We start from the raw sequence: 1,153,433 nt of genomic DNA on the forward strand, positions 1-1,153,433 counted from the left end.
TCTTCACACTGTTGGTGGTTTCCCTTGCTGTGCAGAAACATTTTAATGAGAAGAGTTCCCACTTGTTGATTGCTTGTACTAGTGCATGAGCAACTAAGGTTTTGTTCATAAAATCTTTTCCTACCCCAATGTCTTCAAGAGTTCTACCTAACCCCTGTTCCTGCCAGTTTGGTGTTTCTGTTTTAATATTTAGATCTTTAATCCATTTCAATTTTAGTTTAGTGTATGGTGAGAGATATAGGTCTTATTTTAATCTTTGGCAAGTTGAAACCCAATTTTTTCAGCACCATTTATTAAAGAGGCTATCTTTCCTCCAGTGATGGTGTTTGGCTACTTTGTCAAAAATGAGGTAGCTGGGTATGTCTGGAGTTGTTTGTGCATCTTCTAATCTGTTCCACTGGTCCTCAGGTCTGTTTCTTTGCTGGTACCATGCTGTTTTTATCACAGTAGCTTTGTAGTATAGTTTCAAGTTGGGAATTGTGATACCTCCTTGCCATGTTTCTGTTGCCTAGAATTGCTTTTGCTGTTCTCGGTGTCTTCTTGTTCCAAATGAATTTTTGGATTGTTTTCTCAAGGTCTATGAAGTATGCTGCTGGAATTTCAATTGGGATTGCAATGGATTTATATAGAAATTTTGGAAGTATGGCCATTTTCACTATGTTCATTCTTCCTACCCAGGAGCAAGGGATGTCTTTCCGTTTTCTTATATCCTCTTCAATCTCTTTTTTCAGAGTGTGATAGTTTTCAGAGAAGAGGTCTTTGATTTCTTTTGTTAGGTTGATTTCTAGGTATTTCAATTTTTTGGATGCTTTTATGAAAGGATTTGATTGCCATTTCTCTCTCAGTGGGTCTGTTGTTCCTGTCGAGGAAAGCTATTGATTTTTGTGTGTTTACCTTGTATCCAGCCACTTTACTGAATTTGGTTATTAAGTCTAGAAGATTTTGGTGGAGTTCTTAGGGTCTTCTATATAGAGTATCATGTCATCTGCAAATAATGACAATTTGACTTCTTCATTTCCTATCTTTATTCCTTTTATTTCCTTCTCTTGTTCTATTGCTGGGGCTAATGTTTCCAAAACTATATTGAAGAGGAGTGGTGATAGTGGACATCCTTGTCTTGTTCCTGATTTGAGTGTGAAGGATTTCAGTTTTTGACCATTTAGTATGCTATTGACTGTTGGTTTTTCATAGATGGCTTTTATCAGATTGAGGTAGTGACTGTCTATTCCAATTTTTTGGAGAGTTTTTATCATAAATGGATGTTGGATTTTGTCAAGTGTTTTGCTGCATCTATTGAGATGATCATATGATTTTTGTCCTTGGCTCTATTAATATAGTGTATTACATTTATTGATTTGCATATGTTGAACCATCCCGGTGTCCCTGGGGTGAATCCCACTTGGTCAGGGTGTATGATCTTCTTGATGATCTTCTGCATTCTATTTGCCAGTATCTTATTAAGGATTTTTGCATCTATGTTCATTAGTGAGTTTGGCCTATAGCTCTCTTTTTTGGTTGGGTCTTTCTCTGCTTTGAAGATCAAGGTGATGCTTGCTTCCAGGGATGAATTTGGGAGTATTGCTTCCCTTTCAATTTCATTGAAGAGTTTAAACAGTAGTGGGAGTAGTTCCTCTCTAAATATCTTGTAGAATTCAGCAGTGAAGTCATCAGGATCCAGGCTTTTCTTAGTTGGTAAAGTTTTAATTATATTTTCAATTTCATTGATTGATATTAGGTTGTTTAGATATTTTTTGTCATCTTCATTCAACTTTGGTAGTTCACACGTATCTAGGAATCTGTCCATTCTTCTGTATTTTCCTTCTTATTGGTGTATATGTTCTCAAAGTAGATATTGATGATCCTCTGATTTCTGCTGTGTATGTTGTAATTTCATCCTTTTCATTCTTAATTGCATGGATTTGGGCCTTTTGTTTCCTTTTTTGATAAGGTTGGCTAAGGGTTTGTCAACTTTGTTTCTGCTATCAATGAACCAAATCTTGGCTTAATTGATTTCTTGTATTGTTCTCTTAGTCTCCATTGCACTGATTTCTGCCCTGATCTTTTTAATTTCCTCCCTTTTGTGAGCTTTGGGTTTGTCCTGGTCTTCTCTTTCTAGAAGCTTGAGGTTCAGCATCAGGTTTTGTAACTGAGGTTGCTCTATTTTCCTAATGTGAGTATTCACTGCCATCAATTTCCCTTGTAAGACTGCTTTCATTGTGTTCCATAGATTCTGATTTGCTGTTTTGGCATTGTCATTTAATTATAGGAACTGTCTGATTTTTTCTTCAATTTCCTCTGTGACCCATTGGTTATTCAGAAGTGTGTTGTTCAGTTTTCATGCATTTATGAAATTCTTGCAGTTTCTTTTGCTATTGATCTCCAATTTCATTGCACTATGGTCTGATAATATACAGGGGATAACTTCAACTCATTTGCACTTACTTAAACATGTTCTATGAGTGAGTATGTGGTCTGTTTTAGAGAACGACCTGTGTGCAGCTGAAAAGAATGTGTATTCTGATTTTGTGGGGTGGAACACTCTGCAAACATCTGTTAAGTCCATCTGTTCAAGGTTGAGTTCTAGTATTTCATTGTTAACTTTTTATCTATTTGATCTATCTATTTGTGACAGTGGAGTATTGAGGTCCCCCACTACTATTTTATTAGTGCTTATATGATTTTTTAATGTTCATTAGTATTTTTAATATAGTTTGGTGCACTAGTGTTTGATGCATATATATTAATAGTTGTTATCTCTTCCTCTTGTATTGTTCCCTTTATAAGGATGTAGTGTCCTTCTTTTTTTTTCTTAATCAGTGTTGGTTTGAAATCCATTTGATCTGCAAAGAGGATAGCTATTCCTGCTTTTTTTTGGGGGGGGGATTACTGTTGCATGGCATATTGTTTTCCACCCTTTAACTTTCAGTCTATGAGTTTCTTTTTGAATTAAGTGTTTTTCTTGTATGCAGCATATTGTTGGATCTTGCTTCTTGACCCATTCTGCCAGTCTATTTCTTTTGATTGGTGAATTGAGACCATTAACATTGATTGTTATAATTGATATATATTGACTTATACTTCTCATGACTTTTTCTTTTTGTTGGATTCTCCCCCTTTGCATTTAATTTATTGTCAGTCCTGATGGATTCATTCTGCTTTGCTTCCTGGGATGTGATCCTCAATGTCTTTTCCTAGGATAATGTCTAAAATTTTTTTTTGAGTGCTGGTTTGGTATTCATGAAGTCCCTAAGTGCTCTTTGTCATGAAAGTATCTTATTTCTCCATCAGTTTTGAAAGATAGTTTTTCAGGGTACATCAATCTGGGTTGGAGGCTCCTTTCCTTTAGGGCTTGAAATACATCAATTCAAGCTCTTCTTGCCTTCTGGGTTTGTGTGGAGAAGTCTGCTGTGATTCTGATGGGCTTTCCTTTGCATATGATTTGTTTCTTTCCTCTAACTGCTTGTAGAACTTTGTTCTTCTGTTGGGGTCTGGAATCTTAACTATTATATGCCTATGTGTAGATTTTATTTGATCATGGCTTGTTGGAGTTCTATATGCCCCACTTAACTCTATGTCAAGTTCTTTTCCCCTATTTGGGAAGTTTTCTGCCATTACTTGTTTGAAATGTTTAATATGTTGTCTGCACTCTCCTCTATTTCTTCATTGACTCCCATCAGTCTAAAGTTATTCTTCTTTGCATCATTTAGCAGCTGCTGGATTGATTTCTCATCATCCCTTACTATTTTAAAGAAATTTTTGTTTTCCTGCTTACTAATTGCAATCCTATCTTCTATATCTGAAATTCTATCCTCACATTCATTCTGTTGTGTAAATTTTCAATGGAATTTTTAACCTGGAAATCTGCATCTGTTTTATGGATTCCATTTGTTTCCTATGTTGCAGATTCCATCATGTTCCTCAGCTCCTCTATTTTTTTAATCTGTGTCTGCTCTAGATTTATTAATAATATCTTGTACTTTGGCCACAATCTCTGTGGTTATCTGAGAAATTATTTCTGATTTCATTTTTTCCAGATCCTCTTTCATTTTCAGTTTAGGGAGTCCAGGTGGTTGAGTATCAGAGTGTTCCATCTCGTTTCCTTTTGTGGTTGCCTTAAGTGATCTTGAAGTCTGGTTTTGAGACTTATTTACATGTCTTCTCATTTCAACAGTTGCAGTCTAGTGTGCCTTTGTTGTGGCAACTTTTTCTTCACCCAATGGTCTTGAATTCTCAGCAAGACACCAAGCAGCCTTTAATCTGCTGCTCACCAATTCCTGGTTTCAGAGTGGTGGCCTTCTTGATTCCTGAGCTGACCTGTTTTCTGAATGGGCTTCTGGCTGGGGCCTGTCCACACTTGACATGGTATCTAGGTGTGGCTTTCACTGGGACCCCCTATGTAGCTATTGTCAGGGAGGGCCTTTGGCTGGTTAGTGTGTACCCCTGTTTCTGTTGTCTGCATAGGCTTTGGCTAGGGTCTTCACACACTTGTCAGTGGTATTGGGGTGAGCCTCTGGGTATTGCTTGTGTCCCTTTGCAGCTCTTTTCCAGGCTGATGGTATGGTGGGTCTCTGGCTGAAGCTTGTGCACCTGTGCAGCTCTTTTCTGGGCAGGCCTTTGGCTCAGGCCAGTGTGCCCAAGCCTGTGGTGTTGAAGTGGACCCCTTGCTGGGATCTGCACACAGTCATGCCAGTGTGGGCCACACAGCTGCTCCCTGGGATATGTGCACACTCACCGATGGAATGGCGGGCTTCTGTTGCCCTAATTTTTCAAGTGACTTATACACCCTGATAAAAATATATTGTTGTAGAAGCATTTTGTGATGAAGAGCTTGAGAAACTGGGCATTTAAAAGGAACCAGATATTTTGTAAGGTGAACAGAGGCAAAGAGATAACCTAAAAGGAAAAGTAGGAAAAGAAGGAAAAACTAACTTACTTACTTACTTTCTTTCTTTCTTTCTTTCTTTCTTTCTTTCTTTCTTTCTTTCTTTCTTTCTTTCTTTCTTTCACCTAAGGCCTTCACACTGAGGTATATCCCCAGACATTTTTTAAATTTTGAGACCAGATCTCACTGAGTCATTAAGTTATCCAGGCTGGGGTCAAACTTGCAATCCTCCTGCCTCAACTTCCCAGAGTGCTAGAATTACAGGCATGTACCACTATGATTGGCAGACATTTTTTTTTGTATTAAATTCTTTTATTGGTACATTGTAGGTATACAACACAATTACATTTCTCATTGGGAATTGTACCTTTATATAATGCATCTTGGTTCTTATTTTTTCCCCATTCCTAGCCCTCCCTTCACACCCTCCACCCTTCCCTATTTACAAAGACTTTATTTCCATTTTTTCCATTTCTCATCATTTTTTCCTTTCCCTTCTTTCCTTTCCCCTGTGCCTCCCACTACTCCTACCCCTTTGGACCTTTTCTTCCTATTTTACATTATTGATTATTCATTCTAATAATTGGTACATTTTAGGTATACAATATAATGAGATTCATCATTGGAAATTTGGACCTTTACATAGTCTCTCTTGGTTCTTCTTTTTCACCCTTGCCCAGCCCTCCCTTCAACCTCTCCAGCCCTCCCTATTTACAAAAATTTTGTTCCTATTTTTCTATTTTCTCATATTAATCCCATTCCCTTCTATCCTTTCCCCTAGCCCTCCCACTTCCTTCCCCTTTGCCCCTTTTCTTCCTATTTCACATTACCTATTATACATTTAGTCCTTATTTACACTTTGAGTTTCTCACACCAGAGAAACTATTCGGTATTTACACATGTGTGTCCTATTTATTTCACTTAAGAATATTGCCTCAATGTGCATCCACTTAGCTATAAATGTCTCTAATTTCTCATTTTTTATGGCTGAGTAGTACTCCATTTTATAAAAAAACCACATTTTCTTTATCCAGTCACCAGTTGATGGGCATTTGGGCTGTTTCCAAGTTTTAGCTATTACAAACTGTGCTGCTATGAACATGGGTGCACATATATCATTGTGGTATGATTCTGTTAATTCTTTGGGGAAGATCCCCAGCAGTGGAATAGCAGGGTCAAATGGGACTTCCAGTCCTAGTTCTTTGAGGTATCTCCATACTGATTTCCACAGTGCTTGCACCAGTCTACACTCCCACCAGCAGTGGAGCAGGGTTCCTCTTTCCCCACAGCCCCACCAGCATTTGTTATTGGTGGATTTCATGATAGCAGCCATTCTTTCTGGAGTGAAGTGGAATCTCAGCGTTGTTTTCATTTGCATCTCTCGAATGACCAGTGACGTTGAACATTTTTTCATGTATTTATTTGCTATTTCTACTTCTTTGTGTGAGAAATGTGTGTTCATTTCAGATGCCCATTTTTGGATTGGATCTTTAAATTTGGGAGGTCTGATCTTTTGAAGTTCTTTATAGATTCGAGATAGTAGACCTTTGTCTGAGGAAGAGCAGGTGAAGATTTTTTTCCCACATTGTGCATTGTCTCTTCACACTTCTGGTGGTTTCTCTTGCTATGCAGAAGCCTTTTAATAAGAAGAGATCCCACTTGTTGATTGTTTGTGCTAGTTCATGGGCAACTGAGGTTTTGTTCATAAAATCTTTTCCTACACCGATGTCTTCAAGAGTTCTACCTAACCTCTGTTCCAACTGGTTCAGAGTTTCTATTTTAATATTTAGATCTTTAATCCATTTTCATTTTAGTTTAGTGCATGGTGAGAGATACAGGTCTAGTTTTAATCTTTGGCAAGTTGAAGCTCAATTTTTCCAGCACCATTTCTTAAAGAGGCTATCTTTCTTCCAGTGAGGGTGTTTGGCTCCTTTATCGAAGATGAGATGGCTGAGTGTGTCTGGCGTTGTTTCTGCATCTTCTAATCTGTTCCACTGGTCCTCAAGTCTGTTTCTTTGCCAGTACCATGCTGTTTTTATCACAGTAGCTTTGTAGTAGAGTTGCAGGTTGGGGATTGGGATACCCTCTGCCATGTCTCTGTTACCTAGAATTGCTTTTGCTATTCTGGGTCTCTTCTTGCTCCAAATGAATTTTTGGATTGTTTTCTCGAGGTCTATGAAGTATGCTGCTGGGATCCCAATTGGAATTGCATAAAATCTATACAGCAGTTTTGGAAGTATGGCCATTTTCACTATATTAATCCTTCCTACCCAGGAGCAGGGGATGTCTGTCCATTTTCTGATATCATCTTCAATCTCTCTTTTCAGAGTGCCATAGTTTTCAGAGAAGAGGTCTTTGATTTCTTTTGTTAGGTTGATTCCTAGGTATTTCAGTTTTTTGGATGCTATTGTGAAAGGAATTATTTGCCCTATTTCTCTCTCAGTGAGTCTGTCATTGGTGTAGAGGAAAGCTATTGATTTTTGTGTGTTGACCTTGTAACCAGCTACTCGACTGAATTTGGTTATTAAGTCTAGAAGACTTTTGGTGGAGTTCTTGGGGTCTTCTGTATAGAGTATCATGTCATCTGAAAATAATGACAATTTGAGCTCTTCATTTCCTATCTTTATTCCTTTTATTTCTTTCTCTTGTCTAATTGCCTTGGCTATGTTTCCAGAACTATATTGAACAAGAGTGGTGATAGTGGACATCCTTGTCTTGTTCCTGATTTCAGTGTGAAGGATTTCAGTTTTTGACCATTTAGTATGCTATTGGCTGTTGGTTTTTCATAGATGGCTTCTATCAGTTTGAGGTAGAGACCATCTATTCCAATTTTTTATAGGGTTTTTATCATAAATGCAGGTTGGATTTTGTCAAATGCTTTTTCTGCATCTATGGAGATAATCATATGGTTTTTGTCCTTGGCTCTATTGATATTACATTAATTGATTTTCGTATATTGAACCATCCCTTCATACCTGGGATGAATTCCACTTGATCTGGGTGTATGATCTTCTTGATGATCTTCTGCATTCTGTTTGCCAGTATCTTATTAAGGATTTTTGCATCTATGTTCATCAGTGAGATTGGCCTATAGTTCTCTTTTTCAGTTGGGTCTTTCTCTGCTTTGGGGATCAAGGTGATGCTTGCTTCCAGGAATGAATTTGGGAGTATTGCTTCCCTTTCAATTTCATTGAAGAGTTTAAACAGTAGTGGCAGCAGTTCCTCTCTAAATGTCTTGTAGAATTCAACCGTGAAGCCATCAGGGCCCGGGCTTTTCTTAGGTGATGTTTTTAGTTACATTTTCAATTTCATTGGTTGATATTGGGTTGTTCAGAATTTTTAGGTCTTCTTCATTCAACTTTGGTAATTCATATGTATCTAGGAATCTGTCCATTTCTTCTGTGTTGTCCATCTTATTGGCATATAGGTTCTGGAAGTAGGTATTGATGATCATCTGGATTTCTGCTGGGTCTGTTGTAGTTTCACCCTTTTCATTCCTAATTGCATGGATTTGGGCCTTTTCTTTCCTTTTTCTGACAAGGTTGGCTAAAGGTTTGTCAATTTTGTTGATTCTTTCAAAGAACAAACTCTTGGCTTCATTGATTTTTTATATTGTTCTCTTAGTCTCCATTGCATTGATTTCTCCTCTGATCTTTATAATTTCTTCCCTTGTATGAGCTTTGGGGTTGTCCTGCTCTTCTTTTTCTAGAAGCTTGAGGTTTAGCATCAGGTTGTTTAATTGGGCTCATTCTGTTTTCCTAATATGCATATTCACTGCTAAGAATTTCCCTCGTAAGACTGCTTTCATTGTGTCCCATAGATTCCGATATGTTGTATTGTCATTGTCATTTAATTGAAGGAACTGTCTGATTTCTTCTTTAATTTCCTCTGTGACCCATTGGTTATTCAGAAGTGTGTTGTTCAATTTCCACGTGTTCATGAAATTTTTTGAGTTTCTTTTGCTATGGATCTCCAATTTCATCACACTATGGTCTGATAATATACAGGGGATAACTTCAATTCCTTTGCACTTACTTAAACATGTTCTATGTGTGAGTATGTGGTCTATTTTTGAGAATGACCCATGTGCAGCTGAGAAGAATGTGTATTCTGATTTTGTGGGGTGGAAGACTCTGTAAACATCTGTTAAGTTCATTTGTTCAAGAGTTCGATTGAGTTCTAGTATTTCATTACTTATTTTTTGTCTAGTTGATCTATCTATTTGTGACAGTGGGGTGTTGAGGTCCCCCACTACAATTGTATTAGTGCATATATGATTTTTCATGTCCATTAATATTTGTTTTATATAGTTGGGTGCACTAGTGTTTGGTGCATAGATATTTATGATTGTCATCTCTTCCTCTTGGATTGTTCCCCTTACAAGGATGTAGTGTCCTTCTTCATCTCTCTTAATTAGTGTTGGTTTGAAATCTACTTGATCTGCAAAGAGGATAGCTACTCCTGCTTTTTTTCGGGTTCCTGTTGCATGCAGTATTGTTTTCCACCCTTTAACTTTCAGTCTATGAGTTTCCTTTTGAATTAAGTGTGTTTCTTGTATGCAGCATATTGTTGGATTTTGCTTCTTGACCCATTCTGCCAGTCTATTTCTTTTGATTGGTGAATTGAGACCATTAACGTTGATGGTTATAACTGAAATGTATTGACTTGTCATTGCCATGACTTTTTTTTTTGGTTGGGTTCTCCCCCTTTACATTTAATTTCTTGTCATGCCAGATGGGTTCATTCGATTGGCAGACTTTTTTAAGAAGAAAATTTAGTATCTATTAAAGTCAAAATCATATTTCATTCTGAACTGATGTTGAAAAGTAGAGAATGCAAAATCTCAGTCTTTAAATAAATTCTGTAATATAGGCTATGGAATGGTCTGGTGCTTCAAGAGTTGAGGCTCAGAAATCAGATGGACCTGGGTTTAGTCCCAGCAACACTACTCATTAGCTTTGTGCCCACAGATATGTTCCTGAGCTTTCCAGATGTTTATATAAAGTGGCTATGTTTATATGCCAAATTGAATAAGCTCATAAGTAGCTTAACACAATGAGTAGACCGTAATAGACCCTCTGTTAAGTGTGAGCTATTAGAATTATCTGAGACCAAACAATTGGGTAGTGATTTAATCATACCTTTAATATTAGTCTGAAACTATAAGAATGAAAGTCTTGCTAATGAAAATGATCAATAGTTTTGTGGTTTTACAGAAACATGGAACCACCTCCATTTACATACATAAGAGATTTTGAAATTTTTAAAAACTCCCTGCCTGGGGAATTCTCATTGATCCTGCCTCTCATATATCATGATTAACATTATTGTAACTACTGACCTGAAACTGTGGATTCATTAGTGCCTGAAAAGCTGACATTTAAAACATGAGTTTGGAGCAGATCAGAGTGGAAAAATGTATTGAGGTAGAGCAGAACTGTTGAGGAAAAGGTGTTACCTTTTCTTATACAAAGTTTGATCACTTTAATTTCAAGTGAATGCATGTCCATTTAAAATGCCTGGTGGTGTCAATTTCTTTAAAAAGTCTTTTGAAGACTTTAAGCTGTGGCTTTCAAGACCATGGAGCCAAATAGATGCATTTGGGGACGTAACGCCCTCCTGGAACTAGGGTCATAACTCATCAGATATTGCCCTAGTGGCTTGGAAGAGACAGTATATCTCTGAGTATACTCAAAGGAGGTACTTTCATGTCAGAGGATCTGGATCAGTAACCAATGACACATTTAAAGCTAAAAAAAAAAAAACCCAATGGAAAAATCCATGATTTAAATAAATTCCTCTAACTAGCTAACCATTCACATCCAAGGTGTGGATTCTGTTTGTGCTCAGAACAGAACAAAACTCTTGTCAGAACAATGTTGTTACTAACTTTTCATTAAAAACATTGCTATCTTTGCTGTAATAGTGATGATAGCTAAGTTTTCGTGGTGTGAATTGTTTTTGTATCATTGTAGGGGGCTATGTTACAGCTTGTTTTGGTGTATTTTTTTTTTTTTTTTGCATTTTTCTATGAGTTGCCTCAAGACATTAGTGGGATACTGCTTTGGCTGCTGTCATGATTTCTGGAAATATCTGAAGCATGGGACAGGTGTGGCTAGTGCTGCCACTTCATACTCTTCTCCCCACAACTGATCAGACTAGCAGGCCAATGAAGAGGAAATGTTTCCTGAGAAACTGCCAGTCAGTGGGGTGCTATAGCATGGAAAACAGGGCTAGACCTTAGGATATTTTAGTTCAATTCACTTGCCTAATATTAAGTACAATCTTCTGTACTTATTATAGGAAAAAGTTAGGAAGAAAAAAGATGGACACAACAGAGAGAACATGCCAGAAATGCAAAAATGAGCAAGCAATATTCTCTAACATCTGCCTCAAACTCTGGAAATTTTCTGGGAAGGACTTTCAGTGAACTGCACCAATTCTTCATACCCACTGTATTTTCTGTCTCTCTCAGATTTTTCTTTTCTGAAGATGTTGAAAAGAATAGAATAAAATGAAAAAATGGAACAGAAACTTTATTTTCTCATGTTTAAAAGAAAGGAAATGCTAACTTTTAAATTTACAAGTCTATCCCACCAAATATACTTGCTTATGGGGCTAAGGGTCATTACCTTAGAGGAACAAGTACAGAGGACAAATTATTGACAACTTCCACTGGTGCAATAGTTTCTTGACATCTATGACAGAGTTAAGAATCTAAATTGCAGTTAAGTTTTTTTTAAAGAAAAAAGTTATTTTGAGTTCCAAAAGGTTAAGAGATTGAAGGATTCAGAACACAATATTCATACAATAGACATTAGGTTGGAAATACAGCATAAACCGACAGATATTCTTCTACTAAAAGGCTGAGATGTAGATGATGATATGGATCTAGGAGAAGAGGGCTCCATCCTTAGTTTCCATTATGGATTAACAAAAATAATAGTAGCTAACCCAGGTAGCATTACTATGTGCCAAGCATTATTCTAATTTAATCCATTTGTTCTTTTCAACAACCTTGTATGATAGATCTCATTTTACAAGTGAAGAAACCAAGACACAGAGGAGTCAAGTAATTGGCTCAAAATCACACAGTAAATGGCAGTGCCAGTGTTTACACTCAGGCAGCCTAGCTCTAGAGTCCTTTTTTAGCAGTGACCAAGCCCTGGGTGAGAGTGAGAGAAAGTTCAGAATGGTTTCAAGATGAGAGAAGACATGTATCTTGCTTTGTGGGTGTGATAGTCTAGATCCAAAATGTCCCCTAAAAGTCTCATATGTTTAGAGGTGGTGCTTTTGGAAAGCAATTAGATTATGGGGAAATTATACATATCAGTGGACTACTCCACTGATGAGTTCATGACTGAACATGCTGTTAAGAACTGGGACCTTGCTGGAGATGGGTCAATGGGGTATGACCTGGAAAGATGTATTCTTGCCACTTCTCTTCCCTTCTTTCTCTGCACCTGGGCTGCCTTGGGCTGAGCAGCTTTCCTCTGTTAAACTCTTCCACCATGCTATTTCTGCTTTAAAGGCAGTTGAGCACTCATGAACTAAACCATCCAAAACCATGAGCCAAAATAAACCTATCATCCTTTAAGTTGCAAGTGTTGGGTATTTTTTCACAACAACGGGAAAGCTTATTAAAGTGAGTGAAGCTCAAGAGTACAGCAAACCTCATGAAAACACTGAAGTAGTAGCAAAACAGACAGGGAAACTGGGCCCTCTCACTAAGTGCTCTGGCAATTTTAAGTCTCCTGGAGCTCAGAGGAGAGCCCAAAAATCTTCAGTGTCCTGGTGAAGGCTGTGGATGTGCCTAAGAGAAGCCAGGACAAGGATTCATTGTCCTCAAAAGGAGCAGGAAAAAATCAGAGGTCAAGGTGGACTCATGCACAAGGGCAGGTTTCTCAGTCTGTTTTATTTTTCCTGTTATAGCTGAACACAACAGGCTGAATGATTTAAAATAACAGAAGTTTATTTACCTTATGGTTCTGGGAGCTGGGACATCTAAGAGCATGGTGCTGGTTTGTGGTGAAAGCCTTCTAGCTGCATTATAACATGGTGGAATGCATCACATGGTGAATCAGAGCAAGTGAGCTAGCTTGGGTATATTCTCCCCTTCTTATAAAACCATGAATATTATCAAGGGTCCCACACTGATGACCTTATCAAATCCCAATTACATCCAGAGAGTCCTAATCCTAATTACCTCTCTAAACATTATCAACATATGACTTTGAGCATTAAGTTACAAACAGGTAAATTCCAGGGCACACCCCCAAACCACAGCAGTGGGGGATGCTGTGGAGATAAATATTTCCAAGGACCAACAGATGGAGGCATCTTTTGATACCAATGAGGAAGCATGATACACACACATGATACACATGATACAATGAGGAAGCATGATATCAACATGATACACACCCACCGAACTCTGCTGCCATCTCGAGAGAATGAAAGAGAAAGCGGGAAATGGAATTTGTCTTATTTTGTTCTTGAAATGACTAAAGAACCACTAATTTGAGTTAATTTAAATTGGAGCGATTAACTTTCTTGCTACAGAGAAGACTAAGAGCTTGAGAGAAAAGTTATGCTCAATTACAGAAAAAGTAAAAACTGTATTTTTATATTCCTGATTTTGACTTATTAAAAACTGTATTCAGTATGCAGTTCTTCTGGAACAGTACAAATTCAGCACAGGAAGCCACCATAGGAAGATTCTGTTACATTTTCAAATAACGTCTCTTGGTATTGGGTCTTTCAGTTCCTCTCTTCACATTTCTAGTGCAGATACCACTCCTTGAAAAGCAATTTCTACTCAGTTGCATTTACTTTTCCATGGATTGGAAGCAGTTAAGGGAAGTGAAGGAAATTTTAGTGCCAATGCTATATTGATTGCTAATACGAAATTATTTCTGGATTAGGAACACTGTGGACCATATTGTGGCTGTACAAGTATTTTACACACCATCTATGGGTGAAGCTAATGTGTCACTTTATAGACCTTGCATTCCCTAGAGGGTCTTATGAATCTGTGAGTTGCTCCCAAATGCTCTATTTTGCATTTGTATCCCCAAGAGACCTGGAGAATGAAATGAACAAACATACACACACACACACACGCACACAAAGAAGGTATCTGGTTAAGTGTTGCAGGAACTAGATATGTTCTCCTTTCTCCTGTTTCTTCTATAAAGTTTTCAAAATTTTTTTCAGAGCAGCATTTTCTGATGTAAGGCTTCTATTTTCTGAATGTAAGTAACTAAAGTACCTCAATAAATTTTTTCTGCCCTTGAAAAAAAGTTTAAATAGCCAAAGTGGGTCTGAGATAGGCCCCTAAGAACAACTAGATTCTTGTTGTTATAGTCATTTAATAGTTATTGAGAATCATTGCTGCAAAGAACTCTGTTTTGGATCCATTACATTATTATTCCATGGTTTTGTTTCTAGTAAATAAGCATATTTTAACTATTTTCCATCAAAATGCCTTGTATTGACCTTACATACCTGATTCTTTGCTAAATCAACCTGCTTACTGGAAGTAGGGGAGGCATGTTATTCTGTGACTCTATTTTTCAATTTCTTCCTTACTGCTAAAATGGAGATAATATCTACCACAGGCACATATCTCAGAGATGTTAGGGTAATTTGTGAGTTATTGCCTGCAAAGTACTTTAAGTAGCTTAGTAGAAAAAATTATAAAATGGAGACCAGCATTACTTTCATATTGCCAACAAGGAGAGATTTCACCACATAATAGATGAATATCCATTTAGGACAGGAAGTGCTAATTCCCACATTTCTCACAGATCTATATCTCACAGATTTCAGCATCTCTTCATAACAACACATGGAGCTTCAAGACCCAAGAGGTGTAGGTCCTCAGCATGTGACATAATTTCAGCATCTTAGTTCCTTAGTTCTCTTGTTTGTCAACCCAGAAAATACCATTCACAAGATTATCACATGGAATAAGTAACCAAAACAATTGGGAAGCCCTTTACTCTAAAAAGTGCTACCTATGAATGAAGAATTATACTCAAGCATATTCATTTTGAGTGCAGAGATAAGGTTGTCTGTTCAACCCTATATTTGTAGGAAATGAATATATTGGCTGAACTAAAGCTTTCTCAGCTTTTAAAATGACAGCTGTGAGATACTTAAAACCATATGCTGCTTTATATTTTTGTCTGCTTGACACCACAAGACTGAAGATTTAAGATGAATTTAAGAAATTTTTAAAAGATAAATTTCAAGGAATTTCCATGGCATTGCATACTTTGAAGACTTTTTTTTAAAAAAAATAAAGGACATAGTTATTAAAGGTCAAATATACTAAGCCTCCTCTATGATGTTCCAGCTATGAAAAATACTACTGAAAAAATAGAATATCCAATGGGTGATTAGAACTTCTTTGGATATGTAAGAACTTCTTCAATATTCAGCCGGGGAACTGTATTAAGACCAGTAACCAGTCCAAGAAAGTGTTACAAATCTGAACATTTTGTTCTAGCAGAGTATGGCTCATTTTATCTTGATATTATTAATACAACTATGTTTTCTCCATCATGTTTCTTAAGAGTTGAGGGCACACATTGCATGTATTTTGGGTTGCTAGTCAATGCCTGAATATTATTGTTGCCTGGTAAATCTGGGAGGGCAAGCCACTATTGATCAAGAGCAGACTCAAATAGAAATTTTCTATCTTTTGAATTATATTGGTTGGCTTTCCTGTTACTGGGACAAAATAATAAGGAAGAGTGGTTTATTTTGGCTTATAGCTTCAGAAGTTCCAGACTATGGCCTACTGGGTCAAAGATAGAAACTTCTTAGTTGAAGAGGATGGTGGAAGAAATCTGCTCAGCTCATGAAATCCAGGAAGCAGAGAGCAGGGGAAGAGTGCCAGAGAGGACAGTGCCAGAGATCACCATGGTCATGCTTCCATGACCAAACCAGACACACCCAGAAGTAATCTGGGTATCTCCAAAGCCATTCAAATTGACAGTAGACTTAACTGTGGCATGTGTTTTCCAAATTCACTTCCAGTAGATTTCCATGTCATTATGAAGATACTTTTTATTCTTCCTTCTGAGTTGAAGCATGTCTGACACATTATCTTCAGAGTTTAGAAGAATTATTTTTTGGATAAGTGTTATACAGAAGTTCCATTACAGAATCTGGGGACCAAAGGCTTCCCTGGAAGGTGTCCAGAACATTCTTGCCACAGACATCCAAGAAGGGGGTCACTGATCATTCAGTCATAGCCATATCATTCCATCAGGGATTAAATAGTGAGTAGGGGCCCCATGGAGCCCCACTCTGTCCAACCCATGCCCTGCCCACCAGCAACCAGCCCGCTGATGCTGGGGACCTCAACTGGCCATGTGGAGTCCTGCTTCATCCCGCCCTTGCCCGGCCCCCAGTGACCAGGTTAGCTGCAGGGGTGCCTGCAGGCTCCCCCCCTCCCTGCCTCTGGCCTCCTGGCTGTGCCGCTACCTGGTTCCACACTACAGAGGCACAGGGGGTCATAAAGGCCATTGTCCTGAGCTCCAGAAGATAGAGCAGAAGTGAACAACAGAAAGTGCCTCTCTCAGGCTCCTTGATGAAAACTGAAGCCCACTGGACAAGTGAAGAGAATCTCTGCAATAAAGACACACCAGACGACCATGCTTGGTAAGTTGGAGGGATCACCACCTCCCATCAGAACCTGGATTATCTTCAGCGAAGGGGAGCTGGAACCTGCAGTAGAACCTTGCAGTGTTCAATCCTGCAGGAGGTCAGGGAGCTCAGCTTGGGACTTGTAGCAAGAAATCAGCCTGAATCTCAGGGGTCTGTTGCTGGCTTGCTGAGACTAATTGACTTAGACCTGCACACTGTGGCCCACATTGTCTATTGTGACAGTAGAGACATACCTTGAAGAAGGTCCTTCATTTTTATTTTTTATTTGTTCCTTTCAAAATGATTTTTTTCTGTCATTTTAAATTTCTAATTTATATTTCTTTTTTCTACTCTTTTCAAAGTTTTATTTTCTCTTCTTCTTTTTTCTTTCTTTTCTTTTTTCTCTCTCGCTCTCGCTCTCTTGCTCTCTCACTGTGCCACATTGTCCTTCAGCCCCCTTTTTGTTCTTGTTCTCACCCTAATTTTGATTTCTTCTTTATTTTTCTTTTCTTCTTTCTTTCCTTCTCTCAATTGTCATTAGTTTTAAAGGAAAGTAAATACAGTTTCTAGCCTCCCTATTGCTGTTAGGTTGTTCTGTTCTTGTCTTTGTTCTTAATTCTGTCTTTTCCTTTTGTCTTCAACAATTTCTTAGAGTTTGCATGATCTTCCTATGTCCTCTGGCCTCACTGTTAACCTTACAATATCCTTCTACCTATCTATCCCTCCCTCCCCAACTCCTTCTAACTCCCTATCCCAAAGGGTAAAGTTGCTATATTGAAGAGTTTATTCACTATAAACATATGTTGGGTTGGTCCTCAGGTTTTTTTGTCCTCAATTTTGATTTAATTCACACAGTTAAAGGTGATAGATTAATAAATACCACAAAATGTCATTTTCTAAGCTGGGCTTGATGCTATGGTGTTGCTAATTGTATTACTTCAGCTAAGGTGTTGTGATTGATCTAATCAGGTGTCCTTCTTGGTATAATGAAAATGAGACAGCTCAGAGTCATTAGAGACTCAAAACCTAAAGACCAGCTATATATGGAAGACACCTCTGAGAAGCAATCATTCCATAAGAGTTCTAAATACAAGCAGCAAAGATATTTACAATAAGCCATTTCGAAGTATCAACTCAGGAATTAAACCAAGGACAGTACAAACAACAAAAATGAGAAGACATTTAAGCAAGGCACAAACTCAGACTTCCACCCCACAAACGGCAAATTCTGGGGAAAGGAGGTGGAAAAGTCTGATAATCAACCACCTGGACACCCTTAACTGATAGCACAGGAAGTAACAAAATAGATGAATGAGGCTCTAGAAAAATTCAAAGCGGAAATAATCTCCCAGATAACTACAGAGATGGTGAGCAGAGTGAAAGACATGATGAGAGGCTCTAGAACAGAAACTGATAAAAAAAAAAATAGATGAGCTCAGAAACATGCTGGAAGCCATGAATGCCCAGCATAAGAAAGAAATGGAAAACATGATTGCCCAGCACAAGAAAGAAATGGAATCCATGAAACAGGGTCAAACAGACATGCAGGACATTAAAACCTCCATTGAAAGCATGCACAGCAGGTTAAGGGAATCTGAACATAGAATATCAGATATGGAAGACAGGATGGCAGTTAAGGACCATGAAAACAGAGATTTCTTAAAAATAGTAAGTGACCACAAGAAATCAATCCAGCAGCTGCTAGATGATACAAAGAAGAATAACATAAGACTGATAGGAGCCCAAGAAAAAGCAGGAGAAAGTACAATTGACCTAAAAAACTGCTCACAGAAGTAATAGTAGAAAACTTCCCAGGCAGAGGTGGAGAATTGGACATACAGATAAGTGAGGCATATAGGACTCCAACTAGCCATAATCAAAAAACAATCTACACCTAGACATATAATAGTCAAGATCCCAGAAACCCAAAAGAAGAACAAAATTCTACAGGCAGTTAGAGAAAAGAAACAAATCACCTACAAAAGAAAGCCCATCAGAATCATGGCAGACTTCTCAACACAAACCCTCAAGGAGAGCCTGGAGTGAAGTATTTCAAGCCCTAAAAGAAAATAACTTCCAACCTAGACTGTTGTATCCTGCAAAATTATCTTTAAAAATCAATGGGGAAATTAGATACTTCCATGACAAAGAACACCTGAGAAATTTCATGAACACCAAACCAGTACTCCAAACAATTCTAAAGACTACCCTAGAAAAATACAATGAAGGTCACAACTCCATGAGGCCCAAAAGAGGGAAGTCACCAGGCATGGCAAGAAACTAAAGGGAAAGGGGGAAAAATGAAAAATAAAAGAGCCAACAACAGTGAAACATAATGACAAGGATGAGTCAATATCTATAAATTATAAACATCAATGTTAGTGGCCTCAATTCACCAATCAAAAGAAATAGATTGGTGGAATGGACTAAGAAGCAAAATCCAACAATATACTGTAAACAAGAAACATACCTAACTCAAAAAGAAATTCATAGACTGAAAGTAAAAAGATGGAAAACAGTTCTCTACACCACAGGAACATGGAAAAACAAGCAGGGGTAGCAATCTTATTTGCAGACAAAGTACATTTCAAACCAAAACTAATTAAGAGAGAGAAAGATGGTCACTACATCCTTGTGAAGGGAACAATCCAAGAGGAAGAGATGACAATCCTAAATATATATACACCAAATATGAATGCCCCTAACTATACAAAACAAATATTAATGGACATGAAAAGCCAAATAGGCACTAATACAGTTGTAGTGGGGGACCTCAATACCCTACTATCACAAATAGTCAGATCATCTGGACAAAAAATCAAAGAAATTCTAGAACTAAACCAAGCATTGAACAAATGGACTTAATAAATGTTTACAGAGTGTTCCACCCCACAAAATCAGAATGTACATTTCTTTTGACTGCACACAGGTCATTCTCCAAAATAGATCACATGCTACCTCACAGAAAATGTTTAAGTAAATGTAAAATAATTGAAGTTACCCACTGTATATTATCAGACCATACTGCAATAAAATTGGAGATCAATATCATAAGAAACTGCAAAACCCCCACAAACACATGGAAATTGAATAACACCCTCCTGAACAACCAATGGGTGACAGGGGAAATTCAAGAAGAAATTAGACAGTTTCTACAAGTAAATGATAATGCCAGTACAACACACAGGAATCTATGGGACAAAATGAAAGCAGTTCTACATGGGAAATTCACAGCAGTGAATGCCCATATTAGGAAAACAGAGAGAACTCAGATAAATAACCTAATGCAGAACCTCAGACTCTTAGAAAAAGAAGAGAATAACAAACCCAAAGCCCACACAAGAGAGGAAATTATAAAGATCAGAGCAGAAATCAATGCAATGGAGACTAAGAGAATGATACAAAAAATTAATGAATCAAAGAGTTGGTTTTTTGAAAGAATAAATAACATCGATAAACCTTTAGCCAACCTTATAAAAAAAAACCCGAAAGAAAAGACTGAAATCCATGCAATTAAGAATGAAAAAGGGGAAGTCACAACAGAACCAGCAGAAATCCAGAGTATCATCAATACCTATTTCGAGAACCTGTACTCTAATAAAATGGTAAAAACAGATTCCTAGAAGAAATGAACAGATTCCTAGATACATATGAATTGGCAAAGTTAAATGAAGAAGATACATAAATTTTAGACACCCCAATTACAATGAGTGAAATGGAAAATGTAATAAAAAATTTATCAACAAGGAAAAGCCCAGGTCCTGATGGCTTCACTGCTGAATTCTACAAAACATTTAAAGAAGAACTAACATCATTACTCTTTAAACTCATCAAGGAAATTGAAAGGGAAGCAAGGGTTCCAAACTTATTCCTGGAAGCAAGTGTGACTTTGATCCCAAAACCAGGGAAAGACCAACCCAAAAAGAGAACTACAGGCCAGTCTCCCTAATGAACATAGATGCAAAAATCCTCAACAAGATACTGGCAAACAGAGTACAGAGGGTCATCAAGAAGATCATACACCCTGACCAACTCGGATTTATCCCAGGGATGCAAGGATGGTTCAACATCTGTAAATCAATAAATGTAATACACTATATTAACAGAGTCAAGGACAAAAACCATGTGATCATCTCAATAGATGCACAAAAGGCATTCGGCAAAATCCAACACCCATTCATGATAAAAACGTTACAGAAAATCGGAATAGAAGGTCTTTATCTTAACCTGATTAAGGCTATCTATGAAAAACCAACACCCAACATCATACTAAATGGTCAAAAACTGAAAACTTTCACCCTAACATCAGGAACAAGACAAGGATGCCCACTATCACCACTCCTGTTCAATATAGTTCTGGAAACATTAGCCCCAGCAATTAGAAAAGAGAAAGAAATAAAAGGAATAAAGATAGGAAAGGAAGAAGTGAAACTGTCCTTATTTGATGATATGATACTATACATAGAAGACCCTAAAAACTCTGCCAAAAGACTTATAGACTTAATTGACAGATTCAGTAGAGTAGCTAGATACAAAGTCAAAACTCAAAAAACAACAGCCTTCTTGTACACAAATAACAGACTCATTGAGAGAGAAATTAGGGAAACAATTCCTTTTACAATAGTGTTCAGAAAAATGAAATATTTAGGAATCAATCTAACAAAGTAAGCAAAAGACCTCTACACTGAAAACTACAGCACTCTGAAAAAGAAGATTGAAGAGGGTATAAGAAAATGGAAAGACACCCCTTGTTCCTGGGTAGGAAGAAGCAATATAGTGAAAATGGCCATACTTCCAAAACTGCTATATAGATTTAATGAAATGCTGATTGAAATTCCAACAATATACTTCACAGAACTAGAGAAAACAATCCAAAAATTCATTTGGAACCAGAAGAGACCTAGAATAGCAAAAGCAATTCTAGGCAACAGAGACAGGGCAGGGGGAATCACAATCCCCAACTTGAAACTATACTACAAAGTTACTGTGATAAAAACAGCATGGTACTGGCAAAGAAACAGACTCGAGGATCAGTGGAACTGATTAGAAGATGGAGAGACAACTCCAGACATACTCAGCCACCTCATCTTTGACAAAGAAGTCAAGCAACCTCACTGGAGGAAAGGTAGTCTTTTTAATAAATGGTGTTGGAAAAACTGGATTTCAACCTGTCAAAGATTAAAACTAGACCCATATCTATTACCATGCACTAAACTAAGATCGAAGTGGATTAAGGATCTAAATATTTAAACAGAAACACTAAACTTGGTGGGAGATAAGTTAGAACTCTTCAAGACATTGGCATAGGAAAAGACTTTACGAACAAAACCTCAGTAGCATGGGAACTAGCACAAGGAATCACCAACTGGGATCTCATCTTATTAAAAAGTTTCTGCACTGCAAGAGAAACCACCAACAGAGCTAAGAGACAACCTACAATCTCAGAAAAATTTTTTACCAACTGTACCTCAGACAAAGGTCTACTATCTAGAATATATAAAGAACCCCCCCAAAATATCAGACCCCCCCAAATTTAAAGACTCAATTCAAAAATGGGCATCTGAAATGAACAGATATTTCTCAGACCAACAAGTAAAAGCAGCAAATAAACATATGAAAAAATGTTCAACATCACTGGTCATTTGAGAGATGCAGATGAAAACAACACTGAGATTTCACCTCACCTCACAAAGATTGGCTACTATCAATAAATCAACCACTAACTAATGCTGGTGGGGGTGTGGGGAGAAAGGAACCCTTCTCCACTCCTGCTGGGAGTGTAGACTGGTGCAACCACTGTGGAAATCAGTATGGAGATACCTCAGAGAACTAGCACTAGAGGTCCCATTTGACTCAGCTATACCCCTGCGGGTTATCTTCCCAAAAGAATGAAAAGAATCACACCACAGCGATTTATGTGCACCCATGTTTATAGCAGCACAGTTTGTAATAGCTAAAGCTTGGAAACAGCCCAAGTGCTCATCATCTGGAAACTGCATAAAGAAGATGCGGTTTTTAAAAAATAAAATGTAGTACTACTTAGCCATAAAGAACGAGAAACTAGAGACATTTATAGCTAAATGAATGCATATTGAGGCCATATTCTTAAGTGAAATAAATAGGACACACATGTGGAAATACCGAATAATTTCTCTGGTGTGAGAAACTGAAAGTGTAAAGAAGGATTAAAATGATTAAAATGAATAATTGATAAATTGAAATAGGAAGAAAAAGTCCAAAGGAGTAGGGGAGTGTGAGGGGCAGGGGAAAGGAAAGAAGGGAAAGGAAAAATTATGAGAAATGGAAAAAATGGAAACAAAGTCCTTGTTAATAGGGAAGGCAGGAGGGGGTGAAGGGAGGGAAAGGGAATGGGCAAAAAATAAGAACCAAGGTACATCATGTACAGGTACAAGTACCCAATGATAAATGTAAATGCATTGTGTACTCAAAATGTACCAATAAAGAATTTAATACAAAAAATACTGAGTTGGGTGGCAGCATGTCAGGTGACCCAGGTGTCAATGTGGACATCAGGAAATGACCATTTACGAGTCTAAGGTGAAGACTCCAGTGACTGGGTGCCAAGATTGAGAGGAGGCTTGAGTAGAGAGTAGGGGTCATCCAGTCCAGTACAAGAAAAATATATATTGAGCACTTTAGAAATATTATCAGTTTAGGGAGAGCAACATGGAAAAAGGATAATGGGACAGGGACACAATTTTAAAAATGAACTAAAAGTGACTTTCCTGGGGCTAAGAAAAACAATGTACCCTGAATTACAGGGTATGATTAACTCCGTCCTCTGCTCCTGCCGGTCGACATAGATGAAGGGCAAGAGTAATCACATGCTTAATTCTGGCCCCTGAATTGTCTATGCAGCTAGGATTGCTCCTTTTGAACAGGGCTTTAACATTCTGGATTCCTCCATGCACAGGAGGCTACTTAGTATTAACCTCTCTGGTACTGGATGTAAGATGCCACTTCTCAGATAAAATAGGCATGGCATACTTTTTTGATTAAGAATTCTAAACTTAATATTCACTAAGACATCAAGACTTGATCTACACTACGTGCATCTCTGTAACTGAATCAAGTGGACTAAATGCAAGATATAGACTGATGAATCAGAGAAACATTTCTATTATTTTGAGGTTTTAAGCAGTACCTTTTTTGAAGCTGGCTTAGATTTGGGAATAGAGGTATAAGCTTCAGTTAAAATACATCAAATCAGAAAGAACTCTGTTAAAAGAATTCCACATGGCAGACACCTGTCCAAAGTAGTCAGTAGGCAGAGAAATAATATTCTAGTTGGGCAGAGATGTGGGGTCCATGTAATTGTGAGGGTCTGAGTTCTTTCTCTTCATTTTTAGTGTCTCCCAAGATTCTTGGAGGACAATTTTATTCATCCTCTACATCTCTCCTCCTTTACTTCTTTCCATTATATTCTAAAATAGTTTGTAAATGGGAGCTTGGGAGTTAGAATTAGATAAAGGCCCATTATTTTCTTGCCTAAGTTCACTTGGTCTTTTCATTACTTCTCATTTCAGAAAAGAAAAGAAAAGCCATCAGTATAATCCATGTAGGTGGCACATATACAATATTATCTTTTCTTACTTGCATGATGGCCTTTCCATTTTCAGATTTTTTTCCATGAAAAGTTGACATTTTAATACTAAGTGGGATTTCCTCTCACTTCCTGCCATGCAACTGAGAAAAGGTATCCTTTTGCAAGTTCTTTGACAGGCAAGATTTTGTGAGAGAATATTGTATCTTAAGACAGACACAAATTTTAGGTATGTATTCAAATTTTTCTAAATTTGTGAAAAGCTGAAGGCAGCAACATTTGTGTTTGAAAATCACAAGACATGGAATATTTAAATATAGAAATAGTGATTTATAACAATGTTAGTTCTTGGAAGATGGAAATAGGTACTTCATGCTTGAGAAGCCCCCCTCCTTATTCAGTGGGCTTAAGTTCTAAGTGTCCCCCCACTGTGGTTGTCTGAAACTGAGAACAGTACCAAACCCTACATCTTTTAGTGTATAGTCATATCTACGATGAAATTTACTTTATAAATTAGGCACAGTAAGTGAATAACAATAACTAATAACATGGAACAATTATAACCAGATACTGTAAAAATGCTTTGTGAATGTGTTTCTTTCTCTTGAAATATCTTACTGTACTGTACTTATCCTTCTTGTGATGATGTGAGATGACAGGATGCCTACATGATGAGATGAAGTAAGGTAAATGATGTAGAGCCGGGGATTTAGCTCAGTGGCACTGCACCTGCCTTGCGAGTGCAAGGTCCTGAATTCGATCCCCAGTACTGCAAAAGCAAAAACAAAAACAAAAACAACCCCCCCAAAACAAAAAACAAACAAACAAAAAACCCTCCAAAACCCAAAAAACAAAACAAAACAAAAAACCAAAGGTAAATGATGTAGACATTATGATGCAGCATTAGGCTGCTACGTAAAGGTTATTTGAACACCAGCACTGCAATACCACAACAGGGGATCTGATAGACAAGAAGGCTACCAGGTGACTAATGGGTGGGTGGCATTTAAAGAGATACACTGGACAAAGGGATGATTCACATCCCAGGTGGGATGGAGCAGGACAAGACAGCATGCAATTTCAACACACTACTCAAAACAGCACACAATTTAAAACTGACAAGTTGTTGTTCTCTGGAAATGCCATTTAACATTTTCAGATCCTAGTTAACTGCAGGCAATTGAAATCAGCACCATGGATAAGGGAAGCTACTGTAAATAGGTTCAGAGGTATCTTTGGGGACAGTAATAAAGGCATGGTATATGACGGGCTCAGATTATATATTCTAAAGCTCTCTTTTGGTTCTAGAGTTGGATGAGTTAGTTTTTGTGTCCAATTCCTGTCATCCTTTCCTCATTAAGCAGACAGCAAACTTTAACTTGTTTTCCTGTTTAAATTTCTGATAAAGAACCAAACTCTGACTGAATTGACTTTTCTATCACAAATGAGAAGGGGTTTTTGTAGAGCCTGTAAGTGAATCTCCAGTGGGAACTGAACGCTGCCTTCCTCCATTTCTATATGAGGAAGGGGAGCTGTTGGGGTGGGTAGGGAGAGTAAGATTCATATGCAGATTAGGAAGGAGGGTAACACAGGCAGTATGATCAAGGTGTTAACTTTGTCCTTAGGGAATAAACTATGATGCCTTGAGCCTGGGTGGCTCTGTTAGTGTCTGACTCTGGGGGCCTCTTCGTTTTATCCAGTGTCTACACATCAACCTGGTAGTGGTGGTCACAGTATCTGCCTTTCCATCATCTCTAACTCCAATGTGATATGTCACTTGACCTTGCTGCTGCCATACCCAGAATAGAATTCTGCCATACTAGAATTCTGGTACCACATCCAGGCTGACTCCATGTGTTTCCCATGCTTTTGGCATCATGGTGTTCCTGCCTTCTTAGAGGGACTAGAGGAATGTCCCCCACAGCCCTGCACTTTGTCCTGTGAGCCTCCCAGGAGGTCTGCTTTCCTAGAGCTGTGACAACACTCTCTTGAACTCATCAGTCAGGTTCTGGATTTTTCCTCCCTCAGAGTAGGTAGGGTAGGAGTGCAAGGCAAGAGATTGTATAGATACCTTGCCTGTTGCTCCTTCCTTTTCTCATTTTAATCCTTCTCCTTTTCACCACCTCCACCCCGATCTCTCCCAGGTAGGCTACCCAAATGCTGTGCGTAATGCATAAGAGCATATGGACACAGAGACTGGAGTTGGGAGATAGTGTAATTAAGAGAAGTGGGAGTGAAGATTTGGCTGTGCTCAGGATGTGAGATTACACTCAGCCAGGTGACAATGTTGCTAAAACTAATTGGCGTGTAGTTGGTGAGGACTGAATCTCTCTCTGTCTCTCTCTCTTTATTTCTGATGACCTCTGTGCTAAGACAGGCTCCTCTTGCTTAGGTTCCCTTACATTTTTGAAGTTCACAGAACAGTCTGGACAGTAGAAAATGTGTGTGTCTTGTTGTGTCTAGGCCTTGAGTCAGGGGTCAGTCTCTGAGGCCTCACTTAGTCCCAGGTAGCCCAGCAGGCTTCAGGCACTCGAGCTCTTGAGAAAACAGAGTGCACTGTTGACTTGTAGGCCTCTGGCAGCAAGGTACTCAAACTGTGGCTGCAAGGTGTTGAGAGCACTTTGATGAGATCCCGTAGGTATAAATAATGTTCAGGAGAGTACCTGGAGCTATGTACATAAGTAAACTTCTCTGGAATATAAACAATACTCATTTACAGTAATTCAAGAAGTCTCCAAAGGACAGAAAGCTACTTGACAATATTTACTGGATTTTTGCATTTACTTAATGATAAAACTAATTTCTTTTAAAAATACCTTAGAATTTTAATTGTGCTTTCTTCAACAAAAGCAAAACTGAATGACTGAAATTAACAATTATATTTTCAGCTTCTATAGAACTGTATAGTGGGCAAAGCATTTTTTAACATGAAGTCTTATTTAATCCATACAACAACAGTCCTCTATGATGACGAGGAACATGGCCACTAAGGGCTTTGCTCAGGGTCATGGAGCCAGCAGGGAACAGAGCAGGATCACCTTACTTCATGGTTCTTTAGTACATCTTAAACTTAGAGTGAACTTGAACAAGGTGAATGCAAAGTCCTTATCACTCCCAAGGCTCCATAAACTGCTCCGTGTACCAAGTGTAGGTATTTCTGCCCCTTCATACATTGGTTTTTCCCTTTCTTGGAAACCCTCAAAAATCAATCTCTCTCTCCCTCTCTCTCTCTGTCATATATATGTGAGGTTTTACATATTTATATATGAGATTTCACATATATACTGTGTATATATATATATATAATTTTTTCCTGTGGACATTTTCAGAGATTTTAATGATTTTGTTTTTGAGTTTTTTGGATGTGAATATTCATTTTGTTTGAAGATTGGCTATGATGTTTTAGCAAGTACAAGAGGCAGATACTCAGAAATTCTTGCAAATGAGAAAAATATATCCTAAAAGTTGTTTTAGATATAATAAATATTCTAAGTATATTAGAATCAATAATTAATAAGTTCTATATAATCTTATGCATGGTGATATTATATTAAGTATTTGCTTTGATTTTGCCATTTGCTTTCCATATATTTTAAAGGATCACATGTTTACCAAGGTGTCCAAAACCCACTTTTTTGGTGTTCTCATCTACACATTGGACATAATATTCCCTACTTCATAGAGTTGTTACGAAGGTAACATCAACTTCAATTAATAAGCTTAAGGGTGTTAGAACAATACCTAGCATATAGAGCTCAATGATGACTAGCTACTAGTGTTATTATTCCTAATAGACAAAAGAGCTTTCATTAGCAGATTGTCACACAAAAAATTGACAATTCCTATTCTGTGACTACCAGTTTATACTGAAGCCCAAATGTTTTTGGAATACAATTCTCAAGAAATGACACAGTTTAATTATTGTCAACTATAGCAAGGATACTAATGGGACTTTTTTATAACAAAACATTTATTGGTACATTTTAAGCATACATAATGATAACACTCATCATTGGCAATTTGCATCTATTCATGGTGCATCCCGCCCTTTTTCCCATTCCCCCCTCCATTTTGTACCCTGTATTGTACATGTTATTGTACACAATATCGTACACTGTATTGAAATATAACACAAATAAATTGACTTTCACCTTGATGACACGTTTATCCCATTTAAATGAGTAGTCAAATAAAAAAATGCAAAACTGGTGAGGAATTTTTCATCTTCAGGTTCCTTGATTCCATAAATGACAGTATCATTTCACAATTCACAAAATCTTTTCAGCATTTTACTCCAACTTGGCCACCTCACTTCACAAAAGTAAATGATGTCCCCATAATCATCCTTACTCTTTTTGTTTGTTTGTTTTTGTTTTTTTTGTTTTTGGTATCGGGGATGGAACTTGGGACCTTGTGCTTGCGAGGCAGGTGGTGGAACCACTAAGCTAAATCCCATGCCCAATCATCCTTACTCTTAAGGAACTTGTGGGACTGGTTATGTTTCGATCCCTAGGACCTCATGAAATCCACAGCTTTGATGATGATTTGCATGACATCCTTTTGTTGTTTTTTTTTTTTTTTTGAGACAGTCTCCCTATGTAGTTCAGGCTAGTCTTGAACTCCTATTTGAACTCATGGCAATTCTTCGGCCTCAGCCTCCTGAGTACTGGGACTATAGGCATGCGCTACCACACCTAGCTCCCATAACATCCATTTTTAAAGCTTTCTCACAGGAATTTCCTTGATGCATGATGCAGCACTATTTTATTAAATGTAACTTCGCAGCAACAATTGCATCATCTCTTATTAATTAATTTAATCCCGCTTTTTTTCTTTTTTTGAGACAAGGTTTCACTCTGTAGTTCAGGCTGGCCTTGAGCTCATTATGTAGCCCAGGTTAGCCTTGAACTTGTAGCTATCCTCCTGCCTCAGCCTCCTGAGTGCTGGGATTATAGGTATGCACCACCACACCCAGTTTAAATCCCTCTTCTTTACCAACTATCACAGGATACCATTATAGCTATATCAGATATGTTGACAACATTTGAAGAAAATCACTTATTTTTACTGCTTTATACAAATGAAGAGATTTAGCTGTATTTTAATGGCATCAAAGAAGCCATTTCTTCAGTGATACTGTATTCATAATCTATAATACTGCTAATTAAAAACAGCAAGTTGAACCATATCTGTCACATCAGCACTTTCATCTGTTGCCAAAGAATAAAGTTTGAAATTAGCAGCTTCACTCTTCAATCTTTTTCCCATTTCCTTAGTTCATCTGGCTATAGTCTGGTGAGACAAACTGATTTAGAAAAATTAAGCAGGATACCTTATTTCTCTCAACAAAAAAGCACTTGTCCATTTTTCACTGAAGACTCTTCCTTCTTCCATTTTTATTTTTTTGGGTTCTGTTTTCTTTTGAGATGATGATGAAGCCATTCTGTGATTCCAGCATGCTGAGAGGCTGAAGCGGAGGGTTCACACATTTAAGGCCGGCCTGGGCAACTAGGCAAGACCCTGCTAGATATCTGAAGTGCATGTTCTCCAAAATCAAAGAATGAATTCTAGGAACAATGGAGGTTAAGGGTAGGAAAAAATTATTGAGAGAAAGATAACTCCTGTCTAAGAGAGACTGAAGTGGGACCGGAAAGTGGGGTGCCTGGAACTGGTTTAATGAGAGGCAAAAATAAGTTCTTTCCAATGTAGTTAGTAGAGTACAGAAAAATATAGTAGAGAAAGATGGATAAGATCACGGATGTCCCCTTTCAAATCTTGGGTTTCAGTCTGCCATCTGCATGACGGTGTATAAGTTACCTGAGCCCTCATCCCTTTCTTCATTCATATAATGCAAACATAAATAGCATGGACATCAGAAGGTCAGGGGACGACATTCACTCCAGTGCCTGGCACAAAGTGAGGGTCAAAGATCTTGGCTGTTAGAACCATGTCATGGCCAGAGTCCAGACACAAAATGGTCCTTCTCTTAGTCTCAATAGCCTCGATAGTCACTGACTATTTTTCTGTCTCCCATATGCCAATGTGTGGAATCCCTTCAGATTCCTTGCCTACAATTTCCCTTGTTTTGAGATTCTGTCCCTCTGCCCAAAAGTGAACCTCCATTTGAAGATCATTTTATAATCTGCATGTTTCTTCTAGCCATGAAAATGTCACTTTCTGGACTTCTTTTTGTTTTTTATTTTTTGCTTTTTTGGTACTGGGGATCGAACTTGGGTCCTTGTGCTTGCGAGGCAGGCGGCGGCACCACTGAGCTAAATCCCTGGCCCCCAGTTTCTGTACTTTTTAATCATAAAAAAGAAAACTAATGGGCTGTGTATACATACATTAATGTTTCTGGATATACATATTTCTGTAATATAAAAATATAATATAGAATCATTTTTATTTTTGATGCTGGGAATTGAATCCAGGGCCTTTGCACTGAGCTATATTCCAGCTCCCTTTTAAAAATTATTTTATTTTGAGACAAGGTTTTGCTAAGTTGCTAAGTTGCCAGGACTGGGCTTGTACTCATGATCGTTTTGCCTCCCAAAATGCTGAGATTACAAGCATGTGCCACAATGACTGGTTAATAATCAATACATTAAAAAAACCCTACAGCTATATTTTCACATTCTTTTATCAAGTTTGGCTGAAACAGTTTACCTGTTGTAGGAGATAAAGTGCAGAAGATGCTATTCTGTTTAGTTGGCTATAGGTTGAGGAACACCCTTTCTAATATGCACACATTTATATTTAAATGCATTTCTAATATAGTCATGTATTGCTTATTGGCACACTTTTGTCCAAGGCAATTTTTCATTTTTTAAAATTTATATATATATTTATTGGTACATTTTAGGTATAAAATACATTTACATTTATCATTGGGTGTTTGTACCAGAACATGATGTATCTTAGTTCTTATTTTTTTCTTCCATCACCTGTGCACCCTTTACCCACTCCACCCTTCCCTATTTACACAGAGTTTGATTCCATTTTTTTTTCTTTCTCATAATTTTTCTATTGCATTTTTTTTTTGGGGGGGTACTGGGGATCGAACTCGGGTCCTTGCGCTTGTGCAGCAGGCAGCGAAACCACTGAACTAAGTCCCTGGCCCTCTTTCTCATAATTTTTCCTTTCCCTTCTTCCCTTTCCCCTTCCCTTCCCACCATGCCCTAACCCTTGGACCTTTTCTTATTTCAAATTATGAATTATTGATTTTAATCATTTCATCCTTATTTACACTTTCAATTTCTCACACTAGAGAAACTATTTGGTATTTACACATGTGTGTCCTATTTATTTCACTTAAGAGTATGGCCTCAATATGCATCCATTTAGCTATAAATGTCTCTAGTTTCTCATTCTTTATGGCTGAGTAGTACTCCATTTTATAGAAAAACCACATCTTCTTTATCCAGTTTCCAGTCAGTGGGCACTTGGGCTGTTTCCAAGCTTTAGCTATTACAAACTGTGCTGCTATAAACATAGGTGCACATATATCGCTGTGGTATGATTCTTTTAATTCTTTGGGGAAGATTCCCAGTAGGGGAATAGCTGGGTCAAATGGGACCTGTAGTTCTAGTTCTTTGAGGTATTTCCATAATGATTTCCACAGTGGTTGCACCAGTCTACATTCCCACCAACAATGGAGAAGGGTTTCTTTCTCTCCACACCCCTGCCAGCATTTGTTATTTGTTGATTTCTTGATAGCAGCCAATCTTTGTGGGGTGAGGTGAAATCTCAGTGTTGTTTTCATCTGCATCTCTTGAATGACCAGTGATTTTGAACAATTTTTCATATATTTAATTGCGGTTTTTACTTCTTTGTCTGAGAAATGTCTGTTCATTTCGGATGCCCATTTTTGAATTGGGTCTTTGAATTTGGGGGGTCTGATTTTTTTCAGTTCTTTGTATATTCTCGATAGTAGACCTTTGTCTGAGCTATAGCTGCTAAATATTTCTTTCCACATTGTAGGTTGTCTCTTAGCTCTGTTGGTAGTTTCTCTTGCAGTGCAGACGCTTTTTAATAAGATGAGATCCCAGTTGTTGATTCTTTCTGCTAGCTCCCATGCTACTGAAGATTTGTTCATGAAGTCTTTTCCTATGCCAATGGCTTTAAGAGTTCTTCCTAACTTATCTTCCACCAAGTTTAGTGTTTCTGTTTAAATATTTAGACCCTTAATCCACTTTGATCTTAGTTTAGTGCATGGTGATAGATATGGGTCTAGTTTTAATCTTTGGCAGGTTGAAATCCAGTTTTTCCAACACCATTTATTAAAGAGACTATATTTCCTCTAATGAGGGTGGTTTTCTCCTTTGTCAAAGATGAGGTGGCTGAGTATGTCTGGAGTTGTTTCTGCATCTTCTAATCTATTCCACTGATCTTTGGGTCTGTTTCTTGGCCAGTACCATGCTGTTTTTATCACAGTAGCTTTGTAGTATAGTTTCAAGATGGGGATTGTGATACCCCCAGCCATGTCTCTATTGCCTAGAATTGCTTTTGCTATTCTAGGTTTCTTCTGGTTCCAAATGAATTTTTGTATTGTTTTCTCTAGTTCTGTGAAGTATATTGCTGGAATTTCAATCGGCATTTCATTAAATCTATATAGCAGTTTTGGAAGTATGGCCATTTTCACTATATTGGTTCTTCCTATGCAGGAACAAGGGATATCTTTCCATTTTCTTATATCCTCTTCGATCTCTTTTTCAGAGAGCTGTAGTTTTCAGTGCAGAGGTCTTTTGTTTCCTTTATTAGGTTGAGTCCTAGATAGTTCATTTGTTTAGATGCTATTGTAAAAGGAATTATTTCCTGAATTTCTCTCTCAATGGCTCTGGTATTTGCGTATAAGAAGACTATTTTCTGAGTGTTGACCTTATATCCAGCTACTCTAATGAATCTGTCAATTAGGTCTAGCAGACTTTTGACCAAGTGTTTTGGATCTTCTATGTAAAATATCATATCATCAGCAAATAAGGACAGTTTCACTTCTTCCTTTCCTATCTTTATTCCTTTTATTTCTTTCTCTTTTCTAATTGCTGGGGCTAATAATGTTTCCAGAACTATATTGAACAGGAGTGGTGATAGTGGGCATCTTTGTCTTGTTCCTGATTTTAGCATGAAAGTTTTCAGTTTTTGACCATTTAGTATGATGTTGGGTGTTGGTTTTTCATAGATAGCCTTAATCAGGTTAAGATAAAGACCTTCTATTCCAATTTTCTGTAGTGTTTTTGTCATGAATGGGTGTTGAATTTTGTCGAATGCCTTTTGTGTATCTATTGAGATGATCATATGGTTTTTGTCCTTGACTCTGTTAATATAGTGTATTACATTTATTGATTTACAGATGTTGAACCATCCTTGAATCCCTGGGATAAATCCGAGTTGGTCAGGCTGTATGATCTTCTTGATGACCCTCTGTACTCTGTTTGCCAGTATCTTGTTGAGGAGTTTTGCATCTATGTTCATTAGGGAGACTGGCCCATAGCTCTCTTTTTGGGTTGGGTCTTTCCTTGGTTTTGGGATCAAAGTCACACTTGCTTCCAGGAATAAGTTTGGAAGCCTTGCTTCCCTTTTAATTTCCTTGATGAGTTTAAAGAGTAATGACATTCGTTCTTCTTTAAATGTCTTGTAGAATTCAGCAGTGAAGCCATCAGGACCTGGGCTTTTCTTTGTTGGTAAATTTTTTGTTACATTTTCCATTTCACTCATTGTTATTGGGGTGTGTAGAATTTCTATATCTTCTTCATTTAACTTTGGCAATTCATACGTATCTAGGAATCTGTCCATTTCTTCTGTGCTTTCCATTTTATTAGAGTACAGGTTCTTGAAGTAGGTATTGATGATACTCTTGGTTTCTGCTTGTTCTGTTGTGACTTCCCCTTTTTCATTCTTAATTGCAGGGATTTGAGTCTTTTCTTTCCTTTATTTGATTCTGTTGGCTAAGGGTTTATTGATGTTATTTATTCTTTCAAAAAACCAACTCTTTGATTCATTAATTTTTTGTATCATTCTCTTAGTCTCCATTGCATTGATTTCTGCTCTGATCTTTATAATATCCTCTCTTGTGTGGGCTTTGGGTTTGTTATTCTCTTCTTTTTCTAGGAGTTTGAGGTTCTACATTAGGTTATTTATCTGAGTTCATAATATAGGCATTCACTGCTATGAATTTCCTGTGTAAAATTGCTTTCATTGTGTTCCATAGATTCCTGTGTGTTGTACTGGCATTATCATTTACTGGTAGAAACTGTCTAATTTCTTCTTTAATTTCCTCTGTGACTCATGGGTTGTTCAGGAGGGTGTTATTCAATTTTCCATGTGTTTGTGGGAGTTTTGCAGTTATGATCTCCAATTATGTTATTGATCTCCAATTGTATTTCATTATGGTCTGATAATACACAGGGTGTAATTTTAATTCTTTTACATTGACTTAGACATGTCCTGTGAGCTAGCATATAGTCTATTTTGGAGAATGACCCGTGTGCAGCTGAAAAGAATGTGTATTCTGATTTTATGGGGTGGAACACTCTGTAAATATCTATTAAGTCCATTTGTTCAATAGCTTGGTTCAGTTCTAGAATTTCGTTGTTAATTTTGTAGATGATCTGTCTATTTGTGATAGTGGGATGTTGAGGTCTCCCACTACAACTGTATTAGTGCTTACTTGTTTTTTCATGTCAATTAATATTTGTTTTGTATAGTTGGGGGCATTCATATTTGGTGCATATATATTTAGGATTGTCATCTCTTCCTCTTGGATTGTTCCCTTCACAAGGATGTGGTGACCATCTTTGTCTCTCTTAATTAGTTTTGGTTTGAAATGTACTTTGTCTGCAAATAAGATTGCTACCCCTGCTTTTTTCTGGGTTCCTGTTGCATGGAGAGCCATTTTCTAACCTTTTACTTTCAGTCTATGAATTTCCTTTTGAGTTAGGTGTGTTTCTTGTATACAGCATATTGCTGAATTTTGCTTCTTAATCCATTCTGTCAGTCTACTTCTTTTGATTGATGAATTTAGGCCATTAACATTGATGTTTATAATTGATAGATATTGACTCATCCTTGTCATGATGTTTTACTGTTGTTGGCTCTTATTTCTTTCCCCCCCTTTCCCTTTGGTTTCTCACTTTGTCTGGTGGCTTCCCTCTGTTGAGCCTCACAGAGTTATGACTTTTGTTGCCTTTTAATAGGATATTGCTTAGAATTGTTTGGAGTGCTGGTTTGGTGTTGATGAAATTTCTCAGGTGTTCTTTGTCATGAAAGTATCTAATTTCCCCAATCGATTTTGCAAGATAATTTTGCAGGATACAACAGTCTAGGTTGGAAGTTATTTTCTTTTAGGGCTTGAAATACTTCACTCCAGGTTCTCCTTGATTTGAGGGTTTGTGTTGAGAAGTCTGCCATGATTCTGATGGGCTTTCCTTTGTATGTGATTTGTTTCTTTTCTCTAACTGCCTGTAGAATTTTGTTCTTCTGTTGGGTCTCTGGGATCTTGACTATTATATGTCTAGGTATAGATTTTTTTTGGTCATGGCTAGTTGGAGTTCTATATGCCCCACTTATCTGTATGTCCAATTCTCCACCTCTGTCTGGGAAGTTTTCTACTATTACTTCTGTGAACAGTTTTTTTTATGTCAATTGTACTTTCTCCTGTTTTTTTGTGGACTCCTATGAGTCTTATGTTATTCTTCTTTGCATCATCTAGCAGCTGTTGGATTGATTTCTCATGGTCCCTTACTATCTTTAAGAAATCTCTGTTTTCATGGTCCTTAACTGCAATCCTGTCTTCTATATCTGATATTCTGTCTTCAGATTCTCTTAGTCTGCTCTACACGCTTTCAATGGAGTTTTTAATCTGTTGAATATCTGTTTGAATCTGTTTCATGGATTCCATTTCTTTCTTATGTTGGGTGATCATGTTTTCCCTTTCTTTCTTATGCTGGGCACTCATGGCTTCCAGCATGTTTCTGATCTCATCTATTTTCTTATCTCTTTCTGCTCTAGAGCTTCTAATCATGTCTTTCATTCTGCTCACCATGTTTGTATTTATCTGGGAGATTATTTCTGCTTTGAATTTTTCTAGAGCCTCATTCATCTGCTTTGTTACTTTCTGTGCTCTCAGTTCAGAGTGTCCAAGTGGTTGCTTGTCCTACTTTTCCTCCTTATTTCCCCCATAATTTCCTTTTTTTTTGTGGCGTGGAAGCCTGCATTTGTGCCTTGCTTAAGTGTCTTCTCATTTTTGTTTCTGGTACCGTCCTTGGTTTAATTCCTGGGTTGATATTTCAAAATTGCTTAATGTAGGTATCTTTATTGCTTGTATTTAGAACCCTTGTGGAATGATTGCTTTTCAGAAGTGTCTTCTAGATATAGCTTGTGTTTGGCTATTTTATTTTCCTTATACCAGGTAGCAAAATGACTCTGAGGCTATTTTATTTTCCTTATACCAGGAAGGAAATCTAATTAGATCAATCACAACACATTAGCCCAAAAGACATAGTCAGCAATACCATAGTATCAAGCACAGCTTAGAAAACGGCAATTCGTGGTAGTTATTAATCTATCAATTTTAACTATGTGAGTTAAATTAAAACCGAGGGCCAACCTAACATAAGTTTATAACGAATAAGCCCTTCAATATAGCATCTTTCCCCTTCGGGTGGGGAGTTAAAAGGAGTTGGGGAGGGAGGGACAGGTAGAAAGAACAGGTAAGATTAGCAGTGAGGCCTGAAGACACAGAAAGATCACACAAACTCTAAGAAGTTGTTAAAGGCAAGAGAAAATGGCAGAATGATAGAACAAAGATGTGAATAGAATCACCTAACAGCAACAGGGAGGCTAGATACCAAATTTACTTTCCTTTAAACCTAATGATAATCAAGTGAAGGAAAAAGAGAAGAAAAAAACAATAAGGGAGAAATCCAAATTCAGTGCAGAAAGGAACAAATGGGGAGATGAGGAGCAATGGGATACAGCAAGAGAATGAGTGAGAGAGGGGAAAAAAAGATAAAAGAAAGAAAAGTAAAACTTTGAAGAGTAGGGAGAAAGTAAAAATTAAGAATTGAAAATAGGAGAAAAAAAATTTTTTTTTCTTCTTTGCAAATAGCACTAGAAATTATGGGCCTCCTTCAGGGTATGTCTCTGCTGTCACAGTAGGCAACGTAGGAATCCATGTGCATATACGAGTCAATGAATCTCATCAAGCCAGCAGCAGACCAAGTACAGTGGTCTGATGTGCCTTTGTTGTATAGATTCTCTGTACTTTTCCGCTGAGCTTCAGTTTTCATTGAGAAGCCTGAGAAGCCCTCTTTCTGTTACTAACTTCTGCTCTATTTTGTGGTGCTCAGGACAAGGGTCTTTATAATTTCCTGTGCCTCTGTAGCGTGGGACCAGGTAGCAGAAAAGCCACTGCGCGGGGGGGGGGGGGGGGGGGGATAAGCAGATCTCACCGTGGCGTGGGCGGGGCCCGGGACGGCCGCGTAGCTTCAAGCTGCAATTTTTCTTTTAAGAGAAATATTGATAATTAATTTCTGTTAAATATTTTCCTTATATAATAGCTTTCTATTTCAGTTCCCAATTTCTTTTACTTAAATGTGGAATTTGTAAGTTAAATATGGCAAATGGTATAAAATGCAAAATAATCTTTAATTCATTACTCTGTAGTTTTATTCATTTACATAATACACTTCATGGTTAATTGACTTCAAGTCAATTAATTAAGAAAAGATTCCTATTGCTAAGACATAGCACTGGTCCTAACCTGTTTTGTGATTCATTACTTTTAAGTGTGACTGATCCTCAAGGAGATTTTTAAAGAACTGGAAATCTGAAAGGGGGATAAAATAAGCAAATGGAGATCTGTATTGGGTAGATATTTGTTTATCATCTCTAGAAAGAGTTTTTCATCTCTAGAAGGAGAGAGGACAAATACAGAAGAAAAGTGTTCTGGAAAGGAGGAAAGGGAGAAGCCTTGGTTTCATGTAGATAAGTAAGTAGAAATTATGAATATTAACATTAGAGGCCCAAACATCATAATTAAATATAGCATGAGATATTGAGATTTTTAACCCATGTGAGTAGTTCCGAAAGTCTACTGATGGATAAAAGCAATTAATTAGTTTTAAGAAGCTCTCTGCATTTAAAAGTTACTTTCACAGTGATGTTAAATATAAAAACACAACACACCTCAATGTAAGATAGCTCCCTGAGCCTTTCTGTACTATATCCCAGGCCATAGAAAGATGATCACTCATGAACTTATCTGTAGATTTCACATTTATTGGCTTTATGCAACAAATCATTTTCTGAAAGATGTGTTGCAAAATAAATTTTTATAAACAAAATATTAAAATACTAGAGGTACTCTCAATTTATAAGAATTGAAATAATTATTCATTGATGTAATAGTTCTATAAATTCAGTTACATTGTGCTTTAAAAATAGGCAAGACACAAAGAAAAGATACAAGACCTCTGTATTGGTTGGCAAATACAAAGTATCTCTGGAAGATACACAAAAAATTAATAACAGATTTCTTCTGAGAGAAGAGCAGAATAGTTAAGGTGTGGGATAAATAGGTTTTCTATTGTACATTTTTCTTTTACAATATCACTTTAATTTTGAACCATGTGGGTATGTTAACTCTTCCCTACTCTCAAAAGAAGGAGATACGGATTGCCTAGTTTTGGTGTTGGGGGCAGGTTGTAGCTTTTTGGTTAAATACTGTTAAGCTTTGTGAAGCAGCAAATCATTCATTCATCTGTCTGTAACTATTTATTGGGTGTCTATAATGCGCCAGCCACAGTTCTAGGCACTAGACTGAGCACAGACTTTTTGGAGATGTGTGAGCTGGATTAGACCATTCCAAGATTAGGGGGAAGGACAGATGGTTTTTGAGTGAGTGGTTACTGTGTGTGTTCATGGGGATGTATATGTATTTGTGTGCTCTGGTCCACGTCATCACTGACCCACACCCTTGTGGGATAGCAGGATCAGCATTTCGTCAGTGTGTCAGAGAGCTCTGGCTCTATAAAATCTCTTCGGGATGGGTCCTTCCCAGCTTTGGGGACTGCATAACACCTTGGATAACCCTGGACAGGGCATAACAGGTCTCCTCTCATAGGCCAAGGTATTCTTCCTAAAAAATTGGAGAGAATGTTCAAAAAAGAAGAGAAGAAATGAGAGTTTAGGCCTCATGCTTAGAATTACCTGCATGAATGCTACCTTTGCAAAGGGAGAGGCATTTGAGGATTTGAGAGAGAGAGAGTAATGTAATCAGGTGGGCTGTGAAAGTAACTAGCAAAATAATGCTAGAGGTAGTGATTTTCCTTGTTTCTCTATGACTGCCCCACCAATTTTTTTCTTTAGTCATAAAGGAATCATTTAATTTAAAATATTTTCTCATTTATTTAGCAACCTATCATGTATCAGTTACTGTTCAAAGTGGTTTCACACATTAATTCATTTTATCCTCTTAGCGTCTTTATGGCTTTTCCCACTTCATTGGTAATGAAAAGAGTCACAGAGAGGTTAACATCTTGCCTTGGCTCACATAGCTATAGGTCAGAGCTGGGCTTCAAGTCCAGTCAGGAGTTTCCAGGATCCACGGTCTCATCAACTGTATCAGCAAAGAAATACATTTGATGTTCTGTATTTTCTATCCCAGAGGATATCAATTCACTTTGAATATTGATGTAAACATCTTTAGAAGAATAATTTCACAATAGTGACTGCCAATGTTCATATTACATGACATTAGAAGGGAGATAGAAAAGGAAGTTTATTAGTTTTTATGTTCAATCAGATTTATTTGGCTTAATTTAATTCTCCAATTGAATTAAAAATATATTAGTATAAGGTAGTATTTTATTGCACTCGACTCTAATCAGATAAACATGTTAATATAGTACAGCATTTTCCTTTTTGGATATGAAGGTTTAATAGTTACAGGATGTGTTAAGCTTATAATTCAGCCACTTTGGGACAGCAAACAAAGGGTGGAGAGCTCAAGGCTTCCATTCAACAGCCTCATGATTATCTGTTCCATGGGACAAATTTTACCTTATTGCATCATTACATTTTATTCGGGCAATATTAACAAGTACAACAGCCTGTGAGGAAAAACTTTCACTAAAGATATTAGGAATCAAGTACAACATGAGAAGTTAATACCTTTACTGCTAGGATCCCTACATTGTATCACAAAGTTCTGGTAGTAAACTTCCTTTGAAACACATGGTGTTAGGTGACAGAGCTTCTGTGGAAAAAAAAATAGAGTACCCTTTTGTCCTTGTTAGCTGTTTCCCAAAGTTTTGAAGATTATGTGGTTATTCCTCAATGCTAATCCATTTCCTTCATGCACAAGATCTGACATTGTATCATCTCTCATTTAACTATGCAGAATTGAGAAAATGCATAATTTATAAAATCTTTCAATAGAATGTCAAATGGCCTGAGCTGTGTGTAGCTGGAGCTGAATTTTCATTTCTTGCACAGGTGGAATAGCAGATGGCTAGAGGTGTAGGCATATGATTTCTTCCTCAAGACCCTTCTACACAACTAGGGACATAGGTTTTTCAGCTAGCTATCAGAGTAGGGTGAGACTTGGCAGAGATCCAGGCAGGGTGGCAGCAGCATCCAGGTGTTAGCTTGAGAGTGTGTGAACTAGTGTGTAACATCCACACCATGCACTTGCACCCACACACATGTTCTTGGACACATTCACACACATCGCAACATACACAGGTGTGCAGACACACATACACATACATACACCACTGTAAAGATGATTATGTAAACACAGGAGAATACCTTAGCAAATATTTTTCTCTTTCTGCTGTAAAGAACAATCATTGCAAGATGTATCATGTACAGGTACAAATTCCCAATGATAAATGTTATCATTACATATATCTAGAATGTACCACTAAATGTTGTTGTAAAAAAAGAATAATCATTGCCAAATCCAAGTGCAATCAATTGCTTTTGAAAAGGACTTGTCTATTAAATTTTGCGGGGGCTCAGAAGGTAATATCTCAGAGTGTATATTGCAGCAAATATTGAATGTCCAGAACCCTGTGACTACTCTCCGTTTCACCCAGTGTCCAAGTCCTCACAGTGGCTTGCTTACAAGGCATCCTTCCCGCTCCTCCCACCTTAGCGGCTCATTCCAGCTGACTCCTTGCCAGGATGCTCTTCCTCTGCCATCCTCCCTTCCCTCCACTCAGCTCAGTCTCTTTCTCAAAGAGCCCTTAATTGATGCATCTCCCACCCCTACTCATTTACCTTGGCCCTTCCTATTCTTTTGCTTTTTCCTTGATTTTTAACTTATGGTATAATTTGCTTGTTTATTGTCTAACATTTAGCTCCTCTTTATAAAATTGCAAACTCCATATGAGCAAGGGCTTTTTTCTCCCGCTGATAGATCCCAACAGCCCAGCAGGAGTGCTGAGTGCCCAGTGATGCTCTGCACACATTTGTTTTCTGCACGATTGATTCACTGAACACAACCATCACAGAAACGGTTTTTAGTCCTTCTAACAATCTCAAACGCTATAATTTCCATTTTCTAGATGAGGAAACTGGACCTTAGAGAGATTAGCATCTTGTTCAAGATAAAAGGAGTGCCCAGCCAGGCATTGTAGCACACACCTATGATCCCAGCACCAAGGGAGGCTGAGGCAGGCAGGAAGATCACAAGTTCAAGTCCTGCCTGAGCAATTTAGGAAGACCTTGTTTCAAAATAAAAAGTGAAAAGGGCTGGGGTGTAGCTCAGTGGTAGAGTGCCTATAGATTTGATCCTCATCATCACAAAATGGGTAAGTAAACAAATATACAATGAACATAAAAGGAGTTATCAAGAGCCAGTGACAGGATGGGCAAGATTTTAACAGGGCTTTCACCAAAGCCAGAGTGCCTTCTCCAGCACCAGTCCCCACTCTCTGAAATGGGATAATGGTTGATAAAAACAGAGTGAGTTATGGTTTGTCATACCATGATAGAAGCAACCTCATACAAACCGAGGGAAGCTTGTGGGGTATTTTTGTGATTCTAGGCTTGAACATTATGTTTCATATGATTTTGAGGTTTTAGGATGGGGTCATGAGAATCAGAGAGTGTGTGTTCTGACTGTTTATGTCCTCTGAGTGTTTATGACTTCTCAGAACTCATATATTAAAATTCTACCCCTTAAGGTAATTATTAGGAGGTAGAGCCATTAGGAGATGATTAAGAAGTGAGGGTGGAGCCCAAAAGAATGGAATTAGTATCCTTGTAAAAGAAACTGGGGGTTTCATAAACTCTCCTACCATTTGAGGGCACAGCTAGAAGGCACTGGATAGGAAGCAGCAAGCCCTTACCAGCAAGTAACTCTATCTTGAGCTTCCCAGGCTTCCGACTGTGAGATATACATTTCTTTTGTTAATTAGATATTCAGTTTAGGATATTTTATTGTAACAGCTTGAAGGGACTAAGACAGAAGGGATGATTCCAGAGAGCTGAACTATAAATTATTAAATTTGCATGTAAAATAAACTAATCTAGAAAAGATGGAAGAATTATTAGATAGATGCTTTAGGTCAAAAGGATCTGTAGCATTATGATATTGAACTTGGTTTTTATTTTTGGATCCCTATTCATCAACATCTCTTAAACTAGTGTCTCTCAAATTCACATGTGTTTAGAATTTCCTGAGCAGTATGTGAAAAAATACAGATTCTCAGGTTCCACTTCAGCACTGCTGATTTATTAAGTCTGTGGACCCAAAAATCTAAGTTCTCAATAAGATCTTTAGCAGTTTCAAAGCAGGTGACCCAGATATGACAGCCAGAAACCTGGCTTATGGCTTACAAGTGAGAAAACATAACTTTAGAGACTTGAAAAGTTGCAAAAAGATTCAATATTTAAGTTTTTATCATTTTCTCTAAAAAAGAAGGATGTCATATTAAGACATTCAAATTGGCTTAATTGGTTCCTCTAAGGAGGCTTTGCCATTTGGCTGCTTAGTAATTGGAACCCACAGATGCAGGTAATGATTGAAAGACATAGTCCTTGGGTGTAGCCTGCTTTCTGGAAATAGTCCCTGACTTAAAATGCAAGTGCTCCGCAACCATTCTTATAAATGAAATGTAACAATTATTCTCACTACTGTACTTGTTAAAATGTTAATGTCTGAAGTATTTATAAAGCTAAGCTGCTCTCCCAAGCCCCACCATTTATGAGGAGTCTCAAGAGGTGGGGACATCAAAGCAATGCCTTTTGCTGTAGAGAAGATCCTTTTTGTTTTCTTGAAATCTTCTTGTTGTCACTGTGTAGTTGAGACATATGCCTTAACAAAGACATGATAGGGAAGGCTGATCAATGTGTTGCTAATAGTATTTTCCTATTTCCCACAAATCCTGACAAAACCACTACACGTGTGCTCTCACTGCAGGTATGGATGTGGCTGGCTGTCTTTTGCAAACAGATCATTTTAGTTTTTAAGGTCATGGAATTGAATTCATCACTTAATGAAGCTTACCCTGTCTTAGGATTGATTAAATCAAGGTGAATTCATAGGATGCTTTATTAACAAATGCAATTTAGTCAGTTGCAATGGAAGGGACTCCTTCCCTAGCTGGCTGAATGAGTAATCCATTCTTTTTTTTTTTTTTTGGTACTGGGGATCGAACTCAGGACCTTGTGCTTGCAAGTCAGGCATGGTGCTGCTGAGCTAAATCCCCAGTCCAAGTAATCCATTCTTTTTTTTCGTTTCATTAAGTTTACTGGCAATATCAAAGTATCAATCCGAGTAATCCATTCTTGATGGACTGGCAGCCTTGCTGAGAGTGCTGTTTGGTGAGCACACAGAATAAAACAATAGAGTGTTGCTAAAATGTTATTTAGTTTAGGCTAGTATTATTTGCTATATTAGCTTTCTTCGGTTTAGGAATATTTTTATCTAAATGAATCATAATTATCTATATTTAACATGCTGTCTTCTTTCTTCTGAGCTGAAGTTTTACTTATTTTGATGATCTTGTTGATTTTGACTCTTCTGTGTTACTCCACACTTTTATTATAATATCAATTTTTAAATATTTAATAGCTTATTTTATTACTATCCTTTATCAAGTTATTTTCTTTTTTATCAAGTTATTTTCTGATCCTTAATTATATCAATAAACTTTAAATCAGCTAGTAATAATGAAAATACATGCCTTTTCATGCCTTCATCTTAAGGATGATCATGAGGATCGGAGTGATTTGTGACTTATACAAGGCCATGTAGACCATTAGTGATAGAATTCAGTCATTCTGGCTCTATTTATGGACTTTTCCTTTAATTCACACTGGCCCAGGTTCCTCTGGCTAGCTAGAGATATGTGGACACTTTTTAGCTGTAGAATTGACACCTAATCAGCTCACCTTGCAAGAGTACCTTGCAAGACAACTCATCATTATGTTCTCCCTAACGCAGCATTCTAATGGAGTTAACTAGTCCATGTGGGTTATGCTAGATTATCAGTCCTGTTCTTTGTTATTACTAAAGGGACAATGGGGCAAGAGTTTGTTTGTGTAGACTTCAATCTATTCTACAACTGGAGTAACTAGAATTACCAAAAGTTTTCATTGCCTTATTTTCTTGAAATTTTCAAGTGTCAGGAATTGTGTTTAAAAACTGTTTTCCCCTTTAGTTTTAGAAAGGCATTGGTCCTTTTGAAGCCATATTTTTATTGGAGTTCTAGAATTTCAAAGTTTAATTGCCTTCCAACGAAAGAAAAATATTAAATGTTTTCTTTTTTGATTGGCAAAAAACTGCAATGGTTTCTCATGTCCCTATACTTTGGAAGCAATTGAATTTTTCAAAAGTACATTTAAAAGTATTTCTTAGCAAAGAAGTCTGTAATGTAGATACTCAATAAATACAGTGGAATGGATGAAAAACATTTACTTTGGTCATTAGGAAGTATATAAAATTATATATTAAATTGTTTATCACTCCTTTGGTAGAACTGGATGAAAACAACAAGACTTTTACAGGAGAGAAGCCAGACACAATACAGAACCATAGGTGGAAGTTCTAGTTCCTTAATCACCTTACACTTTCCTAATGATGTGTTGTGAAGATCCTTGATAAGCCTCGTAAAGAGAAAATTATGATTTGTGCAAATACAAAAATGAACATTTGTCAAAAATGTATTCAACTCACTAATTAATGAGGGAACCAGCAAGATGTTGAAACTGGCTCAAAGAGCATCACTAGGCATTTATAGGCAATGCTAGAATAAGAATGAGGGAGTAAATAAAAAAATGGGTAATATCTAACAGAGCCATAAACTGTAACTTCGCAGCTTCCATTCTACCAAAGAAAATTCTACAAGTTAACCTCTCTTCCTACCATTGTAAACTGATTCAGACAATGAAAAGCCAAGCCTGGAACCACACTAAAAGGGCTCCTGGTCACCTCTTGCATTATTTTCAAGTTTCAGAAAATCTTCTGACACCCTGATGTGCCAGGGCCTTCTTATCATCACAACTCTCTTTTCCCAGATTACTTCTTGCCCTGGTCCCTTTATTTGTCCTTTAAGTCCCCTCTACTATATAATTTTCCTTCTAACTGAAATTCTAAAGTTTTTCAAGTGCCTATCTGTTCACCCAAAACTCTAATGCCTGCCTAAATAAATTATTTTCAGCAGAAAGTTATCATTCTGAAAATAGTGTTCTAATGAAGGCAGTGTTTGATTTGGAAATCTTTAATTTTGTCTACTGAATCATATTGCAATTTAATTCAACAAAAATTTAGAGTATATTGTGCTATGGGATTGGATGGACATTGGGTATATATTTTTACAGAGCTTTGCTGAAAGGCAATTCTTCTCTCGGGAGTTTTTTTTTTTTTTTAACCTGCTGATGGTCATTTCACATCTTTATTTTCTTCAGACAGGGTCACGCTATGTAGTTCAGGCTAACCTTGAACTTACTCTGTAGCCCAGGCTGGCCTCAAACTTGTGGCAATCATCCTTTCTCAGCCTCCCAAGTGCTGGGATTATTGGCATGTGCCACCAAGCCTGGCCTTCCTTTCAATCTTTGAGTATGATGTTTTATTATTTCTTGAGCATAAATTTTGGCTAGCAAAGAGAATGTGAAGGCATTTGGACACTTCAGGTGTAGAACAAGGAAACTTCCTTAAACAACAGAATGAGGAAAATGTGTGATAGATGTATTAGCTTTCTATCATTATAACAAAAATATCTGAGGTAATTAACTCATAAAGAGAAAAGGTTTATTTTGGCTCAGTTCATGTTTATTTGTTCCCAGTTCATGATTGTTCGGCCTTATTGCTTTTTGGTCTGTGGTCAGGCAGCCCATCATGAGGGAGTGTGTGCTGAAGCAAAATTGCTTATTTCCTGGCCAGGGAGCAGAGAGAAATGGATGGGTTCCCACAGTCCACTTCAGTACACCCCCACCCCAATGACCTAAAGACCTCCCTTTAGGCCCTATCTCCCCAAGGCTCTATGGCCTCAATGGTGCCATTTTGAAAACTAGATTTTTAAACACATGGGCCTTTGGGGAACATTCACAATCCAAACCACAGCAATGAATATGTGGTCATTTTCTGAAGGTATTTGTTATGGAATTGTTTGGTTTTATTGCTGGGTTTTATTTTTTGAAAGAAGATTGGTTGGTTATGTGTTGGTTGATAGATTAAGGAGAGAGAAAGGAATAGAAGGAGAAGAAGACATTACAGAAATTTCTATTGTTTTTTGTAGCTACCAGGGTGCTGATTGGGAAGTAGGAGAGGGTGGGGTGGGGGTGGGGAACAACCTCTAGAACTTCAGAGGGGTTCATTGTGTTGTTACATATGGGTACTATCCTAAACATTTCTCAGAGGTTACACAGTAACCTCTCACTTAGAAGCCATCCTTGAGAACCCAGGTAGCTTAACCCTAATTGAAGGCAAAATAGAAAATCATCATATTTTTATGTCTAGCCAATAAACATATATGGCTGCCTTCAGCATGTATTTGGTGTGATATACCTAATAATGTAAACCTAATATATGTATATGTATATATATATATATATATATATTTTTTTTTTTTTTAAGCTGCTTGGGGCCCCAAAATTTTAAAATTTTGGAATATTTGCACATAAATAATGTGGTTACCTCAAGTCTAAACACAAAATTCATTTATATTTAATACACACCTTATACATAGCCTAAAGGTTTTTTAAAAAATTGTACATGAAACAGCATTGTACAGTGTTTTTAAAAAACTGTACATGAAACAGCATTCCATGGTATGAAATTTTCCACTTATGCCATTATGCTCGACTTAAAACTTTCTACCAAGAAATATTGGAACATTTGGGATCTCAGATTTTTGCATGAGGGATACTCAACCTGTATATATAATTCCTTTCTCTGTGTAAGATTTGACCCATTGCCATAACTCGGAAAAAGGCCAAGTATGGTCATAGCTCATGCCAAGTCCAAAGGCCAAGACTCCTAAGAGTTTTGTGGTGGTATGCAAAGGACTGGCCAGTATTCTACTTCCATCCTTCCCTCTAACTCTGGAGTATTCTAGGCAAGTCACTTCCTTGCTCTAGGTATCAGTTTTCTTATCAGGATATGAAGAGTTTGGACCCCCCCCCCTTTTTCTAGCTTGACAATTCTAGATCTAACCAAAATTTGAGTTCTTTACAAATAGTTCTTCTGTTTTTTTGGTTACTTTAATTATGTTTCCTTGTTATCTATCTATCTATCTATCTATCTATCCATCAGAAAAAACAGGGCCTGCTCTGTAGTTCAGTGTGGACTTGAACTCACTATGTAGCTCAGGCTGGCTTTGAACTTCTGGTGATCCTCCTGCTGTTTCCTCATTCGTTTCCTGATATTTCTTCCTTTTTCTTTTTTGTTTTCTTTTACTTTGCCTATTCTCAAAGCCCAAGTGGGAGCTATGATTCTTATTAGTAGAGAAAAGAGTCCAATTTCCTCTCCCAATATTTTAAAGTTTTAATAAAAGAAAATCTCCAATCCTTACTTTTACCTTCAGAGATGTATGTGTGAGAATGTATTTGTCTGAAGACATTCCTCAGAGGTAGCCACATGGGCAAATGTCTGGTCTTATCAGATGATAAGATGGCCACCTATCCATTCTGGTGGTTGGGCTCGATGTTGTTCCCGAAAACAAGATAGTATCATCTGCCTACTTAAAAGGAGGTTTACAAAATCCTCACCTGATTTAGACTTGAACTCAGTGAATTACCCGAAGGCCTTTATGGAAGGACACTGGCTTCAACTGAAATGGTTTCTGACTTCAGGGAATGTTCTGGCCTTGGCTGGTGGTGGGGAAGGGTCAGTCCCCATTACTTGTGGCAGGTAGAGCATAATCTAGTGACCTGCAGGAGTCTCTAGGAGTTTCCTAGTCAAGCTGTGACACTGTCCTCCTAAAGCTGTGACAATGACAGGATCACACCTCAGAGCATGGAAGCTGGAGGCCCTGCACCTGCTGCTAAAATAGTATCAGAATTGAGGTGAAAGAGGTCTTTAAGAGCTAGGCATTTCTCTCTTCCCCAAACTCTGAAGTCAAACCATTGCTTGGGATCTCTTTTATTCATCACTAACTATAAAGCTCTTAACTGTCATTTTTCAGGATGCAGTTATATAACTACAATACAGACTATTCACACAAGTTTAATGGCAAAAGCTTCTCTTCATATTGACTTTATATTGTGAGAAATCTTCAATCTTCAACAGATCATCTGCAGAGATTTTAAATTGAGTTCAGATTTGACAGGTTATTCTAGTTTCCAATTGAACAGATTGAACTTATCTTGGAAAATGAATCTTTCATGAAGGAACAATTTACTAACAAGGATTAGTAAACTTACTAACAAGCCAAACACAATACATATTCAATCTCACTATTACAGTTCTTAGCAGGTACATGGAAACTTTTTTCTATCAAGAATCATAGGAAGGTAAAATCCATTGAGGGTCACACAAATTAAAAATAACTTAATAAAGTTAAAACATAAAGATTTATGTAAATTAGCCACTTGTAGGATCATTCTGTTAAGAATAGTGAACAGGAAATTCTATTTTGGAAGTAAAACATAATAAATGGCCTTCTATAATAAGTTCACTTCATGAGTGAGGATGGAAAGACAGGGAGAAAGATGGAAGAAAGGAAAGTGGATAGAAAAATGGTGGATTTAGGAGACAGTGGTAGAGAAGCTGGGGAAGGAAAGAGAGAAGCAAACAGGTACAAGATACAGGAATGGGGACCTTCCATGGGCCAGTTTCAACCCTTCATTTTGATCCTCTGATAACAGGTCCTGGGGAAAGATTTCTCCTTCTCCATCTCTTGTTCAAGTTCTCATTTCTAAGAACCCTGTATCTAGACCTGGACCTCCAGCCACAGTGCCGGGCCTCTCCTTTCCATAAGTCTCACTGTTCCTGTGGCTGTTGGGCACCCCTGTGAGTCTGCGGTTTCCAGTATACCCACCACTCCACACTCCAGCCTCTGCTAACACTTCCTTACTCAAAAAACACCCAGAACTTCCCCCTGGAGATTGTCCTGGATCCCGCTTCTCTAGCTCAGAGAAGGGTGCTGGGGATCCGCCTCACTTCTAGTCAAGACAACAGAAACATAGATGTTTAGACTCTTTGCCAGGGCCTCATTTTTTTTCATTCTCCTTTCCTTCCTTTAATCTTTGACTTGTTGTTCCTTTTTCCTCCTCTCTCCTCTCAGTTTGAAGTGAGGAAAAAATTCAGAAGTGCAATAACCCTTCCATATGATGATTAACTCCTTCACTCTTCCCTCTAGTGAAGTTACCACCAAGTTTCTGGATATGGAAGAAGTGAGAAGGAAAGAGAAAGAAGAGAAAAAAGGGGTAAAAGAGATTGATGAAGGCTCCAGCAGCAGAAATCCTTTAGAGTGCTTTGTGATCATCCAGAAGTAAAGAAATAAAATTAAAGCTGTTAAAAAGTAGTGGATTCTATCCCTCCTGTTATTTCTTTACCTCACACACTTCTTTCCTCTTAAATCCAGGAATGCATTAACTCTTTGTTAACTGGAATGTTTTATATATGGCATATACTGTTCCTTGCATAAAGCTGCTTTGAGTGTCTGATATAGCTGTAGATATAAAACTTTACAAGTTTCCTTCTGGCAGAATCTTCCAGGCACCAACTGAGACACATTTGTGGCAGATTTCTATCATGGGTCTCCATAACCCCTGCTTCTTGTTATCCATGCTCCATGTTATCTCCTCTTTGGCCCCGAGAGCAGGTTAGACTTACAGACTCACTTCTAATGAATAGAATATGGCAAATGCGATGGGATATCACTTCCAAGATTAGGTTAACAATGCCTGTGACTTCCATGTTACTGGCGTTCTTTTGTTTTCTTTCTCATTTGTTCATTCTGATGAAACTTGTTACCATGTTGTGAGCTGCCAAAGTGGCAAGGACCTAAGGGTGACCTCTGGTCAACATCCAGCAAGGATCTAAGGTTCCAGTTCAACAGCCTAAAAGAAACTAACTCCTGCCAACGGCCATCGAGTGAGCTTGGAAGAAGAGCCTGCTCTGGCCAACTTTCAAGACTCACCTTGAAATAAGAGGCCTCAGCCAATACCTGAATGCAGCCTTATAAAAGGATGTGAAGAGGAGATCCTGACCAATAGAAACCACAAGATACGAATACATACCCTGAAGCTGTTTGGGCACAATTTGTCACACAGCAGTAGATAATGTTAAGGAAACACTTCCTTTAATAGTCTTTTTTGCCTATCAGTATCCTTAGGTAGGTTCATGATTTGCTGACCTTGAGCCATATTTTGTACCACACCATAGTGTTTGCCTCTTTCCTGAATAGCTTTTCACTGGGACCAGGGATATCTTTGGGCCAAGGGAAAGAACTGCTTTTCATTTCTCATATGATTTCCAAGTATTCAAAAGCAGACTCTTTTGAGCTACCCAAGAAGGGGAATCTATGGTTCCCAAAGAACATACTATCTCTTCTGGGTCTATTCTTCTCAGATCAGTCCAGCCCCATCTTCTCAGAAGCTCTCCAAGACTTCTAGAGTATCCACATATGACCAACATGACCCAGTGATTCTTCATTTCTCCAATGGTATGTTTGTCTGACTGGATTGGACTGTCCTGTAGTGCAGCAGCAGTGACTTCATTTCAGCCCATGGACATATGGTATGTAATTGTAAGTTACTTGATGATTAACCTTGGAAAGAATCAAAGCAACACACCACCATCATCAACACACTATCACTGGGTCACTACCACCACCACCTCACACACACAACTTAGCTCCCCCTAAGGCTAAAAGGTGACACTAGAGAAAGGTTAATATATCATATTTTTAAATCACTTTGTGAAAATTGCTAGATGTAACTTTACTGACTTTCATTGATACACTTCAACTCTAAGTTTAAAAATTATCTAAGCCTTGTATTATTTTAAAGTATTCATTGGGTTTTAAATCTGAATCTCTGAAACCCGAAGTAAAAAAAGGACCATAAATGGCAAATATAAAGAATGTAAATGGTAGCTACTAGCTGATATTGTCCAAAATGAGTTCAAGTGCACAACCAAAGATTATTGTAATAATCTTGATGTCAGAAAGGATTACGCTTTTCGTGAGAATTCCAGTGGCAGAATACTGGCTTGTTTGGTTGTCTTTCAATTGGCCACGTAGTAACAGACAAACGAAAGTATTTAAATGAGCATGAGTTCTATAATGAGTCCAGACAAACTATTTGACTTTTTTCTCAAGGTTGATAATCAAGATAATCAAGACTCATGATTACCTAGTTGGCTTAGGGATCCAGATGAAGTCACAGACGACTATGCCCTAAAATATTTTAACTCAGCCTGATAGATGTGCAATGATATAAATGTAGGAAAACAAACAACCTGTAGCTAAATCATGTAGGTTCAATAAAGGGTCCCTAGGAGTTTGAAAAGGCTTTGGAAAGAGAAGATAAAGCTGATCTAGGAAGATTTAATAATGAGTGGCTTCAGGGCTTATGAGAAACAGCTTTCCCTTCCTAGGTGGTTCAGAAGAATCTCACTGAAACACTGCTTTCTAGGTGGAAGCTGGGTTATCATTTTCTTCTTCTTCCAGGCCAGGCCATGCCAGTGGGAGTGAGGACTGGGCTTGGGGAGGACCTGAGGATGGCTCTGTGCTTTTGGGTACATAATGATTGCCAGTGAAGGACATGTGGCTGTGCTCAGCTGGACCTCAAGTGGCTTTAGAGCAGCAGGATCATTTCCCCCGGGTATCTGAGGTAGTGGAGGCAGAGGTTACCATGTCCATTTTATTACTATGAATAATACCAGGTGCTATGACAATTGAATTCCCAAATTTCAATGACTCAATACAATATTTTTTTCAATTGCCTAACAATTTGGGGTGGATGCTTCTGGTAGGCAGACAGCACTCCTTAGTTTGAAGATTGACGACCCAGGGCCCTTCCATCTTATTCTGCGGTGTTAGTTTTCTGATACTATTGCAAATACCTGAGCGAATCAGCTTATTACAAAAATGTTGATTTTGGCTCAGAGTTTTGGAGAATTCAGTCCATGACTTGTTGACTTGTTGCTTTTGGGTCTGTGCCAGTACATCATCTGAGGAGTGCATAGTGGAGCAACCTGCTCACTTCATGGCTAAGAAGTGACAGGGAGGAAGAAAAAGGGACCAGGATCCCATAATCCCCATTGAGGACACCACCTCACAGTAGGCCCCATCTCTTTAAGTTTCCATCAATTTCCAATAGTGTCACCTTGGGGATTAAGCCTTTTCCACATAGATATTGGGGGGGGGCACTTTAGATACAAACCATAGCAGCTACCAATCCTAGGGTCACACAGTTCTCTGCTTCCAGCTAGGGGGAGGGGAAAGGGAAGAAGGCACTTCCTTTTTCACTTTCTGGGCATCACTTCTGTTCACTCTACAGTAAGAACTAGGTATCTGACTTCACTTAGATGGAAGGGAGATGGGAGAAATGTAACCCTCGAGTTTATGTGTGGGCAGCTTCTTTACAGCAATGATTCCATGTCCCTGAAATGGGAGCATGAATCTTGGTTGGGCTGGTATTTGTCTTTGCCATATACCTACATATAAATAATTGCATGCAGAAGTGTTAAAAGTTCAAGATGCTGTGATTTGTTAATGGCAAAGTTAGATCTGGTAGTTGGGCTCTTTTTCTCCCCAGAAAACACTGGATAGTGTTTAAAACCCTATCTAAACTGTGAAAGAGAGGAAAAGGGGCATTTGTGGCTTTAGACATATCTGGACAGCATGGGCATCCTTTCCTAGAGGTCCTGATTTCTAAGGTCTACTTAGAATTTGCAAGAGAATCTTTTTTTTTTTTTGAGACAGAGTCTCATTATGTATTTCAGGCTGGCCTAGAACTCATGGGAATTCTCCTGCCTTAGCCTCCCCAGTGCTGCATGTGACACAATGCCCAGCTCTGCAAGTAAGTTTTTATATATTTAAATGTATGGGTTTTTTTTAAAAAAGTTAATTTTATTGGTATATTTTAGGCATACACTATAATGACATTCATCATTGGAAATTTGCACCTTTACATAATCCATCTTGGTTCTTATTTTTTCCCCATTCCCTACCGTCCCTTCAACCCCTCCATCCCTCCCTATTTAGAAAGATTTTGTTTCCATTTTTTCTTCTTCTCACATTAATTCCATTCCCTTCTTAACCCCTACCCTTCCCACTTCCCCATCACCTTTGTACCTTTTCTTCTTATTTCACATTATGTATTATACCATTTAATCCTTATTTACACTTTTGGTTTCTCACACTAGAGAAACTATTTGGTATTTACACATGTGTGTCCTATTTATTTCACTTAAGAGTATCACCTCAATGTGCATCCGTTTAGCTATAAATGTCTCTAGTTTCTCATTCTTTACGTCTGAGTAGTACTTCATTTTATTAAAAAACCACATTTTCTTTGTCCAGTCTCCACTTGATGGGCAATTTGGCTATTTCCAAGTTTTAGCTATTACAAATTGTGCTGCTATGAACATGGGTGCACATATATCACTGTGGTATGATTCTTTTAATTCTTTGGGGAAGCTTCCCAGCAGGGGAATAGCTGGGTCAAATGGGACCTCTAGCCCTAGTTCTCTGAGGTATCTCCATACTGATTTCTATAATGGTGGCACCAGTCTGCACTCCCACCAACAATGCAGAATGGCTCCTTTGTCCCCACACCCCTGCCAGCATTTGTTATTGGTTGATATCTTGATAATAGCCATTCTTTCTGGAGTGAGGTGGAATCTCAGTACTGTTTTCATCTGCATCTCTCAAATGACCAGTGATGTTGAACGTTTTTTCATATGTTTATTTACTGCTTTTACTTCTTTGTCTGAGAAATGTCTGTTCATTTCAGATGCCCATTTTTGAATGGGGTCTTTGAATTTGGGAGGTCTGATTTTTTTCAGTTCTTTATATATTCTAGATAATAGTCCTTTGTCTGAGGTACAGCTGCTAACAATTTTTTCCCACATTGTAGGTTGTCTCTTAGCTCTGTTGGTAGTTTCTCTTGCAGTGCAGAAACTTTTTAATAAGATGAGATCCCAGTTGGTGATTGTTTGTGCCAGTTCCCGTGCTACTATGGATTTGTTCATAAAGTCTTTTCCTATGCCAATGTCTTCAAGAGTTCTTCCTAACTTATCTTCCAGCAAGTTTAGTGTTTCTGTTTAAATATTTAGATCTTTAATCCACTTTGATTTTAGTTTAGTGCATGGTGATAGGTATGGGTCTAGTTTTAATCTTTGGCAGGTTGAAATCCAGGTTTTCTAACACCATTTATTAAATAGGCTATCTTTCCTCCAGTGAGGGTGATTGGTTCCTTTGTGAAACATGAGGTGGCTGAGTATGTCTGAAGTTGTTTCTGCATCTTCTAATCTATTCCACTGATCCTTGGGTCTGTTTCTTTGACAGTACCATGATGTTTTTATCAAAATAACTTTGTAGTATAGTTTCAAGTTGGGGATTATGATTCCACCAGCCATGTCTCCGTTGCCTAGAATTGCTTTTGCTATTCTAGGTCTCTTCTGGTTCCAAATGAATTTTTGGATTGTTTTCTCTGGTTCTGTGAAGTATATTGTTGGAATTTCAATTGGCATTGCATTAAATCTATATAGTAGTTTTGGAAGTATGGCCATTTTCATTATATTGGTTCTTCCTACACAGGAACAAGGGATATCTTTCCATTTGCTTATAACCTCCTTGATCTCCTTTTTCAGAGTGCTGTAGTTTTCAGTGTAGAGGTCTTTTGCTTCCTTTGTTAGGTTGATTCCTGGATATTTCATTTTTTTTGGATGCTATTGTATAAAGGAATTGTTTCCCAAATTTCTCTCTCAATGAGTCTATTTGTGTATAAGAAGACTATTGTTTTTTGAGTGTTGACCTTATATCCAGCTACTCTACTGAATCTGTCAATTAAGTCTAGAAGACTTTTGACCAAGTTTTTTGGGTCTTCTATGTAAAGTATCATATCATCAGCAAATAATGACAGTTTCACTTCTTCCTTTCCTATCTTTATTCCTTTTATTTCTTTCTCTTTTCTAATTGCTGGGGCTAATATTTCCAGAACTATATTGAACAGGAGTGGTGACAGTGGGCATCCTTGTCTTGTTCCTGATTTTAGGGCGAAAGATTTCAGTTTTTGACCATTTAGTATGATGTTGGGTGTTGGTTTTTCATAGATAGCCTTAATCAGGTTAAGATAAAGACCTTCTATTCCAATTTTCTGTAGGGTTTTTATCATGAATGGGTGTTGGATTTTGTCAAATGCCTTTTCTGCATCTATTGAGATGATCATATGGTTTTAGTCCTTGACTCTGTTAATATAGTGTATTACATTTATTGATTTATGGATGTTGAACCATCCTTGCATCCCTGGGATAAATCCAAGTTGGTCAGGGTGTATGATCTTCTTGATGACCCTCTGTACTCTGTTTGCCAGTATCTTGTTGAGGAGTTTTGCATCTATGTTCATTAGGGAGACTGGCCCATAGCTCTCTTTTTGGGTTGGGTCTTTCCCTGGTTTGGGGATCAAGGTCACCCTTGCTTCCAGGAATGAGTTTGGAAGCCTTGCTTCCCTTTTAATTTCCTTGATGAGTTTAAAGAGTAATGACATTTGTTCTTCTTTAAATGTCTTGTAGAATTCAGCAGTGAAGCCATCAGGACCTGGGCTTTTCTTTGTTGGTAAATTTTTTGTTACATTTTCCATTTCACTCATTGTTATTGGGGTGTGTAGAATTTCTATATCTTCTTCATTTAACTTTGGCAATTCATACGTATCTAGGAATCTGTCCATTTCTTCTGTGCTTTCCATTTTATTAGAGTACAGGTTCTTGAAGTAGGTATTGATGATACTCTTGGTTTCTGCTGGTTCTGTTGTGACTTCCCCTTTTTCATTCTTAATTGAAGAGATTTGAGTCTTTTCTTTCCTTTATTTGATTCTGTTGGCTAAGGGTTTATCGATGTTATTTATTCTTTCAAAAAACCAACTCTTTGATTCATTAATTTTTTGTATCATTCTCTTAGTCTCCATTGCGTTGATTTCTGCGCTGATCTTTATAATATCCTCTCTTGTGTGAGCTTTGGGTTTGTTATTCTCTTCTTTTTCTAGGAGTTTGAGGTTCTGCATTAGGTTATTTATCTGAGTTCTCTCTGTTTTCCTAATATGGGCATTCATTGCTATGAATTTCTCATGTAGAACTGCTTTCATTGTGTCCCACAGATTCCTGTGTGTTGTACTGGCATTATCATTTACTGGTAGAAACTGTCTAATTTCTTCTTTAATTTCCTCTGTGACTCATGGGTTGTTCAGGAGGGTGTTATTCAATTTTCCATGTGTTTGTGGGAGTTTTGCGGTTATGATCTCCAATTATGTTATTGATCTCCAATTGTATTTCATTATGGTCTGATAATATACAGGGTGTAATTTCAATTCTTTTACATTGACTTAGACATGTCCTGTGAGCTAGCATGTAGTCTATTTTGGAGAATGACTCGTTTGCAGCTGAAAAGAATGTGTATTCTGATTTTATGGGGTGGAACACTCTGTAAATATCTATTAAGTCCATTTGTTCAATAGCTTGGTTCAGTTCTAGAATTTCATTGTTAATTTTGTAGATGATCTGTCTATTTGTGATAGTGGGGTGTTGAGGTCTCCCACTCCCACTGAATTAGTGCTTATTTGGTTTTTCATGTCTATTAATATTTGTTTTGTATAGTTGAGGGCATTCATATTTGGTGCATATATATTTAGGATTGTCATCTCTTCCTCTTGGATTGTTCCCTTCACAAGGATGTGGTGACCATCTTTGTCTCTCTTAATTAGTTTTGGTTTGAAATGTACTTTGTCTGCAAATAAGATTGCTACCCTTGCTTTTTTCTGGGTTCCTGTTGCATGGAGAGCCATTTTCTATCCTTTTACTTTCAGTCTATGAATTTCTTTTTGAGTTAGGTGTGTTTCTTGTATACAGCATATTGCTGAATTTTGCTTCTTAATCCATTCTGCCAGTCTACTTCTTTTAATTGGTGAATTTAGGCCATTAACATTGATGTTTATAATTGATAGATATTGACTCATCCTTGTCATGATGTTTTACTGTTGTTGGCTCTTATTTCTTTCCCCCCCTTTCCCTTTGGTTTCTCACTTTGTCTGGTGGCTTCCCTCTGTTGAGCCTCACAGAGTTGTGACATTTGTTGCCTTTTTCTAGGATATTGCTTAGAATTGTTTGGAGTGCTGGTTTGATGTTGATGAAATTTCTCAGGTGTTCTTTGTCATGGAAGTATCTAATTTCCCCACCGATTTTGCAAGATAATTTTGCAGGATACAACAGTCTAGGTTGGAAGTTATTTTCTTTTAGGGCTTGAAATACTTCACTCCAGGCTCTCCTTGATTTGAGGGTTTGTGTTGAGAAATCTGCCATGATCTGATGGGCTTTCTTTTGTAGGTGATTTATTTCTTTTCTCTAACTGCTTGTAGGATTTTGTTCTTCTTTTGGGTTTCTGGGATCTTCATTATTATATGTCTAGTTATAGGTTATTTTTTGATCATGGCTAGTTGGGAGTCCTATATGCCTCACTTATCTGTATGTCCAATACTCCACCTCTGCCTGGGAAGTTTTCTACTATTACTTCTGTGAGCAGTTTTTTAGGTCAATTGTACTTTCTCCTGCTTTTTCATGGGCTCCTATCAGTCTTATGTTATTCTTCTTTGTATCATCTAGCAGCTGCTGGATTGATTTCTTGTGGTCACTTACTATTTTTAAGAAATGTCTGTTTTCATGGTCCTTAACTGCCATCCTGTCTTCCATATCTGATATTCTATCTTCGGATTCCCTTAACCTGCTGTGCATGCTTTCAATGGAGGTTTTAATGTCCTGCATGTCTGTTTGACCCTGTTTCATGGATTCCATTTCTTTCTTGTGCTGGGCAATCATGTTTTCCATTTCTTTCTTATGCTGGGCATTCATGGCTTCCAGCATGTTTCTGAGCTCATCTATTTTTTTTTTTTTATCAGTTTCTGTTCTAGAGCCTCTCATCATGTCTTTCACTCTGCTCACCATCTCTGTAGTTATCTGGGAGATTATTTCTGCTTTGAATTTTTCTAGAGCCTCATTCATCTGTTTTGTTACTTCCTGTGTTATCAGTTAAGGGTGTCCAGGTGGTTGATTATCAGACTTTTCCACCTCGTTTCCCCCAGAATTTGCCTTTTGTGGGGTGGAAGTCTGAGTTTGTGCCTTGCTTAAATGTCTTCTCATTTTTGTTGTTTGTACTGTCCTTGGTTTAATTCCTGAGTTGATACTTCGAAATGGCTTATTGTAAATATCTTTGCTGCCTGTATTTAGAACCCTTATGGAATGATTGCTTCTCAGAGGTGTCTTCCAGATATAGCTGGTCTTTAGGTTTTGAGTCTCTAATGACTCTGAGGCTATCTCATTTTCATTATACCAGGAAGGACACCTGATTAGATGAATCACAACACCTTAGCCCAAGTGATACAATCAGCAACACAATAACATCAAGTATCTCTTAAAAAATAACAATTTGTGGTATTTATTAATCTATCATCTTTAACTGTGTGAATTAAATCAAAATCAAGACCAACCCAACATATGTTTATAGTGAATAAACTCTTCAATATAGTAACTTTACCCTTTTGGATGGGGTATTAGAAGGAGTTGGGGAAGGAGGAACAGGTAAGTAGAAGGATAAGGGAATGTTAGCAGTGAGGCCAGAGGGCACAGGCAAGAGAAGGAAAGAGAAGAAAAGAAAGATAAAGAAGAAATACAAATTATGGCCAGAATAGGAACACAAAGGGAGATGAAGAACAATGTGGGACAGCAAGGAAGTGAGGCAGAGAGAGAGAGAGAGAGAGAGAGAGAGAGAGAGAGAGAGAGAGAGAGAGAGAGAAGAAAGAAAAAAGAACAATAAAAATTTTAAAATAGTAGCAAAGAAGAAAAAAATTAAAAATAAGAGCAAAAAAAATAGTGGTAGTTTTGAAAATAAGAAATAAAAGGTAAAAATGAAGGGCCTCTTTCAGGGTATGTCTCTGCTGTCACAATAGACAATGTGGGCAGTAGTGTGCAGTTATAAGTCAATGAGTCTCAGTAAGCCAGTCACAGACCCGTGAGATTCAGGCAGATTTCTGGCTGCAAGTCCCAAGTTGAGCTCCCTGTCCTCCTGCAGAGTTGAACTCGGCAAGGGTCTATTGCAGGTTCCAGCTGTCTTTACCCTGAAGGTAGTCCAGGTTCCGATGGGAGGTGGTGATCCTTGCAACTCACCAAGCATGGTGGTCTGGTGTGCCTTTACTGCAGAGATTCTCTTCGCTTTTCCAGTGGGCTTCAGTTTTCATCAAGGAGCCTAAGAGAGGCCCTCTGTCTGTTGTTCACTTAGGCTAGGTCTCCTGGTTGCAAGTGGGCAGAGCAGGCTCAGGCTGACTGCGCCCTGCTCAGTCCAGCTCGCTCTGCCCTCAGGCTGAGCTGGGGGCTGGTGGGCTTGCCCAGGGGGAGGGAGTCCTCACCGGCTAGGTCTCCCTAAATGTATGGGTTTTTGACAGCCTGTAGTAGTAGAATATAGTGGATTTCAAGTTTTAGTGAAAATTATCAGAATCACCCAGAATGTTCACAAAACATGCATATTTACAAGCCCCATTCCAATAAATTGTGTTCACACAGTTCTGGAATAGGGCCCAGGAATCTGTGCTTTCAACCCTAATAATTCTGAGGCAGGTGGTCTTGGATTACATGTGACATATATTTGTGAGGAGTTGGTATTGTAGATGCTAACTGTGACCTGTCCATACTTTCTTGCCCTTATCACCTGCCTACTAATAATCCGCCCATGCCTACTTTCTTTGCCAGAGGGCTTTACCTGGCTTCTGGATGCTGCTTTGCTACTTCTGTGGTAGGCTGGATTTACCAGAGGACTAACATCATCTGGAAATGGCTCCTAGGTAACAACTGATAGGTTTTGTTATATAGATACCCCCTCCATCATTCCCAATTGGGGACAACTGTCTAGTGTGTGTTCTACACTGGCTTTCAGAATTACCTATTGAAATTAAGCTCCAGGTGCCCACCCAAATGTCTATCTTGGAGCACACTTTTCATTGGCTCACTTTCCCTCTTGCCTACTGGGGTTTCCTTCACCTCTTAAACTCCCCACCCTTGAATCCTTGTCTCAGATTGTGTTTCTGAGGGAACCCAATTGAAGCTGATAAGAGACGTGCATGCAGTCACTTACTGCACCAGAGAACTTTTTCCTTGACTCCTGTATGCAGATATGAGCCAACTATGGTATCGAGGAGCACATTGCTCTCATGAACCTCACTGTCAGTCAGTCTAACATATCTGACTTTGTTTCCAGCAGCCAGTATCTTTTTTTTTTGTATTAAATTCTTTTATTGGTACATTGTAGTTATACAACACAATTACATTTCTCATTGGGAATTGTACCTTTACATAATGCATCTTGGTTCTTATTTTTCCCCCATTCCTAGCCCTCCCTTCACGCCCTCCACCCTTCCCTATTTACAAAGACTTTATTTCCATTTTTTCCATTTCTCATCATTTTTTCCTTTCCCTTCTTTCCTTTCCCCTGCCCCTCCCACTACCCCTACCCCTTTGGACCTTTTCTTCCTATTTTGCATTATCGATTATTCATTCTAATCATTAGTACATTTTAGGTATACAATATAATGACATTCATCATTGGAAATTTGCACCTTTACATAGTCTCTCTTGGTTCTTATTTTTCACCCTTGCCCAGCCCTCCCTTAAAGCCCTCCAGTCCTCCCTATTTACAAAGATTTTGTTCCTATTTTTCCATTTTCTCATATTAATCCCATTCCCTTCTATCCTTTCCCCTAGCCCTCCCACTTCCTTCCCCTTTGCCCCTTTTCTTCCTATTTCACATTACCTCTATTATACATTTAGTCCTTATTTATACTTTCAGTTTCTCATGCCAGAGAAACTATTCGGTATTTATACATGTGTGTCCTATTTATTTCACTTAAGAGTATTGCCTCAATGTGCATCCACTTAGCTATAAATGTCTCTAATTTCTCATTTTTTATGGCAGCGGCCAGTATCTTAATAAACTGAGTAAAGCCCATACAATACACTCGTGGTCACTTGAAGATGATCTAGCAAGAAAAATATTGTCTAGTTTCCAAAAGAAACAAATCCATTCTTACTTTCCCCTGTCAGTTTTCCCCATGTGGGGACTTAGTGCTGGGCTGGTTTTCCTCCTGGGTGTATGGCCTTCAGAGGTTCATAGACTTAATGAATACCCTAAAGCAGAAATTGTGGCATAAATCTCCATGAGTATAATACATATCACAGCTTGAGTTAAATGGACCTAAAACATATGGCTTTTTTTTTGTATTTTCTAACACATGGGCAGTTTCTCACATTTTTAATCAACCGCAAATGAGATTATAGGCAAATCTTCTTGAAGGATTAACTACTAGGGAATATATTTGGTTTGTGTAAATATTTGGGGAGGGATGGATGGTGCGGTCAGACACTTTGTGAAGACGTATTTCATACTGCGGTAAGTGGGAGGCCAAGGACAGGCCAGGTGGATGTGTCTGGTTCACCTGCTTGTCTGAACTGAACTGCTTGGGCTTTAGTAACCCTCTCCTGACTTGCACTGCAGCAAAGGGCTAGCAGAGTCACAGTGTTTAGGTTTGATAAATAGGACTTTTGTGCTTTGTCCCACGTGAATGTTACTGATAGGCACCCATCACACCCAGACACAGTTTCTCTTCCAGTGTCCCCGTGTTGCTATCAATCTGGGTAGACTGCAACCTGTGTATGAGCCTGTGTCACTTGTTCAGGGTAGTCATCGGACACACTCAATGAAGAAGGGCCCTATTCCCCACTGATCAGATTCCATGTGGGATTTGAGTGATGGCTCCATTCCGAGTATCAAGAGTTAAGGACGATGCAAAGCCAGGCATCAGAATTATACTTTCCCTGAGAAAGATCAGGTCTACTGATCTCTCAGAGGGCTGCACCAGAAAAGGCAGTGATGTGCCTGTAAGACACCAGTTCTCTGCATGTAATGATCAATAGGGAAAGGAAAAACAGCAGCTCGTTAGGCACTTCTTTCCTGAGCAGCTCACTTGGCCGTGTCAGGCCTCCAAAGGGGTAGCCAGCTGTGTTGTCCTCATTATGAAAATGGGTCCGCCAGAGCATCAGGGTGCAGCTCTTTCAGCCAACACCAGGCACAGCCCTGCTGGGCTCCAGCCAGCCCCTTGCAGATCCTGAAGACCACTGCAAGTTTAGTAGCTGTGCACCCAGGGTAATTTTAGGCTCATTCTGTCTGTTCCCACCTGTGTTTCTCTCCGCTAATGTATTAATGCACATAGTAAAGGGTCTAGAGAGAGATTTACTCATATTTCCAAGTTCCCTATGATAATTCTGCTCAGACAGAGGCCACTGGTCTGGAGTTCGGCCTGGGCTGGGTTGCTGAAGAGACCAGGTGGCTGGGATTGACTTCACACTTTTGTAGTAGGATGCTCTTCTAGCCCCAAGCTTCACAATAGACATTCGAGGTCTGAGCCCCCTGAACCACAGTGCTACATTACTTTGGAATTCTTTCCTCTTTCCCTGCCCCAAGCTGCACTGGTCCCTGGTCAACCCCCTTTAGGGCTACGCTGTACATCCCCAGTGAACTGAGGTTCCCTATGCAGAAACTTTTGGGGACAAAGGACCCAACCTATTTTCTCTCTCCAAATCGTCCTCCTTCCGTCCAGGTGGTTGTGGCCATAAAGGAATGATTCTACAGTTAGGTATCCTCTACCACAGAGGTGGGAGATGGAGAGAATGAAGGAGGAAGCTTCTGGCCTGGAAACCTGTAGATTTTTGCAAGCCATAGAGGGTAAGGGTGGTTTTAGGAAACCAAGAAAGTGACAGCTGCCTTTCACTTGAAATCTCACACACTAACGCCAAACTTGGAAAAAGCAACAGTGCTGGGAGCAAGTGTTGATTTCTGACTCTGGTACTCTTCAGACGTGATTCAAACCCAGGTTTCCTTCTTCATCTGTACAGTGGAATTAATAATATTGATCGTTTCAGACTTGATGTGAGAAGGAAAGAAGCCTGAACAGATTAAAAGATATACATACCCGTATAAGATAATTAATGCAAGTTACTTGTCATAATACTTATGAACTTCACGGTGCAAAGAAAGATGAAATTTACCATCGAGATTCCCAGTGGTGGAAGAAAGCCTGTCTTGCTCGGGGTCTGTCCTCCTTTCTTCACCCTTCTCTTCTCCCCGCTTCCCTTTCTCCCCCAGAACCCCTCCCTTCTCAGGTCGTGCCTCAGGCTGCGGGTGCGGCTGCAGTTGCGCGCGACCGCCTCTAGATGGAACTTTCTCACCAACAAGGGCCGGCGGGCCGCAGCTCCCCAGGCGCGGCGCGGAGAGGGGCTCCTTATCTCTCAACCCCGGTTGAGGGATAGGGGTGCGGGGCGGTATCTCTCGAGGAGGGACGCTGGAGTGTGCACACGAAGCCTGGAGGGTTCCCATCGGTTGGATGCGAAAGGATTTCCGAGGTTTCCTCCCTGCAGGCGGCTCCTGAAGAGTTTCCTGCCCCTCGCCTGCGGCCCCTTGAATCCGCGCAATAAAATGACAGTCGCGTGCCCGCCTGCGCCCCCTCCCGCGGTGCCTGCAGTGGGACCTTATCGAGTTCAACCTCGAGCTCGGGGCTCGGCGAGGGCGCCGGGTACCCTGGGGGCGGAGTTTGAGACCCGGCGCCCGCGGCTCAGGGCCGGCAAAGGGTGGAACAGCCGCGCGGCGGGTGGCAAACTTTGCGGGGGAACCGCGCGGGGTGCACGCTGTACTTCGAGCATCCCCGAAAAAGAAAGCGCGTGGTGGGACACTTGCCATCTGCCACGTGTTCTTCCGGGCACTCTCGTCGGAGCGGTGCTCCCGGGGGCCCCCGGCCTCTCGGGAGCTGACTGCCTCCCGCGGGGGTCCTGGGCTCGCCTGCTCCCGGCGCCGCTCCGCTCCCGCCGTGCGACACCTCCGTTCTCCCCCCACTTTCTAGGGCCTCCCTTTTTTGTCAAGGCGGGGCAGAGGGGTGATTGGTGTATTTCTTTAAAAAAAAAAATCAGAACTAGTATTGATATTTCTGGTCCCCGCGTCGCTCCGCGCGGAAGCGCAGAGGGGGTCCTGCCTCTCGAGCGTCCCTGTCCCTGCCCACGCCCGGGCTGCGCGGTGCCAGCGACACCCAGGGCTCCCGCCCCTCGGGGTTCCTCCTCCCGCTTCCCGGGGTGACTGGCTGGCGCGAAGCGATTGGCGATCCCGGGCGCGATCCCGGCCGCGGCTCCCGCGCCGTGCGCGGGGTGAATGGCCGCGGGCGGAGGATCGCGAGGCGTGGGGCGCAGACCAATCGCGGCCGCCGGTGGGAGTATTTGTTATTCACATGGAAGAGACTCGGCGGCGGCTCGGCCAGCTCAGCCCCCTTAGCCCCGAGACCAGCTACAAGTGCGGCCGGCCGCGGTGCTCGCCTCGCCCGGAGGCGGCGGCGTGGACATGGAGTTGCGGGCTCCCCTCTGGCTTCCTCACCGCGCCCTCTGCGGGGAGCAGGGTAAGACTCCTCGCCGAGCAGCAGGCGGAGGAAAAGAGAAAAGCAAGTGCTGAACCACAGGGAAGGGGGAAGTCCCTGGCTCCCCACACCTACAATTCTCCCCAAACGCCAAGCTGCCTGAAAACGAATTCTCCCTATTCTATCACCCTTTCCTTTTTCTTCCGCTCAGCCGACAGCCAGGCGCACCGTTCCTCCTCCGATCACTTTAGCGATTTGCTTTTCCTGGGCACGAGTAGGTACGCCCGGAGTCGGGAGAGAGCTGGCGGGCGGAGGAAGCGGGAATGGGGAGAGAAGGGGAGTGGGCACCAGGGGGCGAGGGGCTGGCCGGGCATTGGAGCTTGATTGGGTGTCTGTTGATTTTACGTTGCAAATAACGAGGCAGCCACCCCCCTGGTCTTCCCGTGATTACATTCCAGTGAAGAGGTGCAGAGCAGAGGGAGGCTTAGCTTGGAACTCCCAAGGCTTGGAGACGAGATCCCCCAAAAGTTTAGTCGGCGAATGTGAGACTGAAGGGGGACGGGAAGGGGACTGGAGCGCCCAGGATGCTCTCCTGCTCAGGGGCTGGGTTTTAAGTCGCCGTGCCTAGGATTTGCCTGCCCTGCGCGACCTCCCGGACCTGCCCCGGCGGAATCCGGACTTGCCGCGCCAAGATGACGAGGTACCTTTCTTACGCGAATCCAAGGCGAGGGATTTCCGAAGTTAGCAGCTTCCGGGATGAGTTGGAGTAACCCCCGCCTTCCGGAGCTTGTGCTGGGTGGGTATCTCACCATGATCTAGGGTAAAGGGGTCGCAGGGGAAGCCCGGCGGTGTGGGGGTCCTGGAGACCCTCACGCCGCACCCCGAACGCTCTGCCTGGAGTTTGAGCCCTCGAGTTGGCCCCGCGAGGCTGGGATTTCCTCCCCTCCCCCTTTTATGGTTCTCGGGAAAAGGCCGGAGTTCCTTGTCCTGGTGGGGGTTGGGGAAGAGGAAAGGTCCGAGGGTCTTGAGTTTCATTAGTAAAGGCCAACGCTCCCGACGGCGCCTCGGCAGGCAGCACCTGCGATGGAGTGGTCCGGGTTTCGCGCGGAGGAGCCTAGGGTGTGGGCGCTGCGGGCGGCCAGGTGTGGCGGGGTGGAAGCGCTCCGGGCGGGTTGCGCTCGGGGAACTGGGGCGGCGCCAGGTGCAAGGGAAAGGTGAGAGCACCTGGGCACTTCCCCGCAGCCCTAGCCTACCCCATCTGGGCTTCTGTATACAGTCTCAGGCACTGAGAAGAAAAAGAGCCGGTGGGAAAGAGCAGACCCGGGCGGGCGGGGTGGGTGGCTGCTGTCCGAAAGAGACGGAGAGAGACGGAGATGGGAACAGAGATAGCCCTGTCCGCCGCCGTGCCTGAGCCGGCTCATCTGCTCAGCCAAGCAGCCCCGAGATCCCCTGGGGTTGGTAGTGTTGGTGAAAATATAACAGAATCACACACACACACACACACACACACACACACACACACACACACACACACACAGTCTCAACAAAAAGCCCTCGATCGGAACGCTTTCTCGGTGCAAATGAAATGCAGAGGAACGCGCCATTCACCCCTTTGCGCCAGTCTGCACCTTCGCGTGTCCTCAAGGAACTGCTCCCTTGGTGCCCCAAATTGGGCAGCCTGGGTGTAGAGGGTTTCTGAGCGCCCAGGGGTGAAAATAGACCCCGCACTTCCTAAAGCGAGTCTGCTCCGGGAGGGAATGCCTTCTTTGCCGGTTGGGGGCGGGTGAGCCTTGCCCACAGACCTGGTGGTGTGGGAGTCTCGAGAACACCCAAGAATACACTAGGGTCTTGGCCGCTACCGCCACTGAATACAAATCCTGTCTACTGACAAAACTGGAAGACAGGGTTTGTGGTTGGAGACGTTTACAAGAAAAATTACAAACAGGAGAAATGCATTCCGATGATAGCTTTTATTTTGCTTGAAAGAAAGAGAGCGAGCCACCAGCAGGTAGTTCTTGGATAAACAGCTTATTGCGCTTGACTGTAATTTTCACTTTCCGTTATGAAATTGTTTGTCAATAATTACAAATGGCTACAGAAACCACTTTAGTTTACCTTGGTCACTTGCTTGTGAATAATGTCTTGGAAAGATCTCTGTAGGAGAGAGAGTCAGCTGTGGGAAACCCATTCTCGGGTTCTTAAAAATATATGGCTTGATAATTTTGAAAAGACGAGCTTTATTCTTCAGGGAAAATGATTTCCTAATACCTTTTCCTGTTTCAGAGTCAAGCGCAGGTTGTGCCATATTTAAGATAAAGGCAGGTAATTTTTGCTTTTAAGTAAGGGATGTGGAGATAATTAGATGAGGGGAGATTCCCTAGGAGACATTTTGCCTAGAATAAATAAAAAAGATGCTGAGAACGCAGCTGTTCTATACTGTTATGTAGGCTCAATTTGCTTTACTTGGTTTGTGCTAGCAAGTTCTGCCCTAATATGCTCCCTTTGCAAGTTATGGCTGCTTGAATAATTCGAAAAGCATCCAAATCCAAAAGGAGTAGAAAAAGGAAGAGCCGAGCTCCAGCTCCAATGTGTGCAAGAAAAAGTTAGCGGTCTGGAGAGATGTGCTCTTTTCAAACTTGGCTGGGCATGTTGAAGCTGCTGTGGGGCTCCTTTAATTGATATTTATGCAGCAAATAACCCAGCTGACATTCATGTTGGCAGCATCGCATGCCAGTCTTCGTGTAAGAATGTTCTATTGTCTTCAGGGCATGATGCACGAAATGCTGTACACACACTCTTGTGACAGCAATGATGTTTTTCCTTCCAAGTTTATTTCTCCCTGAATTTCCCCCGTAGTTAGAATGCCCAACAGCAGGAGACCTTCTTCTGTTCCAGGGAATGGCATTGCTCTGTTTCAGTCTTAAAAGAAGATGATGTATAGATATCTCTTATTAGACCCAAGCGAAGAACTGGCCTCGTCTCCATGCCTGTTGAATAGGCTGGCTTGTAAAGGCACTGGAAACTGCTGCTGTTCTGCTGATAGAACCTGATTAGGTATCACCAGATTCACACACGTAGTGGGGACAGTTGCTCCATGTTGTTCCAGGAGAAGCTGTGTGCAGACAGCCACTGGATCATATTGTTTCCATCTCAAAAGGGGGATTTTCTCTTATTTAGGTTTGGCTCTATTTGTCCCTTCCTTCCTTTTAATTTGTTCAAAAATATTTTGTTTGATTTTAATGTCTACTTGGTGCTTTGACACATTGTGACCAACTCACCCACCAATTAGAAAGGACCTTGAGCATAATATTATCTCATCCCAGGTCCCAGCTTATGAGTGGTGGGAGTTGTTGTTGGAATGATTTGCGGGGCACTATTGCAAGAAGCTGCCTGACTCGCACTTGTTACACCGCCACTCCTGACTATTAATGATGCTATTTCTTTGGTAAAGAAGTCATGGCTGTCCTAGGAATCATCCTAAAATGCGGGTGTTCCAGTTGGGGGAAGACAGCAATGCATATTCAGGTTATGATGCCTGGTGATGAATTCACTTACTTCCTGGGGGTGTACCAAGGTAAGGAGAGAAGCTTTTGAGGTGAGCCATAGGACACATCAGCACTGAGGGAGGAAGGAGGTCCAGCCCTCTGGAGGTAGAGGGGAAGCAGCTTGGAGCAGAAGTAGGAAGATGTTGGAGAGGCCCCTGAATAGTGAGTGGAGGTTGTTGAACACATGTTGCCAATTCCCTACTTTTCCAGGCAGGTTTATGCCTAAGGAGAGAAATCTGCTAGAAATAATCCTTAACGATAGACAAATTACAGTATGTTTGACTTACAACTTAGGAAGGTTTCCTATTGTCTTGTTTTCACTCTAGAAGAATATCTTGTCAGCACCTCTTTCAGAATAGCCCCTTTGAGTTTCCAGCTGTCCATGACTTTCAATTTCCCAGAGCAGATATTGTACTTCCATTGACTTTCTACTTCTTTCTTTTTTTTAGTTTTCCTTCCAGGTCTGTATTTTTCATATGGTCTGTCCAAGGTCAATTATTGAACACATGACTGCTGTGAAGGTCTGACTAGCTATGTGTGTGATGGGCCAGTAGTTTTCTCAGATTTTCTAAGTACACAAGAACAGTGGGTTTTCTTCAGTCCTAGGACTAAATAGTATCCCTGTACATTCTTGAAGTATTTTTACACATTGTATCACTTGATTTCAACCCAGAAGGTGGGCAGAAATCATCCCCCACTTTGGAACAAAGAAACTGAGACTAGGTTAAATGAGTTGCCCAATGCCATACAGTGAATGCTGGAGGAGTAAGACCAAAATCAGGGTCTCCTGGACCCTGGGATGTCCCGGAAAATCAAGCACGTGTTAGCACCATATCCCTCAGTGTCTACACTCAAGGAGCACAGAGTAAGGGAAAGAATGTAACAACAGCGCTGCATTTGATCTTGGCCTGAGAATTTAGATACAGTCATATAATTGATTTGTTTTCAAGTCTCACATCTGGAATGGGGTCTGTGATAACTTTATAGGTGAAGTTTTAGGAAGGAAATGAGATACTGTGCATGAAACTCCAGGAATTCCAGAGGCATTCAGTAAGTGTGGGGTTTCACCTTCTTTCCTTTTTCTTCTCTGCCACTGCTATAAAAGTGGCTCCTTATTTCTTTAAATATGGTCTTTTTATGCCATAACTTTGTTATTGGTAAAATAAGGGTGCAAGTTGAATTCTACTAACTCAGATTGTATTTTAAATGTATGAGATTTAGCTATTTAAAGAAAATCTGTGGCAAATTCTTTTGAAACGCAAAGAATCACCTTCTAATTTAACTGTTTAGTAAGTTGAGCTTCTCATGTATCAGATTTATTAAAATATGGGGTTCTGCTTTTATAGAAGAGCTTTCACAGCTCTCTCACTCATGGGAAAAACACGACTCAGCTACAGACAAGATCAGTTATTGTGTTCATTTGGCAAATCCTTGCTCTGATGTTTGATCGTAACCTCATAGTCTCTCATTATAATAGAATTGCAATAGAATCTTATTATAATAGAAACTCAAAACAGGAAGCTGGAAGACACCTTAGAAGTGGTCTATGTCACTCATTTCACAGATGACAAAATGGAAGCACACAGATGAAGTGACATGTTCAGTGTCACCAGCCAATGGCTGCCAAACACGGATCCAATTCCAGACTCCGTTGCCAGGAGAGAACTCTGTCTGCCCTATCTCTACTCTACCCCCACCAAGGATCCACACATGTAACAGCCTGAGAGGTGGTACAGAAATATAATGCTTTTCCAAACAACCAAAAAGAGCTGCAAGCGTAGGCAGTTTCAAGTGAAACTTCTGGGTTAGCAATTTTATGAGTTGATGGGAATATTCCGGATAACCTTTTTGTTAAAGAGCTGAATAGGTGGTAGCATTGGAATGCTGCTTTGGCCTTTTTAATGGGAAAATTATAATTCTTGGCCAGTGCTCTTTCTCAGCAAGGATTTTACCATGATATACCTTAATTGCACTTGGTACATGCTGGAGGCAGGCAGGAGGGCTGACCCTGATAGACCCTGGGTGTGTTGGTGAGCTTGTTTCTATTGGCATCAGATTGGCCAGGAAATTGGATTGGAATTAGAAGTGTTTGGATAAACTGCACTGGATATTTCCAACAATTGGAGAGATTCGAAATCGCCCTTTTGGAAATGTCTCCAGATTATCCCTTTCTGATGAGTACATTATTGTTTTTACAGAGCTAAGCATTGAAGATGCTGTCATTCTAAAACCTGTACACCCTCACCTGTGCTGCCACAGCTAGCCCTGAAACACTGGGGGCATTCTTTAAGGAGAACACACTTCTTGGTGGACGGCTGAGGATTTTCAGGGTGCTGCCACTTGCTAGCTTAGGACTTGGGGCTGGACTAAACCTCTCTGAACCTTACTTTCTCACTTATACACTGATTAATGATCAGTCTATGGAAATTCATTGAGATCCTGTGTGTTAGGTACTTGGGACTTTGGTACAGAGAAAGTCTGTAGAAAGTAAAAAGAAGCAGAATTCAGGACTCTGGCCTAGGAGGAGCTGTCCTTACTGGACTTTTAGGACATAGCTGGAACACTGTTGAGAGGCACAGACTCTAGTTCTATCCAGGGGACCAGCTCCCCAGGAGATCCAGGTGCACAGGAAGGTCAGCAGGAGGGCTAATGTTGTACCATGTATGTAGGATAGTGGAGGTGGGGTGAGCAGGAAGAACCAGGAGGGTTCCTGTTAAGCCTGCCTGCAGGGTTGCCCTGTGGTAGTGCCCAGGGGTAGTGCTCCCCTCAAAGGTCGTTTTCAGGACTGCAGACTTCACATCTCCTTGAAGAAAGATGTCTATCAGCACAGGCAAGGTTTCTATCAGCCCCAGGGGAAGGTCAGTTCTAGGGAAAAGCTATTGTACTTTAAATCAAACACAGAACATGAAGTAGAGCTATTCGGATCTATAGCTTAGAAAGGTCATTATTTCTTTAAAACTCATTGACTCTAAATAGGATGAGTTTGGATTAAAGCTCACAAGAATTCTATAAGAGCAAGAGCGGGCAGTGTAAGATTGTACAATGACACCTAAGTTCTGTGGGTTTCTAGAAATGTTCACATATATTTCCCCTCAGGATTTAAAAGGGAAACTAAACCTTTCAGCCATCAGGAATCTGTGATTTTTATGGCAATGTATCAGACTTTGAAATAACTGCAATATTTAAATATTTTATAAGTAGCTCTGATTTTATTTTTAAAATGACAAAAAAATTCACTAAAAAAACCTCACTGTCTGGACAAATATGCAAAAAGTTGCTTTGCTTTAGGAGAAAGTTACAAGCCATATTAGCAATGGAGCTCATGTTGACTGAACATGTGCCCTAGGTCAGGTACTGTGTTTTCTGTGTGTGCTGGGTGGCGAGTCCATCACCTCTTATAGACAAGAAAAATCAAATGTTAAGAGAGGCATGCAATTAATTCTGTGTTGCAGAGGAGGAAACTCAAAAAATTTGCTGTCCAATAAATTATAACCCAGAATGGAGCCTCTTGTTCTCCATTTCAGTGCATTTATCCACTAAACCAAACAATTAATGTCTCACTGCTACTCATCCCCTGACCTTTCCTTAAACAAAAGCCCCAGATGGACCTATGAGATGATAAAGAGACTAAGCATTATTGTAAACACCAATAGTTTAAAAAGAAACCTCATTTTTTAATACTTCCAGGACTGCACAGCAAGTGGAATTAGCTTAATGCCAAGAGAGTAGGTGAGGATGCTTTGTGATTAGCAGATGGACTGTTTATTTGTTCATCTCTAATTGAAAGCTGTTTATTCTTTTAAGTGTTTTGGGAGGTGGCTTGGTGTAATGAAGAAAGACTATCTTTGGAAAGCAGTCTTTATCTATTGTCCCTTAAACATTTCTTCTGTACCTTATTTATCTGTTTATTCTGGGCTCTCTAAGAAAGGATATGTTTGGGGTCAACCCCACCATGGGAGTTGGTCTCAAATTCTAAATTAGTGGTCAGAGTTCATGAGGTTTTACTGTCATGTAACTGGTCTTCCCTGTGAAACTAAAACACTTAGATCCTACTTCTCTGGTGGATAATTTATGGTCCATCACTTAGATGATCTCATCCAGAAAGTCAAATTTCCTTTCGTGGAATGCTTGAGGTCAGGCTACTATGGAATTCGATTTTCCCAGGGAGAAGCAGTTGCTAGGAGAATTGAGTGTTGAGAAAAATCAGGAAAGGACTAGGTGTTTGGGAACAGTATGGAGGAAAGTCAAGGCTTATATGTGCCAGGAAGCAGGAATACTTGCACAGAGCACAGAACTGTCTCGGAAGAAGGGTCAGTGGTTGGCCAGGCCTCCAGGTGTACAATAAAAAATACAGCAGATAGTGCAGTGGGCTACCATGAGCCCATTTTCAAAACTGAAAGTGAAAAAAAATTAAGCTTTCTTTAAAGGCATTTAGGCATATGTTCAGTTGTGCCCTAGGGAGGCATCATCTTTTCTTTCAGGACAGGAAGGATGGAAAGAAAATTTTATGAACTGGAACTTGAACAAATGAATGGAAATACAACCAGATGTTGGTTGGCTAGGGTAGAGGGAAATGGTCCAAATTTTAGATTTCAAACTCAAATATAAATAGGTTAGAAATGAGCATTAGATTAATCATCCTGTCAAAATAAATTGGTACTGTTTATTCTCTTAATTATATGTATGTTTCCAATCTCAGATTCCCTGTGTTAAGTTGGTTCTCATTTTCAGTTAAACCTCCTCAAAAGTCTTTTGAAAGAATTTCATGGAATTCTTTAAAGAGTGAACTTTTTCTATAGATTTTCCTGTAGACTTTTTCACTGTAGGTTATTTCTAGTCGTGATGAAATAACTGTTTTCCCTACTGAGTCAGACAAAATTAAGAAGCTTTTCAATTGATCTCCAGCTCTGATGTGCTCCTCGTTCTGGGATCAAGGCATATTTCAGAACTGCAAACATGCTCATTGCTTCCACACCAATGAATTAATTGGGATCTCTAACAATGGCAATAGGAAGATTCACACACATAACCCTGTGTTTAATTTTCAAGTCTTTGTTTTGTTACCAGAGAACAATAAGATATCTACAAAACAGCTGACATTCTGAATGAACTTTACTCATGATGTACAAAGCTTATGTATTTTGAGATCTTTGGGTGGGTTTGTTTGTTTGTTTCTCTCTCTTTTGTGATTGAATAATCACTTTTTTCCAATGGGAAATCTGGGACACTAAAAAATGTCAACAGATGACTGTCTTGTTGAATACATCACAGAAAGTAACCTTTCATTGTGATTTTGTAGACAAAATTCAAATGCTAAATTTAGAGAACTGTAAAAAGTAAAAACAGATTTGAAAAGAAATAATGCCATCCACCACAGGAATTTTACTTCATGGGAATAAGATTTATTGAAACAAAATGATAAATAAAAATACTTTCTGGCTTGGGAGAATCAACCTAGTTTCTGATACTTTCCTGTTGCCCTTGCTCTAAAAGTGTCATCAATCTCCCTGTTTAGATGCAGTGCAGCCAGGTGTTCAGAATCACAGGGAGACAGAAAGAATTAGTCTCTTACTGAATAGTGGAAATATTTTTTAAAAAGAGGTTGATGTAAACTGGCTTAAATATATGAAAAATATAGCTCCACTGAACTGAACCCTCTTTTTCCCTCCCTTCCCCTCAGGAGTAATTCTGCTACAGGGCTGACTTCAAGGACGTGAATTGTTGACCTCATCTCAACGTCAGAACCTCAGATATTCTAATTTTTGAATTATTCCAGGCAAGTTGACTTTTCATGGGAATAAAATTGAACCTGAAGGGTCCAATGGAAATTCACTGTGACTTTCAAATCAAGAAAACTTACTGAAACCCACAGAGCCTTTCCTTTATGGGCCCTGATGGTAGCCTCCAGAAGGTGGAGGCTCAGGTGGTGCCCCTTCCTCTGTGTCAACAATAAATTTTGGGTCTTGGATTGCAACACCACCTGTGGAGAAAATGGTATACGAGGGGAAAAGATCAACCTCTTGTCCTTGTTTCTTCCTCTTGACTGCCAAGTTCTACTGGATCCTCACAATGATGCAAAGGACTCACAGCCAGGAGTACGCCCACTCCATACGGGTGGATGGTGACATCATTTTGGGGGGTCTCTTCCCTGTCCACGCAAAGGGAGAGAGAGGAGTGCCTTGTGGGGAGCTAAAGAAGGAGAAGGGCATCCATAGACTTGAGGCCATGCTTTATGCAATTGACCAGATTAACAAGGACCCAGATCTCCTCTCCAATATCACCCTGGGTGTCCGGATCCTCGACACATGCTCTAGGGACACCTATGCTTTGGAGCAATCGCTAACCTTCGTGCAGGCATTAATAGAGAAAGATGCTTCTGATGTGAAGTGTGCTAATGGAGATCCACCCATTTTCACGAAGCCTGACAAGATTTCTGGTGTCATAGGTGCTGCAGCAAGCTCCGTGTCCATCATGGTTGCTAACATTTTAAGACTTTTTAAGGTAGGTAAAGGCATTGTGTTTCTGATCATTGTGAAAGGACAATAAATTCTTGTGACTCTAGCTGCAGGTTTGAAGAACAAAGTGAAGCTGAAGATGCGGATAGACCCTTCCGGTACCACCAGCTTCCTTAAAACAGGGGTTTTGTGCCTGGGTTTCAGCATATGCTGCTATAGCTTCATTATCTGCAATTAATTGGATTAATTTTGAATCTTCTTTTTTCTCAAAAAGCAAGGTGGTAAGATCTGTGACATATTGGGTTCTTGCCATCTTGGGATAACCTCCTTACTGAGCCTCATTTTAAATCGACATAAGCATTTTTAGAGAATAATGAACACCCAGCATGTCTATCATATAAGACATTTCTTTGGTATTTGAGGTGCACATGAGACAATTGACTTGGTCAAACGTCTTTTAGGTGGGATGCTCTGCTATGACAAGAGTTCCTGTGTGGAAAAGCAGTATTTATCACTAATGGGTAGATGGGAGTGATACTCTGGGAGATAAGATGGCCATAAAATTATCAAGCTTATCATAACTACAACAGAACAGAACTTAATTAATTCAGACTGCTCTGATACAGACTTGGAATAATTATATATGATTATTATTGAGTTAATAGTTCAAATTTAGCAGGATAAATCAAGACCTTTTGACTTATTAATGATCTATTACCTATAGACTGCATTCATACACTGAATAAAATTGGCAATATGAAATTAAAAGTGCTATGAAAAGTACAAAGTGCAATAAAATACAGTTATTATACCTCACCATTTTCACTAACTTTCTCATCTTATTTATTATTACCCATTATGTAGTCTTTTGTAATAGACGTAATTTTTAAAATTGAAAATACTTTTCACTCTGATTTCATACTCAGTGGGACTTGACTTTTCCAACTTAACCTGAATTAATGAGGCTTCTTTTTATATTGCAAAAAACCATTCCTATGCATATTAGATTTAAAGTTGGATAGATGACAGATGTAGTGACAAAAACAAATAAAGCGATGGAAAACTTCACAAAAAAAGAAGAAAGGAATAGAATCAAAGGCTTTCTTTTTTGAAAGATATCTTGGGGGGCCCATCTACTTTGGTTGACATCTCATGCAGGAATCCTCTCTGCATCATGCTGCTGCACAGCCTCTGTATAAATTCTCTAGTTTAGAGGGGAGAATACTGAGAGGAAGCTTAATGGCTATTTTCAGACTGATAAAATTTCCTTCAATGAGGAGGCTGCTTAGAAGCTCTGTGTATCTAAGGTGGACTGGAGAGGGACAAACAGGAGCCAAGGAGTGTGGTGGACATTTGAGCAGTACATTAGGAAGATTCTCCTGGCAACAAGGACCCAAGATTAAAACAGGCAGCTTTAACCTTTAGGCACCTTCTTCTCTGTCTCCAGAAACCTTCAAGGGAAACTAAGAAGTTGTCAGTATTTCTGGTGGGCTAAACAACTCCTCCCAGGGAGCTAAGATGCAGAATCAGGATTCTCCAGGGCCCACCCACCTCTAGGAATCTAGGACTCCTCCCAGCAGTGCTTATTCTGTGCCGCAAGGCCCTTGCTCCTCTGGAGGGGTGTACAGCTCAGTTATTTCCCTTTTCTGATTTGATCTCCCTCCTTGCTTGCTCCAGAGCATCTCTTTTCAGTTAACTCAGTGAGTGTGGCTCAGAAACACCCATTTTTCTAGAGGAAAAAAAATTCACGAGGATCTCCTTTCTATGACCCTCCCCATTTACACAAATTCTTTTTCTCATCAATTCCATAATAATCCCCATGACTCTTTTTCCTTTTTTCCTTGTTTCTTCCTCTTGCCCGCCACGTTCTACTGGATCCTCACAATGTTGCAAAGGACTCACATACCAGGAGTATGCCCACTCCATACAGGTGGATGGTGACATCATTTCAGGGGGGTCTCTTCCCTGTCCATGCAAAGGGAGAGAGAGGAGTGCCTTGAGAGGAGGAAAGAGAGGCAAGGATTTGGGGAGTGGAGTGGAGGAGATAAGGTACTTATCTGAGGTTTTGAAAGCTTGTTCACATTAATTTTTGCCACAAAATCAGCATATCTGTAAGCTGCAAATAATAATAATATAATGTAGGTTGTTGGGTATATTTAATGAGAAAGGTACAATATCCTTTGTTTCTTTAGGCTGCTAAAGAAACTTCAAGCCCTCTGAAAGCAGGAGAGGAAATTTTGTTTTACACAGGCTGCATCTGGCTTCTCTCTTCTCTGTTCTTCCCTCACCGACTGGCCAATTCTCTTACTCTCCTGGATCATTCTGAAGGGCTGCATCTAACCAAGGAAGAGGATAGCTGTTGGGCAGAGTCTGTGGTCCAGGTCAATTCCTGAGCTGCTGGCTAGCACACCAGGGTCAGTGCCCTTGACTGACCAAGTTGTAGGTCACCATTAGCCAGGAGGGGGCGCTAGTGATGGTAGAAGGCATAACTAACATCCTCAATACCGTGGCAGGGAGCATGCATTTAACCTGCTGGAAGCAAATCTATTTATTAACCAAGTTACTGGATTTGAAAAGTTGATATACAAAAGTCAGACTGCGAGAGGTTATAGGTGTTCAGGTCAGCTTTCAGCTGAACTTGGAACCATATGAATGTAAATTAAATAATTGCAACTTATTGTTGTGCTGCCTTCATTTACTTTGATGATTTATATGTGACCCATAGCTAACACTCCACAGTGATTTTAATTATGATATAATTATAGTTGCTCTTGGGACAGAAAATGGTTCACTTTATGTGGGATGACTTCTGTTTATACCCATATGTTAGGACTGACAAGAATATTAGAATAGTTATCAAAGGAATGATAGCAAATTAATGCATTGGGGATTGGGATACAGTTCCATTCTGAAAAATATTAATCTTCTTTAAACTGAATGCTATGACTTAAAGTAAATTTTAGGGAAGTTTATGACCCCTTCAAAATAGCATAAGACCCAAATAATCTAAGAAGATGCATGGAAATCTACCTGATGCCACTTATTCCTAGATTAGAGGACTTAAAGAAGGTAGAACCTCTGGGTTTGAAAACATATAAGCAGTTATCCTTGATCATAGATGTATAAACAAGGTCTTGATTCATGAATTTACTTCCTTTCTCAGCAATAAACATGAGCTGGAGTTATAAGAATGTGGCTGGGACCTTCTTAAAATTTTATAGAAAATGTTTGAGGTAAAAATGGCAGTAACTTTCAAATGTCTCAGTTCTCTGTTTTGGGCAACTCTGGAAAATCCCTGTCTCTACCTGCAGGCTCTGTCTGAACTAAATTGTAAGGAGACAGCATCTTCAGCACCTCAAACGACCTGTCTTCAATGTTGTGTCCTCTGCAGTTGTCCTGTCCTGTGTTCTTCTATGTTTCCCTAATCAGAGCCTGACACAATGCATCCATGTACATCTGTCACCTTCATGTCTGTCTGTGTTTAAGTCAGAAGAAGATTTTATTTGCCCAGCAATCAAATGGAATGAAATGATTTGTCTTCGTAAAGGAGATTCTGGCCTTATTGGGGGAGGTTCACTTAGCTCCTACAAGGTCACTGCCTGGAGCTCAGGGAGTTTTGCTTGTCTGATCTTGAGGGAACTTGTGTTGCCCTACCTTCGTTTCTCTTCTGACAGCTTAGATGCAAATGAAAAAGTTGGTCCTTTTAACTTCAGAGGAGAGTTGGATGAAGGGCTGGAGCCAGAAACACTGGGAGTAGGCAATACTGTGAGGCTTAGGCCCACAGGATCCTGAATGCTCCACTACCCCAGTTATCCTCAACCCTGAAGTTGGCATAGGGCTCATGCCCTTCTCTTCCCCCCAAAAGGGTGTGTGTGTTGGATTATTAAGATTTCCTAGAAGGCTTCCCGAATGGCAGGACCCAGTGAGTAAGAACTGTCTCCCTACCCCTCAGAATTATTTTTTTACTGAGAGAGGTTGGGTGTCTCATATCCCTCAGGTATGTTAGGAATGAAACTGGTTTGAGAGAAACAGAACAAGACTTTAATGGTAGGAACTTCGGAGAGAAGCACTGCTGTGCCTTAATGTGTATACACGTATGTAAACATAAATATGTCATATGTGGGCTGGCATGGGGCACAGTGTCCACCCAGGTAATTGTTTAACTCCTTTAGCAATTAATGGCTTTAAATAACAGTAGTATCAATTAAAGTAATAACTGCCGAATAACAAAGTCAGGACAGTTTCATCCTACACAAAGATATAAATGACATCTCAGGCATTGTTGTACTGTAGAAAGCCCAATGAAAATAGGTGCCCAGCTCTCAGGAGCTGTGTAGCTTGAAAAATTTTTTTAAAAAAATTAAGGATCTTTTGGAAATGTTGATCGGGAAACCTACAAATTAAATTTATATATGCTTTAGAAAGAGATCAATTTTTCCCCTTTCTAGAATATTTCCAGCCTTCTCCTTTAAATTAGAGCAGATTTATTTCTCAAAACACTAATAATATGTCTCACATGGGGCAAAGATTGCATATTCTAAGTTAAAAATAGCACATTGACGCTGGAGGTAACACTCACATTAATGTCTACAAAGATGCACTGAGTTATATGAGGAGAGTGTCAGACACAATTTTTCTCTCTTCTGTTTTTCTAACTTCATCTGAATTGTTAATTTTCTATTCTTGACAGGTAGGAGTTAGATAGCCTGTAGTGTCCTTCCAAAGCAATCAGATGAGACCTGTCAATAGAAGTCCATTTGTGGGTGTGCTAGATAGTTTCTCCTCATGTGGAACTGTGCTGTTTATAAATGGCTAAAATTGATCTTCATGTTAAGTAAATGAAATACAGAGAAATATCTTGTTTCCCTGGAAGTCTTTGCCTACTTTGCTATGTTTACAAAGATATATCTTCTTCCAAGAGATTCTACCAGTTGTAGCAACAACTAAAACCAACTATTTTGTGAATTATGTATTGCATATAATGGATTTTATTAACTGTAAACTATGAAAAGATAAATCTGCCATATCTAGGCTCATCTAGTTAGATGGGTGGATAAATAAGCACAATCAATAAACTCAGCAGGAATTAACATTTCCTATAACTCTTATTGGACAGCAAACAGATAACAGAATATGGACAGCTAGAGTCCTTCAGTCAGTCCTGTGGTACTGTAGCAAGGTCCAGTTTGACTATGAAAAGAGCTTCCTCACCTTACATGAGAGATGATGATGCTTTGTCTTACAGATACCCACAGTAGTGGCGTTGGCTGAGAATTAGCATTTAAATTCATAACCAGAGAGATGTGTGGGAAACACAGACTTGGTAATGTCTGTTCCCTTCTTTAAACTCTTTAATGGCTACATTCCTCCCAGGATGAAGGTCCATCTCTACTTTTAATGGCTACATTCCCCACAGGATGAAGGTCCATTTCTTTTTCCATTTTCCTTGACTGGATTTTCTTTGTTATGTATAATGACAAAACAGTCTATCCTTTCTCTTCTTAGTCTTTATCCCATACTATTATAGTTATTTATCAGCACAGATAAGTACCTGTGTTTTCCGTTCAACCCTAAGCATCATGCAGATAGGATCCATGTGTGTCTTTGTTACTGTAGTCCTAGACTGTATCTTGGACTTGTTGGGAAAATAAGAAATGTTTGTTGAATGAACAAATGAACCAGTCATATCTCTCAACTTTCTCATCCCAGCCCCAAATTTTGGAAAGAATATTTGGGTAGATAGGACAGAAATAGAACTGTTTATTTTATTTTTATACTTTTTTAGAAAAAGGAACAGAAGGAGGAAGAAGGGGGAAAGAAGGAAACATGGTATATTTTGAGAGTTCCTATTTTCATGTGCTTCCTCATTTTTGTATTCATTTACATTTTCTCTAAATAGATTTTTAAAATTAAAAATTGAATAAGTAAAATACATGAATGCATTCTCATTTTGAAAGGTGTTAGCAATAGATAAGTTGATAGTGTAAAATGGAACAAATCCACTTCCCAACACATCTACCATACCTATTAATAAAATTACACATGCACACGTGACTTTATTAATAGATGTGTATCTTACGACTTTCTTTTCTACTTAATATGTAATATATCTGAGAGAGACTTTTATGTTGGCTAATGTAGGTCTGTCTCAGTAATTCTCAACCATGGCTGCATGTTAGCATTACCTAAATAGCTTTTTAAAGATATGAATATTCAAACCCTACCCAAGATTAATGAAACTGTGGTGGAGCCCAGCCTTGGCAGGGTTTTGAAAGATTACCAGGTGATTCTGAAATTTGTGCAGAATTGAGAAGCACAAGAGATTATTTTTTTATTTTAATGGTTTCTTGGTTTTTAATTATATGGATAGACCATAATTTACTATACAAATCCCTGATAGGGAAGTAATAAAATATTACTTTCTTTTGATTTCTTAAGATTGTTTATCATTCGAAAAACACTTGTAACAATACCAGAGCCTCATCCAAGTACTATTAGCTCTAGAGTGAATTTTGATATCATGGAGCTCTTTCTTGGACCAACAAAGGGAATACATGAATGAATAACTAAAACTATCCTGCTATGAGGCAGGCACACATGACAAAGGCATACACCGTAGGACCTCCTCTTTATAACACATACTGCCTTAGAATCAGTGGTATGGTCACACGCTCAGATTATGAAAGGAATATCAGGACTCTTGCTGGGTGAAATAGATTTTAAACTCGGTGAATTTAAAACTTTCTTACTTTCCTTTCCTGTAGCTCCAAAATGGTCTGAAATCCTACAGTGAATACTAAAAACATCTTAAGAGCTTATTTAGTGATTAATGCTTATCTTTTGGGCATTTTAAACAATGAGGTTGTTTTAAAAGTAGTGAGAAGGCTTTTCAAGAAAGTGGCTTGTGATCAAATGCTACATTTTTTTTTTGTTTAAGAAATCGTCTGAAAATCTTTCTAAAACAAGTCAGGGTGGATGTCAATGAATAAATAAATCTGCATAAAATACTGTGCTCTGTCTATTCATTTACACTAGAGATTGTGGTTTTCAAATTTTTTTAGACTTTATTTTTTAGAGTGATTTTAGGTATATAGGAAAACTCAGGATTATAATGAATTTTATTTGGTTTAACCAAAGCTTATACCTTCCTAGGAAGACAAAATCTAAAGGCTATCTTGTGGCTTCAGTTCAGTTGCTGTCAGATTTAGCATGCATCCGAGTCAGCTGGAGGGCTGGTTGAAAATGGATTGCTGAGTCCACCTTAAGAGTTTCTGATTCAGTAGGTCCTGGGTGGGGTCTAAGAATTGATATTGCTAACTGTTGCCAGATGATGTTGATGTTGCTGTTTTGGTAGACTATGCTTTGAGAACCACCACTCCAAACAAATTGCTTGTTGGCGGACTTAGCAAGTCAAAGGACACAAAACAAAAATGAGACTTAACAATGTTCTGCCTGACAGCAGTCTTTTTTCCTTTGACTCATACCTGGTTAGGCTTCTGTTCATGTTGGTCCTAATCACAGCAGCTGCTATGTGAATCTGTTTTTAATTGTGTGCTCCTTTGGAAGTTGTGTTCCTTATTAAATAATGCACAGCTCAGGAATCACATTTGTATAATGGCCACTTGAACCTCACTCCTAAAACAAGGTCATCTAAATTACCACTTTTACTCATTTTTCACTACTGAGATAGTATAGTAAACTGATTTAAGATACTTAGACTGTAAGATACACAGTAACGGGAATTGAGAACAGTAAGAGATGAAAGAGGCTATGATTTGTCGCAGTTCCCAGCAATTTGTCTTCAGAAACCATGACAGCTACCTCCTGATTTCCATTACACAATGCAATTTCAAATAACATTCCACAGCAGCCTTAATCAATAGAGGGTCACAAGAGGTGGGGATAGGACCTATTTGCCCATTTAATTGATATAACACATTTTGTGGTGAAAGACAGAGACATCTCTTTTAGCCGTCACTGGGGACTTTTTCTATCCCTAAGCATCTTTAAAACATAAAAATGTACATGTAATTTTTATGTGTTTTAAATCTGTAACAAACATCAAGCTGGTAAAGTGAAGGGCTCTAGGCATAGTATTATCCACAGGCACTTTTCCCTGTTTCCAGGTAAAGAAACTATTTCTAGAATGAGGCCAGTTTTCCTTCATTAGGGCCAGCAAACCAACAGACACATATTCTCCATGTTGGCCATTAGTCTCCCTCCAAGGCTATTCTAGACTCCCTCTGAGTTTTAGGAGTCTGATTTTCCTGGTATAATCCCAGAACCTTTGGTTAGATCCATCTTCAGAGAAGTCATGGATTTTTGTCCCTCAGTATTCCCTACAGTGCTGCACAAGGCTCCCCTGGACATGTGGATGGTAAGATACTTTTATGCTGCCATATTAGCTATGCTTCCTTTCATATGGATTGAGAGTAAACTCTAATTTTGACTAGTTCTTGTACTATTTCTTACACTTTAAATCTGAGTACCTACATTATGGCAGTTCTATTTATTAGAGTCTCAGAATGTTTGTTGTTTATAGAAAATACGCAGATTTGTTAGATATTGGGGGTTATAGATTTCTATTGTCATCAGAAATTGTCTATTCATTATTGTGATGTACTTAACTAGTGATGCTGATGTTCTTCTAAGTAAAATAGATGAATATGAATTATAGGATGTAGGTCAGGCTCCACAGTCAGAGTTTCTGGGTTCAAATTCTGATATAATTTTTTTTAACTGTGTAACCTTACATAAGGTAGTTTATCTCTCTGAACCTAGTTTTCTCATCTGTGAAAAACAGATAATAATAGTAAACCTTCATAAGGTTTTTAATGAAGGCTGATAAATAAAATGCATAGTGTTAAGCAAATACCTAGTACATAGTAAGCACCATAGCTGTTTGTTACAATGATGATGCTGAAGAAGGCATTTGTGTCTACCATCAGTAGGATATTCATTTTGAGTCATAACTTTCTTCCAATTTCTCAGCTGTTCATACTGAATTATCCTGTTTTGTGAATAATGGCAGACTGACATTAAAGGCGTATCACTGATCAAGAAATAGCACACAGTGATGAGTCCAAATTGGACTGGCATAGAGCAAGGCTATCTAGTTTTCTTAAAGATCAAACTTGAGAATGGACCTCACCAGCTCCATGTTCCAGCCAAGTGAGCCAAGAAAATAGTATACTGTTATCCTTCCCAAGTCCATGTTTTGGTAAGAATTAGCTTTATGTAATAAACAGCAAACCAAGGAGAAGATTGGGTAACTCAAGGATAAGCTATGCTAAATTTTCATGTTGCTTCTGCACCCAAAGAAAAGGACAACAGCAGCAAAACCACCACCACCAATTCTCGGCCACCTAGACTTTTTCCTAGGGCTCCAGACTTGATAGAATTGTGGTGGACAGTGGGGAGTTGACTAAACCCAGGAGTGGATGGCAGCTGTTTTGGATTGAAACTCCTTTTTGTTGACTCAGCGTTTGACACAATGACCTAAAGACAGAAACAACAGGTTCCCTGTGGACGCAAAGCATTATCCTTTGTTTAGGGAAGAATTTTTTGTCTCCCAGAAGTGATCTATGTAACACTAGTTCTTGACACCTGATACAAGTGTCATAAATGAAAGCACTAAAAGAATTCAGAGGTATTTGCTCTAGAAGTCACATTCCTTTTAGGACTCAGAAAAAGAGTGGAACTAAATCTGTTAAATTTTGAGTTATCCTATGAACTATCTTGCTTTACCCTTTTGAAATGTGAATAATTAAGCCAAACGTATTACATTTTCGTTTTAATAAATATAGGTAATTTACTCAAATGTAAAAGTACTTTCTAAGGAAAGGGAAATTGTGTTTCAACAATGTAGATTTATATGGTCTAGCTAGGAAGGACCTGTATGAGACATTGCGATATGCCTCTGATAGGCATTGTGAGGTAATGCTGATTGTACTTGGTATAGCTCTATAAACTCAGTGAGTACAGTACAAACTTTTTCTTCCATCTAGAGAAGTGGAATAGAGTGAAGAGATGCCAGCACTTTACCTACTTATTCTTTTTAAACTAATGGGTGAAATAGATAAATAGGTAATATTCAATCAACTCATGAATAAGTATTTATTCAATATCCCATAGGTATATGTGTCATGACTGACACCATAGCAGATAGTATGAAAGAAGTAGAAGATCCTAAGCTGTTGTGTTCCTTAAAATCTAGTGAAGGTGAAATCACTAATACATAAAATATCAATGAACAATATGAAATGGTATAAGAAATAAGGGCCACATCACTGGACAACCTGCTGGGGTTCAGAAGAAAGGCTGACTTCATCTTAGGAAGCTGCAGTCATGAGCTAAGATGTTTTGGACACTCGGCCTGCTGTAACAGAATAGCATAGACAGGGTGGCTTAAATGACAAACACTTATATTCTTATAGTTCTGAGGCCAGAAGTCCAAGATTGGAGTGGAGCACAGTGGAGTTCTTGCTGAAGGCCTCCTCCTGGCTTACAGATGACCATCTCATTGTCTCATTGCAGCTTTCCCCTGTCTCTTATAAAGGCAAATCCATTCATAAGGGCTTCACCCTTCTCCCCAAGGCTTACCTCCGTCTATCATTACATTGAGGATTCTAACCTATGAATTTTGGAAGAGACACTGAATGTCCATAGTACAGATCTTTGTGCAGTGGTAAGGGATTGGGCTAGGTATAGAGGGGTGGGCAGGAATGTGTAAACTTAGAGGCCAGAGAGGAGAAAGGATCATGAAAGCCTGGGAATCTCATGAACTTTTGGCCTGATGACAGCTCATGTGCAGCTATGAGGGGGTGAAAGGAAATGGAAACTTTTTTTGTCTCCTCATGGCCTCTCTCCACCACAAGAAAACTTCAAAGGATTTTTTAAAGCATCTGCTAAGATGATTCAAAGTGAGGCTGGAGTGCTGTGGCTCTAGCTCTCATTGAACAGAAAACCGGGGACCTCAGTTAAAATCCAAGGCAGTGAGCATGGAGCATCCAGAGAGCAGAATGCTGTGCCTCTGTGATCAGGGGTTCAGGAGTAGATGAAGGGCTAAATTGCTGTGGGATTTAAGGAAGAAGCCCAGGAGCACGCCCCCACCTTGGAAATCTATGCAAACCAATATTAAAAAATTGCTGTTTTTCATTTACACATGGATGTCTTAACTGTTTATACTGTTCTCATTAAATATAGATGCACAATTAATTGCTGCAAAAGTAATTAAATGCATTATCAGTGAATCAATTTTATATGCCTCCTTCCCATAAGGAAAGCCAGTCCTTGAGAGCTCACTCTTCTTTCTGTCTGCCTGACCCTATCTGCCCTGTCTGTTTCACAAGATGATCATAGATCTTGGTAAGGTAAACACTGGAGAACTGATAATACTCTTAAGTGGAAAGGGTTTTGAGTGACTTGGAAATAGTTCTGTATTGAAAATGACACAAATGATTATTTTTTTTTCCTTCCTTCCTTCCTTTCTTCCTTCCTTCTTTCCTTCCTTCCTTCTCTTCCTTTTCTCTGTCTCTTCTCCCCCCTTCCTCTTCCTCCTCCTTTTCTTCCTCCTTCTCTTCTTCAGCATTACTGGTGATTGAACCCAGGGTCTTTCCACTGAGCTATATCCCCAGCTCCTTTTAAATTTTTTATTTTTAGACAGGATCTCACTAAGTTGCTAAGTTGCCCAGGCCAGGCTCGAACTTGAAATCATCTTGTCTCAGTCTCCCTGAGTGCTGAGATTACAGGGCAAAAATGGTTATTGTTGTTAATGCTACAGTGCTTTAATTTGTGGTTTCTAATTTCATAATCCAACCTGTTGCAATGGGAGCTCAATGGGCAATGTTTAGTTGTCTTTGAAACCCTGGGGATGAAATTTTAAATCTTTGGATTTTTTTTTTCCCTCTGCCTGAGGAAAGATGGTACTAGAAATTCCAATTTTTTCTTTTTTAGTGAGATTCCTTTATTTCATTTATATTCATGCAGCTCAAGCATCTGTGAGTTTGGCTGGGGTATAAATTAATATTTACAGGTAAAACCTTGCTGAAGATAAAATAGATTAAGTGGAGAATATTTTTCCCAAAGCTTCTTTCTCTAACGAAAATGAAATAACCCAGCATCACTCCTTTACTGAATGCCCCATCTGTCAGCTCAGTGCTGAGCTGAGCCCACACCTTCTTGGAAGTGTTTGGAGCTCAGGTTCTTCATGTGAAGCAGGGTGGGTGTAGCACGTATTGAAAGAATCAGGAGTTTAAGATTTAGGCTTATATTTACTTTAAAACATTTCTCTGAATTATAGGTAACTAAAATGAAAACCTGTATTTTGGCATTGTAATTACAATTAAATTTCAGCCTCTATTGATCAGTATTAACTGTAGCATGCAATAATTTTTTAAAGATATTAAATCAGTGATCTAAAATATTGTAGTAGTACAGAAATGATGAATACATATTATTTTAATACTTTATTTTAAACAATTTTATGATGTTTAAACTAATAACATTAATATTTCATCCCAGCAAAGTGGAACATATTTAGATTTTGGAATAAAACAAATATAAAACTTGTAAGTAGTGCTTCTCATATCTACATGATAAGAATTACCCCTAAAGAATCTATGACCATATAGAAAATGGTTCTCAAGAAGGAAAAAACCCTACACATTTAGCATTGTACTTTGTTTTAAACAACTCAGAATGAAGTTCAATAGATTTTCATGGTTTTAAATAAGATAGATTGTGCCCACTGTAATCCATAGATCTTTGGGTATTTTAAAGACATTTTAGAAATCTTGGCACAAAATTATCTTTTTAAAAAAATTGTTTTCCCTAGTGTCCATGTGTTTGGAATCATGGAATCTTAGGAATTGGAAGGGTTTTTTTGAGATCTTCTTTAATAGCCTCCCTTTCTAAAGCAAAATCTATTAAGATCCTTCATAGGGAATAATAGGTATGTAGGATCCTTTGTTCCTTGAGTTAAACACATCTCTCCACCCAGCTCCTGTCTTCTTCTTCTTTTTTTGTTTTTGCTTAAATTCTTTTATTGGTGCATTTTAGGTATGCAATACATTTACATTTGTCATTGAGTACTTGTACCTGTACATGATGTATCTTGGTTCTTATTTTTTCCCCATTACCTGTGCACCCTTCAGCCCCTCCACCCTTCCCTATTTACAAAGACTTTGTTTCCATTTTTTCCTTTTCTAATAATTTTTCCTTTCCCTTCTTTCCTTTTCCCTACCCCTCTCACTTACCCTACCCCTTTGGACCTTTTCTTCCTATTTCAAATTATCAATTATACATTGTAATCATTATTTACACTTTCAGTTTCTCACACCAAAGAAACTATTTGATATTTAACACATGTGTGTCCTATTTATTTCATTTAAGAGTATGGCCTCAATGTGCATCCACTTAGCTATAAATGTCTCTAATTTCTCATTTTTTATGGCTGAGTAGTACTCCATTTTATAAAAAACCCACATTTTCATTATCCAGTCTCCAGTTGATGGGCATTTGGGCTGTTTCCAAGTTTTAGCGATCACAAACTGTGCTGCTCTGAACATCCGCACACATATGTCACTGTGGTGTGATTCTTTTAATTCTTTGGGGAAGATACCCAGCAGGGGAATAGCTGGGTCAAATGAGACCTCTAGTCCTAGTTCTCTGAGGTATCTCCACACTGATATCCCTAATGGTCGTACCAGTCTGCACTCCCACCAGCAGTGGAGAAGGGTTCCTTTCTCCCCACAACCCCACCAGCATTTGTTATTGGTTGATTTCTTGATAACAGCCATTCTTTCTGGGGTGAGGTGGAATCTCAGTGTTGTTTTCATTTGCATCTCTCGAATGACCAGTGATGTTGAACATGTTTTCATATGTTTATTTGCTGCTTTTACTTCTTTGTCTGAGAAATGTCTGTTCATGTCAGATGCCCATTTTTGGATTGGGTCTTTGAACTTGGGGGGCCTGATTTTTTTCAGTTTTTATATATTCTAGATCGTAGTCCTTTCATCTTCTAATCTATTCCACTGATCTTCAGGTCTGTTTCTTTGCCAGTACCATGCTGTTCTTATCACAGTAATTTTGTAGTATAGTTTCAAGTTGGGGATTGTGATTCCTTCTGCCCTGTCTCTGTTACCTAGAATTGCTTTTGCTACTCTAGGTCTCTTCTGGTTCCAAATGAATTTTTGGATTGTTTTCTCTAGTTCTGTGAAGTATATTGTTGGAATTTCAATTGGCATTGCATTAAATCTATATAGTAATTTTGGAAGTATGGCCATTTTCACTATATTGGTTCTTCCTACCCAGGAAAGTTCTTGGGATCTTTTTTTTTTTTTTTTTTTTTTTTTGGTACCAGGGATAGAACTCGGGTCCTTAGGCTTGCAAGGCAGGTGGTGTAACCACTGAGCTGAATCCCTGCTCCCAGCTCCTGTATTCTGATGCATCTCTTTGTTATGGGGCAGTCCTTTAGCTGTTTGAAGACTCCTCTTTTTTCTGAGCCTTGAGATGTCCAGGTTAAGCTTTCCTGTTTCTCCGTCTGCTTCTCACAGTAATAGCACAAGAGCTAATGTTTATTGACAGCTTCCTATATGCCAGGCACTGTGCTAAATGCTTAACATGCCTGACCTTACTTGATCCTCACAATTGTCAGGTAAGTATTGCTTTCAGGTAGGAAAATGAGGCTCATCTAAGATTACCCGGAAAATAAGTGGCTAACTCATATTTAAATGTAGGTATATGCTTTGAGCCATTGCTTTTCAGATGGTAGTTTTCAGATTTTCTATGGTTTTCCTTTCTTTGAACACACTGCTGTGTTACTTTAACTCTGAGTTAAATTCATGTTTTCTTGCCATTTTAAATGAATGCCTTTGTGCAGGAATGTTAAGCCTTATATACAGAAGACTTCACCTCTGCTATCTTTAAACATGAATACACAGTGTGTAGGTGGCCAGAATGGCAGGTAGCGCTGTTCAACACATCCATGGAGGGCAGTGGCCTCAATACATGAATGGGTCTGACTGCCCATGACCCCATGTACTTTCCTTGCCACTGGAATGGCCAGAAGGCTCCCAGGAAATATCAGGAAGCTTATACATGTTCTTTTAGCAGCATTGATAGGAGCTTCCTATTGCAGTTGTTTTCTGAGGAAGATATTGGTGGGAAGAGTTTGTATTATTACAGGTGGTCAGGGCAGTTTATGTATTAGGAAGTTTTCCATGGAAAAACATATATCCAAGATTCTTTTTTTTTTTTTTTTTTTTAATTCATGGCAGGATGTGGTAAAATTACTTGGACTCCAGGAAAACACTGAAAACATCAAGATAAATACATGTGTTTTGGGCCTACTACTTTCCCAAACCAAAATATGACCTGTGACATCATTTCCTTCATAAACGGGATCAAGTTCTGGGTCAAATGAGAGATGATAAAAGGAGTCTTTTTATGGTGAGGTTCTTTCATTCACATCTTGTTTCTATTATGATCTACTCTAGAATGGTTGGGTGCATTATATTGGGACCAGGGCTTGTATGATATTATCAATGTCAGAAAAACAAATCGTTTTCACATTTGTGGGGAGCAGGTAGAGCTCTGGCCCTCTTTCTTGTACCTTGACAGAGGGAGAGGGTTGAGTTCTTTCAGCCACTTTTTGGGGTAGACCTGGCCAGCAGCCCTCCCGTGCATGCATTACCCCAGCCCGACAGCCTCCCCCTGAGTTTCTCGCTCTCCCACTATGGTCTCCATTTCTTCCTCTGTTAACCCATCTTGATCCTCCATTCTAAGGCTGCTTTTAGCTGTAATGTATTTGCATTTTTACTTTTACTTTGAAAGCACTTTTGATCTTTCTAGAGTTCCTCTAGATTTTCCAATTAGGTAAAAACAGCTTTTTATACTTTTTGATTCCAAGGTAATAGATTCCAGGACTGGTCTAGAAAATTACTAGCTTCATGTGCCAGTGGAAAGTTAGAGCATTATGGGTCAAACTTAAACCCCAATCCACCTGTATGAGGAGTGCAAGACTGAGAAAAGCACTTTAGAACTTTTTTAAAAACTGCAATCAGCGAAATTTGGAAATTGAGTCCTGCATTGCAGGCAAATAGCTCAGGAGAATTAGCATGAAATTTAGTGCTCACTAATCAGCTCAAGGCAGAAAGAGAAAAATTAACTAGAAACATTAATTTCAAATTTAGCCATGTATGAGAAACCATGGAATCCCATTTCTGAGTTTTCCACCACCTTTCTGAGTTTTCACAAGCGCTATTTCAGTTCCTGAGAAGTCAGACGTGGGAGGAGAGGCTTTCTAGTGTGATTTGCCTTTTGGTGACAAGAAGATCATTTCCAAAAATTCAGGGCAATCTACCTGGTATTGTCTATAAATACATTTTTTAGGAATCTGAAATACAGATCAAAACTCAATAGAAAAAAATATATTGAGAGAGTTGGTTAAAGACAGGACAAACAACAAAAAAGCATTGATTTTTCTGGGAAACAAAGAACTACTTTTGTAAAAAGCTTTATATTTCTGAGTATGTGAAAGGAGAAGAAGTAGTCAGATTTTTTTGCTTTTGTCAACACTGACTTTTGTCCCACATGGCCCTGCTTTAGCAGAGTGGGGGAGTGAGAGATGAGAGAAAAGGCAAGGAGAAAGAAGCAAGCTGAGGGGTTGGAAAGCAAGATCTGAAGAGTTTGCCTTGTGGATTGGACTTATCTGGAAGGAGACAGTGAATCAAAGGCCCCTTTTTCCTAATGTAGATTTTAGGGTAACAGAGCCATTATTGGATATATAAAGATGCTTTATGTTGACCTGATTAAAATTACATTTGAAATAAATAGGACACGTGTAAATACTGAATAGTTTCTCCAGTGTGAGAAACTGAAAGTGTAAATAAGGACTAAAAGGTATAATAGATAATGTGAAATAGGAAGAAAAGGGGCAAAGGGGAAGGGGAAGTGGGAGGGGTAGGGGAAAGGAAAGAGGGGAATGGAATTAATATGAGAAAATGAAAAAATGGAAACAAAAGTCTTTGTAAATAAGGAGGAATGGAGGGGTTGAAGGGAGGGCAGGGGAAGGGGGAAAAATAAGAACCAAGAGAGATTATGCAAAGGTGCAAATTTGCAATGATGAATGTCATTATATTGTATACCTAAAATGTACCAATAAAATAAAAAAAGAAATAATGAATGGAATGTAATATGCAAATACTCAGGATTTTTTTTTTTTTTTAAGCACAAAAATTGTAAGCGACAGTAATAGAAAATGTTCAGAAACATTCCTTAAGAGATGGAAAGTTGTGGCTCAACAGTCCAGGGCCAGAACACTGTATAAAACAACTTAAAATGAGAAATACATGGGGCTCCCATAGGATTCACTACTCCCAATAACCTCAGTGAATGTAAGCATTGTATCCATAAGTATGAACTAAGTTTAATAATATCAACAAAAATGGAAAGAGGGAGAGGGGAATTTGAGGAGGAAGGAGGGTAGGAGGAGGGAAAGGGATTTAAAAAAATAAGTTGTATTATGTACCTGTGCCCACTCCCCAAGATGGTTGTAAAATGCATGAACTGCAAACATGTGCTAATAAATAAAAATTGAAAAAAAATAAAGAGAGGTTCAATAATTTCGTTATTCAGCATTCATTTTCTTCCCAATATTTCTTTTCTTATTTTTATGTTTATTGGTACACTTTAGATATACACAATGATCACATTTATCACATGGAATTTGTACCTGTACATGATATATCTTAATTCCTGTTTGTCCCCATTTGCCTCCCCTCCCTTCAACCTTTCTTTTCCTCCTTATTTACAAAAGCTCTGTTTCTATTTTATCTTTCTTTTTTCATTTTTTCCCTTTTCCCTTTCTTCTTTTCTCCCCACCCCCTTTCCATTTGAACTTTTTCTTCCTATTTCACATTTTAGTCCTTTTTTATACTTGCAGTTTCTCACACCTGAGAACCAATGTGATATTTACACATATAGGTCTGATTTATTTCACTTAAGAATGTGGTCTCTAGTTGAATCCACTTAACTATAAATGTTTCAAGTTTATCCTTCTTTATGGCTGAGTAGTACTCCATTGTATAAAAAAGCCATATCTTCTTTATTCATTCACCAGGTGATGGGCATTTGGATTGTTTCCAGGATTTAGCTATTACAAACTGTGCTGCCCTGAAGATGGGTGTGCATATAGCATTGTGTTATGATGCTTTTAATTTTTTCGGGAAGATACTGAGAAGGGGGATAGCTGGGTCAAATGGAACCTCTAGTCACACTGATTTCCAACTGCAAATACCTGTTAAAATAGGTCCTCCTATCTGGTCGGGAGAATTTACCAAGACCAACTGATCTCAAACCCAAATCCTTTGAGCTTTTGGGGAACTTGCTGCTTCTCCTGGCCCAAGCTACATCAGACCTTTATCAAAGCTGTCTGAGTACCATGTTCCTCAGCAGTGCACATACCACACAGAGTAGGCCTGTTAGCTTTTGCCATCAGGATGTAAATGTACCATCCTCCTCCAGGAGGGAGCAACCAAGATACTGAATATGAGCCAAGACCCAAGCCCCAGCAGGGAGCCCTTGGGAGTGTTGACAGCGAGCTTGTTTGCCTTTGAGAAGAGTCTTCCATGAGCACCAATACTAACATCTTCCAGCTCAGTGTGATAGGCCAGGATCTTCTTCCCTTCTCCTACCCCTAATGTACCCCAAGAGCAGCATGTAGACTGTGCTCCCCTGTAAGAAGGTTAGAGTCTAGTTATCTCTAGACTCTGGCATGAGAGGTAGGGATGCCTACACCCCCCTTTAATTTCTCCTTTACCCTTTGTCTGCTTTCCTGTGGGTTGTTTGAACATGTTATAGAATTCCATTTTGATTTATCTATAATGTTTTAGTGTATATGCCTTTATGTAGCTTTTTATGTACATACAAAATTTATCAGTCTACCAGTGTTGTCATTTATGAGTTTCAGAGAAGTGCAGAAACTTACCTCCTTTCACCCTTCCCTTTTGATAATGTCATTGTCTTAGATACTTTTCTGCACATGTTAGAAATCATATTGGACAGTATTATGATTTCTACTTTAATCATCAGATAAATTTAAAAAAACTAGAGAAGAGAAGCAAAGTCTATGTATTTCCCCATGCTTTTCCTCTCTGTTGTTCTTTCTTCCTTCTTAAGATTCCAAGATTCTTTCTTTTATATTTTCCTTTTTGTTTTGAGAACTTCTTCAGCCATTCTTTCAGGATAGGTCTGCTAGTAACAAATCCCTAGGCTTCCTTCATCTGAGAATTGCCATCTCTGAAGAATATTTTTTCTGGATACAGATTTCTGATGGCTAGTTCTCTCGGCACTTGAACAATGTTGTACCACTTCCTTTGAGCCTCTGTGATTTCTTTTGAGAAATCCTCTGTCATGCAAATTGCTTCTTTCCCTGTAAGTAATGTATCATTTCTTTCTGGCTACTCTGAAGGTTTTTTCTTTGTCTTTGATATGACTATTATTGTCTTGTGGACTTCTTTGGGTTTAATTGTTTGGTGGTCTCTCAGATTCTTGATTCTGTCTTTTGCCAACTTCATAAAACTCTTCTTTTCAGTACACCCAAACCCTTTCCTTTTGGGAGTCATCTGACCTAAATAACTAAGTTGTAGATCTTTTGTTATTAGTTGCACTGGTCTCTGAGGCTGTAACATTCATTTTCCCTCCAATCTAATTAATATTTGTTTAGCATGGGTAATTTCTATTGTCCTGTCCTCAAATTCACTGATCCTTTCCTCTATCCTCTCCATTCTGCTGTGGGGCCCATTCATTGAGTTTTTAAAAATTTAATTTCAGCTATGATATGTTTTTTAATTCCAAAATTTCTGTTTTCATCTTCTACCTCCAGTTTCTTTCCTGATTTGCCATTCTTTGCTAACTCTTTGTAGTTTTCCTTTGTTTTAAGAATGTTTGCTGTTGTTCCTTAGGGCTGATGCCACTCTGGTGTGATGGGGAGAGGTACCTCCTTACTGCTCCCCATGTGACATCCACTGACACCACTAGGATGAGGCCTACACTGCTGGTGGTGAAACCCTGACACTCCTCTAACCTCCTTGGATACCACCTTAGCCCAGCTTTGGCATCTGGGAGAGATGGAAGACCAGCCTCCTACTGCAGCCCTCCCTGAAACCACTCTGGGGATGTTGGGAACCTCAGCATACTTCAGAGTTCCACTAGGCCTTTGTGTGGAAAGGGTTGTGATCATAACTCTTTTTTTAGTGTTTGGCTGGATGGAGTAGAGGCAGGTATTAGTTTGTTTTCCCTATTCCTGGGACATAACACTGGATACTCAAAACTTAAAGGAAATGTTTAATTCAGTTTATGCTTTCTGGAGGATTCAGTCCATGGTTGGCTGGCTCCAAGGAACATCATGGTGGATACTATAGTTGATGGCAGCTAGGAAGCAGAGCAGGGGAAAAACATCTGAGATAAAGAGACAATGGATTTGACATAGGCTCCAAGGCCATGCCTTTGTGATCCACCCAGATATAACTAAAGTTGGTGCTCCACCAATTCCCTGAGTGGATTCCAAAGCCAATCAAGTTAATACTCCACCCAAATTGCCATACTGGGTTATTATCAAAATATGTTTGGCATCAAAGGGGCCCGAATGCCCCTTTCCTGGTTCTGTGGATAACTAGAGGAGTTTTTTTTTTTTTTTTTTTTTTTACTTTGTTTTCTTTGTTTTTGGTCAATGCCTATTGACATTCCCAGCTTCCTAGTTTCTCCAGGATACATAAGGAGATATACAGTATGCAGGAAAAAATTGACTATATGGAGATAAAAGAAAAATCTAAGAACTCACTACCATATTGTTCCTTGGTTCCTGAGGTACTTAATCTGCTTAATTTCATATCTCCACCTCTCAGAGTCTTATGAGTGTCTTGTATATAATGTCCAGAGTTTTTAGCAATACCTATGGTAGGCATAGGGAAGAGCATGTTTGGTCCATGTTCCTGTCAAAGCCCCTTTGGATCCTTAGCTTTATACACGCTGGATCCCCTTTATATGGCTTTACTCTTTCAAAGTCAGAGAACATGGTGTGCTTTCAAAATTCTTGCAGGAGGATATGGTTGTAACAGGAGTAGCTGCAGCTTAAGGTGAGTCTAGCACTGGAGTAACTGGAAGGACAGGTAGTGATGTGGCCCAATCATGCACTCTGTGATTAGTGACACCTGAGTTCTAGTCCCGTCTCTACCATGTATTTGTTATTAACTTTGAACAAATTATTTACCTTTTCCAACCCTTTTCTCTACCTGGTATGAAAACTAAGAGTTGCATTATGTCTGGTGTCTGGCACATACTAGGTGCTGTAAAAGAATCACTATTGTTGCAATCATGGTTAAAAGGTCCTCAGATATTTTGTCAATGATATGATCTCTATCAGGAGAGAAACCATGTCAAACTCATTTTCTAGGCCACGCTATTTTGTAAATAAGCCATAGCTAAATAATAATCCCCAAACATGACATGCCATCAATCCCAAATTTTACCTCCAGAGACGGCCATCAATTAAAATACATAGTAACAACAGTGATTCCTCTGAGGACAAAGGGTAGAGTGATTTCAGAAGTTATGGGTGGCTTGTTGGGTGTGATGACCCCCATATGCCTTATTTAAATGATTTCACACTATAAAAAGCAAATTAGCAGACAAAATGGGGATGTTTCTCTGTTCCCTAGGAGAACTGAGAGAGTGAAAATTTTAGGGAATGTTTTATTGCTGATGAAAGTATAATCATTCACAGACTTCATAATATCTTTAGCTCTTAACTACAAGTCAGGTGAGAGCTGAGAGTAAGGATGGATTTGGTGCTACTCCCAGGAGGAAGAGGACTTGTAGACTAGATGGGAGAAAGGGGCTGTTCTTGACTTAGTGACTGGATTCATTGTTGAGGGAGAGATAGTCTTGGAGGCCATTTGATCTCTGTGGGGCCTGAGCCACTGTGCCAGTTCAGAATACCCATGGAGAAGCCTTGTGTTGGGTCAGGTTCCTAAAAAAGGAGAGGAATTTTATACAAGTGACTCATTAAAGAGTATTCTCAGGAAAAGTGATATGGTTTCAGGTAAAGTCTAGCCTCAGCCTAATTCTGTGAGATGTTCTGGAGCATCAGTCACATCAAACCCTTGAGGCAAGGAATTTGTATCCTTGCATCAATCAGTCATGGGCTTCAGATAGCCAAGCCCTAAATTAGGGATCTTCTCTATGCACTTTTTAGGGAAGGTGGCTCTATTATCCAAGGAAAGTTCTCTGAAGGAGGTGTGAGGTTGGCAATTGCACTTGGAATAGCTGGAAGAAGGATTCCTGGGGCACAGGCAGGGTTCAGTGCCCTGGGATCCATTAGTGGTACCACGTTGTGACTGTTAATCCTTCAATTTCATTGGATTAAGAAAGGGCTAGCAGATTAGTAAAGCCTACCTCTGGGTGTGTGTCTGGGTGAGTCATGGGTACTATATATAGTCCCTTGCCCATTCCTCTCTGGAACTGTTCCTCTGCTCTGCTTCCTGACCATGAGAATTATGTAAGTTTTCTCCATAAAGCATTTCCATCGTGATGTTTCTGCCTTGGAGCTAGCTGCCTATGAACTGAATCCCCTCAAACCATGAAATTAAATTAAACCTTTCCTCCTTTAAGTTATGAGTATTGGGTATTGTGTCCAGCAATGGGAGAGGTGACTAATATAGAAAGTTGGTACCAGAAAAGAAAAGTCTTCTGTGATTATACCTGACCACGTGGTTTAGAAGCCTTTGGAGCTGGTCTGTGGGAGGAGTTTGGAAAGATTTACAAATGTGTGTTAGAGATGACCTAAAATTTGATAAGCAGAGCTTGATGAGTGATTCTTGTCAGAGTTCAAAAGACCAGAAAGTTGATAGGAGTGCAGAGAGTGAAGGCCAGGCTCAGGATGTTTCAGCTGGGAACAAGAAGTCCATTGGCTGTTGAACTAGAGGCAATGTGTGTGACATTCTGGCAGAAATCTGTATACATTTTGCCCATAGTTGAGAGAGTAAAGAGAGATGAAATTTCAAAACAGCCCAACATTTAGGCTATGACATAGCTATTGTGGCTGCTTTTTGCCAGATTTATAGTGAGAATCAGGGGCAAAAGGCAGAGTGGAAAAATTCGGAAAACTTGTATTTTGGCTTGGAAGGAACCATGTGTAAAGTTAGGGCCCAAAGATGAGGTTATTGAAGAGATTAGTGCCATTGGAAAAAAACCTAAGTACTTTGTACAGGGACAGTAAGAAAGATGTATCTTGAGGGAATCTTAGAAATCAGCAAGACCGCACCAATCACAGGTTCTAGGGTATGATTAACTTTTCATTTGAGAAAAGAGTTCCTGGAACCCCTGCTCAGAAAGGGCCCCCAAGGGACTTGATTTCCTGGGATTTGTTTCAATCTTCTCAACCATCCAGGCACTCAGAAGTTGTTGCAGCCATGGTCCAAGGGGACCCTGGATACTGTTTCAACCGGCATCATCTCTGTGATGCTGGTTTTACTGCTGTGCAGAATGCAAGAGTTGTGGTGTCAGGGAGGCTTCCACCCAGATTTCAAATTAGGGCCTAGAAGGGTCAGGCAAGGAGCCTCTGTGAGGGCAGTGCATGATACTGTGGTAATGCAGACAAAGGTGTGGTGGAGACCCCAGGAAGTTGGAAATTCCAGGAAAGTGGAAGATCTGCTGAGGAGAGCTGCAGATGAATGGAGCCACACCAAATGAGAAACTGTAGGCTGCAAATGGCAAGGCCATAGGAATGGGGCTGCACAAGCCCTTTGGAACTCACATTTTACCAGCATGTGCCTCATATGCTGGATATGGAGCTGTAGGACTCAATGCTTATCCTGCTGGATTTCAGTCTTGCTTTGGTCCTATTCTTTTCTATCCCCTTATTCTTCCCTTTTGGAATGAGAATATTTACCCTGTGCCTCAAGGTACCATTGTACCTTGAGAGTATGTAACTTGTTTTTTTTTTTTAATCATTTTTACAGAGTTCATAGCTAAGAGTTTGCCTTGAGTCTCATAAGAAAGTTGGACTTAGGGCCGGGGATTTAGCTCAGTGGTTCTTCCGCCTGCCTCGCAAGTGCAAGGTCCTGAGTTCAATCCCCAGTACTAAAAAAAAAAAAGAAAGTTGGACTTGGACTTTTGAAAAATACTGGAATGACTGAGACTTCAGGGAAGGGATTTTTGCACTTTCCAGTTATAGCTATATTAGATTAAGTAGAATTACGACCTTGCTATTGTCTTAATTCAGAGATTAAATATAGTTTAAGCACTGACCAGTCCAATTATTTAAATAGAGGATGACCAAAAATTGCATATTTTTGTTACTTTTTATAAAATACTATAACAGGAAATATAAAAACAACAATTTTATCAAATTTATTTAATACAAGAATCGGCTGGTTGAAATGACACCTGTCTGAGTTCTGGTCGGGATAGTCAGTATGTAAACAGATGCACTGCTCAGGTGATGCTTGGGGTAGACTGTTAAGAGGTTAAAGAGATTTGTTTGCATGTGAAGTTGATAAGAGGTGGATTGTGTTAATTAATCCAGTTATATCAATTTCACTGAGTAAAAAAATCCCTTGCAGATTAGTAAAACATGCTGCTGGGTGTGCCTGGGTTGTCATAGAGTTGTGATGACCTTGAGTACTATATATGGAACCTGTCCTGTTCCTCTCTGGCACTGTTCCCTCCTCTGCCTCTTTGATGTCATGACCTAAGAAGCTTTGTTTTGCCATGTCCTTGTACCATGATGTTCCTGCCTTGGAGGCAGCTGACCATGGACTAAATCCTTATGACAGTGAGCCAAATTAAACTGTTTTTACTTAGAGTTGTAAGTGTTGGGTATTATATCCAGTAATGGGGATGCTGACAAATGCACATGTGAAAACTACAGGCTTGGTAGCAGTAGGTTTTGCTTGTACTTCCTAATTCACTGTATAACCTTGAGCAAGTCCTTCAGTTTACCTGCTTTACACATGAATAAAAAGATCAGGATTTATAGACTCTTGAAAGTCAGTTTGACTCAGCTAAATTGATTGAAAACATTGCATTTTATCAAGACCGGTGTTTCTTGGCCTATGGACCATAGAGACCTTTAAGAAGAGCAAAGGAAGCAATTACAAGGTTACTGCCACATGGCCTACATTCCAACCAGGCATGTTTTGAGGACTGGAAGTAAAGAGGCTTTCTTCCTTCTAGGCCTGGGGACTTGCACAGGCCAAGGGGTTAAGGACTGAATAGCTTGGTGTTCCAAGGGCACAAGAAGATTGTTCACATCAAAGCTGAGTCTGGAGAGCAGATTCTGGGAGGAAATAAAGCTCTTTGCTCTTTGTCTAAGTGGTTATAATGGGAATCTGCTCTGGTTAGAAGCTTGTTAAATGTGCTCAGGATCTGAACTTCAGTTTCTTGTATTTTATCAACTTTATAAAAAAACCTTTTATTCATCCATATAAAAGACACTCCTTTTTTTTTGGGTACCAGGGATCAAATTCAGGACCTCTCACTTGCCCCATTATTTTTTCTAATTTAATTGGATTACTAGTAATATTTTCAGTAATTCTTTGGCTTATTGCTGCAGCTTGTGTACTATCAGGGGAAGAGGAAAATATTTCCAAAGTTTTAAATGTGCAGAAACTGGTTAGCTGTAAGGAACAGTGGGAGCAGGTGAAGGTAGGTGGGTGGAGTAGAAGTTTAGCAATGTAAGTCCTGGGGCTCACTAAGGACAAGTTCCTTCTAGAGGATGGGGAACTCTGATGAGTTCTGATGAGTTTGTCTAACACAAATTGTTGATACTTTGCTCAGTTACTTTTGCTGAAAAGTGAAATAGATTCCTTTTTTTTTTCATTTGGCATAGATTTATTGCTGGTTCTTGAAAATTATTTGGTATTTCAGGAAACTATAAGTCAATGTTTACCAAAATAGACTCCTAGAAAGACTTCTACTTTCCTTCAAGGCTTTGGGTTACGAAGCTGTTACCACCCTCAAACTTCAGGTACTCTCCCAGTCTGGAAACCCTATATTGCTGAGTTGAACCTCAGCCCAAATTGACTGCCTTCATAGTAGATTAGAGGAGATATCTTGATCAGGCTTTTTCTTTATTCTTTTTCTTCATTCTCTTTTGGCTTTTACCAAAATCCAAGCATTTATTTCCTGGATGTTTCTAAGAAGTTTTAAAGCTTGATTAATTTATTAATAGACTAGGTTTTTATGGGACCATTTTTCAAAGGTTTCTGTGTGTATTAAAGCTTCATTGGATTTGAAAGGGAAGAAGATTCCATCTCGGTGCAGCAAAAGGAACATCTTGCCAAGGTGTGAACTGCTTGTTTGTTTGAGTCCTACTGAATTTGAGTGCTGGTTACTCTGTTGGTATTTCAAAGGGAAGACTCAGTTTGCTGTATGGTCAGCTGATCTGTGATCTGTTGGGGTTTGTACTCCTCAGATGTCCTGTCTCCCTTGGGTGGAGCTATTGGGATGGGTGCAGAGACTTACAGCCACATCTTTGGTTTTAACTAAGACTAGAATGCAAGGCTAGAATGGCACTGCCACTTTTTCTGCTGACTCGCCTTTTTCTAGGCTCTTGAAATATTTGTGGTCATGAATAGTGACTTACTTAAAATTCTATGTACAATTCTAAAAATAGTTTTATTTAGAAAGAAGAATTAATATTTTTAAGTACCTCCTTATGATTTAGTGGAAATTTGACTTCTGGAATAATTTTTGTCATGGAAGCAAAAAGTTCTTTTCTGTATCTCTACATTTCAGTCTGCAGGTAGAAGCTGACATTCTCAGTATGCAGCTTTCTTCCTTGGCTAAGATGTCACCCAGACAGATATCACCATTTGCTGCTAATGATGATTGATGTTAGTCAAACAACTTCTTCTGTGTCAAGAGGGCACTTGGAAAGCTAGCTGTAAAGAGCCATTCTTATCATTGGAAAGCATTTGTTATCCCCCATGCTTTGATGCAGCAACACATTGCAGATCTTGGCATAATGAGAGGCAGGTTTCAGGAGTTACTACTGCAACCAACTCATACCTGCCAAGCTATAAAGACAAACTATATTGAGGATTAAAGGACGGAATCTCTTTGTGCTTCATTGCAGCAGAACTGAAAGGTTCATAATGACAGACGGAGCCATTAAGAGCCATGAAAGATAAAGAAGCAGACAGACTGAGAGTGTTCTGTGCTAGAAAGGGTTGATGCCCTTTGAACATTCAGGTTCAAATAATGTGCCATTCTTTATCTCCAAAGACAACACTACTGACCTGCTGTCGGTAGAATGAGTGCTGTGGGTTGCTTGCCAGCACAGGGAATGGATTTTCTTCAAATCTTTCTTCTCATCTTTGCCAGAGATCTCTTTTGGGACCAGTGACACACATGGAGGAGCCTGAAGTCTGGCAAAAGGGAAGCTGGCTTCTAATGGCTAACACTTGTTGAGTGCTTGCTATATTTCAGGGCCCCATTTTAATACTTAACCCAAGTCACCTTAGTTATTCTTTATCATTAAAACCATCCAAGAAGGAAGGAATGCTTCTTTTTATTCCTGCCTAATGAATGGGGATACTGAAGCCTAAGGAGGCAATAGGACTTGCCCAAGGTCATAGAAATAGTAAATGATACAGCCAGGATTGGAACTCATCATCATGTCTAACATTACAGCTCTGAAACACCATATTCTGGTATAATCTAGTTAGCAGTTGAGAACACAAACCCTGGGGTCAGAGAAGCATGGATTCCTGATTTCCCCAGCTGACTGCTATCTGAGTTTGGGCAAGTCTCTTAACACTGTTGGGGGAAGTAGGGAAGTGAACAAGGCCACTAGTATTGTCAGTGTTTTGTTTATTAATTTGTTTTTTTCCCCAGAACAGAATAAGTGGTTGTAGATGCACAGGAAAGAATTACCAGAGGGTTAACTCTAGTAACAATGCAGACTTCTGGGCCTCATTCATGAGACATTCTAATTAAGTGACTGAGGGGAATGGGGTAGTAAGTTGGACCCAGGAACAGGTGTTTTAAACAAAGGCTTAGCTGGATTCTGTGATGTATGACTGTAATCCTAGCACTTTGGGATGTGGAAGCAGGAGGATCACAAGCTGGGGCCCAGTCTGAGCAACTTAGTAAGACCCTGTGTCCACCCCCCCGCCCCCCCCAAAAAGTCGAGGGTTGTAGTTCAGTGAGGAAATCCCTGTGTTCAATTCCCAGTACTGCAAAATCCTAAGGGCTTTACATGACAGAGAGTAAGTAGACTGCGGATCCCATGTTGATAAGCCCTGTGGTGTGGGAAACAGAGATCTGGAGTTGACCTTTCCTGCCTTGACCCATCCTAGCAAGGCTGGACTGGCCACAGTTGGTATGCATAAGGCATTAGAATTTACCGGAATTCAGAGCTGCATTTCCTAGTAGATTTGTGTATTTAGCCATAATTGAGCAACAGGGTGGAACATAGAGATTCCATAGACCCTCTGTTAATCATTAAAAAGCATAAATAAAACAGCAAAAGAAATTCAATCACTGAAAGAAATTGATGAATTTCATAGTTTCAGTACTAGCCAATTCAAAGTGTGTCCTGGAGAAAACCTAAGAGTACCTGACAAACTTCTAGAGCTAGAGGGGATTTTAGAGACCTTGGACTCATATCCTGGTTTTAAAGATGCTGAGCCTCAGGGCCCAAAGAATGAAAGGACCCACTTAAAAATCACACAATCAGTTGAGGGCAAAGTACTTTGTATTTAGCCAGCTGGCCACCTTTGGACAAGGAGCCAAAACCTGAATTTTTGGAGAAGTTCTGCATTTGCCAAGTTCAAGATGACAGTGAAAAGGAAGGAGGAATCTCACATCTGCTGAAGTTGCATGAACTCTTTTCTGTCTGTTTGCTTTTCTCCACCATGTCTAGCCAGTAACTGGGGCTTATTCTGTAGGGCCTTTTGTAAGCTACCTTTCTGGGCTAGTTCTCTGCCTGTCTTTCACATTTGCTCTCAATAGAATCCATTACTTTCCCTTTGGCCACTGCAGAACCTAGTGGCATTTATTGAACATAATTGAAAGTTTTTGCTATTTGTTTTCTTTCTTTCCTACGATGCAATTTGGTGGTACAAGTAGAGCCACCCTCCTATTTTGCACACCAGCAGACATCATTGGTCATTTATTTATTCATTTATAAATTGAATGGAGCACTCACTATGTGTACCAGGAACGTTTAGAGAATATAGAGAAGAGAAAAATATGGGTATGGTAAATGGGAAAAAGAAAGCTAGATAATTTAGGGTATTAATATGGACTATGAAGAAAGCAAAAATAAGGATGATGTGATAAATGATATCATTTGACCAAGAGGTCAAAAGTGGTCTCATTTGAGCTGAGACCCAGATCCTGAGACATGGTGTCCATGTAGATACCTGAAAGAAGAATATTCTATATAGAAAGAGGGGTATGTGCAGAAGAGCTGAAGTAAGAATGAACAGAAGTAGCCCAGTGTGGTTAGGATGGAATGAACAGGACGGTGAGACAGGCAGGGCCACATTTTCAAGGTCTGCTTAGAGGCCGTGGAGGAGTTTAGATTATAATCTGGGGGTAATGGGAAGATGTTGGATATGCTTAGCAGGGAAATGGCACAGTATAACTCATGGTTTCTGCAGATCACTTTTATGTATTTACCAAAGTTGGAGTTCTCTGTTTCTCAATACTATTCTCCAGGCAATCTCTATTGTCAGTCAGTCAGTAGTTTTTTTAGAAAATATTTTTAATATATTCTAGCTATATTCTTTGAGAGACAAATCATATTTTAATTACTTTTATATACCTAGCACTTTATACCGGGTAAAAAGTAGGTTCTTGGTGAATATTTGGTATATAAATGATTGGTTTCTGGATTATTTTGTCCTTTAGAATGAAGAAGGTGCAAGGGTGTCATTGTTGGTTGATTTTTAACAAGTCCACTGGTACTTGGTAGTAGTCACTGGTAGGTGGTAGCATGGTAGCACATTGTGAAAATGGATTGCCTGATACCTCTGCTTACCTGAACTCACTTCAAGTGTTTTGTTTCAGTTCTGGGAAATTCAGGTATAGTTAAACTGGGAGGTAACAGTGTGGAGCCTCTCTAAAGCCTTGAAGTTACAAGTGTGTTTTTCACTATCGTTTAAGGAGCAGATAGAGAGGGCTTGCTGGCCATCAGCCTCTGGCATGATGACAGACTGGACACTAAGAAACTTTTCCAGTATGCACATGCAGAAATGCTAGATATCATACAAAACAAACTTTGAAATGGGAATCTAGCTTGTAAATAGAACATAAATCTGACACAGCAAAAGATGAAGAGAGTGGATGTCAGGGTGATCAGTAAGCAGCTAAGCTATGGGCTGCTTTGTGAGTGTTCGCAGGTCACAGAAACATAGAGCCTGGGCTTTCAACTGCCACGTGTCAGGTGGTAAATTGGGGAGCATTGTGGAGTGGGAGACAAGGTCTTTGATACTGCAAGGTAGGCAGAGCAGATGTACTGTTGGTGAAAAGATGGACCAGAAAAATCCATGTAGTCAAGAAAGATGCCAAGCAGCATTGTCTGTTCCAGCCTTGGCTGCATATATGGGAGTAAAAAGAGTGTCTTCTGAGCATTCTGACCTCAGGAAGGTTTGGGGATTAAATTTGTACCTCAAGTGGCTGAATTAAGATGATTCCAGTGCATCTCAGAATGTCTAGAAGAATCAGAATAGATTCCTCTTTGGAGGCACATGACCACAGGTGGGCCTCTTTAGGATTGCAGAGATCAAAATCAGCCATGTATAAGTTCACAATGACAAATTACCAGTTACACAGAGTAAACAAGCCATCACTGGGAGCAAGAAATGTTAGAACTAGACTTCCCAAGAACTTCAATATAAGAATTATCAGTATCTGAATCCACACTAAATGTCCTTAAATATTGACTGAAATAAAAGATGGAATTGAATAAATGAAGTAGGAATGGAGGGCAATTAAAAGTGACTAGGCAGCATTTGAAAAAGAACCAAGTGAAACTCTAAAAATAGAAATATATTTGAAATTAAAAACTCAAAAGGAAAGAAAAATAAAGGTTTTAATCTCCAAATATATTTTGAAAATCCCTGAATGATGATTTTGAGTGTACAATGTTGTTAAAAGACTATAAGTACAGAAAAGTATAAAAATTATAAGCATCCTATAATTAATTTCCACAAATTAATGCACCAAATTACCAGTAACTAGATCAAGAACTAGAGCAATTTTAGTATTTTAGAAGTCCTGCACATGTCCCCTTCCAGATTAATCTCAGTACAAAGTCAACCACTCTCCTGAATAGTAATACCATAGCAGTTTTGCCTGTTTTTTAAAAAACATCTAAAGGATGGATCTATCTATCTATCTATCTATCTATCTATCTATCTATCTATCTATCTATCCATCTATACTCTTTTGCACATGATATTTGTCTCTCAACATATGAAAGTACTGAAAAATACGAAACATTCATATTTTAAATATAGGTCTAGTTTTCCTCTTATTTATTTAAAGTAGTATTCAACTGAATGAATATACCATAATTTATTCTACTCTATGGCTTTTGGGTAAATTGCATAATTTCCAGTTTGGGGCTATTATTTATCTATTTCCATTAGGTTTATATCTAAGAGTGGGATTTCTGGTCACAGAGTGTGCAAGTGTTCAGGGTTAGTAGAAATTCTCTAAGAGTTTTCAATATTCTTCTAACCCAGGTGAAATCTTGTGTGGAAATTCAACAAACGAAACCATATTCAAAATGTCAAAGCTAACGTACAAAACCTAATGGAATGGACAGAATAACAAGAGATTTGACCAGTTAAGAAAGAGTCAGTGATTTGGGAGGTAAATATGAGAATGTACCCAGAACATAGCACAAAAAGACAAAAGGATCAAAAAGAGTTATACTAAGAAACAGAGAGGTTAAAGTTGGAACACTCAGTTTGTGTCTAATTGAAGAAGATTTAGTGGACTTGAGTCAGATAAAGCCTAAAATTATCCAACTCAACACTATCCAATAGAAATATAATGTGAGTCACACACATAATTTTAAATTTTCAGTATGTATATTTTAAGCAAATATATACAAAATAATTTGACGTATCAGTAGAAAAACTATTCAGATATTTTAAATTCTTTTTTTCATATTAGTCTTCAAAATCTAGTGAGCAATTTTACATGTATAGAGTATCTCAATTTAGATTCATTTCAAGAGCTTACAAGCCACATGTAGCTAGTGTGGCCATATTAGAGAGTTCTTGTCTAACCAATGAAGCATAGAGAAATTGACTGAAGGCCACTAGGTGTCAGGAGAAGTGAACCAGTTGTAGTAGAGGGCTATGTCACGAGGGTGGGAGGAGTGTGAGTTAGCATGGCCCACAATGCCAATATTGGCTTTGAGTTTTCCCACACTCATATCCCTCTCTATACTTATTATATCCCTTAATGTCAGTGAATGGCAAAATTACAGCTGTTCAGTAGTTCAAAGCAGGAGAAACAATAGCTTGGTAGAAGAAGAAAAATATATCATAACGGTTGAATTTACAGAGGGAATTCAGAAACTCAAAGTTTAATTATTCCCATGCAAATTTGACCAGAAGCCTAAAATGAGCATGTCTGACATTTATATCAAAGTTCAGTGTGTGTATTAATAGAAGCAGGCAGGTTGGAGTGGTTTTCATTTTTTTGACTGTAATGATATGAAAACTTGACAATGAATACAAGTAGGTCCTTTTTATGTCTCAGTTAAAAGATAGTACTGTGTCCTAGTGTGCTCATATAACACAAAAGCATATTATCCAGGCTCTGGATCAAGTACCATATAAATTTGACCCAAATAACCTCAAGCTTCCTGGAAAATTCTATGTGTGGTAAAATATAAGGCTGAAGGGAGTTGGGAAGCTTTTGCAATGGCTTCAAAAGCTGTGAAGCAACATCTTAGAATCTCTGTCTAGCCATTGCTATTTGAAAAATAGTACTATAATTGAAAATTTATGTATGACCTTGAAAACACCTCTAAAATGCTGTATTTACTTGTGTAATGGTGACACTTGTTATGCTAGCTCTTCCAATCAAAAAATAGGGATATGAGTATTATGCAAGGGAGACTATTATGTGAGCTTGTGTTCTTTGTGATTAAAAAATTCTTCTTCTCATACCCTACGTATGGAATCAATTTAGGCAAATAAATGTTACCATTATATTTGATTATGGGGTTAACAGTGAAATTATTACTTTAACTCAATTATCCCAAACACTAAGATACAGTGTTGTTGTAGTCCAGTCCTGCTGCTATAACAAAATGCCTTTGGCTGAGTAATTTATAAATAATGGAAATTTATTTCTCACAGGTTTTGAAGTTGGGATCCTCAAGGTCAAGGCAGCAGCACATTTGGTGTCTGTTAAGAGTGCACTGTGCTCATAGACTGTGCATTGTTGTTGTACTCTCACATGATAGAGGGGCTGAAGATGATAAGCTTTGAGAAGGATGCTTTTAGAAGGATGTTAATTCCATTCAGCAGGGTCACTTCTTAATATCATCTCCATGGAGGCTAAGTCCCAAAATAAGAATTTTGAATGTTGATGGAGGGACATCAACATTCGGGCAATAGCAAGTGTTTTAGAGGGTTTACCATTCCAACTCCAAGATGCTCTTTATGTTAGCTTTCAGAAGTTTGTGAAACAGTCTCAGTCTAATGTAAAAAATATACTAAGCTGATCATCTTATGAAATATAGAAAAGCATATCCATCAGGTATTGAGCCATTTGTGCCCATTATTTGTGAAATCAAAAAGAACTTTTGATAGCCAATGGCAGTGTTCCCCTGGTGTCTTGGGATTCGGATTACTGATGGTGTGGAAGAATTACTCAGTGGAAAGAGTACTAGAGTAGGAATTGGAGTGTCTGGTTGTGTGACTAGGGGGAAGTTACTGATAATTTTACATTTGGGTGCTTTTGCCATAAAGATAATTCATCAGAAAAAGGGGATTCTTAATATATGTTAGGACTGGAAGAAATCTTAGAGGTTATTTATTTTTATCTTCCAATCAAATAACTAGAACTCATTAAATCATCTGTGGCAAATAATCATTCAGTTTTGGATTGAGTGGGCCAGTAGTTACTCCCTTATACCATTTGTTCCATTGTTTAGTATTTCATAAAGTGAGAACATTTTCCTTTGTATTACAATGTTCTGCTTTTCATTGAGCCAAAACCTTTATAGCCAGTGCTCAACTTATAAAGAACTTGAGAGGTAAAATAGCAAAAATAAGAACTTTTTTAAAACTAAAAAGACAGTGGTTAAATCTGTATTGGAATGTTTACAGATGTGGAAGTGCATGGATGAATCCTAGTCTATGTATTTTTTCCTAATCAATATTTTAATGCCCAAATTCTTGCTTTTCTTTTAGCATTGTGGTTTAGATGGAGAATGTCTCCCAAAGGCCTTATGCACTCACAGGCAGAGCTTTTGAAAGGTGATTTAATAATCATGGGGCAGGTGGTGATGTAGCTGACTTGCTGTGAGGAGGTAGGGTCTGGTCTGACCTGGAAGATGGTATCTCTCTTCCTGGCTCCTCACTTCTCTCTCTGCTTTATGACCACCATGATGTGAGCAGTTTTTCTCTGCTAGACCCTTCTGCCATACCCTTCCTGTCTTGGAGCCAGGTGACTGTTGATTGAAAAAAATGAGCCTAAGTAAGCCCCTTCTTCCTTAAGTTGTGGGTTTTGGGTATTGTGTTGCAGTGATGAGGAAAATAACTAAGGCATTTAACAACTCCTCACACTGAAAGTATCAGCAGCTTTGTGGTATCCAGGTATCTGTTTATAATCCAGGCATTGAACTTCTATGAGTTTGTCTTGAGAACAGAGAAAATAATTCTGCCTCTCTATGCTAACTAGGTAGGAAACATCATGTTTTCAAAAGCTGGTTTCATTTGTGCCCTCAGAATTTAACAGTGAAACTCTCCATGTGGTTAGGGATTCTCCTACTTCTACTCCGAGCTTGCTTCTTGCTTCATTAGAGCCTTCTAGTTTTCTCCAGCATAGGTAATAGGAGAATTGTATGTTGTACGGATGTTGCTTGCCCGTGGCTATCCTAGAACTACAGGGTTCCTCCAATTTGTTGCCCTGCATATATAGGATATTCACTTATTATTAATTCATTCAGTTAGTATTTGTTGAGTTCATTTTTAGTGCTTAGCACTGTCTGGACTCAAGAAGCCCTTCAAATAACCTCTTCATCCTGATGTGTCATTGCCAGAAGATCTTCAGTGAAGATTCAGCTACTTCAGGCTAGCTGCGGAGGCCCAGAGGGCCAGAAGGTACATCTCTAGGATTTTCCCATGGTGAATTAAAATCTCTCAAAGTACTTTTGCCTCTTTACCCTGACAGTCTTTGTCCCTACAAGGGCTTTTGTGAAGGATGCTGGGATCCTCTTGGTTCAATCTTCTCCTACACCTCTGGGAACTACCATTCCAGCTATGAAGGTTTGGGTTTGGATTTGGATTTGGTAGGGGAGGGTGTGTCAAGTCTGGGAGCCACAGACCAAGCAGAAGCTGCTGGATTCACAGGGTTTATGAGGTGAGTGTCTCTTGCTTATCTTGAAGTTCCTTTTTCATTGAGAGGTGAAAAGCTGAGATCTCAGCTGGGCTTCATGCTGGACTGCTTGAGAAAGGTGGTGGGGTGTTAATGAGCTTCCTTTCTGATTTAGCACTTGAATAATTTCTTTCCAGCAGCTATGGTGTCTCCCTCACCTTAATGAATGAAGTTTCAAGGTAAATTTAGTTCCTCAACAAGCTGAATGGAAACTGAAGTTGCCATGTCTTGTTTTAGGTGCTAAATCTTGTTGAGGTAGGAAAAGAGAAGAAACCTGAACCATATCTATGGAAACACAGTCAACCCCTCAGTTCCCAGCTGGCTGGTCCTTAGTTCTTTTTGCAGCAGAGAACAGAACCTCTATTTTAGGTATATATATTCCAGACCTTGAAACAAACACACATTATTAGACATTCCAGAGTAAAATATCTGTGGGAAATGGAATTGGGAACTATATGTCCCCATGGACAAGTCAGGCATTCAAGGGAAAAAACAAAACAAAACAAAACACAAATAACAGGAAAAAAGGAAGAAATTTGAGCTGCTTACAAGCTGAAAAACTCAGTGCTGCTCTGTAATGAAATGACTGAAAACAAGTGACTGTCATGATTACAGGCAGAGTGAGGCAGAGTAGTGGCTAGTAAGACTATTGCTCATGTATACTGAATCAAATGGCCAGCAGTCTGAGAAAGGGCCAGATCTGCCAGATTTGAGATGGACAAGCTAGATGATAATTACTAATGCTTTGTAATGATTCATGTGACAGCCCTTTCTCCAGAGGATTCGGAGTTCCTTCGAGATGATACAGTAGAGACTGCCTCTTGAATTTTGGTGTATAAATCTTGGCTGCCTACTTGTTAGCCAAGGTAGTCAACATGTTACTACATCAGTCTGGCTGTCTTTGAAACAGCCATTGCAGTGACAACTTTCCTACAGGCTAGTGGTAGGGACTGTCAACGGCAGGGTTTTTGTCTTAGCTGGTACTGCTTACATGTTAGATATTGTTGGTAACTACATTCCTATAGTCTGGATCAGTATTTGGCTCAAGGCTGATGCTCAATAAATGTTTATTGAGTAAATTAAGTGGCCATTTCTGATTAGTGGCTTAATAAAAGTTTTATCTTCATTTAATTTTTTTCCCTTAATGGTTACTACTATTTCATGTACTATTAAGATGGAAAATTTTTGGGAATAAGGGTTCTGAAGATGATGATCAAATGCATAGATAATAGAGAAATTTTTTCCTAAGAATATAATAAGCATATAAAAATCAGGAGAGGCTGGGGATTTAGCTCAGTGGCTCTGTGCCTGCCATGCAAGCACAAGTCCTGAGTTCGATCCCCAGAACCAAAAAAAAAAAAAAAAAAATCAGGAACATGTTCCCCACCCATATGCCTCATCATTTTTCAAATATATATTAGTGTACAACTAATCATTTCTCCCTAGGTCTACTCTTCTTGTGTTGAGTAAAATAATAGCTGTATCATCTCCATAAATTAAGTGATAAATATTTAAGTCATTGTTGCCTATTTTTCCCTCATTCTCTATATACATGCATGTCTGTGAACATACAAATCATGTTTATTTCATCTCCTGATTAGTTTCTGAATTTGCCTTGTGTGTATTTCCCTATTATTGCCTTAGTCCAATGCCTGTCAACTGTTGCTTAAATTCATGTCAAACTTCTCTGATTGATAATTAAGGAGAAGTCTTCTAGGAATGTCCAAGACAACCAGTGATCAAACTTCCCCCTGAAAAGTTCACCAATGTTCATGCACATAGGATCCGTGAATGATTTAAGCAGCTTGGATTTTCATGTGTTTGCAGAGTGTTTGAGCTGCTTGCTTTCTCTCTATGAAAGAATGTATGAGACTTGTGCTCACATAACTTGTGGTTGTTCTGAAGTTTGTTGTGATCATGAAAGTAGGATAATTCCAAGGAAATAAAACTTCTCATGATTACAGAAGATTTTGCTGTGGAGAAATCCAACATAGAAAGAGGGAAAACTATTTTTATGTATATTAGAGAAACATTTTATTTAATCCAAATTTATTTAGCAAAGTCTAAGTAAATTTAGGGAGCTGATAGCCAGAGAAATTCATAGAGGACTACAGAATCAATCATTCAGAATTCAGAGGTTGAAAGTTTCCATATTGATTAGGAAAACCCCAGTTAAATGGATTAATAGATTAAAATCAGCTGTTCTAAAAGAGGAATCTACCACATTGGGACAAGCTTATTGAAAGGCTTACCAGAATGGTTAGGGAAGCCTGCTTGGTAAGGATTCATACAGCATGTTGGTGGAGTGGTGTGACTGCAGCTCACCCACAAGCTCCAGTTATTCTAATTGTACGTAGACATTTAAAAAATGCTTGGATGCAGTGGTTGGATCAAAAAATACTTCTTTTCAGGAAATGACCTGAATGGTTCAAAGACTGGTTCTGGTAGTAGTGTTCTGTTCTGGATACCAGTGATTCACTTTGTTCTTCCATCTCTGGCTCGCAGGGCTTTGTAACAGAGTTCAAAGTGGATTGTAGCTTTTATAACATCAGTTAGCCAATTTCATTGGGACACAGTTACTTGGGATAATGATCATAAACTTTTGTATTTCTGAAGGGAAAGGAAGGACCTGTTTTGGGCATGGTTGCCTAGAAATGGATGGAGGAAGAGTAGAGAATAAAAAGGAATACATGGAGTATGCTTGGAGAGAGAGATAAAGGTCACAAGGGAAAGGAGTAGTGTTTGTGAAAGACCAGGTGAAATTTAGGGTGTGCATACAACCGCAGGGCTCAGGTGACCAACCATAATGTTAGCCAGTGAGTGAGCCCCCAGCCTTCTCTCCCCACCCTGCCGTAGATCCCAGGTGAGGTGTGACACACTGCAGTGGTCTTAGTAGAACAGAGTAGAGGACTGCAGAACAGCAGTGGAGATGACACCTCCCCAAGTCAGTGACCTCATGGTATCTTGGAGACATAGCAAAATGCTGAGGCTCTGACCTGACCCATGAGGAGAGGATTAGCAAGAAGGCCAACAATGAGGACTGTGACTGGTTGGTTTTGTGCTTATTGGATGTTGATTGAGGAAGGCTTCAAAGGAAACATGAGTCCTGGTATGCAGGCATTAATGGAAATGTGACTGCATTTGTATTCATGGGCTGCTGAAACTTGGAATATTTGAAATTATATACAGTGCCTTAATTCTAAAATGCTATGATTATGCTATCTATATTTCATAGCATTCACACATGGTGAGACAAAAAAACTATTTAGCACTAATTTACAAGTGAATCACAGAATATTTAGCCCAGGAAGGAACTTTAGGAATCATTTACTTTAACTCCCACATTTTAAAAATTAGAGTCAGAGAGCAAAAGATGGGAAGTGACTAAGCTCTGTGATGTTGGGCATGTTAGCAGCAGAATTAGGACTGTATCCAGATCTCCTGGGCCCCAGATTTGGCCAATTTAGGACAGAAAGGAGGAAGGAGAGAAGTTTAAGAAAATCAGTAAAACATTTCAAGTACAAGGTGATTTCACATTGTTAGAATTCTAAAAAAAATATTTACATTAGATATAGAGCAAGCCGACCAATAGTTCTCTAAATAGTGTATATTCAAAGAAAAAGTTCTGAAAGTTCAGTTTTATGATTAGGTTTCAATGTAAATTGTTTCTTTGATCAATCTATCTTGGCAGCTCCTCTGTGGTAGATTTTATTGGGTGAGATATACTTCAGGGTGGTTTCTCTGTGGAAGAGAATACAGGCCTCAAATGTGCTGCTTCCTTGTATCCCAAACCCCTGTTCTGGTTGATTCCTCTATCTCAAATACTCTTCCTCTAAATCATCCTAAAACTGTCTTCTCATCTTTTATGTATAAGCTGAAGAGTCACCTCCCAAGGGACTGCAGCTCATTACTCTCCCCTCCCGGGCTAGTCTCTCCCTCTTCCCTCTCCCTCTCCCTCTCCCTCTCCCTCTCCCTCTCTCTCAGTGGCGCTCAGCAGGTGTCCCCCCCACAGCTCCAAGGAACATTTTTCAATGTCTTGAAATACTTTTGACTGTTGCAACTGGGATGGTAGTTGGTAAAGGACGGGGATGGTTGATAAAGGACAGGGATGGTTATCCTATAACTCACAGGATAGCTCCTCATAAAAAAATTAACTCATTAAAAATGCCACTAGCACCAAGATTAAGAAACTTTGTTCTCATTTGTTATGGTCTGTATCTAAAATGTGTCCCAAAAGTCTCATGTGTTCAGAAGTGGGATCCAAAGGTGGTTGGATCATGAGGGTGCTATATTTATCAGTGGATCAATTAATTAATGAGTTTATAGCTGAATGCTCTCTCAGGAGGTGGTACCTGGTTGGAGGTAGGTCACTGGAAATGTGACCCAGAAAGGTGTATTCTTGTCACTGGTGCCTCCCTTTTCTCTCTGCTTCCTGGTCATTGTGGGGTGAACAGCTTTCCTCCTCCATGCCCACCCATCATGGCATTTCTGCCTAGGAGAGAGCCAACCATGGATTGAATCCTCTGAGTCCATGAGCCCAAACAAGCCTCTGCTCCTTTAGGTTGCAGGTGTTGGGTATTTTGTCCAAGGGACAGGAAAATAACTAACATTTTATCCATGGTCTCAGCTTTTCTTTTTTCCATGACTGTACTGAAACTTGTACAGATTATTTGTTTGCACACTTTTGATCTATTTTCTCTCATACTACCCCAACCCTCTTGCATGGAAGCTCTGCAAGGCGAGGAAATTTGTTTTGTTCATCATTGTATAAGCTTCCAGCAGAGTACTCAGCACCTGGAAGGGACTCCATAAATATGAATTGAATTAACTGAATGAATGACTCTGTCACTGCTACTGAAAAACAACCTTATAGGGCCAGCTGTGGTAGTGGTATGTCATGCTTCTTGATGAAAGAAACTAAGGCACAAGCATCAGGTGAAATAGAGTGCCTGGATTTTGTAGTTATTGTTGGTCCCATACAATCAGGATCTGCACAATTTTATCTTCTCAACAAATGGAAAAGGTGAAGGTTACTGAAAACAAGTGGGTATTGCCCCTTTGCCCAATGACAGCTATCAGTGTGATCTTGTGGCTTCTACAGTCCTCTTTTTTTGGCATTGTGGTTTCTATAACTGTGGTTATCTCAGCTCCCATTGTGAATAGGGATGGAAATGAAACCATTTGTACATAAGCTACAACTGGCAAAGAATAACAACTTATTGATTTGGGCTGTCCAGCAAGGCTATGTTTCTTCTCCATCTCTTTTCATTCCTGGTCTGGGTTGAATTGAGAACACAAATTCTACTCATATGTATTAACAGCTTTCTAAAGTAAGGTATTGGCCATAAAATGAAAAGAATGACTTGAAGCTCTAAAAGAGGCCAGAGTTTCAAGTTGGGTTATTTTTTATTTTATTTTATTTTTTTCCCCATTAAGTTTATCGGTACATTTTAGGTATAAAATACAATTACATTCATCGCTGGGATCTTGTACCATTACATGAGTATCTTGGTTCTTATTTTTTTCCCCTTCCCCTGCTTTCCCTTCACCCCTTCCACCCTTCCCTATTTGCAAAGACTTTGTTTCCATTTCTTTTCCCTTTCTCATATTTTTTCTTTTCCCCTTTTTCCTTTCCCCTACCTCTCCTACTTTCCCTGCTCCTATAGACCTTTTCTTCCTATTACACAATATCAATTATACATTTTAAAAATTACAATATCAAGATCTAGGAGGCATTACCACAGATTTTGCAGAATTTAAAAGGATATAGAATGCAAATTACAAAAATCTTTTTTGAAATAAATTTGACAACTTCTAAGAAGTACCTTGGAAGACAAATTAATGAAACTAACTCTGGAGGAAATATAAAATTTGAATAGCACCTATTAGAGAAAGTATATTCCTAGCTTAAAAACTTACCTATTAGGCTGGTTTATTTTACCTGGTATGTTATAAATAAATAAAAAATAGGAAAAAGCAACCTGCCCTAATGTCAAATTTGAGATTGCCTTAGTACAGTTTCATCAATAAAATGGAATAATATATTAGTGAGTCCATCTAACTAGCAAATGTGATCAGGAGCATTGTGGAAATAAAGATAGAAAAGTGCCTCAACCGCTTTAAAATTCACAGATGGCAAATCAAGTAAAAAATCTGTTTGTCACTCTCCGAGCACTCTGCAAAATGCACATTAGAGGGCTAGGATGTTTCTAATGGCAACTGCTGCACTTTTGAAAAACCTCAGTGGAACCCTTAGCTCTCTGATATTTAGCTCTTCCAGTGTCTAGCAGCAGAAGAGGGAAGCCACTTTCCTGACCACACAGTTGTGAAGCCATTCTGCTTTGCCAAGAGTGTCTGAAGGCAAAAATGAGAGATCCAGATACAATAACACATTGGAGATTGTTAAGCCATGTGCTATGTTTCATAAATTCTTGCACAAACAGCTTGAGAACATTACACAATATTAAAAAACTGCTTACCAGTGTTTAGGCTCTGTCTGCAGTTCATTGAATATTACATACATTAACTGCATGGCTTGGGTACCACTTTTTATGTAATGAAAATGTAAATTAATTAACTAACTTCACAGTCATTCAGAATTTTAATGCATTTTGACCATGATTCTTAATTTGTTTTATACTTTAAAAACATTTCAATGTTGTACCTCTTTATTTGCATTACATATATTTATGTATTATTTTGACCATGACTCTTAATCTGTTTTATACTTTAAAAACATTTCAATATTGTCCCTCTTTATTTGCATTACATATATTTACGCATTTATAAAATTTAGAAAGTTCTACAATTAGAGCATTTTTTTCTAGTTATGGAGGGTTTCATTTTTTTCCCCTTTTCTTACCTTTTCTGCCTCCCTCCATTCCCCTTTTCTTTCATTTTAAAAACCATTCATGTAAGTTTCAACCCTTTAAAATCCCAAATTAAGGGTTAATCACCATATTTAAGAGTATTTATTTTCAAATACAAATATGTGAACATATACTTGGTCACATTTACTTCTTATATTAACTTTTCATTGCTGTGGCAAAAGACCTGATATACACACTTAGAAAAAGTTTATTTTGGCTCATAATTTATTTCAGTCCATGGTTGGATGGCTCTCAGGCAGAAGCGCCACAGCAGAAGAAAATGGCTCCCCTCACGGCAGCCAGAATACAGAGAGGGTTGGAAAGAGCGAGAGTAAGAATGAGAGAGAGAGAGAGAGAGAGAGAGAGAGAGAGAGAGAGAGAGAGAGAGAGAGAGAGAGAGAAATGGTGAGAATATACATATAACCCTTCTGGGTTACCTACTTCCAGTGACCTACTTCATCCTCCACCAGGCCCCACCTCCTAATAGTACATTCAGTTAATCAGTGAATTAATCCATTGACGAGGTGTCCCAGATCTTCCACTTATTATCTGTGACCTTGGATAAGTGCTTTTTTACTCATTTTTTTTTTTTACCTTTATATAATGCATCTTGGTTCTTATTTTTTTCCCATTCCTAGCCCTCTCTTCACCCCCTCCACCCTTCTCTATTTACAAAGACTTTATTTCCATTTCTCATCATTTTTCCTTTCCCTTCTTTTCTTTCCCCTGCCCCTCCCACTACCCCTACCCCTTTGGACCTTTTCTTCCTATTTTGCATTATCGATTATTCATTCTAATCATTGGTACATTTTAGGTATACAATATAATGACATTATATCCTTGGAAATTTGCACCTTTACATAGTCTCTCTTGGTTCTTATTTTACACCCTTGCCCAGCCCTCCCTTCAACCCCTCCAGTCCTCCCTATTTACAAAGATTTTGTTCCTATTTTTCCATTTTCTCATATTAATCCCAGTCCCTTCTATCCTTTCCCCTAGCCTCCCACTTCCTTCCCCTTTGCCCCTCTTCTTCCTATTTCACATTGCCTATTATACATTTTAGTCCTTATTTACACTTTGAGTTTCTCACACCAGAGAAACTATTCAGTATTTATACATGTGTGTCCTATTTATTTCACTTAAGAGCATTGCCTCAATGTGCATCCACTTAGCTATAAATGTCTCCAATTTCTCATTTTTTTTGGCTGAGTAGTACTCCATTTTATAAAAAAACCACATTTTCTTTATTCAGTCTCCAGTTGATGGACATTTGGGCTGTTTCCAAGTTTTAGCTATCACAAACTGTGCTGCTATGAACATGGGTGCACATATATCATTGTGGTATGATTCTTTTAATTCTTTGGGGAAGATCCCCAGCAGTGGAAGAGCGGGGTCAAATGGGACTTCCAGTCCTAGTTCTTTGAGGTATCTCCATACTGATTTCCACAGTGCTTGCACCAGTCTACACTCCCACCAGCAGTGGAGCAGGGTTCCTCTTTCCCCACAGCCCCACCAGCATTTGTTATTGGTTGATTTCATGATAGCAGCCATTCTTTCTGGAGTGAAGTGGAATCTCAGCATTGTTTTCATTTGCATCTCTCGAATGACCAGTGATGTTGAACATTTTTTCATGTATTTATTTGCTATTTCTACTTCTTTGTCTGAGAAATGTGTGCTCATTTCAGATGCCCATTTTTGGATTGGGTCTTTAAATTTGGGAGGTCTGATCTTTTGAAGTTCTTTATAGATTCGAGATAGTAGACCTTTGTCTGAGGAAGAGCAGGTGAAGATTTTTTCCCACATTGTGGGGTGTCTCTTCACACTGCTGGTGGTTTCTTTTGCTATGCAGAAGCCTTTTAATAAGAAGAGATCCCACTTGTTGATTGTTTGTGCTAGTTCACGGGCAACTGAGGTTTTGTTCATAAAATCTTTTCCTACACTGATGACTGCAAGAGTTCTACCTAACCTCTGTTCCAGGTGATTCAGTGTTTCTATTTTAATATTGAGATCCTTAAACCATTTTGAATTTAGTTTAGTGCATGGTAAGAGATATAGGTCTAGTTTTAATCTTTGGCAAGATGAAACCCAATTTTTCCAGCACCATTTATTAAAGAGGCTATCTTTCCTCCAGTGAGGGTGTTTGGCTCCTTTATCGAAGATGAGATGGCTGAGTGTGTCTGGCCTTGTTTCTGCATCTTCTAATCTGTTGTACTGGTCCTCAGGTCTGTTTCTTTGCCAGTACCATGCTGTTTTTATCACAGTAGCTTTGTAGTAGAGTTGCAGGTTGGGGATTGGGATAACCCCTGCCATGTCTCTGTTACCTAGAATTGCTTTTGCTATTCTGGGTCTCTTCTTGTTCCAAATGAATTTTTGGATTGTTTTCTCGAGGTCTATGAAGTATGCTGCTGGGATCTCAATTGGGATTGCATTAAATCTGTAATAGCAGTTTTGGAAGTATAGCCATTTTCACTCTATTCATCCTTCCTACCCAGGAGCAGGGGATGTCTGTCCATTTTCTGATATCATCTTCAATCTCTCTTTTCAGAGTGCCATAGTTTTCAGAGAAGAGGTCTTTGATTTCTTTTGTTAGGTTGATTTCTAGGTATTTCAGTTTTTTGGATGCTATTGTGAAAGGAATTATTTGCCCTATTTCTCTCTCAGTGAGTCTGTCATTGGTGTAGAGGAAAGCTATTGATTTTTGTGTGTTTACCTTGTAACCAGCTACTTGATTGAATTTATTTATTAAGTCTAGAAGACTTTTGGTGGAGTTCTTGGGGTCTTCTATATAGAGAATCATGTCATCTGCAAATATTGACAATTTGACTTCTTCATTTCCTATCTTTATTCCTTTTATTTCTTTCTCTTGTCTAATTGCCGTGGCTAATGTTTCCAGAACTATATTGAACAAGAGTGGTGATAGTGGACATCCTTGTCTTGTTCCTGATTTTAGTGTGAAGGATTTCAGTTTTTGACCATTTAGTATGCTATTGGCTGTTGGTTTTTCATAGATGGCTTCTATCAGTTTGAAGTAGAGACCATCGATTCCTATTTTTTGTAGGGTTTTTATCATAAATGCATGTTGGATTTTTTCAAATGCTTTTTCTGCCTCTATGGAGATAGTCCTATGGTTATCGTCCTTGGCTCTATTGATATAGTGTATTACATTGATTGATTTGCATATGTTGAACCCTCCCTGCATCCCTGGGATGAATCCCACTTGATCAGGGTGTATGATCTTCTCGATGATCTTCTGCATTCTGTTTGCCATTATCTTATTAAGGATTTTTGCATCTATGTTCATTAGTGAGATTGGCCTATAGTTCTCCTTTTTGATTGGGTCTTTCTCTGCTTTGGGGATCAAGGTGATGCTTGCTTCCAGGAATGAATTTGAGAGTATTGCTTCCCTTTCCATTTCATTGAAGAGTTTAAACAGTAGTGGCAGCAGTTCCTCTCTAAATATCTTGTAGAATTCAGCAGTGAAGCCATCAGGGCCCAGGCTTTTCTTAGTTGATAAGTTTTTAATTACGTTTTTAATTTCATTGGTTGATACTGGGTTGTTTAGAATTTTTAGGTCTTCTTCGTTTAACTTTGGTAATTCATATGCATCTAGGAATCTGTCCATTTCTTCTGTGTTTTCCATCTTATTGGCGTATAGGTTCTGGAAGTAGGTATTGATGATCCTCTTGATTTCTGCTGGGTCTGTTGTAATTTCACCCTTTTCATTCCTAATTGCATGGATTTGGGCCTTTTCTTTCCTTTTTCTGATAAGGGTGGCTAAGGGTTTGTCAATTTTGTTGATTCTTTCAAAGAACCAACTCTTGGCTTCATTGATTTTTTATATCATTTTTTTAGTCTCCATTGCATTGATTTCTCCTCTGATCTTTATACTTTCCTCCCTTGTATGAGATTTGGGTTTGTCCTGCTCTTCTTTTTCTAGAAGCTTGAGGTTCAGCATCAGGTTGTTTAATTGGGCTCATTCTGTTTTCCTAATATGTGTATTCAGTGCTAAGAATTTCCCTCGTAAGACTGCTTTCATTGTGTCCCATAGATTCCGATATGTTGTATTGTCATTGTCATTTAATTGAAGGAACTGTATGATTTCTTCTTTAATTTCCTCTGTGACCCATTGGTTATTCAGAAGTGTGTTTTTCAATTTCCACGTGTTTATAAAATTTTTCCAGTTTCTTTTGCTATTGATCTCCAATTTCTTCCCACTATAGTCTGATAATATACAGGGATAACTTCAATTCCTTTGCACTTATTTAAACATGTTCTGTGTGTGAGTATGTGGTCTATTTTGGAGAATGACCCATGTGCAGCTGAGAAGAATGTGTATTCTGTTTTTGTGGGGTGGAAGACTCTGTAAGCATCTGTTAAGTTCGTTTGTTCAAGAATTCGATTGAGCTCTAGCATTTCATTACTTATTTTTAGTCTAGTTGATCTATCTATTTGTGACAGTGGGGTGTTGAGGTCCCCCACTACAATTGTATTAGTGCATATATGACTTTTCATGTCCGTTAGTATTTGTTTTATATAGTTGGGTGCACTAGTGTTTGGTGCATAGATATTTATGATTGTCATCTCTTCCTCTTGGATTGTTCCCTTTACAAGGATGTAGTGTCCTTCTTCATCTCTCTTAATTAGTGTTGGTTTGAAATCTACTTGATCTGCCAAGAGGATAGCTACTCCTGCTTTTTTTTGGGTTCCCGTCACATGGAGTATTGTTTTCCACCCTTTAACTTTCAGTCTATGAGTTTCCTTTTGAATTAAGTGTGTTTCTTTTGTGCAGCATATTGTTGGATTTTGCTTCTTGACCCATTCTGCCAGTCTATTTCTTTTGATTGCTGAATTGATACCATTTACATTGATGGTTATAACTGAAACGTATTAACTTGTCATTGCCATGATTTTTTCTTTTTGTTGGGTTCTACCCCTTTTACATTTAATTTCTTGTCATGCCAGATGGGTTCATTCTGCTTTGCTTCCTGGGGTTATGATCCTCATTGTTTGTTCCTAGAATATTGTGCAAAATTCTTTGGAGTGCTGGTTTGGTATTCATGAAGTTCCTAAGGTGCTCTTTGTCATGAAATTATTTCTCCATCCATTTTGAAAGATAGTTTTGCAGGGTGCATCAATCTGGGTTGGAGGCTGTTTTCCTTTAGGGCTGGAATACGTCACTCCAAGCTCTTCTTGCCTTGATGGTTTGTGTTGAGAAGTCTGCTGTGAGTCTGATGGGCTTTCCTTTGTATGTGATTTGTTTCTTTAACTGCTTGTAGAACTTTGTCTTCTGTTGAGTTTCTGGAATCTTAACAATTATATGCTGATGTATAGATTTCTTTTTTGATCAAGGCTATTTGGAGTCCTATATGCCTCACTTATCTGTATATCAAGCTCTTTTCCCCTGCTTGGGAAGTTTTCTGCCATTATTTCTGTGAAGAGATTTTTTATGTCATCTGCACTCTCTCCTGTTTCTTCATTGACTCCAGTCAGTCTTATGTTATTCTTCTTTGCATCATCTAGCAGCTGCTGGATTGATTTCTCATGTTCCCTTATAATTTTGAAGCAATTTTTCTTTTCCTGGTCACTAATTGCAATCTTATGTTCTATATCTGAAATTCTGTCCTCACATTGGCTCATTCTGCTATGTAGACTTTCAATGGAGTTTTTCATGTCCTGGAAATCTATTTGCATCTGTTTTATGGATTCCATTTGTTTCCTATGTTGGGATTCCATCATGTTCCTGAGCTCCTCTCTAGATTTATTAATCATGTCTTGCACTAGGGGCACAATTTCTCCTGTTATCTGAGAAATTATTTCTGATTTCATTTTTTCCAGATTCCCTTTTGTTGCCAGTTCAGTGGGTCCAAGTGGTTGAGTATCAGAGTGTTCCATGTCATTTCCCTTTGGAGTTGCTGTAGGTGATCGGGAAGTCTGGTTTTGAGACTTATTTATGTGTTTTCTCATTTCGACTGGGGGGACGGGTCTGTTGGTGCCTGTAGGGATTACCTACCCTGAGCTGGGAGAGGTGGGACAGGGGCCATGAGCAGCAGTAGGGATGGTGGCCCAAATGCCCTTTCCTGTGGGCTGGGAGCAGTGGGAGGGATGGTGCCTGGGAAGCCCCTTCCTCTGGTCCAGGAGCAGTGGGATGGAGGCTCAGAAGCCCCTACCTTTGGGCCAGGAGTGGTGGGAGGGATTGTGGCCCAGAAGCCCCTTCCTCTGGGCCAGGAGCAGAGGGACAGAAGGTGGCCCACAAGCCCTTTCCTCTGGGTTGGGAGCAGCGCGAGGGATGCTGGCCAGGAAGCACCTACCTCTGTACCAGGAGCATTAGTATGGCAGCTCAGAAGCTCCTACCTCTGGGCCAGGAGCAGTGGGACTCAGTACTGTGGTCTGGTGGTCTGGGGTCCTCTGCGTCTTTGTAGTGTGGAACCAGGAGGCTGTACAGAGGTGTGTGTGTGGGGTGTGTCTAGTCCACATTTTCTTTATTCAGTCATCTGTTGATAGACACATTGGTCACTTCCAAGATTTAGCTATTATGACTTGTACTGGTATAGACATCAGTATGTATATATCTCTGTAGTATGATGTCTTTACCTTTTTGGGGACAGTACCTAGAATGGGAATAAGTGGGTCAAATAGAATTTCTAGTTTTAGATTTTTAAGGACTCTCCATACTCATTTATATAGTGGTTGTGACACTGTGTGATGCATCTGACAGATAGATTCGAGGCTATTGTGTACCACAAGCAAAGAATTGCAAGTGTACATGGTGAAAGAAAAGGTAGCTACATTTATTGAAGATATGGGAAGAGATGCTCACAAACTGAAAAGTAGTGACAGGGAAATAAAAAGCACACATAGATAAATAAGTTTCAGATTTGAAAAGATGTGCACCCCAGTCTATGTGCCTCTCATTAGTCTGTGGATATGATTGATGGGAATGATTGACAGGGTGCTGAATCATCTCAGGGGCACCAAAACATGCATGCCTGTCCCATAATCCACTCTGACTAAATTACATACATGAGTTGCAGTTCACATGCCTGAACCTTTAATGAAGTTCACTGGGGAAAGGTTACTAAAGGTCAGACCAAGAGATCTAACACTCACATACTCTGGCTTGTAGCTTTACAGATTTCCTGAGTCTTTGCTATTTTATTTTTGTCTGTTTTAGAACAATGGAAGGAGCAATGATCCTGGGTGTTGCTCACGTTCAGCTGGATGGAGGGGGAGTGGTCTCCCAGTCCCAGTTGTGCTACCTGTGTTAGTTGTGCTACCTGTACTAGTTGTGCTATTTTACATTCCCACCAGCAGTGTAGAAGCTCTCTCCTGACTCCACCTGCAGCCACTCCAGCATTTATTATTATTTGATTTCTTGATGATGGCCATCCTTCCTGGGATAAGATGGAGTCTTGATGTTGTTTTAATTTGCATTTCTCTAACAGCCAGCAATGTTGAACATTTCTTTATGTATTTATTGGTCATTTGTACTTCTTCTGTGAAGTGTCTATTCATTTTGTTTGCCCTTTCTTGATTGAGTCTTTTATTTTGAGAGATCTACTTTTTTCAGTTTTTTTGTATATTGTAGATATGAGTCCTCTGTCTGAGGAATCACTGGCAAATTTTTTTCCCATTCTGTAGGTTGTCTTTTCACTCTGCTGGTTATTTCTTTTGCTATGCAGAAGTTATAATCCCATTTGTTGATAATTTTACCTATCTTGTCTTCTAGCAGGGTAAGTGTTTCTGGTTTAATATTTAATATTTAGTTCTTTGACTCATTTTGACTTTATTTTAGTACATGGTGAGAGATGAAAATGTAGATTCAGTCTTCTGAATGTGTGTAGCCAGTTTTTCCAGCACCATTTGTTAAAGAGGCTTTACTTCAATGTGCGTTTTGACCCCTTTGTTAAAGATCAAATAGTTGACTTACTTGGAGTTGATCTGCATCCTTTATTGTGTTCCATTGACCCTCATGTTTGTTTTTGTGTCATTACCATGCTGTTTTTATCATGGTAGCTTTGTAATATGACTTTAGGTCCAGGATGATGATTCATCCTGCTTTGTTCTTTTTACCCATGATTGCTTTTGATATTCTGGGTCTTTTCTGGTTCCAAGTACTTTGTCTTTATTTGTATACTTGAAATAAGACCAATCCCCTTTCTTTGTGATATATTCTCATTTTATTTAATTTAATTTCTACACAATAAGCATTCATGGGTTGTCTACCAGCAATCATCTTGAAGCAGGGTTGAGTTGAAAAGCCAACATAGAGCATAAAATGAAAGATATATTTCTTTAGCACTGGACAATATAAGCCATAAGTCAAATCCTAGACTAGAATATAGATAATACCCCCACAAAAACAAACAAACAAACAAACAAACAAACAAACAAACAAAGCTTTCACATAGTATCTCAATGAAAGAAACAATCGCTAACATTTATTCAGGGCTTAAAATTCATGGGTGCTTTTCAAGAATTAGCTCATCTGATATTCCCAAAAGCCATACAAGGAGAAGCAGCACAATTGCTACCATTTTCATTTCATAGGAAACTAATGCTCAAATTGGTTCAGTAATTTGACTAAGGCCACAGAGTAGATATGGGATTTTAATTCAGATTAACTGCGTGTACCTGTGCTTTGTGATATATATACACTTGTGTCTAGTTTGTATGCATCATGTTGTGAGGCCTGAAATAGTGCAAATATTAGTAATATTAACTATTTGAGATTGACGAATATAGGAAAACCTTATCAGGCTTAGATAAATTAAAAAATCTTCTGTGTTCCTTTTACATCCAAAAAGCAAAAAATGTAGCATGAACAGGATTTGGAGTTTGTATTTCAAATACTTTCTGATAAGGGAATGGTACAGTCTATGTGTATTACTGCTCAGAGGAAGTAAATTTATAGAGTGTAAATGTTTTTTTCCCACTTTCTGTGACTCATGTGTTTTAATATAAATATTAATATTTTAATATTTAAATCAGAACTGTGAAGAATAATGTTCTCCCATTTACCTATGCCAAGTTTACATTCAGTTTTCCCTAAGTGTTTAATACTTTGTTCTCATGAATGAATGGGCAATATCAATGAATTTTTTGGCATGCTTTATTGTTTTCCTTCATATTGTTCACACTTTTCTCTGAGGGCTATTTTCCTCTTTTATTTTGCTGACAGACATGTTTCTTTTCTCATTGAAAGAGATGAAGGAATTTTTTTTGTTTAAAGATAATAAAATATCAAAACAAAATGCACATAAAAATTAATGAATTAGAGGTTGTGAAGCATGTTAGGAAAAAAGGCACTGTATCGGGTCCTTGGACATAACCCTCTCCCTCTTGCTCCTGCAGAGAGATGGCTAATGAATAATTTCTCTGAGATAAAAAGCTTGAAGTAAACAGCAAAGTTCTGATATCTTCCGATTTCTCTGATGATTATCTATCTGCATAGGTTGTTGAGATTGTGTGAAAATATTTTGTTAAAAAGTAGTTTACAGGTAGACTTATAAAAATAAAGTAATTTGTACCTGAGCTAAATTGTGACCTTCAGATAGGGAGATTATCCTGAATAATCCAGGGGACCAAACCTAATCACTTGATTCCTTAAAAACAGGGAATTTTTCTCTGTTTTTGAGAGAATGAAGACAAAGTAATGTTGCTAATTTTGAAGATGAAGCAAGAGGGTGTGAAGCAAGGGATGCAGTTGGGCCAGAGAAGCTGGAAAAGGCAAAGAAATGGATTTTTCTGTAGAGCCTCCAGAAAGGAATGCAGTGCTGTAGGTGCCTTGACTTTAGTCCAATGAGACCCATTTCTTTTTTGTTTTGTTTTTTGTTGTTTCTTTTTAATTTTTTGTGACAGGGTCTTGCTATGTAGTTCAGATTGGCTTTGAAATCATTATGTAGCCGAGGTTGGCTGCAAACTTACAGCAATACCCCTGCCTCAGCCTCCCAAGTGCTGGGATTACAGGCGTGCACCACCACCCCAGGGTAATAAGACCTATTTCGGACTTAGTTTTATTTTTCAAGATATTAATTTCATGGTAATCTGTTATGACAGTAGAAACCTAATACACATTCTGCAAAACAATATTATAGAGATTTAAAAAAATTCTTTCTGCTCAAGGGAAGTATCCATTAATTACCTATAGTCAGTCTCTCAATTTTGTCCATGAAACATAAAAAGTTTCTGTTTCACACCTTAGGAATTAAATGAAAAGTTACCATTTGGTTTCTTAAGATACTTACAGAGTTAAAATCTGAATTATACATTATTAAAGGATTATTAATTGTCCGATAATATCACTCTTTGCTAGTTTTTAAATGAAGAAATTACTCACTACTAATCTGAATGAGATAAAATATAATTGTAAGGAATAATAGGTGATCACCTTTACACATTTATATACCTAATGGAGACTGTATATTCTTTTTTAAAATTTAGTGAATTGTCTTTCCTTTTTTTCTCTATTTCCCTTTAAGAGATTTTGTTAGCTTGTAAGCTATTTTCTTTCATATTTATCTCCATGTACTGACCATTTACATTTTGGGGGTAATTACCATGAATTTAAAAGAACATCTACATTTAAAGGACACATCTACCTTTGTGACAGGTGCCCTGGGCACCACAAGGTCTTTCATATTGGCTTTAGGACCCACCATGTCCCAGAGCCTAGGATGCCACCACTGAGGGATTTGGCTCCTTAGCAGTCAAGCCAAGAGTAATGCAGGCACTAGGGTACATGGTAGACTTCTAAAGAGTTCATCAGTTCAGCACAGGCGGAGGAATGTACTTGATGGCCATTCAGTTGAAGTTTCCACTGGCCCCACTCATTATTCCACACAACCTGACCTACCACAAGTCAGAATGTGCCTTTCCTTAAAATAACCACACATGTTAGTATAGTATTGCATGGCTGTGCTCCAAGGCAATGTGGGCCCTGAACCCCGTGTTAGCACTGTAAAGGGAGTTTGTTGATTTCCTTTTCTACATACCAACATTTTACTGAAGATTGTCTTAATTATCTCAGGGGTTTTCTTTTGTTACTGTTTATACTGAGAAGCACAGTGGTGTTTTTTGAAGTTTGACTTGCAAAATTAACATGAATTACAAAGTTGAACTTCTTGGGGATCATTGTGTCATTATCAACATCATAATAAATACTCATTATTGAGAAGAAAAAAAGTAACCTCATTTATTCTTTGATTAGTTAATTACATAATGAATTGATTGCTTTATTCAGGAAGAACTCAAAGGACTGTCCAAAGCACTTTTGAGGTTTTGCAGAAGCAGAAAACATTTTTTTTTTAAATCCTGTAGAAGCCACAGTTCTGTTGGGGAGGAGAAGCTCATGTTCAAACAGAGAATTGGAAGGACAGATGGCCAAAGTCACTGATGGGAATTTTATGATTGTGGAATTGGAATTTAGGAGGGACACCAGGAGGGCAGTGAGCTGGGTGGGCACAGTCATCAGCAAGACAAAGCTTTTTATAGGGGAGAAGCCTTGAATTAGGGTGTGAGCAAATGACAGACTTGAATGAGTGGAATATGCACAGATGCTTTCACTGTGGGAAGGACACACAGAGATACAGGCAAGGAGCAAGGCTGATGGGGAGCTATTCACAGATTACTGTCTGGTCCCAACACGTAGAGAACCTTTGAAAATTACAAAAGCCAAAGTGAAGCTTTATTTTGACATTTTGATATTCTATTTGTCATTTCAAGTGAAATCTTAGGTGGGGAAGGGAACACATTTCCCTGTTAACCTGGAAATCTCTGAAAATATGGTTTGACTTGTGTTTATTAATCCTTTTGATATAAAGTCTCTTAAAAAGATTTTCCTTATGTAAGCATGACTCAGGAGTAATTTATCATAATTTCTCTGGATGTCTTGCCAAAATCAGTCTCATTACTTTGTATTCACATTTTCTATATCCCATATAGATATAATTAGCCTATCAGGAAAGCTAGTTAAATGAGGAAGTTAGGATCACTTCTTACGGATTAACCATCAAAGGCTTTGTTCAAATAGGACCATTTTCAAAGTGTACTGTTTTTAGTTTTAAAAATAAAATGTATTTGATGCTTAAACAGAAATGCCCTAGAGTCAACAAGTGTGGCTTACTTTTTCATTGTGGTGCAGAAACAACAAATTAATCTCCAGAATAATGGAAGTTAAAAGTTGAAAGGAAACTTTTTTCAGAGTCTCTTATTGTTATTTTATAAACTCTTAACAGTGGAATGGATATTTAAAAATAATCAAACTCCATATAATAATACTACTACTGATAAAGATGATAATTAGTATTTATTGCTACCCATATATTAACTCACTTAATTTTCACTGCACTCCTATGAACATTATTCTCGTTTTACAGATGAAGCAACCAAAACTTAGATAGATCGATTAATATGTCCAGGGTCATACAACAAGTCAATGTCAGAAATGGTATTTGAATCTAGGTTTTTTGGACTTGAACTCTAAAGCCCATGTTCTTTCATTATCCTCCACTAATTTACTACATAGCTAAGAAAACTGAGACAGAGAAAAGCTAATTAAGTTACTGAAAGCACAGGACCACGTACAGATTTGGGTAGAAACATTTTCTTTGGAATCAAGGAGCTCAGAACCTGTGGGTTAGCTGGTGGTGAGCATCACTCTTCTCCGGGTGCTCTCTGTCACCAATGGGGGCTGCTTGCTTTTGAGATGTGGCCTCACACTGATTGCTCATGCTTCAAGTACAATTCATGTTATGACAGACATTGAATGTTAATGTTTTTGGGATCTTGAGTTGGACATTTTTTCATGTTTCTATTTTCTAATGCTTGAGGCCATGATGAAAATGTTTTCTGAAAATAGTTGCAGAAAATGTATCCTAAAAACAGATATTCAGAAAATTTGGGCAGAGCTCTTTTAGTGATACTCAAGCTTCTTGGGCATTAAAATATGAGTGTAGTTTTGCCCATTTTCTCTGCAGGTTGTAAGACTGTAAAATTTGAGAAGGTGACTAAGGATATGTTCTATAACTACTATTCTTGGCTCAACATATTAACAATTGCTCAGAAGAAACTGTTATCTCACTCTAAGCCTCAGGAAGACTTGTAGCCTCTTGAAATGCCCCAGGAGTGTTGCTTTAAATTAGAATTGGGAATTAATTCATCTCACATTCACTTTGAAGTTTTGTGCTGTGGAGTTGACCCACTCAGGGATCCACTTTGATAAGGAAAAGTAAGTTTTGACTGAACTGAGTCTTCCGAAAGATGGTATAAAATTTTCCATACCACAGCCTGATACACCTGCCAGAGTCCTTGGTGTGAATCCTTCTTCCATTGACTAACACATTTTAGACATTGATGGGAGTCATGACTTTTACATTCTTATTAATGCTTGAAGGTACAATGGATGTAGTATTCTTTTTTTAAAAGAACAAAAATATATGAAAAACATAAAAAATATATCTGTGTTTTGTATTTACTTTAAGTAAGGCTCAATTGTTTACCATTTAGGGTCATAATTGAACATTGTAATATGGTTTTACTCTCAGAAAATGTATAGCCTTTTAGGGAAACAGTAGATACTCACGTAAGACATATGGCTGATACATGGGTTTCAGAGAAATTATATACTGTAAGTTCTCCAGGGAGATACCGCTGACTTTGGATTGAAATAATGCAAAAAAGGTGAGAAGGTGGGAAATGAATAAGACTTTCCACATGGGCAAAGTGTGCAATGAGGCTTGAAAGTGTGAAACATGAGGTGCATTTAGAGGATAAGTAGGTTAGTTTGGCCTTGTGGGGTCACAATGTCAAGCATTCCTAAAGGAAGTGGAAAAAATGTGGGAGCTGTGTGCTGGTGTGGTTCCTGCTCTGGTACGATACTTCTTCTCCAATGCAAGGGCTTTGGGAATCTTCAAGTATGATTAGATATTTTGTTTTAATACTATGGAGAATGTGAGGATGGCAGCTCAGTCCTCATACTTGCTCAGAACATGACCTTCCTTTTTAGCAGTTCCTGGGGTTCTTGTGTGATACACAATATGAAATGCTCCCTGGCTTGGAGTCAAGTATTTTTTATGTCTCTCAGACTTCTTTTCCTTTGTAAGCATTGATGGTCTCACTGAGACTTGTGATAAAGCACAAACTTCTCTGGTGAAAGCAAAGAAGCCATAAATTAATGTATAGGAGCTCAGAGAGCCTTCTTTGGAATGGTCTGGAATTTGAGTCCATAGTTTGCAGTATCTCCCAGAAACAGATTTTAGAGTTCAACCTCCTAGAGAAGTCACTTCCTCCAGCCCCCGTCCTGCCTTGGGAATTTGAAATAAAAAACTGCTAATGGACTGAAATTTAAATGAAGCTTTAGTGTCTATGTCACACTTTGGTTAGCTTTTCAAAATAATGATGCATAATTTGGTAGCATAAAACATATGTTCCTCTCTTTTGCATTTGTTCCATTTACTTCCTTCAAGTTTTTATTCAGAAAGGTACTTCACATATATTCTGTGCCCCAGGTAATATTTCCTAATCAGAGTCCTGTGGAGATCTCTCTGTGTTGAGTTAACTTAAGATGCGGCAATACGTTAGTAGGAGCAGCAGTTATTAATCAGCATTTTACAAAAAAGAGGAAGAAACATGTTTCATCAGTTTTCTACCACAAATTGAAACATGCACGCACAACTATGAGTTTTAATAAATGTGACATAGGTTAACAGAGCATGGAAGACAGAAGAATGGAAAATGATGTCCCTAAATCAACTTCATGTGATAAGATCCCCAAATAAACAACAGCTTGGGCCTCTTCGGCAAAACACATGAGAAAAATGAAGGTTGTCAGGGATCCTTCACCATATATTCTTCATCAAATTGCAGCGGAGATTATCTGACAGAATTAAGTACAAAGCCAATTATGAGAAATTTGTCCTCTTGGTAGCTAGCGTTGAGAATATTATTTATATTAACAGGCAAAATAGTCTGAAAGTACACAACAATTATCTAAATTTTAGGGATGTGGCTGTGCCCGTAAATGTGGGTAATGATGACATATCTCTTAGGGTGCTACATTAATTAACTCATGGGTTACCATAATTGTATTATTGAATCTAGGGAATGTCCACTTGGAGATTAAGGCAGCAGAGTGATAGCCAATAGTTAATAGGTAGACAGGTGAAAGGCCCTGATCTTCAAGAAATGAAAGAAACTTTCCAGTTAACTATAAATGAGTATAATCTGAGCACTAACTCTTTTATATTCATCAGAGTCCTCAGAACTATTTCATTGCTAGAAGGTTAAGGGTGTGAAATTAAAGTACTCTCCTTTTTCATACGATAAAAACAATGCAGGTAGTTAAACTGTCAAATGCATTGAACCTAGAAATAGAGATTCTGATTTCTGTAAAGATGTAATTTCATTTCAACATTCTTTAACTCTGAAGCTGCTTCTGATATTGCAGAATGATTTAGTCTTGGCTCTGATGTGACTGAGTTGGAATTTCTGACACTATAAATATATAATTGAATCAGATGAGAAATAAATATCTAGGAATCAAAATATAATACCTTTTAGTTTTTGTTTTGTCACAAATGTTAAGTGAGAGCAATTATTAAATTTAAAATATGAAGCTTTTAATCCGTTGATAATCTGTTGTATCAGATAGGCTATTTAAATTCTCCTTCTCTCTAAATTTAGAAAAAAATTCCTGTTGTCAGATACTTACAGAAAAGCTCAGAATTTTATCAGGCCGCTTGACTAAAGGATACCCACAATGGAAAGAAGCTAATGGACTCTCAGCATAAGTGTCATTTACTTTGAACTAATATTTAACTAACAATTATAAAAATGAGGCCAGAGTTCAGAAAATAATGTCTGAGGTAGATATTTAATAGAAAAATAAGCATCTTCTTTCAGTTTGGTTACCTAGTTCAGTACTTGCAAATATGCCTAGGTTCCATATTTGTAAATAAAAATATTGTTGTTTTTATTCTTTTACTTTTAAGTAAACTTTATTTTTGAACATATTTTTATTAGTATATATTTGCAATGTATAATAATCATGTTTATTTGGGGGGATTGGCACATATACATACTGCACCTTGATCAATTTTACTATGCTCTTTCCCCATCCTCTGCCACCTTTCTTCTCTGGATTTCCTTCCCATTTTTTGGTGGATGAATCACTGGCTTCAGTCTCAATCTCTCCCTCCCTTGCCCCCTCTACCTACCTTTTATAGTCCGTTTCCACTGAATATGGGACATAAGTCCTTGTCTGAGTGCTGTATGGCTTGCTGTGGCCAATAGGTTAAGGTGGACAGGAGGGCAGCCAGTTCTGAGCTCAGGTCTCAGAGCCCTTGTGTTTTCCTAATGGTGAGTTCATTTGGCATTGACATGACAATGTGTCTGGATCATCTGCTGCAGAATGAGAGACATGTGGAACAGAGCTGAGTCATCTCAGTTGGCCCAGGCAAGGACAGCTAATGTCAGCAAACAGCCAGCTGACTGCAGATATGTGAGCAAGTCTGGAAAAGATTAGCAGAACTATTGAGCAAACTCCCAGCTGACCCAAGCATAAAAATAAACACTTACTTCTGACTGCTACTGAAGTTTTTGTGACTGTTTGTTATGCAGTACTATTATGGAAGTAGCTACCTGATACATTACTTCTGCTGATCAACCATCAGAGGTCAATAAATGTTGACTTATATTTTTACAACAGTAACAATGAGCTGCTGTAAGCTGCTCACTTTCAAAAGGTTATCCTACTAGTATAAATTCAGAAGTTGAGCTGCTTGACTCTTGGGTTATGGAATGATGTTTAACCTTGAAAAGTTCAGTGAGTCATGAACCAGAGAGCAATGGAGTCTTAGACCTTGATTTTTTTTCCACTTTGAATTATCAATTTTACCTTGTTCCCTTTCTTGTTTCTATTTTTCCTTTTTCTTTATTGTTGAGCAGATATTAACCAAACATTTATTTAGGACCTCCTGTGTGTCAGACAGTCGTTATGGGGCACAAGGGTTGGACTAAGGGAAAGTATACAAAATGCACTTTATTTGAACCAATTAAGAAGAAATTAATTAGATAAAACATCAATTTGTGAATGTTTGCTGAATATTTTGCAGTGCAATTCTGACCTTAGGAAAAACAAAAAGAAAGAAACTAGAGCTACTACCTAGGGCAGATGAGACGCAATTCTGCAGATGCGCTATCAAATTGAATATAATGATGCCCCTCCCCCCGGCCAGTTCTAAATAAAGCTGGTTCTCTGCTCTGAGATGACTCATTGCATTCACAATAAGGCTCTTGAGAATTACTGTTGTTTACAGAAAGCATCACCAGTAGCAAGGCTTAAGAATACCCTACAGTAAAAACACAAACATATTTGCAATGATGAGTGATGGAAAAATAGCTCAAACCTGTGTAGGGTCTGCAGGTCTTCCTGACATACTACACGTCCTCAGTTGGGGAGGAAATGCCACCACTGGAAATAGAGTGCTCAGGGTAGATATTTGGCCAATATCTAAATTCTTACAAAAGCACTTTCGAAGCTTCAAAGTTTAGTGGCAGTTTTGGATTTACAATACAATATAAAACCCTGAGTGATAGAAACCATGAGACAGTAAAAGTTCCTTTCACTGCTTTGGAGGATCCGTGTTTATATTATCATTTAATACAAGATAAAAGCACAGAAATGGGAGTGTTGAGAGCCGATTGGAGGATATTTGTCAAGGTAAGTGACTGTCCTCACACTGGTCTGAATGGTTTGGATTTGTCTTTCTGGATACAAAGAATATTACTTGATTTATTAACAAAGCTTGCTTGCTATTTGCTAAACACTGTATCAGGCTTGGCTAGAGGTGCCCTTGACCAATTGATTGGAGAAATTAAACATGGGGTGAGAACAATTTAGAAAAAATCATGTCAGATATAGTACACACTCTTAATAGTTACAAAAAAATAAAGGATCCATAGCATTTGATTCATTCAAGGGTTTATCAAGTGTTTCTCCTTTGCACAATGCTTAAGATGAAGATGACATGGGAAGGAGGTACAAAGCATCCCGGAACTCAGGTAGCCCCTTACTTTGACTATATTGGCAGAGATTTGATCTTCTTTTTCAATATTTTGTTGATATTGTAACATTAACAAAAGTTTATCTGCTATTACTTAAGGTGCACTGTCATTTAGAACAAATGACTCTTGGCTCAGTCACCTACTAGGTGTATGTCTTGGATCAAGCTACTGACCTTGATGTCTTAGTTTTCTTGCCTGTAAAATGGAGTCATCAATACTGCCTCTGTTACAGGTTTGCTTTGAGGATGTATCAAGACCCACTTAAATCCCCCATGATGAAGGGGCTCAGAAGTGACATCTGCTTATACATGTCAAGGGCAAGGACAGTGTTTTGTTTTCCTAAAACTCAACACTGTGCTCTTCTCAGTGCAGGCACTCAGTAAGTGTTGCCAGATGGATGCAAGGAGAATGGCTGATGCCAAAGGGCAAATTTAGAGATTATTCTATGAGATTAGAAGAATTCAGCAGAGAAATGATAAAAATGAAGCTAAAAGAAGAGCTTTGATATTGCTTAGTCCATTCTATTGTCATTTGTATAGGTGAGAAAACAGATCTGAGCACATTCACATTAATATGAGCCATTTGAACAGAATGGATGGGAGAATTATATGAAGATATTGTATTGTAGAAAAATTGTGTTTATGTGGAAAGATGAAAGGAGTAGAAGAGATGAGATCAGGAGCCACGGACACTGAGGCCTAAAATGGGAGAATAGCACAGAAGGGTCTGTGAGGGAGGGACACATTGAAGTTGCACAGAGAGGAAAGACCAGGAGTTCATGATTCAAAGGAGAGAAGATGAGAACAGCAAAGACAGATATATGACAAAGGAGTTTATGCCAGTTATGGTCTGGTGGTTTTGGAGGTGACCTAAGTGCACAGTTGTTTGGTATTTGTATGAAAACCCCCAAATTTAATGTTCTGATTTCAAGGGTTGGAAACTCACTTTAATCATACAGGTGGACACACAGTTCTTTGAAACTGGACATTAAAAATTCATTGCTGCTTCTTGCTTTGATATGAACATTCTTTTTTGAAAAATGAATCCTCCTCAAAATAGTTTTATATATAGTATATAAAATAGTACATATTATAGCTCACATCTCAAATTACACAGTGTTGGGGTTATTATAACCCAATGTTTTGATATTAAGTGATCTTTTTGTTTTGTACCAGGGATCGAACTCGGGTCCTTGTGCTGGCGAGGCAAGTGACAGAACCACTGAGCTAAATCCCCAGCCCTAAGTGCTCTTTTAAACAGCTTGTGCTTATCTTTGTCAGAAAATATAATAGGTAGTTTTGGGTTTGTTAATAAACACCAATTTGCTCTTATTGTGTATTTTCAACTACAGTAGGAGATTAGGGGTGATTATTGAGTAATGGGCTAGAGATGAAAATAAAAAGGTGATAAAAACTTTCCTCTTGATCTCACTGATTGAGGAGGCAGCTGTATTAAGGTAAATAGAGCCTCACTGAGTTGTGCAGCAGTTGCTATCTCTTGGTTGAGGACAACCTGAAAGGCAATTACAGCTGCCTGAGTTGACATACTTCCACCTGGCAGACCTCTGGAAACTCCTGCAGATTCCTCACTTTATGAACCTCTTCCCAAAAGAGGTCCCCTAGTTTAGATTGTTTTATACCCACCACAATCCCTGATAAGTATATGGTATAATGATCAACACTTGGATTGGGAGAAGTCTCCACAGGAATTAAATCCTATGTACACTTCCTTTGTGTAAGATCCATTCCATCAAAACTGAAAAGCCTTTGTCATCAAATTAATATATTTCATCTCCGTTTTATGAACAAATGAGAAATAAACAAAGGTATCATTTCAAAGATGTGGGCAGGGTCAAGGGAAGCCAACAAAGGATGGTACAAAAGCACAGAATGATACCACGTTATGCACGAAGGTACTTGAGGAATTGCTATAAGAGATGGCTTTCTCTAGGATCTCTGGTAGTGAGAGAAAAATGTGGCTGTTGTTCATTCCCAGAAAGCAGAAAGTGAGCTAAGAAAATCTTGCCTCAGTCATCTCCTGCCCTCTGATCTCCAGCCACTTGATCTCCATGGGAAATTAGAGCAAAAGAATCCTTTGATAAAGACCAGAAGGTTCCTGAAGATAAGGTGAAGAGATAAGAGTGTTATCTAGAGAGGGAATGGAGAATATCCAGTGGAATACCTATTATGTTTCTTGGTTTTAAACTACCGGTGTCTGGCCATATCTAATCTAGGTCATTTTCTCCTCTCCCCTCAAGGCCAATTATAATTTAATAATAAATTATAATGATTTGTAACTAATTATTGCTTTTTATTGCCAGTCTATCAGCTCTGATTATCTCTTTAGCTGTAGTTTATACAATTCATTTGTCTCTGTCCCTCACATCTCTTCCTTCACTTGTCTGGCCCAGAGATTTTTTTGTCTTCTACTGTTATAGCATATTTATCATTATGCAGTATTCTCCATAGTAATCGTCATAGTTAAACTTGATTTTGTCAACTCGATTGATTGAGGGATGCCCAAGGGATTGGTGGAGCCTATTTCTGAGTATGTCTGGGTGGTATCATGGATGTATGACCTTGGGTACTCTATCTGGTCCCTCACCCTTTCCTCTCTGGCAGTGTTCCCCTGCTCTGCTTCCTAGTCTCCATGAATTGAGCAACTTTACTGTCAAGCCCTTCTGCTGTGATATTTCTGCCTCGGGGCCTGCTTACCAGGGACTGAATCCTATGAAACCATGGGCTAAATAAAACCTCTCCTCTATTAAGTTGTGAGTGTAGGATATTGTGTCCCAGCAATGGGAAATTTGACTATATATATTAAATATATATCATGTACATATATGTATATGTGCATGTGTGTTTTATATGTATATGGAATTTTCTATAGCCCTTTTCCCTTTAATAAACATTATTAATTCAGCCTCAAAATACCCTGATGAGAAACAGTAATACACTGATAATGAGAAAGATGAGACAAATTTAGAAAGGTGATTGAATGAGTAAAAATTTTCATATATCCATGAATGAAAGATTAAAATAACCCACTACATTTTATACATAGCTCCTTCTGGGATCACCTATTCCTTAGGTAGTACATTATCAGGGATCCTGGATCCTCTTTTACTGTTCCCCCCCAAACAGCAAATACAGTAAGGTCTCTTGAACAGTGTTGGCATCTGAACTGAAAAACTTGTCTGAGTTCAGTGCATGGCTGGTCATTTGGGTAAAGGAAGGGCATGAAGAAGGGACTTTTAACGAAGTTCAGCTTACCAATTTTTTTCTTTTGTGTGTTATGCTTTTGGTGTTGTATCTAAAAATTTCTCGCCATGCCCAAGGCCATTTAGATTTTTTCCTATGTTTAATAATTTTGCATATTACATTTAGATTTATGTCTCGAGTTAAATTTTGTTAAATGTGTAAATTCTATATCTGAGTTCTTTTTCTTTTTCATGCAAACATTCAAATATTCCTGTGCCATTTTTTTTTTGGTAAAGACTAGCTTTGTCTATTGAATTGCCTTTGCTCCTTCGTCAAAATTTGGGTGATTATATTTGTGTGGGTTGATTTCCGAACCCTACTCTGTTCATGTCTATTGTTTTGCTAGTACTACATTGCCTTGATTACTATGAGTTTATAGTAAGTCTTGAAATTGGGTAATGTGAGACTTCCAAGCTTGGTGTCCTTTAGTATTATGTTGATTATTCTAGGTCTTTTATCTTTCTGTGTAAACTTTAGCATCAGTTTGTCTATATCTACAAAATAGATTGCTGGGATTTTGAAGGGAATTGTTTTGAATCTGTAGACCAAGTTGGGGAAATTTTATATCTTGAAACTATTGAGTCTTATCTATGAAAAAGGACTACTTCTCCATAAGTTTAGTTGTTTTCTGATTTTTAAAAAAGCAAGTTTGTAGCTTTCCTTAAATCAGTGTTATATATATTTTGTTTGGTTTATATTTAAGTATTTCATTTTCTGGGTGATATTGAAAATGTTCTTTTAAAATATAATTTCACATTTTAACTGGTCATTGTTGGTATATAGAAAAGCAATTGATTTCTGTATATTAAGCTTCTGTCTTTGTATAGTGACCTTGCTACACTCAGTTATTAATTCTGGGATATTTCATCCCTATTCTTTTGGTCAGTTATTAATTCTGGAAAATTTTACCACTATTCTTTTGGATTTTCTACATAGACAATCATGCAATATATGATTAAAGTAAATTTTCTACTTCCCAATCTGTATACCCTTTATTTCCTTTGTTGTTTTATATCAACTAGAAATTTATGATATTTATGTATAATGGTGAGACATCATTGTCATGTTCATGATCTTAAAGCGATATGATTAGTTTCTCACCATTAAGTATTTAGAGTTTTTGTAGTTTGTTTAAAGTTTCAAAAACATTTTTATTTTATTTGTACATTTTAGGTGTACAATATAATGACATTCATCATTGGAAATTTGCACCTTTACATAACCTCTCTTGGTTCTTATTTTTCCCCTTTTCCCTGCCCTCCCTTCAACCCCTCCATCCCTCCCTATTTACAAAGACTTTGTTTCCATTTTTTTCATTTTCTCATATTAATTCCATTCCCTTCTTTCCTTTCCCCTACTCCTCCTACTTCCCATTTTCCTTTGCCCCTTTTCTTCCTATTTCACATTATCTATTATACCTTTTAGTCCTTATTTACACTTTCAGTTTCTCACACTAGTGAAACTATTTGGTATTTAGTGTTTACACATGTGTGTCCTGTTTATTTCACTTAAGCTTATCACCTCAATGTGCATCCATTTAGCTATAAATGTCCCTAATTTCTCATTCATTATGGCTGAGTAGTACTCCATTTTATAAAAAAACCGTATTTTCTTTACCCAGTCTCCAGTTGATGGGCATTTGGGCTGCTTCCAAGTTTTAGCTATTACAAATTGTGCTGCTATGAACATGGGTGCACATATATCACTGTGGTATGATTCTTTTAATTCTTTGGGGAAGACACCCAGCAGGGGAATAGCTGGGTCAAATGGGACTTCCAGTCCTAGCTCTTTGAGCTATCCCCATACTGATTTCCACAGTGGTTGCACCAGTTTACACTCCCACCAGCATTTGTTATTGGTTGATTTGATGATAGCAGCCATTCTTTCTGGAGTGAGGTGGAATCTCAGTGTTGATTTTATTTGAATCTCTCGAATGACCAGTGATGTTGAACATTTTTTCATATGTTTATTTGCTATTTCTATTTCTTTGTCTGAGAAATGTCTGTTCATTTCAGATGTCCATTTTCGGATTGGGTCTTTAAATTGGGGAGGTCTGATTTTTTAAAGTTCTTTATAGATTTGAGATAGTAGATGGTTGTCTGAGGAACAGCAGGTAAAGGTTTTTTCTCACATTGTGGGTTGTCTTTTCACACTGCTGGTGGTTTCTCTTGCTGTGCAGAAGCTTTTTAATATGAAGAGATCCCACTTGTTGATTGTGCTAGTTCACAGGCAACTGAGGTTTTGTTCATAAAATCTTTTCCTACACCAATGTTTTCAAGAGTTCTACCTAACCTCTATTCCAGGTGATTCAGTGTTTCTCTTTTAATATTTATATCCTTAATCCATTTCAAATTTAGTTTAGTGCATGGTGAGAGATATAGGTCTAGTTTTAATCTTTGGCAAGATGAAACCCAATTTTTCCAGCACCATTTATTAAAGAGGCTATCTTTCCTCCAGTGAGGGTGTTTGGCTCCTTTATCGAAGATGAGATGGCTGAGTGTGTCTGGTGTTGTTTCTGCATCTTCTAATCTGTTCCACTGGTCCTCAAGTCTGTTTCTTTGCCAGTACCATGCTGTTTTTATCACAGTAGCTTTGTAGTACAGTTATAGGTTGGTGATTGCGATACCCCCTGCCATGTCTCTGTTACCTAGAATTGCTTTTGTTATTCTGGGTGTCTTCTTGTTCCAAATGAATTTTTGAATTGTTTTCTCAATGTCTTTGAAGTATGCTGCTGGGATTTCAATTGGGATTGCACTGAATCCATATAAGAGTTTTGGAAGAATGGCCATTTTCACTATATTGATCCTTCCTACCAGGAGCAGGGGATGTCTGTCCATTTTCTGATATCACCTTCAATCTCACTTTTTGCTATAGTTTTCAGAGAAGAGGACTTTGGTTTCTTTCGTTAGATTGGTTCAGAGGTATTTCAGTTATTTGCATGTTATTGTGAAAGGAATTGTTTGCCCTATTTCTCTCTCAGCGAGTCTATTGTTCGTGTAGAGGAAAGCTATTGATTTTTTTGTGTTGACCTTGTATCCAAATACTATATTGAATGTGGTTATTAAATCTAGAAGACCTTTGGTGGAGTTCTTGGGGTCTTCTATATAGACTATCATGTCATGTGCAAATAATGACAATTTGACTTCTTCATTTCCTATCTTTATTCCTTTTACTTCTTTTTCTTGTCTAATTGCTGTGGCTAATGTTTCCAGAACTATATTGAACAAGAGTGGTGATAGTGGACATCCTTGTCTTGTTCCTGATTTTAGTGTGAAGGATTTCAGTTTTTGACCATTTAGTATGATATTGGCTGTTGGTTTTTCATAGATGGCTTCTATCAGTTTGAGGTAGAGACCATCTATTCCAGTTTTTTGTAGGGTCTTTATCATAAATGCATGTTGCATTTTTTCAAATGCTTTTTCTGCATCTATGGAGATAATCATATGGTTTTTGTCCTTGGCTCTATTGATATAGTGTATTACATTGATTGATTTGAGTATGTTAAACCATCCCTACATCCCTGGGATGAATCCCACTTGGTCAGGGTGTATGATCTTCTTGATGATCTTCTGCATTCTGTTTGCCAGTATCTTATTAAGGATTTTTGCATCTATGTTCATCAGTGAGATTGGCCTATAGTTCTCCTTTTCAGTTGGGTCTTTCTCTGTTTTAGGGATCAAGGTGATGCTTGCTTCCAGGAATGAATTTGGGAGTATTGCTTCCCTTTCAATTTCATTGAAGAGTTTCAAAGTAGTGGCAGTAGTTCCTCTCTAAATATCTTGTAGAATTCAGCAGTGAAGCCATCAGGACCTGGGCTTTTCTTAGTTGATAAGTTTTTAATTACGTTTTCAATTTCATTGGTTGATATTGGGTTGTTTAGAGTTTTTAGGTCTTCATTCAACTTTAGTAATTCATTATGTATCTAGGAATCTGTCCATTTCTTCTGTGTTGTCCATCTTATTGGTGTATAAGTTCTGGAAGTAGGTATTGATGATCCTCTGTATTTCTCCTGGTTCTGTTGTAATTTCACCCTTTTCATTCCTAATTGCATGGATTTGGGCCTTTTCTTTCCTTTTTCTGATAAAGGTGGTAAGGGTTTGTCAACTTTGTTGATTGTTTTGAAGAACCAACTCTTGGCTTTCTTGATTTTTTGCATCGTTCTCTTAGTCTCCATTGCATTGATTTCTCCTCTGATCTTTATACTTTCCTCCCTTGTATGAGCTTTGGGTTTGTCCTACTCTTCTTTTTCTAGAATCTTGAGGCTTTAGCATTGGGTTGTTTAATTGGGCTTGCTCTGTTTTCCTAATATGTGCATTTCCTGCTATCAATTTCCCTCATAAGACTGCTTTCATTGTGTCCCATTGATTCTGACATGTTGTATTGCCATTGTCATTTAATTGAAGGAACTGTCTGATTTCTTCTTTAATTTCCTCTGTGACCCATTGGTTATTCAGAAGTGTGTTGTTCAATTTCCATGTGTTTATGTAATTTTTGTGGTTTCTTTTGCTATTGATCTCCAATTTCTTCTCACTATGGTCTGATAATATACAGGTGATAACTTCAATTCCTTTGCACTTAAACATGTTCTATGTGTGAGTATGTGGTCTATTTTGGAGAACGACCCATGTGCAGCTGAGAAGAATGTGTATTCTGATTTTGTGGGGTGGAAGACTCTGTAAACATCTCTTAAGTTCATTTTTTCAGGAGTTTGATAGAGTTCTAGTATTTCTTTGCTTATTTTTTGTCTAATTGATCTATCCATTTGTGACAGTGAAGTATTGAGGTCCCCCACCTCTATTGTATTAGTGTATAGATAACTTTTCATGTCCGTTAGTATTTGTTTTACACAGTTGGATGCACTAGTGTTTGGTGCATATATCTTTATGATTGTCATCTCTTTCTCTTGGATTGTTCCCTTTACAAGGATGTAGTGTCTCTCTTAATCATTGTTGGTTTGAAATCCACTTGATCTGCAAAGAGGATAGCTACTCCTGCTTTTTTGGGGGTTCCTCTCGCATAGAGTATTGTTTTCCACCCTTTAACTTTCAGTCTGTGAATTTCCTGTTGAATTAAGTGTGTTTCTTGTATGCAGCATATTGTTGGATTTTGCTTCTTGACCCATTCTGCCAGTCTATTTCTTTTGATTGGTGAATTGAGACCATTAACATTGATGGTTATTACTGATATGTATTGGCTTATCACTGTCATGACTTTTTATTGTTGTTAGATTCTCCCCCTTTGCTTTTAATTTTTTGTCACACCAGATGGGTTCATTCTGCTTTGCTTCCTGGGGTTGTGATCCTCATTGTCTGTCCCTAGGATATTATCTAAAATTTTTTGGAGTGCTGGTTTGGTATTCACAGAGTTCCTAAGGTGCTCTTTGTCATGAAAGTATCTTATTTCTCCATCAATTTTGAAAGATGGTTTTGCAGAGTACATCAATGTGGGTTGGAGGCTGTTTCCTTTAGGGCTTGGAACATGTCACTCCAAGATCTTCTTGCCTTGAGGGTTTGCATTGAGAAGTCTACTGTGATTGTGATAGGCTTTCCTTTGTATGTGATTTGTTTCTTTTCTCTAACTGCTTGTAGAACTTTGCTTTTCTGTTGGGTTTCTGGAATTTTAACAATTTTATGCCTTTGTGTAGATTTTTTTTGATCAAGGCTATTTGGAGTCCTATATGCCTCACTTATCTGTATTTCAAGTTCTTTCCCCCTCCTTGGGAAGTTTTCTGCCATTACTTCAGTGAAGAGTTGTTTTATGTCATCTGCACTCTGTCCTGTTTCTTCGTTGACTCCAATCAGTCTTATGTTATTCTTCTTTGCATCATCCAGCAGCTGCTGGATTGATTTCTTGTGGTCTCTTACAATTATGAAGCAATTTTTCTTTTCCTGGTCATTAATTTCAGTCTTATCTTCTACATCTGAAATTCTGTCCTCACATTGGCTCATTTTGCTGTGTAGACTTTCAGTGGAGTTTTTAATCTCCTGGAAATCTGTTTGTATCTGTTTTATGGATTCCATTTATTTCCTATGTTGGGATTCCATCATGTTCCTCAACGCCTGTATTTTTTTTTTATCTGTGTCCTCTCTAGATTCATTAATCATGTCTTATACTATGGGCACAATCTCTGCTGTTATCTGAGAAATTATTTCTGATTTCATTTTTTCCAGATCCTTATTTGTTGCCAGTTCAGTGAGTCCAGGGGGTTGAGTATAAGAATGTTCCATCTCCTTTCCCTTTGGGGTTGCTGTAGGTGATCTGGAAGTCTGGTTTTGAGACTTGTTTATGTGTCTTCTCATTTCAGCGGTGGAGTGGGGTTGTGGTGTTGGTGCCCACGTGGCTCACCTCCTTTGCACTGGGAGCAGTGGAATGGTCTCCTGGAAGCCCCTTCCTCTGGGTGGGAGCAGTGGAACAGTGGCCTGGAAGCCCCTTCCTCTGTGCTGGGAGTGGTGGAACCTGTTTAAAGTTTTTTTTTAATCAACTTGGCTAAATTTCCTTTTATTTCTAGTTTGCTGTTAATATATGGAAAACAATACTCCATGCGAGAGGAACCCCCCCAAAAAAGCAGGAGTAGCTATCCTCTTTGCAGATCAAGTGGATTTCAAACCAACAATGATTAAGAGAGACACTACATCCTTGTAAAGGGAACAATCCAAGAGAAAGAGATGACAATCATAAAGATATATGCACCAAACACTAGTGCATCCAACTGTGTAAAACAAATACTAACGGACATGAAAAGTTATCTATACACTAATACAATAGAGGTGGGGGACCTCAATACTTCACTGTCACAAATGGATAGATCAATTAGACAAAAAATAAGCAAAGAAATACTAGAACTCTATCAAACTCCTGAAAAAATGAACTTAAGAGATGTTTACAGAGTCTTCCACCCCACAAAATCAGAATACACATTCTTCTCAGCTGCACATGGGTCGTTCTCCAAAATAGACCACATACTCACACATAGAACATGTTTAAGTGCAAAGGAATTGAAGTTATCACCTGTATATTATCAGACCATAGTGAGAAGAAATTGGAGATCAATAGCAAAAGAAACCACAAAAATTACATAAACACATGGAAATTGAACAACACACTTCTGAATAACCAATGGGTCACAGAGGAAATTAAAGAAGAAATCAGACAGTTCCTTCAATTAAATGACAATGGCAATACAACATGTCAGAATCAATGGGACACAATGAAAGCAGTCTTATGAGGGAAATTGATAGCAGGAAATGCACATATTAGGAAAACAGAGCAAGCCCAATTAAACAACCCAATGCTAAAGCCTCAAGATTCTAGAAAAAGAAGAGTAGGACAAACCCAAAGCTCATACAAGGGAGGAAAGTATAAAGATCAGAGGAGAAATCAATGCAATGGAGACTAAGAGAACGATGCAAAAAATCAAGAAAGCCAAGAGTTGGTTCTTCAAAATAATCAACAAAGTTGACAAACAGATTTAAGACAATCATAGTATATACTTCTTTTTTTTCACTAATTTTATGGGTACATTTTAGGTATACACTATGATGACATTTATCATTGGGAATTTGTGCCTTTACATGATATATTTTGGTTCTTATTTTCTTCCCCATTCCCCTGCCCTCCCTTTAAGCCCTCCACCCCTCCCTATTTACAAAGAGTTTTGTTTCCATTTTTTTCTTTTCTCATGGAGATACCTTAAAAAACTAGGATTAGAGGTCCCATTTGACCCAGCTATTTCCCTGCTGAATTTAATTCCCAAAAAGAATTAAAAGAATCATACCACAATGATATATGTGCACCCATGTTTATAGTGGCACAATTTGTAATAGCTAAAATTTGGAAACAGCGCAAGTGTCCATCAACTGGAGAATGGATAAAGAAGATGTATTTTTTTTTTAAAAAAATAAAATGGAGTACTAGTCAGCCATAAGGAATGAGAAACTAGAAGCATTTATAGCTAAGTGGATGCACATTGAGGCCATACTCTTAACTGAAATAAATAGGACACACATGTGTAAATACCAAATAATTTCTCTGGTATGAGAAACTGAAAGTGTAAATAAGGATCAAAATGTGTAATAGATACTGTGAAATAGGAAGAAAAGGTCCAAAGGGGAAGGGGAAGTGGGAGGCATAGGGGAAAGGAAAGAAGGGGAAGGTATACTTCTTTTTATACATTATTTTTGATTTTATGTTTTTGAAGAGTTTTGGATTTATGTTCATAAGAGTTATTGATGTGTGGCCTTTCTTTCTTGTGATATCCTTATTTAGTTGTGGTATTAAGGTAATGCTGTACTCACAGAATCGGTTAGGAGTGTTTCCTGTGCTTTTATTTTCTGAATAAATTTGTGGAGAAATGTATCATTTCTTCCTTAAATGTTTGGAATAATTCCAAGGAAACCATATAGGTGTGGTGCTTTCTCTTTGGACAATTAATTATTGATTCAATTTCATTGGTAAGTATCATCCACATCAGATTATCTGTTTTTCCTTTGGTGAGTTTTGGTAGTTTGTGTCTTCAAAGAACTGGCCCATTTTATCTAATTTATCAAATTTGTGTTTAGAGTGTTGTTTATTTCCTTATAAAATGCTATAATCCTTTATCTCTGTAGAGTATCTTTTCTTGCCCATGTAAAATAGGCCTTTGATGTGAAGTTTTATGTTGATCTGCCTAGAAATTGGGCTGTGGATTAGATTCAAGAAATGCTGATCTATATCCCCAGCTTTTTAAAATTTTTTATTTTGAAACAGGGTCTTGCTAAATTGCCAAGGCTGGTCTTAAACTTGTGGTCTTCTTGCTTCAGGCTCTGGAGTAGCTGAGATTACAGGTGTGTGCCATTACCACCTGGCTCAGGTCCTTACTTATGAAAGTATTCTTTATTCCTCCTATCTCTTAAGAAATTGCTATAATTCATTTCATTTACCCATATGCTACAACTGCTCAATATATTGTTACTATTGTTAAACACTTTTCAGTTAACTTGATTAAGAATAAGAAAAATAACTTATTTATAATTTATTTCTTCTGTGTTGCTTTTCCTTCCTTTACATAAATTTCCCTGTCTTTGAAGAAAATCCTTTAACATTTCTACAGCACAGTTCTGCTGTTGACTTCCCTCAGTTTTTTTTTTTAATGAGCAAGTATTTGTTTCTTCTTTACTTTTGAGGGATAATTTTACTGGATATGGAATTTCTGGGTGATTTTTGTCCTTTAACACTTTAGGTATTTCATTACACTACTTTTACTTGCATGGGTTTTGCTGAGAAATATGTTTTAATTCTTTATCTTTTTCCTCTATAGTTAAAAAGCTTTTTTCTCTGGCTTCCTTTTAAATTTTTCTTTTTGTATTTAGTTTTCTGATGTTTGAATATGATCTGGTCACACATAGATTTTTTGGGGGGTGTTTATTCTGTTTGGTGTTATCAGAATCTCATGGATGTGTGATTTTGGTCTGTGATAATTTTGGGAAACTCTCAGCTACTACTTATTTCAAACGTTTCTTTTGCTTCACTCTCTATTTCTGGTATTCTAATTAAGCATATTGTACCTCTTGAAATTATCCCACAGTTTTAAATATTCTATTCTTTTGTCATACTTTTTATCTTTGCATTTTGTTTGATGACTTTTTATTGACACATTCAAGCTTGAATATATGAATGAAATTTTTCTTCACTTAATTTTAAAACTTTCGATTATTTTGCAATAGGTGTACATTTCTGATTTTTAAATTGAAATTATAGAAATCAGATTTGTTTCTTTGTGATAGTATTTAGAAATCTGTAATATGGTTTTTATTATAGGAATATCCCATCCTTTTGAAATCTGATTGGCAGTGGAGATGAGATACAGGGGATTGTTCTGGATCTTAAGTGTTGATTGTGGTGACATCCTGAGGAAATGTCTCAGGAGCATTTCTTATATTTAACCTTTCCTAGTGGCCTTTAGGCAACCAGGAGCTTGTGGTGTAGCCTGCCAACATTCTTCCCTTTCAGAAATCTGCATCTCCTTTTGGGCTTGTACTGTTCTGATCTACAGAAACTGCCTGTAGTGAGAGATAGGACACTGGCCACTTATACCTTCCTATGTATCAGTTTTTCTCCTTAGTATACTTGAATTTTAAGAATCATCTCTTTATTTTTCCTTTGTTAAGGATGTTAAGATATCTGTATTTTAGTGAGTAAGTGTTGTGGGTAGTGGAATCAAGGTAAATCATATCAACTAGGGAGTTGCTACCTCACCATGAGACTCATTGATGGAAGTCATCATATATGAAAAAGAGGGGATCTATTATACTCAACATAAATCACGCAAGGTGCCCATAGCTGACTGTCCTAAGAGAAAGTATGTGTAATACAAGGATTCAAGTGTGGGCTTCCAAAGTGTAAGTTGACAAAATACCAGCACAGAGCTGTGAGCACTGGCAAGATACTTGGTGTTGGCAAACATCAGAGAAAACTTTGAAACAGCTTTTCCTACTTGTTAGGAAATAGTCATCCTTTTATTTTTTCAGTTCTAACCTAAAATCCAACCTTTAGTGGGAAGTGTGGGTAAAAATTGGCACTCACCTTGATACATTTCATTTTGCTTTTGATAATGCTTCCCTTGGAAGAGATTTTTAAAAATAGTTAAGAAGTTAAAAGCTTTCCACTGTGACAAAGAAATATTAACAAAGTTTATTGAAAAAAAAAAAAGGTTAGGTAGAATGAATATAATAGTAGTGTTAAAAAAAAAAAGCAGATGGGCCAGGGATTTAGCCCAGTGGTTCCGTTGCCTGCCTCGCAAGCGCAAGGACCCGAGTTCGATCCCCGGTACCAAAAAAAAAAAAAAAAAAGCAGAATTCATGGACCAAGTAGGCTACTCTGAGGCATCCTTTGGTCAACATTCATAGGGGTGAGGTCAGAGGCAAGGTCAGGGGCTCAGGAAGGATTCTTTCCTTTCTGCTGAGAGAATGAGTTTGACTCTGGTTCAAATTTTAGGTAGACAAACCTTGCTCCAAGAGTCTCCTTGCCTGTCTGTTTGTACTTCATAGTGTGGCTACAATGCATAACTTCTGGGACAGGCTTTCCTTTCAGCCTATGCTTCAATCATTCCTATTTAGTGCTAACATGCAAAATGAAGGAAACACAAATAGCAAAGACACAAATATAGGACACTATGTGCCTTTTGTAATGGATTTTGGGACCTGTTAGCATTGTCATTTGTGGCTAGAATATGTATGAGCAATAAATATCTAAATACTGAGGGTGTGTGTGTATATGTGTGTGTTGGTGTGCATGTTTCTGGCCTTTATTCTGCCAAATTGCTAGTGGAGTAAATTAATTTATATAAAAAGTTAATTTTCATAGGTTAAATATCCAGGTGCAAGTTTTAGTCCTATAGAAGACTATTGAAGTTATTAATTGCAAAATAATTAATCTCAAATGATAAAATTTCAGCATCTGGCAGCCCCTCTAGACTTTTACCTGACAAATGGCTCTTCTGAATACAGGAGAATAGATCACATTGTACCTTCAGGAGGGGAGGCATTGCAATAAGCAAGGGAAGTTTGGTCTCTAGCCAGTCAAATCAAATGAATCAACCTTGGTGGTGAATGGAGGACAGGTGTTTAAGCTGGGTGACGCCATGTTCTTATGGACAGACTAGAGGGCCTTCAAAGTGGTTACTCCACTTATACTAAGGGTATTCTTACAAAGCATAACTTGTATCATGTCATTCCTCTGCTTAAAATCCTGCAATGGTACTTGGTTTCACCTGAGTAAAAGACAAAAATTTCTTCTAAAGGATTAATAAAGCTCCTCACATTTGACTCTCCTGACCTCTCTGACATCCTCCACTAGTGTTTTCTCTTTGGTTCTGCCCTTTGTTCTCCTTGCTTTTCCTGCTACAATCCAGGCTTGGCCCTCCCCATGGCCTATGCCTTAGCAGTTTGCTCTGCCTAGCATGCTCTTTCCCCAATGTCCACAATGTTAATTCTTACCCCCTCATGTCTTTGATCAAAAGTCATCTTCTTAAGGACAATAACCAACCAATTTAAAGAAAGTTTCCTAACACTTCTTTTTTAACCACACTGGATTTATTATATTCTCCATAGCACATGTTACCTTCAAACATATCACATAATTTACCTGCTCATTATGTTTAGTATTTGGTATCTGTTTTTCTTTTCCACAATGGAAGCTACAGAGGGCATGAAACTTGTCTCAGTTATATTCCTATTGCTAGGCCCAATGCTGGATGCTTAATAGTTATCTGTTGAATAAGTAAAGGAGTGAATGCATGCCTACATTTACGAATGAGTCAATGCATGTCTTGGTGGTTTTCCCTTTGTTCTATCCCTTCCTAGGTGGTGTTTTCTTCTAGTTGCCTTTATATTAGACCTGAGGCACAGACAAAGGCCAGAAAGTCACAAAAAAAATCTAAGGAAATTCCAGAAGGCCAGTGGTGTAAAAAGCACACATGCATTCAGAAAATATGACTATTTTTAACCCTGTTCTCCAAGTGACAAATTTAACTTCAGTGATTTTACATGAAATAAAATGTACAATAGTAATGGGAATAAAAAGTCTCAATGGACTTAATATGTATAAATATACCACTAAAAATTTAAAAAAGAAATATTTTACGTAAAAATATTAAAAAAGAATGGATTGAAACTTTTTCAAAAATTTTACGATAATATTTTTATCTTCTCCAGTAATTTGTAAGATATGCAGAATATTTTAACTCCACTACTGCTCATCTTTAAATGGTTAAACTATAGATCTCTAAATGTCAATAATAAAACAAAAATAAAATAACCTTTTATTCCTCACCATGTAAGATAAGGAATTAAGGGGAGTTTTATCTCTCCTTACCTATAATTTATATTTTCAGATTTTTAGTGAATATAATCTATAGGTTTAGTCAATTTTTAATAGTCATTATATTTATATTGTCCATAGTACTGAATAAATACTTTAAAATTACGTTAATGTAAATTTTTAAAAAACTAAATATTTATTAATCTATGACAGTGGTGAATAACACTAGTTTAATATCAGTTAAGTAACTGATAACAAGAGTAAACCTCAATTTAAAAAATGGTTATTGAAATTCAGTAAAATAATTCATGTTGCATTTAAATATTGTATCTTACATTCTGCATTCTCCTTGTCTTACAACAAATAAAAATTTTAATGGTCATATGGAATGATGAATTGATGAATTGTTTCTTATAATCCTATCACTATTTTGAATCTACTGTTCTTTGTTCTTTAAAAAAATTTAAACCAAAGTTTTTTTGCAATTTTAAGTTCATTTTACTTTTAGATTTCTTTCTACAAATCAATCAGGGTATCATATTCTTTAGAGTATTTTTAAAAAATAAAACCAAGAATACAATTGCCATGGAGAGTTCTAGAACAAAAAGTCAAATCTTGGTATGGATTACATCTTATGTCTGCTTGTAATTTTATATGATGTGGTAACTGTAAAATTACAACAGAAAACCAGTGTTCTTTCTCTCTGTCTCTCTCTCTCTCTCCCTCCCTCCCTTCCTCCCTCTCTGTCTCACACAAACACACACACACACACGCACATACACAAATACACACACAAATCCAAACAAGCCAACCAGGCATTAAGTTGACTCTACTATAAAATGTAAGGATATGGGATGTCACAAGGATATTCCAAAGTGGGCTGGAATAATTCCTGAATCTTCACAAACTTAATTATGGAGTTAAGTGCATGGATTGTGTGTGTGTGTGTGTGTGTGTGTGTGTGTGTGTGTCTGTGACCGCATATGTCTAGGGCTAGCTATATCACTGGGAATTGTCTTATTTATTTATTTATTTATTTATGTATTGTTTTTGGTCCCAGGGATCGAACTCGGGGCCTTGTGCTTGCGAGGCAGGCGCTGGAACCACTGAGCTAAATCCCTGGTCCGTCTTTAAAGATCTTTTCTTTTCTTTTTTTTTTTGGTACCGGGGATCAAACTTGGGTCCTTGCGCTTGTCTAGCAGGCTGCAAAACCACTGAGCTAACTCCCCAGCCTCTAATTTATTTGTAGACTATAATATATAAAAAGATGAATAGTAAGAATGTGCTAAAGTTTGTATATAATCAAAACCCAGTAGTAACTTAGCGATATTTAGAATTTACATGACAAAAATATTGGGTGGAGGAGAAATATTTTTCTTTTTTTTTTAAACACTATGATTTCATTATAGAAATATTAGAAGTACAAATAAGCAAAAATTATTTGTATTTATGCCATCCAAAGACAACTATTGTGCACATCTAGTCTAAATTCTAGACATTGATCTTTGTAAAATACACTTATTCTCCTTCAAAATGAATTCAAATTGCTTTGAAATTTGCTTTTTTACTTAGCAAGAGAAGATTGGTATTTTATCACTTGAATTATTTAGAATTGTTAGCACATGGTGATGATAACGAGTAGTCTGATTTTTATTTGTTTTTTTTTTAATGTTAAAACATTATTATTTCTATAGAACACAATGATGCTTTTACATTCTCTACAGATAGGTACTGTGTCCTTTCTGCTTTTAGCATGCCACTGGAAATACCAGACTCTTTCTAACCCTTTAGTCCCACATTCTTTTATTTCATTTTAAATTTTTTAATTCATTAAGTTTATTAGTACATTTTAGGTATACAATATGATGACATTCATCATTGGGAATTTGTACCTTTATATAATCTCTCTTGGTTCTTATTTTTTTCCCCATTCCCTTGTTCTTCCTTCAACACCTCCATCCCTCCCTACTTACAAAGACTTTTTTCTGTTTTTTCATTTTCTCATATTTATTCCTTTCCCTCTTTCCTTTCCCTTACCCCTCCCTATCCCCCTTCCCCTTTGCACCTTTTCTTCCTATTTCACCTTATCCATTATGCATTTTGATCCTTATTTACACTTTCAATTTCTCACACCAGAGAAATTATTTGGTATTTACACGTGTGTCCTATTTATTTCACTTAAGAGTATGGCCTCAATATGCATCCATTTAGCTATAAATGCTTCTAGTTTCTCATTCCTTATGGCTGACTAGTACTCCATTTTATTTTAAAAAAAAACCCCACATCTTCTTTATCCAGTCTCCAGTTGATGGTCAATTGAGCTGTTTCCAAGTTTTAGCTATTACAAACTGTGCCACTATAAACATGGGTGCACATATATCACTGTGGTGTGATTCTTTTAATTCTTTGGGGAAGATACCCAGCAGGGGAATAGCTGGGTCAATTGAGAACTGGAATCCTAGTTTTCTGAGGTATCTATGTAATGATTTCCATAGTGGTTGCACCAATCCACACTCCCACCAATAGTGGAGAAGTGTTCCTTTTTCTCTGCAACCCTGCCAGCATTTGTTATTGGTGGATTTCTTGACAGCAGCCACTCTTTCTGGAGTTAGGTGAAATCTCAGCATTGTTTTCATTTGCAACTCTTGAATGACCAGTGATGTTGAACATTTTTTCATATATTTATTTGCTGTTTCTACTTCTTTGAGAAATGTCTGTTCATTTCAGATGACCATTTTTGGATTGGGTCTTTAAATTTGGGAGGTCTGATTTTTAATATTTTTTTTTAATATATTCTAGATAGTAGACCTTTGTCTGAGGAACAGCTAGTAAAAGTTTTTTCCCCACATTGTGGGCTGTCTCTTCACTCTGTTGGTGGTTTCTTTTGCTGTGTAGAAGATTTTTAGTAAGATGAGATTCCAGTTGTTGATTCTTTGTGCTAGTTCATGTGAGACTGAGGACTTGTTCATGAAATCTTTTCCTATGCCAATGTTTTCAAGAGTTGTACCTAAGTTCTCTTCCAGCAGGTTTAGTGTTTCTGTTTTAATATTTAGATCTTTGATCCATTTCGATTTTAGTTTAGTGCATGGTGACAGATGGGGTCTAGTTTTAATCTTTGGCAAGTTGAAACACAATTTTTCCAGCACCATTTATTAAAGAGGCTATCTTTCTTCCAGTGACGGTATTTGGCTCCTTTATCAAAGATGAGATGGTTGAGTATGTCTGGCCTTGTTTCTGCATCTTCTAATCTGTTCCACTGGTCCTCAGGTCTGTTTCTTTGCCAGTACCATGCTGTTTTTATCACAGTAGCTTTGTAGTATAGTTTCAAGTTGGGGATTGTGTCTTTGTTGCCTAGAATTGCTTTTGCTACTCTAGGTCTCTTCTTGTTCCAAATGAATTATTGGATTGTTTTCTCAAGTTTTGTTGGAATTTCAGTTGGGATTACATTGAATGTATATAGCAGTTTTGGAAGTATGGCCATTTTCAGCATATTGATTCTTCCTACCTAGGAGCAGGGGATGTCTCTCCATTTTCTGATATCCTCTTTGATGTCGTTTTTCAGAGTGCTGTAGTTTTCAGAGTATAGGTCTGATTTCTTTCATTAGGTTGGCTCCTAGGTATTTCATTTTTTGGGGGTGCTATTGTGAAAGGAGTTATTTCTCCATTTCCTTTCTCTGTGTGTCTGTTGTTTGCATACAGGAAGGCTATTGATTTTTGTGTGTTGACCTTGTATCCAGCTACTCTACTGAATTTGGTTATTATGTCTAGAAGACTTTTGGTGGAGTTCTTGGGGCTTCTATATAGACTATCTGCAAATAATGACAATTTAAGTCCTTTGTTTCCCATCTTTATTCCTTTTATTTCTTTCTCTTGTTGAATTGCTGTGGCTAATGTTTCCAGAACTATATTGAACAGGACTGGTGATAGTGGACATCCTTGTCTTGTTTCTGATTTAGTGTGAAGGATTTCAGTTTTTGAGCATTTAGTATGATGTTGTCTGTTGGCTTTTCATAGATGGGTTTTATCAGGTTAAGATAAAGACCATCTATTCCAGTTTTGTAGAGTTTTTATCATGAATGGCCATTGGATATTGTTGCTTTTTCTGCATCTATTGGGATGATCATATGGTTTTTGTCCTTGGCTCTGTTAATATAGTGTATTACATGTATTAATTTATTTATGTTGAACCATCCCTGCATCCTTGGGATGAATCCCACCTGGTCAGGGTGTATGATCTTGTACATTCTGTTTGCCAGTATCTTATTGAGGATTTTTGCATCTATGTTCATTAGGGATATTGGCCTATAGTTCTCTTTTTTGATTGAGTCTTTCTCTGCTTTGGGGATCAACATGATGGTTGCTGCCAGGAATGAATTTGGAATTGCTTCCCTCTCAATTTCATTGAGTTTAAACAGTGGTGGCAACAGTTCTTCTTAAATGTCTTGTAAAATTCAGCAGTGAAGCCACTAGGATCCTGGGTTTTCTTTTTTGGTAAGTTTTTAATTACATTTTCAATTTCATTGATTGATATTGGGTTGTTTAGAAGTTTTAGTTCTTCTTTGTTCAACTTTGGTAATTCATATGTATCTAGAAATATGTCCATTTCTTCTGTTTTTTTCATCTTATTGGCATATAGATTCTCAAAGTAGGTATTGATGATCCTCTGGATTTGTGCTGGGTCCATTGCAATTCACCCTTTTCATTCCTAATTGCATGGATTACGGCCTTTTCTTTCCTTTTTTTTCATAATGTTGGGTAAGGATTTGTCTATTTTGTTTATTCTGTTGAAGAACCAACTCTTTGCTTCATTAAGTTTTTGTATCTTTCTGTCTCCATTGTATTGATTTTTGCTCTGATGTTTATATTTTCCTCCCTTGTATGAGCTTTAGGTTTGTCCTGCTCTTCTTTTTCTAGAAGCTTGACATTCAGCATCAGGTGGTTTATTTGAGCTTGTTCTGTTTTCCTGAGTATTCACTCCTATGAATTTCCCTTGTGAAACTGCTTTCATTGTGTTCCATAAATTCTGATACGTTTTATTGGCATTGTCATTTAATTGTAGGAACTGTCTGATTTCTTCTGTAATTTCCTCTGTGACCCATTGGTTATTCAGAAGTATGTTGTTCAATTTCCATGTGTTTATGAAATTCTGGTGGTTTCTTTTGCTATTGATCTCCAATTTTATTGCACTATGATCTGATAATACATAGTGGATAACCTTAATTCCTTTGTATTTACTTAAATATGTTCTATGAGAAAGTATGTGGTCTGTTTTAGAGAATGACCTTGGAGCTGTAAAGGATGTGTATTCTGATTTTGTGGGGTGGAACACTCTGTAAACATCTGTTAAGTCCATCTGTTCAAGAGTTTGGTTGAGTTCTAGTATTCTGTTGTTTATTTTTTTCTACTTGATCTATCTATTTGTGACAGTGGGGTGTTGAGGTCCCCCACTACTATTGTATTAGTGCTTATTCTTCATGTCCGTTAATATTTGTTTTACATAGTTGGGTGCCCTAGTATTTTGTTGCATGTATATTTTTGACTATCATCTCTTCCTCTTGGATTGTTCCATTTGCAAGTATGGAGTGGCTTTCTTTGTCTCTCTTAATTAGTGTTGGTTTGAAATCCATTTGATCTGCAAAGAGGATAGCTACTCCTGCTTTTTTTCAGGTTCCTGTCATGTGGAGTATTGTTTTCCACCCTTTAATTTTCAATCTATGAGTTTCTTTTTGAATTAATTGTGTTTCTTGTATGCAGCATATTTTTGGATCTTGCTTCTTGACTCATTCTTCAAGTCTATTTCTTTTGATTGGTGAATTGAGCCCATTAACATTGTTGGTTATAACTGATATGTATTGACTTATTTTTGTTATGACCTTGTTGGGTTCTCTCTGTTTGCATTTAATTTCTTGTCTTGCCTGATGGATTCATTCTGTTTGGCTTTGTGGGTTTGTGACTCTCATGTTATTTTCCTAGGATATTGTTTAAAATTTTTTGGAGAGCTGGTTTGGTATTCATGAGGTTCCCTAGGTGTCCTTTGTCATGAAACTATCTTATTTCTCCATCAATTTTGAAAAATAGCTTTGCGGGGTACATCAATCTGGGTTGGTGGTTGTTTTCTTTTAAGGTTTGAAATACTTCACTCCAGGCTCTTCTTGAATTGAGGGTTTGTGTTGAGAAGTCTGTTATGATTCTGATGGCCTTTTCTTTGTATGTGACTTGTTTCTTTTCTCTAACTGCTTGTAGCATTTTGTTCTTCCATTAGGTTTCTCAAATTGTGACTATTATATGCCTAAATGTAGATTTTTTTTTAATCATGGCTAGTTAGAGTCCTATATGCCTTACTTATCTGTATGTCAAATTCTTTTCCCCTGCTTGAGAAATTTTCTGCCATTATTTCTGTGAACAGTTTTTTTAATGTTGTTTGCACTATCCCGTTTCTTTATTGACTCTGATCAGTCTTATGTTATTTTTCTTTGCATCATCTAGTAGCTGCTGGATTAATTCCTCATGATCCCTTGATATTTTTAAGAAATCTTTCTTCTCCTGGTCACTAATTGAAATCCTGTGTTCTGTATCTGATATTCTGTCTTCACATTGGCTCATTTTGCTGTGTAAACTTTCAATGGAGTTTTCAATCTCCTGGAAATCTGTTTGTATCTGTTTTATGGATTCGATTTTGTTGATATGGTGGGATTCCATCATGTTCCTCAGCTCCTCTATTTTTTTTAATCTATGTGCTCTAGATTTATTAATTATGTTTTTCATTATGACACAATCTCTGTTGTTATCTGAGAAATTATTTAAAATTTTATTTTTCCAGATCCTCTTTTGTTGTCAGTTCAGGAAGTTTAGGTGGTTTAGTTTCAGATTGTTACACCTCGTGGCCCCTTGGAGTTGTCTTGGTGATCTGGATGTTTGGTTTTGAGTCTTGTTTAGATTCTTCTCATTTCAATGGATGCAGTCAGCTGCACCTTTATTGAGGTGATTCTTTGCTCTCCCAGTAGTCCTCAGTTCTCAAGAAGCCTCAGAGAGGCCTTCTCTCTGCTGATCACCACCATGCCAATTCCGGGGTTCAGAATTATGGCCTTCTGGATCCCTTTGGTGGACTGTTGTGTGGGTGGGATTCTGACTAGGGTCTGAGTGCACTTGATGATGATATCTGTGTGGGCCTCTGGGTGTGGCCTGCACACCCATGATGCTGATGACCAGGCAGGCTTCTGGCTGGCACCTATGTGCACTTACTAAATCGTGGTGGACCTCTGGCTGAGGTCTGGGCTGGTGTCTGGGTGAAACCTCCATTGGTGTCTGGGCAGGACCCTGGCTGGGACCTGCGTGCCTGTGCAGCTGTCATCCTGGCAGGCTTCTGGCTGGTGTCTAGGCACACTTACTGATGGCATCTGGGTGGGCTTGTGGCTGGGGCCTGTGTTGCTGAGCCTCTGGTGTCTGGGCATACTTAATGATGGTATCTGGGAAGACCTCTATTTGGAGTCTGCCCACCTGTTCATCTGTTTTCCAGGTGGGCCTTTGGCTGGGGCCTGGGCATCTAAGCTGCTGGTGTCTGGGTGGGGCCCTGGATGGGGACTGTGCACCTGAGCAACTGTTGTGTGGGTGGGCTGCTGGCTGGGGTCTGTGTGCACTTAATGAAGGTGTCTTTCATTTTAATTTTTGACTGATACAATATTTGTACATATTTATAAGGTACAATGTGATATTTTGATTCATGTATACACTGGTACTGAGCAACTCAGGGTACCTAGCATATTCATCACTTTAAAATTTTTTTGTCATCTCTTACTAGTGAGTATCATACTCTTCTCCATACAAATTCCTTTCAGCGAACTATTTTGAAATATGAAATGCCAGTCTCCAGGTTTTAGGAGAATGTTTTAGAGTTGGTAATTTGCTTTGCTTAGTAAAGAAACTTTTTTGTTCAACTCATGATAGCAGCTCATAATTTTTAATCCAAACACTAAAGGAGAAAAAAAATAACATCCTTTACTTTGATCCAAGTAAAGTATTTGAAGATTAAAATAAGTCACACCAGAGGCCTCTGGAAGGTGAACAGATAGAAATTTAAACATGTCATTTAAAAAGAAATATAAAAATTCTTTAAAAAATTTAATATGAGGACAATGCAGGATTTTTTATGGGGGAAATCTCTGTAAAATGAGGCGAGAGAGGAAAAGGCTAGAACTCTCAGGTGCCTTCTTCTCTGTAACATTTTAATTTGGGAGATAATGAAATTGGATTTTTATTGTTACTAGAAGAGAGCAGTATTTTCCCCCAGTAATTCTTCATTTTTCATTTGAAACTCTCAGTGTCCTGCATAAAACAAGGTGCTGCCTGTGAAGCTTCCTCTCCTTTCCTGGAACCTGGAATACTTGGAACCAGTCTTCCAATGGTTGCTGTATCCCAGCTCTCACCTGGGATGTGCAAGAGGAAAACCTGGAAATTTTTTGTGGCCCTCTGTTATCATAACTTCAGAAAGCACTTTCTTTAACCCTAGTTGTTGATATCTGGGACAAGAAAGGCTCTAAATTTGTGTGGTCTTAAGTAAATTCCTTAGATGTCAATCTTAAGGATTTCATTTCTAATTGTTTTATATTTTCTAATCTTTAACAGCTTTGGACCCTGGGTGTGAAGAAGTTAAAAAACATTGCCAGAACAAAGAAACAGGAGGCAAAGAGGATTGTTTAGCTGGCTTAGACATTTGCTTATGTTTATTTCTTCATGCAGGGAAAAGTCCAGGACTAAGCTATTTCCTATTGTTTTATATAGCTAGAGATGCATGTGTGTGTGCATGCTTGTGTGTGTGTGTTTTAAATGTATCCCATTAACTCATTAATGGAAGATTCATCAGGTGACAATTTTTATAACTAGAATTTTTTTCCCTTGTCGGAAATAAGCATTATATTTATCTTCCTGAATCTCCTGACATTTTCTAATGCAAATCCTTATTATATTAATTCTCAGATTGTGGAATTATCAAAAAAATGACGATGAGGCTCTTGAACCATGTTACTTCTTTTCTTTCATATCCTATTTTTTAATTTAAAACATTTATTAGTACATGTTTACAGTATATATTGATTACATTCATCATGTGGAGTTGGTACATGTACATAACATTTTAATTCTTTTCATTTCCCCTTCCCCTTCCCTCCCTCTCCTTGCATCCCTTGGTCTTATTCCCACTTGCATAAGATCTATCTCTCTGGTTCCTGTTATTTGTGTTTCTGACTCCTCCACTCCCGCCCGCATAGCTTCTTCCACCCTCCCCTTCCTTCCAAGTACACCCCTCCCCAGGGTTGGCAGCTTCTTTGGAATTTCCTCTCAGCTTGGTTATATATGAGAGTGAAGAGAATGAAGGAGAGAGATGAAGGAGGACGAATGAATTAAGTGACATGACTCTGATATAAAAGGAAAACAGGCACAGAGTGGCATAAGAGCAGTTTAAAGGTGTAATTCAGACTGCAGATGCTTTCTTAGGAAACAATTAAAGGTGAACACAAAATTAAAAGGCCAAGTCTGTGAAATATTACAAAGAGAAGAACCTGTCAACAGGGTGAAGAAACTGTGATAATAAAGAACTGTGTTGAAAAATTAGGTCAGTATGGAAAAGGCTGTTTAGAGAAGATGATAACATTTAAAAATGCAGCTTTGGAATGGATATTGAAGGTTTATAATGTAACTTTGTTTAATATTGATTCCACCAATCTAAGTTGAGATTGTGGATTATCACGGATGGATAGATTTAGCTGGAAAACATGAAGCTCCCAAATATTTGAAAGTGTAAAACAGTAAAAGTGGTTTAAAAACAAATTTCGATATGTTTCTTGTCATCAAAATGTCACCTCCTTCGAAAGAGGTTATCCCAGGCTTAAGATATTATCATAAGTAATATCTTCCACTAATTTTAGTATTCTAGGTTTTTCATAGCACAGCACTATTTGAAACCTTTGTACCTATCTATCTCTATCTCTATTTCTATCTGTTTATGTGTTTACTTTCTGCCTTTCCTGCTAGAGAGGAAACTCCATCAGGGCAAGAGCTTTTCTTATTTACTGTTGTATCCTCAGAATTTAGAATAATTCAGATACACAGTGGAAGCTCAATACATATTTCCTGAAAAAACAGAAGTAATAGTAACTAACACTGGTCAAATGCTTATTATTGGCTAATCTCAAATAAAATCACTTAATACTCATGTAAATCTTAGTAAATGCAAAAGTTATGAATCCTATTTTATCTATCATAAAACTGAAGCTTTGAGAGGTCAAATAACATCATAAAATGACCTAGTAAGTGATGGACCTGAGATACTGATTCCTAAGAAGGAGAAGTAATTTTGGGTTAAGATGGTTAAGACAAATTTTAAACAAGAAGTAAAACAAGCTGAGTTTTTGAGTGAGTGAATTTTGATGTCAAGAGCAGAGAAGAAAATATCCCATGATATGATGAAGGGAAACATATCTAAGATAGCTATGGCGGAAGGCAAAGGTACACTATAGAGGAAGGCAAAAGGTACAAAAAAGTGCACTGAGATAGAACATTGGACAGGTGCGTAAGGGCTGGTCTGAGCTAGAAAGTGAACAAATTAATAGATCCTTATTAGGGAATAACACAGATTTTTTTCTTGAGTCAAATTGAATTGTTTCCCTAATTAAGGTTAGTGAGGTTTTACTATACAGAGCAAGTTTAGAAAGGAACACAAACTCATTATTTGTAGCCCTTTAAAAAAATTTAGTCTTAAATTGACACATGATTGTACATTTTTATGAAATGTTGTTTGATAGTTCAATACTTTTTATAATGTGTAATGATCAGATCAAGAAAATTAACATATCTATTATTTCAAATATTTATCATATCTTTGTGTTAAGAACATTCAAAATCCTCTCTACTAGCTATTTTGAAATATACAGTTGTCTCCAATCATGGTTTCCATATTGTGGTGTGTATAATTAGACGTTATTCTTCCTATCCAAGTGCATCCCTGTAAGCCCTTGACTTTTAGAAGTATGTTCACTTTACTCATAATGTCTATTCCTTCTCATGGGAAACAGAGGGCATCCCCAACAGGAGTGTTTTCCATGAAATTTTTTTTTGTGGTGGAAACTGTTAAATATATGCAAAAGGAGAAAATTACAAAGATGACCTATACCCATTTACTGATCTCTTAGCTTTGACTTTTTTCAACACAAGTCCAAACACACTTCATCCAATACCATTTTGTACATAAATATCTTAGGATGTATTTTTAAAAGAAAAGATTCCTTGACAAAATGAACACAACATCATTGTCTCACCAGGAGAAATAAGAATCCTGAAAAACTTTGTTATTGAAAGGTGTACTTGTGAATAGCTAATGGTTGAGGGAATTCAACAAGAGATAGTGAGGCATCCAAAGGCCTACTACAAGAGGATGATCCTATTACCTCTAACTAGGCTTGGAACAGTTACTGAAATCCATGGACACCTGGACCTGTAGATGAGGAGTGCTGGGCAGAAGCTGTGGCCACTGGCAGCAAGCCACAGCCATTGACAACCCAGCAGGGAGAGAGTGTTCTAATTACCAGCAGTATTCTCTCCTTCTTCTTCTCATAACTGCCAACTCCTTCTCATTGACTAGAGTCAACAGGAAGCCAGAGTGAAGGCGAGACTGACATGATTCATGGAATTCAGTCTCCCAGGCATATGGCAGGATGGAGAAGGGTAGAGAGATTGGAAGCTGCAGGTCATTCCCCCTAGCATGGCACTGATCCCCTTAGGACACACATTTTCTTGTAGGGATACCTTTTGAGATATGCATTTACCTTACTGTACCCTGGCCCTCAATCTATTACTTTGGGCCCCACACACCATCTACAAAGAAGCTCTGACAACAGTGATGAATTGATGGAATTAGATGACTTGCTTTAAAAAGAAACCCTTTTTTCCAAAGGCATTCCTGATCTCAGCTGATCTTGATGCTACAAAACAAGAGGTAAATTTCAATATTCTGATTTAGACATTGATAAAGCACGAGGAAACTACTCTGCCTCTTGAACTTGCTTTGCTTTGCTGTGTTCTAATTGGGTTTAAAATATTTAGATGAGAAAAAGTATTTCTGATTCATTTAAAACAAGCCTCCAGGAAGAGTCAGTTTGGAGTTTGCTGTTGGAAGCCAGCAGGGGTTATAAAATCCAGAGCCTAGTTAAATAAATCCTTTGACTATTAACTCTCTAGTAAGACAGGAAGAAGGAAACAGAAGAATGGTTAGGCCATCACAGAAGGGAATAGGAGTTACTTATAACTAACACTGGTTACCCAGGCAACCAACCCCTGACAGCAAGAAAGCCATCCCAGAGGCTTGATTAGATGGAAGAAAAAGACCTAGAGTCTCCTTTTCTGAATTTTTCTCTTCTAGTCTAGGAAAAAGGGACCAGAAAATAGACATATAGAAAAAAACAAGTGGAAACCCCTAAATAGAGTGTTGGTGAGAGGCAGTGCTGGCACAGTGAATGTGGGAGGAAGACTACCTGTCAGTGGTGCCTTCCCCTTGGGGCTGAGGTTAGGGTACAGAAAAGGCTCAGAGCCCCATGACACTTTACAGAGAGCACAACTCACCTGCAGGTCCTACTCTGCATAGACTAGGAGGCTTCGGAGCTCCAGAGTTATAGTTTACTTGGTTATATATATTTTGTTCTTTCATAGTGGCACATAAAATAATGATGCATTGCAGAAAGACAAGTACTACATGTTCTCATGCATATGTGGAAGTCAAAAAAGAGTTTTGCTTATAGAAGTAGACAATAAAATAATAGTTACTATGGGCTGGGAAGGGTAGGTAAGGTGGGGAATAGAGAAAGGTGTTTTAAGCAAAAATAGAGTTAGGAGGATTGAATTTTAGTGTTCTAAGGTCACTATAGTTAATTATTGTATATTTTAAAGTGGAAGTCAAGATTTTTAAATATTTCCAACACAAAGAAATCATCAATGTTTGAGGCGATGATATGCTAATTACACTAATTTCATCATTGAACATTGTATGCATATGTTGAAATGTCATACTCTTGCCCATGATTTTGTGCATTTATGATGGTTCAATCATAAATAAAATAAATTAACCAGTAATAAAGTGCATTGTATAATCACTGATCCAGAAATCCTTAGATCTTTAGGTTGAAAGAGGTTCAACAGTGACAGAATTGTGCATTTTTTCTGCTGGAGCACCTTGTTTGTCATAGTTTTTTGTTAATTCGTGTCTTACAGAGATTGGTTATTTAAATTATTAACAGATATATTTTGGTAGGAAAAAGTTCATTCAAGTAAAGAACTATATATTTTCTTTTGGATATCAATTGTTTGTGTTGAAATAAATTGATCTGTTCTGCTCCAGCAACTCAAACACATACACACATACATGCACACATTTCTGCCTCCCCCAGAGACACATGGAAACAGATGCATTACAATAACCTAATTCTCATTTTAGCCTCTTCAGTTGCTTCCGTTGCTATAGTTGACTGAGACTGGGTGTAGGGTTTGGTTGTGATTGTGATGGAAGAATCTACTTGTAGGAGCTTGGGCTTTTAGTTGGAATGTGTGTGTGGGGCTAGGACCAAAGAGGGATCCTTTCTTACCAACTGTTGCAGTGTACTCTAGACCTCCACATCTCACAGCCTTTGTTCTTGTTTTTTCTAAATCTTGATATTTCCCTCCTCTTTTCTTTCTTTTCTACTCTCAAAGGTCAAAGTGCCAAAGTTTAGGTTGATGTGATGACAAGAACATTATATGGTATGTTATTCCGCACGTCAGGTTCTTAAAGATCTGTGGAAAATGCTTTGCAAAATAAATTTCAAGTTTATTATTAAGAATAAGCATATCAGAAAAGTACCATATAGGGAAAAAAGTAAAAGGAATGACATCTAACCCATCCTTCAGAAATAACCACCATTCTTCACTTGATCTTACCCAAAAGGCCGAGAAGTGATATAACTACCATTCTCAACTGTCTTCCTCCTTGAACCTGAGACCTACTTGTTTTTTACCAAGGAAAGATAGCTTGGGCTATTTTTCTTTGTTTGATCCACTTTTCTACTTCCAGAGAACATGGTCAGGAGCCAGAGGGCTCAGTGGAACTGGCATTGTTAATGTAGAGTCACTTCTGATAGAGGTGATGTTAAGTGTCCACAGGATGGGGGCTGGCCCCCATCCCAAGTGGGGGGAGGAAGGGGTCTCCATGTGCTGCTGATTCTCAGTTTGTCCTATAGCCCAGAGGTTTCTGTGTTACCAGAGAACTGCTATTTTTCCCCCTGGCAGCCTTTTCACAGCTCCCCAAGAGGAAAAAAGTCCTGCCCACTAAGCTCGTTTCTCTCCAGGTTTAGAGTATTATTGATGCAAAGGCTTGGGATTTTGCAGTTCCCCAGTTAACTTATGAGGTGTGTGTATGTGTGTGTGCATTTTGATCAAACTTCCTTATACAACTCTGCTATATTTCAGAGTCTTCTGATTCTTCTGTCATCTATTATTTTTTGAAGTCATTAATTTAGGATGTGACCTTTGCTTTGTCATCTGTTGGTGAATTTTCATTTACAATTTTTTAATAGGTTTTGTTTGTTTCATTAAATTTGGGTAGAGGGATGATATAATGATGTGAGCTTGTTTATTCTGGAAATCCTGGAAATCCCATTGGGAGGTTTTCATGCCCAGTTCAACTGAAGTTGGAAAACTCACTAATCAATCATTCATCTTGCAATGAGAAACAGTAAGTATCTGAGAATGTATATTGTGGGCTGGTGTTTGTCTAAGTAGGAAGTGTATAGTGCTACCTCTTTTTTGCTACATAGTTCATATTTTCTTGAGAGAGAGGCATGTTAGTAGTCTTTAAAATACCATTTTTTAGTTTTCTCATGCTTAGGGAATACTTTTTTAAAAAATAAACCTCTCTATTAAATACATTCTTTTACATTCCATTGCAGTATTTGTTCTTTAGTTTTTCTAAAGAAGTAAAGTCAATTTTTAGAGTAATCTTTTACTTGTGAAAATACCAAAGTAGAAGGCTCCCATCTTTTCAAAACATGTTTTATTACACTTTCTATCAGATCTTCAAGGGAGATCCGTCTTTGGATTATTTAGCAGAAATTTTAAAATATCTTAATTTAATAAAAATTAAAATTATCTCAATTTTTGGTATATTTTTCATTTAAAGAACATTAATTCTTTGAAAAACAGAGGAAAGCTCAATGGCTGTGTACACATGTGTAGTTGGTATAAAAGAGCTCTGCAAATGACTAGGAATCTGTTTTACAGAATGGGGAGTATGGTAAGGAAATACATACAATTTAAAAATTCTAAAGAATTTTTTAAGGTCACTTTTCAATCTCATCCTTTTTCTTCTCCCAGAGGTTTGAGTGGTTTTCTATTCTCATGTCTTAATTCTGGCATGTTTGACAATTGTATTCAAACCATTCTGTAAGCTTTTGTAGAATGTCTCCAACGTCAGACATTTAAAGTTAGGGGTGGGTTTACCTAAAAGCTTTGCCTGTCTTTCTTTTCCCTATATTCTATGAAACAATGAATTAGGTAATCTTTAGAAATAGATGCTGGCAGCAAAACTCAGTTACACTCAGTGTTTCCTGTCTATTAATTTTCCGTGCTCACGAGTACTTTTTCTTGCAACTTATTATTAAACAATGATTAAAAAGCTTAACTTGGATAAGTAATTTTAGACAAGAGTACCTGTCTGTAGATCAGAACTGTTATTATTAGTTCAGAAAACAAAATGATTTGAAGAACATCCAGTAGAGCTGAAAGCCATGCCTGTATTTGTTCTTTCTCATGCCTGGTCAGCTAAGCAGCTATGTGCACTTGCACAGTCTCCTCTTACCTAACTGGCATTCAAGACAGCATGCATCAGTATTATTTCCACATGGACCTTTTTACTGTGGAGTATGCTTTTGTGGCGTGTATGGGTACCAGGAGAATTTTGAGAGTTGTGTATGCTGTTGCTCTTATCTGTGTCTGAAGATGGTGATACAGAGAGATACAGGAACACCTAATCTCTTGCTGCCACCTACAACTAGGGGGCAGTGAAGAGATCAGAAGTATATAAAGCCTTTTTTTGGTACAGATGGTGTCAAAGATATTTTTGTTGTAGCAGCAGGAACAGACTAAGACATAAGACTCAGACATAAAGGATGTCATTGTCTCCACTTAAATGGACAACCACTGGACTCCTAAGTTTGTACTGGCTCCATTAACAAGGGAGTGAACAGTGAAGATGTCCTTTGTTTAAACCAAGAAAGACAATTTTCACCTAGTTTTTCAGAGTGGGACAGCTCTGGGCCCATGATGTTTCTAGTCTGTCAGGCATTTATCCCTGACATGACTTGAATGGTGTACTCTCGTGAGATGGAATAAAGGCAACTCTGAAAACAGCAATTTTAAGGCTTTTAGAACTCACCAAGTTGATGTTTGTGCAAACTTTGTAGTTGCTATCTTATGATTCTTTCTTCCCCTCATCTCTTCTAATACATGCCAGTAACTTCTCACTTTTAGCCTCCAATCATCTCTAATGGTTTTGTTTGTTTCTTTTAATTAGATCACAGACAGAGTTAACTTAATAATTTTTCTTAGTTCAGAGCACATTGCCATCATTGATTGGTACAAAACTCTACCCTTATTTTATTTTCTTTTTCTTTCATCTTCCTTGATCACTGCTCTAATTCCCTTCTTTCCCTTAGCATTTACTCTAGTGTCTTTGACGTATTGTTTTAAATATGTGTGTATCCTTGTTAAGTCCTTGATTTTTTTTTTTTGGCCTGTGAATGTGTTTTTAATTTATACCATAGTATTATATTATATATTTTGCTCCATTCCCTACTTTTATCTCTTAGCACTAAGTGGCTAGATGATCATAAATGCTTGGTTAGGCTGCAGCTATAAGTAACTCCTTAAATTTCAGTGTCAGCAACACCATAGTTTTTTTTCACTTGAGCTACATACTTCTTATGTAGGTTGGCTTGGCTCTTCAAAAACTATAATGGCCATTAGACCTTCCACTAAATCTTGTTGATTAATAAAGGTGAACATATATTACTATATGAAATTTATTTTATATATGTGCTAATTTCAACATAAATGGTTTTATTTATAATTCTTTGTAATTTTGTGTTATACATTTAAAAACTATATTTTAGAACGAGTGCATTGGATTCATCAATCTGCTAAAGTAGCTCATGTACCAAAAAATTTAAGAACTTCTAGTGTAGAATATTTGTCCTTTACTTTATGTGTGATTGACCCCTTTTTCACTTGCTCCTCTCTTCCTCTTCCCTTTGCTTCCTTCACACTTTTCTTTCTTTTTTCTCTCCCCTTTTCATATATTTCTCCTCCGCCTGTCCCACTGCTTCCCTTCTCCTTCTCCCCTTCCCTCCCCTCCCCCTTCCCTTTCCTTCCCTTTCCTCTCCTTTAATTCTTAGAAGTTTTTAGTAATTATTTCTTCCACTATTTTCTTCCACTGTTCCTTGAATGCTTGTTAAAAAGATATCACATATATTCCACATATCTTAACTGTTGTACATTACATCCTTTTTCTCTCCTAGTGCTTTAGGAAGAATTCTTGGATCTTCATTTCACTCCATCCTTCTTTGCATCCACTCTGTTATTTATTTTATCTGTAGCATTGTTTCAATTTTATGTTTTTCATATATGGTGTTTCTATTTAGATCTTTTTGAAAACTCGTTGCTTTTGCTTCATGTTACCAACATCCACTCTTTTCTCTTTGAGGACATCTATTTTTCTTAATTTTTATTTGCTTCATTTCTCTTTTCCATTAGTTCTGATTTATCTGCCATAGGTTATTCAGTATATTGTCTCATTGTGACTGAACCTATGTTAGGTCACTCTTGCCTTGAGCCCTACTATTCCTATGCTCCTTCAGGCATTGGTCATACAGGGGAAGAGCCAGAGCCAGATCCTACCCTTTGTGACACCTTATAATGTAAGTAGAGGAGGGTGACGGTGTACCCAGAATAGATCTAGCTTCTAGTTGCATCTATTGCTCCTTTACTCTGTGTCTCTACTCTGAGCCTATTCTCTTTTTATGTCTTTTCTACTTTGTTGTCAAGTCATAAGTTTGTCAAGTCCTAAGCCTGGGCTATGGATGAGGATGGGGAATGGGGGGGCCCATTTGGGCTGGCAAGTGAAGCTAATCTTTTCCAACCACAGGTCACCCCCCAGCTTTGTCCTCAAGTTCTCCTGCCACTGTAGCAGAGGTGGGATGCTGTTCTGTTCTAGTGGTAAGGGAGCAGGTAGAGTTCTACAGAGTGACAAAAACGCAGCTCACATGCACATCCCCAGCCTGTATGCGCTTGTGTTGCTGTTCCCTCCACAATGGCTGCCATTTTTCTTTCACATTTAATTACTACCAATCTCTTTCTGCCAAGAGTTTCTTCATTGTCTTTGTATTAGGTCTTCAGATGCATATACTTTTCCTTTCCTTTATGGCTTCATTGTCTTTCTTTACTTCCTTAAATAATGCTGACATGGGATCCTGACTTGTTCGTATGCATGTTTTATAAGCATTATGTTTATTAAGTGGATTTTTGAGCTCTCTACATAGCAAAACTTATGAACAAAACTTTTGTGAACTAAACTTGTCATTTGGTTTCAGATAACTTCATTATGCTTTTTTCCTCCTATATGGTTCAATATGGTTCATCATATTAAATATCTACTTCAGTCCAATTGGTGACTCAGCTTTTTCTTTCCCAAGCATAAATGATTTAGAAATAGTATACCCTCCTTACCTCCCTCATGTACTTTTGCAATGAAATACCTACTTTTGAAGATATTTTATTTTTAATGATTGATGACATTTAAGTTATGTAGGCTGAATCAAAGAAAGAATTGCATCCTGTTTCAAGAAAGCAAATTTCCCCAAACAACAGAGCTATGATTTTAGAGGGTATAAAAGCACCAGAAATGCCATGCTGAGTCAGACCAGACCACATTGGATGTATGCTTCTCAGTAGTACAGCTATGACAAAAAAGGAAGTGGCACTTTGTGGCTAAGTGTGGGATGGATGTGCCCTGCTGACAATGTAAATAGCTCTAATTTCTACTCAATGACATGTTGGAACCATCATCCAAGATTATAGCTATGTCCTTCTTGGGACCTACTTATATTTTCAAGTCTGCACCATTTCTCAGAATAAAGTTTCATGCTTGCCACCTGCTGTGGAAAGTAGTACTCTCATTTATTTACTGTAAAGCTGCCTTCTTCAGACTTTGAGAGGCACCTCAAATTCTAATATTCCTGCACTCAGAGGAGTAGTCTTACTTCCATAACCCCCTAGTCTTTTTAAATATTTAATACTTCTCTAAATCATTATCAATAATTAATGTTTCTAGACTGTTTCAGTTAAAAAACAGATTGAACAAAGAAATCAGTATTTATTTAAATTATTGCTATATTTTAGAAGTCTTATTCAAACTCCAGAAATACATATATAGTATCTGGTCTTAAAATTGATTTTAAAAAAGGATTTCATCCATGATTTGGAAAAAAGAAATGTCAAAATGAATTGATGCTTAATAAACTGTCAGTTGTCTATGAGGTAGATGAACAGAAAAACCGAATTCAGCAAACATGCAGGGAGTATCTACAAGGTGCCAGTATCTTTTTCATTCATGAGGAGCAAAGGTTAAATTAAGTGTCCCTTCTTCCATGCCTAAAGGTATATTTCAGGACACAGTAGGCGTGGGCTCCTCTACTTTGGGAAAGGTACAGGATAGGCTTTGTAGAAAAGGAGATACCTGAGAATGAGGAGTAGGAATTATAATGGATGGGAAGTGTCCTGGGAGAGACATCTATTTCAGAGCTTGGAACGTGAAGCAGGAAGTAATTTGAACTAGCTGGAGCCTAATGTGCTGGGATGGTAGCAGGAAGAAGCTAAAGGGCACTGCAGGTGAGGGTGCTGGGTCCCAAGACGGAGAATTAGCCAAGCTGTATTATTTTTCTGCCCAAGTTCCATATTGCTTGCAAAACTGGAAATCTGGATTATTAGGATGATGGGTTTTCTTTAAAGCTTTCCCCCAAACTCCAGGCCACCGAGCATAGTTTCCTTACAGAAACTGTAATGTGTGGTAATCACTTGATTTTGTTTCTGGAACCCTGCTGCCCTCAAGGTGCTGTTGGTGAGGTGATGGGCACTCATCTGATCATTACTATCCATGCTCCCAGGTCTCCTGCACTTGGACCTCTCTTGCATTGTACCACTGGCCCCCCTTGGGTCTCAGGTTTCCCTTTGTGCATATGTTGGCCTTCACTGTTAAATCCATTTTGTTTTGCAAACTTAAAATATTCTACTATTTACTTAACATTTGTATATGTTCAAACAATTCAGATAATTGCCATTTTTAATTGAGTTTCAATAATATTTTATGACCATCTAATTTGTGGCAGGATTTGTGCCTGGTGCTGATGACACAAAATGAATGACTCCCTCCAAGAATTCAATGTAGTAGGAGAAATGGACAGAACTGGATTGAGAAGTTTGATGCTTCCTTAAATTTATATCCCCTGACCTCAATGCCTGAGAGTCCTCTATTTCTCAATTAACTTGCTCTACTGCATCCCTTACTGACTCCTTCAAATTACCACTCTTTCCATCCCCTCTCTCAATTAATCTTTCTACTACTTCACAGAGAAACATAGGAGACATCTGGCTGAATCATCTCAAATTCCATCAAACTTGTAAGCCAGTCTACACCCTCGCTCAGAAAGTATCTTTCCTATCAAGGCTCCAGCTGTGACCTGGATTTAATCTTTTCTGCCATTCATAGTCCTGCTTCTACCAGTTTTCTTAGACAATGAATTTCTCTCTTTACAATATTTCTGACTGCTAGGAATACCACGATTGGATTTACAACAGGTTTGCATTGCACTTGGATTAGCTGTAACTTCTTGCCTGCAGAAGTGCTTCTGATAGCTGTGAAATATGTCTTTCCCAAGGACTATAAATAAAATGAGCCTCACACTTCATTAATGAATCCTTCCTCTCAATGTCCCAAGTGATCCAAATGCTAAAGATACAGTATTTCACAGCAGGTTGTGCGACCTTTTATGTAATATATCCTTTAAGTAAGTGGGTTATGGTCTCGTGATTAATGTGGCCTGATGTTCACACTGAGAAAACTGGGAGGGTGTTAACTGCCTTCAGAAACCCAAGAGCTTTTAGGAGATTTTTGTGATTCATGCAAATAAAATCAATTAATTTGTTATTCTACGAATGGAATGCCCATAATTTAATTTTCATTGACAAATGGCGGCTCCAAACTGTTAAGAACATAAGTAGCACACAGCAGTTGAACTTCAGTTCTATAAAACATGTCTGAAAAATAATTTTATTCATGATTTTCTTTTTTGGTAAATTTCCTTGGGGATCTTTTAATTGTTTTCTCCAAGTGCCGTAAGATGTGCTTCCATTTTAAAGAAATAATTTCTGGCTCATAATACCTGCACTCATTTGTAAAATGAGCTCAAAGGAAATTTGCAAAGGAAGAAGCCACCTAAGGGCACTTTAGTTTGGCTTTCCTGTGGGTTTAGTTACTGATTACTATGGAGTTTGAATATGGAGATAAACTGAAGTGAGATCAGCTAGTATGTGGATTCTTACAGAATTTACGGTTCAGCTCAAGTGCCTTTCCAAGCAGAATGAAATTGTTAATCAGGTTGTCAGAGTACTTCCTTTGTTACAGTCATATTTGGATTTTAGGGTAAACTGTACCCAATGTTTTTTTGCTTTGTGACATTCAGCCCCTGTGCCCTGCCTTACCACTGCCTGTTATCATCACTGCTACATTATCATCTTTGCCATATTTTGTATTTCCACATTGGGCCAAGTGTTTATCTGCATCACCTTTAAACCAGCCCCTGCAAAGTATTAATTTGCCATTAATTCATTTTCTACCCAGTAAGTGATAAAACCCACACAGGAACTTAGGTCTGAATAACTTAAAACATCTACTCTGCTCCTGTCTCCCACCTTCATGTATCCTACCAGCTATCCCTATTCCAATAGTTTCTATATATCTCTGTTCACTTTTCCCTAAGGTGACAGGAAATAGAGGTGAGGTAGCAGTTTTTCTATTTTCAAGATTAAAAATAAACATGAAAATTCAACAATTAGGAAGTGAGAAAAAGTAAAGGTAATTTTAGTGGCCTAGCAAAAATCCAATATTAAAACTTATTTTTGATTTAAAAGACAGAATTCAAAATTTGGAATGTAAAGAAAGACACCTATGAAACTCCAGAATACGAAATGTATTTTATATTTAATACCACCAAGAGAATAAAAGTGTACCATCTGGCTTTCTAAAAATCTCTCAAGGTAAGTAATATCCCTGTTTTAGAGTTGTAATCTGTAAACTAAATGGAAGCAGCTTTTCCCCCCATGTGCTTCTTAGTCTTTGTATCATACTGAAGAATCTTTGCTCTGAGATTCCCTATAAATACACATGCTCAACTTTTGATAAGCCTCTATGTATATTTCTTAAAAGCCCAATAGAGAGCCATAAACTAAGAGACTCAAGGACTATTTGGTGATGCAATGAAGGGCAGACACTGCAGTGTGCCTGAGCACCTCTCAGGTCACCTGATGCAGAGCTGAATATGTTGTTTTTGTGACTTGGAACCTTCCATAATTATGTTTTTGGGTGGTTTTTCTTTTATGATATAAGTAGATCCTTGGAAGAGATAAGAGATCCTTAGATAACAGATAGTACTGCTCCTGAGAGATTAGGAGAGATAAGTCACTTTGTACTTGACAGTGGGAGTTTTACTGGAAGTGGTTGGACCTTCGATGATGATGCAGGGACAAGCAGAAGCTGGGAAGGGTTGAGCTTATCACAGAAGTGTGTAACATGCGATTTTTCTCTAGGGAGGCCAATGCTGGAGAAGGATCTGGTATAGTACAGCCTTAAGAAAAGAAATAGAGACTGGAAACTGGATAAAGAAGATGTGTTTTTTTTTTTTTTTTTTGTAAAATGGAGTACTACTCAGCTATAAAGAATGAGAAACTAGAGACCTTTATAGCTAAATGGATGCATATTGAGGCCATCCTCTTAAGGGAAATCAATAGGACACACATGTGTAAATACCAAATAGTTTCTCTAGTGTGAGAAACTGAAAGTGTAAATAAGAAAGGAAATGATTAAAATGAATAATTGATAATTTGAACTAGGAAAAGGTCCAAGGGTTTGGGGGTGGCAGGAAGGGAAGGGGAAAGGGAAGAAGGGAAAGGAAAAATGAGAAAAGAAAAAAAAAATGGAAATGAAATCTATGTAAATAGGGAAGGGTGGAGGGGGTGAAGGGTGCACAGGTAATGGGAGAAAAAATAAGAACTAAGATACATCCTGTTCAGGTACAAACACCCAATGATAAATGTAAATGTATTGCATACCTAAAATGTACCAATAAATATATAAATAAAAAAAGATAATAAATAGACCCTCCACATTTTCCAAAATAGACCACATGTTAACTCATAGGGCATATTTAAGTAAATGTAAAAGAATCAAAGTTACCCCCTGTATATTATCAGATCATGGTGCAATAAAATTGGAGATCAATAACATAAGAAACCACAAAACTGCCACAAACACATGGAAATTGAATAATACCCTCCTGAACAAAAAAATGAGTCACAGAGGAAATTAAAGAAGAAATTAGACAGTTTCTACAAGTAAATGATAATGCCAGTACCACATACAGGAATCTATGGGACACAATGAAAGCAGTTCTACAAGGGAAATTCATAGCAGTGAATGCCCATATTAAGGAAAACAGAGAGAATTCAGTTAAATAACATAATGCAGAACCTCAAGCTCCTAGAAAAAGAGCATAACAAACCCAAAGCTCGTACAAGAAAGGAAATTGTAAAGATCAGAGCAGAAATCAATGCATTGGAGACTAAGAGAATGATACAAAAAATTAATGAATCAAAGAGTTGGTTTTTTGAAAGAATAAATAAAATCAATAAACCTTTAGCCAAGCTTATCAAAAAAGGGAAGAAAAGGCTGAAATCCATGCAATTAAGAATGAAAAAGGTGAAGTCACAACAGACCCAGGAGAAATCCAGAGGATCATCAATACCTACTTTGAGAATCTGTACTCTAATAAAATGGAAAACACAGAAGAAATGGACAGATTCCTAGATACATATGAATTGTCAAAGTTAAATGAAGAAGATATAGAAGTTCTAAACACCTGAATTACAATGAGTGAAATTGAAAATGTAACAAAAAATTTATCAACAAAGAAATGCCCAGGTCCTAATGGTTCACTGCTGAATTCTACAAGACATTTAGAGAAGAACTATCGCCATTACTCTTTAAACTCATCAAGGAAATTGAAAGGGAAGCAAGGCTTCCAAATTCATTCCTGGAAGCAAGTGTTACTTTGATTCCAAAACCAGGAAAAGACCCAACCCAAAAAGAGAACTACAGACAAATCTCCCTAATGAACATAGATGCAAAAATCCTCAACAAGATATTCACAAACAGAATACAGAGGGTTATCGAGAAGATCATACACCCTGACCAAGTCGGATTTATCCCAGGGATGCAAGGATGGTTCAACATTCAAAAATCAATAAATGTAATACACTATATTAACAGAGTCAAGGACAAAAACCACATGATCATCTCAATAGATGCAGAAAAGGCATTTGACAAAATCCAACACCCATTCATAATAAAAATGCTACAGAAAATTGGTATAGAAGGTCTTCATCTCAACCTGATTAAAGCTATTTATGAAAAACGAACAGCCAACATCATACTAAATGGTTAAAAACTGAAAACTTTCACCCTAAAATCAGGAACAAGCCAAGGATGCTCACTATCACCACTCCTGTTCAATATGGTTCTGGAAACATTAGCCCCAGCAATTAGAAAAGAGAAAGAAATAAAAGAAATAAAGATAGGAAAGGAAGAAGTGAAACTGTCATTATTTGCTGATGATATGATACTTTACATAGAAGACCCAAAAGTCTACTAGACCTAACTGACAGATTCATTAGAGTAGCTGGATATAAGATCAACACTCAAAAGACAATAGTCTTCTTATACACAAATAGCAGAATCATTGAGAGAGAAATTCGGGAAACAATTCCTTTATCCAATAGCATCCCCCAAACCCAAAATATCTAGGAATCAACCTAACAAAGGAAGCAAAAGACCTCTACACTGGAAACTACAGCACTTTGAAAAAGGAGATCGAGGAGGATATAAGAAAATAGAAACACATCCCTCGTTCCTGGGTAGGAAGAACCAATATAGTGAAAGTGGCCATACTTCCAAAACTACTATATAGATTTAATGCAATGCCAATTGAAATTCCAATATACTTCACAGAACTAGAGAAAACAATTCAAGAATTCATTTGGAAGCAGGAGAGACCTAGAATAGCAAAAGCAATTGTAGGCAACAGAGACATGGCTGGGGAATCACAATCCCCAACTTGAAACTATACTACAGAGGTACTGTGTTTTTTTTGTTTTTGTTTTTAGCTTCTATGAAGAATTTTTTAAAACTTTTTTTTATTATATTCTTTTATTGGTACACTGCAGGTATACAACACAATTACATTTCTCATTGGGAATTGTACTTTTACATAATGCATCTTGGTTCTTATTTTTTCCCCATTCCTAGCCCTCCCTTCACACCCTCCACCCTTCTCTATTTACAAAGACTTTATTTCCATTTTTTCCATTTCTCATCATTTTTCCTTTCCCTTCCTTCCTTTCCCCTGCCCCTCCCACTACCCCTACCCCTTTGGACCTTTTCTTCCTATTTTACATTATCGATTATTCATTCTAATCATTGGTAAATTTTAGGTATGCAATATAATGACATTCATCATTGGAAATTTGCACCTTTACATAGTCTCTCTTGGTTCTTATTTTGCACCATTGCCCAGCCCTCCCTTCAACCCCTCCAGTCCTCCCTATTCACAAAGATTTTGTTCCTATTTTTCTATTTTCTCATATTAATCCCATTCCCTTCTATCCTTTCCCCTAGCCCTCCCACTTCCTTCCCCTTTGCCCCTTTTCTTCCTATTTCACATTACCTGTTATACATTTAGTCCATATTTGCACTTTCAGTTTCTCACACCAGAGAAACTATTTGGTATTTATACATGTGTGTCCTATTTATTTCACTTAAGAGTATCTCCTCAATGTGCATCTACTTAGCTATAAATGTCTCTAATTTCTCAATTTTTATGGCTGAGTAGTACTCCATTTTATAAAAAACCCACATTTTCTTTATCCAGTCTCCAGTTGATGGGCATTTGGGCTGTTTTCAAGTTTTAGCTATCACAAACTGTGCTGCTCTGAACATGGGTGCACATATATCACTGTGGTATGATTCTTTTAATTCTTTGGGGAAGATCCCCAGCAGTGGAATAGCTGGGTCAAATGGGACTTCCAGTCCTAGTTCTTTGAGGTATCTCCATACTGATTTCCACAGTGGTTGCACCAGTCTACACTCCCATCAGTAGTGGAGCAGGGCTCCTCTTTCCCCACAGCCCTGCCAGCATTTGTTATTGGTTGATTTCATGATAGCAGCCATTCTTTCTGGAGTGAAGTGGAATCTCAGCATTGTTTTCATTTGTATCTCTCGAATGACCAGTGATGTTGAACATTTTTTCATGTATTTATTTGCTATTTCTACTCCTTTGTCTGAGAAATGTCTGTTCATTTCAGATGCCCATTTTTGGATTGGGTCTTTAAATTTGGGAGGTCTGATCTTTTTAAGTTCTTTATAGATGCAAGATAGTAGACCTTTGTCTGAGGAAGAGCAGGTCAAGATTTTTTCCCACATTGTGGGTTGTCTCTTCACACTGCTGGTGGTTTCTCCTGCTGTGCAGAAGCTTTTTAATAAGAAGAGATCCCACTTGTTGATTGTTTGTGCTAGTTCATGGGCAACTGAGGTTTTGTTCATAAAATCTTTTCCTACACCGAAATCTTCAAGAGTTCTACCTAACCTCTGTTCCAACTGGTTCAGAATTTCTATTTTAGCATTTAGATCTTTAATCCATTTTGATTTTAGTTTAGTGCATGGTGAGAGATATAGGTCCAGTTTTAATCTTTGGCAAGTTGAAGCCCAATTTTTCCAGCACCATTTCTTAAAGAGGCTATCTTTCCTCCAGTGAGGGTGTTTGGCTCCTTTATCGAAGATGAGATGGCTGAGTGTGTCTGGCATTGTTTCTGCATCTTCTAATCTGTTATACTGGTCCTCAGGTCTGTTTCTTTGCCAGTACCATGCTGTTTTTATCACAGTAGCTTTGTAGTAGAGTTGCAGGTTGGGGATTGGGATAACCCCTGCCATGTCTCTGTTACCTAGAATTGCTTTTGCTATTCTGGGTCTCTTCTTGTTCCAAATGAATTTTTGGATTGTTTTCTCAAGGTCCATGAAGTATGCTGCTGGGATCTCAATTGGAATTGCATTAAATCTGTAATAGCAGTTTTGGAAGTATAGCCATTTTCACTCTATTCATCCTTCCTACCCAGGAGCAGGGGATGTCTGTCCATTTTCTGATATCATCTTCAATCTCTCTTTTCAGAGTGCCATAGTTTTCAGAGAAGAGGTCTTTGATTTCTTTTGTTAGGTTGATTCCTAGGTATTTCAGTTTTTTGGATGCTATTGTGAAAGGAATTATTTGCCCTATTTCTCTCTCAGTGAGTCTGTCATTTGTGTAGAGGAAAGCTATTGATTTTTGTGTGTTGACCTTGTAACCAGTTATTTGACTGAATTTTGTTATTAAGTCTAGAAGACTTTTGGTGGAGTTCTTGGGGTCTTCTATATAGAGTATCGTGTCATCTGCAAATAATGACAATTTGACTTCTTCATTTCCTATCTTTATTCCTTTTATTGCTTTCTCTTGTCTAATTGCCGTGGCTACTGTTTCCAAAACTATATTGAACAAGAGTGGTGATAGTGGACATCCTTGTCTTGTTCCTGATTTTAGTGTGAAGGATTTCAGTTTTTGACCATTTAGTATGCTATTGGCTGTTGGTTTTTCATAGATGGCTTCTACCAGTTTGAGGTAGAGACCATCTATTCCAGTTTTTTGTAGAGTTTTTATCATAAATGCATGTTGGATTTTTTCAAATGCTTTTTCTGCCTCTATGGAGATAGTCCTATGGTTATCGTCCTTGGCTCTATTGATATAGTGTATTACATTGATTGATTTGTGTATTTTGAACCATCCCTGCATCCCTGGGATGAATCCCACTTGATCAGGGTGTGTGATCTTCTTGATTATCTTCTGCATTCTGTTTGCCATTATCTTTTTAAGGATTTTTGGATCTATGTTCATTAGTGAGATTGACTTATAGATCTCTTTTTCAGTTGGGTCTTTCTCTGCTTTGGGGATCAAGGTGATGCTTGCTTCCAGGAATGAATTCCAGAGTATTGCTTCCCTTTCAATTTCATTGAAGAGTTTCAACAGTAGTGGCAGCAGTTCCTCTCTAAATGTCTTGTAGAATTCAGCAGTGAAACCGTCAGGGCCCAGGCTTTTCTTAGTTGATAAGTTTTTAATTACATTTTCAATTTCATTGGTTGATATTGGGTTGTTCAGAATTTTTAGGTCTTGTTTGTTCAACTTTGGTAATTCATATGTATCTAGGAATCTGTACATTTCTTCTGTGTTTTCCATCTTATTGGCGTATAGGTTCTGGGAGTGGGTATTGATGATCCTCTGGATTTCTGCTGGGTCTGTTGTCATTTCACCCTTTTCATTCCTAATTGCATGGATTTGGGCCTTTTCTTTCCTTTTTCTGATAAAGTTGGCTAAGGGTTTGTCAATTTTGTTGATTCTTTCGAAGAACTAACTCTTGGCTTCGTTGATTTTTTTGTATCATTCTCTTAGTCTCCATTGCATTGATTTCTCCTCTGATCTTTATAATTTCTTCCCTTGTATGAGCTTTGGGGTTGTCCTGCTCTTCTTTTTCTAGAAGCTTAAGGTTCAGCATCAGGTTGTTTAATTGGGCTCATTCTGTTTTCCTAATATGCGTATTCACTGCTATGAATTTCCCTCGTAAGACTGCTTTCATTGTGTCCCATAGATTCCGATATGTTGTATTGTCATTGTCATTTAATTGAAGGAAGTGTCTGATTTCTTCTTTAATTCCCTCTGTGACCCATTGGTTATTCAGAAATGTGTTGTTCAATTTCCACGTGTTTATGAAATTTTTTGAGTTTCTTTTGCTATGGATCTCCAATTTCTTCCCACTATGGTCTGATAATATACAGGGGATAACTTCAATTCCTTTGCACTTACTTAAACATGTTCTGTGTGTGAGTATGTGGTCTATTTTGGAGAATGACCCATGTGCAGCTGAGAAGAATGTGTATTCTGATTTTGTGGGGTGGAACACTCTGTAAACATCTGTTAAGTTCATTTGTTCAAGAGTTCGATTGAGTTCTAGTGTTTCATTACTTATTTTTAGTCTAGTTGATCTATCTATTTGTGACAGTGGGGTGCTGAGGTCCCCCACTACAATTGTATTAGTGCATATATGACTTTTCATGTCTGTTCGTATTTGTTTTATATAGTTGGGTGCACTAGTGTTTGGTACATAGATATTTATGATTGCCATCTCTTCCTCTTGGATTGTTCCCTTTATAAGGATGTAGTGTCCTTCTTCATCTCTCTTAATCAGTGTTGGTTTGAAATCTACTTGATCTGCCAAGAGGATAGCTACTCCTGCTTTTTTGGGGGGTTCCTGTTGCATGGAGTATTGTTTTCCACCCTTTAACTTTCATTCTATGTGTTTCCTTTTGAATTAAGTGTGTTTCTTGTATGCAGCATATTGTTGGATTTTGCTTCTTGGCCCATTCTGCCAGTCTATTTCTTTTGATTGGTCAATTGAGACCATTAACATTGATGGTTATAGCTAAAATATATTGACTTGTCATTGCCATGACTTTTTCTTTTTGTTGGGTTCTCCCCCTTTACATTTAATTTCTTGTCATGCCAGATAGGTTCATTGTGCTTTGCTTCCTAGGGTTGTGATCCTCAATGTCTGTTACTAGGATATTGTGTAAAATTCTTTGGAGTGCTGGTTTGGTATTCACGAAGTTCCTAAGGTGCTCTTCATCATGAAAGTATCCTATTTCTCCATCCATTTTGAAAGATAGTTTTGCAGGGTACATCAATCTGGCTTGGAGACTGTTTTCTTTTAGGGCTTGGAATATGTTACTCCAAGCTCTTCTTGCCTTGATGGTTTGTGTTGAGAAGTCTGCTGTGATTCTGATGGGCTTTCCTTTGTATGTGATTTGTTTCTTTTGTCTAACTGCTTGTAGAACTTTGTTCTTCTCTTGAGTTTCTGGAATCTTAACAATTATATGCCTATGTGTAGATTTTTTTTGATCAAGGCTATTTGGAGTCCTATATGCCTCACTTGTCTGTATGTCAAGCTCTTTTCCCCTGCTTGGGAAATTTTCTGCGAAGAGATTTTTTTACGTCATCTCCACTCTCTCCTGTTTCTTCATCGACTCCAATCAGTCTTATGTTATTCTTCTTTGCATCATCTAGCAGCTGCTGGATTGATTTCTCATGTTCCCTTATAATTTTGAAGCAATTTTTCTTTTCCTGGTCACTAATTGCAATCTTATCTTCTATATCTGAAATTCTGTCCTCACATTGGCTTATTCTGCTGTGTAGACTTTCAGTGGAGTTTTTCATGTCCTGGAAATCTATTTGCATCTGTTTTATGGATTCCATTTTTTTCCTATGTTGAGATTCCATCATGTTCCTGAGCTCCACTCTAGATTTATTAATCATGTCTTGCACTAGGGGCACAATTTCTCCTGTTATCTGAGAAATTATTTTTGATTTCATTTTTTCCAGATCCCCTTTTGTTGCCAGTTCAGTGGGTCCAGGTGGTTGAGTATCAGAGTGTTCCATGTCATTTCCCTTTGGAGTTGCTGTAGGTGATCTGGAAGTCTGGTTTTGAGACTTATTTATGTGTTTTCTCATTTCGACTGGTGCGGGGGGCTGTTAGCACCTGCATGGATTACCTCCTCTGAGCTGGGAGGGGTGGGACGGGGGCAGAAGCAATGGTAGGGATGGTGGCCCAAAAGCCCTTTCCTGTGGGCTGGGTGCAGCGGGAGGGATGGTGGCCAGGAAGCCCCTTCCTCTGGACCAGGAGCAGTGGGATGGCGGCTCAGATGCCCCTACCTCTGGTTCGGGAGTGGTGGGAGGGATGGTGACTGGAAAGCCCCTTCCTCTGGACCAGGAGCAGTGGGACGGTGGCTCAGAAGCCCCTACCTCTGGGCCGGGAGCAGCGGGACTCTGTAGCATGATCTGGTGGTCTGGTGTCCTCTGCGTCTTTGTAGTGTGGAACCAGGTGGCTGCTTGTCTGCAGTGGGGTGAATCGGCGTGTTTCATGCGACTCCGCTACTGTGTTAAAAACAGCATGGTAGTGGCAATGAACCAGACCTGAGGATCAGTGGAATAGATTAGAAGATACAGAAACAACTCCAGACATACTCAGCCACCTCATCTTTGACAAAGGAGCCAACCAACCTCATTGGAGGAAGGATAGCCTATTTAATAAATGGTGTTGGAAAAACTGGATTTCAACCTGCCAAAAATTAAAACTGGACCCGTACTTATCACCATGCACTCAACTAAGATTGAAGTGGATTAAAGACCTAAATATTAAAAGAGAAACACTAAAGTTGGTGGAAAATAAGTTAGGTCGAACTCTTGAACACATTGACATAGGAAAAGACTTTATGAACAAAATCTTAGTAGCATGGGAACTAGCACAAAGAATCAACAACTGGAATCTCATCTTATTAAAAAGCTTCTGCACTGCAAGAGAAACCACCAACAGAGCTAAGAGGAAACCTACAATGTGGGAAAAAATTTGTAGCAGTTGTACCTCAGACAAAGGTCTACTGTCTAGAATATATAAAGAATCGAAAAAAATCAAATCCCCCACATTCAAAGACCCAATTCAAAAATGGGCATCTGAAATGAGCAGACATTTCTCAGACAAAGAAGTAAAAACAGAAAATAAATATATGAAAAAAATGTTCACCATCACTGGTCATTTGAGAGATGCAGATGAAAACAACACTGAGATTCCACCTCATCCCAGGAAGAATGGCTGCTATCATGAAATCAACCAATAACAAATTCTGGCAGGGATGTGGAGAGAAAGGAACCCTTCTCCATTGTTGGTGGGAGTGCAGACTGGTGCAACTACTGTGGAAATCAGTATGGTGATACCTCAAAGAACTAGGGCTAGAGGTCCCATTTGACCCAGCTATTCCCCTGCTGGGGATCTTCCCAAAAGAATTAAAAGAATCATACCACAGCAGTATATGTGGATCCACGTTTATAACAGCACAGTTTGTAATAGCTAAAGCTTGGAAACAGCCCAATTGCCCATCAACTGGAAAGTGGGTAAAGAAGATGTGTTTTTAAAAAATATATATGTAGTACTACTCAGCCATAAAGAATGAGAAACTTGAGACATTTATAGCTAAATGGATGTATATTGAGACCATACTCTTAAGTGAAATAAACAGGACACACGTGCAAATACTGAATAGTTTCTCTAGTGTGAGAAACTGAAAGTGTAAATAAGGATTAAATTGATTAAAATGAGTAATTGATAATTTGAAATAGGAAAAGATCCAAAGGTGTAGGGGTGGTGGGAGGGGAAGGGGAAAGGGAAGAAGGGAAAGAAAAAATGAGAAAAGAAAAAAAATGGAAATGAAATCTATGTAAATAGGGAAGGGTGGAGGGGGTGAAGGGTGCACAGGTAATTGGGAAAAAAATAAGCAAGATACATCATGTACAGGTACAAGCACTCAATGATAAATGTAAATGTATTGTATACCTAAAATGTACCAATTAATGAATTAAAAAAAAAATAGACCCTCCAGGCCAGGCAGAGAGACCTTTAGAATAGAATCCCCAGTGTGTCCTTATGAGACCTGAACTCCCGCAGGCCTCCTGTACTAAGGAGCCAGTGGCAGCACATTTAGCCATACCAGTATGTTACTTTCCATGGGAAGAAAACTACTTCATTTTTGCCAAAACTTGATGTTAATTATAATGTGTAGAACATACAAATCCCCACATTTTCTTAAGACAGCTCATAGTGCCAAACTCATGAAGAAAGGCATCTTGTTTTGAACACAGGACCTGCCTACTTTAGACATGAGTATGCAGTCACATCTGAGGGTTTCTTTAATTCTAGGCATTGAGAAGCCAACCAAAGAGAAAGCTGGGAATGACTGAGTCCACACTATGGGATGAGGCAATCCTGTGTCATCACCCTTAGTGATCTGTTTTGGATGAGTTCGCAATCTTTCTGTTTTTTCAGTTACTCAATTTGCAAAGTGAGCATAAATAATAGTTACTGTTTATTATAGTTGTTGAATGGAAGGGGTGGAGTGCAAGCATTAGCCTGGCACACCAGCGCTGGTCGTAAGAGAGCTCGTAGAGCTCTGACTTACATTTGTAGTTCTTTCTTATTGAGACATTGCCATTTGCTGCCTTTGTCTTCTTTTCTGCCTGGTTCTTGGTGGTTTCCACTAGAGTTGAGGACTCCTATATACCCGTGCACTGCTGTTTCACTCTCTGGCTTCAGGGACCTTTGCAGTCCCCAAGTAGCATTGCTCTTGCAGTGCTTACAATGCTAAATAGAGAGTTTTCAGCTGTTGTCTCTGGAAGATGATTTGTTTTCTCTCATCAGAGCCTTCCATTTTATGTATGCCTTCTTTCCTGTTTCACTGAATGAATAGATTTTATTTAATATGTATTTTCAAATTTTAAATACATATTATTATTTATCTTTAATATATGTAGCATAATGTTTTAAAATAATTTATTAGTACATGTTTGCCGTACATAGTGATTACATTCACTGTGAGGACTTGGTACATATTCATTCTTTTTATTTCCCTTTCCGCCTCTATCTCTTGGTTGAAGATATGTAACATAATGTTCTACACACACACACACACACACACACACAGTCACACACACACACATTTACCATAGTGAAATAAATGAATATGTCTATCATCTCACATAGTTACATCTTTTGCTTTTGTGGCAAGAAGAGCTAAAATCTATTCATTTAGCACCAGTAGTATTGTCTATAGTCCTCATGCTGTACATTAGACAGCTAGGCTTGTTCAGCCTATATTCACAGCATAATAAAAAATATGGTGAATGTTTAAATTAAAAAGACTGATTACAGTAAAAGTCATACTGCCATTAATCTCCCTCAAAATAGTCCCTCTCACTTTGAACACACTTATCCTGTTGTCCTTGCCACTACTGAAGCAGTTCTGCAAGTCCTTTTGTGAGCATCTTTTCAGGCCTGTGTGCATGTTCTAAATTGATTTAAAAAGTTGACAGAAATTTATGTCAAGTAAAAACATTACAGTGAGTCCTCACATACCATGTTTACCAGGTCTGGCACCATGAAACTTCTGGTTCTTCTTAAAGTCAAAATGACCATGGGAGGTAAATATTTTGAGTCAGTTCTGGTCATTGACATGGCCATGACAACACAACTAAAGACACTTATGAAAGAGGACTTCTATAAAGTGGCAAGAATGGTGAGAATATCTTGAGGGAGATTAATGGCAATACTGTATTGCCAATACATTACTGTAATATATTTTTAAAATTTTAAGTATTTACCATAGTTTTTGATCATCCTGCCTGTCTCCTACTTCATTTTCTGTGACCTACATTGCTCCATCTCCCTCCAATGCTCCTGATTATCACTGTATTAGTCTCCATCTCTGTGTTTGACTTTTTCTTTTTCAAATTTCACATAAAAGTGAGATCATACAATATCTTTCTTTCTAAGCATGTTATGGCTTGTATCTAAAAGTCCCTTCAAAGTCTCATGAACTCATAGGCAAGGCTTTTGGGAGGTGACTGGATCATGGGCGTGTGATACTAGATTAGACCACTGATAGGTTTATAGTTGGGTGTGATGTTGAGGAGTAAAACCTGGTGGGAAGAGGTGGGTCACTGTGGGCATGGCCCAGATATATATTATATATAATAATATTATACATATATATCCTCCTCCCTTGATTGCTACTGCTTCTCGCCTGTCTTGCTATGAGTTCTTTCTCCTCTGCCATGGTGCCTTGCCTTGGAGCCAGGTGATTACAGACTGAAATCTCTACAAACTATGAGCCAAATTAAACCTTTCCTCTTTTAAATTGTGGGTGTCAGGTATTTTGTCACATCAACAAGAAAGTAATTAAGGCAGCATAATGCCCTCCAGGTTTATTATGTTGTGGCAGATGGCAAGATCTCATTCTCTTTTAAGGCTGAATAATATCAGTTTCTTTATCCATTCATGTGTCCATGGACCTTAGATTGTTTGCCTATCTTGGCTATTGTGGATAATGCTTCAGTGAACATGGGAATGCAGATATCTTTACAAGATGACGTTTTCATTTATTTTGGGAATATGCTCAGTAGAGGGCTTGCTGGGTTATATGATAGTTCTATTTTTAAATTTCTTTAGAAATCTCCATACTGTTTTCCATAATGGCTGTATTAGTCTATATTCCCACCAACCATATACTAGACATCTTTTTTCATCACACCCTCAACTACTTTATTAATTTTCTGTCTGGCTGATCTATCCATTGTTGAAGTTAGGTATTGAAGTACCCTCTCTAGTGTATTACTATCTATTTCTCCCTTCATGTCTATTAATATGTCTTATGTATTTAAATGTTCCAATGTTGGATGAATAAATATTTACAATGCTTTTATCCTCTTGATGAATTGTTCTCTTAAAGTCCTTTAGTGTAAAGGTGAGCAGAACTAAAGATACTTGAATAGACTCTTCTGTTGCAGTTATTCAAGAGCTATTTCTTATAGATTATTTCATGCATGGTGTGAGAAAGGTCAGGGCTTTGCAAAAACTTATTGTACACACATGTCACTTAGGGGAATCATATTAAAATGTAGATTTAAATTCATTGAGTCTGAATCAAAGGTGGGGTGGGGCCAGAGACTTGATATCTCTAATAACTTTCCACCATGATACCAGTCCATAAATCGTACTCTTAGTAGCAAGGAGATGGACCATATTAACAGATTGGTGTTGAGTTCCACAATGGCCAAGAGTAGACATATTAATAACAAAATGTTCTGTATATTTGAATTTTTCTTTTAAAATTTCACATGAGTGAGATCATGAAATATTTTTCTTTCTGTGTGTGGCATAATTCACTTAGCATAAGATCCTGTATTTGCTTCACCACTTTTTAAAACTGCATTTGGGACACCATCAATATGCAAAGCTGTGATATACTTTCTCTGAGTAAGTAGCATAAAAATCTATGCTAACATAGTGATTTATGAGTCAGGCATTACGGATTGTATAAGTGTCAGGCATTACAGATAAAAGGAGAAAACAGAAAATTGGGTGTGTTAGTTAATACAGACCAACTTCTATAAGGAGGTCTTTGGAATCCAGCTTGAAGGATGTGGCAAATGTGGATTGGAGAGTACTGGGAATATGGTCAGTGCCCTTACAGGGAGCAAAGGGTAGCTTGGCAGGGAGAATTGTCCAAAGCAGAGAATAAGAAAAAAAATGTGGCTCCTTTTAGTTAACAGAGAAGTACCCAGCAGCCAGAGGGCCTTTATTAGGCCACAGAAAGACCTCTTAAGTGATGTCAGAATTCAGAGTTGGGGTAGTGTAGAAAGTTACTCTAAAATGTGTGGACTCCAAATTGTAATGGGATGTTTGAGTAACTAGAGGTGAACAGAGGAATACTCTTGAAAAGGAGGCAAATAGTAGCCCTCACCATGTCCTACTGGAGCAGGTGCTTCTCTCTGGTGAACTATCTGCATAATTTAACAAAAATAATCAGTTCTAACCCTACAGATTAAACTATAGAATTTAAAGAAGACCTTATATCTTGATCATCCCATCCTTCAGAATTTTTAGCTAGGAAGAAACACTTGCACTTTTAATAGTTGGCATTTGTCCTCTCTCTCCCATCCTTTGTCCCTCCATCTCTCTGTCTCCTCGTTTTTACCTGTCTGAAGTTCATTTTTGTACCAGAGAGCATTTGTGAGTCTCTTCAAGCTGTGTCTCTGGGGACCACATTGTTTCCAGGGATTTTCCTGCAAGAATACACACAGCCACCACTCTCTCCAGCACTGTCTTCAGTGACAGAGTGCCACCTGCTCATTGGGTGTTAGGTCTCCCAAGGCCCTGCACACCCTTTCTGCATCATTCCCAAGGATAATACACATCTGAGGAACTCATGGTCCTCTTAGACCTATTGCAATTAAAAAACAAATCAAATCAGATCACATTAAACAACAGATCAATAACTTTTTAAACTACAGATATGACTTGCACTTCTAGCAGTTGGCAATAGTGTGTTCCTCTCCTGGACATGCTGTCTTGAGGCTGCCTGCAACCCATTCTTGTACCTGCTCAAGGCCCTGGAGAGGCCCCGAGCATCACCTGCTGTGAGAGTTTTCCTTTCTGCAATTTGTCACTCTGCATCAGAGACCAAGAGAATGTTCTCCAGGTGACATTGGTCTTTTAAGTAGGGTTGACAGATAAAATATAGGATGCCAATTAAATTTGAATTTCTAATAGACATTGATTAGTCCCTTAGTAAAAGTATGTTTCATGGAATATGGGAAAAACAAAAATATAAGTTGTGTGTGTGTGTGTGTGTGTGTGTGTGTGTGTGTTGGTAAATCTGGCAACCCTCAGAGCAGGGCTTGTTCTATTTTCTTGATAACTCAATGAGTGGTAATGTCTTAGGTCACTATTTTTGATTTTTTATCCTTATTCAGCTTCAAAGTGTGGAATGACCAATATTAGTTTTAAAAATAAAGGGAATTATATCTAATTTTGTATTAAGAAGTTAATAATACTCCTTGATACAATTAGGCACCCCTGGTGCGTTGCAAAATCAGAGACATGTATTAGTGATCCATGATAGCATAAAACCTGGACACTATAGAATTGAGTTTCTAAGACTGGCAAATTTTTTATTTGGAGTTAATGACCAAGCACGTCTTTAATTGTTAAATTAAACCTTTAAGTACTTTAGTGCTATGTTTTTGCATGAATATATACAAGTCCTTTAAAACACACAACTCTTCTACACTATTGCTTGCCTACTACCTGAAGAGGATAAGGTTCACAACACTGAGAAATTTAATTTGGAAGACTTATTTATAGATGTGACATTATGGCTATGCAAGTTCATGAAAGGGAAATGTTTCTGATCATGGGTAGTTTGAGGTTGCTGTTTTTACAGGGAGAAATATTTAACTAGAATCAGATTTAGCAATCATTTCCATCAGACTATTTACAGTTGAGAAAATTAATGAAAATGTCATCTGTTTAATTATTGTTTGTTACCCTTAATTAAAATGTTAATTGAGTATACTTGTATGTGCAACATATTTAATGTTTTCTTTTTGACAAAGGGAACGATGATGCTTTCTACCTTCTAAATTCAAATGTTTAACTGTTCACTTAGATATTTTGGAAGAAAGGTGAATATATTTAAGGAACAGAGCTTGAAAAATCAGTTTTGTTTTATAGCTGGAGCCAGCAGTTATGTAGAAAAATCAGCACTTTAATCAGCAGAAATGAAATCTACCAGAAGTACACATTTTATCTTGTATTTGCATATGAGAAGAAGGGAGAAAAATTAATCAGCTGTAAAATGTCCATTTAGAATGACATTTGTGAGTAAAGAAATTGATTATAGGGAGATTTCTTTAAACACACTTTTGCCTTGCTAACAGATAGAATAGACTAAAGGATAATGAGAAACTCTGTGTTCTTTTATTTGATGTACACCTGACCTTTTCATTCAGCCAACATTTGAAATAGTTGTTTAAAACAACATGGAAACCTATGCTGCCAAATTGGTTTGAATTCTCTTTTAACAATGGCCATGATTTCTCTTTTCCACACAAACTGACCCCTGTTTAGTAAATAAATATAAGGTAGTTGTGTTTTGAAAAGCAAAAATAATTTCATGTATCAGCATAAAAGCAAATGGTTCCTTTTCAAATAATTTATGAAGTGTATTGCTTTCCAAAAACAACATCAGTTAGGCAATAACATCCACAGTGCAGAATCTATCAGCAAATCTAACTGTTGAGGAATGGAGGGACAAATGATGGACTATATATTCTTCTCTGCTCTTATGGAGCTTCTTTCTTCTTCTGCCTCCTTGTTGAACTTATTTTTGCTTTTTGTTTTTCTTAACAAACTCTAAGATTTTATAGTATAGTATAAAGGGATGAGATAGTGCTTCTTAGGAAGCAATAATCATAACAAAAACATTTTTATTTAATGTACATACTAAGTACACTTCCTATAATCTCTCAATCTTCAAAACAGTGCCATAAGTGCTATCATTACTCCCATTTTGCAGGTGAGGAAATTGAGTCAGAATTTGCCCAGGGCCATAAAGCTAATAAGCAGTGGGGCTAGGAGTTGAGACCAGATTTTGTAGACTCAATCTGCCCTCTTATCCTTCCTTTATTCTGGTGAATATTGAAGAGATTTAATGCAAGAGTTACAAAATGTTTTCAGCAACCATACATTTAAACCTATTGCAGCCAAGACAGGAGAAAGTACTTGTGTTAAAGCTTCAGTTTTGAACTTAATGCTTATTTATTTATAGTCTTTTAGTGACCATTAAAATATTATAGAATGATTAAGAGCAAACAAGGGGTAGCAAAGGCTTTTAAGTTTTCTGACAATAGTTTACCATTTTTTTGTACATAGTAACCTTGCTCTTAGTTGGTTCAAATTCAGTAAATTTGAGGAGCTACATGGCATGTTAAAATTTCAGCTGTACCACTTACTAGCTGAGTGATCATGGGAAAATTATTTAACTTCCATAAACTTTAGTGTCTTTCTTTTCTTTTCCTTTTTTTTTTTTTTTTACAAAGTACATATAATACATCCTTTCTCACAGGGTCATTTTGAAGATTAGAGATAAAGTACAAAGCACAGTGTTGGGCTCATGCTAGAGATCTACTAAATGTGAGCTACAGTTGCTGCAAATTAAATAAGCAAATCATTACACTGGGAAGTATCAAACTGGGCATTAGTTAATACTTAGGATATCTCTGAAAAGATTGAGGGACAATATATGTGGATGTGTAGTTTAACTTACCTAAAAGAATAGGCTATCACAATTTCAGTGGTTTGTTCATTACTAGCAGTGAATATTTATTATAAATTAAAATGAAACTTCTCCATCTGTTGCACTACTAGAAAGTACCCACCAAGAGCTCGTTCATTTTGGTGTTTTCATTCTATTCCAATAGGTTTATCTGTTAGAATGGTGGAAAAAGTTAAAATGAAAGGGGAAGATGTAAAACGAAGTCAAGACAGGGTGGCTCTAAGAAGTCATGCTTAATCTTGATTGGCTTGGAAGGAGTGTAGGGTAATGACGTGGACTGTTCTTTCCACTTCACTTCTCCCAAGGACTTTCCACTGTGGCAGGGCAACTAATGGTCTCTCCTTGATGGGACAGTGGAGAGAATGCCTGAGCATTTCTTTAAACAATGGCTTTAAAATATTTTTAAAATATGGATTACACTAAGGAAAACATTTTACATTGCTGTCTAGACCACTAGCAGACACTTTTATCTGTAGTTGTGGCTGATATTGCCAAGTGTCTAGAAAAGTGCCCAACACATGGTAGGTGCCAGTAAATAGTGGTTTATATGAGGAGTGATAAAAATATGAGGGATATAAAACTTATTATAGTAAAAGACACATTGCCATTAGTCCCCTTCAGAATACTCCCCCTTGCTTCAAACAGTTTCCCCATCATTTATGCCACTTTTTGAAGAGTGTCTTTAGTTATGTTGTCATGGCTGCCTTGGTGTCCTGATTTAATTCAAAATATTTACAGTAATTTCTGTTAAATAAAAACATTATAGTACGCCTTCATCCATATTATTTATTGGATCTGGCACATGCAACTTCTGGCTCTTCTCCAAAGTCAAAATAACCATGAAAGGTAAGCATTTTGAATCGATTCAGGACAACTAAATATACTGTAGTCATGAAAAAGGATTTCCAGAACTGCTTCAGAAAGTAGCAAGACTAATGGGGTGAGTTCAAAACAAAGGGAGTATTTTGAGGTGGATTAGTGGCAATATGTCTTTTATTACAATGCTTTTTAAAAAATTTAAACATTCATCATATTTTTGATCACACCTCTCTATGTATCTATGTATCTACACATCTATCATCTATTATCTATCTGGAGAAAAGGTTTTATCTGATGTTCTTAATATTTGCTTGTAGTACATTCTGAAATTTTCTATTTTATTCCATAAAAAGAAAAAAAATTGTAGTCAAGGCTTCCTAAGTTAATTTTAGTGCTCTCATTGGGGAAGAGAACCTTAATAGGTCATATTTTCCCATCCTCTGGATCATGATCTGCAACTTGAAAAGCATTGCTTATCTCTGGGAATAGTTAACTCTCTGTGTAAATTAGCTTGAGTCATTGAGACTTTTCTTGCTGTCACAATGCCTGCCTTAGCTTGGATATTCCCCAACCATATGCTAGTTTGAGCACTCACACTATCCACGCTACTAGAATAAAATAATTTATTTTGGGGTCTCTTGCTCAGCTTCTGGGAAACTTTGAAAGCATTAGCTACACTCAAATAGATCTTCTTTTTGTGAAGTCTCAGTGTAATTATTAACTGTTGGACAGTGCATTAGTCTGGGCAGGGTCTATGCCTGACTGGGATACAGCCCTCCATGAAGGTGGAAGATTGGAAAAGTATTTCACAGTGAGCATGCTTTCAGTCCATGAGGATGCTGAAATTAAAATTTATTACTAATGGATTTTGAGACTTTTATTTTTGTTTCTGATTTCCTTCTGAGTTATTCCTACTTAAATTTAATATTCATTATAGGTATGAAGAAGGAAGATGTAGAGAAATTGATGCAATTGAGTGTTTTGATAGCTGTGAGAATTGCAAGTCTTTCATTTCCTGAGAAAATATGTGGTAGTAAAATAGATAATGAATTCAAATAATAGATTGTGAAAGAGAGAGATACTCCTTCTGTTCATTTTCTAATCTTCACCCCTTTCTAGATCCTCTAAGTAGAAAAGGGAATATTCTGGCTTGAAGTGTGAGTAAATATTTGGTACAGATGAGATTCTAGCATTTAGTCTAGGTCTGAGGGCTGTAGCTTAGCTATTATAACTATGGTATTATGAACAAAGACATGGATCTGGAAATCCTGTAATTGTAGGGGTGAGTTGGATACTTGGAAGAGGGCAGGGTTACAGAATGAGACTGGCTGCATGATGGTGGTAGCCTGAGGTCTGGTAGGAAGGTAGGTATTGACAGTATAATATAGCCACTGGGACCATCTAGGTACAGCATGTGTTGATGTGCTGTGGGAGCTCAGTGAGGGCCTACTCCAAAGCGGTGATATTTGGAATTCTAAAGAGCAGAAACAATAATGTTGGGCTAGGAAATTCTGAGCTGGGATTTGTAGAATAATTCAAAGTTCTAATCCTAGTGGAACATGATATCATGAAATCAATTATAAAAGTGTACAAACAAGAAATATATTTTCATCTCCAAGTGGTAAGTGGAGCTTGTGTCTCCAGTTGAAGGCACAAACCTGGTTTTCAAAACTAGGTCACAAGGATGTAGTTTAAGGACAAGCAGCAGGAGTAACTTGACACTGATTATCTGAACATGAAGCTAGTGTCCCTCTTTGCCAAATCAACATCTGCTTTTGAACAAAGAGTGTGAGAGGTGAGTCTAAAGCTGGGTGGAGTTCAAGGATCCCAAGTATTAAAGAAAGGAAGATGAGAGATGAGAGATGCAGATTGTCAGAGCCTGGCAGTGGTAGACTCTTGAAACTTCATCAAAGACATTTAATAAGACATTTACTAAGAAGGCAGGGGGTTTGAGGCTAGAGTAAGTCAGAGTCACACAGATTCATAGGAACATGGGGTATGAAAATCTTTAAATATTTGCACTGTACTACAAAAGTATTTATTTACCTTTTCATTCTGATAGTGTTTGCTTCATGACTCCATTATTCAAGATGGTACCACACTGCAGTGCTTACAGTATTATGAGTTATACTGACCATAAACTTTGCCTCAAGGCCTGATGTACTCAAGTTACATTTTATAATCTTTCTCCTGTAGAAAAAAGTGAGACACCTTTCATAGGTATGCAAAATGCTCAAGGGACTGTGCAACTCAGCATCCAAGCTGTGGTGGATAATTCATAATCAAGAAATGATGAGAACACATTACCTTCCCTAGTCTTCACCAAACCCGGGCTAGTGAGCTGTACAGCATAGCAAAGCAACTAGAATTGATGGGTTTGGTAGTAAGACACAGCAGGGTTGGAGTTTCAGTTCTGCCGCTTGTTATTGTATAAAACTTCAGGCATGTTCCTTACAACCTGACTGCTTCTATTTCTTTACCTGTGAGATGGAGCCTATTGTTGTGAGAATTAAATAATACATGTGACTTTCACAGTGCCAGTGTCAATAAGGACAAATACATGTTGATTGTTTTTGTTCTCATCACTATTGTTATTAATTACTTTGAGCTGTCTGTATATTCTATTCTAACTTTCTTCTTGCTTAAGAGAGGGAGGGAGAGCTGAAAGCTAGATTTCAGGTAAGTAGAGATATTGGCCATTATAATGCTTTTCTTCATTAAAGAGAGAGATTTCTTTTGCCTTAGTATGTGTGTATTACAAATAAAATTTGAGGATTTAGAGTGATACAGTCTAAATTCTGAGAGGAGAATGTTTCATTCCCTTAAATATTAGTTATTATGAAATGGGAATGTGTGGTGCTAGTGTGGTGATTATATAATAAGGCATTCAAATTCTGGTCCTGGGATCTGTTAGAGGACTGAAAGCCTTCAGCTTGTCTGTGAAAATACAAAGCCATGAAGAAAATCGGTCTAGTCAGGCTCCATACTGCAGGGGTGGAGCAGTGTTTCTTGCATCAGAGTCATCTGGAGTGCCTGGGAAAATGCAGGTTCTGGGTCCCCATGGGCCGTGTAAAGGTTCTGCGTTTGCTAATGGATTTGACTCTCCAGGAGGTGAGGTGTGCAGAAAATATTCAAGCCTTTGGCTGACCTGGCCCAGTTATATAAAACTCAAACAAATAACATAAAACGAGGAGAAAGATATTTTCGAAGGGGAATGGAATGGGTGGGGAGGAAGATAATATATTTATCTTTTGGGAAAAGATAGTTGGAAGAAACAACTTTGCCACTCTGCACTGAAGGCATCAGAAAAATTAAAATTGAAGATTGAGAAACCTCATCAGTGCCACCTGTTTTTGGGACGTTTTGTGAAGAGATGTTGCTTAGGCATGTCAGATATTTCTTCTTCAAAATCATGGGACCAGAAGGGTTTTGAATTTCAGACTTTTTGTTTATTTTAATATGTTCAATACATAATGAGGTATCTTGGGGAAAGGGCTCAAGTCTAAACATGAAATTTATTTATGTTTCCTACACACCCGAAGGTAATCTTATAAAATATTCTCACTGCACCTGTGTTTTGACAGTGACCTGTCCCAGGATGTCAAATTTGAAATTTTCCACTTGGACATTATGTTAGTGCACAGAAAGTTTTGTATTTTGGAGCATTTTGGATTTTAGATTTTTGCAGTAGTGTTGCTCAACTTGTATTTCTGATTGGGATTGAGGAATCCCTCTGGAGGAGAGAGAGAGAGAAAAAGAAGGGAAATAATCTGGTTTTTGTCTAATAGGTTTCTGTATCCTTGGTAGGGTTTTAAAAAGTAGGATCCCCATTTTATATTTATTTATTTATTTATTGGTACTGGGGATCGAACTTGGGACCTTGCGCTTGCGAGGCAGGTGGCAGAACCACTGAGCTAAATCCCTGGCTGGATCCCCATTTTAGAAAGGATGTGAACTGAGCAAGTAGCACAAAGTTAAAATTGAAATGTTCTTATCTTTTTGCAATCTTCCAAAAATGTTTTTATTCCTTTTCAATAAGAATTATAAATGGGGAAGACTGTTTCTAGGCAAAACTCAGTTATTTAAATTTTTATCCAGAAAATTATTACATTTGGAATAAAGAAGCTCACCTGATTCCCAGGGCTTATAATTCTGTCATTTAAAAAATAGTAAAGCAAATTAAATTTTGGGAATGGACCCAGTCAAACCTAAAGATTGTAAAACAATGGGGGGATTTTAAATTTCAAACTTTAATAAAAACAACAGCTGATTGTCATAGTTAAACAACTCTTCACTTACATAAATTTAAAAATATAGGAGAAAAGTTAATAGGTTAAGAATAAACACTCCTTGTTTTATGTTTTATTTATTTGATTATATATATGAGAGAGAGCAAGGTGACTTCTATTACCAAATATGATTGTAATTGATGTTTCTACTATATTCTCAGCATTGTGCTAGATCCAGAGGTTACAGACTTGACTATGACACAGCTCTTGACATAAATTATGCCTTTAATGACCCCTACTATAGGAAGGAGGCAAGAAGAGAGCAGACAATGTCTATACAATGTGGAAACTGGGGCCATGGAGATGTCCACATATTATTTTGCTTTTACAGCTACATTGCATCAACTAACCTGTGACATTGTGTTAAATATTTGAGTATGTGCTATGTATATGTGTGAATGTCAACTCTCTACTTTTAAAAAACTATTCTACTTTTATTACTATTTTCTAGATGAGGGAATGAATCAAGTCTTAGAAGTTTGTTACCCATGATCACACAGCTAGTTTTTAATCAGAACTGAGGTTTGAACTTGGAAGTCTGAATGACCAGAAAGGCTATGCTCTTTGCATTAAATCCTGTGACTTTCATCCTGTGATCTAATTCTTGTATATATTCTGTCAAGCTAATATACTACTATTTACTTTTCCAGGAAGGTCTGGAAACCTTACTAGATTGAAAGTATTTAAGAAATTATGTACATATAATGGAGAATTTTCTCAGGAGTGAAATATTGAAAAAGGCAAGTAGAACTCATGGCATTTTTAATTTGAGCTGTATGGCTTGGTGCACGTTGCTGAGGGAGGAAGTAGTGTGGCATCCAATACATTCTCATACGACAACAAATCTTCATGTTAAATGAACCATAATGTGCTCTTTGTAGAGATGTTCATTGTCTGTGCACACGCATTTATGTTAATAGTGAGTTGAATCTCAAAGTACACCGCAGAGGTTGACTCATTTTTCTAGTTCTGAGTAAGTTTTCCACCTGACTGTGGGTCCTAAGATTTGAATGAAAAGTATATATGCCTTTAGTAGACCAGAGACAAGTCTCTGGTCTACTACAGCCTACTAAATTTGTATTAAAAATACCATCACATTTCATGTTATCAAAGTTCTACTGGTTTATGCTTTGTAACACACACCCTAATAGTACTATCATGGTACTATCATCTTCTTTCTGGAGGGAGAATGAATGTAATGTAATACATTCAGCCATCAGATGAGCTATTAGAAAAGATGCTTCTGGCTTTTAAGGGTAAATCATATCTACAGAATAAATTAAGAGTTGGACTGCTTTCAGTGTATCGGATTTGCCTGTTTTAACTGAATTCATTAAATTCAAATTTGATGAAAGCTCTTTTTATTAAATTTGATAACCCCAATTCTGACAAGTTACATATTTTATAACACTCTTTTGAAAATTCTATGACATGTATTATTTTTGTCTTTTAATACCTAAACTTTAAAAATATTAGGTACCCATACTTATGCATATATTAGTGGAAATATTTCATAATTTATGATTTTTTATTGAATTATTTCTGAATTCAGTGCTCTTGTCTAATTTTATCTTAATGATTTGACACTGAAGAATCTAAGATTAGGGAATAATCTTAGTTCTTAAATTAAATTTGATGAACTTTTGAAAAGCTTCTACAATGCACACAGCATTATTCACACTGAAAGGGAAAAAAAATCAATCCTCAAAACTCTAGAAATTACTATCTATTGAACTAATAAGAGACAAGGTATCTGTGTTGGGTATTTCCTCTATTATTTGCCGTAGAGAGATGAACTCTTTGCATCAAGCCAAATAGCAAAAATGACCTATCTTCTCATATTTACACTGTTCTTAAGAAAAAGAACAATAATTCTAGATGAATGTAAGTATAATCTCTTGGCCCAACTGCTTCTAACAGTTTCATGCTTGGTTCATTAAAAAAGTATTAATTAGTTTTTTTAATCTCTCAACTCTGATTCTCTAAGTGGTTTCTTCTTACCTATTCCCTGATCCAGTCCCATCCTGAACAGCAGAACAAAGTTGCATCTAGAGAAAAGGGTGGGTGGGATGAGGTCAGTTGGAATCAGGAAAAAGTCTTTGTTATGAATATTTATTTTTGGCTTCATTCTTTTAAAACATCTATAATATCTCTTACAATGCCTAAAAGGTAGTGTTTGGAATATTTTCAGTTAGAAGTTTCTGTGAAGTTGCTTAAATGAATACCTAAAATAGTCATAATTAGTTTTATGTAATGTTCACATTTGTTTTTGTGGAAAATGGCATTCTTAGATTTCTTCTAAATATTTTTTCCCATTTAAATAGGTTAAATATTATTTTCTGCAAAGTTTCCATCATATTAATTTATTGAGTAACCTCTTTTCAAAACTGATAGTACACTTCGTGGCAATGGGAAAGGGATCTGGAATTGAGAGAGAGAGGAGGATGGGAAGTGGAAGTAAATGGGAAATGGCTAAGATGTGATATGTATTTGTAACAATTCCCCAAGCTGATTACAATTATTATGTATTGCAAACATAGACCAATAAAAATATATATAAAATAAAAATGGATCATAAGTACAAAAAGACTTACCATCTCTAATTCCAAATAAATGAACTTCAAATCAGTAACTTTGAAAAATAGAGTATAACAGATACTACTAATGATTTATTAAATATAAAATTACCTTGTCTTTTAATATTTTTATCATGTTAAATTTCTCTGTAGGCCATGCATTTCTTATATTTTAAAAAATTATTTATGAAGTTTACAGAAATGTCAGCTTGTTAAAGGGTCTTTGTGAAAGCACCAGACCTACATTTCCCAGCTCACAGGAAAGTTAGCTGAAAGTTGGATAGACTCTCCACTTAGCTGAAATAGTTCATCTGTTCAGAAGATATGTCTTGCCTACATTTCATAGTTACAAGGTTAAATTTCTGTTTCCATATGTAAGAAAATGCCTATCAGTTAACATATTAGGAAAGGTCATGAACATTACTCTGCAAGTTCTATTATTTTAAAATATTATAGTAGCGAGCTGAATAATATCTTAAAAATTTTATTCTTCTCTTTAGAGTTGTTTTGATTTTCCTACAATTCCAACTTCTTCTTGGCCACATTTACCTGTGATAGAAAAATGTTTTTGTTCATGCTTGAAATAATCCCATTTGGTTCTCACACTTTCTGCATTGAATCATAGTAGATTTTAAGGGTAAATCAGGTCCACTGGAATTTATGTAGTAGTGGTTTATCAAGTCGAGGTGATATTTTAAGGAGGTGAGATCTGTAGCAAGATGTGACAGTTTTAAATTGATCTTTGAAGTGTTTATTGCAGCATTAAAGATATTTTCTCACCCCCTTTTCAGTGATTCCTATAATTTTTTTCAAGAAAACTTTCTGAGCACAGATGTACTTAGCAACAAATTCTTGATTTATTCATAAGTTAAATTATTAAGAGTGACTATATTATAATAAAATAAAATTATAATTACAGTAGCTAATGATTGGTCAGTTCTTTTATGTACCAGGTTATGTATTAAAATGCATGTGTCATTTCACTTAATCTTCATAGCTCAATTTCCCTTTTGGATTAGGATGCTGAGGAATAATCCTGTCAGGATGAATGGAGATAATACTCAAGTCACATGGATTACATAAAATTGAAAGTTGTAGAATATTCTAGATGCCAAAGCTCAGGTGCCCTCACAACTACATCCAAATCAGTTAACTAATTGTTTTGGAAGCACACCTTTCTTAGCCAGCGAGGACTTTTAGCAAGGCCACTGTTCTAATGAGTCACCTGGTATAGACTGCAAAGTGGCTTTAGTGCTTTGGTAGCATTAGGAGGTAATACTTTTTGATGACTTTATTATTATTTAGTGTGTATATTAAAGAGAAGATAAAATAAAAAATACAAAATGCTGATTTATCTCTTTATTTGCTTCTTTAGAAGTTGGTAGATATTTGTACAATTAATTTTTTTAAAAAAATCCCAGCTATTGTTGTAACAAGGGTCTTCCTTTTGGAGATGTGAGTTTGGGGACACATCATGCTGGCTGTCCTGCTTTCTCCAATGAACATGTAGGATTCATTTTGTCTTATATCTTCACTTGAGTCCTAGAAGTTTCCTGGAGGACCCAGCTCTTTCCTGTGCTCAGAACACTTCCTCAGCTACTGTGCAATGCGATCTCATTTCTAACTTTTACTTCTCAGCTGAAATGCCATCCCTCTAGAAAGTCCCTCTCTGAAGCCCCAACTATACTGAATCTCCTCACTAGTACCTCTCTAGTGTACACTCATTATTTCTAGCCCAGTGGTCTTATTAGTTGTTCTCTGCAGCCTCCACTAGATCTGGAATGTTTTGAATAGGGTCTGGCTTATTGGGTCTCTAGCATTGAGCAGAAGGCCATGTAGCAGGTAAGAGAGGGCTCAGTAAACACTTGAGGAGTGATGACAGACTGAATGAATAGGAAAAGTTTAACAGGAAAAGAAAGAGTAGAAAGGAGCAACATGCAGTACAAGTAACTTTTAAATGTTTAGTCTGAATAGGGGTAATGGGATGAATGGCAGAAAGAGACAGGAAGGGCATTTTCTTTAGCATGTGAATCCCAAATTTGCCCAACCACTATGGCATGGAGCAAGAGTGTCCTGGCTTTATTCTCTATGAAACATCTGTGTCTCTTGTCACTTCTTTTAACATGACAAGACCTTGATCCTAACTCCAGGTCTCAGATTTGCTGTGTCTTACAGAAGGCTGTTTGCACCATGCCATAGATAATGAAGACTGGTCAATGGTGCACAATGGCTTCTACTTTGTCCTTATGTTTCTTTCCAAGACTGCAGAATTCAAACTAAATAACATGGTTTAAAGTAAAGTTCTTTATTTTGAAAAATGTTTTTATTAGAGTTAAAAATTAAATTCATACTGTTCAGATTATTCTTTTGCATTTAAGAGTTCAGAGCTATATAGGTTTAGGGAAGAAAACATAATTAAACATAAATAACAGATGTCAGGGAACAAAGAATAGAGGGAACAAATGTTAAATTATAGCAGTAATATGGCAAGAAATAATAGACATGCAACAAATCTACTTCCACTGCAAACTCACAGTGCATGGGATCCATCAATTCTCTCTTTAAAGGCTAGATTGAAAAAGCACAGAAATGAAAATTATAGAAAATTTATTGCCTAAAATTCTATGAGTGATATTATTATTTTAAGAAAATTAGGAACTTAGACTGATAAGATACCTTAAGCCAGTGTCGAAAGAAACTTGTTATTTTTTGGTTCCTAGCTCAGATATATGGCCCTTACATGTGATTTTACTTACAATGGGGATTAACTTTTCATGGTAAATGATTAAAGACATTTGATTGGGGGCTTTATCTGAAATTCAAACAATATTAAGAAACTGTTTTTCTCTGAAGTCTTTGTGTTGTCTATAGTTTTTACTTGGCCTAATTGTCTCAAAGCTGATAGGATCATGAATTTTCAATGCTGCTTTCATTGACTTTATACTATCCTGCATTTTTAAAGATTTCCAAATTCATTTTGCAATTGATTTGTATTGCACTATTGACAATTGTGACCAGTCAACAAAAGGTTAATTACAAAGGTTTGAACAAAACTCATAATTGGAATGGTACTAATATTTAGAAGTGATTGGATTCATTAATAGTTTCAATTATGATAACATGGTTCTCCATGCAATCCCTTTACTGAGAGGAGGTGGATAACTCGTGCTTAAACAATTACGAACTCATATAATTTCTCTTTCAAACAAAAAATTCCTCCTGTGTAATCACAGATTCTCCTGCTGAGAAATGACTGAGATTTGGGAGCTTCAAAATGATCTTGATTGGATACATCAGTAATTCAAGTTCAGAAAAATTACTCTTTGCTCTTGTATTAGTTTACTAGGGCAAACTAAAGCAGGGAAAGACTCTTTACGAACATTCTGGCATGGGGAAAATAGCTCAATTCACAATGAGACTGCCAAGGGCAATCTTCAGATTGATTCGCTCATGGGTTTAGCTTCCTGTGGCCTGGGAATTAAATCCCCTACTGTGTGCAATTTAGACTTACTGAGAAGGTTAGTTTTTTTGGAAGCTGTTCTGTGCTGTGTCTGGATGAGGATGAGAAATGAAATTTTTAGCACTTTAGCACAAGTGTTTGGGAATTTAATTTTTGGTTATTTTGAATATTTAATTTACATGAGCAGATATATTTTTCAGTGTATAATGAAATGATGGTTAAAATTATACTAAAGAGCAGGAGCTTGGCTTTATGCCCAGCACTTTAGTTTCTCAAAGATACTGTATACTTTTGCCTTAATGTGAAGAAAGCATTTCATAGGAAATGAATATCTTTTCATAAAGTAAAGTTATTAGCTAATAGCTGCAGCAGGGAATGATAAATAAAAGTGTTAAGTCTTATTTATATCTTCTCTGCAAGGATAATAACTTTTTGGCTTTTATCTTTGAATCTATCAATTTATTATAAATGTCAAAATATGAAAATCTTGACTTTAACTGGTTCCTGCTATGAAATACATGATGCATGAAATTTTGACATACTTATAGATGTTCATACACATTATTTATAAGAAGAAATAATTGCAATTTACCAGTGAAGGAGTTCTTTTAAAATTATGGGATTAATATTGATAATATAGGTGTTATTGGACCTTAATTCATGTTTCTTTCCCTGTCAGTTTTATTCTGTGAACTCAGATATTAGGTATTGTTCAGTGCTTTGCTTGGTCTTCTTCTGTACCAGCTGCAGCACACAAGCTGCTTGGGAAGAATAACTCCTGCATGCAGATGTAAAGGAAGCACTGCATGTGGCAGGGACATGCTTCTAGGAAGCTATCTAGTACCATAGAAAGAATGTGGTCTTCAGAATTGGACAGATTCTGGTTTAAGCCTTATCCCTTCTTGATGAGATGGATGTAATCAAAGGACACTTACTTAGCTTTTGAGTCTCAGTTTTTAAAAAAAATCTATAAAATACAGATAATGATGCAGATGCCATAAAGAAGTGTTGTAAGAAAGTTAAGGATAGCATATCAAAAGTGCTTAAAAGGTTTACCATAAATGTAAAGGTTATTTTTATTGCTTTGCCACATTGAAAGGAGATTTCAGGGAAAGAAGGGAATGGAATTAAAATGAGAAAATGGAAACAAAGTGTTTTTAAATAGGGAGGGATGGAGGGGTTGAATGGAGGGCAGGGGAAGGGTGAAAAATAAGAACCAAGAGAGATTATGTAAAGGTGCAAATTTCCAATGATGAATGTCATTATATTGTATACCTAAAATGTACCAATTATTAGAATGAATAATTGATAATGCAAAATAGGAAGAAAATGCCCAAAGGGGTAGGGGTAGTGGGAGGGGCAGGGGAAAGGAAAGAAGGGAAAGGAAAAGTGATGAGAAATGGAAATAATGGAAACAAATTCTTTGTAAATAGGGAAGGGTGGAAGGGGTAAAGGGAGGGCTAGGAATGGGGAAAAAATAAGAACCAAGATGCATCATGTAAAGGTACAATTCCCAATGAGAAATGTAAATGTGTTGTATACCTACAATGTACCAATAAAAGAATTTAAAACAAAAAAAGAAAAGAAAGGAGCTTTCAGGAAGAGATGGTTACTTGGGTCAGAGCAAGTGGAAAACTTGGCATTTTGGGGCCAGTTCCCTGGTTTATAGCTGCTAAGCTGTATAGAGTGGTATGAGCAAAATGACTCAGCTTAAAGTGGGACCTACCTGTACTGAGTTCAGAGTAGTGTGATTCTCAAATCTAGAAGACTGTCAGGATAGTCAGAGGAACTGTTTGGCATCATCCTGAAACAGGGTTAGAATTTCCAGGTGAAGGACTCTCTATATATGAGGTGAGGGAATCCGAATTTTTAAAAGGTGCCCAGGTGATTCTGATGATCAGCTTTGGGAACCCCTTCTTAAGATTCAGATGCAGATCTTCCACCATGGGTATCTGAGTACCTATGAATTAGTCTTAAGACCTTTAATCTTTCTGTTTTTAAATTTTGGTAACTATTGCACTTTTTCATCTCAAGCAACATTAACCTAATTCCTTAAAATCATCTAACACCCAATCCACGTTCACATTGTCTAAGTTGTCTCAAAAATTCTTTTCACAGTTGGCTTGTCTGAAGCAGTATCCAAAAAGGTCCACACATTGTGTTTGATTGAGACATTCCTTAAGTCTTTTTTTTCTATTTTTAAACCATTAATTTGATAGTGACACTGTGTCATTCGTTTATACTGCAGTGTAGAATGTTCCACATTTTGGATTTGACTGATTGGTTTGTCATGCTGTCATTTAACTTGTTACTGTATTTTTGTACTTTATACAAAACTGGTAATTTGATATAGAGACTTGATTAGATTCAGGTTTGATTATTTTCACATTATTATATTTTAATGTGTTCCAATTCATTGCAGTAATTATTCTTTTCAATGCAAATTGTCCCATTTTAGTTAAGTGGGAAGTCCTCCATAGTGATTATAGTGTCTTTTGACACAACCTGGTGTCTTTGATAATGTTCCTGCTTTGTGGCACAATACCATATGATATCACAGGTTCATTTTGCTCCTTAGCTAGAAGGAATCATTCCTTGCTTCATTTCAGTGGGGAATGATATTTAGAGATCATAATCTGAGTGCCAGGAGAGTGCATTACTTCTGCTTTTATTGCATTTAGCTTTTTCATAAAATAGAAAATACATACAGAAAGATAAACTGTGTTTAGACTGAGATTTCTAATTCAAATATAAGATTACAGAATTTTTACTTAATTTACTTGATTTTATACTTATATCTCTTTAATCTTACGTTGAAAATTTGAAACCTTTAACCTTAAAACTCATTGTTGTCCTGGCTACAGGGCTATATGCTCTTACATTCACTTCCTCTCCCACCCTCTGATTTGTCATCTATTGTAGGGGGCCCAATCCTTGACATTTGCCTTTCTTTGGTTCCTCCATCAGCTGGCTTCCAGTTGGTCTTTTTCAGTGTGGGGCACTGGTAGCAGATTGGCAGTTGGGAAGGAGAGAGATTTCAAATTATTTCTCCATTTTCATCTTGCCTTAGAAATCATCTCTGGCAGTGGCTATGTATCCTCCCAGCTTCCACTCCCAAATGGACTGGCTTGTCATAGCGTCAGCTTGCAGTGGGTGGCCCTGTCCCTGGCTCTAGTTATACCTCCTTCTCTCTCTCTGGCTTGGGCATGGTAATGGGCTCCTCATGGTTCTAGTTGCATGATTCTGAGGTTTCAAATCTATGGTCACATATACATTATAGTCTTTCTGTTTTATGTACTTAGATGATTTGTATTATTTGGTTAGGCTCTGATACAATAGTGTTACTTAATCATTTAACACTTTACTTTACCAATATAATGTTGTGAAATTTTAACTGCTTAGAGCTTGTGAACTGAATCCTGACAGTCATTATTATCATTCTCACAAGTCATTTATCAATCATCACACTGTGGATATCATTTCATACATTTATACATTTCTTTTTTAAGTTTGGCTGTTATCCTGCATCTAATTATACTTCCCCTCTGGCTTCCACTGGCTTCTACAGCTGCCATTCCCAATTCGATCACCCCACTTTAGGCCATTATGACAGCTTCCTTAAATATTGCAATAACTTCACAACTCTTTCCCCACCTCCAGTCCCTCCATTCTACAGTCTATTTTAATATATGTTGCCAGATTTATTTTTATAAAATACAGCTCTGGTAATGTCACACCATCACTAAGAAAGAAAATCTGTGGCTCTCCACCATCTACCAAATTAAGCACACTCTTTTTGCCAGTCTTCAAAATTCTCCAAAAAATGTCCCCCAACCTACCTCTGTGTTGAGTCTGTCTTCATTCAGCCATACTTTAGCCTATTGATCTACTGAAATGTAAAACCTTTGAAGTATGAAAGATATCTCTGACTTTGCCTTAAAGGAAATGTCATTTGAAATGTCTTGTGGAGACATAAAGTCAAGCAAGGATTTAGAGGTAGTAATCTACTTTGACTGTTGCCATCATAGAACTGATTCTGCATTTATTAGAAGAATTCTTCTACAAAGAACTTTCTCTCATCCACTGTTTGATTACTCTAAACTACTGGAAAGACATGTTAAATATTTAATTTCTTCTTCTTTATTATCTGTTTTCAGGGTGATGAATTGATGCCCAAGCAATTTCCAATGGTGATCAGTGAATTCTTGTTATTATTATGAATTTATGAATCATTGTATATTTTATATGTTTATAAGCATTTAAATCACTATTCTTTTGGATGCACATTGTCCCATTTCAGGTAAATGAGTCCATCTCTTTTAGAATTTAAAACAGTGATTACAGTGAATAAGTCCTTAATGATGAGATGACATTCACATTTTATAGGCTTGTTTATTCTATTCTGAGTTCTGGGTCCCTCTGGACTCATTTTAGAAGCAAAATGCCAGTGATTAAAGAAGCCACTTACTCTTAGAGAAGGTCATTGTTGACACTGTATTTTATTGTCACCATGGGCTCACTTGGTTCTTTGTCGTAGGCCATATTAATTCATTTGTTCATATTTGTTGATCCTTTCAAAAGTAGATACTGGGGATGTGTTAGTAAATAAGACAGACAGTGCTACTCTTTTGTGAAGCTTAAATCCAATAGGAGATGTACACATTAAACAATAAATTACTCAAATAATGATACAATACCAATGGGAGCAAGTACAATGAAGAAAAACTTCATGAATGTTATGAGAGCCTGTGTTAGGGGCTCTGACTTGTAGGGGAATAGGGCAAGGAAAACTTCTCTGATGGAGGTATGTTTGAGAAGAAATCTGAAGGATCACCAAGGATATAGGTGAGGTGGGTATGTGAGCAGAGAATACAGCAAGTGAGAAGGACCTTTTACAGGGAAGAAATAAATAGTCTCTTCAAAAGCCACTGTGGCTGGAATGTGAACCTATAGCAGATGACTGAAAAGGACTAGAGAAGTGTTCATAGTCCTGGTTGTGCCAATCCTTTTTGATGACGGTAAGGCTGCTCGATGTTTAAATGGCTGTCACAGTCAGACGTGCATTTTGTTGGAGTGTGAGAACGCCTGGGAAGGACACAAGTACCTTCAGAGATATCAGATAGGAGATCTGGCGAGAGATAATGGGTGTAGTACAGGAGAGATGACAATGGAGAAAATTACGTCAAAGACCCTGAGACATTTGAAACAGAAAACAGTGATTTTATGAGTATTGAAGGATATGGAAGTGGGAGAGCATAACACCAAGGTTGCAAATAACTTGAATGACTTGAAAGAGGCAGTAGGTGTTGATTTTTAAAAAATCAACTTTATTAAGGGATAATTTATATATAATGATATATGGCTCTTTTAAGTATAAAGTTTGGTGAGGTTTGAAAAAAAGTATAAACTTGTATATCATCACTCCAAACAAGAGGTGACATTTCCCTATCATCTAAAGAGTTCTGTGGTGCTCTCTGCAATCCCCTCATCCTGCTCTGGCCTCAGAAAATCACTGACCTGCTTTCTCACAAGCAGTAAGATTTGCCTTCTCTAAAATATCAGTAAATTGAATCACATATTTCATCTTGAGGGTTGGCTGTTTTTGGCTCAGTATAATAATTTTGAGATTCACTTATGTTATCATGTATATTAATAAGCTGGGTTTATTTTTCCTTTGCTGAGTTATATTCTATTCTATCGCTATACTACAATTTACTTATCCATTCACATGTTAGATATTCACACTGCTTTCAATTTGGGGCTACTATAAATAAAGCTACAATGAAAAGCTGGGTACAAATATTTGTGTGGGCCTATATTTTGGTATTTCTAGGATAGCTATACCTAGTAGTGGAGTTTCTGTGTTGTATAATATGCACATATATTTAACTTTTATAAGCCTGTGTACATATGTATAAATGTATATATATATATGTATATGTATTTGTGTAAATACAAAACTGCCAAACTATTGTCAAAAGTTATTATGCAAACTTCCACTCTGACCAGGAGTGTATGAGAGTTTTATTTGCTCCACATAATCGCCTATACTTGGTATAGTCAGTTTCTAACAGCAGCCATTCTAGTAGGTGTGTAGTTCTATCTTGCTGATTGTGATTTTTTTTTTGTGATGTGTTTATTTCTCTGAAAATTAGTATGGTTGAGCATCTTTTATCCATTATATCTGTTTTTATATCTGTATATCTGTTTTTCTGAATTTTTGTTCAATTCTTTTGTCCATTTAAAAAGTTGGCTCTGCTTGTACTGTTATTTAGTTTTAAGAGTTCTTTAAAAACTTTGGGTAAAAATCCTTTGTCAGATATATGTTGCAAATATTCCTCCAATCTGTGACTTGCCTTGTTTTTTTTTCCCATTTAACTTGTTTTAATGTTTCTTCACAAATGGTGAAAAATACTAAAGTAGAGACAAGGAGTAATCATAATGTTGTGGCCAACATTATAAATATGGAATTATAAATTTAAAACATTTTCTGGTTTAAAAAATAAATCTGGTAGTCAATGCAGCTCTGCGGGTCTCTACGTCTAGTAGGGCCAGACTCTGGGTTCCTGGTGGTGCCCACCTTTATCCATTTTTCCAGGTCCTCCATCTCCACCTCTTCTTCCTCCCATTTGCTCCATCAAAGGTCCAGGGGCCCCCCCTGGACCACCCTGTCTTCCTCCGCCAAAGCCACCTTGGTCCATGCCATCGCCACCAGGGAAGCCACCTACGTCTCTGCCATGGCCACCTCTAAACCTCCCATCAGGACCGCCACGGCCCATTAGGCCACATCTTCCCGCATTCCAGCAGGGCCGCCTCTGCCGAGATCACCACCTGGGGGTAGGAAGGGTGGTGGGAGGAAGCCTTCAGGTTTTGGGGCCTTACACTGGTTGCATTCTGTTCTCCAGGCAAAGTTCTGGTTTCCACAACCCGGATTGGGACCCTGCCAGTCTCCAGCTCAATGTTGGACATTTCCTCCTCCAGATAGGTTTCCTCGTGAACCCCGAGGCACTCTTGGAGGGAAGCGTCCTCTGTCTCTTCCACGGCCTCCCATGTGACCCATGGGTCCCCCAGGACCTCCTGGGCCACCTAGACCTCCACGGAGCAGTGGTGGCATCCCTCTGCCCTCACGGGGCGGCATGCCACCTCGCATGCTGTTCATTGGAGGCTTCTTCCACGCAAGGGAGACTTTAAGTTTGCTTCCTTGAAAATCTTTCCCACTAAACCACTCCACAACAGCCTTGGCAGTCGGTGGATCTTCATAGGACACCATGGCATCCCCTTTGGGGTTTCCTGTTTTCTTGTCCAGGTAGATGTGGATCATGGGTTGCCCAGTTCTCTTGTTAATGTTAACAACCCCACATTGCTTAAAGAAGTCTGCCAGATCATCGAGTGTTACATTGTCATTTAACCCTTGTATGTAAATTGCACTGTTGTCAGAGTCTTCATCAGGATCTATGGGAGGGCCTAGATCAAGATCTGGTCCTTCATCCATGGGTCCACCAGGATTATTGAAGCCACCTCGCTCTCCAGCGCTGCCCATTCCACCGTCCTCCTCCCCGCCCACCTCTGCTCATGCCTCCACAATCAAATCCCCCTCTTCCTCTGCCCCAGTTATCAGGGCCACTTACGCTCCGGTTCTCTCCTGGTCTGGAAAATCCTCCAGACTCCTGCCCATAAATACCCATGCTACTAGGGTGATCCTGTCGGAATGAACTCTGCTGCCTGTAGCTGCTGCTCTGTTGGCTATATTGACTGGAGCTTGTCTGTAGGAGCCAGACCCAGTTGTGTGTGTGGGATAACTAGTGGGAGGCTGCTGCCCATAGCTGCTTTGTTGACCATAGCTACTCTGCTGTCCATAGGTGCTTGGCTGCCCATAGGTGTTCTGCTGAGAGTAACTACTCTAATCATAACTTGACTTGCTTTGTATTTTAAGTAAAGCAATCAGCAATCGTTGAACAGAGGTTTATAATTTTGATGAACTGTTCATTTTTTAATGAACTGAGTTTTCTATATCCTTTCTAAATAACTTCTAAATAACCCCATTTTTGTGACGATTTTTCTCTTATCTTTTCTTCGAGTAGATTCATAGTTTCATTATTTGGTTTTGGCTACTGTTCACTTTGAGATAATTTTTATACAGTATGAGAATCAAGACTGACCATTTTCCATGTATGAATATTCAGTTGTTCTACTCCCATTTGTTAGGACAATTATCCTTTCCTTCTGAATTGTCTTGGCACTTTTACAGAAATTCAACTTATGATTTCTGGACTCTTTATCCTATTGAGTTGTTTGTCTAGTTTTATGGAAATGCTTTGCTTATTTTTACTTCATTATAAATTTTATAATGTCTTCAAATCAGATAATGAATTTTTCATTTTTCTCTGATTTTTTTCAAAATTATTTTAGCTGTTGTAAATCCTTTCAATTTCCATGTAAATTTTATAATCAGATAGATTGTCAACTTTTTCCAAAAATATTTCTGAAATTTTGATTGGGCCTGCATTGAATCTCTAATTTGAAGAAACTGATATCAAAATATTGAGTTTTCTGATCAGTAAATATATCATATCTCTGATTGATGAACATATTATATCTTTTTAATGCCATATCATGTCTTTTGTAAATATTTTGAATAATATTTTGTATTTTAAAGTTGTATATTTTGTGCACATTTTGTTAAATCTGTCTCTAAGTATTTATCCCTAAGTATTTTTGATCCTTTGTAAAAATGGTAATTTAAAAAATATAATTTAAATAGTATATTTTGTTGATAGTTTATAGAAATATATTTTTCTATAATAATCTTATATCCTGTGACATTGCTAAGTATACTTATTCATCTTCTGGCTTTGTTATTGACTTTTTTAGGATTTCTATATAGATAATTACATTATCTACAAGTAAATACAAGTTTTACTTTTTCCTTTCCAGTCTGTGTTACCATTTATCCATCCATCCATCCATCTCTTTATCTACATTTCTACTTCTGTATATATCCACTTACTTATTGTTTGCTTTCCCTATTGTACTAGCTGAACTCTGTAGCACACAAGTGGTGAGATAGACATCTTTCCCTTATACAGATTCTTAGGGGAAAAGCATTGAACCTTTCATCACTAGGTATGATTTTTACATGTATTTTTCCAAAGGATATCGTGTATTATGTGAAGGAGGTTTCTGTATGGTTATCATATGCTAAGAATTTATTTATTTAATCAATTGAATTTTTTTCAAATACCATTGATATAATTGATATAATTGATATAACCAATTGCTATAATTGTATGGTTTTGTATGAATCCTCTTAACATGGCAAACTAACTTAATTCCTACAATAGGCTCTATTGATCATTGTTTATTAGCCTTTTTATACACTTCTGACTTTGATTTACTAATATTTTGTTAATGGTAAGGTGCATGTTTGGTTCCAGTTATTCCATCAAGGTCAGAAACACAAGTTTAATCATTGAATTTTGGTCATACTGCATTTAAGGTCAAATTGAAAAACTTAAATGGATGCCCATTATTCAACTGGTGTTTAAGTTTGCGTTTTTGAGAAATCTGAATTGAAGAGATAAATTTGGGAATTATAATTGCATGGATGGTAATCAAAATCATAAGTGTGATTGAATTCTATTGTCATGTGAAAAGTGAAAGAATGTGAAGAAAACTGGGCCTTGGATCAGGTCTCAGGAATTTCCCTTTCAAATTATAGACAAGGAAAGATGAACTAGAGGAGGTGTCAAAGGAAAGAACATCTGCAGAAATAGAAAAACAGGAGAATGTGTTTTAGAAGCCAGGGAAGGTAGTGCCAAGATTTTAATGGTGCTGGTTCAAATGAAATGAGAACTGAAAATTGGCCTTTGGATCTTAGGGCATGAAAGGTTTAGTGACTTTGTCCAGAGAAGTTTAAGTGGGGCAGTGATACAGAAGCCATATTAAATGCTGAACAGTGAGTGACAGGAAGACAATAGAGAGGGGAAGTTTAGAATTTTAGAAAGTATTTGAGAGTTTAGTGTAGAGGGGAGTTGAATGTTAGTTTGGGAGCTGGACTTAGATGAGGGTTTGAATAATTGTTTCTTGTTTTAAAAATACTTTCTTTTTAAGTAGAGTGGCTTGAGTATGTGGAAATGCCAGTGGAAGGATTCAGTTGAAAGTATAAGGTTAATGATTTGAGAGAGGAGGGCAATAATCTATAGAGTTGAACTCAGAAAAGCTGCTCTGAGTGCAATTCAGACCATGAATTGGGGCTCAACTTTAGATAGCAAAAGAGGCATTTCTTCTTGTTACAGAAGGAAGGAAAGAAGGAAGGAAGGAGGGAAGGAAGGAAGGAAGGAAGGAAGAGAGAAAGGGTCACCAGGAAATCAGGATTTTTAGCTTGATGGTGGGAAATTGAGAGGTATCGTCAACTGATGACTTTTATTTCTTACAGAGAAGAAAACATATATTCTACAAAATGTTTGAAAAATATTTGACCTATACTGAAATAGATCCAAAGAATTTTTGAAGAATATTTTATAATGTTTAGTCAGAAAACATAGACAATTTACCTGGGGTTGTGTAGGCACACACCTGCTTTGACTGGAACATCTGGCTGGTCTTTAGTTTGGAAGGGATTCAGTAGCCTGGGAGACTCCGGAATATATGAGTGAGGCCACCTTCAACCAAGGCTACACCAGTGCAGAAAGATGGCAGGCAGATGACTAGCACAATGGTGACATCTTTGCAGGGGTGGAAGACTGGAGAGAAAACAGTGGCTTTGCTATTCTACCCTCTGCTACTAGGAATTAAAAGCCACCCTTGAATCTCTAGTGTTCTTTCCCTGTTCCTGATTTTCAGTTTTTGCTCAAGCCACCCTTCCTTGTCCATTCACCCTCTTCCCCTAAATCTCTAGTCACATCTCTCCAATTCTGTGAACCTACTCCTGATTCTTTATAGCCTGTCTCATGAAAGGCCACTTATTGAAAAATCTTTTTATCTCTCTAATTTTTCAGTATTTCTATTTCTTTCTTTTCTTGTACTTTCTTCCTTCATTTTTCAGTCACCTGAATTCTTCTCATTGTCTCACTATTTATTTTTATGTAAAAGAAAAGTCTACATAGTCAGTGTTCTCAATCCTATTTTAAGTTAGATTATATTTTTAAAAATGTATTAGTATGTATGTGGAATACATAACAATTTTATTCATTTTGGGGAATTAGTACGTACACATATTGCATCTTAATCATTTTCTTCTTCCCCCACCCCTTCTCCTCCCCTCTCCCTCATTTTCCAGGTCCTCTTTCCATTCCACAGTTTAAGGTAGATTGTATTATTAAATGACATCTTTCATTGCTTTAAATATTCTCAAATTCTATTACTTAGAATTAAAAAAAATTAAAGTGTATCTAAAATGCGATATATATATCTCATCATGTTTGAGGTTGAATATTTTTCTAAAGCAAAGGTGCCAGAAAGGGTTTTTTGTTTGTTTGTTTCTGTTTTTATTTTTAAAAATAGAACCCAACGTTATTTACATAGAGTCTCCGGCAAACCATTTTGAAGACATTTACATATTTAGATTATTTAGAAAATTAGAGGAAATTGGAAAGACAATAGATGTCTTCATATATTTAAGTTATAGTCTATGAAAAGGGAGTCAGCTACTCATAAAAACAGAAAAGTATATTTTCATTTAAGCACCAAAAATGTGGGAAGTGTTGGAAAAGCAGTTTTACTAGGTAGACTATAGATGCTAAAAATTCTGAGTTGTTTTGGTGTCATTCATAGGCACTTAATCAACAACATATATGCATTGTTGAATAGATACAAAGTACTTTCCTAGATTATCCTGGAGAGTACCACAGCCTCAGCTCATAAGCTTACCCTCTGAGAAGGAATAGGTATGAGAAATGAATTTTCTCTTTAAAATTCAGGTGGAAGACATTTTTTTCCCTTACAGAATAACTACTACTGAGCTATATTCACTAGGGTGTCAAAAATTTGATCACAACCAAATTTTGGGGGCCCTGTCTTCAGTACCCAAAGCTAGAGATGTGTACTGCAGGGATGCCCACTGTAGCCCTGTTTGTTTCTTTTGGGTTTATGTCTTGTACTCTGAGAAACTGCTTTGAAGATATTGATACATAGTGTATTAAGTATTGTTATTCTCTTATGATTTTGTTATGAAATTTTTATTTTTTCATAAAATGAAAAAGGAAAGAGATTCCATTCCTTCACTGGAAAACACAGAAAATGGTCTTCTTTGATGGAGTTTCTGAGTTCCCAGGCACTGTAGGTGAGCAAACTGAAGACTTCTTCATTTCCCAGTCTGTGGTGAAGTGCCACTCTCTTCTCCTTGTATTTCCTTTTCCAGTTCTTCCTCCTTTTCAACCCTGGAGAGACATTTCTTTTCTAATAATTCAGCTCTACAGCCTCTGTAGGCCAACCTTCTTAAAACTAGCTAATTCTCCAAACACATAGGTTTGATTGCTTGTATGGAGGAGTACAAAGGGAAAAAACATCTTTCATGGGTCTCCTCAAGCATCAAAAACCAGACAGAAATGAATATCTCACTAAATTATCCTGCTGCATATGAATGCTATGGAAAATTTATCAAGACAAGGTATAGTGTATCTTGTGTTTGGCATTCAATCATAGAGCCCTTGTCAAATTTTCATCTTTTAAAAACTCATCTGTTATTTTCAAATAAGGAATATATTTAAAAATCTCTTACTGACTCAACACTTCACATGATATATTCACTAGTCTATAGATTTGTTGTGACACTAAAAATAAACTCCATGCCAGCATTTGGTACAAGAATTGAAACATAATGCTCTTACAAATATAACTTTGGAAGCAGAATATTGCTATAAAGAAATTTCTAGTTATCAGGAGATGTTGTTCACCTTAGGGGAAGTGAACATCATGTTCAAGGCATCAACTCCTTCATAAAGTTAAAATTAGGGAGCTTTCATATCTTCTCCTAATACACCACCCAGATCTACCAAAAAAAAGAATCTTTGCAATGAATGCATTTAAATCCCTTTGAGCATGATATGGAAATTTTTTGAAAGAAAATATGAGGCTGTTGAGTATACATTCAATATTTTAAAAGTACTATAGCAACGTTTCTCTAACTTTATTGTGTACACCGATCACCTGAAGATGTTAATGTGCAGATTCTCATTCAGCAGATCTGGGATGAGGCCTGTGAGCCTGCATTTATAACCAGCTTCCTGGTAATACTGATTCTGTGAGTTTGCTTATGACACTGTGTTTTTATCTAGATGTCTCCCTAAAGCTTCACATAGGCAGGACCTTTGGAAGGTGATTCAATTATAGGGCATTATAACTGACTTGCTGTTAGGAGGTGGGGCCTGGTGGGCAGGGGTGGGGCACTGTGGGCAGACATAGAAGGTTATCTCTCCCTTCCGGGCTCCTCCCTGGACACACTGCTTCCTGGCCAACATGGCGTGAGTAGCTTCTCCTCTGTTATGCCCCTCTGCTGTGATATCCTGCTGTGGAGCTAGCCCATCATGCAAGGACTGAAGCGTCCATCAACTGTGAGCCAAATTAACTTCTCCTTTAAGCTGTAGGTGTTGCATATTTTGTTTCAGCAAGTAAAGTGACTGAGACATACTGAAAACAAAGGTTATAGAGAAAAATTAGTCAGTACTTTAGTTACTATAGTCCATGCTGGTAAATTGACTTTTCCAATGTGACTATATCTTTCACACCAAAATATATATTTTTCCTTTGAGGAAATATAGACTTAAATTTAATTTTTGAAAAGTATTGCTTTTTGATGGCTAGATCAAGGTCATTCTTTGCATGATTTAAGAGGAAGATACTCAGCACAGCTATGCATAGTTGGGAGCTGTCATGTACAATAATGTACTGTATGTGACACATAAATTTGAATGGGACCAGTTGGCTGGCTGTGACATAAGGCCCTTGGTGCACCGGTTGACTGTATTTATGCTGGGGCAGGTATGACAAGTTTTAGATGTGTTTTTTTGAAATACCTGTTGGATGCTCAAGAGAAGATGTCAAATGGGAAAGGGATGGGTCTGGAATTCAGTAATGAGATTTAGACTGCATGTAGAATATGCATGAATTAAAAAGAAAAGAAATGTTAAAAAATACTAAGATTGATGAGATGAAATGAAGAAAGAACAGCCAAAAAAGGAGATAAAGATTTAAAAGAAAAATGGATAATGAGTTCTCATAGAAGCCAAGTAAGAGAGTGTTAGTATATAGTAAATGCTTATTGAGTGCTTGTTGAAATGATAAGCAAAACCAAGAAAATGGAAAACACACTGAACTGGGTTCATGGCCACTGAATGGGTTCATGATTTTGTGCCATGACCACTGAATTGTGTGTTTTCCCCAAGCAATCCATATTTTATTATATGTTTGTTTCCGTGAAATGTTTTCTCCTCTGCCTGGAATATCCTTAGTCTTCTCCAGCCTTTTCCTGATTTCTCTCTCTGTTCCCTGCCCCCTGCTTTGTTTGGACATAATCTTTCTGGCCTTTTGACCTTGAGTATCCCTCTTTGCACCTGGGTTTCCCTGTTGACCCAAGTTAGGCTGTCCAACCTTGTCACTGGACATTTTACTAATAGCCAGCTGGACCAGGAAGTCCTTTTCACCATGAGGAACTATAGATAATGCAACTGAAAGAAGCCAAAGAAGACAGATCATGTTTGCCTGACAGTAGATATTAGTAGATATTACTATCTCCTTTTCACTTATATGTGGTTATTGGCAGCAATACCCATACTCTAGGTAAGCCATGACCTGGGGCCTGGGAGAGTTGCCTATGTAGCTAGAAGAAGTGGAAAGAAGGATCTGTGATTGATTTCTCAGGAACTTGAACAATAGTAGAACCAAAATTGCTAAATAATTGTCAGCAGACTTGAAAAGGGAGCAAGACAGTGGAATGTAGGATGAATCTAGAGTCAGACTGCCACTTACAAATTATTCAGTCTTGGAAAAGTTGCTTCTCCAGATCTCAATTTTCTCATCCATAAAATGAGGATAGAGCATAGTTCTTGGCTAATAAAACATGTTAAAAGAAATGTTGGAAAAGTCAATATGTACACATGTGTACACACATTATTTTATGAGTCATTTATACAGATAGACTATGATACATGAAGGAGGTTATAAAGAACAATAAGTTAGCCTTCTCAAAAAGAGATTGAAGATGAGCATAAAGAATGAATCAGTTCACTTGGGGGACACTTAGCGTGCTGCCCTTTAGATAGTATTGAATATTTGTCAGAGGAACATACCCTTGAAGGACTGTTCAGTATGTAGTCGAATAATGGAATATGAATCATTCATATTCTTTATCTGCTTTTCCTATCACTCAGTAATGACCCTTTATGAAATGAGCTATTTGTTCTTTGCATATGGATCAAGGTTTTCCCCTATGGGAAGTGGAATGGTAATTAAGACCTTTAACCTCATGTGAACCTTCTAACTATTGGGATCACCAGCTTGGGTATAAAGGCAAGCACAATTTCCAGCTGTGTTAGGTATTCAGAGTCAGCACCTGACAGCAAGCAAGAAAATAAATAATGACATGAGGACCAGAATATAAGTGAATATGGATAATCACTAAAAATCTAAGAAATTGTCAGGAAATTTATTTGCATAGACAAATGTCCTTATTATCATCCTTCCTTATTTGCAGGATTCAAATTATGTATTAGTGAGTGGCAAAATGCCAGTCTAAATGGAATCTTTGCCAGCTTAAGGTTTATTGACTCCAATTTATTGGTTATAATTACTAACTTTTTATATTTAAGTGTTCCAGTGCTGAGATGCTTAGGGAAAAAATTGAACCGCAGTGGTGATAGCACAGCAAGGAAATCAGCAGAAGGGGAAAATTAAATTCTAGGTGATAGTTTGAAGTCAGCAGTGATGAGAATGGGTGGGTGGGAGAGTTAAATTTTTAAGTGATTTAGCAAATGATGCTAAGAAAGTGCCACAACATCATTTTGGTTTTTTATTATAACAAATTGTAATTGATCATTTTTGGTGTTCATGTAAGAAAACAACTTTACAGAAAATTTTCACTGCCATAAACAACTCATATAAAAATATTTTATTTAAAAAAATACTCAAAAGTAGATTTTCAAATCCCAAGGTGCTTAAAAACTTTTTCACTTAAGAATGTATCAAAGAAATGTCTCTTTTTCCAGAACACACTGGAATCCTGGCAGTAATAGTTAGAAATAATGAAATCAGAGAATGACATTTTCCTTGTCTCCCTGGGAAGCTAGGTCACCAAGCAGAGCTATCGAGGACAGATTCATTTATTCACTTATTTCTGTATCCTTCTAATGAAAAAAATGTATATTATCTTGTAAAAACAAAAGAAGGAAAGAAAGAAAAATGCCAGATTATCTTCCAAGGTTAGTTCTAACCTGCTCCTCATATATTTTGAAATCCCATCCAAAAGCCTTTCTTGCCTGAGTAAAATGAAGAGCATTTCCCTTTACTTCTGTTTTACTTCCTTGAGGAAGCAAATATTAGAGCTTGTAAGTAGTATGAGTATAAATTTTTCTTCCTGGGCTCCTGTTTTAAAGTTTCTCCTTTTTATGGGCTTAGTTTCTGCTGCGTTCATCTATTCACTCTCCATCCATCTGTCCCTTTGTTCATTCATTCCTTATTCATACAAGCCTCAGAACTTAGAGATCTCTGCAGGCTTATGTGGGTTCCTACTGATAATTTCAGAGTTACTTTCTTTATAGTTCTGGAATAAGAATCCAAATTAGGCATATATTACTTGACAATGTATGTGTAGGGTGATTATAGTTAATAATGTATTGCATATTTCAAAATATTTAGAAGAGAAGATTTTGAATGCTGCACCACAAATAAGTGAAGTTCAAGTTGACAGATATGCTAATTATGCTATTTGATTATTATATCATGTATATGTCTATTCAGGCACCGGGCTGTATCCCAGAACTATGTAAAATTATTATGTGTCAATCAAAAATAAAAGGGAATAAAACAAAAAAATCAATTTGTGGAAACATGGGAAATGATAGTCTTGGTTTAATATTATTCATGCTGAAGGCAAGTTTTGTAAAATTACCTATCAGTACCTTGTCACCTCTTCACTTCTTCAAGTGGGGCCATTTATACTTTTGAGAGAAGGCCAAAGTAAGAAGCAATCTGTGACTGATGTTTAGGGTTCCTTCTTCTTTTTTTCACAAGGTGAAATCACCATAATGTCTCATCATCAGGGAAGCTTGCCGTCTTGTTCCTCAAGACCAGTGAGGAACCCTGGGACTCTTTTTTTAAAATTTATATATTAATTGGTACATTTTATGTATACAATACATTTACATTTATCATTGGGTGCTTGTTCCTGTACATGATGTATCTTGATGCTTATTTTTTCCCCATTACCTGTGCTCCCTTCACCCCCTCCACCCTTCCCTATTTACATAGACTTTGTTTCCATTTTTTTTCTTTCTCATAGTTTTTCCTTTCCTTTCTTCCCTTTCCCCTTCCCTTCCCGCCACCCCTCCACCTTTGGACCTTTTCCTATTCCAAATTATCAATTACTCGTTTTAATCATTTTCATCCTTATTTACACGATCAGTTTCTCACACTAGAGAAACTATTCGGTTTTTACACATGTGTGTCCTATTTATTTGACTTAAGATGATGGCCTCAATATGCATCCATTTAGCTATAAATGACTCTAGTTTCTCGTTCTTTATGGCCGAGTAGTACTCCATTTTATAAAAAAACCACATCTTCTTTATCCAGGTTCCAGTTGATGGGCACTTGGGCTGTTTCCAAGCTTTAGCTATTACAAACTGTGCCGCTAGAAACATAGGTGCACATATATCGCTGTGGTATGATTCTTTTAATTCTTTAGGGAAGATACCCAGCAGGGGAATAGCTGGGTCAAATGGGACCTCTAGTCCTAGTTCTTTGAGGTATCTCCATATGGATTTCCACAGTGGGAACCCTGGAACTCTTAGCAACCTGTACTTTCTTTCACAACATTAATTACAATGGCTATTAAATGTTTATTTGGCTGACTTTTTATTTGATATCTGACCACATCCCTCCCTGGGGCTGGGAGGACCATGTGTTATTTACTGCCCCAATTCTAGAGCCTATGCCGATGGCTGGCACCTAGTTTGAAGAATCTGTTGAATAAATTATTAAAGCATTTGAAGTAGCCATTCCAAAGACATTAAATTTAATTTAACCACTGATCAGAAAAAGAGTGTGTATTTAATTAACCTTTTAAATTTGTGTGTAGTATTGTGTGCACTGCTTATAATTTTCTAAAAATCATAAAGATTAGAAAAAAATGCAGTCTTTATTGTTTTTAAAGGGAAAATTGAAGGCTCAGAGAAGCTTTACATTGTCAAATTAGTTGGGATCGTAAAGTCCTTTTCTTAAATAGTGAAGGTTTTAATCCAATTTGCTATTAAAACTTTTGGATGAATATATATCTAGAGTAGTTATACTTAACTATCTCCATATTACTAGTGATTTGATAGATTATAGAAACTCTTTCCCCAGGAGCTGTTGTGCTTTCTCAATGTAAAATATAATTAGTGGATGTAAAAAAAGGCTTATTGATCTTATAGGGTATAATTTTGGTTGGTTATATGTAAATTCTTTTATATTCATGGATTGCTTGTCTTTTATTTTAAATAAACAGGTTAGAAGTCAAATGCCACTACCAGTTTGATTAAAATTATTACACTTAAAAAAAGGGTATTCATGGGTCGGGGATTTAGCTCAGTGGTTCCACCGCCTGCCTCGCAAGCTCAAGGTCCCAAGTTTGATCCCCGGTAACAACAACAACAAAAAAAGGGTATTCATTATTTTATTTTCCAAGAGAAATTCTAAGTTAATTTGTCTAGCTTTACAGTTGAGATTTTCAAAACCAAAACCAAACCAAAATGTCTTACTGTAGATTATCTGCCAAAAATGTTTGGAAACATCAAGTTATAAAAAAATATTTTAATATAGCAAACCAAAAATCTTCACAGTCATTCACAAATTTATTTAAAGTGTCCAGTGCTCCATGCCCAGCAATACTGGGATACTGGTTTCTGCTTATCTCTCCACACCCTCTTCTCTTTTTCTCTTGCCTTCTGCTTTCTGGTTGGGAGGCTCCTCTGTGCAGACAAAGTTGTCAACAGGCTCTTTTGCCCTCTGGCTCCCAGTGGGCTTTGTCAGGGACATGGTAGGAGGTCTGTCTAAGGAGAGGTCAGGGTATAATTTCCTTGTGGGTCTACCAGGGGCTGGTTGTGGCCTTCAGGGAAGTCATTGTTTCTCTGAAGGTGATTTCTGCGGTCGGTGTTTATGACTCTTATTTTCTGTAACTGCTCTCTCCTCTGATCCTTAGAGCTCCCATGTGGTGACTGCCAAGTTCTGACTCCTACTGGATTATGGCTTTCCCCTGCTGTTCCCTATACACTACTGTGCCTTGACAGGAATCCCTTTATGGAGACTCCTTGAGTTACTGTAACTCCAGTGTGCCATTTATTTTCTTTGCTCCAACTCATATAATACCCTGGAAAACAAAGTGAGAAAATGTTCTTTCTTACATTTCAATAGACCATCCAAATGGATTGTCAGAAAACAACAAATGACTTTGTAAGTGTAATATATGTTTATACTTTCAGACACACATAGATTCAAAAACAAGCTCTTTATGTTTTAAAGAAAGCATGCTTTCTGTGACTTGATCTCCATATTTGCTGCTGAAATTTCAGGTTTATTATCAGTAGTAAACCATCTTTGAACTTTTTAATCCAGCAGTAAGAATGGATTGGCCTTATTAGTCCAGTTTCTGACCCTGTTAGTCCTGTGCATTTGTGAAGAGGGAGATTCTGGTGAAGGATGTGGTCTTCATCTTGGCCTACAATGGAATCAAACTCATGCTCCTAAACCTCCTAACATTCTCAGCTGTATTAACTGACACAGGCCATTTTGGTGTGGGCATATATATAAGGCTTTGCTTATTCCAAGTGAGCTGATGTAGGAAAAGGATAAAATTGTGGGATAATGAACAACAGAATCTCTCTTGTCCCTGACTTCCACAATTCCCCATTTTAATAAACTTCTCCTCTTCTTTTGTTAAGCTCCATCATGCATCAAAACCCAAAGGCTTGGATCTTCCTCTAAGTCAAGTATGGGAATTCAGTTAAGGAGAAAAGCAGAGATGCATATGTCACATTTGGTACTCTTTTGTACAAACAAAAGGCCTAATTCTGTCCACTATGTGGGCAGGGTGTTTTTGAGCAGATCTTGATTTGGAAGGAGACTCATACTTCTTCATGTTTTATGGACAAACTTGAGGCAGGCACTGCTTCTTTATTCTATCACTCTTTGACTCTATATTTCCTTTCTCCTTATTCTGTTTTTATGAAGCTGATAGGAACATGAAAGCTCAAGGTAGTGATGGGAGAGGAGGACCAGTGCTGGATATCGGCTTCTAGTACTGACTGGTCATTTTTACATAATTTTTGATTATATACCTGCTTTGCCACAATCAACTAGTAGTTTTAATACTACAAAGCACTTAAGTCTGAAAAGATAAAGTTAGTGGCTTCAGTTATGCTTTTCTGTCCTGAATTTTCTAGAGACAACAAATCCATACCAAGGCTGGGTGACAGCCACTGTTGCTAAGGCCACCATTGCTGGAGAAGTGCTCAGGCAAGCTCTGCCTCTTGAGGGAAGAGTGTAGCTTCAAGTTGATCTTTCACTGGAGAAAATTAGTGGTGGTGTTGAACAGCACAAGCAACCCACTCTCCCAATCTGCCCTACAAAATTGCATAATCAATGAATGAATAAGATTGTTTATAGAGATAAAAAGAACAAAACCATTCTTGGTGATAAAAATGTGTGTGACTCAGGTATTCTGTCTGGAAACCTGTATTCAGATGTATGCAAGTTTCTTAAATTTACTACAGTTCTGAGGGATTCTTCTGAGCTGTGCTGTAGGTGCTCATTGTGAGCCTTGTATGGGGTATCTTGGCATCCTTAGGATCTTTAGTAAATGAAAAACAATGAAGAACAGAACTTACCCCATTCTGAGCAGACGAAGCACATTTCAAGTATACTTACAATATTTTAATATTCAAACACTGGGAAACCTTGAAAAGGCAGTTGAAATAGAATTGTAACTTTAGGCCAGAAAATGGGCCCTTTGAGTCTCTGTAACACCTAGCCTCACCTTTCGATCATGTACAGTTAAACTCAGTAAAGGCAATTGGAGAGACACAGTCAGTTGAGGGAGGTGTAAGTATTTTTTAGCCCTGTCTAGAATAATCATCCCACAGATAAAGATAAACAAGAAGGGGCAATTGATGAAATAACCCGTGACTTTGGCCTTTGATAATAAAAATGTAATTTTTCTTCTTTAATAGCAAATAGAGTTCATGAGATTTCAACATGTTTGTCAAGATAGTTCTGAAGTTTTCACAGACATTTATATCATTCTTAAGGGCTCAGTGACAATTGTATGCATCCCTAGGATGAGTCTACTCAGCTCACAAGTGAACTGCACTTAGTTTATTTGAATTGGAATTTTATCACCTCAGCTTAGTAGAACACAGTTATCTCACAATGATCAGAAGAGCTAACAGCTGAATAGATCTTTGGTTAATAAATATTATGGGAAATATTAATTATTATTATGGGTGACATTCTGCTTAAACAGTTGTACAGTAAGGTCTTTCAAAGTTGGGGTACATGGAGAAAAATGATAAGATTCCTGATTGATGAATGAATGGATTAATTTTTAATGGATATTTATCAAGCCTCTTATTGTGCTAGAAGCTCATATTACATCTTTAAACAATACAGAAAAGACCCAGATAGGGTTTGCATGTTGGCAGGGAAAACAGTTTACACAAAGTAAATCAAATTGTGATAATAGTAAGTTAGGAAATAAATAGGATGATGAGGCACTAACAGGAGATGAGAAGATATAGTCAGTGAAGTTCTATTTGAGGAGACATTTGAGTTGAGGATGAAGGATGAGCAAATCCAGGAAGGACTTGTGAAAACATGGAGTGATATACATGAGGCTTGGAAGAGGAAAAAGGCTTGGCCAGGTCAGGGAGCAAGAAAAGCAGCCTGCATGATTGGATCAGGTGAATGGAAGGAAAAGATGGTCAGATGCCAGATCAAAGGATCCATGACAAGAGGTTTGGGCTGTATTCTAGAAAAATAGAGAGTGATCAATGAACCCTGAGCAAGGTTTTTATAAAATGTAACATTTTTTCTTTATTTTAAAAAGAATCCCTCTGGTTGCTGGGCTAGTGTGGGTTTGAGAAGGATGACAATGAGAACAGGAAGAAGTCAGGTGGTTGTAGGGATCCGGGTACCACAGTGGCTTGGACTAGGGCATGGTCTTTTGTTCCTCCTTTGCTAGGTCATTGTCTGAGATGGCTAATGGAACTCTGGATGTCTTTGAATTCTAGTCAGTCAGAAAGAGGGAGGAGCATAAAAAAGGTGAAACTTCTTTCTTTAAAGACACTTTCAGAAGTTATGTTCACTACTGCGGAGAAGGCTGGGAAATACAGACTAGTCCAATGTGGCCCAGCACCTATGAAAAGTCAGAGGTTCCATCTAGGAGAAGCAGAGAACGAGACTGAAAGACAGTAATCTCTGTTACCATCTATTTTAAACACACACACACACACACACACACACACACACGTGAATTTCTTTTGAAATGGAACTTTAGCTTCCCTGAGGTCTAAGTAAAATTTTTGGACTCTCTTCTTAGAGTTTGTAAGTCCAAGATTCACAGAATAGCTAGTTAAATGTAGATCAAATAATTAGCTTTATTGACAGCTAGGCAAGTAAAGCACCAAATAAGTCCCCCAGCCACATGGCTGTCTGTTAACTGAATTGGACAGAATTCAGCTTGGACCTGAGGACAAAATAGTTCCTCCTTCTCCTATACCACATCTCAACCTTGGAAACCAATTCTGCATGCCAGAAGATTTGAAGGGCACTTATTCAGTAAACTGTGTGGATTTCAGGCCTCTCTTATACAGTTAGTTGCTAAAAGGATATGAAAACGAAGAGAGTGTGCTTTCTCCTCAAGAAGTGGAGAGGTCCTGCTAATCTGACCATATAGAGAAAAGAAGCCTAGAATGTGAGTGGACAGGTCAAAGGATACAGGGAGAGCTTGCTATACACTCTTGCCTAATAAATGTAGAACGTTGATTCCTGATTCAGTTTCCTCCTCTCTGCTTTGGGGGTGGTTATCAAGGAGTGGAGAGTTTGTTAGGAAATCTTTGTTCTGGAACTCCCCAAGAAAGGTGAGGTTGGGAGTAGACATCTCCCACAGGCTGAAGTGAGAATATAGAGGGGAAAAATTATCAGAAAAGCAGAAGTTAAGGCAATTTTAGGATGGGTATGGTGATGAATGTCCTGAGTTGTATAATTAATTACCTCAAATGTGCTTTATTTGGGAAATGGAAATATGGCCTTATTTTAAGCACACATCATATTCTTATGAAACCTCAGCACAAAGAAAATGAGAAATGAAGAAAAGCAAAATGACAGGTGCTTTCAAATGTGTAATTTGATGCCTTTAGGAACTGAAAGACAAAGAAAAGGTAAAAGTCATATAAGGACAGTGATAGAGAATGCTGGAAGAGGGGATTGGATGAAGGAGGACTAAGAAGTTAGGACAGAGATGAGAGTGGGGAGCACAGCAGTGATTGTCCTTTTCAGAGGCTGTCATAGTGATGTATTAGGATTCTGGACCACTTCAGAGGTAATGGAAGAGAGATTAAGGAAAGGAACTGCCATGGCATGCTGAAGTCTTCAGGAACCAGCAACAGGGAGAGACCTGCAGGAGCAAGGGTATCAAGTGGTTACTATAGCCTGCCACAATATTTGGCTGTGGGTGAGGGCTCAGGTCAAGAAACATCACATCAGTGGAGGAAGAAGCTAAGGAATAAATTATTGGACTCTGTCTCCTCTTTCCCTCCCATGGCCTGTTGGCTTCCTATTGGCTAAACTCAACTGGAAGCCAGAAGCAAAAGGTCAACATGGTACAATGGTAGACAGTGGGCTCCTAGGGCACACTGAAGGGTGGAGAAAGATTGAGAGAACAAATGGAGAAGAGCCTGCAACACAGTTTAGTGAGATGCAAGGCAGGAAGCAATATTAAATTTTCTGCCACCATATAACTAATGAATTCCCATTAAACATTCATTGAAGACTTTCTCTGTCAGGTGTGGGGATACAAACAAATTAACAGAGATCTTGATTCCTTGAGGATCATAAGCCAGCAGATAGTCAAAATTTTAATATCAGATGGATGGGAACTATGGGGGTGAGGAACAGAAAAAGTTCTGTGATAGAGCTGGGGATAGTTTCCCAGGAAGGAGGTTACATCGACTGCGTGTAGATCACTAGGTGCAGGAGAGCCGTCTCCCTGCACAGAACCAGTGCAGGCAAGGGTGCAAGTTCTGTCTGAGTAGAACAGAAGATACCAGGCAGGTGTCTGATGGTCATCCTGAACACAACTGAAGAGTTTGGATTTTATCCTTGGAGAGGGCAAGTAGGGGCTAACAAAAAGGTTATAAAGGACGTTACTTCTTTCAGAGAATAGAAGAACTGATGAAGGTTGCTTTCCTGAATTCCTTTCTTTCTTAATATGTTTTCCTTCCTCTTCCTCTCATTTCTCACCCTACCACCACCTTTTAATTATTCTTGTTGTTGTTTGTGATAGATGAAACCTCTGGTGTTAGGAGAGAAGTTAGAATGGATTTGATGTAGGGAAAAGAAAAAGAAACATTCTAGGTCTTTGATAAATTCTCACTTCAGTTGCCAGTAGCGGTTTAATTTGAGGATAGTGGGAATATGGGGGATGTTGGCATGGAAATTAAAATGCTTAATGAGCCAATGCCTAGTGGTCCAGTGCAATAAAATAAAAATGAAATGTGACTTCATGACAACTTGAAAAATTGTCTTGCAATACTATTACTGTACTATGATGTGTATTATTGTAGATTGCCACATAAAAAAGGAACAAATGAAAATATAGATGCATACTCTCACATTACTTTTTGCACATTGCTCTCCAAAGAGAAAACTCATCAAGACTTTGGGGAGAAAGTCCATTAATGAATTAATCAAACAACCATCTTCTATCTGCACTTTTATTTTATATACCCTTTACACCTGTTTAATTAATCCTAAACATGATGCTGACTGCTAATTAAACAGACCTGAAAGTGACTGACTGAAGGTAGTAATTTGAGATAATTAGTTTTGGTTTCAAACACTCAATTTTCACACTTTGTGCTCATTTTTAGAAAGGAGGGTGGCTCACTATTATAGACAGGGTGGGGGTTGTGCAAGGCATTTTATTGCTGGACTCTGAGTTGCTGAGGAAGTGGGAGGATTATATGTCCAAATAAGACAAGGAAATGATACAGTGCTATAGAAGTTTCTTAGAATGTTCTCCTCCTTCCCTAACATGCACGCATGCACACACACATACACAACCAACACTCATATATGCACAGAATTACTGTTAATGTAAAGGTCAAACTGCTGAATTTCTTTCATTAAAACACAGAAATGCAGGGCTGGGGTTGTAGCTCAGTGGTAGAGTGCTTGGATAACACAGAAATGCATATGGTTTTGATATTTGGGAAAATTTTACCTTGTAGGGGGAAGATCTCACTGAATCATCCATGATCTGTTTTCCAAGTTCTTTAGAACTAAACAAAAAAAGGTGCAAAAGACCAAGATTTGATGTGTGGCTTGAGATTTGAAGGGGTGTCTTGCTGAATAGTCATGTACTGCAAAGGCACAAAGCCTAATCAAGCCAAGTGTCTGTCAAGAGAAGTCCCAGCATATCTAGCAGAGAAGGAAAAGGGCAAGAAGAGGAAGGTCAGACATCTTTTGAGGTCACACAATGTTGATAAGTAATTTAACAGTCCCACGAGGAGAACAAAACCACGAAGAGTTTGGGGTTGAGTAGGCTGGAGTAGTCACTGTTATATCCAATATAAGTAGGCCAATAAAGGTTGCACAGAGGCTGAGTGACTCCAGCAGCACCCAGGAGAGCTCCTGTTCTGCACCTGGTTGATTGGCATTTCTATTTGTATCTTGGAAAGTTTAGTGTCACTTCTCTGACCAACTATATGGACCAAGACTCTACAGACCTGAAAGGGTTATCCATATTGAGTACTTTTCAAAGATGTTAAGAGTAGAGTCAAAACTCCATGTGGAGTGGAAATCATCTGGTCAGGTGGTGGTAGTGACCTTTGGGTTCCAGGATGTGCAGCTTTGTGCAGGAAGATGGAACTGCCACCTCTTTGACATCACTTTGAGCACTGATGTTACTGCTATATCCAATGGAGGATAAATTTGATTGTTTTATGTATGAGTCAAGCCTGCATCTTCAAGAACACCATGTGAGGATGTATTGGCGTTAATTTGACCTCTGAACTTTTACCCATAGCCTAGCATGACAGCCAAGGAGTGATGTTTTGCATAATTGAAAATGCTCAATCTCCAAAACTATTGCAAAATGATATAGGATTCCCAGTTTGGGAAATCTTCTAACAATTCACCTTGCTCATGTCAGAAAATAGTCTCTTTTCCTAAAGAATTTATGGTCTAGATTCTTTTTCTTTATGATTTTGAGTTAGAGGGTTGAAAAGGTTTTTATTAGAGGATACATGATTGTTCCCAAATCTTTTATATGATACTAAATAATTATAACAAAAGCAATGATTAGATTTGCCAAACTAATTTTTAAAAAATGCAATCTTAAGACTTAAATGATATTCAATGTCCTATTGAATTTTCTTTTAGTCATTGTATAATCTTTATGTCCTAAAGCCAAAGACAATATCAAAGGTGACCTTTCCTGATGTATGTATGTATTATGACTTTATTTCTGTCTCATTTCTGTTGTAGAACAATCATGTACTGAATAAAAAAACCAACAACAAAAAGCACAAGTGTTTTCCTTTGCCTTCCAAAACACTGGAATCTGAAGCAAAACAAAATGTTTTCTTACTGTTTACAAGTACATGTGTGTTGAGAGAAAGTGAACTCATGGACAATTATAAAATACTTTCTAATGCAATTGGTGGTGCTTAAACCATGTTTTGGCTTTAGGCCTACATGTCTAAGTTTCTGGTTAGCTGTGGCTGTTTAGTCTTTTTTGACAGTCTATCATTTTACAAGATTCTCTCATAGGTTGAAATGACCTGTAATTTGTTTTTCAGATACCTCAAATTAGCTATGCATCCACAGCCCCAGAGCTAAGTGATAACACCAGGTATGACTTCTTCTCTCGAGTGGTCCCACCTGACTCCTACCAAGCTCAAGCCATGGTGGACATTGTGACAGCCTTGGGTTGGAATTATGTGTCAACATTGGCTTCTGAGGGAAACTATGGAGAAAGTGGTGTGGAGGCCTTCACCCAGATCTCACGGGAGATTGGTGAGTATGTTTATCAAATGATTGTATCTGGAGGTGAAAACCTCCAAGAATTGTCCGATATGTGTAGAATAATTAGAACTCCTACTGATGCATGACCTAGGTTGTCTGCTCTAGAGGGAAGCTGGATGCATTATAAATGATTTTATTGTTCATAGGTCTATCAAGGTGACTCTTTGGTGCTAATTTAGGAAATAGAGCTCCTGACTTGAACATATTTTGAAGTTATCTGTTTTGATGAGGGAGTTTGCTGGCACATAAGAGCCACTGTAAATTTGAATAAATGACATACTATTTGATTGTTCTAAGTGAAAGTTTACATTAGCAAGTCATTAAATTAAAAAAGGCAGTGGAATTTAACATCCAACAATAGAGGGATTAAGACTAATAATCATCTTAAACTAAAACTGAAGTAGCCCCCAAGGCTATGCTAAAGCAATATTCTTATTGTTATATTTGACTTTTTGCTTTGTTATTCTTACCTAAAACTCTGAAGCTTACAGGGCATGAAGGGCAAAATGTAAAGGTTGGTTAGAAAAAAGTGCTGATAAGTTCTGTCCTGGGCTTTCTTCAAAGGGCTTATTCAAATCTCTGTAGACATCTCACCAATGTGTATATTTACCAAGGAGGTTGTAAGTCTGTTTCACTAGTTGGAAAAACACAGAACAAAACAAAACAAAACGAACTGAGAGCATCTCTTATCATTGATTAGTCCATAATGTATCTTTATGGATGAAAGGAAAAACATATTATTATTTCTTAAGTACTATTATTTTTGTTAAGAAAGAATGCATTTTTCTACAAGGGTAATGGCAATGTTGTATCGAAAGATTAAAAGTGTCTATTGGTTGTTTTTCCATAACTTTGAACTTAAAGGAAGAAATTAGGTCAATCAATTTATTGTTTTACTTGGAGGCTTCAATTCAGGAATAGCAATGATTTAAAGTTATTAAAATAAGATTTTCACTTGAAAAACTTGTGGATGTCTGTATTCTGTTCTTCCATATGCCACAAAACATAGGAATTTATTATGCACAATAGTTTGTGTATTAAACATTTGTTCTACAGCTGTGCTGTTGCAGAAACTGTAGGAAAGGCTTGATCTTGTAGGACAGATTGGGTTAACTGATTTAATTGAACAACTGCTCATACCTGCTGTAAGTATTCATGATGCCATAGTCTTTGCTCTTTTGAATTTTAAATTATATCAGTATTGTTATAAAAATGATTCAAAATATTCAAATGAATTTAAAATTACATTATCTTCTTGGATTAAAATCTCAAATTTATCCTTAGAGCAAATGCCCAGTTGCTTCTGGAAGCAGGGTTAATGCATTATTTAAGCAGCTGATGTCAAATTTTTACCAGAGTGATCATTCAACACAAGAAAGAAACTAATTAATAGAGTATGTATTGGAATAACTTTTCTGCAGTGATCCTGGACATTCTTCAATGTCCAGGATACATTTTGTGTGCATGAAACAGATTACTATAAAAAACTCAATGCAGGAAATAATTTGTTAATTGTTGTAAAATCTGATAAAATGCATTGTTCTCTGATAGAGTATGACTGTATTCTTTTGACTAACATAAGAAATACTTAGTTTTTACATTTTTAGGGACAGTGCTATACTTTGGTAATACTGTCATATAAAAGGAATCAGATGATGCCATTCATTATTCCTGTTTCTGTCATAGTCATTAAGAAAATAATTTTAGTGCCTTGTGCATGCTCCTGATTAGAGCCACACATTTTTTCTGTGTTGAATCTTTCAGTATTCTGTGACTTGATTGGCTATCCATTCTATTTCAGTTCTCACTTATCTAAGGAATGGAGGAGGGATGGATTGTCAATTAATACGCAGAATACTGAAAAGACCAAATTAGTATCAGAGTATACCATAGAATATATTAAATATCAAAATCATCCTTCATTTTAATGACAGATTTTATCTCGAACAAAAATAGTTGAAAATTAAACCTTTTACATGACAATGATATTAATGGAAATGGCAAATGGTAGCAACTTAACCAATTCTGAAATTATCTGATGACCCTAATGAAAATTCATTAGTTCTATAATGTTTGCTGCTTTTACTACAACATTGATGACATCTCTGTCATGTTGTTAGTGGTGTGTTTTAAAAAGCCTTAGTATCTTGATTGAGAATGAGTTGTATAAATTCGTTTTTGGAGTGTCTGCCTATTAATAAAATTATATATTTTCCTATCTCTTATAAATAAAATTTTCCATATTCTCTTCTGGATTTCTTTCTTTAGAAATATTGTTTACACAGACATTTCAGTGTAAGTTGAGGCATGTTAGGTCTTGTCTCCGATTAATTCAGGAAGATCATAATGGAATGATAGTGAGATGAAAATCTATTTAGTGATAAACTCTTGTCCAGTTTGATAAGATTTTTTTTTTCATTTTAACAAGCATTTGAGACTTACAGAAGATTCTTAGGGAATCTGAGAGAATGAAGTTTATGATTGAATGATAGGCATGAACAGATGTCAGAAACTGGTATTCCCTGGGCAAGGTCCCTCCAAAAGAGAAAGAGGAGATACATGATAAAATAAAGACAAATAGGCCCCTGACATCCTTGATGCTACGGTGTCATCCCAAGGCATCTCTTGGCTACAGGCTTTTTACTGGAAAAGTCAAAATACATATTTGAGATCAACAAATAACATACTTTGGAAAGTAGTTTGTGTAGTGAGGCATGAGAAGCACAACTGGAATGCTTAACATCAACGCATAATTGAGCATTTCAAATCAGAGGGCATTTATCCTTAACTTTTTAGACAATTCAAGAAACTGTTGAGGAGTGAGGGATCTATCAGGATCAATACTTGATATTGTACTTAAGTAGTAGACCACTTATGGAACCATTGCAATGTCAACTTTGGCCTGATATTGGGCTATGATCATAGAAATGGAAGAAACAGACTTGAGAGACATTTCTATGACATGTCTCTGTCTATGGAATTTAGTAACTAATTAAATGTAGAATTTGAAGTAATAAAGAAATTAATGTTGAATTTAAAATGCTATATCTGAGAGACTAGGAGAAGGCAAGTATCATGCACAGAAAAGAGTAAAGTGGAAAGGTTGGTTTGGAGTGGGAAGCACACATTTAGTCATGAACACAGTGAGCTTCAGGTACTAGCACACATCTCTGTAGAGAAGAACAGCATGGAGTACTGGTTTAGAGATAAGCAGGAACTGAGTCGAAGATCTGGAGCTTGTTCTCATAAAATTGGTAGATGAGGAGGAAGTGGTGCTTGCCGAGGTAGACATGTGGTGTGAGAAGCAAAGGGGGCTAGAGAGACTCTTGGGAAGAAGCTTCAATATAAGGGATGGGGACAATGTCCCTCATGCAGCAATGGAAAGTGAAGAATGGAGCAGAGTTTTCTCACCCATTGGTGGTTTTGTGATCCTGGAAGGGCTCTCAATCACCTTTGAAGGTTTTCATTATGGGAGGTGGTTGAATGAATTCCTTAGGAAAAAATTCAAAGACTTTGGGCAATTTTTTAAAATAAAAGAACAGGAACTGTTGCCAGAGGGCATAACTAAATGTATGTCATACGGTTACAGAGAACCAAGTAGTGTCCTTGAGAAAAGGGTATTTTAGTTTCCCAGGGCTGTCATAGCAAAGTACCACAGTGTGGTTGGCTTAAAAAATACATATTTTTCCCTCACAGTTCTGAATTCTGGAAATCTGGAATTAAGACATCACCAGTAGGGCTATGCTACTTCTGAAGGCTGCAGGAGCTCCTGATGTTTGCCAGCAATCCTCACAATTCTTACCCTTGTAGAGATACAGGGTGCTACACACCCTGTCTCTGCCATCACACGACATTGCCTACCTTCTTATATTTGTTTGTCTTTTCTTTTTATAAGGGTGCAGTCATACTGGATTGAAGATCCATCTTACTCCAGTATGACACATCTTAACTGATTACATTTGTAATGACTGTATTTCCAAATGGTCAGAGTCTATAGTGTTGAGGTTAGAATTTCAAAATAACTTTTTAAGAAACAAGTCAACTCACAGCAGGGTAATCCTGAAGAAATCAGGGGGATATCTTCCAGGGACAGGGAGGGACAGCAGGTTAGCAACAAGGACAAAAGGGAGGCTAAGTAGATAGAATTTGGTTAATGGAGATGCCTATAATACAGCCAGTTCAGATGCTCCTTTTGGAGTGTTTGCAGTTCGACTCTTCCAGCCTTTACTACTTATTTGTATGCAGTGATATAATGGATAACTCAGGGTTGAAGACTGTGGTAGGTAGTGGAATTGTAGATCTTGGCTGTACAAGGCTTCAAAGTATTCAAGAGTTTTCCTGTAAGATTGCCCTAGGCACTCCTAATGTGAGTGTTTACTGGCTCCTCGACTGGCCTGCTCTGAATAATTCCAAAAGCTTCTCTTTTCATAACACCTGGAAAATTATGAACGTCCAGACAGTGTCTTCTGGCCTAATTTATTTTTATCTTTCCTTTTGGTTGCTTTTGACTTCAGGGAAAGCCATAGCTTAGTTGCTGCTGGTTAAGACTTATTCATCACCCATATTATACACCCTCACTTGTTAGGCCACAGTCCTCTATTTGTCTTGTTTTAATTATTCAGTATAATGTTTCATTGATATTGTAATAAAGGGTTTGATGATATTCTCTCATGCTTTACCATCATAAGCTGTGAGGCTTGTAACTTGTGCCTCAATAAATGACTTCTTTGAGACATTAGACAGGCTCTTTCACTTCTTTGTCTTACCTTATTATACTATTTTTAAAAGAAGACAGGATAATAAATGTTAATGCTACCACTAGCATTATAAGGGGCAAGGAAGCTAAAGCTTTATCTTTGAAGATAAAAGGAACTTGTGAAAGCATGGTATCTTTTCATTGTGGATTTGTGCAGTATGGCAACATACCGCCTTTAATCAGTCATCATGTTTATGAATGGCTTATTGAAGATGACAGGCCTTTGAGTCATCATCACATGCATTACAGGGGCAGAATGGACCCAAATCTGTCAAAGCTTCTACTAAATGTGACTTTTTCCCATAATTTGCCAGTGCTGGAAACTTCTGACTATTGTCTGACATGTGCTCAGAATCTTAAAATCTCAGTGTGGGAAGGGATCATAGACGTGACTGAATTGGCATATTGTTTGAAATATTAATGTAATAAACTAATTAAATTAATTCATTTTGTATATAAAATGATGGATACTTGTAAAAGCATTGGATCTGTTTTTGATGAGGGTCAAGCAATAAAGTAAGGAAAATTTCTTTCTTTAGTGTATATAATTGAGAAGGGCACACTGATCATATTTTTAAACTGAGTATGGCTTTAAAAGAAACCATTTTACTCCCTTGAGATGTAAAAAAGAACCACATTTCTATTAACTGAAATAGATTCACTTTATGATTAAAACAAAGTATTTTCAATGACAGAAAAAAAAAGAATACACAAAGAACAGTTTTTACCTTCAGATGTTCATTGCTTTTGGAAAAATGACTTCCAGCAGGCAAAAATCAATTTGACAAAAGTATTAATGTTGTAAAATACTATGAATGAAAGGAAACATTTTAATTCCATTGAAAATTTTACTTTATACTCCTATAGCTGAGTTTTATTGATAACACCACATTTCAAGTTGCAAATCATATTTAATTAATATTAACACTGGGTGATTGGCAAGAATAACTTCAAAGGAGGCTGAGGAAATTGCAAATTGGAACTGCAGGTGCAGCAATACTGCAGAAGCTTAGTTTAGAGGGATCCAAAGAAAGTGTATATGATTTTAACAATTACTACAGAACCTGATCAAATAGAGTATCGTTTCAAAGCTGTTCTTCACTCTGGCTTTTCCTAATATTTAGAGCTTAGGAACTGCCAAGTAGCAACAGCAGCTGCTAATGTAAAGTAGCAAACAGCATTCAAATAAATGCTTTAAAACCTATTATTTGAATGCTGTAGTAAGTCTTCAGTAAACAATGGCTGCTGGATGTAGGAATCCCATCCTGGAGTCAGACTTTTTCAAATTTGCTTTCTTTAAATATAAGACTTTGTTCATGATCTTCTCTGAGGATCAGTTTTCTTGTCTGTAAGATAGGAGCCCTCTAATCAGTGATCATCAAGTGACATAATACTTATGACTCTTTTTAATAAACTCCAATGTGTTTTTAATATCAGGTATTACTTGTGAAAGGAATGGAAATGATACAGATGTTTTTCCCTCAAGACAAGACAAAGATGTATATTGTTATAAGGATAGGAGGCATGCTTACCTGGTTATAGGATATTTGAACTAGCAGAGAGGGCTTTGGTTGATTTAATTACCTTCAAACTTGGCCATTGCGATAGTTCGGCCTGAAAGACCAGAGAGGACAATTTTGAGTGGTCCTAGCCTTCTCTCTCTTGCCTATTCTGCCACAACCTCACAGCAAGTGTCTTATTTCTTGCCACCCTCAGCTGTTGACTATTCCTTATTGCATCAGACGATAGTTGCCTTGGCTTGAGTCTGACCAGGGATAAGATTTTAGTACAGGTTTGGGGTAGCTTATCTCCCTTAGCAATGGGCTCCTATAAGTCTCTGGTATCTGTAGTACCACTCACTATTCTAATCATAATGTCAATTTTTCTGTGTACCTCTTCTACCCATTGTGTTTTGCTCAGTAGAAGGAACACTAAATGCCAGCAGAGTCCCCGGTACATAACAGGTGATTCATGAGTGTTTACTGAATGGCCATTGCTACCAGATTTGTGGTTTTGTTGATCATGTGAATGTAGAGGCTTTCTCTGGCCCTAGGAGCTGAGAGTCAAAGGTGTTTCCAACAATGGCTTATACTTGTTTTGGGCTGATCTGTAACCTTATAGGAAAGTGGGAAATTTCCAGTGTGTCCATACTATTAAGCCACATAGGATTTGACATTTTATTGCTTGCATTTGCCAAAGACTATCAACTATAGGTTCTTCCAAATTCTAATCCCTTAGCCAAACACCACTGGGAGTGGTTAAGAGCTTCTCACTGGCCTGGGTTGAATTTCAGTTATGTCACATTAGTAATGGGACCTTGGATCTTAATTATGTTGTGTCCAGATTTCCTCATTTGTAAATGGAGATAGCAACTGTGTAAGAATTGAGTGAAATCATATATAGCAGTGAGTGGACCTGGTAAGTTGTTAATTTGTATTATGTTAGATGCCTGTCCTTACCAGCGGGTCACTTAGGAATGATTTTACTTCCCTGAGCCTGTATCCAGTTTGTTCAATGAGTAGAAGGCAGAGCTCCAGTGTGGACTAATTCTATTATTTTTTCCAGCATGACTAATATATTGCCTAGGATAGTACTGGTATGTAGTTGAATATATGAATTAATTAAATACTGTCAGCCTTGCCTCACTTAATCTGCCTGTTTTTCCATTTTGAATCTTCAAATATTAATTCAGCCAGTATTTACAATGCCTTCACCATGTATTGGGCCATATTGGCATACCTTTGAGGATATAGAGATGAATCATGGCCTATGTTTTCTAGCAGGTCACTGTGTATCAGAAAACACAAAGAGGCAAACAAAGAAAAACAGATTAATATGTCCATTGCCATAATGGAGCCATCGTTTAGACTGGGCATTGCCCAAGGACACCAGGCCCAAGGGAAAGCATCCTCAGTTTATGTAATAAAGGTACTTGGTGTGAGGCCATGGAGGTGGTGAATGGTGGATCCCAAGCTTAAAGGGAGCTCAAAGTATGATACGAGTTAAATTAATTCTGGTAACTTCAGCAGAAACAGCTCTCTGATGCAAAAAGCAGCACAAAAATTGAATGTAGACTATGACTCCAACTTTGTTATGTAGTGTATGTTTGTGAAATATTTAGTATGAGTAAAATATAAATGGTGCTTGACAATTCTTATTTTGTCATCTACTGATGATTACACAGATGACCCCACTTATAGACCATCAATGTGAATGTCCTGCCTCAAAAAGATCAGCCCAATTTTCCATGATTATTTCTATCTAGCATCCATGCTAGTGGTAGTGGTTTTGATTTTTCTTTGTTCCTGAGAGTGAGCCAGCAGCAGAAATTCATATCCAGCTTCAACCCATAAGTTACAGGGTTTGGAATGGCTTTGCCGTTATGAACTTGTGATCAGGATGGGCCCTAAGTCCGTCTCTGTTGCTGTAAACTAAAAGTATTGTCTTGCACTTGGCTTATACTCCAGATTCTTAGGGATGGACCTGGCCCCAGACTATGATCTCCTGAGTTTGGACCATGACACACCTCCTATACCTTGTCAACTTCTAACTGATTGGGTAGAAGTGTCTGGTCATTTACTTGTTTTCTCACATGGCTGCTAAGGTCTGACTGAATGAAGCCACCGAGCATGACTATGTAGTGTCCCCTATTATATGCTGGGATCCTGATGCTATCTAGCTGTTGTTTTTACATTTTTTGGTGTCAATTTAATATTATTTTCATAGATACAATACTATGAATGAATAATATGAACTCTCTAGAATAGCATATTTCAGTTTCAGAGGATAGTTTGAGTCTCTCTCAGAGTCTTGTGCAAATGCTAAGAAAGGGCTAAGATCTGTCATGTCAAAAATGTGATCTCTGTTACAAGTTATTTTTTTCTACTACATAACTCTCATTGCTAACTGCATTAAATTCATTAGTTTCTTAGGGCTGCTGTAACAAAGTACCATAGATTGGGCAGTTTAAACAACATAAATATATTGGGTCATGGACCTGAAGGCTTGAAGTCCAAAGTCAAGATGTCAGCAAGATTTTTTCTTTCTATGGACTACAAGGAAAGAATTGTTACATACCCTATCTTAGTGATATTTTTTCTGGCAGTCTTTGTCATTCCTTGGTGTGTGATCTCCTTAGTGTGTGTGTGTGTGTGTGTGTGTGTGTGTGTGTGTGCCGAAATTTCTCTTTACTTACAAGGATACCAGTCATATTGGATTAAAGATGCAGCCTACTCCAGTGTGATTTCATATTGATTTAATTAATTAACTGTTCAATCATCCTGTTTCCAAATAAGGTAACATCCTGAAGTACCACAGATTAGGATTTCAACATGTGAATGGAGAGGGGCCACACAACTCAGTCCATAACACCAACCTAGTGGTTGCTGGATTGAATTGTAATTACAGTAATCTTTGAACTGAGCCCTCATTTTTACTGATCTTTTGGGTGGATTTGGGGGTCTCTGACCATCTGGTTTCACCTGTGAGATCAGCTTCTGAAATCAGGGAAGCCAGTCCCATTTCATCTTGTCTTTCCAGGTGATTCCTAAACATCTCAGAACTGAATACCTAAGTCGTGACAAGAATGCTTAGGCCCAAGGAAATCACATTCTTTTATTTTCTTTTCCAAAGACATTTCCTTGTTAAAGGCATTCTGTTTGGAAACTCAACACTAGATGAAAGCTTTAAGGTGCAGTCTGTACTTTACTGTGTTGATAGAAACACATAATATAAAAACAGCCTTCTGCAGAAATGAAGCAACATCAGAATCCATTTATGTCATTTTTATAGGCCTTAAAAGAGTTGGCCTGAGAAATAGGAGTGTGTCGTCCCAGTTTACTTTATAACTTCTCAACTAAGCAGCAATTACAGTTTCCTTAAAAATAAATGGCTCACAAATAACAAAATCAGGCTATATGATGATTGCTTGAAATAGGTGTCAATGGTTTCACAGATCACTGGCAGAACAGTACTACATGGACTCTATTCTTCAGCATCTGGATATTTGACAGATGCTGTGCTCCTTTTTTGCTTCTTTCACTGCTACCTGACCAAATCCCTTTCAGGATTCTCTAGGGGCCCCTGAGGGGAAGGCAGGGGAAGAAGAGAAAGTGAACCTTAAGTCAGCACATTTTGTTTCTTGTTAACAGCTCTGAGAAGCAGCTTGATCAGGAAAGGAATTTCAAGTAATGATTTAAACATATTTTCTGGCAGTTGTAGCAGCAAGGAAAAAAATAATACTTCTTGTAACATCTCAGACACACATGCTCTGCATTGGTATGCATGCCATGTGACCCTGGAGTCACATTTGCATCATGTATCATGGCTGGTGTGCACATGATGGGCTATTAAGGGAAAGAGGGATGTTCAGAATATATTGCCACTCTTTTGTGTTTGATATCATGGAGGGCAATCACTGTGTTCTCCTTCCAAATATTGCTTGATGTTATTGCCAGAGGGAATTCTGTGTTAGATGCAACTATTCTTGAGAGGTGATGTGACGATTCATTCAACAACTATTTGAGCCCCTACTATGTGTTGGTGAGGGCTTGTTTGAAGGAGGGGGTATGGGACAGACCTGATTCACAACATGTGGTTCCCAGTCAAATGTACTGTCTTTACTTGTCTTGTATCCATCTAGTCTCATATCTCTGTGGGTTGTAGGAACTTGGCCTAAACCTACAGAGTGAGGTGCTTCAGGCTGACAATGTGTAAAGAAGGATGAGAGGACCTGCATGTGTCACAGGCACAGCTCGATCTCTTGGGTGTTCCCGAGATGCTGAAGTTCAATTACAGTGTCCATGGCATGCTGGAAGGAAGAGGTACATATTTGAAGGAAAAAAATGTATGGTGCATGTGTGTGTGTGTGTGTGTGTGTGTGTGTGTGTGTGAGTGCACATGGCAGGATAGACCCAGACTGAGGAAGAACATGGGCCAGCTTTCCAAGTGCAGATGTTTGGGAGCAATGCCATCTTCAGGCAGGGTAAAGAATTTTATTCAGACCTACAGAGCATAGGGCAGAGATTAGGGTCCTAGTGATGACCCGAACCTTCTGCCATATGCAGGTTCGCCACCTCTCAACCTGGAATGCCTGCCTGTCCTCCACATTGGTTTGCTTAACACTTCCTCATTCTTCTGTTCTTAGTTATTTCCAGAAAACCTTCACTGATATCCATTTCCTTCAATGCCTAGCTAAGTTTTTCTTCTTTGTGTTCTGTCATATGAATCCTGACTTAGATAAAGAGATATTTTATTCAGAAAAAGACTATTTCAATAGAGAGAATGCTCCAATCTCAGACATCTGAAGACATCACAAAAATCAAAGAAAAATGGCTTTTGTTTTATGGGTTAGGTAAGGATAAGCAAAAGTTTAATTAAAACTGTTAAAGGGAAATTTTGGAATGACCAATGGGGTCTGACAGGACAATTTCCTGTTGAGGTCAGCTGGTTCTTACGGGAAGCAGATAAGGTGGACACATTCCAGTTTTTAGTAGTTGCTCAGATTTAAGGAAAGCAAAGTTCAGGGTCCTGTAGGAAGGTTAGAATCTTAACTAAAAATTCTGTCCAGACCATGTAGAAGTTGAAGTGGGGTATTGTGAACCCTTGGTCAGTTCCTATGGTACCATGCAAATATCTTACTTCCTATTCCACATTTCTCTCTTTCTTCAGAGATGGAGAGCATACCTTATTTATCTCATCTCAGTATAGTGTGCAGTTACAAAGTATAGAAGATGCTCTAAAGAAGGCTTGTTGAATGAGTGAATAAATGGACACACTGTGGCGAATGTATCCAGGAGACAGGACATCACGAAGTAGATGGCTTGGAGAAAGGTGAATGGGGCAGGCTAGGAGTCCACATGAAAAAATTCTGTAGCAGAGGTGGAGTGATGACCTTATGTTCAGGATCAGATCCTGCTGGTGACACTTGGGAGACATGGGCTATGAAGTTATGGCTAGGTCTGCAACAGGAACGTATATGGGAAGGAGTAATAGCCAGGAAACCAGATTTCAGGGCCAGACTTAAGTCTGGAAACAGAAGCAGTAGCTTAAGTAGATGACAACAAGTTCCATACCCAGATTGCTAAAATTGATTCTGAGAACCAAAACCAGATGGAGGATCTACAGTTCTGGTAGAAAAAAAGCTGAGTTAAGGATCAGAGCTCTTCTGTGTCTGACAAATAGGGTGGATGCAAACCTCAGAAAAAAGATTAATCTGTTGAACATATTACTTCTCTTTCAAATGGCTTTGAGTATTTCAGGTGTATAAATTCCTTATTAAGAAAGAAACAAATGAAAGTTTATGATTCATTTCAAAGACACACAATAAACCAGTATGGCTAGAGGGGAGCAAGGGCAGCAGCATGTGAGATGAGTAGGCAAGTCCTTAATTGTCTACAGTTGGACAGGTAGGCCATGGCTGGAAGTGTGGATTTTGTCACGCAATGGGAATCCTTTAAGGGAGTTTGGAAAATGACATGGTATGCTTAAACCTTTAAGAAAATCATGTAAAGAAACTAGATTGCAGGGGCAATATTGAAGCAGAATTTTATCACAGGTCTAAGCAAGGGCTCAGGTTGGATTGGATTAGAATGGGCATAATGGAAGAAGTGTGTGAGATGGCATTGGCATAAGAAGAAGAAGGTCCCAGGCCCAGAGGGCTGAGGTCATTTGATGCTAGGAAGATGTATACCCTTGAAGTAAAACTGCTTTAAGACATCTTGGCCAATAGCAGGGCATGTCCTTGAACCTTCATATTGAGTTGGGTGTGTCCAGGATGATTGTATGGCTCCCCTGAATGGGCGACTCACCCTGAATGGGCGACTCACATTAAAGTTAAAGTATTTATCAGTTAAAGTATTTCCTGGCAAAATTTTACTCTAACTGGTACTTCAGTGGAAGAGCTAAAAAGTTAAATGCCCTCCAGGTTTTTGTTACTTTTTTAGAAAGTAAAATCCATTTCAAGATCTTTATTGCTATTTTTCCTAGGTATCAGGAGGACCTGGAATTAAGGGTGTTCTTAATAGTTCTAAACATTTTCCCTTTAACTAATGTTTCTTGCTGCTGTTTTTCACTCTCTCATGTTACTACTTAATTTTAAGACTCATTAATCATTATGCAGTTTTCTGGACATTTTTGTGCTCTCATAAAACAGAAGTGATTCTAGAAACACTTCTTGGTCCACATAGTCAAAGATCACAGGAATGGGTAATTTAATACTTTTCTTTCTAGAAATTAGATATAGTGCATATTTCACTTAAAGTGTGTAAAACCGTGATTTGACCTAGTTACTTTTGATTCATTAATTTCTACATGGACCATATTCTATTAAATAGAATATGTGAATTATTTTCTGACCAGAGTTCCAATAAAGCTTCAGTAGAAGGTAGAGACTTCTATGTTTCTCCCTTTCTCTGTCCAGTTGTCCCCAAACCTAAGATTCTCCTTAGAAAATTCCTTGAAAGGAGAGGGAACTAATACTTATTAATACTTGCTTTACATGTACCATCTAATTATTTGCTGAGGGAGATTTTACAGATAGAAAAACCAAAGTTTAAAAAACAGTATATAACACTTCAATATAGTAGAGTTAGTAAGTTGTAGCGTAGGATACAAAGGTCAGACTCTGACTCTAAAGTGCATGTTCTTTTACTATCTCTCATTCTTCCTCTTTTGGTTTCTGCACATTTTGGTTTCTGTAGTCATGTGTGCCATCCTTGTGTTGTCAAGCTGCGGGGAGGACAAAGAGACAGTGCTCTTCGTGTAGCCTAGCTTCTTAACTTTTCCCTTTTTTCTCTCTTCACCTATTGTGCTCATGTGCTACAGCTTATGACCTGAGCATTTTCTGATGTGGCTGTGTTGACCCGCTTCCACCTGCCGGAAATGCTGCATTCACAGCATCTGCCTGGAGTGACTTTGCTTCTTTAGGACCTAGTGTAAGTGACACTTCCCAGTGAAGCCTTCCTGAATTCTCTTCAGTGTTTTGGTTGACCTCTTCTCTGTGATCACAACACCTCATGAATGCCTTTAGGAAGGAAAGCATTTATTTCACTATCTCAGTCAGGATGTAAACGTAAGCCAATGACAAACTTTAGGGTTCAGAGACCAAAAAACATCTTGGCATCAGTCTGTCTTCATGTGTGCTCAGCTCCATATTTTAATAGGAAGTTGACAGGAGTGTGTCATTCTGCAGCCCTTGGTTTGCTTTCTTGTACATAGGGTCAATTCATTATTTTTTTGTCATGTGGTGGAAAGATGGCTACAGCAGCTGTAGGCTTGATTACCACCAGCTTAGCATCTGTATTAGTTTCCTAGAGCTGCCTTAACAAATTGGCATACTCTGGGTGGCTTAAAACCACAGAAATTTATTCTCCCACAATTAGGGAGCCAAATGTTCGAAATCAAGGTGTTGGGAGGGCTGGCTCCTTATAGAGGCTCTGAGGGAGAAATTATTCTATGCCTCTCTCCTAGCTTTTCGTAGCTGCCAACAATTCTTGGCATTCCTTGGCTTGCAGCTGCATAACTCTAATCTCTGTCTCCATTGTTACGTTACTTTTCTCTCTGTGTATTTGTATCTTCTTCTTTTACATCCTTTATAAGGACAGTTGTCTCTGGATTTGGGGCTCCCTCCTCCTCATAAGTTTTTTTCCTTAATGATATCTGTAAACATCCTTATTTCAAATAACATTACATTCTGAGGTTTCATGTGGACATATCTTCTTCCGGGATACCATTCAGCTCACCGCTGCAACTTTCACAGAAAGGATTTGCTTCCCTGCCTCCAGGCTTGGCCCCCACTTGGTGCCAGGTAACAGTTAATCACTTAAGCACATGGCCCAAATGTGGCCTGAAGAAGGTGCTGTTCATTTGGGCCATCTGCCCACCTCTGGGGCTGAGGAGGGGAAGGTGGGGTAGGCTTCACTTAAACCCATCGTAAAAATCACAGGGAGAAATCATCTGCAGAGGTAAATTGAAGTGCTCTTCTAGAATAGGGAAAACAGGCTGCCTGGCAGGAGAACTGAACAGAGAGGTGTCTGATGTCTGTTACAAGTACTGTGGTGTCAGTCTGCTGAGATCTTGCCTTTTACCTAGACTGTGACCTTCTCTGGTGTAGCAGTAACCTGGTCTTACTCATCAGTGCCTGGGGTCTGATAAGAATCTCTACAAACATATGTTAAATTAAGTTATTGAGGACAAAATTTCCCTGAAAAATAAGATCTAAATGTAACTATGCATCATAATATGTGTTAAAAATATTTTTGGCCTAATCTCTCTAATGAACATAGATGCAAAAATCCTCAATCTTCAACAAGATACTGGCAAACAGAATACAGAGACTCATCAAGAAGATCATACACCCTGACCAAGTTGGATTAATCTCAAGGATGCAGGGATGGTTCAATATACATAAATCAATAAATGTAATACACTATATTAACAGAGTCAAGGTCAAAAACTATATGATCATCTCAATAGATGCAGAAAAAGTATTTGACGTAATTCTACACACATTCATGATAAAAACCCTGCAGAAAATTGGAATAGATGGTCTTTATCTTAACTTGATAAAGGCTATATATGAAAGACCAACAGCCAACCTCATATTAAATAGTCAAAAACTGAAAATCTTCACACTAAAATCAGGAACAAGACAAGGATGCCCACTATCACCACTCCTGTTCAATATAGTTCTGGAAACATTAGCCACAGCAATTAGAAAAGAGAAAGAAATAAAAGGAATAAAGATAGGAAAGGAAGAAGTAAAACTGTCATTATTTGCTGACGATATGATATTTTGCATAGAAGACCCAAAAAACTTGGCCAAAAGACTTCTAGACTTAATTGAAAGATTCAGTAGAATAGCTGGATACAAGGTCAACACTCAAAAATCAATAGCCTTCTTGTACACAAATAACAGACTCATTGAGAGAGAAATTAGGGAAACAATCCCTTTCACAACGGCATCCAAAAAAATGAAATATTTAGGAATCAATCTAATAAAGGAAGCAAAAGACCGATACGTTGAGAACTACAACACTCTGAAAAAAGAGATAGAAGAGAATATAAGAAAATGGAAAGACATCCCTTGTTCCTGGGTAGGAAGACTCAATATAGTGAAAATGGCCATACTTCCAAAACTGCTATACAGATTCAATGCAATCCTGATTAAAATCCCAACAGCATATTTCACAGAACTAGAGAAAAAAATCCAAAAGTTCATCTGGAATCATAAGAGACCTAGAATAGCAAAAGCAATTCTAGGGAACAGAGTCATGGCAGGGGGGTATCACAATTCCCAACTTGAAACAGTACTACAAATCCACTGTGATAAAAACAGCATGGTACTGGCAAAGAAACAGACCTCAGGATCAGTAGAATAGATTAGAAGATGCAGCAACAACTCCAGATATACTCAGCTACCTCATCTTTGACAAAGGAGCCAATCATCCTCACTGGAGGAAAGATAGCCTATTTAATAAATGGTGTTGGAAAAACTGGATTTCAGCTTCCCAAAGATTAAAACTAGACCCCTGTCTGTCACCATGAACTAAACTAATATCCAAGTGGATTAAAGATCTAAATATTAAAACAGAAACACTGAAACCCTACAGAAAATTGGAATAGAAGGTCTTTATCTCAACCTGATTAAGGCTATCTATGAAAAACCAACAGCCAACATCATACTAAATGGTCAAAAACTGAAAATCTTCACACTAAAATCAGGAACAAGACAAGGATGCCCACTATTGCCACTCCTGTTCAATATAGTTCTGGAAACATTAGCCACAGCAATTAGAAAACAGAAAGAAATAAAAGGAAGAAAGATAGGTAAGGAAGAAGTGAAACTCTCATTATTTGCTGATGATATGATACTTTATGTAGAAGACCCAAAAAACTACCAAAAGACTTCTAGACTTAATTGACAGATTCAGTAGAGTAGATGGATATAAGGTCAACACTCAAAAAACAGTAGCCTTCTTATACACAAATAGCAGACTCATTGAGAGAGAAATTAGGGAAACAATTCCTTTTACAATAGCATCCAAAAAAATGAAATATCTAGGAATCAATCTAACAAAGGAAGCAAAAGACCTCTATGCTGAAAACTACAGCACCCTGAGAAAGGAGATCAAGGAGGATATAAGTAAATGGAAAGACATCCCTTGTTCCTGGGTAGGAAGACTCAATATAGTGAAAATGGCCATACTTCTAAAATGGCTATATAGATTTAATGCAATGCCAATTGAAATTCCAACAATATACTTCACAGAACTAGAGAAAACAATCCAAAAATTCATTTGGAACCAGAAGAGACCTAGAATAGCAAAAGCAATTCTGAGCAACAGAGACATGACTGGGGGTATAACAATCCCCAACTTGAAGGTATACTACAAAGCTACTGTCATAAAAACAGCATGGTACTGTCAAAGAAACAGACCCAAGGATCAGTGGAACAGACTAGAAGATGCAAAAACAACTTCAGACATACTGAGCCACCTCATCTTTCACAAAGGAGGCAACCACCCTCATTGGAGGAAAGATAGCCTATTTAATAAATGGTGTTGGAGAAACTGGATTTCAACCTGTCAGAGATTAAAACTAGACCCATACCTATCACCATGCACTAAACTAAGATCTAAGTGGATTAAAGATCGAAATATTAAGACAGAAACACTAAACTTGCTGGAAGATAAGTTAGGTAGAACTCTTGAACACATTGACATAGGAAAAGACTTTATGAACAAAACCTCAGCAGCACGGGAACTAGCAGAAAGAATCAACAACTGGGATTTCATCTTATTGAAAAGCTTCTGCACTGCAAGAGAAACCACCAGCAGAGCTAAGAGACAACCTACAATGTGGGAAAAAATTTTTAGCAGCTGTAACTCAGACAAAGGACTACTTTCTAGAATATATAAAGAACTGAAAAAAATCAGACCCCCCCCCAAATTCAAAGACCCAATTCAAAAATGGGCATCTGAAATGAAAAGACATTTCTCAGACAAAGAAGTAAAAGCAGCAAATAAACATGAGAACATGTTCAACATCACTGGTCATTCGAGAGATGCAGATGAAAAAGACACTGAGATTCCACCTCACTCCACAAAGAATGGCTGCTATCAAGAAATCAACCAATAACAAATTCTGGCGGGGCTGTGGGGAAAGAGGAACCCTGCTCCATTGTTGGTGGGAGTGCAGACTGGTGCAACCACTATGGAAATCAGTGTGGAGATACCTCAAAGAACTAGGGCTGGAGGTCCTATTTGACCCAACTATTCCCCTGATGGGTATTTTCCTTAAAGAATTAAAAGAATCTTACCACAGAGATATATGTGTACTCATGTTTATTGCAGCACAGTTTGTAATAGCTAAAGCTTGGAAACAGCCCAATTGCCCATCAACTGGAAACTGGATAAAGAAGATGTGGGTTTTTTTTTTTATAAAATGGAGTACTCAGCCATAAAGAACAAGAAACTAGAGTCATTTAGAGCTAAATGGATGCATATTGAGGTCATACTCTTAAGTGAAATAAATAAGACACACTTGTGTAAATACTGAATAGTTTCTCTAGTGTGAGAAACTGAGAGTGTAAATAAGGACTAAAAGGATTAATAATTAATAATTGATACTTTGAAGTAGGAAAAGGTCCAAAGAGTTAGGGGTTGTGGGAGGGGAAGGGGAAAAGAAGGAATGGAAAGGGAAAATTATGAGAAAAAAAAGGAAATGAAGTATGTAAATAGGGAAGGGTTTAGGGGTGAAGGGCACACAGGTAATAGGGGAAAAAATACATCATGTACAAGTACAAGCAACCAAAATTAAATGTAAATGTATTGTATACCTAAAATGTACCAATAAAAGAATTTAAGAAAAAAAAAATTCAGGGCTGCCACTGTCCCACTTCAGTAGCATTTACAAACTTCTGCTATTCTGGCACATGCAAGCTCCTGTCTATACTAGAGTCTGGGTCACCCTGGTAATTTAACAGAAGGGCTAATTAAACCCATACTAAAGAAAGGACACGTTTTTTAAAGTTAAGGATGTTTCCACATGTTCTATAATAAATTTTCATAGTTATAAAAAAAAAACCAAAACAGAAACACTGAACTTGTTGGAAGATAAGTTAGGTAAAACTCTCAAAGACATTGGCATAGGAAAAGACTTTATGAACAAATCCTTAGTAGTATAGGAACTAGCACAAAGAATCAACAACTGGGATCTCATCTAGTTAAAAAGCTTCTGTACTGAAAAGAGAAACCACCAACAGAGCTAAAGACAACCTATAATGTGGGAAAAAATTTTTACCAGCTACTCCTCAGACAAAGGTCTACTATCTAGAATATATAAAGAACTTAAAAAAATGAGACCCCTCCAAATATAAAGATCCACTTCAAATGGGCATCTGAACTGAACAGACATCTCTCAGACAAACAAGTGAAAGCAGCAAATAAACATATGGACAAATATTCAACATCACTGGTCATTTGAGAGATGCAGATGAAAACAATACTGAGATTCCACCTTACCCCAGAAAGAATGGCTGCTATCTAGAAATCAACCAATAACAAATGCTGGCGGAGTTGTGGGGAGAAAGGAACCCTTCTTCATTGTTGGTAGGAGGGCAGACTGGTGCAACCATTGTGGAAATCAATGTGGAGATACCTCAAACAACTAAGATTGGAAGTTTCATTTGTCCCAGCAATTCCTCTGCTGACTATCTTCCCAAAAGAATTAAAAGAATCATACTGCAGTGATATATGGGCATCCATGTTTACAGTGGCACAGTTTGTAATAGTTAAAACTTGGAAACAGCCCAATTGCTCATCAACTGGAGACTGGATAAAGATGATGTGGGTTTTTTTTTTTTATAAAATGGAGTACTACTCAGCTATAAAGAATGAGAAACTAGAGACATTTAGAGCTAAGTGAATGCACATTGAGGCCATACTCTTACATGAAATAAATAGGACACACATGTAAATACTGAATAGTCTCTCTAGTGTGAAAAACTAAAAGTGTAAATAAGGATCAAAATGTATAATTGATACTGTGAAATAGGAAGAAAAGGTCTAAAGGACTAGGGAAAATGGGAGAGATAGGGGAAATGAAATAAGGACAAAGAAAAAATATGAAAAAAGGAAAAATATGGAAACAAATTATTTGTAAATAGGGAAGGGTGGAGGGGTTGAAGGGAGGGCTGGGATTGGGGAAAAAATAGGAACCAAGATGCATCATGTAAATGTACAAGATCCCAATGATGAATGTAACTATATTGTATACCTAAAATGTACCAATAAATAAACTTAATAAAAATATTTTTGGCCTCCATTTAAATGACAACAAGCAAAAGCAAAAGGAAAAATTATGAGAAAAGGAAAAAATGGAAACAAAGTCTTTGTAAATAGGGAAGGGTAGAGGGTGTGAAGGGAGCACAGGGAATAGGGAAAAAATAAGAACCTAGATACATCATGTACAGGTACAAATACCCAATGGTAAATGTAAATGTATTGTACACCTAAAATGTACCAATAAAAGAATTTAAGCAAAAAAAAAATGACAATAAGCAATGCAATTTCAAAGGCAAAAAAGCCTTCTACTGGGACATTTGTTCCTCCTTTGAAAGTCTCTGCATTCTGTCCTGCCTCTAGCCCCAGTATGTTGAGAGCTAAAGGAGATAACTCAAGAGTTTCATGTTCATCAATGGCAATTATGTCTACCTACTTAGCAGTTTTCTACAGTGGAATGTCGATTCCTCCCTCCAGTGTCACCAATTAACTGAGTTCATTCAGCACAAATAGCACTGACCATACAAAGAACTGCCCTCACAGTATTTCTCAGCAATGGGTTAGTTTTGACTCCCAGTTCTATGAATGGCAATCAGAGGAGCCCTGGTCAGAGGGAAGGAACTACACATTTTGTTTGTTCATCATAAACATGGCTGAATCCTCTGTTTCCAAAGAAGCTATTTTATTCAATGGTTTTTAAGTCAAAGCCTTTTTAAATTTTCCACTAATAAAATGGGATTCTCTGTGTGACTGTTAGGAATCATGGAAACCTTATGTGTTCCGTGAGTCTTGAAGGGGAAAGGTTACTCTGGGGAAGCCATATTAACAAATGTAAATATGATTGATACATCGAATTGGTGGGACTCTAGAGCAACTTCTTTATTTTAAAATTAAAACTTCTTTATTGTATGTTATTTATTTCACTTCTTTTTTGGTGAGAATTCTAAACATGAGATCTACTCTCAACATAATTTTTTTTTTGGTACCAGGGATCGAACTTGGGACCTTGCTCTTGTGAAGCAGGCAGCGGAAGCACTGAGCTAAATCCTCAGCCCCATCTCAACAAAATTTTAAGTGCATGGTACATTATTGTTAACTACAGTTACAATGCTTTACAACAGATATCTAGAGCTTATTTATCTTGCCTGATGGAGAATTTATGTCTGTTGATTAACAGCTCTCCATGTCTCACTGCCTCTGCACCCTGGCAACCAGCATTCCACTTTGATGCTAGGAATTTTACTATTTTCAATACCTTATTTAAGTGGCATCGTGCAGTATTTGTCTTTCTTTGACTGATTTTATTTTACTTAGCATAATGTCTTCAAGCTTTAACTTCTTCATTTTCTGCAATATTTTCTTTTTCCTATGGATTCTGTATATGTGATGGTCTAGGTTTCCCTCACTTCATGTGGAATATATCTTGGTCTGATACACTTAAGTCTCTTCCAAAATATCTGAAAAGTCTCATTTCAGTTATTAAAATGTCCAGTCTTGTGTAACAAAACTTTTAGATTCCGTTGGACTGAAACTTTGTCTCCTCCAACATTTTGGGACTGTTCTGGGCTTGAACCCTAAAATGGTGTCTTTGTTACCTTTCTCTTGTTCCTGAGACAAAATACCTGACACCCAAAGTTAAAGGGGAAAAGATTTATTTAGCTCACAGTTTGTAGTTTTCAGTCCATAATCAGCTGGCTCCAAAGCAAGGAAGCTTGAAAGAGGGACATTGCAGAGGAGAAACAGTTCATGGTGCTCACATGGTAGCAAAAGCAACAAAGGACCTTAACAGTGTCTTTTTGTCTCCTTCCTCTCAACCAGACTACCGGGATTAGGGGCCTGCCAAACTAATCACTCATGTATAGTGGTTTAGTAATCAAAGGCCCTTTATCTCAGCATCACACCTTCCAGATTCAGTGACCTCTGAAAAAGAAAGCTCCACCTCATCCACATGAGGCTTTGGGGGGAACATCTAAATACAAGCCATAACAAATGGTAAAGGGTAGGTGTTGAGCCTGGCTTCTCTGCTGTCCCTTTCTGCTTTCTCCTCCTGTCCCAGATATGGGACCTATATTTACATTCTGGCGCAGTTAAGGAAGTACCCAATGGCAGAGATATTTCTGGTGTGTGATAGCTATAGTGCCTGTTCTTACCTGGAGGCATTTTCTCCTCTCATCCCTATTTATTTTTTCCTTGGAGAAACTTTTGGTTTTCTCCCTGGCTTTTGGCATCAGGCCCTCCATGTGGACCAACATATGCTGCAGGTCTTGATCTCAGCAGCATGAACTTGTGAGTTCAGCTTTTCTCTTTTGTGCTTGTAAACAAGCTGGAGGTAGGACTTGATTAATGAAGGTGAGACAAGAACAGAACCTGGTTTCTTTTATTTATGCTACAACAGGAAATGTGCCTTGGTTACACTCACTAAGACGTGTTATTGCACACTGGCTGTGGGCAAGGCACTGTGACAGGCACTGAAGAGGGGCACAAAGATGGATGTGATGCAACTGTTACCTTTAATGACTATGGGTCAAAATAAGAAAATAATTGCGGGATAGAGATAATAGGGCCTGGTGTAGGCTCCAGTCAGGGACGTTTTGGGAGGACTTTATAGAGAGGAAGCATGGGGTAGGTACCAGAGGAAGAGGAAGTGCACATAGAGGAGATTAGGGAGACAGATAAGAACGTTTAAGACAATGTGTACTTCACAGAGTTAGAGACTTTTCATTGATGAATGCTCAAGATTGCTTTGGAGTTTGGATACTAAGCTTTTTCAATAAATAAAATGATAATTAGTTTGCTTCTTCTGACTCAAATGCCTTTGTTTTCTTTCTCCTTCGAATTTTATGATTCAGAAGGTCCTGCTCCATCAGCACAATTAATGTTTGTGAGATCCAACATTCCTGATATGTATTGTTTCATCCCATACATTTCCCTTGCTCCTGGTGATAAAGATTTGTTATTCTGTTCGCACCCTGAAATATTCAGTGGTCTGAATGTCTTTGTCATTAGATCTTCTTTTTGCTAGCTTTTGATAACAGCAGCTCCTACACAGATACCAGGAAGGGTGAGAAGTTAGTGACGTGACATGAATGCTGCTCAGAATCCTGTGTCCCTCTCCAGTGGCTACCTCAGAATCCTGGCTAAGGTAGGTGAGTCCTAGTCTACCCCCTTCCTCAGAAATGACCTTCTCTTCTTTTTTGTGGCTGGGAAATAATTATGCCCTGGCTTTATTTTAATAACTTCTAGAATCTATGGTTTATTACAACTCCATGTTCCCAGATTATCAATAGTTTTGTGTTCACAAAGAACTGTGAAGCTAATATTCTCTATGATGAAGGTGACCTGTAGTTTCATGTATCGTATACTGTCACAGATGTGGTCAAGAGAGCACCTCCAGTTCCCAGGTCTACTCCCACAGGTCAAGGATTCAAATGCACAGCTGCTTGAGGTAGCAAGAGGACAACACTGTAGCTTGCTTACTTACTTAAAACAATTCAATTCCTGTTTTGTGTCTGAAGTTTCTAGGGTTTGCCGATATCTTAAAGAGACAGTCCAGTCTTTCTCTGTCCTTTCTCAGTATCCTATCAATTCTTTCTTTCTTGGTCACTGACTTTTCTCGGAGGTTGTGAAGCTTATCTCTTTAATTCCTGAAAGACAAAAAAATCTATTACTGTAAACCTTTAGAAGAAAAGTAGACTTACTTTCTATTTTTAGGTAGTCTTAGTGTGTTAGAGACTTGTATCACATTAGGAGATGCTAAAATGCTTTTACGCTTTCTTTCTTCCTGTCTTTCTTTCTTTCTTTCTTTCTTTCTTTCTTTCTTTCTTCTTTCTTTCTTTCTTTCTTTCTTTCTTTCTTTCTTTCTTTCTTCTAATTGGGAATGGGACGAATGTATTCACTAGAAGGTTGTGTCTCTGTTGAGATCTTCAATACTGTAGAAATTACTTGGTTTCATTTACTTGGGAACTATATTGGTAGAAGTGTGGGTTATCAAAATTACAGAACACAGCACTGTCTCTTAGGGATTTACAGTACAGAGGAAAAATTATTTCTAGTGATCGAAAAATTCTCTATTAGGCTATGGGAGGAAAAATTATTTCTAGTGGTTGAAAAATTCTTTTTTTTTTTTTTTTTTTTGAAAATTCTGTATTAGGCTGTAGGAGGCCTGGAGAGAGCAGGGAAGACTTTCACAATGTGTTGACCTGATTGTGAGAATGGAGGCAGAGGAGAAACAGGATCTCCAAAAATTTAGAGCTAAGGGTGGACATAACAATTTCAAGGGAGTACAGAACTTCGTAAGGTAGAGTGAAAGGAGTATGGGATTTATGAGGGGGATGAGCTGAGATGATGGAAAGTGAATGAGGACAGGATTGTACAGGAACTTTTCTCCAATCTAAGGAGATAAAACTATTGAAGGATTTAAAACAGGGCAACAGTGTGACCAGCTTTGTGTTTTAGGGAGGTCTCTCTGACAGTGGGTTGAAAGATGGATGGAGAGACTCAATCTATCTGCAGACAGCAGGATGAGTTAGTCGGTTATTGCAATAGTCTAGGCAACAAGTGACAAGGCCTTAAATAAAACTGAGGTAGTGAGGATGGAGGTGAGGTGAAAAATAGGAGCTCTGTTAGGAAATAGAACTGATAGGTCTTTGTAAGCAATTGGGTGTACAAAGGCTGGTAGAAGAAGAATCAGGATAACTCAGACTTTTGGCTTGGGCACTTAAATAGACAAAAAAATGAATCTAAAAGGAAATATTTTGAGATGAAGTAATATTTTTAAAACAATTACTGAGCAGCTCATTTTGTGAAATGCACAGGTATGATGGTTAATTTTATGTCAACTTGACTAGGCCAGATATATGGTCAAACATTATTCCAGATGTTTCATGAGGATGTTTTGGATGAAATCGACATTTAGATCATTGAACTTTAAGTAAAGGAGATTATCCTCCATAATGTAGGTGGGTCTCATTCTATCAGCTGAAGATATGAATAGAATAAAAGATTGACCTCATCTGAGCAAAAATCTATGAGTTCCATTTCTCTGGAGAACCCTGATGAATACAGTAGGCTGTGAGGTCACACTGCTTGGCTTTGAACCTACACTGGTACCTGTCCTGTGATGTCTCTGTGTGATGATGTTATGCAAAACTTCTCTAAGGTCCACTTGCCTTATTTGTAGACTGAGATAGATGTTCTTAACCTCACATAGTTTTTGTGACAAGTAAAAGAGAAAACACATATAAAGTTTGAAGCTTAGGGTCTAGCATGCCGCAGCTCTTAAGAAATATTTGCTATTATTATTATAACCAAGGAAACTTTTACACATTAATGTTAATGACTAATAACTGCTCAGATTGTTACTTTTCCCGGGAGAGATTTGTGCCATAATAGGGATCAGAGTTTTCAATTAGAAGAATTATCTTCTTAGTTTAATGCTTTGCACATTGAACTCATCATTGAACAGTCAAGTTATTTCCTGATACCAGTGAGTGGGATCAGAGCACCACAGCAGATTGGAAAAGGAGAAATTGAAGCCCAGTATGATGAATGACTTCATGCAGAGCACTTTGGGCTATTGGGAAGCCTAGCTTCAGGACTTGGGTTTCCTGGCTCCTGGTCTCCTGCCCTTGCTCTTGGAGAAAAGGGAACCACCTCTGAGTCCACACCATGCAGCCAGGCTCCAGGTTCCTAACCAGTTTTGGCAGAGCTGGTTACATTTTCTGTCCTCCTTGGAAAAACCCTTCAAGGACTTATTCCTGAATAGACCAAAATATGTGAAGACCTCTTTTTAATTGGATAAAAATACCTTCAGGATTATCAGCCTATTTGTGTAGGAAAGAAAGAAGGCCAAGCTATATATTGTGTTCTCTTCCTTTTCCAGTGAGCACCTGAATGATGGTGCATGCTCAGTGTGCACTCTCTGATGATGTGCTCTGTTCCCTCATCCCTGTCATGTCTCTCTCCTCTGCTCAGTCTAAGGAAATTACTTCCTTGGAGGGCATGTCTCAAAGGCCAAGTCCAAGGCATCTTTCAGAGGCTCTCTGAGGCCTTTTCCTGGCCACCTTCCTGCTTGACCCCTTTGCATCCTATCCTCCTGCACTGTTGAGGCCTTCTTCTGTAAAATGTCTCATTTAGCATTAGGCAGGGTTCCTTCCCCTGTGTTCCCTTCTGGCAGCTTTGCCCCTCCCCGCCCAAGAAGGCGCCCTTCTTGGCAGTCTCCTCCAAACTCTTAGTTTCCATTGTCATCTGCATGCAGATCACTCCCCAAATAGTTATCTTCAGTCCGGATGTCTCATCCAGGCTCCAGGCTCCCAGTCTCTCATTCATATTAATCACCCTTCCCTCTCTCTTTCCTCCTCCCTCTCCTTCTGGGACAGGCACAGTATTAGGTATGGGGGTTACCTGGGAAGTTTCCACCTATGAGGTCTGGTTTAGAGAGGAAGAGGCAGATGTTGACTCAGACAACCCTAGCAAGTCTAACAAATTAAAAAAATGCAAGATGAAGGTGTGTCTAGGTTTCAGTGAGAACACAGGCCAAGTGAGATGATTAATGTTTCATTCTCTCTGGAGAAGAGTGAGCCAGGCTTGGTTCCTTGAAGTCAGTATCTGAGTTATATTGTGAGGAGTGGGAAAGCGTTAGCCAGATAAGAGGTCACTGGGGATCATCCTTCACGGTTGCACAAGCATTGAGAGGGTGAGACAGGTGTTTGCAATGGCAAGTTGTTCAGGGATCTTACCGGACATGGAATTTACAATACGGCCTGGGTAGTGGTGGTGGGATACATAAATAGGAAAAAATAGGCTAGTTCTGGGGGCAACAACCAACTCAAAATGATCTTTAGTGCTATTCTGGAAATTTTTTCACTGTTGGCTAACCATCTTCAATTAGAATCTCATTCTTGTAATCTCTCAGAGTGAAATTACGTTTTACTTCAAATACCTTTGTTCACCTAGTGTTGAGTTTTTTTTTTTTTTTGCTTAAATTCTTCTATTGGTACATTTTAGGTTTACAATATGTTTACATTTATCATTGGGTGCTTGTACCTGTACATGATGTATCTTGGTTCTTATTTTTTCCCCATTCCCTGTGTTCCCTTCATGCCCTCCACCCTTCCCTATTTACAAAGACTTGGTTGCCATTTTTTCCTTTTCTCATAATTTTTCCTTTCCCTTCTTTCCTTTCCCCCTCCCCTCCCACTTCCCTACTCCTTTGGACCTTTTCTTCCTATTTCAAATTATCAATTATTTGTTTTAATCATTTTCAAGTATCTATTTCAATCCTACTTTCAAGTAGGATACACATGTTGAGTGTTTTTGTTTACACAGAATGAGTTCATTTCTAGTAAAGGCAAGAAAGGCTTTTGATGGCAAGCCATAGAGACACCTCCTTAATCCGGCTAAAAGAGGAAGTGCATAAGCAGGGAATTAGCTTTTTTTCCATTTTTCTGCTCTGCTGCCTTTGGCTTGTGGGCTTTCTCTTTATCTGTCTGCCCTCATGGTTGTACTGCAGCAGGTTCAGGGGTCACATGTAGATAGCACCATCTATAAAGAAATAAGAGAAGTTTCTCTTCATGGATCTCTTTCTCTTTTTATTATTTAAGGGCAAAATATTTTTACAGAAACTTTACAGATAAGTGTTGTATCTCACATCCTTGCTCTGAACTTGGTCACATACCAGTTTCTGAATCTATTTGGGCAAGGGGATAGAATTACAATGTGATAGTTAACTGTTGTGTCAACTTGAGCAAGAAATGCCTAGCTGTTCTGGGTGTAGATGAATGATAGACTTACTGAAGAGGGAAGTCCCACACTGGATATGAGGGCATCAGTCAGTACACTTGTACCTGAATGGAATAAAAAGGTAAAGAAGAAGAAAGTCTCATTTCTGCTTCTTCAGAGAAGCTCCGGTTTTCACCATCACCTTTGGACATCCATCTCCAAGCTTCCAGCTCAGACTCTTCAGCCTTCCAACACAGACCCTTTGGCTTCCTGATGTAGACTCCAGTGGGACTCTGCAGTGAGCTCCAGGTCTTCTACTTTTGACTGGATCATTCGGTTCTCCAGTCTGCAGATGGCCCTTTTGTATTCTTTCACACCTGATTCTACAGGTGGCCATTGTAAGCCTACCTTGTAAATCCTAATATATATATAATAAATATTATAATATATAATATTTAATATGTCATATTAAATCTGTTACTCTACTGAACTCTACCTTATATATACAGTGACTGAGTTAGGTATCCCTTTTACATAGTGGCACAGTCATCAAAATGGGGACAGAAATTTGCTCTTGGTGATGAGGGATCTACTAATTTCCTGTGCTATTACAGATTACTACAAATTCAGTGGCTTAGAAGAACACAGATGTATTACCTTCCAGTTCTGAATGTTGGAAGCCCAAAATGGGTTTCCCTGAGCTATCGTTAAGGTATGTTATTTAGCAGAACTGTGTTCCTTTCTGAATCCATTACCTTGTCAATTTCACCTTCTCGAAGCTGCCTACATTGCCTGGTTCATGGACTCCTTTCACCTTCAATGCCAGAAATGGCCAGCTGAATCTTTTTCATCATGGATGTTTCTGTTTCTGATTCTTCTGCCTCCTTCTTCCCCATTGAAGGTTGTTCTGCTTACACTGGGTCCATCAGGACGAATTATTTAACTCTAATGCTGCTGACGAACAACCTTAATTTTAATTTGCAATCTTTTTTTTTTCTTAAATTCTTTTATTGGTACATGTTAGGTATACAACACATTTACATTTCTCATTGGGAACTTGTACCTTTACATGATGCATCTTGGGTCTTACTTTTTCCCCGTTCCTAGCCCTCCCTTCACCCCCTCCACCCTTCCCTATTTACAAAGACTTTATTTCCACTTTTTCCATTTCTCATCATTTTTCCTTTCCCTTCTTTCCTTTCCCCTGCCCCTCCCACTACCCCTACCCCTTTGGACCTTTTCTTCCTATTTTGCATTATCGATTATTCATTCTAATCATCGGTACATTTTAGGTATACAATATAATGACATTCATCATTGGAAATTTGCACCTTTACATAATCTCTCTTGGTTCTTATTTTTCACCCTTGCCCAGCCCTCCCTTCAACCCCTCCATTCCTCCCTGTTTACAAAGATTTTGTTCCTATTTTTCCATTTTCTCATATTAATTCCATTCCCTTCTTTCCTTTCCCCTACCCCTCCCACTTTCTTCCCCTTTACCCCTTTTCTTCCTATTTCACATTACCTATTATACATTTTAGTCCTTATTTACACTTTCATTTTCTCACACCAGAGAAACTATTTGGTATTTATACATGTGTGTCCTATTTATTGCACTTAAGAGTATTGCCTCAATGTGCATCCACTTAACTATAAATGTCTGTAATTTCTCATTTTTTTATGGCTGAGTAGTGCTTCATTGTATAAAAAACCCACATTTTCTTTATCTCATCTCCAGTTGATGGGCATTTGGGCTGTTTCCAAGTTTTAGCTATCACAAACTGGGCTGCTATGAACATGGGTGCACATATATCACTGTGGTATGATTCTTTTAATTCTTTGGGGAAGATCCCCAGCAGTGGAATAGCAGGGTCAAATGGGACTTCCAGTCCTAGTTCTTTGAGGTATCTCCATACTGATTTCCACAGTGGTTGCACCAGTCTACACTCCCACCAGCAGTGGAGCAGGGTTCCTCTTTCCTCACAGCCCTGCCAGCATTTGTTATTGGTTGATTTCATGATAGCAGTCATTTTTTTTGGAGTGAGGCGGAATCTTAGCATTGTTTTCATTTGCATCTCTCAAATGACCAGTGATGTTGAACATTTTTTCATGTGTTTATTTGCTATTTCTACTCCTTTGTCTGAGAAATGTCTGTTCATTACAGATGTCCATTTTCGATTGGGTCTTTAAATTTGGGAGGTCTGATCTTTTGAAGTTCTTTATAGATTTGAGATAGTAGATGGTTGTCTGAGGAACAGCAGGTAAAGATTTTTTCCCCAAATTGTGGGTTGTCTCTTCACACTGCTGGTGGTTTCTCTTGCTGTGCAGAAGCCTTTTAATAAGAAGAGATCCCACTTGTTGATTGTTTGTGCTAGTTCACAGGCAACTGAGGTTTTGTTCATAAAATCTTTTCCTACACCGATGACTGCAAGAGTTCTACCTAACCTCTGTTCCAGGTGACTCAGTGTTTCTATTTTAATATTGAGATCCTTAATCCATTTCGAATTTAGTTTAGTGCATGGTAAGAGATATAGGTCTAGTTTTAATCTTTGGCAAGATGAAACCCAATTTTTCCAGCACCATTTATTAAAGAGGCTATCTTTCCTCCAGTGAGGGTGTTTGGCTCCTTTGTCGAAGATGAGATGGCTGAGTATGTCTGGCCTTGTTTCTGCATCTTCTAATCTGTTCCACTGGTCCTCAGGTCTGTTTCTTTGCCAGTACCATGCTGTTTTTATCACAGTAGCTTTGTAGTACAGTTATAGGTTGGGGATTGTGATACCACCTGCCATGTCTCTGTTACCTAGAATTGCTTTTGCTATTCTGGGTCTCTTCTTGTTCCAAATGAATTTTTGGATTGTTTTCTCAAGTATGCTGTTGGGATCTCAATTGGAATTGTGTTAAATCTATATAGCAGTTTTGGAAGTATGGCCATTTTCACTATATTAATCCTTCCTACCCTGGAGCAGGGGATGTCTGTCAATTTTCTGATATCATCTTCAATCTCTCTTTTCAGAGTGCCATAGTTTTCAGAGAAGAGGTCTTTGATTTCTTTTGTTAGGATGATTCCTAGGTATTTCAGTTTTTTGGATGCTATTGTGAAAGGAAATTTTGGCCTATTTCTCTCTCAGTGAGTCTGTCATTTGTGTAGAGGAAAGCTATTTATTTTTGTATGCTGACCTTGTAACCAGCTACTTGACTGAATTTGGTTATTAAGTCTAAAAGGCTTTTGGTGGAGTTCTTGGGGTCTTCTATATACAGTATCATGTCATCTGCAAAGAATGACAATTTGACTTCTTCATTTCCTATCTTTATTCCTTTTATTGCTTTCTCTTGTCTAATTGCTGTGGCTAATGTTTCCAGAACTATATTGAACAAGAGTGGTGATAGTGGACATCCTTGTCTTGTTCCTGATTTTAGTGTGAAGGATTTCAGTTTTTGACCATTTAGTATGCTATTGGCTGTTGGATTTTCATAGATGGCTTCTATCAGTTTGAGGTAGAGACCATCTATTCCATTTTTTTGTAGGGTTTTTATCATAAATGCATGTTGGATTTTGTGAAATGCTTTTTCTGCATCTATGGAGATAATCATACGGTTTTTGTCCTTGGCTCTATTGATATAGGGTATTACATTGATTGATTTTCATATATTGAACCATCCCTACATCCCTGGGATGAATCCCACTTGATCAGGGTGTATGATCTTCTTGATGATCTTCTGCATTCTATTTGCCATTATCTTATCAAGGATTTTTGCATCTCTGTTCATTAGTGAGATTGGCCTATAGTTCTCCTTTTCTGTTGGGTCTTTCTCTGCTTTGGGGATCAAGGTGATGCTTGCTTCCAGGAATGAATTTGGGAGTATTGCTTCCCTTTCAATTTCATTGAAGAGTTTAAACAGTAGTGGCAGCAGTTCCTCTCTAAATGTCTTGTAGAATTCAGCAGTGAAGCCATCAGGGCCCAGGCTTTTCTTAGTTGATAAGTTTTTAATTACATTTTTAATTTCATTGGTTGATATTGGTTTGTTTAGAATTTTTAGGTCTTCTTCGTTTACCTTTGGTAATTCATATGTATCTAGGAATCTGTCCATTTCTTCTGTGCTTTCCATCTTATTGGCATATAGGTTCTGGAAGTAGGTATTGATGATGCTCTGGATTTCTGCTGGGTCTGTTGTAATTTCACCCTTTTCATTCCTAATTGCAGGGATTTGGGCCTTTTCTTTCCTTTTTCTGATAAGGGTGGCTAAGGGTTTGTCAATTTTGTTGATTCTTTCAAAGAACCAACTCTTGGCTTCATTGATTTTTTGTATCATTCTCTTAGTCTCCATTGCATTGATTTCTCCTCTGATCTTTATACTTTCCTCCCTTGTATGAGATTTGGGTTTGTCCTGCTCTTCTTTTTCTAGAAGCTTGAGGTTCAGCATCAGGTTGTTTAATTGGGCTCATTCTGTTTTCCTAATATGTATATTCAGTACTATGAATTTCCCCCCTAAGCCTGCTTTCATTGTGTCCCATAGATTCCGATATGTTGTATTGTCATTGTCATTTAATTGAAGGAACTGTCTGATTTCTTCTTCAATTTCCTCTGTGACCCATTGGTTATTCAGAAGTGTGTTGTTCAATTTCCACGTGTTTATAAAATTTTTCCAGTTTCTTTTGCTATTGATCTCCAATTTCTTCCCACCATGGTCTGATAATATACAGGGGATAACTTTAATTCCTTTGCACTTACTTAAACATGTTCTATGTGTGAGTATGTGGTCTATTTTGAAGAATGACCCATGTGAAGCTGAGAAGAATGTGTATTCTGATTTTGTGGGGTGGAAGACTCTGTAAACATCTGTTAAGTTCATTTGTTCAAGAGTTCGATTGAGTTCTAGCATTTCATTACTTATTTTTAGTCTAGTTGATCTATCTATTTGTGACAGTGGGGTGTTGATGTCCCCCACTACAATTGTATTAGTGCATATATGACTTTTCATGTCCGTTAGTATTTGTTTTATATAGTTGGGTGCACTAGTGTTTGGTGCATAGATATTTATGATTGTCATCTCTTCCTCTTGGATTGTTCCCTCTACAAGGATGTAGTGTCCTTCTTCATCTCTCTTAATCAGTGTTGGTTTGAAATCTACTTGATCTACAAAGCGGATAGCTACTCCTGCTTTTTTTGGGGTTCCCGTCGCATGGAATATTGTTTTCCACCCTTTAACTTTCAGTCTATGAGTTTCCTTTTGAATTAAGTGTGTTTCTTTTGTGCAGCGTATTGTTGGATTTTGCTTCTTGACCCATTCTGCCAGTCTATTTCTTTTGATTGGTGAATTGAGACCATTTACATTGATGGTTATAACTGAAACATATTCACTTGTCTTTGCCATGACTTTTTCGTTTTGTTGGGTTCTCCCCCTTTACATTTAATTTCTTGTCATGCCAGATGGGTTCATTCTGCTTTGCTTCCTGGGGTTATGACCCTCATTGTTTGTTCGTAGGATATTGTGCAAAATTTTTTGGAGTGCTGGTTTGTTATTCACGAAGTTCCTAAGGTGCTCTTTGTCATGAAAGTATCTTATTTCTCCATCCATTTTGAAAGGTAGTTTTGCAGGGTACATCAATCTGGGTTGGAGGCTGTTTTCCTTTAGGGCTTGGAATATGTCACTCCAAGCTCTTCTTGCCTTGATGGTTTGTGTTGAGAAGTCTGCTGTGATTCTGATGGGCTTTCCTTTGTATGTGATTTGTTTCTTTTCTCTAACTGCTTGTAGAACTTTGTTCTTCTGTTGAGTTTCTGGAATCTTAACAATTATATGCCAATGTATAGATTTTTTTTGATCAAGGCTATTTGGAGTCCTATATGCCTCACTTATCTGTATGTCTAGTTCTTTTTTCTTGCTTGGGAAGTTTTCTACCATTACTTCTGTGAAGTGTTTTGTTTTATGTCATTTGCACTCTCTCCTGTTTCTTCATTTACTCCAGTCAGTCTTATGTTATTCTTCTTTGCATCGTCTAGCAACTGCTGGATTGATTTCTCATTTTCCTTTACGATTTTGAAACAATTTTTCTTTTCCTGGTCATTAATTGCAATCTTATCTTCTATACCTGAAATTCTGTCCTCAAATTGGCTCATGCTGCTGTGTAGACTTTCAATGGAGTTTTTCATGTAATGGAAATCTATTTGCATTTGTTTTATTGATTCCATTTGTTTCCTATGTTGGGATTCCATCATGTTCCTGAGCTCCTCTCTAGATTTATTAATCATGTCTTGCCCTAGTGGCACAATTTCTCCTGTTATCTGAGAAATTATTTCTGATTTCATTTTTTCCAGATCCGCTTTTGTTGCCAGTTCAGTGGGTCCAGGTTGTTGAGTATCAGAGTGTTCCATGTCATTTCCCTTTGGAGTTGCTGTAGGTGATCTGGAAGTCTTGTTTTGAGACTTATTTATGTGTCTTCTCATTTTGACTCGGGGCGCAGGGCAGGTGCTTTTGGCACCCACGTGGCTCACCTCCTCTGAGCTGGGAGAGGTGGGACAGTGGCCAGGATTGGCGGTAGGGATGGTGCCCCAGAAGCCCCTTCCTCTGGGCTGGGAGCAGCAGGAGGGATGGTGGCCAGTAAGCTCCTTCCCCTGGACCAGGAGCAGTGAGACAGCAGCTCAGAATCTTCTACCTCTGGAACAGGAGCGGCGGGATGGATGGCAGCCTGGAAGTCCCTTCCTCTGGGTGGGGAGTGGTGGGACGAGTGTGGCCCAAAAGCCCTTTCCTCTGGGCCAGGAATGGACAGACAGACGGTGGCTCAAAAGCCCTTTCCTTCATTTGCAAGCTTAATTCCTCTTTGTCATGTAATGTATCATATTCACAGGTTTCAGAAATTAAGACCTTGACATTTCATGGAGCCATTATTCTGCCTTCCAGAGGGACAAAATATTCTTAGATATTACAGTGTTTTGTGGTCTTTAAAAGGTAGTGATACTGGTAGTATAAAATTTCACAAATGAGGTGAGGAAATTTGGGGAATGATTAAGGAAAACATCTGCAAAGTCTCCATGGGAGGTACTTTTTGTTGAGAAATATCAATGAGCCTCATATCTGTGGTGTTTACACTTGTGGATCTAAAGAAAAAGAGTTCAAAAATACGTTAAAATTTACATATATACTGAATATGCAGACATTTTTCTTTATCTTTGTTCCTTGAACAACCTAATTTATGTGGCATTTGCATTGTTTTATATATCATAAGTAGAGATGATTTAGAGTAAATGGAGGAGGTGGCATATATGCAAGTTATATGCAAATAGTGTATCATTTTACGAAAGGGACTTGAGCATCCATATATTTTGGTATCCATGGGACCAATTCCACATGCACCCAGAGAGATGACTGCACTAGGTTAGATTCACCAGTGTGACTCATGAGGAACCAGTATATCCTGAAGCAAATGGACACTGCTATCTGGAAAGTACACTTACGAGAAGGAAGTGAAACTAGCTACTGGGTCTGCAGTAGGAAGTATCTGCTTCAGGAGTTATTTGAAACTGAAACAAGAGAACATGCAATCAGTTGGCATGAACTTTGGTACAGACAAAGTCAACAAAGTCATGCAAAACCCATATGGTTTCTGCCAACATTCTCTCTACTATTTTTGATTTATTTTATTTTATCTTTACATAAAACAATGGAGTATCTATCTTTAAAAAATATCAAAGCCCGTCATTGACTTTCATATATATGTAATATTTTAATATATATTGCCTACTATTTCAATTGTACTTATGTATATCATGGTTGGATGGCTTGATGTAACAGTAACTGAAAGATGAGATCACAGTTGTGGATTGGAAATGTTATAATGGAATTTCCTGTTTCTCTTAGACATCCTTTTTCTTATGTATGGGCATTATTCTTTTCTTTTTCATTAAGTGCTTGTTTATCCCAAAGTTACCATTTGATATTCCATTACTTCATGAACTGCTCTCAAAGCTTTGGAAAATTATTACCAATTCTAAAATAATTGTAGCACTTATCATTACTCAGTCAAGAAAAATGGACATTTATGTGTGCTTTAGCAATATTTAGATAGGCTGTTATACCTCTTCTTTTAAAATAGTCCTGATTGCAATGCAAATTGCAAGCTGTGATGGCATTGCTCAAAATTGGAATGGCAATGCTGTTCTCTGGTTGTGATCCTCTGTTGACGATGGGAGCCTCTGAGAGCCATGTTCAGTCATCTTTGGATCTCTTCATCGAAAGGTCCAATGTGTAATCTTTCTGAGTAAGGCCATAGCTTGTATTATCATATAGTCATTCCCATCACAATGCATGGCTTCCTTGTTGAACAAGAGTTTTATGGTTGCCCTCAGCTGCCAAGATAATCTCTACTTTTCTGCCAGGCTTGATACTAAGATTGGAGGAGCTGCTCTATAATCATTCAGTTCAATTCCACAAGCATTATTAAATGCCAGTTTTATGCCAGGGATTGTGCCAGGAGAGATAAAAGGGAATGATTTATGCTGCTAAGCACTATGGCCTAGCCAGGTAGATGACTGACAGAATGGTGGTATGTAAAAATGCAGTGGAAGCACAGGTAGAGCAGAGTAAAGAGGGGTCATGGGTTGCTGTGAGGGAAGAGGACATCAATCGGGATCTTGTTAGAATAACTGAAGTGTGAGAATGCTGTTTCAAAATATAGCCACTTTCTAAGAAGGGTGGAAGGTATTTGGATAAGCTGAAGACTACATTTGGGAATAGAGCTGGCTACAGGTAAGCTGCTGTAGATCAGGTTTCTCAACCTTCAGCCTTCTCATCTCCACGACATTGGGACCTGATGAACACTTCACTTTTGTGGAGTCTGTTCTGCATATTTAGGATGTTTAGCAGCATTCCTGGCCTCAACCTACTAGCAGTAGCCAACACTTCTTCATTTATGAAAAGCAGAAATGTGCAAGACTAGCCTCTTCCAGTTGAGGAGCACTTTAAGTAAAATAAGAAGACTACAGAATCCCAAAGGTAAGGAGGAATAGAAGGGGAAAGAAAAGTAGAAGGATGCAGAGAGGTGGTAAAAATTTTGGTTTCCAAGGGGCATTATTTGGCCAATAAAAAGCCTCTAGAGGAGGGCACTTTTAACAATCAGGTATGTCTTCTGGCTAGTTTGAAGTGGTTTGCATTGTTTTAATGCAGCTACCTAGCCAGCTTACGTTTTGGACACAGAATTGGCTTCTGTGATTGGGTTTAATTTTTGGTGGGGCCTTTGGAAGAGTCTTGGCTTCTGCATATGTGTAGAACAAAGAATGTCCCATCCATTCTAGTGGCTAATATCTAACTGAAACTAATGTATATGTTGAAAAATGGTTAGAACCACAGATAACCACATACCTGGAAGCTGCTCTGGAAATCAGAGCAATTGGGAGAAATCCATAAGGTACATGGAGAGTACAGTGGAGGAGGTTTATGCTGATAGTCTGGATCTCAAGGAGGAAGGAGCACCTCTGGTTGAGATTTGAGTAACACATCAGTGGAGGGATCACTACTTATAAAAGCACTGATATCAGCCTGGCTCAACACCAGAGGGCCACTGTGACCACATGGGTACCCCAAGCGCTTACTCCAGCAGAGTTACTCTGCTCAACACCACAGGAATGCACACACAAAGGCACACACACAAGGGCGCATACACTCCATTAAAGATCTGGATTTATAGCTAGGCATAGAGGTACAAACTTGTAATCCCAGCACTCTGGGTGGCTGAGGCAGGAAGATTGCAAATTTGAGCCCAGTCTGGGTGACTTAGCAAAACCTTATCTCAAAATAAAAAAATTAAAAAGAGCTATGGATGTAGCTCAGTGCAAAGGCCCTAGGTTCAGTCCCTAGTACCAAAAGGAAAAGAAAAGACTTGGACTTAGGAAAACAGTATGGGAAGAGAAAACAGTAGAGAATACAAAGGCTATGCAAAGGCAGAATAGTGTGTAGGTATGACTGGCAGATAGAGGTCAGAGCACCAGGCATGGAATAGGGAGGCAGAATTTCTGTCCTGGCTTGCCCCTCTCACCTCTGTGTGATGTTAGGAATCATTTCACTTCTCTGGACTTTGGTTTCTTCCTCATTAAAGGATTTTTGTTGTCTACCACTAACCACAGACCTTTCCAGCTCTAACTAACATCTCATCTCATGAATCCATGGAAAACACTTGACTCCTGTTCTCCACATGGACAGGCCCTGTTTATCAAAGATGACTTTTATAGGGCCTGAGCCAGAACAGCTGAATTAAAGCCAAACCCAGGTGTGGAATGGACATGATGGCCAAACATGGAACAGAGGTTCCCCTTGCAGCTTGAGGCTTCAGTCAGTCACTATATTGCTGGGGAACACCTGATAGATCTTGCTCTTCAGGGACTCCTTAAAGAACACAATGATCTGGCTGTGGGTGTTCTCAGGAGGAAGCAGGAACAGAACAGAGAAGAGGAAGCAGCTTCCACAGCAGTCACTGAATGTCCTGCTAGGGTGTCCGAGAAACTTCCAATCTCATTTTAACCTGTGAGCTCTCTCTGTGCTTTGCTTTTCTAGATTCAAAGCTTTATCCTCGTTAGCAATTATTCATTGTTGAAAATGATAATTCAAAAAATTGACCTTTTCCAGAACTTTAGTTCTCTGTTTGCTGGGTTCTTTAGATGGAGCCGAACATGGAAGAGAAATATAGGGCTTTTGTTCCTGTTGTATATTAAATCATGAAACGTCTATTTTCTTCCTTTTATTGTTTTTCTTTTTCCTCAGCTGGTCCATCCCGTAAGGGATCCAGGGCTGGCTTAATGAATCTTTTACCATACTATGGCAAGATGTTAACCAATTTCTTCTTTGGATGCAGCTGTTAGACACTCAAACTGTCTATTAGCCAAACTGGCTCTCTGTCAACCACATTTTTCCAAGCTTCTGTCTCTTATATACAGTGTTTTTGAGTAGACTCAGCATTCAGTCTTTTAACACTTTTAAATCATGTATATGCCACCATACAATTCAGTTCAACAAACATCTTAGCACTTTCTCTGTGTAAGCCCTTCTATTAGATGCTATTGGTTGTGCAAAGATGAATAAGGATATGCTGTTCATTTCAGTTTGAACTCCAGTGGGAGCTTGGGAGGCAGAAATGGTTAATGAATTGCTTTGCTTTTCTTCTTTCAGGATAGTGTGCACTTAGCCAACTAGTTGGTTTGTACTGGCTACTTGCATGTCCTCTCCTTACCCTGCCACCCCATCTTCCCCCAAAATGGGAAGAGTCTCCTTGGCAACTACCCCAAAACAGGACTAGACTATTGTCCAAAATTAGAATCAGTGAATTCATCACAGATCATTGCTATTCACTCCACATTGCCCCATTCAAAACCTAAACATGTGGCTTTATCTCATGGATAATAAGATAAATCCCATTATTTACTTCTGATTTTTCTATTGTTAGTTGTATTTCCCCTCACTCTCATATACTTTTCCTCCAAACAGTTTAAAATCCTAACTAATACAATTTATGAATCCATTTATCAAGTAAGTACTTTACTGGTAGAATCACTATATTTCTACCAATTTTATTTTAATCAATTATCATCAACCACCAGTGCAGCCACATTTTTTTGCATTGGCTAAGTCATTTTGGGAAATGTCTAATTATAGTGGATGTAAGGCTTAACTCTTAACTAATGTTACATTTTATTGTGAAAAATGCTACTAGTTATCTGTGATTAGCTTCCATTATTTAAGATTGAGCTTAGAGCCTCACCTGGTAAAACTGTGAAGCACTGGCTGCCAACATCTTATCTCCCCCGCTACCATCAAGATCTTTCTGGGAACTTGATTGTGAGCAGTGTTTCTTCTTCCAGAAATCACTGGGAAAGTAAAATAAGCCTTCCTACAAAATGAGTAGGGAGTCCTACACCAGGTGTGGCTGTCTGTGAAGAGAAAACACCCATTATGTTGAGAGTGAACTGAATTTTAAGAATACGAAAAGGATGACACTAGCCTTTGGATGAAGGAGCCTGCCCAGGATGGTGCTTGTAAATGGGACATTGAGAAGCACCTGAAGAATGATCATATTAAATTCCAAATCTCTGATCAAGATATCAGGATGTAACCCTAGACAGAGCTTTACCAACGGATTTAAAACTGTGGCAGAGATGAAGGAACCACATATCCACAAGAAGGATGTGGCAGCAGGAGACGAGATTGGTGTAACATTGAAAGGGGTTGGGCGAGATACAAGGGGCGGTTAATGCACAGCACCATTAGGAGAAGGCCAGTAGAGTGAATGGAATCTTATGGGCTCATAGCAAGGAGACTTATATAATGGGGAAGGGTGCTTCTTGTTATTTCTAGAGGCATGGCTCAAAGCTATCTTCTTATTTCAAATGATAGTGAAGTATTGCAATCATTGGTCAGGGTGAGCCTGTTCCCAGCTGTCTAATAAAATTGAGTTGCTGGATATACAAAGCTGAGACTCATCACCCAGATCAGGGCATGTGGGGACACCCAGAAGCTCTGTCCCCAAAGAAAGAGCAACAACCTGCCTCATTCTGTTTCAATACACACATCTGTGACCCTCTGCTGTCCTTGTCCTTTGCCTATATTGCACAATTTCATGCTCAGATGTGATGTGTAAATGAAAATTGGAAATATAAAAAAATAGACTATGTGGAATAAAATTTTCATAAGTAGCAAAAGACTGAGTTGTACATCGAAATCCCAAAAGCCTTCTTTCACTTCATTAATGGTGCCCATACTCTAGATTATAATTAATCAGAATATTATTTTATTGCTATCTTCTATTATTTAAAAATTTCAATATCATTTGTAATATCAGATTAATTCAGCATACTATTGTATTGCCATCTGGGCTTATCAGTGGCAACTATTCCATTTCTAAGTCTTATTAAACTGAACACATTACAGCAATTTGTATGTGAAACATTACAGCATTACTAAAACTTCTCCAATGCTGAAAGCATGAGTTAAAATAAAGCACAGTTCTTGCTCACCTAAGCTTTTATTAACATTATAGTCCTGTCTGAGGAAGAATTTTCTTCTCAAGGACAAAAATTTCCTTACAGAAACTTCAAATTATTGAGTCAGTGACTCATACTGGGTAGGATCTTCTGTTTAAAGGAGCAGAGTCTTAGCACATGTGGAAAAAACATCATGGGAAAGACTATCTGCACTTCAGATGTTTCTCTGGGCCTGGGTCTTTCCTCATGTCCATGATATGGTGGTTGTCCCCTCCTCATTCCTGAGGGCTTGAGTGGCTTATGAAATCCCGATCTCAAAATACCCTTATCCTGTCTCTGCTAAAACAAATCCTTCTTGGGTCAATCTTCCTTTAATAGACTGTAGGAAAACCAAGTCATCCATCCCATGGAATCAGACAAAATAGAGTCCTTAGGTGTATACTTTCACTCTTCTGAAAGAGTAAGTGGAAGCTTCTAAGCTAATATTTCCTGACCTCCTGAAAAGGCTCATCTTCTCAAAACCTGTACCTATCACAAACATCCTGAACAACCATATTTGGAGTTTCACTGATCAGCTCATCTGCTGCCATTGCAGTCATGGTTCATTTCTTTGCTCTTCCTGTTTATGTGGTCAGACTGCCCCAGAGGCATTTGGGCTTCCATCCTTGAGTTTTGTGTGGCTGCCCCTCTTCAGCTGTTAAGCAATTTTTCTCTAATAGGTCCCTCCAGTCCCTAGAAGTTTTATCCTGTGCAAAGGTCTGCTCAGTGGTCTGGAATGGAGTAATGTTTGTTCCTGCCTTCCGGGCAGAGGAAGGCTGCTGTCCTCCAGCTGTGCCAGTGATGAATGACTGATTCTCTCCTTATTCCCTCTTCACCTTCCCTACCCTCCTGTAGGAGTTATCTCTGTTGAACACTACTTTTTGAAGTGGGAGGAAAAAAGAAAAAGGAAAGGAGAATGTCTTATTTGCAAACAATCGGTGGACTACCTTCACCTCTCCTGGTCCCCTGCCAGAATAAAAGAAGGGAAATAGAATAATAACTGACTTTACCCTGTTCTTTAAAACTGCCTAAAAATGAAATGTAAGATTTATCAGGTGGGGTGGAAAAACACCTAGAGTGTTCTCTCCCTCAGTTGTACTTTTTACCTCTCTCTGAACATTTCTTATGCTTATTTATATTTTGAGATAGTGTTATGTTCATTCACACACTCATTCTTGCTGCATTAACAATCACTTTTTCAAGTCCTTATAATTTGTCTGGTGCTGGGAGCCAGATGCCACAGAATCTATTATATTAGGGTTCATCATTCACTTATTGACAAGACAAGTAAGAAACACACATAAAACCCTTTTGTAACAGTGGAAGGAAGCATATAATTCAGTGTAAGAATGACCGATACAGATATAAATGCTGAAAAGTTTCTGAGAAAAGGAGATCAATATAACCTGGAGTGGCTGGGAAAAAAAATCCATTTATACAGTAAAGCTTTGGAAGCCTTAAATGCCAGGACTTCTGGATTGTCGTTTATTTTATCAATACTGGGAACTTTTTTTGACATATGTTCATACATGCAAAGTGTTTTATGGAAGTGGTGAGCACACAAAGACTCTTGGTGGGTGTGAAGAAGTGATTCTACAAAATGTAAATGAAGACTTTGTCTAGTCAGAGAGGGACTTTCTAGATCTCAAATGCAAGTGTAGTAGAAATAAAGAAAGAGAAATATTTGTTACACTGAAACTAGAAGGGTGGTAGGATAGATATGGATTGTATGGGGTCAAGTTTGGGTGAACCAGGTGTTGAGCAGATGAACAATGGACGGGGATGCATGATACATTAATAATGGAAGCTAGGTGGAAGCTCTGGAAAGAGAGCACACACATTATGTATCTTAGTGGGCAGAATAGCAGCCCTAAAGATAGCTGGAGTAAAGATTGAGCCATCAAAGGGAATTGAGAGGAGCTGATGAGTTCAGGATGTAGTTATCAGCAGTGGCAGTGGCAGTCCACATGGCATGGTTAGGCATTTGGGAATAGAGTGCAAAAATTCTGAAAGACAAGCATTTCTGATCTTAAACTACTTAATTGCAATTGGGGGTCTGATATTAATTTTTAAATATCTTGGATAGAGAGTCCACTTTGATTCATTTCTGCCCAGAAAAGTAAAGAAAAAGTCAACCATGAGCCTCAAATCTGTCACTATAATTTTAAGCTTTTAATTTGATTTACATTCCAAGACATCTTCTTTTGAGTTACAGCATTTTCTGTTATCTCTGAACTAAACCCCACAAATAGGAAGAGGAAGAGGGAAAGAGTCTGGGTTTCAAGGCATGTTATTCCCACCTAACTTTTCATCTGATCCAACTAATGAAGGCCCTGTCAGGAGCTAATAAAAGGAGGCTTGTTTAGGGTGATGCAGAGAGCATAGCTCTAAAAGGTAGAAATTGATATCTGTCCACTTTCATGCTTGACTTTGAGCCTAATGATGTCAATGGACAGAGAAGGTAGGCGGAGGTGGTCTTAAATCATTATCTGAAAACCAAGTCTATAGAAAAAAGTTCAGTTTTAAGCTCATTAAAGGGTATTGCTGAATACTCTAGGATATCAAATTAACCATTAGAAATCTTTGAAAGTTGAGTTGAAAAACTAGGACTTTTTTTTCAAATCTTTTGAGATTCTGATTTTGAAGTTTATGAAGCTCAGAGCTTTTTAGTCCCCCCCTCCAGCCATGATGAAGAGAACATTAAAGAACATTTGCTTAAACTACTGAGATGAAGTCTAAGCAGTTACTTTGGAGAAAGAATTTCTTTGACAGGGAAGTTATTTTCTTTAGAATAAATATGATCCAAGCCTGAGACTCAGAAAATACAGTCTGTGACTACTGATATGTGGAATCTCTGGGCAATTTGGAAGATAAGTATTTTGGTACATCATTAAAACTGCTATAAATGTAAGGTGAAATTAACCATTTAAATTTTGAATTTTTTTCTTAGGTAGAATTATAATATTACCAAAAAGAAGATCAATTCCCCTTTTTCTCTCACTCAGCTTAATGACTATAGAGTATGGGCTTTGAAGTCAGAAAGACACAGGTTCAAATCTTATCTCTATTGTCACCACTTCAGGGAACTTGTGCTATTTTCTGTCTTGGTTTCATCATCTGTAACGTGGGAATAATCATAATCCCTGTAGCACAGAATTATTATGAGAGTTAAACCACTTTATCTAATACATATGATATGATTGGGACAATCCCTAGCATATGGCAATGTGTCTTAATTTTCACCAGTAGTACAAGTAAAAATTGACAAAATCCCTTTGATAGCTCACTTTTTTCAGCATGCTTCTATGATGGATGCTAGTTTATAGTGACTTGAAAGGTCTTTACATGGATGAGGCTATATTAATTTTTATGAATTATTTTGGAAAGAACTAATTTTTGTAATATTTAGTACCATTCAGAAATGGAGATAACTTTATGTGGTCTTCTATTTGATTGTTGCATTTGTGATATAAGTAAAAATAAACTTCAAGGGTTTTAAAGTATAGTATTCATCCTTCTACCTGGATATCATGATTTCCAGATAGAGGATAGTCAAATATAGTGAGGTCCTAAGTGGGGCTTATTGTTGATAGTGTTTCTTTTTCTAGAAACAAGCTTATTTGTAGGTAGACATCCACAAAAGGTAGGTGAATTGATTGTCCAAATGTTTTTTAGAAGTTTTCAAATACAAATATCAGGTTGTCTCTACTAGATACCAATTTATCCTGATAAATAGTTCAAAAGGCATTTAGATATTGGATGGTAAGATAAATGTAAGAGAGAAAGAAAATGAACTGAATTACTTCTCATCATGCTGTTTCTGAGATTGATAATAAATGGTGATAATGAATGATTTCCCAAATTTGAGTGTGAGCTATTTGTTCATTTGAAGAACAGATATTTTCAGAGAGAAAGGAAAGGGAAATATTTATTATCTGTTGGACATCTATTAGTATCAGACATAGCATTCTACATTTGGTATCTTACATGATGCTCACAAAGATCCCTGGACATTATTTCACTGCTAGTTTTCCACAGGAATTTAGTTTGTCTCTGAGAGGCTACAGAACTAGCTAAGATCATACATTTAACAATAGAATAAATGAATGCCCTAGTCATGAATGCATACTGTTGCCCCATTTGTAAAGGAATGTCATTCCCATTTCTAAAACAAGCTAGTGCATAGAATATTACCAATCTTTAGTTCCAAGAGAGGAAACTTCCGGTGGGAGGAAGTGAATCTTGATAGTTCTACCTTCTCCTGAGTTTCTCTCATCTGCTGACCATAGCTGTAAGCCACCACTCTACCAGTAGGTCACACTCATGGGTACCTATCTTCACAAAAAAAGAATTTCCTAAGCTGAAGAGGAATCTTTTTTTTTCTTTTACTGTACTGGGTATAATAGATGCAGCATGTGCACTGGCTGCCTCTGAAAAGAGTGAAAAGGATCTTTGGTTGTCATTCAAAGGAAAGTACTTCAGTATAAATGAAACTCAAACTGAATACCACATATATCACATTTTTGATATCACATAAAGACTTTTCCCTCACAAAAGTGGAGAAGTCCTATCATTCTGGTGGCATCCTTATCTCTTTATATGAATGTGAAGTGGGAGCTCTGTTCTACCTGCCTGCTGAATTATAAAGTGATGTACACTGGTTTGAACCAAAGCAAAAGAACAGCTAACTGATCAGCTAACCAGAGAGAACAAATTGAAGTGAGGCAAGGAAGAAAAGGTATTCTGTATGGTGTTAATGACCTTCTTATAACTGGCACAAAATACCTGATATACACAACTTAAAGAAGAAAAGGTTTATTTTGGCTAACAGTTTCTGAGGTTTCAGTCAGTGGTAGACTGGTTTCAAAGCAGAAACATCATGGTAGAAGAGGATGATGGAGGAAAACTGCCCACTTCATGGCAGCGAGGAAGCAGAGAGAAAGGGAAAGATCCAGAAAAAAAATATACAAAGGCATACCCGACAGTGATACATTTCCTCCAATTAGGCCCCCTCCTAATGGCACATTCAGTTATGAATACATCAGTGGGTTGATTCACTGATGTGGCTCCATGATCCAGCCATCTTTCAAAAGTCCTACCTCTGAACATATGAGCCTTTGGGAAGAACTTTTAGATCTAGACCACAGCATGCCTATTTTACCTTGCTATTGCTCCTTACTCTGTTTTGTGTTGATCTGTACCCTTACCGTGGATGCAGCCTGTCCTGTTCTGGTGCAATTCTTGCCTTCAGCCTTCTAAGATCAATGCCTTTCACCCAGCTCTGGCCTAGGATCAATTTATCCTTCATGTCTGCCCCAGTTTAGTTGAAGGTTTTCTGTCAAGCTAGATCTAGAGTGACCAACCTGGTTAGTCCAGGAAAGTCCTGCTTTTAGCATTGGAATGACCCATTCCAGGAAATTTTGCCATCATGGCCATCTCAGAATGGTCATTCACCACACAAGCTCCATCTTAGTAATGTGGCTGGAATCCCCTTAGTATTACAGTTGACACTGATTTGCTAAGTTTGAGTCCTCAGACTAAATTGCTAAAGTTCTTTGGTTATTGCTAGATGCCTTAACAATTTGTATTTGGGATGGTGGATGCAAATTATTCTAAATGACATGATTTTGATTATCATATTCCTCATATCTTTTGAGAATAAATTCAAATGATTAAAATTTCAATTAGAGCTTTCTTAATATCAGGTATTTTGGGAAGTTATCTTCAACTAATATGAGGAAGTAGAAGGAGTGGAGAAACTTCAGACTGACTATATTAGGGTAAATGTTTTATCTAGTGGAAAAGCATTCTGTGTTTCTATTTGTTTTCAGTGGTTTGAAGGGACCAGGCACAACCAGTTACATAAATATGTGCAATTATAAACCATGTCTCTTTTTGTTGTTCTAAGTCACTAGCATGCTTGCAGGAGATTTGTCTAAAAGTATGTTTTACATGGTCCTTGGAGTGCTGCTATTTGTGAGTAAAACATTTAAATAATAATAATAATGACAATTGAGATGAAAATAAACATTATTCTAACAATGATTTATCTAGCTGGTGAAGACTGGACTTGACATACTAGTCTAAATTGGATTGAGTTTACTTTTGCTATAAAAGAAATGTCAGTTTTATTTAATGACACTTTTAATTGCTTGTATCTAATGCAGGATAATAGCCTTTAAAACAAAGGGGAGGCATTTAAGCATAATTAGGAACTCTCAAGAGCAGATTGTAGAATGAAAGCATTGCTTTTATCCATCATAGGGAATCAGAGAGGAGAGAGAGATCAAGAAAATGAGAGACAACAAGAAAATAATAAAGTACATTCCACAGAGTTTCTCAAATCAAGCTAAATACTGAATGGGCAAAACAAACTTTCACAAAATTAGCTTAAATTGTGGTGAATCTCCTTTAAGAGTTTTAAATAAAGAGTAATTCTTGATTTGGATGGAATTCTGTGTACTATTCATATGGACTGTTGTCACATATCAGGAATCATTTAAACAAGAATACAGCACTTGTTAATTCCAGTTGTGTGGCTTCTTTTGCTACATGATTTTGTACCTTTTTTTTTGGTATCGGGAAGTGAACTCAGGATCTTGCGCTTGCCCTGCAGGCACGGCAACGTTGGGCTACATTCCTGGCCCTGCTACACGATGATAGGTTTGCATTGTAGAAAAGCTCACATGCGATTTAGTTCATGAGAAAATAAATATTTTTCTCTAAAAATCGTTCCTTATGGTGCTCCTCTGGCAGGGGCTGTCATAAGAATCCTTGGTCACCAGACAGAGATGGTCAGCAAAGTAAGGGAAGCAGGATTATCATATGGATGGGTTGTTGGAGCCAGGACTGAGACCAGAACCTGCTTTATAAAGCCTATTATCAGCTGTTTTTAATCATGCCTTAGAGATCCGGGTGCAGGAGGCAGCATAGACTTTTGGGGGAGAATTTCAGCCTCACCACTTAATAGCTAGGCAACTTTAGAAAAATCACTTAGCTTCTCTGAGTCTTGTTCTCACCTACAAAATAAAACCTCTCTCATAGGGTTGATATGAGCATCAGATGAGATCATGTCTGAGAAAGTACTTTGTAAACTCTTAAATGCTACACAAAGGTTAACTATTTTCCCATAATGTGGTTTATAATTGCATGTGTTTAAGTATTCCGTGAGTCACAATGTTACCTCCAAAATCCAAGGACTGATATGTTATTCTGTGACACTCATATTAGACCTCTCCCCAGGTACAAGCATTATAAAAGGTTAGCACTCTATTAAGTAATAGATCTATTGCTCTACTAAATTATTCATGATTATGTGTTCAGTGAATTATTGGTTTGATTGAAATAATCATCAGGTGTTCTCAAGGCTTTGGAGAGAAAGCAGATAAATGACATAAAGTTTCTTCAATTTGATGACTTTGCTGTTATTAAACATTAAGAAAAAGCAATTAATGGATTTATGATGCCATCAATTTCCAGTATGGAGTTTTTAAGAAATTATCCTTCCTTTGAAGTAATAGTTCTTTTAACAAATCAAAGCTTTTCAGAAAAAGTTTCAGAGTAGTGAATGATTTCAACTATCTTTTGAAGATTGGGATGTTTTTAAGGTACTAGAGATTGAACCGAGGGCCTATGCACTGAAGTACATCCCTAGTCCTTTTTTATTTTTAGGCAGGGTACAGTTGTTTTTTTATAAAAAGGAGAAAAATCAATTTCTTTCTCACAAAAAATATATGTTTAAATTTCTGTTAGTGTTGTGATGAATGAATGAATGAATTAACAGGTTTGGTTAAAACCTTGGTGCTGAGCTTTTTCTTGAGAAATAGTGCTTCCATCTCTATCCATGACTTCTCTAGGAGGATCTGTGACCATGGAAGTCATAAACCTCATGAGAATTTCCCTCGGGTCCCCTGTTGTCCTATCAAACTGCTCATATCTAAAACTAAACCAGTTTTTTCCTGCTCGACCACAACAACCCACCAATGTCTCTGTTTATATCTTTCTTCCCTTCTCTCATGCCCAAATTCTTTGAAATTGTAATTGTTTTTTAATCCAATAGAGTGGTGCCTCATTTCATGAACTGAATTCATTCCATGAGTCTGGGGAAGATGGCCACAGTCCTGTTCATCACCTGATGCAGAGTTTGAGAACTGAAGCACAATTTTGCCAAATGCTTTTGGTTGTGAACTGAGTTGTTCACAAAAAGAAGCATTCATGGACTGAGGTATCACTGTATTTCTTAATACAATATGAAGCAAGTCCTGACTTTCATCCCATTGAAAATATCTTTGGTTAAACCTTCACTGTCCCATGTCTCCTTGTACCAGCCCATCCAGCTTTCATGTTCATGGTGTAAGTGCCAGTTCTGACCTCAGTGGTCTGCTCGCACCAATGCTTTCGAATCTTTCCACGATCCCTCTTTCATGACAGCATTTTTTTGTTTTTATACAGAGAACAATGAATCTCTATTACATGCTCCCTCAAGCCCAGTTTGGCTTCTCTTGTAGATTTTTTTGTAATGTGTGTTTCCCAGACTTGCCAGGGTTCTCTGCTCCTGCTTCCCTAGGTTTGGCCCGGTCAGTCCCCTGCCTGCTCCCCGATGCAGTTCTTATTTTCCAAACTCTCTGGGTTTGACTTCTCCCCTTCAGGGAGTTTGGGGAAGTCTAGAATCAAGATGGGCAAGAAACTGCTTCAAATAAAACTAGAAATTCCATACAAAACAGCTATTCCCTTCTAGGTATCTTCCTGAAAGACATCATATTACAGTGATACATAAATACCCATGTTTATAGTGATACAGTTCCTAATAGCTAAATCTTTAAATGACCTATATGTCCATTAAAAAGATGAATGAATAAAGAAAATGTGGCATTTATTACATAATGGAATACTACTCTGCCACAAAGAAGGGTAAATGAATCATTTGTGGGAAAATGGATGCACATTGAGATCATAATTCTAAGTGAAATAAATTAGACAAACAAGTTTAACTATCACATGGTTTCTCATATAATAAAGCAAAAATATGAATAAAGAACAAAATAGGAAAAAGAGAATATTTTGCAAAAGGGAAGGGGGGAGGAGAGAGGGAAGGGGAAGGGGATGCAAAAAGAGTTAAGATGTGTTATGCACAGCTACCATCTCTGTGAAGAATGTAATTATTATGTACTGCAAACGTGTACTAATGCACAATAAAAACTGAAAAACATTGAAGTTTATGAACTTTGACTTCAATGTGGTCTTCTTTCTTTAGTTTGTCAGTCTGAGGTTATCCTTGTATATTGTGAAAAAGCAAGTATAACCTATACGGAAATGCAGTAGACTGTTTCCATTCTGGTGGGAAAACATTCTGGCCAACTTCATGCGTGCAACCCTGAATCTCAGGGAGTAAGCAGAGAAAGCAGAGATGGCATTGTACTGATCAAACATATGCTATCAGGAAGAACAAGCAAGAAATGCAGTGTGCACCTCAGCTGGTCTGGGAGAAGGATGTGGGGACAAGATGGAGTTGGAACTGAATATTTCACTTGAGAGATCCCAAAGCCAGAGATTAGTCAGCCTTGTAACTTGATCTGTGCCTACTCACCTAGAAACTTCAGGAAAATGGTAAATTGAGTTAATTCAAAAATAACATAGATGAATTTAAAAATGCTAATGAGTTATTTTTTTAAATGATGAGCTAGCAGATTAATTCAAGCAAGTGAATTTTGCAGTTTGTATTATTTAATAATTATGTTGTCTTTCGAAATCATTAGATGTGATTGAACTAAATGAGATAACATACACAATGCACCTAGCACAATTTCTAGTAGCTGGTCAGTCCTTAAGAAATGGAATGCTTTTATTTTTCCCTTTCCCTGAATTCAATAGGTTAAAAAAATTACTCACAGAATAAAATATGATTTAAAGTCTCTTTGTCGAATGCTCTCTTCCAGTTCATGGGAATCTCAAAAGTTCTCAAGAAGTTGAAGAAAAAAATATGAGGATAAAAAGAACAAGGGCAAGTGTTTGTTATACCTGTCTCAGATATACAATGTGGGGATGAAATATGGAAACCGACAAGTTCTATGTGAACACTTTCAGCCTTCGCCCTCTGTTATGGCTTCTATCTAGATGTCTCCTCAAAGCCTCATGTGGTCATAGGTGAGGAGCTTCGAAAGTGCCTAGATTAGGGTGTGTGATACTGGGATTAAGGATGTGATGCTGGGATTAAGGGGACCCCACCCTGGGTGTGGGGGAACTTCCCAAAGGGCAGGTAGCCTGGATGGAATATAGAAGGGACAGAAAGAAGGCAGGCTGCTGCTGCTGCTTCTGTTGTATTGCTGCTTGCTACCTTCTACTGCCATGAACTGTTTCTCCTCTGTGATATCCATGCTACCCACCTTGAAGCCAGCCAATTATTGAATGAAACCTCTAAAAACAATGCGCTACAATAAACCTTTTGTCCTTTAACTTTGGGTGTCAGGTATTTTGTTTCAGCAATGAGAAAAGTAACTAAGACAGATTTTAGTACTGAGAGTGGGTCATTGCTGTGACCTTACCTGACCATGTGGTTCAGGATCCTTGGAATTGGCTTGTGGGAAGAGTTTGGAAAGGGTTGGGGATGCTGGCCTTGAAATGCTTTTAGCTGTACTTGACAGGAGATTTTGGTCAGAGTTCAGGAGACCAGAATGCTGATAGAAGTGCTGTTGGTAACGACCAGGCTCAGGAGATTTCTGTTGGGAAAAAGGACTGCATTGGCTGTTGGACTCCAGATAACGTGGTTATGGCTTGACAGAAAGTTTATCTACATTTTGCTCATGTCCAGAGACTACTTGAGGCTGAGATTAAAAGGCAGTAGACTAATTAATCTTGCAGAAGAAATTTCAAGGCAATCTAATTTTGCATGGCTACTGTTAAGGACTTTTAGCCAGATCCATGTTAAGAATCAAGAGCAAAGAGCTCAGCAGAATGATTTAAAATGTTTTGTGTTTGGCCAGAAAGGAAGTGCCAGTAAAGTTGTGTACTACAAAGATGGAGAAGAGGAGAAATTGGTTGCTGAGAAGGATCAGGATGATAGAAAACATAGCCTGATGACATCACAAGAACCAGCAAGACTCTAGCCTTTTCAGCCTGAAAATTGCAAAGATAAAAGACTTCATTTTGAGAAAAGAGCCCCAGAGCACCAGAATGGTGGTGGCCTAGAGAATTTGTTCCTCAGGATTAGGTTCATAGTGGTCAGCGATCATGCCCTTGATCCCTACAGCTGAGAGAGAAGGAAGCCTCTGCACTGCTGTAGCTGGCAGCACACCTTGGTATCATCTACGTGGTGCTGGTTTTAGGCACATACAGAATACAAGAGCTGTAGGGTCAGGAAAGCCTCCACTCAGATTTCAGAAGAAGGCCTGGGAGGCCAGGCTCTGTGCCCCTGGGAGGGCAGTGTGTAAAGCTGTGAGTGTGAAGTCACAGGTGCAGTGGAGACCCCAGAAGGTTGAAGAAACCAGCAATGTGGATCGTCTAAGGAAAGCTGCAAGGAAGGAGCAGAGCCAGAACAAGAGAGAATCCATAAGAGCTGCAGCCACATGCAGTGTTGTAGGGGCGGACCCACTCTAGCCCTTTGGAGTTCACAATGTGCCACAGACTACTTCAGATGCTAGATATGGAACTACTGGACTTAATGTTTGCCCTGCTGGATTTTGGACTTGCTTTAGACCCATTCCTTTGCATCCCCCTATTTGTACCTTTTGGACTGGCAATGTTTATGTTGTTCCACTATATGTTGGAAGTGTTCAACTTTCTTTTCATTTGTACAGGGCTTCATAGCGAAGAGTTTGCTTTAAATCTCAGAGGACTCTTTACATTTGGACTTTTTAGCAATGCTGAAACTCTTAGGACTTTAGCAACTCTTAGAGACGGACTAAATGCCTTTTTCATAAAGGGAAGTACATGAGTCTTTGGGGAGCCAGGGACAGAATGTTATGGTTTTCACCTAGATGTCCCCCCAAAACCTCATGTGGTTCAAAGGTGGTTAGATTAGGGTGTGTGATGTTGGGATTAAAGATGTGATGCTGGAATTAAGGGTACTTCACCATGGGTATGGGTATGGGTGGAAATGCCCAAAGGATGGATAGCCTGGATAGAATATTAAAGGGATAGAAAGAAGGCAGGCTGCTGCTTCTATTGTGTTGCTGCTTGCTGCCTTCTGTCTGCCATGAACTGTTTCTCCTCCGTGATATCCCTCTGGCATGCCCCTTGCCTTGAAGCCAGCCAACTATTAACTGAAACCTCTAAAAACTGTGAGCTACAATAAATGTTTCCTGCTTCAACTTTGAGTGTCCTGTATTTTGTCTCAGCAATGAGAGAAGAAATGAAGACACTCCCAAACCCACTGTATTACTATTGTATAAAGACATATTTACACCCTGTTTGAGAAAGGCAACATGTGGAATCCCAAATGTATAAAATAGGCAAATCATTGGCAACTCTACTACAGAAATTCTTTGCTCTTACAAATACTTAAATTAAGTTTTAAAAATTTGCAACATGAATCTGTTGCATAAACTGAGTTCTGTCTAGATAAAAAGAATATTACTATACAACTGAGTAAGTCTGCAAAAATTAGAATTTTCTGGTATTGCTATTCTTGCTTTGGATTTTTTTTTCTCAAAAGATGTACTTCTTAAGGAAAGAAATGTCGAGAGCTTCCCTAATCCCCCATACCAGTGTCTTCCCATCTTCTACAGATCTTTTGTCTCTATCTTCTCATTGTCTATGGTCCTTGACTTACAATTGTTCCACATACGATATTTTTTAGCTTTATTATTGTGCAAAAGTGATAGCATTCCATAGAAACTATATTTTTAATTTTTATCTTTTCCCAGGCTTCACATATATATGTGGTTCTACATTCTCAAGTAATGCTAGATAGTGGGAGTAAGCCACAGCTCTCAGCTGCTAGCAGCAGGATCCTTGGGAGGGAGGGTAAATGTGTGCATATGGAGGGACAATTGGTCCTCTACACTGTATGAGCATACTGTATGTTCTGTAAGTTAGGATCTCCCATAGTTTAGATTGCTTGCTGCATTTTCAACATGATATTTTCAACTTATGATCTATTTAGAATATTTTCAAAGTATGACATAACTTCATCATACATGGAGCAATATCTGTATTCTACTTTCAAAAGTATATCAGTTTATTGTGTAACAGGAAGAAAAAGTCTAAAAGAGCAGGGGAATTGGGAAGGGTAGGGGAAGGGAAAAAGGGAAAGGAAAAAATATGAGAAGAGGAAAAAAAATGGAAACAAAGTCTTTGCAAATAGGGAAGGGTGGAGGGGGTGAAGGGAGGGCAAGGGAAGGGGGAAAAAGAAAAGAACCAAGAGACTCATGTAATGGTACAAGATCCCAATGATGAATGTAACTGTATTTTATACCGAAAATGTACCAATAAACTTAATGGGGGGAAAAAAAGTATATCAGTTATTCAAGTAAATTTCTCATTATGTCTTACTTCTTTACGATTCTATTCATGACAAAATTTTATAGATTTTATAAGTGAGAAAGAGTTGGCATTTGGAAATTTTTCTCTGTCATAATCAACTGTTAATCATGGCAGATCTAGGTGATAATACTCTTTGTCATTCTATATAATACATCTGTTAATGAATATAAATATATACATATATGCATGTATCTATAGTTTAGATTAAAAGCCATAGACTAAAAATTTCACTGTTTTAATTACATAATTGTCGGACCGGGAATTTAGCTCAGTGGTTTCACCACTTGCTGTGCAAGCGCAAGGACCCGAGTTCGATCCCTGGTACCAAAAAAAAAAAAAAAAATCATTAATTACATAATTGTTCACCTGAATTCTAAAAGGATATGTGTATACCTGCCTTAGAAATGACGTTTTGGAAATGTGTTTGAAAAGTTGCCTCTCAACATCATGTAATTCTCAGAAAGATGAAAGCAAGTCTTTTTGGGCAGAAATTCCCTAGAGTTTTATTCTCTTGTCTTGTCTAGTTTTTAAATACCTCTTAAGGATTATGGTAGCAGTAGAAAATATCTACCAGCGGCTTTTATGTTAAGGTAGAATGACAGAATGTATTACGACTTACCATTGACTGGGATGAAGTGCTTTTGTCTACAGTATATTTAAAAACAAATATTATTCAATGCCAATTTTTAAAAGGTGAAATATCAGCAGGGATTTTTATAGTCCATCTCTATGTATATTCTGGAAAATAAGTTACCAAGATCTTTGGCTAGTCAAAGGCTTTCAATAAAACACAAGTGGCTTTGATTTCCAATTTGTATTTGGTTATGAAGCAAAAAGGGACACATTTAGCTTCATGGATAGAAAGCTTCCCTAAAAGATAACCATATCACATTGATGTAGTACATTAAGACTCATCTAGAGACTGTTTGTAATTATGATGAAGGATTACGGTAATATGAGTACGTGAGTCAGTACTGCTCCAAACAGCATTTATATGAAAAAATCATTTAGAGAAAGCATCTGTGAAAGGATGGATTTAGGCTGATACTTCACGGTCTCCTGTATGTCTAGCTTTTTGCATTTGAATCTAGAATTTGTTTTCTCTTCTGCCTGATCAGTTTTCAGGAACAAAAAGGTTTTATCACCCTTGTAGGATCTTCTTGGCAACACTAGGTCATCTTTTCCATTTTTGAGTCCCCAGAACACTGTCTTATTATTAGAGCCCTTAGTAGATTGTCTTGAAATCTGTTCCTTATCTGTTTTTGTTGTTTGGTGAGTTCCTCAAAGTGACCCTATTGCTTCTGCTTACTTTGAGTCCTTTACTTAGCACAGTGCCTGGCAATCCAGTGTCTGGATTAATGAAAGAGAAAGCACAAGGTGACAATATTCGCAAACTGCCCCATGAGCCAGCAACTCCATCTTTTGGAAGAGTTCAAAAAGTTAATTCAGATAACCTTCAGATAAGTGACTCATCCAAATGCCCAGGCATATAAAGATTGCAAACACGGTGGCTCTGCTTGTTACCACCTCTCTAATGACAAACGCTGTCATAGCTGTCAACATTTCTCTAACATAAATTTCTCTACTCATAACTATTGACTCCATCTGCTGCCTGACCTTCTATACTTGCTGTTTCATAATACTATAGAAGAGGAATGCCAGATGAAGGAAACAAATTGGAAGACAGTGGATAATAAGGGCAAGAAATGAGGAATTAGGTTTCTTTTTTCATCAGTCCAAACAAGATCCTATATTATGCCCTGGGGAAAAAAAGATTAACATTTGTAAATATTTATCTTTAAAATAGGGGTCAAGTGTTCATCTTTGTGGAGCAAAGCTAGTAAAGATCCATGAGAACTATCCTTGCGGCAACCAGTCTCTTGAACTTCTCCTTGTAACTTTCAAATGCTCCTAATCTGAAATCTAGGAAGTTTCTGGAGGCCAGGAAATGATTTCTCCAGTTACTGTTCTCCCTATTAAATAGGAGTGTTGAAACTCCTCAAGGAAAACCTTTTACTCTGTCTTGTCCTTCTTGGGGCCAGGCTGTGCGATGTCGTGAATTTAATTTGATGATATTATGCCATGACATTGTGTCAATATGCGATGATGTGTTGTGATGGCACAGCGTCATCACGTGGTGACGCAACATCATGACGTAAGACGTCACAACGCCAGTTAAGTGATTTCAGGAGGCTTTAAATTGTGCAATAAATCTACAATTATTTAACTAAGGCTTGAGATCTTAGGTAGCATGGCATTTGAAGTGTAAATTACAGGTTAGAAAATGTTTCTTGGCTTGAATTATGGCTGTTTTTTTACTTCCATATGTCTCCTAGAAATTGTAACTTCAGTTCTTACACAGGTTTAGAAATCAAAACATAATTCAATCAATAGATTCCTCCTACCACAGGTTGTACCTATATTCACTTTCTTTTGTCTTTGGAATATGAGCTGGAGGTAAATTTAAATGTAATTTCAAAATGTGATTTAGAAAATATAATCTACTCTTGCATATTTGTTAAAATTATTTGGAACCTCAGAGTTTCATGTAAAATGATCTATAATTAAAATTATACTGTAACTAATATCTTTCATATGCATACATTTCATAATAATATTCTTACACTAAGATTCTAATAATATAAATGTGTTTAAAATTAAGAGAAATGATTTGTAAATATTGTGTGTGTGTATGTGTGCGCATGTGTGTATCGATCCAGGAAAGCCTTGTAACTACTTTGTGCTTCAATTCTATCCTGAAAATGAAGTTATCACATTTTTTTCGAATTTTACCTGGATATTGTACAAGCAAATGATGGAATGTAAATGTCCTTTGTGTTCTTTGGAGCAACTATTATGTAAGTTTAGGATAATAGTAAATACCTTTTCCAGAGCTACATAGACTATGTTTAAGAACTTGACATCAAATGAAGGAAATATTTGTTAAAATATAACTAAGATCTGTTTTATTTTTGATACATACCTTTTCCCTCTTGATGGCTTCATTTTTAGACTTATGTGTTCAGAAATGAATTAAATGTGGAAGTAGAAAAGACAGTGTATACACAAGATTTTATTTGTGATATTTACATTTTTGCTAACTCCTCCTGTCCTGTAACTGTGTATGTTTTTAACTAGTAAAGGAACTTTACCACCCATATTAGGGAGGATACTGTCTGAACAGAGGTTCGAAGTTCCCTTGTTCACATTTAGCTTTGGCCATTCACAATCCAGCGAATATTGAAAAAGCCTGATGTATCTTGAGGGTTCTTCGTTATTTCTGATTTTCCATGGTGAAGCAAAGAGATTGCTTTGTTGTTTTAAAATTCACATTTGCTTCATCACCCATTCAGTAACTGCAGTAAAAAATGCACCAATATTTTGTGCCTTCTGAAAGTGATACATGACTTTTTGATGGAGTTTGAAATGGTGGCTGATTACTTTTGAATACTGAAGCACCACTGGTTGGCAGTTCACATCTGCAGCAGGGAAAAACAATTAGCAAATTTGTGAATTATCTTTGGTTTACACGTTAAACAAGCAGAGTAATTCTTTATAACGTTAACCAGCAGGCTGTGGCTTGATTACAGGATATTGTTGCTCATTAATAAATGGAGCTTATTTTTAGATTTTGCCAATGCCTGTGCATCTTGCTTGCCTTTTTTGCAGCTTAGTCACATTATGGGCCTATCTCCAAGACTACCTACATAATCTGTAGGGCATGATATAAAAATTATTGCGACTTCTAAGACTTGAGGGAAGAGCACTGGACCAAGTACACAGTGCATCTGAATGCAGGGCCTGGTGCAGCTGCAGAAGCTGCCCTCCCACCTGGCTCTGTCTGTCCTGAATCCAGATCACTGGATCCTGCGGGATGATTCACAGTTTCTGTAACTGATGGCCCAGTTGTATGATCTGTAGCTTCGGTTGGATCCTGTAAGGTGAGTTTTGAATTAAGTATAATACTTTGATTTCCCTCTAGATGATCATTTTCTTTTGGCTAGTAGTGATCTGTGGTGATTTCCTGATTTGCTGGACTCAAGAAAACTTGAAGCTTCATTCACAAAATTCCTTAAATAACTTGAGTTAATGAGGGTTAATTTAAATTTGGGAAAGGCTCAAATTTAAAATTTAAGAAAGCTGAATATCTTTTTAAAAAACTTGTATTATTTTAAAGTTTGTACAGTTTTCAGAAAAAGTGCTGTTAACCAGTACTTATAACTGTTCAGTCCTACCTGACCTGTGGCAAAGAGTGGTGCATTAAGGAATTGAAATGCATTTGCACAGAAATCATAATATAATTACAATATTTTTAATGGTGTGTTTTTAATGGTGTTTTGACTTTTGATATAAGGTCAAGCTTTCCTCCAAGAATCTTGTTTACAGTAACAATTTACTTCACAGATGTTTTTCTCCCCTGAGTGATAGAAAACTTTGATCCTACTTCCCCTCTTGAATCACTACAAATTTCATTGGTAGAATCTGAAATAATCAGGCTTTGGTGGTTATTCCACCTTGAGAAGAAGTGGTGTGTGTGTGTGTGTGTGTGAGAGTGTGTGTGTGTGTGTGTGTTCATATTTAGGGATGAGTGGGTAGTAGATTGAACTTCAAACCACAATTTACTGAGATCATGGGTAACAGGAATGATTCTTTGCAGTTATCTTCCTTTTAGCAGCTTTCAGATTATAGTTTTATTTCCCTTCAGGTTTGCAAATGACCTAAAAATTCATTCAGACAAAACTCAGTGAAGCCTTAAACTCTTATACAGTATCCCACCAGTCAGCTGGACCGTTCAGTGTATTCTCTCTAGTCAACAAAGAGAAACTCAAAACCTCTTAACATACATTATGTGTCAACTCAATTCTCATTTGACCTCTAGGTCATTCTGAAGACTATTTTTGCTCTATAGGCTGCTTTAAAAATATTTAACTGTCATGTTCTTTAGTTTTTATTCCTTCAGACTAAACATGTCATTTAAAAAAAATATGTCCGTCATTTGATATGAGGAACTTTGAATTTTTTTACTTTTCTGATATGAGAAGTTGAAAGTCTAGTTTTTTTATTTCTTGAGGGTTAAATACCAGTTTTATCTTTAAGTTTCAACACAAAAAACTGTCTATAATATACAATTAAATAGACAATGCCAAGGCCTATGGCTTCCTTGTCTCAGATACTTTTCTTTTTCCTATTATTGTACCCATAGGAGGCACCACCTTTTGGGTAGTTAAGCCCTATCTCTATTGTTGATTGAAATTGAATTTATTTTTAACTAAAGTCACTATATGTCTTTCAAGATAGCTGCCAAGTCATTTTGTAAAAACCATTCTATAGTTTTTAAAGTTTTAAGGTTTGGTTTTGGACTCTAAACTTAGCTCTGTCCAATTTCAATTTGTTCAGCTTGACCCATCTCTTCACCCTGTCAGATCTATTTTGGTTTATATACCATATTTATCATCCTACTTAGGTTTTTGTCTTTAAATTTCAGGACCATGCTGTCCATTTATCTATTCCATTGAGAATATTTAGGAACAAGAGAAGGCCAAAGACAGAATTCTGTGCCACAATTCCTTGTTCAGGTTGGGATTCTCTTCTCCATCTCTGTTATTTGGATATAGCTGTTCAACTTGTTACTAGTTGTCCTAGTATTGAGTCTACAATTTTCTATTGGGATGTGAAAGACCCTGTTGGATATTTTGCTCTAATTCAGTGCACATGATTGCTTGAATTTCCTGACCAAAAAGATTAGTAACCCTCTCAAATACAGCTATGAAATTGATGTACATAACATGATATATTAAGAAGTTTGGTGAAGATAAGTAAGTTACCATAGATAATTCACAAAGTCAATCATCCACAGGTTGTAAAAGTCAACTGTATTTTTCTAACTCAGAATAAGGTCTGGAGGTATCTCACTGAGTGATTCTCATTCTACACTCTTATTATTTTAGCTTTTAGTTCATGTTCTAATCACTAGAGGAGCACATTATCATAGCAATGCATGTAGAAAATGTCAAGGGAATATTCAAGTAAGAAATGTAAAGTTGTAGGTACATGTTGAATGGAGGCTAGCCATTGTTAGAATAATACACAAGGGAAATGCTCTTTACACATTCATTTTAAAAGCACTGGCCTGCCTTTGAGTATTGTCACTGAGATGGGCCAAGACAGACTTAGAATCATGACTAGGGTTTAGTAGTACTGTGGGCAAAAAAAAAAAAAAATCTATCTCTCACAGTTACTGCAAGGATTAAAAGATAAATGGTCACAAGTACCTAGCATGGTTTATGATATAGAATGAACTTAATAACTAATCCTGTTAATTAATTAGGCAAACACTACCTATATGCTATTATATAGTGATATTGGTACTTTTGCATAGGAACTGAGAAGCAAAATGAATATTTTCCTTCTGGTAAATGAAATATACATATGCATGTAATCAGTATAAATAAACATACTGCACTGAATCTAGCTTAGATCTACATGACTCATTAAGTTGATAATTTTTAACCCACAGAGTTGAAAATTTAGATTGAGACTGTATACACAAAGCCAGAACTTTGGCTTATTTGGTTTTATATAGAATTGTTTTAGAGATGGGAAAGACTTTATGAATAACACAGTCCAGTTTGTATATATAGATTAGCAAACTGAAACCAAGAGGTATTGCATGTTTTCATAAAACCACTTAATAAATTTTAAAGAGAAAATCATATTTGCTTCTTTTTTGACTCGTATTTCTAGTCAGTCCATATTAGATGTGTTTCCTACAACATCACACTGACCAAATACCTAAAACAGTGCCTGAAATCCTCAAATTTGTAATACAGTGTCACAAACCACAAGGTAGAAAATGCCACCCTAAGTTGACCTGATGATTTTGACTATACAAACTAGTAAAATTTAAAAAGACATGATAATCTCACAGTGGTTGTGCTGTTTTGTGCATTTGAAATAACTTGTGATATATAATAAATTCATCAATAATTATTCACCCTTCATAGGCATAGTTCATCAGTATTATAATTTTCATGCTAGTGAAATGACAGATAACATTCAAAGATAGAATCTACAAACCAACCTATTTGGAAAGGGAATTTCCCATGTAAGCTATAATTTGGGGGAAGATCAAAGGATCAGTTCTTGAAAATGGGAAACTAAGCTTTCCTTCATGGAAAAAATCAGCTAGTTAATTGGGTTAGATCATTTCTGACATTTGAGTGGGGGATAAGGAGATGGGATAATAAAGAATAGAAATAAAGATGTGAATGTTGCTGTAATGTTGATTTGAAATTCTCTTCTATTTGATGAAATGCATTGCTAAGGGCAAAGATTCTCCTTAAAAGAAAGATTGCTTACAAACTCAAGGTCATTTTCTAAATCCCACATAGCTTGTCTATGTGCCAAACTTTTCTAGTTTTATTTTTGTTCTTTTGCCTTAAAATATATGTTAGAACAAAAGTTCTATGATCCCTGCTTGGTGATATGTTATTACTCCCTGTCCCATGTGCTGGGGCCATTGTAAACAAGGGGCTATTAAGGTGGACAGCTGGACAGGGAAGAATCATGGAGGAGGCTCCAGTCCATGCATGGAGAAGAGGAGAGGGAAGGGGCTGGGAATTTTCTGCTAGATTATTAAAATAGATTATAGAGGATAAAAAAGGAAGAGAACTTCAGAGGGCACTCTACTCAGCCTCCTCTATTTTGCCAATTAGGAAACTGAGGCCCAGGGAGAGAAAATAATCTGTGCAACATCAAAGAGTTTATACTTTAAACTCTTGGGCTTAAAACTCAGTAGTTAGATAGCAACTGATTTTTTCCTTATCAAGAATTGTAATGAGGCATTTCAGCTATGCAGAAAAAATTACAATATAAGGAATTCTTGTGTACTTATTGCTACATTTTCTTTAGACTTCTAAAGAAATAAAATTAATAAAAGCCCTCTAATACATACATCTTATCCCTTCTATCCCCCTTTCCCCAGAGCTAACTGCTTGTAATAACTGCTTATCATCCTTGTGCAGATCTGTATGATTTTAAAAACATGCAGCATGCCACAAACAACACTCAGTATTGCTCAACATGCTATATATATTGTATAAACATCAAACTGTAAACAGTGTTCTTCAACCTGCTTTTTTTGTTTTTCTTGAAATACAGAATTTTATTTAGAAACTGTTTAAAGTAGAGAAAAACCCTGTCAAGAAAGACCAGGTGGAAAATGGTTTCCCAATAAAATGGAATTTTAGGGCAACAAAAGTCTAAAAGGCCACAAAAGAGAAATAGCACCACTGTTATTCGAACAGTGGCTAGTTACTTGCATTTTTTGGCATTGTCAATCACTGAATCTGGGTTTTCCTCTGAATTCCACACAGAGCATGCACTACACAATTATTTTATCATAAAATACCTGTTTTCTACACACATTTTAGGACAAGCTACCACCAGAAACAAATCAATACAAACACATCAGGGGCTCAACAATCTCAGTAGTGGGTAACATACATTTTTCAGGATTCTGCCTAACAAAGGGAATGAATAGTCCATGGGCAAAAAGCAAATGAGGGAGAATTAAGGAATGAAATATTTTAAATATTAATAATTAATTCAGACATGGTACTTACTGTATTTTCTGCAAAAGAAAATTAACATTTAGTAACACACTGGTGAATTTTATCTCCAAGGAGATTAGTGGACTGGCAAAGTATTCAGGTAACAGTGGAAGGCTGTGGACAGCAGATACCAAAAACACCCCAGCCTTGTAGATCACAAGGTAACAATAGCCTTCACTGATCACTCCCTTTCCCAGAGGTCCAGCAAGATCACCTGCCAGCTGTACTTTCAACGCTACACAGCAAATTTAGGAGCCAAAGAGGAGTCCCAATCGGCAAGGAGAGCAGAGAACAGGAACATATTAATTGTAAACTTAAAGACAATACAACAGGACACACTCCCGTCCAAATCCCAGAGATGTGGCAAGTCCCCAGTGGTTGTTAAAAAATTTTTTTTTCATTAAATTCTTTTATTGGTACATTGTAGGTATACAACACAATTACATTTCTCATTGGGAATTGTACCTTTACATAATGCATCTTGGTTCTTATTTTTTCACCATTCCTAGCCCTCCCTTCACCCCCTCCATCCTTCCCTATTTACAAAGACTTTATTTCCATTTTTTCCATTTCTCATCATTTTTCCTTTCCCTTCCTTCCTTTCCCCTGCCCCTCCCACTACCCCTACCCCTTTGGACCTTTTCTTCCTATTTTACATTATCGATTATTCATTCTAATCATTGGTACATTTTAGGTATACAATATAATGACATTCATCATTGGAAATTTGCACCTTTACATATTCTCTCTTGGTTCTTATTTTTCACCATTGCCCAGCCCTCCCTTCAACCCCTCCAGTCCTCCCTATTTACAAAGATTTTGTTCCTATTTTTCCATTTTCTCATATTAATTCCATTCCCTTCTATCCTTTCCTCTAGCCCTCCCACTTCCTTCCCCTTTGCCCCTTTTCTTCCTATTTCACATGACCTATTATACATTTAGTCCTTATTTATACTTTCAGTTTCTCACACCAGAGAAACTATTCAGTATTTATACATGTGTGTCCTATTTATTTCACTTAAGAGTATTGCCTCAATGTGCATCCACTTAGCTATAAATGTCTCTAATTTCTCATTTTTTATGGCTGAGTAGTACTCCATTTTATTAAAAAACCACATTTTCTTTATCCAGTCTCCAGTTGATGGGCATTTGGGCTGTTTCCAAGTTTTAGCTATTACAAACTGTGCCACTATGAACATGGGCACACATATATCACTGTGGTATGATTCTTTTAATTCTTTGGGGAAGATCCCCAGCAGTGGAATAGCAGGGTCAAATGGGACTTCCAGTCCTAGTTCTTTGAGGTATCTCCATACTGATTTCTACAGTGGTTGCACCAGTCTACACTCCCACCAGCAGTGGAGCAGGGTTCCTCTTTCCCCACAGCCCCGCCAGCATTTGTTATTGGTTGATTTCGTGATAGCAGTCATTCTTTCTGGAGTGAGGTTGAATCTCAGCATTGTTTTCATTTGCATCTCTCGAATGACCAGTGATGTTGAACATTTTTTCATGTATTTATTTGCTATTTCTACTCCTTTGTCTGAGAAATGTCTGTTCATTTCAGATGCCCATTTTTGGATTGGGTCTTTAAATTTAGGAGGTCTGATCTTTTTAAGTTCTTTATAGATTTGAGATAGTAGACCTTTGTCTGAGGAAGAGCAAGTGAAGATTTTTTCCCATATTGTGGGTTATCTCTTCACACTGCTGGTGGTTTCTCTTGCTGTGCAGAAGCTTTTTAATAAGAAGAGATCCCACTTGTTGATTGTTTGTGCTAGTTCACAGGCAACTGAGGTTTTGTTCATAAAATCTTTTCCTACACCGATGACTGCAAGAGTTCTACCTAACCTCTGTTCCAGGTGATTCAGTGTTTCTATTTTAATATTGAGATCCTTAATCCATTTTGAATTTAGTTTAGTGCATGGTAAGAGATATAGGTCTAGTTTTAATCTTTGGCAAGATGAAACCCAATTTTTCCAGCACCATTTATTAAAGAGGCTATCTTTCCTCCAGTGAGGGTGTTTGGCTCCTTTGTCGAAGATGAGATGGCTGAGTGTGTCTGGCCTTGTTTCTGCATCTTCTAATCTGTTCCACTGGTCCTCAGGTCTGTTTCTTTGCCAGTACCATGCTGTTTTTATCACAGTAGCTTTGTAGTACAGTTATAGGTTGGGGATTGTGATACCCCCTGCCATGTCTCTGTTACCTAGAATTGCTTTTGCTATTCTGGGTCTCTTCTTGTTCCAAATGAATTTTTGGATTGTTTTCTCAAGTATGCTGCTGGGATCTCAATTGGAATTGCATTAAATCTATAATAGCAGTTTTGGAAGTATGGCCATTTTCACTATATTCATCCTTCCTACCCTGGAGCAGGGGATGTCTGTCAATTTTCTGATATCATCTTCAATCTCTCTTTTCAGAGTGCCATAGTTTTCAGAGAAGAGGTCTTTGATTTCTTTTGTTAGGATGATTCCTAGGTATTTCAGTTTTTTGGATGCTATTGTGAAAGGAATTATTTGCCCTATTTCTCTCTCAGTGAGTCTGTCATTGGTGTAGAGGAAAGCTATTGATTTTTGTGTGTTGACCTTGTAACCAGCTATTTGACTGAATTTTGTTATTAAGTCTAGAAGACTTTTGGTGGAGTTCTTGGGGTCTTCTATATACAGTATCATGTCATCTGCAAAGAATGACAATTTGACTTCTTCATTTCCTATCTTTATTCCTTTTATTGCTTTCTCTTGTCTAATTGCTGTGGCTAATGTTTCCAGAACTATATTGAACAAGAGTGGTGATAGTGGACATCCTTGTCTTGTTCCTGATTTTAGTGTGAAGGATTTCAGTTTTTGACCATTTAGTATGCTATTGGCTGTTGGTTTTTCATAGATGGCTTCTATCAGTTTGAGGTAGAGACCATCTATTCCAATTTTTTGTAGAGGTTTTATCATAAATGCATGTTGGATTTTGTCAAATGCTTTTTCTGCATCTATGGAGATAATCATATGGTTTTTGTTCTTGGCTCTACTGATATAGTGTATTACATTAATTGATTTTCATATATTGAACCATCCCTTCATCCCTGGGATGAATCCCACTTGATCAGGGTGTATGATCTTCTTGATGATGTTCTGCATTCTGTTTGCCATTATCTTATTAAGGATTTTTGCATCTATGTTCATTAGTGAGATTGGCCTATAGTTCTCCTTTTCTGTTGGGTCTTTCTCTGCTTTGGGGATCAAGGTGATGCTTGCTTCCAGGAATGAATTTGGGAGTATTGCTTCCCTTTCAATTTCATTGAAGAGTTTCAACAGTAGTGGCAGCAGTTCCTCTCTAAATGTCTTGTAGAATTCAGCAGTGAAGCCATCAGGGTTCGGGCTTTTCTTAGGTGATAAATTTTTAATTACATTTTCGATTTCATTGGTTGATATTGGGTTGTTTAGAATTTTTAGGTCTCTTCGTTTAACTTTGGTAATTCATATGTATCTAGGAATCTGTCCATTTCTTCTGTGTTTTCCATCTTATTGGCATATAGGTTCTGGAAGTAGGTATTGATGATCCTCTGGATTTCTGCTGGGTCTACTGTAATTTCACACTTTTCATTCCTAATTACATGGATTTGGGCCTTTTCTTTCCTTTTTCTGATAAGGTTGGCTAAGGGTTTATCAATTTTGTTGATTCTTTCGAAGAACCAACTCTTGGCTTCATTGATTTTTTTGTATCATTCTCTTAGTCTCCATTGCATTGATTTCTCCTCTGATCTTTATAATTTCCTCCCTTGTATGAGCTTTGGGGTTGTCCTGCTCTTCTTTTTCTAGAAGCTTGAGGTGCAGCATCAGGTTGTTTAATTGGGCTCATTCTGTTTTCCTAATATGCATATTCACTGCTATGAATTTCCCCCCTAAGACTGCTTTCATTGTGTCCCATAGATTCCGATATGTTGTATTGTCATTGTCATTTAATTGAAGGAACTGTCTGATTTCTTCTTCAATTTCCTCTGTGACCCATTGGTTATTCAGAAGTGTGTTGTTCAATTTCCACGTGTTTATAAAATTTTTCCAGTTTCTTTTGCTATTGATCTCGAATTTCTTCCCACTATGGTCTGATAATATACAGGGGATAACTTCAATTCCTTTGCCCTTACTTAAACATGTTCTGTGTGTGAGTATGTGGTCTATTTTGGAGAATGACCCATGTGAAGCTGAGAAGAATACGTATTCTGATTTTGTGGGGTGGAAGACTCTGTAAACATCTGTGAAGTTCATTTGTTCAAGAGTTCGATTGAGTTCTAGCATTTCATTACTTATTTTTTGTCTAGTTGATCTATCTATTTGTGACATTGGGGCATTGAGGTCCCTCACTACAATTGTATTAGTGCATATATGACTTTTCATGTCCGTTAGTATTTGTTTTATATAGTTGGGTGCACTAGTGTTTGGTGCATAGATATTTATGATTGTCATCTCTTCCTCTTGGATTGTTCCCTTTACAAGGATGTAGTGTCCTTCTTCATCTCTCTTAATCAGTGTTGGTTTGAAATCTACTTGATCTACAAAGAGGATAGCTACTCCTGCTTTTTTTTGGGTTCCCGTCGCATGGAATATTGTTTTCCACCCTTTAACTTTTAGTCTATGGGTTTCCTTTTGAGTTAAGTGTGTTTCTTGTATGCAGCATATTGTTGGATTTTGCTTCTTGACCCATTCTGCCAGTCTATTTCTTTTGATTGGTGAATTGAGACCATTAACATTGATGGTTATAACTAAAACGTATTGACTTGTCATTGCCATGCATTTTTCTTTTTGTTGGGTTCTCCCCCTTTACATTTAATTTCTTGTCATGCCAGATGGGTTCATTCTGCTTTGCTTCCTGGGGTTGTGATCCTCAATGTCTGTTCCTAGGATATTGTGTAAAATTCTTTGGAGTGCTGGTTTGGTATTCATGAAGTTCCTAAGGTGCTCTTTGTCATGAAAGTATCTTATTTCTCCATCCATTTTGAAAGATAGTTTTGCAGGGTACATCAATCTGGGTTGGAGGCTGTTTTCCTTTAGGGCTTGGAATATGTCACTCCAAGCTCTTCTTGCCTTAATGGTTTGTGTTGAGAAGTCTGCTGTGATTCTGATGGGCTTTCCTTTGTTTGTGATTTGTTTCTTTTGTCTAACTGCTTGTAGAACTTTGTTCTTCTGTTGAGTTTCTGGAATCTTAACAATTATATGCCTATGTGTCGATTTTTTTTTTGATCAATGCTATTTGGAGTCCTATATGCCTCACTTATCTGTATGTCAAGCTCATTTCCCCTGCTTGGGAAGTTTTCTGCCATTATTTCTGTGCACATATTTTTTATGTTATCTGCACTCTCTCCTGTTTCTTCATCGACTCCAATCAGTCTTATCTTATTCTTCTTTGCATCATCTAGCAGCTGCTGGATTGATTTCTCATGTTCCCTTATAATTTTGAAGCAATTTTTCTTTTCCTGGTCCCTAATTGCAATCTTATGTTCTATATCTGAAATTCTGTCCTCACATTGGCTCATTCTGCTGTGTAGACTTTCAATGGAGTTTTTCATGTCCTGGAAATCTATTTGCATCTGTTTTATGGATTCCATTTGTTTCCTATGTTGGGATTCCATCATGTTCCTGAGCTCCTCTCTAGATTTATTAATCATGTCTTGTACTAGGGGCACAATTTCTCCTGTTATGTGAGAAATTATTTCTGATTTCATTTTTTCCAGATTCCCTTTTGTTGCCAGTTCAGTGGGTCCAGGTGGTTGAGTATCAGAGTGTTCCATCTCATTTCCCTTTGGGGTTGCTGTAGGTGATCTGGAAGTCTGGTTTTGAGACTTATTTATGTGTTTTCTCATTTCTACTTGGGGGACGGGTCTGTTGGTGCCTGCACGGATTACCTTTTCTAAGCTGGGAGATGTGGGGCAGGGGCCAGGAGCAGCGGTAGGGATGGTGGCCCAAAAGCCCTTTCCTGTGGGCTGAGAGCAGCCGGAGGGATGGTGGCTCAGTAGCCCCTTCCTTTGGTCCGGGAGCAGTGGGATGGCGGCTCAGAAGCCCCTACCTTTGGGCCAGGAGCAGAGAAACAGAAGGTGGCCCAAAAGTCCTATCCTCTGGGCTGGGAGCAGCGGGAGGGATGGTGGCCAGGAAGCCCCTTTTTCTGGACCAGGAGCAATGGGACAGTGGCTCAGAAGCCCCTACCTCTGGGCCAGGAGCAGCAGGACTCAGTACTGTGGTCTGGTTGTCCAGTGTCCTCTGCATCTTTGTAGTGTGGAACCAGGTGGCTGTACAGAGGAGCAGGGAGGGGGGTGGTCCAGTGGATTGTTGCCGGGGCGCAGGCTGATTTGGCATCTTCCGTGCAGCTCAGGACCTTGATAGGGCGTGCACATACCTGCCTATCTGCAGCAGGCTGATTTGACATCTTCTGTGTGACTCAGGACCTTGGTAGGGCGTGCACAGACCTGTCTGTCTTCAGCGGGCTGATTCCACGTGTTCCTCAGGACTTGGGACCTCAGTAGGGCATGCGCAGACCTGCCTGTCTGCAGAGGGCTGCAGTAATTGTTAAAATTATAAAACTGTACACACCTCATTTCCCATAAAACATAATAAACAGAAATTTCAGGGGTAACTAAAAAAACCATCAGAGAAATGCTCAATAACAATCAAGCTCTTCACCTCAAACACCTCAGGGCTGAATACCCTCTATTTAAGCAACCATGCTGCTTGCATTTAGCAGCGATGGAATTGGTCAATGACACCAAATGGCTTTACAAAGCAACTTCTTAAACTTTCCTTTTGGGCCAAAGCCTTGGCCTGTGAGGATTCACATAGCCCTGCAAGGCCTGTAACAGTAGGCTTTGAAGGTTCCACAGTCTGGCCCTTCCTTCCCAGGCACGACAGACACATAAAATCTTCTGTCTTGTTACAATTTATATTTTAACATATGGAAGCATATTTTAAATACTCTTAAGGCATTCATTTATTAACACGTTCTTTGACAATATTTCACATTAGGTTAAAATTCAATTCAGTCTTTACATTTCTCTACTGAATTTGGCACCTCAGTGCATTACAGAAAAACACCTTCTCCAGCAACCAGTGTGACCAGCATCCACCTGGTAAGCCCCACAGTCAGCCTCTTTGTTCCCTAAATGAACCACCTAGATGTTAATACTGCTCTGCTACAAGGTAAAAGCTCCTAACTTAAATTTATTGGAAAAGGAGTGAAACTTCTGCAAAATGCACTTTTAAAAAGAGGTACTTTTTGCTTATGAAAAGAAACCAGTGAATCTTCTAACAATAATAAAAGGGAGTATTTTACAGTTAAGCACATGATTTGGAGTGAAGAATTTCGACATTGCTCTGCTGGTCCAGGGTGTTAATACTCTTCTTGTTCCTCCTGTGGGCCCCCTTCATCAGGTATCACAAAGCCTTCGTCTGTGGCATAGAGAATGTCTACAATCCTCTGCAATACAGGATCATTTCCCCCCTCATTCTCCTGACAAATCAATTCAATTTTCCTTGGCTTTCCGAAGTAGAAATCTCTTTCTTTCTCCAAGTCTTCAACAGTAAGTTTCAATACATTGACCTGCTGCATCAGTTCAGCTGCTTCACCATCCCTGTTGCCCACACTAGGATTCTTCCGCACTACCCCTGGGCCAGCCTTAGGAGTCACAGTAGTTCTCTGTGTTGAAATGGGTCTCTGTGGAGCTGCACTGCTAGAGCTGAGAGGTTTCTTCGGTTTATTCAGAGCTGGAGCAACAAGGGAAGGAGCCACTGCGGTTTCCTGACCTTGTCTGACAACTACAGGGTCGTACTCTTTTCCATTGTAGTTTGCATTAAAAAACTTCTTGAACCACTCAACGAATTCAAAATTGTCCTAAAACTTTCCTTTTACTAATTTATCCACAGGAATTATTCTGTCAATACCCATCCTTTTAAAACCTGCTTGCAGTATTTTGAAGTTCTGGATATATTCATGTTCTAGCATAGCTTGGAATTTCACTTTCTTCAAGGCAATGGAGCCAGGGAAAAGCATGTCCATAAACTGACGATAGGCAGCCCCTGAGCACAACTGTTCAATCTTTGTCAGATTCAACTGCAGAGACTCATTGATCCAGGCCAGCACGTCATGTCGACTTAGATTATCACTGGTGACTGACGTTGAGTATACATTCACTGCCATCTTCAGCTCTCAAGGGAACCGCGTCCACAGCCCGCGCCCGGCTCCGGTTCCGTCTTCGTCTCGTTCAAACACCAGACCCCGCCTGCCCAGCCGTGCAATGACCTCACACGCACCCCCCCATCCCCGTGACGCACAGACTATCAACCTGCTTCTTTTGTTCAACATTATGTTTCTGAGATTTCTCTGTGTTGATACATGTAGCTCTACTCATTCATTTTAACTGTGAATAGTATTTCAATGCATAGCTTATCTGTTTTCTTTTCATAAGTGTTCAGGTGATTTTTTATGACTAGAAACAATGCCACAGTGAACAATGCCATGTGTGTTCCTTTTATAGTTCTGTGAGTTTTTCTGCCGAGGGACCAGGGGTTATTGTGAGCTGCTCAAGTCAGCAGGGTAAGGGTACTTGAAGCCTCTGAAAGCCTCATACACTAAATGTGGGTATTGTACGAATACTACCTTTTTCTCTTTTTGCTAAGATGTGAGAAGTTAGGAAGCACTGGTCTAGAGCAGTAGTTCTCAAACTTTAGCATGCATCAGAATAACCTGGAGATCTTATTGTTGAAAATTTTTGATTCAGTATGTCTAGAGTGGGGCCCAAGTATTTGCATTCTAATAAAGTCCTAACTGTTGTTCATGCTTCTGGTCAGGTGACCTCTTTTGAGAGCCACTAGGATATATTTCTAGGAGATGAATGTGAGTTCCAATGATTTTTCAAATGCATTTGCATTATTACAAGACATTGTATTATGTTTAGTATGTCATAAAATCTAGAAAATAATTTTAAAATAGAAATGATAAGATTCTGTAATCTAATATCCTGGAATTTGCAAGCTTTTGCATGAAAGTAAGGTGGAGAATATTTACAACATGCTCAGAACCAGCTTCCCCATAGTAGTAAATTTTGTATTCCCTTTTGAGTGGGCAAATCAGGAAGAGGGCTTCAAAAAGGCAATTAAATGCAAAAAGCAGTCCTTTCTTCCTTCCCCTTATCTTTATAGAGTAATCAATGAGTCCACTGCCAACTCACCAAGGAAGGAAAAGCATAAAAGGAAATGTTGCAATTAAAACCTTGTCAACCCTCAGCAAAGTTGCACAGTAATGAGCATGCGCAGTGATGAGCACCCCTTGGGCAGTCAGCTGCATCTCTGTTGAGTTCCACTCCCTTTCCTCTTTGTAGTAGTTTAAGAGTATGGCAGTAGAAGGTGGTCAGGTCATGGGATCATCACCCTTCAAAGGGATTAATGCTGATCCCATGGGGTTGAGTTGAAGGAGTAGATGTGTTCCTATGAAAGCAGCTTGTTGTAAAAGAGCAAGCCTAGTCCCTCCTGAGTCACTTGCTTCCTCTCTTGCTCTGTAAACTCTCTCTCATACTTAATGTCACCATGTGATGCCACCTGCTATGACTCAGCCATGTGACTCTCACTAGAGGCTGCCAGGTATAATCACCTGACCTTGGACTTTCAGCCTCCAAATTGTGAGCTAAATAAACCTCTTTTATTTATAACTTACCCGCCGTCTGGTATTTGTTCTGACAACAGAAAACAGACTAAGACACTGTGCCTTCCACTGCACCACATCCAGTGCTGGGTCTTCTCTGGATAGCTCTGCCTTCAGAACTTTTCTACCTTTTCCTTCTGCCTTTCCTGAAAGGCACTTGTTTCTTTCAGTTTGCAAGAATGACAGTCCACTTTTTTTTAAGTATTGAGGATTGAACCTAGGGCTGTGTGCATGCTAGGCAAGCACTTGGCCACAGGGCTAAATCTCCAGCCCTTTTAAAAATTCTTGTGTTGAGACAGAGTTTTGCTAGATTGCCCAGACTGGCCTCAAACTTGTGATCTTCCTGCCTCAGGCTCCCAGGCAGCTGGAATTATAAGCATCTGTCACTGCCTGGCAATAATCCACTTTTACCTTCACTAAAAAGAGGCCACTGAAATAAAATCTTGTGTAAGCAGCAATTCAGATTTGCAGGAAGACATGGTTCTGCAATGGACCTTTACTTTTCCCTTCAGCCCTAAAACACACTTGCCCTGGATTCACAGAGAGTGAAGCAGCCCAACCTCCATCTTGCCCATCTTATAGAACTTAACCTTCCCTGACAGAACATGAGGACTCTTCTTTGGCTGCAACTTCTCACTCATCCCAGATACGTGCTCAGTTCTTACTGACTTGAATCTGTTTACATTCATCCACCCCCTGCCTCTACCTCCATCCACATCCCCATACTTCTCATCTGGATTATTACAGTAGCCCTCTGATCATCCTTCATTCTTGTTCCCTTCCAGTCCATTCTTCACAAAGTGACCAGAGTGATCTTTACAAAGAACTAGATATTTCATTCTACTTCCCAGACCCTCCTGAAGTGGTGTCCCTTGGATCTTACAGTTAAATACAAACTTTTAGCAGGACCTGACCCTCCCTTGCCTGTCTGTACCACTACCTTGGATGGAGCTGCTTCCCATTAGGTGCACCAGGCTTCTCTCTCTTTTCCAAACCATTTGATTCTCTCCTGATGAAGCCTATGCACAGGCTCTGCTATTACACAAGAAGTTTTTTCCTCCTTCACCCCTTTGCTGTTCTTCCTGACTTGCACCCAACTTCAAGTGAGGCTTAAAATTCACTTCCACGGAAAGTCTCCCTGACCAGCCTTTGCCACCATGCTGGGCTTGGTTCCATGTTAAAAACAGCCCTGTAGCCTCCCTCCTCCTTCATGGTTCTCATATTTATTACTTGGTTTGCCTATGAGGCTATAAGCTAAATGAAGATGGAATTCTGTGCTCTTTTACTCTCAGGACTGAATTCCCAAGTCCTAAGATGGTGCCTGAGGGCCACTCAATAAATGCAGTAAATGACTGTGGTTGATGGATGCAAATTCTTGATGGCATTTCTACGTGTTGATTTTTATCACACACATATGCACACATTTCAGTTTCTTAAATTATGTACCTAGGTCAAACTGCCTTATTTAAAAACTTGGGCCCAATAGACCTTAGATTAAGTTTGTATGAACTATTTTTATGTCATTTAACCTGGAGCCACCCAATTTGTCACTGCCAAACAAATGGAACAATTTAATTAGCAAATCCTTCTATATATGGTTATTCTATCATTTTTTAGTAGTAATATTACTACTGCATGGTGTGTGACTTTGAATGTGTGTCTGTGTGTGGGGAGATTTTGTAGTAGAGACCAGCATTTCCACTTTTGTTGAACTTGGGAACATAGTTTACAGGAAGCAGGTTTTAAAAAAGAAGACAACAATGAAGTAGTAAAGTAACTTTTAAAGAGTACCATCTGAGACTCTGCAGGAGAACAGGAGCATAATGATGAGCTTCTAATATTAGAACTAATATAAATAAATCTCCAGGTCTATAGTTTATTGTAAAGGAAAACTAATATTTGAAGATTTAGATTTAAAATTAATTTTTGATTGAAGAACAAAATCCAGGAAGCCTGGGCCTATAGCATCTAAATAATTTTCAATAAAAATGTGAATTATCTTAAAGTCTATGACTTATAAAACATATATGATTAATCTGAAGCTATGAAACATAAAATAAATACAATATCATACATTAAATAGAGTTTATTTCTGAAGCATTTTCACAAGGTAAAATCCAAAGTGGCCTGATTCCATACACCATTCATTGACTGGGGATAGTCTTTGTGCTTTATATTAAGAAATTATTAAGCCTTTCCCACTCTTAGTTTCTCCATCTGGAAAAAAGGATATAATAATTACCCATCTTACCTAGCCTTTGATAGACTAAATGACATGAACTTGCCCTTGGGATGAAAAAGGCCTCCTTAATAGTCTTATAACTCCTTCAGCCTGTCTTGACCACACAGTAGTCTTTTAAAAATCTGTCAGGTCACCTTATCGCTTTGCCTCAAATCGCTGAGTGGCTCCTTATTTTGGTCAGAGTAAAGCACACCAGACCCTCCTTGATCTGGACCCTGCAGCCTCCCTGATGTCCTTCCTATTCTCTCTGCCCCATCTCTCCCAGCCATCCTGGCCTCCTTGGTGCTCTCTGGATTCCCAAGATGCACCTGTTGTGGGTCTTTGGGCTCATCCCTCACCTGCTCTAGGTCTTGTTCAGAGGGCACCTTCTCAGGGATGCCCACTGAGTGTCTTTTACAACACTGTACTCTGCTCCCATCTTCACCCTCTTCTTTGTGTTCTTTTTCCATCACTTTCAATTGGCTGTATTTTTTAATTGTTTTTCTCAGCTAAAATGTCAGCTTTATAAGGGCAGGAATCATTGTTTAATCCACTGATTCATTTTGAGGACCTAGAACGAACACCTAACAAATAGCATACCATGTGTATTTGTTGAGAAAATGAATTTTGAGTGGAGTAATGTAGTATATCACTCACATAACTAACACTGAAAACACATTGCCCAGCTTTATTGTTATATAATCAGAGGAAGAGATTTTTGCTCTGCTTTCTAAAAATATACAATGATGGGGTGCTGTGAGAAGAGAATGTTAGAAAAGAAAGGGAGAGAGGGGGAGAAAAAGGGGGAGGGGGGGGAGAAAAGGGGAAAGAGAGAGCCAGAAACAAAAGAGAAAGTAGAAGGAACAAAGATTAGGAGAAATTTGGAAAGAAATTAAAAATAACTCCAAAACCCCTTGATCTACTTTGCTTGTTCCTTGATGCCCAGTGTGGAGTGAACATTGAAACATGAGAAATTCAATGTGATGTAGATCAGGGTAGGCAAACTTTCTGTGTAAAGGGCCAGATGGTGATTACTTCAGGCTTTGTGAACATTTGGTCTGAGTGTCAGCTACTCAACTCTGCTATCAGAGTTTGAAAGCAATTATTGCAATTAAATAGGTATGGCTGTTGTCTTAGTTACTTTCTTGTTGCTAGGACAAAATACCAGACACCCACAAGTTAAAGGAGAAGTTTATTTTAGCCTGCAGTTCATAGAGGTTTCAGTCCATAGTGGACTGGCTCCAAGGCTGGGTGGCATGGCAGAGGGGCATGGCAGAGGAGAAACTGTCATGGCAGGGCAGACAGGAGGCAACCAGCAGTGAGCCTTCCTTTCCCTTTTATCTCATTCAGGCTACAGCACTATTGGTTAGTGCCACCCACACCTATGGTGGGCCTTCCCATTGTCCATACCCAGAACTATGCTAAACTTATCAGTGGACTAATCCAGTATCACACACCCATGTTCTAGCCACCTCCCAAAAGCCACACTTATGAATGCATGAGGCTTTGTGGAACATCTAGATATAAACCATAATAGCTGTCAAAGAAGAAGGAAATTCGGTCATTTGCAAGAAAATTGATAGATCTGAGAGCATCATTTTGAGCAAAATAAGCCAGATTCAGAAAGGCAAATGTCACGGGTTCTCCCTAATATGTAGAATCTAAAACAGATGAGAAGATAGTAGGAGGGAGATTATTATCATACAAAAGGAAGGGAATAAGAGTAAGGGGGCGGTATAAGGGTGAGAAATAGGGGGCATGACATGAGTAAAATATACACTTTGAAATGCCTCCCCAAATGTGAACTTAGAGGGGAAGGGCAGGGCAAAGGGGAGATAGGGGATGAAAATGATCAAAATATGTTATCTACATGCACATAATCGGGCAAAAATGAAATCCATTAATAAAAAATGGGCATCATTTTGTTCCAGTAAACTTTTTTTTTCTTTTAGCAGAAATAGGTTGCATAGGCTGTAGGTTTCTGACCCCTGGTATAATGTAGATTATTGCTAAATGTAGACTACAACATAGGACTTAAAGAAAACCTAGTGTATTAATTAAAGGCCATTCATAATAAAAACCCACACCAAACTAGGAAAACAGTGGACTTTCCTTAACCTGACAGAGTATCTACCAAAAAACTATGGAAACATAAAAAAAGGTTAAATTTCAGAATATATCTTTTAAGGAGTTGAAAACAGGAATGTTGCTTTTCAGTTTATCATGGTACTGTTAGTCCTGGGTTATTTAATAGGACAGGAGAGAGGAACATTTCAGGTGAGGAAGAAGAAACTAAGTTTATTTTAACTTGTACATTGTATCATTATTAAAAAGAAAATCCAAGATAATCCATAAATTATTTGAACTAACAAGTTTATAAAGACCTTAGTTACCAAGACAATTACGCAAATTGAAAACTTTCTGATAATAATAAAAGGCAACATTTTCATTTAATTTTCTGTGCCAGGTGATTTGCATCCTAACTTATTCTCACAACTACTTTTTGGGAGTAGCACTGGTATTATTCCCGTTTAAAATTTGAGAAAGCTGAGGCACAGACCGTCTAAAGAGCTGGTCCACAGTGCATAGCTACTAAATAAGGAAATAAAGATGAACCAACTCCAGAACTGGTGTTATTGCTCCTACTTTTCTTATATACAAGAACTGATCCATTAAAAATACAATAGAAAGAATGCTCTCCTTAACACGAACTAAAACTATATGGTCCTTAGGAATACATATAGGCAAGATATGTAAAACCGTTATGGAGAAAATATAAACACTATAGAGAGACTGAGATGTCTTGAAAATTAGTGAGATAATATTATGCTTTTTTTAATTTTAATTTTTTTGGTAAAAGGGATTGAACTCAGGACCTTGCACTTGCCAGGCAGGCATGGTGCCACTGAGCCACATCCCTGGTCCAATATTATGCTTAAATTCATATATTGGAAGTTTCAATATTGCAAAGTTGTCTAGTTTCACCCAATCAGTTTATAAGTTCAATGAAATTTTAAGTAACTGCCAGCTGGTTATGATGTGTATATGAAAGACTTGGCAGATTCTGAGACATATATGGAAACATAATATTGTAAAAATAGATAATTCTGAAGCAAGCAAACAAGAAGGAAATAAGGAATTGCTTATATACTGATTTATTTAAAAAAGCTTCAGTGCATGACACAGTGTCTTAGTTACTTTCTTCATTGTTGGGACAAAATAGCTGACATCCACAACCCTAAGGAGCAGAGGTTTATTTTGATTCACTCTTTGTAGAGGTTTCAGTCCATAGCCTGCTGGCTCCAAGGCAGGGTGGTATGGCACAGGAGGAGCAGCTCATGGCATGGTGGCAGTAAGCAGAGAAGGATCAAGGAGGGAGGAAGGGAGAAAGAACCTGCTAGGCCACACTCCTGGTGACCCACCTCCTCAAACCAGGCTTCTCCTCCCAACATCTTCATCAGCTATAAACATCAGTGGACTAATTCTCACACTAAGTATCACACCCCCATGATTCAGTCACCTCCCCAAAGCCCCTCCTATGAGTGCAGGAGGCTTTGGGGGACATACAGATATAAACCATAGCACAGTTTGGAGTCTGACATTTGTCCTCGGATTGACAAATTAAATGGAATAGAATAGTATGAGAGGTTACTCAGTTGTCACCTGGGGGACCTTGGAATATTCAGCTGGGATTGCCAATCAGTGCAGAAAGAATGGGCTGTTCATTAACATTTTTAAAACATTTAAAAAAAAATAGGTCACTACCTTACATTGTTTATAAAAACAAACTTAAAGATGGATTAGAGACTAAGTGTGCAAAAGGAAACTTAATAATTGTATGTAGAAAATACAGTGATCGGCTAGATAGAAAAATGGATAGATGGATAGATATGAAGATACCTTTATGATAGTACGATAAGGGGAAACTAATGGATTAACTGTATGAAATTTGGTCTGTGCGACTAAAAACCAAAAACAAAAGTAAAACTAGATCACCCACTGGTAGCAGGCATTGGCATATACAGGAGACTAATGATTTGTACAAGTTATTGAGGAAAAGATAAATAATACATTAGAAAAATGGACAAAGAGTGTAAGTAGGACACACATACAAGAGGACACTCAGGGAGCCAGGACAGGTATGAAAACTCAGTCTCACTAGTGAAGAATCAGGGAAATAGGAATTGATAGAAAATTGAGATGCCATTTTACTTTTATCTAACTGGAAAGAAAATTTGATCATCCAAGTGTCAATGAGTATGTGTGAAAGCAGGAGAGTGAAAGGTGATAAAACTACCTGGAGAGCATTTTGGTAAATACTAGTAAAGGTTACAATGTATGCATCCAAAGACCTAGTAATTTTTCTCTTCACAAATGCCCTAGAGGGATTTCTGTATATGTGCATAAAGATTTCTTCCAAAATTAATAGTAATATTAAAAAAAGAACTGTTCAAATCAACTTGGTGCAGAAATAAGTTCTCTGCCATGTACAGCATAAAATATTCTAAAAGTTAAATTAACGACATATGTATTGCTTATACAGCAAGTATTTCCTAAGTGCTAAATGAGAGGCCATGCTTATGGGCTAAGGATACATTATTAAGTAAGACAGGAAAGAATCTGGGTCCTGGATTCTGTTGGGGAGAAGATAGCAAATAATAAGCAAAATGAACTGGTAAACTTAATAGACTATTCAAAGATGATTAAATGCAATGCAGTAGATATTCAATAGTGATAGATTTTTTTCATTCATTAACTTTATTGGTACAGTACAATATGCTGACATTCATTATTGGGAATTTGTACCTTTACATAATATATCCTGGTTTTTATTTTTTCCCCATTCCCCTGCCCTCCCTTCAACCCCTCCTCCTCCCTGTTTACAAAGACTTTCAAGGAACCCTTCTCCACTGTTGGTATGAGTGATAGATTTTTGAAGTAATACAATTTAGTTGAAGAAAGATTTTAGGAAATAAAAGAAAATTCTAAAAGAATACTCTGTGATATTCACAGCAAATACTGTATTATGTAAATGTAGTAAATGTTTTGAGGTAATATGTAGTGTTTGATTATCACACATTATATAGAAGTCTGGAAACATCACAAAACACCATATATATATATATAATATAAAATGTGTCAATGAAAAGTAATCTCAGATAGGAAGTGTGATTGAGTATGCAGCATGATACAATGGCTCTCTCAGAGAGGGGAAGAGGGAAGGGAATGGGATTTGGGAAATGCAAATTACTTCATCTGTAACTTTTTAAAATAAAAAAATCTGAAAAAATATAAGAAATTGTTATTTGTGAATTTTGTGTGGCAAGTACATAGGTGTCACTTTGTTGTGTTTTGTACTTTTTTGTCTTAAAAATTGATTAAGAATTGTGCATAAAGCACTTAGTACAGGTGCTGCCTATCCACTGGAAGTGGTCAGTAAGCCTTAGCTACTGCTGCTGTAATCACTATGAAGATTGTTCTTATTAAATTCTTTCCCTGCAGCATCCTTACATAGCCTGCAGCCTGCCTGACTCCATCCTTGGCTGGACTCTGACATGGAAGGATTTGGAGTTTTGAGCCAAACTTTGTTACTTAAATTAAATTCCACGGAGATTGCTTGATTTTTAGTGAAACTCTAGTGAGTACCTACTGAGAGATACTGTATGCATAATTTACATAAATTGCAAGTGGAAGATTTATTTTAATTACTTTTAATATCTAAATTGTGTTGGAACTTTTAAATAGACTGCATTTGAAATCCCATGTGGAGAGGTAAATGAGTCTTTCCAAGCTTGATTGCTCCAGGGCAAGGTGTATGAACTATCCAGATTGATGGGCCTTCTTCCCTTCCCGGGCTGGTGGCGTGCGTGAGAGAGTGGGCTGCTGGAGACAGAAGGCAATGGGAAATCTCCAGCTCAGGAGCTGCCTGCTTCTGCTGAGGGGTGTGTGTGTGTGTGTGTGTGTGTGTGTGTGTGTGTGTATGGCACCCTTGGGGGCATTGTCAGAATACAGTTAATGATTACCTGAAGCAGCACCTTCCTCTCAGACTCCTTCTGTGCAGCTGTTGTTGGTTTCTGGAGAGGTCTGAGTTTCCCTTTCCCCAGGTGTCCCCACATCCTCAGAGAGTCACAGTGCTGCTGAGGGCTTCCTTCCTCTGCCCATCTCTCCTCTCTGATCAAGTAATTGGGCAAGGCTTGAGAGAGGTTTCTGTGCTTTCACACAGGTCCTTTGAAAAGAGTAAAGAAAAATGGAGGTTGCCTTTGATATTCTTCTGGTCCCTTCAGGACTCCTGTGCCCCTTCTCTCTTGCAACCCCTTGGCTCCTGCTGTTCCAGAAGTTCCTTGCCTTACTATGCCCGTGACTATCCACCCTCCCTCAGGGGACTCCATGGCCACTCATCTGCAAAGACTTTTACCTTTGAAATGATTTTTATTTCCTGTCATTCCCACAACTTATTCACCCACTGCACCTCTCCATTTATCTCAGTCAAAATCATTACCCCTCTGTGCCTTTGCACCTGCTATTTTTTTCTGCTTTTCTCTCTGGATGGAACCTGATTCCTTTCTCTCTGCTCACTTGGTCTAATGCAAACAGAATCCTATTTCAATCCCATAACTTACCCTGTAGCCATGAAGGCTTCTCTGCCTTTGCTATGGAAGTTTTGCACAAAACTTGTAGTATCACCTCTCATGCATTGCACATAATCAGGTGTTGATGCATTTGTCTTCCTCTTCAGTTGTATACAATGTATTTTATTACTTTGTGTCTGATGGGACACTGAATGAATGAATGAATGAATGATTGAATGGAAATTTTCATTTTGTCAATATCAGGGAGGCGCTAAAAGATTTTCAACTATGGAGATATTGGTTTTGGGGAACCCCATATATAACATATTTCAACCCTGACTGCCTTAGTTTCTAGTGCCTACAAGGTATAGTTGATGGTGCCCACATGATCCTGGAGGTGGTCTTTGATATTCTTCTGCTCCTTTAAGGATTCAGGTATGGGAAATAAAGTTTAAAAACTCACTTTCTTTATATAAACTTCTTACTTTGATCTGTTGTTGTGAACCATCTTTTCCCCCCATTTTTCTGTAAATCAAATAGGTGAATTGAATACTTATTGTTAAGAGATGCATGGATTTAATTTGCATGTTAGATTAACATAGTTGTATTTTATTTTTTATTTGAATCTGGCAAATTCCCTATTCACTCATGCTTATTTTTCATGTTCTCTTCCACATGTAGCATGTTTCAATACTTCAGTGCTTTTTTTGTGGTACCAGGGATCGAACTCGGGTCCTTGCTCTTGCAGCAGGTGGCAAAACCACTGAGATAAATCCTCAGCCCCAATACTTCATTGCTTTGAAAAACAGGCATTTTGATTCCTCATCCCTAGGAAAAAAGGCAGGCTCCAAAGTGTGGAGGCTGAGTGAGTTTGCTGGGGACTTCAGAGCCAGAGGCCCAACATTGCCTCTGATCTTCCCATTTTAGGGTTAGCAAACTGGAATTTACCACTCAGAGCTGGTTTAGAAGCTCCTCACTAGACCAGCACTGTCCTTTATTTACGTTATTAATTTGGATAGCCTGCTTCTCTTTTCACAAGGAACACAGAAGTAATATGCAACACAGGTATCTTCTGTATGGCTAGAATTCTGTTAGTAGGGGTCTGAATGCCTTGATTTTACTCTTACAGAGCAGGGAACAGTGTTCGTGCTTGAGGAAAAATGGAAGTATTTTCTAGTTTCACAGCCTGTAACCAGTGGTTCATTCAGTGGAGATCCGGATGGGCACTTGTGACATCTCAGTGTAAGTTTTTCTTTAGCTCTATCCAGAGCTGTGGGAGGCTTCCTGTATGGCGGCCATGAGAATGAGCCTCTTAGATTCCTAAATGTGTGGAGTGTAAAACCTGATGACCCCCACTGCTGTGCTCTGAAGTATTACTTGTGCTTGCATGAGTTATTTTCAGCCAGTGACTGAACCTTGCAGGGAAACCAAGGCCATGGGTTCCTGGGAGATCCAGTGCTCACCAGTGCCCTTACCAACCTGGGTTAGACCTGCACTAGTCTCTAACACTGCTGTCCTCCCTCCACTCACCTTCCCCCTTCCTCTCTGCTTGTCTTCCTGAAGGAGTTTCCCTCGGTGGGTTAGTCTGCTTGGACCGCTACACCAGTCACTATACATTAGGTGGCTTAAACAACAGAAATTTGTCTCTCATAGTCCTGGAGACTGGAGGTCTGAGATGGAGGCTTTGGCAGGACTGCTTTTCCCCAAGCTTCTCTCCTTTACCTGTAGCTGGCTGTCTTCTTCCTCAGTCTTCTCTTGGTCTTCCCTCTGTGTTGGTGTCTGTGTCTTCAACTATGTTTTTCTTATGAGGACAGAGTGTTATTGGATTATGGGTAATGTCCTAATCACCTTATTTAACTTAGAGACCCTTAGAAATCTCTCTAAAGACCCCCTCAAAATACCTTCTGAGTTATTGGAGATTGGGACTTTGGGAAGGCACAGTGTATCCCATAACAGTTAATCAATCTCTCTCTCTCTCTCTCTCTCTCTCTCTCTCTCTCTCTCTCTCTCTCTCTCTCTCTGTAGTGGTGATTGAAACCAGGGCCTTCATGATGAGCTACACCCCAGGGTCTTGCTTAATTGCTAAATTGTCTATCCTGGGCTCAAACTTGCAACCCTACTGCCTCAGCCTCCCAGAGTGCTGGTATCATAGGTGTGTGGCATCACACCTGGCTTTCTTTCATGTTTAATCTTGTATATCTACCTTTTCTCTTTGCAGGACAGGGGCCACTATACCTAGCTTCTTTGATCTGGTTGAGTCCAGAGTACAATGCAGGAGTTTGTTGAGTCTGGACGACACCAGAGAGGTCTCCTTGCCCTCCCAGCTGTTTTGGTGGATTCTCAAAGTCTTTAGCTATAATTCAGACTTTCAGATGTTATACTTACTTTACCATTATGATATAATAAGTTTTTCTATGGTTATCATGATTATATGAATTTATTAGCTAGTGCCACTAATTTTATTTAGTCAGGCATAGTCATCATTTTGTTTGGCTCAAACCAAGAAGATGAAAAAATACTTCCCAGTAATATACCATCTCATTTAAGCAGAGGATGTGAAGTTTTATGTGTTATCCACTGTTGGTGATTTTATTATTCCATTTTATAATAGATTATTATTTAATTTTCATAGACAACTTTCTGACTTTTGGAATTTATTCTTTTGTAAGCTGACAAGTCAAAATATGAATATATACTTCTGTGGGTAAATAAATTGAGCATTTAATGTTTAAGTGTTCCTTATATGAGTTCTTTGAAAGTTTGTCTTATTTCATGATGATATAATGGGTATATTGAGTTGAAATAATGATTTAAAAAATATTTTGAATGCTTTCTAGATCAGAGAAAATAAGTTTTTCTAGCTGGACTGGAAAACCCTTCCACCAAATTCATATTCTAGATTTTCTTCAAGGCTAAGTTAAAAACTCATTTTCTTTATATAAGTTTCTTACTTTGACTTGTCTTCCCCTATTTGTTGTAAATCATGTGCACTGTGGCTATCTTACCTGTTGTCTCATATTTTTCTTTGCTGGCTTCAGGTATGTACGAAAACTCTGGTCCCCACAGCTGGATTATCCCCAGGCATGTGTGGCTGTGTTGTTTAGATGCCAAGGGAAAAAAGAAAAGGACCATAAGATACGGCTTCTGTCAGTGACTCCCTTCATGCTGGAAATCACGAGCAGCAAATTTTGAGGCTTAACTGACAGAAACAACTTTTAGCATGCAAATCAAATGTGATTTATTATAAAATTAATGGTACATATATACTACTCTACTAGTTATTTTGTATCTGGCTATTAGTCATAAAAGGTAAATGTGTTGCATATGTAACTGTAATTGGTATTTCTTTTATACTGTCAAACCATGTCTTCAGTTTTTCTTCATTTTAAAAATTCTAGTTAAATCAAAAGTGCCAGAGCTGACAATTTTTGCTGGTACTATATATAGTACTACATATACTATATAAACACACACACACACACACACACACACACACACACTGGCATTCAGCATCTGACTAGTCGTGATTCCTTGTTATCCTTGTGTTCTGCAGTGCTGAGGTGTCTTCTACTTTAGTCCCTGGTTTTGAAGACTCCCCAATTTGCCTCTCTGTCCTCTCATTTACAAGGTCCTGATGGCCCCTGTTCCTTTCTCCCTTCTGTCCACCTCTAAGCCATGAAACAGCAGAGCTTGAGGACAGAGTCCTGGGCTGGTGAACCGAGTGGGATGGCCAAGCTCTGGGAGAAAGGAGGCAGATCGAATCTCGGATGCCAGTTAGGGTTATGGCTAAAGTGGGGAAAGGACACAGCAAGAGGGACCAGCACTGCACCCTCTTCTCTTCTTTCAGAGAAGAAAAGGGTGAGACTCAGGCAGGAGGCCTGGTTTGTCTTGGTGACAGTGACTTGGAAAATTCCCTGAGTCTCCAGTCTGCTGGATTTTCATCCAGTCCTGGGAGGGGACTCTTAAAGTCTTGTTTATTTACCCAAGCAAGGATTTTGTTTTCTCTGGAATCCATGGACTATGCTCCAGCCTCAGAGATCCATGGGCTCCTGGATATGGACTCAATGATTTTGGGTAGGGGTATATTTGTTTTTTCTAGTGAAAAGATCTATGCCTTTAGAAAAGGGTACTATGACCCCAAATTTGGTGAAAAACCATGTCAGCATTATGGAAAATAATTATTTATGTTCAGTTTTGACCTGATGATGTGGTGAGTGTGGGTTTGTATATATGGGCCCTGAGAGAAGCTGAGAGATAAGCAGTATCCATCTCCTCTCTGATTGCTTATCCTCCTGTTTGCCTACTTTAAAGTAAAAGCAGGAAAAACTACAAGGAAAAGTAAATGTGAGTCATTAAATAGAATCAAGAAGAAGATTAAGATGACCATAAAACCTGTTTACTTGCTTAGGATAGACCACAAATTTGGCTGAAATCTAAAAGGGAAACCTAGTTAGTTAAAAATGCCATAGAGTCCACAAGAAAAGACAGAACAATTGCTTTGGGAAAGTTTTGTCCTTGGTACTAAGACCAGACTGATTCTCTCCTAAGAATCTTAATGAGAGGAATCGTGCAATGTAATAAGTCCTAACAACCTCCTACCCATGGATCCACAGTCAAATCCCTCAAAGTGGATTCTATTTTTGACTAAACCAAACCAAATGGCAACTTTCCAAGTAGTGATTTAATAAAAACAATCCTTTAAGGATCAGTACTGTGGAGGTCCAGATGCCCAGTTGTCTGCTGCCCTTGCTTGCACAGTGGGCAGTAGAGTTTTGAGTCTACAGGGAGTATAAATGCTCCAGGCAGGCTTTCCAGTAAAAGATTCCATCCTCCTAATTAATGATACAGTCTGTGTAGTTGTGAGTGTGCATTAAGATTGTTGATTGTATGTTGAAGACTCATATGCCTTAACAATAATGAGGGAGAAAGAAAGACATATAGGGAAACTGAGATGTCATTTTTAGGATGTGTGCCTGAACAGACAGATAATCCACTTCTGGCAAGAGGGGATCCAAAGGAGACTTATTGGTTGTGTCATAAGCCAGCTCCTTAAGGTCTCCATGTCTCAGTTTTCTAATACAGATATTAGATGTGGGTATTAGAACTGCCCTTGTATCAAGTGAGTGGAAGGAAATCTAGAATACTAGACAGCTAATAGTTATCATTTACTATTTAATTCACTACAAAATACCAGCTGTGCATAACTTAGCACATGTACTGATCCAAATTTTACAGAGCTTAATAACTGTGGTGGTTGATAAATATATACTGATAAATACAGAGCAAGCCAATAGTTGTAATTAAATGCTCACATGACTGGGACAAGTAGCAGAGGAAGTCTTAAGAAAGAAATGTTTGTCACATTTTCAAGGAATGCTTGGTGGAAGGCAAGGGATAGAAAATTGGAGAAAGGTAGGGCTGGAGCAGAGGGAGCAGAATGGAGAGAGCCGTCTGACAGGATAACAATGTTGGGGAGAGCACTTAGCTAGCTTTTGTTTATAGGACCCTGTAAACATGCTGAGTTAATGTGGAAGGATTAAGAAACTTGATAAATTTCTGTCCCATCACAAAAGAAGCTTGTCAACAGCCATGCCATTTACTGATGTCCCACACTGAGGATTCTGGTGCTGACCCTGACGCTGATAGAAGATGGAGAGGAAGCTGTCCCTGCCCTCTGAGGAGCTCAGTGAGGAGAGAGACAGGATTGTAAATAAGCACTGACCCTCCACAGTGAAGACCTGGGCAACAAGCCCGTTAGGTGAGTGTTTCAAGCAGCTGAAGAGCAGTTGGTGGGAGAGTAGTCACAACCCAACCAAGTGTGTAACCAATCAAGCAAGCCAATCTATCACTTGGTTAATTTAGGCAAACAGCAAAGCCTTGAGTAAATATTTCACTAAATTAACTGGTTGCTTGAGTGAATCAACCTAATCAAGTGTTTTTTGGCATCATGTAGACACAGCCTTAACAATGCAAATATCATTATCATCTCTTGCCTTTGACATGGGTCTATGAAATGCTCCTGGGAATTTGGGCTGCTGGTAGGAAGTCTAGCCAACTATGTTTTGTCTTTCTCCCACATAGTAGAAAGAGGATTATTCTTATTATTTTACATAATATTGTTCATTGTATAAAATGCAACTCTGAAAATAATTTCAAATATTTCCAACACTGATATAACTTTTATGATTTAAAAAGATATGTTTAAAATCTCTTTTTGAAGGCTGATCTTTTCCTGGCTAATCATTGGCAACTGATCTAAACAGACCTGGCTTAGTTTATGACCATCACCACTTTCTTAGCTTTTAAAAATACCAGCTTTTAAAGCTCTGCACATAAATTTTTTTTCCATGCCCACCCTAACCAAGCACTTTTTACAATGACTTGAGTGAAAGTTCAGAGTTTTATGGGTTTTCCTATAGTAGTGCTATTTTTAGGAAGGAAAGCAGGATATTTAGTTCTTTTCTTTTCCAAAAAAATACAATTTTTTCTCCATGATCCACTTTACAGCAGTGTTCAAGGTTATTTGAGGGCAGGAGTGAATACAATTTTGCTTTTATCCCTGGGAGTTTGTACCAGTAAAAACACTGGATCTGTGGAAGGTCAGGGATGTACCTCTATGACATAGATTGTGTAACCCATTTGTATTCCAACCCTGCAGACTCCAGGTCTGAATTTAAGTCAACAACAAGCTCAATTATAGAAGTTTCCATGTAGAGCTGAGTCTGGGAAGGAAGAAAAGGAGCTGGGAGGATAAGGGTTAAAGTAACAGAGAGATGAGATTGATTATACAGTGGAATACTTGCATTTTCTCTTATACTTGTTTTGGGGGCCATGTACCTATGGTAGGCACAGATTATAAGGGCTATAATATGGTCTGTTGTCTCACTGCCTTGGTAATTGTGTGACCTATTCATAATGCCTATAGAGGTTGGGTCAGGTTATATAAATGTATCACACTCGGCCAGCTTTGATGCAGTAGGGAATAGTATTGCCAGTGGCAAATTGGAGAATGTCCATGCATTTGTGCAGGACAACTAAGGTTTTTCTGCAGGTTGAATTTGCCCGCTGAATATTACTAGTTTGAAAATTCTGAATTAAAGTACGTAGAAGAAAACATATTTGTATGTAGCTGATGAAGAGATGTGTGAATTAACTATGCAGTGGTGCCCCTGTGTAGTTTTCTTTCTCTGTCCGTCTCCAAGTTGATTAATTAGATGGGGAAACTGGAAAGTGACCTTCCATCTTGGAGATTCAGAATTTTCATTCTCTCAGAAAATGATTCCATTAGACCTCAGCAATGAATCTTCTCAGCATTAGGTTTTGTGGTACATCTTCCAGACAGCATAATTTGTGATGCACTGTTAGTGCTTATGGGGAAATAATTGAATAGATTAAAAGCAATGTGTTTACACATGTGATTTTTAGCTTTTGTTATTAATGGAGTCTATTCTTTTTAATATAGGTGTCCAGAATTTATATGAAGGTAGATTGTTCTGGTTGTCATTAGTTCTATATCTCCTATAACAAAGGGGCTATGGTTATATAGGAAATATATTATATAAGAAATATATTAATATATTAGGAAATTATATATTAATATATTAGGAAAGTCCCTTCTATCAAGAATTTTGTGAGAGAGTAAATGTACTTGGTGTTTTTCATAGTCAATAAAGTGCTATGATTATATACCAAGGTTTTAGAGACAGAAAATTCAGTCTCCCAGGATTGAATTCGGGTTCTAATCCTCATGATTTATGCAGAGCAGAGCAAATGACTTAATCTCTTGAATCTGGTTTCCTCATCTATAATGTGGAGTTTTTCTAAGGCTTAAATGAGATAATACTGCTAAAATGACCTGATCAGAATGTGGTAATAGTTATTCAATAGATACTTACATTATTATAATTATAATTAGTATTATTATCAGAGATATAGGTGTTCAGATCTGAAATAGGGGCCATGGGGATTAATTAGAGTAAGTATCAAGAATATATAAATCTTAGAATACAAGAATGTTGAGAAAGATAAAGATAATAATAATAATAAACATTTAAGTTTTTACAACAGAGGAGTAAAGCTGAAGAAAGAGAATATTGCTATTTAATCTAGTCAAAAAATGTTACTCAATTCTATAGATTAAAAGAATTAGAAGTTGAGAAAAATATTTTTATAATATCTGGGCAGGGAAGACCTTGAAAATAAAGTCAAAAGATAAGCAGAAGACCAGGAGAAAAAAGTTGAGACACATATACCAAAGGGAAGATTACGGTATATAAACACAGAATGTTTACCTTAAAAACAATATCCAACTGATAAGAGTACAAAAAAAAGGAATAGAAAGTTCCCACCTGAGAAAATTCCTTACCCACCTCGTGTAGTCAGGTGGGGCTTTTTGGACGTGGCTGGACCTAGGGTGTGTGCTGCTGGGATCAAGGATAGGATGCAGAGATTGAATCATGGGTTGGACATAGGATTTAGGCTGCCCCACCCTGGGTGTGAGTGCTACCGTACTAAGGGTGAGCAGCCTGGATAAGACATAAGGGACAGAGAGAGGGTTGCTGCTGGTCACTTACTGCTTGCTGCTGCTGCCCCCTGTCTGTTCTGTGATGTCCCTCTGCCATGCCACCCTGCCTTGGAGCCAGTTGATTATGGATTGAAACCTCTATCTACAAACTTTGAGCCAGAATAAACTTTTCCTCCTCTAAATTGTCAAGTGTTTTATCTCAGCAATGAGAAAAGTAACTGAGACAGCATCTTACTGGCAAGGTTGGGGTAGGACAGGCCTCTAGGAAATTTCTAGAGACCTACTGATTAAGGATGTATAGAATGGCCCTGAGAGAAGTTTTAGATAAAAGCCTTTCTCTCCAGATTGTAGAGCAAAAGATAGTTCCCAATTCAGCCTTTAGCAGAAATAAAACAACAGCAACCTAAAGTGAAATCAAAATTTAAAAATAGAAAACTCTTATCTTCTTTACCTTATGGAAAAAAACCACAGGCTCTTTCTGTCATCCCCTGTCATACCCAACTCTGGAGTCCATCCAGATTGGGAAAAGTGAAGTTCTGAGAAGGGAACGGATAATTTGAAAGCCAAACAATCTTTATATATTTTCTTAAATTTCCTACATTCATGCATAGTTAAAGATTTGGGCTATTTATCTCTGGTGGGAATTAAGATAGCTATTGATTTTTTTAAGTAGCCCAAATTGAGGCAGCAAATGAACCTTTACAAAGTACAGGGCTTCAGTTTTATTTAAGGAGCACTGCTAGGAAGATAGTAGGAGTGGTGTTCTCTGGTAGCCAGCTGCACTGCTTGGGTGTCCCACAGAGTGTGTCCTGGGCAGTGATGGACAGGGCAGAACACTCTCATCTGAAATGCTGCTATTGGCCGGTCAACAGCTGATGTAAGGAAGTTGAGCATGGCGGGAGTCCTGAGGGAAACAGCGATGTACAAGTAGAGGAAGTGCCAATGAAGAAAACACCCAAGCTGTTGAGGGATGTCTGTGGGGGTTATTGTTTCAAGGAATGCATGGTATCAGCAAGTTTCACAAAGAAAAGAAACTGGAACTCTGAAAAACTACTAGACCATAAAATAGGTTTTAAATCTACATGTAAAATAAAAGGAATAATAAAATAGGCTTACTAGTTGGAGATGACAGTACTATAGGGTAGATTAGAGAGAAAAGGAAGAACAATCTGAACCTTAGTTTTCTTTGATTTTGTCCTTCCCAGCAGAGCAAATAATCTTTAAATTGGGAAAAGGCAGGAAAAGTAATATAAATAATATGAACAACTAATACATTTCTAGGATGGATGGAGGAATAATGGAAGCTCTAGCCACAACTAGTGCTGTAGGTTCAGGTGTGGAACTTCTGAGGTGCTAAAGAAATGTTAAGATTGGTCCCTGGAAGTGGTGAGGTTCTGTGAGCATTTGTGGTGGTTAAGAAGAATCTAAAGATGGACAATTACCCAGATAGAAATTGAAAAAGCTGGGCTGGGGATTTAGCTCAGTGGTTCTGCTGCCTGTCTTGCAAGTGCAAGGACCCGAGTTTGATCCCCTGGTACCAAAAAGAAAAGAAAAAAATTGAAAAAGCCACAAAGAGCTCTATACATTTTGAGCAATTTTAATGTTAGAATAGTTTGTGGTGATTTAGGAAGTAGGTTAATGATTTTTAATGAGGAAAAGCTAATAATACATACACAAGCTGATCTAAATATATGGTGAAGTTTCAATTTAAAAAATTATTCCAGTAAAAGACACATAGCCATTAGTTCTCAAAATATCCCCTTTGCTTAGAACACACTCACCTTATCATTCTTGCCACTTTCTGAAGCAGTTTGGGAAATCCTCTTTCATTGAGAGAGAGAGAGAGAGAGAGAGAGAGAGAGAGAGAGAATGTGAATTGCATGAGGGCACCATGAGGTAGATGTAAGTGGATTTGCAGTTAAATGAGCACCATATCCCAAAAGAGCTGATTCAAATGAAGATTCCTAGAACATTCCAGAGTTCTGACTTGGGTCCACTCTGTGCAGATCAGTGAAAACATAAAATAGTGGCTTGAACAAGGGTATAGAAAAACATGGTTGTCAAATTTTCAGATAATGACAAATTGAATATTTCAATATGGTAATTCTTTCATTAGCCTCTAGATACTGGATCAAGAGGAAAAGAGAAGAAATGTAGTGGAGCTAAATATAAGATTCAAGATTTACATTAGAAAAAGTCATTTGAACCAAAAAAGGAGGGAGAATTCTGATTTGCTGTGTGTTGACCATACACTTGGCTTACTTACTGGGCACTAGGTGAGAAGCAGCTTTGCCACCAAACCTAATTTCATTAGTAAAGACAAGAAGATGAGAATAAAACAGCCTTTTGGGGAGCATGTAGTCAAAGCCCGACTCTTCCCTTTCCTCTCCATTAGCTAGAAGCAGGAGATTCTTTCTCCTGCTGAGCCAAGTGAGCCATGCTCTGAGGAAATCTATGCTGGTGATGGTGCTGGAAAGGTGGGTGGGCATTGCCTTCCTTGGCAGAATCTGTCGGGTAGGGTTACTTTGATGCTGGTGCATGGAGTGGGAAGTGAGTTTTGTGGAGAAGTCGTGGAACTCAGCAATCAGTCTGGCTATGCTTTTCTGTCCCTGGCTCCTTTCTGAGAAGAATAAGAAGTGGGCATTGAACTTGTGCTCTTGTTGATTAGGGAAAGTGGGTCCAAAGTTAGACCATGGAGCTCCCAGGGCAGAGTCCAGGACAATGTTGTGTGTGTGTGTGTGTGTGTGTGTGTGTGTGTGTGTGTGAAGACTGGGAGAAAGAAGGGGCAAACCTTATCCTTCACAGGTTACTGGCAGCCCTGGGGGGCACTGCAGGAAGACCCCAGTTGTCACCGTGGCTCCACTTGTAGGCATCTGGGGAATAGCTGAGGTGACAGAGCTAGATTGAGTTTTGGGGTTCCTAACTTGGGAAGACAAAGGTATCATGGCCACTCCCCATGGAAGGGTTGGAGAGAGGGTACTGTCCTCCGAAACCTCAGCCCTCACCTCAGCAGATTCCTTTGTCAGGACCATCTGGACTCAGAATGAAGCACAAAAAGTCTTTTATCACCAGGTACATAATAAGAGTTTCTTCAGCATTGATGGTGGGAGAAGTTGTGTGTGTGTGTGTGTGTGTATGTGGGGGTGGTCAGAGGCTATATAAGAACTCTTTGCGCTTCCTTCTCAATTTTGCTGTGAGCCTAAAATTTCTCTAAAAAATCAAGTCTATTAAAAATGACAGCTTATCTGATGAGGAGAGATCTCTATCTTTCAGAATCACCTACAGTTGATGTGATTTGATTGTTAAATTAAAGCAGCTCCAGCTCCTCTGTTTTTCAGATTGATAAAGATTTTGCTAAATGGTGATGGTAGAGGTTGCTTTGGCTAACTGTCTTGTGGGTTGTCTTTGAACAGGATATTGACTGCCAGTGGATTGTATATAGCTTGCAAGGGTAAAATAAAGTAAAATTTGAAGATACAGGGACTTCCAAGAAATGTTTACACATGCATCTATCAAAACCCAATACATATCAGTGAGGAACAAATGAAATAATAGGCTAGAGAAGAAGTGGTTCTTCTAGCACAAAAGGGAGCTAAATTCTGCACTTTTGTGAGGAGGAGAATGGGAAAAATATTGTTGTATCTTTATGGTCAAACTAAATAGAAAAACAAAAGAGTCTCTTTCTTCATGCAACTCTTCTGGGTGTGCTGGGTGAGCTGAGGCTCCCTGAGGTTGACTGTGTGAAGGAAGAGTAAAGAAATTTAAAAAGACAATGAAAAAGAGGAGTATGTGAAAAAGATTAGCCTGTCCTGGAGAAGGGGGAAGAGAATAGTTTTTAAATTAGCCTTGGGATAGATATTTTAAAATGAACAGAGCCAAGTCTTAAATGCCAAATGAAGATTAGTATTGGCCACAAGTGCCTGAAAAGCTATGGGTTTTGGCCAAGATTCTATAAAGGATTGTTTCCTCCCGGGAGGAGAGGTTGAGACAGCACTGTACTGTCAGGGCAGTGGTTTCATGTTCGTACCCCAACAAGTGCAGATTTCTCCATACTTTGCTACACCAATGAAACCCAGTAAGGAGAAGTGCAGAAAAGAAGATGAGTGAGTGAGATGGAGAGGGCTATGGAGAGGGAATGAGAGAAGTTCCTCTTGGTGGAGCATGATGAGGTTCGCCCCGAGTAGCCTTGGAGCTGAAATGTGCCTGAAAAGAAGCACTCAACTATGTGAAGATAGGACCAGGAAGCTCTGAAGGAGGTGGTGAGGACAGGTACAAAGGCCCTGAGGTTGACCAACATGAGGAAACCCACAGGGGCCAAGAGGACTAAAGAAAGGAAGACATGTATGGGATTGGTTCCTGAGAGGACTTGTAGGCTGCAGGACAAATGTTAGATTTTGTTCTTGGTGAGAAGTCTTTGGGAGAGGTTCCATCAGGAGAGCGATGTGTCTGTCGTATGTGTTAGAAAAATGATTTTGAGCACTGCATGCAGAATGGCGAAGATGAGAGCAGGCGTGGAAACAAGGAAATGCATTCAGTAACAACCAGCTCTGTTTTCTGACTAATATATTAAAATTTCAGTTGCTGGTGTCATTTAGGATGAATACAGAAAAGCCCCAGGATACAGCAGAAATCCCTGATGGTGAATGCTGGACAAGTCACTTTCTCTCCTTCAATTGTGAAATAATTGAGAGTAAAATATTAACAGCTGCCATGCATTGAGGGCTTGTGAAGTGCCAAACCCTGCACCAGGCATGTAAATGCATCTTACCTTATTTAATCCTTACAGGAATACGTACCAGCAATGCTGTAGAAGAGGTGGCAGCTGCTAATAGCCAAATATAAAACTTGACAAGCTATCAATTTACTCAAGCAAATGATTAGCAGCAGAGTGACTTAAAACCAATTCTATATTTGAATAAATTCCATTTTTTTAAAGAACTGCTTTATTTACAGGTCTAGCCTTGGAGAAACGACCTCCATATCAAGAGGAACACTTGAAATATTCTTCTCTAGATAGAGATATTTTGAAATCACAGGCATTGTCAGGAATAGGTCCCAGAAAAATTAGCAAGTCATTTTCTAAAATGCCCTTCACAAGTTATTGTTTTTAATATTTAGAAATTTTGTGTTACATAGAAAGATACTTTAGAACCCACTATTTATGGAGGGTCTCACTTTAATGAGCAAACAAAATTCCGTGGAGCTGTGCAGACAGTGAATGAAGGGTGACTGTGGATTTAAAATTAGAAATTTTTGTCAGCTGAGGAAAACTTTTTGGTCTGCCTCCATGAATTCAATTTTACAGTTTTTACTTGATGAAATGATCAAAGCCTTTTGCTTCTAAGCTAACACTCTTTTGAAATATAAAATTAATAGTTCAAGACTTAAAGGAGAAATAATAATGGCTTACTTTGTTTTCCGAATATGACTGGTTGTTGTGAGTTTTTGGAAAGAGAATGTCCTCTTTAAAAACAAGTGTCCAAATTAGAAATTACTATTTGTCTGTAAGGTAAAAGTATTCTTAGTGTTTGTTCCTTTAACATAGATTCTGTTTCTATGAGCAGCATGAGGAATATTGGCACCAATTGATACGAAGACTTACAAGTATGTTTGCCATACTCCTAAGCTATAAATAACAAATGAATAAACAAAATTTTTAAACACTCACTGTTCATTCTAAATGAAGCAAAAACACCTATGATAGGAACAGAGGAAAAATTCTTGTGAAGAAAATAGCTTGGAGCCAGTGTGTGATGTCCACCTGTGATCCCAGCACTCTGGGAGGCTAAGGTAGGAGGGTCACAAGTTTGAGCCTAGCCTGGGCAACCTAGCAACTTGTAAGACCCTGTCTCAGAATTTAAAAAAAGACTGGGATAAAGCTCAGTGAGAAAGCCCTGTGTTTAGTCTCCAGTACTGGAAAAAAATTGCTTGGAAAGCCAAAGAACTGCTGAAAACATAAAAGAAGTAGTATCCTTTTGGTCTTATCCTATAAGGCGAAAGGTGTGCCTACTTCACAAATGGTCACACATGCACGACTAAGAGGCACGTGCTGGTTGTGGTGGCACAAGTCTGTAATCTCAGCTATGTACAAGGGAGGCGGAGGCAGGAGGATCACAACTTTAAGGACAGCCTGAGCCACTTAACAAGATCCTGTCTCAACATTAGGTAAAAAAAGGTGGGGACGGAGCTCAGTGGTAGTGGGCCCTTGGGTTCAATCCCAGTGTCCCAAAAAATAAATAAGAGGCACAAGAGGACTTCTAGAAAGTTAATGTTTTGAATAATTTATTACATTATTACTATAAATCCAGCTTTTTAGGCATTAAAATATGTCATCCTACTATGCATATTATTATTCCCAGTTTATATATGGGGAAACAGGCTTAGAAATAAGTGGGAGATTCTAACTCTTTTGGGAAGGTGTCTAGAAGGGGATAGCTGAATGCAATTTCCATTTTTAGTTTTCTGTGGAATCTCCACAGCGAGTTCCATATAGAGTTAAAATCATCCTATAACAGGGTTATGTGCATACCCATGTTTATAGCAGCACAATTTGTAATAGCTGGATATTGGAAACAGCTTAAATGTTCATTAACAGATGAATGGATAAGAAAAATGTATTTATACACAATGGAATACTATGCTGTCATGAAGAAAGATGAACTTGACGTATTCATAGGTGAATGAATGCAGCTTAAGAACATAAATGTTAAGTGAAATAAGTCAGATACACAAGCTCAAATATTGTGTGGTTTCTCTTATATGGGAAAAATAAATGAAAAACAAAATAGAACAGAGATAAATAGAAAATAAGAAAAAGTTCAAATACTTCCCAAAATTATAAATTCCATTGTTTTAAAAATATTTCAATATATATGCTAATTGATTTCATTTATACTAGTAGTTTATCTTAGTTTGATAAAAAAGATTAGTGTTATTATCTATTTCTTTTTTGTAAGAATCTTTCTGGTTTCTGTCTTGTACTCTGATTAACTACTTTGAAGATTATGATACACAGTATAACTATTGTTAGTCTCTTGTTTGATTATGAAATTTTATTTTTGAATCAAGTAATAAAAAAATGGAAGGGCCAGATTTTGAACTCTACTGTACTATCTTTTAGGTGTTGGAAAAGGCTATAAAGTTTAGATGATTGGTGAAATAAACTGTACAGAAAGATATAATAGTCTTGCATTATGGTCAATGGGATTTTACTGTTTAGCAAAACATGGTCTGTTAGTCACAAGAATCTTTCTTTCCTGGTTCAGTGGTTTTCCTAGAAGACATAACCTTGGTGACTGTGGCCCTGGCCTATTCTTGTGTGCCTTTGCCTATGATGCATATCTTGTTCTTACATCTCCCCTCCTGGACTCCACACTTCTTCACTAGCCTTCCCCTGTCAGAAGTGGGTTTCTAGTACCTTCTACATACTTTGGGTTGGGTAGAGTGATTGTAGTTCATTTTATTTTTATTTATTTATTTTTTGGTACAGGGGATCAAACTCAGGACCTTCCTCTTATGAGGCAGGCACGGAGCCACTGAGCTAAATCCCTGGCCCATAGTTAACTTCAAAAAATTTTGTTTTATATTAGAAGTATTACATTAATACATATAATACATATATGCCTCTTTATTTTTAAATGAGTTAAATTTTGACTTAATCCTCGAAACACCTGAAAGAAGTTTATAGACCATTCTAGAAGTGTTTTTGAAGAACTGCTGCTTTCAAGATTACTTAGAATATACATTTATCATGCAGTGACCCATGTGGCCATAATAAAATTTATGTTGAGAAAAAAGAAGGAAAGAAGTACCGTCAATGCAGGGGAAGACAGTAAGTGAAGTTATTCTAAGAATATCCAAATACAATTTTAACTTTGACCTACTATTATCTTGAGGCTGTGGGCCATCTACTTCTTAGCCTGGAAATGGTAAGTGCAATTTTAATATTGTTGCCAAGTATTAATTGCCTGAAACATAGAACTTAGCTTTGGATGACATATTGTTTTATCAGCATTCAATTCAATTTTAAAAGTGGAATAGAAAGAAACAACAATAAAAAAAATCCCTAAAATTGATATTGTGAAATAGGAAGAAAAGGTCTAAAGGAGTAGGGGAAGTGGGAGGGATAGGGGAAAGAAAAGAAGGGAAAAGAAAAAATACTAGAAAAGGAAAAAAATGTAAACAAAGTCTTTGTAAATAGGGAAGGGAGGAGGGGGTGAAGGGAGGGCAGGGGAAGGAGGAAAAAATAAGAACCAAGATTCATCACGCAAAGGTACAAGATACCACTGATGAATGTAACTGTATTGTATATCTAAAATGTACCAATAAATTTAATAAAAAAAATTCCCTAAAACCCTGAGAGGTAAATATATATTTATATATTTCATTGTATTTTACAGTGCCCTTTCTAATCCAAATCTAGTCTTGTATTTACTGCCTTAAAATATGATTGAATTTTATCAAACAAACTTAATAACTGGCAGTTATCAATTATTGACCAATCTTTTTTCTAAAATATGTTTTTGTGTCAATAGCTGAGGTCCCTGTTTTAAAATATGATGACAAGTAGATTTTCTAGTGCATAGACATGTGTTATCTTTTTCTAAATAAGATCAATTTAGGGATATATATATATATATATATATATATATATATTTGTTGTTGTTGTTTGTTGGTTTGATTTTTTTGAGACAGGGTTTTGCTATGTAGTTCAGTCCAACCCAGAACTCACTAGGTACCCCAGGCTGGTCTCGAACTAGCAGTGATCCTCCAGCCTCAGCCCCCTGAGTGTTGAGATTACAGGTGTGCACACCATGCCAGGCAGGGATATTTAATTAAGTATAATTTCACAGCTTTAGACCTGTGATTTTAATGCATTGATTGAATTGTCCAAATGACTATTGACTCACTTTTTTCTTTTATACCACCTATACTTACATAGCTATAATGACTAAATTGGCCAGTGATACAAATGTGCTGGAAGTTAGCATCATTTAGTTGTCGCCTTTATTGTCAGAAAAACCACAACTATCAAAGAGAAAAAATAATTTAGCAATTTAGGTTTGGGCTTGTTCTATTCTCTCAAAGCTCATTTCTTTAAAATGTTCCGCCTCTGCAGAAGGAAGAGGCTGGAATTCCTTCAGTGAAGCAGTTGAGGAGGCTGGGGCCCAGGAACCTGGTGATGAGGGCAGGGTTTTAGTGCTCAACAATCCTGGCTAAGACACTCCACACTGTGCAAGCCAAGGTTTTGAAGTCTCCCTGTCTCTGTTTCTTTCTCTTCTTTAAATAATAACTGCTGTATTTGCAATACCTGTGAATGTGAGTGAGTATAAGTGGCTTTCTCCTATAGTAGCATTTTGAAAAACATGAAGATGTTATTCTTCATAAGCATTTAGAAGTGAAGTTGAAAGACTAGAAAGTCTTGGCAATTGCACACCACACAATTGCTTATCTCCTTTTCAATAATGTACTCTTCAGCATAGTATATGTCCCTTAGGAAGCTTGGTGGAATCAGCCTTTCTTCCACTTAGAAAGAAAGCTTTAATTTCCTTCCTATATCTGTTCTGAATGGTAATTGTACATTGAGATTCTTATTTCCTGATTTGTGATGATGATTAGGGCAACAGAGAAATAATACAAATGTGCCCATTCCAACATAAAATAAAACGAAACATTCTCTGAATAATTACAAATGTGGGTAATGACCATCCTCCCCTTTCCAATACCTTCCCAGGAGGGAACCAACGAGGCGACACATTTGTATTAACAGACAGATGAACTGACATTTTTGAGAGGGGCCAAGAAAATGTTGCCATTCATAATTCCTGCAGGAAAAATATTAATTATAAGTATCCATAAATATTACAAAGGTTTTCTTCCTAGGGTCCTACTTTAAAATGTTTTATTCTCATTGTCCTTGCTTGCCAGACTGCCCTAAAGGAAGTGAAACAGAGAAACTCATCAGAGAGGTGATGCTTGGTGAGGAGCTGCCCCCTGTGCTCCCAAGAAGGATGTTTATTTTTATTTGTGTGTGTGTGTGTGTGTGTGTGTTGTTCAAGTAAAAAGGGCTGTTATGGCTTATATCTAGATGTCCCCCCAAAGCCTTATATACTGAAAAGTGGGACTTTGGGGAGGTGACTAGATCATGGGTGTGTGACACTAAATTAGTCCACTGATGGGTTTATGACTGGGTGTATTATTGAGAGGTGAAGCCTGGTAGGAAGAGGTGGGTCACTGTGGGTGTGGCCTGGAAATATCTATCCTTCCTTCCGCCTCTATCCCCCCTGCTTCCTGCCTACCCTGCCATGGACTGTTTCTCCTTTGCAATGCCCCTCTGGCATGCTGCCCTGTCTTGGAGCTGGCCAACTATGAACTGAAAGAAACCTCACAAACTATGAGCTAAAATAAACCTTTGCTCCTTTAACTTATGGGTGTTGAGTATTTTGTCCCAGCAATGAGAAAGAAAGACTGGGCAGACAGATGTGGGTCAGACAGCTGTGCATGTAAGGGTCACAGGAGAATGATAGTTAGGATGATTCTATCCTAACCCCTCTCTGCTCAGGGTTGTGCCAAGGAATATCCTCAACATACTCTGTATAGAACAAGGAGAGAAAGTCCTCAAAATTCTTTTCCGATGTAGCTTTGTGGTTGTATGATACTAAGTGTTGTGAAAATGTAAACCATCCTAAAAATATCATTTTTAGGGTTTGTATGATTTTCTAATAATGGTTGCAATTGATTTTTGCCACCCTACTTCATTTTCTGTATTTTTATAATCTTTGCTTCAGAATTTAAGTAGAATCCCCATTTTCTTTTTGCACTTAATTTAGAATCCATTCTGTAGGCATAGATTTTACTAGCTTTTACTTTTGCTTCCTTTAATGAAAATTCCTGAAGTGCAGTTCAGTGTGGAGAAAGGGCAAAAGAGGAAGGAAATAATGTTTGCAAAGAGCTTAGAGCAGTGTGGGCAGGTCTTTATGCTTGCTGTGTTTGTTTATAAAGGATCTCATTTAATACTCACAAAATGTAGGTATTCAGGAAACCAAAGCTCAGACAGATTGGGTAACTTGCTTCAGGTTACACAATTAGCATCTGATAGAGATAGGATTCAATTCCTAAGGTTTTTGGCTTCAAAGCTCTATCAGGCTGGACACACCTTACAGTAAAATACATGCCACTGTGAACAGCTTATAGAATGCACAGTGTAATGATTCTTGGTGTTTGCAGGGCTTGTGCAAGCCAGCCAGAGCTGATTTTTACATAACTTGCAAAGTGGCAGTGACATGACAGATCAATGTGTATAATTAGAAAAAGGAAAACGTTGAAAATCTATTCATGCTTTAATAGCTAAAAAGGTATTGGTCTCCCGCCAAACTGACGTACATTTTTGGAGCCAGAGACTCTAAGATACTCCCTTACATGGTACTTAAGATAAATAATGCCATTTAAATATCCATCCACCTGCTGCCACACACAGCTAAATGCTCAGAACAAAACTCCTTTTACTTCTTTCAATGGTCTGGGATCAATGTATAACAATGCAATTTTCTTTTTTTAGACAATGTTGTGATGTGACAACCTAGGTGTTTTACATATACTAGTTTTCTGTGGTTTAAAGGCTAAACAGCCTCCAAGGGATCACATTTATAGCTCCAAAATATTTTCCTAAGTTAAATTGCACATTTCATTAAATAGAGTGGTTATTCCATGTATTTGTGGCAATGTCAATGTCTGTGTTATAAACAGGGCCTTGAAATGGCTTTCCAACCCCTATTTCTGTCTTTGCCATCACTATTTTGATCTCAGAATGGTCAGAACATCACACCCAGCTGCAAGGAAGTCTGGAAAAATGAGAAATTTAGTGGGAACCCTCACTATGCTAAAGAAACTAGAGTTCTGGTAGTACGTAAAACTGGTGAGTGGGTATTGGCTAAATAGCATTGTCTACCCTGACCCTCATTCCAACACTGCACTATGGACTCATGCTTGCCTGTGAATCTAGTGTGGAAGTATAGGAGGAAAGATGGAAACTAGGGCTTTGCAGACTGTTGGGGCTGGGGAGGGCCTTGATCTTGATGGCTCTGCACTGTATGTTTTTCTCTTCCTTTCCTTGTAGTTGCAGTCTCTGCTTCCTTTGGTTTGGTATTCTTTCCCTGATCACTATTACTTTTTATTATTCAATGCCAGGTAGTGTAATTTTTTTTAGGTAACCTGCTCTGGAAAGACTAGGCAGCCCTCTCTTATATATTCCCCCAGGCCCTGGGTCTTGAATTTATTTTTCCCCTTTCTGGAGCATTTTTCACTATTATACTTATTGGTGTGTGGGTGTGTGGGTGTGTCTTTGTGTGTCTTATTTATCCAGTGTCTTGGTTTCTTCACCACTAGACTATAAATAGCATGAGAGAAGAGGCCATGTTTGTGTTATACCTGGATATTCCTTCCTGCTTCAGTGTCTAACAGGATATCTACGGCAGAGTAGATCTTTAGTAGATGCTTGTTGGATTAGTTAAGAATAAATAAATATATTTTGTTGATTGACTTTCCTCTCTTCTTCTTTTTTGTTTTGTTTTGTTTTTGAGACAGGGTCTTGCTATGTAGCCCAGGCTGGCCTTGAACTCTTGTGATTCTCTTGCCTCAGCCTCCCGAGCACAGGAATTATAGGCACGTGCCACCATGCCCTCACTTTCTCCTTTCTTAATGCACTTCTTCTGCCCTCTTTCTCTCTTCTGTCATTAGGCTTTGCTTAAGCGCGTCCGTTGATTTTTTTTTATTCACTTGTGTATTTTTTCTTGTCTCTTTCTCTCTGGAGTATTCTTCCTCTCTCTCTCTCTCTCAGATGGTTATTATCTTTTTTCACAGCTCTTCATTTCCATTTGAGTTCTCTTGCTCAAGGTTCAGTACCACATGTCCATCCTACTGCCCACTGCTTTCTGCCTGGAATGGCTTTCTATCACCTCACCTCGGTAAGTCCCACAGGACACTCATCAGGTGCCCACCTCCATTTTCTACTTTCTGGAAATTGTGACACCTTCTTCCCGTTATTCACACTTGGAAACTTGGTATTATTTGTGGGATCATTTATTTGCATTAGTAAGTGTTGTTTCTGTAACTTAGCTAACAGCTCTTCTTCCTTCTCATTGCTGTTACTGCAGTGCACAATGTATAAGTTTGTGGGCGCTGGCACATGTGGGATGGCAAGATCAAAGGAAACGGGAGCTAATAAGCTCCCCATAAAGCATGGGGCAGAGGCTTTGCTAGTTCACCATGCTGAGAGATTCATTTAAACATCGTAATCTAGTATGTGTGACTCATGGAAAAATTAATTCAAATAACTGGATTACCCTGCAGTAAAATTGAAGAGAATTTGGCTACTTAAAATAGGTGGTGTATTTTATGATGAGGTATGGATCATTTTTGCACTGTTGATGAAAAGATCACAAAATTGAATTTAAAAATTATAGAAGTATTGTTGCAGTAATGAAGGGTTTTGTGAAGACAGATTAGATGTTCCCACTCAATCAACTTTATAATACCAAAATTAGTGGAAATTTATTGAAATTAATAGGTATGAAATTTAGAAAAGTTAGACAATTACTCCTCAGATTATCTCATTAATCAAGATGTGCATTTTTCTCTTACAGAAAATAATGACCCATATGAGTAGTTTGGATGAATAAATGAATAAGGCAATGTCTGTGTGATACCAAAATGATTCTTTAAAAAGTAAAGATTTCACTTGAAACCCTATTAGCATTTTTAGTAAAAAACAAACAACATTTTACCAGTTGGTAAAAAAGAGCAGGATAACTTTTGCATGGTTTTAGATTCATGACTTACATGGTGTTTAAAAATTTTAGGGAATCCTTTTCACACTACCTAACCTCTTAGCCTACAGTGAATACAAGCTACTATGAGAGAGAGAGAGAGAAAGAGAGAGTATATAGTTCACTTTTTTTAGTTCACTGCATTTGTCAAGATGAAATCCATCTCTGTCACCATGTTGTTCTTTGAGGTAGGTTTTTTTGGGTGGATATTTAGAAATATAGAGAACAGAGGCAAAGAAACATAGATGGTATTAATAACATGGTTACATAATTCTTAATTTTCCTTGCTTTGCCATTGAAGCACCCATTTGACTATGAGGATTACATACAGATAAAGTGTCAAATAGGGGATTAATGAAACATTTGTTTCCTTTTAAATTTGCTTCAGTTAACTCTGGCCCTTTTAATGTATCTAGTACAGTATTAGAATATAGGAATATAGGCCATACTTAGGTTTCTTGACTCCCATGGGAAGATTAGTGCCTCAAAAAGAACAGAGGCTAAGAATTTACTTCTCTTTATTGGTGCATGGATTTAATTTATTATTTTTAGAGCTTCATTTCCTCTAGACATTTTCATATTTTTTCAATAAGATAAAGTAAATATTATTTGGGATTTCATTCATCATAATACTGTCACAGGAGAAAGTTGAGATTTGAGAACTAGGAAAATTAGGTGAAAAATTCTGAGCTTGTTTCTATGACAAAACAGTGAGTGAAAATCATGCAGGAAATACAAGAAATATGTGCCTAATCTTTTTCTTTGGATCTCATCTTCATGAATTTCTCAGAATGGGTGGTTTTATTTCTTATTGTCATTTTGACTAAAATCGATTCAATTGGTTGTCATCATTAAGCATTAAAACTGAATAAGCTCTTCCCTTTTTCACTGCTTGGGCTGGTGTTTTTATGTATTAGCCAACATTCCGTATCATGATATAAATCACTATAGTAAAATAGGAAAATCAGCTCTATCAGGAGGCTAAGGAAGAAAGACAGCAAGTTCAGGCCAAGCCTGAACAACTTAGTGAGACATTCCCTCAAAATAAAAAAAATAAGAAAGGGCTGGGGTTGTAACTCAATGTGAAGGCTCTACATTCAATCCCCAATATAACAAAACAATACAGCAAAACCCCAATAACAACAGTTAATCTGAATTTTTAATTTGATTAGATTGAAAAACACGGAAGAAATTACGAAAGCCTACTTTTGTATGTATCTATGAAAATATTTCTAGACATAATTGGCATGTGAGCCAGCAAACTGATGGAAGAGGCCCACCCTGGATGGGTGCAGCACCATGCAGTAGGATGAGCCCTTGGATGGAACAAAAGCAGAAGAAGGACACCTCCTAGCAGAGGCTTTGAACTCTTCACCTTTCTCTTGGCTTTTTTGGCTGCTAAGAGGTGAGCGAGCAGCTTTTCTCTGCTTCAGCTTTCATCCACGATGCCCTGCCTCACTACCACCTCTAACAATGGAGCCAGCCAACCATGGGCTGAAACACTGAGCCAAAATAAACCCTTCTTCCATTAAGTCAGTATTATCAGGTCTTTTGTTATAGTGATGAAAAGCGGACTAACAAACATATAGAGGTTTGTAAAGTATTTTGCTTATAAGAAAATTTGTCTTCTTGTACCATTTTTATGGAGGTAAAAAAATCCAAGAGCAACAGTGGGAAGTAGCCATCTTCATGTTTTAGTACAATAGGGCAGAATTCCAAGTAGTGAAAGTTCAAATCAAGGATATTGTTGAGCGGCCTGTACCATAAAATTTAGGGTCAACAGATGAATAGAGAAATGTTCTTGAGACTATGTGGAGTTACCTGCCAATTATCCATACACAGCCTGCTCCTCTTTCCACCTGGCCCTCTAATTTCCCAAACATTCCAACTCCATTCAACTAGCATATCCTAAGCCTCTGGATACAGGGGCCTCAGGATGATCGTACAATCTGTTAGGAGAGCACATTTACTGGAATATCAGGATTCTTCTTTTCTCTTCATTATGTGTGTGTCTGTGTCTGTGTGTGTGTGTGTGTGTGTGTGTGTGTCTATCTCCCTTCTCCTCTCCCACATTGGATGTGCATGAAGTATCACACAGTTTTCTGGCTACTACCGAACTGATTTTCATTCACAAGAAGTCAGACTTAAGGTAAAATTGATACTCAGAGTGGCAAAAAGCAAGAATAATAGCTGATTTCCTATTTAAAGACAAGTGCAAAAACTAATGGAATTGCCTATAATTTCTTCACCATTTAATTTAGAATTTTAATTCCAATTTTGAACGTGACAATTCAAAAATGAATAAAAATAGCATGTATCAAGCATTGAATTTTTACTATATTCTAGGCATTGTACTAGATGATTTATATTCTTTAGTTTGTTTAACCTGAAAAATGATACTATGAGTTAAATATTACCTTTCTCCATTTACTGAGGAAATGGAGGCTCCAGGAGTTTAAGTTACAGTACTTTCACATGGCACACAGTGAGCCAGGGGCAGAGTTTGAATCCAGTCTTAAAGACCATGCTTCTAACTTACTGATCAATGATGCATTTGGAAAGCGCTATTCTGAAGATCATTTAGATATTAATCCTAGATATCCTTAAAGTAGCCTTTGAGAACAGTTGTGCAGACAGATGAAGATTTTTGAGCATTTGTAAAGTTAAAATCTTGGTCCCTATTGTATAATTAATGGAATGAGAAACAGCAGCAGTGGTGTCGTAGGAAACAATTTGGCTCTGTGAACACAGTTCACTCCAGCGCCTTTGAGGTCAGCGGGCTCTGTTTGCTGCTTGCTCTTCCCAGTATCCCCAGGCCTTCCCATCTTTGACCTTGTCATCATCAATTACCATGTTCTGGGAACCCAAATACTGCCTTGTCAGATTAGTCTCACTGCACTCTAAGAAGAATGATCCTTTCTATTTCTTTAGTGGCCTGTAACTCACCAAGAGTCTTCTCCTGTGTGATCTCATTTAGGCTTTTCAGCCACCCTAAGAGATGGGCTGATATGCTCATTTTCCCTGTCTTAGGAACTTACATGTTAACTTGCTTTGAGTTAATTTGAACTTCGAAGTGTGTTGTTTTCTGAAAGATTTTTCCTTCTGTCTTACATGTTGCTGAACTTGCATCTAGACTATAAACTCCAAGAAGAGAGGGCTTGACCTTAAATTGTATATGCTTTGACATTCCTTCAACAGTGCCCCCGCCTTGTTACACAATGGATTCTCAAAACAAGGACAATAAACTCAAAACATTAAATTAATATGGAAACAAGGAATCATATACACCATAGTTCCTTCTAGTGATGTGGGGCTGGTGTTGGCTTACTGGAGTTAACTGATAAATATTCAGGAATGTGGTCAGCAGGGCAGTAATCTGTTGGCAGCTTCATAACTGTGGCAGGATAATTTACACCATGAAAACTGCCAAAGGCTTTGTATCAAGGTTACTCTTCATCCTCAACCTCCAGTTTACTAGGATACTCCTTGTTGTAACATTTTCTGTGGTCCACAGGCAGGCAGCTGCTTTTGCTTCTTGTTCGGGGGTTAGTTGATGACCATGGCCCAGGTGTCCACACTAGGGGAGAAAGCAGAGGAGCAGTCACTGTGTTAATCCCTAAGTCTTCGCTGTTGCTGGGGCTCTCAACAGGGATAATGGTGTGTGTTCACTGTAGAAAATCAAATGACAGAAGACTTCACAGAAAAAAACGAGGTTGGAGCTCCAGCCTGGCATCACCACGAGCTTGCCTACTTCTTGCTCTAGCCTGAGTCTTTCACCCAGCCTTCTCTGAACCAGTAAATGGATCAAGCTGTGCTTATAGGGATCTTGGAAACCCTAAGAGGAGACTTTGGGTTTCGGTTAAAAGCATTCTTGATTAAAAGCAGTCAAAACCACAAGGAGCTTTGTTGTTTATTTAACAGAAAATCTGAAAATAAGAGATCCAGAGTTGGTTCTGTTTTGGCAATGGCTACAGTGACTTCAAACTGTTTCTTGTCCCTCCTCTGCCATCCTTAGTATGTGAGTAAAATTTCCCCTTTTGGCTGAGATAGATCTAAACAATAGTAGTAAATTATCCCACCACCCATACCCTCAAGAACATCCTGGTTTTGTGACAGAAAGGTTAGAAAAATCCTATTTTTCTCTCTTTCCTGAAATAATAACATGTTCTGTTTAAATAAAGGGTACAAAAAAAAATAAAATAAATAAAGGGTACATGGAATAAAAGTGAAATAACATATCTTATGGAGTATTAAAGATAGCTTTATGGCAAAAATAATTTTGAGTTATTCACTTCCAATTAACAGGAAACTCCAGTGATTCTATGTGATGGGAAATTAATTAAGGAAGCCAGAAACCCAAGACCATCATAGAAGCAGTAGGATGAACTAAAGAAAAATCATTACAAGAAGAATAAGCAAAAGCTTTCATTATAAGATGCGAGGCAGTAAAGTGCTATTTAGGTAGAATTGAAGGCCCAAATGGCTGCAATTATGTAGTATTGAAAAATTTTTCACATTAAGAAAAAATAGTATTTTTACATTTATGGGAAGCAAAATTAGATGAAGCTGCCACAGGAGGCAAGCTATCTGAAATTGCAGGAATTAGTAAGCCCCCACCCCACCCCTGCTCTGAGGGAGTTGCTCTTTTCTGCTTCCTGTTGCCAAGACAGTACCTGGGAAGTCATGTGTGTTGAGTGAGAAGAAAAGACAGTAATGGATGCATAAAAGGAAATGTGATACAGGTGGAGTTTAGTCCTAGCAGAAGGGGGCTCAGGTTGCTGGAACACAGGTTGACTGGCTTCAAGCAGAGTTGTAGAATTGCTGGTGTTTGGATCCTGTACTTCCCTTATCTGCTGCAGAGGAAATGGGACTGGGCCCAGAATCTGGGCTAAATGACTGTGAATGGCAGAGAGCCACAGGACTAGGATTACGACACCCACATTCCCTTGCAGGGCCAATTTTCTGGCTCAGACTCTTCAATACCTAATGTTACTTTTCCTCCCATACTGTTGGTTATAATTAAGTACTGAAATGATTAAAGTTGATTCACGAGTGGCTGATATTTGTATTTAATAGCTCAATTAACTGTTTTATGATCCTTTTGGGGACAGGTGGGCAGTGAGTCCAAATGAGAAGCTGGGTCGAAGGGCAGCTGTAGCCTTCCTGCCAGTTGCATCACCAGGCTAAAATGCACAGGGAAAGCATTCCATGCAGCAAAGCACAGAAAATACTGTCACATAGCTTAGGATGTGGGGAAAATCTTATAATTCTTCCTTAGGATTTTTATTTTTAAAAATAGTGATGTGTGAGTACATATGGTTTAAAACTTTTGTTGAAAAATCTATCTGCATTAAATCAGAAATGAAAATTTCTGTTCAGTTCTCAAAATCAAAACTCATTTTTATATTTAAAAAACTATGAAGTCATTCTTAGAGCACAATAGATTTTTGTCTCTTTTTGTAGAAGGTCTCATTAGGCATCCGACACATAGTAAAGAGAAAGACTGTAAGTGAAAATAGCTTAATAAATATATTATGGGATCACAATTCTAAATTCTAAATGAGATGCTTGAATTTAGTAAAAGTTGGAAGCACTGTATTTGTGAAGGCTAGCAGTTTCCTTCTAACAATTTTAATTTATCGAGTTAAATCTCAAGTCATGCTCTGCCTGTGGATTTTGATATTAAATGCACATATTCAAATTAGCCCTGTGACTTTGTTTTACTGAATTTTGAGCCCTTTTCTTTTCTTTTTTTTTGCTGTTGTTTTTTTGGCACCGGGGATCGAACTCGGGTCCTTGTGCTTGCAAGGCAGGCAGCGGAGCCACTGAGCTAAATCCCCAGCCCTTGAGCCCTTTTCTTTTTGGGGTAATAGCACCTCTTTCACAAAGAATATGAGAAAACATAAGACTAGAATTTTATAAACGCTGCTGTGAGTTTAAGATTGTACTATTTTGTATTCCATGAATTTGTGATTGAAGCTCATAGAATCTGACACTCAAAGAAAATGTCTCTTAAATATTACCTCTGACTGAATCATACATTGAATTCTTTAAAAAGACAATGTGTAAGGAAATGAAATAATATCTAGAATGATACGGTGAAATTCAAGGACAATAGTAAGTAATAATGATCTACATGATAAACTCTTTGAGTTTGGGATCCTTTTAAAATAATTACCCTCCTCCTCTTCCTACCCATCCCCTCCACCACCTGCTCCTATTCTCTGTCCTCCTTTAGTTAAATTCTGCACAGCAAGTAGCTTTGAATATCATGGCTGCTCAAAATATAGCTTTTCAGTCAATGAGTGGATACATAAATCTTTTTATTCCTCCTCGAATCTGGCTCATTATGTTGGGTGTACTGGGTGATTAATAAGAATTTGTTGAATTAAATTTCTGAAGTATAGACTTTTTTCCCTTTAAGTGGTTCACTCTGATAACATTTAAGCTTCAACTCTTTTGAATGGAAACTATCAAAATATTGTCGAGTAAAGGTTTTAATGGACTCACTTTAATAAAAAAGCATTCATTATCAAACATGATATTGTATTAAGTGAAGGGAAAGAGACTGAAATTAATTTAGTTACCCAACTAGATGGTTTTCCTCTTACATTTTGAATATAATTTTGTATGTATTGGTTTTACATATAGTTACTTCCTAGCATCTAGTTATTTTTACTACTTGTATGATGTTTTGCTTACCACCTGTCCAGTTATTCCTTTAGATCGATTTACTTTGTAATCTAAACTTATTTAAATGGAATAGAAAACCAGTATCCTCTGCTGCAAACAGAAGGTAACCATAAAAATAAACACACTGTGATGAAAATGACGTTATTAAATTTTGGCCAGGTTCTGTTGCCTGCAGGAAGACAGCCTGAGATAAATTTCCTTTAAAAGAGAGTTTGGCGAACATTAGAGAAGTATAAAAGACATACAAATGCTAAACTGAGTTTTGTGACTGACCATGTTATAAGAGTTGAAAAAGAATTCAGAGGAAAATTTCTCTCTTACTGAATCAAGTATAAACTTCAATAAAGGAAAAACACATTTTTTCACAATTCCATGTTAGTAGGGCTATAACATGTAAAATTTTTGTACTCTATAATTTTTGTGCTAAGTAAAAATTTTCTCTTCATTTTCAATTTCCTTTATACACATTTAAAATGAAGAACACAGTTTAGAGTGATGCTTTCATTCTACTGCAGTAAACTTAAGTTCTACCAAGTAAGTCATTTAAGTATAAGCACATTGAATTGGGTTTAAACTTTCTGTATCATTAATGCTTCCTAGAGAATGTCATTCTAGGTAGTGCCCATGAAGTTATGATATGCATCTGAGTAAAACAATTATTAATACTTTAAGGTCATATGAAACTAACTCAGCAAAGAATAGGTTTGAATGACCAAAATTCCAAATTAATATTGTAGTTATAGATAATGAATTTTAGTGTATCAGTTTTAAAGTACTTTATTCTTTAGTGATTGCTTTGGACTGGTAATCTCAAAATTGAAAAAGATCATTTTAGGTCATATCTGAAACACAATCGGTTTAACCCTCAAGATTGAAAGAATTGATTTCTTAACCAGTAAAGTAATAGTCTGTCAATTTAGTTAAACCTCCAATGGCCAGTCACTTTAATCAAAGTCAAACTGATTTTGCGCAGAGATGGAAAAGAAAACCTATAAGTTCTATATCACTGGTCTCTCCTGTCATTTTAGGAAAAGCTATGTGGTTCAAAACTCAGCATGGTAAATTTAAACAAGAAAGAAGGCAAATGAAAGATAGGATTTACAACTTTCAGAGACAATGGTGCCATGTATTATGTAATGCTTCCTAATGAGAGTTTCATAAATGATTACACCACTGATGCAGGTAGAAATATATTTGGTAGACTGAAAAGTCAAAACAGTTGCATGTTTGATGAGCACTGGATATACTTTTTACTCACACTATATAGGAGACTGCTTGCAAACGTGGAAAATACTCCCTCATGACCAATGACTGATGCTTTATAATCATTGGAAAAAGAGGTTATATATCAAATGATCATGGAAAATTTTCAATATTTTTTATGTACTACTGTGTATATTACAGTTTTTGTACTAATAATTGGCTTAAACATGACAAATTTAAATTAAATAAAGCAGAAATTCTATTACAAGACAAAAACAAGGCTCAGGTAAATGTTTTACTTTTAATAGCTTATCTGAACAAACTGAGAGATTACATTTTAATGAAAAAGGTGAACAGTTTTAAATAATTTAGAGAAGAGCACATACTTTTCACAAATGCATCTGAAACAATTTAGTGGCCAGGTGTTGAAGCATAATGAATGATTTTAATAGTAATATATTTATAAGCATAAATTTACTTTGAGATATAGATGGCTGATATTTTGGCCTGTTCTTCTCTTTCATGTCCTTATGTCCATATGTTTCTAAGATTTTTCTCAAAGAAAGCTCATTACTTGAATCAGACAGATACAAAGTGGAGCAACATGAGGGTTATGAGTAAAGTTTTTCCTGTTTATCATGTCAACATTGAAATGAATGTGTTCAACTCTGGCTAGATATTTGGGTCTACCTGTGAAATTTCAGCAAAAAAGTTCTTTACTCTTTGTAATACACAATCAAATATATCTTTGAAGCCTCTGTCAGAAAGATAATAATGGAAATGACTGTACCTTTTTGTTTTCCTTGCTTGTCTCTTCTTTGCTTCATTGTCTTTATACTTTAAGATCAATTCCAAAGATATAATTAATTCAAACAGACAGTGTGGGGTGATATTCAAGAACTGGTTGCCTATTATAATTTGAAAAAAAGATTTGGTAAAGTGACTCCTTTAGGTATAAATATATGTTTTATGGCAATGTAGAAGCTTAGCAATGCTCTGACATTCTTTGTTAAATTCACAGAAGGTACTGCAATTCAGGAGCTTTAACAGTAGCTCTTGTTATAATGACATTTAGATTGGGTATCTTCACAACAGAATTGAAGCACTTTTGACTTCTGAGTCCTGGAATTTGTTGGAGTTGCTTAAGCAATGGCAATGTATATGGATTTAAGTAAGAGATACTTGATGTTATGTGTGAAGTTAGCTTCATTTGGTATCTTCAGGAAAGCCATGAAAAAGCTGTACCTAACAATGATTATAAGAAAATTATTTTGGCCTTGAGCTTTCTAAGAATGCAAAAAAGTTATTCTCCTTTATTAAGATGTTAATCCTTAGCATATTACCCTATGGTGGTCTGAAAGAATTCAATAGTGATATAACATTGCTAGAAGTCAAAAGTTAATAGTAAAATTGATGAAAAAAGTTATTCATATAAAGTAAAGCAGAGTGATGGGAAGAATCAAAGATTTTTCCCTAAGGGATAAAATGTTTTCTTATGGGAAGATTAACATTTTTGAAGAAATAGAATATGGACTAGCTGTAGAAACCATTATACTTTTACTACCATAAAAGGCCATGGACATTTTTTAATATTGTTTTTATACTACAGTTTGTGTTACAGTTTTTGTATGTACCGCTAACACACAGAGACTTGTGTATACATGGAGAAGGTGGCCAGTTGGAAGACAGCATGGGAAAACTGGATTCTTCTGGGCTTAAGAGACCCCAGAGAAGAGGGAGGTAGTTCAAATCAATTATGTTTTCCCCTGTGCCCATGTAGAGTAGAGATAGAGTAATTATCATGTAACACTGTCAAAACCCTACTATCTCTATAGCAACAGTTAGGCAAATCAGCTAGGTTATTTCAGGAGGCAAAGGCTTTTAATTAATTAATTAATTCAGGACATTTTCTTGAGCACTCTCTGTGAAGTTTGTACTAGTTTTGGCACTGGAGATATACCAATAAATACAGCCAAGAAGCAAATAAACAAAATTTGAACATTATGAGGTATTACAAAGGCAAGATAACAGCGTAAGAGGACTTAGAGTGTTAGGAGGCTACAGATGGGAGTACTTTATATAAACTTGTCAGAGAAGTCCTCTCTTTTAACAGTGATATTAGAGAATATATTTGAATGCCAAAGAGGGTCCACTTATGTAAATAAGATACTGGAGAAGGTCCTAGGCAGCAGCATGTGTAAATTCCTTAAGAGATGCAAATCCAGTGCCTCTCAGGAGGTGAGAAGGCCTGTGTGGCTGGAATGAATGCTCAAGAGATCAAGTTGAAGACCAGGTAAGGGGCAGATCAAGTACAGCCTTGTGGGCTATGGAGGAGTTTCATTTTACCAAGCGTCAATGGACACCTATTACAGTTTTCAACAAGGAAATCATGTACTTTAAGCCATATTTTTAAAAGTTCAAGTTAATTATTTAGTGGAGAATAGATTAAAAGGTGTCAAGAATGAAAGGCTGACTAATTTTTATGCTATTACCATTGTCTAAATGAGAAACGATGTTGTTTGGACTAAGGCGATAGCATTGGAAATAGTAAATGTTGGATAAAAATGACAAGATTTGTTGATGGCTTGGGTCGGGGTTGAGGAAAAAGGAATGATCAAAGATTTTAAGTAACCAGAGATCTACATTTAGATGTTTGGTTTGAAGAACAGTTATTGATGGTGCTGGTAACTGAGACAGGATAATTTGAGGAGGTTCAGATTTGTTGAAGAGAGAAATTAAAAGCTTTCCTTTGGCTGTTTATTTAAGAGGACTTTAGATATCTGAATGGAGATATTAAATAGGTGAAAGTTTAAGATATTAAGAGTCTAGATCTTAGGGCTCAGGTAAGATTCTGAAAACAGAGTATGAATAGAATAGAATAGAGTAAAATAGGGAGCACAGAGATTATAGAATGTGTTTTAAAAAATTCTTTTATTGTTACATTTTAGGTATATGTTTACATTTATCATTGGGTGCTTGTACCTGTACATGATGTATCTTAGTTCTTATGTTTTTCCCTATTACCTGTGCGCCCTTCACCCCCTCCACCCTTCCCTATTTACATAGATTTCATTTCCATTTTTTTTTCTTTGAGATTATAGAATGTTGACATGAACTGGAAACTATCAAAAAGTTGGTCATTACCTAAAACCATGGAAGGTGATGAGATTCTAGGGAGAAATAAATATGAAGAAAGAAAGACAAGGCCTGAGCCCGGAGAGGAGAGGGAGGAGGAGCCAGAAACAGAAACAGGAAGAGATGCCAAAGAATTAAGAGAAAAACCAGTGCACACAGTCTTCACTGGAATACAGTGTAACATATAATTTGAGAAGAAAGCTATTTTCATAAAGTTAACATTTTTGAGAAATTGAGTAATTTAGAGTCAGATGTGACAAGATGGAGGATCTTAATGACTTTTATTTGAGCAGCTCTTTGGGGTGGTAGTAGTAACAGAAGCCTGATTAAGACCTATTAAAGAAGGATTATGAGTAAAGTCAAGACCCTCTTTCTCAAGGAAGCACCTGAGAAATGGAGCAGAAGCTGGAGGAACAAATGAGAGCAAAGAAACTTATTTTGTCCAGTTTTCAAGGTGAGAGACGTTTTACATGATATTGGACATTATTCGGAAAGTATCAAGAGGGGGCAGAAAAGGAAGAGAAGAATGCGAGTAGCAAAATTCTGATTTCTTATAAGGGATGGAGTTCAGTGTACTGTGGAGGGTCAGTTTAGATGGACGAAGAACATTTTTTCCATCATATCAGTAGGAAAAAGATGAGTCAGATGCAATTAGATTAGATATGGTGATGGGAAAAATGAGGATATTTTCTTCTAGCTGCTTTTAATTTTATAGTGCAATAGAAGTCAGTATCATTAGTCTCAAGTGAGTAGCAGAAGAAGGAGGAAGTATTGAAGGTTTCAAGGGAGAGGAAAAAGTGAAATATATTTTGGGCAGAGATGGAAAATTAATTTAGTATGGAAGCAGAAGAATGCTAGTGATGATGAAGTCTTTCTTAAAAATTGTGGTTGTACTAGTTGATTTCTTCTTACTATAATAAAACACCTGAGGCAATTAACTTATGAAGAGGAAAGGTTTATTTAATTCATGGTTCTGTAGTTCTAGTCCAAGATCAGGCAGCCTCATTGCTTTGGAGTGAGGGAAGCACATCATGGTGAGAGCCTTTGACAGAGCTAATTGCTTATATCATAATCCTGGAAGCAAAGAGACAGGAGCAGAATAGGGTCCCATAATTCTCTACAAGGGCACAACTCACAGAACCTGAGGACCTTCCACTAGGCACCATTTCTCAAAGTTGCCACTATCTCCCAATAGTTCCACCAGGTAGCCAAGGCTTTAATACATGGGTTTTTGGGGGACACTTGTCCAAACCATAGCAGTGATCCTAAATTGATTGTAAGATAATGAAGGCTTTTCTTACAATTCTTTTTAAAAATTTTAATAAGATCAGTGAGTGTTTTTCTTCAGTTACTTTCAGCTGCTGGGGTGCAGATGGGGAGTAGATAGAAAGTTGGGTTTCAATGGAGTTTGAGTTTGGTAAGTGAGTGCAGAGTAGGAAGTCATATCAAGGAATATTGGAATTACTAAAAGTAGAAAATGAAGTAGTGGTGGAGAGGTAGGCAGTGAACTAGTGGCTAAATTCTAAATGAAATGGAAGGGAGTGATTGGGAATGTAGTAGGTACTGTAATTGTGTAGTACTCATTGCAAATAGAACAATGTTTGGCAGAGTCAGTCTGATCTGCAGCACAGTGCAGATTATGTCTGGTTAAGACAGCTCACAGACTGGCCTTAGGGGGATTAAAACAATATCATAACCATCAATTAGCTGAAAATGTTTTTTTAAAAATTTTTTTTAGTACTTCCACCATACAAAAGCAGACTTCATCTGGAACAAAGTAGAAGCACAGTTTGTGTCTTCAGGGAATTGACATTCAACCAGAGACTTGGTGGAAAAGATAATTAGATGTAGAAAATGAGCCACAATTGTTTTCTTGAGTAGAGTCTGTTTAAGTGGGAAAGCAACAGGCACATCAAGTTGTTTCTCTGTTCTTGTAGAGCAGAATGTAAATATTTATGGAACACAGGCCTCTTTTAATCAGCAGCACAGTTGGGCCTCTACAAATATAGAGTTCTCTTTCAGATACTTCAAATTAGAGAAAAATATCAGGAAAAATTACTGACAGTAAAATACTAATATATCAAGTATAAACAGAAATTCCCAGGGAATCACATACCATATGTATGATTTATGATCAGTGCAAAATGAATAATGGTCTCCTCCTCTTCATTCTCCTCCTCCTCCTCCTCCTCCTCCTCACCCTCCTCACCCTCCCCCTCCCTCCTCCTCCTCCTCATCTTCTTCCTCCTCCTCTTTTTCCTCTTCCTCTTCCACTCCTTTCACCTGTTGTAATGATTAGGTAGCTGGAAAAGTGATTCTTGACAAATCAGTAGTCTTTTCCTTTCTTCTTTCTTCTTTTGTCATTTCCTTCCTTTTTTCATTTATAAAAAAATATTAGCAATGACTATTACCTCTGTGAGAGTAATACACATTCATTATAAATATATAAGGGATAGAGGAAAGTACAAAAAAGGTAAAAGTCACCCTAAAATTTCATTTCCCTAAAATAATCATTACAAATTCCATGGCTCTCATTCTGGAAATCTGAGTTTATATGTATAGTTAGAGGAATGAATAGTAGAAATTGATAACTAAGTTACTTTTCTTCAGCCTCGAGGGTGGATGTGTTAGCTTTCTGTCACTATAACAAAATACCAAATATAGTTAACTTATAAAGAGAGAAAGTTTGTTTTGGCTCAAGGTTTTAGACGTTCTGGTCCATGGTTGGGAGGACTTGTTCCTTTTAGGCCTCTGGTGAGGCTGCCAGATCACAATGGAAAGGAGTGTTCAGGGAGGCAAAGTGTCCCTTCATGGCTAGGGAGGAAGAGAGAGCAAGGAAGAAGTTCTGGTCCTGGAGTCTCCTTGAATGGCACCCCACAATCTAAGGACATCACAGCACCCACCTCCTGATGGTTCCACGACTTCCCCAAGCACCACCTCGGGACCAAGTCTCTCACACTTGGAGCTTTGAAGGACTTTTATTCAACCATATCATTGGAGGAAAATATTTTTGTGAAAGTACTTTTATAGAGTTGCTCACTGTTCATCAGTTTTTCCTGGACTTCCTTGTGTCCTTTCGTGTACATTTTTCCCTTAAAATCAGAAATCTTCTGTAGTACTACATCTGTTTATACTTTTTATATTGAATTTATTGTGATGTCTATTTTGACTTTTCAACAAATTACTCCCCCCAATTTTAAAATTATGACTATGAACACATACCAATGGTCAAAATTAATGGTTTTATTGTGATGTTTCCATACACATACTACTCTGTGCTTTGATCAAGTCCATCCTCTCTTCTACATTCTCTTGCTCTCTACCCCCTAGTTTTCTTCCCCCTTCCCAATTGTCTTTCTTCTGTTTTCAGGTTTTGAAAATTTAAAAAATTATTTTGATTTCCATCTATAAGAGAAAACAGGTAATACTTGTCTTTCTGTATTTGGCTTAGTTCGCTTAACATGATAACCTCTAATTTTATCCATTTTCCTGTAAATGACATAATTCCGTTCTTCTTTATGGCTGACTAGTATTCCATTGTTTATTTACACCACATTTTGCTTATCCATTCATCTGTTTCTGAGCACCTAGGGTGATTCTGTAGTTTGGCTATTAAGAATAATGCTGCAAGGGGCCGGGGATTTAGCTCAGTGGTTTCACCGCCTGCTGCGCAAGCTCAAGGACCTGAGTTCAATCCCCGGTACCGAAAGAAAAAAAGAATACTGCTGCAAGGGCCAGGGATTTAGCTCAGTGGTTCCACTGCCTGGCTTACAAGCACAAGGTCCTGAGTTCAATCCCTGATAGCAAAAAAAAAAAAAAAAAAAAAAGAATGCTGCAAGAAACATGAGTACTCGGGTATCTATTTTGATGCTCACTTCCTGTACTTTGGATAAATACCCAGGAGTGATATAGTGAGATCATATATTAGCTCTATTATTAAGTTTTTGAGGAACTTCTGTACTGTTTTCCACAGTGGTTGTACAAATATACATTTCAGCCCCAACAGTGTATAAGGTTTCCTTTCTCTCCATGTCTTGCTGGGATTTATAACTTTTAATTTTTTATAGTAGCCATTATAACTGGGTTGAGATGGAATCTTAATGTAATTTTGATTTGCAGTTCCCTGATAGCTAAATATTTGAAGCATTTCATATACATATAGTATTACTTTTTAATAAGTTTAGTTTTTATATCTTTAAACTTCAGACTTCATGCACTGTAATTTTTCTCAAATGTTTCCTTTAGTGAGTAACTCAGTTTTCAACTTTGTTTACTTCTTTTTTTTTTCTTTTTGGTACCGGGGATCAAGCTCAGGACCTTGTGCTTGCAAGGCAGGCGTGGTGCCACTGAGCCAAATCCCAGGCCCCTATTCAGTTCTTTGATTTCACTAATTTATTTATTTTATGAATAGTAGCCTTTTGACTCTCACGTTGTTTCCTTACCTCTTTCTTTTTTATATTTTGTTATTTTATCATCTTGTTCTTTGGCTTAAGTGAATTCATACTCATATATTTTATTAGAGTAAAGAATTCACAGTGAGTTTCTTAAAAATCTTTCTTAAAAGTTAAGAGCCACTAGTAAAAAGAAGTGCTCATATCTGATCATCATAATAATTTTTTTATTAGACTTACCTAGTTTGAATATATTTTTTAAAATAATGCACAGACTTATAAAGTCCTTAAAGGGACTGAGAATGAGCATCCCTCCGCCAGCCAAATAAAATTTTTAAACTGAAGTAGTTTATTAACTTAGGAATATACAATGAAGACTATAAATAAATTGGTGTAGGTATATCTACATGTTCTGTGGTTAACATCAAGATGTTACTGAAACCTGTAACCACGCGAGACTAAGATGGTATCTCTAGCAGGTTGTCGTTGAGTCTTTTCTCTGTTATCATTCTAGTTCTCTTTCATTTACTTATCTTCGTGTGCCATGATGACCCATGCTGGCTCAAGTTGGATTGCTCATTTTTAAGATCAAAAGCAGATATAATAGTAGAAAAATTTCAATCTGTCTACCATTGTCCAGAGTTTAGATTTTGACATATTACTTCTCCATCAATCAATTTCTGTAGTTTAGTTATGTTTTTCTATTTGATGCTACATAGTTACCCATAATAGGAAGAGCTACAAAAGCTGCAGTAGTATTCTTCCAGTGTACAAATTGCAGAATTTCTTGGCACAAAATGTCCTCCCTTTCTTCTGTTGATGTGGAAGAAGTATTATAGACTTTATGCGAGTGAAAATGGTTTTCCATATGGATGCCACCTGAAAGAATTCACACCTTTTCTTAGAAGAAATTTAATATATAGTTGCCAACTATTTCACATTCTTTTAGGCAATCCTGTTGCCATTCTCTAGGAGGTAATTGTAAAAATTCTTTATGAGTTATTTTCCTTGAATATTACTGTTTATGGAATCAATGTCACTTGGATTTAAAATTTGTTTAATAGAATCAATGATCAACCACCAGTTATTTATTGTCCCATGCAAAAATGATCATGTTATATCATCACGAGGGACAATTTGTAGAAAGTAGAGAATGACTTGTTTGACTTTGATGATGTATTTGCTTATGATCTATCTGTCAGGCAATTCACTCCAACCTAAATTGGACAACTAAAAAGTTAAGTGTCTCTGGGTAAGCAATGAAACAGTGAATGCATCAGAATAGTATTTCTTTGTTAGTGTTTGAAAGCTATCTATATTAGAATCATGAGGCAGATATTTAAATGCAGATTTTAGACCTTAATTCTGGTCTCCTTGTTGATTATGGGGATTTGCAATTTAAGAACATAGAAAACTTGAGAACAATGGTAATAATATTAGTATTAGTAGTTACCTCTAAGATCATCAGAGAAAATGAATTTCACTGAGAAAATTAGAAAAGGCCACAGAATGAATTTATGTCTGCACACAAAATAATATGCAGACAGCCATTTTTGTTATGCTTTCAGTGTTTTAAAATTATTCCTAGTTGAAGCCTAGACAAATTTTTAAGGGAGCACCTTGGAGAAAAGGGATTTGGAGAACTGGCCATGGCAGAGGTTTCCTAAATTCTGGTTTCAGGGACTCAATGGCAAGAGTAATTGACTTATTTTAGGAGGAAGATGCCATGTAGTCATTTTCCTGACTCTCCAACTGTTTAACTAGAATAGGTACATTGCTGGCCGAAAAGAATATGGACATTTCCTAGCTGGATATGAGAGAAAGCTTTACTCTACTGCTGACATTTACCTGAAATTCTGCTCACCCTCAAACTTAATTCATACCCACACTTTAGCTTCCCTGTGGGTGATCTTGGCTATATTGCTTTGATGATTCATTTTTTCATAACCTCGAGTGCATAATGTAGATTAAGTAATGGGTGTAGTATATTTATTTCTGCTTAAAAAATCTTTATTGAGACATAATTTACATTTAATAACATGTTCCCATTATAAGTTATAGAATTTGATGAGTTTTGACAAATGTGTACATCCATGTTACCATCATCACCATCAAAATGCAGAACATTTCCAAACACATAACAGTGGCCTCTCATCCATACTCTTAAGTGAAATGAATAGGGTACACATATCTAAATACTGAATAGTTTCTCTGCTGTGAGAAACTGAAAGTGTAAATAAGGATCAAAATGTATAATAGATAATGTGAAATAGGAAGAAAAGGACCAAAGCAGAAGGGAAGTAGAAGGGGTAATAGGGGAAAGGAAAGAAGGGAGAGGAATAAATACAAGAAAAGGAAAAAATGGAAACAAAGTCTTTGAAATAGGGAGGGGTGGAGGGGTTGAACGGAGGGCAGGGGAATGGGGAAAAAATAAGAACCAAGATATATCATGTAAAGATGCAATTTCCCAAGGATGAATGCCATCATATTGTATATCTAAAAGGTACCAATAAAATTAATGACTTGAATAAAATGGCTTCTCATGCCACTTAGCACTGGCTTCTCTTTCCTACCAACCACTCAAAGAAGCATTGGTTCATGTCATGTCACTACACATTAGTCTTGTCTGTTTTAGAGTTTCATGTAATGGAATGATACACTGTCAATTTATTCTCTTGCCCAACAAAATGTTTCTGAAATTCGTTCATGTTACTGCATGTAATAATAGTAATGATATTCTTTTCTATTGCTGAATAGTATTTTATTGAATGGATGTATCACAATTTGGCTATCCATTCACATATTTATAGATAGTTTTTTAACTCTTTTATTGACTATGGTGAATAAGTGTGACATTGGTATGATTTCATTACTCTTTGGATTGTTAGGTCATATAGCAGACATATGATTAACTTTATAAGAATCTTCCAAACTATTTTATAATGTCATTCCACCATTTTTCTTTTCTACCAACACTTGGCTTAATCTTATCATTAGCTACTCTAATAGGTTTGCAAGGGTGGAAGTGTGGTTTAAATTTTTATTTTCTTTATGGTTCATGTACTTGTGCATTTTTTTGTTACACTAAGTGGATCTTTGCTTTTTTTGTGAAGTGTCTGTTACAGTATTTTGACATTTCAAAATGAGTTTTTGTCATCTTGTTATTAAGCTGCAGATTATTAAGTTCTGGATAAAAGTAATTTGTTATATGTATATAATATTCTGTATTTTTCAATTGATTGATATAATTTATTGTGTTGGTTTTTATAAAGTTATCTCCTTTTAAGAATTGTACACTGTAGTTTTAGTTTCTGCATTGAAGTATATTATCCATTTTGAGTTAATTTTGTGTATGATCTAGGGGGAAGTCGAAGTTCATTTATTCCTGTGTAGATCCAGCTGTTCCATATCATTCATTGCAGACTCCTCTACCTATTGAATTACCTTAATACTTTGTTAAAAACTAGTTTATTATATAAGTGTCTATTTTTGAACACTCTACTCTGTTCTATTGAGCTATATGTCTACTTTTACACCAATGCTACACTTTCTTGACTATTGAAACACCATAATGAATCTTTAGATAATGTGTATTATTCAACTTATTTTTTTCCCAAAACTATTTGAGCTAGTCTAGGTCTTTCACATTTTGGTTTATATTTTATAGTCAACTTGTAGATTTCTCTGAAAACGTCTCCTGGGATTTTGCTTTGTAAATAAAGTTTTTATAGGCATATGTAACATACCTGCCATTTAGTTGTATTTCAATATTGTGCAACTGCCACAACTATTTCCAAGCATTTCCATTACTCCAAATGGAAACTCTGTATCTATTAAGCAATAACTTCTCACTCTCTCTAGCCCCTAGGAATCATTAATTTACTTTTTCTCTATGAATTTGAGTATTTCATATAACTGGAATCATATAATATTTTCCTCTTGTGTCTGATTTATTTCACTTAGCATAATGGTTTCAAGATTCATCCATGTTGTAATATCAAATCAGAACTTTATTTCTTTTCATGGCCAAATAAATTCTATTGAACATACATCCCACAACTGCCTCATTTATTCATCTAATCACGGACACTTGAGTTGTTTCTAACTTTGCTATTGTAAATAATGCTGCAATGATACAAGTTTTTATTGGAATTCCTGTTTTCAGTTAATTTGGATATATTTCTAGGAGTGAAATTCCTCAGTCATATAGAGCTGCTGTGATTTTTGGGGGGATTGTGCTGAATTTGTAAAACAATCTGGAATAAAGTTATATCTTAAATCTTAATAATTTTGAATATGTGGTTCTATGAACATGATATATCTCTGTCTTAGTTAAGTCAGTTTGCCATAAAACACCAATATCACACTGGGAGACTTAAACAACAGATGTTTATTTTCTCACTGTTCTGGAGGCTAAGGAGTCCAAGATCAAGGTTCTGGTGGGGTAAATTTCATTCTGAAGCCTCTTATCTTGACTTGTAGTGATCATAATCTCACTGTGTGCTTACATAACTTTTTGTGTATGCACCGAGAGAGGGAGAGAGACAGGAAGAGGAGGTAGGGAAGGGGTGAGGGAAGGAAGGAGGGAGGGAGGCAAAAGAGGGGGAAGAAGAAGAAGAAGGAGAAAGGAGAAGGAGAAGGAGAAGGAGAAGAAGAAGGGGGGTAGGAGGAGGGGGAGAAGAAGACAGGAGAGAGAAGAGAGAAGAGAGAAGAGAGAGAGAGAGAGAGAGAGAGAGATCTCTAGTGCAAACTCTTTGGTGTATCTTTCCGTAAGAGCACTAATCCTGTGACTAGGCCTTCATCCTCATGGACTCATCTAAACTGTATTAACTTCCAAAGCTCCCATCTCCAATACCATCACATGGGTGTTAGAGCTTCAACATATGAGTTTAGGTGGGCACAATTAAGTCTGTGACAATGTTCTTATCTTTAATTCTTCTCAATAATCTTTTGCAGCTTTCAATGTGCTGTCTATACACACATTTTATTCAATTTATTTCTTAGTCTTTCATGCTTTTTGATGCTATTGTGACTGTTCGTTTCATTTCTAGTTGCCAGTTAATATATAGAAATAAAAATAATAACTGTTTATTAATCTTATATCCTTAACCTTGTTTAATGAATTTAGTAGTTCTAGGGGCTGTTTTTGGTAGATTCTTAAGATTTTCTAAATGCCCAGTTATGTAACCTGTCACTGAATATGGTCTTGCTTCTTGCTTTCATATCTGCATGCCTGCCTTAACTCTCCTCTCTCCCTCTGCTTTATTGCACTGGGACGCCAAGCACAGTGCTCAGTGGGTGTGATGAGAGTAGATATTCTTGCCTGGCCCATAGTCTTAAGAGGAGAGCACAAGGGCACAAGAGCTGTAGGATATTTTATTTGCATTTTCATATTTGTAACTAAATAAAGCAGTATGATCAGTTTATTGGCTACATTATTTTTGTTCTTACCCTGATTTTATAATCAGCTGTTATGGTAGCTTCAGGCCCTTTAACTGTTTTGATTAGAGGAGTTCTTATTTATCTATTTTATATTTTGAGCTACTGCATACAAAAATTTTCCAGGCATCATGGCTAAAGATAATTTAAAAATTACTGGTTTAATGTCATGCTATTGACTTTTATTAAAGTTCAAAGCAACTACTCAACCTCATTGACAAAAAAGCTATATTATGAAACTTAATTTTCCTTGAAGAAAGATGATGAGATACATTTTTACTTGAATTTAGTGCCAAGACTACAGTTAGTATTCATATAGAAAAGTATTATAGGCATTTTCTATAAAATAATGAGAATTGCTTAATATTTCCATTTTTGCCTTAGTCTAGTGGAAGCTCAGAGCTATTTGTTTGTTTGTTTTTTGTATAATCACAACCATGGTGATTTTTGTATTTGTCTCCTCTTTTTCAATACTTTGGTATGTTTTATTTTAGCAATCTTTATTTATTTCTTTGTTGTAATTCAACTCAAATCTTTTAAAAAAGGATTTAGAAGTGTAAATTATAATCTCTTTGTGAATTAATAAAAACTATTTCATGAAAGAGGCTGACTTTTAAATTTTTAATTAGCATAAATACCTAACTTTAAGAGGCTTAATGGAAAGCTATAAATGGAAAGTTTTTAGGCTGAGGAACAAGTCATTTACCAGCCTTGTAAGATAAGCTTCCAAAGAGAAACACGATAATGATCTTGTTGAAGTGAAGCTAAAATGTTTTTGACTAAAACAAAAATATATATAAAAAAGATTTCTTTTCTCCAGTGTTCTAAGAGAAATATTTGAATGTCCTCATAATGTCCTCATAATAGCCTAATAAATGAAACACTGATCCTCACAGTGTCTCGGTTTTCCAAGTGAGATGGTGACAGTTGTGGAGCCATTGCCAGTCATTTCAGTCTAATCTGGTGGTGGAGAAAATAGTTTATCTTCTGTGACTATAAATAAGATAATATTAAAAGTCAATAAAACATAGTGATTATTAGTTAATATTTGTACCACCTAATTTAGTCACACATTTATGGAGTAATCACAATATTTAAATAATATTTAATAATCACAATATCTATATATGGTTATATTAACTACATTAACTTGACCCAAACCATAAACATAAATGGCATTATCTTACAATTATTTTATAAAGAATTGAATTCTACACCATCCTTGCTGTATAATTTTAATGGGGGGGAACCACATTTATTTAAAAACATTTCTATGTGTTTATATTTTTATATTAAAGTGTATCTTTAATGTTGAGTAATACTCTGCCATGTACTTTCCATGCATCAATTCCTATTTCTCACAGTAATCCTAAGGTAGTGATTATGCCCATTTTAAAGATGAGAAATTGAAGCTTAGAGAAATGTAATAGCTTGTCCAAGGTCACACAGTTCATAAAAGACAGAATCAGTTTCAATGGCTGCCTTAGCCAGCATTTCAGTTGGGAGGCATTTGGCTGTAACAGTAACTTCAATACAAGTCTTTTTTTTCCTCCCTCACACTAAACTATCTGCAGGTAGGGGATTGCCTGTATTAGTTTAATTAGTCAAAAATCCTGTTTTAACCTTTGTTCCATAGTCCCCAATGAATTTGCTTTTCATTTTCATGTCTTGTGCTTCATAGCTGCAAAATGTATAATGCAGATCCACAAATCATATATTCAGGATAGAAAGAAGGAAGAAGTGACAATGCTAGCCACATTTCTCCTTGTTTAAAGTCAAAAAATCAAATTCTTTCCAGAAAACACTCTGCTGGATTTTTAGAGTTTGTCTAGATATAAACAGACCCAACCCATGCTGCAAGAGAACCAAGAAAGTCAGCATTAAATGGTCTTAGATTAGCTACAGGAAAAGGAGGTTGGGTCAGGGAGTGACTCTTAGGTTGACACAATGCCAGTGCTATCAGGTAGGTACATTTCAAAGGTAGTGATTGGGATGGGGAGATTAAAGAAGAATAATGTTTCATTGGGAAACTTTGGTTCAGTTTTCCAACCTTCCATTTTTTGCAGATATATATTGTCTGTACTGAACATATTCCTGGAGCAGGTACAGTATGTGCATCCTGTCAGGGAGTAATGATGTCAAGAAAGAGGGACAGCATCCTGACCCCTGGTGTCAGGTAGGGTTAGCTGAGAGATAAAACAAACAAAGTATAAAGTATCCAGGACAGTATTATTGGAGGTGTAGATTTTATCTTACTAAGTTATGGAGAGGAGCTAAGCTTAAACAATCATGCATTATAGTATAATTTAAACTGGTAACCTTTGAAGCAGTTTTAATTTATTATTTTGTTAACCTCTAGCTAAATAATAATGATCTGTAAGATAACAAGAAAGTTAAAAACCAGAATCAGTGATTAAAGGTTAAGGGAATTAAGGAAATTTAACTGAAATGAATAGCTGTTAGTAAAGTTAAAGCATGTTTTGGTTAATTAATCAAGTTAGGTTTAAATTTTCGTGCCTTAGGAGCTTCAGTATGAACTCTGCATTTAGGAAGAGTTAATATGATAACGGTAATAAGCAAATAGTTGCCTTTATATCTGGTACATCTTAACATTTTAATAGATAGGATATAGTTTTATATTGGAGAGAGACTAAGTAGAGTTATTTATTCATTCCAACAATTGGATATTAATGTGTGGAGTCATTTATTCATTCAAACAATTGTATATTGATGCATAGTTTGTACCAGAAAATACTTCAAACCTGAGAGCTTCAACTTATGATTCTTATCTTTGAGAGTTTGTGATCTAGGAGAGAACTGGTCTTCTGGTGACCACTCATTGCTCTCATGTTATGGACCTACCCACCCTATTTAAATGCCAAAGTCAATTTTGACTGTTTGAATTGACTGGTTAAGTTAGCTAAAAATGCAAAATGCACAGTTAAAAACAACATGAACTAATATATGAATTAGCATATATTTACATGTATTCCTTCCATCTATTTATGAAATATAGAATTATTTATATCAACTAAGATTCCGCTTTTGCTGTATATACTAAGAAATTACTGTCAATGTTATTGAATTTGACAAAACTCAGGGCATTACTAACCCGGTTAAAAAATATGGTCCTGCTGGCATGATTCATACAAGTACACCCAAGAGAGTTCCTGTCACACAATGGGCACATAATTAACAATTTGACAAGTGAATGTTACTGCATGAAAGCAAATAAAGCACCATATCTTGGTACAATTTTATTTTCCAAAAATTAGTAAAACTTTTATAATCAAATTCTTTCACTTATAAAAACAAGAGATATTTTTAGAAAAGTTATAGTTTGTTTTGGCTAATATGTCTAGTTAAGTTCAAATTATTGTGCTTTAAGAGCTTCTGTAGCAATTTTGCTGGAAATGCTTAAAGTAGTACATGATAGGTTTTCATGATGTACCTAAATCCTGTTAAACTGACAAGCCATTTTGATGTCCTTTGCACAAATAACATCATTATTTTTTTGTCTAGAGCAATGTGCTAGTTGGCAATTGCTTGCTGTAAAGTTTTACTGGAAGTGTTTTGTTATAGTAGCTTGGTTTATATGCTTTTATTTTCAATTTGAAGTGCCCATTGTACCTGTGCTGGCATTTCTTCAAATGAAGGACTTTAGTGTCTTTAAATCCAAAATCCCCAAAACAGACTTTGCTGTTTGTTAGTTCTAGGAACTTGGGCAAGATAGAGTCTCTATATTGAAGTATTCCCATATGTAAAATGGGAAAAACAAAACTGCCTAACTCAAGTGGTTGTAATAAAGATTAAATGAATTAATATTTATAAAAGGTTAAGAACAATGTTTAGCTTAGCAAATGCTATAAATGTTTATGAAGTAAATGTCATATAAATATAGGACCATTTTAACACTTATTTGCCTGTTATCTTTGAAACGATTTGTCTTCTGTGCTCTGTGTATTTCTAAATGAAGATGTTTTTAGTGGCCTAAAGTTCCAGTAAGATGGTATGGGAAAATGAGTTCAATATTGATTATGATGTAGTCTTGACTAGGGGAGGTAAATTGCTTATGCGTACTAATATATCTGGATATTTTATGTAAATATATGTATATTTATACTTTTGAACATTTTAAGAGACCCGGGTAATGAATATAAAAGTCTTTATAACTTTTCAGAGTCTAGTACATTAGTGATAATAGAAATAGTGATCAGTATGAAGAAAAGTTAAAATAATGTGGACTTTAAGAATCAGTTAACTGACACGCCGAATCAGCCCACTGCAGACAGGCAGGTCTGTGCATGCCCTACTGAGGTTCTGAGTCATGCAGAAGACACCAAATCACCTAGCTGCAGACAGGCAAGTCTGCCTACACCCTACCGAGGTCCCCAGTCGCACAGAACACACGCCCAATCAGCCCGCTGCAGACAGGCAGGTCTGTGCATGCTCTACCGAGGTCCTGAGTCATGCAGAAGACACCGAATCACCCCACTGCAGACAGGCAGCCACCTGATTCCACAATACAAAGACACAGAGGACACCAGACCATCAGACCAAGGTACTGATTCCCACTGTTCCCGGCCTAGAGGAAGGGGCTTCTGAGCCATCGTCCCACTACTCCTGGTCCAGAGGAAGGGGCTTCTGAGCCACCATCCCACTGCTCCTGGTCCAAAGGTAGGGGTTTCCCAGCCACCATCCCTCCTGCTGCTCCCAGCCCACAGGAAAGGGCATTTGGGTCACCATCCCTACCACTGCTCGCAGCCCCTGTCCCACCTCACCCAGCTCAGAGGAGGTAATCCATGCAGGCGCTAACAGCCCCCTGCCCCAGTCAAAATGAGAAAACACATAAATAAGTCTAAAAACTAGACTTCCAGATCACCTACAGCAACCCCAAAGGGAAATGAGATGGAACACTCTGATACTCAACCACCTGGACCCACTGAACTGGCAACAAAAGCGGATCTGGAAAAAATGAAATCAGAAATAATTTCTCACATAACAGGAGAAATTGTGCCCCTAGTGCAAGACATGATTAATAAATCTAGAGTGGAGCTCAGGAACATGATGGAATCCCAACATAAGAAACAAATGGAATCCATAAAACAGATGCAAATAGATTTCCAGGACATGAAAAACTCCATGGAAAGTCTACACAGCAGAATGAGCCAATGTGAGGACAGAATTTCAGATATAGAAGATAAGATTGCAATTAGTGACCAGGAAAAGAAAAATTGCTTCAAAATTATAAGGGAACATGAGAAATCAATCCAGCAGCTGCTAGATGATGCAAAGAAGAATAACATAAGACTGATTGGGCTCAATGAAGAAACAGGAGAAAGTGGAGATGACATAAAAAACCTCTTCACAGAAATAAGGGCAGAAAACTTCCCAAGCAGGGGAAAAGAACTTGACATACAGATAAGTGAGGCATATAGGACTCTAAATGGCCTTGATCAAAAAAAATCTACACATAGGCATAAAGTTGTTAAGATTCCAGAAACTCAACAGAAAAACAAAGTTCTCCAAGCAGTCAGAGAAAAGAAACAAATCACATACAAAGGAAAGCCCATCAGAATCACAGCAGACTTCTCAACACAAACCATCAAGGCAAGAAGAGCTTGGAGTGACATATTCCAAGCCTTAAAAGAAAACAGCCTCCAACCCACATTGATGTACCCTGCAAAACTATCTTTCAAAATGGATGGAGAAATAGGATAATTTCATGACAAAGAGCACCTTAGGAACTTCATGAATACCAAACCAGCACTCCAAAGAATTTTACACAATATCATAGGAACAGACATTGAGGATCACAACCCCAGGAAGAAAAGCAGAATGAACCCATCTGGCATGACAAGAAATTCAATGTAAAGGGGGAGAACCCAACAAAAAGAAAAAGTCATGCCAATGACAAGTCAATACGTTTCAGTTATAACCATCAACGTTAATGGTCTCAATTCACCAATCAAAAGAGATAGACTGGCAGAATGGGTCAAGAGGCAAAATCCAACAATATGCTGCATAGAAGAAACACATTTAATTCAAAAGGAAACTCACAGACTAAAAGTTAAAGGGTGGAAAACAATACTCTATGCAACAGGAACCCCTGAAAAAGCAGGAGTAGCTATCCTCTTGGCAGATCAAGTAGATTTCAAACCAACACTGATTAAGAGAGACAAAGAAGGACACTACATCCTTGTAAAGGGAACAATCCAAGAGGAAGAGATGACAATCATAAATATCTATGCACCAAACACTAGTGTGCCCAACTATATAAAACAAATACTAACGGACATGAAAAGTCATATATGCACTAATACAATTGTAGTGGGGGACCTCAATACCCCACTGTCACAAATAGATAGATCAACTAGACTAAAAATAAGTAATGAAATACTAGAACTCAATTGCACTCTTGAACAAATGAACTTAACAGATGTTTACAGAGTCTTCCACCCCACAAAATCAGAATACACATTCTTCTCAGCTGCACATGGATCATTCTCCAAAATAGACCACATACTCACACATAGAACATGTTTAAGTAAGGGCAAAGGAATTGAAGTTATCCCCTGTATATTATCAGACCATAGTGCGATGAAATTGGAGATCCATAGCAAAAGAAACTTAAACAATTTCATAAACATGTGGAAATTGAACAACACACTTCTGAATAACCAATGGGTCACAGATGAAATTAAAGAAGAAATCAGACAGTTCCTTCAATTCAATGAAAATGACAATACAACATATCGGAATCTATGGGACACAATGAAAGCACTCTTAGGAGGGAAATTCATAGCAGTGAATATGCATATTAGGAAAACAGAACGATCCCAATTAAACAACCTGATGCTGAACCTCAAGCTTCTAGAAAAAGAAGAGCAGGGCAACCCCAAAGCTCATACAAGGGAGGAACTTATAAAGATCAGAGGAGAAATCAATGCAATGGAGACTAAGAGAATGATACAAAAAATCAATGAAGCCAAGAGTTGGTTCTTCAAAAAATAAACAAAATTGACAAACCCTTAGCCAAACTTATCAGAAAAAGGAAAGAAAAGGCCCAAATCCATGCATTTAGGAATGAAAAGGGTGAAATTACAACAGACCCAGTAGAAATCCAGAGGATCATTAATACCTCCTTCCAGAACCTATACACCAATAAGATGGACAACACAGAAGAAATGGACAGATTCCTAGATACATATGAATTACCAAAGTTGAACGAAGAAGACCTAAAAATTCTGAACAACCCAATATCAATCAATGAAATTGAAAATGTAATTAAAAACTTATCAACTAAGAAAATCTTGGGCCCTGAAGGCTTCACTGCTGAATTCTACAAGACATTTAGAGAGGAACTGCTGCCACTACTGTTGAAACTCTTCAATGAAATTGAAAGGGAAGCAATACTCCCAAATTCATTCCTGGAAGCAAGCATCACCTTGATCCCCAAAGCAGAGAAAGACCCAACTGAAAAAGAGAACTATAGGCCAATCTCACTAATGAACAGAGATGCAAAAATCCTTAAAAAGATACTGGCAAACAGAATGCAGAAGATCATCAAGAAGATCATACACCCTGATCAAGTGGGATTCATCCCAGGGATGAAGGGATGGTTCAATATATGAAAATCAATTAATGTAATAGACTATATCAATAGAGCCAAGGGCAAAAACCATATGATTATCTCCATAGACACAGAAAAAGCATTTGACAAAATCCAACCTGCATTTATGATAAAAACCCTACAAAAAATTGGAATAGATGGTCTCTACCTCAAACTGATAGAAGCCATCTATGAAAAACCAACAGCCAATAGCATACTAAATAGTCAAAAACTGAAATCCTTCACACTCAAATCAGGAACAAGACAAGGATGTCCACTATCACCACTCTTGTTCAATATAGTTCTGGAAACATTAGCCACAGCAATTATAGAAGAGAAAGAAATAAAAGGAATAAAGATAGGAAATGAAGAAGTCGAATTGTCATTCTTTGCAGATGACATGATTCTCTATATAGAAGACCCCAAGAACTCCACCAAAAGTCTTCTAGACTTAATAACAAAATTCAGTCAAGTAGCTGGTTACAAGGTTAACACACAAAAATCAATAGCATTCCTCTACACCAATGATAGACTCACTGAGAGAGAAATAGGGCAAATAATTCCTTTCACAATAGCATCCAAAAAACTGAAATACCTAGGAATCATCCTAACAAAAGAAATCAAAGACCTCTTCTCTGAAAACTATGGCACTCTGAAAAGAGAGATTGAAGATGATATCAGAAAATTGACAGACATCCCCTGCTCCTGGGTAGGAAGGATGAATATAGTGAAAATGGCCATACTTCCAAAACTGCTATATAGATTTAATGCAATTCCAATTGAGATCCCAGCAGCATACTTCATAGACCTCGAGAAAACAATCCAAAAATTCATTTGGAGCAAGAAGAGACCCAAAATAGCAACAGCAATTCTAGGTAACAGAGACATGGCAGGGGCTATCACAATCCCCAACCTGCAACTATACCACAAAGCTACTGTGATAAAAACAGCATGGTACTGGCAAAGAAACAGACTTGAGGACCAGTGGAACAGATTAGAAGATGCAGAAACAACGCCAGACACACTCAGCCATCTCATCTTCGACAAAGGAGCCAAACACCCTCACTGGAAGAAAGATAGCCTCTTTAATAAATGGTGCTGGAAAAATTGGGTTTCATCTTGCCAAAGATTAATACTAGATCTATATCTCTTACCATGCACTAAACTAAATTCGAAATGGGTTAAGGATCTCAATATTAAAATAGAAACACTGAGTCACCTGGAACAGAGGTTAGGTAGAACTCTTGCAGTCATCAGTGTAGGAAAAGATTTTATGAATAAAACCTCAGTTGCCTGTGAACTAGCACAAACAATCAACAAGTGGGATCTCTTCTTATTAAAATGCTTCTGCATAGCAAGAGAAACCACCAGCAGTGTGAAGAGACAACCCACAATGTGGGAAAAAATCTTCACCTGCTCTTCCTCAGACAAAGGTCTACTATCTCGAATCTGTAAAGAACTTAAAAAGATCAGACCTCCCAAATTTAAAGACTCAATCCAAAAATGGGCATCTGAAATGAGCACACATTTCTCAGACAAAGAAGTAGAAATAGCAAATAAATACATGAAAAAATCTTCAACATCACTGGTCATTTGAGAGATGCAAAGGAAAACAATGCTGAGATTCCACTTCACTCCAGAAAGAATGGCTGCTATCATGAAATCAACCAATAACCAATGCTGGCAGGGGTGTGGGGAAAGAGGAACCCTGCTCCACTGCTGGTGGGAGTGTAGACTGGTGCAACCACTGTGGAAATCAGTATGGAGATACCTCAAAGAACTAGGACTGGAAGTCCCATTTGACCCTGCTATTCCACTGCTGGGGATCTTCCCCAAAGAATTAAAAGAATCATACCACAGTGATATATGTGCACCCATGTTCATAGCAGCGCAGTTTGTAATAGTTAAAATTTGGAAACAGCCCAAATGCCCATCAACTGGAGACTGGATAAAGAAAATGTGGTTTTTTTAATAAAATGGAGTACTACTCAGCCATAAAAAATGAGAAATTAGAGACATTTATAGCTAAGTGGATGCACATTGAGGCAATACTCTTAAGTGAAATAAATAGGACACACATGTGTAAATACTGAATAGTTTCTCTGGTGTGAGAAACTGAAAGTGTAAATAAGGACTAAATGTATAATAGGTAATGTGAAATAGGAAGAAAAGTGGCAAAGGGGAAGGAAGTGGGAGGGCTAGGGGAAAGGATAGAAGGGAATGGGATTAATATGAGAAAATGGAAAAATAATTACAAAATCTTTGTAAATAGGGAGGATTGGAGGGCTTTAAGTGAGGACTGGGCAAGGGTGAAAAATAAGAACCAAGAGAGAATACGTAAAGGTGCAAAATTCCAATGATGAATGTCATTATATTGTATACCTAAAATGTACCAATGATTAGAATGAATAATTGATAATGTAAAACAGGAAGAAAAGGTCCAAAGGGGTAGGGGTAGTGGGAGGGGCAGGGGAAAAGAAAGAAGGGAAATGAAAAATGATGAGAAATGGAAAAAATGGAAATAAAGTCTTTGTACATAGGGAAGGGTGGAGGGCATGAAGGGAGGGCTAGGAATGGGGAAAAAATAAGAACCAAGATGCACTATGTAAAGGTACAATTCCCAATGAGAACTGTAATTGTGTTTTATACCTTCAGTGTACCAATAAAAGAATTAAAAAAAAAAACGAATCAGTTAACTTCTACAGATATATTTAGGACATACTATATATAAAAATTAATTGAACGATGACAAAATGACAGAAAGCTAAAAGAATTTTCCTTTGATTATTATATCAGGTTATGATTATAGAAGATTCTTGATTTTTCTTTCATACAATTAACGCTACTGAAAAAGGAATTAGATATTTTTGAAAAGGTGATTAGACCATTCCAACAAAGAATCTTTTAGGAGTTCTGCTGCAATTGCTAATAAATTCAAATTGTAGTTTTTTTCTGTAGACTACATAGAAGAAATAACTCTATTTTGAAAATACAATAAATTAATGAGTTTTCTCTCTCTTTTTTTTTAATCATTCTGACCAGTGGTAAAATTGCTTGAGATCTCATGGTCAAATCTGAGCTGATTTTAGTTGGTAGCTGTCAATTTAAAAGTAGCCAATTGGAAGTCACTCTTACTAGTTCAAGTTTTATGTTTGGGACCTTAAGGAAAAAGTCATACTTATAATGTGGGCTTCATGTGAGAGACAGGGAAATGGGAATGGTATATAAAATTGGGGAAAATAAGCTAAAATAGTTTGCTGTGCTTCTTAAAACTCCTACTTGTGTCAGTGAACTAAGTAAATTATCTCTAAAAGCTTTTCTTCCTGTTGTACTTATTTGTGTTTGTACTTATTTGTGGGGAAGATGAATTTGGTAGAACTTATGGGAAGAAAATGATTAGGAAAGTTTAAACCAGATAAAATGAGGAGATTTATGCAAGTATATATTGTGACCCGAGCTGTAGCCTGAAAAATTAAAATCATTTACAAAGACCAAATAGCTTATAATTCTTATTCTTAAATGGTCAGATTAATACCAGAATTATTTTCAATTCTAGCCTTATTTTTTAAAACAATAGTTAATAAAAAAAGAAACTTGATTACATAGATGAGCCATGGTAGGTAATGACCCCCATTCTTGGATAGAGTAATGTCATGAATTTTTTCCTTATTAATACAGTATTTATTTACCTTTTCTCTGTCAAATCTTGAGCTAACTCCTTTTCCCATGCTTTCTGGGGAGATGTAAGGAAGGAAACATACACGGAAGAGGAGACATGGAGAAAAAAACTAGAAGAGGTGGAAATGAATCCCATAAGTCACCATCATGCTCTAAGAGGGCAAAGCCTGCAATGGATAGCATAGAAGAGCTATTGCTTGAAAGAAGGGTTCCTGATAAAGCTAACAATGAGTTTCCCAAACACAGTTCTGATCCCAGCCTCAGAGCCAGCGGCCCTGACTGTAGCAACTCTAGCACCAGTGAACTTAATGCTTTGTTAATGTCCCTTGAAGTGGTGCTAATTTGGAAACTGACTGGAGACAGGTGAGGTCAGGGAACATGTTGCTGATCTTGTCTGTAAATGTCTTCAGTTGTTTTGGTGCCATTGTAGTCAGTGGTGGGCTCAGCACTTGGGAGGTGCATCTGACTGCAGAGGGGCCACAGGCATATATCTCTGGAGGTTAGGAACTGTGGCAGGTGAGCTGCTCTAGTGCAGGAAAGACTGAGAGGGACAATGATATGTTATTTTAAGATTAATCATGATTTGAGTGGATGATCAATTGCAAAGAAAATAAATTGAGACATTAAACCTTTAGAGAAAGCTTTCTTAGTAATTCGGGTGTGACAAATAACAGCCTAGATTATATGACCTACTGGGGATAGAAGGAAGAAAACAGTTCTAGAGAGATTCTGAAGATCTAATGACAAAATCGAGGGGTTTAAGAGTGGGATCTTCCAAGAGGAAATGTTTTTTAGTTTGTTGTACTGTTTGGAAATATAAATAAATGAGTGACACTTAAAAGTGTGATTATCAAAACTATAAAGCCTGGTGAATCTTTTAAGAGAGAATCAAGAACAGGAAAGAATTAAGCTATGGGTAAAAGTTCTAGAGAAACAAAGACTAAAAAACTACCTAGACTAAACTTTCAGTGGCTGCATTCACCAAACAAGAAAAGCAGGGTAATTGTGAGGATGGCCTCTCTTGAGTGAAACAAGAACATCTTTTTACAAGACTGAGAGATAAACTGCATGGAAATTCACAATTTAAGTAATCTTTTCTGTTAGCTGTTTACTTGTTTGTTATTGGTTTCTCCACTAGAATGTAAGCTCTGTAGGAGTAGGTATGGGTCTGCTTTGATCATGTTTATGTACTCAAAGCTAGAGAAAGAGTCAATCAATATCTGTTAAATGAATAAACGCTATCTTCTTGATAGCGTTGGACCAACAACATCAAGAACAAAATGGTACCCTAGTGTAGCACTGTCCAATAGAGCATGATGAAAAACTCCTATACACTCACCACAGGGTACATATGGCTACTGAGCTCTTGAAATGTGGCTAGTGCAGCAAAGGAACCAAATTTTATAGTATTTAATAGGAATTAACTTCAATGAAATTTAAATAACTACATGCACTGAATGACACAGCTATATCCAAAGGCTTCAGTAGTTAGAAAAACCTGCTTCCTCTGGGTAGATAGAACATTTGCCAGGACAGTGGCTGGGTCAGGGGCCAGAATCAGAGCAGGGCTTGCAAAATTAACAAAGGATTTGCTCCTGGGTCTGTTTCCATTAATCCTTATCCCAAACAACAGGAGCCATTCGCCAAGCTCACATGAAGTCCAGGTCACTGCCCCAGGGCTGGAGACCAGAGAGGTGTCTGGGTCCAAAGCCTTAGAAGTAAAATTCAGTTTACAGTGAGGGTCTTTGTAAACCTAACTATGAGGATTCTACAAGTACATGGTACATCCCTCTGTAGATGATTAGAAATCAGGATTTAAAAATTTTGTTCATATTTCTTCATATGACAACAATAATTGCATCCAATTATTAAAAGAAGGACTAGGCATGTATACTCTTAATAAATACTGAGACACCCAGAAATTCATAATTTGGAAAAACAACACCATATAGGTAGGTTTTCAAGCTAAGAATATACTTTCTTTAATAGGTGCTATTCAAATTTTATATTTCCTCCAGAGTCAGTTTCATTAATTTGTCTTCCAAGGTACTTCTTAGAAGTTGTCAAATTTATTTAAAAAAAGATTTTTGTAATGTGCTTTCTATATCCTTTGAAATTTTGTAAAATCTGTGGTAATGTCCTCTAAATTTTGATGTTGTAATTAAAACAATGTATAATTGATATTGTATAATAGGAAGAAAAGGTCTAAAGGAGTAGGGGAAGTGGGAGGGGTAGAGGAAAGGAAAAGAGGGAAAAGAAAAAATATGAGAAAAGAAAAAAAATGGAAACAAAGTCTTTGCAAATAGGGAGGGGGGAAGGGGGTGAAGGGAGGGCAGGGGAAGGGGGAAAAATAAGAACTAAGATACATCATGTAAAGGTACAAGAACCTAATGATGAATGTAATTGTATTTTAAACCTAAAATATACCAATAAACTTAATGGAAAAAACCACATCTTTTAATGTTGTAAGTATAGTAGATACCCAAAAATACTTATGAATTTTAAAATATTTATTACATTAGATAAATGTTTTTACATAACTAATTTATATTAGATTTGGAATACTACTGCTACCACTGTATTTTCTGTTTTAGCAGAATCTCCTAAGTAGTTATAGCTTTTTAGGCAAATATACAATTATTCTGATTTACTTCAGTTCCCTGTAGCTGGGCTATGGGGTGGGGGAAGCAGAGGTTGTACAGGAGTGGGTTAAATTGAGAATTACAGAATTGATTCAGAATTTAATTCATTAATTTAAATTCAGAATTTAAATTCAGAATTTTCCAAGCAATAATACATATCAATATCATGTATTGAACTGTGTATAGGAGCAGATGTTTGTCATGTTTCAGGCTTACTTTTGGGAATAGTCTCTATTGAAGAAAGGGAGATATGCCTCAGATCCATGCACATTATATATGAAAGTGAGTAGGGATTTCTCCCAAAGGAAGAATACTGGATAGGCTATTATATTTAGCAATATAAAGCAGACTGTGCAAATTCTCAAATTTGGCCAGTATAGCAGAAGACAAAGAGATATTAATATGTCCTGGGGAAGGAGATTAATTCTTTAAAGAGCAAACAAGCAAGAAAGTAAGGGGTCCCTTAGGGTTTCCTAAAGATTTGGTTCACTTCCTTGAGGCTATTTGTTTTCACTGTTTTTATAAGGGAAAATGTTTTGTAAGAATCTAATTTGCACCACAGAAAAAATATCTGAATATTTGAATCTAAAGGTATGAAAAAAACTTTTAATGATTATCTGGACCTACCACTTGTTTTATGCTTGAATAAGCTTTGTACATCTTGCCAAGGATCATTCACTCAAGGATTCAACATCTCCTGGACAGAGTAGTCAATAGCTCCCAAGCTGGGCCGTTTTGTCTTTGGAGAGCTGTGACACTGAGGCTTTGGTGACTTCCATTTATCTGTGTACCTTGTGACCACTCTGATCAAACACAGTGCCCTCAAATTCTTTTTACTGTAAAAGTTCTAAGGCTATTTGAACATGATGATCAGATCTCCAGGCTAGATATGACTCTGTGTGTGTGTGTGTGTGTGTGTGTGTGTGTGTGTAGGTTTATATCTAGATGCCCCCCCCCCCCCCAAGTCTCATGTGGTCATAGGCAGGGCTTTTGGAAGGTGGCTGGATCATGGGGACTTATGGCTGGTCTGCTGCTGGGAGGTGGGGTCTGGTCACTGGAGGTGTATCCCCCTTCCCAGTGCCTCCTTTCACACTCTCTCTACTTCCTCTCTGCCATGAGGTGAGCAGCTATTCCTTCACCATGCTCCTGTGCCATGCTGTCCTGCCTTGGAGCTGGCTGACTGTGGACTAAAACATGAGCCAAAATGAATTTCGTCTCCTTTAAGAATTGAGCATTGAGTATTTTGTCCCAGCAATGCAGAAAATGACCAAGACAGTTTCCTCCTGAATGTGTGCAATTTACTCAGACTTATACTCTAATACTTTCATGGTGGTCTGGGCTGTGCCAGACACAAGTAGAGCTTTTGCTTCCTTGTTTATATAGATGTTCTCCTCTCCTCTGTCTTTTCTTCTCCCCTGGCTTCTTTCCTCTGCCCTTTCCTTCTTTCCTTCTTTCCTCTGCCCTTTCCTCCTTTCTCCCACTGATATTACACTACATTCATTAATTTAACAAATATCCATTTACTGTTGATTCCAATTATCTTTTCTATAGACTAAAATCAGTAAGTCTTAGTTGTCTGTGTGCTTTGAAAGCAAACTTTTCCATCCTGCACTAAGCAACTGTCCTTTTGGACTTATTCATTCATTCTAAATTTATTTAGATTATTTAACCTTATCAAATTTAGCCCTTGTTCCTAACCTTTTAGCTTCTTTTCAACATTGGATTCAGTTATTCAGTGTGTTTGCTCTCCCTTCTATGATCTTTTTATGTCCTTTATGTTCCCATGTAGGAAATTGAATAAAATAATGAAACAAACAGAAGCCAAGGAAGAATCCTTGTGATCCTAGAATATGGATCAAAGCTGATGTTCATCTGTTAATTAGGATCCTGTGGGTATATCTACTGAAAATGTGTTACTCGTCTGTCTCCCTGTCTCTCTGTCCACATACTTGGTGTTTACTTACTGCATTTTATCTGTGGTGATAAGTTGAAAAATCTTCTGAAGATCTCATTAGGGTGATGTGTGTGATGTCGTCTTCATTTTCTATAGTTTTAGGCATTACATCAAACAAGGAAAGGGCATTTGACTGTATTATCCTCTGATATTATTGTATTATTCTCTTTAGCATATTTCATATGAAGCAAATAACACCCACAAGTCCATAGCTAAATGCATATAACTAAGAGGAGGTTATTGACAACAAATTGAACATTCAGATAAATATGAGAAACACCAATGATATCTTATGGGCATACAAAGGATAATAACAAATTGCTTTGATACATGGAGTGGGAGCTGCTATTTTCTCATCAACAGAGGACTTGAAGTAATTAATGTTTTGGTTAAAATAAATCAGAACCTCTGAACTGCTGCTAATGCTTATTTATTAAGGCTTTTCTTATATTTTTGAAAAAACTGCAAATCTTTAAAATCATGAGCTACATCAATGACATGAAACTTTTGGAGATTTATACACATTTTGGCCAAAATAGAACAGGTACACAATCCCTCAGTAAAGCGCTGGTGGTTCTAATGATTTAGTTGGATACCACATGATGGATAGTAGGGAAAAATTTCAAGACCAGATTTCCTCTTCTTTTGCAAAAAAATGGGGATCACCTTTATGGTGCAACTAAAAATCAGAAACAGAAACAAAAGAATAACAAAAGCCCAAGTAAAACTCTGTCATCTCTAGTGTGGTAAAATAAGAACTAGTTTCCTATAAAGATGCAGATGTTTCCTCCCCACTCAAGTTGACAGATACTCTCCTTGACCAGTGTGACTGTATCTAAGTTGTTGTTATCCAGGTGACTTTGTTTTATATTAAATTTTATCTATATGGACAGACATTTAATTATGTAAATATTGCTATGAAATCAGTGTTATTCTTTCTTTTTGCAAACATTAGTCTATTTTTTAAAAGTTTCATATCTTGTATTTCCCCTTCTATAACTAGAAGTATGAACATTTAAGAACATCATAGCTCTAAAAATAGTATCACGATAAGTATTTCATATATAGTTACTGAAAGGAATTTAATATGAGGCAGGAACAAAAATGTTCCTAAGGCACAAAAATCTATTTTTGGAAGTATAGATTTCTTTGGTAGTGTGTAATGTTTCTAATGCAGTGAGGAAATGAGAAAACCATCTACACTTGTGTATTTTCAACTTTAATTATGATTGTTATGATTTGTCACTCTTTGAAACTTACAGAAGTGTGTGCTTGTATTCCCTGACTTAAGTATCATGTGTTATTTTGGCCATTGAGTTGAATCCCAATTAGAAAATTAACAGTTAGTGATCATGCCCATTAGAGGGATTTTGCTAATCAAGGCATAGGCAAGAGCTGAAATAAAATTTTCATAGCTGGAAATCTGCGAATATAACTATATTATTTTAACATTTCTTTAGAGACTTATCTCAGTATTTTTAGAAAGAAAAATAAGTATCATTTTATTTTCTTGATATAATTAACTCATAAGCATGGGGTATCAGAGACAGTTTATTGAGGTTATTAGAAATGCTGAATTCCCAAATAGAACTGTCAGGAGATATTGCCAGTTCTGTGTTATTACAGAAAGAATGCATTTCTTATGGGTGAGAACAGTGATGTCAAGTTGAGGATAGGACCACTGCTTTTCCTACCTTCATCCAAGATTCCCAAATTGAAGGGAAATTTGCAGTTTCATAAACTTGATAGAACAATCAGACTACACAAAATTGGCTTTCCTTATTTTTAGCACTTTTTAATGCAATTTAAATATGAAGATGAAAAATAAAAACCTTCTAGGGCCAAGTCTTATATGAATGCTCTTCACCATCCTCTTTACTCCCTAGGATGTAAATCATGTTTGCCTCCCTGAAAGAACTCCCCCAATAACCCTCAAATCTCAAGATTGGAATTCATGTTTAGGAAAATAAAACAAAAAAGCCCCACTACAGCTGATTACCTTGACACTTTCCTGCTACTGTGCTATCCACTCTTCCAAGCTGACTTGCTGTATCAGTGGACTTCTTCGTTCTCATCATGTGGGTAACTGCTATTCGGTGGTGAAGCCCTCTTCCAAGTCTTCCAAGTTTAGATGTTGGATGCTGTTATACCAAGAAGAAATATTTTCATTTTTCTAATGGCCTATGGAATTATGCAGCGGGTTATGATACTGGGTTGTGCTAACTGTGGACTTTCTCAACTTTAAGGCATTTGAATTTCCAGTCCTCTTTGCAGCTATCATGCCGACAAGGTTTGTGGTTTTGAGCCAAAATTGCACCACACATGCCCTGGGAAGCAACCCCCAGGTTTCAACCCTACCTTCTATATTCCACCTATTCCAGGATGCACATGTGCTTCACATTTTCTCATTTCTGAAATTTGAATGTGCTTTCTATATCTGAGGTACATAATGGTAGTAAAATGGTTAGTGTGGTGAAGCAAATTTACATGTCTGTCATTTCACATAATGTTTTGGTGACAAGAGAACCTAAAATCTACTAATTTAACAAAAATCCCTAATACAGTCCTATTTCATTAACTGTAGTCTTTGTGTTGTACATTGGAACTCCAGACTTATTCTATGTAGATCCTTCTTTATATCCTTTGACCTACATCTGCTTATTTCCTGCTCCCTCTCTGTGCCAGTAACCACTATTTATTCTCTATCTCTGTATATTTTACTTTTCTTCTTTTTTAAAGATTTCTCACACAAGTGAAGTCATACAATATTTTTGCTGTTTCTAGCTTAATTCATTTATCATAATTGTAGTTAACCATGATGTTCTCTTACTTGCTGGTACATGCAAGCGGTGAGATCAAAACATATGGTGAGTATTTAAACATTAAAAATTTACTAGAGTAAAAGACAGCTTACCATTAATGCCTTTCAGAGTACTCTTCCTTGCTTTGAAGACGTCTCATTGTTCTTGTCACTTTCTGAAGTAGTTCTGGAAGTCCACTTTTGTGATTATCTTTAGTTGTGCTGTAGTGGCTATCTTAATGTCCTAAATAAATTTAAAATGTTTACTTTTCATGGTAATTTTGAGTTTAGGGAAGAACAAGAAGTCTCACAGTACCACATCTTGTGAATAAGGTGATATTTTCATTTGACAGAAATTTCCATAAATGTAAATTGTAAACTGCTTCAGAAAGTGGTAAGAATGATGTGATAGTGTGTGTTCATAGTGAGAGGGTGTATTTGAAAGTATTAGTGGCAATGTATTTTTTACTGTAACACATTTTTAAAATTTAAGCATTCACTATAGTTTTTGATCATACCTTATGTGGCTATGCATTTTACAATCCACATAGCATTTTAAGACCAATGAAACACCTATTATAGTACAACAGCCTCTCTGAGGAGGAGAGCAACTCACTGTGTGCATTTTACAAATGCTCTTCAGGTGAGTCTGATGCACAGCACTGATTATGAATATGTTGAACAAGATTGTTACATATTTCTCAATTGACAACTATGATAAACTGATCACTTTCCTTTGTTGATTTTCCCCTGCCAGGAACTACTCTAAGCACTTTCCATATTTTAATCTCACTTAATTCTCACAATAAACCTATTAAATAGGTATTGTAGTAACCACTATGTGAATTAAGAAACTGAGGCTTGGAGGTATGAAGTAACCTGCTCATGGGCTACGTGTGTGTGTGTGTGTGTGTGTGTGTGTGTGTCAGAGAGAGAGAGAGAGAGAGAGAGAGAGAGAGAGAGAGAGAGAGAGAGAGAGAGAGAGCAAGCTGAAGGTAAATCCAGGTGGGTTTGGCTCAGAAGCTCTAACCACTACTACAGCAATGATTCTTAAAATATGGTCTCATATTGGCAGGCATCAACATCCCCTGGGGAACATGCTAACAATGCAAATTTCAGGGTCATACCCCAGACCTAACCTAAGGAACAAAAACCTCTGGGATTGGGGCCTTATAATGTGTTTAACAAGCTTGGTAGTGATTTTGGTGCATGCTAAAGTTTGAGGACCATGATCATATAGGATATAAGTCTCCCAAATAAGAAATGGAAGGTGTGACTAATAAAGATAGGATCTAATAAAATTTATTGGATAGTTGGCCAGCTCTTATAGTAATCTTAAGATAATGCCACATTTGCAAGGTTGACTAAGCTTTTAGTTGCTTAATAACAAATAAAATTGCATTTGCTCAAATGTGCTTTAATTATAGTTCCCAGTAGGCAGAGCTATGGTAACAAAATATACCAGGCTCTAATGTGTTTTGCGTAATGAGCATAGTCAAAGCATTTAGCATGAATGGATTACAATTCCCCATACTAGACAGGAAAGCTTTAGAAAGGCCACATGCCTTTTTTGTGGTCTGACATACTGTTGTTTTCAATCTTAGTCTAATCCTATTATTTTCTTTCTTCAAAAATATAAAATAAAGTATCTTTGTTCCTAAGAGGAAGGAATGAACGGACATAATTCCTCTTCATATTATCCTGGGTTGATAGATTGGTTAAATCTAGCATTTGTAATGCAGACAGATATAAACAATTTTTGAACAAAAGCTGATTAAAGAATTTAGTTGAAAAAACTCAGAAGCCGCTTCCTTAGTGAAAAACATTGATTGACATTAAGGAATTAAGCATTCCCAAAGGATAAAGAAATTTGATTCCAAGAAGAAGAGGCAGTATAAAAAAACATACCAAAATGGCAAAGTATAGAGATGCCTAGTGAATATGATTATGTCTACCTAACATCAGTAGAACACTTTGAAAAGCATAACATTCAAATAGTAATTTTTCTGCTCTGCATGATGCAAAATAAGCAATTTGATTTTCTTTATTTACTAAATTGACTGATTATTGAATGCATAATTTGACCTACAGTACGATACTATCCATGGTGTTTCTCAGATGACTGAACTAAGTAGATGTCTTATTGTTATCTTTTTCTAATAAACATGTATGAGGATTAAGATAGTGATAATTGGAAAAGAGGAAAGCATAGCATTTGCTACTTGTGAGTTGAGATTTTAGAAGCTAAATTTGAGTACTGCTCAGCTTAGGACCTAGTGCTCTGCTGCAGTGACATGCAGACCCTGTCTCCACAGACCTGTGCACACTTAATGGACATTTGTGACTCATGAAAAGAGCAAAGGGATTCAGGCTTTGTTGAGGATACCGAGTTACTTTTTGGTATCCATTTTTAACTTTTCTCTGATATGGGGCTAGAACCTCAAAATGGTATCTGATATATGTCAAAGACTTTCTTCCTCCTGGGTCATTTTGCCTTGAAAAAAAATCTCTGGACACTGTCTCATATATCCTAATCTTATTGCTGTTTATGTCCCTGCCCAGCTTCCACCTCAGAGCTGGGACCCCAAACCATCTGTCCAAGTCCGAATCTTGCCTACAACCTCCAGTTTGACTATTCTCTTAGAAATTCACATTAGCCCTCCCCCCACATAGACTATTTGATAGAGTGGGATGGGGACACTGTAGGGAACTAGTTAGGCACATTCACTGAGACTGGCCTGGAATTGAGGTCCCCATCAGAGGTTCAATAATTGTGAGATCAGGAGTAACTCTTTGGGCCTGCATTTCCTCAGCTACTTTGTATCCAGGGAATAAATAAAAAGCTGATGAGATAAATCAGCAAAAGGGAAGGAGATCAAGAGATGAAGGCAAGGGGGAGGAAAAGGGAAGGAAAGGGATGAAAAAAGACTTAAGCTATGTACATGTGCCAACTCAGCACAATGAATGTAATCATTATGTACTGCAAACAGAATGATTAACTAGTAAAAATAAAAATTTAAAAAAGAAAGTAAATTAGGATGATATATTTAAAGCACTTAGAAAAGCCTACATATTCATTAAATGTTCACTGTGTTTTTTTATTGTTATGACTTTTTCTTGTTCTTTATTTGGCTATTTGTTTTTAGTATTGTTAACCCCTGGTACCTGTCTATACAAATTTATTTCTGGCTATGATCTCTATCTTATTGGCTAGTCTTCTTTGTTTTGTATTTATTATTTTAACTGAGAAGTAAAAATTAAATATGTAATATATATGTCTCAATATACACATATTCAAACATCATGTTGTATACCATATATATTGTATGCCATATATATTTTATACCATACATATATATCCTGATGTTATATGTGTATATTGTGACATAGATAAATCAAGCTGTTGGACATGTGCATTGCTTCTCATACCTAACCATTTTCCTGTTGGGGGTCTTAGTCACCTATACCTTTCATATCCTGCTGTTTACAAGGCTTCACACATTTAGCATGAATCACATATTTTATTTAAGGAAGTTTATTTTTGTCCACTAATGATCATTAGCATCGATCCATGGAATCAAATGGTTTCCTTAATCTGTGCAATAAGAAAAACTTTACAGGAGATTTTCTCTAAACTCTGCAGGAACTTTTGCAGAAGAAATTGCAACAGTGTACAAATTTTTGAATCTTGGTTTTTGCTTCCTGGGTTGAGTAAATGGCAGAATTTAGGAGTGCTAAAGTTTAGCCACTTAAATACTTAGGCTTGCCTGCTTGTAATTAGGGAAACTCTGCCTATACAATTATCAGTTTTGGTCTCAAAGCTCAGCTTTTGGTTGATCTTGCAGCAACAGTGAGCCAAAATAAGCAATTTGTCATTCTTATAACAGATTGCAGAGAAAGACTCAAAAATGGTGTTTAGAAGTCATTGCAATTAGAACTTGTTGAGATTTGGAGGATTAGATTATGCATGACACAGGAATGTTTTATTCACCTTGATAATGGCTTCATAATTTTTTTTCTAGAGCATTAAAAAACTTCTGAGTTGTCTAATAGATAAATCTTAGACAATGTCGTTATACTGTGATTATGATATAATGGCAAATTCATATATTACATGTAAATGATATCAAAGTGGTCATTTCTATAAGACTAATGGGTGTCTGGGAGATTTTTTTATTACTCATTATGTTTATTGGTACATTTTAGTATGATATTTAATTATATTATATAGTATTATATTTTAGTATTATATAGAATTATATTTAATATGCTGACATTCATCATTGGGAATTTGTATCCTAGTTCTTATTTTTTTCCCCATTCCCCTGCCCTTCCTTTGACCCCTCCATCCCTCCCTATTTACAAAGACTTTGTTTCTGTTTTTTCTTTTTCTCACATTTATTCTTTTCCCCTCTTTCCTTTCCCTTCACCCTCCCCTTTCCCCTTCACCTTTGGACCTTTTCTTCCTGTTTCACATTATCTATTATACATTTTAATCCTTATTTACACTTTCAGTTTCTCACACTAGAGAAATTATTCCATATTTACACATGTGTGTCCTATTTATTTCACTTAAGAGTATGGCCTCAGTGTGCATCCATTAGCTATAAATATCTCTAGCTTCTCATTCTTTATGACTGAGTAGTACTCCATTTTATAAAAAAAAATCCCACATCTCCTTTATTCAGTCTCCAGTTGATGGGCAATTGAGCTGTTTCCAAATTTTAGCTATTATAAACTGTGCTGCTATAAACACGGGTCCACATATATCACTGTGGTATGATTCCCGAAAGAATTAACAGAAGATATTTTCATAAACTGAAGTCACAAAGAACATTTGCATATGTATCTGTACATTTATAGGTGTACATTTAATTCTGCATGAATATTTATATAGTCACACACTTGAATTGAGATTTATTATGACAGCTAAATAGAGAATTATAAAATCATGGGGAGTTAAGGAAATTTAAGACCCGCTTGTTAAATTGATTTATTAGTTTAAAATATTAGCTGTATATTAATAGCACTGCTCTCTTTGAAGTGGTGACTATTATTTTCAAAGCTTATTCACACCATTCAGTATATGAATTTGGGATCTATATAAATCTTGAATATTAGACAAAGAAATAGGATATGAAGTATTGTTTCTAAACATGGAGGATTCTGTTTTATGTAGTTGAACATTTTAAAACACTTTTAAAGAAAGAAGTGTGATTGAGGGACAGAGGGAAAATTTTCTTGTGAAAGAAATGAAGCAAAGTCCATATGATGGATCTGAGAGTGCTAGATTATTTTTTCCCCAGTACAGGTAAATTCAAGAGATGTGCAGATGATCTTGGCTTGTGGCATTCTTATTATGGTAGAGGTTACTGTTTATTCAATAAACTTTACAGAAATGTCTATGTTATTTTCTCTTTGATGATATGAGCTATAAGAGAAAGCCTTAAATTATTTTGTGGTATCTGAATTGATATTAACTAAGGAAAAAATAGAAGAACCCCATCTTCTGTTTTTATGGAGTGGGTTCTAAATTGGTTTAAATCAAGTTAAAAAATGTATCTAAATCTTCTTCAGCCCAATCATATATTGATCAAGTTCAATAATCATGGCATGGCATACAAAGGAAGAAAAGTACGTACAGTATGGTCTTAAACCACGTAAAGATATTTCAATCAGTAATGGACTGCATATATCATAGTGGCTCCATAAAATTATAGCTCTTAGTGACATCATAGTCAGGTTCATTTGTGTATCTTATGATGTTTTCCCAATGATGAAATTATTTAACAAACCATTTCTCAGCATGTATTCCCTTCATTAACTGATGCATGACTGTTTGTATAAGCTGTTGAAGCATAATTTAGACAGCTAACAAAAGTATTGTGAATAAATGAGGCAATGCCAATGAGTACCAGAAACCTACATGTCACCAATGGCCCCAATAAAAGATATGCTATATTCCAGACATTCTCTTTAGGATGAATGAGTTCAGTAACAATGCGGTGTGAGGGAGTCTTGAGAATTGGGCCCCACTTTCTAAGTCCCCATTTTTCTGTTCTGGGGAGATCAGAAGAGGTAGGGTTGGACCTGAGGGTGACATTAAGGCAATACAATGCAATACAATAGAATGCAGTGCAATGTAATGCAATACAATGCAATACAATATGATGCAATGAAAACCTAGCAACTCCGGAATGTGTACCACCAGTTCCTTTCTCTCCTACCCCTGTCCCTGCTCCATGACACTTGTCTATCAGATTGGACCAGAGCTAAACTGGTTCCTCTTCCAAAGAAATCCTATATCTGATTGATTTATTTTTCTCTAACAATTTAAGAGGTACCTTGGGCAGAAAATTATTTTTATTGACTCAATTGCTTTGTTTTATTAAGGTGACCATTTAGTAAATCAAAAGTTTTCTGTCTGGGTCACAATGACCAGTACAACAAGGTCTCCAATTATTTTGGTATTAGAACAAAACTTGTTCACTCACTAACCTAAGTATGGAAATTATGACGCATATGTTGCTCTTTCTCGTGGAGAGCCAATTGTATAATTTTATCGGAAGATTTCTGGTACAGAAGCTGATGCCTGTTATTGTTTGCCTTTTGTTTTAAAGTGAAATAATTACAAACAATTTCAGAAATTTCAGTGTACTCTTACTTAGTGTGTAAATCCTTTCTTCTATTCTTATGGAAATACCTTTTGACTCTGACTTTGTTATTACAAAGTGTCATTTTCTCTGTTTATATCTAACTTGAGTCACATTTTTGAGTGCTTTATATGTGCCATATATTGTGCTAGAAATGGGTAATAGAAAGATGAAAAGATGTGCACTGGTCTTCATGTCACTCATAGTCTTGCAAGAATAAATTTAATGTTTTCTTCTTGTTTATATGCACAAATATAATGAAAAATTTGTCCACAGTGTACCAGAAGACACAAAAGTTAGAGTCATTGGAAGAGGAAGGGGTGGTCAGGGAAGGCTTCATGGAAGGGGAAACAATAAGAGAATAAAGATAAATCAGGAAGACAGGGGAAGCATATATTCTTATTGTGTAACTGTGGTCAATAATTGCCTAATATTTATTATGTATTGATAATATTTCTTATATATTGGGTCAAGTAAAATTAATTTGGATATATTAAATTTTAATTAATAATAATGAAAAATTTAACTTACTCTGTTTTCTTTTGCAAGTGTGACTACTATAAAATTTATTTTATTTTAATTAATTATTTTGGTACCAGGGATCAAACTCAGGACCTTGCGCTTTGTGAGGTGGGCGTGGTGCCACTGAACTAAATTCCTGGCCCAACTACTATAAAATTTAGAAGTCTTTAAAAAATTTAAAACCAGAGATATGATTTGCATTATATTTCTATTGAAGAACACTGATTTATACTATTTTCTAAATGGAAGGAACTAAAATGTTTAATTAACAAAAAAAATGCTTAATATATGCCTTTTGACAAGTTAATTGGAGTGTCCATGTTTTATACAATGTTTAGTACAAATGATTCTGCTTTCTAGCTATCTGTGCTTAAAATTCAAACTCAATATTTATTGATTGCCCAAGTTGTGGAAATTACTGTGAGAAGAAGAGAAATAATGCTTGTGATATAAACAGACATAAATCAGGGTTTGTATCATAAAAGACATATAAAAATGAAGAAGCAAATGTTATTGAAAATGAATATTCACTGGAAATGTAAAAAATAAGGAAGAACTTAGCATATAGAGTATTATTTTTGTTATTACAATTGCAGGATAGGGAGAGTAAACATATTCCTCCTAAACTAGTGTGTATTTTCTTTTAAAAAACCAAGCAAATAAAGGTGAGTTATTTGATTTGCATGTCAAAGAGACAAATAAATCCATTCACAGAAGCATTATGTAAACATATATATACACACATATGCAACGTATATGTATGTTCAAAGGGTTGGAAAGTGACATATAGGAGGATAAGGTAAGAACAAAGATATCTAAGGTGTTTAAAGTGGAGCGATAACTACATAGAAGGCTGAGATCATAATCATCTTAAATACTAGCATAAGATTTAGTTTGAGGGAAGAGTACACAAGAACTATCTGACCTATAGGACAATTTGCTGGGCAGAGCACATGTATGGCTGGCAGTGGTAAAACATTTACTGTGGGCTGAGTTGATCTAGTTATCACGGTGGGCAACATTTGCTCTAACCACAGGTATTCAAAGAAAATGATGTTAAATGCTTTGAGCAAGCTCTTATGAAGAGGATGGGTTAAAATTGGAAACTGCTAACTGTGACTTATTAAGAGACACAGTATCCATAAATCAATTAAGGTACATTATATTCTATCCCATTGCCAGTATTCATGTAAAACACAAGTTACTGAATATTCCACCTACAGTAGTACATATAAAAAAGTTTAGGCTACTTTAATTTAGTCTACAGTTTTTTTTTTGTCTTTTACTGAAGTAAAATAAATATTTCTTTTCTGATAAGGTTGAAAGAAAACACATTCAGCAATTCTTGGTGCTGTAATCTTACTTTGGCTTTGCTTCTCACACCTTGACCTTATGAAGTGGCATGGGGACATTGTGGCAAGCTCAGCTTTGGCATCTGCACAGACCTAGTTTGGATATTGTCTCTGTCACTCACTGTGTCTGACCTTGGCCAAGTCACTTAATCTGCCTAAGCCTCAATTTTCTTGGCCCTAATATCTACCTCAAAGGGTTGTTTAGGGGAAAAAATATGAAAGCTATTGCTTAGCACACAGTGCCCACAGACATTATTGTCATTATTGTTATTAAAAAGTTGAAAAACTTTCTGAACAGGAAAGTTAGTTTTTACACAATAAAAAATTATAACTAAAGTGAGTATTGTATATGTATGTGAATAATATTATTACTACTGTTAGCCTTTGGAGTTTGGAAGGAGAGATGTAGAGGAGAAAGTTTGGGGAAGAGAGGAGGTCACATGGTGTCAGCAATGAAAGCTGCCTCAACGTGAGCTGGTGTCCTAGGGGAGGTAAATCTGGTGGATGCAAAGAAATACTGAGAAGCAGAACAGATGAGTGAGGAGGTGAAACTGAGTTGGGTGTTCTTCCTCTTACTGCATGCCTGGCCAGCAGAGGTAAAAACAAAGTGAGGTGTGTGAAGAGGGGTGTGAAGAGGGAAGCATTTTTCTCTCTCCTCCCTCAAACTTTGTGCTGCAGACAAATGCTTTCTTCCAGGCTCCTGAGACTCTACTCAGAAGCTGCCTGTTAGGCAACATGTACAGAACATGTACAAAGCATCTGTTCCTAGGCTTTGCTAAATCTGAAAATGTCAGAGTCCTCCTGCAGTGCAGTAGTTGGAGGCTGGGGTAGAGAGGCACTAGCCTGCTACACCAGAATCTGTCACATAGTAGGAAAGTGTAGTGTTGACAAGCTCCAAACAAACGCACACATCCTACAGTGTACACATCCCGTAAGTATCTGAAGCATAAGAAATTCAAGTGTTATTCTGGACAAATGAGAATCTCATTATGTGCCCTTACACATGGTGATGACACAAGAGAAGAAGAGAGAATAGAAATCAATGATAAATTAAGCAAAGGGTATTAACTTTTAAAAGACAAGCATTTTAAATGCCTCTCAAAATTCTGCATTTGCTTGTTTTATAAAACTTTGATCAATGAAATGCAGTGAGGAGTTTCACACTTAGTGATTCGTTCTCCAAAGCCTTTTTAAAGGAACCAGAAAATCTTTCACTTTTACTCCCTAAGCTGAACTTTTTTCATATAGAAAAAGGATTTCTGTTAACTTCATTGAAGGCAAGACTTCGATAACTAAGATCAATAGGGTTTGAGAGCTATATACTGTGTCCTGTAGCTATGATAATATGGTCAGTACTATCTTTATGAAAATGAGAATTGTTTGATGTGTGGATATTTGCAGGTACAGAACAGGCTTCAGTTCTGGGCATCATATTTGTTTATGTCTGTCAGCCATAATGATGTGATCTCTTGGAGGTGGGAATATTCTTTGCCGAATTTCAAGTGTTGCTAAACCATTTAGCAAGGGGATTTGGGATTTCATTGAATTCATATAGAAAGTAGGAGTAGCAGGAAAAGAAAAAACTAAATGGCATATTTTCAACATAGGAATTGTCTGGATTTTATATTTTACCAATTTGGAAATGACACAGTCCAATATCATTTGCATATTGAATTAAATTCTTTTTTTAAATATGAATTTTCTAGATTCAAAATAATTTTTATGGATCTAGAGCAAAGCCAAATCTTGGTCCCAGTATAAGGCTGTAACATTATTTCCTTGGTCAGTCCAAAATAAATTAAGATGATTCTCCTTTTCCCTGATAGAATTTCCTTAAATTTATAACTTTATAAACTATAAATTAATTTTTCTTCAATTCTAAGGCAATATCCTAAAAAGAGTGTAGTCTTTGAGCTTATCAATTTTGCTTAATTTTTCACTCTTGTTTTAATAAAACATTGACTGTCTTTTGATAATTAAATGTATTTTTATGTTTCTTTATTTAAAAGATGCAACATCTGACTTTCTCTTCATAGAGAAAACTTTTTGTTTGCCTTTTTTACTTCTTGGCTCTTTGAAGAAGAATCTCTAAATGAAGTAGCATTGTATTAAAATTATCTTCATATATAAAGGCTTATGCTAATTGTGACAACACCTGACTATTTTGATGACAAAGATGATACATCTTTGTAGCAGATTTCTTTTTTTCTCTCTCTCTCACCACTAGTTGCCAGGATCTTGTCAGAGTAGAGAAATTGGAAGATTGATTGGTGTTCTTTTCATTTTCATTGATTTACCTGGATTCCTGACTCACTGATGAATGTGTACTATCAGGTACCATGGATTATATGTATGAGAAGAAAAGATAAAGAGCTTAATAATAAAAATAATGAAGACTACCATTTATTTATTACAATTTGCTAGGTATTGTGACAAACACTTCACACACATTTTCTCTTTTTATCTTTTTAACAACCTGATCTTATAAATCAGGAAGCTGAGTTTAGAGAGCATGATTAATTTCTTCAATGCCAACAATGAAACTTATTTTACTCTAGTTTGTCTAACTTCAGAATCCAGACCAGATTGTGTATGATCATATTGAATTCAAGAGGTTTAAGTTAGTCATATTTTTAGTCTTCATAGAGGATTCAAAAACCACAAGGAGCTTAGATCCCTTGCAGGAAAAAGACATGAACCCAAGTAATTGATTAATGATTTTAAACCAGTTTTATGAGTGAGCTTGAGTTTTCCTATGGAGTTAGCCTCTTTTGCTTGATATCTCCCTCCACATCTTTCAGTCCTGGAAAGTAGATGCTTTTTTAACAAAATTTATGTTCCATGCACATTGGTTCAAGCTAAATTTAATGGAGATAGAAGTTTCTATGACTCTCTCTCAATCCCATTACAATATCATTATCTTTCAAGTAATGAAAAACAACTTTTGCCTGTGTCATTGCTTTTATTTCACAAGTATGCCTTTGCTAAATTTTACCTCTAGAACACTCCTTTTCCCTTCTTCTCCAATCCGTTGGCTCAAGGTCGTTGTATCTCTGGTTTGGTTGATCTTATTTTTCTTTCTACCAGCATATGGCACCTCTCTCTGTAGACTGTCTTCACTGCCTCTTACCATTGTGGTGTTTTTCTCTCAATCAGAGATTATATCAAACCAGACCTTAAAACTGTGAATTTGGGTCTGGGGATTTAGCTCAGTGGTTCCACTGCCTCCCTCGCAAGCTCAAGGTCCTGAGTTCAATTCCCAGTACCAAAACAAACAAACAAACCCCAAAACTCTGTGAATTCACAAGACTTTATGAATTAGAGGTAACACCTTTCACTCTGCTTCAAGGGCTTTTCTCAAGGTTACTCTTACAAGCTCACTGGCCTCATCTCCTTTTATCTCCCAACTTTCCCCATCTGCTCATAATAAAATTCATTATGTTTCTGAAGCTTAACAAACCAATAAAGTAAATTCTAAGTGTATCCTCCATGCTGGTTACTCCCTCCCATTTTTGATGACATTGGACAACTTTACCAAATGTAATATAATTCTTTATGATACAAACTCGGTCAAATGTTGATTATCTCATATTTCAGCATACAGGTTGAGGATGAAGAGCAGGTAGAAAGAATCTTTCATACAATAGACATGCTTTTTCCCATGTTGGATTCTTCTTTAATGGAGGAGACCTCATGGTTCATGTTCCTGTTAAGTTAATCATCAAAGCATTAGAAAGTAATTTAAAAAGTATGTGTGACTTCTTTAATTATATTTACATTTCAAAGAGAATGCTGAAGAAGAACATATTGGAAATCAGCATTTATAGAACACTTACTAATTGCCAGATACTATTGTTATTGGAGTTATCTATATAAAGAAATATAAAATATATGTATTATGTTTAATCAAATGACATTATCTGACTTAGGAATTGGTATTTGTGTTTTACAGATACAAAATAATAGCAATGGGGTGGGATCTTCCTGACTCTACAGTACATAGTCTCTGTCATTGTTGCTTCTTCAGAGAACTTCAAAACCCAAAGGTGGCTAAATATGCATATTTATTTGGTTTTTTCTTAAAGTAGAACTTATGAACCCCAATTTAGCAATAGACTTAGATGTTATAAAATATATTCATATGTACTATTTTGTTTCCAAAGCTTCTAAGGGCCATTTATCTCAGTGTGGTTGATAATATATCCAAATTTACTAAACTTGGTTCTTTCTGATCAGTGTATCACCCAGATATTTGCAAAATCTTCCATTCAATTTCATTCAGCTCTCAACTTAACCACTAAATTCTTTTTTAAAAATTAACCAATAATGTGATGTGAAGTGCAGAATTTCTATAATCATAGGGAAAATCCCCCCTACAAACATCAGTGTGTATCCATGAAGTTGACAGAGTCATTGTACTTTTCCTCTTATTAAGGAAATTAGAAAGAAATGGAGAGCCCTATAGAGATCCACACAGTCTTTAGAGTCCTCACATTTAAACGGCAAAGTAAAGCAAGAAAAAATTCATTAAAATTTGGAATCTGGAGTTTATCTGATTGTGTAAGGATAAGACTACTGGGATCTGTTAACAGGAAGACAGACTTGAATTGAGAGGGATAATTAATCTCTTGAGATTCAATAAAGAAAGAACGCATTTGAGCTTATGGAACACCCTGAAATACCTATGAATACTAGTTTTTTAAAAATGAATCATTTACTTGGATGCTGGCTCTGGGAAAAGAGGGTCTTTGGAAAGTGATTGTAATTGAGGACTTGGAGCCATTTATTTATTTATCTATCTATCTATCTATCTATCTATCTATCTATTTATTACCTTTCTAGTCAGTTGAAAGAATGAGTTGATAGTGTTTGAAACAATTTGCGTTAAGAACTTTCCTGCAGTTCTGGATTTTGCATCCAACCAAGAGGAAAATGTTATTTTACAGCCTTTGTGTTGGTGTTGATGGGTTCTGAGGAGACTTCATGAAGAAGGAAGGTGGCAGAGGTAGATAGGGCGCTTCTGAGAGAAAAGCTTAAATGTTGACTGTTATCCAAGGAAAGGTAATCTTAGGAAGGTAGTGTTAACCAGCCTCTCCAGAGAAATGTTGTATTGGTGGTCACTGTCAATTCTTGTTTTGAAAAAATAAGGGCTAGTAATAAGTATGTTTTTAATTTATGTATATACCCTTTCCTCATTTTTGTGTGGCTTATCTTGGTTGTTTCACTGCAATTCTTATGCCTTTTATTCTCAATTGAAATGAAAAATGAAATGTATAAATCATTGCAAGAAAATTCTGTAAGCTTTCCTTATTCTGAAGCCTGACAGTAATTATTATTAAGGGATTATAGGAAAATCTTACAGTGTAATTTAGGGACTCTCAATTTATTCACAGATATTCTACTTCTACTTTGCTTAGCAAAGACATTTTCCATCTTTGTGATAAAATCTAAACTTTGCTTATTAACTTGTTTGGTCTTCAACAAATATTAATTCAATGCAAGCAGCAATAATAAAGTATAATAACAAGAGCAAACATTTATTTAATTCATCGTATATGCCAAGTACTGTGCTAAGTACTGTATAGATTATTTGATTTACTCTTTACACCAGCCTTATGAGGAAGTTATTATTATCACTATCCTACTTTACAAGTGGAGACATGGAGTTAGGGACATTTGGAAACTTACTTGAGCAGGATAGATAGGAAATAATGCATCTATATACAAATCCAAGTCTGGAAGTTAAATTATAGCATTGTTTATCCATTCCTGAGAAGGGAGAAAGGAGTTGTCAGATAAAGTATAGAACACTTAGTTGAATTTGCATTTCAGATAAACATCTAATAATTTTTAGTGTAAGTGTGTCCTAAATATCACATGGAGCATGGACATTCTATATTGATATTTGCTAGATCTGGCAACCCTAGGAACATTTGATTATTTGCAGAATCAACTTTGAGTCAGCAAGTTCTTTGGAGGCCATCTAGTCCCACCATCTTAGGATGGAGGAGAAGAGAGGCTCCAGTCTTACATTTTTTGTTTGCATGAATGGCAGTAAGGAGGTGTACAGGACATTGCTGTGATGCTGTCTTAACTTCTCAGCAATTTTTCACTTCACTATTGAGTTAAGTTTCTTTGTTTTTTTGAAAAGCATTCATTTTCTGCTTGTTTTCAAAATTTTTGTTCAGGAAGCAAATAATAAATACTGATGTAAAGGAATGTAGAGTTAGGGAAGGAGGAACAAGTAAATACAGTTACTGGCTGCTCCTGTGTACCAACAATACCCAATATTCCTTCGTATGGCATCTCATTTCATAGAGTAAGAGACATTAGTATAATGGCTTATATTTAACATCTGCTTGTCCTAGTCAAGTTTGCTTTAGACCTTAGCTGGTGGGTCCAATTTGAATGACTAGCAGTGTTATCAGAGAATGAATAAGTAAGAAAGCATTGTATAAAGTATCATCCTTTTAGCAGATAGTAAATTAAAATGTTGTATAATCCACTGGAGTTCAATAGCAGGTCATTTTCTTCAAAGAACAGAGAGGTATTAATTAGTCTGTTGCTTGGAGGCTTCATTATATATGCTTCATTCCCTTTGCTGTTGTAACAAACAGTTCTTGGGTGCTTGGGCACTGACTGATTAACTTGCAGTGCTTCCTTCAGATAACTCTCCTCTGACAGACACTGGTAAATAGGAGAAGATGGGGTAGAGGAATAAAAAAACCAAAAAATATTATGATTCTCTGCATAATGTAAGAAAGCAAATAAATGTAACAACTTGGCACACAGCAAAATGCACCTCCTGGGTGTCTGTCTCTGTGATGGGGTTCCTTGGGCCACAGGCAAATGCACTAGAAGCTTTCTGCTATTGGAACTGTAAACATCTAAGAGATTGCAGAAGCTTCTTGGAAAGACCTTGTTTTTGAAAAGAGAAAGATGGCTCTCCATCAAAAATGGAAAGTTGAGATTATTCATAGTTGAGGAATAAAAATCCATTAATGTGTTGAGTATAATAAGGTACACAGTTGTTGATTGAATTTTTTTCTTTTCTTCTTTTTTTTTTTTTGGTACCAGGGATCGAACCCAGGTCCTTGCACTTGCGCAGCAAGCGGCAAAACCACTGAGCTAAATCCCCGGCTGTTGATTGAATTCTTAAATTATCCCTGTCAAAAAGTGGCAGTTTTTAGCCAAATAGAATTTCTCTGAGATTACTTTCACATCAAAATTTTTCCCTCCAAACCCGGTCTTTCTTCCCAAAACATATATATTGCAGTCATTATCAATTTGGTTTGAATAAAGAGTATACCTTTTAGCTTTTGACTGCAAACTATATGTAAATTTACAAAAAACTTACAAAAAGTGGTATTGAGAGTTTTCACATATTCCAACCCTAGGCTCAGTGTTAACAATCTTATTAACCAGAGTGCAATGATCAGAATCAAGAAAAGTTGTTACAATCCAATAACTAAACAAATTAAAGATCTTATTCAAATTTCATCAGATTTTTCCTCAGTGCTTTGTTGTTTGGCCAGGGTTCCACATTGCATTTTGTTGTTATTTCTCCTCAGTCTCCTGAAATCCATAATAGTTTCCCATCTTTCCTTGACCTTCAGAGTTTGACATTTTTGAAGGGTATAGATCAGTTATTTTGCCAAATATCCCTTAATTTGTGTTTGTCTGGTGTTTACTCATAATTGGGTTGAGGCTATGCATTTTTGTGGCAAAAATTCCACAGAAATGCTGTTCCTCCTCAGTGCCCCATGCAATAGGGATCATGAAGTCAATATGTTTCATTACTGGTACTGCTGATTGTGCTTTCTTGGTTAAGGTGATTTCTGTTACATCTCTTGTCTTTACGGTTGCTACCTTTTTCCTTACTAGTGACAAGTAGTAAGGGGAAAATGCTTCAAGACTATGCAAATCCTATTTGTGTTTGAAGTTTCACCCCCTGATTTTTGCATGGATCTTGATTTTAATAATGATTACCATAGTTTTGGCTTAATGGTGATTTTCCATTTTCCTCTTTTAGCATTTATGAACTGGAATTCTACAGGAATTCTGCTGTTTATCTGTGGATATTTATTTGATTCAATGGGTCATAATCCAAAGTTATCTTTATTTAATTTGCTGCTCAACTCGTTTCAGCCTTTGCCAACAGGATCTTCTTCAGATTTTTGCTTGTGCTTTTACGTTAAACCCTTATCTATTTTTTGCACATTTTCTTACTTTTTTTGCTTCACTCTGTCCCAGGCTCATTTGTATTTTCCTCACTTTACTCATGAAATCAACCACTTGTCCCAGCTTTCATTTATTGGGGAGTGGTATTTAGCAATCTAGATCTTAATGCCAGGAGTTCTCATTACTAACCACAGGAGTATCATTGCTCTAAAATCTCTCAGCAGGCAGAGGCAAGAAATATATACATTTATATCAATCTGTGCATATATTTGTGCATCTACATTTCTGTATCTATGTGTATATATATTTGAAGTATTATAATTATACTGTAATCTCAGGGTTCATTTTGAGTTTCTTCATTTCTTTTTTTTCCTTTTATTATTACATGTTTGCCATACATAATGATTCATTTATTGTGGGGAGTTGGTACAAGTACATAATTAATTCTTTCTTCTCCTCTACCCCACCTCACCCCACTCCTCTCATTTCTTGGTCTTCTTCCCATTGGCAAAATATCTATTTCCAATTGTTTTCCATTATTTTTTTACTCATATTCCCTCCCTTTCCTTCCCATTCCTCCATCTCTTGTTCCTTTTCCTAACTGGAAAAGATTTGCCTACTTCTTCTTATTGTTTATTTTCCTCTTTATTTATGTTTTGGGTTTCTCATATAAGAAAACCCATATGATATTTAAGTCTGTGTCTGATTTATTTCTTTTAACTTTATAGTCTCAAGGTGCAACCATTTTCTTACAAATGATTCAAGTGTACCCTTCTTTATTGTAGAATAGTACTCCAATGTGTATAAATACCACATTTTCTTTATCCATTGATCTGTTGATGGACATACAAAGTTCTTCCAAGATTTAGCTACTATGAACTGTGCTGCTATAAACATGGTTATATATGTATCACTGTAATATAATGCTTTTTAAAAAATCTCTTTTGGGAAGATACCTACAAGGGGATTAGCTAGATGAGATGGAATTTCTACTTTTATGTTTTTGATAGATCTCCATAATGATTTTCGTAGTGGTTGTATTAGTTTACATTCCAACCAACAGTGTATGTTTTCTTGTAATCAATTCTTCCTTACACAAAGAGTAGCATACTTAGATGTTCTTCTTCACTTTGCTTTTTTCCCTTAACAGTGAATCCCGGAAATCATTCCATATCAGTTCATAGAGATCTTCCTTAGTATTTTTTGCAGTGGTGTTATACCCTATTGTATGTATATGTGGCAGTATTTTCTTCATGTACCACTTTTCTTAGGAGAAAGTCATGTCAGTTAGCAGACTAAGAAAATTTCATATAATCACAAGAGAGAGTGGAAAGCTTAAGAAAAAACGTAAAACTGGGCAAAGACGACACATGTGGCTGCTACATTTAGTATTAATCTAGGTGGAACAAACCTAAAGTAAGTCATAATAATTTATTATCCTAATGTTCTTGGAGCTAAGTTTTTGTCAGTTTCTGTGAATTTTTTTTGAAACACCTTAAGATAGCGATTAAAAGTAGTTTCAGCCATTAGATGGTTTAAATCATGAAAAAGAATTAGACTTTTACAACCTGCTGGTGGTGTACATTTGGGCATGTTACTTCATATCCCCACATCTCCTTTTCTCTAATCTATAAAATAGCGCTAGAAGGAATAACTTCCTCACAGGTTTAAAAAGAAGGCACAGGAAAGACTGAGACAGTGCTTTAGTGGAAACATGGGGTAAGCTAAAATTTGGGTAAGAAAATCAAATCGTTATTGTGTTGCCAATTGCTCTTACATACTAAATTCTGCAATAAACTGAAGTTTTTTATAAAACTTTGTTTTTATATATGGTTTTTTAATATGGTTTTGTTTACATATATAACTGACAATACTTGATATTTTAAAAAATTAATAGCTGTTTTTATACTAAAGCAATTGTGAGAGACATAGATAAAAAGAAAATGACTATTAATTTTACTAAGTAAAACAAGCCATTATTTAATTTATTTATTTTTTGGTACCGGGGATCGAACTCAGGTCCTTGCGCTTGCGCAGCAGGCGGCGAAAGCACTGAGCTAAATCCCTGGCCCTAACAAGCCATTATATTAGTGTAAATGCTTCTAGATAATTTTCTATACTTATGTAAAAAGTGTATATATTTCAACAAGAGAGGTATAATATAACCAAAATGTTACGATATTCCATATACATGCCTTATCCATTTCCAATTTTATTGTGAGTGTTTTTCCACAATAAAGCCTGACCAGATCATTTGATTATTTCAGACTAAGGTTCGATCAATCAAATGTGAAACAAACTTGAATATGCAGGTGACAAACTAAACAAAAAGCTTAACAAACATGGGTGCTTGAATGATCTGGGGCCTCAATTTGACTCACTGTCTATTTTTATAAGTGCAGTATTTTCTAAGCTCTTACCTAGAAAAGGTATAGTGAAATCCAAGGAATCAATCTTTTGCTTTTCTTTGAACTTTTGTTTGTGATGTTCATTTTAATGGTATTGAAAAGTAAGGGAATTACTTCAACTTCAAACATACATTTTTTTTTTTTTTATCAAAAATGCTTGATAGAAGCCTCCAAGCTTCCTCCTGGGCTGTAATTCTAAAGGAAGCATTTTCGTCATGACGATGGTTTTCAGAAATAGTAAAGTTTTGTAGTTTTAAAGAAGGTTTAATTAGGTAAAAGCTCCCCAAGTTCTCTTCTCCAACCGTCCTTCTCCCTGACTTTTATTTCTCCAGCTCTATTCTGCAAAGAATATTACTGGACTTATAATATTGCCGGATTTTTAGATGAGGTATATCAAAATTTCCAGTAATGTGGAAGATTTGAGCTTTCTTCTCATTTATTTTTCACTCATAAGTGTAATAATTGGAGAAAAATTCAGCAACATTTCCTTGCAAAGAAGTATTCTGAATTCCAATTTTTAGCTCACAAAAGCACCATGAGATAAGAGAAACAGAGGTAAGCATGCTGTCTTTTTGATATGAAATGTAAACATATAACATATACTTTGATTCTAATACTTTCTGTACTTTTTAAGACTGTTCTATTAGTTTTTCTGTTGTTGGACACAGAATCCAACATTCACAACTCAAAGGAGGAAAGATTTAATTTAGCTCATGGTTTGAGGGATTTCAGTCCATAGACAACTGGCTCCCAGGCAGGAACATCATAGTGGAAGAGTGTTGGGAAAGGAAAGGTGTTTGGTTCATGATAGAAGGGAGCAGAGCAAGGCAACAGCACCAGAAAGGAACAGGTGAGAAACCCTATATAGTACCCAAGGCTGCATGTCCATGACTGACCCAGACACACCCAGGGACACAGTCCACTAATCTACTAGGCATTTCTTACCTTTTTTTTTTTTTTTGGTGCCCAGTGTCAAACTCGAGTCCCTGCTATTGTGAGGCAGGTGGCAGAACCACTGAGCTAAATCCCCAGCTCAGGCATTTCTTAATTCAGTGAAGTTTACGTAGCAAAACTACTGGTCACAAAGGCCTTCTCTGAGGTTGAAGGAAGAAAAAAAAATTTTTTTTTTTAATTTTGTAGCTATCCAAGAGTGGATTTGATCTTTTATTGATCTTAGCCTAAATCTACTTCCCTGCTGAGGATTAGGGAACAGGCCTTTTAAATGCACTATTTTGGTCTCTGAGGTTTCTGCAGGGGGAAAAGCAGGGTTGAGATGTTGGGGAGAGGCTTCCAGGATAATCTCTTAGGTTCTAGACTTCTTTAGGAATAAGCTAGGTTCTTGATTGCGAGATGCTATATGTTAAAAACATAATTATGGGTTATTGAGTGCCTGCTACATGCCAAGATCTGTTCTGAGTACCTCACATCATTTCATTTAATATATTCATGATATGATGGAGGTATTATTGTTATCTCCCCTTTAGAGATGTAGGTCATGAGGTTGGAAAACAAAAGAGTCTTCCTCACACAATTACTCCATTCATAAGGCCCCTGCTAAAATTTAATCCAGGCCTGTTAGACTCTTTTCTACCTCTGTTCTGGTTGTGGCTGAGTCTTGTGAGCCTCTGGGATTCCCTGGCTGAGCTTCTCTGAGGAGTAGCATAGCCTCGGGGCACTGAGCCAGCTGTGAGCAGCAATGGTCTCCAGTTCTAGGCCTTGTCCTTCTGGGATTCCTGAGCATTTCCAATTACTTCCATAGTGCTGGATCATGGGGAATGATTGGAAGGAACTTTGAGGCTGGAGGGAATGAAACCCAGCTGGGATTAGTGGAAGGAGCCAACATGGATAGCTTCCACTGCTTCCCTTCCATTCCTAATCAGTTTTTTTCCTCTAAAAATCATTTGCTGAGTTTTCTCGTCTCCTCTTCTTTAGGAGTATTACCTTTGTTGAAAGTCAAGATGCCCATGCTCCTTGTTTAAGGTTTTTTTTTTTCATGACGAATTCCTCATCTTCTTAGGCAAAAATGTAGACTTTTCTCCTTGACATTATCTACTCTTGTCTGTTTCTTCTTTTTTCTCAACTTGCATCCTAGGTTCAAGTTTATCCTGCTGCTGAAAGTCTCCCAGACATGTGTGCATGTGTTTGTTTAAATGCTTTCATGCTGTCTTCTTTGCCACTTCCTCCCATGCCTTTTATACTTTACATATTTCTTATTTTTCAGAGTGTAGCTCACTTGACTTCTCTTTTGTGAAGCTTTCCCTGACTCTTTGAGCAGAGTGAAGTGTTCCTTTCTCTGGGCTTCTGCAGCATCCTATGACTCTTTGCCTGTGTGTGTGTGGCAAGCTCTAACACCTGTACCTTCATCCATCACTTCCTCCAGACTATGAGCTCTGTGAGTGCCATGAGCCTGTCTTAGAACCTTTGCATCCCTAGTGCCTAGAATAGTGCATCTTAAGTGTTCAGCAAATCTGACTGGAATGCATTAGTGGGTGCACCAGGAATCCACAAACATAAAGTTAGTATTTATCTTGCCTAAAATATGCCATATGATATTTGGTGAATTACAGGACCTCTCAAGATGTGGATTTCATCATTGGTGAGATGATGATCTTGATCATATCTAAGGTCTCTTCCTTGGAGGACATTTAGACAGTTTAGCAATGATGTATTTCAGGTGTTTCTGATGGTGACTGCTTTTCAATTTGCTTTTGGCTAAAATTTTTATTTCAGCGCAAGTTTTTCAAATGAGTGATTTGGTCTGAGGGAAAGGACACCAGACTCTATGGAGACTGAAGAGGAATGAAAAGGTTGCTTTTATAATAGGAAAGCCTCAGGGCTTGTTTCATTGTCACAAGATTTGAAATGTTCAAATTGGGAAGATCCTAAGAGATAAGTCATCAAGAACCTCTTATTTCAAGGAAAAAGAAGACCTGGTGAGTTTAACTAACTCACCGAAAGTCACAGCACTAGTTTGCAGCAAAATTCAGCCTCTGGATTTCTAGATTTTTACCCTTCTGCCACACCTGGCACCTGATCTCTATAACTAAGTCAAGATGTGTAATAATATAGTCTGCTAAGATATACGAGGGCCAAAGTATTAATATTACTCTTCAAGTTTCTGTCTTATAGTAGACTCACTTTGGAGTAGATTTAATGGTATGTTAGACTTCTTTGATTTGTCTCTATTTTTTCCAGTACTGGGGTTTGAACCCATGGCCTTTGCCTTGATGTATGTCCCCAGCCTTATATAATTTTTAGATTTTGAGACATAGTCTTGCTAAGTCATTAAGTTGCCCAGGCTAGGCTTGAACTTGTCCTCCCTCCTCAGCCTCCCAAAGAGAGTGTGAGGATTGTAGATGTATTCTACCATTCCCAGCTCCAAAGTAAAGAATCTTCTCTTTTTCAGTGCTGAGGTGAAGTCCAGAGCCTCACATATGCTGGGCAAGTGCTCTACCATGAGCTGCATCTCTAGCCATGATTTGTCTTTACATTGGCTTGGACTCTACTGACAAACGAAGCACAAGCTTATGGATAAGTTATCATTTTTTAGCTTTATCTTCCACCAGCAATTAGAGAATTGTCACAAAAGATAAATGAAGGGTAAATTAGACCTCACAAGGGGTCCTTGATGTGATAGATCATCTTGGTCATGCTGACGCTGAGGCTTGCAGTTGTTACATGTTGTGTCTTACTATAAGTTAGCAGGTCACCTTTGCTAGAATAGATGGATCTTTTGTCCCCTCTTAAAAATTTTATATATGGTGAGTTCATATATCAGTCGACTACTGAGGGAAAATGAAACTATCTTCAATTCCGTGGCTTAGCAAATAAGCATTTAGTACTGCTCATGAATATATGATCTGCTAGATGTTTCTTCTATTTGCACTTTCTGTGGCTCGGGTAGACAGATCTGCTGATCTTGGCTGGGTGCCTCTGTATGTTTCTGTGTTAATTCTTGTTAAGTTGGTGTAGAATAGCTTTGGTGGCAATAACTGGCCTCTCTTCCACATGGCTTATCTTCTTCAGCAGGCTAGAACAGACTTTTTCCAAGAGTGTTGAAGTTCAGCTGTGGAAGGGAGGGATCAAGGAGAAATCTGCCAGCCTAGAACCTAACCTTATCCTTGGCACATCAGCATTGCATTTGTGTTCTGTAGGCCAAATCAAGGCACAGGGACAGACTACAAAGTTACACAACAATGGATGTGGGATATAAAGGGATGATAATTTGGGCCCCAAAGCAAACAGTTCACTATGGCCTATGAATATATGTTCATAAATAATGTGAGCAACACAGAATTAGGCAGAATAAGAGGGGAAAACGCCCCTTTGACCTTCCTTCACTGCACATTCTTCTCAAAAATCACAATGTTCTGCATTTTTCCAGGTCTTTAGGTATATATTTATATATAGGAATAAAATATATATTTGTCCTTGATAATATGTAGAGCTGTGGATAGACTATATTTAAAAATACTTCAAAAATATAGAAAACAAAGGAAAACTAAAAATTTGGATGTCTGTGATCCTGATTATTAGGAACACATCTAACATAATCTTCAGAAATTTTCCTTTTCTGAAGAAAGGGAATACTACCAATGGAATATCCTATCATTTATTTATTAATCACTACTTGCTTTTGAGCATTTAGATTTCTGTAATTTATCACTATAAACATTTTTGCACAAAATATCTCTGACATTTTTCCCTGTACAGATATCAGAGTTTCTCTAGATAATTACCTACAAATGTAATTTCTGGGATTTAGGGACCATGAATCTTCACTTTTACTAGATATTGACGACTTGCCCCTCAAAAGATTGGTCTTGACTTCCTCTCTCACTAGTAAGGTATAAAAACTTCCCTATATCTTAACTCACAATTGGTATCAAAGTTTTTAATGTGTTTCAACCTGATGGATGTGGAATGACATCAGATTATTAGTTATTTTACATTTCTTTGATTATTATTTAAGTCAAGCATCTTCTCATATATTTCTTGGACTTTAGAATTGAAGTATCAATACATACTCTTTGTTTATTTTTTTTTTCCTGTGAAATCATTTGACATTTTCTTATTGATTTTTATAAGTTCTTAATATATTTTTGACACATCTTATATATATTCATTTATTATCTTTCAGTCTATGGCTTGTCTTTTAGCTTAGTTTATGTTATCTTTTGTGTATCAAAGTGATAATAAAAGCTTTGGCTAATTTTCCATTGTTCCTTTTCTGGAACAGTTTAAATTTAAGATGGATTCTAGAAAGTCTCACTTCTAACCATCTTTTTACTACAGTTTTAGTACCTTCAATTCTTTGTTGGGGGGAGTGGGGGAGTAAAAACTAAGCTTTGCTTCAGCTGCCTGGGCTGGAATGGATTTTTCCAGTTTTCTCTTCAAGGACTGTATAGCCCCTATAAAACAAGTATACACCTCTAGTTTTCCACTGGGCCAAAGCCCAAGACCAAGGCTCCAGGACCAGTCCTGAGGGCCCATACTCTTGAATAGTACAACTTTTATGGTGCTACTCACAGCCTCAGCTCACATCCCTGACTTTTTCTTCTCTATTTATTTATGACTCCCCAGAATCTCTTATCTTTCTTTTAAGTTCAGTTACATTAAAATATTTATTTTTGCTATATCTGATAGAATATTTGGTTGTTGGTGGTCAGAAGAATGCCCACGTCAGCTTGTCTCTCATGTTGCTGGGAGTCCTGTGAAGATGCTTAATATCTACATTCATGATTCTGACAGGTACTTTTAGGGTCCCTTGAGTACAATACTGACCTAAGGACCTGAGCTTTGTTTGAATGCTAATAGATTTAGCCATAGAAAGGGGTCAGCAGAGCTATCCAGAAAGATAGAGTAAGTATTATTTATATACTTATATCTTTTCAGCTCAGGCAGTTTATGTTTAAAATTTCATCAAACTCATGGGTGAAATGAGTCCTTCAGAAAGAAAAATATTTGGGCTATGCTTTCCTTAGAGAAATGAAAATTGATTTTGGCCAATATTTGAAAAATGTCTAAGTCAGTCCATAAGAAAATTTAAGTTTGTCTGTTTACTCTTTATTGAGCTCATGGTCAATCCACACTCGTTTTCAGCACTTGTTCTGTGAACTTGACAGTGTAGGCCCAGTTTCACCCTACCTCACCAACTTGTCCATACACAGCCTCAAGGTAAGGGAGTGAAAAAACTGGATCAGGCTTCTTACTGAATTATCCCAACAGCTAGGCCACCCTCTTAAAGTCAAATGGCATCTGGAGCAATGATTTAATGTATTTGACACGGAAAAGACTACCCACAAGGCCTCAAAGAACTACCAACTTGTTTATAAAATGATGTGTGAACCCTTACCAACTTTGATCTTATCCCTATAACTGGGATCTGAGACACTTATACTTTTTACTTCCTTGCCTCCTCTAAGGACTCTCTATACCTGTCCTTTTGGCATCATCTGTGGCTCCTTCTCTCTGCTAATGCTCACAAGGACAGGCTCCTGCCCTGTGCCACACAATCCCTGGATGCCTGGTCTGGAATGTGGAGAGGAAGAAAGCCTGATTCACAAGTTTAAATGTCCAGTGATTATGACCAATCTGATCTCTGGATTCCTGAAAACTGTGACTCTGACCAAGTACCTGTCAGTTTCTTCAAAACTTTCCAGATTGTCTAGACTCATGAGGTCCTGCACCTAATACATGCCAATTTGAGAAGCTCTAGAATCTCTTAAAGTGTTATTGAAAGACTTAGCAACTTTGGCATCACTTGGGAGCTTATTGGTAATGCAGAATCTCAGGTCCTATCCAGGATCTGCTGAATCAAAATCTGCATTTTAATAAGGCCCCTAAGTGATTCATATGCACTGCTCTACTTGAGGCTGAATTTCAACTCACTCTTAAGTATCAGTGTTAGACTCCTTTTTTCAAAGTACACATCCCACAACTTGATGAGGATAGTGCCCCTCACCTGCTCAAGGAGAGCACATGCTCTCTTTGATAACCATGCTCTTGAGTCAGTGTTACACATGAAGTGTAGGTCTCAGTTGTGTGTGTCAGAAAGAGAAACAAAGTGAGAAACAATGAATCCTGTCTTTACTGTGTATGCTTCTGACCTGGACTGCTGTCTAATTCCTTTGAGCAAAACATCTCCTTTCCTCTCCCCATTTCTGGTTGTACCAGAACATTCACATACTCTTGTTTTGCATCTCCCCTCTGTAGGCGGGGTGAGACACCCCACAGACTCAGGCATTTGGCTTATTGTCATGGAACAAACATCATCCACCCATGACAGATTCAGGACCTTGGCCTTATTAGCACTGACCTCCAAACTGATCTTGTTATTGCGATGTTCCTTGTTAGGTAATGAGTGCTTAAGCACCCACTGCTTCCAATTACAATGAATTATTGGCAATATGGTCTCAGCCCTCAAGCAACTTTCACAGTCTGAAATGGGGAAATGATGTAAGGAAAGAAGAACAAAAGAGATGCAGGATGGAAAACATACAGGATATATGGCTACAAGGTGGTTATCTTGGACCATTTGGTGATCACTTCCTTATCTGGAAGTTTTGGCATTTTGCAACTTTTTTTTTTTTTCTTGCACTTGCAAGGCAGGCAGCGGAACCACTGAGCTAAATCCCCAGCCCTGGCATTTTAAAAATAGACTCATTCTCCATTCAGTAATGACAGACTTACGTGCTATCATTTCATTGGTAGTGTAGATGTTGGGGACTTGTTTGCTCATATAATGAAACCATCCAGAAAGTAGCTTTTCAGCTTGAAAATTTTAAAAGGACCAGAGAAATCACTTACTTAAATTCATTGCCCATGAAACAGTTCATGTGATTAACAGGATTGACTGAGTTTTCTTAAATTTTTACTCCAACTTAGATGAGAAGTATTGCAGAAAGATGCACAAAAGTGCATTTTAATATCACTTTTTAAAAGTTTTATTTATTTTTGTGGGGCTGATGATTGAAGCCAGGGTATTGTGCATGATAGTTAGGTATTCTACTACTGAGATATAAAATGAAAAAAAAAATCATTTTTTTAAAGTGAAAGTTTTTGTTTACCCTATATAATTAGAAGAAAGTATTTGTGCCCTATTTGATGTAAGTATGGAGGGACTTGACACCAGATTTTATTTTTTAGATAAACTTGATTTTTGTTTTAAATATTGATTTTTTATAAACCTATCAAACTTTTGAGTTTATAGTATCTGTAACCACTGTTTAATTTGAATGTGATCTTGTTTGACATTTTTCTGGAAGTAAAAATGAATTATAAAAAATTATATGAATTTGTCCAACAAATGAAACAGATTCAAATAAATAAAATTTATTATATTTCTAGGAAGGACTTTAATTTGCTTGCTTTGTACCATGATTCTATTTCAGAAAGTGAAGAATTATAATTTGTTCTTACTGAGGTTGACAAGATTCACTGGATATATTGTGTGTCCTTGGGCCAATCTTTCCCAAACACATAATTGAAGGCAGTTCAGGGTAACTAGAAGCCTCCATGGATAAAGGGAGTGTGGAGGGTACTTTCCAGAAGTTCATGGATGAGTAGGGGGCACAAAACATTATGGGAACCATTGTAATATGTGGTTAGAAATAATTGCCATGGGAGATTTAAAGAGAAGTGCCATGGCTGTTCAGAGAAAGGCAGTGGAACAAAAAACAAATGAACTCAGTTTGAAAGGGTAGGTAAGCTTTGAATATGGGTCATAGTGTTGTATAAAACCCTGCAATGGAGATGATGAACTAAAATGAGTAAAATTTTTCATTTTATCATTACTTCTTTATCTCAGGGAGATGCAAACAAATAGCCTGAAAACCAGCCAAGCAAGCAAATAATGATATACAAAGTCCACTTTTCAATAACATAGTCTGTGAAGATTAACAGTGGGCTCTGGCTGTGGTTGGGCTGTTTGTCAGGACAGCCAGCCAAGCAGCAAACAATTCAATTGGACAAAGTCAAAAACATCTTCAAAGAAGAGGAAAGGAAAAAAAAAGATCCTTAATGATAATAGCAACCAGCCAAAACTGTACAAGGAAATATGGCATAGCTAGGAGTCCTAGAATAAGACTGTGTGTACATGAAGCCACCCAGTAGAGCACTTCAATTCTTTAATTTTGTTTCTGATTTATAGAGGATCAAAGGCACTTGTCTGCATGGTGACAACACAGAGAATGGTTCTGGTCTTAGTTCCACCACTGCTGAGTGAGCTGAAACAGGACTATGTACTCCCCCTGGAGCCTCAGGGATGAAGGGTGGCAATATTGACTTGTTCACGAAGTGCCCACAGTTGCCATCAGATGCAGCCAAGATGGCTCCAGGGCTGTGGCATGAGAGAATGAAAGCAGATGAACTGTGAACCACCCAGCAGGGATCTCCACAGCTCAGAAAAATCGGCTTAGAAAACCGGGACAGACTGGGGTAGTGGCTATAATCAGAAACCTGCAAGAAGAAACACTATAAACATGTTAGCCTAGGCAAAATTGATTGTTTTAAAAATAAAGATGAAACAAAGGATTAAAAGAAGCAATGCTTAATGTCTTCTGCCTTGATAGTAATGGAATGAGAAATTAGAATTGCAGGTAGGGGAGGAAAGGTTCTATTTTAATCCAGAAAAGGAAAGCTTCATTTTCCCTTCAGCTTCAAGCATGATTTTTAGTTTCAGGTTTATCTCCATGATACAAGTGAAAGAGAAAAGCCTTTGATTCACCTCAGATGTTGGGTTAGCCAATGACACCAATTGTCCAAATCAGCTCCCTGAAGGCTAAGAGGACATTTTCTTTGCAAACTTAATGCTACTTTTGTGAAATCATTAGGTCTTTAGAGATGCTGGGCAACACTGCCGTAATAATTGCTTAACCAAGCCTGGGGCAGTCAGCTTAGTTGGATAGAATTTGGCACTAATAGGAAACCACATTGTGGACACAATCTCATGGAAGCATATAGCTTCAAAGAGGGAGGGAAAATCCATGTTTTGCAAATGCATCCCATCTCAATGGCTCAAAAATAATAGTTTGGCATTAATGGAGAAAAACTGCTTGGGTGGTCAGTAGGGCCCATCAGCATAATGAAAACATTAGCCCACAGCATGTACCTTACAACTTGTGGGTCTCGGACTCAGGCAGGAGGCTGGGAGTGTAGCTCCGTAGAGTACTTGCCCAGTATCTGCAAGGTCCGGGGTTTGATCCTCAGCACTACAAAAACAATAAAATCCATGTGGGTACTATTGTCTTATGATAAGGACTGTGTTTTATTATTTTATGTAACTGTGCCAGTAATGAAGTTTCTATTGACTATTATCTGAATGCTTACTGTATCATATTTATGAGCATCCAGCAAGTATTACCTCATTTTATACTCAGCAATACGTGAGGTCCAGATCATTGTTTCCACATTGTAGATGAAAAAACATAGGCTGAAGGATGTGTGAAGACTTCCCAAACATCACCCAATTGGAGAATAATAGTTTGAAGATCTGATGTTCTTACTCAGGTCGACTCAGCATGTGAAAATGGGAATTGGTTTCTCAAACCTAGAAGTTGATTTTTGAAAAAACAACTGTGCATGTGAGTTTTAAAAATGAGTATATTTATTTTCTCATGTTGATCATCCATTTCATGCTCAGGTGTTGACCTATACAGTAAATTAGTAAGTTCCCTACCTGAATTATTCTTTCCTTAAAACCCAAGGCATTGGGCGTTTTATGGCTTGCAGATCAGAGAAAGAAATCAGTCTCATAGGAGAGCCTGAAGGTTAAGGTGCTTTTCTCCTAATATGACCATGCACAATCATGTGGAATGACTTTACACAGATTTCATGGAGATCTTACTAAGAACTGGGCATTGCCACAAGTACTTTGTACCTTATCTCACTTAATCCACAGGAAAGTGCCTAGAGCACAGGCAGTTGAGGTATAGAGTCTATGTAAGTAGTTCAAGGTCAGATAGCTCAAAATTGGGGAGTTAGGATGCACAATCAATCCATCTGTCTTCAACCTCAAAACTCTTAGCCACAACTGTTACTGAATGGAGAGAGCCGTGGGCCTTCTTTCCAGGTTCTTGTTGTCCTGAAGGAAGAATTGGACAAGACCCATGGAAAAGGCAGTGACACTATACATTCACTGAAGGCAGAAAAGAATTATGTTGTGCAGAGTGAAAGTAGGCAGGGAAAAGTTTGCAGAGGCCAAGGATAGGGGAAAAAGGTCTTTTGTATCCAAAATTTCAGGGTTATCACTTTCATGTAAATGAGGTGTTAGGAAAATCCTGCTATCAAACACTCACTTGGTGTTATGCCATGGATATACTGTCCTATCAAAAAAACTCCTTTGGTTTTCTGTTACATGTAAGTGAAGGATCAGAAATAGGGTTTTTTCTTTCATTAAGTTTATTGGTACATTTTAGGTATGCAATACAGTAACATTCATCTTTGGCATCTTGTACCTGTACATGATGTATCTTTGCTCTTATTTTTTCCCCATTACCCTTCCCTATTTATGAAGATTTTGTTTACATTTTTTCCTTTTCTCATATTTTTTCTTTTCCCTTCTTTCCTTTCCCCTCCCCCTCCCACTTCCCCTACTCCTTTAGACCTTTTCTTCCTATTTCACATTATCAATTATACATTTTGATCCCTATTTACACTTTTAATTTTTCACACCAGAGAAACTATTCAGTATTTACACATGTGTGTTCTATTTATTTCACTTGACCCAGGTATTCCTCTGCTGGGTATCTTCCCAAAAGAATTAAAAGAATCATACCATATTCATATATGCACACCCATGTTTATAGTGGCACAGTTTGTAATAGCTAAAACTTGGAAACAGCCCAATTGCCCATCAACTGGAGACTGGATAAAGAAGATTTGGTTTTTTTTATAAAATTAGTATTACTCAGCCATAAAGAACAAGAAACTAAAGATATTTATAGCTAAATGGATGCACATTGCGACCACACTCTTAAGTGAAAGAAATAGGGTCTTTTGATTGGTTGTGCCCACATGCAAATTAAGGATTGAAAATATCAAGTTTTTGAATGGTCCAAAATAGCATTTTTCTGAATGGTTCTGTATATAGTGATGATGGCATTGCTGTATTAGGAAGGTTCCTCACCCTGTTGCTCTCCCTTGCAATGGCTAACTGCCTCTGAACTGTTGGGGTTTCCTTTCAGCTATTTGTATTAAAAATTTGAGCATGTATGTGTCCATTCATTTCTCAGGTGACTTACTTTTTTTTAAATAACATTTTTTTCTTGAATAAAGTGACATGACCTTTAAATCACTAAAATAGAAGAGACACTTTAATTTCATTATTCCTTTTATATTTATAGATGAAGCATTTTCACATTGGAGGTGGTTTTACTTATTCCCATGGATTTCTTAGCTGTGCTTTGGTGAAGGCTCCTGGCTTTTAATGAACTCAACTGCTGCACCTTATCACTCCTTTTCTTTTTAAAATGACAATTTCTGTATCTTCACTTTTAGCTCAGGCATATGTATATACGATGTGTACTTTGTATACTCAAGTCACTTTCCTTTCTAATTTCTCTCTATATTAACTAGATGTAGACTTACCTACTGTAAAAATGAGGCAGCAAAACAGTTATCTTCCTGTTTAGGAATGCTGTTCAAGGAGAGGATATGGCTGTGAGGTCACCAGTGACCTAAGTTCTTTCTATTCATTTGTTCTGTACTCCCAGGACACTCTGTGCTCAGTGCCCCCACTGTCACATCTGTTTTTTAGTCCATGGGAAGGGAAAGGGTGAAAGACAAAACAATACATTTTCTTTATAAATATATACTCCTTTGGCCAATATCCACACCCTGTTGGCCAATATCCACACCCTTTTGGCCAAAATCTAGTTATGTAGCTACACCTAGTCAACCAAAAGAAACTGGGAAATGTAAGCTGTGGTTGGGACGTTCATAGCTCTGTAGCAGTTTTTGACCTAAAGGGACAAGAGGAGAATGGATTCTGAGATGAATTAAAATTCTCTGCCATACATCTGAAATGAACAGACATTTCCCAGACAAAGAAGTAAAAGCAACAAATAAACATATGAAAAAATTCAACATCACTGGTCATTCGAGAGATGCAGATGAAAACAACACTGAGATTCTACCTCACCCCAGAAAGAATGGCTGCTATGAAGAAATCAACCAATAACAAATGTTGGCGGGGGTGTGGGGAGAAAGGAACCTTTCTCCATTGTTAGTGGGAGAGTAGACGGGTACAACCACTGTGGAAATCAGTATGGAGATACCTCAAAGAACTAGGAGTAGAGGTCCCATTTGACCCAGCTGTTCCTCTGCTGGGTATCTTCCCAAAAGAATTAAAAGAATCATACCACAGCGATATATGTGCACTCATGTTTATAGAGGCACAGTTTGTAATAGCTAAAGCTTGGAAACAGCCCAAGTACCTATCAACTGGAGACTGGATAAAGAAGACATGGGTTTTTTTTTTTTTTTTTTTAATAAAATGGAGCACTACTCAGCCATAAAGAACAACAAACTAGGGACATTTATAGCTAAATGGATGCACCCTGAGGCCATACACTTAAGTGAAATGAATAGGACAAACATATAAATATCGAATAGTTTCTCTAGTGTGAGAAACTGAAAGTGTAAATAAAGATTAAAATGAATAATTGATAATGTGAAATAGGAAGAAAAGGTCCAAAGGGGTAGGAGAAAGGAAAGAAGGGAAAAGAAAAAGTATGAGAAAAGGAAAAATGGAAACAAAGTCTTTGTAAACAGGGAAGGGTGGGGGGTGAAGGGAGGGGAGGGCAGGGGAATGGGGAAAAAATAAGAACCAAGATACATCATGTAAAGGTGCAAATTCCCAATGATAAATGTAAATGTATCGTTTACCTAAAATGTACCAATAAAAGAATTAAGAAAAGCTTCTCTGCCACAGTTTACCCCTCTAGCATACAAGAGTCCTATCCTACTGGCTCATCCTACACAGAAGCCATGCTCACTTTCTTCACAGTGGAGACAAAGCAAAGTCTTTTCATTTACTGCACTCAGCTTAGAGTCCAGGGTGTCTAGGAGATATTCAAGCATCTCTGTCAGGTCATATGTGGCCTCAATGACCTCACTACTAAACAATGTGTTACCTGCTGCAAAATCCCCACCTGGAAAGGAAGATGAAGCACTTCACAGAGGCAAGTCAGTAGAAGTCATCACATTTTGCTGGGCAAGAATTTTCTTGGCCACTTTGACTTCCCTTTCCACTATGACTCATTTGCCCATTGTTCTTGGTGATTCTTCTATTTTGTGGCTGACCCTGTGGTGGGTGTTGGAAAGTGTAGACTCCTTGGGGGGTACTCCTTTTTTATAATCTGCTTTCTACTGGTGCAGGTTTGGGAACCTTTGATTTGGTTTAGTGAATGAGCAATCATTGGCTCTGCCAGCTTGATTTCTTTGGCAGTGTAATTTTCTAAAAAAATCCTATTTGCTTACAGTGTTTTCCACATGAAAATAACCTTTGGTTAGTTAGCATTCCTAGACCTGCAGATTCTACATTTTTTTGTTAATGGATTCAGTTCATAGTCCACTCTGAAATTTGTTGTTCTGTTTAAGAGCTTTTGGCCTGAGTTGATCTGATGCAATAGTCTTCAGTGGAAAAGCTGTGCCATCCCTCTCTCAATGTTTGTGGCTTTACTGGCCCCCTCTTGTGTAGTCTAGGGACCCTCTGCAGTACATTCTTGAAGTAGTCTCTAAGCAACAATCTGGTCTCCTGTTTGCAGAGGAGAGCAGATGGTTTTTCTAGCAGGGTTTCAACAGTGTTCCAGGCTGTACTCTCTGTGTCCTCACCACAAAGACCTGGTCTCCAAACCACTACCAGGTATTTCTGGCTTTGCTTTGACAGTATAACATTTCTAGGCTAGGTGGGCACTCTCCATTAGGATACAGGAGAAGCTGTTCTATCAAAGGGACTTAAGTGTTTTTAACAAGAGAGAAGGTTGTTTCTTTCTCAGTGGCCTCCAGATGGGCAGGTACATAGGGATGGGGCAGTGCTTTGGGTCTACAATATCCACTAGAGACCTGTTTTCTTCACTTTGTCACTGTGCTGGGACCCCAGGGAAGCTCCTGATGGTACCACTACAGGTGCCCCATTTTACATCTGCAGAAGGGAATGAGGGGGAAACAGAGTGGAGAAGAAACAATGTTCTTGTGAAAGCCTGAATTACAAGTTACACATACCTTTTGTAATTATAGCTCAGGGATCTGGTCAGTTCTTTGGCCACACAGCTAGGCACAGAGGAGGCAGCTAAGAAGAGGGAGGCATGGTCTGTACTAGGAAAGCCATGCGCCTAAATAAGAGTCAGGGACTCCTCCAACTAAAAGAGTGAAAAGTGACACTAGGAAATCAGATAGTCTCTATTACAACTCTACTGACTGATTATAAAATGAGATTAAAGCATGCCTGAAGTCCGCTGGGCCTTAAATAGTATGTCCTTCATAAGGAACCTATCCATCATGAAAACCGATAGGAAAGAAAAATGTCTTCTCAGTTCTACTACTTATTCAGCTCTCTCCCAGTGTTCTTACACATACTCTATGAATAGACTTAAGAAAAAACTATTATGGGAGAAGTGATCAACTATTTTAAGTCCAAATATCAATCATTTTTTGAGCTCTTTTCAGCCAACCACATTGTAATTCTACCACAGAAAGATTTCTGTGACTGAAAAAGTGTATTTATAACTTATTCCAAACAGCAAGGTTTAGAGAGTTTTCATCTTTTCTTAATGCTGACATTGTTGCCAGTCCCCAGTGGAGTAATTCAAACTTGGCTGTAGTATATTCACAAAAGTAGGCATGTTATACCATGAGTGAAGATGTGAAAATAATGAGCTCATGGACGACCTACCCAGTATGAATCTCTGTTTCCCCTGAAAACCCTGGACCTGTGGACAGAACTGCTTCCCAAGTTTATTCTGGAGAAAAAAGTTTACTTAAATTGAGAGGAGAAGGAAACACAGAAGAGTCACCACCCCAGGAAAAAGTGAATCAAGTTGGGAAATACAGTTTAAAAGATGTCCCTTTGTATTGTTTTCTGGTATTATAAGTTCATCTAGAAATTATAAGCAATTTCTGCTTTTTCCTGGTTTAATTCGGTTGTATCTGTAATGCTAAATTCATTTCTGAGGCTCTTTGTGTGTGTGCGCATGTGCGTGTGTGCGTGCGTGTGCGTGTGTGTGCGTGTGTGTGTGTGTGTGTTTGCCTCCTTCTCTGTGCACAGGCTGAAAAAGCAGTTACAATTCTATTGCTCTTCACCTTAAAATTCTTCATCTTAAAATGTTGCTGTCCTCTCGATTTCCGCATAGCATCTCCTGGCTCTGATTATATTCTTTGTCAGCTGCAGTTGCTGCCTTCATCCTTGGGTGTCAAGGACTGCTGGTTCTGGTACGTCTGGGTCTCCCTCGTAACTCTGTCACCTTTGCTGTGCGTTCTCCTTTGCTTCTGATTTAGGCTGTATCTCTGCCATGTTGTGAGCTTGGCCTTGATGTCCTTTTCTTCTTTTCCCACTTCTTTATGAATTTTACCATTGAAGTTTCCCTCTTCAGCCAAAACCACTGAGTGGCTTCAAGTGATCTACCACAAGCATAATATTTTGGTTTCATGTTTTGTTTTTAAAAATGTATGCAAATCTTGCAATTTATAGTACAACTTATCCATTTGTTTAAATATAAATGCTTTCAAGTATTTTCAGTTAAAACATTAATCTCCTTCTCTCTCCAATCATCAAGAAAAATTTAATTTGCAAGAAAGTAAGCCATGTTTATCCTGTGACTTTGCACATCTCTTGGCACATGCCTTCGAACCTCCAAGGAGACAAAGTATTCCAGTTTGGGAAATGCATACTTTCTTAGCCAAAAAAATTAAGCTCTTCTTCTTAAATATGTGATATGGAATGTTGTTTTCAAAGGGCAGATTTTTCTAAAAGCCTAAAACTCCTATCACAGTAAAGGTTACTTATTTCTCATAGATCCAGTCCAACCAACACTTGTAGTTTCTACCTATGTCTTGTTTGACCTATGTATGTATATATTGATTCTCCCCTGACCTTGACTTCAGGCACTAAGGACTTAAGATTTCTATCCTAGACCTAAGAGCAATGTGCTATTTAGTGTTCCTTTGACTTTCATATGTTCTATCATTTGAAGGTACCTTTTATTCATTTGTCTTGTAAATTTATTTGTATTGTTACATTTTCTGGTCTAGAAATTACGGTATATTCATTTTTAACTCTGTGGTTTAACCTCTGTGTATACCATTATTGAAATCAATTTTAAAAAGTCATAAGCATGCTGTGGAGACCCATCACTAAATATTTTATGAATGATTTACAGTGGGGCTAAATAATTACTTTTTGTGGCCAAAAGTCTTTCAGCTGATAAGTTAGAGAAATAAATTATTTTTTCTTTCTTAAATATATTATAATTATACTTTATGTAAATTTTTTAATGTAAAAGCATTTTGATAGCCTAGTTAAAGATGCTGGGCGATTTTGCCTTTACCCACTTTTCTCTAAATTTGCCTCCTTAAATATTAGGAAAGTATGAGGTCAAATATGATCATCGCCAGTGGTTGTATAGGGCATGCAGAAAGGAGGTCGTCTTGCCACTCGTGCTTTGAGAACAAGGCACACAGTGAAGCTGTCTCAATAAATGTATCAAGGGCTTAATGAGTAACAAAGAATAGAGTGATGATTTATTCATTTACTTCACATGTATTCTCTAAGCTCTTCTACTTACCAAACACTGAGTACCACTCCATGGTAGTGGAAGATGAAATGGATAGAGTCCCTGCTCTCGTGAATCCAATGGTATTACCCCATATTCCCATATTTATTAAACACTTTTTACATGCCACATATTTCACCTATAGTAATACCTATAGTATTTCACCTGTAGTAACTCCTAGTCTAATAACAATATGAAGCTTACAATATATGCTAAGAAGGAAGAATATAGGAGGCTATAAAAAGCTAATTGGGAATAGAAAGGGACATAGGTTCAGAGAAGGCCACCCAGAATCAGAGAAGAGGGAATGAAAGAAAAACAGGGCCAGTTCCAAGAACTTAGAGCACTCAGCTTTTACCTAGATACAGACAATTTCCACAAATCTTCATTCAGTCACCATTCTCTATGCTCTTAACTCTCTCCACGATGCACTATTTGCCTGAATTAAACTACACACCTGTGTGACTGTCTACAACTTGACAAGGTCCTCTGCTTTCTTTCATTTAGCTTTGGAGTCTGTGCCTTTTAGTTGTTTTCTTGAGAAGAGATAGGGAGGTGTATTTTTATTCATTGCATCTTGCTAGGAGCAAATGTCTATTGGAACTGAGCCTGGGATCCAGATATGACTGTGAAGGGCCTCATCTTTCCAACAGGTAAAGGTGGGTCTTCCAAAGAGGTCACATAATTTCTTAGGGAAACAATCTTGAGCTTTTTACTATTGGAGTTATCACTACTGTGATTTTAGATTTTCCTGGATAGGGATAGGGGTTCCAGTCCTCAGAACTCTAATAAACCTCTCATCTTATTGATTCTTGATGCCATACCTCTCCACAACCTGATCTCTCTTTATTTCATTTCCTAGCAAATCTCGTCTTAGTCCAACTTTTTTTTTTTTTTTTTTTTTTTTTTTTTGGAACCAGGGATCAAACTCAGGACCTTGCGCCTACAAGGCAGGCGGTGGCACCGCTGAGCTAAATCCCCGTCCCTAGTTCAACATTTTTGAGACTCCATCTCTGTCTCTCCTGATTCTCCCAATCTGAATTATACAGATTCATGTCTGACTGTTTTTTTGAATTTCTTTCCTTATGTGACCCAATAGTATTCTCTCCTGTCTGGAAGGAATCTTTTTTTTCACACATACCTATTTGTAAGAACTATACATATTCAAATAAAGTCTATTTTTTTTAATTAACTCAACCCATTAGACTTTATTCTGAGTATCTAGGAAGTTTTGTATGTTGTTTACATGATATCTTTTGTACTCAATAATATGCTTTTATATGGATGCCTGTTTATTTTCTCTACCCAGATCACATGTTCTTGTTTAAGGGTAAAAACTGTACTTTCTCTTGGTAATTCTTTCATGAGTCCTGTATAGTGTGTGAATACTCAAAAAGATTTTTAAAATAACTAATATATGAACTCCTTATTCAGTTGTGTATAATTTTCTTTGATGACAACTTTGGCTTTAGTCTGTCATCTAAAAGTATATCCTTTATTTGATATCGACATGAAGAGTGTTAGCTTCTACATACTGTGCATTTCCATTCCCCTTAAAGTAGTGTCCAAACCAGGTGTGGATGCATGCATCTTAGTCCCAGACACTTGAGAGGATTAGGCAGGAGGATCGATTCCAGATATTGCAAAGATTCCAGCAGTTTCTTAAGGAAAGACTCACAGCAAAGCTAAAATGAACCAAGTAGCTTGTGACCAGTAGATAAACAAAACAGTGCTGAAGAAAATAGAAACATCATTTATAACTGTCTATTGGAGATGCTAGAGAGATTCATGCTTGGGAGGATTGATGACAGATAATCCCTAAATTTCTTACTAAGATGCTGTTTTAAAATTTATAGGAGAGATAAAAGATCGTTAAAAGAAATGTTAGCAAAGTGAGTGTAAAAATGAGGCTTTGGAATTCATTGTGAGAAGGTCAATAGTTATTTTCCATTGAGTTATATGCAAAGTGGTGTGTGATGATCTCAAAGCAACCATGATAAATTATTGAGTATTTGTAATTTATCACACATGTTAGAGAATAATATATTGCAATGTGAGCTGATGTCACTAAACAGTGTTGGCTGGAGCAATTGTCTAGTTATTCTATGAGACTGTCTGAGGAAGTGGTGAACTCATTAGTAACTCATATTGGTGCAGAAGACTGTTTTCCCTCTCACAAGGTTTGATTTTTCAGTTTCAAACTAGAAAATGAAGAATTGTGCACACATCTCTACAATATTCAAGTGTCCTGGTGACACTTCTCCACTCTGATATTATTTTAAAACTCACCAAAAAATAAATGACAGAATTTGGCTACTTCTATTTAAAGCAAATATTTTATGAATTCTTGATAAATATATATTTGGGCTTTGGACTTTTTAGTTGTCTATAGCTGACATAAAATACTATTAATCTATTGTTTGCTAACCTAGTTACAAACTATATTTCCTATTATGCTTGGCATTATTTTATGAGGAATAATTCACCCTAAGCATGTAAAAGCATACTTCAGGTAAGGATTAATTCTTCAATCCTGTAGAAATTACTTTTTTACATAGCATCTTCACAGCCTGAATGTTTTCTTCTACTGACTCAAAGAACATTATTGAATTTGTATATGGAGGAGAATAAAAAATAACCTTGCATTTTCTTTCCTAGCGATTATAGGAGCTCTTGTTATGTTCTGAAGTTTGTTAGCTCTGTAACACCTTAAAATCCTTAATTTATTTCACATTATTCTTAAAAATCATTTTTTTATTATTCTCTATTTTAGCTAATACTTTTCTTGTTAGTATTCTGGATTTCACCTACATCGCAATACATTCAGAATCAGTTCTGCTTACAGGCAAATTATTTTATCGCCTTTGAAATTTTTTTCCCTAAAAATTGTGAAAGCTTCTATGAGTGCAAGAGAGGGAGAGAGGGAGAGAGGGAGAGAGGGAGAGAGAGAGAGAGAGAGAGAGAGAGAGAGAGAGAGAGAGGGAGAGTGAGAGAGTGAGAGAGAGAGAAGAGGGAAGGAGACTGTTCATGAGCAGGCCCAGGTAACTAGGAGCAAGGATTCTGAGTACAAAGAAAGAGAGGAGAAGGAGACTGTTCATGAGCAGACCCAGGTAACTAGGAGCAAGGATTCTGAGTACAAAGAACATCTTGGTTGCAAGTTGAAAAGTAGGAGTCCTTCAAGAATTCTGATTATCACTTACAGTGCCATGTTCACTTGAAGATATTTAGTAATCAGGAGGAATTATCAACTCACAATCTTATGTATAATTTTAATCCATTAAAAGTTGGAAGGCAAAATGGGCACACAAGCAAAATAAAATTACAATTAGGCTGATAGGATGATAAAAATGACTGAATTATCAGGAGGCAGTGAAAACATGGCTGAATACTGCATGCTGAAGACTGCATGTTTGTTTAATATTGTGTTTTCTTTCTGAAACCTTGTCTGAGACCTCATCTGAAATTCATGAGCATGGACATATCAGTCAAAAGGAGGGCTGATCAAGACCAGAGCAGTGTGTCTTCACAATAAAAGGCTCCCTGTGCATTTGTAAGACGGATGCTCCATGATTAGTTGCTAACTCTTACTGAGAATTTACTATTTCTAAGGCACTGTTCTGTTTTATGTGTTGACTCTTATCAACTCTATAAGCTTAATACTATTACCATGCCCATTATGATGAGGAGGAAATTGAGACAGAGAAGTTAAGTAACTTGACTATGGTCACACAGCTAGTAAATAAAAAATTTGAACACAGGTGGTCTGGCTCCAGAGTCTGCATGCCTTATCACTATTGCTTCCCTACCTGTCTAATATGGCTCAGTAAGCTCTGCTCCACAGGAACTACATTGTAATTGGGTGAGGATACAAGGCTTTGATTATTCCTTATTGTCCCTGTCAATGGAGAGTTCTCATTTATTTTTAGATTTTTTAATATTCTTGTTAAATAAATATATGATAGTACATTAGACCAATAAATATATTAGTTCATTATCACCCAAACAGGTAAATTTGTCCTTTAAGTCTTCCTCCTCCCTAAATGTGTCTCATTATTTTTAAAGTATTTCATGTGTTTCATTATTTTTAAAATATGGCATAAGTATGGAATTCTGTTCTGCCCAGTATGGTAGAGACTAGCCAAATGTGGCTATTTAAATTTAAATTAAATTGAAAACACTTTCTTAGTTATTCTAGCCACATTTCATATGGTTATTTGCCATATGTCGCTAATGGCTACTGCATTGGATGGAGCATGACAGAGTGTGGCCAGCATTACAGCAAGTTCTATTGGCCAGCACTACACAGATTTAAAAGGCTCCCTTTCAAATGAGGCAGCATACTAATTCAATCATTTTAGTATTGGACTAGTTTAATTTTACTGCCTTGTAGAATAAATATGTGATCTCTTCCCTATCCTCTTACTTATTAATTTTTTTACTGTAAACAAATGCACTCATTCACTTTTCTTTTCCATTTTCTTGCTTCAACTCATACTTCCATTCTGCATATGTGTGAAAGCAGCTGCCAGAGCCCATTAAATGCATCAAATACCTTTGCCTCTAGGCAGCAGGCTTCAGACTTGCTTCTTTCAAAAAGTCTTTCTGAGTGGCAGGAGAATTTTCTGAGATACTCAGATTGAACTGGAGGTTCTACATCACCTCTGAATACATTTTTTTCCTTAAAAGTATTCACCCTTTCTTCTTCTTTTTCTTTGAATTTTTTCCTAGTATTTATTTGTCTGTTAGTAGAGTAGACCACACATTTAATACATATATCAAAGATATAGGTGTCCTATGTAGTCAGTCACCCACTGTGACTGTTAATCTGTATTCTCAACTTGGTTGACTTGGGAGCAGCATAGGGGATCAATCAGTAAAGCCCATTTCTGGGTGTGTCTGGGTAGGTTATGGGGACATGGCTTTGGGGTCTCTATCTGATTCCTCGCCTCTTTCTGATACAGTGGACCCTCAAGTTGTGACCAGCCTGATATATGAACAACTTGGGTTATGATCAGAATTTTAGTTTTAACTTATAACCAAAGTCTTAAGTTATGACCCAAATGCCAGCTCTTGTGCTTCCAGATGGTGTCAGATATAGTTTAACCCTTAAAGAGTTTTGGAAGGAACATTACAATATCCTTTCCTGTCTGGGGTTAATTGAGAAATCCTGGGCCAATGTCTCTCTAAGGACACTGAGATCTGCCTGTATACAGGAAAGAGACTTTGAAGGCTATGTAAAGAAGCCTGAGTCTTCAATTTACCAACTTGAATTACAACTGGCCCTCAAGAATGAATTAAGTTTGTAAGTCAAGGGTCCATGTATTGTTTCCCTGCTCTGTTTCCTGGCTTCCATTGACTAAACATCTTTTCTCTGCCACACCTATTGGCCATAATGTTTCAGCCTAGCATGGACTCAATCACCTGAAACCATGAGCCAATTTAAACCTTGCCTCCTTTAAATTGTGTATCAAGTATTGTGCCCCAGAAATTCAATAGCTAACTAATACAGAAAATTGGTATGAGAATAGGATTTTTGCTGTGATGATGCTTGACCATATGGTTCAAAAGTCCTTGGAACTAGTTTGTGAAGAGAATTTGGAAAGGTTTGAAGATGTGGAGTAGAAAAGCCCTAGAACAGTGATGATGAACCTTCTAGAGCTTTCAATGATAAACAGCCCTCTGTAGCATGCATGCTGTAGGTTCACCACCACTCCTCTAGGATGCTGTAACCATAGCCTGATGGATGATACCTTCAGACTTCAGAAGATCAGGAGACTGATAGAAATGAGGACAGTAAAGGCCAGGCTTAGGAGGTTTCAGTTGAGAACATGACTTCATTGGCAATTGGATAATGGCCATATCTGTTACACTCTGGCAAAAAGAAAATTATTTACATTTTGTCCATGCCCTGATATTTTGTAGGAGACTGAACTTAGGATGTTGACCTAAATGATGTGGTGGCAACCCAACATTCAGGCTGTGGCATGTGTATTGCTGGCTGCTTTTAGCCAGATTTATAGTAAGAATCTAAAGCAAAGCAAAGCAAGAAATTTAAATTTGGGCTAATAAAAAACTATGTGCAAAGTTAGGACCAAAGATTACCCTGTGCTATTGTATCTTGGGATTATGTAACTTATTTTTTATATTTACAGGAGTTAGCAGCTAAGAGTTTGCCTTGAGACTCAGAGAAGTCTTTGACTTGAATGTTTTAGCAATGCTGGTATTGCTGAGACTTTAGGGAAGGGACTATTGTGTTTCAGTTGTATGCAGGATAGTTTATGTCATGATAGTTGGAGTTATGACCTTGTGTTTATTTGGAGATTAAAGTATAGATTTTTTTTTTCTTTTGGTTCAGGGGATCGAACTCAGGAGCTTGCACTTGCCAGGCAGGTATGGTGCCACAGAGCTAAATCCTCAGCCCTAAAGTATAGATTTTAAGAAGATATGTTTGAGTATCAGTTTGACAAGGGGTGGATATGACAGTTAAACTAGATTGTCAACTTGATTGGCTTCAAAGCTGCCAAGGACATTAGTAAAGCACACTGCTGGGTGAACTTGGGATCTTTATCTGGTCCCTCACCCTTTCCTCTCTGGCACTGTTTCATTCTCTGCTTACCAGCTGCCATGATCTAAACATGTTTGTTCCTTTATGCCCTTCCATCATGAGCTTTCTACCTTGGAGTAAGATAACCATGGACTGAATCCCATGAGCCAAATTAGACCTCTCCTTTAATTTTTAGGTGTCAAGTATTTTGTCCCAGCAATGAAAAACTTACTAGTACTTCAAAGATCAATTTCACTTATCCTCCAGGAAAGGACAATTTTTAACAGTTTCTTATACATTTCAACAGACCATATGCCCAGTTATAAGTGGTACAAATTTAAAAGCAGCTCTCTAGTTTTTATAGGCTACAAAAGCTAGGATAGATATTTGCTTAGCTACATTATTGTAAGATATTGAACAGACACTTGACTACTCATTCATTTATTTATTAACAAATATGTATTACCACCACTAAGACCATACACTTCACAGGGCTTTGGACACATGGAGTTAGAGGCACACCTTTTACCCTTAAGGAGGGAAGAGTCTGGTTGAGATCACCAGATAAATAACAGTCACTATGCAGTGGGACAAATTCTCTGATAAGAAGATTTAACCCCTGTTGATGGAATAACAGAACAACCAATGCTGGGAGGATGAGAGGTCATGAAGTCTTCTGGAAGAGTGCACTCTGGGATGAGTTTTGTAGGGCATGTCCACATGGAGGCTAGTTAGTGCATCCACTTTGTAGGTGTTGAGTAAGAGAGAAGTTAATGGTGATATGCAAGACTAAAAGCTGAGTTAGATTAGAAAGATCCATATAGGCTATGCCATGAAGTTTTTTTTCCTGAAAAAAATGGCATACTAATGAAGTATTTAAGCAAGGCAGTAGCATCCACTGTCAGATTGATATTTTAGAACTCATGCAATGTCACCCATTGAACCAGAGGCAGGAATACTTGAGAAGAGTTTATTGTGGTAACCCAGTGGAAGATAAGAACTTGAACTTATGACCATGGTGGGGAAATAGATTAGGGTGGAAGAGATTTAAGCAGGATTTTGTGTTTGAAACAGAAGTGCTTAGTAACATATTCAGAGAGGGCAATTAAAGCACAGTGTGCACTCTAGGATAACTGTAAGGTTTCCATCAAAGATATTGCTGCAAGAATTTCTCCATGGGTGAAAGATTAGGTTAAATGATATCAATGGTCCTTTTATAGGTCTATGAGTCATAATTTAAAATTTTATTAACTTTCATGTCTCTTGACGCTTTTTCTAATTATCATAAAACATAATAAATTTAACATTTAACATCTATATAGTATGGTAGGATGTCATTTTTCAGATATTGGATTAGGAAAATATTAAATATATAATATTTTATATTGGCAAGGCTGCTGGATAATCATACACTGCTAGTGAATGTATAAATTGACATAAATCTTTTGGGAAAAAATTTAGTGCTTTGTATCAAAATAATTATGTTCATCCTGCCATGAAGTTTTATCAGAGCTAGTAAAAGGGATGTAAGGAAAGAGCATTGTCAAGGAAGTGTATAGTACAGTGGTATTTAGACCTGTGAAATATCGGTCATGACTTAAACGTCCAAGAACAGAAAGGTTACATAAAATTGATTACATCAATTCCATGAAAGATGGGTAGCTGAGAAAATGATGACTATCAGGACGATCACAAGGAACTAATATCTGTTAATGCTTAAACTACATCTTCATGCTCAAAATGGAGTGTTCTTTTGGTATTTTTCTTAGCGTATCTTGGAAGAATACTAATGATACAATGCTTAGTGACAAACCAAACTAAAAAATGTGTATTCACATTTATGATAACCATAATTGTGGGTTTATGTGAACGAAGACTGAAATTCATCATAATGTTTTTAGAGCTAGTATGACAACACTTTTTTCCAATTTTTTTAGAAGTTTTTCTTCATGTATTTATTCTAAGATACTGCGATTATATTTTAACAATTAAAAAATAGAAAATAACGAAACAGTTTTATTTTGGTTTCAAAACTGTAGTTTTTAGGTCTTCAGCTTTTCCACAAGATTGCTTGTTATTATCTTTCCCAATTTGGAAGAGTTAGATATTTAATAATAGAATACACGTGCAGCAATTCTAGTACTGGATTCTGCTTTCTAAAAATTCATTCAGCATGAATTTCACAGAAGCCCACCTACACTTTTGGAGCTATTTAGTTTTTTTCAATTTTATCCTATGTTGTGCTGTGGTACCCATGCAAGAATAAATTGAATTCTAGCCAATCTGCAAAAAAAAAAAAAAAAAAAAAGTAGAAGTATCTGCTGTGCTCTCTATAAAGGATGAACTAAGTGCTATTTTGGCTAGTTTTTCATGGTTCATAATAAATAGAAAACAGGAAGAAAAAGGCTCTGTGGTTGAGGTCTTGCTTTTTGGATGGCATTCCACCTGAAGCTGGTATGATCCACCTTTCTTCCCTCCAGATGGTGCAGCCTCTTATTTTTCCTTCTCTCTCTTTGTCTACTCTTCTCACATAATCAGTGTCTTGTCTTCCCAAGTCCTATAGATAATCATTGCAGACTGATTTTCCTAGAATACAGTGAAGTAGCATTTATTTGGTTGTGGATTTGGTCCTTAGAAAAAGCAAGAATCTCTTTGTCCCTCTTTTTTTCTCATTAAAGTTGTCACATAAATTTTAAACTCAGAAAGGTTCTCATGTTCATCAATTTCCTTTGCACAATGCTATGTCCAATTAGAACCTGATAAGAACTTGATTCTTATTGATACCATCAATATCCAAGAAGATTAGTAATCTTTTTTTTTTCTTAAAAGGAAAGTAAACAAATAGGAAGGAAAGAAAGAACTAAAGAAAGAAAGAAAAAAGGGGAAATATCATCTTTGTGAAGATTGTAGATATGAGTTAGTGAAGGGTGTAAAATCTTATTAGTAATAGACAATCTGACCACCAGATTTCATGTAAATTACTATCTCTGGGACACCCATGAGGTCCAGAGGGATTATAAAGTTTAGTCTCTGTTGTAGAGTGACACAATGTGGGGAAAGAACTTAACACTTTTTTGAATTTCATGATTGTTCTCAATTTTATGCCCAAATGGTGTTAACAAAATCCCTGAGATTTAAAATGAATATTTATTACTTGGTATTGAAATGAAAGCATGCCTTAGGAATCCAATCCTTTCATTTCTTCCGTCACATAGATTCCAACTTTTCTGAAAATCATGATCTGGCCTTGAATCCCCTTGCCTGCTCAGTGCTCAGCATGAAACAGTCTTTCCTATTGCTGATGTCTAATTTTCCTTTCTCCTGTGTCAGCACTGAGAGGCAAGAGACCTCTTCAGATTCACCATGTAGTGTATGAGCAGGTGGCCCATTTGCCACTGGGAAAGGAACTGCAGCAATTTTTTTCTGGAGAATTGTAAAGTATTTAATGCCCAGTGCCTAAATATATACAACATGCTAAAAATATGTAGATATGTTCAAATCACAGACTAATGGAATCTGTGATCCATTTCTTATATAAGTTCATCAAATTTCAATCTGGAAGAGTTATCTTCAGTTTTGCCAAAAATCTCTTCCAGGCTTCTTTACCTCCTCTTAAAATACCCTTGCCAGTTTTCCAGACTACCTGAAGGGATTTAGACAACAGCCATTGGTGTATTTCCCTCCATGTTCTTCTTCCTTGAAATACTGACACCTACCACGTTAGAGTCTGGCATACCTCACAGCTGGAATCCTAGAGTAGCCTCCCAGTATGAAGTGCTGTGGATACTGTCCCATCTGGGTCCTCACATGTTCCCTTCTGCAGCCATTTTACCATAGAGCTGTGGTTCTTGAAATGCTTAAATAAGATTACTTGTGTAATAATAATCTTTACATGAGAAAACTCTTTTCTTTATTATAAGAACAAACATAACATTATATTGAAACTAGGCTCCATATAAAGAATCAGTTGTGGTTTTTGTTTCAGTACTAGGTCTTTTATGTCATTAAAGTGAATTACTGTTATATCTGAAAGGAATTTTTGAAATTTGGGCACAAAACAACTTACAAGACAGGTGAGCATTGACTTATGTGAAAAGCTGATGCACCATGGCAATATGGATTGTCCTGTGGATCTTATTTTAGTCAATATATCTTACTGCCTGAGCTGTGTTCCTAAGATTAGACAAGCATCTCATACCACCAAAACAGAGAGAATCAGTGTAAGATAATACAGGCACAGGTGTAAAGATACAGACACGTTTTAAAGAGGTCATTTACAGAGGATGTTTGCCTAACATGCAGTATTAAAATCATCTTGCCATGTTGAAGTTATCTTATGATTTTAAAAAGCAGGGCCATAATCATGTTTTTTATCCAAGTGATATTATATGTTGAAGCCATCTCACTTTAGAAAAAAACCCATTCCACTTTAGAATCTTGATTTCCAAGAACAGTTGTTTGCAACCACTAGCTGTTGTTCTCTTATTTGTCTCTATTTCCACATACTATGTTAAGCTCTCACTTCTTGATTTTTGTCTTTCTACTGTTATGACTTAGTTCCCCACAATACACACCTTGTGCACACATGTACATATAAACACACATACGTTTCCTTTTCTCCAAAACTTCCAGTAGGCTTGTGACATGATTTTAGTTTCATTAATACCTAGTAATAGTAGGCTTGTGACATGATTTTAGTTTCATTAATATCTAGTAATTATCATGTCATGGTTATGTACAATATGTATGGTTGATCTAGATAGTGTACTAAACTAACAATTCTCTTTTTATACATTTTGTTTTTCTTAGAATTAATAATTTCTTGCTTAGTCATATGGTTGGTTTTCTATGTTTATTATATTATTATTAACTCATCCTCAAACTGAGGCAGAATTGTATGTATCTTTTCAGTATATCTAAACACATGAAACCCTTCAAATTGGTATTTTTTTTCTTGGAGATACTTCTAGAGTCTTCCATCTTCCTTGTGATCCAGACTGGATGATCTATAGTCCAGTTTCACAGCTGTTAAGTCTATCCTGCCCTCATCATTTTGGGAAATCCTCTTGCCACTTCTGGGTTGGATTACCTCTCACCTGAACTCATGGTTTTCCTCTTTCTTAATTCCTTTCTTGTGTGGGTCACACACATCCTTCAGAAGCTTCCTAAGCAGGATATATGAACAGTAATTTTTTTGAGATTTCCAAATGTCTGAAATGCATGTATTCTATCCAAACACCACATGATTTGTGGCTTTCTGTTGGTGTAGAATAAAACTCATTTTTCTTTATAATTTTTGAAGGTATTGCTCTACTTTTTTCTGACTAGGCGTGCTGCTATTGAAAGTCCTGAAGCCATGCTGACCCTTAATCCCTTTTCTGTAATCTGCTTTAAAATATGCTAATATTCCTTTATGTGGGGCTTTACCTCCCTCTTCCTTGTCTTTTCTTTTCCCCAGTATTTGATAATTTAGATTGATAATTTCAATCTAAAATATCATGTTCTTTAGTTCCATAAGTATGAATATTTTTATATCTTTTTTGATGGTCTCTATTTTCTCTTTTTTATGATTTCAAAATCTGAATCTTGAGCCTCCTGAATGAATTCTTTATTTCATGATTTTTTTCATGATTTTTAAAAATTTGCTTTACTTTCTAAAATATTTCTTCAACCTTCTCTTATATCTTATTTATTGAGATATTCCTATTTCTTATCCTTTTTAATTTCTAGTTCTGTGCATGTTCCTTTTTTTTTGTTTTGGTCCTATTCTTGTTGCATAAACACATTTTTCCTCTCTAAGAATAATCATATTTACTCTTGTAGTTATCTTCTGCTTGCCTCTTGTTTCTGTGTTCTCTGAATTTACTTCTGTGTGTTTTGGTGTCTGGCTTTTCACAACAGAGGTTGTTCTCCATGTCTGATGTGACCTTCAGACTGACACACTGACATGCTGTTTGGAGGTGTGAAAGAGTGGGCAAAGACTCACTAAAGAGTGGGCTTTTCTTTAGCATGAGGCAGTAGACCTAGTCATTTGGTTGGGAAACATCCATATGAATATCAGAATATCCTTATCTTTGGAACAGTTTCTCTAGAGAAGGCTCTTCTGATTTCCTGCAAATGAGAGGAATAAGCTGACTGCAACCTGGATGCTAAACAAGGAAAAGTAACCCGGTGTTTCCAATTCAGTGTATGGAATTCATTTTATAAAATCTGGCTATATCCTCAACTATGTCTGATATTCTTGACTGCATCCTTTACAGAGAATGACCCTATGATCAAAGGGGACATTAAAGTTTCTCAACCAAATTGATTTTCTACCCCATTTTGTAGACTCTCTACTGCCTCCACTACTGGGCCTCCCTGGTGCTAAGTGGAACAACTGCTTTATTACTGTTGGCATGAGTCACACTCAGGTGGCTTATACAGCAAACATTTATTTCTCATAGCTTTGAAGGCTTAAAATCCAAGATCAGGGAGCCAGTATGGCCAGATTCATGGTGATTTCTCTCTTCCTGGCCTGCAGATGACGGATTCTTCTCTGTATCCCCACATTGTAAAGAAAAAGATAGTTCTGGTCTCTTCCTATTCTTATAAGGACACTCATCCCTTCTGGAGGGTCCATCCTTGTGGCTTATCTAAAGTGTCTGCAGAAGTCCTCACATCAAATACCATCACATTGAGGGTCAAGGATTCAACATATGAATTTTAGGGGAACACAAACATTCAATCCATAACATAGAGATAAATATTTATATTTTTCACACTTAACTATGCAACAGTTTTTGGTTTTTGCTGCCTTTCTGTTAAGGTAAGGTAACATATATAATTAGAAAGGTGCCATAGCAGATGACTTGTACCATTTTCAGGGTTTTTAAAGGGCACAGGGGAAAATAAAAAGACAAAAGGAAAAGAGCAGGAGAATGGGATTGCATAAAGAAATAGGGGAAATTAAAAGATGAGAGAAGGGACCATCACTGAAGAGTGAAGTGAAAGCCATTAAGGGGGAAACCATATTTAGCCTCCCCCATACTCATTTCATTGTTTATTGACCTGACAAGGAACTACAACACCATAACCCTAGTACCTGACTGAGGTTCTAAGACTCTTATAAAAGTTAGTTTTCAGTCAGGTGTGGTGACACATGCCTGTGATCCCACAACTCTGGGAAGCTAAGGCAAGCTGATCACAAATTCAAACCCAGCCTGGGCAAGTTAACAAGACCCTGTCCAAAATGCAAAAAAGGAGTGAGAGCTGAAAGAGTAGCTCAGTGTGAAGGCCCTGGGTTCAATTCACAGTACCACAAATAATGATAATGATAATTATAATAATAGTTTAAAGTTACCCAGCCCTGCTCTGACTCATGATATCAGGATTCATAAATTTGAGTCAGATAAATTTTCTTATGTATCCTCTAGTCCTTGTAGGCTTTTTAAAAAGGTGATTTATTGAATTTTACATTGTGTTCTATTCCCATATTAGAACTGACATAATTCACAATACTCATGGGAAGCAGAGTATGTGGTGTATTTATGGAAACACAAAATATTGAAATTCAAAGGAATTTTGAGGTCATCCAGTTAAGAACTCTTCTTTCTACAAAAGAGGAAACTGACAGGCAGAGAGGTTACATTTCTTGCCCAGGTCATGTGAAGGGAGCTTGGCCATATTCTAATGTAAGGATGAGAAAATGATACCTTGTCATGAGTGAACTTGTTATAATGATAGAATGTGTGCTGCTTTTGTGCCATTTAGATTATAAAATTTTTAGATATACACGAATATCTAATTCTAATGTGAATGAATATCTAATTCTAATGTGAATATTGATAGAGATTCACATGCTATGTATGGGTAAGTTATAAAGCATTTGTAAGGAGGATGAGTTTTATCTGAGAGTCACTGCATGAACGGAAATTGTAGGCATTATATCACTGAAACGTATGAGGTTGCAAGTTGTTATCTTTTTGTTATTTGCAGTTCTGATCAGTTTTCATTTTTGTGCTTGGAAGATGCTGTGGTTGTTGAAAGTTCATGTTCTTTCCCGTGAGCAACCTTAGATGAATGATATAACTTAATGCAAAATTTCATAGCATGCTTGCTTTATCTTTATAACACTGAGGATGTAGAAATTTCTTGGTTTCAGTTAAATTTCTTTGACAGTGAATCCACAAATGATGCAGTTCTAACCTGGCTTATATATTTTCAGAATTTACAATAATAGGAATACATTTTTTTCCTATTCTTACAAGTTCTGATGTGTAAAATAAGTAAATATTAAGTAAATAATATTTATCAAAATAAAACAAATACTACATAACTCAATAATATCTGTTAAATAAAGATGGCTGTTTTATTTGTGGTAATTAAAATTCACTGGATCCAGCTGAAATCTTTGCTTATTAGGATTTATGTTTTCCTAGATAACCTTTAAGTGACCTTTAAATAGTTTTTCCTCTCTGTGTTCCTTCCACTTCAAGATAAGTTACAGTTTCTTATTGTGGAAAAGTGAGATTAAATCCCTTTTTTAATATAAATGCAGCGTGTTTGTTACAACGTTTTCACATTATTAGCAACAATCCTCTTTTCATGGAAAATAGAGTACATGTCTGTTAACTGATAGATTTATTAGAAATAGATTTTGTCAGTTTCTGAGTAACTAAATCACTCAAAAACTTACTTAGGAAGTATTTTCTGACTTGTTGGTTTTGGTGCACATCAGTGTACTATACACCTATTTTTTAGGGTTCTCTGAACACATTTTTCTAAGGTTGCTGGCACAAGCCAGTAAATCTTACTCAGTTCCAAGATTTCATTTTTGGGGATTCTTTGTCCAAAGGTTAGCCTGGATTATAGCATTTCTTGTATCAAACTGTAATATTTTGCTTCTTTACATGTTGAGTTGTTTTCTGAGCCCTTAAAACGAGGAACTATGTTATCTTGTTCATTTCCTAATTTCAGATTCCAACAGAGGACTTGGTATGTAATAAGAGCTCAGCTAGAGTGGCAGCAGGCACACCCAGGTTCATGGGGAAAGGAACCCTGTAGGGCATTCTTTTGCGAGGATGATAGTAAATGAAATTTCAATACAACCTGAACCAGACCTAAAAGCATTTTTCTAAACTATTTAGCCTGGAGTTTACATTTTGATTATACCACCTTTCCTGCTGATGCTGTGTTTAACTATATATATTGAGATTTAAGGATCAAGGAGACCATTATTGGGAGATCATAGTAAAACATAGTGAATATACTTGGTTATTAACATTATTTTCATGAGGTCTGCATTTAGGTTCTTTCTAAGTTGAATAGTCTTGGGGACAGTTTCTTCAATCCGAAATTTTTATAGTTACTCAATAGCACCTGGGGTATTGTAAGGCTGAAGTGATATATTAAATTATGGTAAACTAGTCTTTTCTATTTAAACATGTTGTCATTATTTTCTATGTTGTAAAAGTGGATCTTTTATTAATGGAAAAGTCAATTTCATTTGTGTTGTAGAAGATATCTTGAATCTCAGGCTACTATTTATTCTCTATTTTGAATATAATATAGTCCAAAATGTATTTGAACAAGCATATCTTAATGAACAAAAATGTAAGATGACTTACTGTCTAAAGTATTCTATTCTCCCATCTCTTTTTCAGTACTATTTAAACCCAAGGCATTAAATATATAATTATACTTTTAACTTCTTCATATCACACATATCCAGGTCAAGTCCTCCTGTGGAAAATGATATTATTACATAGAGAAATGCTTCAAGCCACTTGGGTTTGCTTGAAAGATGGAATTTTGTGCCTGACTTGTTTTCTGAAGTCCTTTTCTTAATTTGGTCACTGCTGTACATTGGTCATGGTATGAGCCTTACTCTGAAAAATAATGACCTTTATGCTATTTGTTCCTTCTTCCTTAAATAGAGAATGTCAGCCCCTTTTAACTATCTGTTGAAATGCTGTTTTGAACAAAGACCATTGATTAAAAGGGAACACAGAAGAATTTAGCTAATGGCTATAAGTAGGCTAAGATATTGCTTGGGGCTGAATAGAAGGCTCATGGTTTGCAATCATTGACAGAGCTGTTAAGATACTCTTGAGGGTTGGGGATTTAGCTCAGTTGTTCTGCCGCCTGCCTCAAAAGCACAAGGACCCTAGTTTGATCCCCGGTACCAAAAAAAAAAAAAAAAAGATACTCTTGAGAGTGTCCTATCTACAGAAGCTACATGGAAGTAACTTTATGTTCTACACACACATAATGTAGATGCAAAATGTTTTTGATTTTTTCTGAATGATGGTGATTTTAAGACATGGATAAGGATATCTATATTAAATCCCACCAAGCAAGAAATAGAGCATTCTCATTTCTTTACTTATTAATTATACAGCCAATGAATGCCCAGAAGTATTAAGGTTCACTAGACCCTAGCTATATACTGAAATTTGAACTCTATGGGGTCAGAAGATTTTTGTGTGTTATTAATTAATGTTGTCCCCCATCTAAAAGTATTTGCCATGTAGTAGGTACACACAAAAAATCTGTTAAATAATTGAAGGATAGATAACAATGAATGCCCACCATCCCCTTCAGTAACTTAATTGACGAATTTCTAAAGGGACTTACTAATTATTTATTCGAAGTCAAACTTTCTTTTCTTTTTTCAGTCCAAAATGGGTAAAAAAATTATCCTCAATCCAATACTGTCTTTGCCATCATGGTTTTCCCAGGCAATAAGCTGGGAAAAATGAACTTTCTCTTCACTCAGCGATTGCTCAGATTGGGGATTTGAACATGGAGAGTAAGGTAGAGTCCTTCCTGTCATGTTGTGGACACCAATATCTGGGAACCTACTTTGAAGTGGCAATAAATAAATAAATATCCTAATCTCTCCTCAAAATGACTGTTATAAATACAGATGCACATAGAACATTAATAAAATACATTTAACCTTAGTTCTGTCTCCTATTGTTTTACCTTACAGATCACCTGTTTGTTGTGCACTTCCCCAGATACTCCTGCCATACTGGGGGGCCTGCTCTCTTGACTCAGCTCTTTCTACTTTGTCTTTTTCTTCTTCTCTTCATCCTCCCAGATTGTTTCTCTTTGCACTCTCTTCCCTTGCAGGTTTTCTCCTTTTGATTTTCTTGCTTTTTAATTCCTTCCCTGAATCTTTTCCATCTACTGTGCCCATGTCTAGATATTTCCAGTCATAGTGTTGAGATTTTGACTTTAAACGATGTATAACTACTATATTTTCTTTGAGAGAAAACATAGTGTTGAGTGCTACCTAACTCCTGTACAACAACCCATTTGGGCAACATCCCCTCAATCTTTGAATGAGGGACAGAGGAGCAAGGAGTCACATAACTTCTGCACTACCACAGATCTGGTAAGAGAAGGGCCAAAATTTGGAGCCAGAAGTTGGACCCCAGATAAAAGATTTGTTACTGCCATGCCACTCTTCATATGAGCAGAGCTCGACTCTGGCGAGTGGTGGTTGTTAGCCCGGTACAGAACCTGACTGTGTGAACCTGGATAGGCACAGTTCATCTCCAGAGCACCAGCATCTCTCTGAAGGCAGGCAAAGAGACAGGCAGAAGAGGGGTCCTCTGTGCCAGTGATTTCTACAGTGGAGCGTCCCCGCTGCTGACCTGCAGGAGACACATAAGGGGTTGCATGAAGTGTGAGCCCCTTCTGCACAGGGAGTTTTATTCCCACATCTCCTGGATTCTTAGAGTCCCTTTAAGTCTACCTGGCATTTGATAGAGGAAAAAATATATAAAATACTTGAGAGCAAGAGTGAGAAAGAAAATAAACATAGAATTAAGTGTGATTTTACTCTTCTAATCCATGTTGGTAAAGACGACACTTTTTCTTCACAGTGATGAGTGAGATAAATCTTTTTTACAAAGTGCACTTTGAGCTGACAAACTTACACAATTTCATCATGTTGTGCACTTTCCTGCTAAGTCCCAGTGGTACATCACATGAGGAAGTGAAAATATTGTTACATGAAGCGTGATTACACTTATTTGAACCTTAGGACAAATTTTACTCAACTGTTGCTAAAAGACCATTGCATTAGTTCAAATTGTTATTTTACTTTTGTGTCCAGAAAGATGGAAAGAAATGATGCCAGAATAGAGAGTTCATGTACTTTTATTGTATTAACAAGGTGATTATTGGGGCCGGGGATTTATCTCAGTGGTTTTGCTGCCTGCTGTGCAAGCGCAAGGACCTGAGTTTGATCCCCAGTACCCCCCCTCCAAAAAGGTGATTATTTTGTTTTGCTCCATTGCTATTGTCTGAAGGTATAAACATAAGAAATAATTAAGTAGTCGAGGGACTTTATCACTTTCCACTAGATTAAAATGGGCAATATAGGCAATTATGGTCAGCCTAAAATACTAACCGGTCATTTTCAGTCAGTAGTCTAGCTGTTCTCTTTAACAACTGATAAAATGGTAATTTTGTTTGCATATATGTGTACCTAAACCAAAGTCTGTCATGTAAATCTATTGAGTTATATATATATATAATCAGAGACCTGATCAGATTTACGTAGGACTTAATTTGATGGAAATTGTGAACCATCTTGAAATACTGATAATAGTCATGCTTTGTAAAAATTACATTTAGTATTCTATATCCAGCTTTGTAAGTAATTTCATCCTAATAAGTTAATCCTTGATTTCTTTCACAGTTGGAACTTGGTGCTGTAGCATTGCTTTTTTTTAAATCTTCCTACTACTACATTATTAATAGAGAGTTTTGTCCTAAAAATAAGCAACAACTAAAAGCAAAATTCTTTATCCTTTTAGATTGTTTTAACAAAACTTCTCTGTTGAAATAATGGGAGTTTTATGGTTCTAATTCTCTTATCTGTGTAGGTTACAATTCCAGTTTTGTAGTGTTTCCAGAGATTGCCTTTCTTTGTGTAATAAGTCTCCTTGGAAAAAGGGTTTAATGTTGTACAATAAAATTCCATTAATTATTTGACAAATGCTATTGTTTTAGAGATGCAATATCTTTATTTCTCTACAAATTTCAGTTTGTGTAGACTGTGAATTCCCCTTCAACACTCTCAGACAGTGAGAAGCCTGCTGTCCCTGGCTCTGGGACTGTTTTAGGTTGACAGCTGCTCAGCTCTCAGCCCTGCGAGGGTTGATCTGGCTGCAATAAGCTTCCTTGTTCAATGCCACCTTTTTCCCTCCCCAGGATGGCCCACATGCAATGACCAATTGTATTAGTCAGAGTTCTCTAGAGAAACAGAACAAACTACATATATGCATATATACGAAGAGATTGATTATAAGAAGTAGCATGCATGATTACAGACTCTGACAAGTCCTATGATCTACCATTTGCAAGCTGGAGACCCGGGAGAGCCCACAGTTTTGTTCTAATATCTGAGAACCAGAAGCACTGAGAGCAGAAAATCACTGTTCTAGTTCAAGCAGTCAGATCAGGTTGATGTACAGCATTACTCCACAGTTTTTGTTCCATTCTGACCTTCACTGGATTGAATGATACCAGCGCCATCTGCTTTACTCAGTTCATCAGTTTAAATGCTAATCTTTTCTAGAAACAAGCTTACAGATATACCTAGAAATAATGTTTAACCAGCTATCTGGGAAGCCTGTGGCCCAGTCAAATGGACACATAAAATTAATCATACTGATTGAAATGAAAATATATGTCTGGCCTTTGTGTCCTGTTTCAAAGCCACTTTGAGAGCCATTCTAGTCTCAGAGGTCCCTGTTGTGCTGGGGGCTTACCATTGGGCCTAGGCCATTTGACTTCTTCTCTGCCCAGCCAGACTTCTTCTTGAACCGCCTCATGGTAGATGCCAAGGGAAAACCTCATGCATTTCAAACTCTCTCTGAGGGTGTGCTCCTGCATAAAACAGTGTTATCTCAACACTTCAGAAATTTAGCTCTTAATAAGGTGCCACAAATATTTAAATGAAATCTGTGTTGTTTCTTACAAAAAAACCTTTGGCTTAAGTGTTTGCACCATTAGTTGTTTAATACTTGTTACTATTATTTTATTTTATTTTATTATTTTTTTTTTTTGGTACTGTGGATCGAACTCGGGTTCTTGTGCTTGCGCGGCAGATGGCGAAACCACTGAGCTAAATCCCCGGCCCTATTATTTTCCTGTTTTAAGTAGTTAAATACTGAACTTGAATCCAAATCTTCGAAATATTGATGGGCTCCCATCAAAGGATGACTTGGATTCTAGGGATAGGAATTTAGGGGTCAATAAAAGAATGTAAATAACTTTGCTTATTTCCTCACCTTGAAATCGCTCTCATCAAACATGGCCATTTTATTTATTAGCATAGGCAAGTGAGCAAATGTAAGTTCTCAGAATTTAAGATATTTCATAATATTTGCAAAGACTAGTGAAGGGTTCAAGAAAGGGATATGCTGAAAATTCTGTAACTTAGGTCTAAAGATCAACCACCTCCCCTCAAGCATGTGGGTGTTGATGCTTGCCTGGTTATGATTATTATTGTTATTAACAATAATAATAATTGCCACATTTGTCTAAAACTTTACTCTTTTTAGTTGGATTTTCACAATATCCCTGGGAAATATTATGAACATTTTCACAGAGATGAGAAAAATGAGAAATGAGAGACTTGTTTGAGCTCACAGTGTACCCACCCTTGGGTCTTCTGACACCAAGTCTGTTTCCTTCTCCACTCCACTGTCGCTTTACACTAACAAATTAATACATACCAACACTTTGTGTTCCAGCCTGGGACATCAGACCATTCCTCTGTGAGTCTCAGTTTTCTAAAGAAGTAAAAATTCTGAAATGAGATTGTTTACAAATTTGCCCCTGCATCATCAATAAGAACAAATTGTAATGCCATTCCACAGCTGAATTCACCAAGGCCTAGGTGGTATTCTAATCATGGCATAATAAAAAACTGTTATGGGAGACAGAGCCTATTTCAGTGGCAGTTGCCTTTGAATTATCAGGGTCATTAAAAATTTTCTTTTAATGACACTTATTTTAAAAGATATATGCAGTCAATTGTTTCTCTGCTTGACTGAAAGAAGGACTGCCTCATTTCTATTTCTCTATCCTAGTAGGCTTTTCATGAGTCTAGCATATATTCACTCAATATTATTTGTTAAAATCTCTGTACTAAGCACAGTGCTACTATTGTGGGAATAGCAGTAAATGTGAAAGACAAGGTCCAGTAATCCTGGAATTCTAGTGGTTAAGAGGGGGAAAGGTAAACAAAACAAAACAAAACAAAAATACAATTATTGTGGTTTCTGCAGTATAAAAGTGAAGTAGAAGAGAGACCTCGAGAAATTCTTCTGAGGACATGTATTTACAGAAATGATTGGAACGTTTTTAGGGTTGACTGGCTATAGACTGAAGAAGTTTGTCAGTTTTATAATCCACATGAGTCTTAAGTATCATAATTAATTTCTTAATAGTCAATAGAAGTCCTATATTTATGTAGCTGTCAATTAGATTTATAAGGGACAACCTGCTGTTTTTTTTAAATGAGTCTTTAAATTTGCTTTATCTTATTCATGAAGCAGCATTTGCAGCCACTAAACCACTAAGCTATACATAAAGTTGATTAGGGATGGGCAAAATGTTGGAAGAAGTCTAGATTTAGAATCAGATAGCTCTGGCTTTAAACCTGGCTTCCAGCTTCTTGCAAGCTGGTTTTACTTCTCTTCTGCTTCCTCATCAGAACACAGTGATAATACCAACCTTAGAGTGCTGCCTCTAGACATAACAAGAGTACCCTAGAGGAGATGAGAGTGTCTTGTGTCTGATACACACAAAGTGTTCAATTCAGCTCATGGTCTTTAATTATTATTAAATAATCAAAAAGAGAAAAACTATACAGACTACAAGGAAATCAGACAGGAAATTTTAGAAAACAATCAATTATAAATTCTTCCAAACAGTATTTTTTCTCTAAGTGTTAAGCTTTAAAAATTGATTTTTTGCAGAATAGCAAAGTTAGTGTCACTTGAATTTTACACAATAAGAAACCCTTCAGAGTGGGATATGGAGAAATAGATGCAATAACAGGTTCTTTGATGAAGGCTACCTTCTCTTCCTCTCACCCACTCCAGGAGTTTAAATCAAGACAGAGTTTCTTTAAGAAGTCAAACAATAGATGTTAAGTATTATATATAAGACATATTTTGATTAGGACTGAATGTTTAAATTTCACTGGATTTTTAAGCCAAATTTTAACAGAATGTAATGACCTCTTATTTGTATGAAGTTATGGGACTATTTGGGAGGATGTCATTAATTATTTATTAATGCATTTTGATAATCTCATATTATTCTTTCATTTTTATCTAATTTTACAGTTTGTGTCTGACTCTTCTTGTGTGCACATCTTGTCAGTCAATTATCTTATAAGACTGCTGAAGAAGGCAACCTTTGAATGCCTGTAACTCCTGAAACATAGTAGACCATGAGTTCTGATGTGAGGATAGGCAGTGTGAATGAGTTTCAGGGTTAAGGAGAGCAACCTAATCATTTATCTCTAATCACTTGAGAAGTAATCAGTCTAAAACTTAACAAAATGCTTGTAAGGCACCAAACAGCAAGATGCCATGTGGAACTGCATCTCTAAGGTATTTGTTTATCTGAAATCAATGAATTGTGCAGTGTCTCTTTCCTGGGAAATACAAATTGACCACATTTACAAATATAAGTTGAAAAGAAATAGAAAAACGTGACATGGATGTAGACTGTTAAAAATCCAACCTAGTTAACTCAGCCTTTTATCAACAAAAATGTGCAATAGATCCTTAGTGAATAGATCAATCAGTGGGTTCAGACTAAACCATGTGTCTTGATTGCCTGTTTGGCTCATCTGAAATAGTCATAATAAAACATTTTTAACTTTCAATTCTTCTAGCTTTGGAGCCACTAGTCATTTCAGAACAATGCTCAGGATATAGCATGTCTTTAATGGGATGCTTAAGTAATCATGACAATTTAATTAAAAGACCAGTCATTTGGAAACAGCTTTTGTTCCCTAGAGAGTATTAGATTCCATGTTGCGTTTCTACCATTACCTAATTTTCCCACTCACTGTGGTTTATTAGTTGATTTGTAAAGACATTCTATATAATTTTCAACATACCTCTGAAATTTGTTCCAAAGGTTTTTTTGTTTTTCAGAATATGTGATCACTCCTTCCCAGACCCGTTCACTAGCTGCCTCTTCAAAGAAAGTGATTTATTCAGAGCTTTATCAGTCACTGTCCTGTTGTTGATTTAAATATCAATCACCTAATGTATCTGCACCTGGCAAAATTGTAACTGCATTTCCCTTTTCTCTTCTTGTCTCCAGACTGCTTTTTCAGTTTGATATTCCATAGGTGTTTTGATGACAACCTGCCTTGAATTAAAATCATTCTTTTCTCTACTCCATGCCTGCTCATCCTTTTGTATTTTGTACTTGTTTAATGGCAGCATCACATAACTGGTCACAAAGGCCAAATCCTTGGAGTAATAGTGGTTTCCTGTTGCTTCACTACATATAGCAATTCAAGCTCAAACCCCATTGATTCTAACTCAGAAATTCTACCTAATCTCTATGTGCCCCTCCTCAGTGTCAGTAGCATTGCCTTAATCATCAGTTCCCACTGGCATTTCTGATAACTTCCTAACTCGGGTCATTGTCCACCTTTCTTTCCACTTTGGGTTGCCATCCATGTCAGCAATTATCCATTTTCCTGCCACAAAATGCCATGGTCATATAGAAGACATTTTCCAATGGGTCACTCAAGGATTGAAGAAATAGAAACATTTAGTGAGAAATTGAAACACTTTATTTATAGTCTTCATAGGCCCTGCAAGGCTGTGCATGGTTTGGCCTCTATCTACCTATCTCACATCTTTGTCTTACGCTTTTCTCCCCTCACTCATTAATTCTACTGGCTTTTCCCCACCTTTTACCACACTATTCTCCACCATTCTTTCATCTTTCTTTAAAAAATTTCATTTTATTAGTACATGTTTGCAGTATGTAATAGTTACATTCATTGTGGGGAGATGGCACATGTACATAACACGTGCTAATTCTTTTTTCATCCCCTTTCCCTCCCCTGCCTCCCCGCTCCTGCTATCTCTTGGTCCTCTTCCATTTTGCAAAAGATCCCTGTTTTCTATTATGTATCCTTTATTTTGCTCTTTTTAAAATTAACTTTATTGGTACATTTTAGGCATACAATATAATGACATTCATCATTAGGAATTTGTACCTTTATATACCTTGGCTCTTATTTTTTCCCCATTCCCCTGCCCTCCCTTCAACCCTTCCACCCTTCTGTATTTACAAAGTCTTTGTTTCCATTTTTTCCTTTCCTCAAATTAATTCCATTATTTTGCTCTTTAATTATTTATGCTTTGGTTTTCTCATATAAGAGAAAACTTGAAATATTTAGGCTTATGTATCTGATTTATTTCATTTAATATTATGATCTCAAGGTACATTCATTTTCCTACAAATGACTCAGGTTTATCCTTCTTTATCCTTTTGATCTCAACTAAATTATATCACTTTAGAGCAGCTTTTTCTGAACATTCCTCAATCTAAATTAAATCCTTCGTTCTTCCTTATAGGGTTTATCATAATTCATAATTATATACCTAATATTACTTGCATTAAGTTTAAATCACCCACAAAATTTCTAAATTCTATAAAGACAGAAACCATGTCCATTATATTCACCATTGCATCCACAGTCCCTACACATATCTTGGCAGAACTTGGATACTCAATGAATATTAAAGGGGGAATGAATCAATCATCACAACTGTTAATGGCCTATCAGTAGGCTAGCTAAGTATAGGGAGCAGCACAGCTCAATCTGTGGATTATGAGCAATTTGTATGCCTGAAGAGCATATTAAGATTAGTAAGAATATTTCCATTACAGAGATACTTTTGAGAGTTCTCAAACTTACAAGAAAAATAAGCCTTTAATACTCTAACTCTCATAGTCATACATTGTTACCATACACATTAAGTCTGATCACACAGGCTGGTGACCCACTGTCGGCTACCAGGCATTTCTTCTTTGTGTGGCCACCTCAGTTTTCTTCCTAGAACATAAAGCTCATCACGTAATTCTTCTGCTTATGACCTTTTAATGGGTTCTCATCATTTTAAGGATAAAACCTAAATTATTTGAGCTTTTAGCCCATTCAGGCTGTTGGAACATATGACCATAGGCTTACAAACAACAAAACTTAACTTTTTATGGTTCTGGTACCTACAAGTCTAATATGAGCAAGATGGTGATGAATTCTGGTGAGGGCAATCTTCCTTATTCATAGAGAGTAGCTTTTTTGGTGTGTTCTTACGTGGCCGATAGTTCAAGGGAGCTCTCTGGGCTCTTTTAAATAAAAGCTGTAGTCTCATTCATAAGGGCAACACTGTCATGACCTAACCCCCTCCTTAAAATCTCACCTTCTAATACCATCACACTAGGGATTAAGTTTACACATATGAATATTCAGTCTACAGCATTTGACATGACTAAAATGTCACTCTCAATTTGGACCTGTTATTTTTTCTAACCTCAGCCCCAGCCAGTTTCTACTATAAGCCATGATCAAGTTAGGTTCTTTCAAACCTTGAGCTCTACCAGGAATGTTCCACAAATCTAGTTCTTTTAAGCACTTTTGTTACTCCTTCCTCTGTGCTCCCATTACATGGTATACTGTTAATTCTGTAATGTATCATATATTCCTTGATAATTTATTGTTATGTCTATCTCCCAGACAAGATAGTATCTTCTGAATTAGTATCTCAGTTTCAAGCCCAATGCATAGCATACAATGGCATCCAATAATAGATGAATGACTGAATATATTGTCAATTGTTTGGAAGTAAAAATGCCTTTGCCTACTGAAGCAATGCTATAAATGATGATTTAATTCTCAGCAGACTCTAAAAAGCCTGTTTAAACTATAATGCAATTGAAACCTATTGCTAATACTGAGTTTTCTTCTACTGTCAGAATATGCTTGCTATCTCTCTGCTCCACTGCAGTTGAAGAACTTCCTCCTGCTGAAACCCAGAGGCAGATAATTTTTTTAATCTTTTTTTTTTTTTGAGATAGAATGCAAATGTGTAGGTCATGCTAGTCCCGAAACTGCTATCCTCTTGCCTCAGCTTCTAGAGTGCTGGGATTATAGATGTGTACCAGATGACACAAAGATTTTTTTCTTAACTTTAAGATCTTTTCTAAACCTTTTTCTTTAGCCTCTTATTTCTCTGAAGGAGAGGTAAAAAGAAGAGTCCCTTTCTTCCTCTCTCTCTCTCTCTGCCTATCTAAATCTCTCCGCCTGTCCCCATATGACTTGCTTCCTTCCTCTTTTCTTTCTCTTTGCTGTGATATAAGATGTAATTCTGCCAATTTGATTTTTATGGTTGAGACATATGTTAAGTAAAGGTTTTCATCTTTGAGACTTGTCTGTGCCTTGCATAGCCTTGGAGACTCTGTCTCATTGACATATCATATGCTGATGCATGAGAATCTTGCTGCAGTATTATTAGCAATACAATGAAATTAACTTTAAATGAAGTTTACTAATAAAAGCAGCAAAAAGCTCATCTATGATTAAGAAACTGATGTCATTTGATGCATATATTTTAATGCAAACAAACTTGATTAATTTTAGTAGGTGAGAATGACAAATACTTTGAGAAGTTATATCCACTACTGAACTATGTGCTTTTATAAAGAAGTTAATTTCATTGATATTCAAGTTTTCATTAAATAAGTGTTCTTTCTAAAGTATCTCTTTTTTTAAATAGGTGGTGTTTGCATTGCTCAATCACAGAAAATCCCACGTGAACCAAGACCTGGAGAATTTGAAAAAATTATCAAGCGCCTGTTAGAAACACCTAATGCTCGCGCAGTGATTATGTTTGCCAATGAGGATGATATCAGGTGTTGATTATTTTTCTCTTGTATAAAGAATCAGATTTGTGCCCCACACCTTGTCAAACATACTTCATGTTCATTGTAAAATCTTGTGAGATTTCACCAGAATTGCTAAGTTCCCCTGCAATTATGACTACTTTTCACAGTAGACAAAACAGACTTCTAGTTTCCACATCTAAAATGCCTATAGAGTAAAAGCTGGGAGTGTATGAGATGAGACAAGTAAGGATGATAGACAGAGTGCTGGGAACAAGGTGAAGGGGAAGGCTAATTAACATAGACTGAAGTTAAATCCTCTGCTATATTTCCTTCAGGAGTTGATAAGACTCCAGCAGTTAGAATGATTGACTAATTGTTCAACAGTAACCTACTGAGTACATTTAACTTTCTAAAGCTGGTTGTCTTAGTCTGCTTCCTGTTGCAATAACTGAATATCACAGACTGGGTAATTTAAAAATTAAGGAAGTTTCTTTTTTAAGCTTGTGCTTCTGGAAGCCAACATAATACTGGAATCTACATGGCATTTGGTGAGGGCTGAACCATGACGTGGTGGAGAGCATCACTGATGAGACAGAGCAGCTTCTTGCTTGGTTCTCTTCCTCTCCTTAGAAATCCACAAATGCTGCCACTGGGGCCACAACCTCATGATGTTAGGTACACTTAATTACCTGTCAAGAACTATATCTCCAAACCAGTAACATGTGACCTTGGGAAGTAAGTTTCAATGATTTATAAAACTCGGGGAACACGTTCAAATCATAGCACTGGTCTTACAATATTTAAAATTGTAGTGCTTCTTGACAAATGTAGTATGCTTTTTTTATTATTATTCCTATAGGAGGATACTGGAAGCAGCAAAAAAATTAAACCAAAGTGGGCATTTTCTGTGGATTGGCTCAGATAGCTGGGGATCCAAAATAGCACCTGTCTATCAGCAGGAAGAGATTGCAGAAGGGGCTGTGACAATTTTGCCCAAAAGAGCATCAATTGATGGTAAGGATGCACCATGGGAATCTTTATTTTTATCGGATTGGATCAAAACTCAAAGGAAAAACTGGAGTATCCAAATATAATGAAATGTAGTTACTACTGTTGACTCTGAACAGAATTTTTACCTCTGTTGATGAAAGGGTTAATATAGTGATTACATAACCCAGCATATAGTGTAATGGTAACTCTTTATGTTTTATGGGATTCTTCTTCCTTTAAGGAAGAAGGTTATATCGTGATTAGAGGAAAAGTATTTGATTTATAAAAATGAATACGTGATGTGGGGTTGATCCTGTGGATAAATAAATGCAAGAGGAAAGAGTTGGAGCATTTCTGAGATAGTCGGTCTCTCAAATATCTTCTCCAGTGATCTTGACAGTGACTCAAATACCTACCTTTAACATTATTTTTGGAGTAAAGCACTATTTCCAGGTGGTCTCCCTCCAGTGATGTGGTTACCTGAGCAAATTAACACTTGCTCACTTACCTATGATTCTTTAAGATTACATTGTAACAAATGGTTTATTGAGTTAGCTGAAAGATGGAACATATAGGAGAGATACACTTTAAAGTGGATAGAGACAGAAAATTCTAGAACATTGATCCATGAGGGAAAGGAATTAGAAAAGTGTGCATTGGAACCTGGATATTTAGGATCGGGCATGAGGGCCCTAGTTGCTGTCCCTGGGAGGTACAGAGTAGAGGGAGAAGTCACTGACAGTGGGCTTCGCTGTGATGCTTGGTTAGAGCAAGGTGCTGGGGAAGAGTGTCATCTGCTGAGCCTCCTTGACTTTCATCATAAAAGAATCCTTATTTCTGGACTATTTTGTTACATATATTGATCACAACATAATGTTTATTCAAAAGTTCTGGTAATATTTAGTTGTGATTTTGGAAGCATATTAAAATACCTTTCTTCTTTAAAATAGGATTTGATCGATACTTTAGAAGTCGAACTCTTGCCAATAATCGAAGAAATGTATGGTTTGCAGAATTTTGGGAGGAGAATTTTGGATGCAAGTTAGGATCACATGGAAAAAGAAACAGTCATATAAAGAAATGCACAGGTAGCCACTTAAATGTTTTCCTTGGTACATTTGTCTTACGATTATTTGATAAATGATGTTTTGTGTATGAGTAATGAGGATTTTTTTCTATTTCCTTGTTGTGTCTCTTGTTGTGGTTTCTCATCAAAGGTGACTGTGTCCTCACTGGTATTTCAATAAACTTAGTTTTTTTCATTGGTTCTTACTATCAGTCAACAAATATTTATTGAACATGTACTCACTCATGTACAATGCTGGAGTACTTCAGTTATGTTTGAGTAACGTTAAGTGTCAACTTTGGGGACAGGATTTTATTAGTTTTGATGGGATATAGACAGACAAGTCGTGGTATTGCTCTCTAGGAATTAAAATGTAGTGAGAATAAGGAATCTGTGTTGCTATATGACAGTATTTTTCAACTATTTCAATCCATGTCCCTATAATACTTTTTTTTTCCACCCTGGCATAGCAGCTATCTTAGAGCAGTTCTGATTTTTCAACGCTCTACTTCTGTCACTTATACTTAAAAGCAATAATGATATTTTCCTTAGCTCTGAATAGTAACCTCAGCAAGGTTGCAGATACAAGGGCAACATAAATATCCATCTTTACCAAACTAACACATTGAAAATGATATTTAAAGAAACTTGATTATAGCAGGATGAAAAAGCATAAGATATTAGGGATAATTTTAACAAACATGCATAAATCCTCTACACTAAAGCCTACAGAATCTGAGCTTGTTGGAACATGCTTATTAACACTCCTTTGCCTAATTCCTCACCCAAATGTTTTGATAAATCACCCTTTCCCTCTACCACACTTCCTTTGGAAATAGCTGTTCAAATAAGAGAATATGCTAGATGACCATACATATAATCAGAGAGAACATGGAAATGAGAAAATAGGTGTCATAAAGGGAAAAGATCTGACTTTAGGTTTGCTGTGTGCTTGGCATTGCTCAGTAGCTGTGGTGAGTGAAGAGAGACAAGATCTGTGCTCAAGGGACTTTCATTTGAGTGGCATGGGACATGGGGAAGAGACATCAAGAAAGAAAATATGGAAATGAACGTACATATCCTTCCAGATGTTGAGAGGTGCTTAGCAGAAATGCGGAGAGAGAGAGAGAGAGAGAGAGAGAGAGAGAGAGAGAGAGAGAGAGAGAGAGAGAGAAAGAGTGAGTGGAACTAGGAGAGGGAATGGCAATTAGTTTGTGTAATTTGAAGATGATTTGCCTAGGAGGCTATGTTTGAGGTGAGATGTTGTCACCATGCAAAATTGTCACTCATCTGAAGACATGAGGCAGCACATTTCAGGACCTAGCATCCAAATGAACCTCTTCTGTTCAAAGTATAGAAAAAATAGTCCTGGGAAGCTGGAGTGAGAATATCATGCTAGAAAGAGAGATTGATGGCAGAATAAGCTGAAGATATAGGTTATGAATGGTCTTGAAGTTCTTTCTAGAAATTCCAGATTTGATGAATTTGGACTTTATCCTACCTGTAGGACGGAATGACATAAGGCTTTTTGTATAGAGAATTGCTCAGACAAGTGTTTCAAGAAGACTCTTCTGGCAAAAGTGTGAGGAGAACTTTCATTTAAAGCTAGAAAAGAGTCGTCCAGGACTCATTTGGTAGGACCATCCATCTGCATCTATGCAAGTGCAGATTAGGCATGGGATACACACATGGTATTTATAATACATGGGAAGAGATTGTTCTGGGGTTGGGATAGTAAAGGGTGGAGGTTCTGAGTGTTAAATTTTTATCAGTGAGGTCTAGGAAAATGGTGATGTAATGAATTAGTTAACAGAGAAAGCAGCAGAATTAATGGTAGATGTTTGAGAACTAATTTGACTTGGGTTCTGACACAACCCCATTAAACTGCCCAGCAGATGGCAGTATAAGGTCCAGGGCCCTACAAAGAGTTCACTGAAAATCCAAATAAGGGCATCATAGATAGAGTCTTGGAAGTTAAAAGACAAGAGTAGAGCTGTAATTGCCATAGGAGACTGAAAAAAGATGAGAAATGATGACAGAAGACTCAAAAGGAGGAGTAAGGAAAGGAAACTGAGAATGGTGGACTTAGGGGAGGGAGATGAACTGCATCAAATTTGTCTCAGTCTCTAGGAGTGATGAAGGTGTCAGAATTGCAAAACTGAAGAGAGGTGAGGCTGAGGAGTAAAAAGTATTATAGAAACAACCAAGTCATGATAAGTTCATGAGCAAGAGAGCGAGACAGAGAGAGCGAGAGAGAGAAGGAATAGAGGAAAAGATGCCGTTTCAAGAAGCTTGGCAAAGAAAGAAAGTAGGTAAGGTAAGAAAGCTAGAGAACAAAGCAAAAGTGGAGGTTTTTAAAGGATAGGGTAAGTTTAAACATGTTTTCAGATAAAAGGGAAAGAAGAGAAATTCCTAGAGATGGAAAAAAAAAAAGAATCAGTGTGTAGCAGGGTCTTGAGGAAACTTCAAGATAAGGCTTTAAGAGGGTAGTGTTATGTCTGAACAGTGAGATTTAGTTGGGGAAAAAATACACACAAATATATACACAACCAGAGAAGAAAATTCCATGATTAGGTGCTAAATTTGGATATAGATATTTAAAAAGTTTAGAAAAATATATGATTGCAAGTTCAAATTGTGAAATCCACTGTTTTATAGAGAAGGTGTTTGATAACAAGAATTTGGGAAAGCATATTCAAGATGGGGCAGAAGGTGTGTCCCCAGGCCAAAGGTGGAGAGTAGGGCATAGCATAGAGGTGAGAGAACAGCAAGGGGGCCAGCTCATTGGAGATGCATTTAGGGAAGAATGGGAAACAAAGAGGAGCCAAGTTGTAGATTTGTAGAAGACATTTTACACAGAGAATAACATGAGGTTTCTCATTGACATATGTTTAATTCTGAGTTCTGAATATTATTGTTTGGTCTTCTACAAATTCAAATCTTGTTGTTTGAACTGTAATAATGAAACTATACTAGTTTGTGGATGAATGTGTGTGTGTGTGTGTGTGTGTGTGTGTGTATACATCTATACCCTTTTCATGTATCTTGGTAGTAATTTCCTGCCACTGTGTATACACAGGTACACACACAAATACACATAACAAACTGGTAGGAAATGAATTGTTAACCAATCATATAATCTTTGAATAAATTTCAGAAAAACTAGGCTTACCAAACTCATATTTTCCATGTAAATTTAGGTAGACAACTCTCTTTAGCATCTGTAGACAGCATGTACTAGATATGTACTACAGTTATACATAAAGAATTGGTATGTAGAATCTAGATTTTATAGCAGGTCTGCTTCAGATTCCTTTGGTTTATTTGGGTGTTGCTGTAATTGTAATAATTTGTCCAATTAGAACTATTTCTAGTGTGGTAAAAATGTGTTTACTCCAAATGTTAGAGCAAACTTACTCTTAGGAACCTGGGTCAGTAAAAACATTTTCATGTAAATTTCATTGTGAAGTATCCCAAAATATCTTGTCTCTGGACAGAAAACAAAGAAATAATGAAAAGTTCTAACTTATTTTTTAAATAGATATAAAAGTTTTCAGAAAATATTTGTGCCCCAAATTCCTGTCACACTTAGTTTTCATCTCTTATTTAGGGAGGGAGGAAGGATGATCTGGAGAAAATGTAATTAAGGGGTAAGTTTACAAGCTATTCATGAGTAGAGGGGGCCAAGGCATGAGAATTTTAAAATTTGGCCTGAAAATGTTCATCTTTCACCACTTGCAATGAGAAAAAATTAAAGAACTCTCTGAGAGCAAGAGATCTACAAGGCCCCTTCCCTCCACATTTAAAGCACCATTCTCCGGTTATATGTGTTCAGTAAAATTTGACAGTAGGCATTGATAATCTGTGAATGTAGTTAGTTATTAACTACAGGGGGCAATGCTGTAAATATATTTACATGGATAAGGGAGTGCTTTTTAGTAGGGTTGGGCTTCTGTTTTATTAATTTTCAGGAGACAGAACATTTTTCAAGCCATGAGGAGTATCCTCTTCCTAACATTAACTCAGTTCAGACAGTTTTTTTGAGATGATTCTCCCCTAACATCTCAGGAAAGCTTTCAGAAAGATGTGATAGTACTGCTAATTTTTGGTATGCTGGCCAAATTCCAAGTGAGGTAATTCCTACCATCCACTTAGCTATTTATGTAGTTATTATTGCTCCTGAGAGCTGCTGACTTCTGAAAGCTACCACTACTTAATCCTACTTGAAATTCCCTTTGTCTTTCTCAAGAACAGAAAAAGGGTTCTTTAATATTTGTTTTCAAGAGTGATGGGTGTTATTTTATAGATGTTTATCTGACCTCTTGCTCCCTCCCTCATTCTACTGTCAGCCTTAATGCCTTTGCACTCCCCAGAACTCACACCCTCTGAGTGTGTCTCATCCTTTCTCTGCCTTTACACATTTTTCATGCACCTGTTTTCCTAGTCAAGCCTCGATCTCAACTCCCCTTCCATGGTTCCCTCTCATCAAGTCCTTTGGTCTTTTCTTTGAACTGTCCTTTATCTGACATTGTTTTGTCCAACAAGGTTCTCAGCAAGAGTGCGGACTTTTCCTCAGAGGTGGTGCTTGACTCTTTTAATGACTATCAGACCCATTCTGTCTTTTCTAGTGAGGAATTCACAATGAATATTGCAGGAACCTGAGTATGTGTGATTGAGCTCTCACCTCACAGACAGGCTCTCTCTTGGCTCACACTGTGTCCTTTGCCTTTGTTTCTCCACCATGAATTCTCAGTAGCTCTCCTCTTATCTAAACAAGATCCTTTGACCAACCCAATCAATCCAATTGGTTCCATATAACACCTTCGAACCTTTGTTTCCTTCATCCATCCATTCATTCATCATTTATTCACTTGTAGACTTTGTTTGAATAGTTAATCATGTGTCAGGCACTATGCTGTAGTGATCAAAACAAACAGCAGATTTCCCTTGACTTTAAGAATTTCACAAAGACATACACATTGCCTGTTGAATTTGAAGTCTTTCTCTGTCTGCTGAGTTTTAATCCTGAGCGAGGAGGTTGGGGCTCTGCAGCTTAGTCTGAATACAGCTGACACTCAGATACTAAATGATGGTGAGCATATGCTACACAAAATGGCCTATTGATTTTTATTTATGATGATAGAAGTAGTGGTAATGGAAAAAGCAATGCACAAATATGTTTCATCCCACAAACAAGCAATTTTGTCAGTGAACCAAATAGCAGGCTCAATAATTATCTCTTGGAAAGGCCTGTCAGTTTATTTCTAGTGCCAGAGTAACTAGGTAACTTTTCAGGTGTAACTACCTCTTAGCAATTGTAGGTCTGCTTTGGAAGGCTGTAAAGGGTGGAAGCTTGTTCCCTTTCACCTAGGACTCATGGTATGCTATGAATGAATTGAGTACTTATCAATGGGAGGAGATTTCCACAATTTCATTTGATGATACAGAATGAAAGGAAATCAAGATAATCTTCCCTGAATTAAAATGTATTCTGACATCTCCATTTGTCCCCTTGTCTACAATAAAACTCTGTCAGGAAAAATGTCTTTACATTAGCACTTGAGATGGCCAGTGGCCCATATGTTCTTGTCCTTGGCAAATAAAATAGCAAAAATCCCAGAATGACTTATTTATGCCATTTCTGCGATTTCATATTGAATTTCAATAGATGCATCTGACATGACAAAACAGGCATTGATTTCAGAATTTAGAGCTGGGATATAAAATTAAAATCATTCTTCCAATCTCCTAGGTAAAGAAACTAGAAACCAGTGGAGTGAATTATTATTTTTTTAAAAAATCACAGTTGTAACTAGAATCTTAATCTCTTTATTTTGAATTTTTCCTTGACATTTATATCCTTAATTTATTTGGTTACTTGCTTATTTAAGAATTTTTACCACATGGTTGAAAAGTGTTTTTTCTTATTTGCTCTTATGATGCTTTACTATATGATACAATGAATTGCAAGATTTAATAATCACCAGATACAAGGAAAAACAAAAATAACAAAACGGTTGTTACCAAATCCCACTGAAAACAGTTAAATGTTTTAATATTATTCATATTGATTTTTAATTACATAAGTAACTTTTGCTATTGAGTCTGGAAGAGCATAAACCTTCTTATTCAGTTACTTGCTTCTCAGCCATTTATAAGACTAGAACTGGGACTGAATTCAGAAAAACAAAAGAGGAAAAACTATTAACTGTAAATTTCTAAGCTCTACATGCAGTGACACAATTACAGCAATTCACTGTGCTAAATTATAGTTTGTTCATTTATTAATTCCCTTAAAGAAAAAACACCTATTTTAAAAAACAGATTGAGAAGAACTGTAAAACCGTCTCTAGAACTTTAGCGTGCACACAAATCACTCAAATGCCTTGTTAAAATGCAGATTTTTGATTTTGTAGGTCTAGGGTAAGGCATTCTATATTTTTGACCAGCTCCCACGTGACTTGGATGCCAGTGAACTCTGCGCCACACTTTGAGTAAAAGAGAATATTAGAGTTAGCTGATAATGATAGCAGTAGCACCTGAAGCTTAATTAGTAGAATAAATATTCCACTATGCTAGGGATTACTGATAAACTCAAAATGACTTACATAGGATCATCTACATAAAACTACATAAAAATTGCTAAATGCAAAGACTGCAATCAGCAGCCAGTGTTTTATCTAGTATATTTAATAAGTATATAGATCAATAATGTATAAGTATACAGTACCATCGTGTATGTGTGTGTGTGTTTTCAGTGGGAAATTTGAAAATGGGAAGCTTAATTACAAAATGTAAAGAAATGTACACAGATGCATCTGTGTCTCCCACATCTGAAAAGTAGATTGCAAAGTTTTCCATGTCAAGAACCAAAATATTCTGAAAACTGAAGTTGAATTTCCAATTATACATGTGCTTCTAATCACAAATGTACATAAAGGAATTGGAGAGGTCCATAGAGATCATTTAGCTCAATGCTTTCGCTTTTCAGGAAAAGAAATGGTGGCCCATTTGGCCTAGTGGGTTTCCTACTGCCCTGTGCTCACATGAAGGTGATGGTGGGACTGAAGTCTGATGTGATACCTGATTTTTCTTTTGCTCCTCTCTTGCTCTTGAAGGCTGTTACACTTCTTGCTCTTGGAGCTGAGTTGTACTGATCATTCCTTTCTTTTTCTTGGCAGAATGGCTTGAGTATTTCCCAATGGTCATCCAAGTTTCAGAATTTTTTTTTAAGCTTCTTGTGAGGAGGTCATATTGATACTGTCTTGGTCTAGAAACATTAATTATGCTAAAATTGTAGAGGTGATTAGAGTGAACTTCAAGGATACATAAATGCTTACATTTATCCAAATGTAAGTTAAAACAGAAAAATGCCCATTCTTCAGACAAAAACATGTTTAGGTGTCACAGGATTTGTTGCTGCAACCCCCCCAGCAGAGTGTAGCTATAACATAGATGAGTGGGAGGCACCTGTACCTGGATATTCTCTGGAATATTAAATGTAAGGATCAGAAATGGAAAAAGAAATACAGATAACCAGTGTCAGCTAAGGATTTTGAGAGTCAGTTATTTAGAAAACACTGTCAGGCTTGGGCTGGTGAAGATAGCATGGAAATTAAAAAAGTACAGAAATGGAAGAAATTGTCTTTCTTTCAATGTTCAATTGAACATTATTTGAGGGAATAAATTCATTAAAACCAAACAAAATGCTCACAGAAAGAATATATATATATCAAATGTATATTTATATCTGTATCTGTATCTGTGTCAGGAAAATTTGATATCTCTTCCCCAAAAACTTAGAAATCAGAAAAATATAAGGTGCTAATTATTTAAACTACAAAATAAATATTTACTTTTTAAGAAGTTTTATCCTGGGATTTCTTTAAACCTAAGGAATTTGGGGGAAATCTCATAGTTATGAATTGATAAACAAAAAGAGAATTATCCCTGAAGTGTTAGGAAAACACTTAAGTAGAAGAACTACTCTACTCAAACCTAGTTAAATGAAGAATTGGGTACAACAGAGCAAAAGAGAGCTAAAATTAAGTATGATTTGAGGTTACTAAAGCTAATAAGAAAACCTTCTAGAGTGTCCTATTTTTAAGTTACTTAAGACATTGTTAAGTTCTATATTACGCTAAACCTTTCCCCTCAAGGAGAGTGTGCTTTATGAAGGCAAGTTATAAAAATGAAGCAATTGGTCTGTAGGTTGCTATTAGGAAAGACAGAATTTACCATATGCTTAGCATTGTATGTCTTTTAAATTAATAACTGATCAACAATAGTGGGCTAAGAATCCTTTTGATCTCCATTGTAGTCCTGAAGATATAGTACATGGTGCCTAGTTTGGTATGCATTAGACAGATATTTTAATTGTTGGAAGTATATCTTTTAGTGAAAACAAAAGCTCAACACAAATGATGCTACAAGTGCCTTTATTGTAATTTATGAAGAAAGTGAAATCATCTGGTAGTTTGTCTTTAAAATCCTAACCACAGTGATATAATTAATGGGAATATAGTTATAAAGACACATATAGAGTCATGTGGATGAGTCTGGTTTGAATTGGAATATCTAATTTCCTGATTATAAATACTCTGACTTCAAAGATTGTACTTTTAAAAATTACACTTTTTCTATTTAAGAGGACAGCACTTTAATTCCATGCTACTTGTAATGAGATGACAAATAATGAAAGACAACTTGGAAAACATGATAGAAATACCAGTTACAAATGTGCTCATTCATTAAACTTGATCGTGGTTATTTATTAGTTTATTAGTGACTTCTCCATCCTTCAAGAACATAGGCATAATGGGGACAGGGACTTTGTTTACTTCTTCCCTACATTCATTGCCTGAGATGAGATTCAGTAAAATAGAAACCCTTAAAATATTAATGAAATGAATGAATGCATTTGATTCAGTTTATCATCTACTTTTTGTCAAGCACTGTCTACTAGATGCCACTGTTATGTTGGTGAACAAAACAGAAGTGATCCTTGCTCTCATGGGGCTTTCAGTCTAAATGTAAAGATGAATAATTGAGTCAAAGTCTCTTCAATGGAATGTTATATAAGGAGAATAGCACAGAGCAAAGAGAAAAAATGTAGACTAAGGGAGGAGGGAGGTCCTGTTTATGTTGAGATTAATGTATGAACAGAATTTAGACAAAACAGCAAGGGATCAGTAGATTGATAGTTCAGGTAGGGGGGAGGAACACAGACAAATAGAGGAGACAGAGGAAGGCAATTTGAGGAACTGAATAAGTTCAATGTGGCTGTAGAAGAGAGCAGATTAGGGAATAATAAGAAAGTAAAGAAAAAGAATTCAAGATTTTATATGCTTCAGAAGGGATCAAAATTTATTTTGAAAGGCAATGAACAGGCACTAAAAGGTTTTAAGCAGATCAGTGACATAATCGGATTTCCATTTTAGGAAGATTATTTCTGCTGTATAGAGAATATGTTGGTGAGGCATAAGACAGGAGGAAGAGAGACCAGTTAGATATTATGGTAATTTGTCCAGAAAGGATAGTGGCCTGAGTGAAGACATCTATAATCCGTGGGGGGTGTGGGGGAGCACAAATGTAGATGGATATTAAAGGTATTTTTTTCATTAAGTTTATTGGTACATTTCAGGTATAATAACAATTACATTCATCATTGGGATCTTGTACCTTTATATGATGTATCTTGGTTCTTATTTTTTCCCCATTCCCTTGCCCTCCCTTTACCCCCTCTAACTTCCCTATTTACAAAGACTTTGTGTCCATTTTTTCCTTTTCTTGTATTATTGCTTTCCTCTTCTTTTCTTTCCCCTACCCCTCCAACTTCCTCTAATCCTTTAGACCTTTTCTTCCTATTTCACAATATCAATTGTACATTTTGATCCTCATTTACACTTTTACTTTTTCACACCAGAGAAACTATTCGGTATTTACATGTGTCCTATTTATTTCACTTAAGAGTATGGCCTCAGGGTGCATCCATTTAGTTATAAATGTCTCTAGTTTGTTGTTCTTTATGGCTGAGTAGTACTCCATTTTATTAAAAAAATCATATCTTCTTTATCCAGTCTCCAGTTGATGAGCACTTGGACTGTTTCCAAGATTTAGCTATTTCAAACTATGCTGCTATAAGCATGGGTGCACATATATTGCTGTGGTATGATTCTTTTAATTCTTTTGGGAAGATACCCAGCAGGGAAATAGCTGGGTCAAATGGAACCTCTAATCCTAGTCCTTTGAGGTACCTCCATACTGATTTCCACAATGGTTGCACCAGCTTGCACTCTCACCAACAATGGAGAAGGGTTCCTTTCTCCCCACAACCCCGTCAGCATTTGTTATTGGTTGATTTCTTGATAGCAGCCATTCTTACTGTGGTGAGGTGGAATCTCAGCCTTGTTTTCATCTGCATCTCTTGAATGATCAGTGATATTAAACATTTTTTCATATCTTTATTTGTTGCATTTACTTGTTTGTCTGAGAAATGTCTGTTCATTTCAGATGCCCATTTTTGAATTGGGTCTTTATATTTGGGGTGTCTGTTTTCTTTGAGTTCTTTTTGTTATTTTATTGACACATTTTAGGTATTCAATATAATGACATTCATCATTGGAAATCTGCACCTTTACATAATCTCTCTTGGTTCTTATTTTTCCCCCTTCCCCTGCCCTCCCTTCAACCCCTCCATCCCTCTGTATTTACAAAGACTTCATTTCCATTTTTTCATTTTTCATATTAATTCCATTCCCTTCTTTCCTTTCCCCTACCCCTCCCACTTCCCCTTCCCCTTTTCCCCCTTTCTCCCTTTTTCACATTATCTATTATACCTTTTGGTCCTTATTAGATAGTAGACTTTTGTCTGAGGAACAGCTGGTAAACATTTTTTGCCACATTGTAGGTTGTCTCTTAGCTCTGTTGGTGGTTTCTCTTGCAGTGCAGAAGCTTTTTAATAAGATGAGATCCCAGTTGTTGATTCTTTGTGCTAGTTCCCATACTACTAAGGATTTGTTCATAAAGTATTTTCCTATGCCAATGTCTCTGAGAGTTTTGCCTAACTTATCTTCCAGCAAGTTCAGTGTTTCTGTTTTAATATTTAGATCTTTAATCCACTTTGATTTTAGTTTAGTTCATAGTGCAAGATAGGGGTCTAGTTTTAATCTTTGGCAAGTTGAAATCCAGCTTTTCCAACATTTATTAAATAGGCTCTCTTTTCTCCAGTGAGGGTGGTTGGTTCCTTTGTCAAAGATGAGGTAGCTGAGTATGTCTGGAGTTGTTTCCGTATCTTCTAGTCTATTCCACTGATCCTCAGGTCTGTTTCTTTGCCAGTAACATGCTGTTTTTATCACAGTGGCTTTGTACTATAGTTTCAAGTTGGGGATTGTGATCCCTCTGCCATGTCTCTGTTGCCTAGAATTGCTTTTTGATATTCTAGGTCTCTTCTGGTTCCAAATGAATTTTTGGATTGTTTTCTCTAGATCTGTGAAATATACTGTTGGGATTTCAATCGGGATTGCATTGAATGTGTATAACAGTTTTAGAAGTATAGCCATTTTCACTATATTAGTTCTTCTTACTCAGGAACAAGGGATGTCTTTCCATTTTCCTATATCCTCTTCAGTCTCTTTTTTCAGAGTGTTGTAGTTCTCAATGTAGAGGTCTTTTGCTTCCTTCGTTAGATTAATTCTTAGATATTTCAATTTTTTGGACGCTATTGTGAAAGGGATTGTTTCCCTAATTTCTCTCTCAGTGAGTCTGTTATTTGTGTACAAGAAGGCTATTGATTTTTGAGTGTTTACCTTGTATGCAGATACTCTACTGCATCTGTCAATTAAGTCTAGAACTCTTTTGGCAGGTTTTTTTGTGTCTTCAATGTAGAGTATCATATTGTCAGCATAAAATGACAGTTTAACTTCTTCCTTTCCTATCTTTATTCCTTTTATTTCTTTCTCTTGTCTAATTGCTGTGACTAATGTTTCCAGAACTATATTGAACAGGAGTGGTGATAGTGGACATCCTTGTCTTGTTCCTGATTTTAGTGTGAAGGTTTTCAGTTTTTGAACATTTAGTAAGATGTTGGCTGTTGGTTTTTCATAAATAGGCTTTATTAAAGGTATTTTGACAGATATGTTTAGCACTTGACAATCAAGTGTTAAGGAGAAGACAGATCATGATTGATACCTTAATTCATAAATTGGGAAATCATGCTATTGTTTGAGAGAGCATTCCTGATATAATGACCAATTGGGGTAGCGGGCAGGAGGATAGTGAATCTGTTTGGGATATATTACACTTAAGAAACCTGTGAGATGCAGCTGCAGGTATCTGAGAAACAGTTAGTTGGTTCTATGAGTTTGAAGTTGAGAAAGGAGGTTTTGCTGTAAAGAAAAAGTTGGTTCTCACTCATCTACAAATTTGGCTGGATGAGATGGACCCAGAAAGTGTGTGGAGAGAAAACTGCAGAAGGCCTGAGAAAGAGCCTTGAGGCACTCAGTCTTTAGGGAATTTATTGAAAAAGAGGACCCTGGAATTCCATTTCTTTGGTAATTTTCATCAGTATGTATAGGTTGGCTCCCTACAGTCATATGTCTGTTCTATAACCCGGTGTCCTCACAATGTTTCTTTAGCATTAATTGATTAGTTTAAGATTGGGTAATTGATGCAAACTAGACCATCAGAGAACTTTCAAGGAATATTTAAACCTGGAGTGGAAGGATAAAGATCCATCTCTCTTGGAGGTAGGTGGGACAGTGGCTTGGGATTGAGAGATGTAAAGAGAAAAATGGCCAGAAAGAATAGTATTGACACACAGATAGAATAGCCATGACAGGTGGAAAGATGGGGATCAAGACCTTAATCTTGCCTTTCCTTATAGGTATATGAGGTAGTTCAGGAGGTTTTCTAACGTGTCTTCTAACGTGTCTTCTCTCCCTTAGTTAGTGACCTAACACAGGATAATGGTACTTGGCTCAGAGCACTGTTGAAAAGATTAAAGAAGATAATATGCATGAAGCTTATTAGCTGCTATGTGGAGAATATAATAAATAATGTTGCTTACTGATAGAGCAGAAATTTTCCTTTCTTCTAGGCCAGTGCTACCCAATAGATGTTTATGTGATGGGGAATATTTTCTATATGTGTCTCATCCAATAGAATAACTACTAGGCATATGTAGCTATTGATAACTTGAAATATGTTTAGTGCAAACAGAGAAGCTGAATTTTGTTTAACAACAATTAAACTAAATTTAAATAGTCACCTGTGACTAACAGAAGTTTAGGCTAACAAATCTACAGACTCAGTATACACCCAATGTAACTCAGTTAATCCCAATTGGTCCAGTACAGTTATAGTGGTACTACTCTACTTGTTAGTATTTTGTTGAAAAAAGTAGTTGGTGAAACAGTTCTAGTCAATGTAATAGATAGGAAAGTCTTCCAGGACCCTTTGGAAGGAGTTTTCATTTTGTTCTTATAGTTATTGTTACATTTGTAATTGGTGGCTGGACCTGTGACACAGAAATCACTTTGAAGGTAACACAGTGGACAAGTAGAAGGAAAGTCAGTCACTGCTGAGATCTTTGAACTTCTGAATTAACCAGCCCTGGATGCCCTTCTGCTCTCATTGTCACGAGATGATTAGAAATCCTCTCAATTTTAAAACCATTTTGCACTGGATTTTCTATTATTTTCAGTTGAAAGCATTCTAGCTAATACAATGTATTATAAATAAGTGCAAATGATTTATTTAACACAACATGAACATGACTTACTTTAAGAAGATATGAAAGCAATTAAAATAAGATTATTTTTATATAAAAATAAAAATTCTAAAGTAAATCAGGAGGTAAATATTTGCAATACAAACTGTTTATATTAAATGGATTCACTGCTGATTTTTTAAATCTGACCTCCTACTTAGTGAATATAAGATGATATTTGATGTATTAAAATTAAAATGATATACAGATTTTCAGCAACATTTCACTGAGATATGTTTCTATATCAGTCACAAAATTATAAAGCACACATATTAGAGAATGTTCCTTAATTTATGAGACTAATTCACTCCTGTGTATCTTTAAACAGAATACGCTCTACCAGGTTATTTTACAGATAATGGTGATATGCTACCTACTACCTAGTCATACAGGAATTCAGCTAAGCATTATTCTTTGCAATGTAAGTGAAAACCTGCTCAAAGAGCTGGCAAGTTTATCAACTAAATCTTAAGACCTAAGAAGAACTATGTATTTCTATGCTGTTTTCTGTGCCTAGTAAGTTTCTTAGTTCCATTGTTAGTTGTAGCCTATCTGTGTCATCTTAGGGAGGTAACTTAACTGCTAAGAATTCTTGAGAAATTTAAATTTTTCCTATTTTTAATTTTAGTGATGATGATAGCAGTTGTTATCAGCATGCTTGTCATTCATAAAGGCCACTCAGTTTACTCTGTTTCTCCCTTATGTTATCAAAATGCTGCATGGCTAAAACATTGAACTTAAATGTATAATTTAGGTTGCTTTAAGAAATGGTACTCACCTCTATACCTCTCTCCATTACACCTCAGTGATGGGCTGACATGTGATGAGGCTGTTTGTTGGGAGGGAAGATTATATCCTGACAAATAGGTGATGTCATTCAACTTATGTATTACTTTCTATTAAAGCAATCGACCCGCACATAACCTTTTAGCTGCTACATCACTGTAGTCAGGTGGTTAGAACTGTTGGGAAAATGATTAGTATCTTTCATTAGGGACACTAATGCTGGCTTGAATTCCCACTTTGTTAGTGATCCATGAATACCAAAGCTTTCCCTAGCACTGCTGTGAGAGGTGGGATATACTGTACATGTGTTTCTACCCAGATTTCTTGTGGAAAGAAAACAGGCAGTGGTAGCAATATTTAGTTCTCTGTTGAGTGAGATCCAAGACTCCAAATATGCTGATTAGCAGATCTCTGTGAGATTATCTAAACCCAAAGAATGGTTCAGGATTCCATCAGAATAAAATTTAAATCAGACTGGCCCACTGAGAATCAGAGGACATTAGAGAAGAAAGGAAACTCAGAGGTCACTGTGACCAACATTTTGGTGAGCTTCCCCTCTCAGGCTGATGTAAAATAAGGACAGGGAGTATACAGAAACATTTTGGTTTTACTGATTCAGTAGGACTCTTGAAGGCTTTTATTGGTGCAAAATGAGGCTTTCTCATTGACTCTAAATAGGCTTATTAGCAGCACACAGAAGGATTTCCACTGTGATCTTTTCTTTGCCCCTCATCAGAGGGAAGGCATAGGTCTGAAGCAGGCTGATAGCTGTGGAAGTGAAAAGTACCCACAGACGGGAGGGCAGAATCAGGCTGGCTGCCAGCATTGGGTTTAACACCCTGAGGAGTATCATTTGTCTGAGCCACTTTTATGAAACAGAAGCCTTCTTTTGTCTTTGTATCTATGAAAGGGAGCAGCAGTGTAGCAGATACAAAGTAGCAGAAAAACAAATAATTCATATTGATTTAGGATGCCCACCTACCCCCTCTTTTTCAGAAGTGTTAGTTTACATTTCAATACATGGTCAATGTCCTGGGAATTCTGGCATGATATTTTCCATAGGGGTTTCATTAATTGGTGTGAAGGTTTAATTCAGTAGAGTCCAGGAAACTGTTCAGCTTTTTCTCTTCTGCTGAATGACAGAAAATGTCCCTAGTTCTGATTTTTCTTGTAGGTTTAGTCTGTGTCCCCCCTAAGATGGATACAAAACCCAGATTTAGCATCCTGTGTGAACTGCATGACTCATACTATTCCCCTAAAGGGACACAGGTTTGATTAAATGTTTAAATGACCTTTTAGGACAGATGATTATGAGGATGGGCAAACAGTTTGCTATTCCCATTCTTAATAACTTCAGTGTATATTTGTGTCTGTGTAGACAGAGCTGGAAGAGTATGAACAAGAGACGTGGGTAAGCACTAGCGATGAGGGTGATGCTAAGGATGATAATAATTTTCACATAAATAAGGAGATAGTAAGATTTACCAAGAGAAAGGCAAACTTAACACAGTAGCCTATCTCCACTTCTGTCCTCTCCCTCTCAAACACAGACACACACAGCAGGTCTTTGTAACAATAGAGTTCCAGTATTTCTCAAGAGCCACATGCTGTGGCCAGGGAACTTATACCTTTGTCTCCTGTCTGGGAAGTTCAAAAGTATCTGTGACATGGCAAATATAATTCAATAGTACACTTATTCAAGGAAATTCCCAGGAAAATACTTCATGCATTTGTAAATGACATTTGTCCCTCATTCAGTCTGCTTTTATGGAATCCTATGAATTGGCTCCAAGTTTCATGTCCTAGGTCTAATGTCTCTATCTCCCATTGATTCTCTCTAACTCTAGTTCCTAAAATAGCCATCTCTCCTGTTTTGATTTGCAAATACATCTACTCTCTTCTCAGATTCCATACTGATAACTTCCTGAGACACCAGATGAGCCACACGTTAGTCTACCTGGCTCTTATCACCCCTGTCCGTTGAATGAGTCCAGTTTGTTTGGACATATTTCCAGAAAAATGCTTCTTTGCTTTTCCACAATGCAGCTCTACCTTCTTTTGGCACTCTATTAGTCTCTGCTACATTAATTCATTGTCAGTCAGAATAATACTAGATAAATATTTAAGGTTCAAGTTTATATCTTGTATATTTTATTGTGAGGAATACAATAAAAAATACAGACTACATACAAACTTATATTTAGGAATGGAGAACATTACACAAGAAATCTCAACACATATACTTTTCAAATAATGAAATTTTGACTGTATAAGGTGAATTAGCTATGATTTGTTCCAGAGAATACATACTCAGTGACTTCATTAATATCACCATGTCATTAATCTCTAGGCATTAATGAATTAATGCATCCTGTTCAGAAATTAATGAAGCCTGTTTATCCTATGAATTTTCTCATTAGCTCTTTCCCTCTCTTCTTGTTTTCTTGGCATCACTGTTGACATCATAAAAGACATTGTGAATACCCTGCTGTGTCTGTTGCAAATATTTTGGTGATTATTACACACTTAGGGATCTCTATAGTATTGTATCTTCAGTGAAATTATTTTAAAATTTTAATACAAAATTCACAGGAGGAAATGAAAATGAGCAGAAGTCAGCAAGCATTTTCTTTGTGTAAATTGCAATCTCACTAGTGTAAGAAGTAATGTCAGGAATTTTACTGCATCATGTTCTTCATTTGTGGGTTTACACAGTATACTTAACAGGTAGATCTCAGTGTATCAATGGATATGACATTAAGTGTATATGTAATTTGGGTGAAACTCAGACTTAATTTTTCAGTGCCTGTTAGTATGAACAATGACCCTATCATCAAGGTTTAATAATAAAGCCTTGTTTGCAACAAGATCATTTAAGTAAAACAAAATATTGTACTAGCATAGATTACCTGGGTTACCCATTGTTATAAAGAATGGGATGAAAATTACATCACTATAATCATCTAAAGCTATTTATAAGGCAAATTCCCAGAAATGATACTGTTTCTACAGCCTCAAAAATGCAGATCCCTGACCTTTAGATGCTTACATCTCTGAGAGAAAATATCAAGCTTGCCTTTGGATTCAATAAGAATATTTATTGGAAATACAAATTGGATTTTTTTTCATTTTATGTCAGAAAAGTTACACTTGAAGATAGAGGATAGCTAGAGTTGACTTGTCTCCCACTCTCAGAAGTTATGAAATCATGTTTTTTAGTAAATGTACTCAAATATTAAAAATTATTTCATATTTTTTATGTAAAATCATCTAAACCTAATATTTCAATTACATCTATTTCAAGTTTGTTTCCTTTTTTAGGCTTAAACATCTCATAATTTTCTATTATAGAAAACAACAGTAGCTTTTCCTTCTGGTGTGAAAGACCAGGGTTCTTTTTTTCACTTCCCAAGCATATGGAAGACATTCAAGCAGGGAGTTACATCTGACTAGGAGGCTCGCTATTTCTGTTAAGAGGACAGATGATGGTGAAAGAAGGGTGAAACTGTGGGGGTAATCTTGGTTTTATTTGGTAGCCCTTTTTTATATCTATGTGTTATGGTTCAGATCTAAAATGTCCACCAAAAGTTTCATGTGGAAATGGTAGTGCTGTTAGAAGGTGATTGGATCACAGAGGTTCTAACTTCATCAGTGGATTAATCCATTGATGAAATCATAATTTGACGGCATTGTTAGGAAGTCATGGACATGTAGGCGGTAGGGCCTAGTTGAAGGGAATGTGTCATAGGACATGGCCATGGGGAATCCATCTTGTCCTACACTTCCTTCTCTGTAACTTTCTCATGCTCTCCTTGCCATGCCTTTCTGCCATGCTGTTTGTTTTACCTCAGGCCCACAGCAAGAGAACTAGTCAATCATAGACTGAAATCTCTGAAGCCATGAGCCAAAAAAAATCTTTCCTCCCTTTAGTCACACAATGGAAAAGCTGTCTAACACAATGTCAACAGCCAATTGTAGGAACTTCTGTGATTAGAACTTCAGACTCAGTAACTGGATGGGCATGTACTTCTTATTTTTAGGAAGTTCTAAGTTTATCCAGTTTTCCCCTGGAGAACTTATAAACTATGGAGTGTCACTGTAGGAATACTCTGGAGAAGTGACAATGAGTCCTAGCCAGGTCCTTGCAAAAGCCACCCATGGTGCTGCAAACATCACTATAGGTGAGCTCAAGGCTCCAGTGCTATAGTTTGAGGAAGATGTTGGCTAATGTGATATTTGTGCCAGATTGCTGTGCATTCATCTTCTATGGAGTATTGAGCTGTCAGCAAGACTATCTAAAAGCAGATTCTGCTTTGGATGTAGAGGTACACATACAATCAATGGCTGCCCCAGGACAGGACTTTTTATGTCAAGAAGGTCCTACCTACTACTGTTATAAAAACTCCCCTCACTTGTTTGCTGATGAATAAGGCTGTAGGAGTAGGATTTAAAGTTCCTAACTCATCTTGTTCCTCCGATTGGATCAGATCTCCATGCTCACTTTGGCTCTTATTATAGTTGTATATTTACTCATGGGATGGTTTGATTGATGTTTATCCCCTACTGAAGTATAAGTTCTATGAAGTCAAGGAACATGTCTTTGTTCACTTTTGTGTCTCAATGTCTGATACATAGAAGTCACTGGATAAATATAAGTTGAATGAATAACTAGGCCTAAAAAAAAATACTTTGAGGTTGGTGATGCATTGATTATGTTTACACTACAGTGAAATACAGTTCTCCCCAATAGAACATATTATTTTCCTTTTTTCTATGTCATTTCTAGTTGCTAAGTTGACTTGATTGAGAAATTGGGCTGTGGCTCAGTCTGTGCACAAAATCATCAACAAATAATGTGCTCCATTTTCTTTTATGAAACCAAGATTAAGATGCAAAAATACAAAGGAAAAAGTGAAGGGTTTATTTTAGGTACTGATAATACAGTGGGTTGAAAAAGTATTTGGGTTGCTTTCATGGTGTTCAGCCATGAAACTCTCGTGTAAACAGTTCTATCTTTGGCACAGGTTTATGTTATCAACCTGGCTGCCATTTAATGCCTTGATTTACTTTATTTAATCCACCTGTGAATCATTCAGTTTTTGGCTGTGGAAAATGCTCCCATGCCTCCTTTTTTAAAAGGAAATGTTCCTATAGCATTATCACTTCTAGTATTTTCTTGTTTTTGTTTTTAACTTACAGTATCAGTGAGTGATTTATACCATATTGTTAGCCAATGCTTATGAAGATACTAATTTTAACTAAAAGGAACAATTATAGCTCATTTTAGTATTGTATTGGTAGGACCTTGTGACAGACACATTTTAATACTGATATTCACTTCTTGGTCTTATAAACTATCACTACTGTCTCTTTTTTCTTTGAATATATGTATTTTTATTTGAAATTTTGGAAGATGCGAGTGAAAAACATTTATTTTTTCACTTCTCTACTGATTATTATCTTTTTATTTTCTATCTCTAAACCTAGTTTTTTTAAAAACTTAGATATTTAAAAACACATATCTAACATACAGGTATGGCATATACCAGCAAAATAATTGCAGATGTGATAGTCTTTGTTAAATGCTTTAGTTTAAATGAATTGAATACTTCAACTTTGCATGATTTTGACTGCATCCTTATAAATCTGGTGTTAGAGAGTTTTTGAAATCACATTTGGCAGTTTCAGATCCTCTTGTATTGCAGCTTCATGGAAACACAGGTCTACAATTTACAAAACTGTATTTTGATCCTTCTTGGTATATAAAACAATAGAATTTTTGGTAGAAATGAAAAAAATAGATTGTTCATTCTTTCTTTATTTATTTATTTTTGCATATTGGAAACCTGGAATCAGTTGAAGTAATTTTTCCAAGGACCAAAGCAAGGGACCAGTTTCAGAAATTCCATGTATCTCTTTATCTTACAGCAAATTGTTGCAAATTTGTTCTCCTAGTTTGAATGCTTTATGCATTCCATCCTATTTGTCTTTCTAGTATCAAAATTAAAGAAGATCTATTTTCTTTTACTTTCTTCTTCTACCAATTTCATAGTTCAAGTAATGTGCAACGTTCTTTTATACGTTTAAAATGTTTATCTAGTTTGGAAAAATCAGGCATGAACAGATGGAGGGTACTTTGAAGGATTTATCCAATCTAGACCCTAAATTCCTTGTGTAATTATTTGTCTTTGGAACTTCTTGAGTTTTCTTGTGGTACTCTGGAGGGAGGCCAGTCAGAAATGACCCACCAGTTTTGACTCAACAGTCTCCCCTTGACCAAGGAGAATTTTGGGGCATGAATTATGGTTTTCATTGTCCTGTGACCGGGTCACATTAGAAATAGCTACCTGAGGCCAGGTTACAGTTCTGTTTTGATCTAATTATCTCACAGACACAGCCTTTAGTGTTTTCTTTGACCTTTGAAAGGCTGCCTCAGGGAACAGGGAAATCATAAATACTATTGAGGTTGATAGAATTTCAGTAAAGAGGGTCCTATTTTATATGCTCAGGGATAGACACTTTTTCTCTGTGGGATGCCTGAGGGGAAAAATTTGATGGCCCCAAAGGTGGATACAACAAACATCAGCAGGGTGTTCTTTTGTAGAAAATACCCCATTGACATTGAACTCTGGAGAACGAAACAATATGCAAACCCTTGGCCTTATAAGAATGAAGTTTCACATACATGCATATGCATGTATGTATTTCTTTTTACTTTTACCGCAGAATCAGTCTAGAATCTTATTCTTTGCCATGAACACAACATAAACATTTTTATTAATTTTTTTCTTCTAGCTTTTAAGTTTCCTAGTTGAATCAAATTATCTGTATGTTTTTATAGGTTATCCCTAAAATTCGTCTTCTATTTAAAATATTCAAATGTTAACATACTATAATAGGAGGAACCTAAGAAAAAAAAAGAGCACAATGTCCCCTTCATTACTGGCTTAGTAATATGGAAAAACAGCTATAATATTTTTTTCATGTTTTGCTTTGCATTTTTTTTTTAAATCAAAGAGATTGAATTAGAGACATAGAACAAAATAACCAAAAACCTGAAGCTATAAATTTCTGGGTCAATTCAAATACATAGAGCATTTAAAAAATGTCAGATACAAAGCTAGATGTAAACTGACAGGGAGAAAAAAAAATCTGTGTATTTAAAGCCCCAAACCAAAAGCAAAATTAAAATTTGTGGTGACCCTTTTCCCTTGGGGCTGCAGATGTCACTGCTGTCCAGGGAACAGTCTGTTACTCATTGGAAGAGGAATGGCATCCAAGTCACTGGTATAAATAAAAGAATCTGCCTGCCAATTCTTGGAGATGTCTTGCCATATATTTTAAGGCTGGGGAATGGGGTAAGAGGTGAGTAACAAAGGTGACCACTAACATTCATTGATTGTTGCTTCTGACGACTCATTCTTTTATTATAAGTTGGTTTATAAGAGGTGCTCTCTCTTTCTCTCTCCACTCTCTCCATATATATTATCTGTATCTCCATATATATATAAAATTTGTGCAACAGTAAGTATCCTTTATTTAGTGCTTAATACACTAGAAATTTTGTGCCCTTTTTTCATTTAATGTTCAGAACAATTCTACAAGCTGAACATTATTCTTATACTAAGGGTAAGGAAAGGGAACCTTTAAGTAAATTGCTCAAAGTTTCACAGAAAATGGTCCCTAGCTGTTTTCTTCTGCCAAATGTGGGTAATCAGCAATTGCCACCCTCCAGAATGTAGCACAGTACTAGACCATGTTCTACCCATTCTCCACCATTGTGTCTTCCCTCTGCCCTGGGAAGCTGACCTTTGTCAAAAGCATGACCAGGATTTGTCTTCTCTGTGTGTATCTTGGTTTGAGTCAGTCAGGAGTTCCAAGAAGATTTTGGAGAGTGGAGAAGGAATAAGTAGGGATATTTCTTCTCCATTGCCTATGCTCAGCTGTGCTCAGCTACTATCAGTGTCTTTTCAGTCTTTAATCCATGCAGCCTGTCCTCTTCCATCCCTCTGTGTTTACTGGGCTCCTAATGACACATCATTTCTTCTTTTCTTCATTCTTAGGGGTAATGTTATCTTCTCTATTGCTAGTCTTTGTGTGCCTCACCATCTTATTTGCTTTTTCTTTATTTGAATCATCTCATATGGATTCTGTTTTCATTCTGTAACCCCAACATACAGAGTGATAATATACCTTTATAGAGATATATCAAACATAATTTGCAAGCTAGTTGTGGTGGTACATACCTGTAATCCTAGCACTCTGGGAGGCTGAGGCAAGAGGATCACAAGTTCTAGCCCAGCCTGGCCAACTCTGTGACTTAATGAGATCCTGTCTCAAAATAAAAAATAGAAAGGGCTGGGGATGTAGTTCAGTGTGAAGGGCCTGGGTTCAATCTCCAGTACCATAAAAAGAAGTAACTTGAAAATCATGGTCAAAAGCTCTAAGTTAAGATCACTAGCATGCAAAGGCCATAGATGAGGGTGGAGGAGGAGGAAGGGGATGGGGAGGGGAGGGGAATGGGGGAGGGACAAAAGGAGAAGGAGAAAGATGAGGAGGAATAAGGAAATCAAAAATCTAGGGTCTAGCACAAAACTGTTTCTTACTAATAGAAAATCTGCCTTAGGGAGAAACAAGGACAGTACGAGTCTGTTATATACTAGGCATCAGAGAACTGGGATAGGTTTTTGAGAGTGTGATAAAAGCAGTCTTTGGGGAAGATTTTTCTAGCAGTCATTTGCAGGAAGAGGACATGGAGAGAAAGTTTGACTATAGGGAAAAGAGGTTGAAGTCTTTAAAAATAAACCACTTGTAAAGGGATTGGGCCCAGGTTCATGTAGTGGCTTCAGATATGAAAAATAAAGGGTAAAATGAGAAGTGAAACAAACATTGCCACTTTCTGAGCTTCCTTCTTGCCCATGTGATTTGGTTTAAATTGGTGAAAGCTCATCACATGTGGAGAGCCCATATGCCTTGATGTAACATTAGATCAGAAGGTAGAAGTTAAAGTAGGAATTAAGGCAGTATTTGGTTGTAGGGAACATCATTCTTGTATCTATTTCTTGGACTTTATGTGGAAGAAGTTAAAAGTCCTCAGAGGCTAATTTCAGTTCAATCCATTTATTTAACAATATTTCAAATCCTTAATTTTCTGTTTCCAGATGATCAGACTCCTCAGCTTGAAATCCAAGGGCATTACAGACTTCAAGCAAATTGCATGTGCATTAAGACTATTGAATTTGAGAAGAGTAATCCTAAAAAAACCCCACCATTGCTGGAACATTTTCCTAATCGTGTATTCCTCCTGAATGTTTATTTGAAAATGTTCTTTTTTGGTAGAGAGGTAAACGAGCTAATATGTATTGAGCTGTATTCACCAACTTGTTTATTTATTCCTCTACTAAACATTTTAGTGAATAGGTATCAGGTATATTTCTGTTTTACCCAAGAGGCATTTTACTTAATATTCAGCCATTCACCCATTTTTTAAAAGCCATAATGAAAAGGTCACAGGCTTTGGAATGAGGGAGGCCTGAGTTTGAAACAGATCTTTGTCATTTTCTGAAGTTGTCTTGGGCAAATTATTTTTCAGACTCCTTTTCAGGTTAGTTAAAAAATGTTTTGTATAGAATGTGGATCATGACTGAGAAAAGGCACTCAGAACAGATGAATTTAGTCCTCCTATATCTTACCTTCTAACTTTATATAGATGCAAAAATACATAAGGCTTTAAGTTTGATCCAAAAGATGGAAGTATGATAATCACTCTTAAATGCAATTGCAGATACAAGATAAAACCTACAACTATTAGAGATGTGAGAAAATTAACATAATGAAAACACAATATAACTTTTCTTCTGTTATTTATCTAGTATAAAATCAATTCCTTGAATCTCACATTTTGTGAACAAATACAATAATGTATGCGGTGATGTATTCCTTGCTTTGAGAAAAAAAATTTACAGTCATAGGACATTTTCAAAAATTCTAGAAAATAAGAGAAATAGAAATAATGTTTCCAATATTTCCCAAATGTGTTTTAAATCACTTTCCCGAAGGAGAAAAGGTGGGGGAGGAGAAGAAGAACATTGAGATATAATTACAGATAAGACCCCTGCATATTATTAATGGCCTTAAAAATAATCATGCCTATTGAAAGATAATTTGCTAATTAACATTTCTAGGATTTTGTTTAATGTAAGCAAGTTATCTTAATGGGGATAAGATAAAAGCAATATGATAAAGATCTAAATATGTAGCTGTTTAACCAGCACTGAAAATTTGAGGAAGCATTTTCTCTCCCTTCCATAGATATCAACAATTATGCCTCATTATCATCTTTTTTAAACAATAAGAAGGGCAAATTGAAAAGAATATATTAAGGTACAACACTTTGAGCCTTTGCTGATTTTTTTATGAGTTTCAAATCCTCATGAGATTTAAAACAAAGGCTAAAGGAACTTGAGCTAATTTCCTACCTGTCACTAAGTAGCAATGTAAACTTTAGGAGGGCTCTGAACTTCTCAGCCTCTGGAAAAAGAGATAACATTTACTGTGGAGTTGCCTCAGAGCTGTTGGCAAAATCATGAGGAAATAAATTATGACTGTAAACAAGTATTACAAGGTATACATTATCTTACACATATAATGACATTCATCATCTCTCATTCACCAATGGAATGGCACCTGGTATTATGAGGTGTGAGAAGGTGTGTATTAATATGGTGAATGAATTCAGGAAGAAGTGTGTCTTTGTGTTTAAGAGCATGGGCTTTGCAGTTAGACTCAGCTGTAGTGGTTTAGGGCTCACAACTGATTCTGGCAGTCACCTTCTCATTTCAGACCTTCATTTGGTCAATAACATCATCATCTCAAATTGCACTTTCTTTTATATGCATGTAATAAAAATACCATATATTTCACAAGGAATCATGAGGCTATGAGAACTATCATCAAGTACTTAACTTTGTGCATTGAAAGCACTCAATATAGTTGGTGACTATTTATTCTCCAGACACATTAATCTTTAATCCAGAGAGCAGTATTTGTTCCAAGGAGAATGGAACAAAGAAACATGGGGAAGAGTAGAGCATAAAACTTTAAGAATTCATAATAGGGCTGCTACTCTTTCAGATAGAATGATTAGTAAAGATGTTAGGGAGATAAATATTTAGTATGAATTTGAAGAAAAGGTCAGACTTCATTAAGAAGAGTTATTATTGGTAGATAGCAGTCCAAATATAGGGAATGGAATGAGCTAAGGTTTAGTGGTAAGGGACTTGTGTAGTCCAACTATTTAGTCTAGCACTGACCAATAGAACTTTCTGCTATGACGGCAATATTCTATAAATATCCTGTGGTAGCCACCAGCCATGGCAACTGTTAAACATTTGACATATTGACAGTGTGACTTAGCAATTGATTTTTTAATTTCATTAATTTTTACTTACATAAATTTTAAAACCTACATGTGACCAGTGATGGCCTGGACCACCATTGGTTACATGGGGAGAAGTTTAGTGTGCTGAGACTTAAGCATCTTGGCAAATTGGGAAGAACTTAATTGCTAGACCAACAAGTTTAAATTCTAAAATGGAGCTAAACATATTTAGAAACAAGAAAAAAAGCAAAAGAATAAATTTGCAAAGAAGACCAAATGCAGAAGCAGGAGAAGTAGGAAGGCCAGGTAGCTAACCGGAAATAAGCATTGAAGAAAGGCTTGCCTTGTACTGTTAGTTCAGAGTGGGATGCAGAAATTTGGCAATTGAGAGATTATTAAAACCTTAGAAGAAAAATTTTCTTGAGTGGTAGAGGTAAAAAGATTTTTGCAAGGATTAAGGGGTGAGGTATGTTGAGTAGGAACAACATGGAACACAATCTTCTTTTTGAATGTTTCTATTCATAGAGCTATAGAATAAAACATTGCACACTAAGTTAGTTTAGGCCAAGTGCTGTATAATCATCAAGTAAGTGGAGTTCTTGCAGGCAAACTAGGTAGTTTCAATGCCAGGTGTGAAATTATAGTGGTTTAGATAAAAATTTGAAGCAATTCTACAAATAACGACTCTGAGTCATGACATTTTTAGGCCACATTGAAAACACCAGCTGAAAGAATACAAACAATGTTGAAATTATAACCAAGCCCCTTGCTGAGTTTGTATTCTGAGCTAAGGATAGATTATCCTTATGTTCTTATTTCTTTGTGATGGAAAACTGTTTTTCCTTGCAACCATAGGTTGACATCAGATAAAGGGAGAGGAGTATCCCCAAGCATACCTAAAAGGGAGGAAACCCTTGGACAGAGACATTTTGTACAAAGCAGATTTTCCTTCTGTCTCATGATTGAATGACTATAACAATTTTCTCACTGTCATTCACTTGAGATACTTTATAAACATACAAAGTCTTTTCCTCCAACCCAAAGTGGTAAATAACAGTATTTGGAGGTTTAGCTTAGGGATTTGTATTTTTTTCTTTTTTTTTTTTTTTTGGTACCGGGGATCGAACTCGGGACCTTGAGCTTGCGAGGCAGGCGCCAGAACCACTGAGCCAAATCCTCGGCCCGGGATTTGTATTTTTAATTAGCAGTGATTTTTAAGATAAGCCACTTTGGGGAAATACTGATATAGTTCATTTATTCATCTTTTCAACAAACATCATTTGAGGATTTTTCATATTCCATCCACTTGGTTAGATACTGGAAAACAAAGATGACTAAGACAATCTCTGGCTTCAAGAAATTGTTCCTGAATGAAGAATACAGTAAATAGCATTGTGGGATAAATGATTTGGTTGATATTGCAACGGGAACACAGAGGAGGAACAGCTCAGCCTGGGAAGGACATGGGTGACTTTACTGGAGGGAGGTAAAGCTAGAGGAAGGTGTTCAGGGATAAATCAATGAGATAATAGAGGAAAAGAGAAATACTCTGTTCAGGGCACATGCCACTTTGAAAGGAAAGAGAGATTATGTTGGGTCTGGGAATAGTATTGAATTCAACACAGCTAGAAAACAGGTTTTCCACAAGACAGTGGTTGTTTTGGCTAAGGAGAAAGGCACTGGCTGAAGCACAAAGAAGACCTAGTTGTTCCCAAAGTGACTTGAAGATATTAATAGGTAGTGTGATGACAACAAGATTGGAGATAGGGAAACATTAAAAGCTTAATATGATAACTTAAGTGTTAGCGTCTGACTTAAGACAATGATCAAAAACGTATAATGAAAAGGACATTTTGGAGAATTGCTTGATGATTTATTGTGCATGACACAATTAGATGATAGTTCCCTTAATTCATTTATTAATGTCATAATGCGATGAATTGCATTTTTAAATAATTGATTGTGAAAATGGCTCCTATCATGTAATCTGGCCATGGCAGGGAACGTATATATAATTGTTTGCTTATTCATAGCTATGGTCATTGCTTAAATTGGATTTCCATTGGATAAAGTTTCCAGTATTGGCCTGTTGATTCAGGGAAACATAAAGAAGAGGATGGTCTAGTCCAGGGATTTTCACAATTGGTTCTATTGGTATCCTAAATTCTTTGATTTTATGTAGGTTAAGTAGAATATATTGTTTACTATCTATTTAAATTCTTTCCACTAGTCTGGCCATTAGTAACTCATTTGTTTTTCTTTTTCTGATTATGTGCCACTATAATACTATTTTAAAATATATCTTTTCCCATTCCAAATACTAATATATGGAATATGTAAATTTCCAAAATATATAAGTAAACAAAATATAGTACTGTATTTTTTGGCATTTATTTGTACTGTCAAAATATGCAAGATATCTTGAGTGGTCATAAAACAGTGGTGATGACAATATTTGTGATGTTGCCAGAAAAGAGAAATTGGACATTTTAATAATGTTTAAATACCTGATCTTCAATTTACAACAAATAGAATACAAAACATTGTAATACTCTTGGCTACCTTATGATACAGAGACATTTTATAAGTTGAAACAACTTGCAAGTTCATAGCATTTATATAAAATATCTACTTGTTAACATATTTAAGTACTTTGATTCTGGTGTGAAAAGCCCCATGGTATAAAGTATTTAATAGCTAAAATGTGCAAAGGTATTTCTCTGTTTATATAGCTTGCATTTGTGGTGAGGAAGTGGATGGCACATAAGGAACGCTGGGCTGGAGTGCCTGAGAAAGCAGAGAGTTTGGAGTGAGACAGATACAGTATGGGATTCTGGTTGTAGGATACAGAACCTGAACCTCAATGAACCTGTTCTTGCTTCCTATACCTTCATCTTCCTCTTTTTTAATGGGATAATGATGCTTACCCTACAGAGTTGTGTTGAGTATTAAATGAGATGATACAAATCAAAAGCTCAGTATGGTGGCTGACTCATAGTGCATCAAGTGTAAAATGATAGAAATTCCTACACCACCAAAAAAGATCACGATTCAAGAGTCTATTTGCAGCTCACCTACAAATTTGTGAAGATGTCGAAAAAGTCACAGTTTCTCTCAGGATCTGAGCCTGGTTATCAGTAAAATGAGGCAAGGAGGTGGGATGAATTCTGAATTTGATGACTGGGATTAGGATTCATTGACTCATGTGAGTCATATCTAAATTTTTGTTGGAAAATTTATCATTCAAAAGTTTTATTTTGCCTCAAGGCATGCACTCCTTATAAGCATTGAAAATGCCTTCAATCTAGGCAGATTTAGAGAGTTTAGGAATGGTGACATGTTGATTTTAGAAGCATGGTGGGCATCCAGGCGAATTTCTTCAGGTAGTTAGAGATGAAATTCCGAAGAGGTGAGAGCTTAAAAAACAAAAGATTTTTAATAATATAAGAGGTATTTAAAAATGAAAGTGACTGACACTTCCTTAGAAACAAACAGAAAATGTATGCACACAAATTTCACATTTTCTTTCCTTTCCTTTCCAATAATCACGGCAGGGGTAACCCATTAAGAAATAGTTGCTCAAGTAAGCTTTTGTTATTAATTGCAAAACTTGTACAAAACAGTGACTTAGAAGGAATGTACAGTTTTGAAAACAGTTCCAATTTTCATGTACTTCTGTCCTGATATCAAATGTTTGAGATATTTGAAATACGTGAAGCAAATTATGTTTTGTGATCATGGATGAACTTTGTATGTGCCTCACGTGTGACTGTGTTGAGAGCCTGAACATGGAATACTGCATAAGAGGAAAGAAAATTCTAGAAAAGGCGAGGCTAGGGACCGAGAGACACATAAGTTTGGCTTATTTACCTTCAGTTACCCCGCTAATTTGGAAGACAGCTGAGCTAACCACTGTACAACCAAGGCACACCTAGCACCAATTTGAACTCATGATATTTCTCTGCTTTTCTTCCTAAGTGCTGATCCTCTGAAAATTTGTGCAGTCTAGTGGCTGGACACTTGACTTTGGAACTAGACTTCCTAGGTAAAAGTGACTTAGGCAGCTCTGAGACTTTGGGGAAATGATTTTACCCTCTGAATGTTGATTTCACCAGATAGGCATGTACTTACATTACAAAGGTTTGTGAGAGTTAAATCAGATAATTTATAAATTAGATAATATATATGAAAGAGGTCCAAACCTGATATTTTTCAATGATCAGCTGTATTATTTCCCCTCAGTTATAAAAATAAGCTTGGCTTTTATAAAGCCAAATGAAAAAAGATTCTTTATTTTAAAGGGAACTAATAATGCTTCGTGAATTAGATCATGTATAAAATTTTTTTAAAAGGTTGTTTTTTTTTAATATGGTTGTTTTTGAGTTGACCTTTTAATTCCTCCGTAAAGCCAAATTGAGTACACTGTGCAGACACAATTTGGGTTGAAAAATACCTCTTAATGAGACATATTGGGAAGTGAAACAGTAGTGAGACACACCGGAAGAGAAAGAACGCATGGGTAGAACTGAATGCGCATGTGCAGAGTCTAAATTCCAGCATAAGTCTGGGAATTTGGCAATTATTCAGTAAATTCTTTTTATTAGCGTAAAATAAATTTTAAGTTATTCATAACCTGAGTGTGTTGTAATTGTGTGTATAAGGAAAAAAGATATTTTAGTTTACAAAAGTTATCATAGTCTCCCCCGCCCCGAAACTATGACATATACTTGATGGATATAGATTTTCATTTTAAAAATTAAAGAGGGGCTCAAATGAGTTTAGTTATTTTCTTCGATGATGAAATACTCTCCGGAGGTGGACCGAGAAGAGTGATAAATCTTTGATGCACCTGTGTAATATATGCAGTAGACTGCTGAGAATATCTGGTTTTGAGGTTTCAGTGGCAGAAAACCAACTGCAGGGAATGTGGATATTCTAGTACAGTTCTGACCTTAAATGTTTTATCCACTAAGAAGAAGAATGTACAGCTTCAAAAAAAAATGTTAGCATGATTCCAAAATAAGCTGAGGGTTTTTTTTCTTTTCTTTTTATACAATTTTTAATAAAATGCTACTAAACAGGTTACTAATATCACCTTAATTTTAAAATAGAAGCTCTTTTTTCTTTAGGTTAATGCAATGTAGGGTACTCTGGGCAGGCTTTTTGTAGCTGAAAACATTAATGTTTTGGATGCTGAAAAATGACATCCACAAATGACAAAACAGTTCTGGACTGAAGAAATAGAATGGGAATGGCCATTTCTCCCAGCCTCCTTGGCACTTTAGAATGAAAAGGGAAAGGAAAGACAGAAAAGCAGTGAGGAAGATGTAGGGAAGGACAATCCTTAGAAGAGTTTGATCATCCACAAAAGTTAAGGCAGAGAGTTGAGATTTTTCTAAGAAGAGTAGAGGGTCTTTCCTTCCCTCCATTGTTTGCAAACACAAAGACCAGGGGTAGAAGCAGGTTTTCATGCCACATCACAAGCTGTATGTCCACGTCACATACACAAGTTTACTCTATGAGTGTCCCTGGGTGTGGCCTGGAAATGTTGTAATATGTTTCATGAAAGGGATAAAATGCATAAAGGGTGATTTGGACCATGAACATCCATCTTATGAATCACAGGTATTAGAAGTATTTCAGTGTATTGTGATCAACCACACAATTGTTTCTTCTATTTAATACTACCTTGTTTATTTAACAAGTTTACTGTTTATGGTATACACATCTATGATGCTTATGGAAGGGTTTAATTTTGTCACCACAGGTTGTTTTCTGAAGACTGTCTTTCCTATGTAACATAAAATATACAAAGTGGTTTATGATATCTTCTTTAACATCTAGAAAGAATTGACCTTGTAAAATTTGTAGTTATTTTTCCATTATATACACAAAATACCCACAAAAGTAAAATAAAATGCACAGAATATACATGACAAGATGGTTGATCTTGCCTTACTATAAAACAAATGGCATGGAGCCCTTTGTACTTTCTCCCTTATTCCCCTCAAAAGTGCAAACATATAATATGTGCTGTTTGGTCATTCTATTTCCACAATACAAATTCCATATGAATTGTAACAAAGGTGTAATTGTAAAAAAAGCATTCTGTCCTATTATCAGTACTTTAAACATTTCCGAACATTCAAAAAAAGGTATTTCAGACACGTACTAACCATTGTTAACTATCTGTGCAATTTGCAATAGACTGCACACACAGAACAATGTGTGTGTATGGGAGTGTCTTCTAAAGATGATCAGTTTTCCACAAGAGAACCATTCTGTTCTTCTTTAAGGCCTTTTGCTTCATCTCCTCTAAAACCCACTGAACAAGCACAGACCTGTTTATCTCCTGGAGTTGGTTTTAGACGTGGGATAACAATTCCATTTCCAAAAATTATTTTCAGAAGACATTTATTTCCTATGATTTCTTCCTCCATTTTCTTCATTCGAAAGGAAATTTGCATGATGTGGGATCTTCTAGCATACTAGATTTTTTTTGTTACATCTAGAAGTCCCAGATGTAGCAAAATGAGTTCTTTTTTAAAAAAACGGTAGAAATTTGACAGCAGCTGTTACATGTTATTATAAACAGGTTGTCTATAAATGGCCAGTACATCTTCCCAAATGGTGATGGGCATTTCCTGTTGACCAAATGTGACATCTTTTCTACCACTTCTCTCTTCTAGTGTCAAGGTCGGGTAGAAGGAAAATCACCCAGAGGAAGGATGCTGACCACTTCAACTACCAGTTGTGGTCTCTGTTTACCTTCTGGGTGGCTAGGGTGGTATTTTCCTCCACTAAGGATATCACTCCTGTTCCAGGATCTGTGTGTTCCTGAGCTGGCTGAGTTTGAGACCACCTTGGCCAGCCTTTTGAGCTTCCAAGGTCCTCTTTGGTGTTTGGATGGTCAAACTACCATACTTTCAGATAAGTGGTACAAGGTATTTAAGGTCTGCCAGGGCCTTATCTGCCACCTGAGAACAGGGGTGGGAGACTAAGCAGCTATCTATCTTAGAGAGGTCACATGTTTGTCAGTGATGGAGGTCACCTCAGGGCCTGGGCCTGAAATTGGCCAGGCTACCTTGGGGCTACAGCTCACTCACAAACCTGCATCCTAGGGCAGTGAGAAAGAAGGCCACACTCTACTTCTTACCAAATTTTGCCAGACCCAACCCTTTTACTTCATATTTCATTTTTCCTCTGCTTAGCATTTTATGATGGGTAAATGTCCTTAAAGTTGTAATTATATGCTTTTTCTATTATTAACTGTGATTATTAATGTTATAAGTGGAACACTTCATAAATATTTTTAGATTTATTGTTGGTTGGTTACTTCTCTTGAATTTCATTTAAGATTTTGGCCATGGTTCTAAAACTGAACACTTTTTAATACAGACAGACAATAGTGTCTTGTCTTTTGGAGTTTGCTGTCTTTGGTCCCCGTTTCACCTCAGTTTCGAGCTCTGTCTTCCCATCTTGGTTCTGTGGGTCCCTCTTTTCCTTCCACTCCTCATCTTTTGGTTAGTATTTGGGCTCCTGACTCTTTTGATATACTCTGTTTCTTACTTCCCCATTTATCTCTTATTTTTTGGACATTAAAATATAAAAAGAAGCCCAGACAAGATTGACTAATGGGGATTTACTATATCATAAAGAATTTCTGTTTTTTCTCCTTTGCCAATGATTCATTACTTGGAAATATTGACATCAATTTCTAGAAATTTATAAAAATCTACAGTCAAGACATCTAAATTTCAAATAAATCTCCAGTGATTTTTGTAAGAAAATGTCCAATTTGTTGTTTTCCTTCATTTCTGGTAAATCACGATGGTGAATGTTTAGAACAAGGCTACTTCAGGACATGGTAAGAAATCAGCCAATGCTAATGAGTTTCTTATTTACTTAGGGCCATCATACTCAGATTGGTTGGATGCCCCTGAGCCATTTAGTTCCTGGAGTTTCAGTACTGCTTCCTTATTTTATATCAGATTGCCACAGTAATGGTTACTTTCAGTTCTGTTAAGTACAGAAACATACATACACACACACACACACACACACACACACACACACACCCCTAGAAATATGTAAGAGAATCAAAGCCTCTGAACTAAGATTTTGTTCAGACTTTTTAGGGAGATCAAAGTATCAAAAAAGCTAATGTCTCATATCCTCTACTGTTGCCATGTTAGCAATTATGCTCCCATATACCCCAAATCATGTCATTTTCTTGTCAGATCTCTAATGCTTAGAGAAGACCTTTCCAGGTGGTAACTATTTTAAAACTTACCACTCTGATCATATCACATAAAATATTAAGTAAAAATGAATCAAAGACTTAAATGTGTACACTAAAACTATAAAGATCTTAGAAAAAATGTGTAAATTTTTGTGGCCTTGGAAGGCACAATGATTTCTTATGTACATCGCAAGTAAAAGCATGAGTAACAAAGAAAAAGATAGATAATTGGGTCATAATAAGAATTATGAACATTTATGCTTCAAAGGTCAACATCAAAAAGTGAAAATAAGGGCCCAGGATTTAGCTCAGTGGTGCTGCTACCTGCCTCCCAAGTGCAAGGTCCTGAGTTCAATCCCCTTTACAAAAAAAAAAAAAAAAAAGTGAAAATACAATCCACAGAATGGGAGAAAATATTTAAAATCATGTATATGTTAAAGAATTTGTAGCTAGAATATATAGAGGACTATTACAATGCTATAATTAAAAATACCAAAATGGGCAAATGATCTGAATAGACAATTCTCTAAATATAAACAAATGTTCAATAAGAGTATGCAAAGATGTTCAACATCATTAGCCATTAGCAAAATGCAAATCAAAGCCATAATTAGATAGCACTTTATACCTACTTGGATATATCTAAGAAAAATACAGGTAGCAATAAGTGTTGGTGAAGACAAGGAGAAATTAGAATCCTTATACTTTGCTAGTGGGAATGTAAGATGGTATAGCCATCTTACATTGTGTGGCAATTTCTCAAGCAATTAAATGCATTTATCCTGTATTTCACCAGTTCTACTCTTAGCTCTATTACCTAGAGCAGTGAAAATACACTTCTCCACAAAAACTTGTTTATGAGGCCATTACTATAGTAGCTAAAAGCAACTCAGATGTCTATCAATTGATAAACTGGTAAATAAAATGTGGCAAAACCATACAATAGAATATCATTTGCCAATAAAAAATAAATGAAGTTATGATACATGACATGATATTGATGAAAGTTTGAAAGCATTATAGTAAGTGAAAGAAACAAATCATAAATGACAACATACTGCCTGAGACCATTTATATGAAATTTCCAGAATAGCCAAGTCTGTAGAGCCAGAAGACAGGTTAGTGATTGCTTGGGGCTGGGAACAGGAGAAAGGAGGACAGGATGATTGGAGAGTGATGTGTAAGGGTAACAAAGATTTTACTGGGGATGTTAAAATGTTCCAAAGGTTTTTGTGCTAACAGATGAGCAATGCTGTGAATATATTAAAAACCATTAAAATCTACTCTTTAAATTGGTGAACACTGGAAAAAGAACAATAAAAATATAAATAAAAGCTCAAAACTAGCCTGGCATGGTGATGGATGTCTGTAACCACAAAACTCTGGGGGGCTGAGGGAGGAGAATCACAAGTTTGAGGACAACCTGGCCCTATTTCAAAGTAGAAATAAAAAATAAAAAGGGTAAAGATGCAGCTCAGTATGAAGGCCTTGGATTAAATTCTCAGTAGTGCCACACACATGCGCATGTTTACACACACACACACACACACACAAACACAAATGGAACCAAGTTCCCCGAGCAAATCCTTGAGCCAGGAATCTGTTTGGCTAGTAAACATAGTATTAGAAAAGCAGTCTCTACAAACCCTGGTAAGCATAAATAAAATTGGCTATTTGTTCAGAACTCTGAATAAGAAAAACCGTATCGATCCCATGTACTATATTAGGATCTGGATTCACACTACTTTTACAGTATAGGAATCCCAAGCTTAGAAACAAATGCAAAAGTTGGACTATGATAAAATATGTAAGTCTCCTTCCAGAAGGGACCAGTGACCGTATTTTAGGAATGGTTCCTTGTAAGGATGGTTTCATATAAAAGGGTCCTCAAAACCAAAAAGAATACAGCTTATAGTAAAAAATGGCAAATAATAACAGAAAATGCATTAGCTTAATGTAGCATCAACAAATAATCAAGTATAAAAATGTAGAATAATTTGAGACATTAAAAATTAAATTTAGAATTTTGAAAGGTACAAGTGAAAAAAACAAAACCACAAAGCAGTTATGAAAGAGAACTAAAATTATTTCTAGGAATAAAATTATCAGTAGATTGGATGAACAATGTGATAATTAGTGAGTTTGAAAGTCAATATAAAGAAATGGTCCATTATAGAATACACAGAGAAGGAGAAGAGGAAAATATGAGGGATTTATAGAGGATCAAGTTATAAAATATAAAGTGGCATCAGTCGGTTGTGGAGGTCATATATACAGACTCTAGAGATTGACTAAATTTGAGTTGTAGCACAACCACTTACTAGTTGTATTACTTGGTTAAGTTATTTTATCTTGTTATGCTTCAAATTTCTTATTTGTAAGCTATAGGTAATAAAAGCGCCTAGGGTTTTTTAACTTGTGTTAACAAGTTGAAACATGTAAAGGTGGTTGGAAGTAGTGTCTAACACATGTAAATACTTGAAAGATGTGAGTTGTAACCATACAAGAGTGCAAACAAGAAGCACAAAATTCCATGAGCCACAGTCAATAAAATTAGGCACCAACTATAAAAAATAGTCCCTACTCTCCCATGTAGCTGAAAATTGACAAATAGACTTCTAAATAATCAATGAGTTAATGAGGAAGGTAAAATAGATGTCATACAATATTCATATTTGAATCAGTGAACATAGTACATATAAAAGTTGTGGGATATTATAATCATTTAAATAAAAGTTTCTAATTATAAATGTATGTACTGTATCAGTAAATAAATCACTTGAATAATGAATGAGGGTTCAACACAAGCATTTAGAAAATGAATAGGGGAGAACTCTGAAGAAAGTAGGATAAAGGAAAGTATACAAAAAAGGGACCTGTAGTAATAAAATATCAAGCAAAAGGAATGGGAAGTTTGCTAAAAAAATACAAAGGATGGATTTTTTTCAAAAAGTTGTTAAAATAGATGAGCCCCTGGCAAAATCAATGAGTGAAGAAGCTCTTGTTAATGTATATAGACAATATGGGGAATAAAAGGGTATTGCTTCAGGTCTAGTGAAAAATTTTAAATCCTGAGAGAATAATTTGAACATGTTATCCCAAATAACCTGTAAACTTCAATTAAGTGAATAATTTTCTAAATATAAATTTCCAATATCAATGCAGAAAAAAATATGACTATTCCAATAGTTTGAAACGTTGAGTTAATAATTGAAATGCAGCTTTCTTTCCAAAGAAAGGAAAATTGCTAGTTGCAGAAGATATATTAAATGTAGAAAATTCAGGATCAGCTACTAACAGATTTTAGAAGCAATAGTTTTATTGTGTATGAGAATTATTTAAGAATCTTTCTGTAATACAGAAATGAACAGAAATGTCATTGCTTTTTTGGAAAAAATCAAAATAGCAATAGTGGTTATAAGATAATCCTTATAAGACACCTCCTTGTTAATTTACTTTTATGCCTTCATTACAAAATGGAATAGAGCTCTCAGAAACTGACCATATGGGAAGTCAAATTAATGATGTGGTATAAAAATCAGTTAAGAGAAGATAGGGTATTGATGGTCTTGAAGTAATTTGTTATATGAATAGAAAGACGAGGTTTATTGGCTACATTTAACATAAAATAAAATCTAGACAAATTTAAAGACATAAATGTGGTAAGCAAAGCATTTTTAAAAAATTGTAGGAAATATAAGACAACATAAATGGAAACATTCACCTTTGGGTTAACAAGTAATTTCTTTAAAAACATAAAAAAGAATCACATTGAGGCAATAACCCTCTGAGTAGAATTTAAAATAAAAAAGGAGGCCATTTACAAAACATACATTAAAAATGGCCAGTAAACATGAAAATGCTCAAGCTCACAAGTAACCAAGATAACACAATTTTTAAAAAATCCAAGAGACTAATTTTATACTCATTAGATAAGGAAACATTTTCACAAAGCATGTGAATATCCAGTATTGGAGAATTTTTAGGGAACTGGAAACTTGAATACTGTTTGTGAGAAAATAAATTGGTAGTACCACATTAGTGGACAATTTAGCAATACGCAATTACGTTGAAAATCTGCATTCTGCATGAATCGCATTGCTGGGCAAATAGTAAAGGGAGATACTCATATATATGCCATGGATTTTCATTGCTGCATTGGTGCGAATAGTAAAAATTCGGATATAATACAAGTGGCTATTTATAGAATAAATGATAAACTGTGCTATATAAGTTAAAATAAATGAACTAGGTCTTCATGTATCACTATTGGCCAAGTCATAAAAGCATAATGATAGCAGAAGAAAGGTAAAACTATGGAGTGATTTAAAAATGATAAATTTATAATGTAATGCTTACATGCATTATGAATAGTTACCTGTTATAGAAATTAAAAATATGGACAGAGCAGGATACATAGCAATTTAAGTGTTATAATTACATCTGAGGAGGAAGAAAAGAAATAGGATTATTAATTCTTGGCCATAAGTAAGTGGATACTACATATAACTTCCTTTTGATATTTTTGCATGTTAGGAATATTAGCAAAGTTCCAGACAGCATAGCATCCTAATGAACTGCTAAGACAAAACAGCAAGAGAATAGCTGGATGGTACAGAATTAGAAAGACATGCCCGAGCATGACTGAAGACCATGGAGGAAAATCAACAATAAAAGATTTATGATAATGACAGCAGTCCCCACTATAGAACAATCTAATATGTTCACAATATCAAATTGATTCTTCCTTATTTATATGCCTTCTCAGTTATATACTAATACTTACAGGTCATGATTGTGCTTTTCCTGAAAAGTGAAAGTATGTCAATATATGAAAAACATAATTTTACTTTATAAAGGTAAAAGAGCAAATACAATGCACAGTATTTTCCCAATATTTTTGAATTAGATACATGTTTTAGCCAGTAGACTGGATTAGGATATTTGAAATTGCTCTCAACTTCCATAATTAAATCAGCTGCTCTTTAAAAGAGGTGGATGCCTGGCTGTAATTCCTGAATTCTGGACACTAGGGAAGAGGAATGTGAGTTTGAGACCAGCCTGGGCTACATAGGGAGTTCTAGGCCAGCCTGAACTAAGTAGCCAGGCCCTGTCTCAAAATAGATGTGCATACATACATACATATGTACAATGGAGTTATTATCTATAAACTGAGTTAATATAAGCACATCTTAATGAGGTTGCATTTATGCTTTTATTTAAAAACTATTTGTTCTGCAATAATTTTATTTATGAATTCTTCCTCTATAAATATTTCTTAATTTCACAAATATATGTATATTGTAAATATCTTAGTAGAGGTAATCATCTTCTAAAACATATTCTTACCAAAATTCATTTCTTAAAATGGTATAGATCCTTACTCATACATATAAATACATCTTCCGGTAGTACTATCAAGAGCCTATTAATTGCTTTCATAGCCAAGTTTTCCTTAAGGCTCTTAGTTTAAGGACAAAAGAGTAAGCTAGTGTGGCTTGGATAAGGAAAGCAAAAGATGAAGTCAGAGGGTTAAGGGGGAGTGTCCATTGATATATGAAAGAATGAATGACCCACTTTTAAAACATAACCGAATGACCCAGCATAGAGAATGTGTATTTATTATCTGAATTTGGATCTAGGATCCATCATGGATTTCTTATATGTAAGTTATTTGACCTTACTTTTTATAAGTTTTCCTGTCTGTAAAACAGGAATTATAGTCCCACAGAAATATTGTGACAGTTAAGCGTCAGAATTTAATTCTACGATGAATAAATATGAGAATTAAATTTTATGGAATTTATATTACAGAGGGCTGGACACATATTAGTGTCAAAATATGAATATTTCTTTCTTTCACCTCTTCTACCAGTTTATGCATTCTTTGTCTTCAATCTATAAGGGCAATGAGCAAGTTCTAACTGCTATAAGGAAGAATTACAAACAAACCAGCATTCCAAGATTAACCATGGAAGAAAGCGAAATCCTATTCTTTATGCAGGAAAAGAGAAGGATTATTTATTTAGGACCTAGAGTCTTCAGATTGCACAAAGAGTAGATTTCACAAGGCCCATACACCACTCAAATTATATGTTCATAACTTGGGTATGTATACTTCATTTCATATTTTGATCCAAACTTGAATCAGACTCTTGAAGTACCCATGACCTCTCAAAACTCTAATATGCTTTTGGTCTTAATCATGAGTGGAGGAATATCCTGTGTATAATGTTATTGAGATCATCTAGGGTATCTGCTTACACTTGGGCAAACACATTTGGCTTCGATTCTAACATGTTTTTTGCCCCCCACACAAACAATTCTTGTACCTCTCATTCCCTCATCACCAAGTGCAAATATTGAGGAAAGTGTGCCTTCTGTTGGTCAATCAGTGATGCTTCAGGATGAGTTCATTGACAGAAGACTGAGCTGGGTAATAAAGGGATTCTGACATGGAATTTTCTTTCCTTTGTCAAATTTGGTCAGGGCAAGGCCAGGCTTTTTTTTTTTTCCATTTGCATTAACAAATTTTCATTGAAAATCCACTATGTGCCAGAATCTGTGCTAGGCACTGCAGCTACCATGGTGAACCGGAGAAGGAAGTAAGCAAATAAACAAGAAGATTCTGAATTACAGGGGTAGGGAGCTGGAATGGGAAGGAGTTTGTTGGGAAAGATGTGTGAGCCCTGATGAAAAACTGCACTGCCGCTAAGGAGGCTATTTATGAAGTGATGGTCTGAGTAGCCCTCTCTCTAAGGTGGGAAGGACCTAGATTGAGACTGCCATGAAATGAATAAAGTGGACAGGTCATCAAAGCAGATCCCTTGATATACGGGAAAGGACACAGCATGATTAAAGCACAGAAAGAGCCAGTGTGGCTGGAGCATTCTGTGTGAGAGGTAATTAGATAAGAAGTAAAATTAGAAGGACAGATAGGATTCCTTATAGCCCTTACACAAACAGTTATAGGCCAGTATTAGGAATTAGAATTTCCTATAAAAGTAATGGTAAGAAATGAAAGAATTCTGAGTAGAAGTGACCTGGTTTAAATGTTGAAACGTTGACTCTTGGTGTTTTTTTGAAAAATTGATCATAGGAGCCAATAGTAAGTCCCAAACCACCAAGATAATGCTTAAATTCTATCACTTCCAAATATATATATATCAGATCCAGGCCCACTGGCAGTAGGGGTTACAGGAATTGGCTAGCTGGTAAATTTTTGACTTGAATAACTGGATAAACGAGGCGTTCATTTTTTTTTTTTTTTTTAATGGAAAAGAGTTGAAATGTTCAGATTTGAGTGTGTGGAGACTGGGAAATTCTGTTTTCGTCATAGGAAGTTGTAGGTGCCTAATAAACATCCAAAGATAGAATTGTACATGGAAGTCAAAAGTGCGGAGGAAACGTGTGGCTTTGAGATGAAATAGAATTAACAATACATAGATGATATTTAAACCACAGGACCAATAAGCTAAAGAAGCCGAGAAAACCTAGCTGGGTTGTACATCTCCCTTGATGAGGTTTGCTCTAAAGGAAAACTCAGAAGTGACACTGTAGATAGAGGTGGCTGTTGGGTCAAGCCTGGAAGGGACCATCTCTCTCTCTCAAAATGAACTGTTTTTGTTTTTCTTCATATTTGGATATGAAGAGAAATGATCCAGTTTGGGCCAAAGAAAAGATGACTCACTGCTATTGTGAGAGTGGAGGGGTAAGGCTTTTCCTCTATGAGCAGACCACAAAGAAACTTCTTTCTCTTCTTGGGTAATTTAGTAGAAAATTGTTTCTTAAAGAGCAGCTGCCATCTCTGTCTGCAGTATCACAAGCAATGGCACCACTTGGTTTACAGGCTTTATAAAGCTTAGACGGAGTTCTCTAGGCACCAGTAAAAGCAAAGACACCATCCCATGCAGTTATTGTGATAGCACACAGAATTTTCCCTATTATTTGTATTTCTCCCTTGTCCGTTGTAGAACAGGCATAGTTTCTCTTTGGTGAGTAATTAGGTCAGTTTTCAAGATCCTTTGAGTAAAGATCTTCATACTTGTGGAAAGAAAGTTTATTTTGCTTTTGCCATACAGTAAATGTACCATGGAATTACAAAGAGCTTCCTTATCATTAAGACCTTTGAATCAGGAATCTAGTCTCAGAGAACTTTCTCAAAAGACTGGAAGAAATGTATGCTAATTCCCCAAATATCACAAAGCAAGAGGTAATTGTCCTAGCCAAGAAAACTATAACCTTCTGGAAAAAATGAAAGAATGCATGAATCTTATAGTGGGTAGTATGTCATATTTGATGAATATTTCCATAACAAAAATGAAACAGCAGTATGAAACTTGGCAACTTTTTTTGACTTAAAGAATTTGAAGTTCTGTCATGATTTGGTGTAGGTGATGATGTAACAGCACTGCATATTTGTTTTTATTTCCAAACACTTGTATCAAGAGATCACCTCTAAAAGAGTTAGTTAAAATATTTCCAGGTTCATTTACATCATGAAACTAATACTATAGATTTGTTCAGCGGTCTGATTTACCTCTAAACTTAGTTGTATGAAAGAAAATATCACCACATAACAGAACCCATCTCTGAGGCTACCCCCGACAAAATTAGGAGAATAACAAATAAATGCAAATAGAAATAGTACTGTTTCCTCTGTAAGTGTTAATCATTCAAGCTGCAAGTCTATAATTCAACTGCATCTACTTAGATCTTTCAGAACAGATTGCTGAAAAAAATGTTGCAAGTTACTTTTGTTGGTTTTTTAATTTACAGGCATTCCCTGCAGATATCATAGTGACAGGAAATTTATAGAGTGCTAATAAAAAGGAAGCACTGGCTGGAAATATTTTAAGGTATGATATTTCTTAAAGTAATTACTTGAACCAGTAAGGCCCATAGCTGTAGCATTCTGCATGTAAGACTTTCGTTAATTATCTGAGTTCAGAAAAAAACTCCAAAAAACCCAATTCACTTTTGAAAAAAATGTAGATATTTAGCAATCCTTGGGAGCAAATAAAAAGTCAGTAAAAGTTCATGCTTCTTGATCCTTGAAACTATTTTTTTCCTTTAAAGATACTTCAGCCTTTTCTGAAAGGTTTTAAATTTTTGTAGAATATAGTCTACATCTTTAATTCAATTAAAAATATGTATTAAGAATCTTTAACACTATGGGTGATGCAAAAGGTAAATCATTATCATTTCTAATACGGAATATTCACATACAAATTCATTCTAATGCCCAGGAAAGTGATGTTTCAAGAAAAGACCAACTGGTTACAGAAACACAGAGGAAAGAGGAATTATTTTTGACTTAACAGCTAATGACTTAAAATAAGACACAGTACTTAAGAATGAAGCAAAGCTGGCATTTGCAAGTGTAGCATTTGCACTGGGGAAAGTACTTTTAAACCAGGAGTTTTCAAAGTGTGATCTCAGGACCACCAGCCCCTGCCTCAGGTAGGGATTTATTAAAAATGTAAAATCTTGGGGTCCACTCCAGACTTATTGAATCAAAAGTGCTGGGGACACTTCTGGCAATGTGTGTTTTAAGAAGCCCTTCAGATGATTTTTCATGTTTAATAAAGTTGATAATCACTGGTTTAAACTATTCAAGTGAAGGTAGGAATGTGGGAAAGATAAAGGCATTTCAGGTGATGAAAGTTAGGTTGATTTTTCTGAACTTTATGATATAAGAGAGGCAGTAGTGAAAGATAATGTAGGTTGGTATAATTAAGGACAATTTTCTTGTTATGCTTAATCTAGATTAGAACTTTTGGCTTCATTGACAAAAAAAAAAAAAATCTCCTAATAGGAATCCTTGAGGGGAACCACTGAAGGCTGTTGAGTAGGAGACTGACTCCAACAATGCTGACTTCAAGAAGGATTTCTCCAGCAGCAGAGTACAGAAAACAGAGCTTGTGTGCAGAGAGACCCTATAGGAGATTATTGGAACCATTCAGGTAGAAATTAACCATTAGTGAGAACAGGTGTGGATGATGACAGGAACTAAAAAAACAAAAAAGACTTCCTGGGGCATCCATTCTGACCCTTTTCACATGGAGAATAAGGGAGGGGGTTGAGGAGCAAAATAGAAATCAAACGAAGACAGAAGAGGAGAGGAAGAGATTTGAGAATTTTCATCAGTTTGGTTTTGGCAGTTTTCAGCTGTCCTTGCAGGTCACTGAGGGAGAAGGGGGCCCAGGATTCAGTTGGTAATGAGTCTTGAGCGCCCTGTTCAGTAAGCCTGTAAATGGTGACTGAGTCCTTGAAACATGGCTGCTTTCAATCAAGATACACAAGTTACAAGTATAAGGTACACATTGAAATTTGAAGACTTGGCACAAAAACGTAAAATATCTCACTGATTTTTACATTAAGTTTTTAAATGACTATTTCAGATATGTTGGGTTAAATACATAGTATCAAAATTTTACTTTATATCATTTTACTTTTATTAATGTGGCTACTAGAAAATTAAAAATGAGAAGCATATATTTGGCAGTACTTTAACCTTACCCCACACTATATTTGAAAGCATGGGATTGCATGGCATCTCAGAGAGACAGAATTTAAAGAGGGGAAGAAAAGAAACTGAGGAGAAAATCTTAGGGATGCTTTCAATAGCAGACAACAGAAGTAGGAATGAGGAATTCATAGCTTCATCTCCTACATTTACTATTATGATTTATTCTGGTTATATAAATATTTGCTGAAAGAATAAGTACATGGAAAAATGATGAATAAATGTTTGCTTACTTCAAGTGGACTCTTCATGCTGTTCTGCCATCCTATACTTTATTTCCCTAGACCCCATTTACTTTCATTTTCCTAGACAAGCATCTCCTTGTGTCTCCTCAAACTTCTTGTCTCAATCTTTCCTCTTCCATCTTCACTTTCAACTATCAAGTGAAGATCTCACTTCCCCGTTCTCTGAGAACTAGAAGCAGTCTGAAGAGTGTCTTTCCCAGTTCTGGTTCCACCCATCTATTGGGTCTGTACTATCCACCTACTGTTCTGCCTGTGCACTGACCCAGCCTCATTCACTTGAGGACTTGGGTCCAATAGTTCTTTCTCTCTTGCATCTGAATGCTCTCCTTTGACTGAAGTATTCTAATCAGCATAGAAAACTTACTATTTCTCTCATTTTAAAGAAGCCCTCTCTTGATCCCACTTCATTCTCCAAAAATTGCTTCCTTTTTCTCTCCCTAACATGAAAATATCTCAAAAGGGCTGCCTACACATGCTGTCTTCACTTTCTCTCTTGTTGTCTCCTAAGTCTACACCAACCATAGTTTCTACCATTCTTTGTCAAGGTCACTAATAACTTCCAAATTTCCAAATACTTTATTGGTCTTCATTTTATTTGACTGCTCAAAAGCATTTGATACAGCTGATCATTCTCATCTTCCCTCAGCTTTCAGAACAGAACACATCCCTGATTTATTGTCTATGTTCCTGGCTGTTCTTAATATCCTTATATGCTCCCCCACTTTATCTCCTTGGTGTTTACATGTTACAGTGCCCCATGGCACAGCCTTTAATGCTCTATTGTTTCTTTTTACTCTTCTTAATGCTCTTCAGAAAAGTATACTTACGGTTGTTAAACAAGTTGGGTTTATTAATTGCTGCAGTGGGGAGAACACATACCATAGAGAAAGTTGATAGAAAAGATTTTTATAAGGTTTGAGATTTGGTTGCATGATTTTGGGAAGAGTTCAAGGAAATGAAAACCCTCTCTGGATTGGGTATTGTCTGAGACTTCTATGATTAAAGACTTCAATAAATCTCATCTATAGAGAATAGCAGAATAGAGCAAAGCTAAAGCTCTAATTGTTACAGAATCAATAGTCACTAATATAACAGGTTTGGAGAGTGAATGTGCAATGATGTCCTTTCGTCTTGTCTGTCATGGTGGGAATAGCCTTGTCACATGTCAATGTTGAGTGAAATTGTTTATGGTTAACAGGTGAACATCAGGACCTGCTGGTGAGTGCTGGCTCGGCTTCTAAAAGTACCAAATCCCAGCTGGTAGAATGAGGCTGGTTTGTGGATGTCAGGGACTGCTTTATTTCTGATCTCATCTAGTCACGTGATTTTAACATCCATCAATATGCTGAGTATTCTCAAATTTATATCCATAATTCTTAGAGTAATGGATTGACATGACAACTGAAAACGTTCCCCTAGCAGGCTTTTCATACTAAATGTATCTGAATCTGCCATCTTCTTGATCTCCAGATCCTCCAAATCTGCTTCTTGGCTTAGACTTTCTCATTTTTGTTAGATGACTCCATCTTTTCCACTTATTTAGACCTCAAAACTATCCTTTCTTTATCTTTCATACATCCTGTCTTTTTTTCATACCCTGTCTCTGATATTTAGCAACTCTTGTTGGCTGCACTTATGGAATATACTCAGAATCTATTTGTCAACTCTCCAGGGCTATCCATCCATTCCAAGTAACCATCATCCCTTTCCTGGATTGTGGAATGGCTTCTAACTATTTTCCCCATTCCTGCTCTTTCTCTGCTTCAGTCAATTTTCAACTTGGCAATCAGAATTATCTTGTTAGAAAATAGGTCAGATCGTGCCACCCATCTGCAGAAAACCCTTAGATGACTTGCTGTGGATGGCCAAGATCCTTTCTAAGCCACATTTGATCTGGATTTTCTACTGACCTCACCCCCTGCGAATTTCATCTTTTCCCATTCTGCTTCAGCTAAACTGGCTTCCTTCCTGTCCTTTGACCATGTAGAAAATCACCCATTTATCTTTAGGGCCTTTGCAGTTGTCCTCTCTGCCCAAAATGCTCTTTCCCCCCAGGGAATCTCCATGGTTACTTCTTCACTTTCCCCAAGTTATTACTACAATGTTATCTGAGGGTATTCCTCCCTAACCTTTCTCTCTAAAATTCTAACCTCCACACTTGACATTTCCTCTTCGCATTTATTGCTTTATTATTATTTGTTTAGCTCATATCACTCTATATTATATAGATTTTACTTGTTTTAACTATTTCTCTCCTTACCTCTATAGGGACAGGATTTTTGTTTTAATTGATGGCTGAAGAGGGCTTAATAAATATTTTACTCATGAGTGTTGTTGGGCGTTCCAGGGACAACTGGGGAGTCAAAGGGAAGTGGCAGCCTGGAAGGGCCAGGGGCCAGCAGGGCTGATGCTAATACTCACAGGAGTGGGGCCATGAATGGCATGGTGCCCTCTTTCTGGTTTCATCCTCAATTGTGGGTGGAGATGCTTACATGCAATGTGCGCTTAGGGTGACAGGGCTGCATTAGTTGGAATCACTCCTCTGTGCCCTGAAAGTTCTCTGCTCCAGCCATTCCATGTGCTTGTATCGAAGTATCACAGGTCCTGGGCAGCATGGCTCAGCAGTACCCACAATGTTTCTTTTGTTTTTTTTTTACTAGACATTAGTGCATGACATTTTGTTTTTCCTTTTTAAAAATATAATTACACCAAAGTTTAGCTAGAGAGCTGGCAGCCTGTATTGCTGAAAAAATGAATTAAGACAGTAGCAGTTCCTCTGTCAGCAGCTTGAAGGGCCACCATTGCCAGAGGCAGGGTGTCAGTGAGTAAACATTACTGGGTATCTTTTATCCCCAATTAAATTATCCTACTCTTTGCTAACAAAAGAAAAAAAATGAAAAAGTACTTACACTAAATTGTTTTATAGAACTGAACTAGAAAGATCAAAGCTTGCTCTTGTACTAGAATTGCAACATTTAATAAACCTTTTGAGATATTTTAAAGTATATAGGGAATTTTTCTTTAAAAGAATTTTCAAGAGCTGCATCTGCCTAATCTAGTAACATATAATGTGGCCCTAATTTAGTCCCACTTATATCACTGATCTTTGAATCAGGATAATAATGCATGTGTTATATAATTATACTTAAATATGTATATATATATATGTATACTTGCATTTATGAAAATTAGACAAAATATTACCTTGCCGAATATTTTTATGATTTGAGTTCACTTCAATGATTAATTAACATTTTTGATTTGGTTTTGTTCAAATAACCTAATGTTGTTCCAGACAGTTTAGAGATACACTGATTATCTACATTGTTTTAATTGCTGGGCAAAGAGCACTGAATAAGCACTTGCTCATGAATGTTGTTTTGTTAGGTCAGAGAAAGTGGGTACTGGGACAACCTGGAGCCAAAGGGAAGTAGCAGGCTAGGCCATGTCTCCAGGGGCCAGAGGGGCAGACCATAATACTCACAGGTGTGGTGCTAGCATTACACATTTTCAAAGTCAAGATATCAGAAGACAATTTTCTGACTGAAGGAATGTTTTTCTAACATTTCACATCAAGGCCAAGTTTTTGCAAAAGAATGCACTATGTGCAAAAATCCCAGTACAACTTGCTGCTTCTGTTTCTTTTATTTTTTTTTTAATTCTTTTATTGGTACATTGTAGGTATACAACACAATTACATTTCTCATTGGGAACTTGTACCTTTGTATGATGCATCTTGGTTCTTATTTTTTCCCCATTCCTAGCCCTCCCTTCACCCCCTCCACCCTTCCCTATTTACAAAGACTTTATTTCCATTTTTTTCCATTTCTCAGCATTTTTCCTTTCCCTTCCTTCCTTTCCCCTGCCTCTCCCACTACCCCTACACTTTGGACATTTTCTTCCTATTTTACATTATTGATTATTCATTCTAATCATTGGTACATTTTAGGTATAAAATATAATGACATTCGTCATTGGAAATTTGCACCTTTACATAGTCTCTCTTGGTTCTTATTTTTCACCCCTGCCCAGCCCTCCCTTCAACCCCTCCAGTCCTCCCTATTTACAAAGATTTTGTTCCTATTTTTCCATTTTCTCATATTAATCCCATTCCCTTCTATCCTTTCCCCTAGCCCTCCCACTTCCTTCCCCTTTGCCCTTTTTCTTCCTATTTTACATTACCTATTATACATTTAGTCCTTATTTACACTTTCAGTTTCTCACACCAGAGAAACTATTCAGTATTTACACATGTGTGTTCTATTTATTTCACTTAAGAGTATTGCCTCAATGTGCATCCACTTAGCTATAAATGATTCTAATTTCTCATTTTTTATGGCTGAGTAGTACTCCATTTTATAAAAAAACCCCATTTTCTTTATCCAGTCACCAGTTGATGGGCATTTGGGCTGTTTCCAAGTTTTAGCTATTACAAACTGTGCCACTATGAACATGGGCACACATATATCACTGTGGTATGATTCTTTTAATTCTTTGGGGAAGATCCCCAGCAGTGGAATAGCAGGGTCAAATGGGACTTCCAGTCCTAGTTCTTTGAGGTATCTCCATACTGATTTCCACAGTGGTTGCACCAGTCTACACTCCCACCAGCAGTGAAGCAGGGTTCCTCTTTCCCTACAGCCCCACCAGCCTTTGTTATTGGTTGATTTCATGATAGCAGCCATTCTTTCTGGAGTGAAGTGGAATCTCAGCATTGTTTTCATTTGCATCTCTCGAATGACCAGTGATGTTGAAGATTTTTTCATGTATTTATTTGCTATTTCTACTTCTTTGTCTGAGAAATGTCTGTTCATTTCAGGTGCCCATTTTCGGATTGGGTCTTTAAATTTGGGAGGTCTGATCTTTTTAAGTTCTTTATAGATTCGAGATAGTAGACCTTTGTCTGAGGAACAGCAGGTGAAGATTTTTTCCCACATTGTGGGTTGTCTCTTCACACTGCTGGTGGTTTCTCTTGCTGTGCAGAAGCCTTTTAATAAGAAGAGATCCCACTTGTTGATTGTTTGTGCTAGTTCACAGACAACTGAGGTTTTGTTCATAAAATCTTTTCCTACACTGATGTCTTCAAGGGTTCTACCTAACCTCTGTTCCAACTGGTTCAGAGTTTCTATTTTAATATTTAGATCTTTAATCCATTTCGATTTTAGTTTAGTGCATGGTGAGAGATATGGTCTAGTTTTATTCTTTGGCAAGTTGAAGCCCAATTTTTCCAGCACCATTTATTAAAGAGGCTATCTTTCCTCTGGTGATGGTGTTTGGCTCCTTTATCGAAGATGAGATGGCTAAGTGTGCCTGGCATTGTTTCTGCATCTTCCAATCTGTTCCACTGGTCCTCAGGTCTGTTTCTTTGCCAGTACCATGCTGTTTTTATCACAGTAGCTTTGTAGTAGAGTTGCAGGTTGGGGATTGTGATACCCCCTGCCATGTCTCTGTTACCTAGAATTGCTTTTGCTATTCTGGGTCTCTTCTTGTTCCAAATGAATTTTTGGATTGTTTTCTCAAGGTCCATGAAGTATGCTGCTGGGATCTCAATTGGAATTGCATTAAATCTATATAGCAGTTTTGGAAGTATGGCCATTTTCACTATATTAATCCTTCCTACCCAGGAGCAGGGGATGTCTGTCCATTTTCTGATATCATCTTCAATTTCTCTTTTCAGAGTGCCATAGTTTTCAGAGAAGAGGTCTTTGATATCTTTCATTAGGTTGATTCCTAGGTATTTCAGTTTTTTGGATGCTATGGTGAAAGGAATTATTTGCCCTATTTCTCTCTCAGTGAGTCTGTCATTTGTGTAGAGGAAAGCTATTGATTTTTGTGTGTTGATCTTGTAACCAGCTACTTGACTGAGTTTGGTTATTAAGTCTAGAAGACTTTTGGTGGAGTTCTTGGGGTCTTCTATATAGAGTATCATGTCATCTGCAAAGAATGACAATTTGACTTCATTTCCTATCTTTATTCCTTTTATTTCTTTCTCTTGTCTAATTGTCATGGCTAATGTTTCCAGAACTATATTGAACAAGAGTGGTGATAGTGGACATCCTTGTCTTGTTCCTGATTTTAGTGTGAAGGATTTCAGTTTTTGACCATTTAGTATGCTATTGGCTGTTGGTTTTTCATAGATGGCTTCTATCAGTTTGAGGTAGAGACCATCTATTCCAATTTTTTGTAGGGTTTTATCATAAATGCAGGTTGGATTTTCTCAAATGCTTTTTCTGCATCTATGGAGATAATCATGTGGTTTTTGTCCTTGGCTCTATTGATATTACATTAATTGATTTTCATATATTGAACCATCCCTGCATACCTGGGATGAATTCCACTTGATCAGGGTGTATGATCTTCTTGATGATCTTCTGCATTCTGTTTGCCATTATCTTATTAAGGATTTTTGCATCTATGTTCATTAGTGAGATTGGACTATAGTTCTCTTTTTTGGTTGGGACTTTCTCTGCTTTGGGGATCAAGGTGATGCTTGTTTCCAGGAATGAATTTGGGAGTATTGCTTCCCTTTCAATTTCATTGAAGAGTTTAAACAGTAGTGGCAGCAGTTCCTCTCTAAATGTCTTGTAGAATTCAGCAGTGAAGTCATCAGGGCCCGGGATTTTCTTAGTTGATAAGTTTTTAATTACATTTTCAATTTCATTCGTTGATATTGGGTTGTTCAGAATTTTTATGTCTTCTTCGTTCAACTTTGGTAATTCATATGTATCTAGGAATCTGTTCATTTCTTCTGTGTTTTCCATCTTATTGGCATATAGGTTCTGGAAGTAGGTATTGATGATCCTCTGGACTTCTGCTGGGTCTGTTGTCATTTCACCCTTTTCATTCCTAATTGCATGGATTTGGGCCTTTTCTTTCCTTTTTCTGACAAGGTTGGCTAAGGGTTTGTCAGTTTTGTTGATTCTTTCGAAGAACCAACTCTTGGCTTCATTGATTTTTTGTATCTTTCTCTTTGTCTCCATTGCATTGATTTCTCCTCTGATCTTTATAATTTCCTCCCTTGTATGAGCTTTGGGGTTGTCCTGCTCTTCTTTTTCTAGAAGCTTGAGGTTCACCATCAGGTTGTTTAATTGGGCTCATTCTGTTTTCCTAATATGTGTATTCACTGCTATGAATTTCCCTCATAAGACTGATTTCACTGAGTCCCACAGATTCCGATATGTTGTATTGTCATTGTCATTTAATTGAAGGAACTGTCTGATTTCTTTTTTAATTTCCTCTGTGACCCATTGGTTATTCAGAAGTGTGTTGTTCAATTTCCACGTGTTTATGAAATTCTATGTTTCTTTTGCTATGGCTCTCCAATTTCATCGCCCTATGGTCTGATAATATACAGGGGATAACTTCAATTCCTTTGCACTTACTTAAACATGTTCTATGTGTGAGTAGGTGGTCTATTTTGGAGAATGATCCATGTGCAGCTGAGAAGAATGTGTATTCTGATTTTGTGGGGTGGAAGACTCTGTAAACATCTGTTAAGTTCATTTGTTCAAGAGTGCAATTGAGTTCTAGTATTTCATTACTTATTTTTTGTCTAGTTGATCTATGTATTTGTGACAGTGGGGTGTTGAGGTCCCCCACTACAATTGTATTAGTGCATATATGATTTTTCATGTCCGTTAGTATTTGTTTCATATAGTTGGGCGCACTAGTGTTTGGTGCATAGATATTTATGATTGTCATCTCTTCCTCTTGGATTGTTCCCTTTACAAGGATGTAGTGTCCTTCTTTGTCTCTCTTAATCAGTGTTGGTTTGAAATCTACTTGATCTGCCAAGAGGAAAGCTACTCCTGCTTTTTTGGGGGTTCCTGTTGCATGGAGTATTGTTTTCCACCCTTTAACTTTCATTCTATGTGTTTCCTTTTGAAAGAAGTGTGTTGCTTGTATGCAGCATATTGTTGGATTTTGCTTCTTGACCCATTCTGCCAGTCTATTTCTTTTGATTGGTGAATTGAGACCATTTACATTGATGGTTATAACTGAGACGTATTGACTTGTCATTGCCATGAGTTTTTCTTTTTGTTGCGTTCTCCCCCTTTTACATTTAATTTCTTGTCATGCCAGATGGGTTCATTCTGCTTTGCTTCTTGGGGTTGTGATTCTCAATGTCTGTTCCTAGGATATTGTGTAAAATTCTTTGGAGTGCTGGTTTGGTATTCACGAAGTTCCTAAGGTGCTCTTTGTCATGAAAGTATCTTATTTCTCCATCCATTTTGAAAGATAGTTTTGCAGGGCACATCAGTCTGGGTTGGCGGCTGTTTTCTTTTAGGGCTTGGAATATGTCACTCCAAGCTCTTCTTGCCTCAGTGGTTTGTGTTGAGAAGTCTGCTGTGAGTCTGATGGGCTTTCCTTTGTATGTGATTTGTTTCTTTTCTCTAACTGCTTGTAGAACTTGGTTCTTCTCTTGAGTTTCTGGAATCTTAACAATTATATGCCTATGTGTAGATTTGTTTTATCAAGGCTATTTGGAGTCCTATATGCCTCGCTTATCTGTATGTCAATCTCTTTTCCCCTGCTTGGGACGTTTTCTGCCATTATTTCTGTGAAGAGATTTTTTATGTCATCTACACTCTCTCCTCTTTCTTCATTGACTCCAGTCAGTCTTATGTTATTCTTCTTTGCATCATCTAGCAGCTGCTGGATTGATTTCTCATGTTCCCTTATAATTTTGAAGCAATTTTTCTTTTCCTGGTCATTAATTGCAATCTTATCTTCTATATCTGAAATTCTGTCCTCACATTGGCTCATTCTGCTGTGTACACTTTCAGTGGAGTTCTTCATGTCCTGGAAATCTATTTGCATCTGTTTTATGGATTCTATTTGTTTCCTTTGTTGGGCTTCCATCATGTTCCTCACCTCCTCTCTAGATTTATTAATCATGTCTTGTACTAGGGGCACAATTTCTCCTGTTATCTGAGAAATTATTTCTGATTTCATTTTTTCCAGATCCCCTTTTGTTGCCAGTTCAGTGGTTCCTGGTGGTTGAGTATCAGAGTGTTCCATCTCATTTCCCTTTGGGGTTGCTGTAGGTGATCTGGACATCTGGTTTTGAGACTTATTTATGTGTTTTCTCATTTCGACTGGGGTGGAGGGCTGTTAGCGCCTGCATAGATTACCTCCTTTGAGCTGGGAGAGGCGGGACAGGGGCCGGGAGCAGCGGTAGGGATGGTGGCCCAAAAACCCTTTCCTGTGGGCTGGGAGCAGCGGGAGGGATGGTGGCCAGGAAGCCCCTTCCTCTGGACCAGGAGCAGTGGGATGGCGGCTCAGAAGCCCCTACCTCTGTGGCGGGAGCAGCGGGACTCAGTACTCTGGTCTGGTGATCTGGTGTCCTCTGCATCTTTTTAGTGTGGAATCAGGTGGCTGCCTGTCTGCAGCAGGGTGATTTGGTGTCTTCTGCATGACTCGGGACCTCTTAGGGCATGCACAGACCTGCCTGCCTGTCTGCAGTGGGTTGATTCAGTGTGTTCTGCACGACTCGGGCCCTTGGTAGGGCATGGGCAGACCTGCCTGTCTGCAGCGGGGTGATTCGGTGTCTTCCACGCGACCTGCTTCTGTTTCTTTTTTCTATTCTCTATCAACAGTAATGTTGACTGGCTTTCAAAGCCTGAAAGTATCAGATTTCTGAAGACAGTGTATGTTAGATTTGGTATTAACTTTTCTCTTCATCATTAATTAAAGGGATTGTGTTTGATTTGTGCTGTATAATAATGGGTAGTGGTGGATTTTTTTCTTACTCTTACTCTTTACGTTTTTACTATATTAAAATTCTGCCTACCTAATTTGTACTTACTTTCAGAGACTCCAGGTCATTGGAAGAAAAAGTGAGACTGGTGGGTGAGGCTTCAAGAGGTTGCTTCTAGATGTTGGGAGGCATGGAATCAGTTAGGATCTTCTTGGAACCCAGAAAAATTTAAATGATAGCTAACTTCTTTCATACATGACCCATCATGTGTAAATAATCTTTGATATAAGATTTTGTACATACATATGTTTAAAGTTGGCATCATTGTGCTTTAATGAGTAGCAAGTAGCAAAAAAGGGACTTTAGTATAAGGATATAGTGGTGTACAGTAGGCAAGGATGGAGTGGGGCATAGAGATGAGCAGGGACCAGAGGCTGTACAACACAAAGGGCACTCCTTTCTCTCCCATTCCTTTCTTTTCACCTGTTCTCAAATGTCTCTGTTATTTACTTTACTTATCTCTTCTTCTTTGCCTTTTTTTCCTGTTTCAATAAAAAGGAATAGAGAAGATGTGGGTTTTTTAATAAAATGGAGTACTACTCAGCCATAAAGAATGACAAACTAGAGACATTTATAGCTAAATGGATGCATATTGAGGCCATACTCTTAAGTGAAATAAATAGGACACACATGTGTAAATACTGAATAGTTTCTCTAGTGTGAGAAACTTAAAGTATGAATAAGGATTAAAATGATTAAAATGAATAATCAATAATTTGAAATAGGAAGAAAAAGGAATGGATTATTGTTGCCTATATTTGAGTTAGGTATCCATGCTTGACTGTCAGCTGAGTTGCAGCCAGTTGGGCAAATAGCTGTCACCTAGAACAATATAGGCGATGTGTGGTCATCAGGGTGAGAGGACTGGGAGGGAGTATGGGTGCTTCCCAGGGAAGGGAGCTGGGAAGTCAATTTAATATGTCCACTAAAATTCCTTTTGGTTCAGTAAGCTTTTTTGTGGAACCGAAAATTCAATGTTCCTAGGTTTTGTAAACCTCTTATGGTACCTTTGTTTTTGTTCTCTAAGATTTACCAAAAGGATATATGTACAGAATTTAATTTCTAAACACAAGCTTAATAATATATCTATTTCACATGATTTCTTCCCACCCCCCATTAATTTTATTGGTACATTTTCAGTATAAAATACAGTTACATTCATCATTGGGATCTTGTACCATTACATGAGTCTCTTGGTTCTTATTTTTTTTCCCCTTCCCTTGCCCTCCTTTCACCCCTTCCACCCTTCCCTATTTGCAAATACCTTGTTTCCATTTTTTTCCTCTTTTCATATTTTTTCCTTTCCCTTTTTTCCCTTCCCCTACCCTTCCCAATTCCCCTGCTCTTTTAGACCTTTACTTCCTGTTACACAATATCAGTTATACATTTTTAAAATTACAATATTAAGATCTAGGAGACATTACCACAGATTTTACAGAATTTAAAAGGATATAGAAAGCATATTACAAAAATCTTTTTTGAAATAAATTTGACAACTTCTGAGAAGTAACTTAGAAGACAAATTAATGAAACTAACTCTGGAGGAAATATAAAATTTGAACAGCACCTATTAAAGAAAGTATATTCCTAGCTTGAAAACCTACCTATATGACAACAGCAGGCTCATAAACATTTTAACTGCTAAATTATATCAAACAATTAAAGCAGAAAAAAGAAGGAACACTTCTCCCCTCATTTTAGGAACTTAACATTGTGCTAATCCTAAAATTGGATAAAGATAATAGAAGAAAAAAGTATGAACATAGATAGAAATTTGTTTAACAAAACAAACTATTAGAAGTCAGATCTGGTAGGATGTAGAAAGTGGTTTTGTTATAGGGATGGCAGTATTGCTTCAGCATTGGAAGATCCACCCCCAAAAGTCATCATTTAAACAGAGGAAAGGAAAAAGCCATATGATCCTGTCACCAGTTGGAGAAAAAGTATTGGACCAAATTCTACAGTTATTCATGTTAAAAGCTATCAGGAGACTAGAAGTAGAACAGAAAATTCTCAACAGATTAAAGACATGTACTCCATACTTCCAGCGAGAACGCCTTGTATGAATGGAGAAGATACAATGCTTTCTCCTTAAGGTGGGGAACAAGGGCAGATATGCTTACTCTTTATCTGTCCATTAAACTTTGAAACCTAGTCCCCACCAAAATAATCTGGCAATAAAATGACACAACTAGGATAGGATTGGAAAAGTAGAAGCAAAATCTTTATATGTAGATGAAATAATCATCTACAGAGAAAATACTAAGAAATCTCTAGGAGCCCCTAGAACTTGTATTTGAATTTAGCAGGATTAGAAAACACAAGGTATATATAAAATTCAGGTCTATGTATACTTGCTATAAATGAAGAATTGGATATTGAAATTTAAAAGTTATGTAGGAGTACAGAGGACCTAGAAAAGTTTAAAAAAAAAAAAAAACAGTGTTGGAAGACATTTAGTACCTAATTTTAAGACTTCTTATAAAGCTACAGTAATCAAGGCAGTGTTGGTCTAAGGAAAGACATATAGATCATTGGAATAAAACAGAGAATCTAGAAATAGAACCACACATATATGGTCCACTGAGTTTTGAAAGATTATTTAACATTAGCATTTTATAGAATATAAACTTGATTCAAGAGCTGAGGAAGAGGTAGTGTCTTCAGCAAATGGCACTAGAACACCTGGTATCCGTATATAAAAAATTAACCTCAACCCTTTTTGTCCATACATGAAAATAACTTGAAGGGCTCTATGAACCTAAATAAGAAAGCCTAAAAGTATAAAACTTTAAAAAGAAATTATAAGGGAAAATATTTATGAATTCAGGGTAGGCAAGAATTCCCTAGGATACAAATGTGTGATGTATAAAAGAAAAAAAATTGATAAATGAGATGCCATCAAAATTTAGAACTTTAAATGACATCATTAAAATGAAAAGTAGTCCTTAAACAGACCATATTTACAATGCATATAACCTATGATCAGAATATATAAAGAATTCTTAGAGCTTGTTAATAGGCAACCCAATTAAAATGTAGACATAAGAAGATGATAAATAGCCAGTATAGCAGAAGGAATGGTGTGCAACTCTAGAATCAGAAAAATACTAATCAGTACAATAACAAGATTGAATTATACACTCATTAGGGAGATGAAGTCAAAAGTTTTAAGAGCCTGGTCATGATCTTTTCTTTTTGTTGGATTCTCCCCCTTTGTGTTTAATTTGTCACTCCCAATGGATTCATTCTGCTGGGTTTCCTGGGGTTGTGATCCTCATTGTCTTTTCCTAGGGTATTGTCTAAAATTATTTGGAGTGCCGGTTTGATATTCATGAAGTTCCTGAGGTGATCTTTATCATGAAAGCATCTTATTTCTCCATCAATCTTGAAAGATAGTTTTGCAGGCTACATTAATCTGGATTGGAGGCTGTTTTCCTTTAGGGCTTGAAATACATCACTCCAAGCTCTTCTTGCCTTGAGGGTTTGCATTGAGAAGTCGGCTGTGATTCTGACGGGCTTTCCTTTGTATGTGATTTGTTTCTTTTCTCTCACTGCTTGTAGAATTTTGTTCTTCTGTTGGATTTCTGGAATCCTAACTATTATATGCCTATGTGTAGATTTTTTTTGATTAAGGCTAGCTGGAGTCCTATATGCCTCTCTTATCTGTATGTCAAGCTCTTTTCCCCTCCTTGGGAAGTTTTCTGCCATCACTTCTGTGAACAGATGTTTTATGTCATCTGCACTCTCTCCTCTTTCTTCATTGACGCCAATAAGTCTTATGTTATTCTTCTTTGCATCATCTAGCAGCTGCTGGATTGATTTCTCATGTTCCCTTACAATTTTAAAGCAATTTTTCTTTTCCTCATCACTAATTGCAATCTTATCTTCTACATCTGAAATTCTATCCTCACATTGGTTCATTCTGCTGTGCAGACTTTCGATGGAGTTTTTAATCTCTTGGAAATCTGTTTGTATCTGTTTTATGGATTCCATTTGTTTCCTATGTTGGGATTCCATCATGTTCCTCAGATCCTCTATTTTTTTATCTGTGTCCTCTCTAGATTTATTAATCATGTCTTGCACCATGAGCAAGATCTTTGCTGTTATCTGAGTAATTATTTCTGATTTCATTTTTCCCAGATCCTCTTTTGTTGCCAGTTCAGAGAGTCCAGGTGGTTGAGTATCAGAGTGTTCCATCTCGTTTCCCTTTGGGGTTGCTGTAGGTGATCTGGAACTCTGTTTTTGAGGCTTGTTTATGTGTCTTCTCATTTCCACGGGGGAGCGGGGTACTTCTGGCACCTATATGGCTCACCTTCTCTGCCCTAGGAGTTTGAGATGGCAGCAGGGGAGCTTCCTTCTAGGTGCTGGGGCTGGCTGAGCTTCTCTGCCCTAGGAGCCTGGGATGGAGGTGGCGAGCTTCCTTCTGGGTGCTGGGACTGGCTGAGCTTCACTGCCCTAGGAGCCTGGGATGGAGGCAGGGAGCTTCCTTCTGGGTGCTGGGACTGGCTGGGCTTCACTGCTTACGTGATTTCTTTGTGTAATGTTTGGCTGATACTTCTCCAAGTAGAGATCAAGTGTGTGTTCTGATTCTCTCCTGTTCAATCTGGAAAGGCTTGTCACAAACAAAGAAATAATGCTGCATAACTTCTGAGTGAGAACATAAACAGCAGTGTATTAGTTAGTATTTTTCAAGAGAACAGATTTAATGCATGACAAAGAAATTTACAAGAGTACCTTACAAAATTTGACCAGAGTCACATGTCAAAGAGATCTGTTCTTGCATGAGAGATCTGAAGGATCCAGCCAAAGGCCTGAAGCCCACGGCAATGTCCAGTGCAAGTCTGTATCAGGAGGCCTAGGGATGCACAATGGAAGAATGAAAGATCTGTGCTGGAAAGTCCAAGGGATGGTGTTGGAGCCTAGAGAATCTGCACTGGAAGGTGGACAGGCTGGTGCTGGAAGCTGAAGAAGAATGTGCACTGAGAACCAAGGGATGTCACTCAAGGCAAAGAGAACAGCCATGTTGGCGAAGGCAAAGACCACCAAAGCTCAGCCAAAGAGAACAGCTGAAGCTTGTCTGGGGGAAGTCAGCATAAATCTTCCTGTTCTCCTTTTATACTATTCAGGCCACCATGCTGACTTAAATCAGCTGGGGATTCCTACACAAGTTGACAGTTGGTTAACTACCACAAGCAATATGGCTTCCACCTGGCTCTTAGTTTTGGACACATGTCTTGAGGTCCCGAGGCAACATATAAAATGTCCAACTATGTTGATGCTACCACATAGGAGAGATCACGAAGAGAGGTCACATAGAGACAAAGATGTTCAAGGATCCCCAGCTATTTCAGCCCTCATTGTCTCAGGCTTATGATGTATCCAGTACCCATACCTAAAAGTGCTAAATGGAACAGGGATGAGTTTCAAAGGTATCTTGAAGCATCTTTGGAACCATTATTCCCCATTAACACAAATACTTCACTATAAATAAAGTCGCAGGAATAAAGTAGTCAGAGTCAACCAATATAATGAACTACTCAGAGAATGAAGCAATCTGGATTATATTAAAATATCAGTTAATGGGAGATTGATAATTCATCCTAACCAACCACCATGCCCTAGTTTCAGGGTGACCAATTCCTTTTTGTTTCCAGTGATCCATTATTGGAGGGTAAGTTTGGAAAAGGAAGATGGAAATAGAGTGGACTCTAGAGTTGAAGTCAATTTGGGTGCAAAATCTGGATTCCACTTACTAGTTGTAGTAGGCAGAGGAAATGGACTGAATTGTGTCCCCCTTTCTTTCAAGTTTATATGTTGAAGCTCTAACCTCAAACTTATGTACTATAGCAAAATAGATCTGATTATATATTCCCACCCTAATGATAAGAGTCTCTAGAAAATTGTTGGAAATATAAATTTCTATGCCCCAGATAGACCCAAAGAATTAGAATCTCATTGACAGGGCCAAGGAACTTGAGTTTTACAAGTTTCAAATGACCTTCTGTACATTAAACTTTAGGGGCACTGCCTCAAAGGAATAGTACATTAATTAGTATCTCAAAATATTGTTGTACAAATGCTTAATGCCAGGAACTCAGATTAAAATAATTTATATCAGTAGATGCCAATGGAGAAGATTAACAGAAGTCCCTGTCTGAAAGCTGCTATCAGAGTCTGCCATGGGTGTTGTCAATTAGCACACAGATATTTTAAATACACTACAAGGGACAATGGATGAGTGCTAGTTGTAAAATTAATTAAGATAATACAACAAGATTACTGTACAATTTTATAAATTGCCACCCTACTCAAATGTCAATTTTGAATCAATAATATATGTGAACACAGTGTGTTTAGAAAAAAATGAACTGAAGGAAGTTGCTGCTCATGATTCTTCATCTGTACTGTTTTGAATAGGTAACTGGTAGGTGAGGTTGTCTTTCTGTAGACACACATAACAGCTGAGTAGAAGGAAAACATCAGTGATGTTCCCCTCCCTGGCTCCCAGAAATATTGACTTCTTTTTTAGTGATACCAAGTTCATCTAAATGATTAAATCTTTAAAAAGAATGCTAAATACACAGCAAATGGTAATTACAATGCCTAATCCACCCCCTCACATCTTAGTGCAAGACAATATTTACTCTGGCTTCTGCGTTTGCCAGAATAGTCACAGCCCAGCTTCAGCTGTGGGTGTTCAGCTATGTCTTTGTCATGCATTTTTGCAGGATGTTATGATGACCCAGGTAAGACTCAGAATCTTTGTCAGTGGTCAAAAATGTCTCACTAGAAATATATTAGCATTTTCACTTGGCTCTCAATTTGATTTCTTTTTTTAATTTCAAATAATTTTAGCTCCCTTCTCTCTTCTTTCCTTTGGTAACATACCTAATCTAGCAAGCCATATGTGATCATGAATTGTGTTACTTTATAAACCTGTTGAGCTTATATAATGTATTTATTCCTTCTTGGGGCTCTACTATGTATCAGGCACCAAGCTAGTTACTGAAATCCAGATCTGTCAAAACTGATGGTAAGTAAAACAGGAGGTTTATTTCCCAAACACTACGTGGAGAACATTTATTAAGAACCTGACAGGTTATGTCAAGCATTGTGGGTTATGGATAGTTTTCTTTCAGCAGTTATCTTATTTTATAATGCATTTGTAAGCCTCAGTATCATTTTTTATCATCCCTGAACAACACTTTGAAAATACTTCTAAATGCTTTTATTTTTTTCTTTTCAAGTGCCCCATACATTTTCTACAATTTTATTAGTTTCCTATTACTGCTGGAAAAATTAGCACAAACTTAGTACCTTAAAACAACACATGTATTATGGTAAAATTCTGAAAGTTGGAAGCTTGAAATGGGGTGCCACTGAACAAAAATCTAGGTGTCAGCAAACTGTTTTCCTTTCTAGAGACTTAGGGAAGAATCTATCATCATCATCATCATCATCATCATCATCACCATCATCACCATCATCATTATTTATTATTGTTATTTTGCTCTTTCCTGTTTGTAAAAGATGTTTGCATTCTTTGGCTCATGGTACCCTTTCATCTTCAAAGCCAGCAGTGATCAATTCTTTCTCATGATGTCAGGTGTGACTTTTCCTCCTGGTCCCCATTTAAGGACCATTGTGATTATATTAGGTCTATCTACATTATCTAGGTGAATCTTCAACGATATCTTACTTTGCCTGGTACAAATATGTAATCTCTCTCAATCTCTCTATCTCTTTCTGTCTCTCTCTTAATCTCTCTCTTTCTTTCACACACACACACACACACACACACACACACACACACACTTTGTCAGTCATCCAACCTTCCCTTCCTCTCTCTCTGTCTCTTCTGGCCAAAGTTAAATAAGCAGCATTATTTATTGTCTTTTCCCTCTTATTGTGTTGCTTTGACCGCGAATGTTTCTTCTTTCCAGCCAGCTTGTGATTTAAAATTCACCTCCTTGTAGGATCAGATAAAAAGATTATAAAGTCCTATCCTGGCTTTTAGTATCTTATAGCTACTTAAACGTTCTTTTGATAGCCCACATCCTCCTTTCTCCTTCTGGCTTCCTTCTGTACAAGGCTGTCCTGATGGTTGTGATGCTGGTTAACACTGTAGTTTCCCTCCACATTTAGAGTCCTTTATTCCCCTCAGGTGTATTGTCTCCTCTATTCCTTTTCAACATAGGCAAATAAATTAATTATCTTTAATGTGTTTCTCCAAATTGTTGTGTCCTTTCTTTTCAGCAACGAATCACCAAAATTTTGAATGATTAATCAATGTGTTGATCATAGCTTTTGCTCTGTCAGTGTATACACGTGATCTTCCTTTATGTTCCATATTAATGATTTCATTTATTCCACAGCAATGCATATATGAATATATATATACACATTTATGCATTTATGTATTTATGTAAACTAAAGGTCATACTTCATTTAAACTTTTTTGGTTTGACTTAATGCCCTATTTTCTATCCTGGAATCCACATTCCATTTAGTCAGTAAATAAGTGATATTTTGGGACTTCTGATATTAACTCAGAAGAAGCTCTATACCTTCTGTCCAGGTCTCTTGGAACATTTTCATGGGGAACCAGAAGCTGCCAGGTAGGAAACCTGACTGTCTGAGAGCACTATGTTGGAGTGGCCACATGAGGCGCTGCAGTCACTTGTCCTTCTGAGCTCACTTTTTTCTCCATCCGCACCAAGATTCCAGAAGATTCCATAAATGAAGCTGGAGGGGCTCTCCGGGGCAGTCCAGCCCCCAGCTTCTGCTGAAGACTACCAAGTGACTTTGGTCAGTGCCTTCTGGCAAAGATAAATTGCTCAGGCCTCTCCTGAATTCCTGCTCCATACTATTATTATAAATGGTCAAGTGGAGGTTGTTAAAGCCACAAAATTTGGAAGTAATATGTTACTTAGCAAGAGATAATCAGAATATTACTAAGCAGCTTTCAAGGCTGGAAAGAGAACCACACAGTCCATGTTAAGACTCATTCTATGAGATTTTAAAATGGTTACACTGCTAATGCATGCTTTATTGTGGTACAGAAAATAAAGGAGTTTATTTTTAGACACCATCAGAGCCTTTAATCCTCACATACATGGCTACCTACACAAAATGAAATATATTATCTTCTTTATTAAATTTTTAGATCTTCCTCAGATACAGTCCTGAATAATCTAACAAATACTGCATTGATTACAAAAGCAGAAACTCCAATCTTATTTGTGACGTAAATTTAGTGTACACTCTCCACTATTAAAATGAAAGTTTGGCTGGTGGTAATGGCACATGCTGTAATCCTAGCACTAGGGAGGCTGAGGCAGGAGGAGCACTGTGAGTTTGAGGCCAGTCTGGGTTACATAGTGAGTTCGAGTCCAGCTTCCACTACATAACAAGAGCCTGTCTCAAAAACCCCAAATAATAATGACAATAATAATAATCAAAAAGTAAAATGAAAGTTTGAGAGAAAATTGTCATCTTTCAAAAATGAGCTGCTGTATAGTTCAGGTTTTTTTTTTTTTTGGTGTAAATGTATTCATTAACAAATCATGCCATGACCTAGAATTTGGATGTTTGCACAATGATAAACACATGGCTGAAAGTTCATTTTTAAATTAAAAAAAAGTCAGAAGTATAGATTTTTTTTTTTGTACTGGGGATCAAACTCAGGACCGCATTTGCACAGCAGGTGGCGAAACCACTGAGCTAAATCCCCGGTCCTAGAAGTATAGATATTGATACAACATTACTATCTATTTGAACTACAGAGCTGTAATAATACAATATAACAAGAAAAAAATATTTTTTTGAAAATAACACTAAATTCTCCTCCAAAGAAAGATGTAAATAATCTCTCATTGAATGTTAAAATTTTTTTGTGTATATAATATGAAAGTCACTTGGTAAAATATTCTAATATAAAATGAAGGAAAAATAATAGTATCCAGTTAGTTTTTAGTGAAAAGATACTGAAGCTAACCTAATTAATCGTGATAACTTAAATTTTAGATGACCTACAGTTTAACTTTCTATTCTGAAATTTGATAGTATAAAACTGTAACAAATATGTTTAAACAACTTAGGTTAAAGGAAACCATTTTCAAGAACTCATGCTAATTTACATAAAAATGAAATATTTTAATTACTTAACCACTTGAATACCATCAATACAGATCTCAAGCGGATACTTGGTTGGTCAATATAGTTTAATTTATTACATATGGTAGATAAAATTAAAATTGGATTTAAAAGAAATGTCTCACCCATACAGATATATCCACTTATCAGAATTAGTAAAATAGTTTTTATATTTACAATGCTTGATGAGCCAATTATCTGAGATCCAAACTGAAGATTAAGTATATACATCTAGCAAGGAATATTTCTGGTCCTTATTCTTAGGATCTTGTAAGCTTGCTCCACAAGAAGGTGAGCTTGGGCATAATTCAGTTAAACACTCTTGAAGTTTCCCGTGAAGTTGTCTGACACTGGGACCACTTCAAGAGAGCTGGGACTGTTTTCGTACCAAACTGAATTGGACAAATTGTGTTTTCAGTCCAGTTTCCTTTCCCTATGGTTCTCTCCTACTTCCATTTGAGGATTCTACTTCTGTGATTCCCAGGTCACCTTTTTCTTTTCTGAAATACATAATTCTAGGTATCAAATATTGACAGCTAAAGAAAAACTGTGCTTACATATAAATGTTCTCAATGTTAAATATCATTGCATCATGAAGAAGAGCTATGTTGATATCTGAATCTTTGAGCTAGGGACACTCAGGTTGAAATCTCAATTATTCCATTTACTTCAAGTAGTGTTCTCAATATTCATGTATATTTAGGTCACCTGGGTAACCTGTTAAAGTGTGGGTGCTTATTCAGTCATCTGGAGGCCAGTCCTGACATTCTGCATTTCTAAAAAGCCCTCAATGTCATATAGCTAGAATGGACCATGCTCTGAATAGCAAAAACCTAGGACACATTACCTGTCTCTGCTTCCTCATTTGCCAATTGAAAATAATAATGCCTGCCTCATCCAGTCATTACAGGAATCACTGCAGTTGTTACATGAATTGCCATACACAAAGTCCCTAGTACAAAAATTAAGCAATGTATGGTAGTAGTTGTGATTGTGGTAGCAGTATGATGACAGTAAAAGGTTTAGCAACATATTGGAGAATTTCCAAAACCCATGGGAATAAGTTTTAGTTGTAGGAACTTACACAATTAACAAATACTCTCCTTCCGCAATAGTCTATACAGCCACCTGCGCCTTAGGCTTTCCATCATGGGCAAAGTTGTGGACCAGTTGCTACAAAATACTAGCTTTGAGTTCAGATTTTGCTCGCAAAACCTGATTCGGATATTTTAAGTAGTGGGTGGAGTACCTAGGAAAGTCTTGGTTTTCTTTTGCTTTGCTTGTTAGTGTTTACAGATCTGGAGGAATCTTCTTTGAGTGTTTCAGGAAGGGAGATTTTAAGAGCAACATGACAACACCTCTTGGCAATAAATTAAATATCATGTGGAAGACAGAAGTAGAGCTTGGTGTTCATCTTACCTTATCTCCAGGGGTCTTCAAAAACTTGAAATGGCTTCTTTCTCCTTGGTAATGGATAGTAGGTGTGGAAGGTTATGAGGTGCTTCTTTAACGTCTTTGGCTGTTTACTTTACTATGTAATTCCAGAAATTCTGCACATAAGTGCAGAAAAACTGTAGTTTCAGTACCTCAATGCTGAGCAAGCAGAGAAGAGAAACAAAAGAAGAAAGGTGATATCACCAATACTTCACTGTGTCACTGTACTCTTATTGCCCGTGTTTTATTGGCTGATTTTTCAGGAAAACAACTTTTTCTCTTGGGTCTTTTCTTTATCAAGATATTTCTAAAAAGTCAGTTATTTTTCATATTACTAGTACTGTGTATTAAAAAGTGGAATGCATCAAATTAGAATAAGCTAAAAATACTCTAGCAGTTCACCTAGTACACATATTAATGGTGTTATTTTTAATATTAGTGTATTTTAAGGCATAGATAGTATTTACTATTGAGTATCTATCAAGCTTTTCATTTTTGAAGCAACGGTTATCTTTCATAATCCATTTGAAATAGCCTTCACGGTCCCTTTAACTTTAAGAGGATTTGGATTTCGTCTCAGATTTTTTTAAGGGAAGCACTACAAGTCTTTGATTTTCTGCAGTACTGCTTGAAAGATGAAGATGTCAAGATGGATGACAGCTAATGAACTGAATGCCCAATAGTTCATCACCTTGCTTTTTCCTGAAACCATTTCTTGTCCTTGTCTGGTAAATTGAAATCACTTGACTTGGTTGGAACACCTGACAGGAGACAAATCCCTAAAATATCCAGGCAAGAGTAAATTCTTTGAGCATTACAAATCTGATGTCTGAACCTGTTAGACCAATAGGTTAAGATGAGAGAAGATAAGACTACAGTCATGTTCCATCCAGCACTTGTTGGCTTCTCTCACTTTGAAAAGAAGTGCTGTGAACATAGGTCCTCTCATTTTGCCATTGGGAGAGGAAATGTCCTGAGGTCTGTGTGTATGTCTGTACGAGTGGTTTTCCTTGGAAAGATGACTCCAACAGTAAGTTCACCCAACATTGGACATTTATATCACCTTGGTCCACTAAATATAGTACAATTTTAATGTTCAAATAGTTGTAAATGTGAATGTATATTTGACTTATAAAGTGGCATGTACCCTATATTGTTTTCTGAATTGCTGATATAGTCCACAAAAAGAAAATTAAATGACACCAATTATTTTCTTTTTTATTTTATGGAAAAAATAAAACAAAATTTTATAACAAAATAGCAAATAATAATAATAGTTAATATACTGTGTATCATTATCTTCAAAGTAGTTACTCAGAGTACAAGACATAAACCAGAAAGATTATTACAAAAAAAAACCTAATGGGTAATCACACATAGCTTTCTTTTCAATTACAGTATTTTACTTTTTATGTGACATCTTAGCATAAACTGTATTAAAGGAAATAGTCCTCAAGAATTTGATATACCAGATGTGTTATCAAATTTAGCTGTAAATAACAAAGAACCATTATTTGTTATTCACAGTCTGTAATGCTCCTTAAATACTAAACTGTGTTAGGACTAAGTGTGAGACCTTTTTGGATATGTCTGTGGAGTGTTAAAACAGCTAAATGAAGACCTTAACATTCAATTAAAATATTCCCTGGTTTAGAATTTTGATGTAACAAAGACAATAATACCTTAAATTTGAGTGGCACTTTCAAATTTGTTTTTGTAAATATAACACTACTATGATAAACTATGCAGAATTATTTGGTTATTGCCCATATTTATAGATAAGAAAATTAAATTCAGAGAAGTTGGGTGACCTTTGCAAGTAGCATAATTACTAAATACCAGTGGTGGGATTTTATTAACTTAACATCTTCTATTTAGTTTTTACTAAATCACAGTTATCATACGTAAGCTTTCAGTAGTCTTGTGGTCAAACTCGAGAAGAAGAAACTAAATAAATACACAAATATATAATCATACTTGTGTATAAAGCATTTCAAAGGAAAAGTATAGTACACTTCGGAAGCGTAAAGGGGGCCAAATGAAGGATGTGGTTTAGGCAAGGAGTACCTTTAAGGAGTGCGTGTAGTGTGAAACCCAAAAGATGCACAGCAGACAAGCAGGTGAATATGGAGCAGGGGAGCAGCCAGAGAGTCCTGGTGAAAGGAGGCCAGGAGGATTGAGGAGGAGGCCATGAGTCATGAGGCTGGGGAAGGGGGGGCCACACATGGTAGAAGCTGGAAAGCGACAAAGAAGACAGCTCATTAGAGTACTGTGCGCCTGGTCATGGAGTTTGAGTTTCACGGAAGTGATGCAATTACTACACAGGAGTTAAGGGAACGGCACAATCCAACTTAAACAAGGTCTTCTCCCTGTAACATTAGTGGCTACTGTCCTGATACATCATTCTTCTTGTGTTACTCCTGTGGAATTCTTGTTTTCTGATCTTTATTCACCTAATGTTTAAATATGCCATTTGTCTTATATGCATTTAATATATGAATGTTTTATGCATTGGCTGCTGTAACTGGGGGCTCTTGCAATTAAAAAAAAATCTTTTGAGAGAGCGTAATGTAATTATGGCCAGGAAATTAATATGAGATTGTAAGAAAATTGTCTTTAATTCTCTCTGAACTTTAATATGAGATCTTGCTTAGATTTTGGCATAATTTCATTACATTAAACAAGTGGTTGAATGATGCTTTTGATCAAAACAGAATGAGCTGACCACTGAAGGATTATTTTAAAGATACAGGATGATGCCCTTGACTGTCAACTTTTTCCCTCACCTCCACTCTCATCCGTCAGTCTTAGGAGCTTTCATCTAGATGTGGAACAAGTATTCTGCCCTTGAAGATAACCTATCCCTTTTAGAGATGAGTTTGTGTGTGTGTTTTAAAGCAGAGAAATGTATTCACTTTGAAGTTTACTTTAAAACTGCCTACACTTCTGTCTTTTGGATTAACATTCCAAAGTTTTACAGAGGCAGTTAGGACACATAGAATGGATTATCCACATATTTTTTATTTTCCTGAGAGGTTGTGTATATCAAATAGAATTTTGAGAAAGTACTCACAAATCACCTGAGACCTAAATCCATTAATAAACCTTAATCTTTGGGAAACTTTATATTTTCAAAGAAGTAAAATATCTTGTATACATTTAAAGATTTAAGTATTCAGTATAATTTAATAATAGTTAATCATTGATCACTATAGGCATATTTTTATGTTTATACAAATATTCCATAATGAACCAGTGATAACAAATTCTTGGCCACCTGGAACTTGCTAATAGATTTACATTTCCCATGACCCACATTCATCCAGGCATATTTCATCAGATATATAAATGGGCCAATTTTATCTAGTGGCAAAGAGACTCTTATTTTTAAAGAGGAGTGGCCGATACTTCCTTTATACTTCCCTTTTCATCTAAAATATAATAAATTCAATGTAGAAGTAATTTCATAATAAACAGCACTATGGTAACATTTATTTTTCTTTTACTTTAAAGAGCAGTCATTTCAGGCTTTTCTATTTAAAGGACAAGTTAAACTGCAAAAAAATATGCAATATACACAATGTAACTTTAATTTTCTCAGTATTATAATTTTTGGCAATTCTCTCTTATGCTTATAAATAATAATAATTTTAAGAGTCCACATGATATATTTGTGGCAAAATACTTTGAAGATGTTAAATCTTCTGATTTTAGTATTTTAAGAATTAAGCTCCAGCAATTAATTTTATTAAAGCCTACCCATTTAGAGTTTTTAATGTGGTACACTGAATTATCTTTAGGACAGCTGAATTATCAGTTCTTGTGTCTTTTTTCTGAATGTTATTATTGTTTTGTTTGTTTGAATGACCATAGCTTTCCTTTCTCATGTAGCACAGAAGACAAAATTAACAAATAAATTGAAAAATATTATATGTAATAAAATATAATACTCATGGAGTTTGTGTTGTCTTCTTCAAGAGACTTTCTGGTATCACATTGTCAGGAAGGTGACTAATTGCTCAGGGTGAGCTCCCCACCCCTTGGCCAGACCTCTCCCAACTGGGCTCTTCTCCCGAGGAATAGTCAATTACCATTTACTCCCCTTCTTAACTCAATCTTAAAAATGTGTTATCACAAAGTACCTGGAATATACAAATTAAAGGAGAAAAGGTTTGTTTTGGCCCAGGGTTTCAGAGGTTTCAATCTGTGGTTGGCTGGCTTCAAGGTAGAAATACCATTGCCAAAATACACGCCAGAGGAAAACCGTTCAACTGAGGGCATCCAGGAAATAGAAAGCAAATGAATACCTAAGAGAAAGGTTCCAGAGACCAGATATAGTCCCCAAGGTCACACCTCCTTGGCCCACCAACACACACCTAGAAATATGCTTTGCTTATTTTCTAGGCATCTTGCAAGCTAATCAAGTTGACAATTAAGATTAACACTCATATTTGTCTTTAGATTGGATCTGATGGTACTTTTCAGACCTTTTCTACTCAAAGATAGTTTTCCAAGGGCCACAGAAATGGAAGTGGAGTGAGATTTGGACAGTTCATGCATATACATTATGCAGATAAAACGTTGTTCAGCGTACATTGATATAGACGTACCTTTGTTGGCATTTTCTGGTTCTCATCCTTATCACCTATAGGACAGTATGATCTCTGGACACATCTGACTCCCTCCTCTAGGCATAGCGCAGGGACTTGTGGACAATCTTTTTTACCTAACACTAACCTAAACCTAGGAGAGTATGTCTCAAGTTGTGGCCATGGATACTTTTCTCAGAAATCCCCCCGATTCTCTTTGACAGTGTTTCCTAGCCATCTTCCAGATGGAATGAATCAGAATAAAAAACGTTGCAGGATTGGTGATCTGGATTTTTTTCCTGTACCTCCCCAGGTGATTCTGAGAAATGTTAGATTGGTGACCAGATGATTTTGTCCCTCCAAATGCATACAGCAAAGCCATAATCCCCATTGTGATAGTGTTGGGAGTTGGGGCTTTTGGGGAAATAAACAGATATTGGTTAGGTCATGACAGAAGGCTCTATGATGGGATTAGTGCTCTTACAAAGACAAGAAAAAATCACCAGAGCTTCTTCTCCCTGTCATGTAATTCAGCAAGAATTACAGCCGTCTGTAAGTCAGGAGGAAGGTCCTCATCTGAACCTTACCACTTTATACCCTTATCTTGGATTTTCCAGATTCTAGAACTGTAGGAAGTGACTGTTGTTTAAGCCTTCCATCTGATGGTATTTTTTTATAGCAGCTCAAACTGATTGAGACAACCAGCATCCTCAGGGAAATTCCCCATATCTGGACATAAAAATAGCTTTATTTTTTTAGTTTAAGGATAAAGGCCAAGAAAAAGAGACAAAAGAATAATTACTCAGAAATTATTAGTCCTTGTAGGTAGTTGTCTGTTTTTCTACTATAGTGCCTATTGTTTATTATCAGATATTTTTCTATCTTTTCTTATACATCCCTGGAATAATTCTTTCTGTCAGCTGGATTTGGTGCAAAAAAGTTTTCAGAGCACAACTCAGGTGTTAGATTTAATTGTCCTGATTCTTAATCTGCCCTTTACTAGCCAAGAGGCTGATTGTGCAAGCCTCCTTATGTTTCTGCAGAGTTAACTGAATTTGCTTTTTCATTAAATTTGAGAATATCATGTGACCTCCCAGTACACATTAAAATTGACAGCATTCCTTTAGTCTTCAACATAATATCATGTCGTTTTCTGGGGATTTTGCAAAATTCATGAACTGTCATTGAATTTTCTGAAATTAAAACAACATGTTAGCAAATGGCAGTAAATATGATTTATGGGGTGATGCAGTTATTCAGCATGTGGTGTAGCTTTTAATTCTTGATTATTACTGTTAGCCAGGGAATAACTGAAAAATGTTTCTGAAAAAGAACTAACAAAAATGATTTACATAAGACAAAAGCATGAAAATCACATGCTTCTTCCCAAGTTTTGTTGGGAATTCAGTCTGTTGGCACTCTCATCCCTTCTTATAATAGAAGTTTTTTATTTGACTTAGTTACTTTTCTCTCACTGCTGAGACAAAATACCAGACACCCACAAGTTAAGGGAGTAAAGATTTATTTAACTCACAGTTTGTAGAGGTTTCAGTCCACAATTGGCTGGCTCCAAAGCACAGTGGCAGAGGAGAAATAGTTCATGTGGACAGAAGGTAGCAAAAACAACAAAAGGAGAAGACAAGCCTCTTTCTGTGCCTTATATTGTATCCAGGCTACTGGGTTTAAGGTGGTACCAAACCAATCATTGTACTGATTTAGTAATCACACACCCTTAATCCCAGCATTGAACACTCTAGATTCATCCACCTCTGAAAAAGCCCCACCTATGACCTTCATGAGGCTTTTCAGGGATATCTAAACACAAGCCACAACATTCTGCCCTGGCCCGCCCCAAAGACTCACGCACATTCCTATATGCAAAAGGCTTTTAGTCCATCTCTAAGAGTTGCCAAAGACCTAATAGTTTCAGCATTGCTGACAAGTCCAAGTACAAAGTCTATTCTGAGATTTAAGGCAAACTCTTAGCTATAAGCCCTTGTACAAATGAAAAGAAAGCTAAACACTTCCAACATTCAATGCAACAAGATAAACATTATCATTCCAAAAGGACAAATAGGGGGATACAAAGGGATGGGACCAAACCAAGGCCAAAATATAGCAGGGCAAACAATAATTGCTGTCGTTATATGTGCAGCATCCCAGGCAATCTGTAACAAGATATGAACCCCAAAGGGCTTGAGTGGCTCCACCCCTGTGGCACTTCCAGTGGTCATAACTTCCATGGCTTCTCTCTGGGGCCAGCTCTGCTCCCTCCTTGCAGTTTTCCTCAGATGATCCATGAAGGTTCCTGGCTTCTCCAAACTTCTGGGGTCTCCACTGCACCTTTGGATTCACACTCATGGCTTCATACACTGCCATCTCAGGGGCACACTGCCTGGCCTCCTAGGCCTTCTTCTGAAATCTGGGTGGAAGCCTTCCTGACCCCATAACTTTTGCATTCCGCGTGCACCTAAAACCAGCACCACGTGGATGATGCCAAAGTCTGCCACCAGCTAGAGCAGTAGCCAGGCTTCCTTCTCATTTGGATGTGGGGTCCACTGTCTATGAACCAAATCCCAAGGAACAACTCTCCTAGGCTGCCACCATTCTGGAATATGGTGCTCTGAGGCTCTCTGCTCAAAGCAAAGCCTTTCACTTTTGCAATTTTGAGGCTGCAGAGGGTGGAGTCTTGCTGCTTCTTGTGATGCCTTCAGGCCATCTTTTGTATTCTCCTGTCCCTTCTCAGCAATCAATAATCTTCTCTGCTCTATCTTTGCACTCCACGGCTTTACTGGAGCTTCCTTTCTGGTCAAACTCAAAATGTTTTAAATCATTCTGCTGGTCTCATTGCTCTTGATTCTCAACATAAATCTGGTGAAACGCTCCAATAATAGCCTTGCTACTGCTTCAACATTACATGGCCTTGAAATTTCTTCTGCCAGAGTAATTAGTCTGCCACCCTTAATCTCAGTCTTAAGCAAAGTCCTTGCACATGAGCAAAATGCAGACAAACTTTCTTCCAAGGCATAATACACATCATCTGGAGTCCAACAGCCAATTCAGTCCTTCTTCCCAGTAGAAACCTCCTGAGCCTTTTCTTTACCAGCAGAATTTCTATCAGTATTCTGATCTTCTGAGCTCTGACCAGAATTTCCCAAGGTGCCTAAAGAATTCCAGCTCTACTTTTTCAGCTAATATCTCCAAATCTTTGCAAACTCTTCCCACAAGCCATTCCCCAAAGCTCCTGAACCACATGGTCAGGAATAGTCACAATAATGACCCCACTTCTCTGGTAACAAATTTGTATTAGTTGCTTTTTTCTCACTGCTGAGACAAATATTTGACACTCAAAGTTAAAAGGGGGAAAAGTTTCTTTAGCTCACAGTTTGTAGAGGTTACAGTCCATAGTTGGCTGGTTCCAAAGCAGAGTGACACATAGAAGAGGGGCATCAGAGAGAAGCAGTTCATTTCAGGCAAAGACAACAAAAGCAACAAGACTCTTTTTGTCTCTCATATTGTATCCAGGCTATTGGGATTAGGGCAGTACCAAACCAATCGATGTACTGATTTGATAATTACACACCCTTAATAACAGCATCACACACTCTAGATTCAGCCACTTCTGAAAAAGCCCCACATATGACCTCATGAGGCTTTGTGGGGACAACTAGATACAAGCCATAACATTATTTACCACCTTTATACTGTCGTGGCTGTTTGTTGACAACACATGATTCTAGGTTAAAAAGTGAAAAATTTAGGCAAACAGATTATTTAATTATAAGAAAAGAAAAAATAAGTTGTTATTCCAACTCAACTTTATAATGTTTGTATGTTTCTTTTCACTTTGGCTGAATGGTAATTGAGTTTAGAATCTGAATACACAATAGCTTTAAATATGGTTTAAGTGAATTCAAAGAAAAGACATTCATTATGAATAAGACAAATGGAAGATACTTGATGCACGTTCTAATATTATGAAATTGATATCATAAAACAGTCTCTGTTTCTAATGTGTACCATTGCCATGATAAAATGCAGGCTTAAGTGGACCAGGGATTTAATCCACTATGGTAGTTGTTTGGAAGAGGGTATTGTGTTGAGTATCAGCACTTGGACAAAAGAGAGACAATGATTGAAATTCTAATCAAGGCTGCCCCAAACTTGAGGTTCACTGGACTTTGGCACATAGTTAATCCATAGTAAATAGTTAGACATGGATTTGTAAAGTTATATAAGCCTGCAATTAATTATTGAAATGGCTTTCACACTTGAAAAGAAATATGGGATACATTCTACCATATTTTTGTGACATAAACTCTTACAATGAAAGAGAAAACAAGTTCAATAACTCAAATATGTAATATTGAAGGAGTTATTTTTCCTATGGTCATATCATTGCTGTAACAGTTTCAAGTTTTTTTAAATCAGTGTTTAGGATTAATTTCATAAATTGCCAGTGAAAGATAATAATGCAGAATTAGTTCTTGGTGTAATTACCTTATTTTACTAGGGTCTCAAATAGTATTTAAGTACATTTCTAAAAGCATAGCTTTTTTGCAATCTTGTGAGGCGTTTTGTGGCAAGAGCTCTGGAATTGATTTGAGAGATCTGGACAACCTGCTACTTATTGGTTTTTAAACCTGGCCAAGAAATTCAATGTCTCTAAACCCTAGGTTTCCTATTTATTACAACAGCAATAAAGAAAATAATACTTCATTGAATATTTGTGCATTTTAAGAAGCTCACATTTGGGAAGTTGTTTTATGAATTTTAATCCTGGAATAGACATGAAAAGTTCTCTCAAGTGTTCTGCTGTTTTCAAACTACTTTCCTGAGGAAGAGGACCTTTTATTAAAATCTCATAATAGAGATGTTCTGATGACTCTATTTCACCTTTTTATTTGGCCAACTTTTCTACCTTCTTTAATTCCACTACATATGGGTTAAGGAGGAATTAAGTAATAGATTGGACTGTCAACAATTCACCAAGGAAGAAAAATTTCAAAAATATTTCTTAGTTATTACAAAGGTAAAGGAAATAATAAAACCTTATATTACTGTTTTTACTTACAAATATCTTTATTTCTCATTGTTTCATGAAAGTTCGTGTATTTAGGACACTAATAGTCACAATTGTAATCTGAAAAATAGAAAGAATAAATGACACATACTAGGGAGATTGTCAGAGGTTAAGCCACAATCTACAGTCCAGATGTTGCCCTCTAATGGGACATGTAGGAATCCCCCTTTTCTATGGCCTGTGCTATCCTCCGTGCACAAGAGATCTTTACCTCCAATCAACAGGAAGGGGGTGATGAGAGAGAAAGCTGTCATCATTACAGAGTAATGACTGCCTGAGAAGTGGATCAACAGACTTTTGGAGTAGAATGTGTTCTACTTATTAATTTTTTTATTTGTCCTTGACTCTGAATCCTTTCTTTACTCATGTGACATATTTGTAAAAATAATTTTTTTGTGTGACACAGTACTAAGGCAGTAATTGAAGCAGACTTAGCAACATTCCTTTTTTATTAGCAAATGGAGGCTCTCTGCTCTTGAAAACATGAAGCGATTAACTAGGGATGAGCAACGCAAGAAACTTGTCAGTAGGTACCCAATCTAAGGAATCATAACAGAAACGATGCTGGTAATATCTTAATATGAATAAATTTATTCAGTTTTATGCATAAATTAATAGAAGCATTTCCTGATTTCTTGTATTTATTGATTTTTAACATGCATTCGAAACAAAATATTGCTTTATGCAAGCATAGATTTAAAATATATTCCCTGTACCCTCCCTTGGGATCCTGTATAGAAATCATAGAAATCCACCATCACCTGGTAATGAAAAACCTGGAAAAGCTTAGTTGATCTCCAACCAACTATATGTTGCCATGTCAGTGACTCAACTTGCTCACTAACACACATCCTCAGATGTTTGGATGGTACAATATGACATAGGAATTGTCACTGATAAATTTCTGTGAATTACTTCCTTAATAGGTGATACAATAAGCTCAGACATATCAGGATACACGCTCTAGAAGCAGTGGGGCCAAAGAAATAAGTCTCCTCATCTCTCAGCCATATTACAAGGCAGTTTGGAGAACTATGGGCTGAATGCAAAGATAGCAAAGAAGATTAACTTCTAACTAGTAATTAGTTCAATAAACATACCAGAGGTCTGCTGGCTAATGGGTTGCTACACAAATATGTAAGTCTCCAGTGGTGTGAGGCAGAGTTCTATTCTATTTGTTTCTTCTTTTTTCACTGAGTTTTTATCACATTTTTGATGAAGATGAGAGAGACATGTTTATCAAACTTGCAGATGGAAAGAAAGGTAAACTTAGGGCCTTGTTGCCTATTTAACTCTTATGTTCTTTAGGTTAATGCTTGAACTGCTATACCAATGACATCAGTAATTTTCTTTTAAGGAAATGAAGCATAAGTTGCAAGTATCACTTTCACTCACATTCTACTAGCAAGAATACCGTGTGGGGACATAGTCTCTGTACCTCTAAAGTAGCCAGTAGAGTGGCCACTGGTCATCAGAGGCTACTGAGCCCTTTCACTATAGCTGTCTGGATTGAGATTTGCTATATGTGTAATGCACTCATTGATTTGAAAGACTTAGAATGAACAATATCTCATTAATTTTATGTTGATTTCATTTTGAAATAATTTGGATTATATTGGACTAAACAGGGTATGCCTGTAAAATTATTTTTACCTATTTTTATTTTATTCAAGTGGTTGCTAAAAAATTAAAATTGCATATATATGTCTTTCATTATATTTCTGTTGGCTGGTATTGAATCTAGCTGATGACTAGGAATCCAGATAAAACTGAAATATTATGAAAGAAGCGAAGAATGGATTGAGGATACACCTACCAGTCTATGCCACTGCTGTATCTCCAGAGCTTCCTAATGTGTTGCAGAGCTACTGCTTGCTCAATGTGTCTATATTTAATGACTAATTCAATTGCTGCATTTAGATTTTAAAATATATCAGACTGGAGTGATGGATCAAATTTAACAGGGTGACATAATGTTTCCTAAAGTTTATCAATAAAATTATAAGACTGAGAAAACAGTGGCACAGTATATTTATATTAAAAATAGGGACGTTTTCTTTTGTACTCAGTTCACTATGTCTTAATTATGTGATGTGACTACCACAAAATCTAATATAATCATAGATTGCATTAATAAAAATCTATTTCAAAGAACAGATAACCTTTTTGACTTACTCTCTAATTTGTGGGGTTTATATCCAGAGTGACTTAGTAGGTTTTTTGAGTGGTAGATAACTTCCTTGACTTACTCTCTACTGTGCTGGGTTGATAGCTAGAGTGGTTTAGTAGGATTTTTTTGAGGGAGGACTCCTCCTGAATTGTAAAGTAAACCACATGTCATAGGGGATAAACTTTAGGGTTTTAACAGTGTTAGTTGGAAGATATGCTCATTTTTTCATTCCTCTAAGATATCCTATATCCAAGTTTGGAATATAGTTGTGTATATGAGTTGAAGACTAGGGAAGGAAAATGTGTTAAAGATACTGATATGGCAAATGTTTGTACATGGGTGGCAAATAAACCAAAAATAGATGATTTTATCCAGGAAAAGTGTTTAGCTAGAAGTAAGCACTTTAATATTTAGACATTGTGTATCAAAAAAGGAGCCAGGAAAAGCACTCAACAGTTAGTGAAAAGTCAGGAAAGTATAGCATTGTGGTGGTTATAAAAAAGATGAGAGTATTCAGCAGCCTCTAGGCTGCCATGTGGTGCAGGAATAAAGGTCCAAGAAGTTTCTTTTAAAGTGAATAATGAGATGGGCTGGGGACTTAGTTCAGTGGTTCTGGCGCCTGCCTGGCAAGCACAAGGTCCTGAGTTTGATCCCCGGTATCCTTCCCCGCAAAAAATCAAACCAAAAAAAAAAAAATATTGAATAACTAGAGAGTTCATGGTGTCTTAACAAGGGCAGTTTACATGGACTAATGGGAACTGAAGTCAGTGAGCAGTGGATTAAAAAAGCAGGAGAGAAGAGATAAAAAGGAGTCAGTGAGAAGAGATAAAAAGGAGTCAGTGAGAAGAGATAATTCTCATAAAAAGTTTTGTCTGACATATTGATAACATGGATCTCTTGATATCATACCACAAGAAGGACGCAATATCATTTCTTTGGTATTCTTGACAAAATGCAAGAGTTTTTCAAATTTCAGTCATGAAACAAATACAATCCAAAACTAAATTGGAGGACATCCTATAAAATAACTGATTGTCTTCAAAAGTATTGAGATCATGACTAAAAAAGAATATTGTAGATTATAGGAAACTATGGAAAAATCATTGCAATGTGTCACTTCTGAAAAAGCCCCACCTATGATCACATCAACCTTTGAGGGGATCTCTAGACATAGGGCATAACACCTGGTAAGATCATATACAGGGTGACCAGGCTTTTCCTCACAGAAAGTGAGGTAGTGAGATCACATGTAGCCATGCTTCCAGTGTCCCTGAAGTGGTTTGCTTTTCAAGGTTACGTTCTGTAGTCCAGGCTGTGCACTGTTGAATTTATCCAAGTTTGGATTTCTGCCATGTAGTGCCAGAAAAAGAATTGATTAATGAAGAAAGATATTGTTAAGAAGTGGTAGAATTGATAAATCTAATGGGAATGACCTGAATGTAGCAGGAGTCTGGTAAGGAGAAACCAGGGCAGTCAGTACAGTACAGTATATTGTTTCAATTTGCATTTCTTTGACTACTAGTAATGGTGAAGGCTTCTCATGAATTTATTGGCCATTTGTATTTCTCCATATGTATATCATCTGAGATTGTATACTTCCAAAATGGAGTTTTTAAAACTAATTTGTAAGAAACAGAGTAAGTTGTTTCAAGGATATAATACACTTATAAAGATATGTATTTTGAATGTTTTCTCTTAATTTTATAAGCTCATATTTTTTATTTTTTTCTAGAGAATTTTATTTGAACATAAGTATTCATGTGTTCAAAACAGCTTCTACTAACTACAAGTAGTTATGAAACTTAAATGTAATTTAAATTTCATTTAAATTTATTAAAACTAAATAAAGTTAATACTTAACTCTTGCAATCTAATAATTAAATTTCAAGTGCCCAGTAGCTAGATGTGACTGGTAGCTACTATGTTAAACAATGTAGCTGTGAAATATTTTGATCATGAGTAAAAGTTGCATTGCCTAGTACTGTTGCAGATTTTTTTTAGAAACTAGAAAAATTGGAAAAGTCATTGATACTTTTGTTCTTGATGTTTGCCTTTGAATCTTTGCTTAGAAACATGCTTTCCACCTTCCAACATGATATAAATGTTATTTTTATTTTCTTCTAGTATTTCTACAATTTTTTAAAGCTATTTACCTGTAAATGTGTCTGGAATATATTTTATTGTATTGAATGAGCTAAGATCTTATTTTTTTCCAAGCGTTTGGCCACAAATCTCCATAAAATTAAATGAAGTTGAAATGAGATCATGCAATGAATATTTAAATATTTGAAGTTTATCAGATATTATTAAATTACATAGATTTGTCTGTTAGAATTAATTTCACTCTGATGAATATTTATCAAGGAGATTAATAAATAAAGATTAAGACATGCGAATATGCTCATGAAATTCATAGTTTAGAAAGAAAGCGATAGGCACAATAAATATTCATAACACTGTGTGAGTATATTTGTAGGAGTCTGGAAATCTGATGTGGTTTCAAAGGTTATTAGAATGGTCTCTGTTTGGGAAGTTATGAAAGATTGGGATTAACTTGTGGTTGTGGTGGTGTGTGTGAGTAAATGAGGGTGGGGAGGAGGAAGATTGAGGGGAGCAAATGTGATCAAATATGGTGAAACTAAATTGTGAAATGTTTTGAATGTGATATTCTCCCTTGTGAGGCGTGCAAAGATTTGCTGTCTGGGAAGACAGATCTGTGTAATCTAGTTAAGCATCACAGGGAGATGTCTCACAAAGCCACTCCAGTTACAATTCAGGTGAAAGCCAAAGAATACCTCAGCTGAAGAGGGATTAATAATGGGGTGCATTAGAGAGACTCTTGGGAGGTAGAACTGATAGGAGTTGCTAATGATTGGTTTTCAAGGGACCCAATGATTAAGTTATATTACAAGGTATTTCTGTAGGAAAAAAGTGTAACCTGGGCTCTACCAGTAATGACCCAGGTGCTGACACAGGGAAGCTCTTAGGGGATATGCCATTACCACATTACTATCTTTTCCTTTTCAGGGTTCTAAATAACTAGATATGATTTCCTTATGTTTGAAGATAGTTAAAGTTTACCTTATGAGAGTATCTTTATACTCATTTATCTTAATACCCAAGTTCATCCAATTGCCAAATTAAATTATCATAAGTGTAACGTGGAAATATGTCAGCCATACATTAAATTTTAAAAGGATCATATAATCCAATTTATAGACAGTATTGCATTTTGTTCATATATATGTTGGTTTCTAGGAACAGATGCATCATAGTTTTGATTGGGTTAGCTCTGTAAAGAGTTGTAAGAGCATCAACTTTCTCTAAATTTTGTAAATAAATTTACAGTGCATGTTTCATCAGAGAAAATAGAAATATTTTTAAATAAGAAAAAGTTCTGTGGTTAGAGCATCATCCCTTTTTACAGGATTTATTTGAGGCAGACTGAATCAGCCACAAAGAATGGAATTATTATAGTTAAAATATTTGACATTTGATATTTTCCATTGCCACTAAGAATCTAAAAGTTAGTGTAAAGACAATAAACAAGAAGAGATTATCTGCATGTCCTGCAATTACATATTCTGTTTTTTCTTTCTGGGAAAATATTTAAAAGAACAGCTGATATTATTCATTTGAAGAGCATAATCAAGCCCTAAGCCAATATACTGAAAATTAAATTTAGATTTCATTGGTTTTAGGACATGCTTCTACAAATGACTTCAAGTTACATTTCTTAAGATTTATGGAAAGCAAATATCTCATATAAAAGCCAACTTTATTGTTTGACAGGCAAAAATGAGATATTCCATTAATATTACATTTGACTAATTTTTTTTCCATTAAGAATTTAAAGATGTCACACTTTTCATAGAAGAATCCTTTTCCTTTACCACCCTTTTTTTTCCAACTGAAAAAAATATCTCTTAAGGATTTTTAATTTTGTTTAGTTGTTGTTACTTCCCAGAAAGTGTTAAAACTATAGGGGTTAAGGCTTTTGTGCAATAAATCACTAGTTGAATTACCTTTGATTCAAGTTCTTTTTTTTTTTTTTCAATAATGTTTGTGAAAATTTTGGGTTTTTTTATAGCAGTTAGTACAGTTTGGGAAAATTGTGTGAGAAAAAAGAAAAAGAAAATCTAATGATATAACTATTTAGAATGAATGAATGCAGGATATTTTTCTCTTTGCCCTTTTAAAAGGATAGTTTACTTAACTTGATGAAATTAAGTCTTTTTCATTGAGGTGAGTTACTGACTCATAAAAACAGGAATGCTCAAACAACCTGCCCTTCACACACTCCCCTCAGATGTCTGCTTCTGAAAATCAATTGCTCAAAACTGATGATGGCCAAAGTGGTCAGGATGTGTTTAGAGGATGATAAATGATGGGGAAAGACTTTTCGTAAATATGCAACCTACAGGACATTTTCTAAATTTACTGGTAACTATACATCGATAATCCTCAGTAAATAAACTGAACCTTACATACAAATCAGACAAGCAAAAACTCATCATCCTTCAAGTAAATTATTTCTGAGGGAACTGGCAAATATTTTGAAAACATTTGCAAGGATATTTATGGTATTAAGTGAAACTTCATACATAGTCTCTGTGGCATCATTTTACTGTAATTCTTTTTACTGTACTGCAATGAATTAAATAGTAAATATTACACAGCCTGCACTGTGTTTGAAATTAAAATAGCAAAAATTGTAAAGAAAATTCACAAAAGGAAGTAAAGATAGATAGTTAAGTACAGAATTCAGGTCTATTCCAAATCTTATTCTTGTAAAATATAGAAGTAATTCAATTAGTAACCATTCATTTTTATGAGCAGAATTTCAAAGAAAAGTAAAAATGAAAAAAGGAGCCATAAATGTGTGGAAACAATTGAAGTACATAAATCAGTGTTGAACTTCTTGCTGTATATCAGGTTCATGGCACAAGTAACCACATATTAGATCCATAACAGAAGCAATTAGGTATATATTAAGAGTTTTAAGGGGTGATAATGGTATTATGACTATATTTTTAAAGAGTTATTATTTTAAAGTATATTATGTATAAAATATCACCAATGAAATGACAATGATATGTAAGATTTGTTTCAAAAAAATGAAATAGGAGAGAGAATTGGGGAAATGCAGATGAGAAAAGATTTTATATATATACACATCTATATATTACATATATATATACATATATACATATTACATAGAGTTTCCTAATATCACTTTAGTTTCTGTAAAGTAGAAAATAGCAAGGTACAAGTAGTATAAAAATTGAAAACATAGCAATTACAAGAAATCATCACCCCCATCATCATCATCCTCATTACGATCGTCACTTCTTGGCCACCTATGTACCAGGCAGATCAGTATGTTCCATATTATATCTCATTCAACCATTAAATCACATCCACTTAGTTAATAATATTAACCCTATTTCAGAAGTAAAAACTAAGACTCAGTTATATGACTGAACTTTTCCAAGATTAAGCACATGCTGAATGGCAATTACTAAGTTGCATTTCCTTTTCTGCATTATCAGCACACTTGGTAGAGTTTAATGTATCGAATGGACAAATGTGTGGAAATAAATGAAGATCACCTAAATGGCAACTGTTTATTCAAAGCTTGTTATAACTCCAGTCACCTCTATATGAATTTGTCAGATACTCAAAGACAAATAGAAGAATGGGAAGACATTTTATGGAAGAAAGAAAAAGAAAGCAGTCTCTAGGTTTGCTCTGATTACACACGGTTGGCATAAGAAAGCTGAAGTTAGGCTAAGTAGATGTGGGACATCTTATTTTATTGGTTTAGGGAGCATATTTGGCTTTTTCTGGTTTGTCTTGTGTTAGAAGTGGGTACAAAAATAGGGAATTGTGGTGAAGCAGATTCATGCAGAAATTTTGGGTCAGAGTTCTGTCATACATGGTCTGGCTATAGTCTATTATAGATTCAGTCTCTCCAGCTCTCTTTATGAGAGGTTGACCAATTGATAAATGGCTCAGATTGTTTAGTTGTTGCCATATCCCTGTGTGCCAAGATCTTGCCAGTTTTATTACTGTATTATCATGGCTACCATGTGATGAGAGAATAGCTGTGCAGAAACATTTAAGACGATAGAATGCAACATACTAGCATCAGGATCATGACAGAAACAAGAAAAATTACCTCAACCAGGAACCAGAAATGCCCAACTCAGGTGAGAACAAATTCCACACAGCATAATGATCACCTTTAGGGTTCAGATAGCTTTTTCTTGGACAGAGTATAGTCTGTTTGGCCTTGCTTGCTTCATTGATTCATGTACAGCAAAAAGTATTAGCTGTGGCACAGATACCATCATGACTAGCTAACAAGGAATCTGGACCAATAAGATTATTGCTGCTGACAATGAATTGTGATTAATGTGCATGCTATGGAGGGCAGATAATGGTAGCAACTTTTATTAGAGTTAATGGTAGATTTCTTAGTCTTTTGTATGTATATGATCCCTACCATTGGGAATGCTGTTTTGATTGTTCACATAAACAGTGAGTCAGTGAATTCTCTCAGGTAGAAAGTTTGAATAATCAAGGGCTGTCTCATTTTGGAACTTGTGTTTGATTCAGAATTTCCAGTCTTGGGAATTTATAGAATTAGGGTCTGTGTGTGCAGAAAAGTATTAGAGTACTATTTCTAAAGTTTATGAGTATTATTCTGAGGCAAACAGCACCAGGCAACCTGGTCACAAAGGAAGTAATAATTAATATGGCCAAATGGTGAGTCATGGAAAAAACCCCAAAATATTCATGCTATGAAATTAAAGTTGGAACTATTGTCTTACATTAGCTAGGGCTTGGATTTGAATCTATTAATATCTTCCAGTTATCAAGTAATTGGCTCATTATCCAAAGAAGATTATGAAATTCAATTTAGAATTATCTAGGGTATGATCAATAGATGGTAAGAGTTTATTCTTTTTCTGGACTAAATGAGCAATGAAATAGTCACAGATTGATTTATTTATTGTCATTTGTCCATATAGGTGCAAGTGGAAATCTCATTAACTATAATTTACTATGATATCATTTGAGGTATCATTATTTAGGGTTTTTTTTTAAGGAAATTTGGTTATGGATGACAAATAGAGCAGTCTATAAGATTAATGAAAATGACTACTGTTTAGGAGAGTCTAAGAATGGCATAAGAATGAGTATATTCTGACTTAACAATTATAATGAAGACAAGGACAAAAATGAGTTGGTGGCACCTGATTACTACCGAAAAATGAGATCAATTGTTATAAGCAAGAACACAAAACAAATATACCAAATCCAAACAGAAATTAGATAAGGGTTTTGTTCACAAGTAGTGGGCAGAAGCTGTCTATTCTTTGAGTTCATCTCCTTTTTCTTATGGTATTGATTGAACTATATGCTTTTGAAGACTGGCTACTTCTATAGTATGTTCTAGAATCCACAATTTAAAACCCTCTATTGGAGAAGGTTTCATTGTATGTCAATACTAAACTTCTTTAGTTGTAAGACGTGAACTTAATGATTGATTTCCTGGAGTTTCATTGCTGTATCATAGTTCACAGTACTTGGTAAGGTCCCTTCCAGCAAGGTTCAGAAACAGTTAACTTTCTTCTGACATCTGTTCTAATAGTTGGAATCAACAAGTTGAAGATCACGAAGAAGCTGTTTAGGAAGCCATTATGAACAATTTTAAAAAGTCATTCCTGTTGGTGATGATGTGAAGTGATACCTCATTGTGATTGTGGCTTGCATTTGCCTGATGATTAGTAATTTAAGCATCTTTCCATGTGACTTTTGGCTCTGTGTGTGTCTTTAGAGACATGAGTTCCTTGCCCACTTTAAAATCAGGTTGTACATGCTTTTTTTTTTTTTGGTACTGGGGATTGAACTTGGGACCTTGCGCTTGCAAGCAAGGCAGGCTGTGGAACCACTGAACTAAATCCCCGGCCTTTGTACTTGCTTTTTTGATGTTTTGTGAATTTAACTCTTGATCATGTCTGTATACTGTGAATGTTTTCTCCCATTCTGTCAGCTGCCTTTTTGCTTTGTTCATTGTTTCTTTTATTGGAAGAAATTACTTGGTTGAGTGTAGTCCTGCTTGTTTTTCACTGTGCTTTTGAGTTTCTATCCAAAACAAATCATTGCCAAAACCAATGTCACTGTACTTTTCTGTGTTTCCTTCTAGGTGTTTTATGGTTGCAGGTCTTACATCTATTTCATTAATGCATTTTGAGATGATTGTTATGTATAGACAGAAATCTGTATGTTCTTGATATCTTTGATAACTTTGGCACAGATTAGTTGACCTTCTTTTTAAGGATTTTTTCTGGGTTTTTTGTTCACTTTCATTGGTGTGTGTACCTGGTTTATACAAATATCATGCGGTTTCGATCACTATAGCTTTGAGTCTGAGTATACTATGTGAGTCTCTTGTGATAGTTTATCTCTTTGTGCAACAGGGCAGAGTCTAATATTGGAAGGAAGGCCCTGCTTATCACATTGTAGGTAGATTACTTATATGTCGCTAAGAAAATGGGTCATATGGCCATAAAGCCCAGTAAAAATAACTTTGGCTTTCCAAAGAAGACTCATGGAGTTCTGAAAATATAACCAGTTTTAAGAATACCACAGATTATTTAAAACTTTCTATAAAAGTGTGAATGGACATTCCTGGCATATATCCAAAGGAAATGAAATCAGTATGCTGAAGAGACATCTGCACACCTATGTTTATTGAGACAATATTCACAATAGCCAAGAAATAGAAGCAACCTAAGTGTCCATCAACTGATGAATTAATAAAGAAAATGTGGCACAGATACACAGGCAATACCATTCATCCACAAAAAGAATGAAATCCTGTCACTTGTGAGATGCGGATAGGACTGAAGGTCATTATGCTAGGTGAAATAAGCCAGATAGAGAAAGACAAGTAGTGCATGAGCCCATTCATATTTTGGAATTGTAAAAAAAAGGTAACAGAAGTTGAGAGGAGAATGGAGGCTACTATAGGCCAAGGAGAGTAAGAAGAGGGGGCGGACAGAGAAAGGTTGATCAGTGGATATTAAGTTACAGTTAGGAGCAGGAAGCTCTGGTGTACTTTTTTATTGCCCAAGAGGGTAAGTATAGCTAACAATAATGCACCGCAATTTCAAACGGATAGAAAAAAGGAATTTTAAAGTTTTCATCATCAGGTATCAATGTTTGAGGCAATAGATGTGTGTAGCCTGATTTATACATTGAACAATATGTACATATATCAAAACATTATCCTCATTGATAGGTACAACTTTTATATTTTTACATCAGTTAAATTTAAAACTGAATAAAGTTGTGTTTTGAAGGGTGAGTGTAGTGCAGTTCTCGAGTAAGGGATAATGCCTTATAAATTTCTTTCCTACTGTATTATGTAAAGTGTATGCCTTAGTCACATATTATAAAAGCTAGTATGGCACAGGTCAGAAGCACACAATCAAGGAACTTTTTAGTGCCTGTCAAGGCTACAGTTTTTCAACAAGCAAATCTTTTAATCCACTCTGGAAATAGACATACAACATAAAATATATTAAAGTCTCATGGAGAATAAAACCTGGATAAAACCCATCTGAGGTATTTAAAAGTTTCTTGACATTCCTGGTCATATCCAACCTTCAAAACATTTTCAAGATTTTATTGCTTCAGGTCAGATAATGCATGACCTGAAAATAACCTCAGTTGAGTATAAATTTTCCTAATAATCTATCATTCATCTATCACAATGAGTAGCCTTCTAGAAAAACTTAGCTTATAAGTGTTTAAAATTATTTTGCACCCTCAGCATCCTCATTGAAAGTGCCAGAAACTTAAAAAAAGGCAAAATGAATTTTTTTCCCCATTCTTTCTTTTCAGGGATCTAAAATTAGTATTTCATAATGGCCTCTTCAAATCTCTCAAGGGATTTATCCTTTGAGGATTTAATTAAGATAATAATTTCTATGAAGTCTAATTACTTAACAGAGTTATCTGCAACAGCATATCTTATCACTTCCATATTTTTAAAAATTCTTTTATTGGTACATTTTAGGTATACAACACAATTACATTTCTCACTGGGAACTTGTACCTTTACGTGATGCATCTTGGCTCTTATTTTTTCCACATTCCTAGCCCTCCCTTCACCCCCTCCACCCTTCCCTGTCTACAAAGACTTTATTTCCATTTTTTCCATTTCTCATCATTTTTCCTTTCCCTTCTTTCCTTTCCCCTGCCCCTCCCACTACCCCTACCCCTTTGGACCTTTTCTTCCTATTTTGCATTCTCGATTATTCATTCTAATCATTGGTACATTTTAGGTATACAATATAATGACATTCATCATTGGAAATTTGCACCTTTACATAATTTCTCTTGGTTCTTATTTTTCACCCTTGCCCAGCCCTCCCTTCAACCCCTCCATTCCTCCCTATTTACAAAAACTTTGTTCCTATTTTTCCATTTTCTCATATTAATTCCATACTCTTCTTTCCTTTCCCCTACCCCTCCCACTTCCTTACACTTTGCCCCTTTTCTTCCTATTTCACATTACCTATTATACATTTAGTCCTTATTTACACTTTCAGTTTCTCACACCAGAGAAACTATTCAGTATTTACACATGTGTGTCCTATTTATTTCACTTAAGAGTATCACCTCCATGTGCATCCATTTAGCTATAAATGTCTCCAATTTATTTTTTATGGTTGAGTAGTACTCCATTTTATAAAAGAACCCCACATTTCCTTTGTCCAGTCTCCAGTTGATGGGCATTTGGGATTTTTCCAAGTTTTAGCTATCACAAACTGTGCTGCTATGAACATAGGCGCACATATATCACTGTGGTATGATTCTTTTAATTCTTTGGGGAAGATCCCCAGCAGTGGAATAGCAGAGTCAAATGGGACTTCCAGTCCTAGTTCTTTGAGGTATATCTCCATACTGATTTCCACAGTGGTTGCACCAGTCTACACTCCCACCAGCAATGGAGCAGGGTTACTCTTTTCCCACAGCCCCGCCAGCATTTGTTATTGGTTGATTTCGTGATAGCAGCCATACTTTCTGGTGTGAGGTGGAATCTCAGTGTTGTTTTCATTTGCATCTCTCAAATGACCAGTGATGTTGAACGTTTTTTCATGTATTTATTTGCTATTTCTACTTCTTTGTCAGAGAAATGTCTGTTCATTTCAGATGCCCATTTTCAGATTGGGTCTTTAAATTTGGGAGATCTGATCTTTTTAAGTTCTTTATAGATTCGAGATAGTAGACCTTTGTCTGAGGAAGAGCAGGTGAAGATTTTTTCCCATGTTGTGGGTTGTCTCTTCACACTGCTGGTGGTTTCTCTTGCTGTGCAGAAGCTTTTTAATGAGAAGAGATCCTACTTGTTCATTGTTTGTGCTAGTTCATGGGGAACTGAGGTTTTGTTCATAAAATCTTTTCCTACACTGATATCTTCAAGAGTTCTATCTAACTTCTGTTTGAACTGGTTCCGAGTTTCTATTTTAATATTTAGATCTTTAATCCATTTCGATTTTAGTTCAGTGCATGGCGAGAGATATAGGTCTAGTTTTAATCTTTGGCAAGTTGAAACCCAATTTTTCCAGCACCGTTTATTAAAGAGGTTATCTTTCCTCCAGTGAGGGTGTTTGGCTCCTTTATCGAAGATAAGATGGCTGACTGTGTCTGGCGTTGTTTCTGCATCTTCTAATCTGTTGCACTAGTCCTCAGGTCTGTTTCTTTGCCAGTACCATGCTGTTTTTATCACAGTAGCTTTGTAGTAGAGTTGCAGGTTGGGGATTGTGATACCCCCTGCCATGTCTCTGTTACCTAGAATTGCTTTTGCTATTCTGGGTGTCTTCTTGTTCCAAATGAATTTTTGGATTGTTTTCTCGAGGTCTATGAAGTATGCTGCTGGGATCTCAATTGGAATTGCATTGAATCTATATAGCAGTTTTGGAAGTATGGCCATTTTCACTATGTTGATCCTTCCTACCCAGGAGCAGGGGATGTCTGTCCATTTTCTGATATCATCTTCAATCTCTCTTTTCAGAGTACTATAGTTTTCAGAGAAGAGGTCTTTGATTTCTTTCATTAGGTTGATTCCTAGGTATTTCAGTTTTTTGGATGCTATTGTGAAAGGAATAATTTGCCCTATTTCTCTCTCAGTGAGTCTGTCATTGGTGTAGAGGAAAGCTATTGATTTTTGTGTGTTGACTTTGTAACCAGCTACTTGACTGAGTTTGGTTATTAAGTCTAGAAGACTTTTGGTGGAGTTCTTGGGGTCTTCTATATAGAGTATCATGTCATCTGCAAGTAATGACAATTTGACTTCTTCATTTCCTATCTTTATTCCTTTTATTGCTTTCTTTTCTCTAATTGCTGTGGCTAATGTTTCCAGAACTATATTGAACAAGAGTGGTGATAGTGGACATCCTTGTCTTGTTCCTGATTTTAGTGTGAAGGATTTCAGTTTTTGACCATTTAGTATGCTATTGGCTGTTGGATTTTCATAGATGGCTTTTATCGGTTTGAGGTAGAGACCATCTATTCCAATTTTTTGTAGGGTTTTTATCATAAATGAATGTTGGATTTTGTCAGATTCTTTTTCTGCATTTACGGAGATAATCATATGGTTTTTGTCCATGGCTCTATTGATATAGGGTATTACATTGATTGATTTGCATATGTTGAACCCTCCCTTCATCCCTGGGATGAATCCCAGTTGATCAGGTTTTATGATCTTCTTGATGATCTTCTGCATTCTATTTGCCATTATCTTATTAAGGATTTTTGCATCTATGTTCATTAGTGATATTGGGCTATAGTTCTCCTTTTCGGTTGGGTCTTTCTCTGCTTTGGGGATCAAGGTGATGCTTGCTTCCAGGAATGAATTTGTGAGTATTGCTTCCCTTTCAATTTCATTGAAGAGTTTCAACAGTAGTGGCAGCAGCTCCTCTCTAAATGTCTTGTAGAATTCAGTAGTGAAGCCAGCAGGGCCCAGGCTTTTCTTAGTTGATAAGTTTTTAATTATGTTTTCAATTTCATTGGTTGATATTGGTTTGTTCAGAATTTTTATGTCTTCTTCGTTCAACTTTGGTAATTCATATGTATCTAGGAATCTGTCCATCTCTTCTGTGTTGTCCATTTTATTGGCGTATAGGTTCTGGAAGTGGGTATTGATGATCCTCTGGATTTCTGCTGAGTCTGTTGTAATTTCACCCTTTTCATTCCTAATTGCATGGATTTGGGCCTTTTCTTTCCTTTTTTTGATAAGGGTGGCTAAGGGTTTGTCAATTTTGTTGATTCTTTCGAAGAACCAACTCTTGGCTTCATTGATTTTTTTGTATCATTCTCTTAGTCTCCATTGCATTGATTTCTCCTCTGATCTTTATAATTTCCTCCCTTGTATGAGCTTTGGGGTTGTCCTGCTCTTCTTTTTCTAGAAGCTTGAGGTTCACCATCAGGTTGTTTAATTGTGCTCGTTCTGTTTTCCTAATATGCATATTCACTGCTAAGAATTTCCCTCGTAAGACTGCTTTCATTGTGTCCCACAGATTCCGATATGTTTTATTGTCATTGTCATTTAATTGAAGGAACTGTCTGATTTCTTCTTTAATTTCCTCTATGACCCATTGGTTATTCATAATTGTGTTGTTCAATTTCCACGTGTTTATGAAATTTTTTGAGTTTCGAGTTTCTTTTGCTATGGATCTCCAACTTCATTGCACTATGGTCTGATAATGTACAGGGGATAACTTCAATTCCTTTGCACTTAAACATGTTCTATGTGTGAGTATGTGGTCTATTTTGGAGAATGACCCATGTGCAGCTGAGAAGAATGTGTATTCTGATTTTATGGGGTGGAAGACTCTGTAAACATCTGTTAAGTTCATTTGTTCAAGAGTGCAATTGAGTTCTAGTATTTCCTTACTTATTTTTAGTCTAGTTGATCTATGTATTTGTGACAGTGGGGTGTTGAGGTCCCCCACTACAATTATATCAGTGCATATATGACTTTTCATGTCTGTTAGTATTTGTTTTATACAGTTGGGTACACTAGTGTTTGGTGCATAGATGTTTATAATTGTCATCCCTTCTTCTTGGATTGTTCCCTTTACAAGGATGTAGTGTCCTTCTTCGTCTCTCTTAATCAGTTTTGGTTTGAAATCTACTTGATCTGCAAAGAGGATAGCTACTCCTGCTTTATTTTGGGTTTCTGTGGCATGGAGTATTGTTTTCCACCCTTTAACTTTCAGTCTATGAGTTTCCTTTTGAATTAAGTGTGTTTCTTGTATGCAGCATATTGTTGGATTTTGCTTCTTGACTCATTCTGCCAGTCTGTTTCTTTTGGTTGGTGAATTGAGACCATTAACATTGATGGTTATAACTGAAACGTATTGACTTGTCATTGCCATGATTTTTTCTTTTCGTTGGGTTCTCCCCCTTTACATTGAATTTCTTGTCATGCCAGATGGGTTCATTCTGCTTTGCTTCCTGGGGTTGTGATCCTCAATGTCTGTTCCTAGGATATTGTGTAAAATTCTTTGGAGTGCTGGTTTGTTATTCACGAAGTTCCTAAGGTGCTCTTTGTCATGAAAGTATCTTATTTCTCCATCAATTTTGAAAGATAGTTTTGCAGGGTACATCAGTCTGGGTTGGAGGCTGTTTTCTTTTAGGGCTTGGAACATGTTACTCCAAGCTCTTCTTGCCTTGATGGTTTGTGTGGAGAAGTCTGCTGTGATTCTGATGGCTTTCCTTTGTATGTGATTTGTTTCTTTTCTCTGCTTGTAGAACTTTGTTCTTCTGTTGAGTTTCTGGAATCTTAACAATTATATGCCTATGTTTAGATATTTTTGATCAAGGCTAGTTGGAATCCTACGTGCCTCACATATCTGTATGTCAAGCTCTTTTTCCCTGCTTGGGAAGTTTTCTGCCATTATTTCTGTGAAGAATTTTTTAATGTCATCTGTACTCTCTCTTGTTTCTTCATTGACTCCAATCAGTCTTATATTCTTCTTCTTTGCATCGTCTAGCAGCTGCTGGATTGATATCTCATGTTCCCTTATAATTTTGAAACAATTTTTCTTTTCCTGGTCATTAATTGCAATCTTATCTTCTGTATCTGAAATTCTGTCCTCACATTGGCTCATTTTGCTGTGTAGACTTTCAGTGGAGTTTTTCATCTTCTGGAAATCTATTTGCATCTGTTTTATGGATTCTATTTGCTTCCTTTGTTGGGATTCCATCATGTTCCTCAGCTCCTCTCTAGATTTATTGATCATGTCTTGCGCTAGGGGCACAATTTCTCCTGTTATCTGAGAAATCATTTCTGATTTCATTTTTTCCAGATCCCCTTTTGTTGCCAGTTCAGTGGGTCCAGGTAGTTGAGTATCAGAGTGTTCCATGTCATTTCCCTTTGGAGTTGCTGTAGGTGATCTGGAAGTCTGGTTTTGAGACTTACTTACATGTTTTCTCATTTTGACTGGGGGGACAAGGGGGATGCTTTTGGCATGGCATCAGGGCGGCTCCCCTCCTCTGAGCTGGGAGAGGTGGGCCAGGGGCCAGGAGTGGCAATGGGGATGGTGTCCCAAAAGCCCCTTCCTCTGGGCCGGGAGTGGCAGGATGTTTGGCAGACTGGGAGCCCCTTTCTCTGGACCAGGAGCAGTGGGACAGTGGCTCAGATGCCCCTACCTCTGGGCTGGGAGCAGCAGGACAGAAGGCAGCCCAAAAGCCCTTTCCTCTGGGCTGGGAGTGGCGGGAGGGATGGTGGCCAGGCAGTCCCTTCCTCTGGACCAGGGGCAGTGGGATGGTGGCTCAGAAGCCCCTACCTCTGGGCAGGAATTGTTTAAATACTGAGAACTTGATTAGCTCCAGTACAGTGGTCTGGTGGTCCGGTTTCTTCTGCATCTTTGCAGTGTGGAACCAGGTGGCTGTACAGAGAAGAGGCCAAAGGAGCAGGGGGAGGGTGTTGAGTGTATTCCTGCTGGGGCACGGCCTGATTCGGTGTTTTCTGCTCAACTGTTGACCTTGGGACCCTGTCTGTAGACCTGCCTCTCACTTCCATATTATTGTTTGCATGAGGGCGAGCCTCAATCTTTATAACAGCCAGCTTTCTAGGATACTTCTAAAAGTGACTTTACATATGGTCCATTTTGACATAAATTTCAGTAAGGTGAGAAACTTCTTTGGTTGCAAAGCAATCCTGAGTTATGTACTAGCTAAAAACAATCTGTTCTTTTTTTTCCCCCCATTCAATTTATTGGTACATTTTTGGTATAAAATACAGTTACATTCATCATTGGGATTTTGTACCATTACATGAGTCTCTTGGTTCTTATGTTTTTTTTCCTCTTCCCTTGCCCTCCCTTCACCCCCTCTACCCTGCCCTATTTGCAAAGAACTTGTTTCCATTTTTTTTCCTCTTCTCATATTTTTTCCTTTCCTTTCCCCTACCCCTCACAATTCCCCTGCTCTTTTAGAGCTTTTCTTCCTGTTACACAATATCAGTTATACATTTTTTAAATTACAATATTAAGATCTAGGAGACATTACCACGGATTTTACAGAATTTAAAAGGATATAGAAAGCATATTATAAAAATCTTATTTGAAATTAATTTGACAACTTCTAAGAAGTACCTTGGAAGACAAATTAATGAAACTAACTCTGGAGGAAATATCAAATTTGAATAGCACCTATTAAAGAAAGTATATTCCTAGCTTGAAAACCTACCTATATGACAACAGCAAGCTCATAAACATTTTAACTGATAAATTATATCAAACAATTAAAGCAGAAGAAAGAAGGAACACTTCTCTCCTTATTTTAGGAACTCAACATTGTGCTAATCCTAAAACTGGATGAAGATAATAGAAGAAAAAGATATGAACATAGATAGAAATTTGTTTAACAAAACAAACTATTAGAAGTCAGATCTGGCAGGATGTAGAAAGTGGTTTTGTTATAGGGATGGCAGTGTTGGTTCAGCATTGGAAGATCCACCCCCAAAAGTCATCATTTCAACAGAGGAAAGGAAAAAGCTATATGATCCTAACACTAGTTGGAGAAAAACTATTGGACTAAATTCTACAGCTGTTCATTGTAAAAGCTATCAAGAGACTAGAAGTAGAACAGAAACTTCTCAACAGATTAAAGACATGTACTCCATACTTCCAGTGAGAATGCCTTGTATGAATGGAGAAGATACAATGTTTTCTCCTTAAGGTGAGGAACGAGGGAAGATATGCTTACTCTTTATCTGTCCATTAAACTTTGAAATCTAGTCCCCACCAAAATAGTCTGGCAATAAAATGACACAACTAGGATAGGATTGGCATGGCAGAAGCAAAATTTTTATATGTAGATGAAATGATCATCTACAGAGAAAATACTAAGAAATCTCTAGGAGCCCCCTAGAACTTGTACTTGAATTTAGCAGGATTAGAAAACACAAGGTATATATAAAAATTCAGGTCTGTGTATACTTGCTATAAATGAAGAATTGGATATTGAAATTTAAAAGTTATATAGGAGTACAAAGGACCTAGAAAAGTTAAAAACAAAAACAAAAACAAAAACAAAAACAGTGTTGGAAGATTTTTAGTACCTAATTTTAAGACTTCTTTTAAAGCTACAGTAATCAAGGCAGTGTTGTTGTATGGAAAGACATATAGATCATTGGAATAAAACCGAGAATCTAGAAATAGAACCACACATATATGGTCCACTGAGTTTTAAAAGATTATTTAACATTAGCATTTTATAGAATATAAACTCAATTCAAGAGCTGAGGAAAAGATAGTGTTTTCAGCAAATTTCACTAGAACACCTGGTATCCGTATATAAAAAATTAATCTCAACCCTTTATTTCCATACATGAAAATAACTTGAAGGGATCTATGAACCTAAATATGAAAGCCTCAAATTATAAACTTTAGAAGAAATTATAAGGAAAAATGATTATGAATTCAGGGTAGGCAAGAACTACCTAGTATACAAAAGACATGATGTATAAAAGAAAAAAACTGATAAATGAGATTCCATCAAAATTTAGAACTTTAAATGACATCATTAAAATGAAAAGTAGTCCTTAAACAGACCATATTTACAATGCATGTAACCTATGACCAGAATATATAAAGAATTCTTAGAGCTCATTAATAGACAACCCAATTAAAATGTAGACATAAGAAGATGATAAATAGCCAGTATAGCAGAAGGAATGGTGTGCAACTCTAGAATCAGAAAAATACTAATCAGTACAATAACAAGATTGAATTATACACTCATTAGGAAGATGAAGTTAAAAGTTTTATAAGCCTTATCATGAATTTTTCTTTTTGTTGGATTCTCTCCCTTTGCATTTAATTTGTCACGCCCAGTGGATTCATTCTGTTGGGTTTCCTGGGGTTGTGATCCTTATTGTCTTCTCCTAGGGTATTGTCTAAAATTTTTTGGAGTGCCGGTTTGATATTCATGAAGTTCCCGAGGTGCTTTTTATCATCAAAGTATCTTATTTCTCCATCAATTTTGAAAGATAGTTTTGCAGGGTACATCAATCTGGGTTGGAGGCTGTTTTCCTTTAGGGCTTGGAACATGTTACTCCAAGCTCTTCTTGCCTTGAGGGTTTGCATTGAGAAGTCTGCTGTGATTCTGATGGGCTTTCCTTTGTATGTGATTTGTTTCTTTTCTCTCACTGCTTGTAGAATTTTGTTCTTCTGTTGGATTTCTGGAATCCTAACTATTATATGCCTATGTGTAGATTTTTTTTGATTAAGGCTAGCTGGAGTCCTATATGCCTCACTTATCTGTATGTCAAGTTCTTTTCCCCTACTTGGGAAGTTTTCTGCCATCACTTCTGTGAAGAGTTTTTTTTATGTCATCTGCACTCTCTCCTCTTTCTTCATTGACTCCAATCAGTCTTATGTTATTCTTTGCATCGTCTAACTGCTGCTGGATTGATTTCTCGTGTTCCCTTACAATTTTAAAGCAATTTTTCTTTTCCTCATCACTAATTGCAATCTTATTTTCTATATGTGAAATTCTATCCTCACATTGGTTCATTCTGCTGTGCAGACTTTCGATGGAGTTTTTAATCTCTTGGAAATCTGTTTGTATCTGTTTTATGGATTCCATTTGTTTCCTATGTTGGGATTCCATCATGTTCCTCAGATCCTGTATTTTTTTATCTGTATCCTCTCTAGATTTATTAATCATGTCTTGCACCATGAGCAAAATCTTTGCTGTTATCTGAGTAATTATTTCTGATTTCACTTTTCCCAGATTCTCTTTTGTTGCCAGTTCAGAGAGTTCAGGTGGTTGAGTATCAGAGTGTTCCATCTCGTTTCCCTTTGGGGTTGCTGTAGGTGATCTGGAACTCTGTTTTTGAGGCTTGTTTATGTGTCTTCTCATTTCCACAGGGTGTGGGGGGGTGTGCTTCTTGTGCCCACATGGCTCACCTTCTCTGCCCTAGGAGCTTGGGATGGCAGCAGGGGAGCTTCCTTCTGGGTGCTAGGACTGGCTGAGCTTCTCTGCCCTAGGAGCCTGGGATCGAGGTGGGGAGCTTCCTTCTGGGTGCTGGGACCGGCTGAGCTTACAATCTGTTCTTTTTATACAGGTCTAGCCTGTGGTCTTTGGCTAAAGGAAAATCTCTAGTGCACATTACAAAGTATGCCATGTGAACTGATATTACCTAAGATAGAAGACTATAATCTAAGAGAGAGCTTAAATTAAGACATATTTTGCTTGGTAATTTCCATTTTCTGTCTTTAGATAAAAATCTACTCTATTAGCAAGTAGTATTAGGCCATGGTTTGCAATAGAAGTCTAATAAATCTGAGTAATGCACAGAAAACTCCTTAACTTTGGGAAATGATTTCCCTTCTCTGGTTGGAGCAGGAAAGATGCAGCATTTAGGGTACTGCACCTGGTGAGTTGTAGTGTGAAAAGATAATAACAGAATCTCATAGATGGTAACTGGTTTAAAAAGTATGTGTTGCTCTCAGTCAGTAGTAATATTTGTACTGGGTGAGGAGCCATGAAGTCACATGGGCAGCTGAGAACTGATTCAAGAGACGCAGCAACAAGTTTTGCAGTTGTAGGTACTTCCCTGAGACAGGAAGGCAAATCTTTGCAACTGAGTCAAGGGCAGATCTGTAGTAAGCAGTGGGCATTTGATACTTCTCATGAAATTGAATGTAATCCTTGCCTTGTCTAGATCATTTTTGCACAGATTTATAAAAGGACTTTAATAGTGAAGGATGCCTAGGGAAGGAGGCTTTTGAAGGGCTGTAGCTCAATGGTAGAATGCATCAAGCCTGGGTTTAAAACATGGCCTTCTCCTGGTTCCAGGATGGGTGCTCATGATTGGCCTCTCAAAGGAAAGCAGTTTTTTACCTTAGCTTTAGTCAATCCATCATAAGATGTTGCAGCCCTAGAAAAATCCTTTCCCTAATCAAGCCTAAAAATTATGTAAGTTGTCATTTTGTTAGCAGGATAAATTTGAGTAGTCTAGAGTCCAATAGGAATGTGTATTTTTCCCCTCTGTAGATAGGTCATATCCTGAATAGTGGAATCTGTTTTGACTAAATTCTAATTTGTTTTTTGAAATGTAGTATCCTTTTATGCTAGGACTAGGAGCAAATAACTAGAATTCTTTTTAAAGGCTTCACAGTTCTCTGAACAACGTAGGAGATCATCTACACATTGTATTGAACCTGAATCCAAAGGGACATATCACAAGAGAAATTTATAACTTTAAGGCTTATTTGAGGATATCAGAAAGTAGAGAAATTGTTAGTGAACCACTAAGGCATGACTGTCCAGGTGTGTTTTTCTCCCTATGGGACGGTGTAGCCGTGTTGACTTTACTGGGCCAGAGATACATTGCTTAAGTGGGAGCAGAGATTTGTTACCAGGCAGCAAGTAGCTTCATTTGGAATTAAGAGGATGGCATTTGGGTTAGGTACTGTGGGGATGTGAATGATAATAATCTTGTCAGTGGCCCTGAGATCTGGAAAAAATATCAATATCCTCACCCATTTGGTTTTCTTGCTGTCAGGATGGGTGTGTACCAAGACTAATGTGGGATATGAAAAGGCCTTTGTATAGAAAGCTTTTCTCATTGGTTTAAATTCTTCTTTTGTTTTCAGTTTCAAGGGATATTGGAGAAGTTTGGTTAAGTATTTGGTAGAAACTGTCTGAGCCTTAATAGATTGTCTTCCATTTAGTTTTCCTATATCAGTGGAAATTTTGACCCATAGAATATTAGGAACAATGCTGTGGTGAACAGAATGATATCACTGCACCCTCCCTTCTACACTCTAGAAAGTAAGAAAATGCTATGCTCTATAGCAAGGGGGAATTAACACTTGCAGCTATAAAGGTTGCTAATCATCTGACTTGGAAAAGAAGCATTATACAAGACTGTCTAGCAGAGCTCAGTGTAATCACACCAGCATCCTTAAGAGAAGGTCAGAGTTAGAGATTTAAAGATGTTCTACTGCTCATTTTGAAGGAAAAGGAAGGGCCTATGAGCCTAGGAATTTAAATAGTCTCTGAAAGCTGACAAATAAGGGCAATGGATTCTCCCCCTGCATCTATAAAAGGAGTTCTGTTCTAATGACACCTTGACATTAGCCCTGTAAGACCTATGTTGTACTTACGACTCGTAGAAATATTAAATAAGAGATATGTGGGCCGGGGATTTAGCTCAGTGGTTTTGCTGCCTGCTGCGCAAGCACAAGGACCTGAGTTCAATCCCTGGTCCCCCCCCCCCCCAAAAAAAGAGATATGTGCAGTTTGGAGCCACGATATATATAGCAATTTGTTCCAGAATCAATTGGAAACTAATCCATGTGTCTATCTCTCTATCTGGGGTGTGCATGAAATGTAATGGAGGAGTGAAGTCACCAGAGCAGGGACAACCTATAAAAAGAGGAGTCTTCTTCCACCTTAGGAAACAGTCCTGTTTTGCATTCAATATTACATTTCATTTGCAAACTAAGTCTCTTCCTACTACATTAGTTGGGAGGGATCATAGAGCAGGGAGGGTTTTTACTCAAGATTGAGGTAGAGAAAATCTGCACATTATTTGAAGGACTTACTACCAATGTGGTATATGTATTCTAAAGAAGATATCAGGCACAAGTGGCAGAGTTTAATGATGAGAAAGCAGTTCTCGTACTTGCCTGGTGGTTGTCTATCTATATTACAGTGAATTCCTCTTGGGGATTTTGGAGGTTTTCTCTTCTCTCTGAGTAGCCTTACTGAGAGCTTTCTTGGACTTGGTAATTGTAACATGAAACAATCTTTTTTCTAGTGTCTTTTCTTTTTCTTTTTTTTTTTTTTTTTGGTACCAGGGATCAAATTTGGGTCCTTGAGCTTGTGAGGCAAGCAATGGAACCACTGAGCTAAATCCCTCGCCCTCTAGTATCTTTTCTTTTAATATGTACAAGCGTCCTTGTCAGTAGATGATCAATTAAAAAGTGAGCTACCTCACTGTTTGGTCTGAAAGACTATAAATTAATTTTTGTCCTGTCTTTTTCCATTCTAAAGTGCTTTTAGAATGTACTGTTGAATATTGTAATTCAGACAAAGACAATATTGTAATTCAGACTTCCCATTTTAATTTTTGTCTCTAATTAAATCTTCAGTCTTAGGTGTAATTTCATTGAAAAGATTATATTGAAGGTCGGTGCACATCAACACCTCCTTTAATTCCTATATGTTTCTAAAAAGAATTTTTTCATCTTTTCAGTTCTATAGTTTTTTCTCTTTCACCTGTTTGTGTGATTGAGTTATGGTCCAATCAATCTTTACTGGAAATGTTCCAGGTATAGAACTTTGTTCTACTATTTTATTTCTTTTTAAAACTTTATGTTTGTTGTGAAAAGAGGAACTTTTGGATTGGTCCAATCACTATTTGCTATCTAGGATTCAGCATCTAAGGTTCCAACTAACATGTACCTTAAGTTTTATAAGTCAAGTACAGACTCAAAATAATTGTAAATTCTTCTATGAGTACTTGCTGGTCTTTTCTGGGTTTAGAACAATCTTTAATGATAGCAGTTAATTTAGCTCAGATATGAACTTTAAATTCTAGAGTTGTTTTTATACCTGAGTCTGGAAAAAATAGGTCCTCAGAGGAAAATGACACTTTAGGGTTTTAGGAGAATCATTTGGAAAAGGTCTAGTCAAGGGCAAGAGGAGGGAGGAGATGACAGAGAGTGGAAGTGAGAGATAATAATGAAGTGGGAAGAGCAAAATCCAGACACAGGGAGCCGACTGGGGGATGAGGAAGGGGGAAATTTACTAAGGAAATGAGTTTTGCTTGTTGTTGCTTAAGTTTCTGAAGATGTTTGTTACTTTAGTCAAAGTGAGATCTTCTAATGAGATAGATTTTTAATTTTATTTGGAGTCACCAGTGCATCAACAGAAAAAATATACCCATTGGGTCTGAGAAATTTTAGTCATTTTACATAAGGTGCCTCTCAAATGGACAATTTCACTCAAGTCAAATGCTCTTCAGAGAGAACTTTGAAGACTCAAATACAGTATTTGGTGAGTCTGTTCCATTTTATAAAGATATGCTCAAGAATTAGGATGGTGATGAAAATGTATTAAAAAAGTAGTAGGGTTTTCTTTGTTTGTTTTGGTTGGGGAAGACTTAGACTTAATGATCTGGTTGGTCATTAAGTGATGGTCAAGAGTAATTACTATATAGATATTTCATTTTTCAGGCCCCCAAATAGTTGGCTGCCTAAAAATAAAAATGCAATGTTGATGCTGTGCAACCATTGGTAGGCTGAAAACCAGAGAAAACATTGTCTAGATCTAAGCCAAACTCTCAGGACAAATGATTGAAATGGAAGCAAGTACTCACCCAATTTTATTGGTGACTCACAGCAAAGTTTGTTCATAGGGAAGCTGGTTTGGTGAGAACAAAATTTTCAACAGTCATTGAGGCCAGCTTGAAGAGATGGTATACATAGACCTATGTCTATGTTCTACCCTGTGATTCCCCTTCATAAAAAAATAACCCTGTTATTTTAAAAAAATTTTAAATAGTTATTATTAAAATTAATTTTACAGGTACATTTTAGGTATATAGTATAATGACATTCATCATTGGAAATTTGCACCTTTACATATTCTCTCTTCATTCTTATTTTTTCCCCATTCCCCTGCCCTCCCTTCATCCCCTCCATCCCTCCCTATTTACAAAGACTTTGTTTCCATTTTTTCATTTTCTCATATTAATTCCATTTCCCTCTTTCCTTTCCCTATCCTTCCACTTCCACTTCCCCTTTGCCCCTTTTCTTCCTATTTCACATTATCTATTATACATTTGGTCCTTATTTACACTTTCAGTTTCTCACACTGTAGAAACTATTTGGTATTTACACAGGTGTGTCCTATTTATTTCACTTAAGAGTATCGCCTCAATATGCATCCATTTAGCTATAAATGTCTCTAATTTCTAATTTTTTATGGCTCAGTAGTAATCCATTTTATAAAAAAACCCACATTTTCTTTATCAAGTCTCCAGTTGATGGGCAATTGGGCTGCTTCCAAGTTTTAGCTACTACAGACTGCACTGCTATGAAAATGGGTGCACATATATCACTGTGGTATGATTCTTTTAATTCTTTGGGGAAGATTCCCAGCAGGGGAATAGCAGAGTCAAATGGGACTTCCAGTCCTAGTTCTTTGAGGTATCTCCATACTGATTTCCACAGTGGTTGCACCAGTCTACACGCCCACCAGAAGTGGAGCAGTGTTCCTCTTTCCCAACAGTCCTGCCAGCATTTTTTATTGGTTGATTTCATGGTAGCAGCTATTCTTTCTGGGGTAAGGTGGAATCTCAGCATTGTTTTCATTCGCATCTCTCGAATGATCAGTGATGTTGAACATTTTTTCATATGTTTATTTGCTATTTCTACTTCTTTGTCTGGGAAATGTTTCTTCATTTCAGATGCCCATTTTTGGATTGGATCTTTAAATTTGGGGGTTCTGATTTTTTTCAGTTCTTTGTAAATTCTAGATAGTAGACCTTTGTCTGAGGAACACCAGGTGAAAATTTTTTCCCAGATTCAGGATTGTCTCTTCACACTGTTGGTGGTTTCATTTGCTGTGCAAAAGCTTTTTAATAAGAAGAGATCCCATTTGTTGACTGTTTGTGCTAGTTCATGGACAACTGAAGGTTTGTTCATAAAATCTTTTTCTACACCAATGTCTTCAAGAGTCCTACCTAACCTCTCTTCCAGCCAGATCAGAATTTCTATTTTAATATTTATATCTTTAATCCATTTTGTTTTCAGTTTAGTGCATGGTGAGAGATATAGGTCTAGTTTTAATCTTTGGCAAGTTGAAACCCAATTTTTCCCACACCATTTATTAAAGAGGCTATCTTTCTTTCAGTGAGGGTGTTTGGCTCCTTTGTCAAAGATGAGGTGGCTGAGTGTGTCTGGCCTTGTTTCTGCATCTTCTAATCTGTTGCACTGGTCCTCAGGTCTATTTCTTTGCCAGTACCATGCTGTTTTTATCACAGTAGCTTTGTAGTATAGTTTCAAGTTTGGAGTTGTAATACCCCCTACCATGTCTCTGTCACCTAGAATTGCTTTTGCTATTCTGGGTCTCTTCTTGTTCCAAATGAATTTTTGGATTGTTTTATCAAGGTCCATGAAGTATGCTGCTGGGATTTCAATTGGGATTGCATTGAATCTATATAGCAGTTTTGGAAGTATGGTCATTTTCACTATGTTGATCCTTCCTACCCAGGAGTAAGGGATGTCTTTCCATTTTCTGATATCTCATTTTTCAAAGTGCTATAGTTTTCAGAGAAGAGGTCTTTGATTTATTTTGTTAGGTTGATTCCTAGGTATTTCAGTTTTTTGGATGCTATTGTGAAAGGAATTGTTTGCCTTATTTCTCTCTCAGTGAGTCTGTCATTCATGTAGAGGAAAGCTATTGATTTTTGTGTGTTGACCTTGTATCCAGCTACTTTACTGAATTTGCTTATTAAGTCTAGAAGACTTTTGGTGGAGTTTTGGGGGTCTTTTATATAGAGGATCAAGTCATGTGCAAATAATGACAATTTGACTTCTTCATTTCCTACCTTTATTCCTTTTATTTCTTTCTCTTGTTTAATTACTCTGGCTAATGTTTCCAAAACTATATTGAACAAGAGTGGTGACAGTGGACATCCTTGTCTTGTTCCTGATTTTAGTGTGAAGGATTTCAGTTTTTGACCACTTAGTTTGATATTGGCTGTTGGCTTTTAATAGATAGCTTTTGCCAGATTGAGGTAAAGACCATCAATTCCATTTTTTTGTAGGGTTTTTTTTTTTAATCATAAATGCAAGTTGGATTTTGTCAAATGCTTTTTCTGGATCTCTTGAGATGGTCATATGGTTTTTGTCCTTGGCTCTATTGATATAGTGTATTACATTGATTGATTTGCATATGTTGAAACTTCCCTGCATCCCTGTGAGGAATCCCACTTGGTCAGGGGGTATGATATTCTTGATGATCTTCTGCATTCTATTTGTCTGCATCTTATCAAGGATTTTTGCATTTATGTTCATTAATGAGATTGGTTCTCTTTTTCGATTGGGTCTTTCGCTGCTTTGGGGATCAAGGTGAGGCTTCCTTCCAAGAATGAATCTGGGAGTATTGCTTCCCTTTCAATTTCACTGAAGAGTTTAAATAGTAGTGGCAATAGTTCCTGTTTAAATGTGTTGTAGAATTCAGCAGTGAAGCCATCAGGACCCGAGATTTTCTTAGTAAGTTTTTAATTACATTTTCAATTTCATTAATTGATATTGAGTTGTTTAGAATTTTTAGGTCTTCTTCGTTCAACTTTGGTAATTCTTACGAATCTAGCAATCTGTTCATTTCCACCTTATTGGTGTATAGGTTCTGGAAGGAGGTATTAATGATCCTCTGGATTTCTGCTGGGTCTGTTGTAATTTCACTCTTTTCATTCCTCATTGCATGGATTTGGGCCTTTTCTTTCCTTTTTCTGATAAGGTTGGCTAAGGGTTTATCAATTTTGTTGATTCTTTCAAAGAAGCAACTCTTGGCTTCATTGATTTTTTTGTATCATTCTTTTAGTCTACATTGCATTGATTTCTGCTCTGATCTTTAAAATTTCCTCTCTTGTATGAGCTTTGGGTTAGTCCTGTTCTTCTTTTTCTAGAAGCTTGAGGTTCAGCATCAGGTTGTTTAATTGGGCTCATTCTGTTTTCCTAATATGCATATTCACAGCTATGACTTTCCCTCGTAAGACTGCTTTCATTGTGTCCCATAGATTCTGATATGTTGTATTATCATTGTCATTTAATTGTAAGAACTATCTGATTTCTTCTTTAATTTCCTCTGTGACCCATTGGTTATTCAGAAGTGTGTTGTTCAATTTCCATGTGTTTATGAAATTCTTGCAGTTTCTTTTGCTATTGAGCTCCAATTTCATCACAGTATGATCTGATGATATACAAGGGGTAACTTCAATCCCTTTGCACTTACTTAAATATGTTCTATGAGCACATATGTGGTTTATTTGGGAGAATGACCCGTGTGCAGGTGAAAAGAATGTATATCCTGATTTTGTGGGGTGTAACATACTGTATACATCTGTTAAGTTCATTGGTTCAAGATTTTGATAAAGTTCTAGTATTTTTTTTGCTTATTTTTTTGTCTAGTTGATCTATCTATTTGTGACAGTGGGGTATTGAGGTCCCTCATTACTATTGTATTAGTGCTTATTTGATTTTTCACATCTGTTCATATTTGTTTTATATAGTTGTGTGCACTAGTGTTTGGTGTGTATATATTTATGATTGTCACATCTTCCTCTTGGATTGTTCCATTTACACTGATGTAGTGTCCTTCGTTGTCTCTCTTAATCAGTGTCAGTTTGAAATCCACTTGACCTGCAAAGAGGATAGCTACTCCTGCTTTTTTTGGGGCGGGGTGGGGTGGGGGTTCCTGTTGCATGGAGTATTGTTTTCCATCCTTTAGCTTTTAGTTTATGAGTTTGTTTTTGAACTAAGTGTCTTTCTTGTATGAAGCATATTGTTGGGTCTTGCTTCTTGATCCATTCTGCCAGTCTATTTCTTTTGATTCATGAATTGAGACCATTAACATTGATGGTTATGACTGATAGATATTGACTTATCATTGTCATAACTTTTTCTTTTTGTTGGATTCTCCCCCTTTGCATTTAATCTCTTGTCACGCCCTATGGATTCATTCTACTGTGCTTCCTGGGGTTGTGATCCTCATTGTCTTTTCCTAGGATATTGTCTAAAAGTTTTTGGATTGCTTATTTGGTATTCATGAAGTTCCTAAGGTGCTCTTTATCATTAAAGTATCTTATTTCTCCATCAATTTTGAAAGATAGTTTTGCAGGGTACATCAATCTGGACTGGAGGCTGTTTTCCTTTAGGGCTTGAAATACATCACTCCAAGCTCTTCTTGCCCTGAGGGTTTGTGTTGAGAAGTCTGCTGTGATTCTGATGGGCTTTCCTTTGTATGTGATTTGTTTCTTTTCTCTCACTGCTTGTAGAATTTTGTTCTTCTGTTGGTTTTCTGGAATCCTAACTATTATGTGCCTATGTGTAGATTTTTTTTTTTGATCATGGCTAGTTGGAGTCCTATATGCCTCACTTATCTGTATGTCAAGTTCTTTTCCCCTACTTGGGAAGTTTTCTGCCATCCCTTCTGTGCACATTTTTTTTTATGTCATCTGAACTCTTCTGTTTCTTCATTGACTCCAATCAGTCTTATGTTATTCTTCTTTGCATCATCCATTGGCTGCTGGATTGATTTTTCATGGTCCCTTACTATTTTAAAGAAATTTTTCTTTTCCTAGTCACTAATTGCTATCTTATCTTCTATATCTGAAATTCTGGCTCACATTGGCTCATTCTGTTGTGTAAACTTTCAATGGAGTTTTTAATCTCCTGGAAATCTGTTTGCATCTCTTTTATGTATTCCATTTGTTTCCTATGTTGGGATTCCTTCATGTTCCTCAGCTCCTCTAATTTTTTATCTGTGTCCTCTCTAGGTTTATTAATCATGTCTTGCACTGTGGGCATAATCTCTGCTGTTATCTGAGAAATTATTTCTGATTTCATTTTTTCCAGATCCTCTTTTGTTGCCAGTTCAGGGTCTAGGTGGTTGAGTATCAGATTATTCCATCTCATTTCCCTTTGGGGTTGCTTTAGGTGATCTGGGAGTGTGGTTTTGAGACTTGTTTATGTGTCTTCTCATTTTAGTGGAGTAGATGTGCTGCTGATGCCCCCATGGCTCACCTCCTTGGCACTGGGCAGGGCTCTGCTCCTCAGTGCTGGGGGCAGTGGTAAGGCAGCCTGAAAGGCTCAGCTGCTGAGGGCCTCTGCTTCTCTTGGTAAATGACATTTTAAGTCAGCACAGCACAAAAGAAAGCAAAAGGAATGAATAGGATAGGACAGTTGAGGAAATCAAACAAAACCTCTATGAAGACCTATGTAGCTTACTTGGATTAAATAGTTAAGAGACTAAATGAAAAGAGAACATAGTTCAGGTCCCATACTGATTTTATAACATCTGTGTGGACTCAAGCAGCCACAAGCAGCAAGACACAAGGGATATCCATGGATGCTGAAACTGATGAAAAGCTATAGCCAGTAGCAATGAGTAATCCAGGCTGCATCTCACTGGAACCCCACAGGAATACTATGGAAATACGAAAGACATTCAAATGAGAAGAAGTAGAGGTAGTTTTTCAGAGCTTTCCACAGCAAAGAAATCAAACACCATCACTTGCACTTATTAGAGGCTCAAAGACAGATATGAGAAAGGTAAAACATTGATAGATCCAGATATGCTCTGATAATGTTGGCCTGGAGGAGCTAAAAGAAATCTAACTAGAGGTGAGGTGTATTGTGTGATAGGTTTTGGGAAGCATATTTGGCTTTTTTTGGCTGATCTTCACTTGGAATCAGAGCAGGGATGAAAAATAGTGAAGCTGGAAGTCACTGGTTTGGGTCAAGTTCTGATCTTTCTGGGCTGATTCCTACAGATGTTATAGTTTGGCTTTCTAGGACAATTTCTATTGGGTTGTGGGTCAGAATTCTATCATCATTTATTGTGTGGGCATTGCTGTTCATAAACTCAAGCTCTCAGGTGAAGAGTATCATGATTAAGTTCATGCAGTGTATCAAGTAGTGACAACCAGTTTGGGTGAGAAATCACCCTCTGCCATTCATTCATTCATTCATTCATCCATTTATTGGGTTCTGGTTACAGGGTTTCAGGTACAATAATTTATAGCAGAGCATGAAAAATGTGGTTAAGATTATAAAAAGCCAGAAATTATCAACAAGCTTCAGCATAGACAGGTTAGACCTTAATGGAAACTAGAGTCAGCCAAAGCCATCTCATCTCCCTTGTTATAAACACATAGAAGCAATTTAGCTATCACAGCAGAGTTACTCTAGTTCAACCATAAAAGCAAGGGTCACCATTAGGCTAATAAAACAGAACTGGACAGCTCATCCACAATGAGGATAAAAGCAGTCAACTTTGGTAAATGGATTTTGAAGTGGAATTATAACCAGGTTGCCTTTAAGCTGTGGCTGTGAGAGAAAGGCAGGGGCAGGCAGAAGGAGAGGACATGAAGAGGAAGGGGAGAGCTCATAAGCTAGGTTCTTCACACACAGTTCTGAGGTCAACAGGTTGATGCTGTGTTTACTTCCACTGGCTGCCTAAGCTGGCCAGTTATGATGGAATAAATTAAGGAAAGAAGCAATAAAATGAAATAGAGTTGGAGGTGAGTTGTAGAAATTAGATGATTTTACCCAGTCACTTGAGTAAGTCTTGGTTATGTTTGGGGAGATTCCGTAAAAGAAATGACCCTGCTAAGGAAGAGATTTCCTTAAAATATGAGATAGGGAAGACGGAAGAAAAAATATTAACCTTCAGTGGAATACAGCCGTGGTGAGAGCTGTAACTGCAAAAATTCAGCCCAAGAGGACAGTGAGGAGAGGATTAATACCACTTGAAAAAGGAAAACCAAGTCCCTTTGCAAGTGTGGCTATCTTGTCCTGGCCTTTTGTGAGTAGGATTGGAAGTTATGATGAGTTAACTACTCCTATGATGAGTTAACTATTCTCCTGTGCCAGAAAAATTTGACAGAGGAAAAGCTGTCCAATTAAGTACATATTATAAGTGAAGATAACAGAGAGCACTAATGATAGCTTACCATGTGCCAGGCATGGTACTCTAGGCTTAGGACATTGTTCTCATTTAATCTGATGAGGAAGGTACATTGTTAACACTGCCTTATAGATGAGAACACTTAGGTTTAACAAGACTAAATAATCAGCCCATATAAAGAGCAAACACTTTAGGCCCCTGGCTCTTTTGACTCGAGGGCCAGAGCTCTTGACCACTGTGGTCAACATTCTCACTTAGAGGTAATTAAGGATATCAATTTCCTTGGTTGTGAGGGTCATAGAACAATGCTTAATTCTCACAATAGCTAGAGTATGCAGGACAGGAAGAAAGGCAACTAAGGCTATCTCTGTAGATGTAGAAAAATATAAATTCTTACTATAATATTTACCAGAAAATTAGTGTGATAGCATCAGCAAACTATGAGACTTTGGAAATACCTATAAATTTTTTTCAACTTTGATTTTAATTTGAAAATGTATACTCATTTTCTACAACTTTCTATAACACTTTTATACGTTTATTATTAGAGACCCCTCCTTTACACTAAGTGCTGAAGTCTTCATAAATAGTTTTTTGTGCATAAAAAGAATTAAAGTAGACATTGCAGGGAGTGGGGGGGCTACCCTCAACCAGTGTCCACAGACCAGCGCCTGTGAGATTTCTCAATAAGCCAATGTTGCCATCTGCTGGAAATTTCCCTGAACTGCAGATACAAGGTTCCAGGGACTTTACTAGGGGTGTGGGCCTTAGGAAGAAATTTTAAAGGGAAAGAAACCACATTTCAGACATTCACAGTGAAAAGTCAAAATAATTTTGAGCCTCGCTGGCATCAAGAAAACAACCAATTTACTCAGAGAAGATTTTCATTTAGCTGACTCTTTGGAAAACTGTATCTTTGACCTGGCTCTATGAAATCTACCTTGATCTCTTTTCGGAGGCTGATAAATCCTGGCCTTCAAAAAGAATTACCTGAAAATCTATAGCTCTTTTCCAGGTTGATGGCTCGTAACTACTGGGTGAATTCACGTGATGCTGTGATTATGTAAATGTACATCGTTCTTCTTTGAAGCAGGTAGTCATAGTCTCTATTGTATTCTCTGGACATTTTGACCTTTGTGATTTTCACATGAAGAAGGTTTACAGTTTTTACCTTGTAAGTTTATTCTGGCTTGCAGTATATTCTGTTGATCCTGTCATTTATGCCGCAGCTCTCAGGGAAAATAGGCATGGGTTGGATTGATGTCCTGGAAGTATTCTGTGGGCCAAACAAAGAAGTTGGTCAGAAAGATCACAGGCATAGTCTCGCTCTAAAGTTCTTCTAAGCCAAGTGTGGAGGTACACTCCTGTAATTCTAGCACTCTGGAAAGCTAAGAAAGGAGGATCCCAAGTTCAAGCATAGCCTGGGCAACTTAGTGAAAACCCCAAACAAAATAAAAAATAAAAAGGTCTAAGGATATAGCTTAGTGTGCAGGCTTTCAAGTTCACTACCCAGTACCACACAAAAACATTCTTCTAGCTTATTTAATGTAATGTCTTCCAGGCTTATTCATGTTGACAGAAATAACAGGGTTTTCTTCTTTTTTCATGGCATGATATATATATATGTCATAAAATATATATATGTCATATATATATGACATTTATATATGTAAAACATTTCTTTATTCATTCCTTCCTTCCTTCCTTCCTTCATTCATTCATAGACACTTTGGTTGGTAGAAAAAGCCAGGTACAGAAAGACAAATACTATATTATCTCACTCTTATGTGGAATCTAAAATAGTTGCACTTATAGAAGCAGAGAGTAGAAGGTAGTTACTAGAGGTGTGTAATGGGGAAATGATGGTCAAACAATGAAAAATTTCATTTGGAGGAATATATTCGAGAGATCTATTGTATATCAAAGCTACAGCTAATGAAAACAATTTTCTACTTAAAAATTGCCAATCAAGTAGATTTTCTAAGTGTTCTCACCGAAAATGTGTGTTTCATATATCAAAGCATTGTTATACACCATCAATATATGCAACTTTTATCCATCAATTAAAAAGTTCTTTTAACATAACAAGAAAAGCAGAGAGTTATCACAGTCCTTTGAAATCTTGCATAAATAATAGATTGGTGCACATTGCTGATGTTAGCCAAATAAACCATTAGGAAACTTTTGCTTGCTAGAAATCCAGCATAACTCATGTTGATATTTAACTGTTTGTTTCCTCAAATAGCTGATAAAGTGGATCAAGCAGTGGAGTTCTACCCATTGCAAAGGAGATCGCACTGCTGCAGATTAACTTTCTTTCCTCGCTCACTGGTCATGGTGACTGAATGGGCTTCCTTTCTTAGCTTTTTGCTAAGAGGAGGAACCCTTTTGAACAGTTAGTACCAGCTCTTTACTCTCTTTCCTTCCCCCTAAATTATAAATATTTATTTTTAATTATAATCAGCATGTGTTAAAATAACTGGTTTGTGCACAAAATAGAAAATTATATAATACAGAAAAATTTATTTAATAACCTATTAAATACCACTTGGATGGTAATGTTGAGTATTTTAATGCCCTACAAAAAAAGATACCTATCATCATTTTCATTTTACACAAAAGAAACTTTAATGATGAGTACTAACTTGTTTTTCTAATATAGAAATATATCATGAACAACATAACATGTTATGTTAGTATTTTATAGATTTAGATCATAAGTTCTCATGGCCACAAAGTAATCCATTATATGAATATCCCCTATTTTTAGTTGCTTTTGTTTGTTTTTGGTTTTTTTGTTAGTTGCTTTAATAAACAACAATTTTACATCAAATTAAATATATTTCTAAAAGTGATCATGCTGAGTGAAGCATCCACTTGTACTACCCCTGCAAGTAAACGAGATACAGATTGGTAAAAAGCACCGTGTTATATCTCGGCTTTATTTTGTGTTTGTTTGACACAGATGAAGTTGAACACTTTTCACATGCATATTGCTTGACTGTATTTTCTGAATATCCTTTTTATCACCCTTGGGATTCACATTTAAAAATTTATTTCAACTGTGTCCCCTCTTTATTTTAAACAGCTGTTTTCTTTATACAATATTAGGACTTTTGATGTTACAATCTTTTACCTCACATATTTATCTTTGACTATTATTAATAATAAGACTTGTTTGCAATTCACACGTTTTGTATTTTTATTCAGTCAAATATAACATAATATTAGCACTTTTTTTAAAAAAAATGTATTTTAAAATCAAAACTGTTCTCATCTAGAATTTATTCTGGTATATGTTTGAGAAAAGGACTACACTTTTTTCTCCCAGATCCTTGGCATGTCGAAGATCATAGGGAGCTGGATATGCAGCAGAGCTCCGTACCCCCCAGGTTTGAATCGTTCTCAGTGACAGAGCTGGGATGGAGTGAGCGGCAAGCTCAGAATCAGTGCATCACAGGAGAGACAGAAGCATTACCTCACTATTTAGTGCTCCACATTTCTCTGTCATTAAATATAAGAAGAATTACTATTGATGAACTGGAGAATGGCTGCATTACACTTATAAATATTTAAATGAGCAAAACAGAAAATCTACTAAGGGCAGTGCTTTCATAGCAGAAAAGTGAGAAGGAAGTCTGAGCAGTGTGCAGATGAGTGACTTCGAAAGGGAACCCAGACTGCACTACAAAGGGCACTTTGAAGAATGCGAGGCTGGTCTCCTTCCTGATTCTGTCCAAAGCAATGCATTAAGATACAATGAGAATTGTATAGCTTATGGTTTTTAAGGTACCACAAAGTAATCTGCCAAGGTAAAGTATTTTTGGCAGCATTAGTCATCATTATTATAATTGTCATCATCTACAAAAAAAAAGAAACAATTTGAAAGTTAGTGTTTGAGGATAACTGTATCTCTGAACTTGAAAAGAGGATGTCTATATTTTATGCTTCTATAAAGTGAGATGAGTGTTCCAATTCTAACTATATGTTTTAAAGAGGCCTTAGGGCTCATGTCTCCTTTGGCTGACTTTAATTTCCTTGGATTGGGAAGAAGGAGATGACTACATTATTCAGTTTAAGGCTGATTTACTTCAAGTCCAGATCTGTCTCACTCAGGTTCTTAAAAATCCCAGAGCTAAAGAAACCAAGCCTAGAAGGAGAAGACTATAAAGGCAAGGAGGCACAGCCAACAGTAACCAGATTCACAACTACTCTGACTCCAAGAAATGTTCTCTATTCTCTACATAAGTGATGCTCTAGTTACTAGTAGCTCAGTACCCGAGCCAGAGAATCTACTTCCTGCATGCAAGGGTGGAAGAAGATGGGATGGAGGTACTCTGAGAATGAATTTCCTAAGTATAATTATAGTTACACTATGTTTAATGATGGGAAAGTGTCCTGATAAATATGTTGGTGTGAACATCATAGAGTGCACAAGCACTTGCACAAAGCTAGTGTGGGACAATCACTGGACATGGCCTCTTGATGCAATCAAGAGCCATAAATACGAGATGTAGGACGCTGCTGGTGGCACAGTACAGTATACTATTTTACGGTATTTTACTATTTTAGTTTTAGAGTAGAGAGTTCATGCTAAAGCAATTATTAAAAGTATACTAAATACATAAACCATTAATAGTCATTTATTATCAGTAGTGTGTATCCTGTGCTGTACATAATAGCTTGCACTATGGTTTCAGAAGACTGGCAACTCAGTATGTTTGATTATACTGGCATTGCCACAAACATGTGAGAAATGCTGTGTGTTATGTTGTTGTGTTGTACTCCTACTTGTGATGTTACAAGATGACAGGAATTTTTCAACTCCATTAATAATTTTATGGGACCACTGTTGTTTGTGTATGAAAGTCAGCTGTTGATGGAAGTGTCATTGTGCAGTGTATGGCTTTTACAAGAAGAGATTCTTGATGCCTTATCTCTTATGTTCCTCTGTGCCAAGCTGGGAATCAGAGATGTTGAAAGTTAGCTTAGCTGACTATGCTTTATAGATATAATCATGTCTGTATTATTGTTACTATAGCTTAAATGGTTGCAATTTGTTCCTTTTTCCTTACGTTCATCATGCTTTTCTTCAGATTACTAAACTACTAAACTACTGCTTGCCATTTTTCATCCACTTATTTGTCTCATCTGGGATGTTTGTTGAAAATGGGGATTCCTGAGCTCACCTTCAGCTGTGTTAGCAGGAGGTTTGATGCAACAATGGAGCAATGGTTCTGTGATATCCGTGTGTATAAAAAACTTTTGACAGGGGATCCTGTCAAAATGCAGAATCTCATTGATGAGGATTTGGGAAGGTCCTGAGAGTCTGTATTTCTCTGAGTTCCCAGATGATGTTGATCCTACTGGTCCATAGGTCACAGTTAAGGTGCCAAGGGACCAGCGTGCCTAATATCATTATTATGGCATTTTAGTCCTTCTGTACTTTTGGCTCCTGATCACTCCCTAAAGCTCCCTACCTTATGTATCTGGAGTGTTCTCCAGCAATGCCGCACAGTTCTTGCCTTTGAACTTTTGCACCAAACTGGCATCATTGTGTCCTTTCTGATTCTCGCAAGCCCTTCCAGTCTCACCACATAGTTAAGGCTTCTTCCAACAGCTCCATCTTTGAGGTACTTCCTCTCTGACTTCTGGTACTAATGCCAATCATCTGCCCTTGTTAATGTGTTGGGACAGGAAGCTCTGTAGCTTCAACCTGCGTATGAGGAACCAACAGAAGTAAAACTAAGTCTTGTTGAAATAAGCTACCATATTATCTCTTTTATTTTCTAGACAGGTGTTCTATTAGGAAAGGGCCAAGGGTGAATGCAGCCAGCACGGTCTTATTTCAAAAGCTGAAGATCTCTTTACCATCCATGTTGAAGCCCATCCCTATAGTTATTTCTAACTTGCACTGATCATTCAAAATAATCCTAAGTGTGGCCATGGGAATGTATGAATTGGGCACAATCATTTGTTCTGTTTTTCCCAAAGTAAAGGGAAATGCTCATATTTTGCCAAGTTTGCCTTAAATTTCCAGACTAATTTATCTGAATCTGTGTTTTCCCCATCAGGACTTTCCTGAAGTCTTTGTTCTACTTTATAAAATGCAAAAGCCAAAACCTTTTCTCCTAATCACTAGTTAGAAGCATTGCATCTGCCCTTGGTTGTTCTCTTTGCCGATAGGAAGGCGGTGTACACTACACAGTGGAAGAAGTTACTAAAAAATAGTGATCCCAATATAGTACATGAAACATTGAAGATTGTAGACTTGATATGGCATAAATCTGGAAAAGAATTATGAGACTTTCTTTAATGAAGAATTTAGGATATCATATAATTTGCTTTTCCTCATAGTAATAATTGCTTCTTGCACTTTTTCTGAGGATATGAATTTATCCACAAAGAAGACAAATTTGAATCCTTTCAAATTTTTTTGATGGTTAGATATACTTCTATAATTAGCTTATCCAATATTTATAGTCTCTTTAATCTTACTTTTAATAGGGACATAACAATGTATCTTCAGATAGTATCAGGCTCTGGCCAACCGAAAGTTCACGTTGCTATTTAAGAGAGAAGTCAGGGGACAGCACATTTTTAGTTCCTTTGTTGTTTCACACTATCTTAATGGTAGTCATGGATTTGGGAATATTTCATGTTCTAGGTGTAGTTTTTATCCAATGATTAGACCTTTCAACTTTTCAGCACTTTTCTCCTGAGTCTCTTAAGGTCAAATATCATGAATAAATCTGTGCTTGATAGACTGAAAGGTTTTAGCTTCAGAGAGTTTTCAGTAGACTTCAAATTGGAGCAGCCTTTCAGTTCTGTTTCTTGCAAGTTATTGATAAATTTGAACACTGCTGACTGCGGTCCTGATGAATATATTCATGGACCATGGAACACGATTTGATATTTAGAGGAATCTAAAATGCAACTTTTATAAAAAATTAAATGGGCTTGGAAACATTGTTTGAGATTGAATATTTTAAAAATAATTCTAAAGGCTATGTGCTATTGTATTTTTAATTCTGCCTTAAATGTAAAAATTTTTCAAAATAGATGATAAATCACAAATGATGTTCTTGGGGTATTCAGTTTAAGCCATCTTTCCTAATGCTAATCACAACACAGATGAAGTATTTATAAAAATTAAGAAATTTAGCTTATTATATCCCAACCTTTCTATTGACAAGAAGCTAGGGGAATTATAAATCATGACTGTCTCAATAATTAATGTAATGGAAGTCTGATAATAACTCATAAGGTAGACGTAGAAAAATTGCACCTTGACTATTGACTCGAGTTCAATTTGAAATTTTTCTTTTTGGTAAATGAATTATAATTTTAAACTGTCCAGTTAGTTCCTCTCACAGAGCACCTTCATTCCTGAAATTTAAATTTAACTGGGCATCCTGTATTTTTATGCATTGACTATGGCACCGCAGATGTTATTGTCCTGAACAGAGATGAGATGGTGGGCTCAAGGCAAGAATTTTATAATGACTAGAACTGAGACAAATTCCAGTGGGTCCTCCAAAATTTTTGTGCAAATGGTGATATTTATTTGCTAATAATGAAAATAGTACTCAAGATAAGAGATAGTCTTAATGAAATGTGCTTTGACAGGAGAGTCTTAACCAAAGGCCTTGCATTCACAGAGACTTAGTGCCCTCCCAGACCAAAGCAGAGAAATAGGCACAGCATGAACTTCAACTGAGATGGCATCTCTTACCTAGTTTATTTTTAACTTATAGCAATTTGATCCATAAACACTAAATCAGTAAGTTTCTATTAACAAGTCTGTTATTAAGGCGAAATAATTTGCTATGAACCATGATAAATGGGCATTAGGACTGCCTCATTAAATTCATCCAAATCCTGTGAGACATGTAGGTCAGTGTGATGACCTGCTTGCCCGTTGTGTCATTACTTTCATGGGCCCAATTCAGTGAAGGTTATTTAAATCATCTGCTGGTCATTTATGTCTCCCTCTTTGATAAATGCCACATCATGAAGCATTGGGTTAGAAATTGTAGTAAATATGGAACAATACTAATAGATACCAAAATGACTTTCTAATTTCATTCTTTTGTGGGAATCAAGATGATGACATACCAAAGTCTTTGATATGATATAATGTGTTGCTATGATGCCGGGGCTATGTGGATGGAAATCAATTATGAGAAAAAAATATTAAAATGGGCATTTGCTTTTCCATATTGATTAATTTGCCTCTGTTATTTCTTTAGTTACAAGGGTGCATTACAAAGATACATTCTTGCTAAATTTTATCTATAACTCCAAAACCTGTCATTTGATTAGAAGTCAGCTTTGTTTACATTTCAGACTTTAAAATTTTAACTCATTCAGGTTAAGGACACTTGTAAGTTGAAATTCTTTAAAGTAATAAAATGTTATTACCTTAATGATATATTTTAATAGTATTGTAAACTATTGTTATTTGTACAATATGTTGATGTTTTAAATGTGGGATGACTTTTTTGGGGGCAACTTTACAATTCTAGAAATTTTGGGATTATTTATCAGGCTTACTGTTCTAATATTCCTGGCCTATAGCAAAATATATCCAGAAACTTTAATCTCCTTTACTGTATAAACCTGTGAATGCTTTTTGTGTCTGTGTTAATTTCATCTGGTTACTTATTCATTGAACAACATCAGGTAATGTTTATAGGCTATCACCCTTTTCCTGAGGAGAAAATACTATTAATTTTTGGCCACTTTATTAATGCTCTGAGGCAAAGAGTGAATGTTACTGAGAGAGGTGGCTATTATTCACAACTCCTCTCCTGGTGGGAATCCAGAGAGAGGGATTTGTGAATTCAGAAGCCAATCTACCAATTATGAAAAAAATTTAGCTGATTATGGAACCATTGATTTGGAAGTCCTCATTTGTAAGTGTTTCTAAGAAGATATGCTGTTTTTAAAAAGATATTGTTCTAGTTAATCTATCTAGCAGATATTGTTCTACTATGCAATAGTAGGATATCATATATAACAGCTCATATTTCAAAATAACTATAAGGGAATGAAGCTTCTAAACCCATAGAAGTGATAAATATATGAGGAGATGATTACCTTGACTGATCATTATACATTGTATAAATATATTAAATTATCATACTGTACCCTAAAATATATACACATATCAATTAAAAAGATAATTCCATAATTTTTATGCTGATGTCTTTCATTTATTGTATACTTAATTTAAAATTAGTGAATTCCTGTGGTTTTGGGGAAAACAAATGAAAGTGTACGAAATAGTTCAGGTGAGATAAGTAATTAATTTTATTTGCTTGCTTGCTTCTAAGCTAGATTGTCTCATCTCTGCCTGTACTGCCTCCGTGTTTCTGTAATGTGATGTAGCCCATCCTCTTTCAAACTCATGTTCAGAGTCAGTTTTCTCAATTCCAGTTATCCAGTTGACTCCTAAAGGAAGTATTAGAAAATCTTTTACTTGGGCCCCAGTGCTTGTGTTGCCTGATTTTGTAAATTAAAATATAGGATGTCTGGCTAAATATAAATTTTGGATAAACAATAATAATATTTTGTATAAGTATGTTAAAGAACTATATTCTGTATTTATCTGGTAATCTTGCCCATGGTCCATAAATTCTGATTTAATTGTTCTGGGGTGAGGTCTGGCCATTGATGTTTTCATAAATTCCCCAGGTGATTACTTTTTACAGTGGAGGCAGGAACCGCTGGCTAGATCAGCAGTGCTTTGCATTGTCCTGTGCAGAGTCACCACCAGTGTCCATGAAAATGATATTTGTCCCTCCTCCCCCTCTTCCTCTTCATTCTCCTTCTCCTCTTTTTCTTTTTCCTCCTCCTCCACCTTTTTTTGCTGCTCCTCATCTTCCTTCTTTTTCCCTTTCCTCCTCTAATCTGCTCTCCTTCCCTTCCTCCCCCACCTCTTCTTCATCTTCCTCTTTCTCCTTCTCAGCCTCCTCCTTTTTCTAAATTAGTATTATATTGCTTTTATGTTATTACAAAATCTCAGATAATAAAATCCCAAGGCACAATATAACGCACTACTTAAAAATGAACACCATTTGTTTCATATATTAGAATAAATAATATGGATTAGGAAGATGTTTTTCAGAAGAATATTAAAAATCAATATGGATTGTGTTCTTTTGTTTGCTATCATTTCTTATGTAACATAAAATTCAGCGTATCTTCAGAACTAGCAAATAGGGTCTTTGTGGTGACAATATGTTAACTTTAAGGACTCTATTCTCTAAGGACTCTAATCTTCAGTAACTGGAGGAAGTGACCTTTGAAGACACTAAGCCTGGGGAATTGACGTAATTTGGGATTGGTTGTAAACTCCTGCTGAGCAAAATGTCTGTGAGAATGCACTTTACAAGGTTAATAGACTGATTTTTTTTAAAGATTGTATACCAGGAAAAATAATGTAGATAATTAACACTGCTAGTGCCGAGGGCTGTTTTTTCATTTCTTATGTGATTTCAGTAATAAAGAGAGCAAAGCATTCTGTCTTATTTTAGCCTCTTGATTTTGGTGATTGCTGAGTTCCAAATCAATGTTTTTCCTCAGACTAGAAGAAAACAAGGGGACGTAAATATTGTGCTTTATTTTCAAGGGTCATTTAAATTGATGGAATGCTATACTGCTGTTCGTGATTCAAAGTGATCCCTTCTGGGTGTGATTATTTCCCATAACATATTACAATGCTGTGCATTAGCCACAAAGCCTATTTTGTGTCAGTAAGCATTTTCATACATGATCACGGACACCATGTCTCTTTACATGGTTCTTTTAGTTAGTGTTGTCTTTGGCATATTTATTCCTTTTGTTCCAATTTTTCCTCTAATATAGAAATAATTTAGGTCATATTTCTAAGTGTCCTTGCTTAGAACTGTTTTTGCAAAATAGAACAATTACTATTTGCTTTTTATTGCTATTATTTATTAGTTAATCAATGGGATCAAACTGTCCAAACTGTGGAGTTGTGATGTACAGACTAAAAAGGCCACTATTACTCTGAGGCTTGTGAGTGCCTCCAAGTCCTAGTTGCATGTGTTTTATAACTTTGATTCTAGTTAATTCTCCTGCAGACACTAGTAACTGGGGTTTACACAGATCTTTACAGTGGTCACACTGACTTCACATGCATTTTTAAGATTTTGTCTAATCAAGAGTGTTGTGGGGTATTAAGGGCAGGGGAAGTTGTTAATTCCTTTACCAGATCAGGAGCTCCAGCTCAGAGTTCTAAGGGGCCTGTAGCAGAGTATTTGTAAGTGCTTGATTGTCCCTTGAATGTGCTTCTGACCTGCAGTGCCTTTTCCACTCTATCATAACTGTCTCTTATTAGAACGGACAAAACCAAGAAAAATAATGTGAAAGTGCAGTGGGTGGGTAGCTGGTTTCCAAAACTGTCATGAGGAAACTTCACATAGTAGCATGAGGACAGGGAACATGGTTTTCCAGTGCTCTTCTGTCTGGGAGGGAAATGAGGGCATGGAGGGATTAGCACAAACATGAAAAAGTGCTCTGTAGTCTAAATTGTTTTTCCAGGATGATGATGATGTAAATTCTTTAGTGTGGACTTCAGTAGATAAGAAGACTAGAAAGGGGATTAGTAAGGAGCTTGTACCTTTTATAGCTGAGGGGCAGTACAGCAGGGGCTAGAGCAGAAGAGGGTGTGCACTGTGGCCCCTTATCATGTTGGAGAGCAGAAAAGGTCTTAGAAAACCTGGATTATATTTTCCCCATTGTCACTGAAATAACTTAAAATGACTGTACTACTCATGGCAGAGATGGGGGGAAAACCTGTTAACCTTTGTAGAGGACCTTTTGTTTTCTAATTGAAAAGATGGGTTTGTTTTTTAGAACTGGCCATGAGTGCACTTGCAACTACTTGGTTGCAGTTGTAGGAGCTGCTGTGGTATAAAGTTGGGAGACAACCAAGTTCAGGTCTTTTAATGATTAAAGAGTAGAGTAATTTAGAGTAATTGCACCTAATTGCTTATAGTTTAAGGCAGTGGGCTTCATAGCTAAAGGTGCATCCGAATCACTTTGGGGAAATCCAGATTGTTGGGCCCCAGCCAAGATTGTCTAATTTAGCAGAGCTGGGGTGAGACTTGAAAATTTACTTCTTTAGGTTCCCAGTGAGGAGATGCTGTGGGTGATGGTACAGGGATTACACATTGCCAACTGTGGGTTAAATATTGCTTTGATGACTGTGAGTTTCCAAGAGCAGTGGATTTTGGCTGAAAGAGAACATAGCTATTCACTCTGAAGTTCTTTGAAATTTCCATTAAAAAAAAGCCCCAGATATTGACCAGATGTGAAGAGGCTACCCAGGACTAGAGCATCCTGTGACCCTGCTTCTGGCCTCCCATAGACTCCATTCCTGAGAGGTATCATAGGCCCTTGAACTTTCCCTGCCTTCCTAGTACAGTCTGCCAGACACTGCAGCAAGAGCATTATACATATACCACAAGTGGTTTGAATCACTCTTAGGGAAAAATTCACTTATAGTCCGTGAGTTTTCTTTGAAAGTATATTTACAAATACTAGATACTCCTGATTTTTGAGGTAAACAGCATCAGCAAGCTCACACTTTCAATGAGGAGGCACAGAGAATGCTCAGGTGGGCCTATTTAGCATCTGTTTCCATCTCTCTATCTGTCCAAAAAACCTGTTTTCCTGCAATTATATGTTAATTTCAGGACAATGATTAATAGTCTGATTAAAATTGATGTTTATTTCCTTCAGAGTAGCATTTTATTTTTATAGAATTCAGTTAACCACCCCTATGGCTCTTTTACCCACCAGCTGTGCCCTAAAGGCTAATTTTCACCTGATGGAAACAAATTATACTTTATGAGCAAAATACTTAGATCCTTTGGGGCTTGTGCTTTTGAACACAGTGCTGTGCACCCTACCACTTTGCATTACAAGTCAGTTTTTCCTTCAGAGCTTCTGAGTAAGAAGGGAAAAAAAGAACACTTCTTCCTCCACTCTGTGCTTCGATGTATGCAGAACTCAACCTGTGAGTCACCACCTCAAGTTGGCAGCCTCACTGGTTATGGAGGACTTCAAAAAAACCAATCTGGGAAAGCTGCCTTGTGAAACAATGCAGACAATGCTTTGCATTTAAAGTTTGAGTATAGTGCAGACAGTGGAAAGATAATAGTAACACTCAAAGAAGTTAGGTGTTGTGAATGCAAGTCAGAAAGTGAATATAGCTAAAGAAAGGGGGTAGCAAGAAGATATTCAATTATCTAAACAAGACACCTCAACCTAAATCTTCTTTTCTAAAGTAAGAATGTAGCAATGCAATATTTTTAAGAGATATCTTAAGAACTATGTGCTATACTTGAATAGGTCTCTCTCTCTCTCCCTCTCTCCCTCTCTCCCTTTTTCAACAGCTGCATGTATAAGATGTACAAGTCATTATTCCACATGGGATGGGGGTAACACTCTACATTAATAAGCAGAGTACTTGAGGATGAACATTTATTCGAACAGATGCTTAGATTTCATTTAGAACTCTAGCACTATCATTTATCAAATGGCACCCTGGCAGTCTCAAAGAGTTAGTGGGGATGTCATAGTCCCCCTTACTCCCGACCGAAAAAGCATGACACATTTTTGCAGTCTCACAAAGCAGTAGGCATCCTGTGACATTCATAGCAAGTTATTTTACTCAGAGCTCAGCTTCTCACCTACCAGCCACCCGACATTTCTGCCTGCATCCTTGCTGTGGTTCTTTCTCATTCACCTTCACCTGTTTGGACTTTGGACTGCTCTTACCATATGTTCCCACCACCATCAGTGCAGCCTTTCCTCCAGGGGTGGTCTTTGATTTGGCAAATGCCTCTTTACCCTCTGACTGCCTTGGCACAATCATATGAAATCAGCTGATTCACCTCTAGAACTTAGTTCTTAAGAAAAAAGTATACTTTTAAATAAAATGCTAATATAGTAGTTTAATACACCAATATGAATAAGTGTTAATGCACAACTAAATTTCCAACATTTAATTAGAAATAGTGTGAATTGGTATATCATCTCTTATATCTCTAGAAGCTAAATGAAGATAAATATCTCCTTGGAAAGTAGAGTGTCTCCATGTCTACTTAGTGACAGGAAATTTCAATAAACACCTAGGCCTGTATTCTACATTTTCTTTTTTAAAAAGTAGAATACCATTGCAATGTCTTTTCAGATATATTCTCACACAGACTCGTTTTGGAATTTAAAAAGTGGTTGGATTCCATCTCGAGCACTGCTAGCTGGGAAACAGTTTAGTGATTCAACCTTGAAAGAAATTAAAAGAGAGTTTTCATTTTCGTCCATTTCCAGGTATATTAATCTCCAAATCTACCTCACATAACCTACCTAGCAAACCTCCTCTAGAAAGTCACTGTATGAAGAGTAAATGGTGAGAGTAGCAGAAGCAACTTGTACTTTCCATTCCACTACAATGACATAATTTTAACAAGTCATGATAGCAGATAATATCCGTCTATTTTATCAAGAGCATTTTTCATATTTCTTCGGCTTGTTATTTGTCACTGACAAACAAGGAGTTCCTTTCTCCTGATGCTGAGCTTTAGTTATTTATATTTTAAGTCTGTGGTATTTGTCATGCTTTATGGGGTTTTAGCATCTTTAAAAAAGAAAATCGCTCCGTGGAACATTAACCTGTGTGTGCATCTGCGTGCTGCTCCTGAAGAGGGGAGCCTCTGCATAAGAGCTGCAGAGTCCCCATTGTCTGTCAGGGCAGTGAAGACAAAGAGCTCAAAGCTGCCATAAATTTATTATACGGAAGCTGACTAGGAGTTTCTTGCTGTTTCTTTATGTGTTGCCTTGTTTGCAGGGCCGTAATTATAAACTGATTACAGCTAGAGAAAAATCTCTTCATTGTGCTCCCTACTGAATAGTAATTACTCTGTTGTTGTGTTTTATTGTGATTTTTTTGGTTAATCTTTTGAAGGTTATTAAGCTGTCTTAGATTTCAGTGTGGCTTCTAGCAACCAGGAAATGGAAAGTGAGTGTAATATATGTAAGATGTTTATAGCAATTATCTTACTGCATGTTATAAATCATATTGTGGACAAACTAAGCATATACTGGAAACAAAATGTCTTGTTTCCCAATCTGTAGTAATTTGTTATATGTTTTCTCTTTGTTCTATTTTCTCTTCCTTGATGATACTTAGGTAGTTTAGAAAAGGCTGTTTCAGAGTTACAATGCCACAGGTTTCAAATATATTCTGGAAAATGGGAAAAGTCTATTTCTGCATGAAGAATAGCTTATCTTTTACTGAGGTTGTATTTAAAAAAGCTGAATAATAAAACTATGGACAGTTTCTTTTCCTGAGTTGGTGCTGTTGTAGCTGTTATTGTTGTCATTTTGTTTATAAATTGACCTAACAGACCTGATTGTTGTCTCATAGGCATAGTTTCCTAAAGACTAGCTGTAATTAGTCTAATGCTCTTTGGTTTGTGGCTAATTGTATGTTGAAATACACAGATAAAGCTCTTTGCAGGGTAATAGAGAATTTATTCTTCATGTCCTTTAAGGTAATGTATATTTTATTTTATGATTGCCATAGGTGGTAGAGGAGGGTCAAATTTTGCTCACAATGCAAGGCATAAGAGCTATTTGAGTAACACTAAAATAAGGGGAATATCAAGGAGATACACTATAAGTATAATGGGTTATGTTAGAAAAGCACGTAGATGTTTGGATGAACAAGTAATAAAATAAATGCGAAGAATATCTGAAATATATTTTTTCAATTTTAATAGAATAATTATACATTTTTCAGATGGCTTATTGTTTTTGTTGGATTTGACCAAAGATTGTCCTGAAGATTCACTGAAGAAAGTGAACAAAGCAAGTGTATTTTTTAATCAGACACTTTCAAATAGAATTAGGTTGAGGTATTTCCCATCTCTTTAGGTATTTTTGATATATTTGATTTTTCAGGTGATATTTTTGGCTCAGAACAAAACTGATTACAAATTGAAAGTTTTAGAAATTTCTCTGTATATTTGTGAAATTAACTAAAACTTCAATTCCAGTAGAATTTTCCTTAACTGAAGAAGTTATACAATCAAGAAGAAGAACTTGAAGATTATACAGAGTATAAAGACCTGATTATGTATATAAGAAGGCATTAATATCTAAAAGTAAAAATAAAAGGTCTATATCAAATTATTGATGTGTACAAGTAGATACCACAGCAAGTCAAAGCAAGAAAGGTTATGAATAAGTTACAAGGGAGTAATACTACAGCAAATTAATAAATAAATAAAATGAAATACCATTTCAAAAGTAACTCAAAGAAGTTATTGTCTTGTAAATACAATATAAATAGAGGAAACTTGAGGGCCATCTTCTTAGATTGAGAAGAAAAAATAATTTGATAATATTTTGTCATGTAAAATTTTACTTTTGAAGAGGCTTTTTATTAATAGAGTAACTCATTGTTTTAATGTTAAGTGTGCTTATATATTTAATTTAAAGTGACTATTATCTAACTACAAAAGGAACATTGTGGGATTTTATTGTGTTTATGATTACTTCCTCCCCTTTTTTTGTTGTCTCCTGGAAATTTGAGAAGAGGATCATTTTGGGATAGTTGAAAAAAATCCCATCTATCTTTGGTGATTCTTTCCTATGTATATATAATTTGTTGATGACCCAGGGCCCAGAAATGAAGGGATAGCAACACAAGACCTTCTGGTTGGAAACACCTTGGGCAGCATGTATTGCATCATTACTCCCTGTAACTTTGTGATATGTGATCTACCTCACTGGCATGGCGCACCTGTTGGGCAGGGATAAGAGGAGAGGACAATAGCTATTTAGAAGAGAAAATTGATCTAGAACTGCAAAAACTAGAGGCACCAGAGACTAATTCAGTTTCCATCATAATTTAGTTAGACATGTACTAAATACAGGGGTAGAAAAGAGCCAATACTGTGACCAAAAAAACAAAACAAAACAAAACAGCATTTGCGTAATAAAAAGAATACAACCCTGAAAACTTCTCCATCTGTGAAGTGAATTGAGAAAAGAATGGGCAATTGTCACATTATTTAAAAACCCCTTATCAGCTCAATCTGATCATCTTTTAAATTAGACCAATATATCTAATTGATTGGCAGAGATTCCATACAGCCAACTATAATCACTTAGAGAACTTTTAGTTTGTCTTATTTATTATATTTATTATTAGAATATGACAGTTTGGAGTAGAATAACTAGTTTTCAACAAGGAACGTAATTGGCTCTATGATTGAACTCAGTAAAGGACAAGGTCTTGTCATGAGGTGGCTGATAAAAATAAGAGAGAAATCCACCTATAATTTTTTATTAGGTGGCAGTGGAAGGAACTCTTCACTATACTAGTACTCTCCTAAGAAGGATAGGACAGAGGATGTTGTTTTTTGAGATGTTACTATGTGCACTTGAAATAAAATTGTCAATGAAATGAAACATGTATCCAACCCATGTTGCCTTAAAATTGGATAGGAGACAAAGATGAGTTTAACAACAAACAGCAGAATACATTTAAACATTTTTATTCTTTATTTAAAAGTTTAATGTACTTATCGACTTACATATAAAATATGAATATTATACATTATTGGAGTAACTACGTTTTAAAACAAGTATACATTGTGTAAGGACTGGATCTTATTAATCATATATCTTTCCCCCAATATTTATTACTTCTTTTTTGGTGAAAATTTTTAAAATCCATTTTTCCCGCTCCTTGAAATGTATGGTATATTGTTGTTGCCTACAATAACCTGAATGTGCGACAGCATGTCAAAGATTCTTGTTTATCTCTAACTGTAACTGAGTACCCACTGGTCAATCTCTCTCCATCACTCTCCCCTCTTCCCTTTCCCAGTGTCTGGTCACCCCCATTGTATGAGATCAACTTTTTTGGACCTCACATATGAGTGAGATCATACTTGTCTTTTTATATCTGTCTTATTTCACCTAACATAATCTTTAGCTCTATCAGCACTGTCACAAATGATAAAAATTCATTCTTATTATGTCTGAATAGTATTCCTTCCATTGTACAGGTGAGCTACATTTCTTATCCTTTCACCAACTGAACAATAATTGCATTTGAAGGCAGCCAGAATGTTCATTAATTCAGTGAGGAGGTGAAACTAAAAGAGATACTCAGGTTGAAGGCATTTTAAAGTTAAAGATGTAAAAGTATCTAACCTTAAGTGATTTATATATTCTGAAAGTGGGCACAAGAATATTGTAGAAACCACAGGATTTATTTGGTTGGGTACTTATAACATTTTGAAGGAGGAAAATATTATCCCCTTATTCACAGGTAACACTGAAACTAAGAGACACGACATTACTTACCAAACAAAATAGGTATATAGGAATTATTATGATAAATTTTATGTTTTTCTTACTGTTCCTTCAGTCAACCTCAAAAGACTAGTTCAATGAAAAGTCAAAATGTGGTGGTGAGTGTGTTACTGCCTTTTGGGCTTGGATAAAAAGATCATAGTTGTATAGCATTTAGAATTATTCCCAGCTGTAAGTAACAGGGAGTGAAAACACCTGTTTAAATGATATACTGCAGAACTTAATTTTTCTGCCTGGTAAAATCCAGAGAAGGCAGGCCAGTAACGACATAGGAACTCTGCCTTACTCATGCCACAGGGAAAATATTACTTCTAGTATATTGCTCTGTTGTCTTTAGGGTGTGGGTCTGACTCCTCCTGGTTCTAGATGACAGGATTGGTTCTGGTGATCACATGTGCCTTTTAGGGGCAGGATGGAGGAAAAGGTGAAAAAATGTTAAGGAGGCAAAAGGTTTATGCCTGGGTCTTCTAAGAATGGTTCCTAAAAGTTGCCATATTGTACATTTCCCTGCATCCTACTGGCAACTGAATTTAGCCACAAAATATTTAAAAATTGAAGTCCTTATTCTGGTCAGCCATGTGCTTGCTAAAAGCCATGAATTCTAATACCACGTAAGAAGTGGTGATTGGTATTGATGTACAATTAATCATCTCTACCAAGATAGCTTTGAGGTAGGTTTGGGCTAGAGGTCAAGTACAGGTGTCAAGATGTGCACTGCAGCAGGGAAACAGAAGCATAGATGACCTTCTGAGAAGCGTGGCTTTGAAAGAAAGGGCAGTTCACCCCATTACTTTCATACCTGAAGCTGTCTCAACCCTAAATACATTTGAGAAAGACTAGTAGAAATCTTACAAGAATATTTCTTTAAACAGAAGTTGAACACACGAGAGTATGATGAATGTCAAAGGCCAAGTGTTTACCAGGTACTTACTGGTGTTAAATGAGACAGGTCTATTTGAGGACCTGGTAACCCATTATATCTTCATCCAAGTCCACAACACTACTTATGAGCTTCTTCTTTGTTATTTAGACCTGAGTTGTAATTATAAAAAAAAGCTAGAATGGTTTAAATAGATGGATACAATGTGGAATCTGGACCATCTGTCTTCTAAGTCTATGAAAATAGGTGTTATTAACCTGTCTGAGACCAGGGATTTTTAGTGGTAGTAATTCATCTTCTCTCTCAGAATTTCTGCAAGTTATGCAAGAACATTTCCAACTTTTCCAACATGGAATTACAGGCTACATCCCTGTAAGTATTTGGTCTCCTTTTGGTCTTCTTTTCTCCTTTATGTCTAAATGTTTCCTTTGTCATATTTCCTGTATTTCCTATCCTAGTCCTTGGTGCCAGTAACATAATTTTGGTGGCAAAAATAAATTACTTGAAAAACAGATTTGTTAGAAGTATATTTAAAGTGCATCTTGGGCTATGATTTTCACATTAGTTCCAAATTTATCAAATTTCTATTTATAATTTTCTTATAAAATGTGTTTTGATGTTTAAAGCATATGAAGAAAGCTAAAGATGAAAATATTTTCAAATTTTTTTGCATTTGCATTCATTGAAAGTTTAAAGATTCTAAAATTTTTTATTTTATTTTATTTGCATTTGCACACAGGGTAATAATGAGACAGTCTAATGAGTCTTGCTCCATCTCCCTGGGTAAAACTAATTTGTTGCCAGAACAGATTCTCGGTAGTTAGTTCAGTCCTTCTTGGGCCACATTTCCACATTTGCTTTGGAATGTTTTCTAGGTCCTGATAGAACCTACACAAAACTGTAAGATATAATTTAGTTTATATGGAGTGTTGAAGAATGCTGCATTTGCTATTAATTAGATTATCTTTTAGGAAAAACACTTGTCACATTAACTCACTCCTTTCCCACTTACAAACACCTTTTTGTAAGTTAAATTCTTAGTTAAAAACCACAGTTTTTGATCTTAGGCAATACTATGTATGACTTCTACCTAATAAGTACTGATGTTTTGTTGATTGTTTAGGAAGTGTTAAAATACAACCAGAGGTTCCTGATTTATGAGGGCTTTGAAATGAGCTGTCATGTGAGCACTTACCTAATCTTGGATCTGTTGTTTCAACACTGTCTAATGCTGTTAGTCTCAGATGATGTATTTCCTCTATTATAGAAATTGTTCTGCTGGTCCTTTTGGAAAGAAACAAAAAACAAACACTCCTACTAACTCTACTTTTTATGTACATTTATTTGAACATAAAAATAGAAGGGATAGATTTAGTTATTGGATCACAGTTTTCTCCAAAGTACTTTAATATATCTTATCACAGTTTTGTAGATTGACAGTTCATAGAATATTAAAATGAAAGAGATGGGGTCTTATGGACAGCTAATTGGGATTATGTTATATATACCCTTCTTTAGCAGGAAACTCAATTCAGGTTGGTTTACTAGTATTGATATTTTAGGGCACTACACTAGGCCCAGTAAGAACTCAGTGGCTTTATAGACCAGCACCTGTCTTCCAGAGGGGTGGGGGAGTTAGGTTATTAAGGGAGAAAATAATATGTAGAAAGAAGCTGTAAATGATGAATGGACGATGGATCCTTCTTATTCATTAAACACTGTCTGGAGGTTCTGTGTTTACTGATTCCTGTTGAGGACTTGGAATGAGTTACAGTTTGCATCCCTAAAGATGTCTGATAGAAGTAGAGGCTGATTGAATTAATTGGAAGGCAACAAGAGAGGTCATTCTGTCTAGTCCCTGTCCCCATGAAGGATGGCACAGAAACTCTCCCAGACAGATTGAGACCTGCTTTAATCAGCCACTGGCATTATACCTACACCTGTGCTGTGACCCCTAAAATTGGGAAGAAAAGTGAAAGACCTAGTCAGTCATCCAGAGGATTGACCACGTTGTACAGAGTCAACAACTGTGTTCGATTTTCATCTGGGTGATCTAGTGCTACACACAGACTCTGTAAAATTTTCATTTAAAGTATTTGCATCTTATACTTAAGCTATATTCAATCTTTTTCATTTTTTAAAACTGAACTTTCTGTTACAAAATTCTCTGCTTTTGTCATTTCAACCAAAAGACATGCCTTTTGTTTTCACTTTCCACTGATACTGGATTGAGGCAATCTTCCCGTAGCTCATACCTTCCAGTTACTCATGTCTTCCATAATTTATTTATTCTTTCAATGGTTTTAATTCTTCATGGGCAGACTTATTTAGAAACTCCCTGAAGTTTTACTTAGCCTCCATGAAACATATTACAACAGGAAAGAAAATGCATCTGAAAAGAGGCAGTGTGATACAAAGGGACAGTCAGAAATTAGGTGATTTAGGGTCCCTTTCCCAGTTTTGCTTCTTCATGGCTGCTAGACCCAGAAAAAACACTCAGTCTGTCTGTCTCAGTTTCAACATGTGTGAAATAAGAGAACTGAAATAGATTACTGATTATCAAATGTTTTTGTTTACTTCACTCCAGGTTAATAATTTATGGCATATGGTAACACAGTACATATACCTTATAACAGAAATAAAAATTTCAAGAAACATAGCGTCCTGTTACTATTTATGATGTGCTTGATTTTTGTTTTATTTTGAAAACATACTGTTTGTGACACACTACATTGATTTAAAGAACCATTCATAGGTCATAATATAAAGTTTTGAATGGCAGATCAGATGATCTTAAGATCAATAGGAAAGCCATTCCTATTTTATAAATTATAAGTTCTAGGGGCTCATACCACATAATATTCCTTCATTTTTGACAAAATCTTAAGAAGAGCAATAGTGTAAAGAAGTAAGAAGGTGGAACTAGAAGGAGTGGAAAGGAGAAAAGTTGTATTTTTATGTTTATATTAAAGACAGACTATCATATTTACTGAGAGAATGCTATTAGTAACTTGTAATCAATTGCTGAATGATGACACAGTCCTAGAAAAAAATTCCTATGCAATCTCCTTTTCTAGTTCCTGGGTTGTAATTTACATTTTGCGAAGTTTTAAAATAATGATAAAAATAAGAAACACCCAGTGTTGGAACCTTGAACCTATACTTGCAAATGTTACAAATCAGGCAAAGCACAATCCCATAGTGCCAAGTGAGCAGATACAACTTTTAGCAGGTAAAAGCTGGTAGGATTTCCATTGTCCTAATAGGAATACACACACCATGTTGATTGATCATATATTAGTTACTTTTTGGTTTCTGTGACAAAGTACCTGACATCTGCAATTTGAAGGAGGAAAGGTTTACTTCGGCTCACAGTTTCAGAGGTTTTAAGCAACAGTTGGCTGGCTCCAAGGCAGAAACAGCATGGTGGAAGGGCATGGCCCAGAAAACTGCTCAACTCATGGAAATCAGGAAGAAAGAAGGAGAGGGAAGAGCTGGAGACAAGACATACCTTTCCAGATCACATGTCCAGTGACTCACTTCTAACCAGGCCCAATTTCCAAATCACAGTCAGCTATGAACTTATCAGTAGCTTAATCTGCTGATGAGTATAGCATCTTTATGACTCCAATGACCTTCTAAAAGCTCTACCTCTGAACACGTGAGACTTTTGGAGACATTTTAGATCTAAATTGTAACATTTCACCCATGACTCACAAAAGGATCATGTCCATCTTGTGATGTAAAATGCATTTAGTCCCTCTCTCAGAGTCACCAAAATCTTAAGTCCAAATTCCAGGCATTGATAAAAAGGCCAAGTTTAAAGTCTCCTCTGAGACTTAAGCCAAACTCTTAGGAGCAAGCCTCTGTAAAAACCAAAACAAAATTAAATATTTTCAACATACAATGACACATAGTAAACATTCCTATTCTAAAAGGGAGGAATAGAGAAAAAGACAAGAGTCAGACTAAAGCAACACTTAAAACCAACAAGGCAAACATTGTGGTTAGATGTGAACTCCATAGGTTTGGGCAGCTCCACCTCTATGGCCTTTTTGTTGCAGCCCACATGACCTCTCTCTTGAGCTAGCTCAGCTCACTATCTACTGGTGTCTCCAACTTCTTGGGGTCTCTATTGGACCTTTGATTTTACTCTCACACCTTCTGAATTTCCCTCTCAAGGGCCCATTACCTATTCTCCCAAGATTTCCTCTGAAATCTAAGTGGAAGCCTCCATATTCCACAGTTCTTGCATTCTGCATGCCTGCACAACCAGCATCATGTGAATGATGCCAAGATCTGCTCCCTGCTTGAGCAGTAATCTGGCTGTCTTGAAAATGGCTTCAGGGTTCCCTGAGTGCCTGGATAGATATTGCCTTCAGAATTGCAATCACTTTCCAAAAGCTCCACCTCTGAATACATAAGACTTTTGGAAGACATTGAAAATCTAAACCATAAAGTACATTAGGAAAATATGTATTTACCTAGTGGCACCTCCAGTTTCTGGCCTAGACAGTACTGCCCATCTCATTGAACAGTGTTAGGATCTGTGCAGATATTTAAATGAGGTATCTATGTAGATATATAAGCTAGGGACCTAGATGGCACTCTAAATACCACCTTGTGGCTTAACTCCCATATTTAAATCCTGTTAATTTTGTCTTTTTTTTTTTTTTTTGGTACTGGGGATTGAACTTGGGTCCTTGCGCTTAATTTTGTCTTTTAATATGTCTCAACTGCATTCACATTTCTCCATCTTCATCACCACCTTATCCCATACTACTCTTTGCTCCTATCCAACCTATGATAAACCTCCCAAATGGGCTACTCTATTCACACTTCCCTCTTTTTTGACCCAGTACTCTATCTGAACTGGAAGCCTTGTTATTTCACCTTTCCATGGCTTCCTCCTGCTCTTGGGGAAAAGACAAAGTGACTCCAGGTAGTCTACAGGGTCCCCTGAGTGACCCCACCCCCTCTCAGACCTCATCTGTGCTTCCCTTCTGCTTCCTCTGCCCCAGCTTCACTGGCTTTATTTCAATCCCTATACTTTTCTCCTCTCCTTTCACTGAGCCCCTGGTATTACTGTCACTTACCCTCTGTGCTCCCCGTAGGACCCTCATCCAATACACTACCATTTATCTTCCAGATTTTGGCACTGGCATCACTTTATGACATTAGGAACTAGGTCACTTTCTGTTTCCTATTGTATTCCATTCAGTGCTTAACAAATCACAAAGTTTAAAGAATGAAGGTAATAAGATTACAATAATAATAATAACATCCACTTATGTGGTGCTCACTATTTTCAATAAACTCTTTAGCTGATTTATGTATGTTAAATGATTTAATTTTGATAGCAACCTTATTGGGGAGATACTATAAGTATCATCCCCATTTTAAAGATGAGAAAACTGAAGCATCAGGTTAAGGGATTTACTCAAATCTCCATAACTAGTAAATAGTGGTCTTAAGATTTGAACACAAGCAAATGGGATACAGGATGAGTGCTATTTATCACTAAACTAAATTGCCTTTCTCATGTTAACTGAATGAATATAGAAATCTATGTAGTGGGTTTTATATTTTGTTGTGCTTTCTTTCATTTGTGTGATTGGAAAAGGGTTGAATATTATAGAAGGTTAGGTATTTTATAGATCTACATTGCAAAAATGTGGTCATTCTTTCACTATGTAAGTTGCCAGATATCCTACCTTATCTCATTTATTCCTGGCAGCAACCATGCAATCAATGTATGCAGTAAATTCCCATTTTATGAATGAAGGACATGACACTCTAAAGGAAGGTCTAAAATCTTGATCCAATCCCAGGGCCTTTGTTCTTTCATATTTTTCTTTGAATGTATAAAAAATAGGATTTGATCTGGGCCTTTTAGAATGCACAGAATATAAATAATAGGGGAATAAAATGTTGAACATTAAAAATGTTCAAAAATCAGAATTTATGTATCATGCAAAGAATAATGAATTAGAATTCAAATGAAAAATTTCTTTTTCATAAAGCTACAAAATATGAAATATTAAGAAATTAATTCCAAAAAAATATATGAGTGACATATCATTACTGAAGTTTTCAGTAGAAGATTTGAATAAACAGAGTCCATATAATCAACTGAGAATTTAATACTGCAGCAATGACTAATATTTCTCAACTAATTTAAAAATTGATGCAATTCTAATGAAAGTTCCATTTTTTGAAACAGACTAGTCAAGGAATGTTTAAAAATAAGAGTATTATAGAAGTAATGAATCAATGATCTAAAATTATAAATCACAAGAATTTTAAAAATATAGAGTAGAGTATATTCAGACACAAATGGCTTAGAGTAGAATCTCCAAATATATACCTAATAATGTATAAGAAGCTGATATATATTAAAAGTGAATTTTATAAATTAGTAGGGAAAAGAGTATCTATTTAGCAAATAGCATGGGAAAAACTGGTTCATTATTTGGAAAACATAATATTGAGATCCCTACCTTGCCCCAAATATCACATTGAGAGTCAAGAATTGGATGCAAAAATTTGAATTCATCAAATGATTAATGATTACCTAATAATCTTAATTAAATATTAAAGAATATTTAGAACACACATTTTAGAGCACATAGAACATAGGGGAATTTTCACTATAGGTGGAGATGTGCAGCATATTAAAAAGTAACACATATTAAGAAGAGTATATTACTATAATGTTTAATAATAAAGAAGCAAGGCTGGGCAAGGTAACATATGTCTGTCATCCCAAAATTCAGGGAAGCTGAGAAAGGAGGACTGCAAGTTCAAGTCCAGGGTGGACAACTTAGTGACTTAGATCCTCTCTTAAAACCTTAAGACAAACTGGAGAAACTGGTATTTACACACATGTGAGTCCTATTTATTTCACTTAAGAGCATGGCCTCAATATGCATCCATTTAGCTATAAATGATTAGTTTCTCATTCTTTATGGCTGAGTAGTACTCCATTTTATAAAAAAAAACACATCTTCTTCACTGAAAGTGTAAATAAGGGTTAAAATGATTAAAATGAATAATTGATAATTTTAAATAGGAAAAAAGGTCCAAAGATGTAGGGGTGAAGGGAGGGGAAGGGAAAGGAAAGTAGGGAAAGGAAAAATTATAAGAAAAGAAAAAAAAATGGGAATGATGTCTATGTAAATAGGGAAGGGTGGAGGGGGTGAAGGGCAAACAGGTAATGGGGAAAAAATAATCAAAATACATCATGTACAGGTACAAGCACCCAATGATAAATGTAAACGTATTGTTTACCTAAAATGTACTAATAAAAGAACTTATGAATAATAATTTTAAAAAAAACGTTAAAACAAAACAAAACACCGCCCCCGAGGCATGTACCTCTGTGGAAAGGCCTTGTGTTCAGTCTCTAGTAGGACCTCAAAAAAAAAAAAAAGGCAAAGAAAAATTCGGTAAGGCACTAATTAGATCAATATGCACATATGGTGGTTAAGTTGACAGGTTAGCAGATACACTTTAATTCTTATTTATAGTTTACTTTCCACATTTATATTGACTGTGTATTACTTATGTAATTAGCAAAAAGTGAAATATATTTTCAAAAAGCAAATCCTAAGCTAAGTCATGGGTGTTTAATGGCTATAACATATGGGAGGGGAGGAACACTAGAAGTTCTATGTGCTGAAGTAATTATGATGGGAAAACCTGAATTCATTTATAGTGGGAAATGTCTTCAATGTACTTTAAAGAGAAGGAAATGTGGGAAATGTCTTTCAATGTACTTGGGTATTCCTCAACAACTTTAGACATTATTTTAAATCAAAATTTGTCTCTTCTGTGCATGATCTAAGATAATTAAGTAGAAAAAATGCAAATGACTGGATTTAATCAAACAGCCTTTTCTTTGTTTAGGGACTTCAGGATCTATCTATGAAATAACTTGCTCTTTAGAATGTCTTTCTTTTAAACTACTTGTTTTATCTGAAGATATTTTCTTAATCTTATTTGCCAATTACCTTAGGTTTTTCGGTGTTTTGGAAACACGAAGGCATTGCATGGAAATTTTAATACTAGAGGGGACACCTGGCACTTGCCTGAAGTGCTTTCCATTTCCTGTCAAGCACAGAGAAGAGGAGCTATTGTGGGCTGATCTAGAGCTCTTCAGTGGTTGATTTATGAGTGCCTCCTGATGTGTCCCCAGGCAGCTGGCCTTCAGTTCTTGCTACTACATTTAAATTATAGAAGAAGATAGAGAGCAGGTGATTTTCAGCAAAGGACCCTTATCTTCTAATTTCTTCTGCCCTTTGTAAGATAAGGCAGAGGCTCACATTAGTTCATTAGTCCAATACATCTGTCTTTGTAGATTCTTGACATAGCCTACTATGGAATCAACAAAGCAGAAACTTCAGTGTAGAAATCTCTTTTGAACTTGATGTTATTTTCTTGGAAAGTTAGGTAGAGGTGTGTACACACACAAACACACACACACACACAGGCATACACACACACACACAGGCATGCACACAAACGGCTAAAATACTTTTAATTGTGTAAACATAAATGTATTAAACTTTATTATTGCTGGCTTTTGCCGCAAATATCTAATCACCTTGGTTGTGAATTTCAGCTATTGTATGCCAACTTCATCCCAAGTGCATGGCTGAAGTTCACAAAGAATTTTTTTATAGTTTTGAAAAATGGTTAAAATGTTATAGAACCATGTTTTTCCTGTTTAATATATTTCAATATGTCTTTGCATTTATTTGATATTTATTGATATTTCTGTAAAAGTTTTATTGCTTTTATAACAGATTTTAACTCTTACTTACTCTAGTACTCTAGTACAGTACTAGTAGACTCTCCCCATACCCTGAGTCTCTATCTACAGCTAAACTAACCAATCATGAGTCTAGTGGCAGTGAGTTAAACAGCAGTTCAAAAAAGAAAAATATGAACCTGAAATGAATGAATCAAAGAAAATTTCACAGAGTAGTTACTGTAGAATATTTTGAATCAGACAGACCTGACTTTAAATTACCATTTACTGCCATTACTTTGTGATATTGAGTAAACTACTGTATTCAACTTTTTGAGTCTTACTTTCTTTCTTTGTACAAGAACAGTAACAATAATTTAATATTAAAGAGATGCTATTTGTGATGTGTCTCATCCATTTTAATTAGGTACCTTTTCTCTTCCCTTTCACTTCTCTGACCTTATTTTCCATAATTCATTCCTTTATTCATTATATCAAAATAACAGAACTGAAAATTATTCTCTTTAGTAAGGAATAAGATTTAATATGTGGCTATTTTAAGACTAAGGAAAATCTGATGACAAAATTAACCAATATTTGACAACATAGGAACTAAAATGCAGGCTGATGCTTGCTATTTTCATTAGTCTAGAATTTCCCGGTCTCAGTGGTAGCCCAGTTACAGAATATAGAGTGCTATTTGGAGATTTGAGTTTAGAAGCATTTGCTTGGTGACATTTATATAATCTTCAAGTGATCTTAGAATGTGAAGGGAGGAAGCATTTAGAAAGAGAGAGCATGCTCTGGAATTCTGACTTGCAGAGCTGCAGCAATCCTATCAGATCATCTCATCAGTTCCCAAATACTTACTGAAAAGTAAACAAACAGCAGAGAGACAATGAGTTGCTCTATTTCACAAAGTTAACTGTTTGCTTTGTTAAGAGTAGAACACAACTCTGATATCTCAGGCTATTAGTTTTATCCCACATAGTACAGCATTATGGCCTTTACTCCAAGGGGGCTTAAAGTATTGCAGTGTTACAAATAAATGATCAACCGCATAACTGTTACATGGTTACTCTAAACATTTGGAACTTTTATTCTTGAAATAAATATATTTTTATAAGGTCTATACTATGTTAAAGGATGTAATAATTACTGTGGAATAAAAAAGAAACAACAAGAGTCCTTTTAACTGAGGTCTTGATGCATCTGGGAGGACATCATAAACTGAACCTTCTTATTCATCTGAATTTCTGAATTCTGTTCATGGTGTCAGTGCTCTTTTACTGGCTTCAAAATCCTGAGTTGTTTATATCCCCAACCCTTACTACCATACTTCATCAGGTGTTTGATTCTGTCAACTTTTTGTCTGAAGTATATTTTCTCTCATTTCTTTACTGGATTTCCACTGCCTCATCTTGTTTCCAATCTCTACATGGCCTGTCTCTCAACTTCCATCTCTACATCTCTACCTGTGTTTGTTTCAATTCCAAGCAAAACATTTAAATATTTATCATGGCTATCTGTTTCAAGTGAATGATATTCAGCATTAAGCCTCACATTTAAGTTGCTCCATGATCTAATCTCAGTTATTAAATTGAGAAGAAACATCATTAAATGTTAATTAGCTTGAGGTGATATGAGATTTGGAAACTGAGATAGAAGATCTGGGCCAGAGAGTAGGAATTATAGCCTGAACAGCTGAGTGAGGGCCTATGGTTTGGAGATCTCATGTTATATTGAATAACCTACAGGTAGAGCAGAGAGAGCTGATGGTTCTGCAGACAAGTCTGAGAGGTCAGGAATCTCTTCATGAAGGTCCCAGTGAGTAAGTTCCAGCTGAAGTACCAGGCTTAGGGTCACTAATGTGTCCAAGGCTACGTGCCTTCCAGCTCAGACCCACATTCAGCTCTACTGAATTTTAACACCTCACCCAGGGTCAACTGCTTCCTTCTATCAGTTTGTCATTCTGTCTTATCTCAGGTCCTGCGTTTCATCCCTCTATGATGTGGGAGATATATAATTGTCACATATATTTATGCACAGTGGAACATGCTGAAGTTTCTTTCCCATACTCCCTTCAGAGTATCATTGAACTCAAACCAGCACACCTGTAGCAAAAGATAACCTACACTGGCCAGCTTGTTAGTAATTACTCTTTAGTGCACAGTGCCATTCCTGGCATGTTCTCACTGATTTAAAAGTCACTGGGCTTACAGCATTCATGTGCAGTTAGGGAAACCACACTTACAGCATGATCAGGTTACTCTTGGTTATCACCTGACAGGAATATGAAACTTCTGTGGAATTTAGAAGGACTTTTATATTTGGTCCTATATACATTAACATATAGTACAGTGGACCCTCAAGTTACAACTGGCCTTACATACAAACAACTTGGGTTAATTAGGTTAATGAAAGATTCATCTGCCTCTTGTTATCTATAGTGTGTACCTAAGTAAACATCCAGATCTCAACAGTATTGACTTACAACCAACTTGAGTTACAACCAGCCCTCAGGAACAGATCAAGTTCTTAAGTCAAGGGTCCACTTTATTTATAGCAGGTTCACAAAATCTCTTCTTCTCTCTTACCTTTCTTCTCACAGCAACTCCAGGAAAATGATTTAATTATTTAAAATAATTATTGCTTGCTTTAGAGAAAGAGTGGAATTGAGAAAAGATAATTTTTAACCCACAAGTTTGGAGTCTGAGATTATGTCCACCCCAAAGGGAGACATTAAAAAAAGAAAGAACCAACTAGTTATTTGATTTCCTGTGAATACAACAACTAATAGAAGTTAATTTTTGCCCTAAGTCAACATCTGTTTATTGCATCATCACTACATTAATATTGGAAGCTTTGAATGACTAATTACAGGAAAATGAAAAGAGCTCTCTGACATTTCCATTTAGAAAACCCAGTTCTATCCCTAGAAATGAGGAATTCTTAGAAAGTAAAGCTCTGCTTCAAGAATGTGTCTATCATTGGATTTAAAATTCCTGTTGGGCTCCCGTAAGACAGTCACATTGTAATATACAGAATACTTTGCAAATTTGAGCTGATTTACATTTTTCACTATGAAGAAACAACTCAACAAGATACACTATAAAGTGTGAAACATTGCAACTAAAGTTAAAGTACATGAGCTATTTCTTGGACCAATAAGAATGTCCTATATTTTCTAGGAATGTGATGTAAAGTCAGGAGTTTGAGGTTTCATTAATGAAATCTTCAGATAATCTTGCTGTAAAATATATGAGGCTGACTTCCTCTCCCACCATGCAAACACAAACATATATTGTTAATTTTAAGCTATACAGTAAAACACACCACAATTGTACAATCAGTGATATTTTAAATGAATGGTTGACATAGTCTTTGACAATATTTAGCACTTTATAGGAATACGTTAATGTTAACTTTAGAAAGTATAGCATAATGAAATTTTACAACCAATTAAGTTGATGAGCCACTGTCAGACTCCTAAGCTCCTCTTTTAATGAATGAATGAAAGAACGAGATTTAGGAAGTAAAGAGCCAAGTTTAGTTGCTATAAAATCTTAAGTGTCATGATGTGGTTCACATGTTAGTGAAGAGAAATATACATTATCTAAACACCTTGAAGACAAATAAATGGTTTCTTTTTCAATTTGGAAATGTTTTCCAGTCTTTCAATTTGTTATCATGTGCTTGAATTATAGAAAATGTCTTAGAGTGTCAACTGACTCATTTGTGACCCTAGACAGATTTATGAATTTTTACTTTAAAATTGCATAAGTTAATCTTCACTCAAATTAACTAGATTTTGTAAGAAACCCAGGAAATAAATAATTTGAAGACTGAAAATTTAAATATGCCTTGAATAAGACAGTGTGGCATTTAAGAGTGCCCGTGAATCTATTATATATGAAGTGAAATCTTTTCTTTTTAAAGAGAAGTTAAAGAAGAGTATGTGTATTATATTGGGACTGTATTAAAAAGTTATCAGAAAAGTGTATATAAATTTCTTCCAATTATTAAATGCTGAGGAAGATATTTATAAATTGACAAGAGAATTCAGGGGCATTAAAATTATATTAAATCCAGAATATTTTGATTACAGAAAATTTAACAATATAAAATATTGACCTATACCTAGTTCTTCCATATATTTCATGGATGGTGAAAAATTTTGAAATTTCTTTTTTTTTTTGGTACTGGGGATCGAACTCGGGTCCTTGTGCTTGCACAGCAGGCGGCAAAACCACTGAGCGAAATCCCCGGCCCATGAAATTTCTTCATAGTCTTATGGTCATCATTTCCTTTGAAATAAACTGACTTAAGCATTTTTTGCCAATTCTATGCTTGCTGTCTGTCTCTTACCTCGTAGTAATGGAAATATCCTTCCTTTTCTTTAAAATTCACAAAAGAAAACAAAGTCAGACAAAGAAGCAGAAATATTCACTGAGGGAGTGTATATGTGTGTGTGTGTGTGTGTGTGTGAGAGAGAGAGAGTGCATGTGTGTTTGTGTATGCAGCGGGCAGATTTAAGGGACAGCGAGTCAGTTTAGCCTGGAACGTTAGACATCTTTGTTTTAAAACAGCCTCTGTCATCTTTTTGCACCTTGAGCTTGAGTCTTTCCCTGTATTATTCTTTCCCTGTTTATTTCTTTTTTCTACTTCCTTTCCACCTCCTGCTAATACCCTCTCAAGAGGAAAACATTTAATTCTTTACACTTTTAAAATTTCAGATCATTTATGTCTTTGGTCAAAATCAATTCTAGTCGCTCCTGTGTGTCTAAGGATAGGATAGAAGTTGGAAATTTTTATGCACTGGGAATTTTCAGCTTTCCTATCTTATCCACAGATTTTTGCATCTGAAGATTGAACTGACTACAGATAAAAAATATTATTTAAAAATATATTTGCATAAAACATGCGCAGCCTATAAAGTTCTTATCTTTGTTCCCTAAACAATGCAGTGTAACAACTGGTCATAAGTACTTACATTGTATTAGGTATTACAGAAATCTAGAACTGATTTAAGGGAGGTGTATAGGTTATATACAAATACTACACCAGCATATTATACAAGGGACTTGAGCATCTGTGAATAATGGTGTCTACTGGTGTCCTGGGACAAGTCCCTCACAGAGACTGAGAAATGGCTGTGTGCCCCTCAGTATATCTGATGGGAAAAGGAGGAGAAATTGATTTGGTTGTTTTCTTTTCTTTTTTTTTTTTGTAATTTTTTGGTACTGGGGATCGAACTCAGGTTCTTGCGTTTTCGAGGCAGGTGGCGGAACCACTGAGCTAAATCCCCAGCCCTGGTTATTTTCTACTTGCACATATCATGAAAGGATTATTTTTATTTTGAAACTTCTGTGTCATAAAATTCTCTAAAGAGCAAATTTGTATTGTTTTTTTGGGATTAAAATTTTGGAGAGCAGTGGGTCCTAAAAACTGGAAGATACATCAGGCTGGTTGCATCACAACCTCTGGGGAAGTTTTAAGTGACAGATTCTTCATGTCCCTGATATAGGAGGGATTTTTTTTTTCCATTAAGTTTATTGTTACATTTTAGGTATAAAATACAGTTACATTCATCATTGGGATCTTGTACCTTTACATGATGTATCTTGGTTCTTCTTTTCTTCCCCTTCCCCTGCCCTCCCTTCACCCCCTCCACCCTTCCCTATTTGCAAAGACTTTGTTTCCATTTTTTTCTTTTCTCATATTTTTTCTTTTCCCTTCTTTCCTTTCCCCTACCCCTCCCACTTCCCCTGCTCCTTTAGACCTTTCCTTCCTATTACACAATATCAATTATACATTTTTAAAGTTACAATATCAAAATTTAGAAGACATTACCACAGATTTTACAGAATTTAAAAAGATATAGAAAGCATATTACAAAAATCTTTTTTGAAATAAATTTGACAACTTCTAAGAAGACAGGTTAATGAAACTGACTCTGGAGGAAATATAAAATTTGAATAGCACCTATTAAAGAAAGTATATTCCTAGCTCAAAAACCTACCTATATGACAACAACAGGCTCATAAACATTTTAACTTATGAATTATATCAAACATTTAAAGCAGAAAAAAGGAACACATCTCATTTTAGGAAATCAACACTGTGCTAATACTAAAACTGGATAAAGATAACAGAAGAAAAAAGTATGAACATAGATAAAAATTTGTTTAACAAAAGAAACTATTAGAAGTCAGATCTGGCAGTGTGTAGAAATTGGTTTTATTATAGGGATAGCAGTTGTTGGTTCAGCATTGGAAGATCCACCCCCAAAAGTCATCATTTCAACAGAGGAAAGGAAAAAGCCATATTATCCTGTCAGTAGTTGCAGAAAAAGTATTGGGCTAAATTGTACAGCTGTTCATGGTAAAAGCTATCAGGAGACTAGAAGTAGAACAGAACCTTCTCTACGGGTAGGACATGTACTCCATACCTCCAGCAAAAATGCCTTATATAAATGGAAAAGATACAATGTTTTCTCCCTAAGCTGGGGAACAAGGGCAGATATACCTACTCTTCATCTGTTCATTAAACTTTGAAACATAGGCCCAAACCAAAATAGTCTGGTAATAAAAAGACACAATTAGCATAGGATTGGCAAGGTAGAAGTAAAATCTTTGTACGTAGATGAAGTGATCATCTAGAGAGAAAATACTAAGAAATCTCTAGGAGCCCCTAGAACTTGTATTTGAATTTAGCAGGATTAGAAAACACAAGGTATGTATAAAAATTCAGGTCTATATATACTTGGTATAAATAAAGAATTGATATTGAAATTTAAAAGTTATGTAGGAGTACAAAGGACCTAGAAAGGTAAAAAGAAAAAATAAAGAAAAAAAACAGTGCTGGAAGACTTTTATTACCTAATTTTAAGACTTCCTCTAAAGCTATAGTAATCAAGGCAGGGTTGGTATAAGGAAAGACATATAGATCATTGGAATAAAACAGAAAATCTAGAAATAGAACCACACATACATGGTCCACTGAGTTTTGAAAGATTATTTAACATTAACATTTTGTAGAACATAAACTCAACTCAAGAGCAGAGGAAAAGATAGTGTTTTGAGCAAATGGTACTAGAACATCTGTTATCTGTATGTAAAAAATTAACCTCAACCCTTTATTTCCATATATAAAGATAACTTGAAAGGATCTATGAACCTAAATATGAAAGACTAAAACTATAAAACTTTAAGAAGAAACTATAAGGGAAAATGTTCATGAATTTAGGGTAGGCAAGAATTTCCTAGGATACAAAAAACATGATGTATAAAAAAAAATTGATAAATGAGATTCCATCAAAATTTAGAATTTTAAATGACATCATTAAGAAAATGAAAAATAGTCCTTGAACGGACCTATGACCAGAATATATAAAGAATACTTACAGCTTATTAATAGACAACCCAATTAAAAAGTAGACAAAGGAAGATGATAGCCAGTACAGCACAAGGAAAGGGGTGCAACCCTAGAATCAGAAAAATACTAATCAGTACAATAACAAGATCGTATTATACACTCATTAGGGAGATGAAGTTAAAAGTCTTAAAAGAACAAATGTCATCTTAGGTATGAACCAGTTAGAACTTTTTAATACTGCTAATGTGAATGTAAAATGATAAAACCATTTTGGAAAACAATATAGAAATTTCTTGTATTACTGTTGAGAACCAACAGTTCTGTTAAGTTTTTACTTAAGAGGAATGAAAAAACATGTTCACAATCGATTTGTACATACAAGTTGACTATTCCTTATCTGAAATTCTTGGAACCAGAAGTGTTTCAGATTTTGGTTTGAAATCCACTTGATCTGCAAAGAGGATAGCTACTCCTGCTTTTTTTTGCATTCCTGTCACATGGTGTATTGTTTTCCACCCTTTCACTTTCAGTTTATGAGTTTCTTTTTTAATTAAGTGTGTTTCCTGTATGGAGAATATTGTTGGATCTTGCTTCTTGACCCATTCTGCCAGTCTATTTCTTTTGATTGGTGAATGAGACCATTAACCTTGATGGTTATAACCGATACGTATTGACTTATCATTGTCATGACTTTTTCTTTTTGTTGTATTCTCCCCCTTTATGTTTAATTTCTTGTCCTGGCTGATGGATTCATCCTGCTGTGCTTCCTGGGGTTGTGATTCTCATTGTCTTTTCCTAGGATATTGTCCAAAATTTTTTGGAGTGCTGGTTTGGTATTCATGAAGTTCCTGAGGTGCTCTTTGTCATGAAAGGATCCTATTTCCTCCATCAATTTTGAAAGATAGTTTTGCAGGGTACATCAATCTGGGTTAGAGGCTATTTTCCTTTAGGGCTTTAAGCACATCTCTCCAAGCTGTTCTTGCTTTGAGGGTTTGTGTGGAGAAGTCTGCTGTGATTCTGATGGGCTTTCCTTTGTATGTGATTTGTTTCTTTTCTCTAACTGCTTGTAGAATTTTGTTCTTCTCTTGGGTTCCTGGAATATTAACTGTTATATGCCTCTGTGTAGTTTTTTTTGATCAAGGCAAGTTGGAATCCTACATGCCTCACTTATCTGTATGTCATTCTTTTCCCCTGCTTGGGAAGTTTTCTGTCATCCCTCCTGTGCACAGTTTTTTTAATGTTGCCTGCACTCTCTCCTGTTTTTTCATTGACTCCAATCAGTTTTATGTTATTCTTCTTTGCATCATCTAGCGCTGCTGGATTGATTTTTTGGTCTCTTACTATTTTAAAGAAATTTTTCGTTTCCTAGCCACTAATTGGAATCTTATCTTTTATATCTGAAATTCTGGCTCACATTGGCTCATTCTGCTGTGTAAACTTTCAATGGAGTTTTTAATCTCCTGGAAATCTGTTTGCACCTGTTTTATGGATTCTATTTGTTTCTTATTTTGGGATTCCATCATGTTCCTCAGTTCCTTAATTTTTTTTATCTGTGTCCTCTCTAGATTTATTAATCATGTCTTGCACTATGGGGACAATCTCTGGTGTTATCTGAGAAATTATTTCTGCTTTCACTCTTCCCAGATCCTCTTTTGTTGCCAGTTCAGGGAGTCCAGGTGGTTGGGTATCAGAGTGTTCCCTCTCCTCTCCCTTTGTGGTTACTGTAGGTGATCTGGAGGTCTGGTTTTGAGACTTGTTTATATGTCTTCTCATTTTGATGGGGCGGGGATGCTGCTGGTACCTACAAGGCTCACCTCCTCTTTCCTGAGGATGGTGGTATGGTGGCCCAGAAGCCTCCACCTGGGTGCTGGGAGTGGCTCACCTCCTCTGTGCTGGGGGTGGGGGTGCTACAGTGGCCCTGAAGCCTCCTCCTGGGCTCTGGGAAAGGCTTACCTCTTCTCTAGGAAGTTCTGAGATAGCATTGAGGAATCTGTACTTATGACACTGAGTGATCGTGGCAACAGCTGCTCTGGCTCATAATCTTTTGTCAGTCATTAAGCTTAGTGGTGCAAAGTAAATGAAACACAGGGGAATTCATCCAGATTCAGGGACCAATACTAACAGTAGTCATTTCAATCTTGATCAGTACATTTCCCTGTCGCTTGCCTCCTTTCTCATAAACAGTTATCCTAGCTTCTCCAGATTTTGGTCTCATGTTTCAGAAACCCATCCTGAATTAAGCAGAGCAAGTGATAACCAAATAAGTATGTATAAAGAAATAATTGCATCTTTTTAGTTGCTGCAACCATTTTTCAATATTTATTTATTTGTTTTCAGTATTTATTTATGAAATGTCTTCTTTCTGATAAAATGGGGGGAAAACAATTTTGGACAGAAGCCAGTAAGGCTGTTTTCAAAGCCTTGAAATTCTAAGCACAACAGGGCTGTCCTAGGTCTCAGGAGACAAAAGTGCAACAAGATTGTTCCCGTGTCTGCAGGAATCTTGGCTTAGATCATGCAGTGAAGTTAGACTGAGGGAGACTCTGTATACATTTTGGATTCCTAAATATGCTCTTTTTGAAAACTTGTCTTCTTTGTCTTGTTTGTCTCTTTGTGTTCCCAAACCTGTAAAACCCTTAATAGGGGGTTTTAGGGAAATAATGATATATGAGGCATAATAAAAGAATATGATGTTTAAATTTTAAAAATTATTAAAGTAAAAGACACATTTATCCCCCAGAAATATTTTCCTTTGCTTCCAACACACTTATATCATCATTTTTGAGACTTTCAGAAGAAGTTCTGGAAGTCCTCTTTCGTGAGTGTTTTTAGTTGTGCTGTTGTGGCTGTGTCAGTGTCCTGAGTTGATTCAAAATGCTCACAGCAATTCTGTCAAATAAAAACATTATGCTGTCTTCTCATCCACCTTATTCACTGAATCTGGCACTATGTGATTTCTGGATCTTCCCCCAAGTCAACATGACCATGAATAGTAAACATTTTGAATTGATTCAGGATATCACAGTAGCCAGAACAGCACAACTAAAGACATTCATGAAAGAGAACTTTCACAATTGCTTCAGAAAGTGACAAAAATGATGGAATGTGTTCAAAAGGAGAGGATAATATTTTGAGAGGATTAATGACAATACATCTTTTACCTCAGTAATTCTTTAATTAAACATTTACTGTATTTATCTCTCTTATTATATAAATTGGTGTATTGCTTTAGACTCTATAAGTAATATTTTAGATTCTCATTTCTAGACTACAATAATACTTGTTCATTTTGAAAATGAATAGATCTGAGTTTGAGCAAACAGAGGCTTGGCCTTGGAGAATGGGGTAGTTGAGCCATGAGAAAATTAGAAAATTCATGTTGAAAGGGGAAGAACAGAATTCAGCATCATGATAGATTGCATAGATCAGAGCACCAACCAAAGCATCCAAAGAAAGTGAGTGTCACAAATGATTGAGATCAGAAGAAATAATGTTCAATGACTGGACAAATAAAAATGTATACATTAAAGAAAGCAGCTAATTTTCTTATAGTATAAATGCTCAAATATAAAACAGCCATTTTCATTTAACTCACTATATTTTTCAGGTATGTGCATTAGTGTTAAGAAAATAAGTATTAGTTAGATTTAAATATAATTATAGATTACTAACTAACATCCATGAAGAAGTTTAAAGTATTAGCTTTTGGTCTCTCCAAATGTTACTGATGTGTATAGGAAGTTTTAAGAAGGATGTAGAAATGATAGTAGATCCTTTCTCATTCCTTTAATAATCACTTGAGGTAAGTTTTGTAATTTTTTTTCCTGCATGCCCCAAATTCTTGCCATTGACTAATTTTTTGTGAACATAGAGAGAGTATTGGAGCTTCAGTATAAGACTTGGGGAATGCTTCCTGTATCTGCTCTTTGTGCCCCATGTGAGTCTAATCTCCCTGAGTCTGTTCATCTTCAAATTGAGAAAGCTGGATCATAGCTGATATATAATTTATCTTCCACTTCTAAAATTCTGTGCTTCTATTACATATTAACTGATAAACACCAACCTAGAGGTAATCTCCAATGCCTATTCTCTGCCCTAAATATGCCTAAACACAGGTACAATTACTTTGACTGACATTCGTTTTGAGAGATCTACATCTTTTTAATAGAAAATTAAAATAGAAAATTGAGTTCAAAGAGAAAATAAATTGAATGATTCTTTTAAAGATAACCAGAGTCACTTAAGGAAATGTTATCACATAATAGTTATTAAAAGGCTCCCAAATAGAGAACATTCAAAACAAGAACAGACGGGGGATGCTTACTTAAATGATGTTCTTGGAGCTGAAGTAGGTGATGGAAAGAATTGGATTCTTTTTTCTTAAAAGATTAAGTCACCGCCAAAATGTCATATAATTATGGAGCCTACGATATAATGGGATTCAATAAGGAGGGAATGAAAATGAAACAATAGTTGTTTTATTTATTTATTTATTTATTTATTTATTTATTTATTGTTGCTAATGAAATAGTTTCTCCTTTTTTTCAGGCAGAAAAATTCAATGTCCTGTTTTAAAACCTGACTCAGTAAGAGCAGGACTAATCAGAAGTAAAATCAAATCGTTGAGTCTCTTTACCTGTGTCTCAGATGATGGAAATCAGTGTTAATGTCACCTTTTATTAAAATCTAAGAAAGTGAATTGATGGTTTCCCTTTTTGTTTTGCAGGGCTGGAGAGAATTGCTCGTGATTCATCTTATGAACAGGAAGGAAAGGTCCAATTTGTAATTGATGCAGTATATTCCATGGCTTATGCTCTGCACAATATGCACAAAGATCTCTGCCCAGGATACACTGGTCTTTGCCCACGGATGAGCACTATTGATGGGAAAGAGCTACTTGGCTATATTAGGGCTGTAAATTTTAATGGTAAGTTACAACTACTTTTTTGTCTCTAAATATTTTAGAAGTGACACAATCCCTCCTCCCCACATATACAAGATAGGCAGAGTGGAAAGCATAAGATTAGAACCAGTTCTCCCTTTTAATCACAAGTGTGAATATTTCCACCTGCTTTTAAATCTCAAACATATTTTTGTGCTACCATTAATCTGCTTCTGAAAGAAGTAAAAGTTAAAAATAAGCCTCTATCAATCAAAATATTCTACTAAATATCGCTATTTAAGAAACAGCTTAGAAGGCTTATTCAAAATCATTGACAAGAGATTAGATTTATATGAAAATGTTTTGTTCTTGCTATTATTAAAGAAGAGATTATAGACATTTTGTTTTGAAAGTGATTTTAAGTCTTTTAAACAACAAATTAACTCGAAGAAAATGGATGATTTTGAATTGCTCTATACTTACACTGAGAGAGTGTTCAGTTTCTGTATCTTTTCTTTCCTCATATATATGTATTTTTTTCTCAATGACTTAGTCTGCTGGAAACAAGGCGCTGCATACAATGTAGTGTAGGAGGGATTTTCCTACTATAGAAGTAGAAATCTTGCTTCTGTGATTGTTGCAAGAAACTGATACAGAATATGCTGTATTCTCAGTATTCAGTTGAGAACAGTCAGGCTACCTGTCTCAAGTGATGGTATTATTGAAAGCTGCTGTTCTTTCATGCAAGTTGTGATGGTTGTTGCCCATGACTTTGACCATTATTTTTAAATGGAATCATAGAATGCTCTGAGCTGTCTAATTCTTTCAGTTTGGCTGTGATCCACACAATGGACAGGCCTCTGCGCCACGCAGAGCACTGTATTGTCTATCACAATACATTCCAGTGACCTCAGCTGCCAGCCCTTCTCAATAAAGCACAAGGTCATCTTCAATTTAGAATTCAAGTGGAAACTTCTTTTGCTTTTTTCAGGCAACATAAGGCAGAATTTGGTTTATATTCAATGCAGAGTATCCTCTCTAGCAGAATTTTTGAGAATCATTCCATAGCATTAATTCTTTTGTCAGTAGAAATAATTTTCATGTAGTTATCAAACTGAGCAGAAGAGGATTGTTGTAATGCAAAGTTACTTAGCTTAATGTGAGGTTTGGGAACACTTCATTTATTCAGTAGTGTTAGGAAGGGTGAAGAAGAATGGAAATGAAAACAATTTTCTCAATAACTGAATTTTGCCTTAACATAGGGGAATCTTTTGAAAAGATATTGGGTGAGAGCATTTTAAAGGTGAATTAGTAATTTGTCTTTTAACTATAGATCAAAACCTAATCCTTCCTTTATAACTTCAATTATTATACCATACTGTAATATAATGATGCTACTATGGACTATTAATGTCTTAAAGCTATGAAGACAGTTTGTCTTTAGAATTCAATGTTGTCTGAGTTCCTCTGTCCACTTTTTGTAGGTTTTTCCCTGCTTCTACATTGTCAGAGTACTTTGTTGTGCATCCCTTTAGGGCTGACTCTCTCCATAATTTTTTTTTCAGTCCATGGGGGATAGAGTCTCAAATATAGCATTCATTAATTTAGTCGATATTTATTGAGCACATAGACTGTGTTCAGCATTATGATAGGTGCTCAATGTGGATCGCTGGTGGAAAAAAGATAAAATGTGAAACTTACAGTTTCTTGAGAACTTAGATATTAATCAAATAAACTTACAGGAGTACAATTAAATAATCTAGAATGAATGCTGGAAAGGGAGATATGATGGAATTAGAATTGTTTGTACATGAGGAATCTTCTTTAGTCTGGGAACTTAGAAACAGGTGAAATCTGAAGGGGACAGGTGTTTGAGGCAAGGGTGAAGCAATCGGCAGGACCTTATAAACCATGTGAGGTTTTAGAGGCAATTCTTCAGGTTTGCTCTTTTGGAGAACAATGGGAACCTACTGAAGCATAACAGAACTGTGTTTGATATAAGAGTAATGTACCTCAGATGAGCATCATGAAATATAGTTTAAATTTAGGCCATGAACATGAAAAGGAATTTCTTTGAGCTCCTTGGAGATTTATTTTGTGAGTCTTGAGTCTTGTCTGTGTTCCTGTGGCTGATGATACAGGTAAGAGACCTGAACATAAGCAAATTATCATAGGATTATATAATTCAGTTTATTTTTAGTAATTTACAGGATGTTCATCATTTTAAAATTCATTAATAGCTTATCTATTAATATTCATTCATTGTTAACACCTTACCTCTTTATGATTAAGAAGACATATAAGGCTGTAAAATCATCGAAATTATTAAAGGAGGGAGAAACAAACATGTTATCTAAAATAAAGGACTATATTAGTTTTGATTTTTTCCTAAGCAGCCAATGCACAAAGAGGCCTGCAATGAAAATTATATGATTGCAACAAGTCTATCTATCTTTCAAGAGACAATAAATTTTCTTGGAAATTATTAAAAGAAAAAACTATTTGGGACTTTGACAGCCAAATGAGCAATGTTATTCAGCAAAATTTTACAGCTAAAGCTGAAGTCTTCTTGTTGATTCTTTTGCATATGTACTCACAAAGCTAACAAACATAATGGTTTTTAACATTGAAAATGTGTTTCCAAAAAGGAGGAAGACAATCTTTTTTCATCTATATTTATAACTCTTCTGCATTCTGATGATGTGGAAATGTACCATAATCTGTGAAAAATAAATGAAGAGTGTTTTTATTATACTCTGCTTTTAAAACCCTGTTTTCAAAAACATTCTAATCATAAATCTAACATTTAAATCAGTTAAAATAAAAACTGGTTAGAGGAGTTGATTAGAGGGGTTGCCATAATTCTGGACAATGCATTTCCCCTAGTCCTACACACTGGTCCTGAAAATACTTTGAGGAATCCCAGTGGCTGTATGGTGCTCACTTTGACTCAAAGATTCACATATCACTGCTCTTTGCTGTACATATATGTTTTGAATTTGTGTTCTATGTTGGGAACCCATTAAATGTGTATGATATATTAAGTGGATACTTGTCCAGTGGGTTGTGCTGGTGATGGCTAGTTTTCTTACCTAGTGGGATAGCAGCCCACTTCTCCAAAACTGGAAATGTGAGAACTGATGGCCACACCAAGTATTCCTCAGGAAAAGTTTTGACTCTCCTAAAGAGCTCAAATATGCTCAACCAGACCGGGAGCCCATTATTATACAAAACAACAAATATATACTAGAAGGGTTTTAGCTTAGCTATTACCAGTTGTGAAAAGAATAAGCTTCACGGGGCAACTGTCAGTTTTGTAGAGTGCGGCCTTCCAGATTTCCTGTCAAGATCAGTGAGCTACAAATTTCCTTGCAAGTAATTTTTAAAAAATGACTCTTTGGATGGAGTTATTTATTAATGTCCATTTTAGTATTAGGTAGGGACTGCCCCAAAGTGGAATTTCTGTGTGCATCCTGCCGTTGTTAAACTGTTTCTTTTTGATGTTAATATTCTAACATTATTACTTTTTGTAGTCCCTTTTAATTTGAGATAAAAAGTCATATCATTAGTTTAGAAGAGGGCTCATTTAATAGATAATAAGAGCAGGAGGGGAAGTAGCTTAATCAATTGAATGCTACATGCTTAATAGGGAATCGTGTAAAATGCCGTGTTGCCGAGGCTGCAACTTGGGTTTGTTAGACCTACTTGAGCAACAGTCTAAAGATAGTTGGCCTGAAAGGTCATGCTTCTTTCAGTGTGTTGTTTACTGGGCAATATAAAGAAAATATCAAAATTTAAAATGATAAATGACTAGTATTTCAATCCATAATTGTTCTATTACAAATTAATTGTTTAAAAGTGACATATTTAGTCAAATTACTGAGCTACAGTGTTATCTGACACGAAAATACTACAGCACCACTTGACATTAGAGACATAAACTCCAAGGGTGGTTTGATTGATTTTAGTACTCAAACTGATTTTTGTTTCATCATTGGAAAAATTTACCTAAGCCATCCTTTGCATTTGTATTGAGCACATTTTGAATCATGATATAACTGGAATTACTTATGTTTTCCCTATGAATTTTTTCAACCTCTCCTCTCTATGTGGGAACAAAGACTTGCCTTTAGGTTTACTTTTATTGCTACTATTTGAATAAAATGCTATTTCTATAAATTTTTTAAATCTTAAGATCTATCAAAAAAAGTAAAATAAAGAAAAAGTTCAGATTTTTGTAGAAACTTAAAAAACTATGTCAATTCCTTACTCCAAGGCAATAAAATATTAATACTGTACATCTTGTATAGAATCAAAGACTTTTTGTTGCTAGGAGAACCTTATTTATCATAAAGAAAAAGTATTGGATGAAATTTCAGAGGTATCTCCCTACTCCATTTAGCTATTGTTGCACTCATATCAGGAACAACCCAAACATGATGGTGTATTCATTAGGAGAGTTTGATTATAGGTGACAGAAACCAATTTAAGCTTGTTTAATTAAGCTAACAATTTATGAACATGTGTCCAAAAAACCCATGGCAGACTATTAAAGGGTCTTAGAAAAGAACTAGTTCCAAGAAGAAAATGCCTGTCAGAAACCCAAACACCTGTTTGCTTGTCCTCTGTGTTGTCTGTTTCCCTTTGTATTTATTTTCTCTCTTTATAGGTCAACAGTGAAGCTCAAGGCGATCCCATGTTGCTAGGATGTAGCAATTCTTGGTTGAGGACACCTGTTGAGATTAACAACTTTATTTATTTATTTATTTATTTATTTATTTATTTATTTATTGGGTGGTGCCAGGGATTGAACCCAGGGTTTTCCTATTGATTTACAGCCCCCAACTTTTTTAACCTTTTATTTTTGATATAGGTCTTACTAAGTCACTTAGTTGCCCAGGTTGGGCTCAACTAGTGATTCTCTTGTCTTAGCCTCTCAGAGTGCTGGGATTACAGGTGTTCACCTCGTAAGACTAACTATATATATATATATATATATATATATATATATATATGTATGTATTTTTTTTTTAAATCCCAACTCCAACTTAGAATCATGAATCTCAATAGCAAATTTATGTTGAATGTCAGATCTGTACAAAATTATTTTCAGGACCCAGTTGTTGCAGACTTGGTTGTTATGAATTCCTATTTGAGGAGGAAAGGAGGGGCATTTAGGAAGTTTTGAGTAATTTATTGGGAAAGTTTAAACAGATTGAGCTGGGAGGTGGGAATCTGAGAGAGGGATGATACCTCTGAATCTCATTAGTTCATTAGGTGGACTTTTGCTAGTCTAGGATGACAGTTAAAATTTGCTGTTCCCTAAATTCAGAGGTGAGGTAGTAGCTTAATGACTTCAATGCTCAATCTTCTAGGAAAAAATGGAAATAGCTTAGAGATCACAGAGATTGGTATAAAGATGGAATCTATCAGTATTTTCTTTTCCCTAGAAACCGTATTGATTTCAATCATTTAACTTAAATTTCCTAGATATATAATTTTGAGAGTCTCTGAACACTATAGTCTGTCTGATTATGAAGCAAATCTGTTAGCATGAAATACTTTTAATCTATCTAAAAGAAGAAAGTATGGCTTAATATTAGGAAACGTGCTACAATCACCCTAATAGGTAATGTAAGATGATTAAGTTTTCATAATATTTTATAAAGCCATTTGATAAAAATATAACCTTCATTTCTTTTGAGTACAAACCCAACAAACTAGAAAGGTAATAAACGTTCATAATAAAGTACAACTCTCTCAGCTTATAACTAATATATATATATATATATATATATATATATGTTTGTAGTTATTTCTACAATGGATTGGCTCTACTAACACTATTATTAATATTGTATAAATTTTAACCAGTACAATAAAACATGAAACAAAAATAACAAAGATTATCACTAAAAAGAAAAAAAGAGTATTTTGATTATTTTCAAATGATTTCATCTCAAGGCAATAAATAGAAAAATTTAAGTATCTTAGAAAGATGATCAAATAAAAATATGAAACATTAAGAGCTTTCCTACGTATTAGTAAAAAGGCATTGACTAAGCTGTGAAATGGGATTGTTTTCTTTGCAGAAAATAGTTAAACTACCTTGTAATAAATTAAACCAAAAATATGAGAGCTTTATATGAATATATTACTAAGAAATATGCAACATATTTTAAAAATATAGAGAAATCTGTTGATGTACAGAAGAGCTAATTATAGAAAAATATTACTAAGATTTACTTTCTGAGTAAATCTGTATTTGGCATTATGTATAATTCCAAAAGAAATAACAAAAGAGAATTTGGGGGAATTTAAATTAAATAATACTTTAAATTGGAGTAGGAAAAATAAATGAGTAAAAATAGCTAATATGATTTTGAAGAAATTATTATTCCTACCAAGCATTTAATATTGAAGTATTCTGCTAAGCTACAATCATTACAATAATCTAGCATTTAATTAGTATCAGAACAAGAGGTATGATATATGGAACCAGATAGAAATAGCTATAAAAGTATTATTTTATAAATAAATTTGCACAAATATGTATCTATGTATTATGTGATGAAAGTGGCTTTAGAAATCAGTGGAAAAGGAAATTTTATCATTTATTTACCAATTTATAGTAAAGTCAAGTGAAACTTCTTCCACATAAGATGAAATTTGTTAGATTTAGTTGAAAAGAAGAAACAATTCAAGAAAAAAAGGAAATAAGAAAATTTATTTGATTTAAATGGGTAAGTTTAACATTAATAAAAGAAATTATAGTGGCAAAAGAGAAATTTGATTTGATAAAAAGTATTTGTGCTGGGCTGGGTTGGAGTTTAGTGGTAGAGCACTTGTCTAGTATGTGCAAGGCTCTCGTTTCAATCCACACACCACAAACACACACAAAATTTATTTTAAAGTTGAATATTAAATATTATCACGGGCACCTTTATAAAACAGAAATTAAAGTAGAAGATATATTGGAGTTGTTTCATCAAAGATTAATATTTCATCTGTAAAAAGGCACACAGATTGATATAAACTATGACTTCTCCATGAGATCAATTGGCAAAACTTGTAAATGTTAACAAATATTTGAAAATGTTAAGCTTTATGAATAATATAGAAAAAGCAATTAATCAACAGAGAGACTGTTTTTATATATATCAAATTTACAAAGACTTACAAATAGTAATAACAATCATTAAAAGGTAATTACAGTGAGTATTCCATGTATACTCTGCAAGAGTAGATATGGGTGTGATTCTTTTCAAAGATCATTGATGAGTACATGTCAAATCTTTATTTCTTTACTTCTAGGAATATATTTTAAGGACATTATTTGAAATAATTATATTTGCAAACGTTTATTGAAAAATCAAGGAAGAAAACACATTTTTCTTTGTACTTTGTAAAGCCCAACAGGATGTTGGAACCCATGGTGTGGCTCTTTGGCTGGGTATTGGGATCTGAGATGATTTTTCCAGCTCTGCCTTCACTTTCCTATGTTGTGAGCCCATCCCAACCTCTCAGCTTTATCTTTTAAATGGAAAGATTATACAAAAGTGATCACAACTCTGAGGTCTCTTCTAGCTCTAAATTCTATACGTATTCTTTTAAAGATAAAGATATATTTTTTGAAACAAATGGCCTTTAGTGTTCTTATTGTTGTCTTTCTTTAGAAGCTTGTACTCATATTTACCTCTTATGAGTCATTCACTTATCCCGCACATGATTTACTGGGACTCTTATAAATTACCAAAGAAAGCTCTCTGTCCTGGCATCAAGAACATAAAGATCATAAAATGTGGGTTTGTGAATTGTCAAATTTCATAGCTTAATAGAGGAAGTACAGAAATATGTTATAGTAATTCAATTTTTAAGTGTTATGATACAATCATGGACATATACAAACACAACATAAAGCTGAAATTTAGGGAACCATATAAGGGAGGCTTAACTAATACAACAAAGAGAGCAAGTGACATCTGATTTAAGTTAGAAATGACATTAAGTTAAGTGATATTTCCTCAGGTGGACAAGATGTGAAGAAGATATTCATGGCAGAAAGGAAAGTTAATGATAGTTGGAAAACAGGAAAAGACACATGTGCTATGAAGGCTGAGTATCTGCAGTGGAAGAATGCAGAGAAATGGATTAGCGGGGATTAGTTGGGAAAATTGAGAGCATGACAAGGTGAGCTTGGGTCCTGCCCTGTCTTAGGTGCTTTCTCATTGCCAAGACACAGAACCTGACATCAGCAACTAAAAGGAGAACAGGTCTATTTTGGTTCACAGTTTGTAGAAATTTCAGTCCATAGTCTGCTGGCTCCAAGACTGGGCAGAACAGCCAAGGGACATGGTAGAGGAGAGCTGGTCAGGCTGGCATGCCAGAGGGGAAGGAGAAAGCCCTGAGGTTATGGGAAGAGCTGCGGATGGAGTTTCACCCTGCAGGCCATGCCCCAGTGACAGCCTCTTCTGACCAGAGCCCACCTCCTAATAACAAGTTGGCTATAAACCCCCAAATCCAACCAACCTGCAAAAGCCCCACCTATAAGCACATGAAACTCTAGGGGGACATCTACATACAAACCTTAGCAGGCTCATTAGAAATCTCTGCCAAACTCTGGTGTTTGAATGTGGCAAACAGGTAGAAATGGAAGCAAGGCTTTAAACAGTGAAGTGTTAGGGAAATGTTTTAGAAAAATAACCAGGGTGGTAATGTGAAGACTGCGGGGAGTGAGATCAAAGACAAGGATGGTTAGGTAAGAGGCGGTTGCAACAGTCCTGGTGAGAGAATGGTGTCTGAAATGCAAAACCAAGGTACTTATGAGATGATAAGGAAACAGCGTGAGGAAATTTGAAACCATTTGAGAGCTGGCTTTATGCTAAGTGTTGTGCTTTGATGAGAAACCAATAGATTTTGAGAAATATCTGAATGTCCCCCAGTGATCTTTCTTTGTGACTGTGACTACTCCATTATCGGAGTTAATTCAGTATTTCAGCAAATACTCTACTAATGAAATTGACTTGACACCATTTTCTGTTTCATTTACTTCCATGAGTAGAAAATGAGACATAGAAGGTCATTATTTGGAAAAGTTGACATAAAATATCATCATTTGAAATTATGATGCCTAATTTCTTTATGATTAAATTTCACTTATCTAGTAAATAGAGATAAAACAGTCAAAGGTCATGATATAATTATCTATTCATCTTAAAAATAATATCTTTTTTGATAATTACTTCATTTGAAATAAAATTGCACACATCATGAATTTTGAAGTATATAATTCATTTTTTAATTATAGTTTGCATGTAATTCTTAGAAATATTTATAAATTTAAGAAAAGTGAATGAAATGTATAATATTAGTTAACATATAAAGATATTGTAAGCAGGTTGATTTGAAATTAAGTAGTGTTTTATTTCCTGATTAAGGAAACTTCAAGTTGGTTGTAAACAATCTTTCATTTTAAGCTGTAATTTAGCAGTGGAATTGTACCTATCTCTGTTTTATAACAGAGTAAAGTGATAAACTGTGGGGCTTTTAAAGTCTAATTTCTGTCACAGTTATGAAAGACAAAATTTATTATTTTCTATTTCCTTCCTCAACATAAAGATTGACATGTAGGCAAGATTGGAGCCACCATCGACAAAAAGCTCGAAGCAAATCCGTGGTGTTCTATTTCTTTCTAGGTCTTGCTCAACTTCACCCACTATGTTATGCTTCTTTTATTCATTCTTTTAAAAAAATGTTTCTGGCACTAGGGATTGAACCCTGGATCTTCACACTGAGCTACATTCCCAGTCCTTTTTATTTTTTATTTTGCGACAGGGTCAGTCTTACTAAGTCCAAGTTGCCCAGGTTAGACTGGAACTCGCAGTCCTCTGGTTTCAGCCTCCCAGAGTCCTTGGATTACAAGCATGTATCATTTTTCCTTGTAATTCTTCATCTTTATCCTGTATTAAAGTCAGAGGAATAAATGATTAGCAAATCCCAGAAAGAGATGGGGTGTATGAGTTCAAAACTGACATTTGAGGGCTGACCTTGTGTCTAACTGGAGGCGAACTAGTGAGCCTTGAATGACGAGTGAGGAAACAGGTGAAGGAGCAGAGAGGGTCAGGTGATGGGGAAAGTGTCTGAAGGAGTTTACATTTAATGGCTGACATTCTTCACAGTAATTATAAACAGGAGCTTTATACTCAGAGTTTGAATCCAGTTTTACCACTGGATTGTGGTCTTATACAAGATTTTTGTGTTATTTATAAAATGGAGGTAATAATGGATTGGTATAATATTTCCTGTGAAGTCTAAGTGTACAGTGAAAATACATAGACAGTACTTTATAGAGAGATGAACAGTACCGTAAATGTCTCTTTTATCCCCGGAATCATAATGAAGCGAGTGCTTTGATCATTTTGCAATGATGGTGAGATGGGTGGTCTGAGAGTGAGAACTTGAGAATCTTTAAATACATGCAGACTTAAACAGCACCACATGTGAACATCAAGACTAGAAGTGAAAACACGGCAGGCAGTGGAGAGGAGGAGGCTGCTGCTACAGCACCAGTCAGCAAGGGTTTCCCAGCACTGCCTCTTGGACCTAGAAATAGGAATGGGAATGTTTCACTCTCCTGAAGCGAATGGGAAAGTGCTGTGCCACTGAGATGGGCAGTTTAGAGTAGGTCAGATGGGGCTCATTCTCTCATTATTTCCTCTGTTTCTTTAAAAAGTACATACTTTTCTTTTAAATAAAAGAAGTTATTTAATGGAATAGCTCCCATGTTATTAGGGATAATTATTTTATGGTGATATTTAGTTTCACAAAGAATCTGCCTGAAAATTAAATGGAGCCTTGATTATTTTTCTCTTTAAAGTTATTATCTCATAATTACATTAAATTTTAATCATAAAGTTAGTTTGAAAGTGAGGGATATGAGTGAGTATTTTTAAAAATATTCTAGTGGCTAAATCATTACGCTTTTGGGACTTTGCCTTTCTCAGTCTTTTGGATGTGTTCAAAAACCCTGACTCTATAATAACTTTTCTTTATGAACCATGTTAGCATCTTTACGTCTAAGTGAACAACTCACAAATCTTAATTTAAAAAATAATAAATAAGTACTTATGGCATTTTATGAATATGCCATGTACTTTCATTTAGCAAACATTTATCAAATGTATACTGTGTGCCCAAATTATGCCACCTATATTTTTCTCCCTTCTAGTTCTATTTCTTCTCTTCACTTCATTTTTCTTTATATCTTAAAATTGTTTTCCTCTCCTCTTGTCTTCATCCTTTCTGATACTTATCTTCTTGTTCTTTTGATTGTTCAGTAACCAAGACAGTGGGAAGAATGTGAGCTTTCAAGAGACCGACATGAGCTCACATCCTAGGTCTTTCATTTAGGTGGTGAGACTCTGGATGAATCAGTTCAATTTATCACGGTCTATGTTATTATCTTTAGATAAGCATAATAATCATATCTATCTTATGGTGTCATGAGAGCATTTAATAATTCTTGCTAAGGGCTTAGCAAGATGCCTGATACATTATGAATAATCAATTAATGGTAACTCTCATCTCCCCAATAAACTGTCTGAATAGATTCAGTGCATTTCGAACAGACACACATAAACACTCCAAAATACACATCCATTCACTCAAATTCTTCTACACACTTTAGATTTCAAAGCATCTGATTGATCTCCTATAATTGGTAATACTGTGTTGCCTGAAATTAATCATTTCTTCAAGATTTTATTCATCTATTCTCAAGAATCCTTAGGCTTTTAAATTTGCCCTTTCTCTTTTCTTGCAATCACCTTTTGAACCTTTATTTTATTATGAGAACTTTAGAGTGAGATTTGTGAATAAAAGGACATAAAATCTATACTACTCTCTTTTGCCTAGAGTAAAATACTGGGAGAGGTAAGGAGGTGGGGGTTGTTGTCTGAAGTGGTGTGCAGAAAATGTGTACTATAATTCAATATACCTGCCCTGGGAAGAACAGAAACTCAAACATAGCCTGAAAGAGATACCATGAGCAGTGCTACTGTAGGTCATTGGTTCCAGCCAGTTCAACTAGAGGAAACTCAACCAGTGTATAATCATCTCTGTGCCCACAGAACAGACAAAATTTGGCTCTACATGATAGGATTAGTTAGATGATAACATTAGATGAATAGGATAAGGTCTATTCATGGTTTTTTTTTTTTTTTGTACTGGGAATTGAACTTGGGACCTTGCACTTGTGAGGCAGGCACTGAAACCACTGAGCTAAATCATCAGCCCAGGGCTATTCATGTTCTAAAGTAAGTCACACAGAAAAGAGAATATTAATTTTGGTAGGTAAAAGGGATGTGGTACAAATCTCTGAAAAAAGGTATTTATTAAATTCTAATTTACTCTTAATCCTGTTTAAGCAAGCTTTGATTTCTTCCAGATCTTACACTTTTCTTTATGGCTGACTAGGATTTATGGATGATTTATATTAATATGTGAGCAATACTGAGGAATTTTGACTTGTTTAATGATAATTCAAAAGGTCATTCCTTTTGGCATCTTGAATTATTTTTCCTTTTTATTTTTTCCTATTCTTATTCTAATCTTAGGATTGTGTTAAATTTTATGTCCTCTTATCTCTCTCTTCTCTAGCTTCAATCGAATCTTAATGAAGTAAAGCGTATTTACTGCCTTTTTTCTTACTAGAAAAGAAGTATAATATGCATACAGAAATGCACAGCAAGCTCAGTGAAGTTTCATAAGCTGAGAGCACCTAAACCAACATCTAGAACACCCGATACCAGCATCCAAACACTGAACCAAACTCCCAAACCGCAGAGCCCTTCTGGGTTCTCATCCAATCATTACATGCCTCTCTGAGAGGTCACTTCCTAACTTTCACAGCATAGGGTAGGATTGCCTGATATTTTATTAATGTAAGTGAAATTCATTTTATATTTGGTTTCATTGTACTGCAATTTTTGATAAAGAAAAAGTAAAAACACATTTCCACTCTTTTCTTTAATAATGTTAAATTCAATTATTTAAATTTATTTTGTTAAATATTCAACATTTAATTTTAAAGCCCAACACATTATTTTTACAAAATACTGACATTTAATATTTATTAATCAGATTTAAATATATGAAGAAATAAATTTGGAGTACAATACCTATAATTTATTTGAAAGTGGTAAAAATATTACCTTCAAAAACCTTTTCTTTTTGAGCATGTTACCATCATTTAAAAATAATATTACAACTTATTTTTTAGGTAAGTTTTAGTTTCACAGCAAATTGACTATAAAGTAGAGAGTATTCATATTTTACATTAGGGTTGATTGTGGATGTACATTTTTTTTGCACTTTATTAAATTCATTTATTGGTACATTGTAGGTATACAGCACAATTACATTTCTCATTGGGAATTGTACCTTTATATAATGCATCTTGGTTCTTATTTTTTTCCCCATTCCTAGCCCTCCCTTCACACCCTCCACCCTTCCCTATTTACAAAGACTTTATTTCCATTTTTTCCATTTCTCAGCATTTTTCCTTTCCCTTCTTTACTTTCCCCTGCCCCTCCCACTACCCCTACCCCTTTGGACCTTTTCTTCCTATTTTGCATTCCCGATTATTCATTCTAATCATTGGTACATTTTAGGTATGCAATATAATGACATTCATCATTGGAAATTTGCACCTTTACAGAGTCTCTCTTGGTTCTTATTTTTCACTATTGCCCAGCCCTCCCTTCAACCCCTCCATTCCTCCCTATTTACAAAGATTTTGTTCCTATTTTTCCATTTTCTCATATTAATCCCACTCCCTTCTATCCTTTCCCCTAGCCCTGCCACTTCCTTCCCCATTGCCCCTTTTATTGCTATTTCACATTACCTATTATACATTTAGTCCTTATTTACACTTTCAGTTTCTCACACCAGAGAAACTATTCAGTATTTACACATGTGTGTCCTATTTATTTCACTTAAGAGTATCATCTCAATGTGCATCTACTTAGCTATAAATGTCTCTAATTTCTCATTTTTTATGGCTGAATAGTACTCCATTTTATAAAAAAAGCCACATTTTCTTTATCCAGTCTCCAGTTGATGGGCATTTGGGCTTTTTCCAAGTTTTAGCTATTACAAACTGTGCTGCTATGAACATGGGCGCACATATATCACTGTGGTATGATTCTTTTAATTCTTTGGGGTAGATCCCCAGGAGTGGAATAGCAGGGTCAAATGGAACTTCCAGTCCTAGTTCTTTGAGGTATCTCCATACTGATTTCCACAGTGGTTGCACCAGTCTACACTCCCACCAGCAGTGGAGCAGGGTTCCTCTTTCCCCACATCCCCACCAGCATTTGTTATTGGTTGATTTCATGATAGCAGCCATTCTTTCTGGAGTAAGGTGGAATCTCAGCATTGTTTTCATTTGCATCTCTTGAATGACCAGTGATGTTGAACATTTTTTCATGTATTTATTTGCTATTTCTACTTCTTTGTCAGAGAAATGTCTGTTCATTTCAGATGCCCATTTTCAGATTGGGTCTTTAAATTTGGGAGGTCTGATCTTTTTAAGTTCTTTATAGATTCGAGATAGTAGACCTTTGTCTGAGGAATAGCAGGTGAAGATTTTTTCCCACATTGTGGATTGTCTCTTCACACTGCTGGTGGTTTCTCTTGCTGTGCAGAAGCCTTTTAATAAGAAGAGATCCCACTTGTTGATTGTTTGTGCTAGTTCACGGGCAACTGAGGTTTTGTTTATAAAATCTTTTCTAACACTGATGTCTTCAAGGGTTCTACCTAACCTCTGTTCCAAATGGTTCAGAGTTTCTATTTTAATATTTAGATCTTTAATCCATTTCGATTTTAGTTTAGTGAATGGTGAGAGATAGGGTCTAGTTTTAATCTTTGGCAAGTTGAAGCCCAATTTTTCCAGCACCATTTATTAAAGAGGCTATCTTTCCTCCGGTGAGGGTGTTTGGCTCCTTTATCGAAGATGAGATGGCTGAGTGTGTCTGGCGTTGTTTCTGCATCTTCTAATCTGTTGCTCTGGTCCTCAGGTCTGTTTCTTTGCCAGTACCATGCTGTTTTTATCACAGTAGCTTTGTAGTAGAGTTGCAGGTTGGGGATTGGGATACCCCCTGCCATGTCTCTGTTACCTAGAATTGCTTTTGCTATTCTGGGTCTCTTCTTGTTCCAAATGAATTTTTGGATTGTTTTCTCAAGGTCTGTGAAGTATGCTGCTGGGATCTCAATTGGAATTGCATTAAATCTATAATAGCAGTTTTGGAAGTATGGCCATTTTCACTATATTAATCCTTCCTACCCAGGAGCGGGGGATGTCTGTCCATTTTCTGATATCATCTTCAATCTCTCTTTTCAGAGTGCTATAGTTTTCAGAGAAGAGGTCTTTGAATTCTTTCATTAGGTTGATTCCTAGGTAATTCAGTTTTTTGGATGCTATTGTGAAAGGAATTATTTGCCCTATTTCTCTCTCAGTGAGTCTGTCATTTGTGTAGAGGAAAGCTATTGATTTTTGTGTGTTGACCTTGTAACCAGCTACTTGACTGAATTTGGTTATAAAGTCTAGAAGACTTTTGGTGGAGTTCTTGGGGCCTTCTATATACAGTATCATGTCATCTGCAAGGAATGACAATTTGACTTCTTCATTACCTATCTTTATTCCTTTTATTGCTTTCTCTTGTCTAATTGCCGTGGCTAATGTTTCCAGAATTATATTGAGCAAGAGTGGTGATAGTGGACATCCTTGTCTTGTTCCTGATTTTAGTGTGAAGGGTTTCAGTTTTTGACCATTTAGTATGATATTGACTGTTGGTTTTTCATAGGTGGCTTCTATCAGTTTGAGGTAGAGACCATCTATTCCAGTTTTTTGTAGGGTTTTTATCATAAGTGCATGTTGGATTTTGTCAAATGCTTTTTCTGTGTCTATGGAGATAATCATATGGTTTTTGTCCTTGGCTCTATTGATATAGGGTATTACATTGATTGATTTGTGTATATTGAACCATCCCTGCATCCCTGGGATGAATCCCAGTTGATCAGGTTGTATGATCTTCTTGATAATCTTCTGCATTCTGTTTGGCATTATCTTATTAAGGATTTTTGCATCTATGTTCATTAGTGAGATTGGCCTGTAGTTCTCCTTTATGGTTGGGTCTTTCTCTGCTTTGGGGATCAAGGTGATGCTTGCTTGCAGGAATTAATTTGTGAGTATTGCTTCCCTTTCAATTTCATTGAAGAGTTTAAACAGTAGTGGCAGCAGTTCCTCTCTAAATGTCTTGTAGAATTCAGCAGTGAAGCCATCAGGCCCGGGCTTTTCTTAGTTGATAAGTTTTTAATTACATTTTCAATTTCATTGGTTGATATTGGGTTGTTCAGAATTTTTAGGTCTTCTTCGTTCAACTTTGGTAATTCATATGTATCTAGGAATCTGTCCGTTTCTTCTGTGTTGTCTATCTTATTGGCGTATAGGTTCTGGAAGTAGGTACTGATGATCCTCTGGATTTCTGCTGGGTCTGTTGTAATTTCACCCTTTTCATTCCTAATTGCATGGATTTGGGCCTTTTCTTTCCTTTTTCTGATAAGGGTGGCTAAGGGTTTGTCAATTTTGTTGATTCTTTCAAAGAACCAACTCTTGGCTTCATTGATTTTTTTGTATCGTTCTCTTAGTCTGCATTGCATTGATTTCTCCTCTGATCTTTATAATTTCCTCCCTTGTATGAGCTCTGGGGTTGTCCTGGTCTTCTTTTTCTAGAAGCTTGAGGTTCAGCATGAGGTTGTTTAATTTGGCTCGTTCTGTTTTCCTAATATGCATATTCACTGCTATGAATTTCCCTCCTAAGACTGCTTTCATTGTGTCCCATAGATTCCACTATGTTGTATTGTCATTGTCATTTAATTGAAGGAACTGTCTGATATCTTTTTTAATTCCCTCTGTGACCCATTGGTTATTCAGAAGTTTGTTGTTCAATTTCCACGTGTTTATGGAATTTTTTTAGTTTCTTTTGCTATGGATCTTCCATTTTATAGCACTATGGTCTGATAATATACAGGGGATAACTTCAATTCCTTTCCACTTACTTGAACATGTTCTATGTGTGAGTATGTGGTCTATTTTGGAGAATGACCCATGTGCAGCTGAGAAGAATGTGTATTCTGATTTTGTGGGATGGAAGACTCTGTAAACATCTGTTAAATTCATTTGTTCAAGAGTTCGATTGAGTTCTAGTATTTCATTACTTATTTTTAGTCTAGTTGATCTATCTATTTGTGACAGTGGGGTGTTGAGGTCCCCCACTACAATTGTATTAGTGCATATATGACTTTTCATATCCGTTAGTATTTGTTTTATATAGTTGGGTGCACTAGTGTTTGGTGCACAGATATTTATGATTGTCATCTCTTCCTCTTGGATTGTTCCCTTTACAAGGATGTAGTGTCCTTCTTTGTCTCTCTTAATCAGTGTTGGTTTGAAATCTACTTGATCTGCAAAGAAGATAGCTGCTCCTGTTTTTTTTTTTGGGTTCCTGTCACATGGAGTATTGTTTTCCACCCTTTAACTTTCGGTCTATGAGTTTCCTTTTGAATTAAATGTTTTTCTTGTATGCAGCATAATGTTGGATTTTGCTTCTTGACCCATTCTGCCAGTCTATTTCTTTTGATTGGTGAATTGAGACCATTAACATTGATGGTTATAACTGAAACGTATTGACTTGTCATTGCCATGACTTTTTCTTTTTCTCATTTCGACTGGCGGGGGGGGGGGGTTGCTGTTGGCGCCTGCACAGAATACCTCCTCTGAGCTGGAAGAGTTGGGACAGGGGCCGGGAACAATGGTAGGAATGGTGGCCCAAAAGCCCTTTCCTGTGGGCTGGGAGCAGCGGGAGGGATGGTGGCCAGGGAGCCCCTTCCTCTGGTCCAGGAGCAGTGGGATGGAGGCTCAGAAGCCCCTACCTCTGGTCCGGGAGTGGTGGGAGGGATGGTGGCCCAGAAGCCCCTTTCTCTGGGCCAGGAGTGGCAGGACAGAAGGTGGCCCCAAAGCCCTTTCCTCTGGGCTGGGAGCAGCGGGAGGGATCGTGACCTGGAAGCCCCTTCCTCTGGACCAGGAGCAGTGGGACGGTGTCTCAGAAGCCCCTACCTCTGGGCTGGGAGCAGTGGGACTCAGTACCATGGTCTGGTGGTCTGGTGTCCTCTGCATCTTTGTAGTGTGGAACCAGGTGGCTGTACAGAGGAGTGGGGTGTGTGGGGGGGGGTTCCACTGGAGTGTTACCAAGGCATGGGGTAATTCGGCATGTTCTGTGTGACTCTGGACCTCGGTAGGGCGTGCACAGACCTGCCTGTCTGCAGCAGGCTGATTTGGCATGTTACGTGTGACTCGGGACCTCAGTAGGGCGTCTGGGAACCTGCCTATCTGCAGCGAGCTGATTGGCATTTTCCGGGCGACTCGGGACCTCTGTAGGGCGTACGCAGACCTGCCTCTCTGCAGCGGGCTGATTCGGTGTGTTCTTCGTGACTCGGGACCTTGTAGATGTACGTTTTATGAAATTTCAGAAATATAATGACATGCATCTACCAATATACCATCACTCAACAGTTGCACTATCCTGAAAGTCTTCTGTTCTCAACCTATTTATCACTCCCACATAATCCCTGCCAACCACTGATCTTTCTACTATCTCCATAGTTTTGCCTTTTTCAGAAAGTCATATAGTTGAAATTAATATGTAATCTTTTCTTTTAAATGGCATATGTTTAGGCTTTCTATATGTCTTTTTATTGTTCATGGAAGTTCAGTTTTCCTTAGCATAGAATAATATTTTTGTCTAGGTGTACCATATTTTATCAGTTCATCTACTGAAGGATATTATGGTTGCTTCTTTTCACAATGATCAATAAATACCCATGTGCAAGGTTTTGGATGAGCATATATTTTCAGTTGATTTTAGTTAAATACCAAAAAGCACAATTGTTGGAATGTATGGTTATAATATGTCTAGCTTTATAAGAAACTATTAAACCATCTTCCAAAGTACCTCTACCATTTTTCCTCTCTACCAGTAATGAATTAGTCTTGTTGGTCTATACCCTTGAAAAAATTTTTGCTGCCAGTGTTCTGACTTCTAGCCATTTTAATAAGCAAGTAGTGGTATGCCATTGCTGTTTAAATTTCCAAGTCCCTAGTAACACATGATGAACATCTTTGCTCATAGTTGTTTGCCCTATATATAGTTTTTTTTTAATGAGATGTTGTTCACATCTTTTGTCCAATTTTAATCAGTTTGTTTTATGTGATTGATTGAGTTTTAGGGGTTTAGGCTCATGTCAAATTTTATAACTCTTCTCTCTAACTCCTCTTTGCTTCAATCAAAACCTTATGAATGTAGAACTGTGCTTATTGTCTTTTTTTCCCATTTTATTATTGAGTTTGAGGGGTCCTTTGCATATTTTGAATAACTGTCCCTTATCAAATGTCTTTTGTAAATATTTTGTTCCAGCCTGTGGCTTGTCTTCTTTTTCTCTTTATAGTGACTTTCACAGATCAGATCTTTGCATTTAATGAAGTCAAGCTCATCAACTATTTCTTTCATGGATCATGCTATTTAGGTGTGCCATCCATTTTTACTTTTCTTGCATGTATGTTAGAGCTATGTCTAAATTCATTTAGTTTTGCATGTGGATGTTCAACACCATTTGTTGAGTCCATCACTTTTTAAATAAAGTTAAGGTTTTATGTCAATATTGACATAAAAATGAGGTCCTAGAATATTGTTCTGTGAATCTGAGAAACTATTCTATAAAAGTTTCATGTGACTCAAGAAATTTTAATTATAATCAATTATTAAAATGTTCTTAGATGCTAAGTCAAGCATTGTTAGTATCCAGAATATAATTTGTGTGTGTGAGTGTGTGATCATTGTGATGTAGTATTTTTGTGATTGTTAGGACTGAAGTGGCATAAATATAATATTATGTAAACAAGGATGAAGGTTATAAAATATAATAAGTTTGAGTTGAAAAGCTACCCAGTGAAAACATTGCTCTACAAAACGTACACTGACTGGATGTTGGACACTTGATTAATGCATATGGACATTCAGTGTTACTCCTGAAGTATATTTCACTTTCCAGGGAACAGCATTTTCATGACTGTTTCAATTTTAATCAGCATTGTGAAAAAATAGTTCTTGATTGATTAATTCCATCAGTTTTTGTTGTTAGCACTGAAAAGAAGGAAAGTATAGTTCCAGTTAATTCTTTAGAATATTTCCAAACTGTGAAAAACATCATTGTTAGAATTGCCAACATTTTTTTTTCTCCCTTTACATGCAATACTTTCATTTTACCAGTGAGGAAAACACATTTTGCTTTTCCAAACTTAGCTGGTAATGACAATATGTCAGAGTTGTCACAAACTCTGGAGTCAATAAATTCTAGAGTGCTAAAGAGGCATTTGAGGAAACTACAATGTTCTCAATTGTACTCTGTTCCCATTTCCACATACATTCTGCAATAAATGTAGTCTCATTTTTCTATTCCTGTATTTATCTTCTGAGATGACATTGGCCATCTATCTATCTATGTAAAAAAACCTTCAGATTGACATTTCAGGAATTTTTTCCCTGGTAGTATTTAAATAAGAATTAGTTGGTATATCTTTCTGATCCTACTATATAAACTTCAATCAAAATCATGAACAGAGCTGACACTTCTTATGTTCAGAAAATAGCTTGGGAGAAGGGAGCAAAAGAATAGTATTTTCACTGTTGAAGTCAGTAATTAACTAGTAAATCTGGGTGAGGAAATTTTTCCTGTCTTCTTAAATGTGGCCTATCTGCACAGGTACAATTTATCAGATACTGTTAAGAAGTGATATTTTTATTGCAATATCTGCATAAAATTCTGTTTATACCTTTATAGATTGAGTGTTTTATCAGTTTGTAACTTCTGAGACTCTACTGGGGGCTTCAGATGAAAAATTTAAATGACACAATCTTGGAAAATAATATGCTAATATATGAATGAACAAACACAATTTCATTTTTTAAGCATTATTTGAAAATTTCTTTTGGCTTTTTGAGCTTGATAGCAACATGCTTCATTGATACTGAAGCAGAAAATAACTGGTTTATAAATTTTATAGCAGCCTCCACACAGAAAGTGTTTATAAAAATAAAATAACACAGTTAGCAAACTCAAGGATGGCTTCATCTGAGTAGCTTTGAGTCCTGAAGTGGATAGAACTAGAAAATGAAATTCAAATAACAAACGCTTTTAAGTTTACAGTGGAGTCCATTCATGGGTATGCATAAACACTCACATATATCTCTCTTTATATAGAAATAGAGGAACAAAAGAATAAAAGGACATATGTGAATAAAGTTTTTTTGCCAGTGTAAAGATAAAGTTTTTTCACTTTACAGAGAGATTGGTTAAGAGTAGAATGTTTTACTGCTTCATATCTCTGAACAGCAACTTGACATTTGAACTTGTGCTAATTTTGGCTGGCATTTACGGAAAATATGAGTCACTACCTATGTTATTATTTTTCATAAAAAATAAACAACCACAAGGATAAAAAATGTTCTGAGTATTGTGAACAACATCCACCTTTTTTAGTACATTTTTAGAGCATTACATTTTAGGCATGATGAGATTGTGGATTAATGTGCTGTGATATTTAAAAATGTCAGTGTTCTACCATAGGGTTCAAATACCTCATTCTGGAGCACAAGAAACCTGTGTTTGCAAGATTAGGTGATCCTATTTGATATTATATGACACTGTGGTCACAGATACAGTTTAACATAAAATATTAACCCTGTGCATTTTAAGAGTTCCTTAAAATAGTAATACTTGGTTAGCCTGTTTATCTGTATCATTTGATTTGATTTAGAAATACACTGCTAAATGCTACAATTAACCAGTGATACATCTCTAACATTTTAAACACTTCCCTTTGTGTATAAAGAAACATGATTACTTAATCACTATGATGAAAAAGACTTTCATAGTTTTCTTGCAAAGCCAACAATAAATGGATAAAACTGCTGAGTTTGAATCAATGAAAATGTTGATAAAAGTTCAAATAAAATTAACTGTGTAATATTTAGGAAAAATTTATTGACTTAAACTTCACATTGTTCGTTTTTTTTGATTTCCATCACAGAGTGTCACTTGTTAAGTATTCTATTAGTATTTGAGGTTAAAAATAATTTTGTCATTTGGGATTAATACTCAAACAAATGTGTATGTATGAAGATAAGACCGTAATAAAAATGCCCCCAGGTTTTTTGTTTTGCACTTCAGTGGAAAGTTTCTTTTGATGGTAAATTTGAATTCATTCATGCTAAATAATTTTAATCTCTAATTATCCTGAATTTCACCATACACAACAATAATCTCAGTTGTCTTAATGCTTTTCTTTTTTTTTTTTTTTTTTTTTTTGGTACCGAGGATCAAACTCAGGACGTTGAGCTTGCCATGCAGGCACAGAACCACTGAGCTACATCCCTGGCCCTAATGTTTTTCATTTTTAAGTACATGTGTGTGCATGAACATATGTGTGGATGTTCTCATGATCTCTAACAAGTCTATGCGCAAAGACAAGTAGTGAGTGTTATTATGCCATTTGACAACACAAGCATGCAAGGTTAAGTACTATATTGAAGACACAGATGCTACTAAGTTGAGTAATTGGGAAAAATCCTACAATTTTTAATTCTATGTTTTATGCTTCAAATATCAAAAAAGCTGAAATAGGATGCTTTGTGGAAACCCATAGAAACCATGAACTCTTTTCACAGTGTTCAAGGGCCAGGCATGTCTCCACACAACCCTGTGCTACACACACCCTACTGGAGTTGAGAAGTACCAAATTTAAGTGTTTGGTTGAATTTCACATTGTGAACATGATACTACTGTACACTAAAGAAATGTGTTGTCTTGCAAATACTTCCCCAATTTTAATTGCCATTGTGGGGAAGCACGGCATAGCAAACTACACCAGATACTAACTAGTTACATTTTTATTTTCATAGCCATTTAATGACTGCTGTGGGCTTCTAGGGCAAGTAATCTCTTTCTATTTACTGAGTTCCTCCCTCCTCCTTCCACAAGGAGAAAGAAACTGATTTTGATGCCTCAGATTTGAGGTTTGACTGTCTCTGGTTGGTGTTATCTTCATTAGAAGATTCCCCGGAGGAACAGCAGTATGAGGTGCTGAGATATGTATCAGCCAGGGCCATCTTAGCTTTTTCCCTGTGGATATGCTTTTTCACCTAAAGCCACTGACCAAAGATTGCTGTCCTAGCCTAGGAGTCCTAGCATTGATTAGTCTAGTTTAATCCAAAATTAGTCCCCGCTATGTTAACTAGCTCATTTTTTTAACTAGCATAGGGAAAAAAGAGCCCCCTGTGTTGTCTCCCCTAGTTTATGAATTTCCACCATGGAGTTTGAAGTTAAAGGTACAAGTAATTAAAGGACACATGTGCCTTCCATTGTCACCTTGAGGTGTATGTTTTCTTGGAGATCTCCATAAAGGGAGCCCTGACTAATCCCAGGTGGGACTTGGGTATCCTAGCTTTGTTACTGTAACAGTGTAAGTCCTTTACAGAATCTCAAATTAATGCAAATCATCTAATGAGACCCAAATTAAAGTTAGGCTAAGATAAATTAAAGTACATAAACACACAATGCAAACACACAATATAGAAAGTTATAACAGGTATCAGAATTATCTTCCCAAAACATAAAATGTTTATTTGTTCATTCCCTTGTAATATAAAGCAGGAACTTAAGAATGCAATGGTAAGAACAACAAAAATATTAAAGAAGCCATACAAACTAAAAACAGAGGATAACTGCTCTGTTGACTACTGATGGTATAGTGGAATACAATTCCTGAATTTACAATCTCTCCTTTGGTGCTTTATTTAATAACATTGTTATCATTTTTTTCTTTGAATATTCCCAATTGAAAATGTGAGGCATATACAAATGCCCACCTTTATTAAGTCCTTATGCTGTGCCAGATAGATTCCTAAGCGCTATTCACGTCTTATCTCATTCATCAAAGTAATACAATGAAGTAGGGGTAGTTTTGATCCTTATTTCTACAGATGAGTAAATTGAAGCATATATCTACTTCACTTACCAGACTAAGTGGTACAGCCAGGACTTGAGCCTTTAAACAATTACTTAGTTCATGGTTGCAATTCTAATTATGGTGGTGATTATGGTAATTACCACAGTAATTAAGGTATATCACCTCTAATGATAACTGCTATTGGAGAAACAGAGGAAACTTGTTAGTGGAAATACTATGTGTCTAAAAGAGAGAACAAAGAACTTTATAATCTAGACAGAACATTGGGACTAATGGAGTTGGATTAGTTCTTGGTAAGTATGCTGCTAATGTAAAACAAGAGAAATAGGCTGAACAGCAAAAGACAAGAGTTGGAAGGCAATGGATAAAACACACACACACACACACACACTTAGTCTTATATTTAACAAATATTTTATTTTTATAATTATGTCTATTGACATTTTAGATTTTTATGAAAGTCAATTGATCAACTTATTTTTTTATAAATCTTAGTTTTTCTCTCATAGCAAATTTGTGTCTAACTAAAGATTACAGAAATTTTCTCAGGTGTTTTATTCCAGAAATTTTAGAGTTTGAGCTCTTCTATTTAAATCTATGATCACAGAAAGAATTTTTGAATAAGTAAGGATTAAGTTTTATTTCATTTTTAAAAGCATGGATATTCAATTGTTTCAAACAATTTTGTGGAAAAATATCAATTTTCATTATATTATCTTTGTATCTGTACTGAGAATTAATTGAACACACGTGTAGGTCTATTTCTGGATTCAGTATCTTCTTTCAAAGATCTGTATGCCTCTGCTTGTTGGATATTCCACTGTGTTTATTATTGTATTTTTATATTAGAAAATAAAAAAGTAGTACAAATTCTCTTCACTATTTTAAAAATTGCTTTGCTATTCTCTTTCTTTTCCTTTCCTTTCCTTCCTTCCTTCCTTCCTTCCTTCCTTCCTTCCTTCCTTCCTTCCTTTCTTTCTTTCTTTTTTTTTTGTGCCAGGGATCGAACTCCAATCCTTGTGCTTGCAAGGCAGGCGGCAGCACCACCAAGTGAAATCCCTGACCCACTATTCTCTCTTTTGCATCTTTGTATTAATTTGAGAATTCCAGTGTCAATTTCTAGAAAAAATAGAACACCTGCTCTGATTTTAATTAGAATTTCATTTAATCTATAGATAAATTGAGCTAGTTAACATCTTATTAAGTTTTACCATCTTTGAACATGATATTTCTTTTGACTTATTTACATGTTTTAAAATTTCTATCATGTTTATAATGTTCAGTATAGGAATATAGTGCATATTTTGTTTAAATTATCTTCAATTTTTTCCTGCTTCTGAGAATCTTGTGGATGCAATTTTTAAAAATGTCCATCTCTAAGGCCAGGGGTTTAGCTCAGTGGTTCTGGCGCCTGCCTCGCAAGTGCAAGGTCCTGAGTTCAATCCCCAGTACCCCCCCTCCCCCAAATTTCATCTCTATTTGCTCTTGGTAGTAAAAAAATTATTTTTCTAACATTCATGTTGTATCCAGCAAACTTATTAGCTCATGTTTTAGATATTTTTTGTAGATAACTCAGGGTTTTCTATATGACCATGTTGCCAACAAATACAGTATTGCGTCTTCCTTTCTAATAGGTATGATATGTATTCAAATCATCTTTCTGCTTTATAGTACTGATTAGGTCCTCTAATACAATGTTGAATAATGGTAAAAGCAGACATCTTTCTCTTTCTCTGTTGTAGGCAGAAATAATGACAACTTCCACCATTTAATATGATGGGCCTACATGGATAAGTCTAGTAATCATGAATGATTGTGGAATAGTATGATAATATAAGTATAATGAAATAGTATGTAATAAGTACTAATGAATATAAATACTATTTATAAATATATAATATGGACATATTATATTTACATACACACAATCTAATATTATATATTATTATATTATATAATAAATAATGTAAGTATATAATAAATATATACTCTAATACTATGTAATAATTATATAAATAATGAAGTATATATTAAATATATAAAATATATAATAAATACTAATATATACTATGCCTTTTAAAATTTATTAACTTTGTTGGTACATTTTAGGTGCACAATATGATGACATTCATCATTGGGAATTTGTACCTTTACATGATATATGTTGGTTCTTATTTTTTTCCCATTCCCCTGCCCTGCCTTCAATCCCTCCACCCCTCTCTATTTACAAAAACTTCGCTTCCATTTTTTCCTTTTCTCCTATTTAATCCTTTCCCTTCTCCTTACCTTACCACTTCCCATCCCCCTTTGGGCCTTATCTTCCTATTTCACATTATCTCTTATACATTTTGATCCTTATTTATACTCTCAGTTTCTCACACTAGAGAAACTATTCAGTATTTACACATGTGTGACCTATTTATGTCACTTAAGAGTATGGCCTCAATGTGCATCCATTTAGCTATAAATGCCTCTAGTTTCTCATTCTTTATAGCTGAGTAGTACTCCGTTTTATAAAAACACCACATCGTCTTTATCCAGTCACCAGTTGATGGGCAATTGGGATTTTTCAAAGTTTTAGCTATTGCAAACTGTGCCACTAGAAATATGGGTATGTCTTTATAGATAAAAACATGTAAAATGAAGAAAACATATATATGAATGATAAGCAAATAGTTAGTGGTTATCTCTATAAAACAAGGAGGAGAAGGAAATGGTTTGGACTTGAAAAAAATCAACATTTCCTCAATTATACTTGTATAGTTTTATTACTTGAAACAGAATTGAAGGAAATAGGAACAGGTAATATTTACTTAAGCAGAGAAAATAAAAAGGACTGCCTTAGTGTCCTGAATCCTGTAAATATTTTTTGTTGGTGAGTAATGAAGAATAAAGTTGGTTAATATGTTGGCATCTGAATATGGATATTATCAAAAGCCAATTAGAAAAATTTACATTTAATATTGTAAGCTAAAGGAAGCCATATGAGTTTAAATGTAAAGCTAGCAGAATACATGAACACAGATTGCAATGGGGTGAATGTCAAGGAATGCAATGCATGCCTTGAATGCCTGAAATGAAAATGTAAATGTTTTTATTTGTCCAACAAAATTTTTGTGCAGATGGAGTTATAAAGTATGAAAACAGTAACAACAGCAAACTACAGAACAGTAATCTGTCTCTGGAAAAGTCACATCTGTATGTTTGACTATAGGTATAATGAAAATAGTGATATTTAATCACACCCAAAGCAAATTATAGGAAAAATAGCATTTAAGTCATTGGCAGGATACCAAAGGTATATTTGTCTAGCACATTGCCCTAAAAATAAAGAAAAATATTTCAATTTGGAGATAAGGTATATGCATAATATATATCTTTTAAAACATAACAAAACAAAGTAGTATGAAAAGATTAACATTAATAGCACATTAACTACTTAATGGTTTATTGTATTGTATAGTCCTTTTATATTCAGTCACTACAAAATATGTAGAAATGTGAAAAAGAAAAATTTATATCACATATGCCTGTATGAACGATTATTATCAAGATATTTCATACTTCATTGAATATCTTCAGGTGTCATAAATTTAAATTTAGATTTGTTGCCAATTATAAAAATTTTAACTCTTAGTTTATAGTTATAGTGCTTTTAATAAACCAATGATAACATCTAAATAAGAAAATTTCATTTCTCTATTCCAGACAACAGGGAATTAATTTCTTTATTTCTTTTTTTGGGGGGTACTGGAGATTGAACTCAGGTCCTTGAGCTTGAGAGGCAGGAGGCAGAACCACTGAGCTAAATCCCCGGCCCTCTTTGTTTATTTCTAAATCTTTAGCCCTGAACTGATAACATTTATAATATTAGGGAACATTTATTGACCCTATTGATTTATTAATATAATTTCAATATTATGAATATTATGGTATAACATAGATGTATTTCTATGACCATGGCCATATCTTAATAGCTGTTTTTTATTTCTTTTTAACTGACAAGGATTGTGAATATTTATTTATTTATTTATTTATTTTTTTGGAAACTTGTGTTTTATTTTCCATCAACCTCGTTTCCACCGGACTGTGATATTTAAATAAATATGCCTTGATCTTTAATATTCTTTACAATGAGTCTTAAAAATGTTCTATTTTAAATCATTATAATAAAAAATGGCTATAATGTTTTATGATCAAGGCCCTTTTGGCATTGCAGTAAGCAATATTCTATATATTTTTTTAAAGGAAATGAATATTTTTTTAAAGGAAATGAATCAATGGGCGAATTTTCAGAAGATATGAATTTAGTCTACCGTGTTTCTGAGTTGCTGTTGAGGTACAGAGGGAAGCATTAAGTGTAATATTCACTCATACTCAGTTTGATTCTGTATTTTTTTTTTATTGTGAGTGGCATACAACATTTGGAAGAAGAGAAAAGTAAAATATGAAAAACAATCTGTGATAACCTAGTGTACAAGAAGTTCAATAATAATGACTTAAGGAGGATGGTTTACAAGTAGAAGTTGTATTGTGGAATGGAACATACAGAGAATGTTTTACAGCTGTAATTTATCATTACAAAAGAAAAAGCAAGATCTTTATATTTTATTTTTGATGTTTTCATTAGGAAAAACTCCCTAAAGCACAAGGAAGGAAGTTGCCATTAATTGAACATATATATTTGAGTAAATAAGTTTAGTTTTTAATGTATTGTAGCTCTCTGTGGAACATTCACATGAAGATATTTAGTAGGTTGTTGGACACACACACACACACACACAACTGAGATGGGAGTAAATGTATTAACATGATCGTATGTTCTTAACACTGGAAGCTCTAAATACCCTATGACAGATCTATGTCTTAAGCGTTTGGTTTCTCTCAATATATGTGACCTATAATCAGGACTGAGAAATAGTTGTTAAATAAATGACACATAGATCATTGACCTCATATAGAAAAGGAATCAAACTCAACAGAATAAAAAAGACCATTGCCAGAGAATTTGTCTTTTTAAATTAAATTATGGACAATACTAACATACATCTTCAAAATCTGCAGTTCTCAAAGATTTTGGGCCCCATACACTTTTACATGTAAAAATTATTAAGGACCCAGAAAAGATTTTGTTTGTATTCATTATAGCTACTGATTATTTATATTAGAAATTACAAAGGAGAAAAATATAAAATATTAGTTCTTTAAAAATAACCACATGAATAAATTACATTGAGATAAATAGTATTATAATAAAATATTCAACAATAAAAAACTATGAGCAAAGAGATATTGGATTACCTTTTACAAATTTCTTTAATGTGTGGATTAATATAAGACAACTTGCATTCTCATATCTTCTACACATTTGATTTGTTGTAGGTCTTATTATGTGATAGGTAAAGACTGTAAAGAAAATCTGGCCTCATGTAGCTATGTTGTTGTAAAATGAGAGTATTTTAGTAACATTTTCAGGTAATCTTTGATACTATACCAAACCTAACAGATATTATTTTATAAAATTTCACTATAGAATCTGAGGCTATATCAATAAATTCAAAATCCATTGATTTATGGTGTGCTTTGAATAGTTATTTTAATCACATAAACTTTTGAAATTTTTATGAAATATTTGCTTATTATGTGTCTCAAACATTGAAATATTTTGTTAAATAATAAAAAAGTTTCCTTTGTTAATATCCCCCACCAATGTAATTCAAAAAGTCTAATCAGAAAAACCTGATTGAGGGCCCGAACGCGGAGAACAGAGGAGTAGCAGGTTATTGAAGAAGTTGCCAAAATGATGCCCACACCAGTTATAATGCTGAAAGAGGGGACTGATAGCTTCCAAGGCATCCCATGGCTTGTGAGTAACATCAGTGCCTGCCAGGCGATTGCCGAGGCTGTAAGAACTACTTTGGGTCCCTGTGGTATGGACAAGCTTATTGTGGATGGCCGAGGCAAAGCAACAATTTCTAATGATGGGGCCACAATTTTGAAACTTCTTGATGTTGTCCATCCTGCAGCAAAGACTTTAGTGGATGTTGCCAAATCCCAAGATGCTGAGGTTGGTGATGGCACCACCTCAGTGACCCTGCTAGGTGCAGAGTTTCTGAAGCAGGTGAAACCATATGTGGAGGAAGGTTTGCATCCCCAGATCATGATCCGAGCTTTTTGCACAGCCACACAGTTGGCAATTAACAAGATCAGAGAGATTGCTGTGACCATCAAGAAGCAAGATAAAATGGAACAGAGGAAGCTGCTGGAAAAGTGTGCCATGACATCTCTGAGCTCCAAGCTGATCTCCCACTAGAAAGCCTTCTTTGCTAAGATGGTAGTTGATGCTGTGATGATGCTTGATGATTTGCTGCAGCTGAAAATGATTGGAATCAAAAAGGTGCAGGGTGGAGCCCTAGAGGAGTCACAGCTGGTGGCTGGTGTTGCATTCAAGAAGACTTTCTCTTACTCTGGGTTTGCAATGCAACCTAAAAAGTATAATAACCCCACAATTGCCTTGTTAAATGTTGAACTTAAGCTGAAAGCTGAGAAAGACAATGCTGAACTCAGAGTCCACACAGTGGAGGATTATCAGGCAACTGCTGATGCTGAGTGGAACATTCTCTATGACAAATTAGAGAAGATCTATAATTCTGGAGCCAAAGTTATCTTGTCCAAATTCCCTATTGGGGATGTGGCCACGCAGTACTTCGCTGACAGGGCCATGCTCTGCACTGGCTGCGTACCTGAGGAGGATTTGAAGAGGACAATGATGGCCTGTGGAGGCTCAATCCAGACCAGTGTGAGTGCTCTATCTGCAGATGTGCTGGGCTGCTGCCAGCTGTTTGAAGAGACCCAGATTGGAGGTGAAAGGTACAATTTCTTCACTGGCTGCCCCAAGGCTAAGACTTGCACCTTTATTCTTCGAGGTGGTGCTGAGCAGTTTATGGAGGAGACAGAGCGGTCCCTGCATGATGCCATCATGATCGTCAGGAGGGCCATCAAGAATGATTCAGTGGTGGCTGGTGGTGGGGCCATCGAGATGGAGCTCTCTAAGTACCTGCGGGATTACTCAAGGACTATTCCAGGAAAACAGCAGCTATTGATTGGGGCATATGCCAAGGCCTTGGGGATTATCCCACGCCAGCTATGTGACAATGCTGGCTTGGATGCCACAAACATCCTGAACAAACTGCGGGCTCGGCATGCTGAGGGAGGCATGTGGTATGGGGTGGACATCAACAATGAAGACATTGCTGACAACTTTGAACCCTTCATGTGGGAACCAGCTACGGTGAGGGTCAATGCCCTGACAACAACCTCTGAGGCTGCATGCCTTATTGTGTCCATTGATGAGTCCATCAAGAACCCTCGCTCCAACACGGATGCTCCCCCGGCAGTGGGCTGGGGCCGGGGCCGAGGCTGCCGCCCTTGAGAGGTCCTACACATAACACTGGCTGGCAGCTGGCTGCAGGTATGCTCGCCCTCCCTGGCTTGGTTCATTGGTCTTTTGAAGAAGTGGTAGTAATTGGCCTGTTCTGTTCTCACTGGAGGTTATTTAAATAAAACTTAAGACTTGGGGAAAAAAAAAGAAAAACCTGATTGAATTTGAGGATAGTATAAGTTTTCCAAAATACTGATTTTTTACTTGGAAGCTCACATTTTATCACTGGCAAAATCCCTGTCAGTTTTTTTTTTTTTGAGCTAACAAGTTCACTTTGTTCATTTTGAGAAAAATACTTCAAATACCAAAGTCTTCATAATCGTAGCTTATATGTTATTTTTTTCCAAAAAACATATAATGTGCCATTAAAAGGGTGCCCAGCTCAGCTCTCAACTCAAATCATACAAGGAGTCAAATATCAGCCTTAGGTCTGTAACAGAAGTGTTTTACATGTACTCAATTTAATCAGGCTGAATATTAAGAAATTTTTAATTTAAGCATCAGGCTTTTAAACATCAATAAAATTTTACTGGTTCACCAGAGTCATTCTTAAGTGAAAATGGCAGTTTTTTCTTGACTGCAAGTGAGTAGCAGTGAGGAATGTAATGGCTACTAGTCTGGTTGAACTTCAACTGTTTAATAGTAAAACAAGCAAATATCAAAATGGAGGAGGGAAACACAATTTTAGCATTATTATGAAAATGGTTTTCACTCAGCAGATCCACTAGAAAGGATCTACACTATTCTAAATAATATCTCTCTGCAAGTACTTTTGTATGAATGAGAAAGAATAATATAGAAACATGTAGGCAAACTATATTTTTAGAGAAGCAGTTCTAATATTATTTTACATGAAAATATCAATACTCTAGTGTGGCATAATTTATTTAAAGAATACCAAGACAGAGATAAAAGTATATTCAGCCATGGCAACATTTCCACTCCAGGTATATATTCTTTTACTTTTTTTTTGCCTGTATGATTATGATTGAAATCTAATTTTAATAGTTTTTAAAAATTGTCAAGAGGCCAGTGTAGGGTATGATATTAAAAAGTGGATCATTGTAATAGCAATAGCACTGAAAATCAATCACTTTTTCTGCAACATTAGCATGTATGTCTTCAAATATTTAAAAATGAAAATGGTGGAGGTTTTATTGGATCTGCATTACCGTACATTAAACTATAATCTTTATATGGGAGAATGGCTTTTTAAACTGCAAATTACCTGCATCCTTTCACTGAAATCTTACTACATATGCCCCAGGCTCAGTCATGCACTAGGCTGTGTTTCAGATATTAAAGATATGCTTTATTTTTCAGAGCACACTTTCACTTAGTTTTTACCATACACTGAGTTAAAGGCATCACAGTACGTACCAGTAACTGAGAGGAGTTTTGCCTCAGGCTTCATCCATGGCCATGACAGCCTCTGATGCACATGTGTAATTTCAACAAATTTATATTAAATATCTATTATGTGTGATACAGCAGGTCACCTTCTTTGGGAAAAGAAATGAAGATATGTTAGGTAGACTCCCTTTGCTCAGGGACTTGAAATATAGGTGAAATCCAGCCCCATAAAAGGAAATCATTGAAATATATCAGAATGAAGTAGTGCCTAGAATAAATAGTAGAGGGATACACATTTGATTGTCCTATGGAGAGTAGAAAGATTGATACATTCCCAAAGAAGTAGTGTCTGGTCAGGTCTTCGGGGCGTGAGTTACATTTTGCTGAGGGGGGATGTCCTCTCTGGATTGTATTTCAGGCAGAAGGAAGGGTAAGAGTCCAGGCACTGCAAGCAAGATATGGGCATTGTTAATTAGAGGCAAGGTGGCAATGGACACTGTAGGCCGGGAAAGCTGATCTTGTAGATAGTGGCAAGTGTGTTTAAGGTGGGGGTATGACAATAAGCACAAATGAATTACTGGAATGATCCCAAAGCAAGGGAAACAGAACACTGTTGTAGGGAAATTTTCCAGCCCTGAAAACTGTTTCAAGCTGCTTTCCCTCCCTGGTTTTTCCATTTCTTAATGGTAGATACTCTCTGCTGGATCACATATAGTGTGGATGTTTTATCCTACTGTTCTTCCTATATATGAGGTTTAAAAAATGAGAAAATTATTTATTGGGATAATTTCATTACAAAGGTTTAATTACTAATCTTAATAACAACAACAACAATAACAATAACAATAACAACAATGTCTCATTTAATCCTCCTAATAGCTCCCTGAGGTTGGCACTATTTGGAATCCCCATTTGATAGATAAAACCCATCAGTAGATAAATGGATAAAGAAAATGTGGTATTCTTATGCAATGGAGTACTATTCTGCCATGTGGAAAGATAAACTTGAGTCATTCATAGATAAATGGATGTACCTTGAAAATATAATATTAAATGAAGTAAATCAGGCATACAAGCTTAAATATTGCATGATTTCTCTTATATGAGAAAAACAAAATATAAATAATGAGCAAAAGAAATAGTAGAAAAGGGAGATAGATTTATTTTTGCAAAAGGGAAAAGGAGCAAAAAATGGAAGGGAGAGGATATGAAGGGGAGAGAAAGGGATGAAAAAGTAATGGGAAGAATGGAGATGGAGCTTCTGCAAATGGGAAGATACTGTGCTGCCTCATGCAACATTGGATAAGTGGCTTCTATTCTTGTCATTTTTTAACTAGGCAACTAAAATCATGGAGAGCAAATAATTTGCCTACATTCTTACACTTTCACAAATGATAAAGGTAAGAGTTTAGCTTATGTTTGCTGTACCACTGAAACCTTTGTTATTTTTCTACCATTGTGCTGTTAGCTTATTTTAGACTACTTTTCCTGAGGATATTTCAATTCTCCTACCTCCAGGACCAGAGATACAAAAAATAATCCTCTTTCCTTGTCTCAGATCAAGGAGAAAGGAGAGCAACTTATGCTTACGTAACTCTGTCCTAGCAGGCATATTATGCGCATCTATGAATTAAGCAAAGCTATTATATGACATTTTCCCAACAGAAGACCAAATGGTTGGCTTGTAAGACGATTCTTTTCTTATATTGAGAGTAGAGTTTTTATTTTTATTTTTACTAGGTGATCAAGGTTAGTGATTTCTGTGCATTTGAAAATAGCCTCATTGGAATTAACTTGGGAAACACTGAACATACATGCACACACATCACACACATGAACATGTGCACATACACATATTCTTGGAATTCTGATTCAAAGACTCAGGTAGTGATTAAGTAGTGTCCAATAGTCTGTTTTCTAAAAGGTTTGTGGTTGAGGCAGTATAGTGCAATGGTGAAAAGTCTGGTCTATAAAGCCAGATTTCATCAGTTTTACTCCCAGCTACATAACTTTGGTGAGTTAGAACTCTTTTCTATGCCTCAAATTTTCATCTGTCTGTATGCGAATTCTACACATGCTGTGATTATTAAACACAGTATGGCTTGAGAAATACTAGGGGATATTATAAGTTGGGGAGATACCAAGGAACAAGTGAGAAATTCTGTGAAGCCAAAGAACTATGTTCCTACTTAGATGGAAGGAAATATATGTGAATGGACCCAGAACAATTCAATAATGGATCCTACTTACATCAAACGTGCAGTCTTCAAATATTGTAGCAAAATAGCATTAGTTTAATTAAACTTAAATCTGGATGATTTAGATGTGAATTGAACAGAAGTTCATTCTTAAACTCTTTATAGCACTAGCACTTTGTAAGCATATTAATTTTGTAATCTAATCACCTGAGGGGCATTTAACCTGATTCAATAATTTAAAATAACCCAAATGTATTAGTTATCTTATAGCATATATTTGTACATAATTACATACATAGACTTCTCCAGAAGTGAATCTATTTAGAAATGCCTTTATAGAATCTTAGAACTCAGAAGCTCATTAAAACATGAGAAGTTGTTCATTTTCATAGATGAAGAAATTGAATACCAAAAAGGTTTAGAAGACTAAAACCTCTCAACTAAGGAGTTTCCAAATTGAGACTAATAGTCAACTTTTAGAATTCTTTTATTTTGTTTTAATTAGAGCTGTAATAAAACTAGTTTTTATGAAAGTAACAGAATGCAGACCACTCACTATGCTAGATTGACTGGGAGATGCTATATTATGAAAGAAAGAAAACAGGCTTCAGAGGTTTATCAGGTCTTAATTGCCTGTTTCCCTCATTTTCTGGATCTGTGAGTAGGGTATACTACATAGCTTTACTGAGGTTCAGTTTCCTTTTTTTCCTATTAATACAGATAGAGTAAAATTGACCCTTGTCATTTAAGTATCTATCACTCACATGTTTGTATATTTGAGAGCAATTTTCCAATTTCTATGATGTGGAGCAAAGCAAGCACTTTTAAGCAGTTGAATCCCTTAGCTAGTGAGTGGGTATCATCTACTCTACAGATTTCCTCTTGAAGTTATGAAAATCTCCACTTCTTTATATACATTAAAAAGAACCTGAAGCCAACTGCTGGGGATAGTGATGGAAAGGAAGAGAAAAGGGAGGCATCTAGTAAAGTGATAGTTCCTAGGAAATAGAAGTTGTATTAAAGAGGAGAATGTCAAATTCTGTATTGATTCAGGTCCAAAATATGACCAATTCTGTTGCCAACTCCATATGCAGAAAATAGAGAAAGTGATTCCTGAAACTGTTTCAGTATATGCTTAGTCTTTGCCAAACAAATAAAAGAAAATAAAAATTCAGTGCAGTTGAAATTTAGGTTGCCTTGAAAATATGTACAGCAAATAAATGATTAAAATATGAATGTGCTCTTAAAGGCCAGAAATACTCCCCCAAATTTCCATGTTTGAAAATTGAGAGATTTGTAAATGTATGAGCATCCATACCTAAAAGTGTAAGACTCCACTGTCTTAATAGTTATGAGGATCATGAGAAAAATATAATGTAATATGTTTAACAGATTATCTAGTATATGTACAGTATATATACAGTATATCTAGTATATATGTCAACAGTAATGAGAATAATTATATCTTCCTTTAATTTATAGAAATAAAATGTTACCATATGAGTATAAATTTATACTTTTAAAAATTGTCTTTATAAAAAACTATTGAGTTGCCATCATTGGTTTTATTTATCCTTTTAAGTTTTCCATTTTCACACTGTCATTTTCATAAAAAAATCAGTTTTGGATAAGATGATGTATTTTTGATAATTAGGTTGTTAATATCTTATGTGCCTTACCGAGGGAAATACAGACAGGCACACATAGAAGTTTTAATTTGCCATTTTATTTTATTTATTTAGGTTCCAGAGATTGAACCCAGGTCCCTATGCATGCTAAAAATGTACTGTACTAGAACTTGGGAGGCTGAGGCAGGAGGATTGCCATGAGTTCGAGGCCAGCCTAGGCTACATAGTGAGTTCAAGACCAGCCTGAACTACATAGCAAGATCCTGTAAAAAAAACTGTACTATACAACTGAGTTACATCCCCAACTCCTGATAAAAAGATGGTTTTTCTGGTGGGAAAATGCCTATTCTCTGTATTTTCTTGAAATTGCAAGTTACTTTTATGGTTGATTGTCATACATACCTGAAATAATGTGAAACTGTAGGACAAGACTCCACTGCGAAAAACATCTGTGGCTGGAGGAATCTGGAGAAATCTTTCAGCACACTTTCATAATCTTTCAAATCAAGCATCACTGAGTTCAAGTCAGGAATAATAGAATGTTCCTTCCAAACCAGTAAAACTAAGGTACGCAGTGTAAATAATTTGTTCAAAGTCAGAGAAGGAGCATTTATTGAAGTCTCAGTTTGTGATCTGCGAACCACATCTTGTATCAGTGATTAGCACCAAGTTCCCTATTTAGCAGTAAAAGCTTAGTATAAGAATGGTATTTTTTTAAAAGTATGCATGAAGTAGCTGTGTTTCGTTCAAGACCTTTTTAAAGGCCATTGATCTTTTTTGACAAAACTAATTCAATTTGACTTGATAGGAGTTATGTGTTAGTGAATAAAACACGGTCCCATGTTAATAATTGGAAGTGATATCAGCCTGTGGCATGTCATTCAGTGCAGTCTCTGTGATTGATAATAGCCCAAGTCTTGTGAAACGTCTTTATTGTTTGGGAGCCAAGTAAACAGCATGTTAATTGTGTGACTGGTTGTTTTCATCATCCTTAACATGGCATGGCATTTATTTATGTCACAAATGTGTAGTTCAGAAGAGTGATTTGGGATTCCTCAAGGTAAACAGTGCTATATAAATATAAATCATCATAGTTATTAATAATTTATAGTTTATAGATTAAATCAGACTTAGAAACAAATACAAGAAAAAACTAAATATTATATAAAAGGGTAATGGGAGGATTCATACTGCCTCATGAAGGAATAATAAAAGAAGATTACACTTGGAAAATTGAGGACAAGAATTTAAATCTCCAGGGAAAAACTAATATAAAACACTTCTATTAAATATTAGGTGACTAAATTGAACACTGTGGCCTTAAAGGAGATTTAAGGTGCAAGGAGGTGAATATTATATATTTATTTGCACTTGTGGATAAATGATGTTTTGTGGTTATGGCATGTATGTGCACAAACACAATTTTGAATGACTTTGGAAGGAAACTGAGGTATCCATTCTAATTTCTAGCAGCTGCTCCTGCTTCTACTTCCATTTTGGGGGACTTTTGGCATGAGAATGGAAAGAGAAAAAAGTTTGTCTTCTATTCCATTAAATCTATTTGCAAAAGAACTTATTTCTACTTGAAAAGGACATTGTCAAAACATATGTTGAAAGAAATAGATATGATAAAGGTGAATGTGGTGGCACAGGCCCATAATCACTTGGGGGGCTGAGGCAGGAAGATCACTGTGAGCTCAAAGCCAGCCTGGGCTACATGAGTCCAAGGACAGCTTTAACTATAAAACAAGACCCTGTCTCAAAAAACCCCCCAGAAAATAATTAGATATGACATTAATTAATATAAAACTAATAGTTGATAAAAACTATGCCTGCACCCTGCCTTTCCTTCTTTGCTAAATTATTAGGAGAACTGACCCACACTGCATCTACACTTCCCAGTAGCAGGAACTTTCTGAAGTCTGGTTCCTTCCCTTGCCCTTTCCCTCTCTACCTTCATCTCCTTTGGGTCTAATTTGTACGTTACTGAAATCTCTGAACATTTGCCTTGATTGTGCTAAGTGAGCTCTCTGGAGCATTTCAGACACTGCTTTCCTGGTGCTCTTCCTCCATTTCTGTAGTTGAGGATGATGATGAGCATTCTCCCTACTCTTCCAGATATAAATCCTTGTACTATTCCTACTCCCTCTGCAATCTAGAGGTTCCCAAGGCTCTCTGTTGCTTCCTCCATTCTTCTTTATGCCTTGTTTCCACCCTGGTAATTATGGATTTGATTTGCTCTTCTATAACAGATGTTTCCATATCTCTACGATAGAACTTCCACTCATCGAACTGTATCCTGCATTGATCCACTTGGTTATTAAACTCACCAAGTTCAAAATTAGGTTTATTAACCTACTCCACACCTACCCATTCTCTTCAGTTTCTTATCTTAATGAGTGAGAAGCATCCACCTGGTCCTCTAAGTCAGCAATCAGAACAAGTTTAGACTCCTATCCTTATTAACAGTATTTTACCAGTACAGAAATACATTCTAAATCTGTTCTCTCCCCAGATCACTTCTACTTTGAGGTTATTAAAATGTCTTTCTTGTATTACTGCAGTAACATTGCATTTCCTTTCTCTAGCTGGCTTTCTTTTCAGTGTGACTTCCATATAGCAACCAGAGGGCTTGTTTTCAAAACAGGTGTATCATCACGTTTTCCTTTTGTTTGAAGTCAAGAAATGGCTTTATTTCCAGTGTCCTGTCCCTATACTTTGGCTTCGTTCTTATTTTCTGTGTTTTTGCTACACACATCCTTATCTTTGGACTTATAATTCTGTAAATGGATCATGCTGTATCACATCTTTGTGATGATTTATAGGTTATTTCTTCTCTGCATATTTGTTACTGTCTGACACGTCATCTTTTCTCCCTTATCTTTCATATCTTGGTTCAAGGGTCACCTCTAGAAAGCCTTTCCAGATTTGAGATCACCCTCAATAGTGTTAATCTGATTCCATGCTCCACCTCCATGCCCCGTAACTAATGTATCACACTTACTGTATTGCAATTTATTTTCTAATTTACTCATTTACTCCTGCTCTAGACCATAATTTTCCTGAAGGTATGAGTCATGACTTATTTGACTTTATATTCTCAGGGGTTCATGGAGGGCTTAGCTAAGCAGTGTTCAATAACTGTTTGTTAAATGAATGAAAAATTAATTAATGAATTTTGGAAATGACTGTTTCTAAGTTTGGCCATTGGTCAGGAAGAGAATGGAAAAATTACTTGCTAATGAATTTTAAACCTCACGTTAAATTTTACATTATGTAAGAGTTTATCCTTAGGGAGAAAATGAGAAGATCTATACTTTATTGCAATGGTACTAGGTTAGGATATAACTCTGAATCTCTCATAAACTTTACAGTATTGCTGTAATTTCAACAACATTGACTGAAAGATTTTCCAATGAGACAAAATCTTTTGGTGTTTAGAAACAGAAGCATATTTGACTTCATATAGAATAGCTATTTAGGGTAGTGATTGCACTTTTCCATTTCTATTAAGATATTCTGGCATCATGTAGCCTGAGAGGATAAATAGAAGCAAAGGTTAGAATTATTTAAAGCACTTCTCTCCTAAATATAATGAGAACACAAAATCATTGAGATTCCAATTATAGACTCATAACATTGACACACATAATTAATGAATGACCTTGTCCAAATTACAGGTTAGCCTGAATGTATCAAGCATGAGAAATGGAAATGCTTTTGCTTGGTTCATCAGGTTATGTTTATAAATTCTAGTATGTTTTTGATCCCTATTTTGGTGGGTTATGGTTGCACCTTTAAGAAATTGAAAATGAGCTAGAATTTCAACAAGTTCACACATTTCCAATTAGTGAGAAAAGACTTATACATGTACATGTGTTGTAAGCTGGGTTAAGTTTCTAATTTAACACAGCACATTTTGCTGAAGGATTTCCTGGCCCTTGATTCTGGACTAGATCACAGAATTGCTGTTGATGTTGCCTATACTAAGTAGAGTGGTGCTTGATGAGAGAAAATATTCAATTTGTGCTGAGCTATGAATCTTTTGTATCCAGAGCTTACATCAGCCTTCTGGAAGAGCTTAACATTAACAATCTGTGCACTTCTGTTTAAGATACTGTATACAAATATTGGGCTCTTCTAGTTCTTGAATTGAATTTAACATTAGAAGGCTTTATTCTCGTCCAGAGAAAGAAAGATGGTTAGTGCCCAGGTGTCCTTGTTTCTGCGTACAGCTTTTTAGTGTTCCGGAATACCCATTTCCCGCAGGTGCACAAATGGGGCTCCCATTGTCTCCATCTGCCTCTTTTATTCTGCCTTTCTCTTTGTTCTTGTGATTACAGCTTTTGAATTGTGGGTGCCATCTAAAAAATCTTTGTGTTTACTTGATTTTGGTGTACTGCAAGGACAGGGTCTTTATAATACTAAATAGCTTTTCATTCTGAAAAAATAAATAATTCATCAGAATCCTGGTAATAACATGTTGTCCTTTGTATACAAAGAAGATGATAACAATTGTTCAATTATTTTCTTAGAAAACATTCTTACATGTGTAATTGTCATCTTTAATGTTCTTGATCAACATTATCATACTGTTCTTAATATTTACACACTGTGGTAGTGGATAAATTTGCCTATCTTCCCATACATTCACCAAAACCGGGATTTATTTTGTCTCATCTTTATCAATACCAAAGCTGAAATTTAGTTTTTGTATTTAATTTGTGTGTCTTTGATTTCTAATGAGCTTGAACAAATATCTAAATAGCTGGCATGTCATATTTATAGAAAAGACCATCAATTTTCTTTGCTAATTTTAAAAGCCGTGTAAATTATCTACTATATTTTTAAATTTTCTGGATCCATTTCTTAAATTTTCTATTCAGTTTGAGAAGTCATTCTTGTGCTAGTACAACACTTTTAAATATTGTAATTGTATAATATATGTTAATATTTACCAGGACCAGTCACTATCATTAGTATAGATTTCAAAGTTTTCTTATATTTTTTAGATACATGTTATAAAATTTCCCCTCAAACTGAATTAGGACCATTTTTTAGAACTAGGCTACATTTTTAGATCAATTTGGAAAGTTGCTCTGCACAAGGCAGTGATTTATATGCATTATTTATTCAACTCATGTGTGATTCTCAGTAATACATTATCATTTTTCATACAGTTTTGGCAAATTCTAATTAACTTTACTTATGAGCATTTAAAATTTGCAAATGTTATTGTTAATGGGATATTTCCAATCATATTTTAAGGTAATAATTGTAGGTATGTTGGAAAGTTATTAATGTTTTTAAAATTAGAATTTTGAACAGCACTTTCATTTAGTAACTTGTTGTAATGGAATTTCTGGTGAATGAATTATTTTCCACGTAGGGAGTCATGTTTAAAGTAGGGATGATCTTGTTTCTCCATCCATATACTCACCTCTTATTTCTTTTACTTGTCTTATTGCATTGGTTAGGACATCAGAAGGACTTGGAATACTGGTGGTGACACTGAGCATCCAATCTTGTTTTGACCTAACACTCATGACAACTTCTTTGCATAACTTTTGTCCTTGATCTCTGATAGCTATTGTTAATGATGCTAAAAACTGTTTCTAATAAAGAAACTTCTTAAAATATGATCTAATATGAATTTTGTCAATTTTTGTCCCTTCTTAACATGATGCATTTTTGTCCTTCAATTTATTAAAATGTTATTTTCTAATATCTAACTCTGCTTTATCTGTGGAATATATACTTCTTAGGTATGGTATATTGTTCTTTTGATATAATGCCAGGCTTACTATTACTCAATATTATGATTTTATTGAGGGATTTTGCATTAATATTTATAAATGAGATAGCTATAGACTTGTATTTCCTTTTTGTCTTTTAACTATCAAGTAATTTTTTAGTTATGAAGAGATAATGTTTATTGCCAAAATATAGCCTGACACTATTATGTTACAAATTTCATGTATGAAGTGAAAAATACCTTATGAAGTATTTTATCAAGTATGAAATGAATAAAAGCAAGAAAAATCTATGCTTTGCTAAATGTTCTTGTATTATAACTTCCATTAAGATAAATCAATCAGTGATAAAATGTACTTTAACATTTTTATCAGAAAGGGCATTGCTCTTTATGAGTGAATCAGTGAAGAAGAAAAAGAACAACAATCACTGAGATGATCTAAAATAATGGATTTAGCAATGAATATGCCTTTAAAATAAACTGATGATTCTTCATTTCTAAATATTAGTATTTTCATCCATCAACATTTTGATTCAGAAGAACGTGCTCTAGTAGAAAGTGTCTTCCTTTTCAAAAAGCAAATGATAAAAGGATGCTATTTTCCTAATACCTGTATTTTCCATGTGCAGATATGCTCTAACATATTTGATTATATTGTTATCTGACTCACATGGACTATACAAACTAGTATGGGTAAATTTTCTCAATCTGCTTTATAAATTTTTTTCCATGCCATATTAATATTTTTGATAAAACAGACAAGATTTTTCTTCCCTGCTCCAGGTGATTGTAGCTAGAGGGGATGATTTCATCAATATATTTTCCTGTCAGGATAATGACGCTTTTTACTAATAATGTTGAACAGAAAATTCACTCCATGCAAAATTCAGAAGAATATAAAAAGAATTTACTAATTGGCAACTTTGAATTTTTCTTTGATGACAGAGATATTTGCTACTGCTCTGAATGGATATAGAAGACTTAATTACATAGTTTCTTAGATTTCTCAATGGATCTTTTACTTTTTACAACAGATGTTCTTTTACAACTGGTCCTTTATCAACCTTAATAACCTGCCTGCAGTTTTTCAGTTTCATAGGTTAAATTAGTTTATTTAAAATTACATTAAACACCTAATATAGTGGATGAATATATGATCATATTTGTTGTGGCTACAAACTTAATTTAATGACTGTATATAAGGAGTAACTGCTGACACATTTAACTAATTGGGGTGTTGGTGGCATTTTCATTTTGAGGGATAGTTATTATGGAAGTTTTCCAGGCATTTTAAACCTCATGGTAGTTCTTTTAATATCAAAGTGAAGTAGGTCCCCCAAATATAAAGTGTATCATATCTCTTATTTATAGGTAGCCTTTATATAATTGTAGTGAGAAGTCTTATTTAAAAAAACTTATATTTTTAATAATAAAAATGATATAACTGACTACATATTTTCTAGTTGCATGTATTTACTAAATACCATACAAAATTAGAAAGAGAAAATAATATATTCTCATTGTTTCAGGGAAATAGTTACATTTAAAATGTATATGAATGCATATATGTGTTTATCAATAATTCCTTGGTCATTGTAATGATGATTAATGTACTAGTAAGACAGCATTATAATCCACATTTGAGCATTTTCTTGTAGTGACTTATTACTGGTGATATTGTGTAATATGAGAATATATTAAATAAAGAAATCATAAGTAGAAGATTTGAGATGCACAGAAGTAGTTCACACTGGTAATAAAATGTCAGAGAATGCCTGAGTTAAAATACATAATTTCTGGAAGGAGCATTTTTTCCTCTTCTTTTTACTCCCACTGAGATTATTTACCCAATATTCCTTCAATCTCTTCTTATAGAATGTTTTGAAATTGAAGATCAAAGAAATAAAGAAAAGTGAGCTGGTGAAAAATGGAAATCAGAAAACCCATAAAGCCATTATTCAAACTCCAAAATGACTTAAACCCCAGGGTAAATATTCAGGTTGAATTGGAGCCTAGTCTTAACTTAGTTATACAACAATTCTCAGGGTATCTAGTGATTCTTTTACATCTTCCTGAGAGTGTCTGGGGATTCAGACTTATTCAAATGCTTTGACTCTGTGACTCAGTCTAGTTACTTACCATTAGGATATCAGAAGACATGTTTGAAGAATGAAAAAAAATTCTTCTATTTTCACAAGTTTCTTTGCAATTGGAAAATTTGTCTTAATATGAAATATTATTCTAAAACCCCTCTTCTTTGAGGTTCTTTGAACCATATTTTTATATTATCAAAAGAATTTTCAAAAATGTAGATACATGATTTAAATTATAATTTTTAGCTATATCTGTCAAAATTTCATAGTCCTTATCAAACAATTATATTCAGGCAAAGAGATATTAACGTGAAAATTAAAAAGTAAATTTGTTAACTAAATCAAGTCAGTGCCAACTCTCACTCTCCAAAGTATGTAAGTGATAGGTAACATCATTTTTTTCTGTGCTTTGTACCTAAACAACTATTTGTTTCTTTAATTTTTGGATTTAATTAGTAGCCTCAACACTATTGTGCTTTTGATACTTTAGCAGTCTTTTTCCTTATGGAACTTCACATAAAAGCAATTTCCAACTATTACATTTTCCATCACACTACTTCTTCCATTTTTCCCTTCTCTCTTTTTAAATCCAGTTTGATGATCATCCGACCTGTTTCTGTCTTGCTTGAATATGCAAGTTAATGTCTTTTACATAGGCCATTTTTCATGCCCCCAATTTTTGACAGTTCTGTGTCATTTAAATTTTTTCCCTGAATTTCCTAGACCAATAGCCAAGGCCCTTTGTGGAGTACCTCACAGTCACTGTTCCAAATTAACTTTACAATATCCCTAAAGCAACCTATATTTCCCATGCAATTGGCATATTCACTGCTGAACAAATTGACCTTAACCATCCTTGGCTGGATCTTTGGTCAGCATTTTCCAACTTCAAAATGCTCTTATTTTGTCCTCTCCATCCATTGCAAATCTTCATCTTTTTTTTTAATCCAACTTTTGCTCAAGCTATATAGTTTTCTTTATGATCTTAAATTCTCCTGTTTTCTTAGCATTATCTATTCCATTTCTTTGACACAAGTGGTTATTGGATGAATCTATTGCTAATACTCTAGTCTCATGAGCTTTATATCATAGTCTGTAATTTAGAAGAGGCTCAAATATTACCCTTATATGATTACTTTATTCATTAGTTCTTATTTTTGATTTAGCTTTCTTTTGATCTATATATTTTGATTTTTTTCCTAGCTGAATATTGTCAGTAGAAGATGGTCTTTCTAAACTGTTAAGTATGAGACTATATTTCTGTTCACTTACCAGAGTGGCATATAAAACAGGGAGGGCATGAACTTTTGATCTAGAACTCTTGAACTTTGTTACATTGTCTTCCTGTGTTTAATGTAGTAGAGATAGATTGAGACAATGTGGCAGACACAGAAGAGTTTCAATGTCACTGGCTTTGGAATCCAACCCAAGAATTGGTGAAGCAAACTTCCAGGTCTGTCTGGGTAGGCCATGGAGGTATGGCCTTACGGTTCATGTCTGGTCCCTTGCCGCTTCCTCTCTGGCACTCTCCCCTGCTCTTCCTGGCTGCCATGAACTAAACAGCTTTGTTCCACTGTGCTGCTCTGTCATGGTATCTCTGCCTTGGAGCCTGCCAATCATCGACTCAACCTATGGCCAAATAGACCCCTCTCCCTTTAAGTAATGAGTGTTGGGTATTGTGTCTCAGTGAAGAGAAAGCTGAATAACACAGATTTTTTTCATTGCTTTTTAGTTACGGCTTTTCTTTTTTTGCCTCAAACCTTAAGAGAGATTTACTTTCTCATTCTTGCAATGTGTTGAGGGTCAGTTGTCAGGGGTTCAGAGGTTTTGGGGACTTGAGTTATTTTCTTTGAGATTTTGGATGAGGAAAAAAATCACAAGAGAAATAAGGTAATCATGTGTAAAGTAATGGGTCACTTTATTTAGTGCTAGGACAACACCTGGTGTCTGCTTAATGTGGCATTTTTTAACCTGGAGGACACAATTGTGCTGTGATAATTGGCTTACTGTTTCCCAATGCTAGATGCTGGATGCTGGAGCCCATACATATACCCAGCCTGCCACACAGATGCTGCCAGCTGCCCCAGAGTCCAAGCCCTTGGAGGCTCCCCAAATTGGAGGTGCAGAATGAGACTTTGTTGAGATTTCCTTTATTTTAAGGCAGAGGAACATGCCTCCTTCTCTAATTGAATGTGGCCAGAGAATATTCTCCACATAAACAGATGAGTGCTCAGGGTTTCTGCAGGTATTTATAAAGTGAATATAAAAAAGTAGAAACGAACCTTTAATAGGGTTTCTTATTAGTTTTCTACTACAGATAATTAGAGCTTTAGATCTGCACATTTATTGTTTAATATTAGGTTTATTCTTTCATTAGTCATTATTACCATCCTGAAAGAGGATTTTAAAAATTTCTTCCTTAGGGAGTCCTACATTCTTTCATTTGAGTTTTGTTCTTCGTTTTCCACAGTAATCATGCCCATTCTAGTCACTCTCACCTCTTTTGTCTCCTTTGTTATATTCTGGAATAAACCCTTTAAGCCTTTCTATATTCCTAACATGATATTTTGTCCTGGAATTTTAGGCCCCTATTATCCTCTAATTTGAATTATAATAGAGCACCCACATTTTTTTCTTATGGTTCTTTATCTCTCCCTTTTCACTTTTCTTTCATACTGTCATCCTTTCATAATCTGTTTATTTATTCCAAAATGTATTCATTGAACAACCTTTTACTAGGCATTGCTCTAGATATCAAGGTATAACCACAAATTATAAAATCAACACTTGCTGAATGCTTACTGTGTTCCAGATACCATTTTATATCCTTGCTTCTACAAATTCATTTAACCTACCTCTTATCTTATCTTATCAATGTAGGTGTTACTGTTGGAATCATTCAGAGGCAAACTTTGAGACTAGCATTTGCCTGCTTAAGTGGAAAGGAATTTCAAGAAGGACCAGTAAGGGAATGGGGGAGAATTAAATAGAGAAGTAAAGGAGAAGAAAGCCATTATAAGGAGTGTGGGCTGAAGGCAACTGAGGCACCTTCAGCTGCAGAACCCTGCTATAGAACTGCGTCACATCTTCCCATGGTGAGAGGAAGCTGAGGTATTTAAGTTCTCACTCCTCATGGTGTAGAGACTCCTAGAGTTTTAACTTCTAAGCCCATCTGGCCTGCCCTGTACTGAGGCTGAACATACTTTCAGGGTCAGAGGATGATTTCTGGATGAAAACTGCAGGTGACTGTAGTATGTAGTGTCACCCTCTGAGGGCACAGGAATAGTGAGTTGTGAGATGGGATGCATCAATAGCTTTGGCTACAGTTGGTACCAAAGGAGAAAAACAAGGCAAAGAGTAGGTCAACAAAGTGGTTAAAGTAGCATGGCCAGGGACAATAGGATCAGGCTGTAATATGCTGCCACTGTACCCACCTGCTGGGAAGACTTTGTGGTAGATTAAGCAATGGAGAGTGAAGGCAGCTGCCATGTAGGCAGAGCAGTCAGCAAAACACTCTTCTAGAAAGGACATGTACAAGCAGAGACATGAATGAATTATGGTGGTGAGGCTAGGGATTGTCTCAAGAAAGACACTTCTGGACAGCAGCAAGCGTGTTTAAGAACAGTGAGATGACCAGGGTGGCTGGAGCATGGAGTACAAGGAAAAGACAGGCAGCTGGGTGCCCCATCACATGGTGCTCAGAAGCCAGCTGCGAGCCTTCCTAGTTGCTGTGGCTCTACTTCACTGATGCTGTTCCATCTTGGTTCCTGTAGAGTTTGTCAGTTTCTGAGATGTTTACTTAGCCCCTCCACTGAGACATTTTCAAAGATCTTTTCTTTCTATGCCTTTTCAGATTCAGGCACTTTTCTCCTGTTTTGGAATGTTTTCCAAAAGCACTATGTGGTTTTGTTTTCTTGTTTGTGGATTTGTATACCAGGGACAACCTCTGTGGAGCCAGTGAGGGTGCACTGCTTTTCTGTGCTTCTTCTTTACTCCTTTGTTCAGCCTTTTACAAAGTGAAGAAGACAACAGAGAAATGTACAAAGCACCTACCTGGGTTCCTAGAATCCAGGGTGTTTTCTGCCTGCAACATTACTTCTCCAGCATGGAACCTTTTCTCTTTCTCCCACTGCAAGCCACCAGGCTGGGGTGTGTATTTCTTCAGAAAGGGAAGTGAAATGAATTCTCGTACATAGACAGCAGCCTGAGCAGTGCTGTAGGGAGGCACACAGACAAGAGGAGCCAGCTCCATGTGGAGCAGCACTGTGAGAATGGCCCCAGTACACGCATTTCTCCCCTCCTTCATTCCGGAAGAGGGCAGTGGGGGCAGGGGCTAGTGCTGCCTCAATGAGCAGTGGCTGTGGAGTACACAGGCTCTCAGCAAGAATTTTCTTCCTGGCATTTCCTAAAGCCATGTTCCTGTGCACAACCCCTTCTCTTTGTGTCTACAGGTGTTTGTGCGCCACCCGATGTGCTAGTTACCTGACAGGCCAGTGTTTTCATTTCAAAGGACTGAATCTTATCATAACGCAAGCCATAATAATGTGATCTTAGAGGTAACTGTATGGAAGGGTGCATACAATAGTAATACAAAAAGCCACTTATTACAGGCCTCACAGCTGCCTTCAATGCTCGGCTACTCTGTCTGCACCTTGTCAAAAATCTGTTATATCTTCTGTTTTGAGAGACAGAGTTGGGAACTGGAGTTGTGGGCATGCAAACAGCAGGGGAAGGACCTATGATTTTTTCTTCTTTTTTAAAAAAAATCTTTGCAGGTTTTCTCTTTTTGGGATGCTCTACCAGGTATACTTTTAAATCCACTTTAAGTGGGGAATCTTGTTTTATTCATGAGAAATACAATAGATAGATAGTATATATTTTTTAAGTCCTTTAAATTCTTTCTACATACTAGAATACTATTATCATTTGCTTGGAGTGATATATTTGCTTTACTTTTTTGTTAGTATTCATAGATATGTTACTGGGAATTTAGAAAAGTGGAAAAATCACCTAGACAATGATTTATTTCATTGAGGTTTTTAAACTTATCATAGCAATTCAATGATAGGGTTAATTTCAGTTGCTTTAATTCAAACATTACATTTAAAATATCTGTAATTCTGAGGCAATAAAAGTGAATAAAATATTTTTCCATGTTTTTATAGATCTTGTATATGAATTTATGAATACTGATGATTAGAGTTTTAAAAATTATTTACTTCTTAATGCCTTCATATTTCTTACCTAGACTCACAGAAGTATAGGATATTCTAAATACAGTACTGTCTTAAAAATTTACATATTGATAGATATTAATATATAAGTATATTATATATGCATCATTATAATTTAATTAGTTAAATATTTTATTTGCATACATTAAGATAGTAGTTTAAACCATTTGAAATGCATGATTAAATATATACAAGTATATATATATAGTTATATGAAAGTTTATATTATAAGTAATTGTGGCACAGCTAATTAAATAATGTGATATATTAAATACTGTGATATATATATATATATATACTTTATTCAAGAGGAAAATAATAGAGAATATATATATTTATATTTTTAAGGGGATATTTTTATAAGTGGTGACACATTGCGCAAACCAGAATGTAGCTATTTCTAAATCATCCCGGAGCAGATCTTGCGAAGCAGGTCTTAATTGCTGTTTTTTTTAAATTCTTTTATTGCTACATTTTAGGTAAACAATATGTTTATATTTATCATTGGGTGCTTCTACCTGTATGTGATGTATCTTAGTTCTTATTTTTCCCCCATTACCTGTGTGCCCTTCACCCCCTCCACCCTTCCCTATTTACATAGATTTTGTTTCCTTTTTTTTTTTTTCTCATAATTTCTCCTTTCCCTTCTTCCCTTTCTCCTTCCCCTCCCACCACCCCTACACCTTTGGACCTTTTCCAATTTCAAATTATCAATTATTCATTTTAATCATTTTAACCCTTATTTACACTTTCAGTTTCTCACACTAGAGAAACTATTTGGTATTCACACATCTGTGTCCTATTTATTTCACTTAAGAGTATGGCCTCAATATGCATCCATTTAGCTATAAATGTCTCTAGTTTGTCGTTCTTTATGGCTGAGTAGTACTCCATTTTATTAAAAAAAAACACCTCTTCTTTATCCAGTTTGCAGTTAATGGGCACTTGGGCTGTTTCCAACATTTAGCTATTACAAACTGTGCTGCTATAAACATGGGTGCACATATATCATTGTGGTATGATTCTTTTAGTTCTTTGGGGAATATATCCAGCAGGGAAATAGCTGGGTCAAATGGGACCTCTAGTCCTAGTGCTTTGAGGTATTTGCATACTGATTTCCACAGTGGTTGCACCAGCCTGCACTCCCATCAACATTGCAGAAGGGTTCCTTTCTCTCCACATCCCCGCCAGCATTTGTTATTGGTTGATTGCCTGATAGCAGCCATTCTTTGTGGAGTGAGGTGGAATCTCAATGTTGTTTTCATCTGCATCTCTCTAATGACCAGTGATGTTGAGCATTTCTTCATATCTTTATTTGCTACTTTTACTTCTTTGTCTGAGAAATGTCTGTTCATTTCAGATGCCCATTTTTGAATTGGGTCTTTGAATTTGAGGGGTCTGATATTTTTCAATTCTTTATATATTGTCGATAGTAGATCTTTGTCTGAGGTACAGCTGCTAAAAATTTTTTCCCACATTGTAGGTTGCCTCTTAGCTCTGTTGGTGGTTTCTCTTGTGCTGCAGAAGCTTTTTAATAAGATGAGATCCCAGTTGTTTATTCTTTGTGCTAGCTCCCGTGCTACTGAAGATTTGTTCATGAAGTCTTTTCTTATGCCAATGTCTTCAAGAGTTCTACCTAACTTATCTTCCAGCAAGTTTAGTGTTTCTGTCTTAATATTTCGATCTTTAATCCACTTCGATCTTAGTTTAGTACATGGTGATAGGTATGGGTCTAGTTTTAATCTTTGGCAGGTTGAAATCCAGTTTTCCCAACACCATTTATTAAATAGGCTGTCTTTCCTCCAATGATGGTGGTTGGCTCCTTTGTCAAAGGTGAGGTGGCTGAGTGTGTCTGGAGTTGTTTCTGCATCTTCTAATCATTTCCACTGATCCTCGGGTCTGTTTCTTTGCCTGCACCATGCTGTTTTTATCACAGTAGCTTTGTAGTATAGTTTCAAGTTGGAGATTGTGATACCTACAGCCATGTCTTTGTTGCCTAGAATTGCTTTTGCTATGCTTGGCTTCTCCTGATTCCAATTGAATTTTTGTATTCTTTTCTCTAGTTCTGTGAAGTATATTGTTGGAATTTCAATTGGCATTGGATTAAATCTATATCTTAGTTTTGGAAGTATGGCCATTTTCATTATATTGGTTCTTCCCACCCAGGAACAAGGGATGTTTTTCCATTTTCTTATATCCCCTTCGATCACCTTTTTCAGAGTGCTGTAGTTTCCAGTGTAGAGTTCTTTTCCTTCCTTTATTAGGTTGATTCTAGATATTTCATTTTTTTAGATGCTATTGTAAAAAGAATTGTTTCCCGAATTTCTCTCAGTGAGTCTGTTATTTATGTACAAGAAGGCTATTGTTTTTGAGTGTTGACCTTGTATCCAGGTTCTCTGCTGAATCTGTCAATTAGGTCTAGAAGACTTTTGACCAAGTTTTTTGGGTCTTCTATGTAAAGTATCATATCATCAGCAAGTAATTACAGTTTAACTTTTTCCTTTCCTATCTTTATTCCTTTTATTTCTTTCTATTTTCTAATTGCTGGGGCTAATGTTTCCAGAACTATATTAAACAGGAGTAGTGATAGTGGGCATCCTTGTCTTGTTCCTGATTTTAGAGTGAAAATTTTCAGTTTTTGACCATTTAGTATGATGTTGGCTGTTGGTTTTTCATAGATAGCCTTAATCAGGTTGAGATAAATGCCTCTGTTCCAATTTTCTGTAGCGTTTTTATCATGAATAGGTGTTGGAGTTTCTCAAATGCCCTTTCTGCATCTATTGAGATGGTCATATGGTTTTTGTCCTTGACTCTGTTAATACAGTGTATTACATTTATTGATTTATGAATGCTGAACCATCCTTGCATCCCTGGGATAAATCCGACTTGGTCAGGGTGTACGATCTTATTGATGATACTCTGTATTCTGTTTGCCAGTATTTTGTTGAGGATTTTTGCATCTATGTTCATTAGGGAGATTGGTCTGTAGTTCTCTTTTTGGGTTGGGTCTTTCCCTAGTTTTGGAATCAAAGTTAACAATTGCTTCCAGGAATGAATTTGGAAGCCTTGCTTCCCTTTCAATTTCTTGATGAGTTTAAAGAGTAACGGCAATAGCTCTTCTTTAAATATCTTGTAGAATTCAGCAGTGAAGCCATCAAGACCTGGGCTTTTCTTTGTTGGTAAATTTTTAATTAGGTTTTCAATTTCACTGCTTGTAATTGGAGTGTTTACAATTTTTAAATCTTCTTCATTTAACTTTGTCAATTTGTATGTATCTAGGAATCTGTCCATTTCTTCTGTATTTTCCATTTTATTAGAGTACGGGTCCTTGAAGTAGGTAATGATGATCCTCTGGATTTCTGCTGGGTCTGTTGTGACTTCACCTTTTTCATTTTTGCTTGCATGGATTTGAGCCTTTTCTTCTCTTCTTTTGATAAGGTTGGCTAAAGGTTTATCAATTTTATTTGTTCTTTTGAAAACACAACTCTTTGATTCATTGATTTTTGTATCATTCTCTTAGTCTCCTTTGCATTGATCTCTGCTCTGATCTTTATGATTTCCTCTCTTGTACAAGCTTTGCGTTTGTTATGCTCTTCTTTTTCTAGGAGCCTGATGTTCTGCATTAGGTTTTTTATCTGAGTTCTCTCTGTTTTCCTAATATGGGCATTCACTGCTATGAATTTCCCCTGTAGAACTGCTTTCATTGTGCCCTATAGATTCCTGTATGTTGTACTGGCATTATCATTTACTTGTAGAAACTGACTAATTTCTTCTTTAATTTCCTCTGTGATGCATTGGTTGTTCAGGAGGGTGTTATTCAATTTACATGTGTTTGTTTGAGTTTTGTGGTTTCTTATGTTATTGATCTCCAATTTTATTGCACTATGGTCTGATAATATACAGGGGGTAACTTCAGTTCTTTTACATTTATTTAGACATGTCCTATGAGCTAGCATGTGTTCTATTTTGAAGAATGACCCCTGTGCAGCTGAGAAGAATGTGTATTCTGTTTTTGTGGGGTGGAACACTCTGTAAACATCTATTAAGTCCATTTGTTCAGTAGTTTGGTTCAGTTCTAGAATTTTGTTGTTAATTTTTTGTCCAGATGATCTGTCCATTTGTGTTAGTGGGGTATTTAGGCCCCCCCAATCACAATTGTATTAGTGCTTATTTGCTTTTTCTTTCTTTTTTTTATTCTGAGAAAAAAGTCATTAATTAAGCATCTATAAATTCCTTTTCACTTCTTTTATAGTGTAACAATTTATCATCTAACTCATAGTGGTCTATCAACTGAGTAAGGCTTAGTTTTTTTGTTCTCTTAAGACATAGCTGACTGCAACTCATAAAGCAACAGCTGGCTACAGCTTCTCCACTTCTTTATCAACAGCTGTAACTGTGAGAGATCATTCTTTGATCTATACATTTTGATTAGTTTTAGCCTCTGAAGGAGTTCTTCCTTGTCCTGTACCTGCTTCACCAATTTTATTCTTTCTTCCTTTAATCCTTGTTCAAGATTCTCATTCACAGAATCTTTCTGAAGAGCATTGTATGACCTATAGTAACAAGTGAAGTAGATTCACATGCACTGATATTTTTGAGAGTATTTTTCAAGTATGTATTTTCTTCAGATTCACTATCTGTGTGTTTAAAACTGTCTTGAAATTCCAAACAGTTTTCTTCTGTTGAAGATGCTGGTTTCTCAGAAAAGTTCTCATCATTTTCTTCATTCTCTATTTTAAGATGTTTTACTACACTGCAACAGGCATTAAATGAAAATCTTGTTTTCCTTAATCTTTTTTTAAGTGTTGCACTCATGGGCACTTTCCACGAACTATTTGTATGGGGAGATGGTGGATTCGCACGGGCCTGTGGGGTGCTAGGTAAAATCACAGCCGAGTCTGATGGGCTTTCCATACTGGAAATGAAATCTTGGATTACTTCATGGAAGGGAAGTGCCACTAGCTCCTCCACAGAGCGCTGACATCCGGTACCAGCCGCCTCCTGGGCTGGAGACCTTATTTGGTTTTTCATATCCATTAATATTTGTTTTGTATAGTTGAGGGCATTCATATTTGGTGCATATATACATTTATGATTGTCATCTTTTCCTCTTGCACTGTTCCCTTCACAAGTATGTAGTGACCATCTTTGTCTCTCTTAATTAGTTTTGGTTTGAAATCTTTTTTGTCTGCAAATAAGATTACTACTCCTGCTTTTTTCTGTGTTCCTGTGCGGTGGAGAACTGTTTTCCATCCTTTTACTTTCAGTCTGTGAATTTTTTTTTGAGTTAGCTGTGTTTCTTGTACACAGCATATTGTTGGATTTTGCTTCTTAATCTATTCTGCCAGTCTATTTCTTTTGATTGGTGAATTGAGGCAAGTAACATTGATAGTTATAATTGATAGATATTGACTCATCCTTGTCATGATGTTTTACTTTTGTTGGCTGTTTTATTTCTTATTGCCCCCCCCCCCTTTGCCTTTCGTTTCTTACCTTGCCTGGTGACTTCCCTCTTTTGGGCCTCTTGAAGTTGTGACCTTCATTGTCTTTATTTAGGATATTGTTTAGAATTTCTTGGAGTGCTGGTTTGGTGTTCACGACATTTCTCAGGTGTTGTTTGTCGTGGACATATCTAATTTCCCCATCGATTTTGAAAGATAATTTTGCAGGATACAACAGCCTAGGTTGGATGTTATTTTCTCTTAGGGCTTGAAATACTTCACCCCAGGCTCTCCTTGATTTGAGAGTTTGTGTTGAGAAGTCTGCTGTGATTCTGATGGGCTTACTTTTGTAGGTGATTTGTTTCTTTTCTCTACCTGCTTGTAGGATTTTGTTCTTCTGTTGCATTTCTGGGAACTTTACTATTATATGTCTAGGTATAGATTTTTTTTTGATCACGGCTAGTTGGAGTTCCATATGCCTCACTTATCTCTATGTCCAGTTCTCTACCTCTGGGAAGTTTTCAACTACTTCTATGAGCATTTTTTTTATATCAATTGTACTTTCTCCTGTTTTTTTGGGGACTCCTATCAGTCTTATGTTATTCTTCTTTGCATCATCTAGCAGTGGCTGGATTGATTTATTGTGAATTGATTGCTATTTTTTAAGAAATCTCTGTTTTCATGGTCCTTAACCACAATCCTGTCTTCTATATCTGATATTCTATCTTCAGATTTCCTTAATCTGCTCTGCATGCTTTCGATGGAGTTTTTAATCTCCTGAATATCTGTTTGAATCTGTTTCATAGATTCCATTTCTTTCTTATGTTGGGAGATCATGGTTTCCACTTCTTTCTTATGCTGGGCATTCATGGCTTCCAGCATGTTTCTGATCTCATCTATTTTCTTATCTGTTTCTGTTCTAGAGCCTCTAATCATGTCTTTCACTCTGCTCACCATCTCTGTAGTTATCTGGGAGATTATTTGTGCTTTGAATTTTCCTAGAACCTCATGCATCTGTTTTGTTACTTCCTGTGCTATCAGTTCAGGGTGTCCAGGTGGTTGATCATCAGATTTTTCCACCTTATTTCCCCCAGAATTTGCCTTTTGTGTGGTGGAAGCCTGACTTTGTGCCTTTCTTAAATGTCTTCTCATTTTTGTTTTTGGTGCTGTCCTTGGTTTAATTTCTGGGTTGATATTTCAAAATTGCTTAATGTAAGTATCTTTGTTGCTTGTGTTTAAAACCCTTGTGGAATGATTGCTTTTCAGAGGTGTTTTCCAGATATAGCTGGTGTTTAGATTTTGAGACTCTAATGACTCTGAGGCCATTTCATTCTCATTATACCAGGAAGGAAAACTGAGTAGATCAATCAAAACATCTTAGCCCAAATGATACAATCAGCAACACCATAGCATCAAGTACATTTTAGAAAATGACAACTTGTGGTAGTTATTAATCTATTACATTTAACTGTGTGAATTAAATCAAAACCAAGGACCAACCCAACATATGTGTATAGTGAATAAACTCTTCAATATAACAACTTTACCCTTTGGGATAGGGAGTTAGAAGGAGTTGTGGAGGGAGGGACAGGTAGAAAGATCAGGAAAATTTAGCAGTGAGGCCAGAAGACACAGGAAGATCACACAAACTCTAAGAGATTGTTAAAGGCAAGAGGAAAAGACAGAATGAAAGAACAAAGACATGAACAGAACCACCTATCAGCAATAGGGAGGCTAGACACTGTATTTACTTTCCTCTAAAACTAATGATAATCAAGAGACAGAAAAAGAGAAGAAAAGAAAAACAAAGGAGAAATCCAAATTCAGTCCAGAAAGGAACAAATAGGGAGATAAAGAGAAATGTGGGACAGTGAGAGAATGAGAGAGAGAGAGAGAGAGAGAGAGAGAGAGAGAGAGAGAGAGAGAGAGAGAGAAAGGGAAGAGAGAGAAAAGATAAAAGAAAGATACATCATGTTCAGGTACAAACACCCAATGATAAATGTAAATGTGCTGTATACCTAAAATGTACCAATTAATATATAAATTAAAAAAAATACATGTGCACAAATATGTACCTATGAATACTCTTGAAAAGCTCTTTTACAGGCATAACTATGTTTCAGAAAGTATTTCACAAAAAGTAATAAAGTACTCCAGAGATAAGAAAAAAAAGAAGAGAAAAGTAAAAATTTTGAAAAGAGTAGAAAAAAGTAAAAATTTGAAAAGAGTAGAAAAAAGTAAAACTTCGAAAAGAGTAGAAAAAAGTAAAAATCAAGAATTAAAAATAAGAGAATAAAATTTTTTTCTTTTTTGCAAATAACAAAAAATAAAAATGAAGGGCCTTCTTCAGGGTATGTCTCTATTGTTACAGTAGGCAACGTAGGCAGCCATGTGCATATACAGGTCAGTGAGTCTCAGCAAGCCCGTAGGAGACCTGTGAGATTCAGGCAGACTTCTGGCTGTAAGTCCCAAGTTGAGCTCCCTGTCCTCCTGCAGGGTTGAACTCTGCAAAGTTCTACTGCAGGTTCCAGTTGCCCTTCCCCTGAAGTAGTGCAGGTTCCAATGGGAGGTGATGATCCCTCCAGTACCAAGTACCATAGTCTGGTGTGCCTTTATTGTAGAGATCCTCTTTACTTTTCTGCTGAGCTTCAGTTTTCATCGAGGAGCCTGAGAGGCCCCGTTTCAGTGGCTAACTTCTGCTCTATCTTGTGGCGTTCAGGACAAGGGCTTTTATAATCCCCTGTAGTGTGGAACGAGGTAGCAGAAGAGCCAAGAGGCCAGAGGTGGGTGGGTGGGTGAGTGAGGGGTGCGGACGACGGGGGTGGGGGGGAGCAGGACTGGGCCCTGCAGGTGCTCGCATGGGTAAGCTGAATGCTGGACGGAGAAGTAGCTCCAAGCCACACCTGGGTCCTCACCGTGCTGTGAGCGGAACCCGGAACGGAGCAGGGGGCTTCGTGCTGCCTGGATCCTCAGCTTGTGCTGGTTGGTCGCGCTGGAGCAGGTCTTAGTTTTATCAGAATTTTCTTTAGCAAGAGAGATTGACGAGGTTTATAATTATAAATATATTTTCTTCTTTTTTACCATAGTACATGTTTATAGTATATAATGCTTACGTTTCTTGGGGGGAATTATACAAGTACATAAAACATCTTAATTCTGTTTCATCCCCTTCCCCTTCCCTTTGTCCCCCCGCCATCCAACTTTTGACTCCCTTCCTCTTTTATTTTCTAACATGTTTGTGGTATAGAACGGTCACCTTCCTTCTGTGGTGTTGGTACATGGACAAGACACATCTTAATTCCTTTACTCATCCCCTCTTCTTCCACTTTCTCTTCTCTCCCTCCATCTCTTGACCTCTTTCCTATTTGAGAAAGATCCATCTTCCTTCTTGCTATACTTTAACTTTTCTTTTCTCTTTATTTATATTCTGGGTTTCTCATGTAAGAGAAACCACCCGATTTTAAGCTTGTGTGTCTGATTTATTCCGCTTAACATTGTGCATCCATTTTCCTACAGATGACTCATTTATCTTTCTTTATTGCAGAATAGTCATCCATTGTGTGTAAATATCATGTTTTCTTTATCCATTCATCTTGATGAACACATAGGCTGCTTCCATGATTTAGTTATTATGAATAGTGCTATTATGAACATGAGTATATGTGTATTACTGTAATATAGTGCCTTTAACTTTGGAAGATACCAAGAAGGGTAATAGGTGGATCAAATAGAATTTCTAGTTTCATTTTTTTTTTGAAGAATCTCCCTACTGAATTCCATAGTACTTATATAGTTTACATTCCCACCAAAAATCTAGAAGTGTTTTCTCCACAGCCTCACCAATATTTGTTATTGTTTGATTTCTTAAGGATGTCCTTTCTCTCTGGAGTCAGATTGGAATCTCAGTACTGTTTTAATTTGCTTTTCTCTGATGACTAGTGATGTTGAAAATTCCTTCATGTTTTTCACCTTTACCTCTTTTTCATCTTTATTTTCACAGTCAGATATTTCAACATTTTCTCTCCAGTGAGATATGCCAACGTGTATAAAATATCTGAAGATTTTTCAGGGAGGTAGGGGCAGATACTTTCCAACACCCCTTCCATGTTCTGAATCACAGTAGACTCGGGCCAACAGCAAGGAAAGGTTATCAACACTTAAAGAAGTCTCAGAGGTGTCAGAACAATGGGCCTTTGGTACAAGCCTTGGTTCTGGGCCAGGAGAAAGAAAGAGCTGGTTATGTGGAGGATTGGGACCAACCTGCCTGGGAGGTGCCCCACATCTCAGAGCAGCAGCCACAGGAGGGAACTGCTCACTAACTTAAACACAGGGAGGTGACGTGCCCTTTGGGTTTTGGATTCTTATTACTGTGAAAGTGTGTGAGATAGAGTGCCAAAGAACTGTTGATTCTGAATATCTTGGCAGTTTGGACAAAGTCATGGGAGGAGGGGCCTGTCTGTCCTCAAAGAACCAGAGAACAGGCTACTGTAGCTGAGACTGGCCTATCTTCTACATTTCCCCACTGTGATTCATAAATGATAATGATTATGATAACAGTTGAAAAATTTACTATGCATCGGGCATTCTTTTGAAAGAATTTTACAAGTATTAATTATATTAATTCTCACAAAAGTGCTATGAGAAATTATTATTTTCCTTAAATAAATGAAGGAAATGAAGCTCAGAGAATTGTGCTTAAATGTTTCACCTGGTGATTGGCAGTGTGTGCCTTATTAGTTGATGTTCTTAATTTCTAAGTCATTTCCTGTCTCTACTGGAAGCCAGTGGACCTTTTGCTGCCATCACTACATTAGACTAGTAGTGAGCCAGATTGGATTCTTCTGTATTTCCCACACTGCCAGCCTTACTACTGAGCACACATATGGATTATAGACCCTTTAACCAGGGTGGAGTAAGTCTTGGAAGGAACAAACAGGATCTTCTGAAGCTATTTGAGAGGCTTTGACATCACAATCTGGGGCCTGAACATCAGAATTTAGGACCATTTTGCATTCCAAATAATAAAGAGGAATTCCCTGGATTGAAATATGCATGCATTTATATTTATACATATGATGATTGAGAATCTAAGTTAAGTGGCACAGGGAGCAGATTACTTTCTTTTATTATTGAATATGATGAGATCACCCTTGAAGAGGCCAACTTTGTCTACTGATGCAGATCTGAAGGCTGGATACAACCTACTTGTCTGCTGATAGCTTGTATTGTGTGTTTTGATGCTTTCAGACATATCTCCAGTCATCTTGAGCAAACATCTGCTCTTGTCATTTCCTTTGCAATTCTCTTTCACAGCATGCACCTCATCTGAGAGAACCCACAGATTGCAAATGCTGACATGGGGTCCCATCCATTTCCAGTTACATATAAGAATGTAGCATCAATTTAAGTAACTTTGGATAGCACGTTTATTTCATTTCATTCTATTCCCAATACAAGTGATTTTTCATTTCTTTTTAAAGTGTTAGATAAAATCAAGTGTGAGGATAATTTCAGGAGACACATATTAAAAGTATCAAATATGCTCAAATAGTTCTTTCTCAAATAATATTTATTATACATATGTGCAATATTTTCAGTTGGTTTTTTAAGGCACATATCTTAAAATGTGCTTTAAATAAGTATCTTTAAGTTATACATTTTCATAACCATGAAGGAAGCAACATCAGTGGATCACCACACAGCATCTTTGAGATATGCACACATATTTTTCAGAATAATTAGTTGTAATAAGCAGTGCCAGATCTTATGGATTAATATTAGGCAGATTTTTATTTCCTAAGTGTTATAGTTCAGTGCTGATTATTGAGACTGAGAAAGGGCACTTTTCAGGGAATCAGGATTCTTTCACATAGTGGCATTGCCATTCCCTAGGGCCTCAAACTTCACCATTGCATCTTTGCCCTTTGCTAGTCAGTGAGGGAGGAAAGAAAGCACGGATGATCTAGCTGGAAGTCTTTTTGCTGACAGCCATGAAATGAATAGCTTTGCTTCACCACACCCTGCTGCCAGGATGCTTTTGCCTTAGATGTAGAGAGCCAGCCAAACAGGAACTGAAACCTTTGAAACTGTGAGCCTTTCCACCTTTAAATTGTAGGTGTCAGGTGTTTTTGTCCCAGCGATGGAAAACTCACCTATGCAGTGCCTCTGTCCAAAGTTCCCTCCAGAGAAAGTAGATGTATGCTATTTGCAGCCTAATATAAAAACTTCTCCCACACTCTTCTGCATGCTTTCTGGTGGGTTTAAATTTGAATATCAAGTTGACTTTTAGAGCCAGATATTGAAGAAGGCAGAGAATGGCCATGCTGCTTCCCTGACTGTGTAGAGGAGCACCGTCCCATTGTACTGAACACCAGTCCCAAACTGTTGTATAGATAAAACTTTCCCTTGTGTGTTAAGATAAAAATAACTTGAGGATATATGTGTATATATACATATATATGTATATATATATGTATTTTCTCAATCTAGGCTATCAAAGCTAACATAGAGGGACTGTAATGGGCCTCATGAAGTGATATTGATATCACAGACACTGAGGTTCTTTCTTCTTAACTAACTGATCAAGGCAAATATGGTTCAATCCTGTGTTTGGTGAGCCTCAGGTCTGTAATGGATTTTCTGGTTAAGAATCAAAAAGAGTCACCGTGAGAATAACATGTAACTCACTTGCATGTCACTATTTATTCTTTTCTGCGTTGTGTTATCTTCTCTATTTGCTACCTGTGTAGTATGACAGGCTAATTATAATTTTAAAACAACCATTGAGTGTTGTATTTATACCCATTTCTATCCTTGGATCTTATAATTTTATATATTGTCTCTCACATCCCATGCTTTTTATATAATTTGGCATGTTAAATTAGAAAAATTAAAGAGAATTTTATTCAAACAGAGATATGTAGTAGTTGTGTGGAGTATTTTTATCTATATTTATGTCTATATCTATATATCTTTTTCTAAGCCAATGGGATAATCAAATGAACACCATGTTCATTTACTATGCCTGCTTTAATAAATTAGCACAAAGTTACTGAAACAACACAAATTATTATATTAACTTCCTAGGGTCAGCAGTCCAAAATAAATATCCCTGGGCTAAAATCTAGATGTTTATCTAGTATCTATATCTCCTGCATTACTTTATGGAAGTTCTAGAAAAAATATGTTTCCTTGTCTAATCCAGCTCTTTAGAGGAAACCCACATTCCTTACCCAGGTTCTCTTTCTGGATCTTCAAAATCAGTCATGATGGCATCCCTTTCATATTCTGGTCTGACTCCTTCTTCCAAATAAAAGTACATTGTGCTTATATTGGGTCCACCCAGATAATCCAAGGTAATCTCCTTGGTTTAAGAGCTATCAATTAGCAACTTTATTTCCATACCTTAATACCCTTTTGCCCAGTAGTATAACATATTCCCGGGCTCAGAGGATTGGGATATGGACATTTTTGGTGAGCAATTATTCCCTCTACAATAAGCACAGTACCAAAAGTTGGATGATAGCTTCTATCATTAAAGATTATGTAGTCTACTCAAAATCAAAATTTATCAAGTGATAATGCTATGATATAGATAAATCACAAATTGTTGTTGTAATGCATAAAAAGACCACTAACAGTAGAAAGTAGACAAGAAGAGAGGTGTTGTCATGGATGCATTCTGGGTTGAGTTTTATTGATTCAATGAGGAAAGGGTAAGATTATCTGGGATTAAAAAATAAGCTGTAATTCAGGGTTTGAAAACTATGTTGAAGGTATAGAAAACAACAAAGGCATTTTACATAATAGAGTGACATGAACATTTAGTCATTTAGAAAGATTATCCTAAGACCCATAAAGGATTAATTGGAAAGAGATAATAACCCTGGATGAAAGATAATCTAAAAAGCTATGATAAGCATCCAGTGGGAGTAGATAACTGTGGTGGTAGAGAAAGAGCCTGGTGCTGATTTTGGAAGTATGCAGGATATGGATTTTACACACATAATAATGCTTGGCTAGATGGAAGGACAAACAGTATAAGTCTAGGATAACTCATTTTATTTTAGCCGATGGAAGTGTTATTATGTTAAATAAATACACAAGGAGGAACAGATATGTAGAGATAGATTTTTGGACATGTTAGGTTGAGTATCCCATGGGATATTTAGGCAAAGGTCCACTTAGAAATAAAATAAACAAGCATAGAGACCAGGAGTCACAGTCTCAGCATTGGACTTCTTGATATTGTCAGATGAATTAGTCTGCCACCTTCAAATTCAGCCTCCCACAACACTTAAGTCACGAGCAACGTATAGACAAGTTCTTTGCCAGAATGTGACACAAATAGCCTCCAGTCCAATTGCTAAAAGACTCCTCATTCCCTTTTGAAATTTCCTGAGCCTGGCCTTTACTCTCCTCATTCCTATTAGCATTCTGATCTTTTGAGTTTCTGCCAGAATTACCTATTGATCTCTGCTTATAATATTCTTGGGTTTCTGTAGCCTGTATCTCCAAACATTTCCAAATTTCTCCCCCCCGCCAAAAAAAACAACAACAAAAAAACAGTTCCAAAGAGTTTCAAACCATATGGTCAAATATAGTCACAGCAACAATTCCACTTCTGATACCAGTGTCCTTTAGTAGACACTTTTCCATTACTGAGATGAAATACTTGACATCCACAGCTTAAAAAGTAGAGGTTTATTTAGCTCATGATTTCATAGGTTTCAGTCTGTAGTCAGCTAACTCAAAGGCACAAACATTGGGACAGAGGGATGACAGCAGATGAAAGTTCTTCATCTCAGGACAGCCACAAGTAGAGAGACATGGAAGAGCCAAAGGGAGAGATATAATCCTCAAATTCATGCCTCTGTGACCCAGCTACCTTGTCCAACTGCACCCTTCCTCCTAAGGGCACACTCAGTTATAAATTCTTTAATAGATTAATATACTGATGATTATATTGTCCACATAATCTAATTAGCCCCAAAGTCTCATCTCTGAACACGTGAGATTTTTAGAGGACATTTGGATCTAAACCATAAGAGACACCATGACTAGCATTTTATCTTCAGAAATTGGGAAATGAAGTAGAGGGAGATGGGGAAGTGTTTCTGATACAGTTGAATAAAGGTGTAGAGAGGTACTACCTGCAGATGCAGCTTTAATGAGTGTTCATTAAATGAAAATGAAGAAACAGGCAATGGAATACAGTAAGGAGTGAAATCTAGGAAGAAAGAGGATGGGAGGAAGAAGATAAATTAGGCAAGTTTAATAAAATAAACATAAATCAAATTGATGATGTTGAGGTTTTTATGAACTTGGGAAACTGTCTTTGAAGTAAATTCCAAAGAAGAATTTAAAAATAAGTGTCTGGGCAATGAATGGCAACAGCACCAGAAAAAGGATTTATTCTTCCAAGATGTGACAGAAGAACATATTTCTTTAAATGTATGTATTGTAGGACAAGTGGTAAAAGAAATAGGTTTCATTTCTTTATAACTTCATTATGTTCTTTCTCTAAAAAGCTTTAAGGAGAAAGCAGTGCTTTAGTGTTGGCTACTCTTCACTACTATAAGACAAAGTGAAAAGTCTGAGTCTCAATTGAAAAGATTTTTAATTGTGTAGATTCAGAATCAGACCCAAAATTGTGTGCCTTTCAGTTTGATCACCATTCAAGCCAAGCTCTGAGGCTTTTGACATTGTGAAGAAATAGTGACAGGTCAAAGGATAAAAGAAAAATCACTCCAGATAAAAATCAGTTCACAAATTTTAAAGGCAGGTATATGCTATATACCATTGGGGTATAGGGTCAAGCTGTTAGTGCTGATGAGATGGCAGCTCAGGAGAGCAGAAAACATTTTGTGTTGTGATGACAGTGGATGACCAACACACTGATCTTTAATCCCTGTGTTTGCCAGAGGGAGAAAGCAAAAGAAGGCAGAAAAATAAACACACAAAGCAGTTTCTTTAAAAGCTTTCTGAAAGTCCTGAGTGTCCCCAAACTCTTCTTAGAGATGCCAATGAGAATTCTAATTCTATACAGCGAAAATTTCTTTTCCCTTCTCTTTTTCACTTGTAACAGTGAGGCAAGAATTCAGATTGCATGGCTTTGCTCAAGGAAGGATTGCTATATTATACTAAATTCAGTTTTACATAAAACATTCATAATGTATTTTTTGTAATTCATGTATAACAATTTAAATTTTTATACCTTATCAGTGTATTCCTTAGAATCGGAATTATGAGATTATGGAATTTTAAAGACAGTATGCATGGGTTCTTATTTAATTATCCTTTCCATGCCATAATTTTCAAGTGAACATACAGCAACAGTTTGGGTTAAAAATCAAACTCTGCTTTCTTCATATTCACATACAGTGCCAATATGAGGAATGTAATTTGTCATAAATATGATTACTGCTTTAATAACTGCCTATTACTTTAAGCTTATATAAAGAAGGAAAGGGAGAGAATGAAAGAAAGGGGGAAGGGGAAAGAGAGAGGAAGGAGAAAATAAGAAAGGCTATATTTGTGTTGTATAGCTAAAACAGCCCCTCTTACTTGGGCATTTTAAATTAAAGATTCTGACTGTTGCTTTAAAAATATAACTTTGGAATTAGAAGGAGGGAAGAGAAAAAAATAGAACTTGCTGTAGAAATCAGTAAGCACCTTGTATTTCTTGATTTTTTTTAAAATTTAAGATTGCCTTTTATCCTAACAGCTGCTGCTTTGAAGAAAAATAATCCACCCACTCCTCAAGTTTCTATTTGTAATTTCCCAACTCCCTGGAGGCCTGGTGAATTGTGTGGCATTTTTCCAGAGAAAGATTGCCTAGCTAGGAACTATAGTGAACTGCAGCTCTGGTGTACATCAGCCATCTCAAGGCTTTCCTCTAATGCATGAATGTTATGGGACCTAGGTAGCTCCAAGGCCTGTATTGTCACTTTTTATACAGGTTGACTGTAACAGATCAGGAGAACAAAGTTTCATGGAAATGGACTGAAAATTGTACAAAATCCTATACAATCTCCTCTATGACTCCTTTAAATACAATTCCTGAACCATACCTTCCCAGTTGATTCCTTCCCGGTTGACTGACTACAGTAGGTTATAGTAGAATTCCTATGGATTTTAAATATTTATACTGATGAATTCTTTATTAGGTAAATATTTCATTTTGATCATTTGATGTAAGTTAAAAAGTAAAATCGATGTTTGTGTTGAAAATAATCACTTAAAAATGTCTCTATAGGACTCAATAAGTTAACAATTATTATTATATTCTGTGACAATTTATTACGTTCTCTAAATTGTGCAAAATTATTTAATATATGATTTATTATTTAGAATAACTTTCTTAGGTGTATAACAATACACAGTACTAAATAGATAATAATACTTTTTAACCTTCCAGTATGGAACACACTGGAAAGCTTTCCTTCTAGAAAATTGAGGAAATAGAGAAAAAATGCTAAAGTTATGAAAGGCATCACAATTCAAACTAAGGGAGCCACTTATATTCTTATGAAAGATTTACTTCTCGAAATAGGTAAATAGTTTACTGTTAAATTTATATTTTCATTTTTTCCCATAAAATTCTTCAGAGGTTAATTAAAAGCTGGTTGGAAAAAAATTCTGCTGTAATTTTGATTAAATGAATGTTTTGTAAATTTATTTTATTACAAGTGCTACATAAACTGTTGATATGTAATTGGGAGCAAAAATAGAAAATACCGCACTCCTTGAAGTAGGTTTTATTATGAGACAAAAGTTCTGAAAAGTGTATGTGAAGAAAGTTTAATTATTGACTTCTATTATTTTTCCTAATTGTCTTGTTTTGGGCAGGCCTGTCCAAAGTGGCATGGACTATCCAGGTTTGACCTGCCCTTCTAGCATGGGGCAGGGACACAGGCTGAGACTGCTCAGCTCTGTCATTCCCATCCCTCCTGTCCATGCATGACGCCCATGAATGTGTGTTATATGCAAGCCCTGCAGGCTCTTGTTCTACCCTCCATCCTCTATGCCTAGACCTCTCAGTATGCCAGTGCTTTTTGTTTCCATTGCTCTAGAATTATTTGCTTCCAGGGTCAGCTCCATTGTCAGTGCTTTCCCAGTCCAGAATTGCCCGAGAGCTGCACAGTTCCAGTGACTACATCATTTTACCTTTGTGCCAACTATTTTCACTTGGCTTTTGGCGTAGTTATTAACTTCTTACTGATGCTCAAATACATTTCTCATGAAGGTGGCCCCAAGTCTTTTTTAATGCCCCACCGTGTCTCCTAAAAAAACTTACCTCCAACTTTCAAAAGTAAAATTGTTTGGCTCTCTGTAGACATCATTTAGGTAATTTTACTTAAGTCAAAAATTTAAGAAATAATTATCCAGTCCTGCTTTCTGGCCTTTTCTAGAAAAGCCCTCCATTCGTGTTAATGATCATTCCTCTTTTCCTTCATGTTTCCCCTTGTAACTGTTTTTATTTTTCCCTCTCTCCCTCCCTACTGATGCTTCAGTCTGCAGACATTCTCAAAACTTCTCTGTATGTATGAGAACAGGAGATTCTTACAAGAACACTTAGGAAGAATAAAAGTTCTTTGCTCTTGAAGTTTTTGGGCACAGACACAAATGGACTAGATAATACCACAAAATTTTGGTTGAAGGAGAGTGTGAGACAGGAGGGTGGAAGTGAAAACCAGCAATCTGTAGGGGCATTTTGTAAAGGATAACTGAAATATGAGGCATGAGACATCATAAAGTCACATTTTAAAGCATCACTTGCCTTTGGAACCCAGGGAATGACATAGGAAGATGCCATACGGCAGCAGGGGATATCATAGAAAAACAGTAGCAATTACAAGACTAACTGATCCCTTCCTAAATTTCAGTGCATTTCTGGAGAAAAATAACGTAGCTGTCAAATACACTTCTCTTGCTAACTGCTTCATAAATCTATACAGCTATAGAAATTGTTGCTGCCAACATGATTTTTAAATTAGGCCAATTAGACTGCAAAGTCAAGAGTCTAAAGCCATGACTATATGTAAAGAACAGAAAGAAAGTGTTTTGAAAAAGAAGCCAGACTAGTCTTTTAGAGGAAGAACTAATGCGCATATTCAGTTTGCATGCTTAAATTTTAATGCTTCTTAATCCAATTCAATGGTATAGAATAAATTATTACTAAGCACATACTATATGCCTATCTGTGCCTGGGCTTGCAAATACATTGATACAAAAATGATATAAAATTTGTTTCAGATGAAAAGATTTACGCATATAAAATTAGAGAATAGAGTTTGATGTTAAGCAACTCTGGAAATATATGCTCAGTTAAAAACCTGTGAGGGTAATGGGAAAAAAAGAAAATCAGAGTAGGGTGGAATTATTTGCAAGGGAAATAGAAAAGACTCTAGAGAAAATAGGAAGAGTATTTGGAAAGAAAGGAACTAGAGTATTTCAGGCTATGAGAGCAACATTTTAGCTGTAGGAAAGTGGATACAATAATATCCTGTGGGGAGGTAAAAATGGAGACAAGTAAATACATAAAGTCACTTTCTGTGACACTCTTGCTTTGTACTTTCACACTTGCCTGGGCAAGCCTTTCTTTAGTATGTTTCATAGAATTTTACAGATGAAAGTATTGGCTCTGAAACCAGATCATCTGGTTTCAAAGCCTGATTATACCATTGAGTAGATGACTTTCAGCTAATCAATTATTTTATCTCATAAGTTTTTTTTTTCATGTGTACAATGGAGATCATAAAAAAAACTACTTGGAGAGGTGATTGTGAAAATTAACTGGCTTAAATATGTAAAAGGCTGGACACAGTATCTGGTGGAAAGTGTGTGCCCTGTAAGTAGATATTAAATTACTTTTTGCTAGTTTCTGAGCTCCTAAGTTTAGGGGTTATTATGATTTAAATCTAGAACTTGGTTGCAAAGCCTTATATGTTCAAAAGTGGGGCTTTTGGATGGTGAATGGATTATGAGGGAACTAGCTGACTTAGGAGGTTGGTGCCTGGTTGGAGAGGGAAAGAGCTGGAGGGGTGTATCTCTCTCTCTGCCTCCTGCCTTTACTCTCTGCTTCCTGGCTGCCATGATAAGAGCAGCTTTCCCCTGTCAGACCCTTCCACCATACCATTCCTTCCTTTAGTTAGCTGACTATAAACTAATCTTTTAAAATCTTTGAGCCAAAATAAATCTTTCCTCCTCTAATTTCTGAGTGTCTGGTACTGTGTCTCAGCAATGAGGAAAGTGACCAACACAGATGTGGAAAATTTATTTGTTTCATTTAAAAATGTTTATCAAGTAAAGATTGAATTTATTCAAGTTATACAGCGTGCTGATAAAATGTGCATATTAGTCTGTTTTCCATACCTGAGACTGGGTAATTTATAATTAAAAAAGATTTATTCAGCTCACAGGTTTAGAAGTTGAAAGTCAATATGGTGTGATGCCATGATGGTGTCCCTGGCTATGTCACATTGACAAGAAGCAAGACAGGGCTGAGGAGGAGCAGTTTTCTTTTTTTGTAACCAACCTCTTCTGAGAACTAACTTGGTCCCTGGAAAGCTAGCTATCTTAATCTCTTCTGAGGTTGATGTCCCAAATGACAATCACCTCTCACTAATTTCCACCTCTTTTGGGGGATCAAGATTCCAACACATAAATCCTCTGAACCAAACCACATTCAAGTCACTACAATCAAATTATGATCAGTACAATCAAATTAATGAACATGTTCATCGCCACTCATTGCTACACCTGCGATCTCCAGAACTTTTCTATCTTACTGAAGATTTGTTCACTTTGACCAATACTTCCCAATTTTTCCCACCCCTTCCTTAGCTCCTGACATATAATGCTTTTCTCTATTTCTATTAGTTTGACAATTTTTAGATTCTCAGTGAAAATATATAGTATTTGTCTCAGTGCTTGGTTTATTTCACTTAGCACAATGCTAGTTAAGTTTACCCATATTGTTGTAAATGACAGGGTTTCCTTTTTTAAGGTATGAATAATATTCTAGTGTATATATGTAACATTATTTCATTATTCATCCATTGGTGGGGACTTAGATTATTTCTGTAGCATTACTAGTGTGAATATGGCTGCAATGAATATGGACACAAGGGCAGATATATTTTGGGAATATTGATTTTATTTTCTTTGGGAAGGAAGAAGGAAGGGAGGAAGGAAGGAAAGAAAGAAAGAACGAATGAACGAAAGAAAGAAAAGAAAAGAAAGGATGAAAAAGAAATGAAGAAAGGAAAGAAGGAAGGAAGGAGACCTAAATAAAGAAGGTGGTGAGATTACTGGGTCATAGCAGTGGGACCATTGAAGAGGAATTTGTGGATCAGGAATATTTAGAGTTCTGTTTAATTTTTTGAGGAACTGCCATATTCTTTACCATAGTGGTTGTACCAATTTACATTCCTGTCAACAATACACAAGTGAGCTGTTCTGTCCACATCATTGCCAACACTTATTACCTAATTTTTTTTTCATAATAGCCTCCTAACTAGTGTGAGATGACATTTCTTTGTGGTTTTGATTTGTATTTATCTACTGTGATGTTGAGCACATTTTTCATATACCTGCTGCTCACATGTTCACTATCTTTTGAGAAATGTCCATTCACTTCCTTTGCCCATTTTAAATTTGGTTTTTCTTACTATTGAGTTCTATCAGCTTCTTACACATTTTGGCTATTAATGCCTTATCATATGGATGATTTGCAATTATTTTTTCTCATTAGATAAACTTTCTTGGAATTTCGTGTTTTCTTTTGCTATGCAGAAGCTTTTAGTTTGACGTAGTCCTACTTGCTTATTTTTTCTTTTGTTGCCTGTGCTTTTGCTCTCCTAGCCCTCCAAAAATCATGGATAAGACCAATGTAAAGAAGCTCTTCCCTATGTTTTCTTGAAATATTTTTACAGTTTCAGGTCTTGCATTTAGATCTTCAATCCACTTTTCAGTTGATTTTTGTGTATGGTGTAATATGTGGTTTCAATTTTATTGTTTTTCATGGGGATATCCAGCTTTTCCAACATCACTTATTGAAGGAACTTTCTATATTGTGTATCTTTTATTTTCTTATCAAAGATTCATTGAATATTTATGCATGGGTTTATTTCTGGGCTGTCAATTCTGTTTCATTGGAGATCCTTTACCTTAAATGTTTTGAAACTCTAGTGCCTGACATAGACCTAGAGTATAAGAAAAACTAAATTAACATTTGATGGAAGAAAGAATGACCACTTAAATGAAGCATTTCCTGATATTCCACACCCCCTGCCCTACAGACACACCTATGGGAAAAGTGCAATTTGATTTTATGAACATCCTGGGTATCATTACAGTATTCCGCCTGATTCCAGTTTGCTTAGGACTTGGAATCTAAAATTCTGAAAGTCAGTATAGAGACTTTAACTTTCTTTGATTAAGAAAGAGCTTTAGGTCCTGGAATATAGCTCAGTGGTGCTCTCCCTGCCCGGCAAGCACAAGGTCCTGAGTTTGATCCCCAGTACTGCCAAAAAAACCAAAAAAACCCCCCCAAAAAACCTCTAACGCACAAGAATGGCCATTTCTTCTGTGTGGAAGTGACAGTTAATGTGTTGTTGGTTTCCTGGTAGCTACTGTATGTTTTTGAGAGGGGAGGACTGTGATATTTGCAGTGTTTGGGGAAGATTTAACTGGTAATTGTGTAGAAAATTAATTGTTATGAACAGAGAGCAGTGATAGGGTTTTTGGGCAGGCATGAGGCAAATGGACAAGGAATTCAATGAGCATTTTGTTCACTTTTGCAGTAGTTGTGCCAGGTATGGATTAAGAATACAACATAATGGAGGCCATGGAAATAAGATGTGGAGAATGCTTTCTAAAACCAGTTAGAGTAGTCTTTGCTTTGCATCTGTTACTATCCATGTTCCCTTTTTTCTTCAGTATAATTTTTGAGCAAAGGCAAAAGATCCTCAGTCAGAGAATGCTGATCTACCGTGATGGTCCATTTATGTGTCCACTTGACTAGGCCACAGAGTGCCTAGATATTTAGTCAAAAATTATTTTGAGTGGTCCCGTGAGGTGTTTTAGGATGAGAGTTGCATTTAAATAATCGGTGTGAGTAAGCAGATTGCTCTCCATAACGTGGGTGGGCCTCACACATTCAGTTGAAGGACTGGAGAGAGCAAAAGTGCTGACAATCCCCTCAATAGAGTTTTGGCTTTTTTGAATATTTTCAGCTGGAACATTGATTTTTTTCCTGCCTTCAAACTTAAAATGAAACACTGCTTTTTCTGAGGCTCAAGCCTGCCCACCTTTGGACAGATACTGCATCCTGAGTTCTCCTGAATTTTCAGCTGGCTGGGTCACCCTGCAGAGCTCAAAGCTTGTCTGCCTTCATAAGAGCATAAGCCAGTTTTTATATGTATATAAAATATAAAATCTATCTCCTATTTGCCCCATTTTGGAGAACTTTATTACAATTACCCTACAGGTTTTCCCAATCTAATGGGCAATTTGTTTCAGGTTTGTATAGACATTGAAACAAAAAGAAAAATTACTCATGTTACTTGCAAGTATCTTCCTCCTACAAAGCACACTGTCATTGACATTAACACTCATGTCACCACTTGAAATTTCCTGTTCTCTCCTATGTTAAAATAATGGTACTTTTATGTAAAGTTTATTTCCTACTGGTATATTTAATGATTACTTGGGTCTTTAGTTACATTAGGCTTTTTCCAACCAGACCACCTGTAAAATAATAAATAGTTTGGAAGTTATATACTGAAAATTCATAAGGAAAACAGTCTCTTGGTTTCTTAATTTATCACCACTCCTGAATAAGTATACCAATATATTTATATTTCCTCTTTTAAAATATACAACTCATGCAAACTTAAATATTGGTTTTTAAACATATTAAGCTTTGCCAATATTTTTTTACATCTTTCTATGGTTATGTACTCATATAGCACATTCATGACCAAACGTTAGTTACATGTATATGTATACATGAAAACATACATATATTTTGTTTAGATATGTGTGGAAATATATGTGCATATGTATGTACCATAGTACATATAAAGATAGGTTTGTCCAACCATTTGTTCGTGTATATTCTCTCTATAATGATCTCAGACCCACAAATATATTTAAGTGGGCATTAAGTATATGTTTAAATAGTGGCTCATATAGTCAGTTTTTAGTATATATAGCAGTAATAAAAACAACCACCACCATGATGGTGTTCTTGAGTATGATGATAAAACTTGCATGTTGAGTGAGGTTAGATAGTTTATTCAACAATGAGACTTTCATAATAGCTCACAGTATCTATAATGTTATAAATGCATTTATAAAGAATATAAAGTCATTTCTCTTGGTAGTCACTATTGCAAGATGAGAAAACTGCAGGTTATCGACTCAGGCTTACTAGATTGAATTAGAAGTATCAAGTAATCAAACATGCAAAAAGAGGGCTGTAGAGGTCTCAAAAGTCTGACTGAGTCATTTTATAGTAGTAAAAGTATACAGAAAATGTCAAATCTTTTCTGGGTCTTGGGAAGTGTTTATGAACTTAACAATAAGCAAAGTGAATTTCTCCTATTCCAATGCTGCCTACCTCAATACCTGGATCACTGTTTTACCTGAGTGGATCTGGCTGACATTGTCTAAATCTGGAACCTTATTTTCTAAGAAAGGTGAGAAGCACGGCTTTTAGCATTCCACTCTCAAGATTGCAAGGAGTTTTACAAAAAGAGGTTGAAACAGAAGATGGTCTGCCAGGTCTCACCTCATACTTTATGTCTGTTTTATTAATTCCTGTCATATTACTCTGTTTTCTACCATAATAGCCTTTATATAATCTCTAATTAATTTTCATCTGTATATTGTCAAACTCCACTAGACTAAAGGTCCACAAGGCAGGGAGCTTTCCTTGTTATGTATGACTTGGCATATGTAAATATTAGCATAAATACATCGCTGAATTGCACTGAATGGATGGATGGTTTGATGGATGGACGGACAGATGGACAGATGGATGGACAGATGGATATAGTCTACCTACAATTGCTCTGCCTTGAACACACTGGAGGATATTCTTTTGCTTAGGGTGATGATATAATGTATTTTCCAAGTGGAGACACTTGAGAAAATGCACAGTAAAGTTAATAATTATACTAAGGCAACAGGCACAGAATGGGATTGTCCAAAACACACCAGGACATACAGTCAGCCTACTTACTATAATCACCATTCTCTGACAGATTTGTCTTCTTGGGTTGCCTGAGAGGGATCACAATGTCTCTATCTAGCCCAGTCTTTCTGGTAATTTTCCAATGGTTGGATAGGAATTTTAGTTACAGGGATCATGATAGACATTAATTTTGTACTTCTTGTGGAATTTCTGACTAAAATATTCTCACAAATCCTTTCTATGTGTACTGTTACAACCTGTTTCTAGATCTTATAATAATAAAAATCTAGAGGAGGGTTTTGGTCTAAGAAGTTTTCCAATACCATTTTAAACAAACTACTCAACAACCACTGGCAGAGTTTATTAGAAACACATATTTTAAAAAATACAAAACTTTTCCTGGACATATTGATTTCCCTGTGGGGAAATCTATCTTTTATTTAAAAAATACCAGTTATTTTGGTACATAGTTCTATTTAGAACTATGAAGATAGAAATCTCTAATATCTCTCCCATATTTGATAAAGAATAAATGTCTTTTTTTACACATCTATATATCCTTTTATTGGTACATTTCAGGTGTACAATATAATGACATTCATCATTGGAGATATGAGCCTTTACATACTCTCTTGGTTCTTATTTTTTCCCCCTTCCCCTGCCCTCCCTTCAACCCCTCCATCCCTACCTATTTACAAAGACTTTGTTTCCATTTTTTCATTTTCTTGTGTTAATTCCATTCCCTTCTTTCCTTTACCCTACCCCTCCCACTTCCCCTTCCCCTTTGCCCCTTTTCTTCCTATTTCACATTATTTATTATACCTTTAGTCCTTATTTACACTTTCAGTTTCTCACACTAGAGAAACTATTTGGTATTTAAACATGTGTTTCCTATTTATTTCACTTAAGAGTATTGCCTCAGTATGCATCCATTTAGCAATAAATGTCTCTAATTTCTCATTTTTGATGGCTGAGTAGTACTCCATTTTATTAAAAAAAACCCACATTTTCTTTATCCAGTCTCTAGTTGATGGGCATTTGGGCTGTTTCCAAGTTTGAGCTATTACAAACTGTGCTACTATGAACATGGATGCACATATACCACTGTGGTATGATTCTTTTAATTCTTTGGGGAAGATACGCAGCAGGGGAAATATCTGATATAATTATTGATAGTAAGTAAGGTAAAAGCTATAAATGGCCTGGCAGTTTTGAGTTGATAGGCCCTTGTTCTCCCACATGAGGGCCTTGCCTCCAACTTTCTGAGCCCACAGCTGGGATCAACTGTGACTAAACTGATTTTAAAAGTAGGTGATTCATTTTATTGCTTCTGTTTTCTCCTGTTATATTTGGGATGTTTGCAATGGAGAGCAGAGCACACTGCCTTTGTACTGTAAATTCTTGGTAATAACTGGAGAAGGAAGGAAAAACTAGAGAGAGGGAGGAAATAAAGGTAGAAGGAGGGAGGGATCAATTGATGATATGTTGTAGGATAAATGGCTGAAAAACAAATTAACAGTTCCTAATCAGGGAGAGATTTTGATTTAGGGATATAACCCTTGAAGTCTCAGGGAAAAGACACCCATTATATCCTTCATTGTTTTACATGACTCGTAGAAAAGTGAAATTTTGTTACACTGGTTTTTAGGTGTCTCTTAGCTAGGGTAATTGCATTTTTGAAAAAATTTTAAAAATATAATTGACATTTTTATTTCATTAGATGAGATAGCAGGTTGATGCAAGAAAGGCCTTGGGCAAAATGCACTAAATTGTGACTGGATTTTGAGAGGCTTCTTTATCACCCTTATTAAATTTTATATTTTATTTCATTCAACTTTCTGAACTCTAATATGTAAATTTTAGTAACTTTAATTTTAAAGTTATGAGAATATGAGAATCAACTGACTTAATTAATGGGAATCATTGCTATTTGAATTGAGTTAACTAATAAATGGAAAAGTGCTAAGAAATATTAAAAGTGAGGTATAAAATGGTTACTTAGCCTTTCTGCAGAAATAGTTTTCTTTTTTAGTCATCAATAACTAAAATGTAGAGGCATGTTATATTTAATTGTGTTACAGTCTTTGTCCTTATTTTCATTGTATTGGTTTCTTGATTTCCTCCAAATTTAGCATGATTTCTTTCAGATACTGACACATGAAACAGGTTTTTATTTTTTAGCTGTCTAAAAATGGTGAAATTCCAGTTGTTCTATCTGTTCTATGCCAACTTCCCACACAGTACAATCATTGCAAAGTTGAATTATTTAAATACTTTTAGTAACTGTATGAACAATGTGTGCTTTGGCCAATACTAATTTAATTGACATACCATATCCCCTTATGAAGTGATTTTACCCTAAACAGATGACATAGTATGGGGGGGGTTTAGTTTATCTATGAATAGGCCTGGGTCTTAGTCCATTTTATGTTTCTATAATAGAATTCCTGAGGTATAAAATAAGTTTATTTAGCTTATAGCTTTGAGACGGAAGGTCCCAAATTGGGCTACCCTGAGTTTTCAGCCTCTTGTGAGGACTTCATGGCAGATAGCATTACAATGGGGCTTGCAGAAGAGTTCAAACTTCTGCAAGAAGTGTGAGAGAAACACAAGAGATTTATAACAACCAGCCTCAAGGGAACTAACATGGGTCTCGAGAGAGCTACATTAATAAATACCTTCTCAGAACAATTTCCATAGTGACCTAACTAAGTTCCATTAGGCCTCACCTCTAAAAAGTTCCACTACCTCCCATCACCCTAGCACACAAACACTCCAACATGTATCTAAACCACAGCAACCTGTATCTTATGTCTTGGAGAAATGTACTTTCCATCATTCTTTCTCCAGCCAATATTTATTATTGTACTGAAAAATGTATGTGGATTCTAACTATAGAAAATCAGTCAGCTCAGGCAAGCACAGTATTTGTGGGCTCCAGGCATATCTGGGGGTACTCTAAAGCTGTTTTTCTGGAGCTGAGAAATGATTGCTTGACAGACCAAAGAAAGAACCTCATCTGATACTGAAAATGGCACCTTGGAGGCCTATGAAAAAACTTCCATTGCATCAGGGGTAGAAAAAAGCAAATATGCAGAAACATAAAAGTCAAATTCAAAATGTAATACAAGAATGAGAGAGGAATAGCAAAGGGAGATGATAAAAAGAAATGTGTGACTTGCTTTTTTAACTTAGCGGTCTTATCACAATTATGAGTGTGTGCTTTGTCAATCAGAGTCCAATGTCCTTGGGCCTCTAATGAAAGCAACATGAATTTTCAAAGTGCTTTACATCTTACATTTTTGAAAGGAAGTGGATTTTCTTATAGTTGGACTAGTCCAGCAGACACAAAGTAGCACTATAGAACTCTAATAAACTTATTTTTATTGAATTTACCACTCATAAAGCAGTACAGTTACAATTCAGGAAGTAATGGAAAATGGCTTTGCCATGAATTTTGATGGCTTTGTGGGAACTTTAATCCACCCTCATTACATCATTAGCTTTTTTCTTCCAAGTCCTTTGATGGCAATCTGCGTTTACAGATGAACCCATTAATTCTCTGGGAGGTTAAATGATGAGCTGTACCTGGCAGTCAGGTGCAGGGTTCAGATTAGATAAAAACTCCTCCAGTTTTAGTGATTGCTAAATTCTGAGGACAGTAATGCTTCTTCTTACACAACGCTATATTCAGAAATTATCTACTAACTTCTACTGGATTCAAGTGGTTTATACAGCTTTACAAAGAAAGCTTCTATGATGGAAACAAAGATTATGTTGTTATATCATATGATTTCTTCTCACAGGCAACCATAATTCAGGGAGAATTACTTGAGGAAATATAAACTTATTTCCATTTATAAAATACATATGCAATAAATAATTCAATGAGTATTTATCTGACCTGCTAATTTTCCAGGCACTACACTAAGGTCTATTGAGGGTTACAAAAGGAGATAGCTCATAGAATTTTTCCACACTGATTAGTTGATTGTTTCATTGTTGTACTCATTTATAGCTATTTTATGATCACCAGTATCTGTTGTTATATTAATTAAAAGAAATAGCTTGATCAGGAAAGGTTTTATCCTCTAGGTAACATTGTCAGATGGATAAAATGTTAATGGGTACAGAAGTTTATGTCATTTCAGGCATCAGAAATAACATGGGACTCTGCCTCCTCAATGAATCCCAGGAAAGAAAAGCATAGTAATGTTTAGCAGGTGACACATGCGCTGATATGTCTGGAATGATTTGAGACATGAGTGTGACGGAAAAACAAATTTAACAAGTTAAATATTATAAAACACTTCATATTACAAAAGATGAGCACATTTTTGTCTTAATTTTCCTTTTTGTTTTCCTTCTTTTTCCTGGAATGTTATGATCTGGTTGTCTAGTTTTCCTTAAGTTGGGAAAGTAGAATAATGTTATATTCCAATTCTTCCACCACCCTCTAAATGAAAGTCCAACAAAGAACAAGCCACTACATACACTTAAAAATTTCCCCTTCCATTTACTGTTGGAGAAAAACAAACTTCAGATTAATTGTGTGGGTTTCACCAGAGGATTGCTTAATTAAAGATGACCAAAAAAGCACCAGTCTCAGAGACTCTAATTTGACAGGCTGGATACTTAGCATGTTTGAGAGGTAGCTCTCGGGGGGCAGTGCTGCAATCTATTCCATTAGTATAGACCTGTGGAACTTTGCTCAAACATTAGCAGTGAGTGCACAAAGGAATAACTTGCTTACACGAATAACAAAAAATATTTGTTGCATTTGCTTGCATTATTTCTCACTTTTCTAGTAGATATTTTATCGCCAAAATGAAAGAACTGTTTTATGGACAAATGGCTCCAAGGTGCAGACTTCAGTGAACTCAGGGATCCAGCCATCGCAGCCTGGAGTATAATTTTCACCTGATGGTTGGATAAGAATATTTTCGAAGAGATGTGAGCAGTACTTAAGCACCACTTGTATTATTTTTGGCAAATAGCGTTTTTAATGCTGTTTTGTTCTTTCTTTGTTAAAACTTCACATTAGTAAATGCTGATTGATGCTCAAAAGAAAGAGGATTAAAGGAAGATAAGTATTACATACTAATTCGTCTAAATTTGGGGATGGGGAGAAATGCAGAAAAATGTGAGTAAATGTTATAAACATTTCAGGAGAAAGAAAAGAATAACCACAGAGGGGAGATGTGCTAGTATACTGTTCTGGCAACAAAATCACTTTCTTTAAGTCACTTTCTTTATTAAAATTGCTTTACATGTTCAAGTGTTTTATTCATTTAAGAAAAGTAAAAAGGACTAAGAAAAAAACTTAAACCTTTTGCCTCATTCTTGATCATAGCTTCTTTAAGGAGTGGGGATTACCATCTATAATCACTAAGTTACACATTAGGATAACTATTACTAATTTCCTTCCATTTTAGTATGTTCTGACATGGCATTGGAACTGATTGTGCCTGAACTTTCCATTTGGATATTTGCTCATGAGTTTTTGCTCTATTTTTGGTTTCTTCCTTTTCCCTCCCCTCCCCTTCCCTCTCCTCTCTTCTCCTTTCCTTGTTTTACTGTACTACCATTTAAAGTGCACAAAGTGATGTTTTGATACAAATATGTATTTCAATGAAATGATTATTATAGTCAAGAAAATTAATATAGCTTTCATCTCACATAGTTGCAACCTATTTTTGGTGTTTGAAGAATATTTTTGGTGACTCAACAACTTTCCAGCATGCAACAGCATTATTAACATGGTCCTCATTCTGTACGTCTCTAGACTTGTACTAACATAAATGCACCTTTTTATATGCTTCTCTGTATTCTTTGCTCCCTCCTTGTTTATGGAATCTAGTTTTTTTCCTCTGTTTTGATGAGTTTTTAGTGTTTTAAAACTTTTGATTTCATATAGAAATTCAGCATACAATATATGTCATTTTCTAGCTTCTCTCACTTGGCATGATGTCCTCCAAATTTATGTATTTATTTTGTCACAGATGGCAAGATTTCATTTGTAAGGCTGAATAATATTCCTGTGTGTGTGCATAGACTGAAGTTTTGTTATCCAATCACTCCTCAGTGGCGATTTTGGTTCATTTCTTGGCTAATGTGAATAGCACCATAATGAACAGATATCACTACAAGGTGCTGATTCTATTTCCCTTAGGTAGATGGTCAGGTGTGGGACTGCTGTGTGATGTAGTCTATCATCCTGGGTGGAAACCCTCTGTTCTGAAGGTCTTTATTCTATTCATATGTACATCAGCCTCATCTGTGTCTCCTTTTCCCTCAGATTTCTTTTCTCTCTATGCTTGTTCTCTTTGGTGACTTCTTCCTCTCACCTTGGACTCATCCAACCACCAACCCTTTTGAACTCCAGCCAATAACATGTTCATGTTTCTTATCTCACATGAGAAAAGTAAAAGGAATAAGCAAAAACAACCTTAAACCTTCTGCCTTTCTTTTGACCACAGCTTTCTTTAGAAGTGGGGATTTCCAGCTATTGCCACTGCATTGCATCCTAGGAGTACAATTACTGATTGCCCTTTTGCTTCAGTTAAGCTGTGGCATGGCACTGTGACTAAGCCTCTCTGCATTTACCATTTGGCTATTCTCTTCATAAACTTTTGCTTTAATTTTGATTTTTAAAAGTTTTTCATTAAAATAAGATTTATCTTGGTACTGAGGTATATTTTTATTGCTCTTTTCTTTTTTTTTTTTCTCCTTGAAGCTTGTAACCAACTGAAGACCTCATTTACCTCACCATATCCTGTCCTGGCCCTGGAAACTTGCTCAAATTAATTTAATCACATATTCTCTCAGACTCTTGCTCCAGATTTCTGTGCATATATTTCTTTGCCTGTTTGCCAAAGCCAGACGCCTGGGGCATCTCAGCCATGCCTTAGCTCTTTTCCTTATCTCTATCTTCCCAACTGTGTAATCAACTATCATATTTTTGCTTTCTTTAGTCACAAACACTGTCTCTACTTAGGATCATCATCATTCTTCCTTGAATTGCTTAGCAATTGTTTTTGTACTAATGTGTTAAATCTATCCTTTTTCTACTATTTACAGAGCTGTAGTCGAGAAATCTTTCTAAAATGCAAATCTAATCCTATCCCTGCCTATGTAAAATCCACCAATACCTCCTTATTATCAAAGGATAGAATCTATAATCCTTAGCAAGACATTAGCCCTTCATTTTCATTTCTTTCCACTGACCAATTAAGACCTTTGCTGAAATACCTACAGGACCATAAATGGGCTATTTTCTCACTGTTTGGGGGTTCTAATCTTTAATTGATTCTGCCTGAAATTCTATTCCTTTAAAACTCAGTTCACAGGGCACATTCTCCAGTAATTCTTCCAGATTCACAGTCTCAAGGAGGCATCTGTTGGATCTGCTCCTTGTCCTTCAGTACTTCCTTCTCATAACCAGGACACTGGTTTCTAGACAGTCTACTCACCATGCTGTCAGTTACCCAGGGACAGGGACCATGTCTTGTAACCTGTGTGTATAATATAGTTCTTGGCAGAAAATAGGTATTTTCAAATTATAGAAGACATCAGTTTGGATATAATTTTTCTCATTTTATTTAAAATAAAAACAGGATTCACTTTAAAAGTGTTTTCTCATACTACTAATCTTGTTTGTGATAGCTCATAATTTGTCTATCTGCCTAGAAATTGTTGTTCTTGAATAAAGGCATCTCAATTCCTCCTTTCTCTGCCCTTTTCTGATTGGAAAAGCTACCTATTTCAACAATCCTAATAAAAAAGAGATTCTAAAAAATCACGACTGTTTTCATGGGAGTTCCAGGAGCCAAGATTGGGAGTACAGGGAAATGTTAGAGTTCATCAGACAGGACAACACAAATCTATTTCTCTCTTTTTAAAGCTTAGACCTCTAGGGATAGGGCATTATCAAAGCAAGGGGTCAAAGAAAGCCAGATAGAATGCCTTTGGATGGACTGTGGAACTGAATAGGAACTGCCCAGACACCTGGACACCTGCTCCATACAAACTGTCTAAAAGAACAAACATATCTCCAGGTGTGACGGACCCAGTTTGTTATAATTTAACAGCAAATACATGAAGACATTATTAAGTTTAACTAGTTTTGCCTAAGCAGAACCCAGATGAGAAACATCTAAAATAAGGCTTAGTGTATTTCAAAACTCAAGAGCTTTCTTGATCATTTTGAGGCACGCTAACAATTTTCCATAGATATGACAGTTACGAGGCAATTAATGTTATACTTTGCAAATTAACTGCAAAAAAGGGGGAAAAACCAAGTAACAGCTGAAGTAAAAATGAAACTACTATAAATATAGATAATAGCTTCCATTAAAAGTGTCTTCCAACATTGGAAGGTTTAATCACAGTTATATTCAAATCACTGGTTACATTCTATTTCACAGTTATCCAGCTTGGGAAAATCTATACTCCATTAAACATGATAGGTTCCATGTTTTTTTAAGAAATTTGGTCAGCATTGGAAAATTTTGTTAGCTAATTTTATTAACACATTTTAGTTTCATTTAATTCTAACAATAATAATTTTAAAAGTAAGTGCTGTTTTTAGATGGTAGATTCTAATCTGTGGAAAGGAAGGAATTTTTATAAAGTTACAGGAACTGAGAAAAAAATCACATAGGAAAATATAGATTTTTCTAAGTAAAAACTTACACATCAGGAACAAATTTATAAAAAAGCAGCTGGGTAAACTATTTGCTTCAAATATAAAGGAAGCATTTAAAATATTGAATATCTACAATGGTGGTATGCATTTCTAACAATGTCCCTTAAAAATCTTAAAATATTAATCTAAAAGTGTTGTATTCTAACAATTCACAAGATAACTACTTTTGAGTTGTATATTTTCAACTATTTAGCCTTAGAAGTAATCAGTGAAGCATTATATCTCAAGACACACTTTTTACCTAGTACATCAAAAAATACTGTCAGAAGAAATAGTTTGAATTGATGAGGGGAACAGAGGTCAAAATACTCTTTTTGTTCAGCTGGCAAGAGATGAAATAATTATAAAATAAAGAAATATTTGTAGAGAGTAATATGGAAGTTATTCTGTTATTGCTCTTTGATTCAGAATCATTTCTATTAAGAATTTTATTTTAAAAGTATTTGTGCATAACAATTCTTGAAAGTTTTTTGTGTTAAAAAAGATATGTGTCAATAAAATGGAATACAATGTAGGCATTAAGCTTCATGGCTATAATAATTCAACAAATAAAAAAAATTATAAAATGCAAATCACATATTAGTGTGAGGTACACTTTTATATTTACCAAAAAAAAAAAAAAGACAAATGCTAATCCATTAAACTGATTATCTCGGGTTGGCAGGTTTACTGTTAATTATTATTATTTTCTTGATTTTCCATAAGGTGCATTTATTACTTTCATAATTAAGAAAGACACATTACTAATAAAAGGAATTTGGCTAGAAATGAATCACTAGGAATAATGTTAATATAATACAGTCTGTTATCTACTAACTTCTAGTAAATTAGTAGATTCCTTTTACTCATGTTGACAATTCAGTTTTCTGTCTTGTTGTTTGTTATTCTAGTAAATAAATTCTGCATTCTTTAGGGGAGGTGACATTAGCAATGAATGTTTGTCAAGTTTCAGGTGATTATGATTCACTTTTCCAGCCAACTCTTCACTGCTGAGGGGTTGGGTAAAAGCGTAGGGGGAGGGCAACAGCATTCTTTGTGCTAAAATAATTTGACAAGGGTAGTTAAGTAAATAGAACAATACGCTGTGAAAAAAAATCATCCATAAAGTGTGACCTACTAATTTTGTGATGTGGCATGTGTATTCTACAAGATTGATATTTAGAAGATGATATTTTTACTTTTCTCAGATTTTTAATCTCTGATAGAAATCCAATCCTAAAGAAATAACTCAGTGAAAGTAAGCTCAACAGAATTTAAAGTTAGAGAAAAAAAAAAACTCTTCCGCAGTAGAGAAGGGAGAAAATTGTACATAGAATTTTTATTTTCAGTCAGAACATTGCAGAATTCTATATTGTAAAGTTAAGAGAAGTGAAATGAGACATGGTCTTTGAGATTCTGCCATATTCTACTTTTCTGCTTATTGCCATAGTGCATTTCCATCATGCACTGACAGAAGAGTTCAGTCTTCCCAGGATGGCACATTGAACACACTTTCCCAGTGAAGATGATACCATGTCTTGAAGGCAGATACTTCCCTTCTCCATCCCTAAACACCTATCACCAAATTTTGACATCAGGGACAAAGAGGTGTTATGTGCCCCATATTTGCTGGTGGCTAGGGGTCTACCTCACGCTTTTGAAACTCAGCCTAAGGCAGCACCTCACTGTTCTTTTAAACTGTAATTTTACAGCAAGTCTTCATTTCTGTTATTGTTTCAGAGTTTGCCTCAATTACAGCAGAACTTCTTTTTAAAATTAATTTTATTGGTACATTTTAGGTATACAGTATAATGACATTCATCATTAGAAATTTAGAGCTTTGCATAATCTCTCTTGGTTCTTATTTTTTCCCCATTCCCCTGCCCTCCCTTAAACCCCTCCATTCCTCACTATTTACAGAGACTTTGTTTCCATTTTTTCATTTTCTCATATTAATTCCATTCCCTTCTTTACTTTCCCCTACCCCTCCCATTTCCCCTTCCGCTTTGCCCATTTTCTTCCTATTTAACATTATCTATTATACCCTTTAGTTCTTATTTACACTTTCAGTTTCTCACATTATTCAGTATTTACACATGTGTATCATATTTATTTCATTTAAGAGTATCACCTCAATGTGCATTCATTTAGCTATAAATGTCTCCAATCTCTCATTTTTTATGGCTGAGTCGTACACCACTTTATGAAAAAATCACATTTTCTTTATCCACTCTCCTGTTGATGGGCAACTGGACTGCTTCCAAGTTTTAGCTATTACAAACTGTGCTGCTATGAACATGGGTGCACATATATCACTGTGCTATGATTCTTTTAATTCTTTGGGGAAGATACCCAGCAGAGGAATAGCTGGGTCAAATGGGACTTCCAGTCCTAGCTCTTTGAGGTATCTCCATACTGATTTCCACAGTAGTTTCAACAGTCTACACTCCCACTAGCAATGGAGCAGTGTTCCTCTTTTGCAATAGCCCTGGCAGCATTTGTTATTGGTTGATTTCATGATAGCAACCATTCTTTCTGGGGTAAGGTAGAATCTCAGCCTTGTTTTAATTTCATCTCTCGAATGACCAGTGATGTTGAACATTTTTTTCATATGCTTATTTGCTATTTCTACTTCTTTGTCTGAGAAATGTCTGTTCATTTCAGATGCCCATTTTTGGATTGGGTCTTTAAATTTGGGAGGTCTGATTTTTTAAAGTTCTTTATAGATCCTAGATAGTAGACCTTTGTCTGAGGAACAGCAGGTGAAATTTTTTTCCCAGATTGTGGGTTGTCTATTTACATTGTTGGTGGTTTCTCTTGCCGTGCGGAAGCTTTTTAATAAGAAGACATACCACTTGTTGATTGTTTGTGCTAGTTCACGGGCAACTGAGGTTGTGTTCATAAAATCTGTTCCTACACCGATGCTTTCAAGAGTTCTACCTAAACTCTGTTCCAGCCAATTCAGTGTTTCAGTTTTAATATGTAGATCTTCAATCCACTTTGAGTTTAGTTTAGTGCATGGTGAGAGGTATAGGTCTAATTTTAATCGTTGGCAAGTTGAAACCCAGTTTTTCTAGTACCATTTATTAAAGAGGCTATTTTTCTTCTGGTGAGGTTGTTTGGCTCCTTTGTTGAAGATGAGGAGGCTGAGTGTGTATGGGGTTGTTTCTGCATCTTCTAATCTGTTCCAGTGGTCCACAGGTCAGTTTCTTTGCCAGTACCATGCTGCTTTTATCACAGTAGCTTTGTAGTATAGTTTCAAATTGGGGATTGTGATATCCCCTGCCACATCTCTGTTGTCCAGAATTGCTTTTGCTATTCTAGGTCTCTAATTGTTCCAAATGAATTTTAGGATTGTTATCTCAAGGTCTGTGAAGTATGCTGCTGGGATTTCTTTCTTTTTTTTTTAAATTAAATTCTTTTATTGGTATATTTTAGGTACACAGCACAATTACATTTCTCACTGGGTATTGTACCTTTGTATAATGCATCTTGGTTCTTATTTTTTCCCCATTCCTAGCCTTCCCTTCACTCCCTCCACCTTTCCCTATTTACAAAGACTTTATTTCCATTTCTCATCATTTTTCCTTTCCCTTCTTTCCTTTCCCCTGCCCCTCCCACTACCCCTACCCCTTTGGACCTTTTCTTCCTATTTTGCATTCCCGATTATTCATTCTAATCATTGGTACATTTTAGGTATGCAATATAATGACATTCATCATTGGAAATTTGCACCTTTACATATTCTCTCTTGGTTCTTATTTTTCACCCTTGCCCAGCCCTCCCTTCAACCCCTCCATTCCTCCCTATTTACAAAGATTTTGTTCCTATTTTTCCATTTTCTCATATTAATCCCAATCCCTTCTATCCTTTCCCCTATTCCTCCCACTTCTTTCCCCTTTGCCCCTTTTCTTCCTATTTCACATTACCTATTATACATTTTAGTCCTTATTTACACTTTCAGTTTCTCACACCAGAGAAACTATTCAGTGTTTACACATGTGTGTCCTATTTATTTCACTTAAAAGTATCACCTCAATGTCCATCCACTTAGATATAAATGTCTCTAATTTCTCATTTTTTATGGCTGAGTAGTACTCCATTTTATAAAAAAGCCACATTTTCTTTATCCAGTCTCTAGTTGATGGGCATTTGGGCTGTTTCCAAGTTTTGGCTATCACAGACTGTGCTGCTATGAACATGGGTGCACATATATCAATATGATATGATTCTTTTCTTTGGGGACGATCCCCAGCAGTGGAATAATGGGGTCAAATGGGACTTCCAGTCCTAGTTCTTTGAGGTATCTCCATACTGATTTCCACAGTGCTTGCACCAGTCTACACTCCCACCAGCAGTGGAGCAGGGTTCCTCTTTCCCCACATCCCCACCAGCATTTGTTATTGGTTGATTTCATGATAGCAGCCATTCTTTCTGGAGTGAGGTGGAATCTCAGCATTGTTTTCATTTGCATCTCTCAAATGACCAGTGATGTTGAATATTTTTTCATGTATTTATTTGCTATTTCTACTTCTTTGTCAGAGAAATGTCTGTTCATTTCAGATGCCCATTTTCGGATTGGGTCTTTAAATTTGGGAGGTCTGATCTTTTTAAGTTCTTTATAGATTTGAGATAGTAGACCTTTGTCTGAGGAAAAGCAGGTGAAGATTTTTTCCCACATTATGGATTGTCTCTTCACACTGCTGGTGGTTTCTCTTGCTGTGCAGAAACTTTTTAATAAGAAGAGATCCCACTTGGTTGTTTGTGCTAGTTCATGGGAAACTGGGTTTTGTTCATAAAATCTTTTCCTACACCAATGTCTTCAAGGGTTCTACCTAACCTGTGTTCCAACTGGTTCAGCATTTCTATTTTAATATTAAGATCGTTAATCCATTTTGATTTTAGTTTAGTGAATGGTGAGAGATATAGATCTAGTTTTAATCTTTGGCAAGTTGAAACCCAATTTTTCCAGCACTATTTATTAAAGGGACTATCTTTCCTCCAATGAGGGTGTTTGGCTCCTTTATCGAAGATGAGATGGCTGAGTGTGTCTGGCGTTGTTTGTGCATCTTCTAATCTTTTGCACTGGTCCTCAGGTCTGTTTCTTTGCCAGTACCATGCTGTTTTTATCACAGTAGCTTTGTAGTAGAGTTGCAGGTTGGGGATTGGGATACCCCATGTCATGTCTCTGTTACCTAGAATTGCTTTTGCTATTCTGGGTCTCTTCTTGTTCCAAATGAATTTTTGGATTGTTTTCTCAAGGTCTGTGAAGTATGCTGCTGGGATCTCAATTGGAATTGCATTAAATCTATATAGCAGTTTTGGAAGTATGACCTTTTTCACTATATTAATCCTTCCTACCCAGGAGCAGGGGATGTCTGTCCATTTTCTGATATCATCTTCAATCTCTCTTTTCAGAGTGCCATAGTTTTCAGAGAAGAGGTCTTTGATTTCTTTCATTAGGTTGATTCCTAGATATTTCAGTTTTTTGGATGCTATTGTGAAAGGAATTATTTGCCCTATTTCTCTCTCAGTGAGTCTGTCATTGGAGTAGAGGAAAGCTATTGATTTTTGTGTGTTAACCTTGTAACCAGCTACTTGACTTAATTTGGTTATTAAGTCTAGAAGACTTTTGGTGGAGTTCTTGGGGTTTTCTATATAGAGTATCATGTCATCTGCAAATAATGACCATTTGACTTGTTCATTTCCCATCTTTATTCCTTTTACTTCTTTCTCTTGTCTAATTGTCATGGCTAATGTTTCCAGAATTATATTGAACAAGAGTGGTGATAGTGCACATCCTTGTCTCGTTCCTGATTTTAGTGTGAAGGATTTCAGTTTTTGACCATTTAATATGATATTGGCTGTTGGTTTTTCATAGATGGCTTTTATCAATTTGAGGTAGAGACCATCTATTCCAACTTTGTAGGGTTTTTATCATAAGTACATGTTGGATTTTGTCAAATGATTTTTCTGAGTCTATGTAGATAATTATATGGTTTTTGTCCTTGACTCTATTTATATAGTGTATTACACTGATTGATTTACGTATGTTGAACCATCTCTGCATCCCTGGGATGAATCCCAGTTGATCAGGGTGTATGATCTTCTTGATGATCTTCTGCATTCTGTTTGCCATTATCTTATTAAGGATTTTTGCATCTATGTTCATTAGTGAGATTGGCCTATAGTTCTCCTTTTCAGTTGGGTCTTTCTCTGCTTTGGGGATCAAGGTGATGCTTGCTTCCAGGAATGAATTTGGAGTATTGCTTCCCTTTCAATTTCATTGAAGAATTTCAACAGAAGTGGCAGCAGCTCCTCTCTAAATGTCTTGTAGAATTCAGCAATGAAGTCATCAGGGCCCGGGCTTTTCTTAGTTGATAAGTTTTTAATTACATTTTCAATTTCATTGGTTGATATTTGGTTGTTCAGAATTTTTAGGTCTTCTTTGTTCAACTTTGGTAATTCATATGTATCTAGGAATCTGTGCATTTCTTCTGTGTTGTCCATCTTATTGGCATATAGGTTCTGGAAGTAGGTATTGATGATCCTCTGTATTTCTGCTGGGTCTGTTGTAATTTCACCCATTTTATTCCTAATTGCATGGATTTGGGCCTTTTCTTTCCTTTTTCTGACAAGGTTGGCTAAGGGTTTGTCAATTTTGTTGATTCTTTCAAAGAACCAACTCTTGGCTTCATTGATTTTTTGTATCATTCTCTTAGTCTCCATTGCATTGATTTCTCCTCTGATCTTTATAATTTCCTCCCTTGTATGAGCTCTAGGGTTGTCCTGCTCTTCTTTTTCTAGAAGCTTGAGGTTTAGCATAAGATTGTTTAATTGGGCTCATTCTGTTTTCCTAATATGCATATTCACTGCTATGAATTTCCCACCTAAGACTGCTTTCATTGTGTCCCATAGATTCTGATATATTGTATTGTCATTGTCATTTAATTGAAGGAACTGTCTGATTTCTTCTTTAATTTCCTCTGTGACCCATTGGTTATTCAGAAGTGTGTTGTTCAATTTCCACGTGTTCATGTAATTTTTCCAGTTCCTTTCGCTATGGATCTCCCATTTTATAGCACTATGATCTGATAATATACAGGGGATAACTTCAATTCCTTTGCACTTACTTAAACATGTTCTATGTGTGAGTATGTGGTCTATTTTGGAGAATGACCTATGTGCAGCTGAGAAGAATGTGTATTCTAATTTTGTGGGGTGGAAGACTTTGTAAACATCTGTTAAGTTCATTTGTTCAAGAGTTTGATTGAGTTCTAGTATTTCATTACTTATTTTTTGTCTAGTTGATCTATCTATTTGTGACAGTGGGGTGTTGAGGTCCCCCACTACAATTGTATTAGTGCATATATGACTTTTCATATCCGTTAGTATTTGTTTTATATAGTTGGGTGCACTAGTGTTTGGTGCATAGATATTTATGATTGTCATCTCTTCCTCTCGGATTGTTCCCTTTACAAGGGTATAGTGTCCTTCTTCATTTCTCTAAATCAGTGTTGGTTTGAAATCTACTTGATCTGCCAAGAGGATAGCTACTCCTGCTTTTTTTCTGGTTCCTGTCTCATGGAGTATTGTTTTCCACCCTTTAACTTTCAGTCTATGAGTTTCCTTTTGAATTAAGTGCGTTTATTGTATGCAGCATTTTGTTGGATTTTGCTTCTTGACCCACTCTGCCAGTCTATTTCTTTTGATTGGTAAATTGAGACCATTAAAGTTGATGGTTATAACTGAAACGTATTGACTTGTCATTGCCATGACTTTTTCTTTTTGTTTGGTTCTCCCCCTTTATATTTAATTTCTTTTCATGGCAGATGGGTTCATTCTGCTTTGCCTCCTGGGTTTGTTATCCTCAATGTCTGTTCCTAGGATATTGTGTAAAATTCTTTGAAGTGCTGGTTTGGTATTCACGAAATTCCTAAGGTGCTCTTTGTCATGAAAGTATCTTATTTCTCCATCAATTTTGAAAGATAAGTTTTCAGGGTACATCAATATGGGTTGGAGGCTGTTTTCTTTTAGGGCTTGGAATATGTTACTCCAAGCTCTTCTTGCCTTGATAGTTTGTGTTGAGAAGTCTGCTGTGATTCTGATGGGCTTTCCTTTATATGTGATTTGTTTCTTTTCTCTAACTGCTTGTAGAACTTGGTTCTTCTGTTGAGTTTCTGGAATCTTAACAATCATATGCCTATGTGTAGATGTTTTTTGATCAAGGCTATTTGGAGTCCTATATGCCTCACTTGTCTGTATGTCAAGCTCTTTTCCCCTGCTTGGGAAATTTTCTGCCATTATTTTTGTGAAGAGATTTTTTATGTCATCTACTCTCTCTCCTTTTTCTTCATTGATTCCAATCAGTTTTATGTTATTCTTCTTTGCATCATCTAGCAGCTGCTGGATTGATTTCTCATATTCCCTTATAATTTTGAAGCAATTTTTCTTTTCTTGGTCATTAATTGCAATCTTATCTTCTGTATCTGAAATTCTGTCCTCATATTGGCTCATTCTGCTGTGTACACTTTCAATGGAGTTTTTCATCTCCTGGAAATCTATTTACATCTGTTTTATGGATTCCATTTGTTTCCTATGTTGGGATTCCATCATGTTCCTCAGCTCCTCTCTAGATTTATTAATCATGTCTTGCGCTAGGAGCACAATTTCTCCAGTTATCTGAGAAATTATTTCTGATTTCATTTTTTGCAGATCCCCTTTTGTTGCCAGTTCAGTGGGTCCAGGTGGTTGAGTATCAAAGTGTTCCATCTCATTTCCCTTTGGGGTTGCTGTAGGTGATCTGGAAGTCTGGTTTTGAGACTTATTTACTTGTTTTCTCATTTCGTCTGGAGGGGGAGCGCTGTTGGCGCCTGCACAGATTACCACCTCTGAGCTGGGCGAGGTTGGACAGGGGCCGAGAGCAGCAGTAGGGATGGTGGCCCCAAAGCCCTTTCCTCTGGGCTGGGAGCAGCAGGAGGCATGGTGGTTCAGAACCCCCTACCTCTGGGCAGGAGTGGCGGGACTCAGTACAGTGGTCTTATGGTCCAGTGTCCTCTGCGTCTTTGTAGTGTGGAACCAGGTGGCTGTACAGAGGAGCTGCGGGGGCGTGGGGGGGGGTGTCCCGTGGATTGTTGCCAGGGTGCTGGCTGATTCAGCGTGTTCAGTAGGGTGTGCCTGCTGGGATTTCAATTGGGATTGCTTTGAATCTATATAGCAGTTTTGGAAGTATGGCCATTTTCACTATGTTGATTCTTCCTGCACAGGACCAAGGGATGTTTTTACATTTTCTGATATTGTCTTCAATTTATCTTTTCAGAATGCTATAGTTTTCAGAGAAGAGGTCTTTGATTTCTTTTGATAGGTTAATTCCTAGATATTTCAGTTTTTTGATGGAATTGTGAAAGGAATTGTTTGCCTTATTTCTCTCTCAGTGAGTCTGTTGTTCATGTAGAAGAATGCTATTGACTTTTTTGTGTTGACCTTATATCCAGCTACTTTACTGAATTTGCTTATTAAGTCTAGAAGACTTTTGGTGGAGTTCTTGGGGTCTTCTATATAGAGTATCATGTCATCTACAAATAATGACAATTTGACTTCTTCATTTCCTATATTTATTCCTTTTGTTTCTTTAATTGCTGTGGCTAATGTTTCCAAAACTATATTGAGCAGGACTGGTGATAGTTGACATCCTTGTCTTGTTCCTGATTTTACTATAAAGGATTTCAGTTTTTGACCATTTAGTATGCTATTGGCTATTGGTTTTTCATAGATGACTTTTATCAGATTGAGGTAGAGTCCATCTATTCCAATTTTTTGAAGGGTTTTTATTATAAATACATGTTGGATTTTGTCGAAAGCTTTCCTGAAACTATTGAGATGATGATATGATTTTTTTTCCTTGGCCTATTTATATAGTGTATTATATTTATTGATTTGCATATGCTGAACCATCCCTGCATCCTGGGATGAATTTCACTTGATCAGACTGCATGATCTTCTTGATGATCTTCTGCATTCTGTTTGCCAGGATCTTATTAAGGATTTTTGCATCTATGTTCATTAGTGATATTGGCCTATAGTTCTCCTTTTCAGTTGGGACTTTCTCTGTTTTGGGGATCAAGGTGATGCTTGCTTCCAGGAATGAATTTTGGAGTATTGTATCCCTTTCAATTTCACTGAAGAGTTTAAATAGTAGTGGCAGTAGTTCCTGTCTAAATGTCTTGTAGAATTCAGCAGTGAAGTCATGAGGACCTGGGCTTTTCTTAGTTGGTAAGTTTTTAATTATGTTTTCAATTTCATTGATTGATACTGGGTTGTTTGAATTTTTTGCTCTTCTTAATTCACCTTCGGTAATTCATATGTATCTAGGAATCTGTCCATTTCTTCTGTTTTCCATCTTATTGGTGTATAGGTTCTTGAAGTAGGTATTGATGATCCTCTGGATTTCTGCTGGGTCCATTGTAATTTCACCATTTTCATTCCTAATTGCATCATTTTTGGCCTTTATTTTGGATAAGGTTGGGTAAGTGTTTGTCAATTTTATTTATTCTTTCAAATAACAATCTCTTGGCTTCATTGATTTTTTTGTATCGTTCTCTTAGTCTCTTTTGCCTTGATTTCTCCTCTGATCTTTAAAATTTCCTCCCTTGTATGGACTTTAGGATTGTCCTATTCTTCATTTTCTAGTAGCTTGAGGTTCAGCATCAGGTTGTTTAGTTGGGCTCACTCTGTTTTCCTAATGTGAGTATTCACTGCTATGAATTTCCCTCGTAAGACTGCTTTCATTGTGTCTGATAGATTCTGATAAGCTGTATTGTCATTGTCATTTAATTGAAAGAACTGTCTGATTTCTTTTTTAATTTCCTCTGTGACCCATTGGTTATTCAGATGTGTGTTTTTCAATTTCCATGTGTTTATGAAGTTCTTGTGGTTTCTTTTGCTATTGATATCCAATTTCATTGCACTATGGTCTGACAATATACAAGGGATAATTTCAATCCCTTTGCACATACTTACACATTTTCTATGAGCATGTATGTGGTCTATTGTGGAGAATGACCCGTGTGCAGCTGAAAAGCATGAGTATTCTGATTTTGTGGGGTGGAACACTCTGTAAACATCTATTAAGTTCATTTGTTCAAGAGTTTGATAGAGTTCTAGTATTTCTTTGCTTTTTCTTTGTCTAATTGATCTATCCATTTGTGACAGTGAGGTATTCAGGTCCCCCACTACTATTGTATTAGTCCTTATTTGATTTTTCATGTCAGTTAATATTTGTTTTATATAGTTGGGCACACTAGTGTTTAGTGCATATATGTTTATGATTGTCATCTCTTCCTCTTGGATTCTTCCCTTTACAAGGATTTAGTGTTCTTCTTCATCTCTCTTGATCAGTGTTGGTTTGAAATCCATTTTAGCTGCAGAGGATAGCTACTTCTTCTTTTTTTCAGGTTCCTATAGCATGGAGTGTTGTTTTCCACCCTTTAACTTTCAGTCTATCAGTTTCTTTTTGAATTAAGTGTGTTCCTTGTATGAAGCATATTGCTGGATCTTGCTTCTTGACCCATTCTGCCAGTCTGTTTCTTTTGATTGGTGAATGGAGACCATTAACATTGATGGATATAACTGATATGTATTGACTTATCATTGTCATAACTTTTTCTTTTTGTTGGGTTCTCCCTCTTTGCATTTAATTTCTTTTCATGCCTGAAGGATTCATTCTGCTGGGCTTCCTGGCGTTGTGATCCTTGTTGTCTTTTCCTAGGATATTGTCTTAAATTTTTGGAGTGCTGATTTGGTATTCAAGAAGTTCCTAAGGTGCTCTTTGTCGTGAAAGTTCTTTATTTCTCCATCAATTTTGAAAGATAGTTTTGCAGGGCACATCATTCTGGGTTGGAGGCTGTTTTCCTTTAGGGCTTGAAATATGTCACTCCAAGCTCTTCTTGCCTTGAGGGTTTGCATTGAGAAGTTTGCTCTGAATCTGATGGGCTTTCATTTTCCTTTTCCCTAATTGCTTGTAGAATTTTATTCTTTTTTTGGGTTTCTGGAATCTTAACGATTTTATGCCTATGTGTAGATTTATATACATATGCCTAGTTGGAGACCTATATGCCTCATTTATCTGTATGTCAAGTTCTTTCCCCCTGCTTGGGAAGTTTTCTGCCATAACTTCTGTGAGCAGTTTTTTTTAATGTTGTCTGCATTCTCTCCTGTTTCTTCATTGACTCCAATCAGTCTTATGTTATTCTTCTTTGCATCGTCTAGCAGCTGCTGGATTGATTTCTTGTGGTCCCTTACTATTTTAAAGAAATTTTTCTTTTTCTGGTCACTAATTTCAGTCTTATCTTCTGTATCTGAAATTCTGTCCTCACATTGGCTCATTGTGCTGTGTAAACTTTTAATGGAGTTTTTAATCTCCTGGAAATCTGTTTGGATCTGTTTTATAGATTGCATTTGTTTCCTATGTTGGGATTCCATCATGTTCCTCAGCTCCTCTATTTTTTTTATCTGTGTCCTCTCTAGATTTATTAATCATGTCTTGCACTATGGGCACAATCTCTGTTGTTATTTGAGAAATTATTTCTAATTTCATTTTTTTTCCAGATCCTCTTTTGTTGCCAGTTCAGGGAGTCCAGGTGGTTGAGTATCAGATTGTTCTATCTTGCTTCCCTTTGGGGTTGCTATAGGTGATCTGGAAGTCTGGTTTTGAGACTTGGTTACGTGTCTTGAGATTTTAATAGGGTGGGGGTAGCGGCTCTGCTCCTCTGCACTGGGGGTGGTCATAAGGTGTCCTGGATGGTTCACCTCCTCTGCGCTAGGGGTGGCTCTGCTCCTAGGTGCTAGGGGTGGTGGTCTGGTGGCCTGGAAGGTTCAGAATTTCAAAAGTTGTTGTTAAAGTTATTATTTTCATATTATTTGGTTATGCAATTTACTTTTATTATTTCATCAAATAAAAAAATTAAAACTTAAGATTCTGGTATTCAACAGTGGCTTTTTGATTACATTTTCAGCCCTCTCATTTCTAGTTATTCTAGGTCCTCATCACAGGGAAAGCCTAATTCCCTTTTATGACTGGGCATCCTTAACTTTCCCAGTCCCAACTTTTACTTCCACTTCCCTTTCCTCATAGCTTGCTTCTCCTTCCCTCAGAAACTCAGAACTCTGGTCTTTCTTCTTTCTTACCCCACAACTGCTACTGAGTAGGAACTTCCAACCATGTTTTACATTCAGACCTAATTGGCAATTAATTTATAAAAGGCTTCCATTTACATATAAGAGGACTCTAATATGGTCAATGGAATTAAATTCTGAGTAGAATTCCTTGAGTTATTGTATGTGCAGTGTTTAGGTATCCATGCCTCTTCTTCCTGCCTAGCTGCCTGAGGTCTTTGATGAAAGGAAACACATGAAGTTTATCTGTCTACTCTTTCTTTTCTTCTTCTTCTTCTCCTCACTTTTCTCTTGGGTGATCCCTCATTTTATGCCTGAAAGTGGCTCCAAACAGAATATCTATGCCAATTTACATTAACACATTTCTAAAGTTTGAATTCTTCTGGCCAGTTCTACAAATAGTAGGAATAAATTCAGAAGCAACTGCAAAACCCAACACAAAGTTGACCCTAGAGCTTGTCATTGCTTTGACTACTTTGTTTATATGATTAGAGCTTATCTTTTACCTTTTCTTCTGTTCAGCTTCTTTATAACCTAATCTATAGACAATCTCCTACTTCACAGCTCCAACAAGGGAAAACATCACCCAAAGAGTATTTATTCAGTCCAATAACTGCTGAAGACTCCTCTCAGACTGTAGTCACATAAGAACAAGCATGCAAAGACTTGTGCTTATGTGTTCGGTGTGTACATTAACTGCATCCATATGCATAATTAAAATATCTATTGGGTCATTATTATGAGATAAAATGCAATCTGCATGTTAGTGAAACACATTTGCAAAAAATATCAACCTCTGGCCAAATCCTCACTTTTTGCCAATCTCCTTTCCAGCCACCCTCCTCATGCTGCTCTCACTCTCTAGCTACTCTTCAGTAATCTATTGAGTCTTTGTGTTGAAGTCAGCACCGTGACATTGTCACTCAACTGAGAAATTGAGGCTTCTTGGTTTTAATTAATTTAGCTATAACTAAATTTTCTTCTATTTGCCTTGTAAAATAGGCCCAGTGCTGAGCATCTAAAACATAATATTGCTTAGTCTTCACAATAACCCATTATTGTAGTAGGAAAAATTCCTATTTTATAGATGAGGATATGAAGGCAAGAATAGTTGTTACCTTTTGAGCTACATGGCTCAATATAAAGTCCATAGAAACACATGGCTGAAGGCCAAACTTTATTGGAGAGCCTCCGGAGCTGAAGTCAGAACATTTCTCCTTGGAGCCTGTCACAGCCCTACAGTGTGACAGGCAGGGCCAGACCCTTTTTGGGACATAGCAGATTTGAATTCCATTAAAAGTATAGTGTCCCTAATTGGTCTCATTCCTTAGAAAACATGGGAGAAAAAAACCTATAAAGACACATCAGGTTATTTGTATCCCAGCTGTGTGTGAGGAAGCCAGCTGCTCTAAACTTGTGGACCTTGAAACTGGACGGGTGGATGCCACTCTTCATCTGGAGGTGAGGGGGCACTGCAGCACCATCCTTTTACAAAGTGATAGCTTCCATTGCCAGCTTATTTACTGTTCAGAGAACTGGAAGGAATCAGTCATTGTCATTTTTTGAAAATTCTGCTCCATATACTATAGCATATGGTCTGTGCATGTATGGACCTGGAAGTGTATATCCATGTATGAAGCAGAGAAATTGCGGACATAGAAGAAGCACGGCAAGATTTAAATCCACAGCTCTGCCAACTCCACAGCTGATATGTTATTTATTGCCTGCAATACCTGGCTAACTTTTGGTTTCCATGAACAACTCCCCAAACTCACCCTTATTGTCACCCCCCGGAACAGCCACACCTGCACCCTTTAACTTAAAACCCTGGAAAGATTTATGTTAAGTAAAATTATGCTTCTGAGATTAAAGATGTCTTTTGCATTTGCTTATTTACCTTGTATTCTATTCATCACTGAATTCCCTCAAAAAAATTCCTCCAGACTCTCTCTTAGCTGCATGAACAGGACAAGTGATAGGAATTATGGACTCTATAGACACATTGAGACCTCATTCTTTAATTTCTTGGAAATATAAATGTATGTTTTCATTATTCTTTTTACCTCTCTATGACATTTTTTGAGCTCCCATCCCTCCTGGGTTTAACTGATAACTTCTGTACCTAAACATATGTGTATCAGATAACTTACCTCAAAGATTCTGTTAAAAATGTGTCTTCTCCTTTTGAATATGAGAAGGTTTAGGTCATGTAGAGAATGAAAAATACACAATCCAGAATGGAACAGGATATTTGCCATATATATATAATGATTGAAATGTTCATATCTATTGTGGAATATTGATGAAAAATAAAATACCTACATATTAGTAAGAAAAAGGAAGACAACACAATAAGAAACAGAAACATGATTCAGTAAACAATTTAGAAAAGTTTCCAAACTCCGTTGATATCTAAGAAATGCAATTTAAAATCATAACAAAATAGTAATATCTACCTATAAAAATTTTAAAGAAAACTGAGAATATCAGGTCTTGGCAAGGATCTGAAGCTGTAAGGATTCTCAATCACTGAGAGGAGTACAACTGGCTCAACTACTCTAATATGATAGGTGTTTTCTACTATGCTTGAAGACAGATACCAGTTTTTCGGCTGATTCTTTTAGTTATAGACTCATTGAAAGCACATATGTATTTGCAGAAGGACATAAATAAAATAATTTTGACAGAGTAATGTACATATTAGTCTAAACTTTAATGGGGAAAAAATAAGAACCAAGATACATCATGTGAAGGTACAAAATTCCAATGATGAATGTAACTATACTGTATAACTAAAATGTGCCAATAAACTTAATGGAAAATGGAAAAATAAATAAATAAATAAATAGCTCAAATATTCACCAATACTAGAATGATACATAAATTATCAAAACTCGGGACGTTTTTTCTTCAATCTTGAGAATCTGTCACATTGTCGATCATGTTTACTGTGAACCCCTCTCTCTTGCCATCCATCTATCTCCATATGCTGGAGAATGATATCCCCCATGCTCTCCTTCAGTCCCAGCTCCAGAAGCTGCCCTTGGGCTGGCCACTTACTGCCCCTAAGGGATCTCAGTGCTGTTAGAGTGTGACATGTCTAAAGTTAGGGCCTTTAGTTACAGCTAACTTCATTTTATCACTCAAAGACACCTCTGCCCCAAGTGCAGTCTGCACAACACTTGATCAGTCAAAGAGGGAAGGGATATTCTCTAACATAAGTACCAGAAAGAAGCAAGTTAGCCAAAGTCATGAGGAGCCAAGGTCCATGATGCACAAATGGCTACTTCTCCAGGTAGAGCCCAGGGGACAGGGGGATCCCAGCATCAGCCACAGCCAGGTGGAAATCCATCAGCCTTTACCTCTAAACATGGGGTGCTACATTCAAAATGTCAGGTTCAGTATGCTGAGTGTGACCTTAAGAACTGTTTGGTTTCCTTTTAGATCTTCCTCCCTCCATCTGTGCATCTGCCTCTCATTCTCTTGTCCTCTTGCTCAGCTCACCTTCCCTTCACCTGGAGATATTTACATGGCAGGGACTGTGTTTAGCAATGTAGAATTAAGTGATGCAAAAAATTCCATGTGCTTCCTTTTCATAGAGGTCACCATATCCTGAGTTTTGGTCTTGTTTTGGCTTATTTAAGAACCTCAGAAATGTCTCACAGAAAAAAAAAGTTGGAATTCAATTCTAATTCATTTTCTCCCAGAAAGCCTTTAATCTACTGTTAACTCATCACTCATGAGTCAAGACAGCAGTGGGTAAGGAAGACGTTCTCATCATCCAAGACTGTTCAGCAAAAGCAACTAATCTTCAGGCTCTTCCCTGGGCAGAATAGCATGTTTAGGTAACATATACCATATGTAACATTTAAATGCCTGATTGAATATTAAGAAAGAAATATTTGATCCTATTTACTTATAAAATGTTTGATATTCAACAAGGTCTATAGATAAGCAATTAAATGTGGATACAATAAGAGGAAGAGAAGAGTAAGGTTGAGAGGAAGAAATCCCTAGGAGAAATGGGAAAAGAGAAGGGCAAAAAGAAAGGAGAAAGACTTACTAGGGTTTTACTAATATTGGTAACTATAGAATAAGATTGCCTCATGTCTGCCTTTGAAACACTAATTGATTGGGGTTTTTTTTAATATGATTTTTTTGGGGGGGTACTCGGGATTGAACTCAGGACCTTGAGTTTGCTAGGCAGGCGTGGTACCACTAGTTAAATCCCCAAACCACAAATTGATTGATTTTTTAAAAAGAGTTTCAAATGTTTAGCTTCTCTCAGCTTGAAATATCCGAGGTTTTGTGAGAATGAGTTAGTCATACCACCAAGCGGGAGAGAAAATTAAATTAGGTAGCGACACAGACAAGAACAACGTTAATCTAAAGCTGGGTGGATTAAATTGCCGACTTGCTTGGATGCTTTTCAGTCGTACAGTAACCTAGATGTGTTTGAGTTCAGGGTCAGAGAAAACTGTGAATTCAGCAAACATGGAGGGTATGTCTCTCATTTGAGCAGGATTTCTTGGTTCTTTTTCATCATTTCCCTCGTCTCTTGAGGATATTCTGGAACAGAGAGTGCACAATTTTTTTGTAAAGCATCATATAGTAAATATTTTAAGCTTTGTAGACTATATAGTTTGCATTGCAACTGCTGAACTTTTCTATTATAGTCCCATAGCAGCCATAAACCATATGTAAACAATGGATCAGGTTGCATTGCCATAAAAATATATTAGCTAAAACATAGCAGGCAAAAACAGTGCAGATCATACTTTGTTGACCCTTGTCCTAGTAAATAAATGCATCAGCATGAAGAGGTCAGTCTTGAGCTTAAAGCTGTCATTTACAAAATTTATAACCTTTGCCAAATCACTTAACCTCTCCAAGTAGCAGTTTTTTTATCTGCAAATTGGAGATGATAATGCCTCCTTTACAGTATCTTGAGAATTAAATCAGATCATTCATAAAAATTGTCTGAGCAGTCCCTGATGTGTATTATGTTTTTGATAAAGTAGAATTATCATTAATCTGTCACTATCCAGTCATTCATTTATTTGGTGTGCATCGCTTGTGTGTTAGGCATTTGGTAGGATAGGGATGCAGCAATATATGATGTTTGTGCCTTTTCTAATGGACCACATGGTATAGGAGGGAAAATAACTATGTATAAGAATTTATAGTTTAGAGAATCTAAGAAACATATTAGAGTTTTTAAATATCCATTTTAGTTCTGATGTTTATTGGCTTTGAATAATCCTTTTTATATTCAGATAGTTGGCAATTTGTTTATATATTGAATTTGAAATAGGTTTTAAAATATAAGTAAAACATTCACCAAAAAGAAGGAGGATTACTCAAAAACATAAATTTGTCTTCCTTGAATACCTGTCTGACACATAATTGTTTTCAATTGGAAAGTATGGATTTGGAGAAGGGAAGATCACTCACCTACTTAGTCCTTAAACCCACTATTTGGGGCCTCTGCTATAGTTTGCATCTCAATGTTTTCCAGTGGTCCATGTGGTAAAGGCTTGGTTCCCAGTGTTTGAATGTTAGAAAGTGGTGGAAAATTTGGGAGGTAGAACCTATTAGGAAGTCTTTGGATCATTAGAGGCACACACTTAAAGGAGGTTGTAGGACCCTGGGCCCTTCCTCCTCTTCTCTCTTTTGCTTCCTAGGCATGAGGTCAGTTTTGCTCTGTAGCATCTCCCTGCTGTGATGTACCTTCACAGGCCCAAAGCAAGGGGCCAACTGATCATAAACTAAACCCCTAAAACTGTGAGCCAAAACAAACCCTTTCTTGTTTCAAGTTGATTATCTTGGGTATTTTTTTCAGTAACAGAAAACTAACACAGGCTCCTTCCTATATCCACCTCTGAAAACATGTATTTAGCAATGAAAAGTAGAAACATTTAATATAATGCTTGGAAGTGTATAAAATTGGGAATAAGATGAGGTCCCTGCCCTGCTTTGTCATGGATGATTGATTCAGGTAGGAGGAATCCCCTCAAATAATCCAAATCTTTGAATTTCAGATTAAATTATCTCTCATAAGGAATCAGTGGGAGGATAAACTGTATGCTCAGGACTTTCTGGCTAGTTTTCCTTCTTCTGTCAACATGCTGGTGTCAGGAGGTAGCACCTGCAGCTCTGAGAACACCTTAGTGAGTCACCTCATAGGATGTATACTGCTAACTGTGGCAGTATGGAGCACCTGTGAGAGGATTGGGATGGTGGGGACCAGAGCTGTTGAGGAAGACAATACAATTGCCACAAAGCAGAAGAAAATAATTTCATTAAATAATAAAATACCCGCAGCAAATCCCAACGTAATAGGTTGTGTGTACAGGTGGATTGCTTTTTTACATTAGTGCAAGGACCAGAGTCTGTAGAAGATGAGGCATAAGTATAGTGAGTAAGGAGTAAAAAATGGCTGCCTATTTATTTTCTCTATCTGCCTCTTTGTTCCTATTTCTAAAATACCTGTTACAGAATCATGCTCATTAAACTAAAAATAAATTGCTTCTTATCTTAAGCAGCCATACAGTATAAAGAGAAAAGACATTGTAGTTTAGTGTAAAGTGCATGCACACATGTGTATGTGTATGTATGTGTGTATATGAATTAATCTTGACCGCTTTGCTAATCATCACAAGTGGTAACTGAATATTGCCAGAAGTGAGGTAACAAATAGTTCTAGGCAAACTGCACAGTTAGTTATCCTTGCATCCTCCTTCCTAAGCAAAGCCCATTACTAATCTAATCTAGAACTTTTTTTTTTGGTACCAGGGATCGAACTCGGGTTCTTGCACTTGCAAGGCATGTGACAGAACCACTGAGCTAAATCTCCGGCAAAGCCCATTACTAATAATATTAGCCATGCTCCAGAGCAGATAGACAATGATAAAATGGGTATATTAGTGATCAATAGGTTACTCAGGAGTTATAAATCTAAAACTAGCCCTCCTTATTTTGCATAATTAAATAAATTACATTGCATGGCACTGAGGGGGAAGACCTATTAGAAAGAAATAATTGGAAAATGCATACACATGTGTAATGTATTAATATACTACATTTCCTCCATTTTAATATCATGAATTAGAAAACAAACTTGATTTAAAAACTTAGCAGAGTCATAAAAGATATTAAAGACATATCCCAGTTAAATTCCAGTTAATCCCAGTTTAGCTGGGATTAAAAGGCAGTTAACTGGAAACCTCTACATGTGATATGAATGCTTTTTGTAAAACAATTTGGGATATGTATATATATATATATATGTTCAATATCACTGTTGAGATATACATATATACATCATATATATGTATATATACAGATTCAATAGCACTGTTGAGAAAATATGATAAATAAGATATATGATATATAGAGATATATGATATGTCATTCCTATATATATATATATATAAATATGTATGAATATATATATAAATAAAACAGTGCTATTGAATGATGTGCAGGCTGGACAAGCAGCACTAGAAGTGGTCAGTTATCTACTAACAATGTGGATAAAACATAAATACCAGCCAGTTAAGAACTTGCCATTGTACAGATTATGGCACTGATGCTTTGGGAAAATTTAGGCCAATTGTGCATCTCACTAGGTACACCACCTGGACAAGCACCCTATTCATTAAGTTCCGTCTTTATTGAGATCCTCTGGGAGAAGAAGCCTAGGAATGAACAGGTTGGATTTCACCATCTTACTTTAGTAAAGAGTTTTCAGCAACTCTTAATTCTCATGTCCCCAGTGACTAAAATTTAATATAATTTTTGTTAAGTACAGCAGAGTAATGTAGGTTCTACTCATCACTACAATTCTCATTTCTACCTCACTGCTGGCTTATACTTGAGGCTTCAGTTGTATTTGTTGAGAAATTTATTTTAGTCTCTAGGCATCAGTGTTTCCATCAATAAGATGAGAACATTTCACTAAAAGATAAAATTCTGTATTATTTTTCTTTTAATATATTCTCACTTAAATTTTTACATCAGAGGAAATTCTAGTTTTTAATCATGAATTGTTTGTGTGTATATCCAAAAATAATAGTGCAAGGGCAGGGGATTTAGCTCGGTGGGACCGCACCTGCCTCATAAGAGCAAGGTCCTGAGTTCAATCCTCGGTACTGGAAAAAAACAAGTATATAGAATAGCCATTTGGGAAAGATTTTCTGTGGGATGTACACTTTATGTGATAATTTTAGTGATATAAAATAAACTGTTTAATTGATTAAAAATGGGCTAACAAACTATGAACCTCTTGAGTGGAGGGACTTGCTTACTCAACTTTTTAATTCTAGTTCTAGTCCAGACCATGGGACATGGGACACAACCCTTACTGAATTGATAGGAGAGGTTTAAGTGAATAAAATGGTAGGAAAATAGGTAAGAAAACAAACAATATAATGGAAAGTTTTGCTGGTAGAAGCCTTAGAAATTTGAAAGCAAAACAGTATAGATTGGGAGTTTTAATTTTATTAATGATTTACAGAGTTTCAGACAAAGATATTTCTGAATTTAAAAACAGTTTTCAAGCTGTTAGTTATAATAGTAATTTTTATAATGTAAATATGAAACAATGAAGAGGATCCAGTGCTTTATTGGAGCCCCTCACTTTCCACTGTTGTAAAACTGTCTTCATGAGATTAAGATACAGTGTGCAACCAGCTCCGTGGCCTGTGTATTCATCCAAAAGAAGGAAGCATGAAGCACACTCCAAACAGACTAACTCTTAATGGAAGCTCGATTTAGATGTGTGTGTGTATGTGAGTGTGTGAAATTTTTTTTGGATAGAGGATTTCTAAGAAGTGCTTATAGTTTATCAGAAAGAGGAGAGCAGCTGCTTTGAAAATGCTTTAAGTAGCTTGGTTAAAGATATATTCTCTTTTTTAAAAAAAAAACCTACTTCACTGTCATTTTTCTTCCTGTTGCCCGAAGAAACTTAGAACCAACACATTTATTTTTTCCTTTCAGCTTCACACAAATATAACTTCTGTGGCTACTTGGGGATGAAAAACCTGAGCTATTTAACAGTTGTAACATAACCAAACACACTTCAGAATCAGATTACTACATGGTATTATTTGGTTATTTTCTTTGAATTCAGAACACTACTCTATCTACTTACCAAATATTAAACTTATGTCCCCAATACAAAAATTAAAATCTAAGGTATAAAAGTTAATATCCTTTTTTAGATCTAGGTAAGTCTTCAGCCCTAATTTCTAAAGAAAAATGATCAAATTAAATTGTTAAATATCAAACTTTAGTGTTGTTATTGTTTGGGTTCCATCAGTATTGTTGCTTTAAACCAAAGACTGCCACTAATATCTTGACCTATGTACTTCTCAAAGACCCTTCTTAATACTATCACATCCTGGAGAAGAATTTCAACATAAACAGGGTGTTCAATTACTACCTTTAATGTTTAAATAAAAAAATTATTATAGTAAAAGACATATTGCCACTATTCACCCTCAAAATACTCCCTCTTCCTTCAAACACTCTTAACCTTTTATTCTTGGCAGTGTGTCTTTTAATGTAGAGTGATATTTTAAAAAAATTTTAACATTCACTGTATCTTTTGATCAATTTTATATGAATTTGGGGAGGGCACACTCAGTTCACCACAAGTTACATGAGCCTTTGTCTTCCTCACTTCTGAACAGAGGACTGAAGGGATTAGTACCTTAGCTCATATTAATTTGTGCATTTATGACACATCTGTGTACTTTAGTGCCTACCTGGAAATGTGATTGGAGTTCTGAATCATTTCTTTATACTGATTTTGTGCTTACATTTGTACAAACACAATGACAATTACCAGATTGCTTTCACCCATGAACCTGGCTAAATGTCCAGCAACCTCTCTTGTTGCCACAGTAGCTTACTATAAACAAATATGTTTTCATTTTGTGCAGGGGCCAAATCACTCTCTTGAATTGGCCAATTGCAATTTTCTCCTTTATTATACTTATTACATTAAATCACAGTTATTCTTTATTTTTACATTGTAAATTCTTGGGCGTTAGAAACTACATCTAATTATTTCTTCAGTATATAACACAGATCACTGTATAAAGTAAATTTTATAGAAACTAAATTTAACCCATTCGACAGTCTGTGGACCATAATTAACGTGATCTAGCATTATTGATTGTTTCTTTGTGGTGCCGGGGATGGAACTCAGAACCTTGCACTTTTCAGGCAGGCACCATGCCACTGAGCTACATCCCTGGCCCTACTTGTAGCATTATTGAGATGCCTAGAGTATGGATACAAACTTAATATTTCTGTAGATACAAATTTAGGGATATGAGTCCCCACTCCAGAGAGACAACGTGCCATCTTATTTAGGGGAGAAAGAATCAGAAGTAGATTACAGAAAATGCTATCGCCTGCATTTAAGGACTATGACTATGGGAGAAAGACACTGCCTTTTATCCTTCTCAGTTGTTATGACATGAACAGCTGTAAATCTATCCTGTTGCTACTTGGGGATTATCAAATCTCTGGTAAGCAGTTCAGAAGAGCTGGGGTATGGATTTTTTGTTGAGGCTGTAGCATGAAGAGGGGAAGGAGATAAATGGAAAGAGGCCAGCAGGTTGAGAGAGAGAATAAGAATTGAAAGAGATTAAATTATAGTGTTTGAGTTAGGTAGGAATGATGTTCAACCAGAGTGCAGTTTATACTGCACTGAATCAGTTAACAGAATTGAGGACAAAGGTCTATATTGATACATTTAAGTTCTGGATTCCTCGTGCAGTATCAGTGAAGAAGGCTAATAGAATGCCAGCTAAGATTAGGAAAAATATTAATAATATGTAATAGTTTTCCAGAGTATCTCATAAAGCCAAAGACTCTGAGTTGGAAAGTCTTTTAGAGGTTATAGAGTCTGCTTCTTCTAGTAAGTTTCCCTAAACTTTTATGTTGAAGACATATTTCTGAATGTTAGAATTTGGATTAGCCTATTTAGAGGGATTCAGATACTCAGAAAAAGCTGTTAAGAAGTTAGCAGTTATTAAAAATCGGCATCTACTATGACAGATATGACAAACATAAGCTTGCTCTTTAAAAAGAAAAAAAAGTATAGCAACCCGCACTGCATATCTAGCAGCACCCTCAGACCTGACTCACCTTTCTAGGAAGACAACGATAGGATGATAGCACGAGTCACCCTGCTGAACCTGTCTGCTTGTTTTCTCTTTCCCCAGTAAAACCTATTTCTTGTGTAATAAAGAACTCATTCCAAACTCTGGTGCAAAACACAGCTGCTTCCAAAAGAGCCACCTTGCATGACATCCTCTACGTGTTTTGTAAATCCAGTAGCTCCCATTTGAGGTCTTTTTCCTAAGTTTTCCAAGCATGTGTGAGATTTACTCAGTCCACACAGGCAGTGAGGTTGATTTCCACATGTGAAAGTCTGACAGTCCACTCTTCCCATTTCTCATGGCCACATGTTACCTTGTGTTCTATCTTTTGCTGTGGCGATGCACTTGCTGGTGTACATGCTGCAACACCTGAGTGGACTCTTAGTCCCACAGTCAGGCTCAGTTGTCATGCCACAAAGTGTCCCCTGAGTGTCTTATCCAGAGCACCTGTTGGAATTAGTCAGAAAGTGGGCCCAACAGCTTGTCATAAGATTCCTGTTGTGCCAGGCTGTCTGCTTTTCCCTCTTTTATTAAGGTTAGGGGGCATTTCCCTTGCACTCTGTAACTTTTACCCCTGTGGCCTGTTGTTACATTCTTTCTCTCTTCTCCTCTAGATGCCCCAGTTTTGCAATGTAGCAGCTTTAGGGAGTTGTGCTTTGATCAATTCTAAAATAAATTATTTTCTGTTTTGATTCTTCCTGAACAACTGGCACCTTTATCTTCTAAAATGACAAAGGGAGACCAGTGAAGCAAAAAAATCTACTTGAAAATGTACTTCTAGAAATTTGGAAAAATTACAAAAACTTTTGTACTTGCATCCCAACTAAGCTCTATGTTTGTAGACTTCCCATTAATTAATCAATTTTTCAACCTAAAGACAACTATCAACTATTATATTACTATTCAAATTTCATCTTCCCAAGATGAAAATATATTACTATGTGGTTTTTTGAAAAATCTCTGCTACAGTTTAATTAATTATAAAGTGGGTATAATACTAGTAACACATATGTCTCAAATTATTCTGAGCATTAAATGCAATGATATGCGTAGCATGCTTAGAAAAGTGTTTGGAACATAGTGTTTTTGTGTTAAGTATTAATATTATTAATTGTCATTATTATTGTTGTTGTCATCTCTAGCATTATTATTAGGTCATTATTCTTTTATCACAATCACTTGAGACTAAATGTATTTGGATTTCCAAGTTGAAATATTGCAGCTTCTATAAGAAAACAAAATATAAATAAAAAAGTAGATAATAAGGAAATATGGGGATGGATCTTTCTCAAATGAGAAGGAGATCAGGAGATGGAGGGAGGGAAGGGGAAGGGGATGGAAACAAAAGTGAGATGTGTTATCTACTGCATGTACCAAATCCACACAAGGATTGCAAATATTATGAAATGCAAGCAGGTACTGATGAAAAATTAAAACTGAAAAAAGAAATTCCCAGTATTAGATTTTATTTAAAAGGCAATATGGAGACATACTGTTAAGAAGTGAAGTCCCTGGTGGAGCATAGGGAAGAATCCCATAATCAAGTTCTTTACATTTCTACCAAAACTATATGAATAATTTGAAATAGATAGACCATAGGCTCCCTCTCCTCTCATATTTCAGATCAGTGTTTGGCAACAATTGAATTAAATATCTTTTGGTTTTCAAACATTTTTTTATTTTAGTACTGCAAATAAAGGATGGCAAATCTTTGTTGTTATTATTGTTATTGTTTTTATTCTTTAAAAAGTGTCTATTACAATCCACTGTCCTGATTATTTTCTCTATGACTGCCAGTTTGCCACAATCTTGCTTATTCTGAGGCTCCCAGAGTAAACTATATCATTTTTTGAGTGACTTGCTGGTCTCAGTAGAATTGACCTCTCGTGGTCTTAACTTTTAACATTAAGGCTTCTGTCATCAACTTATCACAGTATGAGTTTCAGTCAGCGAAACTTTATTTCTTTTTCAATGTGCTACTGTATAGTGCTACTGTATTATGTCATGTTTTTTGAGTGTGTGCAACTGGTTTTTGGAAAATGTTTCCCCTTACAAAATTGTTTTTCCCCATGAAATTTAATGTTTTAGGCTTGGCATATTTTCCCAATCTGAAATCATTTTGGATCCTGACTCTGTTATCTCAGTATCTGCTGTTGCCATGCATCAGATGTAACTTGATCAGCATGTCTTAACGTAATTTGGTGAGAAAAATATTGAAAAGGACAGTGCCAAGGGCAGAATTGGCATTGCCCATTAGTGCACATTAGTCAACAAACACTATTCAGAATAGTCATTCAACTTGTTAAAATACATCAAGCTGCAGGACAATTCATGTTTTCATCTTTATCTCTGAGAATATGGAGACTATCTTTGTCTGAAGTATTGTTAAAATTCATATTTGATCTATCTGTGGAAATCCCCTGCATGCACTGCTGCAGTCCCAACAAAGAGGAAGTAATACTTCACCTCATTTATGCTTCATACACCTATGTTTCCTCTTAGAGTTTGCTTCCCCTCAAAGTCATCACAGACATGTGTTTGATAATGTGTTCCTCGGTATCAACTATATATTTTTTAGTCTAGATATGCCAACATATTCCTTCTTTCCACATGTGAAAATTGGAATATCTCCTCATCTCAACTTACGCAGCAACACTTTTATTCTCTGGATACTCAAAGATTACCCCAAACAAGAAGTGCTGTATTCTTGGTATGCTGAGATATGTTAAAGACGATGACATAATTTGACATATAAATAAAGGTAACTTTCAAAGGAAAAGGAGATCTGTTACTAATTGTACAAGAAAGGCAACATTAACCAGGATTGCCTCAGGCAAACCAGGATGTATAGTCACCCTGGAGAGAACCTGGCTCAGTCTTTACTTCATTTGGAATAAGAGGTACCTGTGACAATCTCCTCACTTACCTTGACCTCAGCCATCTTTAACTGACTGCTGTTCTCTCTCAAAGAAGAGAATGAAAAGTAAACCAGCACCCTACTTACCAACCCCCTCAATTCATTAATTTCCTCTGTGATGATCAAAAGATACTTGCTTTTCTGACTCTTTTCACTGAAGTGCACTTCAGTAAGAAAAAACAACAGGAGGATAATATTTTTCCAGCTATATGTTTTTTGAAGCCTTAGGGTATCATGTTTTTAACTTTCAAACACTGTTTTACACACATTCTCCTCTTTACTATTTGTTCTTCTACCATTTTCACAAATTCTCAGGACATTTGAGATTGTTGGAGATTCCTGTTGATCTCTTTAGATATAGCATCCTACCTACATTTTTCTTTGTTTTCTGAGTTCTTTTACACAAGAACAATGGAAATTTCTTTTGGAATGGTCTAACAAATCTCTGGAGCTTTCTTCCACTTCAGAATCTCAGCTGTGGTTTCATCCTTCCCTTGAATGGAACTTTTTGAATTTTCTCTTCATGGATTCTACGTATCTGATAAGGCTTAACCAGCTCTCATGAGCCTTGAGATGTCATATTTTTCCTGTGGTTTTTGTCATATTTTCTTCCTGGTCGACCTAATGACAAGAATTAATTTGAAAAATAGAGGTTTTTCTCATTTTTTACTCTATTTTCTCTAGTATGCCTAATACATTTCCATTAAGAGATCCCTTTGCAGTTGTGTTTTCCTTTAAGCCTTCCAATCCCTAGAGAAAGTAAAAATAAAAATCCCAAAGAACTGATAACAAAATGTAAATTGAGAGCAATTTGTAAATTCTGAAGGTATTTATTGTGGAATAAGAACTGAGTGGAGTAGAAATGTGGGCATGGCATTTTAACAGTAACAATGCCTTTTCCAGGAATCTTTCAACACATGCTTTGAGCTCAGAGCCCTGAAATCATTAAACATAAGACAGGACAGAAATCAGGCCACTGTGAAGATGGAAGCTTTCTCTCATTAAAATAGCACATATTGATTTGAGACAAGTTGCTTAAGGAGGTGCTGCTTTTTAAGAATTTGTGTGAGGGGATTTTAAATCTACTCTCTTAGAAGGAATAGTATAGAGGCACACTTTCAGCACCTCTATCTTTCCACTTCATTTTCTTTTTACTGGACAGAAGGAGGGGTGATTAACTAACTAGAAGGGTAGGTAAAAACTGCACAGCCCTGCTCTACAGGGAAGAGGCATTACATAAAGACTGGCACTTGGGCTGTATCTACTGTCAGACTTCACAGGTGTCTGATTTCTTCTTCTTGGATTAACTGACAATGGGCAGGGTCTTCTCAGGCTGATTGGCCAGAATCCTGACCTGAGAGTCTCTAGAGCTGGGTTTAGGGAGTTGTTTAGGAGGTTCAATATAGTCTTCAAGCTTGTCTTTAAATTCTTTGAAAAGATGCATTTAAAAACCTCATCTTCTTTTCTCTTTTTGATAGTGCTGACATTTATATTCCACTGGACAGAACCTAGGAAGTGATTAGAGGTGTGGTAAGGTTCTGGCTTCACCTTGAATTTTCCCTAAAAATAGCACCTAGAGTGTTCTTCAGAGAAATTGAAAATTTTATATAGGTTTGTTAATCCCCTTTTGGAAATTTAGTTAGGAGTTTTGGCAGCCTGATTAGTCAAGGGTATTTTCTGAAGAAGAAAAAAAAGAATAATTATGGAGGGATAATTGCACTAAAAGTAATTAAAACATTATTCAGCCATACTGATTTTAATATCATAATAGCGTTATATTACTAGCTAGGCAGATCAATGGGCTTCAATCAAAAGTCTAGAAACCTATCCAAACACCTGTAACCATTTAGTATGTACTAGAGTAGGCATTTTAAATTAATGGGTTACAATATGTATCATTTAAAATGAATGTTAGCACAAATTTTGAAAAAAACACTTTAAATTTAGATTCTTTTTATCATGTTCTCCAAAATAATATTCCCATGCAGTAGGGAGTTAAATAATCTCTAGGGTTTATTGAGTATTTATTACATGCTAGACATTTTGCCATGAATTTTAGATGGAGTAACCCATTTAATACTTATAACTGTCCATGAGGAAGATACTAATGTTAATTACATTTTATAACGAAGATATTAAATCATGGATCAGATTAAACCTCATATGAGTGGAGGCAGAACAGAGTACAAGGTCAAGGTGGTCTTTAGGAATGGCTTCTGCTCTCCAATGTCTTAAACTGTATGTCTTTTTAGAACTAATGGAAATTATAGTCAATCTGTGTATATGATTGTAGCATAGAAGAGCTCTTTCAAAAACAGATAATTTTAAGTGAAATAAATAGGACACACATGTGTAAATATTGAATAGTTTCTCTGGTGTGAGAAACTAAAAGTGTAAATAAGGATCAAAATATATAATTGATAACGTGAAATAGGAAGAAAAGGTCTAAAGGGGTAGGGGAAGTGGGAACGGTAGAGGAAAGAAGGGAAAGAAATAAATATAAAAAAAGGAAAAAATGGAAACAAAGTCTTTGTAAATAGGGAGGGGTGGAGGGGTTGAAGGGAGGGCAAACAAGAACCAAGAGAGATTATATAAAGGTACAGGATCCCAATGGTGAATGTAACTGTATTGTATACCTAAAATGTACCAATAAACAATGGGGAAAAAAGATAAGGAAATATATATACATTTGGCAAAAGAGCCTGATGGATAGTTTCTTAAACAGCAATTTGAGGGAGAGAAGATAAAGGCCCAAAACTGTAAGGCCAGATTACATGCGGAGTGTGGCAGGTATAGGTTAAAAACTAAGCAGTATTCAGTCCCTTTGGACTGATTCTTAGTCCTCAGTTATGATATTGGATATCCTTTTTTAATTTTACAAAACATTAAAGAGATCATGAGGAAACAGGAGAAATTTGGTCACCTAAGTTTTTAACTTTAGGCAATTGATCAAAAGCTGTAGAATCATATGTAGACTTTAAAAGACTTTTAAAGAATATAATGAAATTTCAAAGTACACAATATATTGTCAAGTAGAAAGAAAGTATTAAGCTCCCAGGCACAGGAATGCATATGAATAAAGACCATTTTGTAATAGGCCAAGTGATTAATAATGGTCATTTCTAAGTGGAAGTATTACAGTTGATATTTCTTTTTATCTTTCTTCCCTATTTTCCAAATATTCTATAATCCACATGTGTCACATTTATATTCTGAAAAAATATGTACATACAGTGAAATAAGTACTCAATTCCAAAGCTGCTTTGGAGAATTATTTTCCTTTTCTAGTTATTTTTAGTTTACAAAGTTCAATCATAAAGACTTCCTTGGTTAGCAGATATGCTCCCCCAGGCAGGATCCTGCTGTCCCTTGTGATAAGTTCATTTTCTTTTTAAAGTTTAAATATATTTTAACTGATATAAAATGTTTATATATTTATGGGGTATCATATGATATATAAACAAACTTAATTTTTTCATTTCTCATATTTGGAGATTAGAGGAATCTTTTCCTAAGAATCCATTATTAGAGTTCCTGATGCTTATTTCTTCCAGTCCATCTGAAAATGTCATCCATAGTTCCCTTGGTGTAAAGAACCAAAGTATCAACCCCAGTTGATCTAGAATGAGACCTTTATGCAAAATAGGTTAGCTACCCTGTGCAGCATTACTCACCGTGGCCGGGGTTGGAAGCATTGAACAGGTGATATGTGTGGCTCAGTGGTCATTCCCAAACTTCTTGGATTGGATGCTGTCTTGGGTCCCTTCCAAGTCTGAAGTTTTGGATCTTGTTGTCGGCTTGCATGGTGTTGGTCATTGGCTGTAGTCACTAGTTCCTGTCCTTTGCAATTCATTTACTTTCTCCTTCAAGTCCAAGGCCACACCATTTTCTTTACATTCTTATCAGTCCGTGGAGATGCATGCCCTTATCCTCTCTTGAACCTGAGCCTACAGCATTTTTCTTCTGTGCATTTTGCACTTAGCCCCATGCTCCTAGGTCTCCCCCATAGAAATTTTGTGGTCTCAGCACAGGTTATGCATCAGTTTCACTCAGCAGATTCAACACCTGTTCTCTCCGTCTGTTTCTCATTATTTGTCTCTTGTTTCTCCTTTGGAACTTGTAACATCCCTTCAGAGTTTTAGTTCTATTAAATTCTTTCTGTGATAATTCAGATAATCCTAGCTCCAGGTCATAGCTTCAAGATATTGTTTCTGCTTTAAAAAATAATATAACATTAGCATTTGTTCACTTGATTTCAGTTTGTTTCAGTCTCAGAGAGGAAAGTTCTATAATGAGGATCAGGGAGGACTTTGTTTTATTTCCATGGAGCCTTCTTTCCTGTATCCTATAAATCACCCTGTGGAGATGCCTCTTCCACTGGTTCTTCTCCCTCATCACCTCCTGGACAGCACATGGACTAAATGATTGAAGTTAAATGCTCAAGTGCTTTCTCACCTCACAGTCTATGGCATTATCTTTATGCATTCCTATCAGTTTTACTGAATTTATAGATTTTTAATTGTTAAGTTTAGACAACCATTTCTTCTGTGTAGCCAGTAATTCTATTATTTGTAAAGTTCTGGCATTCACAGAAGTGGAGAGGGATATAAGTCTGGAACTATTATGAATGTTCTCTGATTTAAACTTTTATTTTCATAAACACATCGATTGCTCTAATAATTAGTAAATAGTAGAAATGTCCACTTTCAATTTCTATCATTTACTTGTTATCTTCTTTGTAAATTGGAACTTCTTTAAGGTGAAAAAATTTTACTGATAAGAAAGTATTTCAAAGTCACTGGTGTATTTCACATCAAGCATCATCTTAGGACATTTTGCTATTTCCAGAGGTTGTTTTTATGTGTACAGACATAACCTGACTCAATCTCTATGACTCCATATTAACCACTCTGTGACTTATTTTCCTCATCTAAAAAAAATTAAAAAGATAATACCTCAGAGATTTGTCTCCAAGAATAAATAATAGGAACCATTGTAGCACTCAATAAATATAAATTGCTGTGTGAACATTACTAAATCATAGCCATTGAGCTGTGTGCATAAGCACTTTTCATTTGGGTTCCTGGTTAATTTATTAATCTGTTGCCAGAGGTTGGTCTCTATAACAGATGTCAGAGGAGATGAATTTGTGTCCCTGAATACTCAGAGCCTTCAAAGACAATGCTTACACTGATGAAAGGCAGCACTTTTTTTTTTCTTTTTTTCTTTTTGGTATCGGGGATCGAACTCAGGTCCTTGTGCTTGCGCAGCAGGTGCTGGAACCACTGAGCTAAATCTCTGGCCCTTATTTTTCATTATTAATGACAATTTGTCTGTGAAAGCAAGCATGACCAATACACAGAGATAGCCTCTCCTCTGTCCCAAATGTTAACTCTGACTCCCTTCTAGTAGCTGCTGCTGGGTTCGGTTGGTCTTGAACACTGGCAAAGGGGTTCTCACCAATCCACATGCTGCTGAGATGCCCCAGAATTCCAGACTGGTCTTTGACTATTCACTCCCCACTACTGTTCTGATGCCCAGAAGAGGAAATGATGGTGTCCAGAGCCTCTCAGCAGCTCACTCTGGCTATCATGGGCACCGTTAGCTCTAATCCCATTCTCCAAGTTCTCAAAGCTCTGGCATTTGATGTCCTGTGGTATTATTTCATGGTTATTATTTCTACTTTGTAATTTGTTATTTTTTTCCAAAAAAGATATCCAGTACTATGAATAAATTCCTGAGCACACTATTTCACAGAGTAGAAGAAAGTGCCAGGGTTAATCCATTTTCTGTGTATTTCTATACAGTTTCTCTGGACATGATTTTAATGCTCTATTTTTTCCCATGTGTCATACTTCGGGAAAATATATCTATTTCAAGAATCAGTTAAATATGTATGAATGGTTTAATGAGTTTTTCGTTTTTCTTTTTAGAGACAGGGACTCACTTTGTAGTTCAGACTGGCTTTGAACTAACTATGTGGCCTCCAACTCACAGTGAGCCTCCTGCCTTAGCCTTCTGAGTTCTGGGATTACAGTGTGTACCACCATTCTCAGCAAATGATTCTTTTAATAAATGAGAGTATTAAAGCATTTTCTTTAGATTTGGGGTAGCTATTTGGTTTCTACCATTGTTAAATTTTTGATGTTACCTAATAAATTAAAGCAGTACTGTTGATTCAAATACCTCATACAAGTTTGCAATAAGTTGTCCCATATTCAGGGCAAAACTTGGTTGAAGATGAATAACCAGTACTTGGGATCAAAAAGGAGGAGATGCTTTAAATTTTCCATTATTTCATAAGAATATAGGAAATAATTGGAATCTATTCTTATAGGATAAGAAGGTAGACCCTAAGGAGTACAGAGCTCAACAAAATGATCAGATAGGCTGGCTTCTGAATTTATTGTTGAATGACTCATTGGATGATAAAATAGTAAATTGAATATGAAGTGCAGAGGATGTTATGGTTGTGTTGTTTATATGAAACTTATGAAAAGTAGATTTAAATAGAATTATTCTTCTGCCTGAAACAAAATCTACACTGTATCCTCAGTTTTCTATATCTCCTCCACTTTTACTTTTCTGGCCAGTTTTCCTCAGTAACATCTTCTCGGGTCAATCCTTGCATCTGCCAGTGCCATTTTCTCCAATCAATGATAATTAGCATCAGTTCCCTGTGGCTCTTCCTCGATTTTTTTTCAACAAAGTAGTAATTTTTTTCTTTAATGTTTCCTACTGCTTTAATTTTCACTCCTGTTTTAAAATCTTCATTAACTTTAATTAAGCTTTCCCAAGGCTTAAATACCTGTAAAACTTTTTAAAAACTTAATCATTTGATTTGCTTGCTCAGTTTTCCTAGTCTTACCCAATTTTAAGATTGCTAAACCTAAAATTGTGCCTCGGAGATGGTGTGATCACAGAGGGGAAAAGAAATGCCATTTTTAGTGAAATTAATGATGAATTTTTCTGGAAAAAAACCCCTCTCACTTCAGTATTCTTTGTGTTTCATGCTGATAAGCAGCTAATAATTTTAAATGACTTTATTTTAGATTTATTAAAACACTTATAGTTTTCAAGTCCACATAAATACTGGGTATAAGTTTATCCAGCATAGAAGAAAATATATCTCACATTGTTCTTTGCACATTTTGTTGCTTACTTAAGCAAATTTCCTTGACTTTAATTCTGTAGACCATTAATTATCTTCCTAAACACACCCGTAATCTTTCTGATTAACAATGTGGAACTGAAGGTTGATTTTAAAGATAAAGTATTGTATTTTTATTCAGTTTAGAGAGGAAGAAACTGAAGGCCAGAGAGATTAAATTTGTACAGCTGGATACAAGCAGAGCAATGGAAGAATCCAGGGATTTGGCTGGTTTGGGATTTGTCTACACATGATCACCGAGGGTGTTCACTCTAACCATTAACTGGTAAACATGCCAGTCATTCTAGAAAATCATTCTGGTCATCCCATCCTAACATAGGTCCAGATGCAGAGGAATAATAAGAATACACACACATTTCCTTATCCCTTCCGTTATTTCTTGGAGTGGTTGTAGAGAGTTCCCTTTAATTCTAATGGATGACATTTTCTTTTGGTTCTAGGGAAAGTTGTAACCTCTTATGATCCTGATACGTGAGCCCTAGAACTTTGCCTTTCTTACTTTTTAAAAAAAAATTTTTGGTACCTGGGATTGAATTCGGTCCTTGCGCTTGCGAGGCTGGCAGCAGAACCACTGAGCTAAATCCCTGGCCCTGCCTTTCTTACTTTTAAACTCAGCTATTGTTTATAGTCTGTGTTACAGAATCTACCACAAATATTCGAAGAGTATCTTTACATTCTCTGAGGTTGCCCAGGGTCCAATTACTTTCCTTTTTTCCCTATAATGTATATTTCCAGGGTAAGCCCTGTTACTACTTTTGAGGAAGATAAATAGAAATATAGATTGCTTCTTGATTAGGGAGAAAACAACTCTATTGAACTGAACTATATTAAAATAAATATCTAGTGTCTACATAAGGACTCTTCTTATAGATTACTTGCTATGAACTATCATATTTACTTGGGCTTTGTGACTCTTAGATTTCCATATGAAACATAATCCCTTTTTTATTGTAAGCCATAGAGGTTGCTGAAAAGTAAAACACTTTGATACGGTAAGATTTATGTGCTTTCAGAAACTGTAGTTCTCATCTATAGAATCAATGTAATTGCCTCTTTATTTCTGCTGGAGTTACTGTATTTAATATAATTTGAAACAAAATATTAGTTATTTTGATGCAATTGGAATGAGTTTTATCTTCTCAGTGTCATTAAGGATTAGTTGGTGTTCCTGGGACTAATCATTAACTCAGATGCATGTCACTGAGGAAAATTGTTCTCCAAAGCTGCAGTGATTCTTATGTGGGGAAGAAGGAGACGTACAGACAAAATCCGAAATCTGTTAGATGAAGTGTGTAAGTACCCTTCAGTGATTTGTCATCCTCTGTCCCTGTCATCACATCTAGATATTCACATTTGAAATCCATATTTTTAGTTATAGATAAACATAGCACAATAACTTAAGAAATACTTCAAGCTTAAGTGGCTTTGAGATTCTAAGCCTATGACCATGAAGCTGCCTTCCTATAGCCATTTCCTAAGTGATTGGCAGTTAAAATTCACAAATTGTGCTGTCTTTTTAATAATGGCTCAGGAGTAAAGATAACCAGGCTAGAAAATCTAGTGAGTATATGTTTTTTCTCTCGGTCTTTCTTCTAATCCTTTTTATTAATCAGATTTAAAACATAAGGGTCATTGTTCCTCTTTTATTAATCTAGAGGAATATTTTTAATCATAGTACATATTTTGTTTGGGATTATGCATGTGTTTGAGATCACAGATTTCCTAAATACTCAACTTGTTCGTATCTACCAGAAAAATTCATTCCTGTTCTAGAATTTCAATTACAACTAGTCATTTGAGAAAATGGTCAGATTAGATTTTTGGCTTTAGGTATTCAGCTATTGAACCTGTCCTGTCAGATAGTCCTATCATACCCACCCTTCTATTTGGAGGCATGACAAGAATCAAACAAAGGAAATGTCACAGGTTGTAGAGTGATCTTGGGTGTGAGAATGTTAGCATTGAAAATGATTAATTTGAAAACTGGGCAGTTACTTTTGTACAGCAACTCAGTGTTCCTACATTAAGCATAAAGTATCAGAGAGAACCAAAATAGACTACTTGTCATCCTTATAAAACTCAAACAAATAGGATAGATAATAAACAATCTTAGGAAGAAAAGGTAATTTCCAGTTGTGATAGGTATGATAGCATGTTACCAGAAAATAGAAGGAAACTTCACTGAGAATGGCAGAGTCAAAAGCTCTGTGTGAAATTTGGAAGGAGCTCACATTACCTTGTATACTTCACAAGGGAAACATCATTGTGTTTATTTCCAGAAGGAGAAAAGCTCATTTCTTCATATTCTTTTTTTTCTAAGTTCTTTTATTGGTACATTTTAGGTATACAATTCATTTACATTTATCATTGGGTGTTTAAACCTGTACATGATGCATCTTGGTTCTTATTCTTTCCCAATTACCTGTGCACCCTTCACCCCCTCCACCCTTCCCAATTACACAGACATCATTTCTATTTTTTTTCTTTTCTCATAGTTTTTCCTTTCCCATCTTTCCTTTCCCCTTCCCCTCCCTTCAGCCCTTCATCTTTGGACCTTTTTCCCTATTTCAAATTATCCAATATTCATTTTAATCATTTTTAACCCTTGTTTACACTATCAGTTTCTCACACTACTGAAACTATTCAGTATTTATACATGTGTGTCCTGTTTATTTCACTTAAGAGTATGGCCTCTATATGCATCCATTTAGCTATAAATGACTCTAGTTTTTTGTTCTTTATGGCTGAGTAGTACTCCATTTTATAAAAAAACCCCACATCTTCTTTATCCAGTTTCCTATTGATGGGCACTTGGGCTGCTTCCAAGCTTTAGCTATTACAAACTGTGCCACTATGAACATGGGTGCACATATATCGCTGTGGTATGATTCTTTTAATTCTCTTGGGAAGTTACCCAGCAGGGGAATAGCTGGGTCAAATGGGACCTGTAGTCCTAGTTCTTTGAGTATCTCCATACTGATTTCCACAGTGGTTGCACCAGTTTACACTCCCACCAGCAGTGGAGCAGGGTTCCTCTTTCCCCACAGCCCTGCCAGCATTTGTTATTGGTTGATTTCTTGATAGCAGTCATTCTTTCTGGGGTGAGGTGGAATCTCAGTGTTGTTTTCATCTCCATCTCTTGAATGACCAGTGATGTTGAACATGTTTTCATATCTTTATTTGCTGCTTTTACTTCTTTGTGTGAGAAATGTCTGTTCATTTCAGATGCCCATTTTTGAATTGGGTCTTTGAATTTGGGGGGGTCTGATATTTTTCAATTCTTTATATATTATCGATGGTAGACCTTTGTCTGCGGTACAGCTGCTAAAAATTTTTTCCCACATTGTAGGTTGCCTCTTGGCTCTGTTAGTGGTTTCTTTTGCAGTGCAGAAGCTTTTTAATAAGATGAGATTCCAGTTGTTGATTCTTTCTGCTAGTTCCCGTGCTACTGAGGTTTTCTTCATGAAGTCTTTTCCTATGCCAATTTCTTCCAGAGTTCTACCTAACTTATCTTCCAGCAAGTTTAGTGTTTCTGACTTAACATGGAGTTCTTTAATCCACTTCGATCTTAGTTTAGTGCATGCTGATAGATATGGGTCTAGTTTTAATCTTTGGCAGGTTGAAATCCAGTTTTTCCGACACCATTTATTAAATAGGCTGTCTTTCCTCCAATGATGGTGGTTGGCTCCTTTGTCAAAGGTGAGGTGGCTGAGTGTGTCTGGAGTTGTTTCTGCATCTTCTTATATATTCCACTGATTCTCGGGTTTGTTTCTTTGCCAGTACCATGCTGTTCTTATCACAGTAGCTTTGCAGTATAGTTTCAAGTTGGGGATTGTGATATCCCCTGACATGTATCTGTTGCCTAGAATTGCTTTTGCTATTCTACCTCTCTTCTAGTTCCAAATGAATTTTTGGATTGTTTTCTCTAGTTCTATGAAATATATTGTTGGAATTTCAATTGGCATTACATTAAATCTATATAGCAGATTTGGAAGTATGGCCATTTTCACTATACTGGTTTTTCCTACCCAGGATCAAGGGATGTCTTTCCATTTTCTTATATCCTCTTCTATCTCTTTTTTCAGAGTGCTGTAGTTTACAGTGTAGAGGTCTTTTGCTTCCTTTGTTAGATTGATTCCTAGATATTTCATGTTTTTGGATGCTATTGTAAAAGGAATTGTTTCCCTAATTTCTTTCTCAGTGAGTCTGTTATTTATGTACAAGAAGGCTATTGGTTTTGGAGTGTTGACCTTGTATCCAGCTACTCTACTGAATCTGTCAGTTAAGTCTAGAAGTCTTTTGGCAGAGTTTTTTGGGTCTTCTATGTAAAGTATCATATCATTAGCAAATAATTTCTTTATATTCTTAAGAAGGGTTCTGGTGAATTCAGTGTGGAAACAAGAACATATGAAGCAGCTAGAGAGGTATCCAGAATCCAAATTGTTCAACACTTTGGAAATGACAGTAAGGATTTTGAATCCTTTCCAGAGAGCAATGACATACTCCTGAGAAATTTTCAGTAAGGGTATAGCATAATTTTTCTTGCTAAAAATTTATTTTGCTATGAATATGCATTAGAATAGACCAAAGTGGAGAAAGGATCAGTAATTATAGAAAGAGATGTTTTGATTCTTTTGTGAGATAAGAGTGATTTGATTTATAGTAGTAACAAATAGAGACATTTAAATGAATGAACAAATTCGAGGTATATATAAATGTGGAGACTAAAGAAAGTACCCAATGGTAGTATCAGGATCTTTATGTAAAATAATGTGATGGTGTTGACAGATGCTAATGTGCAAATAATTTGGGATGTGTAAGGAAGAGATCTTTAATTTAGGTCTTTACATGTTAAACTTGAAATGATTGTGAAATATCTGATTGAGAATGTCAAGGGCAGAATTGCATAGATGAATTTGAAGTTTGAAGAGAGGAATAGGCTGAGTTATACATTTGACTGCTTTATGAGTTAGAAATTTTAGATGCAAAAAATAGAAGTAAAATGTGTCTAAATCATTCCAAGAAGAGACTTACTGAAAGATATTGGGAAGTGCATGAATTTCCCAGGAGAACTCATTGGGACCAAGGCCCTAGAATCATCCCATAGAAGCCATCTGGGAAAGCAATATTGCTGTCCCCCCACTCAGGCAAAGTCACTGTGGTTTGCAGTAAGTATCACATGCACCATTAGTACTGCATTCAAAGGACTGAGCAACCATCTTTCTTTCTCTGGAGTGTTGCTTTATGAAAGACAAGATAAGGAAACTGGAAAGAATAATACCAGTAATATTACCAATTTTAAAAACTAACAAATATAGGATCCTTGCTAAGTGCCAAGTACAAAATCAACCACTTTCCATGGATTATATCATTTAATCAACACAAAACCTCTATGGAGAGAAATAATGGCTATCTTCATTTTGTAGATAAAGAAGTAAAAAAGTTGTTAGATAAATTCAGTGACTAGTCACCTTTGAATTCAAACATATGTAATGTTCAACAACTCATTCTTTTAAGCATGTGGGCAGTATCATATAGCTGAAAGACCAAGAAAATGAGAATTAAGTGTTTTCCGACACACTTAAAACATTTGAAAGTTTAATCAGCTTCCTGACACTGGGCAAAATACCTGAAATAATTAACTTACAAGGGGGCTTATGGTTTTGAATATTTCAGACCCTGGTTGGTTAGGCTCAGTGCTTTGGGGCTGGAGTGAGGCAGCACAGCATGATAAGAAATGTGGTGAAGGAGGCTGTTCACCTCGTGGTGTCAGAGAAGTAAAGAAAAAGATAGGAAGGGGCTCAGGTACCAATATGCCCTTCAAAGGCATGACATCCAGCTACATAACTTCTCCCAAGGCTCCACCTGTTAAATGTTCTACCACCTCCCAGTTGTGCAAAGCCTTTGACACATAGCTCTTTTTAAAAAAATTATATATATATATTTATTGGTACATTTTAGGTATAAAATACACTTACATTTATTATTGGGTGTTTGTACCAGAACATGATGTATCTTAGTTCTTATTTTTTCTCCCATTATCTGTGCACCCTTCACCCCCTCCACCCTTCCCTATTTACACAGACTTTGATTCCATTTTTTTTCTCATAGTTTTTCCTTTCCCTTCTTCCTTTTCCCCTTCCCCTCCCACTATCCCCAAACCCTATTTCAAATTATCAATTATTCATTTTAATCATTTTCATCCTTATTTACACTTTCAATTTCTCACACTAGAGAAACTATTCGGTATTTACACATGTGTGTCCTATTTATTTCACTTAAGAGTATGGCCTCAATATGCATCCATTTAGCTATAAATGTCTCTAGTTTCTCATTCTTTATGGCTGAGTAGTACTCCATTTCATAAAAAAAGAACACATCTTCTTTATCTAGTTTCCAGTCGATGGGCATTTGGGCTGTTTCCAAGCTTCCCCTATTACAAACTGTGCCACTATAAACATAGGTGCACTTATATCTCTGTGGTATGATTCTCTTAATTCTTTGGGGAAGATACCCAGCAGGAGAATAGCTGGGTCAAATGGGACCTCTAGTCCTAGTTCTTTGAGGTATCTCTATACTGATTTCCACAATGGTTGCACCAGTCTACATTCCCACCAACAATGGAGAAGGGTTCCTTTCTCTCCACACCCCTACCAGCATTTGTTATTGGTTGATTTCTTGATAGCAGCCATTCTTTCTGGGATGAGGTAGAATCTCAGTGTTGTTTTCATCTGCATCTCTCCAATGACTAGTGATGTTGAACATTTTTTCATATATTTATTTGCTGGTTTTACTTCTTTGTGTGAGAAATGTCTGTTCATTTCAGATGCCCATTTTTGAATTGGGTCTTTGAATTTGGGCGGTCTGATTTTTTTCAGTTCTTTATATATTCTTGATAGTAGACCTTTGTCTGAGCTACAGCTGCTAAATATTTCTTCCCACATTGTAGGTTGTCTCTTAGCTCTGTTGGTAGTTTCTTGCAGTGCAGAAGCTTTTTAATAAGATGAGATCCCAGTTGTTGATTCTTTGTGCTAGCTCTCATGCTACTGAAGATTTGTTCACAAAGTCTTTTCTTATGGCAATGTCATCAAGAGTTTTACCTAATTAATCTTCTAGCAAGTTTAGTGTTTCTGACTTAATATTTAGATCTTAAATTCACTTCAATCTTAGTTTAGTGCATGGTGATAGGTATGGGTCTAGTTTTAATCTCTGACAGGTTGAAATCCAGTTTTTCCAACACCATTTATTAAATAGGCTATCTTTCCTCCAATGAGGGTGGTTTTCTCCTTTGTCAAAGATGAGGTGGCTGAGTATGTTGTCTGGAGTTGTTTCTGCATCTTCTAATCTATTCCACTGATCTTTGGGTCGCTTTCTTTGCCCTTACTATCCTGTTTTTATCACAGTAGCTTTGTAGTATAGTTTCAAGTTGGAGATTGTGATACCCACAGCCATGTCTCTGTTGCCTAGAATTGCTTTTGCTATTCTAGGTTTCTTCTGCTTCTAAATGAATTTTTGGATTGTTTTCTCTAGTTCTGTGAAGTATATTGTTGGAATTTCAATTGGCATTGCATGGAATCTATATAGTAGTTTTGGAAGTATAGCCATTTTCACTGTATTGGTTCTTCCTACCCAGGAACAAGGGATATCTTTCCAATTTCTTATATCTTCTTTGATCACCTTTTTCAGAGTGCTGTAGTTTTCAGTGTAGAGGTCTTTTGCTTCCTTTGTTAGGTTGTTTCCTAGATATTTCATTTTTTTAGATGCTATTGTAAAAGGAGTTATTTCCCAAATTTCTCTCTCAATGAGTCTGCTATTTGTGTACAAGAAGGCTATTGTTTCGTGAGTGTTGACCTTGTATCTAGCTACTCTACTGTATCTATCAATTAGGTTTAGAAGACTTTTGACTGAGTTTTTTGGGTCTTCTATGTAAAGTATCATATCATCAGCAAATAATGACACTTTCACTTCTTCCTTTCCTATCTCTATTCCTTTTATTTCTTTCTATTTTCTAATTGCTATAGTAATGTTTCCAGAACGATATTGAACAGGAGTGGTGATAGTGGGGATCCTTGTCCTGTTCCTGATTTTAGCATGAAAGTTTTCAGTTTTTGACCATTTAATATGATGTTGGCTGTTGGTTTTTCATAGATAGCCTTAATCAGGTTGAGATAAAGGCCTTCTATTCCAATATTCTCTAGTGTTTTTATTATGAATTGGTGTTGGATTTTGTCAAATGCCTTTTCTTCACCTATTGAGATGATCATGTGGTTTTTGTCCTTGACTCTGTTAATATAGTGTATTACATTTGTTGATTTACATATGTTGAACCATCCTTGCATCCCTGGGATAAATCCGACTTGGTCAGGGTGTATGATCTTCTTGATGACACTCTGTATTCTGTTTGCCAGTATCTTGTTGAGGATTTTTGCATCTATGTTCATTACAGAGATTGGTCTGTAGTTCTCTTTTTGGGTTGGGTCTTTCCCTGGTTTCGGAATCAAAGTAACACTTGCTTCCAGGAATGAATTTGGAAGGCTTGCTTCCCTTTCAATTTCTTGATGAGTTTAAAGAGTAATGGCAATAGTTCTTCTTTAAATGTCTTGTAGAATTCAGCAGTGAAGCCATCAGGACCTGGGCTTTTCTTTGTTGTTAATTTTTTTATTACATTTTCAATTTCACTTATTGTTATTGGGGTGTTTAGAATTTCTATATCTTCTTCATTTAATTTTGTCAATTTGTATGTATCTAGGAATCTGTCCATTTCTTCTGCGTTTTCCATTTTATTAGAGTACAGGTTCTCAGAGTAGGTATTGATGATTCTCTGGATTTCTGCTGGATTTGTTGTGGCTTTCCCTTTTTCTTTCTTAATTGCATGGATTTGAGCCTTTTCTTTCCTTTTTTTGATAAAGTTGGCTAAAGGTTTATCGATTTTATTTGTTCTTTCAAAGACCAACTCTTTGATTCATTGATTTTTTTGTATCATTCTCTTAGTTTCCATTGCATTGATTTCTGCTCGGATCTTTATAATTTCCTTTCTTGTATGAGCTTTGGGTTTGTTATGCTCTTCTTTTTCTAGGAGCTTGAGGTTCTGCATTAGGTTATGACACATAGTTCTTTAGGGGAATACTCAAGATTCCAACTAGCAGGACAGAAAGCCTCAATCATGAAGGATAGATGGAATTGTAGAGGGCTGAAGAACAAAGAAAAATAGGTTAGTGAGTGGAGAAAGTCTTTTTAGGTAATACTTTGAAGAAGTTTGGCTAAGAAGCGAAGCAGAGTATAAAGTAGTCAAGAGTGGTCAAAGTAGCAAAGGCAGATGTTTTCCACAAGCCTTTAGTCATCTCTTTCTTCTTTCCAGTCCCAAAATAAGCAAGGGTGCATTTGAATGCAAATAGGGAAATCTGGGCAGTGCAGAAGAGGTTCAGGAAGCAGTGAGAGGTGGAGCCCTGAGCATGTGGAGGGGGTGATAACCAGAGTGCATAAGGTGAGGTTGTTTTTCCATCTAGCAGATACTTTCTCTGCGTTAGTTGGAGAGACAGGGAGGGGATGAGTAATTGACACTGAAATTTCAGCTGGAGCATAAATTAAGGACTACACTTTATGTCTTCTATTTTTCTGGGTGATGAAGCAGAAAGTAAACATCAGCTGTGGCAAAAGGAAGGTGAGGATAGTTCGAGATTGAGTAGAAGGATGATGGACAATATTTATTGAGCACCATAAGAGAGAACTGACTGAGAAATGTACTGCAACTTGTAGGCAGTGTGGAAGTTTCTTTTTCTGTTAAAGACCATGAAATTAAGGTGATATTAATCAGAAAAGTCTTAAAGTTTTCCTTCTCTCTCCAAGACATTGTAAATCCCTGCCGCTGGGTAGAGTGTGGAGATTGGAAGCTGAATAAGGCTCAGAGTTGGGAAACTTTGTCATCCTCACAGAGAGTGGGCCTTCTCTTTGGGAAACTAGCAGTCTAGTATAATACTTTTTGGATAGTTGAATGCAACACATAGGGTCATTTCTACCATCACAGAGAACATATGTCCTAGGTCTTGGGATGTGTACTCCAAGCATATGGTAAGACAGAAACATACAGAGGTATTTGTAGTGCAAAAATTAAGTGTATCTCACTAAAGATGGCCCATTGAGTTTTCTTCCTGAAATTCTTTCCTTATTTACCTCACTATCTCCTGACAGACACCCATAAACTAATCACCCAAGCTAGTTCCTCCATCACTGTGGGAAATGAATTTCTTTTGGCTGCGTACAGGTCAGATACATGGAATAAACTGGTAGTCAATATGATGTAAATATTATAGTTAAAAAATAATGCCTGATAGTATACATAATATATATATAATATACACTAGTATGCATAATATATATAGTGTACATAATATACATATAGTATATATAATATATATGAAAAATAAACAAATGCTTCCATTTTTATTTATTTTTCTTTTATGAAAATACTTAAGCAAGATATACTGTTTTAAATGTTCACCATCAAACAAAAATACCTATTAAGTATACTCAAAACTAAAATATTTGTGAAACCTGCTCACATTTTTATTTACTAAGATTGGTGTCAGTCTACAAAGCTCATCTTTAACAACCAGATGCTTGTTGTGAGAAATGAATGTTAAACTGAAATAAAATTCTGTGTTGCCAATTGTTCTTTCCCTACTGTAGGGGTTAGAAGGCATTTGGAAATTGTCCATAATATATAATACTTGCATGACAGATTTAGCATCCCAGAATAGGGGAATTCAGGCAGAGTTCTTTTCCAAGCCAAGTGTAAGCTTTGAACTGAAAAGTAACTAATATTTTCATGAGGTTTTGATTTGAATAGGCTAATTTTCAAAAAGGGGAAAATTATCTTTTGCAACATGCTTAGGTGCTTAGGGAGTTATCATTTCTGTCCACAGAAAACATGGCCATATGGCCATGATATCAGACATTTTTAATCCTTGAAAATTAGATCTTAAAGTAGAAAATCTGAGGGATGATGTGAGTTCTCACACTTTGTCTACATTCCTTCCAAAAACACAACCAAATTATGATAAAAAAGGGAAGATACACTGGCAAAATATGAGGCTGTCATTGACATGAGGGAATTATGGTTAAAACTAAAAATTCACACATGAAATATATTAATATTGAACTTTATTTAACAGATAAGTTTCAAACTGATTCATTTGAAGCTAGCCCTTAGAAACAAAACTTAAAATTATAATATTGTTCTAAGATGGCATCTAATGTAAGCATTGGCTTAATAAGCATGTTTTTGGAAAATAATGATATATTAAATGTACATTATTCAACCAAGTCCATTTTTCTGTACTTCTATTCCAGTTATTTTATTTGACTTGGTTATGCTATTATCACAATCAGAAGTCCAGCCTAAGCCTTCCTCATATTCACAGTCACGCATTCAGCATGACCATTGGCCTTTGGCAGCTTGGTGACATAGCTTTCAAACCCTGTGCTTGTGATCTCGACTTTTTCGCTTGTCTTATGATTGACAGAATAACTTCAAAGCACATGATATAATATCAAATTTTTCTTGCATTTCCTGTTTGTTTAAATTCACAGTTTTAGTTTTTCCATAACAGAAATCGATATTGCTGGATATTAAACAATTTCTCCTGAACATCAGCTGGAAACTTTGGATAGTGACTGACTCTTAGTCTTTTATAGTAACCCAGTCTTAGTGTAATGAAACTCTCTGAATTTCTGGAACTTTTCCAATTTTTGAAATTTCTATGATTTATTCCCAAATATTTGATAATTTTCATTACCTTTAACCATCCTTTCACATGTATATTAGGTGATTTTATTTTTTAAATAACTATACATATATAGACATTATATAAATATGTGTGTGTGTGTGTGTGTGTGTGTGTGTTTCTTTTTTTAAAGGAGGAAAGATTATATCAGCTCAAATTTGTAGAGGTTTTGGTCCATAGTTGCCTGGCTCCAGGGCAGAGCAGCATGGCAGAGGGGAATCTGAGAGGAGAAACAGTCCAGGCAAGAGTAGCAGAAGGTAGCAGCAGTAGCAGCAGGATACATGTTTTTCTTAATGGTTAAACTTTTCTATTAGTAGATATTTGGACTACCTGAGTCTTACATTCATCTTAGGGAGTGGTATATATACTTAACTTATCATGATATTTTTTATTGTTCTTCCCTTTCCCTCCCACCTCACTCTTTCTGTCTCTAGATCTGCTTTCTCTGTTTTCATTATTGTTATTATTATCATGATTATTAGTTTATGTTTACAACAGATAAAGATTCCACTCATTAATCTGCTTTTCCTTGCCTTCATCTCTCCCAAACCTCAGTCCCTTTATGCCCTTTCCGTTTGCAAAAAAATCTATCATGGAGTGTCCTTCTGTAGATCTTTTCGTTCCTCTTTATTTGTGCTTTGTATTACTCAAATGAAAGAAACCATAAAGTATTTAAGATTGTGTGTCTGATTTATTTCACATGACACTATGTCTTCAAAGTGTATCCATTTTTCTACAAGTGTCTCAAATTTATACTTCTTGGTAGTTGAATAGTACTCTATTGTGTATATATACCGCAATTTTTATGCATTCATCTGTTGGACATACAGGCTGCTTCCAAGATTTAGCTATTATGAATTATGCTTTTATAAACATTGATATTCATGTGCTATAAATATTGGTATGAATCTAGCCATACCAGCATTTCTTTTTATTTGATTTCTTGATGATTACTATTCTTTCTGGTGTGAGATGAAATCTTGGTGTTGTTTTAATTTGCATTTCTCTAATGGCCTGATACTCTCAATATTTTTTTTCACATGTTTATTGGCCATTTATAGTTCTTTCCTGAGAAATTTATATTCATTTCACTTCCGCATTTTTGTTTTGATTGGGTCTTTTATTTTGGGAGGTCTAATTTTTTAAGTTGTTTATATATTCTAGATATTAGACCTCTGTCTGAAGAACAGGTGGGAAAGTTTTTTCCTATTCTGTAGGTTATCTCTTCACTCTGTTGATTGTTTCCCCTGCTATGCAGTACATTTAAATTTGCTGCAATCCCACTTGTTGATTATTGTTATTTGTTGCAATTGTAAGTCTGTTTAGAAAGTCCTTACCTACACTAATGACTTTAAGAATTTTATCTATTTTGTATTCTGGTAGATTAAGTGTTTCTGTTCTAACATTTAGATCCTTGAGATCGGGGATTTAGCTCAGTGGTTCCTGTGCCTGGCGTGCAAGCACAAGGTCCTGAGTTCGATCTCCGGTACAAAAAAAATAGATCTTTGTTCCATTTTGACTTTTATTTAGTACATGGTGAGAGATATAGCTCCATCTTCAATTTTCTGCATATGGATAACAATTTTCCCAGTATCATTTGACTTCATACTTTTTTTTTTGGTACCGGGGATTGAACTCAGGTCCTTGCACTTGCGCAGCAGGTGGCGAAACCACTGAGCTAAATCCCCGGCCCTTCCCAGTATCATTTGATAAAGAGGATATCTTCCTGCTACATATGTTTTGGGCCCCTTCGTAAAAGATCAAATAGCTGAATGTGTCTGGGGTTGTTTCTATATGCTTTATTCTGTTGCATTGATCCATATATCTGTTTTTGTGGCCATACCATGCCACTTTTGTCACTGTAGCCTTGTAGAATAACTACAAGTAGTTAATATTCTACAAGTAGAATAACTTGAAATCAAATATTGTGACACCTCCTACTTTGCTCTTGCTACCCAGGACTGCTTTTGGTATTTTGAGTCTTTTCTGATTCCACATGAATTTCTCTAGTCCTGTGATGAATGCTGTAGGTATTTTGATTAGGATCCATTAAACCTATATATCAGTGTTGGAAGATGGCCATTTTCACAGTATTAGTTTTGTCTATCCAAGAACAGGAGATATCTTTTTATTTTCTGATGTCTTCTCCAGTTTCCTTTTTCAGAGTACTGTAGTTTTCATTTCAATGGACTTTAACTTTGTTGGTTAAGTTTAATCCTTTGTATTTAATTTTTCTTCATGCTATTGTGAGTGGTATTGCTTTCATCATTTCTTTTTTTAGTGAATTCATTATTGTGCACACAGTTTTAATTACATGTGTGCATCTTCTTTCTTAGAAATTGGAAAATAGTTGATTTTGGACTTAAAGATAATGGGAATGTGCATTTGCTCCTTGGCAGTGATTCATTGTTCTAAACAATAATTAATAATAATGGTAGCTAACATTTACTGAGTGCTTTCTATGTGTTAAATACAATTCTTAACAATTTACTAAAGTGATTTCTCCAAGATCAAATACCTACTAAGTAGTTCAACTAGAAATTTTTTTTTTATTTCAGCAAGCATATTCATACATGACATCCCAACACCTTTTTAAAACAGAGTCTTGCTGTATCACTAAGTTGATCAGACTGGGTTCAAACTTTGAGTCCTCTTGCCTTGGCCTCCCAGAATGTTGGAATTGCACCTATGTGTCACCACTACCAGCTTATACCCTTAGCCTCGACCACTAGTACCTCTTATTGAAAATTTTCTCCCTTCAACTCTGTCTTGTTTGCTGCATTGATTCTCTGTTTGAAAATTGTATCACAATCTCAACTTTTTAAAATGACATTTTTGAATCATAAAAATAAAAATGTGAAGCTCAATCATGTATGATGCTACCAATGGCAGGCACATCACTGTGATGCAAAACTAATACCTTCCACACAGAACCAAGTTGTGCAAATTTCCCCTGAGATCTATTGTACATCTATTATTGATGCAAGAGAAGAAAATATTGCCAGCTGTCCCTTAGACAGAGGAATATCTAGAACATATGAATATCTAGAATATATAAATAACTCAAAATATCTAAAATATAGGAAGAACTAAAAAAAATTAGATCACCAGAAATAAGACTCAATCAAGAAATGGGTAATTTGAACTGGGGATTTGGCTCAGTGGTTTCGCCGCCTGCTGCACAAGCGCAAGAACCTGAGTTCGAGCCCCGGTACCAAAAAAACAAAACAAACAAACAAAAAAATAAATGGGTAACTACTACTTAGCCATCAAGAACGACAAACTAGAGACATTATAACTAAGTGGATGCATATTGAGGCCATACTCTTAAGTGAAATAAATAGGACACATATGTGTAAATACCGAATAGTTTCTCTAGTGTGAGAAACTGAGAGTGTAAATAAGATTAAAAAGATTAAAACAAATAATTAATAATTTGAAATAGGAAAAAAGGTTCAAAGGGATAGAGGAAGGTGGGAGGGGAAGGGGAAAGGAAAGAAGGGAAGGAAAAATTATGAGAAAAGAAAAAAGTAGAAACAAAGTCTTTGTAAATAGGGAAGGGCCCACAGGTAATGGGGAAAAAATAAGAACCATGATACATCATGTACAGATACAAGCACCCAATGATAACTGTAAACGTATTGTATACCTAAAATGTACCAATAAAAGAATTTAAGCCAAAAAAAAAAAAAGTGGGTAACTGAGATGAACAGAGATTTCTCAGAAGATGTACAAAAGGCCAACCAACAAATGAAAAAATGTTCCACATCTCTGACCACTAGAGAAATGCATACTAAAATAAGCCTAAGATTTCATCTGACACAAGAAAGAAAAGCAATCATCAAGAAGTTAAAGAATAACAAAAGCTGGCGGCTGCGGTGATAAAGGAACCTTCCTACATTGTTGGTGAGAAGGTAAACTAGTACAACCATTATGGAAATCAGTATGGAAATATCGCAAAGAACTGAATTTAGAAATTCCATATGGCTCAGCTATTCCCCTTCTAGCTATCTTCCCTAAAGAGCTAAAGATATCATATTACAGTGATACATGCATACCTATGTTTAGAGCAGTATAATTCATTGAAGCTAAATCCTGGAACCAGCTTGTATGCTCAACAAGAGGTGAATGGATAAAGAAAAATCTAGTATCTATATATAATGGAATACTACTTGGCTATAAAGAAGGATAAATTTGAGACATGTGTAGGAAAATGGACACACCTGGAAAATATAATGTTGAGTGAAATAAAGCAGATACACATGCTTAAATACCACATTATATCTCTCATTTGCATAGGCAAAATACAAACAAAAAGCTAAATAAATGATGGATAGCATGAAGCAAAGGAATAGATAGCTTGAAAATGGGAAAGCATCCAGGAGACTGCGAGTTAGGGGAAGTAAGATTTAAGATATGGCATGTACAGGAACCTCATAACCACAATGAATGTAACTGTTATATATCATGAAAATGAGCCAAGAATAATCATAACAGGAAGGAAAATAAGGAAAGAGGATTTTGACATGGAGGGAGGAAGGAAGGTGAGAAAGGGAAGGAGATAAAAAAAGAAACAAACTGTGTTATGTACATGTACCTACTTCCCAAGATGAATCTAAACTTCATGTATTGCAAACATGTACCAATAAAGAAAAATATAAATGAAAGAGATTTAAAAAGTGTTAGTACATAGAACCTGAGTTCCTAAGACTCAGTGATAGTAATCATAATTAAAAGAATTAAGAGTCACCTTTTTTCTGCCCTTCCTGTGTCTGACACAGTATATAGATAATGCTAGCACTTACCTAATATCCATTTATTATGTCCAGTTTAATGCAGTGTAATTTGCCCCTGGGTTAACAATATGCCCACCAAACCTCCAGCTTCAGGTGCCCCTCCAGCAGTTGTGGCCAATGCAAAGTAACCAGAAGACAGGAGCTTAAGATCTGAGAAAGATTTCTTCTATCCATGAAAAGAGGAATGATTTTGGCCCAAGAGAAACACATCTTACTTCCTTGAGCATACCTTGAATTCTCTTTCTGTCATGCCTCAGCGTGTGCTATGTACATGCTATGTGCATTTCACCTCCTTCTAGTCTGGGAGAAGGAATATATGGAGTAGTAGAAAGAGACCTTATGAACAAGTAGTCATGGGTGCTTTCTACTAAATTAAAGCTCAAAATATGTGAAAATTGTCCCATATGATACTTGGCACAGAAATGCTAGCTGCTCGATGAAGTTTTCTCATGCAGTCTTCACAGAGGATCTTGCTCCTTCTTCTCTAAGGACTACTCTTCACCATGCTTACCCATGTCACATACTAGTTTTTCTTTGTTTTAATTAATAATATCTGTATCTTTCTTGCCAAATACAGGAAAGCTTCTTGAAGCCACTGACCCTAGCTCATAGTTAGTATTTGTTTTATTGAACTCAGCTTGAATTTATTTTATGGATGTTCAGACTTTTTGTCTGTTTTGGATTCAGAGCAGTAGATGATCAGTTTGAAAGATTTTATGGAATTGTCACAGATCACTGCACCAGGAACAAAGAGAACAAGTAAACAGATCTGGGCCAGGGAAACTGAAAAAGTAAAGTCTTTCCACTGTTAACAGAGCACCTGAAAAGTATGATTCAAGCTTAAATAAATTTTAGTCTTTGGTCAGTGAACAAAGAAATTGAGAATGAAGTGGTTGATATCCCATTTTAAGGAATAATTTATATTAATTTTCTTTAAAAATTACTAATAACAATATTAGAATATATTGATCCATACCAGAGAATGAACAACCTTCTCGGTTAGAAGTAGTTACACTTTGTGATGACATGTTTACCACCATTATATTCTTTCAGTTTTGGGTTTTAATTTGATGTCTTAGTTTGTTCTATGTTGCTTCAGTACCTGAGAGTTGGTGACTTATAAAGAATACAGGAATATTCAGTTCATGGTTCTGGAGATTGGAAATTTGAGATCTAAAACCAGATGACTTCTTGTAAAACTGTCCTCACAGTAACTGATCAAGTCCTAGTTGAATGGGCACTCATTCACTGCTTCAAGAATTAATGCTGTCCCTGGAGTATGCCACTAGTCCCTCCCAATCATCTAATCGCCTCTCAAAGGTCCCACCTTCCAACATCAGCACAGTGGCAATCAATCCATGAGTTTCAGGAAGGACAAACCGTACTCAATGTAGCAAGAAGAATCTAAATGTTGCTCAATCAGAGTGTCTCCTCTCTTGAGCCATCCCATCTGTATGCATCTGAAATAAGGAGTGTGAGATCTTGGGAGAGAGGAGAGCAAAAAGGAAACTGGGGTGTATGTAGGAGGAGGATGGTGGGGCAGAAGAGATTCTGCAGTTTTAGAAGATGATGTGATGGCAGGAGGTTGAGAAGACACAATTGGTGAGAAATTAAATCAGAGAGCTTCATTCTTAGGCTCAAAACCTTCAGAAATTTTATGTGTACGAAGCCTAGTATACATTTTTATATATCAGAAGGGGTAGAAAGAGAGAGAAAAGAGGAAAGAGAAAGGGTGGAGAGTGCGGACTGGAGAGAGAAAGAGAGATTAATAATACAAATACACACATATACGTACATGAATATACATAGATATTAGAGTGCTTTCTTTTCAGACATCAACCTAGCCCATCGATATTATTCTAGAAAATAAGCAAATTTGTTCTTTGCCAGTTTGAAATAATATTTTCTCTGTAGTTATTACCCTTTATTTTCACAAAGCACTGTCCCTGTTGTCCATGACAGAAGGAATTCAGTATCAACCATAAATATCTTGACCTCTCCTTATTATTCCATAAAATAGAACACTGGCCTTTAATTGCATAACAAGCTATCATAGATTCCCTTCAATTCTACTGATGTGTTATGAAAATTTTATGAAGTTGTTTTTCTGTGAAATATATTCTTCTGATGAGTTAGGCTCTAAGTGAAGCTGTTTGAAAGATTTCATATTCCACATTCTTCAACTGCTCTATTATGGCTCATGTGCTCTGGTTATGTGTTAATAGTTTTCTGACATCTGAAATAACAGCCCCATTTGAGCCACATGGAGTGCTTTTATCTCAAAGGGATTCAGCTTTAAATACAGATGGGCTTGTCGGCATGGTCTAGATGACATTTTTATAACCTGTAATGTTCTTCAGCAAGATGTGGTTAATGATCCTTCACATCAGCCAGCCAGAGAGTGCTTAGTTCCTGGTGGAAGGTCTCATTCACATCACAGTTTCTGAGGCTACTGAACACAAAGCTATTTCTGTGAGAATCAGTAATGAAAATCTAAAGATTGCTACATTATTCATTTTTATCATGATTGATATTAATCGCAAATTGTGATCTCTATTTACAATCTTTTGCACTACTGTAGCCTAGCCTAATTTGACCTTTTGTTTTGGAGCAGCACACTTGCTTGAAGGGAAAGTTATGTCCCCCTAACTGTGCCTTCTCTTGCTTGACTTCAAAATGAGCTAGTCTTGCTGGAGATTGGCTTCCAGAAGTTTTATGCACCCCCTACTAAGTTAATGAGACTTACTCTTTAGAACACAATCATGAAGGGTATAAACAAAACAAGAGATAAGTCTAAGGAATACCTGCGACATATTATCTTTATGTCCCTTCTGTTTTCCCCTTTACACTCTCAGGATGCTTGGCTTCTGGGCTTTTGACCTTACAATGCTGGAAATAAATTCAATAAATGATTGTTAAGCATCTGCTTTGGCTAAGACAGTATGCACTATGATGGGAAGCTGCATACCCCATACTATTCGTGGTGTGAGATAATAGATGTGCTGCATGGTTGGGAAGTACACTTTCATGCAAAATAAAATCAAGGCCATAAAGAGAGATGCAAAAAAAGTGTTAGAGTTGTTTCCAAATGGCAGAAAAAGTACCAAACAGTTGACATCTGGACAAGAACTTGAAAGAGGATTTAGAGTTTGTAAGCAGAAGAAAAGATAGACACACTTGGAGGGCTATTTGAATCACTTGAGCAATTTTGGGTGGGTGGATGCTGCCCTTGGGGATGCCAGTGTGTAGCTACAGTGGACTGTGTGACTAGAGTAGATTGTGCTGTGTGATTCAGAGGCAAGAGAAGTGGGAAGGTAGACTATTCTTCACAAAGAAAGATGGCTGATATGAATACTCAGGAGTATCTGATCTGACATGTTGCTGACTTATTCTGCAGTGTCCTAACATCCATAAGTGTAACAGAGAGCAAGATGGGCTATGTAAAAATGCTTCCTTAGCAAAGGCCAGTCACTGTACTTGACAATTTCTCTTCATCCCTCCTGCCCATTCTACAACAGTACCTGCACATAATTCTCTTCTAATACTCTGAGCTATCTTTCGAAAATACCTGTTTGTCCATATGCCTTATCCCATCAGAATCCTGCACTCAAATAACTAATAAATAAAATTGTCTGTATTTCCATTTTATTTCACAATGTATATTATACATTTCATCCTTATTTACACTTTTGATGTCTCACACCAGAGAAATGCAATATTTATACATGTGTATCCTATTTGTTTCACTTAAGAGTATGGTCTCAAGGTGCATCCATTTACCTAGAAATGTTTCAAGTTTATATTTCTTTATGGCTGAGTTGTACTCCATTGTATAAAAACGCCCACATCTTCTTTATCCATTCATTGTTTGATGGGCATTTGGGCTTTTTCTAAGATTTAGCTATTATGAACTGTGCTGCTAGAAACATGGGTGTGGATATATCATTGTGGTATTACTCTTTTAATTCTTTTGGGAAGGTATCAAGAAGGGGAATAGCTGGGTCAAATGGAGCCTTTGTCCTAGTTTTTTAAAGAATCTCCACATTGATTTCCAAAGTGGTTGTACCAGTCTACACTCCCACCAACAGTGGAGAAGAGTTCCTTTTTCCCCACAGCCCCACCAGCATGTTATTGGTTGATTTCTTGATAACAGCTATTATTTTGAAGTTAGAATTGTTTTAATTTGCATCTCTGGAGTAACTAGTGATGTTGAAGATCTTTTAATATATTTATTTGTCATTTGTACTTCATGTGAGAAGTTTGTATTATCTCAGTTCCCCATTTTTGGACTGAGTATTTAAATTTGGGAAGTTTGATTTTTTTCAGTTCTTTTCAAGTTCTAGATATTAGCCCTTTTTCTGAGGAATAGCAGGCAAAATTTTCTACCACTCTGTGGGTTGTCTCTTCACTCTGCGGTGACTTCTTTTGCTGTGCAAAAGCTTTTTAATAGGATGAGATCCCAGTTCTTGATTCTTTATAATATTTCCCATGCGATTGAGATTTTGTTCATAAAGACTTTGCCTACAATTATGTCTTCAAGAGTTCTACCTATTCTCTCTCTTCCAGCATATTTAGTGTTTCTGTTTTAATATTTAGAGCTTTGATACATTTGGATTTTAATTTAGTGCATGATGAGAAACATGGGTCTAGTTTTAGTCTTTGGCCTATTGAAAGCCAGCCTTTCCAGCACCATGTATGGAAGAGGGCATCTTTCTTCTAGTGAAGGTATTTGGCCACCTTATTAAAGATAAGGTGACTGAATGTATTTGGAGTTGTTTCTGCCTCTTTTAGTCTGTTCCATTGATCTTCAGGTCTGTTTTATTTGCCAGTAACATGCTGTTTTTATCACAGTAGCTCTGTAGTATAATTTCAAGTCAGGGATTGTCATGTCCCCTGCCTTGCCTTTGGTGCTCAGAATTTTTTTTTGCTAATGTATGTCTCTTCTCAGTTACAAATTAAGTGGCATAGCTAGATACACAGTAAACACTCAAAAATCAATAGCATTCTTGTATACAAAAGTCAAACTCATTGAGAAAGAAATTAGGGAAACCATATCATTCACAATAGCTTCATAGCATTGAAAAAAATGAAATACTTAGGAATCAATCTAACAAAGGAAGTAAAACTTTACATTGAAAATTATAGTACTCTGAAAAAGGAGATCAAAAAGGGTATCAGAAACTGGAAAGGTATCCCTTGCTCACAGGTAGGAAGAACGAGTATACTAAAAGTGGCCATACTCCAAAATTGTTATAGAGATTTAATGCAATCTCAATAAAAATGCCAATAGCATACCTCACAGAACTAGAGAAACTATTCTGAAAATTTATTTTCATTGCCATCTTAACATGTTAGCATGTTAACCTCTCAGAGAATCCTGTTGAATTTTACACCTAACTTTCTGTGAATCCAAATAGTTACTCAAATAGAGGGAATTCTCTGCTTCTTTCCAGAGAGGTAGGAAGGGAGCTGGAGGCATCAGTGTCATGTAAAGTGCATCACTTCTGTTTATAAGTGGAATTGCCTCTTTTAAGAGTCTTAACAGGGGAAAGGAAAGTGTTATTAAATTTAATCAGTGATATTTAGGCAGTATATGTCTACAAAATAAAAAAATAATGTTAGCACATTATGAAAGTTTAGTTTCAAACAAATAAAAAAAAATAGATGAGCTCAGAACCATGCTGGAAGCCATGAATGCCAACCTTAAGAAAGAAATGGAAACCATGATCACCTAACATAGGAAAGAAATGGAATCCATGAAACAGATTCAAACAGATATCCAGGAGATTAAAAACTCCACTGAAAGTTTTCTCAGCAGATTGAGTGAATGTGAAGATAGAATATCAGATATAGAAGACAGGATTGTGGTTAGTGACCGTGAAAACAGACATTTCTTCAAAATAGTAAGAATCCATGAGAAATAAATCCAGCAGCTGCTAGAGGATGCAAACAAGAATAACATAAGACTGACAGGAGTCCACAAAAAAACAGGAGAAACTACAATTGAGATAGAAATCTGTTCACAGAAGTAATAGTAGAAAACTTCCCAGACAGAGGTGGAGAATTGGACATAAAGATAAGTGAGGCATATAGAGCTCAAACTAGCCATGATCAAAAAAAATCTACACCTAGACATATAATAGTCAAGATCCCAGAAATGCAACAGAAGAACAACATCCTACAAGCAATTAGAGAAAAGAAACATATCACATACAAAGAAAGCCCATCACAATCACAGCAGACTTCTAAATACAAACCCTCAAGTTAAGGAGAGCCTGAAGTGAAGTATTTCAAACCCTAAAAGAAAATAACTTCCAACCTAGATTGTTGTATCCTGCAAAATTACTTTTCAGAATCGATGGGGAAATTAGATACTTTCATGACAAAAAACACCTGAGAAATTTCATGAACACCAAACCAGCACTTTAAGCAATTCTGAACAATATCCTAGAAAAATACAATGAAGTTCACAACTCCATGAGGCCCAAAAGAGGAAAGCTACCATCCAAGGTAAGAAACTAAAGGGAAAGGGGGGAAAAATAAAAAATAAAAGAGCCAACAACACTAAAACATCATGACAAGGATGAGTTAATATCTATCAATTATAAGTCTCAATGTTAATGACCTCATTTCACCAATCAAAAAAAATAGACTGGCAGAATGGTTTAAGAAGCAAAAACCAACAATATGCTGTGTACAAGAAACACACCTAACTCCAAAAGAAATTCACAGACTGAAAGTAAAAGAATGGAAAACAGTTCTCCACGGGACAGGAACCCAGAAAAAAGCAGGGGTAGCAATCATATTTGCAGACAAAATAGATTTCAAACCAAAACTAATTAAGAGAGACAAAGATGGTCACTACATCCTTGTGAAGGGAACAATTCAAGAAGAAGAGATGATAATCATAAATATATATGCATCAAATATGAATGCCCCCAACTATACAAAACAAATATTAATGGTCATGAAAAACCATATAAGCACTAATATAATTGTAGGAGGGGACCTCAATACCCCACTGTCACAAATAGACAGATCATCCAGACAAAAAATCAACAACTAAATTCTAGAACTGAACCAAGCTTTTGAAGAAATGGACTTAACAGATGTGTACAGAGTGTTCCACCCCATAAAATAAGAATATACATTCTTTTCGACTTTACATGGGTCATTCTCCAAAACAGACGACATGCCAGCTCATAGGACATGTTTAAGTAAATGCAAAAGAACTGAAGTTACCCCTGGTATATTATCAGATCATAGTGCAATAAAATTGGAGATCAATAGCATAAGAAACCGTAAAACCCCACAAACACATGGAAATTGAATAACAACCTCCTGAACAACGAGTGGGTCACAGAGGAAATTAAAGAAGAAATTAGACAGTTTCTACAAGTACATGATAATGCCACTACAACATACAGGAATCTATGGGAAACAGTGAAAGCAGGTCTACAAGGGAAATTCATAGCAGTGAATGCCCATATTAGGAAAACAGAGAGAGCTCAAATAAACAACTTAATTCTAAACCTCAAGCTCCTAGAAAAAGAAGAACATGACAAACCCAAAGCTCGTACAAGAGAGGAAATTATAAAGATCAGAGCAAAAATCAAGGCAGTGGAGATACAAAAAAAATCAATGAAACTAAGAGTTGTTTTTGAAAGAATAAATAAAGTTGATAAATCCTTAGTCAACCTTATCCAAAAAAAAAAGGAAAGAAGAGGCTGAAAGCCATGCAATGAAGAAACAAAAAGGTGAAGTCACAACAGATCCAGCAAAAAACCAGAAGACCATCAATACCTACTTCAAGAACCTGTAGTCTAATAAAATGGAAAACACAGAAGAAATGGATAGATTCCTAAATACATTTGAATTGCCAAAATTAAATGAAGAAGTTATAAAAATTCTAAACACTCTACTAGCAATCAGTGAAATTGAAAACGTAATTAAAAATTTACCAACAAAATAATGTCCAGATCCTGATGGCTTCATTGCTGAATTCTACAAGACATTTAGAGAAGAACTATCACCATTACTCTTCAAACTTTTCAATGAAATTGAAAGAAAAGCAATACTTCCAAATTCATTCCTGGAAGCAAGTGCTACTTTGATTCCAAAACCACGGAAAAACCCAACCGAAGAAGAGAACCACAGACCAATCTCCCTAATGATCATAGATGTAAAAATCCTCAACCAAATACTGGCAAAAAGAATAAAGAGGGTCATCAAGAAGATCACACACCCCGACCAAGTGGGATTTATCCCAGGGATGAAAGGATGTTTCAATATACGTAAATCAATAAATGTAACACATTATATTATCAGAGTCAAGGACAAAACCATAAGATCATCTCAATTGATGCAGAAAGAGCATTTAACAAAATCCAACACCCATTCATGATAAAAACCCTAGAGAAAATTGGAACAGAAAGTCTGTATCTCAACCTGATTAAGACTATCTATGAAAAACCAACAGCCTACATCATACTAAATGGTCAAAAACTGAAAACCTTCATGCTAAAATCAGGAACAAGACAAGAATGTCCACAATCACCACTCCTATTCAATATAGTTCTGGAAACATTAGCCACAGCAATTAGACAAGAGAAAGAAATAAAAGGAGTAAAGATAGGAAAGGAAGAAGTTAAACTGTCATTATTTGCTGACGATATGATACTCTACATAGAAGACACGAAAAACTCTGCCCAAAGACTTCTAGACTTAATTGACAGATTCAGTAGAGTAGCTGGATACAAGGTCAACACTCAAAAACAATAGCCTTCTTGTACATAAATAACAGACATACTGAGAGAGAAATTCAGGAAACAATTCCTTTCACAATAGCATCCAAAAAAAATAAAATATTTAGGAATCAATCTAACAAAGGAAGCAAAAGACCTCTACACTGAAAACTACAGCACTCTGAAAAAAAAAAATCAAACAGGATATCAGAAAATGGAAAGACATCCCTTGCTCCTGGTTAGGAAGAACCAATATGGTGAAAATGTCCATACTTCCCAGATTACCATATACATTTAATGCAATGCTGATGGAAATTCCAACAATATATTTCACAAAACTAGAGAAAACAATCCAAAAATTCATTTGGAACCAGAAGAGACCTAGAATAGCAAAACCAATTGTAAGAAGCAGAGACATGGCAGGCTGTATCATAATCCCCAACTTGAAACTATACTACAAAGCTACTGTGATTAAAAACAGCATGGTACTGGCAAAGAAACAGACCTAAGGACCAGTGGAATAGATTAGAAGATGCAGAATCAACTCCAGACATAGCCAGCCACCTCATCTTTGACAAAGGAGCCAACTGTCCTCACTGGAGGAAAGATAGCCTCTTTAATAAATGGTGTTGGAAAAACTGGATTTCAACCTGCCAAAGATTAAAACTAGACCCATATCTATCACCATACACTAAACTAAGATCAAAGTGGATTAAAGATCTACATCTTAAAACAGAAATGCCAAACTTGCTGGAAGGTAAGTTAGGTAGAACTCTTGAAGACACTGACATAGGAAAACACTTTATGAACAAAACCTCAGTAGCATGGAAACTAGCAGAAAGAATCAACAACTGGGATCTCATCTTATTAAAAAGCTTTTTCACTGCAAGAGAAACCAACAGAGGTAAGAGACAACCTACAATGTGGGAAAAAATTTGTAGCAGCTGTACATCAGCCAAAGGACTACTATCTAGAATATATAAAGAACTGAAAAAAAATCAGACCCCCAAATTCAAAGACCCAATTCAAAGATGGGCATCTGAAATGAACAGACATTTCTCAGACAAAGAAGTAAAAGCAGCAAATATAGATATGAAAACATGTTCAGCATCACTGGTCATTCACTAGATACAGATGAAAACAACACTGAGATTCCACCTCACCCCTGAAAGAATGGCTGCTATCAAGAAATCAACCAATAACAAATGTTGGTGGGATTTTAGGGAGAAAGGAACGCTTCTCCATTTTTGGTGGGAGTGCAGACTGGTGAAAGCACTGTGGAAATCAGTATGGAGATATCTCAAAGAACTAGGGCTAGAGGTCCCATTTGACCCAGCTATTCCCCTGCTGGGTATCTTCCTAAAAGAATTAAAAGAATCATACCACAGAGATATATGTGCACCCATGTTTATAGTGGCACAGTTTGTAATAGCGAAAGCTTGGAAACAGTCCAAATGCCCATCAACTGGATAAAGAAGATGTATTTTTTTAAATAAAATTTAGTAGTACTCAGCCATAAAGAATGAGAAACTAGAGACATTTATAGCTAAATGGATACATATTGAGGCCATACTCTTAAGTGAAATAAATAGGACACACATGTTTAAATACCAAATAGTTTCTCTGGTGTGAGAAACTGAAAGTGTAAATAAGAATTAAAATGAATAATTGATGATGTTAAATAGGAAGAAAAGGTCCAAAAGGGTAGGGAAAGTAGGAGGGCTAGGGGAAAAGAAAGAAGGGAAAGGAAAAATTATGAGAAAGGGAAAAAGTGGAAACAAAGTTTTTTAAATACGGAAGGGTGCAGGGGGTGAAGGGTGCACAGGTAATGGGGAAAAAATAAGAACCAAGATACATCATGTACAGGTACAAGTACCCAATGATAAATGTAAACATATTGTATACCTAAAAAGTACCAATAAAAGAATTTAAGGAAAATAAAATAGGAGGAGGTAGCAAAGTGGAGAGAATGGGAAGGGATTTTTAAAAAGTAACAAGGGTATTATGTGTGTATATATATCCACTTCTGCATATAACTGTTAACTGCAGGTACTGCAACCATGTTCTAATGAAAAATAAAGTCAGATGGTGAATTTTGATGTGTGAATTATTTCTCAATAAAATGTTTAGAAGTAAACATAAATCTCATTACTATATGATGTATGATAGATGGATAGATAGATACTGTTGTAGATAGATAGGTAGATAGAGAGACAGATAGATTCTGGTGTCATCTGTGTGTGTGTGTGTGTGTGTGAAAGACAAGCACTCAAAGTTATTTTGTTAGGGAAATAAAATTCATCTACATTTTCTTCTTTGTTTTATTTCCTTTAATAGATAAGTTTTTTTGGATGTAAGCAAAACATGAGTTTGATTTAATATATAAAAAAGGTAGAAAATGTGGAGGATAGAATAAGAGAAGGTATCTTTTGGTAAGTAATACATGCTATATGAATGGCTAATATACACAGAGGTTACCAGGTAGAACAAATGGCTCTCAGGCTGCTGACTGCAGTTCTTTTATTCTAGTTCTTTAAAAAAATAGAATTCACTAATGAGTTTGGTTCAGGTTAATTAGATGGCTCTTCCCTGAGAAAACCTCAGAAAGGATTCCTACATGTTTGTCTAAAATATTTTACCACTAGAAGGAGAGAAGGAAATAAGTGAGTGAGGGAGGGAGAAAAGGAGAGAAGGAGAGAGGGAGGGAAGGAAGGAGAGAGGGAGGGAAGGAGGAAAGAAAGGAGGAGGAAAGGAAAAAAAGATTCGTGTCCAGCAATTGGTGACTGCTACCACAGATGTTCCTATAGATGTTGTATTATATACTCTTGGTGTGTATCTGAAATTATAAACTATTTGGACCACTTGGATGACAAAATACTTTTAATTAAAATGAAACAATATTTGTACAAAAACATATATTTGAGCTGGTTTGTATTTCACTGATATTCTGTATAATGTAATTTAAAATATTGTGAACCTTCAAATAGTTTTTAAAAATTAATCTTTTGGAACAGTATAAGTAATACTTGAATAATACTCAAAAATAATAATTCATTGTATATTTAAACCTCCTTTCAATAAATATATAGTACATATAAAGCATCTATATGGAACAATTACTTCAGCTCAGATTTTACATCAATTAAATGAGAGCAATTTTTCATAATTTCTATTGTGCCTATCACAAATTTAGAAAAGAATGTCTATTTTATGTTAAAGTAGAGCTCTAAGTTTTAGATCTATGTTTATAGGTTTTTCAGTATATTATTTATTACAGTCTACACAGAAATGCTACATAGAAACTAGTTTCAATTAGGGTTAAACTAATTGATTTCATTTAAAATAGAAGAGGATATATTATTCATGATTATTAGAGCAAATGATCTATTGCCATTCTGAGATATCAAAATACACTGGATTTTAAAACTAAGGAATTGAGAGTGATTAGAAGTGTTTTAACGTAATTTGTGAATGTATCTGCAAAAATACATGGTTTATGCCCATGCCACCACTAGCTGTCTATTTTTTTAAATTGCTCCTACCATCCCCATATCCAAGTTCAGAGCACCACAGAAAATAAGTCACAAGAAATATCTGACCTCACCTTGGATATTCTCTAAGCTTTGGCCACTTCCCAGTTCTCATTCATCGACTGAATCGGTTCCTGACTCCTTGGGCTGTGAATCTTGGTTTTTCATTTCTTTTTTTCCTTTGGATTACAAAGTTTAGCTCTAGACTGTTTAATCTCAGTCTTGACTAATCCTCTATAGGCATCTGCCTCTCATATTTGTTACAGTCTCCAAACTCAAAAACTACTTTATAGTAGAGTGTGTTCCATCCTAGCCTGGTCCTTTTAGATCCCTAGAACCAAACCCTGATCAGCCTTCTCCCCCTGGCCTCCCCGGCCTTTCAGAGAGTTGTACACCATCATCCCCATTTAATATTATCAACAACACTACCAGACCATACTAAGTCCTGATTAATGACTGGTTATTGTGCATATGCAAAAATATAAGTCCATACTTAAGATCATCTATGAGATATTAGTGATGCTATCTTCAAAGCATCAGTGTCAATGTCAATTTTTAGTGGTGGAATGTTAGTGAAGAGACAAACCTACACAATGGGAAAAAATTGCCAGCTACTCCTCAGACAAAGGAATAATATCTAGAATACAGAAAGAACTTTAAAAAATTACCCTCTCATTTAAGACTCAGTTAAAAAATAGGCATCTGAAATGCATAGACACTTTTCAGAGGAAGAAATACAGTCAATGAATGCATGAAAAAATGTTCAATATCTCTGGGCATTTGAGAAATGCTAATTGAAAAAATACTGAGATTTCATCTAACCACAGAAATAATGGCTATAATCAAGAAATCAACCAATAACAAACACTGGTGAGGCTATGTGGAGAATGGAACCCTTCTCCATTTTTGGTGGGACTGTAAACCAATACAACCACTGTGGAATCAGTATAGAGATTCCTCAAAAAACTAAATGTAAAAATTCCATTTGACTCAGGTATTACCCTTCTAGGCATCTTCCCAGTAGAGTTAAGGTGATATATGCATACTCATGTTTGTAGCAGTGTAATTCACAATAGCTAAATCTTGGAAAAAGCCTGTATGCCTATCTACAAATGACAAGATTTTAAAGTGTAGTATTTATAGAAATGGAGTATTACTCTGCTGTAAGAAAGGATAAATTTGAGTCATTTGCAGAAAAATAGATGCACTTTGAGACCATAATGCTAAGTGAAGTAATTCAGACACATAAGCTTAAATATCACAGTTTCTCTTATAAGAATATATGTATATGTATTTATATATCAAAATAAAAGACAAGCAATAGGAAAAAGAAGAAAAAAACTCATGTAATCCAGCAAGAACAAGGTATCTACAAGTGTACCTTAACTTAGTACAATTATCTTACCTGTTTTATATGTTCTTTGGCAGTTAGTCTGTTTTTCTAACTGTATATATGATAATTAACTTTACAAGGTCTTGTGAGATAAATAAATGAATCTGATGCTGGAAAAATAAAAGGGGGTGAAGAGGGATAGGAAGGGAACTCAGATGTGTTATATACATATACCCATCCCTACAGTGAATGTAATCACTGTGTACTGCAAACATGTACTAATAAAAATAAATAAGTAAATAACATTTTTAAAATGCTGTTCAAAAGGGTCATGAGCAGACAACGACATGAAGGAAAACATTTATTGCAGCAAAAAGAGCACAGGCTTTGGAGTCAAGCTTCTTATACTTCTGTGAACTCTAAAAAACTATCACAGTGTGTACTTCTTCCTCTGGGGAAAATAAAGTGACTAAAAGATTAAATGTTACAAAAATTTAAAAAGTAATATGTTGTCAATAATTCTAACATTCTTTATTCCTCAATGCCATGACCTCTGAAAGTGGAATAAATCAATAATTTTTAAATCAATAATTTAGTTCATTTTAATAATTAACTTTTAAAAATCAATATCATCTTTTTTTCCCATTGATTTGCTCAATAGTGTAAAAACAATTAACCAAGTTGACATTTTGTTTTTGTCAACATGAATTCCCACTTGAAAGAAGTTAATGCCCTATAGCTATTTATGTTCATACTGGTGATTAATTTCTGCTTTCTCTATGCCTCTTTATGTTTGGCTAATTGAGAAATTGATCCACTGAATCTAACCAAATTTAAGAAAATGTAATAACCAAAAGCATTAAGCCCACATGACTCTCTGAGCTTTTTGCCTTTTGTTGAAGCCCAAGTTTAATTGAGGTTTCATGCAATTGTTTGTTCCTGTGAATAAAATTAAAAATTAGTATATTCACAAAATATATTCTTTCAAAATTACTAGTACTTTCATACCAGATCTTCTGAGTTGTTTTTCAATTTCCAGTATGGCTCTCACACTTGTATCTGCCTCTATCCAAGAACGCTGGTACATTGCTAGAATTAGCATCAGTAGGCAAAGTAGCATGTCCAGACGCATACCACATGTCATCTATTTGTTCCACATTGAGAAAGGAAGCTTGGTGTTTGGCACTGCTCTGGCTGCCACTTGGCTCACAGATATTCTTGTTAGAATACTAGGCTAATGTGACTCAGCTCAATCATAATAAATGCACTGCTTTCTTGAAATACAATTGCATTTCCTAAATACATATAAGCATTTAATTATCAAAAATAAACTAATGAAACCAGTAACATTCCTTGTTTAGAAAATTGGTAGCCCAGGGGGTTGGGGATTTAGCTCAGTGGTTTCGCCACCTGCTGCGCAAGTGCGAGGACCCGAGTTCAATCCCCGGTACCAAAAAAAAAAAAAAAAAAAAAAAAAAAATTGGTAGCCCAGGTTAGTGGAAATGGCACTCCAAATACTTTTTAATTTAACAAGATGATGCCCTAAGTGTTCCAAAATTAATGTCTAAAAATGTATAACAAAAATATTCTTTGGAATGTTTATGAAGTCTTTCTTTTCCTTGCTTTGCAAATTGCTAAATGTTTTATGCTTTCTGACTTAAGTGCCTTCTAAAAATTAGTTTTCTGAAGTTGATAGAAGCATTTTTATGGCTAAAACACCCTCAAAAGCTTACATAAAATATATATTGTGCATTTTAAAATCTTGGGAATAGCCTAAGAAAATAGTACATACACAGTAGGCAGCAAGATTCTGCCAAGCTCATTTATCTAAAGAAAAAAAACCCAGAAGCTCAAGTTATTATGTTTATTTTCTGTTATCTCAATCTCAAAGCTTGAAGAAATTCTATTTAAATGTTTCTCATAATTAATTAATTTGTTGCTATATCCTAAAAAATTCAAATACAATGAGAAATTAGAGAAAATAAGAAAAATGCAATAATTCAAAGTAGATTTAGTAAATTACATCTTATGCCTTTTTATATTTCAGCAATATATAACATTTTGGCTGTATTTCTGTTTGTTCATTCTTCATTGTTTTTAGCTAGTTTCCAAAGTTCTTTACCATCTCAACAGTAATGATGTTATTGAAATACTGATATCATATCTAAAGGATAGATTGCAATTTTACCTTATAATAACCAATAATCAGACTACCTTATTAGGAAAGAGAAAGAGAGAATGAAATGTTCACCTTTCTTGAACCATAGTCTAGTCTATTGTGTACTAGCGCAAGAAAACAATATCCAAGGCCAACATTCAATTAGATATGTTCCTTGAGTCTATAGCTTTTAAAGCTGAACTCATGCAATTGTTCAACTTTGTCACTGAAAATAGGAGGAAGAAGAATCACATTAAATATCAGAAGAAGCTGAATGTATTAAACAGAGCATTTTAACTTAAAATGCTTAAACTTTCATTTTAACTTAAAATATCTATTATAGAGATATTCATATTTATCATAAAGAAAAATGAGATGAAGAGAGAAACTAAAGACAAAGAATAAAAGAACAAAGGTATTTATTTACCATCTTCTCATTAATGACAAGTCCAGTTATTGTTTGATTGACATTCTAATCTACAGATATATAATTTAAAATGAGAACGTAATATCCATGCAGCTTAGAATCTTTCCATTTCCAATTAACAATATAATTTTATATGAAAAACTCTACCTGTCCATACACAAAATCACTGATATAACTTTATTGATTGTACATTATTCCTTCTATATATGTACCATAATATACTGTATCAATCCTTTTTCCTATAATTTGATTTATGACAGTAATATGATAAAATCTCATATTTATTTCTTTATACAATAGTCCATTTTCTTTTTTAATTTTTTCAGCTGGATTGGCTGTGTCAAATGGCACAAATATATCAAATTCTGATGCAGATAATTTCTTTTTAGGAATTTCATATCTAAATAGTGTCTATGAGAAACTGCTGATATTTATAAAATACAAAAAAAGGTTTAAGAATTATTCTAGGATACAAACAAAGGCATGTACACACACACATTTTGCTTTCTGGTCTGTATACAGTGCTTACCATGCACACAAATCATCCAAGAAAGTTTCAAAAAGCAGATTCTGACTCAGTGGGACCTGAGTGCAAATACATGCATTTCTATTAACTTCCAAGGTTACATAAACCTGGTTGATCTGAAGATCTCAATGTGAGCAGAAAGAACTTACAGGTTTAACACTGTATTGATATGACATTATTGAAGAACGCTTTCACTTTTACATCTATACTTGACTGATAACTAACCTAAATCCTTTGAACTTAATGAAAAATGTACATCATTTCTAATCTTTACAAAATAATGTGCCTAGGAAAATGTATTATTTTTTGGAGATAATTACTTTATTTCAAAATTCAAAGGGAATATGATATGAAGAAGTTCATTGATACCATTTTATTGCGCTTGATGGAATGAATAGCAAAACTAAGTTGAGCTCTGTTTCTCTATCTACACCTTCATCTCCCTTCCAGAAAGCTTTCCCAGACAGCACCATGTTCACTGCCCCAGTCCTTTCTCACAGAGGTGAACATGCAGCCTCCTGTCAGTGCGCTTGTGTGGCACAGCACAGATATTCAAAGACAGGAATATATTGGTTAACGAATAAATGCATTTTAAAGCCATTTGGAAGATTAAAATTGAAAGTCATGGTAAAAGAGCGTAGTACTTTTACAGAACCTCACTGAAGCTGCCTTGAAGCATGAGGATGTCAACTGAACACGCTGACTAGGATTTGCTGCAATTATAACTGGCTCCTAAGAACAGCAGTAGCAACTGCCCCTGGTGAGATAAAGCTTTTCTATTCCCCTATGTTTTCAAATTGGGACGTCAGCTCCTGATTAGCGGATAGTGTGATTTATCTTCCTGACAGTAAACACATTTTGAATTGAAAAATCATTTTTAAATAATTATAAATTTTTTGCAATAAAGGTAAGTTGTGATAACCAAAAGAAATGCAATATAAAAGAAAAAAACATGATTTAAAAAAATACAGAATCACATACAAAACAAATGACTAGAAAACAAAAATTCTTACTCTGGAGAAGAGTTGTAATAGCTTGCACAACATGAATGCACTTAATTCCACCAAACTTAAAGATGATTAAATGTTAACTTTTGTTTTGTCTATTTTACCACAATTTAAAAAATGAAAAGCAAATACATAAATAATTAATGGCGCATACCAAACCACCAAAATGCAAACACAAAGCCAGGCCTGATGGCACAGCCAAATCCCAGCATTCTCAGAGGCTAAGGCCAGAGGATCACAAATTCTAGCCCAACCTGAGCAATTTAGTGGTTCAGTGAGATCTTGTCTCCAGAGTAAAAATAAATAAATAAATGAATAAAGGGTGAGAATGTAGCTCAATGTCCAGTCTGTGGGTGCAATACCCAGCCTTGAGGGGATAAAAGGAAAATATAAAAATGGCTTACAAACAGTTACTTTTCTCAAAAAAGCTTGTTTCTCCTTTCACAGAAAACTACAGTGTAGAATATTAATGTCTCCCTGAAACCTATACCTAGAGAAGAAGCATTAGCCTGTTGTTTAGACCAAATGTAATTTGAGTAGCTGTGTTCTAGCTGCCTTGGAGTCCCTGGAAGTCTCTCATAATCTGTGTCACTTCTTAACTTAATCTGTTTATTGTAGTCTCTGCTCTTTCAAGTGGTCATTATTAATTGGCCTCAAGGTGGGCATGGTTCAGCAGAAGGGAACAGGATTCTCGCATTCCAAGTGTGTTCAGCATGAGCAATCATCCCCTGAAGTGGGAGCACCTGTGGAAGGAATAGAACTCTTCACAAACACAGCTCATTGGCAGCAAGGATATTAGTTTCCTTTTCCTCCTATCTCCCCACATTTGTTTTCCTCAACCTTTGTTAGGACAGAAATACTGTATAATTTGAAAGATAAATTTAAATAAAAGCACCAAACACCACCTTCCTCTAGTAGGTGAAAGTATGTTGACATTTTTAAAATAAATAATGCCTTTTTATTTTGAAACTAAAAAGTTTTTTCCTTAGATTCTTTTATTGGTACATTTTAGGTATATAATACATGTACATTTATCATTGGGTACCTGTTCGTTTACATGATACATCTTGGTTCTTTTTCTTCCCCCCATTTCCTATCCTCCCTTCACTCCCTTCACCCTTTGTTATTTACAAAGACTTTGTTTCCATTTTTTCCTTTTCTCATAATTTTTCCTTTCTCTTCTTTCCTTTCCCCTATCCCTCCTACTTCACCTACCCTTTTGGACCTTTTCTTCCTATTTCCCATTATCAAATATAAATTTTAATTATTATTTACACTTTCAGTTTCTCATGCCAGAGAAACTATTCAGTATTGAAACATGTGTGTCCTATTTATTTCACTTAAGAGTATGGCCTCAATGTGCATCCATTTAGCTATAAATGTCTCTAGTTTCTCATTCTTTATGGCTGAGTACTACTCCATTTTATAAAAAAAAAACACATTTTCTTTATCCAGTTTCCAGTTGATGGGCACTTGGACAGTTTCCAAGCTTTCGCTATTATAAACTGTGCCGCTATAAACATGGGTGCTCATATATCGCTGTGGTATGATTCTTTTTAATCTTTTGGGAAGATACCCGGCAGGAGAACAGCTGGGCCTAATGGGACCTCTAGTGCTAGTGTTTTGAGTTATCTCCATACTGATTTCCATTGTAGTTGCACCAGTCTGCACTCCCACCAACAATGGAGAAGGGTTCCTTTCTCCCTAAAATCCCGCCAACATTTGTTATTTGTTGATTTCTTGATAGCAGCCATTCTTTCTGGAGTGAGGTGGAATCTCAGTGTTGTTTTCATCTGCATCTCATGAATGACCAGTGATGTTGAACATGTTTTCATATCTTTATTTGCTGCTTTTACTTCTTTGTGTGAGAAATGTCTGTTCATTTCAGGTGCCTATTTTTAAATTGGGTCTTTGAATTTGAGGGGTCTGATTTTTTTCAGTTCTTTATATATTCTAGATAGTAGTCCTTTGGCTGAGGTACCGTTGCTAAATTTTTTTTCCCACGTTGTAGGTTGTCTCTTACCGCTGTTGGTGGTTTCTCTTATGGTGCAGAAGAGTTTTAATAAGATGAGATCCCAGTTGTTGATTCTTTCTGCTAGTTCCCATGCTACTGAGGTTTTGTTCATAAAGTTTTTTTCTAAGCCAATGTCTTCAAGAGTTCTACTTAAGTTATTTTCCAGAAAGTTTAGTGTTTCTGTTTTAATATTTAGATCTTTAATCCACTTTGATCTTAGTTTAGTGCATGGTGATAGATATAGGTCTAGTTTTAATCTTTGGCAGGTTGAAATCCAGTTTTTCCAACACCATTTATTAAAGAGACTATCTTTCCTCCATCGAGGACAGTTTGTTCCTTTGTCAAAGATGAGGTGGCTGAGTATGTCTGGAGTTGTTTCTGCATCTTCTAATCTATTCCACTGGTCCCTAGGTCTGTTTCTTTGCCAGTACCATGCTGTTTTTATCACAGTAGCTTTGTAGTATAGTTTCAAGTTGGGGATTGTGATACCCCCTACCATGTCTCTGTTGCCTAGAATTGGTTTTGCTATTCTAGGTCACTTCTGGTTCCAAATGAAGTTTTGGATTGTTTTATCTAGTTTTGTGAAATATATTTTTGGAATTTCAGTTGGCATTGCAGTAAATCTATGTAGCAGGTTTTTTTGTTTTGTTTTGTTTTTTTGGTACTGGGGATCGAACTTGGGTCCTTGCACTTGCGCAGCAGGCGGCAAAACCACTGAGCTAAATCCCTGGTGCCTATGTAGCAGTTTTGCAGGTATGGCATTTTCACTATATTGGTTCTTCCTACTCAGGAGCAAAGGATATCTTTTCATTTTCTGATGTCCTCTTTGATCTCTTTTTTCAGAGTGCTGTAATTTTCAGTGTGGTGTTCTTTTGCTTCCTCATCTTTTAAACTGTTCCAACAGCAATTTCCTGAAAGTGGGTCTTCCATGTCCAGAGAAACATCATTCAGCTGGGTGTTTCCCATTCAAGTTGACAATCAATCAACCACCATACTGAGGTTATTAGCTTCCTGTAGATAGCAGGATCTGTGTTGTATTTATTTCCCCTTTCCCTCTCCCCTCACCCTTGCTTTCTTGTATCCATTTCCACTTGCAAAAGATCTATCCCTTTGTCTCTTTCCAACCAGCCTTTATGGTGCTCTTTGTACTTTGCCTTACTCAACTAAGAGATACAATATGACATTTAAGCTGTGTGTCTGATTTCTTTCACTCAATATTATGTATTTCCAGGTTCCTACAAATGTCTTAGATGTGTCCTTCTTTATAATCCAGTAGTATTCCATTACATATTGATATCACATTTTCTTTATCTAGTCATCTATTGATGGGTATACAGGCTGCTTCCAGGATGTAGCTATTATGAATTGTGTTGCAATAAGGATTGATATCTATATATTGTTGTAGTATGATGTCTTTTGCTCTCTGGAAGATATCTAAAAGGAGGATAGCTGAGTTATATAGAATTTCTGATTTTAGTTTTCTGGAATTTCTAATTTTAGTTCTTTGAAAAATCTCCATTATGCCCAGAGGTAGGGGCTTCTGAGCTGCCATCCCACTGCTCCTGGTCCAGAGGAAGGGGCTTCCCGGCCACCATCCTTCCCGCTGCTCCCAGCCCAGAGGAAAGGGCTTTTGGGCCACCATCCATAGCGCTGCTCCCGGCCCCTATCCCACCTTTCCCAGCTCAGAGGAAGAAATCCGTGCAGGCGCTAACAGCCCCCCACCCCAGTCTAAATGAGAAAACACATAAATAAGTCTCAAAACCAGACTTCCAGATCACCTACAGCAACCCCAAAGAGAAATGAGATGGAACACTCTGATACTCAACCACCTGGACCCACTGAACTGGCAACAAAAGGGGATCTGCAAAATATGAAATCAGAAATAATTTATCAGATAACTGGAGAAATTGTGCCCCTAGTGCAAGACATGATTAATAAATCTAAAGAGGAGCTCAGGAATATGATGGAATCCCAACATAAGAAACAAATGGAATCCATAAAACAGTTGCAAATAGATTTCCAGGACATGAAAAACTCCATTGAAAGTCTACAGAGCAGAATGAGCCAATGTGAGAACAGAATTTCAGATATAGAAGATAAGATTGCAATTAGTGACCAGGAAAAGAAAAATTGCTTCAAAATTATAAGGGAGCATGAGAAATCAATCCAGCAGCTGCTAGATGATGCAAAGAAGAATAACATAAGACTGATTTGGCTCAATGAAGAAACAGAAGAGAGTGCAGATGACATAAAAAAATCTCTTCACAGAAATAATGGCAGAAAACTTCCCAAGCAGGGGAAAAGAGCTTGACATACAGATAAGTGAGGCATATAGGACTCCAAATATCCTTGATCAAAAAAAAAAATCTACACATAGGCATATAATTGTTAAGATTCCAGAAACACAACAGAAGAACAAAGTTCTCCAAGCAGTGAGAGAAAAGAAACAAATCACATACAAAGGAAAGCCCATCAGAATCACAGCAGACTTCTCAACACAAACCATCAAGGCAAGAAGAGCTTGGAGTGATATATTCCAAGCCCTAAAAGAAAACAGCCTCCAACCCACATTGATGTACCCTGCAAAACTATCTTTCAAAATGGATGGAGAAATAAGATACTTTCATGACAAAGAACACCTTAGGAACTTCGTGAATACCAAACCAGCACTCCAAAGAATTTTACACAATATCCTAGGAACAGACATTGAGAATCACAACCCCAGGAAGCAAAGCAAAATGAACGCATCTGGCATGCCAAGAAATTAAATGTAAAGGAGGAGAACCCAACAAAAAGAAAAGGTCATGGCAATGACAAGTCAATACATTTCAGTTATAACCATCAATGTTAATGGTCTCCATTCACCAATCAAAAGAAATAGACTGGCAGAATGGGTCAAGGAGCAAAATCCAACAATATGCTGCATACAAGAAACACTTAATTCAAAAGAAAACTCATAGACTGAAAGTTAAATGGTGGAAAACAATGCTCCATGTGATGGGAACCTGAAAAAAAGCAGGAGTAGCTATCCTCTTGGCAGATCAAGTAGATTTCAAACCAACACTGATTAAGAGAGATGAAGAAGGACACTACATCCTTGTAAAGGGAAGAATCCAAGAGGAAGAGATGACAATCATAAATATCTGTGCACCAAACACTAGGCACCCAACTATATAAAACAAATACTAATGGACATGAAAAGTCATATATGCACTAATACAATTGTAGTGGGGGTCCTCAACACCCCACTGTCACAAATAGATAGATCAACTGGACTAAAAATAAGTAATGAAATACTAAAACTCAATCGAACTCTTAAACAAATGAACTTAATAGATGTTTACAGAGTCTTCCACCCCACAAAATCAGAATACACATTCTTCTCAGCTGCACATGGGTCATTCTCCAAAATAGACCACATACTCACACATAGAACATGTTTAAGTAAGTGCAAAGGAATTGACGTTATCCCCTGTACATTATCAGACCATAGTGCGATGAAATTGGAGATCCATAGCAAACTCAAAAATATTTCATAAACACATGGAAATTGAACAACATATTGCTGAATAACCAATGGGTCACAGAGGAAATTAAAGAAGAAATCAGACAGTTCCTTCAATTCAATGAAAATGACAATACAACATATCGGAATCCATGGGACAGAATGAAAGCAGTTTTATGAGGGAAATTCATAGCAGTGAATACGCATATTAAGAAAACAGAAGGAGCCCAATTAAACAACCTGATGCTGAACCTCAAGCTTCTAGAAAAAGAAGAGCAGGACAACCCCAAAGCTCATACAAGGGAGGAAATTATAAAGATCAGAGGAGAAATCAATGCAATGGAGACTAAGAAAACAATACAAAAAATCAATGAAGCCAAGAGTTGGGTTCTTTGAAAGAATCAACAAAATTGACAAACCTTTAGCCAACCTTGTCAGAAAAAGGAAAGAAAAGGCCCAAATCCATGCAATTAGGAATGAAAAGGGTGAAATGACAACAGACCCAGCAGAAATCCAGAGGATCATCAATACCTACTTCCAGAGCCTATGCGTCAGTAAGATGGACAACACAGAAGAAATGGACAGCTTCCTAGATACATATGAATTACCAAAGTTGAACGAAGAAGACCTAAAAATTCTGAACAACCCAATATCAACCAATAAAATTGAAAATGTAATTAAAAACTTATCAACTAAGAAAAGCCCGGGCCCTGATGGCTTCACTGCTGAATTCTACAAGACATTTAGAGAGGAGCTGCTGCCACTACTGTTGAAACTCTTCAATAAAATTGAAAGGGAAGCAATACTACCAAATTCTTTCCTCAAAGCAAGCATCACCTTGATCCCCAAAGCAGAGAAAAACCCAACTGAAAAAGAGAAGTATAGGCCAATCTCACTAATGAACATAGATGCAAAAATCCTTAATAAGATAATGGCAAACAGAATGCAGAAGATCATCAAGAAGATCATACACCCTGATCAAGTGGGATTCATCCCAGGGATGCAGAGATGTTTCAAAATATGCAAATCAATCAGTGTAATACACTATATAAATAGAGTCAAGGCAAAAAGAATATGATTATCTCCATAGATGCAGAAAAAGCATTTGACAAAATCCAACATGTATTTATGATAAAAACCCTACAAAAAATTGGAATAGATGGTCTCTACCTCAAACTAATAGAAGCCATCTATGAAAAACCAACAGCCAATATCATACTAAATGGTCAACAACTGAAATCCTTCACACTAAAATCAGGAACAAGACAAGGATGTCCACTATCACCACTCTTGTTCAATATAGTTCTGGAAATATTAGCCACGTCAATTAGACAAGTGAAAGAAATAAAAGGAATAAAGACAGGTAATGAAGAAGTCAAATTGTCATTATTTGCAGATGACACGATACTCTATATAGAAGACCCCAAGAACTCCACCAAAAGTTTTCTAGACTTAATAACCAAATTCAGTCAAGTAGCTGGTTACAAGGTCAACACACAAAAATCAATAGCTTTCCTCTACACCAATGACAGACTCACTGAGAGACAAATAGGGCAAATAATTCCTTTCACAATAGCATCCAAAAAATTGAAATACCTAGGAATCATCCTAACAAAAGAAATCAAAGACCTCTTCTCTGAAAACTATGGCACTCTGAAAAGAGAGATTGAAGATGATATCAGAAAATGGACAGACATCCCCTGCTCCTGGGTAGGAAGGATTAATATAGTGAAAAAGGCCATACTTCCAAAACTGCTATATAGATTTAATGCAATTCCAATTGAGCTCCCAGCAGCATACTTCATAGACCTCGAGAAAACAATCCAAAAATTCATTTGGAACAAGAAGAGACCCAGAATAGCAAAAGCAATTCTATGTAACAGAGACATGGCAGGGGGTATCACAATCCCCAACCTGCAACTCTACTACAAAGCTACTGTGATAAAAACAGCAAGGTACTGGCAAAGAAACAGACTTGAGGACCAGTGGAACAGATTAGAAGATGCAGAAACAATGCCAGACACACTCAGCCATCTCATCTTCGACAAAGGAGCCAAACACCCTCACTGGAGGAAAGATAGCCTCTTTAATAAATGGTGCTGGAAAAATTGGGCTTTAACTTGCCAAAGATTAAAACTAGACCTGTATCTCTCACCATGCACTAAACTAAAATCAAAATGGATTAAAGATCTAAATATTAAAATAGAAACTCTGAACCATTTGGAACAGAGGTTAGGTAGAACCCTTGAAGACATCGGTGTAGGAAAAGATTTTATGAACAAAACCTCAGTTGCCTGTGAATTAGCACAATCAACAAATGGGATCTCTTCTTATTAAAAGGCTTCTGTACAGCAAGAGAAACCACCAGCAGTGTGAAGAGACAACCCACAATGTGGGAAAAAATCTTCACCTGCTCTTCCTCAGACAAAGGTCTACTATCTCGAATCTATAAAGAACTTAAATAGATCAGACCTCCCAAATTTAAAGACTCAATACAAAAAATGGGCATCTGAAATGAACAGACATTTCTCAGACAAAGAAGTAGAAATAGCAAATAAATACATGAAAAAATGTTCAACATCACTGGTCATTCATGAGATGCAAATGAAAACAACGCTGAGATTCCACTTCACTCCGGAAAGAATGGCTGCTATCAGGAAATCAACCAATAACAAATGCTGGTGGGGCTGTGGGGAAAGAGGAACCCTGCTCCACTGCTGGTGGGAGTGTAGACTGGTGCAACCACTGTGGAAATCAGTATGGAGATACCTCAAATAAGTAGGACTGGAAGTCCCATTTGACCCCGCTATTCCACTGCTGGGGATCTTCCCCACAGAAAAGAATCATACCACAGTGATATATGTGCACCTGTGTTCATAGCAGTGCTGTTTGTAATAGCTAAAACTTGGAAACAGCACAAATGCCTATCAACTGGAGACTGTATAAAGAAAATGTGGGGTTTTTTGTAAAATGGAGTACTACTCAGCCATAAAAAATGAGAAATTAGAGACATTTATAGCTAAGTGGATGCACATTGAGGCAATACTCTTAAGTGAAATAAATAGGACACACATGTGTAAATACTGAATAGTTTCTCTGGTGTGAGAAACTGAAAGTGTAAATAAGGACTAAATGTATAATAGGTAATGTGAAATAGGAAGAAAAAGGGCAAAGGGGATGGAAGTGGGAGGGCTAGGGGAAAGGATAGAAGGGATTGGGATTAATATGAGAAAATGGAAAAATAGGAACAAAATCTTTGTAAATAGGGAGGAATGGTGGGGTTGAAGGGAGGGCCGGGCAAGGGTGAAAAATAAGAACCAAGAGAGACTATGTAAAGGTGGAAATTTCCAATGATGAAAGTCATTATATTGTATATCTAATATGTACCAATGATTAGTATGAATAATCGATAATGTAAAATCGGAAGAAAAGGTCCAAAGGGGTAGCGGTAGTGGGAGGGGCAGGGGAAAGGAAAGAAGGGAGAGGAAAAATGCTGAGAAATGGAAAAAATGGAAATAAAGTCTTTGTAAATAGGGAAGGGTGGAGGGGGTGAAGGGAGGGCTAGGAATGGGGAAAAATAAGAACCAAGATGCATTATGTAAAGGTACAATTCCCAATGAGACATGTAATTGTGTTGTATACCTACAATGTACCAATAAAAGAATTTAATTAAAAAAAGAAAAATCTCCATAATGATTTTCATAATGGTTTTGCTAGTTTACATTCACACCAACATTGTAGGAGGGTTCCCTTTTAATTGTAGCCGTGCCATCATTTATTATTTTTTGACTTCTTGATGACTGCTGTTCTTTCTGATGTAAGAAGGAATCTTAGCATTGTTTTACTTTGCATTTCTATAATGGCCTGAGATGGTGAATGTTTTTTTATATATTTATGGGTTATTTGTATTTCTTCTTCTGAGAAATGTCTGTTCATTTCACTTGTTCATTTCTTTGTGGTCTTTTATTTTAGGTGATCTAATTTTTTTGAGTTCTTCATATATTCTAGATATTAGTCCTCTGAGGAATAGGTAGTGAACCCCATTCTGTAGGTTGTCTCTTCACTCTACTATTTGATCTCTTTGCAGTAAAGAATCTTTTAAAATTTGATATAATCCCATTTATTGCTTCTTATTGTTATTTTTTGTGCCATTGATATTCTGTTCAGGAAATTTTCCTACACCTATGACTTAAAATGTTTTGCTTACTTCATTTTCCAGTAGGTTCATTGTTTCTGTTTTAATATTTAGATCTTTGATTGATTTTGATTTTAGTTTAGTACATCTTGAGACATATGGATCCATCTTCAATTTATAAACAGATACCAAGTTTTCCCAGAACAATTTTTGAATCGGATATCTTCTCTCTGATGTATATTTTTGGCCCCCTTGTCAAATATCAAATAGCAGGATGTGTCCAGGGATGTCTCTGTATCCACTATTCTGCTCAATTGATCCACATGTATGTTTTTGTTCTGGTACCATGCCATTTTTATCACTGTTGCTTTGTGGTATAGCTTTAAGGAAGATATTTTGATGCCTCCTGCTTTGCTTTTATTGCCCAAGATTACTTTTACAATTGTGGGTCTCTTGTGGTTTCATATAAATTTTAGGATTGTTTCTCTAGATCTGTGAAGTATGTCGTTGGTATTTTGATTGGGACCACATTGAACCTGGATAACAATTTTGGGTGTATGGCCATTTTGACAATATTGTTTCTACCCATGCAGGAACAGGGGACTTCTTTCCAGTTTTTGATGATCTCTTCCATCTTCTTTTTCAGAATAGTGTAGTTTTCTTTGTAGCGGTATTTCAGTTGCTTGGTTAGATTAATTCCTAGGTATTTCATTTTTCTTGATGCTACTCTGAATAGTATGTTTTTTATAATTCCCTTCTCATTATTGGTGTAAACAAGTGCCATTGATTTTTTCTGTTGATTTTGTACCCTGTAATATTGCTGAAGTTGCTTATTAATTCTAAGGTTCTTTGGGAGGAATTCTTTGGTTCTTCTATGTAGAGTATCATGTCATCTGTAAATAATAATAATAAATAATCATCTGAGATCTTCCTTTCCTATAGGTATCACTTTTAGTTCTTTCTCTTACTTAATTGCTCTGGATAATATTTCAAGTACAATTGTGAATAGTAGTAATGATCTTGGGCATAATTGTCTTGTTCCTGATTTTATAGGGAATGGTTTTGACCTTTCCTCATTTACTAAGATGTTGGCCATTGATTTGGCATAAATAGCTTTTATCAAATTCAAGTGTCCATCTATACTCATTTTCTTCAGAGCTCTTATCAGGAGGAATTGTTGGGTTTTGTCAAAAGCCTTTTTTCTATCTACTGATATGATCATGTGGTTTTTTTACCATGATTATGTTTATATGATATCACATTTTTTTATTTGTGAAATCATCCTTGCATCTCTGGGATAAAACCTACTTGGTCATGATGTATGATCTTTTTGATGATTTGCTGCATTCTATTTGCTAATATTTTGTTGAAGATTTTTGAATTAAGGAGATTGGCCTGCCATTTTCTTTTTTATTTAGGTTTTTTTTCCTGGCTTTTGAGTCAGAAATAAATTTGGAAGCAATCTTTCCCTTTCAATTTCTTTGAAGAGTTTGAGGAATATTGATGACATAACATCTTTTAGAGTTCAGCAGTGAATCCATCAGGTACTGGGGTTTTTTTAGTTGGTAGATTCTTTATTACTATCTAAATTTCATTGCTTGTTATTGGGTGGTTTGACATTTTTGTACCTTCTTGGGCTAGCTTTGTTAATTTGTTTGAGTCTATGAACCTGTCCATTTATTGAAAATTTCCAATTTGTCGGAATACATTTTTTCAAAGTCATTCCTATCTTCTGGATTTGATGATGTCTGTTGTGAATTTACCTTTTTCATTTCTAATTTCATTGACGTGAGTTTTTTCTCTCTTTGTCTTGATAAGTTTGGTTAGGGCTTATATATTTTGTTCATTTCAAAGAACTAGCACTTTCATTCATTGATTCTTTGTATTTTTTTAGTCTCAATTTCATTGATTTCCCCTTTACTCTCTATGATTTCCCTCCTTATTTTCAGTTTTGGCCTGGATTGCTGTTATTTCTCAAATATCTTAAGGTTCCTCATAAGGTTATTGATTTGAGCTTCTTTTCTGCAGCACATTGTACTTTTTCATATACTAGTCTAAAAAGCCTGCTTAAATAAGTATAAAAAAATCAAACTCACTCCATACATAATATCAGACCACTGTGAGATGAAAATAGAAATCAACAGCAGAATAAGTCACAGAAAATGTAGAAGCACCTGAGAAATTGGTAACATACTCCCAACAACCAGTGGGTCACAAAAGAAATAATGAAGAATTTTTTTTTAATTTCTGGAAGTTAATGACAATGCCTGTGCAACTCACTGGAACCTCTGTGACACTATGAAAGCCCTCCTAGGAGAGAAGTTCAAATTCACCATTTTAGGATGTAGAAAGCTCATATTGTTAGTGTGTTCACAAATCTGTCTATCTTCACTATGTAATTCCAGAATATTTTCTGGAACCACTCCAAACCTCTTAACAACCATTTTCTATTTTCTCCCTCAAGCAGCCTCTGATAGCCACAAATCTGCATTCTGTCCTCATGTTTTTATCTACTGTGCGCATTTCATATGAACAGAATTATACAATATGTGGCCTTTGACATTTGATAACAGCATATTTTCAAGGTCCATTTATATAAAATCATAGATCAGTACTTCCGTCCACCTAATGGATGCATAATATTCCATTATATGAATATATCACATTCCATTTATCCATTCATCATTTAATAGCAGTGCATTGTTTTGTCACTATTTGGTTATTATTTGTGATGCTACTATGAACATGTGTGCACACAAGCTTGGCGAACATATGGTTTCAGTTCTTCTGGATGAACACTTAGAAGAGGAATTGAGGAATCATATGGTAATTTAACATTTTACTTTTTGAAGAATTGACAAAGTGTCTTGTACAGTGGCTGTGCAATTTTATTCTTTCCAGTAATATATGTAGGTTCTAGTCTCTCCACATGATCACCAAAAATTGTCATTTTAAAAAACATAGCTATCCTAGCAGAGATATAAATATGAACATGACCATATTTTCCTTTTGAAAGTAAAAATATATAATGGACAGAAGTCCATATTAATTGTATGTATTTATGTTACAATTTTAGTGGTTACATCACATTCTTTGTATTGATGTGTCCTTATTTATCCATGCCTTGATTAATATATTTATATTGTTTCTATTTTCCTATTTTCAGAACACTAGAGTTTTATAATTGTATACATTTAGAATGTTAACCATTTTCCATTACAATGGTTCTGTGGACATCTTTATGCATATGTCTTTATATAGTTGTCTGGCTGTTTTCCTGGCATAAACTTTCATTAGTGGATCAATGAATAAGCATGCTTTGCCTCCAGAGTATTGTACTGATTTAAATTATTAGCAGCAGAGAATGAAAGTGCTTGTTTTACCCTACTTCACTTGTATTTAATCTGAGATAAAAATTGAACTTTATCGTCTCACTAATATAATACTAGTTAGATGTGATGTTTATATTCTTACTGAAATTGCATATATATTGTTTTAAATTTTTCTGTTCATTTTCTACAGTTGTACAGGATTATATTTTTATTATTTGCCAAATTACTGAGTGTATTAATCCAAACTGTCACTGTTTACAGATTGATTTTTTTTTAAAAAACTGGTTTTATGAAAGTCAGAATTTTTAATTATTCATGATAAAATGATTATCTTGGTTACTTTCTTGTTGCTGGGCAAAATACCTGATACCTACCAGTTAAAAAGAGGAAAAGTCAATTTTACCTTATAGGTTGTAGAGGTTTTAGGCCACAGTCTGCTGGCTCCAAGGTAGGGTGGCATTGCAGAGGGCCATGGAGAGGACAAATATATTATGTGGCAGGCAGGAGGCAGCATGAACTCAAGGAAGTTGGAAGGATACATACTTCCAGGCCATGTCCCAGTGACCCACTTTTTCCCACAAGGCTTCTCTCCCAACATCACACCCAACTATTAACCCATCAGGGTACTAATCCAGTATCACACACCCATGACTCAGTCATATCCCAAAAGCTCCACCTATGAGTGCATGAGGCTTTGGCGGGGGGGGGGGGGGGCGCATCTGGAAATAAGCCAGAATGAAAATCAATGATTTCCTTGATAGTTTAGATTAGATGTCATGTTTAAAAACTATTTGTGTGTGCATGTGTGGCCACATCCTTTAGATTTTGAAATATATTGTTATTCATTAAGTAGAACTGTATAATTGCAGTTTTAGATTTTTCTTTGACTAAATAATTTATTAAAGTTAGTGTTAATTGTTTTTGCTAAATCTTCAGAGCGTATTCATTTTTTAAGACTTGGTGCTATTTTAACCTTTGAATCTTTTAAAATTATTTTTTGGTACACTTTAGATATACATAATGATCACTTTTATCATAGGGAATTTGTACCTGTACATGATATATCTTGATTCTTCTTTTTTTTCCCCATTCGCCTCCCCTCATTTCAATCCCTCCTCCCCTCCTTATTTACAAAAGTTTTGTTTCCATTTTTTCTCTTTTCTCCCTTTTTTCCTGTTCTTTTCCTTCCTTTTCCCTTCCTCTCCCTAGTTCTCCTTCCCATTTGAACATTTTCTTTCTATTTCACCATATATTTTATACATTTTTGTCTTATTTACATTTTTGGTGTCTCATACCAGAGAAACCACACAATATTTACATAAACATGTCCTATTTATTTGATTTCAGAGTATGATCTCAGCATGCACCCATTTACCTAGAAACATCTCAAGTTTACCCTTCTTTACAGCAAACACCTTCACTGGAAGAAAGGTAACCTCTTCAATAAATAGTACTGGAAAAACTGGTTTTCCTCATGCCAAAGACTAAAACTAGATACAAGTCTCTCATCATTCACTAAACTAGAATTGAAATGGATCAGAGTTCTAAATATTAAAACAGAAACACTAAATCTGCCTGATGAGAAAATATGTAGAACTCTTGAAGACATAGGGATAAACAAAGACTTTATGAACAAAACCCCAATTGCATGGTAAATATTACAATGAATCAACAAGTGGCATTTTATCCTATTAAAAAGGTTTTGCACAGCAAAAGAAATCAACCGAGTGAAGAAACAACCGATAGAGTGGGAAAAGATTTTGCCAGCTGTTTCTCAGATAAAAGACTACTATATAAAATATACAAAGAACTCAGAAAAATCACACCCCTCAAATTTAAAGACCCAATCCACATAAGCATCTGAAGTGAATAAACACTTCTCACGTGAAGAAGTACAAGTGACATATAAATATATATAAAAATGTTCAACATCACTGGTCACTCCAGAGATGAAAATTAGAACAAACACTGAGATTTCTTCTCACTCCAGAAAGAATGGCTGGTATCTAAAATGAGTACTACTTAATCATATAGAATGAGAAACTTGAGACATTTATGGCTAAATGGATGCACATTGAGGCCATACTCTTAAGTGAAATAAATAGGACACACATGTGTAAGTATGAAAAAGTTTCTTTGGTGTGAGAAACTGAAAGTGTAAATAAGGATCAAAATGTACAATAGATAATGTGAAATAGGAAGAAAAGGGGCAAAGGGGAAGTGGGAGGGGTAGGGGAAAGGAATAAATATGAGAAAAGGAAAAAATAGAAACAAAGTCTTTGTAAATAGGGATGGGTGGAGAGGTTGAAAGGAGGGCAGGGGAATGGAGAAAAAAATAAGAACCAAGATACAAATGCCCAATGATGAATGCCATCATATCGCATACCTGAAATGTACCAATAAACTTAATTAATAACAAAAAAGAGAAATCAACCAATACCAAATGCTGAAGGGGTTGTGGGGAAAAAGGAACCCTTCTCCAATGTTGGTGGGAGTGTAGACTGGTGCAAGCACTGTGGAATCAGTGTGGTGATTCCTCAAAAAAATTAAAAGTAGAGGTTCCATTTGAGCTAGCTATTATCCTCCTTGGTATCTTCTCAGAAAGAATTAAAAGCACAGCGATATATGCAGTGATATATGCACACCCATGTTTATAGCAGCACAGTCTGTAATAGTTAAATCTTGGAAACAACCCAAATGCCCATCAACTGATAAATATATTATCTTTTAATACTTTTAAGCCCTTTGAAAAATTTTATATTTTTACGGCATAGTGGTCAGAGAATGTGAATTGAAATTTCCAATTTATAATGATTTCCAATATTTAATTTTTGGCAGAAAAGTTATTTTCAAATTAATATAATTGGTGAATATTTCATATACATTTGAAAATAAAATATATTACATAATAATTATTACTTTTATTTCATATGTTTGCTTCTTAAATGAGTATGCCAAAGCCAGACTGTTTTTATTTTTCAAAATTAATGATTATTCTCCACATATTCACCTTTTTCTTTAATCATGCTCCAAATTTTTACACATGCAATGTAGAATATCAAATTATCATAGTTATATACACAATTTGCATTTATCACAGTGGTCTAATATACATTGACAGTTCAAGTAATTACAGAAAATCATGTCCTTTGTAAGTAAATGATTTATACCCTTTTAAAATTCCATCCATAAATTATAGTCAGAGAGGAGTAGACCTCTACTAGTTTTATATTTTATTCATTTCTGGAGACACTGAGGCATCTGTTCTTATAATGTTCTCAGTACTTGATTGGTTTACAGTAATTCTGCATATATTGACAAAATATTATTTCTAAAATATATTGAAAGATTATACCTTAACATTATTTCCAACAATAAATTTGTACAAAGCATGGATAATACAAAATAAAGAAACAATTTGAAATGTAGCAAGATTGAAATAATAAATTGAGTGGGAAGAGATGAACTCCAGTCTTACCCATTAAAAGTCTTTGAAATGCAGAATTATACTGATCTTTTTTGCTTAAAATATATTGTGATTCTAACCCCAGAAAATTGTAGTTTTAAAAGTGGAAATTCTGACAAAGGGTTGACTAACAGAAAAATCTAAAAGTATACAGAAAAGCTGCTTTGGAGAATTGAGTGAAGACAGTTCTGTAGTTGACATATTGGGGTGTGTCATAGTTCCCAAGGAAGGACTCAAATTCTCCAAGGTCATAATAACAGGGCTAAGTGTAGCATTCAGTTAATTCATAGAATTATACAAGAGTTACACAATGGTACATATAAATATGAAATATTAAATCAAGTTGTGTCCAACTCAAGCTCCATAATATAACATTAGAAAGTATATAAATATAATTCATTGGAGTAACTCACTGAACAGAAGTGATTGTCTCAATAGCTGCTGAAACGTTGCTGATACTCAAAATGAACCTCTGACAAAAATATTGATACATTTAGAATGGAGCAGACTTTCTTAAACTGATAAAAATTACTTGAAAAAGACTTTAATGGAACATAATACTAAATGGAGAATGTGGTAGATATTCCTTTAAAGTTAAAAAAAAAATGAAATGGTGTTTACTATTGCCAGTTCATGTCAAAGCTCTATTAGAGGGCTAGAGAGGTCAATAGTAAAGGGGAAAAGCTTATTTGTATACAAATCATAAAGAGAGAAATAAATATATAAGTACTTTTGGGTAACATTCTCTACATAGGTATAAAATATCTAGTCATAAAGTATTAGATATAATGAGAGAGCTGTGCAAAGATTTCTCAATCTTCAAATATTCATATTTTGGGCTGAATTACTTTTTGTTATAAGGGGACACGTTGTGCATTATAGGAAACTCAGTGTCCTCCTCTAGTTGCCTGTAACATCAGTTCACCAGTTCTGACAAATATAGCTCCAGATATAGTCAATGTCCTCTAGGGAACAACAACAAAAAAGTCACCTCTAGTTGAGAGGCTTCATAAAAGAGTCATACAGAAAAAATTCAGCTGCTTTTTAGACATTATCAGCACAGTAGTAGACAATATAATTTAAGATACATTTGTAAAGAACCTAGAAATAAATTTACAAAAAATGGCAAAATGCTATGGAAAGATAATTTTTAAACTGATGTTTGGAGAAGAATATAGGTAAGTAGTAAAGCACATGCTTGGCACATGTCAGGTCCTGAGTTCAGTCCCAGTACACACACACACACACACACACACACACACACACACAAATAAAAAAGGAAAATCAAATAATACAAAAGAAAAGAAAAGAAATTATTAAACTGTTTTAAGATTTATGATATATCTAAATAACTGTAAGGCAACTGTGTTTATGGATAGGAAGATAGTTTAAAGATATCAATTTTCTCCAATTAATTTAAACTTACATGTATTATAAATTTTCCAACTATAATCCAAAGAAGAGTGTCGATATACTATAATAACCATTTTAAATTTTATATAGAAAGATACAAAACAAAGACAAGACAGGATACTTCTGAGAAAGAATGGGGAAATTGTCATAAGAGTTTCACTCTCATTATGAACTTTAGTGATTTATGAAATATGATATTGGGTCAAAGATAGATGCTAATGAGCTAACAGGATGGAAAAGAGCAAAAACCTCCTTATGTTTCTATAGATTGTAGGAATAAAATAAGAATTAATGAAAAGGGTGACTTTATTCAATATACAGAGTTGAAAAGTGTTTATCAAAATATGAGAAGTGAAATTGTATCCCTACCTCATATCCTTAAGCTAAATATAGGTGTAATGAAATGCATATGCCAAAAGCAAAAGTGTAAAATTCTTTGTAAAAAATAATACAGACTAACAAGTTTTAGACATTGGAGTAAAAACATATTTCTTACACAGACATGAAAACATTCAATGTAAAAATTGATAACTTTGACCATTTATTTATTTTTTCTATGGATTATTTCATTTTATGTTCACAGAATCCCATATAGGTATATATATGGATGTGTGTATGAATATCTTAAATGTCACACATAATATTAATATTAGTTTTTCCATTTTGTAGATGGAGTACACAGATTAGTTTTAAAATGTGTCAAGCATCATTCTTTCCTTTCCCCTACCCCTACCCCTTCCCCTTCCCCTTTGGATCTCTTCTTCCTATTTCAAATTACCTATTATACATTTTAAATTAATTATATTGGTACATTTGAGGTATACCTTATAATGACATTCATTATTGGAAATTTGCACCTTTACATAATCCATCTTTGTGGGTGGTCTCTCTAAAAGGAGACCGGAGACCCCAGAGAACACTGACCTTTAAAGAAAGAAAAGGAGACAGCCTGGGGGATGAACAGCAGTTTATTCTCTTAAAACTGTTCGGACAATCACAAAAGAAAGAAGTAAGGCTTTTACACAAGTAGGAAAGCAGCTTAGTTATTCTGGCTATTGTTTTTCTGATTTTAACATCTGTGATAACAAGTGACTTTAAGTGACTCATAAAAGCTACAGGCGAATTTACAAGTCCCTCGTTTCCGTTCACCAATCCCGTACATCTAAGAGCACACCGCAGCCCTCTTCTTATCAGATGGTATCAAGAAAACAGGATGACTTCAGCAGAAATCAAGCCCACCTGCCCACTGCAAACATCACAGATGTACATAGTGAGTCCTAACTCTCTCACCACTCATAGAGTCATTGGATCGCAGTTCTCTGATCCCGGATAATGGTTACTAAGAAAACTAGGAAAACCTGTTTTCCTCCCTTGAAACTTTTACAATGTCTCTTAAAGTTTCCTGGAATTCTTTTAACAAATAGACTTGTGGAAATTCCCAGAAATGACTTCTTAATTTTCTCAGTTAACAAACTTCTTGTGATCAATTCTTACAACTAGATAACTAAATTCTACAATTTCCCACACATCTTGGTTCTTATTTTTCCCCATTCCCCTGCCCTCCCTTCAACCCCTCCACCCCTCCCTGTCTACAAAGACTTTGTTTCCATTTTTTTCTTTTTCTCATATTAATTCCATTCCCTTCTTTTTTCCCCCTACCCCTCCCATTTCCCCTTCCCCTTTGCACCTTTTCTTCCTATTTCACATTATTTAAATTCAAACGGCAAAAGTATCTTTCTTTTTCAAGCAACCAAGTGGGCAATTTGACTAAAAACTTCCACATAGTACACCAACTTTAAAAAGGTTAGAATGTATGTATACACTACACACACACACACACACACACACACATACACACACACACACACACCTCTTATATGTACTCATCACTTTTAGAGGAGCAATGTTAGTAAAACATAATCCTTTTTATGATGGAAGTCATGTATCCACATTCTTAGTACAGGGTATTCAATGTCCCCCAAAGAAATAATAAAAGGCTCCAAGTGCACCAGATAAAGAGAATTTCTGTTAGGGAGTAAAAATATATTGAATTAAAAGAATTGTTAGATACTTCAGTTTGTTTCCAAATTCCTCCTAAGATGCATTACTTCATTTTATCTAATTATTATATATTCTTTCCCATTGCTTTCCTTTAACCAAACATATGATATTTTAATAGACTCTCTGGTCACTTTTCTTACAAGAGATTTTATTTAAACCCAATTCATCTGCTTCCCTGAGATGTGTGTCCTAAATAATGGAGTTTTTTTTTAATTTTAGGAGTTCATTCAGCTTATTTGAGTATTATAAATCCAATTGTGGGTTGCATTTCTACATCTCAAAAGGGCTATTCATTAATGATGATGACACTTTGCAATTTAAAACACCTTTAAGCCAGGGATAATAATGACATTTGCACAAAAGTAAGTACTATTGTCAGCTCAGTTTTTTAGTGGAAAAATCAAGGAGGATTGACTCAGAAAATCAGGCCTGCCATTCAACTACATTCTTTCTACTTTTTAAATTTGCACATCAAAGTAGTCTAAGAAAGTCATTTTCAACACAAAATAAGGCATCTATTTTTTGTTTTGTTTTGTTTTGTTTTTGTTTTGTTTTTTTTTTTTGTACTGGGGATGGAACTTGGGACCTTGCGCTTTCGAGGCAGGCGACGGCACCACTGAGCTAAATCCCAGGCCCAAGTCACCTACTTTTAATATTTTTATATCTAGACTTCATGAAAACATCCAACTGTGTGAGTGCCTTGGACAAAGGAAATGAATATGTATCCTTTTCCAGTGCAGTTGTGGAGACTGACTGTACACTGCTTATTCCACCTGATGTACATGTCCACAGTTGCAGTACTCCATATTAACTCTTAAGGGAAATCTGAAACCAGTTACTGATCAATTGCCAACTTTTTTGATCCTCAGTGATAAAACTCTACATTGTCCTTGAAGCTGTCTAATGTGGTATGAAGTGAAGCAATCATTTCCACATTTATTATGATTGACTTTAATCATTTAGTAACTGTTCATGAAAAATCTACATCACTAGAAACTGGAATGTTATAAGTTTGTTTTCTATAAGAAGTGCCCTTACAACCTATGATGACTGGAATGAATAACAGTCAGTTTGTACTCATATAATGATACTGGATTATTGGTGGATGAACAATTTGGTAGCACAGATCTGTTGCATACACTCACAGTGCAATTCTGGCTGACACAAGCTCTACCACTTCTAACAGGTATATTCTCAAGTTATCCAGCATGTCATTTTCCTTCTAGCCAGCCAGAAGGAAAAAAAAGCATAGGAAACCACTTAGGAGCTTTTTAATGGGCCTTCAAAATAGTCACTATTGCTTGTCTCATTAAACTGGCTAGAATTATTCATTTGGCTGTGACTACATATATTGCATGGAAATGTAGCCTAGTTATGGACCCAGGAGAAAGGGACTATGGATTTGGACATACATCAAGTAATCTGTGCTGCATATATAATGCTAAATGTGATGGAAGGTTCTCAACCATCATAAGCACATAATCTAAAAATATATGTCAATAAGTTAAATACACCATGTATTTTAGATACTTACAAGTAGTATTAAGGAAGCAAATAATGTGTGTAACAGTAACTGATAGGGATATGAAACAGGCTGTATTAGATATGGTGATAGGGCTTCTTTCTGTGACATCTGAAGTACAATATGAAGGATGGGAAGGAACCAGTCAGGCAATCCAAGGGGGGAAGAACCCTGAAAAGAGAGAACAGAACACACAAAAGCTCTGAAAAGAACACAATTCATGTACTTCCAGAAAAGACAGAAGACTAGAATGGACAGAGTATAGAAAACGCATAAGAGCAGAGAAATGAGAGTCTTAAAGGCCATAATAAGCCTATTATGTTGTATTCTAAGTGAAATAGAAAGCTGCTGAATAATTTCAAGGGAATGAGTGCTATGATTTGGTCTGTGTTCACAGTACCTACTGGCTGCTGAGGGGAGAGTACATTGCTGTTGCTTAGTGTGAGTGCGGGGCACTGGCTAGAGCCTCACAGAGTCATCGGGACCAGATTAGTGGAGACAGAGATGATGAGAAAGGGAAAACTATGCACGTTTTAGTGATAGAACCTATCAACTCATTAGATGTGAGTGTGTGCTTACTTGTTTGCTTATTTGCTTTTACCCCTGGAGCAGTCCAGATTTTAAGATTTCTTTCCGTACCTGGCATCCTTTGAAACCTGGATTGCATGTGAGTGAATCTGTATGCTTTCAAGGAAGAAGCTAGTGAAGGGGGTCAGTGCAGCTGAAGTAGAGGGTGCCCAGGAGGCCAGGTCTGGAAACCCAGCAGTAGGCTTTCTCCCCAGTAAAGGTAAGGTGGGACTGAAGGAGCAGTGACAGCTCAAACGATCTGTCCTCTAGACCTGTGTTGTTTGAATAAGGTCACCACGAATCATGGGTGGGAAGGGGCAGGTTTCTAAGCACTGGAGACAAGGTTAGTCTGAACTGTGACATGCTTTTTAAGCATAAAGGATACACGGGATTTTGAAGACAGGAAAAAAGACATAAAAGACTTAATTATTTACTGGGGACTCCTGAAACATTACTAGAAACCTCTGCAGTAGACTCCAGTCTCCTGTCCAGTGTACAATGCGGGCATAAAAACCAAACAAACTAACCCTAACCCTAACTAAGAGAGACAGAAATCAGGGTGCCAGGACGACTAATGTCAGTGCAACCGACAAAGGTGCTGGCTAGTCCAAGCCACTAATTTTTATTAGTAATCAAATAGAGTAAAGGCAAGCTATGTGCAAGGGCAGTACTACATTTGAGGATGTTCAGTCTTGTAGTTTCTATGGAAATTCATGTCAGCAAGCCTGGTAAAGGGCAAGACAAAGCATTAATCAATTAATTTTACAGAATAGACAAAATAGAAGGTTTAAGTTGTGGACCGAATTTGGGTGTGAGGTATGCTGACTCAGCACATAGGCTTCAGCCAGACTCACCCCTATAAACAAGCTAATTGTGAGGTTAACTCTTTACAACCTGCACTGCTTGCAGCCTTTTTTGGGCATAATCAATAGTGCAGTCTCCCGCAATTACTATTATTATTGTTGTTCTTTCTTATTTTTTTTGGTACCAAGGATTGACCTTGCGCTTGCGAGGCAGGCGCCGGAACCACTGAGCTAAATGCCCAGCTCCACAATTATTATTTTTATATTGATTATAGTTGGACAGAATATGTTCCATATTTGTAAAATTAATTTTACCATGTTTTACATTTTTAAGAGTTTTTAAAGAAAAGAATTACCTAAGAACAAAATAGAGATTCAGACAATTGCTTAAGTCTGAACTCCGGGTAGAGATATAACTTTGAGTCTCATCAATGAAAGTATGAGAATAAATTTAAAATCAAAACAGGTTGTGGAGTTAAAGAAAATAAAGAAATAAAGAGAATGAATACAGTTTTACTGTGAAAGAAGATAGAAAGTAGCTGGATGAAGCCTTATAGTACGAGGAGAGGGATTAGAATTGACTTCTAAATTTAAGGGGGTGCTTCTGCAGGGAATCCAGACTTTTTTTGATATCAAATAAGGAAAGATAACTGTGAATCTATAACCATGTGGAAGATGGAAGTAGAAGGGACCCCAGGATCAGGGGAGGAGTGTGGCATTGAGTAGATTAGGAACATGTGTTGCAGTAAGAGGAAAAGGATATGAGTGTAGGTGCAGATAGATAGTAGATTTTGTGGTGGACTGTGGGGGAGCTTGTCTCACTGCTACCTTTTTTTCAGTGATAAAGTACAAGACAAGCTGAAATCACAAGAAAAGGCATGGGTTGAATGTGTGAAGACTGAAAATGACACATGAAAGACTAAAATATGACCCAGGATGAGGGGAACCCATTGGGAAAGTGTGACAGAGTTGTGGAGTAGCATATTTGAAAACAGAGTCAAGAATTTGATATAAGATCAGATAATGAGGTCCCAGTTAGTTACAGCAGGTAAGGTATCTAGCATACACAATTAAGCAGACCCACACTGTCAGAGTCTTGCCTCGGACCTTACTTGCTTTAGCCCTTCCAGACAGTAAATTTTGTCTTCTCTGAAAAAAAGATCCAGCAGATTGAGGACAGACAAAGAAGGTGTATGTGTTGAAGACTTAACCCCCAGTGCTGCAATATTCAGAGGTGGAGCCTAGAGATGTGATTGTATCATGTGGATTAATTTGTTCATGAGTTTATTAGTCCATTGATGAGTTCCTAAGTGGGCTAGTAAAAGGTAGAGACTAACGGAAGGAAGTATGTCACTGGGGGCAAGATTTTGAAGGTTGTATCTTGTCTTCAACTTCCCCTACCCCTTTCTCCTCTTCCTCTTCTTTCTCTTTCTCTCTGCCTCTCTGGCTATGTCTCCTCTCTCCCTCTCTCCCTCTCCCCACCCCCCGGTCCTGGCCACTAAGCAGTGAGAGGCTTTGCTCCATTCCACACACCTTGCCTGCCCTGGTGTGCAGCCCTGCCTCAGGCCCGTAGTGATGGGGCCAAATGATCATGGAATGCATCCTCTGAAATCATGACCCAAAATAAACCTTTCCTCCTTTAGGCTCATTTTCTCAAGTAGAATTTTGTAGCAAAAGAACGCCGACTAACACACATATAACTGAATTTAGCCATGTTTGTGAATGATAAAGGAACAAAATTGGACAGAAAGAAGTATAACAGACAATGTGTTTGCAAGGAAATTTAAGGAAACTACGCAAGGATAGGAAAGAACAAAAACTCTCATGGGGTGAACTATCATGACAAAATGTGGTGATCAATAAACTTTAAAGAATATTTACTGTGCGGGTGAAAAATGATGTTCAGATTGTAGAAGTATGGAATGACATAATTATGTGATAGGATAACATTAAGAGAGTGGTCATGCCTGAAAGTAGATGAGATACATGAAAGATTCTTTCTTTTTAAAAGCAAAAATTGGAAATGAAGTCAGCTAATCTAGAGATGAGAATCCTACTTCACTAAAGTAAGTGATAAGGACACTCAATATGATAGCAGGGATATGGTGTGGATCATTACAATGAGTCAAATGCTAAAGTCTTCAAGGAATGAGGCTGAGTACCTGAATGGTTCTAAGAGTAATCTGAGTGATTCCTGAATAATTATCCTGTAGTGAATTAAACTATGTGGCTCTGTTTATTGGTTGTAAGGTATATTTCATAAGATTTATTGGTTAAACCAAAGAACGTGAGTATCTGAGATTCTGTTGAAAATTGCTAGTTTCTATGTCACTTTTGTCAATGACTTAAATCTCATATAGTCATTCTTCTTTTAAGGATGCTAAAAATTCTTCAATAAAATAATTTCACAATTCTTGTTTTTTCTTGTTTGCCTTATGTTGTAGGTGGGGAAAAGAAGGATAATAGATAAAACTTTGTCAGCAAATAGGGGAAAGAAAGTAATGAACCTGAAAATAAATGAAATAGGTGACTTATAAGTATAATTATCACTTTGTTAAAAAAAGGTTAATAAATTATTCTTGCTTTTTTTTTTTACATTGTGTAAACAAGAAAACATAGACCAAGGGAGCATAAATGATGGCAAGTCAGTGGAAAATGATTATGTGAGTTTTCATTCACTACCTTCTATGGAGTGCCAGTCATGTACTAAATGCTTTATCTGTATCACCTCCTGTAACCTTTGCAACCGCCCAGGGAGATTGGGGTTATTATGCTTGCTTGACAGAAGAGAAAACAGCTTAAGAAAAGGAACTTGTCCAGATCACATAGGTAATTGGCAGAGCTAGAAATCAAACTTTAGCCTCCAAATCCTCAACCTATTGAATCTCTCACATAGTACAAAAAAAAGAGCTAATATTTTTAAAAAATTGCATTGGATATACATATACATATATATATGTATATATATATATTTGGATGTATATATATGGTATTATATATGTATTATATTGTCTGTTATTACAATATATTATGTGTATATATTATTTTACAAAACTACATTGGAAGTTGTTGAGATGCCTAGTAAAAAAAGTATAATTTTTCCACACATTTCTTATTGAACAGAGAATACTAAAGGAAAGGCAAGGATTTTGAGGGCCTTATTTGACTAGTAAAAATTACTTCATAACTTTCTGCATTTGTTTCCACTTCACTACCATACATAGATGACAAGTAGTTTAAAATGTAATGCACTTCAAAATATCTGAAATGCCTACAGTGTGAGATGAAAATAAAACAAGAAAATTGGATGGTTTATAATTTATTGTGTGAAATATATATTTAACTATTCCTTTTTCAAATATATTTATTACATTTCATACATGTGCTGTTATTAAAACATAATACATTGATGAATATATTGGGAGACAGTTGCCATTTGAATTTTTACTAGACAAAGTGCCACTTAATTTTGTTTTTCAGGATAGTGAATTTGAGTATAAGACGTAATCTTTTTAAAGGATAACAAATATGGAGAGTGTAGTAGGCAATTAATGAGTCCTTTATGGCTATTCATGGGTGCTTTTTGTTACATAAACCAGAATACCAGAGCAATGGTTTGAAATGTGTAAGTGTGTAGTGGTGGGCTTTTTTTTTATCTGAGAGGCTTGATGTAATTTAACTGCAATCCTAGACCAGAAAACATAAGAGGAAAATAAAATGTAAGAGTGATCAGCATTGAAAACTGCTTCAGCTACCAGTAACTAACTTAGAAGTCATTCAAAGACATGCTAAAATTTTGCTTTCATTTCTAAAGTCAACCCGATAACAATGTGTCAGGCTCTGATTTGGTATCTTCATTTGTGAATATAAAAGTAAAAGATGGTATCCATGAAGTTCACAATGTTATGATATGGATGGGATGGATGTCCTTGAGAGCGTTAAGGGTTATCTCAGTCCTGCTTGGCTGTAATTTATTGTTTGCTTACTCAATATTGAGCACTGTCTTTGCTTGAGTGCTTACAACGATAACAGTTACACAGACACAGCCTGCCTTCCCTAAGGAGACCATGGTTTTGCCAGAAGGATAGAGAGTGCACTCAGTGTTAAGTGCACAGTAGGTTCTCAGTCAGTATCTGTTGAGTAAATGTTATGGTCATTTATGAGATGAACTGTAGAAGAGTGTTGATTAAAGCAGATGCTTTGATTAGCAGTTAGGACATGACCAGGTACCTGGATCTCTGTTCCAGGACAGAAATATCAAGCTTTTACCTTGAGCCTTGAGCCACATCTTGAAGGAATTAAGTAGAAAACAAAGGCTAGGAGGAAGGAGGAATAGAACTTAGAAAAGCTGCATGTGCAAAGACATGAGAGTGAGCCAGATCATAGTAAATTCAGGGAAATGGATTTCAGGTATATGTGGTATTTTGCTGAAAGAACACAGAGAATGGTAACGGTGACTTTATGAAAGCCATTTGTACTCACTAAGAAGTTACATGTTCTCATATAGACAGTGAGTTTCCAACACAGCATTACCTTAAAACAACAAAATGCATAATAGTTAATATTTATGTAATACTTTTTCTTTACATAGATTGATTCATTTAATTCTCATTTGTCCTTGTGAGTTGGAAATTACTATTATCCCAATTTGAAGGTATGAAAAATGAGATATAAAGAAATGAAGAATTTACCAAAGATGGCAACATCTAATAATAACAATCGTCATCATCATTGTCATCATCATCTGAGGTTTTGAACTCAACAATCTGTTTGCAAAGCCCATATTCCTAAGAACTCCTCTACATTGCCCATTAATGCATGTCAAAGTTAGTGAAGCCTGATATTGAAAATGATATTTGTAGTAGCTAAGTTGAGTTATTTTGTGATAATGTATCTCTCATTCACTTGTTTTCTTGAATTGGAGAAGAGAAAAGTAGCAACAGTGAACATAATAGGAATTATGTATTACCACTCAGTATATTCATGGAAATGTGTTACACAAGTGAAATTCTTCAGTTTTTAGAATCATTGTGGCAAAAGTATATTGGAAACTGCTGTTGTCAAAAATAGCAAGTCATTTGGTCAAAAAGGTGACAGTATTGGGAACTTTGGTTTAGTAAGTAAACTTTAAACATCGCTCTGTTCAGGGGGATCTGACACTGAAATTTTTCAAAAGGAAATATAAACGTCAGGAATTGATGATGTTACTGTGAAATTTATAACATATGTATTTTTCTAGCTAAAAATCTCTTAGAATTCTAATAATTCTTCAACTAGGCATAACTTAAAGAACTTTCAACATTATTTCTATTATTCTGTATTGTTGTCTGCTGAAAATACATATGGAGAGAATAATATTTAATTATCCCATGCATGGTTCTAAGAACTTCCCAAAATAGAATGGTTCAATTCCTATAATATCTCTGTGAGAAAAGTGTTATTACTGCCATTTTTCTGATGAAGAAACTGAGGACAAAAGAGATGAGTAACCTAAGATCACAAGGAGTTGAGAAATGTTTAGGTCAGGAATTTCAAATGGGTTTTCACTTAAGTATCTAAGATGTAATAGATAAGACTGATTGATTGGATAACTTCTATTTTCTTTCCAATTCCTCATTTCTTTATAAAGACATTTCCCATATGAATTATTGAAAATAATATTTTGAATGGGTATTATACATTTAGGACTTCAAAATGTGTTCATATTAATTGTTAAGGCCCCATAGTCAGCAGGGATGGAGAGAGGGAAAGAGGGAGGGAGGATGAGAAGGATGGAGGGAGAGGGAGAGGGAGAGAGGTCCAAAAATTAACAGGTAAAGGGCTTATAGCATGAATACACAGCTCCTGCTGCCCAAATCAGTACTCTTTCCTCCAGGCTGTGCCATCTCCATGGGCTCCATAGTTCATAATGAGAGCAGTTGTCTGTGATCCTCATGAGTGACTTCCTACTATATTCACATTTTAGGAAAAAATCAAGAAAACACAATGTTAAACATCTGCCCATTCAATACCACGGAAGTAGTCTAAATACTTTTAAATGTGTGACTGTATTCATTTGCAAGTTACTTTTTTTTATAAAGTCATCTACTTTGTTTGATAAGTTAAATATTTGAGAATTTTACAATTATTGGTATTTGGTTAAACAACTTCACAAATAAGGTAAGAAACTCATTGAAAGATAGAAATATGTAAAACATTTAACTACCAACCATTAAATTTGGATAATATAATATGGAAGAGATAGGAGGAAGAGGAACCTTCCTAATTCAAAATAGAAATTAAATCCAATATTCTGTGAGCAAAAAATTCAAGGAAGGTGGCCTGCAAGAGAAGATAGATACCATGAAAAGGAATTAATGTCAGGTAAATTTGTCAAGATGGGAAAGAATAATCTATGAAGATGAAGGAGGAGTCAAAAAGTTGGTAAAGAAAAGGAAAGTCTGTGTAGATAGCAAGGCTGTTGAGGTGGTGATTCTTTCCTACTCTTACACCTATAATTATATAAAAGTTAATAAGAGGGAAAGTGAAAGTGAGCCAAAGCTATTAAGAGAAAGGATGAAAGTTTTGAGAGAAATGGAGTTTTAAAAAGCCTACATTTTCTGCATCCTGCTGCTATGCCAATGTTACACCCGTCAGAGTGAATCAAGGGACTTGTATGATCCAAGCAGGGTTGGGATTTGGCTTTGCTCACTGCCTCACCCATTGAGAGGTTCCCAATGGCAGTCCACATTGATATATCCTGGGCAGTAGTAGCAGAGGCAGCGGATTAAAAAGAACAACTGCTTCAGTGTGGAATTGAAATTGAGATAAAATAAAACTCTGAGCATGGCTGGGATGTTCTGCCTTGGCATTTGTAGTTCATCTTTTTTTTTTTCTCTCAAATTCTTTTATTGGTACATTTTAGGTATACAATATGTTTACATTTATCATTGGGTTCTTGTACCTCTACATGATGTATCCTGGCTCTTATTTTTTTCCCCATTACCTGTGAGACCTTCACCCCCTCCACCCTTCCCTATTTACATAGACTTCATTTCCATTTTTTTTCTTTTCTCGTAAGTTTTTCTTTGCCTTCTTTCCTTTCCCCTTCCCCTCCCACCACCCCCATCCCTTTGGATCTTTTCTTCCTATTTCAAATTATCAATTATTCATTTTAATCATTTTACCCCTTATTTAAGCTTTCAGTTTCTCACACTAGAGAAACTATTGAGTATTTACACATCTGTGTACTATTTATTTCACTTAAGAGTATGGCCTCAATATGCATCCACTTAGCTATAAATGTCTCTAGTTTCTTATTCTTTATGGCTGAGTAGTATTGCATTTTATTAAAAAAAACACATCTTCTTTATCCAGTTTCCAGTTGATGGGCACTTGGGCTGTTTCCAACATTTAGCTATTACAAACTGTGCTGCTATAAACATGGGTACACACAAATCGCTGTGGTATGATACTTTTAATTCTTTGGAGAAGATACCCAGCAGGGGAATAGCTGCGTCAAATGGGACCTCTAGTCCTAGTTCTTTGAGGTATCTCCATACTGATTTCCACAGTGGTTGCACCAGTCTGCACCCCCACCAACAATGGAGAAGGGTTCCTTTCTCCCCACACCCCCACCAGGATTTGTTATTGGTTGATTTCTTGATAGCAGCCATTCTTTCTGGGGTGAGGTGGGATCTCAGTATTGTTTTCATCTGCATCTCTCGAATGACCAGTGATGTTGAACATGTTTTCATATCTTTATTTGTTGCTTTTACTTCTTTGTCTGAGAAATGTCTGCTCATTTCAGATGCTTGTTTATGCATTGGGTCTTTGAATTTCGGGGGTCTGATTTTTTTCAGCTCTTTATACATTCTAGTTAGTAGTCCTTTGGCTGAGATACAGCTGCTACAGATTTTTACCCACATTATAGTTTGTCTCTTAGCTCTGTTGGTGGTTTCTCCTGTGGTGCAGAAGCTTTTTAGTAAGATGAGATCCGAGGTGTTGATTCTTTGTGCTAGTTCCCATGCTACTGAGGTTTCATTCATAAAGTTTTTTCCTATGCCAAAGTCTTCAAGAGTTCTACTTAACTTTTCTTCCAGAAAGTTTAGTGTTTCTGTTTTAATATTTAGATCTTTAATCCACTTTGATCTTAGTTTAGTGCATGGTGATAGATATGGGTCTAGTTTTAATCTTTGGCAGGTTGAAATCCAGTATTTCCAACACTATTTATTAAATAGGCTATCTTTCCTCCAATGATGGTGGTTGGCCCCTGTGTCAAAGATGAGGTGGCTGAGTATGTCTGGAGATGTTTCTGCATCTTCTAAGCTATTCCACTGGTCCTCAGGTCTGTTTCTTTGCCAGTATCATGCTGTTTTTACCACAGAAGCTTTGTAGCATAGTTTCAAGCTGGGGATTGAGATACCCCCTGGCATGTCTCTGTTGCTTAGAATTGCTTTTGCTAATCTAGGTCTCTTCTGGTTCCAAATGAATTTTTGCATTATATTCTCTAGTTCTATGAAGTATATTGTTGGAATTTCAATTGGCATTGCGTTAAATGTATATAGTAGTTTTGGAAGTATGGCCATTTTCACTATATTGGCTCTTCCTACCCAGGAGCAAGGGATGTATTTCCATTTTCTGATATCCTCTTCTATCTCTTTTTTCAGAGTACTGTAGTTTTCAGTGTAGAGGTCTTTTGCTTCCTTTGTTAGATTGATTCCTAGATATTTCATGTTTTTGGATGCTGTTGTGAAAGGAATTGTTTCCATAATTTCTCTCTCAGTGAGTCTGTTATTTATATACAATAAGGCTATTGTTCTTGAGTGTTGACCTTGTATCCAGCTACTGTACTGAATCTGTCAATTAAGTCTAGAAATCTTTTGGCAGTGTTTTTCGCATCTTCTATGTAGAGTATCATATTGTCAGCAAATAATGACAGTTTAACTTCTTCCTTTCCTATCTTTGTTCCTTTTATTTCTTTCTCTTGTCTAATTGCTGTGGCTAATGTTTCCAGAACTATGTTGAACAGGAGTGGTGATAGCGGGCATCTTTGTCTTGTTCCTGATTTTAATGTGAAAGTTTTCAGTTTTTGATTATTTAGTATGAAGTTGGCTGTTGGCTTTTCATAGGTAGCCTTAATCAGGTTGAGATAAAGGCCTTGTAGTCCAATTTTCTCTAGGGCTTTTATCATGAATGGGTTTTGGAATTTCTCAAATGCTTTGTCTGCATCAATTGAGATGATCATATGGTTTTTGTCCTTGGTTCTGTTAATATACTGTATTACATTTATTGATTTACGTATGTTGAACCATCCTTGGATCCCTGGGATAAATCCAACTTGGTCTGGGTGCATGATCTTCTTGATGACCCTCTGTCATCTGTTTGCCAGCATCTTGTTGAAGATCTTTGCATCTATGTTCATTAGGGAGATTGGCTTGTAGTTGTCTTTTTTGGTTGGGTCTTTCCCTGGTTTTGGAATCAACATAACACTTGCTTCCAAGAATTAATTTGGAATTATTGTTTTTCCTTCAATTTCATTGAAGAGTTTAAAGAGTAATGGTGATAATTCTTATTTAAATTTCTTGTAGAATTCAGCAGTGAAACCATCAGGACCTGGGCTTTTCTTTGTTGGTAAATTTTTAATTACATTTTCAATTTCACTGCTTGTAATTGGAGTGTTTAGAATTTTTAAATCTTCTTCATTTAACTTTGGCAATTTGTACGTATCTAGGAATCTGTCCATTTCTTCTGTGTTTTCCATTTTATTAGAGTACAGGTTCTTGAAATAGGTATTGATGTTCCTCTGGATTTCTGCTGGGTCTGTTGTGACTTCACCTGTTTAATTTTTAATTGCATGGACTTGAGCCTTTTCTTCCCTTTTTTTTTTTTTTTCTTTTTTTGGTACCAGGGATTGAACTCGGGTCCTTGGGCTTGTACAGCAGGCGGTGAAACCACTGAGCTAAATCCCCGGCCCTTTTCTTCCCTTTTTTGATAAGGTTGGCTAAAGGATTATCAATTTTATTTGTTCTTTCGAAAAACCAACTCTGATTCATTGATTTTTTTGTATCATTCTCTTAGTCTCCATTGCATTGATTTCTGCTCTGATCTTATGATTTCCTTGCTTGTATGAGCTTTGGCTTTTTTATGCTCTTCTTTTACTTGGAGCTTGAGGTTTTGCATTAGTTTATTCATTTGAGTTCTCCCTGTTTTCCTAATATGGACATTCACTGCTATGAATTTTTCTCATAGAATTGCTTTCATTGTGTCCCATAGATTCCTGTATGTTGTACTGGCATTATCATTTGCTTGTAGACACTGTCTAATTTCTTCTTTAATTTCCTCTGTGACCCATTGGTTGCTCAGGAGGGTGTTATTCAGTTTCCATGTGTTTGTGGGGGTTTTGTCATTTCTTATGTTATTGATCTTCAATTTTATTGCCCTATGATCAGATAATATACAGAGGGCAACTTCAATTCTTTTACATTTACTTAGACATGTCCTATGAACTAGCATGTGGTCTATTTTGGAGAATGACCCCTGTATAGCTGAGAAGAATATGTATTCTGATTTTGTGGGGTGGAACACTCTGTAAACATCTATTAAGTCCATTTGTTCAATAGTTTGGTTCAGTTCTAGAATTTTGTTGTTAATTTTTTATGTAGATGATCTGTCTATTTGTGATATTGGGGTATTAAGGCCCACCACTACAATTGTATTAGTCTTTATGTGGTTTTTCATGTCCATTAATATTTGTTTTGTATAGTCATGAGCATTCATATTTGGTGCATATGTATTTATGACTGTTATCTCTTCCTCTTGCATTGTTCCCTTCACAAGTATGTAGTGACCATCTTTGTCTCTTTTAATTAGTTTTGGTTTGAAATCTTTTTTGTCTGCAAATAAGATTGCTACCCCTGCTTTTTTCTGTGTTCCTCTTGCATGGAGATCTGTTTCCCATTCTTTTAATTTCAGTCTGTGAATTTCTTTTGGAGTTAGGTGTGTTTCTTGTATACAGTATATTGTTGGATTTTGCTTCTTAATCCATTCTGTCAGTCTCTTTTGATTGGTGAATTGAGGCCATTAAATTGATGTTTATAATTGATAGATATTGACTCATCCTTGTCATGATGTTTTACTTTTGTTGGCTCTTTTATTTTTTATTTTTCCCCCTTTGCCTTTAGTTTCTTACTTTGCCTGGTGGCTTCCCTCTTTTGGGCGTCTTGGAGTTGTGACCTTCATTGTCTTCATTTAGGATATTGTTTAGAATTTCTCAGAGTGCTGGTTTGGTGTTCATGAAATTTCTCAGATGTTGTTTGTCGTGAAAGTATCTAATTTCCCCATCAATTTTGAAAGGTAATTTTGCAGGATACAACAGTCTAGGTTGGAAGTTATTTTCTTTTAGGGCTTGAAATACTTCGCTCCAGGCTCTGCTTCACTTGAGGGTTTGTGCTGAGAAGTCTGCTGTGATTCTTATGGGGTTCCTTTTGTACGTGATTTGTTTCTTTTCTCTAACTGCTTGTAGGATTTTGTTTCTTCTGTTGCATTTCTGGGATCTTGACTATTACATGTCTAGGTGTAGATATTTTTTTGAACATGGCTTGTTGGAGTTCCATATGCCTCACTTATCTGTATGTCCAATTCTCTACCTCTGGGAAGTTTTCAACTATTACTTCTGTGAGCAGTTTTTTTTATGTCAATTATACTTTCTCCTGTTTTATCATGGACTCCTATCAGTCTTATGTGATTCTGCTTTGCATCATCTAACAGCTTCTGGATTGATTTCTTGTGGATTGATTGCTATTTTTAAGAAATCTCTGTTTTCATAGTCCTTAACTGCAATCCTGTCTTCTATATCTGATATTCTATCTTCAGATTCCCTTAATCTGCTGTGCATACTTTCAACACAGTTTTTAATCTCCTGAATATCTATTTGAATCTGTTTAATTGATTCCATTTCTTTCTTATGTTGGGTGATCATGGTTTCCATTTCTTTCTTATGTTTGGCACTTTCCATTTCTTTCTTATACTGGGCATTCATGACTTCTAGCATGTTTCTGAGCTCATGTATTTTTTTTTTTTATCTGTTTCTGTTCTAGATCCTCTAATCATGTCTTTCACTCTGCTCACCATCTCTGTAGTTATCTGGGAGATTATTTCTGCCTTGAATTTTTCTAGAGCCTCATTCATCTGTTTTGTTACTTCCTGTGCTATCAGTTCAGGGTGGCCAAATTGTTGATTTTCAGACTTTTCCACCTCATTTACCCCAGAATTTACCATAGGTCGGGTGGAAGCCTGAGTTTATGCCTTGCTTAAATGTCTTCTCATTTTTGTTTTTGGTACTGTCCTTGGTTTAATTCCTGGGTTGATACTTTGAAATTGCTTATTGCAAGTATCTTTGTTGCTTGTAATTAGAACCCTTATGGAATGATTGCCTCTCAGAGGTGTCTTCCAGATATAGCTGGTCTTTAGGTTTTGAGTCTTTAATGACTGAGGGTATCTCATTCTCATTATACCAGGAAGGACCACTGACTAATTCAATCACAACACCTTAGCTCAAGTGATACAATCAGCAACACCATAGCATCAAGTACATCTTAGAAAAATGACAATTTTTGAAAGTTATTAATCTATCACCTTTAACTGTGTGAATTAAATCAAAATCAAGGACCAACCAAACATATGTTTATAGTGAATAAACTCTTCAATATAGCAACTTTACCCTTTGGGATGGGGAGTTAGAAGGAGTGGGGAGGGAGGGATAGACAGGTAGAAGGATAGGGGAAGGTTAGCAGTGAGGCCTGTGGACACAGGTAAGAGAAGGAAAAAGAGAGTAAAAGAAAAATAAAGAAGGAATCTGAATTAGGGCCAGGACAGGAACAAAAAGCGAGATGAAGAACAATGTGGGACAGCAAGACAGAGTGTGAGAGAGAAAGGAAAGAGAAGAAAAAGAAGAGAAAAATAAAAATTTGAAAAGAGTAGGAACAAAAAATTAAAAATAAGAGCAAAAAACCCGCAATAATTTTAATTTTGGAAATAAAAAATAAAAATGAAAATGAAGGGCCTCCTTCAGGGTATGTCTCTGCTGTCACAATAGACAACTTGGGCAGTGGTGTGCAGATCTAAGTCAATGAGTCTTAGCAAGCCAGTAGCAGACCCGTGAATTTCAGGCAGAGTTCTGGCTGCAAGTCCCAAATTGAGCTTCCTGTCCTCCTGTAGGGTTGAACTCTGCAAGGTTGTATTGCAGGTTCCAGCTGCCCTTCCCCTGAAGATAGTCCAGGTTCCAATGGGAGGTGATGATCCCTCCAACTTACCCAGTACAGTAGTCTGGTGTCCCCTGTGCCTTTGTAGTGTGGAATCAGGTAGTGGTACAGCCAAGAGGCCAGAGGAGCAGGGGTGGGGGTGGGAGGGTGTCCTCCAGGCACCTGCCCAGCTAAGTGGGTCACTGCCATGGGCATGGCCAGTGGCAAGGAGTCCTCAACCTGCTGGCTGGTCCCTGCTGGTGTGCTTGGGGTGGGCTGGATCTATATTTCTTCTTGAACAATAGCTGTCATGCTTCAAGATATCTACATTTTTCTCTATTAACTGACATTCTGTGTAGCTAGTATTGAATATTCAGCGTATTGACTTTTATTTATTTAGCTTTTCTGTAATTTGCCTTATTTTGATACTTATCATTTACTTTCTAATGTGCATAATAAAGCACATCTTCTTCCTATATGTATATCAGGCTTATTTTCATGTAAAAGATATTATGCTACCAAAAATGATCTTATGTGGATTACTATCACTTACTGCACATAATGTATTTTTAATCTACTATTCTTCCTTAGAGAAAAATAAGCCCAATGGTCTATCTTACTAAAACTTTATTAATGTTACTTTCTAAATCTTTATAGGCAGTGCTGGTACACCTGTCACTTTTAATGAAAATGGAGATGCTCCTGGACGTTATGATATCTTCCAGTATCAAATAACCAACAAAAGTACAGAATACAAAGTCATTGGGCACTGGACCAATCAGCTTCATCTAAAAGCAAGTATCAACATAAACGTACATTAATATATGCTTTTTTTTAAAGTACATAACTCAAACCTCTATAGAGAAGTTCCCTAATACCTGCAAGGATTCAGTGACATCTCATTTTTAAAAAAATTGATGATACACTTAAAGAAATATACTCTTATCTGAAGACTTGCTTGCTTAAGTTCTTGCACACTTCTTGTGTGTGTGTGTGTGTGTGTGTGTTAGTGATGTGGTGACCTTGCCTGAATGTTTAGTGAATTATAAAATTAGGTTTTAAAACGAAAATGTGTTATCGCGTGTACCACATTGTAAGACCTTATGGCTACACCTGACTGATGGAAGGGAAACGTGCTGTCTGTATTTCTATTACCTCTTTCAGTGGCAACGTTGGAGAAAGAGAATATATCCAAAGGTGATGGACGGTGTTCAGCTTACTGAACAGTCCCGGGGCTTCCGTGTTTTAAATCTGGTGCTGAGGTACAAATATTGCAGTTCCTGCAAATGGCCATGTGGGGGCGACTTGGAGAGCTCAGCACCAAGTTGAATACCCAGACCTGGGGTGGTGCAATTGGAGAAATGAAACCCGCTGACGTTTTCCTTGCAGGGTTACGGCGCCTCCACCAGGAGCTCCATTTTTTCCTTCTGGTTTCTGGCAGGTATGAGTGTGCTTGGCACTCAGACCCCGGGAAGTGTTTCATCAGGTGTGTTTCCCAAGAAGCTTCCCTCGGGCTGGCATCTTTGAGGACTCAAGAGAGCTCCCTGTTACCTGCCACCGCCAATTATAAGGGCCTCTGGAAAAGGAAGTCATGCTGAGTTTGATGGATAAAAGAGGTCCAGGAAATCACAGGACACAGGATACAGGCCAGAGAGGAGTTAAAGAGGGTGGAAGGCGGGGCTTGGGAAGGGTTCCAGCAGCATCTCTTTATTGCTGGGTACAGACTTCACACTTCAACAGCTCCTGCTATATGAGCACAAGCTGGCTCCTTCAGCTATGGAGCATGCTGTATAGCTTCGGCCAGGAATTGGAGTTCAGCCATGCAGCCATCTCTTTTACAGATATATAAGAGTATTTGCAGGAACTTAGTGGCCAAGGAATCTATAACAGCAGCAAATCCTTTCTGTGTAGGCAGTAAGATGCTTTTAAAATGCTTCCACTGAACTAGAAATGTATTCATCCAGTGTTCTATTGTTCTAATGTATAATTAATCCACTTTCTTCTAATGAAAGCCTCTTTTCCTTGATTTTCAGAGCTATGATAATCCTATGAGAGTGTGCTTGTGCTTTCTTGCATTGAACCCATGCAAACACCATTAGCTGGTATTTTAATACATATTTTGATGCTCTGTGTCCAAATACATTGCCCCCCCCAAGATATATTTTTTGCAACATCAATTGCCCATGTTCTCAGCAAAGAATTAGATGATGAGTAGGGGAAAGGAAAGAAGGGAATGGAATTAATATGAGAAAATGAAAAAATGGAAACAAAGTATTTGTAAATATGGAGGGATGGAGGGGTTGAAGGGAGGGCAGAGGAATGAGGAGAAAATAAGAAACAAGAGAGATTATGTAAAGGTGCAGATTTCCAATGATGAATGCCATTATATTGTATACTTAAAATGTACCAATAAAATTAATTTTTAAAAAAGAATTAGATGATGAGAAATAAGAAAAGTAGAGCATGGCTTATTATTTCTTTGAAGTGACTCCCTGGTAATTATCACAGCTCCACACTCAGCAATGCAGAGACAGCTTATGTTTTGAACTATTGCAGTGTGTAAGGCTTTGGATCTACAGTTTACTACATGCAGCTGCTTCCTAAAACCTTATCCATTGTTCTGCAACCCAAATTGATTTATTGAAACATTGCTTTGAAAACTCCACAGGTTCTTAATAATCTGAAAATCAATAGCTGTTTGACAAACACTCTTTTGAAAGTAGATTTATGTGAAATAAAATTATTAAGCATGAGAGAAAATTTGATAAGGGTTAAAACAGGAAAAATAATTTTATCTGACTTTTAGAAATGCCAAAATACCTATTATATCCTTATGATTAGAATGTACATAGCAAAATATTCCCACCAATATATAGTACCATGATACCTACAATAATTATATGCATAAATACATACACATCTCTCTATGTATGCATAATGTATATTTACTATAAAAATATTGAATCTTAAGCTGCTCTTTTATGTACATTTAACAGCACATGAAAATTTTATGTTTATAGCTGTGTTATTGTTCATAAAATACATCAAAACAATTTGTAAGAATTATTTCTCATCCATGATTATGGTCGTTTATAACTATATAGTAGTGCTGGTTTCACTGCAAGAGTAAAAATGTAATTCTCTGAAGAAAATCGTGAATAAGGTTGAGGGGAAAGGTTGTAAATCATGAACTGAATTCTGGAGACTATTAGGACAAACTAAATGACTCTCTCTTTGGGAGGTGGATCATCTACTTGCTGGAAGTAGAGTAGATCATGCTTGGAAAGCTGCTGATTTATTGTAGTTTTGCTTAGATTGTAGGCAAGGCACCAAAGACTTTGCCTTAGTTTTGTTATCTCTAAAGTGGAAATAGGAGTAGCAGCCAGCTTATGTGGTTGTAATAAGAATTGAGTGAAAAAGCACAGTAAGTCACTTAGTCCAGTGCCTGGCACAAATGAGATACATAAGCATTACCTGTCATTAACTTAGTTTCTTGTGCCTCTGGAGGATCAGTGTGAGATCTACCATGAGCCTGGTCAGTACAGAAGTGAAAATCCTTTAGGAAGAGGCAGCCACTTCTTCAGTTTGCTTTAGAAAATTCAGAGAACTTTAAAAGAATCATCTAAAATGCTAACCTTTTGTCCCCATAGCAAGTTGTTTCTGTGTTTGATCTTTGGGAAAATTCTCTGCACTTGTTAACTAAACTTTAAATAAGATAAATACATAGTGTTTTTTTTTCCCCAAACGGTAGTATATGGATAGATATTGTCACTTATGCAGTTATTTGTGTGTGCCTTTGAAGCTTTTATTTTTAAACCATGTTTTGCTTTCTTTAAAATAAATTTTAAAATGTTATGTTTTATTAACTAGTAGTTTGATATATGTATGTATATATACATACATATAGGGTACAATGTAGTGTTTCGGTATATGTTTACATGTGAAGTGATTAAAGCAAGCTAATGAACAAAACTATCATGTAATATAATAATTTTTAATGGAACATTTAAAATGTACTCTTTTAGCAATTTTGAAATATGCAGCTCAGCATTATTACAGTCACCAGTCTGTGATCAAAGGGTACAGAGTTTCAGGTAGACAGGAGGAATAGGCAATTATTTTTTAATGGCTTAGATAAGACCATTCTGTGCTTGGATGATGGACTGGGGTGGGACCAGAGTGGATCTGTGATCCTTGCTCTCAGCCACTCACAGCATGGAAGGGAAGGCCAACCTTCACTCCCACAAAGCCAGTGCAAGCAGGCAGGTCACTGCTGTAGGTGTGGCCATGAGTGTGCAATGACAGTCTTGGGAGAGCTTCTCACTGGCATAGGGGAAAAGGGAGGTACTGAGAAGAGGATTTATTCTCCATACCTGCCATTTCTTCCTATTCTGTTAAGCCAGATTTATGAATGGTTTCACCTTCTCAGTGGTAAGCATTTATCAGCCATTTATTGAACTGAATTCTGCTTATTTTCAAAAAGCCAGTTTTTCTGGCTGAATTCAACCAGAGGATAATTTTGTACAGGGTGTATATGTGGTTAGATATTTAAGTATAGCAAAATTTCCCTGAATGTATTTTAGCGAAGTGAATTAATTTCTAAAACAAATAGATTACTCCTGGAAAATGTTGAGGTATAACATAGCCTCAAAAGCATTGCCCATGTTGTTCCAAATATGGTTTCTTTTTTTTGAGTGGAATAAGCTTATGTTTTTAAATTTATCAATGACAATCAGTTGGTATAATTTGTTTATTTTGTTTTAGGCTTTCTATCCAGTAATCTTGATCTACATATGAAGTGTGTATTGTCTATGTGAGGGTGAATTTGAAGAATTAGGCCTCGATTTTGATGTGGCTGAATCTCTCAAGAGACAGATGGTCCTTATTAGTGATTACAAAACATATTATAACCTCCAGGTTGGGAGCAAACAGAAGAGCCTGAACTGCAAGCAACACAGTCATATGCTGCTCTGAGTCTACAGGGAGAAGATGGATTGAGGCTGCTGGATGGGCTGAAAATAACTCAGGGCCCACTTTTGTATGGTTTCAACCATAACCACATTTACTGAGGAATGAGACATAGGCTTTTTGCTGCTTTTGTTATTATGTTTTCTTCTCTTTTTATTCTAGTGAATAATTTCAAGATAAATAAAAAATAGTGATATCATAGCAAGGTCTCAACCACTGTTATTAGTCATACAGTGTTAATTCGAGGCTGTTGTGGAGGAAAAGGGCTTCATTGAGCCTGATTTGATTTTTTCTAGTGGGTCACTCCATAGAAGATTATCTTTTGATGAAGTCCTGAGCTCTGCACCTCAGTTTTCTCTGTTGTTAGGTATGGTAATAGGCTTATTATTGGATTGTCATATAGTGTCCAAGCACAGGACTTCAGAGGTGGAGAGATGCTAGCACTCTGGATTTCCTTTCATCAGCTGAGTAGCTTTGGGTACATTGTTTTTACTTTGAGTCTCATCTGCTTCATTAACAGACAACTGTAATATCCACTTCAAAGATTCCTAAGATAATAAAGTATATACAAATTTTGTATACAAAGATCCTACAACATAGCTTGACACATGTTAAGGGGTAAGAGAATATGGTATTCATTTTTGTTTTGTTGTTTTGCCAATGTAACCAGTATACCACAAATGGGTGTTTCAATATGAAATCAAATGGAAGCATTGTATGGAAAGTCATTTTGGGCTTTTACGTTAATGTTTTGACTAGAGAGTAGCTGTAGAAAGAAGTTTCTAGATGAGTATAACTTGTCTTTGACTATTCAATAAGCTAACATTGTGCTTTTACATTAAAAAAATGTGGAGTCCATGATTTGAATGCTTTGGGAACAAACAGAAATTTGAGCAGATTTTCTAGTGACATTTAGACTCAGGATTCCAGCTTTTCCTATGTACCTGTAGCATAGTATGATAATTACATATATGGCTTGTCCTATAGGTGATCAAAACATACATGCTATATCAGAACCTCCTCTACTTGCTGAGAATCTAAAAAGGGAGAATTCACTTGCCTCAGGGGTTTAGTTCTGAAAAAATGTCAGCAGTTTCGTTTTGTTTTGTTTTTTTGGTTACTGGGGATCAAACTCAGGACCTTGTACTTGCGAGGCAGGCATGGAGCCATTGAGCTAAATCCCCGGCCCCTGTCAGCAAAATCATTAGGTTCATAAATTTAAAATAGGAGAAATTTTGATAAAATAAAGGATGGAATGGAGTTGAAACAGTGTTTGAGAGGAGACTTGTATGTTTTTGACTCTTAGGAGTTATCCAGTTTCTCTTTGTCTCTGTCACACTGCAAAGTTGCTTGCATTTGAAAATACTTTTTCATATTTTATGTATGTATGTATGTATAAGTTCACTGTATAAAAATTACATAAAACAGGCACCGGGGATTAAGCTCAGTGGTTCCGCCGCCTGCCTTGCAAGCGCAAGGACCCGAGTTCGATCCCCCGTACCAAAAAAAAAAAAAAAAATTATGTAACATATTCCCTTTCCTATGAGTATGAATGTCAGTCAATTCCTTGAGATTTTTCTCGACACTCTGTTAGCACTTTAATGCCACCCTAGTTCCTGCCTTTCTACTCTATTCTTTGTTGGGTTTCCTTCCCTTATAACAAGATTCACATTCAAAACCATTTCTCTACTCATTAGCTGCTAGTTTATTCTTTTCAAAAACTTATTTTTGTGTCATTGCTTATATTTCTGTTTATGAACTAACAAGTATGGATAAAGTCACACTTTGATATGTTTAGTAAATATTAACACGATTAAATGTTAATTATGTTTTGCCAAGCACAAAGTAGATGCTCTATAAATACCTATTGGATATGCCATGGGTAATATCCTGATCCTTTCTACATACAAGCTGAATATCAACAATAGGATAAGATTATTAAGAAGTGCTTTTGTGAACATATTTAGTCAGTGACTCCTCTTTTCTGTCAGGCAGAATGATAACCCATTGAGGGGTACACAGTTCATTCAGGTTTACTTACAGTTGTCCAAGAGTCTACCTAGATGAAATTCATACTAGATCTTAAAATAATTTAGTGGCCAGAAACTATTGGAAGAGCATATATTCCTCTATCCACCATCCATCCATCCATCCATCAATCCATCCATTCATCCATCTATTCTGGAATAACATGCTTACAATGTGCCATTGCTATAGTAGAGGCAGCAATGGTTTAGAGGTATTTCAGATCAGTTTATAGTTTTATCCCTGAATTAACAGCACCACATAGGAATTAAATCCATGAATATACTTCTTTTATGAGCCTCTAATGGATTATAACCTTTATTCCTTTATTCTTGTTGATTTTAAACTCATACTCTTATTAGCAAAATTAGATCAGTATTTACAAGGAAGCATATGTCTCTTGGCCCAGAGGCTGAAGATTTGGGAAGTGTTTCAGTTTAGCTAGTTTGCAGCATTCCCCTGAAGACAAATCAAGGAAATGGGCAGCATGACATTCAAGAGACTCCTATCTTCCCTTCTCAGAGCAGCAAGATAATGGAGAACAAAGAACTTGTCCTACTTGGTTTTAAATCTTTAACATTTAGCCCATTGTGTTTCTCACTACATGCTCAATGGATGAATTAAACCAAAAAATTAATGAACCACTATTTTCACAAGGCCATAAAGATGAGTTGACCCTAAGACACCATTCCTGAGATCAGGGTATCAGGATATAACCTGGGAGCACACTGTGATGGGGCAAAATGTAGGTGAAACTTTCAAAGTAGCCAAGGAAAATTAAAAAATGGGGAATCTAGCTACAGGATCCATGTGATCACGCCAGACCAATGTCAAGGGAAAGACCAAAATTAAACATAGGAGCAAGAGAAGTGCATATTTAGGTCCCAGATAAATTCTACTGGGATTATTATTACTATTACCACTGGCTTTTATTCCTGTCCACCATGCTACTTGTAGACTGGAGGTCCTTATAATCTCCTTATACTTTCCCTTGAGGTCCAGTATCTACTGGATGGTCAGGTCCATCCTGCCTACACAGGAGTTCATAATGCAAGTTGTAACTGTGACATTAAGGACATTAGTTAAGGACTGTCACCTGTGTTTTCATAGGGAGGTAGAAAAGGACAGTTTCTTTAATTAATCCAGTAATCTTGAACTGCTAGAATAGAGAACAATCTGATCAGAGAATATTGTGGGAAATGAGAAAAAAATCACTCGAAGTTAAATTTAAAGGTTCTTAAATACTATGAGAACACACTTAGATTTACTTAGGATACAGTATTTCAAGAGAGATGTTCGCTTTTAAATTTTAGCAGGATGTTTTAACAGCAACATTGACATTGGCTGGAGAAAAAACTTCCATGCATTACATAGAGGCCATAATTAAGAATCAATTTCTTCCCTACTTTAAATGATAGATTATCCCTCCTTCTTCACTACTTTATTGCAGTCTTCATTCAGGGAATATTGAAAAGGCCTTACTAAGAGTATTTATTGTCATCTGATAAACAAACAAACAAGTGAGCAAATGAGGAAGAAGGAATAACATGATTTAGTGAATTTTAGTTAGTGGTCAGGTGTGATTTTCTTATCAAAATATTAATAACCAATAGATTCATCCATGCTAATAAGTGACATGATCAAGTTACTATTTTAAGAGTGTACATAACTATGTCTTATCAAAGCTGATTGAATCTGATTGGAAATTGAGGAAGCTAAATTCAGTTATCTGGATCCAGCTGGAGACAGATTCCTGGGGCAATGTACTAGTTAGTGTCAAGGGACTCTCCTAGGTTATTAAGTGGAAACTAGAGCACAAAAATTAGCATTATCTGTACAAAAGTAGGGAAAGGCACAAGGGCTTAATTAGTCACTTAAATAATAATGAAATAACACAGAAAGAGAAAAGAAAGTTTAAAAATAATAGAGCTCAAATTGAGAAAGGCAAATCAAAGAATATCATGTAACACAAAGAAGGACATATTAACTAGAAAATATCTCTTTATACTAGGACCAAAGAAAGATAAAGGAAAAGTGTTCTTCTAGACTATTATGGGAATAATAAAGTAATAAATATAAGAATAAATGGTATTTTAACCCTAATTTTAACCTTGGAAGGAGTAGAGTAAGTACAATATTAACATGGTGAGTAGAATAAGTAAGGTTAAAATAAGGTTATAAACATAAAATGATACTCTAGAATAGAAGAATAACTGACAAAAATCATTTCTTATGGTAGACTTACTAAAATATATATGAACTCTTTATGCTAGGGTACTTGTAAAACCTCAAAAGACTCACTGAAATTATGTAAAATCTACAACATACAAGGGAATTACAACTAAGAACTGAGGAATATTGTATATGAATAAAATATGTAGCCCCCACTGTAGATAGAGGTCTCTGTAAGAGCATGAAGCTAAAAAGAATAAAGTTATTATGTCTGTGGACTGAAGGAAATGTTTAATATGACATCTTTCCTCAAAGCTTCCAATGTTTAAGGGAGGTAATCGGAGCTAGAAGCCGCAATCCTTCACAACTCCCTACACTATTTTACTGAGGTTATGGATCTGTTATCTCTAGGTACATACACAAGTATGCAATCCTTTCTGATTCCCTAAAAATTATTCTCTGTTAAAGGGTTAAAGTTTCATCTTCTGTTCTGAGACTCTCACACACAGCCTGTAAGGAGCTCAATGATGATTTGCAAGGCATAACCAGGAATTAGGAGACTGTCAAGAGGATTTGTATTTTATTACTCAGTGGTTAGGGCCTAAGTTTCCATGTTTATAAAATTAGGTGTTGGATAAATATAGTCATTACATATTCTTTAATATCTATTGTTTTCTAATCAACTATTTCAGATACTGAGAGTTATGTTAGAATGTATTTCCTTGATTGTCTATTAAAAGTTATTCTGATGACTTTAAGATCTCAGTCATTTATTTCTATAGAAATGAGGCTAGAGCATGCATCTCATAGCATTTAAGAATAATACAGAGGACTTCCTTCTATGATGATCTTATTTTTAATTCGTAGTATTTATTTTAAAGTAGTATGACTACATATAGCCTATAAAAACTAAAACAAAATGGGACAGGATAATAATAACTTAGTTATTTTACTGACCTTTGTTTTAATAAAACTATAAGATATTTTTAAAGTGTCTGATTTGGTTCTTTTGCTCTCACAGAAGTACATATTTATAACATGCTTTTAAAGAATTTGAGCTGTACTATTGGGGAAACAAGGTTCATTCTATTAGATTTATTGCATTCAAATAACACTAAGTGGAAATGATTACTGTGATTTATGAAGTGCTAATTTATTTGCAGTTATGTTTTAAAATTTTATTGGGTCAGTACATGTGTGTAGTACATGAAGTTTATATTCATCTTAGGGACTAGGTACATGTAAATGCCATATCTTGACTCTTTCTTATTCCTCTTCCCTTGCCAGCCTTCTTACTCCCTCCCTCCATTTCTAAATTCCCTTTAGCCATTGTCATTAATATTGTTATTATTATTATTATTACTATTATTTTAGTACATATACCAAATACAATAAATGTAAACATTGTAAGTCACAAATATGAATTACAGTGCTAATTCATCTGCAAAGCATTTTTCAATGAAGATAAAAGAAGAGTTAAGTTCTTTGTTTGTGAGGAGTTAGATGTCACGGTTTAGAGAAGAGCAGGCCACAGATGGACAATAAATGTTAGCTCAGCTTATTTTTGTTCCCATAAAATAGAAAAAAATAAAACAATTTCAGAATTCCTTCTGTGGTGTCTCAGATTTGGTTGCATTCAACTTGTAACTTTGAGACAGTCAGTTCAGAGCATTTATTGCCCTCTTACCTTGTACACAGTAAACAGTTTTATGTTTATATGTGGATATATTAGTGCTCAGGATTGGCTATCATATCTCCATTCTGCCTTCTTCCCAGGAATGAGGTTATCCATTTCCTGAGACTCCTGAGGGTTCTGCTCACCCTTTATAGATTTTCCCATATTTGTAAGTTAAACTTTTCTCCTGAGATGAGGTCTTACATCTGCTATTGGCTAGATAAGCAATTACTGGGCATTGCAAGAGAAATAGAACATTTTCCTATGCTTGAAGATATTGTTAAGAAATAATTGGTCTCAGAAAGTTAATACCATTCAACTATACTTATGGCATAGCTACCCACAGGACAAAATCTGGTTCACTTTCTGGAGTTTTTGATGACTCCAAATATTACAAGATGGTCTCTTTTACAAATCTCTTTTTTTAAAAAATAATTGTTAAAAACCTGAGGCTGAAATAACCTCCAAGATGATAACTGTGGTTCTTATCCAAGTCAGCATTTTCTCAAAAGCCTTCTCCAGAACACTGTTCTGCAGTCTTAAATAGCTTCTCTATAGGCACACAAAGGCATTCTGGTCAAATAAGTTTAAGAATTGTCATGACAACTGGTTTTCCTTTGTTTTCCTGTAAAACACTTTTAGGGCTTTAAGCTAATCTACAGGATAGCACTGGGTGCATTCTTTGATTAATTAACCTCAAATTCATTTTTATCTGAAGAAAAACTTACGGAATTAATATTCCTTGAAACTTACTTTGAAAAATCTTGACTTAAGTTTAATTTTTCACGTATGTTGACTTTTACATTTATTAACATACTTGATCAATATAACCCTGCAAGTAATGTACTCAAGGAAGGCCATTTACAGAAGGAAAAACTATGATTAGCAATGTGTAGCTCATTTGGGACATTTGGCTAATAGAAACCAATATGAAATTCAGGAACATACCTATGTGACCTCAGTGTACAACTCCTAGGAATTCTGGAGAATTGGAATCAAGCAGAATTAGGTAACTGATTGGGCACAGGAAAGAATGACTGTCAAGAAAATGACAGTGCAAAAGGAAGAGAATTTCGGAAAATGGAGCAATCTCTGAGGAAATCACATTTAAACTTCATAGATCTAGAATGTTCTGAACAAAAGACTAGAAGGTAGAATGTATCAGGGATTTGGAGTACACTGTACTGAGGCAAGAATAGGGAACCTCAAAGATTTCATGAATAACAGAGGGTATAGGAAAAGAAATCTTAGAAGGTCTATATAAGAAATAATTTTAAAATTTCATCTTGATTTTCAGTGTGGATTTCATCCTATAACTAATCTCAGCCAATGTAAAGAAATGACATCTGGGTATTAGGAAGATTAATTCTATCTGTCTATGAAAAAGATGACCTCAGAGACAGTAGTCATTTAGCAGTGCTAATTGATCATTTCAAATTATAGTGAATAGGCACGCCTTTAATTTGTGGCTTATTCACTGAAAAATAACTTTTCAATTCAAACCACAGTCTTTCCTTAGTTTTTCAGGTGAAATAAGCAAATTTTCTTCTGATGAAACAACCTAGTTCATTTTGTAATTTTTCTCAAACTTTTAAGGAATTTAAGGATTTAGGAATCTTTTGATTTAGGGATAATCTTAAAAATGTATCTAGTAAGTATTTCTCTGACAATAATTAATAACAGGGTACCAAATAAATATCTTATCATTTAAATTAATTTTTACTAATGCCTTAAATGCTACAATTTAGTATATATAAGTGTATTACTTGGAGAAAAACATCCAGGAGACAAAGAAGCTGAGATTTAGTCCAGTTGACAAATGATGTCACTCTTGGTTCATCCCAGAAGACAGGCAAATAGAATCTTTTCTTAGAATACGGACTACTTCTGTGCTTTTATATGAAACAAATTGGCCAATAGTTCTTTCATCCTCAGAGAAAAGTTCTGATATTTTAAGGCCTATTGACATTTGTACAGTTATGAGGTCACTTCTTTAGTATAGAAGCATGCTTCTGCTCTGAAATCTTTCTTCACTTACGAATTGAAAGTTCCTGATGTATAAGGCTTCTTATTTTATAGAATTTTCTTAAAGATCTAAATAATTTGTAAATTTCCAAAATGCTATAAAATTATAAGCTGTTTTTCATGAGGATTATAACTATTTTTTACAGAAAATACCATCCACACAAATCCACATTAAAGAAGAGAAAAACCTAATCTCAACTTTGTATATTTTCTTTGGAAGAAGTTTTGACATATTTTAAAGTAAGGATAAATTTTGTCATAGTCCAATTTATATCCATTTTAACAGAAATGAACTAGCATTTTGTTTTCTGTGTCTTTGTGTTTGAAATATATTTTTAAAACTTACTTTTATTTTTATTTTTATTATTCATTATGTTTATTGGTACACTTTAGGTATACATTATGATCGCATTCATCATTGGCAATTTGTACCTTTACATGATATATATTGGTTCTTATTTAATTTGTACTTAGAAAAAGACTTATTCATACCTACTATATATAAGATTATGCTTAAGGAAAAACCTGGTATTGTCACTGGCACACAGATTAGGTTTACCGTCGATGTGGATTGAATCTGAAATATTACATTAAAGGTTTGTCATTTGACAACTTACCCATTCCTTCAAATTGATGAGGCTTGGATGAGAAGTGAAAAATATATTTTTTAAAAGTTTCTTTAAGATTAATAACTGTTCTGTGGCTGCTACATATAAAACACTACTACTAAGAGAACTAAATTAAACACCTCATTTAAAAATGGCAATTTTTCCACAAGTGTGCTTTTCTGAAGATTTCTACTAGGACACACTTAAAGCATACAAATATAACTGCTCCTGTGAAAATCCTCCCCATTCCAGAGTGTACCTCCAGAGCATGCAGCCATCTGCTGCCACTCCCCAGTGGCTGCCCCCAAACTGCCCAAATTGTCAAATGATGAGTAGAAGAGAGAATGGAGCAGCTGTTCTGGAGCTTGGTGACCGCCTCTGCCCTCCTCACCAACTGGCAGATACACAGTTCAGCTGTGGAGCAAGCAGACACACTAAGCCAAGCCTTATTCCACTCAACACCACTTGTTCATTCCTTACCCAAGCTGCTCATCTCTTTCCGGCCATCATTTAGCTTTATCCTTTCTCTTTTTCCCATGCTGATTTCAGGTGCTAAGTGGGAGCAGGATAAGAAGACCGAGATACTCTATCCAGACAAAGGAAGATTCTTACAAAATTGTATCCTGCTTCCTATCTCACGACTATTTCTTTAACCAAAATTTCTCTAAAACCTGTATGTCAAGAATATATATGAATACATCTCTTAGTGTAGTTTCTAATCAAGCCTCTATGACACATATTGCTCTTCCTATGCAACAGAAAAATATGAATATGAGACTATTTAGAATTTTTCACTCTATTTTACCTTTAAGCAGAAATGTCGTTGCTGTCCATGAATCAGATTGATGAATGAGGATCAAATCAGGAATCACTGAAATCAGCTCAATTAATTTACAGTGAAAAGGTCAGAGAAAGAAGGAATATATCTAGGAAATGAGAGTGAAGGGAATAAAGAAAGGAGCCTGGGTAGTGTTTGATGGAAGGCTGAGAGTTGCAAAAGAAGGAAGAAAATAAAGAGTTTTCAGGGTGGATAGAGAAAATGAATGCTTGCTGTTGAAAAACCTTCCATGGAAGGAAGCATCTCAAGGGGATTTCAAAAGGGAGTTTAAGAACTGATAATGCATTACATTGGTTGCATAGAGATTTTAAGGGGGCAGTGCTAAAAATTTTATAAATATTTAAGTTACTTCCAAACTATTTCTGGACATTTAGAAATTATTCTTGAAGTTTCATGAGGAAGCTGAGTTTTCCATGGTTACAGTAGTGGAATGCAGAATGCTGGTATCTTTTGAAGTGGATCATCATCTAGAATACAGATTAAAGTGGAACTTCACACCATTTTATACTTTGGGAATCTCGAGATGACTAGATTGTTGTCAGTTTGTCCCTGGAATACTATCAATGCTGAAAGGAAAATTTTGCTACTATTTTGAGGTTAGAATAATGCTTTGAGACGATATTCTACTATTTGGTTTTAGATTATGTTTTTTTTGTTGTTCATTTGTTTGCTTAATGTTAAATGAATACACTAAATTGATGTTGCCTAGGAAGTTCCTTTAGGTAACTACAGATCAGTAATTAGTTTTTTTTTTTAACTGTACCTGTCAAAATGTCAAGTGTCTTATGAAATAAGAGACTATTCAGAATGCAGGAAGGAAGTACTGCATCCATGCCTGCATGGGCTATGACTTAAAGCTATATACTTCTGGACCTAGAAACCACTGGTGCTACTAAGAATTTCAGGAATCCATTGCTGAGAGCAGAAAAGACGGACTTTAAATTATGGATAGAGTTTCCTGTTGAAATAGCACAGCCATGATAAGCCTTGGAGGCCATAGAGTGAGTATGAAGCAAATGATTACAAGGTTTGGCTCTAGGCTGTTTTTCTGGAGTCAAAGACTACTTAGCCTGTGCTTCTGAAGAAGACTTATTCACTAACATAGAAAACAAATAGCAGAATCAATGGAGGCTGAAAGTGTACGTTTAATCTATGGTTAGACTTGGACAATAAAGGGAAAAAAACCACATCTATGTATTGAAACTGAAGAGAATTCATGCCCTGGACCTGTGAGGTCAGAATCTTTGAATTTTTGCTGAGTTTTTAAGGAATGGAAAGGAAAATATAAAAAAGAATGAGAGGACACACAAATGACAAGAGAAGTTCTGGGCTAAATTTGAAGGAATTTCTGTAGAGTTTTAAAAGAAGGAAGAGGCTTAGAAATAGTTGAAAATATTAGTGATATTAAAAGATGAGGAAACTGACTTTTCATAATTTTTTCTCCATACTATAAACTGAGTACTGTATTTTTTGGTATTTGTGACATCAAGAAGTATTTTAATTATTACTCATAATTCTGGTGGAAATTTTATTTTTTAATATTATACAACACTGGCCCCAGTACATATGATACATTGGCTTTGAAAATGTTAAGCACATTAACAGATGAGGAAACCAAGCTTCACAAAATAGCAATAGTTCTCCATAACTCTCCAGCTATAGACTTGATAAAGATACAAGTCACTTGTATGATGCTGTTTCTGCCTCATGTTTCTTTTTTGTTTATTTTTGTTTGCTTGTTTTTTGCAGAACTAGGTATTGAATCCAAACCCTTGAGCATGCTAGGAAAACACTCCACCACTGAGTTACACCCCTGGCCTGCATCATGTTTCTTATTATTAATCAATCTGGGAGAAGTATGGCTGGAGATTTAGAGACAGGAGAAATATTTATTGTATGATGAGAGAAGTAGGTTTGAATGAAAGCCTTAAAATTTCACTTGGAAGCTAAGTTACCAGAGCATTAGGCTATATAATATAATACAATACAATATAAGAGAAAGAAGTAAAACTCATTATCAATGCCTTATGAAATATAATGTCATTCTAAAGAACTGGTGGCTCATAAATGTGAGTATAATAGGCTTACAATATCAAAAATATGATGTACATAAGCAAATATAATTTCCTGAGTCCCATATTGACATCTGATTATTTAATTATAGTGATTTGGTTAATATTTTATTTCTTTCCTTAGATTTGAAGAAAAAGTCATAGTTCAAGTAGCAGGTTGTATTTGGCTTCCTAAAAGGTCTTTTGTGTATCCATACTGTATGGTAAAATGAAGTCAACTATAGGAATAATAATCAGACAATTTAAGAAGATAGTAAGTCAGGGCTGGATCAGAGTTTGGAATTCAATAGAGCTGACAGAAAACTGTGAGTCATGTTATGCTGTCCTTGCCTAATAGAGCCTGTATTCATCAGGGATCTTCTTCACAGGAAGTGTCAATTCCATGCCTTAACAGTGAAGTCGATCAATAGTGTCAGACAATAGATACAGTCTCTCAGCCAGTCTGCAAAAGAATTCAAAATAGAAAAACGCCTTTAAAAAATAAAAAGAAGTACAATGCACTTTGTATCTAATTAAAATAAGAAAAAAAGAGAAAATAAATGGAATTCTGGTCGCCTTAAGTGGTTTCAGATCAGGAAGTTCTTAAAGATTTAGGTTTGTAGAAAAAAAAAGAAAGAAGTGAAAGCAGAGCTGGAAAACATATCCATAGATTCAGTTAGTTGTTAAAATAGCAAACAAAGGAGCATACTGAAGCTTTAGCTTCAGTGCCAACTATATAATATGTGGGGAAAATCTGTAGCTCCTAAGTAAAGGCACTTTTATATCTAGCTTTGAAATTGTTCATGATAAATATGAGGTTTCCCACATTCATCGCATTCTTTTACTTACATGCCCTTCAAGCTCTGTTCACGGAAGCACCTTCAATTAGGCTAGGATTCACTACAGTTATTTGTTAAAGAGTTACTATAGTCTAGCTGAAATCAGTGGATTTTTTCATACTCATCTTTGACAATAGTTCAATATTCTGCCAGTAACAATTGTAATGCTTTTGATATAATTATTTATCAGAACAGTAGTTGGCACATTGAGCAATCATCATTTACTGAGCTTAGAAATATACTTTTAGTCCCCACACTGATTGAGGATGATGGGATGTCACTTGAAATGGTGTTTTAAGATTTTTTTTATTACATAACTTTATTATCAAAAACACACACATACAAAAAATTAAAACCCTTCAAAGAAGAACACTGCAAAGGGAAAAAAACTACAATAATATTCAAATACAGTAGAACACAACCAAAACAAAACTGAAAAGCACTTAAACATTTTTCCACATAACTTAAAAAAAGCATCTCAAAGATGAACAGCACACCAGAGGATATGATTTGTTTCAGAGAGGTCCCCAAAACCAATGTTGAACATATAATGATCTGGAAAGAAAAACTCCAGTTAGATAGCAGACTCCACATAAGCCAAACTTCTCCCTAATTTAAATTTCGATACAGTCATATGACCTGCAATGGAAACACCAGCTGAGAAATATGTTATTAGGCCATTTCATCTGTGTGTATCCTTAATTACATTTTCAGTTTCTCACACTAGAGAAACTATTCAGTATTTACACATGTGTCCTATTTATTTCACTTAAGAGGATGGCCTAAATATGCATCCATTTAGCTATAAATGTCTCTAGTTTCTCATTCTTTATGGCTGAGTAGTACTCCATTTAATAAAAAACCCACAACTTCTTTATCCAGTCTCCAGTTGATGGGTACTTGGGCTGTTTCCAAGCTTTCACTATTACCAACTGTTCAGCTATAAACATGGATACACATATATTGCTGTGGTGAGATTCTTTTAATTCTTTTGTGAAGATACCCACCAGGGGGATAGCTGGGTCGAATGGGAGTTCTAAGCCTAGTTCTTTGAGGTATCTCCATACTGATTTCCACAGTGGTTCCACCAATCTGCACTCCCACTAACAATAGAGAAGGGTTTCTTTCTCCCCACACTCCCAGCAGCATTTGTTATTAGATGATTTTGTAAGAGCAGCCATTTTTTCTGTGGTGAGGTAGAATCTCAGTGTTGTTTTCATTTGCATCTCTCGAATAACCAGTGACATTGAACATTTTTTCGTATATTTATTTCCTGCTTTTACTTCTTTGTCTGAGAAATGTCTGTTCATTTCAGATGCCCATTTTTGAATTAGGTCTTTCAATTTGAGGGGTCTGATTTTTTTCAGTTCTTTATTATTCTAGATAGTAGTCCTTTGTTTAAGGTACAGTTGCTGAAAATTTTTGCCCATATTGTAGGTTGTCTCGTAAATCTGTTGGTGGTTTCTCTTGTAGTGCAGAAGCTTTTTAATAAGATAAGATCCCAGTTGTTGATTCTTTGTGCAAGTCCCCATGCCACTGAGTTTTTGTTCATAAAATCTTTTCCTATACCAATATCTTCAAGAGTTCTATCTAACTTATCTTCCAGCAAATTTAGTGTTTCTGTCCTAATATTTAAATCTTTAATCCATTTTGTCCTTAATTTAGTGCATGGTGATAGACATGGGTCAAGTTTTAATTTTTGGCAGATTGAAATCCAGTTTTTCCAACACCATTTATTAAATAGGCTATCTTTCATTCAATGACGATGGTTGGCTCCTTTGTCAAAGATGAGGTGGCTGAGAATATCTGTAGTTGTTTCTGCATCTTCTAGTCTATTCCACTGAACCTTAGGTCTGTTTCTTTGCCAATACCATGCTGTTTTTATCACAGTAGCTTTGTAGTATAGTTTCAAATTGGGGCTTGTAATACCCTGAGCCATAGCTCTGTTGCCTAAAATTTCTTTTGCTATTCTAGGTCTCTTCTGTCCTAAATGAGTTTTTGGATTTTTTTCTCTAGTTCTGTGAAATATATTGTTGGAATTTCAATTGGCATTGCATTAAACCTATATAATAGTTTTGGAAGTATGGCCATTTTCACTATATTGGTTCTTCCTATCCAGGAACAAGGGATGTCTTTCCATTCTCTTATATCCTCCTCAGTCTCCTTTTTCAAAGTGCTATAGTTTTCAGTGTAGAGGTCTTTCGCTTCCTTTGTTAGGTTGATTCCTAGATATTTCATTTTCTTTTTATGCTATTGTGAAAGGAACTATTTCCCTAATTTCTCTCAGTGAGTCTACTATTTGTATATAAAAAGGCTATAGTTTTTTGAGTGTTGACCTTATATCCAGCTACTCTATTAATCTGTCAATTAAGTCTAGAAGTCTTTTGGCAGAGTATTTTGGATCTTCTATGTAAAGTATCATATCATCAGCAAATAATGACAGTTTAACTTCTTCCTTTCCTATTTTTATTCCTTTTATTTCTTTCTCTTTTCTAATTGCAGTGGCTAGTGTTTCAAGAACAATATTAAACAGGAATGGTGATAGTGGGCATCCTTGTCTTCTTCCTGATTTTAGCATGAAAGTTTTCAGGTTTTGACCATTTATTATGATGTTGGCTGTTGGTTTTTCACAGATAGCCTTAATCAAATTGAGATAAAGAACTTTTATTCCAATTTTCTGTAGGGTTTTTATCATGAATAGGTGTTGGATTGTGTCAAACGCCTTTTCTGCATCTATTGAGATAATCATATGATTTTTGTCCTTGAGTCTGTTAATATAGTATATTACATTTATTGATTTATGAATGTTGAACCATCCTTGTATCTCTAGGACAAATCCGACTTGGTCAGGGTTTATGATCTCAAGTGAAGGAGAGCCTGGATTCAAGTATTTCAAGCCATAAAAGAAAATAACTTCCGACCTAGACTGTTGTATCCTGCAAAATTATCTTTCTAAATCGATGGGGGAAATTAGATACTTCCACGACAAATAACACCTGAGAAATTTCATGAATACCAAACCAGCACTCCAAAATATCCTAAGCAATATCCTAGAAAAACACAATGAAGATCACAACTCCATGAGGCCCAACAGAGGGAAGCCACCAGGCAAGGTACGAAACTAAAGCGAAAGGAAAAAACAACAACAACAAAAAAAAACAAGAGATAAAAGAGTCACCAATAGTAAAACATCATGACAAGGATGAGTCAATATCAATTGTAACTATCAATGTTAATGGTCTCAATTCACCAATCAAAAGAAATAGACTGACAGAATGAAATAAGAAGTAAAATCCAGCAATATGCTGTATACAAGAAACACACCTAACTCAAAAAGGAATACATATACTGAAAGTAAAAGGATGGAAAACAGTTCTCCCCACCACAGGAACCCAGAAAAGAGCAGGGGTAGCAATTCTATTTGCAGACAAACTAGATTTCAAACTAAAATTAATTAAGAGAGACAAAGATGGTCATTACATCCTCGTGAAGGGTCTCTTCCAAGAGGAAGAGATGACAATCATAAATACATATGCACCAAATACAAATGGCCCCAACTATATAAAACAAATATTAATGAACATGAAAAATCAAATAAGCTCTAATACAATTGTAGTGGGGCAACTTAATACCCCTTTATCACAATTAGACAGATCATCTAGACAAAAAATTAACAAAAAAATTCTAGAATTGAACCAAGCTATTGAACAAATGGACTTAATAGATGTTTACAGAGTGTTCCACCCCACAAAATCAGAATATACATTCTTTTTGGCTGCACATTGGTCATTCTCTAAAATAGACCACATGCTAGCTCATAAGACGTATCTAAGTAAATGTAAAAGAATGGAAGTTACCCCCTGTATATCTTCAGACAATAGTGCAGTAAAATTGGAGATCAACGACATAAGAAACTGCAAAACTCCCACAAACACCTGGAAATTAAATAACACCCTCCTGAACAACCAATGGGTTACAGAGGAAATTAAAGAAGAAATTAGTCAGTTTCTACAAGTAAATGATAATACCAGTACAACATACAGGAATCTATGGGACACACTGAAAGCAGTTCTACAAGGGAAATTCATAGCAGTTAATGCCCATATTAGGAAAACAGAGAAAACTCAAATAAATAACCTAATGCAGAACCTCAAGCCCCTAGAAGAAGAAGAGCAAAACAAACCCAAAGCTCGTACAAGAGAGGAAATTATAAGGATCAGAGCGGAAATCAATGCAATGGAGACTAAGAGAACAATACAAAAAAATCAATGAATCAAAGAGTTGGTATTTCGAAAAAATAAATAAAATGGATAAAACCTTAACCAACCTTATCAAAAAAAGGAAAGAAAAGTCTCACATCCGTCCAATAGAGAATGAAAAAGGTGAAGTGACAACAGACCCAGGAGAAATCCAAAATTGAAATTGAAGATGTAATATAAAATTGCCAACAAAGGAAAGCCCAGATCCTGATGGCTTCACTGCTGAATTCTACGAGACATTTAAAGAAGAACTATCGCCATTACTCTTTAAACTCATCAAGGAAATTGAAAGGGAAGCAAATCTTCCAAATTCATTCCTGGAAGAAATTATTTCTTTGATTCCGAAACCAGGGAAAGACCCAACCCAAAAAGAAAACTACAGGTCAATCTCCCTAATGAATATTGGTCCAAAAATCCTCAACAATATACTGGCAAACAGAATACAAGGGGTCCTCAAAAAGATCATACACCCTGACCAAGTTGGATTTATCCTTGGTGTTTTAAGTTTTAATTTTATTTTCTTTTGAACTTGTCCTTTCAGAAAATTTCTTGAAGTAGAAATTATAAATATCTGATCTTACCTTTGTAGAACTTTGCACCCTTCACAGAGATTCAACTTCCTCTGTTTTTACTTTTTAATGTTAACTCCACATAATATTTTATATTAAAAATTTTCCATTTCCCAGGTTATTTACTAGGTTATTTATGAGACAGGTAAGGATTCTCAGTGTTCATTTTACTGTCCTCCACATTTTCATCTCTATCCAATGCCTATCTTTCTATGCTGTCATTTTGATATTCTGGTTTTTCTTCCAGTAAACGTCATAAAATGATGTCATGAAAATGACATCATAAAAATGTATTTACTTCTCAATTTCTGGTCCCAACATTTTGACATATATGAGATATACCCTGACTTCTTGTGTTAGAAGAATTTATTAAATATATGCAGTTTGTTCTGCTCTTTTTTCCTATAAATATACATTGTTTTTGAATCACACTTTCACTTTTACATGACTATGTTGCTAACATTGATATTATGTCCTACAAGGATAACCAAGCCTTTCCTTTCTTCATCCCTTGTTGAATCTAGAAACATAAATCAAACAAATAGTTACACTCTTATGATTATGTAGATATTAAGTTCTGGGCTAAGATGTCACTCCGCAATGCTATAAACCTAGGGCCACTGAAAGGACAATATTGCAAGTATTAAGGTCAGATGGATTCTCTTTTCTACACTTGATCTTAGCCAAAAAGCCTAGAAGTGATTGGATTCTCTTTTCTTATACTCAGTCTATTGTTTAGTGTTCTAATATGTTTAACTTGCTTTTTATTTAGACTTAAAATACATTTTTCTGGTGTTTCTAGTCATCATTCATTTTGTTTTCCTTGCCCAGTTTCTGTTGTCCTTTTTCTCCCTGGGTCTTTATCATCTTCATGGATTTTCCTTCAACCCCTTTTGAAGATTCACTTTATGTATCTTTCTCCTCCTCCTAGCTTTGCTGAGCCTTGTCTAAATTTTCTGGACAACCACCATCCTGTAAATTCCCCTCACGATCCTGTGGAATGTAATACCATTTCATTGATTCCATGTTTTCCTCTTTTCAGTTTACTTCCTCCAAATTAGGGATACATCCTCAAATGACCTTGGTGAAGTAAGAGGATGAAAACACTCAGAAAATATCTAAGGAATAGTTTTAGCCTGGCTTATTATTAAATGGACAGTTTGTTTGGCTTTAGAAGTACTTATAGAAAAATTTTGACCAGCATTTAAAGGAATGACTTGGTTGCTTTTAATATTAAGGATAAGTAATCAAGTACCTGTACAAGAAATTATGGCTGGCTGCATAATTTGTCATTCCTTGGAGAGAGGACCTAGTTGTCCCTTTCAGTGTGAAGGAGCATGTCCTTTAGCCTGGGTACATGTCTTTGTATTATTTATTAGATATTATACCTCCTCTCAGTCTTCAATTTTCTTTTTGAAATTGTATTAACAATTTATCCTCTGTGGTATAATCCTTGATTTTGTGTACATATTGTCTCATAATTATCTTTCTGTTTTATGCATTCTACATGTTCTGTATTTTATTTGCCAGTCTTTTAAACTTTTTATTTCAGCAATTATGATAGTAATCTCAAATAGTTGCTTTTTATGTTCAGTTAGAATGCTATCTTATATGTACAGATGTATTTTCCTCTTGAATCCTTATTGTATTAGCAGTTTTTAAAAGACGAATGCTTTTATTCTATGGAATAAAATATCATAGTTTTTGGCTTGTTTTTTTTTTCTGGTTTCTGTTTCCTGTTGCACAGTGATACTTGGTTTAATAAATCCCTAGATAGTTGGAATAGGTTTAATTTTAGGTTATGAAAAGAGATGGACATTTTTCTCCCCGGATCTTCCTGGAATTTATGGAATTCATAAATACTTTGCAAGATAAAGGTGGGTGTGATACACCTGTTGGCAGATGAAGAGGACTTTTCATAATAGGAGGATACAGCATACAACTAGAAGTCTTGGTATTTCCAGAATTTTGTTCAATTTCTTTGTGGTGAGCCTTTTCAGTTCTTGCCTAATAGTAATACCAGTTTAGAGAGATTGGAGTGTTCTCATACACACTATCAGTGGTCTCATATAGAGACTTTATTTTCAGTACAGTGTTTTAATCTTATTTAAATATCATAAAATCCAAATTAATTGCTGATTCTGTGTACTATATGTTTACGGGTTTCCTTTGGGAAAAATCCTTTCTTTTGAAGTCCTCTTGCATTAATTTAAGTTTTGAATTTTTAATTTATTTTTACCTATCAACTCATGAGCCTTTACTTACTACATTAATGTCATTTATTTAAAAGTCTCCTGTGTGATAGAACTTTCATTTGTGTTTTGTGCATTAGTTTCTAATGACTTTATTCTTTCTTGCACATCTGGACTTTTAGGGAAGTCTTTGAGTGATGGACAGTAAGTACACGAGCCAGGTCCTCATTTTAGACTGACTGTGTCCATGTGGTTTTGAAGGCAATCTGATAAAATATCTCACTTTTGAAGAGGGCAGTTGCCTGTTGGTTGTGTAGATGACAAGATTTATGAAAGAAGCGACAAATATCACAGGGATGATATTTGAATCTGGTCATTACTCATGCTGCTGAAATTCTTGTTTTTCAAATTCAAGATTTGAGGATCCCAAAATGTTGGTATGTTCATGAGGGAATTTGTGAATTATTTGGATATTTATTTCCAGAGTGAAGGAGAGTTCTAGATTGTGTTTTTTGTTTCTCCTTCTCTATGTCTGGTTTTCCTAGAATGGGTTAGTCAGGGGAAGAGTTGTCATGGTAACGCTAATGGATGGGAGTGTGGAGGAGAATATAAAAGAACACTTCACAAATTTTTTAATAGTTTTGTAATTTAGCATCAGTGGTGTTCAAGTAAAGAAAGGTGTTTTGCAAGAGCTCTTCAACTTTCCAATAAATGGCTAAAAGGAATAGTGTTAAACTAAATTATTCATTGTTACCACTTATAAAAACTTTAGAGACTTTTAGTCCCCGTGAGTAGGTGTGCTGCTACTTAAGAGTACAGGAGATATTTTGAATTTCTAATTTCTAGTTTATTTTATATTCATGCATTGGAGTTGGCTATTATAGCTGGAGTGGCTCAATGCTTAGAGCCCTAAATAATTTAAGAAATATCTTGACTGACAGATGTCTAGTACCTGTGTCTCACTTCATGCTCATTGATGCAGGGATCTTTCTTCCAATATTGTTCTATACTGTATCCCAGTGGAGGATGCAGGTGAACTGAAATCAAACATAATATAACCAAAGGCCAGAAAATATGAATATGTGACTTGTGGCAAAATACTGATAGAGAAAAATGAGATGAGAAAAAAAAAAAAAAAAGCTAGGGAAAAGAGAGGCAACAGACACCAAAAGAAAATATCAAGTTAGCCTTAGGAGTAAGAAGGTTGGAAAATCATGATGCAATTTGCAGCCAGGGAATGGTTAAGAGGAAAATCCAAATGTTACAGTCATGTAATCTAAGTGAGTAAGCAATAAACTCTTATTTCAGATGAGTTAGGAAAGAGAAATTTTTATTTAACAGGAATAAGTTGTTTTTTGAATCCTGATGGTTAAGTTCAAGAGTTTTTAGTAAAGAAAAAATAGTTTCTAAACTTGATATTGTTTAGATACCAATAACTGTCAGATCTCAAGCTGACTTGGGTGCCTGTAATTTGCATTCAGCATAGAATCCAAATACTGTACTTTGCAAGCAGTAAGAAAATAGATTTCCTTTCCTAAGTGAATGAAACAGTCATTTTAGATAATTTATGTTGTGAGTTGTTCATGGGAGAAGCCACAGTATAGCACACATTCCTGGGAAAAACCCTTGACTCCTTCCACCATGGCACCGAGACCCATGGACGATAGCAGCAGCAGGCATCCTCCCTGAAATGTTGCCACGTGGCTTGACTTCACTTTTAGTGACAGACAGTATAGCAACCTTGCCTGGAAAAATGCTGGTCTGTCAGTATTTGACCATTTGACCAGCAGCTCTGATCTGAATACAGTGTCTTCAGCTTTCTGTGGTAGACTAAAATTAAAATTAAAATTGAGTTCCAGCATTTTTGTTTCTTTTTGTACAATTTCAGTGTATCTTGGAAGAACAAAAACTCAGTTACATGGAAACTGTCACCACTGTTAAATGCCCAGATTGGAAAGCATCTCTTTGCAAACAATAGTTACTTGGCGTGTTTGCCAGCTTTGGTATATGAGGCAAATAAGAGAAACATGTAACTATGCCTACATTATGTAAAACACAAAAGAAAACTAGATTAAGAAACTACTCAGTTTTTAGGTGGCCTGCTGTTTTGAGAAGAGAAACAAAATTTTTTTTGTTAGATAGTTGTGAATCTTTTATGTGTTTATTTGAACAGCTAAACTCTAGGGCATACATTTTAAAAAATAATAATTTCAAGAAGGATGAGAGAATGGAATTTTAAAGAATCATCAGAGTATGAGCTTGAATCATTGCTGTTTAGTCGTTAATTTATAAAGGCATTGTTCTTTTCTGGTTTATTTTTCTATCCCGATTTTTTGTTACTTCTTGATTTCCCTTGAAATGCTATAAACCTTGATAGTGGTTTTACATTTGCTCAGTAGGTTTCATCTTAGCTATATCTCAAATCCCTTTGTAATGATTTCCAACTCATTAAAGAGCTGCAAACAATTGTCACAGTACCGAAGGCGCCAAACAGATTCCAGCAGAATCCTTATTTTAAATGTTAATGTTACAAAAACTTTATGGAAGAATAGTTCCGTTTACTTTATAACATCACTGATTTTTTTTTAACTTCAGTGTGGGCACTCATAACTAAAATAAAGAAAGATATTATAAATGTTTATAATTTTGCAGTAAGCAATGACTACTGATCTGCATATAAATTTAGGTGGGTGATTTTTTGTGGCAAGAACACTTAACACTCAAGCAATGCACTACTGTTAACAACAGGTACAATGTTGCAAAATGGATCTCTAGAGCTTATTCATTATTTTTTTTCCTGAAACTCTAGACCCATGATTAATAATTTCTCATTTTCCCCTTCCCATAGGCCCTGGCAACAATTAGGCTCCCAATTCTATGAGTTTGATTATTTCATATGGCTCCTAAAAATAAAAACTCACAGTATTTTTCTCTTTGTGACTAGCTTATTTCATTTAATGTAATTTCAAGATTCATCCATAGTATCACATGTCACAGAATTTTCTCCTTTTAAAATCCAAATAGTATTCCATTAAATGTATGTACCATATTTTCTTTTCCATTCATCTCTCAGTGGACATTGGGTTTCTTTCCTATTTGAAGTTTCTGCTTATTTTTAAAATGTTATATCTGAATTTCATTTCCTAATTTTAATGATTGTATAACATATTTAAATTTCTTGTTAAGATTACATTAATTATTTCTTTAAAAATAAACAATCAGGGGAAACGTGGGTCCAGGAGATGATGCTAAGGGAATACTAAATGTCACCTGGAATAAACATCACTAGTGCATCCCCCCTTCACCCTTCTGAGGGAGCCCTGTCTGGGTCATAGATGTGACTGCTTCTCTCCCAGTATAATGAGAGGATCAAATTATCTCCAAAAAGAAGGTGCAACTGACTGCAATAGAAGTGCTGAGAGAAGGTGAGGCAATTCCAGCAGCCAGGAAGAGGCTCTCCTGCTGCCATTCCAAGCTCCTAGGGCAGAGAAGGTGAGCCAATCCCAGCAGCCAGGAAGAGGCTCCCCTGCCACCATTCCAAGCTCCTAGGGCAGAGAAGGACACCACCAACCCCGTGGAAATGAGAAGACACATAAATAAGCCCCCAAAACAGACTTCCAGATCACCTACAGCAACCCCAAAGAGAAACAAGATGGAACAATCTGATAGTCAACCACCTGGACTCCCTGAACTGGCAACAAAAGAGGATCTGGAAAAAATAAAATCAGAAATAATTTCTTAAAAAACAGCAAAGATTGTTCCCATAGTGCAAGACATGATTAATAAATCTAGAGCGGACACAGATAAAAAATTAGAGGAGCTGAGGAGCATGATGGAATCCCAACATAGGAAACAAATGGAATCCATAAAACAGATGCAAACAGATTTCCAGGAGATTAAAAACTCCATGGAAAGTCTACGTAGCAGAATGAACCAATGTGAGGACAGAATTTCAGATATAGAAGATAAGATTGCACTAGTGACCAGGAAAGGAAAAATTGCTTTAAAAGTGTAAGGGACCATGAGAAATCAATCCAGCAGCTGCTAGATGATGCAAAGAAGAATAACATAAGACTGATTGGAGTCAATGAAGTAACAGGAGAGAGTGCAGATGACATAAAAAAGCTGTTCACGTAAGTGATGGTAGAAAACTTCCCAAGCAGGGGGAAAGAATTTGACATACAGATAAGTGAGGCATATAGGACTCCAACTAGCCTTGATCAAAAAAACTTTACACATAGGCATATAATAGTTAGGACTCCAGAAACCCAACAGAAGAACAAAGTTCTACAAACAGTGAGAGAAAAGAAACAAATCACATACAAAAGAAAGCCCATCAGAATCACAGCAGACTTCTCAATGCAAATCCTTAAGGCAAGAAGAGCTTGGAGTGATGTATTTCAAGCCCTAAAGGAAAACAGCCTCCAACCCAGATTGACGTATCCTGCAAAACTATCTTTCAAAATTGATGGAGAAATAAGATACTTTCATGTTAAAGAGCACCTTAGCAACTTTATGAATACCAAACTTGCACTCCAAAAATTTTTAGACAATATCCTGGGAAAAAACAATGAGGATCACAACCCCAGGAAGTCCAGCAGTATGAATCCATTAGGCATGACAAATTAAACGCAAAGGGGGAGAATCCAACAAAAAGAAAAAGTCATGACAAGGCTTTTAAAACTTTTAACTTCATCTCTGTAATGAGTATATAATTCAATCTTGTTATTGTTCATGATTAGTATTTTTCTGATTTTAGTGTTGCATACCTTTCCTTGTGCTGTACTGGCTATTTATCATCTTATGTCTACTTTTTAATTGGGTTGTCTATTAATGAGCTGTAAGAGTTCTTTATATATTCTGCTCATAGGTTATATGCGTTGTAAATATGGTCTGCTTAAGGACTACTTTTCATTTTAATGATGTCATTTAAAATTCTAAATTTTGATGGAATCTCATTTATCAATTTTTTTCTTTTATACATCATGTCTTTTGCATCCTAGGTAGTTCTTGACTACCCTAAATTCATAAACATTTTCCCTTATAATTTCTTCTTAAAGTTTTATACTTTTAGGCTTTCATGTTTAGGTTCATAGATCCTTTCAAGTTATTTTTATGTATAGAAATAAAGGGTTGAGGTTAATTTTTTATATATGGATACCAGGTGTTCTGGTGCCATTTGCTGAAAACACTCTTTTCCTCAGCTCTCGAATTGAGTTTATATTCTATAAAATGTTAATGTTAAATAATCTTTCAAAACTCAGTGGACCATATATGTGTGATTGTATTTCTAGATTCTCTGTTTTATTCCAATGATCTACATGTCTTTCCTTACACCAATACTGCCTTGATTACTGTAGCATTAGAGGAAGTCTTAAAATTAGGTACTAAACATCTTCCAACACTTTTTCTTTTTTTTTTTCTTTTCTAGGTCCTTTGTATTCCTACATAACTTTTAAATTTCAGTATACAATTTTTCATTTATAGCAAGTATTCATAGACCTGAATTTTTATATATACCTCTTGTTTTCTAATCCTGCTAAATTCAAATACAAGTTCTAGGGGCTCCTAGAGATTTCTTAGTATTTTCTCTCTAGATGATTATTTTATCTACATATAAAGATTTTGTTTCTACCTTTCCAATCCTATCCTAATTGTGTCATTTTATTGCCAGACTATTTTTGTTTGGGCCTAGGTTTCAAAGTTTAATGGACAGATGAAGAGTAAGCATGTCTGCCCTTGTTCCCCACCTTAGGGAGAAAGCATTGTATCTTCTCCATTCATATATGGCATTTTTTGCTGGAAGTATGGAGTACATGTCTTTAATCTGTTGAGAAAGTTCTGCTCTACTTCTAGACTCCTGATAGCTTTTTACCATGAACAGCTGTGGAATTTAGTCCGATATTTTTTCTCCAACTAGTGACAGGATCATATGGCTTTTTCCTTTCCTCTGTTAAAATGACTTTTGGGGGTGGATCTTCCAATGCTGTATCAACACTGCCATCCCTATAATGAAACCACTTCCTACATACTGCCAGATCTGACTTCTAATAGTTTGTTTTGTTAAACAAATTTCTATCTATTTTCATACTTTTTTCTTCTATTATTTTTATCTAGTTTTAGGATAAGCACAATGTTGAGTTCCTGAAATGAGGGGAGAAGTGTTCCTTTTTTTTCTGCTCTACATGTTTGATATAATTTATCAGTTAAGATATATATGAGCCTGTTGTTGTCATATAGGTAGGTTTTCAAGCTAGGAATATACTTTCTTTAATAGGTGCTATTCAAATTTGATATTTCCTCCAGAGTTAGTTTCATTAATTTGTCTTCCAAGGTAATTCTTAGAATTTGTCAAATTTATTTCAAAACAGATTTTTGTAATATGCTTTCTATATCCTTTTAAACTCTGTAAAATCTGTGGTAATGTCTCCTAGATCTTGATATTGTAATTAAAAAATGTATAATTGATATTGCATAATAGGATGTAAAGTTCTAAAGGAGCAGGGGAAGTGGGAGGGGTAGGGGAAAGGGAAGAAGGGAAAAGAAAAAATATGAGGAAAGGAAAAAAATGGAAACAAAATCTTTGCAAATAGGGAAGGGTGGAGGGGATGAAAGCAGGGCAGGAGAGGGGGCAAAAAACAAGGACCAAGAGACTCATGTAATGGCATAAGATCCCAATGATGAATGTAACTGTATTTTATACCTAAAATGTACCAATAAACTTAATGGGGGAAAAATAAATAAACAATTAGGATTGTGTTTCTTTGGATGCATGAAATTCAGTATAATAAATATCCCTAATACCAGAACTTTCTAATCAATCAAAACTCAGAAAACTAACTGGGAGGGCAATCACCCATTACTATGTATGTATTGTTTTCAAATAGTTTGGGATAAATTGAGAGTGTACCCATTCCTTTATTGTATTAAAGATGCAAAAAATGAGGTGATGCCTTTGATGAAAGTGGAAATTTTTCTTCTCTTTAAAAAAAGTTATTAGTACGTGTCTGTGGTACATACTGATTACATTTATCACGGGGAGTTGCTATATGTACATGACACATCTAAATTCTTCTTTCGCCCCCTACCCCTCTCCTTTCTTGGTGCACTTGGTCTCCTTCCCATTTGGAAAAGCTCTGTGTTCCTTTCTTTCCCCTTCAATTTGTACTCCTGGTGAAAGCCTTGGACAGCAAGATACTTTATCTCTCTCAAACTGGGTCTAGTCTTTTTAATGACCTGTTTAGCTTGGAAGTGTTTGATTGTATTTTCTCTATTTTTGTTTGTTTGTTTGTTTGTTTGGTTGGTTGGGTTTTTTTACATTTGGCCTATGAATCACATTTTTAAATTTCAGGGCTCAGAAAAATAACTATTGTAAGGCTGAATATTTGTATACTGTTTATAAAGCTTAAAAATGCTTTGTATATCACACACATTTTACAATGGAAGAAATGAACATGTGAATTGTGAAATGGCTAAGTAAAAGATAATTCATGGATAGATGGAGGAGAATCTCTAAACATCTAAACATTGTGGTTGATAGATTACAATGATCAGAGCATTATCATTCTGGTAATACTAAGGCACAAAGTCCTCAACTGGTTTCTGTTTTTCTACTTTGGTAGGTTTTCTTTTTCCCTAAAGAGGCACAAGATGGAAGGCACTAATAATGATAATTAGGGTAGACCTAGGTAAGATAAAGAATTATATAGGAATGTGTATTTCAGTGTGTGAACCTCTGGTAGGATCAGTAGATCCTGGAGCATGTCTGTAACACAGAGAAAATGACTAATAATGTCATACATAAAAGAGCTGTCATCATTCCCAGAATTTATTTAATCTGACATTGGAATGTGAGTACTTTCAAATAGTATTTATAGAATTATTACAGTGTTGTTTTATAGCACTTTTTGTGTTGTGGAGAAACTTGTTATAGAAAGTAATCTATTTACCTTATCAGACCTAACTACTTGTCATGCTGTGTTCTTATACAAAAAGGACATATTTGAGCAGTAAATCTTATCTGTAGTGTTATTTTGCTATGTTACATTGTACTCTTTGGTATTTTGCTGGCTCACTTCATCTCTGTATAGAGCTTTCCATTTATTTATCGCCTCATTTATAAGTAACAATATCAAGGCTGACTAAAAGCACTTCCCCTAAACTGTTTGAAATCTGAAAATGTAAACAAACATTTGTCTAGAATTTCCAAGTCAAGTATACAGTAATTTTATATAATTTTCTCTAATCCTTTCTTACATTCCATTAACTAGATCAGTTACTTTTCAGTTTTTTAAAGCAGACGAAATATTAGCAATTAATTATAATTAGAAAGCTTGATACTTAAAAATCAGTGGTTTGGTATAACCACTAATATAGACTGAATATTATGTGGGTTTGAAAACCTCACTGCTCCACCTTTCATGTTCTTTCATCTGAAACAGAAGTTCAGTCCTACCTTTAAAACCTGAAGCAGAGGCAGCACAGGGTGTGTTGCTGCTGGTGTCTGAGCACAGATTAGACGTCCCTTTGACAATGTAGCTTTCTATCTTCAGGTTAGATTTCAAGTGGCAATGCATTTGCTGCTGTAGCTTTCTCTGATCATGAAATGATCATGTCTGTTGACACAATTACAGGTGCTGCTATTCAAGATGAGAGAGTGACTGAAGAGAATTTCAAAAGAGAAAATATAATATATCCAGTTGCAAATGGAGACACGTGTCACTTTCAGAGGCAGTGAATTTGCTGCTGTTACATTGAGCCTAGACAGCAAAATAAGATTGAAAATTTCAGATCAAATTTAAAATAATAGTTTACATTCATACCATGTGGAGTTCTGGAAGTTCAGATTTGCACTGAAATAGTTTTATACAGTGGGGAGGAGTCACCAAATCCATTCAGAATATTTGAGTTGTGATTTTAAAAACACATTTTCCCCTACTCTTGTCTCAATGTTAAGATGTTAAGCCATTTCTGTGGAATATTTATTTATTTATTTATTTATTTATTTATTTATTTATTTACTTACTTACTTATTTATTAAGTGGTATTGGAAATTGAACCCAGTGCTTTCACAATTAACAACATCTCAGCCCTCTTTGGTCTTTTTCTAAATTTTTAGAAAGGGTCTCACTAAATTGCTAAGTTGCCCAGGCTAGGATTGAACTTGTAATTCTCCTACCCTGACCTCCCTGAGTGTTGGGTTTACAGATGTATGGCACCATTCCCAGTTTCAGAGAAGCTATGTTACCCACCACAACACAGTGGAATCCATTCAAGAATTATCCAGCACAATAGTAATTGACATGATGGTTGAATTTTGTGTCTGAACTTGAAGAGCTCTTGCAATTCTTCACTTGTATAGATAACACCAGGTAATATCTACCTTCCAGGTCATTACTGAATTCCCTCTGACTTTCCAGCTATCCACAGTCTCTTTCCTTGCACATGCTACACACACTACTTATGCACTACCCTAAGTCCAAGCCAGATGCTTGTGAGGAATCAGTACCCTGGAATCAGTACCCATCTCTCTTCATTAATTGCTGATGCTATCACTTCACTTTGTTAAATTCTGTTTTGTTTTATTTTGTTTGTGAGAATTGGGGATTAAACCCAGGCCCTTTACATTCATCTACATCCTCAGCCATTTTAACATTTTTAATTATGGGACAGATTCTCACTAACTTGCTAAGCTGCCCAGGCTAGACTTGAACTTGCAATCCTCCCTGTCTGCCTCCTAGAATTCTGTAATTATACAAGTAGGCCATCCTGGGGCTAAATTCTTGAATACCTGATACCTGGTATCTTATCATGTTCATCCCTTTATTTCTGTTTTCTTGATTTCTTGCTATTTTTTAATACTGAACAATGATTTATTGCTCTTTGTATAGGCCATTGAGATACTTTCAATAATACTTATTTGAAATGTGCTGCTTTGAGAACATCATGCAAAGGTTGAGTGGGTGGCTTTACGGTTAAGCTATGTGGCTCTGAGCTCAGCTTTGTCCTTTTGCCACCCTTTATACATCTTCTGCATATCTACTTTGCTGTAACTCTAGACATGCAGAGATGCACAAGACATGGCAGTGTGTAAGTAAAGAGATCTGAGAAACCTTTTAAAACTTTTGGGGACAGGGATGTAGCTCAGTGGTGCCATGGCTGCCTGACAAGCACAAGGTCCTGAGTTCTATTCCCCGTACTGAAAACAAAACAAAACAAAACAAAAACTTTCTTCAGATCAATTCACTATATTGGCATTAGCTAGAATTTCCTTTTCAATATTTGATTCCCTTTGAATTCTACAATTTGGAGGGTGGTACAACAATGGAGGGAGATTTCAGGAGTTTCTCATGGTTACCACTTCTGGTGTTACTAAGACCGGAAAGATGCCATCATGATGGCTTAGATGGATCCTGCAAAGAAGCACAGAGTAGCAGCAACACAGGGCCCTCTGCCAAGGTGAGAGAAAAATGTTCCAGGTCAGTGAACTGGAAATTTCACTTATATGAGAAATCCAACATGTAAATAAATAGCAAAATAAAAGATCGAGACTGTAAATAGGGAGATAGATCTTTTGCAAAAAGAGAAAGGATCAAAAGATTAAGGGAAATGGGGAGCAAAGGAGAAAGAGATTAAAAAAGAATTAAGATGTGTTATGTACATGTGCCAATTCCCTGTGAGAAATATAACATTATATGCTGCAAATAAAAATTGGAAAAAAAAAGATGATCTAAAAGTGAGATGAGGGACAGGCAGCACAGCACCCCAACCCGTCTTTCCAGACAGATCTAGCTCATGTTCCATGCTACTTACTATCCTGATGGCAGAGGTTTCTGCACATGACAAAAGTTCACCTTAATACAGCTGCCTTGGCTGTGTCTTAAGATTTCAAAGCTTTCTTCCTAAAAACATCATCACCGAGAGGCAGTCACTAGCAAGGTGTACCTGAAGGCTCCTGAGTCCGCCAGTGTCTACTGGAGACAAAGTTCCCATGAATGACACAGAAAGAAGATCTGATCCCTTCCTTGCAGTCTTGTGTTTTTCTCTGAATTTCTTCTTTATTTTATCCTTTGAACCATGCCATTAAAATAACACTTATTACTGTACCCATGCTTGTTTTAAGTAGTTTATGGATTCTATATAAACCTAAAGATACTAATGAAGAAATTTATATTTGATTAGGGAAAGAAATTAAGGACGATGAAATGGAACTCCAAAGGCAAAATAATTTTTTAAACAAAAATTTTAGAATTTGTGGCAATTTTTTCATTTGTAATTGTCTCAACCATGATTAATCTTTGTGATGCTGGGAGTTCCCCCTTAAAAAGAGGAAAGGTTTCTAAATAAACTTATAAAAGGATATATAATTATATTCTTTAGAGAATGACTTCTTCTCCACTGTGTCACCAGTTGCACTGTCAACCCTGAGTCCTGTTCTAAGGCTTGACAATGTGAGTGCCAATCTGTAAAACATGAAACAATAACTAGTTTTAACTGCTTGCCTTATTTTGAGAATTGAAATGATTCAAACTTGCAACTGCTCTCCTGAGCCATTTCATTTCATGGATGCAAAATGTTTTGTCTCTCAGTCAAGTAACTTAAAACAAAGGGATATAATTCTAGAACTATGTGTCATCCTGAAAGAATTTATTTGGGGAAGTGAGGGTAAGAAAGTGCTCCACCTGGGTTTTTGGCATTTCATAGATGAGAATAAGCTTACTTTTCAACTCACATTGTTGATGCTTTATAGGCAGACCCATTGTATTTAATATTATAAATTCTGAGATAGAAGTTTTTCTTGGTATGTCCTTTTACAGCAAATCAAACTGGTTTTTATGGACATTAACAAATTGTAAGTAGAAATAGATTCAAATATAGTGTTCGAAGTAGAATTAATTCTGAGAACATTCATATTCATGTTCATATTTTATTCTAGGGACACTGAACTATCTGGACATTTGTATCTGTGTAAATAAACAATCACCAAATAGCAAAGCAAAACAAAGCTACTAAAGCTAAAAAACAATGAAAAAATATTGGTTGAACTTTCATTTAGTAATGAAACCCATTTGAGAAGTCCTCAGCATATATTATTTTGCCTTCAAATTAATGTGACAATTGATTATAATAATTTAAGAAAATTGTAAACAATTTAATAATACTTTAATCAATTAATAAGAATGTGGAATATAAGAAATATGTATCTGTGATAATTGTTTATTTCCAATAATTAATGGATTGGCCTACAGAATGACTTATGTATGTGTGACAAGGCAGAGATGTTAGTCGTAGCTATTCCCAGTGTTGCCTAAGCTGCTAGTGGGAAAGCAGTGTACATTTAACCAGATCTCCTTGGGTTCTGCTACCTCTCAGCCAAGACTCTGAAGATAATATCTTGACCTGACAAATCGTTTGAAAGTTCTTTCCTCGTATATTTCCTTTACTTCTTCACATCCAGCCAGCTATGGTCACTCTGTTTGCAGCCTAACTGGGAGCTGTGTCATGGAATCAGGTTATAATTTGTGTGTTACTCTTCTTTGTTCACATGGATCAGATTAAGCTTCCCATGAGTCTTAACAAAGTGACAAATTCTATCTGTTTAATCTGTTGGTGTTTTTGTTCTAAATAATGTCATTAGTGTTCTTTGTATTTGTTTTGCTTTTGCTGGTAAGCATTTCCTTTAGTTTTGATGCCATAATTTATTCTAAATGTTCTTATGTCTTTATTTTTAGTTGGAGACAGCACATTAATCATTTTATGATGCTTTTCTGGAAATAAGGATATCATTCTTATCAACTGTAAATTCAAATTCCAATATAGTTGCTTCTTCTGATAGCTATTCTATTATTTGTCAATGAGAAATAGAGACTTCATTAAGAATGATGAATATTAACCATGAGATATTCTAAAAGTATTCTATACAAAGTTAATTTAATACCTTAGAAAACAACATATACCCAAAAACAAAAGGAGAAAATAATAAAGATAAAAATGAATTTAAAAAGAAAATAATATTTGACAATAAAGAAGATGGAAAACAAAAACCACAAAGAAAAAAACTATGCCTAATAACTTCTGTAAAATAGGTTTAGTTAATGCTCTCCATTGGGATTTCTTTTGAAAAGTATAAAACTATTTTGAGGTTTTGTTGTATCATATGATTTCTTTTTTGTTGTTCTTTTCTCCTGTATCCCTCTTTTGTTTATTGTTTCACTGAATTCTTCAAAACTATCATTTTGATTTTTATGTACAATGTTTTGATATGCCTACATTCATATATTTACTGGTTATAGAAATGTAATTTCCCATTTCTCTAGGCTGAAATGATAAACTTGAAAAATTTTAGGGAGTTCTGTTTAATTCACTTATTTTAAATCTGATTTCTCTGAGAAATGATTGGATATATTGTATATTTGCACAAATATAAACCATTGACAAATTATCATATGTGCACATGCAAAGAAGGGCTTTGGAATTGAAAAAATGTCAGGTGCAAGAGCACTGAGATCTTTAATCATTCATTAGTCCTCTAGAGAATCCTAATATAAATACCATGAGCATTGGGAGAGCAAGGAAACCCTATTAAATATCATCTGTTGTTTGGTGAGTAACGAGACTAACTGCCATGCCATGGCAACCTAAAATACATTCAAGCTTCATCTTGGCTTTACTCCTTATGTTTGATTGACAGGATATCATTAATTTGCTTTCCAGCTATATCCATAGTTACACTTGTGCAATTTTCACAAACATCACCAAACAATTGTCTGGAGATGGAATAAAGAGCTCTGGCTGGGTATGGTTCACCTGTGATCCAACCACCAGGAGGCTGAAGCAGGAGGATCCCTATGAGTTTGAGGCCAGCCTGTGCAGGATAGTGAGTTTAAGGACAGCCTGGAACACATAATGAGACCTTGTTTCAAAAATCCAAACCAAACCAAAACAAAAATAAATTGAGTCTTATTCTTAAATGCAATGGAGTCATATTTCATAAGTAATCAGCATAATTAAGTTAACCTCTAAGACCCTAATGTTTGAGTCTGGGTTTGGGTCACTATGCCAGACTAGGTATATTAGAGTTCATGTCATGCTTTAAAAATATGGGCACATTATAATCTATGCAATGCAAAGTATTCCACTGAATTTCATTCACTTGTGACAAATTCACTTTTCAGAACATGCTTGGTCAAACAAAATATTGTCTCTGGGACTCAAGGTAACATAACTGACATTTTAATATTCCATTCACATTTTTAAATGGAAAAGCATATTTTCATAGCTATATCATTCTGCTTATTTAATGAAAATTAGCAAAAAGAAAAAAGCACATAGACAATGTCAGTCACATAGTAATAAAAGCATAGCAATAATACATAGCTATATACTTTCTGGAAGAAATTTTGCACAAAGAATAAAACACTTGGAATTTTAAAAAATAACTTGTCTTTATTATAGTTATTTAAAAAGAGAAAATAAAAAATAGAATATTTATCTTATTTAAGCAAGAAGTAGAGGATATATCAAATTTATTTTTGGAAAAAAAGTAGCAGTGGGCACAGTGTTGAACAGAATCAATACCTAAATGAAGAAAAGGCAGATGTGGTGATGGTGATGATGCCTCCAGTGGATATTTATGTCTATCCTGTTCTATATCTTTTGAATAGATTCATCCATTCAATACTTCAAAAATTATTTCAGGTAAAGTATTTTTTAAATTAATTTTATTGGTACATTTTAAATATACAATATAATGACATTCATCATTGGAAATTTGCACCTTTACATAATCTCTCTTGGTTCTTATTTATTCCCATTCCCCTGCCCTCCCTTCAACCCTTTCATCCCTCCCTATTTACAAAGACTTTGTTTCAATTTTTTAAAATTTTCTCATATTAATTCCATTCCCTTTTTTCCTTTCCCCTAACTCTCCCACTTCCTCTTCCCTGTTGCCCCTTTTCTTCCTATTTCACATTATCTGTTATACCTTCTAGTCCTTATGTACACTTTCAGGTTCTCACACCAGAGAAACTATGTGGAATTTACACATGTGTGTCCTATTTATTTCACTTAAGAGTATCACCTCAATATGCAACCATTTAGCTATAAATTTCTCTAATTTCTCATTTTTTATGGCTGAGTAGGACTCCATTTTATGAAAAACAACACATTTTCTTTATCCACTCTCCTGTTGATGGGCAATTGGGCTGCTTCCAAGTTTTAGCTATTACAAACTGTGCTGCTATGAACATGGGTGCACATATATCACTGTGGTATGATTTTTTTAATTCTTTGGGGAAGATACCCAGCAGGGGAATAGCTGGGTCAAATGGAACTTTCAGTCCTAGTTCTTTGAGGTATCTCCATACTGATTTCCACAGTATTCGCACCAGTCTACACTCCCATCAGCAGTGGAGCAGGGTTCCTCTTTCCCCACAGCCCTGCCAACATTTGTTATTGGTAGATTTCTTGATAAAAGCCATTCTTTCTTGGGTGAGGTGGAATCTCGGCCTCCTTTCTATTTGCATCTCTCGAATGACTAGTGATGTTGAACATTTTTTCATATGTTTATATGCTATTTCTACTTCTTTGTGTGAGAAATGTTTGTTCATTTCAGATGCCCATTTTTGGATTGGGTCTTTAAATTTTGGAGGTCTGATTTTTTTAAGTTCTTTATAGATTCAAGATAGTAGACCTTTGTCTGAGGAAAAGCAGGTGAAAATATTTTCCCACATTGTGGGTTGTCTCTTCACACTCTTGGTGGTTTCTTTTGCTGTACATAAGCTTTTTAATAAGAAGAGATCCCATTTGTTGATTGTTTGTGCTAGTTCACAGGCAACTTAGGTTTTGTTCATAAAATCTTTTCCTACACCTATGTCTTCAAGAGTTCTACCTAACTTCTGTTAGAGCCGGTTCAACATTTCTGTTTTAATATTTAGATCTTTAATCCATTTCAATTTAGGTTAGTGCATGGTGAGAGATATAGGTCTACTTTTAATCTTTGGCAAGTTGAAACCCAATTTTTCCAACACCATTTATCAAAGAGGCTATCTTTCCTCCAGTGAGGGTGTTTGGCTCCTTTGCCAAAGATGAGGTAGGTGAGCATTTCTGGAGTTGTTTCTGCATCTTCTAATCTGTTCCACTGGTGCTTTGGTCTGTTTCTTTGCCAGTACCATGCTGTTTCAAGCACAGTAGCTTTATAGTATAGTTTCAAATTGAGGGTTGTGATACCCCCTGCCATGTCTCTGTTGCCTAGTATTGATTTTGTTATTCTAGGTCTTTTCTGGTTCCAAATGAATTTTTGGATTGTTTTCTCAAGGTCCGTGAAGTATGCTGTTGGGATTTCATTTGGGACTGCATTGAATCTATATAGCAGTTTTGAAAGTATGCCCATTTTCCCTATTTAATTCTTCCTACTTAGGAGCAAGGAATGTATTTCCATTTTCTGATATCATTTTCAATCTCTCTTTTCAGACTACTATAGTTTTCAAAGAGGAGGTCTTTGATTTCTTTTGTTAGGTTGATTCCTAGGTATTTCAGTTTTTTGGATGCTATTGTGAAAGGAATTGTTTGTCCTATTTCTCTCTCAGTGAGTCTGTTGTTCGTGTAGAGGAAAGCTATTGATTTTTGTGTGTTGACTTTGTATCCAGCTACTTTATTGAATTTGGTTATTAACTCTAGAATACTTTTGGTGGAGTTCTTGGCATCTTCTACATAGAGGATCATGTCATGTGCAAATAATGACAATTTGACTTCTTTGTTTCTTATCTTTATTCCTTTTATTTCTTTCTCCTGTAATTGCTGTGGCTAATGTTTCTAAAACTACATTGTATGGGAATGGTGATAGTGGACATCCTTGTCTTGTTCCTGATTTTAGTGTGATAACTGAATAGACAGGAATAAATTGTAGCAATGATGTTTGAAGCCAGGGAACTTCTGTTAGAGATAGGATAAGAAACATAAACCATGGGAGAGTTAGGGTAACCAACAAGAAAGAGTGTAAACCAACATTAATGACCAGAGGAGAGAAACAACAATGACAGTGTTTAGATGTCAAGAAAAGATGGCTTCAAAAGAAAGTTGAATTGAGAAGAGGTCATTAACTTTGAATGCTGATGCCCTGTACAGGAATATTTTAGATGAGTAGATAGCAGAATCTAGTTTGCCTTGTGTTGATGGTACAGGAGATATAAATCATTGTTTCAAAGTGATACATCAAGAAAGAGGAGATAGTGCAACGGTAAAAGAATAGGACTGTGTCATAGATAGTATTTTTCTAGATCTGGTAGATCAATGTTCATTTTAAAAGCAATATCGCAATATTAGTATTATCATCTTTTTTTGCAATTAGACTTGCCAGTTATTTGTAATTTTATTGGTTATTTATAAAAGTCATTCATAAATTTTGTTTGTGATTAATTCAGTGTTATTGTCTCTTCTAAGCCTTTTATTATTATTAATTCTGTCCTCTTCTTAGTTTTATGTATTATTGTGCCTACTTTCTAGAGTTGAATACTAAGTTCATTTCTTTTCATGACTTCCTATCCTATAATAAAATCATTGAAGAATGCAAATTTTTGTTTAAATACAGATTTTTCTGTACCGCATAAGTTTTGCATAATACATCCTCATTATATTTTATTTCTCATGGGCCTCATTGTAGTTTTGCAGTTTTGACCTGATTTATGGAAGATAGTTATTGTTTAATTTCTAAATAGTTGCATTTTGTTGATGGCCTGAAATTATTTATTCCTAGTGCCACTAAAAACTAGGGTTTAATTTTTAAATCTTTCAAGATTTTTAGTAACTCATCTTTTAATTTTTATTTATTTATTTATTTATTTATTTATTTATTTTTATTAAATTCTTTTATTGGTACATTGTAGGTATACAACACAATTACATTTCTCATTGGGAATTGTACCTTTACATAATGCATCTTGGTTCTTATTTTTTCACCATTCCTAGCCCTCCCTTCATGCCCTCCACCCTTCCCTATTTACAAAGACTTTATTTCCATTTTTTCCATTTCTCATCATTTTTCCTTTCCCTTCTTTCCTTTCCCCTGCCCCTCCCACTACCCCTACCCCTTTGGACCTTTTCTTCCTATTTTACATTATCGATTATTCATTCTAATCAATGGTACATTTTAGGTATACAATATAATGACATTCATCCTTGGAAATTTGCACCTTTACATAATCTCTCTTGGTTCTTATTTTTCACCCTTGCCCAGCCCTCCCTTCAACTCCTCCATTCCTCCCTATTTACAAAGATTTTGTTCCTATTTTTCCATTTTCTCCTATTAATCCCATTCCCTTCTATCCTTTCCCCTAGCCCTCCCACTTCCTTCCCCTTTGCCCCTTTTCTTCCTATTTCACATGACCTATTATACATTTAGTCCTTATTTACACTTTCAGTTTCTCACACCAGAGAAACTATTCAATATTTATTCATCTTTTTAATACATTTTTCACTGAGCCCTTGGATTTTTCAACTTATCATTTTCCTGACCTTTTTTTCCTGTTTGCTTTGTTGCCCATAAAAGCACATGGAAGTAAAACTTTCAGGAGACCTTGAGATTTGTATGTAGATTATTTGTAATTTTATTCTTTGGTTTACACTTACATATCTTATCTTTTAAATTATTTTTGATAGTTGAATCCAGTTTTATAACTAGGTTTCCTCACAACTTTGTAGTTTTCTCACAGGCTCAAGTGATCATAATCGCTTCTTTTATGTTTTGGCTCCTGTTCTGAGTTTCTCAAGTTTACTGTAATTTTCAGAGAAATGTATTATATATTCAGGCAATTTTTCCAATAAAATGTTCTTTTTAAATGCTGTATTTTCTCAGTGATGACATATCTTGTACAAAGTTTTCCTTTAGTCCTGAAATCTAAAAAGTAATTTGGCAGGTTATTATTTATGTGATCGTACAATTTTTTCTAAAAGTATTATGATTCTTTTCATTCTGAAATTGTGTTGGGACAGAAATGTTTGTGAGTATTATTTTTAAAAGTTGTTAAATAATCTTTATTGATGAAATTTGCATTTTTTGGATTTTTTTAAACTTGTAAAACTACCAAAAAGACTTGTTTCATCAGTCCTTTCCTTTGAATTCATTTTAAACTTTCAATTTATTCAAATATATGTTCCTTTAGCAAAAAAGAAAAATAAAATTAAAGATGCAAAATAGTTTTCTTTCTTCATATTTGTGTTTTCCATAGTAATTGTTTTGGTTTCTCCTTCAGAAATGTCAGTTATCCATATTATTATATCAACATTCTCTGTCTTCCATTTTATTCTACATTTTCTATGATTTTTCCATCTTTGTACTTTGTTTTGCTCTATTATTTAAGAAGATTTATGAATTGGACTCTATCAATAATTTGATATTATGCAAGCTGTCTTCTGCATGTCAGTGTTTCCTGCGTGGATTTTTATTTGACATTTCATTTTTAGGTCCCTAAACTTCTTTGTTTCTTATCTGTTTTATTTTTCTATTAGACTTTTTTTATTTCAATATATTCTTGTTAAAAGTGTTTTTAAAATTTTTAATGTATGTGATTTTAAAAGTCTACTGGTCTCACGTGGCTTATTTTGGAAATGTCAGCCCTCAGTATTTCTGCCTTTATTTTTAGATGCCTAAAGGCAAATAAATTTCAACTTCTTAAATAAATTTTGCTTAATATGTTTTACTCCTGGTTTCTAAATAAGTTGCTTACACTTTTCTTATTTTTTTGCTTTATGAATTTATGTTAAATTCTCACTGTTGAGTATCAGGAATTATCTCCTGTACCTGTCCTCCCTTGTCTTTGTATAACCTACCCTACCATCTTCCCACAATAAGTACACTGTAACTTACCTTAACATGGTCATATAGTGAGTTTGTTTTGGTTACTGTTGATTTTCTGAAAAACAAAAATGTTTCCTTTGTTGTTCCTGTAGCTAATATTCATCAATTTAAATTATTTTATTTGTTTCTTTGTTTTGGTTGCTTAGTGCAATACGTCTATTCCTCCCCAGAGGACAGCTGGTTAGCTAACGTGTTCTTAAAGACTCTCTCCACTTTTCTCCAATTGGCACTTCCCCAGGGGTACAGCACAGTTTACATCCAAGGGTCTCCCTTTGCTGTTTTTCACATCTCTTTGTGTCATTCCCCTCCTGTTTCTTGTAACCAGCTCCCTCTCTTCCTTCATTTCTCTTATAATAGGTGCAATTTGTCAACCAGTGGCTTCCTAGGACTGAAGAACCAAAGATATTTTTCCCCTTGACAACATGAATGTATAAAATGTCTCATTTTATTCACATCTTAATATTAATACTTTAAAAATAGTTTGTCAAAATCTAGGTAGAAAATCATTTTTCTTTAAAAGAAGAAAGGATTTCATCATTATTTCCTGGTTGTCAGGTTTCAGATATTCAATTCTTTGCAAAATTTTTTTTGGGAATCACTAGAATCTTTGAAGATTCCATTTATTTCCAGTATTTTGAAATCTCAGCAAGAGATATTTGAATATTTGTATATTTTTATTTTTATTTAATGTAATCCACAGTAGGATCCTTCAATCTGGAATTTCACATTAATTTCTTCTGGGAAAGTTTTTTAAAAGTTTGAAAGGTCCAAGGTCTCTCCTCTCTAGGGCCACATTCCCTTCATGTCCACTATTATTTTAAACACTCTATGCCTACCATCCCACCTTCCATCTCCTCTGCTTCCTATTCTGGACATTCTTAACGGAGTCAATTTTCACAAATTTTTAGCTATTCACTATGTATTATACAGTACCCTGGAACTACTCTGAAAAGGAAATATAATGCAGTTGAGGGTATAGGTTTAGCCTCCTTGGCTTGAATTTATTCACCCCCATTAAATAGCTGTGTAGCATGAGGCTTGTTATCTATTGCCCTGTGACCTATTAAAGCAAATGGGAAAGGGGGCTAAGTCACAAACTGACTATAAGCATTTGATTTCAAGTTTTTAGAACACTACTGACACATAGTGTGCCCTCCATAAATAAAAATATTAGCATCTATTATAATTATTGTTGTTATTATCTTTATACTGTATTTAGCACTATAACATGACTTGTTAGCAAAAATATTCACTCTAAACCCCTTTGCCTATCTTTTAATGTTCTGAAGATTTCTATTTCCTATAACCTATGGATTGAGTTGTGTCCATTGAGTTATGTGGACTAAGATTGAAATGGAGAAGTGTTTTATACCAAGCGAAACATCTTTTAGATTGTTAAAAATATGACAGTATCCTTTAGATTAACTATCTCAGTTTTTGTATGCACTGATAATCAAATTAGTGTAGAAGATATAAAAGTATGAGTAATTAAATGGGATATTCTGAAAGTTTATGGAATTACCATTGGAGAGTATTAGTTCTGAGCTGTCTTTAATACTATTAAATTCTACTTATCACTATCAACCAAATATCCATTTAATTGAATATATTTACCGCGAAGCACTATATAATGTATTTAATAAATTTGGATATGATATTTAAGTCAAATTTTAAGATTTTGTTGACTTTTCAGTTTAAACATATAAACACTATAAATACTCATGGGTAATAGTCAGAAAAATATAACAGTTAACAATTCAGAGAAGTTAAAATAACCATTTTTATAGTAGACATTTAGATCAGTTACTCCTACATTAAAAAGTGGTACTGCAGTCTAGGAGGCTAAGGCAGGAAGATTGCAGGTTCAAGTGGAACCTGAACAACGTAGCAAGACCCTTTTTCAAAATAAAAAAGTATAATATATTATAGACTTATATATTAAAAGTATAAATTATATAATTATATATAATATATTATACATTTTACATATGTAATTTATATATTTTTAGATATGTAAATGTAATATATGTATATAAAGGGCTGGAACTGTAACTCAGCGCAAAAGTCCTAGGTACCTTAGTACCAAAAATTTTATTGACAGAAATTATTTCAATTTTGAATTTTTCTCCCTAAAATATAATCATGAAAGTAGTAATATAAACATATCTCAGTGGCTTATGGTTAAAAGGTATTACCTTATATTGAGATTATTCTACTTCAACACTATTGTGACAGCAACCACATGTTCCCTGGATATTTGCAATTCAGTGTTCGGAGAAAACTCTATCCTAGGCTTGCTGTACCCCATTATCAGAAACATTACATGTTTATTTTCCTGCACTCTTCACTTAAACCACTCATGCCACAACACATACCTCAACACTCAAACTCTAGATGCCGCCATCCCTAAGGTCAAAGTCAGAGTTAGAAGCACCCTCCACAGGAGTCTCTGCATAGCATTAGGGTGGGCAATTCATGTGGCAGTTCCCAGAAAGCAGCATTAAAACTGGAGATTGTGAGAAGACAAAAACAAACAAACAAAAAATAGCAGATCTGGATAAAATCCAGAGAGTTTTTGCTTGTTGTTTCTCAGTTTTCAGACAAACCAGCTATACTAATTATAGGTAGAAAAATTATATAAATATATATAGCTATATAAGTGTATAATTATATAAGTAGAAAATATATAAAGGATATATATATAAAGGAATAAAGAGCTATATATATAATATATTATATATAGGATTTTTTAAACCTATAGGTAAAGAGTGGGTTCCTTCTTCCTGTAGCTGCCTTTCAGACCTCATCAAGGGATGCACAGTTTTTGCTTTTCACATTTTCTGTCTATAAAGCATTTTCAAAGATCTTAACTTGTTAGCTCTCTCTAATATTCTTACAAAGAATGTGTCTGGGGCTTTGTTTCCTTAAGATTAATTTCTCTGAAGCTATGGATGAACTAATCTAGAAACCTCACATAATTAGGAAATGGTAAGTTTCCTATTCACATCTGCCTGCTGCCTAAAGCCCTGCTACTCAAAACACTAAAGAGAGGGCATTTATAAAATTGTAGTTATAGACATGTTTTCCGTGCATTATATTTGTTAATCAATTATATGTTAGTCACATGTGGAATTTCTACTTCATCCTATGCCTTAATATAGGTGAGAGAGAGAGTAAAATATCTTGTCCTTGAGATTAATTTTCTAATGGGAAAATAAAGAAATTAACAGATAACTAAGACACAATGCCAACAAGTTATAATAAAATTATGTACTGAAAGCTATGGAAAAGCCAGGGAGGAACACGTCTACCTCTTGGAAGAAGGGTGAATTAGAGAAGACTTCATAGAAAAACAAAGTTTCATCTCATGAAAGTCACTAGGGACTTTACATTTTCTAACCCTTACCTTATGAAAATTGACTATCCCTGGACATTATTGCCAAGTTCCTTATCTCTAAAATTAACTCTCTATTTAGCTTCTTGGATTTGAACTGGATTCTACCTTCATTTCTACATGGGCATGTTTTTTCATCTAGTTCACTGATCATCCTGAGTCTGCTCCTTAAATTTGTTTCTATCCAGGGTTGTCCTTGTCCCCTTGTCCCTTCCTGCCATTTCTGTAGGTGCTAATTGCTTTATAAAAACTCATGGCGTCAATTGCCTAGAAAATGACTTTTCCTCTGGAATCTTTACCTTCGGGCAAACCTGACTCATAAACCAGTGAACCAAATTGTGAATCACTTTTCAAAACCAGTCACTGTTTTTTACCACCCTTTCCTTTGAAAGACACCACTACTTAATCATTGCCTCCATTCCTTCTTCTTTTACCCAACAAGTATGTATTGATGCTTATTAGGTCTTATTCATCCCGTGAGCCTTTGGGATGCAGTGGTGGAAAATTACAGCGGGGTCCTACTTTTCTCAGAGGAAAAAAAAAACAACTTTTGTTTAGTGCTAACTAAAATATGGCTCATAAATACCTTGTAGGAATCACTAAATGAAGGAGGGCTTCTCTTTAAAATCCCAACTTGGTGTCCTTTTCCAGACCTATTGAGCTGTAATCTCTAAGATTGAACAACATGTGTTTTATGTAGAATACTTACATATTTCTTAGAAATATAACCTAAATTTTAAACAGATACCTCTTTAAATAAAAATAAAATCAAAACAAATACCTAAATATGGTACATATTGTAAAAGTGACATGGAAGAACACTGTAAGAACTAAGCAGGTTTGATAAATAATGGTCCTCTATTACCTGGCAGTTAGGAACAAAGTCATACGTGGACATATAGGGTATAAAGGTGGAAATTTATATTTATCTTAGGGAGTAGGTACATCTAATTAATATATCTTGATTCCTTTTGTTCCTCTTCCTCTCCCATCCTTCCTCCTTTCCTTTTTTCTCTAGATCTTCTTCCTTCATGTTTTTCAGTTAATGTTTGTTATATATAATGATTGCATTCTTTGTAAATGGTTTACACATACCCGTCCCCTTCCCCTTTGGCAAAAGATCTGTCTCTCTGTTTCCTTTTATCTATCCTTTATTTTACTTTTTAATTTATTTATACTTTGGGTTTCTCTATTGAATTTTCTTGGCATGCTTGCCAAAGAACAACTGACACAGTGCTACAATAGACATGGGTATCTTTGAATGCTGACTTCATTTTCCTTAGGTATACAAATACTCAAGAGGTCAAAAGCTGGAATCATAGTAGTTCTACTTTTTGTCAGGTGATGAACTTCCATACTGTTTTTTATAGTGGCTATTCTAATTTACATCCCCACCAATAGTGTATTAGGTACTCTTTTTCCTCACATTCTATCCAGGATTTGTTTGTTTATAATATCCATTCTGACTGGGGAAAGGTATAATCTCAATATAATATTGATTTGGATTTTCCTGTATACTTGTTTTATTATGGCATTTTTCATGATAGCTAAGTTACAGAATCAGTCTGTATGTCCATCAATAGATGGATGGATAAAAAAATTATGGTGTATATTCATTATGGAATATTATTCAGTCATAAAGAACATCATATTATATTCAGGAAAATGGATGTAACTACAAGTCATCATATTAAATGAAATAAGTCAGACACAGAAACAAATTCCACATATTTTTTTCATATGTGGTATCTAGAATAAAAGGAAAAAAAAGCAAAAAAGAAAGACAACCTGTAGGGGCAGAACTACTAGAGAAGGATAAAGGGGAGAAAAAAAGGGATAGAGAAAGAGTAAGAGAGAGTAGTTGAGAAGGTGGATATAATCAAAACATGATATACCAATATATGAAATGTCACAATGAAATCATTAATATGCATAAGTAACAATTATAGTAATACATACAAAAAAGTCATTTGAACATACATGTAAAATTTGCTTCTGAATTCTAAATTCTATTTCAGTAGTCTCTCTATCTTTAGGTCAGTATTGTATATCTTGATTCTGCATCTTTTGTACTGTTTTAAAGTCAGTGTGATTGTTCTACCTTTTTCTTCACTTTCAAAATTATTTAGACTATTTTGGGTTTCTTAACATCTCTGTATGAATTTGAGGATCAGCTTGTCATTTTCTGCAAAGGATCCAGCTGAGATCTGTACAGGGTTTATACTGAATCTGTAGCTAATTCTGGGAAGTGTACCCATCTCAGCAAAGTAAATCTTCTCATCCATGGACATAGGATTCCTTTTCCTTTTTCTAGATATTGTTACTTTTTAAAAATAACATTATTTACTTTTTAGTGAATAAATCTTGTACTACTTTTGCTAAACTTGCTACAAAGTAATTTTTGATATTATAAATATGTTTTCCTTAATTTCTTTTCAAATTGACTTTTAACAAAAGAAAAGTCTTTGCATTTTTAAAGATAATGTAGATTTGGAACATCACAGAAAACCAAGATTGAAACATGGAGCTCATCTCAACCATATTAAATTTTCAAAGGAACAAAGCCTATAACTTTGAAGACAAGAAAAACATTGTCTCCATTGTGGTCATGTAAAATTGGCCATGACTTAAAGGAAAGTATGAATATGTTCTTTAACATTCGTATCTTTCTTTATATATGTAGTTTTATATTGTATTACCAAAATAACTGTGCAACATGTATTCACTCACATGTGAATCATGTGCTGTGCAAAATATGATACCAAATTTTTTTTTTTTTGTTACCGGGGATTGAACTCGGGTCCTTGTGCTTGCACAGCAGGCGGCGAAACCACTGAGCTAAATCCCAGGCCCATGATACCAAATTTTGATATTTTAAGTATTCGTGTATATTGAGTGCTCTTATTAAGCCTGTTGAGTAAATAGACTTTAATGAGTAAGGGTTTTTCAAAAGTTCTTTGTCCTTGGAAATGTTGCAAATGCAGTCTTCTATTACATAAATTAGATGGAGGATTTAGCTTTGAAAACTGGGATGTCAAACTAGTCACTCAAATGAATTTATTGATTGATTGATTGATTGATTGTTTTTTGAGACAGGCTCTTGCTGAATATCCTAGGCTGACCTCAAACAACCCTCCTGCCTAAGCCTCCCACGTGTTGGAATAACAGGCATGTGCCACCCAATCCAACTCAAACGATTTTTAATACCATACTTATTTAAAGGAGAAACTAAAAACAGTTAAGAAATGTATGACTAGATATTACTTGCCTATATTATATTTTAAATGTTACCATATAGCTGATAATAACATTAATGAAGATGCCACCTAATATTATTGAAAAACACTGTAATAGAGGTATTATACTGAGTGAGAGTTTTGTAATAAATAGGGGAAATCATTAATTATAAAAGAACTTTTAGTTATGAAAAATTCTTGAACTTTTTGAGGAGTCATTAAAACCACATGGAAAAATCATTCTATAAAAATAATGTTCTTTTTAAAGATATTTATGAAACATTGTTCTAGATTGTTCTAGAAAAATTAAAGAGTGAAAAAAATGCAAGCATAGCCATCCAGGAATTTATGTTTGTGTAATTGTTTGATTAGTTTTCTTCAATAATAACAGAATTTGACACTGGATGGCTTTCATTTTCTGAAATGTACTGGATTGAAACATGCTAATGAATCACTGTTGGTAAACACTGTCAAGATAGAAATGACCTATCTTTTAGTCCCTGGAAAGTCTATCTATATAACTATCATTCATTTGTTAGACAACATATTAGACAGAACATCCTACTATCAGAAGAAAACCAAGGATGAGGAACACGAATTTTAAAAATACTTGGATAAAAATACTTGATACTCGTTATGAAAGATGGTATAATTTGTTAATAAAGCAATACAAAAGATTGAATGACCCTTATTTATTCTTTATATAACAAAATTATAGAAATTAGGCAGTTTAATTTACTCTCAAATAGTTTGTCTTAGAACATCATTTAGCGAATATGTAAATAACTATTCATGTATTTTAATAATAAATATTTTAATAATAAATATTAAATATTTTAATAATAAATACTTTAATAATAAATATTTATGTATTTATAAACTACTCGAGTAGGTATTGTTCATCTTTCCTTGAGGTAGACAAGATTTTCCTGATTTCAACTGTAAAACTAATATAACTTTAACTAGTCCATGGTATGGATGCATATTAGTAGATCTCTTAGTAAAAATGGAGTCATACTTAGCATGTTAACTAAAACATACTTCATTTTCATTATATTAATATATATGTATTACTCATAAACATTTTTATTTAAAGAAAATTAACAGATATTAAAAATCTGTGATACTTCCATATTCTTAATTTTATTTTTCATTTGTAAAAACATTTTTCCAATGTTTAAACATAGAAAACTTATCAAGAAAAATTTCATATTTAGCTTATAACACATATTTATGCTATGTAATGAGACCCAGTATAGGTATTTTTTGTTAATTTCATTTTGCAAAATAACGTATATTGAGAATTAAAGGTCTCCAGGTATGTTAGGTGGGCATGGTGCACTTGTCAATAATCCCATTACTCTGGAAGGCTGGTACAAGAGGATAATGATCTGGTGTGTAGTTTGGGCAATTTAGTGACTTTGCAAGATCCAGTCTGAAAATTAAAATAGTAATGATAATAATAATAATAACAATAATAAAGATCCTGGAGAGGCAGCTTAGAGTGAAGGCCTTGGACTCAAACCCTAGTGGCAACCCCCCCCCCCAAAAAAAATATCAGACATGTGATTAGAGATGACAACTTTTAAAGTTTTTGTCAACCCTGAAGCTTAATGTCTTTGAGATTTTTCTTTTGCTGAGTTTTTTGAGGGAGGGCATTGTAGAGGTATACATTCATGGAAGCCCCTGATAAAACATAATTTGGGTTTTAGAAAACTTAGCTTTGAAACATAACCTTCAGAACAATATTTTATTATTTTATGCATCCATTAAGGTATACAATCAATGATTCAACCACTCAGTCTAAGATTTAAATTTTTTTCTCAGTGTTTGTAAGAGAATTCTCTATGTGTTTCCAATTAGATATTTTTTTCTTTTTTACAGAAAGCCTACAAGTAAATAAAATAACCTTTTAAAGTCATTAAAACTCAATAGAAAACTTAGTAGAGTCATGATCCATTTGTTTTCCTTTGTGGTGAGAGACGGGATAGATCTGATAGCTTTGTGTGACCTTATAACACATGAAGTAGTCTCTCCTTTACAAAGGAAGGATGTTTGAAATTAGACACCAGAACTCTTTACTCCACTATCTGGAGAGCAGAGAGCCCTTTGCAAGTACTCAGCTGGGGACTACAATTCTCAGTTTTCAATGACTTAAGAAAGACTCAAGAAAGGAAGGCATTCTTAAGTAATTGTTCACGAGGACAGTCTCTCTCATCTGGTTGCCTAGGAGAAGCATGCTTAAGAGTGATGAAAGAATATTGCTGAAACTGCACACTTTTGGGTATTTTTGAGGTGTGTGGTAGCTGTCACTGAGTGTGATCACTAATAGATTATTATACTGATGTTAGAATGATGGTGGCCACAAAATGGGAAGCTTAATTTGAGCTGGATTTGTTTTTGTTCTTTTTTGTTTTTCTTTTACACAGTGATAGGAATTGAACCCAATGACTACCAATCTACCTACCCAACATCCTCCTCCACCACTGTTTAAATTTTCAGACTGGCTCTTGCTGTTGTGCCAGGGTGGCGTCAAATTTACGACCCTCCTGCCTCAGCCTCACTGCACTAAGTTTCTGTGCTTCATACATATAACTCCAAAATTTTACTGTTTAAAAGAATGAACATTTATTATCTCCCATATTTTGGGTAAGTTGGAAATCCAGGAGCAGTTAGCTGGACTGCTCGGGCTCAGAGACTGTTGGGTTATAGTGAAGACGTCAGTCAGTCTGCAGTGACCCAAAAGCTGGCCTGGGGCCAGATGATGACTTGACAGGTGGCTCCCTGACCTGCATGGCAGTGTTTTGCTGGTGATAGACAGGAGCCATCCACTCCTTTTCAGAGGGATGGTTGAGAGTGTTTGTGATTGTGATGCTTTCCCTGGGGTGGATGATACAAGAGAAAGCAAAGCAGGAGACAAAAATGCCCTTTATGACCTATCCTCAGAAATCTCATACCTTTGTGCCTGGAATATGCTATTGTTCACATACATTGGCCCTATTCAGAAAGGTGGGGAATATACGGCTGTGTGGATTCCAGGAGAAAAGGCTACTGGGAGCCATTGTGTGGGCAGATTACCACAGAGTAGAATAATTCTTCTTGAGGATTATGAATAAACCTGATATTGGGAAAATAAGTGTTCCTCCATAACATTTCTTCATCTCCTTTTCCTGTTCCTCCAGGGAATTACATCCCCTATTTTCAAATCCCAGTGTTTTCAAGTTGGCTCTTGATTCCTCAGGTCTTTGTGTATCCTTCCCCCTTCCTTGGGGCATTCAGCAAATGTTTTTTGAAGGGAAATGAACTGTTAATCACTGTTTATGCTAGTAAATAAATAATTCCGTTCATAGATCTCACCTATTATGCTAACTACTTTTCATAATAAGATCAATATATTCAAGGTAGGAGATCAATAGTTGGCACCATTTCCTTCAAATACGTTTTTATTTCAATAAAATTACTCTGTAACATCTAAAGTGCATTTAAGGCCCCAAGGTAAGTATTAAGTACAGTGGGGAGACTTCCTCATTAACACTAATTTTACTGATTTAAATCACCTATAAAACTACTTTTTTTCCCATGGAAAACACTATCATTAAAATATCTCATTCCGCATGTTCTTTTTCATAATCCAGAAATACATGACTGAGAAAAATAGTGTGCTTCATATTTAAACAGGAGCAAAACACATAAATATTGTTGTTTCCATAAGGAACTTGAGATTAAGGTGACAAGTCTTACCATTTCCTTTCAAAACTGACACAGTGTGATCTCCATTTCCCCCAAAAGGATAGGAAGGAATGGACCATCTTCTATATATGTTCATATTCTGATTCAGTATTTTAGAGATTCTAGCTTTATACTTGTAATTAGCTCTAAAATATCCTATAGATCTTTTTATTTTAACTTTTAAAACTTTTGCAATTTTTTATATTAAAACTGTTTGGACCAAGAAATCTCCAAATGTCAGACTGGGAAGCAGTGAAGAAATAAGTGGAAACTAATGACACTCCTCCCATTTGATAATGTGAATGATTTACTTGACTCAATCATTTAACACTTTCATAAAGTCACTATCAGGGAAAGCAAGTGGGCTCTCATTATGGTAAACTGTATTTGTACTGTCAGCTTTCAGTGATGTATTACAAACCTGTGGCTGGTATTAGGATCTTATAAATGGGGGAAAAATGGAAAGCTCATTAATTCTTTATACCCACAGGTGGAAGACATGCAGTGGGCTAATAGAGAGCACCCACACCCGTCGTCAATCTGTAGCCTGCCATGTAAGCCTGGGGAGAGGAAGAAAACAGTGAAAGGCGTCCCTTGCTGCTGGCACTGTGAGCGCTGTGAAGGGTACAACTACCAGGTGGATGAGCTGTCCTGTGAACTTTGCCCTCTGGACCAGAGACCGAATGCCAACCGCACAGGGTGTCAAAGGATCCCCATCATCAAACTGGAGTGGCATTCTCCCTGGGCCATGGTGCCTGTGTTCATTGCAATATTGGGAATCATCGCCACCACCTTTGTGATTGTGACCTTTGTTCGCTATAATGACACGCCTATTGTGAGGGCTTCAGGACGGGAACTTAGTTATGTGCTCCTAACAGGGATTTTTCTCTGTTATTCCATCACCTTTCTGATGATCGCAGCACCAGATACAGTCATCTGCTCCTTCCGCCGGATCTTCCTAGGACTTGGTATGTGTTTCAGCTATGCAGCCCTTCTGACTAAAACAAACCGAATACACCGAATATTTGAGCAGGGAAAGAAATCTGTCACGGCTCCCAAGTTTATCAGTCCAGCGTCCCAGCTGGTGATCACCTTCAGCCTCATCTCCATACAGCTCCTTGGGGTGTTTGTGTGGTTTGTTGTGGATCCTCCGCACACCATCATTGACTATGGAGAACAAAGGACACTAGACCCAGAGAATGCCAGGGGAGTGCTCAAATGTGACATTTCTGATCTCTCACTCATTTGTTCACTGGGATACAGTATCCTCTTGATGGTCACTTGTACTGTTTATGCCATTAAAACGAGAGGTGTTCCAGAGACTTTCAACGAAGCCAAGCCCATCGGATTTACCATGTATACCACCTGCATCATTTGGTTAGCTTTCATTCCCATCTTTTTTGGTACAGCCCAGTCAGCAGAAAAGGTAAGTGGCAGGAAATGCATTAGACAACATTTTCCTGTATATAACTTCTTCTTATAGCATGCTTTTTCTTTTTGTGGTCCATTTATATTCTCTCAAGATGCTTTAGTTTGTGCTATTCTTTCTCAAGGTCACATTGATTTGAATATGTATTGATGAAAGCTGGTTTTTCCATGAAAAACACTTTACTGAATCCTTCTTGGCAAAGGTGAAGATTGACAGCTTTCTGGGTCTCTCTTCTCAGCTCTGTTATCTGCTAACATTGCTGTTCTTTTCGAAATGTTAATTAAAAGCAGGAGGGAGGAAGGGTAGATGTGGCTCACAAGGGTGATCTGTCCCAAAAATATCCCATTGCATGACAAATGCCTCATTTTCTTTTCTACTGTGACTCTCAGAAGAAGCCATTCCTTGATAATTATGATTTTAATCATGGAAGCAAACTGTGGTAGGGAAAGAACCACGACAGAAAGAAACTGAAATGGTTTGGTACAAGGTGCAGCATTTTACTAATTATTCTTAGCCCCATTCTTTTTACTTTTCTTTATGTAAAGGATGGTAGAGTAGGATAATGAAGACTGTAATGGACAATTATACAGTAGTTTATAACTTTTTAGAAAATGAAGATTAATTGAATCTGCTAAAGTAATTTTTTGTCACTAATTTCTCATTAACTGTTCCCACATAAAATGCTACTACTAAAGAACTTCTGTATGTGAAAGGGAGCATTGCTTGAACTACATATATGTAGTTCAGTGTACAGAAATGCAAAGAACTAAGGCTAACTTTGAATTCCAAGATATGGGTAGTAGGATGGAGATGAATCAGTTTGCAAAACAGAGGCAGATGCTATCTTCCTGTAGTGATAGTCCTTCAGCCCTGATGTATATGGGAGAAAGTTCTCTCAAAGTGAGAATGTAAAGATTGTTCTATTATCCACCATCCTAGGTTTAAAGAAATCAAACAGCCTGGGAACAATTACATTCCCTAGGGTATAATGTTTCAGCTCAGGTGATGCATGACTTGAAATGCTAACAAAGTCAGAGAAAAAGTACTCAACAAGGGGATGGAGGACTCACTGGGATGAGCACTCACATCCCTACATCAATGTGCTCCCCAACTACATATGAACAAAAAATGTACTTCAGCAGACTTGCTACTGAATAGTTAACTTGTTATGAGTTCTAGAGCCTTTGAGTTTTTCTAATTGCAAGACCTGGTGAAAATCCATGCATATTTTATGTAGGACCAAGCATGTAGCAGGAAAGTAAAAGTAAGAAAGTTTGGGAGGCGCCCTTATAACTGAAAAATACATTTTGCCATATGTAGATGGGAATCTATTGAGATAAAACTTTGTAAATTTAACTTATGTAATAATGTGTGAAATAGAAAAATAGTCTCCCAAAGTCTATTTTCAGCTATGATTTTTCTTTTTGGATCACTTAGAGAAAAATAATGTTTTTCAGATTTTGAAAATGTCCACATTATATGAATTATTAATCATAACAATTTAAGAGGTTCTTACATTTGTATTTCAGTCATATTTATATACTGTTTTACCTGGAGAGGTCCATAATAAGTAGTTTATTCTGCTTTCTGGTAGATGATAAAGACTTGAGCCAAACAAAATCTCCTGAGCTCACATCTAACTTTTTTATTTACTATCTCTTCCTTCACATTTTATGAAGTGCAACCTACTCTTATCTTGGCTTTTTAATTTTGACATATGATGACATTTAAGAATGGGAAGAGGATAAACACAAAAGCTCATAAAGTACTTTTTATATTCAGATAACTCAGTGCCTCAATTTTTAGGCTAAGTTAAATCATGGCCCTACATCAAAGTATTGGAAATAATTACAGTAGTTTAAGTATGTATCATACTATTAGATTTTTAAAAGGTAATTTTAAAAAATAGCCATTGTTCTAGCAGAACAATGACGTTGTGAAGTGATAGCTCCCCCTTGAGGAGCTGTTATAGAGACACTTATTTGGGGGTGGAAAGGACCAACAAATAGGACAGTGGATGGAGATTCCTCTGTGTTCTTAAGCCTATAAAAGCTGTGCATGCATTTGAAAACCTGAAAGTTACATAGGTGTGGATATACCCATGCCTTTAGAGATATGATTGAATGTGGGTAGCTAAGTTCTTTTTTCTTTTTTAGTTCTGTGGAATCAAAGTAAGTCTAAGAAGTAATGTGTAAAACAAATGATAAAATATGTTCATTGGAATTTATTTTGTATTTATGATACAATTAGATATGGAACAGACTGAAGAACTCAATGAGAAACACTGCCTTAGAATTTTCAGAACATCATAGAGACCTCAAATTGTTTTGCTTTGGAGCTGTTGAATTTAGACTAGCTCTACATAAGGAGCTATCAAATTGTATAGATTTTGCCACTGGGTACTTTGTATAACAGAATTGTGTTATTCTACAATTTACTTTAAAATTTACTACCTGCTATTTTCTGTAGAAGTATCTATTTTTATTCAAAACTAATCCATAAAAGACTTGAGAATATTTTTTCACATTGCTAAAACTATTGAAATGAATATTAAAAATGAAAAAAAATTATATCTCTAACACAAGTCTTTAATTAAGTTTTACTGACTTTGGAGGAGAAAAGAGCTGGTCAGACCTCTATTTTCATTTATAATGCTCAGCCAATTAGCTCCATGATATCAACTTGAAGTGTTTGCAGTAGCAAGGCAGCACAGATATCCATTAATTCAGCAGATCTTTATTGAGCTTCGTGTCTCACATTGTGCTAATTATTGAACCCATGTCAGTCTTCTTCCCTGAGTTTTCACTGTAGGGCTCAGTCTGGCTCCCAGGCCTGCCTTCCTGATGGGTGTCAGCACCAGTGAGGTGCTAGGTTCAAGGACAGAAGATGGTGAAAGGTCAGATGTGAGATGAGAAAGCCAAGAATTAAACATCCTATGCATTAATGACATAGAATTTTTAACACAAGAAAAAGCAGAAGAGCAAATTTTCTTTCAACATGAATTTTATTATGACTTCCCAGAGTAATGTCTGTAGCAGAAAACTCATCTTACCATACAGATCTCTCTGAAATTACAAGAAACAAAAAGAAAAAAGTAAAAGTAGTGAAATAATGTAAACAGATGTTTTGGAAAACATTTGAGTGACACCAAGAAAGTGACATTTGTCTCAGAGTCATGGAGCCTGGTAGCTCTCAGAAGGATATTTTCATCACCATTTAATTCCCCTGAATTACCCTTTTCATATTTTGAACTGAAGATGCATCATATTTTTTCAATAGATTTTAAAGACATCATTTGTGCCTACTGCTAAATTGTACCCAATCATTGTATAAATGTAGTTTTTTTCTTTTCCTGCAGGGAAGTGGTGTGAAGGAGGGGTGGACATACTGAGCATAGCTATAGATGAATGCAAACTTGTGTAATTGTGCTGAAAAGACAAAACAAACTGTAATTAACTTCATAGTCAGGAAGAGAATCCTTAGGGATGGTTGGGGCTGTTAGGATGGCAGAAATCTCTTAAATACATGATTTATCCTCTCTAATTGGGTCTATAATGTAGAAATGATAAGACAAAGGTTATGACATTGCCAAATTGTAAGAAGCACAGTGCTTCATCCAGAATATCAAATGCAAACAAAACAACTTAGAAATGAAAGAAAAAAAACCCTCGGAAATGGCAAAAATCCCTAGTAAATCCTGAACCAGCTTTACTTTCTTTACCCTTCCAGATTCATAGTGCAGCATCTGTCTAGTAATGCAAGTCAGAAAAGTGGAGATTATCCTTCACTCACTCCCACCCTTTATTTCCTCCTTTCACCTGAAAACACCATTCTACATAAATTCACTGACCATAAGCAGTGTCTAGCTGGTATTTACCTTAGGGAATACATCTCAGCTCAGAGCCCTTTTTATGGCACAATCTCAATAGCTACCTGTTGAATGAATAAGCAGAGTCAATTGCCCAACAGTAAAGCAATATAATAACACAAATGCTTATCTGTGGTTTAAATTAGACCATGACATAAAACAAGAATCTTCTATCTGTGCATCTTATTGTGATCCTAGTTACAGCAACATATCCTCCTGGAAAAAAAAATGTTCTTATTTAATGATGGACCACATATATTTCTTTAAAAATTTCTCACTATCACTAATTCTGAAATAGGGACACTAAATATTTGGGGAAAGAGGCAAGAAAGAATTATTTATAGTTGTTGTGCCTTCTGTATAAATTTCAGAAGGTGAAGGAGAATTCACGAAATCGCCAGCTCCTTTTGCCATGCCACCCCTCACTGGTGTTCTGACTGTGTCTCTGTGTAGAGGCAGAGAGGTGCAGAAGTGCAGGGGGCACTGGGGCATAAAGCAAGAGCATGAAGTTTGGGTTCCATTCCTATCTGTGAAACTAGCAGAGAAAACATAGGCAGGAGGCTGTACTTCTGCAGAAAGGGAAATTCCCCCAGAGAATGCCAATCACACTAAGAAGCCATGTAAAACATCACCTGCTGTATGTGCCCAGCATGTTTTCAAACTAGAGCAGACTTTATTTCCTATTCTTGGAAAGGGCAGGAAGATGGCTGATTAAACACACACTCATACACACAACTGCCTTAGTCTGATTATGCTACTTTTTTGTACTAATAGATACCTCATGCTTATTTGGCAGAAAGTTATATAAGCTATGGGTCAGAAAAAGTGTTTAGCACATAATAAGCAGGGAATAAATGTTGAGTGTTATTCTGTTAAGCTATTAACCATGAGGGCATTATATTTTCAGCACCTAGTATTGTACCCAGTCGGAAGTAGGTTCTTATAGAGATATATTCACATGAATTGACTCAGGATCTGACTTGATTTATCCAGATAATCATCTCAACTTCAACTTTTCCAGCCACTTAACCATGTCTGTGCAGACCACAAACTGAACTGTTTTCTCAGAGAGACTTGCCTGGGAGTGTAGGTCATGTGACTACAACAGGGAGACAGGGCCAGAGGGAAGATGATAATCTGCAGGCTGAGGATAAAGAGTTGTTCCTGAGGCAATATGTACCTATCTTCAAATATTTAGCAGAAAAACCTGGAGGAAAGCAAAGATTCCTCAGAAAGCAGTGGTGAAATCTTCACTTTACAGTTTGAAACATGAGTTGTGCAAGGCAATGCTGAGATTAATAATAAAATTTCTGCTGTAGAGGATAGTCCAGATGAGACAAGAACAGCTTGAAAAACCCAAGATGGGAGTCACCATGTAATGTGGACAGTGATGGAAGAAATTCTCAGGCTGGATCAAAACAGAGTCATTCTTAAGCCACATCTGTCTCCTTAAATTTCTCTATTTCATTAGAAACTGGGAAGTGGAAACAATTATCAGTATCCTCCTTGTGTGTTGTAATTGTTGCTCAAAACTTTGTTGTGCTACGTTGGAAATGCATAGCCTTTCTGTTCCTTGCCAGCCTATCGTCATTTGAAGGCGATCCCTTCATAGGCTTCAGTGATGTCTCAGTCTCAGGTAACAGAACTATTTCATATATTGTTTCCAATTCAGTTGCTTCTGGGTAAGGCCTATTATACTAGATTGTTGCAATCTACTCTGGAGAGCATTAAAAAAGTTTAAAAGTAAAGAAGAAAAGAAAGCATAAATGTGATCTCTCTTGTGCAGTTAGTTAAAATAATATGACTGAAATTTAGGTGAGAAAATAAGGTACGGGAACTCTCAGGCACGTACAGACAAGCCTTTTAAGTAGCCTTTCTTGTGAATTCTGCCTTATGTTTGTTTATGTTTGTTTCTCTGTTTGTTTGACATATTATTAATGCAGAAAATTTCCAACTTTACATATTAGAGGCAAGTTGCCCACTTTTTTGACACCATAAAGGAATCTTTGCTCAATGAAACTTATTTGGATTCCATAATCCTACTTTTTTTCAAGGCTCTGAGAAAGCTGTAGGGTCTAAAACTACTTAAAAGAAGCAAGTGGTATTTAGAGGCATTGTGATCATTTTCTCATTCATCTTTTTTAAAAATTAAAATTGATTTAAAAAAAAAGTTCAATGTTTTGTATGTCCAAATTACAATAATTTGCTAAAGTAGACCACTAAATATTTGACTTAGGATCTTGGTTCTGGAGATAAAACATCTCATCCAAAATGGTTTAGCTTTCTTAATACTATTGAGAAATCTGGGTACTAGATGTGATTAAGACTAAAATGTGAATATTTTCAGGATCCTAGTGACCATGGCTTTACTTAAAGATGCTTAGTGGAATATCATATAAATAGCCTTAATTTTTTTCTTTTAGACAGAACCTTAAGAATACTCCAGATTGTATAGAATGCCATGACTAATTTATTTATGGGTAACTTCAAATGACATTCTCCATGATTCAGTACATGCTTATATCTCATGGAAATACACAGGGTGTGAGAAAGAGCAGATTGCAAGCAAATAGTTCCTTTTGGCTGAAAGTGTATATACTTTTTATGCTGGGAAATTTTAAATATATATATTTATAATATATGTATATAATATCTTCTTTAAAACAGAAAAATATTTAATATTAATAATATTAATATAAATTACAGTTTATTTAAAATAAATACAAAGCAGATACATTTGGATGTTAAAGTAAATATAAGAGTAGATATTTAATCTGGCTGAAAATAAAGACTGGCACAAACACACATTTTCCTTTTAAAGTAACAGTGAAATAATAGAAGAAAATATGGCAGAAAGAAAGAAAGAAAGAAAAAAAGAAAGGTGAAGGAAAAATGAGAGAAAGAAGCCATTTGTCTTGTTTAAACCGTTACACAGAAAAACAACCTGAGATAATCTTGAAAAGTTGGTGCACTCAGATCTTTCGCAAAATTAAAACAGAGAAATCACAATCCAGAAAACATAATTGCTTCATAGGAAAGTCCCAACTGGTTTTATACCAAGAATAAACAAAAACCTGGACCAGGCATAGCAGTGGCCTTCAGAAAGTTACTTACATAACTGTATTGCAGAATACCTGCACCAGTTGGGCCCCTCACTTCCCCTTTCTGCTCCAGCCTTATTGTTGGGAGAATGAGGGTAAAATTATAATCTGTAAGGGGTGGAAATTATCTAATTTAGGGCTTCTAGTGTGGGCATAAGACACTGAAAAAGGAGGAGAAGAATTTGAAGGAATTTTATTTTAGTCCTGAATGGGGGGAAGGGGTAGAAAATGCAACTCTATCCAGAATAGATACTTCAGCTCTTACAAAATGTTCCTCCTAGAGTGAGTCCCAAGTCTCCTTGTCTGAAAGTATCCGTGCATTTTCAGAGACGTTAGTTGGGTAAAATGAGCATTAGCTCAAAAATTTATAGTCAGCCCTCTCAGATAAAGAAAACAAGGCCCATCTGTAAACTTTATCAGTAAGGCTGACTGGAAATTCATAATTAGCCATAAATAGCTATAGATTATAGGATAATGAAGAAAACCAACAGTATGAATTAAAGAAATGAAAAATAAACAAAATAGAATGCCTCTAAAGAAAAAAATCCTAGGAAAAACACAATATATGAAAAGTTTTGAAAATCATCCTCTTAAGAGACAATCAAGAAAATATTGACCACACACATGTAGGCTGCTATGGCAAAGATCAATATGGAATAAGAAAATTATCTTAGAAATTAAAATTATAAATGGAATTTAAAATTAAAATCCTTTAGGTGAAGAAATGGATGAGTGATTTTGAATTTGTAAAATGACTCAAAATCCTTGATCATTACAAATTCCTTAAGAATTTTATTTGCTTTGGTGTTAGTGCAATTGTCAGATAAATAATTTTTAAAAGCCACAGTTTCATTATCAGCTTATATTTGGTGATTGCATTACATGAAATCTATTTAGTAAACATTTTACATATGCAAACACCTATTCTTGGTCTGTATAGAAATGCAAAAATTACTAAGAAGTTGTTATCATGTTTTTTTTAAATTTTTTTTTAGGGTCTACTGTGGGCTAATGCAAAGCACACAGGTGTGTGGTACAGGCAAAGTAAGATGGCGGAGGTTATAGGGTTAAGGATGGTGAGAAGAAGCTATGTCCTTTGGTGGAATGAAGAAAGTCTCCTTGAGGAAGCTAGGAATTAAAATAGATCTTGAAAGATGGAGAGAAACAGAGGAAACCAGAGTTTTATATAATAGGAGCACTGAGTTTAAGCAGTCAGAAAAAGGAAAGTCAGGAATTATTAATGTAAATCTGAGTGAAAGATTATCTGAAGTTTAGGAAAGCCACAAAGGGAGATGGGTGACCAAATATTCTTATTTTCTATGTAAGTAGCACTTTTTTTTACATGATTATGCTTGATCTTAGCCAAAAGGCCTAGAAGAAAGGCACATGATTATAAGTAATAAAACATATGTGTAGTCAAAATATTTGGATGCCATTTTATACAGAGATATGCAAAATTTTTACATCATTTCCTAGGGATTTGAGTATATTTGAACTATTTTGATCATGAATAGCTGAGGTATGATCACCAAATACAGTGAATGTTTAAATAAAAGTATTATAGTAAAAGACACACTGCCATTAACCCCCTCAGAATATTTCCCTTTGCTTTGAGGACACTTATCCCATTGCTCTTGGTGCTTTCTGAAGCAGTTCTGGAAGTTCTCTTTTATGAATCTCTTCAGTTGCACTATCACGGCAGCCTAGATGTCCTGAATCTGTACAAAATGTCTACCTTCCCTGGTCATGTTGACTTTGGAGAAGAACCACAAGTCTCTCAGTGTGAGATTCAGTGAATAAGGTGAATGGGAACACATTATAATGTTTGTAGGAGCCTGCTTTTTTTACTGGATGGCATTGGCCATTTGATCACACCTCACAAAGACACTCACAAAAGAAAACTTCCAGAAGTAAGTAAGTAAAGTAAGAAGGGATCAGGGTGTTGGGGAAGAGAGCATTTTGAGGAGGTTAATGTCAGTGTGTCTTCCACTGTAATAAACTTTTAAAAATGTAAGCACACTCCATACTTTCTGATCAGCCAATGTATTTTCAATGAAATTACATTTTGTAAGATTTCTCTGTGAGTGGTGTGTTGGATATATTGTAATGTACAAGGATAAGAAAAAAGAGTCAAAAGCTTTTTGAAGAAATCCAGCCAAGAAGTATTGAAGACTCATTTCAAGTAGAATTCGGAACAGAAAACAAATAGGAGATAAAGGGCCTGCAGTGTTCCATCTATAATTATGTCTGTGATGAAGAAATTTTCTTTGACTACCAGGGTTAGATGCAACTGGACTTCAAAAAGAGCCATAGTTTTCTCTCTTGTCTGGGCTAATGGAGAGAAAGGAGTTCTTTTGTAGAGGATTAAACCTAAGGCCCACAGATGCAAGGCAAAAGATTTCCACTGAGCTGCATCCCAACCCCCACCCCACCCCTCCCCTTTCTGTGGTGCTAAGGAGCAACTCTTTTTCATGGGTGCATCTACTCAAGAACAGAGCAACATTTATATTTGGGCCCACAGTGGTGAAACTGAGTAAAAATCAGTTTGTGTGGATAAAAGCAAAGATAAAGTTACACTGATAAGTATACTTAATGGCTTATGATTTTGCATTATCAGACTACTAATTAATATTGGAATAAATTTTGATACTTGAAATTAAAAAGGCAATAGTCTAAATAATCTAATCTAAATAATCTAAATTATTTCTAAATTATGTATCCCAATTAAATATATAATCATAATTTTGTCATGTAAATTTGAACAAGTAGAGAAAATCAAGATTATTTGGTTAAACTTGAGGGTAATCTTGACTTTCTCTACATCCCATGCTCATTACTAAATTTATGCAGAATTATTTTTCTTTACTATATCTCATTTCTTGTTTAATGGTGTTTGAATCACATACAGAAGCAATTTTCTTTCTTTTTTAAAATCAGTTTTAAAAAGTCATATATTGGCTTCATGAGGTAATCTCCAAGATTCTACCTGTTGCCAGTGTTCTGAATCCTGTTAACAGGGACTCTGAACTGGTTAAATAGCACCAACATTATTTGTAAGTTTTAGGTTCTGTTTGTTTGGTTAAAAATGAATTATGTTATCCTTATTTTGAAAATAACTTTTTAACTAAAAAATTGCAGTAATTTTAATGTTTTCATGTTTGAATTTTGGATTCACTAAGTGTTCAGTGAAGTGTATCTTGGGAACAGTAGAAAGAAATGTAACATTTTTTGCTGCCTATTGGCTCAGATTTTGCCGAATATAGATATCTATATAACCTTTGTAAGTATATATAGAACCTTTGTATGTATATATTCACATTGCACATACATATATATGTACAGCTTCTATATAGATTTTAAGTTTTCATGTATTTCTCTTGCTAGCTGTTTTCTCTAACATTCTCATCTACACACACTGAATTAAATTGAAAATAATATTGGTAGATTATAAGTCTGCTACAAACCTTAAAGTATTTATTTCAGCAGGCAGCTTATGACTGCAATGGTGCCCTGTTTTCAACAAAACAGCTTCCCTAGGCTAAAATGTCCAATCAAACCGAAATTTGGTTATATTGTATAGTTATTGTTTAGAACTGACAATGACAAGCATGAGATAATTACATTCTGTAGGCAAAAGGATATCTACAGAAGGTAACAAAAGAAAATCACTGAGCAAAGGCAGTTAGTACCAGAAAATTATGGAGAACATGTATCCAAAGAAGGCTCTCAGACTTCCATTTTCTACCTTGCTTATTATTTATAGTGTTTTTATGTATAGTACATGCATTCATTTGTGATCACTAATTCATTTTATATCTTCTCCTCCTCTACATGCTAGGGAATCACACTGCTTAGGATCTTTTTTTATTTCTCTGTGTTCTTTACCTCAAGTTCCTTCTGCTCAAGTTGCCCTGATTCTGGCCTTTCTCCCAGAAGCCCTCCCTTGAAGTATTCATCATTCACGTGGCGTCTGCTAGAAAAGCTGTGTTCTCACCTTTCTGAGTTCTTGATCTCTGCCCTTTCAAATGTTCAGAAATATGAAGTGAAACAATCTAAAACTGAAATCTGAAAGCAATCCCAAACCCAAATTGTGAAATTAAACTGCCTAAAACTAAAATCTATCATAGTTAAAATAGTCACTACTTACTGGATGCCTCTTTTATGCCAGAAACCAGGCCAAATTCTTTCTGTTTGAATCATCTCCTTTCATCTCTAAAACGTGAAGCCTCAATAAAGTCTCTGAGATAAATTTTATAGATCTAGGAAAGTTAAGTCAATAAATTTTGCATTTGTATAGAAAATAGACCTAGGTTTTAACTTACTTTGTCTATTTCCAACTCTTAAATTTTTAGCTTTGACTTCTTATGTTTCTATTATGCTCAATTTCTACTTTATTCCCTCCATCCTATAAACATCTGTTTTTCAGAGATTCAAACTTGGGAATTGCCATCATCCTTCCTTTTTAATATTCCTACAATTTATCTTTTGTTAAAGAATTATAATTTTGGTTTAAAATTTCTATTATGCCCATAATTTTATTCCCCATTCCCAAGGTCAAATCCATAAGTCCATGGCTGGGCTAGTGTTGAGATATAAGTGAAAAATATCCTAAATTTGCTATTTGACAGTGACCAACAGAATTGTGCCATGAAGAGATTCTGCAACATTTCTAGCACTTTGCCACTTCTTTTTAGAGTCCTACTAAATCAATCACTTTTTGTGTTTAATACCTCCATAGTATTGAATACTGACATTGTTTGAGCCAGGGAAGGTCTGTCTTCATGTAACATAAATTATAGTAGAGGAAGAGACAGGCTTAAGTGGATAAGTATAGAATTACTCAGTAAAAATTGTTACATATGCTATCAATGGTCCTAGGAAGGATTTTAAAACTATTTTTTTTCTATTCACCCTTAGCTAAAGTCTGAACTTCCTAAACTCTGTCTTTCCACTGTTACCTTTCATTGCAGTGAAATCAATTTTCTTACGAAATCATTCCATGAAATCTCCTCTAATATATAAACATTATAAATTCTAAACACATCTGTGCTCTCTCTGGATGTTCATCATTTTACACTCCAAGATTTGTGTCTGTGTGGTTTATTTATGCATCTATGTTTTACTTCACTCGATAACTCGTCAGGAAGAGATAATAATTATAATTCTTTTGTATTGTTCCCAACTTTTGCTTTTTATCAGCTCTATAATGTTTGTCAAAGTGCTTTGCAAATAGTTGCAGGTAAGAGTTTTTTGTTGAAACGAATAGAAAGGAAAGTAGCAAGCATTTTCAATGTCAATTCTGAGTCACTGTATTTTGTAAGATGAGATAAAAACAAAAATGGAAGAATAAAATATTCGAATGGAGAGGCAAGAAATCAGGGCTCTTGTCTCATTGACATTCCTTTGGTTTTGATTGAGCCAGCTGACTTCTCTGAATCTTGATTTCCTCACCTCACCTAAAATGAGGACTCATAATCTCTGAAGTTCTCATTCTAAAATATTCTTCTTATAGAGAAAATTACCATTTGCCTAAGAAATGGTCAACCACTGAAAGGTGTCACTAATTGTTAAGCAAATGCACATGAATATTACTATGCATATGCAGTGAAGGGTACAAAATGAGTGCACAAAGCCTTTTAGAAGATAAATGTACTTAAGACAGATTATTTGCCTGCTAAATCTTCATCAAGTGCATTCACATCAGCATAGCAAGATACAAACGTACGATCCAGAATCTGAATTACTTTTCCCCAAAGCCCTATGGGGCATCTACTCACACCATATGTTTCTTTCAGTTTTATGAGATATGTTAGGTGGGAAAATGAAAAAGGTCCTCACTACATTAATTCCTAAACTTCTTCACCCTCTAATAGCAAAACAAATCAAACCAAACACAGAAGGAAAAAAGAGAAATGTATAGCTGATAGCAGACATTTTCCAGTTCATCAGATTTTACTAGTTTAACCTTTGAAGCTTTTCTTTGGCACATTCTACTCAACAGCACTGCTTGTTTATCATTCACATCAGTTTTTCTTTGCTAGAAATACATCAGCCAGTGGCTGGAAGATTTTGATATGACTCAGAAGAAGTTAATGGGTAATGTAATCTCTTGCTAGAGAGTGATTTTGATTTCACCTTACATTACTGAGTTCGTTATCCCCTTCTAGTATATTTTCCTTGTACTTTCAGTTAATGCAGTATCATAAATCGCTCTACCACAATGCCTAAGGAAGAGTGGGGGAAATTATAACTACTAAGCAGTTCTCTCCTGACAAAAAATGTTGGTCACAAGAACCAGTTAAATTCCTTTTGTACATCTTTTGTTTTTCTCTCATTTGAGTTTTTCCCCTTTCTAATATCACTTGTCCTGTGAGCCCTGGGAGAATGCTGATGCTTTAAAGTCCTTTCATAAATCATGAACAAGAAAATCTGTTTATTTTCTTGGGGGAAAAATATGATAAGGTAAGTCTTAATTCAAGTATAAAAGCCAGATAGGAAGGAGTATTCTCCTCCTTTGATTAGAACCATGGAGATTTTATATTAGTCTTTAAATCATTCAGAAAGTTTCTTTTTTTCAGAATCTTAGTTCCTGAAACTTTTGTTAGAAAAATATTCTGCATAGATATTAATGGACATTGTAAATTAACATCTGCTTATTGAAAAAATGCCACATTTAAAACAGAATATTTTACAGTCAGTTCTAACTGATCATAATGTGTAATAGTTAAGAGGCTGTACACTATTTTAAGCAATTCCTGGAACAGTTAGATTGCATTCAGTTTATTTTCATGGGATATCACAGTACATTGTTATAGGCATGGATTTTGAGAGTGGATGTTTGATACAATCTTGCATTGGCCACATTCTAAGTGGTGCTGTAGATGTTATTACTCAAACCCTCAACTCTCATCTGTAAAATTGGGATAAAACAATGTTTATCTCACAGGATTGATTTCCCTATAAGACTATTGATCCTTCTTATTGCAGTGTTGGTGATAGTAATGATGGTGAACTAGTGATCCTTTATTTCCCATGCTCAAATAACACGAATACCTGTGGCATTCTCTATTCTCTGCTTCTTCTATTTGTGTTGTGAATTTGGATATTCAAAAATCTTCAGTTTATATTCTTGCTAAGTATGGAAGTTAATTCCAGCCTTTGCATTCCAAGAAAGGCAACTAACCACTGATGACCTTGAAGAATGAAGGTGACTATCAGCCACAGAATGGGGCAGATTCCCCCTACAGCCTCCAGAAGGAATAGAACTCTTAAACCATGATTTTGGCCCAGTGAGATCCATTTCTAACTTTTGACCTCTAGAAATGAGAGGTAATATATTTGCATTGTTTTACGTGACTGAGACTGTGGTAATTTTCTTCTTGCCTGATAAAATATATGTTGGTATGGGGGAATGAAAACAAGGCTTCTATTCTCAACTACATCCCCACCTGTTTTTAAAAATTTAAGACCAGGTTTTACTAGGTTACTAACTTTCCCAGATTGGATGCAAACTTGCAATCAGTCTTCCTCCCTCAATGGCCCAGAGTGCTAGGATCACAGATGTACACCTCCATACTCGGCTTGAGTTTGAGGTGATTTTTTATAACAACAGTAGGAAAATTTGATAGGTTAATATTGTGTATATTATTACTTTAGATGATTCCCTGTGTAATTTTTTTTTGTACCAGGGATTGAACTCAGGACCTTGCAGTTGCGAGGCAGGGGTGGTGCCACTGAGCTAAATCCCCAGCCCCCCTATGTAATTTTTTAACATTTTTAGACATAGCATATGATTCCTTAAGACCAATTATTTTATAGTAATAAAAATATTTTAATGTGAAAATAATTTTTCAAAGAATATGAAAGTACATTTAAACTATAGACTGTACTAAACATGCTATACTTAAACATCTCAAGCCACATTTAATCACATGTGCATTGTCAATGAAACTAAATAAATGTAAAAGAAAATTTCAAGCCAGTTTCAATTATGATACATGGTAAAATATAGTGTATTCCTTGCAAAAAGAGAGCTAAAACCAAAATATAAGTAAAATAAATGCATATACATATTTATCATATATACATATGGAGAATATGGGAAGTTCTTCATATAATTATTCAGAAGTAAATAAAATAGATTATAAATATTGTAATTATAATAATTATATATTGACAATACAGCATAAATTGAGTTTACTTGCTTATTTCTAAACTCTACCTTAAAAGGACTTTACTAGCAAATATTCAGTGTAATACTAAAAATTATTAGAATTGTGTTGATGCAGTAAAATTATTTTCCTTTCCAAATGATATTTAGAATTTTAGCTACAACAATGAGAATTAAATACATGAAGGTTAAAAGTATGCATTTTACTTTAAAAAGTATCATTAAAATAATCTCATTTATATGTCCATATATATTTTAAGAGTTGAGTTTGATAATTGATCTTTCTTAGGTCTAAAATATTGAAAAATCATATTTAAAGTTTTCTCATACCTCATTGTCTTAGTACCTTCTCTTGTTGTTGAGACAAAATACTAAACACTCCAAGTTAAAAGAGGTAAGGTTTATTGTAGCTCATAATTTGTAAAAGTTTCAGTTCGTAGTTGACTGGCTTCAGGGCAAGGTGATATGGCAGAAAGGCATTGTAGAGCAGGTAGGAGGCAGCAGCAGACAAGGAGAAGCAGAAGCAGGAGCAGCAGCAACAAGCAACCATAGCAGCTCTCTTTCTTGTTCCTTGTATTTCATCCAGGGTACCATATCTTAGGGTGGGTAGCACTCACACCCAAGCGAAGGCACCCTTAATCCCAGAATTGCACCATTAATTCCAGGTTCATATCCTTAATCCTAGCATCACATACGCTGGATCCAGCCACCTCCAAAAAGCTCCATTTATGAGCACATGAGGTTTGGGGGTCATCTAGATACAAGCCATTCATCTTTTTACTTTCGTGGTATCAATCAGCTTTGCATTTTCTGTGCTCAAGTTATTGAGGAGAAGCTTAGAGTGGAAGAAGAAAGGTACTAACATTTATTGTGAATGCCTACCAGGCTGGGCCCAGGACTCACTGTTCTATATTCTTCATCTGAACACAGTTCTACAAAGGTCAATTCATAAATATTTCCTTATTTTACCTACAATAAAACTTGTTTTTATGGGACTTTGTGAATTTTGAAGCTCAAATTTAAACTCAAGTTTGGTTTTGAAACCTAAAGTTTCCAAAGTCCAAATTGATTAGAAGATAGTACACTGTTTAATCTTAAAAGTATTCTCTACAGCCTTACTGAGCTGGGATAATATAAAACTAAATAGAGTTAAAATGCACCTTGCTCCGTATGGGTTGACATCAGACTGCTTGTTAATATCCCACCTGAAGATCAAATGTAGATACAAAAACAGATGGACTATGCTTCAGCATGTGCTACACTGGCTGGGACTGTTATGTGCTGAGCTTTTGGAAAGTAAGCAGACTGTTTTCTTCATCTTTGTCTTTCTGTACCCAGAAAGTGATTGACATATAGTAGATATGCAGGAATTATTTTTTGAGGGAATGAGCCAGTACATGAATGGATGAACATGGCTCATTCTGGTTTGTACCTTTTATTTCTTATTAGGACCTAATGATAGAGTGTTATCGTGATACTCAAAGGGAGCTCTGGATAAAAGCTGTAAGTGAGCAGTTTCAATTTACAAAGACAGTAATTGAATATTTTACAGAATACACCTTTGTGTATGATCAATTTGAGATCAGTATTTTATCTATTCACAGAATTAATGTGAACCAACAGGTCTCTCTTGCTGCCCTCCTTTTACTATCTACATTCTCAGCATTTTTACTCATCAGCTTCATTTCATAAAGTGAAAAATAGTTTTCTCCTGAGTTCAGATCTATTTCTCTAAGGGTAAAATTAAGTAGAGGGAAAGAGAGACAATAATGAAGGAAAACCAAACTGAGACCACTGAGAGCAGTCAGTAAGGATAGAACCTTAAAGTGAAGAAGCAGACTTTATCCTGACGGGGTCATATCAGCTGGGGAAGTGGCCATGGGGACAAGTTGCTGACAGCTTTGTAGTTCAGGTTCGGAGTTGCTCTATTACACTTCCCTAGGAAGTCCTGGTTTAGGTAATACTGATACTAGCATTAGAGAAGTAGACCATTGGTGGAAGTTCCAACTACTGAATATGGTTATCCAACCTGGCTTTCATCAGTCCTGGAAACACACATACATCATTTGCTGTTTCTATCTCTAATTGTGTCTTGGGTTCTTAAGCTACCCATAGTTTGGGGTGTGGAACACTTCATTTGACATAAACAATATGACTCATCATGAAAAATGTGGGGTTTACAGCATATAAATTCTAGAAATGGTTTCCATGATTCCTTTTTAAATGAGAGGTTCATTTCTGTATTGACAAACAGACTTGGGAACATCACATGAGACCAATTTTTAAAGCTACAAAGAAGATAAAAGGATAATCTCATTTTCTGAAACACAAGAATGCAGAAAATAGGTAATGGAAAACCCCAGGCTTTTTAATAATTGATATTTTGAAACAAAAGTGACATAATAGCTCTACTATTTGTAGCGATTGGTCCATAGGAATAATGGGTCTCTCTTCAAACCTTCAGGTCACAGACAAAGAGGGATAATTTAGGGGTTTTCTGGTGTCTGATTTTATTCCCTGCCTAAGAGAAGGCATCCCCAACAGCTCTGTTGTCTGACTGGTTTCCTTCTTGGTGTAATGAGACATCATTGAGCAGAAGAGATTCTAGCAGGTGCACACTTCAGAGTTTTCCATTGAGCACTATTCCAAAATCTTTTCAGTCAAGTCCAAATGCATAGCTTGGATGATCAGGGTACATCTTTCTCATTCTTTTATTTTGGTCCTGAGAGGTGTTGAGACTAAATGCAATGGCTAAACTCTCTCATGCCTGTGTTTCAGCTGTAGATTATGGTTCTGCAGGGTTTGTATCACAAGCTGTGGACATCAGGCAGAACCATAGTCTACAAATTGGAGCAGACACTAGGTGGATAACTTCCACACCACAGCTGGAGTGATGAATATGAGTGTAATAGGAAAGCCTCTAAAGGCTGGTTGAGGCCAGGTGCTGAACATGTGGCCTAGACCAATACATAGTTTTGTTAATATGGTTTCCAAATTGCCACTATAGAACATGAGTCTTCTTTGAACTAAACTGTTAGGTGAATAAATATGGAGGTCTGTAGTGAGTTTTAGGGTCACCACAGATCAGCCACCACACAAATGGGACTGTAGTGGAGTGGCAGCCAGCCATGAACCAACTGATCAACTTAAACATTTTTTAAACTTTTAATTAAAGTTAATTTCAACTGATACATAAAACAAGATTGTACATATTATCAGGGTACTATGCAATGTTTCAATACATACATATATTCTTTATGTAATCAGGCCTAATATCTCTTTCTTCAAACATTTATCACTTCTTTATGGTGAAAACATTAAAATTTATTTCTTCTAGTGAGATACACAGCACACAGCCATTACCTATTGTTACTCTAGTATTCAAAATAGTACACTAGAACTTCTGGTTTCTTTTTAACTTAGTATCTATTGATCAACCTTTTCTCAGCTAACCTCCCTCCTTCACAACGTTCCTAGCCTTTGGTAGCCACTATTCTGTTGTCATTTTCCATGAGATCAGTATTTTTGTGTTACACCTATGAGTGAGAGAATGTAGTACTCATATCTCTTTTCTAATCAGGTTAATCTTATCCTCAAACTTCCCCTGGGGAGGAGTACAGAGACTTCATGATGACAGTGGCCCAGTCTCCTTTTCTCAGCTTTAGGAGAAGAGACAGATGAATCTGAGTCCTTTGCATTTGTCATCATCCACTGTTCCATATCAATGCATATGGAGAAAATCTTTTCTTTAACTTTGCATTTTTATGGAATTTGCAAGATCTTTTTTAGTATATGTGCTGCTGAAGCAAGCACCGCAAGATCTTTAATTTAAAGATTTGGTTCTTTTACTGGCTAACTTCTTTCCCTTTTCCAGACCTTTCATTTTAATTCATTTTTTGTATGTGTTCAACTTTCTTCTACACCTAAATTCAGATATGATTTTTCCATTGATTTCTTTTACATTTATTTCTTCTTTGACCTTTTGGATGTTCTTATGTGTTTCATAGCCAAAGCCTAGAGAGTTCCCATTGGGATCTCTCATCACTTTAACATTAGAATTTTCCTAAGTTGACTGAAGAATTCTCACAGCATTAATCATATACATATGATTAATCATTAATATATACATTAATCATAATCATATTCCCTACAGTTTTCTAAATAGACCTTACTGGAGTTCTTGTCCTTTGCCCCGTATTTTCAACTCTTCATAGAATTTGATCTTATTAAAACACAATTAACACTGTCATTTATCGAGGCACATTTTGTTCCTCTTCCTGATGGACTTCGTGATGGCCTTATCCTTCCAGAGGATAAAATGTCAGCAAGAATGAAAATGGGGAAAATGAATTTAGAGGAGGAGGAAGGAAGGTGGGAGGGAAGGGGAAGGGGATGGAAAAAGAATGAGCTGTATTATGTCCATATACCCACTCTCCAAGATGATTGTAAACTACATGTACTGAAAACATGTCCTAATAGAAAAACCCAAAATAGATCCTATAAAACCATTCTCCATACAATCTAACATAAGGAAAAGAATTATTCAAATTACAAGAGGTATATACAATTGTTCATTTACCTATAGATTTGTTCAAGATGTTTCCTTTCTAAAATTCTCAAGATATACTGAGAGGACATAATTAAAAATTACTTTCCCTCAATCATGTCAAATTCATCATATTCACCATGCATTCAGCCTCACCATCTCTTGGAATTTGACAAAGGTATAAACCAAGTAGAGATGAGTGATCATGTCACAGTGGATTTGAGTACACAGCTTAGCTCTGAATTCCTAACGTTTTCACTGTGTTGCCTCATTAGTGACACAAATCTGTCCACATATGGAGGGCGTAAGACAGACTGTTCTACTGGTAATATTGATCTTCCTATTCCACACACCATATTTATGGATATCTCCATGTCGATGGAGGAAGTTTTCTCAATATGTTGACATGTGTGAACGTTAAGGATATCTTCATATGACTGCCTGTCTACTTCACCAACATTCTTTGACCAGGTCTATTTAAGGGCCAGGTTTGGAGGAAATGATACTAATGAGCCCAACACCAAAGGTTAAATTTCTGAGTAGACTCTAATGCAAACTCTCAAGTTAGTCCTTCAGGTATATCTAAAGACTTGTTTCTAAATTTGGTCAAAATATTTCCTGAATATATGCCAATATGCAAGGGAGAGCTGTGCTGGAGATCACAGTGTCAGTATCGAGAAACATTTTAAAGAACCTGAGTCCAATTATTCATCAAAACGAGGGCTAAACAATGTATGTTCAGGTAAAGTCTGAGAATATCTGTTGAACAGAAAGAAGCTCCTTATCTCTCAAGCCAACCTATAACATAGTTGCCAGAAATAGGTTTAAGTTTTTCGTTAGGTTAATATGTGTCTCTTTTTAATGTATAGTAATTGGGCCATAAAAGAACACAAAATAATAAGGCACGGCTAATTTTTTTCCACACTGTAAGCATTCAATCCTTTATATAGACAAGGACAGTTACCATCATTCTTTTGAATTTTGTTTTCACCATAAACATGTTTGTTCCCTTCAAAAACATTGGTTTTACTGTTTAAAATGATCAATGAATCCCTCTTGGAGTCTTTGACGTGAAAGAAGCACAGTGTTCCAAGAAGAGATTGGAATAGTGCAGGTCATTTCTATGAAGTAGATTTGGTAGATTTCTTAATAAATACTAAGATCATATCACCTTTCATGTGGATGCTGTAACAACCTTTGCATCATATTGAGTTAATTTTCAACAAATCTCAGTCTTTTTAGGTGTATCTTTCTGAGCCATAGAAAGTATCCACTGCTATTTGGATACCCTGTTACAGCTTATAATGGTTGTTATATGTCTTAGGAAAGAACTTAGATGAGTATTTGCTATTTGCAAAATGATGAATGACTCATGCAGAAACAAACAAATAAATAAATATACATACATACTAATACACCAGATTTGTGATTGTGTCAGGAACACTCTATCTATGTCTTTCTTCTGTTTAGGGAAAGCTTAGTATTGCTACATGTACATATCACTACAGGTGACTTCACTTTTCCTTCTTTTAAAAGATAGTGTGTGTGTGTTAAACCTCCTATCCTGATATTACAGGAGTGGCAAGAATGGAATAATCATTCCATTTTCAAGTCTTCTTTATAACTATGAAGTTACATTTCACATCACTATTCGTTGTAGTTACTACCTACGTCTTATGTATACAAGTGTCTGAGGTTATTTAAGTCTTTTTCTGACCTTTCCCCCAAATACTTCTACTTAAACATCTAGGTGCTGTGGACCAGTATGCAGTTAGATGGTCTTGATTTTAAATATTATCTCTATATTTGGTAGCTCTGAGAACTTAGCAATGTTTAATTCAATTAAATTTTAATTTAAGTATCTGTGTATTAGACATAATAATTACTGCATCAAAGGGATATTGGAACACTGAATCAGATATCTTTCAAGTGCCTAAGAAATAGTAAGTATTCAATGAAAGGTAATAATACTTAGTTTTATTATTAATTTGTAATATTGTAGTTCTTGTGCTTGATTCATCTTCATAATGTGTGCAATTTGTAATTGAATTTATAATATAATATCGGCTTTTATTCATCTTACCTCCATGTTCAAGTTAAATTAATTATGAGTTTAATAACTGTTCTCTGAACAAATATATACTTTCTAAATCTCACAAAATAGCGTATTTGTCTCCTTGAGTGTCTATAGTTCTGGTGTCATGAGCCACCTCAGAAATCAAACTCGCATTTCATGATGTTACCTATACCATTCTCCAGGAATTACCAATCGATTCCAAAGTTTTCAGGATAAGTAAGAAGAAAAAAAAACATTTAAAAAGCCTTTATTCCAAAATATTTATTTTCCCACTCTTATGTCCAGATTTCTAATATGCTTCCCTAAATTATTCGGTAGTCATTATTTGTCTCCCACTCCAGGGATAATTGGGAATCAGTAACAATTAGTGGATTTAAGTTGCAACATCCAGAAGCATGTTATGGAGACACAGCCTGTAAATAGATCTACTTGGTCAGTTTGTGTAGGGGCACTCCACTGATGTCCTTCATTTATTATGAGATTGCTACTTGCAAACATACTGTCTGATATGTATTTACTAATAGTCTTGATTTAGTTAGTGGGGCAGAGCTTTATATATTTCATATCATTTTACATTTGGAAAATTTCATTCAACTATTCTTTGTATATATATCATCCATTCCTCACAACATTTGCTGGATCATTTGAGAGGTAATCCACTTGAGTTAACCAATTTACTTCTCAACTCTTGGGTAATGGCTGCACTTGATAATCACAAGTCTAAAATATTTAGAAAGATCATTATTAACACATTTACTGCATCTGTTGAAATAAACTTCTGTGTAAACGTTACTGAAATGTATTAGAAAAATAATTTAATTACAGTTAAACAAATCTCATTCACTTATAATTGCTATGATTCAAAAACTCATGTCAAAATTTAATGTTCAGTGATGAATTTGGGAGGTAAGGCTTAAGGAAAGGTATTTAGGTCTTCAGGGCCCTGTTGTGAATGGATGGATACCATTATAAAAAGGACTTGTGGGGGTTAGTTCTTTTTCTTTCCTGTCTACTTTCTGCCACATGATAATGCAGCACAAAGGACCTTGCAAGATCCTGGAAACTTGATGTTGGCTTTTTGAGCCTCCAGAACTGTGAGAAACAATTATGTGTTCTGTACTTTTCAATTACATCAGCATAAGATGGACTAAGAGAAACATATAGTGTATATATTTTAAAGTATATACATAAATATACATATATAATGTAAATAACATGTTTTTCTCTATATATTATCTATATCACAAAGTTTTAAAAAATATAATATCAATATTATATATTGATATTATATGTTGAGATAGTGAAGCTGGAATTGTGATTTTCTTCCTCAGTCATAATTAATGATAATGATAATGAACACTCACATGTTGCTGTCTCATATCTATCTGCCAGGATATACTTTTCAGTATCAGTATGAATAAAACGTGGCAACATAGAGGGTTTCAAACTAAAGGGAGAGAACCCAGACCCCTTAGATGGTCCAGAAGCATCTATCAAGTTCCTGCTGTTTGAATTTAGGCAATATGAAGAAGTTCTTCAAATTAAATTATAATTTATTAAAGGTTCTAGTAACAAAAAACTGATTGTGGAAGAGAAAGTATTTATAGCCAATTGAGCAATTATTGCCAGGCACTTTTATAAGAATGTTCAAATGCATTGATCCAATTAATCTTCACACAATACCTAAATACATGTGTTATGTTTATTAAATTTTATAGGTCAGATAAAGAAATTGATGTATAGAAAGGGGAGATAACTTACCTATAGAAAGATAATCTATGGAGCTGGGTTTAGACACCATGTTGTCCTGTCTCAGAAGGTTTCTTTTTTTATCACAGTGCACATCTACACAGTGAAAATTTTGTGAAGAACCAACAGGGAAGAAAGTTTTTCATTTTGGGTGATTTGGAGAACCTCAGTGAGAACCTCTTTAGACTGGATTAGCTTCCTCTCACTGTATTTCTGTGATGCATTCCTCATTCCATGCCCATGTAATTTACTGTGTTATATTTTACACATCAGTTTCTATCTGTGTCATCACTACTAGACTGTGACTTCCTTGAAGGGAAAAATTGCCCTGGTTTGTGTATCCTATTGTGTGGCAGAGACAACACAGAGAGACATCAAGTAATGTTTGCATAATAAATTAACTAGTGACACTTTAAATAATGAATATGATTGTTGCAGATGGAAAAGTGTTTACTAGGAAAGAGGACTCTCCTCTGAGCATTTGTAGTCCCAATAGGTAGCAGATCTGAAATGTACATTGCCAAAATAAGAGTTAAGCAAGAAGCACATTTAAAAGCAGCATTATAAAATAAGGTAGGGGCAACCTAAATGTCCACTGATGGATGAGAGTATAAAGAAAATGTGGTATATATGTATAGTGCAGTATTACTTATCCTTACAGAAGAAGGAAATCCTGCCATTTATGTCAACATGGATGAAACTAGAGAATAGTAAAATAAGCTAGGTACAGAAAATAAATAATGCATGATTTCACTTATACATTATGTGACTTCTGAACTGGTCAGATTCATAGAAACAGAAAATAAAATGGTGGTGGTTAGACATTCAGAGAGGGAGAATTGAAAAGATATTAGTCAAAAAGTACAAAGTTTCATTTATACATAATGAATAAGTTATCAATTTCTAATATTGAACATGGTGACTATATTGGACAACACCTTATTATAGATTTGAAATTCACTGAGTGTAAATCTTAAGTGTTTTTACCATAAAAATGAAGAAAAAATAGTAATTGTGTGAGGTGATGAATATGTGTATTAGGTTGATTATTATCATTTCGGAATATATATGTAAATTGTATACCTTAAATATACATGACTTTTTTTTGTCAATTATACATTAATAAGCTTAAAAAAGCAGATGTAAACCTTAAAAAATATAAAGTGGAACAGAGAACATATACTCTTTTCTTACCCCAGATTTTGAGGAAAACTGGTTCTTGTCCCTGACTCTCAGGCATTCCCTGGCCATCACTGGTTTGAACTGGCCTTTACTGAGTAAGGACCATCTTTAAATGAGATAGAGTATGTGATTGGAGAAAAGTCCATCAGTCTAGACATTAGGTAAGAAAGATCTAACACCTGATTATCTTTTTAAGGTATTAAATTGGGGTCAATCTAATTAGAGTTCATGTTAATTGCTGTTTAGATTAATTTGTAAGCCTACACAATTAATGAGTAAGATACTAAGGGAAATGTCAGTGAAAACAAAAACAGAATAGTTGAGGGTTTTATATGTCTGTAAGTCTGCTTATACAACAAATCAATTTTACTCCTAGTATAGGTGTGCTTCTATCCATCAACCTGCAACCTAACTGGTGACAGAGTTGCTTCTGCTGTTCATTTCTCCACTTTGGTCACTTGAAAAGAAAAATGACTCCAACTGAACAATTGAAGACTTTCATTTTTTTCTCCTTGATAGGGAAGACCTCCATAATTTGGCTCCACTGCCAGTTATTACTACTTGCTAGCTTGTGAATTTTGCACTACAGTTAGTAAACAAAAAAAGCACAACAATAAAAATATCTTGGTTATTTGGAAATTGGTATAAAAGAAGCTTTTTCTAGAATACTTAAAAATATTTCTGGTACACAATCATTTCTTCTATGTAATCATTGGCAAATATTTTACTGGAGAAAATGAAATCAGGGACAATCAATTGACACCATAGATTAATGAACTTTTATAATCAATATGTGTGATTTCAGTAGAATAATTGATGAACTGACTGTTTAAAAATCCAATGTTTTGTCTATTTAGACATACAACAGCTGAAAAATCACCAATACACTAATATGGTTTATATAGATATATCATCATCATGAGTGTAGTGAATAGGAAAAAAACAAGTCAATAGGAAAAAAGTCTACTTTATAAAGGAAGAAAGATTTTAATTTATCCTACCAAATTATTGTAAGCATAGATAACTTACAGAGAATGTTAAAATATTTTAAGTTTAGTCAAGCTATATAATATGCAGTTTTATCAGTAGTCAATTAGGGAACATTTGACAGTGATAAGCACCTATCTTTTGCCTTGAAAATAGAATTTCATTCAGTCACAGCCACACATCTCCCAGAATGATACTTATATGAAACTTTTACTTTGAAAACTTTTTACTCAGATACCATCCAACTAAAACTCAGGACCTAAGTAAGGTGGGAAATAAAAAAGAAAATACTAGTGAAGATAGAGACTAAGTTAAATTGCATAGATGAAATAACTTCAAATCTTAGTGGCTCATAAAAAAATAAAGGTTTTTTTTTTAATTCAGGCAAAGCTTTCAGGAGCCTAGGTGACCAACCAAGGACACTAACTTCATGAGAGCTCCAATTGTACAAGAAAAATGTCAAGGATCAACAAATGGGATTATATCAAATTAAAAAGCTGCACTGCAAAGGAAATAACCAACAGGGTAAAGAGACACCTTACAGAATAAGAAAAGTTTGTTTGGCAGCTAATTCTCCGAGAACCAATATCTAGAATATATAAAGAAAAATATTGGATCCCTCAGAATAAAAGACCCAATCAAAAACATGTCATTGAAATACTTCTCATAAGAAGTACTAATGACCAGCAAGTACATGGAAAAAGTACTAAATATCTTTAGTTATTACAGAAATGCAAAGCAAAACAACATTGAGATTCCATCATTCTCTAATAATAATGGGTACCATCAAAGACTCAAACCACAACAAATGCTAATGAGATTATGGAAAAAAATGGAACCATTTACATTGTTGGTGAGAATGCAAACTAGTATAACCACTATGGAAATCAGTATGGAGATGCCTTAAAAAACTAAAAGTAGAAATTCCATTTGACCCAGATGCACCTCTCTGGGTATCTTCCTGAAAGAGTTAAAGACATCATACCAGTATTACAATGGCACATGAATACCCCTATCTGTAGCAGCACAAATCACCATAGCTAAATTATGGAAGTGCCCTATATACTTGTCAACAGATGAATAGACAAAGAAATTGCATTATACATACAAAATGGTGTACTATTCAGCTATAATAAAGGATAAGTTTAAGTCATTTTAAGAAAATTGATGGATCACAATGGTAAATGAAATAAATCGGATAAGGGTAAAAATTAAATGTTTTCTCTTGTATGAGAAACCCCAAATATAAATAATTTAAAGAGCACAGTAAAGGAGAGATTAAACAGGGAAACAGGGAGGTAGATTTTGTGGAGATTGGAAGGGACCTGGGAAAGGGGGAAGGGAAGGTCAGGGTGTAAGCAGGAATAAAAATTATCACAATGCTATATGTATATGTACCAATTCTCCAAGATGAATGCAATTACTATTCATTGCAAGTGTATACTAATAATCAAAAATTTAAAAATGAGAAATGTTTTCATATGGAAGATGAAAGCAGAGAGCTAGACGATCTAACCCTTTTTTAAGTGTTTCTGCCCAATAGCGACACATCCCACCTATACTCACAGCTCAGTGATCTGACTCGGTTACATGTCTCCCCTCCTACCTGAGACCAGGGGAAGGCGGCCTTAATACACACTGCAATTTCGCAAGTAGCGACTCTTCGCCATGTTGGTTAACTTCATAACAATTTCGCAGTGCATAGGTCATTTGTCAGAATAATACATACTATGTATTTCTAAAGTACATTCCAAGCTAAGAATTTTTAAAACTTAGATTGTAAAATTACCAGAATTGGAATATTTATTTAAAACTTACCACTATATCTGGTGGCTAAAAAAAAAATCTTCCAAGGAAAAAGAAGAGACAAAAAGCCATATATCATGATTTCGTGACTATTCTCTTGTCAAATATCCCTTGCTGTCAGATATCGTAGCCATGTCAATATGTGATATTTCCAAACTACCCTTAATGAGACATCAGTGATTTGCCTGACATCTTTTTCTTTCTTCAACTTCTTTTCTTGAAGGAAACTCCAGGCTAAGTAGTCAGGTGAACAGTCTTATGTCTGTTCTAGCTTTCCACACAGACTCATGTTCCACACAGGTTCAGGTTCCCTTCATGAGCTCTTAATCCTGTTCTCTGTCCTGTCCTTCTCTTTGCCACATTCCTACTTTGCTTGTCCTAATTCTTTTCCTCTCAGTTGCAGATGTGCTGCTCCTTCATGACAAGGGAAGTTAAAGGTTAACAGTCCATCCTCTCAGCTTAGCAAGTCAAGCAGAAAGCAAAATTATGTGACATATCAGCTTCTAGGAATCACTCTTATTGATCCTGCTTGATCCTAATCTTTAACCTATCCCAGTTGCTATAGGAAACAATCCTGATGAACAATGTGGGGCCCACAGTCTTTCTTGCCTTGGATGATAGAAAGGGTCTTGCTTGACAGCGCAAGTGGAAATACCTAGAATGTGGATCCAGGGACTGATTTACAGTTTCCCAGAAACTGTGTTTTGCATTATGCTTGACAATTACACCTTCTCTTTCAACTCTTTGTCCATATTACATAGCCAATTTAACTGTTATAAAATCATCTATTCAGTCAGCACCATTTTTATGTATCAAATATTTAAGATGTGTTAGCTAGGCAGTAAGCTGGAGATAAAACATTCTCACATTGTTTACAAGAATAACAAGGAACTAATAGAAATCCAAAGCTTTATTTTGGACTATATAATAATTTTAAAGCACTAGCAATCTAAGAAGAGCTTTACTGAAAAGTCTCAGCCTGTGAGCCAATCTTTTCTCTCTAGGAAACACATCCTGTAGGAAGTCTTGTAAAACTACATTTGATTTGATTGTGTTGCCTTTGTAGACTGAAGAACAGGCTGCCATAGTATGTTATTATTTCGCTTTTAATCATAGAGCTAGACTGTGCTTTTCACTGCTGTACTATTAAAGAACAAGTAGCTGGTTTCCATTTTCTCCTTTTCCCATGTGATCAACAATTACATCTTCATTCTTGGAATAAACAGCCCCTGTTGCCCAAATATTTATAAGAAAAACCATTTGCTCTTATAATGGTTAAGTTCTCCATTAAAAAAAAGAGTTTATAAGTAATCCTAACAGGTGATATGGTAATTAAGCAATCCATCCTTGCTGCAGGTATTGCTCTAAAAAGTAAATCAAATCTAGCAATCAATCCCTGTAAACCCTTTATGAGCACCTGTATCTGCCAGGGATTGATCCCTCCTCTAACAGTCACCCTGCCAGAGCATCCAGGTCTTCCTGACTGATTAAATCCATACTGCTGACAGAGAGCCTGCCCAGGCCTATCAGTGTTTCCTGGACCCCACTGACAATTTTTCGCCGTCATTGATTGTCATATTCTCAGACACCAGGTGCTACCTGCTTGGATCTGTTCTCTGACCCAGGACTTGTGTCTCTATGCACCAAGTGCTAACTTTAGTCTTGGTTATTCTCAGCTGTGATCAGATGGATAGTCAGGTATGTCATACTTTTGCTTCCCCCAAGAACCATTTCTTTGTGTGAGGGGTCTGGAAATGTTATGGCGAAGGAAAGTTGATGCCTGGATAGTCAGTGTTTTCAACACACCTCCATAATCAAGCCCCACCCATTCAGCTGTTTATGAGTTTTAAAAATAATTTTCAATGTCTACTTGATTTTATCTATATATTTATTTCAAATTTATTTTATGGTTTCCTTTTTTGGTACTACGGATTGAACACAAGAGCTTGTGTGTGTTAGGCATTCATTCATACCATTAGTACTCATTTTTTAAAAATCTGTAGAATGGAAATGCCAGGTTTTACTTTTGTCACTAACTCTGTAATTGAAAATAAGTAATCCATGCAAAACTTTCAGAGATCAATTAAGTATGTAATATGAATACAAAGCCTTGCCATTAATCATAAGTATAATACTACTGGTTGGATATAGTAGAATCTAAGGCATTTGAAAAGAAATTATAAGAATGATCCACAGTAAAAAAATTGACTTATTTTTAAAGGGCTAGGAAAATTCAATGTTATGGTTTTATCAACAATGACTAACAGAGAATATAATAGACAATGAACAGTTTAATGGTTGGCAAAACATGCAAACATTCGTACAATAGCAACTTGATATAATGCAATTAAAATGAAGTTTACTCTCTTTGAGGTTGTTACAGTACCTCATAAAGTGTATTTATAATTCATTAAAAGCTATATAAAGAAGACCTCACATGACAAGCAGAGACTGAACCTCGGCTGTATAATAATTGGTCATGCTTATTCACATTTGTTTCTTTGTGCCAAACACTGTTTTGTTTTGCATTAACTTGGAGAGAATTTGAACTGAGTATTTTTTGTGCAATTATCTCCCTTCCTGCTCTTGTTTCTCAAATATATATATATTTTAATTTTTGTCCTTTCCTCTGAGAACCAGAACTATATCTCCAGTTCCCTCTGAATATCTGGGCTCCAATGTCTGGAAGGTATTTCAAAGAGAAGAAATCGAGAGTGGAAGTCATGACTTTTCACTCAGTTTCTCAAGAATCTTTCACTGTTTCTTTCATTCCCTACATGCATTCTGTCACCATAACTCTTAAATTCTAGAATTCTCCAGAAACTTAAGTCTCCCCTTAGTTGCTAATTTCTGCCACTACCAGGAAATTTAAGAATTTATTATCTTTCATTTAAACTTCCAAAAATATCTTAATATTCTCTTAACTTCTAACTGCTTCTGCCTCTAACATCTATCCTTTCTAAAAGAAAGGAGTGTGTGTATGGGGGGGGGTGGAAATTAGGAGAGGGAGAGAAAAAAGTCTTCCAAATTAAATGTCTTCATAGAATTCTTGAGAGTCCAACTTTTTAGTACTTTTCGCAACCCAATACCTCTTCACTTATGTTCTAGCCATCAAAAAATTTTATTATTCTTAAATATGCTTTCTCCAAAAGACAAGTTCTGTATTAGTTTTTGCCTGGAAATCACCAGATCTATGATGCCAGATTTTCTTCTTTCCTTCCTTCTTATCCAAACATAATTTGTACTACCTTTTACAAGGATTTATTTTCCATTTAACTGAAGCTATATTCAATGTAAAGACCATTATATCCTTAACATTTAACCTTATGTTTGATACAAAAAGGGGATATTAAATGTCTTTTCTGAATCACCAAATGGATAGTATTTCATGGTTTCCCTTAATTACACGGTTTACTATTCCTAAATATTATGGCTATAAAATACGAACAAAGTTGTTTAACTTATAGGAAGGTGAAAAAGTCAGAACTAGCAGCTAACATTTTAATTTAAAATGGTTGAGCCATTAGTCTTGTATTGACATCATCAAATGTCAAATGCTATTTTGTGGATATTAACATGAATTTTTTCTCATTTTCTCTCTTCTGGTAAAGAGCTATCTACCTTTGAAGGTCTTTAAGAAATACAAAAGTTCTGATGTTGGGAATTGGCTGTATCTTGATCTGGCTGTATATGAATTTAATTGTGCTGTAAGCCTAAACTTAATATATGTTTCTGTATCTATCTTACACTTCAATAAAAAGAAGTTTACAAAAACATGAAATTGAGAACCAAGAGTCCCTAGATGTAAAGAAACCTGTTTTGTTTTTAAAGATGTCAATTTTAGTGTTAGGTTTCTTTTCCATTTAAAGCAACAAGCAAGAGCTATTAAATATAGATAAACCAAAGTTGCTAATTTGAGCATTACTGATACTTTCATACTGTGCACAGTCTGAGTTCACTCAAGCCAAACAAAAAAACAGTAGATATTAGATAAAATATTTAAAGGAAAGATGGTTAAAAAGGTATCGGGTCAATAAAATGTGAAAGGCAGTGCAGAAATAGTGCAATAATAACTTAAAGAATCAGGGACTACTGGCTAGGGGTCCTGCAAAAAAGTAAAGATGTTGGGGCTATCGAACTGTGAAGGCAGGAGGAGAGGCCCTGCGTGTTTGTGATGGGGCTGTAGAGTGGAAAGTTGCGGCTGTCTGGGAGTGGTCTTTTAGAGCTGGTGCTGGACCTCTGAGGAAAAAGAACCACATAGTCACTGGTGGTACCCCAGGAGCTTGGAGAAGGGTGTCTTGGACCCTGAACCCAGGGCTCAGTCCTCTAAAGAAGAGCATTGTCAAATATGTTAATTCTTATCAACAGGTCCATGAGTGTCCTCTAGAAGTGATGACAGGAACTAGAGAACAAGACAACATGCTGTGGCTGGGAAAGAGTCATTGCTGCATGATTCTCAAGAAGGAAAATGTCCCTTTTCTTCTCTCCATTTTCCACCTCCTTGCAGAGTAACTTCTCTCTGCAAAACAAATCAGAAATCCACCTCATAAGAATATAAATATAAAACCCCAAAATTTGAAACTCATAGAAGTAGAGAGTAAAATGGTGTTGAAGAGAAGCTGGTTACAGGGAGTAGAGGGTGAAGGAAAATATGCCAATGGGGAAGTGTAATAAAAGGGCATAAAATTTCAGTGAGACAAGAGGAATGGGTTCTGTTGTTCTATTGCACGTGGGGACTGTAGTTAATAATGCTGAATTGTATATTTCAAAATAGCTAAAAGAATGGATTCTAAATGTTCTCATCCCAAGGAAATAAGTATATTTGAAATAATGGATTTGATCATTCAACTGTGTATACACGTACAAAAACATTATTTTACCTCAAACATAAACGCTTATTTGTAAACTAAAAATAAAATACAAATTACACAAAAGGAATAAACATTGTTTACAGGGACTCTGCTCCAGCATCACGTACTAGAGCATGTAGAAAGGTAAATTTGGAGAGATCCAAATTTGGAGGGAGTTATTGAGAGAAAACAGCTTCCTAAGCTGAACAGATAATAAATCTGAATTTTGAAAAAATGTGTCATAAATTTTCCAAAGAGGAGAGATCTATGTTTATTTTCCTGGGGGCTCTAAAAATGGTATATGTGTAGTAACAAAATAAATATGCTTTTGTATCCATGTCATGATATTCTACTTTATGCTAACAGTAAATGTAGAGGTTGTTCACTATAGGTCAGTAACTTCGATTTGTCTAATTAATGAGTTACTTTCATCAGTTAATGTAAAATAAATACATGATTTATGACCCATAATCAAATTTCACATAATAAAAGGCCTAATTTGACACTGTGGCTCCATTATATCCATTAGAGCTCATCGTTTACAGGTGCTGCCAATAAAGCTCATGTGTTCTGTTACAGAAGAGGGCAGAGGTAAGGTGGAAAGAGTGAAGTAAATTATGCTATAAAATATTTAATATTAATCGCTACATCATTAATCAGACAAAAACAGGAGAGACCTCCAGGAATGCCATTCCCCCCTGCACTTTTCTGGAGACACAGTGTTTCCTGGATGTCTGAGTGTTTCCGGAAGAGCTACTTGCCCTGTGATGGTATGCCAGGAAAGAGCTCCCCATGCTGAAGTCTGTCCAAATGGGGCACAGGGACCCAGGCACTCCTGCTGCAACCTAAATCTCCTGGGGTCCCCAGAGGTTGAAGGCTCACAGCCCTGCTCTGTCCTTGGTAAGCTTGACAATCTTTATGGCCACAGAGCCTATCTGTTAACGAGAAATCCTTTCAATACCTGTGCCTGACTTCCTTAAATTTCCAGAATCAGTCTCTTGTCTTTTCCAGGGGACATGTCAGGGTCAAGAGATGTGTTTGTTTTGTCTTGATTTGCTGTTTTTTATCTAGAAATCTTTTGTGCTTGCATGCTGAACTTTGCTTTCCATGCAAGAAGCAGAGCATCGTGACCTGCACTTTATTATTAAGTGCACCTTGATGCTTGTCTTTTGCATCTAATCCACTGGCTGTCTCTTCCTCCTTCCTTTTTGTAATCAGGGGCACTCTGCACCCAAGTTACAAGTAGCCTATCATTAGAGACTCATATTAATGCATCAGTGCATATAGCTTTATCCAGAACTGAGGAGAAAACTTTCCTGTTTTATATCTACCAGTTACAGAAAGATTGTGATCCCATGAAAGAAGACAAAATACATTCCAATCAGAAAAAAAATTTAAGAAGTCAAACTAATTCCCGAGTTGAAATGGGGCAAAGGGTGGCATCAATCGGCCACAAAGAAGGCCCAGGCTGGGGGATTAAAACTGGTTGTGTCTAATGTTTTGTCTGACATATCTGCACATGAAGATGGTTAATTTTTGAGAGCAACTGCTGAATCCCTCCTTGGAAATGAGTAAATCCAGGCAGATGCAGCTTAAAATACCAATTTAGATGTCACTGTGCTAATGGAAGAAACCTGCACTGGGAGCAGAGACATATCTGGGTTTGAAGGAGGGCCCCTCCATGCACTGTTTTACTTTGAATGAGTCATTTAAACTTGCCACACCCAGTCTCATGTTAAATAGTTTTTCAAAGCTTGACTAGAAATATATGAAAGAGAAAGTGCAGAGTTAAAAGCATAGTGAACAGTATCTAACAATTACTAACATTTCCCAAATATGCTTCTATTCTCCTTCTATATATCACTACATCTTTGGAGGAGGGAGGGATTTTGACTGTAGGCTATTGGGTATTGTGTCCACAGGCTGAAACTGACCCACAAAAACTGTATCTGGCACTTCTTAGACTCCTTTATATACATAGTATTTAATAGTACCCTATTTCATGCTTTCTTTTTTTTGGTACTGGGGATCGAACTCGGGACCTTGCACTTAGGAGGCAGGCGGCAGAACCACTGAGCTAAATCCCTGGCTAGAGAAAATATATATATATATATATATATTTTTGTACTGCGGGTCAAACTTGGGACCTTGCGCTTGTGAGGCAGGAGGCGGAACCACTGAACTAAATCCCTGGCCCTCATGCTTTCTTAATGAAGACAGTATTTCCCCTAATGGGATGAAAATTGATCTTGTGGGAGGTGGGGGAAAAAAACTCACTCCTTATGAATAATGCATATATATGCATCCAGTACATAAAGAGATTTGCTGTATATCTGTCATATTAAATTTTCATTGAGGAGATTAAGAAAACATGTCTAAAAAGATATTTTAGAGGAAGAACAATGTGAAAAAGCAGCTGAGAGACACTTCTCTATTTAATTATCGTACCATAGTTTTCCTGCAACCTCTCTTCTAGGTGTAGAACAAAAAGACTAGAGATGAGATGATTTCTCCAAGGCCTCAGATTTGGTGACCAATAATCACATCAGTGGCAGAGACCTCTGGGAGTTTTACTTTTAGAGGGAGAGGTTGAGAAACTACAGATATTACAGAAAAAAAGTCATAGCAAGAAAATTGGTACCACTAAACATTTCTCAATTCAAAAAAGTCTGCTAATATCTGAATGGACAGAACATATATGTCCTAGTTTCACAATAGTTGAACTATTGACAATATTTTGATTCAGAAACCTGAGAAGACCTCTAAAGTACAAATAAAGCCACAATTACTTAACTTGAAATAATGGGCAGGTCTGAGATTTAGTTCTCTCTGTACAGGAAATGTATGAAATATCATTTAACATATCTAGGCTCATTTGCCTAATATATAAAATCCGTAGATATTTTCTCTCTCCCTTTCTTTCTTCCTTCCTTTATCCTTTTGTTCCTTCCTTCTTTCTTTCCTTTCCTTTTGTTTTAGCAGCAAAAATTCCTTTTCAAAATGATTTCTCTTGTGACTTTCTAAGGATTAAATAGAAAAGACCAAATTCTGGGTCTTCTTGCTTCTACTTCCATTTCAGGTCTTTGACTTTGCCCCTTGGCTTTGCTGAGAACAGACTTCGGCTTGCTAAGCTGGCTGTCACCCAGCTTTGTGTTCTGCAACTGTTTTGTATCACACGTATTTTAGGGGCTTCACTGAATCCTTCGATGGAGTTGCAATATTCTCATTTCTGTCTGACTTCTTTGCCTTGCACCACAATCTGGCCTGATGCTGTAGCACAATTTACAAGTGTTTTCAGTATTAGTGAATCATAGCCACTGGAAAAAATATATATATATTAAACACTATATGAAGGTTTAATTTCTTTGTTTTATTTGGTTGATTTTTAATTGTTTTTTGCTATATAAAAAATTCTTTATTAGTAAACTCTCATAGAAATGGTTTATTCTGTGAACTTAATCAACCATATCGTCCTCAGTAGTTAGCTACCTCATCCAGATATTTAGTTTTCTTCAGAGAAAAGGCATTTTGCACATTCTTATGCACTGCACATTATGATTTAACCTGTGCCCACGGAATATCAATATGTTCTCCAGAAATGCAAACTGAAATTCCGCATTATTCATCAGTAGTAATAACATCCAAGTGTACAATTCTAGTTTTTGAAGACTTGAAATATTGAAGTATAACTTTCTTTCATTTTTTTTTGTTTTTGTTTTTGGTTTTTGTTATGAAATGAAAGAGCATCATGAATTTGCCTGTCTTCCATAAGCATTTTCTTTAGGAAAGGCTTATCTGAGCACTTGAAGGAACTACTGTGCTACTTCCATATCCCATAGCTTTATATTTTACTGATTTTGTTTAAAGGGATAAATAGAGAAATGTCGAGAATTTTTTTCTGGTACCAGGGATCAAACTCAGGACTTGGCACTCAACAAGTAGGCACAGAGCCTCAGAAACTGTGAATACAAGTCTTGAGATTTATTGTATGATGGGTCAATTAAAGGTAACCTAAAAATCATTAGAATCCAGTGTATGGCATAGATAATTAAGCTGCATTCAGTTTGCAGGCATTCTCTGAGATTATTTGAAAATGTTGCATATTTACATAATTATGAGGAATATGCCCATCTATTTGAACCAATAGTGAAATTATCTCTTTTAAAATTGATGGTAACTTATTCCACTTCCATCAAAAGACTTGGCAGTGTATGGGAATCACAGTCAAGCTCTCTCTCCCTATAGATTCTAAATCAATTGCAAAATTAATATGGAGTCACCAAATACATAAGAAAATGACCATATTTATTAACTACTAGTAAATATGTGTTAGAAAAGATAGTTTGACTTTGAGAGCTGTTTATTGACCTTGTAATAAGGCACCTTTCCCCAGCGGACATAGAATCTGGTTCTTCTAGTTCATTCTGAGGGAGGGAGACAACAAGCGAGAGAGAGAGAGAGGGAGGGGAGGGAAGGGCAGGGGAGATTGAAATTCTGCAGCACTGAAACTTTTCCATCAGCTATGCCATGGGCTGTTTCTGGAATTGGCAGTAGCAGTGAGAAGAATGTGCTTCCTACAGCCAGATGATTACAAAAAGAATGCTGGGACAAGATGAGCTGGGTATTCTTAGTGTCTTTGCCTAGTCGTACTGATGAGATAAGTCACTCCCCTTCCAGTAGCAGACACATAGGAGATGCCCAGGTGGGTGATAGGTTAGGTGATACTTTTTACAGAGCTGGTAGGAGAAAACCCTACGGTAGCCATTAGTATTCCAACTTAGAAGTGAGGAAGCAACCTGCTAGAGGTTAGGGACTCCACCAAGGTCAGAGACATGGCAACTGGGAAAAAAGCCTCAGATGTTCTGTTCATCGAGGCTGCCTAGTGAAAGGGTGAAAGGCAACGTGCCTATAAGCCTGTGTGGTTGCACATCTGTTCATTTCTTCTCACAGAGAGGCTGCCATAGGAGTTTTCAACAGCTCAGGCCCATCTTGTGCTAAAATCTGTTCTTCATGGAAAGATGGTAATTACTTTCTTAGCAGATTCCTATTAATCTTGTAGCACATGCTTCGTTTTTCTTTAGGAGAAGCTTCTCTCCCTAGCCTCTGCTCTACTTCTCACCTCTAGTTCTGTCACCTGAAAGTCTGTGATTAACTGTGCTCTGCATCTGGACAGTGTTCCTTTGCTCTCCTGCTGTGAGACCTGCAGGTGCTTTTTGTATCTTAGCCCCTGGTATCTTACGGTTTGATGCTTTTTTTCACTTTCTTCCTTAAATATATTGAGATTAATTAAGGTCATTAACTATAAAAAAGGAGAAATTTCATAACAGAAGATTTTTTTGGATAAAAATATCTATCCACTCCTTTCTCTAGTAAAAACAAGTAAGCAAGGATAGGTGAAGGAAGAAAAATTTCTCAACAACCATTTCCAGCAAAATCAATAAACAAATAGACCATCTCAGTGCCCTTTTCCCCTGCTCACATGTGTTGATGCCCACTCCATGTTTGATATTTATCCTAGCAAAAATAATCTTGTGGTATGTGGAATTTTCCAGGCAATATTAAACTGGGTTTATTGTGCTTCGATTTGTGATTTCCGCTTCTGATGGTTTTTGGATTGTATATCAGCTTTACCAAGAAATAGAGGTCCACTTGAAATAACTACTTAATTTTGAGATTTATGTGTAGAGAATACCTTTTTATAAAGCCATCTAATTTTTGTCCATAAAATCAGTATTTGCTATCAGTATTTGAGGGAGAGAAGGAGAGAGAGAGAGAGAGAGAGAGAGAGAGAGAGAGAGAGAGAGAGAGAGAGAGAGACTGGCAGACTGAGATTGACTGCAGGATACAGAAACCTGGGAGAGGACCAGTGGTAACATTTCTTGTATGGCTATGACCTTGTACAAGTCATTGATCTCTTTCATATCTCAATCTTCTTCACATATAAACTGAGTGAATAATAAGATCCATCTTAGTGGGTATGTAAGGATTAATTGAAAATAAGATAATAAGTGTAATATTTTAGCACAATTCTTGGCACACAAAAAAATCTTCCTATGTGTCAATTGTGTGATTATTGGGTTTTAGATGCTTATGGAAATTCAGCATAATTAATGCTACACAATGAAAGAAAGAGTATCGTGTTTCATCATTCTACTCTGAAGTCTACTTCCTAATTTAGTCACTGAATGCAAAACAAGCAAACTAATGAGGAGCAGGTCTTGGGGAAACAAAATCTCTATGAATGATGGAAATATTCTGAAATTTTTTGAAGGCTAGCCTAGAAACAATAAGATATTATTTTTATTTTGCAAAAGTTATTTCCATATATTATTTAATTTTATTATTTCAACAACCCTTCTATTGTTAACCTTATTTTTACAAATAAGACACCAATAGATAAGAAAAATACTTAGTTAAAAGTTAACAGAAGCTATAGGAAAAGTATAAGAAGGAAAATCCACATTCTCTTCATTTTTGGTTCTTTGTTTTGTATGAAGCCCATTACTTCTGACACTATGAAATTTTGTAAAAGTTCTGTACTTTTATGTTTACATACTTATAAAATGCAAGGATCCTAAATTTGTGGATAATCCTTTACTTAAACTGAAGTTCCTTGAAGAAGCATATAAAAGTTTTATGAAAATGTATATGACAAACAACAATATCCATTTTGTTGTAAATGCCTGTAAAATGCAGATAATAGAAACACTATTATAGGACTTGTTTATAATAGTGTTGTATTGAGTTTCCTTATAATAAAAGAAAAAGCTGGGCTACATTGAGTAAATCATGTTTCTCTAAAATAGTGAATAGCTGTGTGATATCCTCAAGAAGCTACTAGTGTTTTAGAACAGTGGTTACTTTGAATCTCAAGATGTCTCATTTGGGTTAGAGACTTCCAACCTCAGACTTCACAGTGCATGGGGTAAATGAACACACTCTTCTAATCATTTGAAATATTCTTGCCAAGGATAAAACATATATTATGTACTGAATTTATGTTTGTAATTATCAACAGAATAACTATAGTGTAAAAGAAGAACCAGTATAACTTTGGAATTGAATGGTTCAAAAACTTACTCATGTCATGATTCTGTTATGAATTTGCTGTGTGGATGTGGGCATATTAATGTCTCTAAATTACCTTTTCTCTCTTCTTAAAATGGAGAGCTAATAGGATCATTCCAGAATTTAGAGACTATGTGAAGAATCCATACTATGTAGCATAGGCTTATAAAAAGTGGTGATATTCTTAATGTTTCTCAGAAACAAGAATTCTAAAATAGAGACTTGAGGGCAAATCATTTGTTTGAGAGGAAATATCAGAAGTAGGAGGGAAAGAACATGAGACAAGGAAGACAGTAGATGTAGGCAAGGGAAGTGAATTTATTGTCCTTGGACACTTCACTCTTCCAAGACCTCTGAAAAGTGAGAGAATACTCCTTCATTTATTCGTATAAATGACATGAGGACAGAGCACTTTATATTAGACTATATTTGTGATTCATAATAGTTACATTCATTTTGAGGAATTGCTACATATACGAGGTATGATCGAAAACTATAGATTCCTTAAATATTATAGCAAAAGATACATCACCATTAGCTCCCCTCAGAAGACTCCTCCTTTCTTTGAACACTCTTATCCTATCATTCTTGCCACTTTCTGAAGCAGTTCTGAAAGACTCTTTCATGAGTTTTTAGTTGCCCTCTCATGGCAGCCTCAATGTCTAGAACTGATTCAAAATGTTCACCTATCACTGTCATTTTTACTTTGGGAAAGAGCCAGAAGTCCCACAGTGTCACATCTCCCCAAAACAAATGACCTCGATAAAAATGAGCAAATAACCATAATATTAAGTTAAATAAATCAGACACAAAGCTTAAATAGCACATGGTTTCTCCTATATAGAAAGCCAAGTTATAAAAAAGAGGAAGATAGAAAATAGGTTATAAAAGTAGGAAGATAGATCTTTCTCAAATGGGAAGGGGATCTAGAGATGGAGGGAGAAAGGACAGATGGGAGGAAAAGGGGAACAAAAAAGGAATTAAGATGTGTTATATACATGTACCATAACTCACAAGGAATGTAAGCATTATGTACTGCAAATATGTACTACTAATAATAAATTTTTTAAATGGGCATAGCAACTGGATAGACAATAGACAGAAATACAAATGGTCAATAAGTACATGAAAAACTTTTCAGCATTTTTATCCATCAGAGAAATACAAATCAAAACATCCCAAGATTTCATCTTATTCCAGTCAGAATTGCTATCATCAAGAACACAAGAAACCAAAAATATTTGCAAGGATGTGAGGCAAAAGGAACTCTTACATTGTTGGTGGGAATGTAAACTACTTTGGTTGCTACTAAAATCATTATGGATAGTCCTAAAAAAATAAAAATAGAAATTCCATTTGACTCAAGCCAGATTATTTGTCCACAGCAACTTTCAGAAGTTACTCTTCTATAGGGACTTTTTTTTCTTCTAACTTCATTTTAAGAAATGTCATATGCTTATCTTTGGTTAAGATTTGTGGATTGTTTTTTTCTCTTAAAGGATCTGCTTTATTGAAGAAAATGAATTTAACAAAAATTCTGTAAGGGCCTTTATCAAATATGGAGATACTTTCAATCACCAGGATTGAAGACCAGGTCTTCCACAGTGCTCATACAAGAATGAAATTCCTTAAGCATTTATTTCTCAGAACATGAATTCACTGCTAAGCAGGGCTTGACTGTATTTTGCTGCCTGCCTTTACTACTTCTAGAAATTCTTAGTAGCTCTATAGTTCTAAATAGCTTATTATTTCTAGATTTAGCAGCTTGAGATAATATAGACTAATATTGATTCCCAATACAAATCATTTTTCATGCCTTCTGATTTTCAATTTTCTCATTCATACCTTTTAATTAAATAGTTGTTTGATTTGCACTTGTCAGACATATAGTTAGGTATGTAAATGGATAAATTCCCTAAACCCCCGTGACTTTGTTTTACTCTGTCTTTTTTTTTTTTTTAGTAGTACTTGCTTGTGATACATACTGATTACATTAAGCTTGGGGGTTTGTTACATATACATACTGCGTATTGTATCTTCATCATATTTACTCCTCCTGTCCCTGCTCCCTCTTTCCTCTCCCTTCTTCCTCAGATTCCCTTCCCGTATCTAGAAAGTCTACCTCTATGTTTAACAGGGCTCTTTATTTTGCTGTTTAAATTGTTTTTATTTGGGGTCTCTCAGAGACACCGTGCAATATTTAACTTTTTGTGCTTGCCTTTTTCACTTACATTATGGTTTCAAGATTAATCCCTTTTCCTACAAATGACTTCAATTTATCCTTCTATATGGCTGAGTAGTAAGTTGTTGTGATTTTTGATTTCCCAACTCTCTAAGGCTGGTCTTCCACTATTAAGCCTTCAGGATTTTATATGCAAGATGGAAGATTTTATGAAACAGAATAGTGTTACTATTTTCAAGAGAATATTGGTCAGCATGGGGAGTCCATGGCCTTACTAAGGGCCTGACTGAAGGGGAGGTGGTGGTTGCAGGAACTTGAATAGGAAGAAAAAGAGGAATGAAATAGGACACAGCATATTGACAAGGCTGATGTACTGGTCCGAGTCCTCCATATAACCCAAACCAATGGAATATAGATATAAATGTATAAGAGAATATTTATACAGAATTGTTTCACACTACTGTGGAAACCAATACCCAATATCTGACATTTTGCAGCTGGAGTACTAGAAAAGCCAGTGGACTATGAAGTCTCAGCCTTGAGGCCTGGGAATTAAGAGGAATTTCTATTCCTCTTATGACCTACATCCCCTGATGTAAGTCCCAGAGTCAAGCAGCCCAGGAACCAGGAGCTCCAGTGTATAAGGGCAGGAGAAATACATGCTGTGGATCAAGAAGAGAGAAAGAGAAAATGTACCTCTCCTTTGCTTTTTTTGTTCTATTCAGACCTTTAAGAGATTGCCTTATATCCACCTACAATGGTGAGAGTGAATCTTCTTCACTCTAGTGAATTAATGTTATTCTGTTCCAGAATAATCCTCACAGTACACTCAGAAATGTTGTTTTACCAGCTATCCAGACAGCCCTTAGTCCAGCCATGGATAACTTTCAGGAATGAGGATAGCAATGGATGAAGACAAAACTTTGAAAGGAGAAAGAAAGATCTTCAGATTTTTGTGCAGTGTTTCTATGTGATCTGTACAAATATGTAGCACCTCTTGAGAGTCTTGTTGTTTTCTAAGGCAGTCAGAGTTAGATTGCTACTACTGAACTTTAAACCCTTTTTGCTTCAAAGGGGTTACATATGAACGCACACAGAGTACTTTATCAATAGTCAAATCATTCTCTAAGTGGAGTGTTTGGTACTTCAAGCATTTGAATCCTTCTAATAGTCCTTCTAATTCCTGTGCTGCTTCTCTAGTGACCTTAAAACTGATATTAGTCTTGAAGTAGTGTGTATCAGAGTTCTACTTTTTTCTTCTAACTTCATTTTAAGAAATGTCATATGCTTATCTTTGGTTAAGATTTGTGGATTGTTTTTTCTACTAAAGAAAGGATCTGCTTTATTGAAGAAAATTAATTTAACAAAAATTCTGTAAGGGCCTTTATCAAATATGGAGATACTTCCAATCACCAGGATTGAAGATCAGATCTTTCACAGTGCTCATACAAGAATGAAATTATTGCATTTGAACTACTTAAAAAACTTTTGTAGATTTCTCATTTAAATATTACTGCAGGTTGAGAACTTCAGTATTATAGATACTGAGACTCTGATCAGTTTTGTGGCTGCTTTAAGTCCATTTGTCTAAGTCCACACTGCGTGGACATTTAAATGTAGATTTTCTATCTTCTAATCTAGTTTTCTTTCCTCTCCATGCAGTTGTAGTATCATATTTGTATGCTATAAATTGTATATGGCTTTATTGATATTCTACATCAAATTAAATACATTTTTGATACATATGTTGATTACCCAAAGTAAAAGATACTACAAAATAATTTATTGTGATAAAATATTTATAAAGATATTTACATACATGAAAGCACATGTGTATTTGTGACCTAGCCTGAAATATTAAGATTTATGACAGTCAAGATGTTATTAATATCACTATTATTATATGGTCAACTCCATGAATACTGAAACCAGAGACAGCCGTCATCCATAGAGAGACTATGATCTATTTTTAGAGACATTTCTAATTCACAAAGAAATTAATAAATATCAGATAATCAGGTGCCTAATGTGATAATAAAGAAAGTCCTGGAATGTGAACTGGTGATCAAATTAGGCTACATTTCAAAAGATGGAGAAATTTGTATATTGTGAAAACTAGGAATGACATGAAATTGGGAAATGTTTTAAAAAATGTGCTTCTCAAAATTTGGAAAATTTATTTAACTGAAGACTAGCAGTAAAATGGAGCCAGATTCTGGATACATGATGTCACAGACTTGAGGCTTTAACAAAGCACTTTCCCTAAGGTGAACTGGGGATTTCCAAAAAACTTTTTTACTAATAATACTGAAATATCACTTGTCTTTTTCACTGAGTTGACATGTACTCTATTGGTGCCAAAGTTCTGGTTGGTGAAACTGCTGATGTCTTAACATGAATCAAGACACTGATCCAAAATTGTGTGGTTAGTCATTATTCTTTACCATATACACTTGCTATTTTTAAAAAATCCAATCATTTGAGTGCTATTGATAAAGAAATAAGGGTGATTACATTTATCAAATCTAATTTTATCAGGTTCCTACAGGATGAAAAAGAAGCACTTCTAATACTTCCTGCAATATGGTGGTTATTTCAAATTCAAAGGGAAGCTTTTATGAAGGGAACCACAAGCTGAGGTAGTTACTTTTTTCATGGAGTGTCATTTTTACTTGAGGAGTGACTGACAGATAAATTATGGTTATTCAAAGTTTGGCATATGGCAGATATTTCCTGGAGAATGAATAGAGTAAGCTTGTTACTTTGAAGAAAATAACTGACAGTATTTGTTGCCAATGATAACATTTGAGCTTTCAAGCAAAAAATAAATTTTTTTGGAAAACATATGCCATCACCATAAGCTTGATAGCTTTTCCTTTGTTAAATCATTTTCTGATGAGATCAGTGGTGATATTAACAAATGTAATGTTTTTGACATTGGAAAATAAAATATATCAACATGAAAGGCTTCTGTAGCTCAGTGAACCAATATTTACCAAAAGATAGATGCCTAATATTATAAAATCATCATGAATACATAGATGCCTAGATGAAAGATTCAAATACAAAGTTGACCAGTGACTTTTAATGTAATAATATATAGCAATTTATTTCTTTGGATTCTTCATTGAATGTAAACTTTAAGAACTATCTAATTCAAATAATAAAGTATTTAAAAATTTACTTATCAGAAAATGTTATTAACATAATCCCCTACTTTTTGACAATATTGTTTATGTGAGGGTTGGTGTTCATTATATACTTTTAAATCCTCCTTATTGATGTAGAGATCAAGTGATGATAAAAAGTGATCAAGTGACAAAAGCATTAAACAACAGATTCAGGTAAATATAACCTCTCCTTTCAAATAAGAATCAGTTATTTAATATTTTAACAACATATTTATTTTATGAAGGCCAAGTTTAAGTCATTGTTTCCAATCTAATTTTATGGACATCTTTTGCAAAATTTTTAAGGAAACAAATATCAAATTCTTTTAGAATAAAAATTTAGAATAGCTTTTTAAAAAATCATTGAGCCAATAATAAAGTAATGAATAAGTTGACCAACTTTACCTGGATGTGAGAAAAACATTTCACTACTGGATGATAAATAAGTACTATTCTGACTATTTCTATATGCTAATGCTACTGAAATACATGCTAAGGGCTATATGGACTTGTTTGGTTGGTTGTGTCCCTAGATGTCACTCCATTCCGGCTATTCCCTGAGTCATAATGGAAGCCTATTAGCATACTGCATGGGTTGAGTTTGCACAGCTGTCCTTGCCATGGGCTTCCCTGCAGTTGCTTCATCATTGGGGTAACCAGCTGTTACTTATTTAAAGCCTCCATCATTTTGTATGACAGAGTAACTTAATTATGCCCCACTTTAGAGATGTTAAATGAAATTATCTTCAAAGCAAGTGCACTTCATTTAATATTTTTCTCCATCAAGTACTTGAACTGTGACATTTACGTCATGAGCACTAAGTAACTAAACGCTTTATAAATTGAGGCTTTCTGATGGGGTAATTATTATTGAAGCAGAGCTCTACTCTAAAGTACCTGGAATAAAAATTGTAGTAGCTGATGCTCACATCTAGGTGGAAGGATTTGGGAAAAAATGAAAATTTAACAGAAGAGCTAACACATTTTATTATTAACTCTCCAGACCAATTAAATTTTGTTTTTCAATGATTGGAAATACTTTAGTAAACCATTCAGTAGATCATAAAATCTGTTTATTCAGTCATGACATATTGAAAAGAAGGAATGAAAGGAGGAATAGAGAAAAGAAGGAAAGAAGAGGAAGGAGGGAATAAAATAGGGATGGTAAGGTGAAACAAAGGAAAGAAAATATATGTGGGTCTTAAGGATTTTTTCATGACATTTATATATATATGACTATACATCCTGGATTAAATATCAATGTTTTTCTAATGTGTTCTGTTAGAAAAATTTGAAAATTGAAGTCAACCACATAAATATTTTGTGAAAATTACCATTTTAAATTCCTGAACATACTTACAATCTTATAAATATATACCCTTGGTAATTATGTTTCCCCTAATTTATCATAAACTATTTTTATAGTGACAAAAACCAGAGAGCATAATATTTGTCATCTTAATAATTTTAAGTGTACAGTTCATGGATCCTAGTACATTCATATTTTTGTTCAATTAGCACCATTACTCTTCTCTAGAACTTTAATTCCTGCACAAGGGACACTCTCTAAATATGTCCTCATTTTTTACCTCAACCCCTGCCAACTACCATTCTTGTTTCTGATTTTGACTACTCAAGGTAACTCACTTGAAAGAAATTGTGTGCATCCCTTTTGTGAATTACTTATCTTACTTGACAGAATGCCCTAGAGGTTTCTCCACATTGTAGCATGTCTCAGAATTTCCTTCCCTTATAAGGCTGAATCATCTTCTATTGCATTCATCACCACATTTTGTGTACTCATTCTGTCAATAGGAAGATTGCTTTTGTATTTTAGATATTGTAAATAATGTTACTATGAACATGGACATACAAATATATCTTCAAGAGTCTCTTTCAGTATTTCGGTATATATCCACAAGTGAAATTTCTGCTTAATAATAGTTCTATTTTTAATTTTTTAAAATACTTGCTCTACTATTTTTATAGCAAATTGACAATTTCACATTTCTACCCACAGTGGGCATAATGATTCCAGTTTCTACACATCTACACTGATATGTGCTATTTTCTGTTTGGGATTTTTGTTTTGTTTTGGTTTGATTTTTTTTTTTTTTTTTGGTACCAGGGTTTGAAATCTGGTCCTCGCTCTTGTGCAGCAGGCGGCGAAACCACTGAGCCAAATCCCTGGCCCTTGATTTGATTTTTTGACAATAGCTGTCCTAATCTGTTTTCTGTTGGTATAACAAAATACTGAGATTGGACTTATAAAAAAAAAAACTGTTTAGGTGCTGATGTTTCTGGAAGTCCAAGACAGATCTGGCATCTGCTTGGCATCTGTGAGGACTTTCTGAGGGGTCATAGCAAGGTGGGGGGCTTCACTTGGAGAGACAGAGCAAGTAAGACAGAGAGAGCTTCTTTTTATACCAAAACCACTCTTGTAATAGTTAATTTATTAATCCACTAATCAGTTAATCTATAAATGGCTTAATCTATTCATGAAGGCAGAGTACTGAGGACCCAATAAACTCTTAACATAGCTACCTGGTTTTACCTCTTGGAACCTCATACTGAAGTTGTGTGTTTAACCATATTTTCAGCTTGCATTTTTCTAATGAACATTTTCTCATGTGCATATTAGACATTCACATTTCATTGAATAAATTTCTATTCTAGCTCATTGCTTATTTTATTTATTTATTTTTAAAATTAATTCTATTGGTATTTTTTATGTGCACAATATAATGAGATTCATCATTGGAAATTCATACTTTTACTATCTTGGTTCTTATTTTTCTCCCCATTCCCTTGCCCTCCCTTCAACCCCTCCACCCCTCCCTATTTACAAAGACTTTGTTTCCATTTTTGCATTTTCTCATATTAATTCCATTCCCTTCTTTCCTTTCCCCTACCCCTCCCACTTCCCCTTCCCTTTTGCCCTTTTTCTTCCTATTTCACATTAACTATTATAACTTTTAGTCCTTATTTACACTTTCAGTTTTTCATACCAGAGAAACTATTTCATATTTACACATGCATTCCTGTTTATTTCACTTAAGAATATGGGCTCAATGTGCATCCATTTAGCTATAAATGTCTCCAATTTCTCACTCTTTATGAATGAGTAGTCCATTTTATTAAAAACCACATTTTCTTTATCCAGTCCCAGTTGATGGGCACTTGAGCTGTTTCCAAATTTTAGCTATTAACAAATTGTGCTCCTATGAATGTGGGTGCACATATATCACTGTGGTATGATTCTTTTAATTCTTTTGGATAGATACCGAGCAGAGAAATAGCTGGGTCAAATGGGACTTCCAGTCCTAGTTCTTTGAGGTATCTCCATACTGATTTCCACAGTGGTTGCACCAGTCTACACTCCCACCAGCAGTGGAGCAGGGTTCCTCTTTCCCCACAGCCCTGCCAGTATTATTTGTTGATTTCATGAAAGCAGCCTTTCTTTCTTTCTTTCTTTCTTTCTTTCTTTCTTTCTTTCTTTCTTTCTTTCTTTCTTTAAATAACAGCAAATGATTTATTTGAAGGTAGGGAAAGGAGAGCTACTCTGGATGAGTAGGGAGTATTCAAAAGGGAATGTTCTTTTTCTCTTTTTAATGTTGCAAAGATTTACATATAATGTTACAAAAATTTTATATGTATTTTTTTTCACAGAAGCCTAGTGAATTTTTGATTCAAGCAGATGCGAGCATTCACTGCATTTCTCTGCCCATAAATCTGGGATTCAGCTATGGAAGGGACTTGCCTTGGTTGCTCAGCTAGATAAGGACAGGGCAGAGTCCTACATGGAGTCCCTGGACTGGTGCTGTATCTCACCACAGCACACCGTCTTCCTCAGGCAGCCTAGTTCTCTCCTCCAGACGCATCCTACACCAGGACGACACAGTCCTTAGGGACTGACTTAGCTGGAAGCCCAGAGCCTTCAGTCTGAGTGAATTGAATCTTTTGTTGTTGTTGTTGTTTCTGGATACGAAGTCTCACTATGTAGTTCAGGTTGGTCTTGAACTTGTGGCAATCCTCCTGCCTCAGCTACCCAAGTGCTGAGACTATGGGCGAGTACTATCATGCCAGGCGCAAATCAGTTTTAAAGACACCTATACAGGCACACACCTGTAATCCCAGAATTTGGGAGGCTGGTGCAGAAGGATTGAGTTCGAAGTCAGCCTAGATTACATAGTTCAAGGCCAGCCTGAACAACACTGTTTCAAAAAACAAACAAAAAATAAAAATGAATAAATACTGTAAAAAAAATACCAAATTGTATATTTTCATTGTAACTAGGGGTGGCTTTTATGCATAGGATAGATTAGTTGAAATTATTTTTACTTTTATTTATATTCATTTTATTCAAATTCAAAAATTTATGTTTTTTTAATGTTTAACTTCAAACCCTCCAACTTTATAACTTTAGTTTATAGAACAGAAAAATTTTCTCTGCCTAAACAGAAATTTTTTCCTAGTTCAAAAGAAACTTACCTAGGGGCCGGGGATTTAGCACAGTGGTACTGCACCTGGAATCTCAGCGTTGTTTTCATTTGCATCTCTTGAATGACCAGTGATGTTGAACATTTTTTCATATGTTTATTTGCTATTTCTACTTCTTTGTGTGAGAAATCTCTGTTCATTTCAGATGCCCATATTTGGATTGGGTCTTTAAATTTGGGAGGTCTGATTTTTTAAGTTCTTTATAGATTCTAGATAGTAGACCTTTTACTGAGGGACCCACATTGTGGGTTGTCTCTTCACACTGCTGGTGGTTTCTCTTGCTGTGCAGAAGCTTTTCAATAAGAACAGATACGACTTGTTGATTGTGTGTGCTAGGCCATGGGCAACTGAGGTTTTGTTTATAAAATCTTTTCCTACCCCAATGTCTTCAAGAGTTCTACCTAACCTCTGTTCCAGCCAGTTCAGCATTTTGGTTTTAATATTTAGATCTTTAATCCATTTTAATTTTAGTTTAGAGCATGGTGAGAGATACAGGTCTAGTTTTAATCTTTGGAAAGTTGAAGCCCAATTTTTCCAGCACCACTCACTAAAGAGGCTATCTTTCCTCCAGTGAGGGTGTTTGGCTCCTTTGTCAAAGATGAGGTAGCTGAGTGTGTCTGGGCTTGTTTCAACATCTTCTAATCTGTTCCACTGGTGCTCAGTTCTGTTTCTTTGCCAGTACCATGCTGTTTTTAATCACAGTAGCTTTATAGTATAGTTTCAAGTTGGGGGTTGGGATACCCCTTGGCGTGTCTCTGTTGCCTACTACTGATATTACAATTCTAGTTCTCTTCTTGTTCCAAATGAATTTTTGGATCGTTTTCTCGGTCTGTGAAGTATGCTGCTGGAATTTCAATTGGGATTGCATTGAAACTATATAGCAGTTTTGGAAGTATGACCATTTTCACTATGTGGATTCTTCCTACCCAGGAGCAAGGAATGTATTTCCATTTTCTGATATCATTTTCAATCTCTCTTTTCAGAGTGCTATAGTTTTCAGAGAAGAGGTCTTTGATTTCTGTTAGGTTGATTCCTACGTATTTCAGCTGTTTGGATGCTATTGTGAAAGGAATTGTTTGTCCTATTTCTGTCTCAGTGAGTCTGTTTTTCCTGTAGAGGAAAGCTATTGATTTTTGTGTGTTGATCTTCTATCCAGGTACTTTACTGAATTTGGTTAAACTAGAAGACTTTTGGTGGAGTTCTTGGGGTCTTCTATATAGAGTATCATATCATCTGCAAATAATGACAATTTGACTTCCTCATTTCCTATCTTTATTCCTTTTATTTTTCTCTTGTCTAAATGCTTTGGCTAATGTTTCCAAAACTATGTTGAACAGGACTGGTGATAGTAGACATCCTTGTCTTGTTCCTGATTTTATTGTGAAGGATTTCATTTTTTCTATCATTTAGTATGATATTGGCTATTGGTTTTTCATGAATGTCTTTATCAGATTGAGGTAGAGAACATCTATTCCAATTTTTTCATGGTTTTTATCATAAATGTGTCTTGGATTTTGTCGAATGCTTTTTCTGCATCTATTGATATGATCAAATGGATTTTGTCCTTGGCTCTATTGATATAGTGGACTACATTTATTGATTTGTGTATGATAAACCATCCCTGGATCCCTAGGATGAATCCCACTTGGTCAGGGTGTATGATCTTCTTGATGATCTTCTGCATTGTACTTGCCAGTAAGGATTTTTACATCTATGTTCATTAGATATTGACCTATAGTTCTCTTTTATGGTTGGGTCGTTTTCTGCTCTGGGGATCAAGGTAATGCTTGCTTCTAGGAATGGATTTGGGAGAATCACTTCCCTTTCAATTTCACTGAAGTGTTTGAACAGTAGTGGCAGTAGTTCCTCTCTAAATGTGATGTAGAATTCAGCAGTGAAGTCATCAGGGCCTGGGCTTTCTTAAGTTTGTAAGTTTTTAATTATGTTTTCAATTTCATTGATTGATAGTGGGTTGTTAAGAATTTTTTAGTCTTCTTTCTTAAAATTTGGCAATTCATACATATCTAGGAATCTGTCTGTTCCTTCTGTGTTTTCCATCTTATTAGTGTATACCTTCTCAAAGTAGGTATTGGTGATCCTCTGGATTCCTACTGGGTCCACTGTAATTTGACCCTTTTCATTCCAAATTGCATGGATTTGGGTCTTTTCTTTCCTTTTTTTGATAAGGTTGACTAAGGGTTTGTCAATTTTGTTTATTCTTTCAAAGAACTAACTCTTTGCTTCATTGATTTTTGTCTCATTCTCTTAGTCTCCATTGTACTGATTTCTGCTCTGATCTTTATAATTTCCTCCCTTGTATGAGCTTTGTGTTTGTCCTGCTCTTCTTCTTCTAGATGCTTGAGGTTTAGCATCAGGTTGTTTAATTGGGATCTCTCTGTTTTCATAACATGAGTATTCACTGCTGTGAAGTTCCCTCATAAGACTGCTTTCATTGTGTCCCATAGATTTTGATATGTTGTATTGACATTGTCATTTAATTTTAGAAACTGTTTGATTTCTTCTTTAATTTTCTCTGTGACCCACTGGTTATTCAGCAGTGTGTTGTTCAATTTCCATGTGCTTATGAAATTTTTGCAGTTTCTTTTGCTACTAATCTCTCATTTATCACACTATGGTCTGATAATATACAGGGGATAACTTCAATTAATTTGCACTTAAACATGTTCTGTGAGCAAGTATGTGTTCTATTTTGGAGAATGACCTGTGTGCAGCTGGAAAAAATGTGTATTCTGATTTTGTGGGATGGAACATTCTGTAAACATCTGTTAAGTTCATTTGTTCAAGAGTTTGACTGAGTTCTAGTATTTCATTATTTTTCATCTAGTTGATCTATTTGTGACAGTGGGGTATTGAGGTCCCCCACTACAATTGTATTAGTCCTTATTTGATATTTCATGTCCGTTAGTATTTGTTTTATATAGTTGGGCACACTAGTATTTGGTGCTTATATATTTATGACTGTCTCCTCTTCCTCTTGTATTTTTCCCTTTACAAGGATGTAGTGTTCTTCTTTGTCTTTCTTAATCAGTGTTGGTTTGAAATCCACTTGATCTGCAAAGAGGATAGATACTCCTGCTTTCTTTGGGATTCCTGTTACAGGGAGTATTGTTTTCCACCCTTTAACTTTCAGTCTATGAGTTTCTTTTTGAATTGTGTGTTTCTTTTATGCAGCATATTATTGGATCTTACTTCTTGACCCATTCTGCCAGTCTATTTCATTTGTTTGGTGAATTGAACCCATTAATATTGATGGTTATAACTGATATCCATTGAGTTATCCTTGCCATGCCTTTTTCTTTATGTTGGATTCTCCCCGCTTGCTTTTAATTTCTTTAATTCTGATGGATTCATTCTGCTGGGATTCCTGTGGTTGTTATCTTCATTGTCTGTTCCTAGGATATTGTTTAAAACTTTTTGGAGTGCTGGTTTGGGATTCATGAAGTTCCTCAGGTGCTCTTTTTCATAAAAGTATCTTATTTCTCTATCAATTTTGAAAGATACTTTTTCAGGGTACATAAATCTGGGTTGGAGGTTGTTTTCCTTTAGGGCTTGAAATACATCACTCCAAGCTCTCCTTGCCTTGAGGGTTTGCATTGAGAAGTCTGCTGTGATTCTGATGGGCTTTCCTTTGTATATGATTTGTTTCTTTTTTCTAACTACTTGTAGAATTTTGTTCTTCTGTTGGGTTTCTGGAATCTTAACTATTATATGGCTATGTGTAAGGCTTTTTTTTTTTTTATCATGGTTAGTTGAAGTCCTATATGCCTCACTTATCTGTATGTCAAGTTCTTTCCCCTGCTTGGGAAGTTTTCTGCCATCACTTCAGTGAAAAGCTTTTTTATGTCATCTGCATTCTCTCCTGTTTCTTCATTAACTCCAGTCTTACGTTATTCTTCTTTGCGTTGTCTAGCAACTGCTGGAATGATTTCTCATGGTCCCTTACTATTTTTAAGCAACTTTTCTATTCCTGGTCATTAATTGCAATCTTATCTTCTATATCTGAAATTCTGTCCTCACATTTGCTCATTCTGCCACATAAACTTTCAATGAAGTTTTTAATCTCCTGGAAATCCATTTCATCTCTTTTATGAATTCTGTTTGTTTCCTACATTGGGATTCTATCATGTTTCTCAGTACCTCTATTTTTTTATCTGTGTCCTCTCTAGATTTATTAATCAAGTCTTGCACTATGGGCACAATCTGTTGTTATCTGAAAAATTATTTCTGATTTCATTTTTTCTAGATCCTATTTTGTTATCAATTCATAGAGTCTTGATGGTTGAGTGTCAGACTGTTCTACCTTGTTTCCCTTTGGGGTTGCCTTAGGTAATCTGGAAGTCTGGTTTTGAGACTTGTTTACATGTCTTCTCATTTCAACAGATGCAGCCTGCTGTGCCTTTGTTTAGGCAACTTTTTGGTCATCCAATGCTCTTCAATTCCCAGCAAGCCACCAAGCAGCCTTTTCTCTGCTGCTCACCCGTGCACCAATTTCTGAGTTCTGGGTCCCTTAGCTGACCTGTTGCCTGGGTGGGCTTCTGGCTTGGCCTTGTGCACACTTTGGATAGTATCTACGTGTGCCTCTGGCAAGGGCCTGCTCCCCTATGTAGCTGTTGTCTGGGAGGGACTTTGGCTGGGTCTGTGCACCTCAGTCTCTGTTGTCTGAGTGGGCTTCTGGCTAGGGTCTCTGCTCACTTACAGATGGTATTGGGGTGAGGCTCTGGCTGTTACTTATGGATCTGTGCAGCTCTATTCAAGGAAGGGCCTTATCTTGTGCCTGTGTGCCCAGGCAGTGGGGCTCGGAGAGGGGCCCTGGCTGGACCTGCCTGAAGCTGTGCTGCTCTGGTCCACACTGCTGATCTCTGGGATCTCCATTGCTCATTTTATAATAGAGCTGTTTGTTCTTTTGTTGTATTCCTGGTGGTTTTTATTCACAATAATTTTAGATTTACAGAATTGCAGAAGTAGTATGGAGAGCTCCCATAGGCCTTACCCCACGTTTCCATAATGTTAAAATTTTGTACCGTCAATGTAAGTAAAATCATCAAAACTAAAAATTAGGGTATTAAGTAAACTGATTTTATTCAGACTTCCAATGTTTTTGCACTCATATTCTTTCTGTATCCCACTGTCTAATCCAAGAACCCAGATTAACTTTTGTTGTCATGCATCCTTTTTCTCTTTAATCTGAGATAGTTCCTCAGAGTTTCTTCAACATTCATAACTTTAAAATTTGAATTGTAGTGGTCCTTGTATGCAATGCTTCTCACCTTTCTCTTGATTAGATTAACTATATGCATTATTAAGATTATTTTGCAAGTAATATGCTCTTTTGAGTTATATCAGGATTATGTTACATAATATGTAGTAGTGCATTGTAATATATCCTATTACAGGATATATTAGTGAGTTAATATTGTACTGTTGGTTCATATGGATTTTTCTAGTTTTTTTCTACTATAAATTTATAATTTTCCCCTTTGTTGTTGATTAATATTTATTTGGGAAAAATTATTTAAAACTATAATTATAATTAATAAATATTTATTTTGGAAGATACATTAATGCTATGCAAAGACAAGTTTCTTCTTAATATTTAATTCACTAGCTTTAGCATCAATAATTAGATCCTGCCTGTAGTAATTATCACTGAGATGGTCTAATGATTTTCCATTTCCTTCACTCTTTTTCTTTTCATAAATTGTAGTTCTTTGAGGAAGAACTTTTCATTTTTTTCTATTCATGTATTTATTCAGATATTTATATCAATTTCAGCATTTGATATTTATATCTTTTTGGATATTTATTTTATTTACTGAATTACACTCTAATCTTATCATTTATTTTTTTAATTCAGATATTTCCAACTGTAGTCATTTGTAACTCTTACACATGGTTCCTGCTCACTTTTAAAATGGTTCATGCATTTCTGTTATTGTTTTCAACATTTTGTAATTATATTATATCCCAAGATGTTCCAAACTCATTCATATTTTCCCTGCTATAATCTTGGAATTAGTGACTTTAATATTTTGCTTGGTAACATATGTGTATTTATTTCTGTGTCTCTTTTTTAAGAGACATAAAAAGATTTGTTAGATAGGAATTTTAAAGTACACACTCAAAGAAATACAGAAAGAGAGAGAGTGAGAGAGAGTGAGAGCTATTGTTTCCTTGAACTGAGAACATTTGTGTTTCTCTTGAGAAAGTAGAAACCTATTGAAGATGGGAGTCTATAAGAAGTTCCCTCTTAAATGCTTGTTTATGGGAAAAGAATGATCAACCCACAAATAGATAATGGCCCATTTTACAGGTGAAAACAGGTGTACTATGCACAGGTGAAAGAGCCACATTTACAGGTAAAGGGGAATGGCTAAACTCGCTTGCAGGATAAAGGGAATTTCAAGGTTTAAGATGTCTTTGAAGAAGAGAAAATAAAATTTAAAGTGACCTTGTGTAAGTTTAAATTTATTATTTTTCTTGTCTTTTTTCTATCTATATTTCTTCTATCCTGGCTAATTCCCCCACTCCCAGACCTTGATCCCTTTTTTCTTAAGGGTTGAAGATGGGGCTGAAAGTTTATCTTCTTGTAATTGCTTCAGCCTAAGAAGGGCATTGATCCTACATAGCCAGGGATCAAAAAAAATCTAACAATGACTGAGGAGACAAAGGCAGACAGGTTTTTTCTGTTTAATAAATAATCATCTTTTGATAGTGTGGAAAAGAGGACAAGAATATTAGCAAGTCATTTACCCTTAAGCTTCAATTTATAACCACATTAAATAAACGGGCTAAAAATTAAATGAGATATTGACAAACAGTGGCTCTAATAGGTTGTAGAAGTCAGATAAAATTAGGTAGCATTTGGTGTAAGCTTTTTATCTTCAGTGTTAACCTCAATTTTTCCAGAGGTGTTAACCCATGTATAACAGGTGGAGTTTAAGAGCATATAGATTCCTTGCAGTTTATTCAATAAGAAATCCAATGTCCTCTTGTTTTAATTATAACAATGGTTAAACAACACACCAAAAATATCTGTATTTTTGTGACCATTTTGTAATTAAAATTTTTACTATAGGACTTTATTTTGTAGACCTGAATATCTTTTGTAATGACTGGCTCTAGATAATATAAACACATAAAGTCTGCAGTAAATAACATAAAATTCATTTATACTACAAAGGAAATAAAGCTTAGTAGCTAGAATATTTATGTTGTCATTTAAATATTACAGGCACCCCTATATATGAGGTCAAATTTTTCCCAAGCCAAGTTTTACCCAAATCATGATGTACATGCTTTAATGTATATCAAAATAACATAATGACAATATACGAAAGCAGGCTGTAGGACACATTTCTGGAGGATATAGTGAAAATGAGAATCATAGATTCTTTTTTTTTTTTTTTTTTTGAGAATCATAGATTCTTATGGCTATAGGGTAAAATGTCCTTGGTGTAGCTGGAAATTGTCAGAACGGGGTGGTACAGTATTCAAGGCCCCTTTTCATATCTAGCTAGCTTTCTGTTTAAAATTACTATTAGTGTAATTTTTTTCAATTATACTTTTCTACTGTTTAAGACCCAGTTAAAGTAAGACCTGTGTTAACCAAAATCTATCTATCTGTCTGTCTGTCTGTCTGTCTATCTATCTATCTATATTTGTCAAGGTCAATTAAGACTCCTCAGAATTTATTTTGGGGGTCATGTGAGGAACCTCTTTGCTCTCCTAGTTTTCCATGTACCAGTTATATAATCTGCCAGGATGAGTCATGACCTATTCTAGACCATATGGCTTCTCTTGGAAACATGTGATACATTTCCCTCTTTGGGCACTCTAGTTTTAGCACAACACACCCTGGCTGAGTCCTGTCCCAAAGGACCCAACGATCTCCCTGATTGGGAGGTTGGGTAACTCATTGGAGAGATCCCATCATGCTCTGGCTTCTGGGTGACACTGGAAGAGGACAAAGGCCAAAATGTTGACTGTCTTCTTAGCCTAGTTATCTTTTTTAGCTTTGATCTTCAAAGTCACTTGTTGAATATTCAGAAGGTCAGTTACTCCAGCAATGAAGTGGAGCAGTAGGTTTTGATCTTAACTATTATAATCTTTTCTGAATATTAGACACTTAGAAATATAAAGTTAGATGCTTAGAAATACAAAGACCAGTGAACAGCTACCTTTTTATTAATCGTGATCCACATTAGTATTAAGAGTCAGTGTCGTATTTTATTTCTATTGTAGTTAATTTCCTACCATCCTAACATACTACATAAGTTGTCTTTAAAAATCATAGTTTTATAGAATATTAACAGAAAACAGTTTTAAAGTTTTACAAGGAAAGTTTAAAATCAAGAGAAAACAATATTTTTGGATAACAATTATGACGACATGATTATACTAAAACTACTAGGTTCTTTTTATTATTTCCAAAAATATATTTAAATTCTTATTTTAGTATAAAATACTTTATCAGTAGGTTACTTTTAACCAATATAAAACATTAAATGACATGAATTTATTTGTTTAAATTTGCTACTTTAAAAAAAAAGTGCCTTTGTAGTATGTACTTGTTTATAGATGCACTTTGTAGGTGCTTAATGCTCAATCTTTCATCATTCAAGTGACACGGCCTGGACTGCATAGTGTTTAACTATGCGTAACTAACTATCATAACATAATTACATAAGGATCACAAACACAGCTTGTAAAAGTCTATCGTTATAAGCAGTTTCTCTTGAGGATAACAGTATGATAATGTGTTCTCCTAAATTTTGACTTTTAGAGGGCTTATACATTTGGGGGACATAAATGTATTTAATATACCAAAAAGTTAGCACTAATTTGCATCACAGCTGTATGTAAATGTTACATGTATATATCAATTTAGTCTTTACTCCTAAGAAAACTTTAGATTCCTTTAACAGGTTTACATAGTATAATCGTACTGACAAGGGGCACAGGATATCTTTAGGACTCCTATAAGTTTAGGAAAGTGTTACTGATCTCAGAGCTTTTGTCTAATGTATAAGGGTATCTCATTCATACAATAACAAAATACTTGTTTAGTCAAATATAATAGATATAAAGTTTTAAATGGCAAGATTGGCCTGTACTAAATTTAAAAAAGCAGAGATGCCAAATATTTTCATTATTTCATATGTCTAAGGTTCAGATACAATATATATTGTATAAAGAAAGCATGTGTTAATTACTTTGCATGCATTAAACTTACATTAAAGTTACTCTTAACACTATAAATTTAAAATTAAAGCTATTCTCTTTTTATGTACTGAACACAAGTATGAATATATAACCCATGAGATTGAAGTAAGCATGCACATAAGTATGAATTTAAATACACATGAGCTTGTGAGGAAACTTCCATCTTCAAATCAACATGCCTGGGTCTCTCTCACTTTGCACTTTTTAAAACTGTACCTTCTTTCTCCATCAGTGATAAATCTGGATCTCTTTATCTGAATGTGTTTACTTCTTTGGTAAGCCTTTGAATACATATAATTTAACTTTAGACGCTTACCTATAACTGTGTGAGAAATAAATTTACCAATTGGAGTATAGTTTTTATATACAATTAATTTTATTTTTAACCTTACAATATCTTGTAAATATATCAGTTTTTAAATTTTTATTATTTGTTCCTTTCTTCTCCAACTAGTTCAACTAGATTTGTGTTTTTTTGAAAGATTCATTTTTCACAGTCTTCATTTCACCTTGGATTGCCCCCATATTCTGGAGATTTTTTCCTTTTGGTCTTATTAATTCATTTTAAGAATTGTTTTAGTTTATTAGTACATTTGTGTAGTACATAATTTTTTAATTTTTGTGGGAAGTTGATACATGTACTTACTTCATCTCCTTTCCCTTCCCTCCTCCTGTCTTCATCAATCCCTTGAGCCCCTTTTATGTACATATATTTATGTCTTAAATATCTTAATATACAATTGAGAATGTAAAAATGCTCATCATCATTAATTATTAGATAAATGCAAATGAAAACCATTATGAGATACCTCTGCATATCCCAATAGTGTAGCTACAATTAAAAAGACACAGGGCGAACCTTGACAAAGATGTGGAGAAATTGCAACCCTCATATAGTGCTGCTGGAATTATAATATGGATAGCTACTTTGGAAAACAATTTGACAGTGCAACAAAATTTAAAACTTTGAGTTACCATATAACCCAGCAATATCCTGTGTGTGTTTATCTCCACAACAGTACTTGAAAGTCTACACAGAACTCTCCACATGAATGTTCAGTTTTATCCAGTATAAAAGTAAAAGTGGAAATAATCCTAATGAACATCAATTGATGAATGAACAAATGATGTCTTACCCATATTATGGAATATTATTTGGCAACAAATATACAATAATTACTTACATATGCTAACTCATGGATAAATTTTGAAAAATGTTATGTTATTTGAAAGAAGGAATTCATAAAAGACTGCTTTCTATATGATTCCAGTTTTATAAAATGTCAAGAATGGGCAAATACATAGAGATACATAAAAGATTAGTGGTTCCCTAAGGCTAATAGCAGGGTTTATGGGGAGAAACCACTAATGAGAAAAAGGAGATGAAAATATTCTACATTGAGTAGAACTATTTATAGCCGAAACCCTTGTCTTGTTCCTGATCTTAGACAAAAAGCTTCCAGGGTTTACTATTCGGTATGATGCTATTTGTGGGCTTCTTATGCACAGTATGATAAAGAACTATAGCGAATGTTTAAATTTAAAAAGTGTGTCACAGTAAAACACACGTCATTAATCCCTCCCCAAATACTCTCACTCACTTTCAACATATTTCTCTTATCCTATTTACCACTTTCTGAAGCCATACTTAAAGCCCTCTTTATGAGTGTTTCTTCGTTGCCCTGCTGTGGCTGCATTAATGCCCTGAATGGATTCAAATTGTTCACCTTTTAAGGTCATTTTCAATTTGGAAAAAGCCAGAAGTTGCATCATGTCAGATCTGATGAATGAGGTGGATAAGGCCCCACCACTGTGTTTTTATGAACTTGCCTTTTCATTGGATGGCACTTGGCAGCAGTTTTCACCCTCTTTTTTGTCTTGGTTTTTTGTCATGGCTTGTAAAGACATTTATGAAGAGAACTTCCAGAATTGCTTCAGAGGTGGCAAGAGTGCTGGAATAAGTGTGTTTGAAGCAAGAGGGGTTATTGTAAGGGGGCCTGATGGCAATATGTCTTTTACTATAATAAATTTTAAAATTTAAATATTCATTATATGTTTTCCTCCTATGTCCTTTATATAAGAACTTTCTTTTTCTGATTATTTTATCAGTATATATTTGCAACATGTAATAATTCCAATTTTTAGGAATTGGTACATATATATATATATATATATTGCACCTTGATCATTTTTACTTCTCTTCTTCCCTGTGCTCCCTTCCCACCTTCCCCAACATGTTTTCACAGAGAGAGGAGAGGAAAAGTCTAATTGCAATAGGTTCCAGAAAGAAAGGAAGGCAAGTGGAATCAGTAAATAAGGACAAAATTTCACTAAATTTTCCTGTATAATGGTGAAAATGAATTTTTAAACATTTGGAAATTAGAAGCTCATGAAAAGCTTTTCATAAAACGGGATATGGTAGATTGCTTCTATTATGATGGGAACAATTCAGGAGAAAAGAGAAAACAATGTAAATGAGAGAAGAGATCATGTCAAAAGCACTGTCCTTTAATAGTAAAAGAGAGGGAATAGTCTGTATAAGTGGTGGGTCAGTTTTATATAACAACAGGAGCAAAGACTGAAATAATGGTTAGAGAAGTCAGTAAGTTATTGAAAATGGTATAAAAGTCTGCAGAAGTCCTCTAATTGTCTTTTCTGTGTTCTTAGTGAAATAAAACTAGTTACCAGTTAAAAGTAAGGAGAGGAATGGTCATTACAGCTTTAAGAAAAGAGGTCAGAATTAGTTGTGTGTTAGAAGGGTAGGTTAGTGAACTGAGAATACATGTGATTGTATAGCAAGCACTGTGAGGCCCAGTTAGGATTTATTGTTATCAAGTTAAAGTGAGACTAATCTATAAGATAACTTTTAGCTTTAAAACTTTCTGGTAGGCACAGAAAAAGAAGCAGCAAAGAATTGGATTTAAATAGTTTTGGAATTCTATTTCTTTGAAAGAGGCAGTGACCAGAGAGAGGAACAAGAAAGTGGAGGGTATATGAAAAGCAATACAGGGTGGAGGGCGTGAAGGGAGGGCTAGGAATGGGGAAAAAATAAGAACCAAGATGCATTATGTAAAGGTACAATTCTCAATGAGAAATGTAAATGTGTTGTATACCTACAATGTACCAATAAAAGAATTTAATACAAAAAAAAGAGAAAAGCAATACATTCAATGACATGACATCTAAGATAGGAAGGAATAGAATAGGAGAGGCCTTGGATACAGGTTTATCTAAGTGTTGTTGGTTGCAGAAGAAATTGTAGCATGATTGTCAGAATTTAGGCTTCTCAAAGTTAGGAATTTGGCAGATGTGCTGTTATTATTAAGAAAAACGGAATGAACGATATTAAAAGTGAGCAATGAAAGCAATTCAGAGGCCTACGAATTAGATGGATCTTCAATGTAGATGTTGATAGAAAAAATAATGGAAAGGAGAGAGATGGATTTATCCAGATAGTAAAATCTTCAACGTTATAGTAATAGTATATTGTCTTTTTGTCATTATTTAGCATTTTCTTTTTTTGTGTGTGAATAGTTATTGCTGTTGGATTGTGAGCAAGTGACAAAGGCATGTATTGAAATTTTATGGTCAATACCAGATATTGAAAACATCCTATGGTACTTTATGGTCCTTATGTTTTATGAGGCAATTTCACATGCATTATCTTATTGCATTTTCATAGTTATCTAGTGAAACAATTGGAGATGATATTGTTATAAAAGGTTTATAGATGAGGAAATTGACATTTGATTACTTTAAATCATTTGCCAAAGTATCTATGACTAGGAAATAATAAAAATTTTCAACATATTCCACTTGGATAAATTTTAAGAATGGTAATAGGAAAATTTATTAAATATCACAACCAAATATATTGATGTTTTTATCAAAGCCTTTTCTTTGGATGAACATTTTTAGGTAATAAAAATTTGCAGTAGGAAAATTTATTTTTTAAAAGTCTGAAACCCATTTTAGATTGCTTTCAGAATATATTCTATTTTTCCTGCTCTAAACTTACTACTCTGCCTTAAGTACTAAGTGCTTCTTACAAAGCATGTGTAGTAATTTATAATGTCTTAGTTATTGTAAGGCTATATGTTATTAAAACATACTTTAATTAAAAGGAACTGTGCTAACTGTACCTATGAATATAAATGTAAAAGAGTAAATGAAATATTGGGAGCAATAAGAGTTCAACAGAATATTAAAATATTTCCATAATCAGAAGGTAATATATATATACCAAAATAACTAATGAATTTGTCTAATCATAAACATGTTAAGATTCTATCATTGTATTAAAAAGCAAGAAGCTTTTTAAATGTACTAATGTATAAATGTAATAGAAAAATGTTCCCATTTTATAATTAAACATATAGTTTTTAAAATATAAATAGTCATAAGCAATAGAATGGCTAGAGAAATTGTATTTATTCAGTGGAAGGCTTAAGCAATGAGAATGAATGGAGCACAGCTAAAGGAAATAAAAAGATGAATCTTAGAAACAAGAGGTTGAGCAGAAAGATGCACAAACATATTGTTTTTATATTACATATTATTTTATATATATACTTTTGTATATTACTTTTTCATCTATGCAAACTAGATAAAACTAGGTAAAGCTTTTACACTGTTGTCAAGGAATTGACTAGAAAAGAGGATGTGGTAGATTTTGAAGTGGTAGCAATATCTTATTTCTTAATATGGGGACTGGTCACAGAACTGTGTTCAGTTTGTGTAATTTACAAAGCCATGTGTTTTGCCTTACCTACTTTGAAAAATATATTATTCTTTTCATGTTTCAAGTTAACATGAAGATGGAATGGAGAAGATATGAAAATAAATGTAGTTTTAAACTAGTATAAAACTAGTTTTATAAGGCCCTGCTTTTAACAATTTGCCACTATCCCATTGAACAAGTTTTCTGGTCAAAACCAGAGTCAGAATAGGAGATTAAGGAGTTATAGTCAAAGATGTGTACAGGAAGGAAATAGGATAAGTAAAGATATATTTAGCTCAGTTAAGAGTTGGTTGTGCTTTTCTTGTATTAATTTTGTGTAGGTATCACCCTAAAAAAACATTGTCTAAGGGCTGGGGATTTAGCTCAGTGGTTCCAGCACCTGCCTTACAAGCACAAGGTCTGGAGTTTGATCCCTGGTACCAAAAAAAAAAAAAAAAAAAAAAGAAAAAAGAAAAAAGAAAAAAAATCAAAGAAACATTTTCTAAGGCAAAAATATCTGCAAAAAAAGATATCCATAAAAATATCCAAGGAAGTAGAAGGTATATAAGCAAGAGAGAATAAAGTTCTAAGTGTTCAAGATTTATTTAATTTTTCTGTGCTTTAACTACAACTGTATAGAGAAGATGAAGAGAATGAATAAAGCAATAGATATGAATTACTTAAATTGTGCTTTACATTTAATGGGCTCAATGAACATTACTTGCAATATATTGTTATTCTGAATTTTTAATAACCAGAGAGTATTTTTGAATATATAATATGCTCATCCATCATTATAGGTGCTAGATATACAGTAGTGACAGAAGTAGGAAAAAAACTTGGTTTTATGGATCTCACAGTAAGCAAAGAAGTAAAATTTAAAATATGGTAAATGGTAAGTGATAAGAAGAAAATAAAATAGAAAAGGAAATAGGAGTAATGAGGTGGATGATTTTAGATAAAATGACCTCAAAGTAATGAAGTGTATAATTTCAAATAATATGTCCCCAAATTACATACAAAAATATAAGTGTATAATATCAGGAAATTATTTTAATATGTGCTGCCAACAGAATTAAAATTTTGCAACTATTAAATTTAGATTAGTAAAACATAAAATATCTAAGAGGTACTTTAAAATCTCTATAACCATGTACTTATGGTTCACACTATTCTATGTAAAGTATGTGTTCATTTACATACAGTATTGTATACACAATTTATCATATTATATGTAGTAACTGAAAATGTTTGTAAATTCTCAACATTACCAAAAGGAAATGTGTCCCATAAAAAGATGATAGTTTTTCAAATAAAAGGAAAACATATGTCAGTAAATTGTGTATCTTTTGGCACATAAAAATTCATCAAAAGTCTGAGCATTTTGGATTCTGAGTTCATGATGCCTGGTCATGAAGAAATGGTAAATAAGTAAACAAAATGGGTCACATACATATTAAAAAACAATCTTTTTACTGCCCTGTGGATATTGATAAACGCAAACCAGTATTCAAAAGGATTGCAAATGAGCAATACATAAATATGTTTCTATAGGTTTATATTTACTGGGGGTTATTCAATTTTGATATCTCTAAATAAAAATCTTCAGGTATTTCAAAGATTAGTAAGATGTGTCAAAGATGGAAGTAATTTCCTAGGCATGCAATAAGATTTACTCTCTGTCATGCTCAAAGAGTTAGAAAAAAGAGAGAAAGAAAGAAGGAGGGAAGGAAGGAGTAAATGTTACTCGTGATTTTACCTCATATAAACATCCAGGGTTAAGGCTTTATTTCCTTCCAACATTGGTATCAGAGATGAATGTCTTAGGATCACAATATTGAGGCAGCTCTAGTAACTCTTACATTATTCTTAGTTATACTCTTCCCTATTTAGCTAAAAGCTTTCTCTTAAATGCAAATTGTAAGTGTACTATTATTTACATACTCATTCCATTTTTGGTCAGTAGGATTTTGGGTTGTTTTTTTTTTAACGTTTTAAAGAAGTTCCTAATGAAAATCCTTATAAATATATATAGCATTTTCTCTCATACCTGACTTTTTATATATTTTAAAAAGAATAAACTAATGGGCAATTCTTGGCTGAGATAATGATAATTTATCAGGTTAACATTTTCAATTTCTCCTCATATTTCAGGAATGGTATCATTAAGTTTTCTTAGCAAGAAATGGATAGATTTACCTTAATTCGCTGTCTTCTTTTTTATATGACTAGTTCACTGAGTCATATATGTTTTCAAAATCTGTGGAACTCTGCTTGGTTTCTTTTTTTAAGGGAATTCAGTGTCTAGGAACTTGCTAAATGTTATGATTTGAATCTAAAATGATTCCCTGAAGTCTCATGTGTTTGGAGGGTGTTTGGACTGTGGGGGCGCTGTAGTCAGCAGTGCTTTCTTGCCCCGAGGAGTTCAGCAGCTGACTGTGCTATGAGGAGATGGGGTGGGTCCATGTGAGTTAGTGGTGAGACACGGAGGGATGTATTCTTGTCCCTGGCTCTTCCCTTTGTTCTCTGTTTCCGGGATGCCATGGGTTGTGCACCTTTCCCTCCTCACACCCCTTTGCCATCCTATTTCTGTCTTGCAACCCGCTGACCATGAACTGAAACTGAGAGCCAAAACAAACTTCTCCGTTAAGTTGCAGATGTTGAGTATTTTGTCTCACTGATGGAAAAGTAGCTGAGACACTAGATATTTTTAATTGAATAATAAAATTACATGTTTTCACTGTGTTCAAATACATATTTTATGGAATGACTAAATATAGGTAATTAACATAAGCATTATTTCACATAGTTATAATTGTTGTGGTGGACATACATCCACTTTCTTATCACTTTTCAGCAATACAATAAATTATTAACTGGAAGTCACTATGTTGTGCAACATATCTCTTGCACTTATTGTTTCTAACCAATTAAAAGTTTGAAATCTTGTATGCTTTACTAACATCATTCCAACCTTCCCTTGTCTACCCAGCCCCCGGTAAGCACCATTCTATTTTCTACTTCTATGAGTTTCACTTTTTTGATTCTATGTACAATGAGATCATACAGTATTTATCTTTCTGTGCCTTGGTTACTTCATTTAACATGATGTCCTAAAGTTTTTTCTATGTTATCACAAATAATAGGACTTCATGTTATTTGTATTTAAATATTTGTGTTTTTCTCATTAAGTAAAAGCACAATATGGGGTTATTAATTGTACTTAAGACCTTGTTGTAAAGCCAATCTCTTGGTTTATTCCTTATTAAAATTTTGTATTCTTTGATAAATATCTCTCTCATCTCCCAAGCTATCATTCCACTCTTTGCTTCTGTGGCATCAATGATTTTGGAGTTCACATATATGTGAGATCATGTGATATCTGCCTGTTTATGCCTGGCTTATTTTACTTAGCATACTGTCCTTCAATTCTATCCGTGTTGCTGAAAATGATAAAATTTCCTTCTTTTATGGCTGGATAGATACTGTCCCTCTGTACACATGCACATTTTCTTTACTCATTCAATATTGATAAGCACATAGGTTGATTCCATACCTTGGCTCTTGTGAATAACACTATAATAAATATTATAGACATGGTCTTACTAATCCGGTCAAAAGAAGTACACAGACTCTGGAGCCTGATTATCTGGGCTGTAGACCAAATTCTGCCCCTTACTTGCCTTATGGCTGTGGATAAGGACCTATTATTTTGATGCTGCATTTGTGAATTGGGGATAAACATGGTATTACCCTCAAAGAGTTGTGTCAATTCATTATAAAAAGTGGGGATGCATGTCAAGTGTTCACAATGGCTTATTACATAGAAAACTATTTTAAGTAGAGTGTATTATTATCCTATGGTTTTAGGAGCTCTTTTGCCTTTTGGTGTTCTGTATCTTTAGTTTTGCTCTGGTCTATAAGGTAGAAAATTTCACTTTCTGTACATTGACTAGTTTTTAAGATTCCTAAATAGATTACATCCTTGGCCAGATGCCCAGACCATTACCTCTAATTACTCTGTTGTCTTGGTTATGTCTGTTACACCTTTTTACCCCCAATCAACACTTAGTAAAAGCAAGAACTTCCTAAATTTCTTGCATTAGACAGAAAAGCTAATTGTAGAAATACTTGAGGGAAGATATTGATACTGAATAATATTAGCACCCAAAAGTTGTGTATTTCAGTACTTTCAAAACACTTTTTTATTCATTATTCACAACTAACTGTATGAATTTATCAAGTGAGGAATAATCTTTCTTGCTTTACATGTGAAGAGGAAAATTCACAGAAGTTGATTCATTTGCCTGAAGTTATTATATCCATGGGTTCTAAAGTTAAGCATTTAACTTTGGCTTTCTGATTTTCTCAGTAGAATGGCCTTCCAACTATACCAAACTGAGTCTCCAAAATGTTAGTTTCTAGTGGGTGCTGTTGTAATAAATAATGCAAAATTAGTGACTTGAAAAAAGCAACAATACATTATTTCTTACCAGCATTATATGTCAGGAATTATATAGTTCTATTAGTGAAGGTAAACCCCCAACTGGAATATACCTGCTCTTGTGTTGGGTAAGTTACATTTGCTCACAGCACTTTTTGCTAAAACATGCCACACGAAGAACTCTAAGATTGTGGGAATGAAATCACGAGAGATCAGAAAATCATATGACAGTGGGTGAAAATGTATAGTCATTATATAGAGAAGAGGGCAGTAAATTGTTGAGAACAACAACGTGACTATTGATATTATAAATGAATTGAATTTATTCATGATAATAAATTCATATTATGAATTATTGATATGATAAAGGTCTTTACAGTAGAAACAAGAAAGTATCATATTTAAAGAAGATAAATAATAGAACTATGATAATTCTATAATTTTATTTTATTGATATTCAGAGATAGGGGATAGTTGTTTCTAGTGACAGTGATTTGGTTTCAGATAGTGTCAGATATGAACCAGCTAAGAGGAAGAGGGCAAAAGCGAAAGCTGTATATCCTGCACAAGTGCAAAGCTGCTAACTTTGGAATCTTAGATTATTTCACAGCCCACCTTCCCTTTGGAACTGCTAATTTGTATAGACTTTCTCACCTACAAACTCCCTTAGGTACTGAAGCCTATGTAAAGCATATGAAATGATTTTTCCTTGACAATTTTTTTCCATTTAGTTTATTGGTACATTTTAGGTATACAATACAGTTGCATTCATCATTGGGATCTTGTACCTTTACAGACAATTCAAGAGGAAATGTTGCTCATACTTTCTTTCCCTAACCAAAGACTGAGGTCACTGAACCTAGGAACAATTAAATAGCTTGGGAATATATTTGATTTAGACACTTCATTAGAATATGATAAGAATATTAACAAAATCAGTCATTACAATCAATCTGGAGTTCTTGTAAATTTATTTTTCTGTTGTAGCCATAGAAATCATCCATCATCCTGCTCAGTCATCTCATATTAGTCAGTGGGACTGATTAACCATTTGTTTGATAGATAATCACCACCTGCAGAAAAACAATTGAAAATAACCTGATCTTACTAGGCAATTTTATTTCCTGCTCACATTATAATCTGTGGTGTTTTCTGGTTTCCTCCACCTGGTAATTCATGAATCACCACTTATTCCAGCAGCTTTGAATACCACTAATGTCTCATTATCAGAAATACAGAGTCTGTAAGAGGAATTTCTGGAGAATGTGCACACACTCTCAGTGTCTTGTAATAAATCTATGTAATAAAACTTTTATGATGCTCATGATTTTGTTCATATTATAGTGATTGAAAATTAGTCAAAATGGCCACACTGCAACTAGTCATAGTACTCTATGACTAGTCAGCTCTTTCCATAATCAATTCTACATAATGATTAAATATGTCTATCCTTTTTACATGAGTTTCTCTTTGGTAGGCTGTTGTATTTATAAGGATCGTTGAAAAAGATATAAAAGGAAGAAGTATGGGCCCATTTTTCTATAACATTCAAAAAAAAGAATACTCAATAGTATTTCCTCTGTGGCAATTAAACTTTTAAGTTGGTTGGATTTTTCTAAAAATTGAAGCCTCAATATTTTCTACATATTTTCAATTCAGCCTATCAGATTTCCCAGTGAAATAATTTACCTACATAATTCTTTAACCCTACTTCTAGGAACACAGATTTACTGACAATATCCAGATGGTCTTCCAAGATAAAAATGATTTATATTCCAAAATTCTCTTTGTAGTTTTTATGAAATTCCTCAATAAATATTGTTGTGATATTGGTAACTACTTAAAATTCCTAGAAATAAAGTCATTTTAATATGAAATATTTAAATAAGATGTTGATATTGTAATATGTAAAATAGCAAAAATAACTGAACATATTTTATCGATAATAGCTGAGTTTACTTTTTATCATCTAGTTAAATACATGTTACACTATTTAATACTTATTTTTCACACTTGGAAAAGTTTACCTCCCAATCACACCGAAATGCGACAAAACTTAGTCTCAATTTTCAAATACTTGGAACTAGTTATAACACGTTTTATTACAAAAAGATCCCTTGTGCACATTTACATTAATTTACATTAATTAGTAGTCTCTTTGGTAAGCTCTTTCCACATAGAACCTGCCTCAGGAGAAACAAGAAATCCTCATTCCTACTATGAATCTGCTACTTCTCTCTCCTGAGGAGCAATGCTCATATCCCTGATACAGTGAATAGGACCCTTTATGTTTACTATAAGTGAAAACAGTGAAATGACTTAAAGGAAAATGCAATATAACATAAATAACCTCTTACCAAAAAAACAATATATTAAGCTGCACATATTTCGCAGAATTTATGATGGAAAAACAAACTTGGTATTTAAAATCTGGGCTACAGTCATGACAGTGGGGCTTGATGTGGAGTAAATGAATGAGGAGGTTAAGGCATTGAAGGTTAGATGACTGCAACTATTACACTGTGGATGCAGAATTCATCCATAGCATGTAGAATAAAAAGCAAGACCATGGGCCTGAACCAGCCCTCCAATGTTGGCAAATAATATCAGGTACAGCAATGAGAAGGAGAGAGACTGTTCACCTAATGTTACGGTAGTATAAAAGGCAGGAGATTTGAGGGGGAGAATGAATCTAATGATCCAGAAACAGCAAAGGGAAGTAAGAAATGCTCTAACTGTACTGTCTTCCCTAAGAATATGAGTGAATTAATCCACTGTTACTGGAACAATCAACAAATGGAATTATATCAAATTAAAAAGCTTCTGCACCACAAAGGAAGTGAAAATACAATCCAAAGAGTGGCAAAAATATTGCCAGCTACTCCTCCAACAGAGGACTACTATCTAGAACATATAAAACATTAAAAAATAGATCTCAATAATAAAATACTCAATCAAAATGGGCAATTAAATTAATAGACACTTGTCAAAAAAAAAGAAATACAAATGACAAAATGGTACATAAAGATATGTTCAACATCTTTGGCCGTTAGAGAAATGCAAATCAAAACAACACTGAGATTCCATCCTACTCCAGTAAGAATAGCTATCAACAAAGATTCAAAAACACTAAATTCTGGTGCAGTTGTAGGGAGAAGGAATTCTTCTACATTATTGGTATTGAGATCCCTTAAAAACTGAAAATACAAATTCCTTTTGACTCAGGTATACCTTTTCTGGGTATCCTCCTGAAAGAATTAAAAACATCATATTGTAGTGATATATGCATACCTGTGTTTATAATAGCACAACTCACAATAGTTAAATCTTGGAACAAATTTTTATGTCCATCAACAGCCAACAGCTAATGGATAATGAATATATATATGATGGAGTATGACTCAGGCATAAAAAAAGGACAAATTTGAGTAATTTGTCATTTGTAAGGAAAACAGATGCACCTTGAGAACATAATGCTAAGGTAAATTTATCAGACACAGAAAGTTAAACACTGCATGATTTATTTTATATGAGAAACATAAAGTATAAATAAAAAGCAAAATAAAAGATAGATGATAGGAAACAGTAAGGTAGACTTTGTGGAAATGGAAAGGAGATCTAGGGATAGGAAAAGATGAGAGGGAAAGAAGAAGAAAGAAGAGTAAAAACAGAGTATGAGATATATATGTATATGTACCAAGTTTCCATGATGGGCCTATTCATCATGTACTGCAAACATATGCCAGTAAAAAGGAAGAAAGGAAGGAAAGAAGAAGAGAAAGAAGGAAGAAAAGGAAGGGAGGAAGACTGAAGAAGAAACAATAGTCTCTTAGGAAGAACAAGTTTTCAATTAAGACCACAAGGCAGGAGAAAGGGAGAAGAGTCTGGGGTTGTAGAGGTTTTGGTCAAATGGGAGTTACCATTCCAAAACAGATCTACAGACAAGGGAAAACTCAGGTGAATTATAAGAAAATTTAGTTTTCTGGGTGATGGCTCAATAAACGGCGCAACTTGGGAGCTCACTGGTGACTACAGGAATAACCTTCTGTCTTCACTCACAGTGGAACAACATAGTACTACAGCAGTAGAAGACTCAGTGGGATTGGTAGTGGATTACACTATTGAAGACCTAAGTATGGTAACAAAGTAGATCTGTGTGAAAAGGAACTGAAAATTCTGAAACCGGGATATCAAGGAGGCCAATTAATTATGGTATGATATTCGTTGAAAGGAGGAGTACTTGAAATGATACCTGGACCTGACTTCATTCTTCCATTTTAGACACTCAGGATTTCTGATTGGTTTGTGGCCCTAGAATGGTCTTTTCAGGTTTCTTGGTTCTAACTCATACATCACAAGTCTTGTGATCTGAATGTAATGCAAGATAATATGAATGCCATGAAATGGTCCTGGTGGCTGGCTTGAACTGTTGTGGGAAGAATCTTTGGCTAGTTTCTTATTGGAAAATTATACAGAAGGCTCTTCTCTTTCCTTCTCTTGTATTTAGTTTCTTCAGGTGTCCGGTCATGGTAATCTTAAAGCTCTACTCTACGCTTCCTTCAGAGGACATTCGTCTGCTAAAACTGAATAAATATTTCTAGTTTTAGAGAGGGTTGCAGAATAAACAAGCCCTCTTTCACATTATAGAGCTTATAGTATAATGGACAAGAAGAAGACTTTTTACTGTAATCTAGAAATGTAAACCTTGGAAGAAATATTTTGTACCTTTCCTTGGTTGCTATTTGAAATCTGTCATTTCTTTAACACGTGATCTCTGTGTGTTTCAAGATTTTAAACCCATTTGAAATAATTTTCTTTTCTTGGAAGAAATTGTCATTGCCATAATGACTGTATCTCCAACATGAGATTCTCAGGACCAATTTAAGTGATAAGTAATCACTGTAGCAGATTACTGTTCTGATGTGAGCAGCAGCATGCCTTCAGCTTCAGCATGGCTAATTATGATCCCTTGAGGGAGGTCACCATATGTATGGAGGACTTTTAATGCTCCTGAATGCTTCAGCCATAGTTGGTATCCAGGTAGAGTCATGAGTTTACATCAGGTTTGCTAGTTCACATTTGTACAAAGTCTACAATAGTGTTAGATGCATCAGTTCTTCTTTCTAGAGACCTGACTCCTTTGGTCTTCATCTGTACCTTCAGGAGGCAACAGTCATAGAAACAACTTCTTACATCCAATGATATCCCTGAAGAGAATGTCTTATCACTGGTGATGCAGTGAGTTCATGGTTACCAGGATCAAGGCATACAAGACAGTAATAGATACAAATATGGCTGGGAAGGGGAGTCATAATCACTACATTTTAGGAGAAGCCATTCACCAGAGCCTGGAATGCATAGAAGGTTATGAATCTTTGAAGTCATATTTGAAGTAGATATCTGTTTCGTGCTTGTCACCCTTTCAGAGAGAGACTTGCATTTATATCCTCCCTATTTGTCTTTTCTTGGGGTTAAGTGTAGTTAATAAGCCAATCTGAGTAAATATTCAGTCTCTCCAGTGATGGTTCAGGAATAAAGGGTCAGCAGAGATCCTGTGTTGCCACAGTAATTAGTCTTTTCAGCACTTTGAGGAAGGATATTCTTCATGGTTTTCTTCTTTCAAATAGCAGTGAGGCACTAGAGAATATTAAAGAAAGAACACCAGGAAAATTCTGCCTAAGTGTCTAAGCCTTTGGATCTCTAGTTCCAAAAGGGAATGTGTATTCTTATCCATACCTAATGTAAGAAGACTGAAATGTGGATGCAAATATATCAAAGTGGGGGGTCATGTGGGGACTTGGGATGCACACTTTCCTTGTTCTCACCCTGCGGTTTAGGGGGAGAAACACTAGCACACTCGTCAGTACTGGTTCATCATGGTTGTCCGTCATTTCCTTACTTGCTGACTTTTCCTCATAGTTCTAGGTCTATTTAATCCAACTCTCATTGCTGGTATCCGTTTCCTGAGCAATCATGCATTTTCCAAATGTGTATATTTAGTGGCATGAAATTATGCATAATTTAATTTTATAATTTACAAATCTAACTTGTACCTATATTTACATCTTTTTCATTTCTATGTTGATTAGTCACATCTTACATCTTTTTTGATCAACTATAACAAACATGATTAGACTCTATTGATTATGTGTACTAATTTTAGCTTTCTGTCTTATCCATTTCTTGTTTTTTCAGGTATTTCTTTCCTTCTGTTTTTACTGTTTACTTAAAAAAAAAAACTTTGACTAGTTCAACAGTTAATTTTGAGACATTCCTATTTTCTAAGATTGTCATTTGATATTTTAAATTTTCCTTCAAGCATCATTTAGGTTTTATATGCAAACTTTAATGTATATTGTTTTTATGGTATATATTTCTAAAGAGTTTATAATTTTCTCTTTAAGAAATTACTTACTGGATATGTTTAGTTTCCAAGTTGAAAATTTGTATTTATTAATTATAATTTCAATTTGTTTGACATTTCAGACAAAAAAAATGTAGCTTATGTATTTTCTGCTTTGGAAATGTTATTCTTGTTTTTAGGTAATCTAGTTCAAAGTGGATTTCTGTGAATAGTCTGTTTACAATTTAAAACACTGCAGCAGAAATAGCAATTTTATTTTATTTCTTGAATTATTCAAATTAATTTTATCCTTAATTATATGTGATATATTTAAATTTAAATTTCTAAAAAGATAATGAAAATATCTCATGATATCTATGAATTTTTTTATTTATCCACCTCTTGGGGCCTATGTTTTCAACTGGGATGTTTGGTTAAGCTCAACAATATATAATTCTAAGAAAGTCAGAATTATTATGGGATCCACAATGCAGAAAGTAGCTATTTGATAACAGAATAATTTTTCTACATACTCCATTATGTTATTTTTAAATGTTTTAACTGATTATTTGTAATTTTAAAGGAATCTGGCCCAACTATTAGAAAAAGGATGATTCCCTTTGACTTGGAGAGGGTTCAACTCATATTAATCTTGCTTTCACATCTCTCAGTATCTCTGTGTTGTGTGGCAAGGTCATGGATTTCCAAGTTAGACAGACCTCAATTTGAATCTGCACTTCATGTTCTTGAGTTGTGTGACTTCTTGAAAATAATTTCACGACTGTCTATTTAAAAACAGAATGATTCCTACCTTTCAGGATTATTGTAAGGGGTTAAAGTGCAAACATGTTTGGCACAATGTTCAATGATTGATGGTTATATACAATGACTAGCACCATAATATCTATATCTCGCATTGTTTAGATGAGTATCTAAATGCATCTCTCTTTGATCAACAGCACAGATCTTTGAGCTTCTATCGGTATGTTTAAACACAGACCAATTATAGTCACAGCACTTCTGGAGCTCTGGAGAACTTCTGTATTGCTTTCTTAGAGCTGCCATAACAAAGTACCAGTGGCTTAAACAATAAAAATCAATTTTCTCACAGTTCTAGAGACTAGAAGTCCTAGACAAAGTAGTCAACATGTTGGGGCCCTTACTTCAGAAAAGATTGCCATCTTTTCCTGTGGGTCTTCTTCTTTGTCTATCATGTTTGAATTTCCTTTGAGTACATGAAAGGATATCAGTCAAACTGGACCAAAGTGATCCATTTTTATGAATTCTTTTTAAAAGATCTTGTCTCTAAATGCAGTACTCAGAGTTAATACTTCATGATACGAATTTTGAAGTGGATCTCATTCATCCCATTGAACTATTTTTTGGATCTTCCTTTGTTAAGTAATATGGGGGCCATAGCATTTCTATAACATTTTACAAATCTACAAATTACTCAAACTGGGTTACTGATTTAATTCTGTTGTCTTTAGAAAGAAACATTTATTTGAATAATGCTTTACTGCCTTTTATAAAACTATTATTGAAATCATTTTCATAAAGCTACCAAATTTCCTTAATAATAAAATATGAATAAATTTTTCAAAAATTTAAATTCTAGCAGTTTTCATCTGCCAACAATGATAAATAAAGGACTTAAAATATTTCCTCTTTGTGTCTTGGCTTCCAGGACTATATATCTATACACATACAAACACAAGCAAACATGTATAATATAAAATATAGCTCTGAGCTAAATTTTGTTCTTGTAGTAGGTCTCTCTGCTTCTTTCTAAAGCAAATTATACTGTTTTTTTTTGGTTTGTCCATGTAAATATTATATTTATTATATTTTCGTATATGTTCAAATCATAATAATTAAAGATATTTCCATTACTTTTATTCTTAGTACGGCTTATGATGCTGCAAAAATGATGAAAGGCTAAAAGGCATCAAGGAACTAAGAATCATTAAAAACAAATGGGGAAAATATCTGAAAAGGAGAACTGAATAGGCACTTGAAAAGTAGATATCTTGGATTTATTCACATATATAACAGTAGAAAATGCAACATCAATGCTTGATAAATTATTTCTATAAATAATTATCACATAGAATAACTGAAAAGTAAAGGCCATGCTTTATTACATGCTATACTTTAAAACACTTTTGTTTATAATTCCTTTCAGGCTTTAATAAACATACATCACATACTAATGTAACTATTAAATATCTCTTACATTCAATTATAAAATCACTATAAATCCAATACCTGGTTCTTTAGAAGATTTTGAGCTTCTTTAAAAATATCTTTTCTTGTCCTCAGAAAAGCTGATACCGTGTTGGTTGGTTAATGTTATGTATCTCTCCAGCTGGTGTCCGCTATTACCAGTAAGCCCATGGTTAAGGATTGAAGGCTCATACATGAACCACCCTACTCCTGAACCCACAGTCTTCATTCTTTTTTTTTTTTTTTTTTTTTGGTACCGGGGATCGGACTGGGGACCTTGCGCTTGAAGGCAGGTGCCACAACCACTGAGCTAAATCCCCGGCCCTCCACAGTCTTCATTCTTAACTCTGCACTTAGAGTCTTTGATTCTTCCATTTTGCAAACACATGTCCAGAGCCAAAGGAGGAGGTGAGAAGGAGAAGGTGATGAGAGTTGGCACACAGATCAGAGCAAACTATCCCTTTCTTCACTAATGAGCTCAGAGCACAACATCTATGACCACAACACTCTGATTTGCCCCTCACCGGGGAAACATTAACACTAAGAATGCTGCTTCTTCCCAGAGTGAGGGACTACAATTCTTTGGACTGACTCTAGAGTTTCATACAAGCATAAAGAAACTTTACAGCTTTATGGATATTTTTTTGGATTGTATTTTTGTGTGTTCTTATAAAAAAGTTGAAAAAAATTGAAGCTCATTTTGAAAGGAGAATACTGTTCAGTGTTTATGGGGTGATGAATGTAGGAAGGTGAGTAAAGAACAGGACCAAAGTTAAATAATGACTACAATGACTATATATCGCTTATTGGATATTATAGGTCAGGCTCTGTGCCAGTGTTTTACATATGCTGTCTCATTAAACTGCTTAATTTAGGTCTTTGGAAGCCTAGGAGTAGGGTGAAGACATTACCCTCAGTTATCTGTTAAATGGAGAAAGGATCTCCCAAGGTATAGAGGCCACAGCTCTCCTGTTCCCAAAGTTGAGACCACTGACTTTTACTTTATACTGACCACTGCTAAGTAGGGAGAAAAATGTCCCATTGTTATATTTACAATTTAAAAAGCATAATGTTTATCTGTCTGATATTATGTTTCTATTCTAATCTTCCAGAATGATTTGAGAGGAAATAGGGTGACCCAATTCCCTTATATTTCCTAGCTTCAATATTCATCTGATTTATTATTTTTTGCTTGGACCTACACAGGTTCTTTCCTTTAAATTCCTAAATCAAGAGTAAGCATTCAAAGAATATAGAAAATTTATGTCATTCAGGCAGGGTTCAAGGTGCTGACTTCACAGCAGTAAAACACACGTAAAAAATCTCTGTGCTCATGAAGTTTCTGTTCCAGTTAAAGGAAGTAGATAATGCAAATATTAAATAAGCAAAATATACATACTTTTATGTGAGGAATGTTAAATATGCATACTTTTTCAAGATATACATACTTTTATGTGAGAAAAGTTAAATACTAATAAGTACAATAGAACTGGGGAATGATGGTGTATTCGGGAAAGGTTTTATGCAGAAAGAACTTTTCACATAGCACCTGAACAAAATGAAGAAACCCACCATCAAATACAAAGGCCTGAAAGAAAAGTATGATTGATCTGTTCCAGGATCAGCCTGGGGCCAATATGGCTGGAAAAGAGTGAGTAAAAGAATGAGTAAAGCCAGAGGCATTGAGGACCTTGGGAGTCATTGTAAGGACTAAAGTCATCACAGGGTTTTGAGCGTGAACTAAGCTGATATATGAACAATGGAATTGTTCTAGCTTCAGTGTTAGTATCAATCAGTACACCAGCCTGAAGAGAGCAAGGGCAGAAGTGATCATGAGAACAGCCACAGTGGTGACCCAACCAGGGATGATCATGGAGGCTCTAGGCAATGTAATACAGGTTGGCTGCAGTGAAAAATGACCTGTCTGAGAAAATCTTAAAGATAGGATCAGCAGGATTTGTTTGTAGATAAGATGGGGCAGGGAAATTAGAGGTTTTACAAAATGTGAGACATCGCTGGATGAATGATTTTAGGGGTAAAGGTGGGAAGTCAGAGGTTTGTTAAGTTTTACGAGCTGCTAGAGGTCTGGCTGAGCTGCACCAGTGGCAACTAAATTTCCACAGGGGACGTCTGGAAGCTGTCAGAATATAAATGACTTTGATTAAAAAAATTTGTGATGCCTACTGAGAAATAAAAATTCAGGCATCTTTATTCAAAAATTATTACAAATTTCAAAATCGTGAAAGTGGAACATAAGATAGGGCCTTTCTAAGTATGAGACCATTTGTATAAATGCTCATCCAACAAGTTGGTCCTGGTTTAAGACCCTAATTTCAAATGTGAACAGCAAGAGAGGAATGTGTACGGACGGAGGGAAGAAATGAAATCAGAAACAATAGTACAATGTTTTATACAGAGTCATGATGAGTCTTCCATCTCCAGGCTCTGCCAAAGGAGCACAGCTGCCAATGCTAGGACAGTTTCCATTCGAATTTGGATTGTGACCTGATGGATTGATTTGGGGCTCTAATCACCCAGGAAGAAACTACAGAATTTCTCCATCAACAACCTTAAACTTTTTAATCACCTCTAGTATGAAGTCATAGTTTTCAATTTATTGGGTAAAATTTTGCTAGAAGAAGAAGAAGAGGAGGAGGAGGAGGAGGAGGAAGAAGAAGAAGAAGGACGAAGAAGGACGAAGAAGGGGAAGAAAATCCATTTGTCAGTGCAAGTGGCACTCTGGCAGGCACACACTGCAGATGTTATGAGGATGTAAGAGCTAATGTAGTTTTCTAACTGCTCAGTTTGTGCACAATGCAGCTGAATAGAACCTGGCTCATTGTAGCAAAGAAGCATAACAAAACTATCCAGGGCAAGCAAAAATATTCAGGAATAAAGAATGAATCTGTTTCATACCATATAACATAAAGTTGCTCTGAGTTCTGGGTCTCATAGTAGGTTACATAGCTACTAAGGCATTGAAAAGTTACCAGGTTAGAGAGCTCTAAAGGGGTCTGTATTCAGGAGCAAGCTGAAAGTAAAAGACTGACTTTTATTTGAGAGAAATAGAATCTCCTCCCTCCTAGCTCTCCTTGGGGTCTTTAATGATTTAATGTCATGACCTACATTCAATAGGCCGTGAATGTGTGCAAATGACTTATTCAAAGAATGAAGAGGGAGTTGTAATACCTCCCATAAAAGATGTCCTGTGCGTGTTGCATTGTGCCAGCTCCTCCACAGTTTATCCAGAGATTTCTTAAATCTGGTTTAGTGTGTTTTAGTGCTTCAGGTTCAAAATGTCCATGGGACATAGAAGCAGATGAAATGACTGGCCGTCAGTAGATGCAATTGAGAAAATACTTCTATTCCTCTGTGTTTGAGCATTTTGGAGTGATGGGGTGTGGGAAGAGGTATGTAAATAGGGAGGGTTGGAGGGGTTGAACAGAGGGCAGGGGAATGGGGAATAAAATAAGAACCAAGGTATATTATGTAAAGGCACAAATTCCCAATAATGAATGTCAGTGTATTGTATACCTAAAATGTACCAATAAAATTAAGGAAAGATTATTATTAACATATCCAATACTTTTGCCAGTATCTCTTCGTTAATTTTTATTTTTATTTGTACGTTTGGAGGGCATGATTACATTCATCGTGGGGAGTTGATACATGTACATAGCACATATGAATTATTTGTGTGTCCCCTCACCCTCCCTTCCGCCAACCTTCCTCTATCCCTTGGTAGATTCATGGGGGTTAAGAGGAATTAATATAATCCTGGGGTGGCTTATATCTTTGAAAAGATGAGCTTTTGTGTCATTCTAGAAATAAATCATCCAAGCAGTAGATACGGCCTTGACATCAGCAAACAGAGTTGGCATTTGGGCAAAATTTTATTCTGCATACTTTGAAGGGAGATTACAGAGCTTTGTCTGGACATCAGATAGAACATGACTATCAGCTCTTAATTAAATGAAACTGTCTGGTTTGGATGATTGACTAATGGGTCCCTCTTTTATCCTAGACATCTGGAAAGATGCTTTTTCAATGTCTTTTTAGATTCAAAGCTGTTGGAGAAGTAGCCTTTGTTGAGTTACTATTTCATGCCTACAAGACATTTTATAAATACCATAGCATTCCACCTTGTAACTCCTCTATTTAAAAAACTGTTATTTTCCCCCATTTCATAGATAATAAACTAAAGGTCAAAGAGAAAAAAATAAAATGGGACATTTCTTCATTTACTAAGGATGGCTTTTTGTTGTTTGTTTGCTCTGGTGCTGGAGATTGAACCTCAGTTCCACCACTGAATTATACCTCTAACTCCAGAAAGTTTTGTTCGAGTGAATTGTTGCTTGGTTGATTGGGTTGAGACTTTTATCACTCAAAAGACAATGGCAGAGTTTATATAAATGTCTTTGGTTTATAAACAAAATTTTTGAGTTCTGGTGTTAGAATTCAAACCCACCACTGCTGGAACATGCTCCTTCCTTTCATGGCTCTAATAATTTGATCTTTTTATAGGATATATAAATCCAGGAGGTTTTTGGAATCAGTGCTCATTTTCAACATTTTAAGATAATTTATCTACTCTTCTTCAATATGGAAGATAGAATCCTATAATATATGACACTAACAATTTAGTTTCTCTTTAATGTGAGTAGGTCACATATTTATTTATTTATTTATTTATTTATTTATTTATTTATTTATTGATACTGGAGATCAAACTCAGGATCTTGCACTTGCGAAGCAGGTGGCAGAACCACTGAGCTAAATCTCCGGCTCAGGGTCACATTTTTATATCTTTGTTCGTTTTTCTGTTGTTGCTTTCTTTGAGGTTATGGCATGCATGACTTATTCATTCTATTAAAGATTCAAAGCAGAAGTTCAAAAACTCAGTCTATTCATAGTTCAAAGCTCTGTAACAACTGTAAAGTTTTGGGGTTTAGGGTATGATTTTGTATAGATGCTCTGCATTTTTTAAAACTCATATTAAATTTTTTCAGAAGCTGTTTTAAGAAAGCACATAATTAAGAGCAGCATTTTGGTGTGATTTGAAAGTAGTGTCTAGCTAGGTACACTAAGCACAGTACCGCTTAACTCTCATAACTATGATTTTTCTATCTTTCACGGAGTTGGCTTGCCGAAAGGAAAGATTACAGTATGCAGTAATGCATTTAATGAGGAAGCAAGCATTCCAGAATCTTCTTGATGCCTAATATCTCTCAAAATTAAATGCCCTATGAATTTCAGAAATTATTCTCAATAAAGAAATTATTCTCAATAAAGGAAAAAATGATCAGTATATTTTTGGTGACAGAGGAATTTTATGTTTTAAAAATATAAAGGTATTCACATACTATTTGGGTTAGTACTATGCATTTTAGGAATACTAACCAATTAAGACATATTCCAAAATCCAGCTAATCATTATAGATAGTCCCATCATTTTACCACTCTTTGATATTTACATTTTTTAAATTTGTTTTTAGGCTAAATCAATTTATCAGGTCTGATGAGACAAAATTAATGGTTACCTATTGAAGTGGCTTTGGACTATGTATGTGGTTTAAACTTTGCCACATTCTTTCCTTACCTCCATGTCCTTCCTCTGCATTTCTTTTTATGCATAGATTTTTGCAGCAGTGCTAGCTGGCAAATAAGTAGGAACTGAGAGATTAACTAACACATAAGAAGCTTAAAAGCACTCATAGTATTAAAGTGCTTAAAAGTAAACAGCAAAGCTCTGCGTGGTTTAAAGGCACATAACTTCATTCCATTGGAACCTTCTTAATTGAAGTCACACTTTAGTCCTCTCCAGTTTAATACATTTCACTTATTGGAAAGTAGTATGAGAGATCATGACATGTAGTAATTTACCTCTTGATGAGGGATATACTTGAATCATGTTTCTATTGGGGCTGATCTGCTTGAGCTTAGCTTAGAATCAGGAAGTCACATCTCATCCCTTTTTCTCCCCCACCAAATATTATCAGCTCTGTATGTTAGCAAAAACTGATGTCCATATGACAGTAGTGGAAATTATAGGAGGTATATTTTGTATTACTTTTGTATATCAATGAGTTCATGAAGATCTTCATATAAAGAAAATAATTACCAGTTTCCAAATAACTATTCTGTCTAGAATCTTACATAGTTTCTTAGGGATATTTAAAAAAATACAGGTGAGTTGCTCTAGGTAGTTTTTTACTTTCTATATTTCATATAAATTAATACAAAGTTCATAGAAATGAATACAGTCATATAGTTACACTGTTGCAAGAGACACCACCATTACATCCACTTAATGCACTAATGTTTAGGAGTAAAATACAAATATTACATTTGAGATAAGACTATCATGGAGAACTTTCCAGAGGAGATGACCTTTGAAACAAACCAATTCTGTATGAACTTCACATAATATACTTTTATGCAAGGATAGCTTTGATGAACTGATCCCTAAACTCAGAAATCTCTATAATTTCAAAGACACTTTTTACTAGTGCCTAAATTTCTCCTCATGGTTAGACAGTTCTTGACTTCAAGCATTTGCCATCTGTTAAGAACACCTGTCTCCTCTAGACAACAGAATACTGATGCTGGGTCATGAATTTATCCTTAAGAATAATTTTTTCCATCTTACATTGAAACACACACAATTATTTTTGCCCTTGGGGAAGGGCAGATGAAATCTGATGTTCCTGAGGTATTATCCAAATGAACAGATCTGTTATTAAGAGCTGGAGATCTGAGAAAGGAAATCTCTTTCACAATCTTAACCATGGTTTCTCTGTGGCCTCAGCATTCCAAGTTATTTGAGGGTCATTATAATTGAATACAGGACATGAAATTATGAAGCAGATAATTTTTGGGTTTTGCGATAATATTCCAAAACAATGATTTAGAAGTTATGATCAATGCAGTGACTGTTTAAATTTTTAAAAAATTATTACAATAAAGGTCACATTGCCATTAATCCCCCTCAAAATACTCTCCTTTTCCTAGAACACCCTTATCCCATTGTTCTTGCCACTTTCTGAAGGAGTTCTAGAAGTCCTCTTTCATGAGTGTCTTAAATTGTATTGTCTTGTCTGTCTGGACATCTCCAATCTTGAGTGTCTGGATATCCCCAGTCGATTCAAAATGTTTACCTTTCATGGTCATGTTGACTTTGTGGAAGAGCCAGTAGTTTCAGGTGCCAGGTCCAGTGAATAAGGTGGATAAGGAGACACCATAATGTTTTTAAGAGTCTGCCTTTCTGGTGGATGGCACTTGATAGCAGCATTCACCATAATTCTGATCACATCTCACAAAGACACTCATGAAAAAGGACTTCCAGAACTATTTTTGTAAGTGCTAAGAATGATGAGAGAAATGAAGGAATATATTTTTCAGGAGATTAATAGCAATGTGTCTTTTACTATAATTTTAAAATATTTCAACTGCATCATATTCTTTGCTCAGCCCTCATTTGCAGCTTTCTTAACCTTTAAATTGCAGAAAGAAAATTTTCCGTGAGACCTCTGTCAATACTACAGCAATAGACCTTAGTGATATAAAGATAAGGTCTATCACAGGGAAAGAATTTTCAAAATCAAGTTACCAGGATCCTATACACAGAGCACATATCACGTCTTGGATAAAGGGGTTCTTGCACTTTTTTTTGCAAAAGATTTTGCATTTTTTAAAGCTGATATGATCAATAAGAAATCTCTCTAAGGGTTCTCTGGAGTAGCTGTTAAACCAAGACTTTATGACATGCTTATGATTTGCCAGGTTTTGTGGTTGGAATTTTGTAATGACATAAAGATGCAGATAGTGTTATGGAAGCTATGGTGTGTATGAATGATCCTGTAGAAGGCTTTACTTCCACTCTAGTTTTACTACGCAAAATTTACCTTCTAGGTTTTCTATTCCTAAAAGAATAAAAGGCCCAGATGTACCTCCTGAAGAAGGCCTCTGTGGGATAAAGTGTTAGTTTTTTGCCACATTAGTTTATTCCCTTTCTTATGTGGTTTATAATCCAAAAAGAAAACTAAATTCCTATAGTTTGGTTGTTTGTGTATTTGATGAATTGAGATTAATAAAAAATGCAAATTCTCACATCCTTACTTGAATTTTGAGTTATTAGAATGCTTTTCTATGGTTAAGGGCAAATTCAATAAGCACTTTCTAATATACCTTTAGCAGAGAAACTGAAATAATTTTGCAAAAGTGTAAATATTTGCTTTATCACCTACTGGTCAGACTTAACAACAGTGATTATTTTTTTTCCACCCTGCAGATGTATATCCAGACAACAACACTTACTGTCTCCATGAGTTTAAGTGCTTCGGTGTCTCTGGGGATGCTCTATATGCCCAAGGTTTATATTATAATTTTTCATCCAGAGCAGAATGTTCAAAAACGCAAAAGGAGCTTCAAGGCTGTGGTGACAGCTGCCACCATGCAAAGCAAACTCATCCAAAAAGGGAATGACAGACCAAATGGCGAAGTGAAAAGCGAAGTCTGTGAGAGTCTTGACACCAACAGTAAGTCATCCGTAGACTTTCAGATGGTCAAGAGCGGGAGCACTTCCTAATAGATGTACGTTGAACATTCTTCTACTAGTCTTGGGCAATGTGCTACATGGTCCTAGAGACAAAATGATTCTCACACACCATGATACTTTTGCAGTAGTCAGAACCATTTGGCAAGTGCCAAATCATTGCAAATGAATGTCTGTTCTCTCGAACATGAAGATACCCACTACATCTCTTTCACAGGGCATGGCAGCTAGGTCTTTCTTTTGAGGCACTGCAGTGCTTAAGGTTTGGAAATACCTTCCATTTATAAAACTTTCTTTTGACAGTTAGGAGCTATTCTCCATTTATTTATTCAACATTGACTTCTACTTGTAATTGTAATAGTTTACTGATGTTTATGGAACTACAGATCTTACACAAGGTCTTACTACAGATCTTACACAAAGAAATGATGCATCATTATTTGAGTTTTTAGGAAAATGGGAGAACTAATTAGCTGCATGGTTAGTAAAGTCACAGTAATTCTTGTTTTCCCCAAATATTCTTTTTCTTTTAGTTTTCCTTCTTGAATATGTTATTTCAAGTTCTTCTCTGAAAGTCTCGTGACCCTGAAACGAGAATCCCTCCCACAGCCAACATGCTTTCTCTTTCTTCTCACCTACTTTTCTCATCTCTGTTGTCCACCCTAGAAGCAGAACATAATAACACTGTCACCTAGGCTAATCTAGTATGATTTAAATGATCTATGCAAAGTCATATTGGTATTTACGAAAGAAGAACAAGTACATTGTAGATTGATATTATAAAACACCAGAAAGTTGACTGTACAAAAAGTTGCAAACTTTATATTATTTGGTTCTGCAGATGGATCAAAAAGAAATATCTCAGAGCTAAGATTTTTACATTAGAGTGGCTTTTAGTCTTTTGAGAATACAATATAGGTATATGATAAAGATAAAACACTGTAGAAATACTACTTTTGTCTCAGAATTTTTCAGTTGGCTATATCCTTTACTCATTATGCTTTTAACACTGAATACAGAAGAACACTAATAATTCATTTTATTTGGTTCAATTACTACAGCAGCTCATAATTCTCATTGGATTCATAAACCTTCCCTTGTACTAATATGTTCAGGTATGCAGTACCTACTCTACTGCTTCATAGATAGAACTAACCTAAAATGGTTAACAATGCTTAATTAAACTTATTGGCTTCTATTATTCTCAGACTGGAATTACTGGCCACATTGGCTGTGGGAAAATTGTCTTCAAATCAGTAATATCAAAACTAGTCATTTTTTTAAAAGGAAACTTACAAGAATTCACACTTCCACTGTTCACCTTATTACCAACATACAACCATGTGAAACTGCAAAAGGCACACTAAGGATGGGTTTTAGTAACAAATTGTTATAATCATCTCTCATTATAGGTGAACAATTTACTAATAATGGGCCTATTTTGGGTCTTAGCAAAAATGTATTATATACTATTAAAGACATCAGAGAAGAATGGTTGTGTTTTGAGGGCAAAATTCTGTCTATTTTCTACCTTGGAAGCATCAATATAAGAAGTTAAAACCTACTGTAGGATTCCAATAAACTGGTGTCAGCAGTGATACATTTTGAACACTGACACTTCTCAATATGATTCACCAGTCTATTACACCTATATTTTAGTAACAATCCAAAAATTTTCTACAATATGGTTTCAAATGGAACTACTGAGCTTACAGTGAAATAAATACCACTCATCTTAGACTCATATATGGAAAAAGGTGGAGAAAAAGTTAATAGCCCTTTGCATCCTTTAAAGAACAAATAGCTTCCTTGAAAAGAAAAATTTCCAGTACTGTATTGATAAGGGCTAATCTTATATTTTTGACATAAGACTCAAGCTTTTCCTGTTTTCTTTCTATTACTTTCTGTTGATGCTGAAATGGAAATTATATAGCAGGCATGCGTTTCTCTATTTTCTCTAAAATAAAAATGAAAGATTTAAAACATGAGGATGTTTGAAGGCTAAGTCTATAATATTCTGGAGGAGTTAGAGGCTTGCTTTTGGAAGGCAAAAGGAAGTTGAAAAGATGAATCATGATAACGTCAGTTACTGCCTGAGTGAAGGTTAAATGGTACTTGGATATTTTAGTATGTTCGTCTGGTACAGGAATAGTTTAGGTTTAAATGAGTCTGGTCCAGTTAAAGCGATAATAATGGACATGTTCAATGGAGACCATGTGTTAGATGTTCACGCATCTTATGCAGTCCCTTTCCAGGTCACCACTGTTTTCCTTTGCTTACTTCTATGGTTCCCCTATGATGAAAAAGTAGATTTGTGTGCTTGACATGTAGAGCTTGTAATTCTGTGGGTAAGAGTCCAGGCGAAAATTCTGACGTGTGTCATAGGCTCTTTTGTGTTCGGGTTGTCTTTAATACATGTATTAGGGTTTTCAGATTAGTAAAGAACTTTCTGAAAGCACAAACCCTCTAAAAAGTGTTTATATGGTTAAGAGCTAAAACATGATATTTCTTCTCCAAACATGGTCTTGAAAGTATAATTAAATATTGGAAAGCCTTTGCCATCATGTTATGTAAAAGAAGCAAAATACCTCTTGAAATTTACAACACCTACTTTCAAAATGACTAGAGTATATTCCCAGTAAATCTGGGGCTGGTTAACTCAGTGAATAGTAACCATGTTGCTGTGTTCTATTACTTCCTGCTGGCAGAGTTTGGATAAATCACCATTATGAGGATGCAATAACAGCGACAGGCAATTCAGGCTTTTCTAAACTAAAAATCCATCACAGTATGTGTTAAGGCATCATTGCTGCTTTAAAAAGGTAGATTGGTTTGTAGTTAATAGAAAAGAACACCTTAAAATTTAAAAACTATTGTCGTAGTATTCCTTTTTCTTTCTGTTCTAATAAATGAAAGATTTTGACAATTACGATTATAATTCCATTGTTGAGGTTTTTCTTCCTGAACAAATAGCTGTGTATTTAAGTACACATGCAATGCTTTTCTTTGTTTTATGAGGTCATGGTCATGGATCTCTACTATATGAGGCCAACCCCTAACGCCAAGTTCAGAAAGCTTTTCTTGAATATGACTCATTTTGGTTTTTTTTTTTGGTACCGGGAATCGAACTCAGGATCTTGTGCTTACAAGGCAGGCGCCGAAACCCCTGAGCTAAATCTCCAGCCCTAATGCAAGGAATTTTAAACACATGGTGAAGATCTTTTTAAGGCTTCAATACTTGCATGGAATAAATATAAGTAATGTGAAGTTGCAAAGCAAATCAATTTGCTGAATTTGCAAAATGCTACATTTTACATGAGAAAAGATACCGTGGATTCAGAACAGCATGAGAGGAGAGTGAGAAATAAAGTTGGTATATATGAATTTTGCCAATTGTACCAAATTAATCAATACTGTACATAGTCTCCCTTAAGCTATGTTCACGAATAAATCATGAAAACAGCCACCACTGGAGGTAGGCTTGCTTTCTCTAGCTTCGGAACACAGTGTGGTAGGCACAAAAAAATTCACTGTTGCTATATTTAAAAATAGATTTTTGCATAAGCATATGATTTACCCCTGTAAAAGCCCTCCCTATTAGTTTATCTGTACATCTCAAATCTGTTTAGTTCTGCAGTATTATGAAATAAAGATTTATACAAAATATTTATCACTCAGTTTGTCTCTTATCACTGTTTTCATATCAAATAAATTACCTGTTTCTTTTTCTAACCAATGGAAAAAATTATTATTATTTTCTGTGAAAGATGATCTCATCTTTACTTTATGGAGATCACTTTTAATAGTGAAAGAAATTGAAGTGTGAAGCTTTGATTAGCTAAAGAACCTCAAAGTTAGAATGATCCTTAAAGATGGTCAAATCCAAATCATATGTTGATAACTTTCCAGGGTAGCATTCCATTTAAGATCTTTTTAGCTCTTTTGCTTTCCTTTCAACCATGATCTTTCCTTTTTACAATTTACAAATATGATATATGTATACTATATTTTTAAAAATTGATGACAGTGCTGAACAGTGCAGGAAGTTGAGTGAATCTTTTAATGACCATTTTCTAATGTGATAATTTTTCTCCATCTTATCTACAAAGATTATATGAAAGTCCTTCCAAAACAGAGCTATAGGGTACAGAATTTATTTTCTTAGAGGAAATTTAGAGATATTTAAAAGCATTATATAAATTTAAAACATAAAATGAAGGTAAACAAACAAAAAGAAATCATCGATTCTTTTAACACCAAACAAGTCCAACAGATATCTTACATTTTGGATAGGCTGAATATAAAAGCTGAATAGACAAACATTGGTTCTCCCAGAGTACAGCTGTTTCTCCCACAAATATCCACTGATTGCATGTTCGGAAACACCCAATGTTTGGGCTTTTGATTAGTGATGAAACTGAGGCCCAGAAACCTGCTTCAGTGAGCTTTTTTATTCATTTTGTAGGTACTAGAATATAACAATACCAATGTTAAGTCTCCTTCCTTTCCACTGTGCCACAATAATAACCTAGAAACGTGGGTAATATGAATAAAATAAGCAGATATGTCACCTATTTTTGGCATCATTTCATAATACATTAAAAATAGTTATATATCTATAATTATGAGGTCCATGTGCTATGTATATTAATTTTAGTGTTTATAAACTTTGTACATACTTGATATCTGGAAGAATGTGTATGGCTGTTGTCAATGTTGCATACTGCAAAGGGATGAAACTTTTAGTTAATTTCTAGTCTTACTCAATGTTCGTTAACTACATTATTTTCCAAAATAATTTGTTTCATCCTGAATTACCTTTATGTATTGAAATAGATATATGTGTGAGTTTGTAAATAGTGTTATTCATTTGAATTTTAGGATACAGATTGTTTCATTATGTCTTTAAAAAATAATAAGAAATTATTTGAATTTAGACTAACATTCTCTGAAAGTTTAAATGTGAATCTACATTTGAGATTAGAATATTTTGTTTTTGTATTTCTAATAGTGTTAAAATGAGTTTTACTGCACACACAGTAAGTTGCTAACAGAACTATTAAATACTCATTTATTTCTTTAAGTATTTATTTTCTAAATATCTTCTTTGTATATTAAATCAAAATAAACTGTAAATATGTAGTATTAATAATGCATATGCTTCAATGTTTACAAATATTCTTTGTACTTGATGTCTTGCCATGTTCACTTCTATATACTAAAATAATTGTCTACTTTTAAATGGAAAATCATACATTGTCAAGGAATAGCAATTTATAGTTAACCCTTTTTTGGACATTAGACCAGACTTAAAGATTGAGGCCTTTGCTTAAGTTGGAATAATTTTTTTCCTGTATTTTGTGTTTCTGTTCCTTCATTTTACATATACGGAAATCTCTGTCAGCAAAATATACACTTAAATTTCACTTAAACTTATTAAAGATTAGGATTTTTACATTTTTAGTTTTCTGGTAAATATCCATGTACTGTACATGAAACTATGGCTTTCACAGATTAAATTTGTGTCTGCATTTTTATTTCAATAACCATTGAATTCATAGTACATGGTTTAAAAATAATGAGCAACCTGTTGTGAAAACGGAATATCACACATCAATCAATCATTACAAGGTTTGAAATTTAAAATAGAATTAACACAATATTTATTATTATATGCTATTAATTTCTCCTAATTTGTCTTAACAGCTTCCTCTACCAAGACAACATACATCAGCTATAGCAATCATTCAATCTGAAACAGGGAAATGATACAATCTGAAGAAATGTGGTATGTGATCTTAAACAATGAACACAAGGTGGCGAAAACTCACTCCTAGAGATCTCCATAGACTACAATCAATCAAATCAATAGTTGGTTTTGTAAGGAACAAAAATTAGCCATGAGCCAAAAGTACCAATGTTGAGGAGTGAAAAAACTCGTTTATACAATACAACCAATGAGTGTCAAGCTAAAGTATTGCTTACTCATGAGCAATTAAAAAAAATCACAAAAGGAAAACTAATGTTAGCTTGTGAAAAAAAATGCTGTTGAAACAAACTATGTCTGATGTTATTCTTGTATTTTTCTGTGATTGTGAGAACTCTCGTTCCTGTCCCACATTGTTCAACTTGTATAAGACAATGAGTCTGTTTCTTGTAATGGCTGACCGGATTGAAGCCCTGGGTTGTGCTAAAAATAAATGCAATGATTCACGCATGCAATTTTTATACAAATAATTTATTTCTAATAATAAAGGAATGTTTTGCAAATGTTGAGAGTTGTTTCGTTCCAGTTTTAAAGCCAGGGAAACTCTTCTTTTCAGTTGGCGCTTCTGCTGTTATTTGGCTCCTTCCTGTGTTCCAAGAAAAATACCATTTCCTTAAGAAATGTGTTTTATGTACATTTGTGTGTATACAAAGGAGATTGTGTTTTATTCATATATGAAAAGACACTATTTATATAAGATTTTATGAATATTTCCAGAATTTTTTGTAATAGCTTTTCACAGTAACTGCTTCTTTGCTGAAGAATCAAGTCACAGTTTTAGGTAAATTGCTTCAGGTTAATATAATTGAGACACAATGGATTAGATTTTACTTCAGTGAATATAATATGAATATCACCACTTCAAAGTGTAGCAGTGTTGAATTCTCCATTACATTTCTAATTCAAAACTTTTACACAATGAAATATATCCTGGTATGTGGTGTTACCTTTTCCCACCTGAGCCTAGTAGTCGTTGGAATCATTAAAGTAATGGACCTTACCCAGGGCATTTTTTTAAAGTATCGAATTAGAATATTTATTCCCTTGGCTTCACTAAAGAAACCACAGTTCAGACAACATGTCAATGCTTTCTTATTTTGTAAATGAAAACATTCATTGGTTCATAAAACAGTATCATTAAAGAGGGAGAAAACAGAGGCCCTCTTATGCTAATACACCACGCCAGAATGGATAAAAGGAGCCTGTTAATTGCTTTCAAATCTGTTACCATTTTTGTTGTGGGCTCCTCTATGTCATACAGTTCTGGCTATCCATCACATCAATGGATATCTACAATCATTTTGTTAGTAAATATTCTCTCTGCTAAGTTAGCTTGGATGGCTCACTGCACTTCTTATAGATATGAGGACCTATCTGTGTTCTGTATCTTCCACTTAGATGTTAACAGTCACTATTAAATAGAGAAGGTTGAAGGTTGAAGTATCATAGTGCAGGCTTCTTCCACATAGAGTAACCTAAATGATTTCCTAGCAACCTAGGAAAGACAGATTGCAGCAAATAAAAGGAAATGCATATTTATTGCTGGTTTTTTGTTTGTTGTTGTTGTTTTCTCCTAAATAGTATTTGATATTTTTAGGTAATATTTAAATCTGAGTAAGGGTATTGTATTATTTTCAAATTCTCAGATAACCTGACTTATTGATAATTTGTGTAATTCTATAATTAGGATCCTAAACTCAGTCAGTTCTAGGTGTGCCTTTCCAGATGAGTTTTAGACCAAGCAAACTAAACCCATAACTGCATTTTTTTTTTGTACCATGTAGTTCAGTACCAATAACCATACTGAGAGGTAATTATAAGTTGTAAATTGACAGTTTTCTTCATAATGGAATTTGGTGGTAGTTTATAAGATTTTTTAACTTGATTTCAACTAAATCTCTGTGTTTAACTGAGAAAAATGTTTAAATTTTACAAGTCTTGCATTTCATAGAGTAAAACTCACTTATATTTTCATGTCTTTATTGACTCTAATCAGGGGAAGTGGATGTGACAGGGTGATTATGAGACCAAAACTGGCTCTCACACCAAATATGTGTTGTCGATGTTATTATTATTATTATTACTACCATTATTATTATTTTCTTTTAATTTTACGGTTTGGGAAAGAAAAATAATACATCAAGCATGAATTTTGACATTTCAAAATTGTTCTGCCTATTATAAACTAACTAATGAGCTATTATAGTTACAATTTTTTGCAAATAACTGATTGATGTTATACAACATTTCATTTAACTCGTCATAGAGTTAAATAATAGTTCTTGTGGATTTGCATAAGCCTATCATCCTTTATTACACTGTATCAATGTGAAACATTCTGCTGATGAAACTTTCACCATTCCTAATCCAGTGTGAGGAAAAACTCCCTCAAACTTTTGCAGTAGGAACTGCAGAATTCTGACCTCCACTGTGGGTCTTTTCTCAGGGATTTTGCTGAGGGCTCCAAGATAGTCATATGGACTGGCACAATGGTGGCAACCTGTGAGAAGGATTTAGCATGGGCTCAGTAGTAGTTCGTAAGACTAATTCTTTAAAAGCAACTGCCTCTGTCTATAGATACGCAAATGCAAAGTTGCATGAAAAAATACAATATTATGTTCTTTAGAATTGACCTTGTGTTTTATTCTGGACAAGAAATGTCACATCTAATCTCAGCATGCCAGAGGGAATGCTAAAAATGTAGCCTAAGGTAATATTCAGCAAATGTCATTTATAGACAATGAGAGATTTATTAGTGTGACCTTGGGCCAAATCTGACCTTAGTTCCAAAAACCTTATAATAGCTAGTAATACTTAAAAGATGTCTAAATCAGTGATATTTGACCTGTCACAAACTAATTTTATTTTTAAGCAAAACTATTCATGGGTTTAAACTTGAGCATGGCCATTGGAACATGAATAGAAAGTGAAAGATTAACTTCATTTTTATTGTTTTATCAGAAGTTTTTATAGAGAAATTGACATTTCAAATAAACAAGATATTACTCTTTTCTTTAAATTATATTATACAAATCTAATGGGAGCAGAAGTTTTTGTCATTCATGAGCTACTCCCCTTTTAACTCAGTATTCCATATTATTTATCAGCAGTTCTTGACAATCTAGAAATGATATTAATATTTTTATAACTATATTAGCCAGCATGATATTTTATTCAGTCACCAAGTAGAAGTCATGGAGTTTTAAAATTCTATTATATGATCTTACCAGTTTTTCTCATTTCATTAACTTGATATTCTTTAATATCAGTATCTTCATCCATCTTCTAAAATGAAATGATCAAATGCAAGATTGAGGTTGCATGAAAGAAAGGGCCAGAAATACCAAATTATGGACCATTTTAATTGTAAATAATAATGATTAGAAATGCTGCTTTTGCTTTTGTATTGTTTGCATCCAATGAATATAAGAATAATGAGGAAAAACTTGACAGTAGTTGGAAGAAAAGATTTCCTTAGGAAAAAACTGTTACATCTGTGAATGCCCAGAAATTTTCTGATTTTTGCTTGGAAAGTGTCTTATTTCAGGGGTAAGAGAAAAAAAATAAAAGGCATATAGTTTAATTTAAAAATTATTTTCTATGTTCACTGTTAGTTTTTTTTAATATTTTTAGTAGCATAATATTTAGTCATATTGTAATTTGAGCAACACTGATCTTTTTTAGTCCTCCATAGGGCATTTAGAATATTTTCTGTTAAACTCAGGCTATTATCAATGAAGCACCATATCACATTTTGACTTACATATATGCTTTTAAAAAAGAAAAAGAATAGAGAAAAATTAATTTTATATATTAAATATTTTCTATTTGTCTACTATTTAAGTAGTTTAGGTAAAGCTAATTTTGACAAATAACTTCTTACAAAGTCGTAAAGTGCCAAGCATGGAGTGGAGCCCATGAAAAGACAAGAAGGAGCCGTATAGTGCTGAGATGAGAGGAGGGGGTGATGTGGTTATACAAATATGAAAGACAGATGACCAATGTAACGTTCTGGGTGGTAAAGTAAACACATGAGATTACTGGCCAATGGAGTATGTCCCATTAGTTCTATTCACTAGAAGGTAAGATGGTTTTGAGATTCACGGAAAAATATTAGCGTTAACGCCTTACTTTGAAAAAATTAAAAACAGCACTTGTAACAAAAGCAAAATGAACAAGTAGAGGATTTTATTTAACTCATTACCTAATAAGGGAAAAATAAGACATTAAATGTAGTCCAAAGAATACTGTATTTGAGAAGCTAGTAATTTATATATATGTAGTATTTATAAATAACTACTGGGATAAATAAAAGGGGCTTAGATTCATAACTGATTTAGTGTCTTATGATAATCCATAAACATTGAGAATTTCTTCCCATAAAATAGCCATTATTTGAATTTCTATTGTGCAAACTCTAATAATTAACCCCTGTACCTAGAATTAAAAGTAGCTGTGCAGATAGGCATTCAAATGCATCTGTACTAAGAGAACTTCCATTAATATATTTTGCCAACTTTCACGTTTTGATGAATCTCTCTTATAAAATGACACTTCATTGTTTTACTTCTTGTAATTATATGCATTGCATTGACAACATCTTAATCATAAGTATACCTGAAATGATATGAAAATAATCCAAGTTAGTAATGATGGGGCTGTGGGATACAACTTTATTTTCATTATTCTTTGCTATCTCTACTCATTATCTCCATTTTAGAGGCAGGATTGTAAAAAATGATATCAAGCATAAATGTGATGAAAGTGTAGTTACATTTAGGTAACAGATTCCTATCTGGCAGTTCCACAAATAAATTTTAAAAATTGGGCTTCTTTGTTTCCTCGCATACCGTCATTTGTCATTTATAGTATTTTCTTTCCCCTTTTGTGGTATATTACCCTAAAGGAGAAAAGCAGCTTCCCAAGAGTGTCCTTGAAGATGACTAACAATGGATAATTTATCTTATCTCCATGAATTTCTTCCATTTGTCATTGGCTATCAACCTATACCCTTCCTAACAGAGCCTTTCCTAGGGTCTTGCCATTGGTATCTTGCGGGCAGGAGAAGCAAGAAGAAAAGAAGCCTTCTCAATCAAAGTGGAAAGGAAAAATAGGTATGGTAAGAGTAGCTGTGCTTTTCCAGAAACATCCTGAAATATAATGCTCCCATCTACACCTCCTTTTTGCCTGGCACCCTTGGCTCTGCAGAGCAGGGTAATGGTGAGTATAGGACTATGGATTACCAGCACATAAGGAAGCTGTTTTTTTAATGATATACTAGCAGCTCTGGAATGCATCCTTTTGATGTTCTTTACAATCTAGAAGGAGACAGAAGCAGCCTGAGTGTGATAAAACGATGAAGTAGACGAAATGTGGCTTATTGACGTTTTTGTTTCTGTTATTTTTTTCCCTTCATAATATCCAACTTCCTTATACCTCTTGCCAATGATACCCAAGTGATCAGTATCCTAAGAGAACACTCTGGGTACTGAGATCCATTTTCCCTACCTTCTATCTTCTAACTCATGAGTGCTTTCTTCTGTTCCCATAACTCAATTCCAAATAACTATTCTATGCCAAACGTTCCTTCCTCCTAACACACACAGATATCCTGCAGTTGGATCTGTAATAATAAATTATGTAATTAAAATATAATCCTTCATCTTTTTCAGAAACTATCAAATATCTACTATATTGCAGACATTCTGTAGGTCCTGCGAATCTAACAATGGATAAGGAAAAAAATCATGAGAAATCTCTGCCACCATGACATTTATATTTCTGCATAAAAGCAAATAAATATATAAATATAGGGTGTTTTATACAGTGATAACTGGAGAGAAAAATAATAAATCACAGAAAAGCATAAAAAAGGGTTATGAAGTAACATTGTGAAGTAGAGCGGGGTTGAAATTTTAGTTAGGGTGGCAAGGGAAGAGAGTATGAGTGAAGTTCTAAGTAAATGAGAGACTAGAGTGCTGAATCTATACAGTTTCCTGGACAAGAGAATTTTGGATCAGGGGAACAAGGAGATATTCCCTGAGGCAGGAGCTTGCCTAGCCCAAGGCCAGATGAAAAATTAGGAGTGGATTATAGGATTTTGTAGGGCCTCCTAAGTCATTGAAAGACCATTAAGTCACCCTTAGGGACAGAGAGACATTTTAGGGTTTTGAACAAAGAAATGACCTGATGAATCTTAATTTCAAGTGAATCTTTCTGACGTTAGGATGAGATGAAGCTAGTCTCCAGAAGGCAATGACAGAAACAGGCTTCCATTAGAAGACTTACTTAGATGATCTTCCTTGGCAATGATCATTACTCATACCATGCGTAAAGAGGTGCTGGTGATGTGACATGATGTTAGACTGTGTAAATTTTGACAGAAAATCCTGATTTTGCTGATGGGTTAGATGTACATTGAGAGAGAAGAATGATTTTCGCGTTTTTGATTTGAGTAACTGAAAGCACTGTATTACTATTTATGGAGATGGTGGAAACTCTGAGCAGCCTGAGTTCAGGACAAAAGAATCACTACATACAAACGTCAAATGTCTCTTTTCCATTTAGTCCTCTGTATTTGCATTTTGAAAGATACATGGGTTATTAATTGGATAACTACAGAAATTCTGGGACAAATTTGGGAACAGAAAATACTGTGGAGACAAACATTTGTTACCTCTGAGGTGTTATTTGCAGGATCTTGGGTCCTATCTGTGTGTGGCCAAAACAGTCTCCTCCCAACTCCCTCCCCCAGGCGAAATCCTGAGCTGATTATTTTTTTCTTCCAAGCTTTTACCTATAGCCTTTATCTACCTCCTGAGCCTGATCTCAGTTCTCTTGCTGGTTATTTAAAAATTTTGTTTGTTTTTGTCGTGGTCCCTGATATTTTTGTGGTATTGTTTTCCTGAAGTGCCTGTGAATCTTTGGGTGAAATTTAATTCCTAAATTTCTATTTTCTTAGCCTCTGACTTATTCAAAAGTGAATGGTGCTCCTCCAAATACATCCTGGAAATATTATCCTTTGCTTTCAGTCTTTTATGCTGGTCAAGATTCTCTTTGTTATCACCAAGAAAGGTCAGTTGCTTTTCACAAGAGTAGCTATCTGCTTAAAACACAGAATAAGTAATTAGAGGATATTTCCTGAAACAGGCATATTAAGAGGCTGCATTGGTAGGCTATTTCAGTTACTATGTTGTCTTCTAATATACAGAATCCATGTCTTTCAAAACCTTGCTGATTTTTATTATTTCATCTATTTGTTCATTGATTTTTCACTCTTACAATAAGAACAATGTAAAAATTGTACATTAATTCTCCTTTTTTATAGAGATACAAAGAGGTTACTGAGGAAAGTGATAAGACACCTAACATTAACATTTATATTAATGATATTAATAATAATAATACTTAAGTTTGTGAAACACTTTTTAATATGGGGAATTAAACCAAGGGCCTTTGCACTGAACTACTTCTCCAAACATTTTTTATTTTAATTTTTATTTTGAGACAGAGTCTCATTAAATTGCCCAGGTGGGGACTTATTCTTCTGCCTCAGCTTCTCAGAGTGTTGGGATTACAGATGTATGCTGCTACCACACCTGACTTTAGACACTTAGTGTATTTCAGACCCTTAGCTAAGTGCTGTACTGAAGTAAATCTCACAATAGCCTTGTGAAAGAAGCACTATTAGCAGTCCCTGTTTACAGATGATAAAATGGAAGCAAAGAGTGATTAGGTGATTTGGTTGGAGATCACAGAACACGGAAGTGCAGCGCTACAGTATAATATGTGACCTGAGAATCGGGACAAAATGCTATGGGGACCAGAAAAAGGACATTCAAATTCAGCTAGAAAAATTAATGATTTGTTATAGTACATTAACATTTTTTAAGTACAATGAGAGAAATTAGGAAACATGAAAAGACTACCTGAGACTTATTTAAAACACTGTTAAATTCATAAAAGTTAACCTAGTTATATAATTTGCTATATTTAAGCTAAACTTTATTCAGAAGTTCACCCAACTTGTTTGTGAATGTGCTCTTATTCCCCTGAGGATGGCAAGAGATAACTTTTTTCACGCACTAGTAGTTTCATTGTTAACTAGTGCATGAACTCCTTCATAAAATCTAGCACATTATTATTATAATGTCTTCCACACAGAAAGAGCATGTTCTATGACTATTAAAGCTCAGTGTCAAATCACCTATCAGTAATTAGTCCAAAAATAGAATGTTACAATTCACAGGGCTGGGTGACATCCCTTTTTTACACCTTGCTGACCTCAGCTATTACTATTTGGTCTTCAATACTGACAGTACCTAAAGACTCTTTACTGGACCCACAGCCTTGCTATTGTTCTTAAGAGGACCTGTCAGCATTCCCAAAATCTATCACAATGGAAACTCTTTCTAGGACAAAAAAAGAATTGGTAGTGATCTTGCAGCATTTTCCTGGCCTGTCCAAATCATTGAGGTCAGAGGAGAGAGAGAAGGTATGGATACTCAGCTGCCACTTTTACTTCTATAATACTGGATTCAGCAATCAAATTACAAAAGAGGGTTTCAAGATGCTTTACAGTTGTGCATATATGGGTCCTAGTCAGTCATCTCCTATCTTTCTCCAACACATATATGCACACACACACACACACACACATGTACACACATGCACATGCTAACATTATTGATCACTTTTAAGAAGCAGAATCTAGACTCAGTCTGCAAATATATGTACAATGAAAGCTATAAATTTGAAAATTGTTAGATCCATTCATGCACTGGAATTTCATAATATGCATCTTTGATCAGCAGGGATCTGAACTCTTAAATAGATACTTAATGGGACCTTCGGGATGCTGGGCAGGTCCCGTGATCGGTAATAATTTTATGGACTGGGTCAGTGCACTAGAATAAAGCGGGTTTATGTGTTAGCCCTTAACTGTTACAAAGAAGCCATAATAGCCCACTGTAACAAAATCTCACTTTTCAGAAAGCACCTATATGCCAATTTACACGGTAGAGGTTTCTAACAGCAATAGCTGTTTTCCACTGAGGAGGAATTAGATTTTACTAATAACAAATAAGAATTTTGCTATTTCAATGTACTTAATTTCTAAGTATATTGACTATATAGCATTCAAATACAATTATATTTGTGGATTTCATTTTTCCTACAGAACATAAAAGTGGCATATTTAATATGAATAATAAAGAAGAATGCCAGTCAACTTTAGAAATCTGTATGTTAAAATATATTTTAACTCATTTTTTGCCATTAATACATAATAATGATTATATATTGTGAGGTGCACATTAAAATCCAGGATTAAATGACTCAGGATGAATTAAGCAAATAAATATTTAAAACTGGTCTGAACACGCAGTAATGACAAAGTTCAGCCACACAATGGAATTGAAATATTTTGAAAGGTATTTTGTTTAAAGGTTGTGCATGGGTCACTTGCATGCCTACATGATAAAAATGATTTTTTAAGCTTTTCATAGTTGGATACAATCCATGTGTTATTGCAAAGATTACAGATACTTCTCTTTAATACAAATTTTAGCGGTAAATATTCTTGGTATGCCCTCACATAAAAATTTTATGACTTAATAAAGATGTTAGTATGAAATTGTCTATGTACTTACTAAGTTGACTGACATCATATTTTGAGGCATAAAAACACACACAAAAATGCACAACATATATCAATAAGAGGTGGTGATTACCTAAACTAAAATATGAGAAAACTATACAAATATATGTTGGCAAGCCATTTTATGAAATAGGTAAAAAGGCAAACAAGGTGCTCAATTCTCATTCTAGTGCACACATATATTATTAGTTCACCATTCTCACCATCACAAAAGGACTGTAAAACCTAGGCCATTGAAGATAACATAGAAATCAATGAGTCTAAAATTAGTTCAAAATAAAAGTTTAAAAAAAATCTATAAGCCTTCTTCCCTTCTTTTCTATAATTAGTATCCTTTGGGCCCAGGAGTTTGCTTAAGGATAAAATAGGACAGATATTTCAGAAAGACTTTAAGGATTGTTTTAAGCCAGTGTTTCTCTGATAGTCTGAACATCACTTGCAGTAGGATTAATAGATATGTGGCTTTAAAATGAAGATTGTGAAGTCCTACTGAATTAGAACTATTGAATTTGAATTTCATGGTTTAAAGCTTGAGAATCTACATGTTCAAACTGATATTTGTGTGACTCTGAGCACCACACTTATCGAGGATTGGAAGGATGAACTGGAGGAAGTGCCTGCTAAAATTTTTTTTTGTATTGAATATCCATAACATTGAAAATCTGTGCCTAGTATTTGTGAAATTGAGCAGTCTGGTTATCAAATATTACTACTTTCTTGCATTACTCCTATTAGTTCTTTGTACTGCAATGCAATTACCTATAAGTATGTAAAGATTTTAACTGATTGAAGTTATAGTAAAGAGTTTTAAATGGCCAAGAACATTTAGTTTTTATTACATGGAGTCTCTGTTTTGGCTTCTCTCTCAATTAGAATGAGAAGTCTTTAATATACAGTAGGAATTTAATTTTCTCTGTTTAATACATTTTAGGTCAGTACTAAGACTTCTCAGTTGAGTACACTAGAAAAGACTTTCATATGAGCTTCCTCCCCTCATTTCCCCTATCCCTATCAATAACAGTGCATCTCTACATGCGTGTGAATAGTAGGGATCCCCCTCCAACCAAACAAGGAGCAAAAATTAGACGTAGTTTACCATATCGTGAATTCCGCAGGATTAAGTACAGCATGCAAAAATCTGTTAAATTCTAATTAATTTTGATAATAATATGTAGTGAGTCTATTTTATGGAAATTACAAATTATCTTTACAAATACTTAAAATGTTGACCTATGTTGCACATCTAAGTTTAATGTCATCTCTCTTCATTCATATTATTTCTTTGTGTTGCCAAACTTTTCTTTTTTAAAAAGTTTATGAAATGCATTTTACACAAATAAAAATTACATATATACTCATGATGTGTTCTTTTCAGCACTTTGCCTCTCTGTGATGCAGAGTTAAGCCTTGTAAGGCAAGAGAAACTATTAAAAAGTCAGACATTTACATTTAGGTCAGTATAATGATATAACTTATCTTTGTAGCAATGCAACTCACTATTAAAATATGTATAGTGCTCAGATAGGAAAGACTCTTTCACATTCTGTAGTAATCTAAATCTGCAATTTTATATTTAGAGTTCATATTTGAAGAGAGATAGCAACAAAAAAAGAGTATAATTAGGTGAGCATGAACCATTTAGGTCAGTATAATGATATAACTCACCTTTGTAACAATGCAACTCACTATTAAAATATGTATAGTGCTCAGATAGGAAAGACTTTCACATTCTATAGTAATCTAACTAAATCTGCAATTTTATATTTAGAGTTCATATTTGAAGAGAGATAGCAACAAAATGGGGTATAATTAGGTTAGCATGAACTGAGATCATTAAGCTGTAGGAAGATTGGTGAGGAAAAATAACTAAGTATATTAAGGGAAAAGAGAACAGTTGAGTAAAAAGGAAGAGCAAAATAATAGATCTCAATTACAGCACAAATGCCACATGTTTAGAAAAAATGAATTTGGTGAAGCTGTAAGGCAGATCTAAACTGTCTTGCAGTGTAGCAAGGTGTCAGATGGAAGTTATCTGACTATCTCTGGGAAATGTGCAGAAGTTTTTTGTTTTAGTCATAAGAGGTGAGGAGATGAGTTTGTTCCAGCACTTTGTGGTGAGTACCTGCAATGTGCCTATCTGGGCTACAGAGAAAACACAGAAGCAAATACATCATCTGTTATCTCAACTCTGGTAGATATAAGAAGAAAAGATAAAAAGTCCCATGGGACTCCAAAGTAGGGATACATTACTTTGTAGAGTTCTGAAAGTGTTTTTTCATGAGTATTTTTAGTTGAACTGTGGTGGCTGCTTTGATTTACTGAATTGATTCAAAATGCGTATCTTTCATGGTAATTTTGACTTTGGGGAGGAGCCAGAAGTCACATGGTGCAAGATCTAGTAAATAAGGTGGATAAGGGCATACCATAAAGTTTTTGCAAATCTGCTTTTCTGTTGGATGACATTCATCAGGCGCATTCACTGCTATTTTGTTGTCACAACTCTTAAAGACACTTATAGAGGATTTCCAGAACTGCTTCTGAAAGTGGCAAGAATGATGGGATAAGTGTGTTTGATGTAATGGAAGGTACTCTGAGGAGGATTAATGGCAATGTGTCTTTTATAATAATAATTACTTTTAAATTTAAATATTCATCATATTTTTTCAGCCTCGTCTGATAGTTCATCTATAAGTGTTTGCAACTTGTGTATAGTGTTTTAAGACTGATCATGTAGTTTGTAATGTGACACTAAGATTCACGATCTATAAACTGGTGCTAACCTGGAATCACCATCATCTTCAGTTGCAGGAAAGTCTCTGTGATTTTAACAAGTCGTGACACAGAAACTGTGATGGTGATTGTGGAAGATTGAATGGTGTTTCTTTGGAATTATTTTTTAAAATTGTGCTCAGGATGCCTATTCATGTATGAGTTTGGTGCAGGTGTTTCAAGTATAGATAGGTGTAATCTATATTCAGGAATTTAAAAAAGTAAACAGTGAAAATGCAAATATAACTACATTCAAATTTATTTTTTTTTCTTAAATTCTTTTAATGGTACATTTTAGGTGTACAATACATTTACATTTATCATTGAGTGCTTGTACCTGTACATGATGTATCTTGGTTCTTGTTTTTTCCCCATTACCTGTGCGCCCTTCACCCCCTCCACCTTTTCCTATTTACATAGACTTCATTTCCATATTTTTCTATTCTCATAATTTTCCCTTTCCCTTCTTTCCTTTACTCTTCCTCTCCCACCACCCCTACCCTTTTGGAACTTTTCTTCCTATTTCAAATTATGAATTATTCATTTTAATCATTTTAACCCTTACACTTGCAGTTTCTCACACTAGAGAAACTGTTCGGTATTTACACATGTGTGTCCTATTTATTTCACTTAAGAGTATGACCTCGATAGGCATCCATTTAGCTATAAATGACTCTAGTTTCTCATTCTTTATGACTGAGTACTACTATATTTTATTAAAAAACACATCTTCTTATGCAGTTTCCAGTTGATGGGCACGTGGGCTGTTTCCAAGCTTTAGCTATTACAAACTGTGCCGCTATAAACATGGGTGCACATATATCGCCCTGGTATGATTCTTTTAATTATTTTGGGAAGATACTCAGTGGGGGAATAGATGGGTCAAATGGGACCTCTAGTCCTACTTCTTTGAGGTATCTCCATACTGATTTCCACAGTGGTTGTACCGGCCTGCATTCCCACCAACAATGAAGAAGGGTTCCTTTCTCCCCACATCCCTGCCAGCATCTGTTGTTGGTTGATTTCTTGATAGCAGCCATTCTTTCTGGGGTGAGGTGGAATCTCAGTGTTGTTTTCATCTGCATCTCTTGAAAGACCAGTGATGGTGAGCATTTTTTCATATATTTATTTGCTGCTTTTGCTTTCTTGTCTGAGAAATATCTGTTCATTTCAGATGTCCATTTTTGAATTTAGGGGGTCTGCTTTTTTTCAGTTCTTTATATATTTTAGATAGTGGTCCTTTGCCTGAGGTACAGCTGCTAAAATTTTTTCCCCACATTCCCACATTGTCTCTTAGCTCTGTTGGTGGTTTTTCTTTCCTTTTCTTTTTTTCTTTCTTTTTTTTTTTTTTAAGGTATGGGGGATCAAACTTGGAACCTTGCGCTTGCAAGGCAGGTGCTGGAACCACTGAGCAAAATCCCCAGCCCCAGGTTGGTGGGGTTTTTTTACAGTGCAGAAGCTTTTTAATAAGATGAGATTCCAGTTGTTGATTCTTTCTGCTAGTTCCTGTGATACTTAGGTTTTCTTCATAAAGTCTTTTTCTATGCCAATGTCTTCAAGAGTTCTGCATAACTTATCTTCCAGCAAGGTTAGTGTTTCTGTTTTAATATTTAGATCTTTAATCCCCTTTGATCTTAGTTTGGTGCATGGTGATAGATATGGGTCTAGTTTTAATCTTTGGCAGGTTGAAATCCAGTTTTTCCAACACCATTTATTAAATAGGTTATCTTTCCTCCGGTGAGAGTGGTTGGCTCCTTTGTAAAAGATGAGATGGCTGAGTGTGTCTGGAGTTGTTTCTGCATCTTCTAATCTAGTCCACTGATCCTCAGGTTTGTTTCTTTGTCAGTACCATGTTGTTCTTATCACAGTAGCTTTGTAGCATAGTTTCAAGTTGAGGATTGTGATATCCCCTGCCATGTCTCTGTTGCCTAGAATTGCTTTTGCTATTCTAGTTCTCTTCTGGTTCCAAATGAATTTTTGGATTGTTTTCTCTAGTTCTATGAAATATATTGTTGGAATTTCAATTGGCATTTCATTAAATCTATATAGCAGTTTTGGAAGTATGGCCATTTTCACTATATTGATTCTTCCTACCCAGGATCAAGGGATGTCTTTCCATTTTCTTATATCCTCTTCTATCTTTTTTTTCAGAGTGCTGTAGTTTGCAGTGTAGAGGTCTTTTGCTTCCTTTGTTAGACTGATTCCTAGATATTTCATGTTTTTGGATGCTATTGTAAAAAGAATTGTTTCCCTAATTTCTTTCTCAGTGGGTCCATTATTTATGTACAAGAAGGCTATTGGTTTTGGAGTGTTGACCTTGTATCCAGCTACTCTACTGAATCTGTCAATTAAGTCTAGAAGTCTTTTGGTGGAGTTTTTTGGGTCTTCTATTTAAAGTATCATATCAGCAGCAAATAATGACAGTTTAACTTCTTCCTTTCCTATCTTTATTCCTTTTATTTCTTTCTCTTTTCTAAATGCTGTGGCTAATGTTTCTAGAACTGTATTGAACAGGCATGATGATGGTGAGCATCTTTGTCTTGTTTCTTATTTTAGCGTGAAAGTTTTCAGTTTTGAGCATTTAGTATGATGTTGGCTGTTGTTTTTTCATAGATAGCCTTAATCAGCTTGAGATAAAGACCTCCTATTACAATTTTCTGTAGGGTTTTTATAATGAATGGGTGTTGATTTTTGTCAAATGCTTTTTCTACATCTATTGAGATGATCATATTATTTTTGTCCTTGGCTCTGTTAATATAGTGTTTTACATTTATTGATTTATGTATGTTGAACCATCCTTGCATCCCTTGGATAAATCCGGCTTGGTAAGGGTGTACGGTCTTCTTGATGACCTTTGTACTCTGTTTGCCAGTATCTTGTTGAGGATTTTTGCATCTATGTTCATTAGGAAGATTGGCCTGTAGTTCTCCTTTTGGGTTGGGTTATTCCCTGGTTTGGGAATCAGAGTAACACTTGCTTCCAGGAATGAATTTGGAAGCCTTGCTTCCCTTTCAATTTCCTTGATGAGTTTAAAGAGTAATGGCAATAGTTCTTCTTTAAATATCTTATAGAATTCAGCAGTGAATCCATCAGGACCTGGGCTTTTCTTTGTTGTAAATTTTTTAGTGCATTGTCAATTTCACTCATTGTAATTGGGGTGTTTAGAATTTCTCTATCTTCTGCATTTAACTTTGGTAATTCGTATGTATCTAGGAATCTGTCCATTTCTTCTGTGTTTTCCATTTCATTAGAGTACAGGTTCTCAAAGTAGATATTGATGATCCTATGGATTTCTGCTGGATCTGTTGTGACTTCCCCTTTTTCATTCTTAATTGCATGGATTTGAGCCTTTTCTTTCCTTTTTTGATAAGGATGGCTAAAGTTTTATTGATTTTATTTATTCTTTGAAAAACCAACACTTTAATTCATTAATTATTTTATTGTTCTCTTAGTCTCCATTGCATTGATTTGTGCTCTGATCTTTATAATTTCCTCTCTTGTAGGAGCTTTGGTTTTGTTGTGCTCTTCTTTTTCTAGGAGTGTGAAATTTGGCCTTAGGTTATTTATCTGAGTTCTCTCTGTTTTCCTAATATGGGCATTAACTGCTGTGAATTTCCCACATAGAACTCCTTTCATTGTGTCCTATAGATTCCTATATGTTGTACTGGTATTATCATTTACTTGTAGAAACTGTCCAATTTCTTATTTAATTTCCTCTGTGACCCATTGGTTGTTCAGGAGGGCGTTATTCAGTTTCCATGAGTTTGTGGGAGTTTTGTGATTTCTTATGTCATTCATCTCCAATTTTATTGCACTATGGTCTGATAATAAATAGGGGGTAACTTCAATTCTTTTACATTTACTTAGACATGTCCTATGAGCTAGCATGTGGTCTGTTTTGGAGAATGACCCCTGTGCAGCTAAAGAGAATGTATATTCTGATTTTGTGGGGTGGAACAGTCTGTAAACATCTATTAAGTCCATTTCTTCAATAGCTTTGTTCAGTTTTAGAATTTCATTGTTAATTTTTTGCTAGATGATATGTCTATTTGTGATAGTCTGGTATTGATGTCCTCCACTGCAACTGTGTTAGTGCTTATTTGGTTTTTATTGTCCATTAATATTTGTTTTGTATAGCTAGGGGGCTTTCATATTTGGTGCATATATATTTGGAATTGTCATCTCTTCCTCTTGAATTGTTCCTTTCACAAGGATGTAGTGACCATCTTTGTCTCTCTTAATTAGTTTTGGGATGAAATCTACTTTGTCTGCAAATAAGATTGCTACCCTGCTTTTTTCTGGGTTCCTGTGGTGTGGAGAACTGTTTTCAATCCTTTTACTTTCAGTCTATGAATTTGTTTTTGATTTAGATGTGTTTCTTGTATACAGCATATTGTTGGATTTTGGTTTTTAAGCCATTCTGCCAGTCTCTTTCTTTTGATTGGTGAATTGAGGCCATTAACATTGATGAATATAATTGATAGATATTGACTCATCCTTGTCATGATGTTTGACTTTTGTTGACTCTTTTATTTCTTATTTTTCCCCCTTTCCCTTTAGTTTCTTACCTTGCCTGGTGCCTTCCCTCTGTTGGGCCTCATGGAGTTGTGACCTTCATTGTTGTTTTTTTTTCTAGGATATTGTTTAGAATTGGTTGAAGTGCTGGTTTGGTGTTCATGAAATTTCTCAGGTGTTTTTTGTCATGGAAGTATCTAATTTTCCCATTGATTTTGAATGATAATTTTTCAGGATACAACAGTCTAGGTTGGAAGTTATTTTCTTTTAGGGCTTGAAATACTTCACCCCAGGCTCTCCTTGACTTGAGAGTTTGTGTTGAGAACTCTGCTGTGGCTCTGATGGGTTTTCCTTTGTAGGTGATTTGTTTCTTTTCTCTAACTGCTTGTACAATTTTGTTCTTCTGTTGGGTTTCTGGGATCTTGACTATTATATGTTTAAGTGTAGGGTTTTTTTTTTTTTATTGTGGCTAGTTGCAGTTCTATATGCTTCACTTATTTGTATATCCAATTCTCTACCTCTGTCTGGGAAGTTTTCAACTATTACTTCTGTAAACAGTTTTTTATGTCAATTGTACTTTCTCCTGTTTTTTCATGGACTCCTATCAGTCTTATGTTATTCTTTTTTGCATCATCTAGCAGCTGCTGGATTGATTTCTCGTGGTCCTTTACTATTTTAAAGAAATCTCTGTTTTCATGGTCCTTAACCACAATCCTGTTTTCTATATCTGATATTCTATCTTAATTCCCTTAATCTGCTGTGCATACTTTCAATGGAGTTTTTAATCTCCTGAATATCTGCTTGAATCTGTTTCATGGATTCCATTTCTTTCTTATGTTGGGCAATCATGGTTTCCATTTCTTTCTTGTGCTTCGCATTCATGACTTCCAGCATGTTTCTGACCTCATCTATTTTTTTTTTTATCTCTTTCTGTTCTAGATCCTCTAATCATGTCTTTTACTCTGCTCACCATCTCTGTAGTTATTTGGGAGATTATTTCTGCTTTGAATTTTTCTACAGCCTCATTCACCTGTTTTGTTACTTCATGTGCTATCAGTTCAGGGTGTCCAGGTAGCTGATTATCAGAATTTTCCACCTCTTTTCCCCCAGAATTACCCTTGGTGGGGTGGAAATCTGAATTTGTGCCTTGCTTAAATGACTTCTCATTTTTGTTTTGGGTACTGTCCTTGGTTTAATTCCTGGGTTGATACTTTGAAATTGCTTATTGCAAGTATCTTTGTTGCTTGTAATTAGAACCCTTATGGAATAATTGCTTCTCAAAGGTGTCTTCCAGATATAGCTGGTCTTTACATTTTGAGTCTCTAATGACTCTGATGGTATCTTATTTTCATTATACCAGGAAGGACCACTGAGTAGATCAATAACAACACCTTTTCCCAGGTGATACAATCAGCAACACCATGGCATCAAGCACATCTTAGAAAATGACAATTTGTGGTTGTTATTAATCTATCACCTTTAACTGTGTAAATTAAATCAAAATCAAGTACCTACCCAATATATGTTTATAGTGAATAAACTCTTAAATATAGCAACTTTACCCTTCGTTGTGTGGAGTTAGAAGGATCTGGGGAGGGAGGGATAGATAGGTAGATGGATAGGGGAAGGTTAGCAGTGAGCCCAGAGGACACAGACAAGAGAAGGAAAAAGAGAATAAAAGAAGAATAAAGAAGAAATCCGAATTAGGGCCAGAACAGGAACCAAAAGAGAGATGAAGAACAATGTGGGATAGTAAGAGAGTGACTGTGAGAGAGAGAGAGAGAGAAAGGAAAGAGAAAAGAAAGAAGAAAAAAAGAAGAGAACAACAAAAATTTGCAAAGAGTAGGAAAAAAAATAAAAAATAAGAGCAAAAGACCCTTAAAAATTATAATTTTGGAAATAAAAAATTAAAATGAAAATGAAGGCCCTCCTTCAGGGTATGTCTCTCCTGTCACAATGGAAAACGTGGACAGCAATGTGCAGATCTAAGTCAATGAGTCTTAGCAAGCCAGTCGCAGACCCATGAGATTCAGGCAGAGTTCTGGCTGCAAGTCCCAAGTTGAGCTCCCTGTCCTCCTGTAGGGTTGAACTCTGAAAGGTTGTGCTGCAGGTTCCAGCTGCCCTTCCCCTGAAGATAGTCCAGGTTCCGATGGGAGGTGGTGATCCCTCCAACTTACCCAGTACAGTGGTCTGATGGTCTGGTATCCCCTGTGACTTTGTAGTGTGGAACCAGGTAGTGATACAGCCAAGAGGCCAGAGGAGCAGGTGTGGGGGTGGGGGGTTGATGGTGTCCTGCAGGCGCCCCTGTGGCTAAGTGGATTGCCGCCATGGGCGTGGCCAGTGGCAAGAAGTCCTCACCATCTGACTGGTCCCTGCAGATGTGCTTGGAGCGGGCTGGGTGGAGCAAGGCTCCTGGTGACACGGAACCTCTCTCTGGTGCCATGCTGATGTGCATGGCACGGGCTGGATCCATTCAAATTTATTTTTAAAAATACAATTTCATTGATCTGTATTTTAACAGCAAATCATATAAATCACCTTATGTAGTTTTTTCTTATTAGGCTTAATATAAATTTTAGGCTTCTGGAAAGGATATCACTTCAATGATTTTATTTTGTTGTGTTTTCTCTTTTCACTTTTTAAGTGGATAGCTGTTGTTTCTGTACAAAACTTCATGAAATGCTTTTCAAAACTTTCCTGTGACTTTTAGGAGGGTAGTGCTAACCCATGAAAACCCTGAGGCAGGAAGTGGAGAAGGCCCACCTCAGCCACACTTTCTTGTTCTCAAACTTCCTATGATGCTTCCTAATGGCTGAACCCAAAGGAGCACCTTGATGGCCTCCACTGGTCAGCTTATGAGGCACAAAATAGAGTACAAAAATAAGGAGTGCTTCTAGGTGGGGAAATGGAGCAGGAAAACATGTGCATGTGATATACAAGGCTTTCTTCTGCATACTTGGTGTACACTGATAAAGAGAAAAATTTCTAGGAGTTGGGAGGATAGCTCAATGTAGAGTGGTTGCCTAGTATGTGCAATGCCCTGGGTTCAATTCCTATCATAGCAAAAAATAAAAATTAAAGTTTCTACCCTCCAGAAACTCAAACAAATAAATAGGCAACTTAAAGTAGTCTGATGAACAATATGTCAGAAGTAAGCATGGGAATCTCTATGAAAAATTTACCCTAAAATTGCTTTGTCATCTTTTGAATTGTCAGTATTTACATACAACCACAATAGCTTCAAAGATAGATCTGAATAAAAACTCGTGGAAAGTTTCTTATTTTTGTATCATTTTACAAATCACCAAATCTAAGAAGACTTTTCTGAACATGGCTGATTATTTCTGCAAAAGAAAAATACAGATTACATTTTTTAAAAACTGATGTATTAGTCACTTTCCTATCACTAAGACAAAATACTTGAGACCCACTTTATGGAGAAGGGTTTTATTTTGACTCATGGTATTTAGAGGTTCAGTCCATGGTTGACTCCAAGGTACAAACAGCGTGGCAAAAGGCATGACAGAGGAAAAGTACCCCATGACAGCTAGGACATAGAGAGAGAGGGGAGGAGCCTGGACCAAGAAGACACCCTTCAAGGTCGTGCCCCCAGTGACCTACCTCTGTCTGATCACAACACCCTCATGATCCAATTACCTTCCAATTCCGAACACGAGACTTGGGGGACATTTTAGATCTATACCATAACAATCAGTATTTAATATTCTTATGAATAAATCTACTAAAAAGAATGCAGTAACAAAAAATGAGATGAGGAAGAAGGATGTTTTCCTGTTCTTTGAATCAGTTATAAGTTATGAAGAATTTGGCAGGAAGAAAGATGTACTCTTTTAGTTTTGGAGATGACAAGACAGATATTTCATATAGCAAGATTTTTTTTTTGTTTTTATTTCTAGATCTTAGACCCTGACCTGAGAAACGCAAGGGCTTTAGATTCTTTGAGGCTACAAAACAATCATTTAGCCTTAAGGCCTTGACTGCTTTATCTGTAAAATGGAAGTACTAAGACTTTCTAGTTCCTGCAGAAGACCTCAATTTTGATAACTAATAAGAAACTAATAATAAAATGTCTTGAGTTCCCTGGAGGTCAGCCACTATCTGGGTAAAGTGGATTGTTCTAACAGTACTTCTGGAGCTATTGGTATTTACAGCAACCAAAAGCAAAATATATCATATCCCATTGAAACTGCCCTTGGATAGGAAGAATGCAGTTACCCAAGGTTGAAATTGATTGCAGAGTGCTTGTGAACACCTGGAATTTTATAAAGTGTGTCTTTGGAGCCCTAAGATATGTGGACTATTTGCAGGAGAGGACTGCTCTCCTAGAAGAGGTAGACATTATACACCTTCCCTGTTTTAGAATTTTAGGGTTGTATTAGAATCAGAATGAGGATCAAATTACTTTTCCCTGGAGTCTCAGCCACAAGAAATGCTGCCAATTTTAAGTGAGGGGACAAAGGATGATTTCTCTGTCGACTGAGAGAATCATCAGCATAACCTGTGAAGAGATGCAGCAGATGTGAAAGCACAGGCTGTTTCAGGCAAATGAATTTCAAACCCAACTATGTAGTATATATGATATTAAGTAAAAGTTCTCAGCTTCCTCATTTATGAAATGAAACCCACTGATCCAGACACTACAGGTGTGAACTTCAGGCTAGTGTAAATAGAAAAAGTTCCACAGGAGACTCTGATGAGCAATCCATGCACAGGTAAATCTCCCAACACAATTCTGTTTATGAACTGGTGCAAGAAAAATTCGTACCCTTTCTCCATAAGCTCCTAACATCACCACATACACCCTAACGGGTTTGCAAACCCATTGGGAGCATAAAAGCCATTATCTTGGTCTCTACGTATTTAGGGACAGAAAAAAATGGATGACATCATGAGACGTAGCTCTGTCTTCTTATTTCTTAGAGATACATTAAAACAGCTATTTTCTGCTGCAGGCAGGATTCTTGACCTTAAGATGAGAGGCCAGGGAGGGGAAAGGGGAGTAAAAATGATTGAGATTTGATATGTATATGTAGCAATTCCCCAAGTTGAATAAAATTATGTATTACAAACATGTACTAATAAAAAGGAAACTAAAAACAGACCTTGAAACACAACTCAAAAAATGAAATGTCATAAGATCACTAAGTTAGAGCAGGGTTAATGAATAACAGCAACATATAAAGAAGGAGAAAGAGGAGAAAACGAAAGCAACGTGTGGGTCACTCTTGTTGTTGGTTAGCATTAAATGATTAAAGGTGACATTTGTTCAGGAGATGTCAAAGAGCTGCCTTCATCTCGCTTTCAGCCACCACTCCTCCTCCAAGACTTTCCTGGGCACACAGACACACGACACACACACACACACACACACACACACACACACACTCATGTGTAGCAGAGCTGGCAAAGGAAGCAAAATCATCATCATTGCAGAGTTTGGAGCTTAAATTCCAAAACAAAAACTAAAATATTCATTCTCAATGTTTAGTCCTCAAACCAACACCATAAATATTATCTGAGAACTTGTTAGGAGTGCACACCCTCCACCAAGACCTGCTGAGTCTGACATTCTAGATTGGGGCCTGTATTTGAGGTCTATATCTCCCAGATGCCTCTGGTGCACTAAATTTAAGAATCACTCACTTAAAAGAACAATAAAAATTATGGCCACAAAATCTCCCTACTTTCTCCAAATTATCCCAGGTCTTGTATTTTTAATTCAGAGTAGAGAAAGTGGGAAATCACACATACAAGAAAAAGTGAGAAACAGAATTTTAAAACAAACAAACAAACAAACTTTGCTTTAGTGTTCCTAGAGAGCTATTGGTTTTGGATGCCTGTTTTTCTTTTTCCAAATCAAGACAACAGCTGACAACAAGCAAGGGATAGAGATAAGTCTCTGATTACCCAAAAGGCAGTCACCATTGTGCTGAAGGCAATGCCATTTTTAAAACATCTTTCTACTGACTGTTCTCCTATGCTTTCATGTTATTGATAAAGGAACGAAATGCCATCAACTTTAAGTATGAAGTGGCCCAGAGTATTTTAATTTGATTCTAGAATGGAGATGAAAAGAAAAAAATATATATACACTCAGGAATGTCCTAGAGCTAACTAGCAAGCTTTCTCTTTCTAAACATCATCTGTAAATTATTCTTTTACTTTTCAGGTTCTGTGGACATATGTAAAACAGGCACCATCCCCATTATCTTCTTTGATTCACATTCTCTGATTGGTGCTTTGAATCTATATTCTCAGCCATGAGGAACATGTGACCAGTATGGCCTGGAAGTACCTGATGTGGAATTGATCTTATCCTTGGGGAGAAGGGAGAGGTATGAGGAAACACCTCAGGCTTCACACTTAATGTACTTGGATGTCAATTTGCACAGGCCATACCTCTTTTTGTCAGACTTGCAGAGGAGAGAAAAATAATTAAATTGTTCAAAGTCACATAGCTTGTGACATTTGCCAAACCAATGTTATTTTCAAGGTATAGACACCAGTGATTATTCAACTTTATATTATTAAACTTAGGTGAAATTTGAAATTCCATTCTTTCATTATACAAATTACATTTATTTAATTTATTTATCTAGTTATTTATGCAGTGCTGGGAATAGAACCCAGAGGTTTATGCACTAGGCAAGTGCATTAGGCAAGTGCTCTACTATTGAGCTATATCCCCAGCACCACAAGCCATTTTTAAAATGCTCAGTAGTCACATGTGAACAGTGGCTTCCATGCTGAGCAGTGTAGATATAGAACATCATCACATAGCTGGAGATGTTAGAAGATGATGAGGATGGTGGTAATTTAATATTAATGAGAATAAATATACTTGGGAAGTGACATGGTACCATGTAGACTGCATCTAGTGTCCCTAAGCACAGGAAAAGTACTTCTGAGTTGAAAGTCAATTGAAAGAAAACAGCATCCTGAATTCTAGGCTGTTGATAACTTCAGATAATTGCTTTGTAGCCACAAAATCTTTCCATGACCAACTGTTCTGTGTGCCACAGCATTCTGTCTTGGCATCACCAAAGAGAGCCTTCTCTACCAACATTAATCTCTACATCCATTCATTATTTTGCATACAAGATCTTCTTCACTAGCAAACTCAAATAAGCAAAGATAAAGAAGAAGCAGCCTGACATTTCTATTTCCCCTACCCTCGTATTTAGAGTACCATCTCTTTGTTTTCCCAATCATCACACCAGTTCACTTTGTACAGAAAAAGCTGTTTGCTCAATAGGCATAGACTGTATCTTTCCCAGTTCCTTTCACAAAACTCTTAGGGCCACTGAGACTAGAACAAAATAGATAATAAGGACTGGTTGTGTCAGCATCATCCTCTTTCCTGCTCCCTACTTTATACAAGGGAAATATTTATCATCTAAAACTATTACATATTTTTACTGGCTTGATGTTGCAAGGTAATTAATTGTAAAAAAAAAAAAGGGCAAATGTAAAGATGGACATTTCAAAATTCCTATTACCCTTTTTTCTATTATGAAGAAATAGGTGATAATTTATTGTTTCCAATAACCTGATGAGCATAGGAGGAGAACTTATTTAGTAATGGGACCAATTTTATATGTACAATAGCAAGTGAAAATAGCAAATACCAGTAGCTGTCCCTAGTATCTGTATGAGTTTTTGTTGTTATTCTTTGTTTATTTTTTGCCTTTTTCTTATGTGGCATGAAGGACTTCCATGAGCCCTACCAGTCCATCCCAATTTACATGATTCTTTTCTGGAATACAGTGACTACAAAGCATTATACACTGTTTTAATTTTGAATTTCTAATCATCAAATCTGTTTCTGAAAAGATTGGAGGAGAGTTTTCCTTGCAAATATCAACTTGCTTCAAGAAAAGTAAATCCATAATCATATAAGATGTGATTATAAAATTATAAAACTGAGTTTTCTAATCACACAATCAATCTCATTAACAATGTCAGATCTTGTATCAGGTATTTTATGTCATTTATATTAGTTGTCATTAATATAGAGTTCAATATAATATAACAGTATGGTTTAGGAATACATTAGATAAAAATTAAAAATGTTTTGGTCATTTATAAAATAAAAAATCTGCAGTTTTTTAATGCACTAGACAAAATATAGCAATGATAGCTTGTCCATGTGACAGTCAAATTCTGAACATAAAAATTGAGGAAAAGCAGGCACGTACATAGAAAGTCTTCTCCAAATTGTACCATTGGGAGATGGGATAATCAAACCTGGGAGAAAATCCAAATTATGGAATATGTTAGATTAAGAATGCAGTCTTGCTATAGACAGAGGAATAAGAATAACAGCAGCAAAACCAATTGCTTACAAGATATTTCCAGGAACTGGTTGACCTCCTTTTATCTGCACATTTTATTGACAAATGAATAGAAGAGTGCTTCCCTGGTTAGAGAGGAGAAAGATAAATTATATAAACTTGCATATCTTCCCAGAGCATGACCTATAATTCTGTTGTCTATAAGTAGCATCACTTATTTGTGTAAAACTAATGTGTTAACCAGTTAAGTATATGTGTTTCAAGAAAGATTAAACATATTTTCTGTACTATACTCTATGATTTGCTTTTTGAGAGATCGTCTAAAACTGAAATACATAAATTATATTTCATGTTACTGGGATGTGAATTAATAACATCCTCCTCTGGTAAATGTCTTCCACTTGAATATTTGAGAGCGAAGATGTGTTTGGGTCCCCCCTGCCTTAAGTGACTACTTCAGAACCTCCCTAAAGTCCAGTAAGGTCTGTCCTCTCTGAGAGTCCTTCCTTTTCTAACTTCTGCTGTAGTGTGTACAATTTTAATTTCCTCATGATCTCTGTACAAGATACCACTTTAATCCAAAGGAATTTAAAGATTAGAGTTTATTTCTTATTGAATTGAGTTTCTATTATTTAAAAGCCCAAAAGAGAGCAAACTCATCTCTAAGATGCTCATGTTCTGCTTTCTATCACTGAAGTGACTGCAAGTGTCTCTGATGATTACTTTTATATCTTATCTGCTTTCATATTGGTCATTTAATTTTATACCTCAAAAATAGTACAGAAAAAGATTCTATGATATGCTCATTTTCACTTGTTTTGCTGAAAAACTAGGTGATATAGTTTGTAGCAGGAACAAAATGAGAAGCCAAGGACCTTTCAGCAGGTAGGTTGGTGAGGTTGAATGATACTAAGCCTGCATTTCTTGGGAAGATGTGATGACAGACTGGTGCAATTGGTCATATATGTCATAATATTGAATTTATTCAATATTAATCAAAGGTTGTCTTACTCTGCTCTGGCTGCTATAATGAAATACAATAAAATGGGCACTTAAACTGCATATATTTATTTCTCACAGTTCTGGAGGCTAGAAATTCCAAGATCAAGATGCTGGCTAATTTGGTTCTAAGTGAGAGCTTTCTTCCTGATATATACTCACAGAGTTGGGAGAAGAAGAAGATTAAGTGCCCTAGTTTCTTCTCATAAAAGCACTAATCCCAACATAAGGACCTAGTCTTATGACCACATCTATACTTTCTTTTCTCCAAAAGTCCCATATCCATAGCCTACTACATTGGGAGTTAGGACATCCACATAGGAATTATAGGGGAACACAATTATGACCACAGAGAGCTAGAATGTGGGAGGTGCCCAACAGCATGGAATATTCACAAACAGAAGTCTGAGTGAGGGCAAAGTGTGTTAAATTCATGTATGAAAATGAAAAATGAAAACCATTACTTTGTATAACTAATAAGAACTAAATAAATAAGTGCCATACATATTGGAAAATTTTAAAAGTAGCTTCGATCAAATTCCAAATTCATTTGACTTCTCTGCGCTTAACAATACTGTAATATTATTTCCTTTTTCTCGATGTTATAAAACAGACAAAAAGTAGAAATAAATGCTCATGCTTTAAAAATGAAGATTATAAAAGTTGAACACTCTATGTGTATCCTGAAATTTGGTTATTTTCTTTCTGAGGCCAGTGAAATAGTAAGTAGAGAAAATAAATTCACTTTAGGCAAAAATAGAATGTATACCCATTGTCTACTAATTATTCTCTATTCATGTTTCACTTGACTGCCAGATACAGAGGAGACCGAATGCAATTTATAAAGGCTAATGTCTCCATTTTGATCATTGGTCTAAGTACCAGCTGGTCAGCCTACTCACAGTAATAAAAAAATCCAGATTATAATCCTCAAGATGCAGAATAGCATTTTCAGTGATTTTATGACATTTTTACTGGCATTCATCACTCCATAACATTCTTGTGGTTTTTTTCAACATAAATGCAAAATATTGAGAATTTTGATATCAACTGACCATTACTAAAATGTGCTTTATTTTGAGAGTTTGAAAATGATTTCCACTCTATATGGATGGTCTTCCTGTGATTAATACTGCCTTTCAGTATTATCTGTCTTATCCAGTGTGCTTCCCAGTTTTATTGTAGCTTTGTTCCAAAACCTCTTCAAAGTTTAGATTTCCCTGGGTCAATAAAGCTAGTATACCATACTGAAACACGGGAAGAAAAAATAACAACAACATGGCTTTGAGGACAAACAAATGTCCTATTGAAATTCAGCTATGGCTTCTGAAAATGCTCACAGGATGTTTGGAAATTGCATTTCTAAATGTTATGGGCTTCAGATCTTTCAACCATGTAATGAATATATATTTTTCTCCATTTATTTATTATTTGTAGAAATTGAATGATGGGCTTTTCCACTAATGCTTCTGTCCATGTTTATGTTTTTTTCCACTGCCCCAGTCAGCATTGTTATCTGACAATGCAAAACATGTTCCGTTTGGGTTGATATACAGAAGCAATCCTTCTTCCAAAGACTTTTCATCTGTCACCATCATCTCTACTAGATACAGAACAGGATGACAGAATGATTGGTTTTATCTATATTTCAATATATTTTTCTTTGAATGGCAGTCCCGAAGAACACAATGTTCAAGGTAAAATAACAAAACTGTAATTATTTCAAATGGCAGGGTCTGATGGAGGATTATGAATTATTGCCTGAAAGTGCCAAATACTTTAGACCAGTAACTGAAAATTGTATTCCGGAGATTGTTTGGAATGACTCCTTCTCTGAATCTCTTTCTTCATTTAAGAAAATGAACTGTTTCTTGAAGATGGCAGAAGTCCAAAGAAAAGGCAAGTGAAAAAAAGGGAAAAAATCCCCACAAAACAAAAAAAACAAGATCAGAACTAATGCAGGTAAAATTGACTATATATTTCTCTTCACATTAGCAGTACTTGCCAATAGCACTTTGCAAAGCTATGCTCCTTTATTTTCAAATGAAAAAAACAGATTTTCTGAAGCCAATTTAGCTTCAATTTTTCAACTGATATAAAGTGAAACACAATTGCATAAAGCTAATAAACTTAGCATGTATTTATCAACAAATCCTAACCTCAGGCTCATCACAATATTAAGTACTTAATTTTACAAGAAAGAGTTGCATGAGACATGCTTACAAAATTAAGGTTTGGATCCTTAAATATGATGAACTTACCAGATAAAATACCTGCTCCCTGGGCTTAAGGTTAAGCTGAGCAGTGACCACAAGAAACTGCTTGTCAAAAGATAGTTACAATGACATAAATAATTTGGTCAAATTTCTTCTTTGGCCATCACTTACAGCAGAACAATAATAATTCCTTGGAACTAAATGAAAATATTGCTGTGCTGAATCATCTTTATGTTACAAGGTAGCAGTGAGTTATCTTATGATTTCCTAACTAGTTTCTAGATTAAGGAGGCTCCAAGCCTCCATGGCTGAGGGCAACTCTGTGTCCACGAAATCTGACCTAATGACATCAATCACATGGGCCAATTTATTTCCTGTTGATCTTTGTATGCCAAAGGAAAACATCCAGGGACACTAGTGTGGCTGATTTAAGACTAAATTATCTTATTTCAGGTAAAATATTTTGGCACTATGAATGAATATCTACTTATAGACCCCACTGATTTCCCCTGCCAGAGTAAAACATTTTAGGAGACTATCAGCAATGCTAACATTTGCCAATATTTACTCTGTAAAAACAGAAGACTACCCAGTTTTCTAGCCATCTCTGAGCTATGGATATTTCCAATTTAGATGGCCCTGGAAAAAAAAATCCTTGGATCAAAGATATGTAAATTAGTGAATTGAATTATTGTGAATTCAATATATTCTATTTTGCTTTGCTGGTGAAAGGCAGTCTTAGATTGCTTTTGAGAATAGTTATTAATTCTTCAATCCATCAATGGCCAAGTAGCTGCTGTGAAAATTAATGAATGAATGATGTGTAATATGTGGTCTTTGCATTGGGTAACATATTCTTATACTAGAAAAAGATAAATAAATGAGAAGTTTACAGAGCACTTCTAAAATTACTTGGCAGTCACAGACATGTTTCCTTTGTGGGCCCTTAGATAAAAGCAAGAGAACATTTTCTCTTCTAATTAGCATCTTTAGATATACTTGCTTCAGCATATTTTACTGTATCTGGAGAGTGAGTAGTGGGGAGACAAGGGAAAAGGAAAGAAAGAAAAATTCTTTGAGATAAATGGATGGGGTAAGAGGAGAAGAGAGAGTGGAGTACAACTGAAAGATTTTTTTTTTCATTTCAAAGAATTGAAACACTACATTAACACCCTGGGAGTCCTGTCTGTGAATTTTATCCTTCTCAAAGCATGGGCGCAGCACAGGAACAATGATAAAGGGGTATTCTGAAACTATTTTGATCATTTCAATGAATCATTTAAATTTTTATGAAAAGGATCAATGGTTAAATGTGTGCTAAATCTTATTAAAGCTACAGTGATCAAATTAATTTTTAATTCTTTATTTTTAAAGTGAGCTATGTAGCTCAATGTAGACCACTTGCCTAGCACGAGTGAGGCTTTGGGCTCAATGCTTAGCACTGAAAAGAAAAAGTCAGTATTTCTAAATGTTGAAAGGAAAACAAAGTTGTTGGTATAGAAATCAATGTTATATAGAGTTGTTAAATTTTGCCACTACAATTAAATATCTTTAGAAAGGATTTGATTCTATCATAAAACAATCTATGTTTCTGTTAAAATAAGTCACTTCACAAAGGATTAAATACAGATATGCTATACATTTGAAGAGCTTTAATTTTATTCTTCCAAAAATAACCTTTTTTTCTTAAATTCTTTGAGGACAGTTAAGGTTTATTCACTGTTGTCCATCATGCGGTGACAGCAGGAAACACACTTAGTGGCACATTGTCCTACTCTCTTTAAAAACATATTGAAAGAAGAGAGATAGTGCCAAGCAAAAGGCTGAGGAATAAAGCTTACTATTTGTTCCAACCTGTATCTATCAAAATCCACAGAGAAAGGTACCCTTCTAGAGACCTGTAAAGAGTTTCAATTTAGTTTTTAATTTTATTTTGATTGACAATTAAAATTGTATATATTTATAGATAACATGTTTTGATACATGTATACATTGTGGAATGGGTAAATCAAGGTAATTAACATATTATTATCTCAAATATTTATGTTTTTGTCATTGGAATACTTAAAAGCTACCTTTTTAGCAATTTTCAAGTGTACAGTACATAAAAGTTTATTTTTAAGAGGAGGGTTTTCTCCTTATTCAAGTCAGTAATGGAATGGATACTAGTTTCTCTGGATTATTTCTGAAAAGATAAAATAAGGAATAGAATTAGTGATAAAATAAAAATTGAAATTTGAAAGTATAAAATACAGAAAAAAATGAGCCATTTTAAAATAAATCAAAAATTTTGAATGCACAATGCAACTCCAAAGAGAAAAATATTACCAATAAAAAAGAAAAACGTATTCTTCTGTTTTACTTACTAATAAATTCTGAGTCATTAAAATAATAAACATATTGTAGCTAACATGCTAAGTATGTGATGTATGAGTAAATTAATAAATAAATATCTGAGAAATATTAAAATATATATGAATAAAATATTAAAGAATTATTACAATAATGTATGTGGATTATCTCCTTTAGTAAAACTATTGTATATTGCATTTAATAATATTGTTCTTATTTACATATAAATAAACTGAGGCATAGACAGATTAAGTAATTTACTTTAGATTACTACCTATTAAATAGTGTTGCCAAATTTAGAATTTAGCCCGTTAGACTTCAAATTCCACCCTCTTATCCACATACATCTCAAGGTGCGGTATTTATGTTGCTTCCCTTTACTTAATATTCCTTTTTGAATAATGAAATCTAAATCTAAGTGAATTGTTAACTATCCTCTTTGTATGTATGTAAAGCTAATTGATAAATATGTCAAAATACATGTTCCATTAATGATTACATTTCATACGTGATGCTGATAGGTAAGTTTTTTGGCATACTCATAAACTACTATTGAGGCTGATATAGTTAGTATTGATTGACCTAATTTTCCAGTTTTCTCCAATTTAAAGTGTTTGGTTTCTTAAATGCCATATTTGCAATCCACACACACACAAAAAAGGTATAATCATCTTACCTGAGCACCACTGAGAATGCTAAGCATTAATCTACCTGCCTACCTTCATTCATGTGAAAGGTTAGTTCAGCTTTACAAAGTTCAACAGGAAGGTGATAATGTAGTAAAGGAGGATGTCAATTTCTTACACACAGTGAATCACAGGCAATCTGATGAACCTTTTGACTCATTCATTGCCTGCTTTAGTCAGGCGTCCATTCCAGCTGCAACTCTCTGCCAAATGAACTGGAAGCTGACCAGCCTAATCCCCTAATCCTGGAACTAGAAAGGTCTCAGCATATGATTAAACAGGGAAAATTTTCTAATAATGTTCAGTTCCTCAACTTTGTGAAAAATGTCAGGAAAAACTTGAGCACCATTTAAACATCAAGTGGTACAGAACCACTACCGATAAAGATGAGCTAGGGAGAGTTCCTGCTCTCTCAAATACACTAATAATTTTGGCCTGAAGTTTCTAATGTGTACTTTTTCAGAAATTCAAATCAACTGTGCTTTCCAATGCTATCAGTCATTTCTTCCCTGCAACTTTCAGTATTTGGGCAAAGGGACTGTACTCTTTCATTTGAATGGTTTTATCACATTTTATTTGAATCGGTAGCTAATATATCACCTGAAAATTACCTGAGGTGCATCAGAAATAGATAAACTATGTAAGCAAAACAGAGACAACTAAAAGAATTCAAGGATAATTTGCCAAGCTCAATTCTAGATTAATGCAGACAGCATCTGATAATAAAAGAGAGAGAGAAGGGTTGAGTTTAAATATTAAAGCTCATATGTGAAAAGGGTAGAGAGAATTTGGGAACTTTCAGACCCCAGAGACTTTAGTTATATCACTTCTGTGCCAGATCTGGATGCTAAATCCTGCTTTTAATTTTTCTAATGCTGCCTATTCCAGTGAAGACATCTAATTATCCTTGAATACACATTATCTTCTTCCTTTATATTAGCAAAACTCTACTTTTTAGACCAACACATGTCTTCCTGTAATAAAGACCTCAATTAATAAATAGAAAAATGTGATGCATATACATGGTGGAATATTATTCAGCCATAAAAGGAATTAAGTTACTTCCAGTAACTTAGAAGTAATTAGAGGTCATTGTGTTAAGTGAAGTAAACTGGGAACAGAATAGGTATTCATAATATCACATATGTATTGAATATGAAAACATCCATCTCATGGAACTTCTGAGTAGAATGGTGGTTACCAGGTCACAGGGAGAGGAATCGGAGTAGGAAATATGGAAAGATTGGATAGTAGGTACTAAGTTATAGTTAGAATTAAGAATTCTTGTGCCAGATTGAACAGAGTGACTATGGTCAGCATAATCTGAAATATGCTGTACTTTTCAAACTAGCTAGAAGAAAACACTTTAAAAGTTTCTGCTATAAAGAAATAATAAATGGGCCAGGGATGTAGCTCAGTGGTGCTTTGCCTGCCTGACAAGGGCAAGATCCTGAGTTTGATCCCCAGCACCACCAAAAAAAAAAAAAAAAGAAGGAAAGAATAAATATTTGAGGAAATAGATATGTTTAACATGACTTAAACATTATACACTGTATGCAATTTTAGAAATATTACATAGTATCCTGTTAATATGTACAATTTTTGCTTTTATGTATCAGTCTAAAAATAAATTTTGAAATGACCTTATTCCCTCTTTCCCATAAATCTTCTGTGACAACTAACCTTCCTTTTTTTTTTAGCTCTTTACTGGTTAATATACAGTTCATAATTATGCCCAGCTAACTTCTGCCAAACCAAAACTAATTCAATGAAAAAGTGTCATTTTAATAAATGTTACTGGATTACCTCAATTTCAAAAAATGGACCTTGACCAAACTTTATAGAAAAAATGCCTCAAAATGTTTCATAGATATAAATGTAAAATAGAAATCTGTAAAACTATAAAAATAGAAAAAACTTTCACAACCTACGGTTAGTCACAAATTATTAGACATGACATCAAAATCAAGACCCTTAAGTGAAAACCCGAGTTATTGACCTATAACAGAGTTAAATGTTTTTGTTTTATGAAAAACTGTTAGGAAAATGAGAAGACAAACCATTCACCTAGATAAAATATTTGCAAATCACATTTCAAACATGGAAATCATTTACAGAATATGTAAAGAACTCCAAAATTTACTATAAAAAAGAAAGCAACCCAAGTAGAATAAGAGAAAAATACTTTAGTATATAAATAAATAATCATAAGAAAGAATAGATGTTTAATAACATTATCCAGTAAGAAATGAAAATTATACGTATCAAAATGGCTAAAAGTAAATATATTGATAATGTTAAATGGTGATGAGATGGTGAGGAAACTGGATCTCTCATACATTGCTGGTGAAAGTATAAATGATATGGACACTCAGGACACTGAGACTGGCAATTTCTTACAAAATTAAACATGATTACCATATGGCCCAATGCTTATAATACTGGGCATTAATCATACGTAACTTAAAACTTAGGCTTATACAAAATCAGTACACTAATGTTCACGGTAGCTTTATTTGTAACAGCTGGAAACTGGAAATGACCAAAATATCCTTCCAAATGAATGGTGAAATAAACTGTGGTATATCCAACAATTGAATACTGTTAGATAATAAGAAGAAATAAGATATTTATATATGCAATGAGTTAATTCAATATGAAGGGCACTATGATTCAGAAAAAAAACAAGTTTCAAACATTATATATGGCATGATCCCATTAATATAACTTTTTTAAAATGGCAAAATTACAGAAATAAAGAATATATTAGTGATTACTCTGGGTTATATAAGAGGAAGTAGGGTGTAAATATACAGGGATAGCATGAAGGATAACATTTCTAGTGATAGAACTATATAATAATGGTTCTATGATTGTGATAATTGTCAGAGAAGTAATCACAAATACATACAGAAATGAGAGAATTTAAGAATGATGAAATCTAAGTAATACCTTTAATGTATATAAGAGTACTATTGTAATTAATTTCCTGCATTTGATAGTGCTCTCTGTATAGTTAGGTTAAATATCATCTTGGGCAGCTTGGTCATTGGTATACAAAAAGTCTCTGTATTGTCTTTGAAACTCTTCCTTAGTCTGAGTCTATAATCATTTCAAAATCAAAAGTTTAAAGCCAGGAGTGATGGTACATACCTGTAATCCCAGCATTTCAGAGGCTGATTCGAGAGGGTTACTAGGGATACATAGTGAGTTCAAGGCCAGTTTGGGGTACACAGTGAGACCCTGTCAAAAAGAAAAAGGTTAAAGCCTTCCTCATCATGGAGTTACTCAAGAGGGTCATAAATAGTAAAATTCACAATTAAATAAATACTTGCAATATTGATGTCTTCAATCATAAACAGATGATATTGTTAATTAAAAATCCATTTAGAAGGCAAAACAGAAACAAAAAGTAAAATGTAGAAATAATGGGCAGAGTTGGAGATGCTTCCTTGGACTAGAGGATGGGAACTGTCATCAGAGGACATCGGAGTGACAAGAGAGAAAGAGCATGTCCCCTGATCACTGATTGTGGTGTCAGAGTCCCTATGATGTCATTTACATACATTTTGCTCATGTCAAATTTACTTTGCATTTATATATCCCATAAACTTAATCCTAATGATCTACATATATTACAACAAATATATATGTTAATATAATGTATAAGAACAAAGGCAAATATAGTCATATTTGATAGATATTATGTAAATTCGCATCTATTAACATAATCAAATAAGTAAAAGTAGGATTCATTTTACAGTTTTATTTATTTGCTTTTGAGTTTCCAGCTAACGTGCTTTGCATTTATCATGGTGTCATCAGTCTTCATTTTATCTGAACATATGAAAGCAATATCACTGAAGCTTCTATGGTATTGAAAGTCATATTAAATTTGAGAACTGGTTTTTTTCTCTCTTTAACATCTGATAATATGAGATGAACAAATTTAATTTCAAGAGCTTATCATTGTAAGAGAGATTCTTACAAACAACGATAACAAATGGCAAGGAAGTCGGTGAAAGTAATGCTGCTACACTGCTGGTGGGAATGTAAATTAGTATAGCCACTTTGGAAATCAGTACAGAGGTTCCTCAGAAAACTAAAGATAGAACTGCCATATGGCCCATTCATACTACTCTGTGGTATACACCGGAAGAAATCAAAGTCAGCATACAATAGGGATACCTGTATGTTTACTGCAGTGTCATTTACTATAGTCAATATATGGAACCAGTCTAGCTGCACATCAATGGATGAGTAGATAAAGACAATATGATATATATGATATTTTTGATATATATGTGATATTATATATATGTGTACATATATATATATATATATGCAGTGCTACCATGCTGGTGTATATATATTAACTATGTATAACTATATATATATACATATATTTACTTTTCTCTCATTGCTGAGACAAAATACTCAACACCCAAAGTTAAAGTGGAAAGGATTTATTTAGCTCATAGTTTGTAGAGAGTTCAGTCCATAATTGGCTGGCTCCAAGACAAAGTAGAACACGGCAAAAAGGCATCACAGAGGAAAAACAATTCATGGCACCCACAAGGCATCCAGCAAAATCAACAAGGGAATTTTAACAGCATCTTTCTTCTCCTTTTATCTTATCCATACTACCAGGATTAGGGTGGTGCCAAACCCACCTGTGTACTGGTTTAGTAATCACATGCCCTCAATCCCAGCACCACACACTGTAGATCCAGACACCTCTGAAAAAACAACCTATGACTGCATGACCCTTTGGGGGGGACATTATATAGATATAAAATATATATATATATATATGTATCATATTAAGTAAAATAAGTCAGACTCACAAAGGCAAATATTACATATTTTCCCTAATAGGTGGAGTCTACAGGGAAAAACACAAATGATGGCATGAAAATAGATGGGTGACTATTATTAGATAAGAGGAAACAAATGGGGGAGTAAGAAGAGGTGTAAGAGGAGGACACTAGGGAGATAGATATGATCAAAATATGTTATAAGCATGTATAAAAACACCACATTGAAACTCAATATTTTACAAAATTAAACTATACTAGTAATCTATGTTTACAAAAAGAACTCATAGATTCTCATAAGAATCCAATCCCTCTTTAATCTATATCACTATCTGGTTATCAACTAAGGCAATGCTTTAGGAGTTGAGTGGCTCTTACTCAATATTGCACCCAGATCTCAGACTATACTCTTGCATACATTTACCTACCCATCTGATTAATGTGTTAATTGCTTTTATTTTGTAATCTTTCATTTTTTCCATTACATTTTTAATTAAGACAACTGACCTCATTGAAAACACTACCATATCGCTGGCTAAGAATAAAATTTCCAGTGTTTGTCTTTCAATGCAAAGTGGCAGATATCTGTGGGTGCCACAGGTCCCTGGAAAGCTACCCCATAGCAGCCTAATCTCACTGAAATGCTCACAATCATTGTCCCTGGTCTGTGATTCTGATCATCTCACACAAAACGTATTTCCATGTTGATACATATTCTATTTCCAATTAGAATTACATATGAGTCCCAAGTTAAAGTCTAGGCTATTTTAAGTATCTTTTAAGGGTCTAAGTATGTTACATAGACTAGAGTACAGAACATTGTATTTCACTCTATCTTGAATTTAATTTTGAATGTATTTTTGACCTAACAGAGGATTCATATTAGAAAGTCTGAAGAACATAGAAGATGTGAGAAAACCCAGTTACTGTAATGGATTAATTCATGCCTTTGAAACGAGGAGAGTTTGATTATCCTAATGGAGCAATGAAATATTCCCATGCCATAACAGAACTTAGACACTTAACTAGCCATGCCTATCTATCTTTTAAGTTGCTTCAGGTATGAACAAATACCACAAGTCCATAATAATTTCTAGGGAGATTAAAGTATGTCTCACTAGCTGGATAGCACCTCTAATGATAAAATGTCAATATTTTGTCTAATTAATACATAAAAATTTCAAAACATTAGGCCTTAGTAAATAATGACCTCTGTTTAGTAGATACAAATTTTCTCTTTTTATACTTATTTTCTGAGTAGAAAAAATAAGTCTAACAGTACCACAGTTTGCATCCAGAAATAAATATATGCATGAAGAAAATGAATGGTGGAGGCAGAAGCTTGCTTTCTGTAACCAAATAAACTGTAATCTTGGCTTGTCATCTACAGAATAATAAACTGTCTATCATGGTAAAAGGCTTGAAAATTGTTGGCTACTTATCAAGAAAATTTGGATTTTTCTGGAGATGAAAGGGAGCTATCTACAAAGATGGTCCATTATAAGTTTCCCACGTTTTAGAGGAGAAAAGTTTGATCTGGGCTACATTTAAAAACACACTAGTTCAAGGGAGAAAATAAATTACACCAAATAACTAGATGTTTGAAAAGCCTACACTTGTAAAAAGTATTTAAATAATTAAATACTTTTAACTCTTCATTTTTAAAATAAATAGTTCATTGCATAATTTCCCCTCATTATTAATATCTTCATGTCTTTATTTTTCTAATCTGATTCATGAGAAATTTTTAATAATCATGCGACAGAAAACAGTATTGAAAATTGTTCTATTATCTGTAACACAAGGGTTTGTGTTGTCCTTTAACATAAAACACTATGGAAGACAGACAGTATCTGGGGATACTGGAGACTCAAGGACTGTCAGAGAAAAGAGGAAAAAGTGGCTATCAGGCTGCACAAAATATACAGTACAAGCATTTATTGAGATTTCTCAAAGATAGAAAGGGGTAAGAATTTGGCTTCCTCTGACCAAATATCACAGAGACAATTTGGTTAGGAAAGGATTATTCCTAAATGCTGAACAAGTTGAACATAATAAACAATGGTATGATTATCAAGCATCAACTAACTATACACTAAATCTCTCTTCATGTAAGTACTGACTTTGTCAAGAGCCAAATATTATTTTTATACAGTGTATTATGTTACCCTTTTTGAGAAATGAATAATCATATTGAGGTTTGGTATAGGGATTTATGCCAAAAATAATTATCAGTGAGACAGAGCTACATGGAGCACAGTAGGTAAGCATCCCATGATTAATTGATTGAAAGATTCAGTTTGAAACAGACGAGACTAAAGCATACCCCACAGGGCATAAGGCTTCAGGACATCCTTACAGTGCTGATAAAAACAAAACTAAGTGATAAATCAGCCTAATGAATGAGATTAATGCAGCCAGTCAACCTGGATAATATGGGGGAAATATTTTCATTTTCCTTTGCAGCTAGCATTTTTACCTGTAATAATTCTTCATAACTCAAATAATTGAATTAGATCTTTTAGTTTGCTTTTGTGAAATAATTTTCTGGACTTTGTCTCCATAACTTATGGATTTCATTTCTGAAGGTTTTCTACCACATGACATTTTGGTTCATGATAATGCAAAAATTGTTTCTATGATTGTAATTGTTGTTCCCATAAAATATGTAGCATTTTAATTATCTGATGTTTTGTCCTTCAGGTTATTAGAATAAATAAGTTTGATGGTAACCACACATAGATGGTGACCTTGATTTACTTTTATGATTACAACTTTATCTCTTTCATACAATTTTCATTTACTTTGTCTATACATTTATCATAATTAGCCTGCAGTTCCTTAAATTAAATATATCTCTATCAATGTTTTCTGTGACTAGGACAAGTGATGGATAAAAATGCTATTTTAAGCAAGTATGAGTCAGATAACTGCAGCCCCAGGAAATCTCTTTTTCTCCTCCTTGAAAACCCAAGGACCATGAGAGGACAAATGAAGTTATTCTGATGAGACTGATACCTCCACAATAGAAGCAAGGTTTAGAGTTCTCAACTTCATTTGAGTGGCCATCAAGAAATTAATTATTTATTTTTTATGTGAAGATGCTTAAGTCAAATACTTATATAATGGTAAATAAAAATAGCAATAACATGAAATCCTTAGATTTTTGTTAGACCTATTATTTATTTTATGTATATTTGGAAATAGACTTATGACAATTCAATCATGTGGAAATTTAAGAAACAAAGAAAGTTCTTGCTCTAGCTAGGAAAGATGTATTCGACTGGGGAAAACAACCTCAAACCTAATAGTATTTGAATTTCCTCTTTCTCTTAATTTCATGGGACAGGAAGAGTAGCATTAAGAAAAGGTAGAAACGTGGTTTTTTTCTTTATGGTCAGAAAGTGCTTGAGGAATAAATTTTCACTCAAATGGAAAGAAAACGTATTTTATAGAGGAAAATAATTCCTGATGGTAAAACACAAGTATATTTATTTACACATGCACATTTATAAGATTTTTTAATCTATATAATTTTACTCAGTTCCTGTTTTGTTTTCTATGCAACCTGTGTGATTTGTTGACCCATCTCTACTTTTGTATTTTATAAGATTCTTGTAGAAATGCTGTTGCTTTAATATAATAAATTTTGTTTTTGTAACTCTCATAAATCTTTCTTACAAAATGAAACTGTAGTCTAATACATTCAGTTGATTCACATTGTTTGTTAAAAGATATGTATAGGAGAAAAAACCCAAGACTTTAATATATATATAAATATATATATATATACATATATACATATATAATAGAAATATCTTTTAAAGAGCAAACTAAAGCCCCAGAATTTCCTCTTATGTAAAAATATCACCAGACTACAAAGTTTCAGAAAATTTTAAAAAGATTTTACCCAATCTCTCTCTTTATTTTACCAATATAAGAAATGAAGCTCATAGATCTTAAAAGTACTTGCCCTGAGGTATTGGATTAAAGCATGAGTTGCTGGTTGTTTGCCTGTCCTAAGGTTTAACTGTAGAAGGCAAGGAAGACTGAGATAGAATTTACTGTATTTTAAACCTCAGTTCAAGAGGACTGAATTGTGTTAAGGATCCAAACAGGGAAAAGGATCAAGATTCCTCCATTTTCACCAATTACTTGTTACTTCTGTCTGTTCAAGCCAAAGCGAAGTGTGTGAGGTAAAGCTGTGTTTTCACTTCTGCCTTTAAACTACCTCTGTACTTTGTCTGAGGGCCAGGACAATGACAGGCTGTCTTATCATTCATTTTCCCAATTCTCACCTGCCCTAAGTCTTCTCTTCCATTTGATCACTGGGCCTTGAGATTTGATGGTCCCAGTCTTATCACTTCATCCCTTGGAAGTATCTGACCTGAGTCCTCCAGAATTAGCACTTAATGTGCTAAACATAATAAAAGGCACTGCAAAACCTTCTCACAAGAGCGAGGTCTTGCTTGGGGTGTCACTGTCTCACTTGAAAAATGTGTTTTGAATACCCAAGGGAAAATGTTCCTTCATTTCTAACATGGGTTTACTGAAGCCCCAGTAAGATGGATCCATTAGGTGATGGTCAAACAGAATATACTAAAGAAAGTACATCAATAATTTTTAATATAAAATTTTGATTACATTTATTTTATAAGTTAACAAATAACTCGGGATGAAATTACGAAGGAAAGGTCTGCATCTAATGCCTTATTGCTCATAGTTACTAACTTGTGACAAAAATTGTGTAGAATCTCTAAATGCCATAAATGTAGAAGTTACACTAGTCCCACTGTGGATACATTTGAACATGACCTATATTGAAAATGGAGTTAATACCATGAGACATCTGAAAAACAGATTTTAAAAGATTTGAAATATGTGGAGCTTCTGAGGAGACTGAGGGGCAGCTTTCTATCTCATAAGTCACACAAAAGTTGTACAGTTAGCTGAAACCTACTAAATGGATCAGCCATCCAGGGGGTCACTTGAATGGTTGTTCTCAGATCTGAGATTTTGTAAACCTAACCTTCTGACACTTACAGTGGGGATCAATTGCAAGAGAAAGTTCACTTAAAATTTTAAAATCAAAGGTTCATAACTACTTAAAGAAATCATAGTTATTCTCACCCTTTCCTAACCTTTTTAGCAACTACAAGTCATCAAAGTGAATTTAAGTCTTTTTATTCTATATATGCTTTGATTTTCCTATGCTGTATACTCTTCACTATAAAATGCATAATGTATTTACCTAATATGTGGACTGACACCATAGTCTGTATCTAAATACAAAGGAACCTTCAGAAGAATAAGAAAAGGCTTACTGTGTGAAAACCACTCAGCCTGTAGGGGGTTTATCCTTCTTTGCCAATTAGATCCCTTTTCCCCCTCAGGATATCATCTTCCATAATTGTGTTTTGAATAGCTCTAGTGATTTTAACAACCTTGCATTGTTTTGTTTCTCTGTGTTTTTAAGTCCTTTATGACAAGATGCTTTCTGACATGTGGATTTTTTCATGTAATTTTCATTTATGTCCTTGTTCCAGTATTTCTAGGAGGGAAATTAAAACTTTGGATATGATGAATGTATAATGAATGCATATACTTCAGTTGAAATCTTTCCCACTTTATTCTGGTTCTAGGTTTCAGTGTAGGAAACAAAGGAAGAAAGTTAATATTTAGCAGTGCAATGCATCTGTTTCTTATTATTTTTAATACCCAAGAAAGAGTAGCTATAACCTTAATCCCACCTGGATAAGAAGACTCATATTCATGTTTAAATTTTAGATATAAAATTATATTGACATTTGATAACAAAAAGTAATGATTTAGCTCTGAATCTTCCCTTGATAAAAATGGAAATAAACACAGCATTTTCAGTTTTTAAAATTGGATAATTATAGATCATCAACCACTGGTTTAATGGTGTTTAGTGAATCCATGATATGTTTATTCATGAGGATTTAACCTATAATCTGTTAAACTTTGAATCAGAGACATTTTGTGGCATGGTTCAACTGATGTGCCTGAATTTTACAAAACTGATGATTTAGTTTTTTTAAAAAAACTTACTTGACCAGACAGTAATGGCTACGGTTTACATTGAAGATGTCTCTCAAAAGCCTCATGTATTAGAGGTGATTGGATAGGTGATTAGAATGTGCTAAACTTATCAGTAGATTAGTACACTGTTGGTGTGTTAGAGAGATGAAAAGGAGCAAGACCACTTTGGCAGCAGATATAGTGTGAGGAAACAGGATGTTTATGAAGGACCCTAGTTAGCAAGACAGACTCCATATTGCTGCTTGACCCACCTGCCTGCCCTTTAGATGAACTCAGAAGGAGGAAGCTTAGAAACCTCCTCCCCTTAGAAAGTCTCTTTAGAAACAACAATTAATCAACTATTGTTTTACCAATGTTCTAACTGCAGGACTTTCCACTTCTGTACCTTGTGCTTGCTTTACTAGTTCTATCCCATAGAGGGGCCTAGAAACTGTTGGCCTCAAAGGTGTATAAAACATGATTGTCTCCCCCCAGTCAGGGCTTGAGTCCGATGCTCGGCTTGGGTCCTGGCCAGTAATAAACTCCTGTGCGGATTTAATATTGGTCTCTGGTTGGTTCTTTCTCTCTGGATCTAACATTCTTGGAGGCCCCAGCAAGATAGCCAGCTGCTCTGGAGCTTATTATCTTGGAGCCATTGTTTCTTTTTAGGAGAGACCAGGATCAGACATCGGCAGTATTTGGCCCCTCTGGACACCGGTCTGCGGAAGGAGAGGCCACCTTGATGGTATTCTGGGGCTCCGGGTAGGCTGGTCCCAGTCGGGCCCTATCACTGATCAACCGACCTGCAGGAGTTTATCAAGAAAGCCTCTAGAGGTAAGAATCAAATGATTCTTAGTGCACTGTGGGTAGATAGGAGGAAGCCAGATGCCGCACAGGTTCCCCTATCTAGAGTCTCTTCAAGATGGCAAGCAGACTCACTGGGTTGGAGTTGTCAGAAGGGAGACTCGCTGGGTGGGGTCCATATCCATTCAGCCCCAGAGGTTTTACTTGGCCAAAGTTTGTCTTTGTCTGTTTATTCTTGTCTGTCTGTTTGCTCTGTGTGTCTTTTGCATTTTCACAGGCTAAAATTATGGGTTCTTCACAGTCTACAGAAGGAACTCCACTTAATTGTATTTTTAATAACTTCAAAAAATGTATTCCACAGACAGGGAAGATAAATATGGCATGAAATTTTCTAAAGGCAAATTACGACTCCTGTGTCAATTAGATGGCCCAGTTTCAGAGTTGATTGGCCCCTGGTGGGAACTTATTCTATGTACATTGCTCACAAGGTTTGGAATGTGGTCATGGTAGTCGGGGCCCCACAGGTCCTGATCAACCTTTGACACTTGATCTGGACAGGACTACCATCCATCAGCCCCATCTTCCTCCTCCCTTTTTCCTTTAAAACAGACAGAGCCCGGGGAAAGATTGATTTATGCCCCTTTTACAACTAGTGATCTTTACAATTGGAAACATCAAAATCCCCCCTTCTCTGAAAAACCTCAGGCATTAATCTCTCTTCTTGAGCCTGTTTTTCATACCCATCAGCCAACCTGGGATGATTGCCAACAGCTTTTACAGACCCTGTTCACCACTGAAGAGTGGGATTGCATTTATCAACAGGCAGTCAAAGAGGCCCTGGGACCAAACTCTGGCATCGCTCCTGGAACCCCAGGGTATTCAGCCAGGGCTGAAGCTGTGGTTCCATCGCCACACCCCGAATGGGACCCCAATGATGATGATGGTAGGAGGAAGCTGGGGACCTACCACCAGCACTTATTAGGGGGACTCTGGGCAGCAGCCAGAAAGCCTACTAATTTGAGTAAAGTAAGTGAGGTTTGCCAGGGAAAAACAGAGTCTCCGGCTGCATTTTTAGAGAGATGCTTGGAAGCCTATAGAGTTTTCACTCCTATTGACCCAGAGGCTCCCCAAAATGCAGCAGCTTTAAATTTGGCCTTTGTTTCCCAGTCAGCCACAGACATAAAAAGAAATTACAGAAATTGGAAGGATTTGAGGGAAAGAATAGGACTGAACTCTTGAACATAGCCCCCAAAATTTATGATAACCATGACACCCCCAAGGAAGTCCTAGCCAAGAAACTGGGAAAAGTCACTATTGCTGCACTACAGGCACAAGAGACAGTCCCTCTGGACAGAAAAGGAGAAAGCTGCCTTTTTGGCTTTAAAGAAAGCCTTAGTGTCAGCACCAGCCCTGGCCCTACCTGATGTCACCAAGCCCTTTTGGTTGTTTGTGGCTGAATGAGGGGGCATAGCCAAAGGAGTGCTAATGCAGGCATTAGGGCCTTGGAACAGACCTGTGACCTACCTGTCTAAAAGACTTGATCCTGTGGCAAGTGGATGGCCTACCCGATTGAGGGCAGTTGCAGCCACCACCCTCCTGGTCAAGGAAACAGATAAGCTCAGCCTGGGACAGGACCTGGTCATCACCACACCCCATTCAGTGGAGACGTTCCTGAGAGGAGCCCCAGAATGATGGCTCTCCAATGCCCACCTGACTCAGTACCAGGCCCTGTTGCTGGATGCTCCATGCATCAAATTTGCCCAAGAAATGACCCTCAATCTGGCCCCCTTACTCCTGGACTCTGACTCATATGTACACCCCTCCATGACTGTCTGGACACTCTCACAACTTCCACCACCAACTGCCCAGACCTGACTCACGTTCCCCTGCAACACCTAGATGGATGAGACCTTCTTCACCAATGGAAACAGCTTCATAGAAGATGGAGTCAGGTATTAGGGAGCAGCTGTACTCAGTCCAGGAGGACAGGAGCACTGGGCACAGGCATTAAGCCGGGGTAACATCGGCACAGAGGGCTGAACTAATAGCCTTAACTCAAGCCCTAAGGTTAGGTTGAGACAAGGCTGTAAACATCTACACTGACAACCGGTATGCATTCTCCACTGCCCATGTGCATGGCGACATCTACAGGCAGAAAAGGCTATTGACATCAGAAGGGAAAACTCAAAAATAAAGAAGAAATTTTGGCCTTATTGGAGGCAATTTGGGAACCAAGGGCATTGGCCATTATTCATTACAAAAGCCACCAAAAATAAAGACAGCTTCAAGGCCCGCTGTAACCAAGAGGCTGATGATGCAGCCCAACGAGTTGCCAGAGAACCAGTGGGGCCAATAGACATTCTGCTCATCTGACCCTTTGGCTACCTGCCAGAAAGACGCACATATACTCCAGAAGAGGAAGAGGAAAACCAAAAGTGAGGGGGTACAAAACTGGACTCAGGCTGGTGGAAAGGGACAAACAAATGAATTTGTCTCCCCTGAGCCCTGGGGTGACAACTTGTTCATCAGTTACATCACTTAACTTACCTGGGAGAATCAAAGTTAAAAAGACTAATGAGCTCTAAGTTTTCAATCCCAGGACTGACCTCTATGGTCCAGGACATCAGTTCCAGGTGTCAGGTGTGTTCACAGGTAAACTCCAAGATGAGACCAAGGAGTGAAGGCAATCAACTAAGGGGAAGAGAGCCAGGGGAACATTGGGAACTTGATTTCACCAAAATAAAATCCAGCAATATGTTCAAATATTTACTGGTATTGGTTGACACCTACTCAGGTTGGGTAGAAGCTTTCCCCACTCATGGAGAATCAGCCAACATAGTAACTAAGGTTTTGCTCCAGGAGATAGTTCCTCAATTTGGCATCCCTCATTACCTGGGGTCTGACAATGGGTCTGCCTTCACAGCACAGATAGCCGAATTGTTGGCAAAGGCACTACATACACTGTGCCTATCACCCACAAAGTTCAGAGCAAGTGGAAAGGATGAATAGGACCCTGAAAGGACCCTGACTAAATATGTTCTAGAAACTGGTGGTAGGTGGCCTGATCTGCTTCCTCTATCCTTGTTAAGAGTTAGATATGGGGCCGGGGATTTAGCTCAGTGGTTCCACTGCCTGCCTCAAAAGCATAAAGTCCCAAGTTTGATCCCTGGTACCAAACAAACAAACAAAAAAAGAGTTAGATGTACCCCATATGTTGACAAGTTTACCCTTTTTGAAATCTTGTATGGGAGGCCGCCGCCACTGCTCCCTAAGTTAAACCTTAAACACATAACAGAAAATTCTTGTGTTTCTTTAGTTCAGTCTCTTCAAGCCTTATAGATTCTTTAGAGTGAGATCCAGGCTACAGTACAACAGGCTCAAGAAAAAAACCTTTGCAATGTTCCAGCCCATGGTTTCAAGCCAGGAGACCTGGTCCTGATATGCTTGGTTTGCTTGCACCGAGGGTTCGACTAAATACATTCCCATATCAGTCTTGGCTACCCAATCTACCACTTTATTTTGTGTCACTGTGTATGTTGTTCCACAAGTCTTATATTATAATGGAAAAGGGGGCTGCAAACATCTGGGATTAACCACTGAACATTATAGGAGTAAACGGGCTGCCCCCATTTTAGTGCCCATTCTGGTGGGATTAGGAATAGCTGGGTCAGTGACTATTGGAACTTCCTCCCTGATCCTTCAGGACACAAATTTTAAAGCCCTAAGCCACCAAGTAGCCAGAGATTTGGGTCACCTGGAGGACTCAATCTCCAGATTAGAAAACCAGGTTGATTCCCTAGCTGAGATGGTTCTGCAAAATCAAAGGGGACTTGACCTCCTGTTCATGAAACAAGTAGGGTTATGTGTAGCCCTAGAAAAAAAACCTGTTGCTTCTATGCTAATGTTTAACTACAATAGTTTCTGCTGTAACAGGCCCCCTAGTTATCTTACTTCTGCTTTTGCTCATTGGACCTTGCATTATAAATGCTCTGACTAAATATGTTAGACAGAGGGTTGATGCAGTTAAACTGATGGTGTTGAGACAAAATTATGAGATTTTAGAAGATGTTTTAGAAGAAGAATCTAAAGAGTAAATACAGAAATCAATGATTTGATTAAGTTACAAGAACCAGTGGAGAATGAAGGACCCTAGTTAGCAAGACAGACTCCATGTTGCTGCTCGACCCACCTGCCTGCCCTTTAGATGAACTCAGAAGGAGGAAGCTTAGAAACTTCCTCCCCTTAGAAAGTCTCTTTAGACACAACAATTAATCAACTATTGTTTTACAAATGTTGTAATGGCAGGACATTCAGCTTCTGTACCTTTTGCTTGCTTTACTAGTTCTATCCCATAGAGGGGCCTAGAAACTGTTGGCCTCAAAGGTGTATAAAACAAGTTTGTCTCCCCCAGTCGGGGCTTGAGTCCAATGCTTGGCTTGGGTCCCGGCTGGTAATAAACTCCTGTGTGGATTTAATATTGGTCTCTGGTTGGTTCTTTCTCACTGGGTCTAACAGTTTATTCACTCATAGTCTGGCGTGCTAGAGGGATGAATTTGGAAAAAGGGAACTCAGCAAAAAGCAGTAGGAAAACAAACAATTTAAAGGGAAAGTGTGGTGTTATTTCCTTGAGGAATTTGGGGGATGAATAGCATGAGGACACTGTTTTTAGGACAGCCAGTGTCTTGTCTTTGTTTTTCTTTGAGACTTTTTGTACTTCTCCCCCCAGGCTTGATAGAGCCTGGCTGGCTGCACTCCTGCCTGTATGGTTGCCTTACCCACCAGGTATGACTTTTCTGTCTTTTTGTTGTTAAAAAAAAGAGAGTGTAGAGGAGGAGGGCACTGTTTCTCATGGCTGCTTTGTGTAGGACATACAGGTGGCATTGATACATTAATTGGGAGAGAGATCTTAGGAGATGGTATGGTATAGGGGAGTGGTCAAACTAGCATTTGTCCTATTGACTGGTGATAACCTGAATTTGATTTTGTAAGAATTGTGAAAAGACCCTAAAAGGGCATGGCCCAAAGAGGAGGAGGAGGAGGAAGAGAATAAAGGCAATAAGTCTAGTTGGTGGAAGGAGCCATGAGGCCCAGTCCCAAATGTTGGTCTAAGTGTCAGACAGACATGTTTAATTTTTGAAGCCTTTTCAGTTAACCTTTTTTGTTGTGTCTTGCATTACATGTGACTGGTTGGTATAAAAGCAACATTTTGTCCTAGGAAGATGTATAAACTGCCTTTTGGCTATGAGAAGATCTAAGCCTCTACAATTTTGGAGAGTTACTGCCACCAAGGAGTCTATCTGGTTTTGTAAAGTAAGAATGGAGTCAGTTATTTTCGAGGGTCTCAGAAAGATCTCTGAAAAGGAAATGATAGTAGGTCAGGGAGATTGTAGGTTCCTACATTGGGCTTTAATGTTGACAGGCAGGCTAGGCAGAGAAAGGGGGAATAGAGTGAGGGAGATTTTCCATGGAGAGCAGAGAGAGGGAGTAAGAGTAGTAACAAGGTTGACAATTGACATCTCCAGTTGGGATTCAGGACCATAATGGAGCATGAGTGGTCTCTGAATTTGGCCAGACACCAAGGGAAAGCAGCTTTTCCCTGGGATTGTTCCATGACCAGTGCTTGGTTTAAATGGTAGAGAAAGTGTAATGAGCTTCTCTCTGTCTCAGCAGGTGAGGGAACCAGAGGAGGAAGAGGGAAACCTAATCAGGATGAGGGTGAATATGAGCAAGAGAAGTGACTGGTTTGGAGTCCTAAGAGAATTATAAGTAAAGTAACAGGAAAATGTATAGTAGAAATGGGATATTTAGAGTGCTCTCTTGTCAGTCATTCAACAGGAAAAGGGCAAGAAGGAAGGAAAACAAGTTGGTCTCTTCTGCGAGAAGTCACATAGAGTGTCCTGAAAAAAAGAGATCTTTTATCTATGTAAGGAAGGACTTGAAGATGGAGGCCCCAGGGTTGAACCAAGTAAGATTAAAGCAGACTGAAAGAAGTAAGTGGGTGAAGTGGCAGGATAGGCAGAGGCAAAGCATTTACATGTCTTCTGGAATTTGGATCAGGCTGAGGGAAGTAGGGGTGTGATCTTTATAAGAAGGAGTCAGTTGAGTTATCAGTGGGATAGAGTTTCACCTGAGAGCAATCTATTGGGGAGAGTCTCATAGACAGATAGTCATCAGGGTTAGGCTATCTTCATAAGGCTGGGTGTCAGGAGAATGCAAAAGATTAACAGCATGTTGGATCTCTTTTCAGGCTTGTTGTAGTCCTAGGAGATAGTCTCCAATGGGACTGTCCTCTGGGCTGAAGTTTGGTCCAAGAACAAAGATGTGGCCACGTAAAAGCTTAAATGGATTGTAATGAACTGTATCCTGTAAGTTGGGGGGCATGGCTTGGATGTGAAAGATGGTGATCAGGAGTAGGGAAATCCAGTATTTATGGAGCTGGAGTGTGAGCTTAGTGAGGTGGACCATGAGGAGGCTATTAGCTTTCTCTGTCTTTTTGGATGATTGAGACTGGTAGGGAGTGTAGAGATTTTATTGGACTAATAAAAGCTGGACCATTGTCTGAATGGAGGTAAAAAGGCCAAACCAGGGGATAATATCAACAAGGAAAGAGTTGACAATGGCTGAGGCCTTTTCTGAGCCTGTGGGAAAGACCTCTACCCATCCAGTAAAGGTGTCAACCCAGACCAGTCTGGAGGTAGGGCTGAGGTGTATCTGTGGAGAATGATGTTTAGATAGGTGAAGAGATTTGGGCCTTAGAGAGAGAGATGTGGTATTTTTTTGGAATCTAGATGTTCTAATAATAAGAAGGTGTTTTATGGGATAACTCATATGAGGGTCTGTAGAGGAGGATGTTATTTATATACTGTATGAAATGAGAAGAGGGGTTAAGGGAGAGCAAATCATGGGCAAGGGCCTGACCAAAATAGTGGGGGAAAACCTTGTCTTAAAAACCTTGTGGGAAGACAGTCTAGGTTAGCTGTTGGGACTGACAAGTGTCAGGGTCTGCCCAGGTGAAGGCAAAGAGGGGCTGTGAGGAGGAGTGGAGGGGGATAGTGAAAAAGGCATCTTTTATGTCTAGGACAGAATAATGAGTGGATAGACAGAGGACAGAGGACAAAAATGTGTAGGAGTTTGGCACTATGGGAAGGACAACATGGTTGATGGTGTGGAGATCATGTACCACTCTGCAAGTGTGTATCTGAAGGGGAGTTGATTGGGATTAAGAGACCATATCACAGCAGGTGAGAAATAATAGGCTATAGTCCTCATAAAGCCAGGTCAGGGATGGGATACTGTCATTGGGCAGGGAAGAGGTGGTTTGGTTTGAGAGGGAGAGTAAGAGGGATAGGGGTGGTTTGGTTTGTTGAGATGAAGTCAGGGACAGGAAGGAGTTATCTCAGACTCTGGGGTCAAGGTAAGAGGAGATGATGGGTGTCATAGAGGCAGGCAGGGAAGGGGAAGCCAGGGCAGTGATAAGCCCTAGTTATGATCTGGTGATGTTTAGAGTGGCTGACATCTTGGATAAGATGCTTTGCCCTAAAAGGGGAAAGAGGTAAGTAGGGGTGACTAAGAATGAGTGTAGGAAAATATGTTGATCCGATTGACACTAGATGGGGTTGGGGGGTGGGCTTAAAGGTCTGGAGGCTGCTATCAATACCCACAACAGTAGTTGGGGCTGGAAAGACCAGTCCTTGGAAAGAAGGACAGGCCCCTGTATTAATTAAGAAAGGGATAGACTTACCATCTACTGTAAGAGTTACCCAGAATTTGGCATCTGAGACAGTCTAAGGTCTGAGGTCCCCAGGTGGTATCAGTCTTTGGTGGCCAGGCTAAAATGGTCTCAGTAGAAGGTGGTTGGGGGTCTCTGGGGATGCAGCCCAGAAGCAGCAGGCTCAGCTGGCAGAGGTGGGTAATCAGACTTCCAGTGAGGACCTCAGCAAGGACACAGTTTAGACGTAATCACAGGCTGCAGGCATTCTCTAGCCCAGTGTCCATTCAGGCAGCATTTAAAGCTTGGCTCTGGAGAGATGCTCAAGCTGAAGGTGCCCTGGATCCCTTTGTGGTCAACCTTGTGGTTGACTTTGGGGGGCTTCTTAAGGCAGAGGCCAGTATCTGTAGTTTAGAAATGTGCTGCTTATGACCTTAAAGGCCAAGCTCATTAGCTCCTGCTGTGAGGTTTGAGGGCCAGCCTCCGGTTTTCATAGTTTTTTTTTTTTTTTTAATCTCTGGGGATCCTGTCTGATAGTTTTAGTTTGAATCTTCTTAGGGAACAGCCATAGGGTCCTCTGATAGGTCAGGCTGAAGATGCTTGCAGTTGTCCCCATAGGACCGGGTCAGAGAATATACTCACTTCTGTTCATGTAGGGAGAGTGGAACTAAGAATGACAATTAAATCAGTACAGGTGAGTCTATATGACTGGTTCAGGTTCTGGGCCATGCTTGGATGTCCCTGTTGGACCTGGGAGTCTTTTGGGTGTGGGGCTCTGTCTGTTAGAACAGGGGTACTGTTGGGAGCAGGGCCCTTTATCAGGGTATGCAGCCCAATTAGCCAAGTACTAGGGCTCTGAGAACGTGCAGAGATTAGGGGCATGCAGGTTTTAGAGTTGTGTTGGGGGTCCAAGTGCACATAGTGTTGCTAGGACAGCATGGAGATCCTGGGATATGCAGCATCTTGGGTTGTACTGGGCACCAGGGGTACTCAAGGGTCCCAGGGTATGTGGTGTTCCAGGGGGCACACAATGGGACAAGCACAGTGGAGGTCACAGAATGCAGGGGTCAGGTCTGAGGCACACAGTTGACTCTGAGCCTGGCTCACAGGGGTGGCAGGTGGGCTCTGTCCAGTCTGTGATACATTGTTTTGTAGGTGGGAGGGTGGGAGAGAGGAAAACAGGAGAGCAGCATGCAGTAAGGCTGGGGTGTGGGATGGGGGCTGGGAATGGAGGAATTGGCATGAAGGGCAAGGGATTAGGGCCACACTGTGATCTTGACTTTGTGGGGTGTGGTGGTAGAGACCTGTAGAGCATGTACTCCTGGTCATCGAGATGGCAGACAGCTTTCCAGGGCATATGCAGGGTCTCCTAAGGATGGATACCCTTGGCTAGCACCTAGGGTGCCAGCGCCACCTATGGTGCTGGGAGTATTAATCCAGAAAGGTCTTGGGCTGCCCAGGCTGCAGCACCCACAGGTACCACTGCAACTGCTCTTCCTCTCCCTCTGCCTCCCCATTTGGATTAATACCCCTCAAGAGGAAGACTGGAAGGGAACAGAATAAGGGGAGTGGAAGGGAAAGTCTTGCCCAATCTGAAGCAGTCAGTGGGAACTGTCTGGAGTGTGGTCTGAGGCACGGTCTGGGGAGTGATGGTCTCATGAGGATAAAAGGCTTGAGACAGGATGTAAAAGCCCTCCAAGAAGGATCATCCTATCCTGGCTTTCAGCACCAAATGTGTTAGAGAGATGGAATGGAGAGAGACCACCTGGGCAGACACTGTGTGAGTAAAGAGGCTGTTTATTCACTTACATGGGGTGGGGTGTGGCTGAGTCTGGAGAAAGGGCACTCAGCAAAGATCAGGCAGAGAACAAAGCATTTAAAGGTAAGGGATGGGATTATTGCCTTGAGGAATTAGGGAGGCAAATAGAGTGAGGTCACGCTTCTTAGGACCACGAATGTCTTGTTTTTGTTCTTCTTTTAGGATTTTTGAATTTAGGCTTAATGAGCCTGGACCAGACAGTTGCCATACAGAAGGCACACTCCTGAGGAATGGTTCCCTTACTCCCTGGGTGTGACAGTTGAGTTCAAGGTTAATTTGCTGTGAGGAGGTAGGGCCTGATTAAATGTAGGTCACTGAGGGTTTAACCAGAAGGGTGTATCACCCTTCCTGTTCTTCTTTTCTCTGTTTTCTGGCTGCCAGGGTGTGAGCAGCTTTCCTCCACCATGCCATTTCTAGATATGAGCCTCCCAACTATTGCCTGAAACTTCTAAAAAACATGAGCCAAAATGAACTTCTCTGTGGGTTTGGATATTGTATCCCAGCAATGAGAAAGTAACTATGAGAGTAACATAATGAGGATGATCTGAAACTTATCTGGAAAATAGGAAGTACACATTCATGAAAGTATCTGAGTGGATATCTAACTGTGATGAAGAGTTCAAATGACAAGGCCAACTCCTCTTCAATTTTGCTAAAAAGAGATTTTTTTCTCAGGCAGTGTTATAAAAGCATTCTTTCTTCTTTTGCTTTTAGATTTAAAATGTGTAAGTGGAATTAAAATTTGAGCCTGGATACTAATTCATTCAGCAAGTAGTTACTGAATACCTACATGTGCCAGGGTCTATTTTGACTACTGGAGGTTCACCTGGAAAATACAAGCAGTAAAGAGATGAGAATTCAGTCCCAGGCACCCGCATCAAGGCCATGTCACCCAGCACAGAAAAGAACAGAGAAACACAAATGGCATTTCACTATTTGACTTCTGAGCCTGCCCGTTGAATTACTTCTCCCTAATGTACTATATCTTTTTCATTGGCATTAAGTTTATTGTTACATTTTAGGTATACAGTACAGTTACATTCATCATTGGGATCTTGTACCTTTGCATGATGTATCTTGGTTCTTATTTTTTCTCCATTTCCCAGCTCTCCCTTCACACCCTCCATCCTTCCCTATTTACAAAGACTTTGTTTCCATTTTTTCCTTTTCTCGTATTTTTTCTTTTCCTTTCTTTCCTTTCCCCTACCCCTCCCACTTCCCCTACTTCTTTAGACCTTTTCTTCCTATTTCACAAAATGTAACTAAAACACAGATCAGAAAAAATTCACAAGGCAAACATACGGCTTCATGAATTATAACATCATTTGGGTCTAGAAACAGATCTATGCCCAGGACCATCATATGTTCCATGCTGTCAGAACCATGTACCTTCTCCTTAAAGTAACTACTTTCTTTACTTTTATAATCACCACCTTTTTGCATTTCTTTATAATTTTACTACCTATATATTCTTGTAACCAGGACAGAGCCTTGAAAATAGTCTCAATCACTCATGCTTAGCTGTGCATGTCTAGTCTCTATATTCAATTTTGGCAACTTTAAGTTATTTTAAAAAAAAATTCAGGGAGTTTTGGATGTATCTCTTAAGTCACTATTATAGTGTTTCTCCTTTCCCTTACTTTTCATTAAAATTTATTCATTGAAATACTCTGCCAGTTTGATCCTTCATTTTGATTATTGTCTTGTCCTCGCTATATCCCACAATTTAGCAACTAAAATATAGATTGTATTAAACTCAGGCTTAGTCCCTTTGGCAATTCTGTAAGTGGTACTGTGTTCTTTTATTAGGAGGAACATGTTGTTTATTTTTTCTTCTTTTCATGGCATTAGCCACAGTGAATGCTATGACTAGATCCAATAATTGAATTCAAGTTATAAAATAGTGACATTCTACTGTTGTCATTTATTTTTTATGTATGGCCTGAAATAATTCTATAAAAGAGGCACTTCTTGAACTAGTATTTTGATATCCCACAATATTGGTAAGGCAGGATAAACTGTTAATTTTTCCTTTTATCTCCCACTGCTCACAATAATAAATGTGTTCCAATCACATTCTGAAAGTACAGTTTTTCTTTTTTGCAGCATATGATCATGGATTTAAACATGTTTGATAAGTTTTGATTTGTTGCTGTCATTGTCCTTACTAGAATTACAATTGTCACATACTGACTTGTGGGTGCCTCACTTATGTGAGTGGCCCTGGATGTGTCAGCTGGGGTGAGGAGGACTACTGGCCCACATGTCTGTTGTCTTTAGCAGGCTGACTCAGGCTTCACCCCAGTGGCTGGAGGAAAGCAGAAAGAGGCGTAAAGCCTCAGGGGGCAGCTATAACATTCATTAAGTCTTTGCTAGAATTGATTTGCTTTTGTCTCTTTAAGCAAAGCAAGTCATATGTGTAGGTCCAGGCCCACTGAGTAACAGGATTACTTCCAAGTAGAATGTGGAAGCAAGGGTTATTGGGTTACGTTTGTAATTTACCCATAATCTACGATTCTTTTTCTAATATTGCTTTTTTGGCATAAATTCCTAAAGCATTTTTTATCTTTTCTCTAAATTAGATTATATGTCATTAATTCAGGGTCAATAGGCTCTGGTATGCAGAAAATATATAATTGCAAATCCCTTTTTTAATTTTAGAGAAGTTTTCTTTAATTATAATTTTTAGCATTTCTTTCTTTTCTCTTACTTTAGTTTCTGGCTTTAGGTATTCAAATTATCCAAATGTTAATTTTTACCTGCTTTATATTAATCTATTTTCAATATATTTTGTTTCCCCTTGAATCATTTTCACCTACATATTTTATTATAATTTTAAGATTTTCCTTCCATGGTTTTACTTCTCTGAAGTTATTTTTATTCACTTGCTCTTAATTCTTTTTAATGTATTATTCATTTCTGAATTTTCTTTTTATTTGTAATTCTTTCAAATTCTGTTCTTCTTAATTTCCTAAAATTGATTTGCATTTTTTATAATATTTTATATAATTTCTTAATTTTTATCTAATTTTTGAAAAATATTCTTAATTCTCTTTCTCTTTCTTTCTTTCTTTGCTTCTCTTTCATTCTTTTTTTTCCCTCTTCTGACAGGTCTCTCTTTGTAGTCTAGGATGGCCTGGAGCTGTCCCATTTCTCCTGCCTCAGCTTCAACAGTGCTAGGATTGCAGTTGTTTACCGGTGTGCTCTGCTTTTGTTAGTCTTATATAATAACTTTGTAATTTGACTTGAAATTAATTGTTGTTGCCCGTTTTTCATAAAATGGAGTTTTCAAAAGTTTTTTGGGGGGGGAGGGAAGCTGTGTTTAGAATAAGTTTCTGAGGTTTCCTGTCTATTTGAGATTTTTTTCTTCTCTTTCAACCTGTATCTTCTCTTTCTTCCTCTCTATTGCACCTATTCCAATTACCTTTAGTCACTTCACAGAAGCCTCCTTTCAATGAGCAGCCCTTTCTACTGTTGGAGTGTGGACTGGTCCAGGTTGAAAACACTGAATCGGGACTGTGCCAATTTCACTCTCTACGTGGAGCTCCTTGCATATCTTGTACTGTAATTGTCTTTACGGCTTGGATTCTCCCCAAATAGGTGCAAACACTATGTGCACCTTGGTCTTGCAGCTCTTGCTGGATTTTTATTTTGTTATCTGTACTCTGGAGTTTGTGAAGAACATGTGTCCCTTCCTTAACTAAAAATTACATCATAGTTGGGGGTTTTGCTATATTATTACTTTGTTTTTATAAAGGGTTGGAAGATTTACGTACTATGATACACTGCTGCCGTGCTCTTGTCAAATTCTCTCACCTTGCTAGTCTTTTCTATTTTCTCAACAAATTCTCTCTTCTATGCTAAGCCTTAAATTGTCTAAAACTTCTGTGTTATTTATCATGAGTAAATTCTTTAACCCAGCATCAAAAAATTATCTTTTAAAGGTCATATTCTATTGCCTTCAGTTTTTAAAAAAAATGTATGTATTGATTATAGGTGCATTACTTACAGATTTTGTCTTTGCATAAGCCTAATGCATTATGTATTAAATATCCAGTAAGGATTACTTTAGAATATTGTCACTGTGCATTTTCCTTGGCATTTGGAAGTATGATAAGCAAAGATAAAAATTGGTCTATATATGTAGGATCTCAGGAAATTGTCAGGAATTGTATTTCTCATATTGAGAAAACTAGAACTAGGACCTGACTTTCCTTAACTCACTCCAAAATATTTGTTATTAGTAAAGAACCCATCAGGAAGGATATAAAAACCTCTCTCAGTGTAACATTTTACAAAGTTTTCTCAGTTCAAGTCATAGTTCAACACAATGTGAAAACCAAAATTGTAAAATATAACAGGCATGAGAGAAACTTTATCTGGGCTAGGAATATAATTGTTTTTGCATGGTGAATTTTACCTTTGTGCTTTCACATAGGTGAATTTGTACAAAGTGATTTAAAATTTTTTCCTGATCCTCTGGGATTAGTGACAATTATTTGTCATAACAATCTAAGGCTACACTTGGGTTTTTTTTTACCATAGAACAATACAAATTAACTGATTCGTATTTGATATCTGACTTTCAAGAACATCAAATAACCAATTGACTTTATGGAAATACAAAGAAGTTTAAAAGGAATAATCAGCATGTTTTCTTTAAGCAGGAACTAAGTTACTAAAGCCATCTTTGTTCACTTAAAAGCAAGTGACATATTTCTTCATGTATAGGAGAAAGTGCTCTGTGCTGAATTCAAGTTAAACATTGTGAGCCTCAGGTTTATAGATATTTTGTTAATTATAAAAATTACCAACGACCAGCCTTTGATTAAAAACCTTCCAGGCTGTATTGAATTACAATTTTATTTGCACCTCCTGCCCCAAATGACAAGTTTGTGCAACAACACAATCTCCTAATAATGTGACCTGATGTACATGAACAAACATACAGCAGTGCATGATTGCTTCTATTTTGGCAGGAGAATTGTAATGCCTTTTAATTAACCAAGTTTCTTTAGAAATACTTGCATTTATAATTTTGAGGAGAAGGCCTAAGAAATTATAATTATTTTTTCACAAGAAGGATGACCTGGGCTAAGTCACCACATACTTTTGGAGTTTATTTGAAACATACATTGATAAGCTATTTCTCAAAGTCAATATTTGTTTACCTCAATGGCACTAAGAGATTGCTATAATAAATAATTGGTTCTTTCCCTCCTGTCACTGTCATTTTTTCCTAGAGTAGATATTTATGAGCTGGATGACCACTCAATATAGCAACAACAAAGTTATTGAGTTTATACAAATTGGATGAAAATTAAAACTATGAAAAAGCTTACTTTTGCATGACAGAAAGAGAGGCTTGCTCATTATAAAGTCAAATTACAATGGCCAGAAAATGCAAAAGGCTTAGTTATAAGTTGGGATATATTTACTTATTCATATTAATTCAGTTGATATGCTCCCAGAAATCTGTACCTTTCTCATACACATTCAACTACCTGTAGAACTAAAGCCACCAAATTCAACAGTTTCTCTGTTCTGAGGTGACCTAGATGTTTTCATAATCATTCAATTCTCACTGGTTATTATTCCTTTTTTACTAAAGAAAACCAATAAATCAAATATTTCTGTTGTATAGAGAGATTTACATAATTTGTTGTTGAGAGCCTAAGACTTTCAGCTTTATATCTTGGATTGGTATCCATTTAGCAAATGTTTTTGCTGAAGATAGACTTATAATGAAGTTTCCTAAAAAATCAATTGATATGGATGTGAAGTAATATAGATAATGTTTATTTACCTTGATTTTTAATGTGTTTTTGCTATAAATACAATATTTCAGAATGACAAGTAACAATTATAATAAATTAATTACTAAATACATTTTTATTAAATTACATTTTATCTTATCTGAAATAGTTTATTTAGAATCCTCAAAACTATAAAAATCCTCCTCCAAGTACTCTGGAAACATTAATTTCTTCCCCTATTCCATCACTGCCCTCTTTGAAGTTATCAAAAGCCAATTGGCTATCAAAGGAAGTGGTTTCTTTTTCTTTTATCTTTCATATCAATTCACACTGTTAATAATCCTTTCTTGTTCATTCATCTCTTTAACAAGTACTTGAATTCCTTTTATGTGACAAATATGATTCTGGGTATAAATGATGATGGAAGGACCAAAACAAGGAACTCTCTTCCATCAAGATGCTTTAAGTCTGGGAAGAATGTAGGAAATATTCCTAGTAAAATGTCAGGTAATCATAAGTACTCCAGAGAAAAGTGAAGCAGAATAAGAGGTGAGGGTACAGAGCGAGAAATAAGAATATGAAAAAGAGAAATGGGTGATGTTACCAATGATTGTGACATTAGCAACTTTATAAATTTGTTGATATTTGTTCGTGTAGAGGTATTGAGTCAGAAGCAAGAGTGTCTTTGTATATAGAGCAATGGAGAAAAAATAATTTTAGATTTATTTGAATTTTTCATTGACAAGTGAAAATATTAAATAGAATATTAGATACAACTCTTGAATTAATGCAAAGATTTGGATCTGCAATTGTAAAAATGGAACTTATCAATTTACACATTATTGAAAATTAAAGGTCTGGAGGGAATCACTAGAAGTGGAGTGTAGTAGAGAAGTGAAGAGAAAGAAGTTACTCTAACTGAATGCTGGCTGACAAGAGAAGGAATATCAGCAAGCTATTGAGAAAGGGAAGTCAGTGAGATAGGAAAAAAATAATAATATCCCACCTAGAGGTCAAGCAAATAAAGTTTGCAAGAGCAAACAACAGGAAGATAGAAAAAGATGAACACTTAAAACTTACTCTTGGATTTAGCAATATGCAGTCATTCATAACATCGACAAGAATCATTTTGAATAAAGTTGGAAACAAAAGCTTGCTTAAGTGTAAGTTGAAGAGAAAAATGTGGAAGTAAATATTATGCTGAAGATGGAATAGTCGCTAGGGAAATCTAGAGCTAAATTCTTGAAAGCAATCAAGGAGGCATTCCATATTTCAAGCATGGAAAACTAAGCCCTCAGTAAAATTAGTACATGTTTTCAGTACAGATGATTACATTTATTGTGGAGAATAGAAGATAGATAAATAAGGGAGACCTTTTCCAGTAAACTTTATAGATTATGTGTGGATCCACTAGCTTGGATCCAAGGGAAAACACAGGAATGAGAATAAGAAATAGTATAAAAAATAGCATCTAGGATTATTTCAGCATTTCTATCTTTATTTATTTATTTTGGTACCAGGGATTGAACTTGGGTCCTTGCGCTTGCGCAGCAGGTGGCAAAACCACTGAGCTAAATCCCCAGCCCTATTTCAGTATTTTTAGAACTCACTTTTCTTAAGAAGTTTATGAAGCCAGGCATTGTGGTGCCTGCCCATAATCCCAGCACTGTAGGAATCTGAGGCAGGAGGATTACGAATTCCAGCCCAGTTTGGGCAATTTCACAGCTGAGAGGGATTCTGGTGGTTGGGGTGGAGTTTCTTATTGACTGAGAGTAGGTTTCGTCCAGGAATTAGTGCACACACCTGTAAGTGTGCCTGGACAAGAAATGGGGTCTTGGCCTGTGTGGCACTCTTTCTCTGCTGTCCTTTCTGGTAGGCATGAAATGAACAGCTTTGCTGCAGTACACCTTCTGCCATGGTGTTTCTCCCTTGGACTGACCATTGTCTGAAAGCATGAGCAATTAAAGTTTTCCTTTTAGTTGTAGGTGCTATTTGTTGTGTTTCAGCAATAAGAAAGCTGACTAATACAGAGAACCTGTCTAAAATAAATAAATAAAATAAAAAGAGATGGGGATGTAGCTCATTGTGGTGGCCCTGGTTTTCATTCCTAATGGGGAAAAAATAGAACATTTTCATATAAGGGTGGTTTAAGAAAAGAGTCAAGAAGGTAATTTTTTTTTCTGATTTCTTTCCCTAAATAACCCCATCCATTATCACAGGCATAAATTTTGCTTCTATACTGATATAGCTCAAGTTTGAAACCATTATCTTAGGTCATTTTTCTGAAGAACAGATCCCAGTATATTAATCAGGGTTCTCTATAGGAATAGACCAACAGGATATAAAGATAATTAAAAGAGCAGATATATTAGTTTGGCTTATACAATAAGAGATTGTATAATTCCTCAGTGTTGTGCTGCAGGCTGGAGATGTGGGGAAACCATTAGCTACTCATTTCAAAGAGCTGAAAACTTTGAGACAAGATGGACAAGGGATGCAGCTGCAGTCGGAGGCTGAAGGCCTGGAAATTCCCTCAGGACTTGCTGGCATGTGTCTATATTCAGAGGCTGAAGAGTCTGGAGTCTGATGTTTGCAGGTGATGGCAGCAGTAAACATTCACCTGCTCAAGAATAATTGAGTTTGTGTATACGTGGGCCTACTTCTCCTTTCTTCCACTTTTTATTCCATCCAAGACGCCAGTCTATTGAACAGTGTCACCCACTGTCAAGTGGGTCTTCTTTAGTTAGCTGACCCACATACCAATCATACCTGGAAACAACTTCACAGACACACAAGTAAGGTTTACTAAATTTTAGATAGCTCTCAATCCATTCAAGATGACAACCAAGATCAACTACAACACCTACTTAAGAACTTCTCTCTGCCTGTGTACAGATAGAGAAATGGAGGTCTCACTGGTAATTCAAATTGGGTATGCTTAATCAAAATCATTAGGTTTCTGAAATTTGCCTTTGCTCCTGTCATATAATAGTTTCACCATTTCCTATAAAATGCTGGTTTGTAAATTTAACTGCTTTTTCTTTTTGTCCTCACATCATAATGCATGGAGCTATGTGTATCATATTTACTACTTTTACTTTCTCTTTCTTATACTGCTAGTCCCTTAATTCATTAGCTTGTCAATGCTCAGATTGACTGTGCAATAGATTCCTATCTGTGCCCTGTTGTTGTATAATTTAGCTTTTCACATTGTTAAATTATTCTTATCACATGTAAAATTATTTCATTTCGGTCTTCTTCAGGCTTCTTGGGTATCATTCTGTAAGGAAATTAGCCCCTTAGAGTTACTTTCAAGGTGTTCAGTCATTTGGTGTCACTCTGACTTTGAAAGTAAATAATTTTCTGGAAGTTTGGACAGCTGAGTAGTGGAGAAGAGAAACAAGAGATATTAGGCAGGGACTGAGTCTGCTTTTTCCCTAGAACAGAATATGGTCTTGTTGGTGTTAAGCTGTCCATGAGGTAAGAAAAAAAGCCTAGCTGTTTGTAATTTTTTCTATTGAAAGTATAATTGAATGCATTTCTCCTGAAAACTGAAGAGAATATTAATTATCAAAATACCAAAGTATAGCAACAAAAAATAAGTTTCTTCAACCTTACAAGATTTTAGTTTTCTTGGACAGAATCATTAATTGCCAAATATCATTTCCTACCAAATCTCAGAGTAATAGTGATGTTTTACAAGGGCAATAGAAGGACTGTCTTGGCATTCTCTGTTCTTTGCTTACTATAAAAACTGAGAGTAAGAATAATAAAAAATCTAAATTTATCATCTGAGTTTTTTTCTTCCATAAACCCATTGCCCATAATGAAAATCTGTACCCATACTGCTTCATCCTATTGTATATATTTAGTGTCATATCCTTTAGACACATTTTTCCATGTTTGCTCATGTTGTTGGTCCACCTTTCCATGTCCTTCTGTCATTTCATATGAACATTTTTCTTAAATTTGAAGGCCATTTTAAATGTGTTTTCTACTATAAACCTTTTGTTATGTTGTTCTTTGATTTTTGTCTCAATTCCTGCTTTTTATTTTATTATTTTATTTTATGTAGAGGTTAACTGATTATGTGTCTTGGAATAATAACATCTTCATCTCTCTATCCTTACAGCAGCTGTCAAAGGGTTGTCTGACTCCAGGCAGTTGATTAATTATATTTGCAATGTTGAGACTTAATGGGCTGGCACACATAAGAGCATCTTTCCTTCTAACAGTATACTTCCAGAGAAGTACATCTCCCAAAGATACTGTGAAAATGCATTTCAGAGGATTTGGGATTCTAATAGAGTACATAGGATTTGAAAAAATCAGTGTAAAATGTACAATTCATTATTTTTAGCATATTTAAAGTTTTGAAACCATCACTACTATCTAATACTTTCAACTATTCCTACAATAAAAGCCCTGAACTTCTGAATCAGTCCCTCACTCCATTTCCAGGAAATAATAATATAATCTCTGTTTCTCTCTCTCTCTCATATATATATCAATATTTTTATTATTTATAGAATATTATTTTATATAGAGACATATATATTTCTATTCTAAATATTTCATATAAATGGAATGATAGGGCTATTGGACTTTTGTGTCTATTTTACTTAGCCAAGGTTTTTCAGAGTTAATTATATGATATATATCAATACTTCATTCCTTTTTATGTATGAAAAATATTGTATTGTATGGAAATACCATTTTCACTAATCTGTTTAACAAAACTGTATAAAAATTTAAAAATTGATGTTTAATCTAAATTTATGAAGATTTATTTATGTCTCCTTTGTTTTTTTCATTTTTGAAGCTTATATTTGAGTCTTTACTACATTATGAGTTAATTTTTGTGTATGGTACAGCACAGGGTCTCAAAATTTATAATTTTTAAAACAAGATACCAAGTTACAGCCACACTTTAAAAATAAATTATCTTTTTATTGAATGGTTTGGCACTTTTGAGTAAAATCAAATGAACATAGACCTGAGTCAATTTCTGATATCGCAGTTCAATTCCATGTTTCTATACCTCTGTGCTTATCTCAATAATTAAATATTTTTATTACTAGATATGGTCTGGTGCTAAGTTTGAAGTAGGGAAATATGAGTTCTCCAACTCTGTTGTACTTCAAGATCATGTAGGTTATTTTGCTTTCCTTGTATTTCTATGTGAATTTTAGAATCAGCCTCGTTCCTAAAAAAAGGATTTGTGACAGGACTTGCCTTAAATCTGTAGATCAAATTGGTGAGTACCGCTTTCTTATCAAGATTAAACCTGGGCCGGGGCTTTGGCTCAGTGGTTCTGCTGCCTGCCTTGTAGGCGCAGGGTCCCAAGTTCGATCTCCGGTACCGAAAAAAAAAAAAGATTTAAATTAAGATTAAACCTAATGCTTGAAAATAGGATGTCTATTTACATTTTCCAATTGTTTAAGTGTTGCTTTATAATTTCATTGTATAAGCCTTTCACTTGCATGGTTAAATTCATTCCACCATCTTTTGGGTTCTGTTATAAATAGAATTTCATTTTTTCTATTGTATGTAAATATAACTGACTTTCTATATTGACCTGCATTGTGTAATTTTAGTAAACTTGCTCATTAACTGTATTTCTTTTTGTAAATTTTTTATATATGATCAAATTCTCTGTAGAAAAGCAATATGTTTTCCTTTCCCTATAATGGATGCCTTTAACTGTGTTTGTGTGTGTGTGTGTGTGTGTGTGTGTGTGTGTGTGTCAGGAGTGTGTGTGCAAAATTTTGCTGGTTAGAACTTCCAGTAAGATACAGACTAGAAGAGTCATAGACTTGTTAGTCCTCATTTTTTAAGGAACCCTTTAAATCTTTCATCATTAGATATGGTGTTAGCTGTGGAATTTTTATAGATCTCAGTCATCATATAGAGGAAGTTTCTTTCTATTTTTGGTTGAACTTTTTTATCATTAATTCATGTTGAAGGATCTGGGTCTATCTTAATTTCTCTTGCATTTTTGAAGAAAAGCATTGCTAGATATAGAATTCTCAGATGACCGTTTTTTTTTTTTTTTCTTTTTAGCATCTTGATTATACCCAGTCCATTCCTTGGGGTCTACATTGTTTATAATGAGAAAATACCTGTCAATCTCCTTGAGGATCCCTGTACCTAATGAACTTCTCCCTTGAGGATTTCAAGATTGCCTTTAGTTTTCATTAATTTTATTATAATGTGTGTGTTTCTCTGAGTCATTTTCTACATGAAATTTATTGAGAATATTGATTATGTACATGAATAATGATTATAACATTTAGAAATATTTGGCCAGTATTTTCAATTATTATATTTCATTTATTATTTCATTATTTCAAGTATTATTATATCCTTTTAGAATTTCTCTTATGTGCATGTTAGTAAGGTTTAAGGTGTTCAAAGGGTCTCATATTTTGTTCAATTTTCTTCATTGTGTTTACGTTGTTAAGTTCATGGACTCTGTTTTCTGCCTATTGTCTAATTTGTGGTTGAAAGCCTTTATTGAATATTTCTTTTCTGTTATTTCAACTTTAGAATTGAAATTTAGTTTCTTTTCATAATTTCTCTTTATTAATATTCTTTTATTTATGAGACACCATTATTATGGTTTTATTTAACTGTTTAAATATCTTTTAGTACTTTGAACAAATTTAAAATAGGTAATTTAAAGTTTATGACTCTACTGTAATCTTAATTTCCTGCTTCATTTCCTGCAGAACCTCAAGATGAACCACAGTGAGTGCTTAGTGCGATTTCCTTGATTATATGAATAGTTTCATGGATTTTCATTCTAAATTCCCAAGGACCGGTGGAAGTTTTCAGAGTCCTTATTCCCAAGGCATCTTATCTCCCAATCTTTTCTGCAAGGGTTTTGATTCTCTATTGCTTGTTCCAACGGTTATCCATTGCCTCAGGCAACTAGAGCACTTGCCTGTATGTGTCTACAACAAATGCTGCCAGATAAGTGACTTTACTGTTGGGTGAATTATGAGCTGAACAAGACAAAACAAGCCTTCTGAGTGGGTCTTCCAAGAACCCACCAGAAAGGTCAAAATCATTTTAATTGTTCACAAATAAGAGCTATTTTTCTCCATCTTAGTACCAGAACTGGGAATATAGGCTGCATTTTCAAGACTGCCACTGTGCTGGAAATGAGAGACAAAGCCAGAGTACATTAAAATATCATGGATCTTATTACTGAGATTCATTAGTTTTCTTGAATATATGTACATTGTATTGTTGCAAGCTTTTGGTTAGTTTCCAAAGTTCTGGAAATTTTATTTTTGATAGCATTTGACTGGGTTTGAGTACATTTTCAGAAGAAAGAGGCATCTGGGGTTTCTTACTCTGCAATTTTCTTAATATTTATAGCTTTTTATGAAAATCTTTTGTTGTTGTATGCTGCCCCATATTCAAATCATAATAATGGAAAGTTATGGTCTTCTTAGTGAGTTCATGTATTAACATATGCTAGATACTAAAGATACTAATTTTGTCTCCCACACACGGTCTCTAACAAACTTATGACAATAAAAAAAAAGAATCATGACACTGACACTCCAAGTTTTAAAGTTTGTATGAAGATATTATAAATGCAAAATTTTGAACCTGATATCACAAAGAAAATGTTAGATTTTATGTAATCCTGTTTGTCATTTCTGATATGCATATGAATCACCTCAGGATCTTGTTAAAATGCAAATTTCAATTCAGTAATTTTGGTGTGGGCCTCAGGTTCTGGATATTTAATGATTTAATAATTTTGCAGGTAATACTAGTATAGTTAGTTTGTGAACCTCTTCAATTATTCTTCCTCTGGGAAAAGATATCTTTAAATTTTTGAGAAAAATCATAGTCTAGCTAGGCTATTCTCTGTGAAGGTATATTGAGAAAATCCCTTGTAGTACACAAAGAAGTAACAAAGAAAATTTTAAAACTGCACTGATATTTATTTTATTCAGTAATGAGAAATAAGAGTGCATAGATATTTATTATGTAGACTTTAACTAGCTTCCTTACTCAGATCCTTGGATCACTACATGTCACTTAAGATTATTTGAAAGAAGAGTATAATGGCCCTGTGTAAAGGAGTTGACAGACTTAGTTCCTGGTGCTCAGTAAAGTATGTAAGATACAGTTTTAAAATTAAAGTCACCATTACAAAATAGAATAGTAATCTACAAGATTCCAGCAAAAAACTATGAATTGAAGTTTAATATAAATACAAGCAAAAGAGAAAATGGTGCATCTGAATTTTCTGCTCCTAATTTATAAATATCATTAGCCACAGTACAAATTTAAAACACTCCTTAAATAATCAGATATGATAAGAAGTTTCTCTTAAACATTACCATTTCTTTCTCTTTTTTTTCTTTTTGATACTGGAGAATGAACCCATAACCTTAACACTAAAGTGCAACTCCAGCCCTTTAAAAATGTTTTTTTTTCTCTCTCTCTTTTTTTTTTTGGTACTGGGGATTGAACTCAGGTCCTTGTGCTTTCTGGGCAAGCGGCAGAACCACTGAAGTAAATCCCATTTCCGTCTTTTAAATTTTTTTTATTTTGAGACAGGGTTTCGCTAAAATTGCTAATTTGCCCAGCCTGGTATCCAGCTTGTGATCCCTTTGCTTAGAGTGTTGGGATTACAGACGAGAGCCCCAAATCTGCTTTCATATTTGTTGATAGTATTTGTAACAGAGATTGCCAATCACAATTCTTAAAACAAGCAACACCTGAAAGAACTATTTACCTTTAGATATTAACTAATAGATAAAGTCATTGTAAATAGCAAGATACTTTTTAAAGCTAACCATTCAAACCAGGAAGAAAAATGTCAATAATATTTTCTGTCATTTTATTTTAAGGATTAACTTCCAGTCCATTCACTTTGTAAAATGCCACTGGACTTTACTAAAGTTGATAATTATTTATAAAGCTCTAAAATATTATTATTAAAAGATAGGAGTCAGATGTCATTGGAAAATGTTTATAAATTCTTCAACAATTAAACATGCTAAAATAATACATGAAAAAGAATAATATAACCATAAAATAAAGTTAATTCTCATCAGCAAATATTGTTATTAGCAAAAGATATATAGGAAATATGTAGTGCTGGAGGTTTATTTGAAAAAAAAAACTAATAGATGAAATTTAGTGTGAGAGTTTGCTACACAGTTGGTTGAACACACACTTCTCTAACAATTCTTTGGAAATTTCATAGATGAAACACCTAAGTTATCGTTATATGAACTATTTTCAAAGCAATGATTTTTGAAATTAAAAATAACTTCAAAAAAAGTATATGAGGGACGGAGATTTAGCTCAGTGGAGCCCCACCTGCCTTGCAAGTACAAGGTCCTGAGTTTGATCCCCGGTTCCGTAAAAAAAAAAAAAAAAAAAAAAAAAAGTGTATAAATATAACTGCAGTGGATTGATTGACTTGGTTGTACTTAAAAAAATTAATAATAGGATTCAGGAAATAGCCTAAAACATGAACTACATTATTCCATTATTTTCAGGCAAGCTATTATAGCAAGAAAAATAAGGCCATCAGTCACAAAATTATTTACTATTTCACTATACTTAATTTTAAAAATAGAATCATTATATAAATGATAGTATTGAAAATGGGTTATAATGAGAAGCATTATGACCTTCAAAATTACATGTATTGTGTTTGCAATGGAATATTTAAGAGTCGATCAAATATGATTTACATACTTTTTATTTTAGATACAAAGCTAAATGTGGAAATTTTTTCATATGGTTTCATGCAAATATTGAAGAAAATATCTGTTCCTTAAAAGTATAATAACTTTGTGAAAGTAGGGAAGTTACTGAATGTTCAAAGAAAATTGAGTCATTGAGTGAGGATTTTTGATATGATTTCTTAGTAATGTCTCCAATATGTGATTTTAGCTGCTAAAAAGAAATATGTGCCACCTATAAAAATTCTTATATATTCAAAAGTAGAAGCAGAATTTTCAAACATATTTATAAATCTTCCTTATGAATGTTCCACGAATCTTCAGTCTACTTGTTAAATATATTGAAAGACAGTATCTTCTGATTAGTTTCAAAGAAGTAATTGACATTAGAAAAAAAAGAAATTTAGTGAGATTAATTTCAATAAAATTTTTCAGGGAAGTTTGGACTGTGGTTAAAATGTTAGCATAATGATCCAATAAGCACAGTTGACAATATTCTATTTGATTTGAACATAATATCATTATGAAATGTCTTTTTCACTGATGAAAGTTGTTAAAGCCAATTATGTTAATGAAATGAACTGAGAATCAAACCTCTAATTTTTATATAAAGTATTTTCACTAGATTTTCAAAGTGAGCAAGAATTTCTATTATAATTATATCTATGAAGGAAAATGTCTTAAATTATTAATAAACAAAATGGACTTAAAGATATTTTATCTTTCTCCTTTTAATATATGTATTTGCACATGTTCAAGTCATTTGCATTTTAAACTATCCAAAATTTGTCCTTTTTAAAATGGAATTGAGTTTTAAACTATGCTGGAAATGGAGATGACAGTCTAGAATGAGTTATAAGTGTACTCAATAAAACCTCTGATGTGTCACATTAAGGCAGTAAAAGCTGATACATATTTTTTGCTAGGGTAATTGAGTTTGAATGGTAATTTCCTTTCAAAATGTAACCTTATTTTCACTTAAAGAGTCAGTAGGAAATTATCCCATAAATACAAATTGGTGTCAAACTGCTGAAGTATGTTAGCATATGCATTGACTTTAGCAAATGCTACTGTGAGTGTTTCCAAATATAAGGTAATGATCACAGAAGTAGTATTATCAGTAGTAGTGGTAATGGTAGTAATAGAAGTACTAGTAGCAATAGTAGTATTGTTGGTGATGCTAATAAATAATAATAGTAGATACCTGAGCATAATTCTAAAGACCTGACATAAGTTTATTCATTTAATCCTCACAACAACCTTATGAGACTGGCATTGTAATTATTGTTATTGCATGGATGAGGAAATCAAAGCTCAGAATTTTAAACAATTGGCTTCCAAACTTACATCTGGCAGTAGAATACTATATGAGAGATCCAAATCCAGAAATATCAGCCTGAGTTTATACTGTAAGCTCATTCACCATTCAGTGGTTGAGGAAGGCCAGAGCATCTCTGATTCAGGATCAAACTAATAAAATGATTCACCAGACCCTATATTTCTTCTTATGTATATTTTTCTTTAGCTTTCATTGTAATAATTTTGTTTTCCATGGTATTGCAAATGGAATGTTTATACTTTTCTTTTCCAATTAGTTGTTTCCAGTTTATAAAGACACAATTGTTTATAGAAGCAGAGAATAGGATGCCATTTGGTTACAGGGTGTGGAGAAGGGAGTGGTAATGGGAGGTCATTGCTTAATTAATACAGATTTTTATTTATTCAATATAAAAATATTCCAACCCTGTTACTTTTCCTAAACAAAATGGTTGTGTAGAATGTTCATTGCCCAATGGAAGAGGGTCAGAGAGGCTAAAATCCAGTACACATTCTGGTTATTGAGCCATGTATCCCAGAGAGTGTTTCAAGTTGGGTTGGATTACCTAGTTGCAGTAGAAAAATTTTCTAATTCACAGAAGTTACCTTAGGAGCCAATATTTCCTTGCAGCTGCAAGAAGGCTTTAATGTGAAGAGTGAAGTTAAAAGAAAACTATGAAGAAAATGCTGGACAAGAAAATGAGGGAAAAGGGCATCAAGAAAAAAATAGAAAAATACAATTAATACAATTTTTTACTTCATCAGTATACTTTCAGTGGTTATGGATATTACCCACTGTGCTTTGTATAATATAAACCTATTAGTATAATACAAGTTTATACCAATCTTCTTTCACCCTTCAATTTTTTTGTCAAAAATATATACATACTAGGAAATAAGATGCAAAGATGAGAAATATGAAGTTCCTTTCCTTGTATAAGTTTTTTGGAACTCCAGTCTCCATTGTAGTCAGAAAGTTAGGGTTATTTATCCTTAATCATCCCTGTCTGTTCCTGATGGTGTGTTTAGTCAGATAGAGTCAAACATCCAAAGTCTAAATACAGAAAATGCTTTAGATGGAAATACGTGGCCTGTTTGGGTGAAATAAACTAAAGATGTGAACTGGATATTTGTCCAGTGTAAGCCTTATTTCCTTAATATAGGAGTTATTAGAGGAAATATTTATGTAATGAATGGTATGTTACAATACTACAATGGGTAGAGATAACTTAGTGTAGTTGAAATTAAAGCAGAGGATATTCAGGTATATAATGTGCCCGTGTGTGTTGGCTTTGGAGAAACTAAGTAAAATTAGGAAAACAATGATAATTTTGACTTTACTACAAGTTTGGGTTTTATTTTGTGGAGTCAAGTATGATTTTTTTATGTGAGGGATAAAACTTTTTTTGGGGGGTGGGTGGGTACCAGGGATCGAACTCAGGTCCTTGCGCTTGCGAGGCAGGCGGCAGAGGGAAAAAACATTTTTATGACAAATGTCAAATTATATACACTTCTGTACATAGAAATAAAAAGACCTAAATACTGAATTGCTAACATTCTGAAAATTATAATATATGATATGGTCTCTGAATAATCACAGTGAAAGGCATAATTATTTGAACATCCTTAAGGTTAATTGCAATTTGAATGGTTCTGGATGCCACACTTCATGTCAAATTTAACTTGAATCTTTTAAAAAGGTGAGTCTAGATTTTAGTTGATTTGAAGTCTTCCCCCAAAGCATGCCTTTCCTACTGACATCTTTTCATTGTGTATAGGAATAAAATGATATGCTTGACACTGCCAGATGAAGGACATCAACATTGTACCTGACAGATAAGAAATTTAAACTGATAAGAGCCTCTTAAAAGAGCTATAGAAGTAGTGGACTTTGAACTCGGAGAGCAACCAGGAGACACTGGTGTGGCCCTGGGCATAGTGGGAGAAGTCTTCCCATTTTCCACCTCTCCTTCCCCTTATATCTATTTGAGAAATTTGGATGTTTCCTCTTTAGAGAGCCTTGTATAGCCAAACAACTAAAAACAGACACGATGAACTAAAAATGTTTATATTGCTACATAAGCCATTATTTTGCCTTTATTTTCTATAATTACAAAATGAATCTTGTATTCCTTTTGCATCAATAAGAGTAAAGAAAAAAGTAGATACGTTGTTATATCACACATAACTAACTTTGTTTTCTATATTTAAAGTTGATTCTTTTTCTTGCTTTGCTGAGAATAAACTTGTCCATCACTTGTATTAGTCCGTTTTTTGTTACTTTTTGCTACCCAAGAAAGCAATCAAAAGGAGGAAATGCTTATATTGGCTCAGAGTTCAGAGGTGTCACTGTGGCTCTGTGGCCCCAGTGGTTTTGGCTTGTGCTGAGGTAGAACATCATGACAGGGAACTTGTAGTGGAGCAAAACTGCTCATCTTATGGCAGCCTGGAAACAGAAAGAGAGGGAGGAGAGAGAGTTGGAGGGACAGTAGGGGAGGAGGGAGGAAAGGAGAGAGAAAGGGAGAGATGAGGGAAAGAAAGAGAGGAAGGGGACAGGATCCTAATATTCCCTTCAAGGGCAAGCCCCCTATTACCTAACTTGCTTTCACTACTAAAGTTTCCACCACCTCCCAATAGCTCAGCAGGCTGGTGAGTCATCCTGTGACACAAGGCCTTCAGGGATGATTAGTACCCAAACCTAACACCACTCATCCTCATTACTGTATTTGACACTCACTCAGTTGGTAATGTGTGAAGAGTCACTTATTTCATTATCTAATCACTCAGGGAATTCTGTTGCTTATATATTCAAATACATTAAAATTCACTTATGTCAATCTATGCCATTTTTTCAGGCCCTATAATCACTATTTCATAATGAGTGCATTAATTAATACTTATTTATGTTCACTAAATATTTTGAATTTTCTTCTTCCAGGGACACATCAAGATTCTGTTTCCCTACTCTATTGAAGTTATCCATGGACACGTGATTTTCTGTGGCTAATAAAGTATGAGTGGAAATGATGCACATTATTTCCAGGTTAAAACTTTAGTAGTCAATATACAACTTGTTATCTTTTCATTTTAATGCCTTCCTAAATAAGGAAGCTCAGAGAGAACTTACAGGGAGAATGACGTGGGACAGAGCTCTCCATTTGACCCTCAATATCCGTTTGTTGTACCCTGACCAATGAAATATGAGAAGTGTCAAAAGGGCTTTCCAGGCTATTTGCATTGTATCTCCTGTCTTTCTTCTCTACTGCCCCTTTTGGGAACGGCAATGAAGCCATACAATGAGAAGTTATCAGTGTCATATTGTAGCAATCTAGATCTCTCAGTCACAATACACTCTAGTGAGTGGCATAATGTGCAATGGATTTTATGTGAGTAAGAAATAAAATACATAATGATAAAATGTTCCCCTCACTAGATATAAAAAATTCTAGACTTGAATGCATCTAATCTAATCAAATATAAAAAGTTACTATTGAGGAAACTACGAAGATAAATTACCTAATTAGTTGTCATAATCCTGCCAAGAATCATCTTAAAAACAACACCAGGAATTAGTGAAGAAATTGAATATTTGACTAGATAACCAATAAGCTTAATTTAATATGCCTTTAAGAACTTTACATGTAACATTTAGAGACCTCATACTCTTCAATATGCAAACAGTACATATGGAAATTGAGCAAGTAGGTGACCATAAAGCAAATTCAATTTATCTCAGAGATGGGTTTCACACAGACATCTCCAAAGTAGGAAAAAGAAAAGAAACATTCCTCTAGTCAGTATGTGAGATAACATACACAAAACCTTAAAAATAGGCATTGGTGATACATAAAACACTGAAAAACCAGAACACATTAACTGGTGTGTAAACTCCTTCACAAAATATGAAATAAACAAATTTAGGAATTTATAGAGAACAAGATCAAGAACCTTGACTGAACCAGGTATATTTCAGAAACATAAGGAAATATTTTTAAAATTCTATAAATGCCAGTCATCATGTTAACAGATAAGAGAAAAATAATTACATACATCTAAAAATACAGACAAATATTTAACGAATGTCATCATGCATTTATGATGAAAATGTTTATTAATGTAGGAAGACAAGGATATTCTTTTGTGTGTGTGTGTGTGTGTGTGTGTTTAACGTACTGTGTTTATGGTTAGTGGTAGAAGGATACATGTAACCAACCAATACTAATAAAAGGGTACTATATTCATTCCTATATCTGGTATATAAGATATTTCATTATATACAAATACAAAATGTACACATTTATTTCAGCGGGATAGGTATAATAGTGTCATGAAGGAAGTATCATTTGAGATTAATTTTTATAAAGTTTTGACTTCAGCATACAAAAGCAGACTAAAAGATTTTCTCAGAAAAGGAAAGACTATGGATATAAAGATGAAAAATAAACTTTTGGAAGAATGTCTAAATATTAAATGATGATCTTATTGAAAAGTGGTAAGACAAGGATATTCTTAATTGTTAAATTGTCTACCAATTCTAGAGCAAAAATCTGTTCACTGTTGAAATCTTTCTCAATCAGGGGCAAAAACACTCACTACCATCATATCTAACTCAGATGTTACTGGTGACACATACAAATATGTTAAATGAACAAACAAAAAAGGAGGTATGATTAATTAAAAATGTAACAAAACATCAAAAATATAGTAATCACATTTGAATGAATTTTTTGATGGAAGACAAAATAACAGTTACAGAACATATTAGAATTTGCATGTTTGGCAAAGCTATTGGTCATAAGACAAAATACAGAAATAAATTGTATCTAAACCTATTAGCAACAGTCCAAATCCTGGGCTTTCCCTCAGTATCTGTTGGTTAAAGTTGACTCATCTCACAATCTTTATTAGGTTATTCATTTTGTTCCTGACTCTCATATGACAAGTGTATTTAAAAACATTTCTTTTGCAACCTAAAGTAAATGGACAAGGCTGCTTTGGGCTGAGGGAATACTTAGAATTATTCCTAGAATATGTTCATTCACATGGACAGTCTAACTTGATGCTTACCAAATGTTTTCATTGACAGTTCACAGACATTTGATGTAGAAAGTAGAAATATGCAGTCATCTTCATATAATACTCCTTTAATAGACCTGAACAAAATAGGTATTTGGCATATGTATAACTGTCATTTGATAAATTCTGGCAACACAGACTACTCAGAACCCACTGAAAAATCTTATAGATTATTTCAGTTATAATAATAACTGAATGGATCATTTGTGTCCTAAATTTCTCTTCTTGCCAGTAAGACAACATTCAGACCAGCTATGCAAGTCAATTCAGTACTATAAGTTTGGAATACTCCTGATCTTAAAGCCTATAAGATTTCTAACACCAGTATTTTGTCAACATGAAGCCATTTTAGGATAGAGTGGAAAACAATGTTAATAGTTGCCAATTATTTTGGAATCTTTGCTATAAAGTTTGTCTTTAAAAACGTGACTAAACAATTGTCTCTTTCAAACTTGATTTTTGCCTGGCACTTTAGAAATTCAAATATTATTCATCTAAAAATATGTGCAGTTCCTATTTCAATTGCACTTCATCCAGGACTTTCAGCAGAAGTAGATATATACAATATTAATGTGAAATATATATACATACTAGGGACTTAAACTCAAGAGACTTGTAAATTAGTTTCCTCTATTTTCACTTGCCCACTCCATTTCTGGTAAGATGGTGTCCAAAGGATTTCAACCCACGTCAGAGCTTTTTGTCATCTATTAGGAGTTCAGCAACTCTGATTTGCTTGCTTCATTTACCTGCTTATTTTTGGTCTCCATTTATCATTATTTTTAACAGTTGTCAGCATTAAATGTGATTTGCCACATCAGCCAAGTTACACAGCAAATGCAAATCTTTGTGCATTTCACTTGCAGTTTCTGAACTTTCCAAGTGCTTTTGGTTTTGCTTTGTTAGCACCATTTGATTTTTTTCCATTAGGGCAGTGCTCCTAGTGACCTTTATTGTTTTAAAGACAACAAAGACTAAAACAATTAGACATAGATCTTCAATTGCATGAACTAGAATATTTATTTTAACAGCCACAGATCTGAAGTCTTAGATCATCATTAGACTTTACTGTTTTCTGACAGATTATAGGAAACAATTAGAATTTTTTACCTCATTTTTGGGAGCAATATAAGAGTATATATGTAAACTCTAAATTTTCCATAGAGTATTTCATTGTAAGATTTAACTTTGGGTTTAGGTTTTAGTTTATAATTGCTTGATTTTATTTATGAAAAAATAACAATTGAGACCACATTCCTTTGTGAATACTCAAACATCATATTATTTTGAAGTGTGGCTTTCTTTTGACACAGTACATTAATTTTTAAATATAACATTTAGGTTTTTAAAAAGATTTAGAAAAGTTAATTTTTAAACATTTGTTTGAGCACAGAAATCAAATTATCTTATCTCTTTTATTAAAAATCAAAATTATATGTGTTCATGAAGACATATGCATGTTCATAAAGACATACTTTGCATACTATTTTCAAAGCAGGATAAGGTTTGGAAATGTGTAAACCTATAAAATCATATAGATGATTTTATTCTTCTTTTAAATTTTGCTCCCCCCCAAAAAATGGCAAATCTAGCTATTTAAAATCAAAGCAGAATATACTAGCTAAGCATGGAGATTTAAGACTAAGTTATAAAGTTTCTTAATTCAAATACTGAATATAAATTAGAAAAAAAGAAGAAATTAAAACTCATTGGCAATAATATGAACACATATCACTAAACCATAAGCTTTAAGTGTTAACCAATCAAAAGTAACAATTTGGTTCAAAATGAATCAACTCAGATCCTTGCCCACTTTGCCTACATCTTATCTCCCCTACCTACACATAAAAACTTGAAGTTCTTCTTAGAAAGCCATAGCCCTTTCCTGGAGTGAGATCACAGACTTTTTGACAATATGTGGACAAAGCCTCATATCATGGTAAGATGTTAGGGAGAAAAGGGAGGACCGGACAGCAGCACTTGGGTCAGGTTCATCTCTAGAACCAAACTTGACTCTTTTAGCAAAGAAAAGGGTAGTTTCCTATCAGGTGTGACTCTATTTATCACAGGTACTCTTCTCTAATTAGAGAAAGACATGAATGTGATACCTCATTTCTTTCCTCTTCACAATAAAGCAAATAGGGATGACTATTGAAAAGAAAAGCATAAAAGGGAGAAATAACTACAGAAATCTAGTATTTATGGTTCCACATGGAATTCAAGGAAGAATCTGAATAATATACATCTCTGTAGTGAGCTGAACAATGCACCTGACTCCTTTCAAAAGCTATTTATATCCTAAGACAACTAGAAACATATCAGCAAAGAATCTTTGCATAAATATTTGAAAGATTATTCTGAATTATTCCTGTGGCTTTAAAGCAATCACCATCATGTGGATCCTTACAAAAGAGAGTTAAAAAGATGAGGAAGGGGAGAGGGAAAGGGAGAGGAAGAGGGAGAGGGAGACAAAGAAGAAGAAAAATAAGGCAGGGAAGGGGAGAAAGAAGGGAGGAAGAAGAGGAAGAGAAGGAAGAAGAAGGAGGAGGAGAAGGAGAAGAAAAAAAGAAGAAGAAGAAGAGGAAGAAGAAGAAGAAGAAGAAGAAAGAAGAAGAAGAAGAAGAAGAAGAAGAAGAAGAAGAAGAAGAAGAAGAGAGAGGAGGAGGAGGAGGAGGAGGAAGAAGAAGAAGAAGAGGAGGAGGAGGAGGAGGAAGAAGAAGAAGAAGGGGAGGGGGAAGAAGAAGCAAAAAAAGAAGAAGAGAAGGAGAAGAAGAAGGGAGAAGGAAGAAGGAAGAAGAAAGAAAGAGGAAGAAAGAAGCGGAAGAAGACAGTGTACATATATTACCTGGTGTGCTTGTACAGCCACAACTCAAGGGATACCAGAATCCACCAAAGACTGGCAGCAGGAAGGAATAAATTATCTCCTAGGATATTCAGAGGGCTCGTGGCTCTATTGATACCTGGATTTCAGCTCATTGATACTTATTTCAGACTTCTGTCCTTCAGAACTGTGAGAAAATAAATTTTGGTTGCTTTAAACCATGAATTTTGTGATATTTATTATAGGACATACAGGAAGCTAACACAATTTCCTCTAAGAATATGACATAATTCCTATTTCACAGCTCCTCCCTACTTTTGGATGCAGTAGGGAAAATTACCTCTTCAACCAGGAATCCACTTGCCATTTTATTTCTCGTTTAAAGTTTCTAAAAGAGCAGGTAGTTTGTGAAGGCATTTCCTCAACCCCCAGTCTTTCTTTTCTATTTTTGGTACTCGGAATAGAACTCAGGATCTTGAGCTTTCAAGGCATGCGCAGTGCCACTGAGCTAAATCCCAACCCCTAGTCTTTTTGAGGCTGATTTCCTTCCAGATTTCTTTCAAAAAACTTCTTTGAACAAATAATTAAATTGCTTTCAAGTACTTTAAAACATATCCCAAAGAGCATTTGGATTTTAAATCTTTACCTTGACTAGCTGAATTTGGCAAATTTCTTCCTTCAATATGGATACACTTTCCTTACCTTGGTGATTCCATAGAAAACTAAACTTTAGCCAGAACAATCAGGCAAGAGAATAAAGAAAAAGGGTTACAAATGAGAAAGAATGAAGTCAAATTATCCCTTTGTTCAGATGATATGATTGTTTACATAGTAAACCAAAGATACTTCATCAGCAGACAGATTTGTAAACAGATTCAGCAATGTCATAGGATACAAAATGAACACACAAAAATAGTGTTCTTGAACACAATGATGAACACACTGAGAAACAAATCAGAGAAACAGCTCCATTCACAATAGCTTAAAATAAATACCTAGAAATCAACCTAAACAAGAGGGTAAAAGACCTCTGTAACGAACTTTGCAGAATGAAATTGAAAAGGGCAACATAAAATGGGGGAAAAATTCTTGTTCTTGGATTACAAAATTAATATTAAGTGCCCATATTACCAAAAGCGATCTATAGGTTTAATACAACCCATATTAAAATACTAGCAACAGATCTTTTGCAGATGGGAAAGGCATATAGAGATGGAGGGAGGAAGAAAGAAGGGGAGAGGAAGAGGAAGTAAAAAGAATTAAGGTGTGTTAGAGCAGAGCTGCTCTCCGTGGTGACTGCAAACATTTTGTACTACAAACATGTACTAATAAAGATAATATACCAACAACATACTTCTCAAAGGTAGAATAAAGCAATCCTAAAGTTATTATTGAACCTAGGAGACCCAGAAGAGTCAAAGCAATTATGAGCAAAATGAGCAAAGTGCAAGGAATCACAATATCATATTTCAAGTCATACTATATACCTATAGTAACAAAAATGGTACTGGCACAAAAATAGACATATAAACTAAGGAAATAGAAATCAAGACCCAGAAACAACCCTCCACCTTCAGCCATCTGCTTTTTGACAAAGGAGCTAAAAACATAACAATAGAGGACAGAGAGCCTCTGCAACAAATGCTTCTAGGGGAACTGCTTGTCCACTCCAAAAGAATGAAACTAGATATATATCTATCACCTTGTACTGAAATCAAATAAAAATGGACCAATGACCTATATATAAAAACAGAAGCACTGAAATTGCTGGAAGATAAAGAGAGGGAAACACTTGAAGCCACAGGCACAGGCAAAGTATTCCTGAATAGAACTCATTAGCACAGGAAATGACAAAATGTAAAGAATCCACAAACAGAATGACATCAAATTAAAAAGCTATTGCATAATAATGGAAGTAATCAACAGAGTGAAGAGACAACCTATAGAGTGGGTAAACAATTTTGCTAGCTACTTTTCTGATAGAGCAATAATATGTTGAATATACAAAGAGCTAAAAAAATTTAACCTGCTCAAAAAAAATGACCAATCAAAAAAATGGGCAGATGAACTGAATAGATGCTTCTTAAGAGAATTATAAATGATCAATAAATACCTAAAAATTCATTTTTTTAGGCATTAGGGAAATACAAATCCTACATTGAAATTCTTTCTTACCTCAGTCAGAATAGCTATTATCAAAAACTAAAAGTGATACATATACTGGTGAGGATTTAGGGAAAAAGAAATGTAAACTAGTACAACCACTATCCAAATCAGTATGGATTTTTCTCAAAACATTAAAAATAGAAATTCTACTTAACCCCGATAAACCTGTGTTGGTCATATATCTGATATAATTAAAGAATTTGGGGGCAACCCACTTTCTGATCCCCCTTCTGTATCTCTTAGAAAGAAGCTTTCTTTCTCTCAACAAATTTTTCCTACTCTAAAAAAAAAATTCATACTATAGTGATACGTACGGACCCCTTTTTATAGCAATGCCATTCACAATAGCTAAGCTCTAGAAACATCCTAGTTAACAGATAAATAAGTAAAAATAATGTGATATATATACACAATGGAGTATTATTCAGCTATAAAGAATGAAATCATTTCATTTAAAGGGAAATGGGTGAGTCCATAATGTTAAGTGAAATAAATCAGACACACAAAAGTAACTAATACGATAAACCTAAAATATAAATAAATAAATGAGTAAAATAAAGGAGAGATGGTAGAAAATAAGAAGACAGACTTTTTGGAGATGGAGGAGGGGACCAGAGAGAGGGAGGAGATAAGGGAGAAGATAGTAAATGATCAAGATATGTTATATGCATGTCCCAATTCTCCAAAATGAACATCACTATTGTGTGTTTCAAACATATGTCAATAAATTTTTAAAAAAATAAAAAATGACTTACAGATTTTTCTTCTGGCTCTAGCAAATTGTAATGTTTTTCAGTCTTTTTACTCAATTTGTAATCTTATTTGTTATATGCTCTTTTTTTTTTGGTGCCAGGGATCGAACTCAGGACCTTGCACTTGCAAGGCAGGCAGTGGCACCCCTGAGTTAATCCCTGGCCCTGTTATATACTTTTATATTTCTCCCTTTTACTTTGTTAAGATTTTACCCTGGATTTTTTTCTCCACATTTATGGAAACAATCTTTTGTGGATTACCAATATTTACCTAGATACATATAAAAAGATGTCTTTTAATCACTAAAGAAGCACAAGATGTTAATTTATCCTTTTATTTTTTCATTTCCCCTTTTTCTTTATAGGAAATTTGCTTTCATGTTACTGAGAAAATGCAACTAATTTATGCATGCTTATAGTAAGAAAAAGAAATAAAAAATAAAGAGAACTTTAAGAAGACAAATCATTTCTTAAGCAAGTAAGCATTAGGCTAGTAAAATACATAATTCAGGTGATAAGACTTTTTTGCCATTTTTGCAACACAGCACCTTACATTCATTTATGAAATGTTCATAGCACCAGAATACACACTTTACAACTACACATTTACCCTCATTTCACAAACCAAAAAATTAATATGATGTGAAATGGAAATATTTGAAATCCTTGGTATGGTTTAATGAGCTATGTCTGTTCATGACATATGAAAAATATGCTTGCAGCGAAGTAATTGTCCCCAAGTATTTTTATAAAACAGTGTTTATGTCAAAGGTTATAGGAATTAGATTGACATTAGGCACATATGTATTTGGGTTTCTTGTTCCAAGTATGTAGCAAAATTCCTTCTATTTCCTATCTTATCCTCAAATTTCTTAAAACTTGAAGTTTTTCTCTAGAGATATCTTATTCAAGTGGAATACTTAGTAATTTGTTAAGTTCAATATTTTATAGCAGAAGAAAATACATAGATGTTATCAATATATCAGAGAGCATTTGAAACCTTTTACATATAGTTGCCAAATAAAGAAATACGTGTAAACCCATGCATCCTGCAGGCCTGGGAAATGTTTGTGGAAGGAAGGAATAAAAGAAGGAACATGAAAGGAAACAAACACCTATTATGCAGTTTACATTAAAAAAGTCTTCAACACTTCCAATATTTTAACTGATGCATAAAGTACATTACGGGCTATGCTTTTCTGAGTTGATAAACATCTTTAAGTAGCCTATAAAGGTACTGTAGTACCTATAGCTAACTTGGATTCAATAGATATACTGTGTAACATGGCCCTCACACTTGCACCAAACCAAACAAAAAAATTTCTGGTTCCTATTATTTTCCAGAAGAAAGTCTTTGGAAACTCTCCCTTGCTTCTTCAATTTGTATCCTTGTGATAAATATATCTATAAAAAGCTTAGACTTAATAAGTTGCACATACTTAAAAGTTAAAAATGAGAGAATAATAGTAGAGAGACACTTGATGGTATCAGTAGTTGTAGTTATCCAGTTAAATACTGAGAAAGGGACCAGAATAACTGATCATACCTATTTAAGTATATGGTGTTTGTATTGATTATTTTTCTAAAAAGCAAGCATAATTTGCCTTCAATGTAATATTTTTTTATTGACAGATTATTTGCTTTTAAATATATTTGATAGTTTTTGTATATGCACTTTTAATGTATGTCAAAGTGTAAATAGACATTAAAGGGTTTCATACTTGGTTATAAATTTATAGAATCATAGGTATAAAGATAGGAGAAAATATTCAGAAATGTGTAGAATCATATTTAGACATAAAGATTGGAGAAAATATTCAGAAGCTGATATCTCAAAATATACTACATAGTATTGGAGGCTGATCAGACCTCCAACCACCTGACCAAGGGTACAGTGGCAGGACCAAAAATGACAAGACAAGATCTTAAAACATAAGTGGGAGGCCCAGGACAGTCAAAGCTCTTACAAGGCTAAAACACTGTCTCCTAGAGCTTGTCACTATTTATTGAACACACAGCTTCTAGAAAGGGTAAGGGGAGGTGTAGGGAACTGTGAAGTGCAGAGCACTGCCTCTATAGAAGTTTTCTGTACAAGTCATGTTGGTCTTAGCTGCAGTATTGTCTTGCCATCCAAGATGTCACAGCATCACAGATCATTGAGACCTCTGCTGTAACCAGTGGTGTGGGGGAATTGTTCCTTTCCCACACACCAACTGCAGGCTCTTGAGGCAAGCCACTGTGGGCCAATAGGCAGATTCAGACTTTTAATATGAAAAGCCAATTTATGAATGTGTAACTCACCCAGGGTGGTCTCCATCACATAGTTTTCTTAAAATGTGAAGACTACATTAAATTATCAAGTACCTGAGAGCAATTGAATTACAATCAATTCTGCACTCTAAACCAGTGAAGCAATTTGGATGTTTTAAATCATAATTCCTTGGGAGTGTGTCCCTAATGCTCTGTTCAGAGAAACTATTGCTTTCCTAAAATTCAGGTAAATTTAAGCAGACAACTGCCGGAGCTGGTAAGAATCAGTAGAATATTCTAACTTGGTTTGTGCGCTTGTATAAAGACAAGAACAAGGGAGGGCACAGTTCAGATTTCAGGGGGGCGGGAGCAGATGCTGAGTAATTGTAGAATAGGATCCACTAGTGCCAACTGAGTATGGGAAAAGAATTACAATTAGGATCAAAACCTTTGTACAGTAAAGAGAAACATTAATAAAGCTAGTGGGAGGAGAATCTACTGAGGGCATGTTAGGATAAGAGTGAAAAATTTATTTTAAGATTACTGACAATTTTGGCAATCGCAAAAGCACTGAGTTAAAAAGAAAGAAGAGAGATGTTTGAAACAGAAGCACAATTCTTGTGTAAAAGGCACAATTCTCTAGTGGATTGTATCAGATATTCTCAGAATGAGAGGAAGAACAAAATAATATAGATTGACAAATAAAACTTTATCAAATTTAATGTGAGATATCAAAGTTGATATTGAGAAGTTATTTAACATGCTTAAAAATTAAGGCACTAAACAGAGAGGTAATAGAGAAGATGAATGAAATGAAATAATTATGTGACCAAACACAGAGTTAATGATGTTGGCTTTTTAGCTAATTCTGAGTGAAACATTTGTTGACATGTTTTCCAATTAATACGAAATGCATTGTACTTCTCCACAAGAAGGATCTGTATCAAGTCCCTGATATTGCAGTGGATTTATTGTTATTAATGGTTGGAACAGGAATAGAGTTCATTTGAACTCCCATTTTGCTGCTGAGTGAGACAGCCAATCCATTTAAAACTATATTATGATTGAGTGGTTATAGCTGAGAGAACTGATTAGGAACTACTTCAACATGGAAAAATGAAGAACTCATTAGCTTCATTTGCTGCCAACAGGTCTTCTGAGCCCTCTAGACCGGCACTAAGTTGTCATGGTGATGGCAAAAGTTAATAGTGGGTTGGGTAAAAATTCTGACCCAACTCTCTCAAGCAGCTAACAAGGTTCCTCTGCCATAGAATTGAATCCACAGTTTTGGAACTTGCAACGACCGGAACAAATTTTAACACTATGGGATTAAAATGGAAGCATCTTCTTGGACTTTCTGAAAACTCAGACTTTTTCTTTTTTTTGGAGCTCTCTCGTGTTTGAGACTTTTGATTATTTTAATAATTTACTAAGATTTCTTTGGTGAGGACTGTGGCAAAAGTCTCTGGAAAAAGTCATTTATTTCAATGTTTCATCATGTCACAACAAAACAACAGCAAATGGCATTTCTTTTACTTTTTAACTGACAAGTTTATTCTACATTTAACATGCAAATAACACAAACCTGCTAAAGATTAAAACTTTTTCCTTTCTCCCTTCACTGTCATTTGTAAAAAATTAGAAATATGGAACAAAACTCAGATATGAAATATGTGAGATTACACATTCTTATTTGCTTGATAGGAATCTATGCTCTTATGTTTATTAGCCTTCAAAATAATTTGGTAAAGTGAGATATTAAGAAATTTCATTTTGTAATACACATATCCAGTAACAGGTACTATACTATAAATGTGGTTTTGTAAGTCACTGGAAATATTTCAAAGAGAGTGATTTTTCTTACATGATTACTAAAGTAAATGAGATCAAGAGGGCTGAAGTAAAATTTCTCAAGATTTTCCTTAGAAGATGGACATTAGTGTTTACTTAAGAAAAATCAGAAAGATACACATCCTAATATAAGCAATCTCACTATCCCATTGTTGGTGATAAGCTTCAGGTCCCTGCATAATTTTTGTGTCTACAAAATATTCATTTACTTTATAGGAGCTTTTCATTGAATTTATGATTCTTGACCTATCATATCACAATACAATTGAAGGGGTTTTACTGCAAGAAAACAAAAAAGCATTTTATTTGATTCCTGGCTTATTGTGCTATTGATGATAACAGGTCTTTTGAGCCCTTTTAACCAGCTCTAAGTTGTCGTGGTGATGACAAAAGTTAATAGTGAGTTTGCTATCATCAAGAAATCAACCAATGACAAACGCTGCAGAGGCTGTGGGAGGTGGGGGATATTTCTGCATTGTTGGTAGCAGTGTGAACTGGTACAACCACAACAGAAATCAGTATAAAGATTCCTCAAAAAATTGAAAATAGAAATTCCATTTGATTTAGCAATTCCTCTTCTAGATATCGTCTGCAAAGAATTAAAGACATCATACAACAGTGATGTATGCATATCCATGTTTATGGGACCAGAGTTTATAATAGCTAAATCTTGGAAGCAGCCTATATGTCTGTCAATGAATGGATAAAGAAAATGTGATATTTATACACAATGGAGTACATCTCTGCCGTAAAGCAGGATAAACTTGCATCATTTGTAGGAAATTTTGTAGGAAAGCATAATTAAGTAAAGTAAATCAGACACACAAATGTAAATATCAAATTGTTTTACTTATTTGAGAAACTCAATATATGAAGTGCAAAATAAAATGCAGATAACAGGGAAAAAAGTAGAGACAAAATAGTTATTGTAATCCAGCATGTGCAATGTATCCAAAGGTGTACCTTGATTTAATTTAATTGTTTTATGTGTTTTTGGCTGGTGAATCTGCTATTAATCTATACTTTTGATGATTAACTTGATAAGAACTATAAAATAAATAGATGACTCTGATGCTGGCAAAGCAAAAAATTTTAAAAAGGTGGTAGATGGGAAGGAGAAAATAAAATGAACTTTAATATATTGTGTACCTGTACCAATTTCCTACAATAAATAAAACATTATGTACTACAAACAAGTACCAATAAAAATTTCTTTAAAATGCAGATGGTTCAAAAATTAAAAAAAGAAACCATAGAAAATATACAATTCTAGTATTATTGCAGTCTGTAAGGAACCTTGTTAAAATTTTTACAACTATTTTTCAGAAACTGTTAGTAATAAATTATGTTTTATATTTTATGAAATTTGACATTATACACACAGACTATGTGACAATCAGCTTCATAACTCTTGTTATATGTTGACACATAACTTTAGAATTTTATGAATTCTTTACATTTCATTTTAGTAATAGACCAAGGCTAATTTAATTTGTCCTCTTCTAGGGACATTTAACTTAATTTTATGCAAAATAATTTGAAATATGTGTGTTCAAATTTTTGTGAGAGTTATTTGTACATGGTATAATTTATAGTAATACTTTGGTCACAAACACTTCTGTTTGCAAACAATTCAGTTCTCAAACAAAAGCATGCAGTAACATTTTGCTTCTGTTCACAAACTCTGCATCAGGTTACGAACACAACTACGGTTATCTTCCCCGAATGAACACAAACACAGCTATCTTCTCCAAAGTTGTAAAACAAATAAAGTTCATAAAGCAAAATACCACTGAACACATAAAATTACTTGCTAAGTAAGGAAACTCATATTTTGACTTTTTATTTTATATTCCCAAAAATATCTTTCAGAAAATGTTCTAATATACACTTCCAATAGAAACCACTCGGTATTTATTTTCCATACAAATTAATAACACAATTTTGTTACCTTTTTAGGAAGGTTGCAAGTAAGATAACACAAATTGTCATTTCAACATGTAGTCAATATAAAAACAGATATTTTAATGTTTTCTTTGTGTTAATTATTTGATATCCAGTGTTTTTTATAGATCCATCATACCTCAATCCATGCACTGAATTTTCATTGAAAATACTTGATTCTTGTCTAGATCTTATTAAATTTACAATCATAAATTATAAAATACACTTACATATGCAAGTTGTTTGAAATATACTTGAGTTTCCCAATAAATTAATGATCAATTTTTAAATTTTAGTGGGTGAATTTAAATAAAATAATATTAAAAATTCAGTTACTCCACCCACATTACTGTACAGCAAAGGTGTAAAATCCATGTATGACCAAGTCCCCATATGATCCCGCCCTCTGTAAACTGCAACCTCATATTTTACTGTTTTCTCACTCTTTTACTGTAGTTCAACAGTATAACTTTCTTATCTTCCTGGAACCAGGGAGGATCTCAGGCTTTGGTATTAGATATTCTGTCTGCCTAGAATACTCTTTTCTCAGATAGCCTCTTAAATTGTTATTACCACTTTATGTCTTGCATATGTGTCCCTTTTCAACAAAAGTTTCCTTGACAATTGCTACCTTCTCACGTTTTATCTTTATCTTCTTAATTTTCCCATGCTACTAATTTCTTCCTGTTACTGTCTATGTTCCCATGCTGGGGTGTAAACACTATGACAGCAAGGACACATGCTCACTGAGGTATCAATTAGGGCCTGGCAAGTAGCACATGCTCAAATATTTGCTTAATATAATAACTCCTAATTACTATGAGGTCCTAATGTGTGAGCTGCATGTGTGTGTGTGTGTGTATATGTGTGTGTGTGTGTGTGTGTGTGTGCACGCATGTAATGGAGAGAGAGAAATGAGTGCTATTGCTCTGCCTCTTTTTTTTTTTAATTTACTTTTCATTATGGTCATTTGTCTATAAGCTACTTTTCCCTGCCCTAATTCTTGCTCTGTACCCTATTAGGTCATGCCAATCTCTAATTTTCACCAAAGGGTCAGTGGGTGAGAAAGGCTGCTACTTTAAATGTGGGCTAGGTAAGTCATAGACATTCACACAAATATTCTTATAAATTAAAGCTCCTGGCACAAACTATTTAGGACTAGAATTTAACAATGGTATGACCTACAAATAAGTTTTACCATATAAGTGAGATAAGTGATTTAAACAATAAATTGTTTTTTACTTCTCCTGTTAGATAAAAATCAGTTATTCCCAAAATAGTTTGTCTATGATCCCATAGTAGATAGTAATTATGCTTCATGGATATATGCATTGTAAAACTGTTTGCATAATGAATACTTGGCTTTAAAGGAATTAAAAACTTAGGAAATTATATCAATAATATTAAAATAAGAGCAAATCATCAATAGCTATATCAACAATGTACCCATCAAAAACTTAGATCATAATCATATTCATTATAAACACAAATGATTTAATATAAGGCAAATTTCAATTACAGTAAAGTGTTCATAATTATAGAAGGAACAATCATCATTTTCAAAGACCACTCCGGTTTTACTATATCTCCTATAATCTTTCTGATGCATTTCTATAGCTAATGCAGAAATGAATAAAAACTGTTTGAATGAATGAAACTTATTTTATAAATATTTATCATCTTACAAGAAGTTTCATGTGACAGTACTGCTTGTGATGTTACAGAATTACTGCTCTCAGAGGTAACTTTCTCATTTGCGCATTTACTTAATGGTACCTGCAGTGATCCAGCAAGTTCTCAGCAGGATAATGTCTTCCTATGGCTACCATTGCCTTTGTTATTTCAGGATGGGTTTTTCTAATGCTTTCTAATTAAATCACTGTTTGAAGACTCTCAAGGGAGTCAGATTGTAAAGCTGCTCATTTGTAGTGAAATCGAACATATGGAATGTTTAATGTTGGACTTGGTATCCCTGGAATAGCTCACTATTCGAATTCAAGACAGTTAAACTCCATTTTAACATAGCTCACGAATAATCAGATTAAACAGAAAATTAGAATTTCATAGGTTATTGGTAATTTTCATTATGGTTCTTGGAATTAGCCAGTTGATTTCTCATGCACTCTTCCCACATTTCTCTGCCTGGGAAACTTCTGTTGAGCCTTCAGGACCTAAAGAAGTGCCAGTTTCTTCTAGAAAGCCTGCTGCAGTTTTCATATGTTGTCGATTGTTTCTTACTTTAACATATCTCAACTTTTGCCCAAGAACCAAATCAAATTTCCCCATAAGCTCAACACTGAACCTAACCATCAAATTGGATTCAGTCCTCCTCCAATTCGGTTTGCGACCAGAATCATGGTAAGAATTAAGTTTGTGAACTGAAGCACCTCTCTCTATCTATTTATCTATCTATATTATATATGCATATAGTACATATAATACAGACATATAATGTATATAATATATATATGTTTCTAGACATGTGTAATAAACTATTTATTTCTAGCAGCTATGAAAGCAGGAAACATTTTTGACTTCTTCTCTCTTCTCCACATCAGTCAAAAAACACTTTCTGTTTTATCCTTGGTAGTTGTAGAAGGCAGAATGGAAGTTCTATAAATGTGCCCATATCCTTTTCCTATTGTAATCTTTGCTATTAAGAATTTGACCTTGGGCACACTTTGTAACCCTTTGTGTTTCAAGTTTTTGTGTAATTGAGAATTATAGAAGTAGTACTTAAAGAAGCTATAGGGATTAAATGGTAGTAAGCACACAAAAGTATAATTTGTGTGAGCTATACTTCTTTCCTTACATTTTATTATTGCATATTATTATTTGAGTGTTGCAAAATTCTGGGTCTATTAACATTATTCCCCATTGAGATAAGGAAGCTGAGGTTGAGAGAGGATAAATAACTGTGGAAAGAGGCTCAGAGGTTAGAAACCCAGTATTCTTGCTTCCATCCATGTTGGTTTCCAATATTTGTTTGAATGATACTCTAGCTTTATATAATCAATGTACAATGTTTTAAAATTTGAATTAATTTTTATATCAAACAACTGAACATATATATATAAATATGTATGTAATCTGTAAAAGAATTGATAAGATTTACAAGACAGTGTTTGTTTTGGTTTTGCTGTTGTTGTTTTATTTGTTTCTGGGATGGGAGACTGAACTCAGGGCCTTCACACTGAATTACATCCCCAGATAGTTTATATATTTTTAAAATTTTTATTAGTATTAGCACATGTTTCCCATACATAATAATTACATTCCTTGTGGAGAGTTGATGCATACACATAATTTTTTATTCTCACATAGGTTTTTTAAAAATTCATTAAATTTATTGGTATATTTTAGGTATACAATATAATGACATTCATCATTGGGTATTTGTACCTTTACATGATATATCTTGGTCCTTATTTCTTTCTTTTTCCCCTGCCCTCCCTTCCACCCCTCCATCCCTCCCTATTTACAAAGACTTTATTTCCATTTTTTTCCTTTTCTCAAATTTATTCCTTTCCCTTCCCCTATCCTCCCACTTCCCCTTCAGCTTTGGGCCTCATTTTCTTATTTCACAATATCTATTCTACATTTTGATCCTTATTTACACTTGTAGTTTCTCACACTGGAGAAACTATTTAGTATTTACATGTGTGGCCTATTTATTTCACTTAAGAGTATGGCCTCAGTGTGCATCCATTTAGCTATAAATGTCTCTAATTTATCATTTTTTATGGCTAATTAGTACTCCATTTTATATATTTAAAAAAATCCTCTTTATCCAGTCACCAGTTGATGGACAATTGGGCTGTTTCCAAGTTTTAGCACGTGCCACTATAAACATGGGTGTGCATAAGTCACTGTGGTATGAATCTTTTAATTTTGGGGGAATATACCCAGCAGGGGAATATCTGAGTCAAATGGGACCTCTAGTCCTAGTTCTTTGAGGTGTCTCCATACTGATTTTCACAGTGGTTGCACCAGTCTACACTCCCACCAGCAGTGGAGAAGGGATCCTTTTCCCCACAAGGCTGCCAGCATTTGTTACTGGTTGACTTATAGATAGCAGCCAGAAGGCTGGGAATATAGGTATGGGTTATTAAGTCTAGATTGGAGGACAGTTATACATTCCCCCAGTATAATAATGACACTAAACTATTTACAAATGTTATTCATATCAAAACATTCTATTAAATATGTCCTCAAGATGAAATATTGTGAGTAATATTGATATTCAATTGAAAGTTTTACTTTGCTTTATAGTAAAAATAAAACAATTGCAGCTATAGGTTAAATATTTTTGTAAGAAATATCTAAATTTATTTCTTTTAAGTAAGGAATATTTGAGTGAATAGCTAGGTAAAAAGCTGATATTGAAGTAAAATTATTTCAAGAAAAACAGAGAAATTAGATCTTAGGGCTATTATTTCTCAAGGATGTAAACTTGCTCTTAACTAGCACACTTTACTCTATATTTATGAATTTTCATTTGGAAATATTTACACAAAGTATTATCAACTTAGAATTCATGAATTAAAGCTAATCTAAGAGCCAGTAAATTCAGGACTATAAACTATATTTATATTCCCAGTACCCTTATTTTATTTGTTTCACAAATACCCAGTTCACACTATGGTTCAAGAACACTGCTAGGTCTTGGGATAAGGAAAAATCCCAGACAGTAAAACAAAGGTAAATATTAATCACGTAACTAAACACATTAATACCTAATGCCATTTAGCTATGTCTGCTATAAGTAATTGTTGATTTAGTTCTGAAAGAGATTTGAAAATTGACCAAACTTTAGTTAGCCTTCTAAACTTGATAGGCCCATATGTTCTTTAAATTCTTAACTTAATTCTCTTTTAACTTCAAGCTTAATTCATGAGTTTCAGGAAATTCTTAAACTATGAAAGGCACTGTAAAATTTTGCTATAATATTGAATAGAGATTACTTCTTTTGTTGAACTCTAAAAGTTGACTTAAACATAAAATCAAATAAATTAGAATGTTGAGAACAATGGAAAGTACCCACAATGTAAATTCAAGATAAAAAGATTAGGAGTAATCTTATGGATTGTTGTTGTGTAAGATAGAAACCAAAGACAGTCTTATACGTAAAGTATTTCAGAAATATATGCCTTCAGTGGCCTTGGTGAAAATTACTTCACCCAGTGAAAACATAAACCAAGATAAAAAGCACAAAAACTGGAATATTAAGATAAAAAGTGAGAGAGGATTTGAAACTGACAAAATATAATGTGAAAATAATTACTATAAATATGGCTACAAAATGGGATATAAAAGCAAATATTTAACTTAATATAATTTAAGAACAATTATTTGTGTAAAAATCATCAGCCTCATACAAAGGACCTTGTGTTGGTGGGGGGAGAAAAGCAGTCAGGAAGAAAAGTCAAGGATAAAAATAAGGGGTTCTAACTTTTTAGTCTTGTACAAAGAATAGATAATATTTACTTATTTGATTAATCTCATGGGTGTACATTTAATAATGTTTTTGTGTAACTTAAAATCATTTGAACACTACAAGTATATAAATTCAAATTCACTGTGAAATCAAAACAGCTTATGTATTAAAATAGAGGAAGTGAAAGAATTAGCAAGAAATAAAATTATTTGAGAGAATTATCATCAATCTCACAATTTATGGAAATTTCTGTTAAATATACTATATTCTTATATTTAAAAATCCAGCTATACAAACTATTAATAGGGAAAACATCTGCAAAAATTGCAAGTTGGAGATGAAAGGATACACAAAGATTAGTCAGGAAACTATAAATTACCTGTATGCATGATGATCATAATTTTTGAAAAAGTTGAATTGATAGCAAAATGTATTTTAAAAACCCAGAGATTTGTTTCACACTGACTAAAGATGTCATAATTAACTTTTACATGCTAAAAATCAAATCATATGGATCAATACAAATATGAAAAATCTATACAAATATAATTGTGGAAGAGAAAAATTAGCATGTCCTTAACTATTGATAAATATTAAACAAAAATTATGAAAGATTTAGAAAATTTTAATGTTTTCTAAAGTTGGAAAAAAGATATCTATAGTTCATATTAAAAATGTAAACATTTTGCTAAGTTATATTGGTATATTTTAATAGCTACCAAGCTCTAGCATCTAGAATACATGACACAGGGCCGGGTTTTTAGCTCAGTGGTTCCGCTGCCTGTCTTGCAACCGCAAGGTCCCGAGTTCAATCCCTAGTATCAAAAAAAACCAGAGAAGAATATATGACACAAAAATTTAATCCCAAAATATTAAATGTAATTCAACAAATTACATGGGGATTTCTTGGGAGGGTTTTGGGGAGGGACTTTTACTTTGTAAATTTTATCTCAAATATGATAAATATTTGATATCAATGTAAAAATGTATTATATAGTATGCATTTAAAAACAATTATACATTTACGTAATATATTATGCATTTTACAGTGTTGCAATTTTAAAAATCCCATGGTTTCAGGATTGTAATCAATGAGCAAATCAATAATAAACCCAACTATTCTTTTATGTAATGAAAAATATTTTTCTAGAATGAATATTAAAATGGCAGTTAACAACTGAAAAACATTCACATGACTGCCTTGAATAAACTACCTGAAATAGAAAGTTTCCTAGTTTTCTCTTCAATTATTTGTCATTTTCTTAATGAATAAACTATTTCCCAACTTCTTTTGCAGTTAGGTATAATAATGATACAGGTCTGGCCAATGGAATGCAAGGAAAAGTAGTATGTTCAAATTTCTTTTGAATGTACCTAAAGGAGAATGTTATCCCTACTAGCTGGCTAAAATATGGATATAATGACTGGAGATTCATGGACAAACTTGGGTCAAGAAGTGGAAGCCCAAGGTTGAGGGTAGCAGAGAAAGAAAGAAAAAAAAAAGTCATGCAACAGGAATTTAAACTCATAATGATTATGGACTCACAGTTTTTTCCATGTGTTGTTTATTAACATGGGAAAGACAGAAACTACTATTTTAGTTTTTGTAAGTAACCATTTTGTGTTTTCTCTCATTCAAAAATGAACTATACTTCAGTACTTCTTTCCTTTTTAAAAAAACTTTTTATTATACATACATAATAATCAAATTCCTCTGAGAGAATTTGTACCTGCACATAATATATCTTTTCTCCTCATTCCTCTCCCCTCCTTTAACCCTTCCTTCCCTCTCCATTAACAAAAGCTCTGTTACCATCTTTTAAATTCAATTCTCTTTTTAAAAAATCCACCCCCCTCTACCTTGTTCTCCTTCCTATTTTAATAAGTTCTTTCCACTTCCTAATATCTGTCTTCCATTTTGCACCTTATTTATACTTTGGGTTTCTCACACAAGGGAAACAATACAATATTTAAGCTTGTGGATCTGATTTATTTCACTTAAGATTATGATCTCAAGATCCATCCACTCACCTAAAAATGTCTAAAAATTATCCATCTTTATGGCAGAGTAGTACTCTATGTATGTAAATGCCACGTTTTCTTTATCTATTCATCTTTTGATGGGTATATGGGCTGTTTCCAAGATTTGGCTATTATAAATTGTGCTACTATAAACATTTGTATGCCTGTTTTGCTGAGGTACGATGACTTTAACTCTTTCTGAAGATACCTAGAAGGGGAATAGCTGTGTCCAGTTTTAGTTTTTTGAGGAATCTCCATACTGATTTTCATAATGTACCAGTTTACAGTCCCACTAACAATGGGTAAGGGTTCCTTTTTCTCCACAATCTCTCCAGTATTTGTTATTAGTTCACTTTTTCATGGTGGCCATTCTTTCTGGAGTGAGATAGAATCTCAGAGTTGTTCAAATTTGCATTTCTCCAACGGCCAGCACTGTTGAACTTTTTCCTGTATTTATTTTCTGTTTGTACTTCGTCATCTGAGAACTGTCTATTCATTTCCTCTGGAGGATATGAGAAGTTCTCGGGCCCTCGGACAACCTTGGGAAGACAGATTGTCCTAATGTCTGTGGCAGGCCCAGATAGAGAAGTTAAAGATAGCTTCAGAAGGCTGTTTGTTGATCCCACAGTGTTCATTCAGCTGTGGTCCCTTGAGACTCTCAAATATTTGCTTGCTATAAGACTAGTTAAGAATAGCTAACTTTTTAGAAGCTTTAAGTAGCCAGGATGATTTAGATAAGATGCACTAAGATTAAAGGAGCATAGTTAAAGGAGATGGTTCTTTAGATGCTCTATGTACTCACAGATATAACTGATGGTTAGTTGACTAGCATTGTAAACTGTTAATGATTGATGTATCCTACAGAAAAATGTATAAAAGAAGAATATTAACAATAAACCTCACCTTAACTCCAAGAGTCCTGGTCCCCCATGTCCTTCTTTTAATAGGTTTTGTCAGATACTGTCTTCAGGTTCCAGTCTCCCACCGAGGAGACCCCAACAATTTCCAATGCCCATTTTTGGATTGGTTCTTGAAATTTTGGGGATCTATTTTTGAGTCCTTTTTATATTCTAGATATTATTCCTCTGTCTAAGGGATAGTGGGCAAAAATTGTTTTCCCCATTCTGTGGGTTGTCTCTTCACTCTGTTGGTAGTTTCTTTTGCTGTGCAGAATCTTTTTAAATTTGATGTGATTCCAGTTGTTGATTCTTTGTAATACTTCCTGTGCATTCAGTGTTTTGTTAAAGTCTTTGCCTATACCTGCATCCTCAAGAGTTTTTTGTTGTTGTTGTTTTGTTTTATTTTTTGGTACTGGGGATCGAAGTCAGGACCTTGCACTTGCGAGGCAGGCTGCAACACCACTTAACTAAATCCCAGGCCCTCATGAGTTTTATCTATTCTATCTTTCAGCAAATTAAGTGTTTCTGCTTTAATATTTAGATCTTTGATCCATTTATGGTGAATTTAGTGCATGATGAGAGATATGGATTTAGATTCAATCTCTGGCATATGGAAAGCTAGTTTTCCCAGAGCCATTTATTAAAAAGGCTATCTTTCTTCTAGTGAAGATGTTTGGCTGCCTTTTTCAGAGATGAGGTGCCTGAGTGTGCTTATAGTTGTTTTTGCATCCTCTATTCTGTTCCACTGATCCTCAGGTTTTGTTTTTGTTGCCAATACCATGCTGTTGTTAGCACTGTAGCTTTGTATTTTAACTTCAAATCAGGGATTGCAATGTCCCCTGTCTTGCCCTTGTTGCCCAGAATTGTTTTTAATATTCTAGGCCTCTTCTGGTTTTACATGAATTTTAGTATTATTTTCTTTAAGTCTGTGAGGAATGCTATTTTGATTGGAATTGCACTAAATCTATATAACAATTTTGGAGGTATGGCCACTTTTACTATATTGGTTTTGTTTTGATTCTAAAATCAAGATCAAGACAAAGGTGCCCACTGTCACTACTCCTGTTCAATATACTGTAATTCTGGAAACATTGACCCGAGTAATGAGAGAAGAGAAAGAAAAAAAAAGGAATATGGTTAAGAAATAAAGAATTTGAATTATCATTATTTGCTGATGACATGATCCTCTATTTAGAAGACCCCAAAAACTCCACCAAAAGACCCCTAGAATTAATAACCAAGTTGGGTAATGTACCAAGATACAAAGTCAACACTCAAAAAATCAATAGTGTTCCTGTATACCAATTACAAACTCAGTGAGAGAGAAATTAGGGAAATAACACATTTCACCATAGCATGAAGCAAACTGAAATACATAGGAATCAATCTAACCAAAGAAGTGAGAGACCTCTACATTGAAAACTACAGTACTCTGAAAAATGGAGGTCGAAGAGGGCATCAGAAAATGGAAAGACATCCCTGATCTTTCATAGGCAGAACCAATATAGTATTATTTTCTTTTTGTAGTGAAATAACTGTTATCTTCTATAAATTTTTATTAAATTGGAATGTAAGACAAGAGTCATACAACAGTAACTTTGCATTTTTAATCATTTAAAATATTTTTTATTTTTGGTACTGGGGATCGAACTTGGGACCTTGCACTTGCAAGGCAGGCGCCGGAACCACTGAACTAAATCCCCAGCCCCCATTTAAAATATTATAGAGATCACTGATAACATAACTAACACTCAATACCATAAAATGTGGAGAATAAGGCGTTTTAAACATTTTTAATTTCCATAGTAAAGCTTACAGAGCTCTCACTCCTCTCCCATGTGCCATGACCTAACGACTCTAAGGAAAATGACTACACTGAAGTTATTGTTGATCATTTCCATGTTCATACTTCTATTACAAAGGTAGATGGCATATTTTTAGACTTTTGAATTTAATGAATAATGAATTACACCATGTGTAATCTTTTGCTAATTGTCATTTTTATGAGATTAATCTATGATGATATTCTTTTGTCTAGTTCATTCATTTTCATTATGATATGGTACTCCGTAGAGATTATATTATAGTTCTCTTATGTATTTTCTCTTTGATGGTCATTTGCATTGCTTCTACTATTTTCATGTAAAAATCAAAGTGTCATAAACAGTATTGTACGTCTTTTTTGTGAGCATGTGACAGTTTCTTGTAGTGGTGTGTGTGTGTGTGTGTGTGTGTGTGTGTTGGCCTTTACTAGTTTTTGCCAGTTGGATTGTGAAGGTAAATGATCTCCGACTCCACATGAACACAACATTTTCACATCTTTAAATTTACTGTTCTATTAAGGTTAAATGATATTTCTTTTTACTTTGATTAGTCTTTATTTTACACTAAGAATGTGACTAAGATTTTCACATTTCTAAATTTTTCTTTTTACATCTGTGAATTTCCTGTTGGCTTCTTAGAACAGTTGTCTTCAATTATTTGTCATTTTCTTAATGATTTATTGGGTGAGACTGGATTATTTACTCTAAGAATATCTCCATGATTTTTAACAGTTGAATCTCCATCAAAAGAATTTTTGTTTATACATCAGTCGTATTTATCCTCCTATATAAAAGTCTGTGTCCTGAAATCACAGTTTGAAGTACAAAAACTTGAGAAACTGATGGATTTTTCTAATTTTAACTCTGATCTGTCTTTCATGGTTGGAGAATCTACCAACTCAGAGTCTGTAAGGAATAATGTTAATAGAAGAAGCAGAACTTCCCCCTCCTTTTTATTTCTCTCCTGTGGTTGGTTGTAATTCCCCTCCTTTTTATTTCTCTCCTGTGGTTGGTTGTAATCCAAGTTTCTCTTCAGGTTCTTGTGGAATTGCTGACATAAAAAATACAAGGAAGCCTTAGCAGCAGGAAAGAACAATGAGAGCTCTTGCTATTCCTGGCCGACGCTGGTGAGCATGTCCAGCCCTCTCTCCTTGGCTCCCTCCCTGCTTGGTGCTCCTTCACAACCACCCTGGGAGTTCCTAAGCCACATGTGTTGTTTATCAAGTATGATAAATACTTGATAGTTCATAGTCCCTGAAGGGGATGAAATCAATCTAGAGACACCTTCATTTTAAAGAGGCTTGGTTTTAGTCTTTAAATATTTATGTATTATATGATAGTAAACATAAGAAAAATGATTCCTGTCACTTCTGATCCTCCCCCATTCCTCAGGTAACCAATACCAATAACTTTGTATATAATTCTGGAATATAATTTATATATTATATTCTACATATGTATATATTTATATATATTTATATGTATATTCTGCATATATAATTTATTTTTTTCTCATTTCTAAAGAATCATTATCATCCTGTTCACAGGGCTTTGCATTGTTTTGGGTAGAATATCTCCTAAAGATGGCCATGGCTTGATCCCTGGAACCTGTGTATATGTTACTTTATAAGGAAAAAGAATGCGCACATATGATTAAAGCCATGATCTCATGACTACATAGAGATGGAGAACCTTAAAGGTGTTCAGAGAGGCATGATGACTGTAGAAGGATCAGAAAATGGGATAATTGGCTGGCTTTGAAAATAAAGGAAAAGAACCATTAAACTAAAGAATGTGGGAGGCCTCTAGAACTGCAAGACATTCTAGAAAATGGAAAACAAGTAAATGAATTCTCTTGTAGATCTCCAGAGAGGAATGCAATCTTAACAACATTAGTCGTTATTACAGTGGTACTCTCCTCAATCATCTGAATGCCTGAATAGATTCATGTCACCTGAAGACTATAAGTTTGTGTTTATTTGCTATAACAACAACAATATAAAACTCACATAATACATACAACTTGGGTTTTTTTCATTTATTTAAAGTAATTCTATATCAGTACATAAAGAACTCAATTGGGCTTTTTCCTAATTTTTATTTATTTTACATTTATAGTGTCATTTTATTATTAAACCAGAATCAGCATTGCTATGGACTAAATGTTTGTACATCCCCATAATTAATATGTTGAAACTTAATTCCCAATGTGATAGTATTTGAGACAGGGCCTTTGGGAACTGACTAGATCTTAAGAGAAGAGTTCTCATGAATGGGATCAGTGTCTTTATAAAAAATGATCTCAGGGTGATCCATTGTGTCTTCCACAGTGTGAGATTCCGAGGAAAAGACTGTCATCTATGAACCAGAAAGCAGTTATCACTGGACACTTGTTTAATTGTTATTTCTAAATTAAACTCCATAGACATAATTTAATTAATATTTTGTCTGAAAGTCCTGCTATGTTAATGTCTTTGTGAATTCAATGTTATTGAATATTTGCTTGATAGAAAATATATTATCCTTATTTACTTGATAACAAATAAAAGGTCTCCTACTTTGAATTCACATGTCTCTTCTGGTAAGTGAAGTTGAAAATCTATTTATAAGCTTAGAAAATATTTGCATTTCTTATTCTGTACATTTTTCTCCTATTTCTCTTTTTCCCTTCCTTCCCTTTCTTCCTTCTCTTTCCCTCCTTCCCATTTCCCTCTTTCCTTCCTTCTTTCTTTTTTCCTTCCTTCTTGCCTTCCAATGGTTTTCACCATGCTTATTTCTGCTGGGTTGCTGGGTATTTTTCATACTACTATGTCACTGTTTATATCTCTGAGAGAAACAAACTCTTCCTTTTGGTTTTGCTTTCAGAATCCTTGTCAAAGTAGATTTGAAAAAATAACAAGAATAAGAGTGCAAGGATATAGTCAACTTTACCAAAATTTTACTTTACTTTTTGGAATTTGATTTTATTTTATATTTTTAAATATCTTCACCAATATAATTTTTCATATTTATATGGATTGATTTGTATTTTTGTGATATCAAGATGCTTTTGATCTAGTCTCAGCTTTCCATTACTACAACAAATATATGAGAGAATTAAATTTTAAAGAGAAATGGTTTGCTTCGGCACATAGTTTAGATACTTCAGGCCTGGATTTATTGACTCCACTGCTTTGGGCTTGTGTCAGCATATTATGTTGGAGAGCATGGTGGAACAAAACTGTTCAGCAAGGAGAGGAAGGGGCTGGGGCAGTGGTGGTGAACCTATGGCACACACTGCAGTGGGGATGCAGAGGCCCCTCTGTTGGTTACTGGAGCCATGTCACTCTAGCATAGCCTCAGCAGCCAAGTATTGGATAACAACACACTAGGGTCCATGTGCATGCTCAGAAAGGAGTAGCAGCTCCAGGCATTGCCATCTGGAAAAGTTTGGGGACTTGGTCTCTGAAAGATTCATCATCTCTGAGCCAGGCTCTCAATATCCCTTCAAAACCATGTTCCCAATGACGACTTTCAACTAAGCCTCATCTTTTAAAGATTCCACTGCCTTCCAGCAGGACTTTGCTATGTACCAAGCCACTATCACCCAGGTCTTTGGATGACATTTAAGACAGAACCCAGGGTTAGGGAATTGCTCAGTGGTTCTGCCACCTCCTTCCCAAGTGCAAGGTCCCAAGTTTGATTTACTTTTGTTGAGTGTCTTGCATGAAAAATACTTTTACTTTTTTTAGAAGCCTGCCTAGTAGTTTTAACATCATTATTTAATATTTCATATCTACTTTTAATAGGATTTTGAAAAATGGTACAGTTTCAATCAGTTTTTTAGTGTTTGTCAATGACTATTGTTAATGACTATGTTGCAGTATTTTAAAGGATTTAGTTCTGATTTCCACCAATTTTATTAATAATTATTAAGGTGTTATAAAGGACTAATATACATTATATACATTTATGAAAGAATAGAAATTTAGTATACCTTGGCAGAAAATGCATTAGACCCCAGTTGGCTTCACTGACCAGCCCACACCAATTCATTTAGTACCTAACCTATCCTTTAGGCCTTTTAGGGGGAGAAATCATTCTTCTCTTCCTGTTCTGGGCATGGTTGATTAGATTGACAATCATAGTATCTGACTGCCTCAGACACATCGTTGAAAATATAACTTAGCTTGGCTGAGTTTTGAGTAATTTTTTCCCCTAGGAAACCATAAGGAGGTTTGTCCTTGTTTGCTTGCATGTTTATTTATTTATTAAACTTTGCTAGAAGAAAGGAGCTTTCCCCCACACTGATTATGATATTGAGAAAATATAAAAGTGGAAACTACCAGAAAATGTGGCTTGGGGAAAAAAGCTGACTGACACAGAAAAGATAAGGCAACAAAATGTTCTTGATGATTTTGAAGCTGGTTTAAATTGCTGTGGTCTAGATTTTTGCTTTGCCCAAAACTTGCTTTTAATTTTTTTTCTGCGATCTATATTGGCACTTTTTTTTTTTTAGAACCAAGTTTACATTTCTCACTTTTTTGGCTTAATATTGATTAATTTCAATGCTTAATATTTATATAACTATGACTAATAGAAGAACACTATTTTAAAAAGTAAAAAATTCTTTTGGGAATTGTCCTTAATAGCTTTGTTATTATAATAACAGATATGGTCCATGTAAAGTACATTAATTTTAATATATTATTCCTAACATTGTATTTTACTAAATGCCTGTTGTGAGGATCTGCTTCTTTTTTGAAGGTATACATACATAGTTTTAGACTTGAGCCAAAGATCTAGGCAAATTATATAGTGAATAAAAAAGTAGACTGACAGTTACTTTCCAAAATCTAATGTTTAACATTCAATTACCAATGATTATAATTTTATAAATTAAGTAGAGCACAAGGTAAGGTATGTTGTTGTTTACATAAACATAGGAATAATTATATATCCTAAATGATAATATCAGGCGCATTTCAGTGATCTTAAATGCAATACAATTTTTTAATGTTTCATCCAGTCCAGTATTTGTTGAGAAAGTTCACATCAAGAGAATGTAAAACATTTTTTTTGATGTTTAGATAATATTTCTGAAATCATTCTAATTTAATGCTACCACTCTTATTTATCTCTGAGATAGCTTCCATAGCTCATACTCTTGCCCGCTCTACAGAAGGCCAGCACAGCAATTTTATATATCATCCCTTTGTGTTCACTTGTCCTTTGAAATTTACTGGAATAACATCTAAGGTAAAATTCTGAGCAATGTAGTACTAGTCAATGGTTTCCACATTCTAAGAGGTTAAAGTACAACCTGTTTATATAGCTCCAATGGACTCAAATACTATTAACTTGACTTTAATTGTATCATATGCTCCACCATGTGTACTATTTATAGCCTCAACTAGTGTATGTTATAAATTGGATAATGTTGTCAGGCATTAAGCACCTTTTAGTGAATCATTTCCTGGGTGTTCCATTACAAAATGGGTAGTTTACCACAGAGTTTACCACATAAACATGAACAGAATCAAGGGGTCCTATTTCCAGTAAAGATGAATACAAAGGGAGTAGGTGAATAAACATATAAAAATAATTGAGGAGATCGAGGAGCACTTCTGGATCTGTTACTGTGCAGGGCTTGCACATGTCTCCTGGGACACACATCTACCTGTGCTTTGTCACCAAAATCGCCAGCCTCAGATCCCAGTGACTCACAATCTCCACTCCCAGCCAAGTGAGGGAGCCACCCTTACAGCTCCTCAGACTATATCACCTGTTAAAAGACTGGCATGCAAGCACAGAGCCAGTTAGGGACCCTTCAGCAAGTAAGTGGGGACAGAAATTCTTTCCCAGCAGGAAGGAGCAGAGATGACCCCATCTCCTAGGAGGTGAGCCACGCAGGCTCCAGCAGAACACCCCCTCTCCCTATTGAAATGAGAAGACATGTAAACAAATCTCAAAACCAGACTTCCAGATCACCTAAAGCAATCGCAAAGGGAAATGAGATGGAACACTCTGATACTCAAACAACTGGACTCCCTGAACTGGCAACAAAAGAGGATCTGGAAAAAATGAAATCTGAAATAATTTCTCAGACTGTGCCCATAGTGCAAGATATGATTAATAAATCTAGGCAGGACACAGACAAAAAAAAATAGAGGAGCTGAGGAACATTAAAGAATACCAAAATAGGAAATAAATGGAATCTATAAAACAGATGCAAACAGATTTCCAGGAGATTAAAAACTCCATTGAAAGTCTATGCAGCAGAATGAGCCAATGTGAGGAAAGAATTTCAGATATAGAACATAAGATTGCAATTAGTGACCAGGAAAAGAAAATTTCTTAAAAATAGTAAGGGACCACAAGAAATCAATCCAGCAGCTGCTAGATGATGCAAAGAATAACATAAGACTGATCAGAGTCAATGACGAAACAGGAGAGAGTACAGATGACGTAAAGAACTGTTCACAGAAATGATGGTAGAAAATTTCTCTAACAGGGGAAAGGAACTTGACATACAGATAAGTGAGGCATATAGTACTCCAACTTGCCTTGATCAAAAAAAATCTACTCATAGACATATAATAGTTAGGATTCCAGAAACCCAACAGAAGAACAAAATTCTATAAGCAATTAGAGAAAAGAAACAAATCACATACAAAGGAAGGCCCATCAGAATCACAGCACACTTCTCAATGCAAACCCTCAAGGCAAGAAGAGCTTGGAGTGATGTATTTTAAGCCCTAAAGTAAACAGCCTCCAACTCAGATTGATGTACCCTGCAAAATTATCCTTCATAATTGATGGAGAAATGAGATACTTTGATGACAAAGAGCACCTTAGGAACTTCATGAATACCAAACCAGCACTCCAAAAACTTTTAAACAATTTCCTAAGAAAAGACAATGGGAATCACAGCTCTAGGAAGCCTAGCAGCAGAATGAATACATCAGGCATAACAAAAAATTAAACACAAAGGGGGAGAATTCAACAAAAAGAAAAGGACATGACAATGATGAGTCAATACATATCAGTTATAACCATCAATGTTAATGGTCTCAGTTCATCAATCAAAAGAAATAGATTGGCAGAATGGGTCAAGAAGCAAGATCCAATAATATGCTGCATAAAAGAAATACACCTAGATCAAAAAGAAACTCATAGACTGAATGTTAAAGGATGGAAAATGATACTCCATGCTACAAGCACCTGAAAAAAAGCAGGAGTAGCTATCATTTTTGCAGATCCAGTGGATTTCAAACCAACACTGATTAAGAGAGACAAAGAAGGACACTACATCCTTGTAAAGGGAACAATCCAACAGGAAGAGATGACAATCCTAAATACATATGCACCAAACACTAGTGCACCCAACTATATAAAAGAAATGCTAACAAAAATGAAAAATCAAATAAGCACTAATACAATAGTAGTGTGGGACCTCAATACCCCACTCTCACAAATGGATAGATCAACTAGACAAAAAATAAGCAATGAAATACTAGAACTCAGTCAAACTCTTAAACAAATGAACTTCACAGATGTTTACAGTGTTCCACCCCACAAAATCAAAATACACGTTTTTTACAGCTACACAGAGGTGGATCTCCAAAATAGACCACTTACTCACTCATAGAACATGTTTAAGTAAGTGCAAAGGAATGGAAGTTATCTCCTGTATATTATCAGACCATAATGCAATGAAATTGGAGCTCAATAGCAAAAGAAACTGCAAGAATTTCATAAACACATGGAAATTGAACAACACACTTCTGGATAACTAATGGGTCACAGGGAAAATTAAAGAATAAATCAGACAGTTCCTGCAATTAAATGACAATGACAATACAACATGTTGGAATATATGGGATATAATGAAAGCAGTCTTACGATGGTAATTCATAGCTGTACATACTCATATTAGGAAAACAGAGCAAGCCCAATTAGCAACCTGATTCTGAACCTCAAGCTTCTAGAAAAAGAAGAGCAGGACAAACCCAAAGCTCATATAAGGGTGCAAATTATAAAGATCAGAGGAGAAATCAATGCAATGGAGACTAAGAGAATGAGACAAAAAATCAGTGAAGCCAAGAGTTGGTTCTTCGAAAGAATAAACAAAATTGACAAACCCTTAACCATACTTATCAAAAAAAGGAAAGCAAAGGCCCAAATCCATGGAATTTGGAATGAAAAGGATGAAATTATAATGGACCCAGCAGAAATCCAGAGGATCATCAATACCTATTTTGAGAATGTATATGCCGAGAAGATGGAAAACACAGAAGAAATGGATAAATTTCTAGATACATATGAATAATCAAAGGTGAACAAAGAAGACCTAAAAATTCTAAACAAACCAATATCAATCAATGAAATTAAAAAATTACCAACTAAGAAATGCCCAGATCCTTATGGCTTCACTGCTGAATTCTATAAGACATTTAGAGAAGAACTAATGCCACTACTCTTTAAACTCTTCAATGGAATTGAAAGGGAAGCAATATTCCCAAATTCATTCCTGGAAGGAAGCATCACCTTGATCCCCAAAGCAGAGAAAGACCCAAACGAAAAAGAGAACTATAGGCCAATCTCACTAATGAACATAGATGCAAAAATCCTTAATAAGATACTGGCAAATAGAATGCAGAAGATTATCAAGAAGATCATACACCCTGACCAAGGAGGATTCATCCCAGGGATACAGGGATGGTTCAACATACACAAATCAATCAATGTAATCCACATATCAATAGAGCCAAGGACAAAAACCATATGCTATCTCAATAGATGCAGAAAAAGCATTTGACAAAATCCAACATGCATTTATGATGAAAACCCTACAAAAAATTGGAATTGATGGTCTCTACCTCAATCTGATAAAAGCCATCTATGAAAAACCAAGAGCCAATATCATACTAAATGGTCAAAAACTGAAATCCTTCACACTAAAATCATGAATAAGACAAGGATGTCCACTATCACCACTACTGTTCAATATAGTCTTGGAAACATTAGCCACAGCAATTAGACAAGAGAAGAAAATAAAAGGAATAAAGATAGGAAATGAAGAGGTCAAATTGTCATTATTTGCAGATGACATGATACTCTATATAGAAGACCACAAGAACTCCACCAAAAGTCTTATGAGTTAATAACCAAATTCAGTAAAGTAGCTGGATACAAGGTCAACACACAAATATTTATAGCTTTCCTCTACACAAACAGACTCATTGAGAGAGAAATAGACCAAACAATTCTTTTCACAATAGCATCCAAAAAACTGAAATACCTAGGAATCAACCTAACAAAAGAAATCAAACAATTCTTCTCTGAAAACTATAGCACTCTGAAAAGAGAAATTGAAGATGATATCAGAAAATGGAAAGACATCCCGTACTCCTGGGTAGGAAGAATCTACATAGTGAAAATGGTCATACTTCCAAAACTGCTATACAGTTTCAATGCAATCCCAATTGAAATCCCAGCAGCATACTTCATAGGCCTTGAGAAAACAATCCAAAAATTCATTTAGAATAAGAAGAGACCTAGAATATCAAAAGCAATTCTATGCAACAGAGACATGGTAGGGGGGATCACAATCCCCAACTTGAAACTATAGCATAAAGCTACTGTGATAAAAACAGCATGGTACTGGCAAAGAAATAGACCTGAGGACCAGTGGAACAGATTAGAAAATGAAGAAACAACTCCAGACACACTCAGCCACCTCATTTTCAACAAAGGAGCCAAACACCCTCACTGAAGGAAAGATAGCCTCTTTAATAAATGTTGCTGGAAATCTGATTTTCAACTTACCAAAGATTTAAACTAGACCTATATCTCTCATTATGTACTAAACTAAATGCAAAATGGATTAAAGATCTAAATATTAAAACAGAAATGCTGAACCAGCTAGAACATAGGTTAGGTAGAACTGTTGAAGACATTGGTGTAGGAAAAGATTTCATAAACAAAATTTCTCAGTTGCCCATGAACTAGCACAAACAATCAACAAGTGGGATCTATTCTTATTAAAAAGCTTGTACACAGCAAGAGAAATCACCAAGAGTGTGAAGAGACAACCCAAAATGTGGGAAAAAATTTTCACCTGCTGTTCCTCAGACAGAGGTCTACTATCTAGAATTTATAAAGAACTTAAAAATTCAGACCTCCCAAATTTAAGAGCCAGTCCAAAAATGGGAATCTGAGATGAACAGACATTTCTCAGACAAAGAAGTAGAAATAGCAAATAAACATATTAAAAAAAAGTTCAACATCACTGGTCATTCAAGAGATGAAAATTAAAATAAGGCTGAGATTCTACCTCACTCCAGAAAGAATGGCTGCTATCATGAAATCAACCAACAACAAATGTTGGCAGGGCTGTGGGGAAAGAGGAAAGCTGCTACACTGCTGGGAGGAGTGTAGACTGGTGCAGCTACTGTGGAAATCAGTATGGAGATACCTCAAAGAACTAGGACTGGAAGTCCCATTTGACCTAGCTATTCCCCTGCTGGGGATCCTCCCCAAAGAATTAAAAGAATCATACCACAGTGGTATATGTGCGCCCATGTTCATAGCAGCACAATTTACAGTAGCTGAAACCTGGAGGCAGCTCAATTGGTCATCACCTGGAGACTGGATAAAGAAAATGTTTTTTCATAAAATGGAGTACTACTCAGCCATAAAAAGTGACAAATTAGGTGGCAGGGATTTAGCTCAGTGGATCTGGCGACTGCCTCGCAAGCACAAGGTCCTGAGTTTGATCCCTGGTACCAAAAAAAAAAAAAAGAGAGAGAAAAAAATTGAGACATTATAGCTAAATGGATGCACATTGAGGCGATACTCTTTTTTTGTTTTTTTGTACCGGGGATTGAACTTGGGTCTTTGTAAATCCCCGGCCCTTAGGCAATACTCTTAAGTGAAATAAGTAGGATACACATGTGCAAATACCAAATACTTTCTCTAGTGTGAGAAACTGAAAGTGTAAATAAGGACTAAAACTTATAATAGTGTGAAATAGGAAGAAAAGGGGCAAAGGGGAAGGGGAAATGGGAGGGGTAGGGGAAAGGAAAGAAGGGAATGGAATTAAAAATGAGAAAATGGAAACAAACTCTCTGTAAATAGGGAGGGATGGAGGGATTTAAGAGAGGGCAGTGGAAGGGGGTAAATAAGAACCAAGATAGATTATGTTAAAGGTGCCAATTTCCAATGATGAATGTCATTACATTTTATACCAAAAATCTACTAATAAAATTAATTTTTTAAAAATAATTGAGTTATTTTAAAGCCAAAGTGGTAGAAGATTTGTGAATTAAACTTACTGAAGCAACTCCCTGACTGAATAGCTGATTTTTTTCCAAATGTGAACTCCAATGGATGAACAATAGCATCATAATGGAGGAGAAAAAAAATCACATGGTTCTTACAAATAGCCTAAAGGGTAGTAAGTCATCTTTACTAAATATGCTATAGTACTATTTATTTTCAATTGAAGTAGGATATAGGTTTCTCAAAAGAGAACAGAAAGAAAACATTATAAATTCTCAAAACACGTTCATGAAATACTAGTGAGTCTCACTTTTGAAAACACTTCAAAAATTAACATCTCTTTTATTGGAAATTTATTTGATTATACAATATAAGTAAAGTTTTGTCTTTCTAAATTGTATTAGTTTCAGCTATCCAGGGAATTGAATACAGAAAAGAGATTTTAAACCTAGATCCCAGAAATTTGAGACCATACTAATACTTCAAGTGTAGATTCATTGTTAGGGACTGAAAGTATTTATCCCACCAATATTAATATGTTGAAGCACTAACCCACAATTCTACTGTAGTTGGAGGTAGGGCCTTAAAGGTTACAACAAGTTCTAACAAACACAAAAACTTGCTCTGTATCTCTTTCTTTACCACATGAGAACACAGCTAGAAAATAATGCCTAAAAACCAGGAAAAGAATCCACATTAGGAGCTAAATTACCTGACACCTTGATTCAGTCTCCAGAACTGTGAGGGAATAACTTTCTATTATTTAAACTACCTAATTTTTGTTACTTTTTGGTGGCAACTGGAGCTGACTAAAACACTAGCTTTTGCCAACTGTGTAGAAGAGGGAAGCAGCCTTCATGAAAACAGTGATGTGGAGTTGTATTTACACTCCACAGGGCTCCACTCCTTTAGCCCTTCACTGCTTCTTTTACTACTATATCTGTATATAAGATAAAGTTGAAAATCTCCTCTCGGTTACTTAGGGCTTGTGAGTCTCCTTGCTTGGAATCACTTTCACTAAGAACCCAGAGCCTGAACCATGGCCAGAGACCAGGACAAGATTTTTGCTGAGGTGTTTGGATGATTTGTGTGTGAGGCTATCGTTAGCTTGGGTGAGCCCTCCCTGGGCAATCACTTATCATCTAGCTCCTGGGCACTCAGCCCCATGGGACTGTCATAGTGCTAACTCCCAGTCCACTGAACCCTGCTCTTCCTTGGACTTTGGTCTTTTACAGGGATTGAACCAAAGTATCTGGACTCTAGGACTCAAATCTCCTTTCCTTGCCTCCTCTGCATATTATTAAGTTAAAGCTGGTGAGGGGGGTAATTTCATTCTGTAATTTGGTTTCTTCCTATCTCTGAATTGGGTTTCGTGATTGATACATAGTAACTTGAACAATGTCAAAATGGACATATGATTAAAAAAAATTTTCCAATCTCTTTTGGGACTCTTTTTTTTCCCTGGGCCTGTTGATGCCCTTCCTAGATAGAATAAATATAACTTTGCCTCTATTCTTTTGCCCTGCCTTCTCCTCATCACTAAGGAAAATGAGTTCTTACTATACATTCAGGCACTAAACAATGATAATTTAAGTAGAACCTGAGTCAGAGGTCTACACATACATGCCCTGGAGAGTTACTTTCAGCTTTATTTCTGTATAGGGATATTGGAGGTATAGGGTTCAGAGTCCCCCACTACACCTATGGACTTTAGCTACAGAATTAGTTATTTCAAAGCACAACTCTTCTGATCCCAAATAAATCTCTGGTATTGCTTCAGCTATGAATTTTGGAAATATTTCATGTGATTCTGATATATAGTACATGCTTGGTTAAGTCCTGACTACTAATTACCACTAATCGAATATGTTTTTCACTAGCTTTGATCCCAACAAGTTTTTCTTTATTCACAAGCGTCATAACCTTTATGACCCCCAGAAACTTCAGAAAATATTACCTCTTTCCTCAAATGCTTTTGAAAGTTAAATTATATATTGCATGTACAATGCATAGCATTGGCATAAAATAAATAAAATTATTTTTATGAAATTAAGTAGTGTGACCCTCTTGTCAGGAAGTAGATGAAAAATGCATCTACTTATTATGATAGTAAACAGGAACATCTCTTAAAGAGAGATAGGACTTGCACCACTTTGAAATATTTTGTGATGGAAAAGCTCATTTGGTGAAAAGATGGTCTTAGAGTGAAATTCAGTAAAATATAGGCTAAGTCTATGGCAAGAGCTATCACAGAAACCAATGAATTCAATTTAATTCTTTTCCTAAGCTTATAAATAAGTGTTGGAGTTGCCTTTCTCCATTTAAAGTGCTTTCAGCCAAGACAAACAGCTCAAATCCTTTTATTTTCCCTTAGTTGCCCTTAAATGAACACCTTAGTTATTTCTGACATCTCTAATCCAACCTAGAGTTCTCTATGCATTCTATAGCTGTTATTTATTTTCCCCAGAGTCTAATAGCTCCTGTCCTTCCAGAAGATGAATTCAGAAGCTACTCTCAGCTTTCTTAGTCATGGGTACTTCCACTTGGAGAATTTAAAGCTGCCATGTAGTAGACCCAACCCACTTAATTCGTGACTGGAAGAGGAGACTAGAAAGAAAAGTAGCCTCACTGTTTTCCAACTAAAAGATGAAGCACAAATTATAGAATCCATAGTGTAATTACTGCAAAATCTGGGAGGCTGAAACACAGAAGGCATTTCAAAGAATGACATAGAAAATATTGTAAAAACAAAAAGTATAGGGACATTCATTAGAAATCATCTACTGCCATAAGTCAGGAAAGTCTTTATTCCTGATTCCATTGCTACAACTCAGAATAGAAGTTGCTCAAAGATAGCATTCACAGGTGAGAACTACAAGCTAGAAAGAGAGAATGTTCTTTTAACAGGTCCCTTTCTCAAGCGTGCCCTTCTGTTTTTGAAGATTCACATTTTTAGCAATATTATACCAATTCATTGATAAATACAATGGAGAAATAAAGTAATAAACACACAACTGATAAATATTATAACACATATGCTCTTCAACAATGACACTGTGTGAATAAATGGAAATTTCCAACTCAGTGAAGCCATCTTGTTAAGACTAAATGGTATATGAACAATATGGTGCATGGCTAAAGAAGAAAAAAAAATGAGATCATAGTATTTTAGTAGTTTTTGGATAAAGATTTCAGCTAATTCCTAATTAATGAAAAATTCAACAGATAGTATATAATACCTCTAATTTTACTATGTAGTAGTGTGTTCATGATATGTATATAGCCACGCTTACTTTTTATCATATTGTATAGTGTGCTTTCATTTCATTACTAATTTAACATTATTGTTTTAACAATCCCCCCCAAATTTCCCAAGCATTGGTTGCATTATATAAATTAAATGAATCCCCACCGCCGGATAACTCAGGCATTTTTCTAGATATTGGGAAATTCAATAATATAGACATTGAAAATTTATCCTCATGAGGATTATTTTCTAACTGAGCTTAGATACTAAATTTATAATATCTAAAGAGACAAATAAATGACAGAAGAAAATAAAGACTTATTGGCATGGGGGAGTGAGTAATGACTGAAATTTTAAATAAGATGGTCAAGGAAGGCTGACAAATGCCTTACCATTGTCTTCATCTGCAAAACACTAAAAATGTTATATAAACAACTCATTTCCTTCTGTCTATATTCCTACCAGTTCAGCATGCATGAACGTCATTACTATGAGACCACATGTTGCCCATTTACATATCAGTACTGGCACTCCATCTGGAGGATCTGACCTTGGGGGACTGGAACTTCCACTGGCTGCAGGAATGATAGGAACCACTATAGAACATGTTCTTCAAGGCTGTCCCTCTAAATAGGCAAGGAAACAGGAGTATTTAAATACCAGCTCCAGTATTTAAACATCACCATGGAGATAAATGGTTAAAGGATGAATCAAGGGAGCAACTAATCTCCAGCTTTTTTGGCCTCCTGAGCTTACTGGCAAAGTGGGCTTCCAAGAAAAGAGAGAGACCTCCAACAGAGAATTGGGGGAGTTCTTATCTGGCACCCTTTCAGTAAGGACAGTTGATATGGGCAGGATTCCAACAACATCCAGAACTAAAGCCGTGGAAATTTTAAAGTTTTAAGATATTTCTCTCTTGTTAGTCAGCCTCCTTCCCTCCAAAACCTCTTGACTTTCAAAACTTCTTTGTTTCCAATTCCAATAGAATTGTTGGAATTTTTCTGATGCCTCCAACAAACTAATTGCTCTGTATTTTATAATGACATGTACCAGAAAGTACTCCTCTGATTCCCAGCCTGGAAAATCCTTCATCCCCCAGAGTTTAGAGTTCCAGTCTTCTTTCAAACATCAGTTCCTTTGGTTCTGTCTGTTAATAAGCTACTTTCACCTTTCTATGATGATGGAATGCTATGCTTCTCTCACACTGTACTGCAGCCCAGTGTTTTCCCAGCTGTCAGGATAAGTCCAGTGGCTTTACTCTTCATATCTTAGCCTGATGTCTGGCATAAATTGGGGAGTGGTATTGTGAATTAAAAAAAAAAAAAACATTAAACTTAAAGGTAACTTTTCTTTGGTTCAGATATTTTAATAAAATGAGTAATCATGTCTGATTCCCAAACAACCAAAGCTGATTTTATTAGATGCCATTTACTAATTTGCCATCAGATAATATAGATACTTTATTTAGAAATAAAATTATTTTTTAAACAGAATTAAGGGCTGGGGATTTAGCTCAGCAGCATCACTGCCTGCTTTGCAAGCACAAAGTCCCAAGTTTGATCCCTGGTACATAAATAAATAAATGAATGAATAAATTAATAAATAAATATAGAATTGATTTACTGAGAGGAAAATTCACAAGCAAATTGATCTCCAGACCAAATGTACTTGTGTGTTTGGTTTTTCCATAAAGATATAATTAATTAAAGTAGTGGATAGTAGCTGTTACTCTATTTCTAATGAATGCAGAATCATAAAATACTAGATTTTCAAGTGTTCATTAGTCTACATTGTGAAATGTAGTTGTCATGTCTCATAAAACAAGCAAGAGTAAACCTTATTTAAGAAGCCAAAAAGGTGATGAAATTGCTGCTCTGTCAGCCCAATTAAGTCTTTACTTAAACTGCCACTTGGGGTTCTCTTGTGTTCAGATACATAAACATTTTAAATGGGCATTTATAAGAGTGAAGTGCAGAAACAACTGTAAAAGAAGTAAATGGGAGGGAAGAGAGATACTTTGGCTTATAGTGTTAAATGATACATTGGTATAATTAGGATGTATATATATTGTTATTATATATATTCATATACATTCACATGGTTCCCAGTTTATCATGGCTTAGGCTTTCTCAGTTTTATGATCATGCCAGGAGAACAGGCATTCAGGAGAAACAATACTTAAAATGTTTAACCTTTTCCCAGGTTGGATATATGTGATGTAATACAGTGCTGGATAGCAGCAGCAAGCCAGGTACAGTCAGGTCAGGAATCACAAGGAGAAACAACTGATGTTCAGTAGGTTAGGTATATTAGGTGCATTTTTTGTATATTCTATTTACAATGGATTTATAGGGATTTAATTCCATCATAAGTCAAGGAGCAGAAAGAGAAAGAAGTTTACTTTAAGCAACTAGCCCATGCAATTATAGGGGCTTGGTAAATCCAAAACCTATAGGGCAGGCTAGCAGGGTAGTGACCTGGGGATGAATTGCAATTTGAGTCTGAAGGCTGACTTCTGGCAGAATTTCTTTTTGCCCAGGGGAAGTCAGTCCTAGTTCTATTAAGTCCTGATTACATAAGGCTTATCCACATTATGGAGAGAAATTAGCTTTACTAAAGTCCACTGATTTAAATGTTAATCTTATCCAAAATGAAATACAAAGAAACAAACACCTACAGACTCAGATAATCTTTGACCTGAGCCATGACCCAGCCAAGTTGATATCTAAAATCAACCTTCAAAAATGATTATAGTATTTCATCTCCTTTTTCTTTAAGAACTCCACTTAAATAAGAGTAAGTTAATTTTATAATGCTTAAATTTAAAAAGGTTAGGGGAAGAGAAAGCACATGAAATGAAGAGCAAAGAAGGGGAATATAATGAAAGCAATCCATTCAATACGGAAATCATAATCTAAACCCTCCATAATGATACTGCTGACAAGAAGTTCATACTGCTGAACCTCAAGGGCAATGACTCATACAAATACTGCATAGAGGCAGTGACTCCCTATGTCTCCTCCCCAGGTAAACATCATGATCGGAATTTGGGCTTTATCATCAGGAGTAATAAAGCAGGAGTACATCATAGGCAGGGATGTCAGGCATGCAAATAAAGCTCAGGGATGAAATCACTAATGTTAAATTCTCCTTTCTCAATAGTCAGAGTTTTCCTTTCTTTACTACACCTGCTCTCAAAACACTGATAGCCAAAATCATGCTGTGAAAGCACAATATTGAAAGAAACTTTGTGGGAAAAAATCATTTAAAAGAAAATCTCCCATGCCTGCCTTGCAAGTGCAAGGTCCTAAGTTCAATCCCCAGTATCAAAAAAAAAAAAAAAAAAAAAAGAAGAAGATAAGCTCCCTCTTCATTGTTATATGGTAGTTCCCTGATTTAAAGTCATGGTGTGAGAGATGTAAATTCTTCTCTCCCAAGACAGGATGTGAATGGATAATGCCTAAGTCCCAAAATATAATATAATAGAGAAATGTTCATTAGGAGGAAGAATCAGAAGTAGGGAGGGCAGTCCTTTCAGGAAGGAAGGATTAGGGAATACAGAGTATGTCATTAAAGTACACAGTCACTGAAATTATCACTACAGTTTACCTAGTTTCTCCTTTTCACCCTTCTGCTATTCTCCGTGAAGAAGCCAGAACCCATCTGAACATTAGTTACACCCCTCACATTTCTCCATTGGATACCCAGCTCACTCAGAGTAAGTGAGGACGTCCTCTGAAGGCTACGCAGGACCACTCTCCACCCTGCCTACCCCCTAGTCTCTTGCCTCTTCTCTTTCATTCTTCTATTACTTTCACAGGGCTCCTACTTAACTCCAACTCTAGTCCCCGGTTGCCTAGTTCCTTAGTTTCCTGAGGGCGTTTGACTACCACCTTTTCTAAACTGTCAAGAATGCTCTTCCTGGGTGTTCTTCAAGCTCATTTCTTAGCTCTTTCAGGTATTTTTTTATATAGCTTATATACAAAGTTTGTATGGTTAGCTGATTGTTGTTAGGTGGCATTGAAACACTGAAAGAAGAACAAATGAGGCTCAAGTCAGTGAACTGTTCATTTGAGGCTCAGTGGGAAAGTCAAAAGGTCTTTGGGCAGCATTTAAAGTTATCTTTATCTTTCTAAACAGAGGGCAGAATGGGATAAAACCCTGGATTTCAGGTATGGTTGTGGGATTAGTGGATTTGGCCACAAGCCATTATTAGTTTCCTGACTCAGAGTCCTGAGACAAGGGGACACTGAATAGATCGGATTTGCAATTGGCTTCATCCCTAAGTTTAGGTCCTGAGAATCATTTACTATGTTCCCTGGTAGAATCATATGCATTTCTGAGCTCCAGTGTGGTAAAAACTAAAGTTGTGAGAGTGGAAAGTATAGATTCTCCCAAGAAAATCTTGAGAAGTAATGAGATTTCTACCTACTTCTGCTCATGGTTTCCACATCCCTGTCTTCTGGTTATGAGGGATGCAGCATTTCATAGACCAGCTATATCTATTATGATTGAATACAGTCCTCAAGTCAACAGGTCAACGGTGTGTTTTGGCTTAGTTTAGTTTGTTTGTTTTGTGGTACTGGGGAACACATGGAGTTCACACTGAGCCTTCAATGTCTCAGAGTTCCCCAGAAGGTATGAACTTGCAAAACTCCTGCCTCAGCCTCTCAGAGTGCTGGTATTACAAGTGTGTGCCACCACACTTAGCTTCAACTGTGTTTTCACAGGACCATTCCAATTTTCTACTAGGCTAGAAGTTTCTGGAAGTTAGGATGTTTGGTAGGACCACTGTATTCTCTGCTTGTGTGCTCACTGTTACACAACTTCCCCCTTCAACCATTGTCCAAGGTGACATTATGTTACGCCAGATATGAAAGGTATAGTGATTAAGCAGTCTATGATCACTAAGATAGTGATGATGGCTGAGGTTTCAAGCACTGTTTAGATCCACTTTGATCTATGTCAAATTCAATCTGTTCTATTAATGGTTATTTTAAAAGTATCTTTCTAAAAAAATCTTTTTTTAATTAATATGTATCAACTATATATATGACATTTGGTATATTTCCACAAATGCATACATAGAGCATGCACTGGTCAAATCCAGCCTCTCCTTACTCACCCTTTCCCCCAGCCCTTTCCAACTTCTAGTCATCACTATTCTACATACAGGTCAACGATTTTTAATTTCAGCATAAGTAAAAGAACATAGTAATTATCTTTGTGTGCATGGCTTATTATTGGTAATCACTGACAATTCTGAGGAAATAAGGAAAAGAAAGAAAGAAAGAAAGAAAGAAAGAAAGAAAGAAAGAAAGAAAGAAAGAAAGAAAGAGGCAAAAAGAATTGAATTTCAGTCAGATATTATACCTGCAGCTGCAGATTCTTCTGTGGTATTGATTGCCATCATCATCTTAGTCCATTTCCTGCCAATAAAAGAAAATATTGCAGTCTCAATAATTTATAAAGAGGTTTATTTCACTTAGAGTCTCGGAGGCTTCAAAGTCCAAGATTATGATGCTGACACCTGGCATTGGCCTCCGTGCTGCATCATAACATGGCAGAAGGGCAGGTGAGCATGTGTGAGACACCGAGAGAAACTGGGCAAACTCATACTTTTTATATTTTAGCTGATACATAAATACATAATAAGTAAATGTTTATGGTGTATCATGTAAACTTTAGGTACATGTATACTTTCCAAAATGTTCAAATCATGGTAAACATATTTATCTCCTCAACTATTTATAATTTCTTTATGGTGAAAACATTACAGAATTCTTTCTTATAGGTTTTAAAAATATAAGGTACTCACCTCATTGTTCATTAGAACATCTGAACTTGTTACCAACTATAACTTCATACCCACTGAGGAGGTTTTTGATAAGAAGGCCTAGACCTGAAGTCAGCCTGAGGAGTGGGAGACACAAAGAACAGTTGACATTGATGGAGCTTTTGGCCACTGTGTTCTCTATTGCATTGTGGCCCACCCTCACGACGTAGGGTGTACTGTACTTCTTTTCCTTCTTGTATTGCCCTAAATTCGTTCTACAGAGTCTATTTCTTTACCTACTTTTAATGAATGTAAAACTTTGCTGCCATTTATCCCTATCTTGTTGAATTCTTTTTTCAGGAAAGAAAGAAACTAGAAACTACCTCTAGAAGAACACTTCAGCACCTCAAAACCCAGTAACACTATTAGTGCATAATTTAATTATGAGAGAATAATTTTATTTCATTTCATTTGTTTCCAACAATTTAAGAGCTGCCCTGCTGTCACTCCAGTGTGCCAACTGGAGTTCAATATTGCTGGGGATTAGTGTGTATTAGAAAGAGTTGGCAGGGTTAATTCTGAAAGGTAATTGGAGATCAATTTGTGAAGGGGTTTTCAGTTTTTCTGTAGGCCATAGAGTGTCCTTGGATGGTTTTAAAGAAGTGGAGTGATGGGCACAGGTTTATGATTTTGAAAATTAAAATAGATTGGAGGATTGAGACCAGAGGAAGAGAAAATGGCCAAAATAATTTTAGTCACGCAGTTGAAGACTTGAAGGACAATGACAATTGGATAAAAAAGGATAGGACAGATTGGAGAAATGTATTCCAGGAAAAGATGTTCAATATTGGCAACAAATTGTGCTAAGTAAGGAGGGGAGTCCTAACTGATCCCTCAGCTTCCTATCTCAGCTTTATCTCTCGATGTTATCTCTTAGCTTCTATTGTCTGCCGCTTATTAGGAACTAAAAGTTAGAGAAGGTTTAAGATATCAAAGCAGTGAGAAATTTTGCTTTATAAGACAGTACACGGAAGAACATTAAAGTAAATGTTGAAGTGTGAGGATACAAAAGAAAACATTCTCCAAAAAAACTATCAAAGTCCATCACCTCTAAAGGAATATGCTTAACATTTTGATTTAAGTGATGGTACCAGAAGACTACACATATGTTTAGTTTATAAACTCATTTGTTAAATGTATGTGATTTTTTCATATATCAATTGTATCTCAACAAATCTTTTAGAAAATGCCCTAGTCACATGTTTTCTAAGATCTTTAGCTAAAAAAAGGTTTTTATGGCTTGGTAACTTTCTATATTTCAAGTATATAGGCTCAATGTGTTGGAAAGGAGAATTTTGAGGGATGATTTGTGACATATATTATAATCTCCCTCCTCTGTCACCACTCTGAAGGAGGGGAATGTGCTGTATGTGGAACCTTTTAGTTCCTCACTTTAAGTCTATTGAGAGACTTTCTTACTGAATATGGCAGACTCAACAGACTTATAAAAGTTTTAGTCATATATCTATATTCATCAAAAATGATGAATAAAAAAAGAAAAATTTGGACCAGGGATTTAGCTCAGTGGTTTGCCGCCTGCTGTGCAAGCAGAAGGACCCAAGTTGAATCCCTGGTACTAAAAAAAAAAGGAAAAGAAAAATTTATGTCAATATGTAATACAAAACTTATCGAGACTAATAAGTACAAGTTACTTTTGGCCTCTGTAATTACAAGAGGTACTCAAAATGATGGTCATTAGCTTCCAGATATTTATTAGGATGGCAAACTACTGAAGTGTGTTTACATTGTTTTGGAGGACTCTGTATATCAAAGTCAAATACATGTGTGTATGTATACACACATATGTTTCTATTATATTTAACAAATGTTATGTATAATACATCTATTTATATATGATAGCTTTTATGTTTTATATTTCTCTTGATTAATATTTTCATTATTTTATATAATTATATAATATAAGACATATATATATACACATAGCTACAGTATATATATATCTAAAGAGATATGGTAGCTAACTGCAGTAAACAAGACAAAAGTGAAGTTGCTAAGTTGGGAATGAGCTATCATTTCACTACTAAGATTTGTTTAAACAAAGGATTCAAGTGTTTTCTTTGGGTAACATAAGGACGTCACAAAAGACAGTCAGTGTGAGACTACCTTAAGAGATTTGTTGTATTTGAGAGACATATCTAGAAGAAAAGAAACAGCTGGAATTAAATGTATGAATTAAGTGTATGAATTTGTCAAAGCAATCAAAACCAGTGAAATCAGTCATGAATAGTCTGTGAATGAAATGCTGGAAAGCACCAGCAAAGAGGTGACAATGGAAGGTGGGTTAGGTATTGTTAGGAGGACAACACCAAGGGGATGCATTAGCATTGACACAGAGCCTTCTGATTACTGCCCAGTTTCTTCTTCATACAAATACATTTTAAAAGAATTGTCTAGGTAGGGCCTGGGTAGAGTGCTTAGGTCCTAGGTGTGATCCTCAGGACTTAAAAAAGTCAAAAAGAAAAAAAAAATAATAAAAAGAGTTCTGTGAAGTTGCTACTCTTCATCAAATAATCTCACCTGTACCCACTCTGCTGAGACTTTCCTCTGCATCACTGTACGTGCACTGCTGAGGTCACTTGATTGGCACAGTTGGCCTCTATCTGTGGATGTTGTATTCATGGGCTCTCCTTCCATGAATTCAACCAACACAGATAAAAAATATTGGGAGAAACAAAAATTGAGTCATAATTAAACATGTACAGATTTTTCAATTTCTTTTTTATCTTCTAAGTAATAAATACAACAACAGTTTATACAGGATTTATAGTGTATTACTTATTGCAAGTAAACTAAAGTTCACTTAAAGTGTATGATATGCATAGTTTCAATGAAAATGCAAAGACATTTTATTTTTTAAATAAGGAACTTAAGGATCTGTAGATTTGGTTATCTACAGGGGTCTCAGAACCAATTCCCATGGATAACAAGATATGACTCTACTAATGAAGACAACAATCTGGATGGAAGGAAATCCAATGGCTGCTGTTCTGTTCTTTTTGTCTTGTCATTGACTTTCAGTTACAGGTGTATACCTTTCCTTCTCTTGCCCTCTGTGATTGTGCATTCTTCTCATTTCTCCTTCATGGTCTGTTCTTTCTCAGACATTTTAGGTGGTCTACCTCCTCTTTTTGAATATAAATGTAGGAATGTGTCCAGAATCTGATCTTGGTCTCTTTCCCATTTTTGTCTACTCTTTATCCCTGCATAATATGCATGCTTAGGTAATATCCCTGGATAACACCTTGGACTTAAGTGTCCTTAACATACTGTGACTACTAAATTCTATGTCCATTCTCCTCTCATTGTTTCTTTTCTTTCTCCCTTCTTTATTTATTATATTATTCTTTTTACAATTGCTGTTTCAATATGATTATAGTATCAGGTGCTGTGAAATAGACACAAAGAGATTTAATTTGAATAAAAGAAGAGAGATCTGACAAGAGACAAGAGGGAAGAGAAGTTGTGTTTATGCCAAGTAAATCAGCAGCAGCATCCCTAATGGGTTTATTATAGCTACTCTATTAGTCATAAACAACAAAAAGGACTCTACTGTCTTACACAGAGAAGAAGCTTTTTGGAAATGTGGAGGATATCTCTGAGAATTTACAGATACAGGCTATAGCAAGATGCAAGACAACATAAATGTCAGCAAGGACTACCATACTCCTGGACTCTCCCCTTTACTTTAGGTTCCACAGGAACTTGGTTTACTGACAGTCTTTTGCTTCACTTTCTCAAGAATAAGACAGATGACGAGACTCACAAGAATAAGACAGTGATAAGACTCACATCACTTAGGAAGTGGGAAAGAAATATCTATAAATGCCTTTCAGCCTCTATGCAGGGAAGTGTCCTTCTTTAGATTATCTCAAGAATGTACACGAGTGTTAATATTCCCCCCAAACAAATACTGAGTAGGGGTAGTTGCAGAGGAGGGAAGCTTTACGGTTTGGTAGAAATGGAGGTGACACTAATTCCCTGGGCTCTCACTCATAGATTTTCCATCAATCACTATGTGAATTTATGCCAATCATTTGTCCTTTCTGGACCATTCATTGTTCATTCTCTATAAAATGAGACTGTTGTTTACAGTTGTTTTCTAGCCAATTTCAGGGCTGAGATTCTCTAAGTAGTATCTTTCTGCTGAAGAAATATATCAATAAACCAAGTCATACCCAGGTTTGCAGAAGTTTATTACATATGACCCTTCTTGTTATCCCTTATAGGATAACAGAAATGGGATTATCTTTACTGTGCATTATAAAGATAGAATAAAAAGGAGTAGTATAGTAAAGGTTAGGCTATATTCACTCATCAGATGAACTGAAGCGAGAGTGAAAGAGACAATGTACCAACCTGTGGTTATATTTTTGCACTGAAGAAAGAAAAAAATATTAGGGGATCCAGGTTGCTCTCTGAGCAAACAGTTCAACAAAAACCATGCAAAATATTACATTGTAAAAGGAAGGATATGTGAAGTCAACCCAGAAATCAACTGGAGGTAACAGACTAAATACAATTAAAGTTTCTGTTCCATAGAAATGTCTCAAGAGCCAAGAGTTTCTATAAAAACTAGCACAGAATACAAATGTTGCTGGACTCATCTTCTATGACATTATCATAGGCTACAGAATAAAGCACTAGTAAGAGTGAAAGTTGAAATACACAGTGTATTTTAAATAGGAAATTTTAGATGAGTAGAACAAGAAAATAAGCTAAAATTAAATTTAGGTTTTTGCTTGTCTAATGAGTGCAATAAAGAAAGGTAAGCTAAACCTGAAAGGCAGAGGATGATTTAAAATTCTATTTGTTCATGATACCTGAAAATGTAATCATTCATTTTAGCTAATAGGACAATTCAAATAAATTCAAATTTCAACCTTTGATTTATTTGAGATCTTATTGATTTTCACAACATAATGGGTGCTGATACTCAGGGGGATAATTTTTCCTGACACTAATTAATTTGGGTAAGGTATTCACTTTAGGAATTGATGAATACTAGGACAACAAATTATACTAAGAGATGATCATTTTAAGAAGTACCTACAACCTCAGTTTTCTTACAAAAATACTCATTTGATATATACTTTTACAAGACTGCTTTATTTTATATATGAAGAGTGAAAAATCTTATTAAATTTAGAGATACATATTTTAAGTGGTATATATTTTTCTGCCCTCTCTATACCTTTACTTTTTTTCTTTATGTGATTGAGGAATAGCTAATATATTGAATGCTTTTACTGATAGTTAGTTGCAATGATAATAAATTCTAATTACAAGAAAGACAAATATCCTTTATTTCTGATCAAATAATATTAGCATTCCGACTAAGGCAATTGAGATTTGAGAAAAAATGCCAGATGCTTTCAAGACACCTTGGCCTTCCTGCTGGTGGTCTAATGCTACACATGACTGCATGTGTTCTTTGATGATGGTAGTGGAATGGAAATAATAACAGATATTCAAAAGCCAAGAGAAGACTTATGAAGTGGACTTCCTTAAGGAGATGTTTGCAGACTGACTGACATGGGAAGGGACCTACCACAGTAGAAACAGTACACATGGTTTTTCTAGAGAAGGTCACTCTTCTAGGAGAATCTGACTTTACTATGGCAATGCAAAAAGAAGGCAATATTTACCATTTTCTAATTTGAATTGAATAGGTAATTTCAGGGATCATCAGCTCTTACAGTTCTGGCTCTTATCTACCCTTGCAGCCGTACGTCTTGCCAAAACTAGGAATAAGCACAGACTGCAGTACTATATACACTATAGGTATTTGGTTAGTGTAAGAAAAATTTTAAAAAGGAAATGGAATTATGAAATTGTGGGAGATCATATGGGAAGAATGAGTCTTCATTGGCCCCCTCGGTGAGCACTGAAAAGAAAGAGGGCAGGCAAGCTGCTAACACACTGCAGAGAAAAGTAAAAATACCTGAGGTTAAGTTGTTTACCCGAGAAGTACCGTGGAGGGTGGGAGACAGATGAATCCTCTGGAACTCTAATTGTTTGTGCCTGTGTCTGAGTGAATAAAGCCAAGGTGCTCCAATCAGTTAGGGCTCTATGTTGAAAGAAGCCATAAAACCCTGCCCCGGCCCGCCAGATTTTAACCTGTTTCTGTGTCTCTTTATTTTTCATCCTCATCACCTCTTGATTAGGTTCAAGCTCATGGGCTGGTTCCTACATGAAATAGTTTGTAAAGTCAGGTATTCTGTAGACACATTCATATTGCCTGGATAAACACTGCATTTTCTAGTAATTGAGTCTGGGTGTGTGTGGGGGGAGTCATTGTTATGCAACATGTTTACCTACCTGGATTAACTCAGGATTACCCCAAAGTTATGCTAGAGAAATAAATGACTGTCCACTTTATCTACTTACCTTGCCTTTAATGAGATAAGCAAAGTGCAAACAGCAAGAGCAGAATGGCCTTTGATGATTTGAAGGGTAATATGGGTGGTTATGAAGAGAGACTGGGGTAGAGATAGGGAGGGGTAAGAGAGCAATGCCAGTGATGCCATTGTGATTCAAGTATGGTTGGAATCAGTACAATGTTTTCTAAGCTACCAGAGAGCATCATATATATGGAGGTACATTCTTTTATTTGGATTTTACTTTTTCCATTCTAGGTAAAATTAAAACTCAAGATTTCAGAAAAACCATGAAAAAGCAATTCTATTCAAAATTAGATGAAATAAACACTGATAAGTAAGTGATTTCATTTTTTCTACTTTCTCTGAAAATAGAACTTTGTGAGAATAGGTAGAAGTTGGTCACAGACTTCTGAAAATCTGAATAAAATATGCTGTTTTCTCTTAGGGAAATATAAAGTTGAGCAATAGGCATAATTTCAAGCATTTCTTCACCAGAATTGTGAAAACTTATGTTGTGAGTTTCTCTACCAACCTTATTTGAACTATTTAGAAAACACTGGTAATAAATTTGCTATCAATTTTCATTTATCAGTTGGGAAACAGTTATAACAGAATGAACAAAAATGGAATATAGTGTATCATTAATGCTTAGTGGAACTATTATGAAAGTTAAGAAATCAATAGTCATCAAATTGAAAAATAGTCATCTTCTTTCATCCAACAATTCTATAGATATGATTTATCCCTATAGACTTCCTTGGAAAGTTATGACATGATCTCTGTTTAAGGATCTTCAGTATAGATTCGTCATTTGTAACAGAAATATATATAGAAATGATGACCACTGACAATAAATTCGTAGATAAATTTCATATTTATACAGTATACTAGTTTTTACCCATTAAATAGAATGAAGTTTCTATGTATATACTGAAGTGAGAAGATGGACTGTTTATTTAAACCAAGAAATTACTATGTGCATTAAATAATGGTTAATTTTTCACAACGGTGTGTGTGTTTAAGGGAAGATGTAGGACTCTGTTAAAACTAGTTACTTTTTGTGAATCATAAGTTCATATATAATACATAGGGCACTTGTAAATGAATTTGCATTTATTTATTACTCATTGAACTTAAGGTTCTTCTGTGCTCATCACATTTTTCCATATTTTGGGATAAAAAATGTGGAAAATAATTATTACATTAATTTTCTTTCAATAATAAAAATAGGTATTTGCAATAATTCTAGGAAATAGAAGAGACAACATATGCGAAGCACAGTTCAAAGAAAAAACAGCATAGAAAGTACTGAATAATATGTTAGATTTGAAGGAGATGCTCTATCAAACAATAATCTCACCTGAGGCAAATAGAGTAGCATGTGTGCAAGTGTGTTGATACTTTGCAAAAAAGAAAACATGTTAACCATGCAATTCATATAGGAAGAACTTAGGAAAGCACAACTTTAATTCTAAAGTGTTGAATAAACTCTTTACAGGGATATCACAAATTTTTTCCCCACAATTTTGGTTGATTAGAGGTTGAACAGTTTGGAAACTACATCTTATCTTATCTTTTGAATAAACTCTTTACAGGGATATCATAAATTTTTTCCCCACAATTTTGGTTGATTAGAGGTTGAACAGTTTGGAAAATACATCTTATCTTATCTATCAAGGTTCAAATGAGAAAATATCAAATGTAATTAATTTACCATGTGGTGTTCTCTAATCTTGAAGCACAAGTCTTTATATGACTTCAAATCTAGAAGCCCAGCAAGCTATGTTTGGCAATTTCGGCAGCTTTCTTAAGATAACTGCTGAAGATGCTAAGAAGCTATGCTTGTTTTCAACTGAGCCTGACAATATTTGATACATAGGCCTTGTTGACAACTGCACCAGCTGGATCCTTGCAGGAGACAAATCTGTCCAAAAAGTCAACTGGCCTGTGTGTGTATCCACAGTCACAGACGTAACACATTTTCTCAGTGATGCTCGAATCTCATCTCTCTGGCAGAGAACACTGATATTTATAGCAGCCTTTAAAGAAATGATAATTAAAATATCTTAAAATTCAATAATATTTCTATGGGAAAAATGTACACTTTACTCTAAAATCCATAATGAATTGTCATTTCAATAAAGATAAAAATTTTTATTAATTATATTGGTACATTTAAGGTATGCAATATAATCACATTCATCACTGGAAATTTGGACCTTTACATAATTCATCTTGGTTCATATGTTTTCCACATTTCCCTGCTCTCCCTTCAACTCCTCCACCCCTCCCTATCTATAACGACTTTGTTTCCATTTTTTCTTTTTCTCATATTAATTCCATTCCCTTCTTTCTTTTCCTCTACCCCTTCCACTTCCCCTTCCCCTTTGCACCTTTTCTTCCTATTTCACATTATCTATTATACCTTTTAGTTCTTAACATTTTCAATTTCTCACACTAGAGAAACTATTCGGTATTTACACATATGTGTCCTATTTAGTTCACTTAAGAGTATGGCCTCAATGTGCATCCATTTAGCTATAAATGTCTCTAGTTTCTTGTTCTTTATGGCTGAGTAATATTCCATTTTATTAAAAAAACCCACAATTTTACCAGCTGTCCCTCAGACAAAGGTTTATTATCTAGAATATATAAAGAACCTTAAAAAATCAGACCTTCCAAATTTAAAGAACCAATCCAAAAATGGGTAGCTGAAATGAACAGACATTTCTCAGACAAAGAAGTAGAAATAGCAAATAAACATATGAAAAAATGTTCAACATGACAGGTCATTCAAGAGATGCAGATGAAAATAACAATGAGATTCCACCTCACCCCAGAAAGGATGGCTGCCATCATGAAATCAACCAGCAACAAATGCTGGCAGGGCTGTGGGGAAAGAGGAACACTGCTCCACTGCTGGTGGGAGTGCAGACTAGTGCAACCACTGTGGAAATCAGTATGGAGATATCTCAAAGAACTAGGACTGGAAGTCCCATTTGACCCAGCTATTTCCCTGCTGGGTATTTTCCTCAAAGAATTAAAAGAATCATACCACAGTGATATATGTCCACCCATATTCATAAAGATAATTTTTTTAAAAATACACTTTCTTTTATGCATTCAGTGTTCAATTGTGACCAATATGATATTGATAGTTGTATTTTGCTCTAAAATGTTTCTAAAATTTTCTTAGGAATGAAATATTCTAAGTAGCACCAAGGAGACTAGCTAGTGGGATAAAGCTGAGAGATACAGGTTTGGAGTTGTACCTATGAGCCTCTAGTCCTTCCAGATCCATTGTCATTGACATGAGATGGAATGCTGGACTCTGGCTGAGATCCAGACACAAAGTTGGCATTTGCATATGAAGAGTAGGCTAGGGCTCCTCTCCTGGATCTCATACCACAGTTCAGCCTGGGCAAAATGTCTCTCCCTGGATTCATTTGCTAGATTGATTTGAGTATAAATCTGCTGAGAGGTCAAGACAGAGAAAGGGGTACTTCATCTTACACATGAGTGATCTGTCAGACTGCTTACCCAGGATTGAACTGACAGCTCTCTTACTTCGTTAGTTGCCCAAAAAATCTGGGAGGGAATTTGTGATGGTTTAGCCAGTTGCTTTAGAATTCCCTTAATTTGTTTATGAATCAAGAAATGTTTACCATTCTGTCTAAATTCTGAAGTCTTTTATTTAATAACATTTGTTTCTATCATTCATCCTACAAACTAAGGAGCTATGATGTAGGTCATTATTTTAGAGAAATATCTCAGAGTTCCCGAGAGAATTTATCGCATATTTAGGAAAATGAAAACTATACTTGCTGGGAAAAGTTGTGACCAAAAAAGACTGAGATTTTAAAAGACAAAATACTAAATAAAATATTAGGAATCTCCTATAATTCTTATCTTCTAGGACAAAATAGAAGCTCTTTAGGAAATATAGAGATAAACCAATCTCTGATATTCAGGTTGCCCACACCAGTAGCAAAAACTGTGCATTGTGGCTAAACTAAAAGAACTCTTTCTTTATTCATGCACCTGGAGATGTCTAATAATAGGCATCTCTTAGATGTTGCTAATACATAATTTTAAAATAAGAATAGAAATTACTGGGTTAGGTAGGTCTCCTGCAGAAACAGCAAGTGATATAAGAGAAAAGCGTTTTATTAAATACAAATTCTTAGTACCTATCCAGTGGAGGGTAAAATTGACATGATTCAAGGATTAATTAAGCCATTCCTGAAGTTCTTTTTTTAGTTGCTAAATAGAGAAAAAATCAGCAATTATTGCATGCTACTTCACCTTTCTCACTATCCAGCTAGTATGGAATAGCTGCCAAACGTGTTTTATGATTGATGCATTTTGCTCTAAGCAAAACAAATATTTGTCCTAACTCACTCAAAGAATATTAGAAATACCTCTAAAATGATGAAATTTCTGAAGTTTAATCTGTATAATTACCTTATGCTTTTGAGTGGGACCAGACTATCGGGATTCTGGGGCTTTTGCCAAATTTTTCAAGGTCTGAAGTCAGAATTATTAAAAAGTAGTGACAGACACTACGGTATAAATATTTACATACCCTCACCTTAAACCTCCATCAGGTAAGGTGCCTTAGATTCAGAAAAGCATTGAGGGAAAGATATGATATTAATTCCATGAAGTAATTAAAAGTGAGAGTTCTAATAACAATTGTAATAATCAATAACTATAATTTATACATACTGTGTGGTGATTGAAATTTTATATACATCTTGTTAATTCTGATACACTCTAGGAGTTATATATTATTGCATTATACCATTTATAGTATTTCTTTACCTACCTTATTATTTTTTTCACTTTAGTTGAAAATACCGAGGTTTTCTCACCAGTTAAGAAAATTACCTTAGATCTGTTGGCCTTTAGACCGCAGTGTCCAGCCTCTTAACAACTATGTTTTTCTGAGCTGTCCATCGGTCAAAAGGAATGTTGAAAGAGGTAAGAAACATCAGAAGGCTGACTGAGAAAATCTGTATCAAGGACTCCTGCAGAGACTCAGCCATTGAGAATCATCAATGACAGAAGTTCCCTTGTGAGACTCGAGAATTGTTGTTTCTAAGAAAACTTTACAAAGCTTTACTCGAGATGATGTTAATTGCAAAGGCCCTAAACACTTGGTGATCAAAATGTGGGCTCTGGACTAGCATGATGTTTGTTATAATGATTGAATGTAAATGTCCACACAAGTCTCACTGAATCTGCATTATAATGGATTTTATCAACTTGCATAAAATCACTAAATAATTCAGGTGCAAATTAAAGTTTCAGATGCACTGGCAAATATCACCTGAAGAGTACTTGAGGGAGCCACCTGTTCCGGAATATTATAGTTTTGTTTTCAATTTAACAAGGTGACATGGGGGTGGGAATTGAATTGATGGGAGTTATTTACTGAAAGGTAATAACACTGATATCAAGACAGGACATTCAAATTTGGGACAAAGCAGTCATCACTACTCTCTTTAACATGTGTACTGTAATGTGTGGGATTAACTGATAATACATGAGGTTCTGTCTATAGCAATGCTTCTCAGAGGTGGCTAGTAGTACAGTGCCATTTTAACACAATTTAGATGCATCTCTAAGCAGTCAACCTAAAATGTAATCAGTGAAAAATAACCTGTTTGCTTAGGAATTGCAGGTGTGAAATGTGGAAAAGATAATGCCACAATAACAAACACAAACTGAGAGTAATGGTTACTATGGGGTCTAGAAAAATGAAAGTTAGAAAATAAGAATTTTGTCATTGTCTCTTTAGCTTCTTTGAGAGGAGAAGATGTCCTCACTACATACAAAATACTGTTCCTCCATTGTGCAGATAGATACAATAAGAAATGTTCTCTCCAGACTTCCACTGCTGAATGAATTGTTTGTTCAGACCACTGCACTCTATCTTCTTCTTTTTTTTTTCTTTTCTGCACTCCATCTTCTAATTTCAAATTCATCAAACTGTTTTCTTATTTTAATTCACCTTCTTGTATCAGTTGTGCATCAAGTAAGAAGTGGTATTTAACAGACAGTGTATAAATTCATTCCGTGTTATAAATTATTTAGATGGCTTTCTGTTGCAAATCTTTTTGGAAATGTGGGTGGTGGCAATCTCCATTAAACTGAACTAAAGTTTCAAAAACTGCTAGTGAGACCTTTGACCTTGGAGGAGGGGTGGTTGTGATTCACCTCAACATTCTGAAATGGCTGGCCTAAAATAATCTGTCAACATTAATGGTTTGATCTACCTAATTTCTTTTTAGTCTGTTGTAGTGTAGAAACTTAAATCATAAACTAGTGTATTTCAACTGCACAGTCTTTAGGAGAGAAAATGTGTATTCTTCAGGTCAGTCTGTCTCTCCACAGCTTCCATTCAGCCTTTGCCAATAGCGAGGAGAATGCTGAGTGCTCTCTGGATAGTGTGTGTTGTCCTACTGCCTTTCCCTTTTCTAGATAATTTATTATGGATGTTTATTTGACTCAGTTCTGGAAAAAGAGAATTCTAAGAGCGTGACAGAAGCATCTGGTAGTGTCTTTGTGCTGCATTGTAATAGAGCAGAAAGGCAAGTAAGTATATGAGACAGGAAGGGAATCTGGCTGAATTCATCCTTTTAATCAGGAACCAACTCCAGAGGAGAAAGGCAATAACTCACCCATTCATGTAACAATGGCATTGAATTCATTAATGAAAGCAGAGCTCTCATGTCCTAATCACTTCTACTTAAATTGGGGGTCTTATTTTATTTTATTTTTTTCTTAGAACATGTTTATAGAACAAAAAGATTCTATCAATCATAGGAAGCTGGTACATGAACATACCACACCTTAATTCTTTTTATTTCCCCTTTCTCTTCACTCCCTCCCCTCTTCCTCTACTTCTTGGTCCCCTTCCCATTTGCAAAAGATCTATCTCCGTACTTCCTGTTATCTGTCTTTTATTTTTCTGTTTAATTCGTGTATATGTTGGGTTTCTCTTATCAGAGAAACCATACTATATTTAAGCTTGTGTATCCAGTTTATTTTACTTCGTATTATGGTGTCCAGGTGCATCCATTTTCCTACAAATGACTCTAGTTTATCCGTCTTTATGGCAGACTAGTACTCCACTGTGTGTAAATACCACATTTTTGTTATCTACTTGTCTGGTGATGAACACATACACTACTTTTAAAATTTAGCTATTATGAGTTGTGTTGCCATAAACATAGGAAGACATGTATCACTGTAAAATGATATCTTTACCTCTTTTGGAAAGATACCTAGAAGGGCAATAGCTATGTTAAAAGTAATTTCAACTTTAGTTTTATGAGGAAGTACCAGACTGATTTCCAGAGTGGTTATACTAGTTTACATTACTACCAAAAATATAGAAGGGTCTTTTTTCCCCCAGAACCTTGTCAGCCTGTTATTATTTGATTTCTTGATGATAGCCATTCTCCCTGGAGTAAGATGGAATCTCAGTGCTCTTTTAATTTACATGTCTCTCATGGTGAGAGTTGTTGAACATTTTAAAATGTATTTATTGGCCACTTGTATTTCTGAGAAGTATCTTTTCATTTCAACTGCCCATTTTTTTTGGAGGTCTAACTTTTTGAGTTTTTTATATACTAAAGATATTAGTCTTCTTTCTATGGAGGAGCTGACAAAATTTTTCCCATTTTTCAGATTATTCTTCCACTCTGAGAGAAGATTTTTAATTGGACATAATCCCATTTGTTGATTCTTCATGTTATTTCTTACATAATTTGGGTTCTGTGTAAGTAGCAAGATGGGTTCAAGCAGACCACTGGACTTAATGCCAGCACTTTCAGACTCAGCCTCCTGTGGAAGCTGCAGTTGACCAGCTTGGCTTCTCATCACAAAGAACTTTACCCTGGTGATCTTCCTGGCTTGAGATTATATTCTTTAGGGTGCTCTACCCTCTCATACCCTCTTCACAGCTGTCAGCTCTGGCTGTCTCCCCCCTCAGTCACTATGATAGGGTAACACCAGAAACTTTGGAGTATAGTTGTGCTGTGACTCCGTCTTAAACAATTAATCCCTTCCCAAAATGGGTCTTGATTAAACCCTCTTAAATATGGTGGGAACTGCACTGGACTTCATCTCTAGCCTGCCTTGTGGAAGGAGTCACTTTTAGAGGAAACCTCCCACTATTTTCCCAGTTTATAAGGGCCATTGGCTTTCCTTGCTGCCTGCTTGCTCTGTTGTTTCTCCCTGGAGCAGCTGACCCTCTCCTGGCTTACCCTGTGTCAGGAGACGCATGTCCCACTCCCCAGGAGCCAGGTGAGCTTTCTACATGGCTCTGTTGTCTTCCTTGCATTGTGCTATTTTCTCTTTAGTTTCTAGTTTTCCGATCAGGTCCTGGTTGAGTCTCTGAGTTGTGCTTCTTTTTTTCTCTTCAAGTTGCAGTTTTCCAGTTGTTTCAATTCCAGGTCCTGGAAAGAGATTGTGTTTTACTAAAAGTCACTGTTCTGTCATTTTTTAATCCCCTCACTTTTACTTATTACTGTAAAAAAAAGACAGTTAAATTTCAATATGAATTTTGGAGGGAACATACAAAACAAAGCATTAGGGAAGTCATTCTTCCATATTTCTAAGATATAGTAAAAAAAAAAAACCTCCAGGTATGCTTAAATTAAAATCCTTAATTTGCTAAACAATATTGGCCTCGTGACTGGATTTCATATTAGTATTAGAGGATTAAGGGAGTACCTGGGTTTCCCCCTTATCACTAATACCAGTGGGTGTATATGTGGGCAAATGTCCTCTTTACTCCCATCCTAGTTTGCCTGGGACCTACTGGTTTCCTGGGATCTGAGGTTTCATTGCTAAAGCCAGGAAAGTCTGAAGCAAAATAGAATAAGTTCATCAGCCTACTTCATTCTGTGAAGGATCAATGTTGCTTGTCCACAGTCTGTCTTACTTATAATAAATAAATAACTGAATGAATCGATGAAATGAGCATACAAGTTGAATTTTTAATTGTTATTAGATTAAGTGGACAAATCCCTCTCAAATTGCTATAAGAGTATATGATGATTTACTCTCAATTTCTCTACTTATCTTATTGTGTATGAGTAACAAAAAAAGCTGCAATTCATATTTGTGGTAAAATTTTTTTCACAGAGCTCCAGATTGTTCTTCCTTATCTTCTAAGTATTTTACTTAGTGGCTTCTTGTAATTGTCTCCAAAACTGCTCATGTCCAGATTCTTGGTGATTTCTGTGTCTCTGTAGTGATTCTCCCAACAACTAGGTCTCTTAAAGATTTAGCCTGTGATAATGATCTTGGTTTTCACTTTTCCATATCTCTGTACATATTCTAATACTTGTTATCAATGTCTATAGTTACCCCTTTCTCTGACCACCAGGTTCTCTTTTTAGATCACTCTCTCTATTCTCTTTACTCAAATGATTTTTCATCACCACTAGGATTACAGTCCATTTATCCAACCACCTTTTGATACTTTATTATTTTATTTTTTATTTTGAAATCAATTTTATGGCATTAATTTCTCAATTCTGTAAATAAAACTATTTGATTTTCCTAAAATTGAAATGATACTATTGACCAGTTTTGAGATAATTATGTTTTTAAGAAACTGAAGATTTCTGGCTATGACATACTATATTTTCTATTCATTTCAACTTTATAAATCCTTAACATATTACACACTCATTTAATTATGTTTTGATTGAGTCTCTTTTTCTGCTAGGTGTTTCATCTGTGGCTGTATATGCAGTAACTAGAACTGAGTGCCTGACTCCTACTGAGCCTTCGGTAATATTTCATCTTTAAATTAATTCATGTTTTCACTTAAAAATATCCATGCACAAAAAAATTCTAAAATAAATGAGAGATTATGTTTCCCAACTTTAAATATATTTGGTTAACCACTGAACCAGTAATTGTAATGCAAAAGGTAATAGGAAAACAGTTTTACACAGGGGAACATAGGAGTACTGAGATAACATAGACGATTCGTATGAGGCTGGAGAAATTTTGAAGATTATTCTAGAGGGATAATCTGAGATATTCAAGTGAAGGGTGAGATCATTATGAGTTTAGCCTAAGGAGAAGTGAAATGATAGGAAGTTAAAAATACAGAGAGAAGAAATATAAGGGGGACTTGTTAGGCATTCATGGCCCATAAAATGTGAAATCAGGAGAGGCATGATAAGGACTGAGCAGCACTGGTATAGTTTAAGGAAGCTGGATTTTTATGTTTACATGTGTGTTACAGGAAACCACTGAAGAATTTTAAATACAGAAAATAAATGCACCGATTCCTACTTTGGTAAAGGATGAAATTGAGCAAGTATTAGTCCAGGGAATATGTGATAAGCAAGTTTGAATTGGACTATAATTTACAGCAATAAAATGAACAGAATAAATTTTAATAATATTGGTATTGAGGAAGCATTTATTAGACAATTGGAAAGTAAATGGATTTGGGAGTTAAGACAAAGAATAGAGTTAATGGGGGCAATTAGCTAAAAGCTATCAGTATGTGATTAGGTCAAACTGAAGATTAACCAAAGAATAGATTTTCCATGTATAAAATATGCCTCTTAATACCAAACCACTATAAACCCACAAAAAATCTAACAAGAAATGTATGGGATATATATAAATGTTATTTAGATTTTTATTCATATATAAATACAAATTCAGTAACATGAATGTATTTATGCTTACCCAGAAGTAGTCGTGTCAAATTATTGTAAATTCTAATACAAATGCAGTGTATCTGAATGCAGTTCTCTGTGTTCCTTTCTTTCTTCATTTAGATCTTTAAAATACTTCTTTGTGTTTAAATAAATGAATACAAACAAAAATATTTTTTAGTGAAAATTACTACTGCTGTACTAATTAAAACCATGTGATAGTGGCTTAGGGGTGAAAAAAAATCAATGGGACAGAATAGAATACAAAAATAGGAACATTTTTATGAAATGATTAGAGCATAATGAATATAGGTCATTAATGAAAAATAGATTACTCAATATATTGTATTAAGATAACTACTTACATTTTGAGGGAAAATTCTTGGACTTTTCTGTCTCTTAAATTCTGAATAGCACAAATACTCTCAATGATTAAGAGAATAAAATTAAGAGAAACTCTAAATAGAAAAATACTGTGGTATATATGGCACATATACAATTATCTATATATAAAAATAAATATTAATAACTTACTAAAAACAGTGAACAATCCTATAAAATGGGCAAAGACCTTTTACATAAACAATATATAATAAATAATATAGAGAAAAGCACACTTATCAATTAAAATGGGGCAATTACAACAAAACTTAACTTCGTTTTCACTCTGAAGAGTGAAAAATATTGAAAACATTTATAAAATGTTGTGCTATTGGAATTAGGGGGATATCAGTACTATTTTGTCTCTTGGTTAGAAGTTTACTCATACGTCATAACAAAATTCATAAGAAAACTTTTCAAATTTTCAAAATGTGAAATATACATTGCATTTTGAATTTAATCCACAGTAATTTTTACTCAATAAGTGCTCATTAATGTACAAGAATTTTCATTGTGATAGGAGTGAAAAATGCAAATGCCCATTAAAGGTATAATCATTTTCATTCCATTAAGAATACTATTGAATTGAAGGAATAAATTAGGCTCTACATTTACAATTAAATACTATGGAGGCATTAATAAAGACTGAGTTAGAAGTATGAATTTTGCCATAGGAAATACGCATATTTTTAAGTGAAAGCAGCAGGTTGGAAATCATGTGTAATTTGATTACATTAAATAGCATATGCACATGCTCTTATATTTTACGTGCATGCAAAAAAGGGTTGAAAAACTATACCCTAAATTACTAACAATATTGACAACGGAGATGAAGAATAAAGGCAGTAGTGAGTAGAAGAATGTCATTTCCATTTCAAACATTTTAATATTTAAAATATTAAATATTTTAATATTTGAGTTTTTTAATTATGTTCATAAATTACTTTTTAATAAATACTATTGAATATGTAGTGGTGAATTAAATGCTGTAATGTCCTTTAGTCCTAATCAGAGTTCCCAGAAATATCAAACTTGGAGTTCAATTAGACACATTTCTTCCCCAGGAAATTCTGAGTTTCATCACAGTTGAGCAAACCTGTTGTGGACGTTTAGATAACAGGACTGAGTAAAGCTAGTGTTAATATAACCCATCCACATGTTTGATCCAGCAATCTCTGCATATGACATCCTGCAAATGTAATGAACTTTGTCAGGAATTTACTTATCCTGGAGATGAAGATAAGCCATTAACAGCCTTATGTTAAATATTTAACAAAATACAGTATGTTAAACAAAACCCAGACAAACTTTCTTGTTCATCAGGCAAACTTCCGGGGTGAACGTCCCAAGGACTGCTTGGTTTGTAAATTAATTCCTTACTATTCTCATTTATACTTCAGGCTTTATGAACTTGATTAACGTGAGTTTCATTACAGCAACTGACATGCTCTGCAAATGCTGACAGAATGAAATTTCTGAGCATGTGAAACCAATCTTAGACCCTAGACTTTGGTGTCATCTCCAAGGAAAATGGTACTTTTAGAAATCTTGCATGCAAATTAAACAGAGTATTGCTGAAAACAATGTAACTAAAGTGCTCTATTCCTATCAAGGTATAACTTTTATTCTAAGCTTGAATCAACCCTACCTCTCACATAAAAATCTTCTTTCACAAAAACAAGTGACTTGCTTCAAGTGAATTTTTGTTGACATTATTTTTTTCTTGTACTTTCTAGGCATTTTTCACAAATTGATTGCATTTTTGTCCACTGACATAGATTATCTTGCACAAATTAAGCTTCTTGGTATTTTTCCCACACTATATGCTACTTGTTATAATTCTTTACACTGGCTCCGATTGGAGTTCAGTACATATTTGTTGATTTAAATTGTTTTGATGTTCTCTTCTTCTATAATCATCTCTCTGAATTTGTTTCCTATACCACTGTTTTGATTTTAATTTTTAACTTCATCAGTAACTAATTTCATCAGTAACTGATTAATTTCATCGGTAACTAATTTTTCCTTTATAGTCTTTGGTAGACGGTATTTATTAGCACATATGAAATAAATGATTACTGAATAAATTTAAATGTATCATATACCTTTACATACTTATAATGCTTAGTATCATATTTTTATAAATAAAGTAGACCTTCTCTATAAGAGTGTTGAATGAATGGATACCTACATGACATAACAGGAGTTTTTAATAGAAGTTTTATGAATTATAGTGATTCAGGAATCTTGTTAGATAAGAATGGATTTTCTTTGAACACTATAGAAAAATCTGAGTCTTATTTGGAGCTTAGGTCCACTTTAAAGAGTAGTACTCAGGAAGTGATAAAGGATGAGTCACTCTCCCAGCAGTTGTATAATAATGTTTTCATTCATCTGCTCCCCATCTGCTTCTAGGGAAACGGAATACGTTCTGTGAGCTTATATTTTCTTCTTATATATTTAAAATGAAAAATTAGCTTTTGTTATTTTACTTATTTCTTGTGACTTAAAACATCCCAGGTTTGCCTGAAATGTTGGTTAGGTGAGGAACAGGGCATCGAATGTCTTATGGAAGCAATACCTACTATAGACTTTGTCAACTGTTATGATTTTAATTAGTATTTGGCCACCTCAATTTATGGAATTTGACAGTCTTTGATCACATATTAAGCAGGCTATGCAAATATGTTATGCATGAAGCCAGAATAAAGAAAATATTTTTATGGTAAGTGTAGATCAGTTATGCTTAAAATTCTACTTTAAAAATTGTTTTTCATATTAATTTCCACTTCTGTTGAGGATATCATCCATTAGCGCTACTAAGGAAGGTCATATTTCTTGTTTATATTTGTGTTTATATTTATATTTTATAGCTATATGATATTCTCATTTGGGCTAAAAGTCAATTAATTTCTAAGAAAAATTTTCTTTATTTTGCAAGTTCAAATATTGAACACTGCCTTATTTTGTTCTTAGATATTTCAATTATTACTGGTTTTTCGGAAATGACAACCCATCTCCAAACACTGGTGCCTGCTGCTGATAAAATAACTTGTTCTCTTGAGTGACAAAATGCCAAGGAACTGAAAGATAGCTATTTGCTCTCATTTAAAGAAGAATAAATCCACACTATGTCACTACCAATGGATGTGGAATATAGCAGCCTCACATGCATTTCTCTTATGGCAGTTGGCTACAAAGGGTTTTGGGAAAGACATGAGAAACTGAAGAAAGAAGGAGGATTGGGAGCACAGAAATATGACTTTGTTAGACAACATGCTATAAAGCTGAATATACCATTCAAAGTGTAACTACTGTCCCCAACAGGAACTTCCATACCTTTTCATTGCAAACTCTCTTCTGCCCCACATGAATATCAGAATGGTGAATGTAGTGAAATTTATGTAAGTTTGTGTGAAAAAAATGAATAGAAATGGAGAGAAAGGATTCAAAATGATGTGCCTATGATTCTTTGGCTTAAGAGTAAGTGATTAACATGAAAATTGCAGTTATCAATATGATGAATTTTGTTTGAAGTTTGAGTTTGTGAACTTTCTTAGGCTGAGAAAGATTTTTCTTATAGAAAGGAAATATTTATAGTTTAAGGTATTATAAAGGAAATTGGGAGGTTGAGAGTACATGATTCTAGGGCTATAGCCTGAGTATTGGGTGTGTATACTGCACCACATTTAGAAGAGTGCCATTCATAGATTAAATATTTACCAACTCATACTAGCATGCAAGCTGACTTGTACATTTCTAGATATTGGGTTGCATCTACTTAAGAAATCCCTTCCACATAAGTATATACTTGCATGTATGACTCTGTGGACAGAAGATGTTCCTCATGCCTGTTAGGTCCCTTCCATCAATTACTCGATGCTTTTGAATCCTCTGTAATTTCCACTCTCCACCCTCATTCCAGAAAAATTGACTCTGACATAATTGATTGATTTTATCACTTTGAGCCAGAGGTGGAAGTGGCCTGAAATTTAGGTTCTTCATACCTGATGGAAGTGTGAACTGATGAAATTTGGTATAAAGAAGTCAAATACATCCATTTAATCTCCAAATACACCTGTGTAAGCATTGGTAAATAGCATGAGTAAATGATTTTAATCCTCCAAATGTGTGAAAGCTAACCTGTAAAAAAAGTACTTAAAACTGAGAATGGGTGCCCTAAGTTGTACCAAATGACTGATTTGCCTTATTTAGTAAAAGAATAAAACAAGCCCATGACTTGGCTTCATCAAAATGTCAAATCTGAAACCTTGGGGTCTTATTAAAATTTTCTCACCTACACTCTTACTGTCAGTCTGTTTCCATGTCCCATAATTATATCTCCTGAAAACATTTCCCACCTCTATGCTTTTACAATCATATTGCTAGAAATTTATTCCAGACTCTGCTCATTACTTATATGATAGTCTTCTCTAGACCATTTCATTTATTATCTGCTTTTATTTACTAATAATCTTTAACACTTTTCAATAATTTTTGTGATAGAGATAGAAAGACAGAGAAATAGAGGAGAGAGAAGAGAGAACACAAGAGCTTGTTTTGTTCTTTACTGAACCTCCATCATGGCCCACTTTGCCCTACATGTAGTAGCTGAGAAAAACAACTTCTGAGTACACACGCTATTTAATGCGTGAAGGGTTGTGTGCATGATGGGAAAGATATATTCAGGTTTACTATACTTCAGGCTGTGGACATAATGATTTTTATAAATGTAAACCTCAAAATGTCACTCTCAAATGTGACCATCTTTTACTCTGTGGCCCTAACTATGAAGCTCACCAGATGTGTAATCTATAAACATCTTTTATGTCAGCTTGTACTATTATTTCCAAGGATATAGCTCACTCTCAAACATTTTTTTCTCTTCTCTGAAAATACAAATTAATTTCTGATCTTCCCACCTTTACACCTGGTGTTATTTTTAACCAAACATACTTGTAGCACTACTTTTATTTTTTTGCTTAAATTCTTTTATTGGTACATTTTAGGTATACAATACGTTTACATTTATCATTGGGTGCTTGTACTTGTACATGATGTATCTTGGTTCTTATTTTTACCCCCTTACCTGTGTGCCTTTCACCCCCTCCACCTTTCCCTATTTACATAGACTTTGTTTCCATTTTTTTCTTTTCTCATAATTTTTCCTTTCCTTTCTTTCCTTTCTCCTTCCCCTCCCACTTCCCCTACCCCTTTGAACCTTTTCTTTCTATTTCAAATTATCAATTACTCATTTTAATCATTTTAATCCTTATTTACACTTTCAGTTTCTCACACTACAGAAACTATTTGGTATTTAAACATGTGTGTCCTAAGACCCAATTCAAAATCGGACATCTGAAATGAACAGATATTTCTCAGACAAAGAAGTAAAAGCAGCAGCTTAACATATGAAAAAATGTTCAACATCACTGGTCATTTCAGAGATGCAGATGAAAACAACACTGAGATTCCACCTCACCCCAGAAAGAATGGCTGCTATCAAGAAATCAACCAATAACAAATGCTGGCTGGGTTTGAGGGAGAAGGGAACCCTTCTCCATTGTCGATGGGGGTGCAGACTGGTGCAACCACTGTGGAAATCATTATGGAGATACCTCAAAAAATTAGGACTAGAGGTCCCATTTGACCCAGCTATTCCCCTGTTGGGTATCTTCCCAAAAGAAATGATGTCTGTGTAAATAGGCAAGGGTGGAGGGGGTGAAGGGTGCACAGATAATTGGGAAAAAATAAGAACCAAGATACATCATGTACAGGTACAAACACCCAATGGTAAATGTAAACAAATTGTATACCTAAAATGTACCAATAAAAGAACTTAGAAAAAAAAAGAATCATACCATAACGATATATGTATACCCATGTTTACAGTGGCACAGTTTGTAATAGCTAAAGCTTAGAAACAGCTCTACTTCTTTAGACATTTAACTTCATGAAGGAAGTCAAGCACACAGTTTACCTCCATCACAAGGCTACTCATTCTAATTTTTGGTTCTGTATTGAACTCCACTCTAGAAGGTAATTACTTTCAAGGTCAGGATAGAGTCTGCACACAATACCCCTTGTAGGCTTTCCTTCATTTTGTAATGTTATAGTTACAGGACCAAAAAAAGATTGAACCTAGACACATATCTCAAAAGGCACTTTGATGTATTTGGTCACTTGCATCAAGTTTATTTTATGATGGATATCTATCAATCAATTGAAAATCGTCATTCCTCTTTCCTGTTATCTTGCTATATTGTAAAGTAATTACAAAGCTAATAGCTGAAATTTAAAGAAATTGAAATTAATAAATAGTCCTTGATTTGGGTTAATGAAATTTAAATGTATATACAACTAACACACATGTTAAGGATAGCATGAACACACATATTTTTTCCCAAAACATGTTACTTTTTGAAGTTACTTGGATATCTTTAAAATTGCATATTGTATTCAAAAAATACTACTGACAATTATAGATGTATGTTCGAACTGCAAACTAATAATTTGGCTATGAAAGGATTCAGAAGATTTTTATAACTATAGTATTTCTCATTGAATGTGTTTGATGTTGGATCACTTAATTAACATTTTATAACCTGAGGGTAAACTAGTGATAACAATGTATAATTCACAAAGTCAGTGGTGACAATGATGAGGCTGATATCATTTATGAAGCACTTACCTGCCAGCTATAAGTACTTAGCATGACTTATTTAACCCCCTCATATAATATCTGAATGAATTATCATTTTTCTTATGGGTATGTAAAAAAGATAGTTGCCTAGATTTTTTAGGAAGTGATAGGATTAGAGAGTGGATTAGATTGCAAAGTTATGTACTTGATTACTACATTATGACAAAATAGCCTATGAGGAAACATTCATGAGCAACATACCTAATTTGTAAGTCATTGTGCATATTGAGAATAAAGTGTTGGTTTTTAAATAGAAGCCCCACTTGAGAATTTAATAAATATGATTTATTAATGGATTATATAACTGTTTTCATGTCTTTCTCCTTGAAGAGTGTTATTACACTGATTTCCTTCTTAATTTACCATTGGGAAGTAACTAACATTCTATTATTTATTCAGTTCAGGTACCATGATAATGTAAATCTATAAAAATAAATTGAAGCATTCTGGGTTGAAAGCAAGTAATTAACATTGCTTCTATTATGTTCTACTGAACGAAGGAATGTGTTTCAGAAGTACAAAAAACCCTTTCTTTTTAAAATGTATTCATCTCCTGAAATGTAGTTGTATTGTAAATATTCCCTGATTCCACTGGTTTTTGTGGAATTTTTTATAATAGTTATATTTGTAACTACAATAAAGAAATGGTTATATAATGTTTTTAGTAATGGGCTATTACCTCTCTAGGGTATCTCTGAAGAAGTCATAGTTTATCATATAAAATTTCTTTTATTTAAATTCCATTTATGAATTATCATCATCATTGACCTTGTACTGGATTTTTACTGCTTTTTTTAATTGTGTAGACTCCAATTCTATTATCTACTCACACATATGCCCAGACAAGCAGCTCTAGACAGAAGGTCCTGCTTTATGATGCACTGCCTTACTTCCTCTGAGGTGTTTTGACTCCAGCATATGGGAGGAAATGAGAGGTAGGCCTGAAGGAGTGAGGAAAGTTGAAAGAAGAGAAGGCAAAATAAAAGTTCAAGGTATGCCAGGAATGCTAATTCTAAAATCATAGATATTCTTCACTTTACTACAAAACACAAAACACAACCCACATCCTAGCACCTATATGTATGTATGTATGTATGTATTTTTATGGTATTTTGAGACAGGGTCACTCTAGGTAGTTCAATCTGGCCTCACCCTCACTATGTAGCCCAGGCTGACCTTGAATTCATGGCAATCCTACTGCTTCAGCCTCCCACATGCTGGGATTACATGCATGCACCACCATGCCCAGCACCTTTTTTTTTTAAAGCTAGGTCTATCAAATATTTTATTTAGCTATTTTGCCATAAATATTTTAATTAAACCATATACACTTTAAACAATAAAAACCTCTGCATTCATCACTACACTTACAGAGTAAAACGTTGAAATCAAAGATTAATCCCACTGTCTAACTTTCTACAGTCATGTTAAATTAACCATGCCTGTTATTTGTTAGAAAGGGCTATGTAATTAACTGTTCTCCAAAGGATTTAAAACAACAACCAATCATTTCCTACTCATGATAAATGTCTTAGGGACTTAGAGACCAGTAATAGCTGGGTAGACATCAAAGTAAGGTTTCAGCCTCCATGCGAGGGATCAAAGTGAGATCTATCCAGAGTCTTACACCACCACCTAAATTCTTTTGCAGAAAATAAATCATGTTACTTCCATGGTATTAGTTATCCAAAGAGATTGAGTAAAATGCAGGTCTATAATGTGCTTAGATGGTGTAAGAACCAGAAATATTGGTGAAAATAGTAATGACTACTTTACCTTAAAGCTACTGTTTATCTTTCTCAATCATACATCCAGTGTAGTTACTCATGCTCCACATGTACCATATAGTTACTTAAAAATAACACATAAATTATATTTTATTACATTATTATTCTTCCTCCAATATATATCTCTTTTTGGGTATTTTCATGCTTATGACACTATCCAAATGTTGTATGTGGCTGAGATGTGTTCATTTTCATCCAAATAGACCACGATTAAATTAGTCCAGTTTTCTACTGATGAATATTTGGGGTTTTTGCATTTATTGCTTTTTAAATTGCTGCAAAAACCACAAGAATTATTCTATATCTGACTTTATAAATTTTTACAAGATTTTCTTTCAAATATATAATTTATAATAGTATTTTTGTATTGTACAACATGTACTACTAATAAAGCATGCAGAATTGCTAAATAAGATCAAACTATGTCTTAATATACTTGGAAATGCGTTTTACATATTTTATGAAATAGAGATTTAATTTTAAAAGTTTATACATGAACATCTATCTAAAGCATTTATTAGTTTATTATTTCTCTGTTAATGCAATGTCACCTCTATCACACATCAAGTTTGTCTGTATTTTTCTTGAGATTATTTTATCCATTGAAATATATATAATATATGCGTATATAATTATATATACATATTACATACATATGCATATATAATTATATATAATTATTTGTATTAAAGTCACACTCCCTCTAGAACAGGAATATGATGAGTTTTCATATTGGGATATACAAGTACATATTCCTACTTTTTCTGCTTATTAAAAATTGCCTTAGTGATTATTGGTCCTTTTCTGTGTCCTTAAAAACTGCTTTCTATTTTCCACACAACAGCCTATCAAGATTTTGATTACAGCTTAATTGAATTTACAGATTAATTTAAATAAAACTTTCCACTTATGATATTGAGTTTACTTATCAATAATTGTGCCTATACCTCCTCCTATTTAAAGATTTTTGACAAAATTTTTAATTATATTAAACATTTTAATTTAAAACTTACATAACATTTTTTATTATGATTAAGCACTTTATATATTATTTTCATTGCTACTGTTACTTATATTATAGTTTGAGTTGGGGTTACATTTTTAACCCTTTGTTACAGATGTAGAAGAATGTTCTTGATTTTCTTGTATCATGTATCCAGAGAGATTGTTGATACTATTATCAACTCTATTGATTCATTTGTAGAATCATTTCAATTTATTACACAGATGATAATACTACTTACCACTTTTCAGTGCTGGCATTTCTTTTTTACATTTCCAATCTTTAAGAAAACTTCTTTGCTTTTAAAAAAGCAAAGAAATTTAAAAATCACCGGTACAATATCAGAAACAGTAAGAGTAACATCCTTATGTTCCTCTAGAATGAACTTTGAGTTCAAATGTTTAACACTAAATGTGTTGTTTGCTCTTGGATATTGATAGGTACTTTTTAATCAGCATAAGAGTTCTTTCAATTTCCAATGTTTTAAGATTTTATCTTGTTTTGTTATTCTCTTTGATGATTTGTGAGCTGTAGAGATTTTTCAATGTAATCTCTAAAGCTAAATTAGCATGAGGTGGTAAAGAATTTTCAGGGCAAATTCTTCCCTTCCTCAAGATTTCATATCAAAATAGAAAAGCTTTTTTTTTGTTGAATAGCAGATTTTATACCTTTTTTTTGTCTAGTCTACCCCTTTATTGAGATTATTACATTTGAAAGTGTAGTCTTATATAAGTAATTCATTTCATGTTTCAACGTGAATCATCCTAGACTTGTCTCTTGCCTCTTAGTGAATATAGAAACCAAAGTTCTCTTTTACCTAAATTTGAAAGTAGTGCATTGAAATATCATTTTGTTTATCATGTTTAGCTTTTGCGTCTGAATATATTTTCTCACCTTAATATATACATTACTTTCTTCTGAACTATGATATATCTTTAAAAGGTGGATGGTATATTACATTCACAGTTATCCATGGTTCATAATGGTATTTTATGATATTAATGTACTCAATTTGTAAAATAATCTTGATATCATCTGGATGAGACTGATTATAGTACTGGATGGTGTAACTCACAGATTCTAAGAAAGATGCAGAAGAAAGAGGCAGAGAGAGATGTGAGTCACACTCTTAGCTTTGACAGTCTTGGGACTCATTCATCCATTCATTAAGCCAATGACAACTGAAGCTTTCCACTAACTAAGAGTTTCTAATAAGAATTCACAGTTGCAGTTAATTTTGAACTGATACATGACAAGTAAGAGTTAATTCAAAAATTAAATGAAAAAAGTTGCAAGTAAAGAAAATAAAAATATCATAGAATTCTGGAGATTCAAAGGTTAACATGCTTATAGTTAGTTCATTTGTCTTACAAAGAATATTTCTTTCACTTAAACCTATTTTCCTTTATTTCACTTTAAGAAATTTAGCAATCATGTCTTATCTTTTAAAACTGGATGCTGAAATTTGGGAGCCTCATATTAAGAATTCAATGACTCAGAGATTTTGTAGCACTGATTTTTCTGATTTTTCTTTTATTTTTGCTTCTGTTTACAATTCTGAGGCGATTTATCAGTTTAGTTTGAAAATTATTAAAGTGTCAAATTTAGCTTTAAGCTCAAGCACTCGACCTTCAATTCTCTGAATGGATTTAAATTTTTACTGTGTTTACTTGTATATATTCTAATATATTTTCATGCAAATGTTTTCCTGATCTATAATTAGCCTTCTGCATGTCAACTGTACTGATGCATGTCAACTTCTACTGTTTTTAAATCAGGTACTATATCTGGTCTTCATTTGGCAATAGAGTATCCACCTAAATAGGTATTATTTGCAATTTTCAAAAGCAATTAGAAATTTCAGATTCACTGCAGGCTTCCAAATATACTGAGTTTTATGAGAACAGTTTTGGGACTTAGGCAATATAGTAAGAGAGGCCTTATAATCATTATTCAAAAAATGTTCCTAGTTTGTTTGGACTAATAATTATATCAACAGTGTTCAGGAATTTGGAAAGCAATTCAAAGGTGACATAAAATGTATTTTCATATTAAAATATTGAAGGTTAAATATTTGTAAAGAGGAAACTACAGAAATTACCTTAACAGAAAATGAGGGAAAACTTTAAATTATAATAAAGTCCATAGAAGATGGTTTGAATAAATAGACACACTATGATATTGTATGGTACACTTTAATGCTATAAAGATGTCAATTTTCACAAAATTAATTTGTAAAATGTTTAGTTATATTGTTTTATGGAATTTGACAGACTTATTATAAAATGTACATGGAGTAATACGAATGCATAAACATCTAAATGATAATTAAAGCAGGAGGGTTTACTAGATGCTGACTGGGAATTGGTTCACTAAACATTCTTGGTTTCCTACCTAACAAGATAACAGAAGTAGATTTGTATTAAATGGACTTTAACAAAATGTATAGGTAAATTTTCCCAAAATGAGGAAATTAATAGAAGAAATCATAACATAAGATGTATATTCATGACCGGCATATTTTCCTCTTCTTTCCCCTTTCTCATTTTGATTCTCTTCTACTTTCTCTTCTTCCTTCAGTAATGTTTTTCAGACACTTAAAAAGAGAATGTATACATGAATCAAAACATCACATTCTACACATAAATATGTATAAATATTATGTAGCTATTAAAAATAAAATAAGGAGAAGAAAAACACTTGCTGGATACAGTAAAATGTCAATCTTGCCTGCATTATTGGTGAGTTGATTGGGTGTGTTAAAGAGATCCTAAAATCAGATGCAATATATATTTATAAATGCCTACATATTTGTTTCTTCTTGTTTTTAAGAACTTGAATTTTATTTTTCTTCTAATTATCCCATATACTTTATGCAAATCATTTTATTATTTAAAATTAAGTGAAACTAATCTATTCTATTCACATGAGTTTGGGTATAAAGTTAAATAACTTATTAGAAGAAAATGAATTCTGTGTCAATGTGTTGATGACTCTAGGTTTGTTGTGACAGGGGAGCATAGTCTAAAGTTATTTTTCCAGCAGCAGAAAGATCTTCTAACTCCCTAAGAGCCAGAAAAGTTTTTAATCAGAAACCAGAAACAGAATGAAATAAAATTTGTCCTTAAAGGAATAAACTTGTGACTATGGCCTCATTACCTGTATGATATTTTCTGAGTAAAAAAGTTGTAGTCTACATAATTCAAAATTATATTCATATATTAGAAATATTGAGTCATTTTTATTTTATTTTCACATCAGTAAAAGTCTAGTAACTTTCATTGTTCACTGTGATGCCTCAGGGAGTGTTTCTTACCATTGTTTTTTGTTTGCTTGTTTGTTTGTTTTTAGATCCACTGCATTTTGAAAGATTATTTTACATTAACATTTTATAGAACATAAACTCAATTCAAGAGCAGAGGAAAAGATAGTGTTTTCAGCAAATGGCACTAGAATACCTGGTATCAATATGTAAAAAATTAACCTCAACCCTTTATTTCCATACATAAAAATAACTTGAAAGGATCTATGAATCTAAATATGAAAGACTAAAACTAAAACTCTAAGAAGAAATTATAAGGGAAAATGTTTATGAATTTAGGGTAGGCAAGAATTTCCTAGGATATAAAAAACATGATGTATAAAAGAAAAAAATTGATAAATGAGATTCCATCAAAATTTAGAAACTTTAAATGACCTCATTAAGAAAATGTAAAGTAGTACTTAAACTGACCATATTTATAATGTATATAACCTATGACCAGAATGTATAAAGAACTCCTACAGCTCATTAATAGACAATCCAATTAAAAAGTAGGCACAAGAAGGTGATAAATAGCCAGTACAGCACAAGGAAAGGTGTGCAACACTAGAATCAGAAAAATATTAATCAGTACAATAACAAGATTGAATTATACATTCATTAGGGAGATGAGGTTAAAAGTTTTAAAAGAACAAATGTCAGCTTAGGTGTGAACCAGTTAGAACTTATTAATACTGCCAATGTGAATGTAAGATGATAAAACCAATTTGGGAAACAATACAGAAATTTCTTGTATTACTGTTAAGAACCAAGAGTTCTGTTCTTAAGTTTTTACTGAAGAGGAAAGAAAACACATGTTCACAATAGATTTTTATATACAAGTTGACTATCCCTTATCTGCAATTCTTGGGACCAGAGTGTTTCAGATTTTCATTTGAATCTACTTGATCTACAAAGAGGATAGCTACTCCTGCTTTTTTTTTTTTTTATTTTGGGTTCCTGTCACATGGCGTATTGTTTTCTACCCTTTAACTTTCAGTCTATGAGTTTCTTTTTGAATTAAATGTGTTTCTTGTATGCAGCATATTGTTGGATCTTTCTTTTTGGGCCATTCTGCCAGTCTATTTCTTTTGATTGGTGAATTGAGACCATTAACATTGATGGTTATAACTTATACATATTGACATATCATTGTCATGATTTTTTCTGTTTGTTGGATTCTCCCCGTTTGCATTTAACTTCTTGGTGCACCCAATGCATTCATTCTGCTGGGTTTCCTGGGGTTGTGATCCTCATTGTCTTTTCCTAGGATATTGTCTAAAATTTTTGGAGTGCTGGTTTGGTATTCATGAAGTTCCTAAGGTGCTCTTTGTCATCAAAGTATCTTATTTCTCCATCAATTTTGAAAGATAATTTTGCAGGGTACATCAATCTGGGTTGGAGGCTGTTTTCCTTTAGGGCTTGAAATACATTACTCCAACCTCTTCTTGCCTGAGGGTTTCCATTGAGAAGTCTGCTGTGATTCTGATGGGCCTTCTTTTGTATGTGATTTGTTTCTTTTCTCTAACTACTTGCAGAGTTTTGTTCTTCTGTTGGGTTTCTGGAATCTTACCTATTATATGCCTATGTGTAATTTTGTTTTTTTTTTTATCATGGCTACTTGGAGTCCCATATGCCTCACTTATCTATATCAAGTCCTTTTCCCCTGCTCAGGAAATTTTCTGCCATCACTTCTGTGAACAATTTTTTTATGTCATCTGAACACTCTCCTGTTTCTTCATTGACTCTGATCAGTCTTATGTTATTCTTCTTTGCATCATCTAGCAGCTGCTGGATTGATTTCTTGTGGTCCCTTACAATTTTAAAGAATTTTTTCTTTTCTTGGTCACTAATAGCAATCTTGTTTTGGGGGGTACAGGGATCAAACTTGGGACCTTGCACTTGTGAGGCAGGTGCTGGAACCACTGAGCTAAATCCCCAGCCCACTAATAGCAATCTTATCTTCTATATCTGAAATTCTATCCTCACATTGGCTCATTCTGCTGCATAGACTTTCAATGGAGTTTTTAATCTCCTGGAAATCTGTTTGTATCTGTTTTATGGATTCCATTTGTTTCCTATGTTGGGATTCCAGCATGTTCCTCAGCTCCTCTTTTTTTTTTTTTTTTTTTTTTAATCTACGCCCTCTCTAGATTTATTAATCCTGTCTTGCACTATGGGCACAATCTCTGCTGTTATCTGAGAAATTATTTCTGATTTAATTTTTTCCAGATTCTCTTTTGCTGACCATTCAGGGAGTCCAGGTGGTTGAGTATCGCAGTGTTCTATCTCATTTCCCTTTGGGTTGTTTTAGGTGATCTGGAATTCTGGTTTTGAAATTTGTTTACATGTTTTCTCATTTCAATGGGGTGGGGTTGCTGCTGGCACTCACATGGCTCACCTCCTCTGTGCTGGCAATGGGGGGGGAGGGTTAGACAGCCTGGAAGTCTCCTCTTTATTTGTTTTGAGATAGAGTCTCACTGTAGTTCAGGTTGTCCTTAAACTCACTATGTAGAACAAACTAGCCTCAAACTCACAGAGATCCTCCTGCCTCAGCCTCTCAAGTGCTGGGATTAGAGGCATGCACCACCACGCCCAGCAGCTATTGCCATTATTTGTGTCAATGAAATTAATGGCAGCTTGCTCAATCCCAACCTACCTATAGTGTTCTCTTGGCTGTCCAAGAATTTAACCTTGGTCATTCATTCGCATATTTTTTGGTCACAGAGAGCATTCAGGCTACTAACTCTGTTGAAAATTGAAACTGTGAAATATCTTCATTCCTTTGATGAAGATAAATGATGAATGATGACTGTTTTCATACCAATGACTATACAACCCAGGCCAGTCCTGGAGTTGAAGCCAACAGATGACTATTAGTTAGCAATGAGGTTTGAAAGTTTAGCCCTGAAACCTCCATTAGCAAACAAGGAAGTATAGCTTGGATCTCTGTATTTATCCACCTCTTTTATATCCTTTCTACATTTAAGAAGGCATGTGAGAGAGATGGGTAGTTTCAGAGATATTTTATTAGGAATTTATTTCATCATGTGTAATTCATCTAAATTGTCTGCGTCTCAAGTTCAACAACTAATATAAAAAGATTGGGTGGAGTGACCATGAAGTTGTCTTCAAACTCTTACATTTATGACTTAAACTTTAGAGAAATAAATTCAACTGATACCTTTATTAAAAAATTGTTTTGGATCTCTGCCAAAGTTTATATTGGCTGGAAAAAAAAGAAAGAAAGAAGAAAGGAAGTTTGAGACTTACTGCAGCAGTTGCTAAGGAGACCAGCTGCATAGTGGTCTATATTATTAATCAATAATATCCTCTCAAGGAGTCAGTCATAGTGGCAGAATTACACCCATCAGAGCAACATTTCTTTGGAATGTATTGCATATCATCAGTGTAAGATTATAATTCAAATATTTGTAGAGGTATTAATTTCTGTTAGCTATTAACAATTTATTACATCAATTTTCCAGTCTTGGCATTCACTAGATACCTTTTAAAAAGAGCAAAAGAAGGACAGAAGATGTAGAAGAGCTACAGCTGCTTAGAAGAGAATAATAAGTGCAGCTTCGGAGAGAGGAATCCCAGATTAAGGAGTAGTTTGTACAATATCATAGGTATCTGGGAGAAACAGGCACTGTGATGAGGAGAGAGACGTGGTGAAACTGCAGATGGGAGAGCTGTGAGGGTGGCTTGATTGGCAGTCAAGCCCAGAATCAATGTGCTGCGTAAGTGAAGTGAATAGGAGGGAAGAATATCAAAATCTATTCGTATAAAAAGCCAGAAATCGAAGTCCTGGGATGGAAGCTCAGTGGTAAAGTACTTGTTTAGCATGTGTGAAGCCCTGGGGTTACTCTGCGTTACTGCAAACAAACAAGCAAAAATCTGAAATTTTTTTTCTAATTTAAAATTTCACAGAGCATGCTCTAGATATAGTATGATCCTTATGTTATTAGGAAAACAGAAAATTTCTTTGTATATGGATAAGGCTGCAGGTTTATGCTTATTTTATAAAGAAATCATGACTTAATGTCAGATCCAAAGGAGGTTTACTTTTTGGTTTTTTTAAAGCTTTATTATATATTTGTAATGCATGTGATTACATTCAGCTTGTTGGGTTGAGACATATGCATGTCTTTTATCTTGTTCAATTTTACTCCCCCTGCCTCCTCCGCCATTCCCCCTCACTCCTTTCCCAGAAATAATTTCCATCTCTACAGAGCCTAACACCCTGTTTCTTAATATGTCTCTTTTATTTTTCTCTTTATTAAATTTTAGGTCAAACGTATTAGAGAAACCATGAGACACTTAACCTCCTGTGACTGATTTATTTCTTTTACAATTATTGCCTCAAGAGCCATCAATTTTCCTACAAACAACTCAAATCTGTTGATGGGCATATAAACTGCCTGCATGATTTAGCTCTCGTGAACTGTGCTTTAGAAGCATGAATATCCATGTACCACTCTAATATAATGATGAGTCTTTGGGGAAGATACCTAGAAGAAGTATATTTGCATCAAATGCAATTTCTATTTTTAGTTTTTTGAGGAATCTATATAATGATTTCCATAGTGGTTGTACTTTACATTCCCATCAACAATGCAGAGGGTTCATTTTCCCCACAGCCTTGCCAATTCTTCTTTTTGGTTTTTTAATCCCTGATGATAACCATTCTTACTGAAGGTGAAATCACATTTTTGTTTTCATTTGCACTTCCCTAATGTTCAAAGATGTTGGACATTTTTCATATAGCAATTGACCATGTGTACTTCTGAGGAATGGCTATTCATTTCAACTGCCCAAAATCAATTGCGTATTTTATTTTGGGAGGGTCTAATTTTTTTGAGCTCTTTATATGTTCTAGACATTAGTCTTCTGTCTGAGGAGTAGCTGACAATTTTTTCCCAGTCTATAAGTTGTCAAATCACTCTGTTTGTTGTTTTCTTTGCTGTGCAGAAGCTTTTAATTTGATATAATCCCATTTTGTTAATTCTTGATATTATGTCTTGTGCAGTTGGAGTTCTGTTCAGGAAGCCTTTGCTATGCCAATGTCTTCAAGAGTTTTACAAATTTTTTCTTCTAGTAGATTCAGTGTTTCTGTTTTTATATGTACATTTTTGATCTGTATTGATTTGATTTCAGTGGAGAGTGAGAGATCAAGATTCATACATCTGCATTTGGTTAATCAGTTTTCCCATTTGTTAAAGAGGGCATCTTTTGTCCAGTAGATATTATATATTATTGGCCTCTGTGGAAAGTAAGATGGCTGAAGGTGCATAATGTTGTTTCTGCATTTTCTATTCTATTTCGTTGTTCAATATGTATGTGGGTTTTTTTTTTGCCACCATCATGCTCTTTTTGCTACCATAGTTTTATACTATAAATTGAATTCTGAGATTGTGGTACTTCCTGCCCTGCTCTTGTTAATCATGATTGCTTTGAGTACTCTGGGACTTTTCTGGATCCATACCCATTTTTAATTTTTTTGTTCTGTTGAAAAAGCTGGTGTTTGATTAGAATTACTTTAAATTTATATATCACTTTTTGTAATATGACCATTTTGATGATATTGGTTCAGCCTATCCCAGAACAGAAAATATTTTCCCATATTCTAATATATTCTAATATCCTATTCATGCTCTTTTTTTTCAGAGCAATATAGTTTTTGTTATAGAGTTCTTTCACTTCCTTTATTAGGGTAGTTCTTAGGTATTAATTGTTTGAAGCTATTGTGAATGGGATTGTTTTTCTGATTTCTTTCTCAGTGGATTCATTCTTGGTGTAGAGGAACACTATACCGCAGCAGGTGATTTGTAGCAATGAAAGCTCTAAAAGGATGCCCTAGACAATCACAGAGTGCACTACAATCAAATAAATTTAGAATGTATAAATAAATCCAGGCATGAGAAGTTCAAAACTAGCCTCTTCACTGAAAACAATTAAGTGCTCTATAGGATATGTAAATTTGGAAGTGGTAGTTTTCCAGTGACTCCTAATATCTACTATTGGGAACATGTAACAAAAGGAGAAATAGAAAGAATACTATGTAAGCTGCTATGCAAAATAATACTATTATTCCTCAAAAAACTAAGACTATTATATGATCCAGAAATTATACTTGGGGTATTTCTCTGAAAGAAGTGAAATCCAAATCTCAAAAAGATATGAGATCTTCATTTTAGTTTTATTCACAATAGGCAAGACACGGAGCAAACTAAATATTCATCAATAGCTGAATGAATAAAGAAAATATGATATTCATACACAATGAGCTTTAACATGAAGGCAATTCTGCTGTATGTGGCAACAGAGATGGACCTTGAGAACTAAGAGAGATTTGCCAGAGAGAGAAAGGCAAAAATTACGTGATTCCACTTACATAAAGTATCTAAGACATAAAACAAATAATCGAATAGTGATTGCCATGGGTGTGGGGTATAGGTAAGTAGGGAGTTGTGAATCAATAGAAATAAAGTTTCAATTATTCAGAATGAGTAAGTCCTAGAGATCTACTTTGCCTACAGTAAACAATGTAGTAGTATATACTTCAAACTCTGTTAAGAGGGTAGAATTCATATTAGATATTCATCCCATAATAAAAATTAAAATAAAAGAGATAGAAGAATGAATACTTTCTACTTCAAGAGCATTTTCTTCGTAAGGCAGATCAAGAGTTGTTCAAGGAAACATTATTTAATGCTGTAACAAAATGCAGACTAAGGTGGGTAGATGGGGACAAGTGGTTTGATGGCAGGAAACCTATTATCATGAGATAAATAGTCTAAGCAGAAGGAAAAGAGTGCTTTTCAGGGAACTGAGCACAAGAACTATGTGCCAGGAGGGAATAAGGTGTGTTTGAGACAACAGTGCTGATGGAAGGAGACTGTGTCCATTAATCTTGATAAATCAAGTTGACTGGATCAGGAAACATCTAGCAGATTAGCAAAACATACTTTTGGCAGTGTCAACGGGATATTTCAAAAGATGACTGGCACATAGGCAAGCAAACTGAAGGGTCCCACTACTCAATAACCTGTAACCTGGTTGGAAGAAAAAAAAGGAAAAAAGAAGGAAGCAGTTCTGTGTTTAAAAAACTCCATTCTACTCACACTAGTCAGTCTTTTGTTGCCCTCACTTGTGGACCTCAGGCTCCATGGTTTTTCCACCTTAACAGTGTGGATCCATAGCAGCAACTCTCCAGGGAGCTTCTAGGCCTTCATTCTGGGCCTGGTGCTGCATTCTTGATTCCTCTAGCTCTGCTTACAGCTTCTAGGACTTGGCAGCTATAGGATCTTCTGGCCCTCCAGCATGCAGCCAGCTATGTGGACTCCCCTGCCTCCTTTCCTGTATCTACATATTAAATCCCATTGCATGCTTCAGAGTAGTTTTTAACAGCTGAAAGTAAGGGACAACTTTCTGGACAGGGAAACATGTGAAAGGAGGAATTTTCAGAAGTTTTCTTGTCAACCACACACTGTCACTTTGAGATGGTCTATATTGAAAATTTACATCTTTATTCACAAATTTTATGGATTCTGAGAGTTGATAAACTCTTGTGTCATAGTTGCAAAACTGCAGTATACTAGGCCAGGAAGGAATTGGTGAGTGTCTTTACTCTGTTCACAATCACAGAATCACAAAATATATCTTTACTCAAAGCTTCTCTCTGTCAATTTTTCTGATCAGAACATTCCTAATCAAATCTATCCTCTATGAAATGGTCAATCTTACATTAACCCGGAGGTAAATGAGAAGTGTATTTTCAGTGACTTGATTATGTGTCTGATAAAAATGGTACTTTATAGCATAGCTGAAGATACAAAAAGTTTGTATACATCTATAATATGAATAATTTGATTTAAAATTTAACTAAAGTCACTTACATTAAATCCCTGATTTAATTGAGAATATCATTTAAGACAGATTAGTAAATAAATAAGATTGAGCTCAGAGTTGTGGTGTATGCTTATAATCCCAGCTACTGAAGAGGCTGTGGTAGGAAGATTTTACCTTTGAGGTCAGCTTGGGCAATTTACTGAAACCCTGACTCAAAATAAATGTTCAAAAAGGTTTGAGGATGAAGCTCAGTGACAGAGTACTTGTCTAGCATGTACAAAGCCCTTGATTCAATCTTCAGTACTGCAAAATAATTGAATAAATAAGTATGTTGCCACAGTCTTTAGGACACAGTGTGTACAGTTGTTCATGTGAGGATGAATTCAGCTATGAATCAGCAGTGTAGTTTGGAGAAGCAGCCATTGAGGCTTGTAGTCCAGCTCATAGTTCAAACCTTTATTGTTTTTCTCTCTTGTGCATGTTGTTATTTATATAGATGCCAGTCTAAGTTAGCAGCTATGCCTCAGACATATATTTTCTGTCATCTGAAAATTGACTGCTTATTTATCTAAGGTATCTGTCAGAATAACCAGAAACAGAATTATGAGTTCTCTATACATCCTTCTTTATAAACACGTCATACAAATTTTTATTCATCCAGATATTTCAAGTTGATTCAAATTGAAAAAGACAGCAACCTGATTTTTATTTTACATTTGGGATATATTTAATTATACTTAAAAACTCTGAAATATGGCAAAAAAAATTTCAGAATTTCATTATAGTGTGTATTGTTCTCAAAGAATCCAGAACGACATAATAGTATGATCTTTACAAATGCTAATGCAAACATACTATTATGATTTAGATCTACAATGTCCTCCAAAACTCAAGTGCTCAGAAGGTAGGGCTTTGGAAAGTGATTGGATCCTAGGGGCTCTGTAGCTGCCTGTTTGGGGATAGGTCACTGTAGGTGTGATCTGGAAGAGTATATCTCCTTCCAGACTTATGAAAAAATATGAGACTTATAGATAAGCTCCAGTAATAAATGAGTCTTAAGAGCTAACAAGTTACAATCAACTATTTCAGTTTCTATGTCTGACTCTTTCTCCAACCTGCCTTTCCATTCTAGTCCTCATGCTTAGATTATACATGGTCTAATTTCTTTAAAATTTTGTTTATTCTTGCCTAGAGGCTGCCAAACTCCAAAGGGTCATACAAATGGAACCAAAGATAAATGTGCTAGACTTTTTTACTGGGATCCACCAGATTGACCTTGTAAAAAGTTCATAACTGCTAAACTACAATACAACTTCTATGTTGGATTCTGAAGTCCCCTGGACCTTCTCCTTATCTCTTTGTGGAAGGCTATTACTAGTTCTTCCTGGTGAAAACACTCATTGGCTATATTTATAACAACCCTGGTGACCTTATTGTTTGGCCCATGTATTCTTAACTGTTTCTTTGGCTTTTGTCTCCTCCAGTCTCAGAGCTATACACTTACCCAACATGACGATGCCTGGCACCTATCGAGGGCCTTTAGATAGACCCTCTGTAGAGTAATGCTGACTGCTGATCACAATTATGACCCTCTTCAGCTGGAAGTAGCCAGACCAATCTATGCCCTTTGGCCCCTCACAGCAGTTAGGGATACTTCTTCAGAAGGGGGGAATATTGTGTATAAGTAAGTTAATTACATATCTTGTAGGCAGTTAGACAGGGCCAGCCTTCAAGGAACCAACATGGAGGACAGTAGAGGAGACAACATGGAGGACAATCAAGGCACATTCACTGAAACCCAGCATTATAACAGAAGAGAAACTACCACACCTACTTGCTTCCCCTAAGGATGAATAGCAGTGATTGATATTCTAAATAGGTATCAATTATCTTGGTGGGGAAGAAATATCTTCCAAGAAAGATCCCTGACCCACCTCTTACTACTGAAAATCCTGGCTCATTTCTTGTAAGCTTGGTATGTGACTTGTTTCCCCACTGGGTCCCCATTTAATCAATATTACCTAAGTGACTATACTTGTCATAATCTTATTGGTGTTCATAGATTTTTCCACCTTGTGATTTCTCATTGGATCAGTATTACCTAAGCAACTATACTTGTAATCTTACTAGTTGCCTATAGTTTTGTCCTACCTTGAAACCGCCTCACCTCATGGCTTTGTCCCATAAAACACCTTTGAGAAGTTGGGTGAGTGGGCAACCTATTTTCCCGTCTCCCTTCTGCCTCTCTTAAAAGTTATCTTGCTCTCAATAATTTTTTTTTAATCTTAAAAAAAAGCATATTATCTCATGTGGTTTCTGCCTTGGAGCCAGCAGATGGTGGAATGAAATCTCTAAAAGCTATCAGCCCAAATAAACTTTTCCTCCTGTAAAAAGCACTCCTGTGAATGTTTGGTATTGCATCCAGTGATGGGAAAGGGACTAAGACACATACCTTACTTTATGCTTTCTCAATTGTATATATCAACATGTATGTTTATGTATACATTCACAAATACTTCTTTTACCTTACTCATTTGTTTATTCAACTAATCTTTCTAAAGACCTCATTTCTGGTAGATGAATGGGAGGGCAGCAAGAATTATCTGTCCTTGATGGAGGTCCAGACTACTGAGAAAATGATTGTGGTATCCCCAAGACCACAGAGGATCAGCTGAGTCTGTGAGTTTCAGTTAGGAGAGTATCACTATACCCAGTGGATTCTATTGCTTTTCCAAAGCTTCAGAGGGTGGAGCTGCTTAATAAATAATCTAATAACTAAACTCGCTGAGTAAAGTTCTAACATCCAATCTGACTACCAACTCAGATATGCCAGGATTGCAGTAGACTCTGCTGAAGTCTCTTTCTTCCTAACAAGCAGACAGTACCAGCCTCGACTTATTCTTTTTTCTGCTGCTTGTTCCTTTCATCTTTCTTCTTCTGTTTTATTTTTTTTTTGGGGGGGGGGGTGGAGTAGCAAACAGAGTGAGAAAGAAGAAAACTGCTAATAGTACATTAAAGAAGCTATGGCAGTCTTGCCTTAGAACATTGTTATATTTTGAATGACCTTTGGGTAAAATAGCCTTGAAGAAAACATTAAAAAACATATTTACAAATTTGAAATTTATATACAGGGAAACATAGAACTTGAAGATTCTCAGTTCATGGTAGTTTCCATCCTTACTACAAACATAATTTTAAATGTAATATGAACTGGTGGAAAGATAAGGGTTTCGCTGCATGCAGTATTTGGGCTTGAGTCTTCATTGGTGCTCCTACTCTTTGTGATATTTTGATAGATTTCTGAGGCTTTATAGTTATCAGTTTCTTCATCTAAATTATGGAGCCAGTGAATCCTGAGAATAGAAGAGGGGGGCAACAGGGTCTATATACACAGTAGTTTCTCAGTAGCTATTAGTTCTTCCCCATTAAACAGACATGAGGATGGTCTTTAATCTTCACATTCTTTAAACTAAGATAGGAGTGATAATATTTATTGAACATTTACTATGTTCCAGACACTAGGCTAAATGCATTTATACATTAACCCATTTAATTCTTGTAGCAACTTTATAAATTGGGAATTATTATGAATTCTATTTTATGGTCAAGGAAAATGAAGCAGGTAGAGTTGCAGTAATTTGCCTGAGGCAACACAACTGACAATCTGGTTTTCGTATCTTTTTTTTTTTTTTTGCTGCTATTTAAAGGACTCAGCACAAATCTCTTTACAAAGTATAAAATCCAAACATTTATTTCAAAAAATATTATATAAACTATTAGGGAAATATTTTCACCCAAAACATGTAGTAGTTAATGAAAATATTTGTTAAAGTTTAAATGAAAAATGTCTCCCAAAGGCCTCATGTGATAGGAGGGTGATTGGACCAGAGTCGTAGTACTCATCAGTGAATTCATCCATCCATGGATGAACTCAGTGTCGAATATGCTGCGACTGACCAGTCAGAAGAGATGAGCTTCTGTGAACATAACCTACAGGAGGGCCTTCCCTCTCATGCTCCCTCTCTGCTTCCTGGCTGCCATAGCATGAGCAGCTGTCCTTCACCCCAGGCTCTTCTACCATGCCCATCTGCCCAGGAGCCAGTCGATTATGGACTATGGAGTTCTTTAAAAGAAACCTCTCCACCTTTGAGTTGTGGATGTCAGGTAGTGTGCCCTAGTAACAAGAAGTGACTAAGACAGTATTTTTATCCAGTTCATTTTTGAATGAACTATTATTGATCAGGTATAGGAGAAAGTTAATTCAATTGAGAGACGAAGAATCCTGATTTCATAGGATGGCACTAAAACTTGGTTGCTTTCCAGTCTGCCCAATGGTATCTACTCTACGGTTCCCTGAACAGCAGTCAAAACATGGACTTCTCTGGAACTGCACGTTCAACTAGTGGAGCTAATCCCAGTATTCCAAAAGTACTTTGATATAAGTAAGGACTTTTATTTAGAAATATGCTAAACACATATCTGCCACATTAAGACATAAAAATTCCTACTTCTTTTAAAAAAAAGAACACATTTCTGAATAAGAAGCAGTTAAATATACTAGAGAAAATAACTAAAGGAAGATGACAATTCCAATGTATCAAGTTTTTACCAGCGGAAAACGTGATGTTTTACTTTGAATTTCTGATTTGTATAGCCATCTACTTTCCTATAGTTGAGGGAGCTTACGTGTGTGAGTGTGTGTGTGTGTGTGTGTGTGTGTGTGTGAGAGAGAGAGAGAGAGAGAGAGAGAGAGAGACAGAGACAGAGACAGAGACAGAGACAGAAACAGAGAGAGAGATTTTGGAGGTTAGGTGGGATGGTTGTGAAGCTCTTTAAGTTCAGAAGTGCTTGGTAATTCTCTCTAGCTTCTTCAGAAGAAATTTCTCTATGACCTGAGGTTTATGAATCTGATGACTGATTACACTTCCTTCCAGTAAGCTGCTAGAGGTGAGAGATATGAGGCTCCCTGAATACCTTATCATCCTAGACTCTATAGCTTTCCTTTATTTCTGGCATCATCATTGTACTCTGGCCCTTCCATCATCACTTCCAGTTTCACATTCAGAGCTCTTATTGAAAGGTTCCAAAATGTCACAAAGATAAGATACATGGATGTATGGAGGAAATACAGAAGCCTTGGTTCTATTCGTATTCTCTCTAATCCTGCCACTGAAAAGACATTGACACATACTGTTTTTTGTTTGGCAAGATACAAGAAAAGGCATTTTGCTATAGAAAACTTTTCCAGAAAAATAACTAATTTAACCTCCTGATAAACACCTATGTGCATAGAGGTACATATCATAAATCTCATTATAAGAAGTATACTGAGTTATTTTTTGACTATCCGATTAACTAAATGGTTCAAAATATATTCTGCTTACAATGAAATAGGGGCTAATTTTTCTACAATTGCACATCTATTTCAGTATAGATAGAGGTTTCTAATTTTATTGTCAGATAAATGCTTAGGAAGACTTGTTTGTGATGTATAAAATAGTTTGGGATCAGTTTCTTTCAAATTCAGAGTTCATGCATCTGTGTGTATTTGTGCCTTTGAAAGAAATAAAATTAAGACTAGTCTGGTTTTTCTATTGTCTATCATGGGCAGTTATAGTGTTTTTCCTTCATCTGATGTGACCTTTGCTTGCTTTAAGATTCTTAGGAGCCACACAGCAGTTTTCATTGCCTCCTAGGATCCTTGTCAGGATGGTACATTCTGCATCCTTGGGGAGCACTTCTGTTTTGATAAACTCTTCCTAGTCTTACTTATTACCTTCCCTTCACTTTCAACCTAATATCTTCAGAATTCTGTCCCATATGTATTCTTTTGATTATTGTCCTTATAAGTTATTTAAGACCTATGAATCCTTCATCATTTAATCCCATTCCTCACTTAGAAGATTCTCCTCATCTCAGGACACCTCATATAATTTCTCAGTCCACTAACATTTTAATCATCATTGTAGTACATTCCTTTAGCATTCCATCCTACGATACCATTAATGACAAAGGGTAAGAGTTACAATGTTACATTGTTCCTGAATGTATCCATACTTTATCTAGGATACTAGTGATCCTTCTCCAAAATTCTATATTGAAATCTGCTTTTCAACCATTTTTAGTCCCAACTACTATGACTTGAGTTTCCAGAAAAACAGACTCAATTACATGCCTTATTACGCAGGAGGTTTCTTGGTGAGTGCTCTTGAAATTAATACCTATGGAGAAAAGGAACAGAATGATAATGCAACCTGGAAATTGGATAGTGGTACAGTCAGAAGCTTCAGCTGTACTGTGGGAAGTGGCATTTTGGAATTTGTCCCATGATACAGCAATGAGGCCAAATCCTACATCAATCAATCTTGGATGCTTCCCCTAGGAAGAGTGTGGTTCTTTGGTGAAGTTCATTCCCTTCAGTAGAGGAAAATTTGCTGAAAGGATCAGGCAGCAGGGAGGATGTATCCTCTAGTGTTAAAGCATAAGTGGGTGGTGCAGCATAGACTATGCTAATTTATACTGAAGTAAGGATTCTATAATCAATGTCTATTCTGGATTGTTTTATTTTTAATAAAGACCTTTCTTCTTTTTATACTAATACTGTAAACTCTCTATTACATTCACATGTACCATATATTTCTGCAATGGAAACTACTAAAACAAAATTTCCTCACTTTAGTCATCTTATAAGCTCATGCTTAACTTCAACAAAACCTCATGTTGAGGGACATAATAAGTATTAACCACTGAAGGTATATTATGTGACATAGAGTACAGACAGTGTACAATATTCTCTGGAAATATGAATATAGACATATTTTGGCTATTTAAGTCTGACTTTAATTACATTTGAGAGATTCCTTTTGTATGCCCCAACTAAGAAGATGAAATTTGCAGTCAAATCTTCTTTTGTAGGCATTTCTTAAATGCTGTATTTGGTTATATTATTGAGCAAATGGTGTGCTTAGCAAAATTTGTGATCTCTTTCTTGCCTTTTCCTTTTTTATATAGTGATTCCAATTTGCTTAATTTTAATAGTCATTTGTTGTTTAGATCCCAGGCATAGGGAAAAAAAATCTCAGTGACATCTCCATGGTGCCAACAATATTCCTAAACCTTTACATACAAAAGTTCCGAAACAGAAAAAAATATAAGCATTGTGATTTACTCAGAAGGTTTCTGGTTTTACTACATTCAACACACACATAATCATCTAGGTGTGTATACTTATTAATCAATGTTTATTCTGATAGAGTTTTGAATTTTCTAACTATAATTATCAGTAGATAATTTTTGTGTATTTATTTATTTTTATCTGAAAGTTTAATGACAATTTTTAGAATTTGTAATTTTTATGTTAGTTATTTACTCATTGATTAAAACCTAGGCTACAACAGTAAAAATATTTTAATATGTATTTCCAACCAAGGTCATGAATGAAGGTCATTTGTCCTATATGGCTCAAATTAAATGATATTAAAAAATGAATTTTTATTACATCTTGAGATTAGTTTTAAAATTTGTTTCAATTTTTAGAAATCAGACTTACAGAAAGTTACAATATTACTAAGAATTCTATGGAGACTTTACCTGGATCTCCCAAATGTTAACAGTTTATATTGTTTTTATTATCCTTCTCTCTATACCTCTCTTTGTTTCTATTAGGTACATCTAATTCTTTTATAAACTGTTTGAGGGTAAGTTGCAGACATTTTCCCTGCTTACCATCATATACTTCATTGTTCTGCTACACACTATCACTTTCTTTCATAATAACTGCAGTGCAATTATCAATGTTAGAGAAGAGCTCTCACCCCAGGGACTTGACAGACTACAAGTGCCTAATAAAACTGAATTGAATAAGTGATCATTTTAAAAAATATTTTCATTAAGTTTATTGGTACATTTTAGGTATAAAATACAGTTACATTCCTCACTGGGATCTTGTACCTGTACATGATGTATCTTAGTTCTTATTTTTTCCCCATTTTCCTGCTCTCTTTTTACCCTCTCCACCCTTCTCTATTTACAGAGACTTTGTTTAAATTTTTTTCTTTTCTCATATTTTTTCTTTTCCCTTTTTTCCTTTCCCCTACCCCTCCCACTTCCCCTACTCCTTTGGACCTTTTCTTCCTATTTCACATTATCAATTATACCATTTGAACCTTATTTACATTTTTAGTGTTTCACACCAGAGAAACTATTCAGTATTTACACGTGTGTCCTATTTATTTTGGCACAGTTTGTAATAGCTAAAGTGATCAGTTTTGTCTCTGATGTTTTTTTGTAAGAATTATAGCAAATACTTAAATTTCTGTATGACTTCTCTATGTTAAAATATTTAAGAGGATAAGCAAGTGTAAAGACATGAAAAAGAATACAAAATGTCAAAGTAACATAAAATTGACCTCAATATTTTTATTTATAAAAATTTTCAATAGAATGAATTTTTCTGTTTATTTGTGGAATGTTTTCTTATACCAACAGACACTTTGTTGCTTTTGTTACAGCATTCTTTAAAGTGAAAATACACGTTTTGAGTCTGTGATCTGCCTACAAATGCAGACTTCTTTCAGATTTTATATTTTCCAACTGTTTTGTGATAGGAAGTCAATTATGTTCAATGTATCATACAGAAGAAGCAATTACACTCATTTTCTTGGGCACTGAGAAATTTGATAAGGCTGACACTTGGCACATTGAACTGTGGTAACAGTTAATTTTTAAAAGGCATAAAATATAGGTCAGTTGAACTGAAGTCATTTGTTTTTAAATTGTTAGAAATTATGTTACCTTAGATGCTTTCACTTGACAAAGGGGAGTGAAAAATTAATTTAGAACTCTGTTCTTAATGCAGAATGGGTACTAAGCTCATTCATTTAGAATAAAATGCTTCATTCCAAAAAAGAAACCAATTCCTGGGACCTTACGATTAGCTTCAAATGGGACTGGGCCTTTGCAAAATTATATAGAAGGAAAGTTTTCTTAGTGAGCTTTATGTTTTTAGTGAATTCTGTTCTATTTTAAAACAACGCTCCTTTTCCTTTTTCTGTGCCATCCAGTATCCACTTATCTTCTCTATGTCTTCATTAACACACTCTCAGAAGGATCAGATACATTTTAATATTTTAAGATAGATTACTCAGTTATAAATGGAAAAGGTATGTTTCCATTTATTTATTGATGGAATCCCTTTGCTGAGACAACAGGTACAGTGTCCAATATTCTCAGTGTACCATATCTGTGTTGAGGATTCAAGCACTAGGCACACCAGTGGCACAGAACAGTCTTAACTTGAACCCGGACTTGAAAAGAATTTGCTACATAGTTGTGTTCAAACAAGGGGTACCATTCAGCCAGAGGGTGGCATAGTAAAAGATGAAGAGGTGGGAAAATTGTGATATATTTGGGGAATTATATATGATCCAGGAAGTCTGGAGGAAGATGTGAAAATATGTCCTAATTTTTTTGAAATCAACCTGGATTGTATCTGTTATCTTCAGGAATATATTAATAACAACAGTCCTCACTTTTCTTCAGAAATGTCCAGATTTGGACCATGTAGTATATGATTACTTTGAGCATGGAGATAAATGTGAGCCATTTGGAAAACAGGGTTAAAGAACTAGGCAAGGACTCTGTTGTCCCCAGAAGTCAAAGCAGGTCCCAAACCCATTATTTGAAACCAGAAGGAAGCTTCTATTTAATTTAAATTAAAAGAGAAACAAAATGTACAGGTCTCCATCTGAGGGGTCAGACATTGATTCGTGCCACATGATAGCATTTCATTGCACACATTGGCTTTCGTACTGTTTTATTTATGTCTACACAAAATATAAAATAAAACTTTGGAACTTGGCTAATGATTATTAAATATTAAGATGATGTTTAAAATTTTCTTAGAATATCACATAAGAAAATTTTTCTTTTTTATGTGTGTGTGTTTTACTTTCAGGTATTTATGGGAAGTACTGTATATTGATAATTACTAAAGGGCATAAACAGCCATCATGTGTGATATATATAACAAAAATATTTAAAATAAAATTAAAAATTAAAAACAATTCTCAAGGTTTTCTTTCCTCCCAAATGAAGTTCTATAGGTAAACTGTCACATATGACCACAGGTTGCCTGAGATCCACCATCATTTACCGCCTCCATAGAGGCTCATCTTTTCCTAGACTTTATTAAAGATCTGCTGTGACAAGTGCATCTTTTCCAGTGACTCCAGAGATTTCAGTTCACTCTGTGGAAAATGGATAGGGTAAATACTATGTAGCACGGACCATTTAATAATAACAGTTCTAGTGTTGTCTTCCCTACAACACATTGCAAAATAGTAAATACTGACTACTGATCCATGCCAAGAATTTTGCTGCAACAACAACAACAAATTGGATAATCAAACACAAGTGGACATAATATAAAGCCACATATATATTTACATGTGGACAAAATTAAGAGTTCACAGCTAAAATAGTAGCAATGATGTGTCTGCTTTACTTCTTTGGGTATTATATTACTCCAATTGTTCTCTCAGGCACAGCTAAATTTTCCTTCATAAAATATTATTTTGTGTTCTTTTACATTAAGTATTTTAGTAAAGAGATAAAGAAGAATGTAATTTTGAGAGAATTTCTGTTTGTTGTTTGATGTAAGAACTGCACTAAAGAGGAGGTAGGATAGTGGTAGTGTAAAGTGTAAGTTGGAAATCTCAATATATCTGCTGAGTATTTCTTAGAAGTAGATTAAACTGTTTGTTCACCCCATTTGTTGGTCCAATGGCAAGCTTTATTAGTCCATGTTCACCCATTTCCACTGATGTAGACATTCTCTTTCCATTTATTGACTTATGAAAGTAGCTTGTGTGGCATGGATACCATAGAATACAAGAGGCTAAAAATATGAGTGGAATGAAAATAAATCTAAGATATATGTCTCACCCAGTGATACTGAAAATAACATAGATTCACACTCCATTAGAAATCATTACTCTCAGAAGTGGCCACAACATTATTCATTCTACAATATTCAAATGGAAAGAAGATACCTTTCTTCAGGGCAGCCACACTTAAAATATAACCCTTTAAAATTCCACATATAATCATTATATATGATAAACTGAAAGATACTAATTAAACTCATATAACAAAGGAGGTGCTATTTTTAGGATTGCAAAGATTTCTAAAAAGTAGAGCATCAACACTTTAAGAGAATGAAAATTCTAGGCTAAAACAATACTAGCTTTCATTCATGAAGTTTGAAAAACGTGAAAAAACAAAAACAGAATTCTTGCTATGGTGAAGGGTAAGGAATTGGATGCTTTTTATAAATAGTAATGAGCATGATATAATTTTCATATAAAATATTTCTGGTTCTTTTGGTAGGCTTAAATTCCTGTGATTTCTGTTTATTAACTTTTGGGTTACATTTGGAGATTATGGGTTATTAATAGGTGGTTGTTTATTTATTTCAAGAAAACTTGGATGCCTTTCCTGTTTGTTGTTGGAGAAAGGAGAGAAAAGAAAGCGCGAGGAACCGCCACCACCACTGCCAGGTCACCGTGCGGGATCCGTGAGGGGACAGGCCACACACCTCTCTTCTTTGCGCTGCAGGTCGTCTGCGTCCTTGGACTTGTTCCGGGAAACTATTAAAACATGGTAGATTACTATGAAGTTCTAGGAGTGCAGAGACATGCCTCCCCCGAGGACATCAAGAAAGCATATCGGAAACTGGCACTAAAGTGGCATCCAGATAAAAATCCTGAGGATAAAGAAGAAGCAGAGAGAAAATTTGAACAAGTGCCTGAGTTACATGAGGTGTTATCAGATGCCAACAAACGGGACATTTATGACAAATATGGCAAAGAAGGATTAAATGGTGGTGGAGGAGGTGGAAGTCACTTTGACAGTCTATTTGAGTTTGGCTTCACATTCTGGAACCCAGATGATCTCTTCAGAGAATTTTTTGGTGGAAGGGACCCATTTTCATCTGACTTCTTTGAAGACCCATTTGAAAACTTTTTTGGAAACTGAAGGGGTCCCCAAGGAAGCAGAAGCCATGGTGCAGGCTCCTTTTTCTCTGCCTTCAGTGGATTTCCATCTTTTGGAGGTGGATTTTCTTCATTTGATACAGGGTTTACTTCATTTGGCTCCCTAGGTCATGGTGGCCTCCTTTCATTTTCATCCATGTCATTTGGCGGCAGTGGGATGGATAACTTCAAATCTGTATCAACTTTTACTAAAATTGTTAATGGTAGAAAAATCACCACAAAGAGAATTGTCAAGAATGGTCAAGAAAGAGTAGAAGTTGAAGAAGATGGACAGTTAAAGTCCTTAATGATAAATGGTAAGGAGCAGCTGCTACACTTGGATAAAAAGTAATTCAATGCACACATTTAACAGACATGTTAAAGTACAACAAGCACCATTTGAGGATTAATAGGAACATTTTTTTGAAGATTTCAAATGAACTCAACTTACAGTATAACTGTACCTAATCTAAGGTATTTATAAACAGCTCATCGGAGCCCCTCTTTGTCATAGACTTTTGAGTTTATTGTTGGGACCACAGAGTAGGACCATTTTTTGTCTTTAAAACTGTCGTTATCTCTGTATGCACTTTACTTTTTTATTAAACGTGATCCAAGGTATGTCTTGAATCTTGAGTAGTGTTAGGACAAGATTGTACTCTTTTTTTTTTCCCCCATTAAGTTTATTGGTACATTTTAGGTATAAAATACAGTTACATTCATCATTGGGATCCTGTACGTTTACATGAGTATCTTGCTTCTTTTTTTTCTCCACCTTCCCCTGCCCGCCCTTCACCCCCTCCATCCTTCCCTATTTGCAAAGACTTTGTTTCCATTTTTTTCCTTTTCTCATATTTTTTCTTTTCCCTTTCCCCTACCCCTCCCACTTCCCCTGCTCCTTTAGACCTTTTCTTCCTGTTAAACAATATCAATTATACATTTTTTAAATTACAATATCAAGATCTAGGAGACATTACCACAGATTTTACAGAATTTAAAAAGATATAGAAAGCATATTTCAAAAATCTATTTTGAAATAAATTTGACAACTTCTAAGAAGTTCCTTGGAAGAAAACTTAATGAAACTAACTCTGGAGGAAATATAAAATTTGAATAGAATCTATTAAAGAAAGTATATTCCTAGCTTGAAAACCTACCTATATGACAACAGCAGGCTCATATACATTTTAACTGATAAATTATATCAAACAATTAAAACAGAAAAAAGAAGGAACACTTCAGCCCTCATTTTAGGAACTCAACATTGTGTTAATCCTAAAACTGGATAAAGATAATAGAAGAAAAAAGTATGAACATATATAGAAATTTGTTTAACAAAACAAACTATTAGAAGTCAGATCTGGCAGGATGTAGAAAGTGGTTTTGTTATAGGGATGGCAGTGTTGGTTCAGCATTGGAAGATCTACCCCCAAAAGTCATCATTTTAACAGAGGAAAGGAAAAAGCCATATGATCCTGTCACTAGTTGCAGAAAAAGTATTGGACTAAATTCTACAGCTGTTCATGGTAAAAGCTATCAGGAGCCTAGAAGTAGAACAGAACCTTCTCAACAGATTAAAGACATATACTCCATACTTCCAGTGAGAATGCCTTATATGAATGGAGAAGATACAATGTTTTCTCCTTAAGGTGGGGAACAAGGGCACATATGCTTACTTTTTATCTGTCCATTAAACTTTGAAACCTAGTCCCCACCAAAATAGTCTGGCAAAATGACACAACTAGGATAGGGTTGGCACGGCAGAAACAAAATCTTTATATGTAGATGAAATGATCATCTACAGAGGAAATACTAAGAAATCTCTAGGACCCTCTAGAACTTGTATTTGAATTTAGCAGGATTAGAAAACACAAGGTATATATAAAAATTCAGGTCTGTGTATACTTGCTATAAATGAGGAATTGGATATTGAAATTTAAAAGTTATGTACAAGTGCAAAGGACCTAGAAAAGTTAAAACAAAACAAAACAAAACAAAAACAGTGTTGGAAGACATTTAGTACCTAATTTTAAGACTTCTTCTAAAGCTACAGTAATCAAGGCAGTGTTGGTGTAAGGAAAGACATATAGATCATTGGAATAAAACAGAGAATCTAGAAATAGAACCACACATATATGGTCCACTGAGTTTTGAAAGATTATTTAACATTAGCATTTTATAGAATATAAACTCAATTCAAGAGCACAGAAAGAGATAGTGTTTTCAGCAAACGGCACCAGAACACCTGGTATTCATATATAAAAAATTAACCTCAACCCTTTATTCCCATACAAAAAAATAATTTGAAGGGATCTATGAACCCAAATATGAAAGCCAAAAAATATAAAACTTTAAGAAGAAATTATTAGGGAAAATGTTTATGAATTCAGGGTAGGCAAGAACTACCTAGAATACAAAAGACATGATGTATAAAAGAAAAAAATTGATAAATGAGATTCCATCAAAATTTAGAACTTTAAATGACATCATTAAAATGAAAAGTAGTCCTTAAACAGACCATATTTACAATGCATATAACCTATGACCAGAATATATAAAGAATTCTTAGAGCTCATTAATAGACAGCCCAATTAAACAGTAGACAAGAAGATGATAAATAGCCAGTACAGCACAAGGAAAGGTGTGCAACTCTAGAATCAGAAAAATACTAATCAGTACAATAACAAGATTGAATGACACACTCATTAGGGAGATGAAGTTAAAAGGTTTTTTTTGTTAAATTCTTTTATTGGTACATTTTAGGTATACGACACAATTACATTTCTCATTGGGAGTTGTACCTTTACATAATGCATCTTGGTTCTTATTTTTTCACCATTCCTAGCCCTCCCTTCACCCCCTCCACCCCTCCCTATTTACAAAGACTTTACTTCCATTTTTTCCATTTCTCAGCATTTTCCCTTTCCCTTCTTTCCTTTCCCCTGCCCCTCCCACTACCCCTACCCCTTTGGACCTTTTCTTCCTATTTTGCATTATCGATTATTCATTCTAATCATCAGTACATTTTAGGTGTACAATATAATGACATTCATCATTGGAAATTTGCACCTTTACATAATCTCTCTTGGTTCTTATTTTTCACCCTTGCCCAGCCCTCCCCTCAAACCCTCCATTCCTCCCTGTTTACAAAGATTTTGTTCCTATTTTTCCATTTTCTCATATTAATTCCATTCCCTTCTTTCCTTTCCCCTACTCCTCCCACTTTCTCCCAATTTTTCCAGCACCATTTATTAAAGAGGCTATCTTTCCTCCAGGGAGGGTGTTTGGCTTCTTTATTGAAGAAGAGATGGCTGGGTGTGTCTGGCATTGACTCTGCATCTTCTAATCTGTTCCACTGGTCCTCAGGTCTGTTTCTTTGCCAGTACCATGCTGTTTTTATCACAGAAGCTTTGTAGTATAGTTGCAGGTTGGGGATTGTGATACTCCCTGCCATGTCTCTGTTACCTAGAATTACTTTTGCTATTCTGGATCTCTTCTTGTTCCAAATGAATTTTTGGATCCTTTTCTCAAGGTCCATGAAGTATGCTGCTGGGATCTCAATTGGAATTGCATTAAATCTATATAGCAGTTTTGTAAGTATGGCCATTTTCACTCTATTAGTCCTTCCTACCCAGGAGCAGGGGATGTCTTTCCATTTTCTGATATCTTCAATCTCTCTTTTCAGAGTGCTATAGTTTTCAGAGAAGAGGTTTTTGATTTCTTTCGTTAGGTTGATTCCTAGGTATTTCAGTTTTTTAGATGCTATTGTGAAAGGAATTATTTGCCCTATTTCTCTCTCAGTGAGTCTGTCATTGGTGTAGAGGAAGGCTATTGATTTTTGTGTGTTGACCTTGTAACCAGCTACTTGACTGAATTTGGTTATAAAGTCTAGAAGACTTTTGGTGGAGTTCTTGGGGTCTTCTATATAGAGTATCATGTCATCTGCAAATAATGACAATTTGACTTCTTCATTACCTATCTTTATTCCTTTTATTTCTTTCTCTTGTCTAATTGCTATGGCTAATGTTTCCAGAACTATATTGAACAAGAGTGGTGATAGTGGACATCCTTGTCTTGTTCCTGATTTTAGTGTGAAGGATTTCAGTTTTTGACCATTTAGTATGATATTGGCTGTTGGTTTTTCATAGATGGCTTCTATCAGTTTGAGGAAGAAAGCATTTATTCCAATTTTTTGTAAGGTTTTTATCATAAGTGCATTTTGGATTTTGTCAAATGCTTTTTCTGCATTTATGGAGATAATCATATAGTTTTTTTCCTTGGCTTTATTGATATAGTGTATCACATTGATTGATTTGTGTATGTTGAACCATCTCTTTATCCCTGGGATGAATCCCACTTCATCAGGGTGTATGATCTTCTTGATTATCTTCTGCATTCTATTTGCCACAACCTTGTTAAGAATTTTTGCATCTCTGTTCATTAGTGAGATTGGCCTGTAGTTCTCCTTTTCGGTTGGGTCTTTCTCTGCTTTGGGGATTAAGGTGATGCTTGCTTCCAGGAATGAATTTGGGAGTATTGCTTCCCTTTCAATTTCATTGAAGAGTTCAAACAGTAGTGGCAGCAGTTCCTCTATAAATGTCTTGTAGAATTCAGCAGTGAAGCCATCAGGGCCCAGGCTTTTCTTAGTTGATGTTTTTAATTACATTTTTAATTTCATTGGTTGATATTGCGTTGTTTAGAATTTTTAGGTCTTCTTCATTCAACTTTGGTAGTTCATATGTACCTCTGAATTTGTCCATTTCTTCTGTGTTTACCATCTTACTGGTGTATAGGTTCAGGAAGTAGGTATTGATGATCCGCTGGATTTCTTCTGGGTCAGTAGTAATTTCAACCTTTTCATTCTTAATTCCATGGATTTGGGCCTTTTCTTTGCTTTTTCTCATAAGGTTGGCTAAGGGTTTGTCAATTTTGTTGATTCTTTCAAAGAACCAACTCTTGGCTTCATTGATTTTTTGTATTGTTCTCTTAGTCTCCATTGCATTGATTTCTCCTCTGATCTTTATAATTTCCTAACTTGTAGGAGCTCTGGGGTTGTCCTGCTCCTCTTTTTCTAGAAGCTTGAGGTTCAGCATCAGTTTGTTTAATTGGCTCATTCTGTTTTCCTAATATGCGTATTCACTGCTATGAATTTCCCTCGTAAGACTGCTTTCATTGTGTCCCATAGATTCCGATATGTTGTACTGTCATTGTCATTTAGTTGAAGGAACTGTCTGATTTCTTCTTTAATTTCCTCTGTGACCCATTGGTTATTCAGAAGTGTGTTGTTCAATTTCCACATGTTTATGAAATTTTTCGAGCTTCTTTTGCTATGGATCTCCAATTTCATCACACTATGGTCTGATAATACACAGGGGTTAACTTCAATTCCTTTGCACTTACTTAAACATGTTCTATGTGTAAATATGTGGTCTATTTTGGAGAATGACCCATGTGCAGCTGAGAAGAATGTGTCTTCTGATTTTGTGGGGTGGAAGACTCTATAAACATCTGTTAAGTTCATTTTTTCAAGAGTTTGATTGAGTTCTAGTATTTCATTACTTATTTTTTGTCTAGTTGATCTATCTGTGACAGTAGGGTGTTGAGGTCCACCACTACAATTGTATTAGTGCATATATGACTTTTCATGTCCTTTAGTATTTTTTTTATATAGTTGGGTGCACTTAGTGTGTGGTCCATAGATATTTATGACTGTCATCTCTTCCTCTTGGATTGTTCCCTTTACAAGGATGTAGTGTCCTTCTTCATCTCTCTTAATCAGTGTTGGTTTGAAATCTACTTGATCTGCAAAGAGAATAGCTACTCCTGCTATTTTTCAGGTTCGGGTTGCATGGAGTATTGTTTTCCACCCTTTTATGTTCAGTCTGAGTTTCCTTTTGAATTAAGTGCGTTTCTTGTATGCAGCATATTGTTGGATTTTGCTTCTTGACACATTCTGCCAGTCTATTTCTTTTGATTGGGGAATTGAGCCATTAACATTGATAGTAATAACTGAAATGTATTGACTTGTCATTGCCATGACTTTTTCTTTTTGTTGGGTTCTCCCTATCTACATTTAATTTCTTGTCATGCCAGATGGGTTCATTCTGCTTTGCTTCCTGGGGTTGTGTTCCTCAATGTCTGTTTCTAGGATATTGTGTAAAAGTTTTGGAGCGCTGGTTTGGTATTCACGAAGTTCCTAAGGTGCTCTTTGTCATGAAAATATCTTATTTCTCCATCAATTTTGAAAGATAGTTTTGCAAGATACATCAATCTGGGTTGGAGGCTGTTTTTTTTTAGTGTTTGGAATATGTCACTCCAAGCTCTTCTTGCCTTGATGCTTTATGTTGAGAAGTCTGCTGTGATTCTGATGGGCTTTCCTTTGTATGTGATTTGTTTCTTTTCTGTAACTGCTTGTAGAACTTTGCTCTTCTGCTGAGTTTCTGGAATCTTAACAATTATATGCCTATGTGTAAATTTTTTTGATCAAGGCTATTTGGAGTCCTATATGCCCCACTTATCTGTATGTCAAGTTCTTTTCCCCTGCTTCGGATGTTTTCTGCCATTACTTCTGTGAAGCGTTTTTTATGTCATCTGCACTCTCTCCTGTTTCTTCATTGACTCCAATCAGTCTTACGTTCTGCACAACTCACAACCTCAGTAGGGCATCCGCAGACCTGCCTGTCTTCAGTGGGCCAACTCGGCACGTTCCATGTGACTGTGAAGTTAAAAGTTTTAAAAGCTTTGTCATGACTTTTTCTTTTTGTTGGATTCTCCCCCTTTGCATTTAATTTGTCAAGCTCAATGGATTCATTCTGGTGGGTTTCCTGGGGTTGTTATCCCCTTTGTCTTTTCCTAGGGTATTGACTAAAAGTTTTTTCAGTGCCAGTTTGATATTCGTGAAGTTTCTGAGGTGCTCTTTATCACGAAAGTATCTTATTTCTCCATCAATTTTGAAAGATAATTTTGCAGGGTACATCAATCTGGGTTGAAGGCTGTTTTCCTTTAGGGCTTGAAATACATCACTCTAAGCTCTTCTTGCCTTGAGGGTTTGCATTGATAAGTCTGCTGTGATTCTGATGGGTTTCCTTTGTATGTGATTTGTTTCTTTTCTCTCACTGCTTGGAGAATTTTGTTCTTCTGTTGGATTTCTGGAATCCTAACTATTACATGCCTATGTGTAGATTTTTTTTTGATCAAGGCTATTTGGAGTCCTACATGCCTCACTTATCTGTATGTGAAGTTCTTTTCCCCTCCTTGGGAAGTTTTCTGTCATCACTTCTGTGAACAGTTTTTTTATGTCATCTGCACTCTCCTGTTTCTTCATTGACTCCAATCAGTCTTATGTTATTCTTCTTTGCATCATCTAGCAGCTGCTGGATTGATTTCCCATGTTCCTTTACAATTTTAAAGCATTTTTTCTTTTCCTGGTCACTAATTGCAATCTTATCTTCTATATCTGAAATTCTATCCTCACATTGGTTCATTCTGCTGCACAGACTTTTGATGGAGTTTTTAATCTCCTGGAAATCTGTTTGAATCTGTTTTATGGATTCCATTGGTTTCCTATTTTGAGATTCCATCATGTTCCCCAGATCCTTTATTTTTTTATCTGTGTCCTCTCTAGATTTATTAATCATGTCTTGCACCTTGAGCAAAATCTTTGCTGTTATCTGAGTAAGTATTTCTGATTTCATTTATCCCAGATCCTCTTTTGTTGCCAGTTCAGAGAGTCCAGGTGGTTGAGTATCAGATTGTTCCATCTCGTTTCCCTTTGGGGTTGCTATAGGTGATCCAGAAGTCTGTTTTTGAGGCTTATTTACATGTCTTCTCATTTCCACGGGGGGGGGGGTTGCTTCTGGTGCCTGCATGGCTCACCTTCTCTGCCCTAGGAGCTTGGGATGGCAGCGGGAGAGCTTCCTTCCAGTTGCTGGGACAGGCTCAGCTTCTCTCAAGATTGTACTCTTTAACACCAGCATGGATCTGCTTTCCATTGTGTTTGAAATGTGAGCCAAGTAGTGTCTGCCTGCTGTGAAGCTAACTTTGCCAGGACAAGTCCTCCACAGAAATAATTTCCATATTTTTCAGTATTTAGTAATGAAAGAGACTAATGCATCAATGGTAATAACATTTCTGGTTCATTACAAATTCAAGGATGTTTTCTAGTTGTTCATGGATGCTGGCAACTTAGTAAAGTTTTGACAATGTTTAAATGTGTAATGTTAAGCTTAGGTGTATAAAAGCTGGTAAATTGGGCCTTTGTCATTTGCTTAAAAAAAAAGAAGAAAATAAATGTGAATGTGTTGGTGCAAAAAAAAAATAAAAAAGAAAACTTTATTTTATTCTTCAGATTCAGTATTTGCCACATCTCATTCAGAATACACAGGATTAAGGTGACTTTTTCATTTATAAAAGGGAATAACTTTAGTTTTTATATTACCAAAAATAGATATAAAGTGAATATAGTTAATGGCATACATTGCTGAATTGCTGAAAAATGCAAAGAGAATGGATATTAAGTGTTCTGAAAACAAAATTGATAAGTATGTGAAATAATGTATTTGTTAACCAGTTAGAGTAACATTTATTTGGTATTGTTGATGGTAAATACATGCAGTTTTATCTACTGAATTAAAACAAAATTTTAAAAGATAACATTTAAAGCTATTGTTAATTATAATGAATTCCTGATTCTGCTACCAAGAAAAGAAAAGTAAATAGTAAACATTTGTTTAAAGGCTATTAGAAGTAACAAATGCATTACTATAAGGGGAACATATTATGTTTCATAAAAATAGTCTCATCTAAAATAACTCCAGAAGAATAATGCTATTTCTCTAAAAAATACCCCAAGTATCAGGAATAACCTATTTGTCATATTATTGAAACTAGATAGAAATATCCTTTAATTATATCAAAGCTTTCTTGTTATGACTATATTCACAAAACAATTATGATTCAAAATAATTTGGGATTTTGTTTCAAGCTCTCCATCAGAAAGAGCATTGCAGGGTTAGTTAACTAAGACTCTCATCATACCAAATAATGAATTAGCAATGGGTCACAGTCAGTATATTATGAGCTTTTTCATAATAAGCCAGCTTCTCATGGTTTCTTCAAACATGCACATATAGATACAATCAAGTAGTGTGAAGCTAACAGTATAGGCTTTAGACTGATTCCCTGTGTTAAGAGTCTATTAACTATGTGAACTTGGGCAAGCATAGAATCACTTTCTTTATTTAAAACAGATAATAATATACTTGTATATTTCAAGAGATTGTCGTGAAAACAACAGAACTAATAATTTATTATATATTATATATTGTATATATATAATTCTTAAAATATTTGGCACATGGTAAGTGCTTCATAAATGTTAACTGCTGCTGCTTTTATTAATGCTGCTATTACCATCTAAGTCTGCATACTTGCTTACTACAAATAAAAAAAATTGCTTTGATGATTCTCAGGTTAAATAGGCTGTCTCACCAACACATAAATAAATGACATTTAGGGTGGGATAAGATATATACAGTCGGCCGGGGACTTAGCACAGTGGCACCACTCTTGGCTTGCGAGTGCAAGGTCCTAAGTTCGATCCCTGATAACAAAAAAAGATATATATATATATACATATAGATAGGTAGATAGATAGATAGATAAAACCAACATATGTGAGGTTTTGCTATTCAGACAGTTATTAAGTACAGCAGTCAACTATCCTGAAATTGATACATTTATATATGGAAACATTCATATCACATTTGAGCATTAAATTATTTGGTGATATTTGCTTTTGATTACACTACCTAAGCTTTGTTCTTTGGCATCCTCTATATGTACTGTATGCTTTTTTTCTTACAATTAGAATAACAAAGTAGAGCAAATGAAAGTCAGCACATTTTATTACAATTTAGGACACTTCTCTGAGATTGGCATTTGGGTATTTTGTCATAGTAAAAATTAAGAAAATTGGCTTAGTTTTTGGCAATTAAGAGGGAATTCAATGTTTGAAGGTTTAATTGAGGGTGTTTATCTCAATAAATGCTAAAAATGCATTTCGGTGCTTTGTAAACTTAACTCATTTCTTCTAAGCAAGAGAATTAAGTCAAAAATGGTTCTGTTATAGTATCCTAGTTATTTACATATTTCTGCACTAAAAACTCTGAGGAAAGTTGCACAGTTAAGCCTTCTGCAATATGAACAATGGATTATCTCGGAGAAGGTTTATCACACTCACAATCCCAATCCCAGGAGACTCTTTCCATTCTACACAGCTGCCTAATCAGTCAGATACTAATTTTTCTCACATTTCCTGATAATTACATTGAAATATTACTCACTTTTAGTGTAAGGCTGTGAAGAAGAAAAGTAAGTACATGGTGATATAATGGACTATAATTGGAACTTATAACATTAACCTTAAAAGAAAAGAATTTCTAAGTTCTTCATTCAAAAGGAAATAGTTAATAAGCAAAACCTAAAGGATAGGCATTTTTACAAACTTAAAGAATTTCATAATTTGTTTTTCAAAACAAATTATGAGAACAGAGCTCTAAAAGTATCTTCCTTCCTCCCTCATTTGCTCCTTGCCTTCCTTCCTTTCTTCATGTTCGTTTTATTTCCAAGCAAAGAGATCAACAGTTGAAAGGACTAATGGTAAACATGAGTAACTAAACAAAACTAAAGTGGTCGGTGGTCCTATCAGAGGAAGACCTTTGGGTCCAAGTTAGGGAATAATGGCATTGAGAAGCTATTAAACATTCTCAAGTAGAATAACTTGAGCAGAACAATTTGTTTCATAGTATATACCGAATATTTTTATATATAGAAAAAAATTAATTGTGAGAGTAAAGTAAAATTTCACTTTACTGTCAGAGTTTTTAAATCTGACTTAGTTACAAAGTTAGCTTCTTTTGAGAAAAGAATCAATGGCACATGTCTTTGTTGAGACCTGAGGATTCAAAAGCATGCACCAGTATCAGTAAATCTTCCTTTTACTTACTAGGATTTGCTCAATTTCTGTTAGCTACTGTACTAGAGATGTGGATAAATCAAGATGAAGTCATGGAGGTCTATGAGGCCTTCTGAATCTTCCTGGTTCCCCATATCATGGAGGATAGAATTGAGATTTGGGACCCTGGGGAGCCATAGCCATGCTCTGTGGTGAGTATTCCATTTTTTCCAAAACAGGATTACCTTACACACTCTAAACCAATAGAACAAATCTAAATGTTTCTCTTTTAATGAACAGAAAACAATTTCTTCTACTTAGTTATCATTAATACTGAAATTTGTTATCCATTATTTTTGATACATTTAATGTTTATCTCCCACCAGCCAGATACTGAGTTAACTGTTGGAGATAATATGATAAAAATAAAGTGTCCTTACTCTCTTGCACTTGACTTAGTGCAAGACTTGTATCTGAACTGTTATGTATGTATAACTCAAAAAAATTACATTTTTTACAGGTATAGTAAGGAAAGTGACCCATCTAGAAAACATTGTGAGGTTGTGTATGGGTTGGCTGTGATTAAAATGAGGGGCAAGTTAAAATTGTAAATGGGGCTGATTGTTATATAACTATGTACATTTTTGTTGGGAGAGCTGTCCCAGATTTTGTATATTGTAATAAAGATTTCTATAAATTATCTTAACTAAAAGTTAATATTATAAATTAAGTTCTACTTCTAAGTCATATGGCTTCTGTCTTGCAAATTTTACCAATTACAAGAGCCAGCAGGCTTAGGAAAGGAGAAGGAAGATGTTGTATTATATGTGTGTTGTGGCTTCTAACCATCAATATAGGTTGTTTTCTTTCTTTGATGGCAATAGAAAGACCTCATTTTCATAACATACTACCCTTGATCCTTTACTTTAAAGATGCTTTTCATTAAACATTCTCTCATGAGGTGTTTGGCTGGGAACTGGGAGGCTAAAGTGCTCAGGTCCTGGTTCGTCAGTGAACTTAACTGTGTGTGACCATGGTCAAGTCACTTAATTTCTCTGTGCTTCAGTCTCCCTGTCTTGTAAAATGTACTACCTACCTCATAAAGTTGTTGTGGGGATTAATTAGAAATAATGTCTGTAAAGCATTTAAGGTTCTTGAAGAAGGGAGTATGTAAATACAAAATAATATCTATTCAAGTTGTTTTATTTGTGAAAAAAATTTCAATTATGTAAATAAAACATTACGAAGGAGGGAAATTTATTTCACTGTTGATAACTGATTTGGCTCACAGGTGCTATTATTTAACAACTGGTCACTCAGGTTTGGACTGGCAGCTCTCAGGCACATTCGAGTTTGGAAAAATTCTCTAACATTTCTGTTTCCTTATAATGATGACAAAAATGTCCGAAGATTAGTAAATACAAAATTTATAAAGGATTGTCAACTCTCTTATCATAATAATCATTGATGCCATCATCAATTAGATAACAGGTTTATTAGTATTATTGCCATTAAAATTAGCATTTCTGCATGGTAAACATTTTCACCTGTTCATTTTTCACCTATATTTATGTTATTAATTTATAGTTTGCTTACATGATGATCACTTAGTATCATTTGTAGTATTTCTACTCTGGTAACTTGAAGATTTTCTTATCACTTTATATAAGAGAAGATTTTTGTGAATATTTTAGGAAATTTGAAAAAGTTAGTAGAAAGTTATTGTGCATTGTGCTTTTACTATTATAAGTTTTATAACCTGTTTCCTAATGTGTTTGCCCTGAGTTCAAGCCTTGATATTGTCCCAAGGTATGTGGTATCTGATTATGCCCTCAGTATGTGTCCAGTGTCCTCACTCTGATTTTTAACCTTTCTGATTAATTTTGATTTACCTATGTTTAAGAGGAGATATTCTCAGATGCCCTGAAAGCAGCACCTTCTAACTTTAGATAACTAAGAAACAAGGTAACTCAATAGATCTGAGTTAGTTTATATATATATATATATATATATAGAGAGAGAGAGAGAGAGAGAGAGAGAGAGAGAGAGAGAGAGGAGAAAATATTTAAAATTTAAATATTTAAAATTATTTAAATATTATGTGCATTTTGCTATGGACTGAATGTTTGCGCACCCTCCAAATTACTGTGTTGAAGTCCTAATCCCCAGTGTGATTGTATTTGGAGATGGGGATTGGAGAGGAAACAGGTTTAACTAAGGTAATGAGAATAGACTTTTCCTGTGATTAATACTGCTATAAAAAGAGAAAAATGAGAGACCTCTTATTACCAAGGATAAAGCATGTGAGTACATTAGAAGAAAGAAGGTCCTCATCAACCCTGTGTGATTCTGACCATGCAGGTATACTGATCTTGAACTGGTCTCCAGAACCACAAGAAATAAATGTTTGTTACTTAAGCCACCCAGTCTAAGGTAATTTGATAGGAAAGTCTGAACTAAGACATATTTATAATAATTTATCTGACTGATCTAGTCTGTTGTGGAAGCTGTCTATTAAATTTGCAATTCTGTATTCCTCAGCTCCAATATTTCTGTGGTGCTTTAGGACTCCTGGTAGGACTCCTTTTTGCCTCTTGGTAGATTCTTAGGGTTAGGACTGCTCCGGAGTCATGGCTAAGTGGAGACCGCAGGTGGGTTACAGATTTGCTGTGGTCATGTGAAGGTCAGTGTACCTGCTACCTCTGGGTCCTTGGAGGGGTGTTACTCCTCCTGCCTGGGTGAACAGCACTGCTCCCAGGTTGAGGCTGGAGTGTCTGAGCCAGGTCACAGGTTGCTTCAGGATCCATAGCCAGGATTGAGATTGGTGGGCCTGTTATTCAAGGAATAGGTTGGTGTGGCTCCTTCTGGGTCATTTGGTGTATATTACTGGTGGCTGGGCCAAGGACAGTCAAGGGACAGAACTAATTCTAGGTTTATTCTCAGGATCACTCTTGGTGAATCTGCCACCTGGGTACACACTTGCCTTCTTGGGGTCCCCCGCATAGGTTGTACACTTTCCTATCTGGATTCCCCAGCTCCCACAAAAGCACTTGTTTCTGGACGTTTGCCCAATTATTGTTGCTGTGGAAGATACACAAACATCTCCTTTTGTCATCTTGTTGCCATCACACTTATGCTACTACCTTTGCTTTTTTTTTTCTTCTCCCACTTCTCTTCCTCTTCTTTGATGATAGGATGGTGTTTCCTTTGTTTTACATTTTGCTATATGCTCTTCAGACAATTTCAGTTTGTCTTTTAGTGGCTAACTTTATAATGGTAACATCATGCCATGTAATTATTTCTTGAGAGTATGTAATGATTCTTCATTCTAGGTAATGACATAATTAGTACACTTCCACCCCCTTCCATCTCCCAGTTCTCCCCTTCCTGAAGCTAATTTCTTATATTGTCACATTGTTCTATTTTTAGTACACAAGTGGTTTCCTTTGGAGTGAAAATATTTACATGCCAGTGCTGAATTTATCAATTTTAAATAAATTTGTTGCTCTCTTCTTATTACATCTTATCCTTTATGTAAACAAGAATATAAATTGTCTAATTTATATAGCTATGTTATAAAATTTTATTTTCTACTTATAATAAAAATCTCTCTTAAGTTCAACCTTTTATTTCTTTGTTTGTTTGCTTATTCACTCATTTACTTTCTGTTTAAAGTAATGCAGTCTTTTTTCTTTTATTAGTAGTATATGTTTGCAATACATTATAAATGCATTTATCGTGGGAAATTGGTACATACATATATAGCATCTTGATCCTTTTTACTTCCTTTCTCCTCTCCTCCCTCCCACTTGGATTCAATATTCAGACTAGTTCTTGGCATATATTTTTCACTCACTGTTACTTATCTGACTGTTTTGCCCCCTTGAAGATCTTTCCAAGAGGGACTATGGTCACCATAGTTCGTTGCATCTCTTGGAGCTTTTCTTTTGTTACCGGGGATCGAACTCAGGACCTTGTTCTTGCAAGGCAGGAACCAGAACCACTGAGCTAAATCCCCAGCCCCTGTTGCATCTTGAATGAGTGAAAATATTGTCTATTCTCCTTTGTTGTCCAGATAGAAAATTCTGAAAGGCTCATACTTCCTTTCTTTGAAGATTTTGCAGTAATTATTATTTTGCTTTTAATGTTTTCTGCAAGTCTGATTATTTTATTTAGTCTTTGTCTATATGTACAAATGTTTTTAAAAATTTTGAATTTCATGTCTTTATTACTTTCCACCTTGTTTTGATTTTCTATGATGCTTTTTCTTTGGGCATACTACACTCTAATTTCTAGATTTTAAAAAATATCTTATTTTCAATTTCAGGAAAATTTCATCTAATCAGAATATTGAATATTTTTTTCCATTTGTTTAGTTTTCTTCTGTTTGATTATCAGTCATTTGTTGTCCCCAAGTATTGTTATCAGCCTAATCTTTTATTTTAATCTTTAAAAACTTTGCATTCTTTTTCATTTCATTTTTAATTTTCTCTCTTATTGTCCATATTTTTGTGATTTTTACCAGTGCTTATTCATCATTTTTCTACAATATTTCCTATAATGTGTTAGTTACTGGGATAATGTTCTTTTCTGTATGTTGAACTCTACAAGAATGCTTTCTTGTTCTGACTTCTGATAAGTTTTTTTTCCTCAAACATTTGTAGATCTTTGTTGTAATCTTTCATACATGCACATTTCCTCCTGGAGGCAGAATTGCCCAAAAACAAATCATGAATGTTAGTGAAAATAAATTAAAATGTATTTTAAGTATTCAGAGAAATTTTAAATATTTCAAACTAATTTTTAAAATATGGAATGTACTTGTGTAAATGTATCAGAAGTCTTTGTTTTAATAAAGGAAAAACTAGAATGATACTATGTTTATTACTTCATTAATAGGAAAGCTTTCCTAAAAGAGTAGCTTTTCTCCATACTATATAAAAAATTGTGAAAACATTTCTACTAATTGAAGGTGCCTGAACTTTATCTCTGATTTATTAGTGACTTTCTCTGGGAACTGTAATGTTTATTTCATCTTTTCTATTGGTTAGATTTCATAGTCAAAAACAGAACTAATAGTTTCTATCAAAGAATATCAATTTAATCTCTACATAAATGAACTATTTCTGTACATGAAAGTCATTTCATTCAAGTGTCCTGTACCACTTACTGTGATTATTAGTGTGTAATAATAAGAAATTGAAACATAGATATTTTGAAAATGAAATGGTTTGGGGAGAAGACTACTTTATCACATTGCCTCTATAGCTATTTTATTATGGTCCAAATTTACTTGACTTGAGTTAAAGGTCAAAGCATAATTTATTCCTACCCAATTCTGTGGAGTTCCTTCCAATGTTATTGTCTTGTTCTACAAAGGATTCACTATCTTGGCAAATTCCTCTGTGCTAAACTAAGCATAGTTAATTTACAGCAGTCTAGCTGTTTGCATGACACATCAGGTACGTTTGAAAACTAGAACTGGCCACAGGTAATTGTCGAGGTCGTGAAATTTTAAGGGAATATCAAAATAGAGAAGGTTGCAAGAGAACTGATAGGAAGAAACCCTACAATGAGAAGAATTACCTTCTGCTAAGAGGATTCTAGGACTGAAAGAGGCTTACAAAGGTCACAGTGAGCAAATATCTATCTAATGGTTCACAGGGAAATATCTGTACTGATCCTGTGATAATCATAAAATTTGAAAATTTATATTATTTTCTATAACAGTGATTAGTGAAGAATTGACAGATTTTTTTTTTTTTTTTTTTTTTTTTTTTTTGTATTTGGGATTGAACACGGGACCTTGTACTTGTAAGGCAGGCAGCGGCACCACTGAGCTAAATACCGGGCAAGAATTGACAGATTTTTATTTTTTTATTATTTATTTAATTTTTTTTTTGGTACTGGGGATTGAACTTGGGTCCTTGTGCTTACAGGGCAGGCAGCGGAACAACTGAGCTAAATCCCTGGACGAAGAATTCACAGATTTTTAAAAGTGATTTTTGCTAAGTCATCATGTTAGCTTTTTAATTTTAAGAAATTTATTTCTTCCTGGGGAAATGCATTCAATTTATGATGAACAGTATTAGAATGGTCTTAAATTACTTGTCTTACCAAAAAGGATCAAGCCAAATCCAAGAAAGGAGAGAGGACTGGTAGAGAGATAACAAGAGAATATGTTAATGGATTCTCTTCAATATGGAGAAAGTCACTAGAAGTGAAGAATAGTTGTTTCATCGTCATTATAAATTGCAAATAGAAAATATAGAATGTTTCAGAATTTAGGGCTAAACATTGAGTACCTGGGGACATTATACTTACAGGTATGAAAAGGAAAGCTGATTTACAGAGCATGCACAAAATATTGTGTATGGTCCCTGAAAACAGCCAAAATTATTTAAGCATTAGTAAAAGAATACATGCAAGTAAAAGAATGTTTCAGTGCTGAGTAATTGCCACATAATGCCTATTACAGAAACATATTGTACATTTGCCTATTACAGAAATATATTGTACATATGAAGTCAACTTGTTTATTTTAAGTATTTGTTTGGATTGGCGTATCTAAGATCAGAATATTACCTTTGCCGCTCCTTCTCTATCAGTCATATACATTGGAGTTCATGATATTTATACTAAGACATCCAAATTACAAGGTTTTTTTGTGTGTTTGGGGGATTGGGCACATCATGTGCAACCCACCATGTTCTACTTTGAAAATTTCACTCATCTCAATTTGGGGATATGTTTTAAAAGATTAAGTGAAGTTGACCTATAATAGTTTTCTTCATATGGATTCTGAGGTGGACTTCTCAACTTAGTCATGATATAGCTCTGTCCAAAATTCTGTGTGTGAGTAGTAAAGAGTATTCTAGCAGATGGGATTTTAGGAAGAATGCACTCAATGATCATATAAGGGTTGCAAACTACAGTCATTTTCAGAGTGGGTTATTTTTACACGTAAGTGATCCAAGTGATTAGGTAAGCATAAAACTAGCATGTCATGCAAAGTACACATTAACTGAAGCTGTACTATGGACTTTATAGCTTAGGCTAATGTGTACAAATGTGGGCTTCCCAATCTGAAACTTATTGATGGAGGAGAATGTTCTATCAAAGTATACTTTTTTTTATATTTAAGATGGTTTTCAATCCTTCATGTATTCATTTATGGTTTCATTCAAAAATGTTTTTCAGAATTAACTATTCAAATATTTATTGGAAAAAGTGTTTCAAATCTTTATTTTAATTTTAATTTTATTTATTTATATTTTCTATTTTGGTGCTGCAGATCAAACTCAGAGCTTCCACATGCCAGTTACATGTTTTACCCCTGAGGTACACTCCTAGATTCAGTGTTTTTATTTTTTACTCCATTTCAAGAACAGTCCCTGTTTGGGCATATTATTTTGTGTCTATTATTAGGTCAGACGATAATAGTCATTTTCAGTAAGGATTTGAGAATATGCTATAGCAGTATTTCAGTTTTTCATTTCACTTTGGTCCAGTATTGGCTGGTACTAACAGAAGATGGCAAAGCAAAGATTAGATTCAAGTAATATACAACCATTTTCACACTTATAATTTGGGTGACTTTGAGAAAATCTGTTTCTTAATCTGTCGTTAGCCCTTCTTCCCTATAAAATAAGCTTACCAACTCTGTCTAATTGACCTGCTGTGAAAATTAAATGAGTAATTAATGTGAACTCTAGAGCAAAATGTTACATAATAGGTGCACTTGATCTTAGCCAAAAGGCCAAGAAGCAATACACAATAAGTACAAAATTTCAAAAGAGCCATAATAATTGGCACAGCTGTGTTAAGTAAGCCAGAAAAATCCTTACAGAAAGGAAGACAAACTAGCAGATAGGGGAAATTTATCTATGGATGAACTAAAACAATTGACTATTGCCATTAAGATGGCATTATGTTTATGGTATCAGGTACCTCATGTCTAGTGAGGTTATAGCATCTCTAAAATAGCTATACACAATTATTAAGGGTTCCCAGAGAGTATTTTTAAAATAAACTTAGTAGGCAGATAGTCTGACAATTTTATTGGTATAAAGTTTTCCTTGCATGGTTCATACTTTTTCAAATGTTCTATGAATGGGATTTGAGATCTCCATTCAGGCTCCCACAATGAAAAAAAAAAATCTCACTCATTTCTACTATTCCAAACTCCAGTTGCCCATGATAAGTTTTATGCTTTTTCATTGTTTGCTTCTTTGTTTTAAGCTTTAAAACAATGGTAGCTTGGATATCACTTTAGGAACTGTATTGTATAAACAAATTTCCTTCACAGTTACCTATTCTCTCCCATCCATTTGCAAAATTTCATTCTCTACCATTCATTTCGCAGATAGTGACAAGCTACCTTCAGGAAAGAAAGATGGGAAACATTCTTCTTTTACCTTCTGACTATGTGAAACTATTTAAGTAGTAAAAAGCTTCATATTTTATATAAAATTACTTGAGTTGTTCATATTTCTGAATCAAGTTAAATATTCCTCCATCCATTTAACAAAAAATAAGTATGAATAAACATAGCTTTTTAGATTTCCTGTGATAGAGAAAGGAGACAAACAAGTAGTTAAATACCTCAGAAGAACACAAACCTTGCATCTGGCATAGTGATTTTCACTGCTTTCCTTTTACCCTGAAAAAGGACATGGTCAAGATTAAGTGCTCACCACCTTGGACATGTTAGTGTTCTTAATGAAATGATTTTGTTTGGGGACATGCTGGCCTCTGATGATACAGTGTGAATCACCCATACTGTGAGAAAGAGATGAGACAGAAATGGCAGCATCTCCTTCACTTTCTTTTGTTTCAAAAACCACATTTCCAAGCCTCTGCAGAACACGAAGGGGGGTGGGGTGTGCTTGATTAAAAAAGAAAAAGATTCTAAAACTACCTTTGGTCTCATGTGTCTCATTTTCTTTTCCAGATACTGATATACATAAGACTTAATAGTAAATTATACAAAGATTTATGGGTCTGTATTAGTTAGCACTAATTAAAATTTGAGCACAGTAGGGCTGTGTATTTAGAGATGAATCAGGAAGCTCCCCTTTACACAGAATTTGGACACCCAGCCTGTGAATAAAATTGCAAACTGGTTTCCCTCTGTGATCTGGCAGTTTCATAGATTCAAACATTGCCTTGAAGACATGTAAGCAGGAATAAATGCTGCATCAAACTGCTCAGCTATTGTTGACATGTATACACATAGACTAAAGAGAGAAATCCATCAATATTCTCTAAAAAATTCAATAACATCTGTGCAATTGTAAAATATGCCCCAGCATTGAAGCATGTGGCATTTACTATTATGTCTCTTGTTCCCATCCTTCAGAATTTTCTTTTTCAACTCTCTATTCTTTCTGCCCAATGATTCTTTTGAAGTTACCCCCAAATGCTCATTCTTTATTGTTACAAAACCTAAACGTGATTATTTCACTGTCCTCGATCTACTTCTACTTCTGCCAAACTTTATCACTCTTAAGAACAATTCTCTAAGATCCCACCAAACACTTAATCAATCTAATATGGCATGAAGGGTTGAAAATCAGTTGACTGATAGTCTCTCAGGAAATAGTTATATCTCACACAGCAGAATGGCCTTTTTTTATTCTGTTATTTTAATTGCATGCATTTATGCCATACAGTATAATAATTGGTTGCATGTACACTATGTGTAACAATCAAATCAAGATAGTGTTTCCTTCCCCTTAAACTTTTAAAAAAGTTTTAAAGTAATAATAACTGAACATATCTGTGTGATTCAGAGTGACATTGCAATAAATGTGTACAATTTATACTGAAAAAATTAAGGTGATTAACCTATTCACTAGCAGAATAGTTGAGTACTATCTGGATTGCAACTCTGTTAGTAGAGACAATGAGAATAGGGTTGTATTTGCAACTTCTTCTGAGCACTTCAGAGAAATGCATTAAATGGGAAGCTATTGATTTTGCCAATGTATGTTCAGGGCCTTATCCCTGGGTGACCATTTAGAGTTGATTAAGCTTATCCAAAAAGTATTACTGTTATCAAATCTTGATCAGTCTTACTGAAAAACATGTATGCAAGTGAGAACCAAAAGCTAATTACTTCTATAAAAGAGATCCTAATATCTTCTTAATGATGTTGAACAGTTTATAGAGTATGGATCTTTATAAACTTATGCTCTGCAAATATGCACAAGTAAAAAATTTCACTAATGCTTAAATTTTAACAAATTGTAATAACAGCTACATTGTAATAATTTGTTATTGTACTTTAATTCGGTGTCCATTGAGAAATGTTTAAAGTCTAATGTATGCTGTATCTTACTGATAATACAGTGATTTTCAGTCACTGTAACGCACAATTTTCTTTAATGATGAATTTATAAGTCACTCATAATTCTTCTGTTATGAATTATGAAACTTCCCCAATTAGGAGGATAGAAATTTAAAAGTATATGGGGAGATCTATTTAATTTCAAATTTTCATGAAACTGGGCATGGGCATATCTATTTTGTTTTAGAAAAAATTAAACATTTGTTGTGATTTTTTATATATAATATATCTATAGATTATAGAACAGATTCCAGTAATCACTAGATAGGGTAAGGACACTCATATTTTCAGACTAAGATTGATGAAATTATGCATATATTTCTCTTAGAGCCACAGGTTTAAACAACTATGGATTGAAAATATTTTTTAAAATAGTACCTGCCCTGAACATATACAGGATTATTTTTCTTATCATTATTGTCTAAACAACACAATACAGTGAATATCTGCACTACATTTGCCAACCTAGAGGATCTAATGTCAACTGAGTATTGAAAAAAGTAAGATGAAAATAAGCCTAGAATTCACAACATAAATTCCAAAATCATACATTCAATCCAAAAATTAAAAATTCTAAAAGTTTTTCACATCTTATATCCAACCAAGAATACTGATTGCTTCAGTCAACAAATGTTAAGTTAATTTCTACACCAGGGCAGGTGCTATTTGAGGTGCCAGGAAGAAAGCATGAATTAAATCTATAAGCTCACTTTCTTAATGGAACTTTAATATTAGTCTAGGTTGACTGACAATAAATTAATACAGAAAATAAGATATAATATATTAGGTGTTGATAAGTCCTGTGAAGAAAACTAAAACAGTCCAAGGGTGATAAGAAAAATTAGGGAGACTTAAAACCTTATATGATGGTTTTAAAAAGTGCTTCTGCTAAGGTGATATTTCAGCAGAAATCTTCAGGAAAGAAGGGAGTGAACCAGGCAGGGATAGAAGGACAAACAAGGGAGAGATTAACAAATGCCAGTGGCCCAAAGTATTATATGTTCTTGAGAAAAAGCAAGAAAGCTTTTGTCACCCATAACTTGAGTCTGAATGAAAGAGCAGAAGGGAAATTAACTTAAACAAGCAGCAATGCATATTTAACCTTGTATATTTGTTTATTTGTTATTGCAATTCTTAAAATAATGCAATTGGGCATATGTAATTTTAAAATTTCTTTCTCTTCCTAGACAACTGTAATTCTATGTCTATAGTAATTTTCTCAGCTTATAATCAACTCTTAAAAATATGTATTCACATCAGTATTTAATGTAACACTTTTAATCTTTTAATTTTTTCATTGTTTTATTTGCTACATTTCTGGTTCTGTATATTTGGCTTGTTTTCCATATGGTTATAACTTTCATAATTAATGAAGAATTTTCATAATTAATAAAGAGAACCGTTGGAAAGCCAACAATTAAAATCTTATTTAATTTTGCTAAAAGCAAAGTGGAGCTTAAGGCCAGGCTTTCTCAACTTAGTGCTTCTTGCAATATTTTATTGGCAGTCCTAGTCAGTGTGATAAGGGAAGAAAATTTTTGAAAAGCAGGTACTACATGCAAAGATGCATAATTTGAAAAGACTATCTCTGTTAGCACACAGCATGATCGTATACAACGACAAATGAAAAATATAGAAAAATGCTATAGAACAAACAAGTGATTTTAACATGATAATAGGCTACAATGCCCATTTAAAAATTAATTCCATTTTTATATAAAAAACAGAATAGAGAATTGAAGATAAAAAATGTTATTTAACCCCCCATCAGTAAACATGAACTATTTCAGGTAAATTTAACAAAACACGTACAAATTTGTACATTGATAGCTACTGATTATAGCTAAGAAAAAATTTTTCAAATAAAACAAAAGGTACATTCATGACTAGGAAGATTTGATACCGCTAAGACATCTAATATTCCCAAATTAATCATGTACTCCATACAGTGTCAATCAAATTTCAGCTTATTTGTAGAATTGAGAAACTAATTATAAATTTATATGAAAATGTTATGATCTTAGAAAAGTCAAAGCAGTTTTTTGGGGGAAAAGAAAAAAATGTCAAAAGATTTACATTGCTTCATCCCAAGAGTAAATTTGAAGTTATCATAATCAATATAGCATAGTATCACCTAAGAACTAGCATAGAGATAAATGGAAAATAATAGGGAATCCAGTAATACACCCACAAGTGTACAATTATTAATTTCCAGCACAGTACCAAAGTAATTCAATGGTGAGAAAAACAGCATTTTTTTCTTTTTTAAATTTATTTTTTATATATTATTGTCCATATTTCAAGGAGAGAGAGTGATAATTTTATATAGGTATAAAATATGTAGTGAACAAATCAGAGTAACTAAGATTTCCATCCTAGACATTTAGGACTTCTTTGTGTTTGGAATCTATGGACTCCTCTCTTTAGGTCTGATATAAAATATAAAATGAGATATTGTAAAGTATGTTCCCCAAGTTTTATTGTAGAGCATGGGAATTTATTTCTCCTAACTGTATTTTGGTGCTCATTATCCAAATTCCTTTTTATCCCCACTCCCCCACACTTCTTCACCTCTAGTAATCACTGCTCCACCCTCTCCTTCCAGGACATGAAAGAGATAGTCTTTTCAATAGAGAGTTTCAGAACAACTGAGCATCAATACTGAACATCTTATGTAAAAATTAACACAGAATTTATGATAGAATTAAAAGAGATGAATTCTGTAACCTCTCTAGAAGAAAATATAAAGGTAAATCCTCATGACCTTGACTAGGTTAAGATTTCTGAAAGGAAAAGAAAATACAAAAAGCCATAACAGAAACCACATAAACAAATACCTTTTTATACGTCTGACTTTGTGAGAAGCTCCTGGTTCACTCCTTTTCCCTCTCTGGCCAGAGATTCTCTGATTTCAGCCCTACCATTTTTTCCCAAAAGTGTATCAGCTGTCAAACAGGTCTTGTTTCAACTGCCCCTCACTGAATCGCCATCTTGACAGTCAGGCTGTCTTGGAACCCTGCACCCACCTTGACGAATCACAGGCCTGCATTTGGACCAAGCACGGTCCTGTAGCTGTATATAAACAAAAATCCCCATACATCTCTAGGGTTAGTCTAGAAGGGTTCCCTCCACTGTTCTGACGCCCCTCTGCTGTAGCATGTGTGCGAATGTTCATAGCAGCTTTATACTTAATGGCCCCAAACTGTCAATCATTACTTCAAGGATTAACAAATCATGGCATAAAAATATAAAGCAATGCTAGTTAATCCTAGTAATACACAAAACATGAATTATTCTTTAAAATATGCAGAATGGCAAAACCCAGAAGCAACAGAGTACCTAGTGAATTATTCCATTTGTATGACACTTCAGAAAGGAGATTTTTTTTCTTTTCTGTGTTGATCTGAAACAGAGAAGAAGCCTTCAGGGACAGGTATTGGGAGGCAAGGGCCACAGAGTATGTCACTGGAATCTTGAAATGATGCAAACGCCTTATCACCTGATTGTGTGATGGTTTCCAAAAGTGTACACATTTATCGAAATCCATCAAACTGTATTCAAAATAGGTCCTCATATAAAGTAGTATAGAGTTTTAGTGAAAAAGCAGAGATCACAGCCACACATACCAACACACATATGCATTTACATCTACACCACAGTATAATAATCACCAAGTATTCATTTTAGAGTCTTAAAGTCAAGATTAACATCTTTGGGTGTAAAATGATATGGTGTAATTATCTATGGAGATAGAGAGCAAGTTGGAGAGCTATACTGATAAGTAACTGACAGACAAAACTGCATCTTCTACCTGTAAAACAAATTTACAAGTCAACTAAATTCATATATTTATCACCTCATGTAATTATGTTTCTCTATATAATGCTACTTAATATTTGCTTTAACAGAATATTTCAATTATATATTAATATAATTATATATTACTATATTCATCATGCTGTACATTAGGTCTCAAGGACTTATTCAACTTGTAACTCTAAGTTTGTACCCTTTAACAAATATCCTTCTATTGTTCCCCTCTCCCCAATCCCTAGTAATCCCTTTTACTCCGTTTAGATGAGCTTGATTTTTAAAAATTCTACAGGTAAGATCATTCAGCATTTGTCTTCTGCATTTGACATATCACTGCACATAATGTTCTCCAAATTTAAGTGTAATTTTAAATGTTTGATGGTGGATGTCAATTCACTGGAGTCATAGGGACCATCAGATAAATGTAATTACAATTCCAAAGAAACTGTATTTTTGCCTCTCTTTAAACATGTGATAAAAATTTGGAAATCAAAATTAAAAATTGGGCATGCATATATTTAGAAATCTTTGAAAGGAGATATGTGAATAATTTTTTGAGGACCAATGGCTTAGAACAAAATGGATAGCATGAAGTTTGTAATTTGTTTATGTAGAGAGAAAACTGGGTATTTTTCTTGGTACTTTGGTAGTTTCTTGATACTGAAGAATGACTGGACGAACTGTCTGATCTGGGAATTTGTTCTTAAAATCATTGACATTTTTATACTCATTTTAAGTATTTAACTCTAGCAATGGTTAGTGAATAAAGGACTATGTAGAAACAAAGTTATCCAGAAACAAAAGCAATCCAGTCTGCCCCAATATCTGATTCACAATACAAATAGGTAAATGGAAACCATTACTTTACACTAGTGATTGGTATAGTGCTTGAAGCAACATGGGCATGCAATATATATTTTTTGAATAAATGAATAATCTTGGGCTGGTGATATTAAATTTGACTATTTTTAATGTACATAGCACACATATTCATATTCATCCTTAATATGTAAGCTTTTTAATTTGGAAAGATTTGGAAGAACTTCATTATCTATTTTTTAAAATATTGTATAAATGATTCTTTTTTTGTAGTCTTGAAACTCACTTCCTTTTATTCCCATATCCATGTTTCTGGAGATACTAGTATTGAATAATATTTATGCCTCGAGACTTTCCAAAAATCTTAATATTCTAATAATAGGGACATTTTCTTCTTTGCATCAATTAATTGTTTTAATGGAATTTGTTTGCATCACATTGCCTTTGCAAATTTAGCTTCAAAAATATTGAAAGACTGATCATTTTAAATTCCATAATTTCCGACATCTGATGTGTTTAACATAGTATCTTGTCATACTACTTTATAATTCTTAGTGACTTCAATTTTCACTAAGTGTTGCAAAATACCACAAGAAATAAATGATATCTATTATAGCAGATTTTGGATAAAACAGACCTTTCACTATACAGAAACCTATTTTTGTATATCTTACAGATAAATCCCAAGCATTCCCACATGGTTAACACCATCTGTTGTCACTATCAAGATGTGTGGACTGCTTCATTCCCAGTCTTTATTTACAACCTAAAAAGAACATTTATAAATGTGTAAAATTTATAAACAAACATGAGATACTATGCCAGATATACAGAAAGGGAAATTTCTTTCTCTTTTGTTTCACACCCAATCTGCTTATTGTGTAGTATACAAAAGATCTCAGAGTTCAATGGTATTAGGTTCTTTTGTAATCAGCAATAAGTTAATGAAGCTCCTCATAATATCTTCTGAACTATTAGGTGTGTTGATTCAACAGAGACAAATTATATTTTATTTGGTGTAGGTGCACTGTCAAAGGTATTTACTTGAATTCTAGTGTTTGAAAATTTAACTATCTGCAAAATTTATGTAGCTATCCTGATTAAGCAGAATCTTGATTAGTCACTAAGATCATACCTAATGAAGAGAGTAAGGCAAACATCGGTATGATAAAAGATTCATAGGTGGCTTCTACTCATTTATCTGTGAGTCAACGTCTGCAACTCACAAAAAGAGAGAGCACTGGCACACCAAGAGCCACATTCACTCACACACATTTATATCTATAAGTGCATTTATCCCTCTGTTTACATAACAAAAGCATGATCTATGGGCAGGCAGTTAATGCCACATCTCTCTGGCAATAACTGGGATTCAGGCTCTGGCTTTCAGTACTTTCCGGTATTTACTTTCACTCCCAGATTACCCCTTTTGTCTGAAGTGAATGAAATGGGCAGGGAGTCTGGAGTTGGGAAACGTATCTTTGTCTTAGCTTTGCCAACAGCGAGTCCAATTACCTTAATGCGATGATTTTACTTATTCTTCCATCCAATTTCCTCATATAAGAGCATGTTGAATTAGAACATCATGTAGTTTAAATTTTTGAACAATTTGTGTCTTAAATGACCTTAACTAAAAGAGAAAGCTCCTACTAAATCCATATAAGTCACTTAGAAAACAGAAGAATTGCTTTAGGTTAAATGAGGTGAGCAATCGCCCAGTTCTCTTAGAAGCACACAGGTGCATCTGCAAACCCTATAAACGTAGTTCCAAGATAATTGGACTCAAATTTTTTCAGGTGTGTCATTTTCAATATGCTATGATTTGGGATAAAATGCACATCAGTGATTGAAGACTAGAAAAGGAAACTGGTTGAAGTTAATGATAAAATTGAATTTCACATCGCCTGTAGTTTTGTTTTATTCAGACTCTGATATCATTTCTCTGAAGACACAATTGAGAGTTATCTGATTTTTATTTCCTCCGAGTCTAGAATCAGATGTTATCTGACAAATATTATTCATTTATGGGTTAAAAGAATATTGCTTTTATTTATAATTGACTGATATATTGTGTTTTCGCATTTGTTACGTATGGGGCTGGTTGAGTTGGTGATGGAAGCTTTTTCATATGTCTATGAATTCATAGTAAAGCTGACTCAATTTGGATTAACTGAGCAAACAAGTTTCAATTAAAAAATTGGATTCAATTAATATCGAAGTAAATTTCAACTAAAATGAATTGTGATGAGAAATGTATTCTTCCAATAATCAATAATTTACCCAATGTTGTATATTATTTCTTCTTTTCTATCTTCCCTTTGTTTTTACTAAGTCTTTTTTTAACATACTATATCACCCAAATTTCATTAATCCTATGGCCCTGTTCCCATTGATGGAATTTACCTATTCCTGACAGATTTCATTTTAAAGTAGTCCCACTCTAAAAATGCAGAGAGGTCCTCTGTATCACCTTTGTGTTTAACTGCAAAAGTGACCACAGTTGTTTTCTTCTCTGTGACCAAGCTTCTTGCAACAACTCTTATTGGGAGATTAGTGTATATTTAATGATCCTTTGATTCTGGGCTGGCATTATGACACATCTGTTTGTTATTTAATATAGCAGATATACTATTGCACATCTAAATCTAGGGTTCAAAATGCCTTTGCTTCTGTTCTCTCTGAGTACTCTGTCATTTCCATGTCTTCCAACTTGGACTAGACTGATGGACAGCGAAATGGACATTGCTCTGTTAACCTTCTTGCCAGCTGACAGCTAGCTACTCACGATATGTGGATGAGTCCATTTTCATTATCAAGACCCCAGCCCACTTACCATATATCATAGATGCAAGACAAGATCAGCTTGCCTTGATCTACCTAACCAGAATTGCCTAGCTGATCTATGAGTAGTAAATAATATTTAAAGCCAGTGAGCTTTTCAGTGGTTTGTTATGGATCAAAAACTAAAAAGTAATACCCACTTCCATGTTCTTGTTTCATGCCTTAAATAACTTTTGCTTGATTTCTCTGTCTTTATATTCTCAAATTGTCCTTAGCAATTTTCAAAATATTGCCTCTGTATTCCTCGGAGTGTCAAAGATTTGCCACAAAATACATGAGATAAGATAATTTTAAAGGGGCTGATTTCCAAGTCCTCCATATCCATGGATGTCTTTTTCCAGAACAGACCCACCTGAAGACAAATGCTCCTGTGATCAAGTCTTGGTGCTAACTCTTATTTCTCACTTTCAATTCACAATTCTAAAGTTTGTTTTGGGAAATTATTTTTTAAATAATGAATTATTACATTTTTCCAAAATATATTTAGGGAATATAGAAGCAAAGTGTTTGACAGCCACCATAGTATTGCATGTCCTAATGTGCAAATTTTGTCACTTTCCCTCTAATTTAAAATATTTCAACAGCTTCTCATTATTCATAGGATAAAAGCCAAAATCCTTCATATGGTGTTGGAGACCCACTAAGACCTGTATCACTTAATTGTCTGTTTTTATTTCCTTTAATAAACCTTGTTTTTAAGTGATATTGTTTCCCTTCTAAGTCTCCAGGGTAATTTACTGCTCTGTCTGTCTTCCTGTATTGCCCTTGAAAACCCCTTCTTCTGATAATTTCTTTGTTTACCCAAAGCACAATTTCTTTTCTTACCTAAGGTGCAGTTCAAACCGTTGTTCCTTCCTGAACTCCCTCTATTTAGGGTACCTCCCAAACTCTGGTAGAAATCAACATGTATATTTTAATTCCTTTATTTTTACTTATATTTTTGTTTTATTATTATTTCCGTGTTTATGTCCTATAATTGTTAAATCCTTAGAAAAAAGTTTGTCATCTCTGCTTCTCCTTAGCACCTTCTCAAATAAATTTTAAAGGAATGATTATTGGACAAATAAGTGAATTAATTAAACACATAAGATTTTTTTTTTCCGGAAGAAGAAACACAGGTTAGAGAGTTGTTAAGATCCAGGACAGGGTAGATCTTAGGGCATCTGTTTGCTAATTAGTCATATTTGAAAAACAAATTTTCTTGCATCTTCTTGACAAAAGGTAATAAGGGAGACCACACCTTTGATGGGATCTTAGCAGTCTCAAATGAGAAATTAAAGCAACATATTTGAAGTCTTTAGTGCATGTACCAAGTGATTATCGGGGAATTTTCCAAGGCTAGAAATTAGTTACAATATGGAACCATTTTAGATATCATAACTTTGGATTGCTGGCCACACAGAGCCAAGGGTCTTGAAGCAAGTCTTGATCAGAAAGCTGTTAGCTTTGATAAGTAATCCGTTTAGTTGGTTCATTCTCTTATCTTCGAGAAGCAGGTATTTCCTGGAGCAAGCAGCTAAATTACTTTTGCTTGGTTTCAACATAGTTTAACACAAGCATAAGGAATTAATCTTGTTTTTAGTTCCCATAAACTAGAAGAGTTGAATTCCAATGACCATGTGTGTATACATATGCATGCATATATGTGTGTGAGAGAGAGGAAAAGAAACTAAGAGAAAAAATATCAGTAAATGTCAGATAGTCATCATTCCTGTAATTGTTCCTGAGAGATCTTGGAATGCAACACACAATTCTAATATTCTCTAAGTCACAACAGTCTTGTTGGCTGTGCATGATTCACCTATTTAAAGTATTTTTTTAAAAATAAAATGATTTCTGAACACAGACTCATCTCATGTTCAAATGAAGAAATAACAATATCTATCAATCCTAAAATATTTGGGAGATTTTCAAATGTCATTTGCCCATTTGCAATTTTCACCTTCTTGTTGAGCACAGGACCCCATCCTGCATACAAAAGGATGTGACATTGGTGTTCAATATGATGTCTACGTGGACAAGGGAAGGCCAGCAAGGCTGCAAGCATGAGTTGACAGGTATCTCACCGCCAGGACTCTAGCCATTTAGATGCAGAAGAAAAAGTTGTCACCTTTATATTTATAATCATTATTAGTCTTTGAAAAAAGACAGAGAGATAAGAGGAAAAGTGCTTCACACAAAGGCAAATTTCATTGTGTAGAAAATAAAGGCTTCAGTCAGATGAAAAGAGTGACATAATTTAATAATCTGGTATGTTTCCCTAAATGACATTTCCATAAAGCTTTTGCTCATTGCCTAAAATTTATGGCAAATGCTGTAAAGCATAACAAACACCAGCAGGGTACTTTACTCAGGATCGTGATGATCCAGCATGTTTGTAAAATTTTCTTTTTACATTTCTGTGCTAATTTCCTAGGTATCATATTTTCATATTTAAACCTAATAATACTTAGCTTTGATTAACAGTTTTTTAGGTGACCTTTGGAGAGAGCCAGTGATGAGAATTAAGCATCTATATGATGTGTCTCTACAGTGGTGGTATATCTGAAATCTCATCCTCTTTTATTTCTCAACTACAGTGGATCATTGACTTATGACCCTGATCAGTTTCCAAGGCCTGGTTGTAACTCAAGTTGGTTGTGAGTTGATACAGCTGAGATCTGGATATTTACCTGTGTACATGCTATAGATAAAAAGAGGCAGGTGAATCTTCCATTAACCTAATTAACTCAGTTGTTCATATGTCACACCAGTCATAACTTGAGGGTCCAGGGTATTTGTATTCTAAGCATGTGAAATCCTTTCTAATGCTCAATGATCAGCTTTAACATTGGCTGCTAATCTTTCTAGTTGATATTGACATGGAGTTGATATTGGTATGGATTGAAGCCAAACCTGAGCACCTAAACCTGTCTACTTCTTACATTTCCATCCCCTGTGACCCTGCCAATAAACTGCATCTTACCATAAACATTTCTTAGACATCTCAGTCTTAGCTCTATCTCACAGACCAGATCAGGACTTTCAATGCACTTGTCATGTTTCCAGTGCAATTTTCTGGGCAGGTCTCTTAACCCTCAACTCACTGATCACATACTTTCTCTTTGCCAATATTTCAATTATTGAAGACTGACCTTTCACCATTGTTATCCAGTTATTATAAACAGTTTATGAATATAGAATTAAATAGTTACAATTTTTAAAAAAAGTTTTACTTAGTAACCTGATATTTTTCTAGCTCTGTAAATTTTAAAGCTGCAGAATTTCTTAGAGCCTATTTCTTCAGTAATAATAGAAAAAGATTGCAAATATATTAAATGACCTCCTATCTGTGACTCTATCTTACAAATATGAATTATCAGATACATAGGATTTATTAATTTACCAGTGGGCTTGAATGTCTTGCATACTGCAAAAACCTGTACATATAAAATAAAATTTTCAGACTACTGAAAATTTGGACTACTAAATTACTCTTTTAAGCTGAGCTGCATTTTTTGATTCAGACAGAATATGGGTTATGGCAACCTGAACTATCAACTCCAGTGCTTTAGAACCACTTATCTAAATATTTCCATCTTCTGGGACTTTCCATTGGTTATTCTCCTGGTTCTTCCTGACCTCCTGGTCACTGCAGTGCTCGTTAGCATCGGAGGGTAAGCCCATGCGAGGGGCTTGAGCTGAGATGAAACTCCATTCTGTGTGTGACTCCTTGTTAGCAGTCCTGGAAAACATTTGTTAAGGGAAAGGCTTTACTGCCACATGTATCCTCTCTTTATTCAGGGAAGGCATAAGCAAGACAAAGGCTATAAATACCTAACTTTATGGTGTGTATTCTATGACATTAGGTGGCTTTAAAGGGATAGCTATGCCAAAACATGGTATAATTGACACCATTAATTCTTGCTACTTGGGGCTATGGTTTTGACTGCTAAATCACTGCCATTTGTATGCACATAAATTATAGGTATTTACTTATTATGCATACATATAAGAAATAGACACACTTATAGATGTGTATAAATGTACACATTTCAAAGTGATGGATATTTAACTCTAACTGAACTAAGAAAGAGTACAGTATATGTAGATGTAGGGATATGTGTGTGTGTGTGTGTGTCTGTGTGTCTGTGCACACAAGCTGTGTGAATATTAAGGGTACAATGATACTTAGCAGTTGTTGTGGTTAAAATAAATAGAAATAAATACACAGAGCTTTATTTTTCAGGCTGACCTGCCCCAACTTTTCAATTTAAAATGGATAAAGGGGGCCAGGGATTTAGCTCAGTGGTTCCCCCGCCTGCTTTGCAAGTCCCAGGTCCTAAATTCAATCCCTGGTACCAAAAAAAAAAAATAGGATAAAGGATAAAAAATAGAAAAGGCCCACATTTAACAGGGACATTCTTAAAACAATTTAAAAATTCTCCACCTTTAAGTGACTGGAAGAGGTTTTTGAGTAAATAAGTTTTATTCTACCATTATTATCAAATGAAACACCTCAGGAGTTTGACATGGCTGGAGGCATCATTCAGAGACAGAGCCTCCTCCTGTTCCCTCAGGGCTCACGTTGTTGGCAATCAGAGGCAGTTAACAAGCTCTCTGCTGTGTTCTCCCCTGGTTGCAACTGTGCAAACTTAAGAGTAGTTCTTTAAGAAATCCTTGATTAGAATTCCTCACAGTAGTCGAGCTTGGAGAGCATGAGGGCAAATCTAGCTGTGTCAAGGGCTATGTATAAGGAGGCTGGTGTATAAGAAAGAAAAATCACTCCTAGAGCTGATGCCAATCTCACAGAAACATAATAGTTTACCACTGTACAACTAAACAGCCTTTTATTCTTTTTGGTTACTGGGAAGAACAGAATAATAACCAGCTTACTGAAAAATCTTTATATTATTTTAAGTACTACTTTTGACAATATATAATGTCTTGTTACAAAAATCTATTAGTTTAAAATACTGCAAATTCATAACAAAAATTAATAGTAAGTTTACTGCAATAATTCAACAATGAAAAATATATTCACATTTCTGTCATGCTGAAGGTCTCCTGAGCAGATCAAGGAGGTCAGTGCTTACTTCAAGGCCATCGTAACTTGAATGTAAGTGGTTCTGTATCTTCAGGATCAATCAGGAGTGAACCCATGCTCTGGATGCCCTCACCTGCCCTTCTATTTTCTGGGAAACTGCCAAGATCTTTGCTCTGTGTAATACTCCAAGGGAGAAATCTAAGCTGGGATATTAGTGATAAAACAACAGTCAAATTAAAAGACATCATTAAGAAAAAAATAGACAAACCACAGGTTGTATTAAAGCGTTTCACATTACATTTATCTGGTAAGGAAATTGTATTGAGTCTGTATAATGAACTCCTACATATAATAATAAAAAGGAAAACTACCTAATAAAAATGGGAAGAAGATTTGTATAAATGTTTCCAAAAAGAGATATACAAAAAGTCAAGGGGCATATGAAGAAGACATTCATCATTATTAGAGAATGCAAATTAAAAGTCCACTGAAATGGCTAAAATTAGACTATTGATAGGAAATATTAACAACAATGTGAAGTGTAAAATGATACAGTGTTCTGGAGAACTGGCCATTTCTTGTAAATGAAAAATGCTTTTATAACATGATTACCCTTAGGCATCCACCTAGTTGTATTTCTATGTATTTATTCAAGAGAATTTATAATGTATATACTTAAAAATTTATACAAGATCTATAATCCCAACCCTCTGGGAAATTGAGGTAGAATGATTACAAGTTCTAGCCCAACCTGGACAGCATATTGACTTTAGAAAGAATTCAAAATAAAAATAATAAAAAGAGCTGAAGATGTAGATCAGTGTGAAGGGTTCAAACACTAGTAATAGAAAAAGTTGTATGAGAATGTTCACACTACCCTTCTTTAAAAAACTAAATATTGAGCACAATATAAATATCAAGTAGGAAGTAAATCGTTAACTTTTGGAGTATTTGTATAATGAACAATAATTTAACACTAAAAAGGAATGAATCACTGATGTATACAACAATATGGATGAATCTCAGGAAGACAATATTGAATGAGAAAGAATGGAATATTAATGTACACATTGACATAGTTGCATCTGAAAAAACATTATTCTAGGTGGTGTTTGAAAGTAGCTGCTTCTGGAAGGGGGTAAATTTCCAAAAAAAAAAGAGTATAAAAGAAATCTCCAAAGCAGTGGAAATGTTCTATTATTAGGGATTGGATAATAGTATCTAATTAAAAAATTGTTGAACTAAAATTTATTATATGTACATTTTACCTTAAATATATAGCCCAAAAATATAGAGGAAATGAAAAATAAAATCATAGACCCACCAATTTTGCTTCTAGAAAATTACCATGAAGAAAAACTACCAATCAGACAAAAGACATTCATACACATACAGAATGTTATGCACTGTGTCACCATTTGAAATTGCAGAATATTAGAAACAATCTAAATGCTTATGTTATGAAAAGTGGTTGAACTATTTTACTTCTGTGTATTATAGTTTGATGAAGACATTTTTAAGGTGGTGAATGATTTCCTGTATTTTGCCTGCTCATACATATGTTAATTTTAAAAAAGAACACAAAATGAATAAGCTAGAAATTAATAAATTTTTTTCTGTACAGTAGAACATGAGGATGATACAAGACTGTCAATAAAGTGTATGCATATTTCTAAAAAGTTTTGTCTTTTCAATAAATGAAAATTGTTAATTTAAAAATCAACTTAATAATGGGATGGTAACAGATATAAATGTAAAACCAACAGAAAAAATAAAATTAACTTGATATTCAAGTTGCAACATGATTGCATGTGAATCAAAATTAACTATTGCAAATGCTTAGACACTATAAGCTCAGTTTAAAGGCAAGAAAAAAGTAAAAGAAAGATACCTTGAAAATTATTTATTTATTCTGATGCTATTGTGTATGTGTAGTGAAGGGTTTAGCAGATGAATATAGTTTATTCTCAATGATGATACATAATACTTTATATTATATCTGAAAAGATCCTCTGATTGTGTATGAATGTGCAAATATGGGAGAGTTTAAAAATATAAGCACACTTATGTTTATAGCTGCACAATTTGTAAGAGTTAAATTTTAGAAACTCCCCAAATGCCCATCAATGAATGAATGGATAAAGAAGATGTATTTTTTTATAAAATGGAGTACTACTCTGCCATAAATAAAGATGAACTTGAGACACTTCTAAGTAAATGAATGTACCATGAGACCATTCTCTTAAATGAAATAAATTGGACACGTGTTTAAATATCACATTGTTTCTCTAGTGTGAGAAACCAAAAGGTTAAATAAGGACTAAAATGTATAATAGATAATGGGAGATAGGAAGAAAATGTTCAAATGAGAAGGGGAGCTGTGGGGGAGGGGGAAAGGAAAAGAAAAAAGAGGATGAAAGGAAAAATGGAAAAAAAAAAGCTTTTGTAAATAAGGAGAGGAAGAGAGGTTGAATGGAGGGGAGGAGATTGGGGAAATAAGAGGACTCAAGATATATTATGCACAGGTACAAATTCCCTAGGATGAATGTGATTATTATGTATATCTAAAGTGTACCAATAAAATTAATTTAAAAGAAGAAATTAAATAATTTATCAATAAAATTCATTCATTTTAGATGTGATAATATTATAGAATCATGCAGCAACAATTATAATCAATATATATAATCCTTCACTCTATTTGTCCGTCTACAGTGGAGCTCCTCCTGAATGTCTTCCCTCCAGCAATTACTGGTCTGTTTTTCTTTCACTCTGGTTTTGCTCTTATTAGATTTTCATATGTCCAGAGTTGTTATCGTTTGGATCTTAAATTTCCCCCAAAGGCTGTCACCAGTTTGTGGCACTGTTGGAACTTATGAGAATAATTAGGGGGTAGAGACCTAGTGGAAGGTCATTGGAGGGGGTCTATCTTTGCAGGAAATATTGGGATCCCTGGCCTCTCATGTCTTTTTGGTTCTTTGGACCCCATAAGGTGAGCAACTCCTCTGTCAGCCACTCCCTGCCATGGTGTTCTGCTTTACCACAGGTCCAAAAGCAATGGAACCAGGAGACCAATGCTGAAGCTTCTGAAACCATAACCCATAATGTCTTTCACCTTATAAGTTGATTTTATTTGGTATTTTGTCATAGCAATGGAAAATTGACTAATATAAGCATCACGTAACGTGCACTCTTTGTATTTAGTTTGTCTTAACGATTTCACTATTATAATAACATTGTGCCTTCCCACTCATAAACACAACATATCTATATTTTTAGCTCTCTATATTTGCTTTGGAATATTTTTCAGTTTTCATTGAAAAGGTAATTTATATTTTTCATTAAATATATTCATAAATATTTTGATGTTTTTATAAGTGGAGATGTTTTAGCACTTCATCTTCTAACAGTTTGTTTTGAGTATATAAATGTAATTAATTTGTATTTACTTTACATCCAGTGATCTTGTTAAAGCCACTTACCAATTCCAGGAGTTATTTTTATTTTTTGTAGATCAGTGTAGGGTTTCTTTACACAATTGTGTCATTTGCAAATAAAGACCATTCAGCTACTCCTTCCCACTTAGTTTGCATTTTATTTCATGTACTTGCTTTATTACAATGGCTATGATGCTAAATAGGAGTGGTGGGAATAAGGTATTGTCTTATTTCTGATTAGGTAGAAAGCATTTGTCTTTCCCTATTGAGTGTGATGCTACTTCTAGGCTTAAAATGATTGAAAGAATTATTAGAAATTGTCCTAGCATACCAAATTTGTTGATGTTAAATTGTAGAGATTCTGCATTGTTATTTTTTTCAGAATTATGTTGTGTTGATTGGAGAAAATAAATTTCACATGTCTTTAAGCCAATTTAAGTAGTATATATCTGTGGAGATGATTTTAATTGATATGACACCAATAAAATAAGAATAGTAATAATTTTATTACATCATAAAAATAAATGGTAAGTGTATATACTCAAGTTGAGAAACTAGTTAATTACTTTGCTATCATATCTTTTGAGAAATTATTTTTAAAATAATGCATTATAACATGATGCATCTATTTATGATTTATACCTAGCAAAATCTCATGTCTATTTGCATGAAATATACATAAAACCACTAATTTCAAATCCAGTAGTAAAGTTTTCTTCCTATAGCTCATGCCATTAGACAAGCATTAAGTGTGCAGTACATAGGAAATTCATATCATGGCAACCCTAGGGAGAAAAGATGATCAGAACCAGGGTGAAACTGCCTTCAGAAACAGACTGAATAACTGACTCAAATTAGGATGCAAAAGAACAGAGCTAGGAGATTTAGAACATGGATCCGTGATAAGCAAAGCCTTAGTAGTCACAGCTATGTTACCATTATGGGTGGAGAATTTGTGGTAATAAATGTCTTTCATGGATTTTTCCACTAGGATTTCTCTATCAATATGAAGTAAGACTGAGAAGTGGATAGAAAACAAATTTAAGTCAGAATCCAAATCGTAGAGAAGGAAAAAGGCAGAAGGTAACTGTAAATCTGTACTCTAGCCAAATAGACTATGGTAAACTGGTAAATTTCAGGTGCTTGAGAAGGGTATTTTAGTGTTTATGGGAGAATGAGACACACTGTGAAGATAGATATACCAATATCTGTGGTTAGGGTCAAAATAAAGCTGAGTACATGATGTGTTGAAACTCAGGAATATGCATGCTTCTGCTTTTCTAGGGAAAACTGTTTACCCTTTCCAAGGGGTGAAGCTTGTGCTTAGTGTTCAAATGCTTGGAGAAGAAACATGTATACTATGGTTGCAGCAGAAATATGTTCTGTTCAAGCTAGACACTCCAGATCTGCAGAGTAGATGTGGAGGTGACATAAAACCTTTATTTCCTCCATTACATTTTTCAAAGTTACAAAATGGTAGCTCAATCAACCCAAGGAAGATAATTTAACTCATTGTGATGGATAGGTAAAGAGATTAAAAAATCTAGTAGTTCTCTAGCAAGATTTTAAGGGAAAAAGTCACATTCTCACATTGATTCAATCAACTAACAATGAAATATTGCCATAATGAAAAAATTTTAAAGAATTACTGTTTTTAAACCCGTGTGTCCTTTCCATGCATTTATAAGTTGCTGCTCTTAAGAAACAAATGAAATACGTAAGTCACAGCTGAATAATTCAGGGCTACACTTCAAGGGTAAAAATTCTTTTACATTGATGAGGTGTATAGAATTTTTTTTAGATTTTATGAAGAGCAGAAGATAAGCAGTCATTCATCTGATGATAAAAAAAGACAAGGAGCTATATTCGGGGGCTCTAACTGCATAAAGTATGTGATCAACTCTTTTCAGCAGAACATATCATTTAAAAATGATTACAATCACAGCTGCTACAATGATGAAGGGGGTTCCTAAGCATTTTTTTTCAGGTACATGGCATGTCAGAACATTTTGTGAAATAGGTTTTTACTTGCATTTTTATCTGAAAAATATAAATTACTCATCTGTATCCCATTATACCATTGAAGATGGAGATTTGTGTCTCAGAGCAAGGTATATATTTTGTAGGAACAGACTGGATAGTGACAGTAGGCTAATACACACATTTATCCAAGTGGTACACAGGAATAGATTGCAAGGCAATTCTCAATCACATGCAAAAAGTAATCTCAGGAAGCTTGCAAACAAGACAAAACTACAAATTCTACCATTATATATAAAAATAACAGATCATGATAGAAATCACAGCTGTGTTTTAGTTTCAATTTAAAAATATTCCTGCTACACATGAAAAGTGTCTTAACTTTGATTTCATCCATTTTTAGTTTTGTAAATTAAAAGTGAAGAGACAAAACAAGATACTTCCAATGCTTATTTAAACCAAAGGAAATATCTGTTGTCCATATACTGATGTAAATAAATATCAGATAATATAAAAGTGACCTATTTAAATCCCATTGCAAACTCTATATTTGAAGAAAACATAAACAATATGTAATATGAATTCCAAGTATCCTTAGTTGAGATGGATTTTTATAGTTCACAAATAATAAAAGTTAAATATTTCTACAGGAAAATCCAAGCGTGGAAGGGCCAGAAGTTTCCTTTGTTTGGAAATAAGCCATTAATTGTACCTGCTATTAGTGCACTACCTGGATAGAATAAATCTGGAAGAGCTCTTGCATTATAAAAGCAAATCTCTGCAAAATTCATCCATTGTCTCAGCAGCATTCCACAGGCCATAACATTGATGAAAAAGAAATGATGGATATAGAAGAAATTCATTTATAAAGTAATAATAGTCAAAACTTATTGAGCACTTATATTTTAGGCCCTGTTCCAAGCATTTTACATATACAACTTATTATTTGCATTAGCCTCATGAGATGGGTACAATTTTTTGAAATTTAATTTTGTTGTTGTAATAGCTGTGTAACAAGCCAGGTGTGGTCATACAAACCTTGGGAGGCTGAGGCAGGAGGATTGCTGAAAGTTTGAGACCAGAATGGGCTGTACACTGAGCTCAAAGGTGGTTTAAACTGCATAATGAGACCTTGTCTCAAAAACAAACAAATGAACCAACAAACAAGCAAAGCTGTGAAACATAAACTTTACAATCTTTACCATTTCTAGGTATGCAATTCAATAGCGTTAAGTATTTTCACATTTTTGTGTGACCAAGATCCAGAATGTTTTCATGTGACAAAGCTGAAATTCTAAACCTATTAAAGAACTCCTATTTCCCACTGTTCTTAAACTCTGGAAACTACCTTTGTATTGTCTGTCCCTATGAATTTGACTGCACTGTCCATCCTGAATCATGTTTGTCATTTTGTGACTAATTTATTTCACTTAGCTTAGTGTCCCCAATTTGGGGCCATGTTGTAGGATAATCAGAATTTGCATTTGTTTAAAGCTGAATAATATTACCCTGTACACACACACAACACACATGCATATATAGCACACTTTCTTTATTGACTTATCCATCGATGGACATTTGAGAGTTACTTCTACCTCTTGGCAATTTTGAAGACTACATTTTTCAGATGGAGAAACTAAGCTACAGAGATATTGCATAACTTGAACAAATCCACCTTATTCAGAGTAACTCTTAAAAGTATCTTCCCAAAAAGTAAAAGATATCATATTACAGTAATACGTGCATATCCATGTTTATAGCAGTATGATTCATAATAGCTAAATTTGGAAGAAGTCCTTATGTCCATCAACAGAAAAATAATGAAAATATGGTATTTACACACATGAAGTATTACTCTGCTATAAACAAGGTTAAACTTGAGTCATTTGTAGGAAAATAGATGCACTTTGGGACCTTAATTTTAAGTGACACAGTAAGTCCCTGACTTAGGAATAAGCTCCATTCCAGGAGAATTGTTCATAAATCGGACTCACTCATAAGCTGACAAAGCAAGTATTACACCACAAACCTGTGAAAATTTGTAACTTGAAAGTTCATAAGTTGGGGACTTATAAATCAGACACATAAGTATAAATATCATGATTTTTCTTATATGTGAAACCCAACATATAAATGCAGACAAAATAAAAGATAGATAATAGGATGTGGGGAGATAGATCTTCCTCAAAAGAGAAGGGGATCAAGGGAAGGGAAGGAAAGAGGATGAAGAAAGAATTAAGCTGTGTTATGTACGTGGACCGAATCCACACAAGGAATGCCATTGTTATGTACCACCAACTTGCACTGTACTAATAAAAACTAAAAGCTAAAAAAAAGACCCAAGTTCTCTTCCTCCATACTTGAGTTCTGACCATTACAGTGCAGTCAGGAATTGGAGGCAGGTTGGAAAAGTGAAGACATGTGTGTAAAATCAGTCATGATTGAGTAGCTCCTTGCTGCACACCACGAGGGAACTATGAAAGGAGAGAACAGCAGGGAGAAGAAGCATTCGCCTTGGCTGATTCTAGACCTGCTGAACAGGAATGACTGTGTTACAAGAGCTGCATGAGCCCCAGTATGTGAGCGGAAAGGGTAATGGGTGATAAAGGAAAAAGTAGATACAAATTAAACGAGAAGAGAGCATTTTTCCACTTAGTTCATAACACAGAAATCAGAAACTTGGCCATCCTGTTATTTACTTATTTAGTTTTATTAGAATGTGCTTTTGATTTACACTGAATGCATTCATTGTGGACAGTTGGTACATATACACATCAAACATTAATCCTTTTTACTTCTTATTCCCTTCCCTCCCCTCTCCTGCCACCTCTAGAGCCTTTTTCTTTCCCTATGCTGTATGGCTTGTTTCCTATAGTTATGACTGATTGCATCAAAACAATTGTTTAAATGAACTACAAACTACTTAATTAATGTCATATTTAGTAATTTGGAATTACTCTCTTCTCATGCTATTTGTTGTCTTTGTTCATTTTCATGCTTTAAAAATTATAATGATTTATTGGATCTGGTGATTCTCATGTAAAAATTTCTGTCAGTGTTTTAATGTCTTTTTCAGGAAATTCAGTGAATGCCACAAATATAAATGCCTGCTGGTAATGACCACTGATGATGTACCACAGTTTTCATAAATATTTCACATGCTGTTATGGTTTAGGTCTAAATGTCCCCCTAAAGCCTCATGGTGTCATAGGCTTGATCTAGAATGTGTGAAACAGGAATTGATTCATAATGTGATGTTAGGCTCAAGGGTGTGTGTGCTACCAGCCCTAAGTAGTATGAACAAGATAAAAGGGGCAGGGAGATGTGGTTAAGCTCTCTTGTTACCTTTGCTGCCTTGTGCCCGCCATGTTGTTTCTCCTCTGCAATGCTTGTTTGCCACCCCAGCCTCAGAGCCAGCAGATTACGGACTGAAACCTCTATGAACTGTAAGCCAAATAAACCCCTTCCATTTTAACTTTGGATGTTGGGTATTTTGTCTCAGCAAGGAAAGAAAAGTAACTGACATACATGCCAATATTTCATTCAATTCATACAAAAATTACTTAACCCAAATATTAATAAAATAGTCAGAAAATTTAAGCATAATGTGTTTATTGTCCAAAGTTCAAATCTCACTTGTGAAGTTCCAGAATTCATATCCGTTTTATTCTAGAGCCACATCAATATTTCACACAAATAAGTCAACCTATTATTTATTTGTTCATATAATTATTCAATTTCTTATCATACTTTATTAAACATCCTTTATATTCCAAACCAAAAAGAAAACCTATTGTTTCAAAGACAATGATATCAACATATCATATAGTGTATATGAAGTACATAAATAAATGGTCCGGAGAATTTCACTTCTATATGCTAATAAGGTCATCATGGTAGTTCAAAGTTTCCTCTGGAACAAGGAGACAAATGAGATAAATTACAAAGACATCAGAAAGTTGTGGAGTCAATGATGACAAAATGAGTTGAAATTTCAGAAAGAAGAACATTTTAAGAGGAGCTGACAGCCATAGGCTTCTTCTTCTTCTTTTTTTTTTTTTTTCATAGGCTTCTTTTGTTAATCCTTATCTTCGGGCTTGATGTATAGAGGTCTCAAAAAGTGACACTATGAACATGATTATGACAATGAGGATGAAAATGATGATGGTGCTCTCTAATATTTAACACATACTATTTTTTCCAAAAAGGTTCTCTTGTTTAAATTCAGTGAAATAATCATGAAAATATGAAAATATTCCAAGGTGAATAAGAAAGGCAGGTTTTACACATGATATATACTTTAAAAGCCAAACTGTACTGATCTGTATTGCCTTTTCCCTATGCTACAGTATTTTCTTTTTGTAACTTTACTACTAAAAGCTTTATGATATTTTTGTCAGGAATAATTTTTAATTGTCTTAAATAAGTACTGATCCCTTTTCTACCTTAGGGAGGAGTGACTGACAACAGAGACAACATTTTAATCACCCAATAAGTTTTGTTTTTAGCCCTTAAAATCTTTTTTCATCCTCTAAAGCTGTTGCAAAGTAGTTATCTCTATAAGGAAAACATGTTTGAGTTTCTTTTAATAACAGAAAAATTAATGGAGAAGAGCAGAGGAGATATGATTCTTTAACGCTAGGGATGCAGAAATTTTTTTTTACTGCCTCTTTTATCTTGCATCACAAATGTAATATGTATAACATCTTCATTTCCCCTTTGCAGAAAATGTTTCTCTTTTACAATTTCTACCAGTATATATAGCATTTCTTTCTGACCCTACCTTTAGCCCAAATGCAAAGGAGTATATTGCTACTTTCTCATATTTCTTCTACAAACAGTACCTCAAAACCCTTTACCTTACAAGGCTAAGCATTCTCCTGTGAATGGTTTTCTGGCAGCATGTTATCTCTAGTGCTGTCTGAAGTCCCCTGAGAAGAGTTGCTAAAAGGCACCTTCCAACTGCAGTTGGCAGAAAGGAAAAGGAAGGTGGATTTGGACTGCCAGACTACTTGAACCGCTTTAAGAATTTGTTGGCATCGTCACCCAATTTAATGCTTAAATGTCATAGTGCTCAAAAGTGTAACCTTGGCTTCCTTGCAATTATTCCTGTTCCTGTCATTTTTTGGTGACTGGCAAAACTTGCTGGTACAAAATTGAGTACAGCCCTAGTTTCAAGGAAGACAACACAGCATTGCATTTAGCATCAAGAATACAGTTTTTCTTAACCCACTTTGTTCTGCTTACGAGATAATTTAAATTTTGTGCATTTTAACTTTGTGGGGTTTTTTTAGTGGCAAAAAATGTCTCCCTGAAATTAGAAACTTTTCAAGTTGCTCCAATTTGTGTAATATTCTTTGTTGACTGTGAAGTCTGTCTAAACAAAATATCAAAACCATACTATGAAAATGTAATGTCTTTTGTATCTAAGTCTTAATGTACTACAGATAAAAGAATAATATCTTTTTAACTGCAATGTCTAGGTCTATCAATTGAAAGAATTGTAAGATTTTTCTTTTATACTCTATAGAAAAAATGTTAAAAATTAATTTTCAGGGTTCTTTATACTGTCTTTAGCTCGATACCACACTATATATTTATTTCTGCAAAGTGTCCTCTTGGTAGAAGAGAAATTAGTGAAACGAGACTCTTTGTGCTCCCTTTGGTATTCTGATAACTTTTGGCAACAGAATTTTTTCTCATCTAATTAAGTCCCTGGGTAAATTGATAAAAGAAATAAAATTTTACCTAAGTGTCTGAAAGTAACATAACTTTCCGCTGCAGGTGCATGGGTGGTTTGTATCTATCCTAATACTGTTATCTTTTTGACTCATCTTTCCAATCCACTCAGCTGGAGGACTGACCACCAGAGAAGTGTCACAATTACTTTTAAACATTCTCATACATTTTTAACAATGTTACTTTTTATAAAAACTTCCAATCTTCAACTATAGACAGCTGCTGCCTGTAAGGGTGCACCCCGTTTTCCTGGGCTCAACATTATTGTGTTTGTGATGCTTCTGTTGGTATATTAAGTTGTCAGGAGCAATGCTACATAATTTTAGGGAAAAATCATTTGGTTAGCCTAGTTCTCCTGCCTACAACACAGCTATGGAATTACAAGACATAATTGCATTTTGGCCTCCGGTCACAACTGAGACCTCAATGATACGGTGATGCTTGCTGTCTGTGGTTCTCCAGGACAAGAAACATCCTGGGAGCTGAAAACATCCTGGGAAGAACAAACATCTACTCAGTTCCTCCTTGTTCTTGGATTGTTACATCTTATTTACGCAGGATGTACTCAACTCTCTGCAAGTCATTTGTTACACTTGTTTCTCCCGATGTACTGAATAAAAGGTGCGGTAAGGTGAGGGCTTTTGTCTTTGCCGCCCAGAGCAGCACTGATCAGACCCAAAGCTCAGCTTCTTCTCGGTCTCATTTTTCTACCTTTTCTGTAATTCGCCTTGTGCTGCAGTGGCTCACAGGAGACTAGGACTTACTGCAGAGGTTCGAGTAATGTCCCCTTTCCCTGTTCCCTACATTAAGTCCTTAGGAAGGATGAGAACTCTACAGTTGGAAGTTAAGGCCTCAACAAAGCATGTGCATAAGTATTATCAGGTTCTTATTTCATACTAGCAAGTAAGATTATGTGGACCTACTTGTTACTACAGTGTGATAGTCTACATATCTGGTTGGAAAGTCTTACATATTCCATAGGCTACCCTACCCTGCGCTAACACATCTAGTCACGTATTTTTTTCTCTTCCACATAAAATTCTTTGAGCTTAAGGGAAACATTCCATCCATTTTTGTAACTTGTGGGTTGAGTTCTCATTTGAGACACAATTTTAATGTTAAAAAAGAGAAGCTTTGTAATATTAGATAGATTGTATTAGGGCTAATTTTTAACATCATTTATATTAAAGGTTATTTAATGCTGTTAAAATAAAAGCACAGTTTAAAAATAATTCTTACTTGTGTTATTCAATCATATCAGTAAACACATATTTAATAAAGGCCTCTTCTCCACCAAGGCTTTTGGGGCATGATTCAGTGCTTTATACACTTACAATACTGGAGGGGCTGTGGGCAGAATGAGGTGACTTAAACACTGGAGATGACCATTGTTTTCTGCTCACTTTTAGTCATATGTTCCATTCATTATGAGAGAAAAGTAGAGGAAAATTTTTCGTGTAACTTGGTTTTTTATTCTATTGAAAATGACCTTGTTTGGACATCACATTCATATTAGGAAGAATGTGCTTGTCTTCCGTTTCAAAGGGTCCGAGGATGCACGTGTTAAAGGTTTACCTTTGTTTGGTTCGTGCAGAAACTGTGCAGCTGTTTCAACTGAACCTTGACCTAGAGTTTTTTGAAAAAAAAAATCCTTTTCTAAAGTAAAGTGGTGTGATATGATTTCTCTACAATTATATAACAATTAGAGATACGGCGATGACTATCAGCTTCAGGAAAACTGGCTCTCATGCACTTAAAGCCCAGGATGCAGTTCTGTAAAATGTTGGCATGATATTAACCTACAAAGACATTTGTCCTACTTCTTGCCTTTCTATATCCTACCATCCTGGATCCCATACCAGCTATTGTATTTAAGCTACCAAAAACGTTCATTGTTGTAAGGGAGATAGAGTAAATATAATGGATTATCTGTTCTTCTGATGTATTAAGCTTGATTTTAATGTAGCTTGAGACAAAGAAAGCCTCTCTGTGCCAATTTATATATATATATATTCTTTTAGAAAAACTTAATGGAGTCTGGTAAATTATGGGATAGATTTGATTAATTTATGTGGCAAAGAAAAGCAGATCCAAATTTTTTTAAATTAGTAATTGTCAATATTACCACAAGGCTTTTGGCTATATGGTTTTTATCCTGTAGCTGCTCATTTTTATTCATAATTATATATTTAATATAAAATATAAATATTATTATAGGTTACAGTCTTTTAAATTTATACTCATAAAATTCCACAAAGATGAACAACATCATACAGTACTTCAAATTCAGCAAATTTTTTAAAGATTTACTTTTTCTGACTTCGTAAAAAATTCAATTTCTCTTTTTGTGTTAGGTAGAAATTTGATGCATATGTATTTTTTGAAAACAGAAGATCATAATGTTAAGTAAAATAAGTCAGGCATAGAAAGGCAAATCCCACATGATATCACTACTGTGGAATCTGGAAAAGTTGAATTCCAGGCAGTAAAGAGTAGAATGGTAGTTAGCAGAGACTGGGGAATGGGAATGGTTGAGATGTTGGTCAAAGGACACACTGTCTCAGATAGGAAAAATAAGCTCAAGAGCTCAAGAGCTCCTAAGGAATATAGTTAAAATATATTGTTTTGATGAAAAATGCTAATATATAGAAATGAGTATACATAAAGTGCTCTGCCACCAAAATGATAGCTAGATGAGGCACTGCTCATATTAGTTGGCTAGATTTACTCATTGCATACTATATATATTCTTCAGAACACTCAGTTGTACACTGTAAATACATACAATTTTTAAATTTTGTCTGCCAATTAAAAGTAAATTTTTAAAAAAATCACAAAGTGAGAAAGGAATTAGACTTTTTAAATAGCATATCATGATCTTTCACTTATGACCTTCCATGTTGTGGCTCTCATGAAATACTATTCTGCATAGTTGGAGTCTCCAAACATTTGTTATGCAGTAAGTCTAACCTACTTAGAAATGGTTTTATTTTCTTTTTTTCCTCTTTCTTTTTTGAGACAGGATCTAGCTAAGTTGCCCAGTCTGGACTCAAACTTGAGGTGCTTTGGCCTTAGCTCCCTGAGTAGCTAGGAACACAGATGGGTGCCATCAGAACTGTCTGAAAATACTTTTCTGCATGCATTCTGAATGCATGTGGGATGTTGGGCTTGTTCTTATAGCCAGTAAGAGTAGTTTCAAATCAATGAAGGCCATTCCTTTTTCACCATATTCTACTGTCAAGTCCTGTCAGATACAAGAAAACCTAGGAGTTTATATTGTCCTGTCACTGAAGAAATAGGGAGGGTTAAAATAGAGAGGGAGAAATGCCATTTCTCAGACAAAGAAATACAAGAAGCAAATAAACATATGGAAAAATGTTCAACATCACTGGTCATTAGAGAGATGCAAATGAAAACAAACCCACCTCACTCCAGAAAGAATGGCTGTTATCAAGAAATCAATAAAAAATGCTGTCGGGGCTGTGAAAAAAGTCTTCTCCACTGTTGGTGGGAGTGTAGACTGGTGAAACCACAGTGAAAATCAGTGTGGGGATACCTCAGAAAAATAAGATTAGAGGTCTCATTTGACCCAGCTATTGCCTTTCAGAACATGTTCCTAAATCAATTAAATGCATCATGCCCATGAACACCCATGTTTATAGTGGCACAGTTTGTCATTGCTAAAATCTTAGAAACAGCCCAAATGTCCATCAACTGGTGACTGGATAAAAGAAGATGTAGTTTCTTTATAAAATGGAGTACTACTCAGCCATAAAGAAAGATAAACTAGAGACAATTATGGATAAATGGGTGTACTTTGAGACCATAGTCTTAGGTGAAATAAATAGGACACACGTGTAAAAACTGAATTGTTTCTCTGTAGAAAAATATGTAACAGATATTGTGAAATAGAAAGAAAATGTCCAAAGGGGAAGGGGAACTAGGGAGAGGGGCTGGTGGAAAGGAAAGAAGAAAAAGAAAAAAATGAGAAAAGAAGGAAAAAGTAGAAACAAAGCTTTTGTAAATGGGGAGGGGTGGTGTGGTATAAGGGAAAGAAGGGGAATTGGAAAAAAATAAGAACCAAGATATAACATGTACAGGTACAAACTCCCAATGATGAACATGATCATTATGTATACTTAAAATATACCAACAAACTTAATGAATAAAAAAATAGAGAGGGGGAGATGATGAATAATGAATGTTAGAATTAAGAAAGTAAAAATCTTGGAAAATATCACTCTAGTTACTTTATTCTAAAAGTTTGATTTTTAATTTTCATATAAAAATTATATTTGATGTTAATATGCATTATCTTATTCAAATTAGTAATATCAATTACATTTAAATAATGCATTTTAAATTGCGTGGATATTTGTTAATAGTTGAAATAATTTTAATAACTTTTTAAAGTACCATTGATGAAAATATGAATACTTTCATTTAGATGTTCAATACAATACTTGTAATAAGGATAGACTTGAAACTTCTAGTACTGTCATTTTTTTTCTGTTTTTGTCCAGTTTTATCATAGATTATGTGACTTTGGGACTTCACTTAGGCAGTCTAATTTCCAAAATGTCATTTATTTCAATGGTGAACACAAATGCTTGGATGAAATCCAGCATCCCTGCAAGCTCACGGATTACAAATAATTTTTTATGAAGAAATGTAGAGACATCACAGAGGGGACTGGAGAACATACTGAAAATGTCCCAAGATTTTTTAAGAAAATATATATTACTCTTCACCATCTTAGGAGTTTAAAAACCTATGTGGTGGTGTTAATCTTTCCTCATTGGTGGTACCTGCAGTGTATGTGGATGGATTATGTTACAATAACATTTCCCTGTGGGTCGGGGTTATATAATCCTTACATGTTAGAGACTTGTGCTCCTGCCTTGTAGTCTATAGGTTCTATGTCCAAAGAGGTCACTTGTTTAATAAGTGCCAAAGAGTTCTGCAACTATTTTATATACTGAAATGATTATTTGGAATATGGATAACATAAATGTAATTCCTCATTTCTTATTATTTTCTATATCAAAGAAAGACAAAATAGAATGTACTTGTTCTATAATCACATATGATAGTCTTCCTGCTCATATTGTATTGTGTTTTGACAAAAAATAATGTTTTATATATATAGATTATAAAAACATAATAAGTAATAAGAATAGATTTGTAATAGTACCATTGTTCTTTTTGATGGGACATGAAAATAGAAAGTCTTTTAGAAAAAATGAAAACCCAGAATATTTTTATTGTTGAGACTCAAGAAATAGAAGTTATACTACCAATTAAAAACATTATTTTGCTTTTAGAGCATATATATTTATATATTTATAATATATAAATAATATATATTTATTATATATATAAAAGTTCTGGTTCTTTACTGTCATCTAAATGTCTAAACGTGTTGATGTTTCAGTGATAATTATCCTTAACATGATACAATTTTCTTATTATAATCAAAATGTGTCACTTTAAAGCCACATGATAACTGTAGGGTATACTAATTCTTAAAAAACTGTCTTACACTTGAAAGACATACTAAAAAATACTTAAAAATTAATAAAATTTGAGATAATTAGAAAAAGAAAATAATATGATGTTCTCCAAGTGGCATTTATGAGGCTTTGTAGTGGAGAGTAGCCTGATTTTCAATCACTAGGGACCCAGGTAAGGATCTTATTAAATCAAATATATCTGTGATTGTTTATCATAAAATCTTATAGAAAACTTCTATGCATAACATCAACTATTCTATTACAGAACCATAAATGTGATGTTTTCATGAACTGCATATCTGACCTTGAAAATAGGTGGGAATGCAAAGTTATTATATTTCAATTTCCTGAAAGAGTGCCATGAAAATATATAGCCTCTTGTTACTGCCTGATTGTTAAATTTGATAGGGTAGTCATGAAAATAAATGTTGTCTTGCATCACCAGAGCTTAAATGGGTCTGCATGGATCTAAAATGAACAGCTCAGAAGCCAAACTAAGAGAAGAACAGTAAGTAGATTGAGAAAGTTAATTTAGTTTGCTTCTACTCTTTGTTTTCACAAAAATATATCTTTGCAGTCTAGATTCTGAACATGTTTCATGTAGGGCACTATTTGTATTTTTTTAGAATAGAAGAAGATAAAACAGAGGTTTGAGAAAGAAAGAATATGAGATTGTAATTCAATTTCAACTCTGTTAAGGGTCATAAAGTAATTAATTATGTGGTGTGTTTATCAACAGGTATGCATATAGTCTTGACTTTTTGTACAAAATGTCTATAATTCAAATGACTCTTTCTCTGATCAGACTATTAAGAAAATATCATCATACATGAGAAAATTTTATGTAACTTCCTTCTCCACAAAATATAGGTGTGACCATGTGTGGTTTCAGCAGACCAGAAAGAAAAATGCAGTCTCTTCTCCTTAAAAAACTATGGAAATATATATCATCCTGGTAGGAGACAATATAGGATTTCGGGACTATCTCTAAATTAAATAGTCCCCCAAAGAAGATTGAATAATCATATCAATATGATCCTATAACATGTGTATTGATAATATTCAAAATATGCATGAGATATAGGTTATAAATAGAAATCATAGCTAAATAGTACACCAAACTCAAAATTTAGATTTAAAACATGACACTTTATTTCAGGTACTATATCTCTTCCCCAATTCTACCTGAATGCTTTTTTACCTCTCAGAGGTAAAGGTGTAGTTTTTAGTCATCATTTATTCACAAAGAGTAATTTATTCATTTTATCTGTTTTAAACCTTATTTTAACATTATAGTTGATAATTTATTTACTTAAGCAACTTATTTTTATCAGTCAACAATATTTTAAATTTATACATGCTACTAAATGTAGCTTTTGTTTATTTTTTTATCAGTACTATATAACTATATTACATTGTGTGATAAAATTAGTCATGATTTATTTATACATACCCAAAACACCTAAATTGTAAATATTGGATAAGATTTTTGTGATATTTTACTATACATATATATTATATAGTGTTTAAATCAGGTTAAACATATTTACCTCTTCACACAATTTTTATTTCTTTATGGTCAATAATTTCAAAATCCTTTCTTCTAGCTTTTTGAAATGTAGAATAAATCACTCTTTATAGTTTCCTCATGGTGCAGCAATATACCAGAATTTTTTGCTTGTGTAACTTATTACTCATGAAACAGTGTTTTCCCATTACTCCTTTCCTTCCTCTCACAGTCTCTGGTAACCACCATTTTCCTCTCAACTTCTAAGAGATCACTTTTTCAGTGAGATTATGTAGCTTTATAAGTGAGATCATATATTGCTCGTCTTTCTGTGCCTGACTTATTTACTTGACGTAATGAATTCTGCTTCCATCAATGTTGCAAATGAAAGAATTTAATTATTTATGACAAAATAGTAGTTCATTAAGTATGCCATATTTTCTTTACCATTCATCAGTTGATGGGCACCAGTTATTTTCATTTCTTGATTATTATGAATTAATGTTGTAATGAAAATGGGGTGTAATGTCTCTTCAAAGTACTGATTTCATTGGCTGTATAGACAGTGGTGGGATTGCTTGATCATATGGTACTTATTTTAAATATTTTGAGGAAATGCCATATAATTTTTTTATTATGGCTGTACTAAATTTTTTTGCCACCAACAGTATGCAAAAGTTTCTTCTTCCCTACGTCTTTGCCAGCACTTGTTACCTTTTATCTTTTTGATAATACTTATTTATATGGAGTGAGTTGATAACTCATTGTGGTTCTTACTTTTGCATCCTTGATGATTAATTATACAGAACTTTTCTCTTTTTTTCATGTTGCTGTTGTCCATTTGTCAGTTTACTTTTGAGGAAGTATCTGTTTAGGTCCACTCATTTTACAATCAGATTTTGGGTTTTTATACTGAATTGCTATTCTAGCTTTTATATTTTAGACATCAACCCCTTGCCAGATATATACTTCACAAATATTTTATCCTCTTCTTTAGGTTACCTCTTCATACTATTATTTTCTTTGTCATGGAGAAGTTTTTCAGTTTGATATTATTTATTTATTTATTTATTTATTCATTTATTTATTGCTTTTGTTTTCTATGCTTTGGGATATTGTCTAAAATATCTGAACCTATTCCAAAGTCTTGAAGCATTTCCTTCATATTTTCTTCTAGTAATTTCCATTTTAAGGACTTGTATACTACAGTTTCAATTCCTTCATCCATCTTGAGTTGATTTTATAACTATTGAGAGATATTTCAGATAAGTAGACTAGGGGAGAGAAGAAATGTCTTAGAAAAATAAAACTAGAACTTTATACTACTAATAATAAGTCATTCTTTATAAAAAGTTATTCTTCTGGATGTAGGTACTCAGTTTTCCTAGCTGTCTTTCACCACAGTGTTTTACAAAGTTTATTCTGTCTTCATTGAATTGCCTTAGTGGTTTTGTTGAAAATCAATTGACCATATACTATGTTCAGGTCTATTTATGAACTTGTATGTTTCAGTGTTCCATATGCTTTCTTCATATCTATCCACACTGTTTTAATTACTGTAAAAAATCATATGGTAGAAATTATTATTTTTTGCTGTTTTTCAATATTATTTTAAGTATTTTGGAATCATTGCTTTTACACATAAAATAATAATTAGTTTGTAATTATTATTACAGGTGGTTAATCTTCATGCTCAACTTGATTAGACTGAGAAACACCTGGGAGATTAGAACTGCACAATTCTGGGTGTGTCAGGGTGGGTCAAGAGGGCGTGTCCTTGGGGTTATATCTCCTCTGGTTCCCCTCCCCTTAGCTCTTTCAAGGCTCATTAGGTAAAAGAGCTTTCTGTAATGAAGCCCTTCCTCCAGGATGTTTCTGCCTTGGAGCCCGCCAATCATAGACAGAAGGCTCTGAAACCATGAGCTCAAAGTAAACCTCTCTCCCTTTAAATTACAGTCAGTTGTTTTGTTCCAACAATGAAAAGCTGACCCATAGAGTGGTTTTATTTGACATTTGTTTAACCTATTTGCCATTTTAGGAAGAAATGTTATCTTGATAGTATTGAATCTTTGATACAGGTTTATTATAACTTACCATGTAATTACAACCATAAAATTTCTCTCAGAAATATTTTGTATCTTTTACTGTGGAAATTTTGATCATTTAAAAAATTATGCCTAAAATTTTCTGTTTTAATCCTGGGTTTAAATGGTATTTTAAAATTTTTTCAGCTTCAAGATTTTGTTGTTAGAAGGTAGAAATAAAATTGATTTTATGCATTAAACTTGTATTCTTTGGAATTGCTAAATTTATTTTATTAATTTAGATTTTGGAAGTCTATTATTCCACTTACCCCAATGAGTGATCATTTACCCTGCATCCTTAACTAGCATTTTGTGTTGGTACTATTTTTGACATTAGTCATTCCAATAAGTATATTATTATATCTCATTGTGGTCTTAATTTGCATTCCACCAGTGGCTTATGATATTGAATGCTTTTGTGCATATTTGCTGTCGGCAAAATATCTTTTCATGATTTTTTATCACTTCCTAGTTGCATTATTTGTGCTTTTTATTACTATGTTTGCAGTACATACTGTAACATTCACTGTGGGGAGTTGGTACAGGTACATTACACACTTTGATTCTTTTTAGCTTCCTTTCCTCTTCCCTGCCTCTCCCTCCCTCCATCTCCTGGTCCCTTCTCATTAGCAAAAGGTCTTTCTACCTATTTCCTATGATCTATCTTTCCTTTTGCTCTTTAATTCATTTATACTTTGGATTTCTCATACAAAAGCAATCAAGTAATATTTAAGCTTGTATGTCTGATTTATTTCACTTAACATCCATTTTCCTACAAAAGACTCAAATGTATCCATCTTTATAACCAAGTAGTATTTTATTATGTATAGAGAGCACTGTTGTGGCTTGTGTTTAGCTGTCCCCCCAAAGCCTCACGCTTTTTCAAAGGTGGCTGAATCTAGAGTGTGTGATTGATTCATAGTGGGGCTATGCTCTCAAGGGCACTAGGATTAAGAGTGTGAGTGCTACTAGCTCTGAATAAGATAAAAAGGAGCAGGTTTTTCTGTTAAGGTTCTTTGTTGCTTTTGCTACTGTGTGGACACCATTAACTGTTTCTCCTTTGCCAAGCCACCCTGTGTTGGAGACAGCCAATTATGGATGGAAACCTCTACAAAGTGTGAGCTAAATAAGCCCTTCCCTCTTTAACTTTGGGTGTTGGGTATTTTGTCTCAGCAAGGAGAGAAAAGTAACTAAGACAAGCACCTTTTCTTTACCCATTTGTCTGTTATGGGCAAATAGGCTGTTCCAAGATTTAGCTATTAAGAGTTGTGGTGCTATAAACATGCATATGCATGTATCAATATAATTGATGTCTTTAAATCTTTTACGAGGATACCTAGAAGAAGAACAGCTGAATTGAGTGGAATTTCTATTTTACTTTTTTGAAGATTCTCCATGTGATTTCTATAGTGTTTGTATTAGTTTACATTCCCAACAACAATGCAGAAGAGCCCACCCCCCCGCCCCCGTGTTCCTGGACAGGCAGTACCATTGCTGTCAAAATGCCATACTTCCAAAACTGATATGTAGATTTAATGTGATTTCAATAAAATTACCATGAGTATTCCTCAAAGACCTAGAGAAAACAATTCTAAAATTCATATGAAACCAGAAGAGACCCAGAATATCAAAGCAAGCCTGGACAAGAAGAGCAAGGTGAGTCATCATAACCCCAGATTTCAAGTTATAATACAAAGTTACAGTGATAAAAAACACCCTAGAACTGGCACTAAACCAGGCATGTGGATCAATGGAACCAAGTACAGAACATAGAAACAACTTCAGACATATTGAGCCATCTGATTTTTGACATAGGGGCCAGAAACATATACTGGAGGAAGGAAAAATGATGCTGGGAAAACTAGCTATATGCATGCAGAAGACCAAAGATTAAAGATAGACCCATATTGTCTACCATGAAATAAAATCAAAACAAATCAAAGATGTAAAAATTACAACAGAAACAACCCACAGAAATATAAATATAGGTAAAAACCTTGAAATCATAGGCTTAGAGAAGGACTTCCTAAAAAGAATCCCAATTGCATAAGAAATAATATCAACAATCAACAAATGGGATTATGTAAAATTAGAAAGCTTTTGGGCAGGGGATTTAGCTCAGTGGTTCTGCCGCCTGCCTCACAAGTGCAAGGACCCAAGTTCAATCCTCAGTACCAAACCAAACAAAACAAAACAAAAAGCTTCTGTACGCCAGAAGAAACCATCAACAGAGTGAAGAGGCAGCCTATAGTATTTGAAAAAAAATTTTGCCAGCTACACCTCAGACAGAGGATTGATATCTAGAATATATAAAGAATTCAAAGAAAATAGACACCACCAAAATAAAAGATCAAATCCAAATATTGGCAACTGAAATTCATGCATTACTTTATTATTTTTAGGTGACATAATTTTCTACATAGACATTTTGGTGTCTGTGAATAAAGACAGTTTTACATATCCATTTCTAATCAGAATCCCTTTTATATCTTTTTCTTGCATTATTTCCAGAGCTAAGACCTTTGATGCACTGTTGAAGAGTTGCTGAGAGTAAGTTCCTTGCTTTCTTTTTTTCTTTTTTGCTTTGGAAGCCTTCAATTCTTCACTATTGATTAAGATGTCAGCACCAGGGCTGTATTTCGTTGTAGGCGCTGGAAAGAGTCAATTTCAATACCTCTGTGGTGCTGTCATTTGTTGGGAGTGACCTATGGAAAATACCATACCAACATTAAACAGGTGGTTGATTTTAGATGCAGCCCAGGGCTATCAGCAGGCAATTGAATCCCCTCTCTGCATTTGGAGATTGAACAGCCATCTTATCTTGCCTGCCTCAGATTAAAATATTCTGAAATGTTTTGAAAATAGCATTCCATCATTTAACAGATTTAAAATGAGGACTCAAGTCTATCTGTGCAGAATAGACTTTGAAAAGGCTATTGAGAGGGAGAAATTAGTCAGTACAGTACTCATAGGGAAGGTGATGATAACCTAAATTTAACACTAGTTGTAGATATGAGATTTGGGATACATTTCAAAATTAATGCTGAAAGGATTTACTGATGGATTGCATATGGGATAATGCAGAAAGTAGAAAGTCAATCATGTATATGTCTTCAACTTTAAGTGCAGGACATTTTGACAAGCAGGCTTTGGAGTGGCAAATTAACAGTTTAATATTACAGATGTAAAGTTTGAAATGTATATTAGATATCAGAGTGGAACATTGGAAGGCAATTTTCTATACCACAGAGACTACATATTTTAGCCTGGTGAGTCTACCAGATATAACTGAAAACAGTGAAAATTATGACAGCAAACTTCATGCCGTTCTATAACGCTGGTGATAATATAAATGCCACCTCACAAAGAAGAACCCAGTTTAGCTTCCTGTATTTTCAGTTAATATTATTTTCATAATATCAGTGTGATGGTAAAATCTCAGTACAAAAATACATTTACAAATTATACCAAAATTTAATAATTATTGTGTGAAGAATGTAGCATGAAAGTGAAACAATACAATTTTGGATTTTTTTAGTCATGATATGGTTTGGGATAATAATGAAATATCTTATAATTGCTATGGTACCTCTCTCTGGGATTCTAATCAGGGGGAAAAAATCCAGGAATTCTGAGTGTCACCTCAGCTCCATTTTCTTAATTGATATTTCAGCTATAAAATATTTTACTTGTATAATGTTAAATTGAGGCATACAAGGATTGGGTGATACTGAGTAGAGTGGGAGACCATATGGTGTGTTGTGGAATATATTCTGTTCTCTAGAACAGCCCCAACAATATTTGTTGGTAGCTAGTACACAATAAATAATAAATTCAGGGGCTCTTTTAGTTTCCTGTTTAAGTATAGCAGAACTGAATCAGTTTCCTCACAAGTATAAGCATTGATACAAACATGACCACTATTTAGTAAAGTTACAAATTTAAATTAATGTCCAACTAATTTATTTATTCCTATAACAATTAATATATTGTAGAAATTTGCATGTTAAGAATCTTAGCTTTACTTTCTGAAATGTAAGATTAGAACTAAGGATGCTAAGTATTCTAAACGGTTATGTGGCACATCCTGTAGGAACACAGAGCTAGGTTATCTGCAGTAAAAAGTCAAATCTTGTTAGTTTTAATCTAAAATGAAGTGCTACTTCTCATATCTTTTGCAAATTCTATCTAGAGTTCATGCAGTAAGTGGTAATGAATAAGATGCATTAATTACACCAAAAGTATTTATTAGTTTCCATGTACTTTCAGACCATTATTTTTGTTGAAATACTGAAGTTCTTTGTATTTGATGGCTCAAAATAATGGCAAAGCTCTGTTACTCTAATTTTATTTTTGGAAATCCAATTAACTGAGTTTTTGCTTTAAATTACACAGTACAATAGGAACTTTCAAGTATATTAATTAATTTTCTTGTTCATAAAAATCTGTGTACTAAAATTATTAATAACATGTACTTTTATATAATTAGGAAAACTGAAACTCAAGTAGTTGAAGTAATTTCACTCCTTGTTTAGTTGATGAGCTCTTTTTCCTCATTGACCATTTATGCATATATTTATCCACAAATAAATCGAGGTATAACTTTTTGTAAACATTTACATAATGTTTTATTAGGAATTAAAAAAACAACTTTCAAAATTGCATTTTGAATGTTTGGGAAATTTTTAAATAAGTTGTGTTTTTTCATTATATTCTGGATGCATATAAATATAACTTAGATAAGAATATTTTCCCCTGAACATAGGATACAAAATATCTCAGAACAAACTTCATAAACACATAAAAGAGAACCATAAAAAGTTTCTCAATTTAGGGACTTTTAAAAAGAGAGGATTTTATTTACATTAATAATCTACTAAATTCTACTATTTAGAGGTGAATTATCAAACTTTATGGTTGCATAAAAGGCTAACACGTACTCAGAGACTTTTTCATGAAGCCATAGCTCATTAGGAATCCTCCAGAAGAGAATACAAAAAGCAAAATACTTTAAAAATTGTCTTACAATTTGTCTTGAATTTTGTGGCATCCATGCTGAAGCATTTTATAGAATATGCAAGACAAGTGCTGTCAGCCACCTATTGAATTTTTTGACTTGCATTTGTTTTGTAGAGAATACACATCAATATTGTAAGTACTACCACAATCACTATGCTCAGGTAATACATTTAAAGAGTAAATGCATGTAAATTTTATTCAGGTTGATGATATCTGAGATGTTTGTTTGTGGAATGGAATATAAAGTTCCCAAAACAAAGTAGGTGAAAAGATGACAATCCAATTTTTAAACAAAAAGTTTGTTAAACATTTACTTTAGTAAGGAAGTTAATATGGCAACAATTGTACCAAAATTTAGTTTAAAAAGCCTGCTGCAGACAGGCACGTCTGTGCATGCCCTACAGAGGTCCCGAGTCACCCGAAAGACACCAAATCACCCCGCTGCAGACAGGCAGCCACCTGGTTCCACACTACAAAGGCGCAGAAGATACCAGACCACCAGACCAAGGTACTGAGTCCCGCTGATCCTGGCACAGAGGAAGGGGCTTCTGGGCCACCATCCCTCCCACCGCTCCCAGTCCAGAGGTAGGGGCTTCTGAGCTGCCATCCCACTGCTCTTGGTCCAGAGGAAGGGGCTTCCTGGCCACCATCCCTCCCACTGCTCCCAGTCCACAGGAAAGGGCTTTTGGGTAACCATCCCTGCCTCTGCTCCCGGCCCCTGTCCCATGTCTCCCAGTTCAGAGGAGGTAATCTGTGCAGGTGCTAACAGTCCCTTGGCCCAGTCGAAATGAGAAAACATGTAAATATGTCTCAAAACCAGACTTCCAGATCACCTACAGCAACCCCAAAGGGAAATGAGATGGAACACTCTGATACTCAACAACCTGGACCCACTGAACTGGCAACAAAAGGGGATCCGGAAAAAATGAAATCAGAAATAATTTCTCAGATAACAGGAGAAATTGTGCCCCTAGTGCAAAACATGATTAATAAATTTAGAGAGGAGCTCAGGAACATGATGGAATCCCAACATAAGAAACAAATGGAATCCATAAAACAGATGCAAATAGATTTCCAAAACATGAAGAACTCCACTGAAAGTCTACACAGCAGAATGAGCCAATGTGAGGACAGAATTTCAGATATAGAAGATAAGATTGCAGTTAGTGACCAGGAAAAGAAAAATTGCTTCAAAATTATAAAGGAACATGAGAAATCAATCCAGCAGCTGCTAGATGATGCAAAAGAATAACATAAGACTGATTGGGCTCAATGAAGAAACAGGAGAGAGTGCAGATGACATAAAAAATCTCTTCACAGAAATAATGGCAGAAAACTTCCCAAGCAGGGGAAAAGAGCTTGACATACAGATAAGTGAGGCATATAGGACTCCAAATAGCCTCGATCAAAAAAAATCTACACATAGGCATATAATTGTTAAGATTCCAGAAACACAACAGAAGAACAAAGTTCTCCAAGCAGTCAGAGAAAAGAAACCAATCACATACAAAGGAAAGCCCATCAGAATCACAGCAGACTTCTCAACACAAACCATCAAGGCAAGAAGAGCTTGGAGTGACATATTCCAAGCCCTAAAAGAAAACAGCCGCCAACCCAGATTGATGTACTCTGCAAAACTATCTTTCAAAATGGATGGAGAAATAAGATATTTTCATGACAAAGAGCACCTTAGGAACTTCGTGAATACCAAACCAGCACTCCAAAGAATTTTACACAATATCCTAGGAACAGACATTGAGGATCACAGCCCCAGGAAGCAAAGCAGAATGAACCCATCTGGCATGACAAGAAATTAAATGAAAAGGGAGAGAACAAAAAAAAATGAAAAAGTCATGGCAATGACAAGTCATTACATTTCAGTTCTAACCATCAATGTTAATGGTCTCAATTCACCAATCAAAAGAAATAGACTGGCAGAATGTGTCAAGAAGCAAAATCCAACAATATGTTGCATATAAGAAACACACTTCATTCAAAAGGAAACTCATAGAATGAAAGTTAAAGGTTAGAAAACAATACTCCATGTGACAGGAATCCCCCCAAAAAGCAGGAGTAGCTATCCTCTTTGCAGATCAATAGATTTCAAACCAACACTGATTAAGATAGATGAAAAAGGACACTACATCCTTGTAAAGGGAAGAATCCAACAGGAAGAGATGACAATCATAAATATCTATGCACCAAACACTAGTGCACCCAACTATATAAAACAAATAAAACAGACATGAAAAGTCATATATGCACTAATACAATTGTAGTGGGGGACCTCTACACCCCACTGTCACAAATAGATAGGTCAACTAGACTAAAAATAAGCAATGAAATACTAGAACTCAATTGAACTCTTGAACAAATGAACTTAACAGATGTTTGCAGACTCTTCCACCCCACAAAATCAGAATACACATTCTTCTCAGCTGCACATAGGTCATTCTCAAAAATAGACCACATACTCACATATAGAACATGTTTAAGTAAGTACAAAGGAATTAAAGTTATCCCCTGTATATTATCAGACCATAGTGCGATGAAATTGGAGATCCATAGCAAAAGAAACTCAAAAAATTTCATAAACACGTGGAAATTGAACAACACACCTCTGAATAACCAATGGGTCACAGAGGAAATTAAAGAAGAAATCAGACAGTTCCTTCAATTAAATGACAATGATAATACAACATACCAGAATCTATGGGACACAATGAAAACAGTCTTATGAGGGAAATTCATAGCAGTGAATATGCATATTAGGAAAACAGAACAAGCCCAATTAAACAACCTGATGCTGAACCTTAAGCTTCTAGAAAAAGAAGAGCAGGACAACCTCAAAGCATATACAAGGGAGGAAATTATAAAGAT

General features: G+C 35.9%; 1 protein-coding gene, 1 long non-coding RNA gene and 6 pseudogenes across 28 annotated transcripts; 4 read left to right on the forward strand and 4 right to left on the reverse strand.

The window, feature by feature from the left end:
• Positions 1-64,992: 64,992 nt before the first annotated feature.
• On the forward strand, positions 64,993-932,390 carry Grm8 (glutamate metabotropic receptor 8). 7 transcript variants are annotated; one of them, XM_021237614.2, is made up of 11 exons: positions 64,993-65,255; positions 74,439-75,259; positions 230,497-230,713; positions 438,186-438,321; positions 439,154-439,308; positions 440,235-440,372; positions 589,897-590,097; positions 778,665-778,801; positions 832,930-833,865; positions 918,391-918,692; positions 924,361-932,390. In XM_021237614.2, the coding sequence occupies exons 2-10, from the start codon at positions 74,750-74,752 to the stop codon at positions 918,685-918,687; spliced, it is 2,727 nt and encodes a 908-aa protein (XP_021093273.1). In that variant the 5' UTR covers positions 64,993-65,255; positions 74,439-74,749; the 3' UTR covers positions 918,688-918,692; positions 924,361-932,390. The 7 variants fall into 7 exon arrangements, with proteins under 7 accessions (XP_021093273.1, XP_004856471.1, XP_087060700.1 ...); XM_004856414.3 differs by having other exon boundaries at positions 64,994-65,255; positions 918,391-918,637; XM_087204574.1 differs by lacking the exon at positions 64,993-65,255 and adding an exon at positions 65,274-65,491 and having other exon boundaries at positions 918,391-918,637.
• On the reverse strand, positions 209,661-210,830 carry LOC106010379 (RNA-binding protein EWS pseudogene; annotated as a pseudogene).
• On the reverse strand, positions 300,702-301,857 carry LOC101697294 (microtubule-associated protein RP/EB family member 1 pseudogene; annotated as a pseudogene).
• Positions 334,637-407,412, reverse strand: LOC106010385 (uncharacterized). Of its 20 annotated transcripts, XR_015448699.1 has the most exons (10): positions 407,193-407,412; positions 405,628-405,785; positions 403,403-403,588; positions 403,151-403,250; positions 393,985-394,133; positions 388,139-388,219; positions 386,017-386,156; positions 374,038-374,167; positions 373,123-373,264; positions 347,649-350,677 (listed from the first exon to the last, which is right to left on the reverse strand). It is a non-coding gene; the product is annotated as an uncharacterized LOC106010385 (long non-coding RNA). The 20 variants fall into 20 exon arrangements; XR_015448700.1 differs by lacking the exons at positions 347,649-350,677; positions 403,151-403,250; positions 403,403-403,588 and adding exons at positions 334,637-337,953; positions 343,063-343,180 and having other exon boundaries at positions 407,193-407,408; XR_015448704.1 differs by lacking the exons at positions 347,649-350,677; positions 403,151-403,250; positions 403,403-403,588 and adding exons at positions 334,637-337,953; positions 343,063-343,109 and having other exon boundaries at positions 407,193-407,406.
• Positions 619,995-620,507, forward strand: LOC101696307 (T-complex protein 1 subunit eta pseudogene; annotated as a pseudogene).
• LOC147829618 (T-complex protein 1 subunit eta pseudogene) lies at positions 620,524-624,450 on the forward strand (annotated as a pseudogene). Its single transcript, XR_015448717.1, has one exon. The product of XR_015448717.1 is annotated as a T-complex protein 1 subunit eta pseudogene (transcript).
• LOC106010380 (swi5-dependent recombination DNA repair protein 1 homolog pseudogene) lies at positions 644,112-644,927 on the reverse strand (annotated as a pseudogene).
• Positions 932,391-1,090,859: 158,469 nt separating the features above from the next.
• On the forward strand, positions 1,090,860-1,092,413 carry LOC101721171 (dnaJ homolog subfamily B member 6 pseudogene; annotated as a pseudogene).
• The last annotated feature ends 61,020 nt before the right edge of the window (positions 1,092,414-1,153,433 follow it).

The sequence above is a fragment of the Heterocephalus glaber genome, unplaced genomic scaffold, assembly GCF_053883595.1.
Source record: "Heterocephalus glaber isolate CG9 unplaced genomic scaffold, H.glaber_assembly_v1.0 deba00000546, whole genome shotgun sequence".
Taxonomy (NCBI): Eukaryota; Metazoa; Chordata; class Mammalia; order Rodentia; family Bathyergidae; genus Heterocephalus; species Heterocephalus glaber.

Excerpts from the sequence above, each read along its gene's own strand:
- Grm8 (XM_021237614.2), top strand. The coding sequence starts at position 74,750 with ATGGTATACGAGGGGAAAAGATCAACCTCTTGTCCTTGTTTCTTCCTC. Across the intron at positions 439,309-440,234 it reads CAAAAGAGCATCAATTGATG|GATTTGATCGATACTTTAGA; the intron begins GTAAGGATGCAC and ends TCTTTAAAATAG. Across the intron at positions 440,373-589,896 it reads TCATATAAAGAAATGCACAG|GGCTGGAGAGAATTGCTCGT; the intron begins GTAGCCACTTAA and ends TTTGTTTTGCAG.